Source organism: Notamacropus eugenii, chromosome 2, assembly GCF_028372415.1.
Source record: "Notamacropus eugenii isolate mMacEug1 chromosome 2, mMacEug1.pri_v2, whole genome shotgun sequence".
Classification (NCBI taxonomy): Eukaryota; Metazoa; Chordata; class Mammalia; order Diprotodontia; family Macropodidae; genus Notamacropus; species Notamacropus eugenii.
In genome coordinates, this window is record NC_092873.1 from 124,212,775 (window position 1) to 125,259,383 (window position 1,046,609).

A 1,046,609-nucleotide genomic window follows, 5' to 3' on the forward strand; every position below is an offset into this window, starting at 1 on the left:
GGGCGGAGGGGCGCGGAACAGACAGGACAACAAGGCTCCGCTTTTCCTCTCTCCTCTCTCCCCTCCCCCTCTCTCCCCGCTTATACTTCTACTTCCAATCTCTTATTGTAAGATCTTTGCCTCCTTGGGAGATCTTTCTCTTTCCCTCCTAAGGAAGAATTCCCCTGCACTTGTAACTAGACCCTGAAATAAAGCTCAACCCTTGTTCGACTCTGGAACGTCCTTTCTCTCATACGAGCATCCGGTTTGGCCAACCGAAGACCTCGGGAGGTGAGGTAAGGGAAGACTCGGGTAGCCCTCAGGCCTCTAGGCCTGGCAGAAAATGAGCTGGCTGATGTCGTCAGTGAGCTGAATGTAGTGAACAAGGTAGAATAAGAATGATAATGAGAGTTTAGTTTGCTGTGTTCATATCAACACAAGGTCATGAATTCATCCTAGACCCTAGCTCTAGAACTGAAAGGCATATCAGAAGCCATCTCTTTTTGACCCATCATTTTATACATGAGGAAACCGTAGCACACAGGAAGCTATATGGCCTGCTTAAGGTCACATTGGGAGCAAATGGCAGAGGCAAGATTTGGACCCAAGTCCTAACTCCAGAGCCAGTGCTCTTTTGGTTACCTTAGTAACCCAGTTTGTTTAACCTTTGTGTCAGATAAAGCGCTTGAGGAACACTTTGGAAGATGTTTTCACCTTCCCTTTTTTTCTTTTTCATCCAGAGATGATTACAAAATAGGAATGACTAATATTGAAGGGGGTAGTGTAAGATATATTAATACATTGTTGGTGGAGCATGAATGAGTTCAGTTGTTCTGAAAAAAGGTTTGTAACTATGTAAGAAAACTAACTAATGTGTTAATAACGCTTTGACTCAGTGAGCTTTTGTTGTTGTGGTGGTGGTTGTGTGTTTGTTCAGTCATATCTGACTCTTTGTGACCCCCATGGAGCCATAGCATGCCAGGCCCTTCTATCTACCACTATCTCTCAAAGTCTGCCCAAGTTCATGTCCATTTTTTCCCCAATATACCATGGATATTAGAATTCTCTCAACCTCTGCCATCCCCTTTTCCTTTTGCCTTCAATCTTTCCCAACATCAGAATCTTTCTTCAATAAGTCTCATCTTATTTTGTGGCCAAAGTAGTTGAGTTATAACTTCAGTATTTGACCATCCAGGGGATAGTCTGAATTAATATAAGTTCTGATTGATTTGATCTCATTGCTGTCCAGGAGACTCTTAAAAGTCTTCTCAAACATTATCATTCAAAATTATTGATTCTGTAGGCACTCAGCTTTCCTTATTGCTTAACTCTCACAGCCATATATTGCTACTGGAAAAAACCATAGCTTTGACTATGAAGACCTTTGTCAGCAAAGTGATGACTAGGCATATGTACTTCGAGGAGATTAATGTCAGAAGGAATTCCCCTAACTACTCCCGACTTGGACCATAAACCAGTTCTTCTTACTGTTTCACTTGGTTGGGGAGAGGTGTTGAATTTAAGTCCCAAGGAGCCACAATCAATTCACAGACAATTCAGCAGCACCACCACAAAGGAGCAAAGAATTTGGAATACAATACCAAAAGGCAACAGCTATGGGCTTAAGGCACATAGAATCACTTATCTAGAAAAATTCTAGGTGATTCAAAAGGGGAAAATGAATCTTTAATGAATTAGAGGATTTTCCAAATATTCCTAAAGAAAAGACCAGAGCTGAAGAGAAAATATGAAGTTTAAATGTAGGAGTGAAGAACATAAAAAGGTAACTTATCAATAAAAAAAATGGTAAAGGACTAAATGATAAACTGCTTACATTCAAAAAGAGGAAAGGATACATCTGTCCCCTCTCAATCCTAAATCATCAGGGTCCATAAAGGGAATTGAATTAGATAAGGCCTGGGAATGTCTTGGCGATCTGAAGAAAAGAAGGGAAAGAGAGAAAAAAACAAGTACAATGGGGGTGGGGTAGAAGGGAAGGAAAAGGAAGATTAGGGAAAATTATTTCACATAAGCAGAATACACAAGTACATCTACACAAGCAAGGAAGAGGGGATAGGGTGGCCTAGCTGACACTTGAACCTTACCTTCATCAGACTGGTCAAAAGAAGGAAAATACACATAGACATAGTTAGGTACATATATAAATTTTATGCAACACAAACATGGGGAACAGGGAAGAAGGGTAGAGGAGGAGTTAGAGAAAGGCTAAATTAAGGGAGAGATTAGTCCTGAGCAAATAAGCCCTAGGAATGAATAAAAATATTTACAGGTCTTTTTGAGCTATTGGTAAAGAATGGGAAATCTGAGGGGGTGCCCACAAATCGGGGAATTATATAAATTGATATAAATGTAATGGAATGTTGAACTCATCAGCATAATGATCAACTAAGATTCTAGAGGACTAATGAGGAAACATGCAGCCCATCTCCTGATAGGGAGGTGAAAGACTCAATGAAGAATGAGACAAATAAGACAAATATTTTTTTTGGACCTGGCCAATGTCGGAAATTGTTTTGATTGACTATGCATGTTTGTAACAGGTTTTGTTTTTCTTCTGTTCTTAGTTGGGGGTAAGGGGTTTTGGTGAAAGGATGATAATATGTATCTTGGCTGATTAAAGCAAATAAAGTATTTTTAAAATAATAATAAAACATCTTTAAAATAAGAAAATACATATAATACCACCACTTTATACTAAGGCAGACTCACCACTTGCAAATTAATTGCACATATATTTTAGTGCTTTTTTAAAAAAATATGATGCTAGACATTTAGAATTCAAAGATTTTAAAATTCAGTGGAGAAAACATGTGCACAAATAGCTGTGATATAAGAGAGAATGAGACAGGCACAAAAAAAGGGTGAAGGAAACTGTCTTTAAAGACCAGAGATCACTTTCATCTGGAAGGACAGTCGTAGCTAACTAAAGAATGCTTTTCAGAAGGAGCAGCACCTGAACAAACAGGACTTCAAAAGACAAAGGCAAGAGATGGCAGTGATTATCAAAGGTTGAACATTTGCAGGGTGTGGATAATTGTAGGACAAGTGAACAAGAGCTTAAAAAGTTTAGAACAGTATGAATTAAACTAGATAACTTGTTCTTTAGAATTAATAGGGTGAAACCTATCTAAGGAGGAAAGTATGGCCAGGGTAGGGATGACAGATTGGAACAACTGGGAAGGGTGGAAGTCAAGAACAAAGGATAGTTTTATCAGAAGAGAAGCAAAAGGAAATAAAATGGCAGGAGACTGTGACCAGAAAGAGAAATTTCAGAGCTAAGGACAATAGATGTGGCACAGTTATGGGTTATAGTGATAACTAACTATTTTGACTGATGCTTGAAGTAGAATGAAGATGAAGGCCAAGGGAATTATATGAATGGGGAAGATCAGCAGTTAAAAGAGCATCTCAATATATGTACTGAAGTCCACAAGTATTAAAATAGGGTTAGAATGGAAGACTGAACTCAATAAATAAGAAGGAAGAATAATGCAGAGGCTTCTGGAAAACAGTAATGAGCTACATGCAATTAAGATGATGATGGTGATGTTGATGATGATAATATTAGAAAATGATATGCATCTTCAAGAAGGAATGGTTGATGAATAACCACAACAGTGGGATCACTTCCAGTGTCACCGTTAAGTGATAGTGGTAAGCAAGGAGAAGACTGATTTCTTCCTAGCCCAGTGTCTGAAGATCAAAGGGTGGGCAGGAGCTGAAAAAAGAACTAGCAGCAGAGGGAATAATAGAGATGTTGTGACTCCCTAAGACAGCCATCTTTTCATGAGTTCCAGAATATGAAGTTTTCAGGAATTCTAGAGGGCACAGAAAAAAAGGACACAGTAAGAGAAAGAGTGGAAAGGGGTAAGACCGAGCTGGATAGATATGAAAGCATGGGAAAAGTTAGTATTGGGGAGGGGGGGAATGGAGGGAAAGTTTTCACATTAGCAGATAGCAACTCTGTCTCACAGGGATTAGCAGAATAGCAAATTGGAATTTCTTAACTTTGGTTAGAGGAAGAACCCCTAGTCTGGACAACCACTCTCCAAGGTCCTGTCTGATTAAGTTAAAATGGTTGTTTTCCTTCAAAGAGGATCAAAATAGCATCACTATGCTGGGGTCAAGCTGCAGTGTGTCCAACTGTGGCTGACTAGATCAGTGTGAGCTTGGAAAACTCTACCACAAGTTGGGCACATACAGTCTACAGGAACATTTGGAGTGGAGATGGCTCAAAATTTGTGCATCTTATGTTTCTTTTAAGCTACTACAGTTCTGCTTCACTGATAGAACAGAGTGCCTTTTTTGAGGCAGGCATGCTATACTGGGCACTCCTGTGGCAGTGTCTCCCATGTCTCACAACAGATTCTAAGGTCTTTTAGAGAGACCTTGAAAGTGTCCTTGTATCACTTCTTTTGACTTCCATGTGAGTGCTTGTCTTGTATGAGTTCTCTGTGAAGTAGTCTTTTAGGCAAATATAAGTTTGACATTTGAACAATATAACCAGATCATTGAAGCTGTGCTCTCAGGAGTAGAATTTGAATGCTTGGCAGTTCAGCTAGAGAAAGTACCTCAGTGTCTGGTACTTTATTTTGCCAGGTGATCTTCAGAATCATCTTAATACATTTGCTGTAACCAATGGTTCCATGTATGGATGGTGTGGTGGTGGCTAGTTGAAAACCTCTGTTTTTTTGGTATTGATTGTTGGGCCAAAGTTAGTACAAGGAGCAGAGAATTGATCCATACTTTGTTGCATCTCAGCTTCACAGGCTACACTGAGTACATAATGATATGTGAACAAAAAGTCACGCACCATTTCAAGTTAAATAATTTAGCATCATTGTGGTAGCTGACTTTGATGCCTTTTTTATCCTTATTGAAGGCATGTGACAACGTAGCTCAAAACATCGTGCTAAAAAGCATGGGAACAACCACACAGCCTTGTTTCATTCTATAGGTGACAGGGAAAGTACAAGAACATTGTCCATTATCCAGAACCCCTGCACACATACTATCATGAAACTGATGCACAATATTGATGAATTTTTCAGGCAACCATATTTTGCCATGATCTTCCACAAGCTGACAATATCAAAGGCCTTGGTCAGATTAATGAAAGTTGTGCAAAAACCTCTGTTCTGCTCCTGCCATTTCTTCTGGAGTTGTTAGGTTGCAAACACCATATCTACTATTCCTAGGTCCTTTCTGAAGCCACACTGGCTGCTTGGGTAGAGACCCGAGGTCAATGGCTTTAGCCTTGATTGATGATGATATGCTGAGAACACTGTGGAAGTGTTCAGTCCATCTCTCCAGGATCATGTCCTTATCACTAATCAATGTGACTCTGTTGGCACTGAGTAGTTGAGGTGTGCCATAGGTCTTTGGCCCATAGATAACCTTCAAAGCATCATAAAAACCCTTTGGATTGCTGCTATAATCATAAAACTGAATTTCACCTGCCATCTTACTTGGCCAAGAATCCTGCATTTCCCTAAGCTTCACTTGCACTTTACTTTTGATGGATGAACTAACTTACTGGTAAACTTTGTAGAGTTCTCATCTTTTTTTTTTAGCAGTTTCTGAATTTTTCCCGTCATTTTTATCAAACTAATCTTGATGTTTGCTAATGTTATGACCCAGATGACTAAATGCAGTGCTGTATACCAAATCTCTGAAAGTTTTCCACTGCTTTTTTCCTCCACTGTTGACAACTTTGCCTCCAAGTTAGTCATAAACTGTTTAAGCTCAGAGGGCTCTAATCTGTTGACACTGACTCCTCCAGTAGTTGTCTTGCCTTGGGGCCACTGCTTTTGTTAAATACAATTGTTTATCTTGGAGAGGATAAGTCTATGATTAGTCCATCATTCTGTACCACACATAACCTTCTGTTATTCTTACATCCTGTCTCTTCTTCTTACAATGACATAGTCTATTATATGCTGATGTGGACTGTGAGGGTACATCCATGAAGTTTTATTCCATTTAGATAAAGGGAAAATAGTGTTGGTGACATGAGGGTTATGAGACACACAATCTTCTGTAGTAAGTGACCATTGCTGTTTCCAACTCCATTCCTTCCAAGGACTCCCTGCCATGTCTGATAGTCTGTACCTGCTCTGACATTAAAGTTGACCAGAATTACAAGCTTGTCCTCTTTTGGCACATTGTTTGTGAGGCTTTCCAGATCTTCATAAAACTTTTCTTTGCCCTAATCAGGGTTCATCATGGTGGGAGCTTATGCACTGATGATGGGGATGTGGTGCTTTTCTGCAAGTAGTAATTGAATTATCATGAGCCTGTTATCCACTCCTTTTGGGAAGCATGCAAGCTTGTTGACTAGATTAATTTTGACTACAAAACCTATGCCAGCTTCATAGCACTCCCCATCACTGTGGCTACTCCAGAAAAATGTGTATTCATCTCTGATTTCAGTAAGCTAGCCTTCATTTACCATCCTTATTTCACTGATGACTGCTATCTGCATGTAATACCTGCTGAGTTCTGTCACAATAATAGTTATTCATCTTTCAGGTATGCTGGATTTCTTATTGTCTATAAACGTGCAATACTCCATGTATGAATGGTGAGTAGAATCATTTTTGCAAAAGTTTTTGTATTTTTTTTTTTTGTGCTTCAACAACAGGGTAACATGCCTGTCTGCAGCAATAAGCAGGCCATGGTTAGGTTCGGTGAAACTGACAATTTCTAAGACATCTCTTCTAGCCCCTTCCTCAGGCCAGGAGGTGAGCAGTGCAGTCCTTAAAAAAGGCTGTTAGACAACTGGGGGCTGCTGAGTTCTGCTGCTGCTTCAGACCAATGAGAAGACAACCCTATGGCCTGGGTCAGCTGTATGAAGAGTTGTGACTGCAGCTCCAAGCGTTTCCACACTTGCTGCTTCATCACTTGCCTGTCACCTCAGGACTTTGAGGTAGGTAAAAATGGTAAAATGGTATAGGTGATGTCTTTTGACTCACACACAAATAGGATTTAATGACGCAGAGTTGTACAAAGTCACTGGCCTCACTCTCTTCCAGAATCATCTGAGTCGAGTGGCAAGACCAAAGTCAAAACAACTGGCAATGGCTTAGGATGTAGTGGATGCCCTTGGCATCTTTGATGTCTGAACAAGCTCTAAGTGCTCCACAGAGTCTGCTTCCACTGTCTTCATGGCCTATTGGGACAAATTGTTCAAATCCACCCATTCTGCCCGGGAACTCTTCACATGCTTGGGATAAGCACCCCTGCCCCCAAATCACCCATAGGTTTGAGACTTGTCAGCTATCCTTAACTTGGGTTAGCCCATCTGCCAAAATGGTTTACTGAGGTGTGGACAGTGTACATGCTACAGCTTCTTAGAACCACAGGTGAGAATTGAGTCCACTTGCCACTCAACACCAAAGGTGGAAAGTAGCCATGAAAAGGGCTTAGCAGTCCTCATTCCAAAAGTACTCATCTTCCCTGATCTCTGTACCCATACTTAAAATGCTGGGGTGCCAGCAGGAAATTGGAGTCACGCATCTAGGTACAGCAAATTTTGGGCAATTGTTTCCCCCTTTATCAGATTGACCTCATACTTGGTACAAGCTCCATAGATTTATCTCAAGATAATAGAGAATGAGGCACACTCAAAATGTAACCCACAAATACTTGGATTTCTGATACTTCAGAGCCCTAGGTGGTGTGAACCTTCTGAATGCCTCTGACACAGTTTCACGTTCTCCCATGGGTCTGAGACCCCAGAGAGCCAGGCCTTCTATTAGTATGGGCTAGTATGTTCCTAGCCCAAACTAGTGAAAAAGTCCTGTGGTCAGTGGTAGTAGATTGAAGTGCTTTTCTACTCAAGAGAGGTTGAATAGAAATTGGCAGTAGCCTTTGGCTAAGGAAATCCTTGAGTATTTCATTGTAGGATCTAAGAAATCCGTATAAGATTAGGTAAATAGCTTTAGTACTCCAGTGCCAGAAGGACTTATAGAAATATATCTTATTTTTAATATGTAGATTCATTAAACACTTGATACCTGGGAAACCAATAGAATGTAAACTCCTTGAGGACAGGAACTCTTGTTTTTGTATCCCTACTGCCTAGCACATATGGGATAGGAATTATTTCATCAGCACAAGTATTCAATAAAGACTGAGGAAACTCCTTCTATCAAGGCGGATCAGTATCATTTCTGAAATTTAAAGCCTTAGAAAGTTGCCTAAAGCACTGATATCGAATTCAAATAGAAAGGGATCCCTACCAGTCACATGTTGACTTATCAAACTACAAACTAACATCATCTATGTTTTATTGTATTTTATTTATTCATTAAATATTTCCCAATTACACTTTAACATAGTTCAAGGTCCATTAGGGAGGAGTTTGACACCTTGGTCCTAGAGCAATGAAAGGTTAAATGATTTGTTCAGTCACACAGTCAGTATTCTCAGATCAGTTTGGACTTGAACCCAGATCTTCCTGGTTGTGAGGTCATCTTTCTATTTACTATGATATTCATTGCTTCTCTCACTTGATATACATTAGCTGTTTAACACTGAATTGAACTGAAAGCACTGAGAGAATGACTTTGAAGAGATGAGATTTACCAAAGGTAATACAGTTAAGGAGAAGTGGATCTGAACCATAGGCACTACGTAATTTGGGGGACACCTGAAGTATAAGTGACCAGAAAGAATAGGCAGAGGTTGAGAATCTCAGAGAGGGCCATATCTGGGAGAGGCAGCATAATGTGTCACACTAGAATTAATACCAGGAGGAAGGGGTACACGAGGAGAAAGGTCACAAAGGAGAGAGAAGTGGGCTTCCAAGGAAGGACAATGAAAGCTGAAAGCCATGTAGACAGATTTTACCTAGCAATTTCAGGGACTGGGTAAAATTTCATATCACTGTTCAGTCTTCTCCATTCATCCAACTTAAAGGGAGAGGCATAGTTAGAACTTGGCTCTCCAGACTCAAAATTTTAGCAAAGTGATGAGTGAAGAATACCTTGAGATTGCCAAACTCATTAATCCCTGGCTCTGTTCAGACCTCCTAATTGTTGACTGAGTCTCTTACACTTATACCTCAAATTAGCCTTCCAATTTATTTGTTATTTCCTGATGACTGGCCTGACTAAATTTAATTGGTCAGTCTCTCATTCCTCAAGGCATTGGTTGATTTAAGAATATTGTGACCTATGACTGAGTAAACTGGCATGGCATTTGCCATTGCTCTTCTCATACCCTAGACAACATCTCACTTCCCCTACTCCAAGGCAAGAGTTCCCTACTCCTCTCATGAAGGAGAGTTGAATTCTCTGCCTGTAGGTCTTTGCTCTAGCTCCAGGCACAGGGCAAGACTAAGTGAAACTCTACACTCACTAGATAGAGCACTAGTGCAGAAGTCAGGAGTACCTGAGTTCAAATCTCACCTCAGACACTTGACACTCACTAGCTCACATTGACACTCAACATTGGGCAAGTCACTTAACCCCAACTGCCTCGTCCTGAGTCATCTCCAGTCATCCTGATGAATATCTGGTCACTGGATTCAGATGGCTCTGGAGGAGAAGTGAGGCTGGTGACCTGCACAGCCCTCCCTCACTCTAAACAAAGTCAAGTGCAAGTCATGTCATTATTTCTCTGATGGCACGGTCCTCTTAGGGAACAAAGGATGAACACGCATAAAACCTGTCCCTCCTTTATTTCTGAGTACTCTGATAAAACTTGCTTTGTTACTTATTTCATGTTTGTAGGTGCATACGAATGCATAAATACTTATACAAGAAGATAATTTCTTTAAGGATGTCTTCTACTTCTTTTGCCTCATTACACTTAACAAAGTTTTAGGCATTCCATACACAATTATCCCTTCCACAGCATGGGGGTTAGGGACATGGTGCCCCACAATCTGGAAAATCTGTGTAATTTTTTTGGCCCTCCCTTTGTGCCACAGGAGAAGTTTGGGTTATTATGATATTAAAAGAAAAAATATGTTGCTGTTATATGATATTATGCATATATTTTATGTATTTCTGAGTTTCTAAACTATTTCTGTATCATCTGCTGGTCTTTACATGTCCTCTTCAGCTTCTGCAAAATTCCCCCAAAATTCCCATTTAATTTCTAATATTGACCTACGATACATCAAAACCATTATGGGGAAATTTGCAATGTGGATGGGATAACTATATATATTTTACATTTCAGTCTAGATCTGTGAATTAAAAAATATTTGGAAACTCATAGTGTTTCCTTCCACTAATATAGCCTTAGAGGGTTGTCTGGGATATTGGGATGTTAAGTAACTTGACTGTGGTCACACTATCTAGTCACTATTTGAGGAAGTACTTGAACTTAGATTTTTTGACTCCAAGGCTAGCCCTCCATCTTTCAATCAGTCAGTCAAGAAACATTTTTTAAGTACTTGCTATGTGCCATGCACTTTGCTGAGGGCTGGGAATACCAAAAGAGGCAAAAAATAGTCCCTGCCCCCAAGGAATTCACAATCTAATGAGGGAAACAATATACAAACAAATATATACAAAGCAAGCTATATGGGTAATAAAGAGGAAGCAATTAATCAAGGAAAGGGACAAAAATTGAGAGGGTTTGGGAATGGATCCTTTTAAAAGATGGGATTTTAGCTGGGACTTAAATCCACTATACCATGGTGACTTTTTACTCCAAAATTGAATGGGGTAATTGTTAGTAAGGCAATAGATTGTACCCCATAATGCAATTTATCATTTGCACAGGTATGTTGAAGTCTGAAACAAGAGATAGTATAGTAGTTTTGAACATGGAGTCAGCATTCATTCATTAATCCAAAGCTATTTCATTCCTTGGTTTTCTTCTTCTTTCCTTTCCTTCCTTGGTAATCCTATGTGTTTTATTATATACAGTTAATACCATTATTCTGAGAAAGTCTCCATAGGTTTCACCAGACTGCCAAAAAGGTCACATAAAAAAAGGTAAAGAACTTCCATTCTAGATATATCATCTTTTCAACTGATAGAAAATCAGGACAGATAACATTTGGACCAAAGATATAATTTCACTGATAAAGCAATATGCTTAATAAGAAAACTTCCTTTACCAACACAGAACAACACCCGCTTTGCAACTTTTCATTTTAAAGAGCTTCTTGAGGACCATTAGAGGTTAAAGGTCACACAGCCACTATCTGTCAGATATGGAACTCTAACTCAAGTCTTCCAGACTTTAAGGCTGGATCCCCATTCAAAACTCCATATTGTCTCTTTTAATTATATCATAGAATTTAATCCCAGGTTTACAGGATACCCCAAAGGTCATCTAGTCTAACCTATTCCAGAAGAATGAATCTCCTCTTCCAGCAAAAAGAATTGCACTGCTTTTAGAAGCAGTCCATTCTATTACCAGATCAGTCCAATTTGCACATAAGAGCATAATACACAATCTGCCTCTATCCCAGTGCATCCTCTACTCAGCTACCAAAGTGAACTCCTTAAACCCCAGATTGGAGTATGTCACACACCCCACTTTCATAAACTCCACTGGTTCTCTAGCACCTCTAGTATCAATTATAAAATCTTCTGTTTGGCTTTGAAAGCTCTTCATAAGCTGACTCCTTTCTATCTTTCCAGTGTTCTTACACCTTACTCCCCTCCACTCACTCTACCATTCAATGACATTGGCCTCCTTGCTGTCTCTTGCCCAAGACACTCCATCTCTCAACTCCAGACATTTTCACTGACTGTCTTCCATTTTTTGAATTATTCTCTTCATCATTTCCTCCTCTTGGCTTTTCTGGTTTCTTACAAGTCTCAGTTAAAATTCTATCTTCTTCAAGAAGCCTTTCCTATCCCCTTGAGATAGTGACTTCCTTCTGTGATTATCTCCAATTTATGCTGTTTATATCTTGTTTGTACATAGTTGTTTGCATGTTGGCATGCCCATTAAATTAGGGGCTACCTGAGGACAGACTGTTTTCACCCTTTTTTTATCCCCAGTACTCAGCAGAATGTCTGATTCAGAATAAGAGCTCAATAAATGCTTACTGATTTGATTTGAGCAACACATGATAAATGTTAAGACATTCAGGGAAATCCTGGTGTCCCATACAAAATGAGAGCAGCCTTAAAATTGAGTTAGCTTCTTACAGGGGTTGAGGTAGGATAAGGAGCTCATTTGTCTTGTGACAATTAAATTATAGTTCAGAATGTCTTCTTGCTAAGGATAGTTGATGGACCAGTTGACAAAATATCATCATGATACTGATCACCCATAAATGGGTCTTTTTTTCTCTGGCAGGAGAATCTACCATGTTTATTTAAAGCAGCCACTACACAGACAACTCTCCATGTACACATCTTTTCCTACAGGTATTTGAAAACTACCTCATTCAACTATCACTTTCTGTTGACAAGTGTAGATATACTCACCTATTGAAACTATCTTTAGAATGAGAGAATAAATTCTCAATCTCATAAATAGTATATTTGTACTCTCTTTTGAAAAAATATTCATCTACTTGTTCTCTTCTTGTTTGAAAACATGACAACAAAGCAAATTTCAATACCTTTATTTCATAGGCCTTCCTTTATCAGTTGATTGGAAATTATAGTGCACAATTAATCAGATGTTTACTGGCAAGTACAGAGGTAGAGTGAGTTGCCACATGGTCCAAGGAAACATAACACAAGTTTTAGTGTAAATGGGAATAATAGACATGAAAGGACATGACTCTTAGCACAATCAGAAAGTCAGGGCAGTTGAAATGTGATAATAGGAAGAAAGCAATGGCTTCCAACAATCCTAAGGAAGTTACCAACCTAAGCCTGATTTTTTTTAAAAAAGTTTTATCCCTAAAACTATGCGATAGAATACCAAATATAGTCTTCATGCTATGAATGCAGAGCTAATAGTGTTGAGAAGACAGGGCAAGAGACTAAAGTGACACTTGTTTTTGAAAGAGTAGTACCAATTTTGAGGGATCTGGGGTTCCTAAGTAGCTTTCTCTGTATACCTGTGTTTGAATTACCTGGGGAAAATGCTTGCTGAGCTGTGCTGCTAGATGCCTGGTGTTGTAGATAAAGAAAACAGTGAATGGCTTCAACAATAATGAATACATCCCTGAAAATACTTTCTGAACCCCTTTTCATTCTCTGGAGTGATGGTAGGAGGGTGTCTATACCAAAGATTATGGGATGAGTACTATAACAGGTCAAGGGAAAGAAGGATCATTTCTGACTTAGGGGATTAGGGAAGGCATCATAGAAGAGAATAATGAATATATTAAAATTGTGTACTTGTAATAGTAAGCACCCCAACATACACAGGGGAGCCTGCTATCACAGGTTCTTAGATCTGCATTTATAAAAGGAAAGCCAACTTTTTGAGGGGTTAACAGTCTCCTTTAATCAAGCACATACATCATTCACCTAGTTGAGAGGAAAAAGTCAGTACCCTGAACTTCAGAGAAAATACGGAGAAATCAAAGATCAACAGAGATGGCTTCCAGCTGTCTGACCACAATCAATGAATATATCACAAATCGATAGACAAGTCCAACTGTCTGACCATAGTTACCAGAGAGGGAAGCACCAACATCTGGGTTTTGAAAGCTAAGGGGGCTCCTTAGGAGTTTCCCAGAGCCTTGTCTAGCCAAACAAAACACTTCCAGTCAGTAAGCCCCCAAAGTAAATCCTGGCCCTCAGAGTATACAATTTTTAGAGCCAGAGGGTTTCACAACTCTTTAGAACCAGTGTCTCATTAAAAAAAGGTGTAGGGCTTCCTATAAATCTCCCCAGACCCATTAATGGGTAGGGAAGATCTTTAATCACATTAACAATACAAATATATATACGGTTTCTAGTTAAAGAAATTTTGTTTCTGTACTTTGCTCTTAGTAAAGACTCTTAATTCATAAAGGCAACATTCAATCAGAGGCACCTGATTATGCTAAAACAAAAACAGCAAAAGATTCTACTTTGCTTTTCCTTGCAGTACTCTATGAGTTTACATTCTACTGGGGTGGAGGAGGGATGCAAGTTGTACCTAACTAAACAAAGAAAAAGTATGTATAAATTATTTGGGGAAGTTAGGAATGGCCTGGTTTAGGAGAAGGTCCTTGAGATGATCTTTGAATGAACTGGAATTCTAAGAGGTGATAGTGAAGAGGAGAAGCATTTCATCATGGCACAGCCTATGAAAATCCATGAAAGAAGGAAAGGGAATGTTGAGTTCAGAAAACAGCAAGCAGCCCCAGTAACTGGGCCTATTTTTAGTACACAATGGGAAGTCATCAATGATTTCTGAGCAGGAGAGTTGTTGTCAGAGCTGTATACTAGGAAAATTAATCTCACAATGGTGTATATGCCAAATTGGACAGGAAGAGAGATCAGAGGTGGTTAAAAACAGATAAAAGAGAGACTTATAACAGTCCATGCAAAAGGTAGAGGAAGTAAGAACCTAAAGGGAGTAACAGATATAAAAGATAATGTAACTAACACCAACTAAACAAGGACTACTTATGGATAGCTCAATTAACTCGGAGTAGTTAGAACATGATGCTAGTTAGATCAGATAGGTTCAGACATTTTCATTCCCATTGATTGCATTTCGATATGCTCAGAAAAAAATTATTGAGACGTAGTAATCTGTGTCATAGGACATATTCTGTCACATAACTCTAGCCATCAATATCAGAAATATGCATCATTAGTCAAAAGGGATGAGGTGGGAGTCTGTGTTTGACTGTATATAAGATGACCATTTCTGGGGGAAAAAGCCTGAAATGCTTATTTTAGAACAGTCAGATTTCTTCTGTATATCAAGGACAATCCATTTGCTTCAGCTGAAATTTTGTCTTGTTGCATGTTTTTCTAGACTACTCCTGCCACCCAGTGGATGATTCCTGAACTTTTTAGATTGAAAATTGGTTATAATTCTGATTTCTGTGATTTTATACAGGGACTGAAACAAAATAGTAACAAAAACTTCACAAGAAAAATATGATCCTCCTAGGCAGATTGCAATGCATCATTCAAATGTATGAGCTTGTTTAATTTATATACATATGTATGCATTTTAAATAATAAGAATCATTTCTTGGACATCAGAAAAAAATGTTTTCTATCTATAGTAGGTTAAGAGAGAAGAACTATCAACCAGATTTGGAGACTGAACACCTGATTTCACATCCCACCTTGGCTCTTTCTTGGTAATCTCGTAGACATTCATGGGTTCAATTATTTATGCAGATGACCCTCAGATTTATATGTCCAGCTATAACCTCTTTGCTGAGCTATAGTCATGCATTTCCAATGGCCTTTTGGATGCTTTGACCTGGATCTCCCATAGGAATCTCAAATGCAACACTCCCAAAACATAATTCATTATCTTTCTCTTCTTTCCTTCTAAATTTCTGCATCATTATCAAGGGCACCACAATCCTCCTAGTCACTTAGGACTGTACCCTCAGTGTCATCCATAGCTCATCACTCCAACTGAACATACACAATCCATTGTCAAATTTCAACATTTATATCTTCACAAAAACTTTCAAAAACCTTCCCTTTACTCAAAGTTCCACAATCCTAGTTCAGGGTCTTGTCACTTCTTGCTTGCACTATTACAGTAAACTTCTAACTAGTTTTCACATCATGATCTCTTTCCACTCAGCTGCCAAAGTGATTTTTCTAAAGCTCAGATCTGAACATGTCACCCTCCTGTGCAGTGAACTCCAATGGTTATTTTTTTACCTCTAGGATCAAATATAAAGTTTCCTGTTTGACATTTAAAGTTGTTCATAGGAGCAGCAAGGTAGCACACTGAATAGACCACCGACCCTGGAGTCAGGAACACCTGAGTTCAAATCTGGCCTTACTAGCTGTGTGACCTTGGGAAAGTCACTTAACCCCAATTGCCTTGCCTTCCTCCCACCAAAAAAAAAGTGTCCTTCATAATCTGGCTTCTTCCTACCATTTCAGTTATATTTATATGACTTTCTCCTGGTACTCTATAGTCCCAACTTTAGTGGTCTATTCTAGTGCCTAGTAGATAGAAGTTCATCTTTCATCTCCATGTCTTTGTAATGGCTGTCCCCCATGCCTGGAATGCTTTGTCTCCTCACCTCCAATCCTTACTTCTCTTGCTTCTTTGGAAACTTTATTCAAATCTAACCTTATTCTGAAAGTCTGTTGCTATCTTCCACTTACAAATTACCTTCATCTACAGTATATGGGTACTGTATGTACTTAGTAATTTACACGAGACACACATTCTCCTTCAGGGTAGGAACTGTGTTTTTTTATTTTCTTTGTATCCTCAGCATTTAGAACAGAACATAATAAGAACTTAATAAATACTCATTGACTGCTATTTAATCACCATGTGCCCTTAATCAAGTTACTGCCCATTTCTTGGCATCAGTTTCCTCATCTGTAAATGAAAGAAAAGGAATAAATGCTCTTTCCTCTACAAAGTATCAATCCTGCGGTTTTCTAAAAAAAGAAATACAACTCTAATTCCGATAAATGCTTGTTGAATTGAACTGAATTATCTGGGATATGAATATGAACCTTTTGGTCACTATTAAAAATGAGAAAATTCACTATTTTCATACAAAAAAACTGAGAGAAATATCTACATATGCATTTATAATGCAATTATTAATCATAAATATCACTTAGCTCAATTCTAAGATATTTCATCATAATAGCACTTTATAGTTTACAAAGAGCTTTCACATATATAAAAACTCTTATTTCTTAAAAAAATATTTTATGAGGTAGATTGAGCAAATTTCATCATCCAAATTTCATCATCAAATTTCATCAGCAAAAAAAAAAAAATGAACTCAGATAAATTAAGTAGTTTGCTAATTGTCACATCAGTCACCAAATCAAAATTTCAGAACTGACCTTAAAGATAATGTAGTCCAAATGCCTCATTTAATAGCTGAAGAAATTGAGACCCAAAAAAGTCAAAGGATACATAGCTGATAAGTTTTTGAGATAAGATTTGAACCAGGTTTTCATGATTCTAAATCTATCACTCTATCCACTACACAAAGATAATTCCCATGCCCTTTCTACTACAATCTTTCTGGATACATCTTAACTTGTATATTTTCTAGCTATATAGCTTGGGACAAGGCACTTAACTTCTTTGTTTCAGGGGCAGCTAGGTGGTGCAGTGGGTAGAGCACTAGCCCTGGAGTCAGAAGGACCTGAGCTCAGATACTTACTAGCTGTATGACCCTGGGCAAGTCATTTAACCCCAATTGCCTCCCTCTCCAAAAAAGACAAACTTCTAGATTTCATTTTCCTTTACTGTAAAATAAGAACTAGGTGCTCTCCAAAGAGCCCATTCATTTCTAGCATACTATGATTTCCTGACTGATCTTGTCACTGGGTCTACTATTATAATGTCACTTACAGAAATGATAGAGAAAATGAATTTAGTTTCTGCTATCTTCATTTATTTCAGAGGCTTATTAAAACAGGCTAAGTGACATTGCTATGCCTGAGAATAGTGTTCTTTTTCTCACAATTTTCATGAGTCATAGATTCCAAGATTTTCATGCTCTTTAAAAATACCCATGACATTTAGGGATTTTTATGAGTGGGGAGAAATAAGATGATGAATAAATGTTCTGATAAAATGTTGTATAACTAATTGGAACTCTTCAGGGAGCCATAAAGAGTGGGACAACACAAAGAGGAATGTATCTGTGAGGAAGCAATGAGATTCAGAGACCAAAATGAAAAGAGAAGCAAAAGAAAAAAGCTGGAATGAAATAAAATGAAATTTTAAAGTGATATTTAGCAAAAGTAGGAAATGGTGAAAATGTAGATCATGTGTAAAAGAGGACTTTGGCCCAAATTTTCATCTTCATTGGAGTTCTGGAGAAGGTCTACATAGATAGTTCCTCCAAGCATAAACATACCTATAGAGCTACATTTTGTTCTTAAGAGTGGAATTAATGAAAGCTTAAGAAATCCATGAAAAGGGGGGGAGGGGGAGGAGCCAAGATGGTGGAGTAGAAAGATAAACATACGCTTAGCTCTTACCCCACAGCCCATAAAATACCTGTAAAGAAGAACTCTCAACAAATTCTAGAGCAGCGGAAGCCCACAGAACAAGGGAGTGGAAGAGATTTCTGTTCCAGAGAGACCTGAAAAACCGACAGGAAAGGTCTGTCATGCATGGGACATGGAGCAGAGCCCAACCCTGCCTTGGCCACCTGGCACTGAGGGGAGTGATGGGGAGAAAAACTGGACATGTAACAAGGTGAGGTAAAAGCAATAAGTATTAAAACAATAGACTGAATTAATCACTGAGAATAAATCAATGACATCTTTAGCTTGGGGAAAAGAATTTCAGTCTAAATTTCCTAGAGGAAGGTATTGGCATTGATAGAAAAGTTAAGGTTTTAATAGTAAATTTGATTTTATGACTGCTATTTAATCAGGATCTAGAACATGTATAAAAAGGCATGTCAGCCACTTAAGACTTGCCTCAAAAGATGTTCCTTAGCCAAAGTGAAATTATAATCATATTTGAAACCTGGTTATTGGAACTTGCCATTTTTAGATGCTATGGGACCATTAAGTGACTGTTCTGAGTCTAACTCCAGGTATGGGTAAGCAAGAAAGGAGATGTGAGCCTCCAATCCATGATGCTAGTTAGTAAGCTGATGAGATGCTGGTATGGACTGCATAGGTGATATCAAGGGAAGGGCAGGAGAGCGGCTGTTCAGCCTAGGCCGAGGTGGGATTCTCCTGACTCAATTTCCCCACTGACACCTGGCAGACTTTAAGCCTGACTGAATGCAAGTGGATAATCTAATCCTGCCTGGAATTGACATGAAGTTGGGGAGATATTGTATCCCTGCAATGTCCTTACTATTGGTGGCAATTTCCTATAGTCAAAAGGTATGTAAGCTTAATACCAGATCTGTTCAATTATAGATTATGGGTAGGGGAAGATCCAAAGTTGTCTAAAATTAAGCTATTAGGCATAGGACTTTAGGCCAACAACATTAAGTTAGGGTCCTTTAATTCTTAGTAATACTGTGGAGACAATTAGGTCAAGAGCTTGTGAAGTTAGCAACATAAATATTATCTGTGTCTCAGGTGGTTAATGTTTAAAAAAAAAACTTCTTTTTTGGTCCATACTGTAAATGCTTTAAAAAGAAGTATCACCTGACCAAAAGTTGGAATTGCTTTATCTGTCATAAACTGTGTCGAAAATAAATAATAAAAATTAAAAAAAAGAAATCCATGAAAGAATGAAACAATCTGTGATACAGTTAAATAGAATGAGCTGAATTAGCTACAAGTTATGGTAAATGATTGTGATGGAACACTACTGTGCTGTAAGAAATGAAAAGCTTGATGTTTCTAGGGAAAAAAATAAGAATAAACTTACATGAAATAATAAAGAGCAAAATGAGCCTGTGTCCTTCAGTTCTGGCTTTTCTCATGATTAACTTCCTCTCAGCTCTGCTCTAGCTCCACCTCTTCCTGTTCCACCCATTGAGCAAGCTCCTCCCACCACAGGCTCCATGTGACTCTGACTCACATGACTCAGGCTTCCATGTGACCCAGGCAGGTCACATGGGCCTAGTAATATATGGGAAAGATCTCCCCATTTAAATTACCATTATAGTAGGTGAGAGGTGGTATTTCAGAGTTGTTTGAATTTGCATTTCTCTGATCAATAGTGATTTAGAGCATTTTTACCATATGATTATAGATACCTTTAATTCCTTCATTTAAAAATTGCCATATCCTCGGACTATTAGTCAATTGGGGAATGACTTGTATTAGAAATTTGACTCAGTTATTTGTATATTTTAAAAATGGGGCTTTTATCAGGAATACTGGCTGTAAAAATTATATCCCAGCTTTCTGTTTTCCTTTTAATCTTGGTTGCATTTGATTTGTTTTGCAAAAAGCTTTTATTTAGTGTAATCAAAATTATCCACTTTGCATTTCATAATATTCTCTATCTCTTGTTTGGTCATAAATTCTCTCTCCTCCATAGATCTGACAGGTAAACTATTTCTTGCTCTCTTAATTGGCTATGTCTACATTATGTATCTATTTAGATCTTAAGTTGGTATACGGTGTGAGATGTTGGTCTGCCATACTATTTTCTAGTTTTTGCAGCAGTTTTTATCAAATAGTGAGTTCTTATCCCAGAAGCTGGAGTCTTTCAGTTTATCAAACAATATTTTACTATAGTCATTTACTACTATATATTATGTAATTAACCTCTTCCACTGATCCAATACTCTGTTTCTTAGATAGCACCAAATAATTTTGATGGTTGCCACTTTGTAATATAGTTTTAGATCTGGTACAGCTAGGTCACTTTCCTTTGAATTTTTTTCATAAATTCCCTTGGTATTCTTAGCCTTCTGTTCTTCCAGATAAATTTTGTTATTATTTTTCTAGCTCTATAAATTTTTTGGGGGGATTTGATTGGTAAAGCACTGAATAAGTACATTAATTTAGGTAGAATTGTCATTTTTATTACATTAGTTCAGCCCACTCATGAGCAATTTTCCGATTGCTTACATCAGACTTTGTGTGAAAAATGCTTTGTAATTGTGTTCATATAGATTCTGGGTTTTTCTTGGCAGGTAGTCTCTCAAATATTTTATATAGCCTACAATTATTTTAAATGCAATTTCTTTTTCTATAAATTGCTACTGGGCTTTTCAGTATTATATAGAAATGCCAGTGATTTGTGTGAGTTTATTTTATATCCTGCAACTTTGCTAAAGTTTTAATTATATCAAGTCATTTTTTGGTTGATTCTCTAGGATTCTCTAAGTATATTATCATATCTTCTGCAAAGAGTGATAGTTTTGTTTCCTCATTGCCTGTTCTAATTCCCTCAATTCCTTTTCCTCCATACTATTTTCCTTCATTTATACTTTTCTTTCTCCTTTCACCCTGTCCCTCTTCAGTAGTGCTTTGCTTCTGACAACCACCTCCCTTCTATCAGACCCCCTCCCTTTTCTTTTCCCTTTCCTTTTCTACTTCTGCCCTCCCTTTCCTTTCCCCTTTCCCTTTTCCCATTCTTCCTCTGTAGCAGCAAACACCCTGACACATCCAGGATGGCCTGCTAGCACAGGTTCTTAGATCTGCTTTTGTAAAAGGAAAGCAACTTTTGAGGGGGTCAATAATTTTCTTTAATAACATATACTAACAAAGAAAATAGAAGCAGAGAAATAAAGACCAACAGACAGCGCTTTTAGCTGTCTGACCATAAGCAGTACATACATCACAGATCAGCAGACAGATCCAACTGTCTGACCACTACCTACATACATAGTTCCCAAAGACAGAAGCACCAATATCTGGGTTTTCAAAGCCAGGGGGTGGTGTGAGGGCTCCTTAACAGCTACCCAGAGTCTCATATGGCACATGAACCTTCTGGTTCTGTCTTCCATGTAGAGAGTCTGTCATATTTCTCGATTCAGAATTGCACCAGGATATTCATGGCTGTGGTACACTTTCCTATAGGGTAAGAAAAATTTCTATTCCCAATTGAGTGCATATGTTATTCCCTCTTTAAGCCAAATCTGATGAGAGCCAGGTTCAAACAATGCTCACATCCCCCCACACCCCTGCTTCTTTCCCTCTACCGTAATAAGTCTTTTGCACCTTTTCATGAATTGTATTTTACTGTATTCTGCCTCCCTTTCTTCTCTTCTCCCATACAATCCTTTTTTATTTACTCCTTAGTTTTTTTATCATTACATGAAAGTCAACTTATATCCCCATCCTCTGTCTATGTATACTCCTTCTAAATGTCCTAATACTCTCAAGAGTTACAAGTGTCATCTGTCTGTGTATAGATTGAATAACATGTTTCCTTCCTGTTCACCTTTTTATGCTTCTCTTGTGTTTTGCATTTTCTGTTCAGCTCTGATCTTTTCATTAGGCAAATATTGAAGTCCTCTATTTCATCGAATGCTCATCTCCTTCCCTGAAAGATTATGCTCAATTTTGCTGAGTAGCTGATTCTTTGTTGTGAACCAAGCTCCTTTCCCTTCCAAAATATCAGATTCCAAGCTCTCTGGTCCTTTAATGTAGTGTAATCCTAATTGTGGCTCCTTGATATATGAAATGTTTCTTTCTGACTGCTTGGAATATTTTCTCTGTGACCTGAAAATTCTGGAACTTGGTTATAATATTCCTTGGAGTTTTCATTTGGGGATCTCTTTAAGGAGGTAAGTGGTGGATTCTTTCAATGGCTATTTTACCCTCCGGTTCTAGGAGATCAGGGCAGTTTTCTCTGCCCTCAAACAATTTATATTTTTCTTTAAAGAATGTTCTTATTATAGTTTTTCTATTATAAATAAAATTTTTATCATTCATTTTTGTATAATTTTTGAGTTCAAAATTCCTTCCCTCCCTGCTTCAGAAGGCAAGTACTTTTCCTATAGAGTATATATATATATATATATATACATATATATATATATATGCAATCATATAAAACATATTTCAATATTAGCCATGTTACAAAAAAGACTAGAGACTTGCCCCCCCCAAAAAAAAACAAGAAAAAGTAAAAAAAAAAATCAATCTGCATTCAGACTCCATCAGCCTTTTCTCTAGAGATGGAGAGCATTTTCATCATAAGTCGTTTGAAATTGTTTTGGATCATTGTGTTGCTGAGAATAGCTAAGTGCTTCACAACTGATGGTTGTACAATATTGCAAACAGCTTACATTTTAAAAGACACAAAAAAGAGATCTAAAAGGGGGTGCTAGTAAGTGGCATTGTTTGAAAATGGCCAAGAAAGAGTAAGAAAGGGGTGTGGTTCTGGACAAGGAAAGATGAAAGCTCACTTGTCAAAGCCCAGAGATCCAGGGGTAGAATCCATGTAGTTCTGATGGGAGAAGGTTTAGGAAGATTACTACAGTGGAGGCAGCATGGTCTGGAAATGACCCAGAAAAAAAAAAGTGCATGGGTCTGTGTGTGTCTATTTGTGTGTGTATGTGTGTGTGTGTGTGTGTGTACATACACACATCTACATATACATATGCACATAAATGTTAAGTTCCCCCCATAATATATTCTCTGGGTCCTGTACCATCCTGTTTAACCTCCTCTGGGTACTCTCCAGCTATCTATATCTATGCTATAATATGGCACGCTGAACAGAGTCTTCCAGCTATCATCTGACCAAGGCAAGCAGTACAGCAGAAATATAACTTTCTTTGTCCTTAAGATTTCACTAGAATTTTTTTGACTGCCATATCATTTAATTGACTCATGTTGAGTTTGAAATTCTTTGAAACACTCAGATTTTTTTTTTTAGACAAACCATTGTCAAGTCATATCCCCCTGTCTTATGTATAGGTTAAAAAATGATTTTGTAAATACAAGATTTCTCATTTGTCCTTATTCAATTTTATCTTATTAGATTTATCCCAATACTCTAGTTGTTGAAATCTTTTTTTTCGATTCTGATGCCATTACCTTAACCTTTCTGAAATATCCATCGATATCCTGAGGAATGAAAATGTTATTTAGATAAATGGCTTTATTGTCTAACTAGATTTCATTTTTAAAAATCTGATGTTTACTTTATGATACTTAATACCTACTGTAGGACAAATAAGTCAACACATTTCCAACCCATTGATTTCTTTATATCCTCCACCTTTAACTCTTGAGCTGGAAATGAAATGAAGGTGTGCTTCACGTATTAGATAACCACATCTTGGTCTAGTTGAGTAATCTGTTCAATGTTTACAAAGAGCTCTATTCACTCACTAGTCTACAAAGGTTATCTTTACTTTTCTCTTGCCTGGTCCAGTCTTTGCAATGTAGTTTTCAAACTCTGCCACAATAACACCCCTTGTTCAAAGTTCATACCTCTTGCAACCTCAGCCCTCTGGAATAAAGCCACAAAGCTAAAAGTGAATGATAAAGGACTCTGAGAACTCACAATAGATGTCTCAAAAATCCTTCCACAAAAACCAAGCATTTTTCTCCCACGAGAGAGACCCTTTTATTCTTCTTCAGATTCTTTTTCCCCTTTACTTAGCAAAAAAATTCTTAACAAACCTGGCAGTCAGACCACAAAAGATCAGAAGCAGTAGATTAGAGGGAGATTAGATGGAGAATATGAGCTGCTGGAAGTAGACACATTGGCAGGAGTAGGACAAACAAGAAATAAAAAAGCAAATAGTGAACTACACAATATATTACGATAGAGGCGTCAAACATGTGGCATGCAGCCTGCAACTCTCTGAGTGTAACCCAAACCAGATTAAAATGTAATTGGGAAATAATTAAGAAAATAAACACAAATGCAATAAAACATAGATAATACTTCATTTTAAAACTAAGTCAATATATGACTCAGTAGGATATTTATGTATGGCTTAAAGGACAACATCTCTATTTAACTTTGACATGATTGTATTATAAACCAGTACCATTATAAATAGTTATAATTATGACCCTAAATAATTAAGGCAAAGTCTAAAGTATGTCAGTCATCTGCTCTTTAAGGAGGCAATAAAGACTATAATATATTTCATAAGGATTTCAATAAAAATGATAAAAATAGAAAGAGTAAGGAAGTTATCTCTCTAGAAAATTTTTTAATGTGGAATAGTTCATTCCTAATGAGCTCGGATAAAGTTTCATTACAGTACCAATTCATGTTCATTTAAAAAATTATATCCCATTAGCAGTTTTTAAAAATACTAAATAGAGTGTTAAATTTCCAAGATACTGAGAAACAATAGTTCCAACAAATTTAGCAGGACTAATCCAATTTAAGAGTTTGGATTAAATTTTGTATTAGAAATCAACAAAGAAAAGTCAAAAAAATGAAGAATAAAGAAATGGATTGGTCTTGAGAATTCATAGGTATAGGGAACTCCTGCTGAGGAAATCTGTCATCTTCTCTGCCATTTATAGTGTTACAGAGAGTTGCCTAGATCCCTAAGGGGCTAAGAGACTTGCCCAGGTTCACATGACTAGTTTATGTCAGAGGCAGGACTTAATTTGAGATCTTTCTGACTGTGCAACCAGCTCTCTTTCTCCACTGCCATATTGTTTTTTGAAGAATAAGTAAAAAAAAAGGAAAGATAATGTCTCTGGAAAGAGAGAAGAATGACTAGCATAGCCAAAGAAGGAAAACTAACAGCTAACAGAGCAGGTCATGAAGGAGTGATATAGAACAGTGATATTAAATTCATGTAGAAACAGGGACCACTACATGATACAAAAGGATCCTTGCTATAGCATATTGGCTTAGAAAACCACAAATTAACATTATCTGTGTTTTAATTGATTTTTAAAATTATTTTGTTAAATATGCAGTGTCCATAGGGCATTTGACATCTTGATTATAGAAAATGATGTTTTTATAAATGCTGCTCCACAGACCAAAGAGAAGTCATTTATTAACATTATTTCACAGATCATAGTTTGAGAAATATTGTTCTAGCATAAGGATAACAAATGCTTGCACAGATGATGAAGGATTTTAAAAATCTGTTACTGAAGGTTTTGAAAGAAAGGAATTAGCAGATGAAGCACAGAACCTGAGTTTATTTTTATTGCTCAGATATTTGCAGTCATATCTGACTCCTCATGGTCCCATTTTGGATTTTCTTGGCAAAGATACTGGAATGGTTTGCCATTTCCTTCTCTGACTCATTTTACCCATGAGGAAACTGAGGCCAACAGGGTGAAGTGGCTTGCTCAGAGTCACACAGCTACTAACGCCAGATTTGAACTCAGGAAGATGAGTCTTCCTGACTCTATGCCTGGCATTCCATCCACTGTGCCTCTTATTTTTATGTAATTTCATATAATTTCTAAAGCACATCAAGATATACATGAAATCCAGTCATGAGCAAAGCTGAGGCTAACTGTCAAATGTGATTTATGGAAATTAATATCACTACTTTAAAACTGCAACTTGTTCACTTTCATGTGTATGGAATCATTCCTTTTGCCTCTTCAGACTGACAGGGCTCCAATATTTCAATGGATCTGAGATTTCATCAATGTAAATTCTCCCTCCAATAATACAGATTGCAATCCATCCATGCCTGTCCTGCCCATTGTGGGCAACTGACAATATAGGTATGCTTTTCATTAGCAACATCGTTTTTTTTAAGATTTAAAAACTTAGGAAATTAAATTCTGGATTTAATTTTATTAAAATATTTTATATTAATACAGAGAAGTAAATCCATATTTTTTTACTCTCTTTCATTGAAGATTCATTTTGACGTCTTTCCTTCATATTAATCAATATCATTTAGTATCATAAATTCCTGGGTTAAGCTGAAGACTTTAAAATGCAAATTATTTCCCAAACTAGTCAGGTTGTGTGAGTGTGTGTATGTGTGCCCATATATGCATTTTCCAAGCCTAGAATAATCTGGAAAACCAAAATTGCTAATCCAGTTCTTCCAAATTCATTTAGAAAGAGATATTAAAAAGCACACAAAGATTTTTTGTGTTGACAATTTATGCTCCAATTTTACCTCTGCATGATGTCTATAATATACAAAACAAATTAACTTCAATAATAAGGCAAATATCATTGTCTTCCCATCTTTGTTGGTTGGTCCAGACTTGACTTCATTCGTCCATTATATTTTTCTAAGTTACCACTATAGCAAAAATTTGAGTTGAAGTCTACAGGGTGAAGGATGGCAAGGGATGAGGAGTCAACAGATTATAGAGTGGATGAACCTCAGGGCTATATAGTCCAATTCTCTCATTTTATAATGGAAGAAAGTAATTTGCCCATGATCAAAAAGGTGTCAGAGGTAGGATTCGAACCCAGGTCCTTAAGCTCTAGCTATAGTCCTCCTTGTAGTGCACCATTCTGTCACCTATAACGGCAGAAATGGAAGTGGGGATTCATTATATTCCACTATTTGCAGATAGTTTCCCCTGGATTTAGAACCACGAGACTTCTTGGATAATTGACATAGGTCATTTTCTAACCTGTCATCTCCTCTATTCCAATGCATCATCACAGAATGGAGATGACAAATGGATTTTTGAAGACTGTGCCAATAGAGCACAGGCCCTGACGGGTGTTGGAAATCTGGAAAGGAGGTCAATATATCATGCAGGGACTAACCTCGCTAATTCCCGGGAGTTTCATCACCAAAGCCTGGCCTTCAGGTTTAAGTGACAAGCATTTGATTATAACATCATATGAAGACCAATATAATTACAATATGTGTAGTATGGGTAGCATACATTCTAAGGAAATCACAGGTCTTTAAAAACCACAAAACTCTACTACATCATTAATTTTCATAAAAATCAAACATCCTCCCAAAAGGCCAATTTCTTAACTAGAGTAATTCTATCATCTCTAGTCTTCACATCTTCATTTTGCACCAAAAGTTGAGGAATTAACAATCAACATGCATTTATTAATGCTTATTATGTACCAGGCACTATGTCTTAACAAAGAGTTAAGAACATACTAGAAGAAATCTGTCTGAACCTGCTAATGCCTTCTGCTGATCTGAGACTGGGGACTAGTTACCATATCATTGCCACAGAATGATGCCTCCTTGTGATGTTCCTTTGAGTGCAGCAGACTAATCAAAACACCCTTAACAATTCTGTGTTGTTTTGCAATTTCTATTGTATGTGGACTTTCTTGGCTCTGGGCCTCTTGCTTTTGAACTAAGACCCTGTTTTCCTGCCTAGCCCCCTGAATCTTGTTTTTAGCTGACTGGAATTTCTGGAGTAGAACGTTTGACAATGTTATTACTTGCTCTGTTTGATTTTCCGTAACTCTGACATTGTATTCAGACTCTACTAGCTGCATTTCCTTCATTCTCTGGCAATCTCAATGGATATTTTTACCTGTTAATCACCCACTAATCCCCAGTACAAACTGACCTCTTCTTGTACCACGTCATAATAAAATAATAGTAACTGGCATCAAACACATGAATGACTCAAGTGAAGTATTTCACCAAATTCAGTTTTGTCTGCACTGATTGACTTATCTCTTATCTGATCTGTGCTCTAAGTGCTGCCTCTGAGCTAGAGAAATAGTTTACAAAGGAAAAATGAAAGAAAAGCTCTTCCTAGTCTGACTGCTCATAATTGACTTGTGGCCTCATTCCATTTTTCTGCATTGATCCAAATCCACCAGAGACTTGAATACCAAGTTTTACTATTATATCTCCTATAGAATTCAAGTCCTTGAGGGAAGAAATTTTTTCTTATTATTGACTTATCATTATTATTATTTAAAGAAGCCTAGGATTCTAAGAGAAAGAGATAAGGAGGGATACCATTCCAATCATGAGCAACAGAAAAGCAGAGACCAGAGGTGAGGTATGCATTGGAGTAAGAAGAGACTTGAGACAGGAAGAACAGTTAGATGGATATTTCAGTAGACTTGGTGACAAGAGATGATGATGATATGAACAAAGGAAGTGGCTGCATGAGTGGAGAGGAGATGTATGCCACAAATATTTTTGCCCTCAACAATGATAGGGAAGTTCATTAGATGAGTGGACTTGGAGGGGAGAATAGGACATTTGCATACACATGGGTGCACAAATAGTATGTGGTAAGAGAAAGGTACCACTACAGTCCTAAATGGAAAGCAATAGTCATTGCTGCCCTTTGGCAATATTTTAATGTATAAACCACATTTCCCTAGGAAGCCTTTTCATGGAATACATTAGAATCAAGTAAAATCAAATCAAATCAAAATAAAATACAATGGAATGTAATGGGATAGGATGGGTTGGGATGGAAGTGGAGGAAATTGATAGGATAGGATGAAGTTAGGATAGCATAACCTGGTCTGCATTGGTGTGAATAAAGAATCCCTCTAAAATGGTCACATTATTTTAATTCACCCTGTATATTTACACTGGGCTAGAACCAATTACCATATTTTTATATAATCATAATATGGAATTGTACAAATCTGAATATGTGTTATCACTTCAGGGGCTTCTTTATTTGTACTAATCAGAAACTAGTTGCAGAGCATATGTATTTCATGAAAACATGTTGAAAAAATATTTACCTGACATTCTTTGGACTAATAAAACCATCTTCTGGCTGGACTCTTGAAGGAGGAAAAAGTTACATCGTAATAGTATTTCAATTGTATGAGTCATATGGAATTCTTTTGCTTATGTACAACAGGACCATGCCATGACCATAAGCAGCCTGGAGACTGTCATTGAAAATTCATCTGTTTGTAGTCATATGACTTCTTGTGACTAAGGCTAACTGAGATCTTTAGGATATCCATAATTATTATCTAGATATTTCTGCTCTCAGGATGATAATGCTCAGGATGAACATATGCATGTCCACAATACCTATAGCCCCTTCCCAAGATATTGAATATATGACTCTTTGCTAGTGTTCCACTAAGACATCCCAGATAGGGCCCCAATCAATCCATCAAAAAATACACCTACTGTGTGCTTAATACATTGTGATAGGTACTAGGGCTGCAAAAAACAAGTGAAACATTTATTAAGCACCTACTATGTGCTAGGGACTGTACTAAGCTCTGAGAATACAAATAAAGTTATGACAGTCTCTGATTTCAAGAAACTCATAATCTAATAGAGAGGGACAACACATAAATGGAAGCTGGAACCCTGAGGGAGAGGTAGGTGATGTGGTAGGAGGAATAATGAAGTCCTGCAGCTGGAGTGAGAAAGGATCTAAGGAGGTGTGATTTTCAGAGTTGACTTCATCTTGCTGAATGATGGTGTCTAGATAACAAAATTCAGGAGGTGAACTGAGTGGAAAATGATGAAGTGAATTCCCTGATTGTTGTCGTTAAATAGAAGGTCTGAGAGAAGCCGTTCTCTCCCCAACTCTTCCCACTCACAGGGAGTGAGGAGCCCCCAAAGGAGAGGGTACTGAGGAGGTATCAGTTTCAGCACTGATTCCATCTCTAGAATGCTGAATTTAGAATCAGGAAGACTCAAGTTAGAATTCTGTCTCAAATATTGTTACTGTTCAATTGTTGAGTTGGATCTTCCTCTTTGTGACCTCATGGACTGTAGTACTCTAGTACTGTCCATGGAGTTATCTTGGCAATGATACTAGAGTAGTTTTCCATTTTCTTCTCCAGTGGATTAAGAAAAACAGTCCCAGTGACGTGCCCAGGTGCACACAGGTATTAAGTATCTGAGCCTGAATCTGAACTCAGGTCTTCTTTACTCTAGACCCACAGATCAATCCACTGAACCACTTCTCTGCCTCAAATACTTACCATCTAAATGACTCTTTTATTATATTAATTATGTTATTATGCCATATTATATTACTAATTTATATTAAATGAAAAGTTAGAATACCATAGCAATCAGTCTAACACCCAATTAGGAAAATTCCTAACATATAGAGAGATGTTTAATGTCTTAATTTGCATTTATATTTCTCTTGCTAGTCCCTGGATTCTTTATGACTGAGGTAAAATTCAGGTTACTGGAAACATTTGGGTAAAGAAGCAGTAGAATTTATCGCAGTATCTTTTAGTAAATAGGCAATAGTAGAGGAATGTGAGGAAAGAACAGACCTTTTCTTGGAACTTCCCTCAATTTTTGAGGATGTTGATACAACTGTTAGCATCATCACAAGTCTTCTGCCTGGAGATAACTCCAGGGAAGCATGCCAGTGACCCTCTTCAATACTTTTCTGCCACAGCTCACTCCCATTTCCTTCTTTCTTTGCCAGTTGGCCTTGTGTACCTGATTCTTTCTGGCTGAGTTCTTGACATGCTCACTCGTGACTTTGTCTCCATTGCTAGAACCTCAAAATCTTTTACATAAGCTCCTCAGGGAATGACCAAGTCCCTTGCCCATTTGGTATACAATTCTTGTTGAGTCTAATTGAAATGTCTTTGGATAAATCAAGATGGTGCCCGAGCCTGGCTCATATCTAGTTTAAATTTCCAGTTGTCTTCTCAATCAGGAAATATAGCAAGGCTTAATATTTGGCACATTTTTTAATTTAATTCACTCAGTCACCATCTCCCCCTGTCTGACACACAAACATAGTTTCACACACACACGAGGAACATTGAGAAGACCAATTTAAACACAGATTGTATATAAATGAAGAGAACATTACATAGTAATTTGAAGCCAGGTTATGAAGAAGAATTCATATTCATTCCTAAAGGTTGTAGAGAGCCACAGGAAGGTTTTTTGAGTGAAAAAGCAACATGATTAGATGGATGCTTTTGGAAAATCACTGACAGTTGTGTGGAAGATGAAATAGAATGGAGCAAGACTTGAGGAGATAAACATAAATGTTGCATAGTCATTCAAAACCAATCATAATCTCAACGTATTTCAAAATAGTAGTGATGGAAGTAAGAATTCAGTTCAGAAACAAAAACAGCACTTTCTATGCACAACATTGTGATAGGTACCTATTAGGAATGATTCAAAGATAAGAAGTAGACCTTATGCTCATGAAGCATAAAGTATAAAAAGGGGAATACGACACACATAATTGTAAAGAAAAGTGTAACACAAATGAAGATATGACTGAATTGCCAAAATTCAAAAGAAAACATGGTCTATAGAACATAAGGTCCTTCAGGACAGGCATTCCTTTTGTTTTTTCTTTTTATCCCTCATGACTACCATAGCACCTTATATATAAGGTTTATATAAAATATAAATATTTTTTGTTTAATATGTGTTGAAATTAAGTGTGAGATAAACACAAACGGCTATGAAAATTCCAAGAAAGAAAATCTTTCTTGAACTGAAAAGAATTAAAAAAGAAAAAAAAAACACCCTCCATTCTTGTCTTTCGTAGTCTTTTAAAATCATCTTGGCTAATAATTTAAAACCTTCACATCCCCAAAGTTCTAATGGTTTCACTGTTTGGTTTAATCTTTACTCAGATGTACTTTGACATTGTGCTTGAATGACTTTAAAAAGTGTCTCTGCCATGTGCTATCTGACCGTTCACCCTCAGGCCTGCTATTCTGCAAATGAGAAGATTTTTGTACATAGGCCATCTTTTACATTTGGTTTATTTTAGAGTTCTCTGAAAGAAATAATATCCAGTTGGAGTAACGTTCAAACCAGTGAAGGATGTTTTCTTTGACTTTCAGATATTACACTCAGCTAGATGATCCAGTGGACAGAGCACTGGACTTGAAGTCAAGAAGATCTAAGTTCAAATCCTGCCTCAGATATTTACTGTGTGACCCTGGATAAGTCACTGAACCCCAATAATCCTCAGTTTCTTTATCTATAAAGTGATGATGATAATAGCACACATTTCATAAGGTTGTCTCAAGGACCAAATCAACAAACAAACATAAAGAAGCAGTTTGCAAACCTTGAAGAATTATATAAATGCCAATTATTATTATGTTCCTATATAATCTATTATGCTTCTCTTTCTAGTTGGCTTCAGGGCTAAAAGTTCATGAGAAATTTGACAAAAGGTCATATTTAGTTTGCTATTTGGGGTTATCTGAAATTAAGGTCTTTGAAAGCATGCGTGATAGTAATGACAATATGAGCTATTGGAAAGTACAAGCAAGGCACAATAAACTCATGGTCCTCAAAAGGTCAAGATTTTGTAGACTGATGGCATAGAAATACCATTGATATGACTCAGAATCTATTCTCCATCCAGTTGGACACTGTTACAAATGCAATTTAAAACCCAAGGAACTTTTAGCCTTCTTTTTGCTTTTGTTAAGAGATTGAATATGTACTATTCATTCTTTAGATGGGTATTAACCCCAGAGATCTTCTTAGTTGGGCATAGCTTACACACACACATCCACACTAACATACACGCTAATAAATGCCTTGTACTATAATTGTACAGTATAATATAGCAATCAAACTCTGAAAACACTTCAGCCTACTAACTTTTTCTCTATAATCCTGATGTTATTCTTTTTTTCTACTTTTTTTTTGCCAATAGCATTTAGTACTTTTGTTCAAAACATTTTTTCTAACCTTTTTTTGAAGTGAAGTTCATTTTTTAACATCTATAATTTTGATATATGTTAATCAATACAAATTCATAATTACCACAAGATAATATGAATGAATAATGTTTATGTGTGAATTCATATTTTATAAATCAAAACAGCATTTCTATATGTCACAACAGTCAGAACAATAATACTGAAATGTTCAAGACATTTGTTCGATAAAGGCTATGCTTGCTTATTTATCATACTGAGTCTTACTGCTAGCTTGGGAGTAGCTAAATAAAGGTGAAGATGAGTATGCCTTGTGTGGCTAGAATACATGGAATGGATCTCATGGTCCTAGTAGAATATTTCCCTAATAGCAGAATCTGGATTGCAAACTAATCAACTTAGGAGGAGGAATAGGATGAAAAGGAGGAGGAAGAGGAAGAGGAAGGAGAAGAAGAAAATGATGAAAGAGGAAGCAAGAAAGAAAGGGAGGGAGGGAGGGAGGGAGGGAAGGAGGGAGGGAGGAAGGAAGGAAAGAAGGGAGGGAGGGAGAGAGGTAGGGAGGGAGAAAGAAAGAGAAAGAAAAGGAAAGGAAAAGGAAGGATGAAAAAGAAAGAAGGAAGAAAAAGGAAAAAAGTGGGCACTTATAAAGCCCTTTAAGATTTGCAAATCATTTTATGTATGCTATCTCATTTCTAAATACAGTCATAAAATTATAAAATTTTCATATTTGAAGGGCATTTTCAGATCACCTGGGCAAGTTGTTCAGCTTAAAGATGAGGAAACTGAAGCCAAGATAGGTAAATGATTTGTCCAAGGTTATACAGATAGTTGGTAGTAAACATTAGACCCCAGGTTTCTTGATTTCCATTACAATATCTTTTCTACCATTAGTATTTGCTTCCATATAATTATTAGAAATAGGTGTTGATAGAAATGGAAGCCTCAGAGTGGTAGAATGGAAAGAGACTATTATAATGTCAGATTCTTAAGGGCAGAGACTATTTTGATTTAGCTTTTGTATTCCCAGGGCCAAACACATAATAGATGTTTTTAAAAATGTTTTCTGAATGTTTGATCAATTTATTTGGAGTCAGAAGTTTGAAGCTTAGCTCCACCCTTTGTCATCTCCGTGAACTTGAACAAGTGACTTGGGTGATTCTAGTTTCCTCATCTGTAATCACGGAGATTGGACTTCAGAGATTCTTAACCTTTTTGTGGGCCTTTTGGAAGTCTTTGGAACCTAACCCTTTTCAGATGATGTTTTTAAATACATTAAATGAAATACATAGGATTACAAAGGAAACCAATTACATTGAAATACAATTTTTAAATGTTTTAAAGAGCAGATTAATAACCCTGGACTAAGTGATCTCTTAGATCCTTTCTATTTGTGATCCTAAGAAATGCAGAATAAGATTTGTTCTTATAACTAACTCAGAAAACTCTTGCAATCATCATGACAGTTGGAAGGGTATATTTCTATATACCAGTTTAAAAGAAATTTAAAAGACTATTTCATTGGTCTCAGCTGTCTATGAATCATTCATTTCACTATTTTGTAGAAATCCATCAATTGTCCTTCCACTGCCTTTTATCCAAGTGCTATAGGCATGGAACACACATTCCTGTGTACTATAGTCTATCAATATCCACAGTATCAGGGAGCATTCAGCTTGAAGGATTGTTGAAAACTGAGTTTAGAATTGAAAAAACAAAAGGGTCTTCCCTGTCCCTCTAAATGTATTAATTTAGGGACTGAATAAACCCATTGAGTAGAAACTTTTTCGCAGGCACTTTTACAACGAGAGATGGCAGTTACTTGGTACATTTCAGTTGATTAGATTAGGTTAAAAGTAAATTGAGTCATAGAATATGAGTTGGAGAAGAGCTCAACACAGCAGTATTTATAGCTGTACATCCATGATGCTGAAGAAAGGCTGACTACCCATGAAATACAAACTTCACACATGTTCAGATGAGGACCCCAGTTTGCCTCAGATGCGTAGGCATTCTGTTTTGATCTGGGGCATTTTATACCAGTTATCTGTACTACAGTTCTTCCCTAGTACCTGTACTGAACTTGTGAGCATGTGTACATTGTCCCTTGTAGCTCCTTTTCATACCATACAGTTAATGCTACAAAGGGCAGAAAAGGGGATGGTATACCTTAAACATAATTCCTGTTCATTTTGCCTCCTATCTTACTTAGCGAGAAACATACCATATTTCTCCTGCTGCTACTGTGATCCCATTCACAGGAGCATAGGCTCATTGCTGTACAATTAGAAGGGACCACAGAAGACATCAAATTCAATCTCCTTATTTTACAGATGAGGAAACTGAGGACTAGAGAGAGTAAATAATTTATGTCAGGTAGAAATCACATAGGACGGGATTCAAACTCAAGTCTTCCTGACTCCAAATCCAGTGTTTAATTCCTATGCAACCCAGCAGCCTCATCTACACTTTCCAAGTGTCCTCTCCAAAGCCAGGTTCCCTGCTACACCAGTTCCAGGGGTTTGAAGCTTGGCTGCACCATTTATCATCTATATTAATTTGAGTATATGACAATTCTTTTTTGTGTTCCATTTTTCTCTTCTGTAAAATAATGGAGGTTGAACTTCAGAGATCCTGACTACCTCAGGATTGTAATACAGCTCTTTCATAATGAAATAGCAAGGTACAGCCAAAATGCTCCAGGCTATTTGAAGTTTCTTTTTTTTCTTTCAGGCAAACCCAGGGTTAGAATTCCTTTAGGCCACTTAATACTGTGTGGTCTTTCTCAAGAGGCCCACAGTCTTATTCACCAATAGAGTCTTTACAGGCAGCTATGGGAGCTTTTCATTGCCTTAGATTGCCCCACAGTATTTATTTTTCTCCCTTTGGGTGAGTTCATGGTGAGTTCCTTCTAATTTTATCCCTCCTTTAGCACAGAGGCAAATGTGAATCCTGTTTGATAAGCATAGCAGCTTGGTAAGCATTGAGGTCAATGGCAGCTGAGATATGGAAGGCAGAGATCAAGAAATGGAATGATATGAAACATATAGACATTGATTGGAACCAGACTGAAGGAGTCCTTGAATACCTTGAACGAATTTTATATTTTATTTGGTAGGTAACAGGGAACCTTTGAATTTTTTGAGTTAGAGATTGATATGATCAAACCTTTCTATTAGGAATATCACTTAAGCAATGATGTGGAGGGTAGGTTGCAAAGCAGGGTAAACCAGGGACTAAAAAACCAGTGAAAATGTTACTAACAATAGTCTATGAGAGAGGTGATGAAATTCTAAACCATGGTGGTAGTAGAAATGGAAAGGAAATTACAGATGTGAGCAATATTTAAGAGGTTCAAATGACACATCTTGACAATTACTTTGATGTAGAGGATAAAGGGATCAGTTAAGAATTATTGAAATTTTGAAACTGAGGAGCTTGAAGAATAGATGATAAAAATAACAAATAAGCATTTGTGAAGCCCTTTATGGTTTGCAAAACATCTATGTATACTATCTCATTCAATCCTTACAACAGTCCAGTGAGATAGGTGCTATCATCATTCCCATTTACAGATAAGGAACTGAGGCAGGAGGATGTGTTTTTCATACAGTTTAAAATGTGGAACAAGATCAATGTTCCAATTGGAAGAACAGAGTTGGGAATCATTGCAGAACAGTTATAATTGGAGCCATAGCACTAGACGAATTTTTCTTTCTTTTTAAAATTTATTTTACACTTAAATACAAAAGAAAAAAATTGCCATGTACACAGCAGAACATGAGAGAATTAAATATAAAGAAATAAAATTTCCTTTCAAGAAAACCTAAAAGAAAACCCTATATAATGAATACTACATGTTATTTTTAAAGCTGCTCATCTTTTCTTTTCTGCCTTATATGTTTTATTTTGTCTTCTACTATATATTTTTTACTTTATTATTTTCCTTTCCTCTCCCTCCCCTTGCTCCCAAGGAGGCTCAATTAAGCATGGATATTTTATACATGTGTGTATGTGTGTATACACACATGTATAGTGCATATATACATATATGTGTGCATATATACACACAAATATATGTTCATATACACTCATACACACATAAACATAGATAACCATAAACATACATATACATACTCAAACACATATACATAAAATCATGTTATGCTTATTTCTGCTTGTCATTTGTTTCTCTGTATGTGGATAGCATTTTCCTTCATAAGTTCAAATCTTTTCCTATTTTTCTAAATCTACCAGCTCATCATTTCCTACACCACAACAATATTCTGATCTAATCACATTGAGAGTTTTTCTCCCCAGTTTTCTGCATTCCTTCTATTCTTGGCGACATGGATTTTATTTAAACAGAAAATTTTTAATTTAAAATAATTAAAATTATCTATTTTACATGTCAACACTGCTCTCACCTTCTAATATGGTTTAAGGTCTGATACTATTGAATCTAATTCCTTCACAAAGATTTCCCCTGGTTTCCTTGAAATTCTTGACCCTCTACGCTTCCAAATGAACCCTGTTTTTATTTTTTTCTGACTCAGTAAGATAAACCTTTAGTAATTTAATTGGAATGCATTACATAAATAGATTAGTTAGGCAGAATTGTTATTTTTTTATTATATTAACTTTACCTACACTTGCACAATAAATATTACTTTAGTTATTTAGATCTAACTTTGTATAAAAGGTGTTTTATGTTTATATTTATATAGTTCCTATGTCTGTTTTGTCAAGTATACTTTCATAAATTTTATGCCATCTAGTTATTTTATATAGTCTGAAACTATTTATTAACATAGCTGACAGTGTTCTTTCCCTATTTTTCTCCTTTGATTAAATCTGAATTTAGGTTTAACTTTGTCTGAGATCATGATTACTATCCCTGCTTTTTCGCACAAATAACATCTTTCCATATAGGAATGTAAATGTATTAGGGTAGTTAAAGGGAATACATATATGTAGGTGTGTATATATTATATATGTGTAGGTGTGTATGTACATGTGTTTGTGTATATATATGTATGTGTGTACATATATATGTATGTGTATGTACATATATATGTATGTGTATGTACATATATTTATATATGTACACACATGGAGGGCACAGGGTGAGCTGAAAATGAAGGGAGAATACCTAAAAAAAATAAAATTTACTGTTGAATGGAGTATACTAGGAGTAACAGAAAGGGAGAGGTAGAATGTAGCAAATCATCCTATATACAAGAGGGAAGAAAGAACTTCTACAATGGAAGGGAAGAGGGAGATGAAAGGAGATAACTGAGCCTTACTCTCATGGCATTTGGCTTAAGGAGAGAATAGCACACACTCAATTGGATATGGAAATCTATTTTATCCTGCAGGAAGGCAAGGGGGAAGGGGATAGGAGAGGGAAGATAATAGAAGGGACAGTAAATTGGGGAAAGGGATAATCAGAAGCAAACACTATTGTGGGAGGACAGGTCAAGGGAGAGAACGGAATAAATGAAGGGCAGAATAGGACAGAGGGAAATGTGGTTAGTCTTTTACAACATAACTACTATGGAAGTGCTTTGCATAGTTGCACATGTACAATCTATGTTGAATTGCTTGTTTTCTCGGTGAAGGTAGGTGAGAGGAAGGAAGAGAATATGTAACTCAAAGCTTTAAGAATGAATGTTAAAAACTGTTTTAGCATGCAACTGGAAATTGAGCTATGCAGGCAGTGGAGTATAGAAATCTATTTTGCCCTACAGAAAAATAGAGGGGAAGGTGGATGGAAGAAGGGTAGGTAATAGAAGGGAGGCCAGACTAGAGGAAGAGGTGGATGGGGTGCATGCTATCCTGATCATTTCATTGACCATGTAAGCTATTCTTATTACATGCATATAAAGTAAGAAAAACACTGGCTCTGAAGTCAGAGAATCTGGGTTAAAATCCTGCCTCAGTTGCTTTCTACTTATGTGACATCGGAAAAGTCACAACTTCCCTGGGTCTCAGTTTCCTCATCCGTAAAATGAAAGGGTTGAACTAGATAGCCTCTGAAGTCCCTTCCAGATCTAAATGTATTATCAGTGCCTTCATCTGAGTCATTAACCTATCTGATGGGTGTGAGAAGGTACCTCAGAGTTGTTTTAATTTGATTTCTCTATTAGTGATTCAGAGCTTTTTTTAAAAAAAAATATGTTTATCAATAGTTTTAATTTCTTCCTCTGCAAACTGCCCATTCAAATCTTTTGATTATTTATTTATTGGGGAATGTGTACTTCAGTTTCTTCATTCATAAAATGAAAATGTGTTCATTTATGGATCAAAGTCAACCTTGAGGGGAATTCTAGTGGAGTGCCACGGGACTCTATCTTTCCTTCTCTTGTGTTCAATTTTTTGTTTGTTTTGTTTTGGGACAAAAAAGGCAAATTACAAATGCTAGAGGGGATGTGTCAAAAATCAATGCACTGCTAGTGGAGCTGTGAACTAGTCCAATCATTCTGGAAGACAATTTGAATCTATGCCTTCCAAAAACTTTTAAACTGTACATATTTCTGACCCAGTGATACCATTATTAAGTTTATGCCCTAAAAAATATGAAATAGGAAAAGGGCTCACATGAACAAAAATATTTATAGTAGCTCTTTTTTGTGGTGCTAAAGAATTGGAAACTGAGGATGTCCATCAATTGGGGAATGGATGAACAAATTATGGTATATGAATTGATGGGATATCATGCTAGAAGAAAGGATGTAGGGGATAGTTTCACAAAAACCTGGGAAGATTTCTATGAATGGAAACAAAATAAAGAAAGCAGAACCAGGAGAAAAAAATTATGTAGTAACATCAATATTGTAAAGATAATCTACTTTGGAAAGTTTAGTAAATCTTAACACAATGACTAACCATAATGTAAGGATTCATGATGACACATGCTGTCTACTTCCAGATAGAACTGATGGACTCAGGATGCATCTTGAAGCATATTTGCTTCTATTTCTTTCTTTTTCTTGACTGATTTTTTTAAAAACACAGCTAATGTAGAAATCTGTTTTGCATGACTATACATATCTATAATGGGTTCTATTTTTCCCACTTTCTAATTGTTAGGAGAGGGAAAGAATTTAGAACTGAAAATAAAATAAAATTGAATTTTAAAAGAGAAATTGAGGAACAGAAAGGTTAAAGCAACTTGGCCAGAGCCACATAGCAATTAAGTGTCTGACAGAGTTTGAACTTAGGTCTTCCTTATGCTAAGCTGAATATCCTATACCATGCTGCATCTCTAATATTCTGCCTTTATCCAAGAAACTAAAGATGTCTAAATAAGTGAAGTCTCTCATCAAAACTCTGACTTCTTCTCTTGTGATCTTTGTGATCTTCTCCAGATCTCTCCAGGAAGTCTTAAATACATCACCACCACAATTTCAGTGGGATGTTATCCATTAGACTCCCAAATGTCAGATTTGTGGATAAGTATATGAGTAGTCGTAGTAGCAGTAATAGTAGTAGTAGTAGTAGTAGCAGCATTTATATAATGTCTTAAAGTCTGCAAAGTACTATACAAATATTACCTCATTTTATCCTCACAACAACCCTGAGAAATTATCTCCTTTTTACAGATGAGAAAACTGTGATAGAAATCAAATGACTTGTCTAGGGTCACACAGCTAGTGAGTGCCAGAGGCAGCATTTGAATCCAGGTTTTCCTGTCTTCATACAAAGCAATACCTACTGTTTCACATGAGTAAGTAAGGTATGAAAAGGTGGGGAAAGAAATGAACATTTTTTTCACTTTACTATGACTAAAAAAGTGATTCATATAATTGTAATAAATGCTTGAGTTTTAAGGGCAGATGAGGGGAGAAGCAAGGTAAGGAAAGAATAGGTGAAGAGTGAAGAAAGGAAAGGTGGAAAGAACATTGAAGTAGGACTTAGCAAAGCCAGGATCTAGTCCCAACCATGCCACAAATAGGTTGACTTTTTTTTTCATCATTACTTGATTCTAAAACTGAGATAATTGGACTAAGGTCCCTTCTAGTTCTACAATTCTAAGATTCTCAAGTAAGTTACATATCAAAGGGGATCAAATTCATTGCAAATTTTCTAATCAATCCTCATCAAGAAGATGTAGCCATAAAGCTTCCCATCCTCATCTGCAGCTGTAAAGTACCAGACAAGGGCAAAGCCTATTCCTTCCCAGCTGGCATTTTAGTCCTGTTGTGTTGGGGGGTTTTACGTCTCCTGTCCATCACCCCCCACCCCCAAAAATAGTAAAAATAGAGTGCAAGCCTAATAGCCTTTGAGTGTTCATTCCTTAAATAAAAACAACCATAGAATTGGTTTTTACTCACATTTCCTTTGAGACTAGCACTCCCCCTTTCCTTCTCTAAATAAAAATGCAAATAGTGTTTTAATGCCTGTTTTCAATGCCCACAATTCTCCTCCTCCACGTAAGTTGTTTTTTAAAATGTGAACTGAAGTCATAGGAAAATAAAATGAGGCAGGCCCACATGGTATTCTCTATATTTAGCTGGGATGTTTAATCTTCTCGTACAAAATGCCACATATGGTAAAGAAAAGACAGTAAATGCCAGGAAGATTATAGGGCAGCCAAGAAATACAGGAAGCCAGCATGAATATGAGGAAATTCGGGACAAAGTTAAGTGCCCCAAATATTGAACCTTTTCTATAATACAATGATTAATTCATATTTAGCTAAAACTTGTCATGTTTCCTCTTGCAAATGCCTTTTACATGCTAGGGCAAAGCTATTTGATATTGCAGAAATATTTGCCTAAGTAATAGCATGAATTTTCAGGTATTCGTGTACTCAGAATAATTCAGCTTAAAATGTTCCAGTTAATTTGCTGTAGTCTTATGGAAAGCAGCTCATATGTTAGAAGCATATCTTTGATTCATTTTTCTAATTTCCATGAAGACAGTCCTTGAGAACTCTCAACTTTAATAAGTTTTTCACATACCTTTTTATATAAAAGGGTATCATCTTTCATTTACTCAACCTAGGTATTTAGGTAAAATGAATTGAACGTAGTGCATTTCTTTGTTTGGTCATTTAAAGTTGATTTTACTATATTCAACATCGCCCAAACACAACTACTTATCTTTTTTCTAAACTTAACCTTCCCTCAAACTTCAGTATTTCTATTGAGGGCTCCATTATTGGAAGCCAAATACCTGGGTTCACAACCTAAGAGTCATCCTCAAGTCTTTCCTCTCGCTTAACCTTTTAAAGCCTAATCAATTACCAACTTTGCTTTGCTCACATCTACTCCTTTTTCTTCACTCACATAGCCATTTTTAGGCCCTCACCAGCTCTCCCATGACCTATTGTAAGAGGATCCTAATCAGTCTTCCTGAAGTTAGACTTTCCTCTATCCAATCCATCCTTCACACAATTGTAAATTGATATTTTGAAAGCACACATCTAAACTACCCTGCTCAAGAAGCTTTAGTATCTCATTATCTCCTCTTGGGTCAAATATAAACTTCTCTGGAGCTAAAGCATTTCACGATATGTCCCCAGACTATTTCTTTAGTGTCTGGTAAGGTAGTTTTTTTGCTTTCCAAAGCTGATCTGTCTACATGCATGCTTAATCCCATCCCCTTCTGTCTTCCCCTTCGGTCTTCACCCTCTGATATTTCATCTCTTCCTAAATATTGGTTCCTACTGTATGCTAGCATGCTCATGTCTCCTTCATTCCTAAAACTGTTGTTGTTCAGTCATTCAGTCATATCTGATTCTTTGTGACCCTATAGTGTGCCATGCCTTTCTATCTTCCACTATCTCTCAAAGTCTGCCCAATTTCATAATTGTTGTTTTCATGATACTATTTATCTATCTCATCCTCTGCCATCTCTTTTTCCTCTTGTGTTCAATCTTTCCCACCATCAGGGTCTTTTTAAATGAGTCCTGTCTTCTCATTATGTGGTCAAAGTAGTTAAGCTTCAGTTTCAGGATTTGACCTTCCAGGGAATAGCTTATATTAATTTCTTTAAGTGTTAACTGATTTGACCCCCTTGCTGTCAAAAGTCTCTTAAAAGTCTTCTCCAGCACTGCAATTTGAAAGCATCAATTCTGCAGCACTCAACTTTCCTTATGCTCCAACTCTCACAGCCATATATTACTACGGGAAAAACCATAACTCTGACTATACAAACTTTTGTTGGCAAGGTGATGACTTTGCTTTTTAGTGTGCTGTCCAGACTTGCCATAACTTCCCTTCCAAGGAGCAAGTCACTCTTAATTTCATGGATACAGACACCATCTACGATCATTTTTGAGACCAAAATTATAAAATATAATACTGCTTCCATCTCTTTTCGCTCTTATTTGCCAGGAAGTGATGGGACCAATTGCCAAGATCTCAGGGGTTTTTTTATATTAAGCTTCAAGTCAATATTTACACTCTCCTCTTCTACTCTCATCAATAGGTTTCTTAATTCCTTTTCACTTTCTGCCATCAGAATGACATTGTCTGCATAGCTGAAATTGTTGATATTTCTCTAAAAACCTAATACCAGTTTTCAATTCATACAGCCTAGAATTTCACATAGTATACTCTGGATATACGTTAAATAAATAAGATGACAGTATGTAGCCTTGTCATGCTCCATTTCCAATCTTAAACCAATCAGTTGTTTCCTGTTTGGGTCTAATTGTTGCTAGTTGACAATAACAAGTAAGATGATCTGGTACGCTCATCTCTTTGGAGACTTGCTACATATTGTTGTGATCCACGCAATGGATCCCTAAATTATTTTCATTAGATTCTGCTATCTTCTTGAGCTTTACATAGTGTTCATATCTTTTCTTGCTTTCTCAGATGAGCTCTTAGGAAAAAAACTCTACACTTGACATTATCTTCTCACTCACTTTTCAACCTTTTATAGTCAGTCTCCTATTCTCATCATTCAAGTGAAAAGCCTCTATCCAAATTTACCAGTGATCTCTTAATTTCCAACTATAATGGTCTTTACTCATTCCATATGCTTTTTTGACCCCTTAACTTCATTTGACCCTCTTGATCACCCTCTTCTAGCTATTCTCCTCTCTAGATAGTTATGACTTCCCTGACTCTTCTTAGCCTCCTTTGTTGATCATCATCCAAATGAGGTCCATGAATTGTGGGTGAATCCTAAGGATTTGTTCTGGCTCTCTTCTCTCTATACAATCATACTCTTAGCAATATTATCTAATTAGTTGCCAAGTCTTGCCATTTTTTCCTTCATAACATTTTTCATATCTATCCCCTATTTGCTATTTACAGGCCTTCATTACCTCTCAGCTGAACACTTACAATAAACTTTCTAAGTGGACACTGAAGCTTCAAGCATTTCCCCCATTAATCCATTCTCCACATGGGTGCCTAAGAGACTTTTTATAAGAGCAGATCTGACCATGTCATTTCCCTGGCCAATAAACTCTGGCAGGGGCAGCTAGGTGGTGCAGTGGATAGAGCACCAGTGCAGGAGTCAGGAGGACCAGAGTTCAAATCTCACCTCAGACATTTGACACTCACTAACTGTGTGACCTTGGGCAAGTCACTTAACCTCAATTGCCTCATCCTGGGTCATCTTCAATCATTCTGATGAATATGTGGTCACTGGATTCAGATGGCTCTGGAGGAGAAGTGAGGCTGGTGACCTACACAGCTCTCCCTCACTCAAAAACAAAAGTCAAGTGCAAGTCATGTCATCATTTATCTGATAGCATGGTCTTCTTTGGCAACGAAGGTCAAACACAGACACAAACTCTGGTCATTCTCAATTGCCTTTAGGAAAAATACAAGCTACTCTGTTTGACTTTTAAATTTCTTACAACATGACCCTAACCTACCTTTCTAAGCTTGTTCAGGTTTCATTGATTGATTTAAATAGATGAATAAGTTATATGTGTACAAGGTCACAGGATCATAGATTTAGAACTGGAAGGTTCCTCAAAGGTTATCTATTCTAAACTACCACCCACATTTAACAGGAAAAGGAGTCAGATTTGTGTAAACCCTCTAGGGAACACACTATAGGGGACATCCTGTGGAGCATCCAGCAAGGCTACTCTGACAATCTCAAGGTATAAATGGGGTTCAGCACTGTATAACTTGCATTTGAGATAATGATTCAATTCTTTTATTGTCCAATATGTAATTGTTTAATTATCCAAGATCTGCCTTCTTATCCTCTAACTTCAAACCACTCCCCACCTTCCCAGTTGAGAATATAAGAAAAACAAAACATGTTTTGCCCTCCAGAATATCATATTCCAAACCTCTGGTCCATTAATGAAGAAGCTTCTAAATATTGTGTTATCCTGACTTGTTCCATCATATTTGAATTATTTCTTTCGAGCTGCTTGCAATATTTTCTCCTTTAGATGGAAGATCTGGAATTTGACTATAATAGTCTTAGGAGTTTTCATTTTGGAATCTCTTTCAAGAGATGATTGGTGGGTAATTTTACTTTCTATTTTATTTTCTGGTTCTAGAATATCAGGGCAATTTTCCTTCATAATTTCTTGAAAGATGATGTTTAGGTTCTTTTTTTTAATCATGGCGTTTAGATAGAACAATAATTTTTAAATTATCTCTCCTGGATCTAATTTCCAGATCAGTTGCTTTTCCAATGAGATAGTTCACATTTTCTTCTATATTTTCATTCTTTTGATCTTGTTTTATTGTTTCTCGATGTCTCTTGGAATCATTACCTTCCACTTGCCCAATTCTAAATTTTTATATTCTAAATAGTATTTTATTTTTTCTCCAGTTACATGTCAAAAAAAATTTTAGCATTCATTTTTACAAGATTTTGGGTTCCAAATTTTTCTCCCTCTCTCTATCTCCTCCCCGTCTGAAAAATGGTAAGCAGTTTGATATATTTTATACATGTGCTATCACGGAAAACTTATGTCCATATTAGTCACAGTGTGAAAGAAGAAACAGATCAAAAGGGGAAAAAAACATGAGAAAGAACAAAGTAAGGCAAATATACTTCAATCTGTATTCAGAGTTCATCAGTTCTGTATCTGAATATGGATAGCATTTTCCTTTATGAGTCTTTTATACTTGTCTTGGATCATTGTGTGGCTGAGAAGAGCTGAGTCATTCATACTTGATCATCACACAATGTTGTTAATACTGTGTACAGTGTTTTATTGGTTGTGTTCATTTCAATTTGCATCACTTGGTCCAAATCTTTCCAGGCCTTTCTGAAATGTCTTTTCATCATTTCTTATTGTATAATAGTATTTGATTGCATTCATATACCACAGCTCATTCTCTAAGTGATGGGCATCCACTCAATTTTCAATATTTTGCCACAACAAAAGGGCTGCTATAAATATTTTTTCACATGCAAAAATTTTATATAATCTTTTATATAATCTCCTTGGGATACAGATCTAAAAGTGGTATTGTTGGATCAAAGGCTATGCATAATTTGGTTGCTCTTAGGGCATAGTTGCAAATTATTCTCTAGAATGGTTGGGTCACTTCACAATTCCACCAACAGTGTATTAATGTCCTAATTTTCCACATCCTCTTCAATATTTATCATTTTCCTTTTTTGTCATATTAGCCAATGTGATAGGGATAAAATAATATTTCAGAGTTGTTTTAATTTGCATTTCTCTAATCAAAACTGATTTAGAGTACTTCTTCATATGCCTATAGATAGCTTTGATTTCTTCATTTTAAAACTGCTTCTTCATATCCTTTGACCAATTATCAATTGAGAAATGGCTTATATTCTTATATATAGCATCATATCAGTTAATTTATTCTCACTCCCTCTATCTACATATATCTCTATTAAATGCTACAATAAATATACAATTCTCAAGATTAACAAGTATCATCCTCCCATGAAGGGATATAAACAGTTTGCCCATATTGAATAGCAAAATTTCTTTTCTTTTCCTTTTCCCAATTTACCTTGAAGCTTGTATTTGAAGATCAAATTTTCTATTAATCTCTGATCTTTTCACCAGCAAGGTCTGGAAAGCCCTTTTTTCACTAAATGTCCATCTCCTTGCCTGAAATACTATGCTCAATTTTGCTGGGTAGTTGATCCCTGGTTGTACTCTAAGCTCCTTTGCCTTACAGAATATCATATTCCAATCCCTCTGATCTTTTAATGTAGAAGTTGCAAGGTTCTATGTGATCCTGACTGTAGTTCCTCTATATTTGAATTGTTTCTTTCTGGCTAGTACAGGAGTTCTTTAGCCTTTTCTGTGTCGAGGATCCCTTAGGCAGTCTGGTGAAGCTTATGGATCACTTCTAAGAATAATTTCTGTTGCCTTCATTCATGATTGATGAGATGATAAATTACATCTCAATTTTAGTGAAGATAAAGATGCATTTTTCCCATCCAAGTTCATAGATCTCCTAAAATCTATTCAGCAACCACAGGCTTGGGGTACATGATCTCCAGATTAAGAACCCCTGCCCTAGTAATGTATAATCTTTTTGAGGGCAGAAGGTGCATTGTTTTCATCTTCATATTTATAGGATCTAGCACAGTGCATAACACATATAGGTGCTTAATAATTGCTTTTTAAATTGAATTGTAAGTTTTTTATGAGATTGAGAAAGAGACTTCAGCATCCCATAACTGGTTATCTACCTTGCTATAAAATGTAAATGGATGTGTCATCCAACCTGATATTATAATGGCATATATACAGTATGATACTGACAAGAATTTGGGACTCAATCAACTTTCAATTAAATTTAGTAAGTATGTACTGAATGTCTACTATGCGCCAGACACAATGTTAATTACTGGGAATATAAACAAGAAAAAGAAATAGTTCCTGCTGTGAAGGATTTTACAACCTAATGGGGAAAAAACACACAAAAGGAAGGTGAAAATGAGGCATGGCCATAAGGGGGTACTCAATATGAGGGTGGGGGGAGTGGATTTTCTTCCATAAAGTCAAAGATAAACAGTTTCTTTTGGAGAATGGAGGATAATGGAATTTGAGAGTTGAATTAATAATTAATTAGTCGAGGGATGGGGAACCTGTGGCCCCAAGGCCATGTGTGACCCTCTAGGTCCTCAATTGTGGCCCTTTGACTGAATCCAAATGTCACAGAAAAAATCCCCTTAATAAAAGGATTTGTTAGACTCTGTCAAAAGATCACAGTCAGGGAACTAGGAGGCAGAGTGGTCCACCAGAAAAGTCAGCACAAGCACAAACAAGGACTAGTCAAACACACGTAGCCCACAAGGTTTATTATCCAGAGGCAATGGAGCAGAGAGTCCTCATGAGAAAGGACTAGGGTAATTGGAAAATCCCAGCATGGACCTTGGAAGCTGTAACAGGATGTACTCCAACATATGAAGGAGGGCCTGCTATCACAGGCTCTTAGATCTGCATTTCTAAAAGGAAAGTAACTTTGAGGGGTCAACAATCACTTTAATCAAGCATATGTATCATTCACTTAGTTCAGGAGAAAAAGTCAGCACCCTGAACTTCAGAGAAAATACAGAGAAATCTAAATCAATAGACAGTGCTTCCAAACTGTCTGACAGTAAGTAATACATATATCATAAATCAACAGGCAGATGCAACTGCCTGACCATAGTTACTAGAGAGGGAAGCATCAATTCAAAGCTGTGGACTGCTTAACAACTTCCCAGAGTCTCATCTGGCAGATAAACTTTCTCCAGACCTAAGCTCCAAAGTAAAACCACACTTCAGAGTCTATACACTTCTTAGAGTCAGAAGGAATCACAACCCTTGAGAACCAGCACCTCATTAACAAAAGATGTGGACCTTCCTACAAATCTTCTCAGGCCCATTAATTGGTGAAGAAGATCTTTAATCACATTATTCAATCAGAGGCACTTGATTACACTAAAACAAAAAGTGCATTATCAATACAGAAGCAAACAGGGGTCATATCATCAGTTCAATGGCCACAGTAGGCAGCCAAAGATGTGGCAAGCTTGGGAGCTCTGAAGTCTTGAGAACTCTTTCATGAGAAGCCAATGAGAGCATTGAAGATGTAGCATGCAGAATAAAAAAATGCAGGAGGTCTTAGTGCTGGGATGTGGAGATTAGTGCAAAAAACCAAATGATCCAGTTTAAGATGAAGGAGGTGTAACCACCAATGTGATACCCAAAGTAGCTGCTATGAATATATATGGATGCATATTTCCAGGGTAAATCTGAAAATATAAATAACTCTCTTCCTCAAGGGCAAAACCAAAATATTCACTTGGAACCTCATTAGAATACAAGGAGTTAAGATATAACAGGGTACCTGTCATTAATCCAGGGAGCTGTGACATCTTAAACCATTTTCCCCTCAGGTCTCCCCACAAAAACAAATTCCCCTAGACAAATTCCTCCCTCCACCCACTCATAGCTTTCTTCTTTCTCTCTCCTCTGCCTGCTCTCACTCTCTGCTCCAGCTTTCTCTCTCTCCAACTTGGGCAAGTTCCTCCTAGTCTGAGCTCCATGTGACTACTGACTCCAAGTGTCAGGCTGATTAATGGATGGGGAAGATCTTCTATTCTATTAAAATTGCAGGAGGCTAGACCACCTCACTCAAAAGCACAGGAAGAGGAAGAACTCTACTTCACTACAAAGACCTAAGGTGGACAGATGAAAAAATAGGATACCAACCATTAGAAGGAATTATTGAGATCTAGAGATAAACGAAACTCTAACCCCAAAGGAGAGAATAGCTCCATAATATATGCAAGCAGAAAATCAAAGGGAAAATTGTATTTTCCACAAGTACTGAATGTTATAACTAGAATAAATGAAGCAAGAGAATTAAAATGATTTTTTCTCATGAAGAAATAATTGGAAAGAGAAAGAGGTAAATCTTATCAAAATATTGGACTCCATGAAAATGAGAATAGACAAAACAGAAATCAATGACATCATAAGAGCAAGAAATGTGAGAAAAAAACTCAAAAGATTAAAAAATAGATAAACGTAAGTTATCCCACATCAAAAAAACTGAAATGGGAAACTTGTCAGGGAAAAGAGACTCCAAAATCATCAGATTTCCTGAAAACAATGACATTTTTTTAAAAAAAGATATTAATTTCTAGACATAATAAATAGAAACTGTTGTGATCTATTAAAAACAGAGGGCAAAGTAAAAATAGATCTCCAATTTTCCCCTGAAAGAAACTTCAAAGGGAAAATTGTTAAGGAAAAAAAGGAGTGTCAGTCAAAATCCAGAGCTTCAGCGTTAAAAAAAAATACCACAAGCATCCACTAAGAAAGAGCTGAAGTACTGAAAAACAACAGTCAAGATCAGTGGACCTGGAAACTTCTATTATAAATGAGATATTTTTGAAACACAATATTCTCAAAGGTAAAAATTATAGGCTTACAACCATAAAAAGAACTTACCCTGGAGAGCTCTACATAATCCTATAGGGACACAATGGACCGTTAATAAAATTTTCAGGTATTCCTGATGAAAATGTCGAAGTTGAGTAGACTCTGAAATGCCAAAGCAAGAATTGAAAGAAACCTAGAAAGGAAAAAATAAAGAGGAATCAGAAGTGCTTGTTTGGTGCTGGACAAACATTCTAAAATGGTGAGAAGAAATAAATGTCCCTTCAGAACTTTAATGTCTTCAAAGAGAAAGAAGGAGTAAAAAGAATACATAAGCAGCAAAAGGAAGAAGAAGGGAAATGAGTTTGCTGTTTCTCATAATGAGTGCCTGACAAAGGTATGCAAATATAGAGGAAGAAATAAGGGGAGTAAATATCAGTTGAACTCCACTCTTATTTGAAACAGACCTAGGAAGGTTGAAAACTTACACACCCAAAGAGTTTTATGTATAAACACATCAAATTCAACAGAGAAGCAGGTGTGTATAGGGAGGAGGAGGAGGATATGGGGGAAAATTATAGCAAACAAAATAAACTTCCTAATCTTGAAAGGGGATGTAAATTCAACCTGTTCTTATGATATAATAATATTTTATGTTGCTATTAGTCTATTTGCTAATACACACACACATTCATGAGATGTATTGGTCCATTGTTATATTTCTCTGATTTGATCTCTATATGGTTTAGAAATAAGATCAAATTTGTCTGGTAAAAGGAGTTTGAAAGCAACTCACTGTCTTTTCTTATTTTTGCTAACAATTTATGTAAAACTTGAATTAATTGTACTTTATGTGTTTGATAGAATTCACTAGTAAATCTAGGTAGTTTTTATCCTTTTTTCCTTTGGGAATTCTTTTATGTATTGTTCATTTGTTTTTTCTGGGATTTGGTTACTTAGATTTGCTATTCGTTAATCTAAGAATTTTATACATTTTTGTAAATATCCATTTTATTTGATTTATCAGGGTTTGAGGGTATATAATTGGGTAAAATAGTTTCTAATAATTCCCTTTATTTCCTCTTCATCAATTATGAATTCTCCTTTTACAATTTGATTTGCTGATCTGTTTTTCCGCTATTAAAAAATTAGCTACTGTTTTTTTGATTATATTTAAATCAGTTCCTGTTTTATCAATTCAATAGTTTTTTTTTTTTATTTTACTTTATTTTTTGTTTCTGGAATGTCTGTTTCTATGAGTAGCTGAGGTTTTTAATATATTATTTCCTCAATTTCTTTATAATCTATTCAATTAATTATTCTATTCTTTCTCTTTTGCTGATAAGTTAATAGAGATGTAAAATTTCCCCTAATATTGCTTTGTTGTCATCCCAAAAGTTTGGATATTTTGTCTCATTGTTGTAATTTTCTTTTATGGAATTAGCTATCATTTTCAATATTCTTTCTTTGACCCAACAAATGTTTGTTTAGGTTTATTTAGTCTCCATTTCAGTTCAAATCTTTTTTTAAAGGTCCATGTTTTGGCTATGTCTTTTATTGTGTTTGGCAATAAAACAAGAAAAATAATTGAGGTAATAATAGGATTTATTTACTATTTCTGCTTTTCTGTTTTTGTTTATGAAGTACATAATACTTCAGCACATGCTCAATTTTTGAAAACACGATAGTAGCTGAGATATATGCATACTCCTCTAGATCCCTATAACTTCCAAAGATCTATCATATATAATTTAAAAAAAATTCTACTCAGTCCCTTAAATTTTCTTATTTTTGCTAGATTTGTCTTAGGAGACACATTACAGTATTCAAATATTATAGTTTCAAATATTATAGTGTGTATAAACACATATGTATAAAATATATAATGTATTTTATAGATAATGTAACATTTATTATAAGCATATATAGTATATTTTTTCATCATCAATGGTGTCTAAGAATAATGTAATTTCTCTGCTTTTAATTTTCTCGATTGTAATAGTTTGTCCAAAATCAAGATTCCTGTTTTTTAAATACTCTTGAAGGATAATACATTTTTCTTCAGGTTCTCAGTTTAACTCTGTGAATCTTCATATTTCAAGTGTCTTCTTTTAGAAAGTATATTATTGGTTTCTACTTTCTAATCCATTCTGATACCTTCCTCCTTTTTGGGGATTGAGTTCATCCCATTTACATTCATGATTATCATTGCATTTTTCTGTCATTACATCCCTTCTACCCCATTCTTTACAATGAAAGTAGTAAAATAAAAGGAATCTGGTCAACATTAGCTAATGTATAGTTGAAGGAGTCTGATCCCACTCTACTGTCATTCCTCTCAAATTAGTCCAAACACTAGTTCTTAGCTTTCTCTCCTTTGCAAATTTTATGGGAAATGTGGGACCTTTCACATCACCATCTTAGTAAAATTATTCTGGCTTACATTTCAAGTTTTGAGTATATGAAGGGTTATAAACTCTTCCTCCCTGGAATAGGACCAGTCTGATTTCCCTCCAACACATACACTCCTCCACATAGAAAGGATAATAAGTTCACCAAGCATTGTAATATATAGGGCTACATAACTATGAAAGTTGGGGAGAGTAAGCAGTTTAGAGCTGACTAGAAGGAAACGAACCCTATACTCAGGGACAGGCGAGAATATATATCCAACTCTGGTCAATTTCTTATGTGATCATTCCAAATGAACTTGTGAATGCCTGTGAATTTAATTTAGGAAAAACTTTCTGTGAATAAAGGTCATCAATATGATGTGTTCCAAAAGTAGCAACTGGAGGATCTTAGTAGGTAGAGGAAATCTTTGTTTGATTTGAACACATTGTACATCTTTCTTTGACAGTGACCTATTAGTAAATGATATTTCATTGGTTAGCATATATCTTCATATTTTATATTTTATTTGATATTTATAATGAGAATTTGGTTGAACAAAATTATCTCTGTTGTAGAATATTTCAAAGAATGTTACATGGTTTTAAAATATTCATGGAAGCCAGTCACCTTTATGGATAAGAGTCTTTAAGGCAGAATTCTACTTTTTTTTATAGTCAGCAAAACAAAGTATAATGGGATCTTGTGTTTGTAAAACATACACTTATGTATAAGTATGTATAAGTATGTTTATGTGTGTACATGTATATACATATACATATATGATACACATACATGTAGTTCCATCCTTAAATGTTCTAGAGGTCAGTCAATCAATAAAAAGTTATTAAGCTCTTACTGTGTACCAGGCAGCTGGGCTACAAAGATAGGTGAAAGATAGTCCCTACCCTCAAGGAGTTCACAATCTATTGGAGCAGACAGCATACAAACAACCATACACAAGCAAGCTCTATACAGGATGAATAGGAAATAATGCATAGAGAGAAAGTATTAGAGTTAAGAGATATTGGGAAAGGCTTCCTGTAAAAAGTGGGATTTAAGTTGGTATTTGAAGGAACCTAGAGAAACCAAGGAAGCCAGGAGGTTTAAGGGTTAGAAGATGAAGGAATAAGCATTTATATAGCACCTACTATGTGCCATGTACTGTGTTTTACATATACGATCTCACTTTGATCCTCACAATAGCTCTGCAAGATATTACCACCCCCATTTTAGAGTTGAGAAAACTGAGGCAAACAGAGGTTAAGTGAGTTCCTCAGGATCACAGAGCTAATAAGTGTCTGAGGCTGGATTTGAAATCAGGTTTGCCTGAGGGAAGAAAAGCATTTCAGGTGTGGAGGTTGACCAGTAAAAATGATCTCATTTAATTGTGTCTCTCACTAGGATTTTGTAAACTTGTTTCCCCTGGTTCCCATTGTTTTATGAGATGATATTCATATTCATCTAGCATCTTTTTCAATAAGATTTTGTGCATGAGATAATATTTGAAATAAGTCATTCTGGACTGGGCATGACTCAGGTCAGTCCTTTGGTAGTACAGGTTTGATATCAGAGCAATGTGAGGCAATCATAGGTTATTTAATAGTTTAAAACAAAAAAGTTGTTTACTTAGCCAAAGAAGGGAAAGGATATTCAGCAAAGACAGGCGTAAAGGACACCTTGAGTTAGCTCAGCTGAATCAAGCTCCTTTGCATGTATAACCACTGTGATCCCAGAGCCCCTCAGGTACTCCATGCTGCTTTTGTACTTAAGCAATGGGGAAGTCATTTTTGATAGTCTGACCCTTGGTCCCTAAGGGGATGTCTTAGTACCTTTGAAAGAAAAACCAGGGGATCTCTGCTGCTTTGCTCTCTTGGCCGGGGTGCTGAAGAAGACCACAGGTCGTGTTGGACTGGCAGTATGTGAGACTCCATGGGAGCAGTTTAGATTATTATATTCAAAGATTCTTGATGCTCTTGAGTTTATGCCCTCAAATATAGTATATATAAAGTATGCAGAACAGATTACAAATGAAAGGTTGAATATGGTAAAAGAGGAAACAGATCTTGAGAAACTAGATGATAAGCTTCAGGCTGGCCAGCTAGAAGAGGTGATTCTTCAGGCTGAAAAGGAATTGTCACTGGCAAGAAAACTGTTGACATGGAAACCCTGGGAGCCTTTAGTGGAAGAACTACTAGTCAACCAGTGGAAATGGTCATTATAATCAATGTTAAATATCTATGGTGTATACTTTTTAAAAATCATTAAACATCTGTTTAAATACTATTAAAATATTTTTGAATTATTGGAATTTTATTAACAGGAAAACTGAAACAAGGTAATTAGGGACAAAAAATTAGTGAAGGATTACCATATGATAAGAATGGACCATGGTCATTTTTATCAGAAAAGCATTTATTCCTACAATACGCTATTTTGAAATCCTTTAAAGAGTTTGTGCTGTCATTTGGAAAATCTAGTCAGAAAGTTTTTTAAAAAAATTTTCAATCTAAGAACAAAGAAAGGAACAAAGACTAATATCTAAGATATGAGAAACAATCAGAAATTGTAGTATGATCTGAATAGGGTTAATGGGGAATTAGCATTATTCAACATTTAGTTTAAAAGTTTGTGGTAAGTTATGTTAATTTGTAAAAAGAGCTGAATAAGGTGGTATGCTTGAATTTTAGTTCAACACTTTAAAAATGTTGAACTATTGTATGGAAAGCACCACATTGACCAAGATTATAAAACTTATTAATTGAATGTTTTTAATATAATTATATATTTTTTTCTACATTCTGAAAGTAATACAAGAGATTTTCAAATTGAGGTTGACCTACTTGGCTTCGAATGTATGTATTTAATGAAGAAAAACCTAGATTTAATATGTGCAGTTTGATTCTTATGTATATTAAACAGAAATGTTTACTGAAAAAAGAAAAGAAAAACTAACTTAACCTGGTGTTAATATGGTGCTAATACTGTACCTACAACACCAATGTTGCCCTTGCCTTCCATATCTATTCTCTTTGTATTAAAGTCACAGAGTATTAAAATATATTTTGATTTATTTAGGAAGTCCTTCTTTTGGAGGAACTCTTTGTAATATTTCTCTTTCCTCCTATCCTTCTGCAACCAATGTTACCATGTAAATTGCAGTTATCTTCGTGGTGGTCTTTTCATACATACTCATTGGAAGTACTGAAATAAGAGCTGACCAGTTTTCCCATCAAATGATAATTGCATTTGGTTGCTCAATAAAATAAGATCTTTGAAGAGCTTCACTCACCTCTTCAAAAAAAAAAAAACATATAAGTGATTTTTCCATGCAGTTCAAATTTGCTTTTGTCCACTAGTATTTTCATGTACAATGAGAATATTAACACTATTACCTCCAGTGCTTGATAAATGTTGAGTAATAGATTCAATATTATGCTTTAGTCACTTAACAAGTTTCTTACAATTATAGTTATAAAAGAATCTAAAGATCGTGTGCTTCTTAGCCCTTTAAGAATTCATCCTCTTGGCATTTAGGCAAATTTAAAAAAATTATTAAAATTTAAAATTAAAATTATAATTATTAAAATTATCACAAAATTTTTCCTAAAAACAGGAAATGTTGATTGTTATCAACCAACATGGGTTCATTAAAAACAGTTCCTATTAGACTAATCTCATTTTTAATGACAAAGTAACTAGATTAGAAGATTACAAAGTGCCATAGACTTAGTATGCCTGGATTTCAGCAAGGTATTTAACAAAGGCTCTCTTGAGAATAAAGACTAGATAAATATGACCTAAAAGTTTAGTATGTAAAGCAAACATCTATGTATATACCTCTATCAATAGATAGATATGCACATGCATGTATGTACATATACATTTTATATATACAAACATCTGTGTATATACATATATATATATATAGATGTTTCATGAACCTAAAACTGATTATATTAATGGATTCAATGAAAAATGATTTAATAGATCAGTGTTAGACTAAAGGGAGGTGCCTAGTAGAATGCCTTAGGAATCTGTCCTTGAGGCTACAATTCTTTCATGCATGACTTAATGACTTAAATGAAGGAATAGGTACTATGTTTATCTAATTTGCATATAACAAAAGGTTGGGATATATAGCTAACCTATTAGATGATTAATCATTGCAGTTAATTTCTTGAACTCAGTGTAGAAGTTTAATTCACTCCCATCTCACATCATTTTGTTGCCTTAAATTTCTTCGTTTGATATATCTCAACAAGCAAGAAGTTTAAGACAACAAAATGATGTGAGATGGGAGTAAATTCAAATCCTACACTGAGTTCAAGGAATTAATTGCATTGTACAAGTACTTTTGTATTTCTGTAGGGACAAATACAGACTACAGAACAGTATTGTGTAAAAGACCTGGGGAACTGAATGGATTAAATAAAGATCAGTAAAAGAATGTATACTCCATGTGAGTAGGGATTATTTCACTGCTACTAGTTGCCCCACATCTAGAACAGTACCTGACTTGTAAAAGGTATCACAAAGTGCTTATTGATCAACTGAATGATTCATTGTTATATCATTGCAACCAAAATAGTAATGTGATTTTAACCTGCATATTGTTGTAGTTCAGTCATTTTTTCAGTTATGTCTGACCCTTTGTGACCCCATTTAGGAGCTTGGCAGAGATACTGGAGTGGTTTGCCATTTCCTTCACCAGCTCATTTTACAGAGGAGGAAACTGAGGCCAAAACAATTAAGTGACTTGCCCAGGGTCACACAGCTAGTTAGTGTCTGAGACTGGATTTGAACTCACAAATGTGAGTCTTCCTGACTCTAGACCCACTGTACTACCTAGTTGTCCCCTATGCTGTATATAGATACATTATATCCAGAATGAGAGAAGAAATCATCCCACTATATTCAGCCATCTTCAGGTCATATTTTGAGTACCATGTTCTGTTTTGACTGTCTCATTTTAGGACTGATATTAATAAACTGTTCTCTCATATAAGGGCAACCAAGACTGTAAATCATGGCATATAAAGATTTATTATAGGAACTGGAGATGTTTATCCTGGAGAGATGACAGCAGTGGTAACATAGGAATTATTTCTTCATCTATAATATGAAGCTGTTAAATTATGTAACCTCTATGGTATCTCTCAGTCATAAATTCTATGTCACTATGTCCCTGTCTTCAACTATTTAAACGACTGTCAAGTGAAAGAAGAATTAGATTTGTATTGCATGCTTCAGAGGACAGAAGTAGCAGTAATAGGTAAAAGTTAAAAGAAGTCAGATTTTTGCTTGATGCAAGGAAAATTTTTTCTCACAATTAGAGCTGGCTTGTCTTCAATAATCATTTCCTCATTACTGGAGTTCTTCAAATAGAGTCTGGATGACAACTTTCCAGAGATGTTTAAAAAAAGGGCAGTCCTCTTCAGGACTTGTTGCATTAAATGGCCTTAGATGTTCTTTCCAATTCTAAGAATATGTAAATAATATCTGTATATTTTCCCACTTAAGTACCATTTTGGTCTGGACATAGGCTACATTTATATGCCAAATATAAGCCTACTCCATAACTTCACTTTTAGCAAGAGAATGATGTGAAGCACATTCAAGAAATTTATAACTGAACAGAATAAACCATATTTATTTAAATGGAAAGAAATATAAAATTAAATACATTTAGATAATTATGTAAAAATTGGTCATGAAATATGTTTGTCAATGTTGATCTTATATATGTACATAAATTATTTTGTAGCAAAGTGGCTGTTGGGAAGTATGAAAGAGAGACTAACAGGTCATCAGTACATTCTAACAGAACAGGAAAAGCCAAGGAAGTTTGGCTCTTTGAACACAGGAGAGGGACAAATACCCCCCAGCAGTAAGCTAATGACAAATAATGGCATTGGTATCCTGAACTGAATATAATCATGAGTGGTTAGAACCTTGCCTAGTGCAATGACTCACTTACAGAATAGTCCACATATGTAAAATTTACTATTTCTTTAGATTTACCTGCTTGTTGTGCATTGTGGGACATGTGGATTTTATATTCTCCCCAGACTTTCTTCACTGCCTCATTGGAATAATTATCCTTGGTAGTGTCTTGCTCTTTAAACTTCATTTGTTTGCTTTCTGTACTTGTATATGGGTTTTGTTTCAATAAAAACAAGTTGATTTTTGTTGCATTCTAAGTGAGTATTTGATGCAAAGGAGTGGACCATGCAAGGGAGAATCAGTTTGGTCAAAAGGGAACTTGAGACCAATCGCTTTAGACAGCTACAAACCTACATTTAGCTCCCTTTAGGACTATACAAAGATCTTCTTATCAACATTAAGATGTCAACATTCATCTTCTCCTTCATTCCTGCCTCATACTAAGATGTGGCCCTTCTCCTTGCCAAGGTAAATCCCTCTGCATATACTTTTCCCCCTTCTATTCCCACATTCTCCAAAATATTGTGCTGTCAGTCAAGTCTGCCCTCTTGTTAATCTTCACTGTATCCCTATCTACTGGGTCCTTACCTGCCTATAAAAACATCCATTTCTACTTATCTTTAAAAAAATTTAGGGGGGGTAGAGCCAAGATGGCAGACGAGAAAGACACACTTACTCAGGGTCCTCTCCACAGCCCATAAAATACCTGTGGAGAGGGATTCTCAACAAATTTTGGAGCAGCAGAAGTGGAGAACAACAGAGTGAAGGAGATTTCCAGCCCACAGTGACCTGAAAGGCCCACGGAAATGTCGGTTGCGCTGGACACAGAGCCAAGCGTGGAGCCCAGCCCAGCTTTGGCCAAGCAGTGGCATGGCCTGACTCTGGGAGGGGGACACCTCAGGGGCGGAATCTCCAGTCGCAGTAGCGGGGCCTCAGATCCCTCAGCCCACAGGCCCCAAAGGTCAGTGACGGGGTTTAATCAGCAGGCCAGGAAGGGAAAAGGGTTTTCCCATAGCTCCCGCAGCAGGCAGGGCCACAGAGCCTGCACAGCAGCCCATAAGGAAGCTCCATTGTTGGAGCGTAAAAACCCCTGGGGGCATTGAAGAGTTTAGTCTTACCTCAGCACTGGGTGGAGGCCCTGGGAGAGCTGGTCTTTGTCTCAAACTGAATGGTGGCCCTGCCCATCCAGCTTATCTGAAAATCAGCCCCCATTGCTGACTTGGGAACTGGAGGGCAAGTGGCTGTGGAGAGGTATCTGCTAAGGTTCTGGGCACAAAAATCCCTCTCTGCATCCAGACCAGTGCACGCTTGATTGTGCCACCTTGGAGGAACTGAGATCTCACAGATTCCCTGAGTATATCCTACTCTTGACAAATGACCCAAAAGTCAAGTAACTGGTTGGGAAAATGCCCAAAAAAGGGAAAACAAGTAAGACCATAGAAGACTACTTTCTTGGTGAACAGATATCTCCTCCCATCCTTTCAGATGAGGAAGAACAATGCTTACCATCAGGGAAAGACATAAAAGTCAAGGCTGCTGTATCCCAAACATCCAAAAGAAATATTCAATGGACTCAGGCCATGGAAGACCTCAAAAAGGATTTTGAAAATCAAGTTAGAGAGGTGGAGGAAAAACTGGGAAGAGAAATGAGATGCAAGAAAAGCATGAAAAGCAAGTCAACACCTTGCTAAAGGAGACTCCAAAAAATGCTGAAGAAAATAACACCTTGAAAAATAGGCTAACTCAATTGGCAAAAGAGGCTCAAAAAGCCAATGAGGAGAAAAATGCTTTAAAAAGCAGAATTAGCCAAATGGAAAAGGAGGTCCACAAGCTCACTAAAGAAAACAGTTCTTTCAAAATTAGAATGGAACAGATGGAGGCTAATGACTTTATGAGAAACCAAGAAATCACAAAACAAAACCGAAAGAATGAAAAAATGGAAGATAATGTGAAATATCTCATGGGAAAAACAACTGACCTGGAAAATAGATCCAGGAGAGACAATTTAAAAATTATGGGACTACCTGAAAGCCATGATCAAAAAAAGAGCCTAGACATCATCTTTCATGAAATTATCAAGGAAAACTGCTCTGAGATTCTAGAACCAGAGGGCAAAATAAGTATTCAGGGAATCCACTGATTACCGCCTGAAAGAGATCCAAAAAGAGAAACTCCTAGGAACATTGTGGCCAAATTCCAGAGTTTTCTGGTCAAGGAGAAAATATTGCAGGCAGCTACAAAGAAACAATTCAAGTATTTTGGAAATACAATCAAGATAACACAAGATCTAGCAGCTTCTACATGAAGGGATTGAAGGGAGTGGAATAGGATATTCCAGAAGTCAAAGGAACTAGGACTAAAACCAAGAATCACCTACCCAGCAAAACTGAGTATAATACTTCAGGGGAAAAATTGGTCTTTCAATGAAACAGAGGAATTTCAAGAATTCTTGATGAAAAGACCAGAGCTGAAAAAGAAAATTTGACCTTCAAACACAAGAATGAAAAGAGTCATGAAAAGGTAAACAGCAAAGAGAAGTCATAAGGGACTTACTAAAGTTGAACTGTTTACATTCCTACATGGAAAGACAATATTTGTAACTCTTGAAACATTTCAGTATCTGGGTACTGGGTGGGATTACACACACACACATGCACACACGCACACATACATAGAGACAGAGTGCACAGAGTGAACTGAAGAGGATGGGATCATATCTTAAAAAAATGAAATTAAGCAGTGAGAGAAATATATTGGGAGAAGAAAGGGAGAAATGGAATGGGGCAAATTATCTCTCATAAAAGAGGCAAGCACAAGACTTTTCAGTGGAGGGAAAAAAAGGGGAGGTGAGAGAAAAACATGAAGTTTACTCTCATCACATTCGACTAAAGGAAGGAATAAAATGCATAATCATTTTAGTATGAAAGCCTATCTTACAATACAGGAAAGTGGGGGAGAAGGAGATAGGAGGGGTGGGGGGGATGAGGGAGGGGAGGGCAGTGGGAGGAGGGAGCAATTTGAGGTCAACACTCTTGGGGAGGGACAGGATCCAAAGAGAGAACAGAAGCAATGGGGGGCAGGATAGGATGGAGGGAAATATAGTTAGTCTTACACAACATGACTATTATGGAAGTCAATTGCAAAACTACATAGATATGGCCTATATTGAATTGCTTGCTTCCCAAAGGGAATGGGTGGGGAGGAAGGGATGAAGAGAAGTTGGAAGTCAAAGTTTTAGGAACAACTGTCAAGTATTGTTCTTACTACTAGGAAATAAGAAATACAGGTAATGGGGTATAGAAAGTTATCTGGCCCTACAGGACAAAAGAGAAGAGGGGGATAATGGAAAGGAGGGATGTTAGAAGAGAGGGCAGATCAGTGATAGGGGCAATTAGAATGCTCAGCGTTTGGGGGAGGGGGAGGGGAGAAATGGGGAGAAAATTTGGAACCCAAAATTTTGTGAAAATGAATGTTAAAAGTTAAATAAATAAATTTTAAAAAAAATTAAAAAGCCTTACTTGACCCTACCGTCCAGGCTAGCTATAAGCCAGTATCTTCTCTCTCTCTCTCTCTCTCTCTCTCTCTCTCTCTCTCTCTCTCTCTCTCTCTCTCTCTCTCTCTCTCATGAATAAACTCTTTGGGGGGAAAAAAGCCATCTACATTCTCCTTACTCTGCTCCCATTCTCTTCTAAATTCCCTGCAATTGAGTTCCCTCTTCTTCATTCAAGTAAAACTCTCTCTTCAAAGTTACCAAGGGTCTCTTAATTGACAAATTCAGTGGTCTTTTCTTAATCTTTATTCTTCTTGATCTAGATTATCCATCTCTAACTCAACACCCTGGAGACATTTCAAAATCAATATGCCTAAAATAGAATACATTATCTTACCCCTCCCTCAACCTCCTCCCCTTCCAAATTTGCCTATCGCTCTTCAAGACACCATCATCCTGCAGGTTACCCATGCTTATTCTACTTGTTATCTTTAACTCCTCACTCTCACCGCCTAAATCCATTCTGTTGTCAGTTTTGTCAGTTCTACCTTTATAACTTCACTTATTCATCCCTTCACACAACACCCATCCTGGTTCCTTCCCTCATCCCCTCCCACCGGGAGTATTACAATAGCCTTCTGATTGGTGTCTTGCTTCAAGTCTCCCAACTCCAATCCATGCTCCACTCATGTGGCTGCCGAAGTGGTTTTTCTCTGTTTTCTTTTCTTTAGTAGTTAATTTATTTCTTTTTAGTTTTCAACATTCACTTCCATAAGTTTTAAATTTTCTTCCCTTTCCTCCCCTTTCCCTCCCCAAGATAGCATGCAATCTGATATAAGCACTGAACATACATTCCTATTAAATACATTTTCATACATTAGTCAATACATTAGTCATATTGCATAGAAGAATTATAATGAATGGGAGAAACCATGAGAAAACAAAACAAAACAAAACAAAAAGAAAAATAGTCTGCTTCACTCCGCATTCCTACTCCTTAGTTCTTTGTCTGGATGTGGATGGCATTTTCCACCATGAATCCTTTAAAATTGTTTTAGAGCCTTGCATTGCTGAGAAGGGCTAAGTCTATGAAAATCGGTCATCATGTACTGTGGCTGGTACTGTGTACACAAAAATATTTTTTTCTAAAACACAGATCTGACCATGTTATCCATCTACTCCATAAACTGCATTATCTTCCTGTTACCTCCAAGATCACGTGTAAAATCTCCTTTGGCTTTTAAAGTCCTTCATAACCTGACTCTTTCTTACCTTTCTGTACTTCTTATTCTTTAATTGCCTCCACATACTCTGATTCAGCAGCACTTGTCTACTTTCTGTCCCTTACACAAAACATGATCTTTACTCCCTCTAAGTGTGCTATATGTCTGGAATCTTCCTTTTTCTTGCTTCTTCCTCCTGTCTTCCCTGACTTCCTTCAAGATACAGCTCAAATTCTGCCTTCTGTAAGAGGATTTCCTGGTCTTCATTTCTTTCCATCCCTCACTAGTTATATATCTTGTATATACATAGCTGGCTGCATGTGATCTTCTATATTAGAAGGCTATTTCATTGAAGTAAGTTTCCATGTTTTTGCCTGGTATATAGATAGCATTTAATAGTTACTAACCAAATGAATATTTGAATATGCATAGATTACCTATCAAAAAGATTTCCTTTTTGGTGTGACAAATATTCCTACAATTAGGAACAGCCTTTATCATAACAAATTGCTAATAAATTTGTCCATGTACAAAGATCATATCAGTACATAGGATTTATACATATACAGGTCTTTCATCAGTCAGTCACATGTTAAGGCCAACTCTAATCACCCATTCAGATGTTATCCAAATTATAAATGAAACTATATATTATGTTTTTTAGGAGATTTTTCCTTTGCAGAGGAAAATAGAATAACTTGAAACTGGAAGCAGGAGCAGAAAGTAATCCACTAGAGGGCATTAGAGCAACATTATTTCCCCCTATTTATACTGGGTAGATACCATGTGTTAATGATATCATAGTAATATAGCAAATATTTCCTATCTTTAGTGAATGTTCCCTGATCATTAGTAGAATCTTTCTACAACATCCCTAACAAGTGGTCTTCCAGCCTCTGCTTAAAGATATCTAGTGCTGGGGAAACCTACTACTTTCAGAGCCCCATTCCATGTTTGCTTTCTGAAAGGATTTCAAGTACATTTGTGAGTTTATAAATAGATCTTCATTACTTTAATTCCCAAATTATGATAATGATTCTAAACATGCAGTTCATTAGGAGACACAATATGGTAAGATAAAAATCACAGTAGGCGAGAAAACAGAAACCCTAGGTCCTAGTCTCTATGACTTGTTAGCTATGTGGTCTTGGGAAAGCCATTTATTTTGACTATAGTTTCCCTGTCTGTAAAATAAAGACATTAATTTAATTGACTTGTATACTGCTTCCAGCTGTGACATACTTTGCTAATTTCATGCTCCGCTTTGTCTCACATTTTACTGGTATCTAGGTGGCACAGTGGCTGGAATGTTGGGCTTGGAGTCCAGAAGACCTAAATTCAAATTCTGCCTCATATGTTTCCTGTGTGATCCTAGGCAAGTCACTTGACCAAGCCCTCTCAGCCTCATGCATGTAATGGGAATAATCAACTTCTAGTTTTGTTGTTTCCATATTTTTTTTGTTTCTAGTTCATTTCTACTCTAATTCTTCTACTCTTTTTCAACTCTAATTTTAATATCCCCTTTGTATTTATTTTGGCTCCATTTATTTGTTAGATTTTTATTTTTTAAAATGCATATTCAGTTCTTAAATCCTCTATTTTGTTATTACATGCACAAATAAATGTGTCTATATGTGTTCATATGTGTGTGCTTGTGTGTGTGTGTGTATATATATATATACAGAGAGAAAGAAAGAGAGATGGGGGTAGGGAATGAGGGGAGAATGGGGAAAAAGAGAGAGTGAGAGAGAATGATTTTCCCCATGAGCATTTCTTTAGCTATATTGTAGAAATTTTGGTAAGCTATTTCATCATTATAATTTTCTTTTACATAATTATTGTTTCTATGATTTGTTCTTTAACCCATTCATTATTTGGGATTTTATTTTAAGTCTCCATTTTGGCTTGTGTCTAATTTTTTTTTTTTGCTCCCTAAACTGATTACTATTTTTATTGCATTATGGTTCCTAAAGGATATGTTTACTATCTCTGCCTGTGTTTGGGAGCTAGGGGTTATATGTATACAAAGAGGGACAAGGACTGAATTTCTGATTTCATTGGCATAGGAAACTCCAAAATAGATCAATGTCTCCTTGGCAACTTAAGTTCTTAGAGAGTTGACCAGAGGACTGAAAAATTGATAGACTTGTCCAGGGCAAGAAAATCAACAAGATTCATAGCTGGAGTAGGGATAGGAAATATGTATTTCTTTGTATTTATATTTAAAATCATTATACACAAGTCTTAGAACGTTCTTTGCACCTCTCTAGCAAGTTTCTGACTCCAACCTCGTGGAGGTTCACAGGAACGCATTATTGTTTATATCCTCTTTCCCAGCATCCAGGCATCGAGTCTCTTGTTTATATCAGCACTTCCTGTTGAATCTAAACTTTCGAAACTAATTGTCCCTTTATCCTCTGTTCCCCAACACCATCATTCTTACCCCCAGGGAGTTAGATTGGATTATTCAAATTACTTTGGATTGTTTCCCAATACATCTACAAAAGAGAGGAACATTTTACCAGTTCCTGTTGTTATGGAGTGCCAGGGAGAGAGAGCCCCTGATTCATGGGAAAAGAAAATTATCAAAATACCAGAGGAAGCCCACAGTAGGACAACCATTGCATAATCAGAGACTTCTGTCGACAGATTAAAAGTGAATAAATCTCACTGACTCACTGAGAATTTCTTAGGGGAAAGACAGGAACTGAACCTGTGATTTCATGAGTAATGGGAACTCTCAGAAGGGGAAACTGTACCCATATAGTCCCATACTTTATCTGCAACTTATAGACTTAAAGTGATGCTTAGATAACTGAAATGGTAAGTGACTTTCCCAGTGTTGCACAACCATTAGTTATCCAACTTGAATCTATTAAAGAAAAGATAATATTAATAATTGCAAATTGCTTGTTTTATCCAGTTTTCTATCAGTATGCTGAGCCTAACTTACCTGTTGGGTCTAACATCCCAGCTACCTAATTCTCCAAAGTCAGAACTCCTGAAAACTCCACCCTGGTACTTTGAAAATCATTCTGCCTAAAAAAATGAGATACATGAGGAATATGAAGAATTTAGAAAATGAAGAAAGCAGAACCAGGAAACCAAGAAGGGTAGGAGAGAGGAAGGAAGAAGAGAGAGAAGAGGAAAGTTTACGTGTAATTTTTTAAAAAATTTTTATAGAGAGATTTGATAAGTGGTAAAGATCCCAGGAAAGGTCTAGTTCTCCATTGTGTTTGTCATGGGACACAAAAGCCCTATGAAGAGCTTAAATGCCAAAAAATGAGTTTATATTTGTTCATAGTGGTGACAGAGAGCCATTTAGGGGTTATTGAGTAAGAGGATGACATAGTGAGACCTGCACTTAAGGAAAATCTCTTTGGCAGTTATGTGAAGGTTAGATTAAAATGGGGAGAGACTTAAAGCTGGGAGATAAATTAGAATGTTATTGGAGTAGTCCAGGAAAAAGGTGATGAAGACAGGACCTAAGCTATTTGTTGAGTGAATGTAGAGAAAAGAAAATATTATAGATATATTATAAAGAAAAAAATGGTAATAATTAACAGTGAATTGAATGTATGGGATGAGTGAGAGTGAGGAATTGAGACTGACAATAAGGTTGCAAATTGGGTAACTAGAAAAAAGGTGATGTTCTCAAAAGTAATAGGGGAGTTTGGAAAAGAAGTAGACTTGGGAGAAAAAATAAGTTCTGTTCTGGACAGATTGAGTTTGTGATACCTATGGTACATACAATTCAAAATATAAAATAGGTAATTGATGTTGCTTGATTGGAGCTTAGGAAAGACAATAGTGCTGGATACATAGGTTTAGGAGTCTTCAGTATAGACACGATCACTGAGACTATGGTAATTGATGACATCACCAACTGATATGATATTGATCAAAAAAAGAAGCAGGATAAGAATAAAGGCTTAGTTCATGGATAGTACATGAATGAATATCCAACAGCAGATATTTGGAGAGAGCAATCATCTAGCAAGGAGGAGAATCAAGAGGGAGAACAGTGTCATGAAGACCCAGAGAGAGGAAAGTATCTAGGAGAAGATGAACAATGTGAAAGGTTGTAGAGAGATCAAGAAGGATGAAGACTAAGAAAGGGCTATTAGAATTGACAATTTAGAATACCTTGGTACATTTGGAGAGTTTCAGTTAAATAATAAGATCATAGACTAAAGAGGGTTTAGAAGAAAATGAAAAGAAAGGAGGTACAGGCACTGAGCAAGGTTGACTTTTCCAAGGAATTCAACTGACAAGAAAAGAAATGCATAGCATGACATTTATGAAGAATGGGAGTATCTAATATTTTAAGGATGAGGGAAACAGAAGTATGTTTGTAGGAAGCAAAGAAAGAGACAATATATTATTATAAGATTAGAGACAAAGTAAAGGTAATAATTTTGGTAATCTGCTGGGAAAAGATGAGAGGGGTTGGAATCAGAGGTATATGTGGAGAGGTCAGCTTTAGGAAAGAGAAGTTCTACCTCATTATGAAAGACTGGAGTGAAGACAAAGATAGTGGGAAATCATATCATAGGAACATGGCAAACAAAGGGAGAAAAGAGGGAGCTTTAGATGAATGGTCTCAATATTTTTAGTGAAGAACAAATTGAGATTCTCAGTGGAGATAGAGGGAATTAGTACTTACTAAACTTGAGGAGAGAAGAAAGTTTGGGGTAGCCACTCTGGTGAGTGGGACAAATAAACAGTTCAGGAGTAGAAGCATTACCTTACTGCCCTTTTGAGAGCAGACAAAATACAATTGAAATAGACATAGCATGGTTTCAACATGAATTTCCTAGTATGAAGGCAGGAGTTGGGGTAAAGAGAAAGACTGTGAGTCAGAAACTAAATTCATTAAGGAGGGAGACAGAATGTCTTAGGATAATGGGGGGAGGGGAGGGACAGTTGATAGAAAATGGTCACCACCATCTGCCTTGGGCAAGAAATTTGTATTAAATGTACCTTACAGGAGGAGAAGCTGCTGAGAGGGTGTCAGTGGTAGAGGGAGAATATGAAGGTGGCAATAGGGAATAAGGAGTATTTCAACTCTTCTATCTCAACAGGTATGAAAGGCAGGTATGAAAGAAAGTGTAGCTAGTATTTGAAAGGATAGCTAGCATTCCAGTAACATCAGCAAAGAGCCAAGTTTCCATGAGTGTCAGAAGATGAAAGGGGTGAGAGTGGAAGACGTTAAAGATGAGAAAAAGTTTGATAATTATAGAGCAGGCATTCTACAGTACATTGGAATAGATAGCTCTGGAGAGGGACATGGGGGGAGAAAGTTTCAAGTAGAGATAGAAGTGAGGTAGCTGACAGCTGGGGCTGGAGAGGGAGATTTATTCTGCAGCAGCTGAGAGCACTCAGGCAAAATTCTGAGCTGAGCAAGTTGTAGTCTAAAGGCCATATATTCAAAAGAACAGTCCATTTTCTCAAGTATATATTATGATCTCTGTAAAGAAAGGTTTTCATGGTGGAGCCAAGATGGTAGCACACACTTTCTAGAGTACTGCCCTCAAGCCCAGCTAAATATTTGTAAAAAAAAATGGCTCTAAACAAATTCTGGAGTTGCAGAACACACAGATTGATGGAGTGAAGCAGAGCTCCAGCTCAAGACAGCCTGGAAAGTCACCAGGAAGGGTCTATTGCACCATGCAGGGACTGGACTCAGTCCGCGTGGACCATGCTGGCACAGACAGGACCTCAACAGGCCTTAGGGAGACTGAATCTCTCACACCTGTGGCAGTTTCCAGACTTCAGACTTCAGGACCCCAAAATGCTGAGGACAAATTAGAAGGTCAGTGGAAAGATCTTGTGGGACCAGTGTGGGAGAATGGAATGGTCCAGACCCAGGGCAGCAGAGAGGAAAGGGGGTGGAGGAACCCACGGCAGCCACAGCAGCAGCAGCAGCCATAGCAGAGGCAGAGGCAGAGACAGTGACTTTCTGGAGCTCTAGGCCCACTGACTGTGGGAGAATCCAGCAGCTGACAGTATACCCCCACTCCCAGTGGAAGCAGAGCTCTACCTTGACAAAGAGCTCAAAAGTCAAGTAAATGGCTGGGGAAATGAGCAAAAACCAAAAAAAGAAACAGACTACAGAATCTTACTTTGGTGACAAGGAAGATCAAGACACGCAAACAGAAGACAACAAAGTCAAAGTTCCTCCATCCAAAGCCTCCAAGAAAAATATGAATTGATCTCAGGTCATGGAAGAGCTCAAAAAGAATTTTGAAAATCAAGTAAGAGAAGTAGAGCAAAAATTGGGAAGAGAAATGAGAGTGATGCAAGAAATTATAAAAAATGAGTCAACTGCTTGCTAAAGGAGACCCAAAAAATGCTGAAGAAGAAAACACCATAAAATTTAGACTAACTCAAATGACAAGAGAGGTCCAAAAAGCCAATGAAGAGAAGAATGCCCTAAAAAGCAGAATTGGCCAGGCGGAAAAGGAGGTCCAAAAGCTCACTGAAGAAAATAATTCCTTAAAGATTAGAATGGAGCAGATAGAAGCTAATGACTTCATAAAAAATCAAGAAATAATAAAACAAAACCAAAGGAATGAAAAAATAGCAGACAATGTGAAATATCTCATTGGAAAAACAACTGACCTGGAAAATAGATCCAGGAGAGACACTTTAAATATTTTGGGACTACCTGAAAGCCATGATCAAAAAAAGAGCCTAGACATCATTTTTCAAGAAATTATCAAAGAAAACTGCCCTGATTTTCTAGAACCGGAGAGTAAAATAAATATTGAAAGAATCCAGTGATTACCTCCTGGAAGAGTTCCCAAAAGGAAAATCCTTAGGAATATTGTAGCTAAATTCCAGAGCTCCCAGATAAAGGAGAAAAGCAGCCAGAAAGAAACAATTTGAGTATTATGGAAATGCAATCAGGATAACACAAGATCTAGCAACTTCTGCACTAAGGGATCACAAGGCTTGAAATATGATATTCCAGAAATCAAAGGAACTAGGATTAAAACCAAAAATCACCTACCTAACCAAACTGAGGATAATACTTCAAGGGAAAAAATAGTTATTCAATGAAATAGAGGATTTTCAAGTATTCTTGATGAGAGGACCAGAGCTGAATAAAAAATTTGATTTTCAATGAAAAGGTAAACAGAAAAGAGAAATCATAAGGAACTTACTAAAGTTGAACTGTTTACATTCCTACATGGAAAGATAATATTTATAACTCTTGAGACTTTTCTCAGTACTAGGATAGTTGGAGGGGTTATATACATGCAGACAGAGGGCCCAGTGTGACTTGAATAGGAAGGGATGATATGTAAAAAAACAAAATTAAGGGGTGACAAAGGAATATATAGGGAGGAGAAAGGGAAAATAGAATGAGGCAAATTATCTCTCACATAAAAGAGGCAAGAAAAAGCTTTCCAATGGAAGGGAAGAGAGGGAAGGTAAGAGGGAAAAAGCGAAACTTACTCTTATGACATTTGGCTTAAAGAGGAAATTACATGCATACTCAATTTGGTATGAAACTCTATCTTACAGGAAGGTAGAGGAGAAGGGAATAAGTGGGGGATAGAGGGATGATAGAAGGAAGGATAAATGGGAGGAGGGTGTAATTAGAAATAAATATTTTTAAAGAGGGATAGGGTCAAAAGAGAGAACAGAATAAATTACAGGCAGGACAGGATGGAGAGAAATATAGTTAGTCTTCTACAACATGACCTTTGTGGAAGTTTTGCATAACTACACATGTATAACACTTGCTTGCCTTCTCAGTGGGGATGGGTGGGGAGGGAGGAAGAGAGAGAAGTTGGAACTCAAAGTTTTAAAAACGAATGTTAAAAATTGTTTTTACATGCAACTGGGAAATAAGAAATACAGGTAATGGGGTATAGAAATCTATCTTGTCCTCCAAGAAGATGAATGGGGATAAGAGAAGGAAGAGGTGTGATAGAAAGGAGGGCAGATGGGGGGGAAGGGGTAATCAGAATACACGGTGTCTTGGAGTGGGCGGAGGGGAGAGAGATGGGGAGAAAATTTGGAACTCAAAATCTTGTAGAAATGAATGCTGAAAGCTAAAAATAAATAAATAAATTAGAATTTTTTTAAAAAGGGTTTCTCAAAATCTGCTCTTAAATTATTGTTTCTATTCTTATGTGTCAGTAGAATTTGTTCTTTTCTACTTGATCAAACATTTATATCAGCGTATAATATGAGTGACTTTTTTTCAGTTGCTGTGATTTAACCGGCAGAAAAAAGGCAATGTAAGTGATTTTCTCCTAACATCCACAATTTAGCTGTTTGGGGTTTTTTTGGTTATTTATGGGCTTTTATAATGGCACACAAAATTACAAACCCAGCAAGGTATCAAAGTAAGTATAATATTATTTTATGCAACTCACTGTTCATTGAGGGATATTATAATGGCCGACAATATTCATTTCATGAAATTCAATGGTCATTGCCTTGGGCCGGAAAACTATTCTGCTGTAACATAATATTCAGGAAATTAAAATATAGAATACTAATTCATTTCATTTTAACAATGATGTTTAACATCCATTGTACTGTTCCATGTATCCTAGAGAAACAATTATTAGCTGATTCAAAGTTTTAAGGTTATAAAGAAAAGCTAAAATACTCAAAGTCATTTGCCTTTTAAAATGACTTACCAATAAATCAATAAGCCTTCATTAAGTACCTACGAGGTGACAAGTACTTTTCTAAGCACAAGGAATATAAATATAAAAATGGAACAATCCTTACTCTCAAGAGGTTTATATAAAGAATGCAATAGTCAAAGATAATTAAAGCCTGAAAAAATAGAATCATCCTTCTGGATAAAGATAATGAAGATTTGAAAATGTTGTGATGAATGACCCTAATTTCATAGGGAATTTGAATATTTATTTGATTTTAAAGCATTTTATTAAGAAACAAATAGATTTTATGCAAGAATTTCCTAATCCATCATATTTAAAATAGCACAGGATTTCTCTAAGTAGCAGATCCAGGATCAGGCTCAAATCAACGTTGATCACTTTTTAAAATAAGCTTCACTGTGATGGGTTGTTTAGTCAAAACCAAGGTGCCAAGAAGCCAGGTAAGCAGTAAGTAAGTAAGGCATTAGGCAAATATTAGAGTCAGAATCCATATGGAATGTAAATCAAGATACAGCTTGAAGGTGGCAGTAGAGAGAAGGGGCCCCACAATGGGGTGATGGATCTTAGGAACCAAAAAGTACAAGACAATCTTGAAAGTGGAGCTAATTCTACCTCATTGGACAGTGTGTTTAGCCCAGAATCTGGAAACGAAAAGTGAGTCATATTAAGAAGGTGTTAATTAAGTTGGTGTGGTTGAAGTATGGAATGAGAAATGTTGAAAGGAAATGGAAACAAAGCACATTAGTTGGGGGATGACTAAAAGATCATACATGGATATAATGGAATATCACTGTGTATAAGATGGATACAGAAAACCACAGGAAGATTTACATGAACTGACTGAAGCAAAGAGCCAGGAAAGCAATGTAAACAATCACTACGACAACGTAAATGGAAAAATCAATTCTCAAAATAATGGAAAATGGGTGTTAAAAATTATAAGGAACACAGAGCCCCAAAGAAATACCAAAGGGGCGTAAGAACTCCTTTTCAAGGGTGGGGGCTCCCCATGGGTGTGAAACATTGCATATAATGTCAGATTTTTAAAATGTACTTATAAGTTTTGTTGTAGTTTTTGCTTTCTTTTTCTTTAAAAAACTATTTGGTAAAGATAATGCCTCTCTGGAAATGAGGAGGCAATAGGATAGAAGGGGAATCTAGGGGATGTAAAAACAGAAGATATCAACAAAAATCTATTTTAAAAAAGTAATGCTGATAATTTACTTTGGTACCTCATCAGAAATAAACAGTATACTTCCTTAAGGATAGAATCACACCATGACTGAATACTAATGGGAGTTTGAATAGTTGTCCATTGGGCAAAAGCTGTTTTGCAAAAGTCTGTATCATGGTTTTTGTGGGTGATCATCGTACCTGTAGTGAGGTGGACATTGAAGCAACAACGGGGTACTGACTGCATATAGGTGGATCCAGGCACATCTGTGTCCAGGGAGGTGGGGCAAAGTTGTATTTACTGACAGGAATCTTATTCAGTAAGGGATCATGAATAAGCCAGGGAATAATAAAGCAGGAAGAGAGGCATTTGGAGTTACAAGGTAGTCATTCAGAATGTTAAACATGCTTAAGTTCACAATGTCTGTAAACAGTCCAGATCAAAGGCTAGATCACAGATGAAATCTGAGATATACCTGTTGCTGTCAGACTAAGCGAGGGCAAATGATCCCCTTAACTCAGGGCAGACTTGGTATAGATAGTGTGGCTAATTCTACCACCTGGCTTCACAATGTCAGGGGCAGAATAATTACCCTTTCCTTCTCCTTCCTTCCTCCTCTTCATTCTCCTCAGTCTCCTAGCACATGGTTTCTTCTAAGGTGAAGACATGGGATCAAGATCAAAGTCAAATCCTGTGTCCCCTGGTACTTAATAATAGCTAGCATTTATATGTTACTTTGAGAACTTTACAAATATTATTTCAGTTTATCCTCACAAAAAAAACATGAAGGTTGATGCTATTATCTCCATTTTACAGATAAGGAAACTGAGGTAGAGAAAAGTTAAGTGACCTGCCCAGGGTGATAAAGCTAGTAAGTGTCTGAGGCAGGATGTGACCTCCAATCTTTCTGATTCCAGATCCAGCATTTTATTTAATAACTGCCTTTTCCCACTGACTTGTCATTCAGTTGGCTAAGAAAAACAAATTTTGACTTTCCTTCTTCATCTTTCTCTTCTTCCTTTTGCTTCTCTTTCTCCTCCATTTCGTTATTTTCCTCCCAGTATCCCTCACAATCAGAATCACTGACAATTGTGCAATGTTCTCCTGGTAAGTCTGTGTCTCTTTTGGCAGGGAAAGACTCAGCGGAAAATGAAAACCTTGCCAGAATCTCAGCGTTCCTCTGTATGTAGCCCTATTTCTGGACAATGCACTCTCCCTCAGATCTGGTATCAGGGTTCTGGCACTGGAACTTCTGGCTAAGGCTACAACAAAGTTGCATCCATTTCCTATGACCCATAGCCTAGTGGCAGCCAGTATCATGGAAATCTTCCCTGCCTACTTTGTGATCATATTCTGATATTGTTCAAGAAACATAGTTTCTACTATTTACGATCAGATTCTTTCTAGAAACCAATTGAAGAACTAGCACACATTTTTACTCTGTAACAACTCCAATTTTTAAATAAACATATGTGTGTGTGTGTGTGTGTGTGTTTGTGTACACACATTATCACTCGAGTACAAACTCCTTGCTGGCAGGGAAATTTTGACCTTTTTTCCATAACTCCAGTACCTAACAGATATGTAGTTGCCACTTTAAAAAAAGTTTGTTTGATTGCTTTGACAAATTCTATCTTCTCTAAATCAAGGAAACTTAACTCTATCTTAAGGCTTGAGATTCCCCTTCCAAAGGCCCAAATGACTACCCCAATTCCTAATGAGCTTGCTAGCAGTGAGCCATGATATTTCATAACTTTTCTCTCTGGAAGGATTACTATGTGCCTGAACTGATGTCTATCCTCAACAATAATTAAGTTCTGGTTCAATATCCAATAATACAGAAGGGCAATCTTCACCCTTTAGATGTGATAGCTTTATTAGCCTCCTACCTCTACATGTGGAGGAATAATTAATTAACTATCCATGGGCACTTAAAACTGAGCAAAGGTATAGCTCTTAATTTGCCTCTAGCTCCTAGAATAAGAAATAACCTTTGAGGAGATTGTTTGTTTGTTTTTAAAGCAATCAGCATTTACACCTAAAAATGCTTGAACTATTTCATATATATATATACATATATATGTGTATATATATATGTATGCATACATATATATATATGTATGTATAAATAAAGCCAAACTGGCTCTTTATAATGTCAACTGCCAATGTTCTATAAGGCAAAATTCTTTAAAAAAACAAACTTGAATGACAAGGTTTTTGTGTTTGGAAAATATAAATTAAAATTAGTGATAGAAGGGCAAACTCAAAAATTTGGAAATTGTTCTGTAACACTAGAAAAAAATTATATTTTATAGATTATTTACTTTAACTCTGTACCAGTTCGAATTTCATGTGACAAGTGCTGCAATGAGTTTTAGGATAAACACAGAATGTCTTCCAAGTGTCCCCAACTCAGTACATTTTGACCATGTTCATTGTTACTTTTGTTCTATATTTCCCAAATATAAGGGAAGAACTATGCTTTTATTCAATGTACCTGAAAGTCATATTAAAACAGTAATGGGAATCACAGAAAGCATTGCTCTCTTTCTGGTAAAAATTGTAAATTTGTGAATATGGCAAATTATAAACACCTTTAGGCACTGTCCAAGAAAGTTGCATTGCTGACTTGACATCAGCCATGAAGACATTTGAGAAGTCACGCCTGTAAAAAAAATAATTTCAGTTTGGGGAGAAAAGTGTTGCTTTCTGAATATGAACATTTCATTGTCATTATACCTTATTTTAATTACCACTTTCAGAGCAAGTCAAAGGAACACACAAAAAATATGATGTGCATGAAGAAATAAAACAGATAAGATTAACCAGGAAACAGCCTTATTTTTCCTTATCATTCCTAGACATCACGCGTCCTTGTATCTAGTTGAATAATTACAACACCTAGTCTCTCCTCCTTCTCTCTCCTCCTTCCCCCCAATTATTTTTCCTGCTAAGCTATTTTCAGCAGAGAAAGCTACATAATAAAAAGTCATAACCAAAAATAAAAGTCAAAATGAATGTGAGTATAGAGTTATAATACATCCCAGATTGAGACAGTCCTGTGTCTTTTTTTTTAAGAAAGTCTACTTTCAATAAGATTTTGCAAAAGGATTAATTTGTGATAGACCCACAATCAAGGCTCATTCCATTGGATTGAAATTGTTGCATTGTCCTGATTTTAGGATTGGGAAATATAGTCTGTTCATCTATTACATCTCATATGGGAAAATTCATGCTGACATGTTTATTTGGATTAACACATGGTAACTACATTTCTCTACGCATGCCCACTTTTAACACAAAAATCAGCCTGGAGGGGTCTTTGAGCATGCTCACTTTGTCTAATGTAGAACCCACTGTGTCCCCAGCAATGTGTTTGGGAATAACCTCCTTGGTTGGTTGCCTGCATTTTTAAAACAGGTAAGAACCCAGCATGTCACTTTCTTTTCCACAAAGAAGGTAATACCCATCTGCTGTGCCCAGTGGCATTTTTCTCCCCATGCTCAGCCTTTTTTGCCTCACCTCCAAGAAATGGATATTTTCTTTGTTTTTTTGTTGTTTGTCCTCAGTTTCAGGTGCTAGACGTGATCCTTCCCAGGATTTAGGCTATGGCAAACTTGGACCTAGGAATGCAGGTGAGGAGCTACCTGGCCGGGAAGCCCTTAAAAGCCAGGATGCCTGGGAATTTGAGGCTGAGCTAGGTTTTAGCCTTGAAACTGGTTCTGTGCTTTATGGAAACTGAGCTAAAAATATGAAGTCCTGTTCCCTCCTCACAGACAGAAGTGGTAAAAAGGGGCAGGCAGATTATGCCTCCCAAGTACTGAAGGAATAAGTCTCTATACAGTATTTGCTATTATACTTTGTGAAGCAAATATTCCCAATGTAAAAGACCTACTATGTTACACACACATACATTTCTTTAATGAACAAAATTCTCTATTAAATATGGTGCTTACATATATATGTATGCTTAATTTGTGTCTATATTATATATGTGCATATAAGATATATATGCAAATTATGTATACACACACACGTGTGTGTGTGTGTATATACACACAAAAAAATCTGGGATTTCATCATTCTACAGGCAAGGGCTGTTAAATGTCTACTACATACATGGCACTGTGTTAAGTAAAAGGAATGAAAATGTGAAATGCCTATCTTTAAGTAGCTTATATTCTAGTGGATATTCATAATTATGCAGTAATCACAAGGTAATTTGAGAAGTGTGAGAACACAAATAACCAACGAAATCAGAAAATACTTCCCACAAGAAATGGCACCTGAGTTGAGGCATAAGTGAAACTATGGATAATAAGATGAAGAGAGGAGGAGAAAATGCATCCCAGGTATTCTGGACCATCTATGTAAATTCATGTGGGCTGTGGGGTGCGGGGATGGAACAGTCAGAAGGTACATTAGCTGAAAAAGCAGAAGAAATAAAGAGAAGAAATTTAAAATAAGTTTGAAAAGGCAAGCTGGAGCCAGAAGTTGAAAGATTTTAAGTTGCCACCCTGAGAAATTTTTTTATTTTGTCCTATAATATGAAGCCACTAAAGATTCTTGAGCAGGGGAGTAAAATAATGAGATATATTTCATTGTTAATGCTTTTCCATAGGTGGGATCTCTCTGTGCATTAATAAAAAGAGTTTTATGTGTTTATATGGCCAAATCAGTTCTTTACCTGACAGCTGACCTTGTATCACTGGGTCTCTCAGCATTTAGCTTGGCCTGTCCTCAGATAAGAAATGCCAAGTCCAGTACTGGATCTGTATTTGAAATAAAGACACTAGAAAGAACACTGAGTCTAGAGTTAGAAGACTTGGGTTATAAACCTAGTTCTGCTATTTATTTATTACCTTTGCTTTTTACTTCATGGGTCTCCTTTTCCTTATCCATAAAACAATGAATTCAACTAAATAGTCTCTGTTTCTTTCTAGCTTTACATTCTACAGCTCCATGTGTGGTTTTTTTATTTGCATATTTAATAGAAGCAGCTTGGCACAGATCATAAAAAGTTGGCCTCAGAATCAGGAAGATGTGGGTTTAAGATATTCTCAAAACGTACCAGAAGCAAGGCACAAGACACAGCCTTTAAATCTTTGGTGACCTAGGCAACCCGCTATGATTTTACATTGTAGAACAGGCACTTATCTATATAAGTTTAGGCAGTTTCCTCAACTCGTAGTCCTGACAGTGAAGTCACTTTGCATTTATTTTGCATACATTTTGTACTTTGGATTTATTTTGTGCTCTGCATCTCACTTCAATGGAATGTAAACTCAGTGAGCCCAGAGACTGTTTCATCTTTGTCTGTGCACAAACTCATTCATTCAACGTTTATTAAACATCTACTACGTACTGGGCACTATGCTATGTATCAAGGATAAAAATAGATAATAGAAATCCATCTTCAAAGTTTACATTCTATTGGCCCTTCTTGGCCCTGAAGCCAATGCTTTATCTACTTAACCCATGCTACTTTTCTCAACACAAAATATATTAAAAGTAAATACAAAGTAATTGTGGGAGGAGAGCAGCAGAAAACACTAACACCTGGAAAAATCAGGATAGGCCATTCTGCAGGCCTGAGCTTTAAAGAGATTATTCTAAGAGGTAAGGAAAGAATTCATTCCAGATAAAGGAGAAACTTGTGCAAAGGAAAACACAATAAAAGAGATATTATTGTTTAAAAGGAACAATAAGTCAACCAGTTTTGCTGGAATAAGGAGAGCATGACGGAGAGTGATGTTCACTAAGCTGGGAAAGATAAGTTAGAGACAAAATAGGAAAGACTTACGTGCCAAACAGAGGAGTCTGTAATTATGCTAGAGAAAAATGGATCCTCTGATGATTTTTTGAGCAAGGGATTGAAGTGGTGGAACTTGTGCTTTAGGAATATTAAATTGGCAACTGTATAGAAGACGGATTGAAAAATGAAAAACTGGAGTAAGACCAAATGGAAGGCTATTGCAAGAGTCTATGGCAATTGCCCAGTGACATCAGGAGGGTGATGACTTGCAAGTGAATTTGATCAGAGCCAAAACTAGGTGAGTGACTACATGATTAAATAGAAAAGGATGTATGTAAGAGAGATTGTGGAGATGGAATAAAGTAGACTGATCAACTGATTGAATAAGTGACATTAGGAAGATTGAAAATTTAAGAAAGACTCCAAGATTTTGAATTTGTGGGACTGGACAGATGGTGATATATTTGACAGAAGTTAACAGCTAAGGGAAAGAAAAGAGGTTCCATTTTTGACATGGTGGTTAGAGATTCTTATAGGCTGTTCTGATATAGATGTCTGGCAAGCAGTTGGAAATGCAGGGTTGGAGCTAGGGAGAGATGAGAGATAGACATGTAGATTTGGAATTTATATGCAGAGTTAAGCTAATTTAACTCATAGGAGAGAGAGAGAGAGGGAGAGAGAGAGAGAGAGACAGAGACAGAGACAGAGACAGAGAGACAGAGAGAGAGACAGAGAGAGAGAGAGAGAGAGAGAAAGAGAGAGAGAGAGAGAGAGATACTCTTGTTGGACTGGGTTGAGGGGAAATGAAAGAACTTGTTTGTCAGGAAATGTGTTTTATCATCCAGCTGAGAATAATCAGTAAAGAACAATTATTGTTTATATAACAACTCAACACTGGTTCTACAAGCTCAGTTCAAATGTTTAGATAAGAAATTGTTTTATTAACCAAAAATTTGCTCAGCAGCCCAGAGGAGGGCAGGATAATAGCCACTCAGGTAGAGAAACCATTAAAAATTAAAAGTTCTAACATGTTTCAGAAGCAAAATTGGAATAATCATTAGGCCTATTTGGAAATGATTCTTCAGAATAATCTGTCTCAGAATTTCCCAAACCATATTCTTTTCGACTTGCCTATGGTATTATCATTGGACCAGGACCTATGCTCAAAAACTGGGTGAGAGCTTTATTCTTTTCTCTCCTTCACCTTGCCAGTAGACTGCCATGACCACAATGGAGAAACATGTAGTGGATAAAGCACTCAATAAGCAACAACTGATTTCAGATTCTGACTCTGACATTTATTAGCTGTGTAATCACACCCAGATTGCTTTCTTTATCTGAGCTTTAGTTTACTCTATCAGTGATAGTAGCACATAGGCAACTTCACAGTACTTTCATGAGGACAGTGCCTAAGATGTCAGCTAGCATTTCTCATAGTTGCCCTCTCCTCTCTATCCTCAGTGCCACCACCCTGTATATACCCTCATTAGTATTTACTTGGGTTATGGCAATTGTCTCCTTACAAGTCAGCTCCAATCTCTCCTCGGTCCACTTCATCTTTTGCACCAGTCCCAGAACAAACTTTGTGCATAGATTTGTCTGTCTTCTACCCTTTGCTCAGACATCTCCAATGATTTATTCTTGCCTGTTAAATAAAGTTCAAACTTGTTTTCCTGGCACTGAAGAAACTGGAATGTTTGTTACTGTTTTATCTTTCTAGCCTTTTCATATTACTCCTCTCCATGTTCTCTGTGTTCCAGTTAAACTGGACTAATACTGGTCCCCAAAACTGGATCTGCACATTCTGGTATTCATGATTTCCCCTATACTTGTAATATATTTCTCCCCTCTCACCAATGAATTCCTACCAGTCCTTTAAGACCCAAATCAAAATCACTTCCTCCATGAAGTATTCTGTGATCTCCCAATAGATAGTGACTTTTCCCCTTGGTTCCCATGTAGCATTTTCTTTTGGGTTGGAAGAACATTAAAAACAGAGGAAACCAGGAGAGGCCTTATGGATATCACTGTTGAGATGAACCTTGAAAGTAGCTAGAGATTCCAAGAGGCAGAGGCAAAGATGGAGCATATTTTCCATGCTCCTGCATTTCCCAATTTCCCTATTTCTGTAAAGGATACTACCATCCTTTCAGTCATGAGGTTCAAAACCTAGGAATCATATTCAACTCTTCATTTCCCCTTACCTCCCATATCTAATCAAGTGCCAAACTTCATTGATTGTACTTCCATAATATCAAGTAGGTGGTTCAGTAAAGAGAGTACTGAACTTAGAGTCAGAAAAATTTAAGTTTACATCTGTCCTCAGATCCTTATCATCTGGGAAAGCCACTTAACCTCTGCCTCAGTTTCCTTAACTGTGAAATGGAGATAATAATACCCACCTTCCAGGGTTGTTACAAAAATCAATGAGATACTTATAAAGCACTTGGCACAGGGCCTGGTACATGGTGGGCACTTAATAAATGTTTCCTTCCTTTGCTTGCTCTCTCCTTCCCTCCCTTTCTGCTTCCTTCATTCTTTTCCTTTTTCTTCACTCACATAGCTACCACTCTATTCTAGTCCTCATCACCTCCCACTTGGACTGTGGCAATACCCCAATTCAGCCAAATTGATATTTTTAAAGCACAGTTCAGATCATATCACACTCATGAAGCTTTCCTTGCTTCTTATCACCTATAAGATAAAACACAAAACTCTTCTGTTTCATATTTAAAGCCCTTCACAATCTGGCTCCAACCTGTCTTTCCCCCCTCACCCCACTTGTTCCCTTCTCCCCTACTTTGTTGTAGTGTAAGATAGAGTTTCATACCAAATTGAGTGGGCACCTCATTCCCTCCTTAAGTCATATGTGAAGAGAGTAAACTTCACTTCTCCTGTCTCACCTTCTCCCTTTTCTCCTCCATTGAAAAAGATTTTTCTTATCTCTTTTATGAGTGATAATTTGCCCCATTCCATTTCTCCCTTTCTCCTCTCAAAATATTCCTCTCTCTTGCAGATTGGTCATAGGGGCAATTAGAATGCTTGGTGTTTGGGGGGGAGGGGACAAAAGGGGAGAAAATTCGGAACCCAAAATTTTGTTAAAATGAATGTTAAAAGTTAAATAAATAAATAAATTTAAAAAATTAAAAAAAAATAAAAATTAAAAAAATATATTCCTCTCTCACCTCTTAACTTTATTTTTTATAGATATCATCCCTTCTGATTCAACTCAACCTGTTCTGTGTGTGTGTGTGTGTGTGTTTGTGTGTATTCCCTCCACCTACCCAAATACTGAGAAAAGTCTCAAGAGTTACAAATATTATCTTTCCTTGTAGGAAAGTAAAAAGTTCAGCTTTAGAAAGTCCTCTATAATTTTTCTTTCCTGTTTACCTTTTCATGCTTCTCTTAATTTTTGATTCTTGTATTTGAAAGTCAAATTTTCTGTTCAGTTCTGGTCTTTTCATCAAGAATGCTTGAAAGTCCTCTATATCATTGAATGACCATTTTTCCCCTGAAGTATTATACTCACTTTTTCTGGGTAGGTGATTCTTGGTTTTAATTCCAGTTCCTTTGACCTCTGGAATATCCTATTCCACTCCCTTCGATCCCTTAATGTAGAAGCTGCTAGACCTTGTGTTATCCTGATTGTATTTCCACAATACTTGAATTGTTTCTTTCTGACTGCTTGCAATATTTTCTCCTTGACCTGGGAACTCTGGAATCTGACTACAATACTACTAGGAGTTTTTCTTTTCAAATCTCTTTCAGGAGGTGATTGGTATATTCTTTGAAAATTTATTTTGCCCTCTGGTTCTAGACTCAGGGCAATTTTTCTTGATAATTTCATGAAAGATGATGTCTAGGTTCTTCTTTTGTTCATGACTTTCAGGTAGTCAAGCAATTTTTAAATTGTCTCTCCTGGAGCTATTTTCTAGGTCAGTTGTTTTTCCAATGAAATATTTCACATTATCCTCTATTTTTTCATTCTTTTGGTTTTGTTTTGTAATTTCTTGGTTTCTCATAAAGTCATTAGCTTCGATCTGCTCCATTCGCATTTTTAAAGAACTATTTTCTTCAGTGAACTTTTGAACCTCCTTTTCCGTTTGGCTAATTCTGCTTTTTAAAGCCTTCTCCTCATTGGCTTTTTGAACCTCTTTTTCCAATTGAGTTAGCCTATTTTTAAAGGTATTATTTTCTTCAGCATTTTTTGGGGTCTCTTTTAGCAAGCTGTTGACTCACTTTTCAAGCTCTTCCATGGCCTGAACCCATTGCATATTCATTTTGGAGGTACTGGATGGAGAAGCCTTGACTTCCTCTGACAGTATGCATTGTTCTTCCTCAGCTGAAAGGATGGGAATAAGGAGGGAAAAAAGGAGGGAAATACCTGTTCACCAAGAAAGTAACCTTTTAAGGTCTTGTTTTTTTTTCCCTTTGTTGGGCATTTTTCCCAGCCAGTTACATTACTTCTGAATCCTTTGTCAAGAGGAGGGTTCTAGTGCTGCTCCTCAACCCAAGACAGTGCCCAGGGCTGAGATTCAGATCAGCTGGTCAATTCCCCCAGGGTCTTTAGGTGGGGTCAGGGCTGCCACTCAGAGATAAGGTCCAGATCAGCTGCTCAATTACCCTAGGGGCTTTAAACAGAGTGCTTTACAAATGGATGCCCACTGCTGCTGCCACCACTGCTGCTTCTGCCACCACCATCACAGGGGCTGGTTCTACGGGGAGACCCTGTTCCCTTCTTGCCCAGTTAGGAAAGCCCTCTCACTGACCTTTGAAGCTTTCTTTGGTGCTTGTGGGTTGAGGGATCTGAGACCCTCCACTGCTGTTGGCCCTGGAGACCTGTTCCCATCTAGTTCCTTCCAGTGCTCTGTTGTTCTGTGGTTTCTGCTGCTCTAGAATTTGTTGAGAGTCATTTTTACAGGTATTTTATGGGCTGTGGAGGAAGAGCTAGAGTATGTGTATCTTTCTACTCCACCAACTTGTTTCCACTGCTCTCATCTTTCATTTTTGAAGAAGACCATGACATCAGAGAAATGATGACATGACTTGCACTTGACTTTGCTTTGAGTGAGAGAGTGCTGTGCAGGTCATCAGCCTCACTTTCTACTCCTGAGCCATCTGGATCCAGTGACCCTATATTCATTAGGATGACAGGAGATGACTCAGGATGCAATGAGGAATCTTGGCCTTTTAGGCTAAGGACTTTTCAGGTACTCACTTAAAGTGAGGTAATGCTCATTCAGTGAATAGACCTCTTTAAAAAATTAGTCAGGGGGATGGCCCCTTTAATCTGAAATAGTTTATACTTGGGCAGTCATGTAAAATATTGCCATATTAGTCATTTTGTAGAAGACTCAAAAATAAAGAAAGCAAAAAATAGCATGTTTCATGAAGTGTGCATTCAGATATTATCAGTTCTTTCTCTGGAGGTGGATAGCATGCTTCATCATGAGTCCTTTGGGATTGCCTTGGATCATTGTATTGTTGAGAACAAGCTATGGCTATCTTAATGCAGCCTAATATCAAATTACCTTTTTGAGCTGTCACATCACCCTGCTAATTCATAATGAACTCAAAGTCAATTAAAACTCACAGAGCTTTTTCTTTATCTATTTTCCTTACTAATATTTTATTTTTTCCAATTACATGTAAAGATAGTTTTCAACATTCATTTTTGTAAACTTTTGAGTTCTAATTTTTTCCATCTTTCCCTTCCCTTGCCCCTCCCCAAGACGGCAAGCAATCTGATATAGATTATACATGTACAATCATGTCAAACATATTTCCACATTAGTCATGTTATGAAAGAAGAACCTGAACAAAAGAGGAAAACCACGAAAAAGAAAAAACCAAAAAAGTGAAAGTAGTATGCTTTGATCTGTATTCATATTTCATAGTTCTTTGGATGTAGTTAGCATTTTCCATCATGAGTCTTTTGGAATTGTCTTGGATCATTGTATGCTGAGAAGAGCTAAGTCTATCATACTTAATCACTGCACAAGTTTGCTGTTGCTTTTGCTGTGTACAATGTTCTCCTATTCTGGTCACTTCACTCAGCATCAGTTCATGAAAGTATTTCCAGGTTTTTCTGAAATCTGATCATCATTTCTTTTATTTATTTGTTTGTTTATTTATTTTTTAAATTTATTTATTTAACTTATGACATTCATTTCCACAAAATTTTGGGTTCCACATTTTCTCCCCATTTCTCCCCTCCCCCCAAAAAATACTGAGCATTCTAATTGACACTATCACCAATCTGCCCTCTTTTCTAATATCCTTCCCTTCCCTTATCCCCATCTTCTCTTTTGTCCTGTAGGGCAAGATAACTTTCTATACCCCATTACCTGTATTTCTTATTTCCTAGTAGCAAGAACAGTACTTGACAGTTGTTCGTAAAACTTGGAATTCCAACTTCTCTTCATCCCTCCCTCCCCACCCATTCCCTTTGGGAAGGCACACAATTCAATATAGGCCATATCTGTGTAGTTTTGCAAATGACTTCCATGATAGTCGTGTTGTGGTAAGACTAACTATATTTCCCTCTATCCTATCCTGCCCCCCATTGCTTCTATTCTCTCTTTTGATCCTGTCCCTCCCCAAGAGCGTTGACTTCAAATTGCTCCCTCCTCCCTGTGCCCTCCCTTCCATTATCCCCCCCCCAACCTGCTTATCCCCTTTTCCCCCACTTTCCTGCATTTTAAGATAGGTTTTCATACCAAAATGAGTGTGCATTTTATTCCTTCCTTTAGTCGAATGTGATGAGAGTAAACTTCATGTTTCTCTCATCTCCCCTCTTTATCCCTCCACTAATGAGTCTTTTGCTTGCCTCTTTTATGAGAGATAATTTGCCCCATTCAATTTCTCCCTTTCTCCTCCCAATATATTTCTCTCGCACTGCTTGATTTCATTTTTTTTAAGATATGATCCCATCCTCTTCAATTCACTCTGTGCACTCTGTCCTTTGTGTGTGTGCGTGTGTGCATGTGTGTGTGTGTAATCCCACCCAGTACCCAGATACTGAAAAGTTTCAAGAGTTACAAATATTGTCTTTCCATGTAGGAATGTAAACAGTTCAACTTTAGTAAGTCCCTTATGACTTTTCTTTGCTGTTCACCTTTTCCTGGTTCTCTTCATTCTTGTGTTTGAAAGTCAAATTTTCTTTTCAGCTCTGGTCTTTTCATCAAGAATGCTTGAAAGTCCCCAATTTCATTGAAAGACCATTTTTTCCCCTGAAGTATTATACTCAATTTTGCTGGGTAGGTGATTCTTGGTTTTAGTCCTAGTTCCTTTGACTTCTGGAATATCCTATTCCATGCCCTTTGATCCCTTAATGTAGAGGCTGCTAGATCTTGTGTTATCCTGATTGTATTTCCACAATACTTGAATTGTTTCTTTCTAGCTGCTTTCAATGTTTTCTCCTTCACCTGGGAATTCTGGAATTTGGCCACAATGTTCCTAGGAGTTTCTCTTTTTGGATCTCTTTCATACGGTGTTCTGTGGATTCCTTGAATATTTATTTTGCCCTCTGGTTCTAGAATCTCAAGGCAGTTTTCCTTGATAATTTCATGAAAGATGATGTCTAGGCTCTTCTTTTGATCATGGCTTTCAGGTAGTCCCATAATTTTTAAATTGTCTCTCCTGGATCTATTTTCCAGGTCAGTTGTTTTTTCCATGAGATATTTTACATTATCTTCCATTTTTTCATTCTTTTGGTTTTGTTTTGTGATTTCTTGGTTTCTCATAAAGTCATTAGCCTCCATCTGTTCCATTCTAATTTTGAAGGAACTATTTTCTTCAGTGAGCTTTTGAACCTCCTTTTCCATTTGGCTAATTCTGCTTTTGAAAGCATTCTTCTCCTCCTTGGCTTTTTGAACCTCTTTTGCCAATTGAGTTAGCCTATTTTTCAAGGTGTTATTTTCTTCAGCATTTTTTTGGGTCTCTTTTAGCAGGGTGTTGACCTGCTTTTCATGCTTTTCTTGCATCTCTCTCATTTCTCTTCCCAGTTTTTCCTCCACCTCTCTAACTTGATTTTCAAAATCCTTTTTGAGTTCTTCCATGGTCTGAGCCCATTGAATATTTACTTTGGATGTTTGGGATACAGAAGCCTTGAATTCTATGTCTTTCCCTGATGGTAAGCATTATTGTTCCTCATCAGAAAGGATGGGAGGAGATATCTGTTCACCAGGAAAGTAACCTTCTGTGGTTTTATTTTTTTCTCCCTTTTCTGGGCATTTTCCCAGCCAGTTACTTGACTTCTGAGTGTCCTCTCCACACCCATCTGGCCTCCAGATCCACCCAGCCAGGGCTTGGGGTGTAAGATTCAAATGCTGCTTCCCAGCCTCAGGGCTTTCAGTGGGGGCAGGGCTGCTGTTCAGTGTGAGGTTAAGTTTAGGTGCTCAGGTTGGGGCAGGGCCGCCCCACAGGGCTCAGTTCCCTGGGGATAGGCGGGGTTTATGTGGAGACCTTCTACAATGGATCTGAGCTCCTGCCTGCTTTGGGAGCCCCTGTCTGCTGCTGCCTCCAACTCCACTGTTGCCTCCAACTCCTCTGCTGCCTCCTGATGGGGCCTGAGTTATGGAGACACCCCGCTCCCCTCTCAATGAGCTGGAAAGACCCTCTCACTGACCTTTGGCACCTGTGGGTGGAGGCACCTGCTCCTCTCAGTGCTGGGTGGCCAAGGCAGGGCTGGGATCTGCTTCAGGTACAGTGTACAACAGACCTTTCAGGTCAGTTTTTCAGGTCTCTCTGGAACAGAAATCTCCTCCACACCACTGTTCTGTGGCTTCTGCTGCTCCAGAATTTGTTGGGAGTTCTTCTTTACAGGTATTTTATGGTCTGTGGGTTCAGAGCTAGCATATGGGTATCTTTCTACTCTGCCATCTTGGCTCCTCCCTCTGGTCATCATTTCTTATAGAACAGTAGTATTCTATTACATTCATACACTACAATTTTTTCAATTATTCCTCAGTTGATTTTTTGCTTTCTTTCTAATCTTTATTGCATTAGTTTTGTTCCATATAGCTTTTTCTAACATGTCTCACCACTCTATCCATCTTGTATTTGCAAAACTGATTTTTTTTTGGCTACCCAAGTGTAACACTTAATATTTATTCTTATTAAATTTCATGTCATCAAATTCAGCCTAATGTTCTAGATGGTCAAGATCTATCTGTATCCTGATTCTGCCGTTCAATATATTAGCTATCCCTCCAAGCTTTATGTATTCTATCCTTAGTGAGCCTGTTTTGCCACAATCCTTCAAATGTTGACAATTCCTATCTTTTCTCATCTTCTCAACTTTCTAGGTAGAAGGGGTGACCTTAGAGTTATTTCTATTTCTATTTCACTAATTATGACCTTGGGCAAGTCACTTAACTTTTATTTGCCTAGGAAGCAGCTAGGTCACTGAATAGATAGATAGAGAGCTGGGCCAGGAGTAAGGATAGACCTGAGTTCAAATCTGGCCTCAGACACTTGAAAACTGTATATGATCCTGGGCAAATCATTTAACTTCTGTTGCCTTTACCCAGTGGAGAAGGAAATGGCAAACCACTCTAATATCTTTGTCAAGAAAACTCCATGGACAGTATGGTCTGCTGAGTCATGAAGACTCAGACACAATTGAACAAGAACAATTTCACTTATTATTAATGATGTGAAGCAAATGTTTTTAATAGTTTGTAACTCTTCTTCTGAGGACTTTTTCTTCATATCCATTTTGACTACTTATTGGAAAAAGGTTCCTGGTATTATACATTTGTGTTTAATTCCCTCTACATTAGAGTAGTGGCTCCCAAATAGCTTATGTGAACTATGCAAACTCTGTGAGAGAACATGTGAGCAGAAAGTTAAGTATCTGCTAAAATTGCATCTTGTTCTGGCCCCCTGACCACTCATTCATCATTTCTTGTCAGTATAATAAGTTTATAAATAGCCAATATGGTCAATGGCAGGAAATAAGATTGCAAAAGGGAACCAAGAAAAATCCATCCCCAAAATCAAAGGAGCATAATTTATAAATTGTACTATATATTAAATAAAATTCACATTCTGGTAATATGTAATGAATCAGAAGCAGTCATCTAGGGACTGCTGTCAGAGCTCTGGTCCTGTGATGTGTAAATTCTCAACAAATTCCAGATCAGCCAAACATCAAGAAAGTGCTGATAACTTTGAGAAGATGACTGAAATTTTACCAATAAGTTTCAGATGATTTAAATATGTTAATGAACCACCCCTAAGGTGGCCTGGATAGAAATTGGTCTGTTTCCCCCAAAAAACACTATTAAAATGAGACCTCACACTCCTCCTGTACTCTTCCATCTCCTAAATGTCCATGATGTTTGAGTGTTCTGGACTCTAATCCACAGCTATGTGTGACTCAAACCCTCTCCATGCTTTTCCTCATGCTTCCTGCCTGTCTTCATCATCCTGTTTCCCATGGTATTTGCTTCTGTGTCTCTCCCCCCTTTTTGCCACTCATCTCTTCATTTTCTCTGCTATTTGCCCTCAGACCTTTTGTGGTTATTAAAGTGATACTGCCATTTCCCTCTGCCAATTGTGGTCTTTCCTGGAGAATACCTAAAGGACTAGAAGTGACCACTCCCTTTTTGTAATTTCACAAACTATTGATTCAGTATATCTTCCTCTTCTAGCCTTGATAACAGTGGAAGAAGAAAAATATTATGAAACTGTAACTTGAAAGGAGGTTACCCCTTTTAGAGAAAAAAGAGTTGAGACCAAAAAAGCAGTGCCTCTTAATGGATGGAAAATTCACTGCAGTCACAAAGCTCTGAATCCAAATCCAGTTTCTGACATATACTGTCTCCATGACCCTGAGTAAATCACTTAAACCTCTCAATGATAGAGTGGGAAGTGTTGGGGCATGAGACGAGATTGAAGGCTGAAAGGATAAAATAGATAATGCTGTGGTAAAGATGTAGGACATGAAGTATCCCAAATCAGTTCTCTGTCCCTTACTGAGATGGGACCAATATATGAGAATGAATATGGGCAATTAACAAATGCAAATGGTGAATACAGTTAGAGAGTGGTGTGGGAAAGCAAGGCATGATCCCATCCATGGACCAACCAAACAGTCCCATGTAATTAAAGTTGCCATTGTTTTGTCAATTAGTGATAAATAACTTTCTTTTTTCAGCTTATCCTATACTAGTTTTTTATCTCTCCTAACAATTTATGAGTAGATGATAAATAATCCTTAAAGAGTACACAGAATGATGTAGCATAATTGAGCCATAATTGAACCCATCATCCAAAGATGACAATGGTAAACAAATCCACAGTCTTCGGCAGGAATCTCATGAGACCAAAAGCAGAGAAAACTCAGCACAGAGCAGTTTGAATAAAGAGATGGATGGAACCAAACAAAACTTCAGAAAAGACAGTTTATCTAATGTAAAGTCTCTAGCCAATAAAGTATTCTTTTATGTAAGTGACACAATAGCCATACCTACTGTATATTTAGCCCCACCTAAGTTTTTGTGGACCCAAATATTTCACATTAGGTGGTTTCAATTTTCTTAATAATATAATAATAATCAATAATAATAGCAGTTGCATAAGATTTATAAACATTTTAGAAACATGGTCTCATTTTTAACCTTACAACAACCCTGGAAAGTGCGTGCTATTATTATCCCCATCTTACAGGTGATGAAACTGAGACAGAGTTTAAATGACCTGTCCAAGGTCACACAGTTAGCAAGTGTCTAAGACTGGATCAGAAATCAAATCTTTCTCATTTTAAGCCCTATATTTATCCACTGTGTCACCTAATTGCCTCCTAACTGTCAAAATAAAAGGCTAGATTCTTATTCTGAGTATTATTATAGAAAAGCAATAACTGATAAAAACAAATCATAAAACTTAATGGAAGCTTAGTTAAATATTAGTTTTGGAAATAAAATATGAAAGCTCCTCCATTTTATAAAATAAGATCCATCTATAATGATAATACTCTGGTATCACATTCACATCTGGTATCACATATCATTGATTTTAAAATTATTCTTAAGTAAAAAATATCCAACTTCTCTGAGCTCCAGTATATAGCCAAGCTCAGCATAAGTGGGTTTGGACAAATACAGTCAGGGACAGAGTCACATGCAACCTCCTCTACCCCAACTGTCTCACTAGGCAACATTCTGGAATTCTTGAGTGGAAGGTCCAAAGCTGCCACTGAGGGCCCAAGTTTACAATGCTTTTTTAGATAAAAATTCTGCCAACCTAGATATCACAGTGTTAGTGAGGTAAGGGGATCAGGGAGAATGGACCTAAAAAATTGACCAGAAAAACTCAGTAGAAGGAAGGTAGAATTAAAATATATCTGCAAGCTTTCTACAGAGTATCAGTAGCCAGTTTCACAAAAACTGGGAGCACTTTAAAGCATACCAGAGCTGTATTATAATAGTGCTAGGAGAGGAGAAGCATAAACTTCTCTGGTTACTCATTTTTTCTCAGGTCTTTAGTGAACTTTGGTAGAAATTGATGAGAATATTAATGATGATAATCTTGCTATTTTTTTCTCTTTTAAGTACAACTTTGCAATTTGCTTTTCCCTAAGAGGACATTCTTGAATGAACAAAGAGGCAACTACTATGTGATGTAGCATTTGGAAGCACCATATTTTAGCAACTGAAAGGACAGTTAAGTCTATGTGCTCCAAAGAATGGTTCATGATGGTCTGGGGATCTTCCAGGTGATTTCCAAGCTAGTTTCTTACCATATTAAAATGGATGATATGACAATTAATATCCAGACTTTTATTTCTGGTATTAATTTTATTCATTATGCTTGATAAAAACCAGACATTACCTCATCATGTATTTCATCAAAAACACCATTAGCCTTCCCATTCACTCTATGTTTCTATTTGGAGTTTTCTGTGGCAGCAAAAAGGAAAAAAAGAGTAAATACGTCAGTTGATAATAGGGGCTTCTGCCTTTGCCTAGTATTTGTAGCCATGTAACTTGAGAACCATTGATCTAAAATATGCATTCCTATTTTTGATATTCAGAAATATTGTTTTATTGAGTATCACATCTTAGAGGAAAGATGGAGATGGCTATTTTATTCAGTTGGCCTAGCCCACTTTAAAAATGCACTTTGGACTTCTGTCAGGAAATAAAAACAGCTCTCAGAGCCATAACTATTTAAGGGAAATGAGTAATCATCCAAAAGCAGATGATGTGAGCTGAATTATTACCATTGTGTCCACAGTCATAAGAAAAACATTCTCTTTAACAGAGATAAATGAACAATGATGCCCGCCAAAATCTTTTGTACCATTAAATTCGATCCAATCAATCTAATCCAATTGAACATGTTTTTGAAGACACAAATATGAGAGTTGGCCTTTACAAGGGGAAAGTGACCTGTTACTCAGATAGAACAAAGGAGAAGAGAAAGAAAGATGGCGTTCAATTTTGAAGTATGGAAAAGGAAAGAAGTTGGAGTTCATTAACCTTGGAATAAAGGGGGTAAGACCCTCTGATGAGAGGAAATAAGAGAGGATTGGTTGTATAGAAAGCTTGAGGAGAAGAGAAAAGGATTGCAATGGATACCAAGGGTAGTAGGATAGAGAGTAAATCATGAAAGAATAAAAAGACTGTTATGTAACAGAGCCCAGTTAAAAGTAGACTACACAAAGTTACAGTGGGAGAAAATAGCATAATTGTGTGACATTTTTATCCAGCAGTATATAAGTAGGTAGGAGCAGAGGAGGAAGAAAGTGAGATTCACTCAGATTTAGGGCCTGACAATAGGGCAAAGGAGAGTGTGCAATTAGATTCGGTCAATTATTGGATAAAGACAGTGACTGAATAAATGTGAAACTAGAGAAGGAATCTTAGACTTTGAATACAATGAGAATTGGAAAGACTGGAGGTCACAGTGACTATGAAGAATAGATTTAGGAAGAATGATGCAAAAGGCAAGAAAGATGGAAGTCACCAGAAGCTGAGATCAATGAAACAAATTTTAGAACATAAGGAACACAGAATTGTGGAAATTGTGCAGCTCTAAGATATAGGCATCCCTGTCATCCCTGAGGTGGAATGAAAATATAAGTCACGAAAACTGAGGCAACTGATAAATTTAGAGGCTTGAGTGTGTGAAGAAACATCAGCGTGTATATTAAAATTCCTATATAGGAGGGCAACACTCGGAAGAGTGAAGTGGAAGTGGAAGACTGGAAGAGTGGAATGGAAAATTGCAAGGTAGGAATCAAAATCAAGGTTCTACTCCTGCCTCTATATAATTTCTCTACCATGCTGCAGAAGCCTCCTTATCCTAGAAGTACACTTTTTAACTTCTTGTGCTAAAAGTATACTCCTTCCCTACATCCCCTTCTTTGATCAGCTGGTTCTCCCAGAACCTCTATTTTAAAGATAGCATCCATGCTAGCAATATCATCATTGCTCTACAGTCTCCATTCCTGACTCTAGACTTTCTCTACCACACCCTTACATGGGTACGATTAACAGAATTTGAAATGTAGCCTGGACTGCACCAGTCTCTAATCTGTGAATGGTCAGAGGCAGGTGTGCCCGGAATCAATTAGCAATTTAATTAATTTCCGAGTGAGGGAGGTGGTTTATAAACCTCAAAGTCCTCCTAGGACAGGCTAATCTTACTGGGTCAAAGGCAGAGTTTATATGCATAAAAAAAATCATAAGTGAGATGGGCCATAACTTTATCATTCTCAAGTCTTGAAACAGTTCTCATGGCAGTCCCATACATGTAGGCATTCTAGGGACAATACAGGTGTTCTCTGGTCCTATGAGAACAGTTCTTAAGTTGATTGTCTCAAGCCTCGGGGGTCATGATTACTCAGAGTTTTGTGATAGGCACACGTTTTGTAGTCTCTGATTTGGTTTACTTAATATTCACAAGCATAGGAATGCAGGAATTGTGAGCACATCAAAAGTTCTTGAATGATCACTTTGAGCTGCAGTGTGTCTCTGACTTCCAATCTAGAAACTCCTTTGAAAATAGATATTCTAAAATATCTAGCTAGTATAATCATTACATACATCATATTGATTAATGAGAATTATAATTAATTAATTATATTATTATATATAAGTTATGTTATATATAAATATGTTATACATTATATAAATGAATTAATTGAATAATAATTAATGAAAATCATAAATTCCCTGACAGTACCTTCTCATCCCTCCCTTCAGCTCTTTGGCTTCCTTTTATGTGTTGCCTTCCCTCATGAAAGTATGAACTTTGGGGACAGCGATTATCTTCCTTTCCACTTGTATTTGTATTCTGGCATATAGTAACCACTTAATAAGTATTCGTTGACTTGACTTGAACTTAAGAAAGGTAAATGGTTGTCATCAAGTTTAGAATTGGAAGGTTACAGACAATTTTATTAAACCTTAATATTTTATAAATCAGGAAAATAAAGCCTAAGATGTTAAGTGATTTGTTCAAGGTGATACAGTTAGTGAACAGCTAAACTAATTTATGAATCCAAGTCCTCTGACCCCAAAGCCCACATTCTTTTCATTATACCACACTTGTTTTCTTAAGATTCTTAAATATTACATTTATATTAGATGCTCGTTATCAAGCACAATATGATAAGGAAGAAAATCCGAAAGTAAATTGGCTAATTTTCCATCAACAAGTGACTCCTTTTGCCAGGCACTGTATTAGTCCCCGGAGATACAAAGGCGTGAGTGAAACAGTACCTGCTCACAAATTCTATGGGAGGCTAAAGGGGGTGAAAAGGAATGTGCCAGGCCTAGAGGCCTGTGGGCTACCCGAGTCTTCTTACCTCACCTCCCGAGGTCTTCGGTTGGCCAAACCGGATGCTCATATGAGAGAAAGGACGTTCCAGAGTCGAACAAGGGTTGAGCTTTATTTCAGGGTCTAGTTACAAGTGCAGGGGAATTCTTCCTTAGGAGGGAAAGAGAAAGATCTCCCAAGGAGGCAAAGATCTTACAATAAGAGATTGGAAGTAGAAGTATAAGCGGGGAGAGAGGGGGAGGGGAGAGAGGAGAGAGGAAAAGCGGAGCCTTGTTGTCCTGTCCGCCCCGCACCCCTCCGCCCAAGAGCGCTTTCAGGCTTTCCTGATCCTACTTAAACTCTTCAGCAGCATAGTTTGCATCTGAATACCGTGCTGTTAGATAACAATAGTGTGCCCAGATCCGGGACAATCTCGAGGGCGGGGAGAGCTCTCTCCCATCACGTTTCTCACGGGAAGAGGCAGAAATACACAAGATAGCTCGGTTCACCTCCATTCCCAGCCGTTTCCTGGGGGGTCTCGTGAGAACTCTAAGATTTAGAAGTTCCCACCTTTACCCGCCCGAGACTGTCCACATGGAATTGAGCTTCCAACCCTAGCAGGAATGTACTGTGCACATATGTACATATATACAAAAGAGATACAGTGTTTTGGTTTAGGGAGAAATGAAGTTAAGGAAATGTGGACATGTAGAAGGTACTTGACCTGAGTCTAGGGACTTGAAAACTAGGGAGGCAGAGGTAAAGAGAAAGAATCTCTTCCATGCATGGGGCCCAGATGCTGCAGAGGCACAAAAATGGAAAATGGAGGACCATATAAAGCCTAACTTTGTGATGACAATGAATGAATGAGAATATACCCCTACCTCAGTAATTACAGAGAGACAAGAGTTCTCCTTTGAATTAGAGGTTTGAATTAGATATGAACAGGGTCGAAACATCTCTATTGAATCAATCAATCAATCAAAGACTTTAACCTAAATACCCAAAGTCCTTGAATTTAGAAGTTCTCCAAAGCCATTTCATGAACTGAAATGACACCACAGTAGAAGTATATTGGAATTAGTAGAAGAGACTGGTTACACTCCATGAATTTTTGTGAAAAATAGAAAGCCAATGAAATCAAGGAATTGAGCTTTTGAAATCTTAGTAATAGAAGCCTGTAGCCCAATGGTGGGGAACCTGCAAATTCCAGGCTACATGTAGCACTCTAGGTTCTCAAGTACAGCCCTTTGACTGAAGCCAAACTTCACATAATAAATCCCCTTAATAAAAGGATTTGTTCTGTAAAACTTGGACTCAGTCAAAAAGCCATATCCAAGGATCTAGAAGGCCATATGTGGCTTCAAGGCCACAGGTTCCCCACCTCTGCTGTAGCCCATTTCTCAACCTCTGGCCCACCTTGAATTGAGGGTAACAGTAGTTGACACCTGCTGAGGACTTGATGTGCCAGTGTAAGTGGAGTTTGGGACAATTATCTCAGAGAATATATTGAAAGAATTTGCTTAGAAAAGTCTACTGGTTCCCCAGGCAGCAATGAAGCAGGGGAAAGGGAAGAATGGAAAAATTCACCATGTATCGATAGAATCAAGGCCATCCCTTTCAGGAAAATAGCATGCTTTGACTGGGTAGGCCACTCCTTAAGTAGACCATTGAGTCAGACAAAGCTCAGATTGCTCATGATTACATTCAGTTCAATGGAGTAGGTCACTTACCTTGTAATATTTCGCCACTGATGGGCTATCTTCATCTCATCTCCCTTTCTTCTCTGTGGAGCTATAAAGTTCCTGGCTTCCCAGTGTTGCCTGTCACAATCCTTCAAGATAGTAAAACAAACAAATAATTAGCCTATGTTTTCCTACAGACTTCTTTCGTTAGCAATTATACATTTGTATGAGGAACAGTCATATAGTTACGTTACAATTGAAATTGAACTAAAAGGTAATCTAAGGCAAATTTCTTTGAGCAAGATATTATTTATTAACAGGTGAATGCTACCTGATAATAAAGGGTCAAGGCCTTCATTTATGCTAAAGACCCAGAATTGGAGATGCCACTCATTTTTACAGAGCAGCACAGAGTAGGTGAGGAGACTATTCTATTCATTATGGGGTTGGCAATATCATGGAGGTGAGGGCAATATGATTGGTTACATTAAGGAAGGGTATATAGCATACATGGGATCAGGTCTAGCTCTCTCTGTCTCTAAGGAATGCTTTTGTGAATGGATGGGTCCCAGCTGCATCCTGAGATCATTGATAGGGAGACTCACTGGTGCCTGGGAATTAAATGAAACCACCTTTTTAATTGTCAAGGATTAGGTTAAAGATGGGCCAAGGTCAGCTCGTCTGCTTCTCAGTAATATAATAAATGCCATAGTTTCGCAGAGACTTGAGTTATGTGACATGACAAACTTTTCTTGGCAGGAGTTATTTGCAGGTTTAGCTGAGGTAATAATTTTTATGCAATTATAATGCTTTGTGGGAAAAAATGTACTTCTAAAGCCAAGCTTAGAGTTTTTCTTTAATTAACAGTGATTGTGGAAAAGCTTTGGCATCTAACTCTGAGAAAAAGACTGAACTTTTAAGCTCATGAACTCGTTCACTTAGCAACAGAGAAGAGCCTTGGGTTTTACATCAAATACAGAACAAAGTTACAGAATTGAATATAAAATATATAATCATCATTTGAATTTCACAGCTAGTTTAACTAGATTGTAGATTAGATAAAGATTAGCATAAGAATCAAAAGGTAAGTTGGGGTCAGGTTGTAAAGAGTTTCAAACTCCAGAAAGAAGAGGGTTTTTTTTTTTTATTCTAGAGGTAAGAAGAGCCACTGGATTGAGTAGGGGAGTGACATGGTCAGATCTGGTCTTTAGGAAAATAACTTTGGCAGCTATGTGGAAACTGGACTGAAGAAGGTAGAGACTTCAGGTAAGGAGAGTAAAGCTAAAACCAAAAAAGGAGAAAGGAAATATTTAACATCATATGCTTAATTCTGATACTGCATATGCTGTATATAACTTAAGACTAAGGGTTCTTTTATCTGTTGAGGATTATTAACCTACAGAAAAAAAAACTAATCAAAGGCGGTCACTTACATACTAGATATTAATCAATTAAGGTTTTCTACAATTAAGAAATTACTTCCCTTGCTTAATCTATACAACCTTTCCTCAGTTCTAGTTGCCTCTCTCACATCTTACCTGGCCTGTGCTAGGTGATTTGACCCCTGCTGTCAAAGAACTAAAATCCACTGGGGGAATAAGACACCAACACAAATTATTATCAAAGAGAACAATCTAAGAAAGTGCAGTAGGGGTGGGAAAGGAGAGACATATTAATTCTGGATGATGGAATTAAAAAAAAAAAATCTACAAAAAAGTAACAGAGTTTTTCTGTTTGACCCAGCAAAAACAGGAGCAATGCATGGAAGTTATAAAGGGAAAAAATTGATTTTGATCTTAGGAAAAACTTTGTAGCAATTAACAATGTCTAGGAGTAGAATAGCTGCCTTTAGAGTTACAGGATCTCCCTCATTGAAGATCTTCAAAAACAGAAGCTTATTACAGACTGTCAAATACAGTCAGGTTTCATCTTTGGGAACTGGCTAGCCTTTCAACCCTTTTCTAATTCTGCAATAATGTGATATTGTAACTCTATTGGTCTTGAAATATAGGTAGAATTTCTAATAAGGGAAAAACATTTCAGGTGGGGGATGAGTAGCAATAATAATGACAAGTGGGAAAATTTGGAGGACATGTAGGGATATATATTCAAAAGAAATAAAGGGTATGTGTAGAGGAGAAGTGGTCAACAAAGCTATATAAAGATGGCTTAGGCACACCATGAGAATCTTGAAGAAAAAGAAATCTGAAATTAATTCAGAAATAATTAACTAATTCAGTTGACAATTAGGAGCCATTAAAAGATTTAGAGTAAAGAGTGACATAATGCTCTTTGGGAATATTAATCTGTCAGTGACGTGAAGGATTATTTGGAGTGGACTGAGACTGGAGAGAGTGATATCAGTTATGAGGCTATTGTAAAAGTGAAAAAGAAAGGTTAAGAAATTCAAACTATGGTCATAGAGTTATATAGAACAGTAAGATATCTTCAAGGCCCTCAAATGAAACTTTTATATTTTACAGATGAGAAAAATTAGTCCCAAAGAGGTTAAGTGATGTGTCCAAGATCATATGAGTAGTAAATGACTCAGTGCTTGAAAGACTGGACCTAATAGGCAAAGTTGGCTGATTATTCCAATTCTGTCTCTATTTAAGTGCACATGACTGATTGGTTCAATTTAAAATTCTTTATGTAGAGCCACTAGTGAGTTTTTGGACTACCTAAAATGCAGTAAGAAAGTCGGGTTTTGTTTCTGGTATATATACATTAGGAAAAGACAGGAACCTTGTTGCTTCACCTAGATTAATTTGCATGTGCCTGAAAGAAAATTTTGACACCAAGGTTCACTTCAGTATGCCATTCCTGTGACTTTGTTTTTAGTAGAATCCCAAAATAGGTTTGTGGGGCACAGGATCACAATAAGAAATAGAATGAGAATTAAAAGGAAACTCCTAACCTCTTGTAAGATGGCTGTCCAGTAGTACCAAGTACCTTTAATCAGTACCAGACAAAGGTAGTAAAAAGAATAGATTTAATCTTAGACTTCTAGTGAGGCTAAGGCATATTCTGCTAGTTTTTGCTTGGTCCACTGTCTGTGGGTCTGGTGGCTCACAGTTATGCCTTTAAAGAGCATTAGTCCAGCATATTTCCCCCCCTCCTTGAATTGTGCTCCCCTACTTCCAATTCATCCTCTCCATAAATCCTCTCTCCTGTCCCCCTCTTTTGCTCTTTCTGCCTCCTGCAGTAGTGACTGCTTCCCAAACCCTCAGAACTTCTCTCCCTCTCTCCCTCTCTCCCTCTCTCCCTCCCCCCACCCCTGCTGATCTCTCCACTGATCTCCTTTTCTACCCTGCTTGAACCAGGTGCTTCCCTCACCTCATCTCACCTCACCTCACCTCACCTCTGCCATGAAGTCCTCTCTTGCCGAGTCAATGGTGCTTTCCTGCTTTGGACTGGTTGGTAATGTAAGAGTTCAAGGATTGGATAGCAAATTGGCATCACATAAAACCAGCCCTCTATTTCTGTCCACTTATAGCAATACATGATGTGTTCTTCAAATTGGTTAATTCTTGACTGCTTTTCATTTTCTTCCATACTATAACAGACAGACTGGACATGAGCATTGTTGCCACAGTGCAGTCTTATGGTTTTCCTGGTACCCCTTGGACAATAAAAAAATTATGACCTCAACATCTAAAGGAATTTTTCACTCATTTTTAATCACCTGTATTATCTTGGGTTACTTCACAGCATGCCTGCTGAACATCAAACCCACCAACAGCTGAATTTTGGCCCCATAGAGACAACCAGCTCTTTTCTGAAAATAAAAAATTTCTTTTCCAGCAAAACTGATGATTTTAATGAACACATCCTATTGATTTGAGTATGGCCTTTTGGGCAGACATTTGTCCTTTCATCCTCTGAGACAATGTTTAATATCCACAGCTGTCATCTTACGCTTTACAACAAATCTCATGCTGTTCTGATTCATCATGGAGAATCAGTTGGAATCTCACTAATTTATTCCAGCATGCTAGGCCACCATTCCAGAAGTGGATTTGGATGAACTTAGAATCATCTTCCCACACTTCCCAGAAGAGTGCCATAGAACACTTCATCAATCTAACTCTAACCTATCACAGTGACTCGGTTATAGAAGTGCTTATGACTTCATGACAGTAATCACAAACTCCTTTGTGTTTTAAGTGCCAAGCAAAAAGGCCCAAAAAAAGGATTTCAGTTACTGACAACCCAGCACACCAGCTTCAAGCAAAAAGAAGCTGGTGTGCTGGGTTGTTAGTAATGAAATCCTGAGCATGCATGAGTTAAATATTGCAATAAGCTGAATAAAAGCACTGAAATTCATACCTATGGACAAGCATTTGGAGAGTATGTGGACGATAAAAGTTTGATTCCCACAGTGTCTACTTTTAAATTTTGCTTTTCCTTTTAAAACTCAATCCACAAAGATTACATTAATGCTTTTCTGACTGGTACAATACCTGTTGTGCTAGATCCATCTAGGGAAAACTATGAGAATTTTGCTCTTGAGGGATTTTTTCATTCACATGAAAGATTATAGTTCTGCCAGTGAGCCAGCCAAATATTTTAAAGAGCTAGACAGAAATGATGTTATACCTCAATTACTTTAAATGGAGGAAGAGTTTCACAGTGAATCTCCCATGGTTCTGGGACATACAGGCAGTGATGATAGAGAGCTGGAGAGTTCTCCCTCCAGTGCTAATGCTGTTGAAGCATTCATTAATTATTAATATTTTTGAGTCACTTTCTACACAACAACCATTTTATATTTTCACAAAATCAGCTTTAAGGAAAATTTAAGCCAGGGATAATACTACAGAAGTTTCATCATGATATGAAATGGAAGATAAAAGAGATTTCGTAACTATTTTGAGGAAAGAGACATAATTTCCAAGATTTTTTAAACAGAAAAAAGTTATTAAGAAAGTGGAAACAGAAAGGGAAGAAGAAAAAATTGAGGTATGATTATCAATTTGTATGAAAACAGACTAAAACAAAACAAAAAATTTGAAATGTTTTCATGAAAATATTGTTACAGGAGTGAAATAAATCTGATGATGCTTGCAATAGGATTTATTTTTACATAGTGTTACATGCAGTTAAAAAACATATTTTTATGAACATTTTGAAAAGTATATTTGCACAGATAGAAAATACGATATCACTCATAGACATCTGGCTTTTTAAAAGTGTTTCTAAAGAAAGGCAGTTTATATTTTAAGTAATCATTTGTCTCTATTCTGAGAAAATATCTCTAGGTCTCACAGTTTTAAGCTTCTTTAATATAAAAATATTGTAGAAGACATATTTGAGCATATTTCTATCCATCCATACCTATAGACACATATGCATATATGCACATATGGACTCTTGTCCATAGCAGAAGAACAGATTTTGTTTGTAATGACAATTGGTTATCCAGTCTCTGCTTAAAGACTTCCAAGGAATGGCAATTCAGTATTTCTTAAGGCAAGACATTCCGCTTTTGGAAATCGATAACTGTTAGGAAGTTACACCTGACATCAAGCCTTAATTTGCTTTCTTAACAATATTCATCTATTGCTCCTGGTTCTACCCTCTCAAACTAAGAAGAAGAAAGTGAGTCTGGTGACCTGCACAGCCTTCCCTCACTCAAAGCAAAGTCAAGTGCAAGTCATGTCATCATTTCTCTGATGGCATGGTCCTCTTCGAAAATGAAGGACGAACACAACCTGTGATTAGACCGTGTTGCCTAAATGGGGACCCAGTTGACTGGGTAACTCAGCTTATCCTCTCTCTCAACCTATCCCTTTCCCTTTCATTCTCCTCTCCAAAAGAAGGTAAATTTTGATGGTCAGAGGTTGCTCAGTTAACTTGCGGTACCCCCTCAAGCCACACAGAACAAATTTGATATCTCTTTCTGCTATCTTGTCCCAAGTCTTTTATTTTCCAGACTAAACATGAACAGTTCCTCCAACCAAACCTCATATACCATAAACTCAAGGCTCTTCACTATCCTCTTTCTGTCTCTCCTTCAAATTCATCCTATATATGTCCTGTCTATCAGATCTTTCCCTATTGCCAACAAGAATGATCTTTATCTTTAAAAAAACCTCAAGTATGTTCTGCCATCAATTCCATCTATTGTCCTATATCTCTCATCCCTTTTATTGCCAGCCATCTCCAAAAATGCCCTCCACATACTTCATCTTCTACTTCTTTGCTGTTGAATCACTTCTCTATCCCTGGCAAATAGGCTTCAAGCAGCAATGCTGGATTGAAACTGTTTACTATAGCGTTACCAATGACAATAATTTTTCAATTATTCTCTTTCTTAACCTTTCTGAAGCTACAGATTCTCAACTACGCCTTTCTCCTAGATTCTCCTCAAATGGCTCTTTCCTTATTCTTCTCTTCCTACCTGATCAATTGCCCCAAGATCCATCTTCTTGTCTACTGAGCACTGAACAATATAGTTGGATACATTTGGTATTATTTGTGTAGGTATAAATTGTAGGTAAATAAAGTGTAGGTAAAAATAGTTTAACATCAACTTGAAAAGTGGTCTCTGTTGGGGTGTTCTAGGGATCTATACTTATCTTTTTGCTATGTGAGATTTTTATCAATAGTATCTTTTTCCATTACATGTAAAGATAGTTTTCAACATTCATTTTTGTAAAATTTGAGTTCCAAATGTTTCACCCTTCCTCCTGTCCCTCCCCTCGCCCTAAGTGGCAAGCAATCTGAGAAAGGATATACATGTGCAATCATGTTAAACATATTTCTTCATTAGTCATGTTGTAAACAAAGAATCAAAACAAAAGGGAAAAGCCATGAGAAAGAAAAAATGGTGAAAATAGTAGGTTTCACCTGCATTCAAACTCCACAGTACTTTCTCTGGTTGTAGATACCATTTTCCATCTAGAGTCTTTTGGAATTATCTTAGAATATTGTATTGCTGAGAAGAGTTGTTTATCATACTTGATCATCACACAATATTGTTGTTGCTGTGTGCAGTGTACTCCTGGTTCTGCTTATTTCACTCAGCATCAGTCCACGTGCATCATTCCAGGTTTTTAAAAAATCTGCCTACTCATTTCTTGTAGCACAATAGTATTCCATTACATTCACATACTACAACTTGTTCAGCCATTATCTGATTGATGGGCTTCCCCTCACTTTCCTATTCTTTATGACCCCAAAAAGAGATGAAACAAATATTTTTGTACATGTGAGTCCTTTTCCCTTTTTTATAATCTCTTTGGCATCGTTGAATCAAAGGGTAGGCACAGTTTGGTAGCCCTTTGGGCGTAGTTCCAAATTGCTCTTCAGAATGGCTGGATCAGTTCACAATTGCATCATCATATTGATGCAGTAGTGTCCCAATTTTCCCACATCTTTACTAACATTTCTCATTTTCCTTTCCTGTCATATTAGCTAATCTGATAGGTATGAGATGGTACCTCAGGGTAAGTAAATTTGCATTTCCCTAGTCAATAGTGATTTAAAGCATTTTTTCATATGATTATAGATAGTTTTAATTTCTTCATCTGAAAATTGCCTATTCATATACTTTGACCATTTATCAACTGGAGGATGACTTGTATTCTTATAAATTTGACTCAGTTCTCTATATATTTGAGATATATAAGGCCTTTATCAGAGACATTGCAAAATGTCTGTAAAAAGTATTTCCCAGATTTCTGCTTTCTTTCTAATCTTGGTTACATTGGTTTTGTCTGAGCAAATACTTTTCTAATTTAATGTAATCAAAATTATACAGTCTGCATTTCATAATGTTCTCTATCTCTTGTTTGGTCATAAATTCTTCCCTTCTCCATAGATCTGACAGGTAAACTATTCATTTCTCTCCCAGTTTGCTTATGGTGTCATGCTTTATGTCTAAATCATGTACCATATTTAGGTATAGGGTATGAAATGTTGGTCCATGCCTAGTTTCTCTCATATTATTTTCCAGTTTTCCCAGCAATTTGTGTCAAATAGTGAGTTGGAGAAGTTGGAGGTTTGGGGTTTATCAAGCAGTAGATTACTTAGTCAATGACTGCTGTGTCTTATGTACCTAACCTATTCCACTGATACACTGGCTATTTCTTAGCCAGTACCAAGTAGTTTTCATAATTGCTGCTTTACATTACAGTTTTAGATCTGGTATACCTAAGACATCTCCTTTTGCATTTCTTTTGATTAATTTCCTTGATATTCTGGAACTTTTGTTCTCCCAGATGAAATTTGTTATTATTTTTCCTAGCTCTATAAGATAATTTTTGGTAGTTTGATTGATATAGCACCGAATAAGTAAATTAATTTAGGCAGAATTGTCATTTTCAGTATATTAGCTCAGCCTACCCATGAGCAACTGATATTTTTCCATTTTTCCATTTTTCCATTGTTTAGATCTGACTTTATTCGTTTGAAAAATGTTTAATTGTGTACATAAAGTTTCTGGGTTTGTCTTGGCAGATAGACTTGCAAAAATTTTATGTTGTTTACATTTTAAATGGAATTTCTCTTTCTTTCTCTTGCTGCTGGGCTCTATTAGTAATATATAGAAATTCTGGTGATTTATGTGGGTGTTTTATATCCTGCGATGTTGTCAAAGTTATTAACTATTTCAAGTGGCTTTTTAGTTGATTCTCTAGGATTTTCTAAGTATACCATCATATCATCTGCAAAGAGTGATGGTTTTGTTTCCTCACTGCATATTCTAATTCCTTTGATTTCGTTTTCTTCTCTTATTGTGAATGCTAACACTTCTAGTACAATATTGAATAATAGTGGTGATAATGGGCATCCACTTTTTCACCCCTGATTTTACTGAGAATACTTCGAGCTTATCCCCATTACATATAGTGCTTGCTGATGGTTTTAGACAGATACTACTTATCATCTTAAGGAAAACTCCATTTATTCTTACACTCTCTAGTGTTTTTAATAGGAACAGGCGCTGTATTTTGTCAAAAGCTTTTTCTGCATCTAGTGAGATAATCCTATGATTTCTGTTAGTTTTATTATTTATATGGTCAACTATGTTGATAGTTTTCCTAATATTGAACCAGCCCTGAATTCTTACTATAAATCCCAACTGGTCATGGTGCATTGTTTTGTGTGTGTGTGTGTGTGTGTGTGTGTGTGTGTGTGTATTTGTCCTTCGTTGCCAAAGAAGACCATGCCATCAGAGAAATAATGACATGACTTGCACTTGACTTTGTTTTGAGTGAGGGAGGGCTGTGCAGGTCACCAGCCTCACTTTTCCTCCAGAGCCATCTGGATCCAGAGGCCAGATATTCATCAGGATGACTGGAGATGACCCAGGATGAGGCAATTGGGATTAAGTGACTTGCCCAAGGTCACACAGCTAGTGAGTGTCAAGTGTCTGAGGGTTTGAACTCAGGTCCTCCTGACTCCTGCACTGGTGCTCTATCCACTGCACCTCCTAGGTGCCCCTCATAGTGCATTATCCTGGCAATAAGTAGCTATGATCTTTTTGCTAATATTTTATTTAAAATTTTGGCATCAATATTCATTAGGGAAACTGGTCTATAATTTCCTTTCTCTGATTTGACTCTTCCCAGTTTAGGTGTCAGAACCATATTTGTAGCATAAAAAGAATTTGGTAAAATTCTTTCTTCACCCATTTTCCCAAATAGCTTATATAGTATTGGAATTAATTATTCCTTAAATGTTTCATAGAATTCACTTGTAAATCCATCTGGCCCTGAAAAATTTTTTCTTATGGAGTTCTTTGAGGGTTTGTTTGATTTATATTCCTGAAATGGCGTTATTTAAGTATTTTATTTCTTTTTCTGTTAATCTGAGCAATTTGTATTTCTGTAAATGTTTATCCATTTCACTTAGATTGTCAGATTTTTTGGCATACACTTGTGCAAAGTAGCTTCTAATTATTGCTTAATTTCCTCTTCATTGGTGGTGAATTAAGCCTTTTCATTTTTGATATGGTAATTTCATTTTCTTCTTTCTTCTTTTTAATCAAATTAACCAAAGGCTTATCTATTTTATTGATCTTTTCGTAAAACCAGCTCATAGTTTTCTTTATTAGTCCAATATGTGTATTAATTTCAACTTTACTAATCTCTCCTTTCATATTCAGAATTTCTAATTTGGTATTTAATTGGGAATTTATACTTTGTTCTTTTTCTAATTTTTTTAGTTGTATGTTCAATTCATCGTTCTCTTTATTTTATTCATGTAAGCATTTAGTGGTACAACATTCCCCCAAAGAACTGCTTTGCCTGCATCCCATAAGTTTTGGCATGTTTGTCTCATTGTTGTCATTTCCTTTGATGAAATTATTGATTGTTTCTATCATTTGTTGTTTGGCCAACTGATTCTTTATGATTAGATTATTATTTCCATTGAATTTTTATTCTATCTTTTCATAGCCATTTATACACATAATTTTTATTTCATCATGATCCCAAAAGGATACATTTAATATTTCTACCTTTCTGCATTGAATTGTTCCATGTACCACTGAGAAAAAGGTATATTCCTTTCTATGCTCATTCAATTTTCTCCAGAGATTTATCACATCTAGCTTTTCTAAAATTCTATTCACCTCCTTGACTTCTTTCTTGATTATTTTGGTGGTTAGATTTATCTAGTTCTGAAAGGGGGAGGTTGAGGATCCCACTAGTATAGTTTTGCTGTCCATTTCTTCCTATAACTCACTCAACTTCTCTAAGAGTTTAGATGCTATACCACTTGGGGCATTAGTATTGATATTATTTTATTGTCTATGGTACCTTTTAACAAGATGTAGTTTCCTTCCTTATCTCTTTTAATTAGATCTATTTTTGCTTTGTCTGAAATCAAGATTGCTACCCCTGTGTTTTGTTTTGTTTTAACTTCAGCTGAAGCATAATATATTCTGCTCCTGCCTTTTACCTTTCCTCTGTGTGTACCTCTCCACTTCAAATGTGTTTCTTGTAAACAACATATTATAGGATTCTAGTTTTTAATCCACTCTATCTGCTTCTGTTTTAAGGGAGAGTTCTCCCATTCACATTCACAGTTATGTTTACTGTGTATTTCCCTCCTTCCTATTTTTCTGCATTATACTTTTCTTTCTCCTTTTACTCTCTGCTTCCTCACCAGTGTTTTGCTTCTGACCATCACCTCCATCAATTTTTCCTCCTTTCTATCAGCTCTTTTCCCCCTTCTTCCCTCCTTTCTGTCAGTCACCCTTTCCCTTTTCTTTCCCCCTTCCCCTCCTACTTCCCCATAGGATAAGATAAATTTCTGTACCTGATCGTGTATATTATTTCCTCTTTGAACCAAATTGGACGAGAGTAAAGTTCAAGCCATGCTCTCTTTCTTCTCTTTCCCTCTTCTTTCCCTCTATTCCAATAGGTTTTTCACACCTCTTCGTGTGATGTAATTTGCCGTATTCTGCTTCCCCCTTTCTTCTTCTCGCAGTACAATCTTTTTTTACCCCTTAATTTTTTTTTATATCATACATCAAAGAAATTACAACTAACTCACTACATTGGGGTGGCCCTGCCTCTTTAGACCTGTTTTGCCAGGGTTCTGGGGCTCACAGTTTGCCTTCTTTGCTGGGGCTGAAGTCCTCACTGCTGACCTACTGTGTCACCAGCCTGATGGGCAAGGACCAAGGAGCCTCAGCTGCTGATCTGTGCTGTGACTGAGAGTTTCCCACTGGCTTTTCTAGACAATGTCTGCTCTCCTAGACACCATTTGCTCATGCTGCATGCTGCTGTTACTCAAGTGAGACAGATCTTTCTTGAAATTCTTCTAAGTTATCTTAAACTGGAAAAATGTTTCACACAATCTTTTTGTGAGTTCTGTTGCTCTGGAATGCATTTAGAGGCTTCATTAAACATAGTTTCCAAGAGAAACTGGGGAGAGTTTAGGCAATTTCTTGACTTCTCTCTGCCATCTTTGCTTATGTGACATCTTTAGCAACGACTTTGATAAAGGCATAGGAGACATGCTCGTCTAATTTGCAGATGAGATAGATAGAATAGGGAGAGAGAGCAACCAGTTCGGATGAGAGTCAAAGTACAAAAAAAAAAAAAACAGGCTAAAATATTGAACGAAAATAGGAATAAATGGCTTATGTGCAGGCTCAAAAACTTAGCTCCACAAGTATTAGATAGGTGAAGCTGACAAGGAAGCAATTAACCCCCCAAAAAGAGAGTTTTGGGGTAGAACTTAGTACATTATAAGTTCAATATGAGTCATCAATGTACTATGAAAACCAAGAAAAGTAATATGTCAGGAAACGTTAAGAGAAGGATAGTTACAGTTTTGTGGAATAAGGAGGTTTATAGTACCTCTATACTCTGCTTTGGTGAAAACATGTTTGGAATATTCTGCTCAATCTTGAGCATTACATATCAGAAATAAGATTTAATTTGTTGAGGTACAGTATCCAGAGAAGGGAAACCACAGTAGTTAAGGGCTTTAAGATCATGACAAGAATATCTGGTTGTAACAGAGGGAGTATGTTTGTATTTGCCATTCTTGATGGGTCATAAAAAACATGCACAGATATTCCAAATTCAACATGAGAAAGTTTGCCAGTCGTTTTTTATTCATATGTGACGGTGTTTTTCCTTCCTGACAACAAGCAAGGCAGGTCGACTTTGAATTGCTGGATGGGGTCCAGCAGTAGTCTGTAGTCTGCCTCTTGGCTGTCGTGTGTTTTGGGAGTCCTAAGTACTTTTTTTCTTCTGTATTTCCTTCATGCTCTTAGGAAAAGGAGATGGGAGTCTGACCCAGGTGACCAGGTAAGACTGGAAGATCTTTAGATCCCATCATAGGTCCCACTAGAGACCAGAGTCAATAGCAGAATCTGGCAGAGAAAGTAGCACTGAGCATCAGTGTGGTTGTGACCAAAAACAGAGGAAACACCTAATGTAGGATGTAGAAACACACTTAGTCAAGGGTAGGGGCAGCTTCAGGTATAATGGCTCCTTGTGACAGATTAAAGTCCTAGTTGTAGATTCCAGAAAGTCATTGATAACTTAGAGTACAGCAAACAGCTACACCTAAGAGGAACTTCATGAGAACTCCTTGAAGGGAGAAAGAACTTCCGTGGCTAGAATTTGGGAGGAAACCATTGGCAATGTGTGTTCTCTATATATCTACCCCACTATTACTCTATTTTTCTTTCATTTTGAGCCCACCTTTCCCAAGGACCTTGTGTATGGAGAAAGGGAGAGTGCACCATCAGTTTGGGGAAATGTTTTATACTAACTGCTCATATCATCTTAATACCTGTTTTTCTTAAAAGCTAATTGAGGCTACTAATAATCAACAGGAAACATTGGGGTCCATGAGTGAAAATACTGGAAACTACAACCTTTCATGGTTACCCAAAGAACCCTAATAGAAAAGAGTAGTACTCCCACCGATGTAAATAAGAATTAAGGAGTAATCCCAGAGAGAGTGCTACATGGTAAAGTTACTAAGGATGTTAAGAGTGGAAAAGACTTAGGAGGCACAGGATAGCAGTCTTCAAGTTTTGAAAGATTCTCTTGTGAAATAGGGATTAGATTTGTTTTAACTCTCCCACTATTACCCCAAAGGGCAGAAATAAGAGCCAAGAGAAGTTACAAAGAGGCAACTTTAGGTTTGATAGAAGAGAAAATTTCCTCACAGTTGTCTTTGAGTGGGTTAGAGTTGGGTTGAGTGGATTAGTAGAGTGAGTTGTCTTTGGAAGTGGGTTGAGTGGTTTGTCTTTGGAAGTAGTGTTTTCCTCCTCACAGGATATTAAAGCAGTCAGGATGGGGATATCAGAGAGGAGGATTCTTGTTCAGGTATGCATTAGGACTAAATGGTCTCTCAGTGCTCTTTATGCTCTGAGATTCTATTATTTCATGCTAATCAGTGGCTAATCAGTGTCACTAAAATTATAGGGCAGAACTATCTCTTGATAGTTCTGCTGCCATGTTGAAGGCAGGCAGAGTTTACTTTGAATGGTATAAACCTCAGAACATTTGGGGAGAGAAACAAGTTACTTGTTAGGCACTTTCATGTATTATATTTATCAGAGTAATCAGCAAAAGCTCTAATTTTCTGGATTGGGGCATATCCCATGACACCGTGGTCTTGTGCTTTGGCTCCTTGTTAAGGACCATACACTTTTCTGAAATAAAAGAGGGAACTTCAGAATGATTCACTGGGGACCATCTCAAAATGACTGATAACTGAATGGCAGGAAGTAGACTCTTATTAAGAAACCCCTCCCCACAGTTTGTGAGAATAATTGGGAAGAAATTACATCCCTCTTCCTTTGTACAGAATTTCTCTCCCTAATATTTCTATCCAAAGAGGAGGTAGATAGTGGGGAGAGAATTTTTCTCATCTCTCTCCCTAAACTCCAGCAGCAATGGTGACTTGGATTATAAGCACGTGAAAGTGGGCGATGAGGGGAACTCCTGTTTTGTTGGACTGAGGCGCCTCGGTTTGGCAAATTAGGATTTTCCTTGCCTTCAAGATACAATTAAAGTTCTGATTTTGGAAATGATAACTAAAAATTCTTCATATTAGGAAGTTTTGATAAAGAAACACCCTAAAGGGTTAATAATGCAGATTCTTATTTTTCTGTTTTTTTTTTAATTCATTCCCCAAAACAGATTGGAAACATGGAAGTTGTATTTTGATTTGTACTTTAACACAAAGCATTTTCCTAAGCAAGCTGATAATTACCTCAACTAGAGAAACTCATCTCCCTTTCCTCGCTCCTAGCCTCCATCCACTTCCAAGAACTGGCAATACCCAATTAACAAAGAAAAAAATGGAAAAAAATCCATTTTATCCATTGTTGATACTTATAGGAGTACTGTACATCTGGAAACAAGAACTGTCAGCTTTCATCCAGATGTAAATGATGAGAATTAACTTTATTGTAATCCACATATTGTTCTTTCTTACTGGGAGAGCAAATGCACATCTGTCTTTGCATGTGGTTCCTGGGGGGAGTCATTGTCACCTATAACAGCTGCCTTGATTTCCTCCTCATCACATGAATTCTCTTGACAACAGCCTCCTGTCACTGCTGGGATAAAGCTGTTGGGGTAAGGGAGATGACTTTATTTGTATTTGCCTGTATTTCTCAGGCAGCCTTCATTATGAGAAACAGGTTGGATTTCAAAGCTCAAATCTGCCTTTATCCAAGTTAGTGCTTCCCTATATATTTTTTTGGCCCTACATGTTATTAAAATAAGCAATATCCTGAAACAGATGTTAAAAAGGGGGCCATTACAACTATAAACCTTCATCCACTGACATCATAAGTCTCTGAATTCATTGGCTGTCTTCTCATTTTCCCACAGTTGTCTATGTGATTTTGTGACCTTAATAATCCATTTATATTTTATATTCACTATTAAAGTGCCATAACAACCATGTTCCCAGAAATAATTTGTCAAAAAGAAATATTTTTCCACTTTCCAAACTGAAAAAAAGTAGAGATAGGAAAATGTGTTAGAAAGAAATATAAAAAAGCATTGAAAAAAATTCAACTAAAAAACCAAGTGAACTATATATCAATTACACATAAATATATTGCATATAATATACAGTAGTGTCCACAAAGTTCTAAAATTATTCTGAATTAAAACCCACCTATTCTGAATTTTACTGGGTAATAACAGCAGGTTATGAAAGATATGACTTCCAGCATATACTAGGTGTGGGATTCGAGGCAAATCACTTAATATTTCAGTGTCCCAAGCAATTCTCTTAAGACTCTAAGTTGCAAAGCAGTTACTGATCTATATTGATAGAGGGAATTTTCTTATAGTGAGTTTCCCCAACTAATGGAATCACAGGTCTAGACCCACACCATTATACATACACACACACACACACACACATGTGCATATGTGTAGATAATATCTGTGTATATAACATGTTATATGTGTATATTTTTATATAACATGTATATTACATATACATGTATGTCATGTAAATTCATTTGTCATATTTAGTTTTACCAAATACTTGTAATAAATTGAGCTAGTACTAACTTTAAAAATATACTTTGTTATTAATTTATCTATTTTTGAATTCTGTGCTTTTATCACACATCATTTCTTGTTTATCTTGACTGTAGACAAATAGATATTATAAGCAGATATTCTAAAAGGCCCTCAATATTAAAAATCACGTATCTCCATATCCTGTCCTAAATACAGTACTTATTTGGTATAACTTGCCTGTTGTTGCCTAACCAGACCTGAGCAAAATATCATTTGTGCTTGTCATGTCTCAAGTTACCAGTTGGTAACTTCCTTCTCCCATGTAAAATATCTGTTGCCCATGTGTCACCTTCTGATTTCCCAGGGCCCCCTCAGTAGTACCACATCTGGGCCTGCTCTGACTTGGCAAAATTTGTCTGACCCCTTTCTTTCCATCAAAAATTGCCTCTTCTAGTTATCATTCCTTCAGTAATGCTCTCATCTACGCATCCATTTCTGCTAATGGGTTAGTGTGACATTCATCTCTCATATCACTTATATATTTATCAACAAGCCTTTCAAGGGTTTGACCAAATGACTTGAATGAGTGCTTTCAGGCACTTCTGGAGGACTGGTGGGAAAGGCAGTTTAGGGGGTCAAGATCATGCAAGATAAATGACAACCTCTTTTCCCTAGGCTTCATGTTGACTTCCTCATGCCCTCTGGTTGCCAGTTTACATAGCCATGTTACTGAGAAGGGTGAGGTTTTTTTAAAACCAAAGCCCATCTCCACATTACAGATTTAATAGATTTGAGTAACAAAGTTTTATCATTAACAGGGTTTATCATGGTGCCATCATCTGTGATATTATTAATAGTTCTTTGTCAAAACATTTGGCAGAAACCATATTCCATGTGACTTTTAGGGACATTTATATTGGAAGGCTATTTCCAGGCTGGGGGGGCAGGTGCAATTAGTGTCTATGTATGGCTAAATTTTATTTTAAAGTAGTCAGAAAAGGATGAGAAAGATAGAGTCACTGGGAGAAGGGGTAAGGGGGACATAGAATGGACTAAATTATCTCACATACAGGAAGCACGAGTTTCTACAGTGGAGGGAAGATGGTGGGCGGGCTGGCGGCAGGCAATTTAACAGCAAGCATCCTGACACATCCAGGATGGCTGGCTAGCGCAGGTTCTTAGATCTGCTTTTCTAAAAGGAAAGCAACTTTTGAGGGGTCAACAATCTTTAATTACATCTACCGACAGAGAAAATAGAAGCAGAGAAATAAAGACCAACAGACAGGGCTTCTGTTTGACATTGGTTGGTTATTGTCCTTGGTTTTTGAAGAGGGCCAAAATGATGTCATCATGATAAAATGAGGTTTCAGGGTCTCTGATTGTGACTGATCAGACCAATATGAGCTTGGAATGCTCTCCCATAGGTTGAGCACAGATAGTCTGTATAAATTTTGGGGGTGGGTACTCCAAATTTGTGCATCCTATGTTTCCTTTGTGCTGTCTCAATTCTGCTTTGCTCACAGAACACAGCACCCTTTCTGATGTGGACATACCATACTGAGCGGTCCTGTGCCAGTGTCTCCCATGTTGTACAGTCAAATCCAAAGTTCTTGAGAGAGACCTTGAGAGTGTCCTTGTATCACTTCTTCTGACCACCTTGTGATAGCCTGCCCCATGTGAGTTCTCCATAAAATAATACCAAGAAAACACAGATGCTCCATCAGCCACCACCACACCATCCATATGTGGAACCATCGATTACAACAAATGGAGAAGTTTTGAAAGCTGTAGATAAGTTCACTTACCTTGGTAGTGTACTTTCCAGGGATGTATACACTGATAATAAGGTTGATGCATGCATTACCAGAGCTAGGTCAGCGTTTGGGAGGTTCTGAAGAAAAGTTTGAGGGAGAAGAGATATTAGACTGACTACCAAACTGAAGGTATACAGAGCCATTGTGTTGACCCCATTGTTAAATGCTTATGAAACATGGACAATCTACCAGCACCATGCCGGGAAACTGAATGGCTTCCATTTGAACTGTCTTAGGAAAATTCTGAGGATCACCTGGCAGGATAAGGTACTGGACACTGAAGTCCTTTCTCCAGCTGAACTGCCAAGCATTCAAACTATACTTCAGAGAGCACAACTCAAATGGGCTGACCACGTTGTTTGAATGCAAAATATATGCTTGCCATAAGCAATATAGACATCACAGATCAATAGATAGGTCCAACTGTCTAATCATTACATACATACATAGTTGCCAGAGAGAGAAGCACCAGCATCCAGGTTTTCAAAGCCAGGGGGTGGGGGGCAATAAACCTTCTTCCAAAGAGTAAGCCCCCAAGCAAAACTTTTCCTTGAGCATATATATACTTTTCAGAGCCAGAGGTGACCCAGTGCCTCATTAGCAATTAACAAAAGGTGTGGGCCTTCCTACAAAACAAGCCTACCCTAATCAAGCTTCCTTTAATTAGCTCTACCTGAGGCCTATTAGTGGGTAGGGGAAAATCTTTAGCTCTCATTATTACAGCAATGTTTGAACCTTACTCTTTTCAGAATTGGCTCAAAGAGAGAAAAACAAACACATTCATTTGGGTATAGAAATCTATTTTAGCCTACAATAAAGTAGGAGGAGAAGGGAATGAGATAAGGAAGGTAATAGCAGGGAGGGCAGATTGGGAGAGGCATTTGTAAAAGCAAAATACTTTTGAGGAGGAACAGGGTGAAAGAAGAGGGAATAGAATAAACTGGGGAAAATAGGATGGAGGAAAATATACAGTAATTATGAGTGTTAATGTAAATGGGACAAACTCACCCATAAAATCGAAGTAGGTAGTAGAGTGGATTACATGATTTAGACATAAAGGCTAACATTATAAGCAAATTAGGGAAGAATGGAATAATTTACCTGTCAGATCTATGGATGAAGGAAGAATTTAGAAGCAATTAAGAGGTAAAGAGCATTACAAAGATGTAAAATGAATAATTTTGATTACATTAAAGTTTTCACACAAACCAAACCAATACAGCCAAAATTAGAAGGAAAGCAGAAAACTGGGGGAAATTTTTTTACAGTGTTTTTCTGCCCAACAACTCATTTCTCAGCTATATAGAGAACTGAGTTATATTTATAAGAACACAAGTTGTTTCCCAATTGATAAATGGCCAAAGGATATGAACAGGCAGTTTTAAGTAAGATGAAGAAATCAAAGCTATCTATCTATAGTCATGTGAAAAAATTCTCTAAATTACTACTCTTTAGAGAAATGAGAACTAAAACAATTTTGAGGTATCACTTCACACCTATCAGACTGACTAATATGACAGAAAAGGAAAATAACAAATGCTGGAGGGGGTGTGGGAAAATTGGCACACTAATACACTCTTGGTGGAGTTATGAACTGATCCAACCATTCTGAAGAGCAATTTGGAACTATGTCCAAAGGGCAACCAAACTTTGGGTACCCTTTGACTCAGCAATACCACTGCTAAGTCCATATACCAAAGAGATTGTTTTTTTAAAAAGGGAAAAGGATCGATATGAACAAAAATATTTGTAGCAGTTCTTTTTGTGTGGCAAAGAACTGGAAATTGAAGGGATGCCCATTAATTGGAAATGACTGAACAAGTTGTGGTATATGGTTGTGATGGAGTACTAGTGTGCTATAAGAAATGATGAGCAGGATGCTTTCAGAAATACCTGGAAAGACATACATAAACTAATGCAAAATGAACTGAGCAGAACCAGGAGAACATTGTACATAGTGGAGGCAACATTGTACAATGATCAACTGTGAATCAGTAATACAGTGATCTAAGGCAATTCTGAGGAGTTAAAAATGAAAAGTGATATCCATATCCAGAGAAAAAACTAATGGAGTCTGAGTGTAGATCAAAGCACACTCTTTTCCTTGAAGTTTTTTTTGTCTGGGATTTCTTTCACAACATGACCAATATGGAAATGCATTTTGCATGACTGATGTACATTTATAACCTATAGTAAACTGCTTGCCTTCTCAAAGAGGAGGAAGGAGGAGAGAATTTAGAACTCAAGATTTTTGAAAGTATATGTAATTGGAAAAAAAGATACTAAATTTTGAGGGGACAAGGAGTCAGAATTTCTTTGGCAAATTCGGGTAGTTTGGGCCAAGGGTTGTGGTAGCATAATGGCCTTTAGGAGAGAGGGGATTAAATTTATAACTTTTTTGGCATGGGATATTCCATATAAAGAAAACCTATCAAAGCAGATCAGCCCCTACTCTGAAGTTTGTAGCCTTAGAGCATTACCTGGTGCATTGAGAAGTTAAGGACTTGCCTATGGTCACTCAGCCATGAGGTAGAACTTGAATCCAGCTCATCTGGGCTTCAAGATTGCTCTCTGTCCACAAAGAATATGCTACTTCTCAATTTCAGCTTATTGCCCAATGAGAGCTAAAGGAGTTCAAAACAAATTGGCAAATGATGAAAACTAATTTCCACTACTAACTATCCCCCTCCCACTTTCCTTACACAAGACATTTCATCTCCTTCTACTTGCCTCCTCCTTGAACTTGTTTTCTTTTCTTTTTTGTATTTTCCTTTATACCATATCAAAAGGTTGAATAGAATTTTTGAAGGTCACCTTATCAACTCTATTTTTCTAAACATTTTTAATATCTACAGATTCGAACTTGACTTTTCATTATTTCCTACTATTGGTTTCTATTATTAACCAAATAAACCAAGAAGTGCCTCCCAAGGGTAATGTGGAGGCCTTTGGAGTCAGGCCACCCTCAACTCCACCCACATGTCATTTTTCTGGCTGATAGGACTGAAACCCACTAGGAGTCTATCCTTATGCCCAGAAATTCTCACACTCCCTTATCTACTATTCTTGAATTTACTTTTTTCCTTTTAACCTCACCCTTCATGAACATTGTAATCTATTTATTTCTTGTAAATCCCTTTGATACGCTCTCAGATCCCTTATTTTTCTTTGAAGCTGTGGGACTTTTTTGATTAGTCATTTAAGGTCATCCAAGTGCAAACACAACTCTGCTTGCAAAAAGTAAAATTAGTTCACAGGGAAACTGCTCAGAGGTGATAGCCCCTATGGATCTAGCAAGAGCTATTACTCTTGGCTTTGTATATGTTTCCTCCAAGGCCTACTGGTCTCTAGAGTGTGAGTCTGAGGTCTAAAATCTGAGGTCTGAAATCATTCTTATCCTCACATTTTTACATGTTCTTTCCCCTATCCTTTTGGCATCCAGCAAAATTGAGCCTTTCATTTAAAGTTGATCATTTGATGTGAAGATAAGAAGGATTTGATATAGAAGGAGACCCTTCATTTAGGAAAATATTTTGCAATGATGGTTTCTCCATTGTAGGATTATTCTACTTCCTCTGGAATGCCTGTTATTTACAGATAGATAATGTTTGCTTTCTGGATTCCTGGCTTCTCTTTCATTATCATCTGTTTCTATAACTTATCTTAAATTGAGGTTTGCTCTTCGGGAATATTCTCGGCATCAGTGATCCTTTGTTCTGCTTCATGTGTTTTGTTTTTGAAGGCCTTCATCAATGGCATTTTGGTTTTGAATCTTATCAGCAGTGATATCCCCTCTCCCAGTGGAGATCATGAACCTTCAGGCCCTCTCTTCATGATTCTTGCCTGTCTTTCTGTAAATCTTATACAAACCAATCATTTAACACGCCTACCGACTTCTTTTAGTTCTGCAAGTATTTTGTGGATACCAGTATAATACACAGTATATCCATTGTTATTTGTCATTTGCAATCCAGTTGACCCCCCCTTTTTCTGATCATATGTATACTTGATCTTTTTGATACTACTTCTCAAATGAAAATGAGCAAATGTGTAAAGTATTTTTCCATTATAAAAATATAGTAATAGTATTCTGGATATCCTTGGGGGAAAAGAAGGGACATGTGTCAGTTCTTCCTTTCATTCCTCATTTGTACGAGATAATGGCTCCCTTTTACCTTTTTCTACCCAATTATGATTTTTAGAGTCACCCCATCATATTCAGCTCAGCCCCAACTTTTCTTTCAAACTACCTAGGGAATGATGACAGTCTTAAGAATACTGATAACATTTTCACATAGAAGAAGTAAACAGTTTGACCTTAATGAATCCCATATAATTGGTCTTTAAAGTTTTCCTCATACTCTTCTGGATCATATATAGTGAATTTTCCATTGTATTCTGGTCTTTTTGTCACAAATAACTCAGTCTTTCAATTTATTAAATATCCATTTTTTTTCCATTCCGGATCATGTTCAACTTTGCTTGGTAAGTTATTTTTGATTGCAATTTTGGCTCCTTTGCTCTTCAGAATATAATGTTCTAAAATCTATTCTATAGTAGCTGCCTATAATCGGGTTCTTTCTCCTTCCCTTATTTATTTTTATTTTGTTTTATTTCATTTTTAACAGCTTATTGTTGTAATCAGGTTTTAATTCCAAGCTGTGGGTAATGGTGCCTCAGGCTGTAGATCCTTCTTACTGTTATTTTTCTGAATTCTGTCCAGAAGAACCAGAACTAGAAATTCTGGCACCTGGGGCAAGAAAAGTTGATAAATGAGGAAAGAGGAGAGTAAGGAAGAGAGCAGAGTGTAGTTATCTTGGGGATGAACTTACCTGGGGTATAGGAAAGAATCAGGGTGCCTATTGTGGCTTCAAGGGAGCCTAGCTTTCACCTTCATTGCACCATAGACCTTTCACGCAGTTGATCACAGCTACGCAGGAAAGGTTGGTTCATATCCCAGTAATCAACCTTGACTCCCTTCTAAAAGTATCAAGAAATCAGTGGTATGGAGATAGTATAGCAATCTTTGCAGTTGGCTCCCTTGACCTTGGGAGAAGAGCAAGAATGGGTAATACCAGGTAAACCCCCCTGCTACAGGAAAAGAACCTGGCCTTTGGGAGTTATGGTCAGGCCTCAGGTTTGGGGGCAGAGGTATGTGAAAGGTCAGTGGCAGCTGGAGGGATTAATTACTCAGTGTGTACCCTAAGCCCTTCATCTGATATTTTCTCCTTCCTTATTAAGAGGATTCCTTAGATCACAATCCCAGGTTGCTATGGTAGCCCCTCCCCTGTTGAGGTATTGATATTGAAGATTTTTATGGTAGAATAATATTCAATTACATTCACATACTACAATTAACTTTGCTACTTCCCAAATCTATGAGAATCTAAATTGTTTCCTATTCTTTCATACTAAAGAAAATATGATTACAATATTTTGGCATATGTAGAACTTATCTTTCACCTCCTTAGGGTATATATACCTAGTAATTATTCCAAGGAAATGAACATTTTAGTCACTTTCTTAGCATAATGGTAAATTACTCTTCAGGATGACGTTCACAGCTCCACCGGGTATATTAGTGGGTCACCATATTTCTTAAGCTCCTCCTCCCATTTCCATCTTCATGAGGTTCACAGGTGCTGTTTTCCCCTATATTCTCCCAAATGTCACCTAATCATGCATCCTACATATCCTGCCTCAATTGTTGTTTATTCTTTCTATGTAGTCATTAACATGTACCAACACAGCCCCTGTTCCTATCTCTGGGAAAGAGCCAACTTCAAAATCACATACATACATTCATATTTGAACTCACATCTATATTTTATTAGCCTCATCTCTAGCAGTAGCAATGTTTCTTCCTCATTGTCTATTTTTCCCCTCTAAGCCACCCTAAAAAACCAAGCATTAGGTCTTAGACTACAGCCGCGTAGCCTGCCAATCTGAAATTAAAGAACAGTCTTCAGAGTTTCCTTTGGGCTGCTAGGTAGATTATCTCCGTTCTCCGATCTATCTTCTACGTAGCTGCTAAAGCTATATTCTTAAAGTACAAGTTTGACTCGGTCCCTCCCTTGCTCAAGAAATTCAAGTATCTCCCTATTAGCTTTAGAATTGTGTGTGTGTGTGTGTGTGTGTGTGTGTGTGTGTATTCCATTTAATGTCCTTGAAAAGATGGCTACAAACTACCTTTACATTAGTATATCTTACTCCCTTTCCTAGACTCTGTAATCCAGCAAGACTGCTTTTCCTAACACATAACATGACATCTCTCATCTCCCTGCCCTCAGGCTATCTAACCCCCATGCCTAGAATGCATTCTCACCTCAGCACTGCCTCTTTTCTGAAGACTTCACTTCCTACAAAGCTCAGCTAAAATGTTGCCACTTACATCCTCATGAGGAAGGAGGCTGGTACCTCTCCTTCTAATTTTTATTTTTACAGTATACATTTTATGTAACCCCATAGGCAACTAGGTGGTGCTGTGGATAGAGTGCCAGGTCTAGAGTCAGAAGATTCATCTTCCTGAGTTCAAATCTGGCCTCAGACACTTACTAGTTATTTGACTCTGGGCAAGTCACCTAACCCTGCTTGCCTCAGTTTCCTCATCTTTTAAAATGATCTAGAGAAGGAAACGGAAAGCCACACCAGACTCTTTGCCAAGAAAACCTCAAATGGGGTTATGAAGAGTTGGACATATCCATAAAAACAACTGAACAACATGTAACCCCATACTGGCAGTGAGGGCTGTTGAGAAGCATAGTTTTACTAGAAAGAGAGATGAAGGAATTAAAAAGGAGACACAGGAAATCCCAGGAATTGTGTTGCTTTTTAGAGAGGAAAGGGGCCCCAGGAGCTAATTGCTATTGAAAAGTACTGTTATCCCAAACTAAATATAATAGTGAGCAGTGGGAACCTTGTCTGGCTGGCTTATCCACTGACGCTGTGATATGCCTGGACAGAATTTGCCATTTCCTGAAATGAGCCTACCTCACTGCTACAAAGACTTGGTATATTTTTCTACTCTCTGCTTCATTCTCCCTCCCTCCACCTCATTGCTGACTGGAAATCAGCTTCACTTACACTTTGGAGTTTCCTGTTCTCTTAAAACCATATTTATTTGTTGCCTGTTCTTTCATAATAGGTCCTTTTTATAATTCTTTCATAATATCAAAATAAAGATATCCAGATAAAGATAAGCTGACTTTTATTGCATTCTGAGCAAGAGATTGCTAAGGAGTGAGTAACAACAAAAGGAAACACCTGGTGTTGGGGAAAGGACAAAAGATGAACCTGAGAGGTCATTTATCCTAGACTTTAAAGAAAGGGGGAAAAAATAAGAACTGCATGCTTATACTAAGCTATTAGGCAACACAAAGGGGAAATTCACTTATGTGTGTACACTTGTTCAGTTATGTCTGGGGAAATAAGGCAAATAGGGTTAAGTGACTTACCCAGAGTCACACAGCTGGTAAGTGTATGAGGCTAGATTTGAACTCAGAAAAATGAGTCTTCTGCACTAATCATTGCACCACCTAGCTGCCGTATGTACTTGAGATCTCTCCAAAACAATGTAAGATCCTTGAGGACAAGGAATATTCTAATTTTGCCTTTGTATCTCTACTGTCTAGTACATTGCCTAGAAGCAAAGGAGGTTAATCAGTGGTTGTTATTTGGTTTTTTATTTGACTTTGAATCACTAGACTTGAGCTTCCCCTTGATGACTCAAACTTCTTGTGGGTCATAACATTTTGCTGGTTTTTGGAGGAAGCTAATGTATTTTGAACAAACCCCACAGATGAAGAGGCCTATCATTCAGGCTCTATGGTTCAGGATGATTAGATACAGGTATTGTCTTAGCACTACAATTAAAGAACCTAAGCTCCACCAGAGACTAGAACCGTGCTTAACAACCACTTAATGAACCAAATAGGTCAACAGAGAAAGTAGGATTTCTAAAGGTTGTAGTACAGTACAATACAAGAACCATTAATTAAGTGCCTACTATGTGCCAGGTACTTGGGATACAAATAAGAAGAAAAAGTTAGTCCCTGTCTTTAAGGGGGAAGATGATACATAAAAGGAAGCTGAAAGGTAATGGGGGGTTGGGGAGTGGGAAGAGAGAGGGCGTTTACTTGGCTTAGGACCATGATGACAATGGAGTCAAAGACGGGCTGCTGGTGGGAGATGAAGAGTTGGCTGGTGTTCTGATTCCTGTTTAAATAAAGGCTTTTGGTCCACCCTTCAGCCTTCCAATGAGAGGGTCAGTGACAACTGAAGGTACTGATGAGATATGAGTACCAAAGCTATGTAATCTTCCTGATGAATTTCCAGCTAGGACTATAGATGTTGCTAGGCCAACCATGTGACAGCCTGAAATCCAGGTGAGAAATCTTTGAGGGTCAGATAGGGAGACATCTTCGTTACCCAGAAAGGCACATAAACTGGGATAAGAGCTCTGAGGAAAACTGAGTACTCCAGGAAAGAGGCAGAAAGAGGCCTGGAGCTTATAGGAGAGAAAAAAAGGAAGACCCTGGGAGTCACCCTTTCTCAGATGTCTGAGAAGCAGCTCCAGAGTTTTAATGAGTAAGAAGGCTTGTATGGCATCATATTTCCCCTATAGAATTCGAAAATGGGGATTGTTTTGAGGAAGGAACTTTATAAACCTTTACATATCATATAAATGTGAGCTACTATTACATTATTCCATTTTTATTAAATGACTGTGATTTGAATACTACATTAACATCTCAGTAGTATCCCCCATGGTGCTTTCCTATATGAGGGGGAAAAAATCAAACAAAACTATCCATTATTTTAAATCATGACTGACAGAGTATATAAAATTTCATGAAATATTCCATCATAGCTCTGCTAATAGGAAGGTAGTATATTCCAGCATCTGGATCTATTATTTATAATTATATTTGGTTCAAGTATTATTGCGGTTTAGTGTTACCTTTATGCAACAGTAATTATCAGGCATAGCATTCTCCTAGATTTCTTTGTTGACTACACATAAACTTGTATATTGATTGATTGGTTGGTTGATGTTTTCCCAAGTTTCTTTTTATACCTCATATTTATCATTCTTTACTGACTAAGTAGTATTCCATTACAGTCATATACCTTACCTATACATTCAACTATTCTTCAATCTCTGGGTAAGCTACTTAACTTACACATTATTGCTATTACAAAAAATGCTTCTAGATACATACATACATACATATACATGTGTGTGTATATATATATACATACATACATATATATATATATATATATATATATATATATATATATACATGGCACAAATGGAACCAATCTGTCTGTCATTATCCCCTTTGGGATATGTGCCCAATAGTGGAATTGATTAATTAAAGGGTATGAACTGTTTTCTTCTTTTCTCACATAATTCCCAACGGATTTACAGAATGATTGAATTAATTGCCAACTCCACTTATGGTATATTAGTGGTCCTCTTTCCCCAAAATCTCTTTAACACCATTTTCATTATGTATCATCCTTACCAATTTTATGAGTATGAATGATATTAAGGAGTTTAATTTCTCTTATCGTTAATGATTTGTAGCATTTCTCTTTTGAGAATGATCTGGTAATCTTTCTTGACTACTTACTAATTCACTGGGGAATGGTTCTTACTCTTAAAATTTTGTATCAGTTCCTTATATCTCTTGGACATGAAAATATATTAGAGTTGCTTATTATAAAACTCTTTTTTTCAGTTTCTAGTTCTCTCATTTAGGCTGTATTGGTTTTGTTTGTGCAAAAGCTTTTTCAATTTTCATATCATTGAAATAGTCAACTTTCCTTTTTGTATTTATTTCTATGACTTATCTAGTTATGAATTCTCCCTCTTATAACTCCACAAGATACCCCCTTTCATTCTTGATATTTTTAAAAGATGTGCCCATTTATATCTATGTTTTTATGCTATTTGGCATAAGAAGCTAGTCTAGAACAGCATGACCTCCCAAGCTATTTTTCAGTTTTCAAATCAGTTCTAAATAGGCAGTTCCTTCTCTTCAGGGTGCCCCTCCCCAATAATTTGCATAATTAGGTTTCTAAATTGCAGTATTCATTTGCATATACATCTTGCTTATTTAATTTGTTTAATTGATCTATACTGCTATTTTTTAAATGAGTATAAAATTATTTTGCTTATGCTATTCGTGATAATACCATGACTCTTTCCTACTTTTCTTATTATTTTCCTTGAAATTACAATGAAGGAATATTATAACAATTTTGTGTAATTCTTTAAAGAAACTCCTCAGTATTTTGATTGGCATGACGCTAAATCTGTAGTTTAATTTTTATTATATTTTTTATTATATTGGCATCATCTACCCCTGAATAAAGAATATCTCTCCAATTATTTAATTCTTCCTTTATTTCCATAGGGAATGTTTTGTAGTTGTATTGTGTAAGTCTTCTGTGTGTTTTTGTATGTTAGTTCCCAGATTTTTATACTTTGTGTAGTTATTTTGAATGAAATTTCTTTTTCTGTAATTACCTCCTAATTTTCATTAATACTGTACAAAAATGCAGATGTTCTTTGTGGATTAATTTGGTATCATTACTTTTCTGAAGCTACTAATTGTCTCCATTAATTTCTATATTAATTTTCTTAGAATTCAAATTAGACCATTTATTATTACATTTAGAATTTATTGCATTACATTGCCTATGGCAGAGCTTCCTTTTGCTGTGTAGTCATCTTTTAGAAAGATTATAGTGTATAAGGCTCTATAATAGTTTAGGTGAGATAAATAAGGCCTTTAGTTTTTAATTTTGAAAAACATGCATATAGGAATAGAGCATATAGGAACAGGAATCCTAGTTCTCATAAACTCAATGAGTTTCCACAGAATCTCAGGATTCAAAGGGACTTCAGAAGCCATACCTGAACAAGAATGTCTTCTATTGCTTCTTAATCATGTGGTTAGTCAGTCTTTCACTAATAACGTCCACTGAGGGGGACCCACTCTGTCTGGATGGAAGCAGTCTATTCCACTTGAGACAGCTCTAATTGTCAGGAAGGTTTTCCTTGGTATTGAGTTGTTTTTCATTAATGTCTGACTCTTCATGATCCTATTTGGGGTTTTCTTGGCAAAGATACTGGAGTGGTTTGCCATTTCCTTCTCTAACTCATTTTACAGGTGAGGAAACTGAGGCAAACAGGATTAGGTGACTTCCTCAGGGTCCCACAGCTAGTAAAGTGTCTGAAGTCAAATTTGAACTCGATGAATCTTCCTAACTGTAAGCCTGGCACATTGTGCCACCTAGTTGCTTATGATTTTCCTCACAGCAAGCCAAAATGTACATCTTTCAATCCTTTCTCCCAGTTCTGTCCACTGGGAATGAGGAAGACAAGAATAATGAGGTTCTAGAATATGAACAGACCCCAACAGCCTGTTCTATTAATGCAATTAACTTGTTCTCCATGTGGAGGATGCTAAGGAGCTTGGTTGCATCAGATCTCTGTTATCCAAGTCTAATCTCTACCTCACATAACAATCCTTCAAATGCCTGAAGAAAGCTATCATGACCCACCAAAGTCTTACTTTCCCAATCCTAAATGTCTCCTGTTCTTTCAACTGATCCTTCTATATCATGAATTCTGGTCCCCTCACTCTCTTGGGGGTGAGGGGAACATTCCAATTTTCCTATATTCTTTTTTAAAATATGGGGACCAGAAATGAATATGTTAGTTCATAGGTGATCTGCAAGATAGAATAGGACAGTTATTTCCTTCCTTCTGTACACTATGTTTTTTTTTAATACCTCCTAAGAAAATCACACTATCCTCTTTGATTGTCAAGTGACAATGAAGACTCATTTTGAATTTGCAATATACTTAAACACCCAGATTTTTTTTAAAATGACCTCTAAAAATTCCTTCCACTTCTGAATCTATGACCTCTGACTCCCAGCTCCCATATTAAGTCTTTCCTAGCTATTCCAGCAAAGGGTATGCTGGAGCCAGCTAGAATTGGCCCCAAAAAGCAGGTTGTTAAATTGGTATGAGCATTTATACTTCAGGAATTGGCAATCACTAAAAATCACAGTTTGAGTCATTGCCTTGTTGAATGTCTAGACTTATTAAAGTAAGGAAGAAATGGCTAATGGTATAGATCAAACTTCAGTGCATCAGGTGTGCATTTTTCTTTAGTCGGTTGTTAAACATTTGACAGTACATTCCTGATTTCCAACCCAGATTGATCTCTCTCTCCCTCTCTCTCTCTCTCTCTCTCTCTCTCTCTCTCTCTCTCTCTCTCTCTCTCTCTCTCTCTCCCTCCCTCCCTCCCTCCCTCTCCCTCTCCCTCTCTCTCTCCCTCCCTCTCTCTCTGTCTCTCTGTCTCTCTCTGTGTCTCTCTCTGTGTGTTTCTCTTTCTCTTTCTCTCTCTCTCTCTCTCTCTCTCTCTCTCTCTCTCTCTCTCTCTCTCTCTCTCTCTCTCTCTCTCTCTCTCTCTTTCTCTCCAAATTTTATGATAGTTATTCATTTGACTCTTATTTAAATGCTAACTTATTTAGCAGGCATACCTTAGACTAGCTCTGTCAAAAAAGTTAAAGTTCAGGTGATACTGCAGCAGATGGCAGTTGGAGCTGGCACTGGGATATAGAATGCAAGCCAGAGCATAGGACTTTTCAAGGAGAAAGGACAGGGACAGAGGAAGATAAAATGGTTATTGGCACAAAGAAAGCCTATTTCTCTGTCTACAGCTATTTTATCATGAACAGACTTCCATAGTGCAGTTGTAGTCTTTGGCATGAGCAATCCCAAAGGTAAATGTCTACAGTGATGAGAAGCAGGAGGCATGTTGTTAGCTGATTACCACACAAAAGATGACTCCAAATAATACAGCAATGCCTTAGAAGCTCTGCTCCAACAGTCTCCCATTCAAATGTTAAGAGCATGTAAGATTCTATGAGACATGCAAACACAAAGAGAACAATAATGATCCTCTGGTTACATAAGCTCCTTGCTTCAGACTTTTTATTTCTATCCCAGGACTTCTTAGAACAGTGCTTGGCACATAACAATTAGTCAATAAATACTTGGTTTTTGACCGATTATGAGTATCAAATGAAAAGTAAACAGGAAGATGTATATGAAGCCAAAGATATTCATCACTGTCATAGAGAATATCCAGCCCAGAATCCAAATGGGAAAGAAACTCCCTATAAATTGTGAGGTCCCTCACATGTTCCTGCTTATGTAGGACATTGTACCGATTACATCAAGCCCCAAGGCTTCCTGGCCTTCTTAATGGGTTCCACAGACAGACAAAAGAAATTAACAGCAATTCACACAAGGAAAAGAAAAGTAGATGAATATTTTCCAGAGAGTGACATACTGTTGGATGGGCAGCCCACTGAGCTCATCAGTGCATTTATATTGGACAGAAATGGCAAGTGATAAATGAACTGGGTCCAAAATTGAATGAGAATAAGAAAACCAGTTGAATAACATTTAGAAAACTGTATTGTTCTTTTAATGATCCCAATTGCTTTCTGATTTAAAAACATACTTTTTTTTTAGCATTAATAATCTAGAGCTTCTTCTGGCTCTTTTCCTCATCCTTTGCTTTTTCCTCCTTTCCCCTCCTCTCTCCTTTATCCTACCCTTCCCTCTCCATCTTAGCCTTTTTTCTTCTCTTTTCTTTCTTGACCCCATCTTTTCTTTTCTCTCTTCTCCTTCCCTTTCTTCCTTTCCCTCATTCACTCTATCCTTTCCCTTTGTCATACTTCTCTTTCTCCTTTCTTTCCTGCCATTTCTATTCCTTGAACTCTCCTTTCTTCCTCCTATCGTTTCTCCTCCAGAGTTCCTTCTTCCTCTCTTCCAGTTGACTCACTCCTCCAAGAATAGGGATCTTGTGTTTTCCTGTCAATTCGATTCTGAAAAAACTCCTTCCTCTCTCGCTTCCGGCCTCCTGCCTTTCCCCTACCCTCAAAGTGGAAGCCATGTGTGTGGCAAGTTGTGTGCTATACTGTGGGGATCCTGTCTCTCCATCATTATGTCCTTAGGAGAAGGGCTCTACTGTCCTCCAGCCAACTTTTCCCAAGTCTGAGTCTCCTTTCAATAGGGAGAGCGTTATTGGAGAACTGGAGCAGAGTTGCTGCATCTCAGAGCACCCCTCAGAACTCACTTAGCACACCATTCCTCTCTCATCCCCCATCCCCCATCCTGGGACAGGTCCAACGGGTCCTTCTCCAAGAGGAGCCTTGGAGGGCCTAGCCGCACGATTACCTCCAACGAGTGGAGCTCTCCCACTTCCCCTGAGGGGAGCAACGTCTCCGAGGGCAGCGAGGCTTTGGACAAACCCATCGACAATGATGCAGAGGGCATGTGGAGCCCTGACATTGAGCAGAGCTTCCAAGAGGCCCTTGCCATCTACCCACCCTGTGGCAGACGCAAGATCATCTTATCAGATGAGGGCAAGATGTATGGCCAGAATGAGCTGATTGCTCGCTATATTAAGCTCCGGACGGAGAAAACTCGAACCAGGAAGCAGGTATCTAGCCATATCCAGGTGCTGGCCCGTCGTAAAGCCCGGGAGATCCAAGCCAAGTTAAAGGATCAGGCAGCTAAGGACAAAGCCCTGCAGAATATGGCTACCATGTCATCCGCTCAGATCATCTCTGCTACAGCCTTCCACAATAAAATGGCCCTTACTCGGGGACCTGCCTACCCAGCCGTCTCAGGGTTTTGGCAAGGAACTTTGCCAGGCCAAGCTGGAACTTCCCATGATGTGAAACCTTTCTCTCAACAAACCTATGCTGTTCAGCCTCCCCTCCCTCTGCCAGGGTTTGAATCTCCTGCTGGATCTACCCTGTTACCGTCAACCCCTCCATGGCAAGGCCGAAGTGTGGCCGGCTCCAGGCTCTGGATGTTGGAGTTCTCTGCCTTCTTGGAGCAGCAGTAAGACCCAGACACGTATAACAAGCACCTATTTGTACACATTGGCCAGTCCAGTCCCAGCTACAGTGACCCCTACCTCAAAGCGGTGGATATCCACCAGATCTATGACAAATTCCCTGATAAAAAGGGAGGACTCAAGGAACTCTTTGAACGAGGACCCTCAAATGCCTTCTTCCTTGTCAAATTCTGGGCTGACCTCAACACCAACATCGAGGACGAAGGCAGCTCTTTTTATGGTGTCTCCAGTCAGTATGAGAGTCCTGAGAATATGATCATCACCTGCTCCACCAAAGTCTGCTCCTTTGGCAAACAGGTTGTGGAGAAAGTAGAGACAGAGTACACCAACTATGAGAATGGCCACTACTCGTACCGAATTCACCGATCTCCTCTCTGCGAATATATGATCAACTTCATCCATAAGCTAAAGCATCTGCCAGAGAAATACATGATGAACAGCGTATTGGAGAACTTCACTATTTTGCAGGTGGTGACCAACAGAGATACCCAGGAAACTTTACTGTGTATTGCATATGTGTTTGAAGTATCTGCAAGTGAGCATGGAGCTCAACATCACATCTACCGGCTGCTGAAAGAATAAGAGTCTTAGGGATGAAGGACAAGAAGAGCCAGGCTGTGTGTGTACAGGGAAAGTAGGGAGATCTGGCCTATGCCTGATGTTCAGAATCAAGAAGACAACATTTCCCTCCCTTCCCAAAAGCAAACATAATCCCCTAACCTCAAATAAACTCAAGATATTACATAAAAAAATAAAATAAAGAAAATAATCTAGTAAGGGCAGGTAGGTGGAACAGTGGATAGAGTGTATGGCCTCAAGTCATCCTCCTGAGTTCAAATATGACCGTAAATACTTACTAGCTGTGTGACCCTGGGCAAGTCATCACATAACTCTGTTTGCCTTAGTTCCTCACCTGTAAAGTGATCTGGAGAAGGAAATGGCAAACCACTCTAATATCTTTGCCAAGAAAACCCCAGTGGGGTCGTGAAGAGTTGGACATGACTGGGACAACTAAACAACCATTTCCTAGTGATGCTATATGACTGTGAATCATGTGATTGTCACCTGATTGGTGACCGTTTCTCCTGGCCCCCTATTTCAGCATTCTATATTTCCTGAAGGTCCATTCTGTCATGTTCCACTATGTGCTGTCTCCCTCTGTTAGAATATAAACTTCATAAACACAAAGGCCATCTTTCTTTTCTAATTTGTCTGCCCAATGCTTAGCTTAGTGTTTGGCACAGTTTTGTGCCCATGTTTTTTTCATTCATTGAGTCATTCATGATCTCTGAAGAATTAAAATTTCAAAGGACCAAAAGGTCAATGAAATGATACTTGCTCTGTGTATAAGTTGAAGCTCACTACCAATAATGGCTCACATAAAAAAAAGAGACATCTTTTAGATATCAAAGACATAGCATGGTCAAAAAATGTGGTCAAGTGGCAGAAGTGAGGGGTAATAAATAGACAATATTGTGTTAGAAGCACAAAAATATTAAGACCTAGAGAAAGCCCTACATTGTGTTAGTTAAATCCATTGTGGAAGATTTATGAGAGAGAGGGAGGGAGGGAAGGAGAGAGGGGAAAAAAATGTCTGAACTAAGAAAGCAATGTGAGATGGTGGGAAACCCCTAGTTCTGGAGTCAGTGGACACAGATACAAAACCCTACTCTGACCTTTACTATCTGTGTGACCTTGGGGAAATCACTTAACCTACTTAGTCCTCTATTTCCTCATCTGTAAAATCAGAAGATTGGACTGAAATTATTCTTGAATTTCTTCTAGCTCTGTAGCTGTGATACTATAATATATATATACACATATGTATATATATAGGGAAATAACAGAAACTAGTTATCTAGTAATACCAGTAAAATAATGAGATAATCTGTAAAAAAAATCAAAAAAAATTAAGGGGCAGTTAAGTGTTACAGTAGATAGAGCACCAGCCCTGGAGTTAGGGGGACCTGAGTTCAAATACAGCTTTAGATATGTACTAGCTGTGTGACCCTGGGCAATTCAATTAACCCCAATTTCCTCCAAAAAAAATCACTCATTTATCTTCAATTAATAAGTATTGTAACACCAGTAAGGAGGAGGTATCCAGCAGAAGATATGAAAATAGCAGAAATTTTAAACCCAACTGATGATTTTCATGTTTATAGAAGCATGCAACCACCCACGCCCTGGCATTTCCATGGATAATACAATCCTACTTTAACCTCATTATTTCATAGGATCATAGTATAATGTTGAAGTTATTAAGTGAGTAAATAAAGTCACCCCACTCCATACAGGTGATAAGATGCTCAACCTATCTCAATCATAGGTTCTAGATTTAAAGTGAAAAATATTTGAAAGCCAATGGATAAAGTGAAATGACACTAGATAGGAAGTATATTACAATTAGCTACGTAATTTCATGAGATGCTCTGGGTCCTACATAAACACATCTAGTTATCTAGAATCAAGGAGTTTCAGCAAATGGCAAACCAGGAAATAATATTCTAGCAAATGCCTAAAGATAAACTCCTTTGGAGCTGGGGAAAGGAGGAGGGAAGGGAAAGAGAAAGCTCAGCTTCATCCTTGGACTAAGTCTCCTCCCCACCACCTCAGTACAGAAGAGAATCTTTCTAGCTTCAAAGAGTCCAGGGAATGTTAGAATTCCCATAATCTCAGTGGCTTCCTCATATTAGCTGATAGCCATGTATACCTTGGGAGCCCAAAACAGACTGGAGGTAGATTCATGTATCCCTAAGGAGTCCAGGAAGAAGTTACACCACCCAAGTGTAACTTGTTAAGAACTTCATGAATGAGAGGAAAAGTAGTCCAGCAATCAGGAGCTGTGTTATCCTTCTGCCAAATATTTTTTAAGCATCAGTCCACTTTCCCCTGAGTTTTATAGATTTTGGTGGAAGAGTGTGTCAAAGACTTTTGTACCACCTGTTTTTACTGAAATCTACTTAAGGTTGACTTGCTACATGCTTATTAACTCAATCTTGGAGGGAAGCACTTTTGGGAAAACTCAGGCCATTAGAATTTGAAGAACATTCCCAACTCCTCAGAGATACCACTCTGAAGAGTAAATGTGGCCTTGTTCCAGACCCTAAGACACTGATGAGAGTGAGTGTTGAGCTCCTAAGAACTTACATATAGGACTTAGTGCTAGTAGAAGCCTTGGACATGACCTAATACAACCATCTCATTTTATAGATGGGAAAACTGAGGCCCAGAAAAGTGAAAGTACTTGTCTGAGATGATGATAATAGCTAGCATTTATGTCATGCTTTGAAGTTTCCAACGTGCTTTATATCATCCCACTGAATTCCCACAACAGCCCTGGAAGATAAGTGCTATTATTTTCATCTCCATTTTACATATGAGGAAACTGAGGGTGAGAAAAGTTAAGTAACTTGCTCGGGATCACACAGCTAATAAGTATCTGAAGTTATATGTGAACTCTCATCTTACTGACCTCTTTCACTATTTTATCCACCTAGATATCCAGAGATTGCATAAGTGGTAAACATCAGAAATGAGATTTGAACTTAGATCTTCTGAATCCAATTCAGTGCCCCATTATACCACCCTGGCTTCATACATGTCTTGTTCTAGTAGCTTCCTAACTAGGCTCCTTATTTCCAGTCCTCTGTTCTATCAGATCAATCTTTTGGGAGCACTTCTTTGCTCATGATATTCTACATCTCCCCATTTCCTACCAAGTTCCATAGTCTCCAAGACCCTTCACAATCTCACATCAAGTATAACTTTCCAGCTTTCACCGCTTTTCTTTATGCATACTACATTTTACCTGAACCATTACTCCTTTTGCTATGATAGTCCCCTTTGCTGGTACACCTTCTACCCTCCTTCCCCTCTCTTTTGCTGGCTCAGTCAGTTTATATATATCACATCATCAACTATCTACCAGCCAAGCCCCAGTTTAAATGCCAGTTTAAAGGGTTCTCTTCCCTTATTACCTCCAACCAAAGTCTTTCCCTATTCTGAACCTCAGTAGAATTTTGTACTTTTCTTAGAGTACTTATATTCTTCTTTTTATTATAGTTAATAAACTATGTAATTTGTTTTGTCTTATCTTCATACTTCAAGCTTCCTAAGAAGACAGAACGTATCATACTTTTTCCTATCCCTTATAGCAGCTAATTCACTAAGTTCTATGTGTTAAGTGCTCAATAACCTCTTTGAGAGAAATGATTATTTCTGTTTACTATTTACTATTGGGGAGATCCAGGTTTTTTCCCCTTGTATTTTCTCATTCAGAAATCAGTGCCTGTAGGCCATTCAGACAGCCTTTGAAGTACAGGGCTAACAATGAGATGACATCTTGGATGAAATTGGGAAAACTTAGATCTGATCAAAAGATAAAGAAATTATAGTTTAAGTGAACTGGTGGATTCCAGCCCATTGTGTTTTAGTCAAATAGGTCATAGTAGAAGTGGATTCTCCCTTTTTTTTAGATTGCCCTAAATGGGGGTGGTATGGAAAGGGATAAGCCTCTTTGTCCAAAACTGAGTGATCAGAGTCACATCCCCCGGACTCGTATTATAATAAACCCACCTCTCATTGTAATATTCATCCTCATTATTTGTTAACCTACCAAAGTTGATTTCCATTCTCAGACATACCCACTCTTTAAAGGAAATATAAGAGTTTAGTGAGTTCCATGAGGGGAATTTGGCATTCAAGAGTGCCACTGATCTCTTTTTATTAATTATCCACTTAACAATCATTAAAAAAATGATTAATTACCCAGACACGATGTCTCTTGAACTTTTTGTATGTCATAACTTGTTAAAAAGATTAATGAATGAGGAGCTAGAGGGAATAATTTTAGGGCATGGGAAAACAGACGTGAATGAGACACCAGAGTGGGGAGCCCATGTCATTGAGAAGGCACAGTTTAAATGGAAATAGCACTGGGCTTGGAGTCAGAGGACCATGATTCATATAGAAGCTTTACTACATACAATCTATAAGACCTTGAGCAAGTCACTGAATATCTCTCCACTTCAGTTTTTTTTCATTTTTATAATGGAAAGTTTGTCATAAATTTCCCCTAAGTTTTCTTCTAGTTCTAAGTCTATGGACGTATTTATCATTGCAGAATATCCTCCTAAAGTATAGGATTTGGAGCCAAAATAAAAATCCTGAAGTACTGTTGGCTTTGATACGTACCTGAATGACTCTGAGTAAATCATTTAACTCCTCCAAGCCTCAGTTTATACAATGAAGGTTTTGAACTAGATTTTCTTTAAGATTTACCTTTAAGAAGGAAGATTATCTTCCTTCTATCTCTCAGCCCATGGCCCTATATTATACATCTAGGCTGTGGAAGAGGCAAATATGCTCAGGAGGGGGACATACATACACACACACACACACACACACACACACACACACACACACATACACAAAACCAAACAAAAAGAAAAAGAAAAAACCTTGATGTACTTCAAAATTTATCCTTCGGCTAGCTCTACTTTACAGTAGGATTATATAACATGAACAATTCAGTTTTGCCTAGAGACAGGACAGTTTCTGCCAACCATATAATTTCTTCTTTTGTAGGCATTTCTTCTTTAGTAAGCTAAAACCAAGATTTGGTGTCAGAATTCTGATGAATTAGTTCTACAAATTTTGAAAGAATAAATTTAGCATTTTAAGTCACTAAAGGAAGAATTATATTTATGATATTCTTGAGTACAGATCACAAGAAGAGTAAAAATTATATGGGAAAATTAATTTGATGGATAAAAAAATAAGATATTATAGGTTGGTTTTTTGGAAGGTAGAAATAAAGAAGGAAAAAAGAGGGAAAAGACAACAATTTGTCCCATCTTTCCCTCATGGGAGCTGTCCTCCTGCTGAGTAAGGGAGCTAAAAATCCCTACAACTACATTCTTTAGTAAATTGTATGAAGAGAGAGAGATTTAAATCAGTCCACTAAGCTTATTAAAAGTTTCTTGGGAACACTCCCCAGGTGTCTGGTAAGTTATTATTGAAAATTTCAACAGAGCAGAGATTAAGAGATTTCAAAAGTGGTATTATATTTCCTCTTCTTTTGTAGTTTTAAAAAGTTTTTACAAACACCAGACAGGGAGAAAAACATTTAGGAAATACATATCATCAAAAATAAAAATAAAAACTTTAACAACCACAAATCAGAGTGCAAAGTCATAATTATCTAAAATTGTATTCTATTCAACAAGTGGTTTCTAACCAAAGAAACATGAGATACTAAAAAATATTCTCAAATGGAAAAGTTTTGTATGCACTGTCCCAAAGCAGCTTACTGCAAAATTTAAAAAAATCAGGAAATTGGTAGGCACAATATTTTCATGGAAATTACTTAAGAGCAGGCCTTACAAAAAGCTGAAGATTCTTCTTATCTTAGTGTTTGATCTAAAACCAAACAAAATTTAAGCTAAAGTCTATCAAAAAAATATGAATAGCTTTTTTTTAGTATGCTATGCACTGAATTCTGTGAAATAAATCCAAAGTCTAATATCAGCTGTCCTAAAGATTACCCATTTTATTATCTTGGAATGTTAATATTCTTGAACTTGGGCAGGATTGGATTCCCAGACTTCCTACTATTTATTCAATTCATTAGGCATATATTTGTTAAATATTTACTATGTTCAAAGTGCTGTGTTAGGTGCTAGGATGTAAAGACAAAAAAAAAATGAAACTATCTTTGCTGCCCTCAAGGAGCTTACGTTTTGCTGAAAAGGAGTTTCCATCATTTAATTTCTTATACATAGGTCCAGAGAAGAACTAAAGTTTGGCGTTATAAATGAGTTCCAGTATCAATCAGTATGTCCTCACCGTGACTACCTTATAGGCTTCATATGTCCTCACTGTGACTACCTTATAGGCTTCATACCTACCCTAGTCCCAAAACAATGCAACTTCTAAAAGTGTTAGTCTCTTTGTTAACAAAATGAAGAGTCATATCTCTTGTGGGTACTAGGGATATGAACTCACAGACCAGCTCATTTGTGAATAGAAAATATTTGAAACACTATCTCCTGGGGAGCAAAGAATAGAATGCTGAATCTGGAGTCAAGAAGTTCCCAGATCAAATCTGGCATTAATCAATTAATATCTATGTAACCCTGATCAAGTCACTTAACTGCTGTCTGCCTCAGTTTCCTCATCTGTAAAATGGGGATAATAATAACTCCTACATAGAAGGACTGTTGTGAGGATCAAATGAGATAATATTTGTTGAAATGCTTTTCAAGTCTTAAAGTACTTTTTTTAAGTCTTGGCTGTGGTTACTATCCTAGTTTTGAAGTGTTTGATACTGCAGATAAAAATCTCACTTTAGTGACATTATAATGTTCAACTCAACATAAAGAATCCATTTCCAATTGCTATTCTAACACTCATTTGATGGTATTTATGTAACCCAGTCATAATCTGAACCCACTCATGCTGGCAGTATATAAGTTTGGGCAGTATAACATGCTGGCAGTACAGCCCATTCATTGAGCACCAACTCTCTCCAGGATCTCTTCCTGAGCTGGGGCTTAATTACTCACTCATACCTGCTGTTATCATTCATTTGCTACGTCCTAGAGTCAACAGTATTGGGGGAAGCATATTCCTGCTTCTTACCACTATAGTTCTTGAGGCAACTGTTGTATTTTCTCATAGGTGCTTAATGAATGCCTATTGACTAACTGGCTAACTGATCTCTGGCTTTTCAGCTCTTACCTGTCCTACCTTGAATTAGAACCTACCTCCTCATGATTAGTAATCTATCTCTAACTCAGTCTAATAAACCCAAAGTCTAGAATGCCAAGTTTCTTCTTTCTTTGTTTTTAGTTTTTCATCCATATCCTTCCAAACCATGAAAATAGCCCAGTGTCAATGTGTTGATGAAGTGCAACGCCTGGCAGCCATGTTTCTAGGTGGCAGTGTTTCTGTCTGGGCCTTTCAGACAGGACCTATCAGTACATTTTTTTGATAGACTATTTTCTCTCAGTCCTCAGAACTATCTTCAGCAACTTTTCGGAAACAAATGTCTTTTCTGACCCTTCTAGTATGTGACATGTCCACAAGTAAAAGGGATAACAACAATTAACAAATAACAATTAACAAATAATACCTAAGATTTATATAGCACCTACTATGTGCCAGGCACTATATTAAGTGTTTTATAATTATTACTTAATTAGATCCTTCCAACAATCTGCAAGTTAAGTGATGTTATTACTTCTATTTTACAATTGAGGAAATTGAGACCAATTGAGGTTAAGTGACTTGCCCAGGTTCATATCTGAAACTGGATTTGAACTCAGGTCTTCCTGACTCCAATACTTTGCAAATTTATCAGTTCCATGGAAGATAGAAAAGTTCAGCCAGGCCCCAAAGGATAGTTAACATTTAACAAATACAGAGGAAGGAGGAGAGAGCCGTTTAACCTAGAGAAAAATCTCACTAGCAAAGACAAGGAAGCAGGAGAAAGGGCAAGAAGTGTTGGGGGACAGTGAGGAGAATAATTTGGTTTCAAGCAAGGAATTTATACTGGGAAGTGATGAAAGGACAGTGGTAATTATGCCACCTCAGACCCAGCCACTGTACTGACCCGGTCACATTTCCTTTCATATATATTCACTTGCCATAACTGTATTTTTCATGTGCATTGTCCCAGACTGGTTGACAAATTTGTGGGACAAATGAATCATTTCTTATTTTATTTTGCTTTGCTATTTTATTAAATCCCCTTTGTTCTGAACTAATCTTTCCTTTGCTTGTCTGACAAAAGCAAACACAACAGCAGGGGTTTATAAGTTCTGGTTCAGAGTGAATGATGATCCACAGAGAGCCTTGAACGTGGGCTATTTTTTTTCTGAGAGGGAGCATATGTGAGGAAGTCACATTCCCATCTGTCACTTCCTTTCCACTCAAACTGGCACTACTCATGTTCATGCCCTTCTTATCACCCTCCTGCTACAATGAAGGACTAAGTAACTGATTTTTCTGGGTCCAGTGTGTCTCACTTCAATACATCCTACACAATATTGCCAGAGTAATCTTCCAATGGACTGGTCTAATTATATCACTTCACTGTTCAAAAAACTTTCAGTGATTCCCAATTACCTATTGAATAGTCTGCATTCTTTAGCCTTGCTTCCAATACCCTCAATGATCTGTTCCAACCCCTAATTTTTCATCCTTCTCTCATACTTTCCTTTATGTGTAGTCTTGACTACTTGCTATCACCTGAACATGGCTGCTATATTCTCACCTCTACACCTTTCCTCATGTCAGTCCCCTATCATTTCAAAACAGTAAGAAGAATGAGGTATTGTGGGTCACACAATTAGGAAAGGTTGCAGGTAGCATCTTGTATAGCCTGTGGGGAGTCCCCTTGAAATGCTCATGCAATTCCAAGACTGTAGGCAAAAGCTGAATGGAGGCTAAGGTACTGTGACTTTCCCCATGGGGAAAGAGAATGACTCCATGCTGGATCAAACAGGCCTTTCTGTAATGGTAAGAGAAAATGTGATGAAAGTGAAAACCAGAAGTGCAGGGGAAAGTCTGGGAAGAACAGGAGAATTGGTCCATCCATCTCTTTTCCCTTGGGTTGTCATTGTGCTAAGGCAGCAGACTAGAAAATCACTTCAATCCCTTCTAACTTTGACCCTGTAATTCTGTCATTCTCTCCTCGGGCCAGTAGCATTATATCTATTAGCTACCAGAGAGAGACCTATTACTCCCTGGGAATTCAGGATCTCCCGGACTATGTGTTTTATTTTCTCATTCATCCACAATTAATTAAAGTTGACATAGATTCAGTGTCTGTAATCCAAAGACAAGGTAAACCTATCATAACAAGGATATATGGAACATAAGTAAATATGTAGCAAGAAAGTTAACTATCGCTGGGAGGCCATGGGACTCGCTACCTTTGGAATGGAGAAGTGGACGGTGATCCAGCCTTCTGACAAGTTACATCAGTGTACAGATTTAGAAGACCATTAATCAGGGGCCTGTATGCCCAAGAACCACACCTATACCACTCCCCCACAGGTTGGATTCCTGTTTTTATGCCTTCTTGTTTATACCTCTTAGCAACCTATAAGATTTATTGCAAGCCAGCCTGGGCAACTTTTAACTTCCTCCAGGTAGTCAGTGGCAAGAGCCATGTGCATGATATGGGAAAACCTTGGCATTGAAGCTATAGTGGATATAGACATCATGTTTTAAGAAAATAAATAAATTGTAATATAGTAACAACTTTTTGATATGATTAGTTGTTAGGCGAGGGTCTAACTCCAGCAACCTGTTCATTCAGGTTCAATGTCAGGTTGAAATGAGGGATTCATAGGGTTTTCTTAGTTGTAATTTAGCTGGAATATATAGTAGTCAGTGAGTCAATAAGCATTTATTAAGCTCTCATTATGTGCAAGGTACTGTGCTAAGCACTGGTAGAACTTAGCTCTAATAAACATAGTGCCCCACATCTCCATTTAGAGCAGTATCTAGTGGACAGGGAAAGGTGTGGTGCTTCACATGGCCTTCAGACAAGTGTGAAGTCTAAAGAGCAGTGATCCTACGGGAGAGAGACCTTTTCTGTCCCTAGGTCACCAGGCGGTGCAACAAGGCAGACACAGTTTGAACCTTGTTCCACTCCCAATCAATGCCAGTATCGAGGCAACTGACCACGTTGAAGTTCTTTTAAAAGGAATATGTAAATGAATAAATCTAAAGCCTTTTTATTAAGTGCTTAGTATGTAACCAGATAGGTGTTTAGGCATACAAATGCAAAAGTGAGACCATTCCTATCATCATTCAACAAGGGGAGATAACATATAAGGGAAGGGAGTCACAGAGGTGGCGATTGGAGCCATAGGGGAGGTGATGGACATTCCCATTCTGGCAGCGATTTGAATACTGTTCCTAGGGGAAACATGCAGGGCAAATGGCAAGATAATGGCTGGAGTCAAATGCGAAATAAATACCAACATCACAAAAAAATATAATATCACAGTTTGTTTCACAAAAGTCTAGTACAAGAGAGGAAGTGAGTCATGAGTCTAGGAAGATTAAGCAGAGATTAAAGATAAATTGGGGCTTGAGATGCTGATCTTTGAGGCATTTCATCTAGCCAGAGGCACTGTAAAGACAGGAAAGCATAGGGATTAAGGGATGGTAATTTCTGTGAAGCCAAAGAGTTGGTTCAGGTATTTTGCTTATGTGGAGATCCCCAACTATAGCATGGCCTTACCTTACTTCAGTCCCCCACAACAGCCTGTTATGTACCCTGCTAAGTCCATGTCCTTTTTTTCAGATGGGCATTTCTCCAATAGCCTCTGATGGTATATCAACTGGAATTTGGATAAGACCTGTCAGGGATGGGAAGTGGGATCCTGAGAAAAGATAAAGGTATAATGGAGATAAATAGGCACTGGCACCACAGTAGATGATTCCAGTAGATCTTCAAATACCATAGTCATTAAACTCTGAAACACTTCAGGCATGAACTGGAGAATATAATCCAATAGCTATACCTATCCAAAAGACTTCTTTCTATTCATCAATTTCTAATACCTGTATCAAATTGTACATCACCAAAAAGTCCAATCCGGTGAATAGCAACATCCATAGTGACTGGTCCAGCAGGATCGGGGTCAGCTCCTAAATGTCAATCAGTTTCCTGGAAAAAAATTTTTCTTCATTATTTAGTAAGCCTAAAATATCAACACAACAATAAACAAAGCCCAGATTTATAGTGTTTATCTATTTCTAGGGCGTAAATGTTCACACTGAAATATAACAGTTGACTTTCAGGAGCTGATTCAAGTTAACTTCAGCACACTCCTGGTCTCAACAAAGAGTATGAGTCTGTGGAGTGATAGCATTCAGAATGCTATGGTTGTGGTCAAGATATAATTCTTCCCATGTCTTCTTTAATAGAGGTGTTTTTTTTTTTTTTAATTCTGAACTTAAACATCAAAAAAAGATAACATTTCTATGTATACAGCAGAATATAAAAGAGATGATTCCATATGAAACTATGAGTCTCATAACGGGCAGCTAGGTGGTGCAGTGGATAGAGCACAAGTGCAGGAGTCAGGAGGACCTGAGTTCAAATCTACCCTCAGACATTTGACACTCACTAGCTGTGTGACCTTGGGCAAGTCACTTAACCCCAATGGCCTCATCCTGGGTCATCTCCAGTCTTCCTGATGAACATCTGGTCACTGGATGCAGATGGCTATGGAGGAGAAGGAGGCTGGTGATCTGCACTGCCCTTCCTCACTCAAAGTCAAGTGCAAGTCATGTCATTATTTCTCTGATGGCATGGTCTTCTTCAGCAACGAAGGACAAACATATGAGTCTCATTACATATCATTTGCTTTTTAAAAAGCATATGATACATTTTATTTATTACTTTGAAACTGTTCTAATTGTCTCTGCTTCTTTCTTTAAGTTTTCTACGGGAATCAAATACAACAGCTTTCCTTTTTTATGTGGGGGTCACTACAGCTACATACCACATCCAATTAATATCTAGAGTGCAGGGGGAACCTTTGCAACAGACAAGCATAGTTAAGCAAAACAAATTGACACAGTGTCTATGTCTGAAAATGTATTTCTCTGTACCTTATGTCCGTCACCTCTCTGTCAGAAAGTAACATGCTCCATCACAGGTCCCCTAGAAAAATAGTTGATCATTGTAATGATTCCTCAAATCTTTCAAAATTGTTTTTTTCTTTGCAATATTACTATCATTCTATAAATTATTCTCCTACTTTTGATCACTTCATTCTATGTCATTTCTAACTACCCAAGGATTCTCTGAACTCATTCCTCTCATCATTTCTTCTTGTTTGGTCATTTCAGTCGTATCACTCTTCATGACCTCATTTTGGGGTTTTCTTGGCAAAAATACTACAGTGGTTTGCCATTTCTTTCTCCAGCTCATTTTTACAAATGAGGAACTAAGGCAAATAGGATTAAGTGACTTGCCCAAGGTCACATATCTGGTAAGTGTCTGAGGTTGGATTTGAACTCATGAAGATGCATCTTCTTCATTATAAGCCCTGTGTTCTATGCCCTGTACCACCTAGCTGCTCCTCATTTCTTACATTTCAATGATATTCCATTGTCTTTATATATTAAAATTTGTTCAGCCATTCCCCAAATGTCTAAGAGAAAAACCAAGGCACTCCCTTAGATTTTAATTCTACTTTTTCCTACTTTTATTCCATTTTTCAGGATTAAGAAGTTTGTTTTACTTGGGACTATTCCCATCTCAACATTATACTCACTCAACACACACTCCTTTGCTTTCTTTCCTATTGAATTCAGTGGGTTTTTACATAAAACTGTGAAAGAGATATGCGTGCGTGTGTGTGCTCATGCGCATATGCACACATGCATGCCTGTGTGCATCCAATCTTATTTTGGTCTGTTTTACATAAGTGAGGTTCATCTGACTGCCACTCCTCCGACCCTTTCCTGTAAGTTCCATCTCACACACACCACAATTATGAGAAATAACAAATTTAATCCCATCCTTCCTCATTTATACACTGGCATAATTCTTCCATACCTTCTCCTTCCTCTTCTTAAACTTCAAACTAAATCAATCCACTCCCAGAATCTTTGTTTTTCTTATCTAATATCTTTAATACCTTTTGAAATTATTATAGTTTAAGTGATACTTTTTTTCTCCTACTATTGGAATGGTAACAATACATCATCATCCAGCTCTTCCAAAGGCTCAAATGAATTTGTCTTTCTGGGTTTCTTTGGATTTTTGCATTAGTATTTTGAAGTTCTATTCAACTTTGATCTTTTCATTAGAAATGCTTGAAATTAATGATCTCTTTTCTCCCTGTAGGATTGTATTCAGTTTTTTAGAATAAATTATTTTTGAATGTATTATAGGATATTTTATTATGAGAGCTACTCTCATTTTTAGAAAGTGTCTTGTGTGATCCTAAATGTAGGGGTGTGTTTTGTTTGTTTGTTTGTTTTTGATACTTTAAGTGCTTCTTTCTGGATGCTTACAGAATTTCTTCTTTGACACAAGAGTTCTAGATTTTGTTGTACCATTCCAGGTGCTTTCTCTTTTGGAGTTCTTTCAGGAAGTAGTCAGTGGATTTTTTCCCCCATATTTTTTTTGACCTTAGTTCTAATACATCTAAGTAGTTATCACTTACTATTTCTTTTCATGTAGTATCCAGGATTTTTTTTTAAATCATGATTTTCAGGGGGTCAAATGATTCTTAAATTATCTCTCCTATATCTGTTTTCTATGTTGTTTTTTTTCTGCAGGAAAGCTTTTATTTTCTTCTATTTTTTCTGTCTTTTGATTTTGTTCTGATATTTGTTGCTATCTCATTGAGTCATTGATTTCTGTTTGACTTATTTTAGTTTTGGGGAGTCAATTTCTTGGGTAAGGTTTACCACTTTCTCTTCTGAGTTACTTATTCTCCTTCTAATTCTTTCCCCCAAGAAATTTTATTTCATTTTTTAATGATTCATTTCATCTTTATTCATGTAATTTTTGTGGAACATCTATACTTTCCTTTGAATCTCTCCCTAAGTTGTTATGGAGTTAGATTTTGATACTGGTTGGCATTTTCTTTGATTTACTTATTTCTTCAGCTTTAGTTCCTGGATTGTAGCTTTGGGCAGGACCAAAGTCCAACCTCTGATGAGCTTTTAAATGAGCATTTTTAGATCCACTTGGTCTCACCTTGCTTCCCTTGGGTTCTTCTGCTAATAGACACCTTCCAGGTTTAGGAATTAAATCTTTGAGGTTCCAGATATTGGATTTTAAGGGACTATGTGGGTATCTCAAGACATAGAGTTAGAGTCATTAGAATTCCTGGCCCTGGGCTGTCCCCATCTGAGCTCTGAGGACTGAAAGGTAAATCACCACACTGAGTGGCACCGTACTGATCAACACTGTTATGGGCAATTGGTTATTTCCTGATAATGATCCTTGGGGCTTCCATTGTCCCAACTTTGGTACTTTCTCAGGGGAATCTTTCAGCCTTGTTAACCCTAGAATCAGAAATTTGCAAGTTACAAAAGTTTTTTTCTCTGACCACACTAATACCACTTAACTGGGGTGCCACCCTATTCTGTTGCCTATGAACATCTGACTGAATTTTTCTGCAGTTCTGGAGCAGAAGTCACTTACTGCAGTTTCTCATTAGGTTTCTTGATCTTATTTGGCTCAGTGAGAATTTCTGGTATTTGCTGGAATAGGTATGGGAGCTGGCTGGCCTGCTTCCTGTTCATGTATCCATCTGGGTGAGAAGTCACCTCAGCTTTTCTTTCTGTTAAATACCAAGGTAAAATATTTCTACTCTTGGGGGAGGAGCCAAGATGGCGGAGTAGAAAGACACACATACACTAGCTCCGAACCCACAGCCCATAAAATATCTGTAAAGAAAAACTCCCAACAAATTCTGGAGCAGCAGAAGCCACAGAACAATGGAGCAGAGGAGATTTCTGTTCCAGAGAGACCTGAAAACCTGAAGCAAAATGTTCATCATGCACTGGACCAGGAGCAGAGCCCAGCCCTGCCTTGGCCACAGGGCACCGAGAGGAGGACATCCAGGCAGGCTTCAGGGACAGAATCTCCAGCAGCTGTAAAGGTCCCCCCACCCACAGGTAACAAGGGTCGGTGAGAGGGTCTCTTTGGTTGGTCAAGAGGGGAGTGGGGTGTCCCCATAACTCAGGCCCCCTCGGGAGGCAGCAGCAGGGGCAGCAGCAGACAAGGGCTCCCCAAGCAGGCAGGAGCCCAGATCCATTGTTGAAGGTCTCTGCATAAACTCCCTGAGGGAGCTGAGCCCACAAGGCAGCCCTGACCACACCTGAGCACCTGAACTTAATCTCACAATGAATAGCAGCCCCGCCCCTGCCCAAAGCCCTGAGGCTGGGAAGCAGCATTTGAATCTCAGACCCTAAGCTATGGCTGGGCAGATCTGGAGGTGAGGTGGGGGTGGAAAGGACACTCAGAAGTCAAGTTACTGGCTGGGAAAATGCCCAGAAAAGGGAAAAAAAATAAGACCATAGAAGATTACTTTCTTGGTGAACTGATAATTCCTCCCTTCCTTTCAGATGAGGAAGAACAATGCTTACCATCAGGGAAAAACACAGAAGTCAAGGCTTCTGTATCCCACACATCCAAAATAAATATTCAATGGGCTCAGGCCATGGAAGAGCTCAAAAAGGATTTTGAAAATCAAGTAAGAGAGATGGAAGAAAAACTGGAAAGAGAAATGAGAGAGATCAAAGAAAAGCGTGAAAAGCAGGTCAACACCTTGTTAAAGGAGATCCAAAAAAATGGTGAAGAAAATAACACCTTGAAAAATAGACTAACTCAATTGGCAAAAGAGGTTCAAAAAGCCAATGAGGAGAAGAATGCTTTAAAAAGCAGAATTAACCAAATGGAAAAGGAGGTTCAAAAGCTCACTGAAGAGAATAGTTCTTTCAAAATTAGAGTGGAACAGATGGAGGCTAATGACTTTATGAGAAACCAAGAAATCACAAAACAAAACCAAAAGAATGAAAACATGGAAGATAATGTGAAATATCTCATGGGAAAAACAACTGACCTGGAAAATAGATCCAAGAGACACAATTTAAAAATTATGGTACTACCTGAAAGCCATGATCAAAAAAAGAGCCTAGACATCATCTTTCATGAAATTATCAAGGAAAACTGCTCTGAGATTCTAGAACCAGAGGGCAAAATAAGTATTCAGGGAATCCACCAATCATCGCCTGAAAGAGATCCAAAAAGAGAAATTCCTAGGAATATTGTGGCCAAATTCCAGAGTTCCCTGCTCAAGGAGAAAATATTGCAAGCAGCTACAAAGAAACAATTCAAGTATTGTGGAAATACAATCAGGATAACACAAGATCTAGCAGCTTCTACATTAAGGGATTGAAGGACGTGGAATAGGATATTCCAGAAGTCAAAGGAACTAGGACTAAAACCAAGAATCACCTACCCAGCAAAACTGAGTATAATACTTCAGGGGGAAAAATGGTCTTTCAATGAAATTGGGGACTTTCAAGCATTCTTGATGAAAAGACCAGAGCTGAAAAGAAAATTTGACTTTCAAACACAAGAATGAAGAGAAGCATGAAAAGGTAAACAGCAAAGAGAAGTTATAAGGGACTTACTAAAGTTGAACTGTTTACGTTCCTACATGGAAAGACAATATTTGTAACTCTTGAAACTTTTCAGTATCTGGGTAGTTGGTGGGATTATACACACATACATGCACACACACAGAGACAGAGTGCACAGAGTGAATTGAATAGGATGGGATCATATCTTAAAAAAATAAAATCAAGCAGTGAGAGAGAAATATATTGGGAAGAGAAAGGGAGAAATGGAATGGGGCAAATTATCTCTCATAAAAGAGGCAAGCAAAAGACTTATTAGTGGAGGGATAAAGAGAGGAGGTGAGAGAAAAACATGAAGTTTACTCTCATCACATTCGACTAAAGGAAGGAATAAAATGCACACTCATTTTGGTATGAAAACCTATCTTACAATACAGGAAAGTGGGGGAGAAGGGGATAAACAGGGTAGGGGGGAGGATGGAAGAGAGGGCAATGGGAGAAGGGAGCAATTTGAAGTCAGCACTCTTGGAGAGGGACAGGATCAAAAGAGAGAATAGAAGCAATGGGGGGCAGGATAGAATGGAGGGAAATATAATTATTCTTACACAACACAACTATTATGGAAGTCATTTGCAAAACTACACAGATATGGCCTATATTGAATTGCTTGCCTTCCAAAGGGAATGGGTGGGAAAGGAGGGATGAAGAGAAGTTGGAATTCAAAGTCTTAGGAACAGCTGTCGAGTACTGTTCTTGCTATTAGGAAATAAGAAATACAGGTAAAGGGGTGTAGAAAGTTATCTGGCCCTACAGGACAAAAGAGAAGATGGGGACAATGGAAGGGAGGGATGATAGAAGAGAGGGCAGATTGGTGGTAGGGGCTATTAGAATGCTCAGTGTTTTAGGGTGGAGGGAGGGGACAAATGGGGAGAAAATTTGAAACCCAAAATTTTGTGAAAATGAATGTTAAAAGTCAAATAAATTAATTTTAAAAAAATATTTCTACTCTCCATCCTCTGCAACAGAAGTCAGTGTAAAAATTAGATTTATTTTCCACATTCGTACTTTTGCAAATGTTTATCAAGAAAACTACAAAACAAGGTGTCAAATAACCTGAAATGTTTCTTGTTTTCTTTGAGCACATGACAAAATCCGCTCCACCTACTCCTTTTTTTTGCATACCCAAAGAGAATCTATGAACTATCTCTCCACTTAGATGTAATATACCTTTGTCACCTGGTTTCATTTATAGCAAGGATGTGGAGATTAATAAGTTTCAGTCTTATCAAATTATTTGTTAAAGTAGTGCATTTAATATATTTAGTAAGTAGTATAAAGTAGTGTAAATATTCATTTGGACAGCTAAGCAGTGCAGTGGATAGGTTCCAGGTCTGGAATCAGGAAGACTCATCTCTCTGAGTTCATGTCTTACCACAGAGATTTACTAGCTATGTTACCCTGGGCAAGTCACAACCTCATTTACCTCAGTTTCCTCATCTAGAAAATGATCTGGAGAAAGAAATGGCAAACTACTCCAGTATCTTCACCAAGAAAACCCAAATGGGATCATGAAGAGTCGGACACAACTAAAACTGACTGAATAACAACCTATCAATTCATTTGTTGTTAGGCAAGCATATCACAATTACATTACCAGTAGCGAAGTTAATGCTTTGTGATGGTGTAATTCTTAACACCCTCCGCCTCCTTTTCTGCCATTTTGCTACTATCACTGCAGAAATAAAGGGTGGGCATGTAGGACTTAGGGTCATTCTGCATTTTTATTTCTTTCATAGTTTGCTATGGCCAAAAAAAAATGGCCTAGTAGCCAACTCGCTAGTGATAAGTCTCTCTATACTTACCTAGGCTGGTTCCCAGAAAACAAGCAGAATTGGATATCATGACAATGCTTTAAATCTTCTAGCAAGGAAGAGTCGGTCAGAATCTGCATTCTGCTATCCAGGTTTTCAAGGTGACACCAATGCCATGACTAATGATCGTAATACAACTTTAGGGAGACATAAATATTGGTTTGTGAATATCAGGTAGTCAATAAAAGTTTGTCAAATAATAATGATAGCTAGCACATTAAGATTTGCAAAGCATTTTATTACTTTTATCTCTTTTGATCTTCACAAAAACCCTGTGAGGCAGGCGCTCTTGTGACCTCATTTTACAGGCGAGGAAACTGAAACTAGGAAAGGATAAGTGTCAATGATGTTAAAATAACTTTTATTGATATGTGGAGATTTAATGCTCACATTCCAGCAAGTTTGTCTAAAATGCCTTCTATATTTCTATACATCTTATGCTATATTTATTCCCCTCTAAATTTATTATGGAATTAGAATTATTAAGTAGATGTCCAATAATCATGTTTTTACCTCCATGAAAAATTTAATCAACATGAAATCCCAGTGTTTGGTAAATGAAAGTGCTTGATTATGAACATTTTTCAAAAAATAATTTGAAAATATAAGTTAAATGACATAAATTTCACATAGCTAGTGAATTTTTTCATAAGAATGCACCAAAAGAAGGAACTGATCATTCAATAATCCTTAGTGGTTTTGAAATATGTATCCACTAGAGGTCAGCAAAGCATCTTACAAACTTCTTTCCTCTTGTCTATTAGGTTTACCAAAGCATTGTCAAAGTAGGCTGAGGGGTTTTATGTTTCTATTTAGATGTGATGATCCTGTCATAAACTGTTTTGTTCCATTTTCAAATCTGGAAAGAATTTTGTTAAGCAACATACTCTTTGCATCATGTAGTCATTGTTCTCGGGAAGATATTTTCTGGGAATTCTTATCCCTTCCAAAAGTACTTAGTAATACTCTTCCTCCACTCTTTTTTTTAGGAGTAATTAGGACATAAAAATTGAAACAATTCTTACATTAGTATAGGACAGGGGAGAGTAACTTCCAGTCTTAACAGAGTAGCCTTTTAAATCAAATCTGATGGTTCTGTCCCAGTTTTTCAGGGGTAGGGTAGGGAAGGGAAGAAGTATTTATTAAGCAGTTATTATATGGCAGGTCCTGCCATATGGCAGACTTTACAAATCTTACCTCATCACAACAACCCTGTAAAGTAGGAGCTATTATTATGCCCATTTTACAGTTGAGAAAACTGAAGCAGATAGAGGCTAAATAATTTGTCCAATATCACTCAGCTAGTAACGCTGGATTTGAACTCCGGCCCTCAACTCCAGAGCCAGTGCTCTGTCCCCTGTACCATCTGCCAACTTCACTACCCTTTTATAAGACCAATATCCTTTTAAGCCAGTCTGAAACAGCAATCATTCCCCTCAGTCGCCAACAGCAACAGAGAGGTAGACATAAGCACAGAAAAAGACAGAATGATGGCAGGATGGGTGTAGTAGATAGAGAGCAGACCTTAGGAAAAACACCTGGGTTCAGATTCTATTTCTGACACATTAGTGGTATGACCTTGGGTAAGTAGTATAACCTCTCAGGCCTCAATATAACTCCTTAAGACTATAAACTGCGAAGCAGTTAGCAAATAGAATTTGTACATTGGGAATTTCCAATAGCAGCGGGATTACAGGTTCATACACTTTCAGAAACACAGCCACAAACATATAGGGAACCTCTACTTATATTTCCCTGTTATGACTTCATTACAAATATTCTCACACTTACTATGTGGCCAAAGCCAAGCCAGCGTTTTCTGAGTCACAACTTCCTTGGCATAAAAAGGGGATAAGTCCTAAAGAATATTCTTTACTGGAATGTTGTAAGACTCGAATGAAATAATAGATATAAAGAGTTCTGCAAACTTTGCAAGCATTGTTATGATGAATAAGTAAGCCTTAGAGCAGCACTTACTGATAATTATTTTATTTATTACAAGAGATATGCTTCTGCAATTTATGGCCTACACAGGGGTGGGGGACCTGCTGCCTCGAGGCCACATGTGGCCTGGGGGAAGCATGCTTCTCACCCCTGGCCTAGAAGCTTGACAAGAACACACAATCTTCTCCTCTCATTAGAGAGGTGGGGTCTGTGTGGTACAGTCATTCTCTGTTACTATGTCTAGCTTTGCTTAAATGCTGTTCTTTTAAAAGGATTAGTGATTTGGGCTTGTAAAGGAGAAGTAACTGGTCTAAAAACAAAAGGCGTTTGGGTTTTTTTTAATGAACAGAAAAACCTATTTAAAAGAAAGCAATGTTCTCTAGATTGTCCTTAAAAGAATGATGGAGAAGCAGCTAAGTAGAAATACTTAAGAAAAAATATTCATTTTCATATTTTAGATCATTCTTTTGGAAATGAAATTTTCTAGAGATACCGAGAACAGTGAGAAAGCAGGAGGCAGGACAAAGCAACAATAAAACACAATAAACGACAAAAACGGACACACAACAAAATGACATGAACATGAGAAAAGAGAAAAGCTGTTGACATTATGTCACATTACTTTCTCTCCCTTTACCCTGACATGGTGATGCTAACTACGGTGAAATTTACAGCAGTATGGGGGGGCAGAGCCAAGATGGCAGAGTAGAAAGACGCACATACACATAGCTCCGAACCCACAACCCACAGAACGGCTAGAGGGGACCAACCCACGGTGAATTCTGCACCCAGACGCCATGGAATATTGGAGCGAGGGAGATTTCTGTTCCGGAGAGACCTGCAAACCTCTCGCGGGGGGTCCTTCGCGCTGTGGACTGGGAGCTGAGTGCAGCCCTGCAGCGGCCGCGACACCGTGAGGAAAAGATCCAAGCGGGCTATGGAGACGGGATATCCTGCGGCCACGTGGGTCCCTCCACCCACAGAGGGACCTGCAAACCTCTCGCAAAAGGTCCGTCGCTCTGCAGACGCGGAGCCCAGCCCAGCCCTGACGCGGCCGCAGCACCAAGAAAAGCAGATTCGAGCAGGCTTCAGGGACGGGATCTCCAGCAGCAGCACAAGCCCCCCCACCCACAGGTGATGGGGGTCGGTGAGAGAGTCTCTTTGGCGGGTCGAGAGGGGAGTGGGGTGCCCCCATGGCTCGGGCCCTGCCCGGAGATAGAAGCTGAGAGGCGGCTGCAGACAGGGGCTCCCCAAGTAGGCGGGAGCCTGGATCCATTGTGGAAGGTCTGTGCATAAACCCTCTGAGGGAACTGTGCCTGAGAGGTGGCCCTGCCCCGACCTGACCATCTGAACTTAATTCTCACACTGAATAGCAGCCCTGCCCCCGCCAAAAGCCCTAAGGCGGGAAGCAGCATTTGAATCTCAGTCCCCAAACGCTGGCTGGGAGGACCAGGAGGTGAGGTGGGTGTGAGGAGAACAATCAGAGGTCAGGTCACTGGTTGGGGAGAATGCCAAGAAAAGGGAAAAGAAATAAAACTATTGAAGGGTACTTTCTCGGAGAAAAGACACTTCCTCCCTTCCTTTCTGATGAGGAAGAACAATGCTTACCATCAGGCAAAGACACAGAAATCAAGGATTCTGTGTCCCAGCCCACCCAATGGGCTCAGGCAATGGAAGAGCTCAAAAAGAATTTTGAAAATCAAGTTAGAGAGCTGGAGGAAAAACTGGGAAGAGAATGAGAGGGACGAAAGAGAAGCATGAAAAATAGCAGTATGATTCAGAATTCCAAGCCCAAGGAGAGCAGATGCTGTGGATTCAGGAATGTTTCACTTGTTGCAAAACCAATGAAAGACTCTGAAAGGGGGCTATTAAAAAAAATAAAATCAGGCAATACTAAATATTCAGACCTTGAGACTTTTAGTCAGATCTGAGGTGACAGAAAAACAAAAAGGATAGATAAGTTTTTTAAAAAGAAAAACAAAAAATAACAGGAGATGGAAAGTGTTAAGGAAAGGTTAGTTCGAAATACAGTGTGAGAGGGCACAGGAAAGAAACACCCAAAAAGTAAACTTGGCAGAATGAATTTAAAAGTTTATTTTGATTGTCTTGGAAGCAAAAAAGGGAAAGTAGCAAATACCTATGAGTCTTTTCAGACTACTTTTCACCCACCCTGGAAACAAATGAAAGTCTTTTGGAGTAATAATTTAAGTGTACTCACTACATGCCCATAAATTAAATTATATTCGAGAGATATTTTTTAGGGACCTCTCATATGAATTGCTTTGTGTAGCCCTGGACAAGATCCCAAATCAGAGTCCCTGTTTTCCAAAAACTTATAATCTTGTAAAAGAGGACATGACATCTGCACAGGATAGGAATAGTTTGACTCTCCCTGTTTTAATAATATTTTATTTTAATTTTAAAATATTTAAATATTTGAAAATTTGAAAATTTTAATTTAACTATCCCTTTTTTAATAATAAGAATGTAAGTGTATAAGAAGTGTCTTAAAAGGTCCTTTCAAGGTCTGAGAGAGGAATGATTATTTCTGGCTAGGAGTATCAGAAAAGGCTTCATGGAAGAGCTAATATTTGAGTTGGGTCTCCAGTAGCATTTCAACAACTAGAGATGTGGAGAGAGGGAGGGAGAGTAAAAGGGAGAACAATTCCAAGTGGAGAGAATGAAGTGACTAAAAGGCAGATAGAATATAGGACTTCTTATCCTCTTTTGTTATCTAGGAAAATTGAAACCAAATTTTATCTGGGTAAACTTACCCAGGGAGAACAGATTTTCACATCTCTTTCTATTGGAAAGATTAGTGGGGGGACATGAAAAGTGAATCCATAAATTATACAGATGAAATAATTGTTTGTATAAATTCATTAAATGAATACTCTCTTCCTTCCTTGAAAATCAAACTAAAAAGTCCCTTCTGAACTCCCAAAGAAGCAAAAGAGGTCAATGTGTCCTCAGTTCATCAACCAGAATATTCCATATTGTTTTCAACCTCACATCATCCTTTTCCTTTGGATGAGTTTGTTGCTTGGCTTCACATCAAGAATAACAGCTGGTCACAGAGGGGATATGAAAGGACTGCAGCAGGTCACTAGGCTAACTGAACACAAAGACAGCCTACCCAGAAAACTCCGGCCAATCTTCTTCCCACCCTTCCAACCCACATCTAACACACATTGCAGCTGAAGATACCTGCTGCCAATCAGGTGAAAAGTGAAGGATTCAGTTTATCCAGTTATTTGGAATCACTCAAGACAGAAACAAATGCTCCTTTTTTCTGATATTGTAGAATATTCAAACTGAAGAACTTTGAGACCATTTAAGGCAACCTCCTCTTCCTGGGATTATTCTGAAATCAGATGCAATTTTTGTTTCTAGACCATAACACAAGAGTAGATTGCCTGGGTAAAATTTACTTTTGACTTTGGTGGCCCTAATTCATTCCATACAGTGCCTTTGGATGCATCTCTCTTGGGACAGCTCCAACCTTCTCAAACATTCTGTCACTAGTGTGGGCTGCCATGTATATGTCCATGGTAGAGGGTAGGGTTCTAAATGTAAAGACAGAGAGTTCAAGGGGAGTCAAGGATACAAACCTAGAAGCTTGCCTATTCATCCATATAATAATAATAACAATCCAAAGGAGATTGTAGTTTCTGCATTGAGGAGAGCTGGAGGTGGAGCCACAAGGCTAGACACTCTGTTCTCATCTGAAAGAGGGGAAGTAAACAAGAATCATATCTATCTATCCCCCTAAACATTGCTGGGATAGTAAAATGATTGGTTCATAACAAAAAACCACTTTCTTGATTGTTCTTAAGAGGAGAGGATACCCTAAGCTTATACCTGCAAATTTGGCACTTTCCAGAAAAACCCTGGATAATCAAAAGACCAAAACACATAGTGAATATCAAGTAAATTTATTTATCTAAGTAAAGAGCAAACAGAAATCAGAGAAATTATACAAATCAGAATACACCAAATATGAGTGAATGAGCTCTTAAGATTGGAGGAAAATAAAAATCTCAATCAACCAAGAGATAAACTCCAATATAACCTAAGGGAAAATTGCTCAATATTTCTAGGGAGGTAAGATGGAAATCAGAGAATTTCTTTAGACACTGCCTTCCCCAATATGTCCACCAGAAAGTCTTTCTTTTCCTCTTCCCAAGAATCAGTCTTGAAGAGAATCCAAAATCATAAGTGACTTTCGAAGAAGGAAACAAAAAAAGTATATGACTCCTCTTATGCAAAAGTACGTATCTCCTCTCATACTTATGGCAACATTCTGTCCACCAATTAGGGAAATGTCATGCAAAATGTACTGGGCTGTAAACCCAGGTTACATTAGGAAAATATTTTGCAGACTTCAAAGTGCTGCATTTACGAGAGGCAGAATAATATGACTGATGGAAAGCTATCCTTAGCATCTGGAAACCCTGGGTTCAAGTACTGCTTCTGATATATAATGACGACATGGCCATGGCCAAGTCATTCATGCTCTCTGTGTCCTCTCAAGCAATTTTTAAAGAGATCAGCGGATCAGCAGATCTGCATCAATAGAGTGAATTTCCAAACTAGGAATTCTCTACATTGATGAAGTAATGAGTCTGGACAAGTTGAAAGTGCTTTATAGATGTGATGGCATAGCCATAATAAGGTAGTATTTCACCTGGGACAAAGAGACGATTGTAGAAGTGGAGAAATAGTAGAGAGGGCTGTGCTTATAGCACAAAAAAAAAATCATCCTTTAAGGAAGGGGGCTTCATGCCAACATGCTTTGGTGTGGCTCCTTGGCTAGGGTAAGGAGCCAAATTAGGGTTGCTCTGAGTAGCAATAGCCATTAGTGAATCACAAGGCACTTGTTCTACTGCTATGAATTGAATTCCCCACTCCCTAGCCACTTCTCCCCCTTCTTGGCTCCAACAAGGTACCAATACCTCTGTCCCTTGGTATAAAATGAACACAGTGCTGAGCCTAGAGTCAGGAAGTCTAATCTTCCTGAGTTCAAATCTGGCCTCAGATACTTATTAGCTGTGTAAATCTGGGCAAGACACTTAACTTTGCTTGCATCAGTTTCCTCAACTGTAAAAATGAGCTGAAGAAGGAAATGGCAAATCACTTTGCCAAGAAAATCCCAAATGGGTCATGAAGAGTCAGATGAGCATGAGAAAATGACTGACCACCAACAAACAACAAAATTCCAGTAATCCAGGCCTAGTTATAGTTCTGAATTTAAACTCTGAATGGACTATCACCCAAGACTCACCCCATCCCCCACCACCACTGAAGTGTCACAAAGAAGCCTTCTTTATATAAGAAAAATTGGGATCTGGAAGGGACCTTACGGAAAACCTAGTTCAACCTCTTTATCTTACAACAAACCGCAGATAGCCTGGCATTAGGAAGGCCTGAATCTAAATCCCCCCCAGACCTTCTTCTCTAGCTGTATGACCCTGGCCTAGTCACCTAACCTGTCTACCTCAGTTTGCTTATCTCTAAGATTAGGGTACTAAACTCATAATCTTCAAAGTCTCTTCTAGCTAGAAATCTATGATCCAATGAGCCTAGCTGTTTTCTCTTGCAACTTCTGACTATCTCTAGGTTTCAGAGAGAATCAGAAATACAGGGGGCCTGGTTCTTTCACTGTAAAAGGAATTGCTAAATGTCATTTATGTGGCACTTTAGTAGGGCATAGTAGACTATGATAAGCACCTCAGTTATGCCAGGGAGATATAGCATAGATAAAGAGCTTGCCATATGATACAGGGTACGGATAATTTTGCCTGTCAGATAAGGGACCCCACTTCTATCCTGAACTTTCTTGGGAACTTCAAAGCTTTTAAATTGCTAAAGAAGCCACAGCTGCATGGTCAGGAATCACACCCAGATGAAAAACACACCCAGATGAAAAGCCCAGATGAAAACACATGAGAAGCCAGCTTGAACAATGAGATTACCAAGTGAGTTAATGAAAATAACTGGGCCCATGAAGGCAGCTTATGATGATATTGGAAACACCAGAGAAATCTACAAGCTAACGTGAGGCACAGAGGACATTTACCTGATACTAAGCCACTTACCTGCTATTTTTCATATGAGCTAGAGTTGGGTTGTTGTTCACTCATTATCCAACTCTTCATGACACCATTTGGGGTTTTCTTGGCAAAGATACTTGGAGGGATTTGTCATTTTCTTCTCCAGTTCATTTTACAGATGAGGAAACTGAGGCAAACTGATTAAGTAACTTGTCTGGGGTCACACAGCCAGACATTTGTCTGAAGCCAGTTTCCAAGTCAGGAAAATGAGTTTTCCTGACTTCAGACCCAGCACTGTACTCCCTAGTTGTCCTGTCACTCAGCTAATAATGATGAGGATAACTAGCATTTCTTTAGAGCTTTAAGGTTTGCAAAGTTTTTGCATTTGTTATCTCATTTGATCTTCACAACCTTGTGAGACAGGTTCTCATATTAGTCCCCTTTAACAGATGAGGAAACTGAGGCAGACAGATTAAATTACTCGCCTAGGATCACCTGAGACAGGTAGGTCTTCCTGACGCTCAGTCCACTGCAATACCTTTCTTTTTCCCCTTTTTGTAACTGATAGTAGGAGATATCTCTCAACTCTTCCCAGTAAACATGACAGAAGTGAAATTGAGTCCATGGATCTTAATGGCAGAGGCTTTAGCCACTAGGTTGCCAACCACTTAGGGGTTTTGTTTTTGTATTTTTTATTTCCAATTTCATATGTGCTAATCTCTAATGAGAGGATTATATTCCTCTAGCTAACATGAGATTGAGAATAAGATGAGAATCTCCATGGGAATGAAAGTATAAGACATTTTATAAAGTTATAAAATTGTGTGTGATAAACTATATAGTTTAAACCCAAGATTAAACACAGCAAAGGCCAAGGCCTAAGTGTCTGGGAGTGAAGGAAACCCAAGGTGGTCTATTCCTGCTACTGCAGGACAGACATAGAATTTTAGCTGAAAGATTTAGGGTCCCAGATGGGCACACAGAGGGTTTTGCTCTTATTCTTCTTTATTTGTCCTGAAAATAGTTTTATTTGATCTCTCTCTGTCTTTTTCTCTCTATTTCTCTCTGTCTTTCTCTTTTTTCTAGGGCAAAATTAGCCAATTTAATAAACTAAGTCATAATAACAGGAGAAGGGTAGAAGGAATTTTAAGAAGCCTCTATTCCCTCCCAGATTGAGATATCGTTGCTGTGTGATAGAAAGAACACTGAATGGGAAATTCTGGACCTGAGTATGATGCGAGTTCTAGGCCTAGTTTTACTACTCACCAGCAAAAAAATTTGGGGTGATCTATTTCCCCTCTCTAGATGTAGGTTTTTCTTGCCTGCCAAAGGAAAATGTTGTATAAGATATTGTTTTAAGTACCCTAAGGCTCTGAAGTTTTCTGATTCTACTATTGGCTTTCTTTCTATAATATTTCTATTTAACAAGTGATTGTCTATAAACTAATGGGAAAAGGCTAGAGAAGACTTAGATTTTTAGAACTGGAAGGCCTATGTTTTCCAATTACTTCATTTTTCAGATGAAGAAAATGAGATCTAGTAAAGTAAAATAATTTTCCCCAAGGTCATACAGATGTGTATCAGAAATAGGGTTTGAACCCAAATTTCTTCCAAGTCCAGTGAACTTTCTATTGTATCATTGTGTGACTCTCAGGTTTAATGGAGGTATTCTGGAGGCAATGTGGTATAATGGATAGAGAACTGTCCTTAAAGTCATCAAAATGTGGGTTCAAGTCCCACCTTGGACACATACGGGCCATGTGACCCTGTACAGGACATTTAACCTCTAAGTGCTCAAGGTAACTTTCCAAGTCTAAGTTACAGAGAAGGTGCTGACTTATATTCGTAGAAGGAAGTTTATTCACCCTACACCAATGAAATTCCAGGTCTAATCTCTATCCCTATTCTGAAGACAGTGCCTGACTTTGTTACCTATTTAGCCAGTTAAGCTACCAAGATAATTTCAGGCCAGGTGAAGGAGATGTTAAGGACCTTGACAAACAAAGGAGACATTTTGGGATAGGTAAGACTTCATTGTTCTCTTCTCTTTGATGTCTTGCCTCCACTAATTAGAATTAGTCCTGAGGAGCAGAATCTGTGTTATTTTTGGCACATAGTATTTAAAAGTATTTTCTATAAAATAAAATAGATGGGAAGAGCCTTTGTTGGAGGAGGGTCTGGTAATTGGGTAGGAGGTAGAACCTGGGACATGGAGGGTGGAATTTTGATTAGGTAAACCAAATGGTGATAGTGGAGGCAAAACAGTCTCTCCCGGAGCAAGCAACTTGATATATTCTCAGGAAACTTCCTTTGGCATAAGAAGCTAATGGGACTCAAGTTATCCCTGGCTTATGGGTGGAGAGGAAGACCTGACTCCAACTGTGGTCTAGTGAGCCAGGCTCCTTCTCCAAGAAGTCCATCCTCTCAGTTCACACAGTAGATGGTACTTTAAGGGGCTAACTCACATCATATCTTGCCACCCAGGGAAAGGTGGCAGCCTTTAGAACAAAGGTTGGATGAGAGGTACTCCTTTTCCTACCCATAATCATCCTGCAGAAGGAATTTTCATTCCATGAGTATGTGAGTGTGTGTGTGTGTGTGTGTGTGTGTGTGTGTGTGTGTGTGTGTGTGTGTCCCACTGTCCCTGCCTGAAGAGTTGCAGCTTCCTGGGGAAGGAAGGGCCTATCTGACCCAAAACAGGGACCTTTTCTTTCCCTCCAAAGTTTTGTTCTCCCTGTTTCTGAAAGTTTGCTGAGATCAAAAGTTCAAAGTTTTCATAGGAGGCCTGCTTTGAATCTAATTATTATCAGCACCATCACTATTATTATTATATAATTATTAATATCAACATATTGGGCATCTAGATGGAATAGTGGATAGAATATGGGAGTTGGAGTCAGAAAGACCTGAATTTTAATCCAGTTTCAGATATTAGCTGTGTAACCCTGGGTAAGTCACTTTATGACTTAGAAAAGAAGCCAGAGGCAGAGTTGTCCCAGTCCAGGTTCTGTAAAATGTAGATTAAGTCAAATGGTTACACTTGAGGACTTAGAGGGCCTCGGGTTCCCTACCCCATTCTAGAGCTTAACAAGGTTTGGGGTTTGGGGAGAAAAAGAGAAGGTAAGCTGTTGTCAGGGAAGGAGGGGGCAATTATGTAAGCCAATCTCAGGGCAGCTTTGTCTTCTTTATCTTCTTCTTCCCTTCTTCTCCCCCTCCCCTTCCTTCCCCTCTCCAAAGGAAGGTAAATTTGGATGGCCAGAGGATGCCCAATTAACTTGGGGTTTACTGACTAGATTCCTTCCTTCCTTCCTTCCTTCCTTCCTTCCTTCCTTCCTTCCTTCCTTCCTTCCTTCCTTCCTTCCTCTCTGTCTTTGCCAAAACCTTAAATGCAGTGCACTCTGAAGCCTATAGATTGGACAACAATAGATCCCTGCCCAAATTCCACTTAATGGCTGTTTTCTGAACCTTCCTGGCTTAAGAGTGATTATCAATAGTAACTGTTGCTCTTTCCCTCCCAGCTTGATTTAGTTATATTTTTTTCTTTTGCTTATTAAAGGGGCCATTCCCTCACTGCTTCTTAAAGAGGCCTACTCACTGAGTGGGCATTACCTCCCCCTAAGTGAGTCCCTGAACAGGCCTTAGCCAAAAAATGCCAAGGTCTCCCATTGCATCTTGGGCCACTTCCAGTCATCCTGATGAATATCTGGTCACTGGATCCAGATAGTTCAGGAGGAGAAGTGAGGCTGGTGACCTTGCGCAGCCCTCTCTCACTCAAAACAAAGTCAAGTGCAAGTCATGTCATCATTTCTCTGAAGGCATGGTCTTCTTCAAAAACAAAGGATGACACAACCAACAATCAACAACCCCATGTTGTAGATGAGAGAAAAGAAGCTGCATCAGGAAATGTTGGTTCTATCACAGTGGGGAAGGTAGTTTTAAGCCTTTTATCATCATCTCCTTCCCTAAAAGCACTTCTCTGTTTCCTGAAAAGATTACTATCCTGCTCCCTCCTTTCAGGTATCTGACTTTTTGGAAATAATGTAAAAAAATAGCAAGTAATTATTCTTTTATTATTACCATTTTTATTATGATCTTCACATATACCATCAAGCACATTTTAATATACAAAGAACAGAAGGAATGCACTTAATATTAATTATTAATGCATACAGTTACGTACAGTTTGTTTTCATTTCCTGATACATGCATGTCCCATGTACAAAAATTTCTGGTTTCAGCTCTGAGTTGGTTACTGGTAACATGGCTTCATTAGGAAGGAAGAAAATATCTACCTTGTTTTTAACAATGGATTTGCTTTCTCTCATTTGTACCTCACAATGCTGATAGTGTGATCTTTAATATATCTCTCCCCTAGTCATGCCTGGGACTTGACATAGGGGGTAGAGGCAGAAGACAGAGGTAAGTCCAGCTCCAGGTGATAGGCCAGGCACAGCCCAGCCACCAAAGTCTGAAAAGGGGGCTTTAAGTCTTTCAGGAATTATAGACACGAACTAGAAGGCTCAGTAATGACTCTACTCTCAGGAAAACAAAGAGACTCCTTGATTCCTTTCACCAGAGCATGGTGCTTTTTCACAGGTATCAAGTTCAAGGGCCATTTTCTGCAATCCACAGTGAACAGTTGAATGGGGTTTCCTGTTAGTCTGAGGTGGGAGAACTTTGGGGGAGCGGCCTAACTTTAAGCCTCTTATCTTCACCCAACTCAGCTCAACTGAAATACAGAAGCCACTGGCAAAAAGGTTTTTGTGTAATTTGGGTTTTCCCACAAAAATCCTATCATTTTCCTATCGTTTAGGTTCTCAGGCTTAAAAGAAAAGGCTTTCTTTTAGTATTTTTCTTTTTTATAAAGGTGGCCCTTAGGGGTGCAATTTTTTTTTTTTTTTTGCCCCTTTAAAGATCTTACAGAAAGGGCAATTCCTACCTTTATTCACTTGACTTGATGTTATCTCCTCTCTTTAAAGAACACAGGACAAAAGATGGTGAAATTTAAGTAGTCTGTTCTCTCACTTTAGAGGTCATCATCTCCATTACCACAGCTATTACAGTGGGGCTTTTCAAGATTATCTGAGAGTGCCTTCTGGGGTCTCAATAAAAAATTTTAATTGTCTTTTCTATCTCTTTATGAACCGCTTTGAATGGAATTCTCTAAACCACATGGCATTGTGTAACAGGTCTAATGATGGACTAGATGACTGGAAGGTCCCAAGCTGACTTCAAAGCCACCCCCCACATTTCATTTTTGTTGGCCTCTGTTAGACCTATTTTTAAAATTTTATTTATTTTTAGTTTTCAACATTCACTTTTATAAGATTTTGAGTTCCAAATTTCCCCCCTCCCTTTTCTCCCCCTTCCCCAAGACAGCATGGAGTCTAATATAGGCTATACATGTACAATCATATTAAACATGTTTCCACTTTAGTCATGTTGTGAAAGAAGAATCAGAAGAAAAGGAAAAAATCACAAGAAAGAAGCGAGAGAGAGAATAGTATGCTTCGATAGACATGCACTCAGACTCCATAGTTCTTTCTCTGGATGTGAGTAGTATGTGGGTAGTAGATGTGGGTAGTATTTTCCAACATGAGCCTTTTAGAATTGTCTTAGATTTTTGCATTGCTGGAAGAGTTAAGTCTATCAAAGTTGGTCATCACATAATGTTGCTGTCACTGGGTACGATGTTCTCCTGATTTTGCGCACTTCACTCAGCATCAGTTCATGTGAGTTTTTCCAGGTTTTTCTGAAATCCTCCTGCTCATCATTTCTTACAAAACAATAGTATTCCATAACATCCACATACCACAGCTTGTTCAGCCATTCTCCAATTGATGGACATATCCCCAATTTTCAATTCTTGACTACCTCAAAAAGAGCTGCCATAAATATTTTTGTACATGGGGGTCCTTTTCCATTTTTTATGACTTCTTTGGGATACAGACCAAGTAGCGGTATTGTTGGATCACAGAGTAGGCACAGTTTTATAGCCCTTTGGGCACAGGTCAAATTGTTCTCCAGAATGGTTGGATAAGTTCACAACTCCACAAATAATGCATTAGTATTCCAGTTTCCCCATATCTTCTCCAACATTTATCATTTTCTTGTTTTGTCACATTAACCAATTTGATAGGTGTGATGTGGTACCTCAGAGTTGTCTTAATTTGTATTTCTCTAATCAATAGTGATTTTGAGCATTTTTTCATATAACTATAGATAGTTTTTATTTCTTCATCTGAAAACCATGTGTTTATGTCCTTTGACCAGTTGTCAACTGGAAAATGACTTATAACCTTATAAACTTGACTACATAGTTTAGAAATGAGGTCTTTGGCTGTAAAAATTGTTTCCCAGATTTCTCCTTCCATTCTAATCTTGGTTACATTGGCTTTGTTTATGCAAAATTTTTAAATTGAATATAATCAAAATTATCCATTTTGCATTTTGTATTGTTTTCTATGTTTTATTTGGTCATAAATTCTTCCATTCTCCATAGATCTGACAATCAAACTATTCCATGCTTTCTTAATTTGCTTATCAGCCTTTATGTTTAAATCATGTATTCATTTTGACCTTATCTTGGTATATGGTGTAAGATGTTGGTCTATGCCTAGTTTCTGCCATGCTATTTTCCAATTTTCCCAGTAGTTTTTGTCAAACAGTGATTTCTTATCCCAGAAGCTGGAGTTTTGGGGTTTATACAACCGTCTATCTGTAGTCACTATTGTGTCTTGTGACCCTAACATATTCCACTGATCCACTATTCTAGTTCTTAGCCAGTACTAAGTCATTTTGATGATTGCTGCTTTATAACACATTTTTAAATCTGGTAGAGCTAGGCTACCTTCCCTTGCATTTCTTTGCATTAATTCCATTAATGTTCTTAACCTTTTGTTCTTCCAGATGAATTGTTTTGTAATTTTTTCTAGCTCAATCAAATAATTTTTTGGTAGTTTGATTGGTATGGCATATGGAATAAGTAAATTAATTTAGGTAGAATTGTAATTTTATTTTATTAGCGTGGTTTACCCATGAGCAACTGATATTTTTCAAATTAATTAGATCTGACTTAATTTGTGTGAAAGGTGTTTGGTAATTGTGTTCATATAATTTCTGGATTTATCCTCACAAATAGACTCCCAAATATTTTATATTGTCTACAGTTAATTAAAATGAAATTTCTCTTTCTATCTTTTGCTGCTTGGCTGTGTTAGTAATATGTGGAAATGCCAATGATGTATGTGAGTTTGTTTTATATTCTGCAACTTTGCTGAAGTTGTTAATTATTTCAAGTAGCTTTTTAGTTGATTCTCTAAGTATACCATCAAATCTTCTGCAAAGAGTTATAACTTAGTTTCTTCATTGCCTTTTCTAATTCTTCTATTTCTTTTTCTTCTCTCATTGCTAAAGCTAACATTTTTAGTACAATATTGAATAATAGTGGTGATAATGGACATCCTGATCTTATTTGAAATGCTTCTAGCTTATCACCATTTCAAATAATGCTTGCTAATGGTTTAAGATAGATGCTATCCATCATTTTAAGGAAAACTATATTTATTCTTATGCTCTCTAGTGTTTTTAATAGGAATGAGTACTGTATTTTTTCAAAAGTTTTTTCAAAATCTATTAAGATAATCTTGAGATTTCTGTTAGTTTTGTTATTGATATGGTCAATTATGTTGATAGTTTTCCTAATATTGAACCAGCCCTGCATTCTTGGTATAAATCTCTTCTGATCAAACTATATTATGCTGGAGATAAGTTGCTGTAATCTCTTTGGTAATATTTTATTTAAAATTTTGACCACTATTTATTAGGAAAATTGTTTTATAATTTTCTTTTTCTGTTCTGGCTCTTCCCAGTTTAGGTATAAGCATCATATTTGTCTCATAAGAATTAGGTGAGATCCCTTCACCTATTTTTTCAAATAGTTTATCTAGTGATGGAATTTATTGTTCTTTAAATATTTTGTGGAATTCACTTGTAAATCCACCTGACCCGGGAGATTTTTTTTTAATTCATCAATGGCTTGTTCAATTTGGTATGTGTGTGTGTGTGTGTGTGTGTGTGTGTATGTGTGTGTGTGTGTGTGTGTGTGTGTGTGTGTTTGTGAAATGGTATTATTTATGTATTTTATTTCCTCTTCTGTTAATCTTGGCAATTTATATTTTTGTAAATATCTGTCTATTTCGCTTATATTATTAGGTTTGTTGGCATACAGTTGAACAAAATAGCTCCTAGTTACTGCTTTAATTTCCTCTTCATTGGTGGTGAATTCAACTTTTTCATTTTTGATAATGGTAATTTGGTCTTCTTTTTTAATCAAATTAATCAAAGGTTTATTTATCTGATTATTTTTTTCATAAAATGAACTCAGTTTTATTTATTAGTTCAATAGGGTTCATTCAGTTTTATTAAGCTTTCCTTTGCCCCTCAGAACTGCTAATTTGGTATTTAATAGAGGATTTATAATTTGTTCTTTTCTAACTTCTTTAGTTATATGCCCAATTTATTGTTCTTCTCTCTCTATTTTATTCATGTAAGCATTTAGAGATATAAAGTTTCCCTCGAGAACAACTTTGACTGTATCCCATAAGTTTTGGTATGCTGTATCATTATTGTCATTCTCTTTGATGAAATTATTGATTGTTTCTATGATCTGTCATCTGACCCACTCATTTTTAGGATTAGACTATTTAGCTTCCTATTAATTTTAGTCTGTCTTTCCATGGCCCTTTATTTCATGTCATTTTTATTGCATCATGATCTGAAAATGATGTATTTAACATTTCTGCCTTTCTACATTGAATTGTACTCTCTTATGCCCTGGTATATGGTCAGTTTTTGTGTAGGTGCCATGTACTACTGAGAAAAAAAGTATATTCTTCTCTATTCCCATTCAATTTTCTCCAGAGGTCTACCATATCTATTTTTTTCTACAATTATCACCTCCTAAATTTATTTCTTGTTTTATTTTGTGGTTAGGTTTATCTAGTTCTGCGAGGGGGAGGTTGGGGTCCCCTACTAGTATAGTTTTGCTCTCTGTTGCTTCCTGTAACTCCCTTAACTTCTCTTCGAAGAATTTGGATGCTATACCACTTGGTACGTATATGTTTAGTAATGATATTGCTTCATGGTCTGTGGTACCTTTTAGCAAGGTGTAGTTTCCTTCTTTATCTCTTTTAATTAGTTCTACTTTTGCTTTTACTTTGTCTGAGATCAGGATTTCTTTAGTTGAAGCATAATATATTCTACTCCAGCCTTTAAGCTTTACTCCGTGTGTATCCCTCTGTTTCAAATGTATTTCTTGTAAACAACATATTGTAGGATTCTGGTTTTTAGTCCGCTCTTTTATCTGCTTCTGTTTTTATTGAAGAATTCATCTCATTCACACTCACAGCTTTGATTACTCTATCTTTCTTTCCATCCTATTCTCCCTTTATATTTTTATCTCTTCTTTCTCCCTTTCCCTTCACACTAATGTCTTGCTTTTGGTCACTGCATCCCTCAATATGCTCTCTTTTCTATCAGCCCCCTCCTTTTTCTTTCCCTTTTCCCCTACAACTTCCCTCCTTTCTATCTACCCCTCCTCTTTCTTTCCCCTTACCCTCCTACTTCCTAAAGGGTAAGATAGATTTCTATACTCAGTTGAGTGTGTATGTTATTCCATCTTTGAGCCAAATTCTATAAGAGTAAGGTTCAAACAATGCTCACCTCCCTCCCTTCTTTTCTTCTACTATGATAGATCTTTGCACGTTTTCATATGATGTAATTTACCTTTTTTCCTCCTTTGTTCTTCTCTTGGTACAATCCATTTTTTTCCCCCAATTAATTTTTTTATCATCACATCAAAGTCAACTTATACCCATACCCTATGTCTATGTATACCCCTTCTAAATGTTGTAATAAAGATACAGTTCTCAAAAGTTAAAATTATCATCTCCCCATGTAGGGATGTAAACAGTTTACCTTTAGTGAATAATATGTTTTTTTCTTTCCTGTTTACCTTTTTATGCTTCTCTTTAGTCTTGTATTTGAATATCAAATTTTCTGTTCAGCTCTAGTTTTTTCATCAGGAAAGTTTGGAAGTCCCCTCTTTCATTGAATGTCCATCCCCTAAAAGATTATGCTCAGTTTTCCTGGGTAGTTGATTATTAGTTATAATTCAAGCATTTTGCCTTCCAGAATGTCATATTCCAAGCCCCCCAATCCTTTAATGTAAAAGTTGATATATCCTCTAAATTTTGATTGTAGTTCCACAATATTTAATTTTTCTTTCTGGCTGTTTGCAGTGTATTGTCTTTGACCTGATAAATCTGGAATTTGGTTACAATATTTCTTGGTGTTTTCTCTTTGAAATCTCTTTCAGGAGGTGATTGGTGCATTCTTTCAATGACTATTTTAACCACTGGTTCTAGGATATCAAGATTGTTTTCCTGGATAATTTCCTGAAAAATACTTTGTAGGCTCCTTTTTTTTTTTTTTTTACCATGGCTTTCAGATAGACGAATGATTCTTAAAATATCTCTCTTGGATCTATTTTCAAGGTTAGTCTTCTAATGATGTATTTTTCTTCTATTTATTCACTCTTGATTTTGTTTGATTCTTGATGTCACATAGTCATTAGCATACACTTGCCTGGTTCTAATTATTAACGAATTATTTTCTTCAGTTAACTTTTGTACCACCTCCTCCATTTGGCCAATTCTACTTTTTAAGGAGTTCTTCTCTTTAGTGAATTTTTGTATCTTCTATTCCATTTGGCCAATTGCAGTTTTAATGGAACTACTTTCTTCAGTCATTTTTTTTGTCCTACCTTTTCAAAGTTTTTGACTCTCTGTTGTATACCTGTCATTTCTTTTGCCATTTTTTTGTTCTGCCTCTCTTATTTGACTTTTAAAATCCTTCTTAAGCTCTTCCAAGAAGACTTTTTGGGCTTGAGACCAATTCATATTCCCCTTTCAGATGGAGGTATATTGACAGTTTTGTTCTCTTCCGAGTTTGTGTTTTGATCTTCCCTGTCCCCATAGAAATTCTCTGTGGTCATTTTTCATTTTGGCTTTTTGCTCATGTTGTTTGCTTATTTTCTGGATTTTAAATTTGAACTCTTCTATTGGAACACAGAGGGCACTATCCAAAGGTTCTTGTGCTGGGGTCTAGGGGTTTGGTCAATGACTTTGTGCACTGGGGACTCAGGTGCTGGCAGCTGGAGTCAGTAGGGATCTGGCACTTTACCTGTTGCTGAGCTGAGGTCCTAGTGGTGGTGTCTGGCATCTGCTGAAGTTAGGTAGGGTTCTTCTGTGTTTTCTTGGGGCTACGCTGAATCTTGTGGTGGTCTGGTCACTGGAGGATGCCTGCCCACCAAGGAATGAACTAAAGCATGAAGTGGCTATCCAAATTGGAATCTGTCAATTCCTATGCTAAAAGCACATGGGCATCCTGGTGCTGGCATTTACCTGTTCCACCACTCTGAGGCTCAGGATCTCCCACTGGTTTTCTGAGGTGGGGCTTGCTTCTGGCTTGCTGGAACACTTCTATCCCAGAATGTGCTCCCTTTTTACCTGAGTGAGATGAACCTTTTTTTTTTTTTTGTCAATCCTCAAACACTCTGGGTTAACACACTCCTCTAAAGGGGCGCAGAGCAAAGATAATGGAGTAAAATCAGGGACTTGCTAGAGCTTTCCCCCAAAACCTAGAAAAATACCTGTAAAAAATGACTCTAAATAAATTTTGGGGCTGCAGAACCTACAGAACATTTGCATGAAGCAAATCTCTAGCCCAAGACATCCTGGGAGGTCTACAGGAAGCACCTATAGAACCAAGCTTGGAGCAGAACACAGTCCAGCTTGGAAAGCACCAGAACATACAGAACCTGAACAAGCCTCAGGGGAATAAATTGCTGTAACCTGTGGCAGACTTTACAACCCCAAAACACTGAAGACAAATTGAAAAGTCGAGGAAAAAAACCTGTCAGACCAGTGTGAGAGAGTAGAGTGGTCTAGTCCCAGTTCCAAGGTGGTGAAGAGGGTGGAGGAGCTTGCAACAGTCATAGAAGCAGCAAGGGCAGAGACAGCAGCTGTTTCTGGAACTCTAGGCCCACAGATTCTGGGGGGATCAAGAGGCTGACAGTACACATCCCAATACCCACTGGAATCAGATAACTGCCTTGAGGAAGAGCTCATAAGTGAAATAATTGCCTGGGGAAAGGAGAAAAAAACAGGGAAAAAATCAGACTATAGAATCTTACTTTGTTGACAAAGAAGATCAAAACATGCATCCAGAAGGAGACAATGAAGTTAAAATTCCTACATCCAAAGCCTCCAAGAAAAATATGAATTGGTCTCAGGCCATGGAAGAGCTCAAAAAGGATTTTGAAAATCAAGTAAGAGAAGTAGAGGAAAAATTGGGAAGAGAAATGAGTGTTGCAAGAAAATCATGAAAAATGAGTCAACTGCTTGCTAAAGGGGACCCAAAAATACTGAAGAAAATAACACCTTAAAAAAAATAGACTAATCCAAATGTCAAAAGAGATCCAAAAAGCCAAAGAGAAGAATGCCTAAAAAAGCAGAATTGACAAAATGAAAAAGAAGGTCCAAAAACTCACTGAAGAAAATCATTCCTTAAAAATTAGAATGGAGCAGATGGAAGCTAAAGACTTTTTGAAAAATCAAGAAATTATAAAACAAAACCAAAAGAATGAAAAAATATCTGACAATGTGAAATATCTCTTTAGAAAAACAACTGGCCTGGAAAATAGATCCAGGAGAGACAATTTAAAACCTATTGGACTACCTGAAAGTCATGATCAAAAAAAGAGCCTATGTATCATCTTTTAAGAAATTATCAAGGAAAATTTCCCTGATATTCTAAAACCATAAGGTTCAATAAATATGAAAGGATCCACTGATGACCTCCTAAAAGACATTCCAAAAGGAAAACTAGGAATATTGTAGTCAAATTCCAGAGTTCCCTGGTCAAGGGGAAAATATTGCAAGTAACAAGAAAGAAACAATTTGAGTATTGTAGAAACACAATCAGGATAACACAAGATTTAGCAGCTTTTACATTAAGGAATTGTAGGGCTCAGAATGTTATATTCCAGAGGTCAAAGAAGTTAGGATTAAAACCAAGAATCACCTACCCAACAAAACTGAGTATAATACTTCAAGGGAAAAATGTTCATTCAATGAAATACAGGACTTTCAAGCATTCTTGATGAAAAGACCAGAGCAGAATAGAAAATTTGCCTTTCAAATACAAGAATCAAGAGAAGCATTGAAAGGTTAAACAGGGAAGAGAAATCATAAGGGACTTACTAACTGTTCACATTCCTACATGGAAAGATTATATTTGTAACTCTTGAGACTTTTCTTAGTATTTGGGTAGTTGGAGGGATTATATACATATAGAGAGAGGGCACAGGGTGCGTTGAATAGAAAGGGATGATATCTAAAAAAATAAAATTAAGGGGTGAGAGAGAAATATATTAGGAGAAGAAGAAAGGGAGAAATAGAATGGGGTAAATTATATCTCACATAAAAGAAGCAAGAAAAAGTTTTTTCCAATGGAGGGGAAGAGCAGGGAGGTGATAGCAAAAGAATGAACTTTACTCTCATCAGATTTGGCTTGAGGAGGGAATAACATACACACTCAATCTGGTATGAAAATCTATCTTACACTACAGGAAAGTAAGAGGAAAGAGGATAAGCATTGGGGGAGTTACAAAAGTAAATACTTTTGAGGAGGGACAGGGTCAAAAGAGAGAATATAATAAATGGGGGGCAGGATAGAATGGAGGGAAAATATAGTTAGTCTTCCACAATATGACTGTTATGAAAGTGTTTTTCATGACTACACATAACCTATACTGAATTGCTTGCCTTCTCAGTGGGGCTGGGTGGAAAGGAGAGGGAGGGAGGAAAGGAGAGAAGTTGAAACTCAAAGTTTTAAAAATGAATGTTAAAAATTGTTTTTACATGCAACTGAGAAATAAGACATACAAGCAATGGGGTATAGAAATATGTCTTGCCCTACAAGAAAATAGAGGGGAAGGGAATAAGAGAAGGGAGGGTATGACAGCAGGGAGGGCAGTTTGAGGGAAGGGGTAATCAGAATGCAGACTGTCTTGGTGTGGATGTAGGGGAGAGATAAGGAGAAATTTTGGAACTCAAAATCTTATGGAAGTGAATGTTGAAAACTAAAAACAAATAAATTTTTAAAAAATCTACTCAACTCAATCTTTTTTGCTGGCTCCTCTGTTCCAGGATTTTTCCTGGGGCATTATTTTCTGTTTTTTCAGAGGTCAATATGGGAGAGTGACACTGATTTACTGCTTACTCTGCCATCTTGGTTCCTAGAAGTTGATTAGTACCTATTTGACCTATTTTTAAAAGGTTTCCTTAAAACAAATTTGCTGTTCATTGATGTCCATAGTTGTCCATTGACTAGAGAGAGACTAAACAATTGTGCTATATGAATATATTGCAATATTACTGACCTATAAAAAATATTGAATGTTGAAACTATAGAGAAGCCTGAGGAGATATCTGAACTGATTCAGAAATGAAGTAAACAGAACAAGGAAACTGAGTGTGTATACTCATAGGCACATATATGTAAATATATGTGTGTGTGTGTGTGTGTGTGTGTGTGTGTGTGTGTGTGTAAGCTTTACATGTCTCGTATGTGTGGCTGAAAAGGAAGTAGAATAGACACCTCTAGCCTCTTTCTCTCCCCTACCCTCCCCCAGCTTCCCCCCTCCCCCTGCTTCTCCAATGAAGACTTTATTTCCTCCCAAGAAGAAAAGTATGAGATTAGGACCAGAAGCTGGACCACTTTGTCTCCTCAGAGAGTGGGAGTGACAGACTGGAATTATATCTGTTTCCTTAAATATTATCAGTCTAGGGGATATAGTTTTTAGGTTAAAGCTAAGCCTCTAATCACTTTTCACTAATGGGAGAAAACTTTATATTCATAACTTGACTCCCTTCTCACCATATATTAGTTCTACAATGACCACGCATGTAACAAATAACAAAAAAGCATTTTTATCCATGTCAATATCCAAACAGACATCAGCAAAAGTATACAGAAGAAAGTATGTACCAGAGTGAAAGAGCATTCCTATGGGAGCAAGGTAACTTAGTTCAACTTAAATTTCATCCAATTTCATCCAATAGGGAAATTTCCTGAAGTCTCTTGTGCAGCAAGGTGGAGTAGGAATATGATGAAGACTGCTAGCTCCTCTCATGACAGCTTCTTCCTGGAGTCTTATTCTCCCTTCAGCAATGTGAAGTGGTCTTGACACCATTCATCTTCTCTTTTGAAGCCAGAAGCACCCAAAGCAACTCCAGAACCCAAAGAGAATCAAATAAACTAAAGAAACTGAAGAGGATCTTTCCTCTCTCTTGCACTTACCAATTCTGTCCTGCTCTTTTCACTGGTGCAAATCATTCCTTTATACCAATAAGGAAAGAGTCCCATATCAATGGGCTTTGAGACTGGGAATATATGTATATAAAATATTAATTATATATTATTTGTATATAACATGTATCAGTTATAATATAGAAAATTATTTATTATATAATCTGTGTCAATATATTATGCAACTATGCATATACAATACTGTAAAAATATAAATGAAAATAACAAAGAATAGAAAATAAATTGAATGTTGTGTGTAATTATAATGATCAAAATTTGTCCTAAAGAAGAGAGAAGAAAATACACTTTTTTTTCCTGCTTTTCAGTGGTGGGGGAATACAGGCATTAAACAATGACTTTCAAAGTGTGGTTTGGGGACATCTGGAAGCCCTCAAAACCATTTCAGGTCAAAACTATTTTTATAATAATATCTAAGACCTTTAAGTTTCTAATATACTAGATATCACTAGATTTAACTCATACAGAATCTATTTAGGAGGTCCTTAATAATTTTTAACCATGTGAAGGGGTATGAAAACCAAAATGTTTGAAAACCAGTGGTTGCAAAACACTTCATATACCATTAGATCTAGTGAAAATCTAATTCTGCTGAACTGATTTCCCCCCTTCTTTACTCTTTATTTGTCACAAGTGATAGCTCTTTGGGAAGGAAAGGGTAGAGGAATATGTCTAGGAAGAAAACTGGTATTAAAAATCAATCAAGAAATACTTATTCAGTACCTATAATGAGCAATAAACTCTGCAAGATTCTAGGAAAACAAAAACGAAAATGAAGGAGTCCCTGCCTCCAAGGAGCTTACATTCTTTAGGAGGAGATAACATGCACATAAATATATAGAGAGAAAAATAATGCAATATTATAATATTCTATACAATATGACAATATTTGCACCTCATATAAAAACATTTGTATCTTAATTACAGTAAGGACTACACAGTAGATTTTCAGTTGGTGAAGGAAGCCTTGTTATAAATGTTTTTCTTAAGCAAATAATTTGCAGGAGCAAGAACATCAGTAGCTAAAGGGAAAAACAAAAGCTATCACTAAAATAACAAAAAAAAGTTTTAGCTAGTGGATTTAGTCTCCTCCCCAAGGAACCCATCAAATTTGTTAGTCGACAAGAAAACAAACTCTCTTCAATTTCTTTGCTCAAATTTATTTAATCATTTTAAAATACCCTTCTAAACCAAAGTCTGCCCTTGCCTGAAATATGCTCAAGTACCTCATGTGGCTCAATAGAGATGTTTGTATCTTAATCACAGTAGGGAGTACACAGTAGGTGGTCAATAATAGTTGATGAAGGAAGTCTTATTATAAATCCTTTTCTTAAGCAAATAACATTCTATTTCTAAATCTAAAGCCTTTTAAAATAACCAAATATATAGGCTTTAGAGTTTATAAAGCACATTCCTCACAATGATCCTATGAAGTATGGAATACATATAGGATTATTCTCAAATTTCAGATAAGTTGAGATTTAAAGGAACATCACAGTAAGGCAGTAAGTTTTGTAGCCAGTGATTTGGATTGTTTGGTTTTTTTTTATTGTGATCGTTGGTTTTTGTTTTTAACTAAAGTATAATATCTCTCAGATTTTTTTAAGTGAGAGACAGATTCTAAAAACACTGAAATTTGCTCAGGCTTAAAAAAAAAAACAAAGAGGCTACATGACATGATGGGTAGAGTGCTGGATATGGAATCAGGAAGACCTAGTTTCAAATCCTGTCCATGAAGGTTAGTATTTGTGTGACTATGGGCAAGTCATTTAATCCCTCTCTGCCCTCAGCAAGTTCCTAATGTACTTAAAGATCTGGTGGCTTAAGTGGCACTCACTAGAAAGTCCTGTACTCACCATGGTGATTTTTTATATGCTCTAATGGGTAGAAATGTGCAGTAACTGCTGTAGTCTCTGTGGCTCCCAAAGGGAGACTGACCTTTTGCCCCTCAGCTATTTCTTTCTCTCCCTTTCAAGTGTCTCTTTCTGTCTTTCTCCATGTTTCTCTCTCTCTCTCTCTCTCTCTCTCTCTCTCTCTCTCTCTCTCTCTCTCTCTCTCTCTCCTAACCCATCATCAATACTTAAGTGGTTTTGTGAATTTATCCAATTAGAATTTTACTCAGAACTTCCACTCAAAAGTGACATTCCACCTTCTTCTCTGAATATGCTGTAATTCAGTGAGCACTATTCACATGACCTTGGCATAATGGCATTGGCATTCACAGAGAAAGACATACATTTGGACACTACATAGTGTTTACTTTTAGCGTATAATCAATAAACAAATAAACCACATATAATGCACAAAAAAACATCAAAACAACCAAGTGATTGCAAACCCATCACCCCTAATTCATAAATCCGTTAGGCATGAAGAATAAGATGAAGGAATTCTACACACACGCACACACGCGTGCACGCACGCACACACGCACACACACACACACACACACACACACACACACACACAGTTTTAGTTCCCTGCTGCTGCTCTCCTTCTTTGATGCTCAACTCAATAATCAAAGAGACAGAAACTCCGTAGAAATTCTATAGGACTCAAGGTACCAAGGATGAACTCAGAATCCAGTTAGACTTGGGATCTCAGCTCATTTTGAGGTAGGCATATAGGTCCCTAATGACTTGTCAATAGCTAACATATCTGACAGCTGTATACCTCAAGCAGAGTAAGTGGATTAATGACTGACCAGCAAGAAGCCTACTACCACCATCATGTTCCAGATTTTACTTTGCCCCTGTTTTCAGGTGTGAGTTCACCCATTTAAGGCCTCTTCTCCTGCCAAGTGTGTACGGCAGTAACAAATGATGCAATTAGAAATTTATTGCATTGGTCTAAAACTTTATCTTTTATGAAGTGCAAATACTTCTGGGAGAGATGAAATGTTAAGACTCATCAATCACTAACATTATTATGAATGAATTTTCATATCACTTCCTTCTATTGAGGAGATAAGAATAAGTTTAGAAGAGGGAATGGGACAGATCCTGTGAAGACCCTGACCAGTGACCACATGGCACAGAGGTGCCAAGGAAGACAGAGAAGGACAGAAAGGGGATAATAGCATTACTGGCTTAGAAATAAAATGAACTTCAGATATCATCTAGTCCAAGAACCTCATTTTATAGAGTTGGTTTTAAAGCCCAGAGAGAGGAAATGACCTGTCCAAGGTTACACAGCCTAGGAAGCAGAAGAGGAGGAATTCAAATGAAGGTCCTCTGATTCCTAACCTGGTCCTCTTCCCACTATACCTGCCAGCCTCCCCTGCTGTAGTCTACAAAGACAAACTGAATTCCCATCTTTATTTAGATCCTGGTTTCACCATAATACTCTTTTAGGTTCCCCCATACTCTCCCTACCCTCTAATCCTTAGAGCTAAGACTCAATTCCTGGAATCTCTTACAGAGGTAGACTGACACTCCTTTCAATAATAGCCTGTGATGGGGGAAGGGCAGAGATGTTGGAATATAAATTGGCTTTGGCTTTAGAATTGGCAGACCAGAAAGCAGGAAAGTTTGATGAGTGTCTGGTTGAGATCATATAAATTCACAGAAGCCAGGCACTGGGAGTATGTATGGGCCTCTTGCTTTGGAAAAGAAATATGTTTCTTTAAACAGCAAAGCTCAAATGTGCTGCCAAAATGTTGCCCAGAAAGCAATGAGAGAGGAGGAAGGTGTCATGTAAAGGCATATTTCTTATTTCTCTCGCATCCAATATATCTTGCACAGCTCAGCCCAGCCAACAGGTTGCAAACAAAGGGAGAATTCTTCACTCAGGAGGCCAAATGGCAAGAAGAATTTAAGTTGATGAGGAGAAGTTTGATTTTGAACTATCAGCCAACATCCCTCAAAAGGACAAATATGGGTTTCTTCCAGGAGAGTGTTTCCACAGTTCAACTAGTGGAAAATTGTTTCATAGCAAAAGAAAAAAAAAGAGAACACAGTGTTTTCAGAAACTGATGAAGCAATATCCTGATAGGAGAATTTCATCCTCACTAGGACATTTGAAGGGGAAAGAGGAAAACTAGTCAACCAGGTAGGGTAATTCAGATGCAGACTAGAAACCCAGTGGGTCTCCGTGATTTTACACAAAATAATGACGTTTCTAGTACTACTGAAACACTGGCTTAAAGTCAGGAAGACTTGATTCAAATTTCTCCTCAGATACTAAGTGACTGCAAGACTCTGGGCAAGTTACTTAACCTCTCTAAGCCTCAGTTTCCTCATCTGTAAAATAGGGATAATAATATCACCTATCTCATCAGATTGGTAAAACAATTTGCAAATCTTACAGTGTTAAATATAAACCATAATCAGTTTATAATCAGTAGACAGGAAATGAGTCTGGTGGATAGAACGCCAGAGGTAGAATTAGGAAGACCTATCTCTATCCTATCTCTAACACCATATAACCGAGGGCAAGCCCCCTCCTTAGAATACCTTTGGGTACTCTCTAAATTCATTTTCATACTTAGCAGTTGATCTACTCTGCTGGAGAGTGTTCCTAGCCAATGACTTCAAAGATCCAAAGGATTTATTGACTTTGTTGTTATTGTCTTAAGTGTAACCTTGGTTTAAAACTTTAAAAATCAGTGACTAGAGGACAGCTGGGTAGCTCATTGGAGTTAGCAAGACTGAATTCAAACATGGCCTCAGACTTACTAGCTGTGTTACCCTGGACACTTAACCCCAATTGTTTTCCCCACAAAAAAAAAAAAAAAAACAATGACTAGATCACATCTAGCATGAGAGATTTCTTTTTAAGATGGTATATTCTACCACAATAATTCATTTTTATCAATCAATGAACATTAAGTGCCTACTGTGTTCCAGAAATTGTGCCAAGCTTTGAGGATACGAAAAGAAACAAAGAGAATTCCCTGCCCTTAAAGCGCTTATAATCTAATAGGGGAGACAGCATGTAACAAATGTATATAAAGCAAGCTATATACAGGATAAACAGGAAACAATTCACAGAGGGAGTTAAGAGATTCACTAAAAGATAAGATTATGGTTGGAATTTAAAGGAAGCCAGAGAGGTCAATAGTCTGATTAGAGGAGAGAGAGTGTTCTAGGCATGGAGGACAGGCAGAGACAATTTCTGAAGACCATAGCTGAAGTTTTTTCTTGAAACAGGCAGGAGACCAGCATTGTGAGATCTAAGAGTATTCTTTAGAATAAGGTATAAGAAGACTAGAAGGGTATAGTGTAGAGAGAGAGCTAGGTTATGAAGAACTTTGAATGTCTAAGAGAATATTTTGTATTTGATCCCGGTGTCAATAGGGAACCATTGGGGTTTATTCAGTAGGTGGGGGGGCAGGGGACTGACATGATCAGATCTTCATTTTAGAAAAATCACTTTGGGTGCTTAACAGAAGATGAATTGGAATGGGGAGAGACCTGAGGCAGACTATTACAGTAATCAAGGCCTGAGGTGATGAGGGTCAGCATCAGAGTGGTGGTAATGTTAGAGGACAGAAGGAGCATATCTGAGAGATTTTGCAAAGGTGTAATTGACAGGTCTTTGCAGCAAATTGGAAAAGGAGAGTGTTGGTGAGAGATAACAAGGAGTCCAGGATGACTCCTAGGTTTTGAGTCTGAGAAACTGGAAGAATGGTGTTGCCCTTTACAATAATAGGGAAGGACTGATGGGGTGATGTTTAAGGGGAGAGACAACGAGTTCAGTTTTAGACATGTCCAGCTTAAGATGTCTACTGGACAACTAGTTTGACATGTCTTGAAAGGCAGTTGGACATGTGAAATGGGAGGTCAGCAGAGAGATTGTGGCCAGATAATTAGATTTGAGAATCATCAGCACAGAGATTAAGCTTAAGAAACTGGGTTAGCCACTCAGGATACAAAGATATCATTACCTACTGACAATAACAACACAGAGATATAACACATCGAACCTTTTTTCTTTCAGTTTTACAGTCCCCTGATAGTGGTGCTAGGGAGATAAGGCATATATACTCTAAATATTAACTAGGGGAGAATAATGCAGTGAAGTAAAATGATGTGCTTTGGGAAATTTGTGGAGGGAAATATTGATTTCACATTATGGTGGGGTGATCATCAGAGACCAAACTTACAATGGTCCTTAAAAAAATGGAAAAAAATACACAAGTGCAGTTAGGGGAATCACTTCCAGATATAAATGATATAAACAAAAGAAAAGAGCTAGCAAAGAAGAAGATGCATGGTTCGGGAAGACTGGTCTGGTTTTGTTGGTCAGTACTGGTTTGTCAGTAGAAGAGAGCTGGTACTGAGTGGAACATGAGACAAGACTGGAAAGGCAATTTGGGACCAGATCAGAGTGGATCTTGAAGTCAGGACTAGGCTTTTGTTTTTCAGCTTTGCAAAGCACACTTCCTTAAGAAAAGATATATGACGTATGTAGGGGAAAGCTCTGAGTTTAGAGTCAGAATGAATGGATCTAGTGTAGATTTTTACCTCTTAATCTATGTATGAACATGGACAAATTATTTCTTTTTTCTCAATCTTAGGCTCTTCATCTGTACATCAGGGTGTTTGACCTATATGACAGCTGAAGTAGCTTCTAGTTATAAAATACTACATTACAAACTAATATGAATTCTTCTAAGTTTCAGCAAGTGAGAAAAATCCTTATTACTCTAAGTCCTGACCCATTAAGCACATGGTTTAACAAGTTTGCTTTCTGGGAAAAAAAATAATGTATCAAAAAACTGTGATCCACCAAATCAACTCAGAGTAGTACTTCTTTTTTGAAAAAAAATATTTTATTTGTTTTCAGTGTTCTATAATCATTTCCACATATCTTAGATTTTCCCCTCCCTCCCCCTCCAGTCCCCCCTCCTTGTCCCCTTCCTCTCCAAGACAACGTGCCATCTTATATAGGTTCTATGCATATGTTCCTATTAAATACATTTTCGCCTTAGTCATGTTGAATAGAAGAATTAAAATGAATGGGAGAAACCATAAAATAAAACATAATACCAAAGTAAATGGTCTGCTTCATTCTGCAATCCAATTCCATAGTTCTTTCTCTGGATGTGGAAGGTATTTTGCCTCAAAAGTCCATTGGGAATTTTTTAGGTTCTTGCTTTGCTACAAAGGACTAAGTCTACCAGAAAAATTCCTTGTACACTGTAGTTGCTGCTGTGTACAAAGTTCTCCTGGCTCTGCTCCTTTCACTCAGCATCAGTTCATATAAGTCCTTCCAGGCCTCTCTGAAGTGTTCCTGTTCATCATTTCTTGTAGCACAATAGCATTCCATCACATTCATGTACCACAACTTGTTCAGTCATTCCCCAATTGATGGGCATCCCCTTGATTTCCAGTTTTTGGCCACCACAAAGAGAGCTGCTATAAATATTTTTGTACATGTGGGAAACTTTCCCATTTTTATGATCTCTTGGGGATACAGTCTTAGAAGCCATATTGTTACATCAAAGGGTATGCACATTTTTGTAGCGCTTTGGGCATAGTTCTAAATTGCTCTCCAGAATGGTTGGATCAGCTCACAGTTCCACCAACAATGAATTAGTGTTCCAACTCTCTCACATCTTCTCCAACATTTATCATTTTTCTGTTTTGTCATGTTAGCCAATCTGATGGGTGTGATGTGGTACCTCAGAGTTGTTTGATTTGCATCTCTCTGATCAATGGTGATTTAGACCATTTTTTCATATGACTATAAATATCTTTAATTTCTTCCTCTGAAAACTGCCTGTTCATATCCTTTGACCATTTAATTATTGGGGAATGACTTGTATTCCTGTACGTTTGACTCAGTTCTCTATATATTTTAGAAATGAGGCCTTTATCACAGACACTAGTTGCAAAAATTCTTTCCCAGTTTTCTGCTTCCCTCCTACTCTTTGTTGCATTGGATTAGTTTGTGCACAAATTTTTCAATTTAATGTAATCAAAATTATCCATTTTGCATTTCTCTATCTCTTATTTGGTCAAAAATTTCTCCATTCTCCACAAATCTGACAAATACACTATTCCTTGCTCCCTTAATTTGTTTATAGTATCAATCTTTATATCTTGATCAGGTACAGAGTAGTACTTTCAACTGGAACAGGCACAATCTCTGATCAACCAGTCTGGGGAAACATGAACAACTTTAGCCATGACTGACAGAAATAGAAAGGGTCATCTCTCAGCTCCCAGCTCCAGCTCTTGTGTATGAAACTTTAAATCCATTGGAGCTGATAAGATCACCAGAGAGAGAGAGAGAGAGAGAGAGAGAGAGAGAGAGAGAGAGTAAGAGAGAGAAGGGCCTAGGATGGAACCCTGAGTGACACCCATGGTTAGAGGGTGTGATCTGGAAGAGGATCTAGCAGAAGAGACAGAAAGTACTTTCAGATAAGGAGGGAGAGAACATGTTATTTGTCCTTTGTTTTGAAGCGGACAGATGACATCACAGGATGATGTCTTGACTTGCTCATGAATTGGATTTCAGTGAAGCAGGGTTGCACAAAGTTGTCAGCCTCCCATCCACTCATTCCTCTGAGGGAAGTCTTCACATGCTTGGGGGAGATATTGACAACTCACTGATGGGCTTGATGCCTGTAGGTAATCCTCAACCTGTCTGGCCCATCTGCCAAGATGGTTTACTGCATATGCTGTAGTTTCTTGGAGACTTAAGTGAAGGTGAATATCAAAGGCTAATGAAGAGACCTGAAAAGGGCTTAGTAACCCCTCGTACCAGAGGTGCTAGTCCCCCCTGAACACTCCTTACATCCCTGACACTGCTACCACCTTGGTAGACCCTCATCAACTCATACCTAAACTACTGAAATAGCCTGCTAGTTGATCTCATTGCCACAAGGGCCTCAGTTTCCCTCTCTGTAAAAGGAAAGTGTTGAACCCAATGATCTCTAAGTGTTTTCTCAATTCTGACGTTCTATAGAAGCTAGGGTTCTCCCAGCTGATTTCCTCATTCAGTTACTTTTGAGAAGAGGGCCTAGGACAGAACTCTGAGGAACATTTATAAGTAGAGGACATTATCTAGAAGAGGATCTAGCAAAAAAGACAGAGGAGAAGAGGCAGTCAAGTAGGGGAAAACTAGGAGAGAGCAGTGCCCCAAAAACCTAGAGTGAAGAGAATATTTTTTAAAAATAATTTATGTATTATAAGTTTTCAACATTCATTTCCACAAAATTTTGAATTCCAAATTTTCTCCTCATCTCTCCCCTCCCTCCCCCAAAATGCCATGCATACTGGTTGCCCCTTCCACCCATGTGCCTTCCCTTCTAAAATCACTTCCTTCCCTTATCCCCATCTTCTCTCTTGTCCTGTAGGGCAAGATGAATTTCTATATCACGTTACCTGTATTTCTTATTTCCCAGTTGTACACAAAAACAATTCTCAACATTTGTTCCTAAAACTTTGAATTCCAACTTCCCTCCCTTCCTCCCTCCCTACCCATCCTCATTGAGAAGGCAAGCAATTCAATATAGGCTATATATGTGTGGTTTTGCAAAAGACTTCCATAACAGTCATGTTGTGTAAGACTAACTATATTTCCCTCCATCCTATCCTGCCTCCCATTTCTTCTATTCAGTCTTTTGACCTTGTCCTTCCCCAAGAGTGCTTACTTCTAATTGCTCCCTCCTCCCATTGCCCTCCCTTCCATCATTCCCCCCACCTTGCTTATCCCCTTCTCCTCTACTTTCCTATAGTGTAAAATAGATTTTCATATCAAATTGAGTGTGCATGTTATTCATTCCTTGAGCCAAATTTTTCCCTCTCACCTCCCCCCTTTTCCCCCTTTTTCTTTGCCTCTTCTATGAGAGACAATTTGCCCCATTCCATTTCCCTGTTTCTCCTCCAAATATATTCCTCTCTCACCTCTTAATTTTGTTTTATTCTATGTTTTTTAGTTATGATACCTTCTTGTTCAACTAACCCTGTGCTCTCTGTCTCTCTGTCTCTCTGTCTCTCTCCCTCTCTCTCTTTGTGTGTGTGTGTGTGTGTGTGTGTGTGTGTGTGTATTATCCCTCCAACTACCCAGATACTGAGGAAAGTTTCAAGAGTTACAAATATTATTTTTCTATGTAGGAATGTAAACAGTTCAACTTCAGTAAGTCCCTTGTGATTTCTCTTTCATGCTTCTCTTGATTCTTGTGTTTGAAAGTAAAATTTTCTTCTCAGCTCTGGTCTTTAAAACAAGAATTCTTGAAAGTCCTCTATTTCATTGAATGACCTTTTTTTTAATACTAAGTTTGCTGGGTAGGTGATTCTTGGTTTTAATCCTACTTCCTTTGACTTTTGGAATATCCTATTCCAAGCCCTTCAATCTCTTAATGTAGAAGCTGCTAGATCTTATGTTATTCTGATTGTATTTCCACAATACTTGAATTGTTTCTTTCTAGCTGCTTGCAATATTTTCTCTTTGACCTGAGAACTCAGGAATTTGGCTACAATATTCCTAGGAGTTTCTCTTTTTGGATCTCTTTCAGGAGGTGATCAGAGGATTCTTTCAATATTTATTTTGCCCTTTATTTCTAGAATGTCAGGGCAGTTTTCCTTGATAATTTCATGAAAGATGATGTCTAGACTCTTTTTTTTAATCATGGCTTTCAGGTAGTCCCATAATTTTTAAACTGTCTCTCCTGGATCTATTTTCCAGGTCAGTTGTTTTTCCAATGAGATATTTCACATTATCTTCCATTTTTTCATTCTTTTGGTTTTGTTTTGTAATTTCTTGTTTTCTCATAAAGTTGTTAGCTTCCATCTGTTTAATTCTAATTTTTAAAGAACCATTTTCTTCAGTGAGCTTTTGAACCTCCTTTTCCATTTGGTTAATTTTGCTTTTTAAAGCATTATTCTCCACATTGGCTTTTTGGACCTCTTTTGCCAATTGAGTTAGCTTATTTTTAAAGGTGCTATTTTCTCCAGCATTTTTTGGGTCTCCTTTAGCAAGCTGTTGACTTACTTTTCATGATTTTCCTGCATCGTGCTCATTTCTCTTCCCAATTTTTCCTCCACCTCTCTTACTTGATTTTCAAAATCCTTTTTGAGCTCTTCCATGGCCTGGGACCACTGCCTATTTATTTTGGAGGTTTTGGATGCAGAAGCCTTGACTTTTATATCTTCTCCTGATTTGAAACATTGTTCTTCCTCTTTGGAAAGGATGGGAGAAAATACCTGTTCACCAAGAAAGTAACCTTCTATAGTTTTATTTTTTTCCCTTTGTTGGGCATTTTCCCAACCAGTTACTTGACTTTTGGGTCCTTTGTCAAGAGTAGGGTATACTCTGGGAATCTGTAAAATCTCAGTTCCTCCAAGGTGGCACAATCAAGGGAGAGGAGGTTACTCCCTGGCCAGGCTTGAGGCTGAGATTCAGATCAGCTGCTCAGTTCCTCCAGGGGTTTCATCCAACAATGGATGCTGCCTGCTGCCTGCATGTAGCCACCACTTCCTGCTGCTGTTGCTGCCACTGCTGCTAGGGGAAGACCCTGCTCCTTTGTCATGGAGGTGAAAAAGCCCTTTCACTGACCTTTGAAGCTGCCTTTGGCACCTGTGAGTTGAGGGATCTGAGAACCACTGCTGCTGCCACTGGGGACTCTACCCCCAAGCAGGCCTACCCCCAAGGCCTGCTTCAGTCCTCCTCCCAGTGCTCCCAGCCAAGACTGGGCTGGGCTCTGCTATGCGACTGGTGTGACAGACTTTTCCCATCAGCCTTCTAGGTCACCCTGAGCTGGAAATCTCCTCCATTCCATCGTTCTGTTGCTTCTGCTGCTCTTGAATTTGTTGAAAGTCTTTCTTTACAAGTATTTTATGGTCTGTGGGGGAAGAGCTAGAGTATGTGCATCTTTCTACTCTGTCATCTTAGCTCCATCCCCACCAGTGAAGATTAACAGTGTCACAAACTGCAGAGACATCAAGGAGAATGAAAACTGAGAATTGACTAAAGATCATTAATAACTTCGGAAACAGTGGTTTCAGTGTAATGATAAGATGAGAAACCAGACAATGAGGGTTAGAAGAAAGTGGGAAGAAATAAAGTAAAGGCAACTATTGGAAGTCAACTTTATCAAGGATTGTAACTATAAAGGGCAGAAGAGATACAGGACAATAGTTAGCAATATGGAAGAATCAAATAAGGTTTTTGTGGGGGTTTTTTCAGTAAAGGGGAGATGGAAATGTTTGTAGGCCATAGAGAATGAACCAGTAGACAGGGAAAGATTGAAACCAAGTTACAGAGTGGAGATGAGAAGTGGAGGAGATGGGATGGAATGGGATCACTTGAACAAGTAGAGGGATTAGTCTTGGGAAGGAGTAGGACTATTTCATGATGTGAGGCAGAGGTGAAGAAGGAGAAAGTGGTAGAAGGCACCTGGGTGATAGGAGATGAAGAAGAAGGGAGAAGGGGGAGTTCATGGAAAGTACAACCACAATAGTTTCCATAAAATGTGAGGCAAGGTTCTCAAATTAAAGTGTAGGAAGGAAGCCATGGGAGGTTTGAGGAAGGATGAAAAGATTTGGAAGAGCCATTATGGAGAGTGGGATATTGAGTTGAGAAGGGAGGCAAAGAAAGATGTGAGTGGATAGGGAGTTGGGTGTGGAGTCAGGAAGACTTCCCTTTGTGAATTCAAATCTGAACCCAAACACTTACTAGTTGTGTGACCCTGGACAAGTCACTTAACCTTGTTTGCCTCAGTTCCTCAATCTATAAAATGAGCTAGAGAAGGAAAGGACAAACCACTCCAGTATCTTTGCCAAGAATGCTCCAAATGGAATCATAAAGAATTGGACACAACTGAAATACAACTGAACAACAACAAAGTTGAGGCTATATAGCATAAGTTTGTAATGGACTCAGTGAGAATGGTCGTATAATTTTCTCCATCTTTGTTTCATTTGAACCTCCACTGACAGAGTCAACTAGATAAAGAATAAAGATACATACAGGATAAAGACTAAACCTAAATCAATACTTGAAAAAGACTTGTCAGTAGCCTCCATTTTGATTCCACTTTACTGAGTATATTCAACTCATCTGAGATCTCCTGATTTACAAAGTGTACTTAGTGGAGGCTACTAAGTATTCCCTACTTCAGAGCATGCTCAGAGTTACCATTCTTGATTCTAGGCAATCACATGGAAGCTTGGAGGATCCTGCATCCTTCCACACATTATGAATTTCCCATCAGGCTCCATTCCTTTGTACTCCTCCATCATGCACCAGGCACCTCATCATCCTATAAGATCCATTAGCCTTGTTATCCATATTGTATTGATGCCCTCTGCCCCTGGGAGCCCTCTGATTGGAGGATGGAGAGAAAAGTTCCTCCATAAGCCTCCGTTTGAGAAGGGTATCAAGATTAGTCATCTTCATTTCCCACCAGATTCCTTTGAATTTCTCATCATCCCCCTCCAAAGAAAACCCCTTATTCCATGTCATATTTTGTGTGTCATCTCACCCCATTAGACTGTAATCTCCTTGATGACAGAGACTTTTTCTTTCTTCATATTTGTATCCCCAGTGTTTAGCACAGTGTTTGATGGCATGTAATAGGTGTTTAATAAGTGCTTATTGCCTGACTGATAGCCCCTGAGGGTGCTCTTTCCTTCCATTTGCAAGTTATTGATGAGGGGCTTATACTTAGAAGAGAGTAAGAATTTCCTTATTATCTGTGGAACAGGAAGAACTGGTGTCACTTCACAGCAAGGCTCTCTCTCTCTCTCTCTCTCGCTCTCTCTCCTCTTTCTCATTTACACACACACACACACACACACACACACACACACACACACACACACACAATCCTGCCCCCACCCCTACTCTCTGTCTAGGACTGAACCTAGTCCAAATTGTACGCATGAGTACAGAACATGAAGAAGATACCTTAAAAAATTTATATGAATAGGCAATGTTCATCATGAGATTACTTTCTAAGGCAGTATTCTCTCCCATGATTAGGTTTTTTATTTGTTTGTTTTGATTTTTAATCTGAACTTGCACTGAGCAAACTATATAAAGAATAAAAACACATACAAAATAAATATTGAACCAAAGTCATTACTCAAATTGGAATTAGTTGATTGATACCATCTGCTTTGATTTACTTTGTTTATAGTCCAAAGAGGAGTATTGTTTGCATCGTCTTTCCTGAATGCATTCAGCATCTCTGAAGATTTCTGATTCACAAAGTAATTCTCACATTTGTTGACTTGCATTCTGTGAATTGTGGGTTAGACATTTTTGACAGTCACTTAAAATAAAGATTCTGCATGTGCAAATATAGAATCCTAGAGCTCAAGGGAAGTCTAAACCCCTCAATTTATAGATGAAGAAATGAGACCTAGAAAGGGAAAGTGACTTGTCTAAATTCACACTGTGAAAGTCAGGATTCAAACCCTGTCCTCTAAATATAGTACTATTTCCCCTAATTCCCACTACTTTTTCAAAGGACTTACTTTTTAACAGAAGATGGGGGGAAAAATAAGAACCTTTGAAAGGACCCTTTCCAAATGATTTTAGAGAGTTGGATGATGTATTAACCCATTAGTTCAGTAGGTCCAGTGAGATGTCAGCTAATTTAATTATGTTGTTCCAAATTCAGAGAAAATGAGTTAACACATCATATGCGACACTGAGGCTGGTCATCTAGTTAATGTATTACAATGCCTGTGTTCTAAGTTTTAACCAATAGTTCCATTAAAACTCATTTGTACTTATCTTTGCTTTAGTATGATCTTTCTTTATCTGGCAGAGAAGGCTTATTTGTGTTTTCATAAGAGAAGAGTCGCAAGGTCACTTCCTACTATTAATTCCTTGTCAATGTGTGTCATTTGGGGGCATTTCCTGTTAATTTTCAATTCTGCTGAAGAAAAGAAATTCTAAATAGTCTGTTATTTTTAACCTCTTCCCAGATTGAAACTGTATTGGTGGTCTGTAATCCATGATATTTTTTCAATCATTTTTATGACAAATTCTTTTTGTAGTTCCCCTATTACATTTTGCAAATGTTTTTCCCCAGGAGATTTTAGTAAGAGGAGCAGTATGGCATTGACACCTCTACCTCTCATCTTTGGAAGAGATGCAATGAACTTAGTTGGCTTTGTAATCAATTCAAAAGAGTACAAACCTAGTAAGAGGAATGAGATATTTACCCTCATAACTCTAATACAAGTTAATGTTACAATTAACTTGTAAATTGTGTTACAGTAAAAACTCTAATACGTTACAATGCAATTAAGTGCACAAGACAGGCCAAAGAAACAAAGGCAAGAAATTTGAAGAGAGAACACTTCTGGTTGGAAGAATTCAGGTAAGCTGTCAAGGAGCAGTAGAACCAGAAGTAAGTTTTGAAGGAAGAAAAGAACTTTAAGAACTGGAGATGCTGGGAGAATGTTTCAGGAATGATACTTGTCAAATGCAAATTTACCTAGGCTGGAGAAGCAATAAGGAGATTGTGAAAGGGGAGATATTATGGCTTAACTGGAGTATAGAAGGTGTGAAGGGCAAAGTTATGAAATATAGCTAGAAAAAGTAAAAGTAAGTTTGGAATCAGATTATGAAAAACCTTGAATGCTAAGTTTAGAATTTTGCAATTTCTTTGGTAGGCAATGAAGACCCACTGAAAGATTTTTGCCATTTTATGAAGGGACAAGGGGATATGAGTAGTCATGACCATTATAATGATTACTCTTGCAGCAGTGTAAAGGGTGAAATATGGAAAAGAAAGCTGTTATAGTAGGGCAGATGAGAGAAAATGAGGGCCTTAAACACAATTATTGCAACAAGAGTGTAAGAGAGAGAGAGAGAGAAAGTGGGAAAGAGGGAGAAGGGGACTAAAATCCTTGGGAGCAGGTCCATAGTTGCATGATGGGAACGAAAGGAGCAGGAAATTTAAAAAATACATATTCATCTATTTTGGCTAATAAAAAATACCATCAGAGAAATATTGACTAGAAAAAAAGTGAGAGATAATCTAATGGATAGCTTCTGTATAGCACTGCTATCCACACAATATCAAGAGATATAGAGAAAAACCCCAAGCATATTAAATAGATGCTTAAGGGAAATTTATGAGAGGAGATGGTCCAGGAAGGTCAGGCATGAGTAGAATGCAATTGGCTTCATTAAAGGTACTCCCCATATGAATTTATAATGGATCCAACCAATGGCTTTTTTCAGAACTCATCTCTATAAACAGACCCTCTATGTGAGTGTAGCAAATTTATCTGTAGTTTCTGCTTTTTGCCTCTATGCACTTTCTCAGTAGTATCCTCTTGAAGATACCACTTCTATTTTTGATATTTTATTTTCTTGTATACTTAGGTCCCCTAAATTCAGAAGTCATTTGTTCTATGCAACTGTCCTTCCTTATTTAGTTATAGTCATAGCCCCATCTGGCTTCACTCCTTTGGACTGGACTCCATCATGATCATCATCAGGAAACTTATCATTCTGTAAGATTGCATCAGCCTTAGCACTCACACCTCATCAATACCCTTAGTACACTCTGTCCCTCTGATTGGAGGGTTGGAAAGGCAGAGCAAAGAATTCCATCCAAAGCCTTCATTTAAAGAGGGCTCCCAGGCCAATTATTTCTCAATTTTCCACCTGGTTGTACTCTTTTGGATTGAATTCATTGTAGTCATGTTCTTGTACTGTATATCTCTCCCTGTATTATCTTTCCCCCACTAGATTGTGAATTCCCAGAGAGCAGGGGCTATTTTGTTTTTCATGTCTATACTCCCAATGCTCAATAGAGTGCCTTTCAAATAATATGTGTTTGATAAACATCTATTGACTATTTAAATCATAGTTATTGATTGTGAACTCGAAAAGACCTTAGAAGACAAATTCAACACCCTCATTTTACATATGAAGAAACTCTAAGAGGATAAATGACTTTCCCAGGGTCACATAGCTAGTAATTATCTAGGGTGATATTTGAACCTCTCTTCCTGACTCCAAGCATAGCACTCTATCTGCTATACCACACTGCCTCCTAGCTTTTATTTTTGTTTTTAGGTTAAATAGAGAAAAAATGCACTAGTCTTAGTTGGTTTTATATCTTAAACATCCCTGATCACATAGAGTGAGAATTAATCAGGGTCTTTTTGTAAGATGTGAGGTTTGTCAAATATATGAAAAGCAAGCAGTACAATTTGACACATAAGCTAAATAGAAGAGGTGTTCACAGTCAGTTTTAAATAACTTTGATCTCCTGGATAAGAGAGAGGAGTAGGGCTCATGATTAGTCCAATCCTTCAGCCAATAGCTGATGTTATTTCTGGATTTTTCAAATACTTTTCCTTGAATCTTTTCAAAATAAACTGTATAATTCTGCTCCATGTGCTTATAAGGCAAGGTTGATCTCCTATGATAGGATTACAATGCTGCAAAGCATAAAAATCCACTTAGCTGTTCCTGCCAAACCATGAATCAGATGCAAAATAATGGCCTCAAGTATGCTCTTTTTTTCCATTCTCTAATATTTCTTCATAGCTCAGCCCAAACAATTGCTCATAATTAAACTGATTGGAGGAGCAGACTGGCAGGAAATGCTGTTGGCAGGGATCCGGCTGCCCTTCATTGTACTGGATATAGAACAATTACATCAGTTCCTTCCATTTCCAGAGAAAGGGCAGATTTTAAAGGCCAATGATAAAAGGGAAGGGGAAAGAGGTAGCTTAATTTACATGTGATCAATCAGGTTAATATACTTTCTTTTTTTTAAATGAGGAAAGGAAGCGCCTTTAACAGCAAAAGAGTCATTTTCTTCATCTGTTTTCACTTCCTCTAGGGGTTTACACTAACCATGCTGCTAGCCATGAATGCTCTGTTTGCATTGACTGAATTGTCTGCGAAAGAATACCCCAGGTTCAAAGGAAAAATCTACCCAATGTGTGTGACATATACCAGGCTTCCCAAAACTTCAAGGGAAGTTAAATGCCTTCAGTGTTTCTATTTGCAAAGTTAGAGATGCACCATCAGTCAGTTCTTTAACATCTGCTATTTACTCAACAGACTCAGCATGAAACCAAATGTTACAAAGGGATTTAATGTCTAAACAGTAAGGGGTAAGATAAGAGATGGCTTATGGGTTGTCTGGTTTCAGCAAAGCTGTTCTCCTTCCAAAAAGCAACAGAAACAAACCAGATCTAATTAGAACTAAGACTGTGATGTCATAATTATCTTTATGTTTTATCAGCATATTATCATGTCATAAAGCTTTCCCAAAGGCAGCAATAAATCTTAAGTGAATTCTATTTGTGCTTAAGAATACATAAGCCCTGTAGAAGAAAGTAACATTAAAGCAGTAGGTTTCTCATAATAATTTATGACAAATTATACAAAGCATATGATACCTACCCTTGGTCAAATATCCAAATATAGAAATACCCCCTCAGAAAGACTTTCTCACTTTGGTTTGGACTGGACTTCATCATGATCATCATCAGGAAACATCGTCCTGGAAGATTGCCTTAGCCTTGGTACTCCCACATCATTAGTATCTTCAGTATACTCTACCCTTACAGCCATGGTAGGGAAAAAGAACCTTGATAAGAAGACTAAGTATGACCTCAAGCAAAATTGTGAAGGAGGCCAAGTCTCAATGCCCTCCAGCGTCTGACGGCAAAGGTCCTGCAGCATCTGATGGGCACAACTATAAGGATAAGGAATGGCTCAGAAGGTATAGTCAAGAACATAGCTATAATAAATTAACATTATAGTGCAGAATTATCATACTGGAACCCCTCTGGATTCTATGTACTTAAGCCTCAGGCAGATTACAGTACAGCCTGGCATACAAGGCTTCCACAGAGACCCATACAACACAGTAGAATTCAAACACAGACATACAAGGAAAGCTAGTTTCTGACAGCTGCCTTGCTCCAATGTGAAAGGATATCACTTCCATTTTTCAAAAGCAATCATCTCTGAAAAGAGATGTTTGAGGAGCCAGAGATTCTGTCTCTCTTTGCTTTTATCTGTTGCCTGTAGTCAGTCTCAAAATAATTAAAGGTGATATTGTCTTCCTGACCTCTCTCTACAATTGTTCTACTTCTCTAGTTATGGTAACATGTCTACCTTATATAGCTACTACCCAAGTTTCTTTTTGGTGCTTTTCACCTATACCTTCTAATGATCCCACTATCTTTTTGTCTTCTGACTGCCCAGAGTTCCACCCAAAAGTCTGCCCTTCCCTACTAGCACCCAATGTTCTAAATCTGTCTTTTGTCCCTCCTATATATCAAGATCTGCTCTTTGTTTGTAAAATACCTGGTAAATAATTTCATACTAAATTCTTTTTTTTCTTTAAATACCTTGCTCCTTAATAAGATGATACAAATCAATAAAATATTAATGATCCCTTATTCCCTATTTCCATCTCAGTTCAAAAGTCAAATCACTGACCCATTCCATGGAGTTTTCAGCTTCTAGTCAGCCATTTGTGTTCCCATGGAATCCAATCTCATAGTCAGATGGCTTATTTTTATCCATTATTTTTGTTTTCTATATAAACGCATAGATTTAGAGACTTTAGATGACATGTAATCCAAATCTCTCATTTTATAGATGAGGAAACAGAGGTCCAGAATGTTAAGCAAATAGAATACACACAAACACACATAAACACATGCACATGTATGTACATATATGTGTAGATATACATGCATATATGTATATATATTTTTTCCACACACACATTAGAATTAATAAGTACTACTAGGTACTCACTACTCACAGATAGTATTTGGCAGAGCATGAATTCAAACTCTGTCCTCCGATTCAAAATCTAGAACTCCTTCCATTCATGAATTGTCTAGAATTTCCTTGAATAATAACCTTTCTTCAGTAAATATTAATTTCTTGAAATCCAGAGAGTTCTAAATTTATCCTACTGTTTGAGGAGAAAAAGAATAGCATAGTGTACACTACACTGTAGGCACCAGTCTTCCAGAAACATTTTTCTTATTAACTTATCATTGTTCAGAGCACTGGGGAAAAGGCTCCTATTCTTTAGGTGCATCAACCAAGAGCTCCATGCCATTGCCCTTGTCCTTGTCCAGTTACCACCTTAATTATTTCAAAGAAGGAATCCTTCCTTAGTTGTTCAGAGAGAGGGAGGCAGGACATTCTTTCAGAGCTGATAGAGAAAGACTGATAAGGCCTTCTCTTTTAGATTAATACAAAGACTTCAGAGTAGGAAAGATGCTTTCTTAACATTCCTAAATTGGGAGTCAGGGGAAGAGGTGTTCCAGATACATCCATATCACCACTATATAGGAAGATTCAATACACTTTTTTTTCTGTCACAAACTGCATGATCATGTGGTACCTCCCTCAATTTGGGATATTTGTAACTTAGAAGGAAAAAAATGCCTTACCCTAAAATGTGATGAAAGGTGTAATTTTAGTTATCGTTGTCAAAATTAAGGGAAGTTATTTTCACAGTGAAAACATACCACATAAGAAGCCACCTAACCAGGACATAACAATAGTCATATGACCTAATGACATTCAGGCAAAAGAGGAATAGTTGTTATGATGTGATGGAAACAACATTGTCTTAAAACTCAGAATCCTGGGCTCTAATCCGAACCCTTTCCATTAATCATTTCACTGTAGCCTTAGTCAAGTCCCTTGATCTCTCAGAGTACGTTTCCTCTTTGGTAGAGTGGGAATAATTAAACCTGCCCTACTTGCATCACAATATGGATGTGAGATTTGAATGAGATGTTGTATGTGAAAGTCTTCTGTTACTGAATCCCAGGTTACAAAGTGGAATAAATTACAGAAAACCACAAAGCAACTAGAAACTCTTAACTAGAGGCACAAAAAATCTTTGAGTTTCTTTGGTTTTTGGCAAATATGCAGACATATGCTTCAGGGGAAAATGCTTTTGGGTACCTAGGGAAAGAGGCAGGGAAAAGAAGATGAGAAAGCACCAAAGACAAACTTAACCTAGTTTGTTGGAGCCACTAGTGAATGTAGAGTTCACTATGTCACTCTGAAAGAAAAAAGAAATCTCATTGCTCTATTTAGAATGCTGCTACAGATTGCCAATTTTCAGAGTCCAGCTATAGTAGAAATGGCCAAAGCTAGGATATGTGAGAATAATTAGGTTAGCATGAGTCAAGACTATCCTTGGGAGGTCATGCAGAGGAATTCTGAGGAAACCAAGGGAACAGACATAAGTCAAAGCCAAGTACAAGCTGGATCAAGTGAATGAGGTTCCCAAGAGGTAAAGACCAAGCCAAGTGGGACACATGAAAATGAAAACCTGGAATTTTAAAACTTGGGTCAAAAAGAGCAGTGAAGCTAGACAGAAAGATGTTGAGCTAGGTCATTGCTAAGATACTTTGTAATATCATTGGGAGTCCACCCAGTGAATCAAAAGTGCTTTAAAAAGACTCCAGAGTAAATGTCATGTCTTGAGGCCAATCCCTGATAAATCACAAAACTGGATTTTTGTTGAACTAAAACACTGATAATATTATGCATGTGCTTATATAATATTGTGTATAATATGTTATATATCATATATATGTATGTGGCGTAATATACATGCACATGAAAATGAATATAATTTGATGATCATGTAAGAAAGATCTTCAGTCATTTATTGCTTTTCCAAGGAGTCATTCTGGTCAACTCTTATGATGAACTGCTCTGGCAGATTGTTGGTGTAGAGGTGTCTCATTTTACACAACATCTATGTTCCTGATAATTTATGTCTCTTATTCATTGCTCTCTGGCTTTCACTCCTAACTCTCCAGACTTTTTCCACCATTCTTCATTCCCTTTTCATTCTGGAAGCTCCCTCAACCCAAGGGGGCCCCTTCTTGTACTTGGTGATTTCTTCCCATGAACTCCTCTTTAAGGGAGGCTCTAGTCAGCCATGTCAAACTGCTGTAGTAACTCCTAATCTGACAAGCTTATTCATTCTAATAGAGACTCATTAGCAAAAGTGTTAATTTATTACAGACTTTCCATCTTATTTTCTAAGATATGATGTCCAATGAACTTTGATTATCAGTTTCCTATGTGAATTTGTGCAAAACAGCCTACAGAAGAAGCCAAAGAGGTAGACAGATCTTCCATGTAGAGAAAATTGCTGGGATAAGATGGAGAAATAAGTATACTTAAGACTCAGGGAAAGAGGAAGTGAACATGGCTAACCAGAGCCCTTCTTGGGAGGAAATTATCAAGTAGAAAAAGGGGCCCCAGGGCTAAAGGAATTTTCCTGGATGCAAAGAAGAGCTTCCAACAGGAAAAGAGGATAAATGAATCTTCCTTCCCACAAATATGCAGACAGAGACTTTTGCAATGTGCTATGTTTTTATCTCTGCCAATGGCAATTCCCGATATTAATGCATAAAATATGAGTTGGTCTACCTACCTATGCCTAAAGGGCTTTGGGAATGTCACGCCACTATGTTCTATGGGGAAATAAAGTGTTCCATGAAAGAATTCAAGAAGTGTTCCAAAAAGTAAATGAAATAAAAGGATCTGAAAAGGCAGGGGGAAATCCTAACTTGTTTCAGGAAATTGTAGAGTGGAAGAAGATGTGATACAAAATCTAGGGCTATATCATAGTTATCATCCACTAGAGGATAGACTAGAGTCTCTCAGGAAAAAAGTTTTCTTCTTATTCCCCAAGAATGGATGATGTGGATCATAGGTTTCCCATGGAGAAAGATGGCGGCAAAGGAAGAAACTAGTGGGCAAAGGAAAAAGAAACAAGCAGTGGTGGTCTGTGGTTCCCTGCTCAGAAGTGTGAAAGTGGCTATTTGTTAAACTGACAGAAATAACAGGATAGTCTCCAGTTTTTTGAAGCATGTAGCCATAGTGAAAATAATAATAATAATAGCATTTATATACCATTTTAAGGTTTGCAAAACAATATCTCATTTCCTTCTTGCAACAACCCTGGAAGGTTGATGTCATTAGTATCTCCTTTTGGCAGATGAGGAAACTAAGATATACAGGCAGAGGCTACATGATTTGCCCAGTCACACAGCTAATGACTTGTTGGAGAACCCTGTCAGACTTGATGAAATTTATCAGAACTAAATATTATAAGCCACTCCTAGTGAATCTTGTGGGGATAGATGATTCTGTGAGAAAGAACTAAAACACTTTATTAGGAGTTACAAAATTCTACATAAGAAGCCAAAGACCTTGGGGGAACAAGGAACATTTTCCTTAGAATTGGGTTCTAATTGCAAGTGTGGGCTTCAGAAGAGAAAGACCAATTTGCAGAGTGATAGAGTGGTTATAAAGTGTTGTGTCTAAGGTTATTTTAAAACCATCAACAAAACAGAGGGATGGATAATGCCTTATTTAATACTGTTAAAAATATAATTGCCTAAAGTTTTGCAAATATAGTCAAGATTTTAAACTGAAAAGGGAGGAGAAAACTGTCTACATACGTCTGCCAAACCAGATACCATAGAGAGTCGTAAGCACAACACAGAAAGAAAAATAGCACTTGAGAAAACCAGTAATTCACAAGAGACATCCAAGGAGAGAGTCATCAATAAAACTCATGGCCTTATATGTCTATACACAAATGGGCAATAAACAATGTGAACTAGAGATGCTAACTGAAGAAGACAGAACTGACCTCAAAGGCATCACAGCCTCCTAGGACAAGTCTAGTGACTAAAATGTGACTGTGTATACATTACTCCAAAGGAAATGAATAGGTAAAAGGAGAAATGGAATGCCATTTTTATTTTTTTAAATATATCCATGCTTATATGAACTGATGCTGAGTGAAGTGAACAGAACCAGGAGAACATTGTACACAGTAACAGCAACCTTATGCAATGATTAACTGCGATAGACTTAGCTCTTCTCAGCAATGCAAAGATCTAAGGCAACTCCAACAGATCATGTTGGCAAATACTGTCCATATCCAGAGAAAAAACTATGGCATCTGAATGCACATCAAAGCATCCTATTTTCTCTCTTTTTTTGTTTGTTTCTTTTGTTTTGTTTCTTTTTTCTCATGGTTCCTCCCATTGGTTCTGATTCTTCTTTACAACATGACTAATGTGAAAATATGTTTAATATGAATGTATATGTAGAGCCTATATCAAATTGCCTGCTGTCTTGGGGAGGGGATAGCAGAAAGATTCAAAACTCAAAAGCTTATGTAAGTGAATGTTGAAAACTAAAAATAAATGGATTAAAATATTTTTATGTGAAGAAATTCTGGAGAATCATAAACCTACTAAGAAAATCTGATATAACAGTGATGAGGAACTTGTCCTGTCACAGTGTCCACTACAGTTCTCTTTCTTGTTCATTCCCTGTCAAGAGAAAAGGAGTTGATAAATTGCTAACTCACTAAGATAGCAATTAAGGAAATCCAGAAAAAGGAGGAGCAGAAGGAGGAAGCAAAAGCCAAAGGAATAGGAGCACAACTTGATCTGGAAGAATAGAAGAAGGAAAAGAAAGAGACAGAAAAAGAATAAAACAGGAAGAGCATATAAGGAGGTTGGCAAAATAAAGGAAAAGAAATTGAGTGAGGTTGTCAATATACAAACAAGGTGAGACAACTTCTTATACATCCTCATCGGAATGTCTTCCACATATCAAAGAAGGTAAAGAGGCTCAGTGAATACCTCTCTATTCGGCAGGACATAAAGGAGAATGAAGTGTTACTTTAAGGTCACCTAGGTGCCACAATGGATAGAGCACCAGCCCTGGAATCAGGATGACTTGAGTTCAAATGCTGCCTCAGACACTTACTACTGTGTGATTCTGGGCAAGTCACATAACTCTGATTACCTCACCCCCAAAAAATGTTCCTTTAAAAAAGGGATGGGGAACAACTGATAAACAATCAAAGAATATGAATAAGCAGCTTTCAGAGGAAGAAATTAAAGTTATCTATAGTCATATAAAAATGCTCTAAATCACTATTGATTAGAGAGAAGAAGCAAATCAAAACAACTCTGAGGTACCACAACCACCTATCAGATTGCCTAACATGACAAAACAGGAAAACGATAAATGTTGGAGAAGATGTGGGAGAGTTGGAATACGAATTCATTGTTGATGGAGCTGTGAGCCATTCTGGAGAGCAATTTGGAACTATAGCCCCAAAGGGCTATAAAAATGTGTATACCCTTTGATCCAGCAACACTGCTTCTAGGTTGTATCCCAAAAAGATCATAAAAATGGGAAAAAGGCCCACATGTACAAAAATATTTATAGCAGCTCTTTTTATGGTGTCCAAGAACTGGAAATCAAGGGAATGTCCATCACTTGGGGAATGCCTGAGCAAGTTGTGGTTTATGAATGTAATAGAATACTATTGTGCTATAAGAAATGATAGGCAGAATTCAGAAACACCTGAATAGACTTATATGAACTGATGCTGAGCAAAGTGAGCAGAACCAGGAGAACATTATACAAAGTAATAGCCGCAGTGTGTGAAGACTGTTTTTGATAGACTTAGTCCTCCACAGCAAGGAAAGGACCTAAACATTTCCAAAGGACTCATGATCAAAATGCCATCCACATCCAGAGAAAGAACTATGGAGTATGAACGCAAAATGAAGCAGACTATTTTCTATTTTTGTTGTGTTTGGTTTTGTTTAGTTTTACTCATGCTTTCTCCCTATGCAACATGACCAATGTGAAAATGTGTTTAATAAGAATGTATGTGTAGAGGCCATATAAGATTGCATGCTGTCTTGGAGAGGGAGGGGAGAGGGAGGGGGAGAAAATTTAAAACTTGTGGAAATGTGTGTTGAAAATTTAAACAAGTAAATTAAAAAAATTTAAAAATAAAAAAAATACCAAAGATTTTAGGTAAAAGTTTAAAAATAGGTAGGGGGAGAGGAGAAGAAGAGTTTAATGTGAAAACAAAGAAGAAAAATTATCCTGGTCTGTGTCATTTTGGCAAGTGGCAGAATGTGACACAGAAGAGAAAGAGAACAACCACTGAACACATAGGGCTAAGTTACAAATATAAAGTTCTTCCTGAAGAGGAGGGAGCTGGGTTACTAACAAGGAAGCAACTGCTTGTTTTCTAAGATAGATTTCCACATGCCATCAGGTAAGAAATCTTACAAAGGTCAGAGGAAGAAGAGGCAAGCAGTAATCATTGATGACTCCCTATTGATCCAGCTCTTTTTGCACCTGATGAGAGAGGTCTGCGTTCTTCCTGGGGCATGTATCTAGGAAATGACAGAGAATATCCCAAGACTTGAAAAATCATACTACCGCTATCTGAATATTCCCATGGACAAAAATTATACTGCCATGAGGGATATAGAAAGCTTTGCTAAGAATTATGAAACCTTTAATAAACCACTGAAGAGCTTTAGGGGTACAAGTGGTATTTTCATTACTGATGAAGCCATGAGCTTTAGAAGGCAGCTTAAGAAACTGGTACTTGGAAATAGGATTTAGATTTCTGGAATATGGCTTCACCATAAAGATGATGAACTTCTTGCCAGGGACAGAACACATCTAACAAAATTTGTTTAAAAATTTACTTGCCTGACTTCTTGAAGATATAATAAAAAGCCCTTTAAATAGAAAGTGTAGCATGTACTCTGGATTCAATAACCCAACTTCTACTTGCATTGGCAGCATGGGTCCCAAGAACTGAGCTGCTACTTCTCCCTGCATAGTTCTAGAAATAGTTCTGGGAGGTTGGTGAGAGTATGTTTTTCTAATGGTATAGTTTTAAAAAAAAAAAAGCCCTCCACTAGTGTGCTTCCCACCATCAAGATCAGCTAATATTAATGAATCAGACATAATTAGTTTTAAGAAAGAGATACATGCATACACACACACACATACACACACACATCACCACCACTAAAGTGGTATGATAAGAATATTTAGTACAATATATCCTTTTGAATATATGTGACACACTCTGCCAAGAGCTTCTGGCCACCAAATAATGCAGATATCCAGTTGGGTACCTCCATAAGCTCCCTGTGGGAATTGGGTATCATCTTACATCTCTTCCTGAAAGTCTACAAGATGTTTCCAGTATTCTCACCAGTCAGACTCTTGGGTCTATGCTGGCAGTTTGCACACCGCCCCTAGACTGCCAGGAAAGACAAAGTGCATTGTCTCCAATTAGCAGAGTACTATCTACTTTGCACTACAAAACAATACAACTCTCTACGTTGGTCTTTTCTAACCCCACTTAGATTCTTTTCGGGTTTTAATGAAAATCAATGTGAAAACACTTCCAGCTTGTCATAACTAAGCATTGTATTAAAAAAAGTCATATGTATTTTTATCAATCAACAAGTATTTATAAGTAGCCACTTTATAGCTGAAAGTCAGCATAAGGTAATAGAGAGTAAGACTTGGTGTCAGTAAGACCTAGGTTTAAATCCCAGCTCTGACACATATGTGACCTTGGGCAAGTCACTAAAAGTCTTAGTGTCTCATTATAATTTCTAAGGCTATAAGTAGATCGATAGCTGCTGAGCAGCATCAGAAAAGTATGTTTTTCATCAGAATCCCCTACACCAACAAAATCATGGTTCCATTTGTAAGCCTTATTCTCAACCCAACTGGGTTGGTGCGGTGTAGACCCCTCCTGCATATTGCTTATGATTTTACATTGGTGGAGAGACTGCTGACATGATCCTGTGAGAAGAGTGGAGTTGATTCAAGAACTTTGGAAATGAGAGACCTTTTTCATTCCTTTTTTGAGAGAGGACAAATGTATTTCCTTTTTTAAAAAATTTTTATTTATTTTTAGTTTTCAACAGACACCTCCACAAGATTTTGAGTTCCAAATTTTCTCTCATGATCCCTCCCCACCAAGACAGCATGCATTCTGATTACCATTTCCCCCAATCTGTCCTCCTATCACACCCCTCCTTTCTCTTATGCCCTTCCCCTCTATTTTCTTGTAGGGCAAGATAGCTTTTTATGCCCCATTGCCTGTATATCTTAATTCCTAGTTGCATGTAAAAACAATTTTTAACATTCATTTTTAAAACTTTGAGTACCAACTACATTCCCTTCCTCCTTCCCCATCCATCCCCACTGACAAGGCAAGCAATTCAATATAGGTTATACATGTGTGGTTGTGCAAGACACTTCCTTAATAGTCATATTGTGAAAGATTAACTATATTTTCCTCTATCCTATCCTGCCCCCCATTTATTCTATTCTCTCTTTTGACCCCATCTTCCTCAAAAGGGTTTATTTCTAATTACTCCCTCCTCCCATTTGCCCTTCCTTCTATCATTCCTCCACCTCTTGCTTATCCCCTTTCCCCCTACTTTCCTGTAGTGTAAGATAGATTTTCCTACCAAATTAAGTGTGCATGTTATTCCCTTCTAAAGCCAAATGCGATGAGAGTAAGGTTCACTCTTTCTCACCTTCCCTCTCTTCCCCTCCATTGAAAAATCTTTTTCTTGCTTCTTTTACAAGAGATAATTTGCACCATTCTATTTCTCCTTTTCTCCTCCCCATATATCCTCTCACACCTTAATTTTATTTTTTTAGATATCATCTCTACTTATTCAACTCACCCTGCGCCCTCTGCCTATATGTATATAATCACTCCAACTATCCTAATGCTGAGAAAAATCTCAAGAGGTACAAATGTAATCTTTCTTTGCAGGAATGTAAACAATTCAACTGTAGTAAGTCCCTTGTGATTTCTCTTTCCTATTTACCGTTTCATGCTCCTTTTGATTCTTGTATTTGAAAGGCAAATTTTCTATTCAGTTCTGGTCTTTTCATCAAGAACGCTTGAAAGCTCTCTATTTCACTGAATGACCATTGTTTCCCCTGACATATTATACTCAGTTTTTCTGGGTAGGTTATTCTTGGTTTTAATCCTAGCTCTTTTGACTTCTGAAATATCATATTCCAAGGCCTCCGATCTCTTAATGTAGAAGCTACTAAATCTTGTGTAATCCTGATTGTATTTCCACAATTTTTGAAAGTTTTCTTTCTGGCTGCTTGCAATATTTTCTCCTTGACCTGGGGACTCTGGAATTTGGCTACAATACTCCTAGAAGTTTTCCTTTTGGGATCTCTTTCAGGAGGCAGTCAATCAATTCTTTCAATATCTATTTCACCCTCTGGTTCTACAATATCAAGGCAATTTTCCTTGATAATTCCTTGAAAGATGATGTCTAGGCTCTTTTTGTAATCATAGCTTTCAGGTAATACAATAATTTTTAAATTTTCTCTCCTGGATCTATTTTCCAAGTCAGTTGTTTTTCCAATGAGATATTTCATATTGCTATTTTTTCATTCCTTTGGCTTTGTTTCATAATTTCTTGAATTTTCATAAAGTTATTAGCTTCTATCTGCTCCATTCTAATCTTTAAGTAATTATTTTCTTCAGTGAGCTTTTGGACCTCCTTTTCCATCTGGCCAATTCTGCTTTTTTAATGCATTCTTCTCATTGGCTTTTTTGGATCTCTTTTGCCATTTGGGTTAGTCTATTTTTTTAAAGGTGTTATTTTCTTCAGCATTTTTTGGGTCTCCTTTAGCAAGCAGTTGCCTCGTTTTTCATTGTTTTCTTGCATCATTCTCATATCTCTTCCCAATTTTTGCTCTACTTCTCTTACTTGATTTTCAAAATCCCTTTTGAGCTCTTCCATGGCCTGAGACCAAAACATATTTTTCTTGGAGGCTTTGGACGGAGGAGCTTTGACTTTGTTGTCTTCTTTTGTTTGTATACTTTGGTTTTCCTGGTCACCTAAGTAAGATTCTACAGTTTCATTCTTTTTCTGGTTTTTTCTCAATTTCTCAGCTATTTATGTGACTTTTGAGCTCTTTGTCAAGGTAGTTCTCTTCTTCCAGTGGATATGGAGGATGTACTGTCAGCCACTGTATCCCCCTACAATCTGTGGGCTTAGAGTCCCAGAAAGAGTTGCTGCCCCTGCTCCTGCAGGTTCCTCCACCAGGACCTCTTCCACCCCCTCCACCATCCTGGGGCTAGGGCCAGACCACTCCACTCTCTCACACAGGTCCCATGGGTTTTTTTCACTGACCTTCCAATTTGTCCTCAGCATTTTAGGGTCATGAAGTCTGGAAACCAGCAAAGTACCCAAAATTCAGTCATCCCAAGGCCTGCTCAGGTCCCATCTGTGCCAGTGTGGCCCACGCTGGACTATGCTCTGCTCCTAGCACGGCATGATAGATGCTTCCCAGTGACCTTCCAGACTGTCTTGGGCTGGAGATTTCCTCACTCTGTCATTCTGTGGATTCTGTGCTCCAGAATCTGTTTAGAGTCATTTTTCACAGGTATTTGGCTGAGTTTGGGAGTAGAGTGCTAGCAAATCTGTGCTGTTACCCCGCCGTCTTGGCTCCACCCCCAAACTGACATATGTATTTCCTAAACGTTCTTGGTGACTAACTCCAGAAACATGGAGATAACAATGGACTTCAGAAAACAGATCTGTAGGAGAAGAGGGCTTCTTTATGTGGTGGGTTTCCAACTTGATTCCCAAGAGACTTTGGAGAATTTTCCCTTGGGTTATATTATGGCATCTCTCAGATTCTGAGTTCTACATCAGTCTATTCTAAAAAGGTTATTTATATTTATGTATTTTCTAGCATATTCAAATGTATAAAAAAATTTTGGATTTCTTTCTGCTATCTTCTTAGATATATATATATATATACTCACTACACTTTTATGTAACTTCTATTTGATAGGAAGGAATTGGTCCTGTGGATTAAAGCATGAAATACCTTCTCTCTTTATGAGATAAAAACTGTAGGGGCAACTTTTTGTTTTGAACTAAAAACCAAAATAACCTTAGAATAGTAATATTCAGGGGAGCATATAAATATAATACTAGTCCAGTGCCCCTTTCACTCAGAATAGAACAGAACAGTCAACCTAATGGCCCCTTCTCTTCTCCTTTCAGGTTAGGATTAGCAGTCTTCTAGGAGAGGGTAAGAAAAATTCCAGAGATATTTATCCATGTTTCTCTGTAAATCTGCATTTAGGCAACCCATGTAAATATTCATAAACTACATGGACAACAGAATACCTTAAACAAAAATATGTTTCTATGTATACACACATATATGCATGCACATACATAAAAATGAAACAAGTCCTGCCCTCAGGGAGCTTATACTTTGTAGTGGGAAGCAACATGTACACTTATAAGTATATGTAATGTCTAGCATTCTTGTCATCTTTGCTAATTTGCTAAGTGTGAGTTGAAATCTTAGAACTGTATGGATTTGCATTTCTCTTATTATTAGTGATTGGATCACTTTGTATATGGCCAGAAAACAAAACTAATTTCTTCTTTATCCCATAGAGTGTCTTTTTTCTGACTGTCCTAAATTTTCCATTTCAACAACCCTTTTAATCTTTGCCACAAGACTTATTCACTTGTGCTGCTCCCCAAGGGCTTCAATAGTATCAGCTTTTCAGGTAGTTTGCGTTGTCAATCTCATTAGATAGAGATGTTTGAAAAATAGCCAGCACTCTTTCCTAGAAATTCTGTTCCAGAGAGGTCATGATGGATCATTTTGCAAATGGAGGATTTTCATGGAATAAGGAGGATGTGTCAAGGAACATAGTTTAGTATCCCAAGAAGAGGAAAAGCATTACAATGTGTAGGAAGAGAGTGTTGAACTTGAAGTCAGAAAAACCTAAATTCATTCCCACCTCTAATATGTAATCAAATTACTTCTGAGTCTTAGTTTCTTCATCTGTAAAATGGGGCCAATACTGCTTAGAGTATATTTGTTAAAGAGTAGAGGTACGACTCAAGTGAGGTAATGCTATGGAAAGCATTTTGCAAAATTTAAAATACCATATTAATGTCAGTTATTATTATAAAGTGTATTCTGAGACAGAGAACTGATTTAATTGAATTCCTGCCATGAGTTACCAATGGGAATTCAACCATTGACTCTGCTTATAAAAAAAAAAACCTTGTATAAATTATAAAACTGGCTTGGGACAGCCATGATGAATAGATTCAACCCTGCAGATGGACAGAGGTCACTGTTACCCTACACCCTCTAGCTGAGAATAATGTGATCCAAGGGTGGGAAGCATGAATATTAGGTAATGAATAAAGTAAAATCACTCTCTTAGGAAAATTGTATTCACTAATGGAGTTAGAAAGAATCTTGCCAAAATGAATAACTCTAAAATGCTTATCTTGGATTAACAGGCATAGTGGTGCAGTACCATGACCCCATTCTGTCCACATGCTGGCATGACAACAGTATTCACAAGATGCTGGCAGAGAAAAACATTTGTAAATGTACATCCCTTTTGCTATAGAAAAGAAGCAAGGCAAAGATCACAGAATGTGAAATTTACTTTTGGAAAGATATTTAATCTAACCCACAGGTGGGATAGAAAACCCATTTATAACATGTCCTCATAAGTGGTCAAACATCCTCAACTTGAAAACATCCAGAGAAAAAGCACTCATTACTTTTCCATGGCATCCCACTTTAATTTGGACCAGTTCTAACCATTGGGAACTTTTCCTTTACACTAAGCCAAATTCTCCCTCCCCATAACTTTTACCTGTTAGTCTTTTCTCTGCCATCCAGGACCAAAAAGAACAAGTCTGTAATATCTCAGCCATAAAAATAACCTTGAATCTTCATTTTGTAAAGTCATTTTCTTCCAAATAATTCACCTTACTTTCTTCCATATTATCTCACTTTTCCTCAGAATATTCCCAAGGAGAAAAAAGAAAGTATAATCATTTGAATATATGAGCAAGAAATGGATCAGTTCCTTCCAAAGCTTCCCCAGATGGAATTCCCACAGAGGCCCCTAAGAGACAATGTTTGTGATAGGAACACCATTAAATGTTTTGACGTTACATTAATTCCTCAGGAGATGTTTTCACTTGACCAATCTTGAGTTAACTTCCGTCATAGATAGAGGAACTGTTTTCCGTAAAAGAAACATTCTGTCAGTTCTCACTTTAAAATATTGGTCTATCCTAAAACCGAAAGTATCAAATTTCCATTTGGAAGTCACACTGCCAGCACCTCCAGTTGGCAAATTGTAAGTGATAGATGTTTTTCTAGCTATAAAAGCAACAACTCTATGCAATTCAACCTGAAAAAAAACTGCCTCTTACCCATAATACCTTTTCCCACATCCTTGACTCCAAGAAGGGAAATGATATGACCTACATGCAAATTTGTTTGATCACATGGTTCTGGACTTAAAAGAAAAACCCAACAAATGCTCCCAAATAGATGAGCATGTGTCCTATCGCCTCCCTAAAATATTTTGTTCTTTGGAAACAAAAAACCAAGTTTAAAAAAGAGTTACTGAACCACTGATATTTATTTGCTTTCAAAGAAGCCACCTGTTGATCTGTCTACCTGATGAAAATGGGGGTTATTTACTTAGTCTTAATGTCTTAATTCATTAAGTAATGAATTAAGACATTTGTCTTCTAAGTGATTGTATAGTGACCATCTGGACATTCCAGGTCTAAAAATCTCTTCAAATAATTCTTATCTACCTCCAACACCTCCCCCCTAAAAAAAGCTCAATATTGTCTTCACATTTCTGATATTCTCTTAGGTACACTAAGTTTTATCAGTCAGAAAGGCAATCATAGAAATAGGACTGGTCGTAGAAAAATATGAATTAGATAAAGCTTATATTTAATCCCTGTCTTTCATAGGCTCAAAGAGCTTCTCTAGACTATAAGGAATCATAGTGACCAACCAGTCCACTGTCCATATGGTGCTACTATCCTTGCTGTAAGACATATCTTCATCCTATTACCTGTATATCAACATGAGTCCTGACTTAAGCCATTGCATTTCCCATCACTCCCACCTCAGTCAAAATATCTCTACCCTATATGTTATCCCTTAAGGACCTTTACAGAAACTAGTTAACTAATCTGAGAACTTAATACATGTGAGTCAATGGTTAATGTGTCATCCTTTCCAGATAGTTTATTACATTCCAAAATGGTCATACAATGTCTTGTCTCAAAGTGATGAATAATGCCCGAATTATAGGTACCATGGCAGGCTAGTGGAGGATTTATTGTGGGCAGAAGTGCCTTTCTGGAATCCTTCAAATTACACCTTAGGAAGAGGCTGCCTATTCTATCAGCTCAAAACACTGGCCCTAAATAGAAACATACACCCATCTACCTCTTCAATTCACTTTAATTTTTACCTTGCCATCAGTAATTGTGGGTTTGGTTTGGTTTTGTCTTGCAAAGTCAATAATCGATGCAAACTCTCCTGTGTAAATAAGCACTCAGTGTTGCCATATAAACATCAGACACCTGGGATAAAGCATATTGTACATTTTAGTCACACAAATTCCAAACGTTAGTTATTTGTCTATGAATATAATTTAATTCAACAAGCACGCAGTAAGTGCTTACCAAGCACAGGGGATAGAAAGATTAAATAAGACAGTCCCCAGGAGCTTACAGTCTGATAAGGAGGAATACAACACATACACAATTAACTATTATACAAGGCACAATATGTTAAGTTGAAAGAAGATGGTCCAGAAAAAGTGCTATGAGAAGAGGAAAATGTTGAATTTTCCTGGGGAAATAATGAAAGGCTTCATATGACTTCAAATGTCAACAGATATATTTAAAACTTACTTAATTTTTGTTGGAAATTATTTCAGGGAGAAAGATATACAAGCAGTATAAATCTGATGCTATCACACCAGATTAAGCTGACTAAAACTCTGAGACATGTCTATCTATAGGTCTATCCACCTATCTACCTACCTATTTTACCTTATATTTCCAGCAATCAGTCTACCATACCATTTCCTGGCGCTGACAATATCTTCATCATGCTGCCCACATTCTGGCCATTATCCTCATCTCCCACCACCATGACCCTGGATTCTCACTTGTATCTGCCTGACTCTGATAGGTACACTTTCACTTATCTTGCCAAAGACCAGGTTTCCTAGCCATTTCCTGGCCATGTCTACACCATTAGCTACTTTCCAGCTTCCCTTTATGTTTTATCTTCTTTCTTTGAACTATAACCTCCTTGAGAACCAGGGATTGTCTCACTATCTTGAATATATAACCCCAGCACTTAGTACAATGCCCAGCTCTATTCATCTATCTGTCCATCCGTCTGTCAACTTGTCTGTCTGTCTATCTATATGCCTATCTGATCTCTTAAGCTTGTCCAAATGTGAAATGAGTTGTCTCAAGATAGAGTATGTTCTCTCTAATTAACTGATCACTTTTCAAAAGCATAGAGAGGATTCTTAATCAGCAGGTCCTAAATACAGTTGGACCATATGGCCGCTTGAAATAGATTCCAACTTTTAGATTCCATGATTTTGTAAAATACAAACATAAGAATTAAAGTACTACGAGAACTTTACATTTGCTTCCAATGTAGAATCAGGGAAGACTTGCAGAGTTAAGCTAACCTTATCCCTAACCTCAAACCCCTGTGACATCATCTGCCACTCTCTGTATTGGACAAAGTGTCAGAAAAAAGGTAGTTTTTCTCCTTCCAAGGCCAATACCTCTATATAATAATAGGTAGTACTTATATAACGCTTTAAGTTTGCAAAGAATTGTCCAAATAATATCTTCATATCAATGCTGGCAGGTAGGTGCTATTATTAAACCTAATTTTACAGATGAGAAAACTGAGACTAGAAGCGGTTTAGTGATTTATCCAGTCGCACAGCTATTAAGTATCTGAGGCAAGATTTTAACGTAAGTCTTTCTGATTCCGACTCCAATGCTCTGAGTCAGGGGCTCAGGGGCTTTGCAACCTCAAAGACACATGGGGCCCTCTAGGTCCTGCAGTGTGGCCCTTTGACTGAATCCAAACTTCACAGAACAAATCCTCTTGATAAAAGAATTTGTTCTATAAAATTTGGACTCAATCAAAAGGTCTCACCCAAGGATCTCGAAGGCCACATGTGGTCTCAAGACCAAAAGTCCCCCACCCCATATACTAAGTATATGATTTCATCCCCTCCCATCTTTTCCAGCAGATTACATCCTCAATAATCCCCTCTGTCTCAAATCTTCAACCTCTATTTATCCTTTCCCTGCTGCCTTAAAGCATGCCTTTTCTCTCCTTAAAAAATACCTTCACCATTCTCTCAAGTCTTTTATCTCCTTTCTGTTTCTAAGTTAAAGTCCTAGAAAACAGTCTTTACTCACTGCCTTTACTTCCTGTCCCCTTACTCCTCAGGGAAGCTAGGTGGTGCAGTGGATAGAACAGGAGTCAGGAAGACCTGAGTTCAAATCTCACCTCAGACACTTGACACTCAGTAGCTGTGTGACCTTGGGCAAGTCACTTAACCCCAACTGCCTCATCCTGGGTCATCTCCAGTCATCCTGATGAATATCTAGTCACTGGATTCAGATGGCTCTGGAGGAGAAGTGAGGCTGGTGACCTGCACAGCCCTCCCTCACTCAAAACAAAGTCAAGTGCAAGTCATGCCATTATTTCTCTGATGGCATGGTCTTCTTTGACAACAAAGGACAAATACACACCTTACTCCTCAATCCTTTATAATCTGAATTCTAACTTCATCATCGACTGAAGCTATTCTCTCCCATGTTTCCAGAAATCTCTTAATTTGAGAATCTAATTGCCTTTTCTTAGTCCTCATCCTTCTGCATCTATCTGCTGCATCTGAGATTGCAGCTGTCCTCCTGAGTACTCTCTCCTCTCTGGGTTTTTGTAACTCTACTCTCCTGGGTTTCCTTACCTCTTTGATGGCTCCTATTCACTCTCTTTTATTGGCTTATGATCCAAATTATACCCCGTGACTGTGAATGTTTCCCAAGGTTCTTCATCAAGCCCTCTTCTCTTCTCCCTCATCTTTTCTCTCCATCTCCCTCTCCCTCTTTCCCTTTCCTTCCACCTCCCTCTCTTTTTTCCGCTTTCTTCCTCCCTCTTCCTCACCTCTCTCTCACTGTCTCTGTGTCTCTATCACTCTATGTCTCTGTCTCTCTCTGTTTCTGTCTCTGACCCTCCTACTTTTACCAGCATGTCCCAATCACACTTAGAGCTGATACCACCACAGCTTCTATCTCTGCCTCTGGCACAATAATTTCCTCCAGAAGACATAGTCATAAGAACAAAGGAAAAGTGAAAAGAAGAGTACATCAAACAGATACTGTCCTTTTGTCTTTTATCATATCATGTTGGCTTCAGTACTTAGTGCTAAAGAGATGATCTCAATCCCAGATGGGGGGGAGGGATGAGGAATCTATTTTTTCCATGCCTGGAAAGTCAGTCTCTCTATCTCTCTCACACCAGAGGTGCTAGTCCTCCCTAAACACTCTATATACCCCTGCAGTGCCTACCCCAGAGCTTAATATACAGTAGGTGCTTAATAAATACCTATTAGTTTGATTGATTGATTAGAGACAATTGTACCTGAGTTGAAACTTGAAAGAGGTAAAGGATTTCAATATATGGAAATGGAATACAGAAATCTTTTCCAAACTTGGAGGATAGTAGAAGCAAAGATATAGGAAGTAAGAAAGGAAAGGATGAGAATGGAGAACAATGAGTACATTAATGAAGTTTGACTAAATATGACTAGAGAGTTAGGTTGAAGGCTAGAGTCAGGTAGTAGAAGGCTTTGAATATATGAATGTGGAGTTTAGGTAATAGGAGACCACTGAACATTTTTTTCAGCAGAAAAGTAGTCATCAGGACAGCAAATTAGGAAAATTATTTGGTTGGCAGATTAAAGACAAGGAGTGATTAGAAACAACATGACCAATTAGGAAGTTATTGCAAAGTCCAAGTAAGAAGTGAAGAGCATCTATACCAGGGCAGTTTCAAGTTGGAATATGAATTATCTGCTAAATCCAATAGTTATTACAGAAATAGATGAATCTTAGCAAATGATTCGATGTGGGAACATGAGAGAAAAAAAGAAATAAAGCTGACTCTGAAATTGTGACCATGGTTAACAGTGTCATTAACTCTGGAGGAGAGAGAAAGTTTGGTAGGGAAGATGATGTGATGGGTTTCTTATACAATGAGTTTAAGATGATGATGGGACATCTGTGTGGGCATATTTAGAAGAAAGTTGGAAATGAAAGGCAAAGAGGGAATTCAGGGGAGGGGTTGGACTACAGAAAAGAGTTTGGAAGTTATCCATATAGAAGTGATAATTGAAGCCATGGGAGTAGATGACATCACCAATGGAGAGAATGTGACTAGACATGAAAGGAGGGCCAAGGATAGAGGTTTGGAAAATGCACACATTTAGTGGGAAGAAAAAGGAAAAGGAAGAAATAGAGGGGAAAAGGGTCAGAGAGGTAGGATGAGAACCAGGAGGATACATCGGCACAGAAGCCCTGGGAAGAAAAAATACATCGAGACATGGAATGGCTAAAAATGCCAGATGCTTCCTAGAACTCAAGGGAGAATGATGACTTTTAAAAAAAAAACAAAACATTGGCTTTGTTGATAAGGATGTGATTGGTGATTTGGTAAAAACATCACATGTGTTATGTTACAAACTCAACTAATAAAGTGATCTTTTATCCTGTATCAGTAACCACCCAAACATACACAGGGGGGCCTGCTACCACAGGTTCTTTGATCTGCTTCTCTAAAGGGAAAGACAACTTTTGAGGGCTTAACAATCACTTTAATCAAGCACAGGTATCAGAGAAAATCAAAATCAAAATTTCAGAGAAATCAAAAATCAACAGATGGGGCTTCCAAACTAGCTGACTATTAACATACATATATCTTTTCCAGAGAAGGAAGTGCCAACATCTGAGTTTTCAAAGGGGTGGGGGGCTGTTTAGTGACTTCCCAGACTCTCATCTGGCACTCAAACCTTCTTCCAAAAACTAAACCCCAAAGTAAAATCTCACACTCAGAGTATGAGAGTATTTATACACTTGTCAGAGCCAGAGGGCATGACCCTCTGATCCAGTGCCTCAATAGAAAAAACAAAAGGTACTACAAAACAGCTCCCCTAATCAAGCTTTCCTCAAGGGGCAGGCCCATCAATGGGTGGGGAAGATCTTCTTTAATCACATTCATATAGAGACTTTATACTTCTTGATTATACTAAAACAAAAATAGCAAAAGATTCTACTTTGTTTGGCCTCACATATCCATACAAGAAAATTATTCAAGATTCCTTGAAAGATATAACAACAGAGAGCCCTGTTCAAGGATTCTCTGCTAATATCACGCATAGCATAAAACAGGGAGATGGAGGTTTGCCATAGGTATTCACCAGTATCTTAGAGAAGAATGAGCCAAGGGTCCAAGTTGATGCCATATTCTCTATCAGTCATGAAATCCTCCAGATGCTCCTGTTTGCTGATGATCAAGCCTCCAAACAGTATACTATATGTATAAATTATAAGTGTTTGAAAGTGAGTCTGCCTCTTGCATTTTCTCTTGGTCTATTTTAGAGTTCTTAGAATCTTATGTGATGTTCTCCACTAAAGCAACACTGTGAAATGAGAAAAACTCTAAATTTGGATTCAGATTCAAATATATCCTTGGACAAGTCATTTAACCTCTCAGGTCACAGTTTCTTAATATGTAAAATGAGGGCATCTGAATTCTTTTATAAATTTGAATTCTGTGATCATAAAGAAGTATAAAGGGAGAGGAAAGAAAAGAGAAATAAAAGTAGGCTAAAAGAAAAGGAGAAAAAAGAAAATACATTAGAATCTTGTTATAGCTTGTCTTGTTATTACACACCTTAGAATGACAGAATGAATTAAATTTCTGAACTTATGTTCATAATCAGTGGATTTCATGCCAGGAGAAATCAGGATTTGAATCATTCATATGTGGTCATAGGCAGATTACTTCACCTTTAACAATCTCAGGTTTGTCATCTGTAAAACACAAATAATAACATCTGTAGCATTTACCTCACTGGGTGACTGTAGTATCAAATGAGATAATATAGGTAAAGCACTTTGCAAATCATAAAGCGCTAAATAAATATCATATGTGATAAAGATGAAGAAAATGGTGACACATTCATGTTCATTTCCAATCAATCACTATAAATTAACTAATCTTTTAAAGGTCTTGATTAATCTTTTGCCTTGCTTCACTTTTAGATAGTAAAATAATTGAATGGTTTGTCCTTTGTGATTTCTATGTTTGTTCTTTTTTCTCATATTTCTTCACAATTCATTCATAATCATTTATTATTTCCTCATAGCTTAGCAGTCTTCACTGCCTACATTCCATTAAACCATTAAATTGAATTACTTTTTTTACCAAGTAATATATATCTTCTCAATTACATTCCCTATGACTTATGAGATATGTTTTTTCATGAACTCAACTGAATCATGAAATCATTTTTCATTAAGAGTTCTTAGAAAAGATGTAATTATAGTTAAGGCTTGGTCATTAGGACCCAAAAGGAAGGGGATTGACTGAAAAGGCAACAGAAGTATAACTTAATAAGTGTCCTCCAGTAGAATTAGGAGCAGTGCATGGAAAATGAGAACCAGCCCTTCCTTTTTTCTACTTACACAACCAAAGGAAGTGTAATTCAATTGAAGCAAGCTGCAGTTAGTTTGGGGGGAATTTTCTTAGAACAAAATTTATTAAAAACTTGAATGGATTTCTGGGAGAGATTTTAAAATTCCCATCCTTGAATTGTAAAAATAGAATAATAGCTAATTTTCTTCCTAAGGCTTAGGAGAAATCTCAGTTGGAGGTAGTATGTTTGGTTGGGTTTTTTTTGTTGTTTGGATTTTTTTAAATAAAATTTTATAGTTATATCATATACATTCCTCAGTGTAGCCCTGGTTACTCTCCCTATCTATATGATCTCATAATTAAAAAAGAAGAAAATTTTCAGCAGTTTAAATTAACATATAAAAATAGTCTGACAAGATAGGTCTGAAAAGAAGCAGGAAGAGGTGACCTCTCAGGTCTCTGCTTTGGAACAAAGTTTAGTTATTCTAGAGGCAACAACAATGACAAAGTTATTGTACATATTGTCTGCCAGATTTACTTACTTCATTTCCCATTGATGCATGTTTTCCCATCATTCTCATTTTTATGACAGTAATATTCTATTGCTATCATGTACCATAATTTGCTTAAGTCAGGGGTGGGGAACCTTTGGCCTTGAGGCCACATGTGGCCTTCTAGGTCCTTGGGTGCAGCCTTTTGACTGAGTCCAAGTTTTACAGAACAAATCATTTTATCAATGGAATTTGTTCTGTGAAGTTTGGATTCAGTCAAAGAACCACATTTAGGGACCTAGAGAGCTACACGTGACCTTGAGATTGTGGGTTCTCCACCCTTGGGTTAAACGAATTCACAACTCTATCCATAGTTTTTCCTTAGCGTTCTCATCTTTTTACAACCCCTCCAATATTATCTATTCCCATTTTTTCTCCATCTTTCCCAATCTGCTAAGTGTAAAGGGAAACCTAAGAGGTATTTTGACTTGCCTTTCTCTTATCAGTTGTTTAGAGTACTCTGTCATGTTGACATTAACAGTTTTGCAACTCTTCTTTTGAGAACTATTTGTTCAATCACATTGACCATTCGATTTTTGAGATGACTTTTAGTTTCATATATTTCTAGTAGTTAACTATCTTGGATTTCTGACCTTTATCAGAGATATTTGATATAAAGTATTTCCCTGGTTTAGTACTTTCATTCTTATCCTCATTTCACAGCTTATGGTGTATCAGAGTATTCTAAGCCTAATGTATGCCTGACTGCTTTCCAATTCCCTGATACCTGTCAAAAAGGAAATGTCTAAGTAATTTATATGGTCAGGTTCATCAAACACTGTTTTGAGGTTATTGAGTTCAATTATTACTGATTCTCCCATGTTTCATCTGTTTAACTACATTTCTATTTTTGACAGCACCAAATATTTTGATGATTATTACTTCATAATATAATTTGACATCAGGAGTGCCATTCTTCCTTCACTCCTACTTTTCCCAGTTATTTCCCTTCATCTTCCAGATCTTTTATTCTCCCAAATGAATGTTATTATTTTGTCTCACTCTGCAAAGTATCTCCTCAATAGTTTGGTTGATTTGGCATTAAATCTATAAAATTATTTTAGTTAGCAAAGTCAATGTGGTAATGAAAGAGATTATGATGGCAATTTAGAGCCAGATCATTGTCACCAAGAACTACAGAAGAGTTATTTATCATCCTTTAGGAACCTATAGTTAGTGACCAATGTAGATTATACTTGGAAATGGTTGAAAATATGTAACATCTCTTTCAAAGCTACAGCAAATATATCAGCTACTGAAAACTTAGAAAGTCATGTTTTGATGGGTTAGAATTATACATCAAAAATCCTCCTTTACGTACTAACAAATCCCCAAAATATAAATATAGACCTCAAAAACATCCTAGGGAATTCAACCAAAAAATTCGACTGAAACCAGACCATTAGCAACAACTGCACTATGACAGACTTAACGTTGAAAAGCTTAAGAACAATGTTTTAATAGACGTTGCCATGCAAAATACTCCTAATGCCCAAGCTACATGAAATTCTAGACATTTAAAGTATAAAGATCTGACCAAGGAGATCAAAATCATGTAGAATAGAATGGGGCATATAGCATCCATATAGCACTGTCCTATCTGCTACTGAGGTGTATCAAGCATATTTTTAAGTGAATCTATAAAGGATGAGTTTATATTCTAACATTTATTTTCAGTTACCAAAAGAAGTTATTTTATCCACCTGTGTAATAGTCTTCAGGACAAGGATTGTAAAAGAATAATAATGAATTTTCCCAGGATTATTTTTATCTGAATCCCATTGAAAAAGTTGTGATGATGATGATAGCTTGCATTTACACGACACTTTAGAGTTCACAAAATGCTTTACATACATTATCTCTTTTGATCTTTGCAATACTATTAGGTATGCACTATTATTATTCCCATTGACAGATATTGATATTGGGGTTCAGAGACGTTAGGTGACTTGCCCAGGGTGACATTGCTAATAAGTATCTGAAGTGAGAGTTAAACCTAGTTTACCCTAACTGTAAGTCAAGTATTTCAGGAAAAAGTAAATAGAGTTTAAGGTACTAATGTTATAAACTTGAACCTAGGTAGTCACTTACAAATGTTACAGAGGGTTTTATAAGGTAGTAAAAAAAAGAACAAACTCAGCATGTATAAAACTAAACTCATTTTATCTCTCTTCAAACCATCTTTTCTGAAAATTTCCCTATTCCTGATGACACCACCATTCACAAATTCTTCAACATCATCAGCTTAACTTTCACTTTTCTCCAAACCTTCATCCATTTCTCTCCTATAACAAGCCTCTACCCAAATTAAATTCCTCATCACTTCTTACCTTTATTTATAAGAAGTTCTACAACAATAACACAATGATCCTTTTCTATAGTGTGTTCTCTTTACAAGTGGAAATTTCTTCCAATTAAGGTACCAAATAGGAAGGAAAAATTTTACAAAAGTTGAACTGACTATAGACAGTGATAACAGGCAATTACTATCAAACTAGAAGACTGTAGTTATTCACAGGTTACAGTTTGAGTCATAAAGTACAGAGTCTTTGAGTCTATAAAACAGGCAGTTTTAAAACTTCAGTAGTTGATAATGTATGAAAAATTTCTTTTTTCTTCTTTTTTAAATTTTTTTTCCAGGAGATGGTGAGTTTTATTTTGTCTTGTCTGGACAGAGGTTTGACTTGTTCTCGAAGGTTGCAAGCTGGTGAGAGACGAGGAGAAAGCATAAGATGTGGAGGTTTATTCGTTATAGTCTTTGCCCTTATTTTCATCTTCACTATCAACAGAGAGAGCTGCGTACTTGCTTGCAGAACTGAATTTAGAGGCCAGGTTTTCTTCGAGTTTCTTTGGCTCAGATGCAGGTCTTGAATCTTGATCCCTTCTGCCATCTTTCCTATCAGACTCCTTCCAATGGTCTTTACTTCCTCCATCCACTGGACCACAGTTGGAGTTCCCACTTTGGCCTTTCAGCACACTCACTTTCTCATCTTCCTTGAAATTAGCTGGTCCTTCCTCAGACTTCTGGGATGTTACCTTTCCTTCATCACTGGTGGGAGACTGCTGCTCTGAAGAGTCTGAGCTCTGAAATCGGGCAGGAGGGTGGGAGCTTCTTTTCATCCAGTCATTTTCCTTTGGTGGGGGTGCAGACATCACCTTTAGGGGAAGCTGATCTGGTTTAGAAGGCTTGGAAGTTGGAGACTGAGAATCCTCTTCCTTGCTGAATGTTTCATTTTCTAGGGATTTCTCACCCTCCCTCCTTCCTGTGCTTCTGCTGGATGGTGCTGTATTCCCAGTCTGTGAAGATTCACTTCCCACTCTTGACCGTTCCTGCATTTCCTCACTTCGCCAACTTGGGTGTCTCTCCCAGGGCCGTCTTTCTAGTTTCAGCTCCTCCAGCTGTCATTGTAGTTTCTCTTGCTCCTTTTGTAGTCGTTCCTCTACTTCTCCTTCCCTAGCAGATGTATCCCCTGGCTTTGCTCCCCCAAAGATGGAGGTAACTCAGCTATACTGAGAGGTGCTAGCTGATGAATCTTCATCCTTGGATGTACTCTGCTGCTTCAGCTTCAGTTTGGGTCTCTGGGGGGGACCTGTGTCTTCATGTCTAAAATCATCCCAGTTGTAATCGTCTCGAGTTCCATGACCAATCATCTTGTCTATCATCTCTGTCTTCATAGCGATCTCTTTCTGCTCTGTAATCATCATCCCGAGGGTACTCACTACCAAATGCTCTTCTGCCACTGCCTATCCTAGAATCAAAACCTCTATCATAGTCTCTGCTGCCCCTGTCATCACATCGATCCCAGCCTCCATATTGGTCCCTGTCCCACCCGTCTGAATCATAACAATCACAATACTTGTGAATGGAATAGGTTTAGTGAAGACTTCTCAGGTTGTAATTCTTCTCCCAGGGGTGAGGTAAGACTGAGGGGCTCAAGGTCACTGGATTTTTAGAATAGAATAATTCCATATAAGGATATAACACTGTGTAGTACATTAGGGTCTCAATGATTGGATAAAGTTTACCTAATTCTTTAATGTCTTCATTTCAAAAGGGATTGGTTAGATTTCGTGTCTAGAATGTAAGATCATATTCTCAGCTAATGAGAATAATGGTCAGTGGGGGGAAGAGGGACTTGCATTAGGGTCTATATAAATCACTGTCTTTTCTTTGCCTTCAACTTTCCCACTCCTGGTAAAACTGGGATTGTCCCGCTTCTCGAGAATCGAATAAATAAACTTTCTGTCACCACTTTGAGAGGCCTCTGAGTGATTACTGTAGTAGGGATTCCGAGCCATCCCACACAGCTTGGGAGCTCCTCCGGGATCTGTGACTTTTCAGAAAGATGGCTGGCAGCTCAGTTCAAAGACTGGCATGCCCATGGGGGGAGACTTCCCCCCCCCCCACGGTCCTTGAAACAGGATGCCGGGTCTCCCTCTCTGCAAAGTAATGACCAGAAGCAGAGGAACTCAGCGAGGACAGAAAGAATAGAGATAAGGACTCCAAAGACTCCAAAGCTGTGAAGTGTGTGAAAATGCCAACCAGTTGGTGTTGAAGGTTGCAGTCAGGCAACTTGTACACGTATGACCCGGCGGTAAGCGTGGCGGGGAGGGGTCTGGGGGTCAATTCTTTGAGTCTTAGATAGACTCAGGGAGGAGGTGATGACTCCCAACCAAATTAGTGGACTGTAGGACCCCAGGGTGAAGGGCTCCCCAAAAAACTTTTGCCGGGTGACTGCTGGTGGGTGGGCGACCCCCGCTGAGAGCTAGCAAGGGAACTAGCAAAATTTGTTGAGTCATATACTTGGAGGTGTTGGTGACAACCCTCGTCCAAAAATGGGGAAGGGGCAGTCCAAACCCCACCGAGCTTCAGAATGGAGTCAGGAAATACCAGTAAATAGTCCCTTGGAAAACCGATTACAAAATTGGCACGAGTTACCAAAATATAAAGGAAAAGACAAGAAGAAGATGATTAAGTATTGTTGTTTCATATGGGGTGAAAGAGACTTCGGAGGAGGCACAATCTGGCCCAAATATGGTTCCTCTGATGATTAGGTATGTCAAAAGTTAAATTTATATGTAAATGGGAAGGACCCTTTGAGTCCAGAGGAGGTTATTTATGCCAGTCTCTGGCTTCCAGGGGCCCAGCTATTTTTGTCTAAAACTAAGCAGAAGGAGTCGGGAAAGAAAGAACAGGAGACAGTCCCACCTCAGCACTGGGATCCACTTCTTTCTATTCCACCACCTTATGCATTACCCCCTCCTCAGGCGGAAGGCCCCCCCCCCCACCAGCTCCACCACCAGAATCACCATCTGCTCCTGCCCCTGAACCCAGTAGCATTTCTCTAATAGATTTAGAGAAACCTGATAAGCCAACACATGGCGGCCTAAATAGGGAGCTGAGGCAGTTAAAGAAAGATTTGGAAAATTTTCCGCTTTCAAAGCCCTCTACTCTGGGGGCTAAAATGTATCCTCTTAGGGAGGTTCCAATGGGACCAGAACAAATAGGATATGTCAGTGCTCCAGTAAATGGCACTGAGGTCCAAAATTTCAAGAAGGATCTGAAGTCAATTATGGAAGACCCTGTAGGGGTAGTAGAACAATTAGATCATTTTCTGGGACCTAACATTTACCCCTGGGGTGAATTAATGCATATTATGAACATGCTATTTGCCCAGGAGAAAAGAACTCTTATCCGGAGGGCTGCCATGGTGGAATGGGAACGACGCCATCCCCCAGCCCCGGGGTGGTATCAGCTGAACAAAAATACCCCACCATGGACCCTGGTTGGGATAACAATAATCAGGTGCATAGACAGCACATGCAGGATTTGAGGGAATTGATCATTACAGGAATTAGGGATGCTGTACCCAAACCACAGAATTTGGGAAAGGCCTTTGAGATTAAGCAGAAGAGGGAAGAAACCCCTTCAGAGTTTTTAGAGAGGTTGAAGGAGGGGGTTAGAAAATTCTCAGGCTTAGATCCCCAAGATCCTGATACAGAGGCCACATTAATGGTTCATTTTGTTATCAACGCATGGCCAGATATTAGTAGGAAACTGCAGAAAATAGAAGGGTGGAATAGGAAACCACTTGGGGAATTATTAGAAGAAGCCACCAAGGTCTTTGTGAGGAGAGAGGATGAGAAGCAAAAGAATAAAGCAAAATTGTTTTTGCAGTCAGTACAGGAAGTCACTGATGCAGCTGTGAAACAGCAGGAGGGTCAGAAGGGTTCGATTGGAACCAAGCCCCTGAAAATATAAGATGAAGGGACTCAGGTGTGGCCCAGTACATACGTGGAAAAGGACCACAGAGAGGCCCAAACTGCTGGGCATGTAGAAAGAAGGGGCACATATCAAGAATTGCCCTCAGCAGAGAGATGAGCACAAAGTCTGCTCTCTCATGGAACAGGAAGACTTGGGGTGCCAAGGGCTCATTGAAAAAGCCCACCCAGAGCCTTTGGTAAATTTAAGGGTGGGACCTCACAAAGAGGAAATGGTGTTTTTAGTGGATTTTGGGGCAGCCTGGACCTCAATTACCCGATTGCCCCAGGGAGTAGATTTATCTAAGGAAGTCCTAATAATTTCAGGAGTCAAAAGAGAAAACTTTCCAGTCTCCATGACAAAGAAAATTGAATTGGAATATCAGGAAATTAAAGTGTTGGGACAAGTACTCTTGGTCCCGGAAGCAGGGGTAAATCTCCTGGGGAGAGATTTGATAACAAGGCTCTCTATTGGCCTCATTCCTCACGGTAATTTAATTGTGCCAACTAAAATATATGAGATGAGGGAGGAAGAGAGAGAGCAAGTTGACCTTCAAGTGTGGGCCAGCCCAACAAATCCTGGCAGGCTAAACAACACACCACTCAGAATTCGGCTGAGGGATCCGAACTCAGTAGTTAGGGTCAAACAGTACCCAGTTTCATTAGAAGGGAAGAGAGGGCTGAAGCCAGTGATAAAGGGACTCTTAGCAGCAGGACTCATAGAAACTTGCATCTCTCCTTTCAATACTCCCATTCTCCCGTAAAGAAGAAAGATGGGAAATATAGAACGGTTCAGGACTTAAGAGAAATTAACAAGATTGTCTTATCATCTCACCCAGTGGTGCCAGCCCCTATACCATACTGGAAAGGATACCTGAAAACAACTCGTGGTTTAGTGTAATAGATTTAAAAGATGCTTTCTGGAGTTGTCCCTTGGACCAAGAGAGTAGAGATATTTTTGCCTTTGAATGGGAGGATCCAGACATGGGGAGAAAACAACAGTATAGATGGTGTGTCCTACCTCAAGGATATATTGAATCCCCAAATTTCTTTGGACAAGTCTTAGAGAGAGTATTGGAAGGCTTTGACCCTGTAGCAGGAGTCCGAATTCTCCGATATGTAGATGATTTGCTCATAGCTGGGAGAAAATGTGAGATAATTAGTTTAACAACTATAAGACTCTTAAACTATTTGGGACTACAGGGGTTAAGGGTCTCACAAGATAAATTGCAATTTGTAGAAAGGGAAGTGAAGTACCTAGGTCACTTGATAAGTAAAGGGAAAAAGAAGTTAGATCCCTCTCGGGTGGAAGGAATAATACAGACAGCTAAACCAGAAAATAAAAGAGCACTCTGAAAATTCCTGGGCCTAGTGGGATATTGCAGGAATTGGATAGACTCATATGCAGTCCTAACTAAACCCTTATATGGCCATCTACTGGAAGGAAAACCAGAACATATTCAATGGGACCTTGAGAGTGAACAGAGTTTTAAACGGCTCAAGGACATTCTAATCTCAGCCCCAGTATTGATGTTACCCTCAATAGAAAAGCCCTTTCATCTCTTTGTGAACACAGATAGAGGAGTGGCCTTGGGAGTCCTGGCACAAACAAGAGGAGGGCAGAGACATCCAGTGGCATTTTTATCAAAAATGTTAGATCCAGTAGCAAAAGGATGGCCAACTTGTATACAGGCTGTAGCAGCCATAACTTTTGGAGGCTGTTTGACTGTGTGTACCTCATCAGGTGCAATCCATCTTGAATCAGAGAGCTGGGAGGTGGCTGACAGATTCAAGGATTCTAAAGTATGAGGCCATATTATTAGAAAAAGATGATTTAATACTGTCTCAAGATCATAACCTCAATCCAGCTAGTTTTCTGTCAGCCTCTCCTGAGGAGCCCATAAACCTGGAACATTGTTGTTTGGATATAATTGATTATCAGACAAAGGTTCAGGAAGATTTATCGGATTCCCTGTTGTTTGAAGGAGTAAATTGGTTTATAGATGGATCCTCCCAGGTGGTAGAAGGAAAGAGACTGAATGGGTGTGCCATAATAGATGGGGATAGAAATTCTTTAGTACAGGCCAGTAGCTTACCTAAGACTTGGTCAGCACAAACTTGTGAACTGTATGCTCTGCATCAGGCTTTAAAACTATTAGATGGGAAAGAGGGATCTATATATACAGACTCTAAATATGTCTGGGGAGTAGCTCATGTCTTTGGAAAAATCTGGGAAGAAAGAGGAATGATAAATAGTAAGGTGAGGGAGCTAGCCCACACCACCTTACTGACTAAAGTATTGAGCAGTTTATTGTTGCCCAAAGCAATTGCTATTGTGCATGTGAAGGGACATCAAATAGGGAACACCTTTGAGACTAAGGGCAATCACCTTGCTGATGAGGAAGCAAGGAATGGCGGGGAAAGGGAACTTAGACAGGCTGAAATGTTGGTATTAATTCCTGCTTTGCCTCCCAATCTCCCCTCCCCATCCTATACTCAGGAAGAGAAGAAGAAGGCTCAAGACTTAGGAGCCAAGGAGGCAGAAGGAGGACGTTGGTTTCTCCCAGATGGCCGTGAGGTACTGACCAAGGCAGGGATGAGACGAGTCTTGCAACACCTACATCAAGGTAGTCATTGGGATGTCCAAAACCTGTGCGATACTGTATTGACTAAGTTTGTGTCACCGGGTTTATACACACTGGCCAGACAATTGGTGGAGGGCTGTCTGATTTGTCGAAGGACAAACAAGACTGCTCAACGCCATGCCCCGCAAGGGGGCAGGCCCCCGGGATACAGACCCTTCCAAAGTATTCAGGTGGACTTCACCGAACTACCATCAGTGGGCAGTCTCAAATACCTGCTGGTCATAGTAGACCCTCTGACCTCATGGGCAGAGGCTTTTCCCTCATCATGAGCCACTGCCTCCTTGGTTAGTAAGATATTATTGGAATAGATCATTCCACGGTATGGCATGGTGGAGAGGATAGATTCAGATCAAGGCACTCATTTTACTGCCAAGGTCTTGCAGTCATTAGTAAAAGCATTAGACATTTCTTGGGAGTTCCACACTCCTTGGCATCCTCCTTCCTCAGGCAAAGTAGAAAGAATGAATCAGGAAATCAAGAAACAACTAACTAGATTAGCTTTGGAAACACAATTACCATGGACTAAGTGTTTGCCATTGGCTCTTTTAAGAATTAGAACAAAACCTCACAGAGATGTGGGCTTATCTCCTTATGAACTTTTGTATAGACATCCCTACCCGGGAATGCAGGAAGGAAACTGGGATCCAATTGCTGATAATAAGGATAGATTTATAAGAGAATATGTATTTGCTTTACTTAAACATTTGCATGAATTACAACTCAAGGGACTTATTGCTCAGACTCCCCCTCTAGGTTTTGTGGTACACAAATTTAACCCCGGCGACAGGGTCCTGATCCGGGTGTGGAAAGAGAAGTTGACTCCGAGCTGGGAAGGTCCCTACCAGGTTCTCCTGACTTCAGACACAGCTGTAAGGACCCAAGAATGAGGCTGGACTCACCATACCAGAGTAAAAGGACCCGTGGAAGCCCTGAAGGAGTGGACTGCAGACCCTGACCCAACAAATGAACTGAAGCTCCGTATAAAGCGTGTGTGAGAACACACAAAATCTGGAAAAGAAAAGCTAGAGGCCTATATGTAAATTCATTATAAGTTTTGTTATTTGGGGAACTATACTACGATTATTATTGTTTGTTCTTAACAGGATTCTCTGTTCAGTAATTGTCCTAAGCCATTTATCACAATATCTTAACAGGACTCTTCTATTAAGACTGTGTGGACTTGACAAACCTTGGGAACAATGCAACCAAAAAGTAATACCCTGGGAATGTCCCTTTTAGGCATGATCCTGTTCCCACTACTGGGACACCAGGTCCCAGTTATCAACTCCCCTCTTGAAAATAGTTTCCTAACCTTAATTCAGACCATTGCAGATACCTTCGACGTATCCCATTGTTGGATTTGTGGGGGACCTGGGGGACCTCAGCGGCTAAGTCAATGGCCATGGGTAGTAGTACCACTGAGTCCAGTTTGAATTCTAAGTAATAGATCTGTAGTACATGATGGGACAAGATTCTGGACAAGCCAAGAGAAACACCAATGGTCATTGTCCGAATCGGTTCTGGGTGAACATTGTTTAAATCAAACAGGACCTGAGTTGCAGGAGACATGGGTGGGAGAAAGTAATTGTAGGTGGACATTCATGTGAAGACGAGAAACCCTGACTGGTATCGATTGTGCCCAGTATGCAAACAGATGGAATCAGACTAGTGTCACCTGCTCTGACGGTAGGGTGATTCCCTGTACCCATTCATTTTTCCCGTCCCTTTCATATGAGGAGAGAACAAAAGGGAAATATCACGAGAGTTGCTGGTATAAGTCTTTCAATCCCTCTGATCCCAGAAAATCATGTGAAGGGGGGCGTCATGACTATGACTATTTGTGGAGCTGCATATACATGAATAGTACTAAGAATAACACAGAATATAAAGAGTGGGTATGGAAGTGGGAGAATGGAACACATAGGATGATGTTTGATACTTACTGGAGTGTAATCAATAGGACTGGGGAGAATTATCAACATTGTATATGGAAGAGGAAACAACAACTATGGAAGTGTAAGTCAGAAATCATGAGAGGAGGACCATTAGGCCCGGACGAGGTAAAGTACTTTCCAGCTATGGATTATAGGGTAAGATTGTTTCTAGAGGAAAATCCTGCTTTGAGGGGACATTATTGGATATGTGGACAGACAGCTTATACTCACCTTCCGCTAAACTGGAGAGGTGTTTGTTATATTGGATTGGTGAGACCTAAATTCTTTTTCTTGCCTGAATCAGGGAAACAGCATCTAGGGGTCCCTCTATATGATGATCTAACCAAAAGGAAGAGGAACAATGACACCTCCCTCATTCAAACTGGAAATGCAAATGGGTGGGGTGATACTTGGCCTCCTGAGAGGATAATCAGAGAGTATGGGCCTGCAACTTGGGCCCAAGATGGGAGTTGGGGTTATAGAACCCCTATATATCTATTAAATAGACTAATCAGACTCCAAGCAGTAGTTGAAATTATTACCAATCAAACAGCAAAGGCTTTGGACTTATTGGCTGATCAAGCCACACAAACTAGGGAAGCAGTACTGCAACATAGATTGATCTTAGATTATTTACTAGCAGAAGAAGGGGGAGTTTGTGGAAAGCTCAATTTATCTACATATTGCTTGAAAATTGATGATAATGGAAGAATAGTGAAAGAGATCACCAAAAATATCAGGAAGGTTTCTCATGTTCCTGTACAAACTATGAACTCCCTTTTTAATACATCTTAGTGGTCTTGGTTTGAAGGGAGCTGGTGGAAAAGATTACTGTGGTTTGGCCTCATAGCAATTAGTGGTATTATATTACTTCCAATTTGTCTACCTTGCTTGATTTCACTTATTACTAAAATAGTTAGAAATTCTCTACTAAAATCTGCTAGAGTAGAAGAGAGGACCAAAGGAGCCATTCGGATGATGGTACTGAAAAAGGAAGGATGGGCACCTGTGGAGACAAAGGATAGGAATGACCCTGATTGGGATGAAGAGATTAATAGACAGTGTGAGATCATGTTACAGAACTTCAGTTAAAATGAGAAGTCTTCAGATTAACATAATAAGAGGAGGGATTGAGTAGAATAGGTTTAGTGAAGACTTCTCAGGTTGTAATTCTTCTCCCAGGGGTGAGGTAAGACTGAGGGGCTCAAGGTCACTGTATTTTTAGAATAGAATAATTCCATATAAGGATATAACACTGTGTAGTACATTAGGGTCTCAATGATTGGATAAAGTTTACCTAACTCTTTAATGTCTTCATTTCAAAAGGGATTGGTTAGATTTCATGTCTAGAATGTAAGATCGTATTCTCAGCTAATGAGAATAATGGTCAGTGGGGGGAGGAGAGACTTGCATTAGGGTCTTTTCTTTGTCTTTGACTTTCCCACTCCTGGTAAAACTGGGATTGCCCCGCTTCTCGAGAATCGAATAAATAAACTTTCTGTCACCACTTTGAGAGGCCTCTGAGTGATTATTTTAGTAGGGATTCCGAGCCATCCCACACACTTGTCCCCAAAGCTGTCATCACCCCTTCAAGGAGGGTAGTCATCAAAGCTGTCTGTGGCAGGGCGAGCCCTCCAGTCTGTGTCAGTCTTGTCAGAATCCCGATTTCGATCCCGGTCACGGACAAAGAAATAATCCTCTCGGTCTTTATCCTGTGCTTGATCAGCGACATCCACTCGTATTCTTCTTTTGCCTGTAGACTCTTCATTCAGGCTCAAAGTGCCGAGCAGTGAGTCCAGGTCCTCAAACTCAGCATAACCAAAATCTTTCAACCTTTCTGGATTGCTGGGTTCCTGTGGCAAACATACTGCACTGATATTCAATCCTCTAAAGAACTCCTTGTGGAATCCTCTGTCACATCACAGGGCAGGTTCCCTAGAGAAGCAATGTAGGGTGGCAACTTGGGAAGACAGTTCTGGTCCATATTGGGTTCCTGAGCAGCCTGTGGAGCAGTGGGCAGGATGGAACAGTCACTTGGAGGCGTCATCATCATTAATATGCCAGATGGTGGAAACGTCTCCTTCCAGGTCATCAGCTTCATCAGCCTAGCTGACCGGTTTGGTTACAAAAGTGCTTCCTCTCCCACCAGTGCCACCATCCTCAGCAAGGAAGTCTGTCAAGGTGAGGGTCTTCCCCTTCTTATTCTTCTTTTTAACTGCAGCCGCCATGTTGGGGAAGAGAGAGAGAATGGAAAAGATTCTTTTCTTAGAAAAAAAAAATCTCAAAAGAATATGAATCCAGAACCAATTCATATCTGTATTATTATCCTATTGATAGTGCCTTATAATTGGTCACTCTTCTTCCAGGCTCTCCCTTCTACATTTCATTCTCCAAACAAATCTGACCATATTCCTACTCAAAAATTGAAAATGACTCACTATTGTGGCTAACATAAAATGTAAAATACTCTGCCTGGCATTTAGGGTCTTTCACATTCTGGTTCCCACCTACTTTTCCAGTCTATTGCATATTATTTTTTCATATAATCTCCATTCCAAGCCTCCTATTATCCACACATGGTATTCCATTGCCCACATCTTTGCCTTTGAAAAGTGCCCTCCCCCTAAGTCTAGAATGCACTCACTCCTCATGACTACATTTTGGAATCACTAGTTTCCTTCAGGACCCAGCTCAGGTAGAAGCTCCTGATTCCCCCAGTTGCTACTCCCTTTCCCCTGAAATTTATCTGGACTATTTTGTACATATGTTGTATTTCCTTATTTATGCAACTTTACGTGGGCTGTCCTCCATACCTGGAATGGTCTCCTTCACCTTGCCTTTTAGAATCTCTGACTTCCTTCAACTCAGTTCAAATGCTACCTTCCTAAGAATGCTTCTCCTGGTCTTCTCCACTCAAGATACGAAAGCTTTCTCCTATAAGGTTACCTTTCAGTTGCTCTGTATGTATAGTATATTCTTTGTACCTATTTATTTACACATTGTCTTTCTCATTAGCCTATAAGACTCTTAAAGAAAGAAAGGAGATGTTTTTGCCTTTCTTTGTATATCTCCAGTGTTTAGCATATAAGGAGTCCTTGATTATTTGTAAACCACAGTGGAATATAAGCTCCCTGAGGGCAAGGACTGTTTGATTTTTTTTTCTTGGAATCCTTAGCACCTAGCAAAGTCTTGCACATGAGTAGGTGCTTAATATGAGAGGAATTAAAAGTTCTGGAGAGACTTCATAACAAAGCTACCCCCAAAGAACAATGTGCTGTTACAGGAGGTGATGCTTAAGAGCTTGAGTAATCACAAGACAGGATTTTATAAGGTGGATGGGAGATACATACATATATACACACACATATGGTATGTATCTATATATGTGTATGAATGTATGTGTGTGAATGTACATATCTATGTATGTACACAAATATGTATAACATACATATATACACACATATATAATATTATTTTATTGATGTTTTATGTTTCTTACATCACCATAGAATTCTATGTATCCCTCCCTCTCTCCTTCTCCAATAGTTACCCCATATGACAAAATATTTTCTTTTTAAGAGAAGGGGGGGAAATATCAGCCCAAATAATCAACACATCAAAAAAGTCCCAAACCATGTGCAATATTTAACACCTCCACCAAAGGGTAGATTGAGGATGTCTTCTTATATTTCTTCATTTGTCTCATTTGAATTTTATAAGTTGTTATACTTACTTTTAATTTTTATGTGTCATTTTTCCCATTTACATCATAGTAGTTACAGTGCGTATTATTGTCTTGGCTCTGCTTACTTTGCTCTGTACTAGTTCATATAGATCTTCGCTTGCTTCTCTGTATGTGTTACATACATCATTTTTCATAGCACAGTAATATTCCATTACATTCATCTACCACAATTTGCTTAGCCATTTCCCAACTGAAGGACATCGATTTTGTTTTCAGTTCTTTGCTATCACAAAAAATAATGCTGCTATAACTATTTTGGAGTACATGGGGACTTTTTTCTCATCTATGACTTCCTTTGGGTATAATCTAAGTAAGAGAGTCTGGTTCAAAAGGTATATAGTCATCTTATTTCTATAATTCCAAAATGCTTTCCAAAATGTGTATACCATTTCATAGCACCACCAATAATGTATTAGTCTGCCTAGATTCTCACAACTACTCCAACATTAATCATTAGCATATTTTGTCATTTTTGCCAATTTGCAATGCATGAAGGGTAACCTCAAAGTTGTTTCAATGTGCTTTTCTCTGACTATCAGTTATTTGGAGCATTTTATCATGTGGTTGTGAATACTTTGTAGTTCTTTTGAGAATTCTTTGTTCACATCCTTTGATCATTTATCTACTGGGGAGTAGCTATTAGTTATATACATATATGTGGGGGATGTGATGTATGTGTGTATGTATATACATATATATGACTAATATATATGTATATATGCATATACATATATATTAATTAATTGCTTATATATCAAAGCAGGTGTTGTTAAGATTTTTTGAGTGTCATGGACCACTTTGGCAGTTAATTGAACCCTGTGGATTCCTCAGAATGATAGGATATTTTTCAATTGATAATTGAGAGAAATACTAAATTTCAGTTAGAGAGTAGCGAAAATTCCCATCCCAGTTAATGTGTCCCCTAAGTCTTAACTCAATGCCTAACAAGCAGTCCATAGAGAGATCTCAGAGCATCTGTGAACTTGGGCAGGGAAAAAAAAATCTTCATTTTTATTTTCATTAATCATTGGTTGCCTTTGTAACCTTTTGTATTTTATTTTATGCATATGTGTGTGTGTGTGTGTGTGTAGATTTATTAAATGTTTTCTGTATCTTACGTCACCATAGTATATCAATGTCTTTTTTAAAACTGTATATTGAGGGTCACAACTAGGGTTGGATGGTGCCCATAAATCAGGTTAGGAAAATTCCCCTGACGCAAGGTCATTAGGTAGCATTGCCCAAATCAGCAGCTCTCTAATCCAATGCTTCTTAAGCTTTTTCCACTCACGACTGTGGCAGCAAGCAAGGTGGAATTTGTTTGTTTGGAGTTGTTTTCCAGGCTCAGGCTAGATTGTGAGCACCTGAGAATTCAGTCCCCTTTGAGCCCTGATGGTTCACAGCTGTGCTGAATCATGTGGGTTTTGTGCCTGATGACTCTGCACCAATCAGAAGCCAAATCTTCACTATATACACTGGGAGGTTAGTATTTTACTTCGGGAGTTTGTTTATGAGAAGGCTCTTGTGATTACTTGGTCAAGACTCTGAGCGGCCTTATGTTTGGGACCTCTCCAACCCACACTGCTCAGATGTAAAGGCTCTGTCCATCCAGGGATGTATGCAAATTGTAAAAGATATATTGCTCTGATTCAGGCAGTAGAGCTCTGTCTGTTGGAAATGATGAAGGTAAAAAGACTGTTTGATGGGTGGAAGGTGTGGTAACTGGGAATGTAAAGGATTAAAAGGTGTGTCTGGAAGCATTTGTTTGAACTGATTAAAGGTGATTGTTGACCCCTCAAAAGTTGTCTTTTCTTTTATAAATGCAGATGTAAGAATGTGTGATAGCAGGGCCCTCTGTGTATGCTGGGATGTTTACTGGCACAATGACCACTTCCATGCTGCTTAAACTGTATGTTGTGACCCCATTTGGGTCTAGTCTAAACTAGGAAAAAATATCTGTCACTCAAGAGACACTGACTGAAGTTCTGACTAGGCTTTTGTGGGGTAGTTGAAGCCTGGCTTTTATTCCCATATTTTCATGATTTCGGGACATGGAAGAAGAAACTTCTGCCAGTGTTTGATGGGTAAGTTGGTAATATTTGGTCACAGGGTGAATGCCCAGTCTGTTTTGTATTGTTGTGAACTCTAACTACCATAAAAGGTCTGCCAGTGCCTTCTATTTATAGCAATGCTGGGAACCAGTGCCCCTGTGGGCTTCATGATTTTTTTTTATCAAACAGTATTAAAGCAGAGACATTCCAGGGTTGCAAAGGCAAAGATAGATTTCAGTCTCTTGTTTTTACTTCTCACAGTCCTGTATCCTGAGGCTGTAATGCAGAACACACTTTTGATGGTTATTACCAGAGCTGCCCACTCTTAATGAAACCTGATGCAAGTCTAGATCTGTTTTCACACGGAGCTTTAAAAAAAAAAAACCAACCCAGTGTAGCCTCCTCATCATTTTGACCGCCCTCTTTGAGGTGGAAACAAAAAGGAAATGTCAACACCAACCAAATACTCACTGTAACAATAGCACAAATAGCCAGAAAGCTCCAGAGGATGGTTGTCATTTTCTCTGTGTTAGAGGGACATCTGAAACAGATTGAGCAAAGGCATTTTTTTTTCCTTCCCAGCATTGTTCTCTTGGCATCAGTGTATTACAGTATGAACTTAAAAAGCACTGGATAGCTTACATTGACCTAAATAAAACACCCTGATGTGCCTCAAGAAAGGGGGTTGGTAGTGATGGTGGTAGTGGGTGTTTATGTGTGCTTCTTATGAAGCCATCTACACACTTCAAAGTACAAGATCTGTACAGTAAATATTCTAAAGTTAAGAACAACTAAATCTCATTCTTCTAGTTAATGTACACTTAACATCAACTGAGACTTAGGTCAGAAAGGAGTTCATCTGGGTTCATGAAACCATCTAAAAACCATATCTTGGCTCCAGCAAAAGTTGTGAATGAGCATCCTTATCTCCAGGCCATGTTTTCTAACCTCAGAATGCAAATATCTGTGAAGCCACAGAACTAAACAAGTGTCACTGTCACATGAGGAGTGTTTTCTCTTAATGGAGATATTTCAGGACTAAGACAAGCTCTAAAGTATGCCAGTAGAAAAGGGTAATTTCAGGTTTTCATTTGCTTTCTCAGAAAGGACCTCTACTTTTGATACATGCCAGAAAGGGGTCTATTTCTCAATCAACAAATGCAGTCCCTAGAAGATTATAATATGGGACAATTCATGAAATCATAAGATTTAGAACTAGAAGATAGTTTAGAGTTCATCTAGTTGAAGTCATTCATTAATTAGGAAATAAGGATAAGAAAATTGAGTAAGAGAGTAGGACTTAGCCAAAGTCACAATTATTAAGTAGTCATTCCAGAAAAGTCAGACCCAAAAAGATACCTTGAATGACGAATGTCTTTTTAATGCATCCAATTTTTATACCTCCAATCAATTTTTTCCCTTTATCACACGGTAACAGACACAGGAACAGAATATCTGCACATGCTCCAAATCAGGAGCTAGGGCCCTTCTACTACATGTTATGCTGCCTTTCTGGAATCAAGCTCCATAGTTTCTTCCATATTAAGGAGTCTATTTGTCCCTGTTACATAAGTTATGCCCCAGCTAGTCCCTTGTTTCCTAGGGATCAGATCTTCATCCTTCTTCTCCTCCTCACCATCACCTTCACCATCATAATAATCACTGATATTTGTACATAGCCAGGTGCCTGCCTCTGATCATCATTTTATCTCTGTATAGAGTCCTCCCTTCCTACAGGACTCAAGTTCAGCACTGCTTTCTACACTAAGCATTTTTCTTCTCCACCCAAATGCCCTCCCTTCCTAATTATTTCATATTTATTTTTGTACTTATTTCACGAATATTTCTGAAATTTGTCAAATATGTATTTTTTAACAAAATACAATAGAGAGCCTACTTTGAAGACAGAGTCAAAGTGGGATCAAGTCCCCCTCTGACATACTTTTACTTACCTTGGGCAAGTCACTTAATGTCTCAGTCACTGAAGCAAGACGCTGAAAAGCTATCCAGTATGATCAAGGATAGACTTGGAAAAATGAATTTTTCCAATGTTATATTCAATATCAAATGCAATAAAAATATGACTTCATGATGAAGAATTAAATAATATCTGTCAAAAATCTTGTGAACTCTAACCCAACTTGTATAAAACAAATGACTACAATAAAAGGGGACATATTGTATTTTAAACATTTTTAAGGATCTAAAAATGTATAAAGTTTATTGCATAATTCAATACATTATTATTTTATTTTGTCCTAGTTAATGCACATAGCACCATATATAAGTGAGTGGAAATTTCTTCCTAACCTGTTTTCTTCAACCCAGGAGAATGAGATGGGGGGGAATTAAAGACTCTACTGACCTCCATTTTTTGAGCTTCAAGTGTGCATATATTAGGAGGATTTCCCTTTGGCCCAGAAAACCCTGAAAGATGGGTAAGTATATTTCTTTGAATTTAATTCCATGTTACTAACAATAAAATTATCACCACAAGATGCTTTATTGTTCTGATTGAGGTAGCACAGAAAGTAGCCTGAGAGAATAGAAATCTCCTATGGGATGGGGGCTCTGAGTTGGATAAATAGTAGATTATGTATTTTACTGTTTTAAAAATATTTCATTTCTTCTCCAAAACTAAATTGGGATTTTGCCAGAAAAGTTTAACAAATGTCATGATCTGCATGAAAAACACCCTAAATGGTGACAATCTTGGTACCTTTCTAATAGCCAGCAGGATGGTTATCTCTGCACATGCCCATGACTTCTACCTATTTATGCTTCCAGTCAGATTCACTTCTTACTCCCAGGAGTCCCTTCTTGCTATCTTGGCCCCACCCAGCCACTTATTCTATCCCAAAAAGCATCATTGAGATTAAGTAGATTATTAGAGGCTGCAAAGAAGTTTTCAGATTTCTGTCACAGAGGAATGGGATGTTCCCCTAACAGAGGAAGGGTGAGCACATACAGACACTTCATTTCCCACTTGGTGTGTTGGCACTGGCAATCCCCTATTCCTGTAATACTCTCTCTCTCTCTCTGTACTTCTACCTGCTGGCTTCCTTTGAGACTAAGCTTAGATTCCACCTTCTGCAAGAAGCCTTTCCTGGCCCCACTACCACCACTACTAGTGCCTTCTTTCTGAGATTACCTCCTATTTACACTGGATATAACTAATGAATATATGTGTGTTTGCATTTTGTCTCCTACATTAGAATGTGATTTCCTTGAAATTAGAGACTGTGTTTTTCCTTTGTTTGTATCCAGTGCTCAGCACTTGTACTTAGTAAGAACTCGAGTAAATATATATGTTGTCATGGTTGTCACTTTTCTGAGACGAGACAGACAGTCAGACGGAGAGAGAGAGAGAGAGAGAGAGAGAGAGAGAGAGAGTGTTTCTCTGAGGATAAAGTCAGGGGTCTACAAGCAAGGATTTTGTGATCATCTAGACTTTAATATGGCTTATTTTGTGAAGTATACAGGTCACTTACCTATCTTCCTAAGATTTACATTTCTCTTCTACCATCAACTCCAGCAAACAGAGCCATAGAAATGAAGCAAAATACAAGCCACTTTTTCCTTTTGTTATTATTTTTTGGACAGGAAAACCCTATCTATATGGCGTTAAGCTATCTGGTCCATTCAGCCACCAGAAAGCATCAAAAACCTCTGAAGTAATTACAGAAGATATAAGCACTAATAATGGTAATAATATAGGAGAAGAAAAGATGTTACAATTATTGAGGAGGTAATGAGTTGACTGCTTTGTCAACTGGAATAAATGATCTCTTTTACTCGACTTAAAAGGCCAACAGCACCAACAATAATCTCATGAAGAATAATATCAGTAATATCAGCAGAAGTGGCAAGAAAAGAAGTCAGACAAGTGAAAAAAAGAACAGAGAACATTTGGCAGTAGAAATGGAAGTGATAGTAACCAGTACAAGCAACAGCAGAGACAACCAGAGAAGAAGAAACTAAAATATCATCGTTCGAGGACATTCAGAGTAGGGGTAAACAGCATTAAAGGGGACTGGGGAGGAGAGAGAGGCAGAAGACATGAGAATTGAAAAAGTAAATAATTTTTAGAAACTCAGTTGAAAGGAAGCTTAGAAGCCATTTAATTCATCATAACTGATCAAAAATTCCCTCAGATCTCCCAAATTTTTATCTAGAATTAAGTTATCTGGAAATCTCACATACCTAGAATATCTTATTCTACTACCTTGTTGGATAACTGACATATTATTAAATCAAATTTTTGGAATGTGGGGAACAAAAGATGGAACCAATGACTAAACTTAAGGATTATAACTGAATGTCTATTATCCCTACTCTCTTGTGCTCCATGACAATTGATAAGAGTTGAATGTCATTTAATGAATTATTTTGTTATTCACAGTTTGCTTATTTTTCAACCAGAATACATAGAAATTCTACTAGAGTTAATAATGGTAAGACTCACACCATACTTTCTTATAAACAATTTCATTACTCCAGTCATTTTTTTTTACCTTTTTAAATTAAAAAAATAATTTCCTTGCTTTTACTTTAATATTAAAATGCTAAAATACTAAATACTTAATTCTAAAATCAACTGCTGAATGACATCTCTCATGGAACCCAAGACATGAGTGACACATTTCCACATACATATTGGGCTCCTGCATTTTAATGTGCTGTCTAGACTGATGAAATCCATTTTCCATGACTTTTTCCCCAAAACCACATTCATGAAGTCACAGCAGTGCCTTCTTAACGTAAGCTGACTTCAGTAAATAGCTACAATACTACTCTTTGATATCCGGGGTAAAACAAAACATGCTTTACATATTCAAATGATGTATATGGAATCTCAGAAATGTGATGTATTATCAATGATGATGTGAACCCAAAAAGTGAAGCAAAAACCATCAATGGACAATATACAATCTGTGCAAGGATGACTGGTGATGTAGCAAGACTGAGGCACAGAGCCATAACTGAGGTGGTGCCAGTTGGCCCTCACCCAGGGGAGTAGAAATGAATTTATCTAGGAGAAATTTGTAGGAGAACACTTCCTTTCCTACCCGGCTTTGTCACTGGTGGCTGTGGTAATAGCCTCCTTCCAGGGCACTTTTCTTCCTGGCAGCTGAACCTTTGGCAGCAAATAATCTCATGGCTCCCCTTGTAGCATTACCCCAGTTGAGCTCTTAGGTGAAAAATGAAAGGTTTTGACTTTGATAAGGCATGACATATAGAGAGATCCCCACATTGTACATGTGGAATGTTGAAAGGCCCAACAGATGGCTTCTAGTGTGCTGGCTACATTCTTTTGGGAAGATTTATAGGAGGACACAGACATAGATAAAATAGATGGGAAATTCTAGGTAAGTCTCAAATGAGATAATGTACGTAATGTGGTTGTGGAGTTTATTTTATATACTAATTATGGCAGTGTCCATATTTATGAGATCATAGATCAGAATCACAAATCTATAGCTGAAAGGGCCTAAAAGGCCATCTAGCTTAACCATTTGATTTTCCAGTTGAGGAAACTGAGTCAAAGAAGGTTAAGTGATTTACTCAAGGTCATTCAAGAAAGTTCCAAAGATGACTCAGGTCCTCTGACTTCAATGGGTATTCTTTCTATGATACCACACTGCTAGGGGCAACTAGGTGGCAAAGTGGATAGAACACCAGTGCAGGAGTCAGGAGGACCTGAGTTCAAATCTCACCTCAGACACTTGACACTCACTAGCTGTGTAACCTTGGGCAAGTCACTTAACCCCAGTTGCCTCATCCTGTGTCATCTCCAGTCATCTTGATGAATATCTGGTCACTGGATTCAGATGGCTCTGGAGGAGAAGTTAGGCTGATGACCTGCACACCCCTCCCTCACTCAAAACAAAGTCAAGTGCAAGTCATGTCATTATTTCTCTGATGGCATGGTCTTCTTCGGCAAAGAAGGATGAACACACACACACACCACACTGCTACCTATCCCAGCGCTTCCTTGTGGCATCATTACAACCCTCGCTTCTAGAAGGCTATATACCATTGCAACCCAACCACCGGAAGGTCCTATCAAGCAGTAAGATCTTCAAAGAAAAGCCAGGAACAGACTGAGTGATCTCCAGAAGACTAGATTGTTGAAGTTCAGAGAAGCTTATTATCAGAAGATAAGCCACCAACTGGTGATTTTTTTTAGGCAAAATTACTCATGAATCTGGTTAAGCCTGATAGTGTTGTGAACCACTTTGTTGATAATAATGATAATCAACCAACCCATCAGCCCCAAAGCACTTTTTCATTGCCTACTATGTGCCAGGTATTAGGCCTTGGGACTATAAAGACATAAATGAAACAATCCCTCTTCTCAAGAAGCTTACATTTGAACAGAGAAGATGACATGGAACAACGAAAACAGAAATGAAATAATACCTTCTCTCAGGAAACTTGCTTTTAGGCCAGTGAGATTAAATGAAACAGTGGGAAAAGAATAGTATTTTGAGTCAGATGACAGGGTGATGTTCAAATCCTGACTTCTACTTCTTACCTGTAAGTTTTAAGCAAGTTACTTACCTTTCTTGAGCCTTAGTTTCTTCTTCTGTAAAATAAGGGAGTTGGATGAAAGGACCTCTTTGTTTCTTCTAACTACAAATCTTTGATCCCATGATACTAAGTATATAAAGAATCACTTGATGAACAACTACTCTGGCTTCCGTTAAGCCCCAACGAAAATCCCACCTTCCACAGAAAGCTTTCTCCAACCCCTCTTAAGCCCAGTGCCTCCTCTCTATTACTTATTTTCTGTTTATCCTGTATATTGTTTGCTTTGTATATATTTGTTTGAATGTCATTTTTCCCATTAAATTGTAATCTCTTTGAGGGCAGAAACTGTTTTTTGCCTTTGTTTATATCCCCAATATTTAGTAAATTGCCAGGTAGTAGTAGGCACATAATCGATGTTTATTGATTTCTTGATTAAGTGGTCACTCTATGCCAGGTACCTAAGTATTAGGGCAATTAAAAAAAAGGTAAAAATACTCCCTGATTTCAATAAACTCACATTCTAATCAGAAAGGTGACATGAATCAATAAGTACGTACACAGTACAGACAAAGTAGATGGCAGGTAACCTTAGATGGGAATGCAGTAGAAGCAAGGGAAACTAGGAAAAGCCTCTTATAGAAGGTAGAGTTTGAGCTTAGAATATAGTAATTCTAGGAGACAGACACAGGGAAGGAATGCATTCCACATATGGGAACAGTCAGTACAAAAGGACAGGGAAAATCTGACCTCATACACTTACTAGCTATGTGATCCTGGGCAGCTCACTTAACCTTGTTTGTCTCAGTTTCCTCATCTATGAGTCAGAAAAGAAAATAGCAAACCTCTTAAGTATCTTTGTCAAGAAAACTCCAATAGGGTCACAAAGATAACTGCCCAACAACCTTTAGTAGGAAGGGCCAGGTATGAAGAGATTTAAATGAAAAACAAATGACTTTAAATTTTATCCCAGAGATAATAAGAGAGTCACTGGAGTTAACTAAGGAGGTTATGTGGTTAGACCCACACTTTAGGAAAAAAAATCACTGGCAACTGTTTGGAGGATTGCAGCATCACTGCGATATTCACAATGCCTACAGCAACCATAAATATCCCAGCACAGTTCTGAATTGCAAAATACCAGAGATTCTCCACTTGGAAGACAGAACCAAACCATTTATTCAGACACCAGAAAACCAAATCCATCAAAACAACAAAAATCTATACCCAATAGCAATGCAGAGAACAACACCAGCCCCAAGCCTTCCCCCTGCTAGGCTTCCCATAAACCAGCTCCATTAAACAAATCACAAGCAGGCTCCCTTAAACAAAATCACAAACAAGCTCTTTCACTCATGCTAGCCAGATGCCTGCTTGCCTGCATCCTTCTTGTTTCTGAGTGCTTTGACCAAATTTCCTCTCAGCTCTGCTCTAGTTTCACCTCTTCCTGTTCCACCCATTCAGCAAACTTCTGCCACCACAGGCTCCATATGACTCAGGCTTCCATGTGACCCAAGCAGGTCACATGGGCCTATTAATGAATGAGAAAGATCTTCCCATTTAAATTACCTTTACAAGGATAGATTAGAATGGGGAAAGACAGAGCAGGCAGACCAATTAGGAAGCTATTACAATAGTCCAAGCAAGAGATGATGAAGATGTGAATGAGAATGGTGTCTGTGTGAGTAATGAGATGACAAGGAAGTAAAATCATCAAGATCTGGCAATTGCTTGGATATAGGTATAGCCTGTTATTGGCAGCAGGGGCCATTGGGAAATTTAGCCTAGTATCAGTAGTAGGGTCTGCTTTAAAGGATCCCCAGTTGTTGCCACTGCCGATATGAAGCTACAATATTATGACTGAGAGTGAGGAATTGAAGACAAAAGACATTGCCAGACCTGGGTTTCTAAGAGGATGATGATGCCTTCAAAAGTAATAAGGAAGTTCAAAGGAGAGAAGAGTTTGGGGAAAAATTAATGAACTCTGTTTGGACATGTTGAGGTTGAGATACGCAGTGTCACTTCGTTGCAGATTGAGAAAGAATAAAAATGTAGTATTTTAGGGAAGGTTAAATGACATTTATATGGCACTTGAAGGTTTGCAAAGGTTTAACATATATTTTGTCACTTGAGCCTCACAATAACCTTGTGAGGGAGGCATTTTATTATCCACATTTTAGAGATAAGGAAACTAAGATTTGGAAAAGTTAAGTGACTTGTCCATAGTCACATAGCTAGTATGTGTCAGAAGCAGGATTAAAACCAAGGTCTCCTGGACTCTATTTCCAAGTCTCTTTCTACCATACCAACAAACTTAGTATATTATTAGATAGCAGTTCCTTTTTTAAAAAAAATATGTAAAAAAATTTCCAGCAATTTCACTAATACTAGCTATACCAGATTCTATACCTTTCTCCAACTTTGCTCTTATTCTTTGGAATTGATTTCTTTCAATGAATTTCTTTTTAATGTGGTTTTAAATCATGCCTTATTCTTAATATTCAGTGGAAATGGCATTTGGTAGGAGGTGAAATAATGCTTCTCAATCCCATCCTCCCTCTTGCTCTGCTTTCAATTAAAGCTTAATTTCACTCTATTGTAACTGGCTTGGTGAGTTGTGTTATATCAAATCTAATTTGCATACACCAGAACATTAGAAAAACACCAGACACAATTTTTTTAGCCATTTTCATGCTAAAAGTATCCCCACGGCCAGCATCTGGCTACCTAATGGACAGTCCATTTTCTCCTGTGTCTGAAATTCCCCTTTGAGCTATTGGTGTTAAATTAAATCACAGGGGAAGGTTGTAAAAAGAATTCAACCAACCAACATGCACAGAAAATATTATGCTTTTCCGAATTTCTTCATGCATAAATAGTGTAAATTCACGTTTACCAAAAGGCTTATCACAAATGGATATAATCAAAGCGAGAAATAGCCCTGATGTTGACCATGAAAGTGGGGTTTATTATTTACATCCAAGAAAACTGTTGCAAACTTGAGCAAATCGTTTAACTTCTCTGGGCATCAATATATCCTCTTCTATAAAATGAGGGGGTTAGATGAGATAACCTGCAAAAATTATCTCCAACTTTAACTCTACAATCATAAATTTTAATTTTCCAGAGTAAGAACTGAGAGTTTATTTTTCAAAAGTATCTTTGCTGAAGGATAGTAGTACTAATAACAGCAGCGGTAGTAGCAGTAGTAGCACTAGTAGTAGTAGTGGTAGCAGTAGTAGTAGCATTGGTAGTAGTAATGGTAGCAGTAGCTGCAGTAGTGGTACTAGCAACAGTAGTTGTAGTAACAGCAATAGTATTTTCAGTAGTGATTGAAACAGCAGCAGCCAACAGGTAATACAGTAGTATTACCAGCAGTAATAATAGTAGTAATTAGTGATATTAGTAGCACAGCAAGTAGTGGTAATAGTAGCAGCAGCAGCAGCAGCAGCTACAATTTGTATAGTACATCAACATTTTCAGTGTATTCTACAAATATATCATTTTATCCTCACAACTCTGGGAGGTAGTTACTATTGTTATCTGAACTTTACAGATGTGGAAACTGAAGCAATGATTTGTCTAGGCTCACACAGCTAGTGTCTGAGGTCAGATTTAAACTCAGGTCTTCCCACCTTGAGATCCGACATTCTAGTCCCTGAGCCACCTAGGAAAAAGTTCTCAAACTGAAGAATTTTAAGTCTCTGAAAAAATTTCTAGCTGTCCCTAGGTATCCTGTTCCCAGGGAGATGTGCTTATTCATTTAAATCAATCTGATATGATTTCTCCTATATCTGAACATCTAGGAGGGTTGATGGTACAATGGAGTGCTGGAACTAATTAAAAAGACTTGAATTCATATCCAATCTCAGACTCTTACTATATGCCTAATCCTGGACAAGTCACTTAACTGTTTGCCTCAGTTTCCTTCACTGTAAAATGGGCAGAATAATAGCACCTACCCATCAGAATTGCTATGAGGATCAAATGCCATATAGTACAATGCATGGTATGTAGTAGATATCTTATGAATGTTTATTCCCATCTCTTTCTCTTTAGAACAGTTACAATATTTTGCTCTCGTGTTCCTTTATATTCTACTTTAAACTATATTTATTGCATATATGTATCATTCCCATCCTAATTCTCCACTAGATTAAAAATTTTTTGAGGATAATGACAGAAATAATATGGGGGTGGAAAAAAAAAACAATTCTGGACTGAATTAAGGAGAATGAGTTCTAGTCCTAAGTCTACCATCAAACTGTTGTGTGATTGTTGGCCAAGCAACTTAACTTCTCTAGACTTATAAAATAACAGGTTTGCACTCAAAGATCCTAAAAATGTATGTATACCTTTGTCTCCTCCTCAGCAAATGACACAGTACCTTGCACTTTTAAATACATGTGTATTAAATTGAATGGAAGGGCTTCTTTGTGGTTAAAGAACAGTTACAGTGAGGACATCATTTGGAGATTTTACCACACGGAGTCTTGACAGATTTTATCTCCATGAGTCAAAAAATTAGTGGTTTGGTGAGAAAAATGTGGGCACATCATTACATTTTCTGCACCCAATTTTGTCAAAGAGAAAAGACAACAAAATTCAGGTTTTTGTATGTTAAAAATGATGAAAGCCAAGTGGAATTTGTTACATTAGTGCCTGAAGTCAGCATAGGGAACCATCAAAACACTATTGAAGCAAACCAGAATTGGCCAGGGAGTCATATTTTCCAGATTCCCAGCTTGGAGTTTTAAGAAATATTAGAGAAGACGTGCTTGGAGAGAATTATATTAAGATGAACTAGATAAAGAATATATTAGTTTGGTACAGCTTGGAACCAAGGAAAGATTTTACAGAGATAGAATGTCTATGTGTTGATGAGGATGTTTTACTGATCACTCTCCTTAGTAAGCTGTTAGTCATTTGCTGTCAGCTGCCAGATTAAAATGATGCCAAATAATGGCAGTTGTGAGATATAGTAGAAGATTTAAACCTCTCTGTTCTCATGTTGGCAGAGATCTCCACCAGAGAGAAAGAGAGAAAAAATTAAACAAATCTTGCCAGGCATTAACAGCAAAGAAAAGGCATTTCTTCTACCTTTTAGGCACATTCTTTCATTATAACACCCATCAATTGCATGGGTACAAGGCAAAAGAAAGAGAGAAAGAGGAGAAGGGAGGGAAAGTAGGAAGTAAGATAGGGAGTGAAGGAAGAAAGAAAGAGCGAGGGAAAGGAAAGAAAAAATAAAGACAGAAGGAAGGAAGGGAGGGCGGGAGGGCGGAAGGAAGGAAGGAAGGAAGGAAGGAAGGAAGGAAGGAAGGAAGGAAGGAAGGAAGGAAGGAAGGAAGGAAGGAAGGAAGGAAGGAAGGAAGGAAGGAAGGAAGGAAGGAAGGAAGGAAAATAAAGAAAAGGATCGGACTGTGTACCAGCTACTGTGCTACTATGAAGAAAAGGGTTAGAGTAGAAAAACAAAGGAAGAAAATGGAGGAAATGCTAATCTTAGTGTTTTCTTTCTTTATTTGGCACTATACTGAATTTCATCATGTGTTCCCTAAGTTCCTTTCTTGCCTTTAAAACATGAATAAGAAATATGAAGTGTCCCCAAGTTCCCACAGTGGTAACTTTAAAATACATTTCCACGTCAAAACATTGCTCCATAATAATACCACAATGAGAAAACACAGAGGAAATCATTAATTAATGAATTAATTAAAGAATGAATGGATGGTTAAATTAAAAAAAAGCAAAGGTTCATCCTTAAATGCCTTCCTGATAACTTTGCTTTAGTTGAATCTCTCAAAAATCTTCATTTAAGCCGATCCTTCCCTCTGTTACTTTTTGCTATTTTAAGAAATGATACTACTCATAATTCTCTATAAGATTTAACATTTAATTTTATCCGATTTAGCCGATCCTTCCCTCTGTTACTTTTTGCTATTTTAAGAAATGATACTACTCATAATTCTCTATAAGATTTAACATTTAATTTTATCTTTTAAATCAGTGTTATCCCTGCCTTCCATGTGTTTCCTCATGGTAAGGAAATCATGTTTACTGACCAATGTGACTTTTGGGCTTTTTTGATCTCATTATGGCAATTGTTTTGTATCTATCAAACTTCTCTATAAAAGTATTTCAGTTGATGACTATATCCTTTCCTCAAACTACTTACTGATTTTTATTTCAATATCCCATTTAAATGAATTGTTTTTAATAACATAATATTTTTAAAATTTTTTCTTTCTTCCTTTTATTTTGTAAAAATTGATATTGGCTACAATAAGCCAGTGGTAGTCTAATACAGGTAGTTGACTCGGCAATGACTCCCACATCAGTGAGTCATTTCTATCTGGGAAAAAATACAACCAGTTTCATTTTTTGGTGATGCTATAAGGGACTCACCATGACCAGCACCTTCCAATTCCTTTCTTGCAACATTCCTGATACCTCAATGTATGTCAAGGCATAAGACTTTTTTTGTAGTCTACAGATCTTTAACCTCTTTCATTCACTGGTCCTGAAACAAATTTTCCAGAAAATTTCTACCATTCTTCTCTATTACCATGTTTTCTTTATTTCTTTGATTTTTTATTATTATGCAGTTTGCAAACATCAGTAAACACTATCATTTCCATAAACAAAGAAGAGAAAAACATTATAAATGAAAACAAATCTCTATTACAAAACATTACAAATTCAACACAGTAGTTCCAAAACTATTCTACTTGTTTATGCCTCCCACTGAACTTCAAACATGTCAAAAAATTTTTAAGCATTCTGCTCTCTTTTTTTTGTCATTATTATCACAATCTGCCCCATTTTGCCCCATAATCTTCCCCCAAATAAAATCCTTCCCTTAAAGCAAACAAATATAGTAAAATAAAACAAAGACACCCATTGGTCATGTCTAAAAAATACGTCTTCTTTTGTATCTCTAGTCCCTCATTCTATTGTTAAGAGGTAAGACATAAAATTTATCTCCTGTCTTTTGGAGTCATTGTTGATCACTGCACCAATCAGATTTTTTAAGTATTTCAAAATTGTTTTACTTAGCAAAGTTGTAGTGATTTATTCTCCTGGTTCTGCTCACTTTAATTGGTATCATTCATTCAAGTCTTCCCAGATCCCTCTTAACCTGCTCCTTTTCTCATTACTTATGGCACAATAATGTTTGAATACATTTACATATAATAATCTGTCTAGTCATTTCCCAGTTGATGGACGTCGTTTCCAGTTCTTTGCTGCAACAAATGTTTCTGTAAATATTTTTGCACATATTCATCCTTTACCTCTTTCTTTTTCTTTCTCTGGACTTTGTGCCTAATAATGTTATTATTGGGTTAATGTGTTTGGTGGCTTTGGGATCTAGTTTTTAATCACTTTCCGGATTGACTGAACCAATTCATAGTTCCATAAACATTATACAAATGTAGCTATTCTCTCACTTCCACTCTAACAATTGCTGTTTTCCTTTTTTTAAAAAATTATTTTTACCAATCTGATGGGTGTGAGATAAAAAGTCAGAGTGGTTTTAAATGGCATTTTTCTTATTAATTATTTGAACCACTTTTTATATGTCTGTTTACAACTTTTCAGTATTTAGAGTAGGAGTTTTTGTTGTTCTTTTAAGGTTTTTTTTCCCCAGACCTATTAATTTCATTCCTTCTACTAATGCTGGTTAGTAAATATTATGTAACATACTTTTTTAGAAAATTGCTTGTGGCGGTGAGGAGCTATTGACTTGCTTAGAGTCGCAGAGTCAATGTATGACAGTGGAGAGACTTAAAATAAGCTCTTCCTGACATTTAAGACCAACTCTCTGTACATTCTTCTTCTTCTACTTTCACTATCCATTGTGGCCTAAGGAACCCAACTCTATCATTCACAAACTCTTCTTCAACCTATTATTTGCATAGTTCCCACCTTCCTATGGTTACGTAAAATTGGAGGCCCTCAAGAAGACACAAGATTCTTGACTACCTTCTCTAGTACTGGTTGCTTTTTATCTCATGCCTATCTCTGACTCATCAGACCAAGAACAGGAGTTGCTATGCTCCTTCCACATAGCCACTATGTCCTCCCTCTTCTACCATCAGGTAATAATCTTTGTTTGTTTAAGGGTCACTTCATATTTGTCCATTTTCAAGTCCAAAGTCTTATTGTTATAATCTACTTACTGCCAGGTTACCATCCTCTTTTTTTAATTTTTAAAATTTATTTATTTATTTTTAGTTTTCAACATTCATTTCCACAAGATTTTGAATTTCAAATTTTCTCCCCATCTCTACCCTCCCCCCACTCCAAGACATCATGCATTCTGATTACTCCTTCCCCCAATCTGCCTTCCTTTCTATCACACCCCTCCCTTCCATTATCCCCATCTCTTCTATTTTCTTGTAGGTCAAGATAGATTTCTATACTCCATTACCTGTATTTCTTATTTCCCAGCTGCATGTAACATTCATTTTTAAAACTTTGAGTTCCAATTTATCTCCCTTCCTCCCTCCCCACCCATCCTCACTAAGAAGGCAAGTAATTAGATATAGGTTATACATGTGTAGTCATGAAAAACACCTCCATAAAAGTCACATTGTGAAAGACTAACTATATTTCCCTCCATCCTATTTTGCTCCCTATTTATTCTATATTCTCTTTTGACCTTGTCCCTCCCCAGAAGTGTTTACTTCTAATTACCTCTTCTCCCATTTGCCCTCTCTTATATCATCCCCACACCCACCCCACTTATCCCCTGCTCCTCTACTTTCCTTTAATGTAAGATAGATTTTCACATCAAATTGAGTGTGCATGTTGTTCCCTCCTTAGGCCATATGTGATGAGAGTAAGCTTCACTTTTTCCCTCTCACCTCCACCCTTTTCTCCTCTATTGAAAAAGCTTTTTCTTCCCTCTTTTATGAGAGAGAATTTGCCCCATTCCATTTCTCCCTTTCTCCTCCCAATATATTCCTCTTATCCCTTAATTTTATTTTTTTAGATATCATCCCTTCATATTCAACTCACACTGTGCCCTCTGTCTATATGTATATAATCCCTCCAACTACCTAAATACTGAGAAAAGTCTCAAGAGTTATAAATATGATCTTTCCATGTAGGAATGTAAACAGTTCAACTTTAGTAAGTCCTTTATGATTTCTCTTTCCTGTTTACCTTTTCATACTTCTCTTGATTCATGTGTTTGAAAGTCTAATTTTCTGTTCAGCTCTGGTCTTTTCATTAAGAATGCTTGAAAGTCCTCTATTTCATTAAACAACCATTTTTTCCCTTGAAGTATTATAGTCAGTTTTGCTGGGTAGGTGAGTCTTGGTTTTAATCCTAGCTCCTTTGACTTCTGGAATGTCATATTCCAAGCCCTCTGATCTCTTAATATAGTAGCTGCTAGATCTTGTGTTATCCTGATTGTATTTCCACAATACTTGAATTGTTTCTTTTTAGCTACTTGTAATATTTTTTCCTTGACCTGGTAAATGGTAAATGGACTTAGAAGTTCTTCCATATTTCAGTGCAGGCCTTGCACGTAGGCTATTGTGTCTGCTAAGTGAACTCGGATCTTGAAGACATGATAAATCCCACACAAACATGGAACATCTGCTACCTTGAGAACCTAACCAGTTCTCCAAGGACAAACATCACATATGTACTCCATCATGAGGTTTGGCTACCCTCTCGATGAACAACGTACAAGATGGTTGGCAATTAGTCTCTTTGTTGGCAGTCAGCCTCCTTTATTTGGAAGGGTTTATTAGGTCTCTGTTCTGAGGAGAACTTTGGAATCTCACTCATGGAGAGGATGCTCTGCCTGGGACCCCTTGCTCCCAATTCAGACCCTGAAAACTGTATCCTGGGATTCCCCAGCTAAGAAACTTCAGGAGTTGCTGCCTCCCTGGATTGGTATGTTTTTCTATTTCCTCTTATATCTATATTAGTATTGCTATAATTATATTAGTATTAGAATATATTAATTATTGCTGCTATTGCTCTAAACTGTGCATTTGCCTTTTCTGTAAATCAAAAAAATATCCAGCTTCTTCTTCTCAAGTGTGTCTTTTGTAGGTGTGAATCTGAACCATAAATTTCCTTAATCATATACCTGAGAACTCTGGAATTTGACTACAATCTTCCTGAGAGTTTTTCTTTTCAGATCTCTTTCAGGAGGTGATCTGTGGATTCTTTCAATATTTATTTTACCCTCCAGTTCCAGAATATCAAGGCAGTTTTCTTTGATAATTTCTTGAAAGATGATGTCTAGGCTCTTTTTTCAATCATGGCTTTCATGTAGTCCCATAATTTTTAAATTGTCTCTCTTGGATCTTTTTTCCAGGTCAGTTGTTTTTCCAATGAGATATTTCACATTGTCTTCTATTTTTTTCATTCCTTTGGTTTTGTTTTATAATTTCTTCATTTTTCATAAAGTTATTAGCTTCCATCTGCTCCATTCTAACCTTTAAGGAATTATTTTCTTCAGTGAGCTTCTGGACCTCCTTTTCCATCTGGCCAGTTTTACTTTTTAGGTCATTCTCCTCATTGGCATTTTTCTCTTTTGCCATTTGGGTTAGTCTATTTTTTAAAGTGTTATTTTCTTCAACATTTTTTGCAGACTCCTTTAGTAAGCAGTTGACTCATTTTTCATGATTTTTCTTACATCACTCTCATTTCTCTTTCCAATTTTTGCTCTGCTTCTGTTACTTGATTTTCAAAATCCTTTTTGAGCTCTTCCATGGCCTGAGATCAATTCATATTTTTCTTGGAGGCTTTGGATGGAGGAGCTTTGACTTAGTTTTCTTCTCTGTTTGCTTTGGTCTTCCTTGTCACCAAAGTAAGATTCTATAGTCTGATTCTTTTTCCAGTTTTTGTCATTTCCCCAGCCATTTACTTGACTTTTGAGCTCTTTGTTAAGGTAGTTCTCTGCTTCCAGTGGGGTTGGATGGTGTACTCTCCCCTGCTGGATCCCCCCACAATCTGTGGGCCTAGAGCTCCAGAAACAGTGGCTGCAGCTGCCCCTGCTGCTACTGTGGCTGCCACAGGTTCCTCCACCCCTTCCCTACTCTGCCACCCTGGGGCTGAGGGCCAGACCACTCCCCTCTCCTGCACTGGTCCCACAGGCTTTTCCCACTGACTTCCAATTTATCCTCAGCATTTTGGAGTCATGAAGTCTGGAAACCACCAGAGGTGTGAGAGATTCAGTCTCCCAAGGTCTGCTCAGGTCCCCTCTGTGCACTCGTGGCCCACGCTGCACTGCACCCTGCCCCCAGCGTGATGTGATAGACTCTTCCCAGCAACCTTCCACACTGTCTTGGGCTGGAGATTTGCTTCACTCCATCATTCTGTGGGTTCTGCAGCTCCAGATTTTGTTTAGAGCCATTTTTTACAGGTATTTGACTGGGCTTGGCAGGAGCGCTCTAGAAAGTCTGTGCTGTTACTCCACCATCTTGGCTCACCCCCCTATCCTCTTTTCTTAAGGAGCTATGCAACACTAATAACAATCCTTTCTTTTCTCACCATTCAGTCCATAGGGGAGGAGGAAGAAGAGTGGCAAAATAAATAAAATACAAAGTAAAAGAATTTCAGTCAGTATGTTATATAGTGGGAACTATGTGCCCTCCTATGATTGCATCAGTAACCGTGAACGGCCAGCAGAAACCTTGAATTACTGGCCATTTGGGCTCTGATTATATCACTGTTTTGGATTAGCTTCCCAGTTGTATGATAAAATTACTCCTTTGAATTTAAGAAATACATGGGACAATATTCAATTGCATGCTGATCCTATTTGAAACTGGTATTATGATCATCTTGATTCAGAAGACAGCAGAGTACGTACCACTCTTTTGTGCTCTGGTACCCCTGGAAGGCAGGACAGCTGAGAAGAAATCAGAAATGCCAATACTCTACTTGCTGGAAATACTTCAGCACAGATGGCACTGATCTCTAAAGTAGCCAACCTGTGATTGCACATAAATTGGACTTAAAATGTGATTATTTTCATTGTGCTAATACTATATCATAGCAAAATTAGAAACATATCTCCCCAGTGATAAGCAAGGATGTCATATTGCCTTTTGTCCCTGATAGCCTCAGCTCAAAGTCACAGAAAAGTATATTGTGCACTTGTCTAGAATAATTTTTTTAAATCATCCATAAGCCAAAATTAGATTGGACTAAAACATGAAATCTTTCAACTATGAGAACCTGAAAAGGGAAAAAATGGAAGAACCTGATGTAAATGGAAATCTTTACTTAATGCAAACTCTAGAAATCATAGCTAACTACAAAAATAGATAACAAATGTAATACCAACATTTTATATGATTATCCTAAAAAGAACCCATGTAATATTAATGCCCAATTGCAGGCATTTTCATTAACTCTCTCCTCTGCCTAGCATGCTCTCCCTCCTCTTTACTCCCTAGCTCACCTATCTTCCTTCATGTTTCAGCCACCTTTTGCCAGATGGCTTTCCTGATTTGTCTTAATGTTAGTGCCTTCCCTCCATTGATTATTTTCACTTTATCCTGTATAAATCTGTTTGTACAGGATTATGTGATTAGACTGTAAGCCCCTTTATAATAAGAATAAGGATGTGTGTGTGTGCACCTGCGTGTGTGTGCATTTCTTTGTAATCTTAGTGCTTAGAACAGTGCCTGCCATATAATAGGTACTTAAGAAATTTTAAGTGACTGACTGACTAATAAAGGACTGATAACCAAAAGATAACTATAGAAAGAGTAGTACTTTCTCATTAAGGAGGTCGAAGATTGATTGACATTCTTGGAACACAGGAAAAAACTCCCTGAAATACTTATAGAACAGATACCACTTCAATGAGAGATAGTACAACTAAAAAGAGCAGCTATTTTAACTTGAAAAATAGTCAATAGAACATTAAATATAAAAGAACAGTAACAGAAGAGTAATTTGTCTCAAGACTGTTTCTATGTGGGCCTCACTGAAAAAAAGAGGAGCAATCAATCGATCAGTGAGCATATAAGTGCCTAATATGTGTCAGGCACTGTGCAAAGCCATAAGAATAGAAAGGCAAAGACAAGCCCTGTTCTCAAAGAGCTCCACTCTGAGGGAAACAAAATGAAAATCTATTTATAATAATATGTGTGTATATATATATAATATATGTACACACACACACATATATATATGATATATATAATATGATAAATTAGAAATAATCAACAGAGAGAAGGCAAGACTTTTGGCAGAGGATAAGACTAGTTGATAATTGAAGGAAGCCAGAGAAGCTAGGAGGGAGTTCATTCCAAGCATGTGTCACAGTCTGTGAAAATGCTTAGAGATGGGCGTTAATATTGTACCGTTCTTTTACTTTTTCCTTTTCAGATTTTAGTAACTAGTTTCCCCTTTTATTCTACCATATTTTGCTTTAGGGATGATTATTTAAGAAAAAAATCATTACCCTGGACCCTGGAGTTTGCAATATACTATTGTGGGTCTGGAAGCTGAATGACATGCTTTCGATTTTGTTGTGATATAATACTTTAAGGATCTTGATAAAGGTCTAGGTATCTTGATTTCTTGTGTGAGGAACAATAACAGAGATGTCTTTATCCCTGGATTGTAGAGTAAATGGAATGTGATCCTAATATCATTAATTATTATAATTAAATAACACATAAAAGGATAATGGCAACATAGCAACTAGTCCCAGGACCACTTTTATCTGAACCCTATCAAAAAATATGGGAACAACGATATGAGAGAAATAATGACTTTCTCAAAGCCCAATTCACCTTTCCTTCCTCACATTGCCCTGTATTTACTGAACCAGAGACATATTGCATTTTTCACTAAAATTTAAGGATCCTGAAAGAAGGTATGATTTTTTTTGTCTTTGTATCCCTGGCACCTAGAACAGTGCCTCATAATACAACAGGCAATTAATAAATGTTCATTGAATCGAATGGACAATGAGCTAGATCCAGTGTTGAATGGAGGGAGTTAACCAGCATAGATTGATTGTGTTTGATAAATTAATTACTCAGTACTTTAATCAGCTTCATGTTATACTGACATGAAATACATCTTTTAAAAATTTCAATATATTTCTACAACACTAGGTAGCTACAAATCATAGAATACCACAGTGGCCAAAAAATCAAAGTCGTCAATGACCCACAAGGCAATGGATAGCCTGGTATTTTTAAGTTGTTGTAACATATTTTTATTTACAGTTTCTGTAAAAGTGGCATCAAAAAGGATCATCCAATAGATAAATGATTGGAAACAACGGTAAGTTGGTCATGTAGTGATAACAAAGGATAACAGGTGGATAGAATGAACGTGGCACTAGAACCAATGAAAAGTGAAAAGTCCTAGAGGAAGGGCTGCAGTGCATTAGGTAGATGCTCTATCACAACATGAGAAGTCATGGACAGATTGTAATCTACTATTATAAGAATACACACATTGACAAGATCATGGATCCCCTAAAGCACTGTTGGATATCTGCAGAAAAACAATGTTTGCAAGATAGTACATTAAAAGGACCAGAATTTAAGAATACCTCAAATGGACACACTGCATTTTTTTAAGTTCATAAGGCAAAAAAAAGGAAAAAGAGAGGTAGCAGAATGAAGATTTATATTTCAAAGTAAAGTTATATTTGCTTATAATTATATGCATTTGAAATGCATTTGCATAGATGAGAGAAATTATAATATATACATATATTTTTAATTTGTGGTAATTGACACACCAGGTCCTTCCAGTCTTAAAGCAATTTTACCTACTTCAACATAAGTGTCTTCAAACAACACCAAGCTAATAAGCAAAACATTTTAATGCTATACCCCTCAGTATATGCCATTGGTTGCTTTCCTTTTCCAGCTCATTTTACAGATGAGAAAACTGAAACAAACAGGGTTAAGTAACTTGCCCAGAGACTGCCAGTAAGTGTCTGAAGCCAGATTTGAACTCAGGAAGATAAATCTTCCTGACTCCAGGTCTGTCACTCTGTACACTGTGCCACCTAGCTACCCCATAATTCCATAGAACTCGCTTATCTAACTGGAGATGAGAGACCCAAATACCACATGAGTCATCAGAAGGGCATTTTCTCTCTACTTCAAGTCTATTTCACTCTTCTCAATCCTCCAAGAGCCTAAGTAATTTTCCTAAGTCTGACCATGTTACGTATTCTTTATTCCCTATTACTTATTACCTATGCTATTTGTGATAACAAACCCCAAAATCTGAAAGAGTTTTACAAATAAATGTATTGGATTGTTTGGTAGAAGAGATCGAACCTGAAAGAAGGTGTATATCCCTCACATCCAGGATTTGGGAGGTTTATATAACATAGGATTTAAACAAAGGTGTCCACACATATACAGTTAAACAAAGTTTCTGAGAAGGCAACTTGACAGGTAGGTTGAGATAGATATGGGTAACTGCAAACATTTAGCAAAATTTGTGAGAAGCCAAAACACAAGACTTGGGTGTGGTAACCTCACAGGAATGCTTTGGGTGGATTCTGGACTTGTGGGAACCCAAAATATCTGGTAGCCATCTCCAGCATTCCTAGAGAGTTACTGGGGTCAGACAACATTCTGGGTGCAGATAACCTTGAATCACATAGGATTGGATTTAAACACTATAATTTTTCTCAAACAATATAATAGATCATTTTCCCCACATCTACTTCCTCTCAGATCAAATATAAAATCCTTTTGGGGACATTTAAAGCTCTTCACAACCTAGCCCTATCCTACCTTTCAAACCTTGGTCTCCTCCACACATTCAGTAGGCTAGTTAAACTAACTTTCTTATGGTTCCTCACAAAGGACATTCCATGTCCCCTTTCCATGTCTGTCTATGAGCTGGCTCCCATGTCTGGCAGATGCCTCTGCCTCATGGAATCGCTCGTTTCCTTCTAGACTCAGCTCAGGTTCTACCTTCACTATGAAGCTGTTTCTGGTTTCCCCAGTTCCTAATATTTTCCCCACCCCACCAAGTTTCCTTGTATGTTTTTTTGTACGTATTTTGTTTATAACCATATATGTGCATGTTGCCTCCCCGATTAGAACACGAGCTCTTGTAAAAGAGTCATTATTTTTGCTCTTGTCTATTTATCCTTAGCCACTAGTATTATGCTAATGATACAGCACACATAACAGGTGCTTTAATAAATGCTTATTGCTTTGTTGATTTCACTGACTTCACACAGTAGCTAGAACATGGAAATCTGTATGAATATATTTAGTGAATGTTACTTTTAAAGAATGGTTTCATTTTATTTTTTCTCAATTATATATAAAAACCATTTTAACATTAGTTATATGTAGTTGTTGAGTTCCAAATTACTTCTACCTCCCCCCTCCTTGAGAAGGCAAGCACTTTGATTGTAATTATAGATTTTACGTGTGAAATCATAAAAAACATATTTCCATATTAGCCATATTGCAGAAGAGAACACAGACCAAAAACAAAAAAGAAAAGAAAAAGAAAGTTTTCAAAAAGTATGCTTTGATCTGCCTGCAGACTCCATCAGTTCTTTCTCTGGAGTTGGAAAGCATTTTTTCCTAAGTCCTTTGGAATTGTCTTGAATCATTGCATTTCTGAGAATAACTAAGTCATTTACAGTCGATCATCCTATGTTGCTGTTTCAGTGGATGTTTTTGATGTGGTAGGAAATAAACATAGAACAAATAAGTGGCATATACTTCCAGCACCCACATGACTGCTACCAAATCGTTCTCCAAAGTCAATTTGAATGGACCTAAAGATATCTTATTACATCACTGAATATTTGGTCTGGTGGCTCATCCTGGGGATAAGTTTATGGGGGTTGTGAGGCAGGGTGGAAGAGGCAGTGAGGCATGGACAGGAAAACATCAGGTCCAGGGAAAACTGACTCATGTTAACTACTAAACACATATAAAATTGAGTTAGACCAGAAGGCCAACTTGTTTATTTACAGTGAGAAATGTAACTGCTCAGCAGACCAGGTTTTCTTGTCAGCTGGTTAGATCTTCTCAGGAAGGAAACATCCTTCCGGAAACAAATTAAGATTATAAAATTATAGGAACATAAAGTTGGGAGGAATCTCAGAGATTATCTAGTCTACCTCCTAATAACAAATGCCTTGATAAGTATTCATCTAACCTCTGCTTGAGCACACAATGGGAAATCCATTATTCCTTGAAGCAAAAGTTTAAATTGTTAGAAAGTTTTTCCTCTTACTAAGCAAAACCTTGTCTCTCTGTAAACCTAATCCTTATTCCACTTTGCAACCCTTGCAATACGGTTCTACAAAGTGTTCTTTGTCAATACCTTACTTTTTCTTAGCTGAATAAGCATTTGAATGCGTACTAAATACTAGGCACAATGTGCCAGGTTCTAAAGATACAAAAAGTAAAAGACAAAAAATTACTTTCCTCAAGGATCTCATTTTCTCTTTTGTATTCTTGCTAAGTTGCTAGACTAATATGTCATAGGAATATTAGGAACATAGTATTTCTAAATTGATGCAGCTACGTGCTTCATTCGACAGAGCACTGGACCTGGAATTAGGAAGACCTGAGTTAAAATTTGGCCTGAGACACTTAACTAGCTGTGTGACCCGAGCAAGTCATTTAACTCCTGCTTTCCTTAATCCACTGGAGGAAGAAATGACAAACCATTCCAGTATTTTTGCCAAGAAAACTCCATGGACAGCATTGGCATGCTAAGGTTCGCAGAGTTGGACGTGATGGAACTGAATTCAGAATATCATATCTAAATTCCAGCAAGGGATTTTTTTAGTACTTTGCACCACATCACTGTAGAAAAGAGGGAAAGATACAGACTAGATAGCAGTACAGAAAATTGAGATGAGAACTGAATGATGCTTCCAGAAGACTGATTAAGAGGTCAGTATCAAGCTAGATGGAGGTCTCTAACCTGAAAGCATTTATAGGTGAAACTGGAAAACAACAAACACCTGAAATGAAACAGATCTCCCAGCATTTTTATTTATTTATCTATCTATCTATCTATCTATCTATCTATCTATCTATCTATCTATCTATTTATTTATTTATTTATTTGACATCCATTTTAACAAAATTTTGGGTTCCAAATTTTCTCCCCTTTTATCCCCTCCTCCCCCAAACACCAAGCATTCTAATTGCCCCTATGACCAATCTGCTCTCTCTTCTATCATCCCTCTCTGCCCTTGTCTCCATCTCTTTTGTCCTGTGGGGCCAGATAACTTTCTATACCCCTTTACCTGTATTTCTTATTTCCTAGTGGCAAGAACATTACTGGACAGTTGTTCCTAACACTTTGAGTTCCAACTTCTTTACCTCCCTCCCTCCCCACCCCTTCCCTTTGGAAGGCAAGCAATTCAATATAGGCCAAATCTGTGTAGTTTTGCAAATGACTTCCATAATAGTTGTGTTGTATAAAACTATATTTCCCTCCATCCTATCCTGTCCCCCATTACTTCTATTCTCTTTTGATCCTGTCCCTCCCCATGAGTGTCAACCTCAAATTGCTCCCTCCTCCCCATGCCCTCCCTTCCATCATCCCCCCCACCCTGCTTAACCCCTTATCCCCCACTTTCCTGTATTGTAAGATAGGTTTTCATACCAAAATGAGTGTGCATTTTATTCTTTCCTTTAGTGGAATATGATGGGAGTAAACTTCATGTTTTTCTCTCACCTCCTCTCTTTATCCCTCCACTAATAAGTCTTTTGCTTGCCTCTTTTATGAGAGATAATTTGCCCTATTCCATTTCTCCCTTTCTCCTCCTAATATATTTCTCTCTCACTGCTTGATTTCATTTTTTTAAGATATGATCCCATCCTCTTTAATTCACTCTGTGCACTCTGTCTCTGTGTGTGTGCGTGTGTGCATGTGTGTGTGTGTAATCCCACCCAGTACCCAGATACTGAAAAGTTTCAAGAGTTACAAATATTGTCTTTCCATGTAGGAATGTAAACAGTTCAACTTTAGTAAGTCCCTTATGACTTCTCTTTGCTGTTCACCTTTTCCTGGTTCTCTTCATTCTTGTGTTTGAAAGTCAAATTTTCTTTTCAGCTCTGGTCTTTTTGTCAAGAATGCTTGAAAGTCCTCTATTTCATTGAAAGACCAATTTTTCCCCTGAAGTATTATACTCAGTTTTGCTGGGTAGGTGATTCTTGGTTTTAGTCCTAGTTCCTTTGACTTCTGGAATATCCTATTCCATGCCCTTCAATCCCTTAATGTAGAGGCTGCTAGATCTTGTGTTATCCTGATTGTATTTCCACAATACTTGAATTTTTTCTTTCTAGCTGCTTGCAATATTTTCTCCTTGACCTGGGAACTCTGGAATTTGGCCACAATGTTCCTAGGAGTTTCTCTTTTTGGATCTCTTTCAGGCGGTGTTCTGTGGATTTCTTGAATATTTATTTTGCCCTCTGGTTCTAGAATCTCAGGGCAGTTTTTCTTGATAATTTCATGAAAGATGATGTCTAGGCTCTTTTTCTCATCATGGCTTTCAGGGAGTCCCATAATTTTTAAATTGTCTCTCCTGGATCTATTTTCCAGGTCAGTTGTTTTTCCAATGAGATATTTCACATTATCTTCCATTTTTTCATTCTTTTGGTTTTGTTTTGTGATTTCTTGGTTTCTCATAAAGTCATTAGCCTCCATCTGTTCCATTCTAATTTTGAAAGAACTATTTTCTTCAGTGAGTTTTTGAATCTCCTTTTCCATTTGGTTAATTCTGCTTTTGAAAGCGTTCTTCTCCTCATTGGCTTCTTGAACCTCCTTTGCCAATTGAGTTAGCCTACTTTTCAAGGTGTTATTTTCTTCAACATTTTTTTGGGTCTCCTTTAGCAGGGTGCTGACATGCTGTTCATGCTTTGACTGCATCTCTCTCATTTCTCTTCTCAGCTTTTCCTCCACCTCTCTAACTTGATTTTCAAAATTCTTTTTGAGCTCTTCCATGGCCTGAGCCCACTGAGTGAGCTGGGATACAGAAGCCTTGATTTCTGTGTCTTTGCCTGATGGTAAGCATTGTTCTTCCTCATCAGAAAGGAAGGTAGAAAATGCCTGTTCACCATGAAAGTAACCTTCTATAGTCTTATTTCTTTTCCCTTTTCTGGGCATTTTCCCAGCCAGTGACTTGACCTCTGAATATTCTCCTCACACCCACCTCGCCCCCTGATCCTCCCAGCCAGTGCTTGGGGTCTGAGATTCAAATGCTGCTTCCCAGCCTCAGGGCTTTGGGTGGGGGCAGGGCTGCTATTCAGTGTGAGATTAAGTTCAGGTGCTCAGGTCGGGGCAGGGCCGCCTCTAGGGCTCAGTTCCCTCTGGGGCTTTATGCAGAGACCTTCAACAATGGATCCAGGCTCCTGCCTGCTTGGGGAGCCCTGGTCTGCCACTGCCTCAGCTGCTGCCTCCCGAGGGGGCCTGAGTTATGGGGGCACCCCACTCCCCTCTCGACCCGCCAAAGAGACCCTCTCACCAACCCCCGTCACCTGTGGGTGGAGGGACCCGCGTGGCCGCTGGAGATCCCATCCCTGAAGCCCGCTTGGATCTGTTCCTCTCTGTGCCGCGGCCGCGGCAGGGCTGGGCTGGGCTCCGCGTCCGCAGCGCGACAGACCTTTTGCGAGAGGTTTGCAGGTCCCTCTGGAACAGAAATCTCCTTCGCTCCACCGTTCTGTGGCCTCTACTGCTCCAGAATTCGCCATAAGTTCCTTTTTACAGATGTTCTGTGGGTTGTGGGTTCAGAGCTATGTGTATGTGGGTCTTTCTACTCCGTCATCTTGGCTCCGCCCCCAGCATTTTCTATAGTGATCTACAGTCATCATCGCCAACTGGGTTACATCATTTCAATATTTGATATACTATGTGAGGAAGTGGTTATAGCATTTAAGCAGATTAGTCAAGAAGAACACTTGCATTTGACCCAAAAGATACAGAAGAAAGTAATGTGACTTCAAAAGCCACAATTATAAAGGCAATTAGCCTGTCTTCTCAAGATATCTCAGAGGGAAAGATCCTAAAAAAAGAGAAATTATCATAGATGTATTATCAAAATAGCCTACCAAAAAATGTGACCAGGAAAACATCAGCAACTATTGACCCATATGCTTATATTCTTATTTTTATAAAATTATTTTTATAAAATTTTCATGAAAATTTTTTTTATTTTAATGTTTTTTTTCTGTTCCAAATTCTTTCCCTTCCCCCAATCCCATCTCTCACTCTAATTCTAACCCCTACTGACTGAGAAAGCAAGAAATATGACATCCATTATAAATATGAAGTCATGTAAAGCAGAGTCACTCATCAGCCAGTTTCTGAGAAAAAAAGAAAGAAAGAAAATATGTTTCAATTTGAACTAGTCCATCACTTGTCTATCTGGAAAAGGACAGGATTTTTTCATCATGAATCCTTTGGAGTTGCAGTTGATCATTGTATTGATCAGAGTTACTAAGTTTTTCACAGTTGATTTTCCTCACAAAGTTGTTACTATTTAGATTGTACTCCTGATTCTGCACACTTGACTTTGCATCAGTTCATATAGGTGCTCCTAGGCTTTTCTGAAACTGTCCTCTTCCTTATTTTTTTTACAGCACAATAGTATTCCATAGCATTCATATTCCATAACTTGTTTAGCCATTCCCCAATTTAGGGGCATCTCCCCAATTTCCAATTCTTTTCCTTTTTCTTTGATCCCTTTGGAGTATAGACCTAGTAATGGTATTGGTGCATCAAAGGGTATGCAGAGTTTTATAGCCCTTCAGGGCATAGTTCCAAATTGGTCTCCAGAATGGTTAGATTAGTTCACAGCTCTACCAACAGTGTGTTAGTGTGCCTGTTTTTCCACACCCATTCTAGCATTTGCCATTTTTCTTTTCTGTCATCTTAGCCCATCTGATGAGTACAAGGTGGTAGGTCATAGTTGTTTTAATCTCCATTTCTCTAAGTATTAGTGATTTAGAGTATTGTTATGTGATTAATGATAGTTTTGATTTCTTCCTCTAAAAATTGCCTGTTCATATCATTTTGCCATTTCCCAATAGGAAACAGGCATTTATTTTGATAAATACAATTCAGTTCCCCCTATACTGGAGAAATGAAATCTTCATCAGAGACACCTGCTGTAAATTTTCCTCCTTTCCTTCCCTGCCCCCAGTTTCCAGCTTCTCTTCTAATTTTGGCGTGTACTAGGTTTATGTAGAAATTTTTTTTTAATTTTGTCAGCAAAATTACCCATTTTACGTATTGTCACCCTCTCTATCACTTGTTTGGTCATGAATTTTCCCCCTACCTATAGATCTGACAGGTAATTTTTTCATACTCCCCTAATTTACTCATGATATCATCCTTTATGTCTAAATCATCTACCCATTTTGAACTTATTTTTGTATACAGTGTGAGATATTGGTCTATCCCTATTTCTGTCAGATTACTTTCCTGTTTTTCCAGCAATTTTGTCAAAATAGTGAGTTCTTGCCCCAATAACTGGGATCTTTGGGTTTATCAAACGCTAGACTTCTTTGCTCATTTGCTTTTGTATATTGTTTACCTAATCTATTCCATTGATCTACCACTCTGTTTCTTATCCAGTACCAAACTGTTTAAATGCTTAAACTTTGTAATATAGTTCAAAGACTGGGACTCCTAGGCCTGCTTCTTTCACAGTTTTTTTATTGGTACCCTTGATATTTTTGACCTTTTGTTCTTCTAGATGAACTTTATCATTTTTTTTCTAGCACTATACAATAATGGTTCTATGAAGTAATTTCTGGGTAATTTGATTGGTTTGGCACTAAGCAAATTAATTTAGGTAGCAATGTCATTTCTATTATATTGGCTTACCCTAGGCATGAGCAATTAATATTTCTCTAATTATTTAGATCTATTTTTATTTGTGTGAAATATGGGAATGGTTTAAACATGTAATTATGAAAACATGAGAAGAGAAAAGCATTGACAAGTTATTTTCTCTATCAGACTATATCTTCACAGTTACTAAGCTGACTCTGTCGTGTTAAATATTTATTGATAACAAAAAGAAAAACAAATGATTTAATGGAGGAAGCAGCCTTGGAGGCTCTTCTCAAACAATGTCACTACCCTGCATATGTTAAGATCATGCGAAACACCATGATAGATGTAACCATGAATATATACTTTAATGATTCTCTCAGTAACAACATCAAGTTAGGCATTAAACAGGAAAACATAAACTCCTCAAAGATATTCATCATTGCTAATGAAAACACCATATACAGAATCCCAAAGGAAGAGGGATTCCCTATTGAAGGTGAGATTTTCCAGATGTTCCTGTTTGCAGATGAGGTGCTAATAGCATTGAACATTAGAAGGCTATGCTTTCCAAGTGAGTCATCATCACTCAAAAATAAATAAAAAATGGATAGGCCATCCAGTGAGTTAGTTCAGTGGTACCTGTGTCATGTATAAGTACTCGTGATACAGAGAGAACTGGATCTAGAGTTTAACAAGTACAGCAACAGTAATAATATTATCATCCTTTCTGTAGCACTTTCAGGTTTGCAAAGTGTTTTACACATGTTATCTCATTTGATCTTCTCAACAATCCTGCAGGTCAGTGTATTGTTATCCCCATTTTGTAAGTGTGGAAAATGAGGATGAAAAAGACTTTCCCACGGTCACACAGGTAGTGAGTGTCTGAGGAAGGATTTTAGCTGAGGTCTTCCTTCCTTCAGGATAATGACTGTGTGTGCCAACTAGCTACCAAGATAAAACTGAATTACATTTGCAAAATATTGTGGCACTTTCAATGATGTTACTTTTGCCACTGGAAAAGACTATCTTAATTGACACCAAAATTATCTTGGTGTCAATAAAAATACCTCGTTCCACATAGCCAATCTTTTGCTAAATCTTGCCATTTTTACCTTTGACATCTTTTTCAACCCTTCCCCAACCTCCTGTAGCTTCCACTTTCATTGTTCTTCCCTAAATCTGTTCAACAACCTCCTAATAGGTCTCCCTGACTCCTCAAACTTATCTCACAAAGTGATTTTCTGCCCAAGTAGTTTTTCTTAATTTCAAACCTGACCGTGCTATTCCCATACTAAATAAACTACGGTGACTTCATATTGCTTCTAGAATCAAATGGAAACTCCTCTGTTTAGCTTTTAAAACACAACCTTGTCCTAGTCTATCTTTCCAACCTCATTGTACATTACTCCATATCTCACATTCTGCCGGTCACCTTACCTGTGATCCTGAAGCCTATCACTCTATCTCCTGACTCTTACCTTTGCTCTATCTGCTCCTCATGCCTAGAATCTACTCAGCTCCTTGGTAGGAGTTAGCACCAGCTGTGGCTGATGGTGATGAGGAAAGTGGGCCCCTTTTCCATAATGATTGCTCCTCGCAAGTAAAAATTGTTTCATGTAGTGTATATAATCCCCAGAGTCTAGTACAAAGCCCAGCACATAGTAGGCCCTTAATAAATGCTGATTGATGATTGAATGATCTTAGTATTAGAATAGTAGGTAAGCAAAAAGGTGCATGAGGGCTGTAAGTAGCTTCTGACTTGCTGCCAAAATGAATTGCACCTGAAAAGCAGAATGAAATGCATCCTCATGAACACATGGGCAGAAAGGAAGGCATGTCAGTCATATAGTAAAAGTGAGTTTGTGAAGAGGGTAGCATCAGGGAAGGGCCACGTCTGGCTTGGAGATATCAAAGGTAAGTTACTTCCCCAGGGTCATAAAACTACCAGTAGGTAAATTTGCAAGATTTAAGCAGGGGCCTAACACTTTTTTCTCTATACAGAGTCCTCAGAAAATTTCTTGTTCAAACCGTTCCTTTGATAATTAGCATTTGTTACCTAACCACAAGAAAATTCTTGTCAGTTATCTTTTCACAAGTTTCTCTCTTATCTCCCCGACTAGCCTATAATCTTCCCAAGGGCAGGGACCAGATCATTCGCCTAGATGAAAGGCAGCTCTACAGAAAACTGAGCAAACTGGAGGAGCCATTGAATTGTGAAAATAAGAGAGCTTTAAAGGAAATCTTCATTCAAAACTGTATGGAAACACAGTTCTATGTTGGTCTTTTCCGCTCCTCTCTAAAGAGACTAAATCACTTGTTTAGACAGTTGTTAGAAAGTGAAAGACTGGCATCTGTCTTATGCCCACGAGCCCTTTACTAGGTGCTTGCAAAACAAATCTGTTTAGTTTCAAATACATCTGCTACACACACAGCTAGTCAGGAAAGTTAAATTTTCTCACAATTGACTTCCTGAATTCTATTCAAACTTCAAAGAGATTTTATTTCTTTAGAAACTCAGCATGCATTTCATTGGGGAAAAAAGAGTAAAGTTTGCAAAGATTATGTATGCAAAGGTTTTCCCTACAAAACCATTTTTGTTTACTGTTGACCCAGTAGAGAAGGAACACCCCAGTGTCCTTGGAAAGAGCATTGATCTTACAGTGAAAACCTGTATTAAAACACTGATTCTAAGGAACGTCTATGACCCTGGGTAAGTCATAACATTTTTGATTTGATCAATTTTCTCATCTAAAAATAGAAAATGATAGTTGCCCAAGCTACCTGTGATAGAACACTGCTGCCCCACCTGACTGACCTAGACTTTCCAGGTTCAACTTCCTTATCTATGCCCTCAGAAAGTCTAGGGTAGGCCCAGTATGAAGCTGCCCCTGTCACTTCCTGGTTGGCCCCCACTTCCCTGATCATCTTCTGGAACATCTAGGTTCACACAATGCTCCAGCCGGGTGAAATCTGGGCCACTCAGACTTGGTAGGTGCCTAAGACTCCCTGAGTTTCCAAACACTGATAACTTAATGATCAGATGCCTGTGGAGATGGTGATGAGAAAAGCTAAATGCCTCTGTGTTCTTGTTGCACATTCTTCCCAAGCGTCATTGTATACTTGCTGCTATTTTTATTATGTTATTGCAAAGCAATCCTCCTTTGTTAGATGTTCAATTTCTTTTGAGTGCCTCGTTTTATCTCAACATGGAACCTGAAATGAGAGGATGATCATGTTAGAGCCATGCCCACACGGAGCTACTCTGAGGAAAGTATTCTGTCATACAAACATGAATTATAACTAATAGAGAATATGAAAAGTGGTGCCTCCAAAGAGAGCAGACCCTTTCTAGACTTTTTTAGTCTACATCTGTGAGTTGGTCCAGTGAGTTAGGTAGCATTTACTATGTATTGTACGTACTATGTGCCAGGCATCGTGCTAAATGTTGGAGATACAAAGAAAGGCAAAAAGCATTCCCTGCTCTCAAAGAGCTTCTAATGGGAGAGACATAAGGAGAACAACTACATACAAACAAGATAAATGGAATAAACTCCGAGTAGTCTCAGGAGAAAGACTCTAAGATTAAGAAGGGCTGAATCCTTTCAGAAAGAGGGATTTGAGTTGAAACTTGAAGGAAGATAGGAAAGCCAAAAGTTAGAGATAAGGGGGAGATAGTGCCAGGCCTGTCGGGATAGCCAGCCTTCAAGTGACGACACCTGGGGTAGGGAGATGGCATAAACAAGGAGGCCAGTGTCAGGGATCACAGCATACATGGAGGCCAGTAAGGTGTAAGAAGACTGAAAAGGTAGGAATGGCCCAGAGCTAGGGAGCTGCTTTTCACCAATGTAGGTTGTCAGTCATTCTATAATTTAGCGCTACCCAGGACACTAAAGGGTTAAATAAATTTCCATTCTCATGCAGCATGTGCCAGGTGGATTTGGACTCAGGTCTACCTGAATCACTCACAGATCAGCTCTCTGTCATACCACTGCCTTTCCAAAGATGTCACTTATGTGATGATTTGAGAAGTGTCACAAGATCCTGTCTGCTCAAAAATATTTTCCCTTCTATCAATGGTTTCCTCCATCCTGATCCAAAAGTCCTAAAGAGGAATCATTTCACTGTATTAGATCATCAAAATGGGGCATTGTCACTGTAGGGGAAGAAATAGCGGTACCCTCCTTTCCTCAGCAGAGGATAATTAGCCAGGCTAGCTAGCTACTTTCAGTTTGAAACATAGGTTCAGGAGGACCTGAGTCAAATCTGACCTCAGACACTTGACACTTACTAACTGTGTGACCTTGGGCAAGTCATTTAACCCTAAAAAAAGTCACACAGTTAGAAAACATATGAAGTGGGATTTGAACTCAGACCTTCCTCATTACAAACCCTCTATGAACTGTATCGCCTAAATGCCTCTGAAAGAAAGAAGCTGAAAAACTACTGTTAGAAAAAGACCAAACATTTTGCATTGGGCAAGGTTGGGCTGGATAATAAATGCTGCTGGATGATTGATTAATAAGTGACTTGTAAGATGAACTGTGAGTTTGTGGCATTTCTTCATTTAACAAACACTTATTCATAAGGATAACAGGGCCATGAAAAGGCAGGACATGGCAAAGAGAAGTTTTATTTGATAGATAAATCAGAAGCAGAAATGTCTGGTGGCAAAGCTGGAAGGAGTTTGACCATATTCCCATGGTTAGCATAGAGCAAACAGGGCTTTGTCCTAAGAAACCAGCATCTGGGAGCCAAGGACCTATTCTCCTCAAGAGGGAGGGCTTCCACAGTTGTTCTCCACAGTTACTGAAATCCCTGACCCACAGTCCTTCACCTCCCACAGCACTCTGTCCCCTCACAGCACAACTACAGCCACAGTGGGATAGTTCTTTGTGCTTCCACCCTCCACATCTACCCCTGACTATCCTCTGTACTAGTCATATATATTACCAGCAGCCCCAACTGAAGTTGCCCTAGGAATTGTATTTGGCTCATTCCCTACTTCTTACAGAACTAATTCATACCTATAAGCAGAATGGAGGAAATGGGATATGTTAAAGGGCAGGGGGATTTGAGCATCAGTAAAAGACATTCCTTCCCAAGAGAAATCCAAATGGGGAGTTTAATCCAGGGGTGGAGAACATGAGGCCTCAAGACCATATGTGGCCTTCTAGGTCCTCAGGTGCAGCCTTTAGACAGAGTCCAAGTTTTACAGAACAAATCCTTTTATTAAGGGGATTTGTTCCGTGAAGTTTGGGTTCAGTCAAAGAGCCACACTTGAGGACCTAGAGGGCTTCATGTGGCCTGGAAGCCACAGGTTCTCCACTGCTGATTTAGTTTCTACAATTTATGATGGCTTAACGTTTAGCTCTTTCTTTTCTCCTAAAACTCTTTTGCAGAATGACTTTGTAAGAGCAACTAAGAGTCTGCCATTGTAATTTTCAATTTTTCATTTTAATTGCTCAATCATTTCTCTGGGAGAAACAAAACCCTAGTCCATCAGAATTCTAGCCCTCAGTTCCTTAGGTTGCTCTTCTCTGATTATGTGAAGAACACTTCTCAGATTCTTTTGGAGTTTGAATAACTTACGTAGAGGATTTTCATGTAAAGAAATCTACTGAAAACAGCCCTCCAAAACCATCGGCCAAATTTACATTTATACAAACTTCATAAGGAGGCAGCATAATGCAGTGGAAAGAATGGGGTTTTAGAGTCAAGGGTACTGGGTTCAAATTCCAACTCTACTACTGTGATCTTGGACAAAACAATTAACCTCTCTGGGCATTTTTTCTCATTCTGCCAATGAAGCTGTTAAACTATGTAACTTTCATGTTTCCTTCTCTCTTACAATCTCAGATCCTGTGATCCCTTCATGTCCTAATCATTACTGACCAAAAAATGGATTAAGAAAAGTCATTTTCCTCACTTCTAGCTAGCTCTAAATTTTTCCAGGATTGAACATAAGCCATACCCAGAAGTCCACTCCTAGTTCCCCAGGGGTAGTCAGAAGCCTTTAGGTGACCTAAAGGTTGATTTATTTGGAGTTGGAGTCTTCCCCGTAACTTGAGCGTTTGGCTTCAGTCAGATTCCTGGCTTGCATATATTTCTTTTGCCTCCCTGAAAGAGGGAGTCTAAGATAAGCCCTGCTTTAGTTACAGAAGACAAAGTATCCAAGTGTGGGCTCAGTAAGCATTTTAAACTTGCAGTGTTCATTGAGGGTGAATAAGGCAGAGCAAGTTGAAACCTTTGTAACCATGGTTCCTTCTAAAAGGAATCACATTGATAAACCTAGAAAAGCGGGCATGGAATTCTGCCAGTCCTACAAACCCAATTTATTTGTATAAATAGCAAATGATAACCAGAGAAGAAAAACAGGGAGAGCAAATGTGAAACTCCCGTTTTGTTTTCCTCATGACTACACGAGTGTTGGGAATCAAATAAAGTTCAGAGGATCTTTTTTCTTCCTTGGGCTATGGAGGTGAGAGTAAGGATGGGTAATGGAGTCCAGGTCTTAAATTCAATTATTTTGGGAAACTCTTGGGGTAAATTCCTTCTATTAATATGGATGAACAGCTCCTCCACTAGAATCAAAAAAAGTTGACTGGGGCCTTGAAGGTAAATGATTTGCCTAAGACCACATAGTATCTACCATATCATGCTACTTCTCTAGAATATCTTAGTAGGTGGGGGTTTTTTTTAATAGTAAAAACAAGATCATAGATCAGTCTTGAAAGTTTTGCTATGCTCCCATCAGTCATGGTCTTGGCCCCAAAATACAGATGCTGAGACTCCTTGCCTTGAAAACAATCTGGGAGTTTTAGAGTAGTGCAAGGTTAATATATGTCAATAGTAGGTCCCGGTAGACAAAAGAACACTTTCATTTAGATGATATTCAGAGAGACAGTGTGCAAAACAGATGTGCTTCCCTTCTTGTTGTACTCTGCCCTTGTCAAACTGCATCTGAAATACTATGTTCGGGCACCAGTGCTGCTTTTTAGAAAGAACACCTGTGCAACTGAATGAATATGGAAAATGGTGGTCAAGATGGAGAGGATAGGAAACACAATGACAAATGAAGATTAGTCGGAGGAATAGGGCTCTTTTAGTTAGAAAAGAAACAACTTATTGTTAATGAGACCTGTTTTCAAGCACAGAATGTAAAGGGATGATTAAGGCTATTTTATTTTGTCCCAGAAGGCAGAATTAGCCAGGAGTAATGAGTAAAATTTGCAGAGAGGCAGATCTAAGATGTGATTATAAGGATCAATTAGATGAGAAATGAATATTACCCTAATCACAGCATATGGTTAGGTAGGCAGTCCACTGAGTTGTTCTATCTGCAGCAATATATCTCATATAGATGCCACAACTAGATAGCAGTGTGGTACAAAACTTAAATGGGAGGAGAGAAGGCTGGATCACCTTGACATGGATCAACCCTGGAAGAATTTTATTGCTCTCAATTTGCTCACTATCACCAAAGCAGTTGTTTTAAACAGTTTTCCCAGTAGAGACTTTGCCTGGTAATGCAAGTAAATATAGAACTAGTCTTAGAATAAGAAGACTTGGGTCACGTTTCTCCTATAATGCATACTGGCTGTATCCAATGCAATCCAATCAATATTTACGAAGTACCTATTATCTCCCAGCCACTGTGCTAGGTGCTGTATAATACCGCGCAAGTCACATAACCTTTCAGAAGTTGCAGGTGAGCGCTACAAATTCAGAGCAGGTGAGCGCTACAAATTCAGAGCAGGTGCTTACTGTTCTTGCTAGAGAGTTTCCTCATAAGGAGCTCCCTAGACCAGCGAAACCATAGATCCAGTAAAAATGTTTTCTCTAGTGATGCTCTATGTTTGCCAGTAATTGAATGCTATATAATTTCATAAGAATCAAATTTTCAAGTGACCCAGAGGACAATGACAGCCCCATGATTGGGGCAAATGGATCACAGCATATTACCAGCAGTGCTTTGAAAATAAGAAATAATACAAAAGATACCATTAAGGACCAGAAATGACTTGGACCTGGGCGGACCAGTCATTTAGTGATGGTGAGAGATGGCAGATGGATAACACAAGCGTTGTTCTAGTATTCATAACATATAACAGGACCCAGAAAAAGCCCTCCAGCATTTGGCTAGGTTTTCTATTGAGTGTTAATAAGAGGAAATATATTAAGGAGGAAAATTGGGCATGAATAGACTGTTACTTCAACTGGTGAAGGATGTACCCCCATGGATGAGATCAAGACTTCTTTGTAGTAACAAAATTAGGGAAAAAGAATCCCATCATTCAGATACTATCCAGTAGAGTCTGATGATCCCTTGTAGATGTTAGATGGGTTTCCTGTTGGGTATATTGAACTAGATGACTTCTGAGATCCCTTTCACCTCTGAGGCTCTGAGTCTTTTGATCTCACAAGAGTCTGTCTCTGATTATAACCCTATCAGCAAAACCTATGAGTAAATGATTAGCTGTGTGACCCTGGATAAGTCACTTCATTCTCTGTTTGTCTCAGTTTCCTCAACTGGAGATAATAAAAGCACCTACCTCTCAGAGCTGCTGTCAAGATCAGATGAGATTTTTGTAAAAGTATTTAACGCAGTCCTTGACATATATCATATGTATTATATAAATGCTATATAAAGGTATAATATAAATGCTTATTCCCTTCCTCCTCCTCTCCCCTACTATGAGAGAATTACGGTAAGGGTAATGATCCTTTGGAAACAGGTAGTATTTGGAAGCCCCACCCTCTTTTTTTTTTAAACCTCATGCCACGGGTCTAAGCCTAACACGCATCCAGCCTTGGCAAACATAGTGAAGTCATTCTGATTTTGCAGAGTTCAGTAGAAGGTCAAGAGCTGTGCAGTTCACTCAACCTCATTACAGGCTATTTGTGGAAAGCGTACTGTATGTTTTCATTAAGAGACGACCATGAGCCTCAGAAAATTAAACACGCTGTCTTGTGTTTAAAGGGTCTCTGTAACAAACAAGCAACATAAGAACAGGATGAAAATATTGAAATGAACAGTTCATTGGAAAGGAGATGAACTGAGATGTCAGACTAAAAGCATCCATAAATAAGCATTTAGTTAAGTCAAAATGTACAGGATTATTGAAATGTCAGGGCAGCTTTCTCAAATTTAGAGGCACAGAGAAATGGATTCTTCCTGAGCAATTCATTTACTTTCCAGTCAACCACAGACAATCCAGTAATCCATGAAATTGTTTCTGGAGGGGAAATATTGCCACATCACAAAGACTGTGTGTCATATTCTGGAGTTCTACTCTTTTTTGTTTTTGTTTTTTAAGTAAGTAATAAGAAGTGCCATTAAAATTTAAGGATACTGTTCTGTCTTGGCTCATTGAAATCAGAGATTTCATTGAAACATCCTCCTTTCTACTTACAGTAAAAGAATCATTTTTCAACAGCTAAAACTTGGTTTGTTTTAAAGGATGCCAAGAATAAATAGTGCAATTAAATCAACAAGCATTTCTTTAGAATCCTTTGTTGTTGTTGCCTCTACTTAAGAATCTGAGTAAAAACATTGCTATCTTTTGACGCTCAGAAAAGAGTGCTTTAAAAACTGAAACCACCTCCTAGACGTTAGAATTCCCCTTTATCATGGAAATATCTTCAGGCAGAAGAGAAATATCTGTGTTTTAACATATTCATTTAAAATACAGTCTACAGCTGAATTTCCTTGATGAGTCACTTCTGTCTGCTCCCTATAGATTAGATGGTATCCATATAGAATCAATCCTTCAGTTTCTTGACTATAGACAGCAAAGACATCAATGTGATCTTCAAAGCACTCCAATCTAAATCAGCAATCCAACCTAAAGAAATTAACTTAAGTTGATATCAAAATGACTGAATCATTGGGTCAGTTCACTTGATCATATTCTTCCACAAGTCAATTGCCTTGATTGACTTGTATCAATTTACAATCTTCTGGTCATCTTTCTTAGGCATGGTGGGCAACATAAAAACATTGACACAGTTAGATGGAACTTTAGTAGATTGTTTTTATTTCCTGGGTTACATGAAACCAGGGGTTATCTGGAACACTCAACATGGGAGAAGAATTTGAGAAATCTCCCCTTGACCAGCATACTGAGTGGAATACCTGGAATAAGCTTATGGGGAGATATGAACAAAGATTAAACAGAATGGGTAGGTATCTGCAGATGGGTTGCAATCTGCATCTTTGGTGGGGGGGAAGGAAATCTAAATTGGTGAGATTAAAGATCCATTTGAGCATTTCGTGGATCACCAAATAATAATCTTAAGACTTAGAAGCAAGCCCAGTAGATGTCTACTCAGTATGCTGGTCAAGGGAGATTCACCAAATTCTTCTCACATCCTGAATATTCCAGATAACTCCTGGTTTCATGTAACCCATTCAGGGATCCCTATTCCTCACTCCCACAGCATGCTTGATAGGTTATTGCTATATATGGTCCTTATGTCTATATGACATAGTCTTTAATGTCGAGCAGCTAAGGAGAAAGCTGAAATGCTATAAAGAACATGCTAACATGTTAAGGAATCTGTAAAAAATATCACTCTGGCAAAAATGAAGGGAGTAGTGGGAAAGAAGTTTGAAATAAGTAGAATGAGACCAAGTTGAAGTTGAAGACCAAGACCTTATAGTCTGAATCATCCTTGACTCTTCTCCTCCAATTCCACACTAAGAGACAGATCTCCAGACCTTAAATTTCTCTCTGGACACCTCTCATCTCCCTTCTGTCCACTAAGAACTGGTGCAATTGAAAGCACTAAACTTGAAGTCAAGAGAACTTTATTGAAATTCTGGCTCTGACGCGTGCTAACCATGTGGCTTTGAGCAAATTGCTTCCCCTCTTTGCATCTCAGTTTCCTGCTTTGTAAAATGAAAGGGCTGGAAACGGTTTTGGAGGTTTGGAAATAGTTGTGAAAGGTCCAAAGGATACCTGACAGGGCTGCTATGAGAAAAGCACTTATAGACATTGAAATGTACCTCTAAATAGAAAGATTTTATTTTTTCCTTTCTTGATCCTCTGTCACAGAGCAAGATTGAGCCCCAAATATCATTTGGATCTTACTTTTAAACTCTACAGTGGCAGCACTAGTAGACTCACTATATGATTAGAGAAGAAAATTATTAATGTAGTCATGGGTCACATGAAAATCTCAGATTGGATAACAAAATAGATAACAAAAATGAAGCTCATGACTGAACACATTATCAAATCATTTGATTTGTGTTTCTTCCTGATAACCAAATAGTCAACTAGTTAAAATTTGCTTGAGATGCAATGCCTACATGGGATTTTCCCCTTCCAATTCATCTCTTCATCTAAACCAGCAAACTAAGTATAAAACCCCTACTCGTGGCTTCTTTAGTACCCTAACTTACCCATAATAGTAGGTCAGCATGGCCTTCACTAGGGCGTTATCTCATCTGGCCTATCTCCCAGATTTCTGTCCACCCACACCAAAAATGAATCCTTTGGGGAATTTCCTTTTTTTTTTTTTTAACAGTTTAAGATACACTACACTTTAGGTACCACCTAACACTGGCAAAGCCTCAGCAAGCCATTGCATACCCCACCCCACCCCTGTTCCTAACCCCAACAATACCATCAAGAATTTGTTAACTTTCTCTATTTTTGTAGCAGTATCCTTAGGCGTATTTATTTCTATGAAAAAAATCTGTGGCTGCCTTCCACTCATTCTGAAATATTAAATATACTGAATATAAGAAAGTAAAAATAACTTGTACACCCACATATCAATTTAAAAAAATATATATTTGTGTGTCTATAGTTGGAATCAACTCCAATACCAGAATATGTAAAGTCACATTGATGTGGATGTGCCTTCCAAGGGTATGGATTGTAACCCATCAAGGTCAGCTTATTATTTGACTATGTCCTTTCCAAAATTTACCACAGGGGTTCTACCCAAGCAATGAACTAGTCAACCTAATTTCCAGATGTATGCAAACACATCAATTGATCTTATGCAGAGAGCAAAAAATCCTAGGAGTTTAGTTAAAGCTATAAATTGTTGATTAGCCATTATCTCACATTACTAGGGTGAAGGAAGATGACCAACTTCAGCAAGCTTCGTGACTTTTTTTTTTGAGACCTGTTTTCCCTATTTTGTCAAGGCTGGAAGTGCAGTGACCACTCACAAGCTTGATCCCAGTTCTGTGTTGATTGGTACAGAAGCTGACCTACTCTATTTCCAACTAGGATTGATTTGTCATTTCTTAGGCAAACTGGTTGCCTTTCCACTTTTAGGGACTCATCATATTGGTGCTACCACAGTAGTACAGATGTCTGATCAACTTTATTCCCCAAATGTAGCTCAGAACTCTGGATCTCAAGTGATTCCCCCAGCCATGGCCTTCCCAGGAGCAGGGATTATAGGCATGATCCACAATATGCTTGATCCACAAGATGCAGCTTAAATAACTCTAAACTAAGCTACATCATTCTTTGGGCCAGAATAGATATAAAAATCATCCATTGTAAACCATGGATTAGAAAAACAGAACCCAGTGTTGGCCGCAAAGAACTGTATATTAAGCAAAGGACTCTGGGAAAACAGCTTACTTCCCACTCCCTTTCCTTTCCCATAGTATCTTTTCTTGAGCCGTGGTCACTAGCAGGACAAGAAAATCCAGACCTTCAAGAAAAATTGAGGGAGGAAGAAGAGAAAAATACAGTACAAATCTGGCTGAACCTATCTCTCCTTGTACTACCCTCTGACCACTGGAACTTTCCTATATGCTATTTGTCCTCATTCATTTGGCAAGTATTTATTCAATGTGTAGAGAACTAGGCATTTGGAAATATGCAAAGTTTGGATAAACATAGTCCCTGCCCTCATGAAATCTACACTCTAGCGATTCTTAGGGACAAACACAGAGATTAAAATTCACATTATGTCAGCCCATAAAATACCTGTGAAGAAAGACTCTTAAGAAATTCTAGAGCAGCAGAAGCCACAGAACAATGGAGTGGAGATTTCCAGCCCAGGGTGACCTGAAAGACCAACAGGAAAAGTCTGTCACACCAGACACAGAACGGAGCCCAGCCCAGCCTTGGCTGCTCTGCATGGTGCAGAGAGGAGGACCAGAGCAGGAATCCCCAGCAGCAGTAGCTGCAGTTTGCAGATCCCTCAACCCACAGGCGCCAAAGGTCAGCGGGAGGGTTTTTTCAGCTGACTGAGAAGGGAGCCCCAGGGTCTTCCCATAGTTCTGGATGGCCTCAGGTGGCAGCAGCAGAGGACACATGGGGCAGCAGCAGCTCCCACAGCAGCCCATATCCATTGTTGGATCCTAAAACCCCTTGGGGTACTGAGCAGCTGATCCCTACCTCAGCCCTATGGGGCAGCCCTGCCCTCACCTGATGCTCCTGGAGGAATTGAGTGGCTAGGTGGCTGTGGAGAAGGAACTCTATTACAGCTTCTGGGCACAAAAGTTTCTGGTTGCTCCCAGACCAGTGTACATGCTTGACTGTGTCACCTTGGAGGATCTGAGATCTTACAGATCCCCAGAGTATACCCTATTCTTGACAAAAGACTCAAAAGTCAAGTAACTGGTTTGAAAAATGCCCAAGAAAGGTGAAAAAAGTAAAACTATAGAAGGTTACTTTCTTGGTGAACAGATATCTTCTCCCATCCATTCAGATGAGGAAGAATAATGCTTACCATCAGGGAAAGACAGAAAAATCAAGGCTTCTGTATCCCAAACATCCAAAATAAATATTCAGTGGTCTCAGGCCATGGAAGAGCTCAAAAAGGATTTTGAAAATCAAGTAAGAGAGCTGGAGGAAAAATTGGGAAGAAAAATGAGAGAGATGCAAGAAAATCATGAAAAGCAAGTCAACAACTTGCTGAAGGAGATCCAAAAAAAAAAAAAAGCTGAAGAAAATAACACCTTTAAAAATAGGCTAACCCAATTGGAAAAAGAAGTTCAAAAAGCCAGTGAGGAGAAGAATGCTTTCAAAAGCAGAATTAGCCAAATGGAAAAGGAGGTTCAAAAGTTCACTGAAGAAAATAGTTCTTTCAAAATTACAGTGGAACAGATGGAGGCTAATGACTTTATGAGACACCAAGAAATCACAAAACAAAGTCAAAGAATGAAAAAATGGAAGTTAATATGAAATATCTCTTTGGAAAAACAACTGACCTGGAAAATAGATCCAGGAGAGACAATTTAAAAAATTATGGGACTACCTGAAAGCCTTGATCAAAAAAAGAGCCTAGACATCATCTTTCATGAAATTATCAAGGAAAACTGCCCTAATATTCTAGAACCAGGGGGCAAAATAAATATTGAAAGAATCCACTGATCACCACCTGAAAGAGATTGAAAAAGAGAAACTCCTAGGAACATTGTAGCCAAATTCTAGAGTTCCCAGGTCAAGGAGAAAATATTGCAAGCAGCTAGAAAAAAACAGTTTGAGTATTGTGGAAATGCAATCAGGATAACACATGATCTAGCAGCTTCTACATTAAGGGATCAAAGGGCATGGAATATGATATTCCAGAAGTCAAAGGAACTAGGACTAAAACCAAGAATCACCTACCCAGCAAAACTGAGTATAATACTTCAGGGGAAAAAATAGTCTTTCAACAAAATAGAGGACTTTCAAGCATTCTTGATGGAAGACCAGAGCTGAAAAGAAAATTTGACTTTCAAACACAAGAATCAAGAGAAGCATGAAAAGGTAAACAGGAAAGAAAAATCATAAGGGATTTACTAAAGTTGAAGTGTTTACATTCCTATATGGAAAGATAATATTTGTAACTCCTGAAACTTTTTTCAGTATCTGGGTAGTTGGTGGGATTGTACACACACACACACACACACACACACACACACACACACACACCACAGGATGGGTGGAATAGGATGGGATTGTATCTAAAAAAAAAGAAATTAAGGGATGAGAGAGGAATATTTTGGGAGGAAAAAGGGAGAAATGGAATGGGGCAAATTATCTCTCATAACAGAAGCAAGAAAAAGACTTTTCAATGGAGGGAAAAAGAGGGGAGGTAAGAGAAAACGTGAAGCTTACTCTCATCACATTTGACTCAAGGAAGGAATAAAATGCACACTCATTGTGGTGTAAAAACCTATTTTACAATATTGGAAAGTACGGGAGAAGGGGATAAGTGGGATGGGGGGATGACGGAAGGGAGGGCAATGGGAGGAGGGAGCAATTAGAAGTCAACACTCTTGGGGAGGGACAAGGTCAAAAGAGACAAGAGAAGAAATGGGGGGCAGGATAGGATGAAGGGAAATATAGTTAGTCTTACACAACATGACTATTATGGGAGTCATTTGCAAAACTACACATATATGGCCTATATTGAATTGCTTGCCTTCCCAATGGGGATGGGGGGTGTGAAAAGAAGAGAAGTTGAAACTCAAAGTTTTAGGAACAACTGTTGAGTATTGTTCCTGCATACAACTGGGAAATAAGAAATACAGGTAATGGGGTATAGAAATTTATCTTGCCCTACAGGACAAAAGAGAAGATGGGGATAAGGGAAGGAAGGGATGTTAGAAGGGAAGGCAGATTGGTGATAGGGGTGGGGGGAGGGGAGAGATGAGGAGAAAATTTGGAACTCAAAATTTTGTGGAAATAAATGTTGAAAACTTAAATAAGTTTAAAAAATTAAATTAAATTAAAATTGGAAAAAAATTCACATTATGTGATAATTATAGTAGAGAATTTCATAATAAAATTCTATGTGAATAATCATATACTTCTCTGCTCCTTTGAGTATAGTTGCCTGGTATCTTAAAGACATGACCTTATGCTAATTATTTGGCACTATAGTAATAACCTCAAGCTGCAACAGTGAGGTGGTAGTGACTTTATGAGATTGGGTCCTGTTGCTGGAGGATGGATGATCCTTTCTGAGCTGTTGCAGAAATCATTTACGAATAATAATATAGCCATTTAAAAATATATATCTCATTATGATATAGAGGTGACCCTTGAGTTTTCATAAGATACACCAGCAGAAAGAAAATCTCCACAGGGTCTGAAAAAGTTAAATATTAGCCTAGTGACATACTGTATTTGCTGTTTAAAGACTGATGCAGTGAAATATGAAAAGGCTTTCACTGTGAGGTTAGTCATGAACAGATAGGTTCTTTGGCCAAAATGAGTAATATAATGAATAAAATTAAAAGTATCCTTCAAAATGTTCTCTGAGGGGAGGAGAGTTAACTGATATATTTGGAAATGAAGGTGACATGACGTAAAAATAAAAGAATATGTGAGAAATATTAAATCAAGTGCTAGACTTGGAGTCAGGAACACCTGATTTGAATTCTTCCTCTGAAGAATTGTTTGACGAAGTTTTTTTAGTTGACTCTTTAGGGTTCTCTAAGTAAACCATATCATCTGCAGAAAGTGAAAGTTTTGTTTCCTTATTGCCTATGCTTATTCCTTCTATTTCTTTTCTCTTGTCTATTCTTTATAGCTAGCATTTCTAGTACAATATTAAATAGCAATGTCATTAATGGACATCCTTGCTTCAGACTACTTATTGGAAAGATTCCATTGAAAATAATGTTTGTGTTTGGTTTTAGATAAATATTACTTTTCATTTTAAGAAAAAGTTTATTTATTCCTTTGCTTTCTAGTGTTTTAATAGGAATGGGTGTTGTATTTTGTCAAAATTTTCTGCATCTTTTTTTATTTTTGTTCATATTTTTAATTTATGAAATAAAATAAGCATTACTATAACATAGTTTAAAAAGATGATTGTGTATAAAACTGCAAATCTGTTTTATACAAGTTGCTATTCCTTTTAAAATATATAATAAATTTATCATGTTTCTTTTTTTCTTCCCTCCCCACCACCCATCATATTGCATCTATTGATATAACCACATGATTTTTGTTATTTTTATTATTGATGTGAGCAATTATGTTTATAGTTTTCCTAATGTTGAACAAGCCTTGAATTCCCGATATAAATCTAGTTATAGTGTGATCATTGTAATTAATTGCTATAATCTACTTGTTAGTATTTTCCTTAAAAATTTTTGCTTTGATATTCACTAGAGAAATTGATGTATAATGTTTTGTTTTGGTTTGGTTTTTTTGCTGTCCCTGCTTTAGGGATCAAAACCATATTTGCATCACTGAAGGAACTTGGTAGGATTCTTTTACCTATTTTTCTCTTTTTAATAACATATTCCCCAATTACATGTCATAGCAATCTTTACCTATTTTTCAAAGAGTTTACTGTAAGAATTTATTGCTTTTGAAATAGTCGATAGAATTCACTTTTAAATCTATCTGATCCTGTGCTTTTTTCTTAGGAAGCTCATTTATGGTTTGTTCAATTTCTTTTTCAAAGATAAGGTTGTTTAAGTATTCTATTTCCTCTTCTGTTAATCTGGGCAATTAAATTTGTGTAAGTATTAATTTCATTTATATTGTGAGTGTTATTGGCATATAGCTGGGCAAAATAACTCCTAATAATTTATTTAATTTCATGTTCATTGGCTGTCCATTTACCCTTTTCATTTTTTATACTGGCAATTTGTTTTTCTTTTTTTAAATCAAATTTTGATATTGTTAAGTTATTCAGTTATGTCCAACTCTTTATCACCCCATGGATTGTACTACACCAGGCCCTTCTATCTTCCACTATCTTTCAAAGTCTGTCCAAGTTCATGTTCATTGTTTCCATGATACTATCCATCCAAATTATCCTTTACTATTCCCTTTTCCTTTTGCCTTCAATCTTTCCCAGTATCAGGATCTTCTCCAGTGAATCCTATCTTCTCTTTATGTGGCCAAAGTATTTAAACTTCAGCTTAAATAGTTTCCAGTGAATAACCTATATTGATTTCTTTATGTATTGATTGATTTGACCTCCTTACTGTCCAAGAATCTCTCAGTCTTCTCTAGCCCACAATTTGAAAGCATCAGTTCTATGGTACTCAGCTTTCCTTATAGTCCAACTCTCCCAGCCATATGTTGCTACTGTAAATACCATTGCTTTTATTTTCAGACTTTGTCAGCAAGGTGATATCTCTGCTTTTTAGTATATTGTCCCATTTTACCATAGCTTTCCTTCCAAGGAACAAATGTTTTTAATTTCATGTCTGCAGTCACTGTCTCCAGCAATCTTTGAGCCCAAGAAAAAAAATCAGATGCTACTTTTATTTTTTCTCCCTCTTTTTGACAGGAAATGATGGGACTGGTTGACCAGATGTTAGGTCTTATGGTGGCTGTTGTTTTGTTTTTTATGTTAAGCTTCAAGCCAACTTTTACACTTTCCTCTTTCACCTTCCTCAAGAGGCTTCTTAATTCCTCTTCATTTTCTGACATCAGTGGTATCATCTCCCTATCTGCGATTGTTGATATTTCTCCCAACAATCTTAATTCCAGCTTTTGATTCATCCAGCCTGGCATTTTTCATGGTATACTCTGCATAGAAATTCAATAAGATGACAATATATAGCCTTGTCATACTCATTTTTCAATCTTAAACCAATTGTTTAAGTAATGGAACCAGTTGTTCCATTTTTGGTTCTAATTGTTGCTTCTTGACCCACATACAGATTCCTCAGGAAACAAGTATGATGATCTGGTATCCCATCTCTTTGAGGACTTGTCACATTTTGTTGTGATCCACACAATGAAAGACTTTTGTGTAGTCAATGAAGCAGAAGTAGATATTTTTCTGGAACTCTAGTGCTTTTTCCATAATCCCGTGAATGTGGGCAATTTGGTCTCTAGTTCCTCTGCCTCTTCAAAAACCAGCCTGCTGTTTTGGTAATTCTTGGTTCACATATGGCTGAAGTCTCATTTATAGAAGCTTAAGCAAATAACCTTGCTGGCAAATGAAATGAGGCCAATTGTTCTGTGATTTGAACTTGCCTTAGCATTTGCTCCTCTTTAGAATTAAGGCGCAAATTGATCTATTCCAACCCAATGGCCACTGTTGCATTTTCCATATTTGCTGGCATATTGAGTGAAGCATCATCTTTAGGGCAGGGGTGGGGAACCTGCAGCCTCAAGGCTACATGTGACCCTCTAGGTCCTCAAGTGCAACCTTTGATTAAGTCCAAACATCACAGAACAAATCCTTTAGGGTTTTAAAAAGCTCAGCTGGGATTTCATCACCTCCACTTCCCTTCTTGTTAGCAATGCTTCCTAAGACCCACTTGACTTAATTCTCCAGCATGTCTGGCTCTAGAACAGTAACCAAACCACTGTAGCTATCAGTAATGTTAAGATATTTCTTAAGTAGTTCTTTTGCGTATTCTCACCACCTCTTAATTTCTTCTACTTCTGTTAAATCCATACTATTTTGTCTATCATGCCCATTTTTGCATGAAATTTTCCCTTGACATCTAATTTTCTTGAAGAGATCTCTTGTCTTTCCCATTCTATGGCTTTCTTCTATTTCTTTGCATTACTTATTTAAGAAAACCTTCATATTTCTCTTTGTTATTCTCTGGAATTGTACATTCAGTTAGGTATATATCTTTCCCTTTCATTTTCCTTCTTTCCTCAGACATTTTGTTATCTTGCTCTTCTTTTATTTTCTGTAATATTTTGCTGTTGATGCCTTGCCAGGCCTAGAGGCCTGTATTGGGCTACCCAAGTCTTTCTTACCTGTCCCAGGTCTTCGGTTGGCCAAACTGGATAAACGTATGAGAGAAAGGACGTTCCAGAGTCGAACAGGGATTGAGCTTTATTTCAGGGTCTAGTTACAAGTGCAGGGGGGTCTTCCTTAGGAGGAAGAGGGGGAGATTTCCTAAGGAGGCTAGGATCTTAAGGGCTTGGAAATAGAAGTACAAGTGGGGAGAGAGGGGGAGGGGAGAGAGGAAAGAAAAGAAGCGGAGCCTGCTGTCCTCTTGGCTCCTCACGTGCTAAGAGAGCTTTCAGGCTTCCTCAATCCTACTTAACCTTCAGCCACACAGTTTGCATCTCAATACCGTGCTGTTAGGTAACTAGGTGTGCTCCAATCCGGGACGACCTCGAGGGCAGGGAGACTCCACCCATCACGTGTCTCCCGGGGAGAGGCGTAAATACCCGAGCTAGCCGAGCTAGCTCAGTCTGACCTTCTCGAACCCCCGCTGTTCATGGAGGGCCTCGTAAGACTCTAAGATTTAGAAGTCCCACTTTTACCCGCCCGAGACCGTCCACACGGAATTGAGCTTCCAATCCCAACAATGCCTCATGTATAAGATTTCAAACCTCTGTCCACAGTTCTTCAGATATTTTATCTACCAGATCTAATCTCTTAAATTGATTCAACACCTCCACTTTATATTCACAAGAAATGCTACTTAAGTTACACCTATGTAGTCTGATAGTTTTCCCTTTTTCCCTTTTTTCTTCAACTGAAGTCTGAACTTTGCAATAAGAAGCTCATGATCTGAGCTGTATGTAGTTGATCAGCCCCAGGTCTTCTTTTAACTAACTATATAGAGAGATACTGCACAACTTGACAGTATTATAGGGGTCAAAATTAAATTAGACTAAACTTCTTTGGGCCAGGGATAGGTTTTTATTGGCTCACTTTCCAAGTAAAGATATAATTAATAATTAAACTATTTTGCAAATGAACTACTTTTAAAAGGAAAATTTCAATTAATATCAATTAACTCCACTTATTACTTATATTTATCATGAAATTGCTCCCCTCATATTAGAGACAGACTAATGGTGGTTGGTTGCCATAGGTCATGTGACAAACAGGAGACAATACACAGTGGCAACCCACCTATGAAGTTACATGACAGGCACAATAGTGACTCGTGGAAAGTGGGTCAAGCATGGCATGGACAAATCACTAGTTACATCTTTACTTTCCTTTACATCCTCTGCATTTTTCACAGGCTGCCCAAAATCCTTTGGCAGGCCACAAGTGGCCCACAGGCCACACATAATCAATCTGATTTTTATATTGACCATCTGGTGATGTCCATTGTAAAGCTGACTTTTGGGTTGTTGAAAAAGAGTGTTTGTTATGACCAGTGAGTTATCTTGATGAAACTCTTTTATTTTCTGCCCTGCTTCATTTTGTAGTCCAAGGCTAAATTTGCCTGTTATTTCAATTATCTTTTGATTTCCTACTTTAGCATTCCCATCCCCTGTGATGAATGTGCCATCTTCTTTGTTGTTATTTTGAGAAGGTGTTTTAGGTCTTCATAGAACTAATCAACCTTATGCTCTTTGGCATCAGTGGTTGGAGTATAGACTTGGATCGCTGTGATGTTGAATGGTTTGCCTTAGATTTGAACTGATATCATTTAGTTATTTTTGAGATTATACCCATGTGTTGTTTTTCTTGCCCTTTTATTTACTATGAGGGCTAGTCCATTTCTTTTAAGGGATTCTTGCCCACAATAGTATATGTAGTGATCATCTAAATCAAACTCACCCATTCTCATCCATTCACTGACACCCAAGATGTTAATGTTTAATCTTTTCCTCTTCTGCTTAACTATATCCAGCTTGCCATAGTTCATAGATCCTATATTCCAGGTTCCTGTGGAATACTGATCTTTACAACATCAGATCTCCAGATGCATTCACTGATGAGCTTCCTTTCAGCTTTGATTGAACTGCTTCATTCGTACTGGAGCTTCTCATCCTCTGCTTTTCCCCAGTAGTATATTGGACACCTTCCAACATGAGGGGCTCATCTTTTGATGTCATCTCTTTTATTATTTTAATAATGTCCATAGGGTTTTCTTGGCAAAGATATGGGAGTGATTTGTCATTTCCTTCTCCAGTAGGTCACCTTTTATCTGAACTTTTCACTATGACCTGCCCATATTGGGTTACCCTGCACAGCATAGCTCAGTTTCATTGAACTACACAAGACTCTCTGCCATGGTAAGACAGTGATCCAGGGGGATAAATAAAATTAGCCAATGGTTTATTTATTTTATTTTTTTTTCCTTCATAAAACCAGCTCCTAGTTTTACTTAGTAGTTTAATGGGTGTTTTTACTTTCAATTATATTAATCTTTCATTTGATTTTATTATTTCTATTTTGGTATTTAATTGGAAATTTTTAACTTACAGTTTTCTAGATTTTTGAAAATTTGCATACGCAATTGGTTGATCTGCTTTTCTCTCTTATACTGAGGTAAGAGTTTAAAAACATAAATTTTTCCCTTACTACAACTTTAACTGTCTTCCATAAATTGTGGCATGTAGTCTCATTATTGTCATTATCTTTAGTGAAATTGTAGTTTCTATTACACATTCTTTAACCTATTTATTCCTTAGGATTGTGTTATTTAGTTTCCAATTAAATTTTAATATATGCTTCCAAGGCACATTGTTGAATGTAATTTTATTGCATTGTGGTCAAAATGGTATATTTAATAATTCTGCTATTCTGCCCTTGTTTGTAAGGTTTTTGTGCTCTAATTAATGGCCAATTTTTGTGAATATGCTTGACCAAATTGTAAAAATGGTCCAAAAATACCAACCAGTTTCTCTACTAACTCATAACCTACTTTTCTACCCTACCAGTTACACACTGAGATGGTCATACACTTAATCTTGCCATTGCCCATAAATGCACCACTTCCATGTTCATGAACTGTGAAATTGCTTTATCTCTTCATAATGTGTTGTCATTATACCTTTCCTGCTCTTACAACCTCAAACCCTGTTTTTCATCCTCACTTTGACTTCTAACCCCTTGAATACTTAGTTCTTTCTGAGGTCATACCCCTTCACTGACTATATTCTCCTCTCACATATCTCGACCCACTAATGAACTAGTTCAGCTTTACACTGCCTACTTCTCTTAATACCCTTTCTCCCTTGTCCTTTTGTTGATCTTGCCCTACCAAGCCTCAGCCCTGGATTACTCCCACCATTTGCTGCCTTCACTCCAGCTCACACACTGCTAAACAGAGCTGGATAAAATCATGTAACTGTGCTGATTGAGTCCACTCCAAATTTATATATAATCTCACCTGAGATCTCACTGCAATCTTTTTATACCTCCCTAACTGGCTTACTAACCCACTCACCATGCAATTTTTCCAAAACTTTTTAATAGTGTTGTATTTTTAAATTATATATAAAAATAATTTTTAGCTTTCATTTTTACAAAATTTTAAGTTCCAATTTTTTCTCCCTCTCTCCCCTTTTCTCTTCCTAAGCAATTTGATATAGGTTATATATGTGCAAGGATGTAAAACATATTTTCATATTAGTCACAGTTGTGAAAGGAGAAATAGACCAAAAAAGAAAACCATGAAAAAAAAATTAAGTGAAAATGGTATACTTCAATCTGCATTCAGTCCCTCAGTTCTTTCTCTGGATGTAGACTCCATCATGAGTCTTTCATAGTAGTCTTGGATGATTATATTGCTGTGAAGAGCTAAGTCATTAATAGTTGATCATCATACATTGTTCCTGTTACTATGTACAGTGTTTTCCTGGTTCTGCTCATTTCACGTTGCATAAGTCCATATAAGTCCAGGTTTTTCTGAAATCTGCCTGCTTTTCATTTTTTATTTTACAGTAGAATTCCATTAATTCATATACCACAACTTGTTCAACCGTTCCCCAATTGATGGACATCCTCTCAATTTCAAAGTTTTTTGCCAGCACATAAAGAGCTGTAATAAATATTTTTGTACAAGTAGGTCCTTTTCCCTTTTTTGTGATCTCTTTGGGATATAGACCTGGTAGTGGTATTGCTGGATTAAAGGATATGCATAGTTTGATTGCTCTTTAAGCATACTTCCAAACTGCTCTCCAGAATAGTTGGATCAATTCATAACTCCACCAGCAGTGCATTAGTGTCCCAATTTTCCCACATCTCCTCCAACATTTATCATTTTCCTTTTTCTGTCATATTAGTCAATCATATAGGTGTGAGGTGGCACCTCAGAGTTGTTTTAATTTGTATTTCTCTAATCAAGATTGATTTAGGGCTCTTCTTCATATGACTAGAGATAGCTTTGATTTCTCCATCTGAAAACTGCCTGTTTATATCCTTTAATGAATTTTGTTGTTATTTTTTCTAGCTCCCTAAAATAATTTTTAGTAGCTTGATATAGCACTGAATAAGTAAATTAATTTAGGTAGAATTGTCATTTTATTATATTGGCTCAGCCTAAATGTGAGGAGTTAATATTTTTCCAGTTATTTAGATCTGAATTTATTTGTATGAAAAAATGTTTTATAATTGTGTTCAGATAGTTCCTAGGTTTGTCTTGGCAGATAGACTCCCAAGTACTTTATATTATTTACAACTATTTTAAATGCAATTTCTCTTTCTATCTTTTGTTGCTGGGCTTTGTTCATCATTTAAAGAAGTGTTGATGATTTATGAGAGTTTATTTTGTATCCTGCAACCTTGCTAAAGTTGTTAATTATTTCTATAGTTCTTTAATTGATTCTCTAGGATTCTCCAAGTATACTGTTATATCATCTGCAAAGAGTGATAGTTTTGTTTTCTCATTCCCTAATTCTAATTCTTTCAATTTCTTTTTTCTTCTTTTGTTGCTATGGCTAACATTTCTAGTGCAGTAGTGATAATGGGCACCCTTGCCTCACCCCTGTTCTTATTGGGAAAGCCTTTACCTTATCCCCATTGCAGATAATGCTGATAGTTTTAAATAGATACTGCTTATCATTTTAAGGAAAGCTCCCTTTATTCCTATGCTCTCTAGTGTTTTTAGTAAGAATGGGTGCTGTATAGCTTTTTCAGCATTTAGTTAGATAATCATATGATTTCTGTTAGTTTTACTATTAATATGGTCAATTATGCTAGTAGTTTTCCTGATATTGAAGCAACTCTGCATTCTTGCTTAAATATTACCTAGTATGATCCTTGGGATATATTGCTGTAATCTCTTTGATTGTATTTTATTTAAAATTTTTGCATTGATATTCATTAAGGAAAGTCTTCTATAATTTTCTTTCTATGTTTACACTCTTTCTAGTTTAAATATCAGCACCATATTCGTGTCACAGAAGGAATTTGGTAGGACTCTTTCTGCATCTATTTTTCCAATTTTTTTAAATATTGGAATTAATTGTTCTTTGAATGTTTGGTAGAATTTGCTTGTGAATCCATCTGGCCCTAGGGGTTTTGTCTTAGGAAGTTCATTGATAATTTGTTCAATTTCTTTTTGATGGAGTTATTTAGCTGTTCTACTTCCTCATCTGTCAATCTAGGAAATTTATAGTTTCATAAATATTCATCAATTTCACTCCGATTGTTTGTCCATTTGGCCTATAATTGAGCAAACTATTTTCTACTGATTTCTTTAATTTCTTCTTCATTGGTGGTATAAGAATTTGGAGAAATACTTTTTTCCCTAAGTACTGCTTTGGCTGCATCCCATAAATTTTGCTATGTTGTGTCATTGTTGTCATTCTTTTAATGAAATTATTGATTGTCTCTATGATTTGTTCTTTGACCCACTTGTTCTTTAGAATTAGATTATTTCCAACTAATTTTAGATGTACCTTTCCACTGACCTTTGCTGAATGTAATTTTTATTTTATTATGATCTGAAAAGAATACATTTAATATTTCTGCCTTTCTACATTTGATTTTGAAGTTTTTATGCCCTAATACAGGCCTGTACAACCAATGACCAACCAAAGGATATTGGGCAATCTGTGAAAAATGTAGAGTAAAACATGTTCTACTTTTTTTGTGGGCCACTGGTTGTGCAGTGCTGCCCTAATACATGGAACTGCTTAAGAAAAAAACATATTATTTTCTTATTACCATTCAATTTTCTCCAAAGGTCTGTCACATCTAACTTTTCTAAGATTCCATTCACCTCCTTAGTTTCTTTCTTGTTAATTTTTTGTTTAGATTTATCAAGTTCTGTGAGGAGACAGTTGAGGTCCCCTACTAGTATAGTTTTGCTCTCTATTTCTTCCTGTAACTCATGTAACTCACTCCTTTAAGAATGTGGATACTATACCACTTGGTACATATATATGGTTAGTATTGATATCACCTTATTGTCTATAGTAACTTTTAGAGATGTAGTTTCCTTCCTTATCTCTTCTAATTAGACCCATTTTTGCTTTTGTTTTGAATGAGATTATGATTGCCAGACCTACTTTTTTTTTTAATTCAGCTGAAGCATAATAGATTCTACACTAGCCCCTTACCTTTATTCTGTGTGTGTCTCTCTGCTTCATATGTTTCTTGGAAACAACATATTGTAGCATTCTGTTTTTTGATCCTTTGATATCCACTTCTATTTTATGGATGAGTTGATCCCATTCACATTCACAGTTATGATTACTACTTGTTTATTTTTTCCTGCTGTTTGTCTTTTCTCTCTTTTCACCCTTTCTCTCTTCACTAGTGTTTTCCTTCTGTCTGCTGCCTCCCCTAATCTGCCCTCCCTTCTGTCAGTCTTTTCCCACCCCTACTCCACTCAGTCTCCTCCCATTCTACTTCCCTGTAGGGTAAGATGTAATTCTGTACTCAACTGATTGTGTATCTTATTCCCTCTTTGAGCCAATTTTTTGACAAGAGTAAGGTTCAAACAATATCCACCACCTACCCTCTTATCTTACCCTACACTGTAATAGGTTTTTTACACACCTTCCTGTGAATAATTGACCCCATTCTACCTCTCCCTTCCTTCTGCTCCCAGTGTAATCTTTTTTCTCATCCCTTAATTAACATTTTGTGATTACATCCTAAAATTCACCTTTAGCCCTCTATCTATGTATATTCCTCCTAACTGCACTATTAGTGATGTAATTCTTAAGAATTATCAGTATCATCTTCCCATATATAGATGTAAACAGTTTTGTCCTATTGAATCCCTTAATATTAGATATCATTTTGTCATCCTTGTCGTTTAGCTTTGGTCTTCTCATTATGGAAGGTTGAAATTCTTCTGTTTCATTTAATGATCCCTTGAAGGATTATGCTCAAATAGGTGATTATTGGTTGTAATCCTAGCTCTTTTGCCTTCCAGAGTATCTTATTCCATGGCCTCCAATCCTTTAATGTTGCAGTTACTAAGTTCTGTGTAATCCTGATTGTGTCTCCCCAATATTTAAATTGTTTCTATTGGGATGCTTGCAATGTTCTGGGTTTTTTTGTTGACCTGGTAGTTCTGGAATTTGGCTACAATATTCATTGGAGTTTTTATTTTAGAATCTCTTTCCCAAGAAGTGATCAGTGAATTCTTTCTATGGCAATTTTGCCTTTTTGTTCTAGGATATCAGGGCAGTTTGCTTTGAAAATTTCTTGAAGCACAATGCCCAGGTCCTCCTTTTGATTATGGCTTTCAGGTAGTTCAATGATTCTTAAATTATCTCTCCTGGATCTATCTTCCAGTTTAATTGTTTTTCCAATGGGTATCTTACATTTTATGCTATTTTTTCATTCTTTTGATTTTGTTTAATCAATTTTTTAAAATCTCATGGAGTCATTAGCTTCCACTTGCCAATTCTAATTTTTAAGAAATTATTTTCCTCAGTTAGCTTTTGTACCTCCCTTTTTCATTTGGCCAATCCTACATTTTAAGGAGTTGTTTTCTTCAATGGATTTTTGTACCTTTTTTCATGTTTGATCAATTCTAATTTCTATGGAGTTGTTTTCTTTTCCCAAACTATTTTGGTTCTTTTTCCATAATTCTCTTGCATCACTCTCACTTATTTTCCCAATTTTTCTTCTCTTTTATTTGATTTTTAAACTCCTTTTTGAGGTCTTCCATTTTTCTTTAGAGCTTTGCCCACAGGTGTTTTGACATTATTTTCCTCTTCTTGAGTTTTGTGTATTGATCTTCCCTCTCATTGTGATAACTTTCTAAGGTCAGATTTTTTTTGTTTATTACTCATCTTTTCCAGACTTTTCCTTACTTTTAAATTTGAACTCTTCTCCTAGGGTAGAAGGGTCACTGTTCCAAGCTTCTTGTGCTAGGGGCTGCAGGACCTGGCTATTTGCCCTATGTTGCATTGGCATTGCCCTGAGGCCCATGGGGGACCCTCATATCTGGTGTTGTACTGAGGGAGGGAGCAACTGATACAGCTGTAGGCTGCAGGGCTCTGGCAGCTGTTATAAGTGGCAGGGAGAGGTATCCCAGAGCTAACATCTGGAAATTCCCTTGAGCTGTCTTAAGGAACATCAAGGATCCCTTTACTAGCATCTGTCTATTCATCTGGGGCTACCCTGAGGCATGTGGGGGTCCTGGTGTTGGCCTTTGCTCATTCACCTGGCTATGCTAAATATGTGAGGGGTCCCTGAACTGGCATCTTCCTATTTGCTGAGGCACTTGCAGGGTCCCACCATTAGCATCTGCCCATGTGCTGAGGTATGTGGGAAGTGCTGAGCATCGGCATCTGCCTATTTTCCCAGAAATACACTGAAGTGTGTGGTGGATCCCAGAATTGGCATCTGCCTATTAGCCTGGCAATGCTGAGGTATGTGAGGTCCCAGTATTGGCATTTGCCTATTTGGATGCACTGGGGTGCAGGACCTCCTGTTGACTTGCTGAGGCAGGGCTTGCTGGGACACTTCCTGTCTTGGACTGTACTCCCCTTTTACCCAAGTGAGGCAGACCTTTCTTCCAACCCTCCAAGTTTCTTGGGCTAGAAGATCATTTCACCCCATCTTTTTGCTGGTTCTGCTGTTCCAGAATTCAGTTTGGGGTATGTTTTATAATTGTTTGGAAGTGAATATGGGAGAGTTAAGGCAACTTCCTGCTTACTCCACTGTCTTGGCTCCTACTCCTACCTTGTCCAAAACTTTTGATTTCTCTTCAAATCTCTTAAAGCTCCTTCTTCTTCAACTCTTTCAGCTGACAAATTTATCTCATGTTTCACTGAAAATATTGAAGCTATTAGCTGAGAGCTCCCCCTTTTCCTCTTCTTCCATCTCACAACAGGAGAAAATGCCTCCTTCTCCACCTCCTCCTTTGTCCTGGCCTCACACAAAGAGGAGACCATTCTTGCCAAGACAAACCCCTGCGTGCAAAATTATTTCCATTCTATCTTGTCTTCTCTGGGAGATTTCCTTTATCATCTTACTTATCTTTCTCTCTTATCTTCACTCTCTCCCTGTGTACCCTGGCTAGTTCTTCACTGCCTGTAAACATGCCCATGTTTCCCCCATCCTCACAAAGTCCTCAATGATCCATCAAATACTCACTAACTGTCCTCTCATATCTTTTTTCCCTTTTGTGCATAAGTTCCTTGATAAGACTGTCTAACATTAGTGTCTGCATTTCCTTTCCTTTCACTTTTTTTTTAAACTCTCTACACCCTGGTTTGAACTCACCTATAATTGCTTTCCTAAGTAACCAATAATCTTTGAACTGCCAGATCTAATGGCCTTTTCTCTGTCTTCATCCCTGGTTTCTCCTCCACTTCTGATGCTGTCACTTACACTTTTTCCTGGATACTCTCTTCTCTCTAGTTTTCTTTTCTTTGTGACACTGTTCTAGCCTAGATCTATTTTCACCTGTCTGGTTGCTCTTTCTCAGTCTCTTTTGTTGAACCATACCCTATAACATAAGTACCTCTCAAGGCTTTATCCTGAGCCTTTTCCCCTCTATACTATTTTGCTTGTTGCTCCCATGGTTTCCACTATCATCGCTAACTTTATGTTTATCAGATCTACGTATATGAATGTAACTTCTCAACTCATATCTTTAACTGCCCATTAGATATCTCCAACTGGATGTCCCTTGGAATATTAAACTCAGTGTATCTAACATTGAATTCATAATCTTCCCCCAGACTTCCCCTTCCAAATTTCTCTATTTTGTTTTTAGCAAGATACCCTTTATTCTTTAAAAACCATGCAGTCTCTATGAAGAGAGAGGCATAAAGAGAAAGCAAGGAGATTTGGGGGGAAGGCAAAGAAACTGCTCTGAAATTCTGAATACTGGACTAGGAAGAAAAGAATAGGTTACACATGCTATAGGAGCCAGCAGGAAGTTCACCTCAAGTCCTTCTGGAAGCCATGGAATAATAATAGATTATCAGAGTTTCCATGGAGGGTGAGAATGGTTGGGAGAATCTTAGTGGTTCTGTGGGAGATGAGGATAAAAGGCAGAACATGGTGGAGGACTTTATATTTTATATTGAGGAAGGACAGTGTTAAAATTCAGTTCCATCATCAAATAGAGGGTTGGTTCTATCATATTTCAGAGAAATAAAGGAGACTTGTCCTCCTCTATTGTGGAAGGATGCTGGAGGTCTTGAGTAGCATCTCTATAGTTCTATTATCCAAGAGAGAAATATCTAGATATAAGCAATAATGGCAGAAGAAAAGACTAGAAAAGAGTTTGATGCTGTTTAGTCTTAGGTCCAGTCCAGTGATTTGTGATTTAGTGATCTCTGAATAATCACAGTAGGAGATTCAGGGGATTTCAAGCCAACCCCATAGTGTAGGAGAAGATGGTCATCCTCTCTGGGTTGGGAGCTTCCTCAGTTCTGTTAGAATGGCAAAGTTGTAAATAGTTATTTCCCTGCTGGGAGTATCCCCGTCACATCCTGTTGGTATCTAATTTTATTTGTAAAGTTGCTGTTTTAAGCACATGTTACCATTTCTGCTGACTCATGCATTTTGTTAATTGTACTGTGATCTTAGTTTACTTCCCACTTTGTTGTTTTTGTTTTTACAATGATTGTGTTGGCTCTTGACTGCACGATTTTAAGAACAGCCTTGGAACCCAAGTACTGATTTCTAGCAATAAAAACAATTACTAAAAAAAGAAAAGGAGAAAAGAAAAGACTAGAAAGGCTACGTGGAGTTATCTTGCTGGTTCAGTTATTCAAAAGTTTTTCTTTGTTTTTTTTTTAAAGAAAAAAATTTCCAAGCTACTACAGGTCACTACTAGCAGTAGAGTGGAAGGTAGGAAGAAGAGGGCTTCTTTCATTTCACGGAATCATTTGCTCCCATTTCCTTCTAGATTCATACGTACTCCTTTATTGGGTACTCCAAAGGACCTCAAGACACCCTATAGGAGGAAGGGTAGAAGCATAGTATTAGAACATATCGTGTCCTGTGGCCGTTGAATTGCTTGATGGAAGAGTGAAGCCTAGCAACTTACCCACTCTCCAGACCTAGCAGAAAAAGCTCTGCAGATGCCCAGCTCAGGTTCAGAGATAGCTCCAACTCCTGTTTCTGACCCTCAACCACTATGGGCTTGTAGAAGTCTTTGATGATCATGCAGGCAGTCCAGTGCACAGTGATCAGGACCTGGACTACTGAGATGATGAAGACCACTCCACATGGGCAGAGCATAATTCACTAGGGTTTCTATCTCTATCGCCAAGGCAATATTCATAGAACTGGAAGTGACTATGAATATGCCAGTGTAGTTCTGAATCGCAAAGTATAATAGGCTCTCCATATATAAGGCAGAAGAAAAACTTTTATTCAAACCAGAAAGACAAATCTGTCATAGCAACTAAGAAGTCAATGCACATCAGCACTGCTGGGGGCAGAGGCATTTCCAAGCCTTCTCCCCCACCCCCCAGACTTCCCACAAACAAACACTCAGGAGTATAGCTGTGCCTGCTTACCTGTGTAATTCCCAGCTTTGACTAGCCTAACCAACTTCCTCCCATCCCTGCTCCACCATTCCTGGTCCACCCATTCAGCAACCTCTTCACACTACATGTGACTTGGGCTTCCATGTGATTTAAGCAGGTCACATGGCCCTATTAATGAATGGGAAAGATCTTCCCATTTAAATTACCATTACATTACCCAGACCAGGACTACTAGTATCATGAAGGATCTGGAGGCTAGTAGAAGTCATGGATTAAATGGGTGCTGACAGAGAGCAAGAATAAGGACATCACCATCCTCCTGATCACTCTGGCTCACAACCTAGGTACCTTTTTCTACTCCTCAGTCTCTCATCTTCCATATCCCATCATTTTGAAGCCTGTCACTTCTACCTTGGCAACCTCTCTTTTAATTACCCCTTTCTCTCTTCTGTAACTGGTGCTGCCTTGGTGCAGGCCCTCATCATCTCATGCCTGGACTACTTTAATAACCATCTAGTAGTTGGCCTTTTTTGCCTCAGATATCCCCTCATTCCAGTCCTGTCTTATCTCATTTATCAAAGTGAGCTTCCTAAAGTGCAGGTTTCCTCCACTAGAAACTCTATGAGGGCAAGGACTATATTGTATTTGTAGCCCTAGTGCTTGGCACAGTGCCTGCCATCTGGCAAGTGCTTAATAAATGTTTGTGGCCTTAGGTAGCTCTGCATGAAGTTGTGCTGAGATGTTTTTGAACTGATAGGGAGTGTTTTTGTAAAAGAATGAATGTCTTATTAGAATTTGGGCACTAAAGCTATCAGCATGTGAGTTTATTTTTGGTCTTAATACTCTGTGGTCTCTTGAAGGGCCACTTAACTGATGTAAAGAGGCACAAATCTGATTTTTCCCCAGGTCCATCAAGGAAAGATTGAGGCAAAAATACTCAACTAAGAAAATGTTCCATAGTTTCCATGGTAAGGAAGGTAAATATAATACAGAATCAACCAAAATTCAATGCTGCTTTTCTAGCCAGACCATTCACAGTTTCAGTGTTCTAGTCCTTAAAAATCTTTGTGAGCTTTGAATTATGAAAACATTAAAGGCTATGGCAGAAAAGGATCTTAATGATTTTCTAGTCCAGCTCCCTCAGTTTACAGATACAAAGATTAAGTAAATGTGGCTTAAGGGGTTAAATAGCTTCTTCATGATCTCAAACACAAATAGATCTGTGACTGGAACCCAGACTCTGCATTCAATGCACTTCTTTATTTTTGAAATTATTAACTAGAGAAATGCTAACACTTCAAATCATAGGCCATTTGAATCAATTTGGAGAGAGACCTCTAGGGTTTTGAAGGGTGTGCCCCAGACATCTCTCCTTCATGATATGTTCGAGTTTTATCAGTAATGTGGATGAAGCCACTGATGGCATACTTGCAACATTTACAGAGAAATGTAACTGCAAAGGATATTTAACATTTTAGATAATGTCCAAAAAACACACACACGCACACACATGCACATACACGCACACACATGCACATACACACATGCACACACACACGCACAAAATGTCAACAGGCTAGAATAGTAATCTAAATAAGAACAACGACAACAATAGCTAGCACTTATATGATGCTTTAAGGTTTGCAAAGTGCTGTATATGTGTAAGGAGAATAATCACAGTATCCCTGCTGGTCTTCTGAACTAGAGCCATCCCAAAAAGAACATGTGGGATGAGTCTATTGTCCCCTTGCTTAAGGACATGGACAATCAGAAGGTCCCTGTGTACCCCTGTCACCAGAGGCTGTATCAGAGGATTGACTACTGACTCACTCGGTAGACTTCAAGAGATGTCTCTTTTTCCCCTTCATGTGTCACAAGGATCTCAAATAGCTTTCCCTTCAGACTTTCAGCAAAAATGAAGGGAAAACAAAACAACTCCACTCTTTCTACTGGGTAATCTTATATTCTCAGATAGAAAAAGAGCAACATTTATAAAGGAGTTCTTGAACTTCTAGACTCCAACACCAACAAAACTTTCAAAAACCTGTTTGCCAATTAACTGTCTGGCAATCTGCCAACTCTCCCACCAAGAAGGAAGCAGGAGTGCTTTTGAATCTCAGTTAATTTAATCCCTGTAGGAATCCTTTGAAGTTATTTTGCACTTAATGGTTTCCTGAATATAATTTTTGAAAATATTTCCTTGTAACATGATAAAATAAGTTTGTGTAGGCCTAAATAGGTGTCACCAAGAGAACTTCAGAAGGCTTGATGGAGTTGCCAAATTGCCAGACTATCTGAGTGAACAGGGCTGAACTCCAGATGAATGGACTGAATTCAGTGCTCCTTGAAAAGCTCCATGCTTTCATCTCGGAGTCTCAGGACTGTTCTGATGGCTGCCCAGGCTTCCAGCCAAGCCTAAGCTTCACTATGGCAACAGCCATTGTTCAGACAGGATCCACATGGACATCTATCCACAAAATATGATATAAACTGATGAAATGAGACTTCATCCTCTAGTTAGCTGTTTTTTCTCATGGTACTTGTTAAGTATTAGCGGAGTAGAGCCAACATTTTTTCTTGTGATAGTAGTTGAAAGATTAATTGGCTTCATTAGTAGAGTCCCTAAGGAATAAGGTCTCCTTGGACCTAGGGGCAAGGCTCAGAGGTGCATGATAGTCTTCGTTCAAAGACAATACCATTGTCAGAAATTGGCCCAAGCCTCCCCAAATAGGATACTTGTATTTCAAAGATGATCGGCAGGAGTCTTTAGCCTTAGATCCTTCCTGAAGCAGAAACAAATTTGCTTTTACATTTACTGATGATATTTAATCCATTTAAGTAATTGCTTTATTGATATCTGTACCTCCATTTACCTTTCACACCAGACCTTTTAAAACCAAAACTTTTAACCAATTTCTCTGCTTCTTAAAGCAGACTGAACGGTTAACTTTTCATTAGTATAAGAGAGACACATCTATTCCTAAATACAAGGGGGAGTGGGAGAAAAATTGAGGAAACTGGAGAGCTTTCAGTTTCTCCTCAGACTTCACAATATGTTTAATTTTTTTGGTAATAAAAACAATTTTCATATATATATATATCACACTCTGCTTACAAAGTATTCTTAAGGCCTCAATGAAGTAGAAGTCAAGTGTCATCATTTACAATTCACAAATGAGGAAATTGAGGCTCAGAGAATCTAAGGAATTTGCTCATAGTCACATGATTAATAGATGTCAGAGTTCAGATTTGAACCCAAGTACCCTTGTCTCCAAGTCCACGGTACTGCCACAAGAATAGTCATATTGAAAGGCAAAGCCAATAAAAACCTTATGAAATCAATATCAAGAATTTTCAGACTGGCTATACCTTTGCTCCCTTTCATTAGAGCAAATAATCGAGGTCTGGCAGCTCTTGGAATATACAACATCAAATTGGGATTGGGCATATGAAGAAGCAACAGAATTAATGGATGCATTAATTGGGAAATCATGGCTGATATACCTCAAGGTGTGTGTGTGTGTGTGTGTGTGTGTGTGTGTGTGTGTGTGTGTGTGTGTGTATGTGTATGTGTATTTATATGTATATACACACACACGTATATATATACACATATGTGTGTGTATGTATAATATATATATATATATATATATCCTCAAAGAAGTAAAAGATAGAAGGTCCAATGTATCCTAAAATATTTGTAGTAGAAACGTATACAGTAGCAAAGAACTGGAAACAAAGTAGATGCCCACAGACTGGAGAAGTTTAAAAATCAGAGTGGTTCCCCTGATTTTCTTCACCAAACCAAGTCTCATGTTCCCATTGACCAGTTTCCACCAGGGGCAGGATGCCCACCATCAGACACGCACATCCCCATCTCTACTGGAGGTAATTCAAAGCCCTTCTCCTCTCTGACCCCTGAACCCACTATCCTCTTATTTGGGAACCATTAGCCTTGTCACTAACCCCCAAGGTCCTCAGGATCTTGCCGTCCGCCCTGTTTCTTTACCTCCTCAAACTGGCCTTTCTGCTTTCCTATATATGAACATAAGTCCTCCTTTATATAGTCTCTTCCCCCAATTAGAATGTGAGCCCCTCAAAAGCAGGCATATTATCAATTTTCTATTTATGTCTCCAGCAGTTAGCACAGTGCTTGACAAATAGGAACATTTATCTTTCTATTCCATTCAATGTTACTGCACCATAATAAATATTGAATATAAAGAAGACAGGGAGGAGTCAGAAGACATAAGAACTGATGCAGAATAAAATAATAAAACAAACACAATTACCACAATACTATAAATGGAAAGAATAACAATGGGAACTGAAAGATGCCTGATTATAACAACCAAACTTGGCACACAAGAAGAAATAGAGGAATGCATCTCCCTGCTCTCTTTGCAGAGCTGGGTGAGGGGGCGGGATGGAAGGCAGGGCATGAAGCTGTTCATACACAGGAAGGTGATGCCACGACTTGCAAGTGAATTGGACTTAAGTGAGACAGGGCGGCTCAAGGTCACCAGCCTCACTTTCTCCTCTGGAACCTTCTAGGTCCAGAGGCAAGATATAAATCAGGATAACAGACAACACACCATACTCTTGGAAATAATGTGTTGGTTAGTACTGCTAAGCTGCTATTTTCAAAGAGTGGTTATCTGGGTGGGGGAAGAGGTATGTATTAGAAAATTAAGGCAATGTTAAAAACAAATAAATAGATGAGGAGAAAAAAGTCATGGTTGACCCTGATAATTAACCTCCAACTAAATGTGCTGACCTAGAAGAGGAGAAACAATCTGGGAGTAGTTTTTGTTAAGAGAGAAAAAGGAATTTATAAAAAGCATCCTTTTAAATCTCCCTAATTGACTCATTATCCCACCCACCAGAGCAGCTTTTCCAAATCTTTTCATCCCTTCTCATATCCCCCATGGTTCTCCCTCCCCTCACTTTCTCAGCTGAGAAATTTCCTTCATAGTTTAATGGGGAAAAAAAAAATTAGGCCATTCACCATGAGTTCTCTCTTTTTCCTTTCTTCTCACCTCAAATTACATAAATGCCTTTCCCCCACTAGCTTCTTCTTCACTCTTGTCTCCCATGAAGAGATGGCCTTTCTCCTTGACAAGGCAAACCTTTCTAGATTCACAAGTGATTGCATTTCTTTTCCAAGTTCCCTCTCTCATCCTTACTTATTCACTTATTTCAAGCTTTCCCTGTCTATTGGCTACTTTCCTACTGTCTAACAAACATGCCCATGTCTTCCTCATCCTCAAAAAACCTTCAGCTGATCCATCCATCCCTCTTGGCTGTCATATTAGATCTCTTCTCCATTTTGTGCTAAACTCCTAGGTAAGGTCATCTACAAGTAATGCCTCCACTTCCTTTCCTCTTTTTCCCTTCTGAATTTTTTGAAGTCTGGCTTCCAACTTCAACACTCAGCTGAAACTTCTCTCTCCAAAGTTAACATTTCTCTCTTACTGCCAAATCTAAAGCCAAGGAACCTTTTTTCAATCCGTATCCTTCTTGGCATTTCTGCAGTTTTTGACACTGTTGATCACCCCCTTCTCCTTGATTTTCTCCCTGTTTTATGATGCCGATCTCTCCCATTTCTCCCCTTAGTATTGACCATTTCTTCTCAGCTTCTTTTTCTGGATCTTCATCCAGGTCATTCCATATATCATGTAAACATCTTAAATTCAACCTATCAGAAACTGAACTCACTATCTTTGCCTCCTAATCCTCTCCTCTTCCCTACTTCTCTATTACCATGGAGGGTACTGCTATTCTCCTGATGATTCATGTTTGCAAAGTTGTCATCTTCAGCTCATCATCCTCTCACACCTATCATATCCAAACAGTTCCCAAATTATGCAATTTCTATCTTTGCAACATTCCTTTTATACATCCCTTCCTCCATGACACTGTCCACTTGGTAAAAGATCTCCGCACTCCATGCCTTATCTAATGCAGTAACTTGCTCATTGATCTCCTTGTCTCAAGTTTCTGTCCACTCTGGTCCATCCTCCATTCATCTTTCAAGTTGATAATCCTAAATGCAAGTCTGACCATGCTACTACCCATTTTCAATCAACTCCACTGACTCTCTATTTATTGACTCTTTTTCAAAGCATTCAATAGCCTGACTCCTTCCTAAGACCATCTATAATTAATGCCTCTACTTCCTTTCCTCTCATTTCCTTCTAAATTTTCTACTTTTCTTATATCTTACCCCCAAAACGTTTGAGATCCAATGATACTAGCCTATCTGTTCCTCAAACTAGATACTCCATCTCCCAACTACATGCATTTTCACTGGCTACCCACCATGCCTAGAACTCTTTTTCTCCTCCTATCTACCTTCTAATTCCTATGGCTTCCAGTTGGAGCTAAAATTTCAGTTTTATGCTGTTGGTAACATGACAGGAGTACAATGGATTAACATCAGAGTGTCGTTATCATTTTTCCTGATCCTGAAATTTTAAAGACTGAGAAGTCTTTCCTGAATTCCCCCCACCCCTGACTACTTAAAGCTAATGCCTTCTCTCTGTTGATTATCTTTTTTTCTTGTAGAGATCTTATTTGTACATTTTTTTTATTTGCATGTTGTCTCCCCCACTAGACTGTAAGTTCCTTGAGAGCAGGGACTGTCTTTCATCTTTTTTTTATATCCCAAGCACTTAGCAAAATAGCCACTTTATAAGTGTATATTGACTTACTGACCAAATGACTGGTTTGGACAGGAAAATTCAAGTCTAATATATTACTACTTACTAGGAGCCTGGTGAATCATATAGAATCCTCAACGTAGAGTTATAAGGGACCTCACAGGATATTTAGTGCCACTCCCTTATTTTATAGATAAGTAAGAACTACTTGCTCAAGGTCACACATGTAAGTCCCAGAGGTAGGATTTGAACTACATGTTTTGCCTCCATCACTTTCCTTTTGTCTCATAGTTGTCATTCTTTGGTTTGAATCTTTCTGGATGAGCATCCCCCAACCTCCCTTAAGACTGTAAGTGAATCATGGAGCTGACTTATGAAAATCCTTTGTAGGAAGGGGGCACATTATTTTTCAGGAAACAGGTGTCATGACAAAGTAAGGAAAGTGAAGGAGTTAAGAGAACAATGTAAAAGGAAAAGAGAAAGGAAGAAAATTGGAAATAGGTCCCAATTTTTTAAAATTTAAAACTGAGTCATTGTATGAAACTAAAACTTTATTTTATAAAACATTTAAGGGAGTTTTTAAAATGAGTGATGGTAAGGCTACCCCCACCTCAGATTGTTGGAGAATGAAGTTTGTGAGTCATATGCTAAGATGGTCATATACAGTGCTGCTGTTTTATGTTCTTTTGGGGGTATCTTATCAAATTTGCCTACAGATTTCAACTCTTTGTATGGATGGAGCCAGATCTTGGAAGCAATACCATAGCTCCAAGTTCTGAAGTACCTCACGTTCCAGGTGCAGTTCAAGGTGGTTTTTTTTTTTCCTTTTCATAGAGTGGTTGTAAAGTAGTCTAACAGAAAATAGCACACAAAAGTATCTGAATGGCTCCAACTGTTGGCTCTGAGTTGGAGTCAGGGCATGGTCAATGGAAGATTTGAAACATAATCCCCATGTTGGTCACCCAATTTTTAAATTTTTGCTGTTTGATGGCATAATAGAGGGGGTACAGTGAGTGGATTAACATCTGGGGGTGGCTATCAATTTGTTTTGATCCTAGAATTTTTAAAGTTGATGCTCTTTCAGTAAGGGTAGAGAAATTTTATGTATATTTTTTAAGATCTAATTTAGGGCTTGCATTCCCAATTCCTAATACTTTAAACAATCCACGGCAGACTTCAGCCTTTCTCAGTTCATGGATGAAACCTACCATGAAAACAGCCTCTGCAAAACTTACAGACATACTAAGCTCCTCTGGACAGATAGGTAGGGAAGAAGGCTGACCAATGGGAGGAACTGAAATAACAAAAATTCTGATAGAATAGCTTTTCAGAGCTGATACAGTGGAAAGAACCAACTTTAGAGTGAGAGATCCTGAGTTTGAATCCCACCTCTGAGATTTACTATTTCTGTGAACTTGGGTAAGTCCCTTACCTTCTCCCTGGGTCTCAGTTTCCTCATCTGCAAAATTGGAGGGAGGGGTGGATTTAGAAACCTCATACATCTGTTCAAGTTCCAGATGTATGATTCTGACTACTCAAGACAAAGCTGCTGTGCTCTAAGTAGATAGGGATAAAAGGGACTGAGGCCACACATCTTGCTAAAATAGATGCTTCAGCCAAGACTGTCAACCACGTCCACAGAAATTACTCCGTGGATTCTCTTGCCTGGGATATGCCTCCAAAGTGCTAGTTAGCTTTCTTGCAGCTCCATTTCTACCTTGTTTTTAGTCATTCAATGGATTTGCCTTGACTTTTTGCCCACATTTAGACTGCCTTGATAGTGATCTAAAGAACTGAGTTTTGTGTATTTTATCAGCTGCGTCTAAGCAATTAAGAACCTGGGAATTGTGGGCTTTGGTATGGAATGAGAAGGATTTGTAGTTCCAAGGTCAAAAGATACACGAAATCATGCCAGGCACAGGAAATACAAATACAATGGAAAATTCCTATTCTCCTAGATCACCATTTCCAACTGCATAGAAGGACATCTCCACTTAGATGCCACCCCCCAACACTTCAAACTCAATATATTTAAAACAGTTGTCAGCATCTTTCTCTCTAAAAAAAACACAAAACTACTCTTTCTTTTAACTCCATTGTTTCTGTGGTACCACCATTTACCTAGTCTCCCCTATCGACAATGGTGCAGTTATACTTACTCTATACTCTCTTGTCCAGTCTTATAAATTCTGCCTCTATAATATCTCTGGCAGTTGTCTCTTCTTTGCTATCCCCATTGCCACAGCCCTAGCATGGAGATATATTACCACGGACGTGGATTATTGCATTAGCCTCAGATTTTTGACCTTAACCCTCTCTCCCTCAGTTTATTCTTTTTATCAAATGGCCACCATAACACATTGTCTTTTTCTTGAACAAGAATGAGTACAACCAAAATTTACATATTTTCAACTTTTCAAAGTGTTTCACATATATTTTCTCACTTGTTCCCTCACAACAACCCTGTGAGCTAGGTGCTATTATTATCCCCAATTTATGAATGCAAATGCATATACATTTATAGTGTATTTATTAAATGTATAAGTTCCTGGAGTGGAAGTAGGACTCACTGGAAAATCTGAAGATTATGCCTTTAGCACCTCAAAGTTCATTTCCCTTCTTTTAAGAGTCAAAATCCTAGGTATGGAATCATTAGAGAAAACTAGAACGACTTCCATCTTTTCCTGCTGAATTCCTACCTATCCTTTAAAGCTCAATTCTGTTTCCTCTGGGGTCTAAGTGTTTGAGGAGTTCAAGCATTTTCCTCTTACTACCAATTATGGCTCCCTGTGGGAAGTCTGTAGAGATGCACAGACTTCCTACACCCTTCCCACCTCTCTTCCAGGACCACTCAGATCTTGTATCTGCTATAGCTCTCTACTCTGTGCTTATCGCTCTTAGAATTGCTCACAAAGGACTCTACATATCTGTTGGGATCCCTTTGTAAGTTTAGCACAATGGAGTGAATGACCCACAATTGCTTAGGCCACCAAATAATCCCTACCTACTAAGTCTCAATCATTCTCAATGAAATGTGAGATATCAGTAGGCATATCCATGTTCTCCACAGGAAGACAAAACAAGCCCTTCTTGGGTATGAGAGTCATCTCTCTGTATATTCATCAAGTTAATCAGCTTCTCCTGATCAAACAACTACTTGTATTAAGGTCTCACTCCCTGCCTCTAGCCTGTAAACTACATGAAGACAGGGTGCTATGTATATTCCCCAGTGGCTAGCACACCAAACTGCATTCATTAGGTACCTACCAAAAGCTGGCTGCATTTGTTACAAAATAAGCGTCCATATTTATTGACCAAATGGTAGAGGGAAGCAGAAGTTCCTAAAAGCTTTCACACCAATTTTCTTTCCAAGCACTTGGCTCGGTTGTTCTGCCACTAGTTTCATCCCCTTATTTCAATAGAAAAAGCTTCTTAGTTCTTTGATCCTTTTCCAGCTGCATATGTGTCTCCAGCATTGGCACATGCTCATTAGAGTTTCTTAGAAAAATCAAATTAAACCTTTATTATTATCTTGAAATCAAAGAAACAGCCAAACAGTCTTGTATTGGCCATTTAATCTATTCTCCTGACTACATGCAGAGAAGCATGTGTCAGTCTGGTTTTGGAGGAATCATGGGTTTCGAACAGCCAGATGCACTTGCTAGGGAAAATCTCAAAGCAAAGCCCTAGCAAAATCTCTTTGCTGATCCAGTGGTTAAAGTTTGGTTGTTTTTTTATTTTTTAAGAATTCCTATGTGGCTTTTTTTAAAAGTATTTATACATTTCATAAAAGCATCCCTGGCTCTGATCCCATCTTCTCTAGGGCATTTTTGAGTGTTTCTCAATAATGTAAGCTATAAATACATCGACAGAAATATCGCAAGCTCCATTGCTTTGACATTGCCTGTCCTTTCTCCATTCCTTGCTCCAATCATCACCCAGAGATAGACTGTATTTACAGTCGTAACAACAATCTCTAGTAAACACATCACGCTTGGTGTGGGAGAACCTAAATTTTAAGAGGGCCCTAACTGAACTTTCTTCATATGTCAAGTCTCACCAGGAATCGATTGTGGACCCCCATTTCATGGGAGTCCCTCATGACAATTTACAAAGGGCCACAGGCTTTAAGAATACCTACAGTGAAACGGTTTTTCAGATAGTTTCCCTTGTCCCCTTCAGTGATGTAGTTGAAGATTTCTCCAACTCTGAAGTAAGTTTCTCCTTCTCCCCTCTAATAGAGGGGCAGCTATAGATAGCACACTGGATAGAGAATGGAATCTAGAGTCAAGAGGGCTTGAGTTCGAATCCAGCCTCAGGCATTTTACATGCTGTGTGACCCTGGGCAAATCATGTAACCTGTTTGTCTTAGTTTCTTTATCTATAAGCTAGAGTTAATAACAGCATCAATCTCCCAGAGTTGTGAGGATCCAATGAGATAATTTTAAAAGCTTAGCACAGTGCCTGATACATAGTAGGTACTGCAAAAATACTAGTTATTCTATTATGACTATTACTAATCATCGTAAAGCAGAGAACCTAACACATAGCAAGTACTAAATAAATGTTAGCCATTATTCTTATTAGCATTAGTATTATTGAGGGTTGGATTCGAAATCTCCAAGGCCTGCTCCAGTTGCACATCTATGATCCTATTCATTCAGTTGTCTCAGGACACAGCTGCTTTGCTTTAAGTAGAAAGGGAATCTATCATTATTTATTTGGTCATTTATTTATATCTTATATTTGTATGATATTATTTATTATTCTTACTACTACTATTATCACCATGGGAAAAGGGTCAGAGGGGTCACCCAGAAATTTTTTAATCAACCTCTTGCCTCTATACCTACAGTGAACAAGACACTTTGCTAAGCACTGGGGATAGAAAGATAAAATTACTGCCTTAAGAAATTTACATCCCACTGAGAGCATGCTATAACACTCTTTCAGCAGGAAAGAATCCTACTACATTTTGATAGTGAGGACTTCAGAACACCTTCCTGATATCTGTCTGGTTCCTCACGTTAACCAATGGTCCACAAAGCTTTTACAAGAATTCCTAACAAAGTATAGAATGGACCCCTTAAAGTCTCACTTCCTCTGCTTCCCTAGCTGCCCAGAGGTGCTAACAAATAGGAAAATTATCCAAGGAATGGCCTCAGGAGGACAAATTGTGGAGGGCAGAAAGAGCTATATGAGAAATGACCTATATAAAAAAAATCCATTCCTTCTTCTTAAGGGTAAGGACTATTATTCCTCTTTTTTTGTGTTTCCCATGGCACCTGAATGTATATTGGATGCTCAAAAAAGACTTATGTAACCCATATTTGAAAAAAGCTTGGGTTCTTACTCCAGTAATTTCCTGGATCTCTGGCCACCAAAGGAAAGCAAAAATGTGGAGTTTTAAGGATCTCATCTCATCCTGTGCATTAGCTTCCCTCCATATCCTCTTTTAATGCTGAGGTAATTATATATCTGGCTATTTGCTTTATTGGAAATCTCTACTTGTCTTTCAAGCTATATTTTCCAGTCATTCTGAGAATGTTCCAAAAGTGGGAATTCTCATAAGGATCACCAAGGTGTATTGTTCACGTATTTTTGCTTAATTTGAAGATCTTTCCAACCCATTCTGACCTGCTTAAATCACATGGAAGCCTAAGTCCCATATGGTGGGAGGAGCATAGAACAGGGAGGGTAGAGCAACAATAAAATGTTGAATGAGTCTTTTAAGACAGAAACAAGGGCTTGCTTTACACTAACCATGGCAAACATGCTGGGAAGAGACCTGACATGAGGACGTTGAGCTAGCTACAAGGTACAGGAGAGTGGTGGAGAAGGTATGTCATTCTGAATACTAAATAGCATAATCACATCCTTCATCCTCCCTTCCCCAAGCATTCCTGGGACTGAACTTTGGACTGACAGTAAGTCCACACATGCTGGCAAGCATATCAGGTGAGGGCAAGAGAAGGCAGAGACAGCACAGGTGGGGTCCTGAGCAGCCATTATGGGAGCATAGAATTAGAATGGAGAGGACCTAGAGACCACCAAATCCAGTTTGCAGAAGAGGAAACTAAACCACAGATAGGCTAAGAGACATGCCAAGAATCACATAGCTAACAAACATCTAAGCAGGATTGGAATTGAAGTCTGCTGAATCTAAAGGCTCCTGGGGGCATAGTGTACAGAAGTGGTCCCTGGGGAGAAGACCAGAGAGCCCCTGACCGTGCTCCTTCAACTCCATTATTTGTATCTTCAAACAAAACCTATCGGCTTTTCCTTCTACTTTAGCTACAGCTTTCTTGTCTTCTAATTTCATTTAAAGCAAGGGACAGAGAGTGCAATACAATGGAAAGAACACTGACTCAAGAATCAGAGCTTCAGATCTTACCTCTGACACTGCCTGTATGACATTAGTAAGTTATTTAACCTCCCTGAGTTTCCTCATCTATAAAAAGAAAGAATTTGATTAGATAGCCTCTGGGGTGGCCCCTCCAGCTCTAGATTTATGATTACATGGTCCTCTGGTGACTTTCTTATGAAAAGTACTGGGAACAACAGTTGATGTTCTTGAGATAACTCTCCTTTCCCACATAAAACTTTGAAAGGAGAACTCAAAGGTACTTCACTAAACAGTCATTCAAATGTCCCTACCAAATGTCCCTACCCAATCAAAGACTGGGATGAGCAGAGTGGAGAGTTTAGATCTTTGACAGAATGGACAAAACTTTGAATTTCATACTCTAAAATTTCCAGTTCAGCTTACATACATTCCTTTAGGACATGGGAAGTTGGGAAGATAAAAATATTAATAGAAGTGGAGGCTGAGATAGTTTGTTTAAACTTATGAAATATCCAAGAATTTGCTCTTCATTTTTAACCCTAGGCTAAAAAAGGATTATACAGAATTAGGTCAAGGCATGAGGAAGCTATGAGACTTTGAGGGAGGTGAAAGAAGTCAGAAACCCAGGTTGCTTTGTTTTCCTTATGTAGAAACTGAAGAAGGCTTAGATTGGTGGCAAACTCCAATTCTGAGTTCCACTAGTATGCTCGTTCAGAGATTGTCTCTGTACGGATCTTACTCACCTACTTATGTTTCATATCAGTGCCCATGTAAGGCAAGTGCTTCTGGATAGAGGAAATAAATGTGCCCTTCATGCTTGCTAATGGATTATTAAAGAAACATTAGCTTTGGGTCCCAATAATGGGGAAAGCCTTGGCTAAATGTTGACATTAACCCCCATTATTAGTATGGTGTCTTTAGTGATCCTTAAGAGAATTCCTCCTTTGGGAGCCAACATTCTCAGAATGACTGCAAAATATTGCTTGAATGATAAGTAGAGATTTCCAGTAAAGCAAATAGGCAGATGTAAAATTACTCCAGCATTAAAAAAGGATATGGAGGGAAGATAATGCACAGGATGAGATGAGGTCCTTAAAGCTCTGTGAATTCAGTCTAAGAACATACTACCTATTATGATTTCAAAGACATTATAAGATACAACATGGTGTGATGGACAAAGGGCTGGCCTTGGAGTCAGAAGGCCATAGTTCTGGGTGTAGACATTCTTTTGCTTTCTTCAGGTCTTAAAAATAAAAGCAGGAGTCAAGTCCTGTTTTGTGAATCTGGCCGATGTGCAGGATATGGAAATGTTGACTTTTGACATTTTATATAGGGTTTGGGAATATGTCCCTCCCAGACCACTGTAATAAAATCATGTTGCAACATCTTTGCCCATGATTTTCCTCCTTAGACTCTGAGAATTTCAGAGCAGCAAGAGACTTTAGTTATCATTCTACCATGACATAATAATAGCTATCTGTAAAGGATGCAATAATTACTCACATTCTTATGGTACAGTAAAATTTACAAACCATTTTCCTCATGACATTCCTCTGAGACAGGAAGGACATTTGGACCCCTATTTTTCCCAGGAGGGATCTGGCTTCATTTAGATTAAATGACTTGTCATGGGTCACAGTGCATTAGATCTCAGAGTTGCTACACAAATCCTGTTGTTCTGACCCCAAGATCTGTTACCTCCACACTACTAGGTGTCTCTCAAAATTCATCCACTTTCCCTAGAGGATGATGTTCATGAATGTGATACTGAAAAACATTAACCTCTGGAAAAGTTTATAAGGCAATTCTCTATAAATTTAATGTAATTTTGCTTAATTTCCTTCAATACAAGTACACTGTGTATAACTTAAGTCAAATCACATTGATCTATACATACATTAAAAGAAGGGACAAGAGAAATATCTATGATTTTGTCAGGCTCAAGGTCATAGATTTAGAGTTGAAAGTTACCATAGAGGCCATCAAATCCAGCCCCCTCATTTTACAAGTGAAGAAACTGATACAGAAATTAAGTGATTTAGCCAGTTTCATGCAGCAAGCAAGCTGTGTTGTTTTTAATGATCCTGAAATAAGGGAGTATTCCTAATATGCTTTAATTTAGAAATCCAACTCTTTTGACACATGTTCTCCACATGATGCCATATGGCCACGAATTTTGGAATGGCAGTCTCCAAAAAATCAAAGTTGTGATTGATCATAACAGAGAGATTCAATATGGTGATAAATAAGTCATCACATATTTTTGATTACCTATTTACATAAGACCCTATGTATAAGTGATGAGATGGATATCAACTAGGTAGTGTAACATTAGAAAAGGAAATGAGCCAGTCACATAGCAAGAGGGAAAGATTGCTGATGGATTGCCTATAATGAATTGGTATCCATGAAATGTAAGATGCAGTGAAAGATCTCCAGCATATTTGGGAGATCCTTTGTGGCGTCATCCATGGAAAAATATGGACAACTTAAGTTGTTCAAAAGCATTTACTAAGGACTTAATATGAGCCAGGCATTGTACTATGAACTAGGAATATAAAGAAAGGAACAAATATACTTTATACAGTTTAAGGATGGGGGATAATCTCAAAGGGAAGTCATTACCATTGAGGGACTTTTCAGGGCAGGAAAGAGATCTTGCAGAAGGTAGCATTTGAGCTGGGTCTTGAAAACCAGCAGGAGGCTAGGAGGGAGAACATTCCAGCCATGGACAGTCAATGTAAAGTCACAGAGCCAGGAGATGGAGAATCTTGTGAAAGAAAGAGCAAGATGGCAAGAATAACACAGGCAAAGAAGGTGTGTACGGGCAGTGATTTGAACCAATGGAGAAACATCCAAATCAGTGAGATCATGTCTATTTAAATATTTTAGAATTATTTTTCTAGTAATACTCTATGACTGGAAATCATGAGATATCAAAATTAACAAGGTCTCAAATTTGGTCTTTGATAGTAAGTGCTTTATATGACTGTAGCAACCCACTTCATGCTTCATTCACTGAGGAATTACTGCCTGTAGAAGTAACATTAAATGATGAACAAAATCACTACCTGAGATTCAATCCACTTATTACTTATTATATGTTGAAAACGCTAGCACAACACCTATTTTGGAAGATTTCTTTTCTCAGTGGAAGTAACATTCATATAAAGCATGTTAAGGGTTAAAATTGGGGGGGGGGGAGTTTATTATAACCACTCTCCACCCTTTATTTTGCTTGTTAAATACTTGACCCTTGAAACCTTTGTAACTTTTGTATGGAGTCTTACTGTGTAAGCTTCGACTCTCCAACATGACTCCAACCTGGAGCTCCTTCAAGGTCATTCTCAGGATAATTACAAGAACCTTCACTGGGCAGACTGCCTACCCAGAAATAACAGCCACTTCTCAACATTGCTGAGTGCCTGCCAAGGCCAAGTTGTCCATAATACCAGTCTTGAGTTTGGAAAGACTATCCTTGAGCTTAGCCACCTGTACTCTGACCAGTCAATGTCCTGCAATCCTTCAAGGACAGATCAAAAGTGAGACTTTACTGATAAAGCTATGTTAGAAAAGACTTTGTCCTATAAATGACCAAGAATAATTTTCCTCCCCAAATACAGGAATTCATAATTGATGCAAGAAGGCAAGTAGACTCATCACAGCATGGGGAGTAATGTCAAAGGCAGTCACATTCTAGCATTCTTGGGTCTCTGCTAGTTCTGTTATGTCCTTAAACCCTACTTGCACATGAAAGTTATGGGTTAGGGTCTGCTTTCATTTTTAATGATATTATTAATGATAATATAGATAATACTTCTCATATAAACATCCATTTAGAGAGCATTTATTATTAGAGAGATCACTGGGATTGAGCAGGAATGCCTGATCATTTCTTCAGCCTCTGAAATTAGTTCTTTAATCTTAGGACAAGGTTGTTGGACAACTCAAATAATATGTAAAAGCACTCTGCAAACATTAAAATAGTATACATAAACACCAGTTGCTAATATAACTCCTTAGAAACCCAAGAATTTTGGTTTAAAAATGTTACAGATAATTATGAAATCAGCTTCTTTAAGTTAAAAGATACCTCCCTCAGAGGTCATTTAATACAGCCCCTACCTGCATCATAAATCTCTTCTATAATTCTGACAAAGTTCCCACCCTATTTGATGACCATTGGCTAAATAAACACAAATAAGAAATTATATGAGTCTCTACCATCCTTCCACTCTCTTAAGATAATGATAACATTTATCATAAAGAAATATGCTGAATAAAGAGTATTGGATAAACAGAACTGAATTCATATTCCCCCTCTTCCATTTACTACCCATGTGATCTTGGGCAAGTCTCTAAGGGACTCGGTTTCCTTATCTGTAAAATGATGGGAATGGACTAGATGACCTCTAAAATCCCTTCTAACTCTAAATCGATGATCCAATAAAAACTGGTCTCATAATAAAGCAAATGTAAACTATGGACACGTATGAAGTGGTTTTGAAATGTTTTTGTGACTGTGACAGTGGAGTCTGGCATTACTCTAAATAACGATTGTTGATGTGTTTACTGAATGAATCACTGTTTAAAGGCTTCCTAGACTCTCCTCAGTACTGTGATTCATTACTCCCTTTCCTCCCAAGATGTAAAGCATCTGGATTGGGCTTAAAAGGGTTGCTTACCTAGAATGGGAATGGAAGAGGTGATTTTAAGCTGTGGCACAATTTTCAATGAGTTGTGAAACAGGAGAACAGAGAGAGAAATGGCAACTGGTTCTTGCCAGAGTCCTGTCTCCCAGAAATTCTCTTCAACTGTCAGATTGAAAGATACTTCTCACTGGAGCAGGTGAGAAGCTGCTTTTCGTTTTCCCTGTAAGTATTGCCTAGTAGAGTTAGAGGTCCATGAAGCTGCAACACTGACTTTCCAGAAACATTTATATAGTGTCTGTACTGTACTGTGATTTATAAATATCTCATTTGAGTCTCACGATATCTCTGGGAGATACAGTGCTATTATTATCCTCATTTCGCAGTTGAGGAAACTGAGGCAACAGAGATTAAGTAATCTGCCTATGGTGACACTGCTATTGGTGTCTAGGCCTGATTTTAACTACAGTCTTCCTAATAGGACCTAGTGCTCTATCTGCTGTGCCACCAATTCAAATACTTCTGAAGCAACTACGATTATCCCCTGCACAGCCAATCCCCCATTATTTTGGTATCTTGAATAATAGCTATCACTGGATCCTGAACCCCCATTACCAGGAGGCAGGAGGTACATATTAAATAGTTTAACTTCTTGTTTTCTCCACCTGTCTGCTTAAGCAATTAAAGAAGATAGAAATGAATTTCAAGCTCTGAGAGGATACAACTGGCCTTGGGGTTAGAGCCAAAAATGCTTGGAAAGTCACATTTTATTATACAAGTTACTAATGGTTTTTGTGATTTTACCACATTTTGATTAAGTATAATGTGTTACTTTAACCATTACCTTGAGGTGAGGAACTGAAACACTGGATCTAGAAGGAATGGGAATCTTTAGTAGGTGGAGATGAGACAGTAACACTTCATAATTGAAAGGAACTCTTAGACAAAAGAACTCTGAACAGCAGCAAGAATCTGACTGTTCAGTGACTAATTGACATTTCCCAGCTTTATGGTCCAGGCTGCTGCCAGGACAACCTCCTTACAAATTAATCAATGATCAGGGCAAATATCATAGGAGATCACTGAGTATGTTCCAGTGAAACCATGGAATTCCATTGCCAACCAAATGATCCAACAGAAAGTCAGAAAAGCTAAATAGAGCTTAGAAGGGACCTTAAAGGTCATGTAGTCCAACCTCATTCTACACATGAGGAAACTGAGGCCCAAAGAAGTGAAGTCACTTGCCCAAGGTCATATAGGCAGTAAGTGGCAGAGTTAGAATTTGAACTCAGGTCCTCTGATTTCAAGTTCAACCTTCTTTTTCACTATACCAACCTTGCATGTGAAGTTACGACCTTTCTCTTCCACACTTTATTCTGGTTGTTTTATTATAAATGATGCTTTCAGACAATAAACTAAATTAATGAAATTGTGCTGACAGCAGTATAGTCAAAAGTTCTATTTAAACCATAGACTCAGGAAACAAGTGATTTTTGTTACTAAAGAAGCAGCAGGATTGTTTGGCAACAACTTGGTTGTCGAAGCAGTTCCATTTGGGAGCTTGTCACTCAGGCCAAGATAGGTGAATCCCCTCTTTGTGTTGAGAAGGGGGAAAGGGAGGGAGGGGGAAAAAGATGGAGACAAAAGGGGAAAAGGGAGCTCTCCAGGCTGTTTGTCCACTGATTTCTGCAAGTTCCCAGAGTACAATAAAAGCAGTATATCTTTATCTGGGAAAAAAAATGTTTTGAAGGGAGGACAGTGAGGCCAAAGCAAAAGTTATGACCTGGAAGTATACAGAAGGATGGAGAAATCAGAGGCTGTGCTGAGGAGGAATAAACAGGTTTAGGAGGAATAAGGCAGATAGAAATATGAAAGGACAGAATGTGACAGACAGAAATTTCATAGTTCAAAATCATGCCAGTGCCAAAATTATAATGCTAATGGGATTTAGGATCATTTCACTGGGTGACTGAGGTGGAAGAAGGAAATAGATCATTGATAGGAATAGATATGAGATGGGAGGACAAAGGGATTTGATTGTGTATATTGAAATCCCCAAATAGGGAAGAGCTGGGTGCAGAAAGGGATTTCATTGTGTACATTAAAGCCCTTAAATAGAAGCATGAGCAATGGGATGTATTGGAACACTGTTTGACGGGTACTAAGTGACTTGGGGGAAAAAACTGAACTGGAGGCCAGTAAATTATAGAGAGAACGCAACTATCATAGGCTATGTAGATAAAAGATAATGATAATAATAGTAATAATACCCTAAAGTGTATTCTAATATAAAAGAATTTCATTTTCAAAAGAAAATGATTGTTTTTGAATAAAAGTCATGAGGTCTCTTCAAACACTTCATTAGCCTTGATGGAATCTATATTCAAGTGTCCACTAATGTTGGACTGATTTCCTTCAAGATTTAAGAGCCACCTTCTACCTAATAATAGCTAAGTTAATGTAATGCTTTTAGATTTACAATGGTTTTTACATATATAAGAAGACTTTCCCAACACCCCCCAACTGTTAGTGCCTTCCCCACAAAAAAGTTACTTTCTTTGTACATATAAATAGTTATCCCTTCCATGTTGCAGGGGTTAGAGGCACAGCACCATTGCAATCTAAAAAAATCTGTGTAAAATATTTTGGCCCTCTCTTCATACCGGAGAAGAAATCTGAATTACTTTGCTATTAAAAGACAAAATATGTTGATATTATACAATGCTATACATAGATTTTATGCATTTCTGAGTTTCTAAACCTTTTCTGTGTTTTCTGATAGCCTTCACAATGTCATCTATCGATTCCAAAAAATTCCCATTTAAGTTCTTATGCTGACCTACAATATATCAAAACTGTAAAAACGGTGATGGGGAAAGTCATAATGTGGAAGGGATAACTGTAAGTGCATGTCGTCTTTCCTGTTGGCACTTATGCTTCTTGAGGACAAGGACTACTTTGCCATTGTCCCAGTGTTAATGATGGGATTCATTTAGGTTTGGAAACTGACTCTGTGTGCTATGAATTAAATGATGGAAAAATGGACTCCTGTTGCATCAAATGAAACTTAAACACCAGGGCTCAATATGAGCAACTGAGGTTGATTTGTTTTTTTAGTACAGTTCATGGGGGCTAAGCAGATCAAGATGTGGAAAAAAGTAAAGTTTTAAAAATTAAACCTTTCTTGTTAAAAAATAATCAGATAAACCTTTATGAGTAGCAATAGTTCCTTAAGACCACCTTGGAATTTTTTAAATCATTACTATTTTTATTAAAGTCAAACTTGACTAGGAGGAATAAAACATATCCCTTTAAAAGAGGAAGCATTCAAAACTGGGTGAGAGATACTATTGTATTAGTTCCTTTATATTTGTCTTTGAAATATCCTTGCAGGCATATATTATCCCCACAAAGGGACATCTTAGGCCTTTTAACAAACTTCATTGACCAGTGGAGATTTATTTGATCACCATTATCCCACCGGGAAAAGTGAAAAGTTTCATGGTTGAGAGCTGTCATATCAATAGATGGTTCTTACCTAAGATCTGAGCTTGTGAATAAAAGATTTCCATTAAAAATGCTAATAGTCGCTTAACACTAATAACACTTTAAGGTTTGCAAATGCTTTCATTTAAGCCTTGCCAGAGACCTGTGAGGAAGCTGCTGCAGGTATCACTGTCCCTGTTTTTATAGATGAGGCAACGAAAACTGAAAGAGATTAAGAGACAATCAGTGGTAGGATGTGAGCTGAGGTTTTACTGTCTTTCTGGTCATTAACTAATATCTGTTAAGGAACAAGGAAAAGTTTAATTAAGCCCATCCTGCCAGGCTCTATCCTTAATGATGGTGCTGGAGGAGGAGTTTTATATGAATATCTACTGATGCTTTTTTCTATAATTTTCAGTTTAGGACCTCCCTCAAATCTAACCAATTGTACCAGTACAATAATGGATAATTTATTTTAACAGGATCATAGACTTAGATAGGGATATATATCAACCTCATAGAATCTGATGCCCTCATTTTACATAAAGATATGAAAACTGAGGTTTAGGGGAGAATAGCGGCTTAGCCAAGGTGACACAGACACTGAACGAGAGATGCAATACTCACACCTATTATCCTAACTCCAAATTTATCACTCTAATAAAGTCAATGACTAACACAAAATAAGTTCCAAATAATCAGGTATGCCATGATGTGTACAAGTGAATATGTTTTATTAAATGCATACTAACATTTGCTATATTATGTGAATATACATAATAAATTAAAACGTATATATATTAAATAGACATGATATCAGAATGTAATTTTTTAAGGTGGGAAATTAAGACCAACCCATTTTTTAAAAGTCTCTTTTGGTCACTCCAAATTATTATTACCCATAAAAATAATGTAGTACTGATTTTTCCCTGGGGAAAAAATTAACTCCATAGCATTGTACTTAAGGGACATGTTTTATTTCATAGTTTTCTGCAAGCAAAGTTGCTTTGATACAAAATGAGTTCAATGATACAGTGCTACCATCCAGTCAAGCAAAAGAAAACCTCACATTGAAATGAATGCACTTTGTACTGATATTCTTAGAGGATAATAGTTCTAATATCCAGAAGATCTCTGGCCTCATTTAAAGCAATGGCACAGAAATGCTGCAAAGTATTGGAGTTTTATAGAACTGGCAAGTGCTTGAAGTTACTTCCAGAGAAGTGAGTTCTCTGACAGATTCTGTTTCAATAACAGTAACATGAATGTGTTTATTTCTTTGTGTTGTTGGGTTTTTGGTATGTATATATGTGTATGAACGATTGTGTTTTTTTCTTTTCATTGCCCATCTTTTATAGTTCATTGTAATCTCAAAATAGATCATTTTGTGTCTTTTGGCTTTCGACAGTTGTTTCTGTTTAAAAAACAAAAGATATGTCATGAGGTATCCCTAGCTGTTAGTGTCAATGATGCAGTGATGCGGCCCTTCTCAGTCAGGTCACAGACTTACCTGTACATACAGGAATTGAGTTTCACATGTAAGTTTTACACATTGCTGTGTACATATGTTAGTCTTTGTTAAAAACTCTTTCCCTTCACATGTGATGTGGTATAACCCCCAAAATATCCAACAAAAAAATTATACAGGTAAAAGAACAAGATAAATACACAAAATAAGGCCATCTGCAGAATTTAAAACTCACCTCTTGCAATATTTCACAATAATCTCTACATCATATTTTACATCTTACAAACTTAAATAGCAAATGCACAAGGCAGGCCCATAGCAGAATCAATCGCACTATCTTTTTGTGGACTTGTCCAGTTTGCTGGCAGGTGATTTCCTCTGGGGTGTGGGAATTCTGGAAGGTTTGGCTGGGGTTGGTCGAGAACCTGCTCGGGGGGTTGGTCTGGTGGTCTGAGGCACAGTCTCCACATCTGAGCATACAGACTGGATTTCTGAAATATCAAAGTCGGAGGCATCACTACCGCGGCGACTGCTTGACCTGCTACCAGCTTTGCTTCCAGCTCGGCTTCCAGGTCTACTCGGAGTTCTTTTGGTATCTGAGAGCAAAGAGAAGAAACATTAGTCCTACCATACTTTGTCATTTTCCTACATGGAGGTCTGATATATTTGATTTCAGATAGATATATGTAGTCTCTCCCATAGTAGGTGCCCAGTAGCCACTGGATAATTCTATTCCATCTAACAAATATGCACTTACTGAAGTGCAAGGCACCCAGATTACACAGATAAAAAGGCCCTGTTCTCATGGATTTTACAGTCTACTAGGAGACAATAACAATTCATTCAAATATCTGGGACCCTCTTCACCAAAGTGATGAGAGTGCAGGTCCACCAAATGTCATCGTTAGCTATCCTGAGGTGACAGAATTTGAAATATATTTGGAGTTCAAAGCAGGATGCTCAGTACATACATTCAAGTTCAGTGCTTCTCTTTTTACCCCACCCTCCTTTTTATAGCTCTATGATTTATAAGTACATTTGACATTAAACAGACATGATGAATGAGAACCTGGTTTTATAAAAAGATAACTTAATTATGACTCTTTGCTGTCATAGTTATTAAGAGATTCATTGAGAAAATTATCCTAGTGCATTTTAAAAGTAGGATTCAGATGACCAGAATCTAATCTAGATACCACTTTTAAAAAGCAGGGTAATTCACTAGCTGCTCCCAAAAGCATTCAGTACAAACCTGAAGCAGACAGAAGAGTTGCCATTCGTCACACCAGGAGAAATGTCACTCAGCTGTGACCTCCCTAGGTACTCTAGATCAGAACCAACCTAGTCATTTGCCTTTGTCACACTGCTCTTTCTACTTTTATGAGGAACACTGGTCCTATGAGCACAATGAAGGTGCAAAGTGAGTCCCAATGCAGCCTCAATAAATATTACACTCGACAAATGACCAAATACCCAGAGGAAATAATTTGCTATGTACTTCCAAAAAACATTCGTAAACTACTTTACTGTGTAATTATTAGACTGCTAAAGAAAACATTTCTAAGCCCTTTTGCCATCCTAAATATTGACATAAATAATTCTAAAATCCTATTTACACACAGCACGGAATTCTTTTATATATATGCACATATACAAGATCAACAATAAAAGAAAATATGGAGTTGAGTTCTGTTTTTTAAACTATTATTCAAGAGTCTAGGGACGTCATAGTGTTTTGGATTCTTGGCTAAAGAATGGAGAGGTTAAATGTTATCATTACAAAACTAGTATGTGTTCGAAGCAGGACTTGATCCTGGTCTTTCTGACTGGGAGTCCAGTCTTCCATTTTTTTTTACTCCATCGTAGTCCCTCAGAGTTAAAGATACACCTCAGTCTTATCAGTATTTGCATATGCAAATTCAATAGCATAATGTATTCTTTTTTTTTAAGGTCAGCACAATTTAAAAGTTGATCGATGAGGCTCAAAACAAGTCATTTAAAATCTGTAAAAGTGAGGTTCAATGGGTTTTAGCAGTGACAATCATCTGACAATCCCAACTTAATAATGTATCACACCACAATGAAAATGTAAACTGTTTCCTCAGCAGAGGAGAAAAGAAACCCTGGCTAGTTTTGGAGTTCAAGCTTTAATAGATGTGTAGAAACTGGTTTGCTTTGCTGCTATGCCATAACAAGATATCTCTATCCTTCCTTATACATTCACTTAATAGGACTTTATTCTTCCAAACATTACTCTCACTTTGACAAGAGCTACTAACTCTCAATGACTCAAAAGCACTCACCTGCAAACTGTGTTCGGACTCGAGTAGCTGCAGTTGTTATCAATCCACTGTCCTCTCCTGACTGGAAGCCTTTCCCTGATAAATATCCTGGAAGTCGAAGCTTACTTCCTTGTATTGGTGTTCCCTGTTGTGACCAACAGAAAGTATTTCATGGTACCAGTCCTAGGCTGTGCTAATCCAAACACCAGTACCTTTCATTTCACAGTTCTCTTTCCCATACAGTTCCATAGATTTCATGGAAGAAAGCAAGAAAAATAAACAGTCAATTCTGTCTAACCCATGTGATGGATTTTCAAACCTCTTTTCTCAGTGAGAAAGCTCTGAACGAAATATGATTTTGGTGAAGGAAAAACCAGGACATTGAGAGAGTACAGCCTGACCATAATAAGCAAGAAGTCCAAGTCAATCAGTGAGTACAGCAGTGGAAGCTGCATATCCCATTAAATGTCTCAAAATATGGATACATGCATTTGTAGCAGAGCTTCAAAGAGAAAATAAAGGTTCATCCACACACATATAAATGCTAGACAACCAGACTCATGTAGTTTGTTTGGAAATCCATGAAATGATAATGCCCTACTTGGGTATGTGGATGGAGTGCTTCTGGGGCAATAGCCTGATCATGCTGAGATTTTCACATTTGATACTTAAAAGTTCAATTTAGAATTTAACATAACTATGGTCTCCCCACCCTGACAAAAGTGAGGCTTCTTTTAAAGTTCACATGGGAGTTTGCAGAAAATCCAAATGAAAAAAAATGTTGCAACCACAACTGCTGTATCTTAGTGCAAAGTTAAAAAAAAAAAAAGCAAACATTTTAAGCACATTTTTTCTCCTGGATGTTGGACATGTTTCAGTGTCTCTTCCCAGAATCACATTCCCCAATCATATAGTTAAGACAAACAAGCTTCTCAGAAGTGTGAGAATTTATTTACATGCAGTGAATTATTCAAAGTGAGTTAATCTCTACAAATAGTTATAGATGCTGGTTATATTTCTCTCTTTACAAAACACATTTAGAAATTTCTGCATAGCACAGAAAAGGTTCTTGGAGTCCAGGAATGCCTGGATTTTCTTTTCTGGCAAGGAAATGTGATATTTTTATTAGCCTAATGAACTTCTTTTCTGCTATTTTCAAAAATTAGAATGGCAATATTATGTTTTAGATGATGTTACATCAATTAAAACAAAAAGCACTATAGCATAATATGGTATACAATGTAACTATTTAAGAATGTAATTACACATGTATGTGTCTGTGTCTATGTACATATATACATATATACATATACATATATATGAAATCCCTTAATTTATGCTACAGTAGGATCTTAGGTTCACAGACTTAGTGATGCAAGAGAACTTAAAGGCCAACAAGTGCATCCCCTCATTTTAAAGATGGGGAAACTGAGGCCAACAGATAAGAATTGAGTTTCTCAAAGTCACATAAAAAGTAGCAGAGAACTGGGTTTAAAAACAGGCTCTCTGCCTCCAAATCCAGATTTTTCTTCCACTAAACCATTCTCCCTCTCTATAATAAAAGACTTTTGGTAATAAAAGCATTGTCCCCAAATAAACCCTATAGTTCTAAGTGAATTTTAATTCAATATAGCATCATAGATTTCAGGCTGAAAGGGATCTGAGAGATCAAATCCAAACCCCTCATTTTCTGAGATAAACTAAGGCCCAGAGAGAGAGAGTAAATAACTTAACAGAATTCTCCTCAGCAGTAAGCAGCAGAGCTAGAAATCTGGACTAAGGTCAAACCCAAATCTAGTATTCCCTCCACCACACCATGCTACCTCCCTGTATCACACCAAGGCAATATTCACTCCTTATTATGGCACCAAAGTGTCCATCTTTCAAGGCTGTACCAATGAGGTATAAGTTCTAGCATGCTCTAAGGTTTTGAGCGTGGCTTGCTGTTGTCTAAGGACCAGCCTACTTAAGTTCTGAGGGGCTCACCACTGGGATGTTGGCCATTAAGTAATGATTTTTGGGAGGTAGAGATGGCTCTACCAACTTATGAAACATGAAGGTACAATTAGGTTTCTGTAAGCAAAGGGAGCACCCACATGAATGAAATCACATATATTTAAAAGTATTAGAAATAATGGTGGATATTATACATAGACACACTCAGAGTTTATGATATAGTGTCAAAAAGTGCAGCCCTACTGGTGGTTGGCTCTGTGACTGAACAATTTACCTAAACTTGATGTTTACAGATTCTGTCATCTATCAAATTATCCATTTTACAAGGTTGTTGTAATAGTGAAAGACATCAAACACTTTGAAAATCTATAATGCACTGTACAAATTTGACAAGTAATTTCACCTCTCTTAGATTTTATTTTTTCAACAGCAACATGAGGCAGTCTGACTAGGTGGTCAATAAATGCATTCTAACTCTAACATAGGAGATAATCATCCCATGGTACTCTGCCCTGATCAGCACATACAGCATTGTTTTCCATTTCTGGCACCACATTCTAGGAAGGATGATAAGGTGGAGGATATACATAAATAATCATACAACATTAGGATCATTTGAAGGAACTGGGGCTATTTAGCTAGTAGAAGAGAATATTTTACTTGGGGTGAGGAGGAACAAAATTCATCCTCAAGGACCTTGTTATAGGGAGAAAAATATTAGTTATCCAATTTAGCCCCAGAAAGCAGATCTGTGGAAGCTGCCAAGAGGCAAACTGAGGAAAAAATTCCTCACATTAGAAATGTCTAAAAGTGGAACAGGCTGCCTCAATGTGTAGGGAGCTTCTTCTCGCTGAAGAGTTTGAAGCAAAGATTGAATAACCATTTATTAGTTATGTTATAGTACAGTTATTTTTCTTGGATATAGGTTGGGTATGGGTATGGCTGCTGTAATGGCAAATAAAATAGGATCTTTTGCTGTTTTTGTTTTAGTGTAATCAAGAAGTATAATGCCGCTATTTGAATGTAACTGAGGAGGATCTTTCCCACCCACTGATGGGTCTGCCCATTGAGGGAAGATTGATTAGGGGAACTGTTTGGTAGGAGGGTCCCAAGTACCTTTTTGTTTTTTCTATTGAGGCACTGGGTCAGAGGATCATGCCCTCTGGCTCTAAAAAGTGTATAAATACTCTGAGGGTGAGGTTTTACTTTGGGGCTTAGCTTTTGTGAAGAGTGTTTGCTGGGCCAGATGAGGACTCTGGGAAATTGCTAAAGAGTTCCCTGGTTTTGAGAACCCAGAGGTTGTGCTTCCCTTCTGGTAACTGGTCAGACAGCTGTACCTTTCTGTTGATTACTTTGGGGTTCAGGGTGTTGACTCCCCTGAACTAGGTGAATGATGTATGTACTTGAGTTGATACATGTGCTTGATTAAAGTGACTGTTAACCCCTTGAAAGTTGCTGTTCTTTTATGACTCTAAGAACCTGTGATAGCAGGTCCCCCTGTGTATGTTGGAGTGCTTACTGTTATAGTTGCTGAGACTTCTCCTAACTTTGAAAGAATTTTTGAAATTCAATGATTCTGTATAAAAATAAGGGAATAACTATGAACTGCCAAACCCAAAAGTTATGAGAATTTTCTAAACAGTATGTTTACTTAGTCATGAGATTAAGTTTGTAATAAGAAAGTTATTAGCTTAGTAGACAGATGGCTGGTTTTGGAGTCAGTAAGACCTGGATTCGAGTCATGCCTCTGAAAAATTCAATTTGTGTGAAAATGGGCAAGTCAGTTAACCTCTCTATGCTACTTTCTAATACCAAGTAACAAATGATCTACTGATTGCAATGGTGGAAAAAGTTGCCATCTGGGTCACTCTCCCACTCTAATAAAATTCCAAGTGTGGACCTCTTTTCCCCATAAAAAAGGTATGCATTATTTTTCATTTTGTCATTATTTTAAGAAATGTTAGTTTATTCATGCTTTAGTCTTATAAGAATCCATATGCAGTCAACTCCCTATTATCTGAATTAAATCTATAGATTGTGTAAGTTTTGCTAACAATTTTCATATGCAGGAAGGCTCCCCAAAAACTAAATCATGTACATGATTGGTTCTGTCAATGACAGATGACTTTTTCCCCTCTTCCTATAAGATCCTATTCCCCTTACATGTTGTAGATAATGGAGAGTTGACTTGGCAATAATTTCACACCAACTCCATTCACTCTATAATACAGTCACAGATAGATGTCTGAAGACAATGTAATACAACTTTCCCCTTGTGTAACTGCAGTGATTTGGAGTACTGGTCAAGGAACAGAAATAATTTACTAGATGAAGAACCTGCCTTTTTACTTCTCCCCAATTTCTCCTTGAAAGAAAAGTGCTATTGTACAGCATTTGTCCTTTAAGTTATTCTGGGTGGTAACTTTTCTAGACCATTATCAGAATAAACAGGTTTTTGTCTTCTAGAACTAGTTGACAGCACTGAACTGGGCAGGAAAACAAGGGTAAAACTTCAGATAAGAAGATTTTCATGCCCGAAACTACACATCTCTGAGTATGAATTTTATTTTCAGTTAATTAATATGCTGCATGTTTCTTAAGAAGAAATACAGTGTTGTAAATGGATTCTGAATCACCTTTGGCTTTCATAGGAAATATACATTCACAGCTGCTATGGTAATTTAATATAAATATGCCATGAGAAGCAAGAAATGTTGATTCTAACTCTTCTCACTGGTACATTTTCCTACAATATTATGCTTATAAGCTCAGAGAAATATAGCAAAAATTTCGAAGGTAATGAATTTCTGGAAAAATGGGATGGAAAAGAAGCCTTGGGCATGAAACTATAATGCTAAACAGTTTGATACAAGGAAAGAAAAAGTGAAGATGGAAAAAAGGCAGAGGAAAGAAGATATTCATTCTTTAGAAGTTTAAAATGGAGGGAATTGTGAGTCCATATATATAAACCAGAAAGACAGTGCATGTTAGTTAGTGGCCTGTTAGTTTTAAAGAAGTTGGTCAGTCTAGAGTCTAGGTCCTTACTATACCTCTGTAGATGACACTTGAAAGTCTGAGGATTCTGCTGGTTTAGAAGGAGTTGACGTTTTGCTGTTTGTCAACCATGGTTTACCATAATTGCGTATTAAAGGCTGGACTATCTGTATGAAACAATGGCAAATCAAATATAAAGGACAGGAGAAAAAAGCAAACTATAAAAAAAGATCACTAAAGCAAAGAGATCACATTTCACAACAGGAGTAGACATAATTTTAAAAAGCAGCTAAGTCAGATGGCAAATAATACACAAAAATGAAATTTAAAAAAATAAATTCAAGTAACTGTAAATGTAGCATCTAAGTAAATAATTTTCTTTGTAGCTCCAAAAGCAACATAAGAATAACATTTCTGCGTGCCATTTCACATAAGAAACTGAAATACTGACCAGTCCAGTTTGGACTCTGAGAAGATCAACTTAGCATTTGAGGTAATGATGAATCTATTCATTCCACAGACAAAAACATTTCCTGAATTGACTCCTACCTTAGGGGTGCTCATCATGGCAGCCTGAGGTGAGGCCACCTGACCAGCAGGGCTGGACATTGAAGTCGATCTGTTAGGGGAAGCTCCTCTGGATGATGGTCGTGATCTTCGACCCCTGGGTCGAAAAGCTGCCATAGCTGTCTGACCAGCCCCATCTGCTAAAATAAACTTTTCACGGAGTTCCATGTTTGTTCTTCCTTTAGCTGAAGTACACATGTGGGGGGAAAAAAGGCATTTAATTGAAGAGGAGAAATTCAATGAGGCCACTGGTCAACACATTTCAGAAAAATTCTTTTTTGCCATGCTAGCTCCAACCCAGCTCAACAAGAAGTCAAATGCATCACTCTATAATGCATTCCTTTTGGACATAGGCAAGTACAAAAGGAGAGCGTGCTTATTCTAACGCTTCACACCAGCAAGAAAAACTCACTATTTAAAAGAGTCAGCATGAAAATGGAAAAGCCCACATGCTAAAATATCCTTAATCCATCAGTCACTGATGCATAGATTTCATTACCTGTTTCACCACACTTGGATGGCTAGCCCATAAGTCACGGACTGTGTCTTGCATGTACCATACAGGGTAAAGAAATTGCCAGTAGCTTTTTAAAATATTTCATTTATCCCATAATATTACAAAAGAATGAGAAGTGGCTTGTTAATTGAAACCACCACATAAAATTAAGTTACAGGTTTTTCTATATTCATATAAATTAGCAATATTTTCATTTGGCACCTTGAAAAAGTAAGCTTTACCAACATGCAATAACAAATACCAGATCCAAACTTCAATGAAATAATCAGTGGTGCACCACTTATACAAACACATATGCACACAGAAAACATTCCACGAGAACTGGATGAGCAACGTGTTAGCACTGTATTTCATCAGTGTAGATGATCACTGTATTTGTAACGCACCTTTAGTGTGTCAAATTTTGGGGCACTGAACTTAAAAGCACCAGCCCAGTTGGATGTGTGTTAAGCCATACACGATGAATGAAGCATGTTATTTAAAAAAAAATTATCAAAGCAAGAATGTGAAAGAAGAAGAAAAGAGAAAAAGAAAGAGGGGAGAGGCAAAGGGAGAAGTTGCCAACCTATAGTAGGCTGAGTAGTAGTAATTGAAGAGTTTGATTCCGAACGTAACATTTTACTCCCATGATGATGAACTAGAAAAAATGACATAGGATACCAATCACATTAAAGAATCTCGTTAGCAGGAGAAGAAAACAAGTATAGCAGTTGAATATGCAAAAGAATTCTACTTCTGGGCTGTTAAGACACATTCTAGAATAAGAGTTCCTTCAGTAATGAAAAAAACTCTCTCCAAGGGAAAAAGAATTACCTGCAGTTACTCTATGACTGACTTTCTAATAACCAACACCACAAAAGGCAATACATGTTAACAGTTGGTTTTTGTAACAAAAGCCACACTAATCTGAATTATTTAAAGACAGAGAAAGAGAAAGGGTAAGAGAATAAAAAAGAAGAGAGTGAATATTTTATTCACAATTGTCTGAACCTCACTTTACTCCACATGCTAGCATCAATTTTTCCTGCACTGAGTTCTTAACTATTTTAATTGTACTCTGCAAAGGGTTTTGCCCAGGTGAAAGCACGATAACAAGCATGTTCTAAGTTTCTCCAGCTGGTGAAGATTAGGTACTATTGGCAGCAGGTTTTAAACTTGGGATAAAAATGATCTATCAGATTAAAATATCAAGAGAGACCGGAAAACAATACTGCCAGCTATTTTATTAAGGAATTTTGATTTTTTTCTGGAAAAAGCTCCATTGCCTTTTCACTAGTTAGCTTTTTTGTTCCTACTGAAAAATTCTGAAAGAGGGGAGGGATGCATGTCTCTTTAAAAAGAACTATTCTAGTACTTTGTTGTCTTCCTATTGTGTGATTAGCTATAAGAGATCAAAACAATGGAAAAGAGTATGGTTTACATGACTGCCACAAGTTCTTTTGAGAACTTTAGGCTGACAAAGAAAGACCAATGTGAAACATTCACTGTTGGAATCAATAAACAACTGAAGCTATACCCACAAAATACTTCATATAATTTAAAATAATAATTCCTTGTGAGTTTCCATCATACGTTACATGGGGATTGCCTTACCCCTACAAGGATCATTTTTCACTAAGAACTCGTCAAGTGCCATCCATCCACCTCCAACACGAACCATCACAGTACTCCGCAAGATGCGAACAAGACGAAGTTGCTGAGAATCGCCAAACTGTACAAGTTAAAAAAAAAAAAAGAGCGAGCTATGGTTTTTAATGGTTCCATTCATTTAAAACATAGGCTCCACTAACTTAAGAAACCAATTTCAATTTCTTGTTTTAATTTACAGTTATTAGTAAAATCTCAGAAAATGATTTGCATAATAAATGATCTGCATTAGATTCTGCTGCATGCTGATTTAGATGACAGGAAAAGCATAGCAAAAGAGAAAAAAAGGGTTCTAAGAATCATTTTGCTTCTTGGAGATTATTTTTTTTCCTCATTATAGGAAGCCATTAGTAAGAAAATTATTTTTAAAATTATGTTTAGTCATCATTTCTAGAGGTTGAAGCAACAATGAAAATAAGCTCTGGCCCATGTTCTCCAGGTTAAAAAGAAATAAGAATTGTCCTCAGAGAAATATGGCTAAAGAAAGCAATTAATGTACTCTGACTTTTCTTTTCTGTCTAATTAAACTTAATTTTGTCTAGAAATACAGGGGAAATTTGCTTGTATTTTTCATTCTTTTTCATCTACTGAGCAGCTGAGAGGACAATGACATTTGGCTAGAACACAGCATCAATGGTAAATATGAGCAGGGAAGGAAGGAATGACTGCCATTTTTGAGATAATATAGAATGCCTACTACTAGGAAGATCTTTTACACTAATTTTCAAGACTGGATTAACATATGATCAATTGGGTGTTACTCTAACACAATACTGTGATAGCTAGCATTGGTATATTGCTTTAAGGTTTCCAAAGCACTTCAGATGTATACCCTTGTGAGGTAGGAGCTATTATTATCCCCATTTTTTAAATGAGTAAACTAAGGCACAGAGCAGTCAAGTGACTTGGCTAGGTCACACAGCTAGTGAGTATCTGCAGCAAATTTCAAACTCAAGTCTTCGTTCCCAGTTTTATATTTTATTCACTACACCACCTAGCTGCCCTATAAATTGACAACTTTCATATGTCCTTTCAACATATATTTACTAGGCAGTGTTACATATTCTCTCAAGTTCCTATAATCAAGTTGCTAGTAAGTAATGTTTACTCACTACTCATTAGTAATGGTTTCATGACTTTAAATCTGTTTCTAAAAGACTTATATCTGATGTATGAAAACTCCTATGCCAATCTGCACAGGTGCCTTTCCAGTAAAGCTCAGGACAAACTGAAGAATTAAATAAACTGAACTAGTTTCAATCAATCACATGAAATACATTGGAGATGTTTAAGCACAGAGAGTTCATGATATATAACTTAGGAAATATTGTTTTCAATAGAAAAGAACCCCTATAAATTTGTGGTTTTATTTCAAATTGAAAAACGCCTCAAAACAAAATTCCAACAGATCTCATTTAAGATTCTGAAAATTCTGAAGGGCATCACAAGTATACACAAAGCTCCAGCTCAAGGTCCAATGCCTGTAACCTACTAATAGTGTCAATTTGTTGCTGCTGAAACCATTTGTTTAACCTTGGGAACTTAACAATATTTCTAAAGTGTGTGATCCTGAAATATAAATTAATATTTCAAAGCAAAAACACACATTTCTTTTTGTTAGAAGACCTTCAATGCTGATAAGCAAAGGGCAAGGAGGGGAGTAAAGGAATATTACCTTGGGGAACCAGACAACATGAAGGCTTTTGGTCTGTAATTTATCAAATGAAATCAAGCATTTTGGGAGAAGTATAAAATACAAAAAATTTATAGGCAAGACAGCGTTCAAATCTTACTAAAGAAATGGGTTCTTATTTTGCTCAGAATCCCCCAACTTCGTTTCTTCTATTTTCCTGTTCAAAAGTATCACAATTACCAGATGGTAAGCCAAGGACAAAGGGACAGACTATCCTAGAGAATCTGCTGCTTTTGCTCAAACCTGTTTTGTCAGTATAGTGTTGAACCTAATGACATCAGTGTCTTTCTCTTATGTGATGAAATATTTTGCTTCAGTAATACCCTCCTTTACTGACCCAGGTAATATGAGATAAATATGGTATCTAATATTAATTATGGGTTAAACAAAGCTATTAAAAGTTTATCAGAAAAATTTTAAATAATTTATTTCACCTGCTATAGGAGGGAAATATGAGTAGTTAAATACCTATAATGGAATGACTAAAGAATATTACATGTGCTATTTATAAAATTTTGAGACATCTCTCTAGTCACAGTATATCGTGCTTTCCGCAATGCACCGTGAAAAACTACTCACTGGTTCTAGAATTACTTGAGCTGTTATTCTAAGTCACTTGATTTTTTTTTAACATACGAACTAAAACAAATATAAAGTTAGGAAATATGTCTTTAGCACAGAGACATCTTTTCTAATTGTCCATATGAATTTCAAGGAAATTAATCTGATGACTCCAGTTTGGTATTACTCCAAACGTATAGTGAATTAAAATGTCAGTTTAGGGGATATATACAGCCATTGGGTAAAAACAAATTAGCACTTTGGCCTAGATAGAAATTAGCAGTAGTATACATAAAATTGGATGTGTTTTGTTAGGTGTTTTAAAGGATTTTTATTTCTCTAAAATTACATTTTTCTAATTGGCTTGATGTTTATCCTTTCCTAATTCCTAGTAACTATATTTTAAGATTTCTGAAACTAATGGAACATTATATAATTTAGATTAGCAAGTGCCCATCCCCATATGATACGCTGATAACATTCATGGTTATGTTTAGGAGACCAAAAACAAGTGCCAAATTGCTGTCCATTATCTGGTTCCCTTAAAAGTAATCTCCTCACTGAGACAAAAGGCAGAAAAAGGGATCTCAGATTAGAGATCCTTTGAGTAGTTACAAAAACACCACAGCTAATAAACAGCATGGGGAAAGATGAGCCATGGCAAGCTTTAATGACTATGGATTAAAAAAAAATAGAAAACACCATTGGGAACTCAAGAATACATTTCACTGGTTTATACCTGATTTCCCAGGAAGAACTGATAAGAAATGAAAAATGGAAGAAAGACACAATTAGTTTAATAGGAAACTTACTACATGACTCCAAAAGAACATAAACACAAACTGTCACACTCTAGGCTTCTAAATATAGTATCTGGCATAGAGATGGGCAGATATCCAACTGTCCAAATATTAAATTTGAGTTAAACTTGAATTCTTCTCCATCAGTAGTTCTTTAAATTGTAACATAAATATGTTCATAGTTGTATATGTAAAAATTACTGTGTTCCATTTGGAAATGAACTATTTAGGGGAGACCCAGCATATTTCTTTTCTAGCTACTAAATGAATACACACTCTAATTTTTAAAAGGGGGAAGAGTAAGAAAATGGATGATGATGATAGTATTCCTTAATGGAATTATCCTGAGGAAGATATCCCTAATTTCTCTGCTTCTCAATGAATACAAAATAATTCTCAACCATTGAGAAAAATTCTTTTTCATCCAAACATATTGTAATCATTTCCATACTGTATACAATAATGCCTTTTCAATAATGCACTTTCAAAAATATAAAGTAGTTAGAGTCAGTATGATTATCCCCATTTTATGGAGGAGAAAACTGAGACTCAGATCACTTCATCAGTGATTTCCCCAAGGTTGCAAAGCTAGTAACTGGGAGAGCTGTAATTCCTACCCAGCCCAGACCTTCTGTCCTTTTCACTACATCACACTGACAAGAATAATTTTATAGATTTGACTTTGGTTATCTCTTTAACATACTTAAATTCAGAAAAACAAGGTAGTAAACAAGAAAATGATACAGATTAAGGCATTACTGTGCAATACAAATCCTCTACTAAAGTTATATTCTAATGCATCATCATGATGTGGAAGTGATCTATTTTTAATGGCTACATCAGAGGTGAGCAAGTGTTGGCAGCTCCTACCAAACTGCAAAGCTCTGATATGGGTCTGGCGACAGACCAGAATTTGCCTTCTCAAGACAAGCCTTGTAACTGGCAGATTGCCTCCAGGTGATGAGAACTCTGGACACAAAAAATCATGAAAATATCTGTTAAACCATTTCACTTTCTCATTGAGGAAGTAAGTACCCACACCACTGAAGTCATAGATACTTGAAGTAAAAAAGAATACCATGAATGAATGAATGAATGAATGGTTATATGTACACACATAAATATGTGTATACAGATATATATGGTAATATATAATATATGGATATAAATGTAAACATATATTTATATATTTTCAAACATATGTATATGTATGTATGTAGACATACATATAATATATAATATATATTTTCCCCCACCCATAATGTCATCAAGAGTTCCATGGATATTCTGAAGAAATCTATCTAGAAAAGATATAATTTAGGAACTTCCTAGATCTGAAACTAGAAAAGATTACTGCTATATATAATATTATAATGGCCTAAAAAAATGTGTAAAATACTGGGAAAATATAGATAAACTGTCGATCACATTTGACTGACATCAAAGAACCAAGATTCTATTTAGGGAAACTTACCCTGTATTTGTTATCTCCAATCTGTTCCACTTGGAATCGTTTTGCACATTTACATTTAGCTACCTGCCTTGTCACCTGCCAAAAACATGATTGAAACATTCATTTCAATGCCAACATTGCGCTTTGGAGACCACAAAATTTTGGCACAACCACAAAAGATGGAAGCAAATAAAATGACAGAATGAGTTGTGCGGGTGATCTTGGCAGGATGCTCTACAAGACCGTACATGATGGAAATAGAATGGGTACCTCATCTTCAATTTTGTCTGCATCTGTCAGAGGTTTATAAGCATCCTTATTGGGATGAAGTGCTGCAACAAATTCGTAGTAGTCAATGTAGCCATCACCATCTCTGTCAAAGATATCAGCAACTGCGCTCATTTCCAGGCGACTGGTTGGGAATTCTATCCATGGAAACACATACGGTAGAAATATGCTTCAAATTGATTTGCAATTTAATTTTGGCACTCTCTACACCACTAGATGACCTGCTGTGATGGCCAAATTAGTGTTAACGCCAGGTGACCATCATTTTGCTCCATGAGGAAAAGGACTGTTTCATTTTTCTCTTTGTATACCAGGACTTACGATAAAAGCTGGCACCTAGTAAGTGCTTAATGAATGTTCATTGATTTTTGAAATTCAACTACCATAAATTAATTTATCATAAAGCTATACCTGGCTTAATTCAAAGTAACTTAACTGATTTCCTAAGTCAATGTAATAACTTACATGAATTTTAAACAATATGAATAAAAACTATTTTTTAAGAATTCCTGAATAAGAGGGATTAGGCATTTCACTAACTCAATGGTTTACAGAATATAAAATAACTCAAATATGCCTGAGACAGGGATTATAGGAGATATATTTTTAGACTTTTCCAGTAGGTGATACATATAGATACTAGTTTCGATTCCTGACATGATTATAAGATTTAGGAGATAAAAATATAAGGAAGTGGTCTAATAAACTCAGGTACTATTTATAAAATGTCATTTTTCTTAAGAAGGAACTGATTTTACTAGAAAATGTAAAGGCAACAATTTTTAATAACAGGTACATAAAAATATTTTAATGCTATATATATTCTAAAGTACTATTTTAATAATAGCCTCACTCACTGGAGGAAAGAATTCCATCAATAAATTCTTGTCGTGTTATTTTTCCATCCTGATCTTTATCGATCCGCCTGAAGAAGTCCATCACTCGAGATTTCTTATGATTCATCCACCGCATGTATTTTTTACGCCAGATATCAAAATCAAAGTTGGCAAATTCTTTCAGCTAAAGAGGGGAGAAATAATTTGGCTCTTGTTTTCATATTAAGATGGTTGATATGATTAAAGCTTAATTGTATCTGCAGTCTGCTATTGAAGCTGATAGAAAAGTCCTTTAAGAGAACACTTTCAGTCTAAACACTACAGTTATCACTCATTTCAGAGAAACAAATGCTCCTGAATGAGTACCTGTAAAACAAATTTCTATACAGTTTATTGAACTTTGCCCTTGTCAAGGTTGCAGATCATGCTGAACACTATAATCTATCTAGCAAGAGCACCAAGACTGCTAGAAATTTCTACCTAACAAGTAGTTTTTCATTTATTAGTTCTAGGATCTCTTCTCTATTGTCTGACCCTCTCCCACACCTTCTCTGGATCACAGAATATTTTCTCATACATAGACTTCCTGATCCCACACTCACTGTTCTCAGAATCATATCTTACCATTTCTGCTAGATGTATTAACATCTAAAAAAAAAGTCCTAGACTTGCAAGACATCTCAAATACATAACTTTAAGATAAATACTTTAGACTAATAATTTATTGCACATAAAACAAATTATATCCAACATTATTACTTTTTAAATGTTAAATTATGTACATTTTCTGTAAAAAAGTAACTATTTTGTTTTAATAAAAATTTTTCACATGAACATCTATAATTTGTTCATCTGTAACACAATAATAACTGAACAATCAGCTATTTAAACACATTATGATGAAATGTGATAATCTTATGAAAAACACAATTAGCTAACCTCCTCCAGTCTGTCCAAGGCATCATTAAGCTTTCTTCTTCTTTCCAAAGCTAGAAGCCAGACTTGTTGCCATTTACTCACTAATAAGTTTACCCTGGGATTCTTTGTTTCAATTTGTGTCTGTGATCCAGAAGGATACAAGCTTGATGTTGGGGAACGCTTCCCTATTAAAAAACAGAATTCAAATTAGTGTGGCACAAATGCCCAGCTTCTCAAATGGGGTTAACCATTGTAACCATGGCCCTTTCCCTTTTCACCCAGTGCTGAATGAGAGCTAAAATTGATGTTCTATGATCATGTACTTACTAAGGAATCCCTGATCTTTATTAATTACTGTGGAGATAAAGGTATATGAAATTAAATACTCTAGGATCTGCTGGTGACACTCTTGATCAAAATAGAAATCCTATCATTTAAATGATTTAAGATAGCACCTTCCTCCTCCATGTGGCCAACCAACTGAATTTCCTTAATCACCCACCACCACTGTAAGGGGCCTCAAGGAAAAGGCATAAATGAGAATAGTATTGCACAAACTCTAGTTCAAAACAAGATGTACGCAGTAAGTAGTCATGCTAGAAAGCCTAAGAGACAAAGGGTCAATTAATATTTTCTATAAAATGTTCGACAGGTGGATTTGAAAAGTTTAAAAGGCCAACTTCAACTTCTAATGCGTTGCCTCTCAGAAGTCTTTTGCTGAAATGATCCTTTGAGAAAACATGATAAATATTTTCACTTGTTTTGAATGAAGAACATTCAAAACATGGTCCAGGCTAAGTGATGGAATGTACCTCTACCTACAAGTAACTGTGGGCAGATTTACCCTGAGAGTCTTAGTTTCCTCATCTATGAAATATGGATAATAACATTTAGTTTATAAAGCACTCTGTAAACCTTAACATATATATGAACCTTAACATATATATGAAACATATTATATATGTTTATGCCTGTATATATATGTGTGTGTGTGTGTGTGTGTGTGTGTGTGTGTGTGTGTGTGTGTTGTGTGTGTGTGTGCGTGTGTGTGTATGCGCTTTGGCTGTTATTATAAGTATGAATTATTACTATTTACCCACAGACTGGTGTCCTTAACACATCAAAGTGGTCTTTTTCAACAAGACAGGCAAAGTATGGTAGGTAGGGGTGAGTAGATCATATTATTCCCATCTGACAAATGAGGCCATTAGAGCCTAACAAAGTTAACTGGCATATTTGAGGTCACACAATATTAATTAGTGATAGAATCTAGCAATAGTAGAATCCAGGTGGCAGATAAGTTCAACAGCCTTTCCATAATAATAATAACAAAAGGCAGTTAGGTGGCACAGTGGATAGAGTGCTGGGTCTGTAGTCAGGAAGACCTATCTTCCTGAGTTCAAATCTGACCTCAGACACTTATTAGCTATGTGACTCTGGGCAAGTCACTTAACCCTGTTTGCTTTAGTTCCTCATCTGTAAAATGAGATGGAGAAGAGAATGGCAAACTACTCCAATATCTTTGGACAAAAGATGAAACATGTGAACAACAAATAAAAGGTATAAACTGTATCTATTCTTGTCACTAAGGCTAAATATTTTCCTGTGAGCATTTTAACAATACTATTTCATGTTAGATACCTAGAAAAGGGAAATAAAGCATTTGATAGAGAAATAATATATAAACCTAATTATTTGCTAACCATTAATAAACATGAGCAAGTAGGCACACTTTAATCACGCAATAATCATTTCATGTCACACTATACATTATGCTTCATCATTATAAAAATAACATAAATACACGAATTCATAAAGTGTTAATTCTCTCAGCTTGCACATCACAGTTACACATATGGGAGTTTAGATATCTTTTGGAGAACTGGTGCCATGAGTTCTCAGGCTCGTTTGTGTTTTTTTCATGAAAACCTTTTATGATAGACTAGCTAACCAAATCATTTTTAATATAACTAGCACCTATTATGCAAGGCCTGTCTAATGACTAATTGTGTGTGTAATGCAAAAGTAAATTTACTTTGCTGGACTGACCATCTTAGTTCATTAGAAACCAGCCATTTTTACTGGGGGAGAAGTATTTATGATTGTTCCAAATTATGTGATTGCTTACTTCCTGCTCTCCCCTTATCTAGTACAGGGATATGTGATTGTAAAGCAGAGGGATCAGCGGCTCTTCGCTTGTAGGTCTTGGTAACCTTATCCACATCAGGCTGTTTTCTGGTCATTTCCTCCATGAACGTCTGTAATGAAAAGGGCAGCTGCTTTAAGGATATGCCAAAGTAAATAAATTATAACACAGAAGTGGTTAAAAATTAAAAAATACAAAGCTAGTTTGACTTAGTGTGCCACTGTTTCTGAGAAATTTTACTTTTTTCTTTGAAATTATCTCACTCTCATAACAAATAAATATCACAGTCATTTGGTTCTCTGAAAAAAAAAATTTTAAATACACATCTATGATTTTTGTTTGTTTTTGGATGAGATCTATTATTTTTTTGACACAAAGGTACTCTCTCGGAAGAAACTCTTTCTCCCAATGCAAGCCAGCACTTGCTCTGCAATTTATGACGGTGAAATTACTATGCAAAATACTGTAGTTTTGCCAAGCACTATGCTAGGCACCATGATCACAAAGACAAAAATGAAACATTCCCAGGCTTCAGGGAGCTTACGTTCTATTGTTCTGGTTTTTTTTTGGGGGGGGGGGGTGGAGGGGGGAATCTTAGCGGGAGAGACGATATGTACACATAGAGGTAAATACACCATATATAAGTTGGAGGAATTGGGGAAGACCTTATGGAGGAGATGACACTTGAACAGAACTTTGAAGGGAGCTGGGGCTTCTAAGATGTGGAGGTAAGGAGGGAGTAGATTCAAGGACGCAAAGGCACAGAGACTGGAGATAGAATATCATATATGAGTAAAAAGAAGTAGGCCAGTTTGGGAAGGACTCTAGAGTACATGATGGATAAAACAAAAACAAGGAAAGGTTTATATCAATCATGCCAATCTTCTAAATGATCTCCAGCCTTAAAAATTATTATGTATTACTGACCCTTGGAGTTTTTGCCATATTTTCTTAAGATCTTCTCTCAGCAAGGAGGGTTGATAATAGTAAGATTCTTCATAACAATGACCTTAAATCATTAAGTTTGGTCCAGGAATATATAACAAGTCCCAAAATCTAGCTGGACATTCATTTTTTTGGTTTTAGAGGCCACACCTTTAAACCAGAGGTGGAGAACCTGCGACAGTGAGGCCACATGCAGCCTTCTAGGTCCTTGGTTGCAGCCTTTTGACTGAGTCCAAGTTTTATAACAAATCCTTTTATTAAGGAGATTTTTCTGTGAAGTTAGGGATCAAAGGGCCATACTTGAGGCTCCCCACCCCTACTTTAAACCATGGAACACGTATTTCCCATTCAGATAAGGGGGAGTATAACTATATTTTTTAAAGGAATCACTAGATATTAAAAGGAGATAAAACTCTGTGAGTCTTGAAGCAGAGAAGGAGAAACAGAGAAGAATAAGATTGGAAGAAAGGAAGCATTTTCTCAATTTCTATCAAAGCGAGTTCAACTGAGACACCTTCTTCTTGCTCTTTGCAGATGTCTGAACACAACTGAGATAAAGTCCATTTTTACCTGGTGTTCTGCTATGAGGGTTTTCACCTCTTCAATTTCCTGAGGGAGTACTTCTTTGTCTTTCTCACTGAGTGTGGTCTCTGCCCACTGCAACCAAGCCAGCAAAGCCTCCAACAATTCCTGTTTAGCAATAAGACCAGCCAGGGCACTGGCCAGTCTCTGCTGATGCTGTTTTGCCCATGCCAGGACCTGTAATCAGAGGAGAGATCTATTTTCTGAAACTCTTTCAATTTGTAAAACAGCAATCCCATTCCTGCTAATGCAACAGTAATTATGTGCAAGAACATCTACTTTTGAAATACACTGATAAGCTATTTCTTGGGTTGTTTCATTATTCTACTGTCCTGTCATTCAAACTCACCTCAGTGTAATTGGCTATGCCAACTCACTGATTTAATACAAGGAATTTGAAACAAGTCTTTAGAAGCAGGGAGTCACAACTATCATTCCTCTAAGTTCATTATTTGGTCTTAAAGAGTGATACTAAAGGAAGACAAGTCCTCTAAGATAAGTCTCAAGAAGTTAAGGACTACAGAAACCCCCACTTTCCTTTACTTTCTAATTTAAAGTGAAAGACATATTTCCTTAGAAGGTCAGTATAGTCTCCACAACACACAACTCTGTACAGCCCAATCTGCAGACAGGCATCCCCTCAGATATAGAATATTTTACCTTTTTGTATATCAACAAACTCCCTTAGGAAACATACCACAATTGGAGTAATACTGAACTGATGATCTACTTAACACAGTTAATATGGGCCCAAAGGCTAGAATGAAGTACAGAGTGCCAAACTTTTGTCTATAAATGTTCAGAGCCAATATCCACAGGAATTCTACTTTAAACAAAATGAAATATAGAGGCTGATAATGGGTTAAGATGCTTGCCCAGTAGGTATCATTAACTCCACAACACCTCTTCCCTTCCTCCACCTCCCTCAGCCAAAATAAACTCTACACAAATATATTATTTTCCCACAGTTACTAACTGCATTTTAATTGGTCTTCAATTTACAAAAGATTGTCAAGCATTGTGCTGACTCTTTGTGCCACACTGACCTCCTCAAACCTGGCTCTAATGATGGTAATCCAATGCTTGATGGTGGTGATGGAATCAGGGTGGCAGATGGCCAGGACAGCTTCTCCCATACCTGTTGCCTTATTTAGTTCAGCTCTTTTCTCTTCCAGCTTCTTCATGAATTCCTAGAGTAGAAATAATTATTTCAATTAGTCACTGACCCTAGTTGAAAAGAAGTTGAGTAAAACCATATTTTTTTCCTAGCCAACTGTATTGATTCCAGCAGGTTAAAAAAAAAATTCAGTGGTTCATTTGGAGTTTGAATTGATTCACACTGCCAGGAAAAAAAATAATCAAGTCACAACTAATTTTAGTTTAAAGAAACTAGTAGAGAACGATTTGAAAATGAATTCTTATACTCTACAACAAAAATTAATTTGAGAATACTCTCTATGAAGAGGAAGTATTCCAATGTCATGAATTTGTGAGAAGCATCGTAACATAGAAAGCTGAAAGTTGACTCCCAGGATGTCAGATAAGGGAGGGTATAACTACATTTTTTAAAGGAATCACTAGATATTAATAGGAGATGAAACTCTGTAAGTCTTGAAGTAGAGGAGGAGAAATAGAAAAGAATGAGATAGGGAGGAAGGCAGCATGCTAGCCTCAGACCTATGCTGTGATGGGCCAGAAGCCAAGTCTTAGTAAGATTAGAGATAAGTGACTCAGGGTCCCTGCCCCCTTAGCAATTCCCAAGACAACATATTCTCAACCATCAGCATTCCTTCAGGTCCTGTTCCCAAATCAGACTAAAAGGATTATCTCCAGTTTACCTTCAGGGTTAACCAAATAGGCCTAGAGTTGTTTTGGCTGCCCCTTTATATATTTCTACCATCACCCCACCACCTCAAACATCCCAACCACTTTAATGAGCCTTAATAAGGTTACAGGAAAAGCTTTTCAATTCCAATAATGTTCATTAAGCACCAATCAATCCAAAAAGCCCTCCAAGAGCTTTTTATTCCAAAACTAGATTCAAAAGGCTTAAAATGTGAATGTTCTGCTGAGATAATAGTAGGGGGACTTACAGTCAACAGACTAATATGTCCAGGTGACTAGTGTTGGGGTCCTAAAGACAGGGACTGCTACTGAATGGGGATGGGGTACAGAAAGAAGAAGGTCAGGATAGATGACAAAACTGAATAAATTTCTGTTTACCTTCAAGTGGACTAGGAAAAATATAAACCAAGTTATTTTTGTCAGTCAAGCAATAGCCGAGATTTATGAAGATTTCCCCAGGTAACCAGTGTCGTCCCCCACTCCAACACAGTTAACACCCCAAATGTAGCACGGATTTTACTACTTTTTTCATAGTCTACTACAAACATAGTTTACTGGAGATAACACGGCAAAATAGATAAAGCTTGTCTAGGGATCAGAAAGACCTGAGTTTAAGCTGTTCAGATCCTTTCAGTGCCCTAGGCAACACTATCAAGATTACCAGTTACCCAAACACCTGCAGATCTGTTCTGGTAGAAGGCAAAGTTTTCTCTACAGGAGTTTCCTGCTTTGATAAAATTAAAGGTCCTGTCCCACCTCTCCCCCACCCCCACTCCCTCCCAACAAAACACAACTCATAGCCAGTCAGTTGATTAAGCTCCTACAACGTGCCAGACACTATAATAAGGCTAGCGATACAAAGAAGGGCAAAAAACAGTCTCTGCTTTCTAAGGGGAAGTGAAGGAAAAGGAAAACGAGCTACTATTAATTTCCCACTATGGGCCAGGCACAATGCTAAGTGGTTTACATATATTATGTCATTTGATCCTCACAACAACACCGGGAGTTAAATGCTATTACTTGCATTTTGCAGTTGGGAAAACTGAGGCAGAGGTTATATCACTTGTCCAGAGTCACTAAGCTAATAACAATCTGAGGCAGCATTTGAACTCAGGTCTTCCTTGCGCCAGGCCCATTGCTCTGTTCATTATGTTACTTTGCTGCCTAGATCTAAGTTCACGTTCCTAATGGAACAGACAACACACAAACATATGAGTGGAAGTGGAAAGTAATTGAGAGAGAAGGCTAGTAGCAGTTGATGCGGGGAAAGGCTTCCTGCAGAAGGTAGGATTTAAGTTATATCTTGAAGGAGATCTCAAGGAAACCAGGGGGCAGAGGTGAGGAGGGAGGCCATTCCAGGCAAGGGGGACAGAGAGCCAATGTGGAAGTACATAAAGAGTGGTTAGAGTAGCACATGAGGCACAGCATGGCCAGTTTGGTGGGATGCATGAAAGGAAGCTGGAAAGGAGGCTGGGGCTAAGTTCTGAAAGAAGGGCTGTCGATTCCAAACAGCAGTTTATATTTGATCCTGGAAGCAATAACAGGGCAGTAGAGCTAACTGAGTAGGGCAGTAACACAGATGGATTTGAGCTTTAGGAAAATCACTTTAGCAGCAGCATAATGAAAGCTCTGGCAGGTCTGACACCAAGCAGAAGAGGCTTTGGATACAGGCTCTATGATGTGTGTCATACAAAGTCCAGTTAAGAAAAAAACAAGAGAGGCTATTTACCAGAAGGCTGGCTACAGGTGATGAATTTGGGGGTTGGGGTGTGGGTGGAGAGGAGCAGTAAATCAGAAAGATCATCTATTAAAAGGAGTTGTATAATCTTTGTCAGTGATGGGAATTCCCAAATCAACAAAATCATGAGACTTTTTACAATTGACTTTCTCCTTTAATCATCACCTCATAAATTTACTATGAACAAATAATTTGTGGTTAAGAAAGTTTTTTGTGTTACTATACAGAAATAACATGTTACAAAAGATAATGGAAAGAGTTAACAAAATGTCACTCTGATCAGTAACTGTCAGCTTGACATAATTACATTAAAAGGATTAAACTTTCCACCTGCTTAAAAACACTATTTGAGTTTGATATTCAAATTACTCATTAAAGATATGACTTTCATTTCTCGTAATAGAAAGACTTTGGGTTCTTCTGAGAATGCTAATCTAGTCTAAAGTGTCCTTTGAAGTCAGGGCATCTGAACTGAGTTAGAACTTCAAAGGACTCTTTAAAGTAACTCAGCATTCTCAGAACCACCATAGGAAGTCACATCACTACTCTTCTCACCCAATACATGTTTCTCCAAGGATATCCTAGATCTGTTACTTAGAAAACTTCAGGTCTCTAGGAGCTGATTTGAGGTTTGGTGAAGCAAGGAAACAGTCCCTTCTGGACAGTGCCCCTATGAATATTTACTAAGTCATATGAGGTTTACTGAGTCATCTGCATTAATGTAAAACAAAGAAAACTCCCAAACTCAGCTATATGGATTCCTCTATAAGGACCTCAGTAGCCCTCCTAACCCAACTCCCCCTCATGCATGCTCACTCACTCTCTCTCTTACACAGACACAGACATAGACAGACACAGACAGACACAGACACAGACAGACACAGACACACAGACACACACACACCCTCACCCTCGGTAAAAAAAGAAGCCAGGAAGCCCAAATCTCCTGAATTGCACCAACATGAAGCCTGTGGTAATGTCTAAAAGTCCATTTTCTCACTGAACATCAATTAGCCTGCCAATGGATTCTCAAGCTACAGGACATTTCCAAGAGGAAGTCCCCTCTACCTTGAATCAGCACCAATCCCTGAACTACATAGAGTGGGTACATTAGGTTCAGAAACCCTGTTCTTTGCACACTTGCACACACACACACACACACACACACACACACACACACACACACACACACAGAGTGTGGTCCTGCTTGAACCATATAAGAGCCTCTAAAAATTCACTGGACTTTCCCAGTTTGGGTGCCTTATTCTACCAGGAACCCCAGCAGAATTTATTTATTTCCTTCTACCCTGACTGTCCCTTCTATTATATGTCCCCTCAACAAAGCATGGTTGCTTTACTTCTCACTACTGGTTGTGTTCCATCTAGTGGTGCTCAGCCTCCTGGTCACAACAGTTTTCTCCTTTACAAGCAAGAGCCATTGTCCAATGCTGGGACCAACAGTCTTGGTAATTAATTACCTCTACTTCCCATGATAAAGATAAAGAAAATAGAAAGTAATGGTTAAGACCACAAAGTCTGTGACTACAGTGTGAAACCTGATCCCTTTGTTCTGACACCAGAAATGTGACTAGGAGTAATCCCAAAACCACATGTCCCTGATTTTCTTTTCTTGACAACATAAGTGGCACCTAACAGAGATTGATGCCCCTTCCCAGCACATCACCAGGGGAAGGGGATACCAAACCTTATTCAAACTATATTAAGATAGCCTCCTAAATTAAGATCTACCCATAGCAATATGCTTTAACCTTCATGTTCAAAATGTTGAATCTGAAAGCTTTTCACTAATATTTATGTTATATCTCTTCTATTATACTGATGATTCTAATATTTTGGTATCTCATTCCTTTCTATGACACCTTATAAATTATTAACTACTTTACTGTCAACAATTGTTTAACAACAACATTGTTAAAGGCTTAGAAAGAATGTCAACAGTAGTGGCACATTAGTTAAGTGAGAAGCCATTGTATTGATGATGAATTCCCACTATTATAATTAATGATGTGTTTCCTACATGACCTTCAAGGACAGGGTTGCATTGAAAACTAACTGAGTTAATTACAAGTGCTGTCATCAGCAGTATAACTCATGTTTGCATTGAGAATTCCTCACTTTTACAGTCAAAGGTGAAAAGCCATCTGTTAAGAAACATGTGGACTATTCTCTTTAGGGGACTGACAAACTCCATTAATTTTTGAAGAAAATACCAAGCCAGAAAACACAATGACATTCTTTCTTTTAGTAGAATCAAATACTTACCTATTGTGTCTAGTAATGCAATTATTTGCTTGCACTACTAAAGTCAAAAATCAATCCACTTACAATCCTTTATAAAATTCAATTTTATGTAATTAAAAATGTTCCAAACTCTAGGTGAAGAATTATACTTTTAAAGAGATGTGTTAAGTCTACTAAATGAAAGAAAATGGTCACTTTCAGAAAACTGCCTTGATAAATTTAAAAGATATTTGTGAAGTGTCTATTGCTATGACTTAAAAAGAAACTTCTGAGGTGATTTAGTACACAGAAGTCTGGAATGAAAACAACCTGCTTGCAAAATACAATTCATGTCCTTTAGAGAAGCGAGGAGCAGGTTCAACCACATTTAACAATGTTAAGTGCCTAATGGGTGCAAAGGCTAGTGGTACAAAGACAAAAAGGAAAGAGTCAAGCAACTTTCATTTTGTAGGACATGTCAGAAGGAGGATAATCATACCAGGTGCTTTAAAGGAGAGGAAGGATGCAAGAAAAGCTGCAAAAATAGATACCTAGCATCAGGTCACTGACTTGATGTAGGGAGTGAAGGAGAAGGAAAAGTAAAAAATACTTAGGAGGTTATGAACATTAACAATTTAAAGGTCTGGGTGGTACCATCAATAGAAATGGAAAAGTTTATGCAGAAGGACAGGTTTTGAGGGGATTAAAAAAAATTCATGCTTTGTATATTGAATTTGTAATGCCCAGGAAAAATGTCCAACAGGGTCTGGAAATATAGGAATGGAGATTATGGGACACATTTAAATAATGTCAATTGCTGGAAGAAATAAAGATTTTGAAGTATGACAGCTAAAACCATGGGAACGGGTAAGACTGCCAAGTTAGGGAATGTGGAAAGAGAAAAGAATGGTCCCACTAATTCATTGTTGGTGGAGCTGCGAGCGCATCCAACCATTCTGGAGAGCAATTTGGAACTATGCCCAAAGGGCTACAAAAATGTGCATACCCTTTGACCCAGCAATATCGCTACTAGGACTGTATCCCCAAGAGATCATAAAAATGGGAAAGGGTCCCACATGTACAAAAATATTTATAGCAGCACTCTTTGTAGTTGCCAAAAACTGGAAGTCAAGGGGATGTCCATCAATTGGGGAATGGCTGAATAAATTATGGTATATGAATGTAATGGAGTACTATTGTGCCATAAGAAATGATGAACAAGAAGACTTCAGACAGGCCTGGAAGGACTTATATGACCTGATGCTGAGTGAAAGGAGCAGAACCAGGAGAACTTTGTGCACAGCAACGACCACAGTGTGCGAGAGTTTTTTCTGGTAGACTTGGAATTTTGTAATAACGCAAGAACTTCTTATAAAAAAAAAAAAATCCCAATGGTGGTTCTCAAGGCAAAATGCCTTCCACACTCAGAGAAAGAAATATGGAAGTCATTCGCAAAATGTAGCAGATCATGTTTGTGTATGTGTATGTGTTTGTGTATCATATTTTGATTTGTTATATGATTTCTTTCATTTATTTTAGTCTGACTACATAGCATGACTATAGTGAAAATATACTCAATAGGAAAGTATATGTAGAACCTATACAGAATTGTATGCGGTCGTGGGGAGGGAGGGGGGGAGTGAGGGGTAGGTGTGGGGGGGATAAAATCTCAATTGTATGGCAGTGATTGTTAAACATTAAAAAATAATAAAAAAAAAAACTAAAAAAAAAAAAAGGAAAAGAAAAGTATGGTCCAAAGAGAGATCTTTGAGGGATCCCTATGTATATGTAATGGAAAGAGCATGAAGATCTAAGAAAGGAGACAGGGTAAGCAATAGTCAGAAAAACAGAAGCAGAAATATGAGTGAATTGTCATAGAAAGCAAAACAGAAGGAGGGAACCATTCAACATGGCCAAATGGTGCAGAATTTAAAGAAGGGTCAGAATAACCAACACTAGCACCAATGTAACAAAGAAGAGAGATAAGAGGTTGAAGCAGAAAAAGGGTCTAGATAAAAATTTATTTTTATGGTGTTATGGAGAGGAAAGATTCACCGTGTGTGTATGGTTGGCAGATGTCACACAAGTAATTATGGGTAGAGGTCCAAGAAAGATCAAATAAAAGAAAACTCCATTTGGGACAGGGTCTAGGGTTAATAAAATGGACTCTTGGCTTCCATGTCTTATGTGTAGATATTTTTTCATGCATACATATGGACACATATGTATTGTTTGCTGAGGGTGAAAAAGTACCCAAATTTTTTTAACTTTCATTTCAAAATCAAAAAGTAGTGGGGGGAAATGGTTATTTCAAAACACCAATATATTGCTTCTTCATACAACACTTTATGTACCCATTTAAATTGCACTCACTTTGTGCTGGTCGATGAGGGTCCGAAGTGCTTCTTCATCATCTGGGAGCACACCATGGAACCGAAGTGTTTGCTCGGCCTCAGCCAACCATTCCAGCAGGACGTGCACCACAGAGTGAAATTCTTCTGCCTAACATTTCACATATGGGAGAAAAAATTTGAAAAAAAAAATATGACTCATGAATGGAAATCTGACAAATATTGTATCAAAAGATCCTTTCCCACAATAAGAAAGTAGTTTTTAGCTTTAGATTGATTAATTATATACACTGACTTTTAAAATGAAAAGTCAGTGATCCATGTTGTTGTATTTCCATAACTGTAAAAAGACATCAAATATATCTGTGCAGTCTTCAGGAAGACAAAAAAGCTTATTCCTGCTTTCAACCACCTCATTTATAGTTGACAGGAAGCTTGATTTATACTATGTCATTCATTCAAGTTGAAAAATTGAGCAAGTAGCGCCTTTGATCTAAGTCTGACAGATCCCCTTTTAAAAGCATCATTAAAAATATGTAATAATGCTATAATAACTTTGTAAATCTCTAATCCTCTTTAAAAATTCCCAGGCAACATTTACCTCTAACACAACAAAAGTTTCTGGCATTCTCTCTGTAGCAATAAAAAATATGATTACCTGGCGCAAGGCTTCTTCTAAACGGGTCTGTTTTGATACGGATAATGCACATACAGTCTCCCACCGAGTACTTAATTCCTGCATTTGGACTTTAACCCAGGAAGAGTCATCACGGCTGCCTTCAATAAGTTCCCGAGCTGACCGCTTCAGAGCCTGCACGCTGCTTGTCCTTTTCCCCAGCTCCTTTTGGAAGACCTAAGACCGCCAGAGTTTCACAAATAAATCTTCCCAAACAATCCTTTCCAAATAGCACAATGTTCTGATAGTGATTTTTCAGAAGACCTCATAGCTGAACACACATCATTCTCCTTCCTCTTCACAGTATCCTCATAGGGAAGGGAGATTTCTCCCTTTACACCTCTGCTTCTTAGAATCCCTGGCTTCCTTCCAGACTCAGTTCATAGAACATCTGTAAGAGGCCATTCCCCATCCCTTTGGTTGCTAATATCTGCCCCTCTATGACTATCCTCTATCAACTCTGTCAACATGTACCTTTTTATTTATATCCATGTTATCTCCTCTCTAATAGAATGTAAACTTCTTAAAAGCAGAGATTTTCTTTTTTTAAAATCCCTCACATGTAGCACAAAACAAGCATTTAATAAATGTTTCGTTTGACAGTATCATCTTTATTTTGTTCAATAGTAGTCACTGCTTTAATTCAACACAATTTAACCAATGTGTGTGTGTGTGTGTGTGTGTGTGTGTGTGTGTGTGTGTGTGTGTGTGTGTGTGTGTGTGTGTGCGCGTGTGTGCTGATTAAAAGGCAGCTAGGTGGCGCTTTGGACATAACGCTGAGTCTGAAATCAGAAAGAACTGAGTTCAGATCCAACCTCCGATACTTACTTACTGGTTGTGTAACAGTGGGCAAGTCACTTAGTTTCTGCTTCAATTTTTATAATCTGTGAAATGAGGATAATGAGTATCTACTTCCCAGGGTTGTGAGGATGGGATGAGATAATATCTATAAAGTACACTGCAGACCTTGACGAGCTATGTAAATGCTGCTCTCATCATTATTACAGTAGGCTGATGATCATGTAATTGTGGGAGTGGGAAGAAGATACACCACATAATCTCTGGATCTCAAGCAGAATCCCTTAATTTAAAGTTGTTTTTAAGGAACAACTTTACTGATGTTGATTTATATTAATGAGTATGTCGAGGTAGGACCATGGGGGAATATTAAGAAAGTCCCATAGTCCTCACTTTTGGAAAATGTCTATTGTATTAGCTTTACACATTTCTCTCTCTTTTTTTTTTTGGCCACAGTTTACATTCATTTCTTGCCCTACTTCAGAGGTTGTGGAAAAGTTTTCATTTTGCTCAACTTCTAGGCACAGGGCATGCTTTGCTTTCGAATTACTTAAATAATAAGTTATTTATCTTTAAAATATAAATTATTATAAAATATAAATTTTAATTAACATTTTTCTTTCATTTATCCTTACTGACACAGCATTTATTTTAGCAATGCCTTATTAAAGCATTTTCTACCATAATCTTTGCTTAGGCATCATTCACACACAACAGTATAATAGCTTGTGTTCAGTGGATATTCAATAAATATTTGTGGATTAAATTCACATGGCAAAGGAAGGATTTTTTTTTTTTTTTTGGTGACCATAAAGTAGGGGGTCTGGAATCAGATCCTAGAGTTTCTCAGGCCCGGTCTAAAATTTCACACACAAGACTAGATGTCTCAATCAACACAGAATATTCTATTTTATTATTATATTATTTTATATTTATATTATTTTATTATTAAATTTATTATTATATTAATTTTTTAAAAAATAACCAGAAATCTGTGTGATCTCCAACTTTTTACATATCTTTGCATAAATATGATTCTACACTACACTTATGATGATAAATTACTCAAAATATTATTCTTAAACAAACAACTAGTTTGACTAAACTTAATTGACTAATGATAGAGAAGCTTGTGAAAGGTACGAACACTGTTATACAATCACAGTCCTTGAACAGCTCAGTGTCATTTTCATATGAGAATTTCCAAGTTATTATTAATGTATTAACTTGTTGCCTTGATACTATCCTATTATAGTTCCTTTTTTCCTGATCTTGAAAATAAAATAGATACCTAAAAATTGGATGAGTTAGTAAATATTTGGGCAATGACAAAACTATATTCCTACCAAAAAAAGGAACATTACAGATTCTTTACCATCACTGAATTTATAAGATGAGTAAGAGTATGCAGAAAATTTGTTCTTAATAACTAAATTCAACGAATATTTACTTAGAGCATATTATGGATGGAAATGAGTGGAACTAATATAAATTACAATCTTGAAATGTGTTGCAGATCTGACATATATTGTTTATCGGGCATTTACTTTAGTCACAGAAAAGAATTATCCCTTATCTTGTTGTTTCTGATGAGTATCCATACGGGGCAAAATAATGTGTAAAAGGATTAATTATAATGAAATGCAAACCAAGCATTTTTACTTATATGAATAAATTATTTTGGATTTTTTGACATATAAAATGTAAAGTGAGACTTTAAAAAAGCAAAGTCTATCTCAAATTAGACTATCCACAGGGGGAAAGAAAACCAAGCCATTTTGATAAGACCATTTTTATGTCTACATATGATTTAGATGTTTTAATTGTACAATCACTTATAATATCTCATTTGGCCCTTAATTATACGCAAAAACAATATCAAAAACTTAATACAAATTGGATGCATTGAAAACAGCCTCTAACTGGCAGAACATTTTAATAAGGATGCTCAAGAGATTTAGAGCAAGATTATCTTCTTGAAATGATTAATGGTCAAATCTTTCATAACAAAGTGCTACAGTTCAAAGTGCAGGGTCAAGAGATTTTTTTTAAAGTAATGAAAGGAAGCCCATCTATTGACCTTGACATTAGCTTCATACATAGCTCAATGTCATATTTCACATACTCATATAACATCTTCATTTGAGTTCACACACAGAATGATCTTTAGGTAGAATAGCTTAAATTAAGATGCAATATGATGAAATATTTTTTCAAGGAAAAATGTTTAAGTTTTAAAGAAGAAACATTGCATCATACGGGTTTCAGGACTTTTCACTAAAAACAAGGTAGGTATTGCTAGAAGGGCAAACTTCTTTAAAATTAAACAAATTGCACAATACATTTCAATTACCATTTGCCCATTAAAGTATATTTCTATTAAGACATTTTTTCCTAATACTTTCAGTCAACACTTTATATCAGTAAAAATGTCTCACACTTTTCAAAGTATATTTATATTTAGACATTACTGAGCTGTTTTCGTATAAATGGATTTTATAATTTGTATTTTTAAATGGCTTTCCAAAGGTCATTCTTTACAAATTCCAATATTATCTTTCATCATGCAAGTCACTCAACCTTAATACATAATTTTATCTGTCAATTTAAACAACTAGCTGTCTATTTCATGACAGAATGATTTAAAAGCACTTAACCCAAGACAAAGAGATCTCTGGGGAACTGTCTCCAGATCAATACTGAGACATCAATTTGTTAAGTGTTAAGCCCAAACCACTTTGCTCATGTGACCTACTAGTCAGCTGTACACTCTAATGAATGATTACCGTCCTAGCTTGTTTAAGAATATATAATGTTTAAGGGTCAAAGTCTCCATTAAGTCAAAACATGTCCCATGTTTATTTTTCCCTCTTTCCTCAAAATCCATAAGTAAAGAAAATTAAATTTCTAATTTTGTGTTACGCAAACCCACTTTTTAATGATTGGTTATAATATTTGTGTCAATGTTAAAAACAAAATGGTTTGGCTGATTGGTCCACATTTTAACTAATAGGGATACACCTGTAATTTAATTTGTATAAGTAACTTACAGATGAGGAAACTCATTGTACTAATGCAGGTTGTCACCTACAATTTACAATCTTAGAAAGCTGCCTAGAGTGCTAAAAATCCTGTGTTAGAAGCAGAACTTCAACCCTGGCTCTGAGGCCAACTCTTTACCCTTTATTCTGTAAAGTTTAAAAGAGCATCATGATAGATGCTTTTTTTTTAATAAAGTAGCATACTGAACTTTTTTTTTCCAATCACCAACCCTCCATGAATTTTCAGAAAGATAGTTCCTTGACAACTTCAATCAAATTCTAAGAGAAATAGCATTAAGGTCCACTGACTAAAATATATTGTATACAGCTTTGAAAAGCATTATACATTTCCTTGGTTTACTTCTTTTTTCTAATAGTTTAAAATAAATAGAATGTGCTAAGTGATTTTTAAGTCCTTCTAAGTATCACACTTTTAAATTATATCACATTTTCCCCACAGATTTGGTGATTCTATCCCTAAACATATGCAAATTTCTTGCACCAATACCCAAGGATTAAAATGATCATTATAATAATAATAACTCACTTTTAAGTGCTATCACTTGAAGGCTTATTAAATGAATTCTTAACAATAACCTAACAATATTGTTTATTAAAATTGAGATGACTGGCCTAAATTCAATTATATTTTTTTCTTCTTTCTATTCCTACCAAGATAAGTAAATAAGATAACATAGAAAGGTACATTAAGAAAACAGTATAAAGTATTTATCAATACCTTGTGATTATCTATCAAATTCATCACTAAATCCATGTCTCCATGAACTGGCTGATCTTCTGCCAACTGAGGTTCAACTCTATACAGCCAATCAATGAGAGCCTGCAGCGCATCTGTAAATTGTCCAGAAAATAGCAGGGCTTCTTCCAATTTGTTTTGCCTGAAAAAAAATGTCAAGTGAAAATAGTTCATCATATTTATTTTTTTTATGAAAGCAGTAAGACATATCTGAACTATCCTCTTAGGAAACTTTAGTAGTGACCAAGAGGAAAGAAAAATCCCAGAAGTGCTGATATAAACAAAAGAACAGGTGAATACTAACATTGGAAATGTAACTGGTTTTTCTTCATGAATCTTTCCAACACTGTCTTCTTTTCTTTAAACATACCTTCTATTTAAGGCAAATTACTATATTAACACTTGTCAAAAAAAATTTCACACATACAGATGCACACATAAGTTCTTTTAGCTCCAATTAACTCAGGCCTTCCCAGAAATCTGCATTTCCCTTTAAAATGCTGTGAACATACTAATTGTGAACTTCACCAAACAGAGTGATGAGAATAGGGATCACCAAGCGTAGGGTGAGAGGTTTCAGTGGAGGTTAGGGAGAAAAAGCTTAAGGAAGAAGTAAAAGAAATACAAAGTGAGTTTTCTCTTGGGTCATCATTCTACAGCCATCCATCCATGCAAACTCCCTAATGGAGCATCACAGGCTTATTCCTCTGTCTACTCTGAGAGATTCTTCCACTATGAGGGAAAATTCCAGTTTTTCTAAGATCATTTTTCACGAATTCAGAATTTGGGAAGCCTCCTGCTTTACCATCTCCTTTGAAAATGGATGAAAAGAAAAAAATAAAGGGATCGGGGTATACATATGTGTACAAATACACACACGTATGTGAACAGCCATCACAAAGGAAAGTAATCTTAGCAGTAGTTTTAGATTATACAAAATGACCTGGTATTCATGTATTTGTTTTGTAAATTTTTTTGTATACTTATATATGTATACTTTGTCTTCTCTAATAGAAGGTAAGCTCCTTGAGGACAAGGGCTATTTCATTTTTGCTTTGTCTGGTCCCAAGTGCTTAGTACAGTGTCTGGCACCCAGTTGGTAGGTACTTGAGAAATGCCTTTTGATTTATTTATGTGGAAAACTTTTTTGTTATGGCAGCCTGGAGACACCAAAACAAAAATAAACAATTCCTGTCATTATGGAGCTTATCTACTGGGAAAACAATTTGTACATATGTAAGTATATGCAAGAGATTTGCAATACAAATACCATGTCACTTTGCATAATCTAAAATTATTATTGAAGTTGCTTTCCTTCATGACTACTAAATGATTTTTCAATTATGTTTCAATTATTAATACGGTGCCTGGTACATATTGCCCCACATACCACAGTAAATGCTCAATAAATGTTATTGAGAAGAATGCCTTATTTATTTAATTCTATGGAGCTATTAATGCTTAAGATAATGTAGTCAATTCATAATCTGCTTATTATTAAAGGTCATTTTTTGAAATAGAAGATTAATATTATGCTATTCTAACAATGGGGTTAGATAAACTTCCAAAACAGGGTTAGATAAACTTCTAAATTTCATTATAATAATAAGAGACGAGACAACAAAATTTAGGCTAAATATAATGACCAATGTTGGTACAGTATATTGAAGTTAAAGTACTCACCATTCCATTCTGTTAATATTTGTTAAACTATAAAAAAAATACCTGGTAACTACAACAGTTGGAAGTAACACAGCATCAGTTAAAAAAAAAAGGCTTTGCTTAACTATTTTGGGAAGAAAATCAACTCACAGGCATGTTGGTTTAGCTATTTACTGAGAAGTGTCAAATATGTCAAAAGAAAACCCATATATTTAAAAAATCTTATTGCCAATAAAATGGTGATAATATTCACACTTATAGGGATTTTATGAAGAATAAATGAAATAATATACCCGTACAGTGCATGAGCCCTTTAAAGTTTCTATCTGAATTTTAGCTATTATTGTTGTTGTTGTTACAACTATCTGCCTTTTTGTTAAAGCCTTAAGTTTGCTGGGTATTGCCATCTATGACACCATGCCCTAAGGCCTTGTAACTGACCTCTTCTAAGTGTGTTGTCTCTTCCCAGTTAGCTCTCCCAGAGCTAGCTCAGTGTTTGGAAAGTATGGGAAAGAAAAGTTATTAGACTTGACTACCAAATTGAAGGTCTACAGAGTTGTTGTGCTGACCTCATTGTTGCAGACCTGTGAAACCTGGACAGTCTACCAGCACCATGCCAGCAAACTGAATCACTTCTATTTGAACTGTCTTAGGAAGATTCCGAGGATGACCTGACAGGATAAGATACCAGACACTGAGGTCCTTTCTTGAACTAAACTGCCAAGCATCCAAACTCTGCTTTAGAGAGTGCAACTCTGACGGGCTGGCCATATTGCTCAAATGCAAAATTTACACTAGTCAAAATGTCTATTTTATAGAGAATTCAGATAGGGCAAGAGCTCACATGGTGGTCAGAAGAAATGATACAAGGACACTCTCAAGGTCTTTCTTAAGAACTCTGGAATTGATTATGTGACAGGAGATACACTGGCACAGGACTGCTCAGCATAGCGTGCCCATATCAGAGAAGGTACTATACCCTATGAGCAAAGCAGAACTGAAACAGCTCAAAGGAAACACAGGATGTGCAAATTTAGAGAATCTACCCTAAGTGTTCATACAGACTATCTGTGTCCGACCTGTGGTAGAACATTCCAAGCTCATATTGGTCTGATCAGTCACAGCTGGACACAGAGAAACTTGACTCTTGCACAGTCATGTCATTTTGGTCCTCTGAGAACGAAGGACAACAACCAACCAACCAACCAACCAATCTCTTCCTATTAGAAAGCCAGCTCTTTGCTGGCAAGGACTGTACTTTTTGTTAGTATCCCCAGGGTTAGCTCTTGAATGTTTTCTAATTAGTTCATTCACACAATTTAAATTACACTCAATTTGCTGTATTTTTTTTAAAGTTTTAAAACTATTTTAAAGAACTCATTTACCTTTCCACAGATTTCCCACATATGGTGTCCCATTTATCTCTGAGCTCACTTAACATATCATCCAGTTTCAAATTGTCATCAGTCAGAGAGGTTTTCTCTTTCAGAGAACGTCCAGTTCTGTTCGTGGTGTCATAGACAGAGTGTTTTGCTCCAAGTGCTTTCTGGAACTCCTGTGTATTTGAAGTGGGAAAAAAATATATGATTAATAAAGGTATGAGAAAAATGCATTAGAAAAAAACTTAATCACAATAACTGGGACCACAAATGATTAATGAGCACAGAAAATAACTAAGTACTTCATTTTTTAACAATGGCACACTAGGAATGTTGAAGATCCTCATATATATATATTTGAAGTCAAATATTAAAAACACCATTTTGAGCAAGGTAATTTTTTCCATTTTTCATTGGTTTTAGGAGGGAAAACTTTCCAGGCAGAAAAAAATATAGTATGGAAAGATACAAGTATCTTTTATTCAAGAACTATTCCAAAATCTTGATGGTAATTTTAATTGTCTCTGCTTAATTCACAAACCATAACTCTAAATAGAGTGGAAAATTTAATTGCTTCCACTTAATTCACAAACCATTAGAGTGGTCAATCAAAAACATAATGCTTTAACCACTGCAAATTCTTGAAGTATTTTTTTCTCTTTCATTTGTAAATAATTCCATTTTCTAGCATGAAGAACCTCTGTGTGTTGGCATGTTGCATTTTTTTCTATAACAACTAATTTCAGAGATTCTAACAAATATGCTATCTTAAAAAAATGTTTCTGGGTGGAGGGAATATTATTGCCATTTGAACAATCTGTAAAATAGCTCCTTATTTTAGACATATGGAATTGGAAAGGACTTCAGAAGTCATCTAGTCCAGATATCTAGTTTGGAATCTGACACCACCTATTTAATCTGGCACTAGTTTACATGGAATAGTTCTTTTCTCTATTGATTTAGACAAAATATGATGAATTGAGGTTGGGAAATGACATCACAACGCAATGAGATAATTTCCTTTTTTCCAACGTTGGACTTACTTTATGTTGTGTAAGTTGTGTCTTTATTTTATCTGGATCATTGGCAATTTCAAGCTCTGAATCCAAAGATTTCTCTGATTCTTCTAGCCATTCCATAAGTTTGCTCCAAGCTTCATGGAACTACCAAAAAACAACAATAACAAAATTATTTTTACATTATATAAATTTATGTAAGATAAACAGAAACTAAAAGAACTGCATGCATAGAATCTATAATCTTTCCTCATAGATATAAATGACTGCAAAAGAATGGTTGACATTTTTATTTAAATCTAGTACATCCTCTGAAAGATAAAAATGGTTTATAAATGACCAAGACTATCATGTTTCAGACATATAAACTTGAACAAAAATTTGAGAAAGCAGAAAGGAGCTATAAAAATGTTTGAAGAAAATAATGAGAGCTACTGCTGGTTGTTCTAGCCAAATAACTAAATTTGTGTCTAAGGTAATTTCCCCCTCTCCCCCACTGCTTTTTCACCTTGAGAAGGTTTAACATTCTTTAGGGAATTGGGAATTACTCATTCCTGATCATACTAGGGATACACAAGAAGGTTTGACAAATTTTCGTAGAATCAGAGCTGGAAGGAATTTTGAAATCTTCTAGTCCAACACTCATTTTACACATAAAGAAAATGAGGCACAGAAAGACTAAAGAACTTGGGTCCAAAGTCATACAACTAAATACAATGATCTTAGATAATTTACTTCAACTATTTAGTAATAAGGGTTGTAATATGGGCACAGAACTTTAGAGTAAAATGGGCTTAATTATTTAATCTATCCCCCTCTTCTTATTGATGAGAAACAGGTTCACAGAATTGAGAAGGTTTTCTTAAGATATTAGAGCTTTTATAAAGTCATTGTTAAAATCATAAATAAAACCTAGTTCCCTCAGTTCTAGAGTTCAGTTCTTTCCAGTTTACCACATTCAGAGTTATAAAAAATACAGTCACTGACACTGTACATAGAAACACCTTTCCAGAGAGTCTACAGTTGACTAACAGTTTGTAGAATCAGAGTATTCACATATCAAAATGTGACTGCTAAGCCAATTGTTGGAAATTCAGAATTATTTCTTCATATAAAAGGCATCATAAATGGTAGGTTCAGTTCCCAGGCTTGGCAAAAATTTCTACTGCTGGTAAACAGTGCAAGTTTGAAATGTAAAGAAGAGGTGGAAAAGTGAAACAGAGAGGACAGAAAAAGAGAGAGGGGAGAGAGGGAGAGAAAAATCAAAAGTGTTGTAACACGAGTACTGTTAACAGGGATAAAGAGCTAGGCCTGCAACTTCATTGGCATAGGAAACTTCTAGGTAAGGAAACTCCTTCTACCAATGCTGGCAACTTATGGTCTTAGACAGTTGCCCAAAGCACTTGGAGATTAAGTGAGTCACACAGTTACACAGGGTTACTCAGGCAGAGTGTATCATAACCAGGACATAAACATTTTCTAGTTCTGAAACCAGCTTTCTCTGCTTTATACCATTCTAGTCAACTAAGAAATCACTTTATTCATGTGAATCCAGGCATTTAGGTAGAACTAGACTTAACTATGAGAAGGATACTTAGAAGTTTGTGAAGAGGAATTCTTGCTTTTTCAAGGGCTTTACAGGTTGATAATGCTAATTTTCTTTCTTTTGCTTAATTTTACTTCAAAACTTGCCTTTGTTTTTCCCTGATAACAGTTTGCTAGCAGAATTGTTGGTTGTTGTTCAAGTTGATTTGGCCATGTCTGACTCTTTGTAACCCTCTGGACCATGTTCTGGACCGCACATGGGGGTTTTCTTGGCAAAGATACTAGAATGGTTAGCCATTTCCTTCTTTAATTAGCAGTATTATCCATACCCTTTGTCATCATGATTGAGGTACTTCATTAGGCAATGGAAATGGAACAAATGGAACAGAGAGGAGGTATTTTCTTTTAATGAACTACCAGGCAAAAATTGATTTAATGGGCTATCTAGGCAAAAATTGAAGGAAAGGGGAAAGTGAATTTAAAGAAGTGTGTGTTTACATGTGTATGCACATATATAAGATAGACAGCTATTGTATGTACATGGAATCAACTAAGATAATAAATGCTGTATGTTTAGGCGAGGGGATAAAGGAAACTGGCCTTGGGAAAGACCTGCATCAGGGAATTCCTTATGCTTGGTTGAAAGGAATTTGTAGTATTATGTAACTAGCTCTAGTAAGAGACATTTGTAATGTGAGTAATCATGACTCACAAAATGCCTATGATAAAAAAATGTTATAATCTGCACCAAATTCTCCCCTTTATATTTGTTGGAATGGAGAGGTCCTGGTTTAAGGCATCCCTTCTTTGGCATTATGAAGTTCCATGAACAGGCCAATACAATCTACTCCTATGACACTAGAATTAGAAGTGAGTACTCAAAGGATCCATAAAGACATATAAGAAATGCAACTGAGTAGGGCACATAAAGTACAACAGTGACAATTTTACAATTCAGTCTCCATAATAGAGAATGCCCTTGGAAAAAATAAATTATTTCTCACAGCCAGCCAAGGTCACTATCTTTCTATCAAAAGACAGTAGCTAGCTATTTTCTCTTATAAATGGAAATAGTATGGACTGTGAAAAGATAATTTATCTTTTTTTAATACCTAAAATGGTATATATGATGTTATCCTAACCTCTTAACCAGAAAAAATCTAACCAAACACAAAACTTTAGTTTAAAATAATAGAACAGTTTATCAAATGGTTAAGGGGAAATATAGATTTGGTGAACAGATATAGTTAGGACTTCCAGTAAAATTCAGAGAGGAGAAGAAAAGTCTTAAGAATTAAATCATGAGATACATTAAACAGACCTCAAAGGACTTTGTATTGAAGAATACACAACCATCTCTTTGCAGAAATTTCATCTTTATGACTTGAACAAAAGGTAGCCACATAACTACATACATTAAGTAGGTCATAAGCAGAGATTAAGGGAAAAAAACTGAACAACCAAACCAAATAAAACTTTGTGTGTCTGTAGAGATGATAATAACCCTTGTGGAGAAAGACTATAATCATTTCTTTTCAGATTACTTCTTATGACTAAAAGCCAATACAAGGGCAGGAAGTAAAGATGTCAGTACTTGGGGTGCTGCCCTTTAACTAAAGATATAACTTCCTGGGCTCACAGTAATAATTTGTTGTCTCTGTTTCAACCTGCCATAAAATATTTAATAACACAGCTATTTTTTAACAGTCAGGTATGACTTATTGCTAAATTTACAGTTCCACACAAGCTACTGAATTACCTGCTTCGCTCTCTTCCTTGCATCATCAAGAGCTCGTCCTCTTTCCACTAATCGTTGAACAACTTTTTCCCATCGACTCTGTACACTAATCAGGAGATTTTTAATAATGACAACATCTTGTTTTTGGCTAAAATATTTCAGGTGGGTTCCATTTTTGTCCAACTCTATGATCTGATCACGATGAGAATTTACTTCATTGGCAAAGACCTTTCCAGAGAAAAGCATTATATGTAAGTCAGTTTTTCTACGTTTATATAACAAATAGTTGAAAAAACCAATATCACCAAACACTTTAGGAAGACTGAAACCTATAATACAAAAATCCTAAAATATAGGTTTCTAGCAATGAAACTTCCCAGTATCTTGAAAAGGAAAAATGAAAACACTATCTTTCAGATTTATGACATACCTTGTGTTCATCAATTTGAAACAAGACAGTGTCTAAGATAAGACTTGGCCGAGAAGCTATATTCAATGTTTGTTCAGCCTGGGTAAGCCAGTTGATGAAGTCCTGAAGAGAATTGTGGAACTCCATGGCCAAATTAAGGGCATCCTCCAGTTTAGCCTGAAAAAAAGGGGATTATTTAGTACTTGCTATTTCAGAGGTTCTTTTTTCAGTTTGGCCATTCTTTGGCAGACTTCCACTGCCTCCCTACTTTATTAGTGAATGATCTGCACTCATTCTTTTTTAAATAAGTCCACAGTGAAAATATTAGAAAACATCTGAGAATTGTATTCTAGGCCACGGTGTTTCAGTATATCTTGTTATCTGACAACTGGCCTATTAAAAATAGCAAGTTTATAGTAATATTGTCAATATGAAGTGCCAAAAATAGTACAAATTATAAAAAAATTCAACATATCTGGTAACTTAAATGGCAGATTGTATACTGTTCTAACATTTTTCTTGTAGTAGAACAGCACCTTCACTGTAGCAATTTCAAACTAATAAAAAGAGAAAAAAAGTGTATTCATAATTTAACATGAACTTTTTATCTCCATACTTAGAAACTTTTACTTGCTATTTTGGTGTTTAACTTTTATGTAGGTTATTCAATATTTTCTTAAACTTCTATACAATTATGACTAAGTCCAATCCTACAAAAACTTTGTTTAGCATCAGCCCTTCCACTACCACTTCTAGCTCACCAGGCCTTACCATTTGCCCTGCTGCTAGACCTGCTCAATGCCAGGGCATCTCCATCTGAGCAACATTACTGATGCATCCCAGAGAGTCCTGGGTCTAGCCATAAGCCCAAATGTTGCTCTCTTAGGGACCACCAGTCTTTTCCATTTTCCTTGCAAGTGAACTCTCATTTATGTGTTGCCTTCAATAACTAAAATATGAGTACCTTGACAGAGAGGACTGTCAAACTTTCCTGTTTGTATCTCTGAGACTTAGCACAATGCTTATATACCATAAGAGCTTAATAAATGCTTTTTCATTCATTCATTCAAAGAGGCTCATAATTCTATAATTAAAAACAGCTACTGACAACACATAAATATAATTGCAAACATTATTGTTCCATTTTTACTGATTATTTTCTTATGTGTAGAGATAGAATTTTATTCTATTAACCCTTTACAACTCATAAGTTTAATTTTTTCCTAGTAGGTAGATTAAGCATAAAACATTAGAAACTCTCAGGGTCTTAAGATAAATCTACAAAGAAAATAATTCATATCTAGGAAAGACAAATGATAAAAAGCATCATCTTTTGTTTTAACCAATGCACATACTTTTCTTTCACTGAGTTTAGCTTCTATAGATTCCCACTTTTCTTTCAAGTTATTTATGTCTTGGTCAACATTTGTATCTGCAGACTCTGGGCATCTTGCAAGCATCTGCTGGCCCTTTTGCATGAGGCACTTATATGTTTCTTCTTTAACTTCAAAGGCAGCACAGAGTTCCTAAATTAAGATATCAAAAAACAGGATTGTAAAGAAGTAAATTCAAGAGTTCTATTTTTCCTCTAAGTCATCAATCCAGAGTTCTGAATTACATAACTTCTGCATGTAGAGTATAGTTCATATCCAGATGTGCACCCTTCTGTAAGTTCTTAAGAATAGAAAATTTCAAACATAATTTAATAGATACTATATCCTAAGTTCCTAATTTCCATTTGTTTTTATTTGGTATTGAAAATAAGCTTAAGTAGATACTCACAAATCACATTTATTCATTTGTATGTTTGTTTTTAACTTGACCTGAGATTTCACAGACATGGGAAGACTCTTGATGTGGACACTCTACCAACGTGAAACAGCTCCTTGCACTTGAAAATAATTAGAAAAAGCAAATCCTTCCAACAAATAAATAGTTGGGCACTACAGGAATGATAAAATAGCTCTATGAACTTCGAACCAAGGATCACAGGTTTATTTCTGGAAGGGACTCGGTTATTATTGAGGCCCATAAAGGTTAAATGACTTGCCTATAGGTAATAAGTGTCCAGGCCAGGATTTGAACCCAGTCATCTAGCATCAAATCCAGTTCTTTTATCACACCTTGACCAAACTGTCTTCTGATAAAGGTATGTAACAGAATGTTAGTGAATCCAAGATAGTTTCACCTCTAATTTATTAGAAATCAACATCTTAGCAAAAACAACAAACAATTAAACCAACCTATTGATAAGCACTGGGTCATAATTTTCCTCATAATATGGAAACCATGGAAGGAGATAGCACACAGGTGCTATGCTCTGTATTTATGATTAAGGAAAAGCCCCTCTTGATGATCTTTCACATGAAAATAACTAAATATAAAACCCAAAGGCTATCACCAAAAAAAAAAAAGATGATTTGTTTCTTTTCTCATTTAAACAATTAGGAATATGTTTTCCAAGAAATTAAGACAGTTACTTGATATCAATAAATGAGTGCCAAAAGGGCAACGTGGCCATTCCTCTGCACTGTTTTTGTTTTTCCACCTAAGTGATATAATATGGTATTAGTCATACAATGGTAGCATTGTTTATATAAATTTTTAATCCCTTATGGGGGAAAAAATTGGACTAAAATCTAAAAAATTCAATTTTCTAGTTGCTAAAAGTCACACTCATTGATGAACAACCATTTTATGTACATGGAAACAAAATCCTTTCACAAGTATAGCTGTGTTAACCTTCAGGCATATAATTAGCTAATTGTGCATTTCCACAAATTGAATAACTGTTTCTGCTATAAATTTTTTAACATTTCGTAAAGCTTGTACATTGTAAACAGTTTCCAATCACTAGAAGTACTTACAAAAGTTAATCTCCTAATCCCAGGCTAACTAGAGAGATTTTTGAAATGATGTACTTACCATATGGGTATTAAGCTGCTCCCGGGCTGTTTCTGGTAATCCTCCAACAGGTTTTGATGCCAACAAGTGACGTTCAGTGTCAGTCAGCCACTGATGTAAATCTTCAACTTCTCCATGGAACCCTTGTGCCTAAATTTAAACAAGCCTTGGGTTTGGGAGGTGCAAATTCTCTAAAAGACAATGCTTAAGTAATCCTAGGCCCCTAAATCTATCTCTGCTATTAGAAACGTCAGAGCCTCACAAATTTTTCCTTCACTAGTCATATTTGAGAAAGGCAAAACAGAGTCCTAAGACAAGAACTACAACGTCTGTGTTCCCAATGCTCAGTCCTGCAGGACAGAGCAAGAGATATTGGATAAAGAGGAGTCTAAAAACAACTTTAACTACCCCATGCTATTTTTGGTTTTGAATACTATGCTGCAGTCTCTGAGTTTCTTTTCCCACTCACCTGGTGCAGAGCACTATCCAGCTGTTTCTTCCTTTGTTGTGTTTTTTCCAATACATTTTGCCAGCGTTGATTTAAAACTTCCAGCTTGGTCTGGAGATTGCTTGCTTCTTCTCCTGCACTTGACTCAATTAGGTCATTTCCTGCCTTCTTAACAGCTTCCACTGTAGACTGATGAGCTAACACATCATTCTGGAGCACCTTCAAATAATAAAATGATACCAAGGAGTCTGTCAGTTATACCCCTTACCATTACTTTTAATTTATTCTAAGAGTGACAAATCCAACAACCAAAGTTTGCGTAGTTAATAACATTACTAGGCTAGGTTTGTCTTTAAGACTACAACAAGCTGCCCTGTATATATATATGTGTGTACATACATACATGTGCGTTTGACAACATCACCCACAAAAATGATCAGGTGAAAATTTTTTTCCAATTTGATAAGTATCATACATACTTATGAAGGTATGTAGGAACAGGGTTGAATGAATATTACTTCTCCTACATTAGATTCACCAGTTTATTTGCTAAAAATTACAATAATGAAAATAATAATTAATATTTATGTAACTTATTATGTGCCAAGCACTGTGATAAATGCTTTACAATTACTAAATCACCTGATCCTCACAACACTATGAGGTAGGTGTTATTAATTTGAACCCATTCTTACGTCTTAACCCAATAGCTCAAGAATATAAAATCTAAATATAATATAATGCACCAACAAAGGGGACTAGTGAGTGGTCAGATAGGATGAGAACCAAGAGAAAACAGTCACAAAAACCTAAAGAAAAGGAGGAATAGGTGATCAGCACTGAAGAATGTTGCAGAGAAGTCAAGGGAGAGCATTGGGGAAAAGATCATTAGAGATCCTTGCTAATGTTGGAGAGGGAAGTTTCAGATGAATAACATGAAAGACAGACTTCAGAAGAGAGTAAGCCCCAAAGAGGAAGAGAAGCACCTAAGGTAGATGGTTTGCTCAAGAAATTTACTGATGAAGATGAGCAAAATATCAGACAACAACAGGGATGGTCAAACCAAGTGAGGAAAGATGTGGGCTTTGTAGGCAGCAAGAAAGAAGGAGTAGATAGGGAAATACAGACATAAGAGAAAGAGAGGAGTGGACAAAGGGAGAAGGAAAAAGGGGAAAGAGAAGAAGACAAAAAGAGAGAATGACAGTGAAGGCAATCTACTGAGGAAGATGGAGTGGATGAGATACGTATGTATTTGTAGGCAGCAAGGAGGGAGTAAGTAGATAGGGAAATACAGACATAACAGAAAGAGGGGAATAGAGGGAAAAGAAGGAAACTAAGGGGGAGGGGAGGGAGGGCAAAGATGAGAGTGGATAGGATCAAAGGTTCATAGAGAGGGGTTTCCCTTTGCAAGAAGGGCTACATCTTCATCAAAGATAAAAAGAAAGAGCATTAGCAGTTACTCCCAACTTCCTATCATCTATAAATCTGCTACATATTGTTTCAACCAAGTCATCCAAGTCACTAACAAAATACTGAGTAGTAAAGAGCTGGGGACAGATCTCTGGAGTACCTCCCTACAGAACAACCTCCAAGTTAATAAACCCTTTTGTGACTTTTTTTGAATTAAGAACAAAAGTTCTTAATTCATCTATTATTTAGTAAACATTTTTCCATCTGGTCCGAAAGCGTGAATGACTCTGTCATAAAGTTCCCAGGAATCTCATTATGCCATTTCTATAGCATGCCACTGTGACTATGTGGTTATTTGGTCCAAAAAAAAATATCCGAATGAAGTTAGTACGGCATGACAAATTAAGTTAGAATGGCTCATGATTAAACTATGCTAACTCAATGGATCACTGATTTCCTTTCTAAAAGCTGATCCATCATCACCTTAACACTGTATTCCTGAACATCTCTTTAAATGATGGGAAGGAGATAAAAGGTCTAATGTTTGGAACAGAAAGGTTAGTGCCTTAAGTGGGGCAGCCACTTATGTTGTTGCTTGTTGTTTAATCATTTCAGATTGAGTAACTTGAGGCAAATAGAGTTAAGTGACTTACCTAGGGTCACATAGCTAGTAGGCACCTGAGGCCAGATTTGAACTCATGAAGATGAATCTTCCTTACTGGCACTCTATCCACTACTGCTCATTAATAAGATGGGCATTTAGATACTTAATATTTCTTGTACTACCTTTATATAAAAAAACTGCTTGTTGGTATCCTTTCTTCTTTCAAAACAGCAAAAAAAACCCAAAAATCAAAACAAAACCAAGGACTGGTTAGTATTCCCAATAGGACAAATTGCACATTTATCAAAAGGCAAATGGAAAATATAATGCCAAACAGATGAGAAAGCAGTTTCTAACTAAGAAGGTTTCAAAGAAGTAAACACAAAGTTGGTAATGTTTGTGTGCCAGGAAAGGCTACTGTGACTTTTGGCAAAAGCTGAAACATTAAACTTCCCTCTACTTTCATAGGAGATCATCATAATAGTACCCTGCATTCACAGAGCCAGAGATGGTAATGACTAATAAAAAGACCCTTCTCTGTTTTATGTCAGACAATACACATCAAGAGGAGGAATAGAGAGAGGAAAGTTTTAAGGGAAGAGCAGCAGGCTTCTGAGATCATTTGGAACTAGGACAGAATCTGTCTATATTGGCATTTCCTTACGCATGTATCAAACTGTCTAAAAGTGCTGGAAGCTAAATAAATATTCATAACCCTAATCAACGGAGAGTAAAATTGCTCTACTGAAAAGTCAAGTTCATTTTCCCAAAGGATAGAATTCAGAATACTTATGAAGAATCAGCACTTCATCCAAGTATGAAAATTTAAGAGATCAGTGGATATCAGGAATTATCTAAGGTTAAGGAAACTTTTTTTTCTACTAACTGACCCTAATCCACAGGGAGGAAAAATCAATTATGAGCTACATAAAGAGCAACTTAATTTTCTTGTCTTTTTTGACATTAATATAAAACTTCCACTGACCTTCTGTGTTTAAAGAAAAATAAACAGAAAACTCATATAAATAAAAAAATATTCACATGTGTATTTTTATACAACAGTCTTCCTTTATTTTAACATTAACTTCTGTTGAAAACAGCATATATATGATACTTCTAAATAATTATTAATAAAAATGCACCAGTCATTTAAAGCATTTACTTACATGATGCTTGGCAAGTTCAATTTCAATGGCTTTGGGATCTCCACCAACTGGTTTCTGTTCATTTAACAAATCCTCAGTATGTGTCAGCCAAGTCATTAACTCATCTAGAGCATGTTGGAACTGTCCCAGAGCTAAGAGAGCTCCCTCAAGCTTATGCTTTAGGAAAAAAGAAAAAGAAAATAATGCTACAATGAAATCTTTATGATTGCTTTACATTACAAAACAATTATGCCTAACTAGCATTTATGTAGAATCTACCATATGCCAGGAACTGTGTGAACTGCTTACCAAATATTATCTCATTTGATCCTCCTAACAACCCTGGGAGATAATTTGCTAGTACTATGATCATTTACAGTTGAAGAAATTGGGGCAAACATAGGTTAAGTGGCTTAGCCTGGATCTAATAGCTAGTAGGTATTTGAGGTTAAATTTCAACTCAGTTATTCTTAACCCTGGGCATAGCACTCAAGCCACTTCACCACCTAGTTACCTCTGATACTTGTTTCTATAATAGAAGTCAATGTACTAGACATAGGTAAATTTATGGAGGCATCTTAAACAAAAATAAATCTTTTACATACTAAATTTAAATTTCTGAATATCATTTCTCTTAGCTGAAAATAGTTATCACTTAGGTACTTTGAGTTTAAATGAAACAAGAGTGGTGGAAAGGCATAATCATGTCCACATCAAGCATTTATAATGTTAATATTTAAATGCCTTTCTAAAAAAAGAACTAGGCAGTTAGAAAATTAAAATCTAGTAGGCTTCTCTACTGATGTTACATCATCAATGTGGATATTCCCACCAATGATGCAGATAACAATCCGTCCTGCTTAACTGTCATCCAGATTCTCCTTAAACATGTTAAAGTAGAATTTATCTAATATGCTGGGAGCAGTGGGGAAAGTGGAGGAGCGGAACACTCCCTGTAGATGAAACCTGTCCAATGTCCCTTGGTCTGAACATAATAAAACCTGTTATAACCAGAGAAAACAGACTTAAACATTCCAAGTTGGGAAACACACACACAAAATGCCTTTTTATTTACCTGTCTATTGATAATACGCTCATCTAAGCTGTCCCAAATCAATTTGAGTTCCATCAAGGGATCTTGGACAGTATGTTTATCACTTTCTTCTGTAACTTTCTTCAGTAAGAGGTCTGCTTGATGGTTTAGTTTTTCCATTTCTATTTGCTGCTGATAGGCCTCTGATTTAAATTGCTATTATAAAAACAACATTGAAACAAACATTTAAAGATAACAACTTTATTATACCCTGTGAGACAAAGTTAAGTTTTAAAAAGCAAAGAATAACAAAATGAATTGCTCCTCTAGGTTAGATATTCTCTGTGCATACATGCTCTTTTTAATCTCTTTTGTAAGAAGCAGTAAGAAGAAACATTCTAAGACTCATGAAAAAAACTTACAGATTGAAAGGATTTGGTGACTTTTTCTTCTTCATCCTATAATTTTTTTTATAATGGCCAGACTGCTGTTTTTATTCCCTATTTCAACATCGAAGTGTTGTTCTTTACCAAGTGAGTACATTTCTAGAATCTACATAATTTTCTACTAGGTCCAATTACACATATTACACATACACATAAAATTATGCACATAAAAAGTTTTTTAAGACTATGATGTTATATTAGGGATGCTGCAGATGAGAAATTGAGTTACCCTAGGCATGTGAAGCTAATAGAGGATTTCCTCTGGGAAAGGAGAATTTTACCTAGATTAACTTCTAGCATTAGAGAAATGAAATTGTTTTTATTGATATTTTCATGTGCCTTTTGGAGATATCTTCAATTATATTTATTCACATACTTTTCTGTATCAGAAATGGTATATTATAATTTTATTTCACTGAGTTCTCTCTTCAGGAAACCTCACAGTGCTCTTGGTATGACGTTCTCAATTTTAAGGTTTTGCAACTACCAGGATAACAAAATGTTGGCTATGTAAAGAAAATAATTCCTCAATAATTTGTTTTATTGTCCTGTTAGTTTGAAAAATTTAAGGAAAAAAGCAACTGCAATGGATGACCAGGCATAACTGTTCTTCCTTGTGTAGCAGGAAATAGACTATAAATTTAAAATCACCCACAAAAGTGATTTTCTTTGCATCCATTTAATTGTTCCTAAAAAATAAATTATGTATTTAGCATATCGCTACATAAAGTATTAATACCCTTAAACAATATCACTTAAAATGGAACCAGAAAATCTAAATTTTACATTGATGCTGAAATCATTTTGTGGCACATTTCCATGCTAGAATATGCATGTTTTAAAGATAATCACAGAAACCCTTTGCGTTGTACTAAAAATTGTGTGCTGCATATATGGAAGGACTAAAGATCAAGAGAGTTGTCCTCCTTTTGAAATTAAGCTGTGATAAAGAGCAACTGAAAAACTTTGGCTGAAATTGCCTAATCACCCTCTCAAGTGGACATCTAGAGTCAATGAGGAAAAAGATAGAACGATTATGGTGTATGGAAATGAGGAAGGGTGGTATTATTATTACAACACAAGGGCTACTTTAGAACCCTGCCTTCCTCCAAACCAACCATTAATAAATCAACTGACTGAAAGAAATTCATTTTACAGAAATCTAGGGTACAAGCTGGGGCATGCTGGTAAATGTTACATTTTAACAATTTGGGGGGCAGGGGGATTCACATATTTGCACAAACACTTTTAAACTTAATCTGAATTATTAACATTTTCTCCTCCACTTTTCTCCACCTCCATAAGTCTAGACAATGAACAAAACAATAAATCAAACCCTGATTTGTAGAATTTACCAATTTCTAAGGTATAAATGCTCACAATGAAGTTTTAACAATTGGTTTTCATGAGCCAGTTTGAATTTGCACCAGCATACCCCTGGTACTTATAGTTTTCAAATGCAAAGCATACTTTGCTAAAGTATGTAAACCTAAGTCATACCTTGAGTTCATCAATTTGTTGCTTCACAGTTTCCAGATCAGTTCCAATGGGTGACATTGAAGCCAATTTACCACCAGCAATATCTACCCAGTCAAATATTGCCTGAAAAATACATTGCACATACGTTATTATTGGTGCCTGTGAAACTGTTACAACATTGGATACTACCATTAATTATTAAGACGTTTAATCATAGGTCTACCAAGACTACTATTGAATGAAGAAAGTTCTTTATAAATTACAAAACTCTACAAAAAGTTTGTTTTTTATTTAAAATGTTTTTAATCAACAATCATTAAGAATACTAATATATTTAAGAGACTATGACTATAAACTGAAATGGATGAAACCAGCAATTCTGCATCCATATGGAATATCATTTTAATTGAAATTTGTTACTAAACAGGTTCCCAGAATCTGATGAAGAGCTTCTTTTGAAATGCAAATTTTTAAAGAGAAGCTTTTACAAGTTCAACAAGACAAAAGAAGATAGATATAAATGCGATAAATCACACTTGTCTGCTTCAAGAGCAATCTGTTGAAATATGTTTAAAATCCAATTTTTAAAGTCAACAGATAGCTGAATAAGGCATTTTTCAAATGAGTCAGTCATGGACAAGAGTTTTACTATTGAGTTCAAACAACAATGAGAAAAAACATGCTCTGTCACAGTAACAGTTCACATTTGTTATCTGGGATAATGTCAAAATCTAGCACATATGAACAATCAGTATTAAAAGCATTTGAATTGCAACAAACAGCACTCAAAATCTTCTCATTTTTCTTTTTCTTTCTCAGTCATATAAACACTGAATAAAAGGATGAACTTGTGTTAAATATGAGTGGTGAATTTAGAATAAGAGAACTCTGCACTTTTAACAAAGTTGGCAGCAATATACATTAGTCACTGTTATTCTCTATTGGCTTTTTCCCTTATGCCTAAAAAGATGCACAAAAAGGTGGAAAAACCACTTCACCCGAGGTCACCCAGATGTTCAATCTGGAAAAAAAAAAAAAAAGAACAGCTCTTCTTGGCCCCACTAACCTATCCAGCTATGACGCCATCTTTCTCCTTTCCTTTAATCCTAAATTTCTTGGAAAAAATTGTCTCTCCTTCCTGACTATCTCACCCCTTTGCAATCTGACTTATGATCTGCTACACTACTGAAATTGCTTTCTCAAAGATCACCGAGTCTTTAAACATCAAATTCAATTCCTTTTTTTTTAATTGCCACTTTTCTTGACAGTTCTACAGGTTTTTACATTGCTGACCCAATACCACAATCCTTTTGTTTTCTTTCTGCCTCTCAAATGCTCCTTTTCTGCCTCTTCAACTTCTTTCCAGTTTAAGTTAGCACCTCAAATAATATTTCTATACTGATGGATTCCAAATTTATGTTTTTTCATCTGAGATCAAGATCTTCTGGCCAACTGTTTATAGGATACGTCCACCTTGATGTTCCTTTGGCAGGTCAAACTCAATATCCCTGAAACCAAACTCATTATATTTTCCTTAGCTCACTATTCCTATTGTTATTGTGATTCCTATTTACTGTCTTTCATGTTCACCTTTTTTTCTATCCTCTCCTTCACAATTCAAATATGATCATTTATTGGGTCTTGTTAAACTCCATTTCTGTAACAACTTTTTAAATCACCTTCCTCTTCTCTATTCATGCTGCACATGGTTCTAATTACTACCACGCTCATTTGTTGTAGTTCAGTCATTTTAGTTGTGTCTGATTCTCTGACCTCATTTGGGGTTTTCTTGGCAAAGATACTGGAGTGGTTTGCCATTTCCTTCTCCAGATCACTTTACAGATGAGGAAAATGAAAGGAACAGGGTTAAGTGACTTGCCCCAACTCACACAGCTAGTATCTGAGGCAGATTTGAGCTCATGAAGATGTCTTCTTGATTCCAAGCCCAGTGCCATCTAGCTGCCCATCATTCTTATACCTACCAGAACTACTGAAATATCTTCCTAACATTTTTTTTGCCTCGCCACTCTTCTACCTATAATCTTTCATAATGGTGATAGTAAAAACCTTTCTCATACATAGATCTGGTCATTTCACTTCTAAGTCCAAAGATCTTCACTGACTCTCTGCTTGGCATTCCAGGCCTTTGAATAGCCTGGAATCACCCTACTTCATTATACTCCATGCACTTTATGCTCCAGCCATGTTGTCCTCTAATGATAAATTTTATGTCACATCATTATCCTTTGATCATATTAGGCCTGATATCTCCTCCACGAGCTAGAACAAAACTATACACAAAGAAGTCATTTAAGGAACTTTTTTTTAACATATTGTTGCTTTATTGCTTCTGTGTTCATCCTTTGTTTTCGAAGAAGACCATGACATCAAAGAAATAATGACATGACTTGCACTTGACTTTGTTTTGGGTAAGGGAAGGCTGTGCAAGATCACCAGCCTCACTTCTCCTCCAGATCCATCTGAATCCAGTGACCAGATATTCATCAGGATGACCGGAGATGACCCAGGATGCACTGGGAAACGTTGGCCTTTTAGGCTAAGGAATTTTCAGGTACTCACTTAAAGTGGGGTAATACCCATTCAGTGAACAGTCTTCTTTAAAAAGTAGTCAGGGGGATGGCCCCCTTAATAGAAAAGAAAAAAACAGATAAATCACACTGGAAGGGGCAGTTTCCTTTGTATTCAGTTATATAAAAAAGAGAAATATCTATCTCTAACACTAGAATTCACTAGCATTCACTAGCCAGAGTTAGTCAGGGCATTCATGGAATTTTATTTTTCATATTTATATTTCATATTATTTTTCTTCCTACAGTTGCTTTATCTCAAAATAATTCTTGAAAAAAACCCAAACTTGAAAAGTGCAAGGCAGATAGAGAAGTGATTGTTCTCATCTATGCTTTTAAAACAAGACCTACTTGATGATATCAATTCAATAGGGATTTTCTATATGGCAAGATGGAGGGACTTAATTATCAAGAAACTGCATGAAGTAAAGGGTAGTAAGGTGGGGGGGGGGGGGGGAACCTAAAGAGAGAAGTTTAGAAATTACATGGAAAGCTTTCAAAATAAGTGACTCAAAAGTAGTTATTAAAAATGGATGAGGAATCATTAAGTATGCAAGAAATAACCAAAACACAGAACTGTATAGAGATCTGCATATCTTGTAGTGAGCAAGACCTAGATTCAAGTCCCATCTTTGACAACATACTGGCTGTGAGATCCTTAACAAGTCATTTAACTTCTCAATGCCCTGGCTACTCTCTTAAGACTATGTTGCAGAACAGGTAGTAGCCTGCATTAGTAGAGTTTCCTCACTTAGAGTTCTCTAAAATGAGGACACTAAGAGTCTAGTTCAACAGCTCTATCCCGATAAGGAAAAGAAAACTATATTAAAAAAAATATACACGATTCAAACAAGCTTAGTTTGAAGAAACAGAAGAAAATATATATCACACAAAAAAAATCACTCCTTTTGACATCAAATTTACTCACTTGTAAGTCAATTTTGCATTATTATTTATTAAATATTTACTCATTACATTTTATTTTACCCTAATGAAAACAAAAAGTAAGATTAATTTCTGATTCTATTGTCTGATATTAAGCTACATGTTCAAATCCCACACTGTAAGAAGGCATTTTCTTAATTTTTAAAAATATCTGTCCTGTAAATAAGTTCAATTATGTATGTGTAGATGTGTTTGTCATAACACAAACTAAATTTGTTATTTGAATTGTCAAAAAATAGTTGTTCAAAGGCAGAACAGGATGGACAGAAGAGTAACACGTTTACACACACACACACACACACACACACTGTTCTAGCATGATGATCTGTAGATAAACAAATAGAATTCCCCACAGCTGAGGCTTAGCAGATGTGCTCCAATTCCTTTACCTGAAGCCCATCTTGGTACTGCACAGCAGTCTGCATTGCATCATCCAGTCTGTCCACTCGGTCCTTCCATGCTTTGTTTAGAGAATCCCAGGCTGAATTCAACTGTAACATAAAGGTTGGAATGGTTTTAGCCATAATTTTGATATCTCCAGTTATCAACTATTTCATCCACAGGTGTTTTTTAAAATATGCCACGCATGATACCTCATCTATACTCTTGTTAACAATAGGTTTATCAGGTTCTCCACAGGCAGCTATCAGCTCAGAACCAAGGTTCACAACCATATCAAGCTCTTCTTGCAATCCATCTATTTCTTCTCTTATCACCTAGAAAGAGAAATTAAAAACTCTGAATTGTCAGGCAGGGCATTACAGAAATATATACTGGTTTTCAATGTAGATTGACATGAATAAAGACTTCAATTAATGCACATAAGATATAATCAACATGAATTGACTCTATATGTGAGGGAAACTTCATTTCACATAAAGTTGTGCAAAGTACTTCCCCCAGAGTGGAATCTGGTTGGATGGAAATCTTTAAAGCATACAAGAGGGCCTTGAACCCTCAACAAGCATGTGCAAAAAAAAAAAAAAAGATGGCAATACTAAACATGGACCTGGGCTGGCTGGGAACTTTAGCAACACATGCTTGGTAGGAATTTGGATGTGGTCTTGAGATAGAGGGAACTTGGGAAGATTTGAACCAGAGAAATGGGAGATTACAGAAGTAAATGGCATTTGTGACTTGAGCTCTAATATCCCATATATACTCAGCAGATGACAATGAGAAAAAACATTCTCAAAGCCTGCCCAGAGTTTCAATGATCATTCAATAATACCAACATGAGGAAGCCTGAATGCTTATGCTGCTGCTGTTCCAATAACCCAGACTTCCTTTTCAGGCTCTTTAGTCCGACATTACACAGATAAGGCAGACAGAAATACTGTTCCAATGGTTATTTTTCACTTCCTGCTGTGAATGAATTCTGCACAGCTCCTGTTGAGTAACAACAGGGAAGTAGTCTGGAGAAGTAGGGAGTAAGAGTATTTGTTGCATGATTTTAATTCTTTGTTATTTGCCTTGCATTCTATCTTAAGGAAATGTCTTACATCACTATGTGGATGTGTATAACTACAGTCAAAATTCAGAAAGAACTTGGGGGCATGTGGAAAAGAGAAGATGGATGGTCTTTAGATAACTGTCAGTCTGGCAATAAACATTTGTTAAGTGCTTACTATGTTCCAGATGAAGTGCTAAGTGCTAGGTTAAAAAAAAAAAAGCAAAAGAAAATCCCTGACCTTTAAGAGCTCACATATAACACATAAAAGAGAGCTGAAAAATGGAGCAGGGTAATTATGACACATCTGTCCTGGGCTGCCTTCTTAAATAGAGAATCTGGGAGGAACTTTCTGTTGTATATCCTATACCCTCTCCAATCAGATGGAGGAAAGGACCCAAGGGGCAAGGATTTTTGAGGAGGTATGAGTTTCGCACCTGCATGAATTTAATGGCGCAACATTCAAAAAATAATGTAACACATAAAGACTCTTGGATCACACAGTTGAGTGGCGCTCCTTTTAAAGTTCACAGTGTTATAATGTATAAACTACAGGAAACTAACAATTAGGTAATTAAAAAACAAATCTTCAAAATGATAGTTTACACTGACAGAAGAGAACAGAAAGGCAACAACACGGCTATGCTGCATTATCATTTTCATAGTAAAGTATAGGATCCATTTCCTGAATTTGAAATCGTTGAAGGTATCAATTGCCATAGGATCAATATCAAATCCCAACCTATCATAATGGTTGCAAATATTAACCAGATTAACTCATTGCTCATGTAATTTTTTCTCAAATGTATTTACATTCAGTCCCCCAAATTCTTCCTCCTTCACACGTTAATGTTTTACCTCTGCAGCTTCCTGCTGCTGTTTCACTACAGAGGGGTCAATGCCAGGTCCTTCCAGTTCTCGGATGAAATCCTGGGTATCTTTAGTCGTGACGACTAGTGACATGTGATCACACCAGAATTTTTCAGCTAGTTCCATCACATCCAGCAGTTTAGCTTCCCGTTCCTCCGCCAAAGTGTGTATTTCCTCCCATATGTGGATCATTTGATCAAGTTTATCCTGAACAGCTATATAGAAAAAAAAAAATTCGTCTAAGATACAAGCTAGAAATTCATACACTTAACTCCTTAGCAATATTACTTAACATGAGCTCACAGTGAAAGAAAAATGTGACAAATTAAACAGTTATTAAACTCTCTACATATCTAAAACCTTGTCTAGAATCAGGAAAACCACAAGGATTTGAATCCTAATTGGTCCAGTAGAACTCCTGGATCATAGAGCTCATTAAACAATGATCCAATGAATCAAAAACACTGTGGAACTAAAGTCTCCATAGGATTACTGTTGTTTGCCCCTATCCAGGCTTCTCCTGCTGAACCCATAAGGATTTATTACGTGCCTACCACTCATTTGCCAGGAACTGAGCTAGGCACTGGGGAAACAAAACCAAACAGTCCAAGTCCTCAGGAAATTTATATTCTATCAGAGTAACAGACACTAACATGCATGTATATACAAAATAAGCACATTTTGTAATAAAGGTAATAAAAATATTTTAGGGAAGATGCATCAGTAGATAGGGCAGATCAAGAAAAGCTTCAAGGAGGAGATGGTACTTGAACTAAGCTTTGAACAAAATGAGCTATTCTAAGAAGCAGATTGAGAAATGAGTGCATTCCAGGCATGGAAGATAACATATGCAAAGACAAAGGGAGAATGGAATGTTTTATATGAAGGACAGAAAAGTCAGTTTGACTAAAATGCAAGTGAGGGGAATAAGGTATGATCAGGATGAAAGGGCACATTGAGGCCAGGTTATGGGGCAATTCAGGATGAAGCCACTACATTTACTTGGAACTATACCAGGTTCAGCCACAGAGTAAGTCAGAGAGTCATCTAATTAGTATATCTTAATTTTTACCATCTTATAAAAATGTGCTGATATTATATATTCCCTGAAAGGTAAAATGGTAGGTGGTTGTGGGTTTTGAGTCTTCTAGATTACATTCTCTTTTTTTTTTTTTTTGACCAAAAGTAATACTAATAAGTCAGTTAATCAATTTTATGTGAAGGCTATAGGCCATGGAATTTGAGTTAATTTTTGCAAATGCTTATATGGGCTATCTAGGAAAACAAATTTTCAGACTTGGCCTTGTTAGCACCATATTTTAATCTAATGAGTTACATGATCCAGACACTGTCTTTGTACAGAGAAATTCTTGGGATTTATTAGACTGACTTTGCAACAGGAACTGTATATGCACAAAGGCCCTATGTTCACTAAAATCTCTTTTTCAAGATAATAACATATTGTCATGCAAAAAGATGGTTAACCTACTGAGTGGCCAAAGAGAAAATTATAAAATAAGGTTAACTATAACAAATTTTACAAAATAGTTACCTTTGGCAGATATATCTTTGTCAGTACCCTCAGAACGAGCAATCATGTCCTCTCCACGCTGTCTGAGTGTTTCATATACTGGCTGTAGTTTCTCCATATCTACTGACACATTCTTATTTTCACTGATTTGTTCTTTAATCTTCTCAACCTCAGCTGAGATTGAAGGTGGCTGTCTCAAGCGTTCAACAATACGCTTTAGGCTTTCGAGGGTCTGATCTATTTTGTCATGGAACTTTGGGAAGAAAGCATGAAATAATGAAGTTGGAAAAGAGACAATGATCAGGAAAATATCAAATATAAAACAATTTTACTTCACAGAAAAACAGTAAGAAAAGATCAGTCAAAACAACTTTTTCTGAAAAAAGCAAACCACCCTTATTTCACAAGATAACAGATTTCAAGTTGAATCCCTACAGCTGTAATTTAACACATTCTACAAATGCCCCTAGAGAATTCAAATAAAACTCTGTGTGTGTGTGCGCACGTATGTATGTGTTGCCATGGCCATCATCCAGCAGACCAACCTACTGGAAATAAGCCTCTCCATGCTAAACTGTTCTTTAAACAGCAAGCTGTTTAGCTGGCTGGGACTTCAAGTCTTTCCAACAAGCACAAACTTGTCAGAACTTATGAATGGTCTTCCAAAACGCAGGGTCAAGTCTATGACATTATGAGATATCAGGTGTATATGTTTTCCTTTGCTTGGCTTATGTTCTTGAGAAATATGAGGTCACCAGATAATTGGGCAGCTCTCTGCTTTGCATAGCTTTTGTCCCATTTTGAGAAGAGGTGTACTCCAGGGCAGTGGTATCAAACTCAAATAGAAAAGATCCCTGCAGGCCACATACTGACTTGGAAAACCACAAATTCACACTATCTACAGTGTACTGTATTTTTATTTATTTTGCTAAACATTTCCCAGTTATCCCTTCATCTGGTCTAGACACAGTGAATCTGATACCCCTACTCTATTATCACAAGCTCTTCTACAACCAGCTAAGGAAATTGACAAGATATACAAATGATGCTTTCTGAGAGGTCATTCATTTACCTGTTTGCTTTATTGAAGAAATAAAATTTTAAAAGAAAAAAGTTCAATATCTAATTATGTCTATTATACTCACCAGTTGTTTCACTGTGGTATTCTATTAATAGGTTACTTTGGTATTATATAAACAAAGCTATTTCATTAAATATGATTATTTACACATGTCCAGTTTGATAGTTTGTAAAGATGATGGAAATACCCTCAATTCTGCATTTCCTAATCTGGAAAAGGCTAAAAATTACTCACTAATATGTGTACCTGATAGGAATAAGATCTTTTCTAATCTATTCTTGAAACTTCGTGGTTCATGAAGCACTTTTTACATAAAATATCTGGAGTACTCTGCATCAATTTTGACCACATACAATTCAGTACATCTATACATTTCATCATTCACCACTTTTGGGGTTTCCCTCAGGGTTAAAAAAAACTTCAAAAATGATGGGAGAAAAATATTTTCACTACACCCTAATTATAAAGATAAGAAAAACAGAATATTAAGTATAATAAGTATAATATGAATATAATATTAAATATATGGATATTTTCAAATATGTCAGCTTGAAATAAGTATTTCCTATTTTATATTTCCACCCAAGTTTCTCACACTTAAGTGAAACCCTTCTTTTTTACTATTTTTATTAAAATATGAGTTTTACTCTTAAAAATTTACCTCTTCCGGTTAAGGCTATCTATAATCATATGAAAAAATGCTCTAAATCACTATTGGTTAGAGAGATGCAAATCAAAACAACTCTGAGGTACCACATCACACCTATAAGATTGGCAAACATGACAGAACAAGAAGATGATAATGCTGGAGAGGATGTGGGAAAGTTGGAACACTAATTCATTGTTGGTGGAGCTGCGAGCGCATCCAACCATTCTGGAGAGCAATTTGGAACTATGCCCAAAGGGCTACAAAAATGTGCATACCCTTTGACCCAGCAATATCGCTACTAGGACTATATCCCCAAGAGATCATAAAAATGGGAAAGGGTCCCACATGTACAAAAATATTTATAGCAGCACTCTATGTAGTTGCCAAAAACTGGAAGTCAAGGGGATGTCCATCAATTGGGGAATGGCTGAATAAATTATGGTATATGAATGTAATGGAGTACTATTGTGCCATAAGAAATGATGAACAAGAAGACTTCAGAGAGGCCTGGAAGGACTTATATGACCTGATGCTGAGTGAAAGGAGCAGAACCAGGAGAACTTTATGCACAGCAACAACCACAGTGTGTGAGAGTTTTTTCTGGTAGACTTAGATTTTTGTAATAACACAAGAACTTCTTACCAAAAAAAAAAAAAAATCCCAATGGAGGATCTCAAGGCAAAATGCCTGCCACACTCAGAGAGAGAAATATGGAAGTCACTCACATATTGTAGCAGATCATGTTTGTGTATGTGTATGTGTTTGTGTATCATGTTCTGATTTGTTATAAGATTTCTTTCATTTATCTTAGTCTGACTACATAGCATGACTATAGTGAAAATATACTCAATAGGAAAGTATATGTAGAATCTATACAGAATTGTATGCAGTCGTGGGGAGGGAGGGGGGAGTGGGGGGTAGGTGGGAGGGATAAAATCACAATTGTATGGCAGTGATTGTTAAACATTACAAAATAAAAAAAAAAAATTTACCTCTTCCAGGGGTCAATATACAGCCATACATGTGAAAGACTTTGAATAATATTTTGATCATGATTATGACAGACTAGTGATCAGTAACTTAAAATAATTCTTAACTATGAAAGTAGGCAAAATGAAGGTTGGAATAAAAGGGAAATTGTATTCCAAGGACATCAGTATTTGGAGAAGTTGCAATAGAATAAATTTCAATTTATACTTAATCTATAAAGGAAGATGTGTTTCCATTCTCTGCTATTTGAAGGAACTCAATACCATTTCTAATGTAAGTAGTTACCTGGGTAGATTGAGAAATGGCTTCATCCAGGGCCACAGCTCTCTTTTTGACATCTTCCTTAATTTGACTGTAAAGGGTGTCAGCTGCCATGTATTTCTCTTGGATTAAAAAGCCTTCTCCTGGGCTCAGTTCCAGTAACTGGGGCCCAGTTTTGTTCATCTTATCTATATGAGGCTTGTGTTCAGCAATCAACTCTCGCAGTTGCTATAACAAACCAAAGAACTTATCAGTATCTTAGGCTTACACCTCCACAATACAGCTGTCTGCACTCCTAACACATCCAACTGGCAAATCACTCTAAACAAATACCCTCCCCTCAGAAGGCATTTTACAAATTATGTTTCATGCAACTCCCAGCCAGGGAATGACAACTCTAAAATGAAGTTTAAACAAGCCTGGTGAATAGAAAGTCCTTTTTAGAAATAAAATAAAATGCTACGGGGAGATAAGGAATACCAGTTATCTACTATGTAGCAAAAACATTAAAAGTTTCAGCCCTTGATATTTTTAATGGCTGTAAGGAAAAATGCACTCAGAAATTTCAGGGAAGAAGGAAGTGTCTTCCTTTCCTCAAGACCTTCACCTCATCATCACAAGTGGAAGCAGAGATTATATTGATTAGTGGACCTCAACCTCTCTCATTCAGTAGGTCATCTTAATAATGGCATAACTCAATGCAAAAGCAATAGCTAACTATTATTGTTATATTTAAGAAAAAACTACTGTATTTTCTTAAAGATCCAGTGAACTTGACCATAGTTCCTGAAAACTGAAGTACTTTAGAGAGAAGAAAATAACTTGACCGATACACAATTCTCTTACTATGGAAGGATATTAAAGAATGAAGCTTCTAAGGGAAAAGAAGAATCTAAGTGGCTGTCTGCTTTAACCTATTCTCATGTGGTTCATGGTGATACTATCAATGAACAAAGTATGTAAGTATTCTTTGTGCCAAGCACGATGCAGTTAGATTTTTGAATCAATCAACAAGTAACTATTAAGTGCTTACCACATGCTAGGCCCTGGGCTGGACTCTTGGGATATAAAAACAAGGAAAGACACAAGCCCTACTCACAAGGTGTTCACATTCTAACAGGAGGGAAGCTATGAGGTACTGTCTTGCCAAGAGCCCCAATCACTTCATTTTATACTTTCTTTGTATACTTTTTCATCAAAAAGCCATTCAGTTTTATAATGTGCTGGAATAAGATCCCATGTCTTCTAGGCTAGAGTATATATACTTAAACAGATTACTAGACGGAAAGGTCTATAACAGGGAAAGGTGCCTCCTCTCACACAAATGATTGGTATTAGAAATAAATCTTTTTAAAAAGTCAATATATTATTTTCCTGCACTACTACAAGTGTATGTGTATATGTGAATCCACAGAATGGATAATTTTCGAGGAAAAGAAAGATATGCATGATGTACATTCTATAGCCAAGACGCACTATGAGTACCTTCTATCCTGGATGATATTAAAGTACCTCCTGGAAGTTACTACTCATTCTTATTAAAATGGCAGAAGTTTAGCACTGGTTCTAGAGGATGAAAATGGGTTCAAATCCCATCTCTTAGGGTTACTATTTGTGTGACCTTGGGCAAGTCATTATTTGATTTCCCTGGCCCTCAGTTTCCTCATCTATAAAACAAGATGATCTCTGAGGGCCTGTCCAGTTCTATATCTATAATACTATGAGTCTGTGAGTACAATATTGCTCTACAAATGCTAAGAATATTCTGAAATGAAAGTCAACAGTTCAGATAATTTGGAGGATCGACTAAATAGCAAATTCAGTACATTTTTATTCAGTCTTCAATTTCTTTTTCAATACTTAAAGAAATTTATGAATGAAGAAAAAAAGTCCAGTAAAAATGTATTCCAATTTAATATTAACTTTCTAGGATGCATAATAACTTACATTTATACTTCCTAGTTTAGAAAATCAAATATAAATCCATCGTTTGGGGTTTAGATACCTTCATAATGTTCCTCCCCTGCAACTGCCTAGACTTCTAACAACGTACAGCTACCTGGCCACTTCTTAGTCTGTCCACAAGTTCTCTGCAATCCAGTGACACTGGGCTGCTTTGTTCCTTGAACATGACCTTCCATCTCAATACTCCAAGCATTTTAACTGGCTATCCCCTGTGCCTGGCATGCTCTCCTTCTCACCTGCTTCTCCTCCTTTACCTGGCTTTCTTCAAGTCATAGCTAAAATCTCACACTCTACTGGAAGTCTTTCCCAATACCTCTCAATTCTAGTGCCCCCCTCTGTAGATTATTTCCTACTTTTCTAGATATATCTGCTTTGTACATAATTGTTTGCAGGTTATCTCCTCCATTAGATTGTGAGCTCCTCAGGGACAAGGATTATCTTTTGCCTTTCTCTGTATCACTACCATTTAGCATAGTGCTTAGAAGATGGGTGCATCAAATGTTTACTGACTGAATAACTAACTGAAAATGCTTTTCATATATATGTTCTCATTAATGTCCTATCACAATTTTGTAAAACAGATGTGGAGGAAAGTATTCCCACTTCAGTGGAATAATATGGGTGTTTCAGGAATCTAACACTGAAAAATTAAACATCTTATTCAAATTTATATTACTAGTAGGAGTCAAGGCAGGTAGTTATACTTAGAAACTCATGATACCAAGACGAGTTCTCTCTCCAATTCCATATTACCTTTATAAGGTAATTGTCTCTCAACAGTTATTCTAGAGAACAAATCTATCAAGTAAAAATTATTAAAAATATGTGCATATGAAACATGTTGAATTGCCAGTCATCCAAATATTTTATCTCCATAAATAAACTTTGCATACTTTGTAGTCCTGTTAAGCTATCTGGGAACAATTTCATGAAATTTGTTTTCAACTGTCAGTTAAACTTTGCTTTAAAGGATTCTGATTTCTAACAAGTTAATTTCTCCCTAGAAACAAGCCTCATTGCTGATATGTAGCTTATTTTTCTAAATGTACAAACAAAATGAATGTCATGTCTTCAAACTATGACATAATATATAGACTGAGTTTAATTTTTCAAGAAAAACTGTCATCCTAAGCATTATATACTGTACTGATCTTGGAGAACAACCACACACACCAGTCTGGAAAAAGCAACAAGAACATTTAAAGTTCACATTCTGTAGAATTTGAATTATCCAGTCCTCTGCATAAGGACTCTCTCTTGCTTCCTACTCTGTCATTATAATTTCTGAGTGACTGAAATGCATTTATAGACAATATTTCAAATATATGAGGGAAGTATGATGTAGTTTTGTATGTATTTAAAACAAGGGATTTTATTATCTTGCAAATTAAACCATCATTTATAAGTTTATGTTTTTATCTTACTATATTCTTCTTCAAGGGCAACAGACTTCAAAGAAAGTTCTATACTTGTATTAGCGCTATGAGTCACAAAAGAGACACCCCTCTCCCCTCTCTTTATACTCTGCTACTCTATTTTCATCCATCTTGATCATCTTTTTCCATAAATTTGTTTTCATTAATGTTCTTTGTTTTGAATTTGTTTTGACACTGAGATCTAACCATTAAAATAATCCTTTAAAATCTTTCCAAGATCAACAACCCTACCAGTGCATCATCTCTTTCATCCATTTCTAATCACTTACTTTTCTAGATGAACTTAATTAATGATTATGTACAAAATGAAAAAAGCCAGTCCAAGTATATAAATAAGAACTTTTCATCAGCACATTAAAATGTAAATCTATTGTTTTCTGCTAAAATACTTGATTTATTTTGCATTCCATTCAATAAAGGCTGCACTGAAATGACCCAGGGAGAGCAACCTACTCATGCCAACCTGTTCAATACATTTATTACAAGGCAGCAGACAAACAAATATGGACATATACATCGCCATAAAGTCAAGAATATCTACATCCTTATCGTGTAGAGTATATAGGATAAGAAACATCATGAGAAAGCAATATCTTCCTTAAAAAGAGAAGGTAATAATCTCTTACCTTGTTAGTATCTCAAATAAGATAAAGTGTAAAGCAATTAGCACAGTGCCAGGCACATAGTAAGCAAAGTAAGTAAACGCTGCTGTTGTTAATATTATTATTAATTATACTATATTTACCCGATGTTCTTCCTGCTGTTGTTTTAAAGTTTCATACTCAAGAGCTGGGGCTGGGAGCTGAGAAATGACCCTTTGTATTTCCATCAGCCATGGCCAAAGTTCTTCATAAGTTTCCCAAAACTGGTTGACCAGGGATTGTGCTTGTTCCAGCTGAAGATACCTCTCTGAGTTGATTTGGCAGATATCATCATAGTTCTTCAATACATTATTCAATTTTTTCTAGAAAACAAAATTATGAAATTATATGCTTAACTGTACAAGACTTGGAGCAATTAGGAGTTTTTTCACTTGCCAAAACTTAGAATTCATACTTAACTTTTAATGTAATATTTTAAAGCTAGAAGCTACTTCAGCTATCATACAGTTCAACGTCCCTGATTTACAGATGAAAAGCCTAAGACTCAGAAAAAGGAAATCATTTGCCCAGGTTCATACATAAAGAGGCAAAACTCTACACAACCCAGGCATTCTGACTCTAAATTCAGTGCTTTCTACTCCATATGCCAATATGTCTTTTTAAAGGAAGGTTGCAAAGTGCTTTGCAAATCTGAAAAACAAAAACTTAATCTTAACTTCAAGATCCACTCTAATCTGGTCCCAAATTACCTTTCTGTCTTATCTCATGTTCCACTCAATCTTAACTCTCTTGGATATCATACTACTTTCCAACAAAATTGTACCACTCTCCATGAAGCACACATCCTCTCCTTTGCCATCTTCATTCTTTTGTTGAGGTCATTCATACCTGGAAGAGATTCCCCTAACTGCACTCATGGGCAATTTTTGGTCATCAGAGAACAAACTTGGATTACTTCCTTTTAAGTTCTCCAATGGCCACCCCAACTGGATGAAATCACTACCTTCCTCCACAAATGCCACAAAGCAAATGAGCGTACTTCTTTTCCTCACACTAGCCCCTTCTGTATGTATGTATATGCTTTATTTGCCTAGTCTCACTATCAGAAGACTGTAAACTTGAAAGAGAAAAGGTTCAGTATGCCATATCTCTGTGCTGCTATTATCAGTAGGTAGAGGCCTCCGTATTCTGAGGTGCTAACAGAATTCCTTAAATTTTATTTCTTTGTAATTTTTATCATTTTTAGTTTTCAACATTCACTTTTACAAGATTTTTAGTTCTAAATTTCCCCACTTCCTCCCATGCTCCCTCCCCAAGATGGCAAGCAATCTGATATAGGCTATACATGTACAATCATATTAAATATATTTCCACATTAGTCATGTTATATACAACAATCAGAACCAAAGGAAAAAACCATGAGATAGAAGAAAAAAAACAGGAGAAAATAGTATGCTTCAGTCTGCATTCAGACTCCACAGTTCTTTGTCTGGATTTGGATAGTGTTTTCCAACTTTAGTCTTTTGGTACTGTCTTAGATCATTAGAGGCTCCTGCCCCTTCCAGTTTGATTTATCCATTCTTTTTTATTTAAGGGGGCCATCCCCCTGACTACTTTTTAAAGAGGCCTATTCACTGAATGGGCATTACTTCACTTTTAAGTGAGTACCTAAAAAGGCCTTAGCCTAAAAGGCCAAGGTCTCCCACTGCATCCTGGGCCATCTCCAGTTATCCTGATGAATATCAGGCCATTGGACCCAGATGGCTCAGGAGGAGAAAGTGAGGCTGGTGACCCTGAACAGCCCTTCCTCACTCAAAACAAAGCCAAGTGCAAGTCATGTCATCATTTCTCTGATGGCATGGTCTTCTCTGAAAATGGAGGAACACAATAATCTGACCTAGTCAAATCATTATCTTCTCAATGCCCCCAGGAATTTTTCACACAAGCAATGTTCTCCTGGTTCGGCTCACTTCAGTCAGCATCATTTCATTTAAGTCTTTCCAAGATTTTCTGAAATCCTTCTGCTCACCATTTCTTATGTAACAACAGTATTCCATTATATTCATATACCGCAACTTGTTCAGCCATTCCCCAATTGACAGGCATCCCCTCAATTTAAGTCTTTTTGCTAACCTCCAACCTTGCATCTCCAACTACATTTCAGACATCTCAAAGTGGATGTCCAGGAGATAGCTTAAATTAAAAATGTCAAAAAGAGAACTTACTATCTTTCCTCTAAACCTTCCTATCACCACCTTCCCTATTATTCTAAAGGGTAACACCATACCTCCTAGTCCTTCAGATGTTATCCTTGATCAAAATTTCAATCTTTCTCTCTCTCTCTCTCTCTCTCTCTCTCTCTCTCTCTCTCTCTCTCTCTCTCTCTCTCTCTCTCTCCTCCCTCCCTCTCCCTCTCCCTCTCCCTCTCCCTCTCCCTCTCCCCCTCCCCCTCCCCCTCTCCCCCTCCCCCTCCCCCTCTCCCCCTCCCCCTCCCCCTCCCCCTCCCTCCTCTCCCTCTCCCTCTCCCTCTCCCTCTTCCTATCTCTCCTTCTCCTCCTCCATCCCATATAAAATCTGTGGCTAAGTGTATCACACTAAGTCCAATTAACTTCATCCTTACAACATTTCTGGAATACAACACTTCTTCCTTTCAGACTTTGATACAGGACCTTATCATCTCACACCTGGACTCCTGCAAAAGCCTACTGCTCAGTCAGCCTGCCTCAAGCCACTTCCCACTCAAATCCATCCACCTTTCAGTCACCAAAGTGATTTTCCTAAAGCCCAGGTCTGACTGTGCCATTCCTCCCAATCCAATACTGCTTTCTATAAACCTTAGTGTCTCTCTACCTTCTACACCATCAAATACAAATTCCTCTATTTGGGATTCAAAGCCCCTGATAACCTAGCTTCCTCTTACCATTCCTGACTTCTTACATCTTTCTCCTCACTACCTACACTTAAATCTGGTGTCACTGCCCCCATGGCTGCTGCATGAACAAGATATTCCATTTTTCTACTCTTGGCATTTGTTCTGGCTTCTCCCCATGCCTGGAACATTCTCCCTCCTTGACTCTATCTACTGACTTTCTTGGCTTCCTTTTGGTCATAACTAAAATTCTACCTTCTATAGGAAAACTTTCCCAACCTCTCTTAATTCTAGTGCCTTCCTCTCATTTAATTATTTCCTATTTATCTTGTATATAGCTTGCTTACACACATTTTTGTTTGCTGTTTCTCTCATTATATACTGAGATCTTTGATGGTAGGGACCTTCTTTTGCTCTTTTTGTATCCCCAGCACTTAGCACAGTGCTTGGCACATAATGGCATTTAGTAAATATTGATTGAAATGTTTAAAAATTTTGAATTAGGTTGATTGAAAGTCTTCTGCTCATATTTTAAAATATCCTTCACTTATGGCCTAGAAAATGATAATCATATAACACCTGAAGCAACATATACTGTTTCTTGAGAAACGTATAAATCATTTTTAATGGCAAATTCTAAGGGTGAACACTGCTTGGAAAAATTTATTGAAGACATAAAATTCAAGATCAGACATTAGGCTACAGATTTTCCCCCATGAAAACTTTTCTGTGCTACGGGTTAGTCATAAAGTGGACTTCAATTCAAATTCTGATCTATATCTTAGAATATATTAGAAGTAAATAAATGCTAAAAGAAATCCCCCCAAAATCTAGAAAACGGTAATAATGACTTGATGCTACATAAAAGGGAATATCTGCATGGCCAATAGATTCACTCATTCCTATCCTGTCCTAAAGGTTTTTTTTTTTTTAATTTTTCTAAATAGTAATAACAAAACCCCTAAGTTTCTACTTTAAAAAAAAGTCACTAGCTTGAGGGGGTCACATGACTTAAAAAAAAAAAACAAGTTGTGATAATGAAGACAGTGACTGGATTTGTGATTTCATTTATACAGAGAACTCCTCTGATGCCTAAATTCCCTCCACCATTACAAGTCAGCATCTTTTCTGCTGCTTAAAGTCTTAAGAGAATTCCCTTGGGCACTGAGGGATTAAATGATTTGCCTAGGGCCACAAAGCATTTATGTGTCAGAGGGGAGATCTGAACCCAGGTCTTCCATACTTCAAGACTAACCCTTCAAACCATTATGACATACTGACTCTCTCATATGACCACAGAAACAGGTATATGAACAAAACTCATGGTTTGACTGGCACAGGAAACTCCCAGGTGAGGAATTCATTTCTGTCACCTTCTCTACAACTTACAGACTTCGAACAGTTTATATCAGAATTGAAACCTGAACCTGGGCCTTGACAATGGTTTTGAGGTAGATTTCCTATCCATTGTGCAATAGCTTAAATGAGGTCATGATATAAAATACTATTTAAACTTATATGATAAAAATACAAATACCCAAAGTTTTAAACAAATAAAAATAATACCTTTGTAAAGTATTTTTAAATTTCGGAAGTATTTTTTCACACATATATAACTTTGTTGGATCTTTGCTCATCCTATAGGATAGTTAGGACATGTATTATTTTATAAATGAGGAATTTGACCACAGTGACACAATTTGTAAGAGCAGGGTTCGAATACACAGCACTGTTCGTCAAGAGGAAATTACAAAAGATGAACATGCTAAGAGACCTCTCTTGGAAAGATTTTTAAAACAGTCAAAACTGAATCTTTAAAAGAACAAAAGACAGATCTAACAAAAAAAAGGCAGGGTAGGGGGAATCTTTGTTTTGGATAGGAAAGCATAGGATAATACAATAAAAGCCTGCGTATTACTCTAATTGTTATATAAATTCATCAGAGAAAACAAATATAAGAGAAAGTCTCATTTCAGAGATCTGTTAAATTTCAGTATTTTTTGCCAGAAGAACTAACATACTTATTTTTGTCAGACCACCCAGATGTTATCTTATTTTACATGAATGTCAGTTTTAAACACACTTGGAGCCAATTTTGTAATCCTTTTTTTTAAAATAACTTCTCTTTTTTTATTTAAAAAGAGTAGTGACTAAAGGACAAAGGGCTTTCCAAGCATTCAGTTGATTGGGATCATGTAAGTCACAACTGAGCTTCTTAATTATTATTAAAAGAGAAGAGTACAAGTATGTTCCTCCCAAAGCTTTTCCATGTTATTGAAAAAAATAAATTTTTGATAACACTTTTGCTCAAGGTACTCAACTCTCCTGGAAGTATAAAAAACAAGAGGTCACCAGTTAGAAACTCAAGTCTTCAGGTAGGAGCTTTGCCTCCAAAAGAGAGTGCAAAGGTTTAGAACTCTTTTAAAAAATCCTTCTGTCCATGTGCTTGATCCAAAATATGATTTGACATAAAGGAGTTTAGCTACTTTAATGGTGGTGATAGAAAAAGAAATGGATGCTTGAAGGCTTCATATACACTATTAGTCAAGATACAAGCACCATGTTTTAGGAGTTTACCTTGATAGACTGTTTCTCCTCTTCACTGCAACTGCTCATAATTTTATCCCCAGATTTAACAAGCTCATCGATAATATCCTTGTGTCTCAAAATATCCATGGTAAATGCCTAGTATAGAGGGGAAAGGAGGTGAAACGGTTATTAAAAATAATTATTTAAAAAAATATGTCAGGTAAACTAGTGAGAAGCATTGGCCTATCTTGGAAATCAAATTACAGAGCAGTATGTTTTCTAGACTGGAAGAACACTGACCCATAATTAAAATGATAGTGAGAAACACATTTTTTTTTTTGGTTACCTTTTGAACTTGAAGCTGAGCAGAGGTCTGGTCTTGCTCAAGTCTAATATCACCCAGAGACCTAAGTTTCTTTTCAGTTTCTGCAATCCAGGACAATTCAGCATCAGCGGCTTGATCAAACTACATCAGGGAGACACAAATTACTTCAGTAAATTATCACACATCTCCAGAAAAATCACTGTTTATATTTTTAAAGAAATTTTCTTTCTTGTAATTTATGCAGTGAGGCAAAAATCAGACTCAGCGTGGTGAAAGGTTAAATAATGGTTGGTAATTTCTTTAGAGTTGTATCTGCAAAGAGTATTTCTGTCTCCACACCATCTCACGCAATGCCCTCTCCTCTTCCTCATTTACACAAGCAGCATCTGAGTTCAGTCCTTCATTCTCTCTTAACTTAATTATGATAGACTATTTAGTCTCTCTGTCTTAAGTCTCTTCTCTCTGTAATCTGTCCTCCCCAGAGCTGTCAAAGAGATTTTTCTAAAGTGCAAGTCTGAATATAACAACCACCCTATTCAAGAATCTCCAGTGGCTCCCTATTATCTCTAGGGGAAAAAAATGTAAACTCCAGTTTGCCACATAAATTTCTTCACAATGTGGCCCCACCTTACCTTTCTAGCTTCTTATATTCTATTCCCCTCCATGCAGTTTGCGGTTCAGACATTCAGACTGATTTGTTGTTCCTTACCCAACATTCCTGTTTTTATACCTTTGTTCTGGCTCTCTTCCATGCTTGGTTTTTGTTTTGTTTTGTTTGTGGGGGGGTGGGGGGGTTTCTTTGGGTTTGGGCTTTTTGTTTCAAATTCTCCCTCCTCTTCCTCCCACCACTGAGAAGGCTAGAGAAACAAAACCTCCCATTCTTGGAATCCTCATCTCCCTCACCTCTGCCTTTAGGAATCTCTGATTTTCTTTAAAAATTAAATCAAAACTCTCCTCCTGCATGATTTTTTTCTCATCTTTCTCCTCCTTCCTTCAGAAAACACACTCTTGTATCAACTTTATAAGTTTCTAAAGTTATCTACACGTTTTGTATTTGCCTATAACTGTACGTTTGTTTCCCTAATTAGAACATAAGCTCCTCAAAGACAAATGTTGCAATGCTTTTATCATTTTGTTCCCAAGTGCCTAGAACAGTACCTCATAGCCCACTAATAGGCTCCTAAAAGACTTGAGTGATTAAAGTATGTTTTTCTTTACAAGTTTGGTTAAAATCTAAACGACTTAAAAGTAGGCACATTTTTCAATACAACATCCCAAGGCTGAAGTACACTATTTCCCTGCGGACATATATTTGTGTGGTTTTAGGGTTATCCCTCCCTTTTTAATTTGCTTTCAAAGTATTTTTTCATTCAGTGAATCCTATTTTCACATCAATTTTTATTATAAATTTAAAGATACATTCCACTGAAAGGAAATAGTATATGGTACTACAATGCAACAAGCATTTTAAATAGCATTTAAGAGAAGCAATAACTTTCTAATAATACTTCATTATGCTTATAAATATTACTAACAACATAATTTTAATGTGCTCAAAGTAACTAAATAACAATTTTAGAAGTGGAAAATATAATATGGTATTCAAAATTGGCAACATGATTATCTGCCATATATATAATATACGTATTTCTCTCAACAGTTCCTGTAGTTTTGGTAGGTTCTTTTTAATTAACTTCAAGTCATTTTAACACTTAAAACTTTTTAACAGAAGAATTTTTGTTTTCTGAATTGTTTTCACAAAACCTTAAACCTACTGTTCCTTTAGATTTGTTCACCTTATGACTGCGAAGTTTACATTTCACTTGTTTGGTTATCAATGATTCAGATAAAGACAGAAGGATATATATCAACTATATTGATAGCTCAAAGTTGAGAAAGACAGGAAATAGAGTTGACAGATTCTGTTTTTAGAACTCTTGCTAATTTTTCACAATGAATCATAACCAAGTTGACATCTAATTATTTTAGTACTTTCACGTTAAGAATTAGTGGTTTCATTCATGTGGGCATTTCCTCTACCAACAAAAATCACTAACGCTCTCTAGACCACCTTCACGAACCAAAAATTAATCATCAGACTACAAACCTTTTGGCAATGATTCTGAATTTGGGGACCACAGAACTCCACTAGTCCAATTCCGAACTAAAGAATTACTCCCCTCCACAACATCATCAGCAAATGGTTATTATTAATCTTGCCTGAACAGCACCAGGGATTCTGGATTTAGGGAGACTAATTCTCAGAGAAACAACAAAGAGTGTCCCATGAAACACGTAAATGAGAAATAGCAGGATCTACTAGAGGTTGTAACTTCACTTTTTTGTTTTGTTGTTGTAGTTAGTTGTTCACTCTTTTTTCAGTTACATCTGAGTCTTTGTGACCCCACTTGGGGTTTTCATGGCAAAGATACTGGAGGGATTTGCTAACTCATTTTACAGATAAGGAAACTGAAGCAAATGGGATTAAGTGACTTGCCCAGGGTCACACAGCTAGTAAGTGTCTGAACAGGCACAAAATCCAATGTCACCTCTGCAGTACCATGCAGCACTGTACTGAGCCTTTGGTGGAAAAGGCTGAAATTTAACAAGTGCAACTATAAACTCATATTTAAGCTCAAAAATCAAATACACAAGTGTAAGATAGGGAAGAACTGTCTTGACAACATACCACAAGACAAGACCTAGGGGAAACTATGTTGACCACCAATTCACTATAAACTCAAAAGGTGACATGGTAGCGAAAAACATCATCTTATTGTTAACAGAAATCTGTTGCCCACAAATACACTTCCCATTCTATTATTCACTGTACTGATTAGATTACATATGGAATATTATGTCTGGTTATGAGAAACACACTTTAGGAGGATCATTGGTAAATCAGTGGTTCAAAGGAAGGTCACTTGGATAGGAAGGGGTGGGGAAGGGTTTAGAAACCATGTTACATGACGAGCAGTTGTAAATATATGAATATATCTTGGCAAACAGAACATTTGAAAGAATATGAAAAGTATCTTCAAATACCTAGAGGGCTGTAATGTAGAAGCTCATGAAGGTTAACACGAAGATAAATTCCATGCTGCCCAAAGGGCTAAAAATGAACAAATGAATGTACTTACAGGAGCTAAATTTCAGCTATTAGAAGACAACTGTCTAACAGAGCAGTTCAAAAAGAGATTTGGTTGTCTTACAGAGCCTTGAATTTCCTATAGAGGGAAGTGTTCAAATGGAAGCTTAATAAATTTATATGCCCCATACATAACATGTTGTGATCTGGAAAATATCTGTAGGTAATATTACCTGAAGTCATAAGATTTGATTCTATTTTCAATGAAAGTACTTTTAAAAATAACATTTATTTTAATATTTGCTTTAATATATATATTGTTCCTATTTGGGGTTTATTCATGTTTACACTTATGCTTGCCTCTATTTCTCCATACTATGTGCTATACAGTAATAAGAAAGCTGGTCTGCTGCCTTAACTTCCCCCAAAAACCTAATGATCTGCATGGAATAACTATTCAATAAATGTAGGAATAGAATGAGTCAGTAACAACCATTAGGAATGACTGGAAACAATTTAGACTCTGGAACGGATCACAGACACTCATTGGAAACATCCCAATTTAAGATGACTCACAAATTATTCTGATATTAATAGCTTTGAATGAAATTGCTTATTTGCTGCCCCTATACAAAGTAAGAGATGTTTTTAATAAGCAACTAAATACAGACAGGGTGGTGTCATAGAGAGAATATATGCTTAGGAGAACGTAAGTCTGAATCTGGGCTCTTCTGTTTTCTCCTTGAATGACACTGAACAAGTCACTTCCAGAAATCTATAAGATGAAAAGGTTGAACTAGATGATTTCTAAGGTCACTTTCCAATTCCAAAAGTATTATCCATTTATTAAGTGATTACTATTACAGTATAATGTGATGCCTACAAGCAGGAGATAAAAAGTTTGACCCATGGCAACAGCAACACAAACTTGCAGTGGATTACATTTTCTTTAGGGCAAAGTATAAAAAGAAATGGTTTTACATTTATTTTCCCAGGTAATTCCACAATGCATTTCTACCTAATTCCCTTCCATGTAAAATCTCAACTACATTATTTCTTTCTGAAGAAATCAAAAGAAAGCTTATCTAAGTCTTTTATTATTGCTCAATGATTTTTAGTATTATTGTACCTTGGAGCCTATTTAACATTGTTTCAGATTCACTCACCATCCTCACTGTTCTACTCTGTGCACACTCTAGCTTCTCAACCCTTTGATGGATATGTGATCTCCATATTATGATCCCCACTGTGTAACTCACCCATGACTTTTCTTCTGTGATATTGCATATGTCCTGCTATAAACTTTCCACAGGGTATCTACTCAATATTCTAAGGGCCTAGATCTCTTGGAAAGTCTTAATGGGTATCCCTCACTGTCACTACATGATCAATCTACCTCTGTTTCTTGTCATACTTCTCCTTGATACCACTTCTATTAAGCCATCCTTCAAAGGCAACAGAGTATGTTGAACATACTCATAATCTTGTATTCTCTATATCTAAACCCCCCTTGAAGGCATTTAGCACTGAGAAACTTCACAGATTTTATGTTATACTTTGACAGGTACTTTGACCCAGAGTGACCACAATGCCACAAGAAGGCAGCTAAGATTTTATAGGATTCAGTTTGTTAAGGTCCTTCCTAAAACATGCTACCCCGAATTGGATGTAACATTCATCCAGGTCTCCTCTCCCTCCCTGTGATGCTTGATCTTATCAGGACTACCAGCCACTCTTATAAGATCCTCCCTGAACTTGATCTACATTCCAGGCTGACTATCAAGACCATACCTGGGGCTTCCAGATTACTTGGCAACACCTGGATTCTTCCCTCAGGGTTTTTCTGTAATTAAGTTCCATCTCGCCTCCATGAGGGGGCTCAGATTCAATCCAGCTCAGACTCTGTCCAGCTGAGATTCTATCTGGCCCACTTGTCAATACAAGCATTACAAATGTTTAGGCTCCTTAAGAGTCAACCAGTATGGCAAATCTTTAATAAACTTTGTTTTTCTTTGGCTTTAAGAAGGCTTGTGTTGAATTCATTCGAGCAGGACCTGGTGTGTCAGTATTTTGGGGTCCCCAGCACCCCAAACCTCAACAGCAGATTACAGTGGGACTATCATATCACTTAGTTTACTACTACAGTTCTATTAACACTGCCTGAGATCACATTAGCCTTTTAAGTCATCACATCAATATTTTTTATTCATAGACTTTTCAAGTTCATTAAGCCTTTACAAGTTTTTAAACTTTTTTTAGTCTGGCTCCATCTTTTCCAATTGTTCAAATTATTTAACTAAGTAGATGAAAATAAACATTGAAAATGAAAATAATTTCATCTCATCATCTGAAGTGATACCATGGAATATTATTCTAATGACAATTTTATAGTTCATTTCTTCTTTTTGTATTCATTTATTCTTTTGTAAAATAAATAAATAAAACCTACTTTGTTCCTAATGGGCTGTAATAACTAACCTTAGACCTGTGTAAGTAGTTAACTAAAAATATCTGAAAGTGTTATAGTGAAATATCTATAGTTGATGTAGCTAAATACTTATGGTTGATTAGTAAAATATTGCAGTACCTAAATGTTAATTTCTCACACAAAGCTGTTTTGTGCTCCGAGTTCAGAATTTCAGAGGCAGTATAAGGTAAAATATATTTAAAGGTAACTAAGAATTCAAAATAGGAAAGAAAAGAAAAATAGCATGTTTCTTTAATTATTCAGAACATATTCAAAGACTCTCAATAATACTAAAGTGTTAAATCACTTCATTGGCGATTTTGTTAATCACTTTAACATCTGTCCCCAAAATAGTTTCTTTAAACAAACAAATTCGTAGAGAACTATAGATCCATCAATCTTCAAATGTTTATAGGTACGTTTATGTCAGGACAGGACATCCTTTTAATTCCCTTTTCCTTTAGACATAGTTGCTATTTCTTTATTTTCATTAGAATTTCCTTCCTCTTTGTTTCTTGTTGACATTATAATCCCACTTTCTTCCACTGACCTTTCTGGATCAAAGTAAATCTCTTTCCTTGAATGCCTTGAAGTTTTCACTCTATTCCCTTCAGAGCTATATCAAGCCAAACTCTTTTCATAAAATCACAAATAATTGCGAAGTGGAAGGGAACTAGGTGAAGAAACTACGACTCTGGGAAGGAAAGAGATTTGCCCAGTGTCACCCTGGTAAAATGAGGAAAAGCTGAGAAATGAACCCAAATCCCTCAGACTCCAGTCCTCTCTGCAGTTTATCTCACTGGCTTTTAATTCAAATTTGATTCCCAGAGATATAATACACTGCTTATTTGCCATTTGTTAAAATTCATTTACTTTGAGGACAATATTCAGTTACTTTGAAGATGTGTAAATAATCTAAGTCAGGGGTGGGAAACCTGAGACCTCAAGGCTACATATGGCCTTCTAGGTCCTTGGGTGAGGCCTTTTGACAAATCCTTTTATTGAGGGGATTTGTTCTGTGAAGTTTGGATTCACCCCTGATCTAGTCATCTGATCACAGAAGAATGTATCCAAGAGGTCTGAAGCCTATGTGGCATATACATACCATTTAACAATGACAATGACATATTTATAAGAAGGCTTCAGGTAATAAACCAGCATCTTAAAAGAACTGTACTTTACCAACTGGGCTCTTTTTTTGTTGAACCTTCAAGGAAAAATGACTCCCCTCTATTCCACACAGCCTATTTGGCTAAAATTTGAAATGAAAGAAACCGGAAAACAAAGAGTGCCTGGTTTTGTTTAGGTTTTGAATACAATATTGTTTACATTTCCTACCTCAGATAATGGCACCTGCCCTGAGGGGATGGGAAGAAACAGCCATCTCTAGAAAGCTCTCCACCATTATTTACATCATTTTTGCCCTCATTCTGGTAATACTTACCTTAGAAATAGTTTCAGAATAGGAACTTTTATTAATCTGCTGAATGAGATTTTTTAGCTAGATTAGTTATATCATGAACATAGTCCTATCATGCAATCCTTGTTCTCCTTCCAGTAACTTATGCTTTTTAAGCCTCAAAAAATTTCCACAGCATGATTTTCTACTGACAGAGAGGGTTGAGGCTGATAAGGAGTCAAGAAGTCTTTTTAAAAGTATAATAGACTATACTCTACGTACAAGTTTGGTTCCATTATTCACACAAAAGCATCTGTCTTGTCTGACATATATGGTCTTCCACAAATCCAATGCTAGTGTGTCCATCCTATAAGTATCAGTTCCATTCTGACGCTATTTAAAACGTTATCAAATCTTGTTCTCTACTGTCCACCACCCTAAACCTTCAGACCCTTGAAAAAGAAATAATTAATAAGTTCTCTTCCTCAGTATTTTACATCTTGAATAAACAAATCACTTAGTTTAGCCTCCTCTAATGGTATTTATGTTCAAAGTTGCATGGTTAGTCCAAAGTAACACAACTTCACAACTTTAAAATACAAATATTTAGAAGCTTTCTTTTCAAAAACTATATCAATATCCTGGAATTTACAATCCGAGAATAATTTTTGACAGAACCTATAATAAACAAGAAAAAGATGCATCATTTGTTTAAGTTTTCTAACACTTTAATACAAAACCTATGTTTTGTCTGTCTCAGTATTCCCTCTGCCAATGCAAATAGTAACCATTTTTAGTCAACAATCTTCAAGGGTGGATATGGCCCAAAATTTCATCATTTTGTGTATCAAGTTGTAGCAAACCTGATTAAGTGTCTCAGATTTTGCTAGACTGGTCTTCAGACAAATGAAAAGCAACTGTTCATTAGGCCCACAGACATTCAAAAACTTTTCAATCTAGTAAGACTTTCCAGAGCTTGTTCTCTGCAGGCAGAGGCTTTGAGAACTCAGGTTGTATTCCAATGATATATTAAGTTGGAATTTAGACCTAATTCGACAAATATGGGCAAAGTTTTAAGAACCAAGAAATTAGAAGTTTCATTAAATGGTACTTTTTTACTTCACAATTTAATCTCCAAAACCTAACATATTTGAGAGTAGGATTTCTTTTTTACAAACATAATTTAAGCTCCACATATTTCTTTTTGCTTTCTAAGTTGAAGAATATCTTGGTTTTTTATCGATCTATGAGAATGTAGGCAACATGTTACAGCTGAAAGCACTTGACTTTGACTCAAAGGACCTGCCTGGGTTTGAATCCACTACACAATGTTACAGTATCTAATTCTGATTCAGTTATTTTTCCTCTCTGGTCATCCAATTCCCATACCAAATTAGAAGGTGACTATCTCTTAAGACCCCAGCCAGCTCAAAATTCTATGGTTCTGATGTAAAAAAATATTAATACATTCAACTAGGGCATAACTTGAAAGGAATGACTATAGCTCTGGCAAAATTTAGAAAATACTGACAGTATTATACTTCCTTCATCGTATCATGTCAATTGATACAGCAATTATTTTTATCTATAAGGGAAAGAAAAAATACGATGAAATTTTTTATTTCAAAGTAAAATTATATTATCTTGTATTAATTAGTATGCCTGACTCTTTCACTATCAAGCCTTTTGAGGTAATTCACTAGGAGGTCTTCCTTATTCCTTCCTACTCCTGCCACATTATTCATACATTTCTGCCCATCTCAGATGAAGAGACAACCATTCTACATGTACTTTTGATCCCATCCCCTCCCATCTTCTCTAGCAGATTGCTACCCCTTATTATCCCAAGTCTACTTCTAATGTCTGATCTCTCTCTCAAGTCTCACCTACCTACACACACACACACACAGAATCATTAATAGCTTTGTCCTCCCTCTCTCCTCCCTCTTGTGGCTAAACTGCTTGATAAAGAAAGCTACATCAGTGCCACCACATTATTCCTTTTCACTGTCTTCTAAACACTCTGCAATCTGACTTCAAACTTTGTCATCCAGATGAAACTGCTCACTCCAATTTGACCAAAGAACTCTTTGTCACATCAAGGAGGTTTTTCTCAACTCTTGTCCTTCTCAACCTCTTTGCGGCATTTTACACCCTCCCCTCTCTTTTTATTCTATATTTTGGAAACTGCAAGGATACAGCAAGGGCACAGACAAAATTGCTAAGGGCTAGAAAATTTCCAAAGGGAAGAAGGATGGTAATGTAGCTATAAAGTTGGGAAAGCACTTCTTATATGGTAGAGAATGCATTCATACCATTCACCGCTTGTATAAAATGTACAACTCGATCAAGATCTGAATTCAAATCCAGACTCAGAAACCAACTCCTGGGCACCGTTTACCTCAGCTTCCTCAACACCTATCCCGAACCACAGAAGGGCTATTGTGAGGATCAAGTAAGATAATATTTATAAAGCCCTCAGCACAGTACCTGGCACAGCACAGGCACTATATATATATACATACATACATATATAAGCATATGTATGCAAGCATATACATATGCTTATTCCTTAACTACTCAGTCAATTTCAAATTAAATGTCAATGAATGGGATTTCAAATAATCATATCACAGCCAATATGCTATCAATTCTATATAAAGATAAGACTCAACCATGGGTAGGATACATTTTCAGTTATTTTCTTTTCAGGAGTTTAATGGATTTTTACCAAACCACTCATACTCTCTTTACATGAGAATTACTGGTAAAAATGTCTTCTTTAAGGGTTTCATTAAGGGTTTAAGAATGTACTGTATAACTTTGATCATGGATTAAGCAAAATCCAAAGCTAATGGACCAAAGCTATTTTAAACCCACTTAGCCTTGCCCTCATTGACTTGAGCTAATCACTCTAGCCTGTTGTGCAGGAAAACATCTGTTCCTTAAAGTGAATGATACCTGTATTGCTTTTTATGGAGGTTTTTCCACTTCCAACTCTGCAGAAGAACCTCAGTTTAGTCATTTGTAAAATGAGAGGATTATCCCCTACATGGCCTCTAAAGTCTTTTCAAGATCTAGAACTAATCAGTTTTTTAACATACAAAACATAGATATTTCATATTTTTCAAAAACTGAATGAACCTCACAAATAAACAAACTTAATTATCCACAATAATCAGGCATACATAATGAAAATGCTCAGAGTATTCAAAGACAATAATATAAATTCCTCATATACGAATGGTGTCATAAATATTCTTCACAAAAATTTTTGTTCAATAGTGCCTTTCTCTGTCAGCATATTCATGTGCTTATGACCATAAGTACATTAACATTAAAATAAGATTTGACTCATCCTATTGAGAACTCTCAGCCAATTGTAGAAAATAAGTTCTATTTCTACAGAATTTATTCAGATTTTCCTTTTTCCCATTTGGCCAGCTCAGCTAAGATATGATTCTGGTGGTTTTGAAAGGAAGTGCCCAGCAAATAAAATCTAGAAATGTTAGCAAAGGCTTAGTTGTACACTTTCTGAAAGCTCTCTTCTCTTAAGCACACTGAAATATCATTCTAGTTCTCACACAGAATATTTGTAAGTCTGAGAACATAATGTAAATATTCACACAGAATTCAATAAAAGTTCATCAAAACATTTAAAAATTGCTTATCTTTCTAGGGTCCTGCTCACTGCCTATAATTCTCACAGGGCTATTACCTGAGAGCATGTGAGGACTGTGAAATGCTCATAGATTATCTCTCTAGGTGTCCTAAATAATAATTTTCCAGACAAATCAGAAATGATTATAAATTTCTACCTGTTCTCCTATCCCCCACACCCCTATCCCTGGCAAAAGACCACATCAATGCATCAATTTTTATCTTGTTTAGGAACTTCTTTGCAAATTCTGCATGTAAATGAAAGGCTAAATCATATATACTAATTCAAAATAAGTTTTCTCCAATAGAAATTACATTTGAGAATGAAAACACATAAAGTTAACAGGACATAAAGACAAACAGTATGGGATTTGAAACGCTGGGTTGATCTTTCCAGTTTCTGTGTCAGAAAGGATAAATCGCTCAACAATGAGACAGATGGCTGCAACAATGCACAGATTAGCTTTGTTATAGCATTCTGATGTCTGAGTAGCTAAGTCAAATTCTTTTCAAATCCACTCTTCTTTTGCTATTGAAGCATAGCAAATGAATGGAAATATTATTAACCGAAACCTTTGTTCAACTAGAAGCTCCAGGGGACATTTGGTTAATTGCTGAAAGAACATTTTTTTTACAGATACCTGCTGGGATCTCAATATGGCTGCATCGATCTCATCCACTTTCTGAGCTAAGGTGTCCATTACTAATCTGTAGCGCTCATTGTCCTCCGTCACCATCTTGTCCAGTCCTTCTCTTGCTCTCCATGGTACCAGTTCCAACAGGGCACTGCTGACTTCATTAAGGGCATCTACTAAGTCTTTGTTGCTCTTGGCTTCTTTTTTCAATTCCTGGAAAGGGAATTTAAGCTAAATATACAAATATTTGGCGTACATTAACACAGCTTCCACAGGTTTCCATTTTATTCTATGAGGCTGAAGAATTTTGTAGGCCACCTATTTGCTACGTTGGTCCCACTTCAGGAACATAAGTTTTTGTTACTGAACGCTGTGAGACAGAAAATCAGATTTCTTAAGAGGAGTTTCTATTGAGTGGTATTTAAATGCATTCCCTCAGTCAGTATAGCATCCCTTAATTCTTCAAAACTGAATAAAAATTCCAAGGTGTCAGTATTTAATTTAGGAACTCAAAAGAAGTAAACTAACATATTCTTGATATGCTGGAAGTCTATTTCTCCATCAGTTGATCACTGACAAATTAAGAAAAAAAACTAGTGCTCAAATAAAGTAACCCTCTGAGATGACCAGTATTCATCCAATAATTCAATCATCCAAATAAAATCAGGTTCCTGGGCAAAGTAATGTGCTATGCCTCCTTTCTATCTACATGATACCCTACTTCAGGAGTGGAAAAAAAATTGTAGCCTGCATCTTTGACAAGAAATCTGTTTGGTCTAACAGAAGTCTATTTCTTTTGGGGATATCCTTCAGGATCGCAAAAGACATTTTTATTAGCCTCAGATTAATAGTGTTTTCTTAAATACTGGGCATTTCCATAAAAGGAAATGTCTATCTTTACTGAAATCCCACAGAACAAACTGGTAACCATTTTGAAGTCTATCAGCGTGAAGCATCTTACTGGATAGGAATAATATGCAAGCCTCCTTCTCTTGTACTATATTGCTAAAAATCATCCCCAAACTTTTAAGTGTACCACATGACTCTAAAAAGAACTATCCCAATTCTAGGCCTCTGAATGTTTAGACAGTTGGTCTCCTGCCAATTTGTGCATTTTTCTTGCCAGGAGACATATCTTTAACTAAGCTAGATAACTATTATTATTTCATTACAAAGCAAATATGTAAAAGATAACAAACAGAAAAAATATATATGAATTAAACATACTTTTTGTCTTTCTTGTGCTTGGCTTAATGCTTCTCCCTTCAGGTCCTGAGTTTCATATGAAAGTAATTCCAATTCTACTTTTTCAAGCCATGTACAAAGCTCTTCATGGGTGGACTGTAGCTTTCCTGAAAGCTGCAGGGCCTGCTCCAGAGTCTTAGATACATCAGAACTCAATTTAGTTATGTCTTTGTACCTTGCTTTAATGCCTTCTAATTTATCTTGAATTACCAAGACTTCATCACCTAAAAAATTCAAAGGTATATTATTTCTTGTGAAATAAAGTGAAAAGAAAAAGGTTCTTCTAAGATATTCTGGTATTGATAGAAGTACTGGGAAGTTTTTTTTCTTTCTTCTGAAGATTTAAATGAACTTGAACCAAAGATAATTAAACTCGTAAAGTGCAATATTTTCTTAGAGTCTGAATGGCTAATTAAAAACTCAAATGCCAAACCAGTTAATAAGTGATAGGTAGAATAAATTATTTGAACCAGAAAGAGCCTTAGTGTCAAGGCTAGAATAACCAGTCAATAGTTCTAACAGAAGTTTACATTTCATTTTAATACTATCAACTCACTGAGCTACAGCTGAGTAATTTTCTTTAGAGGGTTCAGCTCTTCGTCAATAAAAACATTATTCTAACTTTTATCAATCAAATGACTTCACCATAATATTTGTATTACATCTGTATCACAATTAAATTTTTTTCTCAGTCCTTTACTGACTCCTGCAAAAAATGGTAGCTGCATTTTTGTTGCTTCTTTAACGTTCTCACCTGTTGCTTGTTTCAGAAGCTCTAAACCATTCTGCAATGCCTGATCAACATTTTGTTTCCTGAGTAGGATGTCCTCTTGTAAAGCCTAAAAACAGGTAAGCAGCATTTTAATTTGAGCAAAAATTTAAATCCAAAGTCAATTTTGGTTTCTCTCAGAGAACTAGAACAATAACTCACACATTTAAAAAGTACAGACCATGACAGTGGCCTATTTTTTCCTTCTTTCATGACCACCTTTCACTGCTATGGTTTAATCCACCATGAGCAGAACTCTACCCATAATTTGTTACATTCCCTTTATTCACAGGAGTGACTAATAACCACATCCACTGTGTGTACAAACTTTGTACATATATGTATGTATACACATTTATGCACATGTAAATATGTTCAGAAGAATCAGAAAGAAATACAAAATAAAGTAACAACAGAAATAATAGAGAGGAAATTAAATGAATTTAAAAAGAAACAAAAAAGGAACCAAAATACCCGAAGTTCAGATTGTTGCTTTGATAGCCCATCAGTGCTGTAATCTTGGACTGACAATTTGCTGAGTTTGTCATGAACTTCATTCAGCCAGGTTATCAATTCCACTTCATCTTCGCCAAAAATCTGAGCATTACAAAAGGCCTGCTGGAGTAGTTCAGACCTGCTGTGACTTTTTCCTTGAATCTCAATGTACCAAACTTGAAAGGAGTCTAGTTTTTCCTGCAACATATCTTTATCCTCCCTGGAGCTCAAAATCTTTAAAGACTGGCCAATGCTAAGAGCCTGATGTAAAGTTTTATTGTGATTGATGATGTCATCTTCTAAGGCCTAAGTGAAGTTTAAAAAAAGAAAAGAAAAGAAAATGGAGATAACCAAAAATATGGACAAATAAAAATGAAAACAGAAATATAACCAAATAATAAAATGTTAAAGGAAATTTAACTTCTGCATAAAACACAACAAAATTCAACAAATATTTATTATCTACACCTCTGTGAGGGACCTAATTCCTCTCCATACTCTGCCTATAAGTATACAGATCTCACCACCATTCCTCAAACTGCCTTCTCCACCTGGAAGTTCCCTCCAGGTCTGATGACTCCTTCTCTCATTGAGGAGTTTCTCACAGAAAATGTCATTTTGAGGACAAACCTGGGCTATCTTTTATTTTCTCCTAGCTCTGCTTCTCACCCTCCAGACTTCACCACTCTTTCGACCATGCAGGTACCTTCTACCACACTCTGCTTTTTAGCCACCCTTTATTTGTCTTCCTACATTTGAATGGAAGCTCTTTAGGGCAGGGATGCCTTCTTTTTGTTTGTATTTATGTTACATTGGGTTGTGTTCATCCTTTGTTGTGGAAGAAGACCATGCCATCAGAGAAATGATGACATGACTTGCACTTGACTTTGTTTTGAATGAGGGAGGGCTGTGCAAGGTCACCAGCCTCACTTCTCCGCCAGTCGTCTGAATCCAGTGAACATAACCCTGTGAGAATATTCAGCTCCTCCTCTCCTGTCTGTCTCCCTCTCCCCTTCCTTCTCCTCTCCAAAGGAAGGTAAATTTGGATGGCCAAAAGATGCCCAGGTGACTTGGGTTTTACTGGATAGTCTCCCTAGTCTCCCTTCTTCTTCCTCTTCCCTTTCCACTTCCCTTCCTTTCACCTTGAGCTTACTGCACTCTGAAGCTGAGACATCATGGGGCCCCTGCTCCCTGCCTAAAGGCTCTTTTCTGGACCCTCCTGGTTTCAGAGTGATTACCAATAGTAACGGTTGCTGTTTCACTCCAAGCCTGATGTCTTTCTTTGCATTGTCTCATTAAAGGGGCCACGCCCTGACTATTTCTTAAAGAGGCCTATTCAATGAATGGGCATTACCTCACCCTAAGTGAGCCAAGATCTCCCAGTGCATCCTGGGCCATCTCCAGTCATTCTGATGAATATCCAGTCACTGCATTCAGATGGCTCTGGAGGAGAAGTGAGGCTGGTGACCTGCACAGCCCTACCTCACTCAAAACAAAGTCAAGTACAAGGCATGTCATCATTTCTCTGATGGCATGGTCTTCTTTGCCAAGGAAGGGTGAACACAACAACACTATTACATTTCTTGCTCCAAGACTTAATTCCAATTCACTCTGGAGCTCATAGACTGGACAAGTCCCCACCCACCTAGCACAGAGTGGATCTAAATACTAAATAGTGATTGTCTCTCTTTTACTGAGGGTTTCTCCCAGTTTGATTTTTTTTTTCATTAATGGAGCCATCCCTTGAGCAACTACTTAAAGAAGCCTATTCATCGAATAGGTGAAATCTCACTCAAAGTGAGAATGCTATAAGACCTTAGTCTGAAAGGTCTCACATTGCATCCTGGGCCATCTTTAGACATCATGATGAATATCTGGTCACTGGACCCAGATGGCTCAGGAGAAGAAGGTGAGGCTGTTGACTTTGCACAGCCCTTCCTCACTCAAATCAAAGTCAAGTGCAAGTCATGTCATCATCTTGATGTCATGGTCTCTTCGAGAATGAAGGACAAATACATTAACAACAACATTCCCAGTGCTCAGTGCAGTGTCTGGCAGAGATACTTAATAAATGTTTTTTGACTTGAGTAGAAATTCAGGTACAAATATGTTTTATAAACGCCTACCCTAAAGACACCTACATTCTACTGAGGTATACAAAATATACAAAGGCAAGCAAAGGTAATATTAAATGAGGAAGGAGAGAACACTAACAACCTGGGGAATTTATAGAAGGATTCCCAAAGGAGGGCAGCATTTCTAAGGAAAAGGGACAGACTATGTAAAGGTATGGAGGTAGATGCTGATGCTTAGTTCAGTGAATACGAGGTAAACCAAGCAGGTATAAATATGAATGTGTGAAGGGCAATGATGTGAATTCAGTTTAAAAAAAAGTAAGACAGGGGTCAAATTGTGGTGCGCTGATTTCAACACCAAGTACAGGAGTTTTATAGTTTATCCTAGAGGCAAAAGGGAAGACCTCTGCATAGAGGAGTGACAAGGTAAGAGCTTGCTTTAGGAAGATTCTTTTGGCAGTTGTGCAGAGGATGAATCAGACTGGGGAAAGACAGAGACCCAAGTACTTGTCTACTGCAGTGGTCCAAGCTAGTGATAATGAAAAGCTCAATAAGAGCTGTGGTCACATGAGCAGAGGCAAAGAGAAAGATTTTAACATTCTAGAGGACACTAAGGTAGAAAGAACAAGACTCGGCAAATAATGGCATAGATCAATGGTACATCAATCAAATTTATGGGATTCCTTAGTATCATAAAATCAGAAAGTAAGTTGAAAACTTATTCCTTCTACTGTGTGGCTTCTTTCTTACTTTGTGCTGAGCAATCTGTTCCTCAAGCTTAGAAGCTTGGGTTCCTATGGGTTCCCAATTTGTAAGTTTCTTTTCAGTGGTTGTGAGCCATTCCGTCAATGGTTCCAATGTTTCGTGAAACTGTTGGGCCACCACAGAGATCCCTTCCAACTGACGATTCCTACAAAAATGCCAAACAAGGTTAAAGTCATGTTCAATGTAAATTTTTAGTTAGGAAAACTCAGTATAAGCCAATCCAAATATAAGCCAAGTAAGATAGTCCGTTCAGGTCTGCCCACCCTGAATGAATCTTGTTATAAGTATCGTACAGAAATTCACAAGAACCTAAAATAAAAATGCAATTAATCAAACCATCAGTGAGCTCAATTTTAGATAATTTTCCCAATTAAAAAAAGCTAACACTGAAGACAACCATTTTTATAATTTAAATTCTTATGATCATTAAAGTATTCTTTTGTTTATACTTATAAATTCAGCTTGATGTTATGTTGTAGATGTAGTTGCTGTTGCAGAATACATCCATTTCAATTAAAAACTGTCCCACTGTACCTAAAGTTTTAGCAAAGGCAAATAATTTTACTGACCTATTGAGCATAGACAGAAATTCATCTCAGTGGCTTAGTTCACATCCTCTTGAGTATTTCTACCTAGAAATCCTCAAGTATTTCTATCCTCTTGTAATCTCAGAAAATTATAAAAGATCAGAGACTACCTCTCTAATAGATCAAAGGCAACTATGAAATACTGGCAAGTGACATTTGGAGAACAGGAGGTTAGAAAAATCTAATTAATTTTTTTGTTTCAAATATATCATCTAAGAAATGTACAACTGAAAACAATTTGTTTTGCTAGTACTAAAGAAATGCATTTCTCTGTAAAATGGCAGAAACAGAACTTCTGCCAGGATCTGCATTTTGGGTTTGCTTCTCCATATTCCCTCATTTTTGCACATATAAAATTGAAAATGTAACTTCAGTTCCCAGATAGTTTGCATTTATATTTATAAAAGCTGATTAGTTTATAATTTCATACGTTTGTTAATAGGCATCTAAAAGTTTGATACATACTGGGTTAATGCAAATAAAAAACCAAAAAGATCTATAACACGACTTAGAAATAACTGTCAGAAACTGGAGATTCACTGAGTGACTCACAAATTTTCACTTTTATGAAATACATAGTTGGGACTTGCTAATGCTATCTGATTGCCTGGTGAAAAATGTACATTGGAGATTATCATCAGAGAAATAAATGTATACCCAGAAAGAAAAGATGTGAATCAAGTCATACAAAGAGAGAAAGGGATAGGCTACCCACACACACTGCTAGTTGTATAATGTCAAGACAACCTGCAGGAAGATGCCCCAAGCATATTGAGTACAGCCCCTGGGAAAGATTTTATAGAATGACATACATAAGAATCATACGGGATGGGTAGGCCTGAATGGTCTGTTATCTAGGTCAATAAATAATAGCAGTATTCATATAATGAAATCACAAATCTGCTGAATTACAGGACAAAGGATTAGTATCCTATAAAGAGCACCTATGTATTTTTCTGTTGTATGAGCATGAGGAAAGCGTCACAAAGGCAAGTAAAAGCATATAATGGAAATGCCAAGTAATGTGCACAAGACCCAGAAGAACTAAGGGGATATACGATACTTTCAGTTGTATCTAAGTGCCACATCTTTCCATAGTTCTCCTACCTACCCTAACATTCACATCACACAATTCAAGATCAGCCATGGCTTTCCACTCATATTCCTAGAAATAAGGTTGACAAATATACAGATTTGAAGTGGGGGGTGGTGAGCAGACAGGGCTAAAAGGGAAGTTAGAAGTTTAAAGGGTGTTTCCAATTTTCACTAATGCAATCACTTTTCCCCTCTCCCTCCAAGAGTAGTCCAAATGGCTTCATCTAAATAGGACTATTTTCTGATTGCCTGTGGTTGCCTCTATGACTAAAGTAGGACCTTGTCTGGAATGGAGAGGAAATGTTAGATAAGGAAAAAAATTTCTGGGCTAAGGTCCTAACTCTGATATTTTCCAGTTATATGACCTTGGGCTAGCTATTTCATCACTCTGGGCTTCACTTTCCTCATATGAAAAATGGAGATAATAAGACCATCTATTTTATGTAGATAAGAGGGATTTGGTGAAGAAAGGATTTTGTAAATCACCAAAGAAATGTGAGATATTATATAACAGCCCTTTTCTCAACCTTCCAAACCTTCTACCTACCAGTGGAGGATCACTGTGGCATTCTCATTTCAGGAAAAATGGCACTCAACACAGATTCCCTCACTCTACAAATTCTTGGAGATTTTTAGCTCTAGCATAGCTACCCCCAGCTATAGGCCAAGTTAGAGAAGTGGCTTTCATCCTAGGATCAAAGTCCTATAACTTTGCCTAAGTATGGAGGAAGAGAAGGGATTCTTTGACATTTCCAAAGGACTTTTTTAAAGAACAGAAAGAAAAAGTCTTCTGGAGAAAGCCTCATGTAATCTCCCCAAAATTCTAACATGGGATCAGGAATATCTCTCACCTTCGTGGACACCCCTCCCAAAGTTTATTGCCCCCGGGGAAAGGAGATGGATTTCTACAGCTTAGAAGACTAGATCTTTTCTGATGGTTATGAAGCTTCAACATTACCTGAAATAATGAGGAAATATGGAAAAATAGGGAGAGAAATACAATTCTTCATTTCCTCAGATTGCTAAAAAGAATAAGGTAAATCTATAAAATACTTAAAAGTATCCAAATGAAAATATAAACCAAAAATGGCATAAATTTTACTTTTAATATTACTATTAACTCAAATATACTAAAATAGTTCAAAATACCTTGTTTCAGCCTTATTAAGCAATGCATCCCATCTACTGTCCAAGAGGCTCAGTTGTTTCAAAATCTTTACTTTATCTGCTGGTTCTGCTGTTGCTGCGATTTTTTCCCCTTCTGTCTTGATTCCTTCAATAGTAGGCTTTCGGTCATCCAACAATCTCTGGAGAAGCTTGGAGCAAAGCAATTAAATAACTAAATAATCAGGAAACAACTATCAACACTACGCTACAACAGAGATAAAAAAGGAAACTAGATCCCTAATGATTCTGCTATTTTTTATCATATTTTACAGAGGACAGTGAAAAGAGACAGAAGAGGGCTGTTTTCAAGGCTAACCTAATATTTTTAATACATTGTGGATAAAAGAATAAAAATTCATGGTTGACTTATATGTTGACAGATTACTTCACCAAACTATTTTCCATTGACTTTTGACTTCTAAAAAAGTCTAGAGGATTCTATATATGGTTTCTGAATTTTTTGAAAATGGGAAAAATATAGAATCTGGCTGGTAAAGACCTGCAATGTCCCAAATACTCAAAAATTGTTATTTTATGCATGTGATGCTAAAAAACAAAAATACTTGGTTCTTTTTAACATTATCTCTGCCCAGAAACCAGGCAGATACCATGGGAAAGTGCTGGGATTACAGTCATAGTTTCTTTGTTCAAATCTCAGTTCTACCACTTATCAGCTGTGTGATCTTGAATAAGTCATTTAACAAATTGTCACCCAGTTCTTTTACTTATAAAAATTAGGAGTCTGGACTAATTTAAATCTCTGCTATTTCTAAATCCTCTGATTTCTGAGCTAAGCTTCAGCAAAACTCAAATTCTGTGCTAAGTGGTATTCAGAAAACAATAAGTTCTTAACTTGTTAAAAAAAAATAGTGGTGCACACATCCATCCTAATCTATAACTAACTACCACTCTATTGACAATTTTTCCTTCCTTTTAAATCTCTTATTTTTTCATTTCTTCCATCTTCCAGCACAAACTTAGATCTGGCTCCTTCCAAATGACAGGGCATTCCCTGACATTTTTTCCAGTACTGGCTGGACTTTTTCTCATACCCTCTGAAGCACTACTCCCTGTGGGCAATTCAGAAAACTCCTTGCTACTTCTGGACTCTCTGTTTCCATTACTCAGAAAACTCTCTTCCTTTTAGAACATTCTATCTCTCCTCCCTCCCTCTTCCCCATACTTTCTTTCTCCTTCCTGCCCCCTACCCACTTTCATCATGGCCTTAATTTTTCCCATCCAACTACACGTCTTCCACTGCCATGTTTGAGAACTCTGAATTCCCTTTGTCCTCTTATTATTCCATCTCTCCCCTAACTCTATTTTTCATCTTCATCATAACCTCCAATCCATCCACCCTCTCAGAACTTTCACCGGCTCCACTGCTCTGGCTACACACTCTCTTTCCTTTCCAATTTCAATCCCTTGGTGAACTAGTTCAACTCTATCCTCTAATCTTGGCTTCCTTGTTCCAAGATCACACCTTGCCAAAATCCAAATGAGAATTATCCTCACCATTCTACTCCTTGATCCCTCTATCCATGTGCTGTTGAACAGAGCTGGAGTGAGTCACACAATCATACTGACCAGTCCACTGCAAATTTGTTATTGCAGTAAGGCAATACTTCTACTCTTTCATAATTGTCTTTATATCCCACTCACTACAGTGGTCATTCCAGACACTTCCTTCTCTCTTCCAGCTCTCACAATTCTCCCTCCCCTCGTCTACCATCTTAACTAAGGATCTCTTCATATTCTTCATCAAAAACCTTTCACCATGAAGTCCCCCTTTTCCCTTTGTCTTCTATTGACACCTCTCTGGCATCATCGCCCACTCTTTCTCCTCCTTTACTCCACTCTTTGATCAAGAGATGCCTCTTTTCCTTGTCAAGGCCAACCTCTATATATACACCTTTAATCTCTTAATCTTCTTAAGGAGACTTTCCCCATTATCATCCACTCTCTCACATGTACATGCATGACCCTTCAATCACTATCTGTTGGCTCTTTCCTAGCTGCCCATAAACACATCCAAGACTCTGCCACCCTTTTAAAAAACCCTCTTTAAAAGGACTGAAAAGATCTTGCCATGCCTTCCACTCATTACCCCATAACTTGTAAATTCCTTATAAAAGCTGTTCATATTCAGGGCCTTCACCTCCTTTCCTCTCATTCTCTTCTAAAACCCACACAATCAGAATTCCAACTTCATCATTCAATGGAAACTACTCTCTCCAAAGTTACCAATTATCTAATGAACAACTAATACGATGGCTTTTTCTCAGTCCTCATCCTTCTTGGCCTATCCGTATTTTATATAACTGGTCACCTATTGCTGTGTGCTCTCAACTCTAGGTTTTGTTTCCTTGGCTCTCCTCCTACTTGTCTCATCCGTCCTGGTCTCTTTTTGTTGGAATCTTCACCCATAGTGTGAGTGTCCCCGGATTTCTCTTCCTCTCTACACGTTTTTACTTGATGATCTCCTGGATCAGTTTCCATGAGTTTCATTGTCATCTCTACACAGATGACTCACATATCTATATAACCAGCCCTAGTATATCTTTTGAGCTCTTGTCCCAGATCAACAAATGCCAATGGCCATTCCTCTTTTTATAATCTCTAACTGGTTCCTACCAGTCTTAAGTCTACTTAGACCTTACTCCTCATCTGCCCACTCTTGGGTCCAGCCATAGTGACCTTGTCTCTCACACATTTCCATGCCTTTGCATTGACTGTTCCCCATACCTGGAATGCTTTCTCTTCTCTTCTTCTTAGAATCCCTACCTTCCTTCAAGACTCATTTCAAAGGCCACCTTCTCTAAAAAGATTTTCCCTATCCCCTGGGTGATAGTATCTTCCCCACTAACTTCTAGTAGCCCTACTACTATGGCCACCATTGCTGCTACTGCTGCTGCTGCTGCTACTACTACTACTACTACGACTTCTACTACTATTACCACTACTACTACTACAACTTCTACTATTACCACTACTACCACCACACCACCACCACTAATAATAATAATAGCTAACATTTACATAGCAGTTACTATGTGCTAGGCATTATGCTAAATGTTTTACCAATATTAACTCATTTGGTGCTCACAAAAACCCTGGGAAGTAGGTGCAATTATTATCCTCATTTTATAGATGAGGAAACTGAGATAAATCAAAGTTAAGTGACTTTCTCAGGATCAAACAGTAAATTGTCTAAGGCTATATCTGAATTCAAGTCTTCTTGACTTTACACCCAGTGCTCTATCCATTGCACTACCTAACTACCCCTCCTCAAAAAAAGAAGAAAAGAAAGCAGGTCCCTTAAAATGACACCTTATAAAAAGAGGTCAAAATGAGGTAGTAAAGGAATCCTTGTAGCTCCTAGGGAAAATGCATCAAAGGCAATTATCTGGTGAAACTAGTGACAGCTGTGATTAAAGGGAAAGGACTAGTTAAGTTGAAGAGGCTACATAGCTGAATCAGGTAAACTGATTTTATGTGCTATGCCTAAGTCCTGACATCATTTTTATCATGCAAGGGACCTTTAAGGTGAATCCTTATTAGGTCTGGTAGTAAACTCAAATTTAAATAAATACACTAAGTGGTAGTGGTTTAATTAAACAGAAATAGGAATCCCAATATATCTAGATGACTGTTTCATTAATCTTTGCTACTAAGAGTATTTAGTTGTGTTATCTCTCTAAAAGATGAATTCCAAACATACTGTGTTTTTTAATTAAAACTTCTTTTCACAGAAAGGGCTTAGATCAAGTGATTTAAATCCCTGGTCCCATATAGTAATATATGCTATAGAGGGTACTATATCACCAGGCAAAAGAATTGTGGAGGAGTCCTGAAGGACCAATTATCCTGTTTCTAGAGAATGTGCCTAGCTAATTCAACTCTATTTTAGGACAACAATCACAACAAAATACTTAATCAAAAGTTTTAAAATCCTTAGTACCCTCAAGATTAATATTTTTTCTTGTAAAGATTCATATATGCCATGATCTTGTGAAAATATGATATACAATTATTGCTCATCTTCCCATAACCCACCAAAATGCTGCACGACATTTGCTTCAATATTAAAGAAATGTATTAAAATCCACTTTGTTTTGGGAATTTTATGATACATTCTAAAAACTACAGAATCATAGATTTGGGAGGGTTCCTGTCCTCCACCACCTCCTCCACCACCCTGGCTTGGTTATTAGTGCCCACTTTCTAAATGACTTCTCACTTACTGCATATGTTTACTTTTTAGTTACCTGTGTATACGCTATTTCCAGTAAAGAATCTTTAAGGAACTTTATTTACGTTTTATTTTTGTCATTTCCCTTGTACTCATATCCCATAGCGTCTGGCAAAGAGTAGATACTTAATAAACGTATGTTGCACTCTGGGACCAAACAGAAATAAGTCTAATTCCTTTTCCACTTACTAGCCCTTCAAATACTAGTCAGGTCCCCTTTATTTTTTTTCTTTTCTTCTCTAGGTTAAACATTTGTAGTATTTTTCAATTCAATCAATTATCAACAAGCAATTATGAATCACCTATTATGTATGCACCTGGCATTGTGCTATGAACAAGGGATACAAAGACACAAACCACAGCTCCCTCTCTCAAAGACTTTTCATTCTATCAAGGGAGGCAAAAGAAATATAATGTAACATTTAGGGACAGGACACTCAAGGTCTCACACAGAAAACAGTATGCAAATACCAATATGTGGCATACACATTTCAAAATCTACTCTCATTGTTGAAACAGAAAAGAAAAAAGGAAATTAAAAATGGTTACTTACTTTTTGCTCTTGTATCTGAGCCTTCACCACCTTGAACTCAGCAGATGGAGGTTTCTGATTGGCTACAAGGTCTTCAGTATCAACTAGCCAGCTAAGCAGGGATTCCAGGGCATCTTGGAACCTCCCACAGTGGAGTAGAGCTTCCTGAAGCTGAGCTGCTCGCTCAGCAACCTAAGCAGGGCAAGAAGTTCAATCATTTATTTATTTATTTTGTGGAAATAACAGAACTTTTCATCTTCTACCACTTTTCGTGTGTTTTTTTTTTTGTCTCTGATTTTTGTTGATATTTAGAAGATTTATCTATTTCAGTATGCAAAATCATGAAATGATGGTTTTCAAGGGTAGTAAATGAAATCTTATAATTTAATATATTTGCAATAATCAAATATTTAACAAAATTAAGATTTAAAGAAATAAGATATTTAAATCATGAACTCAGGAATTCTAAATAATTTTATACTTAGCAAGCATTCAGATTCAGAGGCACTGAAGACAACCGAATTTTGTTACATTGTGAGCAATATCACATCTTAATTATCACAAGATTAGTTATTTCCTACACAGTAACATAAGTAAAGGAAACATGGATTTCTAAGTAAACAAAAAGTCCCAAGGAAACTACCATATAGCAGCATTATCTTACACTGAATAATATAGTGCTTTCTTCAGAAAGATAACCAATAGAGTTCTCAAGCAACCCAGATACCACTAGTCCTTGGCCTTTTTTCTTTCCTGGCCCATTTTATCTCTAAGAGAAAAAAAAACCCTGCTAATTTGCTTTTATAGCTGAAATGCTCACTGAAAATGGTTTTTTAAAGTTTAAATCTGTGTTTTGATTGTAAATGTATTTGAAATATATTTATATTTAATTTAAATATACATTTGAAATATATTTTATTTCTGAGTGTAAATATATGTGAAATGTATTTATATTTTAGAGGTAAATATATTTGAAATGTATTTATATTTTAAACGTAAATGTATTGGAAATATATTTTAAATTTATAATTTTAAATCTAAGTATATTTTTAGTTAAAATTTATATATTTTAAATTTAAATATATTTAAAATCTTATAGTAGATTCTAATTATGTTTTTAAAAACTAGTCAGTGCGTTTCATACAGAAATAATGGGGAGAAAAATTAGACCAAATTTATAATGGCTGGAAGGTCTGATGAAGATGAAAAGTAGATGGTATGTGCTGTCAGAAGAAAATTTCACCTAGAATTAAATTTTTTGGCATGTCTGTTCTCCAGTGGAGTGGCTAGCTCTTTTCATACAGATGTCATGTACAGAAAGCTTTGTTATTATTGTTAGGGTTTTCTTCTTATAGTTATTACAGCAGTGTAAATTATCTTAGGGATTTCAAGAGAATAATTTCCTGAATAATATTGGGAGCACCTGGGGCTTGTCAAATAAGGTTTGAATTTGGTGATTTCTTGGGAATAGAAAGAAACAAGTTGTACAGTTTGAGAACTTATGAGGACTTGGATTAACTAATCATTAGGCTATTCCATATGATAATAAATCAAGGAGCTATGATTTCAATGGTGGGGGAACTCCTTCTGCCTATGTAGAGTCCAAAGCTCTCAAATTTATAGTCCTACAGAGTTGTCTGCAAACAAGAGAGGTTAAATGACTTGCCCAAAGTTATAAGCCACTTTACATCAGAGGTTAAATTTGGACTCAGGTTTTCCTAACACTCTATGCACTAATGAACACTGTCCTCTCTACAAAAACTAAGGTATTAAGATTTTTCAAAAATTCCTGTAAAGAAAAAATTATCTTGTTATTAAGAATCTAAATAAAGAAATAATAAAACTACCTTCTTATTAAGGGTCTTCCACCATACATTAACATCTTCAAGATCATGCTCCAACTTCTCGGTACTAGTGCTTTTTGCAGCACTCTGAATAAGGCCTTGACCCAACCAATTGACCTCTTGTAGTTTAACCTGTAAAGGTTCAATCTCCTCTTTCTGGAAAGCCTGTAGGTACAACATTAACAGTACACTTACAATTCACATAAATTCATTTTCTTCCTTTTTTAAGTGCTAAAAACCACTTACAATTGTCAAATTAATTCTCAAAAGATCCCATCAATGTGGATGGTGTGCAGATAACAACCCATTCACACAAAACCAATTAAATGCCATGAAAGCTGGATTAAATCTAAGATTATTTATTATATTACCAGAACAACTTGGGAAAATGAGAGAGAGAGAGAGAGAGAATGTGTGTGTGTGTGTGTGTGTGTGTGTGTGTGTGTATCACTCAATGTGAAGTGGAGAGTCATTATTTCTTTTTTACTACCCCATTAGTCTTGCATTGAAAGTTTTCCACAATGAAGGTTATGTGATATTGCATAACCAGTTAAGATTCAGAGGAACTGGATGACACCACCTGTGTGACTTTGTGAAAATTTCTAGACCTATGATCCTATGAGTAGAATTAAATGATGGAAAAATAGAATGGTGCAGTGGGAAAAAATGATCAAAAGTTGAATGGTAAGAAGAAGGGGCACCAAAATGACTTTTTAAAAATTAGCACTAATAAAATCCTGCAGTTATGTCCCCCTTCCCCCAATCACTGCTTTGTCATGGCAGAAAGGCTTGTGTAGCTCAATGAAACTATGAGCTATGTAGTATAGGGTTATTCAAGATGGACAAGTCATAGTGGAGAGTTCTGACAAAAGGATTGCTAGGTAGCACAATGGATAGAGCACTGAGCCTGGAGTCAGGAAGATCTGAGTTCAAATCTAACCTCAGACATTCATCGTCTAGGGTGATGCTGGACAATTCACTTAACCCTGTCAGCCTCAGTTTCTTCATCTGTAAAATGATCCAGAAAAAGAAATGACTAATTACTCCAGTATCTTTGCTAAGGAAAACCCTCAAACAAGGTCATGAAGAATCAGACACAACTGAAATAACTGAAGAAAAATGAAATTTAAGACTGGTTAAATACAACTTCCCAATCATAGCCAAAAATGACTTTCAACAGAAATTGAGTCCAAATTGAAGGAGAGGAGCCAGAGAAGATTCTGAGGTCAGTCACAAAATTCAGCATGTGGCTACCCCGATAGCCAAATACATTTGCAAAGTGCTTTACAATTCATTGATTCATTTGAGCCTCATATTCAACCATGTGAGTTAGATAGGACAGATATCTCCCCATTTTGCAAATGAGTAAACTGAAATTCAATAGAGGTTTTAGTGACTTGCCTATCATCACATGGCTAACAAATTCCACTATACTGACAAAAAAAAAAAAAAGACAAAGAAAAGTACAAATGTTTGGAATGATCCTAAACAAAACAAAACGTGTACATGTGTGAGAGAGAGACAGAGACAGACAGACAGAGACAGTGAGAGACAAAGAGGGAGATGGAGACAGAAACTGAGAGAGACAGAGACAGACCCCGAAGATACTGACCTACAGGTGAATTACAGTAGATTGGCCAATTTACTTCAACCTATACTCATTTCTCTATCTGAAATTGTGGTCTAAAATATCAGTGGGTAAGCCAATCATCCAGGCATGCTGGCAACCACCAGTTTTACCACCACTTTTCTTTACCACCAAGATGTCCCCACTACTCCTGGATCCATAGAACTTTATATTTCCCCTTATCTCTCGGGGGTAGGGGGGAGGGGTAGGGGAAGGAGGGGTGCCAGGAGGAGACAGAAAATAGCACACGAGAGAGAAGACAAACTAATATATAATGTATTCCAAAAGCTTTTTAAAGTTTAAAACTGCATTAAGACTTTTATGGTGCCTTGTATATTGCTACCAATTCTTTCTCAGTCTAAATGGTACATTAGATATATTTATATTAATAATAGCTAACATTTATTTCATAGTTTGCAAAGTGCTTTACAAATATCATTCTCGCAACAATTTTTCCCATTTTACAGATGAGGAAGCTGAGGCAAACAGAGGTTATATAACTGTCAATATCTAGCGGATTTAGATAGTCATATAGATATTAAAGGCATTTTCAAAAATGCCTTTAATAAAAACAACCAAATAGACGGCAAAAATTATTCACTGGTTTAGAAGATAACAAAAGGAATATGTTTGCTTAAGAAAAAGAAGACTTTGAAGTAGAAGCTAAGATAGACTTTGGCAAGCCTAGGTTTCAGAGAGAAATACATTTATATAATGACAAACAGTATATAAAAATGTCAGATTATTCTGTTCCACAGACCATACAAAGAAATATTAGAGGAACTATCACAGCAAATATTAGTATAATAGTGAGGCAAAACATTCCTGGAAGTATGGTAAATAACTTTGAAAAATATAGAGAGGATAAAATTAGTGATACAAATTATCATCTTAGGAGGTTAGGACCAAATCTGACTTGCACTCCCTATGTTTCAAATTCAATTTGAAATCTTCATAATAACCTATAAATAATTTTATATAAAAATAATATAAAAATCACTTGCATTAAATCAAAGAAAAACATGCAGAGAGGATGAAGAGAGGGAGTCTACCATGGAAAGAGTGTTATAAAAAAATCCAGGCATTTGGTAGAAACTTGGAGCAAAGAATGAAAGGTAGAATTTGATAGTATGATTCTATTTTTTTTTTGCTGAAATATTATTTAAATCACAACTTCTAGTAATAGATCTATTTAAGTGTAAGGAATTCACAAAAACAAAGGAGAGTGGAAAGACTACTAAACTCTTGACCCCAGAGCTGTGTATGATCAGTGAAAAGTTCTATTTTTTTTCCCCTTAGGGAGCTCTCTGTAGGAGAGAAAAGCTCTGATCCTGGCTCTAAAGAAATAGATGTTAAGGTTACATTTAGCTGAGGAAATGAACAACTTTTGGAGTCTTTGTCCTCTTCTGAAGTTATCCTTAAGTGACACCAAATATTAAAGGAGAAAATGCTGCAAAGTCTAAATACTAAGAGAGCTTAATTACCACCAAAAAGTGGCAAATTCTTTGCAGAAAAAGTTCACAGAAGTCCTTAAAACTCTCCTGTTGCTAGCTAGCAGTTTCCTCCCTCCTCTCCTACCCTACTAGGAAAAGCACCTGGCACTGCTTCAGGACCATCATTTCACAGTACTACCCAGAACTCTCCTAATATTGTCCAGATTCCTTATCGTTCTGTGGTAACATGATACCAAAGATGACAAGGTTTCTTTCTCCAATCTAACCCAAAAACTTCACAAAGAGAAGCTTAAAATAAATTAAAAGGATCTCTGAGGCAAAGTTTACCAGAACAGCTTAGTAAAAAATACCAAAATAGCTAGACTCCCATCTGAGTAGGAGGACAAAAATTACAGACTTCACAAACAACCTCTACTTATTACAAAGCTGCACTCTTTACTTTCTAACTTCACTCACCACTCTTCAAAATTGAGGAGATGCTGTTTGTAAAAGCCAAGCTTAGAAATCCACTTTCTGATGCTTAGCTTATGAGAAAAAAGTCAGTGACAGGCAACAATTCTTTAATTTTGTACTGTACCTTGTCTACCACCACAATACAGAAATTTATGACTCAGACTATTTAAGCTGAATAAATTCAGTATAACTGCCCTTGAATGGTAGTGCCTGTAGCCACAATTTGTGTAAAAGCTCCATGTGAACATAAATTCACAGTGGAAGCCCTCAAAAAAGGAAAGCAGGCACCATCTGGACAATCAATAGCAGGGCCCTAAACAGCTGGGAATAATCACTATTGTCAAAAATTGCCCCTCATTAATTTGTTAAAATGACCAACTTCACAGTTTTCTAGCATCTTGCAATGTCTTATTTTTAAAAACCTCTCCCAACCCCCAACAAAAGGCGGGATTTGATGGTTATTTATCATAGATACAGGTGACACTTTGATGGGGGTAACACAACAAACTCTCTTGGGTTTGGGGACAACAATTCTGAGTTTCATATTTCAATCAATTACCTCGACTGATGGAAAGCCATTGCATGCTGACTCCAAAGTTTCCGAGTTTGTGCTTATTTTCCAAGAGACTGTATTATTTCTTACAGGGGTAGATTCTGGAGAAGACTTTGTGTGATCTGACTCCATATCCTGATCAGAAAGCTGCAGCTCAAATTCTTCTGGAGGTGTAACATCACACTTTTCTAAATCATAGAGTAACATATTTTCTAATAAAGTTGTGCTGCCACAATCCACATTATTCATCACCACATCTGTGAACTGGGAATCTAAAGCCTGAGGAGACTCACTCACAAATTCCCTATCCTGTTTTATAATTTGTGGCTCCCCTGATTCACAAACCTCACATGTCTTTTCCCCTTGTCTATGGTCAGAATCATGGTTGCCCTCTTCATTCCTTGGCAGAAGCAGCATGTCTTGCCTCATGGTGTTCTCTTTCAGACCACTCTGTACATGGCAGTATTCACCTTGGATCTTTCTCTGGTGTTTTTCACATTTCTGTGGCTCACTTAATTCTGTTGTTTCTAGTTGAGGAACAGCATGTAAAATCAATTTGTGGCTTTCATCTATACGGTCACTACTACAGGAAAGCAATGGGATTTTCTGTTCACTGGCAGAATTAACAGAAATAAAGGGTCTGTACTGTTCTGCCACATGGATCTCTTCAGCTGAGGACATGCTTCTGATTCGAGTCTGGGTCCCACTTAAAATGTCCTGTTTCTCTTCCCTCTCTGCTGGAGGGCTGCATAAACCAGAGTCATCCTCTTCAGAGGTTAGAGAATTAGTGCCCCATCTGCATTTGCTTGCTTTAGTGATACTTGACAAGTCAGCAGAATCGACAAATGAGTTTTCACTTTTGTTTGCATAATCTGTAAAATTAGGTGGGACAAACATTCTCCAGGAGCGCCTATTCTCTTTCTTTTCTGTATGAGATTTTGCCTTGGGTAATGCTGTGGTCCGGATAATATCACTGTTTAGTTTGAGCCCATCGAAGATCATTTTTTCATCTAACTTGTTAGCTTCCCGACCTCTAAGCTCAAAAGCACTGGAAGAAGTTGGGGCACCATTAGAGCACAAAGAACCAACATCCAGTGTTCTGTGACTGTAGGGTAAGGTCCGGTCTGTAAAATGCCTGGAAGACAGGCTCCCTTTAGACCCAGAGTCGATCTGTTCATTCAGCCTGACAGTATCATAGATTGACCTCTGTGGGACATAACAGTCCTCAATGTTCAAATCTTCCTCCTCTTCACCCTTCCCAACACATGGCGGATTCTGACGTAAACAGTCTGGTCTGCTGAGTGGCTTCCCCATTTTGGAGATATTTAAAATATAGAATGTGGCTTTTAATCCCAAAAGTGAGAAGTAAGGTAAAGCAGAAGTGTTTTTAAAATTGCACTTCTCAATTGAACTACTTTACCAAAAGCACACCCATGTATGCACATTATACATGTCATAATTTATGAGGTGTTTGAGGTCATCAGCAGTGCATCAGTGTAAATGCAACTATCATATTACCTGCTTATTTTTTCTTTACAGTTATTTTAGGATATAAAGTGCATCAAAAACAGAAATTCTCACCCCAAAATCAAGTCACACACATACACACAGTCACACATACACACTCACTGACATAAACAAAGAGTGGCTCAAATACTGCGAACATTCCACAGCCAGTCCATTTCTGTTTTAGGTCAAAATTTGCATCTGAGAGATCCGGCTTAACCCTCCAAACGAACAAGCATCGTAGCAGGCTGTGGATTAGCTCCTGTAGAGGTCTGATTAACTGTAATCCATTTAAATGGCTTGAAAACTTCCATCTCCTTTATAAATAAGACATGGTTCCCACACTTAAAAGAAAAGCACAGTAGCTGTGTACAGTTCAGATCAAGGCACAGAACAAATCTTCAGGAAAAATAAGTTAAATCTAATGTTGTAAGAAAAATAAAAATGTCATTTACTCTTTTTTTGGCAGTAGCTATAAATAACCTTGTGATTCAAAGGGCAATTTTTCTTCTTTTCCATGGTCAGTTTCTTCGTGACGTTTTCATAATTTCAAAAGAAAAATGCAGGTTTTTTCTGGGCATCCAGATCAGTAAAAGCAGCACTTTAAAGCAAAAAAAGTTGCTGTGCAACAAGATGATAAACATTCCTTTAAAATAAGGGACTCTCCGAAAAGATCCTTATTCACAGTATTCTCCTGGAGAAGGCTTTGGCTACCTAAGGCAACTGCAGAGCTGAGAAACAAGTGGTCTTGTTTTTTCCTCTAAGGCACAGTATAATTGCCATCCAGTTTGGATGCTGCACTTCTCCACATTGGGCAGTTAACACGCTGCTCCTGGTCTCACCGTCCTTTGGAAGGGCAGCTGTAGCACAGGCAGAAAACGCACCGAAGCAGCATCCAGCGTGATAGACAAGCCTTTCAGCTCTCTCCCGGCTTCTTAGAGCGAGCAGCGCGAACCGGCAGGCAGCCTCCCAACAGTGAGCTTAAAGAAACGCCCTTTCTGATTCTTTAAGCCACATCTGCTACTATCCCTTTCGTGCGGAGTAGTATTCTTTCCAAGCTCTCCTTAGTAGGTGCCTGACCTCTCAGCTTTCTCAATCACTTAGCATGACTTAACTTTTTAGTCATCTTTTCACGTTTACCATTGGTCCTTTCTGAGTAAGTCAGAACTATTTCAGGGGGAGGTACTTAAAGGCTCAAGCCACAGAGGAATAACAAAGTAAGTGGCGGTGACATCATGCCAATCAGAATTCTCTCATACCAATCAGAGAATTCTTGGATTGAGGGCGGGCCGGTGGGCACGCAGTGTTTGGGAGACCACTGAAACACCGTGAATTTGTTTAAAAAATGGGAAAAGATTGGTTATGCAGCTGAAGCGGGCAACCTGACTAAAAAACTCCACCTAATTTCCATAACATTTTGAAATATCTAAAGACCACGGTAAAGTATATAAAAACAATCCAGAATTACAAAGAACCCTAACCTTCAGAGGAATTCAAACTCTCATCATATTAAGAATCCTTACCATTCAACCAGGGCTTTGCAATGAAATGTATGGAGCATTTTGGAAATGTTTTTAGCACATGTTAAGACCTTTTTTTAAAGCCAGCATATGAAGTGGGGAAAAATCTTTCTTGAGTAAATCAGCCCCACACAAACAGCTTTCTCAGCATCACAAACTTACATGTCATTACTTTCTAAGATTCTATACTTCTCTTAAAGTCAGGAGAAGGAGCAAGGGCAGTAATTAATGTTAAATATTAGATATTAAAACAAACAGGAAGCAAAACTTTGGCTACATGGGAGAGGGTTATAATTTAATTTAAAAGAAATTCCAAAAATCCATAAAGTAAACTGGATTCTATATAATTGTTTTTTTTTAATTTGAGAAAGTACATTGCCACAGAAGCAAACAGTCTTGAGTATGTAAATGGATAGATATTGTCTTAATTTCATAAAAATTACATATAAAAGGCCAAAGCTAAACTTACAGGGATATTCTCTTGCCATTTTATAGAAGACAACAGAGGGTGGGGAAAAATTTGAAACTTTGTATGTCTAGCTAAAAAAGGATATTTCCAATTAAATCTACATAGGCTAGTAATGGATCACAGGTTAAAGAGGCAAAAAGGATCTTAGAAGTCATCACATTCAACACCTTTATTTTACAGATGAGGAAATAAAGACGGAGTAAAGTTACTTGTCCAATGTTACAAAGACAGTAAGGGGGCAGAAGCAGTATTCAAATCCAGGTCTTAAGGTTTCAACTCCAGCACCATTTCTCCTACATTACATTTATTTCCTTTTTCATGCAAATTTTTAGCAATTTTGACATGTGAGAGCATAATGCACATAACACAATTACTTTGTGTTAACAGATTCAAATTTAGATAGTTCAATAGCAAAGGAAGGAAAGAAAAGAAGGAAGGAGGAAACTAGAAAGCAAAAGAAGAGAGGAAGACCAGTAGCACATCTATTAAAATACTAATTTACATTCTTTTAAGAACACTGATTAAACATCTACTATGTTCAAAACATTCTTCTAGATGCTGGAGATACAATATTTTTTAAAAAATGATTCATGCCCATGATAGTAGCTAATAATGTATATACAGCTTTAAGACTGACAAAACATTTTACATTTTATTTGATCCTTACAACAACTTTTTGAAATAGCTATTATCCCCATTTTTTCTGATGAAGAAACTGAGTCCGAGAGTGACTTGTATAGGGCAACAAACTCAGCTGGTATCTGAGGCAGAATTCAGACTCAGACCTTCCTGACAGCAAGTTGAGTGATTCTACCCTATGCCATAGAGCTGCCTTAACAGGTTTATATTTTGTGAGAGGAGGGGGTATCATATACACAGGTGGAAAGAAGGAATTTAGACAAAGCACTCCAGGGAAAAAAAATGTCATTATTGAAAACTGAATTTTATTCTATTGAAATTTCCTATCTCTCAGCGTTAAAGTATATGGCACATAGCAAAGTAGCTATCATAACTACAGAACGAAAACCAAAGAAAAATCTAACTGCATATGTTAAATGTTTTATGTATGTAAATGCCTATTTTTATGGTTTCATTAAATTCTTATGAGTCAAAATTTGTACTTTCTAGAATTATACTAGAACTGATGTCCCCAATTTGGACACAACTCTGATATATGTATCTAAATATATCCCATCAATATATCCAATAATACTTATATTCTCCTTCCTTAATCTTACCTATATTTTCTTCTACTGTTGGCTATTATAATTACTTAGAAATGTACAGCCTGATTTAGTATTTAATAAATCAGACTGAGTCATTACATATGAAACCTGTAAAACAGATAGTAATCTCAAGATCTGGGGTATCAAATGAAATGAACACATTAGTGAGGATGAACAAGGCATTCTTTTGCAGATCCGTCAACACTATTGTTTTTCATTTACACAGAAAAAAATTAGATCCTGTCAAGAGCATTATTGTATTAATAGGCTGCTACTAGTTTCTCCTAGCATATGCCAATCCGTGGAAGGTGATTTCTGAGGCCAGATTATTTTAGAAAGATAAAATAACACTGAACAAGAAACAAAAACTGCTTGTTATTTCCAACAAGACATTTTTAAAAACATGGTTTTCTGCCTGCTTTTTAACTTTATTAATCTATAAAGATAAATTAAAACTGTGGATGTGAAAATAGTTGCAAAACTGTATCTAAAACGTCAAGAATACACTGTTGTCCAGAGAAGACAGGATGCTCTTATCTTTAGTCATCTCAGAAGAACAAACATCTATGTGGTGAATTGCAATTTTGTTCAAGCTCAATGACAGAAATCTCTGCCTGGCACAGTTTCTTATGAAGTCCAGATATGAAGCTTTTCTCTTTAGGTATGTATTTTGCAATCTGAGTACAAAGATTAGTCCTTAACAGTAGCAATTTCCATTGTCCTTCAGGAAACAAAGGAACCATTAGCTGATAAAAACTGACAACTTCTTTTATTTTTTATTTTAAAACTGGAAAGATTCCTTAGAGAAAAGACTGAACAGTTTTCATAAGACCTCAAGCTGTCATTACAAAAGAGTACCTTTGTTTCTCAATGGAAAAGGCTTCACTTTCTATAGCCCAACACCCACGATAAAGTCAATTCCATGGATTGTAAAGCCTTTCCAATAATAGTCTACCCCCCCTTTAAGTTGAAACTATTCATATGTGCCTTTTGTTAGGGAATCTTGGGTAATATTTTGCCAAGTGTGGGCTATCTTGTTATATTCCTAAGTTATAGTATCCATGAAGTCTGTGCTATAGTCCTCTTCCTATTAAGTTACTTAATATAATATCTATAAAATGTCAAATTTGTAAGAAGGTATATATGATGTGAGCATTTGGTTATTACCCAAAGCTTTTAATATGAAATACATAAAGGTTATTCATTTGAAATACAATTAATTAGGGTCACTGAAATCCATTTTTACTGAGTGTACTCAATATGGGTTTCCTTTAGGAAACATTTCTACCAATACTCATCAGATTGAAAGAATGTTAAAAATGTCATTCTTTATAACAAAGAGAGTCAAAGAAGACTGAAAAGAAAACACTGAACCATTTACTCCATATCTTGGGTATATTTTAACATGGAAATCAATCAACCTAATTTATACTTACTATAACTACCAGTGTTAGTGTTATGCACGTGACCTTTGAGAATCCTGGACAAAGGCAAAATTTTATTAGCAGTCTTGGATTGAACATCTAAGCAAGGAATTATTTCATATACTTTCTGTATCCTCCCACACATCCCCAAGAAAATCCCTTTCCCCCACACAATAAAGAAACAATTCACATTAAATAAGACATATGTAACCCATATTTTTAATCGCATAGAGCAAAGAAACAATCATTTCTGATGGCATCAGAAACATACCAGAAACAATCACTGACGGCATGTGGGGCAGAAGCTTAACATGGAGCAAAATAGAGTGGAGGCATACTGACCAAATTAAGAGTTAAACTGAATCCTTCCTTAAAGTGTGACCTAGATAGTGATAGAATGAAACTACTTGAGGGCAGGGACTATTTCATCTTTGTCTTTGGACGTAGTACCTGGCACATATCAGGTGCTTAATAAATGCTTGTCAATTGATTTTCTTGACAGCCGGTGAATTTGGTAAATGACCTAATAATCCCACATTATACAGACTGTCTCATCTGATCACATTTTACAAAGACGAGGAAAGTCTATGGAAATTCATTGCCTTTTCCAAGTTCACATGGCTCCCATCCCAATGCCCTCCTTGATACTCCATCCTACTTTCTTTAGTGCCATATAATGAAAAGGACACTAGACTGACTCATAGAAGTTGTTCAAAAAATAATTTTCCAAAGTCAGTTCTCAGTGTATTACTTATAGTACAATAATACAGTAGCCATAATACAACAAAGTTTGGTATTTTGTGAGGCATGTATGGCAACACTGTAAAATGGATAAACTGTAATCAGTTGTGATTTGGAATGTCTGGAATTTAAAATGGATATTCTCCTAAACATATGGAGCCAAGGTGAAGTATATGTGAGGAATTATTTTTTAACATATAAACTGCTTTAACTACAGAAATTCAGCACCTATTGCTGAATTTTATAAATAGAATAAAAGGACTAAATATGAGAAGCTGGGGGAATAATCCCATCCTCATCTTCGCTCCAGATACTAATCAAAAAGTATCCCCAAAACAGCAAAAGAAAACTAAAAATAATATAGCCCTTGGTAATTCACTCTGTTTTTTTAAACTGTTTTTTACTAGAATCATAATTACTAGGTAATTCTTCAAAAACTCAAAGAAATTCAAAACTGGAAATGACTTGAGGTCATATAATCCAGATGATGCCTGAAAAATGGACATCTTTTGTCTTTGCTTAAAAATTCCTAGAGTGGAAACCCACTACTCTCACAAGACAATATACGAAATTTAGGAATAAGTATAATCCTTATGGAGTCTTTCTTTTCTTTACAGAGAACCTCAACCTGTCTCTTTGATGTCTATCAGTTGCTTTTAGTGCCGTACTGAGGCTAAGCAGAACAAATCTAAGCCTTCTTCCACAAAGCAGGCCTTGGAAACACTTGAGAACAGATATTATGTCCCTCCTAAATTATTTCTCTGTTATGCCAATCAGCTCCAGCTCCTTCAACCAATCCTCATGTGATGTGATCTCAAAGCTGTTTGACAGCTGTGGTTCTTACCACTTTTCTATACATGCTCTTGATCCTCTTCAACAATAATGGATGAACAACTCAACAGTCCTTCCTAAAATGTGATGCCCAGCACTGAAACTAACACTCCAAATACATTCTGACCAAGGCATAACACACTTCAACAAATGTTTTTCTAAAATCTAATTAAATTCTAGTAACCCTGTCAAAAAAAAAAAAAAGGAACTGAAATTAATCTCAATTGACCTCTTCTTGATCTAGTTCTTAGGAATTCCTGTTTATTTTTCTAGTTGCTCACTCTCCATACCTGAGCATATTATGTTCTGGAATTCTGCCAGAAATTAACTTGTCCAAAGTGTGAAGACTCTTTCCTTTCGAATTGATACAACAACACTTGCCCTTCTCCATCAATTGTAGGACCTCTTCCATGAATCAGATTCCAAAGATGACTTTACATGTACCAAATGTTTTTATACCCTGAGATGTTTATCATATGGGTCTGACGACTTCAAGTCATCAAGGGTGTCTAGGTGGACTTTTACAATCTCTCTACACATATATCCTGAATTTCAACTTGACATTAGCCCTTCTAACCTCCTTCACTAAGGAAATAGAAATATAAGAAATAAGTTCTGCTTTCTATTGTCCTCTCTTATCATTTCACATCTACTCAGAGCAATGGATATAGAAGGACAGGCGGACAGATATGGATAGATAGATGGGTGGACAGATAAGTAGGTAGGTAGGTAGGTAGACAGACAGAAAGGCAGACAGACAGATAGACAGACAGATAGATAATCACTCCAACCTTTAATGTTCATGGTTCTACTCTTGTAAAACTATATCATGCTTTTAGATTCTTCCTCCATTCTACTTCTTCCTCCAGTTTACTCTGCTGCTGCTGTCTCTTAATTTCCCCTTGGGAGAATGGCCAATCACAGAATTAGAAATTACCCATCAAAATGGACCTTAATAGATTTACTTGCTTAGTCCAACCAAGCCCCCACAATTTAACAGAAAGGAAAATGAGGCTTACAAAAGTTAAATAATTCCCCCCAAAGTTACAGAAACTATCAATGACAGCACAGGAGCTAAAATTGTAGGATGCTGCCTACCAGTCCAGTCTAATGTTCCTGTCATGACCCTTGATATTAAATAATGACATTTTCGTTTAACCATACAATATATCTGGAATAAATTTCCTTCTTACATCTGTATCAAATAATCTCTCTCTTCTTTTAAGATACAGCTTCAGTATACTCTTCTACATGAAGTCTTTCCTGATCCTTCTAACCTCACTGATAGTACCTTCCCTCCCAATCTGTCTTGTATTTTACTTTCATTGTTGTTCAATCGTGTCTGACTCTTTGTGACCCCATTTGGGGTTTCCTTAGCAAAGAGACCAGAGCGGTTTGCCATTTCCCTTTCTAGCTCATTTTACAGATGAGGAAACTGAGGCAAACAGGGTAAAGTGACTTGCCCAGGGTCATACCTCTAGTAAGTGTCCAAGGCTGGATTTGAACTCAGATCTTCCTGACTCAAGACACACAGCATTCTATCCACTGCACCACCTAGTTGCCTCACTATTTTACTACTTTGAATTTATTTGCTATAAATATGCATAAAAATAATTTATATGAATACATATGTACACTGTATATTCTTATATCTACACTTATTGTTCTCCCCATTAAAATCTAAACTCCTTGAAAATAGGAATTATTTCATTCATTGTACTTTTATCCCCAGCACCACAGTGCCTGTCACATTTTATAAGTTTAATACTTTTTGATTGATTCCATATTTGAAAACCTCTAATAGACTCATTTTTTAATCAATTAATTCTTTTTTATTTAAAATAAAAGTAAGCCAGAGAGATTCTTTCATAACTTTGGAAAGACAATGATTTGAACAATATTCAGAGAAGTAGTCTGCTTTACTCCTGTTGGACCACAAGCTAGTCCTACAGTTTGTATAACAGTTTAGATACTGGGGAGCTGGTTAAACAATTTCTAAATCTCAAGGAGGAAAATTTTAGGATAGAATGATGTGGCAAAATATATGGTCCAGGAACTTGTAAATGGAAAAAGCACGTGGTCTTTTATTTCAAATTTGCTTGGAAAAATGCCTTTCTTATTTGAGTTTATGCCACAGATTATGAGAAAACCCAAAGAAGAGTTAGGGGCAGCTAGGTGGCATGGAGAATAGAACACCAGACCTGGAATTAGGAAGGCTTGAGTTCAAATCCAGCTTCAGACACTCATTAGCTGTGTAACCCTGGGTCAGTCACTTTACCTTTGCTCTTCAACTGTAAAATAGACATCATAATAGCACTTATGTCACTGGGTTTTTGTGAGGATTACATGAGATACATTTGCAAAGTGCTCAGCAAAAGGCCCACCACATAGTAGGTGTTTAATAATTTTTTTTGGCTCCTTTCCTTCTTTTTTTCCTTCTTTCCTAGTGGATAGCGTGTTGGACAGGAGAATTCAGAAAACTTCAAGTTCAAATTCTGCCTCTGATACTTACTAGCTATGGCTTGACCATGAGCTCATCACTTAATCTCTCTAGGCCTTAGTTTCCTCAAGTAGGGTTTTAAAAGACATAGTGAAAACCTTAAAGTGCTATGCAAATATCATATATCAATTTTATTGGGTTTTGTTGAAATCTTAAGGCAATGGCAGGGTCATAGGATAACAATTGCACTTCTCTGGAAAATTATGGAGGGGATTTTTGGTTAGATATGAGTTGGACCAACTGTCCTCTGATATCCTTTCTAACTCTGATGCTCTATTACTTTTGGGAAATTCAAATGAGAAAATTACTGGGAAACTATATTACTTTTGCAAACTATAGAACACTGCCTACAAGAAAATGAGGGTATCAGCACTGGCATTTGTTTATTAGGGGAGTATTTGAATCAAAGCATGGGTAGAACAGCCACAGAACAGACAGGAAATGAGGTCAACTTCAGTGCCCAGGCCAGGAAGGAGTTTGGTTTTTCACTCATGACCTACATTTTCAAAATTCACCTGGTGAGCTCTTCACACCTCCCCATTGGCAAAATGCTCAGTGTGTGATATTACATGTAGAATTTAGTTGTTACAGTGAGAAGTACAATATAAATAGCTACAAAATTGATGCCTGAGATGTCAGGTGTGTTAGAAAGAATTGGAGCTTAAGTGAGATGTTGTTTCAATGCAAACTGTGAAAAGCAGAGTTCACAAAATGAAATCGTTCCCAAGGCAATAACTTGAGATTAACATGTTTTTGGCATATCCTAGATAGTTCTAACAGTAAATTAGGACCCCTCCGCTTCAGAATAAAAGTTAATTATTCCCACTTCTAAAAATATCAGAATATTTAGTGCTAAATATTTTAATCATTGCACTCTAAGTTCCAGTTTCAGACATTTAATTTTTTTACTCTTCTAAAAACTTAAGATTTTTGAAGAATCTGCAAATCTCTGGCTATATACTTCAGGAAAAATATAAACATAAATTTGCCCCTTAGATTACCTAGTTTCAGTAGTATTCCATAGTCCCACTGAGCAAGAAGCACCCTCTGTTGGGTGCAAGAGTAATTACTCCTATACCATTTCAGTATTCCGCAGAAGAAAATTATTTCATTTCATATTAAGGAAAATTTTTCCAGGGCTAATTTATCTAGAGCACCTTAGGGGAAATTAAAGCTACTGGAACAGTTAAGGGTCAAAAGAGTATTGTATTATAAAATCATGGAAGCAACAGGAGACTAGGTATTTTTTCTCGTAATACTCACATATTTGTTTCACATCATATTTCCTATGCTAGGCCAATTAATAACCAGTTCATGAGTGCGTACACATCTAGATCCAATTCCAAATGCTTCAAGTCTCATTGCATGGAAATTCTCCACTAGACATAAGTGACTTCCTAAAAGATGTTATATATTGTAGTTCCAGTTTAAAATGCCTAGAAATGCTTAAAATACGCATCTAAGCTGTGAATTAATCAGCTTGCCAGTTGAATTCAGATGAATTCAGAAAGATATTATCATAAAATTCAAGGTTTGTTCACATCATATTGCCAGCGTTCATGATGTTTTAGTTCAGAAATCACATGAACCAAAACCTCACTTACTGCTTGGACTTAAGACAGCTATGGAATATTTTCCCAGTCAAATTCTACCATTAAAGTATCTTGAAAGAAAGACTAGGTCTAAAATGCCATATCTACAAACAACACTCAGTAAGGCAAACAATATGGTGTCCCTTTACCAGAACAAGGGAGAGAATGAGAATAAAAAGATTATTTGCTGTGGGAAATTTTCCATGGGAAAAAAAAAAGAAATGAGATATGAACACTGAGCAACAATGACTTTAAACATTACATTACTTTCTTTCACTGGGGCTAATTATAAATAAACTGATGTTTCTATGAACTTCTGACCTCATTTGAGATAATTCTATACCCCTGTTATAACCTTTGCTGATGTTTCAAATTGCACTGAAATGTGTTTTAAAAAAATTACAGAAGATAAAAGGATTTGAAAACAATTGACTGTTTTGTTTCACCATATTACACTGTTACACAAATCAAGTTTAAAGCATATATTGAAAGCTATTTTTGATATCAAGATGCATTGATAGTCAATTCCTACTACCCTAAACTTAATAGAAGGACAGGAAGACACAAAATGCGAACCAACTCATTCAATTTTTTAAAGCCCCTTAACAACTGATCAATAAATGAATCTGTATAAGTGACTTGGTAAAAAACAAAAACTCACGCTACTTTTACTAACACCTTTCAAAACTAATTTCCCAAAGGAGGAAGCCACTTTTTCTCTCTGGAATCACTCTAGAAACTAGAAAAATCTTTGTGTACAGTTGAGGGAAGATTCACTACATATAATACCACTTTCATTCCATTGCATCTTTTTATTATGTACAGCTTAAAGAGCTGCCTGTAACAACAAAATGAGTTTACCTTCTCAAACACAAGCTAAAAGAATACCTAAATAAATTTAAGTGGCTTCATGCTGAATTTTACAATAAAAAAAAGTTACTATTGTCCTACAACCAAAACTGAAGCAACAGCTTCAAAGTTGCATCAGAAACTCTCATTTTGAAAAAACCATTCCTACAAAATCTAGATCAAACATGACTGCACAGTGCTGAGGATAGTATAATAGATAAGTAGTGACTTACTCCTATGAAGATAAAGAGTCTTAAGACTCAGAGAATGTTAGCACCAAAGAAAATCTGAAGAGACCATTTGTCAAACACTCTTCATTTTACGGATACATAAACCATGGACGTAAAAGGAGTGAAGTGACTTATCCAAGATCAAATTATATGAGCGAGATAGGATTGGGATAGGAACTAGACTTATGATTTTGTATGTGGGGAACTCCCAGATGAGGGGAAAATGCAGTTTGGCCCTTTCTTTGCAACATCCTGTCTTAGAGTAGACTGGAGCACTGAGAAACTAAGCGATTTGCCCAAGGTCACAACCAGTGAGGTCACAGGAGGGACTTAAAACCCAGGTCTTTCTGGCCCAGAGGCTAGTTTTCTATATGCAAGATGAAAGGAGAAAATTACTGCGAGTTTCCACAATTTCACATTTGCCTGCTCTATAAAACTATTAACAGTTTGGAAAAAAATATATTGTGGATAGCATGTTCTTTCCTAAAAAGGACTCCACTTTAAAAATAATGGGAATATCCTAGCTAAGAAAGAGGGATATTTACGAAACATATCTGGGAAACTGAATGTTCTTTAAGACAAACTACTGTTATCCTGTCCATTACTGCTAAATTCTCTGATGCTGGTTGAACTATTTTGAATAACTAAACATATCATACCAAAAAAATGGTGCCACAAAAGCAGGAGGGGGGGAAATGGCCTACAGAGAAAAAGAAATGCGTATAGCCTCTACGTGTCCTGACCTATAAGGCCATTCAATAATGCTACTGAGAAAAGGAAACTACTGAGAAAATACCACTACAAGGAATCTGATTTAGTGAATATATTTGGAAGCCTATCCATTCTACCAATGTTCTTCTCTGATGGGAAAGAAATGGGCTTTTTCACCCTGTGGTTTTCATTTTCTTCTTTTTTATCTATAAATGGTGTAATACACCTTCAAGTGTCCTTACAAGGGGATAATATTTACATCTTGAGACTCTGCTAGTATACGTGATATCTGAAAGAGTATTCTTGATTCCCACAAGATAGATGTCTCCTCATGAGTGCCCTCTCTCATGCCCAGTGACCTCATTAGTCTATAGTCTTCACTCTGCTGAGGATGCACTTCCCCTATCACCATCAAATGTAATGTCAATCAAGGACTAACTCAGTGAAGCAAGGGATAAGCAGGTTACTTGGAATTTAAAATATATGAACTCAATAAAGGGAGGAAATAGAAGGATATTGGAGAAACAAAATCAAGAAGAATGAGAGGATGGTACAAAATAAAATGAAAAGGGAGTGAAAAGTTCAGAAAGAGTCATAATTTATTCTAGAAAAGAATGTGGGGAAAAAAAATTAAGAAAATCAAACTGGGTAGCAGATCATGTTTGTGTATGTGTATGTTTTTGTGTATCATGTTTTGATTTGTTATATGATTTCTTCCATTTATTTTAGTCCGACTACATAGCATGGCTAGTGAAAATGTACTCAATAGCAAAGTATATGTAGAACCTATACAGAATTGTATGCAGTCGTGGGGAGGGAGGGGGGTAGTGGGAGGCAGGTGTGGGGGGGATAAAATATCAATTGTATGGCAGTGATTGTTAAACATTAAAAAATAATTAAAAAAAAAAGAAAGAAAGAAAATCAAACTGGTTTGCTATAGGACTAGAGAGTGGAACACAGGTATGAACCAGGGCATAAGGAGAAGCAGAACAGCTGACTGAAATCTGGCTAAGGTCTTATCAGAGAAGATCAGGTTGTTTTCATGATTGTGATGAGTTTTCCAGTATCTTTTAGTACCTAGAACTTCTAAACTTGCCTCAGGCATGTCTCTAGTGAGGACTCCAACTCCTAGGAGCCCTTAAATTGACTCAGACTCCTGACAAATTGTGTTCTAGTGGGCTGCCCCAGACCAACAAAAATTCACTGAATCCAGATCTCTATAGCAGCCATTCAACCACCTGCTCTCTTCTCTCCATCAGATAAACTACTGCACCTGGGCAAAATACACTCCATCACTATTCACATTCAGCTACAGTGCAGTAGCTGCACTTGCAGTTCATACAAAAAAATAGAACCCCATGTCCACACTTACAAGAAATTGATTCTTGTAACAATAAAAAGATCCATAAAATAAAAATCTTCCTACCTGGAACACATTAAGTTGCTGGTTGATTGTTTCTGTTTCCATTCCAACAGTGCCCTGTGACTCTTCGTGTTCTTCAGCTTTCTGGAGAAGATTATAAATTTTCTCTAATTTATTGTAAAATTCTTCAAGCCGGGAAATAGTCCCTTCAATTTCTTCCTCTCTGGCCTTTGCTCTGTCCAATAATTTACTGCACTGTTTGTTCAAAGCTTCCAAGTCTCTCTTAATTCCAACAAGATCAGGAGATGTTTCCTCTGTGGTTAACATCATTTTGCAGGTTTTATTGGCATTTTCATTGTCAGTTATAAGGTCTTCTAGCTTCTTAAGAAAGTTCTTGATATCACTCTTCTGTCTTTGCAGCGTGTCTCTATCTCTTCCCACCGAAGCCATGCTATCCAGCTCATCATCAAATTCCGCAAACTGAGAAAACATTTCTCGGATGGTGTTCTGGAAATGACCAATGCCCTGAAGCTTTGTCTCCAAGAAAGAACATTTTTCTTCAACTTGCTGGCTGACTTCATTGTGCTCCTGTTCTAAAGATTCTACCTCTAACAAGAGATCTGAGGTTCCCTTGGAATCTGAAGCTTCCAGTACCAGGTCCTGAGCAAACTTTTTGGCTGACTCTATCTGGGGCTTCAAGGCCTGAAGCGATTTCTGCTGGGCCTGCATAGCTGTTAAGTGCTTATTACTGCAAGCCTGAGGTCCTAAGGAATTATGAACTTCCAGTTGCTCCTTGGCACCCCTCAGCTGCCCTTGGGCTTCTCTGATGTTCTCTTGGAACTCTCTAAGCTGCTGGGCCATGTTTTCCAGAGAATGTTTCTTACTATGGAGTAGTTCAGTGACCATGTCTACTTTCTGGATCAATGTCTTATTCTCTTCCCTAACAACCTCTTTGTCTGTCTCACTGGCACTGAGCAAGCTATTTGCAGCATTGTTTAATAATTCTACCATTCCAAAGCGTTGGTCCATTTCTTTCTGCAAAGCCTTCACTTTAGTGATCAACTTCTCTGTTTCCTCAGGATCTGGGCAAACCTTTATTTCCATCAAGTTGTTTTGGCATTTGTCTATCCATGGCCTAAGGCTGTCTACATGCTCTTTGTACTTAAGGGCTTTCTCCAAACAATCATTCAGCTTCTCTTGTCTTTCTGTCATTTGTTTAATAAGTCCATCCCAATTGGTTTTAATTGCGTTAAGCTGCAACTGCAAGTCAGCCTTCTCAGTCTCCTGGGTTTTCAATAACAAATTTTCACCTTCTCCAATAATTTTTTCATATGAATCATAATGGTCAGTCACAGCTTTCTTAAATTCTTTCTGGTCTTTAATTAATTCCTGTAAGACATCAAGTTTGGCTGACACAGGGCGTAACTGGTTTTGCTGTTCCTTCTTTGTGCCCAGCCAAGTCTGAAAATCTTTAGACATTTGCTGAAACTGATGGGAGCTTGCACAGGCTGACTGAAGTTGTTGAACATGATTTCCTGCAAAGAATATGACAGATTAATTTTCTTTTGTCATAAGATATTGATTGAATGTGTCAAAATTAACATCTGAATCAAAGAAAAACTAACAAATGGGATGAATGTCAAGGATACTTTAAAATAGGTGTCTGCAGCTACTTTATCATTGAATGCCACCATTACCCATGGAAAGCCAATGACTATGAGGAATAGGCCTAATCCAGGGAGGGAAGAAAAAAGGGAAACAGGTCCTGAAATATGACACAGAAATGACAAAGGCAGAAGAGTGTAGGGGAGTGATAGGTAAAGCAGGAGAGGAAGATATATGTGAAATGACAAAATGGTAGAGTATCTCTAACTGCCTCAAATGCCACTCAATTTCTGTAACTCAAGACCAAGGCTGTTTAACTCTATTTTCTGTTGTTGTTTTAGTCTGGTTTTTTATTTTCTTGGGTTTTTTTTTTTAGCTAATATTTATATAAAACTTACTAGGTGCCAAGCAGTGTAGCTAAAGCATTTTCAAATTATCTTCTTTGATACTCATAACAACCCTGGAAAGCAGGAGTGCTATTATGATCTTCATTTTACAGATGAAGAAACTGAGGCAAATAGAGTTAAGTGACTTGCCCAGGGTCACACAACAAGAATCTAAGGCTGGATTTTAATTCAGGTCTTCCTGACAACACCCCAGTGCTCTGTTCATGGCAGCACTTAGCTGTTCTAAATTAATCACCTGTGACTGATAAAAGAGGGCAAAAAATCCTCTAATATGGTGTGGGAAATGATCAACATTTAAATTATACTTAGTGTAATTACTTAATTTTTAAGAATGTTTAAGTCACTGTCACAGTGGAGAAATGACTACTAATGTTAAGCAACAAATATTTATTACAACCTACCTTTAAGAGCCTAGGATGCATTCCAAAAAGGATAAATAAATGTAGAGTGAAAATTTATGTTTCTTTTCTGCTCCACTAGCCTTTCTGCCCAGAGCTCACTTCTGCTTGCCCTGCGGAAAATCTAGATACTAGCAGCAGATAGGAGCAAGTGAGCACAAAAATGGCAAAAAAACAAAAAACAAAAACAAAAAAACACCTTCTTTTCAAGATGTGCCTACAGAAAAGTATTCTTTGATAATCACCAGTATACAAAGATATGAAGTAGGCAGAGTCGATTGTTGTTTTGTGTTTGTTTTCTGTTCTGAGTGATTTTATCAGAAAACACAGATGTTTTACAACTGTCTCAGAAGCAACAATTTAGCAGCAACAAAAAGCATATTTCCAATATATGTATTTTTAAACCACACCAATCCAGTAAGAAATAGACCAAGACTGTTCTGTAGTGAAAGAAGACAGGCCCTGAGGAAAGTAGACATTACAGTGATCCACATAATTTACATAATTTGCCTTCTCTTTTATGGTAATGGTTGAGTAAGTTCTTTGGGGTTTTTTATTTTGCGAGGTTTTTTGGAGGTGATTAGGATTAAGTGACTTGCCTAGGGTCATGTAACTAGTAAGTGTCTGAGCCTGGATTTGAAGTCAGGTCCTCCTGACTCCAGAGCCAGTACTCTATCCACTGCACTATCTAGCTGTCTCACAAGTTCTTTCACCATTCAGGAATGAGTGGCAAAAGAAATGGGCAATACATGTATGTTTTTATCTTTCTCCATTCTTCCCATCCCCAGCAAAAAGATGGCAGAAATATAGGGATATACATATTTTTGATTAAAATCCACAAACCTGATTTTTGTTCCATATTTTTAAATGCTTTTACGATTCCTTCTAGCTGCCTACTGAGTTCTGCTTTTAAGTACTCCTCTCCAACCAATGCTGACAACTCTTCACAGAGGGTCTGGGCCGCTTTTATATTCTTCATTTCCTGTTCTACTTCCTGCTTCATTTTTTGGGCTGTTTCCAACTGCTGTTCCATGGCATCAGGGTGTGTGCTCACAGCCAGACTGGTGCTGAGTTTATTATCCAAGTCACTTAGCTTATCAGAAAGGTTTCTCAGCAGACTTTGATACTGGGTGCTTTTAACAATGGCTTGGTCAATTCGATCACATCTGTTACTCAATTGACCTGTCAGGCTATCCCATTTTTGGGACACAACTGCCAGCTGTCCTTTTACAGTTCCATGCAGAGGATGGTGTTCACCTGGTTTACTTAGAATGCTCTGACCAGTTGCTGTTAACTGTTCATACTGAGGCTTCCGAGTTTCAAATTCTTTTAGTAGGATCTGGGATAATGGAGGGAAAAAAACTGATTTACTCAGGTAAATAGAACATCAAATTTCTAAGCTAATAAGCAGTTCTACTAATAATGAAACATTTCTTCATGTGCTTTTTAAGTTTTTTTCTCTGAATACTCCATGTCATCACAGTGCATCTTCAAATCAATGATTGCTAATATCACCCAAAGATAACATACTTTGACTATCAGGATAACATGAAAATAAAACTCAATTATAAGTTCTACTCTTCAAAAAGAAAGAGGAAAAAACCCCAGAATGTGAATTTTCACCTATTAAATCAATATGGAGAAATTAATAGTTGCAAAGAAAATAGGGCATTGGGTAGAGTTGATGTTATAAAGTAAACAGTTAATATGTTTCCAGTGACATCGTTTAAGGCATTCAAAAAATCCCTGAAAGTTCACATTATAGAAATACACAGTGACAATTCTGAAATGTATTTTTAATACATTCTAACATTTAGAATAATTTACAAAGTATTAGATGTATATATGAGAGGCAGTGTGGCAAAATGGATAAAGAGTTGCCCTTGGAACCAAGAAGACTTGAGTTCAAGCCCCTCTTCGGACATACACTGGCTGTGTGGCTCTAGGCAAGTCACTTAAATTTCCTGTGTTTTAAACAGCTCTCTAAGACTCTTAAGTTTCAGAGAGAAGGCATCATTAATATATTGGTACAGGACGTTTTCTCATCTGTAGTTTCCTATACCATTGAGTCACAAGGTGTAGTTCTTATCCTGTTGTGTGTATACACATGCATATAAACATATCTGTGCATATGGACACATATATGTGATAAACTTCATTTCTATTAGTGTACCTGGGCCCCAATATTAAAAGGGGTGAACCTTAACTCATGCTTCTCACAGAGAAAAAGATCAATATGACGATTTCACTTTGCAAACCATTCCAATAATTTCTTCCTTCAAGTACTGTCAAGTCTAGCTTCAAAATAGCACTTGGCTCCAAGAGATGGCTACATGCTACTTGCCTGCATGTTTAAATCAGAATAGCCCAATAATCCAGATTCTTATCTTCTAATATTTTCCCTCCATTCAGACTTGCCTCTAGACTTTACAGAGTAAGGCTCACTGCTTCACAATCCAAGTTCCTACATGCAGATGCGCTCACTTCCACAAAATGTGCTTCTGCTATTCTGTCTGACCTAACCTTAATGTCTTTTGCTTGTGGATTTATGTGTCTTTTGATTTGTCTAATTCTAACCAGCTGTGTTCCAGAAGTTCTTCCTTTCCAGTCTTAAAAATTGTCCCTTCCCTTCTCATTCTGTTCATCTCTTCTCAGTACTATATTACATTGGTTTTAAAAACAATATTATCCACAACCACAATCAAATGAATAAAACCTCAAAGAGGCAATTTCTAAACAGTAAAAACTGTGTACTTTAGCTTCACATAAAAATGTTATGAGCTGTTTACATGCTCAGATTAATAAAACTTCAAAGGAACTCACTTAAATGGAGTATGAATAAACCATAATATAGTTGAAACAACAGCATTAGTTAGCATACTCAGATAATCAGGTAGATTTCTCCCAGGCCAAGAATCATACAGTTTCCAGTCTTTCAGGATTCCATTCATTTCTTGGGGTTGTTCTGGACATTACACTCATCTCTCAGAGAAGTTATTGTATTGAGAGTGCCGAGCTAACATGTTGACAATGGAGAGATTTTTTTTTTAACAAATATTACTACAACAGCAAGGAATTATTAGGTAATATTTACCTGGACCTGCTGCTTCTGAGTATTAAGCATATTTGGGTCAATTGATAAGGGCCCAAGCACACTGACCATCAGTTCTTTTTCTACAAGCCACTGCTTTAACTGAGCTTCCACAGTCTGGAATTGGGTCAGGTTATTTGAGGATTCCTCCAGCTTTTGTTGTCTATCAGCTGTTAACTGATTGAGTTGCTTCCACTTGGAATCTAAAAAAGAAAAAAGCAAAGTATTAAATGGACATTTTCACTTTCCCTGTTAATATCACCTGGTATACATATCGTTCAATGCTATAAAATGAATGAAACGATGCACAACAGAAATTTGCCTTTGCCCTCATGTTCATTTTTACAGTTGAACCAAGATCTTAACTATTGAAACATGGAGGATTTTTACAATGTAGGTTTCAAAGTCCCTTTTGGTTCCATGTCAATTACGTTATCTAAATTAAAAGAGAAGAAAACATCGAGCTGATTTTGCAGAGATCACAAGGTACAAAAGATACTCAAGTTCAAAGAAGGTTTTAAGACTTCTTTCTTTCAAAAACATAAGCATGAGAATTCCTATTTGTGCTATAAACATACAATTTTTTTTCTTTAAACTCATAGTTTTAAATAGCACCTTACCACAGAAGATTTTCTAACCTGACCTACTATGCAAGCCTGAACCTTACATCTTCAACAGTCTGCTGGAAATTTCTATCTAGATGATCCAGGATCATCTCAAACTCCACATGCCAAAAATCAGACTAATCTTCCCAACACTGGTTTACACGACTAATATTCCTATTTCTCTCAGTATCACCTCCATGTTTTCAGTAACTTTAGTTTGAAACGTCAGAATCATCTCTGGCTGTTCTTTTCTCTTGTTTCTCAATTCTAATCAGTCATCAACTCAACAAGATATACTAGAAAGACCACAGGACTTTCAGTAAAAAAGAAAGAAAAAGAAAACAAATCCTGATTCTGATCCATACAGGCCATGGTTTCAAGGGCAAGCTACTTAATCTCTCATTCTTAGTTTCCTTATCTGTAAAACAATGATACTAATAATTTTAAACCTGAGTTTTCTATAAACACAAGCTATTGTTACTGTTATCTGTTTTCTTTTAGGTAGCTTTAGAGGGAAAAAGATCAATGGCTGTGGCTCAGATGGGAACTAGGAAGGCCTCTTTCAATGGCTCAAGACCCAGAGCCTCCTCCACAAAGCATTTTCTGACGAGGTCAGCCCAGTTAGCAATGATTGCTTCCTCTAAAATAACAGGCTTGATGACTATACCAGTAGTTCTTAACCTAGGATTGATTAATTTGTTTGCCTCACTCACAGTTAGAGTTTAATAAATGTATATAGAATGAATTGAATAGAATTGGTTTCCTTTGTAATCCTATGCATTTTATTTTATGTATTTAAAAACATTATTCTGAGAAGGTACCCATAAACTTAACAAGACTAACAAAGGGGTCACAACACAAAAATTCTTATGAACCCCTGAATCTGAATCATCCATTTGGCATCTCATACACATCCTTGAACTCCCAGAGTTATCCTTTTATGTGTGGCCCCCTTATAATCATGCCAGTCATAAGTTGCAAAAGCACCTATCATAGTACCTTGCATCTAGCAAATATTTTGAAAATTTCAGTATGTTGAGTTTCTTCGATAGGTAACAAAACAGTCAGAGTTTTTCTTCCAAGTGCTGAATGCATTCTTAAATTGCAACATGTTAAATTATGCCATTTAAGAAAAAGAGTATTAATCTATGCATTTCACACAAATTATTTCTTTCAGGAGAGAAAAAAGAGCTCAGTGTACACGCAATAAACATGAGGTTAGCTGGGTTCTGATTATCTTTGTCATTAGGTAATGGCTACATAATATTATTTGAATGCTTTCATATATAAGGCATGTGACAAATACTTAAAAGAAATGAAACAACCTCCAGAAATTGACATTATAAGGATTAAAGTTCAGCTTTATACTATGGAATTTAAATAAAATCAAAGTAATGACAAATAATTAGAACAAGGAAATGGAATGGCCTGAATAAGGGAGAAAACTTACAAATAATTAGATAACACTAAAATCCCCACTCTTGAAATATGCAAAATTGAATTTAACTGAACATTGGAGGGTGGGGTTTTAAAAGAAATCTTCCACTAGAATTTTTCATCTCCAGTTTCTAAATTCTATACTCTTATGTCCTCTTTTTAACAGAGACCAACAAGGCACAAGAAATAATCTGAACAAAGATAATAGATAAATTTGTGGCTGTGATCAATTAAGTCTATCAGTAAGTTAGATTTTCATTTTTCATGGCCCTTATTTACCTGTAACATATATGCATTACTTCATATCCTCATTATTCTGTCCAATTCATAATACTCATTTTATGATATACAAATAAGCCCATATTTTTGTCTTTTTTTCTAAAATAAGCATAATCTTGAAAATATATTAAATGACCCTTGCTTACTGACTCTTCTTTATACTTAAAGCAAAAGATAACAGGGGTTTAGCAAAAGACTCACTACAGACTACTGCTTAATAACAGATCTCATAAGGCAGTATACACTTTTTCATTTATCAATTCAATTTCAACTTTATCAATTAACCAAGGATAAAAACCACTTATGAAAATGTGCTAGGGAGGAGCACGTATATTTAGGGGAAAAAAAAGGATATGAGAAGTCTATGTGCAAAACTCATGGAAGAGAGATTTTGTTTCAAAGTAAGGACTTCCTAACAATTAAAACTGTCCAAAAATGGAACAGGATCCTCTAAAACTAAAACTGTAGAGGATTCAACAGTATTAATAGGAAGATGTGGTACAATGACTTCTTAAGGCCCTTCCCCATGCTAAGATCTGTAAATTTGCAATTATGATAGCTTCTCAATTACTACAAGAGTAGAATCTTTGACCAGAAGCCAAAATTATATCATAAATGAGACCCAATTGGTTCTGATTCAGAATAATAGGAAGCACATGGAAAGTGCGTTAGGCCTGAAATCAGGAAGACTGAGTTAACAATGACATTGTAATACTGCCCAAGTCACTTAACCGTTACCTGCCTTAGTTTCCCTAGCTGTAAAATGAGCATAATGCTAATAGAACCTACCCATCAAGGTGGCTGTGAAAATAAAAATGAGATAATATTTGTAAAGAACTTTGTAAATCTTCAAGTTCCATATAGATGCCTAATCATTAAAAGAAGCACAAAGGCATAGCAGGAACAAGGGAGAAGCTGGAACCAGAGAAGGGTAGAAGGCACACCTTGCCATGTCATCTTATTAAGTTCTTCTCAACCTTAAGGTACAAAAAGTGCCTAGGAAATACTGCCCAAGTGAAGTGTAAATTAAGTATAAGGTCATTATATATAGATATAGATATAGATATAGACATATATAGATATATAGATATATAGATATAGATAGAGAGATAGATACACCTGTGTATGTGTGTGCGTGTGTGTATAAAATTTGATAGTAGTAGTAGTTGCTTGAATTTATATAGCACTTTAAGGTTTGCAAAATGTTTTACATAAATTATCTCATTTATCTTCACAACAACCCTGGAAGATAGATGCTATCCCCATTTTACAGATAAGGATACTGAAGCTGAGAGATGTTAAGCAAAGCAATCCAAGTGACACCACAAAGCCAGTGTATGAGGTGGGTGGTATTTGAACTCAGGTTCTATACCTACACCTCCTAGCTATATTTTCAGAAAAATATTATGAAAAGTGTATTATGTAAATGTATAACTAAAATTTTTGTAAAATACAGACCCATACCCTGTTATTTAAGATCATTAGCTCTTTAGAAGCCTGTCTACTATCTACTGGCCTATGTTCCTAAAATAATTAAAATAAGTATAAATTATAGTCTTTATAAAAATTATCTTTGAATTAATCATGGGTGTTAAAAATAGAAATGCCCAATTAAATCGCAGGATGCTATAAATAAGAAAATGAAAAAAAACAGTATCCCTGGAAACATCTTCTGTGAGCACATAAATATTTTTCTAAATGTGAAAAAGCCAGGAAAAAAAAGAAAACTTGATAACACCAAAAATGTTTATCATTGATAAAAATACATTCCATTCTGGTTTATCTTCCTAATGGATACTTCTTGGTTTTTCAAAATGTGGGAGCTATTGAATTTGATATACCAATGATCTCCTAATTTTCATCTCAATTTCATTTAAAGTGACTCTTCTAAAGATAGGGAAACATTAAGCATGAGTGAAAACATTTGAAGACTATGCAGGTGTGTGTGCTTTTAATGTTTTCCAATAAGGCTGAAAATACAAAACTCTAGTTGATATCTTCATACTAACAATATAAAGTCCTACACCTACACCATACCTATCTCCGCCAACATCTGTCTCCATTTGGGTGCCTCTGGAGAGTCTGGGTTCTGTTCCATCAAATCTGTCAATTTGTCTTTCAGCTCTTGCACTTTATTCATATTTTGTTTTAGTTCTGTTTCAATTGTCTGCCAAAGTGGGGGTAAAAGTCATTGTTAAATTGTATTTTAAGTCAAAATACATATGAAGATATAATCAAATAACAACTCTGTAATATGACCTACAGTAAGAAATCACCATTCAACAGGTGGCCTAGTGCCATTACTCAAGAAAAGAATATGAAGATTTAAACAAAAATCAGGATTATAGAGATAATGATTAGTCCCTACAACAGAAAGCACACTTAGTACTGTCAATAACAGCAACCAACCATTCTTATGTGTTTGTTAACCAGAAGGTATACAGCAGTGCCACAGCAAATATGAAAGAATCCCTGAACTCAAGGGCCTTGTCATCTACTGTGGGGGATGCTAATCAATCAATTAGCTAAAATGGAAGAGAAATAGTAGTAGGTCTGATGAATGCTCAAAGTTTTCCAATGAAAGAGTAAGACCTTTACTCTGTCAAAAATGCTTTCACTATTAGATTAAAAAATACATCTTAGAGACAACAGATACAGTATTTTGATCTTGTGTAGATTTTTGCTACCAGCATCACAAAAAGGTAAAACTTTGTTCTAAGTTTTCAGAGCATGCCAATGTTAGGCAAACTGCTCACTGACAAAAATATAGGCAAAGGTAATGCTATTTTATATATGAGGGGACCCATTAACAGATTTAGCTCCAAATAAATCAAGATTCCCAGTTGATTAATACTTTCACATTGGAACTAAACATAAAGTTCTCAAAGTGTCTTACTGCTATCAGCTCATTCAACCCTGTATCATTCTTCTGCAAGAAGTAACTATTACTCCAATAATATAATAAATAATTATATGATAAAAAAATTATTACTCCTATAATATTAAGCACAGTGAAGTGATATTACTTTTTAGTTTTTGAAGTCACCAGGTTCAAAATTGGACACAGAATGCCTGTCAGAAGTCTCTTCTGAAGACTAATCAATGAACTTACTTCATAAAAAAGAATTACCTTATTCTGCTCAACTTGTGTCTTCACACCTTCACTATCTGTAGGGGTTGCATCCCATCCTGTTGCCTTTTTGTCCATTTTGTCTAACCATTGCAGCATTGAACTTGATTCTTCCTGAGCCTTTTGCAATACTGTGAGTTTGGCATCCAGTTCAAAGATTTTGTCCTTCAGTGTGACTCCAAGATTTTCATAACTGTGATTTATGTCAGTCACTTTTGTTTTGATGGAGGTCAGTTCTAGGAATTTTTTTAAAAACAAAGGCTATATTAAGGCTCCCAAATATATTTAGAGTCATTAAAGTTAGATGAAATGAAATGTTATACATGCTGCAATTTTCTCAATATTATCATTTGCTAATACAAGAATAACATAGTGGAAAGAATACGAGACTTCAAGCCATTCAATGGCCTTCTCAAAATGCCAGCTCTACAACTTATTTTTAGGTTTGATCTTAGATAATTCACATTTCTCTGACTCTGTTTCACCTGTATGGTAGAAGAGTAATACTTACTCTACATCTCCCCGACAGGGTTGTTGTAAGGACATAAACATCCCTCTCTCCTCGCTGTTCCTACTCCCTACCTCCCTCCCTCATTCTCCCTATCTGCTTCTCTCATTCTCCTTCTCTCTCTCCATGTATATCTACATATCTACATGTAGATATGTAGCCATAAATATGCACTAAAGTGCATAGTACTGATGGGGTGGTGGGACCTGGACCCCAAAAGGCTAAGCAACCCAGTTCTCTATGAGAAAATCTTTCCTTGTTGCAGACATATTCAGACCTAACCCTGTAATTCCTCAGATAAAAGCTATCTCAGGGATGCCTGGCCCAAGGACTCTTCCCTGGCACCTGATTCCCAAAGATCATGCTCTGGCAATCCTTCTACTTTATCCTTTCAACAAAGCTATCTCTGTTGACTCCCTGAATTTTCCCATACATTCCAGCAGCCCAGACCACTGGCAACTGGCCCACCCCACACTACTCACCACTCCTTAATCCCACCCAGATCTTTTCACTGTCCCTTTTGTATACAAGCATCAGCATCATCTTCACTAGTTTGGAAGTTCCCTAAGTAACTTCATTCACCCTCTTCTGTTGGTATCACAATAAACTTTGCCACTTGACTGAAGGATAATTTGAGTGTATGAATTCCACCTGACACTGCCTTGTCCCCTGGCATTTTGGGGGACCACTAAACTGTGTCAGCACCCCTAAACCATGTCAGTACTATTTACACACAATAATTATACGTATCTGAAACTTCCCAGGGATGTAGTGGGTAGAGTGCTGTACTTGAAGTCAGTAAGACTTACTTTCAAATATTATATCAGACACTAACTGTGTGACCCTAGGTAAGACAGGTAACTTTTTTAGCTTCTTCATCCATAAACTGAAAGGGTTTGAAGAGGATGGAGTTGATTTCTAGCCTCCCTTCTAGCTCTAAATCTATGATTCTGTAATCTACTGCACTTACTTCATTGGGTGACTGTGAGGATCAGATGAAATAATGTATGTAAAATACTTTGCAGACCCTGAGTGATCTCTCTCTTCCCCTCTCCTCCTTTTCCTCCTCCTTCCTTTCTTCCCCTTTCTCTCCTTTCCTTTCTCTCTCTCTTTCCCCCTTTCCCCCTCTGCATGCATATACAGATATACAAATTTTAGGTGGGGGAGGGGTTTCAGAGCCTGGAGATTCATTTGTAAGGGGAACTTCCAGTACAGAAACTTCATCCACTTATGAATATCTGCAATTCATTTATAACTTATAATCTTAGAAAGAAGGTGTGGGGAACTGAAAAGGTCAAGGGACTTGCCCAGAGTTAAAAAGGTAATATTTATAAGAGAAGAACCTGAATCCTGACCCTGAGACTGGTTCTATGTCTAACACATCATGCTGCCTCTCTCCCTTACACATACTTGGTATTTAACAAATAATAGTTTCATTGGACTAAACTGGAAAAGAAAAAGGGAAATAGTAAACTGTTCTGAGATTTTGGAAGAAGAAGGGCTCACTTCTCACTTGGAAGCTGGGAGAGGAAACTAGGAAAGCAACAACGAATGAGCAGCTGGTGTTTGAGTTAACAGGAAAATTGTTGATATAATGACAAGAAATTGTTAATACCAAATGTAATATGGATTTCCACTCCTTAATGATCCTAGTAGTGTCAGAATTTTTATAATATCTTTACATTCCTACTCTTACAATACTTATTTTTTATTAGATCAAACTGATCGCCACTTAGAGATTTCACCTTGTAAAGGAACCTAGCTTAAGCTGGATCTCAGCTTTTAATGTCCTTGCCCCCTTCGATTGGGATTTATGGTATGAAGGGCAAAAGCTAGAATGAAGTTATTTTCTTTGCCTGAATTGCCAGGGCCACTGGGGTCTCATGACTAGGCCTTGATACCTCATACTACCTCCTCCTTCTTCCCTCCTAAAAGTATAAACTTTTCATAGGTCTCTTGGTTGGGAAATCCATTGTGCTCTGCAATCATGAAACATCCCTCAGGGTGGCAGGTTTGCTACCCTGTTATCTCAATTAAAGATGCCTTATTCCTCAACTCACAACTTTGATTTATTTCAGGGCTTGACAGAGTTGAGCCTGAAAGAATATGGAGGATTCTAATTAATAAAAACTAAAATTGGGAAAGGATATTCAAAAGTGTTTAAAATAGTACAGATAATGGTGTGGAGGCAAGAAAGTGCTGCAAGTGTATGTTGGAGCAAAGAACACAAAAAAGAAGAAGGAGTTCATTTTGTTCAGTAGGCACAGGCAAACCACTGAAGTGTTTTTGTAGGGAGAAAACAATGGAGCCAGACATTAGGAAAATGAAGCAGTACAGCTTTATGAAACCCTATCAAAATCATCTGACATACTCTTCTGTAAAAAATTAAATATTAAAATAGCATCCCATAGTTGAAATCTAATCATTAGCACTATTTATAAATACAAGTTGGTTTTTGTCTTCCAATGATGTAACCTTCCAAAAATTTTATAACAAATAGGTAGTTTAAATTACTACTCACCTTTATTTGTCAAGAATTCTTGCGTATCTGAGGTTGTTCCTTCACCATTTAAGATTGATCCACCTGAGAGAACAACAGGAATATTCCAGTTTTGAAAGAAAAAATTCATAATTTCATGAGTAGAAATTAATATGGACCACCTTACAAACTTCTATGTTCTAAATAGGTATTTCTTAAAGAATTAATATTTAAGAATGTAAAATATCATCTCTAAAAAGTCAAAGTGAGGAACAAAGATTCACGAGCACTGTTTCATGAGCACTTAGAACATTAAGCTGATAATGATTTTAAATCACAAAATCACATGGTATATGCCACATTAAAAGCAGCTTATGGCAAGAATGGCTTATAATATGATATTCTAACAAAAGAACTGCACATTGTAGCAACATATAACATAATGACATTTGTCTAGTCCTTCTTAATGGCTTCTCAATCAGCTTGACATCCCAGCTCTGCTTACAACTGCATAACTTTGGGCATATGACTTCTCTCCTAAAAGCCTCTTTTTCCTCATCTGTAAGATGAAAAGGTTGGATCATACAATCTCTAAATTTCCTCCTAGCTCTAAATCCTATGATCTTATGTACTACAGCAAGAAAACAGGCTTCTGTATCTCAAAAAGGTTCTTAGATTTCTAAATTTAAAAAAAGATTTCTAAACTTTTATAGTAAAATTTTTCTGTCCTTAGCTGAAAATGTCACACAGGTGTTTCATAGGGAGTAAAACTATAATGTGAACACACAAGATCAATTTTTGCCTTAGTTAGAAACCGACAAGAAGTAGAATTGAAATTTTATTATTTAGTATAATGCATACAAGTATTGAAATAAATAAAAAGTATATATTTTAAAAAAAACTTAGTTCTAAATCGTACGAATAGAATCTGACCATGGGGGGAAAGAGTAATTATCACACCAAAATATAACATGAATCTTCCTTGCTATAGGTTTAATGGAGCATAATTAATAGTTGCCTTGGAGAAGTCCAGCTGGAGAGTTAGTGTCACAATAGTGACAGCTGGAGGATGGACAAATTAGATAAATCACAGAAGACATTTAGTAACCTTCAAAATAAAGATACAGAACTTCATTCTCACCAAATCCTTCATTTTCTGCTGTTGATAATGAAATAAATGTATTTTGCCTTAGTACAACATAAATCAAAAAATTATACAAATAGTTTTTTAAAAGAATGGTTAAAAGTAACTTTTTGTTGAAAAATTGGCTTAATTTTGAGCTATATAACTCACAGATGTCTAAGACACTATGTAATTGTTTACTGTGGTTATGCCACACAGACTCAGACAGACTAGAAGAAAACAAGAAACCTACACTTTAAACAAAAGTTGCTGTTTTCTCCCTTTCTTCCCCTTTTCCTGAGGAGACCAGAATTTTTTTTTCTTTATGAAACCCTCTAACAAAGACCAAAATCTAATTCGAATAGCCTTCTGATCTATCAGTTTGCCTACTATAAAGTCTGTCCTATTTTTTTAATTGAAAAAATATTTTTTGCTCTTCATTGCTCACATAAATTCATTGAACCACTTGTAATGGTACCCATCAATAAAATGAAGATTAAAAAAGTTTTATTTTCAAAGCCTATATGTTTTGGTATGCTGCTAGCTAGCAAAAAACTGTTTTTATAAAGGATTTACACACACACACACACACACACACACAGGTATATTCTTTTGTGCTGCTAACTTTTGTTTACATCTTTAAAATTATTTTTATGCACAAATATGAAGAATGACAATGATACCATGGTAAAGAGGAACCAACTCTCAGTTTAGACAGTAACTGCAAAATACATACCTGATTTAATCACTGCTACTGCCTTTGCAGGGGAAGTCATAGCACTTATTAAGTGACATAATGACGTTCCTTCGTTGTTTACTTTCTGAATCTCTGGTGCTTTCGAACTCCACTCCCCTTGTAATTTCTTGAAAGGTAAAAACACATTATTTTTCCACTTTTGTTACATTTTCAAAAGCCTTTTCAGTGTATTAAATGCATAGCAGGAACAGTGATTATGATGGACTCTGATATGAGGGGGTGGATGGGAAAATGAGACAGCATCTCAATTTTTTTCTGACAGCCCCACAGTGAGCAGTGAGAGAGGAGTCACAACACATCCTATCATTCTTGCTCTGCTCCATGGAATGGAAGCTTTACTCATACTAGGTGCCACTGTATTCCAAAATAACTGTTAACTGTAAATCTAGCAAACTGTACTAGCTAATAGCAACCTTTCTTCAGAAAATGATACTGAATTTTTTTTAAAAAATGCACAAAGGCACATTTATTAGTGAGATTTAAAAAATTAATAAAAAGAGAAAAAAGGAAATAAAAATTAATTTTAATTTCTCAGAGACCAGCATAGGAAAGATTTATTTAGATAAGTCAGTGACAAGAGCATGCAATGCTCATGTCAGAGACTATAGAAACCATTATCTTCAAATGACTTCTTTGTGGCTTATATGTATGTTGCAGGATGATGCAGAGTTCATAATGGATATATCTGAGACTAACACATTTTTCAAAATGAAATGATATATAGCTGAGAATATTTCATAAAGCTGATAAATGTTTGGACTCAAAGTGATCAAGATTTGGGTTCAGATCCTGCCTCTGACACATACTAGCAATGGGACCATCAGCTAGTTACTTAATTCCAAAGGATCCCAAGCAAACAGTGTCCTAAGATGATAAATTACAGAAAACTTGTTGGTCTACATTAATGGAGAGAGTTTCTACAAAAGGAATTCCCTACACTGATGGAGTCATAGGTCAGGATAAAAAATAAACTACCACTATATGAATGTTTGATGGATTTAGGGACCAAAGTTTTGGATTGGGAGGCATTGTTTCTATCAAAAATCCATTTCTTTGTTTCTTTCAAAGATCTGTTATTTCATCCTCTCCAATCATCCATCCAGAAACAAACTCCTCTTAATTTAAAGGCTGAAAACCTTCTATTTCTTCTAAACAGAACAAATTAGTCTAAAATAATTACTTTAAACATAAGAATGTGCTGTACATAGTCTGAAGACATGATTCAAACCAAAGCACTCATCAGCATCAAGCACTACAGATATAAAAATGATACTTAACACTATTCCATCCAACATGCATTAATTCACCTTAGTTTCTTCCAAAGATTTCTTTAAATCATCTGCACCCATTGAGGGTTGCATTATGGGAATTTTTTCTGTGGCTTCTTCCATCCATGTCTTTAGGTATTTGACAAGGACCTGAAAGGCTTCTGTTTGTTCTTGACAAGATGATATTGCTTCTTTTCTACACAAACAAAAGCCACAAAATAATTTCAACAAAAATGATGGATTCCAGATGAATACGCAAGGGCTTTATCAGCAATATCTCTGACAAAAGGTATCACTGAAGGGAAAATGGTTAAATTGTTAGCAACTGCTAAGTCAAATACAGCAGAACAAACAGCTGTTCAGCTGCCTAAATTCTTGGTGCTCCTGCACTCAACATTTTGAATTTTCATATCAGTTTCATCTGTCTAGTTCAGGACTTCCTTGGGGAAGCAAGAGGTGAAAAGCAATATCTAAGCAGAAACATCTCCATCTCGAGGAAGAGTGAAGTATATAAAACAGAAATTCAGTAGGGCCATAATGGGACAGATGAATCTTGAGATTTCTATGAGTTTGAGGATCACAGTTTAAAAGGTGCAGGAGATAAGCATCTATTATCCCATGTAATGTTAAGGGAATTTGAAGATCTTTCCTGCTCCTTGATAGACCCATGTGACTTGCTTTAAGCTTTGGCCCAGTCCACAGCCTGAGTCACATGGAGACCATGGTGGGAAGGAGCCTGTGGAATGGGTAGAGCAGGAAGTGAGAGTGAGGCAGAGAGTGAGTGAGAGAAGGAGGAATTTTGCCTAGGGGAGCTTGTTGATAGGGAGGTCTAACAGAGAAAAGGCTTGGGGTTGTTGGTGCTCCTTGGATTGGTGATGCGTATAAACTTCCTTGTTACCATGGTGAAATTGGCTTTCTGATCTGAATAAATTTTTTGGTTTTGCCTTTGAGGAAGAGAGTTATTTACATTTTCCAAATTTATCCTGGAAATACACATGCATATTCATAGTGGCTACTATGGGTATCACACTGATGTTGCACCCACTAAAGAGGATGATTACAGCTATAATTGTGGTGAAATTAATAGAAGGAATAGTAGTACTTCCTTGGCCATTTCAAGCTACGTAGGAAATCAATCTAGTCAAACTTATATGTCTACTTCCCAAGCTGGATAACGTTTAGACTTTGGTAGTGACTGGGTAAATTTTATGCCATAAACAAAATCTACCTATCTGCACAGAAATGATTAATTATTCATTCAGTGGAAAACTAATAGGTTTCATTTCATTTTCTCTTAAAGTAGAAAAACATTACAGCTATTGTGTAAACTGAAGTATTTAATTCTAAAGCTAAAAAAGCAGAAATAGACTGATCAGAAATCTCAATGTAATTTATAAGAATATTAGAAATAGTTATGCCAACAGAAAGCAAGAAAAGTGAGAGAATAGCTATACATTTTGGTCTGTCCTGCCTAATTACGTGTCTTTGTTTAGTCAGACCATCGGCTAGATAAATTAAATGTCAAAATTGCCACCAGATTGCAAATTAGAAGACAAGTATAAAGAAAATAAACTGTAAAAACTCTAATTCAGTCTATCTAAACAAGCTGTTAACCCTGAAAAATGGATAAAGGCAAAGACATCAACTGTGTCACTATTTCTTATGGAAACTTAACCAATGTAAAGCAATCACTTTAACAATAAGCTCAAAATTGCTCATAAACAACCTTGGTTAATAAGTATCTGATCTCCTTGACAGGAAAGATGTATCATCAAAGGGTAACCCCCAGTTTAAAATACAAGTTCATTTACAATATGAAAAACTTGTCCAGTTTTGAATAGAAAGAAGAGAGCATGTTAGATAGAATATGAAAATGCTAAATAATACATTCAGAGATCTCAAATTGCCCCCTGATATAAAACCCCACAATTTTAATATCAATATTCTCTCAGTCTTCATACATTACTAAATCAAACAATGAAAGGAAATGGGGTAGAAAATTAAGTGTCCAGAAATCACGGTTTAGGAGCTAGTCCTTCTCAAAAGAACTTGGGGATAGAATTAGGAGGACAGTACTTCTATGTAACCATGTTCTAAGCAATGTGGGTACTCCCTGAAAGAGTACAGATCATAAAACAAATATATTTACCTAACTTGTACAACTATTGTCCATACCTTGCCTGTAACCCAATATAATCCTACATTTATAACCTGATATTCCTTCCTCTAGGATGAGAACAACAAATTAATGGAAAACAGAAGACCTAACAGTGTTTCTATAGTAACCTGTTTTCATTTTTAATGAAATACACTTGGCCTCCAAGAATTTTATGGGGTAGAGCAAAACACAGTTGTTAAGGGTTTCCTTCAATAAGGAAACTTTCAATCATGTTTGCCATGTGTCATTTAAAATCATAAAAGACTCCCTGACAGAGGCAATAACAGAAATTACTTTATTCTAGCATCCTCTATCAGTATCAAGTGAAGCACAAAAATACTTACTAATGGTACTCAGCACTGTCATTAAGAATATCATGCACAGAGTTCAAATGGAAGATGGACTCCCTATAGACAATGATACAAAGACTCCTGTCTTCTGTGATTGACTTTGTGCATCAAGCCCCCAAATATTATCAAGTTTTTCCAGTAAGATCCATAGTCACTCAAAGAAGATCAATGAACAATACACATGGGGAAAACCAAGTGGATAATGCTGATATTGCTCAGATTATGACATTCAGTTGAATGGGCAATCCTTTGAGTTGGTGCATCCATACATCTCTCTTGGAGAGATACTAGATATGGACAATGAGCTAGGTACAGATGTGAATTATATGAAGAGAAAAGTTAAAAAGGACTTGGAAATCTGCAGGATTTTCAACAATCTCAAGGTTTAAAATAAATCTTTTAAAACAAATATCCATAATCCTCCAGGGATGGTATATGGCTACATATCATGGAAGACTGCAGTCTCCAAAGAATCAAAATGGTGAATAATGCAAAGGACAATGGAGTGCCATAATGTGTGGCACACTCAAGAAACAGAAAAGATATTATTCAAGAAAAAATAATAGGGAAAAGGAGGTAGGTTAGTTATGAATCCATCTACAGCAAAAAATAACAGATAGGCAACTTGAGCACTGCACTATTAAACATTAGATCTCTAGTATTTTGAGTATGTCTCATGTGGAGGATTTCTGGAAACACACAGACAAGTATAACACATAATGGTAAAGCATAGATTGACTGTAATCTGCATCTGTGAGGAAAGAGCACCCAAAATGATAAGATCACAGATCCAATCAAGTATGGAAAATGACTGTAAAAAGCACTAAAAAAACTGAAAATCAAGAATTTTAAAAATGCTATTCTTTCGAACAATCATTATAAATGTTGGCTAGTGTATATGGTTATCAAAGGTATTATAAAAGGTGGCCAGATTTTAGTGTAAACAATGCAGGATGTATTATTACCTGGGAAGAGGAAAAGATAGGATTGGTCATGTATTAAGTAATGCAAAATTCACCAAATATGGAACCAGTAAACATCCCTAATACAATAAAAATGCAACTAGTTACCTGACATTGGGCAACCTTATTTAAAATTTTGCTTCATCATTTTACAGGGTGACTTGTTCCATATGACAATAAAAGTTTAGTTGTAATATACCAAGCATACCAATAAAACTTGAGCAGTTAAGAAAACAAATATAAAAGGGTTTCAAAGGAGAATGAGTAATCTATATGACTGTATGTAAATTGTTTAACTTTTTTTTCAGAAGCAATGGAGACAAGCCCTAGTCTATTCATGTTATATGACATAATATGCCAGGAGGTATTAAAACAAGAAAAGAACTTTAATAAGTGAGGTAAGAAAAGCAAAATAAAACTCACTGATTGTCATGCTAAAGACACAGGACAAAAATGAACATTATAGAAAATGTTGCTATAATCTCTATAAAGTAAAATATTGCTTGATGCTGCATACACCTAATTGGTTCTTTTTTTTTTTTTAACAGAAGGACTAAGAATCTATGACATTTTTAGTATGATTAGATATAAGGATAAAGTACATCTACCCAGATCATGAGCAAAGGGCAAAACAGTGACATTGAGCACATGGGTGACATGTGCGTTGTACATGTGGAATATTGGAACATAAAAAATTCCTGAAGCTGGACTAATTAGTAACAACTGCAAAGCTTATAAATTGGCCCAGTTTGAAAGAAGAAATAGTTTGATGGGATTATACAAGAAAATCAATTTCATTTTGTGTCTGATCTGATGGGAGAGAAGTATATGATGTGACATAGTAGAAAAGAATCTCTGAGTAGGACCGAGAGTACTCACAAATTTGAAAGCAGAAAGCTTCCTCAAGACATAGGTGAGATCAGCTAAGTTTTTCTCTTTTTATATGTTTTAAAAGCAACATTTATCTGCTTAGACTTTACCCTCAACTTCAACAAATCCTTTGAAGGGTCAAAATTCTTCTATAAATGAAAGCAAAGATATTCTATGGGCTTTCACATGAAAGTCTAATTTATTTTGATGAAGTTTAATAATTCCTTCATCTCACTTTAAGGTTCATCCTTTGAAGTTTTCATATACTTTATCTGTCCCATAGACATAATTGTTGAAAAAGGCATCTTTAAAACAGCAGGCATCTTTAAGAAGTAAACACAATTTAAAATAACTTAGATGAATTCATTGCTCTTGACTGTCACTAGACAGATCTCTGATATCAATGTCATTTCCACACTGGCAAACAGAAATAATGAATATGCAAAAAGTTTTAGGAACTAATAATAACTCCTTAAAAGATATCATGGACTACTGGCAAAATTCTTTTTGAGTAATTTCTTCTCAACTAATTTATACTATTTATGTGTAGGAAGTACTGCATTCACAAAGATGTTTACAAACATTGTAATCAGTTTCAATAGAATACAGACATTTTAATTAAAACATCAAGTTGAGTAGTATTAAGGCTACTCAGAAATGTATAAAACTCATTCCAATACTTATGCATATACAGTTGGTTCAAAAATCATTCAATCTGTATGTGAAAGAATAAAGTTCAAGTGAGAAAACCACACTTACTTTTCCTTAATGGTATTCTCTAATTCCTTGAATTTCTTTGACAAAGTATTTGTTTTTTCCAAAAGCAAAGCCTTATCCCCAGGGAAACCATGAATAGATAGTTCCTTTAGGAGGTTTTGCAAAGTTTCAAGATCTTTTTTGCATTCTAAGACTTCATTACTAGACTCCTGTAACACAATAAAATATTCAATTAATTTCATTACTGTTATAATGCATTCCCAGATGCTCTTGGCAAATAAGTTCCAAAGAACACTACTCAAAAGGCAGGAATCCTGCATCCTACCCCAATGAAGATTCATATATTCAAAACAGGTATGCAAATAAATAAGATGCCTGAAATGAAGTATTTTTAAGATGAATAAATATCAAAATATGTCATTTAAATGTTGCTTATTTTGTAAATTTTTTCATATTTTATGCCAATATTACTTTTGCTACATTAGATATAAAGGATGTCATTAACTAATTAATTATTAATCATTAATTAATGTCAGTGTGCTGAGTTAGCCATATTTATTCCAATTTGTTAAGAAACTTCTAGAGAAGGCAATGTTTTAAAAGAGCTTTAAGACACTTTTGTGGCTATAAAGGAACTTAAGAGCACTTAAAAATGTGACCCTATATTGTGTTAGTCACAAATTATGAATTTGTAAATTTGTACATGATTCCAGTTCACTAAATGAGCTTGAGTTCTTAGGTGTCAGAAGACGTACTTGAATATACTGGGACAATTCAGTAACATCTTTTCCTGGACCATCCATTTCAACAAGAGCCTGAGCTTTTGTTTCAAAAAATGACTGAAGCTTTTCTGAAAGTCTTTCAAATGATTCTACTTTGGTTTTTAGCTTGTCCAGGTTATCAAGTTTTTCTTTGTGTTTTTTACTGGCTTCTGAAAATCGAACCGACAGATCCTTCATTTTGGCTTGCAAAGAGGATGCAGTAGACGGGTCTGTCGTATCCATAAATTTCTTCACTTTTTCATTCATGGCTTTTATACTGCTCTGGCGACCTGCAATATCTTGCTCCAACATCTAAAACAAACCATATATTGCATATTTACAAATAAAATCACAGAAAGCTTAAGAAATTGACATTCTTAACATATCCAGCTTGAATAACCTGAGACTACAGAACACTAACAGCTGGGATTGAATTACAAGTCTAAACTTTCCCCTAACGAACCTCATCCCCACATCTCTCTTTAAGGGAAAGAAGAGAACAGCTGGCATGTTGCATGAAAGACAAGGAAAGGAACTGCCATTCTTAACAAAACCCAAAATCCAATGGAGCCTAGGGATTATCCACAGTCAGAAGTCTTAAAAGGACAGATGACAAAAAGGTTGATCTGATTGACCTATGTGCAGCTGCTTGGAGCAGAGATAAACAAGGTAGAACACCTTGTAAGCACTGCAAATTATGTAAAATTCATGAAAATGTGCATATATCTGTCAAGATGACAGTGCACACGTGTTTAAAAGCAATATTTTTTCAACATTTAGGTATAACAACTCCCATTTTCCTGTTTGTCTTAAATTCTTCTTAAATCTACTCATTCTCATATAAGCATATGACTTCTTTTTCCCATTTATAAGAAAAAAGATTATTTTTATGTTGGGTTTTCTTAGTAACACTTACCATATTTTTACTGATGATGTCTTGAATAGCAGCAGAGTTTAAGGGCATTTGACCTTGCTCCTTCAGAGAATTTTCAACACTTTCCATCCAATCCAACATTTCATCTAAACCATCCTGCACACTGAGGGATCGGGTTAACGTAATCTGGAGTTTTTCATTCCGCTCATTAACAGACTTAGACAAATTATCATATCTCCCCACAATGTCATCTGATACAAAAAAAAAAAAAGCAGGAGAAGATCAAAATTCTTTCCCTGTTTCTTCACTTTTTAAGGAAAATGCTGAGTAGAATTTTAAAAAATTGAAAATTCAATGGAAAAAGTAACATGTTAAATGACAAATCCTATACAGCACCACAGAAACTAAAATTTAATGTCAAACTGCAAAATGGAAAATTTAATACAAATTTGTAAGAATTACTCTCTACATATATATACAAGATATCCCAACAGCCTTAGTGTGGTTTTAAGCTATAAAACTTTAAAATTTTTAAGCTATAAAAACTTAAAACTTCACTAAGAATTTCGGGACACCCTATATATCTGCATTTACAATTTAATTTGTAGCCATAGATACACCCATACTTCCCCCGTAATTGTTTAGAAATCAGAGCAGCAAACATTTGAAGTTAAGGCTGACTCTCAATCTGTCACTTCAAATTAGCTATACTTATTGAAAACTATCTGGTAAAAGATTCCAGCCAGAGACAGCTGCTTATAAGAAACAGTAAACAAAGTTGTCAAGATTTATCAAGCTCTGCCCTTGATTAAGTGTTCAACCAAAGGCTTGGACATTTTTCACCCACTAAGCACTCACGGTATGTGTACATTCAAAAGGAGATTTGAGAAAAAATAGAAAAGCATCAAAAATTCACTTAAAACAATAAAAAATATCAAATATTACTATGTAGATTTTTCCCCTGAGATCAGATGATGATTTCAAAGAGGTATCACACTCAGGCTTTTCTGCATATGTTTACCAGCAGATAAGGGAAGCAAGTAGTGGTTACTAGAGAAATTTGAACCCTATGCTATAAATTAAAATATATTTTCAGTTATAAGAACTTAAAGCATAGTTTAGAGATGTAAATATGCACATAATGATTTCACTTAGGCAAGGAGCTTTGAATTGCAATACTAACGATATAATATTATTACATCATAGATCTTAGACTACTAAAAAGTTCAAAGACACTAACGTTTAATGTATTCATCATCTCTCCCTAGGAAAAGCCAAATTATCTGTTTTTAATCAGTATTTTATTTATTAGTCACTGACCAAGGGTACTCATAATTATTTCGGGATGTAAAGTTAACTATGTTCTTGCATTTTTAATAAATGGATATTTGATAGTACTTCAGCAAATGATTTTTGCCTCTAGAACATCTTCATAAAACAGCAAATTCCTTATAAACATTATGTAAATATAAGCCTATTTAACCTAAGGAAGCTATTCAATTCATTTTAACATAATGAACATTTTTTGAAGGGTCCAGCTAGATTTGATGACCTCAAGGGTCTCTTCTAGCTCTAGAGGTATCATCTTATGTACTTACTCTTTAACAGAAACACTTTATGTCAAGAAAAGAGCTGAATTTTTTTATTTTTAGAAAACAAAATACAGTTTAAAACATGCCCTCCCCCCCATTCTCCATTAGGCCAATCCTCAAAACAAAGAATCTGCAAGACTCTCAGTGGTTTTTAGGTGGTTATTATTGTCATCACTGTTGTTTTTGAAAGTCTGAAATGTCTTTAGGATGCTTAAAGTATTAAAGATCTTAAAGTATTAAAATCACAAAAGATCATATCACATTCTAAGCAAAGAAAAATGCAACCTAGCTACACAGCCAGCAAGTCAGTACTCATAAAAGGCATATGTATCACTAAACAATGTTTTTAAGTCCTTAAAATTTTTAGTTTATGTTACATTTTCATTTATAGTATATGGGTTAAAATTTCTCCAGTAATCATTTATCAGCTGGTAAACAAATGCAAGAAAATTAAAACAAAATAACCTTGAGGTATAGTATTTCCATGGATCTCTCAAAACTGTAGCCCCATGAACAATTTCTTGCAGTATGTAGGATTACAAAAGAGTTAATATTCTTCCACAAAAAACTTTACAAAGTCCCATCATACCTTCTGTCTAAAATATGCTATTAGAATTCTCCATGTTATACTTGTTTTGAAATATGCTTAACCATCTGCTATTGAAGTGTTTTAATTTTTATACTTAGGAATCCATAAACACACACACACACACACACACACACACAACTATGGAAACAAAAAAGCTAAAGTTAAAAAACTCATACTTTTATTCACTCAGCAATATTTATGGAACAACTATTGGATAAATACACATCACTACACTAGGCTGAAGGTAGATTACAAAGGAGTGAATTCCATCCTTATAGAGCTCACTAATCTTATCAGAAAGAAAAGCACCTATTAAAACACATATGTGCAATTACAACTAAAGACAAGTTCCTGGGACTGCTGAGTAAGCCAGGGTGGCTGGACTAAAATTGCTGGCAAGATCTGATGGCAAACGTGAGCAGCATTCTGAAGGAGCAAAGAGACATAGTTTCACAGAATTAAGGAATGTAATAGTGGAAAAAATCCTACAAGTTATTAAATTGGCTGCATTTAGGTAGTGAATCAAGAGATGAGGAAGTTAATAAGCTTACCCAGTGTTTTCTGTATATCATTCTTGTCTGGCAATAAAGCTCCCCTGGTATCTAAAAGCACTTCTGCTGTTTTTTTCAGTTTCTCCACAGCAACCTGGTAGATGGATACTTGTCCTTGAAGAACCTGCAGAATTGGATGACTTTTTCACTTAGCACTCAGTAGGGTCAAACTATAACTTCACAGTATATAAGTAATACCTCAGTGAAGTGGGCACAGTGGAGCTTTTCACTGTTATAAATCTATTTTTAGAATAGAATAGAAAGCAACCATTAATAAAGGATTCAGAGAGCCAGAATATTAGGAATCTATTTTTCAGACATGATCTTGCATGTGTCTATAATGTTCTTCCTGGCTTTCTAACTGCCTCCCCCATGCTGGTGTACAAAAACAGCAAGTAGATACAGGAGAACTCTCATTCTCAACAGTAGGATTAATCCTGGTCCTAGACAAGGGCTCTAATTAACTCTAGTTAACATTGCTATTGGGTCAGTTTTGCTGCTGATTGTGCTTTGATCTTAGTGATCTACACAGTGGCTGGGTCTCTTAACTTGACCACCAGTTCTCAAGAGGGAATGTTGACACACACAGGTACTAATTCTAAGTGTGTAAGACCGGAACTTATCACCTGCCATTTGGATTACTACTGATGACCTAATGCCATTGTCCTTTATCCTTTACTGACACCTTTATTTCCATCTTGGCTTGGGTACCTTCCCCTTAAGTTGATTTCTTCGTCCCTAATTTGTGAGGCAACTAGGTGGTGCTATGGATAAAGCACCAGACCTGGAGTCAGGAGTCCCTGAGTTCAAATCTGGCCTCAGTCCCTGACTAGCTGTGTGACCCTGAGCAAATCACTTAACCCTGTTTACTTCAGCTTCTTCATCTGTAAAATAATCTGGAGAAGGAAACGGCAAACCACTTTTACAAAGAAAACACCAAATGGTGTCACAAAGGGTTGCATACAACTGAAACTACACAACAAAAGTCCCAAATCTACTTTCAGAATGGGTGTTCCCATACAACAATGTATAAATTGTGTCCCTGAGCCTATATTTAGATGACCAGTCTCCTCTCTACTTAAATTCCCAAGGCTATATTTCCTTAACCTGGCTTGGGGCACCGAATCCATTTCTGAACCCAGTTATAACAGCATTATAAAAAAAAGTTTTTTCTCTATTTTTTGTAGGAAAACCCCCCAAATTCATGAAATCAGATCTTTAGCAATTTGCAGCTTTTTTCAATACAAATTTGCATTTCTTCATATGTGCTTATACTTTCTACTTCAATCTTGTTGTTCTAGTTTCTTATTTACAAGTTCTTTGCAAAAGAGTTGTGTATCAACTGCTTGATTTTACATTTTTAAACTACTTCACTTTGTTGTGTTGTTAGGTATGCTTAGAGATACTTAAACTACTAGTTTGATTTTTTTTTAGTTAAAGAGCAGTCATAACCCTCTCCACTGGACAAGCTATTAATGATCTAAAAGCATGGTTTTTTTTTTTATTCATGTGCCTTTCTTAGCCATTTCTACATTCTCAGAAAATTAGCCTGCAGATTCCAATGGAGATCCCACTGGTCTTCTAAACTAAATTGGTAGATACCCAATGATGAAAATTTCCTCAACAAAGTTTTAAAATCCAAGAAATCTGATAATGCATAGATAAATTGGCTGAATCAAAAATCTTGTCGTTTATTATTACCATGGTCTCACATCACAAAATATTTCCTCTCTACTGGCTGCTTCTTATTAATATGCAAACATATTCATGTCTCCCTCATTTTTCTTTAAATGCCCTTGAGTACTATTATTCATTGACTTTATTCATTTACTCCTCAACCCCATAGCTTCTATCCCTATCATTCAGAGTATGCTCTCTCCAACTACAATCTCCCAATTAAGGACTCCTACTAGTCTCCATCTTCCTTGACCTTTCTGCTTCTGTCTTCCTGTAGCTATTGTATTCTCCTCCTCCATAATACCAGACTGTACATACTTACAAATGTAGGACCTAGAAACAAAATAGCCTCCAGGTTTGTGGGTTCATGAATAGAAATGGATAAATTTCCATCCCTTCCTTCCTTGTTTGCTTCTTTTACCTTAGTTTCTTCCAGTTGGCGCTGGAGATTTTTTGGATCTGTGGCTATGGGTTCCAGTAAGTGTTTGTTTGCTGCTGTCTCACAGGACTGGAGCCCAGAGAGAAGTCCCGAAGAGGCATCTTCATAGTGCTGATATTTATCTACCAGGTCTTTCAGATTATTTCCAAGGACACTGCACTGAATGATGAGAAGGGAATATTTAAGAATACCTTAAATATGACTACTGACATTGGTACCAAAGTGGCTTTCAGAAGACAACACCTTAGATAATGTAGTTTTTAAATCTTCATTCAAGAATTAGCCAAAGTGATTGAAGCATCTCAGATGGATAAAATTGCATTCCATGTAGCTTAACTTACTTTAGAGTCAGTTCATCTCAATACTTCCAGCAAGTCAAAGCATGACAAGAGACAGTTCTGGTTTTTACCCATTCAAAAACATACCTATATAAATCTTAAACATCAGTAAGCTTCAGGGTAAAAACCTAGACTGTAGAAAAAGTAATTATTATCTGTTACCATTTTTTGATGTTTTTAATTATTCTCAGTCACCAAAATCATAAGAGAGTTTAAGTAATACCTGAATGACAGTTCACTAGATATGATAAAAATCACTATAATCAGAGAAATCAAAACTTAGCAACATTTTCACATATATAAGCTTAGCCTTAAGATATAAATGTCTTTAAGAATTACTGAAGATTGCCTTCAAATCAGGACTTGGCTAACCAGAGCAGGTATTGAGTGATTTGAGTAACTTGAAACTAGTGGTTAATAATGGAAACTGGCTAACAATTGGGTCATTTTCTAGGAGCACAAAAAATGAGTACAGTCTCTTGGGTGGAAGATGCCCATCCTTATACTACAATTTAAAAGGATCTTCAGATTTGTATTTACTCTACTTGAGTGTGAAACTTACACTAGAAACTTCCATGTTTGTGAAGCTGAGGGGAAAGGGCTTTAAGGTTAGAGAATACATTTTTTTCCTCAAAAGTGACACTAACATAATCCTACAGGTTGAGCTGTTGTAGTACGGGTGAATTCTGGGTCTATTGCTTTGCTAGTAGAGTAATGAGATCTGTTGAGAACAGGCATAATAATCTCAGCCAAATCACAAGAGGAATCCTTTAGGGTTACCTCAGGTTAGTTAGGGAGAGTAGATCTCTACTTGGCCAACAGAAAATTGTTACTAATGGATATTTTGAGAAAGTGCTACCAGAAAATCCTACAAAGAGCCCTGAGAAGATAGGAGAGACCACACCAGTCTGGCATAACAGCTGAGGACCATCAAAGAGAAGGGAAAAACAATCTGTCACAAAAGGAGCCCCAAAAGGAACTTAGACCAAGAGAGAAACTAGAAAATATTCCATGTGGTAGTTGGGAAAAATAGAATTTAAATTGGAGAATTTTAATGTTCCCTTATTTCTTTTCCCGATTAGTAAAATCTCCTTTATAGAATAGAGAGCATATATATGAAATTGAGGGTTTGACACTAGATGTCTAATGGCCCTTCTAACTTTAAATCTATATCCTGTGAACTACTGGTTCCAGTATAGTTTGGGTAAAGGACATCCTCATATTTCTGGATGAGAGTTTGAACCCAGAGAGTGACTACTCTATCCTCTTCAAAAAAAAAAAAAAAAAAAAGCTACATGTTGGGTAGCAGAGAAATTGATAATCTGTTTAGTACAGGAAGTTCCTCACCAGGATACCCCCACTAATGATATGAAAAGTTCAGTTAAAAATAGATAAGAGTTACATATAGAACTAGAAAAGGTGAAATAGGAATTGCTTGGTATCTATACATTCCTCCATATAGCATTATAATGCTATTGACTGAAAATGAACAACATTTATTGGATTGTTTTAAAAAATTACTTACTGTGAAACAGACTGATTAAAGAATAAATCATTTTATTAAGGACACACTATGAATTATCCCTCATTAAAACTTAGCATTAGCTATTTAAATCACTGACCTATTTTTACAAACCCTAAAAACATCTTTGAACTATTTTTCCTTATCTATAAGATGAGAGTTGGACTCCCACCTCTAAAATTTCTGATTCTATGGTTTTAACTTAGAAAAGAAACTTTGTAGGAGGCATACTTTTGATAGGAAAACAGTAACTACCTTGTTTTTTTTAATCAGCCTCCCTCCCCCCACTAATGTGGTTTATTATTAAAATACCAAAAAGCGTACACTTCTAGTGTGTTAGTATTGTTATTTTTCTACAGAGGAATGCGCATGAGAAAAGCAAAGACCCTAGAAGCTAAGCAAAAGGGGAAGGGAAGCCTCATGTTTAACTTTGTTTGCTAAGTCAGTCTGACCTTGTTAATGATTCTAAAAGCAACTCTTAATGTTGTGTTTGAAAAATGAGATCTCTCCCCTGCCCAAAAAAGATAATAAAGATTAAAATAGTCCCCAATTCATTAGGTGTTCAAACAGTTACATTGAGTGAACAAATTTACAAGCGAAACTGTTTGTAGAGATAATTCATAATCACTTTCACAGACTAAAGAGGCATCAAAGACATGGGGACAGCGTGTTCTTTCTGCTTACAACTGATACATAGTCTCCCCCTAGTGGCCAAGTAGTAACCTGTATAGACCTGTATTAGAGCAAAATGGTGCTGCTTGTCACTTGGAAAGCATATTTAAAAAAAAAAAAAGTTATAACCTTCTAAAAATCAAAACAACTCTGAGGTTTCACTGTACACTCAGAAAATGGTCAAATATGAGAAGAGTCAATATAGGAGGGACTGTGGAAACATAGGTATAAAAATATACCTATTGACCCAACAATTCTGGAAAGCAATTTGGAATCATGCAGTGAGTGATTATAATGTCCATATCCTATGACTCAGACATTCCACTACTAAGCATATTTGAAAGGCAGTCAATTACAAAAATTCATAATAGGTACCAAAATATTTATAACAGCAATTTTTTTTGTGTAACAGCAAAGAACTAGAAACAAAAGACAGATGTCTATCAACTGAAAAGAAGCTTAACAAGTTGTAGTACATGAAGGTAATAAAATATTAATGTATTTTAAGAACTTATGATGATGATGAACGTAGAGAAGCATGGGAAGAAATGAACTTATATAAAGTAAAGCAAGTAGAACCAAGAAAATGACTAAAACAATCTAAGTAGAAAAGACAACTAAAAAGAGAATTGAAATTAAAAGCTGTGAAATTATAATAGTCAAATTTGACACCAAGGAAGAGATATGAAAATATCTTTCCCCCTACCCATACGCTTTCTGGAACAGACCTTTTTTTAATGTTGGTTACTTTTGCTGAACTTTTTTTTCTTGTTCTCTGTGATAATGAATAACTGTGGGAGAGATATGTTATGAAATGTGTGTAATTTTAAAACAAAAATATTAAAAATTTATTTGAAAAGTTATACTCTCCATGAGTCTTGTATACAAATTGAGAAGGGAAAGATGAGAGAAAGCCTAGGCTAAAAAATATGTCCTTTTTCCACTTTTAATTTAAGATTTAACTCCTGTAACGAAAGCCAAATAAGCTTTCATTATATAATAAATATAATAATATACATACAGAATTATATAAAAATATAACCTATTCTCCACCTCTTCCTCCCAGAATTAAAGGAAAAAGTTACCTTAGCATAGAGAGATTTGAAACGCTCACTGGCAAGGTCCAATTTTCCTTGTACTTCCTTGTATGTTGCAGAAGTGTCAAAATTATCCTTGTCACCTTTGCCACCATCTTTTTTGCTGCAAGACTTGGCAGCCTCTAAGACTCGGTGTCCAGAAATTGTAATGTACCTTAAGTCGCCTTTGTGAGAAATGACATCTTCTGAAAAACTCTTCTGCCTCTTTAGCTTGGTCATTATTCCATTGAAATCATCAGCACCAGCCTCTAAGTTCTCAAGTTCTTGCTCTGACTGCTGCAGCCAACTATCAAACTCACCATAGTCTGCATCAAACTTTTCTAATTCTTCTTGTAGAGAGTTGGTCAATTTCACTTTCTTCTCTGACTCTGCCAAGGCTGTCTCGTACTGAGTCTTCAATTCCTTCAAATTCCTCTGTAGTTTCTCTTTCTCTTCTGAAGACAGGTAGTGACCCTGTTTCTCAAGTAAAGCTTGTGCGGACTGGGTAGCTATAATCACCGCCTGATGCTGAGAAACAATCTTCTCATGCTGTGCCTAGAAGAAAATACAAAAATCTAAGTTCACTTCAAAACCAGCATCCTTCAAGTGAAGATCTGCATTAAGTCAAAGTTTTCTGTCATTTCAATTTCATGGATTAGTACCCCACCTCAAAATTACCATTTTCAAGTTCTACAAATATTTGCAAGCAGCTAAATATTCCATTAGAGGCTGGGAAATGGAAAGAGTGATAGACAAAGAGGCAAGGAAGACCCAAGTTCAAGTGTTTCTTCAGACACTTGCTGTTTAAGCCTTGACAAGTTATTTAACTTCTCAGCCTCAGTTTCTTCTCCTTTAAAATGGGAACAATAGACCACAGTAATTTAGTGTTTGATAAACCCAAAGATCCAAGCTTTGGGAATGAAAATTCATTATTTAACAAAAACTGCTGTAAAAACTGGAAAACACAATTCCTCCCTCTTGAAAGAGCAGTGGGGGCTGACAGAAGTTAAATGTTGCATATGCATTTAGTTGCTGTTATTTTGCTGATCAATTTTGCTTTTAGATTTTTATTGTCACAAAGAGGGCTTGATGGAACAGGGCATATCAGAAAATGTCTACAATGTTAAATACAAAAGTCATTTAATAAAACTTTGAAAATTAATAATGTGTTGGTGATTCTAGAGAATTTCTTAATTTCTCCAGGGGACAATCATATCATTTCCAGACCAATTTTTAACACTATTATAAAATGAATGTGTAGTGAGACTACAAAATTTTATCCCTCTCTATCTAGGTAAGAGTTCTCTAGGTAAGGCTCTCTTCATTTCCTCTGTAATGGATATAGCAGAAAGTTGCCTAGGATTAATTACACTTGGTTTCTCTGACCTATCTGCATAGCAAGGTATAGAAAACTGGGAGGAATGAACCTGCAAAGATGCCTGTGGGCTTTAAGGGACAACTGGGAAGTTAGTGGAGTGTGTTTAATGGATGGACGTTTTTCTATGAGCCCAGAGATTGGGAAAACTGCACAAAGGAGTAATACAAAGCCAGGTCCTTTCTTTGACATTGCATCGGCACTAGACCATAAGTGAGTATGAGCCTCCAGACTAAATAGAGGAGTTGTAAAAAATATATATATTCCCTACTCTCAAGGGTAAGCACTGCTGAGACAATGCCTACTGAGGTCTGAGGGGGAGGGCAAAGGGGACAACTCAGATCATGATGAAATGAGTCAAACAGGAAATCTAGAGAACTTTAAGGAAAGTGGCAAGCTAGACTGAGCTAAGAGTCAGAGAACCTGGAGAGAAGAGCCTCAGTAGGAGATAAAATATTCAGAAGCTACTTTGGAGTGATGCTGCTGGGGGCTGGGTGTAATACATAACTATATTGAATAAGAAATGTTTTGTGTAGAAAGTTGTGCTTGAGAAGAGTTTTGCTTTTGGTTGGTTTAGTTTGAGTTTGTTTTTTGAGCAGAGTTTGAAATAAAACACAAAGGATGAGGATACAGATATTGGAGACAACTAGGACAAAGGCATAGCTATCAGGAAAGACATGCCAGGCAAGGCATGGAAATGGGACTGTTATGTATAAGAAATATCAAGGTAAATCTAGTTGGACCTCAGAGTATAGGAAAAGTCATAATACGGGACATAACAAGGTAGAAAAGGCACATTGGAATCACAGTGTAGAGGATTGCTAAAGGAAAACAAAGGAATTTAAATAAGGTCTTTAAAATAATAAGATAATAATAAAAATAATTTTAAAAGTAAAGAATTGGAGTTCAAAAGTATGTGAGGTTAACAAGTTTCAGGGAGAAGGTTGTTTATTGGGAGATATCATTTCTATGGGCTCTTATATAGATTTTACGTAATTTAGCAAACATGTTAAAAAAAACTTTTATTTCTTAGACATTTGTGAGTCTTATGTTTGTAAGAGGAACTAGCGACAACCATCTGAATGGTGTCAAATGGTAAGATTCTCAGTTTATCTGGGTGGGTCCAATGACCCAAAGAAATGAAAAGAGTTTCAAAGAATACGTAGATACTTAATGTCATGAAAAAGCTGCTCAAGTGTCAAATACACATACATCTTATGTTGGCTTTTATAAAGAACAAAATTCTAGTAGGACATTTCAATGCTTGGTAGCAAAATAAAGTAAGAGGCTCAGATATGAAATATGAACAGAACTGCCCATGAACCAGAAACAGTGGTATCAAGGCAAGGCAGAGACTATGATGGGGATCAGGGAAAGCTTCATGAAGAAGGCAACACTGGGGCAGAATAAGGAAACCAGGGATTCTGGGAGGTTAAGGGAGGAAGATATACATTCTATATATGGAGAGAAGACTGTACAAAGGAATGGAGACTGAAGATGGAATGTCACATGTAATGAGTAACAAAAAAGGTCAGTATGCTTGGACCACAGATGCAGGAAGGCTAGAAGGGTAAGTTGGAGACAGGTTTGGAAGAACTTTCATAACCATATAGAGGAATTCATATTTAATTTCAAAGGCAATAGGAAGCCATTAATTTAGGGGAATGATGTGGTCAGGCTATAATTTAGAAAAATTATTTAGCAGCTTTGTGGAGGGCAGATTGGAGTAAGGAGACACATATGAGAAAGGGAGATCAATTAGGAGGCTATCGTAATAGTGCAGATGAGAGTGATGAGAGCCTGAACTTGGGTAGGGACTGTTCAAGTAGGAAGAAATCAAATAAGAGAGACGCTGTGAAGTTAGAAAAAAACCGATTGGATATGGTGGAGTGAGAAATAGTAACAAGTTGGGATCAGATAGGGGAATGAAAGAAAGTTCTTTCAACAGATTTTTATTAGATCACCATTTGATTTCATGTATGTCATAATCCTATGACCAAAGTCCTTAACAAAGCATTCTCTAAAAAAAAAGCGGGGGGAGTGTTTAAGACTTGATACGATGCAAAGACTGAAGGCAAAGGCAGAATCTGAGATTGTATCCTGGCTCTTCAATTTCTTATATGTCTGACCATGAACAAGTCAATTACCCTCTTGGGTCCTCAATATTCTCATTTCTAATGAGAGGAAACTAAACTAGATGAACTTCTAGATTTCTTTCTATGATCCTAAGGAAACTGAGGTAAAGTCATAGGATCCTAGATCTAGAACAGAAAGGGACCATGTAATCAAACTGACCTGCTCATTTTATAGATAAGCAAATTCATGAAGGTTAAGAGATTTGCCCAAGGTCACACAGATAGGGAGTAGCAGAGTGAGGATGTGAATTCAGGTCCACTGACTCCAGGGGGAGCACTGTTCCTCCACTGATCCAACCACACAGAGTCACAGAGAGGTTTAATGGCCATCATGGAATCTCAGAGTCATAGATATGGGACCAGAAGGGATCTTAGGGGTCATCCAGTTCAACCCTCTTATTCTCAGATGAGGAAACTTAAGCCTAAGAAAGGCTTACCCAAGATCATGTGGCCTTAAATTAGATTTTCTTACTTTGTACTTATCCATTTTTCATAGCAATAATGATAAAATATATTGGTAATTGGCTTTTTAACTTATCAATCTGATCTCACATGTATTACCTTGTCTTTATCTTGACAAGTATGATTTAATGTATGTGGGTGAGATATTAGAACCTTCATTTTGTACATAAGGAAACTGAAATACAGAGAGATTCGATGACTTGATTAGGGTCATCTGAAGAATTTAACAGCACAATATTGGAAGCCTGGCCTTCCAACTCAAGCCAATGTCCTTTTCTTTTAGATTATGATAAAGTTCTTATTCCTTATAATAATGCCTCCAAATTCTGAAGGTTATTGTATTTTCCAGCTTATTTCCTATTTGGGGAAATGAACAGCTAAATAATTTATGGTCTGACATGGATAAGAATTGCATAAGATTACAAGGGTAGGTAGCAATCTGCACTGACTTTAGAGAGAACCCACCATCCATGAAATCCATTCAAGTGTTTACATATAGCAACATGACAAAAAGGTAGTATGATGTAATGGATAGAGAGGTATCCTCAAAGCCAGGAGAAAGTGGATTTTGAGTCTCAGTCTTGAGATATATACAGACTTTGTGTACATCCTTCGTTGCCGAAGAAGACCATGCCATCAGAGAAATGATGACATGATTTGCACTTGACTTTGTTTTGAGTGTTTAAGAAGTAGACAGGGCCTGGCCCCTTTAATGAGGCAAAGAAAAAGAAAGACATTTGGTTGGGAGGGAAACAGCAACAGTTACTATTGATAATCACTCTTAAGCCAGGAGGGTCCAGAAGAGTCCTTAGGCAGGAGCCTATTGGCTTGCAAGCTTCAAAGTGCAGTAGGTCTAAGGTTTTTGGAAAGGAGAGGAGGGGAGGGGAGGGGAGAAGATGAGCAGGGGAGGAGAGAAGAGGAAAGGAAAGGGGAGGGGAGGGGAGGTGAGGAAACAGGTTTAAGTGACTTGGGTGTATGTATGTATGCACGTATAATATGTGTATAATATGTAGAGACTTTCCTCTAGTCTATGTTTTCTGTAAAGGTAAGCCTGATACTGTCTATTTCAATTAACATATACATTTCACTGTACCAGCGTTCAGAAATAGTCACATACATACCTTTACTTTCTGGTATTGTTGATTCAGATTTCCCTCTGTGGTTCTTACTTGTCCATCACCATCTATTTCCATCAAGTTACCATTAACTTCATCCTCCTCTCCAATCATGGAATTGATGTCACCTTCTTGAAAATGAGTTCCATTTTGTTCAATCTCCTGGTGAGATTTCTTCCCTGCCCTTTCTCCTTCCTTATCTACATTTGATAACCAATCCAAAAGATCTTCTATTTTGTTTTTACTCTCTTCCAGCTGTGCTACTGCTGCAACCTAAGCAAAGAAAATTAGGAGATGGAATTGTATTTTCCAACCTCACTGTAAGTCATTCAACAGTCAATATTTAGACTATCTTGCAAAAGCAATACTTTAACCTCAATATCTAACAACTGAAGGATATATTACAACTATGTGCTTATTTTTAGAAGCCAGTTACTTTGAAATCTGTTCAAATAATATGTCATACCTATATAATAATCCACCACAACTCCAAAGGACTCATGATGTCAAATCCTATCCACCTCTAAATAGTTGATAACTTTTGGAAATGGGTTTTGTATGATTTCACAGGTATATTGGGTATTTCTTTCCTTCTCGATTGATAAGGGAAGGGAATGGAGGGAAGGAGAACATTTGGAACTAAAAATAAAATAAAAACCTTTAAAAAATAACATATCATAAAATCTTAATAACCACTTCCAACACTAGTTTTTCTAAGAGAGAAAAAAAAGTCAAAATGTAACATCTTAAGACTCCATTCTCATTATACTCATTTCAACAAAATTTGTCAGAGAAAATTAGCAGGGAAGCTCTGACATCTTTGGGCTTTTTATTAAGTTTATGTGCTTCCCCTAAAATGTAGAATTCTCTTCTTTTTCCTGAGCTTCAAATAACACCCTTCCACAAAATCAATGAGAAGACACTTCTTTTAGCATTGCTCTCTCTAATGGTAAACAATACACGTATTTGCATAAATACCTTTTCTGTTTCCTGCTTAATTGCTGTGGTGACTGCCTTGTCGAGTTCCTTTTTTGACTGTTCAGCCTTCTGGTTCAGTTGCTCACACTTCACTTTAGCTTCCCTGAGTTTCTGTTCAATTAGGGCTTTGTCCTCCTGTGATAGTTTTTCCCCATTCTCCATCAGGAACTTCTCAGTCTTTTTCACTTTCTCTGTCAATGCCTGTGCACTTTTCCGCATCTCCTTCTGTAGCTCCTTGTTAGGAGGATAACAGGAAGAGGGGAGAAAAAGGTGAAATGATTAAATCAGTGTCTGTTCAATAAGCCTCTATTCAACAAATACATATCAAGCAAGTGATGCACATATAGCCACGTACTAGAAGCTGGGAAGAGAGAATATTTAAATAAGACACAACTGCTGTCTTTCTGGAGCTCACACACGAGGCAGGAAGATATGATACAATGTGTATAATCATACTCTGTATTACATGACTAGAGCATTAGAGAATTACAAAACAAAATGCTGGGGTTAGGAGTGAGGTGAGAGGAGAATCCCGAACAGGGATGAAGAAAGTTTCATAGAGTAACTGTCACGTCAGTAGGGCATTAAAGAACAGATTCATGTTCAGCTAAATAGAAGCAAGTAGCTTTGAAGTAAGGAGGTGGGAGACCTTAGTAAACCTAAGGGCTTCTGGATAAGCCCAGGTCTTAGTGAGCTGATAAGAGTTGATAAGAGAATGACCAGAGTTATAAGTAATATGGGGCAAATATGGTGTTGCCCCCATGGTGCCAATGTAATGTGAGTAAGGGGTCCAGAGAAGGAGTACCTTCCCCCTCTCAACAACCATCATTCCTAAACTTTGCCTCATGCGACTTCCATCAGCTTTATTGTCATTCCCCAGGATCCCAATGCCACAGTGTCCCTTTTCCTGGTCCTACTTTCCCCCCTAGCTTCCACAGGCATGACAGTCAAAACCACTCCATCTCCAATCATTATTATACCTGTGGTCACAATGTCCTCTGTACTCACTGGTCATATCCCATGCATCCCCTTACTGCTCCCCCCCGCCAAAAGAAAAAAACACATTTTCTAGTTATGGCTTGAAATGGGACTAGGCATTCTAAAACCAACCAACCAGACAACAAACAAAATAATCTCAATTTTTTTTAAAAAAAGTAGGCAAAATATTTATATTTCTTAGGCTCCAATGATCAAAACTACAATCTATAAATTGAAGTCACAAAGTAGAGCTTTGGGGTTAAATACAAAATATAGCTTTCTAATGGGAAACATCTAGCAATAGATTGGACACCTCAGGAGAAGTCAAATTCCATATCACTAGAATATCAAGCAAAAGTTAGGTAGTCATCAGCCAGGAATGTTCCAAAGGGACTTCTACATTAGGTGGAAGGACAAAATAGAAGATCTCTAAGTTCAATTCCTGTGATGTTTAGAATCAAACCCAATGATTCACTGCATTTTACCCTTTTTTTGCAAATGAACCGAAAAAAGTAAAATGTCAGCAGGCAAATGAGTTCATTACTGACAAATGGTATAAAAGAAAGGACCAACTTATTAAAGAGATTGAAATAGGAATGTTAAAAATTAGATTTAACGATAATAGCTTTGTGGATTGAATATTTAGTTCTCAGTTGGGTTTCTTTTCAAACTCTTACCTAAGAATGTTAAATATGTATATAGTTATTTCAAAAAGTCAATATGTTGCTCTCCAGTAGCATTTTTTATTCCCCACAAAGACCATTTCAACTTGATATAAATGAAAGAGAATGAAATGGGGCTAAACTATATGAAGGGCCTGAGAACAACTGATTTAGCAGGAAAAAGGGTGATAAGATCAGAAACTTATATGTGTCAAAGAAAAATCCTCAAGCCCCTATCTGTTAGTAACTTGGATTTCAATAGGACCAAAATTTCACTTCATAGAATAGGCTATTTCTATATCATGTCTCTTTCTTATGCTGAACTCTCAAGAAATTCACATCATATGCCCAACCCCAGACTAAATGTGCATAGACCCTCTATAAGATGAAAACCAGTGCCTTAAAACTGGTCTCTAATCACTCAGACTATCCCATGGCTCTTCCAGTTTTCCCTTCCCCCACCAAGGTCTAAAACTAAAACAGCTGTTCAATGGCACTAACACATGCAAGAGTCCCAGGTTAGCGCTTTGCAATTAATGGGACAGAGACCAACCATGACAATGAGGCTACTACAGCTGAGGAAGAAAAGCAGATTCTACCTCTTGTTTAGTTTGGTATAGCTTTAATTCATCCTTGCTATCTCCAATCACAATAGCTTCTTGGTGACCAATCAACCGGTTTTCTGTCTGGGTAAGGAGATCACATATTCCCTGGAGTGTTTCCTTATACTCCTGCTGCCGTTCTGCAACAATCTACAGCGGAGCAGAAGCAAAACTTGTTAAATGTGTAGTGACAAAAGGGCAGACAAATAATCTCCTCCATAAAACACAGTCTTATAAGGTTCCTACAGAGAAGCTTTTAAAAGTATGCTGTAAACATGATAGCAGTGGAATACAGTTGGAGCAAGATGAATATAGAAGTTATGGATACATCTCACATATGCTGTAAGTAAAGGAATCATGTTTGGATGGAATTGCCCAAAGAATACTGGCCATGCATATGTATGAGAGATGGAACTTCTGACCAACAGGAGGAAAACATCCAATTTTCTTAAGCTCTTGAAACCTGCGATACACACTATTAATTCTGCAAAAGGACATCAAAACAGAAGTTAGTTGTGACTTGGTTGTTAGCATATTTGGTAGAGAAAATGTTTGTGTGTTTTAAGCAAGAAGAGAAGGGACACCAAATGCAACATTCTGACTTCCACACTCTCTGTAATTCCCTAGTTTAAAGTTCTTATTCATTTCTTTCTCTATTACATAATTTCTATTGTGGCACTCTAGTATAAACTAGCGGCTGCCTTATATAACACTTAAGTATGTAATTGATAAATATGGGGTTCTATTCCTTTCCTACTATATATACAAAGTGTCTTCCATTTTCAAAAATTCATGAAAAAAGTATTTTCCAGTTTCCTTGAAGAAATGCTGCCCAGTGGTATGGCAGACAATCATCACTTCATATCTATAAGTATATATAAAAAATTCCCACTCTTTCCAAAATGAATCATCTCAACTGAAGAAGGAAGTTTCTGGCAGGCATGGAAAGTTATTGGCATATAAATCTATCCCAAATGTTTTTATAATGCCATGAAGGCAAGCATCACATTTCAGATTATGTACAATGAACACTCATTTATAACCAATGCACAGTGGCTTTCTAGCATTTCTTTCCTAATAGTGTGTAATTCACTGATATCCACATTACAATGTCACACTAAGGACCCTAAAACAGAAAAGACAAACTTCACATAGAAAGGCAAACCTTCTGATCACTGAGATCTTGTTCTATATGCAAATGAGCCTCTAAAATTTCCATTTGGGCAGTTATTGATTCCTGCACATCATGAAAACATTTCTGAGTTGTATTTAAAAGTCTCAACAGCTGCTTGCTTTGGTTAGGAGAGAGATCTTGGGCACATTCAGAAATGAAGAACTGTACATCAAAGGCTGTGGTCTCCAGCTGAATTCTGCTATGACCAAGTTCTTTTAATACAGTCTGTAAAGAGAACGGTAATAATTATCACCAAGAATGTAGGTCTGGATAAAGTACATTTTAATAATATTAGGTTTATTAAATATCCCTTTATTTCCAGAAAAGTTAAGGGTGTTTACTAATGCCTGTCCTTTCCCTAAGTGGGACGTTTCCCCTAAGCCCTATAATGACAAACATGATGTAGATGAAGAGATAGATGGAAAACATTCCCCCTCATAATAGCGTGTTTGTTCTCTATCTACTTGTTGAATTAAAGCTATAAATACAAAAGGTAATGGCCTAAAACACATATAGGGCCCATACATGTTAAACAATTATTCTTTCCCCAACAATAACATTTCCATAGTGTTTTGAGGTTTCAAAGTACTTTGCAGGCATTAAATAATTTGTACAACATAATGGCAACACAGGGTAGGATTATATAGATGTTACTGTCCCTGTCTCAGATATGATGAAGACCTAGAGAGCTTAACTGACTCGTTCATACCTTATGTCATACACATAGGTTTCGAACTGAGGTCTTCTAGCCTTCAAATCTAGTTCTCTATCCACCAAATCATGTCTGGTTGGAAACATGTCAGCCATTTAGGTAATTAGCCGAGCCCACTGCTTAAGAGGGCAAAAGTGGCAGGGGATAGAGCACCAAGACCTGAGTTCAAATCCAGCCTCAGATATTTACTAGCTGTGTGACCCTGGCCAAGTTGCTTCACCCTGTTTGCCTCAGTTTCCCCACCTGTAAAATAAGCTGGAGGAGGAAAAGGGAAACTACTCCAGTATCTTTGCCAAGAGACCCCCCATATGGGGTGTCATGAAGAGTTGGACACAACTGAAAAGACTCAACAACAATGGATTGCTTAGGAAACAAGTAGGGGGAAGTTAAATAGCCTATTCAAAAGGAAGAAGTCCAATGAAAGCTTTACCCCAAGGCCATGGTACAGTGTTTTCCTTCAATTAAAGACATGGTACAAAGTCTCTGAAATGTATGTCCCCTGAATATGAAAACAAAACTCTTTGTCCATAGACAACTATTGGTTCAAAAGATCATATGCCAAAAGATAGGTAATGAACCTTTTGTCTCCTGAACCATAAATTTAAAAAAAAAAAAAAGTAACAGAATATATGGGAGAGAGAAAAAATAGTAGAACTTGGGCAGAGGATTAGAGGATCCGCTGCTTATAAAGTCTTGGTGATTTTCCTTTGTAGCACCAGCTATGGTCAGGTTTTCTGTTTGTTTGTCTCAGTCAACAATTATTTATTACAAGTCTATATGCTACAAAGGCAATGGCAAAAATGAAGCTGTCCCTACCCTCAAGAAATATACATACAACTGTGGGAAACATGATTGTCCTTCTTATGCTGGAAGCTCACTCTGCTTCTGTGGCCCCTTTCTCTGATTGAGATTCGGCTCAGAATCTCTATTTTAAGGAAACTGTCTTCATAACTCTCCAGGCTCCACTACTGACTCTCAGGATTTGGAGTTAGGAAAATAAGTCGCACCTCAGATACATCCTGACTGTAATTTTTGAGTGAATTATTCAGCCTCCCAGTGATCTAATAAATTCCCTAGGATTGTAAGCTGTAGGGAAGGGACTGAACTGCATTGGTAGAGGGTATTTCTATTTCTGGAACTTCTCTCTAGCAAGGAAATCCCAGGCCCATTACCAATCCCCTAATTATCCTGTGAAATTCTGGAATTTTCAATTATATCTCATCATACTTATGAAGTGGCACTCACTTTAAGCAATTCCAAGGTTTCCTTCACATTTTTCCTGTCATTGGTGTCCTCCACAAGATCATTCACAGTCTTCCTCCTCTCTGTAATCCAATCTGAAAACTTCTGAAGTTTATACAGAAATTTTTCATGGGAAGCTGTTACTTTGGACTAGAAAATAAAATTTTTCATTCATTACCAAAAATTCCAAAGACTTTCATTTAAAATTCTCAAACACAATTTTTTAAAAAGTATAAGAATTCAGCATATTTAGGCACAAGGTATAATTTAAAGGTATAAGAACTCAATTAATTTAATAAAAAATGTATATGCCTACCATTTCAGAATCTATAGCTAATGTAATTTGTTTATTTCTTTTTGAAGATAAATCATCCAAGGATAACAAGGCTGTTCGCAGATTCTTGTGGCTTATAATTAAGTCCTCAAGATGTTCTTTGGGAATATTGCTGGAATGAGAATTCAGAAATTCTTCAGCCAACTTCATGTCCTTCCTTACAAGGGCAGAAAATGGAGCCAATCCCAATTCAAATGACTACGAATAAAACATAGAAAAGAGCAAATTAATATCTTATAATGGCATACACATGCAGGTAATTTATTAACCTGAAATAAAAAAATAATTGCAAAGAATATTGCTCATTCTCAAAAGTCACTTTTCATTTAATATCCTTCATGAGCAGACAGCATGAAATTCTTACCTCTAATTGCTGAAGTTGATTTTTCAAAGTTTCTAGATTGTTATCAAGTGGCTGCTGGTTGTCCAAAGGAAGTTTCATGTCTTGAAGCATAGTTAAATATCCATGCATTTTTTCAGTGTGCTGCAAACACAGCTGTAATATACTAGGAAACTGAAAGTGAGTTTGGACATTTCTAAATCAATAACTTTTCTCACAAATGAAAAATAATAACAATCTGATTTATACTAGCAGTGGAAATCTTAGATTTTTATAATATAATCACAGAAATGTGATATATAATCCTCCCACATACACAGGATTTGAAGAACATATTTGAAGCAATCCTTAGAAGTCAAATTTTCTACTCTCTTTACCCCTCCACCAACCCCCACCATTTTAATGATGAGGGAGTTGAAGCCCAGAGAAATGCTGTGGCAAGCCTAACATTACACAGATAATGTGTAGAAAAACAAGATTCAAATCCAGGTTTGTTAACCCCAAGGCCAGTGTACTTTTCACTATAACACTGCCACACCAAATTGTAATATAGAATTGCTTTCAAAAGACTGATGCTTCAACGTAAAATATTAGCAAAGAAATGTTACTTACTTTTGCCAAGGGATCATTTCCAGAAGTAACTTCTTTTGGATCCAAAGTATATTCCAATTGATTTGGGGAAATATTGTGTAACGTCTCATGTGGCTGCTCACTTTGGAAACCTATATTGTGGCCCAATGATTCATTTGGTGTTGATGTTATGATGTCAGTTTCTGGTATTTTTTCTGAGTTAAGGGAGCAGTGGCCTTCTTTGATTTTAGAACTTTCATCAGGGCCACACATCTGTTCCCCTTCAGTCTGAAAACTAACAGGCAGATTTTTGTTCAAATCTCCAACAAGTTCTAATTTGGGAGAATGTTCATCCGCAAGGACGATGTGGAAGATATTTTCAAGCTGTAATGGGAGAACTTTTGATGCAATATCATTTCTCTCTGACTCATTCTCATTTAGGGCTATTTCTTTCATCATTTCAAATGCCCCTGAAATCTTTTGGCTCTGTTTCAAAATGTCAAGGAGCAGCTCGGGACCTAGATTTGCAGTCCAAAGGGGAGATGGATTGTCATGGATCTCTGGTTTTACTTCTGGAGAATCAGTCATCTGTGAAACCATACTGTAATCACTTGTTTTAGAGTCACTGAACTTATTGGATGATTTTTTTACCAAGTGGGTCAGGCCAACCATTTTAAGTAAGTCCTGCATGAAAACTCTCCTTTCTGAATAGGAGGAAAATTCACCTTCTTCCCCAAAGAATAAATGGCCTTCTTTCAACCTGCTTTTTAAAATATCCTTCAAGTCATCAACTAACAAATGAGCTAAATCAGGAGTCTGGATTTCTGTTGTATGTGATTCTGGAGGCAAAGTCTGTTCTTTTGGTGGCTGTTGTTCAGTTGCTTCTTTCTTATTATTCATTTCCAAGGATGAGATTTCAATGCCAGAAACCTCATTGGCCTTGTTCTTTCTTAGTTCCTTTGTACACATGGGTGTCTCAAATTCAGTCTGTATAGCAGCATTTTTATTTACATTGTCTAGGACTCTAAGAGGCAAATCTGAAGACGTAAATGTGTCTTCTTCTGAAGTTACTTGAGTATTCACAGATCCTTTTCCTAAATCTGGTTGTTGAGTAGTAAGACTTAATGCAATCTCATTCATACAGGCATCTTCCTGTGTAATGCCTGTCTTATTTTCTCTGCTACCACTCTCTCCTGCTTGTAACTGTGCATCTGTTAAAATAGGGATGTGGATATCTGAATTTAATTTAGTCTTTACATCACTCTCTATCATTTCTTTTTCCCCAGTGGTATTGGAATCAGTTCGGTCAGGGTTCAAGTTATCTTTTACTGTTACATGTTTTGCACACTTTTTCAAGTAAGAGAACAAATCAACTTCTCCCTCAAGTTCACTGAGAAACTTGTCAGAATGGCCTTCATTTTCCTTATGTGAATTTGCATCAGACATGATATCAATTTCACTTCCCATCTTGGAAGCAGATAGGTCAAATATGTCTCCAAGGTTCTCCAAATGAACAGGGTTTTTATCTGTTAAGACTTGTAGATTCTCTGGTTCATTTTCAAGATCAGTACTTGCTTCTTTCCCTTTCTGTGTCTGACTATAGTCCTCATTGCTTGTGATTTCTGAAAATGGGCAAGTACTCTCTCTAGGAAAACAGTTCAAATCTTTCTCATATTCTCCCACACTTTTGTCAAGCAGTTTAACCTCAGGTAGAATTGATATGTCTTCTTTTACAAGCATCTTACTCCTGTCATCTCTCCTTTGGATTTGATCATGTGTTTCATTTCTTTGGTGATCTTGATCATTGAAGTCTGTCATTAACGATGGATGGCTTGTTTGGGAAGGTTTTTCTTTTACATCACCATCAGAATATACATTTTCAGTTGTGCATGTCAAGCTCTCAGCATGATAACTTCTACCTTTCTCTACAAAAAGGGAATCTGAACCTGATTGCATTATGTTAGTCTCAGTGTCTCCTGAATCACTATTACCTATCTGCGAGGTAGAATTGATATCATTATTACATAAAATACTATTGGCACCAACACTTTTTTCTGATTCTTTATCATGAATGGGGGACTGTAATGTAAGTTTGTTTTCTGCAAATTCCTCAAGGTTTCTTTCATTATTAACTTCAATTTCTCTGCTTTCACCAACAATCTCAGACATATATTCTGGAAGGATGACTCCTTTAGTAACTAAATTAGTTTCACTGGTTGATTGTGGCTGTAGAATATTAACACCTTGGATTACTTCTAAATTAGGAAACGTCTGAGTTTCTTTGGTAGATTTTGTCTTTATCATACTACTCTCAACAATTTCATCGCTGTCTTTCTTTTCATGTGAAGTAGCTGACACCTGTACATCCACAATGCTTCCATCCTTATCCTGAGATGTAGACTTTTCAAGCACCCTATCTCCATCATATTCACTCAGATCACTAATAGTAGATAGATGTTTCCTATTTCTACAACTGTCCTCATTTTGCATGCACTGAACATTTTGATCATCAAATCCAACTTGTTGCCCAAATTTATCTTGTTCTCTTCTACCTACCAAATGTTCAGTTCCACCTGCTTCTGATGAAGCTTGGAAGTTCTCCTTTCTTTCTGTACTTTTTGAAGTTACTGTCCCAAGAACATCATCCTCAAAATTACTTGTGCTTTCTTCCTCTGATATAGTGTCCAGTAATCTGCCATTTGCCACCTCTATGTCAACAGAATCTGAGTTTGATCTTTCATCAGAATATAATTCATTCTCTTTGGATACCTTCAAAAATTCTTGAAAAGACTGTGTTTCTCCTTTCATATTTGTCAGATCTGATCTTTCCCCTTGGGTAACTACGTGGCTTTTGTTCACCACTGAAATGCCAGCACAAACACATCCACGATGAGGGGTGCCACCTGCTTCACGCTGAAGCATATCAAAGTCTTCAGGCTCCAAACAATCATAATCATCGTCTTCAAGAAGTAGAGAATCATGGTCATCATCTTCTAACAATGGAGTACTGTAAGAATCATCATCACTCTCTGTATCACTTTCATTATCCTCCGTCTGAAAATCGTGAGAATCTTTCGCCTCATTAGTTTCCTCAAGCTGTTGGATTCCACAAATATCAGGTGCATTAGCACTCTCAGTATCACTGCTCAGAGTTGAACTGACCGAGTATTCTTCAAGCTCAGAGTCAGCCTGATTGCTTTTGGATTCTGGGTAAGAAACAATAACCTGCATTTTGCCAAACTCACTCTGATTACCTAAATATTTTGAACTTTCAAAATTATCCTTCTGACGCTGCAGTTGAAGAGCATTACTATCAACATTTAATGACTGAGATTCAGATGATCCCCTTGGTAAATTGATGTTATTATCTATATTGTCCAGAAGTTTACCTTGAAAACTCTCTGCAGTTTCTGGATCAAGCAATACAACTTGATCGCTGAATGGCAAAGAAGAAATGAGAGATTTCTGAAAGTAGCTGTCTGGGGTAAACACATTACTACTGCCCTGGCAGACTCCCATTTGATCTGAATGAAATAAGTGATTTTCACTTGAAGAATTTTGAAGGTTATTGGGATCCTTGATCCTGTTATCTTGGTTTTCTGTTTCATCCAGAGCACAAAGTCTTCTATTGGTGGAGACATCAACAAAATTTTTGCTTTCATTACTTGGGAAATCATTTTGAATATTTTCAGAACACGTGCATTTATCTACACTGGCACTAGTTCCTACCTGATTTCCATCTTTGCAACTTTTAAATACATTTTCATAATTACCACTAAGCATTCCATTATCCATCTTTCCAAGTTGTACTAAATCGTGAAGTCCTTCACTGACTGAACTTTTCCTATTCTGAAGAGTTATTTCATTTTCAGGCTCTTTGAAACAAGTCCCATCAAAACTATTTGGTGAGCAATCATCCTTTTTATTTGCAGTACTATTAAATAAAACATCCCCAAACTGTCTTAAGTTTGTGCCAATCAATTCTTTTTTGGCTGACATCGCACCAAATGCTGTACTATCATTTTCCAATAACATACTAATAGCTTCGTCCAAATCTCCATCATATAGCAAAAGTCTTTCCCCTGTATTTGCATCCATATAGCTATTTATCATCAAATAAGATAGGAATAAATTCTTTGATTGTTCAAAGGTCGGAGTTTCCATATGTGCTTCTCCATCTGAAATCTCTTCTTGCTGTGTATATTCATGGAATATGGTTGATGGCTGAAACTCACAAGAAGACAACCATCGTCTAGCAGTTTTAGAGGAAGTGCTCAGGTCTCCTGCATCAGGCATTTTATCAGGCAGTATGACACTTTTTAAAATAGATGCTGTATTATGATCTATAACACCTAACTGTGCAGCAGCATCCAGACCAATGACCTGGGAAGTCTCAGGAATATAAAGAGCAGCTATTTTTTGTCTGCCATTGAGTATTTTGTATGCCAACTCATTTGTTATCAACTCTTGCTGCAATGAGGAAGATGCAGGAAATATTTCCCCAGAATGAGGCCAAATGAGGCCAACAAAGCCCTTTTGTGCCTCGAGTATCAAAAGTGCACTACTAGACGATATTAAATTACACTGGACTGCTTCATCTACTGTTAAGCGTTTGGGTGGATTTGAACTTATGATTCCACCTGTTTGCACCTGATGAGTGAGAATACAGTTAGCTGTACCTAAGTCAATTGCCCCTTCCTGCATGGCTTCTTCAATGGTCATTCTTCGCCCAGAATCAGAATCAATCAGACCACCTGAAAGAAGCTGTGCTCCTATCAGTCTAAACATGGTTTCACGATCTATGAGACCTTCATGAGCTGCCCTTAAAATACTGATCCTCCTTCCACATTTTAGCGTTATTCTACCTTCTTCTTGTGGTCTTACAGGGAGAAGTCGCAGTCTAGTATTTTCATGTAAGATACTTCTTTGAACCATATCTACTAAGGAGACCTTCTCTGAAGTATTTGGATCAATAAGGTCTTTGCATATGTTTAGCCTTTCCAAGAGTTTAGAAAACAATGCTGAAGAAATCAAGTTTCTTTGAAAAGCCTTTTGTAAGGTCAGGCACTCTCCTGTGGATGGAATGACCAGAAACCCTGTAGAAAGCTGTATCTCAAGAATCCTGATGGCCACAGATTCAGATATCATACCTTTATCAAAAGCATCTAGAACTGGGACTGTTGTAGATGACACTGATGAAATAATTTCCTTAGCTTTACCTAGTTCCTCAAGTTGAAACAGAATCTGTCCATCAATAAGGCCATGATTTTCAGCCTCCTGAAGATCAAAACATTTTCTTAGCTCTGGTGAAATTAGACCAGAGAGAATTAGCTGCGTCTCCAGCAACCTGATTCCAGTTTCATAATCAACAAGGCCTTTTAAAATTGAATGAAAGACTGAAAGAACTTCTCCAGTTGTTTGATCAATGGTACCTGCAATGACTTTATCCAGCTAAAAGGGAAATACAAAATGTCTAGTTTTAGTTGAATTCACATAATTGGGAATAATTTTTATGAAACTTGGTTGTGTTTTTAATAATGCATTTCAACATAAAATCCTCTACTTACCAGGGCTGTAGCAATGTTGTGAATGTTAGGCAGCTCAAATGCACAAGTGATCTATGTCAGTGATCTATTCAACAGCACAGGATGTAATAAAAGCTTTGAAATCAACATGCATCTGTGAATTGAAAACTTATCTCTGTGTGTATAAACAGGGTTAGTGAAGACACAGTAGAATAGATGATGACAGCAAGAAAACAGAAACTATACTTAGAAGGCAAGTCATGCTTTCAGCATCTTGGTCAGGTTAGATTGTATGGACACAGAAGAGACCAACACCATGCTATTCATGTTTACAGCATACAACACTTCTATATAGTCAAACACAACTCCCTCCAAACTGCAACTTATTTTTATGGAGAACATTCACAAGTTTGGAAAATGTCAATTTGAATGTAATGTTTAGTTTTACTGGACTTTTCTGTTTGGATATGCCAATACGCAGTACTGAATTCCAAGTACAAATGCTTAAGATGTGATTCAAATTTAAATAAGTGAAATTTAAACCTGAGTTTCCATAGAAGAAGAGTTACTTCTTATTATTCAGCCCAAAAGTATTCAAATAATATCTCCATGGAAACTTTGGAAATAAAACAAATCCTAAAAGACACTCTTAGGTATACTTAATTCTTGGCGAATCCCTTAAAAGCAAGAGTTCTTAACCTTTGTGTTGTGACTTTCTTTGGCTTTCTGGGAAAGAGTGTGGACCCCTTCTTAGAATATATTTAAATGCCTAAAGTAAATTACATATGATTTCAAATGAAATCAATACATTGAAATAGTAAGAAAAGTTTTTATCTTTTAAGTTTGCAGATCCCAAGTTAATAACTTCTGCTTTCAAAATTATAAACACAGACCACCCTGGGCCATTACATAGCATCATTTTTTAAAAAATAATATAGAGCCTTATTTCATATTAGAAGAATAGTTTTTAAAGACATGGAGTTAGAAAATGAATGCTTCTTATATCTTTCATCATGCAAGGCAGAGATTAAGACTTCACAAAAGTTGATGATCAGCATAGGTAAGATGCATTTGCTATATACCACTGTTGAAACCTGCAAGCATTTAAATGTATTTCATCCAAAATTATTTATTACAAACAAAATCCAATGGAATTTGACCAATATTAACATCATTTTCCACAACCATGCAATAAAACTGAGGAATCTGAAAAGGTAGTACAAAGTAAACTGATGAAAATTTTCCTGTAATATTACCTTCTCTTCCACCTTTTCATCTCTTAGAATGTGTGATTCCTGAAGTTGCTTCAGAGAGTCACTGAATAAGTTGTAACTTTCTTGAAGAGATTTCACTTGTTTTTCCATTTCATTTCTTTCTTCATCAGTCAATCTAAAATAAGAATGTGTTTTTTAAATAAATAAGAAATTTTTAAGTAAAACATGATTTATTTTAAGTAAAATTTAAAAAATATTTTTAAATAAGAGTCATTTTAAAAAATAGAAATAAAGACCAATTACTGAAAGGTGAAGAGGTAAAATGTCTGTTAATTCTGTGAAGATTTTAGGGACCTGTGAATTCACTGGTATAGGGAATTCTCCACTGAACAAATTCCCTCTAAAATGCAGGTCAGCATCTCTGTAATTTAATACTCTTAGAGAGTTGTCTAAGGTAACTGAAGGTTAAGTGATTTGCCCAGGGTCATATAGCCAGCATGAATCAGTCAAAACTTGAACTTAGGTCTTCATGGCACCAAAGCCAGCTTTCTTTATCTTCTATGTCACTATGCTTCTCAATATACTGTAAAGTAACATTTCTTTAAGTGAGCACATGCTTACAAAACAAATTACTATCTCCTTTCCAGGCTCACTTAATAGCCACAATCTACATACCGTATAGAAAAGTCAAAAACCATTCACAAAAAAAAAAAATTAAGAGTCAGTCCCAGCTTAGAAGGGAGTTTAGGGTTGTCACAATATAAACTTAGACACACTGGGACCTCATCAGCACACATACATTTTTTAAATGTACTCTGATCTGTTACCGGTATGGAGAAATATCATTTGTTAATCTCACCCTCAAAGAATGTGACAAGTAAAATATGAGAAAGGCAGAATAGTACAGTAGATAAGGTATTTGGGTTTTAAATCAGGACAGCATGGGTTCAAATCCCATGTCAGGACACTTACTGGCTATATCACTCTGTTCAAGTCACATGACTTCTTTGTGACTCTCTTCAACATTAACAATAATAACAGTTTTCCACAATCATGCAATAAAAGTGAAGAATTTTAAAAGATGGGACAAAGTAAGCCAATGGGAACTTTTCTTCCACCTTTTCATCTCTTAGAATGTATAAGACAAAAAAGTCACAAGGGAAGAGAGTGCTGCCTAGGAATACCTGATCACCTGTAACTGTCCTGCATCATTCAAAAACTATCTCCCTTCCTTCCATATCATTTTAGAGCTCTGCAAAAGTCATTTTATGAGGGTTACTTCCCAGTTACTAGGAGCAGAAACCCTGTGTCGCCATGCTACAAATAGCTCCAGCACAAACATAAAGCTGGTATACTTATCACATCAGCAACTATCTTCTAACTTAGCAGCTCAGCTGCCCTCTCTTTTTTGCTATGCCAACTCCATTTTTCTTTACCTTGAATAATTATAAAACAATTAATAAAACTCAACATACTTATCACCATGTTTAGTGAGAAATAACTGTATGGTCTGAAGGGCTTCAGATAATTGTTCTTTCCTCGTGGCAATTTCCTCACTGGAAATCTGAAAGGGAAGGAAATATAATTAAGCCTTCTAGTCAATAATGACAAATAATGCAAATCTTCATTGCCTTACAAGTAGAAAAAGGCTTTCCCTCAAACAGATTCAAGTGACGTGCTTTAGTAGTCAGTGAGAAGGTAATACTTTTTTCTGAATTCCATGTTTCAGGAGTAGCCCTCACCTCCCACAAACCTGTATTCACAGGATGTATTTGGAACTGGACAGAACCTCAGAGACTGTCTACTAGTCTAATCTTTTCATTTTGCAGATGAGGAAACTGAAGCCAAGGGAGGTTAAGTCACACTGGTAGTAAGGTCACACTGGTAGTAAGTGTAAGAGTTCAGATTTGAACCCAAGGTCCTCTGAAACCAGAATAATTTTTTTTCTTCACTACAAAGAGTTCCTTCACTCTGAGAGTTCCCTACACTGGTGAAAGCATAGAACTAGATCCTTCCTCCTTCTCCCTTCATGCCAAAAGAAAAGAAAAAAATCAGCCAGCCAGAAATAAATAATAAAGTTAACTTATTCTTAAAAGACTAAGATTTTGTCCCATCCTTTCATATTTCCTCGCCAAATTACATCTTAATGAACATGTCTCTGGCAACATTAACTTCCTACTGGGCCAGTCAGTCAACAAGCATTTTACTAAGTGTTTACTATTTGGTGGGTGCTACCTTTCATCAGCAAAAATACATTGGAAATGTGATTCAAAGCCAATTAAATGAAATAGTTCACTACCGTGAGATCATAAATTCTTTCATTTAACGTCCTAAGAAAATAGGCTCAAACATGACGCCACAGTAACTTTAGAAGTACACAAAAGTCTTCTAAACAACTTTAAATTTGTTTTAAGACAAAGCATACTGGGCACTCTTACATGTTTATGACAAGTCACATTCTGTAAAATACTAACCAAAACACATCTCTTTAAGCTTTGTTCAGTTTTCAGCTTCTATTTTACTCTTTGATCAATTTCATCTCTTAAATGACTAAGGATAGGCCACTCACTCACAGGTAAGCATTCTTATGTCTCATACAGTGCAAAACTAGCAAAGCTGACAGGATCTTGGAGATCACCCAGTCTGGTCTCCTAATTTTACAGATGATGAAACTAAAGCCCAAATTGGGTAAGCTAATGAGAAACAAAGCCAGCATTCGATTCCAAGGCTTCTGACTCCAAGACCTATTTTATTTCTTCCATACCATGTTGCCACCTCCCTTTTTCAGAATTAACTTAATCTCTGCATAATTTGAGATGTGATTTCTTATTATATTGATCAGAAGCACACCAAACCCCAGCTGGTCTACCTTTACAAGCAACTATAATGGGTAGAGTGCTGGACCTGGGATTAGGAAAATCTGAGTTCAAATCCAGCCTCAGATACTTAGACATAGTTAATGTGTGACCTTGGACAAGTCACTCACCCTTTGCTTACCACAGTTTTCTCTTTTGTAAAATGAGGATAATAATAAAACCTACCTGTAATAATAGCCCAACTCCTAGGGTTATTGTGAGGATATAATGTGAGAATATTTGTGAAGTGCTTTGTAAACTTAAAAGGGCTACATAAATGGTAATTATTATTAACCATCATCACCACATCAAGAGTACCACTATCTGGCGACTCACTTTGCAGTGAATTAGCCCCTGGATTATTATGAAACAGGAAAAGGTTGACATACCCACATACAAAATTGGTATTTTCTTGAAGAGAATTAAATAAGGAACAGATCTATTCTAAAGAGCAACAGGAAGGAGAAAGTGTGCTCATGGCTTTATTTTAAAAAATTCTTTATAAAGAAAGAAGACAGGAAAATGTGTTTTTATAACAAAGATGATCTAGGAAAAGAAACCTGTACAATTGCATACTTTTAATTTGATTAAAATAATAATATACAGAATTAAAATAATATATAGAACATAGAATAATATATACAGAAATATAAAATAATAATATACAGAATTTGATTAAAACAATAATATATAGAACAGTGTGACATAGATGGTAGCAGGCCAGGGTTGGCATTAGGAAAACTTGGGTTTAATCACTGAGTCACGGCACTTCTCTAAGTTTGTTTCTTCATCTGTAAAATGGGTATAATAGCTGCAGTGATTCCCTGGTGATGACTATAAGACTAAAGTAAGGTAATGTATGTAGCATGTTTTGACAACTTCATAAGTTAATTGTTATTATACTAATGAAAAGTAACATGGTAGAGTAGATAGAGAATCACTTTGGAAGAATAATGAAGATCTGAGTTCAAGTGCTATTTTTGACAAAAAACAACTACACGAACATGGCCATCTTAAGCATCCAGGATAGCTCCCTAAAATCAGAGATTACAGAAGAGTTGTTGATCTCTATCATGGGAGCCTGTTACAATGGATTGAGGAGTGGTTCTATCATTAGAAAATGTGGATTCAAATCCTATCTCTCATTCTTCCTGCCTGCATAACCTCGGGCAAGACATTTAACTTCCATAAGCCTCAGAGTATTATCTGTCAAATAAAAGGGTTAGGCTAGGATGGGCTCTGAAGTCCCTTCCATCACTATGGAAGTTATAAGGAAGTTTCACTACCACCATTAGACAATGTGGGAGCAAACTTAAAGGGGTCATTTAGTGGCATGTGTTTAGTAGTGCATAGCTGGAAGGAAAATCTGTACAAGATTTAAGCCCTGATGCTTGCATCTCTGACAGTGGTTCTCTCATGCTGAGAGGGTAAAACAATAGATCACATTTATACAAGTGCTTTCATTTACAAAGCATTTTCTTTATTTGTAAAATGTCTATGCATTAGCTCAGGTATATTTGTAGTGCTTTCATAAATTAGAAGGCACTATATAAATGTGAGCTACCTTTTTCACGTCTCTACTTTCCATCCCTTTACACTGGCTATCCTCTAATGCCTGAAATCTTACCCCTCTCTATCTCCCCCTCCTAATATCTCCGTCTTCTTTTAAGACTCAGTTCAAAAGTGACCTTCTGCAGATGTTCTTTCTTGGTCCCCTACACCTACCCTTAGCCAACTGAGCCTTCCTTTCTCTAAGATTAGCTTTCTTCTCTTCCAGGAGTTCACATCCATTTTTGTGTCACAGATTCCTTTGGTAGTCTGGTGAAACCTATGGACCTTTTCTCAGAATAATCTTTTTTTAAATAATTAAAGGAAACATAATTTTCAGTTAGAAGTTAGTGAAAATAAAGATATAACTTTTTTTCATTCATGTTCAGAGCTTCCCTAAAGACTGCCAAAATATGACTAACATGGAAATGTTTTACATGATTGCACATATAGAACCTATATCTGACTGTGTACCACCCACGGAGGAGGGAAGGAGGGAAGGATAAAATTTGAAACTCAAAACTTAACAAAAAGTTAAAAAATTGTTTTAACATGTAATGAGGGAATAAAATATATATTAAAAAGACCCCCAAGGTGCCTATGAACTTCAGGTTAAATAGCCCTTTTCTACTGTATCTTGTATCTTTTTATTTACATATGGTTTCACCCATAAAAGTGTAAGCTCTTTGAGAGCAAGGATTGTTGCTGTATTTATTCATTTTCTTTTTTTCCTAGGACTCAGCATACTAGATTAATAAATGCTTGTGGACTGCTTGACTGATGGAATGATTGCTAAGAGAACAATCCTCAGAGAAGTAGGTTTAGAGGACTAACTCTCACAATGAAGAGTAACACTCTTAATGAAGCTCTAAGACTTGAAGTCCTCATGCCTAGGGTCACACATTGAGTAAGTGTCAAAGCCAGAAAATGCTACTTCCTCAGTAAGGAAAATATTATGGAATGAGCAGTAGCAATGGTGACCACAGACCTGTGAGTGATGAGCAGCAGGGAAGAGAAGATTCCCCCACTGCTCCACCAGAGTTTATGCAGCAAATTACAATAAACACTAGTGGAGCACAAAGACCTCACCAATATGACGATCCCAAGTGGGAATGCAGCAAACAACTCTTTTGTTAGAGTTTAATTAAAAAGATTCCATCTAGGATAAAAATTCATAAGAAGCAGTTGCTTTATTTAGGCAACAATAATAGCTACTTATATCATGCTTTAAGGTTTTCAAAGTGCTTTACATGTATTATCTCACTGGATCCTCATAATTGTTCAAAGTATGCATCCCTGTGGTTATTATTATCTCCATTTAATAGATGAGGATCTGAAGGTCATAAAGTTTCAGTGAAAAGAGCAGTAGATGTACAGTCGGAGGACCTGGGTTCAAATTCCACCTCTGAAGATTACTGCTTGGTCACGTCATTTAACTTCCCTTGGCCTCAGTCTCATCTGCAAAATGAGGGAATAGGACTAGATGGCCTTAGTCTAAGGACTCTCCCAGATCTAAATCTATGATCCTATGACTTGGCCAGAATATCAGAGTAAGAATTTGAACTTGTGGCTCTCCTAATTTCCAATTCAGTGTTTTTCCAATTCCACATTGCATCTTGCAGGACAGAGAAAATCGAACATTTGGGCAGTTAAGATAGAAACTTTCCAGTAACTAATCTGATCTCTATATTCTCTCCATATCTAAGAAGCTTATGTACATCAACTGATCCACCTGTTCAAAATTACTTTACACTCTTTGGGCTAATTTGCACATGACACTTCATCTCTCATCTCTGTGTTTTTGTACCTGGTGGCGCATGTTTGGTGTACGTTGCTTCTCCATCTCTGCCTTGTGGAATCATTGGTTTCCTTCAAGATTTATCTAAAGTGTCATCTCCTTGAAGAGGTCTTTCCTAGTTCCCAAGTCTTCTAGAACATTCTCTTCTAAGATTATCTTCCATCTATTCAGTATGCACTGTGTATGCAATTATTTATCTACAGGTATTGTCTCCCCAATTACTATGTAAGCTCCATGAGGACAGGGACTTTTTTTGCCTTTCTTTTTTATCTGTACTGCTTAGCATAGTGCCCAGCACATAATGTACATTTAATAAATGCTTGTTGAGTTTTTTCCTACTTTTGTTTTAAATTTTTATAGTCTTTTCATGTTTAGAACTAACAACAAGAATTCATATCCTAAATATGATATAACTATCTTAATAATAATCCATTATTTTATTTTGAGAAGGAAATAGATTGACTGGAGTCTCTTAGTATAATCCAGGAAGCAGGTGTAATCCCAGACAGACACCAAGAGTGAGTACCTGCTGCTTTGAGAAGGATGATTTGCCAGCCTTCTCGCCTTCTTTCAATGTCTTGCTAATATTTGACACCCATTTCTGTAGCTCTTTGGCTTTTTCAACATGTTCTTTCTTTTCTTCTTCCAGTGATTTCTGGCAAGCATGAGTTGTAAAAAAAAAATATATTAAAGTTATTGAAGTATTAGATTCTGCTTAGCAAACAAATGTGTGAAAATATCATTATCAATACCAGGGCTAGTGAAATGTTTTATTCATTGACATAACCACACATACCACATGTTACTCTGCTATGATAAAGATTCAAACTTTCTCTGGAAAGAGGGCACCGAATGTTTGTGATGGCAACAAAAATTGTGGATCAATGCTTCAAATCACAACAAAGCCTTGCAGTAAGAGCAATCGAACTTCCGAGTGGTTATTCAATAGGACAAACCCTAAATTACAGCTTTATTCAAGATCTAAAATCACTGCCTTTGCATTAGCATTACAAGTTACGAGTCACTGATACAGAAATGCTGAATAGCTTATCCAGTCAGAGGACTATAGAGCATATTCATGGAAGAAAAATGCAAAGAAAAATATGAAGATTTCTAGCAATATCTAATCCAGTAATGATGAGTCACAACTTCTTCCCACCCCCTTACCACAACAAATATATTTTAAATTGCTTAACATTTTCATTCAAAGTTTTGAAAATAAATGCAACTTTTACTAACTCTGTTAAGATGGCTAGAGGTGTAATATGTACAAGAAAACTCAAAATGATTTTATTTTTCAATACAGTCTGAAATTCAGGAGACTGAGGTACACTGGGCCAGCTGCAGATATTTCTCTCTTTTTTGTTCTTGGTGCTGCTCCAAAATCATCTTCTAGTTGATCTCAGGGTACTGCATCATTTAGGAAATGGGGCCCCTAGCCTAAGGCCAGGGTTGGTAAAGATTAGAATAGCTCTTTAGGAGTGAGAGGCCTTTTTGAACTTGGTTGAGCTAATGCTGTACACATTTGGATACAAAAGATGATTTATTCTGGCCAGGTTGACTAAACTAATCTCAAACTAAATGAAACCATTCCAATCTTTCTTCAGCCATGGTTATGCTGTTTTAAATATAACAAACACTCGTAGAAGCCAGCAGTTTTCAACCTGGCAAGAAATCAATAGTGAGTACTTAAAGAATTTCCTACAACTTAATGACTAGAAGGAGGTAATATCCTAAGCACTATTGTAATGTCACTGAATTTTATGAAGAATAGTAGAGACTGGAAATCCCAGACATGAGGGGCTCCGATGCTTCCAACAGTCTTAGTCCTGTATGAAAATCAAAATCTGCTTTCTCTAAGGCCTCTTTGTAAGTCAACTTCCTTTTAGTTTTGGGACAAATTATATCTCTGACATGGGGTTTCTGATCTTTGAGCTTGGAAGCAGTGAGGACATCAAGGATTCCCTCTCTGAGAGCTTCTTCTATTGACAACCTCGTGTTGGACTGTGGATGGATTAACCCACCTGTTAAGTGCTGGTACTCCAAACATCGAATCCCAAGTTCTATGCTCAGAGCACTTGTGTTCACAACTTCAACCACTGACATAGTCTGGTTAGTGACTGGATGAGTAATCCCCCTGAATACCACCTCACATTGGCGTAGCTGTTGGGCACATGACTCATCAATTAACCCTCTATGCAAAGCTTCAGTCACCCTGAACTTTTTGCCTGTAAGAGGGTCAATGATACCACCTGTACTGACTTGAGCTTCAAGGCACCTAAGGGCAGTAATCCGGTCGATCAAATTTCTGCGTGAAGCTTTGAGAACTGAGATCCTTTCACCAGAATCAGAGAGCCAATATCCTGCAATTGGGCTGTTTAAATCCTTCTTTGGCACTAACTTGCTCAGCAAAGTATCAGCAAGCTCAGTGGGTGTGATGGTGCCTTCCTGACATTTCTTAACCAGGGCCCTGTCAATCACTCCCTGTTCTACTGCCTCACTGATACTAAACTGCAATCCTGTTTTAACATCAGTCAGCAGATGAGAAGCCTTTCCACAGGAATCAAAGAATGTGGCTTCCTTCCACTCATATTGCTGTCTTGAGAGCTCAAGATAGGTGTTTTTCTCAATAAGATTCCTTTGGAAAGCTTCAAATGCAGTAAGCTCTGCTCCCATCTTTATGTCTACTACAGAAATTTTCTGAGCCTTTTCTATAGAGAGATTGGAAATTTTCCTTTCTCCAAATGGAAGCAAAAAGCATCTACTATGTACATCAAAGACACACATTCTCAACAGTTCTGAGTAATACAGAACTTGTTTGTTATTGGGATTAGGGAAAACCCTGGTGTTGCTCGATGGCTCATGTAAGAATTGTAAAATGGCATTATTCAGTAAGCCCAGCTGCACAGCTATTTCTGGAGGCACTCGAACACTTCTCACAGAATCAATGACTCCCCCGCATGCAACCTGGGCCTCCAAGATATGCTTTCCTTTTCTTCTTTCAAGCAGCCTGCTCTCAATAGCTTGAAACACTGACAACTTCTTTGAACCATGCATATATCCTAGGACTGCCTTCTCAGCCTCAAGAAGCCGACTTTCGAATTCATTATCAACAACCCCCTTAATAAGTGCATCCTCCACAGAATATTTCTGCCCTGAGATGGGATCAATAATGAAGCCTGTTGCTGCTTGAGCTTCTAAAAATGCTAAGGCCAGGGCTTTATCTATTATTATTTTCTTGGCTGCTAAGGTGAATGTCATTCTTTCTTTGGTAGACTCCAGGTATAGCCCTGCAATTGCAGTGGATTTGGTCAAAAACTTGCTAAGACTTTTCTGTACGTCTTCCACAGATCTGAGACCAAGACGCAGCTGTTCAACTGTGCCCACATCCAGAAGCTTCACCTCAATCAACTGCCTGGCAGTTACCATGTGTCGGAGACCCTGAAATTTAAATTCATCATCTCTGACAGAGCAGTCATAACTCCCGCTAATGTTCTGGAAGTTCTCTTGTTCTAAATTGGTAGAATTCAACTTGGGCAATTCTCCTCTCTTGAATCCATCTGAGGTTCTGAATACTTCAAATATTTGCTCTTCATGATCTGGAACTAGGTCTTTTTCTTGCTTTAATGTTGTGACTTCAACATGCATATCATACTGCTTGTTCTTAGCTATCTGTAAACAGGAATTCATAAAATAATAAGGAACTGATCTGAAGAACTGTATCCACCCTTAATCCAAACACCATTCCTCAAAGAGCAGAGAGCAGAATAAAAGTTGTAGAAATTGTAGAGAAGACAATTATGACTAGAATCATAGATCTAAGAATTGGAAGTGTCTTTAAAAGACATCTAGTACAGCCCTCTCATACAAATGGGGAAACTGAGGCTCAAGGAATTTAAGTGACTTACTCAAAATCACACATATAGTAAGTATAAAAGGAAGAATTTGATTCCAGAGAGATCTTTTCACTGAACCATATTTCCCTTATAGAAAAGGCTTTACAGAAATAACAAGTCTGAAATTTTTACATAGTCCCAATTTTTGAGACTAAATGATTAAAATTAAATCTGTTTACATTGTAAGTTAGGAATTACTTTGTCTGGTTAGTTCTGTTTTCTTTGCTTCCACATTTTATAAAATATCAATTCTTAAAGCTCTGTGGAAATTCATTATATATCTGCACATATTTAATCTCAGTACTTTTAAAGACACAACATCTAAGATGCAAACAAATCTACTGCATAGTGGGAAAGTGTAGCAGCATTGCTTTCCCAACTAGAACTATAAAGCAATAATTCTAATAATTAAATGCTTGCTAAATGAATATTTTAAATAATCAATAGAGTACTAAAGAAAACAGGGGGGGAAAGAGGAAACTGGCCTGAAAATGCTAATAGTTGACAGAAATTAAGAGTATACCTCCAAAGGCTTCATGAGTTTCACCAGTTCTATTTCAGAGGTGTCATCTTGATATCTAACAGGTGATATGGAATTGTATAGAGCTTTATCTCTTATCTTTTCTATTTCTGACAATCTTGTAATTGGGTTTGTTTCATCAAAAGTTATCTGCAACTCAGTACTTGTCTGAGAAAAATACTCAGAGTAGCATTGTTGACTTTTTTCATCCTCTAGTGTAGCTCTTGGTAGCTGGAACTGGACTTCTTTGCCTATCTGTTCAGCCCCCTTATGGAGCCTTTTTTCATCCAGCTGTTCACTCGGAAATCCTTTTGATTCCCATCTCAACAGAGGAGATTGTGCCTTTTGTTGAAGTTGTTCAATTCCCCTAGAGGAGAGATCACTATAGTATTTATACTCATTTACTTTCCTTTCAAAGTCTGGTTTGAAGTTGCAATCTTTAGTCATATTCTTTCTCTGGATCTCACTCTGAAGCAAAACTAACTGGCTTTCATGCTCCTTTATCTGTTGGTCCATCTTTTGCTTCAAGTTGGCAACCTCACGTTTCTGTGCTATCAGCTCCTCTTCAAGTTTACGACATTTTTGGTAATGATGTGCTTCCATGTTCTTTCCTTGTTGCATTTGTTCTCGATACTGTTGAAGTCTTCCTTCTAATTCTTTAATATCTGTTTCATATAACTTAGCATTCTCTTGGGCTATACAGTTTTCTCGTTGAAGACTTACAAAATCAAGTTTTATACCTGAAAGATCATTTTCAGTGATGACTTTGGAGTCCATTAATTTTTCTACTTTCTTCCTAAATTCCTCTGCAGAACGTTTGAACTTAGCAGATTCTTCCTGAAACAGAACCATCTTTTGGTGTGCCATCTGCTCCTCTATAGTCTTTAGGTGTAATTCATCTTGGACCTTCTTCAACCTATTATTTAATTCTTGTACTTGGGCTTCCTGAATCTTTACCTTCTTCTCACCAAGTCTCTTTTCCTCTTTGGATGCATTCAGCTCAGCATTCAGATTTCTGACCTCTTTCTCAGTGTTCTGGATGATAATGTCCTGCTGGTCACACTTCTGCCTAAATTCATTAACCAGACTTTGAGTTTTGGCCAAGTCTTCTTCCAGACATTTGATTTTCCTGAGAAAATCTTGTTCTGTTTTTGTCTGCTTGTGCAAGTGTTCATTTGTGTTACGGAGCTGTTCTTTAAAACCGTCTGCCTGAGTTTTTAAGATCTCACATTTTTGCTGAATAGTTTGTTTCTCCAACACAATCTTCTCTGAGTCTGACTGAATTCTCTGCATCATCAATTTGGTTTCGTTATTTTGTCTGGTGAGTTCATCCACTTTCTGTTTTAACATCTCTGCCCATTCATTACTTTTTTCCAAGTCTTCATTAAGTTTCCGGATTTTTTCATTGTTTTCTTTTTCTGCTTTGATATTCTGAAGTAATTGTTCATGGCTTTTATCAAATGCTTCTGTCAGGATATGTTCTGATTTCCCTAGGCAGGATCTTGCTCTATCATCAGCTAATGCCTTCTCATGCTGAAGAGTGGAGACCTGGGAATTCAAATGCTGAATGTTCATTTCAGCTAGTGCCTGAGCTTGAGTGATTTGGTCCACTTCTCTTTTCAGTTTCCCCTTTTCCTGGTGGAGAGATTCCAATTCCACTTGATAATGATGTTTCATTTTCTTCAGGTCATTAGCTTCCTGCATTACCTCTTGAGCTCTATCTGTGGTCTGATTCAACTGCCTATTAAGGTCTCTTAACTGTCGAGAGTAACCCTGCTCTACCTGGTCTTTCTTCTCCAACTCCAACTTGAGGCACCTTAACGTGTTATTTGTCTCATCTAACTTTTCTTTTAGCAAACGAGCCTTTTCCTCAGATGATGTCTTTTGAAGCTGAAGGGCATTCAACTCATATTTTAGCTCCCCTACCTCCTTTTCAGCTTTTTTGTTGGCAAGAGTTAATTCATGGACCTGATGCTTCAATTCATCAGCTTTCTGTTTCCCGTGTGTATCCTGCACAGTCATGCAGGTTGGCAATGTACTTTCTCCACAAGAGAGCTGAATTTCTGTTATTTTTCTCCTGGCTTCAGTTTCAATTTTTTGCTTTTCTTGCAACTGTTTCTCTGCAACTTTCTTTTGAAATTCAAGGTTTCCTTCCATCTGCTTTATCAGTTTCAAGAGTTCTTCCTCACTCTCCTTTTTTCTTCTTAGTTCTGCCATCAACATGCTTTTCTCATGCTCCAAGTCACTGAGGCTTGTGTCTTTTTTTTTAAGACGGTCTTCCAAGGTCCTTCGAGTAATTGTGTGCTCCTCTAACTGCTGCCGGAAATTTCGGAGGTTTTCTTCAACCACAGCCCTCTTAGCTTCTGCCTCTGATGTCAGCCGCTTCACACGCTCTAACTCTTGCTCAGCTGCTATCTTCTCCTTCACGATATTCTCAAGCTCACTGCGATACTGCTTGGCTTCACTCTCAGCCCTTATTTTCTTCAAAGCAATATCTTCCACATTTCTTTGTTGCTTCCTCAGTTCATTTTCCGCAGCTGCCTTTACCTTGGGAAGTTCTTGCTCTACCTGGAACTTCTGTTTTCTTAGCTCATCTAACATTCTCTCTAGCTCACTAATCTTTCCTGTGAGTTTGTTGTTCTCCACCATTGTTGCTTTCTGTTGCTGAAGCAGCTCTGAATAGGCTCCATGTTCAGATGTCTCCTTACATCTTTTAATCTATAAGAAATTTATTAAAAATATCAAGTCTGTTCTGCTACAATTGTAGCCCAGAATATCTGAAGCAAAGCTCATCAAAGTACTTACAAACCAAGGATGCCAAAGTGCAGAATAAGCCAACACCATCACCACCACCACCACCACCTTCTCCAAATAGAAAGCTTCATAAAGTAACCATTAGTTGCAAGCAGAAAATACCCTTCATGAGAGGAATTCATAATCACACAAAAACTGTGAATAATCTTTCTTGTCTCTAAGGAATGATTTTCTTAAAACAGATAACAAAATAGACTCTTAGAGCTGGGAGGGACCTTAAGGAACATTTAGTCTAAACTCATTTTACAAATAAGGACAATGAGTGAGGTCTCGAGATTAAGAAGTAACTTGCCCAAGGCTCAGAGTTAGCCTCCTGATCCACAGTCCAGTGATCTTGTTACATGCCACACTATTCATCTGTTAACAACACAGGTCGTGCTAAATACAAAGAACAACTTAACATGCAGAAATGAAATAAAGATAAAGAATTCAGTGTTTATTGGCCATCCCTATGAAAAGTAAAACATGTCTTGTGTTGTGAAATTTTTAAAAAATAAACAGTTTAAAAATAATCTACAAAGGAGGAAATACTCATGAAATATAACTAATTCCAGATTACTATAAACAAATGAATCCCCAGAAGTGTCACATTATTTGAATTTGCATGGAATACTTCCATTGGATTGGAAGGAATGACCATTTGTTACATAATTGTAACTCTGAATGGTGAGAATCTGATTATCTATGCATACTTTTGGAGATTCATTATTCAAACTAATCCAGACTCTGCTAAACCTAGGTAGGGAGAAGAAAAGGAATAAAGAAATGTACAATTTCTAAAGTCTAAATTCTTTACCAGATATGCTTCTCACCTTAATAAATTTGCTAATGCAAAGGAAGTTATATTCCCTGACAGTTGCTTTATTTTTTTCAATAAACAAGTTTCTCTTTTATATACTGAGAGATTCTCTTTTGTGATGCAAATGAATTCTAATCCATTCTGAATTCAGGTACTTTTGCCATTTTTTTTTTATACAATAGGATCTATTAAACAAGATTTTTTAAAATGTATTTATTGTTTCAGCTCCAAAATATGTTAAGAAATAAATATATTAAGTTCTATTACATTATCATATTTTAAAATAATGTAGGAATCACCTGATATTTACATAATATATGAAATATAAAGCGAAGTGATTTAGAATTGCTTGATCATTGAAATTTCATTAATGTTCATCGTGGGTCACAGTCTTGTTAACTTTACACAATTAACTCAAAATCATGACCATGTATATTAAACTTGATTAGAAACTGAAAACTCATCTAGACTACAGTTTTTGGTAATTTTTATTTGTCTGGCAGTCTGTACATCTTATAGTTTTCCCTGTAATTATGTAATTATAGTTTTTATCTTTACCAGTTTAACATTTCCATATTCTCCAATAGCACCTCAACAGCCTCCACTAAATAATTCTAGTAGATCTAGATGAGTCAATACAACATGAAAGAGACCATAACTTCCAAAAAGCTACACCAATTAAGCAAAAGCACTAGAAGACCATTCTAGGCTCAAAACTTTATAGGCCTGGTGATATTCTCTGGCTGCAATTCTGAGACCAGCCCAGTTAAGGGCTGAAAAGCTTATCATCAGACTAGTCTCTAGTTAATGCCTTATTTCGCTCCCAACAACTCATAAAGACTATCAATGTATGAAAGCCCACATCTTGAGAAATTTGCAAACGAGATTTTTTCTAAATATTGAATTATTTTAAGTAGTATTCTTGTGAAACAAAGTCCTGGAGTAGTCTACTAATCTATTTTACAACAGCAGCAATAACTGCCTTCATTTGTAAAACAAATATTTCATGGTCGAAAAATTCCATGTCCCGGCAAAGAAGGCCTAACCTAAATTCAACTTTTCACAGTTCTCTTTAAAAAAAAAATGCCTTTAACATCTTGCCTCTCATCTTTTGATCTACTTTTTCATTAGCTCATATTCTAGGTAAAAAAACAAACAAACCTGCTTTAGATTGATTTAATTATTTGTAGCAAGTTCAAAGACAATCAGATTATTCATGCTGGGAGGGACCTCAAAAACTATAAAGTTCAACTCCCTGATTTTACAAATAAGAAAACTAAGGCTTAGAGAGTGACAAAAATTGTCCAAAATCATACAGTGAGAAGTAGAGGTGAGATATGAACCTAGGTCTCCCAAAATTCAAATATTGTACGTGGTCCTTCAACTGAACTATACTGAATCTTTACCATTAAAATGTTTTCTGAATTTAAAATGACCATATTTGTAGATACAATGCATAATTTAACAACATTTTAGGAACATTAAAAACTATATCTGAGGAGAATGGTGATAATGGCACATATTTGAAATCAGATGTATTTAATAAACAGGGAAAGGAGAATTAAAGTATTTTAATTGTATGTGAGGACTTATTAATACAATCAAGATACATGTAGACAATATCTGAAACGAAGCTGGATCTTAAAATGTAAAAACTGGGAAAATATTATTAATGTTCCATTATGGAGATTAAAAAAGTCATTTACTTAATTTGACTATAAAGTAAAGCTAATTTAACTGTTCTGCAGTTAGACTTATTAGTAATGTTAGTGCAGAAGAAAAGTTATGTGAACTCAGAACAGACCAAAATAGTTATGAAGGTTGTCACACTTTTAGGAAGAAACACTACCAAAAATTCATTACTATTACAATTTCCTTTTTGTTCTTTTAGGTGATAAAAAGGAAAAAAGTGGACTTTACAGCATGAAATCAGAAAATTAGAATTTGAACAAGTAAGCCAATTTCAGAGAACTTACTGAGAACAGTTAATACCAAACATGTTTGTTTTTGAAATATAGCTATTCATGAGGCTATATTTGTCTGTTCTGAGATGAGTGAGAACAATACCCAGAAAGAAAGAAAGCACAATTTATTCCTTTCAAGATAGAAGGGACAAATAAACTTTAAAATTATATACTTTTTCTATATGCATAGACATTAAAAATGCAACATTACAGTTGAATTCATTCACTTTGGTGTAGTTATCAAAAAGTCTATTTTTCTCATACTGCATTAAATATCCTCTAGAAAAAATGGTCTAAGAGTTCCTAACAAATAGCACAAAATAGCTTTATACTACCACCTGCGTTTCAAAATCAATGGCTATATGTATGTTTTTTTCTTTGAAGCACTGACTTCACAAAGAACTATGATTTAAAAACACACACACACACACACAAACATATCTACAGTGAGACACTGTAGTAGCTGTGAATGTATCCTAGACTTCAAAGAAAATTTGCCATGAGAAAGTATAGGGGAAAAAAGTCTGCAACAATACTTATACTGTAACTACAGTTATAAATATAAATTAACCTTAATAAACCCTAATCCTAAACTAAAGATGATTATTTTGTGCCTCATAAAGTGTCTAGAAACAACTAAGCCTCTTTTTATTTCTACCATTGTTAAATGATTACTCCTATCATGCCAGCCATGCCATGGGATAAATTGATCTTGCCTTAAAGAACATGACTGGGTCAGTAATTGAGTTCTCAGTCTTCTCAGTAATGTCAAGATGAGGAATAGATATTAAATATCTGTAGTCTCAGTATGTTCAATGTCCATCTCTATAAATATCTCAATGTCTATCATTTTGACTAAAATATTTTACTATCTGTCCTATTTAGGTGCAGACCAATCTCTTATTATCAGATTGAAATGGTTATGAATATAATTAATAGGAAATTAAACTTTATGGTCTAAAATCACATCCAGTTAAAAAATCATTGTGATCGCTATCTTCTTTTTCTTTTTTTTAACATTTATTTTCACAAAATTTTGGGTTACAAATTTTCTCCCCTTTTATGTGATCGCTATTTTCTGATACATACCCTTAACTTTCACCATAATTAATTTTTAGAACTTTCTTAAAGAACCTAACTACTACTGATAATCATCTATTTACACTGCAATTTTTTAATGCAAGTAAATTAATGTTCAATTTTTATTAAACTCAGTCAGGACCATGTTTTTTTTTCTTTAAAAATAATTTCCTATTAAATTTAAGGGTTACCTCCTCTTCTTCCAGTCTTTTCAAAGAGTCACCAGCAAATTTAATATATTGAGTCATTAGGGTAACCAGAGCTGTGTAGCGGGTTCTTAAGTCCATGAACTGTCAAAAATAATCACATACACAAAAATGTAAAGTTACAACAATTCTTAATATTTTAACATTAAAGTAATGTTATAACATACTAGCCCAACTTTCAGAAAATTCTGCTAGAGCAGACTAACTCACAAGAATTTATTTGCTCAGTGCTGATATATGACATCTTTCAAATACAATTATGCAATTTCCTGGGGATTATTTCAAATCCATTATTGTTAATGAATCGTCAATTAATACTTAGTCATCTTTGTGCTTCCTTTAAGATTTAATACCTATTAGTATGAACCAGTCTACTTCAAAAGCATCTCCATTACCTCTTGTATGATGAGGTCAGCTGAGCTCTGCATTCTCCTGCGTTTCACTGGGGATTTTTGCTGTGAGTCTACCATAGCCCGATAGGTCATTGTCTGTAATTCATAGTCCTATAAAATGAAGTCAAGCAACTAAGTTTACAAAAGGCAAACTGACTTGGTAAGACTTTGAATTAACTAAAGCAATTCTCAGTAACATGGTTCTATACATTATTAAGAGTATCAGAAATAAACTCTGGTGGAGCTGCTAAGTTTTGAGTTAAGAATACGTTGCAAAAATGTACTTTTTATGAGGTCTAATCTGAGAGTTGCTCCTTCTGTGGCAATATAGTCCTGGTCATGTAGGCAGTGAAGTCTTCAAGGTACTGGGAAAATTCCAAGGGGAAATAGGTTCATTACATACAAGTTTCTGAAACTATATGGGTAACGGAAGTTTTAATGCAGTTTTTTAATAACTACCATTAGTAACTTAAATCTGCACTAAGATTTTGGATTAGCCTGTACTTGGTCAACTGGAACTAGGCCATTAGGGAAAGAAAAGCATTAGAACTATTTTATATCAGTAGCACTTTCTAGAATTCCCCAACTGTATTGAGACAGAAAAGATAATATGACCAAAAAAAAAAAAGATTCCACCTCCTAAACTTTGAAGTCAACTTTGGTGGAAAGAACATTGGAACAATTTATCTTCTGAATAAAATGGAAACAATGGCACAGAATACAGGAGCTATGTCTAAAAATGGTTATCCCTTTCTTGTATAAAGAAGAAAAGACTTATACCACCCTCAGGGTATTGTAATGTATCACATAACCGATACCAACTTTGACACAGGAATGCTACAGTATTCCTTACCTTCACAGCAGTTGCATACTGTTCTGAATATTTTTGGCACTCGTCCATTTTGTTCTGTTTCATTTCTATTTCAGATACCAGCATCTAAAAGCAGAGAAATAATTTAAGAGAAAATAATCATTTTACAGATAATTAAACCAAGAAAAGGTTAACATAAAACTTCTTTTCAATTTGTTGGAATAATGCCAAATCAGAGACTGCTATAACCTCTTAATTTAATACTCTAGCTCCCTACCCCATTGTAATTTGCATGTAACTTTATATGTGGGCGAAGCTAATGATGTCTTAGAGAATTTATAAACAATGTTTGTTTTCCCTGGTCCTGAAGGAATGAAACTTATGAAGACAATATATGCAGTGGAGCACAAGAACATCCTTCCTTTAGTAACTCATTTCATCTCCTCATTTCAAATGGGCCACACAAAGGAAAACAAGCTGAATATAATTGTTATAGGGCCTATTATCATCTACATCTCTAGGGAGTCATGGCACCAGTACTTCTAGTACTTCTCTCTAATTCAAGATGCATCTACAAATAGCCAAAGAAAATATCTTTTGGGCAAAGCGTATCTGTTGAGATGACTAAGCCAAATTTTGAGTAATAAAAGGGAAATTGTACCAAGCTAAGATAAGATGAGAGGTTTAACTTAGTCCAGGATCAGTAGTTACACGCCATTAAAGATCCAAACTGCAAGATTAGCCCCGATACTAACACAACCTCAAGAGTTTTCTACGCTATCCATTATTCATCTTCTTTGAATAGCCCCAATCTGACTTGCCCTCCCTCCCTCTCCTCCTATCCAAGACTAAGTAGAACTGATCAGTTTTCAAGGATGAGGCAAAGACATTGATCTCTCCAACTGTACATCAGTCTTATTTCTCAAAGGTCTATTTATCACATGCCTGGTCCCTCTATATAACACAGAAAGCTCACAAAAGCAAACAAGTTCAACATGTGTGACTTACATGGCTGTTTCTATTTTAAAGTCATACCAATGTGCCACCAGATTTTCTGTGTTTAAATCTAGCAACAGATTTGAAAATTAAAAGTAAGACAAAATAAATGACATATGTGAAAAAGACTCCATTTTGATTTACTGACCAATCCATTACTTATGGGTATGGAAAATTTTGTTAGTTTAGGGGATTGGAGGATGGTGGGTGAAGGGAAGATGAGAACTACTCTTAACCTAATATAGTCACAGACTTGATAAATGGGACTATTTTTTCATACCTTCTGTTGATTCAGTTGTGTTGCCAATGTTTTACTATTCTCAGGTTGGTTTTCCTGAATCTTTCTCTGAGTATCTTCGACATGCTGAATCCAATCATCCAGAGGATGATATGTATCTCTATAGTACTTCAAAGACTTGCCAATAGCTTCCAAGTCACGTAATCTTGGTTGCATTTAAGAAAAAGAATTATCAGTAGGAAATTGGTTTGGAACTTCCAAACATATCCATGAATAATAACATTTGAAGCTTCTTGATAGAAAAAAAAAAGTTAAAACTATGTATCTTTGGGCCATCATCATTAATTAGTATTTCCTGAATACTCACTACAAGCATGGCATGGCTTTGGGAACACTTGACATGGATCAGTGCATAATTCACTGAAAGGAGGATAAATAATGTTGGGTTCCAATACAAGAACTTAGCTAACTTTAAGCAAATCATATTTAACTGTGCTTCAGTTTTCACAGTTTTAAAAGAGATAATTCCCATGTTTATACCCCTTGTGAATAAAAATTATTTTAATTTTTGTGCTAATATTCTTCCAAGGAATTTAGACCATGTTATCAGTATATGAAGGCTTTCCTGATTCCCTCTGTCCAGCTGGCATTCCCCTTTACCTCCCCCCAAAATACCTTGTAAATGTTTTGTATATAGTTATACATGCGCAATTTGTCTCCCCTAGTAGAACATAAGCTCCTTGAGTGAAGGGACTTGTCATTATAGTCTTTTTAACCCAGGGTCTCATATATTACCTGTTTTCATAAATCAGATAATATAAGTAAATCTCTTTACAAACCTTAAAGCACTATAAGTGTTAGCTATTAGTAATGACAGTAAGTACTTAATAAATACTTATTGATTGGCTGATAATTTAGAGGAAGATGAGGGAAAATGCTATCTTGCTTATTTAAATTATTCAAAAACGAGGTATCTTATTTCATCTGTTTAACTGGAATGATACACAACCCATGCTATTTCTTTTCCTTCTGTTACCTCAACTATTGCTAAACAATAGATTGGATGATGCATTATCTAAATAATAAAAGGTCTCTACTGTTACACAGTCATATGTCAAATGTGTAACAGCCAAGGCCTCCCACTGCATCCAGGACCATCTCCAGTCATTCTAATCTATATCTTGCCACTGAACCCAGATGGCTCTGGATGAGAGAGTGAGGCAGATGACTTTGCAGAGCCTTCCCTCACTTAAATCCAATCTGCTTGCAAGTCATTACATCTCCTTCCTGACATCATGGTCTTCTTTGAGAATGAAGAACAAACAATAACCTGTGAGTAGTAGTAGCTTCCCCACTGGGGACCCAACTGGTCAGTTCCAGTTGGGCAACACAGCTCACTCCCTTCCTTCCTTCATTTTTTCCTTCCTTCGTTCCTTCCTGTACCTCTTCTTCCTCTGTCCATATATGGAATCATACCCTTACCTTTGGGTACAATGCCCAAAGGACTATAAATTTTGATTGCTGAAACCTAACAAGGTAACTTGGGGTTTATAGGCTAGATTTCTTTTTTATGAACTTTACCTTAAACTCAAATTATTCAGGCTCTCATAGATTAGCCAACAGTAGGTCACAACCTGAGCTTCACTTGATCATTATTTAGATTCTGATGTCTCAGTGTGAGTGTAAACAGCAATTGTTTCAATTTTGGCTAGAAACCCCAAAGGTCTTACTCTCCCAGACAGTTTTTATTTTTTTAAATTCAGTAAAAGAGGCCATTCTTTGCCTCATTTTTACCAAGCCTTCATCACCCAAGGGGCGTTGCCTCAGACAAACTGAGACCTAGAAAAAGATTTTAGCTTAAAAAGGCCTAGGTCTCTCACTGCATCTGGGGCCATCTCCAGTGATCCTGACCTATACTTTGACACTGACCAAAACAACTCCAGAGGTGAGAGGGAGGCTGGTGACTTTGCACAGCCCTGCCTCACTTAAATCCAATTCCCTCGCAAGTATGACATCACCTTTCTAATGTCATGGTCCTCTTCAAGAATGAAGGAGAAACAACAGCTGTACAAGGACAATAATGTTTTCTTCATGAGACAAGGTATATTTTTAATGGTTAAGAGAGTAGAACAGTGGACAAATCACACATAACAAAGAATAAAAACATGTTTACAAGAAAGTGTCTAAAAGTTACATTAACAACCTTCTGAAACACACACAATATTTTCTGAGATATCCACCATGAAAACAATACTTCTCTAAGAATTTTGCACATTTTTATCAGCTAGTCCGTTTTATTTTTGTATGTATACATGCATGCACACATACATATATGCATACATGTTCATAAATATACAAACACGCATATATATAGCTGTATGCAGATACATGTTTGTATAGATATACATATCCATGTATGTGTGTATACTGCATGCATATATTTGCTGTAGTGTATATTGACTGTATATGTATAGAGGACTCACATATACAAATAAATCTCTATGGGAATTCATATCAACATCTCCTTCACATACGTGTGCATGAAATAGGTATATGTATAAATATTTATATTTACACATGCACAGGTGTGACTATATGTGTGAATATATGTGTATACACATATGTATGTGTACATATTTTAATATACTGACTCTAGTATATCGACCATAGTGTATTGTGTGAGTGTGTATGTGTATGTAAGATTTTCTCAAAAAGTAAATCAGATGTTTAGCATGGTTAAAAGACACCACAAAACAAAACTATACCAACCTGTTTTCAATCTGAGTGTGAACATTCTGCCATCTTTCAGCTAACTGATCTGCTTTCTCTTTGTGCCAGTCAAAGTCAAGATCCCGTTCTTTATAGGTTATAAACATCTGATCACTGATGGCTTTGGCTTTCTGCAATTCATCCTCTAACGCATGAAATACTTCCCGTTTTTCATCTACTTCAGATCTCCATTGCTTTAAAAAAATAAGAATAATTATTAAAATAATTATAAGAACATGTTGACTATTTAGTGATAAAACTCAGCACCTGCTTGATCATGCACAGTTCATTTACTCATATAGGGAACAACAGTAGCTAGCCTTTATATAATGCTTGAAGTCACATTCACTTGAGAGTACTTTGGGGTTCTGTGTTGGCATGAGTGAATATATCAGATAATACACACAAAGCACTCTGCAAATCTTATGGCACTATATAAATATGAGTTACTACAACTATAAACAGAAAACAACTAAATACAATAAAATTTGGAAAGGCGGGTTCAGGAAATGCTTTATGAAGACAGTGGTTCTTGAGATACACCTTGAAAGAGCTGAGCTTTCATGGAGTGGAGGTGAGGAGATAATTGCTAGAAAACAAATTGTAGAACAGTGTATACAAATATACACAAACAATTCTATAATTTGTTCCTTTTCCTAAATTTTTTAAAAATCATACTTCATACTCTAACCAATCTGTGGAACACTGCCTTGTTAATAATACATAATTAAAAGATATTTTACTTTGCTTTTTTTTTTACTTATTCCTACCACACCTCAACACCAACACAGAACCACCAAATACCCTCTGTGTTTGAGAATAACGAGGGTATTTAATTATTTTTTAAATAAAGATTCTCCTTATTCCAAAGATAGTAACTTTGAAGTCATCTTACTATACAGTGAGATACTTAGGGACTTTATAAGGCAACAAAAAGAACTGTAGTTAATTTGGCTCTTTATAATAAATTCATTTTATACAGAGGTCCACCATTATTAAGAACTATAGTAGAGCATATAGACATACATAGATCTATATGCTGGGATCCAAATGTCTGTCCTTTATGTGTATTGTAAATACACGTACATAGAATATATGTACATGTGTGTGTGTGTGTGTGTGTGTGTGTATATATATGTACATACATATATAAACAAATACATGCAGGTGCAGATATATCTATTTCATGTACACGTGTGAGAGAGATTGATCTGAATCCCCATAGAATTATATTTGTATATGTGAGTCCTACATACCTTTAATGTACTCATAAGATTTTCAATATTATTCTTGTCAGCTGTCACTGCTTCTTCCTCACACAGTTTAGTTTCATAAAGTTTCACAAGTGCTTCTGCCCCCTGAGTATTTTTTAATACCAAATTAACAGTTTTCAACCTGAAAAAAAGAGTTGTTTTGGTAATCATCTTACTACGATAAAATGCCTATTTACCCAGAATATTTTCTGTCCTAAAATGACATGAGATATTTGATAAGCTAGTGATTTTATAACACTTTTATTTATAAGTAGATCAGTCTCAGACTCATAGGATTCAGGACTGGAAGAGAGTTTGGATATTATCTATTACAAGGAGTGCAAAAGACTACGAACTATAAAAGATCTTCAATTCCAAAATCCTCATTTTACCAATGAGACCAAGAGAGGTCAAGTAATTTCCATAATGTCATTTAGTATTAAGCAGCAGAGCTGGAACTATAGCCCAGCTCCTCTGACTCCAGATCTACAAGTTATTCTTCCCAATAAATCCCTTAGCATCATCAAGTGATTTAGCATGAGAGTGACATGGTTTTATGGACAGAAATGACATTAAAAGAAAATGCATTACTATCCGCCTTGTTGTACTAGCCTAAGGACCACGGGCCTTTCCATCTGTCCTGCAACTGAGACCACCTTTATGTGGGTTACCTCCCAATTAGAATGTGAGCTACTTGAGCATACTGACTCCTTTGCTTTACTATTTATATTTCTAGTTCTTTCCACATGGTAAGCACTTAATAAGTGGTTTTTTCATCATTCATTCATCATATACTAGTTACACTCAAAACAAAACCCATAGAGTCCAGTTCACACTACATCCCCAGAATATGCCTATTTGATACATCATTATACAAACACTATTATAAAAAATACTCAGAAAGGAAATCCCCATAAATCAGAAGGCTAACAGCTAAGCCATGGATTCCCTGATGTGGAAAAATGATACATCAGCTTTACCTCCCTATTACCCAATTTATGCTGGCCCATGGCTTTCCATGAAACTCTCCTACAAAGAAACAATAAAAATCATCCTAAAGGTTTAATTTGTTTCTTAAGAATGACTATAATTCAGAATAAAGAAATAAGGTTAATATTTATACTTATGTAATGTTTCCATTCAAATTAGAAACATAGAAGGCAAGAGTTAGCCCTAATATATGAATCTCCTTCACTTTATCTTGCCTATAAAACACATAAAAGAGGTATGCTGACTTTAAAGTCCCTCTCAGATCCTTCCCAGAATAAGATCTGGCAATAAATAAATATATTATGTGCATGTGTGTGTTTCTGTTCACGAGTTCAATTGCTATCCAACAATAAGCTTAATTAAATCAAGAAGTTTCAGTAACAGAAGGTTAGCCACAAGGTGATAAATTTTTGAGCTATAGTTGGCCAGATGTTCTCAAACCTTCCAACTGCAGGGGAAAGAGTTATTTCAAGTATTTATGCAAATGGGTGTTGTACTAAAGTGTGATCATATACTAATGCAAACGCAAAATGGGGAAAGGGAGAACAGCACAATGCTGGCTTTGGAATTAGAGGACTTGGGTTTCAAATCTGAGCTATTCTATTTCCTACTTCATTATCTTGGACAAGTTACTTAATATCTGCAGGCCTCAGTTTCTTCACCTGTAAAATGACTTCTAAGTATTAAAACTATAAAACTATGAAATGTATGAAAAGTCCAAAGACTGAAATCTTTATGGCTCCAAGAAGTACCAATGCAACTAAACGGTCAGATTTTTCAAAGTACCAAAGGGAGCAGGCCCTGACATTTTCACAAGAGTGACATACTTGTCTATGTAAATGGAAGACATGGAATAAACTTGATTCATATTCTGAATGATGATGTTGAGCTCTGAGCGCAAAGTTGGGGTGGATGGTGATGCTGCAGCTTGACTGAAAAATTCTTCACATTTGTCTGTGATGGTTGCCAAATCATCTTTGAGTCGATCCAACTCTTTTTTGAGTTTCTGTGGAAAAAAGCAAGCCTCTGTCAATCATGTATACACTCTAATTATATGAAGGATATGAACATGACACAGTTAGGTGACAGAGTGGATTAAGTGATGGGCATGATGTCAAGAAGACCCAAGTTCAAATCGCACCTTAGTTACTAGCTAGATGAACTCAAACAAGTCAATCTCTGTTAGGCCTATATGAAAATTGATCTCTATGGTCATTCCTCCTACCTCTAAACCTATGATCCAATTTTTTTCAACACTGTCACTTACCAAAGATTCCCTTTTCCTCCCTCTATCCTCCATATTTAATAATTAAGTACAGTCAAGCAAAATAAATTAATATTATTGCCTAGGTCTATATACATATGCCTGAATTATATCTATAATTATGGGCACTTTTCCTAAAGAAATTTTTAACATTGTCATTTAATAAGTGTTCTCCTTGCACAAAGCAAAAGGGAAGATATAAAAACAAATAAGATAAAACCCTGCAGCTACATCCCAGTAAATCATCTCAGCAGACAGGCTAACCACAATATATGTAACTGGGGGGCCTCAAACCTGTCAGTGAGTGAGGGGGATGTCTACCCCAAGCACATGAAGACCTCCCCCTATGCTATGGAATGGGTGGATGAGAACTCGTTCCAATAGCCATGAAGGCAGTTAAAAAGCAGGCGTTGTGGAGCTCTCAGCGCTTGGTCAGACACAGAAGGTACCAAGGTTATCCACCACATCCCAGGCCATCACCAGTTGTCCTGACTCTTGTCTTGCCACTGGACTTTGACGACTCAGGGAGAGTGAGGCTGACAACTTTGTACAAGTCTGCCTCACTTAAATCCAGTTTATGTGCAAGTCAAGATATCACTATGTGATGTCATTGGTCCTCTTCAAAAATAAAGGACAAAAAAAAAAGCCAACAAAAGAGAATAACTGCTGCCTCATTAAGTAATCTTCACTCACTTTTTCTCCAAAAGAGCTTTGGAGAAAAAAGCTGAGTCATGATCATCGAGTTTTGCCATCAACCATTTCTTCAACAGCAACCAATCAAGGATGACAATAAAGAGAAGTTCTCTTTAAACATCATTTCTTTGGAGAATAAGGGACAGAGGGAAGGAACGAGCATTTATGTAGTAGCACAGTGCCTGGCACATGGTAGGTAAGTCCTTTACAAATATAACTTCATTTGATCCTCACAACAACCCTGAAAGGTAGGTGCTAATATTATGCCCATTTTACAGATGAGAAAACACAGAAGTTAAGTGACTTGCCCAGTCACAGAGTTAGCAAATGTCTGTGGTCACATCTGAATGCAGGACTTCCTGACGTCAGGTCCAGAGCTCTATGCATTGCGACATCTAGCTGACTCAATCAATCAATAAACGTTTATTAAGACTCTATGAGAACAAAAATGAGTTCAATTCTTCCCTCAAAGAGCCTACATTCTACCAGGTTTGGGGGTTGGGAGGGGAATCAATATGATCACATATAAGTAAACCCAAAATATAAAGAGAAAACTAAGTTCATTTAAAAAAAATCACAGGAATTAACTCTATCAGGTAAAATAATAGAATTAAGATTTTACTTAAAAAACAAGTTGTGAGGCCAAGCAAAGTAGGATGTTTTGCTCTTTTTGTTTTAATATAATCAAGTATAATTATTAATATAATAAGGCCTCTATTTGAATGTGACTAAAGAAGATCTTCCCCACCCATAGATGGGCCTGCCCATTGAGGAAAGCTTAATTAGGGGAGTTGTTTTGTAGGAGGGTCCCAAGTACCTTTTGTTTTTTCTATTGAGGCACTCACTGGATTGGAGAGTCATGCTCTCTGGCTCTGAAAAGTGTACAGATACTCTGAGGGTGAGGTTTTACTTTGAGGCTTTGTTTTTGGAAGAAGTCTTGTGTGCCAGATGAGACTCTGGGAAGATGCTAAGCATCCCCCCCAGCTTTGAAAACCCAGCTGTTGGCGCTTCCCTCTCTGGTGTGTATGTATGTATGTTAATGGTCGCAGTTTGGAAGCACTGTCTGTTGATTTTTCATTTCTCTGAAATTTTGATTTTGATTTTCTCTGATATCAGTGCTTGATTAAAGTGATTGTTAACCCCTCAAAAGTTGCCTTTCCTTTTAGAGAAGCAGATCAAAGACCCTGTAGTAGCAGGCCCCCCTGTGTATGTCGTGCTTACAGATACACGTGTTTTCCCAAAACTTACCTCTTGCTCTGTGATCCTGAACACACTTTCGTGAAGATCATCTCTTTCCAGTGGGGTTCGGATCTGTCTAATCAATCGCTCTTCACAGTTTTCCAAGCGAAGCCTGATATTTCGGACTTCTGAGATGTAAAGATTGTAAACAGATTCTTCTTGCTCCTCTGTGAATATAATAACATACATTTTTGCATCTTCTGGGCATTTTTGCTCGTATGTTAACATAGTAGTCAATAATAACTTCCTGAAATGCTACTAGCTCTGTGCTCTCCAAACCATACAAGAAGTAAAATTAGCTATTCTTTCTAAAATTTATTAAAATATTATCAGAATTTCCCTGTTATTCATTATAGTCATAAAATTTAGGTTATAGTAGAGTATTGCTGTTTATATAGAAAAAAGTGAACATAATTTTCCATATTGCTAAATACTAAGGAGCTAAATAGTAAATCATGGGAATGATTTCTAAGAACACTAATTATGGTTAGTCATATTTCTATGTGCTTTAAGGAGTATCTCTCAATCATCTGATGAAGTAGGAAGTACTAACTCCATATATAAATCAAGAAATCTTTAAATAATAAGGAAAAATATAAGCAAAAATATGAAATGAGTATTTCTGAATAATGAATTTGTTATACAATCTCCAAGAAATATCCTGGAATTTACTTTATTATAAAGATGTAATTGTCTTAGGAAAACAATTTTCTTTCTATTGAAAATTAAGAACAGTTAAAATTATTAACTAAAATTCAATTTTATATATTTATAAAGTTTTCTGTTTTTTAGTACATTTTATTTTTTCTGTTAAGAACCATTTATTTTCTTTTCCCACTACTAAAAAAAAGAAAAACAAAAACTAAACAAAAAAGGGTTTTAAATAAGAGGGAAAAGTATTTTTAAATGGTCTATTCCTTTATTGAGAAGTAGGAACATGAAGGATATCTGACACACACTTGAAACTGATTCATTCTTCAGTTAACAAAAAACTATCCCAGAACAGCTAGGTACTATCTGATCATAAGACAGGATTAGTATTGTAAATTAAAAACTTTAAGTATGATTACAAAATTATATTGTATTGCTACACACACACACACACACACACACACATACACACACACACACACAAAAACTGGAGGTTTAATAATGATGGTAAATTAAACTCTACTAAATTTTAAAGACAACTTGAACATCTTATCATATTTTGATTTGACAGCATCTATATACTACCATCCCATCTACAAAAAACTACAGATGCAGATGTTAAATTGAATAATTAGCAGGGGTAATCTAATGGCATCTCTTTCATATAATAATTGTTACGTAGCATTTATGTATAAGTGTGGTGTTTTTCTTATACCACCCTATAAAGATAAATAGTATAAGAGTAACTAAACTCTGTGTGTGTTCGTCCTTCGTTGCCAAAGAAGACCATGCCATCAGAGAAATAATGACATGACTTGCACTTGACTTTGTTTTGAGTGAGGGAGGGCTGTGCAGGTCACCAGCCTCACTTCTCCTCCACAGCCATCTGAATCCAGTAACCAGATATTCATCAGGATGACTGGAGATGACCCATGATGAGGCAATTGGGGTTAAATGACTTGCCCAAGGTCACAAAGCTAGCGAGTGTCAAGTGTCTGAGGTGGGATTTGAACTCAGGTCCTCCTGACTCCTGCTCTGGTGCTCTATCCACTGCACTGCCTAGCTGCCCCTAATTAAATTCTATTTCACATATGAAGAGACTGAGATTTAGATAGTGACTTTCCAGGTTACACACTTATTAAGTATGATGGTGAAACATCATGGAGGATCATAAAATCAGAGAACTGATGCTCTGAGAAAGATAATGAATGCTGTGTCATTTTAACACAGTCTTACCTCGTTCTGCTGATTTAAGAAGTTCTTGATAGTATTGTTTGCATACATTAACTTCTTTTTCCAGTTGTGTTATGTCTGAGCCTGTAAATATTTGGGATTCCTGGCTATCTTCCAGAAAGTCTTCAAAACGAGATTCTAGATTACTCAGGACCTGTTGATGCTCACCAGGTAGCATGGTCTTTATCTGAAGGGAGTCATAAATCCATATAAGTAAACAGCTACAAAAATAAAATTTCAAGGGCTATCCTAGACAATTAAAGAATTTTCCAAAAGAAATTCAAAGAATTTTAGATTGCTAATAATGAACAGTTAAGTCACCTGGAAGTGCTCTTCTCCATCTCATCAAACAATAATAATGAGAGCTGATATTTATACAGTATACCCTTATAGCCACCACTGTGAGATAAATAATGAAAGTATTATTTCCAGATGAGAAAGCTATCAGTCAGAGACGTTGGATAAACTTATAGAATCACAGACTTTGAGCTGGAAAAGACTCAAGAGGTCATAAAGCAAAACCTTCTCTTTTTACATATGAAGAAAGGGAAACCCAAGGTGACAGAATAGTGAAAACCTATCAGGATTCAAATCCAGATTCTCTGACTCCAAATTCAGAGCCATTTTCAAAATGGGACACTGATTCTCCCCTAAGAACTTCTACTTAGTAAATGGCAGAAACAGGACTCGAGCCCCCCATTCTGATACTCCAAATGAGCACAAACTAGAAATTTAAAATTAATAGATAATAATCAAAATGCAGCCCACTATATTGTAGTTCAGTTAATTCAGTACAGAACTGTGAAAAACCACATTGGATCTGATCTAAAAAATTCTGGCTTTGAGTCCTAATTCACTGCTCGATTCTCTTAAGTAAGTCAATTTAACCTCTGTGAACTTATTACCTCATGTGTAAAATAAGGAGAATTCAGGACTGAAGTGGAATCACATGAAATAACGTTCACAAAACGGCTTTTTGTAAATACAAAACAGTATTTAAAAGCTACTCTGAATTAAAACTATTTTTATTCACATGGAATACTATATTACTGAAAAGGTACCAGGTGCCACTCATCTCAAATGCTTTTTGGAACCTGTAAGATTATAAATGAGAAATAAATAATAATAGATGACATTTCAGATCTCTAAAAGTAAAGATCAAAATATCTAAACCAGGTTCCATGTTTTTCTTCAAGACTAGGTACCATGTCCATACTCTAGGCTATAGCTGTCCCAAGTATTTTAAATGTTGAGGATGGTTTATACTGTTGCACTTACCGAGGCAACGTTGCTAGCCCGAACCGTATCAATTTCATTAACCAGATAATGCCAGGAAACTACACTCTTCATGTTTATGTGAGATTCATGCCAAAGGGCCAGAACATTCTGAAACTGCTGTTCAATTCTGAAACAAAGGAAAAACTCTAAAAGTTAACGATACAAGAGTGCCCAGAGACATACTTCTCTTGTAATAACATGTAATGGATTGGGACATCATGGGTTTTAAAGAATTGAAATTCCTCTGGCAGCAATGACAAGTTTTCCCTTTAAATAATTCATTGTTTTCTCCCTAATATTTGAAAACATTAAAGTGGTCCATTATTCTAGCTCTTAGCTGGCACATACCTGTTTGCTGTGTCAATGGCTTCTTTGTTTGGTGGAGGAACAGTAAAGCACACTGATGGGACCATGGCTTCATTCCCAGTTGGACTAATGACCTTCCATTTAGCACGATGGGAATTGCTTGCTAACACACATTCATCATCTTTGTAAATGGTTATCTAGTTTTAAACAAAGAACCAAACATAATGAGGTCAAAATTAAGAGACCCTCTGAAAGAACATATTTGCAAGTGGAAGGGGGGGAGAGAATCTCTCATTCCACAAATAAGCAATCAATGACAGATCATAAATGGAAAGAAAATACTGATGGCATCATTTTCAAACATTGCCTAGGTCAACATTCAATGCTTGTTATTAACTCAATCAAATGGAGATTCAAGGCTCTTACCTCAATTTGTCTGTAGTCACAAATGGCTTTAATTGGAATGGAGGTTTTGAGTGGATTATCAGGATTCCTTGGCTTTAGCTGAATTATTGTCTTTGCCCTGCCCACTAGACTTGCTACAGTGCTCTTATACTGCAAAAGTTCTTCTTTCTCTTCCTATATATTAAAAAAGTTTAAGAATATACACATAAATGAGTAATTTTTGAAGTAATTCATTTCAGACAAATAAAAATACTTTTTAAAAAGATAATTTTTTTTAAAAGAAAATCACTATAACTGCCAAAAAGCAATAATTCAATGACCAAAAAAGGTCATGTGAATTTGAAAGCAATGTGGCAAGAAGGAGAAGCAATATGGCGTCCTGAATAGAGAAACAGTCTTGGAAGTAGGAAGGTTCAAGTCTTGCCTCTGACACAGGCTATCTCTGTGACCACAGGCAAATCACTTAACCTCTCTGACCCTATGGAAGTGATTGATCTGATGAAAAAAGTATGCATGCCAAGAAGCAGCCCAAACTGATGAAATCATAGGTCCAAACCACCTCTGCCTTCACACAAAACTGCCAGAGTACCACAACTTAACAGGACTCCATGAAGAAAATTTAACTTATACTGTTTCTTGTAAAAATCAGCTTAATGCTTTTAAATTCACATGACATTTTGCATTCCTACCATTGACTCTTGGACAAGGTCTTCCAGCTTGTGGATGCTGCTGGACCTATCGCAGCTGTATTTCCGCTGAATGGCATCTTTTAAATTCTTTAAGTAGTCTGTGGCTTCTTTGGCATCATTAAAAAACTAGGGAAGAGATGATACAGAGAGGTAATCAATGGCAATAAAAAACTTTGACCATCAGCTTTACAAACAAATACAAGAAGACATTAAATACTGATACTTTGGGTAAAAATAAATCAATATTTACTGGGTCCTCACAGAAAACGTGATATCTTACTATGCCATATATATTTTTTTTAATTCTAGTTTATACGTCATGCCTACTGCTCATTGAATTTTGAATATATACTATTATTATGATGGGATGCTCTGTTTTATATCAGTGTTCAGACATTAAAATACAAGTACAAATATCAAGAATATTATTTTAAGCTCTGGTAAGGGTACAGTTTTGTTTTTGCATCTTTGGAGTATACTTTTCCTTAAGATACATTTATGCAAAAAGCAAAGATGACTCACCTCTTTAACAATATGTATATTTAAAAATTTTTTTTACAAATAATTCTTCATATACTACAAGATAGTAAATTGACCATTAAGTCATACAGGAAAACTTTTCTATCATAGATTGTGCTATACATTAAAGATGATTACTTCTAATTAATTAAAATTAATTTAAAAGTAAAATACAACAGATTTTCATTCAAAGTTAAACTAATTATTTATAATGATATTAAATCACAATCAGTTTTATTTGTAGTTTACTAATATACCTCAAAATATATGCTGTTCTCCTTTATGTGCTGTTCCACGCAGTGACAAAGCTGTAAAATCCAACTCCACTGGGTCTGCATTGCTGCTCGATATGCCTTTAAAATGAAGGTCAGAAACAAAATCATCTAGCATATGTTTTATAAGATGAAACATGCTAGCATTTTAAAAGAGATATTTTATAATCACACAAAGTATTTTGAGACACCGTATCATTTAATGGGTATATACTAATCTATGAGTAGAATAGACATCAACTCTTTCACTTCTAACAAAATAATAAAAAATAAGTGTATAGGACAGGACTTTTGAAAATTAGGAGGATTAAATATCCATCTGATAAATCCACTTATCTGCTCAGAATTTTCTCCCAAACTTACAAAAGAAAAACAGCAATAAAAGATATGATTAAGACCACATTTTAGAGAGATAGAATATAAACTATAGATTTTAATTTGATACTCTGAATTTCTTCCTAAGTACAAAAGTAAATTATACTTATTCTTCCTTGAAAATAACTACTTAAAATCTCAAGTGAAAAATTCTGAAATTTTTTTTATATATTTCTTCTCTCTTTCTCTATTCTTTTGAAGAAGCTTCACAAATCCCACCGTCTCCATGAAATGTTATTTGTCCACTTCAAAATAGGTAATTTTTTATAGTGTTTTCCTTCTCCGAATTTCCACAGTACAGGTTATATTATTACATTATATAATCCCTAGTCACTTTTTAATCTCTCCAATGAGATCCCTCTTTAGCCCCTAAGCATAGTTCTTGATACTCATCAGGCAATTAATAAAATTTTTAATTTCAATTATGCTCCAAAAACCTGATACATTTTGTGAGTTTTTACAGTACCATCAGTGGTACATTAAAAAGTAGTACATTAAAAAAAGGACATGACCTTCCATTACAGAAACTGACATCAAATTATAACTGTTTCAATTTACAATATAATGTTTTCCAGCAGGGGGTGCTCAAAATATTTTAATAATTACCTTAAGCCAAGTCTATAACTTAATTTGAACTGTGAAAAACTCATTCCTTTTGTTAAGACAGTTGTTATTGTTATTTTTACTACCCTCAAAATAAGTTCAAATGACTTGATTGTGCATTGGCACAGTAAAATTGGCACTCTTCAGAGTGAAGAAAATGTTTATGTCTCCCTAGTGCAATTCAGTTTTGAGTCTTACACATCCCACAAAGTTATAATTAGTTTCTCATTCAAAATAACTTGCTCGCAAAATAATAAGACATCAATATGATTTTTTTCACAGAGCACTGTGGATGATTTAAAGATAATAAAACTGTGATATGGAGAAAGAGATCTAGATATATATAGATACACACAGAGAGACACTGTGTGTTTGTGTATGTGTGTACGTGTGCACGCACGCATGCGTGTTGATATTCTTTACATCAAATACTAGTTTGGTAATGGTTAATGTTGTTAAATTAAGATTATCCACATATCAATCATACCACTATTATCAAACTATACTGTATTCTCTCACCTTTCATATTTCTGTCCTGAAAAATTCTTTTTCCCCTTTTATTTTTTGTTACAGCTTCTTTTCACACAGAAACTCATTAATTCTCTTAATAATTTTAACTATCTTTCTCTAGATCTTTTTCAGCTGTTATATATTGCTTAATGTATAACAACCAAATCTATAACCTATATTTTAAATGGGCATCAATCCCTATTGTTTGCCCTTTGTCCTCAAAGATGACCATGACCTCAGGAAGGTGATGCCATGACTTGCAAATGAACTGGATATAAGTGAGGGAGAGTTGTGTAAGGTCACCAGTCTCACCTTCTCTTCTAGAGCCATCTGGGCCCAGCGGCCAGATATAGATCAGGATGACTGGAGATGACCCCAGACACCAATCACATTTCATACAAAAAAAGCACTTCTAATACCCTTCCTAATGATGCTGTTTTATCTTTTTGGTCACAGCAGTGTACAGAGCTGAGATCTCAATAAAGAGATTCCTAGATCCAATCTCCTCCCTTGCACTACACTTGATAATTAAATACGTATCCTTTAGAGTATAATCTGAACTCCTTACATTCTGGCCCACACACAAAGCTCACCTGCCACTTTCCTGCCCACTCTCCTTTGGCATCTTGTAAGTCAAACACTGTATCTGTCATCGACCTGCAGGACTGAACAACCTATGTAACTTGACTCAATCCTAAAACATTCTTGCTACTGCTGTACTTTAAATGTGGAAATTACTTTGGAAACATGCCATCACAATGTCCCAGTTTATGCCACAGAAATATGTTACAGATAAATCTGTTAAAATGAAAGTTTCTTGGTAACTCTCAAAAATAAACTCCCACTTATGAGATTCAAGAATGACCTCATAACAAAGTCTATTTTATATAAGGTCAAGTGATAATAGAGTTCTAATATGGATGCTATCGAATGCTCCATTTTACTTGGTTTCAAGATTATTGCTTTGTTAAAATTAAATGTTAGAAAAAATGTTAGTCCTTAAATGGTTCAAATTAATACATTTATTTACAATGGTAGAATAGGAAGGTTAGTTAAAAGCCAGAACTTATTAACTGACTTACCTCAATCGTTAGTCGGGCAGGATGGTTTTCTAGAAGAAGTTGCTCTGCTATTTCCTGAACCGATTTGATCACTTCTTCCTTTTGATCAAGTTCTCTCATTAATTCCTAATAGTATTGAAGGGGAAATAGAGAGAACAAGAAAAACTATGTTAGATAATTATTTTCAAAAGAAATATAGTTTCTCTAGTCAACAGCTAGTGTTATGCTTACTGAATGGTATTCCTTTTTCCTGGATATGTTTGAATTTCTTTCACTCCAATCATAAGCAACTTCCTCCTCTTCTTTTTCATTCAACCAAATAAGTTCACTAGTGGCTCGAGACACAAAGTTGTGAAGAGTATCTAGATGTCTCTCCTGATTCCTGGATGTATTCTTTTAAAAGGAAAATTATAGGTTAAAAAAATGATGTCTCTGCCAATTGCACACATATGCACACACACACACACACACACACACACACACACACACACACTCCCAGAAGACTAAAAGATGTGATTTATCTTACCAAGAGTTTTGCATACTGACTCTCCAATCTATGCAACTTTTCCGCATATGTGAGTTTGAGGGGAGCAGTCATTTGGATCTGTGTGAAACAAAAGCATCACAATGAAAATTTTTAATTAACTTGAGTTAAATAAAATTATTCATTTTAACTCAATTCAACATTAGCTACCATGTACAAGGCAATCAATTAACAAGCCTTGGAGTGCCTTCCATATGTCAGGCACTATGCTAGGTACCAGGGTTACAAAACTAAAACAAAGTTTCCATTTTATTGGAAGAAATATGAACATATCTAGGTATATGAGGAATATATAAAAATAGGTATCAAGTGATTGGTGGGGAGGCAAAGGATACTAGTAGCTATGGAAATTAGGTCAGGCTTGACATGAGAAGCGGTGCTTGAGGTGAGTTTCGAAAGGAAACAAGAATTCTAAGAAGCAAAAGTGAAGAGGGAGTGTGTTTTAAGCATGGAAGAGAGCCACTACAAAGGCACAAGAAATGAGTACCACACGTAAGAGAAACACTAAGAAGGTCAGTTTGACTGGACCATAGAGTGAATGAAAGGACAGTAATATATAATAAGCCTGGAAAAGTAATCTGGAACCATATTTTGAAGAGATTTAAATGCCAAAACAAAACAGTTTATATTTGCTTCTAGGGTTTACAGGGAGCCACTGGAATTTACTGAATGGAGGAGGGACATGGTTAGACTTGTGCTTTAAATAAATCACTTTGGCATTTGGATGAAGAATGGACTGGAAAGAAAGACATGAAGAAGTGAGACCACTGGGAAACTATTTTAATGATCTAGGTGAGAAGTGATGAAGTGTTGAATTAGGATGTGCCTGGTATATTTACCAATTATTTGATCTATGGGATATTCATAGAGAAAAGAAAATGAACGTATTTTAAAATGAAATACAAAAGTATTGGTTTTCAATATACATACCTCACTGATTTTAGCTTCTTTAAGGCTAGATTCAAATTCTTCAATAGCTCTATGAACATTTTTGTGATTTTCTAAATGGCTTTCAACACTTGGCAAGTCAGAACCCCATTCGGTTCGATCCAGTTGCACCTTAAAAGAGTAACAAAAGCCCCAGAGTTAACAGGGAATTGCTAGAAACAAAGGCAGAGCTGATGGCTGAAGTCAAGATGTTTTACCTGCATTTCATCCACCCAATTCAAGAGATCCTGAACAAACTTCATGTTGATCTCCTCTTCTGTTAAATTCTGATCTAACAAAGAGGATTTCAGAAGTGGTTTTCGGATTTGCATCAGTTTGAGTGTTTGCAAAGAATTGGTGTCCACTCCTGATCCAAAATTTGGAATTAATCCTGATGGAAAACCAGGTGTATAGGCAGGAGTGACAGATGGAGTCAGTCTGGAAGTCAGACCTGATGACAGGCCTGATGTCATACTGGAAGGGGTAAGTGAAGGTGCTAAACTCTGGGTCAGTCCTGAGTTTAAACAGGGATGTAAGGTCTGTGCAAATCCTGAGTTTAAACTTTGTGTTATTCCTGATATCACAAGCTTTGTCTGTTCTGTCGTCAGGGAGCGTCCTTTGCTGTACACAGAAGAACATTCACTTCTTACGGCCATAATTTCATCACGTAGTTTTGCAACCCTAAAAAACAATTATATTTGCTTCTTAAAATCTCATTACTACAGACAAAAGAGCATTTTCCCATATGTGCATTTTTTCAAAACTTTTACATTTGAATTTTAATAATTTTAGTGCTTTTTCCACTTGTGTTCAATAGAATGATGAAATATTATAGTTAGAAAAAATTTAATCCAGTTCCTTCATTTTTAAGATGAGGAAACTAATCAGATAATATGTAGATGTATTTGAAATCTAGTTATTTGTTTCCATCTATTATGATAAATATGGAATTTCTTTATGGGAACAGATGCACATAGAAAGATAAAATATAATAATCAAGGGGACATTCACTCAACACAAGAAAAGGTATTTATATTAGAACACATAATAACCAAATGCATTCTCTATTCCTAAGAGGGTTAACTCAGAATTCAGCACATTTTACATGTATGCATACATACAGACACACATACATGCAGCTTATATCAATACAGCTTATTTACCTCTGTACCAGCTGATCAGCCTGATAGTATTTTCCATCAATAAGAATTTGTACATCGATTACATGCTGGCGTAAAAGATTCTCACTTTCAAGTATGTATCCAGCAATTTCTGCTTCATTCTGGAACTGCAACCCTGATTCCAATCTTTTAGAATCCTATATTTTGAGACAAATATTAACAATATGTCATAATTGACATACATTGACAAACAATATCAACAAATGTCATAAATAACTTTTACTGATTTAAGAATTGCAAAGGCCTTTATATATACTCTTATTTAATCCTCACAGCAATTATGTGAGGTCAGTACTCTAGGCAATATTATGTCTATTTTATAAATGAAAAATAAAAAATGAGGCACAAACAGGTTCAGTGACTTGCCCAAGGTCACACAAGCTATTAATATCAAGTAAGATTTGGTTTCTGATTCCAAAATCCTGGTTTCTTTCCATAAAAACCATGCTGCTATTCATAATATGAAAAAAAAAATACATTTTAAAACTAAACTAAAAATAAATGCTCCATAAATTTTTAATGGTATAATGGATAGAAGGTTCATCTCTCACAGTCAGGATGACCTTGGATTCAAGTACCATAGCTAATACAAATTGGCTAGGTAAAAACTAGGCAGACTTTTAACTTCTTGATGCCCCAGGCAACTCTTTAAACTATAATTGAGGGAACAGAGGCAGACCTACATTGGTAGAAGGAGCTCCCTACTAGAAAGAAAGAGAGAAAGAGGCAGAGACAAAGGGGGAAAGACAGAAATGAATGAATGAAAAACCCATCCACATGAATGAATGAATAAAAATAGTTTTGTTTTTTATCACAGGCGTAGACTAGACTAAAAAAGAGTCTTACATACTTAAATTTGTTTATGGATTCTTTGTTTTTCTTCCTTTTTGATAACTGCCCACACCCAGAAAAAAAGTACAGATAGCTATATGCAATGCAAAAAAACAGCTTTTAAAAAAAAAAGGCAGATCTGAAAGTTCTGAAAAGGCAAATATCTAATACAACAAATGAACATTTCAGTGAATCAAGGTTTATACTACCCACCAACCCTCCATCTCCTGAAGACTGACTTACAGCCTGCAGAGCCTTTCGAGCAAGTATCAATTTGTCTTCACAGACTATACTGTCCCTCTGAACTCGGCTTGCAATCTGCTGCAACACTTCCAACCTAAAGGGAGACAGAATATTAATGGCTTTTTACTCTCTTAACTCTTTAGCTATCGCTGTAGAAAACACGATCAAAACTTTACAAAAGAGAGGAAAAAAGTCCCACCCCAAATGTACAATACCTGTGTCCATCAAAGGATTCATTGCCAAAGCTTATACAAGAATTGATCAAAGTTGGCCCACAGTGGACAGAAAGAAAATTCTCATTTGAGTCGATGCTAGTGCGGGTGCTGGTGGTGTTACTCACAACAGAGTCGCTGCTATGGTAACTATAACTATTGCTCTGCATTTTTTATCCTCAGAATAGTCTTCACTCTTGGGCCATTAAAACCAATTCAAAGCAAAAGCAAGTCAAGAAACTCCACAAAAAGTACAGCTTATGGGGGGAAAGTAGCTTCTGAACACAGGAGCATTGTGACCTCCTTTAAATAGGCTTCAACATGCATATTCAACACATAGCGAATAATATTCTGATAACTATTCAAGAGGATCTAGCCTAAAGCAAGGCATATGCCAGTTGAGGTTTGCCTTTTGTAGCCTGCATTAAACCTCTACAAGTACAGACTAATCAGGCTGATTGGGGCGTCGTCACTGACAAAGATAATGCCAAATACTTTGACTAAGAGTCACTGCATTTAAACTAGGTAAAAAAAACAACTCAGTTTCCAAAAAACGGCTCACTATAAAATATATATCAATTATCTTTTGTGTCCCTTCACAGAATGATAAATCCTAATATCTAGACCACTCTAAGGGTCGTTCTTTGAAAACTGATCTTCAATTAAAGGAGTATAAGTACTTAGCTATAACATCGTATTAAAGGGACAGGTCTGCACTACAAAATGTGAAGGAGAGAACTACAATTACGCAGTGTATAGTGACAAATGTCATTACACATGGAATAAAGTAGATTTTTATTTCTAAATTACAGGATGTATCTTGTCTATATAGATCGAAGTAATCGAATAATTTCCAAATTTGTCATTTTACTTTATAGTATATTTACTGTTATTCAGTCATATCCTACCCTTCATGACCCTGTTTGGGGTTTTCGTGGCAAAGACACTGAAATAGTCTACCACTTTCCTCTGCAGCTCATTTTACAGATGAGGAAACTGAGTCAAATGGTTAAGTCACTTGCCTAGGATCACACAGCTTGTAAGTGACTGAAGTCACATTTGAACTCTGGTCTTCCTGACTCTAGGCCAGAAGCTTTATAGCCAGACCCTTTGTAAGCTCATTTCCAACTATATTTTATTTTTCCTGTGTTTTTTTTTAAGCGAGAGCTCTACGACAGCAAAGACAAAACTCACAAATTTTGTCTTCACTTATTTTTTTCTCCTCTTGTGGTATGCAAACTCTTCCTTCACTCCACCTCTTTCTCACTCCATGCCAGGTAGTGATTATTTGAAATGACCAGGTAGTGCCAACAAACTTGTTGTGTCAAGAAAATGAAGGCATTTGCCCAACCCATTATCCATAGATTTTCATGCTTGCCTCCCAATAGTATAAAAGCATGTACATATCTAAATCACAGGACTTCTTATCAATTCTGCTGATAAAGGAGCGACTTCTCCCTTTGGGTCTCAAGCTCTCTCTCCAAGAACAAAAACTGTAGGAATGAATAATTTCTAAGGTTATACCTAGCTCTAAATTTCTGATCCTTTGATTCTTCTCTTAGGGTTTAAAAAGAAACGTGAGGGTTTTTTATGCCAAATATAGCCAACTGAAAACCCTGTTGTCAAACAGCTCCTTAAGATATAATTTTGAAAACCAGTCATTATCATTGCAATACAGAACACTGGGAAGCCTACTAGATTTGGAAGTTAAAAGATCTGGATTCAAACCCCATCTCTGGTACCACTTGTGTTACCTTGGGCATATCACTTAACTTTTCTGTGAGTCAGTTTCCTTATCTGTAAAAGGTTGAACAAGATGGCCTCAGATCCTTTTCAACTCTCAAGTCTATGATACTGTGACCATTTTCTTTCAATGCCCAAACTACAATTCTTAGATGATTTTTTTTCACTGGTTTAGTAAATAAACATGCTATCTAGTTTTGATTACCTAGAATATCAGTGTGGAAGCCATACACATGTCAAATCATTCAAGATGATTTTGATTCTAATGACCCAGAAACATGGGTATCATATTAGGTTATAAACTTTCCAATTCATTCACTCTACCTTTGTCTTTTTTTAAGAAAGGAGTAGCATGATTTTCAATCAATTAAATATGGAATAATGATTTTCTACCTTCCCCAACTCCTTGCCTCATTTATGAATAAGATCAATTTTTCCTAATCTTAGAAAAGGGAGTATAGGTAAGCAGAGGAAATGAAGATCACAGGTCCCACAAGGATAGGGGTTATGAAAAGATTTGGTTATTGTCATATTGCAAAAACTTTGTTAATAATAAAAACCTCATTTCCACCTCCTTCTCTATGTCCCATGTCTAATTCTGCTATGTCCTAAATGGGGAGGCCTAATATGGAAAATAGTGGTTTTAACTAAAAACAAAAAGAAATGAAGGATCTGATGAGGAATCAGTCAGGAAGCTGAGTAAAGATTCCACTACCCTTCTTAATCCCTTATATTTTTTTTCATGGAATTCTGTATTTGCTGCAGGCCTCTGAAATTCTCACAGATAGAGCCTTCCAAAGTCATTTCATATTGTAGGCCTTAGCATTCCTTCAAAATACAGTCCTCCATTTACTGATGAAAAGGGCTAATAAGCAAATGTATCAGATTAAGAAGGTGAAAGATAAATCTGGAAAATGCACAGGGTCAAACAATTTTTGAAAAATAATGATTTCTGAAACTGAAATGCAAACTAGAATAATCGTAGATTCTGAGACCCAATGTGGAAAGCCTAAAGATGTCTGGTATCTTGGAATATGTCTGAGAGATAAATATTCATGACAGCATCCACCTGAAAACATTAACTTTTTTACCTCTCCACTTCTGGCCGTAGTGTCTTCTCACGCTCAAGCATGGCAATAATGAGTTTCCCCCACTCTTTTTCTATATCATTTGGATGGTAGCCCTGAAGGAGTTTGATGCGTCCAAACTCTATCCAAATCTTGAAAAAATACAAAAGAACAATTTAAAACATACATCAGAAACAAAAGAATGAAAAATTGAATTGATGTAGTCAAAAGAAAGTTGTATACTGACCTCTAATAATTTATAGAGACGTTTAATTTTTGATTTTTCTATCTCCTTTGGTGGAATTTCTGTTTCTTTAAATTGTAAATATTGATTATAAAGTGCCTGAAATAAAACAGAAAAAGTAATAGATGAGACCAGACTTCAAAGATATATTTTCATCTTTCTCCAATTTTACTACTTCAAATGCCAACCACTCTGTCTTACGTATATTAGTGGAAGCTCTTTATAGTACTGGTACTCCCACATTCAGAGGAAGCATGATATACCATATTGTTTCACGTGGAGTCACATTTGGGGTCATTTCACTTCTTTTTAAGATTCATATCTATATAATAATGAATCGTGTTTTAAAGGGGTTATACTATAACAATTACAGCTTACCATAAAAATTATATCACCAAGAAAGAAAGAAAATAGCGTTTAGCAAAAAGATGGGGGGAAATCAATTATAGGGCATTTTTGTTTTGGTTTTTGTCGATTAGTCATGTCTGACTCTGTGACTCCTTTGGGGTTTTCTTGGCAAAAATATTGTAGTGGTTTACCATTTCTTTCTCCAGCTTATTTTATGGATGAAGAAACCAAGGTGAACAGGGTTAAGTGACTTGCCCAGGGTCACACAGCTAGTAAATGTCTGAGGCCACTTTTGAACTCAGGTCCTCCTTTCTCTAGGACCAGCACTCTATCCTCTATTCCATCTCGCTCCTTAACAAAAATAATTGGATAAAGTTTCTGATCAAGAACAACGGGATCTGATCCAGACAGTCACAACTTGAGTCCCAGTTTTGGCCATTTAAATTCATCATATAATGGCTAGTAACTTATTTCACCTTTTTGGACTTCAGTTTCATTGTATACAAAGAAAATGAGTATTTAAAATACCTACTCTCTGGGACTGAAGTTAACAAAGTACTTTTTAAAACTTTAGGTGCTATACGAATGTGAACTATTATAATCACTGTATACTTTTTTTAGCTCATTAATACATACTAGCAAAATGGAAGTTTTTGCTACCTATAGAACTATGAGAGCTAAGTTTTATTTTATCATTCCAATAGCCAAGCAAAATAAAGTGCAGAGAAAATGAAAGTGACGCTATTGAATTTCACTGTTATTTCAGCAGCTTCAACCATGTAATTAAATTGTTATCTAATTTACTGCTCTAAGACACTATTCAACTAAAATTATCTACATTTTCTTGGGTCACTTAACAATAATAAACAATTATGAATATTTTAAGTGACTTCAATCTCAAAATTATATTAAAGCAAATCCCCCATGCTTAAACAGATGAATATTGATAAATGAGTGTTCCATCTCCATACATTACATGTATAAAATATGTATGCAAATTTTAATTCAACCCTGTAAATTCTAAGACAAAAAAAAATTCTGGTGGATTTTGTTCTATATTTTGTGGACATAATGTCATCTTGCAAGGACAGCCATCTCTTCATTTCCCACCTGGATATGCTGCTTTAGACTTCTTATGACTTCCCTTCCTTTTTCACCTCCCTCCCTACACTCTGCCTCACTCTTTTTCAGCTTTCTTTTCTATGTGCTACGCTTTGTCAAAAAGTTGTAAGTTCCTTGAGGGAAGGGACTATCATTTTTATATTTGTATCTCCTGGCACATAGTAGGCACTTAACAAATATTTACTGACTGTAACATGAACAGGCCAATTCTGAAGATACTATAGTATATAGAAAAAGGCCACCAGACCTGGAATCTTGAGGCCTACATTTGAATTCTGGTTCTGATACTATTTGTGATCCTGATCAAGTTACTAAAGTTTTACTGAGACTAAGTTTTCTCACCTAGGAAAGTGACAGCACTTCTACTACAGGCCTCAGTTATACGGATACACTGGCACTGTGAACGGAAAATACTTTACAACCGTACAGCACTGTATCAATGAAAACTGTTATCTTCCTAGATGCATCATGTCACTTCTGAACTGACAACCCATTTTCCCTCAAGGTTATTCCAGTTACCTACAGATTTATATCAATCAAGAGGCAATAACTGGATATGCAGAAAACTAAATGTGAAATTTCAATCACATATTTTCAGTGGACTTGAACTCTTGTCCATATGCATTTATTGAATACCTTCTTCATAGACAATATTTTATGAAGCAACATCAAATAATGTACAAGACAGTAAAGGAGAGACCCATCACTTCAAGAAACTTATACTCCAGACAGAGAAAATTACAGGTAAAATAAGTTTAGGGACAAAGCAACATCCCAACAAGTGTCAAGTCATTTCATAGAAAGTAACACTTTTCTCATAGTAAGGTTAAGAGTTACATGAAAGAAAGTCAATGTGGATACATAATCACACTGATTAATTCTCAGGTGTTGAGCTCAAGTTATCTGAATTTCTGTTTATATTTATTTAAATTTATGTTTATAGTCATAAAAATATATAGACTAAAAATCAAATGGATCCTTTAAGTAATATCTGAATTAATTTTTAAAAATAAAAAATTATAACATTATTTTATTTAATCCACCAACAAATCATAAAATTTTCTATTTCTATCATCGCTTATTTCTATCATGCTGCTTCTGCTTCAAGGGAGCTCAAAAGAAACATATTAAGATAGTAATTACTAACTGGTTAACTATACCAAGAAGTTAGGCAATCTAGAAGTAAAATCACACACATACTATATGTATGTCTATATGTTTATGTGTAAATGTGTGTAAATGTATATATCTATGGATAGATATATGTATATATGTGTGTGCACATGTACATGTGTCTATATGTGCACATATATGCTTATATATACATGTGTATATATGAAGATACATGTATAATCAATATAGTCTGATAAAAACAAAAGCCTCCAAGAATATTATCTTTTGACAGAAGTCTTATAATTAGATTCTATTGTATACTGAACTCCAGCAGAAATACATTATGGGAGGGCAAGAACTGTTATTGAGTTTTATAGTTGGTGATGCTTTTTTTTTCCTCTTTAATCTTAGTATGCCCAGCACCTCAAACTCCACATTACATTTACATAAATTTAATGAAAACCTTCCATAATCCCATTCCACTTCACACAAATGGGACTCTGAGAATCTCAGCCATGCTAACAAAATACCAAGGAAAATAGGCCACTCAGCAAGCTAGAGAGTCATTTTCATCCTCAAAATGTGATTAGACCTTGGCACCTTGGCAATGATGTCAATAAGATAATATTAGGCAGAGACAAAGCTGCTTCTTCCTCCTTTCCCTTTTGCCTTCATCCCTAAGTGTTCCTGGCCTTTTTTCTGTGCATGAGTAGATGGTTTCACCAGGCTGATCCATTAATGGAGTAAGGAGTCCTTTGACTTTTTTTCTATTAAAGTGTAGCTGGGAGAAAATTGCCAGAACTAAGCTTATGTTACCATCTGATGAATGCATTCAGAGATAGAGAGGTAAGTGTTTTAAGTTAATAACATTTTTAATTGATTTTCTAATCTCTTACCAATAATATTGGTTTTATGATATTTTTATGGTCTATTGGTGTTGCACTGCATCTTAACCCTTGAACCTGGACCACTAGACAGGCCTACATTAGAAATGACCCAGAATAACTTCCCTAAGTTTTTTTTGGACTTCTACAAACTATGAAATTATTATAATATTCAAAAACCAACAATGAACTAGAAGTAACTGAGCTCAAAAATATCATCTATTGAATGAGAACAGTATAATCACTTATGACACTGACCTTTAGTTCTACAGGATTGTTGGGAAATGTTCTGTCAGACATTATCGTAACATGGTGCCTGATCCACTGGATGAGGTAGTTCACCATATTCTGGTATTCAATCCACTTAACTTCAACATCCTAGAATACAACACAAATAATTAAAAAGGAATATGTGCACAATCAAATTTGCATCAACATTCTGCATTTAACTCTTTCATTTAATATGCATTTATTGAGCACCAACTATGCCAACCAGGCACAGAGAGATATAAATACAAAAATGAAAATACCCCAGGTCTTTCAAAGAGCTTACATTCTCCCAGAAAGAAAAAAAAGTACACTTGCAAAAATATACAAAGTAAGTACAAATTAACATCATAATAGAAGAACTTTACAATTAAGGTGATCCAGAAAGGCTTTTAGTAGGAGATGGCATCTCAACTGGGTCTTGGAAGAAGCCAGAGATTCTAAAAGTCAGAGGTGAGGAGACTGTTCATTTCACTTTGGGGGGGCAGGCATTCTAGCTACAGGGGACAGATTATGGAAAGGTTTATATAGGTGAGGCCATGTCATATATGGAGAACAGCAGGTAGGATATTTTTGCTGAAATATTAAATGTATGAAGAGAAATAACATATAATAAACCTGGAAAGGTAACCTGGAACCAGATTATGAAGGGCTTTCAATGCCAAAGATATTTATATTTTATCTTAGAGAAACAGGCAAACAATGGAACAAAGGAAAGTCAAATACAATTTACCTAGATTTTGGCAAGGCATTAGACAAATCCTTTCTTGCTATCACACAGAAAAGATGGCTGAGATGTGGGAAACATGGAAGTCTAGGTTGGTAAATTCAAAACTGATTAAGAAATAAGACCTGAAGAGTAGTAGTCATTCATGATCAATTTCAGCGTAGAAGATGAAAACTAATGGAATGCTTCAGGGCTATGTTTTTGGTCTTGTCCTGTGTAATATTTTTATCAATGATTTAGATAAAGGTTTAAATGGCATGTTTATGACACAAAACTGGGAAAGATAGCTAACACAAAGAATGAGAGAGTTCAAATTCAAAAAGTTTACTGCAGCCTAGAACCGTGGCTTGAACCTAAATAGATGACATTAAATTGGAATGCACATCATGTCTTATAACTGGGCTTAAAAAAAAAACCTTGTAGGTACAACTTGTTAAGAAGTATGATTAGAAGAGATTATCTGAAAAAAAATTATCTAGGGGTTTTAACTCATGGAAAACTTAATGAGTCAGCAGTGCAATGTGACAGCCATGAATCTTAATAAGATGTTAAGTTGCATTAAGAGAAACATTTCTTCTCCTGTCCAGGACAAAGAGATATAATAATATATTATTATATTGGATCATATAATAATATTATTCTCTACTACCCTCAGACCATATATCACAGTCAGTTCTAAGAACATTTCAGAAAGTACATGGACAGGTTGGAATATATTCAGAGAACAGCTACCAAGATGGGGACAAGTCTCAAATCCATGCCATATGAAGACATGAAATTGACTTGAGAAAAATTAGACTTGGTAGGATGATGGTGCTCAAGTATTTAAATAGCCCTCAGATGTAAGAAGGAAAAGATTTGTTTCACTTGTACCAAAGGAGCAATGGGCAAAAGTTTCAGTGAGGCACAGGAGGATAACATTCAAAGAAAACCTTCAAATGGAAGACTTCAAGCAAAGGCTGGATAACCAGAGATTTTGTAGGGAGGATTCACATCTGGGAATAAACTGGAGTAGGTGGTCTCTGAGATCCCTTTAATTTCCAAGGTTCTAGGATTGTGAGAGAGGATCTTAGCTACAAACCTACCATACATATTGTAACCTCTTCTTTTCAAGAACATATGGTTACTTTTTGACACAACTACTGCAAAGGCTGAAGAAAATCACTTAAAGGGTTTGAGTCTTGGACCAGTGAAGATTCATATATCTGATATATTAGATCTAGCTAAAGCCTGCAAAAGTTCATCGGCAGAACATTGAACACATGAGATGATTAATTAGGAGCAACTAAAATAAAGAACCCAGTCACCTGGCCAGTGATCAGCTGGTAATAGGAAGCATGGAAAATCAATCTGAAACTGATTAAGCTGATGTACTCTCCTACTTACATTAGCACTGATGCCTTCACCACCTTCTGGTACCTTGGGAAATGCATCATACAGTGATGACACATAGGTTATCACTGACTTTTCATCAGGTGAGGAGACATCAACATCTAAGGGGCAAAAGAAATTGGTTATTTCACCATGTCAATTGGCTATGTTGGATCAAACTTCTATAATGAGTAAGATGCAGCAGAGACAAAACAACTACTCACCTTCAGGGTCAAGAAGTCTTATGACACCGATTTTTTCTGCTACATAAAAAGCATGTTCTAAATTTGCAAGGTTGCTTTGAACAGCAACGGTATTCATGTCTATCAGGTCCGGCCTAGAAAGGTTAAAAAAATTATACTTATTATATTCAGTTTCAGACTATATTACACAGATAGACAGACATACACACACTTGCATAAGAAATTCCATTAAAATTGACTGTAACGTCAATGGGAATTTAGAGTCTCTTGAATAACTTCATTTTTCTGTGGACAGTGGAGAGATCAGGTACAACAAAGAAATTTGTATTTATACAACAGAATTTAAAAATTTCAATCTTCCCAGACTTAGCTTATCCTTGAAAACACAGTCAGGTTCTTACCCAAAGTTATACACAAATGAAAAAGTATTTATTAGGCACTTATTTTATACCAATCCAAAGATATTTATTAAGGACCTACTAGACCCTAGGCACTATACTAAGTACTGGGGGTACAAATACAAAAAGCAAGGTCCCTGCCCTCAAGAAGCTTACATTTTAGTGGAGGAAGATAATCTATCTAAGGAAATGTTGAGCAGAGAGAGGAGTATTGGTCAGGTAAGTAATATGAATGGTGAGCACAGTCACTGGACTCTGATTTTCACATCCTTTCCAAGAATAGTTAGTGTTAATTTGATTTAATTATTGTTCCCAGAGTATAGAGTAGGAAGTAAGGCCAGAGTGCAGAGTGGTAGGTCTCAGATCTAGTGGACATGATCAACATTATATCAATCAGAAATTATTTTCCATTCATCTCTCCAATTTGAACTCTACTGTGGCCAGAACTCTTTCAAAGCGAGAATGTGATAAGATCTAGCCTGAAAGGGCCAGGGTCTCACATTGCATCCTGGGCCATCTCCAGTCATCCTGATGAATATCAGGTCACTGGACCCAGATGGCTCAGGAGAAGAAAGTGAGGCTGGTGACCTTGCACAGCCCTCCCTCACTCAAATCAAAGTCAACGGCAAGTCATGTCATCACCTTGATGTCACGGTCCTCTTCAAGAATGAAGGACAAACACAACAACTGTTTGCTAAACAGTGCTCAGTGCTAACTTTAGAATGCCTCTCTGCTCATGCTTTCTTCCCTCCCAGACTTCCCTTCTTCTCGGTCTTATTTCTATCCATCCTGAAGTGTATCCCTTAAATTTCTTGTCCTCTATGAAGCTTTTTCTCATCATTCCAACTCTTCTGTGACCTTGACAGTATTCAATGGTTATGAAATGCATCTTAGTACATCAATGCATATGCTACTTTACATCATGAGTGTTTATTCCCAATAAAATTATAAGTCCCTATAGTGGAAAGATTTTTCCTATAGCTATTTTGTATCTTCCTGATTAATACAGCAGCAGTTAAAGTTTTTAATGTGGAAAAAGTTGTTTACTGGGGAGGGGAATGAAAGAGAGGACACCTTGTTATAGACTTGTGTATACCATCCATTCATTTAGGTATGATTGTGGCTATTAATGTTTACCCCGGAGCCAAGGGCACTAACTGTTCCTTTTCCAAGGATATAAAGTACATGTATGGTTTGTTTTTGTTTGTTTGGGGAAGGAGGGCATTTATCTCTCTCTGGTCCACCATTCCTTTTTAAACTAATAATCCTTCCAAAGAGGTGCTAAATTCTGTTTCTTCTTTTTTTTAATTTTTTTTTGGAGGAGGGATGGCAAGACAATTGGGGTTAAGTGACTTGCCCAAGGTCACATAGCTAGTAAGAGTCAATTGTCTGAGGTCAGAACTCAGGTCCTCCTGACTCCAAGGTTGATGCTCTATTTACTACACCACCTATCTGCCCTTGTTTTTTCTAAACTACTGAATGGTGGCGAATGCTATTCACACCCTCTAAATCTGTCACCCTAGGGAAAAGTCCTTGTCATACTGTTTATACGCCCTCATTATGGCTTTACTTGCAAGTGCTCTCTCTGAACCTCATATTCCTGAACTAAAACTGCAATAATGTTTGTACTACGTATCTCACAAGTGTTAAAAAATATCGCCACAATGAATGAGAAATTTGACCAGTCTTGTACCCCTCACACTGACAAGTCCACTGAAAAAAGTAATTTCTCATGTCAAACTAGGTATCCTCCAAGACATCACTTATTATTTCATGTGAAATGACTTTGTGGAGAGGAGGCCCACATGAAAACTATAATGCAAAAGCCTAAGCAAGTTTGTGTCATAAACTAGACAGGAACAAATATTTAAAGCTCTTTGAGTAAAATGTAGTATTGCTTCCAAAAAGTACATACTTTTTGGTGAAATAGGGACAAGAAATACTCAGACTGCCAACTTTTTGAACAAGAAAGGGCAAGTTGTTATATAAACCCTGCCATTACCAAAGAAAAGCAAACACTGAGTAATCCTAGCCACAATAAATAAAGTCATTGAGGAATAAAGTTTTCAGCTAAGGGAAAACACAAAAATTTTCTTCCAAATGACACCATGATTTTAGCAGAAAAGCAGTTTTTATCTCATTCCCCATAAATCAAAACTAAAATATGACACAATATTTTAACATAATGAAAAAGAAAATACTTTATATCAACTAAATAAAATCTATCATTTTTCTTTATTACTCTTCTTTGTTTTTTCTTTAAAAGGATCCTGGGCAATACGGAAAAATTAGAAACTTGGAAAACTTGGCAGGGGAGAGGGTATTTTTAAAGTGTGAAAAAATATCAATATAGAGTTTCCAAATTATTTTCCTCTTCCTACTTTTCCACTGATTTTCAACATACACTAGGACCATGACATGGGTCGGCTGCTCTTCTTTCCTTTACTTGATCCCAGTGAGATAGAATCATAAAATCTTAGAGCTGGAAGAAACATCGAATGATGTCTAATCCAACTCCTCATTTGGGGGGAAGTGGGATGGCAAGGTGGGGAGTGAAGGAGAAACAGAACTAAGGTCCGTTGGGGTAAGTTGACTTGCCCAAAGTCACACAGTTAGTAAATGGTAGAGCTAGACTCAAAAAGACCTCTAAGAAGAATGATCGGTGCAGTTAAAGGTTGAAGCAATTATGTTTAAATAACATCTGTTGCATGCCATTTGTGTAACTCTGGGAAAGTGCCTTCCTCTTTCTGGGTCTCAGTTTTCTCATTTATAAATTGAGATTTTGTATCTGGCATAAAAATATCATACTAGAAAATCTTCTAAGGTTTCTTCCACCTCAAAATCTATGAAACTATGGTCTTATGACAGACTAGAATGTCTTTCAATACAAAGTAATTTAGGGAAGGGGCAGCTAGGTGGTACAGTGGACAGAGCACCAGTGCAGGAGTCAGGAGGACCTGAGTGCAAATCTCACCTCAGACACTTGACACTCACTAACTGTGTGACCTTGGGCAAGTCACTTAACCCCAATTACCTCATCCTGGCTCATCTCCAGTCATCCTGAGGAATATCTGGTCACTGGATTCAGATGGCTGTGGAGGAGAAGTGAGGCTGGTGACCTGCACAGCCCTCCCTCACTCAAAATGAAGTCAAGTACAAGGCATGTCATCATTTCTCTGATGGCATGGTCTTCTTCAACAATGAAGGACAAACACATTTAATTTAGGGAAGGAAAAAATACTAACAACTAGGATGGATATTAAGGAAAGGTTTCATAAGGGAAGAGACAATTGAGGAAAGGGAAAGTGTGAGGCCAGATCTGAACACATCTTCCTAATACCAGATACAAAGGTTTATCAAAACACTGTGCCACGTAGCCAATAGGAAATGGCTAAACAGAGTATGCCCTATGAACGTAAAGGAATCTTATGATGCCATAAGAAACCATTTTCATACGATAATTTCTCACTGGGAAAATTATTTCCCAGAGAACCCTGGGAAGACTTGTATGAACTGATTTAAAGTGAAGTGAACAGAACCAGGGGAATGATTTATACAATAACAACAATGTAGAAATGAACAACTTTAAAGACTTAACTCTAATCAACAATATAACTAACCATGATTCCAAATGATCCAAGATGGAGAATACTACTTATTGCCTGACAGAGAAGTGATGGAATCAATATGCAGAATAAAACATATTTTTAGATATGGCCAATATGGGAAGAACATATTTGTTCTGCACTTTGTTACTAAAGTTTTATCTTTCTTTCTCAATTGAGGATGGGGTGAAGGACAGAGAGAAAGTAAATGTCTGTTAATTTTTTAAATTAACTTAAATAGGGAATGGTCTGTTGAGCTTTTGGGAAAGCTCACATTTTATACAAACAACTTCATATATGAAAAGCGTTTTTGTCAGTGATTAGTCAGACCAAAAGATTTTTTATTTACAAATGAGAAAATCAAATATGAAGACTGCAGCAACTGTATACAAAACATACAGGTGTCAATAGCAATTTTTGAGTCATTTAAAAAGGTAGAAAAGAAAAAGGAGAATACCACATAGACAACATGAGAATTAGTTTGGTTTAAGTTTTATATTCCAGTGTTCCCAGAATATAATGTTTATAAATAACTACAATATGAAATAAGTCTGTAAAAGTAGGTTAGAATCATTTTCTATAATGATTGATGTGCCATAACTACTAAACTTTAGGGACTAGCAAAGCTCACAGACTGTATTGTCCAACCCTTATGCCATTTTACTAGAACCACATATACAAACTGATATGTAGTAAAAATGCCTGTCTTCAAGGGATAAGCTGTTCCATTGTTCCCACCTGCCTAATTGCCTCTAGGGCTCTTCTTTTCTGACTCTTCCCTGCTGACCTCAGCTGTTTGCTTGACAACAGCCAGCTTAGAGCTTTTAATCTCTGACATCTCTGCTAACACCATATTGGCCACTATTTCTTGTCTTTGCCTCTCTCTTACTTCCGCTTCTCTCCACTGTTGCTCTCCCTTCTGTCTCCTGCCCCTTTTTAATTCTCACCTTTTGCAAAAGATGGCTGGAGTTTATTATAGACATTGCCAGCCCACTCGAAAGCATTTGTTCTAGTCAACAAAACCACCAATCAAAGTAAATGAAATATAATCTTTTGCTCTGGGCTTTCTGGATTCTCAGAAACAGCTTCTTTGCTGGCAAAGTTATCTTCTTGGTTTGACCCTCTACCAAGAGCAGTTTTAAACATCTGAAGTTGCCAGAAAGCTCATCTCTGGCTCACCCAGGTTTTATAGTAATTGGATTCTCTCATTGTCTTCATAAATGGCACAGCTTTACTCTCTTTTCAAAAGTTAAGTTTCCTACCTTCAGTTCAAGAATAACAATCACCACCTCTACCATAACAACAATAATTACTATCATTTATATAGCTCTAACATTTGCCAAGCACTGGATGTACATTTTCTTGAGTAGTTACATCACATGTTGTCTAAAGAAGGTTTAAGTGTGTACATTATAAACAAAATCTAAGAAGCTCTCACTGATGTTTCAGTACAAAAAAAAGAAAGGACGGTCACGTTCTACTTGAAGCTTTTCATTCGGGGTCATGACAAGGATTCAATGAATGATATAAAGTTATAAAGTCCCAAAAGTTTATTGACTCCAAGTATTCAAGACAATTAGTAGACTTGTCACACTTCTGATGAAGCTGGAGCTCTGCCCTTGAGAGTCATACACAAACATCCCAAACTCCAACACAGTCAAATTTGGCTGAACATTCCTTTTCCAAAGGAGATGCCTGTGGTATGACCACACCCAAATGAGGTGCTCAGCTTCCCAGTGCTTAAATATTTTGCTAAACATATTAGATCACATATTATTAGAAATTGTACATATATTAGAAAATTACATAGGATTTTGGGGGAAAATGCATAATGAATGAATCAATAAAAGGAAGGAGTTACGCACTTCATTTAGGCTGGACCAAGGATACACTGGCCTTTATAAAAACACATACGTCATAGATTTAGAAATGGAAAGGATACTAAAAATCAGCTGGTCCAAACTTATTTTACAATATGGAAACTAAAGTCCAGAAAGGACAAATAAGTGACTTACTCAAAATCATAGAGCTGAGATTTAAATTCAGGTCTTTTGATTTTCAATTCAACCTTAAACATTTACTAGCTGTGTGACTCTGGGCAAGTCATTTAACTTCTTTCAGCCTCAGTTTCCTCATCTGCAAAATGGGAGAAATAATAGTACCTACCTCATAGGGTGGTTGTGAGGATCCTATATGCATTAACATATATATAGAACTTTAAAAATTATTATTACTTATGATTATTAGTCCTATTACATCTATTCCAACACCTTCATCTTATAAATGAGGCAAATGAGGTCTAGAGAAGTTAAGTAAGTTACCCAGAGTATTAAGTGGTAAAGCTTACATTCAAACTCAGGAACTGACGGGCAACGCACCTTTAAGAATGTGTGACAGCTACACTGTCCAAAACAGACAAAAGGATCACTCCCTACACAGGTTGACAGGAGTCTTTTAGGAGGTAATTCATTTCTACCACTTTGCTTTTCTCAGTTTGGACCATGATCCTAATTTGATCAACTATTTTGCTCTCATTTGTTTCAGATGAATCAAGGATAAGTCTAATTCCTAGCTTATACCAAACTAGGCTCTCGTCAAGTCACCAAGATCAATATTTTGGATGTTCAAGGACATCTGGATAAACAGTCAGGTAGAAGCAATTATTTAGTGCTTACCTAGGTATTAGGCACTGTAGGGGGGACATTTAAAAAAAAAATTCCTGGCCTCAAGAAGCTCACATTCTAATGGGGAAACAACATGTAAAAAAACAGGTATATACAAGAAATATTCAGAATAGACAGTAATCTCAGAATACACATGAGAGTGGTAGAGGACTGGCTAAGTCCTTCTACAGGAGATGGAATCTGAGCTGAGTGTGGAAAAAACCCAAGGAAGCTAAGAGAACGAGATAAGGAAGGAGAGTATGGGGGGAAGGGGAGGGGCACAGCCAATACAAAGGCACAGCTTCAGAAACTGGAGTCACATGTGTGAAGAAGTGGAGATACGCAAGAAACTAAATCACAGAGTGTATGGAAGAAAAATAAAGGATTATACTTCCTTGGCACTTATAAGAGTTTTTAACTAGTACCCTCTGGTTTTGATCTGCAAACCCATTAATAGTTAAACTGAACACTTCCAACCTCTACCAGCTCCAAGAAATCCTACAGAATGGCAACACCTTCATTTTGCCAGAATTGGCTCAGTGAGATCTGGTCCCTAGACTCTAGGTTATGGTAGGAAACCAGTGGAAAGCTTTCAACAGAACCAAAATACCTAAAAAGGAACAGGAATTTTGTTTGTTTGTTTGTTTTTGGCAATAACCTTTGGAACAAGATTAAATGGTGAAAGAACAAGTACTAGGTAGGCTAAAAGATTATATACACAAAGATAGACACCAAGATTGATGATAACCAAATCTTGCCCAAGAAATTGCACAACAGGAGTTGAAAAAAGACAAAGAAACATTGCTGATCCAAAGGTTGATAAACCAGATCCCAAATAATGGAAGATAACTCAGTTTGTTAGTTTATATCAACAACTGCACAGAGGGTAGTATTAGAAATGCAGGGGAGAATTTTTGTCTAAGAGTTTTTGTTATCTTTATTAAAAACAAGTCCTGGTGGGGTGGAGCCAAGATGGCGGAGTAGAAAGACGCACATACACATAGCTCCGAAGCCACAACCCATAGAAAAACAAGTCATAATAAACACATACTTGTGCTACCTGGCTTTGGCTCAGATGACCTAAGATGGAGGCACCCATGTAGAAGATAGCAGGAATGTGCTTCTGGGAGATGACATTCTGTGTTCCCCTATCATGTACAGGGAAGGGGAATATCCCCTTTCCAATGGTTGCGTAGCCAGAACAGGCTGCATTTTTAGAACTATCAGACTGGGACAATCTCTTTCCATCAACATCCAAAGGGGTAACTGTCACTGAAAGCATGGGTACCATTCACTGAGCTGGGTATGAGGGAAGGGTCATCTCCACAGACAGACAGACACACAGACACACAGACACACACACACACACACACACACACGCACGCACACACGCGCGCACACACACACACACACACACAAGTACACCCCTTTTAGATCATGTGGTCTTAAGAATAGGGCTTGCGATTTTGTTTTTGTTTCATTTGTCCTTTCCAGTTCTAGGCACAGATGGTGAAGTCCCCCAGAGCTGAAAACTCAAGTCATGACTTCCTTGGAGGCAGTATTCTAGGCTAGATGTTACTGAAGACCAGCAGGGAAACTCTGAGGAGCCAGGGTGCCTGAGACAAAAGCCCAAAATGGGACCTGGACTTGGAACTCGGTGGGACTATTCTATACTCAAACTAAGTCATCAACCTAATTCCCTTCACTTCCCCAGAGACAACTAACAGGGTCATTATGGTGACCTAACAAATCAATAAGGTTTTGTTAGGCACTGTGCCAGGTACTATCTTAAGTACTAGGGATACAAAATCAAGCAGAAGGAAAAATAGCCCTTGCCCTGAAGGAACTTACATTCTAATAAAGGGAGACAACACATAAAAGGAAGTTGAAACAGAGAGGAGGGTGCTAGAGAGAACATGGCTGGTTTGGGCAATTTCCTTAAAATGGAGGTTCCAAGAAGAATCAGTCAATCAGAAGATGAAGCCACAAGGGTGGATGGTACTTTCAGTGTGAGAACTCTAGTGATAAAGTGAACTTGGAGAGGGAATAGGTTTCTGTGTCATGGCAGAGAAAGTCCAGAAAGTCAGAAGTACAAGCTGAAGAATACAGCTGACCTAAGCATCTTCCTTAAAATGGAGGTTCTGGTTCTCTTATCACCTGTACCTAGAGAAATATTCTTCATTCTTCCCACTCATTTATGCTGATATTTCCTTGCTTTGATCAAGAGCTCTAATTTAATCAGTGTAAGGATCAAGCTGATATGGAAACACCTTCCATCCACAACAGTTAGTAATTCATCAATAACTTATAGTCTTAGAGAATTGGCTGGGACACTGAGAGGTTAAGTGACCCAACAATGATGACAAAACTACTTTCTGGGTATAGGGTCTTTCTGACCCCAAGTCTACCCTGCTTCATTCATTTAGGGAGTTGTGGGGAGGAAGAGGAGGAATTTGCCACATCATAGAGTCTAGAAGAACAAATTTTGAATCCTGCTTCTGACATTCCACCTTTGCTACCTTGAGACTAGTCACTCCACCTCTCTGAGGCTCAGTTTCATTAACTATAAAATGCAAATGCTAATTAATACCTAGAGTACCTAACTCATAGGACTATTTAAGGTCAAATGAGATAATATGCTGAAAGTACTTTGTAAGCATTGTTGGGCCATTATTTTCAGTTGTGTTTGATGCTTCCTGACCCCATTTGGGGTTTTCTTGGCAAAGATACTGGAGTAGTTTGCCACTGCTTCTTTGTAATGGTAATTTAAATAGGAAGATCTTTCCCATTCATTAATAGGCCCATGTGACCTGCCTGAGTCACATGGAAGTTTTTGTCCCATGCAGCCTATGGTGGGAGGAGCCTGCTGAATGTATGGAACAGGAGGAGGTGGAGCTAGAGCAGAGCTGAGAGGAAGTCAGTCATGAGAGCAGTCAGAGCTAGGAAGGATGCAGGCAAGCAGGCAGCTGGCTAGTATGAGTGAAAGAGCTTGTGTGTGATTTTGTTTAAGGAAGCTTGCTTGTGATTCATTTAAGGGAGCTGGTTTGTGGGAAGCCTAGCAGGAGGAAGGCTTGGGGATGGTAGTGCCCTCTGCATTGTTATTATGTATAGATTTTTGTTACTATGATGGATTTGGCTTTCTGGTGTTGGGATTTCATTTTCTGGTGCCTGAATAATGTTTTGGTTCTGTATTCCAAGTGGAGAGTCTGTTGCATTTTGTGATTCAGAATTGTACCAGGATATTCATGGCTGCCAATAGGTACTGTGAATATCCCATTGGTACTACTCATTTTACAGATGAGAAAACTGAGGCAACCAAAGCTAAGTGACTTGCCTGTGACCCAGCTAGTAAGTGTCTGAGATCAGATTTGAACTTCTGAAGATGAGTCAGTATGACTCCAGGTCCAGTACTCTATCTACTTTGCCACTTAACTGCCCTTATAAACATTAAAGCACCATAAAAATAGTAAGTATTGTTGTTGTTACTATATTCAAGGAAAGCGAGTGGTTTAGACAGATGGTACCTGCTCTACTAACCCTATAAATAATTCTGGACCCCTGTGCTCCTGACTCTCCCTTCTAAGCTCCTCCAGCTCAGGAGCTATTTTGTTGTTGTTGTATCCCGAGCATCTAGTACAGTTCCTCATACACAGCAAGCTCTTAATGAATGCTTGTTAACCTAGATTGGAATTATTGTATATTAGCTTAAACTCTTCTCACCTGAACTAGGCTGAGAGCCAAGAAGCCAGGCACTAAGGGAGAAAACTAAACTGCAATAAGGCACAGTAAAGAACAGGAACCAGAACACTTCACTGAATGTCATTGAGACATTTTTTAATGTATTTTATGTCTTTAAGCAATGAGGAAACGTGAAAGATTTTTAAGCATAGGAGTGACATCATCTGACTTGTGTATTAGGAAGGATATTTTTGAAGATCTATGAGGCAACTAGGTAGAGGAGTGGACAGAGCACGCAAGCCTGGAGTCAGGAGGATCTGAGTTCAAATTCAGCCTTAAACATTTACTAACTGTGTGACCCTGGGCAAGTCACTTAATTTCTATCTGCCTCAGTTTCCTCAACTGTAAAAATGAAGATAATAATAGCACCAACCTTTTACAGTTATTGTGAGGCTCAAATGAAATAATATTTCTAAAGGGCTCTTAACAGTGCCTGGCACGTAGTAATATCTTTACAAGTGATAGTTATTATGATTACTAAGAAAGAAAACAGACAAATTTTGAGGCTATTAAAATGGTCCAGGCAAGAAGTAATGAAGGCTTGGGACAAGGACAGTCCTTGGTCCCTTCGAGAATGAAGGACAAACACAACAATATCAACAACTAGGAGAGAGAAAAGGAAAGACATAAGAAATACTAGGCTGCTAGCCCCGAAAGGACTTAGCAATTGATTGGCTACAGGGTTGAAGGAAAAGAGTAATATTCAGTGACTTGGAAGGGACGTTAAGAGACAGGACAAGGTCTTTTCAGAAGATTATGAGTTTAGTTTTGAACTAAATCAGCTGAATTTGAGATACCAACAGGAAATGGAAAAAAAAAACAGAGCAGATAACTGAAAAATGGAAAATGGGAGATCAGGAAGTGACCTACAGACGTAGAAGTAGTCTGCAGAGATGATCCATGAGACCAAGAGAGCAAATACAACAGCCAAGGAAGAAAGTGTAAATTAGAGAGAAGAAAAACAAGCTACAGACAGGATTTGGGGGATACCTACACAAAGGTGGGGTGGACATGCACCCAAAGACGGTGGGGGATATCCACACATGGTTCAGGATGACAAGTCTATGAAGGAAACTGAGGAGGAAAGGACAAACAAGTAGAAAGAGAACCAGATACTTACACAATGGAACTGTCTAATACAGGCTTGAACAACCTGTGGCCCACCAAAGGATTTCAGGCAGCCAGTGAAAAATAGAGAGGATGTTTTCCTCTATGTTTTTCACAGGCCACCCAAAATCCTTTAGTGGGACGCAGGTTGGGTAGGCCTGGTTTAAAAAGTCATGATGTGTAACATTTCTAAAGTTAACAGCTGATGCCATATGAAAAGGACATTGATGTCCTTTTAGCCCCTGCTACTGCTGACAATGACAGTCAACCTTCACTTTTTAATACAAATGAAGAAACAGAAACTAAGGACCCAGAACTTCGCTTCAGCTACAAAAAGCTTTTATGTAATTCATTTTATACACATAAGAAACACAAACAAGTTTTTTTTTAAGAATTTCAATAATTGGCAACAATTGAATAAATTAGAAGGTACATGGCATTCAGATTATCAGAATTAAAGAAAAAGTATTTAATATAGTATGATATTTGAAATAACTTAAGTCTTCTTTCTTGCCATTTACTCTTATTTTTTAAATTCATTTACTCTTTTTTTATAGAAATAATCTTTAACTGATTTAACTCAATACCATAGGGCAAAAAACTAAGCAGCAAGTCAGGTACAGTCCAAACAAGCATAGAAATATCCAAGTCCAAAAAGTGATCCAAGAGGGTTATCTGAGTAGAGTCAAGAAATTAGGACAGATCAAGAAAAGAGCCTGAACAAAAGCAGGAGCAAGAGTCAGCATGTCTTAGATATGTGTTATCTTCTCCCCTACAAAATATAAGCTCCTTAAGAGCAAGGCAGCATTTCCTTTTTCACTCTGTTCCCCATCACCTAGCACAGAATCTGGCATATAATGAGTACTAACTAAATTCTTTTTGACTGATTGAGTGATATACAGAATAAAACCAGAGCCTGGACTGTCTAAAAATCAATGATGGATAGGTCATAGATCTTAATCTGGAAGGAACAGGTAAACAGAAAAAGCATTTATTAAGTGTTCCAAGTACTTCAACAACTAAACACTGTGGATGCAAATACAAAGTTCTCCTCCCTACTATCACACCTCACCCTATCCCCAACCCTTTCCTCCAAAAAGATAGGCGCTATCTTCAAAAAGTTTACATTCTAATGGAGGAAGATGACATATCAAAGAGAAAGGAAAGGAAGAGAAAGATTGGAAAGGTAAAGGAAGGAGGGAGGAGAATCCTGAAGCAGGCAAGATATGGAAAAAATTCTGAGTCAATAGTAGAGCTAGGAGAAAAGTTAGTATGGGGATGGGGAAGAAAAAAGAGAATGGGAAGGGAATATGCATTTTCATATGGTACCTACTATGTGCCAAGCACTGTGCTAAGTGCTTTTTTCATATATTATCTCATTTGAGCTCCACAACAACCCTGTGAGGTAATTGGCATTATTATCCCCATTTTACAGTTGAAGAAACTAAGTCAAACAAGTTAAGCGATCTGCCCAGGGTTACACAGTTAGTAAATGTCTAAGGCTGGATTTGAACTTGGGTTTTCCTGACTCTAGGGTTAGTGCTCTATCCACTTTCGATATCACCAGAAAGGCCTGGGCTCTTCATGAAATAGTGGGACTCAGCAAGAATTATCCAGCGCAATCCTATCACTTCATAGATGACGACATTGAAGCCCAGAAGCCATACAATTAGTAAGTGGAAGAACTAGGGTTTCAATCTGTGTTTTCTGACTCTTAACCCTGTGCCCTTTCTACTATGTGAGAAGATGCACCATTTAATACTCATAAGGTTCATCGAGTAAGTTAAGCAAGTTATGGATAATCTAAAGAACAAGGCAGAGGAGTTTCAATTTGAAATAGAAAATAGAGAGGACTCCATTGGTAGTCTTGGAAAAGCAACAGAATGGTGGCACCATTGGCAAAAATAGAAATACTGGAAAGGATGGTTCATTCAAAAGACAGGAATTTTCTCAGGATATCTACTCAGAAACCTTAAGTTACTCTAGTTGCAGTGACTGAATGTACTTTAATAAAATATTATTTCTTTAGAACAACTCTGTAATTCATCTTGTTCTTTCATTCAGGTCTCTCCCTCTTTCCTATCCATCTCCCTCAGTAGTTTGAATTATCTAGGATTTTACAGCATGTAGAAAGGATTCTGCACAGATGGGCATCTGGAATTTTAAAAGGTTAAAGGAATGTACTGTGACTATAAAGACAACACAGGTATTGCAGGAGAGAGACAGCCCAGGGAAATGGCAGGACTGCAAAACAACTCACCTGAGAAGCCACATATACACAAAGCTATTCATACAGAATTCAAAATAAAGCTTGAGATCTTTCTTTAACAAAAAGAGTGATGTATAAAAAGAAGCGCTTTTCAAAACAGGAACACCATCTGCGTTTCACAGAGAGCCTCTGAACTTCAAAAGGACTTTACAATGAGGCAGGTTCCTCCAAAGTACACCTCAGCTGTTCTGTAACAGCAATCAGGTTACCATAACAACATTTAAACACATGCCTCAAAATGAATGCTCTGACTTCTATTGGATTCAAACATGTTCAGGCTTAGCAAGCTGGTGAGATATTAAAAAAAAAAAAAGTACCATCCTCAAAGCAGCAAATGTAATGTTTTCCCCAGCAATTGAAGAGGTAACACAGGAAAGATGAACCAATTCTTACGTCAGTGGGTGGATGCATCGCTGTTGTGCTCATATTTGGGCACACTTTGTGGTAAGACACTAACTCAGAGCTCCCAGGAAGCTGTTTGTATATGTATATGTATACGTATGTGCGTGTGTGCGTGTGTGTGTGTGCGCGTGTGTGCGTGTGTGTGTGTGTGTACGGGCGCACTTGCTAACTATGTGCACAGACCTAAACACCTATGTAGCATATTTCATGTTTTAAAGGCTGGAAGGAAGGAAATCCTCATAAGATCGTTTAATGATCAACAGCAGAGGATGGGGCAAATAAACAGAAATTCCAGAAATAAAGAAAAAAAAAGAAACAGAAATTCTATCATATATGCTGTTATCTGTTATATAGATACATAGAAACTGGGGTCTCACAGCTTGAGTATTTTACAAACCCAGAGCTTATTTAGATGATACAACAGCTTTTTTCAGGACCTAAAGTCTTGTTTTTTATTTCAGTCACTGAGTAAGTACTCTCTCCAGTAGCACAGAGGTTACAACCCATCCACACCCTCTTATCCTTTATTTTTCTGTCCATGGCCTCACATAATTCTCCACAGGGCATTCATCCAATATGCCTGCCTATCAGGCAGGGTCATCTGTCCTTTATACACCTACATACACATTCTCTCTCTCTCCTCCCCTAAATTCCACCCCAAGGCAGAAGTGACCTGACTGGAGCTTGTTATCTAGGGCCCAAGATTCCACCAACCACTGCTCTTTAACCACCAATAAAGGGCCAGAGACTCTACCTCCTCCCACCACAGGAAAATTGCTCTCCCTCCCCACCCCCCTTCCACCTCTTGCTTCAGGAGAAACTTAGGGCCTTTAAAAACAATACAGAATTTTCCAACAGCAATCGAGCCCACCCTGCTCCTCCTAATCAATTACAGGTCCAATTCATTGTTTATTGATTATCTGCTGTCAGTTCAAAATACATATACTGAAGGGACAAGCATTATGGTCTGCTCATCCAGCTGGACATCATAGTCCAGACAGCAGACATTCTTCAGCCATTTGGTTTTTCCTCTGTGAACAGTTAAAAACATTCTTTTGTATTGTCACAGATTTTATTTTGGAAGTTTAGCCATATTCCCGGGCCTGATGCAGCTATCATACTGTTATCTGCAAACAAGCAATCTGGAGAACTTCACTGAAGGGCTCCAATGTAGAGATATTTGGTAAACTATCAAAAGAGTTCATTAAATGACCTTCAATGGCTTGTGTTAAAATGCATAAAAAGAATATAAAAGTGGTCCAAAGATCCACAAGGGAGACATATACTCAGCAAAGGAGATGGGCTTAAATAAAAGTAACAAAGGAAGCAGAAATAAGTTAAATAGAAACTGTCAACTGCTTAATCCCTTGCAATTCTGACTTCTTAAAATAAGGAATCTATTCTTCTAAATACTAAAGGAGGAGGGAAGTCATCAAATACGTAATGTCAGATGTCAAAGTAAGAAGTTTGCTTAACCACAGTTAATGTTCTTTTCCATGAAATATCAAAGCACATACCTAACTGATGATGGTTCGGTGGCATCATCTTTCTACATGAAAAAGGTGGCATTATTAGCATTAGCATTATCATTACTCTCCTTTCAATGATCACACTGTTGTGGGATTCATTTACATTATTTAGTTATTTTTCCCCCTTTTTTCCAAAAGGTATCTTCACACTGCTAATGCTTTACAGCAAAAAAAGAAAAGAAGTTGGCACAAATTTTTGTCCATTATTTGGCATCAGATACTGTAAAAAGCTAAACAAAACTCACTACAAGCCCACACAAAACAGTGTGGGGGGAAAAAAGAGAGAATTGTAAGTTTAAATTTACTGGAATTAGAGCAAAATGCTTACAGATGTGAAGATTTAGCTACCCAAAAAGGTCATTTTATTCATGTGACAAAAGGTTAAAAGCATGTGCAAAAAAGCAAATGCTGTCAGAAAATTACTGAAGGAATACTGCAAGGTTTTCATGATTAGAGACAATCAGACAAGCTGAGACAGAGCTTGTCCCCACGCTATTCCTAATCATCAACTGTTCCACCCATTAGCTCATGTACTAGGATCTAGGTATGCCAAAGGTTTCACTTTTGGGCTGCTGTGATCAACAAATACTGTACTCTTGAGTTTTTTGAATAGTGACAAAAATCAATCACCACCCAATTATTGAATTAAATCAAGCATTTTTGAGTGCCTACTATATGCTAATCACAGAGAATATGAAAACAAAAATGAAATGGTCTCTGCACTTGGAAAGATTATATTTCAAACAAGTATCTTCCTAGTATCTGTAAAAGTTTTTGAAGTACCTTATCAAATCCATGGACTTGGCCAACCCATTTCATAGTCAATAAAATTCACAAGTCAATAAATTTTCTTCAAATTGCACACCTAAGGGCAAAGCCAACATGGAAGAGTGACAGAATGCAGTACAGTGAGACACTGCATCTACCTACCTCTCCAGACAGGTCTAGAAAATGCACAAGACCAATTCCTAATGAAGAAATCTGAAAAAAGTCAGTCCTTTGTCCAGCCTAGGTTGGCACAAGAAGCTAGATAGAGAGGGATGAGTGGGTACTGGGAATGTCAGGTCAGAAACATACCAGGTGAAACATTCCAGCAGCTAGGGAGAGGTTATGAACCAGATCTAGTAATGAGGTACCCTCTTAGCCATACGGGGGCACTGCAACAAGATAGGTACAAACCAACAACTTTATTACCACTATCCAGTCCCAGGTCACAGATGCAGAGTAGACTAAGAAATGGGAACCTGTGCAAAGAAGCAGCATTCCCAGGTAGGGAGGTCCTGAGTTGCACATGGAAAAAGGAGGAAGTTTAGAAGTAAGGAGAAACATGAGCAACACCAGTGTGGCTCAGAACATAGGGGAAGCAGGGTCTCCCTTCCAGTATCTAGCCCATCTTGCAGAGTAATAACCAAGGCAAGAATATTAGACCAAAAGGGAATCTACAATTCTGTTGCTCTGAGCCAAGAGAAATTTAGAACCTTCCAGTTGACTGACAGGGCAGAGCCTAGCATCAATCTGCTTTTGCTCAGATCCAAACACAGGTCAGGAACTTTCAGAGCTCAGACCAGGAGGTCAGCGGTCCAAATTTGTTCTGGATCAGACCACTTTGGGAGCACTAATGCAGGTCCTCAGCCTGTCCTTGAGATCCTGGAATAACATGCTACAAGATACTCTAAGAAAGCAGTAACAGGATCAATTCAGACCTTCCCTCCAGAAGTACCTCAGAGTTCACCCCTAACATCTAGTCTAGGGTGGGGAAACTGCAGCCTCAAGGCCATATTTGGCCTTCAAGTTTGGACTGACTTAAAAGGCCATATTTGAAGACCTAGAGGGCCACATGTGGCCTCAAGGTCACAGGTTCCTCACCGCTGATCTAGTCCAAAGTCAAAAAATAGGCTGGAAGAATGGGAAAATAAACAAACAAAACAAACCCCATCATAACGAGCTATTATGGCAGCAAAGAGCTCAAGGTACAAATGCAGAAGAACATCTAGAAATCCCAAACATCTAGATGCAATGCTTTAGAGAAAAAAAATACACTTCATTTAGATAGAACCTTAGTTGGAATTGCTATAAAAGATGAAGCAAGAGCTTTAAAAAAAAAAAAGTTTTAAATGTTATTTAAATGGAATGAAAGTGCTTAAGGAAAAATTGGGGGCAGAGGGGGGATGAGAACTATAGAAGAAAGATTTGAAAAGGGAATTAACAGTTTGGCTTTAGAGGTACAAACCCTTGCCAAACCAACATTCTCTGAAAATTAAAATACACCAAATAGAAGCCAATAACTCCATTAAACAAAAAGAAATAATTAAAACAAAGTCAAAAGGCTGAAATAAAAAGGAAATTTAAGGTATCCCATAGCAAAAACAAATGAACTAGAAAACAGATTGACAGAAAAAAGATTAAGAATCACTGGACTATCTGAAAACCACGAGAAAAGAAAAATAACCTAGGCATCATAGTTCAAGAAATCTTAACAGATAATTATCCAGACCTCTTAGACCAGAGGCCAAAGTAGGAACAGAAAGACTAATCCAGAACTTCCTGGTCAATGAAATAATATTGGAAGCAGCCAGGAAGAAAGAATTCAAATGTCGAGCTGCCATAGTCAGAATTATACACTATTTAGTAGCCACTACCATAAATAAGGGAAGAGTTTTGAATATGATATTCCAGAAGGCAAAAGATATGGGTTTATAGCAAAGAATAACTTACCCAGCAAAACTAAGCATAACACTACATGGGAGGAATGGAAGAGGGAATGGACCTTTAATGAAAGAGAGGACTTCCAAGCATTCCCAAAGAAAAGACTAGAGCTTCAGAGAAAAACTGTAAGTCTCTCCACCAAAGTGGAGAGAAACATAAAAAGGTAAACATGAATCAACAATGAAAAAGGACTAAACAAGGATCAATTGCTGACATTCTAATATGAGGAGATAATACATGTGTCCCCTCTGATTCCTATCATCAAGTTTCATAGGAGTCTCATTAGGCAAGCCCTGAGAGTGGGGGCACTGTTGATAACATAGAAACACAAAATCACAGAATCTTAAAGATAAAAAGGGCTTCCGATGTTATCCAGATCAACTTCTACTTAAAAAAAAAGAATTCCTTCTAATAATTACCAAAAAATACTTATTATATATAATGCAAAATGCAAACTGAAAAAATTCTTGAGTTTGTTTGCCTCACATCCTGAAATAAAAAGGTAAGATAAAAAATATAGGAATAGTCAAAGTTGCAGGGGCTATAGGAAGACAGGGACATTGAAGCACCTTGGAGAAAATTATGAAGTCAGTCAATTCTTCTAGATTTTAAATTGGAATTCAGAAAGAAATGTGACTATAAACTGTCCTTACCCTCTGCCTCAAATATTCCACAACTGAAAATATACCCCAGGTAAATTTCTTAAAAATTGTTTAAGATCTAGCATATATCAAAATATTTATAGCAGCATTCTTTGTAGTCTAGAGAACTAGATCAGGTGACTTGGTTTTAAATCTTGCTTCTGAGTCTTACATGACCAAAGGACAACTCATTTACTCTTTGTAGGCCCCAGTTTATTCATCAGCTGGATGTTAGCCTACACAGTTTAAGTTCCTTCAAGTTCTAGATCTAAGGTCCTATATTCTTACTATTTATTTACAAAATCATTCATTAATTCATTCATTCAATCAATATTGACTGTACAATTACTAGGGGCAAAAGAAGTTAGACACTATAAGGGATATTGGGAAAGATCTGTGCTTCATTAGTACAGATACATCTTCCATTGATACATATAAGATATAACAGCCTTTCATACTTTCTCATCCTCTGCAATTCCTGTCCTGTCCATGCTTTACCATAAATCTTCCACAGATTATCCATTCAATCCCCTAGAAACCTTTCATTCTTTTAATAGCCCAGGAGTGTCAATTCACCATTTGCTTTGTCCATCTGCTGTAGTGCATTCTCACTATAGAACTAACTCATACCCTTTTCTGGAAGTCCAATAATATTTTTAAGTCACCTCTTTCATGCAAGTCATCACTGACAAAATAAAGAAATCAGTTTATGCCAACCATGTGTATCTACTACAGTTTGGGTTTCTTCTATTTTTAATCTTTTTAAGACGGTTGGGTTCTATGATTTATGATCACATGAAAATACTGATGCTACACTGATGGATTTTTGTAATAGCAAAAATTTTAGAAAACACTGTGGCATTTCCTCAGTGTAATCTGACTTACCTTTACCGCCTATTCAGTTCTGACACTAGTTCAATATTCAAGGTCTCATTGAAGATATCTATTCTTGAGTTTTGTGTCTAAGTTCATGTAATAATCTGGGGGAAATGCATTTTTACCAACATTTTTTTCCCAGTGGACAGCCAGATCAATCTTAAACAGGTCTATTCACTGAATAGGCATTACCTCACCCTAAGTGAGTGCCTGAATAGACCTTGGCTTCAAGGGGCCAAAGTCTCCCACTGCATTCTGGGCCATCTCCAGTCATCCTGATGAATATCTGGTCACCGGATCCAAATGGTTTCAGAGGAGAAAGTGAGGCTGGTGACCTCGCATAGCCCTCCCTCACTCAAAGTCAAGTGCAAGTCATGTCATCATTTCTCTCATGGTATATAGTCTTCTTTGGCAATGAAGGAGGAACACACACACCTTACCTTCTTAGAAATACTATATACACTGCTGCTGTTTAAAATATACTAATCAATGTGCTACATAATAATAATGCCAGGACCTTTTTTAATACAAAAAAAAAAATCACTCCTCCAACAACTCTCCTCTATGTTCCCAGACCTTCACCCTCTACATTCCTTGTTACTAGAATCCAAATAACTTGAGCTGTTAGCTTTTACTGTTTAATCTCCTTTCATAATTATTACCAATTAGAGTCACAGTCTTAGCACTAAAAACCAACTTATTTTGAGTAGATTTAGAAAGGTTAAGTTGATCCTGGTTACATCTAGCTCATGACGGAGCAAACTTGAAGTCTATGTCTCATTTCTCCCAATCCAGTCCTCTTTCTACCATACCAAACTGCTTCTAAAATTTAACCATCTAACCCTTCATTTTATGTTTGCATTTTAACAAATCATTTTTAAGGATTTCCTCTTAAAATAGAAATATTACTGAAACCAAATTTTATTTTGTGTCTCACAAAACCTTAAACCATAAGTTGTCATTTTTCAAGGACTAACACAATCCTCAGAGATGAAATAACTGAACTCAATGAATCTGAACAAAACTACACTAACCCAAAACAGGAAAAACCAGGATTAATCTCATTACTATGTACAGACTATACAACATTAATAATAACAAAATCTAATTACAACAGTACACAGGCACACAAACAGCATAGCTTTGTTTAGAGCTGACATTAGGTAAGAGAATTCACTTTTTTTTTCTCTTGTAGAGCTCACAATTTTTGAGTATATGTGATTCAATTTTAAAAAAGAAAAAATAGTATCTGACCACAAATTGCAATAAATGTGAAATCAGTCTTTTGGGGTACCTTAATTTTTTCATCACTTATATGTCACATAATTGCTTGTGCTCTCAACACCCCAATAGCCATGCCCAATGTCTAGCTCAGCTTCTCTATTCCTACATACACCCAAACTATATACTCCATGCTAGAGCCCTGGGACAGAACTGACTCAGAAAGAAATAGGTTATTTAATGAGTCACCCATTCCACTTCCTGCAGGAACAATGTGAGTCCATAAGGGCCTCCTCCCCAGCGTTAAACCAGCCCAGAGTGAGGTATGACTGAATCAAAGCATACAACTGAATCACATGGCTGTAGGTCATACATACTATTATCCTAGATGACTAAGATAGCATCTGTACATTCTAACCTCCTCAACCACAACACCTGTGAAAAGTTAATTATGTGAGAAAAATAAATATGAAAGCCCAATAAGATTTCAGTGTAAAACAATGAACCAAATAAATGTCATGCAACTATATTCTTAGATCGGGGGCAGGAGAGAAGAACTCAGTACTTTAATTAGAAAAAGTTCAAATAACATCCTCCAAACCTGTATCTAGCCTCCCTCACTCGCAAAAGTGACATTTTAATGAGGCAATATATCTGAACGGAAGTTTGTAGTGGTTCTATCGACTAGCATGCAACATATCATGTTAATTAATTCCAACTTAAACAAATGAATAGGAAAAACCACAAGAGTAGAGCAAGTAGAAACTAGCAATTATAAATTTTTTTTGAAAGTAGCACTACCAACATATTGACATGTTTCCTTTCTTTCCATTTTGTTACATGAGGTTCTCACCGTTGTTATTGCAATTACTGGCATTTTTGTCTCTTTTTTTCTCGCCTCCAGGAAAGTATTCATTCAAGTCCATGCCTGATCAGGTAGAACATGTTTGTACACTCAGCGCAGTCACATGTCTTAATGTTCTGAAACTCGTGCTTTCCTCAGAGCATCTAAGGCAGTCCTTTACTTGGGGGGTGGATAAGGCTAAACAAGTCAGGGGTTAGACTTGAATCTGGAAATTTCAGTCTAATTTTATCTTTATCATAAGAGAATGCATAAACAAACAAACAAACACTGACAGGTTTCCTGAACACATGCTTAAATGGGAAGGCTTCAGGGCAGAAAGCTATCAAGTGGACAGCCAGTTAGTAGCTTGGCTAGTTACTCCCCTCAAGAATCTGGAATGTCATCAAGAATTTTTTCTTCTCTACATCCTGTCCAATTTTTTTTTTTTTTGGTGACTCTATTGAATCTTTTTAATCCACTCAGATTCCCTAAGTTACTGTCTAGGTTAATTCTCTCATCCTCTTACTTTTAAGCCACTTACCCTATCGAATAAGTGTGTGACAAGGACTTACTCGAAATCCATCAAAACCTAATCCTTGAGTTCTTTCTCTGGAAAGAAGACGAATCAGAGAAAAAGGGTGGCCTTGATTTAGATAAGATCTCTCTGCCAGGCCAAAGGCTGGATGCTTTCAGCAGCAGCATTTACCAGCTAGGAATTTATGTGGAGACTTTTTTTAACCCTTAGGCAAAAAATGTTGCATATTTAATTGGTACCTGTTTTATGTACACTATAAATCTTTTTCTCCCAACCTCTTATTAATCAACCAAAGTACTTTATCTTCACTTTCCAGTTTCTTCATAAACCTTTCTATAGGAGTGGTGTTAAAAAAAAAAAAAAGTGCAATAGTTAATAAGAGATCTCACTTGATTCTCCATGAGGTATTTATTTTTCTGTCTTTACCTAATGTGTATCCTCCCTCCACACATTCTGAACTGTAATTCTTTTACTGAATATAGTATCTTCAGCTAAAAAATTAATTTTTGTCCCTTATTAAAGTTTCACAAGGGACAAATTGCTGGCATTGCAACTTATGATATTACTCATTTGGTCAGCTTCCAAGCTTATATTCAGTAGTCCTCAATTTCAAAGTCCTCAATTTATGTTAAACTTTTTATGTTTCCTGGACACCACTGTTCTATTAAACTATCCAATTTCTTGGCACATAACTCCCTACTTTTTTCATTAGGGACCTTTTAATTTAAACTGAGTAATATATTAACTGGGCAGCTAGATGGCACAGTGGATAGAACACTGGCCCTGGACTCAGGAGAATCTGAATTCAAATTTGACCTCAAACACTTACTAGCTGTGTGACCTTGGCCAAGTCACTTAACCCTGTCTGCCTCAGTTTCCTTATCTGTAAAATGAGCTGGAGAAAGAAATGGCAAACCACTGCAGTATCTTTGCCAAGAAAACCCCAAATGGGGTCGTAAAGAATTAGATGTGACTAATTTTCTCCCTCTCCCTCTCCCTCTCCCCCCGCCTCTCTCTCTCTCTCTCTCTCTCTCTCTCACACACACACACACACACACACACACACACACACACACACACCCCTCTTAACTTCTCTTATTGATTTGCTTTCTTTAAAGACAACATGAAATGATATGCTGAAGGAAAAGAGAAAAGTATTTTTCAATTTTAAATACTGATTCCAGCGATAAATTGAAATGTTCCTTTGATATTTAACTATCAGTCTTCCTGCATTGCTACTGATATTATTAAGTGCTTTCATAATTTATTCAACATTTTACTAAATGGTATTGGATATATCCTCTATGGAGGATTTATGGGAAGAAGTTTCTAGTATTCTAGAAAGAATCATGTGAGAACTATGTACATCCAGTGAAATCTTGGATCCATCAAAAGATTAAAGTAGAATCTTAACAAAAATGTGTTTTCATATTAATATACAATATAGGATCTAGGCACTTGGAGAAAAGTACCTATTTTAATATAAAAAAATACATGATGATAAAAAACATTTCAGATTATTTCAAAGTCTCTAAGAGTAACTTTTGTAATACTATAAATCTCTCCCAACCTCTTATCAATCAACCAAAGTACTTTATCTTTACTTTCCAGTTTCTTCATAAACCTTTCTGTAAGGATGGTGTAAGAAAAAAAGTGCAATAGTTAATAAGAGATCTTACTTGAATCTCCGTGAGGTATTTATTTTCATATCTTTATCTAATCTGTATCCTCTCCTCCATCTATAGGAAAATATTTTCTTTTCCATTTCTAACAATGAGAACAAAAGAAAACCTAAGAAATATCTACAGATTTGCCTAAGTGCAAATATAAACTGTTATCAGAACAGATACATCCCCATGGCATTTACTGGCCACATGGCCCCAAACTAAAAAATTATAACTTCCAAGCAAAAAAAAAAACCAAAACCATTTACATATGACTTCAAAGAAAACATCTCAATCTGGATATACAAAGGACATATCATCAGAGGTCCACATTTGATGACTTTTCAGTCACTCATTGTTACTGCCGTTTTTTTTAGAAAGAACCCACTGAAAAAAAGGTAAGGATTAATTTCCCCATGTACATGTAACCCTCTCTTTCTACATGTAATTAATTACACAATATTAGGAGTCAACTAAGTAATGCAGTAAATAGAGAGCTGTGTCTGGAGGGAGAAGACCTGAGTTCAAGTATGACCTCATATACTACCTGTGTGGTTTTAGGCAAGTCATTTAACCTATGGCTCAGTTTATCTCAACTGTAAAAAGAAGATAATAATAGAGCCATTTCACAGGGTTGTTGTAAGGATCAAATGAAATAATATTTGTAAAGTGCTTAGCACAGTCCCTGGCACATCACAGGTGTTAGACAAATGTCATTATTATTTTAATAATAATATTAGTGGTAATTTATACAGGAAAAAGGGGGAGAACTCTCTTTTTATAATAAATATATCTTTACAAATCAGAGTGGGACTAGGACTCAATATTTTACTAGAAGAAATCCATGGAAAATATATTTACTAGGTACAGAAAGTTTTAGCTCATAAGGAGAAGTCAGCAATGTAAACTATAGGAAAAATAGCTCCATAAGTCTCCAAAACTTGACCCACTGTATTTTTACAGTGAACGCTAACAAAGAAAACCAAAGCTAATACAGAACACAGAGTAAACTCAAAACTAAAGCTGAAAGATTTCAAGAACACATTCTGCTACCCTATTAGTCAATGGCAAAGTCCCAAACAAACAGCATTCAGAAGGATTCAAACTCCTCCCTCCTACACTCAAAAAAACTCCCTCAAAAACAACAGCAGCTGAAACATTAAACTTCTGCAAAGAATTCTGCCTAAAGTTGGGGAGAAAAGCCTGAAAACACAAACCTAACACCATTCCCCACTTCCCCTTCTTCTCCGTATAACTATCAATTATGGTACTTGGGAACAAAGTTATTCAAGATGCATACTATTATATCTTTACAATGACTGTGAAGACATGATGCCCACAGATGGTTGCTCTGAAAAACTCTGAAGGAATGGTTTCCTTCTAAGTACTTTGCCTTTAGCTAAAACAAACTTCAAAGAAGTGAATTGAGCACACTCTAAATGCGCACCATGAAATAAATCCTTTTGTGTAAGACAATCCAAATCAAAGGATAAAAAGCTTTTTATTTCCCAAATAAAGAACACCCATCACAACACATCCTTCTGATGGTGCCATATACTTCTACTCACCCAAAAGGGGCATAGTTGTGGCTGAGATGCCCTCTGGCTACTGAATATGACTCTCTGGATTGTTTGGACCAAGAAAAATCCAATTGATATAGCTGTTATTTAATTTGTGGAAGGGTGAGGAGGGAATGGGAGAGACAGCAGAAGGTACTGGAACCAAGTTTAGCTTGATTTTTCTTCTTTATTTAGTGGGTTACAGCCACCGCTTATCTTTTCCTTCCCATGTAGGATTAATAGTTTGACTAGCCAATAGATTGAACTCCATCTATTTTAGGAGTGTGTCTCATTCTGAAAACAGTTTGAATATACATCCAAAAAAGTAGACAAAGAATTTTTCAGCTAATAAAGCAATATTGTATTTACTTTAAATCATCTAGGATGCACACTAACTCAGAAAAAAATTTCTATCCTCGGACCTCACATGTTATTTTGTTCTATACTTCTCCAAAACACCTATAATGAAGCTATCGTTCTCTGTGTTGAAGTCATTCCCTACTAGACTCTAAGTTCCTTGAGGGAATATAGAGTGTTTATCTAAACTGTGCACTTTTATCTCCCCTAGGACCTAACACTGCTAGGTACACAACTGGCACTTTAAAATTCTGTATCAGATTAGAAAATGGCACTCTCTCTAAAAAAAGAACTGTGTTAAACCAAGCAATTTACTGGACAATCTAGAGAGCTATGATTCAGAAACCACTGTAGTTCTGGTCTGTGACCTAAGAAAAATCACTAAAATTTTCCACTTCTCAGTATTACATGTGTGTGTGTCTGTGTGTCTGTGTGTGTGTCTGTGTGTATGTAGGGTACCATACTTTATCCTCAGCAGTAGGAGAGAATGCTTTGTTTATACTCTACATATAATGAATTTAGGGAACGAGATATGACCTGTGACTCAGCAAAGTGAGAGCAAGGGTTAGTTAGAGCCAGCAGCTGAGTCAAAGAAAAGTGCCCTCTGAAATGATCCCAAGATCTTTTCACAGTTCTTACAATGAGCCTGGGGGATCCGAGGTATAGAAAAGGAAGATCAGTCTGGTAGGAGTGTCTTGGAAGTAGCAAGAAGACACAAGGGAAAACATGAAGTCATACATGTGTGGCTAGAAGGGACCTTAGAAGTCATTTGATCAGTTCCCTAATTTTAACATGTTTGTAAACTGAAGCCCAGGAAAGTGCAGTGACTTGTTCAAGATCACTCAGTCACTACAGTCAGAAGTGGGATTGGAGCCAAGGTGTTCTGACTTCAGAGGCAGTGTTTTTCCAGTATACCACACTTCTTCCACTACCTAGAAACCTAAATATCCTTGTTATTTTTGTGTCCATGGGGAGCAGGAGGGGGATAGCCTTTACACAATATTTTTCAATGCATCTCATGGTCCTAAGCCATAAGTATTGCAGAGAAAAGGGGAGCCTAAATACCAGTCCAGGACAGTAAGTGAAGGAGCATCTTTTTCAAAAATAAGGAAACCAGATGCTACAATATGACTGGGAATTTTCTTAATCTAAACCAACCCAGATACAATGGACTACTAAAAGTCAAGCTTTGGAATTAAGAAGCCATTGTCAATCACAATAAGATAAAGTCTAGCTGCCATTTTCAGGACAGAAAGCTTAAAGCCTAGGAAGGGCTCATTAAAAACAAAATAAGAAGTCAGACACATAAACATTGCCATGCCAGGTTTATAGCCTGGTGGTCTAGGATAAAGAAGGTGACTATTTCTAAGTCTGCGAATTCTTATCTCTGCAATATGTTTACAGGAAACTGAATCTAGAAAGAATGAAATACAAAGATCTGCCAACATAATCTATCATGCACAAACTTAAACATGATCTAACTCTGAAATTTTTAGGTTACAAGTTTGTCTCTGTAAAATTTTAGAAAAAGGCAATTATAATAAAATGCAGATATTTATTTGCTAGGAACAACAATGACAAAAAAATTAAGTCAAAAACCTAGAGGCTATTTAAGAATACCGAAAGTTCAGGATCAAAATGACAGGCAATCCAAAAAAAAAATTAAAAGACTATAATTAATACTCATATTAAGAAGCTAGATGCATTCCACAATTTTTCCTCTACAAAAACAGACAAGCTGAGTGAAGCACTTAGAGAATATTGGTGAAATCTTAAAACCAAAATCCTTTAATACTCTTAATTAATGTCAAAATTTCCATTCTTCTTTTCAGTGAAAATCATATAATCAGAGTCCTGACACTGGTTTCAGGGGCTAAAAACTGCTTTTCTTCTCACTAGTCAACTGTAATGATCTTTTTTAAAATAACTCTTTTTAGAAAAACAGAATCCAGGATATTCCTCTGTGAATAGTAAGACTAGAAAATGTAGTGGATGTGTGTCAAAGAAATCAATCTCACAATCAAAAAAAAATGTAAGGGAGGTGGTTCAGGGGGAAAAATATTGAGTTAGGAATCAAATAATCTGAGTTAAAGTCTTAGTTAAAATCTTATCGTCTCTAGGCCTCAGTTTCTTCAACTGTAAAATGAAAACAGGGATAGGGAACCTGTGGCCCTGAGGCCACATGTGGCCTTCTAGGTCCTTGGATGTAGTCTTTTGACTGAGTTCAAGTTTTACAGAACAAATCTTTTTATTAAGGGGTTCTGTGGTTTTATTAAGGGGTTCTGTGAAGTTTGGATTCAGTCAAAGGGATGCACTTGAGGACCTAGAGGGCCATGTGTGGTCTTGAGGTCACAAGTTCCCCAGTCAACTCTAAACTCTAAGGTAACTTTCAGATCTAAGTCTATAATCTTGGCACTTTTTCACATGTACTCAGGTTTGGGTTACACAGAGAAGAGCCTCACTGGCTAAAAGGTACAGGGCTCTTGATTCATTTTTTCTAACAAATGGAAATTTAAATCAGACAAATGCCTTCTAGTCATATAGTTAAAAAAAATTATTTCATACCTGTATTTATGAATGATGGCATTAAATAATTTTCCATCTCTCCAGCAGGTAGTGAAATTTTCACAACGAATTCCAGCATAGCCTTCAGTCGTCTGCTGTGTCCATAATAACAATCTTTCTTTAGCAGACATATCCTCTGACTCTCCAGTGACATGGATATCAGATATCTAAAACATAATCAGGGGAAATGTTGCATTATTCTTTGCACATATGAGGATAAAAAGTGCTAAGTAATGTATTCCTTTTACTTGACAGATTTCCTAACACAAAATTTATCATTGAACTAAGGAAACAAAATTGGACTTTAAATGCTTCTAAACTTTCATTCATGAGTAGTAAACAAGCAACAAATTCCTTTTATAGAACCCTTGTAGGACTAAATCCTACAAATTTGAAAGGAGATTTTGGTCCAATAGGGACCAAAGAATGTTACTATATTACAAACAAAATAGGATATCTTTATCCAATACCTTTAGGCTTTTTGTGGGGAAACAGGAAATACAGAAAGACCTTTGTTAGAATGGTAAACTAATACTGTTAGCAGCTGATTTTACTGTCACATTATACTTTCATTCATTTAATTGTTAAAAATTTCTCCCCTATGGTAATACAACACACAGATACTTCACATTATGATTTCCTTATCCCAAACAATACTCCTTTGACAAAGGCCATCTCTGATTCACTGATAGAGGTACTAAGTGACTGAGTAACTTGATGAGGGTCACCTAAGTCTGAAATGAAGCTGTGATTAGCACTCATGAAATGATTGTTCACCAAGCCCTTGCATCATCCTGAGTCATGCATAGCATTGTATCCCAAAGCCTGGGCTGAAAGCCAGAATTTGGAGAGCCAATCCTGGAAAGGAAATACAGGACCAGTTGTGGTGTTCATGCCTAGTAAGTACATAAAATCTAGAGGTCATGAAAGTGTGGAAAAGAGAAAAACAATCTATAAGGGCAGGAGATATGAAGAAACAAGGTCAAAGCTAGGTACTCCGTATGGAAGCAGAAGACACAAAAAGCCCTAGTTCAACTTACCAGACAGAAGACTCTGACATTGCCCTATACAGAATGATCTTTATTCAGGGATCCTCATTTATATTGGATTTATATCGAATCCTTATTCTGGATCCAATGATATGGCCAGCTCAAGTTCCAAGGCAGCTACACTGAAGGAACTAATGACTATGGAAAACTTTAATGGACTTCATACCCCATCACCCTTCTAATTATATCAACACAAACCACATCAAGAGATTCCTTATCAGAGGTCTGAATGTTTCCCAAAATGGCAGCATGATTAAAATTGTGTTTTTAAGAATCTGCACAAGGGGTAGAGCCATGACGACAGAGTAGAAAGACACACATACTATAGTTCTTCCCCCACAGCCCATAAAATACCTGTAAAAAATGACTCTCAACAAATTCTAGAGCAGCAGAAGCCAAAGAACAACAGAGTGAAAGAGATTTCCAGCCAAAGGTAACCTGGAAGGCTGACAGGAAAGGTCTATCCCACAGGATGCTGAGATGAGCTGAGACAGCCCTGGCCACATGGCACCTGGAGGAACAGGACCAGAACAGGTCTCTGGGGCAGAATCCCCAGCAGGAAGGGTCTCAGATCCCTCAACCCACAAGTGTCAAAGAGAGTTTCAAAGGTCAGTGAAAGGGCTTTCCCAGCTGGGAGTAGGGTCTCCCCAAGCATTGGCCCCAGGTAGGTGGTTGCAGTAGCAGTGGCAGCATCCATCTGTGAAGAACCCTGGAAATGAACAACTGATCTGAACCTCAGCCATCAGTGGCAGCCCTGCCCCCACCTAAAGCTCCTGGGGGGATTCAGAAGCTGCTCTGAACCTCAGCCCTGAGCGGCAGCCCTACCTCCACCTAAAGATCCTGGGGGAATTGAGCAGGTGATCTGAATCTCAGCCCTGAGCACCATCCTGGGGAGAGGAGGGGCACTAGGACCCTCCTCTTGACAAAGGATTCAGAAGTCAAGTAACTTGCCCAAAAAGGGGGAAAAAATAAGACTATAGAAAGTTACTTTCTTGATGAATGGATATTTCTTTCCATCCTTTCAGATGAGGAAAAACAATACCTACTGTCAGAGGAAGTCAAGTCTTCTGTATCCAGTACCTCCCAAATGAACATGCAACGGGCTCAGGCCATGGAAGAGTTTGAAAAGCAAGTCAACAGCTTGCTGAAGAAAATAACACCTTTAAAAATAGTCTAATTCAACTGGCAAAAGAGGTCCAAAAAGCCAATGAGGAGAAGAAGGCTTTAAAAAGCAGAATCAGCCAAACAGAAAAGGAAGTTCAAAAGCTCACTGAAATAAATAGTTCTTTAAAAATGAGAGTGGAGCTGAGGGAAGCTAATGACTTTATGAGAAACCAAGAAATTACAAAACAAAACCAAAAGAATGAAAAAACAGAAGATAATGTGAAATATCTCATTGGAAAAACAGCTGACCTGGAAAATAGATCCAGGAGAGATAATTTAAAGATTATGGGACTACCTGAAAGTCATGATCAAAAAAAGAGCCTAGACATTATTTTTCATGAAATTATCAAGGAAAACTGCCCTGATATTCTTAGAACCAGAGGGCAAAATAAATATCAAAAGAATACACTGATCAACTCCTGAAAGAAACCCAAAAAGAGAAACTCCTAGGAATATTGTGGCCAAATTTCAGAGTTCCCAGGTCAAGGAGAAAATATTGCAAGCAGCTAGAAAGAAACAATTCAAGTACTGTGGAAAATACAGTCTGGATAACACAGGATCTGGCAGCTTCCACATTAAGGGATGAAGGACTTGGAATAGGCTATTCCAGAAGTCAAAGGAACTGGGATTAAAACCAAGAATCACCTATCCAGCAAAACTGAGTGCCAGGCCTAGAGGCCTGAGGGCTACCCGAGTCTTCTTACCTCTATCCCGAGGTCTTCGGTTGGCCAAACCGGATGCTCGTATGAGAGAAAGGACGTTCCAGAGTCGAACAAGGGTTGAGCTTTATTTCAGGGTCTAGTTACAAGTGCAGAGGAATTCTTCCTTAGGAGGGAGCGAAGAATCTCCCAAGGAGGCAAAGATCTTACAATAAGAGATTGGAAGTAGAAGTATAAGTGGGGAGAGAGGGGGAGGGGAGAGAAGAGAGAGGAAAAGCGGAGCCTTGTTGTCCTCACTGTTCCGCGCCCCTCCGCCCAAGAGAACTTTCAGGCTTTCCTGATCCTACTTAACCTTCAGCAGCATAGTTTGCATCTGAATACCGTGCTGTTAGATAACAATAGTGTGCCCAGATCTGGGACAATCTCGAGGGCGGGGAGAGCTCTCTCCCATCACGTTTCTCACGGGAAGAGGTGGAAATACACGAGATAGCTCGGTTCACCTCGATTCCCAGTCGTTTCCTGGGGGGTCTCGTGAGAACTCTAAGATTTAGAAGTTCCCACCTTTACCCGCCCGAGACTGTCCACCTGGAATTGAGCTTCCATCCCCAACAACTGAGTATAATACTTAAAGGGAAAAAATGATCATTTAATGATATAGAGGACTTTCAAGAATTCTTGATAAAAAAAACCAGAAGTGAAGAGAAAATTTAGCTTTCAAACACAAGAATCAAGAGAAGCATGAAAAGGTAAACAGGAAAGAGAAATCATAAAGGACTTTCTAAAGCTGAACTGTTTACCTACATGGAAAGATAATATTTGTAACTCTTGAGACTTTTCTCAGTATTTGGATAGGTAGAGGGATTATATACACACACACACACACACACACACACACACACACAGAGAACAGGTTGAGTTGATTCATAAGGGATGATATCTATACAAAAAATAAAATTAAGGGGTGAGAGACGAATATATTGGGAGGAGAAAGGGAGAAATGGAATGGGGCAGGCTATAACTCATAAAAGAGATAAGAAAAATCTTTTACAATGGAGGAAAAAAGGAGGAGGTAAGAGGGGAAAAGTGAAGCTTACTGTCTTCACATATGGCTTAAGGAGGGAATAACATGCTCACTCAATTTGGTATGAAAATCTATCTTACAATACAGAAAAGTAGGGGAGAAGAGGACAAGTGGGATGAGAGAGATGATAGAAGGGAGGGCAAATGGGGGAAGGGAGTAACTAGAAGTAAACACTTTTGGGAAGGGACAAGGTCAAATGAGAACAGAATAAAGGGGGGACGGAGTAGGGTGTAGGGAAATAGTTAGTCTTACACAACATGACTATTATGAAAGTCTTTTGCAAAATGACATATATATAGCCTGTATTGAATTGTTTGCCTTCTCATTAGGGATGGGTGGAGAGGGAAGAAGGGAGAGAAGTTAGAATTCAAAGTATTAGAAATGAATGTTGAGAACTGTTATTGCATATAACTAGGAATAATAAATACAGGTAATGGAGTATAAAAATCTATCTTGCCCTACAAGAAAAGTGAGAAGATGGGGACAAGGGAAAGTTGGAGTATGATAGAAGGGAGGGAAGATGGGGGAAGGGGTAATCAGAATGCAAGGTGTTATGGGATGGGGACAGGGAAGAGATGGGGAGAAAAATTGGAACTAAAAATTTTGTGGAAATGAATGTTGTAATCTAAAAATCAATTAATTAATTAATTTTTAAAAATGAAACCATACTTGCAGAGAAAAAAAGAATCTGCACAACTCTTTGTTATGGAAATTGATTAAGATGTTATATATAGATGATACAAATCTTAAAGCAATATATAAAGTTATTATTACTATATTTAGACAATAATATGCAATTTTTTCTCTATGAAAGGGTTCCAGAAATATGATAATAGTACTTTTCTCTTTTTTAAGGACCTTTTTGAAACTGAGTTCTTCTGAATCTAGAATTCTATACACTGTATCAAAGTTGCCTCTTGATAACTATAATTGCTTTCATTTACATCATCACTCCCCACCCATCCACCTCCTATTGCTCTGCCAATTCATCACCCCTGCTCTATTTTCTTTTGTTTGCAGTCCTGGTCCTATAATTAAATAGTTCAACTATATACTCTGTCCTTTCCCCTTGAATCCTCTGCCCCATGGATCTACTGCTGCTCATGTCATGCCAAATCCCAATTCTAGATTCCCCTGCAATTTACTTTCTTCGTACTTATTAACATTCTGCTCAATACTAATTGGAGGAAGTCATAACAATATGTTACCTTATCTCAACTGTATTGTCACTACTATATAGCAATTTATTTACTCTTCCCTGATTATCACATTCCTCAAATGGCTCTTCCAAACCTTCTCTGCTTTCCTCCGGCTTGCTATGTCACCTCTTCTTCCTCCACAAAGAACTGAGTAAGGCCATCTGTCATAAACTCCTCCTTTTCCCCTACTCTTTACCTTAAAACTACTTTATGTCATCCTCCAGTCACTTCTTTGCTCTAGACTCTGATAAAAAATTTAATTTTTTGTTGTCTAGGCCAAGGTCATTATTTGTACCCTTGGATTCATCTCCTTTGGTCTATCCTAGGAGCTTTCCTCTTAGATTATTCCTATTCACTTCTTTTACCTCTAACAGGTCCTTTCATGCTGCCTATAAATATATCCAGTTTACCTTCACCTCTAAATAAATTTCACTTGCCCCTGAGGCCATCCCTGTCTCTTTTCACAGGAAAAACTCAAAGAAAAAGTCATCTACACTTACCGTTTATAACTTTTCAACTTCGACTTATGTAACCCTTACAATCTTGTAACCCTTACAATCTGATTTCCAATCTTAACTGCTTGTTTTGAGGTTACTAACAACTTCAACTGCTAAAAATTCACTGACCTTTTCTCAACCTTTATATTTCTTGACATCTCAGAAATTTTTAACACTGCTGATCATTCCCTTCACCTAACTATTCTTTCCTTCCTTGTTTTTCATGACACTGCTATCCCTCCTCTTGTTTGGGTGGCTATTCCTCCTCAGCCTCCTTTGCTGGATCAACAGCTATATTCCTGTCCCTAAGTCTGAGCACCTCCCAAGGCCCCTTATCTTGGATAACTGCAAAATAAAAAACACTGACTTTGAGCTTCTTACAATATATGAACTTTTTGAATGATATTTGACATTTATGCAGGAAAAAAAACAGAAGTAACTTATGTAATGGCCTATCTAATATAGTGCTGGATGGTTTCCTATTGCCCATATAGTCCATTCATATAAATAATTAAGTCTCAGTAAGCTAAATAATTGATTTTCAGCAAATATCTATCTACCACCTCAAGTTTAGTGAGTTCAGTTAATGGCAGTATAAATTATAAATTCAGTATTTAAGATGCTGTGAAAGGTCTATAATGCTGCCAAAAGTTACAATAAACTAATAAATCATAATTCTTCATTATAAATTATCAGTAGGTAAGGTGACTACAAATGTAGCCCCACAACTGTGACTTGAAGGCTGCTCTTAAAGTCCCACTAAAGCCTTTAAGGTCCACCAAGGTTTGCAAAGGCAGCTCACTTATGGAACTAATGATAATTCACGTTTATAGAGTATTTAAAGGTTTACAAAAAATCCTTAAAACCCCATGATGAAAATAATGCAAGTATCCTTGACCTCATTTTATGGAAAAGGACTGTGGGTATCAGAGGAGGTTAAATGACTTCTCCAGCGTTATGCAACTGGCAAATATAACATAGATGAGATTCAAATCCAACAATTTTCACTGTAACGTATGTTATAGTTCATTCTAATTTCTTCTCTAGCACTAATTTTTCATAGGTTTAACTATGTAAAATTATATAAATGTCTAGCTTTCTACCTGCTTGTCAAGAAATTCAACAAGTACAATCAAAACCAATTTCCTGATCTGTTTTTAATTTACTTTCAAAGTCACAGAACTTCATTGTCCTTTTTCTTATTCACCTGTTCTGAGTGGTAAATTTTGATTAAATCCAAATAAGCCAGTATCATTAATTTTATTATGCTCTCACAAATAAGTAGTTACTGTATCAATCAAAGCAAATTAGCAAGGAAGATCTCTAATTTACTTCATATATGGCATAGATAACATTTTAGCATGCCACATTTTTATTGAATATGAATCATAAGTTGTTAAAACAGGAAGGAATATTAGAAGTTATCTATTCCAAGTTTCCTTATTTTACTGATGAGGAAATTTAAGTCCAGAGAGAAGTGACTTCCCTATTGTCTCATAGCCAGTAAGTTAAATAACAGAGATAGCATTCAAATCTAGATCTGACTCTCAATCCAGAGCCTCCTCCACTAAGATGATTATTGGGAAAATACATTTCCTCCTCAGAAAATCATCTAAGTTATCATCAGCGTTTCTATATATTACCAATAAAGTCCAGCAACAAAAGTCAGAAAGAGAAATTCCACTTAAAATAACTCAAGACAAGAAAATTGTCTAAATTACAGTGATTGATGATACCAAAGATTCCTCTTAGCTAAAGATAATTATCAGAGAGGTTTGATTCATCTGTATATTGATGCTGTTGAGGTTTTTGGTCAAGTTCATGCATTTTTTCCCCCAGAACCCTCAGATATAAAGTTAATATGCTTAGAACAGGACTGTTCACTGCTCTGTAAAAGTATAATGAAATAATTTCAAGTGTAGATTATTTTAACATATAATATATTAAAGTAAATCATTTGTGGCCATGTGGGGAAGAAAGCCCCTAAATGTAGATATCAAATTCATTACTTTTTATGAGAAATATAATTTATAAAGTCTGGCCTTTCATGGAGGAAGCTATAAAACTGAGATTTTTTTTGAATTACACATCATGTAGATGGCTAACCACAAATTTCAATGGTAACCAGATTTTTTAATATACTATATTGTACCCTGTTTGGGGGCCAAAAAGTAATCAAATATTTCATGTTTACTGTTCCCAATTGTGTACTTTATAAATGAAAAGATAATATCATATCTTTCACCTATTCATTCCATTTCTACCTAGTGAGTAACAGAAATAAAATGGTTTCACACTGAAATACCTCTTTTCTTAAAAGAAAAAAAATTAATAATATCTCACACTTTACCCTTACTACATCTTGACCATATATACTGTAGCAATTCCCACCCCCATGCATTTCTTGTATACTTGAATGGAGGTATACAGAAATGGAAGGAAGGGAAGAAGGTAGGGAGAGGGAAAGGCAGATGGAGAGAGAGGAGAAGTAGTTCTGGAAGCAAAGAAACCTCCATTCAAAGACTCTGGGTTAAACAACTGGGTTTAATAAGAGCCAAATCCTGGTTGGTTCAAATATTTCTGCTAGTGTTGGGCAAGTAGCATCAGATGATTTAAGCCACAGTTCCAAAAAACAGCTGAAAGTCATTATGAACACCTGAGTACAAGAAGCAAGCTTCCCTTCATAACTGCTACAACCACAGATCTTCATGTTCCCATCTTTTCAGTGCATGGGGTTGGTGACCTTGACCCCCTACTAAATTAATCCCATAAATGTCTACTTGCCTGGCCAAGCGTACTTTAACTTGCTGTTTTTATACCCACTTAATTAGCAGTCAAGTGCTTATTTCCATGTCTGTATTAATCATCCTAACAATTCTAAAACCTCTGAATATGGAAACAATCACGAACACAAGTTTGGGGTAAAAAGAGTTTTGCTTTGTTTTGTTTTTAAATCTATTCTGAAAGGATGATCCTCAGGTTTCCCTCAGCTTTGAGTATTTCAGCACAGTCACTGTTCCAGTCTTTTCTGTTTTTCTTCATGACAGAATAACCAGGCTGTAGAAAGACGGTTCCCTGCCATGGGATTCATGCCCATAGAGTCTTTGTTAAGGAACTGGTGTCATAAGGGGAAATTAAACTCCATCTGAATCTTTTTTGTTTTTACATTTCCTATAACTTCCAACAAGCACTTTTTATACCTTTTTTTTAAAAGTCAACAAATGACTTTTGAGAGTGAAGACCAGCCTCCATATATTACAGTTTATAATAAATGATTCTGATTCACAGTAATGCTGACCCACTTCCTGAAACTGAATTGCTACAGCCTCTCCCAGTCAGCTGAAGCTGTAAAAGTAAGTGTCCTCTGAACAAAAGTCAGTGATACCAGACAACTGGGCAACTGTAATGCCCTATTTTTACAACTGTTGTCATGGCTATGGTATCTACTGAGAGTACACAAAACCAGAAAAACTTCTCAACACTGAGACTTCCTAGAAACTTTATCCATTTTCAAAATATACATATATCATAAATATATGTGTATACATATACATATTTCTATGATAAAAAGAATAAGGAAGGTATTACTTTTTGAGAAAATGCTGAAGAAAAATAATTCAAGTTTACTTTGTCAAATTAACATGTTTTCTCCAATTTCTCTCAAATAATTCATTATGCATGAAACTGGAAAGGGAGAACTAACACGATTTACTTTGGGAAAAAAGAAAAGATTAAAAAGGGAAATTTAAGAACCATTGTATTTTAGAATAGAAGGGACCTTAGAGATTATCCACAGTCTAAACCCCTCAAAGGAATTTGAGGCCTAAAGTAGTGAAGAAATTTGACCATGTGGAGAAACAGTTTATCAGTAACAAAGCTGGACCTAAAACCTTGGTCTCTTAATTCTCAGTTCAGATTCAGCTAATGTGCCACCTCCTAGTGGAACCTTTCCCTAATGTTCCCAGAAGCTGATGCCTTTACCTCTATCTTACATTCATTGATTCATGTTTTCATTGTTTCCCTCATTCGACAGGTAAACTCTTTGAGGGCAGGTATTTTTTTTTTCATTTTATCCCCAGCATGTAGCACAGTGACTGGTACAAAGCAGACATTTAATAAATACTTATTGACTGACTGTCCATCACCCCTGTACCTGGCTACATTATCTCCCCTTATTATCTCAACCCTCCACCCCAGGGGAATCAATTCAACTCTATACTATCCTTTAAACTTGAGTTCCTCGCCCCCTTTATCCTACTGTCAAAGATGCCTTGCCAAGCCCCACTCTTGAGTAAAATCCACCATCCACTCCACTAGCTCCTACTCATGATGCTGAATGGAGTTGAAGAAAATTACAAAACAAAAAGCTGCTGACTGTTCGCTACAAATTTATGTTATGTAATGTCAGCTAGGCCTTCACAGCAGCAAGGCAATCCTTATACATTTCTCTAATGAATTCACTATCACATTCACTGGCATATATCTCTTCATATGTCCCTAGAATTCCTACCCTGCTCCTCCAATCCTGTCAGCTGAAAAGCTTGCCTCATACTGAATTGAAAATAATTATGATGAGTCACCATGAGTTCCTTCTTCTCTGCTCCTCCACATCTCACATCACATAGATATCTTCCCCATAATCTCTTTCTTCACCCCATCTCACATGAAGGGGTGATAACCCTTCTCCTTGCCAAAGGCAAACTCCTATGCATGTTCAAGTGGTCTCATTCCATTTCATCTTATCCAACAGATTGTCCCATCAACCCAACTTTCTCACTAATCTTTAATCTCTTACTGACTAATGACTATTTCACCGTTGCCTACAAATATAGCTATGACTCCTCCATTCTTAAGAGAAACTTCACTTTATCTGAATAAAGTTCATAGTTAAACTCCTTGATAAGGCCATCTGCAATCCATGCCTACATTTGCTTTCCTCTCACTCTCTTCTTAATTCTCTATTTAACTGAATTATTTATTATTTAATTATTATTTAACTGAAATTTCCCCCTCCAAAATTACCAGTGATCTTTTAATTGCCAAATCTAGTGGGTTTTTCCCAGTTCTTGCCTTCTAGACCACTCTGAAACGTCCGATTGTACTGGTCACTCTTGTCTCCTTGACACTCTCTCCTTTCTAATCCTTCTTTTACAGTATTCTCAGTTTTCCTCCTGCCCACAGCTCTCAATCTTCTCCACTGAATTTTCATACAGTTCATTCTCACTAAGCATAGATATCTCCCACTCAAGATTCTGTCCTGGGTTCTCTTCTTTTCTCCCTCTATATTAGCTTAGCTCCCTTAGTGATCACAGCAGTTTCCATAGATTCAATTATCATTTTTATGAAGTTAATTTTCAGATCTGTCCAGTCCTGACCTCTCGTCCCTCATCTCCAGCTGCCTATGGTACATCTCCAACTTGATACTCCATAGACACCATAAAAGCAACATGTCCAAAACCGAACTCATTTCCTTTCCCCCAAAACCCTCCCATTTTCCCCTATCAAAGGCACCATCATTATCCAAATCCTCCAGATTCCCACTGTAGGTGTCATCCTGGACTCCTTACTCTCACATAGTCAATCTGTTTTCAAGTTGCCTATTTTCATAACCAACACCTCCAGTATATGCTTCCGTCTCATGGCTGCCTAACATGGTGCAGGCCCTCATTATCTCACACCTAGACCAGGGCTTCTTAAACTGTTTCCACTCACAACCCCTTCAGCGCTTCTTAAACTGTAAGTTGTGGCCCCTAGACTACTGCAATAAATAGCCTTCTCATTGGTCTCCCTACCTCAAGCCTTTCCTAACTCCAATCCATCCTCCATTTGGCTGCCAAAGTGATCTCAATAAACTCTGGGGGCTTCCTATTCCAGGATCAAATGAAAAAATCTTCTATCTGGCATTTAAAATCCTTCTGAAACTAGACCCTTCCTACCTTTCCAGTCTTATCTTTATTATTGTCCACAAACTCTGTGATCCAGAGCCACTGCCCTTCTCTCTGTTCTTATAATGAACACTCCATTTCTGTTTTCCATGCCTACGATGCTCTCTCTCATCACCTTTACTTCTTGGCTTCCAGGCTTCTTTCAAGTCTCAGCTCAAATCCTACCTTCTACAAGAGATCTTTCCTGGTTTCTCTCAATGCTAGTTCCTTCTCTCTGAGATACACATGAATGAGTTGTCTCCCCCACTGGAATAAGAGATCCTCAAGAACCGGGGCTATAGCTTAACAAAGTTCCTAGCAACTGACAAGAGCTTAACTAATAATCATTAACTTGACTTTGCAGACTGCAAATATGTGTCTGAAGATAGTTTTCAAATGCTCTAGTTTTCTTTGCAATTAAAAGATTTTGAACATTTTCTCACATTTTCAAATTTCCATACAAACATTAAAAATATTTTCAAAACATTTATTTCTGCCAAAATGGTTGAAACATTTGTGAGAAAACTGTTCAAAAGCAAACATTTTCTCTTTTAAATCACTTGGAAACACTTGTCTGTGTTGACATAAGCAGTATGGAATTAGCTTCTGTTAAAGGGTGGTAGAAAGTGGTGAGAGTTTAAAATAATGCTAAATTGTTATGCTTAAACCAATTCAATTAACAGATCTGTATCACAGAAACAAGAGCAAGTAAATTTAAGGAGAAATTTAAGAAATCACCTACTTTATCCCCTTGCATTCATTATTACTTATTCCTAGGAGAAGGACAGAGACTGTGATTTCACTGCTCCCAGGGGAAGAAATTCCCTCTGCCAACTTGCTATTATACCATATGATCTCTCTTATACTAATACCTATACTTTAGACCATCCACATATTAGAAAATTCTGAGGTTTTCTGAGAATGGAAGGAAATGGAAGGATTTTCTTTGACTAAATATTATTTGGGTTAATAGGACCCAACAATAGGAATGGGGTGCCTATCATAAAGGATTTGGCGGAGATACCAAGGAGAAATAGAAAGATAGAAGTAGAAGACTTCCTTCTCAACATGTCTTGCAAACTGCTCCCTAAATATGCCCAACTCCAGGACTTTGTTTATACCATTCCTCCTTCCATGTGAATCTTTCACTGCCGTTCTCCATATATTCAATTTCTACTAATTTTCAAACCCCAGATCAAATCATTCTGCACTGACAACTCACATACTATGTCAACCCATGGTAATTCTTCTGATCTTTCTCTTCTATGAACTCTTAGCACAGATTTACTGTCAATGCCAATTATTTGGAAATTAATCCAGATGCCTTCTACTAGAGTGGTCTTTCATGGTTATTTCATTCTCGTATGGCTATTCAACTTTTTGTGCATATTAATACTTTGTCCCATCAACTTAATTTTGTGCTGTCTGAAGGAAGAATATTTAAGGAAAAACCTGGACAGGAATCACACAGTCTGAAAAAGATGTGGATGAGTTGTAGTAGTAGACTTGAGATTAAAAGGTGAATTCTGATCAATAGAGTTCAACTACATGGAGTATTTTCAATGAAAATTTTACAATTTCAGTCAGTCACTCAACAAACATTTTTACTGGCCACTGGAAATTCAAAGACAAAAATGGAATGGTCCTCAAGGACCTTAAATTCTACTGAAGGGAGTAAGATGTGTACATATAAGTATGTCCCAATAAATATACAGAAAATACTTTGAAATAAGTACAAGATAATTCAGGGGGCAGGGTGGCATAAGCAGCTCAGGAGATTCACAAAAGTCTCATCTAAGAGGTCTTGAACTGAGCTTTTAAAGAAACTATGGATTCTAAAAGACAGAAAGGAGGAAAGCATGCCTATCAGCTCAGGGAACCAGCCAATGCAAAGACACAAATATGGCAGATACAATATAATGTGTGAGACAGCAAGGCCAGTTTGATTAGAAAAAAGCATAGGCGAAGTAATGTAATTTACAATCAGGACAGAACAGTAGATTGTTACCAGACTGTAAAGGATTTTAAATGACAAACAGATGAGTTTGTATGGGATCCTAGAAATCACAGGCATCAACTTGAGTTTCTTAAGCATGCAATGACATGGCTAAACCTGTGCTTTAGAAATATATTTTTGGTAACTGTGTGGTAGAGGGATAGATTGGAGAGAAGAGAGATATAAAGAAGGAAAACCAATTTACTGGCCGTTGCAGTAGCTCAATAAAAGAGTAAAACAAGCCTGAACTAAGATGGTGACCATATGAGTTGAGAGAAACGCAGATGCAAGCTATGTTGCAGAAATATAACTGACAAGACTTGTCAAACTGACTGTACATGCAGAATGAGAGACAGTGAGGAAACAGTGAGATTCAGAGAACCTGAGTATCTGGAAACACGATGATATACTCAACAGAAATTGGGGAAATCTAGAAGAATGGTAAGTTTGGGAGTAAAGATGATGAGTTCCATTTGGACAGACTAAGTTTGGAACATCCAAATTGAAATGCCCAAAAGGCAATTAGTGGTGTGGGACTGACATTTAGGAAAGGAGACTAGAGCCAAGTAAATAGACTTAGGAATCATTTTCATAGAAAAGACAGTTGAGATCATTAAAGTTAAAGGATAAAGTGTTAATGTGGAGAATGATTCCTACTTGCACCCAATTCTCTGGCTTCACCCTACATGTCACATGGGGCAAAATATAGAAAAGAAATGCCAAACTGACAATTACTTGACTCTCTAAAAGGATAAAAGTCTTAATGTGAAGAATGATTCCTACTTGCACCCAATTCTCTGGCTTCACCCTACATGTCACATGGGGCAAAATACAGAAAAGAAATGCCAGATTGACAATTACTTGACTCTCTATTGCCAGTACTGTAAAATTTTTAATATGACATTCAAAGACTTCACAATTTGGTTCCAATACACCTTCCCATCACTATTTTATACTACTCCCCTTTGAGCACTCTAGGTTCTAGGCAAACAAGGTTACAAGCTGTTCTCAATCTTGCTCTTTCTTTTCCAGGATCTATGCAAGTCTGTGGACCACTGTACAAACCATATTCCTTCCATATCACTGCTCGCTGCGTATCTTTCTTTTTTTAAATGTCTTCTTCAGATGTCACCCTTCCCTATGACACCTTCCATGATCCTCTCTGATGGAAATGAACTGCCCACACTTAAATTTTCTTAAAATTTAGTCTGACTCTTTCTTCTCTGTCTTATCAGAACCTACCTTATATCAGCCTAATTTATGTACGTTTATTCTCCTACTAGAATGCAAACTCTTTGAAGGAAGAGACTAAGATTTTTTTTTTAATCACTGCATCCCTAGTACAAAGCATAGTACTTTATATATGTTAGCTCACAGGATTACAACCTAGCACTAAAAGGTATATCGTAAGTCATCTAGGTCAATGCCTCTATTTCACAGAGGAAAGTAAGGCACAAGGAAGTTAAGTGACTTGGCCAAGACCACACAGGTAGTGATCATCAGAAGTAGTATTTAAATTCAGGCCTTCTGACTTAAAAAGCTGGTGTTCTTTCCCTTCTTAATCTAGCAATCATGAACTTCTTTTAAAACAACAGCAACTTTGATAACTGCTTTGCAACTGATTTCCTTTGTAATCCTATATATTTTATTTTATATATTTAAAAATATTATCCTGCAAAGGTGTCAATAGGCTTCTCCAAACTGCCAAAGGGATCCGTGACACAAAAAGTTAAGAACTCCTATCTTATCTCTAAAATATATTCCCTCACTTCCACCTCTCACAACTCTCACTGGCCTCAAGGCTTATTTGCTTAAGAGCTACCTTCTAAATAGTCTTTCTTGAAACATCCAGCTGCTAGCATCTGCCCCCAAATTCATCTAGTATGTATTTTGCATATACCTACATATGCACATTTTAAGGTCCTGGAGGGCAGGAGGTTCGAATTTTTGTCTTTGCATCTCCTTAACACTAAACACCCTCCCTAGAACATAAGCAGTGCTTAATAAATATCTGCAGATAAAGGCTTTTTCATCAGGTGAGAATTCAACAGGTGGCATCTCTGCTGGTGTCGCCTTCTAAAATCCTGGCCTTAATACCAGCATGGCCTCAGCAGTGTAGCATTCAATGCTAGCACCTTTATCACTATAAATCTGAGAAGTATCATCTATGTGTAGGGAGATTGGCACAATGAGTTCTATGAGGCAAGAAAAATTTTGACAGGATTATTAGGTCTTCATAGGAGTTAGTCAGAAGACAACTGAAAGTGGGGCATTTACATGCATTACCTCAATTCAACAAAAATTAAGTGCCTAAGCTGACATGTAAGCTGATATGCGCTCATGAAGCTCATATATACACACACATATACACATACATATATACACACATATACATATATACATGTGTATATATACATACAAATATACATACATATACATACACACACACACAAAATATATACCAAATGGAATGACATGGCTAAACCTGTACTCTAGAAACATACTTTTGGTAACTGTGTGGTAGTAGGATGGATTGGAGAGAAGAGAGACACGAGGCAGGAAAACCAATTTGCTGGTCATAGCAGTAGCCCAATACAAGAGTAAAACGAGTCTGAACTAAGATGGTGACCATTTGAGTTGAGAGAAGGGGCAGATGCAAGCTACGTTGTAGAAATAGAACTGACAAGACTTGTCAACTGACTGTACGTGTAGGGTGATTCCGACTTACACCCAATTCTCTGGTTTTACCCTATATGCCACATAGAAATGTAGCACCAAATTGACAATTACTTGACTTTCTATTGCCAATACCATAAAAATTTAAATATATAATATATATAATTGAGAAGACTAAATATATACACCAAATATATATGTACATACATACATATATAATGTATATATATTTATATTTTATATATAACCTATATATTTTATATATTTAGGTGTATATATATATATATATATATATATACCTAAAAGAGATACCAAAAAAAATTATAACATTCTAGAAATACACACATCTATAAACACAGGTGTATATACATTCTGCTAAAGAAGGATGAACAGAACCTGTGGAAACAGTTTCACATGGGGGGAATGGAGCAGGTACCCAATGTCTTACTGGTAAAATACTAGTCATATAGAGTTATGGTCTTCAAGTATACAAAGGAGATGAATCAAGATCTAAGATATCGTCTCTCATTGTAACGCTTACCTACATCTCCCTTTGTCTCTATGGTTCTTGTTTCCTATCAGACCTGAACTTTCCATACTTCACACTTATATTTGTATTTATGTATATGTGTGTATCTTTCTACCTATGCCTTTCTAGCACATGCATATTTTTTCTCTCATTTTTCTTAAATTTTTCATTAGCTTTTTAAAAGTTATTTGGTAAAGTGGGTTAATAAACATAAAGCCAAACAAATCAAACTTGTGTACAGTTGGTCAGTGGTCAAGTAACCATATGGGTAAAATGAAAAGACCAAAGAAATCCAGGGAAAATGATCCTACAGGATGAAACACAGAGTGGTATGATTAAGAGCAGGAGGCCAGGAATCTGTCCTCAACTGAACCAAAGGCCAAGGATCTGGCTGCAAAGTAGACAGGAAGTCAGGGATTTATACCAAAATGGACATGAGTCCAAAGAAAACTGTCTTGGCCAAGAGAAAGTATGTATTCTGCTGAAGAAGGGAAGTGTATGCACAGCCTGAAAGAATACAGTTACTTGGTGGATATGTGACCTTGTATGGTTTAGACTAAATGTCCTCTTGGTTCCTTACTATGCCATTTTGTGCTACCATATACCTACTATGGGTTTAAAGAACATATATTATAAATTAAAACAATCACCTTTCTTCCTCCTTTCTTTTAAATAGTGACATATTTGACAGGAAACAGAAAATACAGATTTAAGCACAAATTGCAATTTGTTCTTTTTGGTGGGATTTTACAGCAGAGAAAGAACCACCCACATTTTTGCTGTTTTTCTTTCCCCTAGATCTGAAGTAGGGGTGAACATGATAGCAGGAGGATTCTTCCAGGCAAATAGCCAATGTTTCTGGCAGAAATGTTGTCACTGGCACGATACTATAATTTTACAATTCAATGAAGTTCAAGTCTTGGAGAGGTGGGGGGTAGAGAACAGTGATCAAATACATCATGAAAAATGAGGACTTTTAAAAGGGGGGGGTGTCAGATAAAAGTAGAATAAGCAGAAAATAGGAAGGAAATAATTATCCAAAAGCAACTCAGGTGGTAGCCTTTTTTTTATTATTATTATTTTTACAGGAACTTTCCAGATAAGTTATGGAGGGGGATAGATGAATCACTCAGAAGTCATTCAATGCTCTTAAAGGCACATTAAAAAAAAAAAAAAAGTCCGGACACAAGAATGAGGAAACAAATTCAGGGTAAATGATTTGGCTGCATCAAATGCTACAGGAAGAGGATTTTCATTGATGAAAGAAAATAAATCTTATTTTCACCTCATCCCCACATCAAAATTACTCAAAAGTCCACACTAAGATTGTGTTTGAGGGCAAAAGAGAATTTCAAATGCAACCAGGTAGGATCAAGTTGGTTTCCCTTTTCATTGACCTCTATGCCAACTTTGGAAAGATACAAAAATAGATTGTATATAAGCTTTCTCACTTCACTTCAATAAAATGTAAATAGTTGGAATGACATAATGCTGGCAAGGTGTGGTGGGACTTTAGAACCAGCTATTCTTTCCGGATTTCATTTGCTAATGTAAACAATGACTGTGCACAGCAAGGCCACCAATAAAGCCACAATTTGTTTCCGGACAAATTACTTCTGCCCTAAGGCAATGAAAAATAAATTCTCTTCTCTAGGAATTCCAGACCGTTTCAATTTGATCAACACTTGCATTTACACTCATGAAATAAAGTCTTTTTTTCAAAGACTAAAAATTTATAAGGCAAAGTTGCCAATTCCTTCCTATCAAGAGAAGACAGAAGGCATACACAGACTACGTGAGGCTGCTACAGTTTTTAGAAAGACAATTTAACTACCATCATCTCCATTTTTCAGAAATTAAAACCGAGATGAAGTAATTTTGACAACAAATGGACGCAGACCAATGGTGAAATCCTGAGATCTCTAAATTATGTAGCACTACTCATTTTTATTTTAAGCTGAGCCATAAAAAAAAAAAAATTCTGTCTAGGCAATAGCCAGATAGGATAGATTAAGATAACACAATGTCTTGGAGCAAGTGTGTACATGACATTTGCATATATATGAAAAATGGATAAAAATCTGGAATCTTTCAGTGTATAAATAAAATTTAATAAATATGCCATATTCTGTCATAAAGCTCTGAATGATGTCACTACTGCTCACTGAACTGAACTATAATGAATAATAACAGTTAAAGAAAAGGTGGTAACAGGATAATAATAAAGCTGGTTCTCATTCATGGATTTGCAGACAGCAAATCTTCAGAGTTCAAACAGAGTCCTCAAAACATCCTTGAGAAATCAACCAACTGTGTGTGACCCACAACTACCACAGCAAGGATATAACATTGGTATGTTAAAGCTTAATACTCACATTTAGCTAGGTATCATCATACCAAATTTTCATGATTTCCAAACCATTTGAAATGAAAAACAGTAAAAAAAAAAAAAAAAAAAAAAAAAAAAGAAAATTTTAACTAGCAGAAGAAATTAAAATCACATAGGAATGAGCCATCTTGCCTGTGACCAGAAGTCTATCTAAGATGCTTTCAGCGAAAACACCAAAAATGAGCTTACATTTTACTATTTTTATTGTACTACAAAAAAAAAAGCAGTTATCTGATCACCTGTGCAATAGTCCATAGAACATTAGGTAGTGATTTATTTAGTATAGGGAAGTTCCTAGTGAGGAAATTCCCTCTACCAATGTAATTCACAGGTCTTAGAGAGCTGACTAAGAGCATTAAGAAATTAAGTGACTTGTCCAGGGTCACACAGTGACAGGAATTGGGCCAAAGTCTTCCTGGCTATAGGACCAAACTGTTGATCTACTATTCCAAGCTAAAGAATAGAGAAAGGTAATGGCTTGTCTAGAACTGTTTCTAACTGAACTTCACCTAGCAAAATAGGAGATAATGATAAACAATAATGACACGAACAATTAGCATTATGTAGGGTTTTAATATTTGCAAAGCACTTTACAATTCATTATTTCATTAGAGAAAAGAATTTTTAACACCTGTAACAGAAATATGTTTATATAAGTAATTTGAACTAGAGGAATAAAAAGAAATCTATCCCTCTCATTTAAAGAAAAACCATAAACACACTTTTCTAAATTCCCTTTAAAAGAAGGGGCAGTGTCGCATAATAAGAAATGTATGGGAATTGGAGTCAAAAGACCCGGGTTAAAATCCCACCTCTGAGTGACACTATGACCATGACCAAGTATGAGCCCCAGTTTCCTTATCAGTAAACCTAATCTGTAAAATGGGTATAATAATACTTGTAATATCATTCCAGTACACTGTTATGAGAGTCAAATAAAATAGTCCATATAAAGCTCTGTGGAAACTTTAAAGCCCTGTAGAAATGACAGTTGGTCCATACCTATGATTTCATCCATGTAAGAAACTCCCAAGTAAGGAAAACTCCCACTACTAATTCAAATTTGCAACTGTTTTGCAATTTATAATCTTAAACAGCTGCCTCTCAAAAAGCAACCAGCTAAAGCAAATATCAGTTGCCCATATAGTTATTGTTGCCATCATCAGTGATAATCTTAGAGTTTTTATCACCTAAAATTGATGAACTGTTTGTTCCTTTTTAAGAAAAATCCCCATAACTGAAAGATGCGACCAAAGAATCTAAACCAAGCATGGACACTATCACTTACACTTTGCGTTATCAAACCCCAAGTCCTACTTACCTCATTTCCATCTGTTGAAAGGGTAGCAAGTTCTGGGCTCCTGGAAGCAAAGGACAAATTGGTACAAAAAGAATAACTTCTCTTTTTTCCAGAATGACGGTTGCCTTTTGCCTGAGGAAGAAGTCTTTCCAAACTTTGTGATTCTTTGACAATGCTAAAATGACCTGACAGATTTTGACTTTCTTCAGATGGTCTTTCTAGACTATAACAAAGGGAGTTCAGGCTGGTTGCTTTTTGAAAATAGAAAACATCAGTTTTCTTCTGGAATGTTAATTCTCTTGTGTTGACATCATCTGAGTATTTCTTCCTCTTTGCACAATATGGAGTATTGTCTTTTTCTTTCAGTTTACTTACTTCTTCTTCTGTTTCACCAGATTTAGCTGGAGTTTTCACCTTTAAAAACTCCCTATTTGCTGCACTCAGCAACGGTTTCTGCTTCATGCTGTCAACTGAAACTTCTGGAGTCGGTCTCAGAATGTCACCATCCAGTGTAACCTTCGGTACGGAGGGTTTCTCCAATACCAGTCCACTGGGGAAATTCTCTTCCTTTTCTGAAATATAAATATCTCTCTGCTTTCTTCCATCATTTTCATGAACTTGACCTGAATCAGTTTCTTCTACAATTCGCTTCTTCGGTTTCCTTCTGAAATATTTTCTTCCAGGGGAATATTTTTCAGGATTCAAGGGAGCCCTGGCAGGATTTAAACACTGTTCTTCTTTCTCTGCTCTTACACATCCACAGATATTCCCCATTTGATTTGCAAGCAATCAGGGTTCCACAGATTCACTCATTTCCAAATCCTTTACACACTGATGTCCTTTCCAGAGACTTTGAAGCTCCTCTTTAAACTATAATTCCTCACAGACTTTATGTCCATCCTATTCAGCATGAGGCCATTTTGCTTATGAGTAATACACTCACAAGAAATGTCATGGCATACTGCCCAGCCAGGCCCCTGTGTCTGATTAGACACTGTGGCTTATTTCTGGCCACCAATCCTCTTATACAAACATTAGCGCTGTCAAAATGTAATGCCGAGGAGCTTTCCCAGTAAACTCGGCATCTGACAGCGTCCGGAGACTTTAACTTTCAGTTTTCTCTATTTAACATAATGTGCACACACTGTCAAAGTTTGCAACAACCTTTGAAACTATTAGCCTGCACTACAAACTTGAGAGCAAATAACAAAGCAGATACCAGCCAGGAATGATTTAGCAATGTGCCTCTCAAACACAGGTTTCATTACTTCATCTGTAAAATGCAGTTGTTAAAACTATACGTTCACTTAAGTCCCTTCCCACTATAAACTTCTATGATACCCCTCTATTTTTTAATGAACAAACAAAAGAATCCTCAAAAGATAACTTTTATAATAAAAGCACATTCTTATATAGTCCTTTAGAATTAAAAGCATCTTCACAACAACGTCGTTAAGTTCTACATTTTACAAATGAGGAAAACTAAGGTTCAGAGTGGTTTAGTGATTTGTCATACAGTTGAGTATCATCACTTCCATATTCACATCTGGGTCTCCTCAAACTAAGTCTTATTCTCTTTCCATAATAGCAACCTACTTTACTTCCTGATGTCTAAAAGCTATATAGATACAATAAAAACGAATTAGGTATACATGCTCCCTGTTTTTATATTGCTAAAAGAATCCAAATATATATGCAGAACAGGCACACTTGCTATGATGTACTTCCATTACAGTAAAGGAATCAACAGTTTTTAAATTTCCTTGCAAAATTTTGTGAATTAAAAGGCTAGGCCTCCTGTAATGATAAAGAAAAAAAACCTGAAGGCAGAGGGTAAGACTAGTTGACATGGCAAATGACTACTGACAGGGCAATTAGTAGTATTAACTTTAACATAGTGGGGGAGAGGAGGGAAGAGGTCCTGGATGTGATCAATGGACCTGGGTCCAAAACTCTGCCACTTACTACCTGTCTGATCGTAATCAAGTCACATAGATTCTCTGAGATTTAATTTCCTCCTATGTAAAATCATAGGACTGAACTAAATTGAACTAAGGCACTTTGCAGCTCTAAATCTACAATCATCTGATGCTGTACGGATTTAGTCACACTTATAGAAGTAAAAATATTGATACATTATGCCTTTCCTGAGATAAAGTACTTAAAATATAAACTGCATGTTTGTCACACAGATTTATATGTGATCCAAACAAAAAAGACAAAGATGTCTATAATATGTAAAAGATTTTTACCTTTCTGAAATCATTGCTTTTGTTTTGGTATCAATAGTATTAAATACGTGGTCAAGTCCCATTAAGGGAATATTACAACTATCTTTAGACAAACGAATTCAGAATGTCTCTCAATTATGAAATCTAGCAGGGGTATATCTTTTCTCTCAAAACCCTGAAGACAAGTTTTTCTTACCCTAGATCGGATCTGGCATTTTTTTCCCACCATCATGGATGAAACATCATCTACTCCATCTATTTTTCATAAATGCATATGGTGTTCACTACAGACCAGTGAAAAAGAGGACTCAGTTTTAGAAAGGTCAAGTTCTGGCTGAATTCAAATCCTGATTCTGAACTTATAACCTGGGGCAAGCCACTTAAGTTCTCTAGCCCTGTTTCCTTCTCTGTAAAGGAAGAGACTGGTCACTAAGTGACACAGTATAGAGTGCACACTGCACAGTGCACTGGACCCAGGTCAGGAAGTTGTTCAGTAATTTTAGTCATGTCAAACTCTTCATGAAAACATCTGGGACTTTCTTGGCAAAGATAGTGGAGAGGTTTGCCATTTTCTTCTCCAGCTCAGTTTACAAATGAGGAACTGAGGCAAACAGGGTCAAGTGACTTGCACAGGGTCACACAACTAGTGAGTATGTAAGGCAGGATTTGAACTTGGGAAGATAGTCTTCCTGACTCCAGGGTCAGCACTCTATCTACTGTACCTTAGCTGTCTGAAAGACCTGAGTCCAAATACAGCCTCATACACTAGCTGAGTGATCATGGATAAGTCATTTAACCTCTATCTGTCTCAATTTTCTCATCTAGAAGACAGAAGTAATAATAGAAACTTAGCTCTCAATAAAATGAGATATTTGTTAAACTCTTTGTAAATCTCAAAGCACTAGCTTTTATTATATGATTTTCAGATATCTCTTCCATTTCTAAATCTACAATACTTGATATAGTATCATGGAATGATTCCCATGTTAATCAACATCTTAGAGAAATTATTAAAATTGGATGTGTCTTCAACAGAATCATCCTTTCAGTTTTGTTCCTTCCCCCTTGAAAACATATTTTGGTTTCCCTGAGGCCTTGGGAGGTGAGATGGCTTGTAGCAGTACAGCTAGAGCTAGGCCTCAATTTCCTGACTTCTCATTTACTGATCTCTATGTAAGAAAATAGTAAATATTTTAAACTCTACATCTGACAAGAGAAGGGGAAGATTCATAATGGCTTTAGAAACTAGAGTTTCAAGGATGACTTTCACTCCCAAGTCTTTCTTCTTTCTCAAGCTTTACCACAGTACTCAGACCAATCATTTTATCCATGTGGATATTCCCTCCACTAATATTCCCATACATTCCATATAAAGGATCTATCCAACAAATCGGACACCTTCTTCTTGGTCTTTTAATAGAAAGAAAGGAAGCAAGCATTTATTAAGTGCTCACTATGTGCCAGGCTCTGTGCTAAGCCATTTACAAATGTAATCTAATTTGATCCTCACAACAACTTTGAGAGGTAGGTGCTCTCATTATTCCCATTTTATAGTTGAGGTAACTATAGCAGACAAAGATTAAGTAACTTGTCCAAGGTCATGCAGCTCGTAAGTATCTGAGACTGGATTTTGAACTAAAGTCTCCCCGAATCCAGGCCCAATGCTCTATCTAACAGGTGCTTGGGTACATGTGCTTGGATCCCAATTCTAAAATCACATTTATCTTTAAAAATCACATTTCTTCCTAGTCTCAAAACACTATTCCAGGCAGTTTTTCTCCAGACCAAGAACAGCCTGCCCCAGCAAAAACCATTATTTCCCTTCCTGCTATAGTAGCCAGATACACCTATAGAATTTATGAGTTTGAACCAACTGTGTATTGGCTGGACTGGCTGCGCACTGGGTCATAATGACATTTACTACTCACTGACCAATCATACGTATCCTAGACTTAGACATACGTATACTCCCTTACATTGATCTTGTCTAACAAGACATTGATGAGAGCAGCCTGGTGTTACTTAATCGGTCCTGAAGTTAGTTGACTTAGTGACATTTCAGGTCTAAAAACACACCTCCATGTAGCCTCCCTTGGGCTATTTCTCAATGAACTCTGCCTAGTAGATACTAAAAGTGCATGTTCCTTTAAGAACTAACCACTCCCTAATCCCACTCCGAATCACCTAGTCATCATACTTGGTACATGTTTTACTACAGAATATCCTATATAAACTACAACTGTACCCCTCTAAGGTTGCAGGTTCCCTAAGAACTCCTGCCCGCTGAAAAATATAGTAAATCTTTATCACCTTGACCTCAAGAATGCTTGAGTCCATGAAATTCTTTTCTAGATGGCCCACAAAGGGAACTCCAGTCTTGGAGTTTCTCTATCATTCCTCTATGTTTCCTGAGCCCTTATCATATTCACTAAGCCTCCTGGCTGCCTCTAATATTAGGATAGTAATATATTCTGCATACTGTCCCATCTGTTTAATATTTCCAAGACTATGGTGTTCTCTGAGTCAAAGAAACATAACACCATATTGACAAGGAAATTGGCTTTGGAAGCATTGGGCAGTTTGGCATCACTGAAAGCATTATACAACCTCAAAATCAGCTTGACTGCCTCCTATTCAATTCAGTGCAAGGGACATCACCCATCTTCAGCATCTATCTAAGAGAGACATATTGATGAATTAACTCAATGGTCTGCTTCTCCAGCTGTATGTTGTATTCTGGGCAATATCCATTTTGCATTTATTTTGGCTTGTGGATGGTTACACCAATCTCTCACACAGCTATGGATTTTTCTGGGAGGTTTTATAATATCCTCTGATTCAACACACAGTTTAATATAAAATCATTTGGAGAAAGGAGTAGAAAATTTCATCAAGAAAAGGAGATGCTTCTTTGGTTTGAATTCATGCTGCTTTCCATCACATTGGCAAACATCTTTAAGGAACACAGATTCCTTTCACAATTCAACCAATAGCCACTCTCAGTAGCTCAATCAATAAGCATTTATTAAGTACCTGCTTTGTGCTAGGCACTGTACTCAATGCTAGGGATATGAAACAAAAGTAAAATAATCCATGCTCTCCAGAAGTTTATACTCTATTGGAAGACTGAAGAAAGTTATCTCAGAAACTGAACTACAAGTTGTAATTTTTGATGTAAGAATAGGAGGTACTTGTGGAAGACTGCAAGCTTCCCTTCCAATGTCTTAAGCTCTCTCAGTTTCATTGTCTTCATCGGTAAACTAGACATGATGACAGCTACAACACTGAACTCACAGAGTTATGAATATCAAATGAGATATGTGCAAGACATTCAGCAAATCCTAAAGCCCTCTACAGAAGTCAAGCTATTTTTGGTATTGTTTGAAGAAGAGGCTGTAGAATGCCCAATCAAGTCAAATGCTTTCTTCAAGTCAATAACCAATAGCTATTAGCTCCTGTTAAACAAAAGTTTAGAAATTTGAATATTTATCATATAAATAACTCAAATTATGATTTTGAGTCAGTAACACAATACTTGAGAAAATTAAACCAAACTTCAAAATTATATGACCAAATGTCCAATATAGACTTTTTAAAAGACTAAAATCAGCATATATGTTAAAATATGAGACAATTACAAATTTAAAATCAAAATTTACTCTAAATTAGCATAGTATTGTAGGTGAAATCCTTTACAGCTATTCCCAGAAAGCACAGCTCTACACAAACTTGAATCAAATTGCTCCTAATTCAGAGCAGGTTGCAACATTATAATTATTGTGCCATCTAGTGTTAGCCAAATTAGAAAATGGTTTGTACAGTATTATTAAGCTAAGCTAAGGAACACTTACAAAAAATCAATATTGAAACTAGCTATAAGTAAGGATTCACAAAACCTTTGTGCAGCCTAAGATGACTGAAATAGTCTAATTAACACATGAAGTTTGTTCTACACAATAAAACAGGACCCTTTTATTTAGAGTCTGAAATAAAGACAATAAGCTTTGTTTGTAAAACAAAAAAAGAAGCTTCATTTGTGTTCTTATTTACAAACGGAAAAGAAATATCAAACTAATAAGTGATGCTACTAGTGGCCAAAATAACTGGTTTCATTTCCTTGAAGAAATGTAGCAGCAAAACATAGATATACTGTTTAATTAATATAATCCCTAAATTTCAATTATTTTTTCAAAGGAAACTAATGCATCGAAATCACTCCTGTGAGACAAATGAAAAAATGATAGTGACAGGCCAGAGAAGAAGCAATGGAAATAAAAAGGCTCACCTGAAAGTGCAAAATTATTGTCCATATTAATCCCAAAGTCAATTTGGGATTCCCATCTGTTATGTCATCATTCCTAATATTCACTAGTTTCACCTAAGTGATGAAAGAAGAGATAAAACAAAGTTAGATAAAATGCCCCCCAAGACAGGTCCATGCCCTGCTCTTTTATCATCATAAAATCAATTTCAAAGTTTCCATAGAAAACATGAATGCTTTAAATAAACACCTAATCCAAAACTACTATCCTATTTAGTTATCTTGGGCCCCAAGTTACTGATTAACAATCAGAGCAATCCATTGATCTCAGTTCCTCCTTTTCTCCATCCTTCTTCTGTGTGCAATTCAGAACATTACAGAGTCCAAACTGTCATTTTGTAAATGAGGAAACTGCCGCCTACAAAGAAGTGCATATGTTATAGGCTAATATTATAGCTGGATCTTTTCTTTAGCATTAATATTAAGAACATTTATTCAAGCAAGAATAACCAAGTGTACCGATTTCATTTTAAACAAATTAACCTTTTTCACATTTAATAACATTTTAAGTAAAAGTATTTAAATTATTATAAAGATAATAAGAAATAGAGACTACCTGTTTTTATTACTAATATCTCATTTTATTCTCATTTTTTCTCTTCCATTTCTTCTCATCCTCTCTAAATTAATTGCCCCAAAGCAGAACCATGGCTTCCTTTGATCTACCATCAACTCAAGAAGGAAGTTTCCTCCACTTTGAATTCTGCCTGTATCTACTTTTCCCTTCTGAAAATCCCATTATTCTTCTTCCTTTGGCTTAAGACACCACAATATACAGTATCATTCATGAAAGCAGAGGGAGCTTCTGTTGTTCAGTCATTTCAGTCGTGCCCGACTCTCCAGGACCCTATTTGGGGTTTTCTTGGCAAAGATACTAGAGTAACTTGCTGTTTCCTTTTCCAGCTCATTTTAGAGATGACGAACTGACTGAGGTAAAAAGGGTTAAGTGACTTGCCCAGGGTCACACAAATAGTAATTGTCTGAGGGTGGATCTGAACTCAAGAAGATGAGCCTTCCTGATCCCAAGCCCATAGAAACACCAAGAAGGTGACTTCTAGGCTTTTTGTATAACTGCTTTTTATTGCTGTTTTGGTCCAGGCCTGTGATTTCATTGGTATGAGGGGAATTTCCCCTTAGAAAACTCTTTTCCAAGGCTTACAGGAAATTTTTCTGCAATTTAGATGCCTGTGGCATTAAAAGGTTAAGAGACTAGCAGAGGTCACTGCTTCCCTGAAGACAAGACCTTTTTTTTTCCTCCTTCCCTCCCAGGGCCTTTTCCTGGAAGAGCAAAGCACCCTGGCCTCCTCCTGTTCTCCTACCTACTGGGAAGCAGGACTCCTGGGATCTCATAGGACATGACATCTTCATCTGGCAGATGGTTATGATCTCCTCCAAGGAGGCCCTCTAACAGTCTAATGTCTTGTCTACGTCAACAAATTTCTTTCAAGCCACTGATAGTCTAGATTCATTATTAACCACTGTTAGCATATTCCTATCCTCTCATATTCACGTTATCTCAGTAATCCTGAACCATACAAAGAATGAAGAATGAAGAACTACGTTCCCTATTCTCTACCCTACTCACCTTAATCCTACCCCACTAATGTCCTTTTCTAGATCTAGCTGCCACTTCCACTGTGCCCATAGAATATCTGTTCCATAATCAATAAACTTTTTTTCATCTTAAACCTTTCTCCATCTTCTAGCCCTCACTGAGACATGGCTCCTTCCTAACGATATTGTATTCACTGACATTGTTAATATTACTGGCTATACCTTCTCTCATTCTCTCATGGTGGAAAAGTTGAAGTAGTCTTTGCTCTCCATCACCATTTCCATACTCTCCCTTGAACACCTTCACTAAGCAATGTCTCCTACACGAAATTCAGGATATCTAAATTTATCACCCAATTCAGATCCCAGTGGTCATTATCTATAGATCCCTAGGACTTTCTCCTTCATTCCTCAATAAGTTCAATGCCTGGTTCACACACTTCCAACCTCTTGTCCTCATATTAGTGACTTTAAATATACACACATACGCACATACATACATGTATGTATATTAGTATGCCCTAAAATACATTAATGCCCCAGTTCCTCAAGCTACTCAATTCCTATCCAGTCTTCCTTTCCTCCTCAGATCTACACAAAAATGATCACAATCTTGTCATCACACTTTAAGTGTTCCACTTCCATCTTCAAGAATTCCCTGGTTCCTTTATCTGATCATCATCCTCTTAATCATCATTATCAGTAATATTTATATAGCACTTTTATGCCTGGAGCTATGCTAAATTTGTTACAATTATTGCCTTATTTATCCTCATAGCAACCCTTGAAGGCAGATATTATTACTTAATAAGATTTAACAGGAAACTGAAGCAAATAGAGTTCAAGTGTCTTGCCCAAGGTAACACAGCTAGTAAGCATCTGAGGAAGGATTTGAATTCAGGTTTTCATGAATCCAAGCCTGGTGCTCTGAATGCTACACCACCTGTCATTTCGTATTTCCCTATGCCATATGACCCCTAATCCTGTTTTATCTTTCTCATGACCTCCATTCCCTCTTCCCTTCATTCTTTCCCAGACCATAACTTCTGCTCTGGCTACATTTTCCTTTCTTCACTATGTTAACCCTGTGGTGATTCAACTCAACTCCACACTATTGTCCACCCTCAATTTCCTTACCTGTTTTTATCCTTTGCCTGTTTTATGCCTATCATGCCTTGCAAAGCCCCAAACCTGGATTACTCCTACCATGTGCCTTCCTTGTTCCTATTCACTTTACACTGAACAGAGACCAATGAAATCAATGAAGCTATTCAGACTGGACCCATTACAAATTTATGTCATCTTATCTCCACTGAGCATTCACAGCTATCCCACATACCACAACCTTCTCATCTATCTTCATGTCACCTTTCCCCTCACCACCTCACCGTTGACTTAACACCAAAAAGTTGAGAGCTTTCACTGAGAGGGCCTCTTCTCCCTTTCTCCTCATCTCACTTCCCTCAGACATCTAGACGTATCCTTTTCATTATTTTATTTTCATTCTAGTCACAGAAGAAATCTTCCTTCTCTTCCACAAGGCAAATCCCTCTGCATTGAACCTTGATCCAATCCCCTCCTAAGTTCTTCAGAAAATTGCCACGACCCCACTCACTTATATTTCTATATCTCTCCTTACTTTGTGGCAAAATTCCTTGAGAAATCAGTTTACAATTAGTGTCTTCACTCCTTTACCTCTCACTCTCTTCTAAATTGTCTGCAATTGGCTTAAATGAAAACTGACTTCTCCAAAGTTATCAATGGTCTCTTTGTTGTCAGATACAATGACCTCTTCTCAGTCTTGATCCTCCTTGACATCTCTGTAGCTTTGATACTGCTGATCACCTCTTTCTGGAGATTCTCTTCTCTCTAGGTTTTCAAGATACTTCTCTATCCTGATTCTCCTCCTATCAATCTAACCACTACTCAGTATCTTTAGTTCATCCTTCATCCATGTTACATGCCCTACCATGGCTGTCCCTTGTACTCTGCCTTGGACCGCCTTTTCTTTTCACTCTATACTACCCCACTTGGCAATCTCATTAGCTCCTATGGGCTCATTTATCAGCTCTATGTTTCCCAGATCTTTATATCCAGCCCTAATCTTTCTCTTCAGCTTCAGTCACACATCTCCAACTTCCCCCTGGATGCCCCATAGTCAATCGATAAACATTCATTTAGCACCTACTATGTACCAAAAATTGTGTTGAGTGCTAGGAATACAAAGTAAAGCGAAAGACATTCCTTATGCTCAAGAAATTCCCAGTTTAATGAGGAGACAACATGCAAACCACTATGTACAAACAAGTTCTATATAGGATAAATGGGCAATGATCCAGAAAGGGAAATCATTAGCATTACACTGGATCAGGAGAGACTTCCTGTAGAAGGTGGGATTTTAGCTGGGAACCTGAAGGAAGCCAGGGAAACTAGGAAGTAGAGATGAGGAGGGAGTTCCAGTCTTGGGAAACAGCCAATGAAAACGCACAGAAATGGAGACAGGTGTCCAAAAAACAAAAAGGAGGTCAGTGACACTGGATCACTGATTATGTAGGGGGTTAGAGATGGGGTACAATGTGTAGGATGGTTGGAAGGGGGTGGGTATGTTATAAAGGGCTTTGAATGCCAAACCAAAGATTTTATATTTGATCCTGGAAGTAATAAGGAATTGTTGGAGTTTACTGAACTGTGCTAGAAGGAATTAATATGGATTTCAGGAAGATCAATTTGACAGCTGAATAGATTAGATTGTGGTAGGGAGAGACTGAAATAATCCAGGCATGAAGTGATGGGGGTCTGCACCAGAGTGGTTTCAGTGTCAAAGCAAGAGACAAATGTGAAAGATGTCACGAAGTTGAAAATAACAGAACCTGACCAAGATAGGATAGAGTTGAGAGGAAAGGTGGGTCAAAAGAAAGTGAAAAAACATTCAAAACAGAATTCAGTAGCCTTTCCTCCCCTTCTCCCAAAAAAATTTTCACCTTTTTATAACTTTCTTATTAGTGTTGAGGGTATTACTATCCATTTAATCATCTAGGAGGTTCACAACCTCAGCGTCCTCCTCTGTTCTTTACCAGCAGTCACCCCACATATCTAATCCTTTGCCAAATATTGTCATTTCTACCCTCATGACCTCTCTTGTATTTATTCCCTTCTCTCCACTCATACTAATCCAACCCTACTTTAGATACTCATCACATCTTACCTGGACTACTGTAATAGCCTTCTAATGAGTCTACCCACCTCAAATTTTCCCCATCCAATCTACCCTCCACTTAGATAACAAGGTGATTTTCCTAAAGTATAGAACTAACAATTCCAAACACAATGCACTCTCTATTACCTCCAGGATCATTTCGCATTGAAAATTTGGAATTCAAAGTTTTTCACAATTTGACATCTTAACTTTCCAATCTTCATACACCTTACTGTACTTACATATCCTTACCCTACTTCACAAAGTCTATGGTATACCTACGCTAGCCTATTTGTAGTTCTTTGAACACAACACTCCATTTCCCATTTCTGTAGTTTTGCAGTGGCTGTCTCCCATGATTGGAATGTTCTATTACCTCATTTCTACCATGTGTACTCCCTGGCTTCCTTCAAGACTCAGCTCAAATTCACCTTCTGCAAGAGACCTTCTTGTTCAGTCATTTCCATTTTGTCCAACACTTCATGGAGTCCAACTTTATAGATGAGGAAACTGAAGCAAATGTGGTGAAATGATTTGCCCAGGTTCACAGAACTAGTAAGCATCTGAGGCTAGTAAGTGTCTGAGGCTGGTTTTGAACTCACAATGTCTTTCTAACTCCAGGACCAGCAGTCTATCCACTGCACCACCTAGCTGCCCCTTTCCTCACACTCCCTTTCCAAATGCCAACACCTTTTCACCTTCACCTACTCCATAAATCATGTACCAAGTATTTTACATGTTATCTCTCTCATTACAATGTGAGCTCCTTGAGGGCAGAAACTATTTTTTTGGCTTTCTTTGTATCTCCAGGGCTTAGCACAATACCTGACAGAAAATAAGAACTTAAATACTTGCTTACTGTCTGTAAAAGGCAGGAGTTAAGGTCCTGAACCTAATCAAAGACTTAGGTCTTTCTTATTCTGAGACTGCCTCTTTATCTACTGTGCCATGCTGCCTTGCAAATAACTTTTTATTCCTGGTTAAACTTGATTAAGAAAAGGTTCAGAGAAAGAATTGATAAACAGAAGTATGTGTAGAATGATTTTATACACACACACACACACACACACACACACACATATATGTACACACACACATGCACACACACACACACGTCTAATAGTATCCATCTCTGGTGGGTGTGGGGGGAGAAAAAAGGGAAAAAAAATTTATATGATAACTTTATTACATATTTAAAGGAATAGCAAAGTTGTACATAACAGATTTGCTGTCTCATGTGCAGTCATCTTTTTTATTATACTATGTTATGGAAATGCTTGTTTTATTTCATAAATTAAAAATAAAATAAATTTTAAAAACAAAAAAGAAAATAAAAGATAAAGTCTTGGTAATTTAATGCACAAACTCTTATCTCTACTGATATTCCTTCCTTCCTTTAAGATCTTCCTACCAACAGAGATACAGACAACTATAATTTCTCTAAATCTCTGCCTTAGGGCATGTTGGCTGACTGTTGTACTGTTTCATTCCTGTGTTTTCGCTTCTAAGACCAAAACATCCTCTTCCTCAGCCATCACTACTCTAAAATGTATTATCTCCCCTTATTAGCATGCAACATTTTTGAGAATAGGGATTGCTGTATTTTTCATTTCTATCTTTTGTCCTTAGCATATAGAAACACTTAATAACTGCTTTTTTGATTAATTTATTCTTTCCTATCAATATTCTTTCAGTAGGTATTAGAAAGAACTTTTAAAATACTTATCTAACTAAAATATAAGCTTAATAGTTAAAATATTTCAATACCAATATACTTTCACCCTTTCTTTTCCTGATATAATTCTATACATTCATTCATTAACATTCAATATTTGTGATATTGTAGGCTTTTAAAAATATCATACCTGGCGTTTTTTCAAATAGTCAAGTGCAATTTGTACATTCTGTAGTCTGTGAAAACGCATCCGACCTTTCTCCCGGGGCTAAAAATGGAAAAATAAAAGTTGTGAAAAAAAAACTACAATTTCTCCCTGACAGAATATGTTTTTCTCACTGAATTCAAACAATATAAGTTATATAAGGATTGAAAACAAAGTGATATTTACTGCTGTGGTTTCAATAAGTTGACTAATTTGCATATATAAAGATAGATCCTCATCCTTCTCAAACATTCTTTTCTTTGTGCAAGAGAAAATAAGAGGAATAAATTGGAATAATTTGAAAAGGAAAGGAAATCTGTTTTTCTCTCAGAGTTTACTAGAGTTTGGCTTGTATTCATTTGATAATAAAAGGATGCATTAAGATCATTAAATATATCCCTTACCCTCTTAAAAATACCAAAAGTTAAAAAGAAGAGTTTTGGCTTCTTTTTAATTATAAATGGCAAGTTAATGGAAATGTAGCAAAAACAGCATGCAGTTAGCATAAAATCACCACGTGAAAGAATGAGATGAAAAGTTAACAGCCATAATAGAGCAAGAGAGGAAAAGCAGTTAAGTTGATGACCTCTAACCTGAATAATATGCTTCTTTCTTATTTTTGGATTTTTCATGAATTCAAAAAGCTGAAAGGACACTGTGATTATTTGCGTTACTTAGGGAAGGACATGATTACTGTCTCCACCACTGTGAATCTGACAAAAAGAAATAGATTTTTTTGATCGGCAGTTTCCCTTATGTAATATGATTATGTTGCCAGGATGAAAATATGGGGAAATGTGCAGTTGGCATACAGCATAATAACAACAAAAATGATGAACCAAGTTGCAATTCATCATGTGAAGCTTTCAAAGGGAAAAAGAAAAGGAAAACTGACAACTTAGCTTCTCAAATATGAAAAGTTTGCCAAAGCTAAAGATGTCATAATATAACAAATGGCAAACCACAGAAGAGAAAAACTACTTTCTGTGTAACTGGATGAAAAATATGGGTTAAATTCACGCTAATAAAAATGCATAATTTTCTTTGAAATCAAAGTAACTGGGTGAAGATGTCATTGGAAGAACTGGAACTTCCTTTTATGTTAAATTTGAGTAAAGTCCACAGAAATTAGCCTCATCAAAATACAGGGTTTCACAATTCAAAGTTTTTCCCCTCTAAATAGCATGACAGATGTAGATAATGTGTCAAACAGCAGTTGCCAAATATGTATGGTTTGAGAAGAGTTGAAATATAGTTACTAGCGAAAGTACTATGTATGATGATTTGCATAAGGATATAATTGCCATTATAGAAATCTCAATCTCAAAAGCAAAATGCATTGTATTAACATTTTAGCATTCTAATTACTAGATTTCAATAGCTTATAGAAAATTCTTGATTTTGATCATACTGTTATCATACATGGCTTATCCAATTTGTACAGTTGCTATGCAATGCAGAACAAGTATAAACCAGCAGGTGTCTAAACTTTAACCATTTAACAATTTGAAAATGTGCTAAAAAACTGAAAAGACTTCTTTGTTTACCACATTCTCCAGTACATGAATATCCAACTGGTGTAATATGTTTTTGATCCTTCCTGCCTATCCATTAATGGTTCCAAAGCTGTGGGTTACTTATCTAGTAGCAGTCACCACACTTGAAATACTAAGTTAGTAGAGTTATGGGGGTCGACACCTACCCCCTTATCCTCATCCTCCACATCCTCATGCTGTGCATACTCGCATGCTTCTGTTGAACTCACCAACCGTAAGGTCTTCAAAAAATCTCGCTCTCTTGGCTAATGAATATAACAGACAGAAGATAGGACAGCAAAGACACAAGACAGACCAGAAATGAAAAGAGCATGAAAAGAACATAATGAAGAGAACAGGTAACCAAGAAAGGGAAGTAATGTTCAAAAAGAAAAAGAGGAAATGATACCTGAGGAGTAGGTTAGACCATTTTAGATAGTATTATTTATTTCCTTACTATTTGTGAGTCTTTTAATATGAAGTCATATTATGCATCCAACTTTTGCTAAGCAAAAATCCAAAAGGAAAATAGCAGTAAAAACAGAAATGTTAACCTTAAAATTGTAGTCTTGACTACGTATAAGACATATAATAAGTGTTCTGAATTCTTTATACTCAGTGGTTGAAGTTATGAATCCCAAGCACATCTATGCAAACCAACTTGTTCCCTTGGTGCTTCTAGTCACATTTTGGGAGATGAATCTGAATCACTAAAGCATATTGATCAGATATGAAAGGGACATCATATTCTCAGAACAAAGATGAGATTTACAACTCACCAAGGTATCACCTGAAAGAACTTCTAAGAGTGAAATCAAGTTGTGTCCATCCCTTAGGTCTTCATAGAGGTCATTCACATGCTTTCGAACCTGCGCAGAGAGAAACCTTTGAATTATTAGGCCTTTTAAATGATGTTAAATGTGAAACACTTAATACTAAATGGTAATGTTAAACATTCTTCAGTAATAGCTGGAGAAAGACAACAAAAACAACATATCTGTACTTTTTTTTTGGATTAAGTCAGGATTAAGTGACTTGCCCAGGATCACACATCTATTAAGTATCTGAGGTCAGATTTGAATTCAGGTCCTCCTGACTCCAGGGTCAGTGCTTTATCCATTATACCACCCAGATGCCCCTATTTCTGCTTTGATGAGGCTTATTCTCAATATCTTCCATTGGCCAATATGGTTTGGCTTAACTTTTAAAACATCTTTAAGGCTAATAATTTTTATATTAAGTACTCAGACACAAGTCACCAGCAGGTTGGCCTACAGAAGATGAATGACTGGTCCCCAGCAGCTCATAGAAACCAGATCAACTAATAAAGAATAAAGAGATTGCAGGATCTTGTAATACAGAAACCACAGCACCAATCAAATCAGAAATCCTTCTCAAGTAATTAAGAATGAAAAATGAAGGAAATTAAAGATAATCAGAAGAACACTCAAGTGCAGCCTAACATAGTAAATACAGGGTCAGATCTGATTCAGATCCCACCACTGATTCATACTGGCTGCGTGACCTTAGGAAAGTCATTTAACCTCTCACTGGGACAAGGGATTCTTTAAAACCATAAGCCAAAAGGCAGATGCAGATCTGCCCTGCTATGAATTTCTCCACTGGGAATTCCCTTAACAACAAAAAAGGAAAGTAAACTTACATTTTTAATGCTTATTAAAAGATGTATGTGGTAGTTTAAGGCAACTATTTGAGATTAATCTTAATATAGCCCATTATGACCTTAAACAGGACTTCTGACATAGTTTATAGAAACAGAGAAAGGTTCAGTTCTTATCTATCATTTATTCTCCTGCAATCCCCATCGCTAACTCCCATATTCTCCAATAGCATAACAGCATCTCAAATGAACCTGACGCTTCCATTCTGCCATGAAAGATCTATGGATATTAGGGTAACAGGAATCTATCCAAATCTTTCTCTGCATGATATATTTCTCTGAGAAAAGGCTTTTAAAACCATATAACAGAAGCATGCAATAAGTATTCAACCTATCATTATTTTCCTCATTCCAGAGGACTAATATAAACCTAGCCAATCAAAATACTATCAAACTTCAAAACACCTTGTTCAAGCTACCAAAAGGAAGGAAGAAAATCTCCCATGTGAGACTGGCTGTGTCTGCTGACTAACAACCATCTTTAGTCAACCAGTTCTTTATATACTGAAAAGTCAGTGCCTTTACAGATCACCTAAATAGCCATTTCTTAACTGGTTCATCTTTTTTTTTTTTTTTTAAGTAAAGTTAATGTAGAAACTCTTATTGAATTGCTGAAGAAATTAAAACATTTTGTAATTTTGTAATTCAGGGCCTCAAAATTAAGGAATTTTCAAAGAAAATGGTACTATAGAACCCCAGAAATTGAGAGAAAAAAGAAATCTTAGAGATCCTCTAGCAGTCCACCCCAACCTCCTCAAATTATAGAGGGGTAAATTAAGGCCTTGAGAGATTAAACGACCTGCTGCAAAAACACATGGTGCATAAGTGACAAAACCAGCCTTCAAACTCATGTCTTCTGACTCTGATTCTTTACAATAAACGACGGTGCCTACAAAGTTAGAAAAAGCAGCAATCATCAATAAAATTAACTCCACTTCATCACACACTGAAAAGTTCCAAGAGTAGAAAGCTAATATCTAGGCGTCATACGATGATTCTCAAGCATGGTATTCTTTTGATAGTTTGGCAGCAATAAAGCCAGATAGGTGATCCAAAAGCAAATTTTATCAAAGTGCAACTAAGTTCTAAAAGAACTTCAGCGTAGGGAATCTGCAGCCTCAAGGCCACATGTGACCCTTTAGGTCCACAAGTGTAGTCCTTTGACAGAATCCAAACTTCACAGAACAAACCCCTTAATAAAGGATTTGTTCTGTAAAACTTGAACTCAGTCAAAAGGCCATCCCTGGGGTAAGAAATACATTTCTTCAGAAAACTCCATCCCCTCAATCAATAAGCATTTATTAAGCGTTTACTATTACTATATGCCAGACTCTTGGGGTCTCTGCCCAACAAAATTGGGTGATACCAAAAAGAAAACTTCAAATAAGCACTAGATTAAATGCACTCGACTTCTGATACAAATGCTTTTAGGGATTCTAGATTGCATCACACAAGCTACCCCTGCCACATAAGCAACCAAAGCAATGGCAGAGAAGAGGAAAAAAGAGTCTACATACATCTCACACTCTCCAAAGCTATTAGAAAATTTACATGCTAAAGTCAAACTTCTTGGCTCTTCAAAAGTTTCAGGGAAACACAGACTTCATGTGAACGAAGACCGAAAATGTGTCAGAAGAATTTGAATCATGCAGAAACAGAAAGAAAAAGACTAGTATGAGACACAAGAGATGCCTTCTTATCTTTATACTGAAAGGTAATGGCATTCTAAATATAACTATATTTTATGGTTTTGAGCCTGGAGGAGATATCCATGGATGAAAGGCATAAAGACTCGGAAAAGCAGAGGAATAAGGAGATAGATAGGAAGAGAGGCAGCGTGACATGGTGTCTAGATTTGACCTTGGAGTCAGGAAGTTCTGGGTTCAAGTCCAACCTTTAACACATAATGGCAGTATGATTCTGGTTAAGTCACTTAATTTTTCAATGCTCTAGTCCAGAGGTATAAAACAATGACCCCATGGTCAGCAACATTTCCAAATGTGGGTCAAACCATATTATAATGTAATTGATAAATATTTAGCAAAGTAAAAATATAATAAAACCTAGATAACATTAATATGTGATTTTCTAAGTCAATATGCAACCCCAAAGGATCTTTCTGTACAATTCAGTGGTTTCTGTTCCTATATGAGTTTGACATCACTGCTCTAGTCAACTCTCTAAGACTATAACTTTAAAAGAAAGTGCCAACTTGCTTTGGAAGATGGAGTTTTCACATGGGAGTTCCCTACACCAAGGAAAACCACAGGTCTAGTCTAGATCACCTTTAATGGTTGTATACAATATTCCCTATGGTCACTATCATTTATTTAATATGCTTTTTTCATGAGTAAAAAAGAAAATTGTTTCTGTTTGGCAGTTTGTCCTTAATACCTAATGTCAAATAACTTTTAAATTTTGATCAAAACCACAATGCCCTTTAAGATTCAATTATCTACTTGCCCATCACTAACTATAATTCAGAAGCCCTGTTTTTGAACTCAGCTCCTCTACCACCAGAGCTGCAACTAGGAATTTTTACACCTAGATAATAGATAGGCTTAAAGTTTGGAGTAAGGGGAGATGAAGAGGGTAGAAAGAGAGATGTGGTGTACATAAAGACTAGACCTAGGGGGACACCCCAGTGGAATAAGTGTGGCCAAAGTCTCCCTGAGGTGGGGGGAGAAAACACACAGAGGGAGCTCAGTGGCTAATAGTGTCGAAGCTTCCCTGCCCAATACAAAGCTGCACCAGTTATGGAATCTGAAGTCCCTAAGAACTGACACAGGCACCTAGAGGTTAAGTGACTGTGTGTGTGTGTGTGTGTGTGTGTGTGTGTGTGTGTGTGTGTGTGTGTTTTACGGGAGTAGTTTCTCATTTTCTTTTCCAATCCATTTTACAAATGAGGAAACTGAAGAAAACAGGGTTAACTTATTTGCTCAGGGTCCCATTGCTAGTAAGTGTCTGAGACCAAATTTGAACTCGGGCCCTCCTGATTCTAGGGCTGATACTCTATCCACTGGCCCACCTCTCATGATTACTATAGACTAATTCAACAATTCTCCAATCACGTATTAAAGTAATTTTTTTTTAAATAAAAGCACTGGATTACTCCAAACCAAGAATCTAAATCTACAATTTTAACATCTTTCTAAAAATAAAGGGAAAGGAAATCTAAGTTAGCAAATTTAATACATTTGAATGCATCCAATTCAATTTTCTCATCTGTCTTTCCTTGATTGCAGCAATAAAGCCTCCTTATAAAGGATCAAACTGAACACAAGTATCAGTAGATGATGTCACTTTTAAATAACATTATGCAGATGCTAGCCTTCCTCAGCTGCCTGCCCTCTCCCAATAAATAACTTTGTTATATGTGTCTGGCACCACCAGCACATGGAAGGAATAGTGAGGAGGGAGCTCTCTATGACAGTGCTACCAGAATTTTCAGATCTTCCAGTGCATTGTGCTGAACCTTTGCCAAACATTTTCATATTTCTTTTTCATGTTTCATTTCCAAAACCCTCTCACTAAGAGACAGTCCAGATAGGAATACCAAACACTCTCACAATTGTTTGCAATGCCATAGCAAATTGAATGTTGTCCAAATCAGAAAAACTTTTTGCAAATACAGAAATTGTTTATTTTGTGTTCCTAACTATGCCTTAGAAAGCAATAAAGAAAATTAAAATGAGTGGGCAGGCAAAAAAAATGGTAAGTTTTGTGTGACAGTGGGGAAAGCAGTTGCTTTAGACTCAAAAGACCAGAGTTCAAATCCCACTGTTGGTACCCCCTGTATGACCTTGTCCAGGTCCCATCACAGAACTTCTCTAGATACTAGGTGGCACAGTGGATAGAGCACTGGTCTTGGAGTCAGAATGTCCTGAGTTCAAATCCAGTTTCATCTGCCTTCTAGTTGTTTGATCCTAGACATGTCACTTAAGTATTAATGGGATAATAACAGCACCTACTTTCCAGGGTGTCATGAAGACCAAATGAGATAATACTGTTAAAGAACTCAGCATAATCTCTGGCACATAGTAAGCATTTGTTACAAGTATAAGTTAATGCTTGTGCTTCCCCCCTTTAGGCCTCAGTGTCCCCCTATGAAAAATTGGACTATAAGAATTCTAATGTCCCTTTCAGCTCTAAATTGACAATCCCATGTGAATTCAAATTAGGCCATAATTTAAATAAAAGATGTGTTCATTTAAATACTACCCACAATCCTTTCTAAGTACTAAAGCCTGCTAATTAGAAAGGACTAATTGCCTTCATTATCAATGAGATAAAGCCCCATAAGCCATAAAGAGTGCCTCTGTGCCTATATTAATAGATGGTTTGTCTTTGAACATTCTTAGAGCTTCAGAGACGGCTCAAAGAACACTTTCTATTCATTTCTGTGGTGACTAAAAATCTTAATCAACCTTTATATAATACAATAATTCACATTTATATAGAACTGTGCAATAAATATGTAGAAAGCAAAAAGGTGACTTGTGAGATAAGACCTTAAAATTAATAAATACAGAAAAAAGCAACATATGCAGGAACTGGAGGGGGGTAGAAGCTTACAGAAATTAATGGAATTCTAGAGAAACAAATGGTCAGATGAATCATTTGGAAAAGAGAGAAAATCAGGGGAGTTGGGCAGTTGAGTCAGCAAAATCACAATTAAGTGCTTCTTAGTTTAACTGCAAGTGTGAATATTACCTAGCTCAAGACATCTGACTTTCCTGTAAATAGTGATGTTAAGGGCCGACAAACCGTATTCTTTCTCCTTGTGAATTTTATTAAACCAAGTGAGGCACTCAATTTTTTTTCCTCCTTCCGGACAGAAATGTGATTGCATGGTAGTAATAGATAGAGTGGTGGGTGGGAAAATGCACTTTGAGAATCCTCTGGGATTAAATTGCATAACAAAGATTATGTAATAGTGTTTTGACACCATATTTTTTTTAATTCCCACCCAGTTTACTGTCAAATCTGTAGAGTCCTATTTCTTCTTGGAATGCACCTATAATTTACCACTAGAGGGCACTAATCTTTTGATTTACAGAGAATCACTAGCCATCTTAAAGAACAAAATAAGTCACAAAAGAAACGCAAAATAATCTAAAAGGAACAATCCTGAATATCAGAAGCAGGAGACAGGGAAAGCTGCTTTCTCTATATTTTCAAGAGAGGAAATCCAGCAGATTGGCCAAATGTCCACAACAGCTGAATTTCTGAAATGACCTAGAAGAGTTCTGTTAATTCAAAGTTTGACATTATATTTGATTTCTACACTGATTCAAAGTAAAGAAAAAGGTCACAGGATGACAGCTTATGTCCTTTTTCATGGTTAATGTCAGCTTTCATTTTCAAGAGTCAATAAGTTGCTATTAGTGATAGATGACAGAAGGAAAGAAAGGACAGAAGGAGGGAGGGAAGGAAGGGAAGGGAAGGAGGGAAAGGAGGGAAGGGAGGGAGGGAAAGAAGGAGGGAAGAAAGGGAGGAGAGAGGGAGGGAGGAAAGAGGGAAGGAGAGAGGGAAGGGAGGGAAGAGGGAGGGAGGGAGGGAAGGGAGGGAAGAGGGAGGGAGGGAGGGAAGGGATGGAGGGAAGGAGGAAAAGAGGGAAGGAGGAAAAGAGGGAAGGAGGGAGGGAGGGAGGGAGGGAAGGAAGGAAGGAAGGAAGGAAGGAAGGAAGGAAGGAAGGAAGGAAGGAAGGAAGGAAGGAAGGAAGGAAGGGAGAGAGGGAGGAAGGGAGGGAGGGAAGGAGGGAGGGAGGGAAGGAAGGAAGGAAGGAAGGAAGGAAGGAAGGAAGGAAGGAAGGAAGGAAGGGAGGGAGGGAGGGAGGGAGGGAGGGAGGAAGGAAGGGAGGAAGGAAGGAAGGAAGGAAGGAAGGAAGGAAGGAAGGAAGGAAGGAAGGAAGGAAGGAAGGAAGGAAGGAAGGAAGGAGTCAACAGTTGCTGGGTACCTCTTGAGTGCAAAGCACCAAAAATGATACAAAGACAAATAAGACATGCTCTCTACCTTCATTTAACTTACAAGATAAGGTACATATATAAATAATTACAATACAAAACAGATTATGGCCAGTGAAAAGTTATATGATGTAGCAGAAAAAAACACAGGACTTAAAGATGGGCCTGATGAAGTCACATCTGAAATATAGGTCCAGTTCTAGGTACCATATTTTAGGACCACTGGACAACAGCTGGGTTAGTGGCTAAGATTTTGAGAAGGGCATAATTCTGTTATCTAGATACTAACTAAAACAACTTCCACTGGAGAAATGAAAACTTGAGTGGGACCTGGCAGCAATCCCATATGAAAGGCTGTCATATAGAAAAGGAATTAGATTTGCTGGGCTTGCACCCAGATATCAGAAGTAGCATTATAGCTAGTATCTAGAAGCTGTAGAAAGGAAGATGGAGGCTTGATGTAAAGAGAAATTTAACAGGTAGGGCTGCTCCAAAATTGGAATAAGCTGCCTCAGGAGACACTGGATTTTCCCTCACTAAAAGTATCTTCAAGTAGATGGCCACTTGTTGGGGATGTTTGGGGTGGGAGAGGAATTCATGTTCAGGCATGGATTCAAATAGTAAAGTCTGGAAAATCCCTTGCAATTCTAAGAAATGTCTGATTCTGTGAATTACAGTAAGATGAGAGTGAAGGAGAACACAACCTCTGTGATCATTTCTGTGATCTTAACTGCACTTGAGAAGTACAAAGTGCTGTGAGAATTCACCCTAGCCAAATCACACTTCCTACGTTATTCTTTCTCAAAATGTATCTCTACCATATGGTGAACTGATTTCTTTCCAATAAAAAAAAAACTTTACAAAACATTACTCAAGCCTGGTGAAGGAATTAAGTATCTAGTATTTTCTTCCATCTTCAGAAATCAATTATACAGTCAATGACAGTATGAACAAAATGAAACAATTAATCTCACTATCTTTAAGTCCAATTAGGAAGGGAAGAACTGTTGAAATTAACTTAAAAATTTGATGTATGATACCTTCACAGAAAGTACGGTCAGTGGTGTTTAGTGTACATAGAAAACCTGAGTTCAAATCCTACCTCTGACATACTAAGAGACTATGGGCAGACTGATTAACTTCTCAGTGCTCTAGGCAACTCTGTAAGATTATAAATTATAGAAAAGATGTCGACCTGCAATAATCATTCTGAGTTCCCCAAATGTAAGAAATCACAGGTACAGACTAAATCCAATCCTTATGTAAAAGTCCATCCTATAAATCACAATCTGAGTTTCTTTGTAGCAGTCCTTACGAGTCAGTTTATGACGAAAAATAAATATCAGTTGTAATTAACATTTTAGCATATCAATTTTAATTTTTAAAAAATCATTTCTAGGTAAAAGGGTGATTCAAAAGAAATTTTTCTTTAGTGATTGGAATGTTAATTTAGCAAATCTGTTTAAACTACTATAATTTGTTTGGTAAAGCATTCAGGAAAGGTAATACAAATGTAAACATCTGAATAACATAGATTCTGAGTAAGAATAATCAAAATGAATAAGGTTTGCACACGCACACGCATACATGCACACGCACGCACGTGCACACACACACACACACACACACACACCAGGACTACTGTTAAGATTTTATAATGTTTTCTCTCATATATTGAACCCTGCATAGTCAAATCAATTTCTGTCTAGACAGTAAGATAAAAGACTTAAGATATTAATGATAACAAAAAAGATTATGAGGAATGAGAAATAAATACTTTTTCACACTATAAGGAACAAATAAACTTCTTGATTCACAGAAAATGTAATAGATAAGCAACAACAGCGAGGATTTTTTTTAAAAAAATCTTTTGACATTAGCAATTTATCCAAGAGAAAAATTCTGTTCTACTCTCTCACCACTGGGTGGAACTATACAGTCAAAAAAACAGAAATTTATTTATTTATTTAATTATTAATTTCCTTGTGAGCATTCCTAGTTCTTGCCCTCTGTAACACTCAGAAATATTTCTGTTTTCATTATCTCCTCTGAGCTATAAGCACCTGAGAGATGATCCATTCTGAATTAGACTAATGGGCTACTTAGCCTACTGGTTCAGCAGCACTATTCCCAAAGCATGTTGTCAGAGAGTATGGCAATTATCTTTCAGAATGTAGGAACATATATTTTGAGTCAGAAGATTCCTAGGAGCCCATTAAATCCAACCTACTCATTTTAGAGCTGAAAAAAAACTGAAGCAGAAAGCAGTTAAGTAACTTACTCAGGGTCCCACAGAGTGGTGAAGTAGGATCCAAACCTAGGTCTTCCGGATCCCAAATCTAGTGCCCTGTCACACTCTCTCTATCATCCTGACAAATTAAAAGTGTTGCTTGAATATCTCCAATATCTATTCATATATTTAAATACTTCTTTAACCTATCCAGGATGACATGCTTAGTATTAAAAGTCTATATTCAAAAAAGACATAAAGGAAGTAGAAAAGGACAATCACTGGACTTCTCAAAAATGTCATTTTTCCCTTCAAAATCTTGGCAAATGAACTAAAAGGATCCAAAAAGCAGCTGGAAAACGTGAGAGGAAAATAGCTATACAAACTCAAATGAGTAGTTTTTAGGCTAATTAATGAAAGTGAAGTTTGATGTTACTACAAAAGACCGGGGTGTGGGGAGTATGGAAGCTAGATAGTACAACAGAGTACCAGGTTATGAGTAAAGAAGACCTGAGTTCAAATCCAGCCTTGGACACTTAGTAGCTGTGTGACCCTAAGCAAGTCACTTAACCCTGTTTGTCTCAGTTTCCTCATCTGTAAAACAGACTAGAGAAAGAAATGGTAAACCACTCCAGTATTTTTACCAAGAAAACCCCAAAAATGGGTCATGAAGAATCAAACACAACTGAAAAGAATGGAACAACAGGAGTATGGCAGTTAGAATAGAAGCCCAGTGTAACAGAACTTACTACATGGATGAGATAAGCTACTAGCCAAATCATATCTTCCAACTTATAATAATACATAAAGCAAAAATCTGTTTAGATATAGAACATGTGGGACAATAGCTTTATTCTTGCCCCCTAACTAAAATGAGATTTCACAACACAGCAGTTTTTTAACTTTAGATTTCACTGAAACAGGTAAAAAAGAAAAAGGTTGACTCTTGGATTAATTTCATTCTCTTATATGAAGTTATTTTTAAATAAAATGTATAAGATAGTTATTAAAGATAAGTATGTGAAATCATTTCTTTTCATCTTGAATTACTTATCATGCCTACCAGAATTCATGGCTAGTTCAAAAATATTTATGCCACCCAATAAATCTCTGTCTTAAACCTTTAACAATTTCTACCCTCTTGAATAATATCCCAAACACTAATTATGAATTTCACATTTTTCTGTCGATGAATTATTCTCTTATTCTGCTCCTCTCCTACCATATAGCCTGGCTGACTTCCTCTACTCCAGGAAGCCTACCCAATACTCCCAAATCATTCTTCCTTACATCTACCTCATACCTCATACTGATAATAGCTTTCTCCTCACCATCTGTCATGTCACACAACTTCGATCTTTATATCCCCATCTTACAATTCCTCAAGGAAGGGTAAATCATCATCATCACCTAGTGCTTTAAGGTTTACAAAATGCTTTCCTCATAACAACCTGTGGAGCAGGAAACATAAGTATTATCCTTCATTTTACAGACCAAGAAATTGAGGCTCAGAGAGGTTCCCAAGAGCTCACAGTCAGTTAACATCAAAGCTAAAAAGTTCAATCCATATCTTACAACTCTGAGACCAGTGTTCTTACATCAGGAATCTTTCCCTAGCTACATTAAATGGGATAATAGATGTACCTGCAGAACTGACCCAACCAGTACAGCTTCTCAGTAGCAAAAAATTAATGTATATACATGAAATTCACTGTCACCTTGCTTTCTGTCATTCAGAATTTTCTAATAACTGCCACTTAAATATATAAATAAATATATATGAAGTACATTGTAATTGAATGTATAATGATGCCCTCAGGGCATTACATAATCATCTAATCTTCCAAACTGTCAAACAGAGAATGAATTACATACATTCAATGTTCAGTAAGTTTCAATGTACTCTTTTTTCTCTGAAAAATGATAACATAGAAGAAGTATAGGCTATAGTTCTATTAACCATAAGGTTTGATTGATCAGACTCAATTGGCCAACTAACAAGCTTGCTCAAGGCACTCCGTTAGATGCTGAGGAAAATAACAAAAAAAAAAATAAAAATGATGTTTTCCTTTCCACTGAGGATCTTACAATCTAAATTGAGAGGTGGATGACAAGTGGACAAAAAGTTAAAGAACTTCAGAACTGAGATAATAAAAGAGATGTAACAAGGAACTATAAGATCAGTTGAAAAATGAGTAGTAAAGATATTCAGTGATGCTAGATTTTAAAAAAGAAAAAGCTTGCCATGTTGTCTAATGGTGTGCTTATATTGCTGGCAAATGACTAACCCTGGTTTCTAAATCACTGGTCATGATGTAACTAATGGCTTAGTCAATGCATTCGTGCTCTGCTCTCGTCTTTAGGGATTCACAGAACATAAAGGTTGAGTAGAGAAAGGTAGGAATGATGTATAAGACTCTATGCAGTCATCTAAATCTGGCTTACATAAAAGACCACATGGCACTATCACCACTTGCAGTTTCACTTCCAAGGGAGGATTAAAAGTATGCAGATATCGTTGCTACCCTCCGAGAACCCTGTTTTTCTTAACAACTTTTTTTATCAAGTGAAATTTGACTTGAATTAGATTTTCCCAGCAATGATCTGTCTACTAACCTCCCTAGTGGTGAATATAGTGAACATCTCCCAGCTCCCAAAGTTGGTGAACACCAAAACTTTAATGGATACCAGTGGTATACCATAAATTTACATTTATGCTTCTTTCATGCCCTTCTCAGATGCCAATATGCACTGGTAGTAGGCATCGCCTCACCAAGAATTCCCTACACCAATGAAATCACGTCTGAACGTTTAAAAATGAAAACAGTCTGGAAATCAGGCTTAAAGAAGAACATGGGATGTTATTTTGATCATTTATTGAATTGCTGGATCAGAATATGATGTCAGGTAGTAAATATGTAATATTGGTGAGAGGCAGCATAGACACAATTCGCCACCATGTTATGAGACCCTACTAAAACTGTAAAGCAGGCAGAATTTTTCTTGGGTATCTTTCTCCTTCTCTTTTAGTACCTCTTTACTATCTTCTAGAGTACAATCTTTCCATGCCCGAAAAGCCCAGAGACCCAAAAATCCCTTCCAGTTGAAACTATCCTTCACCCTACATGAACTACAGATCCTACCCAGGCCTGTCCTTCTCTGAAAATACTATCTCCTACAAAAAAACCATTCTTGATCCCCATTTATCTATTAGAGTTCCCTTCTAAACCAAACTGCTTTCTGCATACTCTGTATATAACTGATACTCACTCGTGTATATGTTGTATCTCTTCCCTCACACCCCAGTAAAATATTGACTCCTAAAGGGTAAGCACTGTTTGGAAAGTTTTCCTTTTTTTTATCCACAGCATCTAGCATAGTAATAAACATTTAATAAATGCTTATTGAACACTTTTTGTAGTAGCAAAAAAAAAAATTAAGCAGATGTCTGTCCATTGCAGATGGACTAAGTTGTGATACATAAATATAATGGAGTAATAATACAGAAAGGCAAACGAAGACATCTGAACTGAGAAGAACCAAGAAAAATACCATAAACACTGACCACAATCTGTAAAAGGAAAGGAACAAAAATAATAAAATTGAAAATGAATACTTTGTAATTATACTGACCAAGCTTGGCCGAAAGAAGTGAGACAGATATTTCTCTCACTTCTTTGAGCCAAGCTTGGTCATACGTACACACATACATATACACACTTCCATTCTTTCTTTGCAGTACTAAATGGATATAGGTATAGAAAACTGTGTATGTGTGTGACTATGTATATATGTATGGCTGTATATGTAATTTAACTTAGTTGATATTTTGCTTAGTTTTGCTGAACTGATTTTTTTTTCTTATTCACTGCTAAGGAGGTGGTTTTCTTGGCAGGAGAGGGATTTTTGGGGGAGGGAATAATAAACAAGCAACATTTTATATGACAATAATAATTTTGGGAGATAATAATAGCTAACATTTTAAGTTTGCAAAGCATTTATGTCTCACCTCATTTGATCTTCACAACAACCCTGTGAAGTAGGTGCTATGGCTAAGATTAGGTAGGTGCTTTCTCCAGGACTGTGCAGCTGAAAGAGTAGAATTCACTTTCCTAACTCCCATTCTTTATCGAGTGATTGCAATAATCACATAAAAATGAGCCCAGGTAAATGAGCATCTAACATTTTAAAGAAAACTCTAAGAATAGAATTCCACAGTTTACCTTATAATCTCATTTCTTTGCTTAAAAACTCATAATTGTTTGTGAAACTTTTCTTTAATCAGATCCAAACTCTCAAGTTATCTATGTCTTCCATACCTGGATACTCCCTCCTAAACAAACTTCTGAAAAACTTTCACAAGAATCATGAGAAAGAAATGCAGAATTAAGCACTTACTTAGAAAAAGGGCCCTGGAGAAAAGTTAAATATATAGATTTTAATTATAAAAGATGATGTCTTTTAGGATAGACAGTAAAAAAGGGTGGAGAAAGAGATTAAACTCAGAAAGCATAATATTCATTCCCTAGAATTAGATTAAAACCTCCAAGATATCACACTGTCCTCAACACAGGTAATTAAGCAAATGAGATTTCAATTTTTGCTAAATTTGAAACAAAAATCTACCTCATTGTCATAAATCTGGTTTAGTGAGTGACCTTATGAAAGAAAATGCCTAGCAACTAGATACCTGCTTCCTTGATCTCAGTTGTGTGCTTCTAGAACCACAGAGAAAGTCCTTCTATTCATGCCTCATACTCACAAATCCAAGTTACATATAGAATAATTTTCTGCTCCAGCTCATGCACCATATGGTTTGCTAACTTTCCACAGTCTGGCACAATGTAGGATGAGTCTTGGACCAATCATGAGCTCTCAGCTGTGGCAAATTGCTTATATTTGAATTCTCCCTACCTGTTAGCTGATCCTAACCCAGATGGGAAATTTCTGAGGGTGAAATAAGGCTTAAACCTACAATAGAATCTTTAGGATCCATCCTTCTTCTTCCTCCTCTTTCTCTTAGCACTAATACATAGTTTCCACCCCAGGGGCTACACAAATGTCAGCAAGTAGATAGCTGAAGTTTCAAAATAAATCCTTGAACATGCATTTTTGAAGTCTCTAATTTCAAACTTTTCCTTTCAAACTTGTTCATCCACACTACTGGCAAAGCCCAAAATTGAGCCTATGAGATAACCTGTGTTAGGTATAATATCAAAGGCTTGAATTGGGTTTAAAACTGAAAGAGATCTTAGAAAGAATTCAGTCTGCTAACCCCTCCTCCATTTTACAGAAGAGAAAACTGAAGCCCAGAGAAGTTTGTACTTGCCCTAGGTTGCAAAGTTAGTAAGTAGAACCAGAATTCAAACATAAGTCTTTTGTCTACAAATTCAGTGTTCTTTCCTCAATAACACTGTACCTCCACTTTGGAAACTGAAAAATTATAAACAATTACATGATATGATATAATTATACTATCATTAGACCTTGGAAAAATGATTTCTGCAAAAACATGGACAGAACTAACACAGACAAAGGAGGCACAGGGGGCTTACAATATCCATTCCTACTGAATGCTGTACCTACACTAATGAGAAGTCCATTAAAAGCATTTAACCAGCCACTACAAACAGAAGAGAAATGAATTCAAATCCTGCCTCTAACACTCATAGGGTATGTGACCAGGGGGAACTGTAGTAGTAATAAGAATATGGAATTTTGCGTATCTCTTATCAGACTGTGTCAGTAAGTCCCAAGTTCCTTTATGTGATCAGAATTCTTTATCTTTCCATCTTTCCCTATGCCTTAATTCTAAACCTATTCTTTGTTCTCTCTGTGACATCCAAGCCCTAAGTCCTTCAGGACTTCCCCACACCGTCGCCCCTGCTCTAGCTTCACTTTCCTCCCTCACCAGTCTTACTCCTTGGTGAAACAGCTCAACTCTATACTGTCCTCTACTAGTGATCCCCATCTTTCTTTTTCCTATTACCAATCACACTTTGTCAAACACCAGTACTGGATTACTCCTATCATATCTCTCCTTTGTTCCTACCCATGTGCTACTGATTGAACCTGGAGGGAATCACAAATTTTTGCTTAATTAGGTCCACTACCAATTCATGTTCACTAATCCCATCGGGGCTCAACAATGATGGAAGAGAATCCTTTTATGCCAGCAAGGCTACTCCACTCATTATAGCAGCTATTCCAAACATTTTTGTGTTTTCTTCAAGCCTCCTATCAGTACTGTTCAAGCACTTCACAAAGTCCCTATCTTCTCGACAGCCAGGCTGGCTTTGAACTTCCCCAACTTCCTCACTTAAACAACTCTGACCATCAACTTGACAGAAAGAATATCGGAGCATTCCTTCATATTCGAATACAAGAAGGCAAGATACACCAGAAAAGCAAGACAAAATAGCAATACCCCAAGTAGTAGAAATAAGAAATGAAGAAGAAGAATTGCAAAAATCTGAAAAGGGGAAAGTTGAAGAATCTGACATCACACAAAAAATCTTCACTCACTACATGCTCTACAAATCACACCTAACAATGAAATAAAAGATAAATATGCACTGGAGTTTCAAATAATTTTGAAAAGTAGATGGGCATACTGTTAAGGAATGTTAAAGTGTTCCCTGAACTTGTTTTTTTTAGTGGCCATGCTTTCCAGAGAATGCAGGAGACCCTGAATGTGTCAAGGACAAAGCCCCATGCCCCACTTAAAATGACATAAATCATTGTTTGTAACCCAGGTTGGACTCCCTGGGTATCTGTCGTTGGGAGTCAAGACAGGCACCAGTCAGTCTACATTAGACTGGGAAACTGCTTGTGCAGCTGGGACCCTTGGAGTTCCCAAGGGAAAAGAATGTGGCTTTTGCCATCTTAATTATTCATGATTTCTCCTCCCTTGCCACTCCCATTTGAGTGGAGATTTCTGCTGCTTCTTTCTTTGTCGCAATTTCATAAATATGCAAGCTTCTGTTTGGATTGCGAATTCTTTGCCCAGGCTTAGGGTTTCATTTGCATATTCATTTCTCTTGTAATAAATCTAGTTACAACACAATGTCTCATGGACTTATGGTATTGGTTTTAATTAACAATACTTAGACAAGAATTCTGAAAAACCCTTTTTAAGTTGACAGCATAAATCCAAACAACAAATCAATTATGCCAAAACAGAATTCAAAAAAGCTGATAACCATTATAACCATCATGAATCAACATATTCCCACACAGTATTTGAAAGAAAGTGTGAAAAAAAAGTTTCACAACCTTCACACAGCAGTATATATAGTAACTGTTAACATAGTAAGAACCAAAGAAAGATGGAACTATCATAATATACACTTATAAAAAAGATTTCAAATACCACACCATGGCAGAAACAATGTGTGAAAGTTACTGAAGATCTATAGAAAGGCATTAGATTACATCAGTATAAAGCTGGTGCACACAGTAGAAAACTTGGAAGCCATACCACCTAACCAAAGGCAACAAAAAAGAAACATAGGGAAAAATCCAAAAAACAGGAGCATATGACAAATTCTAAATTCCCATAATTAACAACTAAAACAAATTTCAAAAGCTGAAAGTAATACTTCAAAGCAAAGCAAACAGTAATATAATTCAGTATCAATCAAAACTTTTATTTACAGAAACTTGAGAAATCAGAGGCAGGAAAGAATTCCTGTAGGAGGATATGGAAAGTTTCCAGTCATCTACATAGTCTCGAGAATACCAATAAAACTAATACATAAGTTGGATCCAAATAGAGACAAAATGCTTTCATACCATTAATAAAATAATCCACATGTAATTACAAGTTGAGAAGTGACTGAAATGTGAGCTTCTCTGCAAAACTGTAAAGTGATGGACTGGCTACGAGCCATAATTATTATCTAAATACTTCCTAGTGGCACATGAACTACAACAATGCACTTCACCAGCTTCCTCTCAAGAGGCACGCATGACCCTTCCTCTCTTAATAGAAGACATCAAATACCTATACCATCCAAATGTAGATCTATTCTTTGTTAAACATTATGCTAAGCACTGGAAATCAAAAAATATAAAAAATGAAAGTACTCCTACTCTAAAGGAATTTACTTTCTAGGTGTCAAGACAGATATAATATGTGTCTGTGTGTATGTGAGTGAGTGAGTGAGAGTGAGAGTGTGAGAGTGTGAGAGTGTGAGAGAGAGAGAGAGAGAGAGAGAGAGAGAGAGAGAGAGAGAGAGAGAGAGTCTATGTAACAAAATATATAGAGAATATGTAAATTTAAAAATCGAATTAAAAATGAAAGGCGAGGCAAGGGGGTACTAGCTGCTGGAGGATTCAGAAAGGGTTTTATATAGGACATGATGCTTGAACTGCATCTTAAAGGAAGATAGAGATCCTATGAGGCAGAGATGAGAAGGGCATGAATTTCATGAATTAGAGATGGCTGGTAGAAAGGCACAGAGACAAGAAGTGAATAGGAAATAGAATGTCATGTGATAAACTGAGAAAAGGGGGATGGGATCAAGGGAACAAACAATTATTAATAGCCTATTATGTCCCAGGCACTGTGCTAAGTACTTTACAAATATCTCATTTGATCTTCATAACAACTCTGGTAGGTAGGTGGTATTATGATCTCCACTTTACAGCTGAGGAAACTGACGTAGATAGAGATTAAGTGACTTGCCCAAGGTGACACAGATAGTGTATAGGGTCAAATTTGATCTCAGGTGTCCCTGACTCCTGACATAGTGCCTCTATGCCATCTCTCTGAATCAAGAAGGCCAGTCTGCCAAGACTACAGCATGAAAAAAAGGCAGTAATGTAATGAGACTATAAAGATGGGTGAGGGCCAGAGTGTGAAGAATTTTAAAAGCTAGACAGAGATGATATTCTATCCTAGAGATAGGGGATCACTTCAATTTATTGAGTAGGTATAGAGTATTTATACAAAACATTCATAGCTTACATACACACACACACACACACACACACACACACACACATATTTAAATCCATAAACACAGAATACAATATGTTGACCAAGGAGTCAAAAAGTCCCAGGGGTGTAAAGAGCAGCATATTATTTATCTGTTAATTACCAAACAAGCTGCTTGGTTATCAGAAAGTCTTTAATTCTGTCCCAAACATGTGTCTTATTTATATTCTGCAAATACAGTACATAAAACAAGCCCAAGTACAGTGAAAGAACTAGTGCATTTATGTTCTATTTAAAACATGTTTCAAACACAATAAAGTCAAGGAGAATTGGTGCAATACATGGCATTTTTTCAAAGAGAAGGTTAAAGTTGATTATGGGTTCCATAGATCTTAAATCCACTATCATTTCCCCTATAAAGAACTAAATATGGCTTCCAAATTAAAGACAGACTGAATCCAAAGCAACTTATCAATCATTTTATACACAAAAATAACATCAAGCTATATGGTTCCACCACAAAACACATTAAACAAGCTCTCTGCTCTCGTGAAATCCTTCTCCAGTGTTACTACAGTGTTACTTGAAGTCACTAAGGGTAAAATTCTTACTATATGACCAGGAAAAATAGAGACAAGTTTCAAGATTGAATCTAGAGGCCACAATGAATCAATTGAAGGTGATACAAATGCCAGGGTCTCCTCTAAGACACATTTAGCACAAACTTATCAAAGAGAGGGCTATGTCTGAATACCATATAAGACTGGCATCCTAAATCAAAATCAAGCCTATCTAAAACAGTTAAGACTGACAGTCATAATGCACCCTATTAGAAATGTAAAATAAGCCATCAAAGATGCTTAATGTAGCCTAACATACCCATATATGTTTTAAACAGAATCCTTTATTAAAACATCAGAATATAAATATTAAATTGAACAACAGAGATCCTTAGAGAATACACTTTAAAAGAAGTAAATACCTGGGATCAATAGGATACTTTTCTCTACTCTCAGTCACAAACCTTGATCAGAATGTTTTTCTGAAAGTTATTCCATATCTCTTAACTAAGAATCAAACGCTCTTTCCATGAACTTGAAAGCAATATAAGATCAAAAGTCCTTGCCTTACAAAAGTGATACTTCTGCTTGGGCAATCATAACTGAATCTACTCTTTTCTGCAGCCTGCTGCTGGCATACTATCCCATTCGTTTTTTAAATTAAATTTTATTTTTAAATCATCAAGCATTTTTTTCTCCATCTAACCTCTACTATCTCCATACCCATGCAATATTAATGAAGCCTAGGGTCCATTACAATAAGGTAGCTATATAAATATTTTCTCCCCAAAATGGAGGATAATTGATTTTTTTAAAACCAGAAAAAAACAAATACTTTTGGAACAGACACTGCTTTATTGAGCAATAGTAGCCTATAAAACAGCTAAGATCCAAGAATTTTAAAAGGCCCTCCATAAGAAATATCTGCATGAATTCAGCTAATGATATCCAGTAATTTGTAGATGTGTTTATGGAAATGGAGAGGTAATTTTGGCAACTGAGGACCAGGTCATTGCCACCAGAAAGTATAGAAGTGTTGACCTTAAGGAGACTATATTTAGTAATTACTGTAGATTATGCAAAGTAATGGTAGAAACCGTACCACACTCTAACAGCACCCAGCAAGACCTGGTGGCTAGAATTGGACATTAGAAGCTATATTTAATGTACTAACAGATGACAAATCATCATAGTGAAAACACAGACCTCAAAATATGCTGTTGAGCTAAAACAATAAACTGGATTCCAACTCATTCTCTCAGACTGAGCTGCTGTCCAGAAAAATCCAGATATGACAGTGATCCATAATAATTTAAGCACATGTTTAATAGATGCCACCACACCAAATACTTATAATATCCAAGCTACATGAAATGTGACTTTACAGAGGAGAACAAAATCACATGGGGAAGGACAAAATACCGATCCCTGTTGTCTTCTAAGCTACTAAGCTACTAAAGATTCTTGCAATGTTTCTACAGTTGGATGACTTCACATTCTAATACTTTAATTCAACAATTAAAAACAGCAATATCATCTACCAGTGAATAGATCATAGAATGTTAAATATAATAATTTGTCTTAACACTGTAAAAATACAGGATTATTATTAATACAATAATATCTATAGTAGTATAATATTAATGAAGCAACTTTAAGAACAAATCAGACCTACTAAAGACTGACACTAATATACAGATTTTGGAACAGTAAAATTGATGATAATGGATTTTGAAAGAATCCCCCTAAGAATAACAGGACACAGAAAAACTTCTATTACTAAATGTTTACAAGAAAAACCAATTACTTAGCAGGTCTAATTTAACTGGCACATAGGAAATTTCCACAGTCTTTCATTAGCTTGTCCAGAAGTACTGACTTCCAACAAATAATATATTTGGAATGGCTTTGAGGTTGATTATATTATGAGCTCATCTTTGCCTTAAAGAATTATCAATGAAATTAAGCTATGCCTAAGGGGAGAAACAAAATAATACTCAGTACCAGTAACAACCCAAAAAAATGAAGAATGAGATTTTTCCTTCTTTCCATGTGTCTCAAGGAGGCTTATCACTGAAAAGGAGCTATACCTAAGGGTCATTTTTTTTAACAGTAGAAGATAAAATATTGACTTAGAAAAATTGCTATACAGTAAGAGTGCCTTCATGAAGGCAATACTGTTTTTGTATAAGAGCAATTTACATTATTTGTTTTATTTCATCCCTGATCAAAAATATGTCCAGAGCCTGGCACAAGTTCCTACCAGAAATGCCTGAAATTTCATCATTAAAGCATAATATCTTACTTTGAAATAGTGCTTTGAGGTTTATAAAATCTTTCTTGCATACATTATCTCATTTAATTCTGGGAGATACCTACTACAGGTATTCTCATTTTTTTTTTACTTTTACAGATAAAATGAGGCTTAGAAAGGTTGGGACTTGTCCCTAATCAAATAGCTGATTAATTTCAGTAGCAAGATTCAAACCCAGATTTCTCTTAACTCCAAATTTAGTACTCTCCAATTTCATAATCTTCTAGATAACAGTTTTGTATGTTCAGTCATTTAATACCTAAATGTGGTCTGAACCCAATTAAACTGTAATTGGGAAATATTTCACAAAATAAATACAAATACACTAAAAGATAATGTTAATGTGGTTTTCTAAGTCAACACATGGCCCCAAAGGATCCTCATGGACAGTTTAGAGGCCTCCCATTTAGATTTGAGTTTGATACCAGACATCTAGAGGGAATGAAGTAGAAAATTAATCTCTGATAATACAGAAAGCAAAAGGAAAAAGACCAGAGAATATGGGATGCAAACTTGGGAGAGCATTCCTAAGTAGAGAACTATGTGAGGTGAGGGGAAATGAATAACCAGAAAACGACATGAGAAGGCGCAGAGTATTAAAAGCATGGAAGAAGCTGGAGGAAGGGGAGAAGGTGCTTTTGACAAAGTACAACATTCATTCATGCTAAAAATCCTATTTTATATATATATATATGTATATATATATATATATATACAAAAATTAAATACCATAAAGATTATCTATCTTAAATGAAAAGCAAGCATCATATGCACTGGGGATACACTACAAGCTTTTCTAATGAACGTAAGAAAGAAACAAGGATAGTCTGTATTTTTTAAAAAGTTCTAAAAATTCTATAAACAGTAATAAGAAGAAAGAAAAGTACAAAAATAGGCAAAGAGTAGATAAAACTATCTCGATTTGCTGATGACATGATAGTTTACTTAGAAAATCCTAGGAAATTAGCAAAGATACCAATTGAAACAATATCTTCAGCAAAGTGTCAGGATACAAAATAATCCTATAAAAATCAATAGCATATCTATATAACAAAAATAAAATCTAAGAGGGAATATTAGGAAACTCTCATTCAAAAAAAACTTTTAAAATAAAACATTTATGGATCAATCTACTAAAGAATACAAAATACTTATATATATTCAATTACAAAGATAACAATTTAAATAGCTGGAGGAATATTCAGAGCTCATATTTGGGCCATGCTAATATAACAAAGAGTAAGATACTACCAAAATTAGTTTATAGTTTTGGTTATATACTAATCAAACTATTAAAGAGATACTTCAGAGAATTCAATAAATGATAACAAAATTCATTTGAAGTTACAAAAGAACTAGAACATCAAAGAAAATAATGCACAAAAGGTGAGAAGGAAAATTCATTTAGAGTAAGAAAATACCTAGAATATCAAAGAAATAATGAAAGAAATGGGAATGAAGGGGAACTACACTTCCAGACCTCCAAATACATTATAAAGTAGCAATCATCAAAACCATTTGGGACTGGTTAAAAATAGATATGTAGATCAATGGAACAGACTAGATAAGGGAGAATTAAGGAATAACAGAACTCAACTCATTGTTCAATTAACTCCAAAAACAATTACTTAGGAAGGAACTCCCTATTTGCTAAGAACTGCTGGGGAAAAGTTCTGGAAAGAACTGGTCTGGCAGAAATTTGGATCAGATCAATATCTTATGCCATATTCCAAAATTAATTCAAAGTGAGTAAATAAATAAGATTAAATTAATAATCATACCTTTAAAAAATTAGAATAGAAATTGATCATATACCTTTCACACCTATTGGTAAAGGATATGTTCTTAATCAAATTAGGAATAGAAATGATTATGAATATAAAACAGATAATTTGATTACATGAAATTGAAAAGCTTATTGCAGCATTTTAATGCATTAGAATAAGAAGGAAAGTGATTAGGGGAAAAAAATCTTCATATGGATTTGATATTCAAGGTATATAAACAGCTAACAATTATAACCAAAAGCCATTCACAAGAGATAAGTGGTCAAAGAATATGAACAAACAGTTATCAAAAAAAGAAATTATTTAAAACTATTAACAATAACCAAATCACTAATAATCAAGCCAGCACTTGAGATTTAACCTCATACTTAGAAAACTGGCAAAGATAAACATAAATAGGGATAATCAATTTATATCTATTCTATAGAGGATTTATGGAAAGATAAGCACATCAGTACAATGTTGTGTATTGTGTGATTTAACATAAACAAGTTGGAAAGCAATTTAGAATATGGATATAAAATCACCAAAATGTCAACACTCTTTGACCCAGAAATGCCATTACTATGCAAGTACTTCCAAGGACGTTATCAAAAAAAAAAAATCCACGTGTACAATAAAATACTTATGGCAGCAGTTTGGTGATATAAAAATAAAAAAATATTATCATTTGGGGAATAGCTAAACACTGTGATACACTAAAGCAATGAAATATTACTGTGCTGTAAGTAACAACAAATTTGATGAATACAGAGACAAACATTGAAAAACTTGCATGAAATGATGCAAAGTGAAATAAGCACAGGAAAGAAAATAATATATGTGACTAAAATAACATAACTAGAAAGAACCAGTACATAGAGCACATACACACACACACACACACACACGTACATATCAAAAATTAATTACAAAAATCATGCATGGTCCCAAAGAAGGAATGTAAGAATACATCTACCCCTACTCCTCTGCAGAGATGGCATGTTCATAGGTGTGAAACAGGTCATATATATTTATTTTAGATGTGTTGACCAGTTTTGCTGATTTTTTTTCATTTTCTTCTTTTAAAAAAGTCTTTGTTATGGGTGATGGCTCTCTGGGAGAAAGAAGGAGGAAGGACATGGGGACATTTAAGTAAAGACAAATGATAACAATTTTTCAAAATAAAAACTGGGAAAGATAGACTGAACCTTTGAACTAGAATTTAGGCTAACACACCACATAGCAATTAGAGAATTGTGCATCAGAAGGAGAGAGAACAAGAAATCCAGATGGGACCTCCCTAGGGCAGACCTGTGTAAAGCAGCTCTGGAGTAATTCAGCATTGCTAAGTGACTTTTCTCATGTGGCGTGGCTTCCAATGTCAAGTTTCATGCAATTTGCCTGAGGTCTGGGACATGAAGGAGTCAGAAAGATTAGAGCATTGATCAATTTATGTCAGGAGGTTGATTTTGTTGAAAGCCATCTTCTAAACTCTTACACTATTCTCTGAGAATAGTCAGAGGGCATGAGACCTTGAAATTTATTTGGTATTTCACCCCTAATGTTTGCAAGTACTGGCACATAATCGTTGCTCAATGAATAAATTGAAAAATACCTCTTCATCACGCCAAGTCAAGACTTGTCTCCCTAAAGAGTTTCCTCATAAAGAGATCTGATATCTAGATCCTTTTCTATCCTGCTGTTTTGTCCATGGAGCAATTCTGTACCCCTTATAGCATTTTAAAATGTTATGATTATTTCATCAAGTAAATATCACTACTTTCCCATTCTATTTGATTTGTGCCAGTTTCACTACTCTATGATAAATATTTCAATTCTCTATCCACAAAAATAATCTCTATTTTTTATCTGCTATCCTACTAGAGTAGGCCATAAGTGAACCTTTTATCCATTTAACTTCCTATGTTAAGCCAAAGATAGAAGATCTGAGCAAGGACAGTTCAGAATCAGCAAAAAAAGTCTTTAATAATTATTAATATTATTACTACTACTAATAATGATACTGAGGAGCAAAACACTTTACAAACACATCATTTTACCCCAGCAATTCAGAAAGATGGGTGTTCTTGTTATCTCCATTGTATAGAAGAGATATTAAGATACAGACAGATATTAAGTGCATGCCCTGGGTCACAGAACTATCAAATGTTTGAGACTGGATTTGAATTCAGGTCTTCTGACTCCAAGTCCAGCACTCCACAGTAGTGGTTTCCATTAACTCATAAAAATCAACAACTAATCCTTTTATTATAATCTACTCGATTGCCTTGACAAAGGTTTTCATTATTCATCTATTACAAGAAATCTTTACTTCACAATTTTTCCCTTCTCATTTGTGATTGTGTGTCACAGAAGAGACTAAATGGATAGACAATTGTTAATGATACAAAGTAGAGTTTCTATTCTCTAAAAATTACTGCTGTACTTTTTAACTTTGGGGAGGTACATTCCCTTTTAGGTAGCCAGTCAAAAAAACCAAAGAAGCTATGATTGATTTACTGCTGCCATGAAGTCACTGCCGATGTAGAGAAGTGATATATGCCATAGGTGAATGTTTTCCATGGACATGACAGAACAATGACATGTCATAAGGTAGGTGTTTCTCACACGGTAACCAGGTAAGACAGGAAACAATAGGGTGTGGTCAGATCTGTAAATCCAGAATACATTTATAACCAAATGCATTTGAGTACAAATAATGTAAGTAAAATCTAGGGAAAATATTATTAAATAAATACTAACAAAAAATAAAAACCACAGCATGTTTAACCTAGCAGGACAGTCAGTACTTCACTAGGAATCACCTTAGTGTTAACAGGGGTAGAGTGGAACAGATCAGTGGGCTCAGAATCTACAAAGTCCTGCCTTCAAATCCTATCTTTTATTAGAACCTGGACAAATAACAAAAACTATTTGAGCCTGCTTCTTCATCTATAAATAGAACGATCTACCTTACATGGTTGCTGTAAGGAATAATGGAAAATATACATAAAGTGCCTCAAAGACTTTCATGCCCTATATAAATAACAACTTATTATTCCTATTCCTCCAATAGAGGCATTTAGGTGGTACCATGCATAGAACACTGGACCTGGAGTCAGGAAGGCCTGAGTTCATATTCAGCCTCAGACATGTACTTCCTTATCTATAAAACAGGGATACTAACAGCATCCAAGGTTTTTGTGAGAATCAAATGAGGCAACATAAAGTGCTTTGCAAATATAAAAATGCTCTATAAGTGCCTGCCATTAGATAACAGCAATGATAATTATAATCTACAAAAAAAACAGACTATATGATTTACCACATTCTTCCCTTTTCCTCCGGGTTTCCGCTAATTATTTACTCTTTTTAAACTCTTACATTTACACATTTAGCTCCTCAACGGTGACATAAAATTAAATGCTGAATTACAATTTAAATCTTTGTAAAGGGGACAAACCTTAGCAAAGGTACTATTCCTTTTGTTTTTCCAGTTTCTCCCCGGAATGAAGGAGTTATATTCGTGTTCCTACTCCCTCCTTTGTCAGATGAGAAAACTGAGGCTCAAAGAGCCCAGGAATCTTGCCCAGAGTTACACAGGTAGTAAGTGACAGGATTAAAATGCAGGCCCCTCAATTCCATTTTCAGCACTATTTCCACCGGAACACACCAATGTTTATACCCAGGAGGACAAGGAGAATTGGAGTACTGTTCTTATCACTCTAGCATCTTCCAAAATAGCCCTTAATTCATACTGCTGAACTTAATTGTATGATGTTTACACCCATGCTATCATTGTTTGCTGCTGTTCTCTCAATTCCTAAAAAGCAAAGATTGTCCCTGGATTCCACAAAACAGCCATTCATTAGTAAAGACATAACAGAGAGGCAATAAATATAGCAATGATAACAATGAAAATCTAATAGTAATGATGCAAATTCTCCATCTTGCATCAGCTCTACTGGTGAACAATAACCTCATGAAGCCAAATGTGCTTTTGAAAGCAGCCAGAGCATGTCTTAACTATAAATTCTATACACATAATAATTATGCCATAAAGCAATACGCATTTCAAATTCTAGTCATTATATGGAAACCATAAAGGAACAAGTAAACTCATGCATTTAGCAGCTAGACATATAAGGACAGTCAAAGGTGGATATGCTCTGGATTTTAATCTTAAAGTCTTTTGATTGAAGATGAGCCAATATGAAAGCCTTCTCACCATGACAATCAATATGGACAAACTTATATACTCAAGTACAATTAATTTAAAAAACCAGCAGCTTTTTTCTATTTGGTAAAATTCAGGTATTTCTGAAATGAATATTATCAGAGAGAAGTGAATCAGGAACAAGTGTGTTTACCTTAAAATTGCCTTTTTTGATATGGTCATAAATTAAAATAGAACTAAATTAAAATAAATTCTCTGGAAAAAAAACATGAAAATAAGCTGATTCAGTATTTTTAAAGGGAAAAACCCACAAAGATTTCTTAAATTTAAATTAAGTGGGAACTTGAACCAATATTTTTCTTAATCAATTATGCAATCTATAATATTTTTAAATTCTACCGTATTGAAACCATTCTCTGCAATTGTTGAAAATAGTCTCATAAGTAACTCGAGGTAACACACCGAAAATCACAAGACCAAGAAAAACGAAAATAATCTTACAGCCAAAGAGGTCCTGAGATGTTTTCATGATGTTCACAGAAAAGGAACAGCATGTGAGCTCTTTGACAACGGGGAACATATCTTATTACAATTTATCGTTGTCTCTCCCACAGCATCTACCACTGAACAATGCACATAGCAAGTGCTTAAATATCTACTGAATGACTGGAGGAACAAAAGATCCAACCTCACTCTTTATAGTTCATATTTTCATCTGCATGGAATGACCTTCAATTATAGAAAATGTACAAAGTGTACAAAAAGATAATCAGTATATAGTGTTCATACATGGAGTACTAAGGCTTCATGTATTTACTCCCATCTGATTTGAAGGAAAGAAAGGGAAGAGTGGCCTTTTCTAAGGCACCTCTACAAATGGGCACTGATGAGACAGAACAGCAGGTGGGGATAACCCACTATAAAATTCACTCAGACTTCTAGTACTAGAGCAAATGGACAGGGAGGAGGAGGTCTAGGCCTTTCCCAACCTGCTCATCTATCCATGGCAACTCTCTTTACAACACTGGCCACTGGTATCCAGTGCTAGATTTTATGATTAGCACTGCCCTGACCCAAAAGTATCAACTCTCTCACCTGTTATTCTCCCATCACCTTCAAAAGTTCCCTTTTTAAAATTCAAATACTCCTAGTTGATCCATCTATAAAGTAAAAGTACTGGATGAAATTAACTCTAGGATGAAATTAACTAACCTTGTGCCTCTACGATTCTATGGAACAGTTCATGACTTAAGCTGGGTGGCAAAGTGGATAGAGTGCCAGGCCTGGATTCAAGAAGACTCATCTTCCTGAGTTCATATCCTGCCTCAGACACTTACTAGCTGTGTGACCCCAAGGAAGTCATATAATCCTGTTTGCCTGTAAAATGAGCTGGAAAAGGAAATGACAAACCACTCCAGTATTTCTGCCAAGAAAACCCCAAATGGGATCATGAAGACTCAGACACGAATGAAATGACTGAACAACATGACTTAAATGGTTTAACTTTCAGTTAACAGCAGCAATGAACTAACAACTGAGACCAAAAATACCTGGGCTAAGCATTTAAGGTACTGAAGAATCCCTCAACTTCTAGCAAGGTGAGAGGCCCAGAAGAACGGAAAAGGACACTGAGAGGGGAAGAAGGAAGACACTAATGACAGAATTCCACAGTTTTACCTATGGCCAGCTTAGCTGTGTCATTCAAAATTATTTCACATGCAACTTGTCACAGATTGGTGACCCCTTTCAAAAATTCAATTTTAAGACATAAATTCCTTTCCTAAGCTGTCAGAAAACAGTATTCATGAAATTAAATAATCTAATAGATAAACTTCCATAACAGTAGTTGTAGGTCAGTCATTTTTTAAGTCCTACCCTACTTTTAATAACCCCATTTGAGGCTTTCTTGGCAGAAATGGAATGGCTTGTCATTTCCTTCTCCAGTTCCTTTCATAAATGAGGAAAATGAAACAAACCAGGTTAAGTGACTTACCAGAGTCACAGTTAGTAAGTGTCTGAGGTCAGATCTGAACTCAAGAAGACGAGTCTTCCTGATTTTAAGCACAGCACTCTATCTCCACTGAACCACCTAGCTGAATTCTACAGAGCGTTCACTACCATATAGCAGCACAGACTCTTACTTTTAGAATTAGTAGGGAAGAAAAATTATCTTCAGTTATGAAAAGATAAGCCTAGAGAGGCAATGGAATCATAGCTCTACAGCTAGAAAGGATGTCAGAGGCTACCTAGTCCACCCGCTTCGTTTTACAGATGAGGAAATTGAGGCCCAAATCAGTTAGTGACTTGCCTAAAATCACATACTTTGGAATCAGTCAAGACAAAATGCAAACTCAGGGCTTAAGATTATTTATTCTTACATTACTGCCACACAGTCCAGTGGAATAATACTGACAACAGCTCTCATGAAATACTTACAGAATTCATGTGTGGCTAATCAGGTATCATATTTTGTTTATCTTCATGCTACTATGTTTTCTGTTATCTTCAACTCATCCTTATTTTAGTAATCTATTCTTATTTTATTACTTATTATTATTTATTATATATACTATTCTTATTTTATTAATCCATATCATATGCTCAATTTTTCCATTTTTCACCCTCTGCCTATAAACTTTAGTAACAATTAAAATGACCCTTCACCCCCCCAAAAGAGAGAAAACTCAAATAATATAACTTTATAAAGAAAAATGAAAAGAAAAATACTAATAATTGCTCTGTGTTTTTTGAATATTTTTAATGTATCAGAATTTAAAGGTCAACCTGCTAAGTTCAATGAAAGAGCAATATGTAATCCCAAAATTTAAAAGCTCAGATTTTTGGACCCAGATTTCTTATTTTCTTTATTACTAGAACTTAACTGCATCCTATAAAATTGACCTGTACTCTTCATTTTGTTAAGGAAAATCAAAAGTTGAATATAAAGGCTGGCACACCACAGTGCTCCAATCAACATGGTAAAGATAACAGACACTTTCTCCAGTTAATCAATCAATAAACATTTATTAAGGGCCTACTATGTGCCAGGCACTATAAGCTCTGGGTAACATGAAATAACCTTGGAAATGATCATCAATACAGTCAAACTTTTATTTTTAAAGCAATTCCTATAACTTCTGGACTCAAAACTAATAATCAGAAGGGTTATTTGACATGAAAACATCTTGATACTCTAATGCCAAAAAATTTCAGTTCTTAAGAGGTACTATTCTGTTTTAGTCCTATGCATTAAAAATTCTTAGCACCAACAGCAACAAAATAGTTTCTTGTTCAAACAAAAAGTGCGTTATACATGCATATACACATGCATGTTGTTGGACTGGCTTTGCTGGACAACACTAATATACGATTGGAGAAGTTGTGATATGGTACAACCATATAGGAAAGCAATTTGGAATTATGCAAATGACTAATAACCTTTGAACCAAAGATTCCATTACTGAATTTCTACTCTGAAGAAGCTATTGATAAGAACAAAATCCATATACACCAAAATACATATAGCAGCACTTTTTGCGATAACAAAGACCTCCAAACAAAGTAGACATCCACTGACTGTGGAATAGCTAAACCTACTGTGGTCCATTAACATAATGGAATATTACTGTATTATATGATATGTGTAAATGATATATATGAAGTATAAGAGGAACATGGATTGATTTATATGAACTGATGCAAAATAAAGTAAGCAGAGTAAAGAAAACAATAACTACAAAAATGTATATTGAAAAAACACACTCCCCCCCAAATCAAAAGTGAATATAAAAAGGATGAATCAAATGAACTATGAGAAGACAGCCCCAACCTACCCCTTAATGGAGAGGGAGAGTCCACAGGAGTTAAACAATGCTCATTTTTCAGATTTTTTTGTCAATGTATCAGTTGTGCTGATTATTTTTTTCTCTTTAAAATATTATTTATTATATGGGATGGTTCTTGGGAGATGGATAAAGGAGGATACTGGGAATTACTATAATGATGTAAGAAACAAAAGAAAAGGTATCAATATAACTTATTTTTAAAATAAAAGAAATGTGAAAAAACAGAAATACCTCCAGAAATAATCAAACAGGAGAGAGAGCACTCTTAAAATCATGTCATACCAAACTGGCTGAAAGAACTAAAGAATGAATATCTAGCCTAGAGAAGACTTAGATTGCAGTCTTCAACTAGTTGAGAATTTATCATATTGTGAAAGAAACACATTTAGTTTGTATATTTCAAGAGTGGAAATAAGACTAAGGGAAACAAGAAGAGGCAAGTTTCAACCTTATCCAATTAAATTCAGCAAACTTTAAGCACTAGACATCCAGAGAGAGAAAGACCATAAAAATGTTCCTTGCTTTCTCTATCCTTACTTGATAGTAGTGACCTTAGAATAGGACTTTAAAAATGGATTAGAATTCAGCATATAGGAGAGCATCTTATCTCAGTCATGGAAGAATGGAGAACCTGTAGCCTCGAGGCCACATGTGGCCTTCTAGGTTCTTGGGAAGGGCTTTCTGAGTGAGTCCAAGTTTTACAGAATAAATCCTTTTATTAAGGAAGCTTAAGAAGGAACAAGGCATTGTTGGGCAGATGAACAGTCTGAGAAAAGTGAAAAACAGTTAATAAAAGAAGAGCAGAAGAATTTCTGAGAAGTGAAGGCATAGCAAGTTATTTTACCGTAAGCTCATAACATATGAAAATAAGCATCAGAGAAGAACTTTTGTACTACCAAAAATATGGTGGTATACTTTGTAACATCATTAAATTTCTCATCACTGGAAATGTTTAAGGACAAAACTATCTCAAGGAGACTGTAGGATTCTTGAATGGGATCAGAGATTGCAGTAACTTCCAACTTTCAAGATTCTGTCAACCAAATCCTCCACTTACTATGATTCTAAATACCTAGCAAATAGCTGTCCCTACTTACGGGTCTTCATTTCTTCACATTCCACTCATATATCAACAATTCATTAACTTAATTTTTAAATCCATTACTCAACTGAAACTGCCCTCTCTCTCCAAGGCTAGCAAGGATTGTTTAATTGCTAAATCCAAAAGTTTTTTTTTTTCTTTTCTCAGATCTCTCTGCATCATTTGACTCTCCTGGGTATATCTGACTTCTCTTGGGTATACACCCCTGCCTCTGCTTTTGTGACAATACTCTCTTGATTCTCCTCTTACCTATATGACCTTTACTTCTCAGTTCCTTTGTTGGATCATCATATATGTCCTTTCCCTTTGTGTGTGTGTATCCTATGTCTTGGTACTAGGTCCACTTCTGCTCTTTCTCTACATATTCTGTCTGATCTCATAGGATTCCTTGGATTCAATTATCATCTTTATCAAGACAAGGTCCAAATATGTGTGTATGTATGTATCTACATGTGTGTACATGTACATATGTATATATGCACATATGTGTATGTATATATGTAAAATCCAAACCTCCTCTCTCTCTCTCCTGGTTCTGATCTGATGGCCATCTAACGGGCTAGCCAATAGCCACCTCTGACTTATTATGTCTAAAGGAGAACTAGTCATTTTTCCCAAAAAACCCAAGCCTCTTCATAATTTCCTTATTTTTGTTAAAGACATTACCATCCTTCCAGTCACCACAGTTCTTAACTATAATCATATATAATTCCTTACGCCTTCCCTCTGTATTAAATCAGTTGCCAAATTCTGTCAATTCAGTCTCGACAACATTTTCTACATCCATCTGATGACTTCTACCATCAACCAGCCTTTATCACTCATACTCTGAATTAGCAGAGTAGCCTCCTAATGAGGTCTCTGTACCTCAAGTCTCTCCCCTCTCAAACCCTACTAGCAAACCAATATTTCTTAAAGTACAGTCTGACCATGTCCTCCTGCTCAACAGCCTTCAGTAGCTCTCTAACACCCAGAGAGCAAAAAGAAAATTTTTAGTGGTAGAGACATCCACTTTCTGTCTTCAAATTTTCTTTCTGGGTTGATTTTACATTTCTCTCTCACATGCTTTGTGGTCCAGGCAAATTCATTCCACTATTCCCCAACCAAAATATGCCATCTTCTGCCTCTTCTCCTTTGCTTAATCTGTCTCTCATGCCTAGAATCCAAAGTTCCTTTCAAGATTCCTATACTCCTACTCAAAATTACCTTGTGTATGTGTGTATGTGTGCATGTTATTATACCCACCCCACCCCCACCAGCAGAACACAAGCTCCTTGGGCAAGGACTATTTCATTTTTTTTCCTTTATATCCCCATATTGGGCACAATGCCACGTAAATAACAGGTCACTGAACTGAACATTCTAAATAATTCTAAATTCTGGCCCATGTATTACCATAGCCAGTTGTGATACTTTTATCTCTTCAATAGAGGAGCTGACTAGAGGTGGGTAGGTAATGCAGTGGAGAGAGTGCTGGTTCTACAATCAAAAAGATGAGTTCAAACCTGTCCTCAAACACTAGCTGTGTGATGCCAGGCAAATCGCTTAACATCTCTCAGCCTCAGTTTTCTCCGCTGTAAAATGGGGATAATCATAGCACTTGCCTCCCAGGGTTGTTGCCAGGATCAAATAAGATGATATTTGCAAAGCGCTGATCACAATGCTTGGCATATAATAAGCACTATGTATTATTATTAAAATGGGGGTAATAATAGCCCCTATTGACAGTGCTGTTCTGAGCATCTAATGAGATAATATTGGTAAAAAGCACTTAGCAAAATGCCTGCAAAGAGTAAGCAATTATTAATAGTAAGCCTATTTTCTTCCTTCCAATATGGTTCTCATCTGAAGGTGTTCATTATAATGGGTTGGGGTAACTGATGGAGCCTGGAGGAGAAAATAGCCCAACAAGGGTAGAGGAAAAAAATTCTAGAAATTTTGTCCTTCCACCCTCACACAGAATATGGCATAAGAAAAAGGAGACTCTACTTACTCATCTTTGCCTGGTCTGCAGAACTGGCAGAGTAATCAGGCCACAATATTTCATTAAAAATATCAAGATGTTGGAGGAATGAGAAGAAGGAGAAAAAAAAAGGAGACTCCTACAGTCTCCCTCTTTTACTGGAAGAGAGCCTAGATAAGATTTGTTGGGGGTCTCTATGGAAGGCACCTTCTGTATCAGCAAGGTCCTTGGCATACACAGGAGGGCCTGCTGTACAGGTTCTTAGATCTGCTTTTCTGAAAGGAAAACAACTTTTGAGGGGTCATCAATCTACTTTAATCAAGCACATATATCATTCCTTTGGTTCAGGGGGAAAAGTCAGCACTTTGAACTTCAGAGAAAATACAAACAAAAATTACAAGCAGAAATTACAAACAGAAAGACCAACAGACAGGGCTTCCAAATGTCTGACCAGGGACAATACATATATCATTACCACAGAGAGAAGGACCAGCATCTGGGTTTTCAGAGCCAGGGGCTTCTTACAATGACTGCCCAGAGTCTCATCTGGCACATGAACCTTCTTCCAAAAAGTAAGCCCCAAAGTAAAACCTCACCTCAGAGTACATACACACTTTTCAAAGCTGGAGGGCATGACCCTTGTGACCCAGTGCCTCATTAGAAATTAGCAAACAGTGTCTGACACCTAATAATGGGCAGGGAAGATCTTTAACTCTTCTTGCTACCCACTATTAACCTTACATTAAACTTACACCTTCATATTCACACTATAAGTGACACAAGTAAAATAATCATAATAATACGTGTGTGTGTGTGTGTGTGTGTGTGTGTGTGTGTGTGTGTGTATCTTTTGGACTAATGGTTGCTCATGAGGATCTCCATTTTGTTTTTCTCCATTTAATATAATTTCCTTCTATAATATTATAAATTTCCTGCTTGAAGTTATAAGCATGTCAGTCTCCATATACTTACTAGCACCATCCATTCGACCTCATTTCCTAAGTAGGGTTTATGAACCAAGAGAACAATAAAATCCCTACTCCTATCCCAATTGAAATATGACAAGAGTATGGAGTAATGGTCTTGGCATGAGAAAGATCTGGATTCATATCCTAGGTCCAACACTTGCCAGCTACGTGATCATGGGTAAGACATTTGATCTCACTGGGTTTCAGTTTCTTCATCTGTTAAGCAGGGCTAAGACCTCTAAGTACTTATTTCACAAGATTATTGTGATACTGATAAGACATAATATAGTAAAGTTCATTTAATAACTTAAGGGATAGATCCTTTGAGTCCCTGACTATTTAATAATCATTGATCTAAGTAATTAAATTGACATGTCCTCCAACTAGATTATCATTACTGTTCATGAATAGAAAACAGAAAAATTAAAAAAGAAAAAGAAAATTAAAAAGAGGGATACATAGATAGAGAAACCACTTGTCCTGGACTTTAGCATTCCATTTCCAATTTGGTCCAAGACACAAATGTTCAAATAGGTCTAAAAACTGAGAATAGACTTAAAATAAGTGAAAATTATTTTCCTATCCCTTGTGCATTTTGGTTGTACTCCTATATTATGTATTCCCACCACACACCTCAGTTTACATATTTCAACAGATTGTTATTCCTATGTGAAAAAGAAAAAAACCAAACACAAATAAATAGTAGAACCCAGAAAGCATTCTACATATAAATATCAAAGACATATGCAAAGGCAGCTTTCTCCTTTCATCTCTTCTTTCCCATGAGCTACAATTTTTTTTTTTGTCACTTGTTACCAAATATAGGAAACTAACAATAACATTAGTATGCTTTCAACCACTAAAATCTGCAAAGGTCAGCTACCAAAGAATCTGCCCATCTGTTGTGCTGATTGAACAGTGAAGATGTTGGAAATTATTCACTAGTTTACCCACTGAAGCTATTCTAAGAAAAATTTTGTGCATGTAAGATATTCTGAGAATGTAATATCAGTTCTATTCTTATGTTGATGTTTACCTTGGAACAGAATTTTTAAGATTTTTACTTTGCTAATATTTTTATAATATTCATCTTAAAAATAAAACTTTTAAATGACAACAAAAATGTTGAGATATTACACAGACCAAATAAATAAATGTTGACTACAAAAGAAAAGCAGTCTATGTTTATACTGAAGTACTATTTTTTTAAAAACAGAAACACTATTTGCCTAACTTTGTATTAATCTATACATTTTTTTTTTACTAAAACTGTCATTAAATATATTTAACATGTCTTGAAAAAGTTAAAGCCACTTCTTACATGACTCCCTTTACCTTCAGGATATAAACTATGCACTCAGAAGTAATCTGAGCTTATTGTATAATTATTCCTAGTCTCTTTTCATGTGTTAAGATTGTATTTTTTAACATCAAGTTAATATAATTATATTAAATTAAGAATATGAAATATAGGAAGCTTAATGACAAGCTTTGCAAACATTTTTCTCATACTGATGTTGTTTGTGGGTGGGGAGATTAAATGTGCCAGTCTTAAAAGCATATTAACTTAAGTCAATATGTTTTACTTTTAAAAGAACACTGATTAGAGACGCTAAGTACCAGTGTAACTTTGCTGCATAATCTTGTGTTAGAGCAAACTAAACCTCCTCTTGTTAACTGTTCAGTGACTCATTTTGTCCCAGCATAGAACCTGAACTGAGAGTGATGGCACCAGACCTACTTTTGCAATCAGCTGCTCCTTCCCCATAAAGATTTCTCAAGTTATCTTTGTCTCACCACAAGCAATGCCATCTGACTCTTTTTGAGCAGGCTTTCATTATTTGTAGGCATGAGGTTTCTGAATAATCGATAAGTATTTGTTTCCTTGAATTCCTTAATCCCAAAGCCTATCACTGAACTGAATTTTGACCACCCTCTCCAGTGCTCACTTTCATACTGAAGTCACCAAAATATCAAGTATGTGTTGACTTAATTTTGGATTTTTGTCAGGCTCTTTATAGGACTTCAGTATTTGTTCATACTCTGCATTTGATGTTGATGAGTAAGCTACAATTATCTTTAAAGTGCTTTTCTAGCTTTCCATTAAAATATTTCTCCTCACCTTTGACTATGTGATCAAACTAACTCTGCAAATTCCTTTATTCATCTCTTCTATGATCAAGAATCTGTAAGTCATCCATCTATCTGTTTGTGACCTCATTATGTTTCATTCGTTTCAGGTTTGTCAAAACGGATATGACTTGATTCCTTCAGAAGGTGCCAAAATGTTCAACACTGGATGGAATTTTCACATTCAAAATGCCAACATCAAAAGTAAAGTTAGTAGACAAGCCAGGAAGAGGCAGTATAATACACTAAGAATAGCGGATTTAACATGGATCACATAGATTTAAAACCTGTCTCTTGATATTAAATAGCCGTGTGACTCCAGACAAGTCACCTGACCTCTCTGAGTCTCAAAGTAATTCTCTAGAATTTAGTTACCAAATCAAAGAGCATTTGAAATCTGTGTTAGTGGACAGAATCCCCAAACAGAGCTCTTAACCCCAATGAAATCACATTTCCTTCACATATATATTCACATAGACCATTTAGGAACTATGTGATTCTTATCAGCTCTGCTCCTTTTCCCGACACCTTGCACTGTCACTGGAAAAGGATAAGGAGTCGGAATGATGAAAACTATTTTGTCTTTTTTTCCTCACTTCATAAATTGCTATGAACAAGAAAATTCATCAACTACCGTAGCAGTCAACTTTCTGGTAATAAGTCTCTCAATATTTAGGCTGTTTCTTGAACAAGAGATGTGTGATTTTCTATTGGGTCTTTCCAGAACTTATAATGCACAGTAAGAAACTACTATAACGATCAATTCGATATTTTTAACACTTGTGAGCAAAGCATTTTACTAAGACTGGAAGATACAAAGACAAAAACAAAACAGCCCCTTCCCTCAAGGAACTCACATTCTACTGGGAGAACGCAGCATATACACAGGTAAAGACACTACAAATAATATTATTGAAGAGGTGAAGACATTAATACTGGAGTCAAAGAACCTCAGTTCAAATCCCAATGTGTAATACTGAGCAAGTCAGTTCACATTTCTAGTCCATTAGTTTCTAATCAATAAAACTGGGGATTCAGTATCATCCTTAAAATAGCTTCTTAACCCTAAATTCTTTGAAGCCTATTCCCATACATTTTTGGTTAAATAGGATTTTATAAGAATTTATTTGTAACATTATTTTCTAAGGGAAAATGGTAACTTATTTACAACTGACTTACAAGTAAGCATTTGGAATATAATCTGTTTCCAAGTTGAATGCTGGCTAAAAGAAATAATAATCAATATTTTACTGGGGAAGTTCTATAACTGTTTGGCAAGTAGGAAAATTGAAACATAATGTAGATGGTAAGTGGCACTCCCTGAATCACACCACATTTAATAAAACTAAATCTTGAAACTCACAAACTGTGCCTATACCAACTATATCTTTTTTAGATCCACAAAGTCAATTATACACCTAATTATGGAAATCAGTCTGAATGCTGGAAAAGAAATCTCTGACAGAATTAAATGGCAACATTCTGATATAGACTTCGAGGGTTAAGCAGCATTTATTAAGCACTTATTAGGCACCATGCTAAGTGGGATTACAGAGATAGGAAAAAGACAGTCCCTGCTCTCAAGGAGATCACAGCCTAATAGAAGAAACAACATGCAAACAACCAGATATATACATAAGTACTTTTACTACTTACAAACAAGAGATATACTCAGAATAATTCATAGAGGGCTAGAACTAGCTCTAAGGGAGACTGGGAAAGGCTTCATACAGAAGATGAGACTTGAGAAGCTGAGACAACAACTCACTGAATTTTAACTTTGAATATTCCCCAAAACAAAGTAATAACATATTTTGCTAACATCATGCTGCTAATTGCAATCTTAGATACTTATTTCCCCACCTCCGTCATTATACAAAGACCACACACTAAATAATTATGTGTCTAGATACATGTACCCTTTTCTGGAAGTCAAGGTATCCCATTTGCACGCCTTCAGTTACTCATAGAAAAGACATAAACTGCAAAAAATACAAACTGACCTTCATGAGATGCTGATTTATCCACTTGGTGAAAGTTTTCTTTTGAACTTTGTCCCGTTCATCTAAAAAAAAAAAAAGAGTTGTGACTATTAGTAAACACGTAGCTACTTGAAAGTTTATAATAGTATGTAGAAATAATCTAACTGTATTTCTTCATATGCTGAGTCTATGGGAGTCTATGCATACACAAAAATGATGGTTCAAAGGATGATTTTATCATACTAAGAGCCATAACCAAAACTTTTTCAACAGTTGAGATAGAGAAAGAAAGCAGTTGCACAAAGAACAGTTTGACCATGCCAGTACAGTCATCATGGGAGGGGAGGGGGAGTGGGGTTGGCTCATTTCCCAGATAATCCAAATCTGGTCCATGCTCATATGGCGATTGAAGGTTGCAGTAGATAGAGCACCAGTGCAGGAGTCAGGAGGACCTGAGTTCAAATCTTACCTCAGACACTTGACACTCACTAGCTGTGTGACCTTGGGCAAGTCACTTAACCCCAACTCCCTCATCCTGGGTCATCTCCAGTCATCCTGATAAATATCTGGTCAACAAATTCAGATGGCTCTGGAGGAGAAGTGAGGCTGGTGACCTGTACAGCCCTCCCTCACTCAAAGTCAAAGTGCAAATCGTCATTATTTCTCTGATGGCGTGATCTTCTTCAGCAATGAAGGACGAACACACACACACACACAAACACACACACACACACACACACACACTACCTCCAAAGGGTTAAATAAAGGAAGCTGAAGTATCAAACCAGTTATAAGATACTGTCAGACCTATCTCTGCCTATTCTTCCCAGAGGCTCCATAGCAAAGGTCACTTTGCAACAGACACCTACAAGATGCTTTGAATACCACCAAGAATTATGCAAAAGCTCTGGTTTTTCAGAGGATCACAAACTCCTCTCTCTCTTTGTTTCTCCCTCCCTCCCTCTCTCTGTCTCTGTCTTTCATCCTCTCTCTCTCTTCTCTCCCTCTCCCCCTCATCCTGTCCCCTTTCCCCTCTTCCCACTATAGAGAAACACTTTCTCTAATCTCCATCACTCCTCAAATTCTACATCCAGACTGAATACTTTTCAAAGCCTTTTTTCAATGATGGTATCTTATTCAGAAATCTGCCCAATAAAAAGAGAAATGTCACCAAATGCCAAACAGAAATAAAACCAAAATTTCAATGTAATAGTACTACAGTCCTTTCTTCTCTCTTGGAATCCCTTCTCATGAAATTTATCACTCCTTAATGAAGCTGAAGGCATTCATCTCTATTTTAACATATATATTGGGAACACCTAAATGAGGAATTTTCCACTACCAAAGCAGGTTGGCATCTTATCTACATTTTACTATGTTAGATAACTACCTAGGGCAATGAGAAGTTAAGTGATATGCCCAGGATCCCATGGCCAGTATGTTGTCAGAGGTGGGATTTGAATTTAGGGCTTCATGAATCCAAAGCCAGCTCTCTATCCTGCACATTTTCGCTGAGTATTAAAGGGTTTGAAATTATCATTGCAGAAATCCAGTCCAAAAGAGTGTGTTGCAGACAATGCCCCTCACAGAAGATAACGTTCACCACCCTTTTTACAAAGAGTTGTCTGTTGATTCACAATCCCAGTCTCAACAAATTTAGAAGTCAGTTTAAAGCCCCTCAAATTACATACATATGGGTGGGCACACACACATAATCCCCATTCCTTATAATTATCTCCTGATACAATGATATAACTGATACATGATCCCAATGATATAATTATGGAGTACTCCATGCTTTGCACTGTCAAGTACACCAGTGTCATTTAACATTTACCGAACATCAGCATCTGAGAGGTCTTAAGGAAAACAGTCAACCTCAGAATAATAATGTCTATAGTTTTTACATCTTAAATCTATAGTATTAACCAAAATGCTTTTTCCTAAGATCTATATCTTCTATGTGCTACCTCTAAAGTGTTAGAGAAACCTGGAGTATCAAATCCATCATAAAACAGGTACTGTCAGCTCCACCACTGCCCACTCTTCCCTGAGGCTCCATAGCAAAGGTCTCTTTGCCACTGACTCCCACTGACACCATAAGAGCCCTGGTTTTTCATGGGATTAAAGACCAAGTGAGTTCTATTACCATCCTTCCTGTATTCATCACACTCTCAAACCATGACAAGATCAGAAAACATGGGCTTAACACTTAGAACTCTAAGAAAAACTGTAAGCAAGCTCCAAAATGTCCTGGTTAACTGCTATTGGACTGATTAATGCTAGAGGAAGACAACGCAGTAGCATCTTGGGGGGAATTCTTTTAGACCGCAGAAGATAAAGCACATTTCATGATTTTGGAAAAAGGATAGATGGGAACATTGCATCCTATTTTAGCATACAAAAAGGGCAGGAATATCAAGAGTCATTTTTTATTTATATTAGTTGAATCCCAAAAGACCTCTCATGCTTAAATGTGAAAGCCATCATGTCTTCTGATCTCTTATATGCAGAAGCCACAGTTGTGTTGAGCCATCTCCTGTGGTTAATATTCTATGCTATTCAAATCACTGGGCCATTTTTCAACTAAACTGAATATAATATTCTACATAATGGTCAAAAATAATGCTGCTCCTTCTCAGAAACCAAACACCAAAAGATGGCTCTTGAAGGGTGACAATGACTAACATTAATAGAAATGTAAGCAGCCCATTTTTTTTAGATGTTAGCTTTTTGTTTCTAATGCTTCTCAACTTTTTTATATTAAACCAATATCTTTCAAGTAGAAAGTCATCAAAAACTATATAATAATTTAGGTTTGTAGTCTAGTTTAGACTCCAACTTGTAAGAGTTTTTCTATCTGCTTTTATAATCTTTCTGGACTGCAAAATCATAATCTATAACAATTGCAGACATCCCTGCTTCACTACTAACATTTTTTAGCTCTGTTCAATTAGAGTTGTTTCATAACTTATTTTACCACTGTAACCCCAACTCCCACCCAAACAGAAAAGGGGAAGAATATCTTTGTTCCTGCGGATGAAAGAGGCTCCAAGTAGAATGTCAATTAAAAGTTCAAGACGCCATCAACAGCCAGCTTCATCTTTCCAAAAACTCACTAATTCTGAGTTCTTCATTTGGTGAACTCTAGAAACTCTTGCAAAATTGGCATCTATGCTGGGTGACCTACACTTCTGAAAGCCTCTACTCCAAACTGCTAGTCGTGGCAAGGTTGAGGGGGAGGAGAGTCCTTTAAATGAAGGAAATGCTTATTTGCCTTACACATAAAATAAGGAAATTAAACTAGCTGATGTCTAGTTTTTATTTTCTGTGGTTTTCCATAACTTAACTCAGCACTAACCTAAACTTTAAACAAGGTCAGGACCCAGGAAAGAACAGTTTAGTTTTACTTTTTGTACTAGATGCTTGAATATTAGAACTTCTCATTACTCAAATGAAATCCAATTTGATGGGGTGGGGGAAGCTAAAGAATGTACCTAGAAAATATTTTAGGTTCATAGGATTTAAAAGTTGGAAGAGTCTGTAAAGATCTATTCCAGATGTTTTCAGACTTTTTTCTGAAGCAGAACTACTTTTGAGCTCTCCAAAGTATTAAGCTCATTGATGGGGGCAGGAAAGGGAAAGGCTGAGAATGTTAGTCACTTGCTTAAGCAAAGAAGGAATGACCAGAAATAATAAAAATAACATTAACATGTTTCCATCACTTTAAAGTTTCAAATTCATTGCTTTAAATTAAGGGAGCTAGGTGGTATAATAGAGAGAGCACTGGGCCTGGAATCAGGAAGGCCTTAGTTCAAATCTATCCTCAGATACTAGGTTTGTGAAGCTGGTCAAGTATCTTAACTTCTATTTCCCCAACTGTAAAATAAAGATAATAATGGCACCTATCTCACAGAACTGCTAGAGGGATCAAATGAGATATCTGTAACACACTAAACATAGCACCTGGCATACATTAGGTGCCTAATAAATGCTTGTCGCTTTCCCCTTCCTTTCCCTTTAAAAAATTACACTGCAGGGCAAATTATGCAGTATGATAAGCTTCATTTTAAAGTTGCAGAGAGACTTCAAGAAGGGCAGCTAGGTGGTAGAGTGGATAGAAAGCACTGAGCTAAAGTCAAGGACACCTCAGTTCAAATCTAGCCTTAGACATTTAGAGCTTTGTGACCCTAGACAAATTACTTAACCTCTGTTTCCTCATCTGTAAAACAGGCATAATAATAGCAGCTACCTCTCAAGATTCTTATGAGGATCAAATGAGATCATACTTGTAAAGTGCGTAATACAGTGCCTGGCACTTCTTAAGCATTATACAAATGTTAGATAGCAGTAGCAGCAGTAAGTAAAGACTCTTGCCTAGGCTCACAAAAATAGGAAATCACAAAGCCTGGACTTGAATGTATGTCCCCTAATTCCAGCAGGTGCTGGGTTTTGCTTTCTCATTTTTTGTTTGGTTTTGGGTTTTTTGGTGGCATTTGGTATTTTTTGTTTTGTTTTTGTGATTTTTGCATTGTAACTTCACTTAAGATACAAAGGAATAAATGGCAGAGAAATTCAGCAAAAGTCTTGCTTTTGGAACTCCCTGCTAGAAGGGAAACATGGTGGCAGAAAGGAGCACATACGTAGAAGAAGAACGTGTTCTTGAGCAGAACCATGAACTTGAAGATCAACCTGGTAACACGTGAAGGTGAAACAGAAGCTTGCAATCAGCTTGGGGGGACATCGTGGTTCGATCTAACTTCATTCTACAGATGAGGAACTGAGCTCAGAGAGGATAAATGATTTGCCCAAGTAAGTAGCATAGCCAAGACTTGAATCCAGGTTCTCAAGGCATTACTCATCCCACTCTACCATCCTGCTTCACTACCTGGAGAAAGTTTCAGCATTCTTTTCTAGGCTTCTAAAATCCAGACATCAGATACGCAAAATATTAACTTGGAAGGATTAGGATTTGTTCCCATCTATTCTAATTTTCAACTTAAAGGAAATATGAAATTTACAAGGAAATGCATTAAAATGTTTATTACCCCCAAATTTTATCATTCAGAAGGAAGGGATTTCTATATATGTACTATATTCCATAAAAAAAAAAAAAGATAAAAGACTTTTTTTCCTTTACCAGCATCACAAAATCTAATTCCAATTCATCTAAGTGAAAAAATGATTACTGAATTCAACTTTTCTAACATACTTAGATTAAAAAGGGACATTATCAATTGGAAGCTGAATGTTGAAAAAGATCTTTAATCAAATATCATTAAGTACCTGTTATATATATAGAAAACTGTGCTAGGCTACTGGGTTGAAACCAAATGACCTCAGAAAGACTTACAGTTTTATGAAGAAAGAAGGGAGAAAGGGAGAGAAATTGGAATAGGAGAAAGAATGGATAAGGGAAAGGGAGAAAGATTTGGAAATGAGCATATAAAAGGAGCATATGAAATTAAAATTCAGAATAATTATCTGAAATTTTCAAGTCAATAACTGAATGATTTTATGGAAGATATTAGTGCAAGTTGATCAGATTATTATTCCAACTATCTTATCAACATATATAAGCTTGTTATTGCTCTGTTGTGTCCAATTTTCCATGACCCCGTGGACCATAATGTCCAAAGGGTTTTTTCTCAAAGATATTAGGAGTGGTTTGCCATTTCCTTCTCCAGTGGATTAAGGCAAACAGAAGTTAAGTGACTTTCCTAGGGTTACATAACTAGTAAGTGTCTGAGATAGAATTTTAACTCACAAAGATGAGTCTTCCTGACTCTAGCCTCAGCACTCTATTCACTGAGCCATCTCACTGCTCTATAACTAAACTTACTCACCAAATGATTTGCATTTGGATTTTACTAATCCATAGAAAGGGCAACTAGGAGACAAAGTGGATTAAAGAGTATTGGGTCTTGATTCAGGAAGACTCACCCTCCTGAGCTTAAATCTGGACTCAGACAATTACTAGCTTTATGACCGTGGACAGGTCATTTAACCCAGTTTGCCTCAATTTCTTCATGTGCAAATGAGCTAAAGAAGGAAATGGCAAACCACTGAAGTACCTCTACAAAGAAAACCCCAAATGTGGTCACAAAGAGTAGCACAGCACTAAAAAAACAGCTGAACAACACAATACTTAAAAATTATATAATCTAAAAAGGAAGAAAAAATAATGCATTATGCTTATTATATGGGCTTTGTCTTTCTTTCTCTAAGCAAAGTTTATAAAATTAATATGTAGAAGATGTTAGCTGTAAGTTACCACTTGGTTGTCAGAATTCTGCATTATAGAGATAATATGCAATTTCATTAGAATTTATATATGGAATCACTATGAAGGGATAAAGACTCTATATACCATTCTATTTTTAATTATTTCTTTTTTAGGTATGAGTAGTAAGAAAATAATATGATCTATGAAAAAACCAATCATGTAAATAAAATTACAAATAAACATCAGATTTCTATTATATTGGGGGTAGAAACCTATGCAAAATTAATATGATAATATGCAGCTAATCTAATACTAATATCTGATCATTATGAATTATAACTAAGGCATAAAATTATTAATCAAAAGTAATTAACAAGCAGTTCCTTAGAAATATATACGTACTGTATACACATACACATACACATACACTTCTATACCTAGAACTCCTTGAAAGCAGCAACTGTTTCATTTTTTTCCTTTATCTCTCAAGCACCTAGGATACTGTATTGCACATAGTATGTGGGTACTTAACAGACACTTGTCTACATACACCATAATAAATGACATGTCATTCAAAACTTCTAATGCTAGTGGGTTTAGAGAAGTTAGCAAGAATTCTAACTTCCATAAAACAAATTTTTAATTTTTTCATAAAATGTATTAAGCCTAATTGGTGAGAATTCCTTGGAAGTAGGGTACAATTTGCAAAGAACTCCTGTATCATCTAATATCAAACTGAAAAGGTTAACACGAATTTCAGTGTTCCAGGATTACTACTGGAAGGAAATTACTTCTGAAAGTTCTGTGGAAAAAAAGTTTTAAGATTTGTCACTTTTTACACTAGCTCCATAACAAGGGAGTAGTCCAGATGACACCATCTAATTTTCCAATCTGTACTTGCATAATGATCCTTTCTGTTAGTTTAGACAGTGACGTCTACAACCAGGGTTATATTTTGGGCAATGTTACCATGACAACGATGAGGGAAGGAGTTCCTATGCTTTCACAGAGTCTACAGGTTTTACTGACTAACATCAGTTTTCAGGGAGCAGAGTTAAGTAATACATTTCTATATAAAATATTTGATTTAAAGGATAAATCAGTGATCATTACAACAATGGCAATATAACATTTCCAAATCAATGGTTAATAAATTTCCAAATGTAGTTTTAAAAAAAGATCTATTATAGTGTGAAGAGAAGCAAACAATTTACAAAGCATTCTATTAATTACTACTTCAAGAAAAAGGAAAAAATCAAGGAAATCATGTAGGTGCAAAGAATTATTGATCATTGAAAACTATACTGTTTATCTTCAGTTCAAACCAATCAAACTTAAGTGCTTTTAATACACAAGAAAAAAATTCTTGAGATATTAAAACAAAAATAAAATGCAAGCTTCCTCAGAGGACCTTGAAAAAGTTGCAAGGCTAGACTATCTGACATTCTGAAAAGTGCCCTACCGTCTGCAAATTCCCACTGAACAAACAAACGCCCATAGTACAATTTATCCAATCCTAAAAACATGAGAGGTGGTAAACACATCACGCTACTGACCCATACAGCACATCTGTTCCACCAGCTTTGCATTCCACTCTCGTTCATTTTTAATTAGCTGCCCCATCATTCTCTGGTAAAGTTGGCTGACAGGTTGTCCTTCACTCCTGACACCCAAACTTAAGGTGTTACTTACTATACACACAATTACTTTCTCTACAGAAAGCAAGCACCAAGCAGACACTCCTCCTGGCAGGCGAAGAGAAAGAAGTAACTCCCCCTTTTAAATAAACATGAGGCTTTGCTCAGTCTCTTCTGCCTCACCAGCAAGCAGAGGTATGATTTATAATTAAAGAATTTGACTAAACCACATTTTTCCTTGCAATCTTAAGTATGTGCATATAAATGAGACTTCTCTTCTAAAAAGTTTTACGTTGTTCAGAAACCTCCAGTATGTATAGACAGTCTCCCTTACTAACAGACCAACAAAACAAATTACATTCTACCTTGTAACTACTTCATCCTTTTTCTTCCCCCTCTCTTCTAACACCTCCAAGCAAAACTTCTCTGTAATAAAATAGTCAGGATCCACCCAACTTGTTTAACCCTAGTCTGTTGAGTCTGAAATCAATGAAAGTAAAGTGAGATTACTTTGCAGATAGGACACATCCCATTCATATCTAGCAATGTGTATGGAGCTACCTATGCACATGAACAGGTGGAAAGGAAGGCAGTGCTTAGGTGTCCCTAGCTGGTTTCCCACTCTCTTCCATGAACCTGGCAGAAGGAAAAGGATGAGAGCTGAGATACATAACTTTGATCACCCAATTCACAAAAGGGGTATGACTTTAATTTGTAGAAGTATTATCTTTTAGGGAAGTATACAGATAAAAACCTCTCATATAAGTGTACAAAGTTAACAAGTCCAAAAATATATGCTCCTTTATCTCTCTTACCCTTACCAATAGAGCCACCATCTCCACATGCAGATGCCAAGGAGTGTCACTAACATCCAGAGCTAGGTGGCAGAGTAGATTGGGTGCTAGTAGTGGAGTGAGAAAGATCTAAGTACAAATGTAACCACAGACATTTACCTACCAACTCTGCAACTGGGGGCAAGTCATTTAACCATAGTTGACCTCAATTTTCTCAATTGTAAAGTGGGAGTAAGTAAAAGTACCAACTTCCCAGGGTTGTTTTGAGGATCAAATAAGATAGTTATAAAGTGTTTAGTATGATGCCTTGCACACTGTAGGCATTACATAAATATCTATTATTAATTTTATTAATCATGATAAAAAGCACTATACTTGAAGTCAGAGAACCTGAATTTAAATTATGGTTAGCTGCTTATTATGTCTATTATCTTGAACAAGTAACTTAACTTTTGGTTTCAGTTCCTTTATCCATAAAATGAGACTTGGAGATAGACACTAAAATTCTGATACTTATGAGTTGTATAACCTTGATCAAGTAACTTCTTTTTTTCTATGATTCTGTTTCTTCATCTGTACATAGAGGTCTTAGACTCAATATATAATCTTTAAGGTCATTTCCCACTCTACATTCTATTCATTTTTACTGTATTTTCCCATAGAACCAAAGTAAGCAAAAATAGATGTAGTTGAAATAGTGTTATTAGTATCACGCTTCATTTAATAAGTATTTTTAAATGACTTGTTTCTTAAGTGTCTTCCCTGTTTGGACTGGCCTAATCACTGTTGATAACATTGATTCTAAGGTAAATGTACCATTAGTTATAAATCAATCACTTACCCACACCTTTGTACCTATTTATTAGCTTTGGTCTTCCCAATACCTCTCTTCATGCATGAACCTTTTCCTGAATCCCTACCTGCTAGAAGTGGTCTCCTCAGATTATCTTGTATTGACTTTTGCATATGTTTTGTATGCACAGTTTTCCCCCATGGAATGTAAGATCCTTCAGGGAGGACTTTTGTGTCTGTGTACTCCCTGTGCCTAGCACTTGTAACTAAATGAATGCTGGTCTGCATAGGAAGCTAGGAAATGAAACCAAGTATAAGTCAGCCCTAGTAAGAATGATCTGAAATAAAAGAGAAATGCCATGGAGACTTTTTAGCAATGCAATCCACATGTTTAAAATTGTGTATCTTTTAGGATATCAAAATATAAAAACATTTTGCCAAAATCCCAACATCCAATATCTAAGCATGGGATAGATGCAAAGAAAGAAGCAAGCTCTCTTCAAAATGATATTTTGATGCTATGGACCAAGGACCAAAAGAGATGGTGAAGTAGCAGAATAGGCAATTTCAAGGAAAAGCAGCCAAGTGATAGCTGTTCCTTGGCTTCATAAGAACCATCTGTAGTAGAGCAAACACTCTCATGCAACTCTTTGTCCTACATTCTCCCACACTCCAAAGCTAGTCAGCAAAAGAAGGCAAACAAATAGACTTGCCTGAGGACAATAGGCGTGGCTGCTAGGTGAAAGGCAAAAACACACCAGAAAACAATTTGCATTTATTTTTAAGAAGCAGGAAAGTAACAAAAAGAATTCATTCTAAGGGGTACAATAATAGAATTCAAAGGCTTGGTAATGTTCTACCAAAGACCACAAACTATTGTGCAGTCTACATTTACAAACCTTTTTTACATTTATCATTAATACCATGGATCTTATTGAATTCTACTGAAGAGTTCCAAATGTTTTTCCTTTGCATTTGAAAATAATCATACTGGATCATTTTTAAACTGGAAGAGACCTTAGAAGCATTCAAGCCCACACACTCATTTTACAGATAAAGAAACTGAAGTACAAAGAGATGAAATGACAGAAGGTGACAGAAAGGGTATCACAGCTGGTTGTCTTACCTCAAAACCCAGCACTGTTTCCTCCACACCCTGCTATCATATAAAGTGGTTTTTTTTTAATCTTTAAATTATTCATCTATATCCAAAGCACGTTATACCTCCTCCAGGTTTATTCAATGAATCCCACGAATCATATCAAGACAGTTCAATTATTTGTTGTTATGTCTTATCTGCCAGATACTACAATAGCCTTAAAGAGATACTCAGGGTTTTTTTTATGCCAAAAGCACAGACTCCAGTTATCAAAGCAAATTCTTCGGACTAAGTATAACTAGGTGGGATTTCAGGTCACCATCAGTCTAAGGTAAATGATAGGTATGCTACCAAAGGTGAGACACGCCCATTTACTGTTGGAGATGGAAGGAGGCTCTATTACAGATCTCTATCAGATGCAGCCACCCTCCCACCATTCTATAAGATTTCAGGATGCTGAGCTACTTAATAAAAATACAATGTCCCTAAAATACGAATCCTCATAACATTTCTGACCACTGACAGTTGAAAAATGCTGACAACAATTATGTACAATTTAATTCATTACTTCAAGTAAAATTAATTTTCCACTCAGACTAAATTAATAGCTTAGTTGCCTGAAGATTTACAAAAAAAAAAAAAAAAAAAAATCAGGATGGAATACAATGAGATGATCTTACAATAAACACTATTCTTCTCTAGGTTGGACTTTGGCATTGGCAAGTTCTCCCTTGGCATCAGCAGGTTCTCCTAACATCTGATGCCACAAGGAAATAGCATGACCTATATTGAAAAAGTCAGTTATTTATTTTCAGGGCTCAGATTTTATATCCCTTCAAAATAAAATTTCCACTTGATTAAGCATTATGAGCCAATGCAATAGAGTGGAAAAGATGGACCAGGAGTCATAGGTCCTGAATTTTAATTCTGATTCAGTCATTTACTACCTGTGTAACCCTGGGCTAATTATTATCTCTGAGAATTACAATTTCCTCATCCTTAAAATGGTAGCACCTACTTTACAGGTGGTTGTGAGGATTTAATGAGATAATTTACATAAAGTACTTTGCAAATCTTAAAATTCTATAAAATGTTAACTGTTTTTGTCATTGTTATGATTATTTGTAAAATGATGACGTTTGGATTAAAGGATCTCTAAAGTCCCTCCCACTTCTAAACTACTGATCATTTTCAGCAGGGGTTCTTAACTGAAGGTACAAAGTAAATTTCAGAGTTTGAGAACTTGGATTAAAAAAACACATCTATTTCAATACAATCAGTTTCCTTTGTATTTTATTTTGTGCATTTAAAAACTTATTCTGAGAAGAGGTCTGTAGGTTTTGCCCAATTGCCAAAAAGATCCATGATACAGAAAGGTTAAAAACGCCCATACTTCAGCAAAACAGACTAGAAGGGTCTCTTTATAAAAGCTTTCATCTATTGATGCATGCCCTTTGTTGGTGGGAACTGTTTATAGAAGCCTTTTTTTTTTTTTTAAGAATTACCTTTTCTTTTCATACCCTCTTTCATTTAGGAGCTTTGTTAAGTGTATAACAGAAGTTAGTAGGTTTGTTTCGCTTCTACATGTTGTTCTTCAATCATTTTCAGTTGTACCCAATTCTTCTTAACCCTATTTGTGCTTTCTTGGCAAAGATACTAGAATAATTTGCCATTTTCTTCTCCAGTTCATTTTACATATAAGGAAACTGAGGCAAACAGGATTAAATGACTTAGCCAGGGTCACATGGCTAGCAAGTGTCTGAGGCTGGATTTGAACTCAGGTCTTCCTAACTCCAGGTCTAGAGTTCCATCCACTGCACCACCTAGCCACTTCTATGCTACAGATTCATAATTTGTAACAGCAAAACAACACATATCATCTCTTAAATTACAGAAGAGTGAAAAAGGTAAAAGACAGTTGTGTTTAGAAACACATTTTCTCTTTGTAAAAATTGTTTTATGCTTTTAAACAATACTAGAATCAGAGCACTGTACCTTGGTAATCATCTACTCCAATCCTCTCATATTGTAGATGATGAAACTGGGATGCAGAAAAGTGAAGTGCTTTCCCCAAAGTTACACAGTAACCCTGTGCTTTCTATTTCCTTTAGATATTGAATCCCTTTGTTAGGAATGAGATATGGGAAGGGCTCTTATATGGGTTGTGATAGAACTAGGGATCAATCAGGTCATGAGTTTGGGGTCACTGGGCATATAGGAAATGTTAGCGGTCTACTAACTTAAGTAGTTATCCAAACCAACCAAAAATTGTATTTCAATGAAGACTTTGTGTTAAAGGTAAACTAGTTTAGACTAATCCAGTCTGAATAGTTGATTAGGTCCTTAGAGATCCCCACCCTTTTATCCCTGGTGCTGACTCACTATTTGATTAACCTAGTTTTATTATAGGAATGAAAATTTGTTCTGAAAATGAATCATATCTATGGTTTCCACTCACTCAAGAAGGTGGGGCCTCTCAAATAGGAAAAATAGTGTTAAACAGAAATAAACACATTTCTTTTAAGAGAAGTTAGTGAAAATGTTATTTCACCCAACTTAATAAATTAAGCATGTTAAAGTGTGGCTATCAACCCAACTGTAATGCTTATATAAATCTTACAGCAAATTCATAGTATCAGCCTAAACCAATTCAGAAAAGTTCTCATAAACCTAATGAGCTAAGTCCTAAGTAAAAGTAAGCATACCTGTGACACTTAGTCATTCTGTAACCTAGGGAATGTAGCAAGAAACTAAGTGAAGGACTCTTAACTTCTTATCCCAACTCTTTGTGTTGACTTGCATTAACTGCTCTGTGCCTAGTATTAGCCTTAAATAGCGAGATTTTTCCAATGACACTTCCATTTACAGTAGAACACATTTCCTCTCTATTTTTTTCTACTCTCCTCCCCTCTTTTTCTCTCCTATCTCTGAAGAGTGAGATAGCATAGTATGGCATGGCATTGAATCTATATTACAATCTGCATGGGGAGCTCCTAATGAGGACATTCTTGTCAATACAGATTTGCATCTTTTCTATAACTTATGAAGTTGGCTGGGGCATGGAGAAGTTTAAGTACCTTGCTTGGGGTCTTTGCTATTGTTGTGTCGTTTCTGTCTTGTCCAGCTCTTCATAACCCCACTTGGTTGTTTTGAGGTTTGTTTTTTTGTTTTGTTTTGGTTTTTTGCAAAAATGCTGTTGTGGTTTGCCATTTCCTTCTCCAGCTCATTTTACAGATGAGGAAACTAAGGCAAACAGGGTTAAGTGACTTGCTGTAATTTCAGTGGGAAGATCTTTCCCATTCATTAGTAGGCCCATATGACCTGCCTGGATCACAGGGAAGCCTGAGTCACTCTGTGGAGGGAGGAAAGTGGAACAGAAGAGGCAGAGCTAGAGCACAGCTGAGAAGAAATTGGTCAGAGTAGTCAGAACTGAAGAAGCCAGATAGCTAGGCTTGTGGGTGTTTGTTTGTGGAAAGGCCCTAGGAGGGCCTTCCCCCTGCTTGGGGGGTGTTATCTTGGGGATGGTGTTCTCTTCTGCAATGTTATTGTGTATGGATTTTTGTTACTATGATGGATTTGGCTTTCTTGCGTCTGAATAAATCTTTTGGTTCTGTCTTCCATGTGGAGAGTCTGCTGTATTTCCTGACTCAGAATTGCACTGGGATATTGTGGATATGGCCACAGTAGATGCTGTGAATATTGCTTTGGTGCTACACTTGCCCAGAATCACACAGCTAGTAAGTGTCTGAGACCAGATTTGAACTCATGAAGATTCTTCTTCCTGACTCTAGGCTTGACAGGGAACTAAATTAAGTTAGAAGTTAAATAGTTTTCAACAAGGAAAATATTTAATGGTTTGAAAAATGTACTGTCAGAAACAACATCCTTTCCTTTTTTTACTAAGTCCTACTGGTGAGGTACAAAACCTCAGAGAGATGCTTCTAGCCATGAATTGAGCTAACAGGATTCTGGGACAAATAGCATTCAAAGTAGTTTCCTGTTTTGACCTGACAAGCCCAGGTTATGTCCCCAGTTCATTTTTTCCATCTTCAAGCAGAGAATTATCAGTAGAGAAACAGAGGGCAGCATCAACTCACTCTTGTCTAAATCCCAAGGTAAGAAACGTCAACTCATACAAAAGGAAGCGAGAGGAAAGGAATCTGCCTCTGACTATAGGTGATTTCTTAGTGTGTCTCCAATGTGCCACCCATGAAATTCACCTCAGGAATGATGCAAATGTTCTCTTTTAAAAATTGACCAGTTAACACAAATCTTTAGTGTCAACAAAGGTCCTGATGCTAACTTTTATACACTGATTTCCATCAATACGCACCGTAAGGGGAAACAATTGGGAGAAGTTGCTGTAGACTACTACCATATCTGCATATTGTGCCTACACCTGCTTCCCCTGGCTTACCAACACTTCCTGACCTACAGCAGAGAAATACCATAGAGATTTATGAGATTTCTTGACTTTTCTGAGAAGGTTTATGCTCTCATATTCACACTAATTCCTCAACCCAACTAATACCCTTTCTAGAAAACAACTGTGTTAACTGAGCGTTTACAATGCCTTATAATTGAAACAATTATCCAGCTTTAACTTTACATAGTTCCACAGCCCATGAAACAAAGCTGGGGGCACCTAAGTGACACTGTGGATAGAGCACTGGGCCTGGAGTCAGGAAGACCTTAGTTTAAATCCAACCTCAGATACTAACTGTGTGACCCTCGGTAAATAATTTAATTTCTGTTTGCCTCAGTTTCCTCATCTGTAAACTTAGCATAATAATAGCACCTACCTCCCAGGGTTATTGTGAGGATCAAATGAGATAATAACTGTAAACTGCTTAGAATAGTGCCTGGCACATAGTAAGCAATATAAAAATGATAGTTATTGTTGGTATATGAGGGCAGCTAAGTGGCGCAGTGGATAGAGTACCAGGCCTAGAGTCGGGAAGACTCTTCCTCAGTTCAAATCCAGCCTCAGACACTTAATAGCTAGCTATGTGACCTTGAGTACGTCACTTAACCCTGTTTGCCTCAGTTTCCTCATCTGTAAAATGAGCTGGAGAAGGAAATGGCAAACCACTCAAGTATCTTTGCCAAGAAAACCTCAAATGGAATCATGAAGAGTTGGACAAGACTGAAAAGAACTCCTTTATAACTACATTTTTGGGGGATATTTGACAATCATGATTTTATAATTTTGAGCATATATCATATTCTACTCAGAGTAATCCTCTTACGTTTCTCCAACATGACTCTTGCCTCTGTGCTTTTTGTCACAATAACCCCTTTATTTAGTATTTTTTTTTATTCTCTTCTCTATTCTTTGAAATCCTATCTCATTTTTAAGACTTAACTCAAATGGCATTTCCCCAATGATCAACTAACTGCTAGTGCCTCTATATGCTAAATTGCCTTCCATCTCTTTTTATAGGCAAATGTGTTACATGTGTCACTTCCCCCAATGGAAGGTAAGTTCCTTAAAGGCATGATCTCTTTTGTTTTTGTCTTTGTGTCCCCAGTATCTGAGAGAGCTTGGAATACAGGATATTCCAAAAGTCTTTGTGTGTTTTTAATCTGTTGAAGCTTTGGTAATTTAAAGCTGTAGTAAATCTACTGGGATACTCTTTACATTGGGGATAGGGAACTTCCTGATGAAGAAATTCCTTACCAATGCAAGGTAACATTTCTGCACTTTATATTCTCAAAGAGTTGCCTACAGCATGGAGAAGTTAAGTGACTTGTTTAACATTACATGGCCGGTATGTATGAAGACAAAATTAAAATCCAGGTCTTGGATAAAATCCAGGTCTTAGTCACTGGCTCTAAGACCAACTCCCTATCCAGTATCTCTGCTGCCTCTTGGCATGAATTTGGTACTTAATAAAAGCTCCCTGATTTATTAATTCCCAGATCATCTTAGCTAGAAGTGTTCTCTTCCACCTCTGAACTCTCACAGTACTTTTGTTCTTTTTTTTTTTAGTGGCATTAAACAGTTAACCAAGGTAAGTCACTGCCTCAGTTTCCTCATCTGTAAAATGAGCTAGAGAAGGAAAAGGCAAACCACTCCAGTATCTTTGCCCAAAAACCCCCAAATGCAGGTCACAAAAGGCTGGACACAACTGAAATGACTGCAATAACAAAAAGTTTGTGCCTTCATTTTTCTTACTAGATTGCAAGATTAAATATTCCATCCAAATCATGAAACACCACAATTAAGATGGTTTTCATTCAGTTCTGATGCGTTCTGACATACATACACCAGTAGAGATGCAGTGAATCACTCTACAGAAATACTTCAGGTGCCCTCTGCTGGTAGGTTTCATTTCTCCAGTAAATAATATTCATAGATTCTGCTCTAGAAAGAACTTTAACAATGACCATGTACTCAAACTCCAACATTTTGCAGATGAAGAAATGCAGATGATGACCAAAGAGGTAAAAGAAATTTCCCAAGGTCATATAGAGAATAAATGGCAGACCCACGATATAAACCCTAGTCCTCTGATTCCAAATCCAGCCCTCTTTCCACTACCAAGCTGCCATTTAACTCATGTTCTATAGCTTGCAAAATGTTTCATTTAAATTATTTCACTTAATCTTTACAACAATTTTGTGGTTCAGGGACTATTATCACCCTCATTTTAAAGATGAGGTAACTGAAATGAACTAGTTAGTGTCAAAATTTGGATTTGAACCCAGGCCTTCCCAAAACCTATATCCAGTGTTCATTCTACTACCCTATGATGCTTTCCACTCCAGTAGGACAGAATTATTTCCTGTTAATAAGACACAAAAGAAATGTTACCTTAGAGAAGCATATAGTTTTAAATGATTTTCTTTTTTATAGGCAATTTCTGCAATACAACTTACATCTTCCATACCACAAAAAAAAAAAACCTATCTGCTCTAATGCCTGTGACAATGAGTACATTTTTAATTTTTTTGCATCTGTATAATTTCCTCTATGTGTTTCTGTTTACGTAAATGTTTGTCTGCATGGTCTTATACTGCTCATCAACTATAGACTGAGATCTCAAAGTGTAGGGTAATAACTCTTTAATTTGTTTCTGTGCAACCTTTGAGTAGTGCGCAACAGGTACGAGGATGTTTAATTGATTGAATCAGAGAACATCATTTATTCCTGCATAATACTCTAGTGGATCTCCTCAGAGTAAGTATTCTCTCCAATTTCATCCTGGGTCATTTCCAGTTGTCCTGATGAACATCTAGCCACCAGATCCAGAGGCACAGTCTTCCCTCACTCAAATCAAAGTCAACTACAAGTCATGTCATCATTTCCTTGATGTCATAGTCGTCTTCAAAAATGAAGGACAGACACAACACAACAATTCTCTCCACTATTAAAGATTGCAACTCTCACATGCCCTCTCATCCTGTATAAATCTGGTTCATAACATCTGCCTTGCTGAAGTACCCTAAGAACCATAGGACCTTATCATCAGTTCTGCAGTTAAACTATCAACAATGATGGTTGTTTAACAGGCAACCATGTGTTGTGTCTGCCATTAGAACATTATTTCTTTGAGAATGGGAACTTTCCTGCTTTTCTATTTGTAGCCCCAGTGCTTCACACATAATCAGAGATTAATAAATGCCTTTTTCCTTCATGCATTTCTTCATCTTTTGGCAAACGCTCCATAGAGAATCTGCTCAGTGTTCTGAATACCTATGTTTGATTGATTTAATATTTCATGCATACCAGTGCAACCATTAATATGTTCATCTATTATCTCTCATTCTCACTTAAGAAAACAAAAACAAAAATAGCAACAAATAGCCCATCTACAACACTTAAAACTTGCTGGCATCAATCCAATCAAAAAAAGCATTTATTAATCACTTAATGCAGCTAGAGGAAGCTTACTATAACAGACAAAGAGTTGTCCTTGGAGCCAGGAAAACCTGCAATTTCAGCTTTTGACACATACTATTCTGGGAAAGTCATTAAACTTCTGAGTGTTGTACACAACAGTCTAAGATTATAAATTACAGATAATGTAATGACCTGCACTGGTAGACTTTCCCCATCTGTAAGTTCCGTATACTAATGAAACTGCACATCTCATCTCAATCTCTACTACAAATTAGGCACTGTAGTAAATGTAGAGAATAAAAGGAAAGGAAAAAGAAACAGTCCTTACCCTCAAGTCATTGAAATACATCAATGTTTCAGCCACACTCACAAAGTAATTACCATCAGCAGCAACCTCGTAGAACATCAAGCATAAAATACACAATGAATTTTTATTGTAACTGCAGCTGTGCTCTACAATAACACAATATCCTTATGATATTTGAAATGTGTATTTTTAATTTCCTTTCCATTTTCTGTCCAACATTTAAACATCAAACAGGGTAAATTCATTTTAATAAGGTCAACAGTAACATATTTTCTAAGGTCTCTACTATCAAAAGTTTTCCCACAGGAACAACCCATTACAGAAACAGCTTGGCATATCAGATTGAGCGATGGACTTGGAGCCAGGACGACTCAACTGAAATCCCACCTTAGACACTTACTGTCTGTGTGACCCAAGACAAGTCAAGTAATTTCTCTCAGACTCAGTATTCTCATCTGTAAAAAATGGGTAATAATAGAACCCACCTTATAGGGTAACTGTGAAAAGTAAATGGAGCATTTTATGTACAGCACTTCACAAACTTTTAAGTGAAATGGAATGGAAAAGCAATCCAGAACTTGCCGTGTGCCAAGCATTATGGAAACAAACATAAAAATAAGAATCCCTGGTTTCAAAGAGCTGACCTCTTTAGGAGACAATCCATAAGGGAACAATCAGCTTCAGAGCAGATGAAAGGCCAGGTGGGATTGGGGTCCAAGGAGTCAATGGCAAGATCTGGTGAAACCTGGGGAGCAACATCAAGACTCTCCCTTATCACTGACTGCAGGGAAGGAAGGGGACGGTGATTACTGGCATTTAAGATAACAAAATATTTTATCTCCTTACTTGGGAATCTAATAAAATCATAGCATCTAGAGCCAGAAGGGATTTCAGTGGCATTCTAGGATCCTTCTCTTTACAGATGAGGACACTTGAAGGATGAAGGTAAAATGACTTAACCAAATTGACACAAATAAATAATAAGCTAAGATTTCATCTCAGAACTTGAACACAGAATCCTCTGATTACAATCAGAGCTCCTAATGCCCTGGTGATGTGTCTGCATTATTTTTTTTTATGCTACAAAGCTCAAAACCAAATTGCTTTCCTTAGAAATCTAAAAATCAAAAAATTACATATTGCATCCCAGAATTATATTAGATAATCATTAAAGGTCAGAGTGTCTGCCTAGCCTTCGTCATTTGAAAATAAGGACTCTAATTTTAAAAGAGTACAGAATAGAAGAAGGAACACTGGATAGAATCAGAGGACTTGAGTTCAAATCCTAGCTGAAACACACTCCCTCTAAACACCTCTACCTCACAAAATCTCTAGCTTCCTTCAAAACATAGCTCAGGTACTACCTTCTATGAGAGTGCTTTTTCATTTCCCCCAGTTGTTGGCACTTGCTTTCCTTCTGGAAGTTGCTTCATTACTTTGTAGGCAACTATCTGAGCCCCCTCTGTATCCTCCCCCATCTCTCACCACAAACTCCATACACAAATAAAATAGTCAGCACCTTGAGAATCTTGTCTGTTTTTGTCTTTTTATCACCAGCAGTTATCCCCATGCTCCTGACACATGGCAGGCACTTAGTAAACATATGTTGAATTTAATTGGATTAGACTTCATTATCTGTAAAACCTCTTTTAGCTATAAATCTTATAATCTCTATATGCTCCCTATGAATTTGGAGTCAGAAGTTCTAGGATGCAGGACCAGCTCTTTCCTTAACAAAGTAGTTGACTGTGGCTCAGCTTGGGTTTCATAGGTGCTTGTTGACTTTCCTTGATTTGACAATTCTCCTCTCCCCTCCTGTCCTCTTTTCCTTTCCTCTCTTTCATTTTTTCTTCTCTTTTTTTCCTCTCCCCTTTCCTCTCCCCTCCTCTCATATTTCAAAGATCCACCTTGAACTTCACCTGACAAAGATGATATTAAGCCCAGACAGCTCAAACAGTAGATCACACTTCTAATCTGAGGGTCCAAGGTTCACATTCCTCTTGGGGCAGGATTTATATGGTGAGGCAGCATAGTATTATGGAAATGATACTTGTGCTGTGATCAGGGGCACTGACTTCAAATCCTGCCTCTGTGATTTACTGCCTAGATGACCTCAGGGAAGTCACTTAAGCTCCATGGGCCTTCTCAGGTTCCTCTTCTTTTATAAAATGAAAGGGTTGGACTAGTTGGCCTTTGAAGTGGCTTCTAACTCTAGAGCTATGATCCTATAAAAAAAAAAATATATGAGGAGGAAACCATCTGAATCAGTTTGCTATGTAAACAGAAACAATATTCCACGGAACAAACCTAGAAGAAATTTTGTTTAATAGAGTGATGTTCTAGCCTCTGAGCTATTTCAATGGCAGATATTTCTAGGGAGTACAAAGGTCAGATACCAGAGAGAATCTGGACACACCCATGTTTTTCTCTTCATTCTCTCTGTTCAAGAAAGTAGGGGATATTGCTTGGCATAACCTAATGCTGCTTTAGCTGCAGACTAATGCAGAGCAGGCACGGTGATTAATGACCTCCATAGCCTCCAAAATGGATTACTCTAATGCTTTCTATTCATGGCATCAGACAGCAGACAGTAAGGCTGTCAAAAGAACACAAATGAAGGTAAATATAGATATGGGTACAGTAACACTAGTACAATAATGCGACTATTCTTACGTGATGACACACTCACACCATGGGGTGTGTTTTGAGTTGTGTTTCCCAAGAATAGTGATGAGTTGGTTCTCACGCAAACCAACAGCCCTAGTAAAGGTTAGAGTGTTATCTGTGTACTGGGAAACAGGAGGAGGCACAGTGAAGAGAGCACTGGGTCTGAAGTAATGAGGACTCATCATCCTGAGTTCAAATCTGACCTCGGACACTTGTTAGCTGTGTGACTCTGGGCAAGTCACATAACCCTACTGCCTCAGCTTCCTCATCTGTCAAATGAGCTGGAGAAGGAAATGGCAAACCACTCCAGTATCTTGGCCAAGAAAACCTTAAATGGGGTCACGAAGAGCTGGACATGAATAAAAAATGACTGAAACTCCTTTATCGAAGCAAGATGAATTTGTTTTGTGTTCTGCCCCCTAGCAATACAGGACAGTGGCGCAAGTGCTAAATTTAAAGTCAAAGGTCTAGGTTCAAAGGTCCTGCCACCACCTGTGTGGTCTATTATAATCACTGTGGTCTTAGGCAAGTGACTTCACCTCTCCAGGCCTCAACTGCTTCATATGAAAAATGAGAGGGTTTAATTAGATAATCTGTAAGATCCCTTTCAATTCTAAATATATGACCCTATAATCCAGGATTTCCTTTACAATAAATTATCTGGGAAAGAAGCAGACACCATGCCTCAAAGCATCATTTTAGAATCATCAAAACCAACATCAAGAAAATTTCACTAACATAAAATTATTGAGTGATTTAGTAAAATTGATGCTATTGCTCATTATTTGTGTCTCTCTGCTCCTGGTGATTACCTACCTCCCAAATTTTAAAATAACAGATCATATTTATGTATCATTAGACCACCATCTACAGGTTAACTGTCCACAGCCACACATACACCCACCCACCTATGGTCACAGGGATGCATGGTACACACATTTTTGTTTGTTCAAGTTCAAAACAATCATGACAGAATTATGACCACAGAATGAGTTCCTTTGCGTTAGTAGCTCCTCAGTGCCCATCCACCACTATCTTCCCCCACAAAAGCCTCTTTCTTCTCTTTCCTTATCTCCAAGCCCATTCATCTTTAAGGTCCCATCTCCAGTCCCATGTCCTCCATGAACTCTCCTACTCCTAAATGATGCCTTCCTCTAGTGGACTCCTACAGCAGTGCTCAATTACAAATACTTCATATCACAATGTCACTATTTACATATGAATGTCATAACTATCCAGTGATACTATAAGTTCCTGGGTTATAGTCACAGAGTCTTATGCTTTTTTATATTATCAAAAGGGTCTAACATGACGGAAGATATTCAGTAAATCATGCTGACTGATGGATTGCTTACACTACACAGCAAATTCAGGAATCGTTCATTTATGAATGTTCCATTTAGGGGCAACCAACAGACAACAGTGATGGTTAAGAATGGACTATGCTGATGCCTTCTGCAAGCAGCATGGGAGCCACTGGCACCCCTTGAGCACCTCCTTATCTTGGAAACCTCCCATTCTACAAGTGCAGCTCAGTCACCAGAATATAGCCTCTACCTCCCTACTCCATCCAGAGTTCAAGGCTACTATCATGATTATACCTGTGACATATTATAGATTAACTAGACTCTTATGGCCTCACCTGACAACCAAACCACCAGCCAGAAATATATTTCAAGGTGGAAATGAATGTCAAATTCCAAACAAATGGCTCAGAAATAAACTTTTGAAACAGTCAACACAGGGCCTTCTCATTGACTTTAAAGCCTACCTCGCCTACCTTTTGTCAGACTGGCATTAAAACTCAGAATATTTGACAATGTTAAGAACTTCCCAAGGAAAACACAGGCATCTGACCCATGTCAACTTCATCTTTTACTATAGTAGACAGAAAGAGTGTTGGAGATAATATCAGTAATCCTGAGGTTTAGTTCAGGCTTCATATCGACTAAAGTAAAAGTAAACACACTCACAATAATCATATATCTGCTTGCTTTTCTTGGAAAAAATTCCCAGATTTTCCTCATTTTGAGCTGAAATGCTATGTTGACAGAAATGTAGGTGAGGTGGGCTTTGGGAAAAAAATGGGTTCCTGTTTCCCATTTGTAAATATTTCTTAATATAACAGTCATCAGCAACATGTCACTATAACTTTTAATCACTGAAACTATTTGGAACTAGTTTAAAAAGCAGAAAATTAGAACAACAAAACAGCCCAAACAAGAAAGAATCAGAAATCAGTGAACTCCAAAATTGAGTATTTAATAAATCCAAAAACATAAATTACCTAGGAAAGAATTCCCTCTTTGACAAGAATTGCTGGGAAAGCTAAAAATAAAAGCAGATTAATAGAAACTAGGTTTAGATCCACAATTTATATGATATGCTGCAATAAGCTAAAAACTGACCTATATATTATACCCAAAAATATAGAAGAGAAGCAGATCATTACCTTTCACGACTAAGGGTAGGGGATTAATTTTTAATCTAAGAATTGAGGCAACTGCAAAAGATAAATTACTTTCAATTACATGAAATTGAAAAGCTTTTGAAAAAATGAAATTAATGCAATTTTGATATAAAGGGAAGGGATAATTAATATGTTAGAGGCAGCTAGGTGATAAAGTGGATAGAGCACTGGGTCTGGAGTCAAGAAGACCTAAGCTCAAATCTAGCCTGAGACACTCCCTAGCTGCGTGATCCTGGGCATCAGTTTCCTCCATTATAAAATGACAATAAGAGCCCCTACCTTTCAGAGTTGTGAAAATCAAATAAGATTATATATATATATAAAGTGCTTAGCATAGTGCCTGACACATAGTAAGCACTCAATAAATGTTTACTCCTTTCCCATTCCTTTCTCCCCTCCATCTCACATCCATTAAGGACCAAGAGTCAAGATATAGTCAACTGGAGAGGAGCATATACGTCCATCAACTAGAGAATGACTTAGAGAGTTATGAGACTTGGACCTAATAAAATATTACTGTGCTAATGATGACTATGATAAATACAGAAAAGCATGGGAAGACTTATACAGAATGTTCCCAAAGTCTTGGTGCAATTTTAAGATATTGAAACTTAAAACTAAATAAATTGATACAAAGGGAAATAAGTAGAACCAGGAAAATAATGACTAAAATAATGTAAATGGAAAGAACAACAGTAAAATAATCAACTTACCGCAACAGAATTATAACGAGTAAGTATGATAACCAAAAAAAGATGAAAGAAATCACCATCCAAACCCTGTTTCTTTGCAGGGATGGGTCCTATGGATATTGAACACTGCATTTAATCTTAGACTTTTTTAGTATGTTTCTTAGTTTTACTAAACTGAATGGGGTTCTCCCCTTCTTTTTTATTCTGGGTTTTAAAAAAAGGACAACTCTGAGAATGGAGGGAGAAAGAAATATTAGGATATATAGTGGATGTAAAAACCAAAGTTATCAATAAAATATATCTTAATAAAAAGGATGATCCAGGGTGGGCTGGAAGACAGCTGAAGGATATGTTATCATTTGGAAAGTCAGGCAAAATTTTTCACAGAAATAAACAGGAAACTACAGTGTTCTTGGTCCTGTGTTAAACAGCTAAATAGATTTTCATGGGTCAGCTGAAAAACCATCAGTTATAATATATTTTTTTTGTTCTAGGAAACATGTTCCAAGTTCAAAAATATCAACTTTCAAATGAAGTTTGGGGAGACAACTCATTCGTAAGTCACAGCCTGCCTGTGTTTATAACTTTTCAACAGAGACTCAACAATTCAATTTTGTTATTTTATTACATTATAAAAATAATTTAAAAGACATATACCAAAGATATGAATGCTTCTGATGCAAACAATGCTCATATATCACCACCACTCCCATGCTCAAGGCCATGATTTAATTCTCCTTATAGTACACTCATTTCTTTATCCCTTTTTTAAATTCATAAACAAAGATCTACTAAAAAGATGTTAAATAAGCCCAGAGATTTTGATAATTTATTATCATTCAGCCTACAAAAATGGATCCTGTAAATAGGCTATTAGTTAAATGCTAACCCACAAAAATGGCACATGAACCATTTTAAACCTTTCATAGGTCAACAAATATGTCAGGAAAACTATTCTTACAAGATTCTTACTGAATTACCCATGGTGTCTAAGATAATTTCTTTTTATGACAAATGTTTCAAACATATGTGCATCTGTTTACTTATAAATATTTATAAACTTACTCCATATGAAGCAAAAAAATCACTGTCAGACACTGATAAAGAACTGTTCTAAGAAATTCATTTTTTAAAAACCCTTCTGTGGGCAATGTTTGCTTTACTCAAACACTAATGAAAGGCTTTAAAGAAGCTAGTAATTACATAAAAAGTCATATTATTAAAAAGACACTGAGTGCAGGAAAAAAAACCCAAAGCATTGCAATGTCATCAAAATCTCTAGATCTGTCGCTGCCTTTAAACAAAGAAAATTCTTTAATATGGACATTTTTAAAATGAATTTTAAAAATAGAATAAGTTTTTACTATGTGCCAGACACTGAAAAACACTGATGATAAAATTGCAAAAGCAAAGATAGTCTCAGACCACAAGGAACTCACATTCTAATAGACAGGATTCTAAATGAGTAAAATGTTAATAAAAATGAAAGACAATTGTACTGACTGGGGACCCACAAAAGGCAGGAAAAAAGAAAAAAGATATTATGGCCTAGGAAATAAAATTACTTCTATTCCCTAAAATCTGTTATTCAAAGATGCACCATTTTGAAAGTTTCTGGGTCTGTTTTCTTAATTATAAAATGCTTTCTCAATAATTCAGAACATGATAGCATCTACATTAACCTTCACAGACACATCCATAGGATGGTATGGAAGGACTACTTCCGAAGAGCTGAATTCAAATGCCAGCTTTGCTACTTAATGCCTTGAACCAAATCAATCTATAAAATAAGAGACTTAGACACTGAGATTCACATGCTATGACACTTTAGTGGTTCACTAGCTTTTTTTTTATGATCAATGATTTCCTATACATTATCATCAGAGGATTTAAAATTTCTGGTTCCTCATATTTAGTCCTTAACACCTAACTGAATATTTTCCCCATCTCTGGTAAGATTTGAAAGAATACTAAGAAAAAAAATATTTGTAAACCAAAAAGATTTGCCAATATACTTAGGGGGAATTTGGAGAATTCCAGGCCAGCAAATCGGACAGTTCTAAGATACTTATATTTTAATTTGAGTTCTAACTGAAGGATTCTTTTGATTTCAGATCCTAAAGATTTCACACTTTTATTCCTCTGTAATGCTAGCTCACATTCTTCCATAAATGCTCTAGAGATGACTGATTCAACTATCACAACACCCCATTTCTCCTTTTGATCATACATTTACTCAAGAACACATTTAACTCTTTCTGGCACATAGGTCATCACTGGAAATATACTACAGCCTACTTGGACCCACCACACACTTCCCCAAAGTTTACTACCTTTATGACCTTGGGGTAAGTTACCCTCTCTGGAACTTGGTTTCATCAAATGTAAAAAGTGGGGGATGCCCCCAAATATTGCTTGTACCTCTAAACCTAGGAGTCTATTATCCTTTGGGTAACTCAGAACTTTGGTTTTTCAAAGATTTTATCTATGTTCCAGATTCACAAGAGTGCAGTAATAACTGGGAGGGCATTTGTGTTTAAAAGATTTTTGGTCGGTCTATTTTTGCCAAAGAACAGCTTGAGATCATTAAAAGCACCATGTAATTTTCCAACATCCCATTTCTCCTTTTCAATTCTAGGCTCAACTCATGAACCATATGAAGTGAATGTTCTAGATATACGTATCGATATATTAAATGAATTGACCATCCAACTAAATAACAGAAGTTCTAAACAAAGAAAATTCTTTGTCCATTTATTTTTTCCTATGTGGATCGTTAGGCCAATCGTTGATCTGATTAAACTCCCTGAACTCAAAAAATTTATCAATGTATATCAAAATTCTGTCCTGAGATGTTTATATACTTTAAGAAAACCTTTTTTTGTCATCTAATACAGAGCTAGGATTCATGTTAATGGAATAACATCTATTTTCAAAAATATTACATTGAACCCATTAACCTATAGGAATTGCAGAGGAGGGGGAGAGGAAGAGAACCTTCATATGTAAAAATGTATTTGTGGTTATAAATTGGGATGGATTCCAGAAGAGAGGCACTTAATGTGAATCTCAGGCCAAGTATATATACAATGTGGATTGAATGACACTACAGAAATGTAGCACATTTATCACCACCCTATATAAATATTCTTGACTTGCAGTGAAATTTTCCATCTCCTCAAAACTAAAGAGACAGCAAAAAATAAAATTAAAAAATTATTAATACTTTTCTTAAAGTATTAATGATCTCAAATTTGCTACCACATTATGTGTACAAGTATGGCTAAGTGATTAAAATACATGTTTTTAAACAGTGGCCTTAAACATAGTGATTCTCCATGAGTTTCTGGTGACAGGAAGCATAAGCAGCATCTAAACAAAAATCATTTTATATCTTGCTTTTACTCCATGAAATTATTTTCTGGAGAAATAATCTGATGCAGGGAGGGGAAGGTTCTGGGCCTCTGATTTCACTAATTTTACAGTAACAGGGAAATCCCAGTGAAAAAAATTCCTTTATTCTAATACATATATGTGATTTAGTCTTGGAGAGTTATCTGGGACACTGAAAGGTACATACCTTGCTTAGGATCACACAGCCAATTTGTATCAAAAATAGAAATTGAATTCAATCCTTACTGACTCTGAGGCCAACTCCAGACAATACTTCATGTTTCCTCAGATTTCATCTCAAGCATATCCAATTTCATCTACTACTGAACAATGTCAAAATAGTGTTTTTATCTAAAAAGCTTATCCCTTCAGATTACCTTCTAAAATATCACTACCCCATCCAAAGAGGGGGTATCTACTAGTAAGGAAATACAAAATGAATAAATAACTTATTTATTCATCACAAAAGCCACAAGAATCCAGAATACAAATCACCATTGCTAATGTGGGTTAATTACTCTTTAGAAATAAACCACCTATGAAGACCCTATGAAGAGAAGCTAATCTTTACTGACCTCAATGAGAGAATTCACTAAAGAATATGGTGCTAAAGAAAAATTAACTAATCTTCACTTTGCATAAATCATTTAGTCTCAAAACAATTTCTTAAAGAATATTCATAACAGAATATGGCAGTTGATTAAAATACCTTTAAAAATCTTTCAAAATCAAGCAGAACTGGGTGAGAGAGAAGTGCAAGGACCAAGGGGGCAGGGGCGATCAGCCCACAGACTAAATGTTTGAAAGTCATCTACTTGAAGTTCCAGGAGTCAAGATAGTGAGATAAACTGTAAGTGCTCTCATCCTCCCTGATTAACCTTGAAAAACCCAGAGAATATTAGCCCAGGAAAAATCCTGGAATAATGGAGCTATGAGAAGGGGTAAACAGTCTTTTAGCTCAGGAGGTTAAAGAAATCTGGCTAAGAGTCCTGTGGATGAAGGGGACCAATGTAGGACTAGAAGTGTCCCAGTGAGTCCCACCTGAGTCCAAAGGGGGTAGAGGAGGTAAGTGCCAACACCAGGACCCCAGGTGAGCCTTAGGACAGCCAGGGGAATTGGGCAGACACCAGCACAGACAGGGTTAGTACTAGGAAAGGAGAAGACCTCCAGGGGCCAGACCACTCCTTCTCATGCTGTTAGCTTATGTATAACCTTGGGGAAACTAGAACTTCACTCACCCTCAGCCTTGGCATACACCAGTCAGCTGGGCACCAGATAACTGCAGCATTATATTGCTTCTAGTTGAAAGAACCAGAGGCCACAGAACACAAAGCCAGCAATCAGGGCCCTAGTTCCCAGCATAAGAAACGTGGGACAGAGTCCCCTGTGCCCTAGAAGCAGAGATTCACTTCAAAAGATAGGAAAAAGGCAATCACTATGAGCAGGAAGCAAATTATAAAATCAAAGCCACAGAATCTTATTACAGGGATAGGGAAGAACAAAATACAAATTCAGAAGAGGAGAACATTGACATTGTACCCACATCTGAAACCCAAAAGGGAATGTGAACTGGTCTCAAGCCCAAAGAGCATTCTTGGAAGATATCAAGAGGATTTTAAAAGCCAAATTAAAGAGGTAGAAGAAAAACTGATCAATGATTTGAAAAGTATAATCAGTTCCTTAAAAAAGTAAAATTGGCCAAATGGATAAAGAGATATAAAACCTAATTGGAGAAAATAATTTTTCTAAAAAGGAGGTACAAAAGCTAACTGAAGAAAACAATTCATTAAAAATTAGAAATGAGTGAATAGAAACTAATGACTCTATGATGCATCAAGAATCAGTCAAACAAAATCTAAAGAATGAAAAAAATAGAAGAAAGTGTAAAATATCTCACTGGAAAAACAACTGACTTTTCAGGAGAGAAAATCTGAGAATTACTGGTCTACCAGAAAGCTATGATGAAAAAACAGCATTTAGACAGGATCTTACAAGAAATCCTCCAGGAAAACTGCCCTGAGTTCCTAGATTCAGAGGGTAAAATTGTCATCAAAAGAATCCACCAATCACCCCCAGAAAGAGACCCCAAATTGAAAAAACCAAGGAATATTGTTGCCAAATTCCAGAATTATTAGGTCAAGGAGAAAACACTGCAACTAGAAAGAAACAATTTAAATATTGAGGAACTGCAGTCAGGATCACATAGCACCTTGTAGATTCTACATTAAAAAATTGGAGGAACTGGGGCGGAGCCAAGATGGCGGAGTAGAAAGACACACATACACTAGCTCTGAACCCACAGCCCATAAAATATCTGTAAAAAAGAACTCCCAACAAATTCTGGAGCAGCAGAAACCACAGAACAACAGAGCAGACGAGATTTCTGTTTCAGAGAGCCCTGAAAACCTCTCGCAAAAGGTCCATCATGCCCCGGACCCGGAGCTGAGCCCAGCCCTGCCTTGGCTGCGCAGCACGTAGAGGAGTGGATCCGAGCAGGCTTCAGGGACAGAATCTCCAGCGACTGCGCGGGTCCCTCCACCCATGGGCCCCAAAGGTTGGTGAGAGGGTCTTCTCGGCTTGCCAAGAGGGGAGTGGGGTGCCCCCCATAACTCAGGCCCCCTTGGGAGGCAGCAGCGGAGGCAGCAGTGGGACAGGGGGCTCCTAAAGCAGGCAGGAGCCTGGATCCATTGTTGAAAGTCTCTGCATAACCCCCCTGAGGGAACTGAGGCCTGTGAGATGGCCCTGCCCCCACCTGAGCACCTGAACTTAATCTCACACTGAAGAGCAGCCCTGCCCCTGCTCAAAGCCCTCAGGCTGAGAAGCAGCATTTGAATCTCAGACCTCAAGCCCTGGCTGGGCAGATCTGGAGGCAAAGTAGGTGTGAAGAGAATACTCAGAAGTCAAGTCACTGGCTGGGAAAATGCCCAGAAAAGGGAAAAAAAATAAGACTATAGAAGGTTACTTTCTTGGTGAACAGGTATTTCCTCCCTTCCTTTCTGAGGAGGAAGAACAATGCTTACCATCAGGGAAAGACACAGAAGTCAAGGCTTCTGTATCCCAGACCACCCAATGGGCTCAGGCCATGGAAGAGTTCAAAAAGGATTTTTGAAAATCAAGTTAGAGAGGTGGAGGAAAAACTGGGAAGAGAAATGAGAGAGATGCAAGTAAAGCATGAAAAGCAGGTCAACACCCTGCTAAAGGAGACCCAAAAAAATGCTGAAGAAAATAACACCTTGAAAAACAGGCTAACTCAATTGGCAAAAGAGGTTCAAAAAGCCAATGAGAAGAAGAATGCTTTCAAAAGCAGAATTCACCAAATAGAAAAGGAGGTTCAAAAGCTCACTGAAGAAAATAGTTCTTTCAAAATTAGAATGGAACAGATGGAGGCTAATGACTTTATGAGAAACCAAGAAATCACAAAACAAAACCAAAAGAATGAAAAAATGGAAGATAATGTGAAATATCTCATTGGAAAAACAACTCACCTGGAAAATAGATCCAGGAGAGACAATTTAAAAATTATGGGCCTACCTGAAAGCCATGATCAAAAAAAGAGCCTAGACAGCATCTTTCATGAAATTATCAAAGAAAACTGCCCTGAGATTCTAAAACCAGAAGGCAAAATAAGTATCCAAGGAATCCACCGATCACCACCTGAAAGAGATCCAAAAAGAGAAACTCCTAGGAACATTGTGGCCAAATTCCAGAGTTCCCAGGTCAAGGAGAAAATATTGCAAGCAGCTAGAAAGAAACAATTCAAGTATTGTGGAAATACAATCAGAATAACACAAGATCTAGAGCTTCTACATTAAGGGATCGAAGGGTGTGGAATAGGATATTCCAGAAGTCAAAGGAACTAGGACTAAAACCAAGAATCACCTACCCAGCAAAACTGAGTATAGTACTTCACAGGGGGAAAAATTGGTCTTTCAATGAAATAGAAGACTTTCAAGCATTCTTGATGAAAAGACCTGAGCTGAAAAGATAATTTGACTTTCAAACACAAGAATGAAGAGAAGCATGAAAAGGTAAACAGCAAAGAGAAGTCATAAGGGACTTACTAAAGTTGAACTGTTTACATTACCACATGGAAAGAAAATATTTGTAACTCTTGAAACTTTTCAGTATCTGGGTAGTGGGTGGGATTACACACATGCACACGCACGCACACACACATATAGAGACAGAGTGCACAGAGTGAATTGAAGAGGATGGGATCATATCTTAAAAAAATGAAATCAAGCAGTGAGAGAGAAATATATTGGAAGGAAAAAGGGAGAAACGGAATGGGGCAAATTATCTCTCATAAAAGAGGCAAGCAAAAGACTTTTTAGTGGAGGGAAAAAGAGAGGAGGTGAGAGAAAAACATGAAGTTTACTCTCATCACATTCCACTAAAGGAAGGAATAAAATGCACACTCATTTTGGTATGAAAACCTATCTTACAATACAGGAAAGTGGGGGAGAAGGGGATAACCAGGGTGGGGGGGACGATGGAAGGGAGGGCATGGGGAGGAGGGAGCAATTTGAGGTCAACACTCATGGGGAGGGACAGGATCAAAAGAGAGAACAGAAGTAATGGGGGACAGGATAGGATGGAGGGAAATATAGTTAGTCTTATACAACACGACTATTAAGGAAGTCATTTGCAAAACTACACAGATATGGCCTATACTGAATTGATTGCCTTCCAAAGGGAAGGGGTGGGGAGGGAGGGAGGAAGAGAAGTTGGAACTCAAAGTTTTGGGAACAACTGTGGAGTACTGTTCTTGCTACTAGGAAATAAGAAATACAGGTAAAGGGGTATAGAAAGTTATTTGGCCCTACAGAACAAAAGAGAAGATGGAGACAAGGGCAGAGAGGGATGATAGAAGAGAGGGCAGATTGGTGATAGGGGCAATTAGAATGCTCGGTGTTTTGGGGTGGGGGGAGGGGACAAATGGGGAGAAAATTTGGAACCCAAAATTTTGTGAAAATGAATGTTAAAAGTTAAATAAATAAATTAATGATAAATAAATAAATGAATAAAAAGAAAAAATTGGAGGAATTAAAATATGATATTCTGTAAGGCAATGGAGCTTAGACGATAACCAAGGATCAACTGTTCAGCAAAATTAAACATAAACTTTCAGGCAAGAAGATGGACATTGAATGAAAGAAGGCATTTCCAGATCTTCCTGATAAAAAGACCAGAGCTCAATAGAAAATTTGATTTTCAAATACAAGACTCAAAAGAGGCATAAAAAAGGTAAACAGGGGAAAAAGAAAAAAAAACTTGTTGTTCAATGTGGGCAAACTATTTACATCCCCATGTGGGAGGATGATACCTGTTAATCTTGAGAATTGTATACTTATTACAGCATTTAAAAGGAATCTATATAGAGGATATAGGTATAAATTAACTGATGTGATGATGAAAAAAAACCTAATTAAGGGGTACAAAAGGAGAAGAGGAAAGGAGGAGGCAGGAAAAGGTAAATTACATCACATGAAGAGGCACAAAAACGTTATAGTAGAGGTAAAGAAGACAGGGAGTTGAGGATTGTTTGAACTTTACTGTCATCAGATTTGGTTCAAGGAAGAAATAACATTCTCATTTAAGTACAGAAATCTAATATTCATTACAAGCAATAGAAGGGGAAAGGGGAAAGGGGAAAGAAAAGGGAGGGTTGGTTAGAAGGGAAGGAAGAAGTAGTAAGGGAAAAGGGAAAGAAAAGGGAAGGGGGCTGATAGAAGGGAGGGAAGAGTGAAGAAGTCAGTAGTCAAAAGAATCTTTCAAAATTCCATTGAAATTAAAAATATAAGTTATAATAACCTGTAACTTAAAGGTACTCTTCTTGAGATTATGTGAATTCAACGAATTTATAAGACTATACTCTAGGGGGTTTAATTATAAACATATCAATGTATAAATGAATGAATGAAAACAATCATCACTATATTCAAAGCACTAAATTAAGTGTTAGGGATACAAATAGAAAAGTAATGCTGTCACTGCTCTCACGAAACTCACACTCTAATGAGGGGCACATATGGAAGCTTTTTCATTTAACAAAAGGGGGGATATAAAATAGTATTATCCCTCTCCTAATTCTCTGTACAATATGCTGACATATTTATAGTTTCCCTAGTCATTCGCTAAATGGGAAATGGAAGTGCACCCAGATCTATTTTAGCTGATAGATATTGATCAGGAAAAAAGTCTTGGAATGAGTTATCCCAGTCTAGGGAATTAAATATTTCTCATCACTAACAAAGTAGTGTCAATCTCCTAATAGGCTTTGTATAGTATAAGAAAGTTTGGCTCACTCTCTGTGTGTACCATGCTTCCTTGAAGTCCTAATTAGACTATCACCAGAATGCCTTTAATATCTACCTAATCAGCTACCAGTGATATAACCAGATGCTCACCAAAAGCTTTAATCTCTGAATTTTCTGAAAGGTGTTATCATGGAATCTTAAAGTTAAAAATAGCTTTAGAGATTATCTACTCCAAATTGCATATTTTACAAGTGAGGAAATTGCAGTCACAGACAGGTTATGTGACTTGTTTAAAATAAAACATCTAGATGGTTGCAAAGTTACAGCTGGGGTTTGGGCTTCTAGGTTTCTGGTAAAATGCTCATATGTAAAGAGAAAAGACTACACAAGGTTTTAAGTATTTATCACTTGGGACTGGGGAAGGAGGGTGTAGGAGTAGAGAAGCTGATAAATGATTTTTTAAATTATACATCATACCTTCTATTACCATTAGTGGTTCTTCAAAACTATTAATTGTCAAGAAGTGGTGTTCTGTTTTAAGTAAGATGAGGTGGGGAACTGTGAATGTGGAATGCTGCATGATGTCAAGACTTGTTTGATATGCTGGTTAGTTTTACTAAATTGGTTTTTTTTCTCTTTTGTTGTATGTTATGGGGATGGTTCTCTGGAAAGAAGAGGGAGGTGGGATACATTGGGAAAGCAGATGATATAAAAAAATTGTCAATTTTTAAGAAATTATATCCATGGTGTATCAAATTTAAGAAATTATATCCATGAATTTCCACCCAAGAAATACATAACCACCTTTTTTCCTGTATTTGAAAAGAAAGATAAGGGGAACTTCAGAACAAATCTATCTGGCATAACATTATGGGGCCACCTCTGAGTAGCATCCATCATTAGCAACTCAGGCCAGTTTCCCAGTTCCTTCTCATCATCCACAACCAGTAACAAACCAGAACAGACTACATGTGGGAGAAAATATCAGGCAATGATCTCTGTTCTCCCAGGACCAGAAAGACATAACACATCTCCCCAGCCAGTTCCAAATTGGATGATCTATAAGGACAACTATGAACTCACATAAAAGGCCAGTTGAGGATGGTATTTCAGACACCCTAGGAGCAGAATTCCGTGGGCTCACATTCATGTAGGAGTGTCTTGGCTAGGAAGGTCCAGATTTTGCTCTGTAATAACTCATTTGAGAAAGGTAACTGATCAGATCAGCAGCATGAGAATTTCTGATCCTGAAAATAATAGGGCCAGTCTGTTTTCAGCAGGATTCAAAGTTACTGAAAAGACTAGCCCATCTATTCTGTCTGTAAATCTACTCCTCTCTTGTCAGGTGTCTCAAACCTGGTCCTGTCTTGGTCTCTCCACTGTGATGGCTAGCTCCACTGACTATAATTACATGATGGGCATGCTTTTATGTGAACACATATGGGTTTATTTACTGCCTGCCAAGTGGCTACACCCAGGAGTACCATAGCATGTATTTCCTGCTGTCAGTGGTAATCAATTCACATTATGCTTAAACAAAGGCACACATTCAATATTTATGGAAATTTACAATTTATCATATCCAAAACTACTTTGAAAATAAAAATTGGTATTGGTGGGGAATTGGAATGAGTGACCAGAACTAATCATTGATAAAGAGAACTCCTAGTAAGGAAATTCCCTCTACCAATGAACAACTTCTCTGTAATTTCTAGTCTTAGAGCATTACTTAAAGCTCTGAGAGGTTAAGTGAGTTGCCCATAGTCAGCCAACATAAAGAATTTGAATCTAGCTTTCCCTAACTTTAAGGATGTACCTTTATCCATTTTGTCACTTCTGTCCTTAAAAATATACCTTTAAAATCTGAAGACTATTTTCAATAGGTATGTACAATTATAGGTTCAGAAATTATTTCCAAATAAAGACAAATATTTCCAAAAAACAAATGCACATCAGGCAGACACAATAAATACTGAGACAGAAGATAAGGATTCTAGACACATCTCTGCTATTAAGTAGCTACAGAATTTAAACAAGGCACTGAATCACTCAAGGCTTCAGGGCTTATCATCTGTAAATACAAAGGGTTGAGCTAAACCATCTCTATGATCCCTTTCAGGTGCAACATTCTATCTCTTACAAACTACTTCTTCTTAGCTTATTTCCAAAGCAGATTCACAAATTGGGTCCTATCAACTTTATTATCAAATATCTAAATAAGATATTCTCCTTTCATCAAAGTCATCAGTGCCCAATAGTAAATAAAAATGTACTTAGAAATCCACAAATGTGTTTGTATTTGACACGTTTTCATTTTTCATAGCATAATGTCAGGCTCAGCCTGCATGTTCATTTATTTAACATGTGTAATTAAAGTATATGGCCTTACTTGATACATAATCAGCCCTCACAAGAGAATTATAAACAGAAATCTGATTCATGAATTTACTATGCCAAAGGCATTAGCTGGTATTTGGTGTTTAACTGTAACACACACTGAAGAGTCAAAAAGACTCAGTAGTTCAACGTCAGGTTGACTTTTAGTACTGAACTAGACTTCCAAATATTTCTGCTCCTAGTCTAATACAAAAACATGAAAACCAAATAAACTTGAAAAACATGAGCTTAAATTTGCATAACAAATGCGTCGAGTAAAATTAGACATAATATATTTTTAAATACGATACATAAAAGTCAATTATTTTTCATCATATCAAAGATATGAGATACTATGGATGCTTGCCATTAGTTTCCCCTTAAATCTTTGCCAATACACTGTCATTTATTTTTCCCCCAATCACTTCTTCTCTAAGCCATCACATTGGTTCCCTTTGATTTGTAAGATATGCTCAAGGAATCAAAGCTTTCATCTAAATTAAATTGATTCTTGGGGGGCAGGATAGGATAGAGGGAAATATAGTTAGTCTTATACAACATGACTATTATGGAAGTCATTTGCAAAACTACACATATATAACCTATATTGAATTGCTTGCCTTCCCAATGGCGATGGGGGGGTGAGAAAGTAAGAAAAGTTGGAACTCCAAAGTTTTAGTAACAACTGCTGAGTATTGTTCTTGTATACAACTGGAAAATAAGAAATACAGGTAATGGGGTATAGAAATTTATCTTGCCCTACAGGACAAAAGAGAAGATGGGGATAAGGGAAGGGAGGGATGTTAGAAAGCAGGGCAGATTGGTGGTAGAGGTAATTAGAATGCTTGGCATTTTGGGGTGGAGGGGAGAGATGGGGAGAAAATTTGGAACTCAAAATTTTGTGGAAATAAATGTTGAAAACTTAAAATAAATAATTTTTTTAAAAAAGAAAGGAAAAATAAATTAATTAAATTGATTCTTTAAATAAAAATCATAAAGAAATAGGTAAGAATTACACTACCTAAGGTAATTCATGCCCAGCCCCATAATAAATTCTAAGTTTGTGCCCAGATTCCCTCATTGTATGAAATCTTAACAAAACCAATACTATCAGAAAAATGCATGTTGTCATCAGCTAGAACTTTGGAAACCTTTCTTTACTCAATACAGCAGTTAAGGGATTCAACCTAAAATATACCAAAGTAATCCAATCTAATAGCTATGAACAACAACATTTCAGGGCAGTTCTTGAAATATGTATTTGGAAATTTCCAGTGCCAAAACCTAGCCAACTAGTGAATGATTTTCTAAATAGTCATTGTATCCCAGGTTCCAAAAACCAAAAGGCATTCCTTTTTCCTGCTGGCCAGGATTTCAGTCACCCACCCAACCACCTGACCTCGTTGGAATGAGGCAGAGTAACTGCTAAAGTGGCCTCTAGTGAAAGGCAGCTGGCAAAGCTAAGGACAAAGCAAAATCATCTCATGCAGAGCTAATTAGCATCACACTACCCATCCATCTGCTGAAAGACAAGCCAATTCATCCTCTTCTGCCCATGCACTTAGCGACCATCTAGGGCCTCTCATCCATCATGTCAGAAGTCTGTAGTGGCCAGGTCTGACCAGCAGAGCCTACCAGCGTACACTAGACGTCAAACTATAAAGCAAATCACCAAGCAACAAAGTGATCACAACATTTCTCAAGTCATGTAATTTTTCATAGGATCGAGAGGTAGAAAAGACTTTTAGCGACCATCTTCTAATATAATCCCATTTTTATAGATTAAGTCTATAGTCAAACCATTTTAGTCTTCTCAATTTCTTTAGTTAACTGTTGCCATCTTGCAAGCTTTGGAAGGAAATAGTTAGGAGGCCTTGGTCCTAATTAAGCCATTGTCATTATGGAATTGCCTGACTTTGAGGAAGCTGCAAGGACATTTGTCTATTATAACATTTATATTATGTGAAGATACCAGGAAAAAGTATGACATACTGGTACAGGAAAGGTAACAGAGTATAAAGGAAAGACCATTGGAATTGGAGAAAATTTAGGTTCTAGTCTCAGTTCTCCTTCTTACTACCTTTTTGACCTTAGGCAACCCATTTAGCTTCCTGGTGCCTGTTTCTTAATCAATAAAACAAAAGGGCTGAATTAAATGATTTTTAAGGTCCCATTTACCACTAAAGTTACATGACTCTTAATCTCAATTATTTTTTGAGGTCATACTCAAACATGACTTACTCCATGAATAGCTCTAATAGCTCTACCTCAAGTCCCCTGTCTACCCTGATGAAAACCCAAATACCACAGAGATATATCTGTCATAGATGTCATGGACCAGACTCCTGACTACAGCACAGACATGGCCTGTCATATTACCTCAGTAACCCAGGAGTTACCGTGTACAATTCTTTTAGTAAAATGGAGCATTGTCAGGCCCTTAAGCTACCCCTTCACCATTGTTCCTGCCACTGTACCCTCTAGCCACCAGAAAATTGCCATCTCCCCTGTTGATGAATCCTAAGTACATGCTCCTACATTGTCTTTCCATTGGCTTTAAAACTTCACACTCCTATATGTGTGGCCTCAACTAATCAGGTACACTGTTAAGCATTAGGGATACAAGAAAAGCAAAAACAGTCCGTACCCTCAAGGAGCTTACATTCTAACAATATGTAGATATTTAAGCACATACAAGATAAATACAGAGGAAATGGAAGGTAACAGCCATAGAAAGGGAAGGAGCAAGAAACTGGGAGGATGGAAAAGGCTTCCTGTACAGGTAGGATATTTCAGCTAATGCTTTAAAGGAAATCAGGGATTCTAAAAAGTGGAAGTGAAGAGAAAAAGCATTTTGGACATGGAGAGATTAGGAAAAAAAAGTAAAGAGACAGGATTATGAAGAGGGAGTACTGTGTGAGATACAATAAGTAGGACAGTATGCTTGGATCTCAGAGTGTGTCGAAGATGGAAAACTGTAAAAAAAATTATGAAAGTGGTAAGAGACCAGGTTCTAAAGAGTTTTAAAGTACTTTCATTTTATAATTACAAAATAATAAAAAATAAATATTTTTTTAAAATTAAACAAATAAATACATATTTAAATAAAATGAATTTTAAAATAATAGAATTTTTTCAATAACAATCAAAAAAATTAGTCCACAGTTCTTGTGTTGGGGAGGTAGTATGGTAAGACCTAGGAAAATCACTTTGGGAGCTGTAAGGAAGATAGATTGAAATAGGGAGAGATGAATCAGGGAGATCAATTAAAATGTCACTGCAATAGTGCAGGTGAGAAGTGATGAGGGCCTGGACAAGGGTGGTAGCTATGTGAGTAAAGAAAAAGAGATGTACAAGAGAGGTTGTGGAGAGAGAAAAGACAAGATTTTAGCAACTGATTAGAATGTGGAGTGATTGAGAATGATTAAGCAAGGATGTCAATGAGGTTGAGATACTGGGTGATTAGAAGGGTAATAATGATGCCCTCAATAGTAAAAGGGAAGTTGCAAAGAAGGGGAAGTTTGGGGGAGAAAGATCACAAATGCTGTTTTAGACAAGCTGAATTTGAGATACCTAGAGGACATCTAATTCAAAATGTTCAAGAAACTGTTGATGATGTGGTACTGGAGTTTAGCAGAAAAACTACGACTGGACACATAGATCTGAGAATCATCTACAATTTTGTTGTTGTTCATTCAGTCATGTCCAACTCTTTATGACCCCATAGTCCATAGCACAACAGGTGCTTCTATCCTCTACTATCTACCAAAATCTTCCAAGCTCATATTCATTGCTCGCATGACACTCTGTCTTATTCTCTCCTGTCCCTTTTTCCTTTTGCCTTCAATCTTTCCCAACACCAGGATCTTTTCCAATGAGTCCTGTCTTATCATTAAATACTATTAAATACCATTAAGTACTATTAAATACCATTAAAATATCATTAAATACCAAAGTATTTAAGCTTTATCTTCTGTATTTGACCTTCCAATGAATACCAGAATTAATTTTTTTAAGTATTGACTAATTTGGTGTTGTCCAAGGAACCCTTAAAAGTCTTCTCCAGCACCCCAGTTCAAAAATATCAATTCTGTAGTGTTCAGCTTTCATTACAATCCAACTCTCACAGTCATACATTGCTACTGGAAAAACCATAGTCTTGATCATACAGAACTTTGTCAGCAAAATGATGTCTCTGTTTTCAGTATGCTGTCCAGATCTGCCATAGCTTTCCTTCCAAGGATCAAACATCTTTTAATTTCATTACTGCAGGCACTGTCTACAGTGACAGTTGAGTCCAAGAACATAAAAACTGACACTGCTTCCATTTGTTCTCCTTCTATTTGTCAGGGAGCGATGGGACCAGTTACTAAGAATTTAGAATTTTTTATGTTAAGCTTCAAACTAGCTTTTATACTCCCTCTTTCACCCTAATCAAGGGGCTTCTTAATTACTCTTCTCTTTTTGCCATCAGAGTAGTATCATCTGCATATCTGAGATTGTTAATATTTCTCCTAGCAACCTTCAGTCTGGCTTTTGATTCATCCAGTCTGGCATTTTAGATGATGTGCTCTGCATATAAGTTAAATAAATAAGATGACAACATACAGTCTTGTTGTATTTCTTTTCCAATCTTAAACCAATCATTTGTTCCTGTTTGGTTCTAACTACTGCTTTTTGGCCCATATACAGGGTCCTCAGGAGACAAGTAAGATGATCTGATACTCCCATTTCTTTGAGGACTTGACACATTTTGATGTGATCTACATAGTCAAAGGCTTTGGAGTAGTCAATGAAGCAAATGGTTTTTTTTTTCCTACAACTCCCTTGCTTTTTGAAATCCAATGGCAAGACAAAAGTCCAGATGACTGGCAATGGCCCCAGATGCAGTGGATAACCTTGGCATCTTTGTGGTTTCCAACTTCTAAGCACTCCAAAGTGCCTGTTTTAGCTGACTTTGTGGCTATTGAAAGAGACTGTTCTTTTCACCTATTCCACCAAGGGAAATCTTCATATGCTTGGGGTAGACATCCCTCTAACTCACGGACAGTTTTGAGACCTATCAGTCACCTTCAACCTCGTTTAGCCCTTCTGCCAAGATGATTTTCCCAGGGTATGGTCACTTTGAATGCAACAGCTTTCTTGGGGTCATGGTTGAGTAGACACCAAAGGTAGATGAATAACCCTAAAAAAAGGGTTCAGGAAGCCCTTACAACAGAGGTACTAGACTTCTCTGAGTACCCTATACAAGAAAGTTAATCTAAGAATCACTAAGTTCTAAAAACAACATGACAAAACATAAAATGTGAATACCATACTCAAAGAAATTATTTTTAAATTGCCCAGAAATATTGTGTCTAGAGTATAAAGCATGGATAGAATCTACAGGGGAAACCCCAGATAGAATACACACAGAAATATAATTGCCAAACAAAAGACAATGGCTTGCACTCAAGAATAACTTGCCCTGTAAACTTGAACATAACCCTAAAGGGAAAAAACAAAAAACCTTTAACAGAATTGATGACATCCAAATATTCTTGTTGAAGAAACTAAAGTTGCCCAGTCTTTGAAAGGCAATTGAAGCAGAAGTCAAAGCAAATTTAGGAACTCTAAATAAACATGAATATCTCTGAGAGATGACCCATTGCCTATATTCTGAAATGGAAAGGAAAGAATGTAATACTTTTAGGGTTCCACCAATCTCTAAGGGTGAGTGATGAAAAAAGAGAAATAAGCTATTATCTTGGGTTTTCTAAGAACAAAAAGGTAACACTATAGGGAAAAACAGGCAAAGGACTTGATATTTTTCATAAATAAGATGCCACAGGAAAAGGTTTCACAAACACAAAAATTTGTATGGGGAGCAAGAATAGGGATTTCATGGACCTCACTTTGATCTAGACTAGGAAAGCTTTAAAAAAATGCATACTGGTAAAAATATGGTAAAGAACAGGGAAAAAACAAAAGGGGAGAAGGGCACGGTAGGAGGGATGGGTAGAGCCAGGAAGGAAACACTGGACTGTCATGGTCCAAGAAAAAAATGCAGAAAATTAGTACTGATTTCTTTATTTCTTCTGAAATAAGGGAATGGGGATAGGGAAAAGAAAATACAGTAATAGGATTTGATGAAAGAGAAAATAAATTTAACAATCATAACCAAGACTGCAAACAGGATGAATGAGCCTGAAAAAAACTAAAGAAAAACTGCAAAATAATGAAAAACTCAATAATGTGAAAGAAATCAGCACTGAGAGACATAGGAAATCAGAGTAAATGCAATAACTAATCTTTGGTTCCTGAGAACCAATGATGAAACCCAATTCCTTTCAATTTAATTGAATTCAACATTTACTAAGTACCTACTACGAGCAAAACATGATAGGAGGCATTGGAGATACAAAGACAAAAAGTGAAATATTTCCTGCTTCTGGAGGGCTTGTTCTATTAAGGGAGATTCAACATATACACAAGAAAACAAATACAAGTATATAATAGTGATCTGAAGAGGGAGTGAATGCTAATAACAGGAGAAAGAGTCAAGAAAGGCATTTCACAGGAGGTGGCACTTGAGCAGTCCTTTAAAGCAAGGTAGGAACTTTAAAAAGCAAAGGTGAGGAGGGAGTGCATCCTGGGAAAGGGGCACCACAAGTGCAAAAGCACAGAAGTGGATGAATATTGCATACAGAGAACAACCTAACAGCCCACTCTGACTTAGTAGAACGATGGAAGACCATCAGTATGGCATGTATATGGGGGACAAAGTGGTTCATTTTGCTTAACTGGCTTTCTCTGTCATATATGTATGCATGTATGTAGGTGTGTGTATATACACACGTGCATGTACATACATATATGCTTTGTGTAATATATTAACTTACATATATACACATGTGTGTTTATATTCATAATTACGCAATAACTCTATCTTCCCTATATACTATATATATAAAAGATGTAATAAAGAAAAACAAACAATTCGACTTAAATTAGTCTAAAAACAATTCAATTCAATTGAATTCAGTATGTGAGAACGTATACACACACATATATCAGGAAATCTAGTGTTGAATTCTCTTATTCTCTGGCTCACTCTCTCTTCACAAGAAAGAGATTCACCAATTGCGAGAGGCCAGGAGCAGGAAGACGCTTAAAGTCTGGTGTGTGCTAACTAAAGAACCACACACATCTTGTTAGTATTAAGGAGGAGGGAAAGGGACTGAGCCAGAATACCCACATGGGTTTTGACAAGATCAATGGCCTTTTTTTAAGAGTCAGGAAGCGAGACTAAAGAAAGGTCAGGAAGCCAGGCAGACCCTAATCCTGAATCTTTCTTTTTTTTTTTTTTGGTTAGATTAGTAGATGAGAAAGCCACAGATGGGAGTACATCTTGAGTTCATTAAGGCATTTGAGAGTGCCTTATAAAATCCTCCTGGATGAGATGGGGAAGTGAGGACTTGAATAATGGCACGAGCAAGAGGATTTATAGTTGGTTGTGTATATGAATATTTATATGTACATATATACATATACATATATATCGAACTCAACTGAAAAGAATTGTGGTCTTTTAGTTTTGGGGGTCTAGATTTAAATTGAAATCTTTTGGGGACAGATTTAAGATTAAAGGTAATGATCAAGCATTAATAGCACACAGATGAGTTAACCTTAAAATAGGTTTACTGAGTTATTGAAGGCTGACATATATTTTCCATGCTGAATGAGTTCCTTGGAGGATATCAGTCACCCTGGGCAAATGAAGGTGGGGAAGGAGAAACAGGTTCAACCACCCAAACCTCCTTTTTCCCTCCTCTCTTAACCTCTGCCTTTTGATATTCTAATGCTGTGTTGGCCACACCTTTTGGTATCTTATCTACAGGACACCTAGGGTCAATATAAGCCTTCTTTGTTGCTGCCTGACTTTCTTTTCCATCTTAGGGTTTTCTAATGGATCTGGAAGACTTTTAAAATCTCCCCTAGCCATCAAAACTCCACAACTACCTGAATTCTAAGAACCTGAATTGATTGTTAAAGGTGCTGTTTGTAGAAATTTTCAACACAATGAAAGTCTATTCATCATCACAAGAAACAAAACAAAAGTGATGCTGTCACGGCACCTTCAGCATCTCCTGATTTTTGATGCTCAGCATCCCTATTGCTGATACCCCCCTCTCTACCCCTACCTTCTTTCTCTCATCCCCATACCCACTTTGCTGTCTTGTGCAGTGATTTGATGAAAGAAAAGTGCCACCACATTCCTCTCCCTTAACTACATATGAGTTTCGAGTTTTATTATTGCTATAAAATGCTTTTAAAAAGGAAAGAAGGAAAAGAAAGAAGCAAAGGGAGATATTGTGTTTCATCATTAAGCCTCTGGAAGCAAAATTCAGTCATTGTATTTAATCTGATTTCATACATCTCTTAGCACTGTTTTCATTCCCATCATTGAGCTTTTCATTGTAGTATAATACCACCTTTTACAGTCATTCATCCTATTGGCAATCTTGGTTATGATTGTTTGTTTTACATACACACAGTGAGAGAGTACACAGAGGGCATAGAATTATTTGTGAAATGAATAAGGTGTAAAAAATAAGCATCATTTCAAAAGTTTCCCTTTAAAAAGGGGTGGGGGGAGGACAACAATTTGGCAAAGAAGACATTAAAATGAAAGCTGGTTGAGCTCTCATAAATCATTCCTATTTACCATGGCTCACTCACACAAGGGTAACTATTACCACTATACTTGAATCCTTGTTAACAAACATAAACCCATAGGTATTTGGGGGATGCCCTTTTGTCCAGCTAGAGATTCCATTCCACAGCTGTGTGGAGCATGTTTCTAACACTCTAAGTATATTCTCAAATATGCAGCAGAATGAAAGGAACTGAAAATAACTGATCCAATGTCTCTCCCTCTGTGCCATAAGAATAATTTGTGCCATGTTTTAGAATATGAATTTAATAATGAAACCAGCAGCTTTTTAAACATAAACCATTTATAAATATAAGCTTACCTTTTAAATATATATATATATCTATATATATATATATATATATATATATATATAAAACCCAAAAAGGGCAATGGGCCTGCTCTGACGAGGGGGTGGGGTGGGGGAAGTGTTCTATTTTTAAACAGTATCACATAAATAGTTTCACACATGCTTCAGGGGTACCATGACCCCAAGTAACTCACCTTTTAAAATAACTGTGATCTAAAAATTTGTAGGAGGTGTCTTAAGTCTTCTCCTTCAGGCTAATTTAAAATAAGTTTAAATGGGATTGGAATTATAAACATTAGCTTAGGAAAAAAAAACTGTATTGCCTTAGAATTACAGATCTCTTTTATATGGGTCCACCAATTTAGGCTAAGATAATCCACTCACTGGTATGTGACTAAAATTGTCTGCAAAGAGCAGTTGTCTGACCAGCATTCTGTATCTGTCTGTAATGTAATAGTAAAGGAATGCTGTGTCATTTAAGGAGACACTAAATTCACGTATTGGTTGAAGTGTATATAAGAAACAAAACCCTAAAAAAAAAAAGAGAATTCATATTTTGACCTGAAAGTCATTTCTACCACTTCTAAAGGAATGATCATACAGAACACACTAAAGGTGACCTGTCATATAGACTATGTTTTGCTTGACCCATATGGGGTTTTTTTTTGCTTGTTTGTTTTCCCATGGGTAGAGAAAGAGGCAACAGGGAAGAGGGGAAGATAAATGTTTAAGTGAAAAAAACTAAAATGATATAATATTATTCTTACATAAAAACAAAAGTGATGCTGGTCATGACACCTTCAGCATCTCCTGATTTTTAAATATTAAATAAATATTAAATTAAATATTAAATAAATATTTTAAAAGGTATGAATGTCTACCTTAAAACATAATGAAGCTAACTTTTGAGGTATGAACAGCAGAAACCAAAAGAAAAATGTTCTAATTCTTACTTTGTCATTTACGATTTTGGATGATTGTGATGCTATTTTCCTGCTCTATAAGTAGAAATATATTCTGCTCATGAATCAGGTAAATTTCAGTCATTAATGAAACAATGAAAACAACGTCTAAATGTTGAAAATTCCACTTGTCAAAAAAATACATAAACTATCCAATAACTTTTTGCATGAGCCTCATAAACAAAACGGTATAAAAATAGAAAATGTGGGGGGTTTTCCCAATAAACAACCAAGTACTATCCTTATCAGTAAATTGCATTCTAAAAAAGACAGAGAAATAGAAATTCAGAAATAATAATGCATTGGTTCTTAGAACCCTGAACTGCTTTAAAGAGTAGAATTGATTTGCCAATACAAATTAAAAATTAAGTTGATATATATAGATAAACATATTTGTCTTTCATAAGCAGTTAGTTGTTAGAGTTATATAATGCTTTCCCTGAAAGTGTGATGGCATAAAATTAAAATGAAACATATAAAAAAACCAATGAATATATGACTACATAAATGTTAATGTTTATATACTGAACAGTGTAGGGGAACAATCACAAATGGTATAAACACACACAAACCAACTGTGAGGTCATCAATATTGACTGACCCATATGTCTATTCTATCACTTCAGCATAGTCTCGGTGAGAATAACTGAATACACATTAAAGTCGTAGTTGATGATGAGGAATCAGGCAAACTTCTATATTCTGCAAAAACTACATCTTTATGTTTGCACAACTGACTGAAAGATGTGGAGAATACATGATCTCATGTTGTTTGTGATTTGTTAACTATTTTTTAAAAATTAATTTGAAAGAGCAAAATGTAACTTTTAAAAAGCTATCCTCCAACAGGGAGATGTCTTTACATATATTAAGCTTATAAAAGATTTCTCAATAGATTTTAAAACAGATTGAAACATAAAACATTTGGAAAGATAAGTAAATTTAGAGTCAGAGGACCTGGGTTAAAATTGTTACTTTACATTTGGTACCTATATAACCTCAAAAAAATCACATTACCTTTCTACACCTCAGCTTTTCAGGTATACAATGACATTGCTGTGCTAGATGATCTCTAAGGTCCCTTCCAGCGCGAAATCTATGATGACCTAAATATGTTCACTATGATTATAATCCAGTACAGTTTGAATTAGCAGGATGCCTTGGAGATGGTGAAGTTTTTCAAATACTATTGTACTGACTGCATCAAATAACAGAGTGTTACAGAAATGAGATATGTTACCATTTAAAAGAACTTGTCCTAACACTCTGCACAGGAAAATCCAACTGGATGAAGAACACCTTTTATCCAGAGTAGAATATGTAATTGGTTATTGAACTATCTATTGAACTGATCTATCAATATTTCTCTTGAACAGAGATGAGCACTGTACTGTGTTTTAGAAATGCCACTTTGGAAGCATTGCAAAATATGGATTGAAGAGGGAAGAGACTGGAAATCAGAACACCAATGTGGTTTTCTAAATGGAGGGGGGATTGGAGAGGAGAGTCAAGATTGACTCTAAGGTTACCAAATTGAATGACTGAAAAGATGGTGATGACATCAACAAAAATAAGAGGGGAGACTAGAGAAGGAATGGGGGAAAGATGAGTTACATTTTAGATGGTGAATTTGAGATGCCTATAGCATAACAAGGTAGAATTATCCAGCAGGCAACTGGTAATGTGGAATTAGTTTTCAAGAGAGAAACTGGGGTTAGATATGTACATTTGAACATTATCTTTATAAAGACAATGGAATCCTTGAAAGCTAATAAGGTTACCAAGGCAGAGAGTATAGAAAAAAGATTGCAGAACCGAGAGAGACTGTATCCTACTTAATGTCAGGGCCCTTATCTTTGCATCCCCCAAACACCACATAGTAGGTGCTTCATAAATATTTTGTTCATTAACTGAAAACAATTCTACAACAATGAAAGTCTTAGTCAAAGCAATGACCATAAAACTTTAAGGGATCTTAGACGCTCCAAAAAAAAGATTTTACTATCTTCAGCATGAGGGGAAAAAAATGTTCTTTGGATTTTGGTTTTAAAATAATCAACATTTTAATTAGGTATTTAATTTTGAGTCTCAAAAAATTTTTCATTTCATTAAAGTGAAATTTCCTATCCATTGGGTGTACCTTATCATATCCAAGTATTTTAGGTATTATAACATAGTGTTTGGATCATATACTAGAAAGTATTAACAGTTATTCTTCCATTTAATGCAGCTAGGTGGTTCAGTGGATAGAGCACAGGGCCCAGAGGTCAGAAGAACTGAGTTCAAATTCAGCCACAGACAATTATTTGCTGTGTGATTCTGGGGAAGTTACTTAATCTCTGTCTCAGTTTCTTCATCTGAATAACGGGGAGTAATATCACCTACCTTCCAGGGTTGTTTATATGAATTAAATGAGATGTTTCTAAAGTATTAAGTAACCTTTAAAATATTACATACATGCTAGCTATGACTGTCATTGTTACTAGTAATGCACAGAAGAAACTTCATGCCTTATCCAAGTAATTGATATTAAAAATGTTGAATAGGAAACAGCAAAAGATACTATGGTACAGAATTGGATACGTCCCCTCAGATTAACATTGATCCATTTCAAATTGATTTCAAAAATTACAAGCAACACTCTTTAGGCAAGGCTGTTCAATCAACTATAAATCTTGCTTGTGCCATTATCCAAGTTCCCCTTCCCCATCTTATCCAGGAGAATCTCATCAGGGACTCTCAAATGCCTTGATGAACTCAAGATGCACTCCCATCTGTGCCATTTTCATCTACCAATCAAATAAAAAAAAAAAAAGGAAGATTCAGGATTAGGGTCTGCCTAGCTTCCTGACCTTTCCTTAGCCTCACTTCCTGAGGCTTAGAAAAAACCACTGACCCCATCAAAACCCATGTGGGTCTTCTGGTCCAGTCCTTTTCCCTCCTCTTTAATACTAACAAGGTGTGGTTCTTTAGTTAACGGACACCAGCCTTCAAGTTTCATCCTGCTCTGGCAATTGGTGAATCTCTCTCTTGTGAAGAGCCAGAGAGCAAGAGAATTCAGCATCACTTCCTTCTAGTTTCTGCTCTATTTCTCCTTCTGATCTGTAGCTGATATACGTAGTCCACTCCTCTTCTGATTCCAGTCAAGTTAACCCCATATCTACCAGGTGCTGATTCTTTTTTCTTTCCTTGGTACCCTTTTCTAGTATTTTATTCCCTGAATAAAGAGACATCAAGGGACAAAAAGAAGTAACAGGGGTACAATGAAGGCTGATCTATCATCCTAAGGCCTGACATTTAGGGCCCATTATTCACCTGCAACCAGGCCTCGGACAATTCAATACTGGAGGAAAACAAACTGAATCTGATCACTGGCCTAACTTCAAAAAGAAAGTCACACACTAAAATTGTAAAAGTAAATATCATAATAAAAACTAATGAAAAAATAGAGATACTTTTTTACTCTAAAGAGTAAAATCCTGGGGGTGGGGGTGAGGGTGAGGAGAACCTCCAGAAGAAAATATCTTGCTTTCTGTTTCCTAAGGCTCAACTCTGTAAGACATGATCATCAGATTTCCAATTCTGGTTAACTTCAATTTTTATAAAGAAAGTCAATACACAAAATAATCTCATGCCAATGTGCAATCTTTCTAATATCTTTCCTTTGACATGTCATATATGACCCCTAGTGATCAGAAAGTGCTTATTATTTATGGAATTCAGTATTAAAGATTCAGAGCCTTCACAGAATAAAGAGATAACACTTGCAAATAAAATTAGACTATGACAGGAAGGAGGTACAGACTGAATACCACAAATCTCGATTTTTCAACCCATAAAAAGGTGGAATTGATTGAAATATTTTGAACCTTCTAATGACTATCTTGAGTGCTTATAGGGGACAGAAGTAAAAATAAATCATAAGAACCCATCCCTATCATAACATACATTTCCCAGTATCATCTCTAGAGATTTAGGAGTCTCTCACTCAGCATATCGTCATAATGGGTTGCAGCTGAGGCACTTAATTCACATTTGTTACTTGTTTTGTCTAGGCACTGGGAAAAAAAATGGGTGGGATGGTCAGATCATTAACAAGAGGTATCATTTCCATTTTTAATTATGCTAGTGGATTTGTAACTTCAAAAAATACAGAGAATCATAAAATTTAGAGCAGGAAAGGATGTTGGTAATCATCTAGGCCATACTACTTGGTTTACAGTGGAAGAGACCAGTGCCCAAACAACTAAAGTGACTGTCACAAGGAGTAAAAGTCAACATTTGAACCCAGGTTTCTTCTAACAGCTTCCCCTGAACTAGGGTCTCTCACTGTTTCTCTAAGTGACTTCAAATTTAATATGAAAAAGAAATCCACAGAATCTTTGGGTGGAAGAGGAAATCATCACATTCATGAACAGAATTCATTAAGGTTTTTTTTGTAATTCTCTCTTCAGTATTCTACAAAAAATTAAGGCTGTTTTCCAAGTTTTCTTAATCTATGACAGAGAACAATTATTTGGATGCTCAGAGAGAAACGTCTACTATAATAATGGAGCTACATTTACCACCAAAGATCCTAAATAGACTACTGCTGTGCTAGGATCAATAACTTGAAAGATTACTGATGAGTGTACATAACTGGATATTTTCTAATGCATTACTTGGAAATCATCAATCACTTGATCAATTCAAAATGCAGAGGAGTTGTAACATAATAAGGGATTCCTTTTGAAAAGACAGATTTTTTTTTCAACAACTTAGTCAATAACTATCTTGGAGAGGGACTTATGGTAAAGAAAATAATGTTGAAGCAACTGAATAAGGTGAACAGGAGTCTTATCTCAGGGTTTTCAAACCAGTTTCATTTATAGATTACAACACATGCACGGCAGCAATGTGGTAAATGTAGTACTGAGAATTTTTCCACGTATATTACTCAAGCTGACTGCTGAGCTCCATTCTGTGAAGTTCCTTCTGAGAGGTCCCTCTAATATTTTCCTCCCAATCAACTCTGCTCTGGTTTTACTTCGGACTCTTCGCAGTATTTGTCAGATATTTCAATGATACACTCTTTTCTATCACTGAATTAGCCCCTTTTACCTTACAGTTTTCCCAAAAACCTTAATTCTTAATCCTGGATAACCCAGCCATTCATATCTTTCATTCCTACTCCTAACTGCTAGAAAGTTTGGGGATAAAGTTATACTGACCAGTTCCATTACAAATTTGTGCTATCTAAACTCAACTATTTTCTCCCCGATGAAAAGCTATCATTTTACTCTCCTCTTATCAAATCCCTATCACATTCCCCAGAGACCTACTTATAACATTAGCTTTCTTCAAACCTCTTTCCTCAATCTATTTCCATTCCCACCCTGTTTAGACAGATAACACACGGGAGGCACAGGAGATTTCAGATTTCCAAGCTCTAACAACCTCAACTCTTGATCTGGTCAGACAGGTAGACACCTTGGAAGGGATTAATAATCAGCTTTATTCTAGTCTAGTCTTGTCAAAGAGTTATAAGAGAACCATCTTCTACAGCAATCCCTAAACACCCTTCTTGCAGGTGCTGGTAAGAAGGCGGGGCAACTACCCCATGTCTCGATGGGATCAATCAAAACAGGTACACATGCACTCCTCTAAATCCCCTCAAGTCTCAATGGGAGCCAGTTGAGGCATACACTGATTCCCCTATGGGTTCTCCATGGTTTTCCCCATGGATTCCCCCATGGATTTCCCCCTCACTGACCAACGTCCCCTGCTTTTATAAGGCAACAGACAAAGAAGGCATTTTGCCAACATTAAGTTCACAGGTTAACTTGAGGAATATTGTCATTCTGCACAGGTCTAGGAAATATTACATTATGTCACCCCTTATCTCACAGTGCAGCCTCAGTAGGACTGTCCGTCACTAAGATTCTGGGAGCTACTATCAAGGATCCTTGAGACTATTGGAGGAGTTATTATCTAACCCCTGGAAACTAGACATTCCCATGACCATGAATCCTGAGAAACTAACTCTAAGGAGGATAACAAAATCCTCCTTACATACACACTCCCATCTCTCTCAGAAAAATGCCTGCTTTGCTGCTTTCAATTTTATTCCCATGGCATTACTATTTCCCAATTCTTCTAACCTCTCTTACAAATCTTTTCTGGTTCCCTGTGTTTACAGGAATTTTATCCTCTAGTCCCATATTTATAAACATTGTCCCAATGCCCTCAATCCTCTTCTCTTATCTCTCTACACTTTCATTTGAAAACCTTACGCTCTTTCATACCCTCCAATGCAAACCATTCCTCTGAACTCCAGTTCTATATTTCCTACTACATCTGGGACATATCTATATCCAAATAACATTTCAAATGTAATATATCCAAATCTGAACTCACTGTCTTCTCTCCTAACCCTGGTCCTCCTCCTAACTTCATTTTCCTAATCATCTAGGATCATTCTAGGATCATTCTTGATCTTTCCTCCCTTTTTCCTTTCCTTTCCTCCCCTTTTCTTCCATATCCAATTAGTTGCCAAGTCCTATCAATTTTACCTCCAAAACTTCTCTGCCACCCATTCTCTCTTTTTAATTTCCATTGTCTCCAGGGGTATTCCTGCTATTTGTCCTTCATTTTCAAAGAGGTCCAATGACTGACCTTCTAGCTGACCTCTCTGCCACCACATTTTCCCTTTTAAAATGAATTAGTCTTTCACACCACTACCAAAATTTCTAAAGACATAGATTTGAGGGCAACATTCCTCCACTCAAAAATTTACCGTAGCTCCACACTGCTTTTAAAGGGGAAAAACTTCTTTAGCCTGAAATTCGAGGCATAGCCAAAACTCAACCTACCTTTCCTAGCTTATTTCACTCCACTCCCTTTTACTACTTTATTAACTGTTCATTCTCACTATTCACTAATTTGGTATTACCGTTTCCTTCCTCAATGGCTTTACATGGACTACTCTCTTGCTGCAGAAAGATATTCACTACTACTTCCATTAACTGACATTCTACCCCTTCTTAGATGTCTAGCCACTCCTCTGTGAAAACCTTCTTTGAACCTCCAAGCTGGAAGCTCTCTCTCCCTTCCTTGAAATTCTGAAGTAATTCTGATCTCTCCTTTGTATTTATTCATTTTCTAATTTGTAGTTATTTCTGTCGTATCCCCTCTATTTGAGAGTGAGAAATATATAGCTTTCCATTATCGTATACTACATAGTAGGTGATCAACTAGACATGCTCTTGGTTTTACAAATTGAATTCTAGTTCTGTTCCTATTGGATCATCATGGAGAGGATTTGTACCGATTAGTAAGACCAGGAGTCATCAAATTATAAATGTCATGTCAAAGACAACAAACTACTCAAAAATTCAAAAACCATTCTTAGTTAACAAGTACAAAAACAGGCCCCATAGTTTTCTGATCCCTGGGTTAAGCTAATTATCAATAGTGATATTATGATGACTATAAATATCATTGCTGCTTAATTATTTTCTTATTATTAGTAGCTTTCTTCACTTAATGAAAATTGTATCATTTTGTGGGGACTAGTTCATGTTGTGGATTATTATGGTTCTGATACAGCTGCTTCATTCTATAAATTCTCAATCCATACCTAATGTACACAGGCGATCTTTTATTTATTTAACCAGTTGGCCAACTTTCAAAAAGAAGTCCTCTTAAAATACAATGCTCAGAAAGGAAATCAAGATGAAATATTTCTGTAGACAGACTATATGAAAAAGGAAAAATCTGATTTGTTCTCATGAACAAATGCAGAGTTTAAACAAAGCAGAGTTTAAAATGAAATATAATAGATCTAGAAAAAAGTATAAGTTCAAATAAATAATGATGTAAAAATTATTACACTGATTTAATCTTTCCTCTTTTTCAAATATTCAAAACCTAACTCCTGTAGCCCAAGCAGCTAAAGGTGATATATATCTTCTTAATTGATTTCTATTTCTAATAACGAGCTCTTAACACATTTCCTTTTCCTTTTATATATTGTGAACCATGTGTAACACGCAGACGGAACTTAATGAATGAATGCTGATTGACTGGATGATGAAGCAAATTAGAAAACTGGAAGCACCAACAGAATGTAAGTTCCTTGAAGTCAGGACCTTTTTCATTTTTGTCTTTCTATCCCAAACACCCAGCACATAAGTACTTAGCTATAAGCTTACTGAATTGAGAGTGACACATAAATGGAATCAATCTGGCATGGCAGGTGTCTGGTATATGAATGATTTTTGTTTAGCAATCTACTATAATCATGACAATAGCTAAAAAACATTTACTCAGAGATGTGCTGTGATCTAAAGAGAGAACCTACAGGGATAAAACTGGGGGTTCCTAATGCACTCATATTGAATCAAACTCAAAACTTTTCCACTTTATTTTGCCCCAGCCCCTGTCCTACACATGTCCCACATAACCTTTAAGGCCTGACTCAAATGCTACCTCCTATACAAAACCTCCCTCAGTGCCCTCAAGAAGAATATAACTTCTTCCAAAATGTAAACAGAAGTACTGTTTAAGGATTAAGAACCTGGAAATACATGTACAATTGCCTCAACTTTGCTTTTTTAACTGTGTCATTTTATATCACAACTTTTTGCATGGAGGGTGGGGAATCTGTTACTCAAATTTTGTGACAATAGTAAAATCTTGAGTAAAATTCATACAACAAAACCAAAGTACAACTGAAAATTACACTACTAACTACTTTTTTGCTTATTTGCAACTAACAGGAAATCAACCCAAAGATACTGTGTGGGTTGAAATATGAGCTCATGGGAGCATGCTTTCATAGTATCTCATACATTTGATTTCCTTATTTTTTGGAGGCCAGGTCCTTCCCTTCATCTCTACACATAACTCCCATTGACAAGCATGGAAGTCAGAGGCAGGAAAGGGGCATCATGTGGCCCTAGTAAAAGGAGAATGTGTGTATGCTCTTTAATGTTGCTTGCCACCTGGCTCCCTGCCAGCCCAGGATATAAACCCCTATTCATGATGTGTTGGATAATTCATCTTTCACAATAAATTCCAGACTTTTGAAAAAGGTCAAAATTCAACTTGAGAATAGGAACATCATTATCCATGTAGAAATTTAGCACATGTAACAATGTCCTATAGTATAGTACAGAACTGTGGAAGATTGTTCCACAATGTTAGTCCACAATACTGTACTTGAGCTAGTGTAAAAATCTGAGTTTAAAATATCTCTATGATATGAGTTGTGACATTAAACAGGTGTTGGAAATACCAAGTCCCATCAGAAACAGCTTTTCACGTTGATGCTACAATCCAATGGAACCGATTTCTTTTTCCCTTTCAGAAAATGTGTTTTCAAAGACTCTATAAGGCCCTACACTTTCTTATCACAAATTTAAATGCTTGTAACACTTTTGAATGTGATTTTTAAAAAAATACACAAGACAAGTACAGACCTAAAGATTTTTCAATTCCATGTGAACTGATCCCTGCCTTTTTTTAAATATAAAATTTGACCTCCAAACAACTTTTATTCATGCCTCAATGTGATATAAAAGTAATCCTAGATTCTCAAAAGCTATGCTAGAAGAGGGTAAGTTGTTAGAATCTACTCTAGTCTGAGGGCTTGCATTCAAAGCCAGATTCTAATGTGTACTACCAGTTTGACTTTGGATAGATCACTTAACATTCCTAGGTCTCAGTTTCCTCAACTGTAAAAATGAGACAACTGGACTCTGTGGTACCTTTCAGCTCTAAATATAGGATTCTACCATGCGGGAAAAGACTGCAGTTTGAATCTGATAATGAGAAGTACTCTTTGTCCAAGGACCAACTTAAGTTTCAGAGAGGATCACAATCAAGTTAGATTCATGGTGTTAAATATTTTGGTCACAGCAACTCTTGAAGACTGTTTATTCATGTTAAGAATAGTAAAATAATCCTTATGAAGCCCTGTCTCCCAATACTCAATTTATAGTACCTGAGCCAGTAAGGTGATCCCTATCATGTGAATAACAAGGGATGAGAGTCAGAAGTGCTAGAACTCCAGTTCATGCAATCCCCTAAATTATTCAGAGAAATAAAAACAGAACCAAAATCAAGATTCTCAAATTACTCCAACCAAAATTAGTTCCCTTACTGCCTACATTTGATAAAAATTATTTAAGAACAATTTTGTAATGCATGAAATTAGACTAACAGGTTAGACTTCACTGAATATGTGTGCCTACTAAGAAACACAAAACACTCTGAAAAGCAACAAATATTGACTTTGCTAATGTCAAACGATACGCGTAGTAATCAAGCAGATCTGTAACTCCAATTCTGATGGGCAATTTCAGACAGGCATTCATCCAATTCTGAAATCTCTATTCAGTTATTCAATCAATCAAAAGCATTTACTAAGTGGCTACTGGGGCAGCTAGGTGGCATAGAGTGCCAGGCCTGGAGTCAGAAGCACCTGAGTTCAAATCCGACCTCAGACACTTACTACCTTGTCCAGTAACTGGACAAGTTACTTAACCATGTTTCCCTCAGTCCCCTCACCTGTAAAATGAGCTGGAGAAGGAAATGGCAAAGTACTCCAGCATCTCTGCCAAGAAAACCCCAAACAGGGTCATGAAAAGCTGGACGCAACTAAATAACTAAAAAACAGGTGACTACTAGTAAGGTCTGGGGACATAAATACACAGAATGAAACATGCTCTACTTGTAAGGAGTTAACAGGCAAATGGGGAACACAACAAGTACCCATACTAGATGTCTCCCCAAAGTCTTACGCAGTTTTAAACTTCTAAGATTTTGGGGAGACATCTCCTTGTATAAGTAAGTACAGAATAAATTTAAAGTGGATACACATAAATGACAGTAAAACGCAAGACAGTTTGAAGGGCGAACACTATCAATTAATCAATCAAGCATTTATTAAGCACCAAGAACTATGCTAGGTGCTGGGGATATAAAGACAAAAATGAAACAACTTCTGCCTTCACGAAGCTTATATCCTAATGAAGGAAGACATTTATAATATTCTGGAAAAGTTTCACTGTGGCAACAAAGATGGTAAAAAATCCCTGGCAGAGGAAGATCATTTTCCCACAATCTGCTAAGGCAAATTATTGAGATGTCTCCATGTGTCAAAGTCAAGTTTTTAGTATTTATTTTTCCTTTTAGTATTCATCATTCCATTTTCATTATAACAATAATACCTAATATATATTTCCAAGTGCCTTAAAGTTCACAAAGCAGTTTCACTATGTACATGTTCTTATTTGAGATAACTGAATAATACCATTTGAGATAATAGCACCTTAAGATTAGTGGTGGTATTCAAATATTATCCCCATTTTAAAGATGAGGAACAAAGACTCTCAGATGATCATTTTCCCAAGGTCACACAACTAATACATTGATAAGACTGGAACCCATGTTCTTATTCCAAGTTTAGAATCCTATTCACTATTCTATGTTGCTTTATATTATTTTTACTCCATTTGAAGTAGTCTTGAAGACACAACCATGCTAAATTGTGTCTCACCTTTTTAGATTATTCTCAGATTTCAAATAAAGTTTATCTGTCATTTCCCATTTTTATCATAGAATAATTTTAGCATTCATCTTCATTCACATGATGAAATTATACTGGCTATCATTACAGGAGAAGTTTGAGATGTAATGGAAAAAAGACTGGATTTGGATTCAAAGGACCTAGGTTCAAGTTTGGCTCCACTGGTTAGTACCTGTATGACTTTGGGCCAGTCATTTAACATATCTGGGTATCAGTTTCCTCATCAAATTAGGAAGCTGGAATAGAAGATCCCTAAGGTGTCTTTCAGTTCCAAATCCTATGCATTTTTTACTTTTATCAATCAAATTTCCTTTCACATACAAATTTATGGAATTCTAAACTCCGTAGAAGAAAGAGTTGCCATGTTGAATTTTTAACAATTCTTTGGGTTTTACTTTAAATCTATTAACTTGGTATATCCTCCTGGCTGCTCCCATGTCTTTACTGAAATTTTAGCTACCCCTAAAGATCAATTCAAATATGACCTCCTCCATGTATCCTTTCATGATCTCCCTAATCAAAAATATTTTCCTTCTTTCAGTCAAATATTTTACATTTTTATGATTACTTTATATATTATATTTATATTATATTATTTACATTCTATTATATATATTTATATTATATCTCACTATATATTAGTTATTTGTGAATATGACATATCCTCTTGCTAGCCTACAAGTTCCATAAAAATAGGGACTACATTTTTTAAATCTTATAGCCTTCCTTGATGAGGGCTCTTAACCTGAGGCTGTAAACTTTTTTAAAATATTTCAATAAGTGTATTTCAACATAATTCATTTCCTTTTTAATTCTATGTGTTTTATTTTGTTAATTTAAAAATAATATTCTGAGAAAGGCTCCATAGGTTCTGCCAGGCTGCCAAAGGGATCCAAAGCACAAAAAAAAGGTTAAGTATCCTGCCTTAGTGTCTCAGCACATTATATGTTTAGTACATTTTTACTAATTTCAAATTCTAAAATGTACATATTTTTTTATATCGTATGACAATTGTGCATTACAATTAATTATTCCATTATTTCTTTTAATGGTCTTTAAAATGAATCTCGTAATGCCCGAAGATGTCTCTTTAATATTATCTTGTTACATATGCTAATGAGTCCTTTGCATCATCCTATTTCTTTTTCTTTTTTCAGACTGGATCTCCCAATCTTTCTCAGGCTGGAAGGGCAGTGACCATTCATGGGTCCAAGCTCACTGCCAATCAGTATGGAAGTTTTGACCAGCTCCATTTCTGACTGAAGCCAGTTCATCTCTCTTTAGGTAGCCTGGTCATTTTCTTCTACTGTAGACTTTCCATATTGGTATCAAATTTAATGAGGGTATCTGATTCACTTTAGCTGTTCTACAGTTTGAGACTCAAACTCAAATTCTCAGCCTCCCCACTATCAGACATCATAGGTGTTTGCCATCACATTTGGCATACCATGCCTTTTCTGAGGAAATTAAACCAGTTAAAATGGTCAGGCACCAGAAACAAAAGCTTTCATTACTATGTGAGTACTAGTGCACTGCTTTCCTTATTTACATAAAAGGGAAGTGAAACATTGGTTCTTGAAAAAAAATTTTGAGAAAAACTACATTTTTTCATGCCACAATATTCCATATATGAATATATCTGTATCAATAGTTGCTTGGACATGAAGTGAAAAACCCATCTTTTAATCTATTAAAATAACTACACCAGATCCTCCAAGGAAACAGGCATCTAAATTCTTAATTTAATAACCACAACTTATCCAGAATAATTGAAGAATTGCTGTGCTGATTAATTTTCTATTCTATTAGGCATAGATTGCCAATTTTCAAAAAAGTAGAATACAAGTAGATTTTCATTTGAATAACATAATTCAACTGTCCACTGAAGATTCTAGAAGGCACTTTCAGTGTTTCGGGATCATCTTTAGTAACCTCATTTATCACTCACTGCAGATGTCACAAGTGTAAGATAAAAGTCACTGATCTTTTCTCTGAAAAGATCTGATTTTCTTTCATTAAAAAAAACTTTTTTTGGAAGAAAATGGAGGGATATTACTGATGTAAAACAGAAGTTAGAATTTTGAAAGTGTAAAAGCCCTTAGAAATCAACCTTATCATTTTGCAAATTATTTAATGGCCAAAAAAAGCAAAGTGATTTGCACAAATCAAAAATGCAACTGACAGAACCAAGACTGGAATCCAGGGCCACTGCTTCCCAGTTCAGTTCTCTTTCCATTATAAAACACTTAAACTGGGTCTTAAGGGGAAGGGAATACAAGAGGGGGTGGATATAACGTAACCCTCAAAACTAAAGATATGACCACAACCACCCAGAAATGGCAGTTCAGTTATTTTACCATGCTGAATTAAAAACTATCCACCAAGTTCTGCTGTAAAACTCCTTCCTACAAACAGTTTACTCTGGTTTTCCCCATTTTTATAAAAACAGTTTAAGTTGAATAGTTATGTATATGTATGTATTTGATATATATATATACACATATATATGTATATAGGTAGTATAGGTATAGTAAAAATATTTTGTAAGAGTAAGAGATGCTCTAAAAACACTGGCCCTTTTCCATCACTCTATAACTAGCACTGTAGAAACAGAACGGCACTTAAATTGGGATCGTTTTGTTTTAGTGTCACGGGGTAACATGGTAAAAAACTTAATCATCCAATAGCTATCCTATTGATGAGTCTCTCCCTACTTAGCTAGGCTGATCCACAATCTCTAATTGACACTATACCAGAAGCCTTCCCAGCTCTGCACAAACTGACAGACTTTGTATTTTGCTAGCATAGTCTTTAAAAATCCAGGCAGCCTCCATGCTATAATGATGCATCAAAGCAGGACTTACGTGGATAAAAACTAGGCAACACATATAAATATATTACCATATCATAAACAACTGCTACCTCGACTATATGAACGAATGCAAGTCATTGAGTGATGTGTCTTCTATAAAATCAATTCTTCTTCCTAAATTCAATTTATGATTAAGATACAACACGAGGTTCCACATACTGAATGTGCTTATTCTTCAAAGAAACAAAAGCACGCCACACAAGGTTCAAACATTTGCTCCTAAATGCACCAGTAGAAATTAAAAGCCTGAGAACAAAAGGATGCCAGTGGCTAAAAGTGAAAACAAAGAAAACAGTCATGGGTTAGCAAGGTCTGGTATATACAATAAGGGAGAAAAAACTCATTATTATAATCAAATTATAAATAAGGTCACAAAATGCTTTTTAAAATAATCATTTGTAGTCCAAGGGTCTTAGATTCATGAAGATAGGAGTTCAGATACTGCCTCTGATACATACTGGCTTTTCAAACATGTTTTCATTTTGCCCCTAGGCAACTCTCTGAAACTTCATGTAAAAATTCTTGATAGGAAGCAATTGCATTAAAAAGTCCCTGCATATGCTGAGTTGTTCTATGAGTAAGCACCCTGACCATCCAAGATAGGCTGCTAGAATTTGTTTCTGTTTGTTTTGTTTCTTGTGGGGTTTTTTTGTGGAGGAAATCATGATTAAATGACTTGCCCAGGGTCACATAACTAGTAAGAATCTAAGGGCAGATTTGAACTCAGGTCCTCCTGACTCCAGGGCTCATGCTCTTTCTACTGCACCATCTAACTACCACTTGAGTTGGTTTTACATACTAGTAGTTCCCTAGGAAGGTAAAACCAAAAATCTGGTGTGCAAGTGGATAACTTTGTTTTATATTCATATGTATGTATGTGTGTATATACACATATATGTATAAATTTGGGTGTGGGTGCTTATTGTGTATGTGAGCATTCTTTTCATCATCTTTCATTCATTTATTCTGATTTATGTTCCCCTGTATGTATAGCATTAAATGGAATTGTATCATTTTCAAAAGTGTACTAAACTAAAACTAACCAACGCTTTTAAGTTTAGGAACACATATATTTAAAATGACCAAATGAAGTGAGCAGGACCAAGAGTGAACACTGTAACAGCAATATTGTATGATGAACAACTGTGAATGACTTGGCTATTCTCAGTAAAACAATGATCCAAAACTACTCCAAGGGACTCATGATGAAAAGTGCTATCCACCTCCAGAGAAAGAACTGATGGAGCCTGAATGCAGATGAAAGCAAACTTTTTTTACTTAATTTTTTTTGTCTGTTTTCTTTCATGTCATAACTAATATGGAAATATGTTTCACATGACTGCACTGTATAACCTAAATCTAATTGCCTGCCTTCTCAATAAGAGAGGAGGGAAGGGAAAAAAGAAGAGAATTTGGAACTCAAAATTTTTAAAAATGAATGTTAAAAATTCTTACATGTAATTGGAAAAAAATAAAATATTTTAAATGATCATATTGTACATATCAAGGATAAAAGGAAAATGAAATTTAATTCAGCACATGGACAAGAAAATACTTTATTTTTCATTGGCATTCTTCAAGTTAATATGCTAAAAAATATATATTGAACAGTGATGTGTTCACAATTAATGAATAAGACACATTTTTCATAGATAGCTGAGTAAACTTCCTCCAATGATGGATTCTTGATTTGGGGGAGGAAGGGTTAGTTCAAATCAGTCTGGACCTGTAATTTTGTGATTTTGTCAGTACTGGGTGCTCAGTGTGGCAATGCCATTACACCCTCTGTCAAACCACATCAGGAACTGCCTTGTAATATGATTCAAACCTGGTTCTTCATGGAACTATGCTCTCTCTTCCATACCACAAAGACTCTCTGGTTGGGTTTCTACTAACTTGAGCATTATGTTGGTTGTCTACGTTGGTGAGTTGTTGGCTTACTTATGGGTGTTATTTTCTGGGGGTGGGAGCTAGGGGAATGATAATCTAAGAGAAGGCTTTCAATTACCCTAAATAACTGAGTAATTGACAGTTGGGTGTACCTGTTTGATCTGCATGTTGGCATTTTATTTGGCCCCTCCATTGACCCTAACTGATGGTAGCATATATTTCCCATGAGGTTGAAATGTTGAGTCACTCTGTCAGCTCTCTCATTTGGCTATCACTCCAGCATCTCCCTGTTCTGCACCCTATTATGGTTGACAGGAATTTAAAATAAGTCTTCAATTCCTGGTAGCAGTGGGAACATATGGAAAATGAGAAGGAGAAGCATTATCCACACTTCTTGGAACAGTCCCAGCCAACTTCTCTAACCATACCACACTATCTATATTTAATAGAATGTGGGAACTCCTGAAATATGAATACCCAACTAAGAACATCACTTAAAATGCAAACAGCTGCCACATCAGGAAATCTCCAACCCCTCCTCCTGATGCTACCACTGGATGCTTCCATTCAAAGCTACCAAGGCACAAGGGAGTCTTTTATTGTTATTGCCGCTGAGGTGGCATGGGGGAGGGAGAAGGCAAAGGAGGGAGGACAAAAAAAGAAATCCCCTCTCATTAGGGTTAGAGAAAGAGGCAGAAAGGAAGCAGAAGAAGGAGGAAGAGAAGAAAGAGGAGAGAATGGGAAAGGTGGATGAGGAAGAGCTAAGTACTCTGCAATCCTATTACTGGGTGCAAAAAAAAAGAAATATCTACAAGAAGGAGGGATAAAAAAAATGGCTCTCTCAACACAAGAGCAATAGAAAGGGTCATAAGGTATGTGACTGTAGTTGCACAGGAAAAGTTACATGAGAAATGTGTTGTCCAACTTCCTTTTATTGTTCTGTTTAAAACCTAGGGTACATTTTTCCATGAAACAGTGAGAAACTATGTAAGTCTGCCTTGGAACCCAATAACCATATACTTGAATTTCTGTTAGCAAAATATTCTAACTAGATGCTAAGCTCAAATTTTTAATGTTGCTGAAACACTGTTACCAGAAACCTCTAGATTTCAGCACTCTGAAGTAAATCATTAGTTGCCCGACCCTAGTTTTGACTCCACCTATTAGGAAAATAAACTAAAATTAACTACCAACTGACAACAAAAGCCTCTTAGGACAACTGTTTTCACCACTGATGAACAGGTATATGATCAGGTGTAAGAGATCTTCATTTCTAGCAATCCAAAATGGTGACATCAGTGTCAAAAGTTTTGTTGAAATTAAGAGATTAAATGTATACTGTAATGCTAACAAAATATGTGCATGTTGAAATTAGCATTTCTTGTGATTTATGTTTATGACAAATTAATTATAATAAATTATCCCTTAATTTTTAAAAGATAAAAATTCCTAGCAATCCTGTATTTATTTGAATAGCACCTGTCATCATAAAACAAATGCCCAAAATGCAGCTATTTAATGGATTGCTTCATTTCTGACTCAGTTTCTGTTTTAATCAAAGGTTTGTCTAATATGATTTCATATAATAGTAAAATTAGATAATATATTTTTTAGCTTCCCAAATCTCAAAATTACCTTTAAAAATCAGAATTTCAATTTAATTGATTAATTTTATTAAAAAGTTGACTCTGAAAATAGTCATAGTTATGAGTCCAAGACTAAAAACTTACATGGAAAAATAATGAAATAAATAAGGAAAAACAAAGCTGAAATAGTAGCAATATTCTAAAAAAAGAATAAATTAAGGAAATGTCTACAGTGGTAAGTGAAGCATTGACAGAGGCTGGAAATATTTGCAATTCAATATAACACAATTCAACAACACTTCTTAAACATCTATTTTTACTGAGTGTGTGCCTAGTACAAATTACAAGATCTAAGCTAAAGCACACACTTGACAAATACTCACAAATATTTTATGATATTTTCAAACATTTGTACGTTAATAATTTCGGGAAACATTTCCAATGTGAAGTATTTTTCCACTGGAAATACTGGATGAAAATCTGTCCATATTGTATGACTTTCGCAATCACAGAACATTTACTTAACTAAAGAGCAAAGTTCGATGCAATTATTTATCTTTTAGTCTTTTAAAAGTAATGTTTGCTTGTGAAATAAATAAAATCATGGAATTCTGGAAAGAAAAGAATCCTTAGGCTTCATCTAATCAAAATCTGTTTTGTAAATGAAGAAACTAATGTTCAGAAGGCATGGGGAATCTGGCCTAAGGTCACACAACCAATTAGTGGTAAAACTGAGGCTGGAATAGAGGTTTCAAATATTCTAATGTTTGTTCATTCATTCATTCTTTCATTTTCTTTCCTTTTTTTCCCCACCGGGACCAGTGATTTTATCAGTGTAAAGAAGCTCCTAGTGTAGAACTCTTCCTATCAAAGAACATCACTGACTTCTGCAACTTACAGACCTAAAAATTTTCTGGGAGGTTGAGAGGTATATGACTTGATCAGAATCACACAGTCAATCTGTGGCAGAGGTAATACTGAAAGCCAGATCTTTCTGACTGTGAAGTTAATTCTCTAACTACTATTCCATTCTGCTTCTCTTGTTCCTTCCCTTATCTTTAGCGGGAAAAGCAAATATGACCAAATGTGTATTTCCTTAAAGGCAACTTGAAAATAAGGACTACCTATCCAGCAATGGTTTTCTTTACGTCAAATCACCCTCCCTTGCAAAAATCATAAATGAGCATCCTTTTCACTCAATGAAAACAAGTTATTCCTCATCATCATTTAACACTACTCATATTTATACGACTGCTTAGTTTTAAGAAAAGGCCACTAGCCAGTCTGCTTGTTGAGAATATTCGAGGAAGGACAGACATAATCAAGAAGCTTCCAAAATATATGCTAAATGATTTTTCATTATTGAGCAGTTAGGTGATACATCGCATAGTGTCCTAGACTTGGAGTCAGGAAGACATGAGCTCAAATTTGCCCTTGCAAAATTACTAGCCAATTAGCCCTAGGCAAGTCATTTAACCCCACTGTGTTTCAATTTCCTCCAATGCAAATTGGGGATAAGAGTAGCATCTATCTTCCAAGGTTGTTATGAGGATCAAATGAGATAATATATGTAAGATGTTTCTCAAACTTTAATATGTTAATGATCTGTATCATAAGATTTACAACTGGAAAAAATTTTTGGAATCAAGTCAAATTCCTTCATCTGGATAATATTAGACCTAAATATCGCTGAATCTGAGAGCAGGAAGGAACATTAGGAATATCTACTCTGTCATCTTGAAGTATGAACTGAATATTTTCAGCATACTATCTACATTGTAGTTTTTCCCATAAATTTTTTATTAGAATTGAGTGTTTGTGTGTGTGTGTGTGTGTGTGTGTATTTGGACAATTATCAAAGCACACATCACACTTTTCTACTATACATGTTATTTTCTATGTGTTATTAAACAAAAGAATCTATATGTTACCTTGCATTCACCATTATATAAATAAAAATTATCTTTCATAAAAACAGGCCAGAGTTTTGGAGAATTTAAAGAATGGCTTGAAACTAATACATGGATGGAAGAATTGGTGAATCTCTGTATTTAAAAAAAATAGAATGGCCCTTCAGGATAACATGTAATCACCTGTTTAAAAAAAAAATAGCACCTGCCACTAATAATCCCTCAAAGCAAGATTCTGCCCTCTTACTATGTCTGCAGCCAACCAGAAGAAAATTCTTAATAGAGGTGCCTCTCTTTATCCCTAGCCACAAAGCAGCACAGAATTTCCCTTAACCACATTTGGCAAAGTAATAGCTTCAGCTGTGATTTTCAGAAAGGAAAACGACTACAATAGACAAAAGCCCCATCAAAGCTAGCCATGGAGAAGTAAACAGCCAATCAGTTCTCAACTACCAAAACATTTGCCAACGTATGAACCTTCTGTGGCTGGTACTCTGCTTGTACTAAAGTGTATGAGTGTGTGTGTGTGTGTGTGTATACATATATATATATATATATATATAAATTTAATATTGCACTTATTACCATTCAAAAATTATTTACAAAAACAAAGGACTGGAGTAGATTTTTTTTGTATATAGTGGCAACAGTGGACATTGTAATGATACTTCAAGGTTTAAAAAGCACTTTTCTCATCATGCTATGAAGTAATGCATGTTAGCGTCATCTTCATTTTAAAGATGAAGAAATCGAGACTCAGAAAAGTTGAAGTAGTTTTTCCCACTAGATAAATCTCAAAGCCAGGATTTGTAGCCAGATCTTTAAAGACTGACATTCTCTCCACTACATCACTCTGCTTTCCAACAAAGAAAAAGCAAGTTACCTAATTTAATAATCCTAAAATATATCAGGTTTTAAGTCTTATTTTACTTTTCATTATTTCTCCCTAGTTTTCCTAGGAGTTAGCCCCAAAAGTAAAAGTAGAGGCAATGCCAGCATGGAAAGGCACCAAAGTGGGTGACTCTAATCCCATCAATGTCCTTTTCCCTTCTAGTTCAGGTCTTTCTGAAGCACAAATACATTCTTAATAAATTAAGCTTGAGGTTTCAAAAAGAACTAGAAGAGCAAGGGTCTGGCATTGTTTCTCCATTTTTCAGGGTAGCAGAGACACGGCCAATTTTTAGACAAGTTACAAAAATGGTTAGTGATGTGCCCATCACCACAATTAAGTTAATAAAAGCTGATTTATGTCCTCCTTATCCCTGTAATATATATCCGGTAACTAAAAACTATTTCAAGAAGAGAAGCAAAGTAGGCATAGAGCAACTGTTAGAATCTGAAGAGGTTAAAAATTCATCTTCTAGTCAAAGTACATATTAGAGAGCTACTTTCTTGTGATGGGAGTTGCACAGAAAATACCAACACCAATTCCACTAGAAAGACTTAGGGAATTTATAGCCATAGGTGTCTTTTTCCCTTATGCCTCATTATGAGCTTCTATATCAACTATATAACAAGAAAGTGCTCCATTAATCTCTCTCGGGGATCATTATAACCATGTGGGTAATTTACATAGAGTTATTTATGGAATAAGCTATAGCAGACAGAACTATAGTAGATAGAATCCAAGAAAATTAAGAGTGAGAAGCTAAAAGAGAAAGATTCACAACAGCTCTCTGGATTCCCAGTCTAATAAACTTTTCCCCTAGGTCTCTAACGTTCCACTAATTTCAAATTCCCTATTTTCAGAAAAATGTGAATCAAGTCAATTTAGCTTTCTCACAATTAAAGTTGTCCAAAAATATACTAAGAATGAGCACTGGATCTCTGGGACCTGATTTTCATACATATATTGTTATGTGGTGTTAGGCAAGTCACTTCATATCTCTGGATCAATCAATCAATCAATACTAAGCACCTACTATGTGCCATGAAAGACACAAAAAACAGACCCTGCCCTCAAAGAACTTAAAATCCAATGGAGGAGACAACTTGCAATTAAGTATATGCAAAATAAGCTATGCACAAGATAAATAGGAGATCATAAACAAAAGATGGGCACTGGGATTAAGATGGGTTGGGGAAGACTTCCTATAGAAGGTGGGATTTTAGTTGGGATTCGAAGTCAGAGAAGTCAGTATCAAAGCAGAGGAGAGAGTGTGTTCCAGGAATGGGGGACAGCCAGAGAAAATACCCAGAGTCAAAAAGTGGAATACTCTGTTCATGGAACAACCAGGTGGCCAGTTTTCAATTTCTTGATTTATAAAATGTGAGAGTGTGATGACATGATCACTAATGTTAGTTGCCCATTCAAGGAATCCCAGGACTCCCTATCATCTTCAGGACAAAATATAAAATCTGTTTAACATTGAGAGCATTTCAAAACTTGGACCCCTCCTTACCTTTCCAGTTTTCTTGAACCTTCCTCTCCCCATTCCTTCTCTCCCCTCTTCCCCCTCCCCCTGCCTTAACATTAGGTTAGTGAAATATTCCTCAGATGAGATACATATATCCAGACTGGGCATTTTCACTAGCTGTTCCTCATACCTGCAATGTTCTCCCTTTTCCATCTCCTCCTCCAGTTCCCTGGATTCTTTCAAGCCCCAGTTAAAACCTCACTTTCTAGAGAAAGCCTTTCCCAGTCCTCCATTGATTATCTCTAACTTATCCCGTCTATATCTTGTTTGTACATAGTAGCTTTCATGTTGTTCCCCTCATTAGATTATGAGCTTTGGAGCAGGAATTATCTTTTAAAGACTTTCTTTATATTCTTCCAGTTTTAGTACAGTGCCCAGCACATAGTAAGCACTTAATAAATGCTTACTGACTGACTGACTAACCTATATCCCACCTATCTTTCATTCATCTACTTTAAATTCCATTTAAACTAGGCTAAACTGTGCCTTTGCACTAGCTACTCTCTCTGCCTGGAATAAACTGCCTCCTCAACTCTGTCTCTGAGAATTCTTGGTTTTCAAGTCTCAGCTCAAGCAACATCTGCTATATGACACCTTTCCTGATCCCCCTAACTTAGCATCATGCCTCTCCTGGAAAAAATCACTTCATATTTATTTTTCCGTATACATGCTTAATAAATGTTTGTTGACTACAAGATGTCGTTCTGTATTCTTCCCCTCCCCCAATAGAATTTAAGCTTCTTGAGAGCAGGAAATGTTTCATTTTTGTCTTTATATAGCTGTTATCTAGTACAGTGCCACACCTAGTAAAAGGTAAATGTTTACTGTAGGAAGAAGGGAGGGAGGGAAGGAGGGAAGGAAGGAAGGAAGGAAGGAAGGAAGGAAGGAAGGAAGGAAGGAAGGAAGGAATTTTTCTCATGCAAAGGATGAATGATCACTTTGTCAAGCCTATTTTATAAGTGATACATTCATTAAGTATGAATTTGAACCTGCCAATTTCTGAGACCTCCAACAATGAAATTTTTGTGTCAACAGGGAGCCACAAAACAGTATTATACATCTAAAATTTAATTAATTTCAAAATAAATTATCTCTAGTATTGATTTAATAATGAATTTCAATTATTGGTTGCAGTTTTTCCATGTCTTGGTGTCTTTACACTTTATTTAACCCTTTAATTTATGAAATGCAGTTACTAACAGCAATGTTGGTCTAACCTCAAGTTTCTGTACACTCTATCGGGGAGGGAGGCAGGGCAGGGGAATAGCCAGAAGTTTGTTAAAAAAAAAATGCTATTCTAGATTTTGTAAGTGACGACAACAAAGGCAGGGTCCCAAGCACCAAGTACATAAAACTGGAATGGAACTATCAATTTTTACTGTTGAGTTTCTCACTTTTATCCCATGTTAAGTGGGATACATACATCTTCATACATCTTAATTGACCTAAATATTTTTTTAGCTAGGAATTTTAAAAGAACTTAAGAAGTTTTACATTCAACTTTTCAACTTAAATCAATCAAGAAGCTAACACATCCTCCCATAAAGTACTCATGGAAATTTCTCAGAGGTCAATTTTTTTAAAAAAATAAATAAATAGAAGCATGCCTTTGAAATGTGGCTACCAGAAAAGAAATTTTATAGAAATATGTCCATTGCTCAAATTGTGATGTAACAAAATTAATCATTTTAAAGTCATATTTTCCATTAGAAAAAATATAATTTATATTTAATTTTCTAAAGGAAATGATGTTTTTCTCCTTAAGCCTAGTTAACAAAATCTGTACATAACCCATGTGATCAATAAGATAATTTATATATAATATACAGCAATAAAATAATTTATATACAGCAATTTGTAAATCTGATAAGTACAATCTATGATAATCATCAATTAATGCAGCAAAGTCTATGTTACATGGCATTTCTATAACACATCTGGTATGGTGCTTTGCACACAGTCCATAACAAATCATCTTTATTCATTCATCTTATTGAGTAGAAAGTTCTAGAAATAAGCATTTCCAATATCCCACAGTGAGAATCTTCATTTGAATAATTGTGAAAGTTAGAACATAGTAGTTCATTTATGCAGAAGTTAGCGCAAGGTTACCAGAGGATGTCACATGGGATGGGAGAAAGATTTTATTATTCACAGGACTTTAGCAAAGGACAAAAAAGCATTTTCCAAAACCACTGCTTTTTCACTAACTGATAATTTTATCAAGGACAAAAAGGGAATCCATAATAGAGAGAGCTATCTGCAATAATATATTAACTCAGTAAAATGGAGTCTTCTCCTGATCATTTGCCCAACTACAAAATAACATTCCACAGTTCTTGACTTTCCCATCTCTAGTACATTATATTATTATCAGCCAACTCTTGATTATCTAAGGGGTGAGATCAGGATATCATAGGTTACAAAAAAGACAAAAATCTAAATGTCTCCTTTTAACCAATACAGATATCTCAACCTTCGCCAGCACCACACTAGAGCTGCTGACAGAAACAATATAACATTGATTAAGTATTTCAGCATCTCTTCCTGCCCCTCTCTACCCTTCATGAGAAGTATAAATAAGCTCTAAATGGCCAAAATATAGATCCAAAGGGAGGGAGGAGGGGAAAAGCAAAGATACTGGATAAATCCCAAAGTGACTCATTAGTCTCAGAATACTCTAAAGTAGACTGTTTCTTCCTCTACAAAAGATCCAAAATGACTCAAAGCAACACAGTATCATTACTTTCCAATTCTGAAACTTTCACATTAAAATGAGATTTATTAAACAAGAAATAAAGAAGTCAGACATCCTATGGTTCCCAAATGCAAATTTATCAATATTTCTTATCTCCACCAAAAAAAAGCCAGCAAATGATATGTTGGTGTTTTCCATTATTATTAGGCAAAATGGCTTTTATTGAAATTTTTATGCTTCACTGACATTTTGTTCATCTGAGATAAAATGTGATGACCTAGCAATGCCTAATTTAAGAATTAAAGTAAAAGAATAAAATCAAGTGGGAAGGTTCTTTAGAAGTCATCTCATCCAACCCCATCATTTTATAGATGAGAAGATAGAAGCCCAGAGAGGTAAATGTCTACTGAAAACGCCTAATGAAATGGCAAAGCCATTCATTACTGGCAAAGCCATTCATTACATTCAGAAACTCAAGTTTCTGAACTTTAACAAAAGTTCCTTTCACTATTTCATGCTCCTTGCAGTGTTATAACCATAAAGAAATATGCAATAAATCATCTTATGGGCTATATTAAAGCAAGTCTTCCCAGGAAGTATAAAATACTATTCAGTAGATTCATTATTAAACATGTAGATCTTAGTGTGAATAAACTTCATGTTCTTCATAAATATATCAATACACATTTATTAATGAGGATTGAGATGAGGACAGTGGATTTCACAGACTCTTAAGATTTAAAGTAATAAATCACCTAGTTCAACCCATTCATTTCATTGTTAAGGAAAGGAAAGCTGAGAGTAAATAAGTCTTGGTCCAAGTGTCGTACAGGTGGTAATGAAAAGAATATGCCTGATACGCTATGGAAAAGGCAAGACTAAAAAAAAATCAATGGCCACAAACTTCACTTATTGTTAATTTCACCCAAAATCAGTCTTTGTATGACAATGCTTTGGATTCCACCACAAAATCTGAGATTCTGTGAACCTCTTTCCAATTCAAGACACTTATCCATGTTACCCGGACAACAAATATGTCAAAAATGTCAAAGTACATTGAGGGCACTGGAATAAAACTAATGGATTTTATCTAAAATGCCGGTTAGCTTAACATAAACCAAGTGAAAAAGAAATTATGAGTATTATGACTAATTTCTTCGGATACTATCTCCCCCTGTTAATCTTCCTTCACTGTTCCCGAGGCACTCTATGATACCTTGCCTATTGAATGGGGCAATTTTTATTTCTATTGTTGAAATGGCTCAAAAAAATTATTAAGTAAATATATTGTTGCTTTCCTTCATTTAGTACATTTCATCTCCAGGCAAATGTCCCTCATTCTTTTATATGATCCAGAAATCCAGATCTACTTCTCAGAGTATTCTTGATCAGACGTTCATTACTGATCTGTAAAAGGAGAGCACTGAACTTGATGACTGCAAGTTCTTTCCAATTCTAACCCAAGAGGCTTTATGATACTGTGATAATGAGATTTAGAACTATTAGAGATCTTACATTATAAGATTATTTTATGTTATTACAAGAGGTCTTGTATTTTTGTCCAGTCCCCTCATTTTGCTGATGGGGAGGCTGAAACCCCAGGTAAGGAAGTAGCTTGCTCAAAGTTGCTTTAGTAATAATAGCAAAGCTGGGATTTTTATCATAAATGGTCCTTCCACTATATCATGCTATATATGGTCCCTATTTTTAATTAACAGTGGTACTAAAACACCACCTATATTCCTGAGTTCCTCATTTTGTTTTGTTTAACCCCAGAAAGAATTAGCAATATATAATGAAAGTTATAAAGCAAATTTTGATTCAGCATTAAGAACTCAATAATTATAAGTGTCAAAAATTGAAAAGAATTGAACTGCTCTGGGTAGTAGAGAGTTCTTGGTCACTAAAGGTGTTCAAACAGAGGTCTGACTAATTTGTGATAAAAAGGACTTATATTTGAGTGGAAGCTGGATTAAATGACCTCTGGGAGTCTTCCCAATTCTAAGATTCTATGAACACATAAGAATGGTGAAAATGTATGTAGTCAATATGAGCAATCAAAAAAGCCAATATGGCTAATTCTTGCTCATAAATGACTCATATGCAATTGTATTTTGTCCTTGGTGTCAGAGGGTTTGCTAAATTATTTTTTAATTATCTTTTAAATCCTTGTTTCCATGGATAGGACTGTAATACTCAAATAATCCAACTGTCCAGTAGGGAAATTCCCACCCCACATTTCCCCTCTTGATTTCCTGCCCCAACTTGACCTGATAAATCTTCTACAAAAGTGGTATTAACTGTGTCAATAATTGAGTAATGTGAGAAGTGGTTTTAAAAAAAAAAAGCCATATGGATTTTGCTACTGCTTCCAGGAAGACCATAAGAATTCAGTTCTGTGTTAGCCTGGTGAAGCTGCTCAGTTAGAGGTCACTAGCCTATGCAGTACCTGGCCTTCAGATCCAACTGATCTGAAGATGACAGTACCTCCAGAGACAGACAGACTGGAGTCTAGGGCAGCTGCACAGAAATAACTGCCAAATGGGTAGTGGAGACTGTAAATGTTATAGAAATCCAGAAGCAGGGAAAATCCCTATGAGCCGGGTCAAGGGGAATTGAGTTCACAAAGGACAGACTGGAGACAGGCCTTCATCTGGGCTTTTGAAAATTAACTGGCATTTACACAAAGCAGATAGGTAGGAGGCATACATTCTTTTTTTTTTTTAAACATATATAGATTTATGCTAATAAAAGCCATTACATCAATCCTGAAATAATTTCTTACTGTAAGGAATGCCAAAACTGTGGTAAACTCAAAATATACTCTTACTTCAGTCCAAAATTACAATGATACATGTTATTATTGTTAGTGTAAAATTTGGCACCTTGGATACTTTAATATTATTTTATTTTAGCCTAGGTTGGTTTAAACTTAAGACAGCCCTTCTGAAACTATCTTAACAGCAATAGTCTGCATACACTAATTCATAGATTGAAAATAAAGTGGATCATACAAAACTCTACCATTTTCTACAGAACTCCCATTGAGGCAAAAAAAGGTATTTTGCAATAAAAACCAGGCACTCTACAGTTTTTATACCAAATCTGTGATTTCACTGGTGTAGAAAGACCCTGTTAAAGCAATGCCCCTACCAATGTAGATATGCAACTACTCTAGCACTTAGAGTGTACGTGAGTTGGCTGCAGCACTAAGAAGGTAAGTCACTTTCTCAGTGTCACAAAACCAGTATGTGTTAGAGTTCAGAATCCAACCCAAGTTTTTATCAAGATGATGATATTAGTAATATCAAGATCAGCAACAACATCAATGGTAATATCGAGCATAGATAGGACTGTAATACTCAAATAATCCACTTTAAGGTTTGCAATATTATATCATTTGATCCCCACAACACTGTGAGTATTATTACCCCCTATTTTACATATGAGATGACATGATTTGCCAGAGTTATATAGCTAGCGTGTGAAGTGGGATTTGAACTCAGGTTTTCTTGCTACCAAGTCCAGTGCTCCATGCCTTTCACCAGCTACTACCTTCATGAATAACAAGACTCTGTTCACTATGGCACCCTTACTCTCTCAATACCAAGTGGTAACAATAACACTTTATTAGTCAACATGGTTATATTAGTGAATATTCCAAATCATGGAAGTATAATCCTTTGAGCACCAAAATAATTTTTCTCTAACCATTTTGATGAAAATCTAAAATTGTTAAATTCTTATACGTTAGAAAACAGATTCATTCAAAAAATGTTCAAATATTCCTAAGGTGATGTCCATCAATTGGAAAATGGCTAAACTTGGTGTGGTATATGACTGTAATGGAGTCCTATGATGCTATAAGAAATGACAAAGAGGATGGTTTCAAAAAAACCTGGAAAGACTTGCATGAACTGATGATGAGTGAAATGAGCAGAACCAAGAGAACATTGAACACATTAACAGCAACACTGTACAATGACCAACTTTGATAGACTTAGCTATTCTCAGCAATGCAATAAACTAAGACAATTCCAAAAGACTCATGGAAGAAAATGCTATCCACATCTAGAGAAAGAACTATGGAATCTGAATTCAGATTGAAGAATACTATTTTCTCTTTTTTTTTCTTTCTCATGGTTTTTCCTTTTTGTTCTAATTCTTCCTCCACAACTGACTAATGTGGAAATATGTTTAATATAATTATCATGTATAGTCTATATCAGATTGCAAGCCATCTTGAGGAGGGTGGTGGGGAGGGAGGGGGAAAATTTAGAACTCAAAATCTCATAAAAGTGAATTTTGAAAACTAAAAATAAATTTACTTTTAAAAAGAAATGATGAGTTCCATGATCTTAGAAAAACATGGATAGAATTGCACAAAATAATTAAGGGTGAAATGAGCAGAAACAAGAGGTCATTGTACACAGTAACAGTAATATTGTTTTAAGAACAACTTTGAATAAGTCATTTTTACTATTATAAATACCCAAATTAACCACAAAGACCATATGAAGCAATAAACTATCTGTATCCGGAGAAAGAATGGATAAGAGAAATTATTAATAGAATAGTTCCACTTGTATATAGATATTTGTGTCTAATGGTAACCCTCTCTAGGGCAGGGGTAACTTTAAAAGGAATATTTAAAAGAACAGCAAGTGTTGTACATAATAGATTTGCAGTTTCATGTATAATTATCTCGTCCTATTTTACCATGTTGTGGAAGTGTTTGCTTTATCTCTTAAGTTCAGAATAAATATTTTTTTAAAAAGAATTTGATAAAGATCTCCTAGTTAGAGCTGGAAGGGACCTTAAAAGAAACCCATTCTCTCCAAATTACACAAAGATAAATTCTAACATAACTTATTTGAATCAGCATAAATAACAGGTTGATAGCATTCGAAGGAATGAAATGTTACTCTTTGTGGAAAATAAATATGCAAATATAAATGTGGACTGGCTAGAAGCATTTTCAGGAGCCTCCGATGACATAAATTTTAAATACTGGATCACAGAAACAGAAGGCATCTGAGCAATGATTTTACCTAATCTGCTTCACTGACTGATAACTTACCTTAAGTGATTTGTACAAGGTCACCTAGCCAGGTGGTGGCAGTCACTAGACTAGAACGAAATTCTCTTAACTCCAAGGCCCTCAGGCTTCCTTGCCTTATCCCATGCTACTACTATCTTCAGGTGAAGAATTGCATACGCATACTTAATTGGCTACCTAAACTGTCAATCAAGAAAATCCCAAATCATCCTTTTAAAGGAGATTTCAATTAGAAAATAAACAGTTCCATATTTTATGAGGAAAGGGAAGAAATTCCCTTTCTATATAAATGCTGTATAATGTAGCTGCTACTACAAAAATCAAAGGAAAATAACTCTGCTTCTCTAGAATTTTATCTACTATGCCTATTAGTGACAGAAATACTATGGAAGTCCAATGAATAAATTTAAGCCTGAGCAAAACTGTTACAATTTCCTCATCATTCTCAAAATGATAAATTGTGAACAAAAATGCCATGTCTGAATATTTTATTTGAATCTCATATTCACAATTGCCATCTTTTCCACATCTTCTGATTCTGGATTATTTTTTTTCAGTCAGGTAACAAAATTTGGAAAGCTCATGGATACAAACAAACTTTAAAACTTGCCAACATCGAGGTATGCTTTCTTGATTCTCTTGGTACACATGATTTTGCCCACAAAATTGAACACTTGGTTCCCTTTCGAAAATTAAGACCCAAAGAAAGTATACTTTTGACTCTAAACTGCTCAAGGGAAGAGTCTTGTAGACAAGGTGTCCCAAAACTCTTAGTGCCATTGTAACCTTTAATAGCTTAAATATTTGCAAAGCCCCACAGACAGTGAATGTTCTTTTAAAATAACAAGCCCACCCTTCCATGGTTCAATATGGAGGTCACTTTGCATAGATAAAAGATTTTATGTATATTCCACACAGATTTTAAAACTGTTCTGACTTTCTGACATTACTTAGTAACTCAAGTCAATATCAGACTAGTCAATAGTCATTCTTCATGACAGGGTCCCATATAGGGTCATGACCCACAGTTTAAGAAGTACTGAAGGGGTCATGAGTGGAAAAAGTTTAAGAAGCCCTGTTCTACATGAAGCACACATATTACCTCTCATATGACTGAATTCTTTACAGTCTAGTTACACATTGAAAATGCTGGCATCATGGACAGAATTAAAGATATGGGCAACTCAATCCTTGCACCTACAAATTAAAAGTCTTTGGAGTCTAAAATTCTCAAAAAACCTCAAAACTCAAAAAGAATTTTTAAACCAGGACGTTCATTTGTGAACTAAATAATCACTGACAGTGGATCCAGATATATGATTCTCTTGCCCTTAGTACTTTCAAATGGTTCAACAGCAGCAAAAGCTAAGATTTATTATTGAAAATGTGCAAATTAACAGCAAAATTGTTTTAAGAATGATTGAGCAAAGTCATTTCAACTATTATAAATGCACAAATTAAAAATAAAGGACATATGAAGATGCTATTTGCATCCAGATGAAGAAAACTGATAAATAGAAGTATGTATAGAATAATTTTACCTATATATCTAATATCTAATGGTAGTCACCTCTAGGGTATGGAAGAGGGAAGAAAAAAAGAAATGTGTTAACTATATCATACATTTAAAAGGAAAACAAGTTGTACATAAAAGATTGGCAGTTTCATGTGCAATTATTTTTTTTTCATACTGTTATGGAAATGTTTGTTTTACTCTATAAATTTAAAATAAAATGAATTTTAAAAAAAGAAATGGCATTAAAGAGCATTCATTATCATTTGCTTCGCAACTACATCCTAAAGACCTGGGTCTTTCTACATAACTAGCAACTGAATCCTCAAAATAAAAAAAACAAAAAGGAAGTAAATCCTCCTAAATGTGTTATCTCTAATCTCATTAGAACCTGAGCTCCCTAGGCTCACAGAGTCTTGCTTATCTATCTGTATATTCCACATAGCACTATGTGCTTAATCAGCACAACGAAGCACATAGTTAACTGCTTTAAAAATATTTTTTCATTTGTTCATTCTAGTAAGTCTAGAAAAAATACTCAATTTTTCCTCTTTATCTGCCTTACCTGATACACTTTTATAAAATCTCAAATATTCAAATAAATATTTTTTGAACCAAAATACGCTCATGACCTAGATGTATGTCATTCCTTGATTTCTCACTGTCTCACTTCACTCTCATTATCCAATCAGTTGCGAAATTCAGTCTATTCTACCCTCCTTAACATCTCTCATATATATTCCCTTTCTTTCTTCTCACTGTCATGACCCTGGTGCAGGCCCTCACCACTGCTTGCTTGGCCTATTTCCACGGCCTTCTGATTGGTTTTCTTGCTTCAAGTATCTTCTTATTCTGAGGGGCAGCTAGGTGGTGCAGTGGATAGAGCACCACTGCAGGAGTCAGGAGGACCTGAATTCAAATCTCACCTCAGACATTTGACACTTACTAGCTGTGCAGCCTTGAGTAAGTCACTTAACCCCAATTGCCTCATCCTGGGTCATCTCCAGTCATCCTGATGAATATCTGGTCACTGGATTCAGATGGCTCTGGAGGAGAAGTGAGGCTGGTGACCTGCACAGCCCTCCCTCACTCAAAACAAAGTCAAGTGCAAGTCGTCATCATTTCTCTGATGGCATGGTCTTCTGTAGCAACAACGAAGGATGAACACACACATCTTCTTATTCTAGTACATTCTCCACTCAGCCACCAAAGTGATTTTTCTGAAGTGAAGATCTGATCATGTCACCACTCTATTCAATCAGCTCCAGTGACTTCCTATCACCTCCAAGATCAAATATAAATGCCTCTGTCTTTCTGGCTCATTCCTACCTTTCCAGTCTTCTTAAAGTTTTCTCTCCTCTATATATTCTGTCATCTTGTGATACTGGCTTCCTTGTTATTCCTCCCACTCCAGCTCTATCTCCTGGTTCTGAACATTTTCTATCCCCTTTCCCTGAATTTTTCCCTCTTCATTTCCACCACCTGATTTCCCTGGTTTCTTTCAGATTCTAGCTCAAATGGTCTCTTTAAGAAGACTTTTCTGATCTAGTGTCATCCCTCTATGGGTCTCTTAAGAGCACTGACTGGGTTTTGGTTTATTGGGGTTTTTGCCTTTCTGTATATTCCCCGTGCTTACACAATGTCTGGCACATAGTAAGTGCTTAAATGCTTGCTGACTTGAGAAATGCTATGTTCAAATTTGTAAACATTTATATTTTCATTATTCTCTTTTTTTAGCTAAGAAGCATAACATTTACCTTCAAAGGGGGAACTCTAACCTAAAGAGAAAATTGGTCATTGCTTAAGAATCTATTGAATATAAGGGAAGAATTTATGACCAAACAAGAGACAGAGAGAATTACAAGACACAGAAAGGATAATTTTGACTATATCAAATTAAAATGGTTTCACACAAACTAAATTAACATAACCAAGTTTAGAAGGAAAGCAGAAAGCTAGGGGAATTTTTTTATCAGCCAATGTCTCTGATAAAGGGCTCATTTCTCAAATATATAGAGAACTAGGTTAAATTTTTAAAAATACAAGTCATTCCCCAATTGATAAATGGTCAGAGGACATAAATAGGCAATTTTCAGATGAAGAAATCGAAATTAGTCATACAAAAATGCTCTAAATCATTATTGATTAGAGAAATGCTGAGATTTTAATTTCTAAGGTACAATCTCACACCTATCAGATTGGCTAATATGACAGAAAAGGAAAATAATAAATGTTGGAGGAGATGTGGGAAAATTAAGAAACTAATGCACTGTTAGTGGAGTTGTGAAATGATCCAACCATTCTGGAGATTAATTTGGAACTATGCCCAAATCTGTGCATACCTTTTAACTCAGTAATAGCACTACTAAGTCTGTATCCCAAAGAGATTTAAAATAAAAAGGAAAAGGACATCTTTGTACAAAGTTTTTTCTAGCAGCGCTTTCTATGGTGGTTAAAAACTGGAAATTGAGGGAAGGCCCATCATTGGGGGAACGGCTGAACAAGTTGTGGTATATGATTATAATGGAATACCACTGCGCTGTAAGAAATGATGAGCAGTATGCTGGAAAAAGCTGGAAAGACTTATGTATATAAAGTGAGTAGACCAGGAAAATATTGTAAACAGTAACAGTAATATTGTACAATGATCAACTGTGAATGGCTTAGCTATTTTCTCAGCAATACAATAATTCAAGCCAATTCCAAAGGATTTCTAACGAAAAAAGCTATTACCTTCAGAGAAAGAACCAATATAGTCTGAATACAAATCAAAACACACTATTTTTTTTTCATTTCTTTTTTTTTCAGATTTTTCTGGGGTCTGTTTTCTTTCACAACATACCTAATATGAAAATTTAAGCTGCACAAGTGCATAGGTATAACCTATATCAAATTGCTTTCCGTGTCAGGGAGGGGAGCGGGGTAAAGGGAGGAAGTGAATTTGGAATTCAAAATTTTTAAATATGCATGTTAAAAATTATTTTTAGATGTAACTGAGGGGAAATAAAACATTTTTTAAAAAAGAATCTATGGAATAAGGACCAGAGAATCATAGAATTAGAACTTGAAGAGATCCTAGAAGTCATTTGTCCAACTTCCTCATTTTTACAGATGAAGAAAATGGAGCCTAAAGAAGTTAAGTGACTGATTCAAAGTCACAAAGGTATTAAATGAAAGAAGTGAGGATTATACCCCTGGTCCTATGACTACATACATAGTTCTCTTTCCACTGTATCATATTGCTTCGCTCCTTAACCTTTTTCTTACTTCCAAAATACTTGAGCACCACCCTAAAGTACCACCAGTTCTAATATTTTCCTTCATCTTCTTCTTGCTCCCAACAACACAATATAAATAAGAGGATTTTCCTAAGCATTAGCATTCAGCACCAACCTCAGATCTTCATAGAATTTAGCAGACAGGGACGAGGAACCTACAGCCCTGAAGTCATATGTAGCCCTCTAGTCCTCAAGTGCAGCCCTTTGACTGAATCCAAACTTTACTGAACAAATCTTCTTAATAAAAGGATTTGTTCTGTAAAACTTCAACTCCAACAAAAGCCCACACTCAGAGATCTAGAAGACCACATGTGCCCTCAAAGCCACAGGTTGCCCACCCTGGTAGCTATTTTAGTCCTCTTCTAAAAAGAATGCAGTGTGTGTGTGTGTGTGTGTGTGTGTGTGTGTGTGTGTGTGTGTGCGTGCGCGCGTGCGCGCACGTGCAGAGAGAGAGAGAGATTGTTCAATTATCTATCCTTTTATTTTCATATTTTCCCATCTCTTGCTTCTTCCTCCAACCTCATTTCCCATTCCATTAACTCTGCTTTGTCTGACTTTCAAACTGATCAGATTTGGTTTCTCCTCCATGAAGGGAAGATTAGAGACAAGATGAGCATATCTCAACAGAAAAGGGTACCACAGCAACTGTGCCTACCCAAGTATGAATTCTTACACTCTACATAGGTTTCTCTAGGAAAGTCAATGCAAGCTCAGGTTGGCAGGCCAAAAGACCTGTTGAAGGAGCCTTGAGTGGGGATTTACCAAAAAGAATCAAAGACCTGGGCAGCACCCTAAAGGGCAAACTCCAAGGGAGACAGAATGCTAAGACAGTGCTTTCACCAGGACAGATAAGGGGAAACCCTTCAAGACTGTGAAAGTACTATGACTAGGAAAAAGAAAGAGCCACAACTACTAAGCTCTGACCATGAAGACTGAAGCCTTCCAATATCCTGCCAGCAATAGCAAGAAAAGTCAAAGCCAGTGCAAAAGCCCAAAAAATCTAGACCAGAATTCAGAAACTGACTAACCTATTCAAGAAGGCGAAAAGCATTCCCCAATTAACAAATGGTCAAAGGATATCGACAGGCAATTTTCAGATGAAGAAATTAAAGGTATCTGTAGGCATAGAAGCATTCTAAATCACAACTCACTGGAGAAATGCAAATTAAAACAACTCTAACATACCACCTCACACCTATAAGATTGGCTAATATGACAACACAGGAAAATGACAAATGTTGGAGAAAATGTGGAACATTTAACACATTGTTGGTGGAGTTGTGAACTGATCCAACCATTCTGGTGAGCAATTTGGAACTATGTTCAAAGGGCTGTAAAACTACACTACTAATTCTGTATTCCAAAAGATAATAAAAATGGGAAAAGGACCCACAGGTACAAAAATATTTATAACAGCTCTTTTTGTGGTGGCAAAGAACTGGAAACTGAGGGCATGCCTATCAATTGGGGAAGGCTGAACAAGTTGTGGTATATGAATGTAATAGAATACTAATGTGCCATAAGAAGTGATAAGCAGACAAATTTCAGAAAAACTTGGAAAGACATGAACTGATGCTGAGTGAAGTGAGCACAACCAGGAGAACATTGTACACAGTAACAACATTTTGTGTGATAATCAAAGATGACAGACTAAGATCTTCTCCATAATGCAATGATCCAAGACAATTCCAAAAGACTCATGGTGGAAAATGCTATCTGCATCCAGAGAAAGAACTATGGAGTCTGAATGCAGATTGAAGCATGCTATTTTCACTTTTTTGTTTTTCTTTCTTGTGGTTTTTTCCTTTTGTTCTGATTCTTCTTTTACAACATGACTAATGTAGAACTACATATAATATGGCTGTATATGTAGAACATATATCAGACCGTCTGCTGTCTTGGGAGAGAAGGGAAGGAGATAAATTAGGAACTCAAAATCTTATAAAAAGTGAATGCTGAGAACTAAAAAGAAAAAAAAAGAATGCAAGAAGGGGCAGAGCCTGACCTTAGAACAAAGTAGTAAGTCAAGAACTAAAGCTAGATGTGTGAATAAACAGAAAAGATCAAACACTATGGAGAAATTGTATAGTTCAAGAGATGTCCGAAAGGAAAAACCAGAAGTAGAAAGTGACTCCATGACAAGTATAAGCAGAGCCTCAAGGGAAAAAAAAAATTCTTGACCACCAGGACTACAAGTGTACCTGAGAAGGAATGAAGAGATTAAAAAATTTAATAAGAGTTCTTAAGGGAAAATAATTAGGAATCGAAAGAGCTTAGACCAGAAGGTAGAAACATTTGCCCAAGTAGCAGTCTCCTTGAAAGTTAAATTAGACCCAACAGAACTTAGTGCCTTCATAATACAATTTAAAATATTCAAATAAAATTAAAATTGAAAAAAAATCTAAGGTATCTACTATTTTTAAAATGGACCTAGAAAACAGTCAAGGAGAGATAATGTAAGAATCACTGGATTCTCTGAAAACCACAACCAAAGAAATTCTAGACACCATATTTCAAAAATCATAAATTAAAACTATCCAGATTGAAAATTATAAATTGAAATTATAAATTATAATATTATTTTTTATTGTTGTTATATTATTACTAAAAATATAAAAATTATAAATTGAAAATGGAAAGAATTCACCAGTTATCTCCTGAAATCCCAAAATAAAAACTTCCAGAAATGTTCTCACCAAGGCATCCAGATTAAAGAATGTTCTGCATAAGCCTGCTAACATGAAGTTGCTTTATTTATGCTGCCTTTGGCTATAGTCTTCTAGTCTAGTCCTTTTTAATTGAAGATGAATTGTAAACAGCATTCCAAATATACACACACAAGAGCTGCATCATGTTTTCATTTCTCAGAAGTAATACGTGATACCTGCAAAAAGACCAGCCCTAACGTCTGACTGACAACATCATGCTCTGTCTAGCCTCATAACACATTTATTATCTGGTTTTTGCCCAGTGAATTTTCTGGATGTTAGCGTTCTCTTAACTGAAACACTGTCAACGTGAACCTCAGTTTAGGGATCACTCTCCCCACACCAAGTACACCGTGTTATGTTACATAAACCCAAAATGACTCTTGTCCTCACCCTATAATTCCTCTCATTTCTCCAGACATTCACCATGTTGTGGCACCTCACTCTATTTCAGGGCTTAAACCATTCTGGTTATGAGGAATCATTCCACCTCAAGGTTAGCAAGTCTTTGCACTTGGAGCAATGCTACTAGAACCTTTCACATATTTCTCTGTCTGCTCTGGAGCTAACAGTGGAAAAGCTAAAGTTGGGAATTCATGCTTCACTTGTAATGTGGAGCTATACTTATATAGAGTTATGATTTGGAGGTAAATCTGTTTGTATTTTTGAGAGTGACTAACTAGTAAGACACTTTTAACAGGATTTAAATTTAGAATTTAGAAATTAAAAAACACAAATAGGATATCTGATCCATCCCTCTGTAAGAAGAGAAGGGTTGCTAACAATACTTAAAATACGTTTTAGTACTTTTCTCAATTTAATTTTCCATGCCTCAAAAATATTTTTTCATCTTCTTTCTTCATCTAGTTCATAAACCAGATAGGTACACCCACCCTTCCTTAATTTCATCACTTACCGTGTGTGAAGTACTCTGAGTCTACTTTTTGCTGGGACAAGGGGAGTGGGTGGGGGAGGAAGGATGAGTAACTTTTTAGATGATATCATGGGTTTTTTCTTCCTGTAATTTTTATGTTGCGGTGAGCATGATTTCATTTGGCCTGAAGTACATCTGAATCTATACAATAATGACCTAAAACTCATAGCAAGGTTCTACTATGTGTATTTTTTTTATCCCTGCCTCACTGCATTAGGCAAGCACTGCACCACAGAACAAGCAATTTTTGAGGTAGGTCCAGTAAAGCCACTTCTCCCTGGAAATATCCTTCCTAGAGTCCATTATGGCTTCACCTGCCTTGTCCAATAAAGGCTTTTTCCTAATTTGGTTTTGCCCATGAAGACAATTTAAGTCTGTAAAGTGTGTGATTAAAAGAGAGCAATAAAAAATGATAGCTAATACCACAGGGATCCATTCATCCATAAAACTTCCACGCTAACCATTAGCTGGGATTTTTTTAAATACCAGAAGCTGCTATGGCTATTGGAGGAGGTGAGGTAGATAGGTCAAGGAAAGAGGTGGCAGAGAGAAAGGAAATATTTGTAATTTTAATGGGGAATTGTCTTGGAGTTTGGAGCCTGAGAATATGACCATGATATAAGGACTGGATAAAAGGGGGTTAAAAACTGTTTTATTCTCCCATTTATTCTCCTTGGTCCCAGAAGACAGAACTAAAACTGGGGGGTTGAAGTTAAAAGGAAACAGATTTGGCCTTACCACAAAGACATATAACTACTTACAATAGTAGAATCGGTTTCCTTATATGACAGCAAGTTCCTTGTCAATGGAATTTTTCAAGCAAAATCTGGATGACCATTTGTTGGTAATGTCATTGAGAGGATCCATGGCTTAAGTAGGGTTTGAACTACAAGATACCCCAAAGGTTCTCTGTTAAATAAATTCAATATTATTTATAAATCACATTTTTTAAATTCTATAACACAATTAACAGCATAGTAGCTGTTGCACTGAAAAATCTTAGCCCAGTTCAATAAATGGCATCTGATGATGCTAATGAAACAAAAACTGGCTACTGAATCTTCAATATTCTACTTCCCACTGAATAAACTCATTCTAGATATCTAAACATCTTAATAGTTTGTGAAAGCAGCACTGTCCTTGGAATCATTAGAAACTTAAGATTCAAATCCTGCCTCAGATACTTAGCCAATTGACCACTGGCAAGCTATTTAATTCCTCTAAGCTCAGTTTCATCATCTGTAAAATGTGGGTACTTCCTGCAAATAGGTGGTTGTGAGACTCAAATAAAAAAAGTGTCAAGCATTATGAAAACTTTAAAGCTGCATTAACCATCCTCTGCATTAAATATCAGTTTCTTTTTCCTTTTTCTACTTGTTTCATCTCTTTTTACTTTGAGTTCCTTCAATTTTGTGACTTAAAACATGCATTTCTAAAGACTTGGAATGAGCCTCTTTTATTATTATATCAGCTAATGACTTCCAAAAGTTGTATGTGATTTTTTTTTAGTAGACTTACCCACAGTTACCAATCTACAGACACTCCTGAAGTGGAAATGTGGTTATTTTGAGTTTGATTATAAATAGTGGTTAGGCTTCCAGGCTATTTCATAAAAGTCTGTTCAACTCACAATATAGACAAAAAGCAAAAAAAAAAAAATTACAATGAAATACAGTGGGAAACTACATACACACACATATGTCAGTATACATTTTAGCAGGAGGTAGGGGACTGGAGGAATAAGCTGTAGAATTCTCAAAGAGGAAATATTTAGTTTTTAAGACTGGAAATCAGAAGGATGCCCATAAATTGAGAAATGACTAAAAAAAACTGTGGTATATGATTTTAATGAAATATTATTGTGCTATAAGAAATGATAAGCAGGATGGTTTCAGAAAAACCTGCAAAGACTTACATGAACTGATGCATAGTGAAGTCAACTGAACCAGGAGAATGTTATACACAGCAATATTGTTCTATGAAGAACTGTGAATGACTTAGCTATTCTCAGTAATACAAAGAGCTAAGGCAATCCCAAAGGACTAATGATGAAGCATACCAACTGCCTTTAAAGATGGAACTGATATTGTTTGAATACAGACTGAAGTATGCTATTTTTCACTTTCTTTCATTCTTTTTCTTTTATTCAAGTCTTCTTGTACAAAATGACTAATATGGAAATGTTTTCCATAACTGCACTTATATAACCTATATCTGATTGCTTGCCATCTTAAAGAAGGAGGATAGGAGGGAGAGTTAGAATTTGGAACTCAAAACTTTTTTTAAATGTTAAAAAATGTTTTAACATGTAATTGTGGGAGAAATAAAATATATATTTTAAAGTTTTTTTTAAAAAAGACTTACAGTTTTACAGAGCTGCCTGGGGCATGAAGAGATTGATAATTTGCCCAAAGCCCCATAGACAGTTGTAACACCAAGCACCCTAGCATACTCAGGATTACCTGCCAGTACAGGTTCTTAGATCTGCTTTTCTTAAAGAAAAGCAACTTTAAAGGGGTCAACAATCACTTTAATTAAACATATATATCATTCATCTAGTTCAGGGGAAAAGACAGTACCCTGAACTTCAGAGAAAATACAGAAATTACAAGCAGAGAAAATGGCACTGATCAACAGACAGAGCTTCTATCTGAGAAATTAGCCCAGATCAACAGACTGATCCAACTGTCTCACCAAAGCAACACATACATAGTTAGCTATCAGAGAGAGAAGCACAAACATCCTGGGTTTTCAAATGGGTGGTGGGAAGAGTGCTCCTTAATGCTACCCAGAATCTCGTCTGGCCTAATCACCGGAACACTCTTCCAAAAAGTGCTGAAGCAAAATGCTAACCTCAGAATATATAGAGAGCCAAAAGGCATCACAACCCACTTGCTTCAGTACCTAATTATCAAAACATATGAAAGCCTTCAAGCAAGCAAACCTCCCCTAACCAAGCTTCCCTTAATGAGCTCCAAGAAAGGCCTATTAATGGGTGGGAAAGATCTTCAACTTCTATTAACATTACAATAGTCTATGCTAAAGATGAGATTTGAACCTAGCGTTCTTAACTCTGAGGCCAGTCCTATATCCATTATGCTATGCTATTTTTTCAGACAACATCGTATATAAATATTGTTTGAGAGCTACTCTGGAGTTTTAAAGACAGTTTACAAAATTGTTTTTGTGGGAAGCTATGTCTGATGGTGAATTGTGAAACAGGAATATGAAGATCAAAACCCATGTACATATACCACCACTTATAACAGTGTAAGGTAAGGTAAGACAATGTCTAAAGCAATGGGTAGCACTGAGGAGTGACTGGGGGAGCAGCTTTCATTCACCCACCAAACACTTTGTCACCCAAACCAACTCAATGCCACATTCCCAGGACCCAGACCCCATCAAAGCAGTATACATTAATCTTCCACCTTCTTTTCCCTGCACAATTTCTCACCCTGCTCCCCACCATAGTATAGCTGCCTAGCAAGAAGGGAATATAGTTAGTTACTTAGGGTAGGAATCTCAAACCTCAAAGTCACAACAGGCTACTTATAACCTGTCAAAGGAGATTATCCAATCCTTTATCCTTTTGTTCAGAGAAGTAAATGGATTAACAGATCTGGATAGTAGTAGTATAAATAGATGAGAGCTATAAACTTAAAACAAACATGAAATTTGAGTATGAGACTACTGAATAAGGAATGCATTTTATTCCAAAGACTCTCAGACCTTCACATGGTAGATTCCAGTCATTTGCATGAATGGAATATCCTGGGTTTGGATATCTGTAAGCCCATACTCAAGAAATGCTCAAGAACCTCAGCACCATTAATAGTTTCCTTCGTGGATTCAAGAGTATAACCAAACAGACTTACTAATTATTACCAAAAAAAAAAAAATGACATTCTACTTCTCCCTTCAATGCCTTTCCAGAGGTTGTGCCTCACATCAAAAATTACAATGGGTGAGACGTTGGGTTAGGACTTCTAAGAAAGGAAATCCAGGATCATAGAATCCCCACCCCTCAAAAACAAATAAGCAGGAATGAGGCGGAGAGTCAAGATAAGATTCTGAGTTAACCTGGGGCTCTATGAAATGTGGGGCAACAACAACAAACTACTACCACAAGAGTAACAAATAACAAATATTTATTCAGAACCTACTGAGTGTCAAGCACTGGGGGAAGTAAGATACAGCACCTACTCTTATGGAACATTCATTTTAGGAGGGAGATACTAGATGGATAAAGATATAACTTTTTTTTTTTTATTTTGTAATGTTTAACAATCACTGCCATACAATTGTGATTTTATAACCCCCACCTACCCCCCACTCCCCCCCTCCCTCCCCACGACTGCATACAATTCTGTATAGATTCTACATATACTTTCCTATTGAGTATATTTTCACTATAGTCATGCTATGTAGTCAGACTAAGATAAATGAAAGAAATCGTATAACAAATCAGAACATGATACACAAACACATACACATACACAAACATGATCTGCTACAATATGTGAGTGACTTCCATATTTCTCTCTCTGAGTGTGGCAGGCATTTTGCCTTGAGATCCTCCATTGGGATTTTTTTTTTTTTTTTGGTAAGAAGTTCTTGTGTTATTACAAAAATCTAAGTCTACCAGAAAAAACTCTCACACACTGTGGTTGTTGCTGTGCATAAAGTTCTCCTGGTTCTGCTCCTTTCACTCAGCATCAGGTCATATAAGTACTTCCAGGCCTCTCTGAAGTCTTCTTGTTCATCATTTCTTATGGCACAATAGTACTCCATTACATTCATATACCATAATTTCTTCAGCCATTCCCCAATTGATGGACATCCCCTTGACTTCCAGTTTTTGGCAACTACATAGAGTGCTGCTATAAATATTTTTGTACATGTGGGACCCTTTCCCATTTTTATGATCTCTTGGGGATATAGTCCTAGTAGCGATATTGCTGGGTCAAAGGGTATGCACATTTTTGTAGCCCTTTGGGCATAGTTCCAAATTGCTCTCCAGAATGGTTGGATGCGCTCGCAGCTCCACCAACAATGAATTAGTGTTCCAACTTTCCCACATCCTCTCCAGCATTTATCATTTTCTTGTTCTGTCATGTTTGCCAATCTTATAGGTGTGATGTGGTACCTCAGAGTTGTTTTGATTTGCATCTCTCTAACCAATAGTGATTTAGAGCATTTTTTCATATGATTATAGATAGCCTTAACCTCTTCCTCTGAAAATTGCCTGTTCATATCCTTTGACCATTTATCAATTGGGGAAGATATAACTTTTAAAAATGCTATTATATATCATTAATAGACAAGGGAGCTAAAAAAAGACAAAGTGAAATCTGAGGACAGAGGTCATAAGTAATCAGTAAGAAAGGAAAAAAGAGGAGTCAGAGAAGGTTTCCTGAGGGAGAGAGCATTTGACATGGGCTTGAAAGGACAGGTAGGAATATGACAAACAGAGCATCCCAGGCAAAGAAAACCATATGAACAAAGGCCAAAAGCCAGGAGAGCTCACTGCAGATATTCAGAAAGCGGAAGAAAGTCCAGTTTAATTAATCCCTCATGGAAGTGACAGGATTCAAATATGTGAAGACAGCTATCGTGTCCTTCCAGTGTCATCTCTTCTCCAGGCTCAACATCCCCAATTGCTTCCAGAGAGCCTCATTTGGCATCGATTTGAGACCCTTCATCATCTTGCTTGGCCTCCTCTGAATCCTCTCAAGTTCACCAATGTTCTTCCTAAATGTGGCACCCAAAATTGAATGTGATACTATATACTTGAGGTCTGATCAGGGCAGAGCAGGGAGGGACTATCTCCTCTCTAGGATGCTCTAACTTTCTATAATCCAGTCAAAGATCTCTTTTAGCCTTCTTGGCTTTCATATCACACTACCAACGTAATGAGGTTGTCTGAAAAGTCATATAGCCAATATGTTGTGTTCACATCACCAAAGTGAAAAACCTATCTGCTAAATTTCTACTCATTCAACTAGATCTACTGTAAAGATCGTTTTGAATGAATCTATCATTCAGTTATTAGCTGTGTTTCCTAGTCTTGTGGCATCTGCAAAATTGATACATATACCATTTACTATGCATAACTTTTTAAAATAGAGAAGTACACTAATAAAGAAACATCATTTCAATAAATCACCAAAATATTTATTTATCCTAGTGATGTGGAGGAACTATGAGGAAGAGTTACAGAGAAACAGAGAGACAGAGACAGAGAGACAGAGAGAGACAGAGAGGAGAAAATACAAAACTCCCAAAATGGTGCTTATTTCCAAAAGAGAAGTTGAGGCTTACCACATAAACTGCAAATGGAAAGTATGTCAGGAATAAAGACAAGGATAACAAGATAGATAATATCAGCATAAACTGATATGTTCACACCTCACAACTTCTGTAATAGAAATCCTTCTCATAAAATATTTAGAATTCTTTTAAAAAAAAAAAACTTGTCTCATTTGAAACAAAAGAGACTACTAGCTTTCCTAAAATCTATCATGCATACTATTTAGATTTGAAAGGAGTCGTGGGAATCATCTAATTCTCTCATTTTAAAAAATGAGGAAACTGAGGCCCATAGAAGTGATGTTGCTTACCCAAATTCACACCATGACAGATTGAAGTCTAGAGAGTTAATGTGTAGAATCCAAGCATTTGGAGTGGGTTTTTCAGCTTTTAAAGAATATACTTGGACAATTTCAAAAGATTCATGACGGAAAATGCTATCCACATCCCAAGAAACTGATAGAGTCTGAATGCAGATCAAAGCATACTATTTTCACTTTATTTTTTTCATGTTTTTTTTTCCTTTTACAAACTGTAATTTTCTGCAAACTGTTTCTTCTTTCACAACATGACTAATATGGAAATAGGTTTTACATGAATTCACATATATGATCTATATCAAGTTGGTTACCTTCTTAGGGAGGGGGAAGGAAAGAAGGAAAGAAAAAAAGACTGCTATGGAGAGATGCATGGTCTAATATAAATATATGTAGACTACAACTACTGGATCCATGAGAAAAAAAAGAATATATTTGAGAAAGGGAGTATTTTTCTCTTTCTCTGTATATTTCCTTGACAACTCAAATGCGATATCTAAGTTTCATGTGCTTTATTTTATTGCTTCTCAAATATTTAAGTCAACCAATTTCTATAAATGTCTATTACATGCCAGGTATCATGCTAGCAAAGGCAAAAGCAAAAGTCCTGCGTTTCAGGAGCTGCAAATCTTCTAGGTGGGCATGATATGGTAAGTAATTTCCAGATGATTTGAAGAGCACATTAACATGGGCAGGGAAAGGGATACCAGAAAGGTTTTGTGTAGAAGGCTGAACCTTGAAAGAAATTAGAATTCTAAGAGGCAAGAGGTGAAGCATCCTCAGAGGTGAGGAAGGAATGATAAGGACTGCTATATTTTTTTTGCATTTATTTCAAAGGAATGTATTTTTTTCTAATATGCTTTTTTCACCCTTTTTACTAGGTTTCTTTAATACTTGCCATAGATGGATTTGCATCCCTAAAGACAATATAGGAGGTCTCTTTTATTTACTAAACTGAAAATCATTGCTTAATTAACACTGTTTTAACTTTCTAAGTAATAACATTCATTTTAAATTTTCAAAAAGGCCTCAGCATTTAATTTTTTTAAATGGAAAAGTAGCTTTTTAAAAAGATGCCTTATCTTTTGGTCCTGTGTATTTGTCTCACTGTAAGTAGTCTATTTGCCTTAAAAATTGTGTAAATTGAAATTTGCTAATGGATCACATTTTAAAAGTCCTATAAGTATTTAAAGAAAACCTATGATCTCTATAAAAGGAAAACTGATGGGTCCTATAAAAATTAATCATTCCCAAATTTATTTGCTTCATAAATTTATCTTTTGTGTATGTAGGCATTCAATAACTATTGAATTAATTTCTTAAAGCAAGGCCATTTCCATATTTTGGCAGCATCAATGAAGCTTTTTTGTATTTTAAAATGAAGAAAGGAAATAACAAACTTTTGAAAGTGATCTAGCTTTTTAACAAACTCACTATGTTACAGACTGAGTTATGGTGCAGATGCTTACATAATATATGACCCTTACTGTAAGATGGAAAGTATACTATTCCAGTTATTTTAATCATCATCAAAGTTTTTATTAAAAGGATTCTGCTGTATTTAAGTGAACTACTCAGGTATTCCCTTGTTGGTGATCTACTTCCCATAAAGTGTGTTTTAAGAGGTCTTTTTTGTTTTAATGATGAGAATGAGAGAATTCTAAAATAATTCATATATTATCTGTACATATATTTAAACATATACATAAACAGGCAACCATCTAGTCCAACCCATATTTGTAGGAATCTCCACTAAAACACACACAACTACACCACATAAACTATGTCTATATGTATACTTCATATAGAAATTGGGAAATATTTCAATGATTATATCAATTTATTGTTATTTTAAATTCCTATGTGCACATATGCTTTTATGGTTCACTTTGGTGGTGGTAAGAGGAAGGAGCTATTTCATTTTTCAGTTACTTGCCATAATGGATAATGCTCCTTTGGCCTGCATCCTTTAGTTCATGTGATTGTCTGTGCCCTAACGCTTTCACTAGAATCAGAATTATGTATATTTCAAAAAAATCAACTCAATTTGACAAACATTTATTAGTGCCCCCTACATGCAAGTATCAGTAGTTCCCAGCTGAGACAAATCCAACACTGAAAATTGTTAGCAAACTCATGTGAGCTTTCTACTTAACAATATCTAGTTTATTTAGTAATACCACTTACTAGGTGTATACCTAGCAGAAAGAACCCAGGTGATTAAAAAAGGAGTATTTTAGCAGTACTTTTTGCTGTAACAAAGAACTACAAAATGGGTACCCTTCAATTGGAGGATGTCTGAAAAATTATGGCATATTATTGTGCCATAAGAATGATGAAAGAAACAGATTAAAAGAAATCTGGGAAAGCCTTTGTGAACTTATACAGAGTGAAGTGAGCAAAATGAGGAAGAAAAATGTACAGTAGGAAAAATATACACAACACACATGAATACAACTTTGAAAGACATGGGAACTATGATCAGTGCACTAATCAGTACTTAAGAAGACAAATGATGCAGAGAAGAGTTAAATTGTGGGTGCAGAGTAAGACAAATCAGACCAATTTATGAGTTACATAATATAGTTATACAAATATATAAGTATAGTTAAATATTTATTATAAAAGGGAGCTTTTGTTTGGGGAATATGAGAGTTGTAAGAGGGAGCAGGGTAGGAATAGTGATAAAAAATATCTCAAAGCAACATTTTAAAAATACACAAAAGAGAGAAGAAAGTTCAGAATGCAACACATACAAGCAGAACAGCATTAGTATTATCGTATTAAATTTCATATACACTTTATTAAATTTAATATATACTTCAAAATCCTTGCTATACATGATAAGACATTCACGGTTTCATAAACAAGTTTTCTTTTCTGTTATTTTTAATGGAAACTTTCATTATTTGTTTATGTTTTCTAAATTCCTAATTCTTAAAATAATTTTTAAGAGGCTAAATTACTTTAAATGAGAAATCTGGACTTCCAAAGTTAGAGGAAACAATTTAATAATAAAAATTTATATTTCACTTGCTACTGCACTTAATCAGAGAATCATAGGCAAAATGGCAGATGTATACAAAACCCAACCAAGGCTTTATTGGCAGAGATAAAATACTCCCACTCATTAACCAACAATGCATTTCTTAGCCTTTTCCCCTTGAACCACCAAAAAAGACATAATCCAAGTTACTGCATGATCTAAACCCATATTACAATTTGCACCACTGTTTAACTTTAAATGTTAAAAGACTAAATGATGAGAAAAGTCTGGTAGACTGAAACTGACAATGTATGCTTTTAACCTCAGTTTTGTTTTATGCTTTTTTTTTTACTGAATTGCTAAGAGTTAAATAAATCATTTGACTTCCTTCTATCTCCTCATCTGTCTGATGATTGCAAGAAATTAATAAAAAGAGAAAGTATAAAATGTATGAAGATCTGTTAGCATGAACTAATTGCCTCTGGAGAATATAAATAAAGGAGTTTTCCCACATAAAATCCATGTAAACTGTGCATTTTTAGTTTATAACTTTTCTACAAACCAGAAGATAAAGAATAGTGACCCCCTGGAAGCCAAAGGCGAGACTCATTATCGTATATCATTACTGCATTTCTGACGTTCCTAAATGTGGGGGGGAAGGTTCTTAATAAAAAGCTGCTTTCTAAAAAGTCATACAAAAAGAATGTAGTTTGAAAAGCATCCTTCCAATATGCCTCAGGCACTTACATGGAAAACTTTTTCATTAAAACCTATATAAATTAGATTTTTCATAGCCAGATTATTTCTTTCTCATTAGATTTCTCATCATCACAATCTTAATGTACAACACTGTAATTTAATAGTTGTTTCAATTACCAGAGGAAATAAAACAGAGAAGGAGCTTTTCTGTGACAGCTAAACGTACTCTAACCAGTTATGCTGGAAATTCCCCAAAAACCAGTGTAACAGCTCAAATTAATGCAAAGTGTTAAAGTTTGTAAAGTGCTTCTAATCTTATCCTCTCAACAATCCCATGAAGTAAGAAGTACAAGAATTATTTCTTTAATTTTATGCATAAAGAAACAGGCTCTGCAGTTTAGTGAACTGTTACAAGCTAACTTAGTAAACACCAAACAAAGATTCAAACCTGTTCTCTTGTCCCAGACCAGTTTCATAATACTACACTGACACCAATTAGCATTAAAAATTTGAAAAGTGATAATATACTGATAGTTTTGTGAATGTATCAATGTGAGTGATTCCTCCAATGATACAGTTGCAACTCAAAAAGTCATGCCTTCCCATTCAATGTAATTCTCACTCACCTTTGAAATTCACTACAAGAAAACCACAAAAGTTGAAGGCCTTCATGATACATTGTTAATACAAAATAAAAATCAAAGTAAAATATATACCTGTCTTCCTGAAAAAAACAGATGTTTACAAATAGCTGAAAAGGTATTCACAGAACCTTTTTGCTCACCATAACCCTTTGTAGACTTTGAATCATCAGTGGCAACTAAAATGTGTGAACAGAAGAGATATCAATATAACTTTCAGTAAGTTAAATAAATTTAAATAATTTAAATAAATTTAAAGAAGATGATCAAGACCTGTAGTGGAAAGAATACTGGGTTAACAGTCATTAACTAGGTCTGGGTTCAAGTCCCAGCTCTACCTCTTATTTTAACACAGGAATACCCTAACCTTCTTCACCCTGTTTCCTTTCGTGTAAAATGGGTAGAGCAACACTTCCTCAGAGAGCTGTCATGAGGATCAAATGACATAATGTATAAATATGCCTCAAAAATTATAAAGCTGTGGACAGAAGATAAAAGGCTCTATTAATGACAACAGTACCAAACTGATGAAGTCAGCAAAATTACCATAGAGCAAATATAAATTTGTACTTCAACATCTCAAAAGATCTTTGATTTTGTTCGAGTTATTCCCTTCACTGACATAAGAAAGAACCCCTCTATATTTTAATAGAGTTGCTAAGGTCAATCAGTCAATAAGCGTTTATTAAGCATCTCTGATGTTCCAGGCACTATATTACTCTGGAGATATAAAGGAAGACAAAAGACCAACCCTGCTCTCAAGGTGCTCACAATTGAATCAGGGAGACAACACGAAAAGAACCATGACCAAACAAGATAAAATAAATTGGAAACAATCAACAGAAGGAAGGCATTACCATTAAGAGAGCAGGAAAGACTTCTTACAGAAGACAGGATTTTAGTTGGGGCTTGAAGGAATTTAGGAAAACAGGAAATGCAGATGAAAAGGGAAAACATTAGAGACAGGAAACAGTGAGTTAAAAACACCCAAGTGGAAAGCATTACATGACTTGATGCAAATAAAGTGAACAAAACGAGAACATTGTACAAAGTAACAGCAACATTGTATGATGATCAACTATGCTAGACTAAGTTTTTCTCAGCAATTCAATGATCCAAGACAATTCCAAAAGATTCCTGATGGAAAAATTCTATCCACAGTCAAAGAAAGAACTATGAAGTTTGAATGCAAATGGAAGCATTTTTATTTTCACTTTTTTTGTTGTTTTTTCTTTGTCTTGGTTTTTCTTCTTGTTCTGATTCTTCTTTCACAACATGACTAATATGGAAATATATTTAACATGATTGTGCATGTATAACTTATATCAGATTGATTACTATCTTGGGGAAGAGGGAGAGAAAGGAGGGAAAGAAAAAAGTTTGGAACTCAAAATCTTACAAAAATGAATGATGAAAACTATCTTTATATGTAATTGAAAAATACTGTTAAATATAAAAAATAAGAAAAAAGAAAAAAGTAAAATGCCCAGAGTTTGAAAATGGAATGTCATGTGGCAAGAACATCAAAGAGGTCAATATCAAAAGATGCAGAACACATGCATGGTTGGGGGAAGTGGGCATAAGATAGAAGGGGAAGGGCAGGTTATTAAGAATTTTGAACACCAAATAGAGACTTCTACAATTGATTCTGGAAGTGATAGGGAGTAACTAGAATTTACTGCATAGGAGGTGAAATGGTTAGCTCTACACTTTAGAAAGATTAACTTGATGACCCAATAAAATCTATTTTTCATTGCCAGTCTTCTAATGACAAATCTCTCCAAATGTAAGCTATCCTATTTCTGATAAAACAGTCACAAGACTCATGTTCAAAATATTTCTGTTTAATTGAACCTACTAGAGTTTCCAATCACTTAACTTTCAAAATCCATCTTAAGTCCCTCAACATAAGATATGAAAATAGGATTTGCTGGGTCATAGAAAATTATTAAATGTGAGTAGACATCATGAAACCAAGAACTGAACATTTTTCTTACCAAAAACAACAAAAGTATCATTTAAATTCCGACATCTACAATTCAGAATTTTCCATTAATTCATACAAAAGTCTTCTTTTAAAATAAACTTGTACAAAATGATTTAATTGTTCATACCCTTCGACCCAGAGATGACAATGACATGCATATATCCCAAGGAAGTCAATCATAAAAATAAAGAGATCTTCTTACGTGCACCAAAATTTAATAGCAGAACCACTGGAAGAGTCAAATGAATTTTTACAAAGTAAGTAGAATTAGGAAAATAATGTATATAATGACTACAACAAGGTAAATGGAAGCAATAAGAATAAAAATAATACAACATGAAGGCTGTGAAATAATAATATCCAAATTTGGTTTCAAAGGAAGATTTGAGAACATGCTTGCTCCCTTTTGTAGAGGTGGGAGGCTATGGCTGTGAAGCAAACGCATAATGTCACACTTGCTTGATTTGAGTTAGTTTTGCCTAACTTTTTTCTCCTCTCTTTTTGGCTTGTTATAAGGAACAGCTCTCTTGTAGGGAGAGAGAAAGAGAGGGGATATTGGAAATGCATGTAAGATAAAAACAAAAAATATAAATTAAAAAATTTTAAATAAAAATGATATAAATCACCAAGAAAGAATTGTAAAATGTTGTAGCTTCTTGTATCATTTTAGAGTACATGAGATTAATCTGTAATATAAAATAATAAGGTGGAAAGCAGAAGACTCTTCTTCTAGATGCTACCAGAACTTGAACAAAGAAATATAAATTTCCCAGAGGTGAAAGTCGATGAGAAGGAAGAATTTTAAATCACCAAGTCTTTTGAAATAAAAATTGGAGAAAGAACCTGTGGTGATATTCTGATTTTCACAACATCAATTTTGAAGTTGGGCAGTTCCTTATATTTCTTCTTATATTTTCATGGAGCACTTTGTCTGGGTCTCTCTTTTGACCTTATAACACTCTATCTCGTTCTATACTTATTCACTTATACATCATGTACCCTCCTGGAATATATAATCTCCTTACAAGCAGGGTCTCTGTCATTTTAAATCTGTGTATCCTCAGCCACTAGCATAATGTCTGGCACATGGAGGCACTTAAATAAATTGAATATATTGAATCTGATGAAAATATTCTGAGATCAAATGTTTTTCTAATCTTAATGTGTTATATCAGTGCACTATTATTAGTGCTATTGTTAAAATGTATCTATATTCATAAACTAACATGGTTGCCATAGGGCCAGGGTTCCCTATTTCACCAAAGTAGGAATCGCTGTTTTTAAAAGGCAACAAAGAGACCTGATTGGCCCCTGCCTCCCTTGACAGAGTTTTCTGGTCACCCAAACTCATAAAATAAGTCCCTGCTCATAGGGAGTTAGGGACCCTCAAATTTGGTGAATTTCTGAAAACTACAGCAAACCAACATACCTTATCCTGACCACCTGATTTATTTCCAAATGGAGATGAGGGAAGCTTTGTGTAGAGAAGCTAGTTACCACCGTATCCTTAAGTAAACATCCTTCTGTTAACTGCTGAATGACAAATGACTGTCTCATTTTATCCCAACAATGAACCAAACTAACATGGTACTAGTGCAATGGATGAGGCTGTAGGGTCCTATTATATTCCAGCACTTTATCAAATTCAAACAGATCAGACTCCAATGAGGCAAATACTTATCTACTAAATGATTAAAGTATTCTCTAGTCCTCAGCATGTAAAGTTATTTTAATAACTATGAAATAAACAAAAATTATACATCAATAAGTGCTGGCATTCAGAGTAGTCATGCTATTGAGATTCTACTAAGAAAATATCATCCCTAATGGAAGATGCAACCTGCAAGTATTGGATGGGAGCTTAGCTGGATAGCAACAGATTTCTTTAAAAGGATCTCGAGGTTTTAGTGGACTGCAAAATCAATATAAGTCAGCAGTTTGGATATAAGATATATCCAAAAAAAGCTAGCATGACCTTGAGCTTCATTAAGAGATATCCAGCTTCCAATAATAAGGAAATGATAATCCCCGTATACCTTACCTCGGTCAGAAAACATCTGGCATATTGTTTTCTGTTCTATAATAGTTTAAAAGCACGGAACATACGGGGACAACAACTAGGATGATAAAAGTCCTTGAGTTTATATCATATGAGTAAAGATCAATGGAATTGGAGATGTCTGGAAAATAGACAAGAAGTCTCAAGATTAACAAAATAGTTTAGCAATCTTCAAGTATTTAAAGGGCTGACAGTGAAAAAGTGTCCTGTTTGGCTCCAGAGAGATTTTATTTTTTCTGTTTGACGCCAGGAATTAATGTGGAGAAGACAAAGACAAATTTAGGCGTGATATTGGGGAAACCCCAAACAATTAAAAGCCATCCAAAAGTAGAAAGTACTGCTGAAAAAGTCAGGTTTCCCCTAAGCGAAGGCTATCAAGGAGAAGCTAAATGAACATTTGTTGAGTATGTTACAGTATGGATTTCTTTCATGCGTGAGTTTGACTAGGGTAATTCATGTCTCTCCAACTCTAGAATTCTGTGAACATATCACTACAATAATGGATATCCAGCCAAACGAAAGAAATATATTGACTGGTTTTATGCTATTTTCTGTCCAATTACCCTTAATTGCTTTGGGAGGGGGGGGGGAGAAGTAGCAAATTTAATTCAACAATTCAGTTCAATAAACTTTATAGTGCTTCAAGAGCCTGACTTTCACATGTAATTGCAGGACACGGACTAATTTCTGTCTATTCTTAAAATAGAACAGCTCAACTAATTTTAGCCCCAAGTGGTGTAAAATGTCAGAGTTAACAAATAACTGGACACCTGAGTCTCAGACTCAGTAACTAAAAAGTGTACTGAAGCAGCTTTGATATTCTCCACTTAAAGATAGGATTGAGGGGAGGGGGCAAGTTTTGTGAATCCTTAAGCAACCATACTCAATAGATGAAATATGTTCATTCATATAAACTCTAAAACAAACTTTACATTATTTAAATGCCCTATTTTTAACCACTGCCAAAACAATAACTTATATTTATATTGCACTTTTAAACGTGTACATAAAAGTCAGTGCATAACAGTTTAAATGAGTAATATTTCCAAAGCTTCCAATCTAAATTGGAATATGAAGGCTATAATATAAATTCACATGTAGACACACTTAGCTTCACAGTAAGACTGGCTATAGGGTAATGTTTTAATTCAGTAAGACTTTTGTTTAAATATTCTGTTGACTACCAGCATTCACTGTGAAATATTTTCACCCACTAGAGAAAAAGCAAGGCTTTGTCAACTCAGTATCCTTTGTCAATTCTTTTCAAGAAACATTCCAAGCATGCAGTAAGACAGCCACATTCATAGCTGACATTTAAAAAGCTTGCTTTGAACTCTCACAAGCCTCAGTTTCCTCATCTGTAAATGGGAAGGCAGCACCTTGAAGTAGATGATCCGAAGGTCTTTTTAAGCTTTAAAATTCTAAGTCCAGCACCTAAGTCATAGTACCTGGCACATAAGAGACACTTAATATAATGCTGGCCCAAAGATTAATGAGTCTATGACTCTAAATTCACATTGAAAATACCTTTATTAAAATATATTTTCCTTTCATATTCTCATTATTACAAGTCAGCTCAGTTAAGCTACAACAAATTATCAAAGAAAGATTCTATTCCAAATGTTAACAGAATCATAATACAATCTTTCTTAACAATATTATTGTTCCATGTAATAATTTAATGGCTTGGAAGGATAGTTTTATAATCAGAAAGCTATAGTTTCAAGTCTGACACATCCTAGCTAAAAAACCATAGGAAAGCCAATTAACTTTGTAGTGCCTCCAGATGATATTCTAAAATCTGCACAAGTAGAAATAGTTTCCATACCAAATATTCCTCACTGATAAAATTACGGGTATGTACAAAATACTAATAATATTAATGATGATGATGATTATATAGCATGTCCCTAAGGATATTGATGCCTACCCTAATCAGAAATCTAACTGTCAGAAAAGCTAGATTTGCAATATTCCCCTGCCATGATATGTTTTTGTTCACATATCCCTCTCATATCTATGCACACATCTATTTCCCACCCCACCGGCACACACATATCACTTGTTCAAAATCCATTAAATACATTCTATAAACAAAGTATTATGCTAGGCATTTGGTGATATAGATAAAAAGGCAAAGCCTTGCTCTCAAATAATTTCAATCTAATTGGCTGAGGAAGGTGGTGGGAGGGAAACAAGATATAAATAACCATGACATAAGAAATAGTCAGAGATGTGCAAAAGTACAGCAAGAGAAGTGAGGAGCAGGGGAAATCCTGGTTAAGGAGAGAGGGGGTTGAAGAAAAGAGGAGATTAGAGAAGGCTTCATAGCATCTGAGTTGGGATAATAATAATTAATAATTATTATAGCTAACATTTATATAGAAGTTATTATGTGCTAAGCACTTTACAAATATCTCATTTGATCCTCACAATAACCCTAGGGGGTAGATGCTATTATTGTCCTCATTTTACAGTTAAGGAAAGTGAGGCAAACAGAGGTTAAGTGATTTGCTCAAGGTCATCCAATTAGTGATTTAAACCACATTTGGAATCAGGCCACTCAGACTCCAAGCCCTTCACTCTACTGTATCCACTACTCCATCTAACTGGCTTTAAGGAAAGATAATTTAGGAGATGGAGACAGGGCTGAGGTAGTTCCCTGGAAGCTTAAAGGTTGGTAAACTAAATCTTAGAGATATGAGAGGTCAAGACCAAAAACAGAGAATGGAAAATAGTCCATAATAGTACAAAATGTTACAACCATTTAAAGAATACATTAAGGAGAGAAGTAGAAAATAAATCTGAAACGGCCACCCTCAGGAGTTTAAACTTGATTTGGGAACCCTGAAGGCTTTTAAGGGGCACAGTGGCACAAGCAGGCTGGAAAAGAATTGGTGAGCTGTTGTGTGAAGGATGTATTAAGAGAGGGGATATATACATCTTCAAGTGTTGAAATCCTTATGCACAAAGCCCTTTCTAAAGTCCCAATCAGAAATAGTCCCTTTCTCCTCTGAATTTCCCCCTAACACTTCCGTTATACCTTTCTTATGAGCTTTTCTACTTCATATTATATACTTTACCACTCCCACTCCCACCAGACTAAGTTCCTTGACCTCAGGTACCATATCATTGTTCCTCAGAATCTACATAGCCCTGAGAAAGGCACTTTGTATGTAGTAAATGCTCAATAAATGTTAGTTGAATTAAATGATAAGCACCTTTTTCACATACACATATTCACAAAAGACCTGTAGTTTCATCAGTCTAAGAAATGTCCTTATCCAATCCAGACTGCAACTTGGCTGTAACACTAAGTCCTAAAGAGTTTATTGGGATACAAAAACACTGAAGAACTTGACTAAGATGACAGCTGGGGTCAGGGGCAGGACTTTAACCTGACTTTAAGCACAGAACTAAGAAATAAGGAGTCCTGGGTTCTAATTTCTGTTCTACCACTTACTTACCAAGACCACACAGCTACTCATTAATCCCTCTTAGTCTCAATTTCTTTGAGTACAAGATGAGGGAAGGGGATCTATAGGCTGTTTAAGAAAAGCATTTTGTATAACTTTAAGGAATCAAGTAAATGCAAACCATTTTTCATATGTGCAAGTCAGGATTGAAAATTTATGCGAAATAACTTTAAGCTGCCAATGAATTTCTGCTATATCAGTATGTCTATACTATCAAACTCTGACTATAAAAATAAATTGCCCTTACTTTTTTTTTTTTTTGGAAATTCATCACAGTACCAGAAATTGCAATACAATACATAAAGGGGGGGGGGGGTTAATTTGGTTTAAGACTATCTTGGTTATTCCTATAACTTTACACATATGTAGTGGGTATTCTATGCATTTTTTTTAAGTGTTTCAATGGCCCACTTTTGGGAAGGAGACATCACTATTGTTAACTGTCCCTTCCCCTAGCCTCCAATTAAAAACCAAGAGAACTAAAAATAAAAATCCTTGCAACAAAAATGTATACTCAAGTAAAATGAATCTACACAGTAGTCATATCCAAAAATGTAATTTTTTTTGCACCTTGTGTACATCTAATCTCTGTGTGGAAATAAGTAACATGCTTCAACATGGGTCATCTGGAAATAAAAGATCATTGCACTGACCAGGGTTCTTAGGTTTTTTTGAAACTGTTATTCATGATAATGTTATTGGCTTTATAGAAACTGATTTTTTGTTCTATTCACTTTTTGCTTCCAATTCATACTATTGAGAAGTCTCTGAAATCATCTCTTTCATAATTTCTTACCACATAATAATATTCATTATATTCATATACCACAATTTGTTCAACCATTCCCCAATTGTCTAAGAGGCTATCTAGATTCTAGTGACTTCATTATTTTCTCCTTTGTATAGCAAAGTACATAGAAGGATTTTTAAAATTTATCCTAAACGTAAACATCCCAAAATGGGGCATCTCCAAATACACAGCAGAAATGGATTCTATGTGGAATTATGTATTGCCCTTTCATACTATTTGGTTTTTCCCCCTTTTTGCTTCCTTCTGAACTTACTTGGATATGTATGTTGATTGTGACTCCTCTCTTTTGTGTTTTTCTCCCTCTTTACCCATCATCACTTAATTCTCTATTATATAATGGATTTCTACACCTGTGCTTGCATGTGTACATGTTTATGTGCATGCATATATGAAAAATGTTTCTCCACAGATACTCTGAAGACATAGCTGATCATCACTTTGATCAGTTTTCATGTCTTTCAAAGTTGTTTTAATTTACAATGTTATTGTCCTTGGTTCTGCTCAGTTTACTACATCAATTTATATTACTCAGGATTCTCAGAAATTGTCTCAAGGAATTTTTAGCGGACAATAATATTTCATCACATTCAAATACCACAATTTGTTCAGTCAGTTGACTGGCATGGCCTTAGATTCCAGCTCTTTACTTTTCCTCTTTTCCCTCCTAATACCTAACTCCATCAGGACCAGGGCACTGTCTTGTAGCTATTCCTTCCCCAGTTTTATCATCCCTCTTAATTGCACCCCTTCCCTGAGTTTGATATATTTCCACAATCAACTACATATGCCTGTATGTGTTCCAACCTCTTTTTGTTCATTTAGAGTTATGCCCATTTCCTATACCCCTTACTGCATATTTGTATATTTTCATAGATTCCAATAAGGAACAGTAAATCCTATTTCCTTCTCCTTTCTTTACTAGTATGTTGCTCCTTTTACTTTTCCTTCTCTTTTCCCTATTCAAACCCTCAGAAAAGAACCAAATCCATGCCCCTCCCAAGATCTCTGTTTTTAACTCCCTCCACACCCTTTGAAGAAATTAAGGTTCCGAATGGACATTTGCTTCTTTTCCACCTTTTGAATGTTAGCACTGCATCATCAGCTTCTTCCAAATGGTCGCATAAATTTCCCTTCATAGATTTTTCCAGATATGTGCATTTGTATTTAAAAGTTCCTATCCAGCTCTTTTAATTAGAAATAATATAAAAGTTCCTATCCAGCTCTTTTAATTAGAAATAATTGAAAGTCCTCTATTCCATTAAAGATCCATTTTTCCCTTATAGGATGACATTCAACTTTGCAAGTTACATCTTTGTTTGTAAACCATTATCTTTTGCCTTTAGGTATAAAGGTCTAAGGTCTCTTCTCATTTAGTAGAAGCTGTCAAGTCTTATGTGATCCCGTTATTTCATTAGTACTTTAGCTGCTTCTTTCTATATGCTTTCAGTATTTTTTATTTAATATGGGAGCTCTTTATTTTAGCTATGACATTCCTAGATTTTTCCTTTTGAGGTTTCTTTCAAGGGGTAATAGATCTGAGAAGTTCCATTTGTGATTTCTTGAGATACCATGTTCAAAGTTTTTTTTCTTTTTTTTGTAGTTTTCAAGGTGTTCATAATCTAAAATTACTTCTCCTTGATGTCTTCCAGAAGTTTTTTTATATCAGATAGCTAACATTTTTTCTATTTTTTTCAATCTTTTTTTTTTTCAAAAATTTCTTGCTATCTCTCCTAGAGTACTGATTTGCTTGGTACATTCTAGTTTTCAGAGAATCCATTATTTAGGTAAGGTCTACCACTCTCTCTTCTAAACTATTTATTCTCCCTTCAATCTTTCCTAAATACTTTTTATTTTAATTTTAATTTCTTGCTTTGTTTCTTCTAGATAATTATGTGCTTCTTATGAAAACTGCATTTTTCACTGAGTCACAACTTGTAGTTATTACTGAGTTCCTAGCTCCTTCTTTTGGGGATCTCTAGGGTTATAATGATTTTTTGATTCTTTTTGGTATTTTCTTTGATTTGCTCATCTCTCCAGTTTTACTTCCTGAAATGGGGCTGTGTACTGAGCCCCACAAGATCTTTGAGGTATCCATGTCTGGATTCTCAGAGTCCAATATGGCACCCCACACAGAATGAGCCTGGTCTGAGAACTGTGTTGCTGTACTCACTGATGTGCTGATGCTCCCTTAGTGTTTCCAAAGTCCTTGCTCTGAGGCTTTCTGACTATGATGAAGTTTTATATGGGGGAATTCCACTCTAGCTGACTCTAGACACTAAGTCATATAAGCTATATATTTCCCTGGCCCATCTCCGGCCATCCTGAGAGGCACTCTTGCATTGGCTTTGTAGAGGACCTCTTCCTTATTTCCCCAAAGCTTGTAGTTAGAATCTTGTATAGTTCTGGATTGTGAAAGCAGTCACTATAGTTTCTCATTCAATTTACTGATCATCATTTAGTCTGTTATGAAATTCAGGGTATTGCCAGAAAGAGTGTGGGAACTGAGCAGTCAATCTCTAGTTCAGGAAGTCATCTTGACTGGAAGTCAGGAATTTTTGAAAACCTATATAATTAATGACTGACCAATAAGCCCAGTCCTTATGGTTATGCTCAGATGGTTTGGCTGATACAATCCCCCACCTGGAAGAGACTGAGGAGCATGGGAATTGTACGATGACATATAAGAGAAGTACCTTAGAGATATATGAAGCATGTGTGTAACTGTTTTCAGTTTGCCATCTCTTCAGTGAAAGGAACTTTCATTTGGCTATACATCCATGAGGAACTGGTATTTATTCCAAAAGTCCTTGTTATCAAAGGCCAATTTCTTGGTGTAAGCTATTTCTAGACTTGCCAGAAGTAAAGAAGAAGGAATGATGGCTGATGCCCTTCAAGTGGGGAAGGGAACACAGCCCCTTTATTACCTAGATCTGGAATGAAACTGACAGCATAAGGCCCTACTGCTGCTTTTTCTCTATTGGGTCCATTTTCTCCCCAGCTTCCAGGTGAAGACAACGGGAGGTGGCTGCTGCCAACTAAGTTCTGAAAGTTCAAAAAAGCAAGCTACTAAAGGATCATGATTAAAGGCCAGGCTGGGTTTCCAGCCAGTACCAGATTAAGAAACTGGAGCCTAAGAGTCAGATGAGATGGAGACACACATCATTTGGAAGTGCTGCATCTGGAAGTGAACTTGGTAGAATGAATGTTACATAAAAACTGTGTTAAGTCTGAGCCCCTTCTCCCTAGAGACCAAGGTGTTGTAGAGGAGAGTATATCCTCAGGTGTATTCAAGAGATATAGGTATTTCTGTCCTAGTTACAGTCAAAGTAAAAATCCTTTGAAATGATAATTAACATTAATTGGTTAAATGAAAAGGGAACATTAATCACAGGCAGCTAACAACTGGAGGATCAGATTAGAATGAGGGCTTGAGTTAATAACATTAAAGATATTCTCAACCCCAGAGGGATGTCCCTATAATCCTGAGGGGAAGAAGTAGCTAGTTTTGTTCTGGACTTAAAATGTTATATGGCTAACCAAACTACACACCAGATCAAATTTTTATTTTCTCTCACCCCTACTCCATATCAAATTAATAGCCAAATTTTAACAATTCTAATTCTACAGCATTCAACATCTGTCCCTCTTCTCTCCATTCATCCGGTCACTGTCCTAGTTCAGGGCCTCCTCACCTCTCTCACCTGGACTAGTAGTACAATACTTTCCTAATCAGACTCCCTAACTCTAGCATCTCAATTCTCCAAGCCATCCTCCACACAGCTGCCAAATTGATCTTTTTAAAGCACAGGTCTAATCATATCACTTTCCTTCCTCAAGAGGTCTGATTGGCTCCCTATTACCTAGGGAATAAAATACACACTCCTCTGTCATTTAAAGTTCCCTACGATATAATTCCAACCAACCTTTCCAGGCTAATTGCATACCTTTGCAAAAGCTATATCTCATGTCTGTAATGTTCTCCCTCTTCACCTCCCTCTCTTGGAATCCCTAGTTCCATTCAAAGCTCAAATCATATGCCACACTGTAATAAGTCTTTACTGATTTCCACCATTCCCTAGTTGTTAATGATTCCCCAACCAAATTTATTTTGCATTTACTTTGTTTTTGTGTTACATTTTACTCATCTATGTAAGTGTGTTACTCTACAGTAGAATGTAATTTCCTTGAAGGTAGGAACTTTTCATTTTTGGCTTTGTATTCACAGTGCCCAAGCATATACATCAGACGCTTAATAAAGACCTGCTGAATTGATTTCATACCTTGCAAAGCATCTCATCAAATAAATGTTATAAATATGGAAGGCCCTCATATTTTTCTACAAATCCTACACAAAAGTAGAATGGTGCTCTAAGAAATAGTACTTATTTTTAATATTCTCTTCCCCTTCTCCATATCAGTAGATATGGAGTCCTATAGAATGATGATGCCTGTGTACCTTTCCATTTTTAACAGTCAATGGCACAAATTCTTAAAGTAAGATTTAAATGATAAGAGTCATCTGATGGTGAGACTATGGCTGCCAGGATCTTCTCCTTCCCAGGCAGCTCTGAAGAGTTTGGCTTTAAACCTGTTAGATTTTATTACAGTCTCTCATTTCAAGATGACCCTTTGGAAAATTATTCCAGTTCCTCACAGAGGCAGGATTCATGGCCTTCCAAGGCATGCACAAATTAGATAGTAGCTTCTTTAAAAATTTCTGCTTTTATGACTTATGCTACAGATACAAACTGATATATCCATGTCATCAAATTTTTTCATATGCCTTTTGTACCTAACACTGCCATCAAAAAAAAAAATTTTCCCCAAAATTTACCAGTTACACAGCCCAAAATGAAAAAAATAATCACTTTTTTCATTTGCCACCCCTGAAAAATGTAAAGTTCTTATAGAGCAAGGATTGTTTTTGTCTTGTTTCCTCAGTGCCTACCCACAGTCCATTGCTCATGATAAATGAAATGTTGCACTGCCTTATAATGGGAGAGACTTATAATCAAATACTATTAAATGTATGAATTAGTGATATAGACGAAACAATTATCTAGATCTCTCAATGATATGTGAATAATTTTTATAACATCACCATAGTCAATTCTATAGTTGTGGATCCTGATACATCTTGGTCTTCCTGCTGAGCAGCGTGGAGGAACTAAAGGTGGAGATAGCACAATACATCTCAGGCCTAACCACAGATTGGCCCTATGTCTATACAAACCGTAGAGGAGCTATGTGAAACATTTGACCTACAAATCTGAGTCAGAGTGATCTTAGTAGTCTGACTACACAAAGAAATAATTGGGAGAAAGCAATATTTTTGGATCTTTGCCAACCATGTCTAGATAAAGCCAGACTACAGTGATCCATTTAAATGAAAATTATGCTTGGAACAATCCTCAGAGGCAGGCTGTCACTATACATGTGGATGTGGCTTTGGTGAAACAGCAGAGCAAGAAGGTGATTCAAAACACCCAGGACAAAAACTACCTATGGAAGGATTATCTTAAGAAAATTAACTTAAATTTGAAAGAAATTGCCATCACCTACGACTTTGCTTTGACTCTTGGAATACTGTGACTTTTATATTTTAAAAGGTTTAGGAGAAAATGACATTAGAAGGGACCTCAAAGGTCAGCTGGCCCAACTTTCTATGCAATCTATTGATGTTAGGACAATTCCCCAAATTAACTAATTTGTGGATTTAAAAAAATGGAAGACTAGACCTATGATTTCACTGGTCTGAGGAACTCTTAAGGAGGAACCTCTCTACCAGTGCACATCAATAACTACTCTGTAGCCTGCAGACTTAGAGAATTGCCAAGGCATTTAGGGGTGAACTGTTTTGCCCAAAGTCACACAAGCAGGATGTGTGTCAGAGGCAGAACTTAGACCCAAGTCTTCATGACTTTGAGGCCAGAATATTAGAGATGTGTTGGTCTTTAGGGATCAATCCTGTCCTCCATTTCAAACCGCTTCCCCCATCCTGCTTCAGTTTTATCAAAGAAACTAAAGGCTAGAGAAATTAAGTAACTTATCCAATGTCATTCAACCAACAGCATAGCAGAGACATGAACATGTCTTCCATCTCTCAAAATGGGGTTCTTTCAACTATACTACCATATATAATTTTGCTTATTTAGAGTGATAAAATTAGAGTGGATGTCATTATGATGAATGAAATAAAGCAAAAAGGGGGCAGCGAGGAAGGTTCTTAGAGAGGCGACATAGCAGAGTCAATCTTGGAATCCAAAGGGTTCAAGTACTAGCTACTGTGACAAAAGTTACTTAACCAGGCGGGTCTCCAGGCAACTCTCAAAGACTCTAAGTTGCTTAAAAGGTGCCATTCTGCATTGGTATAGGAAGCTCCTCAGCAGGAGCTACTTAAAACTATGAAATCACAGGTCTGCCATTAAAAAAAAAAACCAAACAAACAGGATGAGAAAACATAAAACTTCACCATAACACTGTCTAGCAGCTAACTGATGTAGATTTAAATGGCATCTCATTAATGTAACCAATGCTTTAGGCTAGTCTAACTCTTCAAAGTAAAACAAAGCTATTAGGCATTTAGCTATTCCTTTGTGCAAATCATTCCATGTGTCTTCCATGCTGAGTTATAAACAAAAATAACATATTTTATGCTATAAAGCAAATGTGCTGGATAATTTATTACAGATACCAAAACAAAGGCATTGCCCTTGACAACCCCTAGAATAAATAATAACAAAGTAGCATTTTTTTTCTTCATGAATAACTGGCTTTATTCAATCCAATCTTGGCAGTGGCTGAGGTAATATGATTTTATGTTATTGCTTTTAAAAAAAATCAGAGGCCATGGATATTCTGGCTATGAATCAGTTTTATAAGCATCAGTAGTAGACTATGAATCAGAACCCTGCACTGTTCTCCGTGTAGCAAACAAGTGTTCTGTACTTCTCCTAATTTAGCACACAGTTGCCCATTTACAGTCAGAATTAAAGGACCAAGATAAAGCTAAGAGTGGGCAGACAATACAAATTATTTAAGACTCATTTGCCTTTATTCTTGTTTTTCCACAATGTCCTAGAACCTTGAAAACAATCCATGTCTATCTAAGAATTTTGACTTGCCTCACCTCCCAAATAATTCCTCCTCATGTGGTTTCAGTTACTTCTAAGTTTCCATGTTGCAGGCAAATTTTGAATTGGTTACAGCTGACTCTACCTCTTACACTATACAACAGCTGAGGCACATACAATAACTTAGTGACCCAAAAACATTCTATGTGAACACAAAGCTACTCTGTAACAAGGGAATATGTGTGTGTGGAGAAAGAGAATCAAGAAATTAAAGCCTTTCTGGGTTCAAATGAGAGCTCAAAATGCTTGCTATTATAACACATGCTTTCAAAGGATCACCAACGGTACTTTTTAAAGTTTAGTAAACTGGCACTCCCTAGTCAAAGCTTACAATTCTTTTCTGATTAGATCAGCTCCCACAGCAAGTCATCAGTAGAATAAGCATTGTAGTGAGGTCATCCTATTGGGACACTGATGGGAAATCATAACTGACTTAAAAACACATTGGAAAATAATGTGTTTTCCAGGACTCCAATTTTTCATGTTGTCCACTAGCCAATATTTTTATCTTATTTCAAATGCCCCAAAGTAATACAATATACAAAAGATCAAGCCAGGTATCTATTTATATTCCTTTAATAAAAAAGAAATAAAGAAGCAAAAAAGAAGACAATGAGCTTCATTGAGAGTATCTCATTTAAATATTAAACATATATTTTTAAAAGTATTTTAGGATACATTATATTTAAATGCTGAGAACTGTGAATGATTAATCATATGTGATGGTTTGTTCAAATTATGAATTTCATGTGAAAAAGGACAACATTCTCTTTAAAGCATATGCTTTTTGAAAATCTACTTGTTATAACTAAATCAGTATTGCAACTATTTCTGCTTAAGATCCACAATCATCTTGCACACAATTATTTACTATGGGTCACACAGGGAAGTAGACTGGTAAACAAAATAACATTGCTAGAATTTCAGTTAAGTTTTACAGCTACATCTATAGAACAATAAAATTCATTTGGGTACTTTCAATGTGTCAATAAGAAAGTTGTGAATTTTTAAAGATTTGACTTTTTTCCCAATCAAATGTACTGGCCTGTAATGCAGTGTTACTTTTGTGAGATTGTTAGAAAAGTAAAGATATGGCTTTACATACAAATTGAAGGACTCAGCTAATTATATTAACTTTTTAAATGCTACCAAATTGGTCTAACATATTGTTATACCTGCTCAGCAGCTGCACTTGGCACAAAGGAATGATGCGTTACTTTATCTTTTACCCAGACCACCAAAGAGAAAATATTCTTTGTTTTTCAGTTTTTCCTGTTAATTTTTCCCCCTAGCCTAAAACCATTAACAATTAAATATTAAAACCATTAATGAGTGAAGAGTTCTGTTGCACTTTAACTACCTGGTTTCTGTGCAGGGTATGGAAGGTCTATGGCTCAGCCCCATGGCAGACATTTGGAAAGATATGATACCATCTGAATTTTACCCAGGAAACAGAAAAACACCGCTAATGCTGAAATTCTCTGTAGCCTACCCTTCAGCCACCAACTACTGAATTTTTCAACTGTTGCAAGAAACTCCATAGTGACATGTTTCAGCTATGCTGTGATATGTATATGCCAGTACCAAAAACACTTTTATGAGGTGAAATTTGGTCTTATCTAATGATTTATTTTCATTTTAACTTCACAGTTAAGATTTAATATTAACATAATCCTGAAAATCAACGTTTACCAGGTATTTTTATGTATTTGTGTATGTCTGTATATACATATATACGTTAAGCATAAAGCTCAGGACGGAAAGTAACACACATAAAATGAACTAGATGTATTTAAATTACAAAGATTTTGTCAGTGATTAAAGTCTCTCATATATCAACCTATTTAATCATTCTCTTGTCACATAGGAATGCGTAAGCATTATACTAGATTAAAAAAATAAATAACTGTTCATTTGGAAAGATCTAGTGATCTTTCCAGAAATGGTGGTTCGGGTAATCAATTTCAGGACTAGAGGTCTAATTTTCTATGATATGATCTAACATCGCAGACCAAGCTGGAGCTGCAGCGTCTCAGGATAATCTCATTGGGCTGTCTGAGGTATCTGAGACGCCCGGAAGAATTATGCGCAGCTTAAGAGCTTTTAGAAAAAGGAAAGCATCAGACTCCTCCCTGGTAATGAAGCCCCCACAAGAAGGCACCATGGTCAATTTAAGGGCGTCTCCGAAGCCTCCACCCCCACCCTGCTGGCTGTGCTTTCGGACTAAGGGTATTACATCCAAAAAGTAGGGGAGGGATTTCCACCCACCCACCCCCGCCCCCCCATCAGCACTAGTTAGGACTACTGGTGCTAACACCTGTTTACTTATAATCAAAAATTCTAGGTTTTGGGGTTGGTTTGTTTTTTTAATAATGTAAAGTAAACCCAGTTGTCCCAGAAAAGGAATACAGGGCAGTGCCCAAGCAGGTCCGGAACCAGCGGGGTTACGATACCTTTGTATCGCTCCAGGACATCTTCGTAAGCCTGGAGATACTCTTGCTCCTCCACGTAGAGGTATGCAGCCGGGGACAGGTAACCTGCCATGGCTCAAGTTCCTTTCAAAGCTGAAAGATTTCAGCTCTCCCCCCTCCCCACCGGCCCCCAAGGCTGGAGTCCACAAGCAGCCTCGGGACCTAGAGAAAGAGAAGGGGAAGGGGAAGAAAATTGCAGACTGGGGAGAAGGCTCGGAGCCTGAGGCCAGTGTGAGCCCCGAGCGGTCCAAGGACACGCCCAGGCCCCCTCCCCAGCCTGGCTGCCGGAGCAGTTGGCCTGGCCTCCAATGGGAACCCGACTGTGCGCCAGGGGGCGGTGACTTAAGGGACCCGCTGGGCTAGTGTCCGCACAGGGGCAACGCGGACGCCAGGAGCCAGGCTAGCGGAGCGAAGGCGGGGTGAGCACTGCGCCCTACTGCAGGATGCTGGCGGGGGGACGGGTCGTCAGGGCGCCCACTCACTCTTCTTTTCTTCCGCACCCTGCGGAAGGAGCAACGCAAAGACGCCGGGTTTCATGCGAGAGGAGGGAGATCCTGCCTGAGCTCTGGGATGCGCTTTTCAGCTGCGGCATTTCGGGAAGCCGCAGAGGCAGCGGCAGCGGCCGGGTGGGTGCTTCAGCGGAGGATGAGTCCGAGGGAAGGGAGATGGAAGGGGGCAGAGCACAAGAAGGTCAGCCGGGGCTCCGGCCTCCCCCTTCAATGCAATGCTGCAAGGCCCCCCCGGCTCGGACGACTCTCCCCGCCTCCCTCTGCAGGCCAGGCTTCCCTCCCTGGTTTATCACCTCGTCTGAGCACGCCCACTCCCGGAGACCGGCAGGCCGGCCCCGGAACCCAAAAGGCGAGGTTGCTATTTGGGACCCACAACAGGTGTCCTGGAAACCCAGCCCTGCAAAGGGGCAAGCGAGGGCGGCTGCATTCGCCCTCCCAGAAGGAGGAGGAGAAAGGGGTGGGAAATATTTTTTCTCAGCCCAGTGAAATAAGGGGGTCGTCTCTGCCTTCGTTTAGTCTGCAACATCTGCGTGGTCAGCGCAAGGCCTGGGTGGCACTGAGCAGCCGCCCAGGGGTGAGCTGGAGAGGAGGGCGAATTGCCTCTGCAGGTGGCCCCACAGCTCAGGGCTGTGACAGCGGGAGCGGCGCCTGCGCTCCAGCTGTCTAGCGAGGGCCCATCCCAGTACCCGCCCCACTGAGGACCCGTCAGCCCTTCCAGGTTCCTCCTCCTCCCCCCCCCCACCCCCCCACCCCGCCGCCGCCTTCAGAATCACTCGTGCTCCTTGTTTGTCTCACACGTACAGTTCGAGCGGCTACAGCATCAGCACCACCCTGGATTCCTTCCGGTTCCCCTTCTTTCTTCGTGATTATTCGAGGTCATTTTGTAACCGAGGGAAAGTGTGAGGCACCCTTTCCTTCAGTCTTGAATGCAGGCATCCATTTCCCTGTAGCTAATTAAACTAACTTTTCCATCCTTTTCCGTCATCACCACCACCTACATCGTAACGTGGGTTTCATGTTAACATCCTGCAAAGCCTACCAAGCCCTTTAAGACTGGTTTCCCGTAGATCTACTCCATAATTGATAAATGATCGAAGGATATGAACAAGCAATTTTGACAGGAAGAAATCCAAGCTATCAGTACTCATATAAAAGTGTTCTAACTCACTAATATACAAAAAAATAAAAGTTAAAAACAACTCGAGGTTCCACCACACACACACTCATCAAATTGGCAAACCTGACAAAAAAAGGAAAATGATAAATGTTGGGGGAGGGGCCTTCAGGAAAACGGGCACCTTGATGCACTAGTGGAACTGTGAATTGGTCCTGCCATTAGGAGAAATAATTTGGAACTATGCTCCCAAAGCATGCATACCCTTTGACCCAGGGATGCCACTTCAAGGCATCACTGTCTACCTCCTCCTACGAAGAATCAATCGAGAAAGGGAACGGATGCATATATACTAATAAAATTCATAGCAGTTCTTTTTGTAGAGGCAAAAAATTAGAAACTAAAGAGGTGCCCATCAATTAAAGAATGGTTGAACAAATTAAGGAGTATGACTGAAACACTTATACCATAATAACATTAGGGGGGACTTTTCTGAGAAACCTGGAAAGACTAGTATCCAATGATATAGAAAGAAGTGATCAGAACAAAGAATAATTTGTACAACAATGTAACACTGTAACAACAAACAACTTTTAAAAACTTAAACTGATCAATGCAAATGACAAACATGATTCCAGAGAGCCAGGGAAGAAGCATGCTATCCACCTGTGGACAGAGGGGTGATGATGCATTCAGGTTGCAAAATGAGACATGTTTTGAACATGGCCAATGAAATTTGTTTGTTTGACTATTAATATTTGATACAAGGGTTTTGTTTTTCTTTTCTTTTTTCCCCAGATAGTGGAGAGAAAAGTAAGAGAGGAAGGAAATAGATATTTCATAACTGAAAAAGATATTAAAAATGAAAAGAAGAGCTTTTATTCTCCAAGGATAGTTCCTCATTTGTCACCCATTACTATGTATGCATTTGTACACAATTTGATGTACCATCTTTTTTTTTTTTTTTTGGACCTGACCTGTGTTTTCATTGGCATAGGGAAACCATTGGGAGGAAATTCCCTCTACCAATGTGGACTGGTAATTACTCTGCAACTTAAATCTTAGTGAGTTGTTTGGGAATACTGATAGATTAAATGCCTTGCCCCAGATTCAAAACAATTACATGTCAGAGATAGGACCAGAATCCATTCAAGTCCTCTTCATTTCCAGGCCAGAATATTCTGTCTCTGACAACATCTTATTCCTCTGCATTGTCATGCTTATGAGATAACTTATGAGTGGACTACTCGTACATTGTTCTCCTAATGGGAAGGCCAATTATTAATGTCTGGGTTGGGATACCAGCTCTGTTGCTCCCCTACCTGTGTGACCTGAGAAAAGTCACTTCCCCCTCTCTGGGACTCAGTTTTCTCCTCTGCAAAATAAAGGGGTGAACTATATGAATGAATAAATTAATTTGAAAGCATTTATTATGTGCCAAGGACTGTGCTAAGCACTAGGGCTACAAGCAAGCAAGGCAGTTTCTGCATTGAGGAGCTTATGGTCTAATTGAGGGAGACAACATATATAGGAGAATTAAGAGGAGAGAGAGAGAGAGAGAGAGAGAGAGAGAGAGAGAGAAAGGGAAGGAGACAGACAGATCTGGCAACATGGCTTATAAATTTGTAGAAAGAGGTATGAAGACCTAGTCCTGGGCAAAATAAGGCAATAATTCACCTGTTAGAGTGCAAAGCTGCAATGCAGCATCCATGTTCCAGTGATAGGAGGATGATGAGGATGGTCAGAGAGCAGACTGAATGCTTTGAAAATGGTTGGGAAGTGTAAATGATTTCTAGGTCTCTTCCAGCTCTAAATTCAAGGATTGTAGATCCCTTATGATACATCAATTGGCAGTTTAGTCCACATGTACTAAAATGTAAGCTACTTGAGGACAAGGAATATTTTTCATTTTATCTTCGTGCTTCCAGTACCTAGCAAAATGTCTTTCACACCCAGTAAGTGCTTAATAAATGTTTGCTGGTTTGAATATACGAAGTTGTAGGTGTGTCATTTGATCTTATTTCCATTATGCCTATAAGGTCTTTGAGATCAAGATCCAATTTTTCACCTTACTTGTGTAGCAGGGAGATTGGACTGGAGTACCTATCCTGGGAACTGAGCTTTGACTAGGTGAGGAAGGAAACGTGGTCACCCCTTAATCATGAAGAAGTGAAAACCTACCAAAAGTCAGTGGTGGGGCATGTCCTTTAGTAAGGGGCCAGAGCTTGTGTTCCTCCCAATGGAACCAAAGCACACATACCCAGTTCCACAGCGAGTGCTATTTTCCTCCTCTACACAGACACACTAAGACGAATAGTACCTTAAATAGCGATATGTACGAAACATTAAGCTCAGCTAGGTGGCACAGTGGATAGAGTACTGGACCTGGAATCAGAAAGATCTTAGTTCAAACTTGACTTTGGAAACTTAAATTAGCTATTTTACCCTAGGCAAGTCACTTAACCCTTTGTTTCAGTTTTCTCATCTGTAAAATGAGCTATAGAAGGAAAGAGCAAACCACTCTATATCTTTGCCAAGAAAACCCCCAAAAGGGTCACAAAGAGTCAGATGCAACTGAAAATGATGGGCTTTATGCATACCTGACCCAATAACAATGGATTATATTCCTAATGTTTGCTATTTACAACTTCAAAGATCCAACAATTCATCCAGAATGTCTATATGTCTAGAACTAAGAGTTTATATCTGGATTTTTTTAATATTACAAAACTATCTTTTCAGTCAACATATTCAAAGATAGGCTTTGTATCTATACCAACACTCCTTTACTGCAAATACCCTGCTTATACATGTCCTAGGCATACTAGAGAGCTGAACAGCTCTTGGCTCCCCCAAGAGAGTAAAGAGTGTTCTTGCAGGTACCATATTCCTTTATTATCCTGACCCATGTTCAGAAGCCTCTTTCTTTTAGACTAAGGACTGAATCATTTTCTTATTTTCGTATCCTTTGTGCCTAGTACAATGTTTTTAACCATAGGAAGCATTTAAGAAATGTTTGCTGAATTTAATATAACTATCGCCATTTAGTTATACTGAGCTGGCCTAGGAATTACCACCATATATAATATTGTTTCTGTGGCAAAAATGCATACTAGGAGCCCAACAACCAACTTGAAAGTTAACAACTGTGCTTACAGTAATGACAGTCAGGATTCTGGTCATCTCAGGAAAGTTACTTGAGTTCTCTGAGCCTGCTTCCTCATCTGTAAAATGAGGAAGTTGGAATGGCTTATCTCTAAGATCCTTTCCAGCTCTGACATTCTGGGTGTGTATAAACTTTTGGAACACAGGTCAACTGTAAGATGAAAAATTACAAGTGTTTCTTTGAAAACACTACAATATTTTACCTGTATGATTATAAAGTATGTTAGTGTGCTCTAAGGTCAAAGGCATATAAACACTACCAATTTGATCAATTATGACTCTCTCTTCACATATATATGTATACCAAAAGTACTATATAAACGCTAGCTATTACTATCACAAAAAGAAGAATCATCAATATTTGCTATAAGCTTTCACAAGGTACATAGAATTGAATGACTTTCATTCACTGATATAATGAGTTATGTAATACATTTTTCATACTTTTTCTGCCTTTAATATACACATGCACACATTCCACTTCACATCCCCATTCCTTTGTATAAGTTGTCTCCCATGCCTAGAATCAATCAGTCAGTAAACATTGATTAAGCACCTACTATGTAGGCTAAGTGTTAGAATGCATTCTTTCCTTCCCTCCATATTTTAGAATTCCCTAGTCTCATTACAGGTGGTGCAAGTGAGACCTTTCCTAGGCCTATCTAGAGTCAGGAGATCAGAACTCCTGTCTAGTGCCTTCCTGAAATCAAAAGTATCTTATATTAACTTATATTAAATAATTTATTTATGTTCTTGCCCCTGATAGAATATAAGCTCCTTGAAGGCAGGGAATTTTTCATTTTTGTCTTTGTATCTTTTTCCCCTGGTACAATGACTGGCATATGGCAGGTGCTGAATAAATGCTTGTTTGATTCATCAGTAGGATTCGTACCTCACCTCCTACTGTGCAATACAGTTTCCATTTTTTTGTATTCAATATCTACAATAATCTCTTTTTTCTCTCACCCACACTCATCCCCTGCACCACACTCCTATGACACCAGTTCCATCACCACCAAAAGCAGAATGTACATCACCATCATCATTACCTAAACACTTAGACCAATACCATCTCTCACTAATAAACACTCGCAGCAAATACCACATCTGTGTTTTCTAGACCCTTGTCTAATACGTACAGACTCCAAGGGCCTCTTTTCATCAGCATAGTCTTTTTTTTTCCTTCTTTTTCTTCCTACTGTGCTATTTACATATGGTCCCAGCAACAATTCCCTCCTCCCCCCTACCTCTTACAGCAGGATATTTTTTAACACGGAAATGACATTGCTAGGTGGCTAAACACATTTAGCAAACTCAGGAAAGGCTGCGTGCTAGGACTGGTACAGATACTTTCTTTCTTTTGGTTCTCTCAGTCTTTCCTTCCATCCTCACTTTGTTCCAAAACACCCTTGATCCTTTTCCCCTTTCCCATCCCTCTTCCCCTTTCCTCTCAGACAAGGGAGACAGGCCAGCATCTCATAATACAAGCCAAAAGCTGTTGCCCCAGAAACCTGGACTAGGAACCTACTGGCTCTGGATTGTTTGCTTTTCCTGTAATCATGAAAATGCTCGTGGGGGGACTTAAGGGGGAGACTGTGCTTCACTCCCTGTCTGCTGCCGCCGTGGCCTGGATCCCAGATACAAGCATCTTGGTTAGTCCCCTGTAGTCCCCCCTGCAAGAAAGCAAAGTACCAACTTTGCATTGTAGTGGAAAGGCAAGAGCCGCTTTTAAAAGAGAGTGTGGGAGGGGTCACAGGAGTTGGAGTTGGGGGTTGGGAAAGGGGAAGAGGAGGAGCAAAAAAAAAAAGGTAAAAACTGAATGCTGTAACACCAAATCAAAGGGCCTTCCTTTTAGGGAAAGAGCCACCCAGGGCACACACAATCCAACTCTCAATACATTAGCATGATGATTTGGAAATAAAATGGGTGCACAATAATCTCAACTAAAACACACAGAGACACACTCATCACCGTGTTAAAGTATTAATTTACACACTCTTATCAGCTTTCAGCTCCGTAAAACAAGATCTCTGTCCTGCTTCAGCTTTTACCACCCAGGGAAGGGAACACAAGCGCGACTGAGGGCCAGCAGTCCCTCGCTTATATTAATTAATCAGGACCTCTGGACTGTTGAGCCCTGAACAGTGGATAATGTTCAAAAGCTTCTAGAGACACAGGTTCTGCCAGAGGTGCTTCCGAAAAGGTTAAGGGATATGGTTCAGATGACCCTGAGTCTTTCATCCAGGCAGATATACAAATCCAGACCTGTGCCTCTGCCTAGATGCAAATACCAATTTGGGATGCTCTCCTTTTCTCTGACTTACAGGGCTAGCAAACATATACACTGAGAAATCACCAGAGTTAATACTTTTAAATTGTCACACTGTCTAATGCGTTTGGATATGAAAGTTTAATGCAGATGACTATCGATATTTCCTTTCATTTAAGATGCATTGATTCATCCAACCAGAAAATAGAACCAAATAGCTTAGTCACTACTCAAGGCATGGAAGACTGTTCCCTCGATAAAGAAGGTAAACAAAATCGTTTCACCGCTGGCATCCTCCCCCATTTTTGGCACAAAATCTCTGCAATGTGCATTCTCTCGATCATTTGACCTCCCCTGGAGAAAACAAATTGATGAATCTCCATGACACTCAACCCTCTCCCCCCCCCCCAGCACCCCTCCCTCTTTCTCTCCCGGCTTCCCTTACCTGCTATCCTCAGCACGGCTCTCTCCGCAGGGTCCAGCACCGAACCACCTTGAATCTTTCTTTTAGATCTCTCGTGCTTAGGGAGGTTCCAGGGTAATGTGTCCCCTGGAGCTGGAGAGGCAGAGCCCGATTTCTGGCTGAAATCATCTTCATCAGAAAAATCCGCAGAGGAAGACATAGAGCAGCGATAGGAAGCGTTCCCAGAGCTCTGAGGAGAATGACACAGAGAGCATTAGCAACTACACTCACACACACAGATGTCCTTCCATTTCAGCACACCAAGGCAGCTCTGGTGCTCTGCATCATCCTCCCTTGGCTAGGGGGGATAACTCCAATCAAAGCAAACACAGGGCTCACCATTTCCCCCCTCAGGTAGCTCTCAGATGACAGCAATAATCCTGACTGTGGAAATACATGAGAGATTCACACAGAAGTGTGTGGCCTGTGGTCAGGCAAACCAGCTCACAAATGACTGGCCCAACAATGAAGCCAGGATCAACAGCCTTCCTGATTACAAATCTGTAGTATTTGGCTCCCCCACCAGGACAAAGGAAACATTTTTCCGGCACTAGACTGCTGGTTAATTCATTAATGCAACTGTCTTAAGTTTAAAAAACAAAGCACAAATACAGGATCTTCCTTCCTAATTCCTTCATGATTAGTGAAGTCAAACCAATGGAAACCTTTCTAAAAATGTGTCCTCTAATCACCTCCCTTTTTTTCCCTTGAATTTTCTCCAGAGCAGGTTATCAGGAAAAGTATCTGGAAGGCACAGCAAGGAGGGAGGAGGGGCTGCTTCTCAGAACAGCCCTTCTCAAGACAGAGAGAGCACAAAAGGCCATTTTCATAAGTCCTTTGCCAAGGCAGCTCCCATAAACAAATGTCTGAACCAAGTCTGGAGTCCTTGAAATACTTTACACTTTCAGCAAAGTAGCCAAATCCAATAATGCAAATAAGAATGATGCAGGCATTGACAGGAAATAGAGCCATTTCTGAGCTGCTGATCATTACACAGTGAAATGGGAAATGTGATGCTTTTACAAGAGCCTTTCAGATGAAAGGTTGGTAGTCTATTCATCTATTATGCGCAAGTCTTCAAAGTCAGTCCTTGTACAAAGGGTTATAGACACTATGCAAACAGGAAAATGACATATGATGTTACTTATTTCTTCTTATTTTGCAGAATAAAATTTACTGACCAGGTTAAATTATATTTACTAGTGCAAACCACCATAACCCAGACAATGACCACAATCTTCAGTCCCCAGCTGGACTATAAATGAAACAATGGTCAGTGGGAGGGTCAGTGGGAGGAGAGTCTTCATCCCTGCATCAAGATCTCCACTGTAGTGAAGCAGAGAGTAAGAAGGCAAGACTGAAAAAACTTGAAGTCATGCAAAGAAACCTTGCAGGGTCATCAGTTTTTAGGAAGCAGTTAGCATCAAGGAATCAGTGAGGCAGGCTCCAATCTGAGCAAAAACATTATGCTGCCCACCAAGTAGAGAGAGTTGCTCAGGCAGCAAACAATGGGCTCTGAGAGCTCTGTCCAAAACCACCTGCCCAAAACACAGGTGACAGAAACTCAGCAGGAATAGGAAAACTGGATAACAACCAATCTATCCAATCCCATATGCACACATGCAAAGAAACAAGATCAAACTTATAATTTAAAATATGAACAATATATTGCATTACATGGAATTTAAGGTTTATCTCTAGAAGTTTTATCTCCCATAGTTTTCTGCCTATTTCATTTCATAGGAACTGTCACCTAAGTAAAATAAATTTTATTGCATGCATTTCCATCATATTTTAAATAGATTATATCAATTTTCTGTAACACATAATCACAGCCCACAAAGAGCTGCAAATTAGTCACAGTATGCTATTATCAATCTAATTATTTTTTCTGCTTTTATAAAAATCATCTTGAGCTCCCTATGGTTCAGTTGTTTGTTGAATCACTGGAGAGGGGTGACATTCTTAGGGACTCTTAAAAGGGTATTGGATTTCTTTGAGAGCCTTTTTCTCCTTCCTTAAAATGACTTCATACCTGCCCTTACTTAAGGACACATTTTTATCTGTGAGATTATATTTCTTATTGTTGCATGAACTATTTTTGTAAGCAGAGTAATTTGACTGGGCATATTTGTAGATAGATATAGATGGGGGAATTAGTAGCAAAAAGTAATTCTTTTCCAAAACAACTATTTATTACCACTCTTCTCTTTAACTAAATGAAAAAGAAAATAAGCTGTTATCACAACTGGGTGAACAATGGAATTCCCATTATGCTTTTACATGAACATTAATCACATGCAACCAGATGGTTACAGAATTACTACCACTGGACCCAGGAATGCCAGCCAGAGTAGACCTAATCATGTCAATGATATACAGATAAGAGAAGGAAAGCAAACAAAACACAAAAGCCAAAAAAGACTTCTCGGAAGGAAATCACTAGAGACTTTTGAATGTGTGTATGTACATTTTTGCATGTATGTGTATATACACACATAAACGCATATATATACATATAAACTTTTGAAGATGCTTATTTAAAACATTATATCAGTAGAAAGAGTCATAAATAGAGAATAGACCATTTAAAACCACACATTATATGCCTCTGGGCTGATGCAAGACTTTAAAAGAGATGACTCTAAGACTGAGTGAAACTATTATAATCTTTATTTATTTATAGTATCTCTAAAACACATAATATTGATAACCGGGAAGACCAATTTTTTGATAAAGCCCATCACTTTTTAGACTGAGACTGCGATTTCATCAGTGAAGGGAACTCTAGGTGAGGAATCTCCTCTACCAATACAAAGTGTCACCTGCTTTGTAACTTATAGTCATCGGTGCTTGAGGACAGGAGAGGTTAAGTGATTCTTCCAAGGTCTTACAAACTGTGTACATCAGAAGGGAAACTTGAATTCATGTCCTCTGGACTTAATGGCCAGTTCTCTTGTCACTATACTATATCACTTCTCTGGAACTAATCACTAACTACTGGGGGTGGGAAAGGGGGAAGCAACCACCTATTTTAATAATTGTGGCTACAATTATTAAATTTTCAGTGTGAGCATTTACGCTTTAGAAATTAAGAAATGCTACAAATTTGAGCTTTATTTATTGTTTTGTTGATTATCTAGACTTAAGAAAGTAAGGTAGAAAATGTCTGAAATGCAGATGAAACTTAGAAGTATATTGTAAGGACTCTTTTCTCCAGAGAGTTGGTTGTTAAACATTTACCATCACACTACTGGATACAAGAGTCTTCACAAAACCACCCCCAAACCCTCAAATGCCAGGAATTCTACTGTTGGAGCTTCCTCTTTCCTTTAGCTTGAGTGGTTGATCCTCATTTAAAAAAAAATACTCCAGTGTTACCTCTTCCCAGTGTTCTCAGAGATGCCCTCTAGGTCTAGAACACCAAGAGTAAGCCCAGCTGGTACCATTTATACACACAGAGCACATATCACCAAACCACCAATATCACTCTCTCTCTCTCTCTCCCTCTCCCTCTCCCTCTCCCTCTCCCTCTCTCCCTCCCTCCCTCCCTCTCCCTCACCCTCTCCCTCTCCCTCTCCCTCTCTCCCTCCCTCCCTCCCTCTCCCTCTCCCTCTCTCCCTCCTTCCCTGGCTCCCTCTTTTGCAAATGTCATAATGTTACCTAAAGTGGGTTGCTAATATCTTAGGAGACTAACTTCTCTCAGTGAATACTCAGCTTCCCAGAATACTGTCTCAACCCAGAAAATATTATGTAAGGGCCCTCAGGGGTTAGCCACCTTCCAAGGTAGACAGGGAGAAGCATTCAACTGGCCCTAGAGGAGGTGAGCAATATGGTAAGCGCAGAGTGCCGGATTAGGCTTTACGTCTCCAGATACAGAAGGATCCCCACCACCACCTCCTTCATAAATTGCTATTTCTATTGACATTTTCTTGACAGGTCTTTCAAAAAAACTAAAAGAAATAAATAAGAAAGAGAGAGAAGACAAAAGGATTAGGTGAGATCTGCAAATAGACTAATAGGAGGGAATAGAACTTTTGTCTTTCAAAAAGAACCCCTATCTTGGATAAGGAATATAGAGAAAATAAAGAAAGAACATATAAGTAAAAAAAAAAATGAATGCAAGACTAGAATTGAGAATAACCTAGACAGAAGAAGAAATAAGGAGGAAGACAAAGTAAATTAATATTTCCTAGAAAAGGGTACAAAAATGAATATTTACCAGGTGAAGAGGCTGGGTGGTGCTAGGAGAAGAAAACTTAGAATTATAGTCATCTGTGGGGAAATGTAGTGTAAAGGGGGGAGGGAAGCAGAATAAATTAAGAGATATTAAAATTTTACAGAACCTATCACAGGATTATAGATAGAGAGATAGAAGGGAACTTCAATGCTATTTAGTCCAACCCCCCTCATTTTACAGTTAAAGAAAATGAAACTCAGAAAAGTTAAGTGACTTATCCAAAGACACAGAGGTAGTAAAGTGGTAGAATAAGACTCTAAACAGTCCCACTGACTCCAAATCCACTCAAAATATAGAATCGTATATTAAAAGTTAGAAGGGACTTTTGAGGTCATCTAGTCCAATTACCCTCCTTTTTAATATGCTAAAAATGAAACTAAAAGAGGTCAAATAACTTGCCAACAGTTGAATATATTTTAAGTAGTAAGGCCAGGACTCAAACTCAAATCCTAGAACTTTTTCCATTATATGATAGAACTGTTTCCATGGAACTTGGGATATAAGGAAGGAGGAGTAAGCCTGTGAAAGAAGTCTGAGTTCAATAAATAAAACTATTCCCAGGGCCTTTAAGTGCTAGCTTAAAAGAGGAAAATCAATTTTAAAAAATAATTAAATGGAAGACATAACAGCTATAATTTAAAATGTGAATAGATTAAACCCCTCATTAAAACAAAAGAACAGTAGAATAGCTAAGAAAATGAAACCCAACAATTTGCTGCATTAAAGAGATATATTTTAAAAATAAAAGGAATATACAAAATTAAAATAAATAGCTGGAACAAAATGTACCACTCATCAAATGATTCATCCCCAAACAGGAATTGCCATCACATTATTGATTAAGGCAACAATGAAAATGTCACAAAATGGAAAGAGATAAACAGAAAATACTACATTATGCCAAAAGACACTATACACAATGAAAAATTGTCAGTATTAAGCATGCACCAAATTGACAAAGGAAAAGATGATTAATTTTTTTAAAGACATAGTAACAATAACTGTTGGGGACTTTGTTGTTCTCTCAGAGCTAACCAAATCTAACATATAAAAATATTTTAAAACAATAAAGCTAAAAAGATTATAAAGATATACTATATTTGAAAAATTTTGAGTGTGTTCTGAAAAGATATACATACTTAAAGCATCATACAGTACCCTTACAAAAGAGGGGTATTGCTAGGGCACAAAGAAACATAAGTATAAAAGGGGCAGAAATATTAAACACAACTTATAGAGATTATGATACAAAAAGAAGCAATTAACAGAGGAAACACAGGCAAAACATTCTGGCTCAAAGAAAGACTAAGGACATCCTGAATGAGTAGGTCAAATAACAAACCACAGAAACAATAACTAAGTAAAATAGGATAATAACAATGAGACAATAACAAATTTCAGTGACTAAGCAGAGTATTACTCAGAGAAAAATATATATCTCTGAAAACATTTATTAACAAAAGCAAAGAAGATTAATGAACTAAGCATAGTTTTTTTTTTAAATTAGAAAATAAATTAACCAGGCAAGAATAAATGTGAAAGAAGAAACATTAAAAATTAATAAAATGGAAATAAAACCTATGATACTATGATGAAAATATTGATAAAACTTTAGCTAACCTTTTTAAAAGAGACAAGAAATTCAAATTATCTAAATCAGAAATCATCAAGGCAAATTCCCAACCAAAAGTAATTATTATTAGAAACTACTGTACAAAATTTTGTGCCAGCAAAACTGAAATTTTAAAGGAAATAAGAGGGACACCAACAGAATATACAAAATATTCAAATTAACAAATGAGGAATCAATGAATCATTTTTAAAATGAACTACCCATGGGAAAAAACCCTGGGGCAGAAAGACTTACAAGTGAATACTATTAAATTTTAAATAAAAATTGATAACTGTATTATAAAATTATTTCCAATTATAGAGAAAGAAAACACTCTACTCAACTACTTTTATGAGACAAATGTATTTCCAATAACCTCAAAAAGGAAGAACAAAGCAAAAAAAGAGAATTGTAGAACAATTTCACCCCCAAAAAAGTGCAAAATTTTTAATAAAATCATAGCCAAAGGACTACAGCAACATGTACAAAAAGCATTCACTATAACCAAGTTGAATTTATACCAAGGCTACAAAAATGGTTCAACATTAGGAAATCAACTAGCATAATTAATCATATTAAAAACATAAACAACCAAAATCACATGATCATATCAACAGATGCAGAAAAGGCCTTTGACAAAATATAATATTATTTATGCAAAAGAAAACAACAAAAGGCACAGTCATGGAAAAATAACATACTAGAAGTTTTCCCAATAAATATTATTGTTTGAGAGACTTCTAGAATTGTTACCATTAGACATGAGACGACAAGATTAAGGCATAAACAAAAACAAAGATATAAAATTATGTGTATTTGCAGGCAAAACAATAATTTGCTTAGAAAACCCCAGAGAAATAGCAAAGATAATTAACTAAGATAATAATAAAATAACCAAGCATTGGTAAAATAGCAGAACACAAACTAAGCTCACAAAAGTCATAAGCATTTCTATATAGTAGTAACAAAAAAAGAAGAAAAAATTCAAAGGGAAGATCTAGTCAAAATAACTACAAAATGAATAAAATCTGTGGGAGCCAAACTACCAAGAGACCCTCAATAACTATATGTGAACACATAAATGGTGAACACACAGGCATAGACTTTGTCATTTGTGTCCTGACTGGGGCATGAAATGTTGAACCCACACCCTGCTCACTTCTGGGGACACATGCTCCATGCTGAAGAACTTGGCACTTTGGTATTGTTCAGTACTAGCTGACCCATCCCTTTATCTTAGTATCTGTGATGGAGGGGACTCCCCACAGTTGTACCAAAGCTGAACCAAAGGACTGGTCATTGAACCTAGAAGAGCTTCACATACAGATTTAAAAGTCCCTTTTATCTTTCATCCCTCTCTTCAGAACATACATCCTACAGGTTTTCTCTGTGATTTATCATGAGCAATGGAGAGAAAAAACTTCCTCTCTACCCCAGCAGAAATGGCAATGAGCTAATAATACATGACAGCCAAAGTAGGGAATCAGCCAAGTGAGTTTCCACCTGGACCTGCTTCTTCTACTTGGTGCTTCTTCCCCCAAGCATAGGTAAACAAATACTGATTCTGAGATGGACATTTCCAGTCTTGGAGGTAACCCTGTTAGCTCAAAATGCCAGGAGCTTCTGAATCCTTTAGGAAGTACTATGAGAATTACCCTCTACAGTCACTATATCTTTTCTTGGAGGAGAAGATGATCACCACAAGAGGGGCCCAACCCCTGACCTGCCTTGCTTTTAGCAGATGAGATGGTTCTCAAAGTGAACAGAGTAATTTCTAGACAAACATGAAATGTCAATTCAGCAGTTCCACAAAATGCCTCATGTTTTGATTTTTTTTTAAAATATAAACCTTCCAAGAGAATATAATAATGTAAGTAAGGAGGATTTTGTTATCCTTTTTAGAGCTCGGTTTCTCAGGATCTCAGGATCCATGGCCATGACAATGTCTAGCTTCTAGGTGTTGGATAATAACTCCCAGAATAGCCCCAAGGATCCTACACAGTAATTCCTAGAATCATAGTGATAGGCAGTCCTATTGAGGCTGCGCCATGAGATAAGGGGTGACATAATGTGATATTTACTATGTCTGCATAGAATGATGATATTGCTAAAGTTAACCTGTGAGGGTATTGTTGGCAAAATGCCTTCTTTGTCTGTTGCTCTATAAACCAAGTGGGCACTGGTCAGTAAGTGAAGAAACCACAGGGAATCCACAGGAGAACCCATGAGGTAGCCCATTTGGGATTTGGATAATGCATAGAGGAATGCATGTATCTGCCTCAGCCAGCCCTTACTGAGGCTCAAGGGGATTTAGGGGAGTGCACAAGCTGTGCCTGTGTCAATTGACCCCACTGAGCTATGAGGGTAGTTGTCTCTCCTTCCTGTCGGTCCCTATAAGAAGGGTGATTAGGGAATGCTGTAGGAGTTGGTGATCCCATTATTAGCAACCCTTTGAAAAGACTAGACTAGAATAAAATAAGATTATTAACCCCTCTGAAGCTGTCTTCCTGTCCTTCCTGTGTGACCAGATCAAGAGTGAACCTGTTAAGAGAAAATTCCAATGCCTCCTTTATGTTATCTGTGAAACAAATAGTAATTATAGATTATTGCTCCAAGTTTAAGTTTTTGTCAATGAGTATGAGTTCTTTTTTCTATGGGCTTCTTAAATCATTTCTTTTGTGTAGAGGAAATAAATAGCTGACCTATACCTGGTCTACATTTTCTCCCTTTTGAAAAGAGACCCAGGTATGAGTCAAACCTGTTTTAAGTAATTTTTCTCAGAAAAAGGAGTTTGACCCTTTCCAAAATTCATATGTCACTAGAAGTGGTCAGGACCTTGGCCAATGCCTATACATTTTTCATGAGATGGCTACTTTTACATACATACATAAATATAATTACTAAACACCCTTTTTAGACAAAAGGAAGTAATTGAATTATTGAAGAGATATTTGTTGCTGATGGTTGGTCCATAACAATATAATAAAAATGATAATATGTAAATTAATTTACAAAGTTTTATAGCAATCAAATTACCAAAAGATTATTTAATAGACAATCTCCATTATTCAAAATGAAAAGGTTTTTATATAAACAAAATCAATACAAGTAGCACAAAAAAAGAAATTGTCAAGTGGAAAAAAATTTTGATGCAATAAAAAGAGAACTGAACTCGAGGTGTTGAAATAGACATTATAGAAATTTAGATCAAATTCCAACTGTGCCACTTACTACCTTTGGGGTCCTGAGCAATTCACTTTTTTTAAAGAGAGAATCTAATTTAATATATCAAAATCTAAGCCTAGGGGCTATAAATTGTGAGTGATTTAAAAAAAAACTTTACAAAAGGGTTCATCATAGCTTCTTTACAGACAATGACCCAAGTATAGTTTAGCAGTGAGGGCAACAATATCTTACATCTGTATAGACCTTGATACTTTACAAAATGTTTCCAGGAACAAGATTTTATTTGAATCTTAGAGTATCCTGTGAAGTAAGTTGGGTAACCTTTTTATGACTCAGCTTCTTCTTCATATGTAAAATGAATTTATTGGACTAGCTTCTAAACCACAGGTGTCAACAGAATACTCCCATCTAGTGGAATCAGATTAAAATATAATTGTGAAATATTTACAAAATAAATAAAAATACAATAGAACATAAGTAACATAAATTTTAAAAGTAAATCAATATGCAACCTTGCATATATATGTAACTATGTATGGATTAGTGGTCCCATTCTATTTGAGTTTGATACCACTGCTCTCTAATCTAAGATCTCTTCTAAACTGATCCTTTGACCTCTGATAAAAGTCTGGAATACAAAACATATAGGAAATTGAAACAAATTTGTAAGAGGACCAAAAACTGTTCCCTAATAAATAAAATGGTTGAAAGATATGAAATAGTTTTCAAAACAACTACAAAATATCCACAACCATATGAAAAAATGCTCCAAATAAAGAAAAGAAAAGAAAAACTAAAACAACACTGAGGTTTTGCTTCACAAGCATCACTCTTGCAAAGAAGAAAAAAAGACAGAAGCAGTAAAAAACTAAAGGCACTCTAATGTGTGGTTGGTGGATCTGTGAATTGGACCAATCATTATAGCAAACCATATGACCATCCTCATAGTTTTCCTAGCTTCCTTCAAGTCTGAGCTAAAATCCTGTCCTGTACAAGAAGCCTTTTCCATTTCACCTCACTTTGTGCTTTCTCTCTGAGATTACCTTGAATTTATTTTTGTATGTATCTTGTTTACATGTGGTTGTTTTCATGTTATTTCCCCCATTAGCCTATGAGCTCCTTGAGAGCAGGCAGAGCCTGTGTTTTTGTTTTGTTTTGTTTTTGCAATTCTTTGTATCCCTGGCTTAGCATGATGCCTAGCACAAAGTAGGAGCTTAATAAATGCTAGTTGACTGATACAAGAAATGTAACTAACATGTCATGGCATTTTTCCAAATGATCTCACTACTAGGGAAAGAATCCAAGGAGGACAAAGACGAAAAGTTCCAAATATAATAAAATACCTTCTGTGCCAAAAAGAAAAAAATCTGGAACAATATTACATCCCCTTAGATGAAAGAATGATTGAACATATTCTGGAATGGAATAGAATAGCATATTATTGCATAGTGAGAAATGGCAAATTTGAAAAATTTCAGGAAATATGAAAAATTATTTAAATTGGCAGAGTAAAAGTAAGCAGAAGCAAGGAAACAACATAATCAATAAACATTTATTAAGTACCCACCATGTGCTAGGCACGGTGATTATAATAAAATAAGGAAAAAGAACATGAAAAGGAAGCCAAACAAGATCTGAGTAACCAAAAATGACCAATTTGGGATCTGGAGAAAAAGAATGGAATACACCTCCCTGCATTTGTTAGTGTCATAGGGAACATTATTGGGTACAAAATATTGCATAGACTGTCAGACATGATCACTGTCAGGTGATTTTGCTACTTATTTTTATTCAAGACAAGGGAGAGATTTGTGAGAGTGGAATGAAGAGTGTAGGGTGGAGATATCCAGATATTATTGTGATGTAAAATTTTAAAATATCACTAGCATTTACTACAAAAGGGGAGGATGAGCCAAAAAACATTTGGGAATATAGAATAGCAGAGTGGAAGAGAGTGAGAGACGTCGAATGAAAACATTTATAGAAGACAAGAGAAGCAAGAGGGCAATAAAGACAATTTCCCCCCATACTTCACAGATTTTTCTAAATATTCCAAATTTGTGTTAATTTCCTATACATCTTATACATCAGACTTTTATCAGGGGTCAAAGGATCACAGATTTCAATTTAGAAGAGACCTTAGATTCTAGATGACCAGTCTCTTCCTATATGAGGAAAAGAAGAGTGAATATAGATGAGGCCTGTGAAGCTAATTGCACCCCAAAACTTTTTTTACATTTTACAACTCTAGTAATGGCATAAGTCTGCAATGTCTAGACTGAAGTTGGGTCAGTATAGCAAAAATAAGTATAAGCCATGGCTGGTTGGTCTCAAAAATGGCTAAAAGCATTGAACTAAGAGCCAATTCAGTCACATTATATAAAAACAGTAGGGATCTTTCTGTGCTGAGATCATTACATCATGCAATTCTTTTTAGAAAAGGAAGTGAACAATAACTTCTCTAATTGAAACCCCTGTGGGGAATTTGGGATAAGTACAATAGAACTGCCTAAATTGGAATTTGACCAGCATTAGCACCCTAGTCTTTCTAAAGGTGCCAGGAAATTGGCTTTGACCACAGGCATTGTATAAAACAAAACGAGAAACAATAACACAGATAAGAAAGAACTCTTAGTGTTTGTCAAATATCCAGACTTTAGAAAATCTAATTATCCAATCCTGAGACTGGAGGATGGACTGACATAAACCCATAAAGACAAGCCTGTTTTATTTCTTTTTTCAGTTGTATTCTGTAGGAGAGAATCCATGCCCATCCTTACAGAGTGAAGCCTTCCATTCATATGTTATTTTAAGGTTTATATGTACCAGGAATTATTTCAGCATCAGTATGATCACCCCAACCGTCAGGTCATTTCTCTATGTGTCTGTTAATAAGGACCACCCAAAGAAACTCACTGCATTGGAAAAGAGACTGACTGAGCTCTAAGACAAGCTCTGTCATTGATTCTGTGATCTTGGGCAATTTACCTAACCTCTCTGGACCTGAAATGTTTCATCTGTAAAACAAGGGGGATAGATTCAATCCAAGTACGAAGTATCAAACTCAAACGCTTACATATCTTTCTCACCATACAATACTGAGTGATCCTGCCCCAGATCTAAGCAAAATTCCTTGAAGGGATATGTATTCCTTTCTCCTGTATGTAAAGGTAATGCATGTTCACTTGAACACACAGAAAAATACAATTCAGTATTACCTAATTTAAAATTTTCTTAATTCCCACTTTAATACATTACTTCAGAATTTAGGAAAGTTAGAGAAAATATTTTATTCTTCTGCAAAATTCTACTAAGATGCCTTATCATGTCATAACAGGAACCCTGGGTTCTAGAAGCTATGTCCCCAAAGCACAAACTCTAGCTGGTTCTACCACGATAGAATGGTTTTAAATATGGACCAAGCCAGAGACTCTTCTGCCTTCCAAGGAAAAGTCAATTAATCCATCAACAGGAACAGGTGGGTGGCACAGTGGATAGAGCACCAGTCCTGAGACCTGAGTTCAAATCTAGCCTTAGACACTTACCACCTTGAACAAGTCACCTAACCCTCATTGCTTCCCCCAAAAACCTATTAACAACTACTTATTAAATACCTATAATTAATGAGGCATTATGCTGAGAATACAAAGACCAAAAAAAAATAGCCCTGCCCTCAAGGAGCTTATAGTAACATGTATTAATAAAACTAAATATGAAGTGCACAGAAAGTAAATAGAGGGTAATTTCAGGGTGGAGAGAGGAATTAGCAACTGTCTAGCTAAGCACACTCATTACTCATCACAAATAGGCTGGATACTTAAGTGACTAAATTTTTGCACATGATAATCCCCAAAATAAAGAAAAATACAAAATGATCCTCAGTCCTGTGTGGGTTTTGTTGCACTCCTACAGTTGTGTCAGAGTTGTGGAAAATTAGGTAGAGGATGATAAGAATCTAAGCTTCTGAACTGTCTATAAATATTAACTTAGTTGTTAGCCCTCTAAATAAAAACTCCCTATCCAGAGACCAATAAGTGCACATACTACTAGAGGAACTGAATCATATTAATCATTAACATTTATTTGCTAAGCTATATCAGTCTTGACATTTTCACTTTGAACTGATCCAGAACACAGAAAAAAGTAGCAACTAAATGAAGAATTATTCACAGGTTCTCCTTGGAGAGAAATATAAAGGAACTGGAGGAGTTGGTTTATTTTGCCTCCAAAGCAATGAGAAATATGATTTAATAGAGTATTTGTTCATCTAATGTTCAGTGTTCATGATAAGTAGTTACAAAAAGATCCCAATGAAAATAATTGTACCTTATGCATTAATATCTATCACAGACTACACTGAGTTAGAAAAACCACCAAGAATCCAATAAGACCTTCCAAAATAAAACAGCATTGATACTCAGTGACTTCAATGAAAAGATTGGCATAGATGAAGATCATGAAAAATAGGTTGGAAAATATAGTCCAAAATAAGGAATGAGAGTTGCCAAAGACTTATAGAAGCAGTTAGGCAGTACAAGGGATAGGGCACTGAACCTGGAGTCAGGAAGACCTAAATTCAAATTCTGCCTAAGGCAATAACTCTGTGACTCTGGGGCAAGTCATTTAACCTCTCGAGTCATAATTTTCTTACCTGTAAAATGAGGATAATAATAACATCTACTTCCAGAGTTATTGTGAGGATTAAATGAGATAATATTTGTAAAAGGCTGAGTATGGTGCCTGTCGCATAGTAGGTGCTTAGTTCCCTTACAGACTTCACAGAAGCCTTTGATGACATCAAACTACAGTCTGCAAGGAAGCCCCATCTTTTGAACACTAGCATTCTTCCCATAATGCTGTATGATTAAGAGACATGAATACCAAGTCTCCAAAGAATCAAAGTTAAAGGATCATTTATTTGGGTGATGGAAAATATATAATAGACATTTGGGTATAACATATTACAAATGAGAAAATATAAGGGAAAAATAATGTGAACAATGCCATTACAGAAATATATAACCAGAAAAAAATGGATTTGTCATTTAGCCAGAGCAAGGATAACATTGACAGATTGTGCACTCCATTGATAGCCACATAATATTAAGAGATTGTGAGGAATATTCCCAGATTTTGGTTGTCCTACATGTGGTGAATTTATGGGAAGGTATTGGCAAGAGACCCATAGGATTATGATCTTATCATAGGAGAGAATGCCCACAGTTTAGAGATCACAGATCCACTAGCGTCTTGGAGAACTCCTGGTATGCAATCTCTCTCTCTCTCTGCCAAAGCACATTACATATACCTTGTCAATAACAGTGAATAAAGCCTAGAGAGCCATGTCAGGCACATTGAGATTAAGTGACTCTCAGTCACACAGTGTCAGAAGTAGACATCTGAATGTCTGATTTCAAGGCCAGTCTTCTAACTACTACGCAATGCTACCTCTCCCTTCTACAGCATTGATGTTGGTCAAGGGCATACTTAAAAGTCAAGTAAAATACTGTGTCCATATCACTGTACTGGGAATTGAAAGAGGTTTTATAAAAAAATAAAAAAACACATTCCCTGCTGTCCTAGAACTTCTGTTTTATAGGGAATATGATGGACACACAGGTAACTATAATACAAAAATCATATAAAAGTATATGACTATGTAAAGTGACTCAGAATTTGAGCAGAAGGAAATCAGTTCATCAACAAGCAACTAATAATCATGTAAATAGTTGATCAACAATCATTTTTTATTACTATGTACCAAATACTATGCTAGATTCTGGGACTACAAAGTCAAAATGAAAGTCTCTGCCCTAAGGATTTTATTGGGAAAATGTACAAATATCAATACAAAAAATATACAAAGTAAATAAAAGATAATTGGTGGGAGCTACTGTAACTGGTGTTGAGGCTGGAGAAGGGGAGAACACAAAAAAACTCATGCAGAAGGTGATGTTTAAACTGAGATCTGAAGGAGTTGAGGGATTTTAAGAGTTGGAAGTGAGGAGGGAATGTATTCCAGGCTTTGGAGACAGCTTCTACAATGGTATGAGACAGGAAGTAGAGTGTCATGTTTGACAAACAGCAACAAAGCCAGTTTGGCCAAACTACAGAGTGAAGGGAAGCAACACATAATACAGGGAGAAGTATAAAGGAGAGCTAAATTGTAAAGAGCTTTAAATATCAGAGGAATTTGTATTTAATCCTTAAGGTAATAGGGAGCCACTGGAAATTAATGAGCAGGAGAGTGTCAGACTTCTATTGTAAGAAAGAAAGAATCAACAAGACCTGGAAATTTATTGGATATGTGTAAAAAGGAGAATGAGGGAAACAAGGATGATTCTGCAGTTGCAAATCCAGGTAACTAGAATGGGGAATTTCAGAGGAAGGGTGGTTTTAGAAAGGATAATTATTTCTTATCTGAACATGTTGAGATTGAGATGCCTATGGGACAGTCAGTACAAAAATATCTAACAAGCAGTTGATGATGCGGGACTAGAGCTCACAAGAAAGACTAGAGCTGAATAAACAGAAATGAGCATCATTTGCTTAGAGAATGAACCCTTTGGAACTGAGAGAGGACACAGAGGAGAAGGAGGAGGAGGAGGAGGAGAAGGAGGAGAAGGAGGAGGAGGAGGAGGGGAGCAGGAGGAGGAGGGGAGCAGGAGGAGGAGGGGAGGAGGAGGAGGGGAGCAGGAGGAGGAGGGAGCAGGAGGAGGAGGGAAGGAGGAGGAGGAGGAGGAGGAGGAGGGGAGGAGGAGGAGGAGGAGGATAGGAGGAGGAGGAGGAGGAGGATGGGAGGAGGAGGAGGAGGAGGAGGGGAGGAGGAGGAGGAGGGGAGGAGGAGGAGGAGGGGAGGAGGAGGAGGGGAGCAGGAGGAGGAGGGGAGCAGGAGGAGGAGGGAAGGAGGAGGAGGAGGAGGAGGAGGAGGAGGGGAGGAGGAGGGGAGGAGAAGGAGGAGGAGGAGGAGGGGAGGAGAAGGAGGAGGAGGAGGAGGGGAGGAGGAGGAGGAGGAGGAGGAAGGGAGGAGGAGGAGGAGGAGGAGGAGGGGAGGAGGAGGAGGAGGAGGAGGAGGAGGGGAGGAGGAGGAGGAGGAGGAGGAGGAGGAGGGGAGGAGGAGGAGGGGAGGAGGAGGAGGAGGAGGGGAGGAGGAGGAGGGGAGGAGGAGGAGGAGGAGGGAGGGAGGAGGAGGGGAGGAGGAGGGGAGGAGGAGGAGGGGAGGAGGAGGAGGAGGAGGGAGGAGGAGGAGGAGGAGGAGGAGGAGGAGGAGGAGGAGGAGGAGAGGAAGAAGGGAGGGAGGGAGGGAGAAAGGGAATAAAGAGCAAAGGACTTGGTTCAGAAAAGATCAGATACTCATGGGAAATCAGAAAAAATAAGGGAGGTTACATCTGAGCATTTAAAAGACTTTAAAGAACTGGTAGGATTTGAGAAGACACAAAGAAAAGGAGGGCACTCCAGGGATAAGGACAGCAATAGCAAAGGCAAGGGCCAGGAAAACGCATGCATGTGTGATATATGAAATAGACATAAATAAGGTGAAAAGGGCAAGATTGGGTTACATTGGGAAAAGCTTTCCTAAGCAATTTGAAATTTATACAGTAACGTAATGGAGAGATTTTTGAAGGATTTTAAGCAGAGGAGTGATATAACTCTTCCATGTGAAGGATGGTTACAAAGAGTGGAGATAAGAAAACCTGAGAAAAGGCTGCACATACTTATTTAGAAAGATGATAATGCGAACCTATACCAGGGAGCAGAAGTGGGACTGGAGATTACAAGAAGACATGTGGCAGAATTAGAATTAGAATTGAAAACATATTTTATAACTGATTGGATAAGGACAGATGAAGGACAAAGGAATCCAACACAGTACCAAAGTGCCAAAAGGGGTAAGGTTGTTAGTGGCTGTACCACACGATCTTTGGGAATGAGAAGTGGAGACAAGTTAAGCTATAATATAATAAAACATGATGGATATAAAATGACCTTACATTTCTCAGGCCTGCTTGCTCTACAATGGCACATCTTATCTGGGAGAACTAGACCAAATTAAGTCACAAAGTTGAACCGAGTAGAATATAAGCTCATTGAAGAGAAGGATTCACATCTCACATTTACCATCTTTGTCTATACAACAGCAATCTACCTGTTTCCTAATTCCCCTAATTTGTCCCTAACCCAACCACCCTCATGGAAATGCAATTAATAATTTCTCTCCTTCTACAGAAGTGAAAACTGCATTGGGGATCTTTCTGCAGTCCCTCCCCACAAAGACTTGACATTATAATGGGTGATGAAGCATGTATATAAATAAGCACATACAAGATATAGAGAGAGTGGGTAGAAGGTAGCATTAGAGGAGAGGGTTTCGCAGCAATGGAGCACCAAAAGAGGCCTGCTGCTGCAAGTGGTGTTTGATGTGAGGCTCGAAGGAAGTTGGAGATTCTAAGAGCCAGAAGTGAGGAGAAAGAATACTCCAGGAACAGAGGCCAATTGGTAGCAAAAGCATGAGATTGAAAATGGAGTGTCATGTGCACGAAACACCAAGTAGCCCTTAACATCTCAATCTCCTGGAAATGTGAGCCTAGATGAGTGGTGGTAGCCCTAAAGAGAAATAAGTAGGGCAGAGTTAGACTATCACATACCCTCAAAAGTGGGCAGTTATGTTTATTTTATTGCCAAACAATTCTTCTAGTTCCAGATATGTTATCTGTTTTAGGTAGCAACTTGCTTTCTATTTTTTGAGCTCTATTCCTATAAATGACCATCTGGTTCCAGACAGCCTGCCTCTTAAATCTGGCTATTTATGGCTTTCTACTTCAGTACTGTACCCATGTGCCAGTAACATGGAGTATTCTCAGCTATAGACCCTGGCCAGTCCACCATGGTCACAACCCTGAGGGAACCCAGGTGAAACCACACGTCTATTTGGACAGAGTAGAAGAGAGCAGAAACAGATGAAGGATCTCAGAAAAGAAATCAGAGCCAGATCTAGATCTAATTGTCATCGACAAAAAGGTGATAGCTGAAGTCAGGGGAGTGAATAAGAATAACCATGTATAGTGAGAGCAATAAAAAAGGCAAGGAAGAAAAGGAACATAAGATGGTACTTTGGGAGAATGCCTATAGACAGCAAGTATCTGGGAAGAAGAAAAACAAATGGAGATAAAGGATTGGTTAGAAAAATGTGTGTCTTTATACAAGGATGCATTATAGAAAAAGAGATACATATATGCATGTGTCTATATATATGTATATAAGTATATTAGGAAAAAGCACTGACTTGGAGTCAGCACTACAGTTTAAATCCCTACCCTGATGCTTATTTTGTGTGAGGGAGAAAATTTATATAAGTCCCTAATCCTTAGTTTTCTCCTTTGTAAAATGAGGGGCTGGAACTAGATCTGCATCCAGAGGGGGGAAAAGTGATAAATAGAAGAGTGTATAGAATAATTTTAGACATAGACATACCTATTTGTATCTAACGGTAGCTGTCTCTGAGGTGAGAGAGAGAAAAAAAGGGGGGAAGGCAATTTATGTGATAACTTTGTTGTGTTTTAAAAAGAATAGTAAGTCATACATAGTACCTTTGAAGTTTCATGTACAATCATCTTTTTTATTGTACTATGTTATGGAAATGCTTATTTTATTCCATAAATTAAAATAAATAAATTTTCAGTGAAGGGATGGGACTGAATTAGAGGTTCTCAGTATTTTTTTAGTCTCTCTTCTCCTTGATTTTAAGGAAACCTCCCTATGACTCTTATTCATATAAAAGAAATAAATTCTAGAGTTTATCATATATATGTGCATATATGTCCATTATTTTTCATAAAGAAAATTTTATTTGGTACATAAAAACATTATCATAAATATTATCATATTGTGTTCAATATTTATCAGAACGTAATCAAATAAATGAGTAAGTTTCTATAGTTCTGCTCCTTGTCAATCAACAGTTTTATCTGCAGTATGCCTTTTGAAGAAGATATCTGTATATATTTGTTTCTTGCTTCAGATATGATTAGCAATAAGACTGAGAATCTTGATTTATGAGATAAGTAGTTATAACCTTCATTAAAATCTTGTATGTATTTGGTAAGAATGGGAGACACTTCTTCAAAAGTACACCAAAAAAATTTGTAACATTGTTGGATGGAAATAAATTTAGAGTCAAATCTTATTTATTTGGTTTTGGTCAGGAATTATTTCTTCTGGTGTTTAAGTTTTTTCAATTGCATTTAATCTCTCTCTCTCTCTCTCTCTCTCTCTCTCTCTCTCTCTCTCTCTCTCTCTCTCTCATATACTCTTGCTCTTTGTCTCCCTCACTTGCTCTCTCTCTACCCCCACCTCTTCATCATCCTCTTCCTGAACCACATTTTTTTTCATGAATACTGCTACTTTTGAAATAGTTCAATAGGATAATATTCACCAAATATGCTCTGTACCTCCTTGACAAGCTTCTCATATCCTGTGGGGGTGTGGGTACCTCAGATCTGGAACCACTTCAAGCCCTAAATCTTATAATCATAGAGTGTCTTTTGGAAGCAAATGCTTGCCTGAATAGAATAAGCAGTAAGGAGAAAACAGGAAAAATGGCCTAATTCCAGTTCCTTACTGAAATCATCAATTCAGAGATTCCAATGATAAATATGCTTCTGTGCTCTGCTTTCCTGGAAAATTCCTATTTGGTACTGGCTTCTCCCAGGACCTGTCAGGAAATCACTGATAAAGGAAGTTGATGATCTCCACTGGGCAGCTATATTGCTTATAAAATGTTCAACCCTTCATTAAAGAATGCTCAAATGATTTTTATATTGATATTTACCTTACATTTTTCTCTAAGTACACACAGCATGGTTCTTTGCCTAATTCAACCTTGCCTAATTAGCGCCCTTATTTCATTTCTCAACCTTCCATCCAAAATCACTGATTTCTGCTTGTGGACTCTGGGAGTTAACAGATTAAAGGAGGTCTAGCTCTGCCAAGTAGTATATTAAAAAGCCTGACTTCCATGCAAATAGCCTATGAACCTCTGCAGTCTGCAAGGCAAAGGAATACGATCACCTATCCTTCCTCCTTTCCATAGGTTCACCTCGGAATGTTCCTTTGGTGATTTTTTTCAGGCTTCCCCCTGCATGTTGTTTTTTAAGAGGTTGATCTTAAAAATTAGCAAATGATAAGGAGGGAAGAGTAAACACAGCACCAATAATAATCTTAAACAGACACCCAAAGTCAATAGACTCTCAAAAAATTCCCAACTTAAGTCCTTCAAGTATTTAGTTTTAACAATGAATTTTTAAAGAAAAAAATCTTCAGTGAAATGATTTTAAATGTTTTTGCTTGCTACAAGGAAAGTTACTCGGAGAAAAGAAAGCCTCCAATTCCAGTTTTCTTGGACATGTATTTAAAAAGACAGATAGCAGAGAGACAATCTCAGTGTTGTCTTGGCATCCATGAAATACTAAAAGGAAGGCCTCTAGTGAATCAGGGAAAACTGCTTGGACTATTTATGGAAGCAAGAAACAACATGGATGAGTTGCAGTCTTCACTGGTGTGAACACACCAATGAGCTCACAGAACCAATAAAAGGTTTATTGAATAGTATTCACAATTTTCAAAATGCTTTCAAGTTCATTGCTTCCATTTGATCCCACATGAGTTAGGAAAGGCAAGCCCTTTAAATGAGAAATTCATTTAAATCTCTCTGGGGCTCAGTTTCCTTACTTGTACTCTAAGCTCTATAACCTACATTACGTGGCTACTTAAATATTACTCAGTTACTTAACATCTTATTACTGCAGTTTCAGTCAATACACAAGGTTTTCCCAGAGTCTCTGAGTTGAAAAGTATCTCAAAGGTCATCTAGTACAATGTGATCTGAACAGGGCATGCCACAGTGAACTATAACCATCCTGGTTCTTAACATTATGTATCTCAAGAAAGTCTATTATCATAAACTTCTTGGCTGCTACATCTCACAACTTGCATTCAATTAACTGTAACTTGCAAATCATTCTCACACAAAGAGACATCTAGCTATGCTTTGACCCTCTTATTTGTGAATTTAATTTGGAGGAGAAAGTCAGCTATAGGACTTTACATTCATTCCTAATAAATTTCATCTTATTGGATTTGGTCCAACTCCTTTTGGATCCTGATTCTGTGACCCAACATGTTAACTATCCCCCTTCATCCTATACATTTTATAAAGATATCATCTGTGCTATCATTCATCACTGATTTAAAAAAAAAAAGTTGTTTTGGTTCTTTAAAAAAAAATCCCACAGGTGAATGCAGATGGCAGAGATGTAGGAAGCAGTACAGTGAGTTTCCCTATATAAATTCTTCTCACAGATCTAGAAAATGCACCAGACTGAATTCCCATCCTGAATTTCTTCACATTATCTTCTTAATATGCAACCTAACTTTACCACCATCCCCTCCCCTTCATCTATTCTATTCCTTCTGAATAATGTATATCCTTTCAAAGTCATAAGTCTCAGTGATACCTATGAAATTGAATTTGCCTCCATTTTAAGATTTTTCATTCACCTTGCTTGCTATCCACATTTTGTGCATATGTACATGGAAATTTAAATCTATGTGTTCTGTTGCTATTTCTTCACTTGAGTTCTATCTCTTTTGAGTCACTCAGTGTCTCTCATTATTCTTTCCTACATTGTAGCAATTCTCGAGAATTGCATCTAGATTGATGGACACACATAAGCTGTTTTCTCTATCCTCCCTTCTCAGTTTAAAGCCTTTCTGGTTGTTTTCAAGATTCCAGGAAACTTACTGAGCAACTACTATATGCCAAATACACTGCTGGCTCTTGAGGTACAAAAATGTAAAGATCTACAAGATCTTTACCCACACGGGCGTCCATCATTTAAACATTTTCACATGGAATAATTATACTTTTAAAGTATATTTTTATATGTGTTATGAAGATAAAATGAGGTTCCCTATGGAAAATAGTTACAAAAATTAAAGTTAAAGCTACATAAATATGTGGTTCAGGAGCACCAAGCTCCCCATAAAAATTGACTTAAGGATCCCTGGATTTTCACAACTAGAAATTAATTCGCTTGGTTTAAATATTTTGACTACAAACCAGGAGAACATTGTACATAGTAACAGCAATATCATGTGATGATCAATTATGATAGATTTAACTCTTATCAGCAATACAATGATCCAAGACACTTCCAAAGACTCATGATGAAAGAGGCTAACTATAGCCAGAGAAAGAACTATGGAGTCTAAATCCAAATCAAAGCATACTATTTTCACTTTTTTTGTTTGTGTTTTTTCTTTCTTGTGGTTTTTTCCTTTTGTTCCAATTTTTCTTTCACAACACAACTAATATGGAAATATGTTTAACGTGGTTATACATATATAACCTATATCAGATTACTTGTTGTCTTGGGGAAGGGGGGAAGGAAAGGAGGGAAGCAGAAAAATTTGGAACTCAAAATCTTTCAAGAATAAATGTTGAAAACTATATTTATGTGTAATTGGGAAAAAAACTATTAAGGAAAAAATATTTTGTTTTCCATTAAAATCCAAAGCCTTTAAAGCATCTATACCTTACGGTGAATAAATTTTCTCCAAAGCAATTATTGAAGAGAAAAAGAGAGTCTTAGAGTGATTGTTGCTCAGTCATTTTCAGTCATGTCCAACTCTTTGTGACCGCATTTGGGGTTTTCTTGGCAGAGATACTGGAGTGGTTTGCCGTTTCATTCTCCAGCTCATTTTACAGATGAGAAAACTGAGGCAAATGAGGTTAAGTGACTTGCCCAGGGTAACACAGCTGGTAAGTATCAGATCTGAACTCAGGGAGATGAGTTTTCCTGACTCCAGGCCCAGCACTCTATTCACTGTACCTATAGGTGCAGGAAGACAAACTCTGCCTATTTACAAATTATAACATTACCTGGGATAAAACTTGATAATCCATCCTTTAGGAATGTCAAAATAAAAGTCTAAAACTTAAGAAGTGTTTTTATAAAAATTGTTAAATTTTCCTGGTTGTTTTAACTTTAACAACAATGTTCCAATCATCCTCAACACCCAAATGAACTCAGTAGAAACAACTGAAAAACAATCTGACCATAAATTCAGGCTAGGATTAAGGACTACTCAGGTAATTCACACTTTCTGGAGAACATACTTTGAATATTAATTTAGCAATTTTCCCTCTTTTTAATACCAAGATAAGTTTCTAGTCACTTTCCTCACTGATAACCAATGGAAATAAAAATGTTTTTTGTCTCACCTACCTTCTAGGTACCTTAGTGTTAGCATAATCTTTACATTCTGTATCTGATAGTTTCCTCATCATTTTATGTGGACCCAGGCAATCTATCAACAAGCATTAATTAAGCCCTTTCTATAAGTAAGGCATTGTGCTAAGAGATGGTGATAAAAAAAAAAAAAAGATCCTTCCTTCAAGAGGTTTACATTCTCATTAGGGAAAATAACACATAAAAGGGAAACTGAAAAGTGGAAGAAGGGAAAGGAGGAACATAGTGGGTAGATCCATAGAATGAGGAATGGCTAGTACGTGTCCTTTCCCAAAATGGAGGTTTTGGGAAGAACTCACAAGTGAGAGAAGGGGATCCCAGGAGAGGAATGAGGAATAGTGAGGAAGTAGTTGAGTCCCTGAGATTCAGAGGACACCAAAAGTCCAATACTTCCCCCCTCAAAAAAAAAATGTTTAAATTCCCTTCTCTCACACATTTTGGTTTCCTAAATCCCACTATTAGATATTCCTTCTTGATAATTCTTTTGTCCCTGTGATCCCTTTTAAAAATTAAAATAATCTTAGGAGGGCTGACATTAAATTAATTCTCTCTAACAGGAAAAACAGGTGTTCCAGAGCCTAAGGACCCTAGAGAAAGAAAAGGCCCACATGTATTCACAGAGAGCAGAACTTGGAACAATGTGTGAAGGTTTCAAAGAGCCAAAGTTTGACCTGATGTAAAAAATCTTAATAATTAGAACCATTTCAAAGTGTGTTGGCCTGCCTCAGGACATAGTAGATTCCCCCTCACTGGAGGTCTTAAAGTAAGGTATCGATGGCTACATGTCAGGTGAGATATATAGGGGATTTTTGTTCTCGTTTGAATCAAACAGCCTCTGAAATACCTTCCAAGATCCTGGGATTCTGTGAATATCAGAGCTGAAAGGGGTCTTAAGAGATCATCTCAATTGTACCTTTTATTTTTAAACAGGCTTGGAAAGATGTCCAAAGAAGCAGTATCTGGCTCAAAGTTACAGAGATTTTTTTTTATTCTATGTGAAGTATTCCTATTATGAAAATGAGATAGGAAAGCATGAGGACCATAGATGAAAACCAAATCCAGATCACAGTTTTATGTAGGGCAGGCTTGATTTTTTCTGTTAATGTTGTCTGTTATGTCTGCAAGCATGGTGTTGACTGTAAAGCTGATGTGAACACCTATTAAGCAACTGGGACTCTAAGATTACTTAGATTAGGAGTTAAGAGAGAAACATAATGAAGGATAGTATGGCCCTCAGAAAGAGGATTGCCCTGTGATAGGGAATTCAGAGCAGTGTGCATTTTGGAACAATTCTAGCCCTTTCTGTGGCCTCTCTAATTTAAGGACACTGGAAACTTCAGCCATATGATTTCCTCAATATTTAGTATTCGGTCCCATGCAATGTTTAATTTATACATATATTTTGATAAAATTCCAAACTACTCTTATTAAGATTAAAAAACAGGAAACAATGACTGTCATTTCTCCATGAAGAACAGCCTTCCTAAGTTTGAGGAGAAGCTATTTTTTTACTTCCCTAGGATCCTGAAATCCGAGGCCTCAGACTTCCTGATTCCTCTCCAATAAACATAGGAAAGTATTTGAAATCATGGGGATGTCACGTTTCAGAAAATAACCTTGAAAATTCTCTGCTCTAAACAACTCTAGAATGCTCTAGAATGAGTTTTTAATTTGAGGTCCATGGAAAAATTTCAGGGTACCTCTGAAAATGGATTTAAAAAATACATTTTTATTTTCACTAACATCTAACTAAATTTAATATTTCCTTCAGTTATGATTTTTTTTTAAAAAAAGCTATTTCCTGAGAGGGGATCTATAGGCTTAATCAGACTGCCAAAAGGGTCTATGACACAAAAAAGGCTTTAAAGATTATAGCATTTTAAATTATTTTTAAAAGCATCTTTCAACCCTAATTTGTTTTCAAATACTTAAAAGAAGTCTTATGGTTCCATTTAAACACTTTTTAAATTGTGGTGAATGTATGTGTGTGTGTATGTACATAGTAAGAGAGGTAGCCCAGACATAATGACCCAGGCCAACATTGGAGTCACAGGAGTCACAAAGACTTGGGTTCAAGTCCCACCTTTGACAGGTACTAGAAATGTGACAGGCAAGGCACTTAACCCCTAAGTGTCCTGAACAAATTCTCTAAGAATTGCAGATGAGTTGCTAACATGCATTGCTAAAGGGAGTTCCCCATACTGAAGAAATGAGGGAAAAATAGGTCCACTAATGTACTGTTGGTAGAGTATGTGGACTAGTCCAATCATTCTGAAGAACAATTTGGAACTAGGCTCAAAGGGCTATAATACTGTACATACCCTTGGACCCAGCAATGCCACTACTAGGTCTGTATCCCACAGAGATCAAAGAAAAAAGAAAAAGGATTTATACGTATAAAAATATTTACAGTAGCCCTTTTTGTGATGGCAAAGAACTGGAAATTGAAGGATGCTCATCAATTGGGGAATGCCTGAACAAGTTGTGGCATATGATTGTGATGGAGTATTAATGTGCTATGAGAAATGACTAGTGGGAATAGTTTCAGAAAAACATGGCAAGACCTATATGAACTGAGGCAAAGTGAAGTGAAAAGAACCAGATTACTGTGCACAATAACAGAAATGTTGCAAAGATCATCTGTGAAAGACTTGGCTACTCTGATCAACACAATGATCCAAGACAATTCTAAATTCATGATTAAAAAATGCTCTCCACCTCCACAGAGAGAACTGATGAACTCTGAGAGCAAACTGAAGTATAATTTTCTTATTTCCTCTACTTTTCTTGGTTTTGTTCTGAAATATGGCTAATATGGAAATATATTTTGCATGATGTCACAAATATAATTGCTATCATGTTGCTTGCCTTCTCAGTGGGTAGGGGAAGGTGGAAAGGAGGGAGAGAATTTGGAATTCAAGATTTAAAAAGAAAAGAATGTTTTTAAAAATAGATTAAACATACTTTAAAAAATTAAAACTATTTAAAACATTCTGTACAAATGAAAAAAAATGAATCCTATATAACTAAAAGACATTTCAATAAAGTATTAAAAAAAACTTTTTTTTAATAATTTTAAGGTGACATTGCTAAGATCTATCTTGCTCTATAATCCAGTTTCAAGAAGATAGCATTTTACCTAGACTGTTAAAGGATGGTATCCAAGCTTATAGATTTTCCAATATAACCAAACAGGGGCCTGCCCTGTGTGCCAATACAAACACAAACCTGTATATAAAGCTAGGTGGGGACAGAGAATGTATCATAACATTATGAAACAAAGGCAGAACTTATTAAAGGAGTACTGAATCAGACACAATCAGCCTGCTCAAACTCCTTATATCTTGTTTCCTGATCTGATGTTGACCTCCTGGATTTTAAATCGCCATTTCCGCATGTAGCTTTCCACTTCCTTTTCAGCCCATTAGATTTTGAGTGTTTCAGAATGTTTCAGAAAAGGCACTGGTCCCAACCTATCCTGGACTTTGGATTATTACTCTCTTGGGTCCTTATTTGGACCCTTTCACTCTTTCCCCAGGAGGGAAATACCCCAAACCTTATGTTTGTCATGATCACTGGCATGTGTCTCCTCCACGGCTGAGGAGGTTACAGTACAATCAGGGGCTAAATTAGGAACAAGACAGTAACAGCAGTCTCATAAAGACTTTTCCCTTCCTACTACTCCTTCTCTGCCCTACCCTCCACCCCCCAGTAATCCCAGACCATCCGACATAGATGATACATGGGTCAGACAAACAGTTCTAGGAACTACAGGAGGTGGTTTCTCAGTTCATCCTACAGTAGGAATATCCCATAAAGGTGCCTATGAAGGCTCATGGGCCTTCCAACTGCTACTTTAAACTTTATAGATATTTTGCCATCAATCTAATGTCTAAAATCAACTCAATTTCCCTTTTCTGCTTGATACATTCAGGTTATATAGTATTAATAGACTTCAAACTGGTAGAGATCTTAGAAGAGGCAGTGTGATATAATAAAGAAAATGTCAGAGGACCTAGATCCAAATTCCAATTTTGACACATACTACCTGATTAATTCCTGAGGCTCAATTTCCTCATATGTAAAATGAGAGAATTTGAACTAGATATCCTCTGAGGTCCCTTCTGGCTCAAGATCTATGACCACCTAATCTCATCCAACCTTCTCATTTTAAAGTTGAGATAGTCCCAGAAAAGGTAAGTGATGTATCCAAAATCACACAGGTAGTGGCAGGGCTGGGATGTGAGCACAGCTCCTGACTCTAAAGGTAGTAGCCTTACTGCTACATCATGCTGGAAGGGAAATGAATTGAATTTCAGGGAGAGAGGAGCATAGTTGTGATTCAAACCCAAGTTGTTTGGCTCTAAACCCAATGTTCTTTGGTACAAAAGACTTTGGGTACTGGGATAAGGAGAATTCCTCAGGGATAAAACTTTTAAGTTTAAACTTCTATTTTAAGTGGAGAGACTACAAAAAGAGGGAAAGAAAGTAGAGGAACTATCCATTCATGCCTCTTCAAGTCAGGTCAACAAGTATTGAGTAAGCACTTAGTATGTGCGAACCACTGGGATAAGGAGTGGGGATATAAAGGCATAATTCACAAAGTACAGAATAAAGAAATAACAAGAATGGCTCTTATCATAACCCAACCCTCTAAGAGAAGGTTCAGAAGATGCTGGGCAGGGATACACTGAGAAATACTTTATAGGCATTTACTAATGCAGAACCACCAGCCCAGGAGAAGGAAACCAATAGCAGACTAGAGCATGGAGAGGGCTTTTTGTGGTCATAGGGAGATGTGGAAAGGTAGGAGCACACCTACATCATGAAGGTAAAGTGAGGAATACCAATGTTGCAGGGAAAATACTCTTACCACATTAGGAAAAACAAGACATCTGAGCTGAGGGTCCAGCCAGAAGCAGATGTGGACACAAACCTTGAAGACTAAATCAATATCTCTTCTTCTTTAAGACTGCCTATCACTTGTAAGAAAGAACAGGTAGGAACACACAGTCTAAACCACAGGGGGTCTGTGGATAGATTTCAGGGGTTCTAGAAACTGGGACAGGAAAAAAATACATCCTTATTTTCACTGACCTCTACTGGAGATTTAGCATTTCCTTCAATTATGAATTCTGAAGAAAAAAAAAATTCTGAAAAGGGTTCACCAGACTGTTAAATGACTACACAATACAGAGAAGTTTAAAAAACCTTGCCCTATGCTAATGATTTCAGGATAGTCCGCTGCACTCTGGTTGTAGAACTGAGTGTCCTGGGAAGAGGTTGACAAATGGTCATGATGGAATAGTATGGCTCTGCTGGCCTGGTATCCCTGGTGTAAGTCAAGCCATGCTGCAAGCTGCCTGAAATCATAGGCATAGAATATGCCAAAGGGCATGACGTGATGAAGCTGTATTGTGAGGTCATCAACAGTTGTGTCCTTGACAATACCTTCTAAGCCTTTCCATATTATCTAGGCATCCCTGTGTCGGAGGGTCATAGGACTAATGTGGTAGAGGAAATCTGACATTGATCACAACCTTCCCCTTCTCAAATATTGTCAGTAGTTCCATATCACTTCCTAAGCAAAAACATAAGTATGGCATAAGTATTTCAATCTTCCCCTGTATCCTTATCCAGAATTATTCCCCTTCTTGTATGCTATCTATATTCCAATCAAACTGTATACTTGCGATTCTTATCCTGGTCTGCATGACTTTGCTTAAACTATTGCCTCTGTTCCTTTAATATCTTTTTCTCAGGTCTGCCTAATTGGCTCCTACCCCTATTTAAAGTTCAAACATCAGTCAACCTACAATCTTATCAATGTGGGAACTTCTCCCAGTCATACAGATCATAACCTAGAAACATCTTCTCATTCCATGTGCAGTTAGGAAGACCTAGACTGAAATTCTTTATTAACTATACGACCTTGGTCAAACCACTTACCCCCTCTGGGTCTCAGTTTCCTTATCTGTAAAATGAGGACTTGATGACCTTTAAGGTCCCTATGAGCCTATGACTCTTGTTCATATCCTCCCATAAATCATCCGCAAAACATCCCAATAATTCAGGTTTTCTTCTAGATACTGAATGGATACAAATGAAGCATAAAGATTGTTTCTTTTGAGTCACATCTCTTTAATTATATCCCATATTCTGCTTCTCCTGTGTAATAACACCTGTTATTATAATATAATATGTATAATATAATATATATTATAGCAATATAATATAATAACACCTGTGTCGGGTTATAGACTACACATTGGTAACATGTTATAGACATATTCATAATTCAAGTTTACTTCTTCGAGAAGAATCATGTGTTTACTCCACTCACAGCTAAATAACGTCACTGGAAGAATACTAGGTGGCATTAATGGATAGAGTTCTGGTCTTGGAGTTAGGAAGATTTTATATAAATTCCACCTTAGACACTTACCAGATGTGGGACCCTGGGCAAGTATTTTTAATCTCTGTCTCCTTCAGCTTCCTTATCTGTAAAATGGGGATATTAATAATAGCACAATCTAGGGTTGTAATGAGGATAAAATGAAAAGTTTAAATCACTATAAAAGTGTTAGCTATTACTATTAATACCAAATGTTTAAAAGTACATCTTCATTTCAGAGAATAGCTTAGGATCCTTAAAAACACAGCACTGTTTCCTAATTGCAATTTATTCCTCTCTCCTCTTTCCACTCAGTTCTAAGCCTTTATTGTCCATTCATACTGTCTGTGCATCCAAATGCTTATCAGGGTCTGGGCAATAAACAGTCTTCATCCACTTCATTTTTTCTGGTGTGAATAGATAGGCTGATGTTTTCTGAGTACCTATCTACCTTTAGGAGTTTTCATCATCTACTGTACAATCAATAGAATAAACTGAATAGTAAAGTATCAGAGAACTAGGTTTGTACCTTATTCATTTCCCTTAATGCCTAGAAGAGTACTTTGTGCTAAGTAAAGTCTTACTAAATGTCGGATGGATGGATTGAATGTGCAATGAGGAGATATATTTAGTTTAATCTAAAAAACAAATAGAAACCAAGTTTGTCTCCTATTTGGGGGGAAATTATTTGCTAATGGAAAATTAAAATTAGTTTACATTTGAGTTTTGAAAATGAATTAATTATTCAATGGTTACCACAATTACTTTCCAATACTTCTTAATGGTATAAACATGAATCTTGCCTCTGGAGGAAACAGAATTACTCTGGTCTTTCATCTACATTAAGAACAAGAGACAAGGAAATTGGTTGATTTTACTGCATGGTACTTTCAATTGAAATTATACCGAATGTAAGAATTGAGAGACATATCAACACAATTGAGAGGCATCTGTATTAGTTAATTGCTAAAATGAAGAATACTCTTCCATATGGATAAGTAGCACAGTGACATTGTATAATAGACCTTCTTTATTATTTCCAACTCATCACAAAAGTTACTCAACTCCTTTAATGAGCTCTGAACAGTAATAGATCCTAAAAGTAAAATGTGGTAATTCTCAAAATCTGAAGAGATCTCAGAGACAATCAAGACCAGCAGATCTCAAAATAAAGATCCTGGGTAGAGGGGAGGTGTAAGGAGGGTTTCTAAGACCTTTACAGAGGGTCCTTGATATCAAAACTCTTTTCATAATAACAGGAAGATGTTTTAATTTCTAATATAGTAAATATTGATAAATATAATCCATAAAGCAAAGGTCCTCAATAATTTTTAAGATCTTAAAGAGGTCTTGAAACCAAGTCTGAGAATCACTGATCTAGTCCAACCCATACTTGAACAAGAATTCTCTATATTTTGAACTCCATTACATCAACCCTCCTATTCCTTGGTCTAATCAACTGAATAACTTGATCAGTTTCCCTTGTCCTATGGTTAGCACACTTCTACCTTCTATTTCTCAAATCTCTGATTTGAAGATAGTATCAGATCTCTCCTCAATACCTTTCTCTATTCTCAGAGACACAACTAGGAATTCTTGCCTATAAACAATTTAGGAACTTTTCTAACATAATTTTAAATCACAATGAAATATTCCATCATATTTACATGCCACAATTAAGTACCAACTTTGTTCCAGTTCTTTGATTCCATAAAAATGTTATTATAAATAGCTTATAAATATGGAATTTTTGCAAATATATTAACTTTTTGTGTAAGATAATATGTACATTCACACTCTATTGTTAACCATCTACCCTTCATCTGAGATCTCACATTCCTATCTTCTTGTGCATAGGGAAACCTGGCTATATCCCAAATTGATGTCTTCTCTATTATTTCCTCCTTTACTCATATCCCAGAGACATTGGGCCAAGAGGAAAAATTAGAATATTCCTTGCTGCTATCACTTCCAGACTTTCATTCTGCCACAGTCACTCAGCAACCTTTCTCTTTTGAGGTTCAGTACATTCACCTATATATCCTTTTTTTGTTGTCAACAGTGGCCCCCAGTTCATTCTCTTTTATTTCTTCAGAACTTCAATGGCTCAGTCTCTCTACTCCAACCTCTTTCCTCATTGCTGATTTCAATATTTTCTTTGTAATGTGTTACACTTAATATCAATTGTTTTTTAACAAATTATTGTTAATAGACTTAGCAGGGAAAATAATTATCTTGAAGAATCAATTAGAAAATCTATTTTTTAGTATTTATGCATATAAATATTTATACATATCTATATTTATCTATATAAATTATGAGATTAAAAAATACTGAATATTTTTACAGCTTTTAGAGAGCTTACAAAATAATTAAGGAGAGAGTGTGTGTGTGTATGTGTGTATATACATATACATATACATATATGTGTGTATAGACATGAAAAGATTAAGTGACAATCCAAATGCCAAATAAATGGTGGAGACAGTATGTTAAAAAACTTCAGAGGAAGGATCACTTTGGAGTGTGATGGGCAGAGTAAGCTTAGAAAATAGCTCTCAATTACTTGACCTATTTATGTTAAGATGACAAAAGTGAAGAGGAAACATAAATTCAATACACAATGTGTTTTTAAAATCTTCTTTATGCCTCAGGTTCAATAGGCACGTAAATCACTTAATATAGTCACCTTTTTTTACTTCTAATAGGTACATAAGTCCCAGTTCTAACAATTAAATTTTATATTGGGGAAAAATATAAACAAGTTGAGTGTAATTAATGGATTATAGAGTTTCAAACTTCTACATATCCCCTCTACCTCTCTTTATCCACAATAACATAAAAAATAAATAGTACGAATTCAGATATTTGAACCAGTTTTTTCTTCTGATCAAACCAGGACTGCCATTTTTACCATACATAATCAGTCAGGATGAAGCTAATTTGTCTAATTCCAGTCAATTGTCCTTGACGGAGGTTAAAAGAGCCAAAAATTTTAAAAGATGAAAAAATTAGTACTGATAATTGGCTACTGGAAGCCATATGTTCTTTACTTATGTTTCGGAATTCCATGTAGTTTATAAAACCCAGCTTTTAAAACTTCCAGAAATCCATATGATTCTCTTACCTAATGGTTTTCCTGATCTCCTTTATCTATCATTATACCATATTTCACCCACCTTAGTGCTTTCTTCTTCAAATTACTATATATTTACTAAACTATATATCTGTTAAATGCCTCAGTTGAATGTAAAATCCTGGAAATCAGGAAAAGTCTTCTGTTTGTCTTTGCATCCACACTGCCAAGCTACAGGGATGGGGAACCCATTCCGTCAAAGAGCTGCACTTGAGGACCTACAAGCCACATGTGGCTTCATGGCCACAGGTTCCCCACCCCTGGCTAACACAATGCCTTGAATATAATTGTTGCTTAGTAGATATTTGTTGAATTAAACTGAACAATGAAGCTTTATTTTTTTCAGGATATATTCACATTGGCTACCAGGATAAAGCAAACTTCCTCACCCTTTGAATTCCTGGGACAAGGGTTAATGCTCAATAATGTTTAACCCCCTTAGAATGTGGAAGTACAAGAAGCAGTCTAAAGTATTTAGATGACAGAATTATATGTTATCATAGTTCAAAGAGAATGGTCATTCTGTGATAACTAATCTTTGTAATGTCTGCCCCAGTCCTAGACAAACTGGTGATTGAGTTCAAACTACCTTAATTTGGCTCATTAGATAGAGGTGGCCCTCAACTTTACACTATGTTTCACCTTCACATTCCATCCTGCCTTCTGTAGGCAACTCAGGCTATCCGATCATTTGCACACATAATCCCATAACCTCCCTTCCCCCTTTCCACTTCCTCTTGCTGTAGGCATTGAATCAAATAAATAGTAGCATTGCTTCTGAAAAGGACCCTAATCCTGTAACTCCAAGACTATTTGGAGGTCTCTGCTGATCTTCACTTCTTTCTGTGTATAATCTCCCCCAAATTTAAAGGCAAGCTTGTAAGGAGCCAAGACTATCTGTCTAGTACTGAATACTGTGTCTGAAACTTGGGAAGTACATAATAAATGCTTTTTCATTCATTCAACAAAGAAAAAGGACTGTATTTTCAAAACTTGTGCTTGGCATGTTTAAAGTATTTATTATTTTTTTTTACAGGATTTGCATATTAACAAATTAACAGTGATTGATCAATAAAAACCTTATTGTTTCTAAAAGACAATAAACGAGTTGAATAAAAGTCAAATTTTACCTTTTGCCACCCTTGGAAAAAAATGTTTTACTACAACCAATTCATAATTACTTACGCCAGTTCATGGTAGGGTTGGCATTTAAAGGATATACAGATCACATATTTAGTACTGGAAGGGATCTCAGAATGACTCCCTGCTTTTACAGATGAGGAAACTGAAACCTGAACAGAGTAAGTCACTTGCTAGAGATAATATAGGTGAGTAGCAGAGACAAGTCTCAAATCCAGACCAGATAACTGGGAGGCTGTACTCTATACTAAAGTGCCACACTGTCCTAAAGCATCATACTGAGAACTGAACCACATAAACTGACTGTGTTCCTAATTAGCAATGACAAGTAAAAATGTAACAGTAGTTGTTACTGCTTGTCATTTGTTCTCAAAGGGGACCATGACATCAGGAAGGTGATGCCATGACTTGCAGATAAATTGGATTTAAGTGAGGGAAGGTTTTGCAAAGTCACCAACTTCACTTTCTCCTCTGGGACCACATGGGTCCAGTAGCCAGATATATTTCAGGATGACAGTAAAAGAGTAAGTAGAAAAAAGAAAAGAGGAGAATAATCTACAAACCAGATGATCTATGCTTGCTTGCATAATGAAGAGTTAGGTATATTACAATGATGTCAGCATTACTAATTAACTCAGGAAGATCAAGTAACTCAGTATCTTCTGTTGTAGCTGTCATCAAAATTTCATGACCAATGTCAGAATATTGGATTCCATTCATTGTAGTACAATAAAGTCGTATTGGGAATCAAAGGCCTTTCGTTATACTAAAAAAAAAAAAAAGTAAGCCTTTATGTCACAATTTTGGAAAGACATAGCCAAACAGACTGAATCTTGCCCTTCTTTGTCTCTTTTGGTAATCAATTTCATATTCAATACATACACAAAGAAAAAATAATACTAGAAGAAATTAACTTTCAGATATTAATTTTTAAAAAGACAGATGGCACAGTGGATAGGGGGCTGGAAGTAAGGGAGACTTGAGTTCAAGTTCTGCCTTAGACATTTATGAATTGTGTGACTCTTAGAAAGTCACAATCTCTCATCCTAAATTTCCTCATCTCTAAAATGGGGATAATAATACCACCTACTCCACAAGGCTATTATGAGGAATGAATGAGATTATATTTGCAAAGTGCTTTGCAAACCTTGAAGTGTTATATAAATTATAACTTATCATTAAGGACATATATTTCCTATATTTATGTATATGTATATAGAGAGAGTATGTGTATGTGAGAGAGAGAAGGAAGAGGGGGGAGAGAAAGAGAGAGAGGGAGACAAAGGAGAGAGAGAGAGAGAGAGAGAGAGAGAGAGAGAGAGAGAGAGAGAGAGAGAGAGAGAGAGAGAGAGAGCGCTAAGAAAAGGGAGAGAAAAGCAGCTTGGCATAGGGGAAAGCACACTGAATGAACTTGGGAGTCAAAAGACCTGAGTTCGGGTCCCACCTCTGTTGCTTAATATCATGGTGACTTTGGGCAAGTCACTCAAGTTCTCTAAGCTTCAGTTTCCTCATTTGTAAACTGAAGATAATTATATTTGCAGTACCTACCTTTTGTTGTTCAGTCATTTTTCAGTCCTGTCCAACTCATGATGACCTCATTTTGTGTTTTCTTGGCAAAGACACTGGAGTGGTTTGCCATTTCCTTGTCCAGCTCATTTTACAGTTGAGGAAACTGAGGTAAAAAGGATTAAGTGACCTTCCCAGGGTCACACAGCCAGTATATATCTGATGCCAGATTTGAACTCATGAAGGTGAGTCTTCCTGACTCCAGATCTGGCACTCTATCCACTGAACCACTTAACTGCCCAGCACCTACCTCACATGGTTATTGAAAATGGTATGAATGGTATAGTGTAGATAGAAAGTACAATGAATTTGAAATCAGAGAACTCTGATTAAATTTCTGGATCTGACACTACCTATATGACCATGGGTAAACTACTTTACTTCTCTGGGTATTAGTTTCCTCATCTGTAAAATAAGGGCTTTCAACTAGATTACATCTAAAGTCTCTTCCAGACCTATATATGATAACCTTAAAAAAAAGTTATTAAAGAATCTTTGATAGCTATGGTATTACCAAATACCTCGAGTCAACAGTTCTCACACATTTTCTCTCAAGACCCCATCAGTACTCTTTAAAATTATTAAAGTTGATAAATTTTAAAAATAGTTATTAATTCATTTAAATAATAACAAATTATTATTTTACAAAATAACATTTTATAAAAACAACTATTTCCAAAACAAAATAATTTAGTGGGAAAAGTGACATTTTTTTTACATACTTTTGCAAATACCTTTAGTGTCTGACTTAATAGAAGACAGCTGGAATCTCATGGCAACTGGTAGCAGAATAGATAGAGTGCCAGGCCAGAGTCAGGAAGACTCATCTTCATGAGTTCAAATCTGGCCTCAGACACTTACTAACTGTGTGACCCTGGACAAGTCACTTAACCGTGTTTGCCTTAGCTTCCTCATCTGTAAGATCAGCTGGAAAAGGAAATGGCAAATTACTCCATTATCTTTGCCAAGAAGACCCCAAATGGGGTCACAAACAGCTGGACACAACTGAACAACAAACAATTTTCATAACAGCTTCTATGTTCTGTTGAAATATGTTGTTTTGGTTGAGGTATATGAATAAAATCCAGATTTGCAAGGATATGTAGTTGGAAATGCAGGAATATTTTAATAGGCAAACATTTTACTCATTGTTATGAAAAAAGTTTTGACGTTTTCAAGAAGCCCCTGAAATGGTCTGGGGCCTAAAGACCATTCTTTGAGAATGACTGCCCTAAGTAAATAAAGGAATTCCTCTTTTGATTTTTTTTAAGAAAAAAATCACATATTGCTATGGAAAAATCCCTCAAACTTCAAACAATAAATACTTCTCTAAACCTGGAACTGAGTACAAATAGGAAATTAGAACTGATCAAAGGTAACAACACTAATTGATAACATTTTATATGTTGTTTTAAAGTGCTATACATACATTAATTCATTTGTTCCTCATACTATCCCTGTGAGTTAGATGCCATTATTATCCCGTTTTTTTAAGAGGAGGGAGAAGAAACTGAGACTAAGAGAATGATTTGCTCAAGGTCATAAACTATCAAATTTCTGAGAAAAAATTCAAACTGATGTCTTGTTGACTCAATATGCCATTCCCTATCCGCTATATAATGCTACCTTCCCGAGAAAGCCAGAATTGGTATTTGGAGAACAGGATGTTGGCACTGTAAACTAACAGCTTTTTTTTTTACATTTAAATCTTTTTTAAAAAAATTTAAGAACAGACAATGAATATAGATGAGTTCTCTTAAATCAAAGCAGATAAACTTTGTGTTAGATTAATTTGGTTTATTCAAGAGCAATTCCAATTTCAATTCCAAATTATTTAGATTATTAATTATTTTTAAGACCCAGACAAATATTTTAGAACCCAAAGATCTACTCTTGATTAAATAAAACTCTGTCAATGCTATTATTTCCCATGAATGTGAGTATTTACTTTTTTTTGTTTCCCCAGGGCCCAGAATGATGCCTGGCAAATAGGAAAACAGGGCTCTAGGTCTAGATTTTGTAAGCACCTCAGATACAGTAAATGATTATCAAACTGAAGCCTGACCCTAACCCACTGTCATTTTCCCAGAGATGCTAATAATTTGTCCACTGAATAGTCATTCAAACCTTGCTGTATTGGCTGTTTGTAATTCTGTATCCTTCTTTTTTGTTCCATTTGAGGAATGACTCCTATGCTTAAAATAAGTCACTTTTAACCTACAGACTCATCAAATGCTAGAGCTACAATGATCTTATATCCTGTCATTTTACACTCCCAACAATTAATGCCTGCCTTGCCCTAAATGCCTTGGCTCTTCACTGAGTCTCTCAGTCACTCCTCTGCCCACCCTGCTTATAGTCATTTGTGATTTAACTTGACATGAAAAAATTCTTAAGTGTCCTGCTGTCATCCAACCTGGAAAGGCTGGGCTGGGTCCAATGCAGCTTCAAGTGCCAATGGACTGGCAGTATTTACCATCTCTAATGCCAAGGATCTTACCGTACCCTTTGACAATGAATATGACATGGCTCCTTCTGTTGATGACCAGTCACACAGTCACTAAGTATCAGAGCCAGAATTTGAATCCAAATCCTTTCACCGCAAGTCCAGGTTTGTGAAGCCATATTACATCTCCCCCATTTGCATACATGCAGTTCCAAGAAAATGGCCACAGTTTCCAAAAGGGCCTAACTTCCTATAAGGGAATTTAAGGAAATACATAATAAATACAAGGAAAACTTGCTTCAACAAGCGGGTAAACCGGGATCTCATTTACACAATATGAATAACAGACCATACACCTGACCACACTTGAGACATACCTCCTCTCCTCTTTTCCATCAGCACAATGAAAAATGCTAGGTTTAGGGGCAAAGAACCTGGGTTCCCAAGTTGTGACAAGTCCCAATTGTGACACTTGGTAACTGTATGTCTTTGGATAAGACATTGGGACAGACTGGTTGGCCTAATGGATTAAAAGATAGCCAAAGAGGCAGGAAATTACAGGTTCAAGTTCTACTTCTGACAGGTACCGGCTATCTGACCAATGATAGTTCAGGAGGAGAAAGTGAGATTGGTGACCTTGCAGTCCTCCCTCACTCAAAACAAAGTCAAGTGCAAGTCATGTCATCATTTCTCTAATGTCATGATCTTCTTTGAAAATGAAGGATGAACACAACCTGTGAGTAGACCAAGCTACCTGAGTGGGGACCCAGCTAACTGGGTAACCCAGCTCATACTCTCCCTTCTGTCTCCCTCTCCCTTTCCTTTGGGGTTTGCTGGCTAGATGTCCTTCCTTCCTTCCTTCCTTCATTCCTTCCTTCCTTCCTTCCTTCCTTTCCTTTTTTCCTTCCTTCCTTTTTTCCTTCCTTCCTTCTTTCCTTCCTTCCTTCCTTCCTTTTGTTCCCCAAAACCTTAAACCCAGTACCCTCTGAAGCCCATAGGCAGGACAACAACAGGTCCCTGTTCATACTCCACTTACTGTCTGGCTTCGAGTTATTATCAATTGTAACAATGTCAGTTTCCCTCCCAGCTTGATTTAGTTATATTTTTATTTTATTCATTAAAAGGGCTATTCTCTGACTACTTCTTAAAAAGGCCTATTCACTCAGTGGGCACTTCCTCCCTCTAAGTGAGTACCTGAAAAGGCCAGTCTAAAAAAGTCAAGGTCTCCCATTGCATCCTGAACCATCTTCAGTCATCCTGATGAATATCTGGTCCCTGGACCCAGATGGTTCAGGAGAAGAAAGTGAGGTTGGTGACCTTGCATAGTCCTCCCTCACTCAAAACAAAGTGAAGTGTAAGTCATGTCACCATTTCTCTGATGTCATGGTCTTTGAAAATGAAGGATGAACACAACAATCTGACCTAGTCAGATCATTATCTTTTCAATGCCCCCAGGAAGTTTTCAAAAACAATGAGTGCAGTACATACGCTAATCAGCATTAGTGAAGACTGAGAGTATTTATTTTGCTGATTATGAATATTTGTTATAAGCTTGTTTTTTTCTGTTTTTTCTTCCAATAGGGAGATGGGAAGAAGATAGGAGGCAGCCATAAGGCTGCCAAGAAAAAAAAAGAGAAAGATAGTCTTTGGAACATCTTTTAAATGAAGGCTAGAAGGAAACATAGACAAGCAACCATCTTGAAAAGTTATATTTTTAATTTTGTATATAGCTGAAGTCAAGTCAACAAGCATTTATTAAATACTTACTCTGTACCAGGATGCTCAGCACCAGGCATGCAAAGAAAGGTAAAAACATGGTCCCTGCTCTCAAGGATCTCACATTATAATGGAAGAGACTATATGCAAAAGCTGTGTGTAAGACACATAGAGTATAAGTGGAAAGTAATCTCAGAGGGATGTGACTAGCAGTAAGAGGAAGAGGGGTCCTAGGAAAATCATCCTGCAGAGGTGGGATCTGAACTAAGTCTTGAAGGATGGTGGGGAAGCCAGGAAGCATAGGTAAGCAGAGAGAACATTCCAGGCATGGAGGGGGCCAATGAAAAGGCATAGAGTTAGAAGATGGGTCCACAAACTGTAAGAAGGGTGGTATGACTGGATTGTAGATTGTGTGGAAGTGAGTAAAATGTACGAAGGCTTAAAAGTAAGAAGGGCCAGGTTGTGAAGATCCTTAAAAACCAAACAAAGGATTTTATATTTGGTCCTGTAGATAATAGAAAGATACTGGCATTTATTTAGTTGCTGGAGAGGGCAGAAGTGACATGGGCAGACCTACTCTTTAGGAAAATCACTTTGGCAGCTAAGTACAGAATGGACTGGAGTGAGGAGAAACTTGGTACAAGGAGACCAATCAGACAGCTATTAATTATAATAGTCCAGATGTGAAATGATGAGGGCCTGCACCAGGGTAACAACCATGTGAGTTGAGAAAATTAGACATGTATGAGAAATGTGAACATAGAAATGGCATTTGCAACAGAATTGATTTGTGTGGAGAATGTCAATAAGGATATAAGGATGACACTGACATGGTGAGTCTAGATGATTGAATGGATGGTGGTACCCTTAACACCAATAGGAAAATTGGGAAGAAGGGAGGATTTGAGGAGAATAATGAGTTCTGTTTTAGGTATGCTGAGTTTGAGATATACATGGAACATCCAGTTCAAGATGTCCAAAAGACTTAATGATACAGAACTAGAGCTCAGTACATAGATTTCAGAAACACCTGGAAAGACTTGCATGAACTGATGCAAAGTGAAATGAGCAGAACCAGGAGAACACTGGACACAGTAAAAGTACTGTTATGTGATGACCAACTATGAATAACTTTGCTCCTCTCAACAATACAGTGATCTAAGACAATTCCATAGAACTCATGATGAAAAATGCTATCTACATCCACAGAAAGAACTGATAGAGTCTAAATGGAGATTGAAGCATATTATTTTCACTTTATTTTTGTGTGTTTCTTTTTTCCTTTTGGTCTGTTTCTTCTTTCACAAAATTACTAATATGGAAATATGTTTTAAATGATTGCACATATATATTGCATATAATATTGCATATATATGAAATTCTTACCTTTTTAGGGAGGTGGAAAGGGAGAAAGAAAATTTGGAACTCAAAATTTTTTAAAGTGAATATTAAAAATTGTGTTTATCTATAATTGGAAAAAATACTATTTTAAAAAGATTAGCATTCAGGAGACAGACTAGGTTTGACCATATATGTCTGGGAATTAATAGCACAGAGATGATAATTGAACCCATGAGAAATGATGAAACCACCAAATGAGATAATATAGAGGGGAAAAAAGAAGAGGGCCCAGGACAGAGTTTGGGGGAACATTCAGGGTTAATGAAAGTAACCTGGATGGAAAGCCAGAAAAAGATACTGAGGAGTGGTCAAACAGGTAAGAGGAGATCCAAGAGAGAAAAATGTCACAAAGGAAAAGCAAGCTACATGTAACAGAGATCCCAATTTCATGGGCAATCCTATTTCTGCCCTATTTTGTATATAGAATTGTTTGTCTTATTTAATGCTTGTTAAGTTCAGAATTTTTAAAAAAATATTTTTAAAGCACTGGTGGAAAGTGTATCCATACTAGGATTAATGAAATCACAGGTTCAATCCCTATCCTACTATATCATCCCAACCAAAGAGAACCCATGGAAAAGACCCTCCTGGGGTAGAGAATAAAATTGAAGAGTGAGTTGCAAAATTCATTTGAGGTCCAAACACAGGTATTGCATCCATGTGGAAGCACTGCATCTATAAAGACAAAAGGCAGCAAGGAAATTAATTCCCCATTATTATATTCAACATTCTCATTCCAAAGATGGAAAAGTCAAGTTTCCTAAAGAACAGAGGGTGAAAATACTAACATGGAAAGGAGCAATCAAAACAATCCCAAGATGATAGTTTGTTCTCATATGCATTTTTTACCCAAAATAATAGCTTTTCATCATGGCAGTGTGCAAGCTATATGCCTTCCTCACTTAACGGAGCCAATATTTCCATGAGCTGAAAAGTCATCTTTCCTCCTGGAATGCTCCCTAGAAATTCCACCTTGACTTGTTGGGAGGGTATTACACAGTTCAATAACCTTAGGGTTTTTTGTTTTTGTTTTTTAAAGGTTAGATATAAAGCTACTTGGGACTTCAGAGGTCATCTAGATCAACTCTCATTTCACAGATAAGGAAACTAAGTCTTGGGAAATTTAAGTGACTGGCTCAAAGATCACACAGATTATAAGTGGCAGAGCCAAGAATGGAGTCCACATCTGCCATTTTACATGCAGCATTCTTTCTATTTCTCCATACCTAGTTCTGATGTTTTGCCTATGATGGGAGCTTAGAACTTTCTAGACTGTCTATTCCTCTTTTTTAATTACTACTCTTCCAATATAACCAACTTTGCAAATATTGATGAGGCACCTACTATATGTAAAATACTTTTTTAGGTATAAGTGATACAAAGACAAAATGAAAGACAGTACTTGCCCTGAGAGAGCTTCTGTTATACTGGGGGATGGGAGGGAAGGGGGAAAAGAGATAGAGAATATAATTTGACAAGTATATAATTCGACACGCTAATTTGAGGAGTGAAAAAGCAATAACAATTGGGAGTGTAGGAAAGGCTTCAATCAGGCTTCCATACCAAGAGAAGGGAAGAATTTAAGACACAATTCAGGGTTGAGGTAGATCCATCACAAGAAATAAAGGCAGACTGGTCACAAAGGAGGCTTAATTTAATCCTAAAACTAGGCCACTAGGATTGCTACCTAAGTGATGAGGATAGGTCTATGTCTGCCATTTGACGGGAAGGTCTGTTGGTGGACAGATTCTGAGATGACAGCCAGACACAATTGTAAGGGCTCCCAAAAGGTACAATGGTGTTGCTGGACAAGGTGCATTACAAGTTGGAAGCTCCCAGTTTACCCAAGTAGCAAGTAACCAAGGAAGGTAGAGAAAGAATAGGGAGGAAATCCATAGTTCACATAAGAATAAAATTCCTAGATGAACAAGTGAACCATCTTCATATATCAGTAGCATTCCATAATGGGTAGCAGGGCAACCCACTCATCTTGAAAGAATAAAGGACAGTACTTTAGGCTCTGTTCAAGAATTTGGCTCATGTTGTGATGAATAAAAAGTTCAAGAGACATAATTTCTGGGTGATTAATCATTTTATTAATTATAGCTAGCAAATAATAAAAGGATGGTCATTTGGCTGTCTCTCATGAACCAAAGACCCCCTCCTGGAGACCTCTTGATGCTTATATACCCTTAGAAGAGTGAGCATTCCCAAAAGGCAGCAATCGACTTTGATTAGTGAATAATTAATGAGAAAATGAATATTATAATGAGAGGTGGACCTATTCTAATGAGAGAATGGGGGACATGACTTTGATTGTCACTTTTACTCCCACAGCCCACCTTTGATAATCTAGACAAAGGATCTACCCATCCCACCCCCCCCCAAGCCTGAGTAGAACACAATGGGCAGGAATTCACCTAGATTAGATTCTTCTTACTCTTTAATCAGAACTAAGCTTCCCCAGTTGAGTGGGGTCTGAACAAGATGGAGGACAATGTTAAATCCAATATCATTATCAATCCTATTCTTCAGAGGCTAATTTGACCTGAAAGAAAGAATGAGAAAATAGGATGGGAAAGAATCCTACATAGCCCCAATAGTAATTGGTTATTATTTTAAGAGCAAAACAATCATTTCTCTCAATGTGTTCTTTTCTTTCAATGGAATTAGGATGATGTACCATGGAAAGGCAATGCCTTAGAGGGCCACAGACAATGCCATCTGAAAATGAAAGATGATCTGGGAACCTTGATCAGGGGAGACCAGAGAGACAGAAAAGTCCTTTCATCACATCAGCAGCAGCAGCAGCAACAGTAATCACGGGCGATCAACAATGGTGGAAAGGATATGAATCGTCTTGGTTAGGGTCTATGATCAAGTCCAGTGTTAATTCTTCACTCAGGAATGGAGGAGAAGCAGCAGGGATTACAACAAGCCTATTAGTCTCTCCTACAGAGTCCTTGGCCAAAGTCAATGTGTTACAAGACTAAACATCTTCGAAGACATTATATCATATTCACAGCCAACAAAACATTTATGGAAAATTATATAATATATAATATAATATAATATGATATGATATGATATAACATAATATAATATAATTAATATAATAAACATAACATAATGTAATATAATGTAACAATTTTGTTTTGTTTGTTTTTATTTTGAACTTAAATGGGGGAGGGGGGAAATTCCCATATACAGAACAAAAAAAAAGATTCTATATGGAACCATGAGTTTTCATTTCATATCTGTTGTTTTTTTAAGAACACATAATACATTCTATATATTACTTTCAAAACTGTCCTGCTTGTCTGTGCTTCCTTCTAAATGTCTTCCTATTATCTTGGGTGCATTTTTAAAAAATGTTTCAATGGCCTTCTTCAAGCAAATGAGTCCACACAGTAGCCATGTCCAAAAATATATGTCTTTTCTGGCATCTCAATTCCATCACATCTTTGCCTACAGCAGTTTTTGAATAGATTCACATGGCCTTCCATTGTTTCAGTTTAACTACTATAATATTCTCTCCACCAGAAGTAGTATTAACACAGGACTGTGCTTTTTGCATAGCTAGAAGACTATCTTCCATCTGTTACCTTCCCATATTTAGATCAGATGATACACCCCACAATGGACTAACATGGAAAATATTGCTGCCTCATCAGCTGATAAAACAGGTCTGAATATCAAATGCTGGGGAATATTGATACCAGATGGTAATTTTATTTTGGATTCTATGGTTGTGGCAGATTTATAACTCCATTTTCTTCTTCTTAATAAATGATACAGAAGCTATAGTGAGAGGTGATTAACAAAACAGAGGACTAGGGACTTTCTCCAATCCTTATGTCTTCTCCAACCTCTCCAAAATAGGAATTATGCACTGAAGATAAAGCAATTTCATGTTAGATTATGCAATGAAATCTTTCTTCTCTAAAGAACCACTGGGAAGAGGGAGGAAAGAATTATATTCAGTGTGGGTACTTCACAATGTTTCTCCCTACTTGAAACTAGGTAGTATCTCCTAGGTCACCTGTCTAGACTAGAGTGAATACCCATTAACTATGGGTGTTTCCACTATGACTGGAGAGGCACAGGATTATACCAACATTTGCTATCTTGGAGTGAAAACTGAGTTCACAAAATCTGCAAAATTCCTTGAGTCCACCATAGTTGAGATCTATAATACTTGGTGACTTAGAAGTTGAATTTCAAGGGTCAGAAACAAATGGTCACAAAGTGGACTAAGGTTTGGTCAGATTAGGGATGCATGGGGCAGGGGGTACTGTCAATATTTCTTTATCCATGTTGATAAGTAGGGCTAGTCCATAGATGTCCCCACGCCTGAATAGTGCCCAGCAGATGTTTCCAAACTTATTTGGCATACCATTCCCTTTTCAAAGAAAATACTCAGCCACCACTCCCAAAAATCTACTTTATTTAACCCTTTAATTTTTTTTAAAATTTGCATAACCTGAGGCTACCACCCACCCACCCCTATTCCCCCATCATTACAGCCCCCCCAGGGGACAGTATCACCCACTTTGGGAACCTATGGTACAGTATGGGTGACATGGTAGGAATGGACACAGTGCCTCTAGTAAATACTGATCCCAGTGTCATGGGACATTGTATGACCGAAGTGAAGACAGAAGTGCTCCAACTCTGTTCGGGAAAGAAAGTAAAATTGATGCCTTCTATTCACACTAAGTCATTGCAGATGGGCAAATTTCTGTTTTTCAAAGAATGAAAAAATATTTATTAAGCATTTACTATATGCCAGGACCTAGGCTAGGCACTGGGGATACAAGAAGAAAGGCAGTCCTTACCCTCAAGGAGACTTCTTTTTCTTTGACATAAGACAATTGATCTAGTAAAAGAGAAATATTCTATCCCAAGAAGATTCTGTGCTATCTCAGGACCTGAAAGGAGCTGGTATAGTCTACTATGGTCCCTTGACCTTTCCAGAGCCAATAAATCAGAAGTGGGCCAACTTCAGACCAAAAACAGATGTAGAACACATCCTAAAATATATCATCTCTACATCATCTGATCAAGACTGTCTCCCATCAGACCAGCTAGTAGTCTGTCCCATCAAGTGTAACACAAGGAAATCCACACTAGTCCAGGTTGTGGGGATCTCTCAAGGATGATAATCCACGAATAATCTGAATTGTTCTAGAAACCCTGAAATGCCCTCTATCCACCTGGTGAAGGATTTGGAGTGTTCCTTATGCAACTGATAGTAAGGGGATCTGATTTCCTCCCTGCATTCCTCCTTCGCTTCTGGAATCATCCTTTTTCTTTTTATAAGATTGATAATATACCCCATATTATAGCCAGCTTTTCTCTGACACATCATCCAATCTACCTTCATGTTAGAGAGTCAGAAAGGAAGCCACAATGGCCATGGATGGATGCAGAATGTGAAGAGAGAATTCGGTTTGAGCATGAAGGAATGAAGAGACTGGAACAAGGATTTCTTTAAAGCCCGGACTGTAATAAATGTTTTACAAATATTATCTCATTTCCTTTTACATATGAGGAAACTGAAGCAGGTGGAAATGAAATTACTTGCCCAGAGTCACACAGCCAGTAAGTGTCTGAGACCAGATTTGAACTCAGGTCCTCCTGACTGTAAGTTCAGTGCTCTACCCCCTTGACCACCTAACTACAGATAGAAAACTATAAAGTACCTTGGCATTAAGAGAAAAAGGCATAGCTGAGATACAAAGGAAGAATTATATTTTACATAAGAACTATTATTCCCTGCAAATTTTCCATAATTGAAAAACATGTGATTACACACTTTGGGTTTGCCATACATAGTAACCCTGGCACTCCCCAGTATGCCTCACCACAGAGTCATTCATCCAACGTGGATTGTGGGAAAGGAGAAAAGATACTTCTTATAGTAGTCACAGAGCAGGCTGGGGAAAAGTGAGGCAAATAGAAGCCAAATTTCTCAGCACATTGGAGGCCTATGTCCCACAAATAGAGCAGCTGGCTGTTGAGTCAGCTACTTTTGTCCTAATGTGTGGGGCACAAAGGATCATAAATGAGTGGTTCATAGATCTTGAGTGGGGAGGATAATTTATTCCTTTCCTCTCATTTCATGGAAAGAAAACTAGAGCCCAGAGAGGACAAGTGGTTTGGCTAGGGTCACACAGCTAGTAAGTAATTAAAATGGGGCCTTACTCCAGCCCTCATCTCTATCCCAAGTCCAGTGCACCAGCTATTATACCACAGTACCACCTCCGGGAGCATATCCCTAGAACAGGAGGGGTGGGAGAGAACTCCTGGGAAACTAGCATTATGTCATTATGAAGTTGTTATTATCATTATTATTTTAAAGTAATTTATGTGCTTTGTTTCTAGGGTTTTGATCACTTGCTTGTTTGTTTTGCTATTTTCACATACATAAGACAAGACAAGCAAGAGACATTGTCTTTCTGCACATAAACCCAACCTCCAAAGTTGGTTCTACATTATCATGAAATGCTCATCGCTGGAAATGTTTAAGCAGAGGTTGAGACCATCTGTCAGGACTCCTACTTTGGGAGGGTGGTTTGAGTAGATGACCTCAAGGGTTCCTTCCAGCTGTCAGACTGGATCATGCCCCAAAAGGTTATTATTATCACCAACAGAAGCCAGTCACCAGCTGCTCTTCCCTTTCCATTCAGAACAGAATAAGGGGGACTGGACTTAAACTGTCACAAAGGATGTAAGCTAGAGTTTAAGGGAAAGATACCGACAGTGAGGTATGTTAAACACTAACCGAATACCAAGGGAAGCCTGTATCAAGCACCTCTTAAAATAAAGAACTTGATCCCAGTCTTTCTGGGAAGGGCAATCCTGCTTTCAAATTGATAAACTAAATGAGTTCTGGGGAAACAACCCTTCAATGCTATGACCTCCCCCCAAAAAAGTGTTCACAGATACAAATAGCAAATCCAAAGAAATCATGTTGAAAGTAAACTTGTATAAAAAAAAAAAGAACGGAAACAAGGAAAGAAGGAAGAAATATTTTTAAAGCACCTGAAAATTAAAGCATAGCGATATGCACCTAGTTCTAAAGCCTGTGCCCAATTCAGTATTGTCATCTTTTCTCCATTGACCTTAAGCAATGTACTGAAAGTTAGCCTCAAAGCCTGGAAGACCTGAGTTCAAAGCCCACCTCAGGCATGCACCAGTTTTATTATCCTGGGCAAGTCACTTAAATGCTCAGTTCTCTAACGATTCTCTAAAACTATAATTTGCAAAAAAGGTGCTAATGTGCATTTGTGGAGGGAGTTTCCTCACTCAGGAGTTCTTTATATTAACAAAATCTCAGGCCCAATACTTATCCCTATCCCTGTTCTTGGGCTACTAGGTGGTGTAGTAGATAGATTACTGGGCTTGGAGTCAGGAAGACTCATCGTCATGAGCTCAAATCTGGCCTCAGACACATACTAGCTATGTGGCCCGGGGTAAGTCACTTAACCCTGTTGGTCTCAGTTTCCTCATCTATAAAATGAGCTAGAGAAGGAAATGGCAAACCACTACAGTGTCTTTGCCAAGAAAAATCCAAATTAGGTCACAAAGAGTGTGAAATGACTGAACAATGACAAAAATTAGAGCAGGAAGAATGTTAACGGCCCTCTAGGCCGAGACCCCTCATTTAACAGGTGAGGAAACTGCTGCCCAAAAGTCACACAAAGAGTAAATTTCTGAGGCTTGAACACTAGTCCTCTGACTTCTAAACCAGTGTACATACCAATGTCCCAAATCCCTTTCTCTCTTTACTTAGTGCTTCACAGCTTTGAGGGGTAAAGGAAAATGCTTCCTCCCCTCCCCTCTCAAATTCGCCATTTAATTCAGTAAAAGTTACCGAGTTTCACAGTAAATCCAAAACCACTCTCAAGAGAGGAAGTTTGCTGGAGTTATTCAAATAGAGGAGTTCTACTAAATGATCTGTTCTTACATACTTGAAAAGGAAAGGGAGAGGGAAGAGTCCTTAATTAAATAAGCAGGAAAGGCGAAGAAAAACACCCAGTCATGATTTTAAGGGTGTGTTTCCTAGACTTCCCTAACCTCCAGCAAACTCCCATCTAAAGGCATCTTAGTAGACAGAAAAGGAAAATAATTGACAACATGAAACTCCTTGGGGCCAGATACTAATTTTAGCTAGAACAGAGTTAAACACAAGGTCTCTGAGACTCAGAAACAAAAACCAAAGATGGGAGGGAAGGGTTCCTGAGGTGAAAAGGAAGGCCTGGAGTAGGGAAGAGGGCAAGGAAGGGAAGGGGAGGTGGACAGAAGCTTCATCCTGCTGGGTTCTCTTATGCACACAGTAGAGCTGTGGATTTTTTCACCTGGAAAAAATAGTTGGAGGGGAGGGGTGGCAGTGGTACCAAAGAGAATCTGAATGAGGGTACAGTCCTGCTCTCTCCCAGGAAGGAAGATACTGGCAGAAAGACAGCCCCAGGAATGGTATACCCCAGTGGACAGCAGTGGCAGCTATGCCATATGGCCATATGGTGGTACAGGACTTCAAAGGACCAGAGTCAAAGTACAAGGGATGGTTTTTACTGTGAAGAGAAACAATATCCCCTAAGGAGGAAGTGTGCCACTCTCCCCCCTATGATGTCAGTAGCCTGGGCAAAGCCCAGTTTATCCTCATGACAGTAACAGCCTTGGCCCAAAGTATAATGGACATTCATGAGCTATGCTGTGCAAGAAACCCTCCCCTGGCTCCCTTCCTAGATTCTCTTTTGTGAGACAGAGAAAAAGGATTTGAGATTAGGAGGGACCTTAGAGAAAAGCTAGTATGATCATCTAGTTTGACAAATGGAAAAAATGTGCTGTGTGACCTTGGATAAATCACTTCACCATTCTAGACTTTGGTATCCTCATCTATAAAATAGGGGCATTGGAATAAAAGATTAGTAAATTTCCTTTCAGCTCTAAAACTATGATCTTAGTTTAATATGATGCACCAAAGAAGGTCCCAAGGAACAGTACCAGGAATTAACCCAAGCCCTTGGATCCGAAGTGGTGCTTCTGTCCACACTGACACAACGATAATGATACAGGACTCTTTGGCCAAAGCTTTGCCTTGGGCATTTGTACATGTGCTACTGAGAGGCATGAGCACAAGTGCTCCATTAGCACGGTCCCAGGAGATTCATTCTGTTCCTACAGAAGGAACACAAAGCCCATCCCCCAAAACCCAAGGGGATCCTCCACTGAGGGTTTATGTGAAGCCTGCTGTCTGGCCCCTGGGCCCAAGGAATGAGGCTTAATAATCAATTTTACATGGAAGTAACATAAAAGGCCTTAAGAAGTCAGTAACTTCACCAGCTGCCATATGACTATAAAGTGACCAAGATACAGGTTATGCAAAGGGTAGGGACTGTATCATCCAGGTAATACTTAACTTAGCACATCACAAGACCTACCAGGCCCTACCTACCTACCAGGAAAAATCTGTGTGATCTCAGCTGTGGGGTTGGGATAGTGTAGGGAATGGTTAGTCAGCCCAGACTGTGGGCAAACATTTATTGTGAGCCCTTAACTGCTCAATTTCAGCAATCAGCTCAAAAACCTCAAAAGAGAGGCCTGCCTTAAAAGTAATTACTGTGAAAGAGACTAAGGCTTTTAGTTGACTGTGTACTCAATTCCAGTGTTGGATGCCTGCCAGAGACTCTGCTGCCAAGGAGGCTAGAGGCTTGTCCTTGAAATGCTGAAGTCAGAACTCATAATGTATTTCCCCATAGAGACAAAGTCATCAAAAATAGTTCGATGTAGATGCTTCTGGTACATTCCAGATCAGAGGCATCTTAACCTGGGGTTTATGGGCAGATTTCAGGGGATCTCTAAACTTAGATGAGAATAAATCATATCCTTTTTAATAGAAATGCTTTCCTTTCTAATCCTATTCATTTTATTTGATGCATTTAAAAATATTATTCTGAAAAAAAGGTCCACAGGCTTTACCAGACTTCCAAAGGGAGTCATGACATAAAAAGTTTAAGAACCCCTGTTTTAAGTTAAAGAGATGCCTGGGATTGGCCTGGGAGCCACCATTGATAATAAAGTTTCCCATAGCCATATTAATTTCAAGTTCTGAACAACTAGTTTACAAATAAACATATAAACTCACAAGTTGGTCCCTGAGGGATGGTGTGGCTTAGTGGTTTTAGTTGCGTCAGACTCTTTGTGACCCTTTGGGGTCTTCTTGGCAATCTTCTTGCCATTTCCTTCTCCACCCAGAGGAAACTGAGGCAAACAGTTTCAACAGACTTGCCCAGCTCACACAGCTAATAAGTGTCTTCAGCCTGATTTGATCTCAAGTCTTTCTGAGTCTACGTCTGGCATGCTATCTACTGCACCACCCAGTTGTCCAGTGAAACAAATAATGATGAGGAAATCAAGAATTGACTTCCTTTTGAGTCAGGAAGACTAACCTAACTCTCATACATACTGGACACGTGACCATGGGTAAGTCACTTAAACTCTCAGTATCCCAAAGCTGCTTTCTAAGTCTAAGTTGAAGTTAAAGTTGAAGTTGTTTCAGTCATGTCCAATTCTTGGTGACTCCATTTGGAGTTTTCCTTAGCAATGATACTAGAGTGACTTGCCATTTTTTTCTCCAGGTTATTTTACAGATGAGAAACTGAGGTTTAGGGTTAAGTGACTTGCCCAGGCTTACACATCTGAAGCTGGATTTGAACTCAGGAAGATGTCTTCCTGATTCCAAGCACAGTGATTGATCCACTGTACCATCCGGCTGCCCATAAGGTGCAGAACACTGTGTTATTCTACAGTGACAGAGGAAGTTTCCTTATTGGACTATCTCTGGTTAACTTTCTAGTGACTTGGAAAAGCTGAAGTATTTATTACCCTTTCATGTAGTGCCTTATACTCAAGAGTCTCAGTAAAATCCATTAGGCATAGTTCTTAAACAATCTATAAATTAACAGTTTTTTATGGTGAGAGTTCTCAGTATTTCCCATTCACTGGATGAGAGTTTCATGGATATTACCAATGAATCAAAGGTCAGTTCAGGAATAAAATTATTTAGGGCCTGCATAACCAAGTATTGCTCGGGCAATACTGCCTCCAGCATAAACAAATTTTATTTGAGTTATTTATTACCCTAACCTAACCATATTCTTTTACCACGACACCTTGGAAAACCAATGATTCATGGTCTTAGGGCCTGGGGTCATTAAAGGCAAATATAAGCATTTGACATGGGTCAAATTATACTCAATTAACAGTGTCACCTGTGGATGTCAGCCATACTCAATCTATGTCCCTGGTTTCCCTAGCTTTCAAGGGCTAAGTCTTTGGAGGAGCTGGAACAGAAAACACATAGAGATACCTCCAGTACCTTTTCACTTATTTATGGGTGTACTGATAATGCATTTTTGTTTATTGCTAATCTAATTTTGCTTCAAAATGGGAAGATCTTCGCCATGCATTAATGGGCCTAGGAAGATTTGTAGGAAGGCCCACACCTTTTGTTAATGAGGCACTGGTTGGTGAGGTTTTACTTTGGGACTTACTCACTGGAAGTGTTTGTTTGGCCAGACAAGTCTCTAGGCAGCTGCTAAGGAGACCCCTCTCCCCCTGCTTTGAAAACCCAGATGTTGGTGCTTCTCTCTGGTAGCTATGTATGGATGTTCAATCTGTCTGTTGATCTATGGTGTATGTACTGTTTATGTCAGGCAGCTAGAAGCCCTGCCTGCTGATTTTGATTTCTCTGTATTTTCTCTGAAGTTCAGGGTGATGACTTTTTCCCCTAAACTAAGTGAATGATACATGTGCTTGATTAAAAGTGATTATTGACCCCTCAAAAGTTGCTTTGCTTTTAGAAATGCAGATAGATCTAAGAACCTGTGACAGCCAGCCCTCCTGTGTATGTCGGAGTGCTTACTTTTACAATGGGGAAAATAGGAAATTGTCTCAGCCCATAAAGCTAAGTCACTTTGCCATAACACCTGTATAGAGGCAACCTCCAAAGGGTCCCTGAGCCATGTTTTCCAGGTCTCCTAGTGATAAACAATAAGTGATAAACAATAAATGCCTGTGTGGGCATAATGTTTTAAATGTGTTGCCCTAAATATCACAGGAAGGAAGGAAAACATAACAATAACATTATGAAAGGCAGTCTGAAATAAGAGGTAGATAGCTGACTTCAGAGGCAGTAGGATCGAGGTTCCAATTCTGCCTCTGCCTCAAGCTGTGTGAGGCCAAGCAAGTCACTTAACCCCTTGGGGATCCAGGTAACATGCTCTAACACTATAAGTTGCAGAGTAGGTACTGATTTGCATTGGTACAAGGAGTTCCTCCTTGGAGCTCCTTAAACTGATGAAATCACAGGTCTGATAAAGAGATATGTATGTGTGTGTGTTTATACACACACATATGTATATATACATATATGTATACATGTAGTGTATATGTGTGTGATGTTTACATATGTACATTCACTATATAATTATTTAGAGATGATATGAAAATGTTGGCACTGAGGTGGCACAGTGGATAGAGAAGCAGGGCAGTTCTGAGTTCAAATCTGACCTCAGGCACTTACTAGCTGTGTGACTCTAGGCAAGTCACTTAACCTTATTGCCTCAGATTCTCTTCTGTAAAATGAGCTGAAGAAGAAAATGGCAAACCACTTCAATATCTTTGCCAAGAAAACCCCAAATGGGTCACGGAGAGCTGGACATGATTGAAAAACTTAACAACAACAAAAACAAAAGCAAAAATGTTGGTTCTCTCCTCGACTGCAGCCAATCTTCAAGTCATTTTACTATCATCAGTATGTCCAGCAGAGGGCGTCCAAGGACAGAAAAAAATCATACTCCTTACATCTGCTAAGTGATGATGAGAAAGATTAAAGATGATGGCTAAAATGAGGTTTGAAGATTATCTGTGGATTTTTGTAACTCCTGCAGAAGTTTGGTACATTAGATTTAAATGTAACTTTCTCTTGAAGAGCTTTAAGGCACTCATCTGTCCTCATAATAACCATGTTTTACAGAGAAACTGAGATTCAAAGAGGTTCTGAATGAGCTGGTGCAAGTTAAATAAGCAGATAGCTGAAAGCAGAATTTATGTCTTCAGATTCATCATTTGGAAATTAATTAACAAGTATTTTAACAAATTATTTTAACAAGTATTTTAAAAAGTATTAACAACAAGTATTTTAACAACTCCTTAAAATCCAGGCATTTTACTTTATTTTTAAATTTTATTTTAGTTTTCAGTAGACACTTCCACAAGATTTTGAGTTCCAAATTTTCTCCCCTTCTCTCCCCCAGGCCCATCCCAAGACAGCATGCATTCTGATTACCACTTCCCCCAATCTGCTCTCCTTTCTATCACACCTCTCCCTTCTCTTGTCCCTATTCCCTCTATTTTCTTGGAGGGCAAGATAGATTTCTACCTGTATTTCTTATTTCCCAGCTGCATGTAAAAACAATTTTTAACATTCGTTTTTAAAACTTTGAGTTCCAACTTCTCTCCCTTCCTCCCTCCCCACCCATCCCCAATGAGAAGGCAAGCAATTCAATATAGTTATACATGTGGTTGTGCAAAACACTTCCCTAATATAACATTACAATCATATTGTAAAAGAGTAACTATATTTCTCTCCATCCTATCCTGCCCCTCCCCATCTATTCTCTTCTCTTTTGACCCTATCTGTCCTCAAAAGTGTTTTACCCCCTCCTCCTATTTGTCCTCCTTTCTATCATCCACCCCTGCTTATATCTTTATATCTTCCCCTCCGCTTTCCTGTAGTGTAAAATAGATTTTCATACCAAATTGAGTGTGCATGTGATTCCCTCCTAAAACCACTCTTTCCCTCTCCCCTCCCCCTTCTTCCCCCCCATTGAAAAAGCTTTTTCAGTCATTTTACTTTAAAGAAATACATCAAGGAAAAACATTGGCATCAGATAAGTACCTAGGGATCATTTTTTATCTTCAGCTCCAAAGTTTTGAAAACCACCGTAGTACCTATCTGATACCTCCTTGGCATGTGAAAATGACCCAAACTGGTTTCTCAGCAGCTATGCCAGTGAAGTTCAAAATCTGATAGATCACACCAACACTTCAAGTATCAAGATATTATGCTCTACTAAGGACCAAGCTAAGGTGAGCCCCAGATCCTAAGGGTTTTGGGTTTTTTTGGCCACAGAAGCTCATGAAACTGTCTACAAAAAAGGCATATGAAAGAGAAAACTTTTAAACTGTCAGAAAAAACTTTTAAACTGTCAGGAAATTATAGAAATTGTTTTCACTTTTCTGTTTTTCTTTGTCAGAATGGAAGGTTCATTTTGGGGGAAAGGTGTATCAGGAAATGATTGTGATATTTTAGAAAAGGCATCAATACAACTTTTTCTTAACTGTCTGCTAATGTACAGAGCAGATATGAATTGTAATGGCTGAGGGAATACTGAAGGAAATAAAAGCATATCTTTTGAAGCCCTAAAGAAGCAAGGCTTTAAACAAGTTCAGTATATAATAGGGATGATCATTATCTTTCTAGTCTTCTCATATCTTGCTTCCCCCACATACTTTATGATCCAGCAACATCAGCATTCTTGACATTCCTTGAACAGGAACATCATCTCCGGACTCTGTGTTTATTCAATGGTTATTCCTATATCTGGGATACTTTCTCTTTTCCTCTCTGTGTCCTGGCTTCCCTGTTTCCTTCAAGACTCAGCTCAAAATCCATCTTCTGTAGGAGACTTTTCTAGGTACACACACACACACACACACACACACACACACACACACTAGCTAGCTTCCTCTTTCCTCTGAGATTATCTTCTATCTACTTTGTATAGATCTTGTATGCACATAGATATTTGAATGCAGTCTCTCCCATTAGAATGTAAGCTCTTAAAACAACTGGAACTACGCTCACTGGGCTATCAAACTGTTCGTATCCTTTAACTCAGCAACACCTTGGGTCTGCATCCTAAAGAGATCAAAGGAAAACGATCTATAAGAACTGAAATATTTATAGTAGCTCTTTTTGTGGAGTCAGATAATTGGAAATTGAGGGGATAACTATTAATTAGAGAATAACTGAACAAGTTGTCATATATGATTGTGATGGAATATTATTGTAATATAAGAAATGATGAGCTAAATAGTTTCCAAAAACCTAGGAAGGTTGATATCAATATGAATTGAGACAAAGTAAAGTGAACAGAACCAGGAAAACATTGTATACAAAAGCAGTAATATTACAATGCTGACCAACTGTGCCGCTACTCTGATTGATACAACAATCCAAGATAATACCTAAGGACTCATGATGAAAGACGCTATCCACCTCCAGAGAAAGAACTCTGCACATAAACTGAAGCATGATTGCTTTATTTTATTTTTCTTGCCTTTTTTTGCAACATGGCTAATATGGAAACTTTCTTTTCATCCCTAACCCTTATGACAGTGTCTGTCATATAGGAAGCACTTAATATATGCTTGTTAATTGAGCCACTGATTTGAGGCTTAGCACATATCATATAAGTATAAATATAGGCTATCTTCAAGTATGGGATATACTCATTAAAATGAGATTTCTTGAAAAAGAAAACTATATAAGCATAGACATTAGTGGGCAAAAATCACTGATAATAGACTATATACCAATTTTATATGAACTCTATTGGGGCAGGATAAAAGGCTTTTTTAAAATTTTAGACACACATTTATTAAGCACCTACTATGTACCTGGCAGGGGCAGCTAGGTGGTGCAGTGGAGAGAGTGCCAGGCCTGGAGTCAGGAAGACCTATCTTCATGAGTTGAAATCTGGCCTCAGACACTTACTAGCTGCGTGAGTTGGGACAAGTCACTAACCCTGTTGACCTCAGTTCCTCATCTGTAAAACAAGTTAGTGAAGGAACTAGCAAACCACTCCAGTATTTTTTACCAAGAAAACCCCAAATGGGATCATGAAGAGTCAGACACAATTGAAATGACTGGACAATAAAAATGTACCAGGCACTGTGCTAAGCATTTTACAGATATTTTCTTGTTTTATCCTCACAATAATCCTAGGAGATAAATGTTATTATTGTTTCTGTTTCACAATTACAGAAGCTGAGGCAGACTTGCCCAGAGTCACACAGCTATTAGTATCTAAGGCCAGATTTGAATTCAGGTCTTCCTGACTCCAAGTCCAGAGCTCTCTCCCCTGCACCCTCTCCCTGCCTCCAGAGTGAAGCCTAGATCAATACAGCATTTAGTGAGACAAATCCTTTATAACTGTTCAGTTTTTTTGATCCTAAGGTACAGCTTGACCATGTCATTCCTCTGCTCAGATACTTTCAGTGACCCTATACTGCTAACAGAATTAAGTCCAAAATCTTTAGCATGGGAGTAGATGACCTTCATTGTCTAGTCTCAGGTTACCTTGAATACCAGACTGAAGAGTTTGGTATTCTCTTATATACATGGTAGAGAACCATTATAGGAAACATTTTTATTTCCTCTACTTATGCTCTAACCAACCTAGACAATACACCATTCCTTGAACAAACCTTGTGTCTTTCTTTTTGCCTCCATTACTTCTCTCACATAATCTTCTCTTTGTCCGGAATATCCTTCTTCCATTTGTCCCCTAGATCAAGTCTTACCCATTATTCAAGGCCCCACTTAAATGTCTCCTCTGCCAAAGTGATCTCCACCTGACCAAAGCAACTTGTACCTCCTTCCTCTGGGTATCCATGACACTTTGTATTTTTCTTATAGCAGGTATCACATTATCCCTGATGATACATCTCTTTGTATGTGGGTCATCCCCTGCTAGATTATAAGATCCCTGTTGGCAGGGATAGCCTCTCTATCTATTTGGTATGTATACCAAAACACCAATAATTGTACTTTGCACAAAGTAATGGCTCAATAAGTATTAGGGTAGCTAGGTAACACAGTAAATAGAGTGTGAATTCTTGAGTTAGGAAGACTCATCTTCCTGAGTTCAAATCTGACCTCAGACCTTTACTGGCTTTGTGACCCTGGGCAAGTCACATAACTCTGTTTGCCTCAGTGTCTTCATCTATAAAATGATCAGGAGAAGGAAGTGTCAAATCATTCCAGTATCTTTGCCAAGAAAACCTCAAATGAGTTATGAAGAATTGGACATGACTAAAAACCACTGGACAACAAAAAGTATTAGCTGACTTGAATATTTAACTCCCCGAAGGGATTCAATTATCCATGTGTTTATTATTTATTAAGTTTATAATAGGCCACATCCATTATAAATGTCAGTGAATGCATCTCAAGTATAAATTATGAATTTCCTGATAACCCAACTGAATACTCAAAGAACAAAGAGACCAGAAGCAAAAATATAATGAGTTCTTTGCAACCCATAGCCTCTTCACTAAGAGGATATACAAACCATAAGAGAGCTGAAAATACACTGTCAGATCTTCTGATGCTTCCCCCTTTTTACCAACATTCTTTTACTCTTTCTAAAATGAGCCATTATCAGATAAACCATTCACATCTTGGGCACCAACTTCGCTACTAGAAATGCTGAGTCTCTAGTGTAAAAAGCTGAGTCACCACAGATGACTCATTTTTATTTTGCCTCAAAGTTTCCACTTCCGTGCTTTTCCAACTCCAAATGTATCTTGTCACTTTTTTATTTTGACTTTGCTTGTATTCACTGACTGCACATAAAATAAAACAATAACAACAGCTCACATTAATATAGTATCTTAAGGTCCTATGTGCTGCCATAAGACCATATATACAACCCCCTGCTTCATTTTACAATTAAGTAAAATAAAGCCTAGGCAAGGCTTTTTCGTATGTTGTCTTAAGTGCACAAAAAAGACTCTCATAGTCACTAACTGGACCTAACACAGTCCAGTACAGAACCATGAGACATCAATCTGCATAAGCTTACACCTAGACTAAAAATTGGGAAATTATCGGTAATAACTGTTCACTCCATAAGACAGTGAATGGATAGACAGATGGATGGATGGATGGATGGATGGATGGATGGATGGATGGATGGATGGATGGATGGATGGATGGGCAAGGCTAGGTGCTTGCTTTTTGCCAGGTACTGTGCTAAGAGATGGGGATATATCTTTTCCAACTCTTTCAGCCACTTCTGTCTGCTGCATTCAGAGAATAAAAACTAGGGTTTATTCATATCATGGACTCTATGAACTAAACCGGTGAGAAGGCAAGGAGTTTCCTTCCCTGCCACCTCTCTTTTGCCCTGGCTCCAGCTCTAAAAAATGGGCCTTGCAATGGGATATAAAAATCTATCTTACCCTACAGGGAAATAAAAAGGAAAGGGATAAGAAGGAGGTAAGGTGATAGAAGGGAGGGGGGATTGGAGGAAAGGATAATCAGAATACATGCTGTTCTGGGGTGGGGGCAGGGGAGAGATGGGGAGAAAATTTGAAATTCAAAATTTTGTGGAAGTGAATGTGAAAAATTGAAAATAAATGAATTAAAAAGGGAAAAAAAGAAAATTTTTAAAAATTTAAAATGTGCCTTGGGAGGAGAGGGGATGGGGTACAGGGTGGGGTAAGAGGTGGCAGCACATTTCTGTTCCATATTGTTCCTCTTTCTCAGTGTGTGCCAGAGGTGAGCCTCATGGGACCTAGGAGTTTGAACCACGACAACCTTGGAGCCAGGTTTGCAGGCAGAATGGTGCAACCCAACAGTCTTGCAGACAAACCTTGAGAAGCCAGAGTGTCTGGGACTTGAGTCCAAAGGGGAATTTGGGACTTGGAATTGACTGTGCTCCACAGAAACCAATGCGAACTAGGAACCTAATACCTTTCCTCTCCTCAGGGACTGAAGTGGTACAAAGGCAAAGGGAGTATAAATACAAAAGAGAGACAGTCCCCGTGCTCAAAAAGCTTACTTAGGGAAAGATAATACAGATAGCAAACTAATAATCAGAAAAATCTGAGTAGAGGTATGAGGCAATACTTTGACATGCCCTCATAGAGTAATAGTAATGCTAATTTGTGACAAGAACAGTTGTTATTAGGATGACCACAGGCTACTCCGTGGAAGTTCCTTCTGTCTCCAACAGAACTGGCAGAGGCAAAATTAAGAAGAGCGGAAGGAGCAAAACAGCCATTCCTGAAATCTCTTCCCCAAAACAAGTGAGTAATCACGACATCCAGTTCACTCCTTCCAGTCTTTCTCCAACTGAGCATCTTTGAATGCTGCATGTAGACTAATATTCTTAATACACTGTTTTCATCATGTCACTCCCCTGCTCAAAAACATTCAATGGCTGTCCATTGCCTATAGAATAGATCTCAAACTCTTTAACCTGCTTTCAAGTTCCTCCATGATCTGACCCAGTCAACCTCATTTCTCATAACACCAGCTAACATTTATATAGCTCTTGAAAGTTGGCAAAGCACTTAATTATGAAAGCTCCTACAGCCAAACTATTCTGTTCAGTGTCCCTCCAAACACACCTCATGTTTTCCCTACCTCTGAACCATTGCTCACACAGTTCTTACAATTTCATGCATCTTTTTGTTCTGATTATCCTAAACATGTTCATTTTTCAAGGCCCAGTTCAGATTGGATGTACTCTGCCAAGCTTTCCTGGCATCCCAAATGAAAATGACCTCCCCCTCTTGAGCTCCTATAGCATTTGACACATTTTTGATAATACTTTGCATCTCTCTGGACTTTGTGTTGTATTCCTCTTATTTGACTCCCAATATAATTTCTTATCATTGAACTGACTAAAAGCTCCTCAAGTTCAGTACCAAGATAAAAGTCAAGACAACTGGTGATGACCCAGGATACAATGGATGACCTTGGCAATTTTGATGTCTGATCAAAATCAGTCACCTTCATGGCCATTGGAACAAAGTGTTCTCATCTACCCATTCTGCCAGGGGAAGTCTTTACACGCTTGTGGTAGCCACCCCCCTAATTCACAGATGGGTTTGAGGACCATCGGCTACCTCCCAGTTAGTTACCTCTACAACACCATATATGCCATATCATCCCAACTAGATAACAATGAGACGAAAGAGTAGAGACTGTGAATTTGTATTTATTCTTTCTCCTCTTATGTGTTGTATTTATGCCTTGTATCTAAAACCAGAAGGGACCTGAGAATCCCTCAGATCTCACCCCCTTATTGTAGAGATGAGAAAGCTAAGTCCTACAGAAGGTAAGTGACTTTCCCAAGGTCACATAGGTAGAACTCATCAGAAGCAAGATTTTAATCCAGATCCTCTGACTCCAAAATACCATAAGCCACTGAATAAACATATTTGGATTAATTGGTGATTATAGTACTCCCAAACTTCATGGCTTATATCCAGGGGATAATAAGGCAGGTAAGTGTTCTTAACCTGAGTCCATAAAGTATAAATAGATTTCAGGGAACCCATTAACTTTGATGGGGAAACAATTACATCTTTATTTTCACTGATTATTGACTCCTTTCATTATGAATTTTTTAAAAAGATTATTTTGAGAAGAGATCTAGAGGCCTCCCCACAGTGCCAAAGGAGTCTATCACACACACACACACACACACACACACACACACACACACACACGTTTAGAAAGCCTCCTAGGACCTTTCAGAGATCACTGCAGAGCCTCCACAGACATAAACCCAAGCCCTTTCACCTTTGCTAAGCAGTAGAGAGTGTGACTAACGGACTACATCTTGACAAAGAAAAAATCAAAAGACTCTAGATGGCAGTGATGGTCTCTTTTTAAAACAGTATTTTGAATCACCAGAGTAGAGACAAAAATAAGTTGAGAACTAGAAAGGAGAGAATTATCAAAGGATATTTTCTTGTACAATGAGGGGTAACGTCTCACTGATGGCTTGCTCTCTATATCCTGCTCTCACCGGGATTCCACTTTGTGGATAGCTCCCTGCTCTCAGGATCAAATAGTTTAGAGCTGCAAGGGGCCTTAGAGGTCATCTAATCCAACCCCTTCACTTAACAGGTAAGTCCCACAGAGGAAAGCAACTTGCCCAAGGTCTGCTGGGGAGTAAGGAACAGTAACAAGATTAAAAATATAAGACTCTTTCCACTAGAACACAGCCTGTGTGTCCTGAGAAGGAACTAATTGGCCCTTTCAACTGAAAAAGTTTTCCTCTAAAAGATAATTCAATAAATAGAGCCACACCCAAGTCAAGAAAGTCCTGGAAGGAAATCAAGCATTTATTCTCTTCTTTGTGAGATAACCTATGATTTTTAAAACCTCCCCAGACGGATGTCATGGATATTAACATTTGTGAGGGCATTCTCTCTAATTCTTTGTCCCAAACCAAGCTTTGGTTTGAATTTTGTCTAGTAGATGGGTGGGTATTCTAGACTGCAATCCTTGTATTGTAGCCAACAGGAGAGAGCACTGCAGGCAGAAACCAGTAGGATGCCAGATATCCTTGGCAGCAGGCACAAACTTGGCAATAACATATGAGACTGATGTTCATGGCTATAATCTCAACAAGCTGAGCAGTTCATAAAAGGTTTTTAAGGCCTGAAAGGACTCCAAAGAACTTCCCAGAATCCATAATGGTATGGAACATCTTGGTTATTCAACTAAAGATTAGGATAGGGCTAAACTTATGATTTCACTGATCCAGGGAATTCCCTCCTTCTACTAGTGCAGGTGGATACCTTCTCTACTATTTACAGTCTTAGAGAGTTGCCTCGAGCAGAGGTTCTTAAACTTTTTGGGCTCAGGACCCTTTTACACTCTTGAAATTTACTGAGGACCCCAAAGAGCTTTTGTTTAAGTAATATATGACCCAGGGATGTGCTAGAGCCAGTTCTTCAACTCAGTCCCATTATTAAATATCTGGTGTAAATATTTTCATCTCAGAAATCCACAGATGCTACAAATCAGGACTTGATTTGTTAGGTCAAACTTCTAAGTGTGTCCTGAGCACTTTCTTCCCCCAGAGATGTAGTTGTTAAGCCAGCACACCCCTAGATATCTATTGATATCTCATATTATCATCTCATATATCATCTCGTATTGAACATTAAAATTGAGATAATTTAAAATGTGTAAGTTAATTTAAATAATAAATTCAATTGCATGTTAATATAAATGTTTCATTAACATTAGCTATCTTTTCCAATACAAAAAAATTTTAGTGAAAAAAGTGGTATTGTTTTACCTATTTTCTGAAATCTCCTATTTGCTTTTGTCTTCCATATGTATTATGTTGTTTTGGTTGAAGTACATGAAGAAAATCTTGCCTCAAACAGATTCTTAGTTGGAAAAGGGGTGAATATTTTAATAGGCAAATAATGATTTAATATTATTATGAAAATAGTTTTGATCTTGAGGTCACTCTTACTGGTCTTGGGGTGGACCACACTTTGATAACCATGGGCAAGGAGGGGTTAAATGATTTGCCCAGGGTCACAAAGCCAGTATGTGTCAGAATTAGGACTTGAAACTGAGTCTTCCTGGTTCTAAGACCCTCCAACCAAAACGTCTGAGTTATCAGAGATGTCTAAGTCCCTATTACAAGTGCATTTACAAACACTTCAGTTATACCTAATATAAACTTGTAAAGTTTGTGAAAGACCAGGGACTAAGCTTGAGAGTTAATTACTGTGTCACTAGTTCACATGGCTGGAAAAGAAAAAGCAAAGGAGAGGAAACTAGATTCAGAGAGACATTTTTCTAGCTGCCTGTTTCTTCCTTCTCCAACAAGCATAAATCCGTCCTTTCTTTGGAAAAAATGACACTATGACTCAGACATGTACATGATCACTCTAGGTCAATGCTGTTTTCATAATTTAAAATTATTTATCTCATCAAATCAATGGCACACCCTTATGTTAGCATGATTCATGAATGGCAATAATACAACTGAGTCACAAAAAAACTTTAATTTTTTAAAGTTACCACACTAAATAAAAACACAGAAGTTTTATTTTCTAACTTTCCCAGAGCCAAATTTCCCAAATGCATAAGTGTCAAGGAAACAAACTCATTATCACTAAGCACATTCTGCTAGGCTATGTGACCACATCTGACATTATTTTTAAACATTCTAAGTAAAAATAAGATGATGAATTTCACATTTTCTTCAAAGATAATTTATACTCACAGGTTTTCTAGTTGAAGGAACTTGAACAGAGTGGTAAAATTCTGGCTGAACTCGACTGCTTTTCTTGAGTTTTCTTTTTCTCACTGAAGTTTCTTGTTCGCTCTGATGGTGTACTTCTGCTAAAGGTTCAGTTTCTTCTACGCGGGCTGCTACCCTTCTTCTGGTATGGCGAGGACTTGCTCTAAATCCCTGTGGACCCAAAATAAAAATCCCACATGTGTATTATTAATGTGAAAATTACCATAGAATAGTTATACAAAAAGACATAGAAATGATCGTGCAGGCTTAACAAGCAGATTTCTATTTCCAAAGTATCCATCTAAGAGGCACAATGGATGAGTGCTAGATTTGGAGTCAGAAAGGCATGAGTTCCAATACCACCTCAGATATTTACTAGATGTGTGTCCCTGGGTAAATCTCTTTACCTCATCTATAAGATGGGGATGATAATAATGGTCCCAACATCACAGCTTTGTTGTGAGGATCAAATGAGATAATATTATGTAAAGTGCTGTTCAAAACTTAAAGTGATCATATTAAAAGCAGGCTTCAACGTACAAGACACCCTTGTTTCTTAGTAGTCACACTGGATACCATCTTGTCGTTATTCAGTTGTTTTTCAGTTGTGTCTGACTCTTCATGACCCAATTATTTCTCGGCAAAGATACAGGAATGGTCTACCATTTGCTTCTTCAGCTCATTTTAAAGATGAGGAAAATCAAAGCAAACAAGGTTAAGTGAAGTCACTTAACTTAGTAGACACAAGGTCTACTAAGTGTCTGAGACCGGATTTGAATGGAACTGCCCATAATTTACCTAGAAGGACCCAGAGGGCCTCTTGGTTTTTCTTGTCTTTGATGTTGCCAACTCACTCCTATTCATTCACATTAAGGTATAAAAGGCTGACAAGCTATCTGGGGTTTTTCTTAAACCTTTTTTTCCCACTTGAGAGTACTTTCAAGTTTTTATATTGTATTTCTGAAAATACATGATAACAACCGCAGCCAAAAATGAATGCCAAAATCTAACATGTTATCTTATTCAAGATAACGAGTATGTGGCAAAACATATTCCACCCATAATGCTTTACAATAAACACTATTTTAGCTAGTGTAATTGTAGCAACTTGATAAGAATCATTCTTTACAAATATTCTAGTATATATTCTTTAGAGAAAAGTGTTAAAACTCCACATCTTGTTTACTTTAGCAAATTAGTATAGTTTTTCTACTAAATTATAGAAAGTTAAATTTCAAAAACGAAGTTATTTGCTGATAATATTTTTTTCCATTTAGCACTATAGTTTGTTACCCATTGTAAGGTAGACAGTAACCTCCTAAAGAGAAACCTGGAAACTCAAAAACTCTAGTCATTCTATCAGAATAGGACCAGCAGTAAATTAAACCAAAGTCCCTTTCTCAAGACCCTTGACACTGTAGAGTTTGAATATCAACTACCTTCCCTTTCCCTAGGAGTCTTTCATCCTCACTCTCTAGACCTGGACACCTTGCTGGCTTTCCCCCATGTCTGGTCCTGGTAAACTCAGATATGAATCCTATAAAAACTCATCAGCCTTTACTGTTCAGGGAGAGGATATGCAATTCCACCCTGAGGCCCAGCAGACCTGACCTGCTTCAGTCATTCTCCTTGATTGTCTTTAATTTTGTATCTCCCCTCAAAAAAGCTGTCTTGTTTTACTATCGTTGTGAGCTCTGTTTGCTTATGCTAGGTTTTTTGGTCTGTGCTAAGATACCTACCTACCTAAATATGATGACACCTTATTCTGAAGCTATCCATATACTCAATTTACTTGAATGTTCATTATAGCAATTTTTAACTTTTTTGATGTCATAGACATCAGTCTGGTGAAGTCTATGGACCCTTTCATAAAATAATATTTTTAAATGAATAAAATAAAGTATATAGAATTACAAAGCAAACCAATTATATTGAAATAATGTCATGTAATTTTTTTTAAAATTCAGAGACCCTCGATTAAGAATCTCTGGTGCATAAAAATTTGCATTTTGTAGGATTGTTTCTATCTACAAAGAAAAATTATAAAACTCTTAATTGTTTCTATTTTTATTGTAATGTTATATGTATGCAACGATATAATTAGAATACATCATTATTGTAGGTTAAAGGTTAAAGGTAAGATATGCTGTAATGATTTTTACTGAATAATATATTCTCTGCTTCAAAGGAAGCATGAATAAAATTAGGTTAAATAAAAAAAATTTTTTAAAGGCTGACAAAGCTTAATTTGTTACTTCTCCTAAGGGCACTTGGTATTTTAGCAGGTGTGTTAAGCCAAAGGAATAGATCAACTAATGGAATTCTAGACACAAGGAACTGAGTGTAAGAGGTAGAAATGGGGAGCATATATTCAGAGAACCCCTGAAATCACAATACCTAATATGTTGCTGCCTACTTTATCCATGTGCGAGGTTGGCTCTGAACCAAATATTTGCAAAAATGGCCTAAAATAATATTTAGATAAGAAATTGTGTATAATCCCATTCCTATCCTTCTTTATTTTGAAGTATGTAGAAACTCCTGTACTTGATAAAGACTGATTGACTAGGTGACCCTGCACGTGGCAGGCAGACCAGGGGAATGTAAGTACTAGAGGGTTCTACCTAAACTTAAAAGGCTTCAAACACTGATTAAGGGGCTATGTTTGTGTTGAGAATCTGAGGATCAGCTGCTCTAATTTCAAAGAAGCTCTTCACTAGGAGGGCACAGGGGGAAGAATTTTTGGACCACCACAGCTATCAAAAACCATCTCCTAAATTAAAGAGAAGTTATGATGATCTGTGTCATTCAAGGGAGCACCCACTTTGATGAAATTAAAGATCTTTAAATGACTGAAGAGACTCCTATGCCAGTTCATAAAGACCAAAGCAGAACAGAAAGGGACTATCCAGTCAGTTGCTATGGAAACTCAACAAAGTGCAGTATGTTACTTGCACTGAAACCCTATAGTAGTCTTTACCTCACCAAAATGACTGTCAATTTTTTATATGAAAAGATCACCATAGGCTCGGGGAAATTAAATTGAGGTTCAAAGGTTCTTTCTTTACACTTATATGATGTTTTATCAGTAGTAGAAGTAAGAAATATTTTAAAATCAGTAGTATGTTTTATTAGGGTTGGGAGTAATAGACAGATGTGGGGTTTTTTTTTTTATAAAACAGAAAAAAACCCCAGAAAGTGTATAGACTGAGAATTAGAAATAAAAGAAGCTTCCCTCAGCACAATGAAAGTTTGAAAAATTGTTGGCTAAAATAAAACTTGCTGCAATGGCAATAAGAAAAAAAACTAAGGACAAAAATAAGCACATATATTTCATTATTTTTTTAAAAGATTGTGTCACTTCACAAAATGACTAATATGGAAATACATTTTGCATGATTGAGCATATATAACCTATATCAATTTGCTTACCATATCAAGGAAGGAGAAGAGGGAGGGAGAGAATTTGAAACTCCAAGTTTTTTAAAATGAATGTTCAAAATTATTTTTACATGTAATTGTGAAAAATTAAATAATATTAAAAAAATTTTTAAATGCTTCAATGTATTAAAATATTAAATTTTATTAGCAACCAACCAATGCATGTCAGAATACTTTGTAAACAGATTTCTTTTTTCCTGAAAAGCTATAGGCAGATAGATATATAGTATAGAACCCTCCCCAAACCATTTTGAATGAGACAGGTCTAATACCCAGACTGGCTGATCAGGAGAGGCACTGTGGTCTACTCTGAGCTTAAACCACCACAAAGTGTTGCAATGCTCTGACATAACAGACATGCTTTGCTCTCTGAATGAACTCAAAATGCCCTTCCTGTGTCAATACTACAAGGCCAGATGAAGTTGACCAAGAACATTCTTCTGTTTATGACACAAGGTGCCTTAACCCAGATACTATCTTGAAAAATGGAACTTTTCTTTGGTGGTATATTATGGATCTATGCTACATAGGGGAAACACATATTCTGGGATCATAATTTCAAATGAAACTTTATCATTCTCCTATCTTGTTGTATTTGTAACCTATTCACTTAAAAAATTCCTTTCTCATATCATGGTTAACCATATAGAGACTATAGTTCTGGCTGACAAAGGCATCCTGAGCCAGGAAGGAAGAGAAGGATGAGAGGGAATTGCTCTGAAGATATAAGATCTCCTTGAATTCATTGTCTTACAATGAACTTCCATGTGTATCTCTAGATGCATGTTCCACAAGCTTTGAGAGAAATAAACACTCATATTCAGTCTAATTTTGTTTATCTTTCTAGGATGAACTTAGTAAAAGTTGACAACAGATATACATATACATACATACATAGATTATATATACATATTATATATATATATGATATATATATATATGAAAAAGCAACTCCCTAGTTTAAAACTCAGGTCAAGCAATATTTTCTGTAAGAAATCTTTCCTGATCCCCTGTAGCAACAAGCACCCTGGCATACATAGGAGAGCCTGATGTACAGGTTCTTAGATCTGTGTTTCTGAAAGGAAAGCAACTTTTGAGGGGTCAACAATTTATTTTAATTACATTCACCAACAGGAAAATACAAGCAGAGAAATAAAGACCAACAGACAGGGCTTCTAACTGTAAGCAAAACTTTTAACTATAAGCAATACATACATCACAGATCAACACAACTGTCTGACCATTGCATTCATACATAGTTATCGGAGAGAGAAACACCAAGATCTGGGTTTTCAAAGTTGGGGGTGCTCCCTAATGGCTACCCAGAGTCTCATCTGGCACATGAACCTTCTTCCAAACCCCCAAAACCTCATCTCAGAGTATATATACACTTTTCAGAGCCAGAGGGTACAACCCTCCTGACCCAGTGCCTCATTAGAAATTAAGAAAAATTTCCCTTAATGGGCTTCAGGTGACTCCCATTAATGGGCAAGGGGAGAGGGGAGGGCGGGAGGGAGGGAATCTTTAACTCTAATTAACATTGCCCAAATCTACTAAGGCTTCTCCAAAAAAAAAAAAAAACCCTTATACTTTTTCTGCATATGGTTTGTACCTACCACCACCTGCACACATCTCCCTTGATAATAAACTCCCTGATAACAGGGTTTTGTTTTGTTTTTTGTCTTTATAGTCCCAGGGACTAATCCAGTAGTCATAAATATGCAATAGATGTTTAATAAATGCAGACTGATTAAATTTGGAATCAGAGAACATGGGTTCAAATCCTGGTTCTCTTACTAACCTACTACCACAGGTATAACCTAGAGATAAGGTGATTCAAAGGTTCTCCATATATAAAAGATCGATCCAAGATCAGTTCTTTATCTTTTTTTATGTCATGGAACCCCTGGCAATCTGGTGAAGCCTATGGATCCCTTCTCAGAATAATGTTTTTATATATATAGAAGAGGTAGGATTACAAAGGAAACAATTAAATGGAAAGTTAGAATAGAGATAGATATATAGACAAATAGATAATTTATATATAAATATATGGCATATACACATAGGTTATTCAGGTATTAAGTGTCAAAGGCAGAAGTTGAACCTAGGGTCTTTGACTACAAAGTCAGTACTCATCTCACTAACTTAATTTAAGGAATAAATAAATTTCTTCATTTCATATTGGCATAAAATGAACAAAGTCTCAATAAGATTAATAATATATATTATTTACATTTAGTAAAAATTCAATTTGGGCAGATAGGTGGTGCAGTAGATAAAGCACTGGGCTTAGACCATCAATTCAAATCCATCCTCAGAAACTTACTAGCTGTGTGGCCCTGGGCAAGTCATTTAACCCTATATGCCTCAGTTTCTTATTTGTAAAATGAGATGCAGATGGAAATAGCAAACCACTCCAATATCTTTGGGGCATAAAGGGTCAAACAGGATGAAATGACTGAACAACAACAAACTCAAATAATAACCATAATGCCATCAGTTAGCTCTCCAATGAAATGTCTCAAAGAATCTCACATGATTTTGACAAGCACAGGGGAGGTATCATGTAAGTGGAGCGTCTCTAAGGTTATGATTTTGATCTATTGAATGAAATCCTCTTTTTTAATAGACAACAAATAACAAATAAGCACAGGAGGTCTTATATTTTCTGTTCCTTGTAGTCAAATGTGTGACTGTGAAGAGATAGTCCCCTAAAGAACATGGTTTGTGAACACCTGCCTGTACACTTTTCAGACTCTCATCAAAAATACTTTATGTAAGTGCATGTGTAAATTGTTTTCAAATTTTGTAGAAATGTTGATAATAACTCAGTCGCATATGAACTGATGCAAAGTGAAGTGAGCAGAAAGTGGAGAGCTGATGGACTCAGAGTATAGACTGAAGTATATGCATATATTTTTTTAAAAATTGAGGGGGGGACATCACTAATAATAGTTAACATGATTATCATCTCATTTGGTCCTCATTATCAATGCTGTGAGACTGATTGATGTTGTTATTAACTCCATTTTCCAGATGAGGAAACTGACGCAAACAGAGGTGGTTATTTTTTTAACCTCTGTTAAATGACTCATTCAGGGTCACTCAGGGTCACACAGGGTGAGTAAGTATACGAGACTAAATTAGAATTCAGGTCTTTCTGATTCCAGGTCCAAACACATCATCGCTTCATCATGGCTAATGCAGGGAATTTGTTTTACAAATGACTATACATATTTGTAATGGACTTTGTTTTTGTTGTCTTATTAACAGATGGTGGGAGGAAAGCAGAGAATTCAGCACTGAAAATAAAAATGAATTTTGAAAAAAAAATTCACGATAATAATTAAATTACTCCAATGCATGAGGGAAAGGAATAATCAGAGTTATAAGTTTTTCCCAAGCATGTGGAAATCTCCCCCCTTCCAGAGAGATAAAAATCAATCCCTCAACACCCTCAAAAGTGTGTCACCTCCAGCATGGGTCTCTTCTATATATATTTAGTCTAATCTGCGTTCTTCCTATCTTTGTTTTCTTAAATGCCATTTCTGCTTCCCCACAAAGGACATCAGGAATGGTGATATAAATATAAATGTAGTGTGGCTACACTATGATTGAGTGAGGGGAAAAAACTGTTATAGAAAATGAGACTGATTATTTCCTTTTCTGTCTATTTCTTCTTTCCAAGTTTCATCTTTAAATGCTCTCAGAATAATCTGGCTTAATCGGTGCCAAGTTGTCACTGGAATTTTTTTTCTCCATCACTTCTCACTATTTCATGAAGAGTTACTCTTCATAATCTTTTACCATCAACTTCTACAGGGTTTTACAAAAATATTTTTAATTTAAGCCACTGTTGTCCTTGACTACTATATTTCTCTTCTTGGCCAGGAGATCAAGCATTGGCTAGATGAGAAAGTTTCTGGGTCTTTTGATCTTGTTCTGTCTATTTATTTATATAAAAAAACAAACAGGAAGCTATATGCTAACTAAAGGCATTTGCCACTGGAACGAAGGATGTCCAGCATAAAGTCTAAATCCTGCTTAAGTCTCATCCCTTACACAATCCATCCTCCACACAACAATGCCACAACAATACAGCTATGACTGTCCTACTCGATAAGCTCCAGAGACTCTCTATTGCATTTAAAATCCTTCATAAACTGACTTTAACCTTCCTTTCTAGGTTTATTATGTACAATACTCCCCTTTATGCGCTCTAAAATCATGTAGCAAGTCAAGCAAAACTGGCATTCTTGTTATTTCTTACACAAGACGCTCTTATCTCCTGTTCTCAATGTTACCACTCCTAGAATGTAATGCCTTCTTCCCTCTGCTGTCAGAATCTCTAGATTCCTTGAAAATTTAAGTGACATTCCTCTGACATGAGGCCTTTACTTATTCCCCCAAACTTGGCACTTTCCCCAAAATGACTTTTCATAGACTTTGTGTACTACACATCAGGCCTTCTCTACAAAGACCTCCACCTCCTACCCACCCATAACCTTGACGCCCACCTATAGGTTCCTCAGCTTTGAAAGAGGATTTTTGCTCTATCTTGCTTGGGACCAGGGCTCCACTTTCCAATCAATCCCCATCATATGTGTACTCCACCCACCCCTGCATATCTCCTTTCCAGCTACTCTTCCCCCATTAAAATGTATGTTCCTTGAAGGCAGAGACTGTCTTGCTTCACTGTATTTGTATCCCCAAGAACTTAGAAAATTGTCTGATACGTAGTAATCACTTAATAAATGTTTTCTGTGTCTATCCATCTTTATATGTTATCTCTACCCCCACCTTACCCCCAAAAGAATGTAAGGTCTTTGAGGACAGGGACTATCTCATTTTTGTTTATTTATCCCCAGTACCTAGCACAGTGCCTGGCATATAATTGGCATTTAATAAACGCATCTTGATCAATCAGTTTATTAATTCCCTATAGATGGTTAGGCCTTCCAGATTTTTACATTTTATTATGACATTCAACTGATTGTCTTTAGTCCCAGAAGATTGCAGAGCCTTCTAAATAAGATATACAATCACAAATAAAAAAGTTCAACCCTAATAACACATACAGGAAAAGACCATGACTGATATGCAGCTGACTGTATATCCCAAAGAGCTGGTCCATCAGCATGTATATATTAGACATTTTAAATGAACAATGAACTGGGCCCACAACTGACTAGGAAGGCAATGGACAGGATAACACTGGAAAATTGTGCAACGTTTTTCATGTGGTATAGTGGATAGAGAGCAATGCCTGGAGTCAGGAAAATCTGAGGTCAAATCCAGCCTCAGACACTTACTAGCTGTGTGACCCTGGGCAAGTCACTTAACCTTGTTGATCTCCATTTCCCCATCTGTAAAATGAACTGGAGAAGGAAATACCAAACCATTCTAGTACCTTTGCCAAGAAAACCCCAAATGAGGTGACACAGTCAGACTTGACTGAAATGACTCAACAACAACAAACTTCTCCCATAAAAATACATTTTTTTAAAAATATCAACACTCTTCTAGTGTTGCTTTTGGATTAAGGGTGTTGAATTGTCAAAATTACAAAGAATTAAAAGTTGTGAGTTATTCAAACAGCTATAGAGAAACAGATAAAGGATATAAGTACATTATTAACAATGAATTATGCAGGGGAAGTGGCATAAAAGCTATCACCAAAGAGATGTATAAATGGAAAAGGAGATGGGTTGGTCCTGTACTGAGGGTTCAGGATAATGAATGGAAAATCCCATTTGTACCTTCTACAATGCTAAGTGATCTAGAAGAATTACCCAGCACATTGGTAGAATCCTACAAAGGACTTACAGAAAGAAATATTTGGACAAAAGTCATCTAGAATGGGAAATTGTGGATAGGCTGCAATCTGCTTCCCTGGAGGGAGTATCTACATTGATGAGAGAGCATAGATCCATTAAAGTACTTAAGCACCGATCAATTTGCATTTTGTATAATTCAACAAGATATGCTGTATGCTCTACAGCTAATTTCCAAAGAATTAACATTACAAGTTACCCAAAGGGCACTGAAGAAATGTATCATCAATTAAATAGGCTGTAATATGTTTCCAACCAAGAAATATGCAGTAAGAAGTAGTAGGAAGGATACCATCAGAGAGATGTACAAAGAGAAAAGGAGATGGGTTGGTCACATAGCAAATGCGAGACAAGGTTACACTGGTATCCACAAAATGTTAGAAGACCCAAAGCAAGCATCCAGTGTGTTGGGTATAAAGATTTTACAGAAGGTTATTAACTAGAAATGTACAGGATGAGAAGGCAAGAATAGATTATTAGGTACACTAATGGAAAGAGTACCTCCAGCACCACAATCACAATCCATTAAAGTGTGACAACCTCCATGAATAAATCAACAAATTTGTCAATAGTCGGAACTGATCTGAGACGTAGGTAAGATACTACTTCATGCTGCATATGCTTCTTCATACTAGTCCTGGGCCAGTTAGGCATAGCCCTATAGTGAATTTATCTAAGTTTGACAGTGCCATTCTGCATCCCTGAAGGCCCTATCTTTTAAAAGGTCAAAAAAGCAAGAATGAACAGTTAGGTTTTTCAATAATATAATTGATCTGTTATCAACAGCACTACAAAGTAATATAAAGTCAATATCTAAACCTAAAATAAGGCTCTTAGGCCAGGCAATCACAGCCACAAAGGCAAGAAATTCTAAAGATTCTACCTAGTATAGATCTGAGAATGACTATGCAAACAACAAATAAATTAGTTACTCAGTATTTATTCTGCATGCTAAGCACTGTGCGAGGTCTCTGGGATCATAGAAATTTGTCTCAATAGATCATAGAAAATTGTCTCAATATTCATCAGTTCTTTGTTTTATAAGGGAATAAAGCTAAAACATATGAAATAATTATCTAATAAGAGAAAACCAGATTATGTGTTAAAATTGTGTGGTACCTCCAATATTGCTGATTAGTCCTTTTTCTGTCCTTTCCATCCTTACACCACCCTATATTAACACTCACCTGGACAATTGCACAGTCATCTAATAGGTCTTCCCAGCTCCTGTCTCCCTCTCTTTGATTCATCTATCATATTATTGTCAGGCCAATATCACATTCCTGTATCTACTTTCTCTTCTATGTGCCTTTCCTCATTCTGTTCTGTAGGTCTGCAGTAATCTTCTCTATGCTTTTCTACACACCCTCCCTCCAATACTACTCCTCGGGTCTATTGAAATCTCTTGTCTCCTTTGCAGCCCAGCAGAAAAGTTGCCTCATACATGATCTCCCTATAATGGAGCTTTAATGTATGCCCAAATCACCCAAGGTAGAGGAATTCACATAGGAGATGCCATTGCTTTTCTGGGAGAAAATCTACTATCCACATCTACTATGTGGATAAGAGTAATTACTTTCCATTGTTTGTGTTTCTGGACCAGACTGCATATTTAAATCTACCTGAATGAGGCACAGTAGTCCCCCTCTCTTTCTGGTGGTGTCTAAAGGAGAAGGTCACGATCACCCTGTGCATGGACACTAAGCTAGGTGAGGAGAAGGGCCACCTTCCCCTTTTCCTTACACCCTGAGATCCCAAGAAACAAGCTGGACTTGTTGGGTTGTTCTTTTCAGTTCAAAGTGCAGTTGATGAAGTCCTGCACTTGGAGGCTTACACCATGGCAAACTCGGAGCCAGGATTCCAGTCTGGATATTGTTGCCAGACCAGTATAGAAGCCCTGAGAAGCCAAGGTGCTGAGACATAAGGTCAAGGGAGTTTTGGACCTGGAATTGATGCTACATAGGAACAGAGATAAACTGTGAATCTAATCCCTCTTCCCAGAAGCTGAGGAGGCAAAGAGGATATTATACCCCTAGATGTTGAGGGAGCATTTATATGTTTGTTCTTGTTATACCTTTGAAGTAAATATTCCTTTGGCCGTTAAGTCAATAAATGGATTCCTAAAATTGGGTGACATGATTGGTGGGGGTTTGAGCCAATAGTGGAGACTAGATACTTCTTAACCCTCTTAAGAATACTAGAGAATCCAGGCAGAGGCTGAAAATATAACACACCAGACTCTCAGGTAGCAGAGACCACAGTAATCACTGTAACATTACTGTTAGGTATGGAATCTTTCCCCCTCCTAGATTGATTAAGGCACATTTTTTTTCAATTCTCTTGGGTAAGGATCAGTTTTTTAAAAAAAAATTATATTTGTAGCAAGCACCAGGATATTTTTCTTTTTCCCTTCCCTATCCATTTTGAGTAACTAAGGATGTTAAAGTATATCCTCACCAAAATATCAATGATAGTGGGGCATGGAGGTGGGGAATGGTACTGGAGAAAGCCTAGAGGGGGAAAAAAGGAACTGGTTAACCAAACAGTTTTTAGAAGCTTTACAAATATTAATTTAACGATTTGTATTCCAAATGTGTGATTCTTAATCAAGGCAGCTAGGAGTACTAAACCTGAAGTCAGAGATATGTAACCCTGGGTAAAAATTAAGATAATAATAATAATAATATTTCCCTCCCAGGTTTGTAGTTAGGATAAAATGAGATAATATTTGAAAAGCACTTTGTAAATCTTAAAGTGTTTTGTAACTACTAGTTATTAGGCTATATCCTCTGTCCTCCTCCCTGGCACTGTCACTATCGAAATGGAATGGGGTTAAATAGTACCAAACACTATTTTGTACATTTGCTTGTTTCATGAGTTGTCATGGCCAAAGAAAATCATCACCAAGTGGCCGAAGTATTGGTGGTGAGTCTCTCCATGTTTATCTAAGCTATCCTGAGAGAACAGGCAAGAGTAGCACAAGATAAGTGGGTATGGATGGAGTAAACCATAATGATGAAATCATAGATCCATTTGAGCATTTGAAGTATTCTAAATATATTAACATAAGTTCCTAGTCTACTACCTCATAATGGTATAGAGATGACTTTGCATTCTCAAAGGCTAGGAGAGTAGAAAGTAAGCTCTGTTGAGTTCTAACACAATGGTAAGCCTTTGGGGATGCTCCCATATTGGAAAAATGAAGAGTGATGTCTTAGGACCAATCTAGTATGTGAAGATGCCTAACAAGGTTGGCTTCTGCCTAATTAATCTCTCATGCCCATCAGATTGGCAAAGATGATTTTTTACAAAAGAAAAATGACAAATTCTTTTAAAATTTATTTATTTTTCAGTTCTTAACATTCACTTCCACAAGAATTTGAATTCAAAATTTTCTCCCCATTTCTCCCCACCCCCTGCCCTAGGACAGCATGCACCCCATTCATCCTTTCCTCCAATCTATCCTCCCTTCTATTACCCACCCTTCTTCCATCTCCCTTCCCCTCTATTTTCCTGTAGGGCAAAATAGATTTCTATATTCCATGGCCTGAATAGTTTAATTTTCAGTTGAATGTTAGAACAATTTTTAAAATGCATTCTTAAAGCTTTGAGTTCCATATTGTCTCTCCCCCTCCCCACCCACCCTCACTCAAAAACAAGCAATTAAATATAGGTCATACATGTGTAACCATGCAAAGCACTTCCATAATAATAATATTGTAAAAGACTAACCACATATCTCTCTGTCTATCCTGTCTTTCATTTATTCCATTCTCTCCCTTGACCTGTCCTCCCACAATTGTGTTTCCTTCTTATTATCCCTTTCCCCAATTTGCTGTCCCTTCTATTATCTTCCCTCTCCTATCCTCTTCCCCCTTGCCATCTTGCAGAGTAAAATAGATTCCCATATCCAATTGAATGCGTGTTTTTCCCTCCTTAAGCCAAATCTCATGAGAGTAAGGCTCAATTATTTCCTTTCATCTTCTCCCTCTTCCCCTCCATTATAAAAGCTCTTTCTTCTCTCTTTTATGTGAGATGATTTGCTACATTCTCCCTCTCCCTTTCTCTTACACTTAGTACATTCCAATGAACAGTAAATTTTATTCTTTTAGGAATTCTTCCTTCATATTCAGCTCATCCTGTGCCCTCTGTCTATATACACACACACACACATACATACATACACATATACACATATGTACATATACATGCCTACATATATAATATACACTTACATACATACCCCTACACACACACACACGTATATTCCCTCTAACTACCTTAATACCAGGAAAGATCTCATGAGTTACAAATAACATCTTTCCATGTAGGAATGTAAACAGTTCAACTCTAATGAGTTCCTTAAGTCTTCTCTTTCCTGTTTACCTTTTCATGTTTCTCTTGATTCTTGTATTTGAAAGTCAAATTTTCTATTCAGCTCTGGTCTTTTCAACAAGAATGCTTGGAAGTCCTCTATTTCATTGAAATCCCATTTTTTCCCCTCAAGTATTATACTCAGTTTGGTTGGGTAGGTGAGTCTTGGTTTTAATCCTGTCCCCTTTGACCTCTGGAATATCATATTCCAAGCCCTTTGATCCCTTAGTGTAGAAGCTGCTAAATCCTGTGTTATTCTGACCACATTTCTACAATACTTGAATTGTTTCTTTTTAGCTGCTTGTAATATTTTCTCCTTGACCTGGGAACTCTGGAATTTGACTACAATATTCCTAGGAGTTTTCCTTTTGGGATCTCTTTCAGGAGGTGATTGGTGAATTCTTTCCATTTCTGTTTTACCCTCTGGGCCTAGAATATCAGGGCAGATTTCCTTGGTAATTTCTTTAAAGATGATGTCTAGGCTCTTTTTTTTGATCATGTAGACCAATAATTTCAGGAAGACCAATAATTTTTAAATTATCTCTCCTGGATCTATTTTCCAGGTCAATTGTTTTTCCAATGTGATATTTCACATTGTCTTCTATTTTTTCATTCTTTGGTTATGTTTTATAATTTCTTGGCTTCTCATGAAGTCATTAGTTTCCACCTGCTCCATTCTAATTTTTAAAGAACTATTTTCTTCAGTGACCTTTTGAACCTCCTTTTCCATTTGGCCAAATCTGCTTTTTAAAGCATTCTTCTCCTCAATGGCTTTTTGGACCTCTTTTGCCATTTCGGTTAGTCTATTTCTAAAAGTGCTATTTTCTTCAGCATTTTTGGAGTCTTCTTTAGCAAGCTGCTGACTTGCTTTTCATGATTTTCTTACATCACTTTCATTTCTCTTCCCAATTTTTCCTCCACCTCTCTTACTTAATTTTCAAAATCCTTTTTGAGCTCTTCTATGGCCTAAGACCATTGCATATTTTTTTTGGAGGTTTTGGACATAGAAGCTTTGACTTTTATGTCTTCTGATGATATGTTTTGTTCTTCCTCATCCAAAAGTATGGAAGAAAATATCTTTTCACCAAGAAAGTATCCTTCCATGGTCTTACTCTCTTTCCCTTTTAGAGGCATTTTCCAAGGCAATTACTTAACTTCTGAGTCCTTTTTCAAGTGAAAAGTATACTCTAGGGACCTGTAAGTTCTCAGGTCCTCCAAGGTGCACGACCAATGGAGAGGAGTCTACTCCTCTCCTGGCCTATGCTCTGGTCTGGGAGCAACCACAAGCTCTCTTTTCTGCCCAGGATCTGTGAGTAGAATTCCCTCTCCACAGCCACCACCAACTCCTCCATGCCACCAACCTCGGGACTGACACTCAGGGCTGAGATTCAGATCAACTGCTCAATTCCCCCAGAGTCTTTAGGGTGAGGGTTCCAAAAGTGGACACTATTGCTACCCTGGGGCTAGGGCTAGGGCCAGACTGCACACCCCTCTCACTCAGGTGAAAGGGCTTTCTCACTGACCTTTGAAGTTGTCTTTGGTGTTTATGGGTTGAGAAATCTGGGAACTATAGCTGCTACCCATGATTCCACACCCTGAAGCCTGCTCCAGTCCTGTCTGTGCTACACTGGCAGGGCTACACTGCACTCTGGTTTCAGTGTGATAGAACTTTCCTGTTGCCCTTCCAGGCTATCTTGGGCTGGAAATCTCTTGCACTCTGTCGTTTTGTGGCTTCTGCTGCTGTTGTTTAGAGTCATTTTTTACAGGTATTTTATAGGTTATGGGGGATAGCTAGAGCAGGTCCATCTTTCTACTTTGCCACTTTGGCTCCACCCCACTCAAAAATGACAAATTCTGAGGAAGCTGTGAGACATCAGGAACATTCATGTACTGTTGGTGGAAGTGTGAACTGCTCTTCCCATTCTGGAAAGCAATTTGAACTGTACCACCCCAAATCTATTAAACTGTGTGTATTCTTTGACCCAGGGACACTACTACTAGTCTATACCCCAAAGTGATCAAAGAAAGAAGGACAAAAATATAGCAGATCTTTTTTGTGTGACTGCAAAGAATTAGAAACTGAGTGTATATTCATTGATTAAGGAATGGTTAAACAATTTATAGAATATGAATATGATGGAATACTATTGTTCCATATGAAATGAGGGGATGGTTTCAGAAAAACCGAGTAAGACTTGTATGAACTGCTACAAAGTAAAGTGAGCAGAACCAGGAGAACAATTTATACAGTAACAGCAGTATTGTAAAGATAATCAATTTTGAAACACTTGGGAACTCTAATTAACAGGATGACCAACCATAATTGCAAAGGACTCATGTTGAAACAAGATAGAGAGCTAATGAAGCATATTTTCTTTTATTTCTATCTTTTTCTCTATTTTTTTTTGGACATGGCTAATATGGGAATTTATTTTGAATGACTATACATATTTGAAATTGTTTTTGTTTTTATTGACTTCTCAATGAGTGGAGAGGAAGAGAAGAGCAGAGAATTTGGAGCTGAAAATAAAACAAAATAAAATGTAATGATAATAACAAAACTAGGATGAAGGGGGGAAATAACTTTGTCCTAGAAGTCACTAAACAGTACATACTCTTCGATCTAGCAATATCTCTAACAAATCTATACTGCAAAATGATCAAAGAAAGAAGAAAAAGTTGCATATGAACAAACTATTTATAGCAGCACTTTTTGTTATAGCAAATAACTAGAAACCGGAGGGGGAAGGGTACTCATCAACTAAGGAATGACTAAATAAATTATGGTATATGAATATAATGGAATATAACTATGCCCACAATAATTTATAAAACAGATGGGTTCAGAAAAACTGAAAAGATTTGGACAAACTAATGCAAAGTGAAGAAAACAGAACCCAGAGAACAATTTATACAAGAGCAAACAGCTTTGAAAGACTTAACAACTCTGGTAAATGCAATGACCAACCATAATTCCAGAGGAGTCATGAAGAACTATGCCATCCACCTTCTGACAGAATGGTGATGGATTCAAAATGAAGAATGAGACACACCTTTGTGCACATGGATAATGTAGGAATGGTTGGTTCTGTTTTGTTGTGTTTATGACTATGGTTATCTGTGACAAAAGATTCTGGCTTTTTTCTTTTTTCTCTTAAATTGTAAGGAGGGGGAGAGAAAAATGTTTGTTAATTGAAAATTTTAAAAGAAGTTAAAATAAAAAACACCTCCAACCCTTGGGGACCCCTAAAACCCTGAAGGGAGACATAGCAGCAAACCCTCTAGGGATACAACCTGCCAGTATGATTGAAGATGTCTAGAGTAACTCCAGAGTATGTGCTACATAAAAAAGTAATTGAGAGGAGATAAATAACTAAAGAAACAAATGCCTAAATGTTTGTCTTTATAAAATATTTAAGAGAATGCCCTATTTATACAATGAGGATATTTTTGATGAAATACGAGAAGGCAAGATGCAGGTTTTTCCAGATGATTCTCTAAAGTTGACTGTTCTTTAGAGTCACACAGAGATTCAGAGAATACAGTATTCCCTATGTCTATTGATGATTACAATGGTTCTCTCATTCATATGAGATCTTTTTTAAGATTTCTTGAAAAAATTGAACAGATAAGTTTGCTCAAGAATCTTCTAATTCCTATTGTCAACTAAGGCACAAAACAGAGAGATGGATGCTTAATAAAGATTTTCACCAATACAATGGAAGATGTTATACACAAGGCCCAAATGGAAGTCGCTAGAAATGATGGGGTTCTCAAGAAGTAGAAAATGTCTACAAAGAACTTAACAGAGAATAGAGACTATTTCATTATCAGTCATAAAGTTCTTAGCAAACCACTCACTAAAGTGAATTGAATTAAATTGAATTGACAATATTCTACTAAACTAAATCAATATATACTCAGTTACTTCCATATAAAAATGGGCAGTTTAGTACCTTGTAAAGGATGTTGAAAAATATGTTTCAAGATTAAGAAATGAAACAAGCCAGAGATGTATATATTATTCAGAAATCTTATGGTAATATACAATAAATTCTTACTTCAAAGAGAGTTAGAAGATGTAGGACATGGAAAGGACATGAAAATTGTCACAGACAAAAGAAATTATACACATATGTGTGTATGTATGTGTTTTAATGGACTAGTTTTAAACAAAGGAAAATTATTTCCAAATCAGCTTTCTGTATATAGTAGTTCATCAGCAAAAGCCAAATTAATACCAAATAAGAGCAAATCCAAAAGATGAGAAGGTACTTCATGTAATCACAATAATGTAAAGATAGCAAGATGAAGATGCCACAGTCCCTGGACTCAAAGAGCTCACATTCTAGGAGGGTGGGCAGCATATACATATAAAGGTACATTATATACAAATATATACACACATATATACATACATGGTGATTATGGGAGAAGAGGAAAACAGAAGCTCTGGGATTAGTAAAGGCTTCCAGCAGAAGGTGGCACTTGAACTGATTCTTGAAAAAGACTAGAGATTTGACAGGGTGAAGGTGGAAAGAGAGCATATTTCAGGCACGGGGAACAGCCCACACAGAAGTACATAGACAAGAAATGGAATGTTGGGTGGAGGAACAGAAAGAAGACCAGTAAGACTGAGCCATAGAATTAGTAAAGGGGACTAATGTGCAGTTATGCAGGTAGGACAAATTGGGGACAAATTGTAAAATTTTAAATGACAAACAAAGGAGTTTATATTTGATACTAACAAGAAACCAATAGTGTTTGTTCAGTAAGGGAATAATATGGTCAGATCTGTGTTTTAGAAAATCATTTGGGGAGCTGTTTAGAGGGGAGATTGGAAAGGGTAAAGATGTAAGGTGATGAGACTAATGAGGAGACTATTACTATAGTCCAGACAGACGATGATAACGACTCAAATTAGAGAAGTGGTTATGTAAGAAGAAAGAAGGGGTTGAATGTGAAAAAAACTGTAAATGTGGGATGTAGAGTATCAGGGAAATAAACACTACCTACATAACTCCAGACCATTCTGGAAATAGACCCAAGGAATTGTTCTCTCTGAGGCAGAAGACAAAAGGAACACTTGACAGAGCTATTTATCATTACTACCTCATATTTCTTATGCTTCACTCATAGCAGTGATGCAAAAGAAGAATGGAAAATAAGAATGCTTGTAGAATACTGAACTCTGACTAGAAAAACTCAAAGGGACCATTGTATCCTGTCACGTTAAAAATAACTCTGAATTACCTAGAAGGCAATCAGTATCACTTTCTACCTTTGAAGTTACTATTGACGTTGGCATTCATTCACTCTAAGCCAGAAGGGTCCAAAAAGTGTCTAAACAACAACTCTGGGGCTCCTGCCCCTCTCAGCTTGACTTATTTATTTGTCCAATTTTTTTTCTTCTCTATTTAAAGAGGCCTTTAAAGAGACTTTTTAAAGAGGCCTATTCACTGAATGGGCATTACCTCACTTTAAGTGAGCACCTGAGAAGGCCTTAGCCTAAAAGGCCAAGGTCTCCATTGCATCCTGGGTCATCTCCAGTCAGTCATCCTGATGAATATCTGGTCACTGGATCCAGGTGGCTCAGAAGGAGAAAGTGAGGCTGGTGACCTTGTACAGCCCTCCCTCACTCAAGTGCAAGTCAAGTCATCATTTCTCTGATGGCATGGTCTTCTTCAAAAACAAAGAACCAACACAACCTGTGAGCAGACTGAGCTGTCTGAACGGGGACCCAGCTAGCTGGGTAACTCAGTTCATCCTCTCTCTCAACCTCTCCCTCTCCTCTTCCTTTTCCTCTCCAAAGGAAGGTAAATTTTGATGGCCAGAGGCTGCCAAGTTAACTTGGGGTTTACTGGCTATATTTCTTTCTTTCTTTCTTCCCTAAAACCTTAGACCCAGTAAACTCTGAAGTCCACAAATTGAACAAACTCCACTCAAAGGCTGTTTTTGGACCCTCCTGGCTTAGAGTGAATGTCAGTAGTAACTGTTTCTGATCTAAACAACAACCCTGAATTTCCTGCCCCTCCTAGCTTTCTTTCTTTCTTTCTTTCTTTTTTTCTTTCTTTCTTTCTTTTTTTCTTTCTTCCTTTCTTTCTTTTCTATTTAAAGGGGCCATTCCCTGACTACCCTTTAAACGGGTCTGTTCACTGAATGGGCATTACCTCCCTTTACATGATAATTGAAAAAGCCTTAGCCTAAAAGGCCAAAGTCTCCCATTGCATCCTGGGCCTTCTCCAGTCATCCTGATGAATATCTGATCACTGGATTCAGATGGCTCAGGAAGAGAAGTGAGGCTGGTGACCTTGCACAGCCCTCCCTCACTCAAAACAAAGTCAAGTGCAAGTCATGTCGTCATTTTTCTGATGTCATGGTCCTCTTGGAAAACAGAGGACAAACACAGCAACAACCACCTTTGCAATAGAACAAGATTACCATCACAGGCCCAGTAAAGTTCTGCTTATTTGAGTGCATGCCACATCACAAAGGATTTCCAGGACACAAGTAATGCTTGAAGAATGTGGTAAATGAGGTATGGTGGCAAACACCTATAATCTCTGCTACCAGGGAAGCTGAAGCCAGTGGATCTCTTGAGCTTGAGAGTGCTGAACTATAATGGGCTGAGCTGAGCAACAGTCTGCCCTAAGTTTGACATCAATATGATGAACCCTCAGATGCAAGAGGCCCCCAGATAAATCAACCCAAGTTACACATAGAGCAGATGAAACCTCTCACCCCAGCCAGCTGTGGGATGGGACCTATGAGTAGCCACTGCACTTCAGCCTGGGTGAGATAGGAAGATATGCATATATATATATATACACACACACACATGTATACATACATACATACATACACATACATACCTGTTATACACACACATATATTATATACTTATATAATATTGTATATGCACATGTATGTATACATATATATCATATATAAACACATGCACATATATACACACACATATATATAAAATGTAATGGACATCATGAAATACTTGCAAGTGCTGATCTACCTAAATAGCTTACATTGTGTTTGGGAAGCTGTTGGACTGAAATGAGGAAAAACTACTGAAGGACGTTAGACTAAAGACTGCTGGTCTAAAAAGTCTACTGATAAGGTTCAGTTTTGAAGAATGTGTAATCTACCTAGAATCTTAATTGGGAGCACTAAATTCCTGGCTGCCTCCAATGAACTATCAAAAACTGAAGACATTTCTTATGGGTTATTATTGGAGATTTCTGGGGGAAAAAAACATGTAATCATCACCAAGCCATCTCACCTATGACTTGTTGAAAAGATTCACAAACAGAAAGTTAGAAAGGAGGTTCAGAAATTTCTAGCAGCCCCCAAAAGAGGGAAAGTATAGATGTGAGTAGGGAGACTACTTGAATGAGAAATGTAATCAAGTCTGTAAGGACCTAATTATTAGCCTCATAATATCAAAGGTATTGACTTTTGCTAATCCATATAAGCTCTCTGGGTTACACACAGTTGCCAGCCTGGAAGGATTTTAAATCAGAAAACTGATGGCTATCAGAAGCCAACAGTAATTACCATCAAGGGATTCAATGACAAGTTGGAAGTTTTAGCCCTGAAGTAAATTGTGACCAAAAACTTTCAATTCAGGACATCATCCTTTGACCTGTATCCTAATTAATGCCAGATTTGATGTCATAAGACAGAGATAGATATTTATCAACGAACTGTCAAGCATTTATAATTCATTTCTATGTCAGGCACTGTACTAAGCACTGGATACAAAGAAAAAGCAAAAGTACCTACATGCGAAAAGTTTGATCCTAATGTATGTATGCACGTTATGTACAGACACAGAACATATAAGCTACATACAAAGTACAGAGAAGATAACCTTAGAGATGGAGCACTAGCACTAAGAGAGAAAGGGAGACTAAGAAAAGTCTTTTACAGGTGACCCTTGAATTGTCTTTTTTTTTTAAATTTAATTTAATTAATTTTTTTTTAATGTTCCACAATCTCTACCATAAAATTTAGATTTTAACCCCCCCATACCTACCCCCAATACCCCCCTCCCTCCCCAATACAGCATACAGTTCTATATAGGATCTACATATACTTTCCTATTAAATACGTTTTCACTATAGTCATGCTATGTAGATGAACTAAATGGAAGAAATCATATAACTAATCAAAACATCATACACAAACATTGAATTGAGTCTTAAAGATCATTCCAAGTATGAAGGCCAGAAACTGCAAAGGAATGGAGATGGAAAATGGAGCATCTGGTGTGAAAACATTAAGTAGCCTGCTATGCCTGGACCTAGAGTACCTAGAGGGAATCATGTATAAGAAGACTGGAAAGATAGGAAGGTACCATGAAGAGATTTGTACTCCAAACAGATGAGTTTATATTTTATCCTGAAAGCAATATGGAGCCACTAGAATTTATTGAGGGTAAGAAGAGAGAAGCATGGTCTGACCTAGAATTTTAAAAAAATCATTTTGGCAGCTTTGTGGAGGACAGATTGGAGTGGGGAGAGATTTGAGGCAGGAAAACTAATTAAGACTCTATTTCAAGAGTCTAGCCAAGAAATGATGAGGGTCTAAGCTGAAGTGGTGTCTGTGTGACTGAAGAGGCGACATAAGTGAGGGATGTTGTAGAGAAAGAAATAATAAGATTTAGCAATTAATTAGATATTTAGATGAATGAGAGTAAGGAAGTGAATAATGATATCATGTTTGTAAACCTCATTGACTGGAAGGTTAGGGGAATACTTGGCAGCAAAAGGGATAATTTGGAAGATCTTATTGAAACTATGCAAGTCAATTTTGATTTTATTGAAACAATATAAGTTTAATTTTGGACACATAGAGATTTAAAAAAATCTAAAAGACATCCAATCTAGAATGTATGGTAGTCATTCTATGATATAGGATTGGATCTGAAACTAGGGTTGGACACTTAGACTGTGAAGTTATCCTCAAAAAGATGATAATTAAGGTCACAGGAGCTGATATGATCTTCCAGTGAGAGGTTATTGAGAAAAAAGAAAAGAGTCTAGAATAGACTTCAAGGTACAGACACAATTAGAAGGTATAACATGGGTTATATCTAGCAAAAGAAACTGTGAAGTGGTCAGAAAAGGAGAAGAATCAAGAGAAAACAATGTCAAGAAAACCCAGAAATAAGAAAGTATCCAGGAAGAGACAGTGGTCATTAATGCCAAATGCTGCGGGAAGACCAAAAACAATGAGGACTGAGAAAATACCATTAGATTTGGCAATTAAGTGATCGGTAAAAGTAAATTTGAAGGTGTTTCAGTTGAGTTGTGAGGCTGGAAGTCAAAGGGCTTAAGAAAGAGTGAGAGGAGCAGTGAACTCTTCCACCCAGTACATACTTGCTTCCTCTTGCCTACAGGTACAGCATCACTGCCCCTCTCACTTAAGAGTTTAAACTTGCCACTTCAAAGTTTGCCATTACTGTTGACAATGGCTCTGGAACGTGCAAAGCTGGCGTTGCAGGAGATGATACCCCTGTCATGTTATAGGAGGCTATCATCTCCCCCACTGTTGGGCAGCCCATACATCGGTATGATTGTGGGTAGCTAAGTAGGAGATAAGGCCAAGAGCAAAAGAGATATTCTGACCCTGAAGTACCCCCAATGAACATGGCACTGTCAGCCAACTGGGATGACATAGGGAAGATCTGGCACCATACTTTTTACATTGAGCTCCTTATGATCCCTGATGAGCACCCATGGCTACTCACAGAAAACTCCCTGAAACTCAAAGTCCATAGAGGAAAGATGACAGATTACGTTTCAAACCTTTAACATTCCAGATATGTATATTGCCATCCAGGTTGTGTTGTCCCTGTTTGCTTCTGGTTGTACCACTGATATTGTAATGAACTCTGGTGATGGTGTGACCACCATCACCATCTATGAAGGTTTTGCCCTTCCCCGTGCCATCCTCAATCTAAATCTAGCTGGCCATGACCTGATGGACTAGTTCATGAAGATCCTCACTAAGAGATATTAGTTTCATGACCACAGCTGAGAGAGAAATCATGCATGATATCAAGAAACTGTGTTATACTACCCTAGGCTTGGAGCAGGAGTTGGCCATTGCCACATCTATCTGTTCCCTGGAAATGAGCTATGAGTTCTTTGATAGTCAGGTTATCACCACTCACAACAAAAGATTGTGCCCAGAAGCTCTCTTCCAACCATCTTTCTTAGGTACAGAATTCTGTAAAATCCATGAAATTAACTTCAATTCAATCATGAAGTTTAATGTTGACATCCATATTATCTGGTGGTACCACCATGTACCTAGGCATTGCTGACAGGCTGCAGAAGGAGATGATTCATTGCCCCACCTGTGCACAAAGTGTCTGAACTAGAGGCTGGGTCCTGGCCTCCCAAGAGAGAGAGAGAAAGAGAGAGAGAGACAGCCAGAGACAGAGAGACAGAGAGAGAAGGAGAGCACATAAGATTGTCATGACTTTAATTAGAGTTTTCTGGGACTTGACTCAGTATTTAAAAACTGGAATGGTAAAACTGACAAGCAGTCTAAATATGTTGGAGGAAAATACCCCAACATTCTATAGTGAGTCTTCAGCATTCTGATGTACCTTTTTTTTTTTTACAGTCATTCCAAATATTGTATAATGCATTGTTACAAGGAGTTACTTGCCTCTATGAAGGCTGCTCTGCTCTATACAAAGAAGCTATGAACATAAATCCAGACAAAGGAGGGGGAAGAGAAGAGGCAGTAGTATTGCTTACATGTAAATTATGTAATTCTTTAAAAAAAAATTCTTTGTATCTTCTGCCTTAACAATTATTCCATTTTTTACTTGTCAGAGTCATACTGGCCCCCTTCTTTCTCTCCATGTCTCCTAATACAAATGTGAAGGAAGGCTTTTTACAGTCTCCCCAGGAATTCCATGAGATTAGTGCCAGTTCTTGGGAGAGGGGAGGAGCTTTGTCTATACGCTCACTTAAAACTAGTTCAAATAAAAGGGGATACTTTAAAGGAAAAGGAAAAGAAGAGATGACAGGGGAAAAGATAGGAAGGTGGGGAAGTAGACGTCTAAGTGTAAATTGTTTTCTCAAGAAATGTAGCTGATGATGGAAGTGCTAGTAAAGATGGTATCATGCAGTGATGTTTCTTTAAGGAACAAGAAGTTGGTAGTCAGTGGCAGGAATTGTACCTGATTGATGAAAGTAATAGGGCATTACGGGTCATTGCTGATGAGAAGCTTCCAAACTACTGGGTCCACATATCACTAAAAGCAGTCTTGTGTTTGTATCCCCTTTGAAATGAGAATAAGTTGGATGCCTTGAAATAACTGACTCCATTTTGTTTTAAGCTTGCATTTTGTGTCTGAATAGTTATTATTTAAGTGGTATTTTCAATAATCAGATAAGGACTTGACATTGACATCTGAGTCCCCCATATTTGGCAAACAATTACTGATACGTGTATCCCCCAAATTTGGTAAATAACTTATAAACATTTCCTAATGATATAAGCTTTGACTTTTTCCTTTCATCATAAGCTTAGGTAATCAATTACCAATCAGAACTTGGGTGCAACCAGTTAATGCCCATTGCTAGAACTATAAGAAATCCACTGGAGACCCTGAGGTTTCATCTCGATCTTGGATTGTGACTGAGGATGTCTCCAGCATTGCCCAGCACTTGAGATTCAAGCATCCCCCATATTTGCTTGAGGGCAGTGCTGACTAACAGAGAGCGATTTTCTGACTTACTAGTTAAGTAATCACCTTGGAGAGAGACACAAGGCCCCCAGCTTGGCAGAGAGGAAATCTTTTTATTAAGTACTACTGCAAGTTATTCTTACTGGGTAGCCCTAGGAAATCACGCTGGTGGGTTTGTTTCTAGCGGAGTTAATGTTTATAATATAAACAATCGTTTACATGCATTTGATTAATAAAGTTTGATTGCTAGCATTGATGAGTGTAAATTTAATTAGTGTGTCCATCACATTAGTTAGCATAAGTAATGGTAAACTGGTTTTTCATGAGCTCCATGTATTACACCCTTGCCATACATGTCTAGAGATTCTTTCTCTTTAATTCCAGTTTCTCCTTCTAGAGGTATCTTACTCAGTGCTTTAGGGGAAGCTAGGTGGTGCAGTGGATAGAGCACCAGTGCAGGAGTCAGGAGGACCTGAGTTCAAATCTCACCGCTGTGTGACCTTGGGCAAGTCACTTAACCCCAATTGCATCATCCTGGGTCATCTCCAGTCATCCTGATGAATATCTGGTCACTGGATTCAGATGGCTCTGGAGAAGAAGTGAGGCTGGTGACTTGCACAGCCCTCCCTCACTCAAAACAAAGTCAAGTGCATGTCATGTCATTATTTCTCTGATGGCATGGTCTTCTTTGGCAACAAAGGGCAAACACACACACTCAGTGCTTTATATACTAGACAGTTGCTCTGGTAACAGATGAGCTGTGCTGTTCCTTTAGGGGGAGAGGAAGTGCATTTCTTGAAGTTTGCAAATTGTTAATTACATGCTAAGAATATCTATTGATCCTTTTCCTATCTTTTAATGAGGAAGAATTGATCTTTCTATAGCTGCCTTCTGATGATCAATCAGCCAATCAACAAAATATAAGAGTCTACTTACATATTATATTACATATAATATATAATATCATTATTATGTAATTATATAGGATATGATATATAACATACTTATATATCCCAGGCACTGTGCTTAATGCTGGGGATATAGATACAAAGAATGAAAGAATTTCTCCTAATGATGAGGTTATATTCTAATCTGGGAGAAAACAAGCAAATAATATGTGTGTATACCCACATATACATGTGGATAGATAGACAGTATGTGTCTATACACATATACGTACATGCATAAAAATAAAGAGAACAAACACAAATACATACAAAGAGTTCGACACAAATACATTCAAAGTAGTTCAAAAGTAGTTTGAGAGGGAGGGCACTAGCAGTTGAGGGGATCAGGAAAAACTCTGTGCATAACATAGTGCTTGAGATGCATCTTGAAATGTATCTTAAAGGAAGAGAAGGACTGTGAAGCAAAGTTAAGGAGGGTGTGTATTCTGGGCATACTGAAGGTCTGGCACATTCACTGAATGCCTCCGATGGCATGCCCTCATGGAGAACCCAAGGAGAAGATGACATCTTTCCATTTGGAGGAAGATAAGGAGTTGCTTCCTGTAGAATCATGATGTTACATAAGGGTATTGCCTCGGAAAAACAATGGGGAGCATGAGTGGACATTCTGTAAATGATTCTTTGTTGAAGACAAGTATCTTTGACTGGTTGCAAGTACAAAAGATCTGACAGTTTCAGCTACCGTCCCTTTACTTCATTTACTTTTGGAGGACCTAGATAACTCCTTCCCTCATGGTGAAGGTAGTAGACTCTCTGACCTTGGAAAAGCAAGCCATAGGAATCTGAAAGTCAGGATCCAGGCTGAATTTTACATCCAGGAAATCATCTGTGCCCTGGGGAAAGAGTCATCTTTGGAGTTGATTTTCAGGACCCCCACCTAGTGAAAGGACTCAACTGGCAGCAATGCTAAATGCCACATTTGGTGGGACCAGTGTTATATATAAACTGAGTTAAGTTTTGAGTCTAAATCCGCAACTAGGACCTGAGGTGGTACAGGGAAAATTATGGCCCACAGGTATTAAGGAAAGTATGTATATTTGTTCTTACTATATCTGTGAAATAAATAGCTTTTTGTTTGAAATAGAAGCTTCCAGGTCTGATGTGATCCTGACTGGGGTTCCTAGGTCCCTTCTTCTGGAGGTTAGAGTATTTTTTCTTTGATAAGGTAGTTTTTATCTTTTGGCTGTGACATTCCTGTCACTTTCCCCTTTGGCATTCTTCTAGGAGGTGATCAGAAGATTTTATTTTTTGGTTCAAATAGATCTAAGCTATTCTCATTTATTATGTCTTGAAATATAATGTCCAAGTTTTTTTCTTATCATGGTTTTCAGGAAGTTCAATGATTGTTAAATTATCTCTGTGACCTTTTTTTTTACTCAAAGAAATTCTTTTTTATTTCAAATATCTTGCATTTTCTTGTATTTTTTCCCTCTATCTCTCCCTCCTTCCCCCCCTCTCCCTGGGATGGCATACAATTTTATATAGGTTCCACACATACATTCATATTAAATACATTTTCACCTTAGTCATGTTGCATAGAAGAATTAAAATGAATGGGAGAAATCATAAAACAAGCTAAAATAATACAAAAGAAAATCATCTGCTACATTCTGCAATCAAATTCCATAGTTCTTTTTCTGGATATAGAAGGCATTTTGCTTTAAGAGACCACTGGGAATTTTTTAACTCCTGGCATTGCAATAAAGTTCTAAGTCTACCAGAAAAAATCCTCGCCCACTATGGTTATTGCTGTGTATAAAGTTCTCCTGGTTCTGCTCCTTTCACTCAGCATCAGTTCATATAAGTCTTTCCAGGCCTCTCTGAAGTCTTCCTGTTCATCATTTCTTATAGCACAGTAGTATTCCATTACTTCATATACCACAATTTATTCAGCCATTCCCCAATTGATTGGCATCCTCTTGATTTCCAGTTGTTGGCCACCACAAAGAGTACTGCTATAAATATTTTTGTACATGTGGGACCCTTTCCCATTTTTATGATCTCTTGGGGATACAGTCCTAGAAGCAGCATTGCTGGGTTAAAGGGTATGCACATTTTTCTAGCCCTTTGGGCATAGTTCCAAATTGCTCTCCAGAATGGTTGGATCAGCTCACAGTTCCACCAACAATGAATTAGTGTTCCAACTCTCCCACATCTTCTCCAACATTTATCATCATCCTGTTTTGTCATGTTAGCTAATCTGATAGGTGTGATGTGGTATCTCAGAGTTGTTTTGATTTGCATCTCTCTAATCAATAGTGATTTAGAGCATTTTTTCATAACGACTATAGATAGTTTTGATTTCTTCCTCTGAAAATCTTGTATTTTTTTCTATCTTTTTATTTCATTCTAATATTTCTTGCTGTCTCATGCGGTTATTGATTTCTGTTTTTTCTATTCTAGTTTTCAATTAGTTCATTTCTTGGACAAGTTTAATGTTTTTCTCTTCTAAGCTATTTGTTTTCCTTCTAAATATTTTCCAATGATTTCAATTTTTATTTCATGTTTCACCTCTAGATATTCATGTAGTTTGACTTCAGCATTCAAATTGAAAGGAATAGGTCACCCAACACCTTGCATTGTTAATTATAATTATTCTTTAAGTTGTTCTTGGCATAAATTAAAAATGCTATAAAGTTAAGAGAAAGGATAGATCATTGGAGACTTTAGTCATATGGGATTTCAAAGCAGAGATGACACTGGAGCTGGTTAACAAAAATAATAGTGTAATTGGAGACTGAAGATATGAGGAATCAAAGAGAGTGGCCTACACATAACAGCAAGTACTACTGGAGAAATTAAACTCAACCTGTAATTTCATTAGAATGAGGGGCTCCCAGAGAAGGACTTCTTTCAACACAAATCAGTACCTGTTGTGCAACTCACAGCGTGTCCCCAAAGCTTAGCTCGGCTATTAAGAAGGACACCCTGTGTAATCATAAGAAGTTGCTGGCAACACTGAGAGGTTAAGTGGCTTACCCTGAGTCACACAGTCAGTCTGAGGCAGAGGCAGATGTTGAACCCAAGTGTCACTAACTCCAAGGCTAGCTCCCTATCCGCTACGCTAAGCTGCCTCTCTGGTGTTGGAGAACAGAAGTAAGTGCATAAAGAGGGTGAAGTCAAATTATGGAAGACTTTTAAAGACTAGCAGAAAATTTTCCAGTTGACAGGTTGAGGATTAACCTATTAAGTTTTTTTGAGAAAGGAGTGACATGGTAAAAGCGGTGTATAAAGCCTATTAATCTAATAGGAGTAAGCTGAAGGGATCAAGACAAGGAAGCTGGTTACATGATTTATAAAGGTCGCTAGCTCCTAGATTTAGAACTGGAAGGCACCTTAAAGATCATCTCAGGTCCCTGTGGTCCACATAATGACTTCTGTTGATGCTTAGTCATGTCCAACTTTTCATGACCCCCATTTGGGATTTTCTTAGCAAAGATACTGGAGTAGTTTTCCATTTCCTTCTCTAGCTGATTTGCACAGATGAGGAAACTGAGGCAAACTAGGTTAAGTGATTTGCCCAGGGTCACACAGCTAGTAAGTATCTGAAGCCAGATTTGAACTCAGGTCTCCCTGACTCCAGGCCCAGGGCTCTATCTATGGCACCAACTAGTTGGCCCACACGTTGACTTAGAAAATCACAAATTAATATTAGCTTTGCTGCATTGCATTTTCATTTATTTTATTAAACATTTCCCAATTACACTTCATCAGGTTCTGTCACACTTGGGAGTTTGGCAGCAGCCCAGTTTGGCATCTCTGATAGTCTAGCTCCCTCATTTTACAGACAAGTCTGGAGAAGGAAAATGATATACCCAAGGTATGAAGTAGTAGGGGCATAATTTGAAACTAGGTCCTGTCTCCAAATCTAGCACTCTTTCTACATTTACACTGTCTCTCCATGCATGATGGTGACATTCTGAAAGAAAAAGTAATAGGACTTGCTGATTGAACAAAGAGAATTAAAGAGATTGCAAGGATGACTCCAAGGTCTCGTGATGGTATCCTTGACAAAGATGTAAAATTGAAGAGCATAGTTGAAAGAGGAGCTACTTTGAAGAAAAAGAGAAGCTCAGCTTGGGATAGCAAGCAATTGAGCATTTATTAAGCACCTACTATATGACAAGCTCTGCGCTAGACACTGGCTTTAATGAGCTTACTATCCACTTGAGGAGAAAAGGTGTACATAGTTATATACAAAATATGATAGGTATATACAAATTTAGGCATGTGCCAAACATATACAAAGCAAATGGGAGGCAATCTTGGAACAGGAGGCACTAGATGCTGAGAGGGTCAGGAAGGGCTTCATGCTAAAGAAGGTGTTTAAGCTGAATCTTAAGGAAACCAGCAATTCCAGGAGTCAGAAATAAATTGAATTTAGGGTGATAGCAAGACTTCAAGTTGGAAAGATGGAGTAAGCATTTAAAACAGGGAATTTCAGTGGGAGGACAAGGCGGAGATAAAAATATGGAAATAATAAGAACAGGAGGTAGTTGGATAGCTCAGTGGATAGTGCTGTAAGCTTGGAGTCAGGAAGACCTAAATTCAAATCCAGTCCCAGACACTTATGAGCTGTAAGATTATGGACGAGTCACTCAACCTCTCTTTTCCTAAATCCACTAGTGAAGGAAATGGCAAACCGTTCCAGTTTCTTTGCAAAGAAAACCTCATGGACAATGTGGTCCATGGGGTCACAAAGAGTCAGACATGACTGAACAGGGAATGACTGAACAACAACAAATCAGAAGAGAGGTCACAGTTGAAGTCACGGGAATAGATGATCTCTAAGGATGAAAATTTGGAGAGAAAAGAGCAGAAAGCCAAGAGCTTAACCTTGGGAAATGTACAGAATTAGAAAGACAGGAGAGAGGACTCTATAAGAAAGGGATCAGCTGAAGTGGTAGGAGAAAAATCATAATAGTATATGAATTAATCAATAAATAGGTATTTTACTGACATTGCTAGGTACTCTGGGGCATCGAAAATAAGTAGGGCACAGCCCCACCCCTGAAGAAGTTAGTGATATGATTGAGGAGACAGAACATAACCCACATAAAACACAACACAGATAGCATATGACACAGTGTCAGAATGAGTATAGCAACTGAAAGTCAGAGAAAATACAGATCACCATGGATTTAAATCATTCAGAGAAAGCTTTAGGGGAAAGGTAGGACTTGAATTGGACCTTTAAAGATGGATAGAAAAAAAAAAGGTGGAACTCAGTTCAGGAAGTAGACACAAAAACAAGGGTGCATCAGTACAAAAGAATGAATGACTTCCTAAATTGTCTTCAGGGTTCAACTTCCATCTACTAAACATCATTCACTTACACAGTATTGCCATGCCTCCCAATGTCTCAAACCATGTTTCAGCACAATATCTGAATAATTGATAGATAGAGTAGCCTAATAATTTCAGGTAAAATCATTGCTATTGTAACAGGGAAGCCCCATGAGTTCCTAGTCAAAATGTATATCCCAGTCATGTGTGAGAAATACATAATTGAATTTCATGGAACTCTTTATCTCTCTGAGTAGTCCCCAATTGCCCACAAATTTTAAAATGCTTAGAGAAAATAAAATCATATTTTCTGAAAGTGACAGAAAATGTCACAATAAAAATGTTATTAATCAGACCTAGAGGAGAATGGGAATCAGAGCGCCAATTATATTTTCTTCACCAAATGTGCACTATACTGGCAGGACCCTCTCTCAAAATTCTCCTGGAGAGTGGCTTTAGCTCCAAAAGACCACTTCAAACAACCCCTGGGTTATTAGAGAGAGAGGTACATGCTTTGACCCCTGCTACAGAAGATTCAGGTTTTCACTGCAGGTTCTTGAATCTACTCCTTTCTAGCTACAGTACCTGCTCCTCCCTGTGCTTTCAGGTCTGACTAAGGTTTGCAGGCACTACAAACACCTTGCAGTCGCTGACCTCTCACCCTCTAATCCTCATTAAGCCCCTATACGGAGCTGTAATCATTTGGTTTGTCACATCTGCTTGACCGACAGTTTAAAAATACACTCCTTAAGGGTCAGAAAATTTTTATTATGGACCATTAGGTGGAGCTAAACTCTTCAGGAGGGATTATAATTTTTAGATCTGGCATTACTCTTCTGGGTGTGCTCTAAAGTCTCTTCAGCTCTAAATCTATGATCCTTAACATTCAATGTTGACTGGGCATCCCTTACCTAGTAAATGTCCATCACCCCAAAGCCTTTCTGATGTTTGTTTTCCGTTCTTTGGTTCTGTCTTTATTTTGTGCCAGAGATAATGGAACCTGCCTAGCTTTGTAGGGCTAGCATCAAAGTGGAAGTGACCAGAGACTATATAGGATAACCTCTCTGTCCCCCACCCCCATGGTGCCTAGCACAGTGTTAGCATTCAATAAATAAAGGATTAAGACAAAAATTTCAGCCAGAAGAAACTTAGGTTCCAACCCAGGTGACACTCAAACCAGAAGAAAAGAAAATGAAATTTGATTTAAAAATATTTATCAAATGACTACCACTGTGTGCCAGGCACTAAGGAAAGGCAAAATGATGACAATATAATGAAATAGGGCAGAACTATTGAGAGAAATGATTATTTCTGTCTTGTATTAATAACTAATTTTTAAATTAGGACCTAGGTTTTTCACTTTTTCTACTTCCTCATCCGGAAATGAACCAGTGTGGGAAATCTTGGGTAAAGACTTAAGCCAGGCCAAGATCTAATCAAAGATAGCAAAAGAAAATTTTAAATTGAGGGTATTGGATTGTTTTCTGCACATTGTGTTTACTCAGACAAGTCTGGAAAAATGTGGATTCTCCCTTTTGTCAGATGATATGGAAATCAATACGTCTCTTTGACCAAGATTTGGATGCTATGTCACATACCTCAAGACCTTTATTATAATATAGCATACCTTCCATTATGATATTAATTATCTCATTACTTATTAACCAATTAAAGATGACTGGACCCTCAGGAACAGCCATTCTTCTAAGGGCATATAAACGATGAGCCTACCACCATGAGAGGTCTTTGACATTTGAGATGCCAATGATCTCTTTTATTAATAAAATGCTAGCATTATTAATAAAAATGACCAATTACCCAAAAACTATATCTCTTGAACTTTTAAATTTTATTTATTTTTAATTTTCACTTCCATAAGATTTTGAGTTCCAAATTTTTCCCTTCCCTCCTCTCCCCACCCCAAGATGGCATGCAATCTGATGTAGGCTTTACATATACATTCATATTAAACATATTTTCACCGTAGTCATTTTGTAAAAAAGAATTAGAACCAATGGGAGGAACCGCTAGAAAAAAGAAATGAGAGAGAACAAGAGAGAGAGAGACAGAGACAGAGAGACAGAGAAAGAGAGAGAGAGAGCGCAAATAGTATGCTATCGATCAGCATTCAGACTCCATAGTTCTTTTCCTGGATGTAGATAGTATTTTCCATCATGAGTCTTTTGGAGTCAACCTTAGATCATTGCATTGCTAAGAAGAGTTAAGTCAATCAAAGTTAGTCATCATACAATGCTACTGTTACTATGTACGATGTTCTCCTGGTTCTCAAACTTTTTAAACATCATAGTACCTTGAGAAATGACTTTTTTCAAATGTTTACATGATAATTTTAGTCACATAGTACAGTAAAATTCCAATTAAGTTTACTGATGAATAGAATTGTGTTCTATTAACTGGAACAGTGTGTAAATTGAGGACATCTGATTCTTATTTATAATTTTCTCAACCATGTTTGTGCTAGTTCCTACACCTGAAAAACTCAATTATCTCTTGTTTGGTTTATAAGAGTCAGTAAGACCTAGGCTCAAGTCCCACTTATGACACATCCGAGCTATGTGACCCTAGCAAAGTAATTTAACCTCTTAGTAATGCCCCAGGAAATTCTCCCGAACTAGAAACTGCAGAGAAAGTATGGATGTGCCCTAGTAATGAGAGTTTCCTAACCCAGAGTCCCCCATGCAATGAAAAAAACAGGTCTGGATTCCTATTCCAAATACACACATGTGTATATATATGTATGTGTATATTTTATATAAATACATATGTGAGGAGAGAGAGAGAGAGGGAGGGAGGGAGAGAGAGGAAGGGAGAGAAAGAGAGAAGAGAGCAAAGAAAGAAAGGGGAGGGAAGGAGAGAGAAGGGGAGGGGAGGAGAGGAAAAGAAAGAATTTCCATTTCTTTCTCATTCCCAGCTATATGAGAATTGAATAGCTTTAGTCACAGCCATGCTACTCCCACATTGCAGACATAGGAGGCTGGCCACACCTGTAGCTAATACCCTATATTCAATAGTTCCTGTACCCTGCTAATAACACTTTAATATGTGGCTATAGGAATAATGCAAAAAGTATTGGAGGTGGAAGCTACCTAGACTGTGGAATAAGGAAGAAATGTGATTAAAGAGGTACAAAAATTCTTTGTGTTAAGAGAATAAACATACCCTAATGCACAGGGAATCATTGGGGAAAATATGACATAACATTTTGATTCTTCAGGGAGATTTTATAATTAATGATCCTTTTAATTTAGATGACATCTTTCAGTCTGAGCACCTACTATATTCTAGCCCTTTTCAAATGTTACCTAGTTTATTATCACTCCATCTTTTCTGCTCACTCAATGACCTAACCCCAGATGGAGACATGCCCTAAGGATCTCAGAAATGTCAGCTCAAGAAATTAACAAGGCAAGAATCTCTAGTACATAGCATATCACCAGCCAGTTCCCCACCGGTGTTCCACAAAGAGCCAAGAAGAAAAGATACATTCTACCTAAGGGGGGTATCTTGGAGACTACAGAAAAGAGGACTTCCAGGAACTGCCATACCTGGTCTCTAACCTTGACCTCACTTTTCTCTGGACTATAAACACACACACACACACACACACACATACATATATGTGTGTATGTGTATATATGTATATATGTACATATACACACATTTATTTATTTATACTTCCACAGCAGTGCACTATTGTGCCTATTTTTTCCACATTCTCTTCAACATTTTTTATTTTCCTTTTCCATCATGTCAGGTATGAGGTAGTACCCCAGAGTTGGTTCAATTTGCAATTCTCTAATCAATATTGATTTAGGGCATTTTTTCATATAACTATTGATATACTTTGATTTCTTCTAAAAACAGTTCACATCCTTTGACCATTTTTAAAATTTGAAATGGCTCCTATTTTTTTATAAATTTGGCTTAGTTCCTCAATATATTTGAGAGATGAAGCCCTTATCGGAGAATATTCACTGTAAATTTTTTTTTCCATTTCCTATCTTTCCTTCTAATTTTAGCTGCATTGGTTTTATTGATTCCTTCTCAACCCTCTGTAGTCTTCCAACCTCATTCAAGTGAAATTGTTCTCTACAAAGTTACTAGTGATGTCAATTGCCAAATCTCACTTCCTTTTCTCATCGTTCTTGACCCCTTGATACTAATAATCATCTTTTTCTCCTGGAGAAGACTGAATAAGTTAACCTCAGGGAGGAAAAGTCTATGAGAGTTCAATGTCATATTTTTTAATGTGGAGAGACAATAAATCTGAAGCAACCATATTTAACCCATATCTGTGAATAAAATATTTTATACGGCAGACATCCTGAAGGAACTCAATTGTTGAACTCAGTGTATATAAAAGAGTCAGTAATAGTAGTCAGTGATTATCAGTAGCTCTAGGTATAATTTTCCTCACATACATTCTTCATTGTATTATATTACTGTTAAATCATATGATCTGCAACATCAATACTTGTCTAAGTTTTGGAGATCAATTTAATATTAAAAGAGAGAAAGTTTAAGGAAAAGGAAGTTTGTACAGTTTTTCTAAACTATAGAAGAGGTTTAGATCTAGTGAGTTAATCATTATTGAAAGAGCTGCTAAATTTTCAGAAATTTTTTTGAAGAAATATAGAACATTATCCTTTATTGCCTTGAAATCTGATCTATGTACAGATAACGAGTCATGTAGCAATCTAAGGGGTAAGGGGTTTCATGCCTTTGTTCCCAAGACCTCTTGTGTAGTATTATGCCTTATTCCACACCCCATGGAATAGCTACATGTAGATTACCAAAAACTCTATTATCCATAACATTGTGGCCCTTCATATATGTATACATTCCTAAAAAATAGGGCTTCTTAAACTTTTCGTCACAGACTCCTGTGGAAATCTGATGAAGCCTATGGACACTTTTTCAGAAAAATATTTTTAAATAAAGAAATTGCTAAATTTCAATCCAACATTAGTGAAAATAAAAATATGTTTCTCATCCAAGCTCAAAGACTCCTTAAAATTGATTGATAAACTCCTTGGTATGGATCCGCAGACCCCAAGGTAAGGGCCCCTGCTAGACGGTTGTACTGTGTAGTAGAAAGAGCACTAGACTTTGAATCAGAATTGGAAGATCTCTGTTCTTGTCCTAGTTCAATTACTTCCTAGCTTTAAAACCTTGAGTAACTCACCTAACTTTTTTGAATCTCAATTTCATTAAATAGAGCTAATGATGCCTACCGTATCTCATAGACTGATGAGCAAAAGAGATGTTTGTGAAAGTGTTTTCTTTTGTGTAGTTATAGTTGTTGTTGTTTAGTTGTTTCAGCTGTGTCTGACTCTTTGTGACCCCATTTATGGTTTTCTTGGCAAAGATACTTGCCATTTCCTTTTCCAGCTCATTTTACAGATGAAGAAACTGAGGCAGAAAGGATATTACTTGCTTGGGGTCACACAGCAGTAAGTGACTGAGGCCAGATTTGAACTCAGCTCTTTCTGACTCCAGGTCCAGCACTTTACTCACTGAACCACCTAGCCACCTCTGCACATTATTAATTTTCAAGTGCTTATACTTTTGTTACTTCCATTAAGTAAAAGCAGTGTCTTAATGGATAGAATATTAAATTTAAAATAAGGAAGATCTGAATCCAAATCTTGCCTCAGACTGCCTGCTACTACCTGTGTGCTCCTGGATAGGTCATTTGACTTCTATACTTCACCAGCTTCCTAGGATTTACCCACTAAATTATAAATGGGTTATGATCCACATTGGTGGCAGGAGTTTCCACACTAGAAGTTCCTCAGTTGATTCAATCACAGATCTTTAATGTATTCATATACTTACATAACAGACTGAAAAGACTTTCCAGTTATTTAACCTGATAGATTTGGGATCTATTGAGAAAATTCTTTTAATCCACAGACCATGCTGAGAAATGAAAGGTCACACAATGCTTTGTTGGTGGTAGACTGAACGTCTTACCCATCTGTTCCTAGTTTCATAAGCAGATTGGATGGCATCTGTTATATGCCATCTTTGACACTACAAATAATATTACTAAATTTATAGGACCACAGATCTAAACCTGTAAGGAACATTATATGTCATATAGTCCTACCCACTCTTTTAAGAGATAAGGAAAATGAGGCCCAGAGGGGTCAATTGACCTGTCCAAGGTTACACAGGTAGTAAGTGGCAAATAGGGGATTTAACTCAAGTCCCATGTCTTCAGTTCAGTACTTTTTCCAATGCACCATGCTGCCATTGGGAGGTAAGGGACATGAATTACCTTTCCAAGAGTCACATAATATATTCATAAAAATGATTTTTAAAATCTACATTTAAGATGTTACTGTAAAGCAAGAAATATTTGCCAGGATTACAAGCAGTTTTTCTTTTTTGAGTAAAGTAGATATTCAGTATTGCCATACCAAAGCTGGTATGACAAAGGAATTTGTGGGCACCTAGTTATCTGACAACACAACTTTTATTCTCAGAATGCCAAAGGCCATCTGGTATGACGCATACCTGAACAGAACTCTCCACTAAAATATCTCTGGCAGGTAACTGAACAATGTCCACTTAAAGATTCCAATGAACAAGAACCCACCTCCCAAAACAACCCATTCCACATTTGGACAACTTCAATTTGGACCAATGTAAATAAGTTATTTATGATGGATCAATGGAATGTGGAGGGAAGAAAGGATACAGACACAGACCACCATGATTTCACATAGAAGTTTGACCAGTATAAGTCAATTGCTATAACAAAGAATTCAAAACAACCTAAAACCATTTTAGCTACTTTGACCCAGCAATGGGTCCAAAGAGAAAGGAAAAAGACAGGTACACAAAAATATTTATGACATTTCTTTTTGTGGTGGCAAAGAACTGGATATTATGAGGATACCCATCAACTGAGGAATGACTGAACAAGTTGTGGTATATGATTGTGATGGAATACTACTGTGCTGTAAAAAAAAAGAAAGAGATGGTTTCAGAAGAAACCTAGGAAGACTAATATGAACTGAGACAAAGTAATGTAGCAGAAACAGGAGAGCAGCATACATAGTAACAGCAATACTTAACTTTTCTGATCAATACAATGATCCATGACAATTCTTAAGGATTCATTAAAAAAATTCTGTCCACTTCCAGAGGAAAAACTAATAAAATTCTGAATGCAGATTAAAGCATCTTTTTTAAACTTTAAACATAAAGGATGATACTATAAAGAAAACTGGATAGCAAAAAATAGTTTGCCTGTCAGATCTAGGGAGAAGGGAAGAATTTAGGACCAAAAAAAGAGAAGGAGAGCATTATGAGATGTAAAATGGATACATTTGATTATATTAATTTTTTTTAAGTTTTGCATAAACAAGACCAATGCAACCAAGATGAGAAGGAAAGCAGAAAGATGGGAAACAGTTTTCACAGCAAGTGTCTCTCATAAAGCCCTCATTTCTCAAATACATAGAGAATTGAGTCAAAATTATAACAATATAAATCATTCTCCAATTGATAAATGATCAGAGGACATGAACAGGCAGCTTTCAGACAAAGAAATCAAAACTCTCTATAGTCATATAAAAATGCTTTAAATCACTATTGATTAGAGAAATTTACTTATACCTATCAGATTGGCAAATATGACAGAAAAGGAAAAAGACAAATGTTCAAGGACATGTGGGAAAATTGACACTAATGCACTTTTAGTGGGGTTGTGAATTGATCCAATGATTCTGGAAATTAATTTGTGTGATGAAAAGTTCAAGAGACATAATTTCTGCATAACTAATCATTTTGATAATTATTCTCTTGTAAACCAAAGACAAATCTTGGGGGTCTATGAATGATCAAAAAGCTTTTGGATACCATTTCTAGGTCTGTATCCCAAATAAATCACAAAAATGAGAAAAAGACCCACATGTACAAAAATATTTATAGCAGCTCTTTTTGTGGTGGCAAGGAATTGGACATTGAGTGGATGTCCATCAATTGGGGAATGTCTGAACAAGTTGTGGTATGTGAATGTAATGGAATATTATTGTGGTATAAGAAATGATGAGCAGGCAGACTTCAGAAAAACCTGGAAGATTTATATGAACTAATGCTGAGTGAAATAAGCAGAACCACGAGAAGAACATCATATATAGTAACAGTCACATTGTGCGATGATTGACTTTAATAGACTTAACTCTTCTCAGTAATGCAAGGATCTAAGACAATTCCACAAGACTCGTGATAGAAAACGCTATACACATCCAGAGAAAGAACTTTGGAGTCTGAATGTAGATTAAAGTATACTATTCACTCCCCTTTTCTATTGGTTTTTTATTTCTCCTTTCTCATGGCTCCTCCCATTAGTTCTGAATCTTCTTTACATCATGACTAATGTAAAAATATGTTTAATATGAATGTATAAGCCTAAAGTCTATATCAGATTGCATGCCGTCTTGGGGAGGGAGGAAAAGAGGGAAGGAAAAAATTTAAAATTCAAAATCTTATGAAAGTGAATGTTTAAAACTAAAAATAACTTAATTAATTATAAAAAGTAAAAATGAATTTTTAAAAAGCCTTCAGAAAAGGGTATGTACCTGAGGGTGGAAATTAACTTCGACTGGTTAACATTCAATGAGAGGGTGGACATATTCATGAGAAGGTGGGCAAAAATATTCAGCTCCTCCTCCTGAGAACATGTCCTAATCATGAGACTCAGCCACCTCCAGCAATCTGGCCAAAGAATTCATCTCTACCCAGACCCTACTGGTTGGTTTTCCCCTTCATAAGCTATGTCACCCTATATTCTAATGGAAGATTCAAAAGACAGACAGGGGCTTATTTCCTAAGGGCAAGATCTCATTTAGACTGTATTCTGTTTGTAAGGTCTCCTCATTTGGTGGAGATCAAAAAACATGTCTCAAATATCAGCAATGTCCTTCAAATATTGGTTGAATTACCTACAACTGACTGATTTCTGAATAAGGAAATAGAAAAAAGAAAGTCTTAATCTCAATTAATAATTGGTTATTAATATTGACTATTAATATTCATTTCAAACAATACCAAAGGGCTATAAAACTTTAATCCAGCAATATTATTACTAGGTCTATATCCCAAAGAGATCAAAAAACAGGGGAAAAGATCTATATGTGCAAAAATATTTATAACAATTCTTTTTGTGGTAACAAATTTAGGGGTGGAAACTGAGGATATACCCATCAATTGGGGAATGGCTGAACAAGTTGTGGCATATGATAATAGTGGAATACCACTGTGCTATAAAAATGGGGAGCAGGATGATTTCAGAAAAATCCGGAAAGACTTACACAAACTGATGCAAAGTGAACTGAACAGAACCAGGAGAACCTTGTACACAATAATGGCGATACTGAACAGTGATCAAATGTGAATGACTTAGCTATTTTCAGCAATACAAGGATACAAGACAATTCAAAGGACCTATGATGAAAAATGCTCTCTACCTCCAGAGAAAGAACTGATAGAGTCTAAATGCACATTGAAACTATTTTTCACTTTCTTTATTTTTTCATGTTTTTTTTCTTTTTTGGTCTGTGTTTTCTTTCATAATATGATTAATATGGAAATATATTTTGCATGATCCCACATGCATAACCTCTATCAAACTGCTTATTGTCTCGGGGGGGGGGAAGCAAAAGAGAATTTGGAACTCAAAATTTTTTTAAATGAATTTTTAAACTGTCTTTACATGTAATAGGAAAAAAATTATTTTAGATTAAAAAAAAAAAACAACCCTGCAGTTTTAGAAAGTTGTCCAGAGCTCAATGGGAAGATATAAAATTGTATTGGCTAGGGGTAGGGTAGGGAAGTGAGAGTAAACATGGTAGAGAAATCTAGAGAGTCAGGTGTGCAGACTAGATGGAAATGAAGACATGATCATCAACTTTCAAAAAATATTTTGGTAACTGTATTTCAATATAATTGATTTCCTCTATAATCTTAGCTATTTAATTTTATGCATTAAAAAGATTATTCTAAGAATGGGCTTCATCACACTGCCAAAGGGGTCCATAAAAAAAAAGATTCAGAATCACTAAGTAGACAAAGAACTTATCAGCCCTGAAGTCAGGAAGACCTGAGTTTGAGACCTGCCTTTAACGCATAAGCCAAAGGATCTACCCTCTCAGAACCCCATGCAATTCCCTAAGAGCTATATAAATTACAACTGGATTGCCAACCTGCATTAGAGAAGGAAGTTTAAAGGCTGGGAGTTCCCCACTACGATGAAAATCACAGGTCTGAATACCACTCCCTCTTCAAAGAGAAATATTTGTCCTACCTAGCTCAGGGAGTGAAATGAGTAGTACACTGGATCTAAAGTCAGGAAAACCTGAGTTCAAATCCTTCCTACAATCATGAGCTGTATGATGTTAAGCAAGTTCCTTAAGGCATCTGCCTCAGTGTCCTTATTTATAAAATTGGAACAATAATAGCACCTACTTCCCACAAGGATTATGAAGAGGATAAAATGAGATAGTCGTAAAGCCCTTTGCAAACCTTAAAGTGCTATATAAAAGCTAGCTATTATTACTTTGGAGGGTTTTATGTGAAGAAAATGCTTCATAAACTCTACATCAGGCTAGAAATGGAAGCTGTTAAAGGTTCTCACAGGGAGCTTTTTCGATATATGGATCTTTAAGATACATTGATAGTATTGCCATCTACAGCTATATCCACTATTAGTCATAAGAAGGAACTCCAAAATTTGAATTGGTTTTAGAAAGAAATTTACTGGTCATTGGTAGAGAAGGAAAGCTAGAAAAAGGCTCCTGTTCATCAGTTCTCATCATATATGGTTCAGAGAAGAGTCTAAGCACAGACAAGCCGCTAAGCAACCTAGCAAGACAGACAGCTCCCAGAAAAGGTCCAATGAGGTAACAGTAATCACAAACATTCTAATTAAGGTACACAGAGATATAGGTATAAACATTCAAATTTGAGGAACCCTAAGCACAAACAATGGATGGACCCAAGACCTCCCAAGACCTCCCAAGCCCTGGGTGGGATCCAAGCATTCTTTGCAGTCATCCAGCTTCCCAAAGGGTTTCTGAGGTCAGTCTGATCTCTACTGTAAATTTTGGGATTAGACAATTTCTAGCTCCATAAAGCTAAGTTCAAGAAATATTAATAAGATTTTCCAAATAGTATAAGAAAATATTTCCCTACACCACAAACAGGAAAAAACATGTATATACATCTAAATGTCTATGAAAATAGCAATCATTCTACTCTTTCTAGTTCCCATTCTATTCCTCTCCTATCCATTGCCAAACTTCTAAAAAGTGGCTTTGTATGTTAGGTGGATTTTAGTATGTATAAGGTGGATTTTTGTTATTCTTTTTTAGGTAATTTTTCCCAGGCTCCTGACCTGAAAAACAGTTTTACTATGCTTGTGTATCCTTACATAACCTTGCAAAATATAAATATTTGTGCTTTAAGTCATAAACGTACTGCACATGCACTATGTTGAATTAATGTGATATTGCTAAAAGTTAATGCAACCTTATGAAGCTAGTCCTTGGCAAAATGCCTTTGTTTATTACCCTACAAATCAAGTGGGCACTGGCTAAGTGGCACAAGTGTCTTTTCCTCACTTCTCCTTACTGGTTGCCACTTGGAGTAATAAACTCCTTCCCTGTTGCTCCCTTGTCTTTCTTTGGTTTGGTTGAATCCAGCGTGAACCTGCCTGGAGCTGAGCTCCTGCATTACGCCTGGCATAGTAGACAATGATCAGTCCAGATAAAAGAAAGCATGGAGAATATGGGAATGAGAAGGGCATCTTGGGGTGGCCTTCGACTGGTATGTGGTTTAGTGTAACTAAGGTCTTAAAAAATTGGACTCCCCTCCAAGAATGGGGGGATGTGCCCCCCTAACCCAAAGGCCTTGAGGAAGCCTTGTTGAAACTTGGAGAGACCCCTGACAGTAAGGGAACTAGAAGTACAGTGGGAGTTGCAGGTTGGTTGATGCTAACTGCTGTAAAGAAAATTAATGACAAGCTGTTGTCAGTGGAAGCCTGGCTCAGGGAAGTTCAAGCTGATTTATCTCAGGAGAAGGAGGAAAGGGAGCTTTGGGAAAAACCCAGAGAATGTTAGAAACCGAAACTAGAGTTCTTAAAGCTTGGAAGAAAGCCAGAGAATGTTAGAAACTGAGACTAAAGCTTTTAGAGCTTGGGTAGCTAATGTCCCTCTACTTCTATTCCTCAGAGAATGACAAGAAGGCAGAAGAGCCTGAATACACTGCAATGGAGGAAGAGGAAAAACCGTTTTTGAATTTTCCTGTGTTAAAAGCATGGCCCAATATGCAACAAAAAATAAAAACTCAACAGCCACAAGTCCCTGAGGGACAGTCACAACCCTCCACCCTCCCACCCCAAGTGGTGGAGCATTCTATGTTTAGATCCTTCACCCAGTCAGAACTGGTGGATTAAGGTACCTACTTTCACCAGCAGAGCTCTGAGCTGATAGCTGCTTAGTTGTTGAGATTGTGGGATATAGGGGTGGATGGGATTTTACTGTCTGGAATGGAGATGGCCAAATTACCTTCTATAACTACTCACCCTGCCCTGTGTCAGCCTTTGCAGGCAGCTCACCAGACCCATGGGAATCATTCCCTACTGGAGGTGATGACAGGTACTCAGGCAGCTTGGCCAAATCAGGGGGATTTGCCTTCCGCCCCTAGTTGACAGCAGAGTTATGCTGACCTACAAGCAGATTATGAGGGAACTGGGTATGAAGAAGGCTATACATAATTTGAACACCAGAGACTCTGATGAGGAGATTTTTACAGCAGGCATGAGAGACCTAGTGCTGCAGACAGCACCCTCTCACCATTTTGGGTTCTTATTGGCAATATTAGCCCTGTATGTGAGGCAGCATATCAATGTGGTGACCCACACTATTGCAGATCTAGTAGAGGCTAAAAACATATGCAGCAAAAAGGGAGTATGTACTACAATTGCCAAGGAAAATAAAGGGAAAGGAGCCTGGAAGGGACCTGTCAGAATCACCCATAATCAGATGTGAGATGACCTGAAGAGCAGGTTAGATGAGCAGACAAAGTGTTGTTGGAACTGTGGTGACAGTTGAAAACTGAATAGAGGTTCAAGCCACTGTATAAAAAGTGCCCTGAGATGCCGGCCAGAGAGGATTCAGGATCCAGGGTGAGGGCAGTGTTATTGCAGGATTTCATGAAGAACCTGGTTCATGCCCAAGGTGACTCTCATCAGGAGAAATACTGGCTTCTTTGCTTTGACTGAAGGGAAGGTCGAGGGACCTGTCTTTTGGGACCTGGTGGGGACTTAAGTTGAACCTATTATTTATTGGTTCCCCAAAAATGTATGAAGGGTGCTAGCACTGGGGCAGAATGCTCTTTGGTGTAAGGTAATCCTGAGCAATTTCCTGGGGAGGCCTGTGATAGATGGATATAGGGTATGCTCAATTTGGGTTAAGAAAGCAGCTATTCCACTGGGAACAGTCTCCTAAAGAATGTGAAGTGTTTATCTCCCCTATTCCTGAATACATTGATATACTGCAAGGTTTGTGGCTGTGGACTTCTGTGGGTGAGTTTTCGCTTGTGTGTCGCTGTGGTGAAGGCAGTCACTAGGGCCTATGTGAAGCATGAACCCCTGAGGCTTCTGATCCCTCACCAGGTTACTAATACAAAGCAGTATGGTTAACCTGGAGGGCATCAGGAAATTGGGAAATTATTTTAGAACTTGAGAAGGTTGTCACAGTACAGCCAACACATGGTCCTTATAACTTCCCAGTGTAGCCAGTAAGAAAGCTTGATGGCTCCTGGTGTACAAGGAATTAAATAAAGTTGTACCCCCCCTTGCATGCAGAGGTACCTTCTGTAGCAGCCCTCATGCAGCAATTGACCTATGAGCTAGGAACTTGTTATGTTTTGATTCATTAAATGCTTTTTTTTCCTATCCCTATTGCTCTGGAAAGTCAAGAACAGTGTGCCTTTTTGTGGGAGGGGTGACAGTAGACATTTCCAGTGTTAACTCCAAGGCTATCTGCATAGCCCCGCTTTGTGTCATGGCATGGTAGCTGCTGACTTGGCTTATTGGACCAAGCCAGAACCTGTGAAATTGTAGCACTAAAATGATTTTATGTTAACTCTCTTGAAGACTTGGAAGCCACTACCCCTACCTTGTTGGTTCTCCTACATGAGAAAGGATGGGCAGTCAATCAAGGCAAGATCCAAGGGCCTGGATTATCTGTCAAATTCTTAGGTGTTATTTGGTCGGTAAGACAAAGGATACAACCTCCACAGTTATTGGTAATATACAAGCCTACCCTACCCCTACAACTGTAAACCTATTGCAGGAATTTTTAGGCTTATTAGAATATTGGAGAGTGTTCATCCCTCACTAAGCTCAGATCCTAAAGCCTCTATATGGTATGACATGTAAAAGGGGTCAGCGGGACTCGGATGAGGAGTGTACCTGAGCTTTTAGTGCTGCCAAAGTGGCCATTAAGGCTCAGGTTTTAAGTATATTTGATCCTTCATGTGCTTGTGAATTGGATATTCATGTAATCCCAGATGGACATGGATGGAAACTTTGGCAAAAAATGGAGAGAACCCAGCAACCAATAAGCCTGGTCACAATTATGGGAGGGAACAAAGGTGTGGTACTCTTTGATTGAAAAATAGTTATGTGCTGTGTACCACACCCTCCTTGCAATAGAATCTATCACAGAAGGGGTACTGGTAACAGTATGTACCACTTACCCTATAGCTGGACAAGTATATGATTGGACTCAAAAGCCAAGAAGTGATATAGCATAGACCTCAACTTTGGCTAAGTGGGGTTCCTACCTACAACAGTGAAGCTCAGAGTCCGCCAGTCTGCTGAGTTCTGAGCTCCAGGCAGTTTTGGGATGTTACATATGTGTCTGATATGGCAGAGGAGGTTATTGATTTGATGTGTTGGAAAGCCCCTATAAAGAGGGCAAGGGACCTATATCCCCTACAGCTTGGTACACAGATAGGTCCTGGGACAACCCCCAAAGTAAGGGCTGTGGCCTTCTACCCAGAGATTGAGATTATATGGATGGAGGCATGAGAAGGGCAAATCAGTTAGTGCATTGAGTTACAAGCTGTGTGGCTTGTGATGTCCCATGAGAAAGGCCCTTTAACCATATGTATTGACGGTTGGACTGTATTCTGTGACCTAACAATGTGATTACCCATTTGGTATCCTTCCCAATGGTTAGTCATTGACCATTGTGGGGCATGAACATATGGAAGGACTTGTGGTCTGTAGGACAGCAGAAGGTGGTAACCATGTATCATTTAACTGGGCATGCTCCCCTTATGGGTGCCCCAAAGTGGTGGGAAGTGACCAGGGTACTCTCTTTTCTGCTCATGTTATATGATCCCGGACAAAGGACCAAGCATAGACTGAAATTTTCACTCAGCCTACAACCCACAAGGGATTGGCATCATTGAGCAATACAATGGCCTGCTGAAGCAAGCCCTAAAAGTAGAACAGGGAATTATAAAGGGGTGGGTCATTCCTTTATGGACTGTTATTCAAGCCCTTAATGAAAAGCCTCAGCAAGAACAGGCAACCCCACTAGATGCCCTTCTTCAGTATGTGACTTTCCCAATATAGCTACAAGTGCAGACTAAAGACAAGTTGTGGAAACCAGGTCTGGGACAGCAAAATAGCATTCTTTTGCCAGCACCAATAGTGCTGAACCCAGGAGACACAAAGGTCTGGACATGGCCATGGACTTTCAAACAAGCTGACATTCATTGGCTGGTTCTGCTGGTCCTTTGGCGGGCAAGACTACAAGCAGGACTTCTTTGTGTGCCATTTGTGGTGGCCATGTGACCACCAACCCTGATGGTGGTGTATCCACACACAGAGGAATATGGTGTTTGGCATGCTGTGAAGAATTCATCCATGGAACTCTACTTGGATTGACCCAGAGGAGTGGAGATAAGACAGACAAGCACTTGAAACCTATTATCAGGCAGCAGGTTAACCGAACTCACCCCTCCCACTTTAGGTAACTCAGTGTGAGATGTGTTGGGATGGACCACTGCCACTATGGTAGAGCTAGTGGTCACTGCTGAACTCTGTGTAGAACACACTGACAGGTCAAATACTATGGTAATGGGGTGGATACCTACTCCCCTATATCACACCATAAAGACTCAGTTCTCTGAATACAATTAATCCAAAGGACTGGTGGTACCAAAACCCAAGTATTAAAGCTGGTACCCATATGCTTCCTTTGGTCAACCTGTGGGTCAGTATGGTTGGCTATATCTTCCCTTTAGTTGGAATGCTGATTGCACTTGGGGAAAGCCATATGTACTGGGTCATATTTTGAAGACATTGCAAGATATACCTGATAATTGGGATACGTACAGGCACAGACACTGTGCCCCACATACTGAGTGGTGGTACTATCCCTTGACCCTTTTTTTCCCAGAAGCAGCTTCTATTGTGACCCAAAATGAGCTTACCGTTCTAAACATGCACACTGCTAAGGTACTGAATTCTACTAATAGGGCCCTCTCATTACTTAATAATGAAGGTGGACAACTATGTACTGTAGTCTTACAAAATCATATGGCCCTAGACCTCCTTATCGCATCTCAAGGAGGAGTGTGTGCCATGCTACATACTGAATGTTGTGTTTATATGCCTGATGCCCAACACAATGTCTCCGTAGCCCTTAAAGAATTGCAACAGAAAACTTCTCAAATCACTGCCCTTTCTCAGGATTCTGTTGCTGAGTGATGGGCCAGTACTTCCTAGGGGTGGAAAGCCACCCTCTTGACCTTTGTAGACCTTGCGACCACTTTGGTAGTTTGTTGCTGTAGCTTATATTGTTGCCAGATTATGGATGCAATGTTTCAGTCTCCTGGCTCAAGGACCCAGAAAAGGTTGCCTTGGACCATACTTGATTGCTTCTTCCTAGAGATCTTTATCTTACTAAGTTGTGCTTCTGGATCCTGCCTCTGGCACCAACCTCACTAGTTACCTTAAAATATTGGACCCTTGTACCTAGATTTGCATCTACTGGTTAACTTGCAAGAAGAGTCCTGTTGTTTTGAATGACCCCATCACATGTACTTCTAATGTCTGATTACCAAAACCTTTATAGCTACTACTGCAGAAAAAATCTGCCCTAAAGGACAGAAACTTGGTACCATCTCCTCTAAGTCCTCTTCCCCGGGAAAAGTGAAAGAGGAGCTTAAGGGGTAAACAATCTGAACCCAGAAAAGAAGATCATCCACATAGTAATCTTCCCCACAAAAAAGTAAATTGCTCATAGAAGACACAATTAAGGGTCTTCATGTATATTTGTCTGAAATTTCTATTTACTAAGCAATAGAAACACTTTCCCATAGGGATCTGATGCACTGCCCAGATCTAGGGTGGGTAGTTCAGCTGCCCAGATGATCCCTGCCATGAGCAGATTATTCTGGAAATAATAATCCAATGAGTTATTAAAGATTATCCAGATTTTCCTCTTGTTTGAGCTATCTTGTCCTCTACCCCTAGGGCCTGCCAAAACCAACTTTCCATTCCATCTTCTCTATCTTAACTCCACTCACATGAAGGAGACTTTAAATAAACAGCTGATTTCAAATCAACACTTAGTAATTACTTCCTCTAGAAGAGAAATTGTACTAGATCCTAGGGATACAAGGACAAAATTTAAAACAGCTCTAGTTCTGAAAGATCTTACATTCTATTGGGAGAGGGGAGGAGGGACAGGGTATAAGATAAATATCACATTCTCAAATAAATTTACAAACAATGGACTTAAATGAAACCTCATGGAAGGAAAACACTAACAAAGCAGAGGATAAGGATAGGCTTTGATTCTGGAAGAATATAAAGGTATTAATATGATTCTAATCAATGCAGTTGCTAAAAGAGATCCCGGGTTTGCAAGGATTAATCCAAATTCTTTGTCCATGACACCAAGATAGATCTACCTGACAATTTCCTCATTTCTTAACCATCAATGTGCAAAAACTTATTATGAGCAGTGTTCACTCTACATCCATTTTTTACCACCACTGACTTTTGCTTTCACTTCTATTTTCTATTGGAAAATATTATATAATCATCAGCATGGATTTCTCTGCATTAGAAGTCAATGTGAGCTGATTCCCTTTTCCAAAATGACATCATTAAAGAAAAAGCCTGAAGCATCAGCTAAAAGCTTTGGTGATATTCCATCACCTTGTCTCATTTCTTGCAGATACTTGTGCAACCTGATCTATGAATTACATAATCCCTGTCACATGGTTCCTCTTGACCTCCATCAGTAGACTGATGTAAGCTTCACTGATTTCAAAAGCATTCTTAAAACTGTCTTAAAAGCAATTTTAAAGCTAAGAGCCATAGTTTATCACTGGCAAATGCTCAACTGTGAGAACTTGATTTTCCCTGTTTTTTGTTAAACTATCAGGCTGTAGGATGTCGACTGTTAAGAATCTAAATGCTATCTGGTTTGTTTTCCACTAATGACCATCTTAGAGTCATTTCTTTTTCTTTTTTCCTTCTTTCCTTTCTTTCCTTCTTTCCCCCTTTTTTCTTTCCTTCCTTCCTTCCTTTCTTTCCTTCCTTCTCTCTCTCTCTCTCCCTCCCTCTCTCCCTCTCTCCATCTCTCTCTCTCCCTTTCTCTCTCTCTCTCTCAACAAGATCTATGATTTCATTGGTACAGTGAATGCTCAGGGAGGAAACTCCCTGAGAATAAACTCTGACTGTAAATGTAAATCAGTAGAAGCCAGTCTTAATATGCTCAAATAAAATAGTGCTGCTGTGTCCTGTGAGGATGACACAAGAATAATCAGACCCCACAGTAGCAAATTTGTCTCAGTTTATTAAGTTCATAAGCACTCTCCCAAGGAAGAAAAACACAGAGCTCATACAGACAGTTCTCACTTTACATAAATTCACATTACACAAGTTCAATTTTATGTAAAGATTTCTGAAAGAAATCTGAATTCCAAGAAAGCTCAATGTTAATTTTACTATAAAGATCTGTGCTCTCCACTCCTGCCTCTCTGCTAAGCTCAGCGCACCAGTGCCTCTACTGTCCCCCACCCAAAAATAAACTCTAAAAAACCTCTAAAAAAAAGTCAAATGGGCCTGAAGAGAAACTACTACCATTGCCGCTGCCAGATGTGGGGCTTGGCTTGAGACATCCGGCAATTAGAGAGTATTCCTTTGCCTACTCTACCCATGTACCAGAATGTCTGGCTCCTGCGTAACTGTCTTCCTTTCAAGATCAGGTGTCGCTTGTATTCTCCTGCCAATATATTCCTCTTCCTGCTCTCATTTCTCTGTCTCTGGCCCCCATGTGTCCTTGAACCCCGTGCAAATCTCCCTCCACATGCACATGATCCCCTTCCTGCCTCCCTCCCTTCCCCACATCTGGTCTGGGTGAACAGTCCACTTACATAAAGCAAGCACTGTCTGTATATGAGTAAACCTCAGTTTCCTTATCTCTAAAGTGAATTGGAGAAAGAAATGGCAAACTATTGCAGTATCTTTGCCAAGAAAACCCCTGATGGGGTCACAGAGAGTCAGACATGATTGAAACAACCAAACAACACCCTAATTCAAGGTTTCATCACCTCTCAACTAGACTACTAAAAAACTTTTCCCTGCCTCAGGTTTTTCCCAGACCCAATCCATCATCCTCTCAGCTTTTAATATGATTTCGCTAAGGTATAGGTCTAATCATATTACTCCTGCGCTCAGTAAATTCTGGTGGCTCCCTACTGCCTCTAAAACCAAATACAAATTCTTCTGTTGGCATTTAGAACCATTCACAATTGTACCTTTCTAGTATTATTATACATTACTATCTTCACATTCTACCACTGGAGGATGCTATATAGCCACTACACTGAAAAGACTGGACTCCAGCCCTGCATTATCAATCAGCTGGACAGATGGACCCAGATATCTCATAGATCATTCAGTCTAACATCTCCCAAATATGACTCCAGTTCTCTCAAAACTTGCTCTTGTTTCTAACTTCCCCATTACAGCTCACAGTCAATCAATCAACATTTATCAAGCACCTACTATGTACCAGGCACTGTGCTGGTGTTCTGGGCCATCTCCAGTTGTCCTGATCTATATCTGGCCACTGGACCTACATGGCTCCAGAGGAGAAAATGAGGCTGATGACTTTGCACAGCCCTCCTTCACTTAAATCCAATTCACTGCAAGTCATGGCATCATCTTCCTGAAGTCATGGTCCTCTTCAAAAACAAAGTACAAACCATACAACACAATCTGGCCCAGCCAAACTGGTCTTCTTATCATTTATCATATACAACATTTCATCTCACATCTCCTTGCCTTTGGGCTAGTTCTTTCTGTCCTTGAATATATCTCCCAAAAGGATATAAGCTCCTTGAGACCAAGGATTACTTTACTTTTGTATCTGTATAATTCTAATACCTAGCATAGTTCCTAGCACATAAAAGGAACTTATACATTTTTGTTGTTTATTGATTGATTAGGCTTGATATAAGGAAAAACTTTCTAACAACTGGAGCTATCCAAAAGAGAAATAAGCTGGCTTAGGAGGTACTGGGTTCCTTGCTCCTCCAGACAAGGGTGGAGAACCCGCAACCTCAAGGCCACATGTGGCCCTCTAGGTCCTCAAGTATGGCCCTCTGACTGAATCCTTCAGACCCTAGAAGGCCACATGTGGCCTCAAGGCTACAAGTTCCCCACTCCTGCTGGACCTAGGAACTCTTCAAGCAAAGTTCAGATAGTCCTTTGTTAGGTATGTTGTAGAAGAGATTCCCATATAGGGATGGGTTAGACTAAAGGACAACTTAGGTCCCTTCCATCTAAGCTTCTGTGATTCTGTGCATGCCAGTCAGATGGTACTGAGACAGAGAGAGAAGAGAGAGCAGGCAAGCATCTTATTAAGACATTCTGCTTCTCTTCATAGAGGACTGAAGTCCTGGAATTCCAAATGGTGGCCTTTTGTAGTATTGGGAAATGAAGAAACTGAAGTGAACGAAGCTAGACATGTTGTAAAAGCTTTTTTAAATGATCTTCTGAAAAAGTTCAAACTCATATTTCTTGCTTTGCTAATGTATTTACCACCTATTGTAACATTCCTCAGGAGTATTAGTCAAAAGGAAAAAAAATCTATTAATTATGCATGTTGGGAAAAGAAAGCACCAATTCAATAAATGTTTGTGAACCTAGGTGCAAAATTAGGCAATGGAGGATTCAGAAAACAGTATCCAAGGTCTATCCTCACTGTCCTCACAATCAAACAAAGGAAATAAGACAAATATACAATTATGCCACAAGGTATACCACAAGGTCCTTCATTAAAGGACACAAATAGAGCACAAAGGTAGTTCAGCATAGCAGGATCAGATACAGCTTCATGGAAGAGATGACATTGGATCTAGACATTGAAAAATGGGTAGGATTTCAACAGGCAGAGATTAAGAGGAAAGACATTCATTAACAAAGCTCCCTATCTCAATTTATACTCTAATATTAAACATCATAAAAGCGAACGATTTTTGAAAGACTTAAGAACTCTAATCAATCAATGATCAATAATGATTCCAGAAAAACAATGATGAAGTATCCCCAGCTAGCTCTTGACAAAAAGGTGATGGACAAATATGCAGAAAGAGACACATATTTGGACATCAGCAATTTGTGAATGTGTTTTGCTTGATTGTGCTTATTTGTTAAAAGGATTTTGTTTTTAATTTTTTGTCCTAGCAAATGGGGAGGTAGGAAGAAAAATATAAATACTTGACAATTGGAAAGAATCTTTCTACACTGTGGGAACATAATTGATTCAGTGATATCCATGTACATGGCTTGGACAACCAAAGCAAATATATCAAGATGCTACTAGGAAACTGAAAAAGGTGAGGGGTTTTACAGAATAATAGTTTTATCAACTAAGTTTAACTATTTTGTTAGAAATAGACTATAAAAATTTTCCAAAAAAAGAGAAATACTTATAAACTCAAGAGCAGGGACCATATATTTTATTAATATTTTTGTCTTTATATGACATTTATTTCCCACCCACCCCTAAAGATTGAGCCCTCCCTTGAAATAAAAGTAAAAAGATAAGCAAAAACATCTACAGAGATTTTATCTAAGAATATATACTTATATTGACAAACTAAAACTGTCCAAAGGAGGATGACCATGATGGTTGGAGCACTGGGAATGATGCCATATATTCAATCAGTAGAAAGAAGTACAGATAAAAGAAGCATTTATTTGCTAAAGAGAAAACTCAAATAATTACTGTGTACTTGTACTCAGAGGGCTATCCAGTAGAGTACACTTTGCTTGGTCCAGAGGGTTGAACTAGAAACAATGGGTTGGCTTCAGTTTAATATAAGAAAAATCAACACCAGCTACTTTTCAGAGTAAAATGAGTTGACTTGGGAAGATAAAGGAAGAGACTGAATGACTAGACTAGACTGAGGGTTTTGTAGAAATGGAAGCACAGTGTAATAGAAACTGCACTTGACCCCAATTGATAAAAGGGAATGAAGAGGTAGTTATCAGAAAAAGAAGTTCAAGCTATTAATAGTCATATGAAAGAAAGGTTCTAAATTACTAATAACTAGAGAAATGCACATTACAAATAACTCTGAGATTCTGCCTCACACCCACCAAATTATCAAAGTTGACAAAAAAGGAAAATAACAAATGCGAGAAGGATTTTGGGAAAGTCTGTCTGTCTGTGCCCATCCTTCGTTTTCAAAGAAGACCATGACATCAGAAAAATAATGACATGACTTGCACTTGATTTTGTTTTGAGTGAAGAAGGGCTGTGCAAGGTCACCAGCCTCACTTTCTCCTCCTGAGTCACCTGGATCCAGTGACCAGATATTTATCAGGATGACTGGCAGTGACCCAAGATGCAATGGGAGACCTTGGCCTCTTCAGGTACTCACTGAGAGTGAGGTAATGCCCATTCAGTGAATAGGCTTCTTTAAGAAGTAATCAGGGAATGGCCCCTTTAATGGACAAAAGAAAAAAAATAAGGAAATCAGGCTGGGAGGGAAAGAACCACAGTTACTATTGATAATCACTCTGAAGCAAGAAAGTTCAGAAAACATCCATTAAGTGGAGCTTGCAGGGACCTATTGTTGTACAACATATGGGCTTCAGAGTGCACAGTTTAAGGTTTCGGGAAAGAAAAAGAGAAAAGGAAGGAGGGAGGGAGGGAGGGAGGGAAGGAAGAAAGGAAGGAAGGAAGGAAGGAAGGAAGGAAGGAAGGAAGGAAGGAAGGAAGGAAGGAAGGAAGGAAGGAAGGAAGGAAGGAAGGAAGGACATACATAAAGAAAGAAAGAAATCTGGACTAACCCAGCTAGGTGGGTAACTCAGCTCCCTTCTGTCCCTCTGGATGGCCAGAGGATGCCCAGTTGGGAAAGTAGACATTATTGGTGGAGCTATGCACCAGTCCAGCCATTCTGGAAAGCAATTTGGAATGAAATTGTGCATAATTATTTAACCTTTGACCCAGTGGTACTGCTATTAGGTCTGTAACACAAAAAAGAAAATAACCAACAGGGTCAAAAATATTTATAGCAGTTCTTTTCATAGTGGGAAAGAACTGGAAACTTGAGGGGATACTCATACATTTAGGAGCAACTGATCAAAAGTTACAGTATGTGCATATATGCTATGAGAAATTATGAAGGGGACTGTTTCAAAGAAACATGGGAAGACTTTATGAACTGATGGAGAGTGAAGTGACTAGAACCAGGAGAACAATTTGCACAGTACAACAATGTTGTGAAAACAACTTTAAGAGACTTGGAAACTCTGATCAACTCACTGACACTGTTTCAAGGGTCTCATAATAAAACATGCTTCCCCCTTCCTCACAGAGAGGTGAAGAATTCAAAGGGCAGACTAAGACATTTATTTGCACATGAACAATGTGATAATTTGTTTTGTTTGACTATTCATATTTGTTACAAGAGTTTTTGTTTTCCTTTTTTTAAAATGGTGAGAGAAAAATACCCATTTTTATTGGAAAAAAAAAAATTTCATTTAAAAAAAAAAGGAGGAAAAAATTCAAGATGGGAATATCCAGACTTGAGGGTAAACTTGTGAATCTGAGAAATCTGGAAGTTTCATTAGGCCAGAGCTAAATGGTGCAAGGGAGAAGTCCTTGATAACTCTTCCAATGCACATGTAGGAGATAGCCACCAAGAGGATTGGGCAGTGTCTGACCATTTTACAAGCAGATAAAATGTAAAGTATCCAATTATCAGTTCTGCAGACTGCTCTATATTCTGATGAGTTTTAAAGACAGGCCTCCTAGCAGACTGAAATGGTAGTTATAAATTGTTACTAAATCCTACTTTAAGTTTATTTTGGTCAGATTGTGAATTTCATGTGTTCAGTACTTCTTTTGAGTGTAGGAATAAATTACTTGTCCTAATTCACGCTATGCTTTGAGTATCTTTTTATTTTCCCCTTTAGGGACAAAATCTAAACATGACCCACAAATGAAGATGTAAATACAATTGTCTCCAGAGTCCTGGAGAGGGGGATTTAATGAAAATAGAGAGTTCAGTCCTCTCTTATTAGGGGTCAAGTCTTCAATACTAAACCTGATCCAAACCACATGCTTCAATACAAAAACAGAAAATGAGTGCAATACCCCAGCCTCAAAGATATACAGATAGAGAATAGATAGATATAGATAGAGAGAGATCTGTGTTTGTCTATTGACTCACTAATGCTAAGACCAGTGCTTTTTCTATTATTCTCTGTGCCTCTAGAATTTCAGACATGTGCCTTTTTTCCTTACTGAGATGTGAAAATTTAAATATATCTTTATTAACCCAACCAGGCTTAGGGTTGTCATTTTCGTTTTTGTAGAGAGTTTTGGGACTCATGATTCATTACTACAGGGGGTTCATATTGTGGATACCCATGCAGAAGAGAAATTTCTCTATGACTTTTAGTTTCAGAGAGTTGCCTGTGATACTAAGGTTATGTAATTCATCCAAGGTCAAAACACCACTCACTATGTGTCAGAAGAAGAACTTAAAACTTCCCCACCATGAACCCTTCCCACTTCTTAACAGATAAATGATGGAAGAGAAGTGAAAAAGAAAATTAAAGGGAGGGGGAAGAAAAGGGAATGAGAAGTAAGGGAAAGAAGGAAAGAGAGAAAGAGACAAACAAACCAGGTCTTCATAACTCAGGGGTCAGTCCTTTCTCTACTATCCCATGTTGCCTTAGGTATAGTATTTTACACATCTTCCACTTTAATTTCATTGCAACGCCTCATCATGGTGGGGTAATACCAGCAGAGTATAACCTCTTGCAAGTTGTACCAAAGTTAGAAAGATTTAAAATGTGAATCTAATGATGAGCAAAATGTCCATAATCTAAGAACTAGTCAAGCTTAAGTTGGAGAGCCATAAGTAGGACAGCCATAGGGCAATGCATTTTCAGCTATCACTACTCATAAAACATCAAAATAGGAAGAGTTTGTATCCTTTTTTCGCTGGGCAGGGTAGCATGTCCCTCTAGTTCCTTCTCCTTAAGAGGATGAGGCGGAAGTTCTGAACTTTAGTATGGCCATAATCAATTGGGTAACTGCACTAAATCTAGCACCAACAGCATAATCTCCTGGTAGCAGAATGCCACCAGGCTGCCTATGAAGGGGTAAACTCGTCCAGATTGGGGGGGAAGGGGAAAGAGTAAGTTAAAAGTCCCATGCTGATCAATATTGGGATCAGGCCCAGGAGTAGCTATTGCACTTCCAGCCTAAGTGAGATAGGGAGACCTAGTCTCAAAAATTAAACAGGAAGAAATTTGGGGGGTCTTGAACCCTTTTAGCCATTCAGTGAAGCCTAGGGACCACTTCTCAAAATAATGTTTTAAATGCATAAAATAAAATATACAGACTTACAAAGAAACCAGTTATACTAAAATAGTTATAAAGAAAAAAATTTTTTTATGTTTATGAATCTCAGGTTAAAAACTCTAATGGTGCTGAAAAGTTATGATCTATTGTCAGTAAAGAGGTTACTCACAATAATGGAATCACACATTCTCAAAGTAATGTACACACATTAGAGTTCCAAAGGAGCCCTACCCTCACCAGATTCAATACAAAGAAGCTATAGAAAAATAGCTCTACTTGGGAAAAGCATAATAAAAAGATTAAGGTAAAGGTTTAATACCTACTTTGGGTAACATGATTGAGTCAACATAAATAGCAGAATAAAAATTAAGATGATTATATCATCCTGCATTCTAATCATGGGTGAAATGGTTAAAAGGCAATTTGTATCCTCATATGTCATCCTCAGCTGCCTGCTTATAGCCATCCATAGCTAATAAATTTATAGAATGCTTTAAGGTTTGCAAAGCACTTTATAAATATTATTATCCTATTTTACCCTCACATCAGCCCTGGGAGGTAAGTGCTATTATTATCCCCAATTTATAGTTCAGGAAAATGAGGCAAACAGAGGTCATAAAGTTATCAGACTTACCTAGGGTCACACAGATGACTTGCATCTGGGGCCAGATTTGAAGTCAGATATTCCTGACTAACGGCCCAGCATTTTATCCACTGTGCACTACCCACCTCCCTCCAAATATAAACCAAATTAAAAATTTTCCAAGGAACCACAATGGAAAAGTATGAAAGCAAGACATAATCTAATGCTATTTATTTTTTTATTTTTCAGGGGGGAACTTAATGAAAATAGCTTTTATTTTATTCTTCTCTTCTCTTTCTCAATCCAATATTTAGTGTTCAGGTTTTTTCTCCTCCCAACATTCTTTAAAAGCAATTGAAGGGAAATTTTAAAATTAACACAGTCAGATTTATATTCAGTGCCATTTACCAAAACCTATCCTAGACTTTCAAATTCTTTATACTTTTTAACATTTTTAAATTATATTTTCTTGTCTCTACTATCATCATTTTCTGAAACAGGACCTCATTTCCTGAAGCAGGAGCTAAGCAGTTTTCCTAACAACAAAGGCCAAATTACTCTAAACCTCCAGAGGATTTTAGATTGGAAAGGAGTGAAAGCGATTTTTTCATTTTCATGCTCATGGGTGTGTCTCTCAGAGTCAGCAGGGTTAAGAAAAAAATATCCTGACAGAAAAAGAAAATCTGCAATCTGAATGGAGAACATTAAAAATTCACCCTAAGTGAAAATATTGTATTATTTTCCTTCCAAATTCAGTGGATTAATTGCAACATAATTTATCTTTAGAAGCATGATGTAATGGCATTTCCATCAGGATCCACATAGCCATGTGCAATTCATCAATATTTTTCAACTGTCAGATAACAGGATATAGAACCATAGATTTAGAGCTCGAAAGGGCCTTTAGAGGTCAACAAGTCCAACCCCCTTCATTTTACATATTAAGAAACTGAGGCTTAGAGGGTTAAGAAACTAGTCCAGGTTCACACAACTATTAAGTACAAAAGGCAGAATTTAAACACAAGTAGTTCTGGCTCCAAGTTCAGAATGCTACACCATGTTTCCTCTCTGCCACCCTATAGATCAAGATGATGCAAGTGAGTGTGGGAGATAATCACACAAGGTGGGAAAGGCTCTTTCACTGTTGCTAAGAAGGGCAGAGCAAGTGGAAGCTGATGCCCTAAGAACTTCTGCTAGATTTTTTAAAGGTACCAGGATGGTTGGAAGGTTGCTAATGCATAAGTGGTTACCTTGGTGATGAGATAATGTGGTAATAAAGACACATTTGTTCAATCCAAAGAATGAGGAATGGGAAATAGATCAAGAGACTAAAAGGTAAGAGACAATCAATTGCACATACCCAGACTGTTTGGTCTTTGACTTTTCTTCTTATTAATGTAGTATCACTATTGTTGAGGGAGGTGGGGAGAAGGAAAGAGTGCAGAGGTATTTATAGGCATTTATCTGTCCAGATCAGAGGAATGCATTGAATGTGAACCAGGATAAAGCACTTTCACTAAGGGGAAAAGCCACTGGTAATCCTTACCAGGATATTCATGTATATCCAGGTACAACCAGCATACCTGACCCCGACAATCTGTGCATGCATGGAGACCAGGTTTATGGTTTGTACTGCTACAGGATCGATACAACATGCATGTGTTTGTCTGTGTATGCACATACACATACACAGGTGTATATATATTATATTATATTAAATATTATACACACACAAATCAGAATAAAGGAAGGAAGAAATTCATTGAACATGAGTCCCTTGAGGACAGGGACTGCTTTTGCCTTTAAAATCTCAGCATTTAGCACCAGTGGAGAGAGTGCCGGACCTGGAGCCAGGAAAGCTCATCTTCCTGAAATGACTGAGCAAAAACAGCTAGCACATTAATGAATGCTTTTTGATTGATCAGTAGATTAAGTGGTCATATCCAGGCTGCCACTAATTATCTGAATTGTGTCAGATGAACTTGCCTTCAGTCCCTACCTTAAAGGGTGCTCTGGGGAAATTGGATAGTCCTAATATCTGCAATTACTTCCTACTGAAAATAATAAGACCAAAAATCATTCCTCAATAGATAAGTGGCCAAAGGATATGAATACACAGTTTTCTCAAAAGAACTATAAACTATTAGCAGCCATACAAAAGAATGCTAGAATTCACTGATAATAAGAGAAATGCCACCACTACTGTCAACTCAGTCTCCTCATCTTAAAACAAGAAGCTGAATTAGAATCCTCTCAGGTCCCTTCCCATTCTAGCTCTTTGATCTTCTCCACACACATACACCCCCAATAAAGGAAGACCTTGGTCAGTTCTCAAAAAACATTGCTCATCTCTGGTGTCATTTCATATCTTTTCAATTATTTTCTTTTTTAAAAAAATAAGTTTTGTTTTATATATATATATCTTTTTTGTTTCATATATATTTATATATGTGTGTGTTTTATATATATATATCTTTTTTAAAAAATCACTATAATTTCCCTCATACCCTGATATAAGAAATATTATTTATTTAATGACAAAAATAGAAGAGGAAAAAATCAGCATAGCTGACAAATACATTGGAGCAATTAGAAAATATGTGCAATATACAGGACTTTTGGACTTCCTGGCTCTGAAAAAGAGGAGCATCTTCTCATATCTCTTTCTCTGAGCCATGCTTATTCTTTGTAATTTTGGAACATTCACTTTGGATTTTTTAAAATGTTTTTATTGATTTATTTAACATCACTATAGTTTTCCTCCCCCTCTCGTGCCCAGAAAGCGATCTCATATAACAAATAGCATTTTTAAAAGGCAAAGAAAAAGGGGAAAAATTAATACAACTGATCAATACACTGAAAAACTCCAAACAGGAGCAAAGGGCAACACCTATGGACCTCCCACCTCCAACAACAGGTGGGGTAGGGGAGTCTTCTCATCTCTTCTTTTGAGCCATGTTTACACTTTAGAATTTTGCTGCATTCATTGTTTTGTGGTTACTTCTGTTTATACTGTTAATAAGTTCTTTCAAACTACAACCACTGAAATATTAAATCTATCAGTCATTTTAAAATGAATTATTTAATCCCCTGCCATCCAACTGAGATCTTGCATGGAGAGGATGGCAGATTACATTTGAATATATTGAAGATATCAGGTCAGGATGTGCTGGTACAGTGAATGGAATGACTTTGGCCAGCAGGAGGACAGCATGTGTACTCAGAAGGAAAGGGATGGGGATAATGAAAGGGATGGCAGAAAAACAAAACAACTTTGATACCCCTGCAGCAATCAAAGAAACACCAATTTGCATATTAATAGGGGATTATTTAAAAGAGAAAGCATTGTTAATAGCCAAATATCCTGACAAATACAGTCAATATGTTAATTTGGCTGGACTTTGTTCCTCTTTTTATTTTTTGTTATAAAGATTATCTTTCGAGGTAGGAGAGGAGGGATGAATAAATACATTGTGAAATGAAGGTTATATAAAAACAAAACATTTCCCTTATTTTTTTTTAAACCAGATAGCTTTCAGACTCAAAGGAATGAATTTTTTAATTTAAATTTTCTTTTTTTATTATTATGAATTGGACAGACATAAATATTTCCCTATACAAAAGAAGAACAAAATAAGAGGACTGCATTGAAAACTTACACTTGCTACATAGTGTTTTAAACTTTGCAAAAAACAACCTGCATTGTCTCAGTAGGACATGCTGGGTTGGGTTTGGGTTCTGAGAGGAGGTTGTATTTCAGATTTAGCACTGTAGTTCCAACACTACCTTGAATTCCTGTGACCCCTTCTGAACTAAAAGCAATGAATTCTTAACAACACAATCACAAGAGTTGCTGAGGATGATAATTTGGGACCAAGGGGATCCTAAAATGTCAGTGCCCTTCAACTCACATCATATTGGCATATTTAATCTTTAGGTAGATCCTAATGCTATATGGGGCAGTAGAGTACTGGGCCTGGAGTTGGGAAGACATCTAATTGAGTTCAAATCTGGCCTCAGACACTTACTAGCTATGTAACCATGGGCAAGTGACTTAACCTTGTTTTCCTCAGTTTCCTCATCCAAAAAAACTAACTGGAGAAGGAAAGGGCAAATTATTCCAGTACCTTTACCAAGAAAACCTCAAATGGAGTCATAAGGAGTTGGACACTACTAAAACTACAAAACAACAACGCTATATGTGGGTGGATGTATCAACGTATTAGCTGCTAACTTTGGGAAGCATTTTATGTTGCTTAGGATGTGTTTTATCCACATTATATTAAGCAGTTTTTTCAACCAGGGCAAGTGGCACAAAATGTACCCTTAATACATCTGGGGTGGGAGCAGCAGAGACTCTGTGATGCTTCAAGGCCACTGCTGGCAAGGCTGTCATCAAGTGGAATAGCGAGGCAGAAGTGGACAAGGCTATGAAATAACCTGGGGTATAGTGAATGGAGAGACAGACAGGAGAGGCAGTTGCTGTCTGAGAATCTTCCACTTTTAGTTAATTGTTCTTGTTAACTTACTAGATGCAAGCCCTAGTTTCTATGCTGCCTTTGAGCAACCAAAAATGACATCAGAAATACATGTACTAAACAAAGTTGACATACTTCAATCAAAAGATCCCAGACTCCCACTTAAAATTCATTTATTCTGATTGTGAGTAAAATTTTAACAACCTTGTTTATCTGATTTCTCAGTCTACAGAAGGTTAGAAGTGGCAAATTATAAGAGAGACTGTTGGAAGCACACCAATAACAGTAAAAATAAATAAGCCTGATCAGGAGAGAGGAATCATAAAAACAACAAAACACAGACAGAAGAATTAAAAAATTCTACTCCCATTGAGGTCCTCCTTGGACTTTTCCTCAAGACCCTCCCTAAACCCCTCCTCCCATCACCCTAGACTACCAGACCACCCCCAGATTCCTCCGATAGTCTTTTCTGTATTTAAGTTCCATCTTGCCTTCATGAAGGCACTCAGATTCAATCCAGCTCAGACCCTATCTAGCTGAGATTCTATCTGGCCAGCTTGTGAATACAAGCCTTACAAATGCTTATGCTCCTTAAGAATCAACCCAAAATGGCGAATCTTTAATAAACTTTGTCTTTCTTTGACTTTAAGAAGGCTTGAGTCAAATTCATTCGAGCAAGACCGGGCATGTCAGCATTTCGGGGTCCCCAGCACCCCTGAACCCCAACAAAGGCACAATCAGGGGCACTTTACACTTCAACACTACATGGACACTAAAGATGTTACTATATTGCCCTTTCAGCCTACTCTCTTCTGGTTTCTGCTCTGTGTTGGACCTAAAGTTGGGTATCAATTTGTTGAGGTTGGGGTGTTGTACCCCAAAATACCAACACACCGGGTCCTATTCGAATGAATTCAACACAAGCCTTCTTAAAGTTGAAGAAAAACAAAGTTTATTAAAGATTCTCAATACTGGGTTGACCCTTAAGGAGCCTAACCTTTTCTAACGCTTGTATTGAATACAAGTGGGCCAGATAGAATCTCAGCTAGACAGAGTCTGAGCTGGATTAAACCAGAGTGCCCTTGTGGAGTCGAGATGGAATTTAAATACAGAAAAAGATTGAGGGAAGAATCCAAGTGTCACCAAGTAGTCTGGGGTCCCAGGGATGGTCTTGATAGATCAAACCCAGGGAGGATCCTGATGGGAGTGGCTGGTAGTCCAGATAATCCACAATCCAGGCTAGGCAACTTGGACTTCAAGAGAATGCTAAATAGTGGGGAATATCAAAAGGATGCTAGAATCAAAGGAAGAGAACGCTAAATGGTGATAAGATAGGGAGTATCCGGGCTAGGAGAAATGGAAGGGGAATTCAAGGAGCTCCCCCAAGGTCAAACTTTCTGGGGCCCTTCAGACAAATGGGACAAAAACCTCCCGATCCAAAGGGAAAAGGTCTTGACTTGGGCTTGTACCCCATCAAATTCATGTCCTCTTTGAGGACCTCTCTGCTGACTCCCACATCTTTCTGGCTCCTGGAATTCTCTAATTTCCCATGAGCACAGTGCACTGTTACTCACGTGGTCACTGTTAGGTCATTTCTCTGTTTAGGGATTCTAGCTGGCTGCCTCACTTCCTTTCAACCAAGTGGCTCCACAGACTAGAAAATCTCCCTAATAAGAACAGGAAGACAGCTCTTTGGTCATAGCCTGAGGCTAGGAAGAACCAAACTCAAATGACAAAAGACAGGAAGCCATTCAATTTACATTTATATTTCTTAACCATCAAGTCTGGGGCAGAGCAAATCTTTGCTTCAGACTTTGAAATTCCCAAGATTCTTTCACAATTAATTTGCAAATAATTTAAAGTAGAACAAAAGCTAGGTTATGAAGACAGGTACATTATTGTCTTTCAGGGACCAGATACCGCCCCCCCGCCCCCCCTTCCTCCTCCACTTCATTAGCTTTCACCTTGGGAGGGGGGGAAATTTCTCTGGTTTTGATGCTATATTTTGGTCAATGAAAAATCTAAAAATCTCCCTAAATATTATGGGAAGACCCACTCATGAAGAAATCCAGAAGAGGGAAACATGGTGAAAACCTTTCTGATGGAAGATTAGCCAAGAAAGAAACACAAGCAATATTACCATGGGAATTTACTCTCCTATCCAGAAAAAAAAAAAAGAGGAAGAATTAGGAAAATGGATCATAAGCATGGCATGAAGATATGACAGAACAGTGATAAAGGATTCTCTTTCTCTGTTTCTGTCTTTGCCTCTTTCCTTCCTTCCCCCACAAAAGAATTGATTCAGTCGTTTTTCAGCTGTGATCCAATTGGGGTTTACTTGGCAAAGATAATGGAGTGATTTGCCATTTCCTTCTCCAGCTCATTTTAAAGATGAAGAAACTGAGGCAGTGTTAAATTATTTGCCCAGAGTCACACAGCTAGTAAGTATCTGAGGCCAGATTCAACCTCAGGAAGATGAGTTTTTCTGACTCCAGGTCTGGCACTTTATCTACTTTGACACTTAGGTGCCCCTTTAAAAATGTTAGCTATTAATATTATTATTGCTGCCCCTAATAATAATAAAGTTAATGATATCTACCATTTTCACTGGGTTGTTTTTAACAAAGATGTTTTGTATGGATAACTATGAGTACATTAAATTGAAAAGTTTTTACACAAACAAAGCCAAAGCAACCAAGATTAGGAGGGAAGCAGAAAACTGGGAAAGAATTTTTACAACTAGTGTCTGTGATAAAGGCCTCATTTCTAAAATATATAGAGAACTGAGTCAAATTTACAAAAATACAAGTCATTCTCCAATTGATAAATGGTCAAAATATATGAACAGGCAGTTTTCAGAGAAAAAAAATTAAGGCTATGGATAGTCATGAAAAAATGCTCTGAATCACTATTGATTGAGATGCAAATCAAAACAACTCTGAGGTACCACATCACACCTATCAGATTAGCTAACATGACAACACAGGAAGATGATAAATTTTGGAGAAGATGTGGGAGAGTTGGAACACTAATATATTGTTGGTGGATCTGTGAGCTGATCCAACCATTCTGGAGAACAATTTGGAACTATGCTCAAAGGGCTATGAAAATGTGCATACCCTCTTTGATCCAGCAGTATTGCTTCTAGGGCTGTTTCCTAAAGAGATCATAAAAATGGGAAAAGGCTCCACATGTACAAAAATATTTATAGCAGCTCTTTTTGTGGTGGCCCAGAACTGAAAATCAAAGGAATGCCCATCAATTGAGGAAGGGCTGAACAAATTGTGGCATATGAATATAATGGAATACTATTGTGCTATAAGAAATGATGAACAGTCAGACTTCAGAAAAATCTGGAAAGTTTTACGTGAACAAATGCTGACTGAAGTGAGCAGAACCATGAGAGCATTATACACAGTAACAGCCACAGTGTGTGAGAACTGTTTCTGGTAGACTTAGCCCTTCACAGCAATGCAAGGACCTTAAACATTCCCAAAGGATTTGATGCAAAATATCATTCACATTCAGAGAAAGAACTATGGAATCCGAACACAGACTGAAGCAGATTATTTTCTCTTTGTGTTATGTTTGATTTTGGTTTGGCTTTTCTCATGGTTTCTCCCATTCATTTTAATTCTTCTAAGCAACATTACTAATGTGAAAATGTGCTTAATAAGAACATATGTGTAGAACTCATATAAGATTGCGTGCCATCTCAGGGAGGGAAGGGGGAAGGAAGGGGAGAAAATCTAAGACTTACAGAAGTGATTGTTGAAAACTGAAAACAAATTAATTAATAATTTAAAAAAAGAAAGGTGTTTTGTAAATTTTAAAGCGATCTATAAATGTAAGTTACTTCTGTTAATAGCTAAAAATAAAGATTGCATAAATAAGCCATTATTTTGATGGTCAAAGCTGTCCCATTATTGAGAAACAGGCTATTTCTAATTTTATGATGCCAGTTGGTGTACTTTAGCTATAGCATATGCACAGTCAAATTCTCAAATATTGGTACAAAGATTCATAGAATTTCATAGTACAATAGAAAAAAAGATAGACTGAAGGGTCCTGGGTTCAAATCCCACCTTTGCCACTTACCATCTGTGTAACTTTGGGCAAGTTACTTAACCTCTATGAACTTCTGTTTCCTTATCTATACAACGAGAGGTTTAGTCTCCATCACCCCTATGAGCCCTTCATTTCTAACTCTCTGGTGTCCACGATGCTATTTTGTCTTTCCTCTATAACTCAGCCTGCTTTGGGGAGGACTCCAGTTATCAGGCAATGTGTGCTCAAGAAATGTATCCTCATTTTGCATAGTTTATTTCATGTGAGAGAGTGGATAACTTGTAGCTTAATGTATGTACACAGAAACATTTTTAATAATTCATCTATTGGGCTTATTATAGTATCTTCTGTATAGCAGCTGGCAACTCATACTACTTTATCTTTAACTAAAATACATGTTGCCATAGTTTCTCAAAAAACCATTCCTTTCTTGAGACTTTAGAAGTGATAATATAGCAATAGAAAAACTCAATTTAAAAAATTTTATCTTCCACCAAAGACAGACCATATGGTTCAGGCTTATAATTATTTTACAAGATTTTAAAGTAGTCTTAAAAATAAAAAACAACACAGTGGTTTCTAGACTTTAATTCAATTCAGTAAGCATTTATTAAGTGCTTAGTATGAGCAAGACACTTTGCTTGATGCTAGGGATATGAAAACAAAATGAAAAACTGTCAGTTTCCATGTTTGGAAAGATTTTTCAATTTTCAATTTCTTCTTTTCTACCACACCAGTAATAACACTAGCAGTGGATACCAGCTTGACAAAGTAGTAATCTACTTTTAAAGAAAAAGCAAGCACATTTTTTTTCCTGGCCATTACTTATGGGTAAAATTCATTGTTCCTATGTAGTTATGACGTTCAAACAGCTCCACATTTGCTAATCTAAAAAATGTTGAAGAATTCTCCCAACATGTTCTGAAATATAAATTTCTCTTTTACATAAAGGAAAAAGAAAACAAATTAATGCAAATTCCTTTTTGAAAGACTAATTTCAGAACAGACACCATTGAATTCAAATTCTCAGTTAAAGCTAATCCCACTCCTTTATGTCTGACAGTGCCTTTTGATGACAATTACTGCTATCTTAAATCCATTTTAACACAAAGCTCATTAGTAACATTCAGGTTTAGGAAATAGTCATAAAAGGATTGTAAAACCTTAAGGGAAATATATTAATGCTAACTGTACTCTCGCTATTATTCAGACCAGCTTCCTCATTTCTCACATATCTAAAAGGATGGGACAAGATGATGGAAGATACTATCTCTCTTCTTTTCAGAAGACCCTGAAATCATGCAACTGTCTTTTTCTTCTCACCTCACATGTTCAATAAAGTATCCCAGTTGCTGAAATAACATACATCTTTTCTGGCACAAGTAAGCAGGTTATCATAAGAGTTTGTGAGATAAAGTGACCATATAGCATCTCTGACTATGAAGTGAGGGACAGAAAAGTAAGACCATAAAAAATAAAAAAAAGATGGGGAGAGTCAGACAGGCAGGAAAAAACAAAAGTGTCTCACACTTTCAGGAACTCTAGAAATAATGCTTGAATGACTGAACTTTTAATTGTCCAAGATTCTAACCCATGACGAGTAAAGGGAATGGACAGAGAAGAATTTCAGTGAAGGTGGCTTCCCAGGTCCCAAAATCTCACTGAATGAAATTTGTCCCCCAAAGACCAATCTGAAGCCTCTAAGGGCCTGAGAGAGGTCATTTCTTCTACATTTTCCTGTAAAGGTGTCTGGGGATCTGCAACGTTAATAAATTGACTAAACGTTTTAAATAACTCCATACAGGATCAGAGCCAAGAGGGTGGACAACAAAGACGGATCTGCTCTAGCTCTGCCCCCGTAGCCCGTAACATACCTGTAAAAAATGACTCTAAACAAATTCTAGAGCAGCAGAAGTCACAAAACGACAGAGTGAAAGAGATTTCCAGCCCACAACAGCCTAGAAAGATGACAGGAAAGTTCTATTGTACCAGGCCCAGAGTGGAGCACAGCCCAGCCTTGATGCATGACACTAAATGGACAGGCCTAGAGCAGGTTTTAGGGCTTGAAATCATGGGTGGCAGCTGTGGTTCCCAGATTTCTCAACCCACAAACACCAAAGATAGCTTTAAAGGTCAATAAGAAAGCTCTTTCACCATTGTAACTGACTGGGAAAATGCCCAAAAAGAGGAGAAAAGTAAGACTACAGAAGGTTACTTTCTTGATGAAAAGGTATTTTCCACTATCCTTTCAGATGAGGAAGAAGAAAGTATACCATTACAGGGAAACATAAAAGTCAAGGCTTCTACATCCAAAACCTCCAAAAAAATATACAATGGTCTCAGGCTATGGAAGAGCTTAAAAAGGACTTTGAAAATCAAGTAAAATGGGTGGAGGAAAAATTGGGAAGAGAAATGAGAGCAATGCAAGAAAATCATGAAAAGCGAATCAACAGCTTGCTAAAGGAGACCCAAAAAAATGCTGAAGAAAATAACACCTTTAAAAATAGACTAACCTAAATGGAAAAAGAGGTCCAAAAAGTCAATGAGGAGAAGAATACTTTAAAAAGCAGAATAGGCCAAATGGAAAAGGAGGTTCAAAAGCTCACTGAAGAAAATAGTTCTTTAAAAATTAGAATGGAGCAAGTAGAAGCTAATGACTCTGTGAGAAACCAAGAAATTACAAAACAAAACCAAAAGAATGAAAAAACAGAAGACAATGTGAAATACCTCATTGGAAAAACAACTGATCTAGAAAATAGATCCAGGAGTGATAATTTAAAAATTATTGCTCTACCTGAAAACCATGATCAAAAAAAAGAGCCTAGACATATTCTTTCATGAAATTATCAAAGAAAACAGCCCTGATATTCTAGACTCAAAGGGTAAAATAGAAATGAAAAGAATTCACCAATCACCTCCTGAAAGAGATCCCAAAAGGAAAACTCCTAGGAATATTGTAGCCAAATTTCAGAGTTTCCAAGTCAAGGAGAAAATATTACAAGCACCCAGAAAAAAAATAATTCAAGTATTGCAGAAATGCAATTAGGATAACACAGGATTTAGCAGCTTCTACATTAAGGGATCAAAGGGCTTAGAATATGATATTCCAGAAGTCAAAGGAGATAGGGTTAAAATCAAGGATCACCTACCCAGAAAACCTGAGTATAATACTTCAGGGGAAAAAATGGAATTTCAATGAAAAAAAGACTTCCAAGTATTCTTGTTGAAAAGACCAGAGCTGAATAGAAAATTTAACTTTCAAATACAAGAATGAAGAGAAACATGGAAAGGTAAACAGGAAAGAGCAGCCTTAAAGAACTCATTAAAGTTGAACTGTTTACATTCCTACATGTAAAGATATTATTTGTAACTCATGAGACCTTTTTCAGTATTAGGGTAGTTAGAGGGAATATATATATATATGTAGGTGTGTATGAGTAGGTATGTGTATATTTTACATGTGTGTATGTATATATACATATATATGTGTGTATATATATAAATAGAGAGAGAGAGGGAGAGAGAGTGACAGAGAGACAGAGACAGAGGGCACAGGGTGAGCTGAACATGAAGGGAGAATACCTAAAAGAATAAAATTTATTGTTGAATGGAATGTACTAGGAGTAAGAGAAAGGGAGAGGCAGAATGTAGCAAACCATCTCACATATAACAGGGAAGAAAGAGTTTCTACAATGGAGGGTCAGAGAAGGGAGATGAAAGGAAATAATTAAGCCTTACTCTCATGGGATTTGACTTAAGGAGGGAATAACACCCACTCAATTTAATATGGAAATCTATTTTACCCTGCAGGAAGAGACGGGGCAAGGGGATAGGAGAGGGAAGATAATAGAAGGGACAGCAAATTGGGGAAAGGGATAATCAGAAGCAAACACTATTGTGGGAGTACAGGTCAAAGGAGAGAATGGAATAAATGCAGGATAGGACAGAGGGAAATGTGGTTAGTCTTTTACAATATAACTATTATGGAAGTGCTTTGCATAGTTACACATGTATGACCTATATTGAATTGCTTGTTTTTCAATGAGGGTGGGTGAGGAGGGAGAGAGACAATATGAAACTCAAAGCTTCAAGAATGAATTTTCAAAATTATTCTAGCACACAACTGAAAATTAAGCTATACAGGTAATGGAGTATAGAAATCTATTTTGCCCTACAGGAAAAGAAAGGGGAAGGGGGATGGAAGAAGGGTGGGTAATAGAAGGGAGGACAGACTGGAAGAAGGGGTGGATGGGGTGCATACTGTCCTGGGGTTAGAGTGGGGAGAAAATTTTGAATTCAAATTCTTGTGGAAGTGAATGTTAAGAACTGAAAAATAAATCAATTATACATAAAAAAAAAAAAATGACTCCATATAATTGAAAAGATGCCCATCAACTGGGAAATGGCTGAACAAGTTGTAGTATATGATTGTGATGAAACACTATTATGCTATAAGAAATGATGAGTAGGAAGATTTCAGAAAAACCTGGACTTACATAAGCAGATGCTGAGTAAAGTGAGCAGGACCAGTAGAACATTGCAGTAACAGCAACACTGTTCAATGATCTTGACTTAGCTCTTCTTAGCAATACAATGATCCAAGACACATGAAGGAAAATGCTATCTACATCTAGAGATAGAACTGATAGTCTTAAAGCAGATCGGAGCATAATATTTTCACTTAATTTTTTTTGTAATTTTTTCCCTCTTGTTCTGTTTCTTCTTTCACAATATGACTAATATGGAGATATGTTTAGCATGATTATACATATATAACCTATATCAAGTTGCTTGCTGTCTTGAGGAGGGAAGAGGGGTACCTATAGAATATTAAAAGATCCAAAAGGCAGCATCTAGTGCATTGGGTAGCTCATCTATAGGATCTGTGGAGTGATATGAGCAAGAATCCTACCTAATAAGAAAGTTAGGGGGGATTATGACCTGCCCCAGTGGAGGAAGTGCCCATACTGATGAGAACACTGATCCAGAAAAAGCAAAAAAGCAATATTTTTAGTTAATTCAGTTCAAGGGAAAAAAAAAGAGAAAAATGAATAAGAGAAAAGCAAAAGACAAGGAAGAGGAGAATTAAAGACAACACTGGAAAAGAACTAAAGGCAGTATCATAAATTACTGCCAAGGAGTTTTTCTTTAAAAGAAAACTTTAATTTTTTTAAATTAATAAGCATTTAATTTCTTTCCCTCCCTATCCCCTGAAATTGAAAATAGGGAGCTTTCCCATATAGTCTAATTGCTGGCCAGAACATAAGTCTCATTTGTCCCTTGGGAGAAGTGGATCATCTGTGCACAGAATTAGCTCCTGGTACTGTGAGGACACCGTTATTTGGACAGCCAGTTTACTGATCTGGGGCCAATAAAGAATGTCTTCCCTGAGGCAAAGTTCTGGGCAGAAATCTTTAATCTCAGCATTATTAGGAAAGACCAATGCCTTAGAGCAAACAGATACTGCCCAGTGGTGTCACAAAAACAGTCACTTCAGTAGTGATTGGAATCCTGAGAATCCTCCCGTCATTCACTTGTTATGCTGAAGTTTCCTGAAAGACTTTCCTAACGAGGGGGAAAACTGAAGATGCATATTCCTACTCTAAATCTTTTTTAGGTAGATATGACATGGCAAAGAGTTATTTAATTACTGACTTGTAGGACATAAAAATGCTAACAATGAATCAGAAAATGGAGATACATGGTGCTCATAATCTTTTTGTAGCCTAGGCTATATATGCGTGTGTGTGCCCGTGACCCTACAAAACTTTGCCGAAAGGAAATAGATATTATGGGTTACATCTGCTTTCTCACATCTCACTTATTTATTTTCATTCTCAAGCTCTTTGCAGGTAAGAACAATGTTTTACATACAGGCAATCCTCAATATTTGCACATTTAATTTTCTAAATTTCAGGTGTTCCCATGATTAGTAACTTTATTTCCACTTTTGTGGCTATGCTTAGTTGAGAAAAAAACATGAGAGGCCTAATGTAGAGCAGAACTGCCTCAGGCAGGAGATGGGAGCTCTAGTGGGGCCCAGGATTCACCTCAAGGCATATACTTTTCAAGGGGAAACAGTTCAACCACTGAGCCAAAAGGGAGATTAGAGATGACAGGTATTGCCCCTTTCCTTTTTCTTTTTTTAAACTTGGTGTTCTTCTGATGTTAGCCCTCTTCCTTTCCCTTACATTTTATGGGTTGTTCTGTGGTTGCTGTGTTAGGAAAAGTTCATAACACCAGAATTGTATGCAAAAAAGTGTTTTTTCAACAATCTAGGGAAAGATAATAGTTTTGGAGGTCATGGAAACCTAACCCCCTATTTCCCATGGGTTCAGTGCATCAACATTCATGTTTTTACTTTGGCACCATTTTTTAGTACCCTGACCCCATGAAAGTTGAAGATCAACTCTATCACTCTCACACCTTCCACTCCTTTACCTCACACGTACCCCTAGAACTCAGCACAGGGTTCACATAGTAAGCATGTAACAAATATTTACTGAATTCTCCTGACTTGGACAAGACCAACAAGATGAAGGATGAAATTAAACTACCCTTTATTCCTAGCAGCATTTTATTTTCCTTTCTAAATTAACTACAGGATAAAATATCCATTCATAAGAGAAACTGCAATCAATAATTTATTTATGTCTTTAAACTAAGCCTTACATTCACCCACCCATTATTCATACTCCCTCTCCCTTTAAAGGAAAAAATGAAGAAATTTTTAAAAATGCCTTGGGCAGTAGCAAATATTTATTTCAGTAATAGTAACTGATGTGTAGTAATAATGTTTACATTACAATGTCTAATACCAAGCAAACAGTTCTACATATTCAATGTCACCACTGTTTGCTGAACAGCTTTCAGCACTATTCTAAAAGAAGACAAATGTATCTGGGCTGAAAATTGTCCCCACGATTGTTTCCCCAATACTGCATTGCATCAGAAAAATTACCTGAGATTCTCAAAGGTTATATCAGCAGAGTTTAAATTCTAATAGGTTCTCAGAAGCTGGAAATTCATTAAGTTGTGAGTCAACAAGCATTTATTATTGCTTACTAAGTGCTGGGCACTGTACTAAGCACTAGAGGTGCCAAAAAGGCAAAAATGTTTGTTTTCAAGGAAATTACATTCTAACGAGAGAGATATGTATATAAATTGGTACATATAAGATACAGCAGAGAAGGAAGATGAGTTTTAAGAGGAAACTCATCTGGGTAGACCAAGAGAGTCTTCAAGTAAGGTCCCAACAACAAATTGTACTAGCTGTCCAAAGATCAGCCTAGCTGTGAGGTACTGAATAATATTATGCTATTGAATAATGGCAGGTTGGCCACAAAGAAATGAAAGAAACCCATGAAAGAAAAAACATATGAAATAGAACCTCAGTCCTGTGCAATCAATTCCCTTCCAGTTCCACAAAGATGGTGAAAGAAAAGATCACCTATGAACATTCATTTAATTGTTGATCCTTTTCCAATAACCAACAATTTGTGTTCATCCTTCGCTGCCAAAGAAGACTATGTCATCAGAGAAATGATGACATGACTTGCACATGACTTTGTTTTGAGTGAGGGAGGGCTGTGCAGGTCACCAGCCTCACTTCTCCTCCAGAGCCATCTGGATCCAGTGACCAGATATTCATCAGGATGACTGGAGATGGCCCAGGATGCCATGAGAGACCTTGGGCCCTTTAGGCTAAGGTCTTTGCAGGTACTCACTTAGGGTGAGGCAATGCCCATTCATTGAATAGGCCTGTTTAAGAACTAGCCAGAGCATGGCCCCTTTAATGAGGCTAAGAAAAAGAAGGACCTCAGGCTGGGAGGGAAACAGAAACCGTTACTATTGATAATCACTCTAAAGCTAGAAAGTTCCAGAAGAGCCCTTAGGCAGGGGTCCACTGGCATCCCAGCTTCAGAGTATTTATACACTAATAGAAGAAGTGATCCACAACAATATTTACATTCTTGCTATAAATGAAACACAAAGAGGCTGAAGTTAAATAGAATTCACAAGTTCTCCAGGAAAAAATAAATAAAGGAGTTGACAGATTTTATTTCATTTACGGTCATTTTGTATATATACCCATGTACAGGTTTGTATATTTATCCATGTTTTGTCGGCCCCATTAAAATGTAAGTTCCTTGAGGGCAAGAACACTTTTATTTTTGTCTTAGTAAACGCCTACTAATTAATGAAAACAAAAACTTTTTGAAAAACTTAAGAATTCTGGTCAGTGTAAGATCAACTATGATTCCAGAGGTCCCATGAGGAAGAATGCCACTCACCATCTGTCAGAGAGGTGATGAATTAAATATACAAAATAAGACATACATTTTTGGCCATGGCTCATATGGAAATTTGTTTTGTTTGACTACAATTATGTGTTACAGGGAACTTCTTTTTCTTTTTCAGTAAGGAAGAAATAGGAGGAAGAAAAAGAAATGTTTGATATTTGAAAAAATAAAATTTTATTTTTAAAAATGCTTATTTGCTGATTGATTTTGTCCTAAAACAACAAGGAATATAATTTTGTAGGATACCTACCATCTCACTCAAACACCATCTTATGCACAAAACCTTCCCTGATCCTCCAACTGCTAATGTCCTCCCTCCCTCCCTATTTTATATTTATTTTAATTTAGTTATATATGTATTTTATATTACTTTTATTAGTTTATACTATCTTTATTTTATATTAGTTGTATGTCTTCTTATATATGCCCATGTGGTCTCCTCTAGTAGAATACAAGGGCCTTTTTGTCTTTGCATCCCCAATACCTAGCAGAGTTCTATATATTAGGTGCTTGATAAGTACTTATTATTTGATTAGTTCGTTGCCATTCTTGACAAGCATAAGTAAAAAGCATTATGAAGATAATTTAAATTTGTAGACAGTGTCTATTGTAGAAAATGAAAAAATAGAGAATTCTACAAAGAAATCAACAAGACCCTCAGAGCCAAATCAACATATTTCTCTATATTGTCAGATCATAAGCAAGATAGAGCAAAATTCAAAATTCACAAATTAATAGAAAGGTAAAATATGAGAAGATACCGCATGCAATCATTATAGCTCCAATCCAACCTAGTTAGCAAGCTGTTGATACTGAAAAGTTAGAAATAAAGAAAGACACTGACTCTAATTATGACCACTTAAAGGGAAGTTTATGAAGCACTCCAAGAAGTCTCTTTTAGACTCCAGAAATGGCCTCAGTCAAAAAGCATTCTATCTCCTTGCTAAATGGAAAGACTTGGCAGCTAAGAGCAAAAGGGGTTCAGAGTGCAAATTTACCAATGTAAAACATTACAAAGGGAGAAGCAGAAGGATTAAAAACAGTATCATTGTATAAAGTAATGGAAGTGCAGAATGGACCTTTTAGTGCAAAACCTTATAAGTCAAATAGTCCTAAACGCATTTGTAGAGAAAGATGGATGACAACAAATAGATGTGAAATAAAATATCTCTACCAACATTTCTCATCTCATCAACAATGACAATGGAATCATCACAATTTAACTCAAACATATAAGCAACTTATTTTAGGAAGTGGAAATGATGGTTGAGTTCCAACGAAGTTGAGGCACTGAGTCTTATCAAATACGCACAGAAGAAAGTATGCTAGACCTTGCTTTGGACATCCTCCATGGCAGTCATACCATCTTCTGCCTTACATTTGCTACATTGTTGCTGAACCACCTTTTCTGATCAAACATTTCCATGATATATTTCATAATACATCTAGCATACAGGTACTGATTGGAAGGTACTGATTCTCCAGATATGGCAAAGAGGAGATGATACTAAGAGGAATTTAAAAAATCATATGTAGTATTATTAACCCAAAAAGACAACTAAAAAGTTACTAGTAACTACTAACACTATGCCTATTTTCTCATCTCCATAATATCTTTGTGAGAATTGTCTATGAATGAGTTAGGAGTATCCCTGATGAAAATATGAGGTTCTTACAGGGTTTTTCAGATGGCTTTCTGAAACAGGTATTATCTTCTTTGTTAAACAACTGAATGAGAGGTTCAGAGAATAAAAGATCCTATTATATTCACTAATTTTTAATATTTAAGTAAAGCAAAATGCAATCTTAAAGGTTTCTCCTCCAACAAAGTGTCTCCCATGTATATGTTAAATTCATACAAGAAACTTGACTGATGAAACCATAGATATAACTTTATTCATTGATCCTCTGATTAACAATACCAAGCAAAAAGTAAGACAGGGAATCATACACTCAACACCGCTATTTTACTTTGTGATGGAGGAGGTCCTATGCATAGTCCTAGTGAAAAGGGTACATCCTACGAATAATGAGATTCTCCATATACTTCTGTTTGCATATCATTCTGAATGCAAATAGCCACTCAAAGAGTTCAGGCTAATAATCTACACAGGAAAAGCCATATTGCCCAAGTCATAATTTGCAACTGGATGAGCAGCCCATTGAATTAGTCCATCAGTACATAATATCATAACTCTCTACATTTTATTAACCATGCCACAGCAGCCTTCTCACCCTGGAAATTTAACTTATTGCTTCCCATGATCTTCCTTACCCTAGAAGTTCATTCTAATCTTCACCCTCTCACCCTGTTCAATCAACCTCTGTAGTGTCTTCTTCTTATAACAGGGATTTGCACATGCCTGGATCACCTAAGGTTGGGGGATACATCCAGGAAATGGTGGGGAACTATTTCTGAGAGAAGATGCTTTTCCTTACCACATGGGTGGGGGCAGGTAGGTTGACTGGGACAATGTCTTTTTGTCTGACATCAGAGAAATGATGACATGACTTGCACTTGACTTTGTTTTGAGTGAGGGAGGGCTGTGCAAGGTCATCAGCCTCATTTTCTCCTACTGAGCCATCTGGATCCAGTGATCAGATGTTCGTAAGGATGACTGGAGACAGCCCAGAATGCAATGTTGGATAAGGCCTATTCATTTAGAGTGAGGTGATGTCCATTCAGTGAATAGGCCTCTTTAAGAAGTAGTCAGGGAATAATCCCTTTAATGAGCAAAAGAAAAAAATATAAGTAAATGAAGCTAGGAGGCAAAGAGCAACAGTTACCACTGATAATCACTCTTAAGCCAGGAGGGTCCAGAAAACATCCATGAAGTGGAGTTTGGGGAGGGACCTACTGTTGTCCAATCTATGAGCTTTAGAGTACACTGTATTCAAGGTTTTGGGAAAGACAAGAAAGAAAAAGAGAGAGAGAGGGAGGGAGGGAGGGAGGGAAGAAGGGAGGAAGGAAGGAAGAAAGGAAGGAGGAAGGAAGGAATGAAGGAAGGAAGGAAGGAAGGAAGGAAGGAAGGAAGGAAGGAAGGAAGGAAGGAAGGAAGGAAGGAAGGAAGGAAGGAAGGAAGGAAGGAAGGAAGGAAGGAAAAAAGAAAGAAGAAATCTACCCAGTAAATCCCAAGTTAACTGGGCATCCTCTGGCCATCCAAATTTACCTTCCTTTGGAGAGGAGAAGGAAGTGGGTTGCAAAAAGGAGAGGATGAACTAACTTATCCAACTAGCTGAGTTACTCAGGCAGCTCAGTCTACTCACAGGTTGTGTTCAGCATCACCTCACTCTAAGTGAGTACCTGAATAGACCTTAGCCAAAAAAGGCCAAGGTCTCCCATTGCATCCTAGGCTATCTCCAGTCATCCTGATGAATATCTCATCACTGGATCCAGATGGCTCAGGAGGAGAAAATGACCTTGCACAGCCCTCCCTCACTGAAAACAAAATCAAGTGCAAGTCATGTCATCATTTCTCTAATGTCATGGTCTTCTTCAAAAACGAAGGACGAACACAACAACCTGTCTCTGTCTCTCTCTGTGTCTCTCTCTCTTTATTCTCATAAGTGTCAAGGGAGTGAAGATGGTGTTCACCCACAACATGGGGACCCTGAAATATGCTTCATGTGGGGAAAGGACTACTTTTCCCTCCTTCAACCCTCTCTCTTCCATCCAGTTATTTAGGTCCTGTGACTTTGGAAACTGAGTTTGGGTTTTTGGTCTATTTTGTTTGTCCTTTACAATTCTGTGCACAGATGGTGGAGTTCTTGAACCCAAGAGCTTAAGCAATGGTGAACTTGGAGAGAAGATTTCAGGCCAGACTTTCCTGATAGCCCAGCCATGATAGCCCTGATAGACCAGAAACCATGAGAAGACAAAATGCTGAGGGGCATGAGCCCAGAGAGGCTTTGGACTTAGAATTTGGTGGGACCTTGCCATATAGGAAATAAGTTGTTAACCCTAACCTCCTTTCTCATTTCCAAGGCCAAGATGGCATAATGGGGTAGGGGATTACATCCTTCTTTTATTTAACTAGTTTACAAAGGAAAACAATGCTGCTGATCATAAATTTTCTACTGTTCTGTGCTGGACATATTGACCATCATGTTTTGTGTGTGTCTGTGTCTGTGTGTGTGTGTGTGTGTGTGTGTATATGTATATCATACTCATTCACCTATACATTGACATGAACAATCTACATTTTCTCTGACTTGCTTTTAAAGAACAGATACCTCATTTATCACTTTTTCTCCTTCAAACTCTACTACTTCTCACATAAAAAGATGATAATTAAACCAACTAATCAATAAGGATTTATTAAGTACCAGATACTGTGCTAGGGACTGAATATATAAAGACAAAAGCAAAACAATCTCCTTAAATCACTATATAAAAACATTATTATTAATTATTTGTTATTATTAAGAAGTCCAATTTGTCTGAACTGCAGAGTAGGGAAAGGATATATGCAATAAGGCTAGAAAGGTAGGTTTAGACCCTGGTTGCAGAGGGCTTTAAAAGCCAGAGAAGTTCATATTTTGTCCTAGAGACAACATGAAATCAGTGGAGTAACTTGGTCAGGCCCTTGCTTTAGGAAAATCACTTTAGTATTTGTGTAGAAGATATATAGGAGAAGAGAGAGATATCAGCATAATTAAGAGGCTATGGAAAGGTGATGAGGGTCTACACTAGGGTGATGGTTAAGTGAGTAGAGAGAAGGGGTCAACTGTAAGAGATTTTGGGGAAGGGAGAAATGACGATTCAACAAATGAATCTTCTAAGGAAATAAGAGTTGAGAATAGATAAGGAACTTGAGAATAGCAGGGCTGCAAATTTGGGAGACTAGAAGGATAGTGGTGTAGTGACAGAAAAAGAGAGTGCTTGGATACACACGTATATTTTACCTGTGTGTATTATATGCGTACAAATTCTTTGTATATAGATTCCATTGAACAAATATTTATTAAGCTCTAACTACTTGTAAGGCTCTACCCTAGGAACCTGGAGATAGAAAGATGAAAAATCAGTCAATCAATAAACATTTACTAAGCACCTACTACATGCCAAAAAATTACACATACCCCGATCCTCATGGATTTTAAAGTCTAGCTGGGGAAATGATGCATACATAAGTAATTATATTAGCTCACATACTTTAATATTTGCAAAATGCTTTATTTCATTTGATCTTTACAATAGTACTGTAAGATAGATATTATTCACATTTTAGGTAGGAAAACTAAGACTCAGAAATTAAATTGACTTACCTATAATCATACAGCTGGTAAGCTAGTAAGTAAAACTTAGGTCTTTCTTGTCTCAAAGTCCACCACACCACATTGCCTTTTTATTAACATAAAGTAGAAAGTGGAGGGGGTAAAAAAGAAGCATAATGTACTACATGATTTCAGAAGACAAAGAAATTACTTTTTTCTCAGAAGATCAAAGGAAATTTCCTATGGAAGTATATCAGCAGCAGGGACAATCAAATCCAGGTCCAGGATAGAAAAGGAAATGTACTACATGAAATCACAAGGAATAGTGATAACTGGTGAAGAGCATTTGCAGGGAATTCTTCCTTAGAGGGCATTACAATAATATACAGGAGACCAAAGCATACTATTTTCACTTTCTTTATTTTTTTCAGTTTTTTTTTCCTTTTGATCTGTTTCTTCTTTCACTTTAGTCATAATATGGAAATATAGTTAACATGATTACACATATATAATCTATATCAAATTGCTTACATTTTAGGAAGAAAGGAGGGGAAATTTTGGGAACTCAAAATTTTGTAAAAATGAATGCTAAGAATTGTTTTACATATAATTGGAAAAAATAAAATGCTATTTAAAAAACAACAATAATATGCAGGATATTTCATGAAGACTTCGGCAGCAAGGGATGATGGGTGATCAAGTGATCAGTTTAAAAGGGAGTGCAAACTATGAATGACTTAGTTATTCTGAGCAACACAATGATCCATGACAATTCCAAAGCACTAATAATTAAGCAATACTATCCACCTCTAGAGAAAGAACTGATTGTTTGAATATACCTGAAGCACGCTATTTTTCACTTTCTTTTTCTGAGTCTTCTTGTACAAAATTACTAATATCGAAATGTTTTACATGACTGCACATGTATAATTCATATCTGATTGCTTACTGTCTCTGGGAGGAGGCAGGATAAGGAGGAAGAAATAGAATTTGGAACTCAAAACCAAAAAAAAGGTTAGAAAATTATTTTAACATGTAATTGGGGAAAATAAAATATATATATCAGAATGTAAAAAATAAAAAAAAAAGGAACACCAAAAAAGAAAAAGAAAAAAGGGAGTAAAAGTGAACACAATCTCAGATTTGATTCTGACTCTCATAAGTGAGTTTTTGTTGCTTCCTGGAGGTTCAGTTGGACACCCAAGGGAATATATACTATGTCTGCATTTCTTGAGGAAAATAGGATCTAGGGATTCCACTAGATGTGGAATGTATCTGGGGCTACTAGAACGGCAGAGTGGAGCCGAGAGTAGTGTTATTACCTGAAGGAAATGCCAGTTGTTAAAGAATTAGCTGCAAGATGTAGATGCTTGCCATGATCCTGAAGGACCTTAACTGAAATCTTCTTCTTCCCTATAGCAGTAGCTACAGGAGCCAGGGTCTCATTAAATATTACTGAAACTGTGCTTAAAGGATAGACACCTAGGTGCACAATAGATAGAGTGCCAGACCTGAAGTCAGAAAGTCCTGAGTTCAAATCCAACCTCAGACACTTACTACCTGTGTGACTCTGGGCAAGTCACTTAACCCTGTTTGCTTCAGTTTCCTCATCTGCAAAATGAGCTGCAGAAGAAAATGGCAAACCAGTAACTTTGCCAAGGAAACCTCAAATAAAGTTTGGACATGACTGAAATGACTTAACAACTTAAAAGATGGGTAATAATTGAATAGTGGGAAATTAAGGAGAAGGATATTATAGATAAGCAAAAGTGCAGAGGTGGGAAGACATTGAAAATATTCAAGGAATGATGACCTGTTCAGTTTAACTAAAGCATAAGGTATGCATTATAGGAGAGTAATAGATGAAAAGACTGGAAAAAAAGTGGAGAGCTTTGAATTCCAGGCTAAGGAATTTAGATTTCCTTCAATAGTTAATTAGGAGTAACTAGAGATTTTCAAATAAGTACCTGTTGGTAACATGATCAGAACTACTCTATAGAACAATTCTGGCTACGAGTGATGGACTAGAGGTAAGGTTATCATTTAGAAGGATATTTCAGTAAACCAACTGAAAGGTAATGACCAGCTGAAAGGTAATGAAGATCTGAAGGGAATAGCAGGAAAAAAAGAAAACAAACGACAATTGCAGGAGATATAATATAATTGGTTAGCTATTTATGGTAGATATGGAGACGAAAAAAAATAAAAATAACACTACAATTGCAAGAATAGATACCAGGGGAAATAGTGGTACCATTAGTAGAAATAGGGAAGTTAGGGGGGAAAGGTTAATAGGGAAAGATGATTTAAATATGTGCTAATGAAATGTACATAAGACAGATGTATCCAGCAATCATATACATAAAAGTGATAGCTGAAATCTTTCAAGTGGAAAAGGTCACCAATTAAGAGAGCAAAGACAGAAAAAAAGAAGATAAGAACAGAAACCTGGGGTACCCAACATTTAGGGGTCAGTAAGGCAAAGATACACCATGGAAGGAGAAGAGGACCATGTCACAGAGGTAGAAGAACTAAAAGATGGCAACCTAACAGAAGCCAAAGGGAGATAATTTCAAAATAGAGAAAGTGGTCCATAGTATAAAATTCATTAAAAAAAAAAAGTCAAGGATAAAGTGCATTGAGAAAGTCATTAATATCTTTGAGGGAGTAGATTCACTCAAGTGGTCGGGCACAAAGGCCAGACTCCAAGAAGCAAAGTGATAAATTACTCCCTCAAGAAATTCAGTTAGGATGGACAAAGAGAAAGTAGATAGATAATAGCTTGCTGATCTAGGAAAGGCTAAAGAGAAGAGGATAGCTACACTTATTTTTAGGTAGAGAACACTGAAAATATAAAAGGAAAAAAGGAAAAGGAAATAAAAGCCTAAAAGAATTGAGAGATACTATTGATGACATAAGTAAAGAAGTTAGTCTTGGAAATGAAGAACACTTTCTTCTGGGACAGAAGGGGAGGAAGAAAGCATAGGTAAAGACCAAAAATAGAGGAAAATTGAGATAGGTGAGAAAGCTTACATCAAAGGTGAAGAGTCATTTGCGGAAAATTAAAAAGAACGAGGACGGAACTGAAGAAAATGGAAAAGTTTTGGAATAACCACATTAAGAAATGCAATAATGCTGAGTATCATTAGGGCCCAGATGAGTCAAATTGTACTCATTTATAATGGAGCTGATTGTCCCAGCTCTATTTCTTTTTCTATCAGTGATCAGCAGTCTAATAGTAGTAAAGGAGAAAGCCAGAGGGGAAAGGGGAAGCATTGTTCCTCTGTCTCTTAGCAAGAGCAGGTATGGCAGAAAAAAACAAGAAGGAAAAAGATGTTAAGATTATAAAAGCAATATTTAAACAACTGACCATAAAAAAACAGGATGATTAAGAATTTCAATGAAGCCAGACTGTGTCTGAGGGACTGGCAGAAGAGGGAGGGGTCAGGAAATTGGCCACAATGCACATAAAAGATGATAAAGAGAAAAAGCAGCAGGAGTAAGGAAGTCTTAGAGATGGAATAATAGTAGGTTTCCATCAGAGAAGGGATTTTATAGAGTTCAAGATCGTGGAAGAACAGTTTCAAGTGATAATGAGCTCAAATATAGTGTTTGTGGAAGACTGAAGGGAAATAAAAATGAAAGTAGTTGAATTTGTATGTATATATTATGGATATATGCAATAAATATATGCATGTATGAATATGCATACATAAATTTAATATCTTCCACTAAAGTGATACTCAGAAGCCTCATCATGGCATGGAGATGACCTTGGATTCTCAAAAGCACTGTCAACAAAGCTTAAGTAAAAATGAGTCTTTCCAGATCATAGAAATTTCAATTATGCTTCCAGGCATCAACAATTTTCCAAGGACCAATCCAGCTAAGTTCAGAGAGGCTTTTCACAGAAAAACTGACACACACACACACCCAGGTGATTAATTGTGGCCATGAAAACTCAGAAAAATTATTAACTAAAGCATGTTATTATTAAAATTATTAATTATTATTAGTTAAAATTATTAACTAAAGCTCCCGAGAAGTAGAGGGAGTCAATGGATAAAATCACTTATCTTCTGACATAGTAAAGAAAAAAAATATGTAAAATGTAAAAGTCTCTTCATATCCAAGACTTTTTTGCATCATCTGCTCATTTCAATGCCTTAACCTATTTTTACATTATATTTCCATACAGAACCAAATAAAATGGCAATATTCTTGGACATCATTTTAGTAGCTAAAATACAGGAGGATTTAATAGATATTTACAGTATATTTTCTCTGTTTCTGAATAAATGTATAAATTGTGAATTTCAATTTAGACATAATTATGAGTATATCTGAAGTCATAAATGAAAAGCATCTGTGTCCTCTCCTTCATAATTTCATTGGGAAATGGGTATATTTATAGATTTTATAACAACTGAAAAGAATTAAACTGTTTTAAAAGAAACTTCTAGTGGTCCCAGAAAAATTTAAAAGCAGATTTACCCTAAACTCTCATCATGCAATATACATAGGAGATAAGAAAGATAAAACTGAATTTGTGATTTCTTTAACTTATGGAATAAAGCAATCATTTCTATAATATGGTATAATAAAAAAGATGATTGCATATGAAACTGCAAATCTACTTTGTACAACCCTTTAAATATACAACAGTTATCCTGTAATTTTTTTTTCCTTTTTTTGTCTTTCCTCTCCCCTTATAGATGCATGATTTCAATATTACAGGGAATACCTGATGAGGAACACCCCCCCTACTAATTTTGATTAATACTTTCTCTGAGAGTTATCATCTTAGAGAGTCAAACAGAATACTAATAGGTCAGACCATAGAGATCTAAGGGATCATAGATTTAGAGCTACCAGGGACCTTAGAAGCCAGCTAGTCCAAGTCTCTCATTTTATAGATGCAAAAACTAGGAGGCCTTTTCTACCCAATGCCCTGGAAAGGTGATATGGCTAAGGTATGGAGGTCTTGTTGTTCGTCATTTTTTACTTTCAGAGCCTAATAACAAAAACTTTGCTGCTTATGTATACCTATGTATATATCTCTCTGATCTTCATCTACAGACAAAATAAAAATGGAGAGTTTGGTATGCCTTAGAACTATGCCAAAATTGTTGAACAAAAGAGTCCTTATGTAGCAGTATGATGTATGATGATGGTCTTTGGCACTTTGTTCATCCAGTAACTGGAAAATATCAGAATTTAGTTGCTGTCACATTTCTATAGATAAAGGACTCACCTGGAGAACACAATAACATAATTATCAACCCTTTCAGCTATGTACATTGACTGAAGGACTCCTGGTTGCAATACTCTATTATATGTATTAATGGAGCAATGCTGATCCTTATATGTAAATAAGATGTAACTGTTAATATCACAATAGATTGATATCTACATAACGAATGGCCTCATAATACCATCATTTGAGTGACAGTTTACCAGTGTCATTCTATTATGTCACCTGTTGCTCTACAGGAAAGATTTCTAACACATACCGTACAAAACAAACAATAAATAATTGACGGGGGTCGGTCCTAGGCGCCTGGGCAGATAGGGGCCTCCCCGGGAGTGGCAGCCCACCAATCCGAGGGAGACACGGCTCCCATAGAGGAGTTGTGAGCCCACGGGATTGGTCGGGTGGGCTGGATCCAATCGGGTGGTAGGCCTCGCCCTCGGGGCGGGTTAGGATGGCAGCCCGGAAGAACCTCCCTATATAAGACAACGCCCTGAACTGCTCGGGGGACTCCTCCATGCAATAAAGCTATGAACCTCCTGCGCATTGCCTGATTATTGCCTGCCGCCGTGTCCCCCGGGGTAGGTCCGGAGACGTCCGAAGCGGTGCCCACCGAAGGGAGATTCTTACTCGAAGGTCCCGGGGACAGACCCGGGACAAATAATTGCTCAATTTCCTTTCTATATGAATTAGGAAAGAATTGTATCTCATTACATAATGAGAATATTTCTGTAATGAACAATTTTTATTACAGAAAAATAATTGCATATTATGCAAATGTTTATAAAAATTGCATTTGTATTTTAAAAAAGAAACTGAGACGCAGCTAGTTTTAATGATTTGTCCCCAGGTCATGTAGGCAATGTGTCTCAGATGAAGGACTTGAACCCAAGTCTTTCAGACTCCATCCACTATGCAACACTGCCTTAGTGTTAGTATATAATATATACCAATATAAATGACTGCATATAGCTATAATATAGCTATATACGGTACATCATATTTCCATAATAATCCATTTTGCAATGTTTTATAATGACCAGTGTGTATCGTTCTTCAGCACTGAGGAAAAGAGCACATTTTTATAATTTTTAGGCAAATATTACCTGCAGGTTTTGTGGCTATCTTGTGACTGAGTACTATAAAGTAAAACCCTAAATTTCGTGGCCAATCATGCAGACTCAAGGTCATTGCCACATTCGTTCCATAGTAAGTACAGTATGATGTGGTGGAAGAGTGCTAGATTTGGAATCAGAGGTCTTGAATTCAAATTTTGGCTCTGACTCTTTAATAAGTTACTGAAACTCTTAGGGCCTCAGTTTCATCATATGTAGAACAAGAGATTTGGATTAGGTAGCATCTAAAGTGTCTTCCAGCTCTAGATCTAAGATCCTTGGCTCCTCTTCAGTAACATTCATGTGCTATTCAATGACTGGGAGTGGTTATTTTCTTTCTACATGTCTTATCTCTTCAAATAGAATATAAACTCTTGAACAGATAAATTGGGATTACTCCTTTTTCTTCAGAACAACAGAAAATATGTATTGTCAATCAATCAACAAGCAATTAAGAAGTTACCATGTGCTAGGCACCGTACTAGATGCAGGAGATAGAAAGACAAAAAAAATGAAGCATTTCCTGCCCTCAAGGAGTTGACAATCCATCAAATATTCAAAAATCTCTAAAATCATTAAAAGATGCAGTAAGAATTTATCAAATCTGGGAATACTAGATTAGAAAAATCAAAAGATGCAAAATTAGGAAAATCTACTTCACAATTGCCTATTAGATATTTCAAACTGGATGTAAATATATGTACAAAATTACACTCATTATCTTCCACCCATCTCCCTTCCCCTTCCAAACTTCTCTATTACTATTGAATGCAACATCATCTTTCCAGTCCCCCAGATTGGCAACCTCAGGGTCATCCTCAACTCCTCACTATCTCTCACCACCCATCAGTTTCACCTTTGCAACCTCTCTCAAATATGCCCCCTTCTTGCCAGCATCCTGGTGCAGACCCTCATCTCCTCACACCTAGACTATTGCAATAGCCTCCTGGCAGGTCCATGTGCCACAAATCACACACACCCCCACCCCAGTTTATCTTCCACTCAGCCTCCAAAGTGATTTTTCTAAAGTGTAAGTCTGACCATAACACACCCTCACACATCCAAAAAAAAATTCACTGGCTTCCTGTCACTTCCAGGATGAAATATAAAATCTTCTCTTATTCATAGTTCTTCAAAACCCAGTCACACACACCTTTCTAGTCCTACACCTTACATCCCCTACTATGGACTCTTTGCTTCAGTAACATTGACCTTAATGATCCATGAACAAAACCCTCCATCTCTCAGCTCTGGGCATTTTCACTGGCCTTCTCCCATGCCGGGAATACTCTCCCTCATTTCTGCCTCCTAATTTCTCCGGCCTCCTTCAAGCTCCAGCTAAGATCTCACCTTCTACACGAAGGTCCCAATCCCTCTTAATTCTAGTGCCCTCCTTCTGAGATTACCTTTTACTTAGCCTGTATGTAACTTGTCTGTACATAGTTTGTTTTCATGTTGGCTCTCCCATTAGACTGTGAACTCCTCCAGGGCAGACTCCTCTTTTGCCTTTCTTTGTGTGCCCAGAGCTTATCACAGCACCTTCCATCTAGTAGGCATATTAGTATACTGACGTGGTAATATATTGGTGCATATACTGGCATCATATATCGGTTATGTCAGTGGGCACTTTTAATAGAGCATCTGGAAGGGAAGTCAGGATGACATTTCTAATCCATTTTTGTCTCTACCAGAAAGGACATCTGTTATACACTAACCTAAGCACAAACTGGCTTGGCCTTCAAGGCCTCCATAATTTGATCTCAACTGACCTTTTCAGACTTCTTTTCCCTTAGCCTACACTCCCATCAGACCTCACTACTCATCATTCCTTGACTATGTTCTTTTGTTCATATCCCCCTTCCCTCTACCCTTCAAGATTCAGATGAAAGCTCACCTTCTCACCAAAGGCTTTCCTGACCATTCCAGCTAGAAACAATCTCACCCTACTCTGAGCTTCTATAGCAATTGTAGAATAAAAGGGAGGGATTGGGGGACTGTAGATTATAAAGGTAAAGAGCGAACAATGCCACTTATTTATCACTTATTGCCTGGAAGTCTACATTGTTTTTCTATTTGTCATCACTTCAAATGGAATTGAAACTCCTCGATAGATTAACTAGGACTATGTCTAATCCTTCCTAGTTTCCTCAGTGACCAATATCCAGTTACCTGGATCTTTTTTTAACCTTATATTCATAGGGGAAAGGAAAGAACAATTTGTACACATATAGGTAAAAATATGTAAATATGTGGAGCATAAATACAAAATATTTGGGGGGAAATACTAGGAAGGAGGAGATTAGAAGAAGACCTCCTGTAGGCAGCACCTGAGATGCCTCTCATTATTGTACAAAGGTACAAAGGCAGGAGATGGAACAGCAAATAGTGAATAGTCCAATATGGTTGGAATACAGAATTCATGAAAGGAAATAATGATGTCCCAAATAAATGGATTGGAGCCAGATTACTAAGAGCTTTAAGTATTAGATAGACAAGTTTCTCTTCATCCTAGAAGCAATAAGAAGTTACTGAAGCTGCTTGACCAGGGAGTGACATGGTCATACCTGTGTTTTAGGAATATCAATTTGGCAGCTGTGCGGATGGTAAACTGGAAGAGGGACACTGCAGGCAGAGATGCCTCCAATTAGGAGTATGTTGTTCAGTTGTTTCAGCCATGTTCAACTCTTGGTAACCCCATTTGGGGTTTTCTTGGCAAAGATAGTAGAGTGGTTTGCCATTTCCTTCTCCAGCTCATTATACAGATGAGGAACTGAGGCAAATAGGGTTGTGACTTACCTGGTCTCAGTAAGTGAATGAGGCTGGATTTGAACTCAGGAAGATGAGTCTTCCTGATTCCAAGTCCACTGATCTATCTACTGCACCATTTAGCTACCCTCTATCCCCTATCCCCAATTAAGAGGTTATTGCTATAATCCAGATAAGAGATGTTGAGGGCAGTTGTATGAATGGACACATTTGACAGATATTATGGAATTTGAAACAAGACTTGGAAATTGATTGGACCAGGCACTTATATAGAGCCTATTATGTTCCAGGCACAGTGATAAATGCTTTTACAAATATTAACTCATTTTATTTTCTTAACAACCCCTTGAGGAAGGTGCTATTATTATCCCCTTTTATAGTTGAGGAAACTGAGAAAAACAGAGACTAAATGATTTTCCCAGGATCACACAGCTAGGGATTTCCTAACTTCAGGTCCCACACTGAGTCCACTGTGCTACCAGCAACCAATGGAAAGTGGAATATCCAGGAAGACTCCAAGGTTGCAAACCTGGATGAGTCAGAAAGATGATTCCTTCAATAGGAACAGATAAGTTAGAAAGAAGGGAGGACTCATGGGAAAAACAATGAATTCTATTTTGGGATACTCAATAAACAGATCAATTCTAGACCTATTTTGGACATGATGAATTTAAGTTAACTGTAGGACATAATTGTTTATTGGATCTGAATTGCATTCTTGAAGGGATTGTTGTTCAGTCATTTTTGTCATGTCCAACACTTGATGACTCTATTTGGCAAAGAACCTTGAGTAGTTGACCATTTTCTTCTCCAGTTCATTTTACAGATAAGGAAACTGAGGCAAACAGGGTTATGTGACTTGCCCAGGGTCACACAGCTAGTGTCTGAGGCTGGATTTGAACTCAGGAAGATGAGTCTTCCTGACTCCAGGTCTGATACTCTATCTACTGCAGCGTCTAGCTGACCTGTCGTGGAGGGATATTTGACCCTTATTCTCAGGCCTTATAGGTGAGATAGATGTTTGGATCAAAGTCTTGGTTTAACCTCTGAGTAACAGCAGGCAATATTATGCATGTGTTTGTTTATATGTGTGAATCACCTGAGATGTTTTCTTGGGAAAAAAACTTTTTTGCTCTCAGTAATCTGCTTGTTTTCTTCTTTGCCATGAAGTTAGGGAGTGGATTAATGGTCATTATGGTAGCATAACTTTGATGCAATAAGCAAGAGAGAAAGCTTAGTTTGGATGAAAGAGTGCCAGCTTTGAAGATTCCAAACCCAGTTCTACCACTTGCTACCACTTGATCTTGGACTTAAATTACTTAACCCCGACACTGTGCCTTAATTCATCTATCAAATAAAGAGGGTGGACTAGATGATCACTAAGATCAATTCCCTAACTAAATCTATGAGCCTGATTACTGTATGTAGGCGGAAAGGGAATGGGGAACAAGCATTTATGAAGCACCTACTATGTACCGAATGCTACGCTAAACCTTTTACAAATATGATGCCATTTGATTTCATACACAGAAATGAAAGTGCAATTGTGCATCAGAAACATTGATATGAATGTCACATTTTTTATTAACAATGGGACAGAGCAGTTTAATTATGGCAAAATAATAAAAACAGCAGTAGCATTTATACAGTGCTTTATGGTTTGCAAAAGATTTTACATAGTTTATCTCAATATACCTGCGAAGAAGTTGTTATTCTTATCCTCATTTTATAGGTGAGAAAACTGGGAATGAAAGTAGTTAAGTGACTTGCCCAGGGTCATACAACTAGTATATGTCTGAGGCAGGATTCAAACACAACTCTTCCTGAGTCCCTGTCCAGCCCTCTATCCACTACATCCATGATGTCAAACTCAAATAGAAAAGGGGCCACTAACGGCACATCCCTGTCAGTCAGACGCTGATTTTAAAAAACCACACTATTATCTATGTTTCACTACATTTTATTTTAACCCAGTTTAAATGGCACTCAGGAGTGTTTTGAGCCATATGTTTGACACTTTTGCACTTCCCTACTTAATTTCCTAGAGCAGCAAGGTGGTCAGCCCAAGCACTAATAAACTAGAGCTATCTAAAAATGGAATGAGTTGCCCTGGAAAGTAATGAATTCTCCCTCCCTGAAGGTCTTTAAGCAAACACTTTATGATCACTTGTGAAGAATGTTGCTACAGGAATTGCTTCTATGGGTTGGACTGGATGATCACTGGGATCCCTTCCAACTCTAAAACTTTAAAAGTCTATGACAGAAGTTGTACAAGATGAAAAGTTGTAAATGGGATGCAATTTGCAAGTGATGGGAAAACTCAGATGAATGAGGTTACAAATCCATTAAGATTTCAAAGAGGGAAGCAATGAGAAAATGTCAGAAATGGAAGCTCTGACTAGTGTTGATCCAGTGTTAGTCAAAAAATATTTTTAAGTTCCTACTATATGCTAGGCACTATACTGAATGCTAAATATACAAAAAGAGACCAAAGACATTCCCTTCTTTAAACGTTGAAGACAGGAATTGTCTTAAGATACTAAATTTTTTGTGGAAGACAATACTAGCTTAGGGTATCAGAGCACAAGGTCAGAGCATAAGCAATATCATGAAGAAATTTAATATTGATTGTACAAAGACCAACTTGATAGACTTAGCTCTTCTCAACAACACAATGATCCAAGACAATTTCAAAAGATTAATGATGGAAAATGCTATCCACATCCAAAGAAACATCTATGGAGTCTGGATGCAGATCAAAGCACACTATTTTTATTTTTGGTGGGGTTTTTTCTTGTTTTTCCCTTTTTCTTCTGATTCTTCTTCACAACATGACTAATGTGGAAATATGCTTAACATGATTGCATGTGTATAAACTATATCAGTTTGCTTGCTGTCTTAGGAAAGAGGGAGAGAAGGGAAGGAGAAAGAAAAATTTGGAACTCAAAACCTTATTAAAAATGAATGTTGAAAACTATTGTTACATGTAATTGGAAAAATAAAATACAAAATAAATTAATGTTGAGATCATGTCATTAAAAAATTCATTTGTACAGATATAGACAACCATGGCACAAATACTATTTTTCCTAATCCAGTAGAGTAGTGATTTCTCAAAGTGTACACCATGAAATAGATGTGCTCCAAGTTTTACTGGGAAGGTGTGCCACAAACTATCTTACAATCACATAGATCAGCCTCTTGTAATGCAGCCAACTTAAATGTTCATTGTGCTTCAGTTGCTCATGACAAAAATAGCATGCCATGAGCAAAAAAAAAACAAGGAATTTTGAGAAGCATTGGACTAAAGTATACATAGATCATAAAACTGGGCAGATCATATGGTAGTATTTGGGAGTTGTGATTATCTTGCAGGCTTTCCTCCTAGAGTTTGGTTAAAAATAACCTAGGAAATACAACAGTACCATACATTTGAGACATCCTTTATCTGGAGGTGACTTACAGATCCAGTTGAGTAGTACTGATGCTTGTCTGAAAACAGGATCTGATGTCAGATTATGAGAAATGGCTATTTAAAAAATCATTCAATTTCTTCATTTTCCTGTAATTTGAATATTGTAGAAATATTACTGTGCTGTCACTACCATAGCTGTGAACTAAAAAAGGAGACTGCAAGATATAAACAGCAGCCTGAAAATCTGGCTAATACCTCTTCATAGATCTCTACCCCTTATTTATCCTGTGACTCTAGAGGAATTGCTGTGCCTCAGCAGCTCAAATGAACTATTTTTATTTTTTGGTGGGGAAATTAAAGGAACTTAGTAAAATCTTCATAAATTTAAGACACTTGAAATCAAACAAAATTTCCTTTATTTACTGTTCGGTTAGGGAATAGGGATCATTTAACAGTATTCATTTAGTAGATTCTCAGTGGATTTTATAACTGTTATTCTATTATAGGACTCTAGAAAATATTATCTGCAATCTAATCATAGTGTAATTAGCTAAGTCCCTTTGAGTTGTTTTCTGAAACTTCTATAAAGTAAAGATTGTCACTAATCTGATTTTCACCAGAGGAGATTATGGCGACCACTTATCATTTATATAAAGTCACAATGTAAACTGCATTATAAATTTGGGAATACTGATCTGCCTTCTAAGACTCCCAAGATAAGATTTTTATGATTTTTAAGATTTATATATGAAACTATATGCTAGATCAGGGGTTCTTAAATGGGAGTATACAAAGGGTCCATGCATAGATTTCGGGGTCCATGAACTTGGAAGAGAAAAAATCTTTATTTCGGTACAATTGTTTTCCTTTATATTTTATATACTTTTAAAAATACTATTCTGGAAAGGGCTTCACCAGATTGCCAAAGTGATCCAAGACACAAAAAAGGTTAAGAACTCTTGCCCTAGATCAACAAAGAAGTTTCTTCAGTACAAAGAGAAAAAGTAGCTACTGTAAAATGAATTCTTACATCTACACACACAAAAAAACTAGTAACATATGATATAATGAATCAACAAGATAAAGATAATGCATGACTAAGGTGAAAATGTATTTAATAGGAATGTATGTGTAGAACCCATATAAAATTGTATGCCATCTCAGGAAGGGTGTGGGAAAGGAGGGGGAGGGAGGGGAAAAAATCAAAGATATATGGAAGTGATTGTAAAACATTGAAAAGAAATAAAATTATTTAATTTAAAAAATAAAGATAATGCATCAACAAGACAAAGATAACACTATTCAAGATTTGTTGGATAAGCTAACACTTTCTTGCCTACTTGGACAATTATTAAAATAAGAAGGATTATTATTTCAGAAGATGTATTATTTTAAATAAAATTTAAATTATATGCATATGATTAATAACTAATATTCATTTGAGAGAAGGATTTTTGTACAATTACATAATTTTAAAATATTTAAATCGTCTATATCTCCTTTTAGTTTCTTTTTAATGTATGTTTTATAGAATACATAATGCAAGAGTAAGTCATGTACATAACATGAAAATAAATATACACATAAATAGATGCATCAGACTATAAAAATATATTAATAAGGGTATGTGACTAAAACAAGTCTTTGCATATCATCTCTCTAACTTTCATAGTGCACAGTGAACTGGCAGACTCTAAACTCATCTCCCTCTTCTGACTAAGATAGAAATGGTAAAAGTGAATTATTTGATTACTTAGCTTGGAACAAGGAAATAAGATATCAGAAGTCCTAGTTCATTTTATATTTATTTATTTATTATTCATGTTTATTTTACAAATAAGGAAATCAAGTTTAGGTACTATGATTATATACCTTCTTGGCCAGGAAAATGATTCTGGGCCTCCTTATTTAGTTCTTCGCTGCAGTAAAACTTTCTTGAAGTAAACTGGTTCCTAGTAGCATGGCTCTATACTTCAATGAAAATTTCTGTCAAAGTTGAAATTCCCTTAGGAATCCATTCTCATCTCCTGACGAATAGGAATCATTCTAAGTAAACTAGGTAGAGTAAGTCATGAATAGGGCAGATCATTCATTGCTAGGCAAAGGGGCAAAGTGCTTACGGTGCCTCTCTTTATTCATTCAAACATCTGCCTTAAGAAAAGTGTAATTTTGAGATACTAATGCACTATTAGTGGAGTTGTACACTGATTCAATCACTCTGTAGAACAATTTGGAACTATGCCAAAAGGCTATCAAAACCATACATACCTTTCAACCCAACAATATGACTGGTAGATTCTGTATCCCAAAGATAAAAAACGTAAAGGAAAATGGCCTATATATACACAAACATTTATAGCAATTCTTTTCGGTGTAGCAAAGAACTGGAAATTGAGGGGATGCCAATCAATTGGGAAATGGCTGAAAAAGCTGTGGTTTATGATTATGATGGAATACTATTAAGCTGTAAGAAATGATGAGCAGGATTCTCTCAGAAAAACTTAGACACTTATATGAACTGTTGTAAAGTGAAACGAGCAGAACAGGAGAATATTGTACACAGTAACAGCAATATTGTATAATGATCAACTGTGAATGCATTAGCTATTCTCAGCAATACAATGATTCAAGACAATTCCAAAGAACTTATGATGAAAAAGGTTTCCCATCTCCAGAGGAAAAAGCCTGAATGCAAATCAAAGCATACCTTTCTTTTTATTTTTTTTAACTTTATTTTCCTTGAATGGTTTGTTTTTTGGTTTTTTTTTTGGTCTGTGTTTTCTTTTACAACAGGACAAACATGAAAATGTTTTGCACAACTACATATATATTACATTTATGAAACTGCGTGCCTTCTCAATGAGGGGGAGGGGAAGAAGGCTGAGAATTTGGAACTCAATTTTTTTTAAAAAAACTAATAGTAAAAATTGTTTTTATGTGCAATTGGGATGAGGGGAATAAAATATTAAATAAATACTTTTTTAAAAAAAGATGTTAGATGTCTATGTACCAAGAAATGAGATGATGATTAGTTAAGATGTAAGAAGAAAATATTAAAACTATTTGGGTGTATTTTTTCATCTAAGAATAGCAAAGGAATTAAGATTTGCTAATGTTTAATATGTTGACACTGGCACCTTCGCTCTGAATGTCAGATGGTCATTCACATAGTCACATTTTAGTATCCTAGGAGTTCCAGATTTTGAAAGAGTTGACAGGCTACCCACACATATTCACTTGATGTCAGAATACTGCATTATATTGCAGTTTATAGGTACCTGATTAAGTGGATTTCCCAATTGTGTCATTTAGTTTTAGCTAAACAAATACAAAATCAGCAGATTTCTACATATATCTGGATGAGAAAATTAATAATGAGAACTCAAACTTGAAAATGACATAACTGACACTTCTAATCTTGGTATAAGCTCTTTATCAATTAGATTACAATAATGATCTAATCTCATCTCACAAGAAGTCCAAAAAAAATCAAATTATCGAGATTATTTGAAATATATCTATTCCTATTGACGATTAATCTCAATCTCATATTATGTCTTGAGATATTATGCCACCGATAGTATGAAGCCATCAATTAGCAAGACATTTAAAAATCCAAGCTTTTGTAGATGAAAATTATGCATGCCACTTATAAAAACTCCTATCTGTATTCTTTAAAAACATGTTAACAGAATTTTTAACCTATTTAAAAATTTTCCAAATTAAGAAGTTCAGTGGGTTTTGAATTCATTTGCTAAAAATATAAAAAGGCAGCAACTTCCAACTAGTTAACAAGAACCATTAACTGACATCAGAGATGGCAAAATTAATTAGCCAACTTTTTTCAAAAATACTTTTATACATATAATTGCTGGATTCGATTGAAAAAATGATGTGATCATTTAGTCAAATTTATTTAAATTTAGTCAAATTTAAGTGATGGAAGCACTTCTTCAGTTTGGATCTACTTCTCTTTGTAAGTTTTTTTTTTTCCTTGCACTCTGACAGTCAAATAACTAATAAACTGAACTTAGAACCAGAGCTTTGGATCTTGAATGGGCATATCACAAAGTAATGCCAAGATTTTCTAAAATAATGCAGCATACTGAATCACATTGTTCCCACAGAGCATAGTTGTTACTAATTAATTAATATGTTATTAATTAATGGTGACATTACCAATTACTAGTTTAAGGAACCATTAAAAGAATTTTTAAAATATTTAAATTATCTTTATCCCCTACTAATTTTTAGTACATATTTCATAATATGCATAATATATTATTAGTAGAGTAGGGCATGTATGTAACACGAAAATAAATAAATACGTACACATAATAGATGCATCATGCTAAAAACATTTGTTAATGAGGGGGCATAATAAAAAAATTTTGTAGACCATCTCTTTAAAGGTCTTCCACAATGCAAAATGAATGGGCAGATTCTAAACTCATCTCTCTCTTTTGACCAAGATAGGAAAGGTAAAATTCAAGTATTTAATTACTTAGCTTGAAATAAAAAAATACAATATCAGAAGTCCTAGCTCAGGGTACTTATAAACTATCAGAAAATCAGAATACTTTCTTGAATACTTGACTGCATTTAAACAGCTGCCAGTTAAAATTTTAAACTTGCTTCTTTTCCAATCCCAATTTTTTAAATGTGTTTGGCTACTTGTGAATTTAATGAAATTTTTATCTTTCAATAATCTACAAGAGATAACATTTTAATTTATTTACATATGAATTGAACTAATTCATTTTTCTGAAAATATCATATTAGACTGTGAGGTCACGTAGCAACTGAACTAGGTATAAAAAAGAATCATGTTCATTTCATATCAAGTTCACATGAATGCCCAAGAGGCATACATTGTCTAACATTGTCCATTTTGCTGTACTTATCCAGTTGAAGTTTGTTGTAGTTTAGTTGCATGGATTCAGGCCATAGAAGTTTTTTGTTGTTCAGTCGTATCTGACACTTCACGGCCCTTTTTTGAGGTTTTCTTGGCAAAGATATTGGAGTGGTTTGCCATTTTCTTCCAGCTCATTTACAGATAAAGAACTCAGGCAAACTGGGTTAAATAAGTTGCCCAGGGTCACACAACTAATGTGTCTGAGGCTGGATTTGAACTCAGGAAGATGAGTCTTCCTGATTCCCAGCCCAGTGCTCTATCCATGACACCACCTACTGCCCAAGTACTCACTGAGTTGAAGTTTGTCATTGTTGTCTTTTAATTGCATGGATTAGGGCTATAGACAGGATAGTGGCTAAACAATCTGTGGTATGTAAGTAAATGCAATGGAATATTACTGTACCATAAGAAACAGTGCAGGTGAAGAACTCAGAGAAGGCATGGGAAGACTTAAATGAACTGATGCTGAGTGAAGTGTGAAGGGCCAGGGGAAAAAATATCCACAATGACTACAGCAATGCAAATGGAAAAGAAAAAAATCCAAAATGAACACTTTCTCACTAAAATGATGAAGCTTGGCCCCCAAAGAAGAAATGTACCTCTAGTTCTTCTTATTGGGACACTATGAAGGTGGAACATTACATATATTATCACACTTGACTGATAGGTTAGTTAATCTTGTGTAAGTGTTTCTCTCTCTCTCTCTCTCTCTCTCTCTCTCTCTCTCTCTCTTTCTCTCTTTCTTATTAACAAGGGATGACTCACTGGGTAGAGAAGAGGAAGGGATATTTTGGGAAATGAAAGTGATACGAAAACAAAAGATAGTAAAAAACCACAAGTATACATGTGCGTGGGTATACTTTATAGGTAAGTGTTTTATATATTATATGTGTATACATGCATGTGTGTATAAATATACATATCTACATATACATATATTTTTTAAACTAAGTTTCTAGATATTGGGAAAGAAGAGGAATGCTAGCACTCAGCAAAGGCAAGCACTGAACAAACTTCCTCCTGCATTCTTGTCTGCAAATTTACATCATCCTTGTCAACACAAAATCAAATTTCTGCAGGCATATGACCTGATTACAAGCAACTGATTGTATGAGCAACTACCTAACAAGAAAATCTGACAAGCAATATCCACAGAGGGACTTTCCAGATTACCAAAAGCATACTCACATGTAAATTGGACCTGGGTCTCAATGAATGAGTCAATGGATAAAGTCACTGTACTTAAAAAACATCTCAAAGGAAACTATGTTTACTAAGGGATAAACCATCCAATGACTGTACTTACCACAGACCTTTCTTCCATAAACTCATGTGTAATTTTAGACTAAATGACTAATCACCAGTAGAAATCATCCATTACAGGACCTAAAAACACTTTTAATGGTAGCATTCAGTTCTTCGTGATGAATAGTTTATTTCTCAGACAAAAAAGCTCATCCAGCTCCAGATTTTTGCAGCATTTCTATATGTACTCTATCACAACCAAGAGACTGCTATGTTAAGACCCTCAAATCTATTTTGCATTACTTTGGGGTGTCTTTAAAATTCAATTTCATTTTATTTTCAGTTCCAAATTTTCTTGATCTGCCTTCTCCAATTATTGAGAAGGAAAGAAAAATAATTTGTATTAAAAAATATTTTGTATTACTATAGAAAGAAATTCATAATGTGCTTTTTGTAACATTGTTCAAGTTGTATACTAGTTCTTTACTAGGCACTGCAATTCAGCAGATTAATGACTTTTAAATTTTTCAGAAATAAAACATTTATTTTTGTACAGGCTTCAAAACATTTCATACTACTGGGTTGGTGCATTATCCCCTATCATCCTAAACCGAAGACAGAATAATCCTACCCTTTCTATTTATAGAGTTATCACTAATTATATTACATCAAGGTGTTGTTATAACATAATACAAGTATAAGCAACAAAGGTCAGAATATGATGTAGGGTCCAAAAATGGAATTTCTATTAACCATGAACTTGGTGAAATATATTTTTCAGGCAAAATGAATATGCATATAGGATAGAGAGCAAAAACGTAGTTCTTCACTTAACTAAAGTCTGTTGTGTGCTTTCACTTTAAATAAAATAACAATTCTTTTTATGCTGAATAAAATTTAATCTTTAGCAAATCAAAAGGTATTTTATGATCATACAATGCCTTGATCATTATCATTGACATTTTCAAGTTCTATCAAGAACTATGAGTTTGGGTTGAGTGTTCCGATTTTGATATACCTTGTAAATGATTCCCAGAATAAATTTCCAAATAAATAAATAAAAACTCCCAAAATAAATAAGAATCAGATCTTCTCTTAAGTTTCAAGAACTTATGCTTTTCAATTTTACTTAGGTTTGATTCAAAGTTTAACCTAGTTATAAAGACTTCATCTGGACTTATCTTTCAATTTTCTGGCCATGTTTCATTATATGGTACCATATCCTACTTAATATTTCTTTCCTCCCCAATCTCAGGCCTGTTAGTGGTATTTATTAACCAATGCTTAATTTCACGCATGGTTCTATGGGTTAAAGAGGTTATTGACCTCTGTCTCATTTATCTTGTAATGTATAGAAGGAAAGTCAACCTCTTATACTGACAGAAAATAAGTTAGCAAATCTTTTTTCTACCTTAAATAGAGATGTACTTTTAGAGGGCATAATAACAATTCTTTCCCACAACTCTGTGATGTCCTTTCTTAGTCACACAAATATCAGTACCCCCAAACTTCAAGACTGGCTATAGCCATCTCATCTGAAGGCTCAGAGTCTGCATGGACTTAGAGTGGCAATGGTGGTTCTTGGCTAAAATGTCAACATAAAACTGTTGTGCTACTTAAAGAAAAGCATCATTAATTTCTATCGCTGAATAAAAAAGCTCCACCTAACCACTGTTACTACATCACCTGCATCCAGAGTGAAAGGTATGGTTCCAGATATTAGGAGAACAGCAGAGGAATTTAAACACTGTCATTCCTCAACCCAATCAGAGCTATCATCATTCTGCAAGTATTATCAAAAACTCCTAAATATATTATCTTCTTCAAAGAATCAAGTCTTTTTTTATCTGCTAATGAGGAGAGTTGGCAATAGATTCTGAGTTTCCCACTAGCTCTAGATCTATAATCCTATAAAAATAAATTTGCCAGTTCTGAAAAAGAAAGGCAGTTGTATCTAATCTCTCTCCTAATTCAGTTCTTTAAAGTGCCCTCTCCTCTGTGTCTCTTACCCAAGTGAACAACTTAGCAACAATAGTGAGCTAACCACATGTAGGAAGCATCTACCAGTACATTCTACCTTGTAGACTAAAGAAGTAAACTCACATCTCCTCTACAGCTAGCTGTTTTCTGCTTCTGTGATATTTCTTTTTTTCCACTAGCCCCCTCCTCAAAAATAAATATATAAATACATAAACAGAGTCTTAAATCCGCTTGCTGAGCTAGATGGGCAGTGCTGTTTGGGAAATCGCCTGCAAAGGTTTACTTCAATACCAATCTAACTTGGACCAACATGCTAGAAACTCAGTGACCTAGAGATTTCATAACATGAACACAATGAATATTGGTACTCAGGAAATAGAACTTCTTCTGACCTTGAGAGTGCGGGCTAAATAAATTACCTCTGAACGCAAGTGGTGAGATCTCACGACCGCATCTGGAGAGAAAGCAGAAAAGCAACAACTGCATCGGACCCTGATTTCAGCACCAGATGAATCACTAATTAATAACTTATACTAGGTGACCTCAGTCCAGGTCAGGCAATCCTCCTCCCTCCCTACCCCGCCATATGCCGTTTTATCTAGTTGGGGAGACCGTGAGAAAATATCAGGCCATCACCCCTTCCGTGCTCCGTCTGCGGGAAGGTCCCGCCAAAGTTATCGGGGAGTTATGGGGAACCCCAGCTCTTGCATCCCTGACTTTCTTCCTACCCCCTGGCTGAGCTCCTGAGGAGAAGGATGGGTGGGGACCAGGCTGCCGCAGTCCTGGACTCTGCTTGGAATCCCTTCAGGTTTTAGCAAACTGAGGTTAAAATGTGGATCCCTCCTTCCTCCTTCCCCTCCCTCCCTGCAATGTCTGTATCATCTAAGATGGGGGTAAATAATCGGAGTCAGTAGGGAAAGGGTAACTGGGGGTGGGAGATAGTGGAGGAGAAGAGGGAGCGCTTTTGCATCCCTTCCTCTATCGGCTGCAAACATCTCTCCTGTCCAGGGAAACGTAGACCGTGCATCTCTTACCTCGGCTCCTGGAACGACCCGAAAAGACAGATTTCATGGGATGCCTCCCCTTCTGCAGCCTGCGGTGCCAGCAGCAGAAGAAGAGGATGGTGGCGATGGTCCCCAGCAGGAGCAGCAAGAGGAAGAGGGCACATTGAACGCTGTAAGGTCTCAGCAGCACCAGGAAGGCTGCGGCAATCATGGTGAGAAGTGGGGGATGCTCGGGCTAGGCTGGAAGGACACGGAGACACATGCACAAGCACCTGGGGACACGCACACGCAGACACGAGCGACGCAGGATGGCTGGCTGGCTGGCTGGATGGCAGAATGTGTGCTGGCTCTAGAGCGGCGGCGGCGGCGGCGGCGGCGGCGTCATTCTCGGGGCTGCTGGTCCCGCGAGGAGGCTCCCCAATGGCTGCAGACGCGGAGCAGATCGGAGCTGATGATTGAATGCTGGGGGGGAGCTCAATGCATGACTCAGCAGACGGCGACAGGGAAGCGACCCGGCAGCCGGGGATTTTTTTTCCCTACCTCCCTCCTTGCCCTCACCCTTCCCCTCCCCCAGCCTCCCGCGTTGGTGCGGCTCAGCCCCCAGCGGCAGCGCTGCATGGAAACCGAGAGAGGGGAGCCCCTGCTCCGGTAGAGCCCGCCGCATTGCCCGGTAGCCGCCTCCAGCTCCAGCATCCCAGCAGCGCCCAATTTAAATGCTGACCCCAGGACTGGAGAAGGGGCTGGCGTGCAAGGAGCCGTGGGGGTGGGGCGCGCGAGCGCATCCCCAAGTTGCCTGCTGCCGGCGGCTCCCCGGGAGGGGGGAGGAGAGGAGGAGGGAAAAGAGGGGGGGTGGTTTTGACTTGGCTTTCAGGCTGATGACATCACAGGTTGGGGATGCTGCAGAGGGGGAGAGCGAAGATGGCTGCTTCAAGTGAGGTACACTGAGTCCTGAACAGAGAACGACTGCGGAAAGGCTTTTGGGAGCCCCTCTGGGGGGCCCCTGCCCGCGGCCGAAAGGCTTGGGATTTGCTGCAAGCCCCTCAGGCAGGAAGGATCCGGCCCTGGTGACAGCGGCTGAGGCAGTGGCAGGGAGGGGGTAAGGAGTGGGGGGATGGAGGGGAAGCTGACTGTCCACACATTGATGGTTTTCCTCCGGTTTGGGATAGTCTGTGGCTCCCCGGCTCTCCCCGCTGTCCAAAGCTGCGGTGGAGCCAAACATAGGGGAGAGGGGAAGAAGGGGGCGGGGGCGGGGGGGGAGAGAATTAGGATGATGAAGTATTGCCTAGCCTTCAGTAGGTTCTGCCCTCCTACTACACTGCCCTCAGAGCTTCTGAAATTAGGGATGAGGTAGGGGTAGGGAAGGAGAAATAAATGCTCCCAGGCGCGGAAAACCGAGGATGTCCAAGCTCGGTGGGGTGGGGGAGGGGGAGAAAACTATCCCCTCTGCTATCTCTTCCTCTATAAAGCCCTCTCTGAGTCCCCAAGCTTCTACTGATGGACAGGAGGTGTGAACTGCATCATCCCCTCCTTTCCTCGAATTTAGTGTGAATTCTTCCGGCTTGGAGGGTCGGGGCGGGGGGGGGGGGGGGGGGGGGCGGGAAGGAGTGTGGTTAGTTTAGTGTTATGGCTCATTTAGTGAACCTGGTGGAAACAACTATTTAAAACTCTTTGACCTGATGCCTCAAGGGATTTATAGATTAACTTGGGAATTGAATTGATTGATTTTTTTTTCCGTAGTGGAGGAGATGGGAGGGGTAGGGATGGATTCTCCTTTTTATAAAGGCCTGGGGAAGACTGGGAAGCTGTAGTATCGCTCCGTTGTAGACCCACACGTCACCTCGAAGGCTAGGGCCGTTTATAGTAGATGGATTTTTATGTTTTTGCAGTTGTGAAACGCTTGGTGAATAAACTGTGGAAGCTGATTTATTACACTATGACATCTAAGGCTCCTTAGGCATCAGCGAAGCTCAGGGGCTGACTGTTGCATTGTATCCACAGAGAGGAGATACATTACTCTTCTGCAGTAAACTGCAGCTTGCTGCAGCACTAACTACCGCGTGAGTTGCAGTAGTTCCTTCTCATGGGCTGTCATCCTAAAAAGATGTCTCAGAATTCAGTAAGTAGAAAGCTGCTAGACAATTCTAGTTTAAATATTTTATCCATGGGGCAATTATAATGACGGGCATGGCAATTTTTTTAACCACACTTGCTGCCCTATGGGATCTTTGATTTAGAGCTGGAAGAGACTTTAGAAATCATTCTAGTCCCAATATCTCTTTGACAGATAAGGAATTCCAGACCCATGGGGGTTAAATAACTTGCTCTAGGTTGCACAAGTATTAAATTGAGAATGTTTCACAGATTTTTTTATAAGAAATTGTTCCTCTTGGAAAGTAGTATTCCAGATAGCAGGTTTGCACATGACAAATTTAGAGTCAAACAAAATGCCAAGACTCCTTGAAAACTTGTTTAACTTTTTTGATACGACAATTTGGCAATGCTCCCCAAAAAAGCATGGTTGATACTTTTGGGGGATACTTACACAGTCAAAAGCAATGAACTGTAGGAATGGCTTTAATATATTGTTCTACAGCTTAGATTTAGAGCTGGAAGGGACTTTGGAGGTCATCTGGGCCAGCCTTCTCAACTGATAGAAAAGGAAAGTGAAGTCAAGAAGAGGTTAAGTGACTTGTCCATGTTCACACAGGTAATAAATGGGTTGAGTAAATAACTCTGCAATAGAGGTAAATGAAGAGCAGCTGCATGGCTTAGTGGATAGAGGATAACATTTGACAAAGTATAGACCTTCCTTAAAATCCCACTTCAGCCTATAAGCTGAGTGACTATGGGCAAGTCACCTAACATTTCAGAGCGCCCAGAGATTTCTCTAACTGTATAGTAACTCTAAGACTCCAAGTTAGGTACAGAATACTGATCTACATTGGTGTTTCATTTTATTGTTTTAGAATTGAAGATGCCCTATGTCTTCTGTGAATGAATACCTATGTATTAAACAAAGTAGAATTTTATAGTATCACAGGCATTACCATTATGTCTAGCAACTGACTGATGTTATCAGGTAGCACAACATCATGTGATCTAGTACTCCTGAATGTTTCCTGATACCGCAGTAGACTGCAGTAAGGCAGAATAATATTAATGCAATAATGGAGATTATTAAGCATCCTGGTAGTTTGCAACATATGGCCAAACACTGTAAAATACTCTGCGACAAAATAATTTACTGATTCAGCTTATCACAATGTTATGTTGCAGTAATAAGAAACTTTTAAAGAAAACTTAATACATATTGTGTGTGAAGATGAATTCTTCTGATTTTTAGGATTTAGATTCTTAGGAAACAACATTTTTTTCCACTCACCGCTGATTTATGATAAAATAGTCTAAAACATCCTTGGACAAAAAGACAGCAAATTTTGTGAATACAGTATAGAACTAATTTGTTCCCAAACTCTAAATTTTTAGCAAAAAATAAATTTGACTAAAATTTGATATCTTTACTTCAAAGCAATTTACCAGCTCCATAAATTTTACTGAATCTCTTTATTTGTTTCAGGTGCATAAGAGAACAGCATTTATCTCCCTGTATGAGCAAATACAGAGCTGGCTGGCACTCAAAGAGGATTATGCATACTTCTCAGAAAATTAATTTAATTTTCCTCTGACATTGGTTATCACCAACTGATACACCAAGAATAGGCAAATTAAATCATTGAAGGCATATTGCATTTAGTGAAAAATCTACATTTCTGTTGGCATTTTCCTACTAGTTTTTGAGAGTAATTTATAATTTCTTCCTTCAAATAATAGCATATTGTTGTTGTTTCTTGTAAGCATGTTTCTATTTCTATATAATTCCTAGCCCACTTATGGATATTCCATAAAAAAATTTTTAGCCAAATTAATGCTTTTAGAGTTAATTTAGTTTCTACACTCACTCTACTTCATAATGTTGGATGCAAGAAAAGGCAAAGATTTTAAAATATTGTGGCAAATTCACAGATTAGTAAAGAAATGGCAAGAAATCTACTATACTAAGAATTTCTGGGATGTTATATTAGAATTTGAAAGCTATGTCAATTTACTGATTAAGTCCAAACTTAATTGTAATAATTGACCATCATTAGTTCCCTAGGTTAGAAATACCCTTGACATTTGTCATTAAACATTTTTCAATAAAATTACCTCCCCCCAAGTTGTGTTTATAGCACACACATTTTATTTGGTTTTTCTTATGCATTTCATCTTTAATTCAACTTTATTTTCAGTTTTGAATTCTCTACATCCTTTCTCCTCCTTCACCCATTGAGAAGGCAAGAAAAACAAAATCTCTCACAAATACGTATAGTCATGCAAAAGAAATTCCCACATTAGCCACATCTCAAACAGGAAAGAAAGAAACAGAAGAAAATGTGCTTCAGTCTACACTTTGAATTCATCAGTTCTTTGTCTGGAGGTGAATAGCATGTTTCATCATGAGTTCTCAAGAATTGTAATTGGTCATTGTGTTGATGAGAGTTAGCAAGTTTTTATAAATTGATTATCTTTCCAATTTTGCTGTTGTTGTGTAATTCATTCTCCTGATTCTTCTCACTTCACTTTGCATCAGTTCACAAAAGTCTTCTCAGGTTTTTCTGAAACCATCCTCTTCTTCATTTCTTATAGCACAATAGCATTTCATCACATTTATGTGCCATAACCTGTTTAGCCATTCGCCAAGTGATAGACATCCCCTCAGTTTCCAATTCTTTGTCACCATGAAAGAGCTATAACATACATTTTTTAAAAGTGAAATTAAATCATGTTGCTTAGCATAAGAATGTCATTATAAATTTACTGCCAAAAAACAATCTATTTTGATTCAAAAAACATTCATTAAGGGTCTATCACATATAGTACACTCTGGACACAAAGAATAAGCAAAAAGTTCTTCCCTCCAGGAGTTACAGTCTACTAGAGAGATTACATTTTTTCAAAGTAAACACAAAGAAATTTCAGGAGGGAGGCAGCACTAATAATGGAGGGAACAGGAAAGATTTCCAGTTAGAGATGAAACTTAAGTTGATCTCTAAAATGGAAAATAGAGATTCCAAGAAACAAAGGTAAAGTGATTTTGCATTCTAGGTACAAGGGAACAGCCTAAGGCAGAGATGTTAGATGGCAAAGTGAGTTCTGGGAATCTCTTGTAAACCAGTTTGGAACATAGTTGTGAAGAGGTATGATATGAAATGTCTAGAAAGGTACATGGGATATAACCTATATCAAATTGCTTACCATCTTTAGGGAGGGAGGAAGAAAGAAAGGGAGAAAATTTGAAACTCAAATATTTTTTAAATGAATGTTAAAAATTGTCTTTACATGTAATTGTAAAAAAATAAAATACTATTTTTAGAAAAGGTGTACAGGAGCCCAGGTGTGGAAGGCTTTAAATACTAAGGTCTGTGTTTTGTTCTAGAGGCAATAGGTTAAAAGGCAATCAATAAGCATTTATTAAATACCGGCTATATGCCAGGCACTGAATTAAGGGGTAGGGACACATGGAAAGTCTGTCCCTGCCTTCCACAATCTGATGGAGGTGGTGACATGCAAACAAACTTGGCAACTGATTGGATGTGGGGGGTGAGGGAGAAGAAGAAGTAATAATGACTCAGATGTTGAATATGGGTTGCCATACCCTCAATAGAAATGGGTTACTTGGGAAGAGAGGTATAAGAGTTCTGTTCAATGCAATAAAAAATCACAATTTCAAGGTACTTTATTCATAGAATAGGAGGAGGCCAGCATCACTAGGCTGATGAGTATGTGGTGGGAAGAAAGTGTAAAAAATATTGGAAAGGTAGAAGGGGACTAGGTTATGAAGGGCTTTTCTTCCCCTCTCAACAGAACATGGGAATTTCACCTCTAGGATCCTAGATTCTGATAGGTGTGCTTTCCTCTTAATCTTTCCCAGAACCAAGATCTGCTTTTGGCAAGCAGAAGATAGAATACTTCCTCTGGAAAAAAAATATTTTAAAATGTTCTGAGATAGAGACTGGATATCATATGTAGTTTTCTATATCCTGCTAACTGGGCTGCATTAACTTTCCATTTTCCATTTTTAGGTTAGAGGTAGTTGAGTAGATCAGTAATTTCATCATTTTTGGTTCTCCCTTCAGTGCTGTATATTAAAACCCTTCTATCCCTCATCCTGTACAGTTGTTGTTCATATTTCCTACAAACTGTACAGAATCTATTCAACATCCAATCTAAATTTCAGCCCTTTTTTAAAAAGAAAATCTTAGGGTACAAATGTGCCAGTGATGCTGATCTACTGTTTTTCATTCTATATGGCCAGCTTACCTGTTTCTAGTCATAAATGTCCTTTATAATGTCTTTTTATAACTTCTCTTATGGAAATCACTTCTAGCAAAACCCAAAGCTTACTTATATCTACCATTAGTCTTTTAATTACCTCTTATTCTTTAATTCTTCAGAGATAATAATGTTCTTTCATTTGCATAAAATACCATAGGGAATGTATTGGTGTTAAAGGTCTATCAATCTTCAAACTCATATTAAGAACTTAATTATATGTGCCAGACATTGTGTTAAGCACTAGGGATACAAAACAAACAAACAAGCACTTTCCTCAGGGGACTTACATTCTAATGAGAAAGATAACATACAAATTAGATCGAAGATAGCCTTTTCTTCATGACTCTCTTTGGGGTTTTCATGGCAGTGGTTTGCCCTTTTCTTCTCCAGCTTTTTTTACAGATGAGAACCTGAAGCAAACAGGGTTTAGTGACTTGCCCAAGGTCACACAGCTCCTAAGTGTCTGAGGCCAGATTTGAACTCACAAAGATGTCTTCCTGACTCCAGGCCTGCCACTCCGTCCATTGTGCTGCTTAACTTCCTGTAAGATAGCCTTAGGGAGAAGGTAAAATTAGATTGTCTTAAAAGAAAGCCAAGTTAGAAGTTAGAAGTTAGAAGTTAGCTGGGAGAGCATTCTAGAAATAGAGGGGTTGCCACTGCCAAAGCCTGGAGATGGGACAAGAGAGACAGAGCATCCTGTGCGAGGAATAGTACTCCAGTATGTTTGGACCATAGAGTTTATACAGGAGAGTAATATGTTTTTTTTAAAAAACTGGAAAGTTAGGAACAGCCCACCTTGTAAAGAGCTTTAATTGCCAAATAGAGTTTTTATTTGATTGTACATGTTATAGGGAGACATTGGAGTTTCTTGAATAATCTTGAATGATCAATAATTCTTGAATGATAAGATTATTTCTTCAATAATCTAGAATAATAAATTTTAAGCACTGTACCTGTTGCCTAGTAAGCACTTAATAAATGTTTATTGACTGTATCTAAAATATAAAGACAAAAAATCTCATTCTCAGAGAGCTCACAATTCAGTAAGGTAGATAACATACAAACAACAATATACACACAAGATATATTCGGGATAAATTTGAGCTAAATCTTAGAGGAAAAGCATTAACATTAAGGAGGATTAGAAAAGACTTCTTGCAGAAGGTGGGATTAAACTCACTTCCTCAGGGAAGTCAGAAGTAAAATTTATATTCCATAATCTCAACTGGGCCTTCACTACTACGAGGCAAGCCTATGCTACCTCCCTCATCAACTCACTATCTTACTTTTCACGGTGGCTCTTCCAAACCTTTTCAACCCTCCCCAATCCCTGATAGCTCCCTCTTACCCCATACTCTCAACTAAAAATATTGCCTCACATTTTACAGAAAAAAAAAAATCAAGGCCATCTGCCATGAACTCCTTTTTCTCTCCTCTTCCTCATCTCATATCATTCTTATGCCTTCTGCCATCATCTTCTCCCTCCTGTCTCACAAGATAAGATGACCTTCCTTCTAACCAAGGTTAAGCTCTCTACCTGTTCAAACAATCCTGTTACCCTATCCAATAAATTGCCCCCTCTGTCATCCTCAGTGTTACTTATTTTCAATCTCTCCTTGTCTACTGGCTCATTCCCTGCTACCTACAAACATACCCATGTCTTCCTTATCCTGAAAAAACTTTCACTTGGTCCTTCCATCCCCATTAACTCTCATCCTATATCTCCTCTGGCTATTGTGACGAAATTCCTGTTCTTAATAGGTGCCTCCACATTCTCTCCTCTCACTCACTTCTTAACACCTGACAATACAGCTTCTGGCCTCATCATCCTGACAAAACTGCTCTTTCCAAAGTAATTAATGATCTCTTAGTTGCCAAAAACAATAGCCTTTTTTAATCCTCATTCTCCTCAATGCCCTTGCTTCCTGCACTGTAAATTCCTCTTTCCTCCTTAATATTCTCGTCTTCCTAGGTTTTCAGGACACCACTGCTTCTTCTGGGTCTCCTACCTATCTGATTGCTTCTTCTCAATCTCCTTTATTGGATCCTCATTCAGATTATACTCTCTAACAGTAGGTGTCCCACGGGACTCTGTCCTGAACCCTTTTTCTTTTTCACTCTAGACTACTTCATTTGGTGAACTCATCACTCCCATGCATTTAATTATCATCTCAATGTTGATAACTCTCAAATCTACCTATCCTGCCCATAATCTCTCTGCTGACTTCTAGTCTCAAATCCCTAACTCCCTTTCAGAAATCTCAAATGGAACATCCAAGAGATATTTTAAACTAAAAATGCCCAAATCTAAACTTATTACCTTTCCCTCTAACCTTCCCTTCCTCCAAACTTCCTTTAACTGTAGTGAATGGTATCATCCTCCTACGCTTGCAGCCTTGGTGTCATCCTCATTTCCTCACTATCTCTTATCCCCCATATCCAGTCTATTGCCAAGGCCTGGGGGTTTCACCTTTTCAATATCTCTTAAATATACCTCCTTCTCTCCTCTAACACTGCCACCCCTCTGTCCACTGCCTGGATACTGTTATAGAATACTGGTAGGTCTGCCTGCTTCAAGTCTCTTCCCCACTCCAATCCACCCTCCAGCCCACAAAGTGATTTTCCTAAAGTGCAGGTCACCCTTCTATTCAGTAAATCCCACTGCCTTCCTACCTCTTCTAGAATATGTTTGGCATTCAAAGCCCTTCATAACCTAGCCCACTTCCACCTTTCCAATTATTTTTTACACTTTCTTCCCACCACATTTTCATCAACCCAGTGATGCTGGCCTCCTCCTATTCTATGAATAAAATACCATATCTCAGCTCCAGGCAATTTTTTTTTACTGTCCCTTATGTTTGGAATATTTGCCCTTCTCATTTTCACCTCCTGCTTTTCTGCTTCCTTTAAGTCTCAATTAAAATACCATTGTCTACAGGAAGCCTTTCACAACTTCTCTTAATTTTAATGCCTTCCTTCTCTTATTTCCCATTTATCCTGCATATTGCTATTTGTACATATTTGTTTTCTTGTTGTCTCTCTCATTAGATTAGATTGTGAGCTCCTTGTGGACAGGGACTATCTTTTGCCTCTTTTTGCATCCCAAGCATGTAGCATAGTTCCTGGCACATAAAAAATGCTTAATTAATGTTTACTGACTAAGGAAAAGAGGCAAAGAATTCTAGACAAGGGAGACAGTCAGTGAAAATGCCTAGAGTTGGAAGATGAAGTGTCTGTCTTGTGAGAAATGATAAAGAGGCCACTGTCACCGGATCACAAGTGGAAGATGACATGTTTCAGGTCAGACATGTTTCAGGATGATAACTTTGGCAGGTGCATAAAGGACTGATTGGAGAAGGGAGAGATATGAGGCAAGAAGTATAGTTGGAAAGTTATTGGAGTGGTCCAGACAAGAGATGGTAAGGGCTTGAATTTAAATGCTGGCCATGTGACTGAAATAAGAAAATTTATGTAAGAAATGTAGAGAAAGTTAATTATAAGATCAACTGATCGGACATGTGAAGTGAGCAAGAGTGGCATTGAGGATAACACTATGGTTGTAAATGACTGGAAGAATTTAGGTGCCCCTGATAGTAATAGGGATGAGTTTTTGCCACAGAAAGCAATTGGGGACCTTTAAAAAAACACTGTATAGTTTTTCAAATGATATCCAACTATGTTTCCTCTTACTTAATTCTGGGCCCAACTTGTCTGTTCATAGCCACTGCTCAAGATATATTTGACAAACTACTCAAATAACTTTATGTCATAATCTGAACACAATGCATTTTCCATCTACTTTGTTTTTGTAATGTAGATAATTAGATACAAAGTTTTCACTTTGTTGTGTATTTCACTGGATTATAGCTATATAAGTTTGTTGTTGTTGTTCAGTAATGTCTTGACTTTTCATAATCCCATTTTGGAGTTTTCTTGGCAAAGATACTGGAGTGGTTTGCCATTTCCTTCTGCTCATTTTACAGATGAGGAATGAGGCAAACAAGGTTAACTGACTTGGCCAGGGTCACACAACTCATAAGCGTCAAAGGCCAGATTTGAACTCAGGAAGATATCACCAATTTTTCCCATGCTATCAGGGCTAATTTCCTTTTTTTTTTTTTTTTTTTGCTAATTTTCTATTAGTTAATCTAATAGATTAAGTTATGCTAAAGATGACACTAGTTTATAGTTCTTCCATTCCTAGATAACATTTTTTTGTCTAGACCTGAGATTTCATCAGGTTAAATAACTCCCTGATGAGGAAATGTATACCTGCTTTGCAATTTGTAATTCTAGAGAAGTGTCTGGAGGCAAGGAGAGTTTCAGTAAATTACTAAAGTACCCAGCATCATATAGCCAGTGTATATCAGAAGCCTAACTTGAACTCTGGTCTTACTAATTCCAAAGCCATATCTCTAACCAATATATACCATTGCCTCTTACTAGTGTGACATATGAAAAGTCTGAAGGACATAATTTCTGGGTAATCAATCATTTTATTAATTACAGCTAAAGAATAATTAATAAAAGGATGTTCATTTAGCTTTCTCTCGTAAACCAAAAGATGAATCATGAAGGTCTCTCAATGCTTATATACCCTTGGAAGAGTGGGTATTTCTAACAGGCAGGAATTAACTCTGATTGGGTAACTATTAATGAGAATGAATATTAAAATAAGAGGTGGGGCCATTCTAATGAGGAACTGGGTATGTGACTGATCATGTCACTCCCAGACAAAGAGAGACTACTCCTGTCCCAGGCAATCTATACAAAAGGATTGTCAACAGGCAATCACAACTTCATGAGACTTATATGAAAACTAGGTTTATTACAAGAGATGAACATGCATGTGGAACCCAGAGTTCATAATCCATATAGGTTTGCATTTTTATAATAGCAGAACAAAGGAAAGAGGAGATACCAAATCTCAACCTAAAGAGACATGGCATGGGAGGTGACAGGTGTAGCAAAGGTAGGAAAAGGATAAAACCCTTCATGAAAGTGAGAAGCAAGGGGGTGGCAAAAGCTGTGTTCTTTTACTTTTGGAACTACTAATCCAGGGGTGGGGAACTTTCTCATGTTGGAAGAATGTATTAATATTTAACTGTCATCAAATAAGGTTGCATTCAAGAAACTTCAATTAGATTCACTATAAAATATACTTAATAATTTCAAAAAATGAAAACTATTTGTTAATTTTAAAGTTAGCTGACCTTTTAATGACTTTATTATGTCTGCTTTTTGTTAGAAAGCAGTTGAATATTTGTTTGCAGCATGGAGGTCTCTGGTTTCATTTGATTCACTACATGGGTATCAGTCATTTGTGACCTTAAGGGCATCTTGTTTTGGGTTAGGTAGGAGAAAGTAGATTCGTAGCAATAATGTTTGAAAAACAAGAAAACAGTTTTTTGGGCATATTGCCAAAGGCATGGGTATTCTATTGCATTTTTCCATATTTCATCTGGATCTTTCTTAGCATTAGACAAAGACTTTAAAATGTCATCTACTGAGAACTCAATCAATTCTATCTGCAGTTCTTTAGGTACCTTGGTGATATCAAATAGGTGAGACTGAAATACTAATTTGAGTGTCACGTCATGATTCTCAAAGTCAGTGAACCTTTCATTCTCCAATTAATAGGTTTATGACAATTACATATTCTTCAAATGATTCGCATATATCATCCTGCTCATCAATTACCTTTGCTAAATGGGAAAAATGTTCATCTGAAATTTCCTTTTGAAGAAGTATTTTGAAAAAAGATAGTTTTTTTAAATGTTTGGATTTTTGGTCACATATCATATATGTAGAGAGAGACTTAGTTTTACCTTGCAAAGAAATAGTAAAATTGTTTTGATTTGACATTACACAGAAATGCAGCATTTCTATAGATATTATGGTTCTCCTTGAAAGAGGCAGTTGTTTGTACTTTGAAATGTTATCAGTGTCTAAGTATCCTATGACTTTGACAATGCATGCTTTCACAATTTCTACATCACTGAATGGCTTCCCATTTTTCCCAAGTATATAAGCTACCTTATAAGTTGTTTCAGTGGCATTATTTTCAGGTATTATTGCTGTTTAAAAGAATTGTCTTTGCTTTGTTTTTCATCTTTTAATTTCTTCAATAAAACCTTTTGCCCCTCTCCCTCTAATTTAAAGTATTTGTGGTCCTTATGAGTGTTATAATGCTGATGAGCACTGAATTTATTTAATGTTTATATTGAAATAGCACAAAGCAAACAAATCATCTTATCTTTAGCAGAAAAAAGATAATATTGCAATTCCCAATCCTCATTAAAAAAAAAATCTGTTTTCTTACTTCAGCATTCTCTTGATCTTCTTTGACATGTTGAACTGTTAAGCAAACAGAATTAAAAAATACTGTCAAGCTGTGCAACTATTCACAAATTCCACTTCATACAGAAACACAGTGCACCATTGTCAAAAGCTGATAACAGACTGGTGTGCTCAACCCCCATAAACTCTAACCAACCAGTCTCGTGTAGTAGTGCACCAGTCAGGCAAGGGAAGTTAGAACTAAGTAATGAGCATAGGAGCCATCAATTTAACCCTTTTGGCTTTCTAATTTTCTAATTGTGCTGGTCAATCTGGGAGGATTATTTTATTGAAACTTATTTGATTCTTTGGTATTTTAAATATATTCATTTTAAAAAATAAAATATAAATATAAAAGACAAAAATGTATTATTAAAAATAAAAGGATTTGTTCTGTAAAATTTGGATTCAGTGAGATGGCTCCACTTAAAGACCTAGAAGGCCACATATAGCCTTAAGGCTGCAGGTTCCCCATCTCTGTGCTAAACTATGAAGATGAGATGGTCTGCTTATCTACAAGGGTCTCAGCTGCAGAAGTAGTTTTCCAGTTCAGTGTAGACTGACTGGAACCTATCTTGACTCCGAAGGACACATCAGGAACTCCAGTTTGGGATGCAAACAACAAATTATGTCATCTGGGAGGTGTAGGTGGGGAGGGAGTGGCTTTATCCTTGATATATTCAGGACTTTTTGCATATTCTGGGTCTGGTGTTTCTGGATAATATAGCAACTCAAAAAGACAAGTTCAGGGGACCCCTTAACAGTTCTTAAAATCTCCCCCATCGGTCAAAGGCAACCCCTGAGTACACCAATGACCACAGAAAACACACTGGATAAAACAAGACTGTGGATATTACTGGGAACAGCTCCAGTTACAAAGTGAGATCAGAACCATCAACCAAGCCATAATAAGAATGACCAAAACTGGGGATTCATTCAAAGGGGAAAACCAAACAACATCAAGATAGTGGAGAGAATGTAGTGCACAGATAAAGAAAATTAAAAACAAAAGCATACAACAATGGACAACAATATTAACAAGCATTAAGTCTCCCTGCAATGTAGTACTCCTTTCCAATATCCATTCAATCAACACATTCTATCCTGGACCTTAGACTCTCCATGCAGTTGTCTGGCCCCTGGCACATCTTTCCTTGGGACAGTCTGGGAAATGTCATGTCCTCAAGGGCACCCTTCCAGGATCTATCCTCCACCCAGTCAGTGAACAATGAAAGATGATAGGGTAAGAATTCCACCTAGATTAGATTCTCCTGGTGAGCTCTTCTAGGTGGGGTGAGAAGCATGTACCCAGAGGATTTGGGCAATCTCATCTATCAGCAATGTCTTTCACAAAGACTGGCTGAATAAACCTACAGGGGTTTAATTTCTGAATGAGGAAATAATAAGGAAAAAGAATCTGGATCCTCACTCCCGTATTAACTGGTTATTAATATAAAAGAGAAAAATCATTTCTCTCACTAAACAACAAATAACAGCTACATTTCTATTCCAGACCTGCCTTCTGCTCATAACATATCACTCCCAGAAGATAGAGCATTGGCAGGAATTTGAGATAGTTTATTTTTCTCTCCAGCAAGGAAGAAATTCTGACTTGATTTTATCATGTGCCCAAACATAGTGATTTGGTGGTCCAATGTTTTATTTATTTTCCTGCCTCTGACATGTAGGTAACCCGTGTGATCTTGGACAAATTGTTTAACTTCTTGGCCCTCAGTCTTCTCATTTGTTAAGTGAATGGGCTAGAACAGGGGTGGAAAACGTGGTTTTTTACAGAACAAATCCTTTTATTAAAGAGATTTGTTCAATGAAGCTTGGACTCAGTCCAAGGACTTGAGGACCCAGAGGGCCACATGTGGCCTTGAGGCTGCAGGTTCCACACCTCTGGGCTAAACCAAATGGACTCTGAGGCCTCTTGCAGGTCCTAATCTATGATCCTACATAATCCATGTAAAATTCTCCCATACAGACTACTCGGGTTGGTAGTTAAACATGCAGGGTTAAAATCCACCTTGTGGTGATATAGGGAAATGCAGTGGCTCCATGAAGCTGGTTGCAGTCAGAAAGAACTGGGTTCCAGTTTCTCTTCTAACAAATACTTGCTGTGGCACCTTGGGCATGTACCTTAACTTTTCATTGTCTCAGGCAATTTTCTGAGGCTATCAATTTCAAAACAACTGCAAATGTGTACTGGTAGATGTAGAGCTGCACCAATAAAAATCACTGACACTCCTTCCTCCACCAAGAAATAATAATCTACCTTTGTGACTTAACTTTATTTATTTCACTGATTGTAGCTAGGGTTCTTTCTGTTGGCCCCCAGCTATGAGTAAGTTGGTATGGACTTTGGCCAGAAGACTTTTTTGTTGGATATAAAGGACAGAGAAGACCTTGGAATGTAATTTGGTCAGCCTTTCTAACTTTCTATTGCTTATCTGTACAAAAGCAGGCAAATTGTCCAGTTGGCAACATCAGTGTAAAATACTAAAATCTTTACCTGAGGAGACCCAAAATTATAGTCAAGAATGTGTCTATAGCCGAATTATTAAAAACAATGGCACTAAGTTTTGACTGCATATCTGCTTAGATAAGCTATTTAGTACTTGTTTCTGGGTGAGCTTTGCCAGTTCTTTCATTCATTCATATTGAGAATCTGTTATTTTGAAGGCATGCTCCAAAATGAACGACTTGAAAAAGAATTGAGGTAAATCTGGGATAATATATGTTCCATGGCCTATTTATTTCCAGACTGTTTGTCATTTTAGTTTGAGACTAGGCTTAGTGCCAGGAACCCATGAGTGCATTGATGTAGAAAGTCAAAGAGAGCATCTTTATTCAGGATCCCACATGCTCATCAATGTGATCCTGATTTGGATATTTTACTAATGCAATACAAATATGATGAGGATAGCCAACTCTTCGAATTAGTAAAGTTATTTGAGGAATATTTCTGTTACCATTTTTGCTGCTTTGAGTTCTTAACCCAAAAAAAGCAATAATATCAAATATTGAAGTTATGAGCAATACGAATAAATTTTCTTGACAATATTTCCTGGAAAATGAGTTTCCTTCTCTTCTATCATATCTTATTCATTATTTGCTAATTATGTGATTGTGATAAGTCATATAACCTGGCATGGCCTTGGCTTTGTCACTTGCAATATGTGGGAGTTGAACTAGATAAGTTCTGAGGTCCTTTTTATTACAAAATCTATGATCTTATTATCCATATTCGTCAGTATAGGTATTCTTTTCACCATTAGATTGCAAGTCTACTATCAATAAATAAAGCAACAAACATTTAAACACCTATTATTAAACACCTCCTACATGCTACAGAGGAAGTATAATATTGTGGATAGAAAGGTAGTCTTTGATATAGGAAGACCTGTATCAAAGTCCCCCATTTCCACATACACACTGGCTGTGAGATCCTGCGCAAGTCACTTAACCTCTAAGTGATCGCAGATGACTCTCTAAGACTATACAATCTGTTTAACAGTTGTTGATCTGCATTTATAGACACAGTTTCTTGAGTAGGGAGATCCCTACTGATGAAATCAAAGGTATAGACTGAAAAAAAATAGAATATTATTAGGTTCTGGAGACACAAATTCAAAATTGAGTTCCTGCCCTCAAGGAGCTTATATTCTATTGAAGTAGGACAACAAGATCACAATCAAATACAGTGTAATTGATGTCTGGCATGTGTGAAAGCCCTATCAGCTTTCTACAATGGCATGTACCTAAGGACACCAGGTTGCTGCTTCCAGGAGAATTGTGATAATGTGTATAAGAAGTGGAGAGATAGACTGTGAAGCATGCATAGGAATTCTATAACAGTCTCAAGTCAGCCAGTCACCTGATGACAAGGAGGTTATTTGATTAGCTATAAAAGCATTTTTAAAAGACCTGTCAGCTTCAGCTATATCTCAGCCTCAGTGCTACTGGAGGAGCTCAGCCCTCAGTGACAGAGTGGAGCCCAAATTCAAAATGTCCAGAGAGTTCCTTAGCATCCCATACTTCCAGAGTCTGGGTTTTCAGTCAATACACATCAATACACATCAAGGTATGAAAAAAGTAGCATCTTCCTCAGTGATTCCAGAGCCCAAGTTTTGCTGGTAGCATGGAATAGACACTTTGAGAGGTGAGGAGTAATTTTGGGGAATGACCTTCATTGGGACAAAGGCTTACCTAACAGTCATGGTAAATCAGGACATGAACTTAGTAGGATCAATGCTATATAGGAAGTGAGCTAAATTTTTTTTAATAGTATTTCATTTTTTTCCCAATTAGATGTGTGAGCTAAATTTTTAACTTAATCCCCTCCATCTCCAACTCCCAGAGACATGCTCCAGGTGGCATAAAATGGATTTTGACTCCAAGGTTTTGAAGGAAAAGTTTGTTCATTTGTTCTATATTTGTGAAGTAAATACCCTTCTGTAAAAGCTAATCCAATGTTAAATGCTTAAAAGAGAATGAGGGTATTAATATTGGACCCTTAGGGCAGGGAACACAGTCAGTGGAGGCTCAAGCTGATGGCACTGGAGAAGAGGAATGCTCTAACTCTCTCAGAGTACCTGGAGAACCTTGAAAGGGGTGGAGGTGGGGGAAGAGATAATAAGACTGACTCTAAGAGAGTAAGATCAGAGCATACATGTTACAACAGGATATATAAAAAAAAACCACAAAGTGATTTGGGGGAGAGGGAATTAACAACTCTATGTTAGGGTTAAAGAACATCTTTATTAGTGACTATAAGGGAAATAAAGATTCAGAACTCAGTATCCAGCTTTTTAATGATGATTTTCTCTGAACTGACATACTGTCAGTTTGCTGCCACTCACTCATAACTCTTCTCATTTTCTAGGAACTGGCAAAGCTTGTGCTCTGCTGGTATAGAGAAAACCTTTGAGAACCTAAGATCACCTTCATATGACAATGAAACACTGAAGTTGGACCTTACTGGAGATTAATTTTTGTTATACTAAAGGAAGTTATTTAGTCCTTTTTTCCTTGGACTACAGGAATAACTATAGCCAAAGAAAATCAGTTGTCACTGATAACTAAATGCCAGTTTATTCCATTTTATATTTTAATATGTTTAGAATCTTATGGTTGTCCTTTTGGTTATGAGATCTCAAGTCAATGGCATTGTTGAGAAATTAATCAATTTCTCATGAGTTTCACAGATATCAAAAGCAATCTGCCTTGCTTTTAAAGGGTTTTTTGTTATTATTGTTGTCAATAAAATCTTATTCTACAATATTCATACTGTATCATCACACAATGCTTGAAAGGCAGTTTTAGAAAATAATCATTTACTGTCCATAAGTAAATAGAATTGATGGATACAAGGTTTGAATTTAATGTGAGATTAGTCATATAACAAAATACTGAATCATCGGTCTGGGAAATTTACTCAGAGTCGAATTAGTTGCCAACAGAAAATATGAGGAGTAGCCAGAATCTTTAGAACTGTAAGTTCTTGCTTGTTTTCTTTTCCTTCTCATTCAAATATTGTAAAATGACTTTTCCATTTAAGAATGGGAAATTGACAAATCAAGTTTGAAAGCTGAAGAGTTTAACTTTAGAGATGAGACTCAGTTCAAGTAAAATAAAACCTCTCCATTCTTCAGTGAAGGAACAAATTTTCAGAGAGATTTATGGTAGTCTGATTAATATGATATTAATGCATTTTGATTCACAGCCATGAATGATATTCCAGTAGTCTTAGAAAGAAATCTCCTTGCAAGACTTCTCCTTATTAAACTAATCCAGAGTAATTAAGAGCTAACATTTATATAGCACTTTGAGGTTTTCAATTCACTTCACATTCATTATCTGCTTTGATCCTTACAACAATCTTGGGGAGTTGGTACTATTATCCACATTTTACAGATGAGGAAACTAAGGCAGAGTCAGGTGAAGTGGTTTGCTCAGGGTCACACAGCTACTTAGTGGCTGAAGCAGGGTTTGAACTCAGGTCTTTCTGACATCAAGGCCAACACTATCCACTGTGCCATCTAGCCATTCAAATTAGGGACATGGGCATTAAACTCTTCAGGCCTAAAAGAATTGAGGTGATGAATTTCATATACAATACAGATGAGGCAGGAATTAGTGAAGAACATAAGTAGACAAATCATTCAGCCTTCTTGGACTGTTTCATTATCTGTAAAATAAAGAGATTGGACTAAATATCCTCAGAGGGTTCTTCAGGCTTTAGCTCTTTTGATCATATGAAATTCAGGAACACAAAAAAATCAGATTTCTTTACTGTAATGAAATGCCGTAGGTGCCAGAAACCACAGAACTATGACAGTTGGTGGTTACAAAGACACTACACAACACAATTACATCTGAAGATACAATGTGTCATAATATAATAAAAGAACACTGACTCTAGAATCAAAGTAAGTACACAGTTTCAAATTCTACCTCTTCCACTACTATTTGACTCTGGGCATGTCACATCTCCCTACGCTTCAGATTCCTCATGTGTAAAAATGAAGGAATTTGAATAGATACTCTCTAAAATTCTTTCCTATTCTAGATCTGTGACTCAGAACTCAAAATGACAATTCCTAGATATAAAACTATAGACATTTCATTTGGGTTCTCTAGCCTCAATTTCCTCATCTATAAAACAGGGATAATAATATCTATAATATTGACTTGACCTTACCTGTTGTGAGGCTCAAATGACATTACATACATACATACATGTGTGTATGTATGTGTACACAGACAGTTCTTGCTTTAAAAAACTGACCTTACGCAAATTTGACTTTATGCAAAGAATTCAGAGGAAAAAAAACACCCAGATTAACTTTATCATTTCAAACTGTATTCTCTGGGCAGCGAGGTGGGTGCAGTAGATGAATTTGATTCTGGCCTCAGACCCTTACTAGCTATGTGACCCTGGGCAAGCCACTTAACCCTGTTTGCCTCAGTTTGCTCATCTGTAAAATGAGCTGGAGAAGGAAATGGTAAACTACTTCAGTATCTTTGCCAAGAAAACCCCAAATGGGGTTAGGAAGGGTCAGACACAATTGAAACAACCAAATTACATCAAACTGTGTTTTCTCTTAGTTTCTGACCTTCAGCTAGGGGATCCCAGCCTCCAACACTCCTTTCCCCAAAAAATACTCCAAATGAAAGCAGAACTGACTAAAGGAGAGACCACTGGGCCAGGATGAGCTGGATGGGGGAGGGGAAAAGGGGGCTTGACTTGAGACCCCTGGCACAGAGAGAAGAGACCACGGCCTTGCTCCACCTACAAGCTCTATGTCTGACTGTCTGTCTGTCTCTGCCCTGCCTGTATTCAGTTCTCTCTTGTTTCTATCAGTGTCAGGTCCCCATGTGTCTGCCTTACCTCTTCCCCTTCTTCCTCTAGATTAGTCCAGGCCCCAGTGTAGCATCTCTACTTCTGCCCTACTGCGTGCCCTTGCATGGTGTGCTGCCCCCTCCCTCCACTTCCTACAGCCCTCTTCCTACTGACCTCCCTTCTCCAATCTGAGAAAATCTTTCAAATAGAAGTCTACCTCAAAGGAGAATTCTCTGTATATATCTTGCATAAGCTCTGTGGATGGATGATGATCTGGGCCCAGAACTGAAAAGGAAAAGAGTAAGCTGGATTGCCTTTGCAAAATTACAGTGCTCATAACGACCTCAGACTTCTCCATGAAACAAGGTCCCTTTTATTTAGAGGGGGAAGGCAAGGCAATTGGGGGTAAGTGATTTGTCCAAGGTCACACAGCTAATCAGTGTCAAGTATCTGAGGCTGGGTTTGAACTCAGATCCTCCAGACTCCAGGGCAAGTGTTCTATTCACTGTGCCATCTAGCTACTCCAGGCCCTTCTTTTTTAAAGGACAATATTTTTTCAGAGTTGTTTTGTGGATGAGTTATACAGAGTATCTGAAGAATCAAAGTTTCAAGTCACCCAAAAGACAATGTGGAGAAGTTTGGAGGTTATAAATAAGTTATAATGCATAACCAGGCAAGAATTGCATAAGAAAACCTTGAGTAAAAAGATGTAATCAGAGATTTGTCAATCAATGAATATTTATTAAATACTTCCTGCATGTCCACCATTGTGATAAGCACAAAAAAAAGGCAAAAAAATGTATGGTTGCTAAGAAGATAGACTGCCCCTGTGCTCTCCTGGTTTATATATAATATCAAGGAAATTAAAGACCCCCAAATGCTGGGTGGATCTTCTATGAAGGACTTATGGGATAACATGGAAAAATGTCTTATAGGATAAGAATGCATGGATGAATTATAGAATAGAATTGTTTTGAGCTGGAAGAGACCTCAGAGGCCATTGAATCCAGCTCCCCCATTTTACAGATGAGGTAATTGAGCCCCAGGAAGTTAAATGACTTGCCCAAGATTATACAGGCAATACATTAGAAAGGCAAGATTTTAACTCAGGTCTTCTGATTCCCAAATCAGAGATCTTTCTGCTGTATCAGGATGTTTAAATGACTTTTGTTATATTGTCTAGGATAGCATTTAATAAATATCCTGGAGTATTAAGAAAACAAACTCATTTTTGAAGCTAAACTAAGACTATGAAAAGCAAAAATGGGAAAGGTATGTAAATTCAAGAGGAAATTCTATTTTTGTAGACAAAATATTAAACAATTTCTAGAAAAGAAGTGTAAGCAAAGAGAAAAAAATATCTTCTTTCCAAAAGCAAGTTCTCAAAGGAACCAAATAATGAAGGATTATTATCTAACTCAATCAAGAGTACCCACACTGATGCTCTAACACTAGTCTAACACTAGTCTGTGAGTCTGGCTCATAGACTGCCCAAGACAGAGCTAATCTGGGATTGCACTTTAACTGAGAAGAGTAGCTAAGGACCTTAAGTTTATTTTTTAACTAAATTTTATTTTTTCAATAATCAAACCCACCTCTGCCTGTTCTCCCTAGAAAAAAGATAAAAACAAACCCTTGTAATAAATATGCATAATCAAGCACAATAAATTTCCACATTGGCATTGTCTAAAAAGGGGTGTCTCATTGCACATTGACTCATCACCTCTCAGGGAAGGAGATTGGTAGTATGTTTCATGGTCTCTAAAATTGTGGTTGAGCACAACACTGATCACAATTCTTAAATCCTTCATAGGGTCCTTATATTTTAGTCTACTTAGCTTTCCATCCTCTCCTTTTATTCCTGGAATTGGTCTTCCCAAATTTCTTTGATCAGGAAGCAGAAGGAAGACCCCTACCCATTCCACAATTCCCAATTAATGGTCCCAAGGAGGGAAGCATTAGGTATTAGAAGCCAGATCACTTAATTCACAAAAGCCCAAGTAATTTTTATTTACATCTCAGAGGAAATACAAGATGGATGTCACAATCCACCTGGATTCAACCAGAAAAACCAAGTGACTTACCCAGGGTCACATAACAAGCAAGTTGTTTTTTTTTAATATAAATGTCAACAGAAAATTCTAAGTTTGCAAATGCCCAGCTTGTTGATGTCCCTTAAATAAAAGTGGAGAGTGCCAGGTCTGAAGTGGGGAAGATTCATCTTCCTGAGTTTCAAATCTGGCCTCAGACATTTACTAACTGTGTGACCCTGAGCAAGTCACTTAAATGTGTTTGCCTCAGTTTCCTCATTTGTAAAATGAGTCAGAGAAGGAAATGGCAAACCACTCCAATGATTTTACTCAAGAAAAGAATCAGATAGAACTGAAACAACTAGACAATAACAAACCCTGTGGGCCACATACCAACTTAGGAAACCACAAATTAACATTGTTTCATTCATTTAAATTTATTTTGTTAAACATTCCTAATTACATTTTCACCTGGTTTGGAGGCACTCAGGTGTTTTGTGAACTACCAACAGCCTTCAGCCTGAATCTCACATCTTTGCTCCATATAGTTGCCAAAGTAATTTTTCTTAAGTGCAGATTTGACTGTTACTCCCCTACTAAATAAATTCCAGTGGCTCCTACTGCTTCTGGGATAAAATATAAACTGTTTCATTTTTAAAGACCTTTAAAATCTTGTCCTACCCTTTCTTTCCAGCATCATTGCCATCCTCCTCTCCCATTCTTCAATTCAGACAAACTGGTTTTCTCTCTTTTTCTGACATTCTACATTCCACCTCTTATCTCTATACCTTTGCACTGGCCATTCCCCATGCCTGGAATACTCTTCCCTCTCACCTCTGCCTCATAGAATTCCTCTTCCTTTAAGGTATAGCTCCAGCCCCACATTTTTTTTTTATCAGAGGCTCTTAATCTTTGTTTTGTTATTGATTTCTTTGGCAGTCTAGTGAAGCCTATGGAGCCCTTCCAGAATAATTTTTTCAAATGCATGAAAGTGCATAGGATTATAAAGAAAATCAATTTCACCCAAATAGTTATGATAATTTTTTAAAATATAAATTCACAGAACCCAGGTTAAGAAACTATGTCATGAAACCAGGCCTTTTCCAATCCCCTCAACTGTTGGTGTTCTCATTCTCAAATTACCTTGTATTTAACTACTTTATTTTTATTTTCTATATATTTATCCTATAGGTACTAGTACATCTACTTGTCATCCCCATTAGAACATAGTATAAACACTAGGCATTGTTTCTTTCTTGCTTTTTTTTAGTTTTATTCTCAATGTCTAGGACAATGTTTGGCATATAAACTTTTTTAATTGCAAATGTAAGTCATTAAATAAAATAATGATGAGTTTATACTATAATAGCTCTAAGTAATAAAAATAATTACTTTATGTATTCTTTAAGGTTGACAAAGTGCTTTACATATATGTTTACATATATGTATATACTCATACTCATACGTGTATATATACTGATGGATTGACTATAAAAGTAAGCCATCCACCTGCTTATGATTATCTAGCTAGCAGTTAGCTCCTGCTAATATACAATTCCTGTAAGCTAGGAAACTAGCACCAAGTAACCAAAATATAAAAGATAACTGTGTTCTGAGCTAGTGACCAAAGCTTCTAACCCTTCAGCAAGTCAAACAGACATAGGAGAGAATAGTGGAAGGTCAAACACCAAACGAACTTGATCCACAAATTCTTTATTAATGTCCTTCCTTCTCTTCCAGAAGCAATCCAAGGGTCAGTACACATATATTGTGTGCAGTGAAAACAATCCAGTCAACTGTGGGGAGCACTGGGCCCTGGACATCTGGATATAATAGTCAAGGAGAATTCATTCTTACTAGTTATTATAGTGACTGCACCATGCAGGTAAGTGAATGAGTGCCATATTCAACAAGTCTGGGTGTGTGACTATCTTTAAATGTTTAACTCCGACAATGATTGGCTCTGGCAATGAGGCACCACTTTTAATGTGGCCAGTTTACTGGCAGTACTCCTTGGCCTAGCGAATTGTTTGGACCCTACTAGTGCTACTTGAAGACTAAAATGCAAACAGGGTGAATTGTAGTCAGATACAAAATATAAGTCAAAAACAGAAGAAAGAACTAGAAAAAAAAACAAACCAGCCCTAGCTCCATTCTCTTTCATTGAAGGACAGCATAGAGATAAATAGGTACAGGTATCTTTTTTTTTTTCTAGAACTGTAGTTTAATTCATAATGTATGTAATGAGCTCCAAGTGAGGACCTTCCTCCACTAGTATAAATTTGATGCCTTCTCTGTATCTGACAGCCTTAGAGAATTGACAACACAGAGTCATGGAGCAAGTATATGTAAAGGTGGGACTTGAATGCAAGTTTTCTTGATCTTTTTTGACCCTGATCTTGAGCTAGCTGTCTAGCCACCACACCATGGCTGCCACTCCTAGGATAGGATTTTAAGACTTGCAATTTTATAACTACTTTTCTGCTTGTTATTTTAAACACTTGGCTGGTTCCCCTACATACCAGAAACAGGAAAGTTATAGAAAGATTTTATGCTTATTTCAGAGATAGCAGAAGACAGGGAAAACACAAGACATCTGGATACTATTCCACAAGAGAAGATGGAGCAATGAAGTCCAAGCAGGAAAAGGGATGGAGATAATTTGAAAGCTACAAGAGACCTCAGTAGCCAGCTAATCAAACTCATACCAGTGGTACCAGGGAAGCATTCTCCAGAAACCTCAGAAGACAATCAGGCAATCAATAGGCAATCTTTTGTATTGCTGTTATGTTCTAGGCACTCTAGGTGCTGGAGATACAAACATAAAAATGAAGTAGTCCCCACTGTCAAGGAAGTTACATTGTATCCAAGGAGATAATAGGTATACATAAAAATAGAAAGGTAAAATTACAACCACCCCCATCAGTACCTTAACCAGATGAGAACATGCTTCAATCAACTGGTCAGTCATGAGCTTTGGACAAAGTTCTAAAAACCTTTATAACTGTACAGTTGTTACACAAGAATCATGTTTGATTAGGTAGAAGAAACCTTTCCACACCCCAGGGTCACCTACAACTTATCAAATAAGTTGAAAAGGAGGTCATTTCAGAAAGTGGAGTAAGCAGGACATTCTAACAAAACCTCCCAAGAAGGCACCACCTGGCATAGAGATGGTAAGAGAAAGCTGCAATTTCCTTGAGTGGAAAGGTTCCTACCTTCTCACTGATTTTCTAGTGGCATCTCAGTTCAGCCATCAGTTCATTGCCATCCTAATTCATGGCCATCAAGCAGTGTCTGCATTGGGAACTAAGAACAGATTGGACATAGATTCACTGCTCTACACAGAGCTCAGCAAAAAAAACTACACCATACTTGAGAAAAACTGTTTGAGCACCCTCCGATGGGAGAAAAGGACTTTGAACAATTAAGAACTATAGGTTACCATATTTGCCTCATATTCTCATAAACTTGAGCTTATTTTAACCCCAAACTCTGTATGTTCTTGTGAAAAAGTGTCACAAATGTTTTGTACTGTGACAAATGAAAAGTCCAAGAGACATAATTTCCAGGTAATTAATGTCCAATTTAGTAATTATGGCTAGCAAATAATTAATACATTGAGATCAGCTGCTTTCTCTTGTAAACCAGAGATGCCTAGCCTGGAGAACACTGAAATGCTTAAGGAGCCTTTGGAAAAGGTGGCGTACCTAAGGGTGGAAATCAACTCTGACTGGCTAACAAGCAATAAGGGGGCGGACATATTAATGAGGTGAACAAAAAATGTTTAGCTCCTCTTGTTGAGAACATGACCTAATTATGAGACTCAGCCACCTCCAACAATCTGGACAAAAGAATCCATCTCTACTAAGACTACTCTGGTTGGTTTTTCCCTTTGTAACCTGAGTTATCCTAAATTCTAATGAAAGGTTTCAAGGGCGGGGATTTATTTCCTAAGGGCAAGATCTCACCAGGACTGGATTCTCTTTGTAAGGTCTTCTAGTTGGGTAGGGTCCCACACAAGATCAAAAAGCATGTACCCTCTTGATTTGGGCAATCTCATCTATTAGCAATGTCCTTCAGAGACTGATGGAATAACCTACAGGGGCTGGATTCTGAATGAGGAAATAGGATGGGAAAACCTTAATCTTAATAATTGGTCATTCACATTAATAATTGGTTAATAATCATTTTTCTTGTTCCCCTACTTGATTCTATTGAGAGATATAGATTCTCCAATGAATCACTGCTATGACAAACACTTCTTCAAGGGTTTTTAACTATGAAGCTTATGATGGGAAACAATGTGAGGAGAAAAGGGAGAGACTGACTAATGTATTGACATGACCCATTGGGGCCAGTCCCCTTTGGAAAGCAGACCTTACAAATAAAAGGCACATAAGGAGTAAGTAAATAGTAAAAAAAAAAAAATTGTCTATTTCATAGGTCCATAAAATCTGAAGGTCAGACATCTCATACAGCTATCTGGTTCTCTGGAAATATCTCCTGATGCAGCCCTCTGGTCTGGATGAGGTCTCAGAACAGTTTCCAGTTGACTGGCTTCTCTGATTCAGGTCAGTTGTAGAAATGTCCTTCTCTGCTAAAAATCTCTTCCAGAATTGGTCTTAACACAATTTTATTTTTATAGTATTTTATTTTTTTCCCTAGTTACATGTCAAGAACATTTTTAGCATTCATTTTTACAAGATTTTGAGGTCCAAAATTTTCTCTCTTCTGCCCCTCCCCCCTTTGGAAAATGGTAGGCAGTTTAATATAATTTATATATGCACCATTATGTAAAAAATATTTCTATATTAATCACAGTTGTGAAAGAAGAAACAGATTTTTAAAAACCATGAGAAAAAATAAATTGAAAAAAATATGGTTTGATCTGTATCCAGAGTCCATCAGTCCTATATCTGGATATGAAGAGTATTTTCCTTCATGAATCCTTTGTACTTGTCTTGGATCATTGTTGTTGAGAAGAGCTGAGTCATTCATAGTTGATCATCACACAATTTAATGCAATTTTAAATTTACTTTACCAATAACCAGGTCAATTAGAGAGGGTTAATTCAAATTTTATATCTCTACTGATAAGAAAATCAAATTAGGGAATCTTTTAGACCAGAGAATTTACATTTTTTTAGGTTAACTAATCATCATATGAATATATCTAAGAAACTCAAATACAAACCAAAAAAATTAGAGAACTCTGACTCCAATTTTTATACTCAGCATTGTTCATTCTCCCTATTATGAAGATGAGACTCTAAGGAACTAATGACAAAATGCTTCTTATAAGAAGAAGAACTCTAATGAAAGAATGAATTCTCTTAATGGATGCCATATTAACTTCGTGTGTTCATCCTTCGTTGCCGAAGAAGACCATGCCATCAGAGAAATAATGATATCACTTGCACTTGACTTTGTTTTTGACTGAGGGAGGGCTGTGCAGGTCACCAGCCTCACTTTTCCTCCAGAGCCATCTGAATCCAGTGACCAGATATTCATCAGGATAACAGGATAACCAGGATGAGGCCATTGGGGTTAAGAGACTTGCCCAAGGTGACACAACTAGTGAGTGTCAAGTGTCTGAGGTGAGATTTGAACTCAGGTCCTCCTGACTCCTGCACTGATGCTCTATCCACTGTACCACCTAGCTGCCCCTGCCATATTAACTACAAGTGTAACAAAAGGTGTTGCAATGGAATGTATAAATACATAGTTTAAAAAAATGCCTATTAAATAAATTGTTTGTAATAAAACATTTTCAGTTTCTAGCCATGTTCAAATGAATAATCCCTAGTCAAAGTGGATATCTCTTGAAGTGAATGTCTCTTTAAGGCATTTAAAAAATTGACCGTAAGATAGTATTCTTTTGAGATAACTAATACTGTTTTCATTAACGCAGAACTAAGACAGGCATGATATTAACCTCACTAAATAACAGAATTACAGTCTGGTTTCCGCAAGTCTTTACATCACTGTTGAATTATCCCCACACCATTGTGAGAAATTAAAGAACATTATTTTAAACGGGAATGCAAGGCTAAATACCCATTTACTTATTTGTTCAGAATATATAAAGGATTAAAATTCTAGGACAAATAGGTCAATTCTTTTACTTACATCTTACTATGATGACTGAAATGCACTCCAATCTTAGCCTAAAAAATCTAATATTGTGTTTATACTGATCGCCTAATATAATTATCAAAATTTGCCAGAAAAGAAGAGGGACATAGCTCTACAGTAAGGGAAATATCCCTCCTATCTTGATGTCAATTCCAGGTTAGGGACTTCCAGGGTCAGCACTTCTTAAATTGTGGGTCACAATCCCATATGGGGCCATGAAAAATTTGGCAACAGTGAAAGGTTTCTGAATGTGCTACAACCTAAAATTAATTAAAAATCAAACACATAATGAATACAAGGTGTTTCTGGCAGCATCTCTCAACCTCACTGCAGCATTGGTTCTGAACACACATGTGCCCTTTGCACTGTGCATGCCATCACATACACGGAGTGCCAACAAATGCTGCTAAAATGCAAAGTGGAAAAACTTTAAGAAGCCCTGATATAGATAGCCAATTGCATTGAGCAGGTTTAAATGGTGCAATATTTTCTGTTAAAGAAGAAATGCTATACTGGGGAAATCAAGTCAAGAGAATCCTACCTCAATCCCTGCCAAGAGTTGTTCTCCCAACCTTTTCCATGAGAACTCCACCTGCAGTTCATGGATATCACCCCCACAGAGTTGCTGGCATCATGAATCATTGGCTTAATAGCATTCCTTGATGATCATACCTGAAATCAGACTCAGAATGATATCAGTTATAGTCCCATAAGATCTTAAATAGCAAGTTCCAGTAATGGAACTTTGGGTAGATTCAGTTATTAAGGAGTATTGACTATAATTTCACATTGGTAACCATAAGAGATTCATAAAAAAAATCACAACTTATCTGGCCTTCATTAGAGAGATTCACTATTAGAGGAAGAAGCAGAGACATGAATTTAACACATAAGTACTAACCTTAAAGGCTTAGGCCACTAAAAATAGCCAAATAGAAAGAACCAGGTGGAAGGATGGCTTGTTGAAAATGAATTAAAGAGAGATCAATGAAAATGAAAAGGAATTAAAGAGTCCAGTCTTAGCTTTCCCAAGGTAATCTTATTCCCAGGGACAGATATCCACTAGCCTTAGATCTCAGGTGTTACTCCCATTAAGTTATTGATTACCACCATTTTTCTTAAAGCAAGATATAACAAATCTAAGAATGAAATTCTAAAAGAATATTCAGTGTCCCCAAAAAAAAGTTTCACTTCAAACAATAAAGCCTCACTAATCACCATAGAACTGAACATAATTATTATCAATATTATCAGGTTATTGAAATAACTAACAGAATTTATCAGGTCTTCTAAGAATCACACAAAAGATTTTTACTTAAATATTTCTTTCTAAAAGTATTTCTCTTTCTTATTAATAGCTTAAAATTTATCCTAATATAAAAAGGCAATTATAAGCACCTAATTAAATAGTATAGATGGAAACTTCTAAACTGATAGATATCTCTTATTCAATTCTTAAATGCATAAATAAATCTTTAAAATTGAAATTTATTGTTCATACCCTTTGATCCAGCAATTCCTCTTCCAGGGCTGTATCCCAAAGAGATCAAAAAAAAGGGAAAAGAGCCCACATGTACAAAAATATTTATAGCAGCTCTTTTTATGATGGCCAAGAATTGCAAATTGAGGGGATATCCATCAATTGAGGAATAGCTGAACATGTTGTGGTATATGAATGTAATGGAATACTGTAAGAAATGCTATAGAAAGTGATGTGAGATGACGAGCAGGCAGACTTCAGAAAAACCTGGAAAGACTTATATGAACTGATGGTGAGTGAAATGAGCAGAACCAGAAGAACATTGTACACAGTAACCTTCACTTTGGGTGATGACTTTGATAGACTTAGCTCTTCTCAGCAACCCAAGGATCTATCTAAGACAACTCCAAAAGACTCAGGATGGAAAATATTATCCACACCCAGAGAGAGAACTATGGAGTCTGAATGCAGATTGAAGCATACTCTTTGCTCTCTCTTTTTTGTTTTGTTTTGTTTTTTCTTTCTCGTGATTTCTTCTACTCATTCTAATTCTTCTTTGCAACATGACTAATGTGAAAATATGAATGTGTATATAGAACCTTTTTCAGATTGTACACCATCTAGGACAGGGAGACAGAGAAAATTTAAAACTCAGAAATTTATTAAAGTGAAAGTTGAAAATTAAAATTAAATTAAATTTTTAAAAAGTAAATGACAATTGGAATTTAAGACTTCAGTTGGTTTAAAAAAAATCCCAAGTATCAGAAATAAATTCCAAATTACCATAAATAAAATAAATTCATAATTATTACAAATAAATTCCTAATTGTCACCCCCTTGTTATCAAAAAGTATTTACAATAGAGAGGAGATTCTGTTTTCTAAGTGAAGCAAGGCCAAAAATATACCCAACTGAATTAGCCTTATCATAATAATCTCTAATAATTTAACCAATAATCTTATAATTTTTGTAACTGATAGCTAAATAATCTTAGGTGCCTCTTATTAAATATAGGCAAACTTGGGAGTTTATAATTTGTTAAATTATAGTACTTCAGAATATTACAATACATGATCAGCTGGGATGATAAAAATTACCTAAAAATTTTCAAACTTTTTTTACCTTCTTTTAACAGTGCAATTTATAATCTAACAATATCCAGATTATAAAATAAACTTCTTTTCTAACAGCATCTGATACAATAGTTTTTAAAAATAGTTTTACTAGATATCACATTATAAAAAAATTTAGAAACACAATACCATAAACAATATTATATATTTGAAATTTGAAACAAAACCCATTACCAATCATGTGATCTCATTCAGTTGAATGCATTTCTAAATTACCTTACACAGAAAATCATTCATCTCATCATCATTGACATTGTATGCTGATCACATCTAAAAACCCATATAAAGATATCAAGTATTAAGCAATGGCATCTGATTGAAGAAATAATAATAAGTTAACATTTATGTAGCATTTGCCCTATGCCAAGCACTGTGTTAAGGACTTTATAGCCATATGATCCTGCATATAAATAAGATACAGGATAAATTGGAGATAATCTTAGCACTAAGGGGGACCTTCTTATAGAAGGTAGAATTTTAGCTGAGATTTGAAGAAACCCAAGGAAGCCAAGAGACGAAAATGAGTAGGGAGAGAATTCTAAGCATAAGGGACAGCCAGGAAAAATGCTTGGAGTCAGGAGATGGAGTGGTGTGTGAAAGGAACAACAAGGATGCCATGTCTCTGAAATACAGAGTATGTGGACAGGAAGACAATATAAGAAGCCTGGAAAGATAAGAAGTGGCTGGGTTAGGAGGGCTAAGAAAGGACAATAGCTAGTGGGGATGGTTGGAGCATTGGAGAATTTTTTGAAGATGGCGGGGAGATGAGCATCTTGAAGCAGCCAGAAGGTCTGAAGATGAGTGGTGAAGTGGAGATGATAAAAGGCACAATCTGCTGGAGAAGATGAGATGGAATGAACTCACTTGTGCATATAAAGGGGTTTGCCTTGGCAAGGAAAAACACCATCTCTTCATGTGAGTCAGGGGGAAAGGGGGAAATAGTAAGATGAGGAGGCTGGGAGAAGAGAGAGGAGACAGGAAGAACTGATAAGATTTGGCAGCTGGTTAGATAGGTGGGAGAGGGAGAGAAGAGCCAAGGATAACCACAATGTTGTAAGCTTGGGTGATTGAAAGGACGGTGATACTCTTAACAGGGAAAACAGCTCAGAACAGGAGTTTGGGAGGGAAAATAATTAGGCACCTAGGTGCTGCAACTGAAAGCGCAGAATTCTGGGACTGGAGTCAGCAAGACCTGAACTGAAATCCAGCTTCAGTCACTTACTAGATCTGTGACCCTGGGTGAGTCACTTAACCTCTATCTGCCTCAGCATCTTCTACTGTAAAATGGGGATAGTAATAGTATCTACTTCCCATGATTCTTGTGAGAATCAAATATGATAAGATTTGTAAAATACTTAGCACAGGGTCTAGCACATAATAGGAGAGACAGAAATGGGGAGGGGAGAGAGAAAGAGAGAGACAGAGAGAGAGAGAGAGAGGGAAGGAGGGAGGGAGAGAGGGAGATAGGAAAAGAGAGAGGAAGGAGGGGGAGAGGGAGGGAGAGAGTGAAAAGGAGGGAGAGAGTGAAAGAGAGGGAGAGAGGGAGAGAGAGAGGAGGGAGAGAAAAGCAGAACAATGGAAACCACTAAAGGAATAAAGAGTCTGAAGAAAGCTAACACTGGCAAAAGGCTAATTATGGTAGTTTTATTTTAAAAAAAACAACCAAACACCTGATCTCCATGAGCCTTGACTATATGGGGTAGTTCTCACCCGCAGGCCCAGTTTTCCTCACCTAGATCCCATTCCACCATAACCAAGGCAGACATCTCCAGGTAGCGCTATTCCAAGTGACAGAGAGCACAGGTTTTACTCTGATGAGGTACCTTCTTCTCCCAGCAACTGACATCTGCAAAGTACAATTTGAGTATTTTGAGATAGAGGCCTTTGGAAAGTGTCATCATCTGGTCAAGATTGTTCCTGTCCCAGGGCAATTCCTCATAGCTCACCAGGACATGGAATATCTCTATGTCATGAAATGCTTTATATACTTCCTGGCTTTTACTCCTGCACTCATTCCATCATTCCAAGTCCCTCACTGGTTTCTGCTGCTATCGGCTATGAACAAAGAATCACAGAATTTCAGAACCCGGAGGCACTTTAGAGGCCATCTAATCTGACCTGTGTATGAACAAAAATTCCCAGGTAGTCACTCAGTGGGATGATTAAATAATCACTAAACTGACCTGACAAGTCCCATTCACCCTTTAGTGATAGTTCAGAGTCAGGATTGAAAAACCAGGTCCATTAAACTCATTCTTGTCAAAAGGGTCCAACATCAGATCAGTGGACCAGGGACCACCAATGGTGGGGATCTATGCTGTAAGTTTATAGCCTTGCAAAGGTACAAACCTTTCACCAGAATTACTGTAGAACCTATGTTGTAATCACAGCTGAAGGGCTTTGAAACTCCCTAGATGCAAACAGATTCCTGAGAGTCCCTTGCAGGGAAAGTAAATCAGGGTACAGGGCACAAGTGTCTTTGCCTAAAATCAAAAATCACAATACAGATTATTCTCCCTGAACTTCTTGAATTGTTTGGTCTTCTATGCCTTTATTGATCTTCCTCTTCCTGGAATCTACTTGTGTCTGTGGACTGACAGTCCTAGTCTATGTTTCTATAATGCCACCAATTTTCTTCACCTTGAATTTGGCCAATTTTATCCAACCTGAAGTGCTATCCCTACCCATCATATTTCTCCCATTTCCTTGAATTCCAAGTGTCTTCTTACCTTGATCTGCAGTATTTGACATATCCACCACTAGGTGGTAGTAAGTCAACAGTCTAAAATAGCAATCAAGGCTTGGTAGAGGCAAGTATGGCTGTAGACAGACACTTAAAATGCAAAGTTCTGAAAGTGTTGACAAAAGATTTTTTTAAATTAAATTAAATTTTAATTGTTCACTTAAATACAAAAGAAAAGTATTCCCACTTACAAAGTAAAGCCAAAATAGATTTTACAATAAACTATGTTTATTGTAATATTGCATGTCTCTTACATACAGCTTTTTAAAAAAATAAACAATAAATTCTATATATTATTTTCAAAGCTAAACTACTTGTCTTTATTTCCTTCTGATCTTCCTGATGTTCCCTTATGCACATTTTGTTTTAAAAGCTTCAATGACCCTCTGTTCTGTCTTTTTTTTGGGGGGGTAACATTGTCACCAGTCCCTCTTTCCTACCCAAATCTCTCTCACCCCCCACCTCTCACCATTGAAAAAAAAAGAAAAACAAATCTTTTGCAGCAAATGATCACAGTCAAAAGAAAATCCATACATTGGTCATTTCCAAAAAGGTATGTCTCATTCTTCACCTCAAGTTCACCACCTTTCTGTCAAGAGATGACAAGCGTATTTATTTCATCATTGGCACTCTGGAGATGTGACTGATCATTGAAATAATCAGATTTCTTAGATCTTTCAAAATTGTTTTCACAACAATGTTGCTGTTATTACATAAATTATTCTGGTTTTGCTCACTCCACTCTACATCAATTCAGATAAAATTCCAAGGTTTCTCTGAAACTATTCCTTTTATTATTTTTTACAGTGCAATAATATTCCACTACATTTATATACCACAATTTGTTTAGCCATTCCCCAGATAATAGGCACTCTCTTTGTTTCCAGATCTTTGCTACAACAAAAGGAGTTCTTAAAAACACACACACATGTCCTATTCCTCTTTGATCTCTTTGTGGTATAGGCCTAGAAGTGATATTACTAGGTCAAAGGAAATATACAATTTAGTGACTTTTTTGGGTGTAGTTCCAAATTGCTTTCCAGAATGGCTGTACCAATTCGTAGCCATACTAACAGTGAGTGCATTAGTGTGTCTATCCTAATACCACCCTTCCAACAATTGCCATTTTCCTTTTTCTCACTTTGACAAAAGCTTTTCATAACTGAAATGAAGTTGATACTGAGATATTCCCCCAGCAGGTGAACTATGCCTCTCAGCCTGAAGGAGGCAACCAAGTGCCATTCCTCTTAGGTGATCCTCTGAAATGACTGAATAATGTTTGAGTTTTAAAAATTAATTCCTTTTTAAAAAAAATTTTAATTTTAGGCAATCAGGATTAAGTGACTTACCCAGGGCCAAAGAGCTAGTAAGTGACTGAGGTCGAATTTGAATTCAGGTCCTCCTGATTCCAGTCCTATCTACTGTGCCACTCAGCTAGCGCCCCTAAATCATCTGCTTACTTTTAACAAAAGCCAAATAAACAATACTTGCTTTTAAATGCCTTTTTTTTACTTCCAAGTTGAAGGATCATTAAGAAAGGAAATTTCAAGAACCCTAAAGTTTTGTCAAAGTACAAGTTGGAAATCAGAAATAGGACTGAGATAATCTTGAGAACAGGGAACAAAGCATTTTGGGGAAAAAATAAATTTTGACAGACCTATGATTTCTTTGTTGTAGGAAACTACCTATACCAATGTAGCACTGCCACTCAGTCTTGGAGAGCTGCCTGGAGTACCATGAAGTTCAGAGACTTGTCCACACAGTCATCGCCTCTTATGTAAGAGGTAGGACTTAAACTCAAATCTTCTTAATCTTCCAGTTGACTCTATCCATTATCCCATACTGCCTCTCTTTTTATTTTGATTGAAATAGAATACTGGAGGAGTAGTGTAAGAGAATAAAGTGGAGAAGGAATGAACTTTTGAGCTGCAGAGCTTCCTTTTTAGTAGCAGGCTCATAAATTCCGTCATGTTCTCTTTTATCTCTAAATGAGATTGACTTAGGGGACACTGTGAGTCAGATAATGATCAGATGTTCCTGTTTGAACTTGACTCTTGGTCCTGGTCTTCTGCTTTGTCCAAATGCTACCCAACCCCTGGCATTGTACTACCTGAAGCAGAGAAGACTAGGCAAATCTTCAATTGCCTTCCGTTTATGTGATTCTGTAGTACTGGTCAATTATATTTGAACGTCCTAAATTTATTGCAGAGAATTTCTGAGACATCTTCAGTATCTGAATGGGTTTTTGATCCCTCCACCAGTGCAGATAGCACTGACTCAAGATTTCTCCTCTTGTGCAGTCCTTGGCTATGTTCTCTCATAAGACTTCCAAGGAGTCATCCAGTAGGCTGGAGGACTTCCTACAAGAGTTTTTGCATTGTGTGGACATGAATGAAACACTTAAGCTCTACATCTGTTATACCTTGTTCTTAATATGTGGCCCCCTTCTTTCCCAAAATAGAGTTCCTTGATTTTTTCTTCACCTGTTCACAGGATATATGCCACAACTCACTTCCACCAATCCAAGTCTTCCTAATGTGTTTCTCCACTATTCTTCATCCTTCAATCCCTCTACCCTCGGCTTTTTCCCAGGCCATCAACCCTGCACTGCCTATGTTGTTGTTTCTTTCTTCACCTCATTTTTACAGATGAGGAAACAGAGGCAAACATAGTTAAGTGATTTGCCCATAGTCACACAGCTAGTAAGTGTCTGAGGTTTGAACTCAGGAAAATGTGTCTTCCTGACTCCAGGTGCAGTACTCTATCTACTTACCACCTAGTAGCCTATACCCTTCTCCATTTTCCATTTTGATCCCTTACTAAATCAGTTCAACTCTACACTAAACTTTTTTCTCAAGTTCTTTGTGTCCCTATCCTGTTCCTGTCAAAAAGCTTGCCCTATCAAACTCCACTCTTAGATTACCCGCAGAAGTCACTACCTTCACACCAGCTCACATGCTGCTGAATAAAGCCGGAGAAAATCATGAAACTGTGCTGACTTGAGTCCACTATAAATATACGTTACACAATCTTAACTGGGCCCTCACTGTAGCAAGACAGTCCTTTTATACCTCCCTAATTGATTTACTGTCCAATTCACCCCAGCAGCTTTTCCAAACCTTTTTATCATTTCTCAAACATTCTATGGTTTTCCTATTCCTTATCCCTCAGCTAAGAAGCTTGCCTCCCATTTCACTGAAAAAATTAAAGCCATTAATCAAGTGCTCCCTCTTTTCCCCTCTTCTTTATCTCATAAAACTCAGATGCCTGCATGAGCGCGCGCACACACACACACACACACACACACACACACACACACACACACACACATAAACACACTATCTCTCCCTCTACCTATGTCTTACATGTAGAGGTGGCCTTTCTCTCCAAGGCAAACACTTCTACATGCACATTTGATCCCCACCTTGTCTTCTCCAGCAGATGGACCCATCTACCCGTCTATTATCCTTAATTTCTCTCTCTCATACCCCCATTAAAATCTATTACCAAATCTTGTCAATTCTACCCTTAGATCATCCCTCATGCGGTCCCCTTTCGAACTCTGACATTGTCATTATCCTAATGTGGACCCTCTCACCTGAAATATTGTAATTGCTGGTCAGCTCCCTTCTCAAGTTTTTCCCTGTCCAATCCTTCCTACACTCAACCATGTGATCTAACCAAAGTACAAATTTGACCATGTTACCTCCCCACCCCTCATTCAGTAAATTCCCATTGTTCTCTACTACTTTCAAAATAAGATATAAAATCTCCTGGCTTTTAAGCCTTTTCTAGCTTGCACTTTCATTCTTTTCTGTACTTTCCCTCCTTATCCTCTTTTTTAACCAACCCCACCCTCTAATCCCCTTGCTTCCCTGTGGAGTTTGATGTATCTCTACACCAAACCATTTGTGCATCTGTCTGTTTATATTCAACCCTCCTTTGTCCATCTGAAGTAAGTGAGATCCATCTGGTGCTCAGTTCCCCATTCCTTCCTCCAAGTTTATATATTATTCTCTCATACTCCAATTATGAGAAATAGCAAGTTCCATCCCACTTTCTTTATTATCACATTCCTTTTGTTTATCCTTCTCTTTCCCCTCTTCAAACCCTTAGAACATAATAAATCTACTCCCAGGTCCTCTATTTTTCTTATTTGGCTCCCTCAATACCCTCTGAAGACAATCAAAATGAAATTTTATAATTCAGTAGCTACCCACAAGGAAATTATTTTTATAAGAATTTATCTTTTTCTAAAATGTAGCTTGTAAGAAGTTAATATTATTTGGGCTCATATGTGTATTTGTTGCCTATCTTAGTACCTATCTAATTTACTAACCCGAAGAATAATTAATTTTTTTTATTTCTTCTGTTCACCATATAACTGATTACTTCCTTTTGTCTTTCCTCATTGGCACTCTGGTTTCAGTGGCCAAGAAAAAGAACAAATTTGAGTTAAAATATTTTCATAGGGATCACATTTTCATTTTAAAAGTAGAGTGATGGTTACCAAGGTGCTTTCAAAACTATGGTTATATTTAGATTATAATACTACAAAAAATTTACACTTGACCATATAAGCTGATTATGGTAAGAATAACTACCATTTATACATCACTTTAAGGTTTCTTTCTATTAACAATCCTTTGAGGCAGGAAGTATAAATATTATTTTCCTCATCTTACTGTTGAAAAAATGAGAGAGATTAAGTGACATGACCAAAGTCACAGAGCTAATAAATAGTAAAGTCAGGGTTATGTTGAGATCTCTCCTGACTCCACATCCACTGTTCTTTCTAACACACCAACCTCATCTCAGGCTTGATTATCCAACCCATTGCCTATCCGGAACAAAACAGAAATAAAAAAACTAAAGAAAAAAGTCTCTGAGTCACTAAATGGATGCCACAGAGTTCATGCACTGAAGGTCAGGCTTCTCATTGACAGAAGAGCTTTTCAGGTGTTCACTTAAAGACCTGATAACTGCTAATCTGACAGAGGAGGCAGAAGACCTATAAAAAGCAGACACAAGAATTTAAGAAGCACAGAAATCTTGAGCCATGTTGCCTATCAACAAATATGCCAAAAAGCCTTGAAAGCATTATTTTATAACAGAGTGTAAAAAGTAACTCTCCTAATGATGACCAAGAGGCAAAAGGGAGAAAATCTAACCTCTCCAGAAACCCTGGTTGTACAGAATTGATCTTCACCCAAGGTGTCCCATTAAGCAAAGTTCTATGATCTATCAAATTACATCTGGGATCCAAAATAAATAAACAAGTAACCAAAGAAATATAAATTAGCTCTTCAAAATTATTGGATTCTGACATAATTGAAGCTCTTTTCCCACTTTCCTCTTGTAGGTAAGCTTCAAGTTTAACAATGTAAGTTTATCCATCATCATGTCTCTGAGAACTTTTCATAACAGACACACAAATGCCACTCTCTCTTGCCCTTTCTCAAAACATTTTATCTTAAAATTTTTGTAGGTAGGAACTCAGTGCAAAGTTGAAACACAGGGTATGATTGCACCAAACAGAATTTGGGAAGTACATAGCATTTTCAGTGATCCGAATATGCTTACTGTTTCAAAAGTCTACCTTTTATAAACACAGATAGCTAGAGAATATTATCTGTGTATATGCATATATATATAAACATGTATGTATATGTAATACAGAACATTATAGAACAGAGAATACTATCTGTTTAAATGTACATATACACATGTAATATTTTCTTCTTGATAACATGGAGCTATAAAAATTGGAACAGCAACAATCTAGAAAAATTGGACATCAGGTAACCCAAAGGGCAATCAAAAGCTACTTGAGAGGTGTGTTGGTTGTTGCTTATTAGCTGGCATGACAGACATCATTAAGGATGTGAGTAACCAGAAAAGGAGGTGAATCTGTCAGTGTGTCAAGAATGAGAGATGATATTTGAACAGCTAGAGTGCTACCTTCAAAAATACCTTTGAAATATTAAAAGATCCAACAGAAAACCTCCAGCACGTTGGCTGAATCCCTTACTAAGGAGTTTTCAGGACCTACAGAAGAACATGGATAAGAATTACAAAGATAGGAAGGAAAGACAGAGTTTGATCAAGACCAGAAAGGAAGAACCTGTGCTGATGAAATCCTAAATCCATCTAAATACAAATCCTAGACTTTAACAAAGTTAAGCTTAAATTCCTCATTTCTCACTTGGCTGCACTACCTTGGAACTGCTCTCATTCACATCTTCACCACACTCCAGAAAGCTCATTATTGGGATAATCCCATCATCCCAAGATCTTGTGTACCTTCAGGCTCCAACTTATCACCACCATCTGCCTTTCTGATTTGAGGGTGGGGCCATGAACTCTAAACCTTCACTTCAGGAAAGTGCTCAGCTCAGACATTTCATTTCTCATCTGATTTTACTAACTTGGGTCTTCACTGACTGATTTCTCTATCATGTCCCTGGGCTGAGTACTTTCCTTCTGCCCCCTCACCCATTTTACAGTTTGTGTATTTTGTCTTCCCCTATCAGACTGTAAGCTACTTGAGAGTAGGAATGAGCTTTCTTTTTTTCATATTTATATCTTCAGCACTTAGCACAGTACCTGAAACATGGTAGGTGCTTAATTAATGTCTATTCCTTTCCCACTTCTCTTTTTCTGAGGCCCAAATCAGGTACCACTTTCCTTCATCCCCTAGATGAAAGTAATGTTTCCTTTTAAAATTTTCCCAGAATATGTGGTCTGGAGCTCCCCTTTGCCCCATCACAGTCTGCCTCATATTATGCTTACTTGTGCCCATGTATATTATAAGATCTTTGAAGGCAAGGACTGTATTATTTTCATTTTTGTATCTCCAACACCTTGCACACTTCTATGTAACAAATGCTTCATAACTGTACTTAAATTGTATGGGAGCCACAGAACCCATTTCCATAGTGTCCTTTCCCCTATTCTAAATGTCTCAGTGATTTCAGTCTTGATTTCCCTCCTCTTCCTCTCCACCTACCAGTAACAGTAATCTTGATCTACTTTCCCCAAACCCTTATTTCACTCCAGAGTGGTAAGTCCCATTTCCCCAGCTGGCTATTAGATATTTTGAACTGGATAAAATCTCAAACGGAACATGGTCAAAAGTGAACTTATCTTTCTCCCCTAAACCCACCTCTCTTCCAAATTTCCCTATTGCTGTTAAATATATGGCCATCATTCCAGTCACCCAGGTTCACAACCTTAATATCATCCCTCAATACTGCATCACCTCACAAATCAAATCAGTTATCATCTTATCATTTTTATCTCATTTCCTTCATATATGACCCTTTCTCTCAATTTATATAGCCCCACCTTAAATTCAGGCTTCTATCATCTGTAGCTTAGACTATTGCAAGTCTAGTATTTGGTTTCCATGACTCATTTCTACCCAATCCATTTTCTTAAAGTACATTCCTTACCATGTCTCACATCAGCTCTCTTGTCCCAGTAGCTGCCCTTTGTGCTTGAAATATTTTTCCTTTTCCCTTCTACCTTTTGGAACCCCTGGTTTTCTTAAAAACTTATCTCAAACACCACTTCCTCAAGGAAGCTTTTCCTGATTCACCTTCCCTAGTTCTTAGTGCCCTCCCTCCCAAAATTACTTTGTATGCATTTTGTTTATAATCTATACAAATTTATAGAAATACAGGTTATATCTCACATTAGAATGAAACCTCCTTGAAGGCAGGCACTTTTTTACTTTTATCTTTTTACTCCTATTGCCTGGGACATAATGCACACTTAGTAAATGCTTGCTTAGTACATTTATTGATTGACACCAGAGCTTCATCCCTGTCTAATTCTTCATCTGGATCTGGTACTTGTGGTTTGAGGACCAAGAACAGGGAGCAGCTTAAAGTAATGTAGATTAAAGGCTTAGGAGGAGAGTAATGGGATGGGAAAGGACTAAGAAGCTATATGAGGGGCTGTAGTAGTGGAAGGAATGAATGGGTAAAATCCTTTCCTAAAGTCAAAGCTGTGTATTACTCCTGAATTGTTGGATTAGCTTGAAGGCAAGTGTAATTGCAAATTTTAACCAGATTATAGCATCTTTTTTTTTTTTTTTGCTTCCCCCATATGTAAAACTTGAAAAGATTTCTAGGTTTATAAACATTTTCCCCAGCCTCCATCTTATACTGATTTACATCTCTTAGACTGACTCACAGTCCTACATTCTAATGTAAGTAATCAATAAAGTCTGGCAACATCAACGGAACATTTTGAAATATTCTGGTCCTCTTTTAATCAGGTGATTGCTGAAACTGTTTAGAAATTGAAGATGAGCTTTATGCCATTTGAAAAGAAGTTGGAAAGCTATACAATTGATTGATTAATCTCCTAATTTTTTTTTTTTTTTACAACTCAAGAACTGAGCAGTTGCAATGGAAATCAGGCAGGCTGGCAATAGATAATAAACAAGCACTTATTAGGCACCTACTGAATCTCAACACTCCAAAGTCATTGGATGAAAAGACAATTCATCATAGAACACATAGAATATAGAACTCGGGGTATAGCTGGTGTATTGTGGAACCAGCTGAACCCAAGTAGACTGTTAAAACTTCTGTGAGCATTTACACCTCGCAAACTGGTAAATGATAAAAATCTGGGTTTGATTTGTTTTTTATTGATTGTCTAGACTCTAGGCTTCAGAGAGTGATGGGAAAAAATGTTACTAATTCATATTGAACTTAAAAGTGTCATGTGCACATTTTCCCCCCTGGAGAGAACTGGTTGATAAACATTTACCAGCATGATCCTAGATGTGAGGCAGACAATATTTTGTTTTTGGTTTTTATTGTTGCATGGTATGGTGAATAAAAGGTAACCTTGAAGGCTAGAAAATTGGGCTCGGGTATTGCATCAGACACATGCTGGCTGCTCAGTACCTGCAAGAAATGCTTGAAGACTCTAAGTTGCAAAATAATAATAATGTCAACTTGAATTTAAAAGAAAACAACCAATATAGCAAAATGATGCCTTTAATCAGGGCAGGTGAGTTGCAGCTTGGGGTGACACACTGCAAATACTGGTCTATCCTAGGAGGAAGCTGCGAATAGGGTTTATATGGGGTACTAGGGCAGAGAAAATGACTGGGCTGCAGGTGGGAAGGGTTAGGCATTTCAGTTTCACAAGGTAAATTGTGTGGCATAACAAGCAAAAGTCCTTAAAGAAAGCTTGGGAATCTCTGGAGGGGAGAATCTGGGAGATCTACAAAATAATCAGAGACTGGAAGTGACCATCTGGTCTAGCAGCTCTTTGGCCTGGGAGGACAGCTTCCGTTCTTGATTAACTGTGTTTCCAATAAGATAGTATTTATACAGTGCTTACAATGTGTCAGGCACTTTGCTAAGCACTTTACAATGAATTGTTCTTATTTGATGCTTACCACAACCCTGGAGGTAGGTGCTATTATTATCCAATTTTACAGAGAAGGAAACTGAGGCAAACTGGAGTTACGTCACTTATCCAAACTTGCCACAACTAGTGTCTAAGACCAGATTTGAACTCAGGTTTTCCTGACTCCAAACCTTCTCTCTATCTAATATGCCACCTAGCTGCCCTCACGACACTGCTCACCTAGCTGCAGAAATGGTGTAAATGCACAATTTACACTTTTAAAGAGTTTTATCAGGAATTCTCTGAACTAATGAAGTCACAAGTACAGTCCCATCCTATCCCATTCCTAGTGCTTACCACAGTCCCTGGCACATAGAGAGTACTTTATAAAGACTTGCTGATTTATTGATCATTCAGCTGGATCTAGATTTTAATTCCTCCAATCAAACTGCTCATAAGATTGCAAATTATAATAATGATTTTTATGAGATGGACACCAACTCATTCCAATCAGCAATCTGGGCTAATACTACACAAAGGTCATTGTTGCATGCCACTGACTGACCTTGGCTGATCTCAAGAGCTGTGAATTGCTTGAGGGAAGTCAAAACCAGTGAAAGGAAGGGCTAAAGAAATCGATTAAGAAAGAAAGGGACACTCCCCTGACTATTTTGTAAAACAAATTTACTTGACCCTCCAGGTGCTGCTACCCTGAAGACTCCCCAAGCCCTCTCTAAGAGGATTTTCCTTTGAGAAATGTATTTAACCCTTTCCCCACCCCCATATCTCTCTTAGAGACTCTCTATACTCTACTGTTCCTGCGGGACGGTAAGATCTAGATCCTCTTACCTCCATCAAAGATCCTAGTTTTTGCTACCTTGGTAGTATTTGTTATTTCACATTGACATCATTAACCAACTATTATATTGTAATGAAGACTCTGTCCCTGTTTTTCATTCCATCTCCTCCAACGGATTGCTGTCTCTGTTATCCCTACTCTTTCACTTCAATATTCAATTTCTCCATTTACTATTTCCTTCTTACTCCCTACAACAATGCCCATGTTTCCTCCATCCTCATCCTCTTCATTTGACCCTTCCATTCCTGCTAACTAACTACTGTCCTATAACTTCTGCCCTTTGCAGCTAAACTCCTTGACAAAACCCCTACAAATCTGGCTTCTGGTTTCATCATTCCACCAAAAACGCTCTCTCTAGTGTTACCAATGATCTCCTAATTGCCAGATCCAATGGCCTATACTCAGTCCTCACTCTCCTAGACCTCTCTGCACTGAAGCTATTGATTACTCTCTTTTCCCCGAAACTCTTTTTCTCTGTACACCACTATCTCCTGGTTCTCCTACTATCAGACCAATCCTCATTTTCCTTTGCTAGATCGTCATCCAGGTTATGCCCTCTCACCCCAGGTGTCCCTTAAGGCTTGGTCATTGGACCCTCTTTTCTTTCCCCTTTATCCTAGATTTCACTTGATGGTCTCATTAACTCCAATGGATTTCATTATCCTCTCTGTGCTGGTGATGCTCTAAATCTACCTATAATGCCCTAATTTCTTCACTCTCCTCCAGCCTTACATCTTGAACAGCCTTTCAGACATCTCAAACTAGATGTCCAACAGACATGTTAAACCCAGCATGTACAAAACTGAATTCATTAACTGTTTCCCAAATCCTCTCTCCCTCCAAACTTGCTTAATATTATCAAGAGCACCATCTTCCCAATCCTTCAGGTTCAAACCTACTTGTCATCCTTAGCTCCTCACTCTCACCCTCCATTTCTGGTCTATGGCCAAGGTCTATAAATTTCACTTTTGCAATATCACTTGAATACCTGCTTCTCTCTGATATTGCTGTTATGGTCTAGGGGTGCTGGGAAACCCAAAAATCAAGCACAAAAGAGGCAGATCCTGCCTCAAAAGAATTCAACTCAAGCCTTCTTTCAGTCAGAGACAAGGTTGTGATGCTTGTATTGACAGACCAGCCAAACTATTAAGGAAATTGAGCCATTGACCAGACTCTCAAGGAATCTGAGCAATATAATGGGAGGGGCAAGATGGTACAGAAAGCTTGTGAGAAGATCTGGATGTGATGAAGGAGTGGCCAATAGCTTGAGGTGACTGGGAGGTAATAGACAATGAAGGGCTGGGCTAGGTTAAAAGTAATAGAGAATTGGAGATTGGGGAAATATCTAAGGCACACTGCAAGGACAGATGAAAGGATTATACTAGGATGAGACTCAGATTAGTGCCAGAGATAAGTGGGAAGTTCAAAGTAGGAGGATGGGTTCCAGAGCCATTACCCAGTCACTGTCACCACCCTGGAGCAGTCAGTCAATAAAAATGTGCTTCTCTTTATATGCCAGGCACTGTGCTAAACTCTGAGAATACAAAAAGAGGCAAAAGACAATATTTGCCCTCATGGACCTCATATCTAATGGGAAAGACAATAAACAAGTAAACATGTACAAGTAAGCTATGTGCAGGATAAATAGGAAATAATTAAGAGGGAAGGCACTAGACTTAAAGCGGGATTGGGAGGGGCTTCCTGTAGAAGATGGGACTAGAAGGAAGCCAGGGAAGCCAGGGTGCAAAGATGAGGATGGAGAGCATTTCAGTGATGGAGGAAAGCCAGTGAAAATGCCAGGATCCAGGAGTGTTTTATGTGAGGAACAGCAGGGAGGCCAGTGTCATTAGATTTCATAGTATATGGAGGTGAGTAAGGTATAAAAAGACTAGAAAGGTAGGAGGGGGCCAGGTTGGGAAGAGCTTTGAACAACAAGCGGAGGATTTACATTTGTTTGTGGAAGCCATAGAGAGCCACTGTCGTTTATTGAATGGGGGAAGGGGTGACATGGTCAGATCTATTTTTAAAATGGAGTGGTAATAAAGACTTCTTTTAAGATCTGACTTTAGGGGAATTAGTGCTAACAGTAAAACCCAAAGACCTAACAGTAATCAAATCATAGCTTATTTTTAGCTTCCTTCACAACAATGCTAAATGGTATCTGACTTGTAAACTATAAAGTAGAAGCTCACTTTATATAACAGTAGCTGACATTTGTATAGCACTTTGAATGAATTTTCTCATTTAATTTTCACAACAATGCTGGTAAGTATTAAAGGTATTATTCCCATTTTAGAGATATGAAAATGATTGCTTTGAAAAGTTAAGTGACTCTCCCATGGCTGCATAGCTGGTAGAGGTCAAAGGGAGAATTTGAACTGAGATTTGTAAGGACTCCAAGTCCAGCACATTTTTCATTATAATGCTGGTCGTTTAGTCATTCAGTAGGCTTCAAACATACTGAAGTGGTTTGCCATTTCCTTCTCCAGTGTGTGTGTTCATCCTTTCTTGCTGAAGAAGACCATGCCATCAGAGAAATGATGACATGATTTGCACTTTGTTTTGAGTGAGGGAAGGCTGTGCAGATCACCAGCCTCACTTCTGCTCCAGAGCCATCTGAATCCAGTGACCAGATATTCATCAGGATGACTGGAGATGACCCAGGATGAGGCAGTTGGGGTTAAGTGACTTGCCCAAGGTCACACAGCTAGTGACTGTCAAGTGTCTGAGATGAGATTTGAACTCAGGACTTCTGCACTAGTGCTCTTTCCACTGCACCACCTAGCTGCCTCTTCCTTCTCAAGTGGATAAAGGCAAATAGAGGTTAGGTGATTTGTCCAAGGTCACACACTAGTGAGAGTCTGAGACAGGATTTGAGTTCAGGTCTTCCTGATTCCAGGACCAGGAGTCTATCTACAAAGCGATCTAACTGCCCTCATTGTATTGTACTCCCTTTCAGTGTCTAGTGAGAGAAGTCCATCTTCTCATTCAGCTCAGCAGTTATATTGTGAGTTGGAAGAATCATTGCAGTAAAGGAGTGATGCTAGGAGATATTCTTAGGAAATTGATACCATAATCAGTTACCTTGAACTTGTAGAAGTAAGCATGGTACAGTAGAAACAAGATTGCATCTCAAGTTGGAGAATGTGAGTGCTTTTGAAACACACCTCTGCCAAGGTTAAATTTGGGATAGGGAATTCATCCCTGGATGGTCTTTGTTTCAATATCTGTATAAGAGGGTGGGTAGGACTAGATGATCTCTACAATTCCAGCTCTAAATCCATGATCCTACTAGGTCTTCATTACTAGATTTTTAATAAGTGCCTTTTTGTAAGGAGCTATGAATTCAGCAAACAGACAATGCTCTTCTAGGCCATTGGAGGTTTCTCCTTGGCAGCTTTTTCTATAATGACCCATACATTACATCCTCTGAAGTATTATCATATATTTTTGTTGCTGTTGAGTCATTTCAGTTATGTCCAACTCTTTGTGGCCACATTTTGGGGTTTTTTTGGCAATTATATTGGATTGGTTTGCCATTTCCTTTTCTAGCTCATTTTACAAATTGAGGAACTGAGGCAAATAGGGTTAAGTGACTTACCCAGTGATACAGCTAGTAAGTGATCTGAGGCCAGATTTGAACTCATGAAGATGAGTCATCCTGATTCCAAGCCCAGTGCTCTAGCCACCTAGCTGCCTATTCATCTCTGTACGTGAAAATCTAAAGTCTGTACGTAATACAAACACACACACACACAAAATCACCTTCTAAAAATTTATATGGAATTCAAATCTCTTAAAAAGATTTTTTTTAGTGAAAAGAGCCAAGATCACTTCCTTCTGAGCAACGTTATATAGGGCACTAGCCTCACAAAATCATTCACTCTTCCCTCGTTTCCTTAACCATTTCTACAAATCTTATAATGTCCCTTCTATCTCTACTGTTCTGTTATTCTACTTCTAACCTTTCTGATCTGAGTTCTTACATATATGAACAACAAGCATTAGTGTGAAATGCATTTATGCCCTCCCCTTCCCTTTCTCCAAGAAAAAGAGTAGTTTCTGTCTACAGTTACCATTTTATTAGTCTCTAAAGCTTGTCTCAGACAACTGCGTGATCCTAGGTAAATCACTTAACCTTGTTTGCCTCAGTTTTCTCATCTGTAAAATGAACTGGAGAAGGAAATGGCAAACCACTCAAGTAGCTTTGCCAAGAAAACCCCAAATGGGATCACAAAAAATTGGACACAACTGAACAATAACAAAAAGCTTGGGAATTCCTTAAGAATGTCATAAAATAGACTCTTGGCTTAAACAGTTTCTTCCTTAGTTTCCTCTAGGATGAGTCATTGCTTTTTTTCTCGCCATAGGAAAATTCCTTAAAACCAAGACTTCAGTGTTGCTAAGCAATAAAACTCAGAACAGTTATTATTGATTGGTACCTCATACTGCAAATCTTGCTCTTAGCCAGATCTGCTATGATTCATTTTATATTTTCCTGAAGGCGGAGAAGTTATCTCCCAAGTCACGAGGAATGCATAAATGTGTACTGTTTCTTTCTTTTTTTTTTTTTTATAGACCTATGCACAACTCTCTGACAAAAGAAATTTACAAAGATGAAAAAGTTTACACTCTTTGATTTCACAAATGACAACTCCCTCCGTGTAGGAGAGACTTCATGGATACAGGACCTTCCCCGTGATGACAAAGAAGTTGCAAGTCTACTAAACGCAAATGAAAATGTGTTAGTAAATTGGCCAGCAGAAGAGAGAAAGACAGAGAAACAGTTAGCAAAAGTAATTTCCATGAGTGGTGAGTGACATTATGAAGCACTGTTTCACTTTTTTCTTCCCACAAACATTTTGGTGACTTTGACTACCTACAGATAGTATCATCTGCACTCTCCATTTCCTTTTCCCCACAATCCCATTTCAGATGATCCTCAAGAGCTGATTGAGATTATTCAGAAAATCTTAGAAGCAAATGAAAAGACAGAAATACAAGGACTTCAGAAAGGAAAAAGGAAACAAATTGAAACACTAAGCTCAAAGAATGAAGAGAGGGAAATTGATCAAGAACAGGTTGGTTTATGTTAATTTTGATAAAATTTTAATTCTGTAGCAATCATTGAACTTATCCTGCCTACATAGTTGTTCAAAGGAGTGTATGAACATGGTAAAGACATTCATTTCAAAGAGCTATTTTCTTACATTAGGTACCAAAACCACTTGTACAAATCGGTGGTTTTATGGACAAGTGGATCCTTTAGCTACTATTAATAATGAAATGACAACAGGGAATAAGAGTGGTTAGCAAATTCATAAATTAGAGCCCAGTCATATCAATTCCATTTCATCAATCTCTCTAGCATACATGCCTTGCTTTCTCCTCACTGACAACTGACTCTTTTCTGGTAAAGCAGTCTCCCTGACTACCCTTTCCAGCACCGGTTGCACTTTCACTTATTTTCCCTGACCCATTGACTTAGGAGGGAAAAAAGAGAGGGAAATATTTCTTGTTCTTCTTCACCACTTCTAGGTTCTCTCTCTATCATCATCATTCAGGAATATATCTGTCTTTGAAGTTCATTAATCCATCTCTATTACCCAGTAACTGTTGAGTAACAACTTCTAGGACATTCCCCTTCTTTCCTCAGTGAGTTCAGTGACTGCCTCACCATTTTTTCCTTTCTCCTCAACTTCTGCCTTCATACTAGGGAACTTCAGCATACATATTGATACTTTCCCAAACACTCTTATCTTTCAGTTATTCAACTTGCTCATTTCCCACGAACTACTCCTCTACCTCACTTCAGCCACTCACCGAGATGGCCATACCCTTGATCTCATTGTCACCCACAAAAGCTCCACTTTTATGTTTATGTACTATGAAATTCATTTACAAGCTATGACATCACCTTCCCCATGTCATACTCCTCTTTGAAAACTAAGGGCAAACAACAACAATTGATAGACTGACTGAAGTAAGAGATTGTTAGTAACTTTGGAGACAGCAGTTTTGGTTGAATGATCAACTTGTAGAGGAATAAGAAGACAGGGAGAAGAAAGGAAATAGAGTCCCCTAGTACAGATGGCCTTCTCAAGGAGTTTAGCTACAAAAGAGTGAAGAGACACGGGATGATAGCAGGTGTGAATGGATGAATCAAGTGATGTTTTTTTGAGGATGGGGGAGTCATGGGTATGTTTTTAGGCAATAGGGAAAGAGACAATATGTAGGTAGACATTGAAGAAAAAAGTAAAGGGTTAATAAGGGGGACAATTTGCTGAAGAAGAAGGGATGGAATGGGATTGCTTGTGCATGTAGAGATATTTGCTTTGGTAAGAAGTAGGGCCAGTCTTTGTGTGACATAGGGTGAAGAAGGAGAGAGTGGCAGGAGGCATCTGAGGGATATGAGCTGATGAAAAGGGGAGAAGGAAGGGTTCATGGCAAATAGTCTCTATTTTTCTCTGTAAATATGAGACAAGACTCTCAGCTGAGAGGGTAAAGAGAGGAGATCTGAAGTTTGAGGAGGAATGGAAAGGTTTAGAAGAGTTGCTGTGGTAAGTGGATAGTGAGGCAATTAATGAGGTTGTAATGGTAATTTAAAGAATGTAATGGTAATTTAAATGGGAAGATCTTTCCCATTCATTAATAGGTCCACGTGATCTGCCTAGGTCACATGGAAGTCTGGGTCACATGGAACCTGTGGTGGGAGGAGCTTGCTGAACAAATGGATCAGGAAGAGGTGGAGCTGGAACAGACCTGAGAAGAAATTGATTAGAGCAGTCAGAACTGAGGGAGAGAGAGAAAGCAGGCAGCTGGCTAACTGAGTGAGGGAGCTGGTTTGTGGAAAGCTTAACAGAGGGAAGGCTGGGGGTTGGTGTTGCCCTCTGCATTGTTATTGTGTATAGATTTCTTTGGTAGTATGATAGATTTGGCTTTCTGGTGTTTGAATAAATGTTTTGGTTCTGTCTTCCATGTGAAGAGTCTGTTCTATTTCACAATTCAGAATTGCACCAGCAGATTCATGGTTTCCATAGGCGTTATGAATATCACATTGGTGCTACAGAGGTGTAGAAGGATTACCTTGTAATGAGGGTCCAGTTGAAATTATGTATCATAATTTGTAGTGGAATGTCAGCAGTTTTGTGATTTTTTTTTCAGCTTTATTCAATAGCATGTGAGTAGGAGCAAAGGTAGCAGCTGATAATTCAGGGCTGAAGTTTGGCAGGACAAGGATTGGAAATCGGATAAAGGATAAAAGGGTTCAAGAGAAGGGGACTGCATAGAGTTCAGTTGGTTCACTAAGCAGTCAAGATGGGGAAGAGAGGGAAGGTAACCTGAAAAGAACTAAGGGGTTGAGGAATTAGAGGTCTTGGTGAAGATAAAGAACAGAGTTTGGGAATGCAGAGCAGAAGCAGGTAGCCTGACTACATATTGAAGGTAAACAACAATTGTTATCTATTTTGGTCAAAAACCCTGAGGGTCTTCCCCTCCCAGATTGATTTTTTTTTTTCACTAGATAAAAGAGACTATTCTTTGCCTCATTTCTCACCTACCCTTAATTGCTGAATGGGCATTGCCTCAGACAAACTGAGACCTGGGAGTGACCTTAGCTTAAAAAGGCCAAGGTCTCCTGCTACATCTGGGGTCTTCTCTAGTCATCCTGATCTCCACCTTTTTGTCACTGGACACAGATGGCTCCAGAGGAGAGGGTGAGGCTGGTGACTGCACAGCACTGCCTCACTTAAATCTAATTCACTTGCCAGTCATGACATCACCTTCCCTGATGGTCCTCTTCAAGAACAAACAACAATCAACAATCTGTGAGTCTTAGTAGCTACCCTAGTGGGTACCCAACCAGCCAGTTCCTCCCTCCCTCACCTCCCTTCCTTCCTTCCTTCCTTTCCTCTTCTCTTCCCTCTTTTTCTCCTTTTCAATCTGTCAGTAAATATTTATTAAGTATCTACTATGTGCCTGATACTGCACTAAGTGCTGAATTGCCAAATCTAATGGCCTTATTGATCTCTCTTTAATCTCTTAATTACTGTTAATTACCTTCTTGCTGCTCTCTTTTCTCTAGGTTTCATGACATTGTTCTCTTCTGGGTCTTATCTGACCATTGTCTTATTTGTGTGACATTGTCAGACTGCTTGTATGACCATTTTTCCTCAGTCTCTTTTGTTCAAGCTTCATCTTAGTCATGCCTACTCACCATAGGTGTCCTGGGCCCTTTTCTCTTCTCCTTCGATTCTACTTCACTTCATGACCTCATCAGCCTCCCATTGATTCTAATTGTCATCTGTATGCTGGTGATTCTCAGATCTTTTTATCTAGCCCTAACTTTTCTGCTAACCTTCATATCTGGTATTGCTAACTACTTATTGGACATTTTTAACTGGACATCTTGTTGATGTTTAACTGGGCATCTTATTGAACTAGATATCTTGTAGACATCTTAAATTCAACATATCCAAAACTGAACTTATTATCTTTCTTTCTAAACCCTCCCCTTTTCCTAACTTTCCTATTACTTTTGAGGGTACTACCATCCTCTCATCACCTAGGTTAACAACCCAAGTGTCATCCTCAACTCTTCACTATCTCTCACCCCACCCCCAACCCCTGTCTACTGCCAAAACCTATCATCAATATTACCTTTATAATATCTCATATACCTTCTCTTCTCTTCTGATGTTGCCACTACCCTGGTGGCAGCCCTTATTACCTTATTGAAATAGCCTGCTGGTTGGTCTCCCAGCCATTCCCATCTTTCCCCACTCCAGTCTGTCCTCCACTTGGTCACCAAAGTGCTCTTCCTAAACTGCAGGTCTGACCATGTTGCCCACTCAATAAACTCCAGTGACATTCTGTCACCTCCAAGATCAAATATAAAATATTCTGTCCTTTAAAACCAATCCCCTCCATACCTTTCCAGTTCTCTTATACCTTATATCTTCCACTCCCTCAAGTCTCTGCAATCCATTCACACTGGCCTCCTTGCAGCTAGTAGAACAAAACACTCTACTTCCTGAATAAGAATTTTCACTGGCTATCCCCCAAACCTGGAATTTTTCCCTCTTTATCTCAGTCTCCTAATTTTCCTGAATTCCTTCAAATTCTATCTAATATACCACTTTCTACAAGAAACTTTCCTGATCTCCTTTAATTCTAGTGCCTTCCCTCCATTGGGGCAGCTAGGTGGCACAGTGGATAGAGCATTGAGCCTGGAGTTAGGGAGATTTGAGTTCTAAATCTGGCCAGAGATACTTACTAGCTGTGTGACCCTGTGCAAGTCACTTAACTCTGTTTACCTGTTTCTCATCTGTAAAATAAGCAATGGCAAACCACTACAGTATTTTTGCCAAGAAAATCCCAAGTGGGGTCACAAAGAGTCAGACATAACTGAAATCTCTCTCTTGACCATCTCCAGTTTATCATATGTAAAGATTTTACATATTCTTTGTTTTTTATATCTCCAGTTAGACTGTGAGCTCCTAAAGAGCAGGAATTTTCTTTTGGTTTTCTTTATTTTTCCAGGGCTTGGCAAGGTGCCTTGTATATCACAAGTACCACTGACTGACTACCACAACCATTCTAGAGTACCTTTCACCTGAACTATTATAATAGCTTTCTAATTGGCTTCCTACAGCTAGCCCCTCCCCTCTTCAAACCATTTTCCAACAAGGTGATTTTCATAAAATTCAGGTCTGACCATGTCACTCCTCATCTCAATAAATTTCAATAGTTCTCCCTTGTCTCAAAGTTAAAAACAGGCTCCTTTCTTTGGCTTCCAAAACTATTCCCAAAACTGCTTGAATCTATCTTTCAGGCTGATATACATTACTCCCTCCTCACACCCAAATTGAACTTCTCATTGCTTTCCTCAAACATAAGGTTCCACCTCTTGATTCCATGCCTTCATACAGGCTATCCCTGATGGCTTGAATGATTTTCCTCTTCACCTGCTTCTTTTTTTTTTTATTTTCTCCTTCTTTTTAATTGATTTCTATCTTTCTTTCTTTCCTTCTTTCTTTATTTATTTAGCTTTTAACATTCATTTTCACAAAATTTTGGGTTCCAAATTTTCTCCCCATTTGTCCCCTCCCCCCACCCCTAAACACTGAGCATTCTAATTGCCCCTATCACTGATCTGCCCTCTCTTCTATCATCCCTCCCTTCCCTTGTCCCCATCTTCTCTTTTGTCCTGTAGGGCCAGATAACTTTCTATACCCCATTACCTGTATTTCTTATCTCCTAGTAGCAAGAACAGTACTCGACAGTTGTTCCTAAAACTTTGAGTTCCAACTTCTCTTCATCCCTCCCTCCCCACCCATTCCCTTTGGGAAGGCAAGCAATTCAATATAGGCCATATCTGTGTAGTTTTGCAAATGACTTCCTTAATAGTCGTGTTGTATAAGACTAACTATATTTCCCTCCATCCTATCCTGTCCCCCATTACTTCTATTCGCTCTTTTGATCCTGTCCCTCTCCAAGACTGTTGACTTCAAATTGCTCCCTCCTCCCATTGCCCTCCCTTCCATCCTCCCCCTCACTCTGCTTATCCCCTTCTCCCCCACTTTCCTGTATTGTAAGATAGGTTTTCATACCAAAATGAGTGTGCCTTTTATTCCTTCCTTTAGTTGAATGTGATGAGAATAAACTTCATGTTTTTCTCCCACCTCCCCTCTTTTTCCCTCCACTAAAAAGTCTTTTGCTTGCCTCTTTTATGAGAAATAATTTGCCCCATTCCATTTCTCCCTTTCTCCTCCCAATATATTTCTCTCTCACTGCTTAATTTCATTTTTTAAAGATATGATTCCATCCTATTCAATTCACTCTGTGCTCTGTGCTGTGTGTGTGTGTGTGTGTGTGTGTGTGTATGTAATCCCACCAACTACCCAGATACTGAAAAGTTTCAAGAGTTGCAAATATTGTCTTTCCATATAGGAATGTAAACAATTCAGCTTTAGTAAAGTCCCTTATGACTTCTCTTTGCTGTTTACCTTTTCATGCTTCTCTTCATTTTTGTGTTTGAAAGTCAAATTTTCTTTTTAGCTCTGGTCTTTTCATCAAGAATGCTTGAAAGTCCTCTATTTCATTGAAAGACCATTTTTTCCCCTGAAGTATTATACTCAGTTTTGCTGGATAGGTGACTCTTGGTTTTAGTCCTAGTTCCTTTGACTTCTGGAATATCATATTCCATGCCCTTCTATCCCTTAATGTAGAAGCTGCTAGATCTTGTGTTATCCTGATTGTATTTCCACAATACTTGAATTGTTTCTTTCTAGCTGCTTGTAATATTTTCTCCTTGACCAGGGAACTCTGGAATTTGGCCACAATGATCCTAGGAGTTTCTCTTTTAGGATCTCTTTCAGGAGGTGATCGGTGAATTCCTTGAATACTTATTTTGCCCTCTGGTTCTAGAATCTCAGGGCAGTTTTCCTTGATAATTTCATGAAAGATGATGTCTAGGCTCTTTTTTTTGATCATGGCTTTCAGGTAGTCCCATAACTTTGAAATTGTCTCTCCTGGATCTATTTTCCAGGTCAGTTGTTTTTCCAATGAGATATTTCATGTTATCTTCCATTTTTTCATTCTTTTGGTTTTGTTTTGTGATTTCTTGGTTTCTCATAAAGTCATTAGCCTCCATCTGTTCCATTCTAATTTTGAAAGAACTATTTTCTTCAGTGAGCTTTTGAACCTCCTTTTCCATTTGGCTAATTCTGCTTTTTAAAGCATTCTTCTCCTCATTGCTTTTTGAACCTCTTTTGCCAGTTGAGGTAGCCTATTTTTCAAGGTGTTATTTTCTTCAGCATTTTTTTGGGTCTCCTTTAGCAGGGTGTGGACCTGCTTTTCATGCTTTACTTGCATCTCTCTCATTTCTCTTCCCAGTTTTTCCTCCACCTCTCTAACTTGATTTTCAAAATCCTTTTTGAGCTCTTCCATGGCCTGAGCCCATTGAATACTTTTTTTGGATGTTTGGGATACAGAAGCCTTGATTTCTATGTCTTTCCCTGATGGTAAGCATTGTTCTTCCTCATTAGAAAGGATGGGAGGAGACACCTGTTCACCAAGAAAGTAACCTTCTACGGTCTTATTTTTTTCCCTTTTCTGGGCATTTTCCCAGCCAGTTACTTGACTTCTGAGTCCCCTCTCCACACCCACCAGGCCTCCAGATTCGCCCAACTAGCGCTTGGGGGCTGAGATTCAAATGCTTCTTCCCAGTCTTAGGGCTTTGGCGGGGTGGGGCTGCTATTCAGTGTGAGATTAGGTTCAGGTGCTCAGGTGGGGGCAGGGCCACCATAAGGGGCTCAGTTCCCTTAGGGGGTTTATGGGGAGACCTTCAACAATGGATCCTTAGCTCCTGCCTGCTTTGGGAGGTCCTGTCCACTGCTGCCTCTGCTGCTGCCTCCAGAGGGGCCCTGAGTTATGGGGACATCCCACTCCCCTCTTGGCCAGCCAAAGAGACTCTCTCACTGACCTTTGGCACCTGTGGGTGGACAGACCTGTGCTGTGGCTGGAGTTTCTGTCCCTGAAGCCTGTTCGGATCTGCTCCTCTCAGTGCCATGTGGCCAAGGCTGGGCTCTGCTCTGGGTCCAGGGAGCGATGGACCTTTCGTGTTGGTTTTTCAGGGCTCTCTGGAACAGAAATCTCTTCTTCTGTGTTGTTCTGTGGCTTCTGCTGCTCCAGAATTTGTTAGGAGTTCTTCTTTACAGATATTTTATGGGCTGTGGATTTGGAGCTAGCATATGTGTATCATTCTACTCTGCCATCTTGGCTCCTCCCCCCCATCAGCTTCTTTAAAAATCCTAATTACTTTTGAAATTAGCTTACAATCATCTCCTTCAAGAGGCTTATCCTGATTCTCTCAGATGTTATTGTCCCCCATACCCATTAAATCAGTATGTATTTCTGCATATATCCTGTATTTACTTACTTGAGAATATACATTCCCCTAATAGAATATAAGGTCTTTCAGGGCAAAGACTTATTTATTCACTTTTGTATTTGGAAATCAGCTAGGTTTTGCAGTGGATAGTGCTGGGTCTGGAGCCAGGAAGAATTCAAATCTAGTCTCAGACACTTATTAGCTGTGCAGCTCTGGGCAGGTCAGTTAACCTCTTTTTGCCTCAGTTTCCTCTGTTGTAAAATGAGGAATATATATACATATATATATATGTAAATAATAGCACCTGTCTTCCAAGGTTGTTGTGGGGATCAAATGAGATAATAATGGCAAAGCACTTAGTACAATACCCCACACATAGTAAGTGATATATAAATGTTAGCTATTATCATTATTTATATTAGCTATTATTTTCTCTGCATCTAGCAGAGTCCCTGAAATATAGCAGGTGCTTAATGAATGCTTATTAGTTGACTGATAAAGAAATTCATTTATTTGTTTTAGGCAGAGGACAGGGTTAAGGAGAGAATAAGCATTTACATAGCACCTACTTATGCACCAGGCATTGTGCCCAGTGGTTTGTTTTTTTTTTTTACAGATATTACTTCATTTGATCCTCACAATAATCCTGTGAGGTAAGTGCTAGTCTAATTCCCATTTTGGGCCCAGAATAACACAGTTACTAAGTATCTGAGACTAGATTTGAATTCAGGTCTTCCTGACTCCGGGACTAGCGCTCTATCCACTTGGCCATTAGTGCCATAAGACATTTAAGCACTGATATATAAAAATTCTGAGCCTGAGTCTTCATTAAAATAAGAACTAAATAAGAACTGTCCCTAAGAGAAACTCAAATGTAAATACTACTTTATGGCTTACCTTAAAACTTTCTTCTTGCTATCTCAATGACATAGTCATTCAGAGAATGACGCATAGACATATTAAGCAAATCACCCAATATCATACAGCTATAAAGTAGCCAAGTCAATAACCAAACCCATGCTTACTGACTCTACATTCATTTTTTTTACATGGCACTGTATATATGTTATCATATAGTAAAAACTAGATTCAGATAAACAGTCAATCAACAAGCATGCTCTAAGTTGTCCACTATGTTGCAAACACACAGTAGGTGCTGGGGATACATTTATAAGAAATTAAATAAGGATTATAGATGGTGACAAATTTTCTAAAATTTGGAGTTTAGGTTACTTTTTAGTTTTTCAAAGTAATTTAATGAAATTTAAAGATTTCCTTCCTTGCTTCTAGACATCATGTGAGCTATGAAATCAAATGTAATAAACACTGTTAACATACATCTTTCAGGAACAGATAACAAAGAGTACAAAAAGAAAAAAGTCCCTACAGGATTCTTCTCCTGCTAACATATTGAATCAACGGGAAACACCTTTGATGGACAAACTGGTAAATCCTTCATCTTCAACAGTCTTCAACAATAAAAGTGAAAAATCAAAAGTTATCGTCCTGAGCATAGAGCATCAGGAACCTACCTAGAGGGATACTGGAAAGATTTATGGTTTACAAATATGTGAATATTTTAAAGATTTGCATTTATGAATTCAATAATGTTCAATAATTACATGGTCATTCATAGCGTCAAAGCTTTCATGATGACCGTTCAGTAGACCTGTACATCTCTTCATTTAGTCATTCATTCAAGATGAAGATGAGTAATACACAGTCCCAAGCTTATAGGAGCTAATCGTCTACCAGATGTGCATTGGTATTATGCTAGATGAAGAGAAGAAGTAATTATATGTCCTTCACTGTCCCCATCCTCATTATTTGATGACTACTTGTATGACCCTTACAGATAGATTTGAAAAACCTATCAGCCTGCTCAAATATCCACCAACCTGCCCACTATTTACTGTATCTTTAGAGACATTTTCTGGCAATACCACAGTTAACTAATCCATACCCCATGTATTGTTTTAAAATATAGATGCCATCTGTGTTGTAAGGTTTTTCTTTTTCTTTTCTCTTTTCATTTAGGGGTGTGTACAAATGACAGAAAAAAATGCTTGTTTTTTTTTTTAAAAAAATCTAAAAATATTTTAAATCTATAGAATGTGAGAGGAAGCTTAGATAGCAAGCTAAGCTTGAAATCAAGAAGACCTGAGTTCAGATCCAGCCTCTGACATACTGACAGTATGATTCTGGGTGGGTCATATAATTTCTCAGTACCCCAGACAACTTTCTAACATTACAAATTGCAGAACAGTTGCTAAACTGTAACAGGAGAGAGTTTTCTCATTCTCCATCTTTCTCTACATTAATGAAATCAGTGGTAGGGAGGAAAAAAAATTCAAATAGCCATGCCCAAGCAACTATATACTGGTAAATAGGAGAGGCACACTCTTTCCTAATCTCTGATGGAAGGAACAAAACAATTAAAAGGAAAGTAACCAGTCTCTTCCCTTTTATTTCCTTCTTTTTACTTATTCCTCCCTCTTTTCATTGTATTTTTCCTAATAACCCATCGTTAATTTTTACCAGAGCCTTATACAATACTCTGACTCATCCAACACTTCTAACCTTCATCTATATGAAAATTAAAAGTACAGTTATCCCTTCCATTTAGTGACTTTCCTCATTGTGGTTTAATTAATGGGAATTTGGGGGGAGTTTTGCAGAAGCTGCAGATGACACACAAAAACCAGCAGATGATAACAGAAAAAGCTTAGAAACTCAGAAATGTATAAAATGTATGTGTAGTATTGCATAATATCAGGAAAAAAAGAAGGAAATCCATGAAGTCGGAAGACTTCTTCTCTGGTATGAAGGGAGGCCAAAAAATTTTACATGGATTTTCCAGATCATGGGGTATTGCTCCTCTAAACCCCATGATGCAGAAGGGATAACTTTACGTTTGTTTTTTGGTTTGTTTGTTTTAATCCATTTGTAAAGCTAAACAGACAGCCACAATTATAGTACAGGTGACATTTATAATTCCTTTGTACTTTCCCTTTTATGATTCTTTCATCCTCTCAGCCTAGGAATGCCTTTCCTCAGCCTAGGAAATATAAACTCAAGTACCATTATTAATGTTTTTTGGAGTTGGATGAAAGATTTCCAAAATGCGCAGGCCACATATGCTTTTACTGAGATTCATACACAAAAGTGGTTAGTAAGAGTGACTCATTTCTTCAGAACCTGCTTGCTAGTCTTTATAGGAAACAGAGACTAGGGAGACCTATGCTTATGTCTATATTATTTTTCCTTCTTAACATGAAATGGGTCAGGGAATGGTATATTTGTCTGTCCTATAAGAAGCAGCCTTGGTAAATTAGGAAAGACTCATTACCACTTAACCACTGGCCAATTCTTGAACACTACCTATCAAAGACTTTAGTGGGGTTGCTACATGTGTTGGTGGAGGGAGTGTCCAGAGTAATAGGACATGCATCACTAAAGAATTATAGGAAGCACCACTTCTTTGGAATTTAAGAAATGTGTATGAGTTTGTCAGCTTATATTCTTTTTAGTTATGTATATTTATATTACACTAAAAACAAAAAGTTGAGTTGTGCAAAAAGTTATACCATTGATCTATTTCTGATATAAAAATCAATAACTAAGTCTTATATTTTGTTTTAAAGTTTGGAAAGCATTTTACATGTTCTATTTGATCAACACAATTGTCCTATGAGGTAAGTACTATAAGTCTTATCCCCATTTTACCAATAAGACTTAGAGAAGTTAAGAGATTTACCCATGGTGACACAGGTAGTAAGAGAAGGGTGAAAGGTAATTTCATAGATAATAGGACTATGAAGCATTGGCATATTTTGATAAAACTTAAAAATATGTCATGTGTTTCTTTAATACTCTTTCCTTTCCTTTCACTTCTTCCTTCCATTTTTTTTTAAAGCAAGATCCTTCTTCTGGAACTGCCTTTCTGCCTACTGAAAGCAGCAGTGATGATGAAGAGTCTTTAATCCAGTTATCAAAAGTGGAATTGTGTGCCAAAATAAAAAATCTGAAACAGAAACTCTCTGACACCATGACAGAAAACTGCCGCCTTAGGCAGTCACTGGTCACACTTCAAGGTAAAATCTGAGAGAACTTGACATTTTAGATGAATGGGAAAGCCTAATATGAATGAAAAATAATGTAAAGAGTAATAAACAAAATCATATAATCAGTAAAGTAGCAAGATAAAAAAATAAATCTATAAAAAATTTTCCACATTTCAACATGATGCTATCAAAAAGCAGGAGAAAATAATTGAAAGAGAAATTCCCTTTGAGATAACTACCAAATGTGTTAACCTACCAAGAAATACTGAAGACTTAAATAAGTTATATAAAATTCTGTGATTTCTTTGATGTCAAAAATCCTGGTGAGAAAGTCCACTCTACCAATGAAGATCAGCAACTATATGCAATTTAATATTTTTGAGAGTGGCCTCCAATACTGAGAAGTTAAGTGACTTACCCAGGGTCACATAGTCAATATGTGTCAGAGACCAGACTCAAACACAGTAACTCTGAGCTCTAGAACAAAAGACTCTTTACAGAAACAAAAGAAGAAAAATAATTCAAGAAATATTCATTATTTATGGTTGGGCTTTGGCCAAAACAATAAAAATGAGAAAATGACTTGAGTTAATTCTCAGATCATGTGTTATGACAAGCTGCCAAGGGGTTACTAGTCACAATAATGGCAAAATTTATTTATAGGAACAAAAGATTGATTATCTCAAGAGAAGTAATATTAAAAAAATAGGAATGAAGGAGGCCTAGAAAAACCAGATCTCAAAGGAAATTATAAAGAAGTACTGGTTAAAAGGCAAAAAAAAAAAAAAATCAGTAGAGCAGATTAAATAGTTAAGAAAAATATTTTGCAGAAAATAGGTTTAGGCCAACATCTTATACAACATGCCACAATAAATTTCAAATGGATAAGCAACATTTACATAAAGATTCACATCATAAAAAGAATTAGAGGAGAATATGAAAAGGTGCCTTCCAAAAATAGAAGAAAAATTCTAGAGTACATTTTAGTGAAAGACTATCAAAAACAACCCATTGGCATATAAGTATTTCTACTTGGATCAAGCTTCAGATAGACAGAATCCCTCAATTTTGGTATTCATGCTAGTTGCTTTCAGAGAAAAACAGAAATTTTCACTCACAGATTAGGCATGACACCATTGTCTATCAATTACTATCCAGAACATAGTGCTACTATGCCATGCATAGACTACTTGCTCCTAAGTCAACTATCTAATGTAAATCTAAACTTAAAAACATTCAGGTTTACAGGTTGCCAACCAACCATCAAAATGCTCTTAGAGCTCCTAGTGGCTGATGGGTACTCAGGTGACAGAGAAGTGATGTCCACAGCCTGGACTTTTAGTCTTCTGAACCAAATCTAAAAATGGTTTCAGTACCTTTTAAGGAAAAAAAAAAACAAAATAAGCCAACTTAAATGAGGATAGAGATTAGGATATTGCTCCCATAACAAATCTATAAATACCATATGCCTAAGCACTGATACCTTAATTAGGTGCCTCTTTGACAGGATCATAGAATCAATCAATAAGCCTAAAAAGTTGGTAGGTATTAAGGGATTTTCCTATAAATCTACAACAATATATTCACATATGATCAGGTTAGAATTAAGCCCTAATTACTGTATCAAATACAAACCTCTCCAATTGGATAAAGAAAGGAAGCAATGTTATTGACTGAGAGGATCAGTCACAGCTCTAGGATCTATGCAGAAAAACACCAAGCCAGTCTTGGAATAAAGCAGTCCATTGAGGGAAGATTCACGCTTGGAAATATTTTGTGAAGGCAGACCTTTGTGCCTCTACCAGAGAGCAGAAGAGGGGAAGAGAAGAAAACATAGAGAGGGATGTTATACTCCTCCCTCTCCCCTCATTGACCATATCACCAGAAACATGGGACAAATGAGAGGCAATGTATCCAGATGTGAGTGAAGAGACACATCAAGGAAGGAGATGGCATCAGGGACTGTGACTCCTTGTACCATAGAAAAACTCAGGAAACTGATGAACTCAGGAAAGGTGTTCCTGAACTAAAAGTAGTGAGTTATCCCTTTGCCACACATGTTCCCTATATGTGTACCTCTGTTCCATTGCCCTGTAAGTCTGAGCCCACTCTCCTCTTGGATGCTGTGTTTATTTGTGGAAGTGCCCAGGTTCTGGGGAGAATGTTTTATAATAACTGTTCTTACTATGCCATTTTAGTAAATGCCTTTGATAAGAGCTAATTGAGACTGCTGGTTGATTGTTAAGGAGAAGAATGCTGGTGAGGGCTCAGGAGCTACAGCAATAGTTTTACTGTGTTACTGTGTTACTCCCTACTCTAGAACCCTAGAGTAGTCATCTATTCATGCCCTGGGGGATTCAACCTTTAAGCTCTAGAGCAAGTTGGGGAGGTAGCCCCAGAGGAGGGGTTGAACAAAATAATCTGAAATTCATTATATAACTGTGCTACTGAGGGAGAAGTGAAACCTCTAGGTTTACAATGTTTCTTTTATTGCCATGTAAATCACTGTAAGCAACAGGTGTCTGGCAATGTGTGAAAATTTAGCACAATTCCATAAGACCCCTGATGAAACAAGTTATTTACCTCCTCACAGAGAGATAGGTGATGGACTTAGGATACAAACTGAGGTAGATTCTTTTTTTTTACGTAGCCAATTAAGGAATTCATTTTATGTGATTATAGTTATGTGCACAAGGATTAGTCCTGCTTCATCCCTTTCCATATTGGGAGCATGGGAGAGATGAGAAGAAAAAGTAGATTTCTGTTCATTGAGAAAAATTAAAACTATACACAAGAAAAGGTTTGAAGACAGGGTGGAAAGAAAAGGCACTGAAAACAGCATATAGTAGGTCTTTAATAAGTGCTTATTGCCTGACTGATAATAGCAAAATGAAAACTGCTCAGTTTTCTAGTCCACACCTCCACCTCAGGAATGTGAACTTGGAAAATTCTTTCCAAACCACACCTTTCTCCTAAGTAGCCCAGGAAGTTTACATTTTTACTCTAGCCCTTACTCTAGAGACCAAAAGCCTCCCTAAGACATTTACCAATCTAAGACACCTGACTCTGGCTTACCAGAGATCATTTTCCTTGGAGGAAAGGGAGTGGTACATGATCTATTGACATGTGGTTCACCTACCTCTGCTATTTATGAATTTACCAGAATTATGAAAATTAAAAATCTAATATTCTTATCTCAATTGATTCAACTACCATTTAGGGAAAGGAAACCTTAGTATTCTGGATAGAGCTCTAAACCTTTGATCTAGTTAGTTTTTTGACCTATTCACTGAATGGGCATTGCCTCCCTCAAAGTGAGAACTTGAAAAGACCTTAACTTAAAAAGTTCTAAGTCACCCATTGCATCCTGGACCGTCTCCCGTGGTTCTGATCAATATCTGGCCACTGGACACAGTTTGCTCTAGAAAAGTAAGACTGGTTACTTTCTACAGCCCTTCCTCACTCAAATCAAATTCAATTGCAAGTCATGTCATCATCTCCATGATATCATGGTCCTCTTCAAGAATGAAGGACAAACCACAACACAAGTCCCTGGGTTTCTCCATTGCCCTACCTTCCTCCAAGCACTACCACCACCGTGCAGTTAATTAATATACATGAATTACAAATCACTTATGACTGGTTATAATTTATAGGAGACAAAAATAATGAAATAGAAAATAATGATGTGCAATGTGCCTGCCCATACCAGGCATCAGAAAAGGGAGTTAAGCTTTTATTGCTTCTTATTGATCCCATCTTTGCCATCGATGTCAGTCTATTTCTGCCACTTCCATTAGAACTCTTTGTTCTAAAGAGCCAAAGCCTGGCTCCTAGAGCCAAGCCTAACATTTTCAGATTCTAGTCTGATCTTAGCACAAAATGCTTACTGGGGCTTCTCTCTCCAATCACCATAATAGCATAATATTTTCCCTCCACACTTTCTACTTTCCAAAAAAGAAAATTACTACCTGTGGATACCACAACCACTCCACAACCCGGGTAGATGCCACCACTGTTACCTCCAGAACTAGAAACTCATCTCAAGCACCCTACTCCAACTCATCCAGTATCAAGGAGTTTGGTTGTGCCACTGCATTCCCAGATGGTCCATTCTAATTCCCTGAACTTCCAATCCTATTAGACAGTTCTCTATATCCTTGAGGCTCTTAGGTTACTTCATTTTCTAATTTATGCAATTACATGGTCTGTTCTAATTCTTTCTTTCTATTTAATTTCTTTTAGGTGACTTTGTTTGAAATGTACTAGACAATTAAATTCTGTCAAATCATCCAGATTTGCCCAGTTAGTCTGGCCTACTGGGAAATCAAGCTGCCTAATAGGAAAAGAAGTATTGCCTTTTCTCCAAAAGTATTTGCCTTACTTTTTTTTTCCTGAGGCACTTTATTCCTTAAGGATATGTCTAAGAGGCAAGCAATGGTTGAGTTCAATTCTCTCCTCTGACCAAAATTTAGAGGCAAATCACAAAACCTCCCAGTGCCCTGGATAACTCTCCAAGACTATAAATTGCAGGGAAGGTGATCAGTAGATGGAGTTTCACCAGCTGGAAATCCTATATACTAAATTACTTAAATCACAAATCCTGTCTCTAAAAAGATACATTCCTGCTGTAAGTGAAACACAAAAAAAAAAAGACTTGCAGGGTAAAATGTAATTGTAAGATCACTTTGTAAAACTGCTTAGTTAGAAGATTCTTTTCATTTGCTGTCACACACACACACACACACACACACACAAGTTGTTTTCAATTCTGTCAGGGACTAAACATCTTTTACTGATCCAGTTTCAATACATAAAGGACAAAAATAACACTTCTTTGCTGGTAACCACTCACTGAATCAATATTTTAAAAACCCTCTGAGCACACAATTGGATCAAAAGATATTTCTTTTGAAACTTTTTAACCTGATGATCTGTAATGTGTCAATTCCATTTGTTTAAACTTTGAAATTCTATTTCTGTAACATGTGAAATATAAAACACAAAATCACAAACAGTACAGCTTTGAAAGTTACATGCTGATCTTTAAAAAGAAAAGCAAGCTTTTTTTAAAAAAACATGGAGATGTACAGTTTAATATTCAAAATAATAATTAGTACAATAATGACGTTTAATAGTTTTATAACAGAGATGATCGTTGCATGTACAATCCTACTATTTTGCTATGTATGGAAGGACTCATTGAAGTTGATATTTGTTGAGCACAGAATTTTAAAAAAATGTTGGTCTTTCCTGGGACAGTCATTTTTATCCTTAAACAATCTGTTTTCCATCTTTGAGGTTCCTTCTGTTTTTTTTGTTTTTTTTTTAATCGGGCATTCCATTCTGACTTCTTGTGGGGCATCTGGCCTCAATGTTCACCAGTTTTCAAAAGCCTGATTCAAACCTTAACCAACTCAGGAAACCTGGCTTACGACTTTACTTTCTGGGAGGAATCTAGACTCAACCTAACTCATGAATAAATTTCCTGGTCATTCCTAAAGGTTTCCCAGATCTTTGTCTGGACCAGGGGAGTCAAACTCAAATATAAACAGTCGTTGCTAATCCATATATAGGGACTTCCTGCAGGTTGCATATTGACTCAGTTTTAAAAATGTAATACCTGCGTTTTATTGTATTTTTATTTATGTTGTGAAATATTTCCCATTACATTTTAATCTCGTTAGGGTTATACTTCTAAGCCACATACAGCCCTCTGATCACATTTGATATCTCTGGTCTAGATAATCCTACACATATGACAGACCTCTGCCTACGTACAGAGCAAGCCCACATGCTAAATAAACCTCCAACAATGTGGGGAAAATATCCAACTTGCTGCTTATATATCAATTGGGCCAAATTTGTCACTTGTGTGTCAGTTGGATAACCTTATGCAGAAAAACATAAGGCTCACCAAATTCCCAGCGGTGCTAGGAGACAGGCTTATTTTCCAGCCAGTGCTCAGGAGAAGGATTTTTAAAAGTCCCTGTCACCTGGTCATAGGGTTGTAATAAACTCCCTTGCTTTTGGAGTACATTCAGACCTTTCCCTATTGTGAATAAAAGTAACTTCCCTGCAAAAAAGGTCTGACCTAAAATGACCTTACTCTCTGATTGGGCAGGTGACGTATTATAAAAAGAAAAAAAAATTTATACTGTTGTGGCTTAGGAGTTATATTGTACAATTCATAAGACTGCCATAGATATAGACTTGGGCAGAATCTTATGCACAAATACCTCATTAGTATAACTGAAAAAACTTGACTTTTTTTAAACAGTCAGATCTCACAAACATATAAGGAGCCAGCAAGACTGGGCACTCAAATTGTTTTTAAAGGATATTTACTTAGGTATAGAAAGATAAAATTCTCTAATGATATTAATCTCAGGTAATTAATATTCCTCCTAGAAACTGATTAGTTCTTCTGTTTATAGATTAATCAGGTCTTTTATTCAAGTCAGACCAAGAACTTTAAACTAATATACTGTTCATAATATTATTTCTTCATGTTTTTATAATATAACTGAGGCTTACTACCACAATGTGATCTCTGGTTAAGGAATAAGTCCTTAACCAAACACAGGAAAAACTAGGTGACCATAAGAGACAAAATGGAAAACTTTAGCAAGATGAAATTTAAAAGCTCTTACATAAACAAAATAAATGCAGCTAAAATAATCAATAAACAAACATTTATTTAGTACTTAATATGTGCCAGACACTGAGCTAAGCTCCAAGAATGAAAAGAAATAACTGAAACAATTCTCTTAAAAGGAAGTAAGCCGAACTTCAGGAATCTTACAATATCTAAAGGAGGAGACAATACATACGTAATTAATTAGACATAAACAAGATACATAACATGGAATGGAGGAAAAGTAAAGTTAGAGGGGAAGACATCAGCATTGGGAGGAGTAAGAAAGGACTCTTGCACAATGTCACTTTTGGTCTAAGTATTGAAAGAAGTCAGGAATTCTCAGATTTGAGGGGAAATATTATTCCAAGACATGGTAGACAGCCAGTGAAAAACCTGAAGACAGGAAGAAAAACCAAGTCAGGTTAGGGGGAAGCCTTATATCAAATATCTCTAATCAGTCTGATATACAGGTTATATAGGAAATTGATACAAATATATGAGGCCAAGATTCATTCCACAATAACAGGCTATAAGGATAAGAACAAATTTTCAAGCAGAAATGTAAACTATAAACATGAAAAACTGCTCTAAGTGCTATCACATAGGCATTTTATAAATGTTTACTGACTGACTAATAATAAGAGAAAAGCAAATGAAAACTACAGTACTTTTAGGTTGAATGAATATTGGATATTATTGGGCCAAAAGAAATGAGGAATGAGGAATTCACAGAAGCATGAGAAGACTAGTATGAACTAATATGGAGCAAAATAAAAATGACTGAAGTAACTGTGGTAGAAGCAAGTTAGGCTGTTTTCTTTGGAACTGAGACATTCCTCAAGGCTTGGTTGGCTCCGGGCACTGAAGGGCTCAGACTGTTAATTACATTCTCATCACTCAAGTCTAAGAAATCACAAAGTGCTGGAGGATCTCAGATGCTTGGCTGTTGAATCCTAATGGAAGCTTTGGCCAACTGAAAATTCAAGGGGTTCTTGGTGTCTATCTTTGAAGAATATCTTGTCACCATGACTAAGTACATTTCATTTTAACTGTAACATTATAAAGTTAGAAATGATGTTGTTTCACTGTCAGACTTAAACTACCAGGGAACTAGTCTGAGTTAGGCTCTGCCCAGAACAACTGCCATCATGTTACAGCATTAGAACATAAAATCACTGAAGTGAGGGATGAGCAGAAAAGAGGAAAGTGAGCCAATAATGGCCTTCAAGAATCTGTTGATAGCTTTGGTGATGTCTCTAGACATCTGTTTGCTAACTGTGAGGTACCCCAGGCTACTGGAAGATTAAAGAGTAAACTGTGGTCATGCATCAAGAAGAAAACAATGTGAATATATGCTTTGTCCTTAAGAACTGTATTTTGAAGATAATTGAGATAAACTGTGTTTTAGGTGGTCCAGCTTTATTGGACCTTCCCATCCTGGTAATTTAAGTTCTAACAAGTATATCTCTTCAAAATTCAGTTTACCTTCAGAGCAACCTAGAAAAGATAAAATTTTGGGCATGGAGAAAGATGTTTTTTCTGCATTAGAAAAGGACAAATTCAGAACAAATAGTAGTAGTGCTGAGCCCTCATCAGGAGGAGATGTTTTCGTATTGCTAATGTCATCATCACCCAATTGCTTGTAGGAAGCCTCCTAAAAGAAGGCCCTGCAGCTTTAAGAGACTTACATTTGTGTAAACCATTCCATTTTGAATTGATTTTTGGAAATACCAGTGCAGCTGAACCAGCAATCATCAGTCCTATGAATCATACATGGACCTAGCCAAGCCATTGAAGAGTGGTAGGAGCGAATTCAACGGTGAGAACTATAGAATTTTAGAATTTTGGAAACTGAGGGGTTTTTTTTTTGTTTGGTTTGGTTTTAAATTTGGAATTTCAGAGACCAACCACAATTTTTCCAAGTTGCTTTTGTGGTGATTCTTTGATATAAGCCATTGAATGAGGTACTCAAAAGCAAGTGCTAAATTCTTCCCAGGAAACTAGAGACATTTCTAGAATTGGGGAAATGGAAAATTTGCTATCTAGCTGGGGACAAGAAGCATGCTGCATCAGTTTGGAAAATTTCCAGTTTAACCTCTGAACTATAAATTTGGAATTATAATACTCTTGGAGCTTGCAAAGAAGGGCCCCTCAGGAGTGCAGAACTCAGACTCCAGAAGCATTTCCCACCTGCAGCAGAAATGACCACTGCTTATACTCGCCTTCAGTAATCTCTGGCTTTGTTGTTCATTATGCTGCTCTGTCTGTATCTTTTCCCCAATATAGTCAGGCCTAGTCAAGCCCCAGCAGTTGGGCTTAAGAATAAAGATATAGTCATGTATACAGCTATCCAAGCCTAAGGTGGAAGGAATCAGGCCCTACTAGAAGCAGTTGTACTGTCTGGGCACAAGGAACAGCAATTGACCCTGCTAGAGCAGACAGAAGGCTGAGGGAAGGGAAAGGAGAAATGAATAAGCATTTATAAAGTACAGAGTATGTACCAGGCATTAAACTAAGCACTTTACAAATATGATCTTATTTGATCCTTATAACAACTTTAGGAGGTAGGTTCTATTATTCTCACTTTATTATTGAGAAAACTGAGGATGGAGGTTAAGTGATTTTCCCAGGATCACATGGGTGGACTTGAGCTCACATTCTCATGCCTCTAGGGCTACCCTTCTATCCACTGCTCCCCCTTGCTGTAGTGCCTGCCTAAGGTCAGCAGACAAAGATATGGGCCACAGAAGTAGTAGATGGCAGATCAGTTTCCAGAAGGAGTGGCAGAAGAGTGAGCACTGGCATCTGCAGTGGCTAAAGGCAGACCCACTATAGCCCATTGCTTACTGTAATATAAAATTGATTTGTACCTTGACTTGGCTGCCAGTACAACACTCAGGAATCCTTGTGTAGCTCCTGCCCAGAAGGAGTTAGAAGGTGGCAGACTAGGGTGATGGTACAGGGCAATTCTCCCTGCCATGTGATGAGGGTCAGTGGCTAGGCAGGAAGTATCATCATCTTCATTGTAACCTTGATGTTCCTGGTGCTTCTTCCACTTGTGTTACCTTTTTACACTAAGAACCACTAAGAACTGCAAAGATTTTTCATCCCTAACCACATGGACCTGATCATTTAGACCTAGACCTGGTCCTTCCCAGGACTCTCCCTGATTTAGTCACTCCTTCAGGAAACTACTATATCAGTATATATTTTTTTCATTATGTTCCTTTGGTTTTTTGTTTTTAATCTTCCTCCTTTTGGGTATGGTATTGTGTGTATCAGGCTTCTTGAACATCAGAGGACAGTGTTGACTGACTGGTAACAGTCCCAAAGTCATTTAAGTGGTGGAGGTCAGTCAGTCAACTTGTATTTATTAAGCTATCAGCTTAACAAAGCTTAACGAGTTTGCCATGAAGAAGTGAACTGTGGGAGAATTAATAAAGCAATAGCCTTACCTTTCAATTCAGAGTTAGAGTAGTCTTTCTATATAAGGTAATGAAATATTTCTTTAGACTTGTTTAGCTCAGGGGACTAAAGGCTCAGACTATTGACATCACTTCCCAACAGCTAAATACAAAGCGGCAGCGAGGAGTTGTAAGAGCTCTCAGATATTCAGTTGTTGAATCCCAGTAGGGATTTTGTTCAGCTGAATCATATCAAGGTGTTTGTTCTCAATAGCCATCCTTGATGAATAACCTTCTCCTGCAGTGGCTGAGTAAATCTCCTTTTGTTAAGGTTTGAATGACCTATGAGTTCTCATTTTGTTCCAAATCTAAACTATCAGGAAACTGACCTGGCATAGTCCATAGCAGGAATGTAAAACAAAAACAACTCTAAAAGACACCCAAACTCAGACTAATTTCTCTTTTTCATGTTCTAATGTATTTTAGTCAACATCCATTTCCACAAGATTTTGAGTTCCAAATTTTCTCCCCATCTCTCCCCTCCCCCCAACCCCAAGATGGCTTGCATTCTGATTATCCCTTCCCCCAATCCGATCTCCCTTCTATTATTCCACCCTCTTTCTTATCCCTCTTCCCCTCATTTTCTTGTAGGGCAAGACAGATTTCTATGCTCCATTGCCTGTACATCTTATTTCCCAGTTGCATGTAAAAACAATTTTTAACATTTGTTTTTAAAACTTTGGGTTCCAAATTCTCTCCCTTCTTCCCTCCCCACCCACCCTCATTGGGAAGGCAAGCAATTCAACATAGGTTATACATGTGTAATTATGCAAAACACTTCCATAATAGCCATGTTGTGAAAGACTAACCATATTTCCCTCCATCCTATCCCACCCCCCATTTATTCTATCTTCTTCTTTGACCCTGTTCCTTTTCAAAAGTGTTTGCTTCTGACCACCCCCTCACCCAATCTGTCCTCCTTTCTATCATCTCCCCCTTTTATCCCCTTCCCCCTACTTTCTTGTAGGGTAAGATACTCCGTTGAGTATGTATGTTATTCCCTCCTTAAGCCAAATCTGATGAGAGTAAGGTTCATTCATTCCCTCTTCCTCTTGATTGTAAAAGCTTTTTCTTGCCTCTTTTATGAGAGATAATTTACCCCACTCTACCTCTCCCTTTCTCCTTCTCCCAACATTTTCCCCTCTCACCCCTTAATTTTGTTTTTTAGATATCATCCCTTCATATTCAACTTCCCCCGTGCCCTCTAGATATATTCCCTCCAACTACCCTAATATTGAGAAAGTTCTCATGAGTTACAAATATCATCTTTCCATGTAAGAATGTAAACAGTTCAACTTTAATGTCTTTTATGATTTCTCTTTTCTGTTTACCTTTTCATGCTTCTCTTGATTCTTGTATTTGAAAGTCAAATTTTCTAGTCAGCTCTGGTCTTTTCAACAAGAATGCTTGAAAATCCTCTGTTTCATTGAATGACCGTTTTTTTCCCTGAATTATTATACTCTGTTTTACTGGGTAGGTGATTCTTGGTTTTAAACCTAGCTCCTTTCACCTCTGGAATATCATATTCCAAACCCTCCAATGCCTTAATGTAGAAGCTGATAAGTCTTGTGTTATCCTGATTGTGTTTCAGAAATGAGTTACAGAATCACAGACACTCAAGAGTCAGCATGGACCTCAGACGACACTTAAAATACAGAGAAACTTTACCTCACACCTCATCATCTACCTATTTATTTATTTATTCATTTATTCATTTATTTGTTTTTTGACATCTGACAACATTTATTATCTTCAGGGCATTGTTCTTAAGATACAGAGCACATTCACATGTCCCTGGTTGTTGAATGTCCAAAGAAGGTTTTGTCTCAAATTATTTTGGAACAGTAGGGGATGCCAGTCCTACCGGAAATGCCATCAAAGGCACAGAGGCCACCCTAAGATCACCTAGTATACTCAGAAAGGACATACAACAGATACAAGGATAGCTGCAAGAATACAACATTGCTTCAGTTGAGAACACCCTCCCTGGTTCTTTGTAGGCCAGGCTAGCTGACTAGTTCAGTCTGAGGGAGAACAACCCCTGGAGCCTCCTCACGGACTGACTTTTCTAGTTGGGCCATTAAGAAGCTACATCAGTTGTCCAAACCTTAGTTCCCCTAAATCAACTATGGTTTTTTTTTAAAAATTTAATTTAATTTTTTTAAAAATTCATTTATTTAACTTTTAACATTCATTTTCACAAAATTTTGGGTTCCAAATTTTCTCCCCATTTGTCCCCTCCCCCCACCCCAAAACACCGAGTATTCTGATTGCCCCTATCACCAATCTGCCCTCTCTTCCATCATCCTTCCCTTCCCTTGTCCCCATCTTCTCTTTTGTCCTGTAGGGCCAGATAACTTTCTATACCCCATTACCTGTATTTCTTATTTCCTAGTAGCAAGAACAGTACTCAACAGTTGTTCCTATAACTTTGAGTTCCATCTTCTCTTCATCCCTCGCTCCCCACCCATTCCTTTTGGGAAGGCAAGCAATTCAATATAGGCCATATCTGTGTAGTTTTGCAAATGACTTCCATAATAGTCGTGTTGTGTAAGACTAAGTATATTTCCCTCCATCCTATCCTGCCCCCCATTGCTTCTATTCTCTCTTTTGGTCTGTCCCTCCTCAAGAGTGTTGATTTCAGATTGCTCCCTCCTCCCATTGCCTTCCCTTCCATCACCCCCCCCCACCCTGCTTATCCCCTTCTCCCCCACTTTCCTGTATTGTAAGATAGGTTTTCATACCAAAATGAGTGTGCCTTTTATTCCTTCCTTTAGTCGAATGTGATGAGAGTAAACTTCATGTTTTTCTCTTACCTCCCCTCTTTTTCCCTCCACTAAAAAGTCTTTTGCTTGCCTCTTTTATGAGAGATAAATCATCTACCTATTTAGTGATTCTGCCACAAGGGATAAGATAAATTTGGCGTGACCTGTTCTTGATGAAGCCAATGTTGACATTTTCTAGACATTCAATAAACATCCCCTTAATAACATATCTTGGAACTTCCCCACAAAAATATTGGCTAAAATTACTGGTAGCTGAACTATAGCTAACTGGTCACAAAAGAAAGTAACAAAATTAAGGGCATAAATTTAAAGGGTAAAATTCAGTAGGAAAAACTTTTTGAATCATACCAAAAAGTCAAGCTATGTACAGATGATATAACAATAACTAGAATACAAATGTAATATGTTATGAGTACCTTAAAGAGAGAACACAGCACATTCAAGGCACCACATACAAGATCTAAGAGAGAAAGAAAAACCACTTAGGATCGGAGATCATAGAAATGCTATCTGTCTATCTCCCTAATACTAAATTGCAATGGGTAATTGATCCTGAGCTTAAAAGACCTTAAAAAGTCATCTAATCCACAAGTATCAGGATGCATGAGGCTCAAAACACTCCAGAGTGCAACCCAAACCAGATTAAAATATAATTGGGAAAATTCAACAAAAGAAATAAAAATATAATGACATATATAAGATTACATTTTTAAAGTCTATATGGGGCCCACAGAGATCCTTGTATATGGTTATATATTCCTTATATATGGTTTAACACCATTGATCCCATCCAAACCCTTCATTTTATAGATGAGATAACAACCAGAAAGTTAAGTGATTTTGTCCAACCTCACGCATCCAGTAAATGGTAGAACAGGGAATTCAACTTTAGTCACCCTGTTGCCTCACACCCTGGCTCTCAGATCAGGGAACATTTCACAGAAGTTCTCAAAATAAGTGCTTCGTAATCTTGCAAGAAATACATCTCAGTGAAATACCCTTTCCTACTAATCCCCCCAAAGTATCAAATTATTCTCACTTTTATTCTGAGTATACTTATTGACATGTATGCTGTCTCCCATGTTAGAATTTAAACTGCTTGAGGGTAAGGATTATTTCACTTATGTTGTTTTATTTCCAACACTTGGCACTGGGCCTGAACTATCCTTCTTGACCTCTCACCTCCTTTCCCCCAGTCCTTTTCCTCCAAAAGCTTGATAGCCTTTAGTACTGTCTATCACCTTCTTCTCCTTGATATTCTATTCTGTCTAGGTTTCCATGATACTGCTTTCTCCTCTGGTTTGCCCTCTTATCTATCTGACCATGCTTTCTTAGTCTCCTTTGCTGGGTTCATCCAGATTATGCCATTTAACTACTGGTGTAAGTGGGGAACATCTTTTCTTCACTCTCTGTACTATTTCACTTGGTAATATCTTTTACCAATAGTCTACTCTTAACAGATGTTCCCCAGTCCCATAAAGGAATCTGAAATGAAACACAGTCCAATACATCAATTAAATGCATTTATTGTCTGAGAAAAGGCTTGTCAGGGAGAGAAGATTCTTCAAGAGAGCAGAGAGAGTTCTCATGTTCTCAAAAGAGAGAGAAATAGGGTGAGATAATATAGTTTCCAGAGACTTTCAGAAAGGTGGGAGGATTAATTGGAGAAGATTAGACACAATAAACCAGGGAGTAAGTATTTGGAAAGTCCCGAGTCTGCAGCTGCTGCTCAAGGTTATCCTTGAGCCATTTAGGGCTAGTCAGGTCTCTGCAGTCATCCCCAAGTTCATCTAAAGTTCACTTCACATGAGATCACTGGTATGTCAAGCAGCTTTGAGCCTCAGAAATCCTTCTAATTGGCTTGTTGTTGTGTAATGCCATTGTCCTTCTCCCCTATGAGGAAGGGAAGTTCTAACACATAGCATAGTCATTATAGAGCTCTGGTCTACAATATCAATCTCTTGGGACTTTTTTCTTCTTCCTCCATATCATGTCACTTGGTAATCTCATCAGCTCCCGTGGTTTCAATAATGACCTCTATACAGATGATTCTTAGATTTGTCCAGCACTAATGATCTCTTGGTCTCCAAACTGCATGTCTCATAGACATCATAAACTAAAACATGTCCAAAACTGAACTCATTACCTTTCTCCCAGAACCCTCCCGTCTTCCTAACTTCCCTGCTACTGCAGAAGGTACGACTGTCTTCCCAGTAACCCAGGCTCACAACTTAAGCATTATTGAAAGCTATGTTTAGTCAGTGATCCTGTTTATCAATCAGTATTGGGGGAGGCTCAGATGGGGGGGATCAGTCACCCAGTCCCCTGATCTCCATACCCCTACAAGGAAATTGTTAAGTACTTGCTACCTGGGGGAGGAACAACCCTTTTTGCTATATGGACTTACCTGAATTGTGTTTTTCTCATTAGGAAAGTTACCCATAAAAGTTGGCTCCACCTTGAAGCTATCAATGATCTCTGGTGGTCAGCCCATCAACTTATTGTTACCTTTATTTACTCATAATAAACTCTTTTTAGTTCTTTCAGCCCTGAGTTTTGCCTTATAAATCAGGACAAAAGTCCAAACAAAGTATTTTCCTTTCAACTGCATCCTCCACACCTTACTCTCTTCATCCCCCAAATCCAATCAGTTGCCAAATCCTTTATTTCTTTCTTCACAACATTTTGTAGATATATTTATTCCCTTCTCTCCTCTGACCTCATTGCCCTGGTCTAGGCCCTCATCACCTCATACCTAGAAAACTGCAGTAGCGTCATAGTTAGTCCCTACCTCAAGTCTCTCTCCATTTCAGTCCACCTTCTATCCACTCAGCTGTAAGACTGATCTTGTTAATTTAAAATTTAGACACCACACCTCTCCTATTCAATTCACTCCAGTAATTCTCTATTACTTCCAGGATCATCTCTAATTTCATATATTTACATATATACATATATGTGTGTGATGTGTACACACATATATGTATATGTATGTGTGTATATGTATATGTAGTTTGTACATGTTTGTATGTTGTCTCCCCTGTGAGGTCTGTGAGATCCTTGAGAAGAGGAACTCTAACTTTTCTTTGTATTCCTAAGTTAAACACAGTGCTTGGCACATTTTGTTGTTGCTTTTACTCAGAGGTGTCCAACTCTTCATGACCTCACAGACCACAGACATGCCTTTCTATTCTCCCCTTTCTGCCGAAGTCTGTCCAGGCTCATCATAGCTCATAGTTTCACTGAGCTACACAAGCCCCTCCAATATAACAGGGCAGTGATCCAGGAGGGGAACATTGTAGATCCCTGGTATGTAGTAGGTACTTAATCTGACAGGTAGAAGAACAAGAAGAGAGTGGTATCCCAAGGTAGAGACCCTTATCATCTCACATGTAATGGTGATGGTGGTGGTTGTCCTTGATTCTCAAAGAGGACCAAAATCACTATGTTGGTGTCAAGGTACAATGTGTCCAGCTGTGGCTGATCAGAACAACATGAGCTCAGAACACTCTACCACAGGTTGGACACAAGAAATCCATATGACTATTTGAAGTGGAGGTGTCTTTAAATTTCTTTTGAGCTACGACAACTCTGCTTCCTTCATAGAGCACAGTGCTTTCTTGGATGCTTGCACGCCATGCTGGGCAATCCTTTTCCAGTGTCTCCCATATCACAAAATCAATTCCAGAGTTCTTCAGAGAGACCTTGACAGTATCCTTGTATTGCTTCTTCTGATCTCCATAAGTGCCTGCCTAGTTCTTCTTCCAATAGTCTTTTAGGCAAATGTACATTTCACATTGAAACAACATGGCCAGCCAATCAGAGATGCACTGTCTGAAATAGAAGCTGAATGCTTGGCAGTTTAGCACAAGAAAGGACCTCTGGTGTCTGGTACCTTATCTTGCCAGGTCATCTTCAGATTCTTCCTAAGACAGTTCAAATGGAAATGATTCCGTTTCCTAGCATGGTACTGGTAGATTGTCCAGATTTCACAGGCATACAACAACGAAGTCAGACTTCTGTAGAAGTCTCACTCTGCAGACTTTCACTTTGATAGGCAGTCTAATACCTCTTCTTTCTCACACTTTCCTTTGGAGCCTCCTAAACACCAAGCTAGCTCTGGCAATGCATACATCAACCTCATCATCTATGGGTATGTACATCCCTGTAAAGTATACTGCCAAAGAACATGACATCAAAGTCACCTACTGCATTGATGGTAAATTATTTAACTTGAAAATGATACAAACCAAGATTAAAGTGGAAGGACACTTGGTGCATGATTTTTTGTTTGCACAATGCAACCTCTGATACTGAGATACAACAAAATATGGATTGATTTTCTTCTGCTTGTGCTAATTTTGGCCTAAAACTTAACACCAAGAAAACAAAGGTTCTCCACCAGTTAGCATTACACTTAATAAATGCATATTAACATATGGTTAATAAATATTCATTCCCTTCATTCTTTGCCCTATTTAAAAACTCATAAATAGACCATGGGAAAATCATCTTCTTTTATGAGGGATTACAGGTCACCTTGTGGTAGACCTGAAAATAGCCTAATGTGATCTCATGCTGATGCAAGGAGCTTGGGAATGGAAACAGTTATGAATCCATATAAAGTTACACACCATCTGTATTTCTCTTCTGGTTTTAGTGTTACCCCAAGCAGTTACCCACTTTGAAGAACTTGTGGGCATGGCAGCAGCTCTGCTTAAAAGGGGAGGAGTTCCTTCTGCACCTAGCCTTCATTCCCAGGGCATCTGGAAGCCTGCAGGAAATTCTATACCAGATCCTTATTCTAAGGTGGATAGTAATTCCAGTTCATTTCTCCCCTCGAAAGTGGAGGAGGAAGAGCATACCATTGCCAAAGAGGTTAGTTAAATGATATGAATTGTCAGTCTCTGGGATAGTAAAACATGAAAATTAATGAATGGCTATTGGATAGAGTATTTCTTTACAAGTCAAATGACAAAGTGACATTTAACCATTTGATTAATATTGTGAGCCTCTATAACTATTCAACTTTCTCATGTTTTTATACATTTATAAATATGTTAAATATAGTACAAGAAGTAGTATGACATAGTGACTGTAGAGCCAGTTTTGCAGTCATGAAGACCTGGGTTCAAATCTTGCCCCTGGCACACACTGGCTGTATGATCCTGGGTACCCTCTAAATGTACTAAGCAGCAAAGGAGGTACCTGCCGATCTGAATGGATAGAGGAAATTTCTTCGTCTGGGAATTCTCTATACCGATGAAAATCATAGGTCCAGCCCTAGCCTGTCAAATGTAAAACTTTTAAAGGGATGTTGTTATTTCATACAGCACAAATAACCACAATAGGTATCAAATAGAGGGACAGCCTTGGAACCCAAAAGAGCTTGCTTCTGACACATACTGGCTCTATGATCATATGTCTCTTAACTAAGAGTCTACTTGTCAATTCCCTGGCAACCCCAAGACTATCAGTTACAGTCATAGTCTTCATTGGTGAAGAAATTTTCCACACCAAGACTCTCTTCCAATGAAATCAAAGGTTCAGTCTTTGTCCTGTACCCAAGGAGAAAAATAAAGTAAGCATAATTAAGAAAAGTAAAGATTCAGCCAAAAGGAAATGATTGTTTTGTTGAATTTCATTAAATATTAATAATTATAAATTGTTTTGTTTTTCAGTTCAAGATTGAAAAGTGGCAGATTGCCCTTTGCAACAAGAGCAAGCCTCAGAAATTTATAAATGACATAATGCAAGCACTTTATACCAATGAATATATGGCAACACATAGCTTAACAGGGGCAAAATCCTCTTCTTCTAAAGAGAAAGCAGCAAAGCCAGCTATGAATCAAAATGAAGTCCAGGAAATCATAGGTGACAATAAGCTTTCAATATTCTTACACGAAAGCTCAATGTAATATTTTAGAAACTCTTTGTTGGTATGATCTAATTACTTATTCTTTTGTAGTCTTTAAGTTTCAAACTTATTGTCACTTTTTATGATTAGATTTTTAAAAATTTCTTTGTCCTAAAGACCTTATTTCACTTATAATTTCATTTTTATCACTTGCTTCATGTCTTCCAGGTACTCTTATAGTACTTGAGGTCACGTCATTTTTTTTTTAATTCTGAGGCTTTCTGCGTAACTGTGGAGTTACTTATTTCTGTCTTTGTCCCTTGATTGTTTCCTTATCCATTATATTTCTTCATAGTGTTTAATGTCTTCTGCTTACTCATATTTCAAGCCTTAGTTACCGATTTGAGATTTTATGCCAAGCTAGGATCCACCCTTTCCCATAATCTTAGAAGAGATGGTTGGGCCTTATTTGTCCTGAGCTCAATTACCTGGGCTCCTTCTACACATTCACTTCTCCTAATGTGTCTGTGCTCAAAGGGCTGACAGGTTTCAGGTCTCCTTGCATTGTTTGGTTTCAGAACCCTGCAGTCTTCAAGGCCTTTGAGTGTCTCAGGTCACATTTCTGCAGACCTACAACCTTCCTGTCCCAAAAAGAGAACTGCTGGTTCCTAGCTCAGTCTGCAGGCAGAACAGACAGAGGGCTGTGATTTTTTAACCTCTACCCCAGGACTGCCCTGTCTCCCTAGTACCAAGTTCTACAGGTTTCCGTGCCCTCTCGTGCTTCCTAGGTCTAAAGACTTTCAGCTGCCCTAGGGTAAAGTAGTCAAAATGATGCCTGACTCCACAGGTGCCTTTCTATGTAGTCCTGGTCTGGATTATGGCATTTACTAAAGTTCCTGACTGCATTTCTTGACCTTTTTTCAATTTAGTGTTTATTGTTGTTTAAGTACACATGGTAGACCTGGGCTACCCTGGGAGTTTACACACTACCCTATTAACCAGAAGCTCTACAATTTGAAATTCTTAAAAGCTTTAATTGTTCCAAATGTGAAATAGAAAGTTCAGTGAGTCATTTTATAGTTTGTCAATTATTTTTCAGTTTTTATTTACCTCTAATAGAGCCCAGAGAAAGAATAAGTTAGCCCTTCAAAAAAATATTAATCCCTCATCTACAAAGAATTCATTGAAGCACTTCGGAGAAGAGAGCCTACTTCAATTGTGAATATCAATATAAATACATGGGATTATAATATAAGTTATAGTTAGTTTTGGAATTCTCTCACATATTATGCTGGAGCCAGCCCCTAACTGCTCATGAGTATGATTGTTAAATTTTCAGGGTAAGCATTTATAATTCGAAACCAGCAAAAGCTACAAATCTGCATTTGATTTGTTGTCTTATTCATTGAATAGACTTGAGAAAGCTATGGAGAAAATGTTAATAAAGAAAATTAAACTTAAAAGTGTGTCCTGCATGCAATATATTCCCTTTCCTCCAGCTGACTGAAAACGTTGACTAGCACTGGTTAGAGGTAGATATAAAAACAGCCTCATCTTTCAGGCAAGTGGATTTATAGCTGTTAGTTATACAACTAGTAAGTAAACATCTCTTGTATTAACTGATTCTTTTTTGCAAAACCAACCATTTTTTTTCCTCTCCTTAAATGATTCTGCTAAACTCTTCTCTATTTAGGGGTTTTCTTTAGCAAATTAGAGAGATGGGATAATTTATAATAAGGAAAGTGGTTATTTTACTTAACTTGTAGGGACAGCAGAATTTTTAGGGAAGAGTACCTAGATTAGAAGAATTTCTTATTGTTAGTTAATAGCTATCTAACTGAAGTCAAATTCTTTCATCTGTAAAATAGGGATAATTCTTCTACTACCAACCTCCCTAGAAAGCAAGGATCAAATGAAACAATGTATATGATGTTTTATTAAAATAGTTGTATAAATATGCATTATTGTTATTATGAATCGTTCTTTCCAATCAAAGTACCTTATAAATGCTTTTTTTTTTTTTTTAAATTTTACAGGGGTCACAAAAGAGTTATTTCCTAACACAGATGATGCTTTAATTAGGAGAATGATGGGCCAAAAGTTAAATAACTGTACTAAGAAGCCAATTTTAAGCCAAGATCTTAATTTCCACGTTTTTAGGAAGCATGCCTTTTGGTAAGTCTTCTAAATCTATGGCATTACCCTGTCCTACCTAGCCACGTCTGGAAATAGAACCAGATGGGCAAGAACAGAATATTCTTTGGGGTACATAGAGGAATGGGAAAGAAAGGGAGTCAGGGTTGGGGAGCCTCAAGACAATACCCCAGGAACAGAGGCAAAAGAAGACTTATCAGAATGAAGCCATGGGTCAGAACCCATGGACACGCAGAACTCAACTAAGGATTCTGGGATAGTAATGGAGACTAATTTCTTCACTAGGTGTGGCAACTCAACCGTAAAGCAACAAACAAACCTCAGAGAAGACCTTAGATTAAATCAGGGTCCATAGACATAGATAGATAAACAGATACAGATAGACAGATATAGATATATAATAGATAGATAGATAGACACATACATGCATATACATGTGTGTGTATGAATGTGTATGTGGGTACATACACACACATAGACACACACACACACACATAACCATATAATCAACCATAAGCTGGTTAGCAGCCAAGAAATCAGAAGAGAGTTGGATTAAAGGTCAGAGATTAGCAGTTTCTCATGCCAAGGACTCCTCTTTCCAGAAGTCCTTTTGATCTGGTGAGAATGAGCCACATCTTCCTATTCAGCTCAGTGAAGCCAGCAGGAAATGTAAACGGCTTTGATCAGAAGTCCTCTGTCAATATATAAAATCAGTCATCTACAAAAATTGCTTACTCTGTGCATATATGGGATATATCCTATATCCTTTATACATGTATATATATATATGTCATATATATATACAGATTATATATGCACAGAGTATATATACAACATATATTATATATTACTATATCATAATCTCTATGTATTACTCTAGAGTAATATTTCTGCCTCTATAACCCTTTACATAAATATGTGTTCATATATACATATACAAATACACCTATCTAATGTTATGGTTCACTGACACCTACAAATGCAGTTGGGGCTCACTGAGCTAACGAGAGGATATGGCTAGAACTCTCCCCCTCAAAAGAACAGCTGGAAAGAAAGGCTTAGTGCTCTGACAGTGCCAGATCCTTAATCCTTGGTCTATTTATAGTTTGTCTATACAGCTCTGTTGCTGTCTTCCTGTCTCTCTATGTCTCTCTGTTTTTCTGTCTCTCTCTGCGTCTCTGTGTGTATGTGTATCTACTCCTTTCTGATCTGTGCCCAGAAATGCCATAGGCCTGTATTAGGTTCATTGCTGGGGTTTCCTGACTTCTTGATAGTGGAAGTAGGCTCCCAAATTCTCACATTTATTGGTTTATCACCCCCACCCTGGCAATTACAGAAACTTGCTAATTATTGAAAGAGCTGTGGGCTCAAAAGTATAAAGGGTATCCCCAGAAAAGATGTGAAAGAAGCCGTATGAATCAGGTTCAGTATAGAGCAGGTCATTTGTTCCCATGCAAAAGCATAGGCAGCTAGGTGGTGCAGTGGATAGAGAGCTTTGGACCTGGAATCAGGAAGATCTAAGTCCAAATATGGTCTCAGACACTTACCAAGTATGTGACCCTAGGAAAGTCACTTAGCCTCTGTTTGCCTCAGTTTCCTTATTCTTAAAATGGGGATAACAATAGCAATTACCTCTTAGAATTGTTACGAGAGTCAAGTGAGATAATAGTAACTGTAAAGTGCTTAGCATAGTGTCTGGCACATAGCAAGTGCTACATAAAGGTTACCTATTATTATTAGCTTTTAATGATAAGCATAAGACAAATCATGGCATACAGGGCAATTTAGATGTTTGCAGCAGATACAGTCGACTTCTCCATGAACAAACTGAGTGATGTCATGCCAAAAAAAAAGCCCACTAGGATTTTCCCGTAAGTTCTCACTTGACTGTGACATTGCTATTTTGCCACTGGCTATTAATCTACTTGTCTAAAATGATTAGGGTGTTTTCTTTTCATTTTTTCCAATATTTGCCAAGGCAACTAGAATTCCCACACATCTGCACAAAATATATTAATTTTTTTTGCTTTTTGAAAAGTTTTATTTATTTTTAATTTATGGAATAAAATAAGCATTTCCATAACCTAGTATAATTTTTTAGAAATGTGATTGCATATGGAACTGCAAATTTATTATTTGCTATTCACATATATTCAATATATCCTTGCTATTCATTTAAAATATATAATAAAGTTATCATGTAATTTTTTTCCTTTTTTTCCTTTCACTCCTGCCTTAAAGATGGTTATCATTAGAAACATAATGCATATGTACATGTGTACACATATATACATAAATAAACATATTATATATACACATATACACACACACACACACATATACATAAAGTCATCCCAAACATACTTCCATTAATGAGTTCTTTCTCTGGATACAGATAGCATTTTCCTTCATAAATATTTTCTAGTTAATTTAGGTATTTATAATAGTCAAAATGACATTCACTCAAAGTTGTGTTTAAGACAATATTACTGTTACAGTATACAATGTTCTCTTGATTCTGCTCATTCTACTCTTCATTATTTTGTGCAAATTTATGCATATTTTTCTAAGGTCATCACGTTCATCATTTCTTATAGCACATCACAATCATGTACCACAGCTTGTTCAGTCATTCCCCAATTGATGAGTATCCCCACAATTTTCAGTTTTTTGTCATCACAAAGAGAGCCTCTATTAATATTTTAGAATATATAGGTTCTTTTCCTTTTTCCTTAATCATCTTGGGAAACAGACCAAGTTGTGATATTGCTGGATCAAAGGGTATAGGTAGTTTAATAACCTCGGACATAATTTCAGATTGCTCTGTACAATGGTTGAAACAGTTCACAATTCCAACAACAATGAATTAGTGCCCCAATTTTTCCACATCCCCTCCAACATTTGTCACTTTCCTTTCAATCATTTTAGCCAATCTGATGGATGTAAAGTGATACCTCAAGACTGTTTTAATTTGCATTTCTCTAATTAATAATGATTTAGAGCATTTTTTCCTATGATTACAAATTGTTTGGACTTCTTCATCAGATAACTGCCTGTTCATATCCCTTGACTATTTATTAATTGGTGAATGATCTGTATTCTTACAGATTTTACAAAGTTAGAACATATTAATTAATCTTTTATAGGCCACCACTGAACTATAAAAGGATCCATGTAAAGTTGTAGGAGACCTCAGAGGTTATCTAATCCAACCTCTTTATTTTACAGATGAAACTGAAGCCCATGGAGTTTAACTACTTGCTACTAGGTCTCAGATATTCTGGGCATATGAGTTAATAATAATGTACATAATTGTGGTCTACCTACCAAGAGTAATACTTTGAATGTACCTTTTCAATAAGGAGATGTTTTATGATGTGGCTGCAGATTAGACTTGAACTCTTAGTCATAGAAATAGTAAAAATCTGAGGCTGGATGATGAATACTCATCCTTGATTTTAGAACCAAAGCTCTTTCCACTTACTGTTTCCTTTGCTGGCATGATGCTATAAATACCCTGGATCAAAGACTAGCACCCTATCTGACATCACCCCCTTCTCCTGGGGCTTGGGGCTGGGGTGGGCAAGAGAAGGGATTAGATTCAGTGAAAGAGATAGTGTAGCTATCTTAGAGTACCAAGAGAATACAATATTATGGAAACCAAGAGAGGAAAGAATATCCCAAAGGAGGGAATTGCCAGCAGTGTGATTTGTTTTAAAGAGGTCAAGAAGGATAAGGACTATGAAAATATCTTTGTACACTGTTATTAAAAGATTATTAAAGATCCTACAGAAAGCAGTTTCAGTATAGTGTAGGGAGCAGAAGCCAGATTACAAAAGGTAGAGGAATAAATGCATAGTGAAGAAATGCATTGTAGACTACCCTATCTAGAAAGTTAGGACATAAAATTTCTTTTTATGTGGAATGGCTTCTTGGAGAGGGGAGGCAGAAGAACATGGAAAAATTTAGGTCTTTTTTAAGTTATGGGTTTTTTTTTTTCTGTCTGTATCATCAGTGTCTACCTAGCATATTTTTGATGTTCAGTCATTTCAGTCATGTCAGATTCTTCATGACCTCATTTAGGATTTTCTTGGCAAAGACACTGGAGTAGGTTGCCATTTTCTTCTTCAGCTCCTTTCACAGATGAGGAAACTGAAGCAGAGTTAAGTGACTTGCCCAGGGTCACACATCTAGTAAATTTCTGAGGCCAGATTTTGAACTCACAAAAATGAGTCCTCCTAACTCCAGGCCTGGCACTCTATCCACTGTGCCACCTACCTGCCCACCTAGAATATAATAGGAACTTAGTAGATACTTGTTGTTTAGTTGATTTTACATTTTTCTCCTTAACCCCAGAATAAAGCATTTTTCCTAGCATATTACCTTTGTTGTGTTTGTCCTTCTTTCTCAAAGAGGACCATGACATCAAGATGATGACATGACTTGCACTTGACTTTGATTTGACTGAGGAAGAGCTGTGCAAGGTCACTAGCCTCACTTTCTCCTTCAGAGCCATCTGGATCCAGTGGCTTGATATTCATTAGGACGACTGGAGAGGGCCTAGGATGCTAAAATAATATCACCGTTACCTGCTCAAGCAATCCCATTCCACCTTATCCCCTCCAACAGATTTGCCCCTCTGACATTCCCACTCTATCACTTATTTTCAATCTCTCTCTGTCTGCTAGCTCCTTCTACATTGCCTAAAAACATGCCTATTTCTCTTCTCCTCCTGTATCTATTCTTCCCTTTGTTGCTAAATTCTTTGAAAGGTCTATCTACAATGGTTACTCCACTTTCTCTCCTCTTACTCTCTTCTTAACCTCTTACAATACAACTTCTGACCTCATTCTTCTATCAAAATGGTTCTCTCCAAAGTTGCCAATGATCTCTTAGTTGCCAAATCCAATGACCTTTTCTTTATCCTCATTCTCTTTGATGTCCCTACAGTCTTTGACACTGTTGATCATCCTCTTCTCCTTGATACTCTTTCATGTCTAGGTTTTTGGGATACCATTCTCTCCTGGTACTGACTGTTCCTACCTATCTGACCACTCCTTCTCATTCTCCAGTGATGAATTCTCAACCAGACCCTTCTAAACCATGAGTGTCCCAAAGAGTTCTGCTCTGGGCCCTCTTCTCATTTTTATGTGAGATCTCGCTATACGACTTCACTTGGTGATCTCATCAGCATCCAGGTATTCAATTACCATCTCTATGCTGAGGATTCTCAAACCTACCTCTACTCTCCTAACCTCCCTGCAGACCTCCAATCTGGCATCTTCAACTACCTTTTAAGTACTTAAAACTGGATTCCAGGAGACATATAAACGAAACCTATCCAAGATCAAACTCATTAACTTTTCCTCTAGACCCTCCCCATCTTCAAATTTCCCTGTAATTATCAAGAACACCACCATTCTCCTAGTCCTGCAGGCTTACAGCCTAGATGTCATCCTCAGCTCCTTACTATCTTTCACACACACACACACACACCATATCCAATCTGTGACTAACACCTGTCCACTTCCCCTCTGCAACATTTCTAGAATATGTCCCCTTCCTCTTCTCTGATATTGCCATCACTCTAGTAGAGGCCCTCATCACCTCATGCCTGAACTATTGTAATACTATGTTGGTGGGTCTGCCTGTCTCAAGTCTTTCCTCACTCCTATTCTTCCTCCATTCTGTCACCAAAGTAATTTTTGTAGAGCACAGGTGCACCCCTGTCACCTTGTTACTCAATCAACTCTAGTGGCTCTCTATCATTTATGGGATAAAATATAAAAATCCTTTATTTGGTATTCAAAGTCCTCTATAATCTTGCCCCCTCCTACCTTTCCAATCTTGTATGTATTCTTCAATCCAGTGACAATGACTTCCTGTTCCTCAAACAATACACTTTTTCTCCTTGGTTCTGGACCTTTTCTCTGGCTTTTCCCATGCCTGGAATGCTCTTCTTCTACATCTCTGTCTACTGGCTTCCCTGACTTCCTTCAAGTCCCAATTAAAACCCCATCTTCTACAGGAAAACTTTCCCAGCCTCTCTTTTAATTCTAGTGCCTTCCCTCTTTTAATTATTTCCCATTTTTCCTTTATAAAACTTGTCTCTTCATATTTCTTTGCTTGTTGTCTCTCCCCTATTAGATTGTGTAGCCTCCCCCAGAGTTTAATATAGTGCCTGGCACGTAGTAGGTATTTAATAAATGTTTATTGAGTATTGACTACTGACACAGGAAAGGCTCTCAATGTCACATATATAATCAAATATTTTTCTACCACCACACCTTTATTTATTTTATTTGTTTTCAGTTTTCAACATTCACTTCCATAAGTTTTATATTTTCTCCCCCTCCCTAAGATGGCATGCAATTCAATATGGGCTCTACACATATATTGCTATTAAAAACATTACCAAAAAATTTTAAGTGTCTAATGTTTGGACCTCTTCCTTTTTTAACCTTGCAAAGTATTAAGGCTAAGTGCAAAATCACAAATCTATTTATTTGCTTATCTGAATGCATCAGAAATGTACTGCAGGTAAGCTCTATGTTCCTCCTAATTTAGGGCAGGAGTTCTGTTCTCACTTTGACCTGCTCCATTCTTTAGTGCTATGTAACAAGCCCTTTAAACAAGGCATGCATTAAAACCAAAAGAGATTAACTCCTCCATTCCATCAGGACATCTGTTCAGCAAAAGATACTATAATCCAGGTATGAATTCTATGCTGTTACAAAGTGCTTCCTTTCAGCAATGAAAGGAAATTTGGAGCATGAATCTGGTTTTAAAACAAAACTTAAATGTTTTGCCACTTGTTAGATATCTGAATTTTCTAACTGAATCATATCTTTTTCTGAAGAACAGAGGAAATGATTTGCGGAAAATGTTCTTTTGGTATGTAGACTAGATAAATCTACAGTTTCTAGTCTAGATATAGCACCATCTGGTGGAACACTATTTGCTTGTTCCCCCCACTGGGGAATTTAACAGACCAGAAATAGAAATTGAGGCTATTTATTCAAGCTAAGGACAATAGTATCATGCAAAATATGTATTTATTGAAAAGAAACTTTCAAGGTGTTGCTATTAGGACAAACTATAGTCCACAATGGTACGCATTACTATTAACTTGGATGCATAAAACATCTATACCCCAGTAGCAAGAAATGGTCTTCTCTGTTTACTGCTCTCTGTACTCTCATTTGACTATGCACAGCTGCTATAACTGGCAAACTTCTTAAGATAATTTTCCCAAGGTCAGTCAGTCAGAAAACATTTACAAAGTGCCTGTTAGGTCTAGGTATGATCCTCTTCCCCAAGGAAAGCTTACTTCTCTCTCTGCTTTAATACCATTCCTTCTCATTTCTGGGCTTCTAAGTTGCCTGAAGTCCAGATGTCAAATTTAGTAGGAGTTCTTTCTACCTTTGACAAAGGTGGTAGGAATCAGGATTTTCTTACTTCATAGATTGTACTGTGATGGAACTTAGAGATTCTTGCCTTAGTGTATATGTCTTTCAAAATTATGTAATTATTCCATTACAACTTTGATACTTTATTTTCAATTTATTTTTAAAACACTTATTAAGAATCTTGTGTATAAAGCCCTGTGTTAAGACTGAGAGACTATAAAGATGAAACCAAATCTGTCCTCAAGGAACTTATATTCTCTTAAAAAATATGAAATTTAATCAATATGAATATTTTCTACACTTAAAGACATTGTGTTATGGTGGGAAAAGCAGAGGATTTAGTCAGAGAACCAAGTTTGAATTCTGATTCTGCTACTATGTTACCAGTGCAAACTGAGGAAAACAATTTATTTCTCTAGGCTTCAGGTTCCTCATTTATAAAATCAGAGGAATAGGCAGCATGATATGGAGGAAAGAATACTATCCCTGGATTCCAAGAACTTGAGTTCAAATTCTACCCCTGATGTGATAGTAGATTTGAAAACCTGGGCAAGTCAGTGGGCCTCTGATTTCTAACATGTAAAAAGAACATGTTGGACTATTTGGCCTCTGAGATTTCTTCAGCTTTATGATCCTAAGATAAGACGAATTTTAACATATTTTTTAGCTAGAAATCTCAGAACCATCCTCATTCTTATACTATACAACACTTATCCATATTTTTCTGACTTATCTAGCAGTAGACCTATACAAGGAGCTTTCCTATGATAATAGTAATAGTATTTATCTTATACTTAAAGTATTTCTAAGTGCTTTACAAGTTATCTTACTTCATATGCTGCATATGTGCCTAAATACTTTGATGCCCCAATATGTACATTACTGTAATATAATACCTACTCTGTCATACAATATATATGATTTTTGTAAAAATTTTATAGTAATGAGAAAACAATTATATGTTTCAAAAATTCCTGATGTCTTCTGTCTGTTTGTTTGTTTTGGCAAAAGCAAGATTTTTATATTATCTTTTTTGAGCTTCAGGCAACTCTAAAACGATAACTCGTATGTGAGTTGTGATGTGCCTCGGCAACGGAGTTCTCATATTGATGAAATCATAAGTATTATTAATGTAAGGGTTTTTGTTTTCATTTATCATGCTATAAAAATAAAATATAAAAAATGGCAAAGATTTATATAAAATTATGCAAAGCAAACAAAATTAGAAGAAAATACACTGGCTCTAAGGGCATAAGAAACCTAGCAACTAAACATTCTAAGGACATAGATGGAAATAAGATTGGAAAAGTTGACTGAACAAATGTTTTAGAAAACTTTATTTTTTCTTTTATAAAAATGTAAATGATTTCATGATTTCATTTGGAATTATATTTCTTATTTTGTTGGTATTTTTTTATTTGTTGAGATTGTTTTTGAGCTTAAAATATTGACATGACCCAATCATAATCAGCAAATATTCATTTATGTCTCCAAATATTTATGTATTCCTTTATTTCTATAAAAGCTGTTTTATAACTGTATACATCTTGTGTGTTGGGAAGTTAACTTCCAGATATTTTATGCATTTGCAGTTACTTTCAGTGGAATTTCTTTTTCTATAGGCTTCTGTTAGGTTGTAACAGTACTATGTGTAAAGACTAATGAATTTAATTGCCGTATTTTATATCCTGCTACTTAAGTTATTAATTACTAACTAAGTAATTAATATCTAATTGAATCACTAGGTTCTCTAAGTAAACCATAATATTCCCACTTTTACCATCTTTACCTCTGTGCTGGTATAATTTTCTTTTGTAGTGCCTATATTAAAAAACAAACCAGTAAATTCCATCACAAAGGTATTCCATTTTTTCCTTTAGTCTTCTCTGTTTCTTTGTGTATCTCCTTCTGTGTCATTCTTTTTTCTGTATCTTTCTGTCTCTGTCTCTTTTCTCCCTGTGTTTTTCTGTCTCTGGCTTTTTTCTTGGTGTCTTTCTATTTCTTTCTCTGTTCTGTTTCTCTCATCCAAAGAGCATTGGAGTTGGATACTCTTCTGGCTGACTAATTAAAATAAATGAAGTTCTTGCCCCATAGCTAGTAAATAATCCAGGGCCAGATATACAATCCAGAACCAGAAACAGACTTCCCATCTGGGGGTGTGGATGTAGTCAAGATACAGAACAATACAGTTAGGGCTGATGATATATAGATCAATTCTTCCAGGCAGATTATAAAGTAGGAATCCGCCCTGGCCTATGGCTACAAAACTATCTATGTCAAAATCCTAAAATAAGTGAATTCTGAGGTAAGGTTGATTTGATGAAAACTCAATTCCCCCGGTTAGCTCTCCCAACTACTTTATTCCCATCCACTTAAGACCTACCCCTCCTAATCTCCCTTGCCCTTCTATTGTATTTTCAGGAAATCCAGTCTCTCCTTAATAAATTTTCCTTTCTCTTACTTATATTCTTATTATACATGCTACCTTCTATCTCCTCATAGCCATAGAAGTATGGTTCACCACAGAAGCATCTCAGGGCATGCACTTAAAAACTAGATGTTCCTTCTCTCATGCTCCTTAATACAGAGGGCCAGGAAGAGACATAAACCCATGCCTTGCTGACAGTTTTACATTCTCCCACTTCAAGTCACCTTCATTGAACAATCTACCCTTTTTTTGAGGTTCATTCCATGCAGACTTTGCACCCTCTACAGAGCCAGGGTATCAGTGAGATAGCTATCTACTACCCCCAGGCTATTTTCCCTTCCTTCTCAAAGAGTTCAGTACCTGGCTCCTGAATTTCTCTAGCTCAGTCCTTACTTTTATACTTAAAGAATTCAGTATACAAGCCTCCCAGTTTTTTGACCTCCTCCGCTTCCATGATCTGCAACTTCAGAGCACATTAGCTACACAAACAAAAAGATAGTCATACTCTAGACTTCAAAGTCCCCACAAGAATTCAAAGTCCAAATGCTGAATGAAGTGAGCAGAAACAAGAGAACATTATACACAGTAACAGCCACAGTGTACAAGGACTGTTTTTGATAGACTTGGCCCCTCACAGCAATGCAAGAACCTAAAACATTCCCAAAGGACTCATGATACAAAATGCCATCCACATCCAAACAAAGAACTATGGAGTAGGAATGCAGAATAAAGAAGACTATTTTCTCTTTTGTTTGAATTTTTTTAGTTTTTCTCATGCTTTTTCCCATTCGTTTTAATTCTTCTCTGCAACATGAGTAATATGAAGATGTGTTTAATAAGAATGTATGCGTAGAGCCCATATAAGATTGCATGCCATCTTGGGGACAGAGGGCAGAGGGAGGGGGGAGAAGATTTAAAATTTATGGAAATGGTTGTTGCAAATTGAAAACAAATAAATAAAATTGGAAAATAAAAAAAGAATTAAAAGTTCACAATCCAAAATTCTAATATTCTTAGAATCTAATATTCTAATATTCTGTTCTCCTTCCTTGTTTTCCTTGCCTAGCCTGTTCTAAATCTATTATTCTTCCAATCATTTCACTCCTCCCAGCTTTTCCTGTCTATTAACATTCTATTACCCAGTCTATTACCATACTATTACCCAGTCTTGACCCATTTTTCCTCCCATTGAAATGTTGATGCTATATTAGTCAGTTCCACTTTACACTGAATACTATGACCCCTTGCTTTATTGCCTCTTGCCTTTCCCAAGTCAAAATTTGGACTATGCCCACCACTGACCTTTTCTCCTCCTACTTGTGAGCTCCTGGAAGAAGTCTCACAACCATGAATGAGATGGTATACTAATTATTTTTTTACTATCAATTAATAAATCAGTGAGCATTATTAAGTGCTTACTATATTCCAGACACTTTGCTGATGATACAAAGGAAAAGTAAAAACAGTTTTTGTCTCAAGGAAATTGCTTTCTAGTGTGGGAGAAAAGGAAGTCTGGAAAGGGTTTGAGGCCAAAGAAATATTATTTATTATTTCTAGAGAAACTAAAAAAAAGGAGATTTAAAAATTTGCTTCCCCAACAGGTAGGGGTAAAAATAATTGATTGACTTTGGGGAAATGATCCTAAATTGCTTTCCAGAATTTCTGTACCAATTCACAGCTTCAACAATAATATATCAATATGCCTGTTTCCCCCTGACCCTCAGCAGTTGTCATTTTTTCTCATTTTTGTCATATTTGCCAATCTGCTGCCTAGGAAGTAGTACCTCAGTTATTCGAATTTTATTTTCCCTAGTTTTTCAGTGATTTGGAGCATTTTTTCATATACTTGTTTAGAACTTTTATTTCTTCCTTTGAGAACTACCTGTTCATGTCCTTTGACCTTTACTTTATTCAAGAATGGCCCTTGTTCTTATATACTTGAATTAGCTTCTTATATATTGTGACAAATGAAAAACTGGAGAGACAGGGTTTCTGCATAATTAATAATCAATTTTTTAATTAAGCTAACTAATAATCAATAAATTAATGATCAGTGGTTTCTCTCTGAAAATCAAAGACCTCTACTGGAGACAATGAATGCTTTAAATACCTTCGTAAAAGGGTACACCCCAGCAAGTGAAAATCAGCCTCGATTGGTGGACATTTAATAAGGAGATGGGATAGAAGTTGTTGACCTGAAAACTTAAAAAGAAAGGCAACAGGCTGAATGCATACATTTTATGATTTAATTAATTAATCAATTCCCTATTAAAGAAAACGGTAACATAATGCATTATGGAGCCAGAAATGTTCTGGCTACCCAGTGCAGAAATCTTCTGGCTTATATATATTTTGCCGTGAGAAAGAAACTCTCCTAATTAAGCAAACCATAAATTCAGTAAGACTGGACAATTAACAAAGCAATGTTAGTCAGGCCTTGGGATTTCAGGCTGGGTAAGCATATGTCGCGGTGATAAAGAAGGAAATCCCACCACTACTGAGTGGCAGGCTTCCTGCCCTAAACAGATAACTGACATAGGAAAAGGCTAAACAAAGTTCAATAGAAATTACGACCTAAGATGTCTATTTTTCTTTACCATTAATATGCCATAACATAGTATATGTCTATAGATAATAAGATACAAAGGAAAGCCTCATTATTCAAGATATAGTGTCTTAGGTTAAAGGTCTCCTTAAGGAGTGTAGAGTCGGCCTTGGCTGGCTTTTGCTGACATAGGAAGAGGCACTCTCTGAGTTTGCTTCAGAGAGAACAAAGAGATTATTCTAAAATTTTATATTAAACATTATCAAAGTCTTCACATGAGACTCAGCTCCCTCCAGCAATCTGGACAGAGGAATCCATTTCCCTCCAGACCACTCTGGTTTTCTCCTTCATGAATTGAGTTGACTTGAGTTCTGCTGGAGAGGTACAAGGATAGGGCTGTTTTCTTTGGGGCAAGAAGATGCCCAGAAGTGATTTTGCTTATACTCCCCTCTACCCAGCATTGAGGGTTATGTTCAGAGTGAGTTAGGGACATCTCATCAATCAGCCATGTTCTTCAGACCCTGACTGGCCTTTCTATAGGTGCTGTGCCCTAAATAAGGAAATAAAGGAGAAAAAAGCCTCATTCCTAATTTAATAATTAGTAGTTAATATAATAGCAAAATAATAATTCTCTCAATCTTGGATAGAAGGCTTCTATAATACAAACTTTAATTTCTCTATTGCTTTGTTTTTTATGATATCGTAATTATTTTTTTTACTTGGTCTGCTTGCTTGACCTCATAATAAGCACTGCTTTCAGTTATTTCTGCACACATAGTGAAACCACCCGTGCCAATCCCTCTTCTTTTCTTCTTTGGGAAGAAAGTAAGAATTCTTCTTCCATTTAGCTGCTATTCTCTTCTGGTTTCACGACATGACAATATGCATGAGATTTGGTTCTTCAAGTAACATGGCATTAGAAAATACGAAACGAGCATTGCATATGTTCATCCTTTAATGAACCCCTGAATCAATGCACACATGTTAAAACCTGCAGACACAATGGCAAAATTGAAATAGTCCCTGTTTTTAAGAAACTTGCATTTTAATGTGGCAGACAACAGGTACATACTTTCTATAGATGTATATAGAATATATATAAAAAAATGAATGCAGGGTAATTTTTGGGGAGAGGACACTAGTTGCTGGGGAATCATGAAAGGCTTCTTGTACAAAGAGGTGTTTAAAGTGCGTTTTGAAGGAAACCAGAATTCCATGAGGTAGAAATGAGAAACTTCTAGATATGATGGTCAGCTAGTGCAAAGGCATGGAAATAGGTGATGGAGAGTTGTATGTGTGAGGAAGAGCAACTGGCCAATATGGCCAAATTAAAGAGTACACAGAGGTGTGTAAAGGTATAAAAAGACTGGGAAGATATAAAGGGGTCAACTTTTAAAGAGCTTTAAATGTCAGAGTATTTTCTATTTGATCCTAGAGATTATAGGGAGCCACTGGAGTTTATTGACCAGGGGAAAGTGACAAGATCAAACCTGCCTTTTAGGAAAATCACTTTGACTGACTATAAGAAGGATTAAAGTGAGAAGATTTTTAAAAAATTAAATAATATTTTATTTTTTCCCAATTACATGTAAGAACAATTTTTAATACTCATTTTTTAAAATTTTGAGTTCCAAATTTTCTTCTTCTCTCCCTCCTCCTCCCTGAGACAGTAAGCAATTTGATATAGGTTAACATGTGTGATCATGTGAAACAAATTTCTGTATTAGTCATGTTGTGAAAAAAGATAGAACCCCACTCCGTGCAAAAAAAAAAAAAAAAAAACAACCCAAAGACAAAAACACACACAAATTAAAGAAAGTGAAAAATTATATGCTTTGATTTCAGTTCAGCCTTTATCAGTTCTTTCTCTGGATGTGGATAATATTTATCATCATGAGTCCTTCGGAATTGTCTTGGATCATTGTATTGCTGAGAATAGTTAAGTCATTCACTGTTAATCATTGTACAATATAGCTGTTACTGTGTATAATATTCTCTTGGTTCTGCTTACTTTACTTTGCATCATCTTGTGTAAATCTTTCCAAGTTTTTCTAAAATCATCCTGTTTGTCATTTCTTACAGCCCAATAGTATTTCATTACAATTATATACCACAACTTGTTCAAGCATTCCCCAACTGATGTATATCTATCATGGAGAAAGATTTAAGTCAGGAAGAAAAATTAGGAGGTGACTGAAATAGTTCCAGGCAGAGAATAGTAGAACTTGAAACTAGAATGATGGCTGTATGAGCGGAGACCAGGGAACCTATGCAAGAAATATTATGGAGGCAGAAAAATAAAATTTCGCAATTAACTAGATATATGGGGTTAATAAATGTGAAAAGTTGAGAATGACTCCAATAATGTGACCCTGGCTGATTGGAAAGGTGTTGGCTGCCCTCTTAATAATAATAGGTAGGTTTGGAAGAGGGGTGGGTTTGGAAAGAAAGATAAATGTATTTTGTTTCAGACATGTTGACTTTGTGATTTCCTTAGAGACATTCCATCCAAGATATTCAATAGGCACTTAGTTACATAGGACTGAAGCTCAGGAGAGAGACTAGGTTGGATATGTAGATTTGGGAGCTGTTTGCATGGAAGTGATAAATGAACCCACGAGAGCTGATGAAGTTAGTAAGTGACAGCAGAGTGAAAACCGCCCAAGATAAAGTGCTGGGCATACCCACATCTTATTTAAATACATACCACACCATAAGGGGCAAATTAATAAGAGACCAAAAATATCAACAGGATTATATGATTGTGCATAGAAAGAATAAAATCACTCATTTTGACGAATCCTAATTGAAGAAGTTATAATAAAGGGGTTCAAATTTCTAGGGAATGAACAAATCACAAATTTCATTATAAAGTATATTTCAGGAGTGGTAAAGGCAGTTTCTAACAAGGATTACCCCAGGCTGAGGGAGATTACAAAAATTTGTTGGATCAGGGAGATGTATATCTTGAAAGGAGAAGGCATGTCCCTCTAGGTGTGGAAGAGATAGACATACAATAATAACAGCATTTATGTAGCACTTGAAGGTTAGTAAAACACTTTATAAATAGTATCTCATTATGTGCCCACAACAACCTTGAGAAATAGATGTTGTGATTGTCTCTACTTTACAGATCGGAAGAAACTGAGGCAGACAGAAGCTAAATTATTTGCCCAGGGTCATACATCTGGTGAGGTTGGGTTTGAACCTAGTTCTTCCTCCAACTCTGCCTGGTGGCACTCTATCCACTGCTACTTACTGATAGCCAATTTGTGTTTACTACCTGAACATGCTTCATGGCTCCCTGTTTTCTGTTTGCTCCTGTCAGGCTTAATATTCAGGTGCAGAAGTTCTGTTTTTAGGTAGAAGATCTTGATGAATAACCCTTCAGGTCTCTGCTTTAAATTTACTATATTGTTTAATGCTGAAAGATAAATATTTCAAGAAAAACTAAGGGAAATTAGCCTTATGATGAAAAGCATGACATAGCTTACAAAGTCCATGACTGCCATCCATTCCTTCCAAAGTGTTCTCTGTTAGAGAATGGAGCTGACGTAGAAAATGAATGAGGTGCATCCACTCTCAGGGATTTGGAATGTAATTTGGTATTTTATATTTGCATGCCTCACTGGCACATTTACACATTTACATGTACAATGGCATCGTTGCTATCCAAATGACGAAACTGTCCAGGTCCCCATAGGCCCTAGTCTCTCTTGAATAGTAGAAATGAATTCCTATCTTCAGGGGCAAGGTGGATCTAAAGAACAATTTTTTTTCTACTGAGCAGTTTGGGTGCCCCTGTTTGGAAAAAGGGACCCATTTTGTGCTATTTATTACTCAGATCTTGGTATGATGTAGGGCAGAGGTGCTTAATATGGGGCCTGTGAACTTTTATTTTTAAATACAGCTTTATAACTGTATTCCAATATGTAAGCATAAAGAAAGTGGGATTTTTTTTGTTGTTTTTTCTGGAGTTCAGTTTCATAGACTCATGCCAAACTGTAAACATCTGAAGGATAAATTTGGTAATTCATAGCTTGTGCTGAGTCATGTGAGTTGTGGTGCCTTCAGGTTTTGAGCCAACCAGGAGCCAAGTCTTTGTTATATATTCTGGGAGGTTGGCATTTTACTTTGGGGACTCGCTCAAGAGAAGGACCTTTTGATTCCCTGGACCAGACTCTGGGTAGCTGTTTAAGTGTCTTCCTGTCCTGCCCCCCATTATTCAGATGTTGGTGCTTTCCTGGTCTGGTAGTATATCTAGGTGGTTGTTTTGATTCTGTTTAGACACTTGGAACCCTGTCTATTGAATTCTTTCTTGGACTACTTATCTGTACTTATCTGTCTGTTAATTAAACTAAGATTATTAACTCCTTTAAAGCTGTCCTTCCTTTAGAAAAGCAGATCAAAGAACCTGTGCTAGCATTCCACCTTTGTGCTAGTATGGTTGCCACTACACAATATAATTGGCTAACTTTGTAGCCCTATGTATTTTATTTTTTAAAAATTATTCTAAGAAGGAGCTCATAGGCTTTACTAGCCTGTCAAAAGGGTTCATAACACAAAAAAGATAAAAAATCCCTGTTCTAGGGTACAATGTAGGTATCACCTCCCAGGGACAGTCTTGTCCACAATGTTTGGGCTTCTTTATAGTAAAGAGATGCTTGACAATAGATAGGAAGTTAAGTGAGCATTCTGAACTGCTTTAATGCTTGTTGCTACCTGGGAGAAAATATGCATAGTGGTCTCCTGGGCCTTCCTTGGGACTGGCCTCAGTTCAAACCATTGTGAACAAAGAAGTTTACACAGTTGAATACTGATGGTGTGTCAAAAACTTCTTTTGAGAAATATATAATCTGTTGTTTCATATTTGATTTCAGTTCTTATGATTTAAATTTTCTTTTTTAAATAAATTATATATTTTTCCAACTCCATGTAAAAACAATTTTTAATATGTTTTTCTCTTAAACTTTGAGTTCAAATTCTCTCCCTCTCTCCCTCTCCTCTCTCCTCCATGGGAAGGCAAGCAAATTGATATATATTATATATGTGCAGTCATACAAAATATATTTCCATATTAGTCGTTATGAAAGAAAACACAGACCAAAAAAAACCTAGACAAATTAAGTAAAAAACTGTGTTTCAATCTGCATTCTGACTACATCAATTTTTTCTCTGAAGGTGGATGGCATTTTTTATAGTAAATCCTTTGGAATTGTCTTAGATCATTGCATTGCAAAGAATAGCTAAGTCATTCACAGTCTATCATCATACAATATTGCTTTTACTGTGTACAATGTTCTCCTGGTTTTTCCTGCTTCACTTTGCATCAGTTGATATGTCTTTCCAGGTGATTTACACTGTTTTCAAAAGGGGTCATTTTGTTCTCTGCTCCTGTGTTTTTGTCTTCCCAAGAAAAAGGCACTGTATATCTTCCTATTCTTTCAAAAAGTTGTTGAGGATCAGAATGAATTTAAGACCAAAGCAACCCTTAAAAGAACTGCCATTCTCCCACCTGAGAAAAGTGGTCAGTTACCTTTAGATTTCCTGTTTAAAAGATATACTAACAGACAAGCATGATTTCATTAGCATAAGATGCTTCTAACAAGAAAATTCCCTCCATCAATACAAATTGACAGACTTGCTTGAATTTATAGCTTTAGGTGCCTAGGGCACTGAAAGGCTAAATAACTTGTCCCAGGGCACATGGAGCCAGTAGGTATCTGAGGTGTGACTTGAACAGAGTTCTTTCATGACCCATGGCCAGAGCTCTACTCCTTATGCAATTATTTCTCTCATCAAAAGAAATGCCTCAATGTAAAATATCGAAAATTCAAGCAGCCTTTATTCATAATTATTTTGAAATTTTTGAATCCAAAACCTAGTTTTTTTAATGGTCATATTGGAGAACCAATGAATTTACATTTAAATGTATAGGTATTCCAGCTTTTAAAAAAATGTTATCTTTCTCAAAGCAGCTGAAATTTCATGAAGACTTTTTTTCTGACTGAAGTTGCCAACAACCTGATATGATTTCTAACTTCTCAAGGTCTCTTATCCTTTGTAACTTCTAGAGGAATGTTTTCCTCAGTTCAGATTAACTCATGATGCACTGCTGCACACATAAATGTACACAAATACTATAAAAGCTTTTACAATATTTCTTTGCCAGAGGAAGGATACCAAATCAGTCAGAAAACATTTATTAGGTGCCAGTCACTGTTACCTAAGTGAGGATCCAAAGAAACATAAAAGACAATCCTTCCTCCCAAGGCACTAATCATCTAATAGAGGTCACCACACGCAAACTATGTACCATAATCACCACCACAATAACAATAATAGGTAATCTTTTTTTTTTTTAATTTTTTTATTTTTTTTAATGTTTAACAATCACTGCCATACAATTGCAATTTTATCCCTCCCCACCCACCCCCCACTACCTCCCTCCCTCCCCATGACTGCATACAATTCTGTATAGATTCTACATATACTTTCCTATTGAGTATATTTTCACTATAGTCATGCTATGTAGTCAGACTAAGATAAATGAAAGAATCCGTATAACAAATCAGAACATGATACACAAACAGATACACATACACAAACATGATCTGCTACATTATGTGAGTGACTTCCATATTTCTCTCTCTGAGTGTGGAAGGCATTTTGCCTTGAGGTCCACCATTGGGATTTTTTTTTTTTTCAGAAGTTCTTGTGTTATTACAAAAATCTAAGTCTACCAGAAAAAACTCTCACACACTGTGGTTGTTGCTGTGCATAAAGTTCTCCTGGTTCTGCTCCTTTCACTCAGCATCAGGTCATATAAGTCCTTCCAGGCCTCTCTGAAGTCTTCTTGTTCATCATTTAATAATAGGTAATCTTTACGTGGTATTTACTATGTGTCAGGCACAGGTGCTAAGCATATTAGAATTATTAAAATTTCATTTGATTCTCACCACAACGCTGGGGGGTAAGTTCTATTATTATCCCTATTTTAAGGATGAGGAAACTGAGGCAAGTAAAGGCTAAGTGATTTGCCCAGTGTCACCCAGCTAATAAGTGCCTGAAGTCAGATTTGAACTCAGGTGTTTCTGACTCCAGGTTCAGAGCTCTATCTACTGAACTACCTGAAAATAAATTTTATATATAGGATAAATTGGAAATAATCAACAGAGGGAAAGCACTTGAATTCAGAGGGATTGGAAAAAGCTTCCTATAAATTTTAGTTGGGACTTGAAGGAAGTCCAGGAAGTTAGGAGGCAGAAATCAGGAGGGAGATCATTCCAGGCAAGGGGGACTTGTGTCTGAAGGACAAATGTCTCCATTACTTAATGTTCTAAAAGATTCCATCTGTCTTTTCCATATCCGCAGCAGGACTTCAGTATCTGTGAAATTAAGTATAAAATCATTAGCAATCTTCAAGATTCTCTAGGGATGGTAAAAAAAAAACCCAACTAAACAAGATTATATAAATGACACTGATATAGTGCCTTGAGGATAGGTAAGATAGTTAATATATATTAAATTACTCAGTGCTTCCCGCACCCCTGTGAGGGAGGCGCTATAAGCTACAGGAGAGGGAACTGAGGACCTTTGTGAGTATCGGAGGCAAGGCCTGATTCCAAATGTTTCTTGAATCTAAGTCCAGCAGAGCAATCCTTTCATGTAAATAATCGAGGAGGGAGGTTGCCCAGTGGTCAAATTTTCAAGGTCAAAATGGTTAGCTTTTAAAAGCTGGGATTGTTGGGACATACTCTTCAAGACCTTGGGATGTGTTTCTTTTGTTTCCTTCAGCTGGGTTAGGAATTAAAAAAACAAACAAGCAAACAACTTTTTGCACAATATCAAGGTTCCAAATTATCCTAGCTTATTGGTTATGACAATACTATATTTCAAAATAGTAGACCCATCTCTGTCTTGTTTCCTTTTGTACATTTACAGAGGTTTACATAGGACTCATTTATATTTATATCATAGCATTACTTTCTAATTTCATAATTATAGCTTTGGAACATCAAATAAATGCTTGAGAAGAGGGATTAAGGGGATGTTTGCAATATAGTGGAAAAAGAATTGGCTGGATTTAGAGAATCTGAGTTCATATTCTAAGTTTACTACCTGTATGACCTTGGGCAAGTCACTTAACACTCCTGGGTCCCAGTTTCCTCATTTAAAATAAAGTAGTGAAGTGGTTGAACTAGATAGCCTCTAATATCTCTTTCAGGTCTAGATCTATGAGTCATAATTTAGGTTTTTGTTTTCTTTTTTTTTATTTTAGTTCAACAAATCTAGGGATTAAGGAAGTCTTTTTCTATATATTTCTTTATCTTGTCACTGTTTCCTTTCCTCATTGTCCAGACCAAGAGAAAAATAGATGAAATAAAAATGAAGCAAAATGACAGTTCAAATCAAACTCTAATCCTCCATGCTTTAAAAAATTGGATAGCTAACTTGTATTTCTTTTTTTGCTGACTGATTTTATTTGGGACTTCTTCCCATTCTTAATGATGAGCTTCATACATACACATACACACACAAATATATACACATACATATATACATATTTATATGCATATATACAGAGATACAGTATTTGTATATATATTATGTATATATATATATACATTTAAAAGACATATATGAACAGATCAGAAACACTTTTGTTGACACACACTCATCCACGCCAACAAATCATTATCTGAGTAGATTATTAACTAGATATCAACTAGATCCATAACATGCTCCTTTACCCATTTCCCGGATAGGAATAAAATACAGAGATTATCTTTAAGTTTGTGTTGGCATTCCAAATTGCCTTTTAAGGTTCCTGTCACCAAACTGAGGATTCTTTGAGTTCTATCACTGAAACAATTCTCTATTTTCTATACACTGGGAGATTTTTTTTTTCTATTCAAGTTACTTTTTGACAATTTCTTTTTCTCTTCTATGTTCTGCATATGTTGGGAAGTGAAAAAGGGACATTCCTAAGGTTCTTTATCATATTATATTGGAGAATAATTTGGAGATACATTAAGCTACATGCTCATAGGGGTTAGAGGCATTTCATCCAGTCACTTTCTTTTCCTACTAATCACCCTACATAGCACACCTTAGTGTAATTTTGCTTTAGGTTCAGACAACTGGAGATCTTCCCTTGTTCCTTTGATTTTTAACAGTTATAGACTATTTCATCCTGGGGCCCTCACAATCTATTAAGAGTAGATACAGGACTTCTGACTATCTGGAAAACCTAGTACTTAGTTGTCCTTCATTTTGATTCCTAATAGAACCTAAGCATGACAGGAACAAATAAAAAACAATATTAGCCCAAAGGGTCATGCACAAGTTGGTAACACAGTTAAAGATTTTTTTCTCTCTAAGGAATAGTACAATCCTATAATAGGTAGCAGTTCACAGTTCTCATGATCAAATCCCTGAGAAACTAGAGAGGGTGAAAGTTTGTGGGAGGCTCATAAGTTCTATGTTCTGAGTCTTTAATCCACCTGGGGAGAGCATCCAGATGAGCAAGTTTAAAGATAACTAAAATCCCCTTAGAGTTATTTACTAGGGAATGGGACAATCAAACAGTTCTAGCATCCTTTTTCTTTTCTTCCCTTGTGCTCATACAAATGTCCTCAATGCCTTGCTTAGATGGGAAAAAATCCTTTAGACCCAGATTGAGGGGCATTTCCTGGAATATTAGCAGTTATACTCCTTTCCCATTACCTGCCAAAGTCTGGACTCATAGTTACTCCTTCCATGCCTCTGGAATCAATAGTTCACCTTCTCAATGCAGCCAAAGCCCCATTTATTACAACTCAATTATCTCTTCATTGGTGGCAGTTAGGACAACATCACCTTGGTTCACTTAATACCAGTTTGAATGTTATCTCTAAATGTTTCATTTACAACCACAGTAACATTTTGTACTTTAGTAATATAAATTTATATTTTCTAACTTTAAAAAATATCATATATAAAAATAAATAACTCTGCTCATTTATAATGACCAACTTCTATCTGGATCTTACATTTGTAACATCCTATTACAATAATTAGCTTATTTTAAGCCTACAATAAATACAATGACCTCTAAGGTCTACTTGGTGCTCTGATGCTTTAGGGAATTTATTTTAGATGAAAAGTTTAGTGTTCAATCACCATTGTTCTAAACCCTTAATTAGGAAAATTCATACCCTTTAAGATGGACGTTGGGCTCTCTGCATGAATTCATATTTAGATATACTTCTAGCTAATCTCTGAACCCTCTGTGGTTGAGACAAAATTCAGGTTTCCTAAAATGTTTGGTGAAACAGGAGATTGTATTTTAGTGTAGGTGGAAAGATGGGCATCAGGAGAGCAAACTGAAAAAGGAACAGACATTTTATTGGGGTTTCCCTAGGTCCCTGAGTCAGTAGGCACACTGGCAAAGTCAGCACAGGTTGTCTTCTCAGAGATACTTGTCCCACTGTCACCTTGCCTAAGGTCTCTCTCCTCTTTTAAGGTCTCTCTCTTTCTCTCTTTTCCCCTCCCCTCTCCTCTCCTCCTGGGGGTGCTCTACCCAGGGGAAGATACATTTCCATGGCCTTTTTTCCTGCCTTTTTTCCTTTTTACTGGCTAGATTTCTTGCTCAAACACTAAGCCTTAAATCCAATTCACTCTGGAGCTCATCTATTGGACAACAGGTCCCTGCCCATCTAGCATTGAGTGCATGTAAATACTAAAATAGTAATTGTTTCTCTTTTACCCAGGAATCCTGAGGGTCTTCCCCTCCCAGTTTGATTTTTTTTTAAAGGGGCAATCCTGTGAGTAACTACTGTGGTGGAGTGGATAGAGCACCAGTGCAGGAGTCAGGAGGACCTGAGTTCAAATCTCACCTCAGACACTTGACACTCACTAGCTGTGTCGCTTAACCTCAATTGCCTCATCCTGGGTCATGTCCAGTCACCCTGATGAATACCTGGTCACTGGATTCAGATGGCTCTGGAGGAGAAGTGAGGCTAGTGACCTGCACAGCCCTCCCTCACTCAAAACAAAGTCAAGTGCAAGTCATGTCATCATTTCTCTGATGGCATGATCTTCTTTGGCAACAAAGGATGAACACACACACACACACACACACACACACACACACACACATACACACACATGCTTAAAAAAGGTGTATTCATTGAATAGGTGTTTCTCACTCAAAGTGAGAAAGTGATAAGACCTTGGCCTAAAATGGCAAGGGTCCCACAAAGCATCCTGGACCATCTCCAGTTGTCCTGATGGACCCAGATGGCTCTGGAGAAGAAAGTGAGGCTGCTAATCTCCCTCAGTCAAATCAATGTCAAGTGCAAGTCATGTCATTCTCTTCGAAAAAGACAAAAACACAAGGCCTGCCAGTTCTTGACTCAGCTATATGTAACACCCCTACCCCACTCCCTCCTCTTCTCTTCCAGAGCTCAGAATATCTATCTGGCTCAAAGGTAGCTCCTCCCTCTTTTTCAAATTCCTTAGAGTTAAGACAAAGCTTTGAGGTATAACAGACCCTGTTCACACTCAGGTCCAATTGATTGTTTCAATTATTTTTAAGTGACTGGGATAATACAAGGAACTCCACCCTTAAAACAATTATTTTTTTAAAATGTTTAACAAACAAATGCTTTTAAAAATGCTAAACTAGAAAAAAATCTCTTTCCATTACAGAACAATTGGTAATATCGAAAAATCTGCAACTACACATACAGTATTTGTGTGGAAACATATATGAAGTGACCTGGTATGGAACAACTACAGTATGTCTTTGCTCTTCCTGATGAAGAAACACAAGTTACAGAAAGAATTCATTGTGGTAACCCAGATCGTCAAGCTACATTTGGAGAAATGTAACTGTTGTTCAAATCAAAATAAATATGTAGTACAGGTTGCTCTAGAATATTTATATTACTTCATATATATGCATATATGTCTCTGTTCAACTCATTTGCTAGTGACTGTGAGCACAGTTATTACTTATGACATAGAAAAACCTATAAGAAGCTTTTTTTTTTTTTTTTTTAATTTTTTTTTTATTAATTTTTTTATTTTTTTTAATGTTTAACAATCACTGCCATACAATTGCGATTTTATCCCTCCCCACCCACCCCCCACTACCTCCCTCCCTCCCCACGACTGCATACAATTCTGTATAGATTCTACATATACTTTCCTATTGAGTATATTTTCACTATCGTCATGCTATGTAGTCAGACTAAGATAAATGAAAGAATCCGTATAACAAATCAGAACATGATACACAAACAGATACACATACACAAACATGATCTGCTACATTATGTGAGTGACTTCCATATTTCTCTCTCTGAGTGTGGAAGGCTTTTTGCCTTGAGGTCCTCCATTGGGATTTTTTTTTTTTTCAGAAGTTCTTGTGTTATTACAAAAATCTAAGTCTACCAGAAAAAACTCTCACACGCTGTGGTTGTTGCTGTGCATAAAGTTCTCCTGGTTCTGCTCCTTTCACTCAGCATCAGGTCATATAAGTCCTTCCAGGCCTCTCTGAAGTCTTCTTGTTCATCATTTCTTATGGCACAATAGTACTCCATTACATTCATATACCATAATTTATTCAGCCATTCCCCAATTGATGGACATCCCCTTGACTTCCAGTTTTTGGCAACTACATAGAGTGCTGCTATAAATATTTTTGTACATGTGGGACCCTTTCCCATTTTTATGATCTCTTGGGGATATAGTCCTAGTAGCGATATTGCTGGGTCAAAGGGTATGCACATTTTTGTAGCCCTTTGGGCATAGTTCCTATAAGAAGCTTTAATGACAAGGATTCCTTAAGTAAAAATTTTTAAAAATCAGGCTGCCAATTTAAAGTATTTGAAAAATGATAGTCATGACAAAACTAAGCATTCTGATATTTATTCCTCATATGAAAGTCTCCTTATTTAGAGTTTTCTACTCTGGAATTTTGATTCATACTCTCTCACTGGGCAAACTATTACACTTTTATTTTCAAATACTTTGTGTTCCTTTTATCCTGACAAAGAAGGATGTTATAGAATTATAGCACCAACTTTCAACATAGACTTAAAAATACTTATTAGTCATGATTTTTACACTGATTTTTCACTTTCTAAATTTTAAATGGGTCAAAAAATACAAGTCTAATGTATGTCAGCACAATCAGTTTCACAGTTATTGTATTTTTACTTGCATGAATCTAGGAGCTCATTCTTCCACTGGTACAGATTTCACTCCATCCAGGCCTTTTGCTCTCTGTGATTCTTCTCCACGTACTTTCATGAATTTGACATAGAGCCTGAAGACCTTCAAATGTGCTAGAGATCGTCCACAATGTCTTTTAATGTTTCATTAATACCAGTATAACATTTGAGTTTTCCATATTATTCTTCATTCTTGCTATATAACTATACTCAGTATTAATTAATTTATCTTAACTGTGCCACAGGAAAGTTTTTAATCTTGTTTTTAAAAATGAGAACTAGAACACAAAAGTAGCAAGGATTTATTTGGAGATCCTATATGGGGATGAATACCATTTTGAAAACTGATATAACAAAGTTCATAGAAAAATGACACATTTTTCAATAGAAGTTTAATCACTTTATGTCAGATTATTTTTCCCACCTAATTATGCTAATTCCAAAAGTTTTTCATGTGCAAGAATACTGTTTTAAGCTTACAGTATATGAGTTATACAGATATAAACCTACTGCCATGTACTCAATAGAAATTTAATAAAAGTTTCTTGATGATGACAGTGTGATTATACAGAAAATATTCTCAAATTTCTGTGCCAATGAAATCCACTGTTTAGAGGGAATGAATTATGCAAGTTTGGGTGGAGGAATAAAGCTTTGACATTTAAAAGGATCTATAATAAAGATAAAGAATTTTTTTAACGTACAGGAAAGGCTTTTTAGACTGCTGTTTGTCACTCACTCCAAGATGCATTGGTAAGATTTCTTTATGGTCCTATCTGGAACTACAAACCACATAGGAGTTTTTAAAAAATCTATCAAGCAAGGTAAACAAATTTGAGTTTTTAAAAAAACTGAGTCAAGGATAATTAACATGTTTTTAAAATGTATTGATTTTTTCTCTGCTTTTAGCACTTTAAAAACTCTAATATTAATGTCACTTTCAATTAAACCATAGTGCCTGTCAAAATGTATATCTCTAATGACACTTTCTTAGTGAGTATTAATCTCTCTCTCTCTCTCTCTCTCTCTCTCTCTCTCTCTTTTTCTCTCTCTCTCTCAATAGTGGAACTCATCCTGTTTGTTTTTCAAAGTGGCTATTGATACTAGAAATATCATTGTACCACAATTTAAATAAATTGCTTTAAAAAAAAACCTTTATTGTTCAATTGGATTCTCTGTGGGCTAAAAATCTTCAGATTTGGCTTATTTTTTTTTTATTTAATATATTAGCTTTTCTGCAGCCAAGTTAAGAAAATGGATTTTCTACATTTTAAGAAGGAGAGTAACAAGCTGGAGAGTGTCCAGAGGAGGATGACAATGATGGCAGATGGCCTCAAGGTCATGCCATATAAAGTTAGTTTAAGAAACTGGGGATGCATAGCCTGGAGAAAAAAAGACTGAGGAGGACATGATAATCATATTCAAGTATTTGATGGGCCATTCCTTGGAAAAGGAATTCGATTTGTTCTGTTTAGCTTGAGAAGACAGAACTAGGAGCACTTCTTGGAAGTTACAAAGAGGTAAATTAGGATTGAGGTAAGAAAAAACTTCCTAACTAACATTTATAGTTAACTAAAAATGAAATGTGTTTGCCTTAGGAGAGAGTGGTTTCCTCTTCATTGGAGGTCTTCAAGCAAAGGCTAGATGAACATTTATTTGTCTGTTAGGATGTGGAGGAGCTTATTTTTCGGGTATGTTAGATTTCCCAAATCTCTGAAATTTTGTCATTTTGTGAAGTGATGAGAGGAAGGAGGAGACATAAAAGCCATAATTTTGATTAATGTAAGCCCAGTGAGAGAGGTAACATGGTAGAGGGGATACAGTGACTGCTTCATTGCCAGGAAGATGTCATTCAAATCCTCCTTCTGACAGATAGTAGCTGTGTGATCATGGAACAAATTACTGAACCTCTCAATGCTCTAGGCAACTCTTTAAGACTAGCGTCAACTCTGATAAATGGCTAAAGAGGCACAGAGGTCATGCAACCACTGTTAACTCTGAAAAATATCAAAGAGCTCATAGGAGTAATGCCCTGTTAACTCTGAAAAATAAAATAAAACCAAAGAGCTCACAGAGGATATAGGCAAAAAGCCTTCTTTATTTGTTGAACACAAGTGCCAGGGTCTCCTCTAGGAAGAGACTCAAGGTAGTCAAGCTAAACATTGATGCATACATACATACGTACACACATGTCTACACATGTATGTATGGTATCGTGGTTAGATAAAGAATCAAACAGTGTGGCGTAGCAGCAGTGGTGAGGCAAAACAGCAAGACAGAGGCAAGGCTGTCTAGTGACAAAAAGTTCATTCATGGCAGATCTTCACGTCTGGGCCTGCTAGTGCTTCCCTAAGCTCAGAGGCTGTAGGTTCTGTGATTTGGTTGCAACAGAGTTTATCCAGAGAGTGAGTGCGAAGGATTGTCATGTCAAGCCCAGGTTGCTTATTGGGTCTTAGCTCTGGGAAACAAAGTGTTTCCTAAGAGTAAAAAGAGAGGGGTGGTCTTGGCATGGGGATTCTGAGACTAGAAGTTGCAGAGAAAGTACCCATTGTTATAGTAGAAGGATTTTCCTCATCAGGGAGTTCCTTATATTGAGGAAATTATAAGTCTAGTTCCAGTTCCTTTTGAGAGAGCCCATCTAAAAAGGCTTGGTGGAATCTTTGAAAAGGTATGCTCCACTTAAACGAATTAAAACAAAATAACTTTAGATAAAAGGCTTCACTAATCTTATACATTCTCAAATTCTGACTATTCACAGTGGCAATTTTTAGGAGTGGACCATTAGTAATTTTTGTATTGGAAATAGTAATTTAGTCTAGATAGAATATATTCCTAATTTTGAAGGAATTTGTTGTTCAATTGTTTTCAATTGTATTCAATTATTTGTGACCCTATTTGAGTTTTTCTTGGCAATATTACTGGACTGACTTGCCATTTTCTTCTCTAGCTCATTTTACAGATGAGGAAACTGAGGCAAACAGTGTTAAGTGACTTGCCCAGGGTCACACTGTGTCTGAGGCCAGATTTGAACTCAGGAAGATAAGTCTTTCTGACTCCTGTTCTGGACTCTACCCAGTGAAGGAATGAAGGAATTTATCTAGCAAATATACAGACATGCATAATAACTAATGCTACCTTATATTAGTATAGCACTTTACAGTTTTTGAAGAGCTTTTGGAAGCAATAGCTAATCTGATTAGTACAATAGCCCTGCAAGGTAGGCGAGGAATGGACATTCTTTTCCTATTGTGTCTTTCTTACAATTCAGCTATCACAGCTGCACACACCATATCTGGATGCATTATCAACTTTGCTAATGTTTTTGAGATGTTATAGCTCTACAGGAATTCTTGCTTTTAGGTCCCTGACTTTTGCCTGAACTTCACATCTTATCTTAAGAGTTAAGTGCTCGCTGACACCAGCTTAAGCTGATAGAACACAGTGTTGGTATGACTGAACTGATAATGATGTAGTAGCCATGGAATTCTGAGTGGACAATAGAAAGATCACCAACTCAAAGCTGAAGAAAGGAGGAAGGGAGGCATTGAAGACATTAGGTTACTTATCAGGAGGGGTAGAATGCTTTCTGATCATAAGTCAAATAATCAACAAGCATTTATTAACTACCTCAACCTGGTTCCCCTGGCAGAATGGGCAGGAGAGAACAATTTGTTCCAATATCCACAAAGGCAGCTGAAGCAAGTGCTGTGGAACACTTAGAGCTTGGTTATCTATTACATCTTGGGCCAGCTTGACTTTTATCTTGCCACTGGTCTTCTATAACTCTGCAAGAGAGAGTGAGGCTGATGACTTTGTGCAACTCTGCTTCACTTAAATCTAATTCATGAGTGAGTCAAGACATCACCCTGTCATGTCATTGGTTCTCTCTGAAAACAAAGGAAGAACAACATTAATTACCTACTATGTGCCAGGCATTATGCTAGCCATGGGAGATATATTAAAAAAAAAAAAGACCATTTCTTCCCTTGAGAAGCTTATATGTTATGAGGGGAGACATCAATGCATTGTATAAGTGCTTAAAAACCAACTCACCCCCTCCCCCCGAAATTAACTTGAGACACTTTTAAGTTTAATCTGTTTTATTAACATTTTCTCCATCACTTTCTTAAGTCTAGACAATCAGTGAAACAATTAATCAAGTCATGATTTGTAGGTTTTGCTGATTACTAAGGTGTAAATGCTCACACTACAAATTTGACAAATGGCTCTGGGCTCAGGTTCAAGGTGGCTCTAGCATACTTCTGTGTATACACTTCTAAACATTCTCTCTCTCTCTCTCTCTCTCTCTCTCTCTCTCTCTCTCTCTCTCTCTCTCCCTCCTTCCCTCCCTCCCTCCCTCCCTCTCTCTCTCTCTATCTCTCTCTCTCTCTCTCTCTCTCTCTCTCTCTCTGCCCTCCCCCCTCCCTCTCTGTCTCTCCCTTTCTGTCTCTCTCAGAGCATGGGAAAGACACGAAGGTACTAGTAACTGGGGAGAGAAAGAAAGGTCTCTTGAAGCAGGTGATGCTGGAAATGAGCTTTGAAGTGAGGGAATTCTAAACTGTGGAGGGGAGGAGGAAGTATATTCCACGTAGGAGGGACAACCTAAGCAAAGGCTGGCATATAATAGGCATTTAATAAATGATTGCTAATTGACTGAGTGCCATGTGTGAGATATAGCAAGATGCCCAAACATCTATAACACTTTTTTTTGGTACAATCCTATGGTTTCCCTCTACCAATGCATATTATCAACTATTCTGCAAATCAATTTCAAAATGAAACTCAAATTAAGGGTGACTAAGATCCATAGAAAGGTATCAAAGAATCATCTGGAAAGACTCAAATGGGAGAACTGAGCATACCTACTAAAGTTATTTTTTAAATTTAATTATTTTATTCTGAATTTAAAACAAGCATTTCCATATTATAGAGGATGGGGGGAAAAGATGATTGTACATGAAAATGCAAATCTATTATGTACAAATTGCTATTCCTTTTAAATATATAATAAAATTATCTGTAACTCTTTTTTTCACTTTTTTCATCTCTTCTCTCACCTTAGAAATGGCTGCAATTAGTCACAAATATGTATATATATATATATACATATATAATGTATATTTAAAACCATTCTATAGTTCTGTCTGAGTCAGATAAAAGTAAGGATAATAACAACTTACATTTATATAGAACTCTATGGTCACAAACCATTTTACACATTTATCTTATATGATCTTCAGAACAAAGTAGGTAGTAAAATTATTATTATACATATTTTCCAGATAAAATACTGTGAGAGGTTAGGGAAAAGTAGGAACAGCTATATGCTATAGGGACACACGGATGTTCTGATCCCCCAAGTCTATTTATAAGCATTAGAAAGGAACTTCTGAGTTGTTGTTCAGGCCTTGGAGTAGGCAGAGACATACCTGGCTGGGTTGAAGGGTAAAGGACTAATATTGGATCATAGTAAAATTTTAAAGTTTGAATGACTGAGAGAGTATTTACGTGGAGTGCTTGGGTCTTCATGAATCAGAGGGCTTTGAGAGAGATGAGTAGGAAAAGAAGACTAGAATGAGGCAGAATCAGGTATAAGAATTATTATATTATAGATCTTTTTCTCTAAGAGAAATGTAATTATAATAATAGCTGACATATGTTATCACATTTTAATTCAGTGAATGGTATGGCAAAGAAAGTTCTAGGAAAGTGAGGAGTTGGGTTCTAGATTAAGCACTAGTTTAAGATGGTCCGTGCATAAGGTTGTGAGTCAATTTGATTATAGGTTTGTTTCTCTCTCTCCTCTTCCCATATATACATACATACATATATATGTGTGTGTGTGTGTGTGTGTGTGTGTGTATATATATATACATACATATATATGTGTGTGTGTGTGTATATATACATACAAAATAGTATATAGACCAACACAGAAGGGCAGTGAAGAGAGGGTGTTGATCAGTTTTGGTCACATGCCAGATAAATAAATTAAGCTTTTTCTTATTTTTGTCTAAGCTGTTTTAGAAGGAGTGCTCAGAAAGGGTGAGGTTATATGTGGTGCATTATAACTTATTCAGAGAGTGACAGTCTTCTGACAATAACAATATTAAATCTCACTTATATAGCACTTTATGGTTCGCTATTTCCTCACATCAACCCTGTAAGGCAGTTACTTCAGGTATCAATGCATCATTTTACAGATTAGAAAACTGAGGCTTATTTATACTTATAATTAAAGACTCATTGATTTCTTCAATGTGGATATTACATCGATCAACAAACACTTATTAATTGCCTACTGTGTACCAAGTGAGTTTTGATGCTGTAGCTATAAATAAAAACAATAGAATCTTTGCTATCAACTAACATAGAAAGTAATTTTTATATTATTAAATTCTGACTTATTCTACCCAACGTAGGTTGCTACCCATCTCTATTTTAGTAGGCAGTCTTTAATGGCATTGCTGTGGCCTGTCTTTTGGTAATGAGCTTCTCTCTAAAATAAGCCTGGAAGATGGTTAGATATCAGGCAAACACTCCATCAGTGAACTCTACCCAAATTTCTATTGGTTTTTCTGATTTGACTTTGAAAAATCTGCATCACCTTCAGGATACAATGATGCATCAGTATATCCTTCATAATAAAATAGACACATAGTGCTTTAAAGCTTGTAAAAATTGGCTTATATACATTGTTGTTTGAAACTCTCAACAATGTTGCCAAGTAGATCTTATTGGTATCATTCTCCACACATTAAAGATGAGGAAAAAGAGAATCGTAAAGGCTAAGTGACTCAGCCATGGTCACCCAGTTAATGGAGGTTAGAGGCAGGATTTGAACCGGATTTTCCTTTCTTAAATTCAGCATTCAATCAACAATACTTTAAGGTTTCCTTTTAGTAGAATCCAAGGTTATCTAGGGTAAGGAAATCTAGTAGACTAGGCCTTTTCTCCAGAGGCAGTACAGGGAGCCCACAAACAGAAGCAGCTAGTATGGGGTGAATCCCTGTGTGTAATATGTGGGGATTACATACGTGTAACCCTTGAGAAAAGGAAATTTACTGTTTCCAGCACTTAGCACAGTGGTCCATAGTATAAAATACTTAATAAATGCTTCTTGCCTGCCTAACCTCTTTGTGTTTGATCTGGGCCTGACTCAGGCTGGAATGGAAAATTCAGACTTGGAATTGGAAAAAAATGAGTCACTTGTAGACAGAGATATGCTGGTAAATATTTATCAACCAGTTCTCTAAGGGAAAAATATGCCCATGACACACTTTTAAATTTAATTTGCATTGTTAAATTTTTTCTATCTTAAGCCTTAATCCATAAAACAATAAATCAAGCCCTGATTTGTAGCATTGCTGACTTTTGAAATATAAATACTCACACTGAAAATTTAATAATCTGTTGATTTGAGCTGGCTCCAGCATGCCTGTGCTCATAGACCATCTAACACTTAGCAAAAGGAAGTTTACTTAATAGCATGGAAAGGATATTTAGCAAGGACATAGCATTTACTAAGTTGGTCACAATTCTTCTCGATTTGCCACAGTGATGTACCCAGGAAGTAGGAGGCATCACATCTGAGGAGTTTCCCCATTCTTCATGTACTGGTTTACTTAGGCAACTGTGAAGTGATTTCAATGGTTCTAGCCCCCTGGACCAATTAAAACATAAGGACAGTTTCATTGTCTGTTGAATTTCAAAAACTAGTCTAGCCTGCCTGGGATAGATGCTACTACTACAGTATCTTTATTTAGCTTACTCATGACTGGTATGTGTGTGTACATATCTATATCTATATCTATATCTATATCTATAGATATAGACATAGATATACATATGTATGTATATAATTTTTTTACTTTAAAAATATCCTTTTCCCAATTACATGTAAAAACAAATTTAAACATTTATTTTTAAAAATTTTGAGTTCCAAATTCTCTCCCTCCCTTTTCCCTTCCTGAGACAAGCAATTTGATATGGATTGTATATATGTGACATGATTAGTATATTCAAAAATATCTAGTATAATCCATTAAAGAGCTCCAGCTTCCTTATAAAATAGCTTCAGTCTCAATGTTCAGGAGCTACTCACGCTGGTTGGTAGTCCTAGCAGAGCTGAACAGCTGCTATTTGGATCTCATATGCCCTGTGGCATGTCCCAGATCAGGACAAAAGGGCCCTGAGTAACCATGTCAAAGGCTGGCACATAACTTTGATCCTTTGTTTTTCTCATCAATAACTCATAACTACCTGAGTTCCCTGTGCGCAGACTGTGCCTCTCTTCCTTCTATCACAATGTATTGTCATACCTGGGCTTAGAATCCAGGAGTTTCTAACCACAAGCCCAGTACTTTTTTCACTAAAATATGCAGCCTTGAAATTCGAAGCTTCTGTAGCCAATAGCCTTGCTTCTCCCCCTCCCTTCTCAAGAATGCAGGTAGTAGATCTCAAGCCTGAGACAGTGACACCATGGTAGCTATTATTTCAGGTAATATTGGATAGAAAATATTAAGCTCTATGATAAAATTTCTAGGTACCATGGCAACCTAATACCAAGACTTTCTCTAGCCCTGTTATATTATTTTTGATGAACCATCAAATGACATCTCCTTAGGAGAACTCTAATTTCTCATGCCCCCTTCTTGAGAACCAGATGTCTATCTAACTCAGCTATTCCAAATCCTGGCACTATTTCAATTGCCCCTATGATCACAGTTGACTGATCTTATGACCATATAATTCTCTCTATTTCCTTGCTTTTCTCTGTTTTCCCTAATTTTTATTACCACAGTTTTCCTTCTTTCAGAATTTCATCAGTGCTGGAGAAGCTATTGTCACCACTCAGATAAGAAAATGGGTAGTGAGAGAAAGACCACAGAGGATGTTAAGGGAATGACAAATTAGTATCTATGAGGGAGGAGAGAGTAATTTTTTAACCCTGAGTTCCCAAAGCTTCTCTGAAATTATCAGTTAATTCAAAAGTAGTTAGGATAGGGCGTTGAGGGCACAGGGTAAACTGAAAAATCACATACAGAGTTTTACAGGTCTGCTGTCTTTGGGAGAAGCTGAGCACACTGACTTCCTGTCCCTCAGGAAAAAAAAGGAGAATATTTTGTGCAAACAAATAATAATGTGGTTCCAGGAAGGAAAATTGCCTCTGGAGTCCTAGGTTAAAATCAAACTTTAGATAGTTCCTGTGTCAGCTTCAGATACCAACTGATCTCCTTGGACCTCAGTTTTCTCATTTGAAAAATCAGCCTTTGAAGTCACTTCCAGCTCTAAATCTATGATCCTTTAAGCCAGGAGCCATAGACTAAGCCTTTGGGCAGGTAGATTGCATGCAGATGTAAGCCACACTGAATGAAAGGCTATAGGAAAGGGAGAGTTAAAATTGGACATCCTCTTATCTCAGGGATACTCACATTTGGATATGTATTGGTCAGCTCTATGACACAAAGGCACCCACATCCTCCTCCTCTCAGAGCAAATTGTAGACAGAGACAAGATTTTTAATGCCTAGAATTTTTTTAAAAAAAGAATATTTAGGGATGTGTTTATAAATCAAACCTGAATACAAATACTTCCTCCATTTCTATTCATTTTCATTTTCTGAGGTAGATGCACTAAGGAACACTTTAAAAAAAAAAGGCTAGATTTGGAGTCACTTTTAACAACTTTTAACACTTTTAACTTATAACACTTTTATCAAATCCTAGCTCAGCCACTTTTATCTGTGTAACCTTGGGCATGTAACAATCTTTCTGGGCACTGGTTTCCTCATTTATAAAATGTTAGGGTTGGACTAGAAAACCTCTTAGATCCCTTTAAGGTTAAATCTATGATACTAAAAAATTTAATTAAAGTGGAAGACAAGGTTCATAAACCTTTGTCAGATTCTGGATGAAGTACAGGCATATAGTGTTTCTTTCTTTTCCTTTCTTCCTTTCAACTAATACATTTTGTTTTGTCACAGCAAATACATTCCAATTAAAAACACAAATAAGCTTCCCACAAAGTATATTGCCTCAGAACACAAACAAATATAGTTAGAAGAGTGTGTGGCTGATGGTGCATGTCACTTTTTACCTTTGTAGATTACTATTTGTTATTAGAAAGGAGGAAGTGTGCTTTTACTTCAATAATTGATCAACAAGCATCTGTTAAACATCTATGATGTATGAGGCATTATTTTAGGCACTGAGGATAACAAGGACAAAAAAAAACCAGTCCCTGCACTCAAGAAGCTTACATTTTATTATGGGATACAAGATGTCCATGCATTTATATTGTTCAATTTTGTCCAACTCTTCATGACCCCCTTTCTGGGGTTTTCTTGCAAAGATACTGCAGCAGTTTGCCATTTCTTTCTGCAGCTTATTTTACAGATGAGGAAACTGAGGCAAGCAGGGTTAAATTACTTGCCCAGGGTCACACAGCTAGTAAACATCTGAGACCAGATTTGAACTCATAATGTGACTTCCTGACTCCAGGCTTGGCTTTCTATCCACTGTACCACCTAGCTACCCTGTATGTATTTATATTTATTCAGACACAATGAATTCAAGGTAATTTTGAGGGAGAAGGGACTAGAAGCTGGGGACATCAAGAAAGTAGAATTTGAGCTGAGCTTGAAGGAAAGTAAAGAATCTAGGAGATACCAATAACTTCTTTTCATTTTAAAAAGTTTATTTTTTATTTATATTTAACATTCTTTTAAAAAAAAATTGAGTTCTGAATTCTCTCCCTTCCACTGTGAAGACAATAAATGTGATATCAATTATACATGTGAAATCATGCAAAACATACTTCCATGTTAGCCATGTTGAAAAAAATAAAAAGGAAAAGGAAAACAAGTAAAGAAAGTTTAAAAAAATGCTTCATTCTACATTCAGACTCCATCAATTCTTTCCTTAGAAGTACATAACATTTTTCATCAGGAGTCCTTTGGAATCATTTTGCATGACTGTATTTATTGCTGAGAATAGCTAACTCCTTCACAGTTGATCAATATTGCTTTTACTGTGTACAATGTTCTCCTGGTCCTGCTCATTTCACTTTGCATGTCTTCATGTAAATCTTCCCAGGTTTTTCTGAAACTATCCTCCTCATAATTTCTTATAGCACATTCCCTTACAATCATATAACACAATTTGTTCACCCATTCCCCAATTGATGAGTATCCCCTCAATTTCCAACTTTTTGCCACCACAAAAGAGCTGTTATAAATATTTCTGTATGAATAGATCCTTTTCTCTTTTCTTTGATCTCTTTGGTACATAGGCTGAGTAATGGTATTGCTGAATCACAGGGTATGCAGAGTTTTATAGCATAGGACACAGTTCCAAATTGCTCTCCAGAATGGCTAGATCAGTTCACATCTCCAACAATAATTTATTAGTCTCCCAATTTCCCCCCATGCTCTCCAATATTTTCCTTTCTCCTTTTCTATTAGCCAATCTGATATCTGTAAGGTGGTACCTCAGAGTTGTTTTAATTTGCATTTCTCTAATCAATAGTGATTTAGAGTATTTTTTCATATGACTACATATAGCTTTGATTTCTGCTTCTGAAAATTTCCTGTTCATCTCCTTTGACAATCTATCAATTGAGGAATAACTTGTTTTCTTATATTTTTCATATCCTTATATTTATCAGTGAAACCTGCTGTAAATTTTCCACCCTACTCCACCCCCAACCCCTCCCCCCAGTTTCCTGCATTCCTTCTATTCTTGTTTGCATTGGTTTTGTTTGTGCAAAACCTTTTTAATTTGATGTAGTCAAAATTATCCATTTTACCTCCCATAATGTTGCCTGTCTCTTGTTTGGTTATAAATGCTTCCTTATCTATAGATCTGACAGGGAAAAATTTCCATGCTCCCCTATTTTGCTTGTGTCATCATCCTTTATGTCTAAATTATGTACCCATCTTTTATCTCTATATATGGTGTGAGATATTGGATAGCAATTATTTCTACCAACATTCACTGCATTTGACTCAAGTTTTGTTGTCATTTAATATTGTCTTCATTTACATTTTCACTTTGAACTGATCCAGAACACATTTTGTATATTGTTCTTTGCAATCACCTTGCATCATTTTGTTCAAGTCTTTCTGTTTCTCTAATTTCTTATATTTATGCCTCACAATGATATTCCATTACATTTACAGACCACAATTTGTTTTACCATTTGTCAATCACCTGCATTATTGACATTTTCTTCATCATTTTTCTAAGTCTAGACAATCAACAAAACAATAAATCAAGCCCTTATTTGCAGGGTTTGCCAATTTGCAAGTTGCAAATGCATAACAATCGTTCCACCAGCATAGACTCCACCACAGCCCTCCAGATCACTGAACCCCTCAGTGACCCAGGCAAACCTCCCAGACCATTCATCGTAGAGCTGTTGCTGTTGTTCTGTATTGGAATTTTCTCAATGGGAATTCCATATAAGAATAAAAATACAACTCTGGTTTAAAAAAGAAAGTGAATAAACTCATACATAAGTTTTTAAAAAAGTGAATAGACCCATATATGTTTAAAACATTCAAAGCTAGAAAATTGGTCATTTCAAAGTTTACTTGGATTTTTATGTATGAATTGACTAATATAAACTTTGAATCCATACATGAAATTCAATTCAAATTAGAAATGACTTATTCTTCTAGTCTCACTAATTCTCCTCTTTTCTTTGTCATTTCATTACCCATTGCATAAAATACCGCAAGACCTACGTTCAGTTCTATCATCTCTGTTATACCTTTTAACATGAAAAATGTAACAGTGAAGAAATGGGCAGATCTGCTTATTAGTTTAAGAAGCACCTGCAAAAAAATAATATTTGCTTCTGAAGATGCTAACCTGTTACCTTTGCAAGAGTAGAATAAGTAAGAAATCAAGTGGGATGAACTCAAATAAATAATGTGAAATAAAATGTGAAAAATAATATGGAAATTGGTGTGACAAAATGGATGAAGTAAATAAACAATTTGATTCTAAGTGATGATACCTAGAATGGCAAAAGATCAAGTAAACTTTTTCCAAGGGATGGTGAAAATTGGAAATATTCAAATTTGAGCTGCTCCAAAAAGAATGGCTATATTCATATTTATCAGGAAAATAACCTAGATGAAAGATCTACAGATCAAGGTAGAAAATTGCTACCAAAACACAGTAATTATAGGAATAGTTTATTTGGATTGAAGATGATAACAGGATTTGAGAAAGTCAGTTAGGCCATCAAAAAACATTTATTCTTTACTGTGGTGCTAGATATTATGCTAAGCTCTGGGGATGAAAAAATAAAAAGGCAAAGGTCAGTCCCTGCCCTCCAAGAGCTCACAATGTAATGGGAGAGGTAACAATCAAATAAATATGTACAAATCAGCTACTTACGAGATAAGTAAGAAATAACTGAGAGGGAAGGCATTAGAATTAAAAGGCATTGGGAAAGCCTTTCTGTAGAAAATGGATTCTACAGTTAGGATTTAAAGGAGGCCAGGGAAGACAGTAAAGGGAGATGCGGAAGAAGAGCATTCTAGGGCACGGTGGACAGTTAGAGAAAATGTCCAGAGCCAAGAGATGAAACGTCCTGTTCTTGGAACAGCAAGGAGAGGTCAACGTCACTGCATCAAAGAGTATGTGGTGTAGAGAATAGGGTGTAAGAAAACTGAAAAGGTACGCAGGAGTTAGCTTACGAAGGGTTCTGAATGCCAGAGATTCTAAAATTTTGATCCTAGAGGTGACGGGAAGCCATTATAGTTTATTGAGTAAGGGAGTGACATAATTAGACTTGCTCTTTAGAAAAATGTCCGTGGTGGTTGAATGGAGGAGGGAATTCAATGGGGAGGGACATAAGGCAGGCAGACCAATCAGCAGGCTATTGCAATAGCTTAGGTGTGAGGTGATGAAAACCTCCACCAGAGTGGCAGCAGCGTTAGAGGAGAGAAAAGGGTGTATTGGAGAAATATTACAAAGGCAAAATCAACAAGCCTTGGTGAGAGATGGGATATGAAAAGTGAAAGATAGTGAAGAGTTGAGGATGACACTTAGGTTTTGAGCCTAAGGGACTAGGAGGATAATGTTGCCCTCTACAGTAATAGTACAGATAGGAGGTGAGGATGTTTTAGAGGGAAAGATTATAAATTAGGTAGGAGGAGAAACAGAAGAAAATGGTATCCCATAAATCTAGAGAGGAGAGAGTTTCAAGCAAAATAAGGTGATTAACAGTGTCAAAATCTGCAGGGATGTAGAGGAAAATTAGGATTGAGAAAAGGCATTTAGATTTGGCAAGTAAGAGACCACCAGTGACTTTGGAAAGAGCAGTTTAAGTGAAATGATGAGGTTAGAAGCCAGGTTATAAAGGGTTAAGAAAAGAATGAAAGGAGAGAAAACGGAGGCACTTTACATAGATGGCTTTTTCAAAGAACTTCAGCCACAAAGGCCAGAAGAGAAGGCAACAGTTGGTAGGGATGGTGTGGAGGGAAGTTGGAAGGATCAATAAAATTTTTTTGAGGATGGAGAAGAAACAGGGCATGTTTGCAGGCAGTAGGGAATGAACCAGTAGAAAATGAGAGATGAACATAAAGTGACAGAGTGGGGAATGACAGAGGGGGCATTCTGTTGGAGGAGACAATATGTAATGAAACCAATTGAGCAGCTAGAAGGGATAGGGTTAATGCCTTGGTAAGGAGGGAAGTTTCCTCATACTGTGAGAGAGAGGAGAAGGAGGGGAAAGTGGCAAGAGTCATATTAGTGATATGAAATTAGGAAGAAAGGAAAATGAGGGAACTCATGAAAAAGTCACGATTTTTTCTGTAAAATTTGAAGCAAGGTTCTTAGCTGAATAGATGACAGGCACAGGAGCTGTGGGAAGTTTGAGGGTGGAAGAGTCATTATGGAGAATGGAAAAGTGAATTGAGGTGGCATAGTAGGATTGCCTAGCAGTGGTGAAGTATGGGTTAAGGTTCTATAACAATAAATTTGTATTGAACTCAATCAGATTTCAGATTTTCTGCACCTTCTTTCAGTATCACCTGTGTAGGGAGTGAAGACAACAGATTCTGGAAGTGATTCAAGGCTGTGGGGCACAATATAGCAATGGTTTCTAGTCCCATGGAACAGGGAATCTTAGAGGGAATTATTGGTATTATCCCTGTGCCTTTTTTACTGTCTGATCCCCATGTCTGGAAAGCATTTCTTACTTCCCTGCACTATTCTGAATCCCATTATTTCCTTCAAGACTTAGCTCAAGCATCATTTTCTAGATGAAGACTTTCCTGATTCCCCCCTGCTTGTATATTCCCTTGTATTTATCTTATATATACTTATACTTGTACATACTTACACGTGTATATATCTTGCATATGCTATACATACACTACACATATGTAATGTTTATATTTGTGTATGTGAGTATGTATGTATGCATGTATGTATGTATTTACATATGTATGTAATGAGGGTCTGAGATGTAATGTACATCTGGTGCATCTCATTAGCTTGCTTAATTAATGCAACCTTTCCAGCAAAGAGGCTGAGAGCCTTGAAAATAGAGGGATGTTCTGTAACTAATCCTGGTTGACTAATACATTTTGTTATTTTATCAAGTTTCGTGAAGTATCCTTTTGACAATGTGACTGGTTATAGTATTAAAAGTATAAACCAACTGTCCTAGTATTATCATTTTTATTATATTGCCATGGCCCAGCCATGAGCACTGAATATAAAACTTCATTTTCCATTTATGATTTTAGTTTCTCTAGTTCAAAGATTTACAGCTTTTAGTCCATAAACTTAAAAAGAAGTGAGCAAATAACTATTTCAATATAACTGGTTTTCCTTACAATGCTAAAATTAAAAGCATTATTATTCTTTTTTTAATTAGTATTTTACTTTTCTCCAATTACATATAAAAACAATTTTCAACACTCATTTTTAAAATTGAGTTCCAAATTCTCTCCCTCCCTTCCCAGCCTTACATTGAGGTGGTAAGAAATTTGATACAGGTTATACTTATGTAGTCATGCAAAACATATTTCCATAGTTGTGTTTGTCCTTCATTCTCAAAGAGGACTATGACATCAAGATGATGACATGACTTGCAGTTGACTTTGATTTGGGTGAGGGAAGGCTCCAAAGCAGTCATATTGTAAAAGAAAACATAGAGCAAAATAAAAACCCCAAGAAAAATAAAGTAAAAAAAAAAATATACTTCAATCTGTATTCAGATTCCATCAGTTCTTTCTGAAATGCATAGCATTTTTCATCATAAGTCCTTCAAGAGTTGTCTTAGATCATTGGATTGCTGAGAATAGCTAAGTCATTCACAGTTGATCTTACAATATTGCTATTGGGCAATAATATTGCTGGTGTGCAGTGTGCTCCTGGTTCTACTCATTTCACTTTGCATCAGTCTATATAAGTATTTCTAGGTTTTTCTGAGAGCATCTTGCTCATCATTTCTTATAGCACAATAGCATTTCATCACAGTCATATACCACAACTTGTTTAGTCATTCACCAATTGATGGATATCCCCTCAATTTCCAATTCTTTGCCATTAGAAAAGCACAAACATTTTTATTCTGAGGTGAGCGCAGACTTCACCAGACTTATGACACAAAAAAAGCAAAAAACCTGTTTCAATCCAAATGAAATAAAAGCATAGTCACTGTTTTCATGTGTCATACCATTCTACTAAAAACACACCATCACGACCTTTTATAATTGAGTCTAGCAACTGATTTTGCAGATACAGATTATTTAGAGCAGATATTTTTACCCCAATTCAAATACTTGCCTTCAGTTTTTGTGTGACTGGTGTCCCTCATGAGGGCTGTTACATATGGATAAGCCATATCTTTCCATGTAGCCAGGAAAGGGATTCAATGAGATCACAAGGATATTGGGTCACATGAATATAATATAGGAAGGCATTAGATATAACTTATCCAGATTGTAAATAAACAGCTGATAATGAGGTTTGTTGTCCCCAGTTACAGCTTTGATCAAAGCAAGCTTTTCTACATTTTACATATTAAATTAAGGAGATAATGGGACACTCTAATTTGCTTCTAGTCCTGACCAGGGAAAAAGCATTCCCCTGCCCTTTAAACTACTCCAGTGCCTTAATTTTTATATTTTTTTTCCTCTGAGTATGACTTGCATTTCCATGAATGTTTCTCCTGACTCCACAACAGATGCAGGAAATATCACTTCCTTCACAACCTAATTGAATGGCTCCATTTTTCAGATTTAACTTGAGAAATGGAATTTCATTTACAATTACCTGAAATTTTAGGTTTTTCAATGAGTATTATAGGGAAATAAGAATAACAGTTGAGAATCTGTCAACATCTTTACCTCCCCAGGCCCACTTGTTTTTTTGACTGTGGTAATTTTTAAGTTATTTGGGGGTTGTTGAACCTCCAAATATTTCTGCCAGCAGACTGAAATTCCCTTTACTTTATACTACTTGACCAGGGTTTCAATAAAATCATCGTTCCTTTCACCGATCAGAGTAAGCACTAGAACTTTTGCCTGAGCTGTATGCAGCTCAGCTCAGATCAAGCACCGAATCCATTTGATGTGAGTTAAAACCACAGGCTGCATCACTGGAGAGCAAATATATCAGGCCCCAATAGTAGTTCTTCCTTTTGCATTGTAAATAAAATGTTTTTCGAATCTTAAGGTTTAACTAAATGTCAGCTATTATCTTCTGCTGCGGTTTCCTCTAATTCCCCCCTTTTCCTCTCTCTTTGGTAAGAGAACCACTCCTCCCCCAGCTCCAGGACCAGGTTCCTACTTTGAAATTCACAAACAAAGGAGGATGGGAGCCCTGTGGATTTTTCTAAAGGAAAACCAATCAAAGAATCCTGAGCTGTTCTTCTCTCTTTCCTATCCACCAATCAGAACTAACCGCTGACACATACTTTCCCTTCCCCCTCTCCTCACCCTCCCCTGATGCTGCTGCTGGATAAAAAGTTACTAAGCTGGTGCTGGAGGAATCCATCCTTCACCTTGTTGTTTAATGGAATGAATTCTCTTCTATTGTACCGCAGGTGACCAAAACATTCTCTTTGCCTACAGGTTACATTTTGGCAAGTATCGAAAACCAAACCAAGCTCACTATCGGCGAATTTGTGTTGCTCAGTCCAAACTGGAAAGGCGTACAGGTAACTACTGACAGGTATAATAACTTGAAGCCTTGCTTCTCCAGCTTGTCCACATTTCTTCGTTTTTACCCCTGGGAATTACCTTTTTCAGACTGATTAGTTTTGGGACGGAAATACTTTTGAATATCGGATGCGGAAGTGAGATTTGGGGGCCGGGCTTCTGAAAAGTGACGTTATCTTACCCTCTGCCCTGGTTGGCTGCCACACTTTCCCACACGTGGTTCTTGGATGGAAAGTAAACACAACCATGTGGACTTGCTGGAAGCCACACCCCCGCGCCAAGACACGTGTTGCTGGGTGCTGTTAAACAACTACAGGGATCACGGGGTGCCCGCTGCTCATGCTCATTGGCTACAGAGTCAGCGAATGAAAACTAGAATGAAAACTACTGGGCGCAAGTACCGCGGTTTCCTCTCTACTCCCCCCTACACCCTGCCCTTGAGTCATTCATTCTGTGGCTCCAGTGTACTATGCCCTGCTACAGTTGGACAGCCAGCTCCCCACGTGTTCTCAAGTGGGGGTGTGGCTTTTGGGGAGCCCGGGAGGTTCATGTTTACAGTCTGCTACTCCACGTGGGACAGTGTCAGGATGCATTTAATTCTTAAATTTATCAAATGTCAGGACTGGGAAAGACCTTTTACTATTACT

The 1,046,609-nt window shown here is 37.0% G+C and overlaps 2 protein-coding genes, 1 long non-coding RNA gene and 4 pseudogenes across 33 annotated transcripts; 5 read left to right on the top strand and 2 right to left on the bottom strand.

Annotated features, from left to right (window-relative positions):
* The first annotated feature begins 48,256 nt into the window (after positions 1-48,256).
* Positions 48,257-54,995, top strand: LOC140522812 (NADH dehydrogenase [ubiquinone] 1 alpha subcomplex subunit 5 pseudogene; annotated as a pseudogene).
* Positions 54,996-99,990: 44,995 nt separating this feature from the next.
* On the top strand, positions 99,991-101,155 carry LOC140522813 (4-galactosyl-N-acetylglucosaminide 3-alpha-L-fucosyltransferase 9-like; annotated as a pseudogene).
* Positions 101,156-128,443: 27,288 nt separating this feature from the next.
* On the top strand, positions 128,444-129,830 carry LOC140523677 (transcriptional enhancer factor TEF-3 pseudogene; annotated as a pseudogene).
* Positions 129,831-215,275: 85,445 nt separating this feature from the next.
* LOC140526352 (eukaryotic translation initiation factor 4B-like) lies at positions 215,276-225,601 on the bottom strand (annotated as a pseudogene).
* An 86,272-nt stretch (positions 225,602-311,873) lies between these two features.
* Positions 311,874-920,716, bottom strand: DST (dystonin). 28 transcript variants are annotated; one of them, XM_072642506.1, is made up of 104 exons: positions 920,521-920,716; positions 919,906-919,940; positions 818,541-818,729; positions 754,245-754,452; positions 632,909-632,970; positions 594,039-594,128; positions 593,490-593,525; positions 591,710-591,787; positions 585,059-585,151; positions 558,080-558,246; positions 529,422-529,534; positions 529,213-529,319; positions 527,091-527,210; positions 523,369-523,464; positions 523,146-523,273; positions 520,100-520,193; positions 519,008-519,162; positions 518,063-518,525; positions 517,848-517,976; positions 516,900-516,977; positions 516,605-516,766; positions 516,395-516,499; positions 513,810-513,905; positions 513,034-513,159; positions 512,366-512,518; positions 511,982-512,136; positions 511,634-511,760; positions 510,359-510,542; positions 508,481-508,638; positions 506,103-506,281; positions 504,289-504,427; positions 503,033-503,226; positions 500,306-500,468; positions 499,072-499,155; positions 498,222-498,329; positions 497,812-497,910; positions 487,074-487,202; positions 481,822-481,910; positions 480,389-480,521; positions 473,650-479,058; positions 473,062-473,211; positions 472,680-472,895; positions 472,367-472,513; positions 470,401-470,634; positions 469,233-469,385; positions 466,994-467,227; positions 466,022-466,288; positions 460,938-461,483; positions 457,303-457,479; positions 455,205-455,328; positions 452,515-452,723; positions 451,593-451,910; positions 450,880-451,046; positions 445,820-445,976; positions 444,492-444,618; positions 442,675-442,737; positions 439,646-439,881; positions 438,553-438,682; positions 434,198-434,397; positions 431,947-432,442; positions 428,757-430,228; positions 409,648-409,809; positions 407,822-407,992; positions 402,999-403,165; positions 400,153-400,312; positions 397,307-397,633; positions 396,818-396,902; positions 396,046-396,287; positions 394,825-395,031; positions 383,591-383,710; positions 383,293-383,400; positions 377,990-378,208; positions 373,868-374,071; positions 370,884-371,115; positions 369,320-369,546; positions 367,605-367,727; positions 367,401-367,502; positions 363,500-363,601; positions 361,596-361,769; positions 360,542-360,697; positions 357,383-357,580; positions 356,935-357,063; positions 355,365-355,535; positions 354,031-354,186; positions 353,622-353,828; positions 350,345-350,464; positions 349,308-349,477; positions 346,243-346,402; positions 341,647-341,841; positions 341,011-341,139; positions 333,860-334,003; positions 332,802-332,990; positions 331,269-331,398; positions 329,162-329,325; positions 328,244-328,406; positions 327,369-327,523; positions 327,120-327,194; positions 325,585-325,602; positions 322,538-322,655; positions 321,510-321,581; positions 320,410-320,612; positions 319,917-320,027; positions 314,932-315,055; positions 311,874-313,224 (listed from the first exon to the last, which is right to left on the bottom strand). In XM_072642506.1, exons 1-104 carry the CDS (start codon positions 920,699-920,701, stop codon positions 312,962-312,964), a joined length of 23,289 nt encoding a protein of 7,762 aa, XP_072498607.1. In that variant the 5' UTR covers positions 920,702-920,716; the 3' UTR covers positions 311,874-312,961. The 28 variants fall into 28 exon arrangements, with proteins under 28 accessions (XP_072498607.1, XP_072498605.1, XP_072498609.1 ...); XM_072642504.1 differs by having other exon boundaries at positions 919,879-919,940; XM_072642508.1 differs by lacking the exon at positions 593,490-593,525.
* Positions 920,717-921,341: 625 nt separating this feature from the next.
* On the top strand, positions 921,342-925,063 carry LOC140526356 (uncharacterized). 2 transcript variants are annotated; one of them, XR_011974326.1, is made up of 3 exons: positions 921,342-921,586; positions 922,377-922,606; positions 924,068-925,063. It is a non-coding gene; the product is annotated as an uncharacterized lncRNA (long non-coding RNA). The 2 variants fall into 2 exon arrangements; XR_011974327.1 differs by having other exon boundaries at positions 921,382-921,586; positions 922,489-922,606.
* A 21,965-nt stretch (positions 925,064-947,028) lies between these two features.
* BEND6 (BEN domain containing 6) lies at positions 947,029-1,026,574 on the top strand. 3 transcript variants are annotated; one of them, XM_072642533.1, is made up of 10 exons: positions 947,029-947,156; positions 955,754-955,860; positions 968,889-969,122; positions 969,246-969,391; positions 978,550-978,648; positions 981,119-981,296; positions 998,817-999,034; positions 999,838-1,000,030; positions 1,002,050-1,002,188; positions 1,026,244-1,026,574. In XM_072642533.1, coding segments are annotated over exons 3-10 (1,170 nt in total). In that variant the 5' UTR covers positions 947,029-947,156; positions 955,754-955,860; positions 968,889-968,926; the 3' UTR covers positions 1,026,245-1,026,574. The 3 variants fall into 3 exon arrangements, with proteins under 3 accessions (XP_072498634.1, XP_072498633.1, XP_072498635.1); XM_072642532.1 differs by lacking the exons at positions 947,029-947,156; positions 955,754-955,860 and adding an exon at positions 962,611-962,702; XM_072642534.1 differs by lacking the exons at positions 947,029-947,156; positions 955,754-955,860; positions 978,550-978,648 and adding an exon at positions 962,617-962,702.
* Positions 1,026,575-1,046,609: the final 20,035 nt, after the last annotated feature.

What these genes read in the sequence shown, in the direction of transcription:
- DST (XM_072642504.1), bottom strand. Translation starts at nt 920,701, where the DNA reads ATGATTGCCGCAGCCTTCCTGGTGCTGCTGAGACCTTACAGCGTTCAA. An exon ending in ATCTTATGAGTACATTAAAG is followed by an intron (nt 503,227 to 504,288) that starts GTATGTAGGACT and finishes ATTTTTTTAAAG; the next exon opens with CAATGGAGATCTGAAGTAGA. An exon ending in CTAAACTCAGTGAAAGAAAA is followed by an intron (nt 354,187 to 355,364) that starts GTATGTGCATTG and finishes CCTTTTTTTCAG; the next exon opens with GCTAAACTGGAGGATGCCCT.
- BEND6 (XM_072642533.1), top strand. Translation starts at nt 968,927, where the DNA reads ATGAAAAAGTTTACACTCTTTGATTTCACAAATGACAACTCCCTCCGT. An exon ending in AAAAGTAATTTCCATGAGTG is followed by an intron (nt 969,123 to 969,245) that starts GTGAGTGACATT and finishes ATCCCATTTCAG; the next exon opens with ATGATCCTCAAGAGCTGATT. An exon ending in GTCACTGGTCACACTTCAAG is followed by an intron (nt 981,297 to 998,816) that starts GTAAAATCTGAG and finishes TTCTGGTTTTAG; the next exon opens with TGTTACCCCAAGCAGTTACC.